The sequence below is a fragment of the Triturus cristatus genome, chromosome 9 (genome assembly GCF_964204655.1).
Source record: "Triturus cristatus chromosome 9, aTriCri1.1, whole genome shotgun sequence".
Taxonomy (NCBI): Eukaryota; Metazoa; Chordata; class Amphibia; order Caudata; family Salamandridae; genus Triturus; species Triturus cristatus.
Window position 1 is genome coordinate 149126902 of NC_140592.1, and position 1153433 is coordinate 150280334.

At 43.7% G+C, this 1153433-nt stretch overlaps 3 protein-coding genes and 1 long non-coding RNA gene across 5 annotated transcripts; 1 reads left to right on the forward strand and 3 right to left on the reverse strand.

Moving 5' to 3' along the window:
* Positions 1 to 10100: 10100 nt before the first annotated feature.
* Positions 10101 to 565338, reverse strand: FGD3 (FYVE, RhoGEF and PH domain containing 3). The gene is made up of 19 exons (XM_085624596.1): positions 565029 to 565338; positions 293098 to 293268; positions 258370 to 258559; positions 218134 to 218728; positions 174586 to 174675; positions 142841 to 142977; positions 121542 to 121698; positions 119825 to 119963; positions 117461 to 117519; positions 112685 to 112831; positions 111734 to 111826; positions 101614 to 101693; positions 95383 to 95413; positions 92019 to 92120; positions 78819 to 78881; positions 41387 to 41506; positions 40512 to 40664; positions 28782 to 28922; positions 10101 to 11426 (listed from the first exon to the last, which is right to left on the reverse strand). The coding sequence occupies exons 1-19, from the start codon at positions 565189 to 565191 to the stop codon at positions 11214 to 11216; spliced, it is 2844 nt and encodes a 947-aa protein (XP_085480722.1). The 5' UTR covers positions 565192 to 565338; the 3' UTR covers positions 10101 to 11213.
* LOC146797547 (uncharacterized) lies at positions 97034 to 97803 on the reverse strand. The gene is made up of 3 exons (XR_014969005.1): positions 97690 to 97803; positions 97509 to 97584; positions 97034 to 97082 (listed from the first exon to the last, which is right to left on the reverse strand). It is a non-coding gene; the product is annotated as an uncharacterized LOC146797547 (long non-coding RNA).
* Positions 565339 to 829774: 264436 nt separating the features above from the next.
* BICD2 (BICD cargo adaptor 2) lies at positions 829775 to 1129561 on the reverse strand. Of its 2 annotated transcripts, XM_085624598.1 has the most exons (8): positions 1129030 to 1129561; positions 972051 to 972263; positions 870700 to 870852; positions 863995 to 864444; positions 862102 to 863106; positions 859779 to 859930; positions 835281 to 835491; positions 829775 to 831918 (listed from the first exon to the last, which is right to left on the reverse strand). In XM_085624598.1, the coding sequence occupies exons 1-8, from the start codon at positions 1129276 to 1129278 to the stop codon at positions 831913 to 831915; spliced, it is 2439 nt and encodes an 812-aa protein (XP_085480724.1). In that variant the 5' UTR covers positions 1129279 to 1129561; the 3' UTR covers positions 829775 to 831912. The 2 variants fall into 2 exon arrangements, with proteins under 2 accessions (XP_085480724.1, XP_085480723.1); XM_085624597.1 differs by lacking the exon at positions 829775 to 831918 and having other exon boundaries at positions 832605 to 835491.
* LOC146797549 (uncharacterized) lies at positions 959716 to 961464 on the forward strand. The gene has a single exon (XM_085627503.1). The coding sequence runs from the start codon at positions 959716 to 959718 to the stop codon at positions 961462 to 961464; it is 1749 nt and encodes a 582-aa protein (XP_085483629.1).
* Positions 1129562 to 1153433: the final 23872 nt, after the last annotated feature.

Consider the following 1153433-nt stretch of genomic DNA (forward strand, 5'->3'; position numbering starts at 1 on the left):
TCAATTTCGTATTTCAAGAACATTTTGGAGGACCTTAGTCAGCTCCTTAAGACTTTGGGGATTCTGGAAGGAGAAGAAGAAGATATTCCTAAAATATATATGGTCAAACTAATCTTTCAAACGTTTCCTGAGCTTGCTGCATGAGATTTTGCCAGTAAAAGCCCACCACTAACAGGGTGTGACGGGACGGAAAGTGCAGATCAGGGAGTAGAAGGAAGTACGGACTGGTGGACACCGATATCGCGTTTACCTAATGTTGTCCCCTCTCAACAGGACGAATGGGCGGCAGAAACCGACGGAATACTCCGGGATACAATAGCTGGAGTGGTGCCCTTTACCTGGGAAGACCTGGGGAACCAAACTCCGCCCCTACAGGATGTCACGGCGTTCAGAGCGTCAAAAGAGGACGGAACCCGGAAGAGGGCGGACGGCGATCCCAGGAGAGGAGAAGGCGACGAGCGGCGAGGCGAAGCGGACGAGGAAGAGGAAGAAGGACGGGAGAGAGCACACGGAGAGAACGGAGGTCCGAGAGCGGAGAGGCCAGGAGGCTCCAGATCCGGCGAAGCGCCCTGCCACTTTCCCAGGGTAGGAGCGTGGCTTGGACAGGTACGGGACCGGGTAGCGGGTTGGGTAGGACGGCGGGAGCACCCGCGTTAGGAGAACCACCCCTCGTTGTGTTCAGTCCCCTTCATTTTTTAGTTGTGATCCCTCACCATTATTTAAAGCACACGACTATACTGATCTGCACACTTAAGGTGATTCCACACTCCCGGGCCCTGGTATTAGAACTTTAATGCCTATTGGGTGAGGCTAATAGAGTCCCTTGTCTTTTCTTTGCCTTTTGGGAGATACCGGCGAGCTGACAACGTGACCGGAGGGGCGGCTGACCTACCAGAGCCGGGTGAACGCGAAGCATACTGGTACAGGAGCACCACGGATCCCGCCGCCTTTGCTAGAGAAAGACTGACAAGCCGGACTAAAAGGAAATCTATCTCAATAAAACCTACTATACATCGATCTCGTCTAGAGTCCGTCCTTGAAGGCCCATTACAACTGGTGTCAGAAGTAGGATTTCCATCTCACTCCGTCTGTAATCCAAAGATGGAGGCCCTCATTCAACATCTGATCCAAGGCCAGGAGAAGCTCGGCTGGGCCGTAGAACGGCAGACGACATCCGCCCAAGCAGATAGAGAGCACTTCCAGGACACAATGAAAGCCCAGTTTGAGTCCCTGCAAAAGGCCGCCCCGGAGCCGGGAGTTCCGGTACCCCTAGAACGGCGGCTACCCTATTCCAGTACTGCGGGAGTGGCCCTACAAAAATACATCAGTGGGGAAGACCCAGACGCCTTTTTGACCAACTTCGAGCGGGCGGCTCGAGCATGTGGATGGCCAGAAGAGAAATGGCCTTTTTGTCTGGCTCCGCTCCTCTCAGGAGAAGCCCAGTCCGCGTATCAAGTGGCAAACCCCAGCGACACCACCGGTTATCCGCTAATTAAGGAGGTCATCCTGGAACACCTCGGGCTGGATGCCGAAGCATATCGAGTCAGATTCCGAAAGGAAAGGGGCTTGCCGGGGGAAAATCCCAAACCCTGTATTTTCGGTTGAAAATGGCTGCGGACAAATGGATCAAGCCAGAGAATAGCACAAAAGAGGCGATAATGACGAAAATCTATATGGAGCAATTCCTGGAAGCCTTACCGTATGGGACCCAAAGGTGGTTGAAGCAACACCCACACTTAACGCCCGAACAAGCGGTGGACATGGCCAAGAACTTCGCAAGGGCACAACCCCGCCCTTTCCCCTTGGACACGGAGAAAGCCAATAAAAACCCTACAGGGGTTAAGAGCGAGAGAAAAATGGTCCTCCCTCCAGCAGTACCATGACCCAAGAACCAACGCACCGAGGTCCCCCTTCCTAGGGGCCCACAGTGTTTTGAGTGTGGCGAGTGGGGGCACATCGCCAGACTTTGCCCCAGGAAACGGACCGAGGAACCCATGGATGTGGGGTACCTTCCGAGAAGCGTCCTGTACTCAGCTGAGATGGGTGCCTCTTTTTACGTATGTGTGGGGATGAATGGCATCGTAGTGAAAGCTCTCTTAGATTCAGGGTGCCGACAGTCGGTGGTCAGGAAAACGTTAGTGCTGCCACACCAGTATCTACCCCAACAACTAGTACACATAAGATGCATACACGGGGAGGTCAGGCCCTATCCGTTGGCCCTCATCCCCATGACTCCCTTAAATGGCACCGCCTGTACAGTGAGGGTGGGGGTGGTAGATACGTTACCGGAGGAAATTATCTTAGGGGTAGACAATCCAGAGTTTCTATCCCTGTTTAAACAAACATTGGAGGTAGAAAACAGGGGACTAGATACGCCCACCCCAGGTCTCGCCACTGCTGAACCTTGGATCATAGATCGGAGTTTCCGCTTTGCACAGATCAACGACAGAACTTTGTTTAATGCGTGGGAACACTAAAGAAGTATTCCCACGATTTGTGATAAGGAACGAGTTGTTGTACAGAGAAGGGAAGAAAGGAGAGGGCCCCCAACTGTTAGTACCCCAGCCCTTCAGGGAACAGGTCCTATTCTTCTCACACGCACATCTCACAGCTGGTCATTCAGGGAGAGAGAAAACCACGTGTAGTGTACTGCGTTTTTTCTATTGGCCAGGAGTATATAGAGATATAGACGCCTATTGCAAAACGTGTGAAACCTGCCAAAGGAAGACCTCCTACAGACCCATAGCTGCCCCCCTACAACCAATGCCCATAATAGGAGTTCCATTCGAGAGGGTGGGTATGGATTCGATAGGCCCCCTTCCCCGAACTAAGAAAGGCCACCTCCATGCCCTCGTTATCGTGGACTACGCCACCCGATTTATAGAGGCTTTTCCTCTAACATCCCCCACCACCAAGAATTTGGCAGAGAAATTAGTAGAGTTGTTTTCCCGAGTAGGATTCCAGAAAGAGGTGGTGATGGACCAAGGCACCCCTTTTACGTCACGCCTGATGAAAGAGGTCTGCGCAACCCTAGACATCCGTCAATTACATACATCCGTCTAACATCCCCAGACGGATGGACTAGTAGAGAGATATAACCGCACTTTAAAGACCACCCTGAAGAAAATGCTTACGGCGGAAGGACGAGAGTGGGACAGGCTCCTTCCCCTGGCCTTATATGTATTACGGGCCCAAGTGCAGAGCAGTACGGGGTGCTCAGCTTTTGAGTTACTGTATGGGAGACAGCCCAGATCCCTATTGGAAATGACTAGGGACGCTTGGGTAAGCGAAGACAGACAAGACCACTGTACCTTACTGGACTACACCTCCCAACTGAAGTCCAAAATCGGAAAACTAAGAGACCTGGCGTACACCAACATGGAAAGAAGCCAGGCCAAGCAAAAAAAGTATTATGACCACGGAAAAAAACTCCGGACACTACAAGTGGGTGAGTGGGCCCTTGTACTACTGCCGTCCACTACCAGTAAGTTCAAGAGTGAATGGCAAGGGCCGTACCAGGTGAGGGAAACCATAGGGCACACGACATATAAATTACAAGTGACCCCCTCCAGAACTCAAAGTTACCACAAACATCCTCAAGAAGTGGCTGGGACCTCCTCCGAGATCGGCTCATTTATTGATTCCCACGAATACCCCGACGGCCTCCACAATCGGCTCCTTGGTGGTAAACGCCGAACTACCCGAAGCACAGAAAGAACACCTACGAGAGGCGCTCAGTCCCTTCGAGGACATCTTTTCAGACTCCCCAGGGAAAACGCACCTGGCTGAGCACGCCATCGAAACTTTACCGGGAAAAATAGTGAGACAGAAGGCATACCGGATTCCCGCTGCAAAAAGAGAAGCGATTCAGAAGGAAGTGGAAGACATGCCCCGTTTGGGGGTCATTCGACCGTCCACAAGTCCATGGGCATCCCCTATCGTAATGATACCAAAACCCGACGGGTCGTCCCGTTTCTGTATGGATTTTAGGGCTTTGAACAACATCTCCACCTTCGATGCCTACCCGATACCTCGCGTGGACGAACTAATAGAGAAGATCGGAGAGGCTGCTTATATAACGACGTTCGACCTCACGAAGGGGTACTAGCAGGTGCCCCTCCAGGAAGAAGACAGGAAGAAAACCGCCTTTTCTACGGACCTCGGGCTGTTTGAGTTCACGGTCCTGCCGTTTGGGCTCCACGGAGCCCCTGCGACGTTTCAGCGGCTGATTAACACTGTGTTGTTGCCCTACAACACCTTTAGCTCGGCCTATTTGGATGACATCGTGGTGTTCAGCCGGTCCTGGGAAGAACAACTTCGACACCTCAAGACTATCCTCAACGCCCTCCGCCAAGCCGGTTTACATATTAACGCAAGAAAATCAAGAGCCGCCTTCCATCGGGTACAATATCTGGGGTATGTCCTAGGGGAAGGGGTTATCTCTCCACAAGAAAAGAAAGTCACAGCTATAGCCGATACCCCCTTTCCGTCCACAAAAAGGGAGCTTCGGGGCTTTTTAGGCTTAATAGGATATTACAGGCGCTTCATCCCTTCTTTCGCCGAAGTAGCCTCCCCCTTAACTGATCTCTTGAGAAAGGACTGTTCCACCTATACACTGAGACATCCCACTAATGAGATGTTGGAGGCCTTCAGAGAGCTGAAGAAGGCCATCACTTCAGCACCGGTACTTATTCCCCCCAATTTCCAGAAACAGTTTATACTAGCCACAGACGCTTCGGATACCGGGATAGGGGCTGTACTATCCCAAATTGGAGGAGATGGGCACGAACATCCTGTCCTCTACGTCAGTCGTAAGTTGACCTCCAGAGAAGGTAAATACCCCACGATTGAACGGGAATGTTTAGCGGTCAAGTGGGCGGTAGAAAAACTGCGCTATTACCTAGAGGGGAAGCCATTCATCCTGTACACGGACCATGCCCCATTGCAGTGGATGTATCGGAACAAGAGCAATAATCCCAGGGTCTTGAGATGGTTCTTGTTGTTGCAACCCTTCTCATTCTCCATTCTCCACCGCCGGGGACGGGCCAACAGTAATGCTGACTTTCTCTCTAGGTCCATGCCTCTCCCCGAGCGGGAGCAGCCAGGGGGGGTGGTATGTGACGGGACGGAACGTGCAGATCAGGGAGTAGAAGGAAGTACGGACTGGTGGACACCGATATCGCGTTTACCTAATGTTGTCCCCTCTCAACAGGACGAATGGGCGGCAGAAACCGACGGAATACTCCGGGATACAATAGCTGGAGTGGTGCCCTTTACCTGGGAAGACCTGGGGAACCAAACTCCGCCCCTACAGGACGTCACGGCGTTCAGAGCGTCAAAAGAGGACGGAACCCGGAAGAGGGCGGACGGCGATCCCAGGAGAGGAGAAGGTGACGAACGGCGAGGCGAAGCGGACGAGGAAGAGGAAGAAGGACGGGAGAGAGCACACGGAGAGAACGGAGGTCCGAGAGCGGAGAGGCCAGGAGGCTCCAGATCCGGCGAAGCGCCCTGCCACGTTCCCAGGGGAGGAGCGTGGCTTGGACAGGTACGGGACCGGGTAGCGGGTTGGGTAGGACAGCGGGAGCACCCGCGTTAGGAGAACCTCCCCTCGTTGTGTTCAGTCCCCTTCATTTTTTAGTTGCAATCCCTCACCATTATTTAAAGCACACGACTATACTGATCTGCACACTTAAGGTGATTCCACACTCCCGGGCCCTGGTATTAGGACTTTAATGCCTATTGGGTGAGGCTAATAGAGTCCCTTGTCTTTTCTTTGCCTTTTGGGAGATACTGGCGAGCTGACAACGTGACTGGAGGGGCGGCTGACCTACCAGAGCCGGGTGAACGCGAAGCATACTGGTACAGGAGCACCACGGATCCCGCCGCCTTTGCAAGAGAAAGACTGACAAGCCGGACTAAAAGGAAATCTATCTCAATAAAACCTACTATACATCGATCTCGTCTAGAGTCCGTCCTTGAAGGCCCATAACACAGGGTAAGGAGCCTAGATCCCTCAATACTTACCTGACGACCTTTTTCAATTTTTTAAGTTCTGCTTCTCAAACAAACCTAGGAAACAAAGCTCTTCCACTTTTTTTAAGAGACTCTCTGGTCACTTAAAAAAACGTTCTCTTTCCTCCTTTCAAACACTTGTTGCCCACGTTTTACTAGTAGAAACCAGTCAAGTTAAAATGTATTATGGCAGGGGCCCTTAGTTCTGCTTCTCTATCAAGAATCTCAGGATTGACAGACAATTTAGAACGCTCTTAAGAAAAAACGCTTGCAGAGATGCTTAAATAATAGAGGACCTTTTCACTTGACATATGATTTCCTACATTTTACACTACTGCATATTATAGGGAGTATAGAAACATTGCACACTAACTGTACATTTGCATAATTTGGGTATTTCCTCACTATCTCTAGCACTCCTTATTTCCCGTAAGCATTTGGAAAAACATTAAATGAAAATATTAATAAGGATTTGCATTATTAGGTTTAGTAAGGAGGCGGGTTAGGAGGGAGTGTTACTAAAACAACATGCAGCATGATGACTGGTGGATTTCAGTGGGTTATAGGAGCTGCACTGTTTGTTTTGGGACGGTTTCTGGTCGGGGGAGAGGGTAGGAAGGGTAGGAGTGATGCAATCTATAAAAAAAAGTGCCAGAAGCACTTTCGATGTTTTGCCTCTTTGGTTATGGCTCACTGTGTGAAGCACTACAAATATTCCAAATGATAACTCCTCACCAACGTAAAAATTGTATCTAGATGTGAATGGGTTGGGGAATATAAATAAAGACAAGTGGCCCTGTATATTAAGACTTGTAGACCAGATCTCCTATGAATACAGGAAAAACAACCTTCATCTGCATAAAGGGATTATTAGATTTTTTTTTTATACCAAACATATTGTTAGACCCGACATCTTTTGGTGTGTTTCCCCAGTCTTTTTGCTTTCTGACCTGTTTTTGATGGTAAGCTGGACTTCGTTTTTGATTGTTTAGTGTCTCTGTGCTCTTTTTTCACCTCTAGTCAGTGTTAAAGTGCAAGTGCTCCTATTGTAAATTGTGTTGCGATTGGTTCGGCATGATTGGCATATTTGATATACTGGTACGTCCGAGTAAAGTGCACTGCACTTTACTAAAATGGGCCTGCAGCAGATTGTGTCACCCACACAAGGAGCCTTTCAAATGTGTCTCAGACATGCCACTGCAGTGTCTACATGTGCAGGTTTTAACTGCCATATTAACCTGGCAAGTGCACCCACTTGCCATGCCTAACCCCTCCCTTTTATTACATATAAGTCACCCCTAAGATGGAACAAGGCAGCCCCATAGGAAGATGATAGAAAGTTTGAGTTTGGTATCTCTTAACTCACAATTTAAAAACACATCTTTTAGTGAAGATGGATTTTAAATTGTGTGTTTGAAAATTCCACTCTCAGAAAGTAGGCATTTTCCAGCTTAACCATTCAGTGCCTGCCTGCGGAATCCATGTCTGTGTAGCTAACAGCTGGGGTCTCATGCATACACTCTAGAGAGACACACTAAGGGAGCACAGGTGTGCCTTGTATATCCTGATGACCCATCACCAGGCTGATGGGCCTTCCTGGGCTCAGAGTAATGGGAGAGGTTGTCACTCACACGTGAATAGGGCTATGACTCATCCTCTTACATATAAGTTTCAACCCTCCTTGAGAGTTACTCGGGGCAGAGTAGGGAGGAGCAGGACCAATCTCGATTTTGTGCACAACAAGGACTTTATTTGAAGTTTTCCTACTTCAAAGGCCAGAACCGGTATAAGTATTGGGGCACAGACCCCACATGTTCAGAACTCATTTGGACTACGCGACCTGCCAAGAAGAAGAGCTGAAAGAGCTGCCACGGGAAGTACTGCACCTTTGCTGTGTGTTGCTTTGTTGGGTTGGCCTGAAGTTGCTGCTTCTGTCTTGGGCAGTGGAAGGACTCGACTGAACTTTCTGCAACTAATTGCCCGTGTTTCTCCAAGGGCATGAAGTAGAGCTTGCCTCCTTTTGGAAGTCTCAGGAACATCAAATACTTCATGCCAACAGCACTGGGAACCTTGTGTTTTGTGGAGCAACAGAAGAAAAACCGCTACGACGCCGTCAACAACGCCGCAGCTGGCTCCGCGACTTGAAGGCACCACAGAGAGCATCACCCCCCTTCGCACCACAGCCCTGGCATCCCCAACATCACCACATGATGCTGTCACCGAGCTGTTGCTTGCACTGTGGTCTGTGGGCACTGCACATCGCATCACCGCCCTGGTATCACGGACGATGATGCACCACGTTTCCATTGATGCCGCTGCTTGCACCATGGCCTGTGGACACTGCTCATGAGGTACACGAAGCATTGCCCCGTCCCACATAGTCAGTGCCATCGACTCCAGCCTCATCAACTGAGGCCGCTGCTTGCACCAGGACCTGTGGGCGATGCACCATGCATTGCCCCACATAGCATCCCAAACTTGGGTCTTCCAATGACATTGCTTCAGCAATAACGATGCCACTGCCTGCACTATGACCTGTGGACACCGCACATTGTATCGTCCCACTTTGCATCGCAGCCCAACGCTATTGACGCCAGCTCTCCTGACTTCAACCTCATGGAGTTTGATCTGCAACGCGGGTGACTTTAAGGGCCTGACGACTCCTGCACCAACCTCCGGAACTGATGCCTGCCCGCGACACCGCCTCTTCGGAGCTCATCGCAAGGTCCCTGATGCCCTGCAGTTCCAAGGTACTGTTTGTGGGTCTTCCCAACACCGTAGCTGGCCTGTGACCTAGCAGTTGGCCTGAACTGTTGGATTTGTTGTTCACAACACAGTGGTAGACCCTGACAGAGCTATCACCTTCAAGAAACTGTATTTTAAGTCTATTTATGCAATATTTGAATTTTGATAACTACATGTTGGATTTTTATAGTTTTTGTCTCGTTTTACACAGATAAATATTGGTTAAATTTCAAAAACTTGTGTGGTGTCCTTTTGTAGTGTTTTAACTGTATTTCTGTGTGTTATGTGCATTTACACATTGCCTCTGAGATAAGCCTGACTGCTCATGCCAAACTACCAAGGAGGTGAGCAGGGGTTATTTTAGAAGTGTAAATCCCTTATCCTGACTAGAAGGAAGGGTCCCTACTTGGACAGGGTACAAACCTGCCAACTAGAGACCCCCAATTCTAACACATATTTAAACACTTTGCATTTCTTTCTACCTCACAAATGAAACCACCTAAAATGTTAGTGGATAATACTGGACTATAGATTATTCTGCAATGTGACTAATAAGGTACAAGAATTTCTTTGTGCTCCCAATTATGCTTCCAACCTGGATTATAACAACATTTGGGTATGAATGACCTATGAACAGTATATTTAAAGGATTTTTGATATGGGGATTGATTTAATACTGTTTTATTTCCAGCTATTAATACAACTCCCTAAGGTTGGTTGTGCTTGCATGCAACAGAGCTCAAACCTGAAGTTTAATTTTACAAAACATGCATGTTTTTACTTGGTTGATGCTTGGCAATTAACCATGCTTTGTCTGCCAGATTTTGCTTCAAAATATTTTTTTTAAATGAGGTAGGAGATGAGAAACTTTTCAGCTAATCTCTTTAGCAAATCTTCTTGTGCAGGGGTCATCGGGGTAGGTAGTTTGACAGAAGAAAAATGGTGTCTCATTCACAGGGAAAAGATTACATTACAGCATTAACAATAATTAAAGGTTTAAGTATTTGCAATTGGAGGATGCTTTCAGTGTACACTATCAGGGTGAACTCTATTTGCATATCAATCCTACAGTTTGAGATTTTGTAATTCTCATTGTGTTACTGTTAATGACAGCTCTGCAAGACAATAATACATTGGATTTTGATACTGTCTTGGACTAAGGAGTTCAAATTAAATGTTAAAAGATAAATAATTAGCCTTAATGTGAAGCTACAATGGTAAATATACACGTAGTATAATTACAATGCCTGGATACATATATCTGCACAAACAATTTGACTTAATATTGATTGTTTATCTAAGAATAAAGCTTTTTAAGTGAAAAAGCATTGCAATGACCACAGTTCAAGTTCACAAAGTTTATTCTTTCCATGTAAGTAAGCACAAAAGTGCTCAATACAAATAGACATAAAACACATGGTAATAGGAAGCTTGCCATAGGTTGGTATAGCAGACCGCAGGTAAGACTTTAAGGTTAAGTTATAAAAGGTCAGTAAAAGAAAACTTAAATTACAGATCTGTACAAATACCGGCAGACACTGCGCTAAATCTTACTTTTAGCTCGAATTTGCAAAGGCTTTAAAATACTTATTTAACACTATTTACAAATTATAAATAAATCATAGATTCCTCAAGAGTTAACCAAAATTATAAAAATATCACCACTTTGTGTGTTCTAAAAAAATTCAGGTTTCTTTGACTGAGTTTAATAATGTCCTGGTTAGCAAAACTGTAAAAAAAAAAAAAAAAAAAAAAACGTACAATACATTGGGTTTATAAAGAAGGTGCTTAGATAAACAGAAAAGCTATTTTTTTTCAAAAAGTTTTACAAAACAAAAATGGATTCCACTTTTGTTAACCTCCTTAGCAATTACCGGTGCTAAAGAATTTTACCACATTAATAGACATATTTTCTTTAAAAAAGTTAATCTCAACAATGAAGAGACATAACATTTAGTTTTGCAAAGGAAAGATTACTGAATTACTTAAAACTTGTGCATTATGTTTTGGATAAGAAAATGGAAATGAGTAGATTGGAGGTGAGTGGCCGGCTACACCCTTTAACAAATTTAACTTAAAAAGGTAGCACTGAACTACTCACCAACTACACATCCTATACTGAACAGTAACTGAAAGGACAATTAAAAGTACACCTACAAAATAGGAGACATAGTTTGCTTTATCACCTCATTCATGAATGCCCTTGGAAATACCAATGTCCTTCAGTTTCAACAAACAGTCACTGCCTACATCTAATTGTGCCTTAAGAATACCATATGCAAGATAACCAGGATACATGGAATACGCGTACAATGAAAAGAGAAATTTCACTGACACTCCTCTGCAGACACATGAAAATACATAAAGCCACCCACATACCAAAGTGCCATTTTTTTAGAGATTCAAGTGAATTGCTACAGTATGAAATCATGGATTTGCAAGGGTTGTATGTCGATTTATGGGTTTTCAATTTCTGCAATCTCTCCTTTGGCCGCTTTGGTGAGGATATCCAGCCACTTTGCAAGCAGGTCTTCATCTTCGGCGCTGAAGAGTATGTTCTGCTGAGACTGCGACAGCTTGAAAACATACTTCATTTCATGTTTTTCAGTGGCACTTGGCAAACTCACTTCATACCCAGGCAGTGGTATTGCACGAGCCATGCGCCCATCCTAAAACAAAGTAAATACACATTAAAATAATGTAGAACAACCAAAAACACAAACTACTGACTATAATTACTGAATAGTTTATTTGAGTCCAGGTGCTATATGTGTGACGTGAACAGAACAACATAGTGTTCTACCAGATTTATTTTTTGTTATACATTTGAATTGTAAATTATCAATTGTTTACGTTCCTCAATAATAACTAGAAAATATATCACTGCAAAAAAATTATACAAATCATCCAAAAGCATTCTGCAGAATCAGGAAAAAAAAGTATTTCTTAAATAAAACTGTAAATAAAATAAGAATAAAGCTCTTATACCTAGGGTTACTATTTCTGTCCATGTCAGCAGAAATTTCTTATTTTGATTCGCCGCTGTCCTACTATAAATAATTGTTTTGAGGTGTCTACAGCCTATGGGTTCAACTCGAGTGAAGGTTTTAGCTCATAGATACAATTAGGGACTCTATTCACAGACGTTTTGTGCATTTAAATTTAACTTAGGTGCAAAAACAGTTATCTGTACTAGTACAATCCTTTGAATGTAATCCATGTAATCAATATCTACAATCATTCATACCTGCAAATTAAATTTCGTATAAAAAAAAAACACTAGCAGAGCAGATTTCCTAACAATCTTCTTATTGAATTTTTTCTGGTTGGTAGATCTTGTGAGAAGTTGTCCTGGTATATGCTGTCCACTAGTTAGAGTGGGCACCTTGCACCAGTCCAAATGACCCTTATTGATGATCAGGTTGAAGACAAATCTTTACTGAAAGCTATCCTAGTGGTAGCTATGGAGAGAAGCCTTCAGGCTAAGTCTTGAAGGAATGTAAAGCAGCTTGGTTTACCAGATTATAACCTCCTGAATGACCAAATGAAAGGAGAACCACACAAGGTATATATAAAATATATGTATTTATTACTAAACACTCTCTACTAACCTCTTTATGAGATTAGAGAATAAGATACACAACATTAAAGCACTAGAACGACAGTAAATAGCACAATACACAGTGGGCTGCAGGGGGAGACCAAACCAAGCTAAGAAAGCGGTATAACAACCACGACTTGACTAGACACAGTGCCTAGAGCATGTAGAATCGCTGAGACCCCAAGGAACCATCCAAGGTAGTGACCCACGGGGGACGTGTGCAGTGTGAGAACACAGGCGCGAGCTCCATTCAATCCTATGGGAAAATCGCGGTTGGAATTTTAAAGATTAAGGACACTTAGGAGAGGACTTCAAGCAAACCCTTTGGAACATAGAAGGTTCTAAGGCCAGCACCCTTGAAAGTAATGAGGTACCCGTGTTACCTATCCCAGGAGAGCCGGGTGCATAGGAGTCAAGTGGTGTCGGAAACGCTCGTTGATTTCAATGGCGTGATATGAAGAAGTGCTGCTGCCGGGAAGATGAGAAGTGTCCGGTGTGATCCAAGCCTGGATCGGAGCTGAGAAGAACCTGAAAGCAGAGGGGACAGAGTCTGGGTCACTTCAGAGTGACCAGGGGCACGAGAGACGAATGCTCACCAATGTTGGATGTTTCAGGGGAGATGAGGTGAAGCTTGACTCTGCAGCCACGGGGACCAGGAGATGTCGATGACGACTAAAGTCCACAGGCGAGCTGTCCCACAAAGGATGTCGAGTGCTGGGGGGTCAGTGTCCGGATTGAACACCAACAAGCCTTGGCAACTGCAACCCATGCGGTCAGAGACCCCCCAAGCGATGGAGAGTCAGGCCACATCTGGAGCAACCAGGAAAGCCCACTTGAAGTAAAAGTTCCCTTCTCAGGGACCCACAGGTCGACGGATCATGGATCGCGAAGGGATCTCGAGCTGAATCACAAAATACCAGCCCACGGAACACTCGTGGAGTGTAGGCAAGAAATCTTCTGTGGAACTACTGCTCGGGGTCTGGACTACAAGTAGACCAAAGCACAGTCTCAGGGTCGCCAAAAAGCATATTCTGTTGTAAATGTACGCGGTGCCCAGGGGTCAGGGTTGCACGGTCCCCACGAGGGATGCGGATCTCAGAGTTGCTGAGAACACGGATCAACCTCAGAGACCATGGGAACCCACCTCCTGTGTTGCAAAAATCTTCGGAGTCCTTCGGGAGCTGCGTAGATGCAAACCGGTCAGATGCGTTTCAGGTGCCTGCCTTGCAGGGGAGTAACTCCTTTACTCCAAAGGAGATTTTTCAGTCATCCAACGTAGTGTAGATAGTCGAAGTACTTGGTTTCTGTTGCAGAGTTTCGTCCAGTTAAATCCCAAGTCCTGTAGTCAGGGGTTCCTACTTTATACCCAAGGAAGGGGTTGGGACAAACTCTGGGGACCCACCTATGGGAGGGTCAGGACAGAGGGGTGGCTACACCCATGTCCTGTGTCCAGTTTCATGCCAGAGCAGGAGCAAATGGCTCCTGCAACCGGTTTGAGCTGGACTATGCACAGGGACACCAAATGTGCCCCCAGTGCAGACATCAAAGCACACTCAGAGTGCACCCACCCAGCCCCAATACACTAAAGCCTGTCTGGGAGGTGGTCACACCTCCGTGACAGGAAACCTATTGTCCAGCCTCCCCTGCCGGAGATTCATCCAGCAGCAGGAGGGCAGACTCGTGTCTGTGGCTGGCAGCATCCATTTTCTGATGCCAGGGTCTGTGAAGTTGGTACCGGGTGTACCGGTGCTGTCATATTTCTCCCTCTAGTAGGGATTTAATTGGGATGTAGCAGTACTTACAAACCCTAAAGTCTCTTTCAAATACTTCAATAAGTAATCTTTTACCCTTTCATAATATAGAAAATGTACCTGCATAATATAAGTTTGAAAGACATTAAGCAAAAAGACAGACTCATCACACTAGAAGCCCTCCAATCTGTGATTGACACCAATTATGCGGTTCTCTTATGGGGCCAGTTCCTACAGAGCTTTCCAAAATTGAATGAGAGAATATCTTTTCATTGGCCACAAACTTCTACCATGTATTGATCAAAAGATTGGCAAAGGCACAAATGCATTTCTCTGAGCATATCAATACAATTGCCCCTCACATGATTTCAATTGATACTCTTTAGCTATTGGCTTCCATTTGGTTGAGTCAGTGGCTTGCGGCAGTTGCAGTATTCATCTCCACATTCCCTTCTAGATATTCAGAACTTTTGTGAGTCCACTTAACATAAATGAAGGATGCAAACTCTAAATTTTATATTGCATAGGGGAGATTACAGAGCGGCTATCACCTAACCGAGGGGGTTTGTGCAAATGGCGCATTTGTTGCACCTACGGGTGGGACCTTCAAATTAAACCCAGGAAATTAAGAGAAGGGAGGCAGCAAATGCAATATACTGTGAAAAATCAAACATAATAGGACCCTTGGGATTGGCTGTAGAGTTCTGCAGGTCAAGAGAGAGTGGACCTCTTTATTATTCCCACAAACCTTCTTTAAGAATTAAGAAAATTTGCTATCTGTGACCCCATTGATACAATTATGAGAGCTGATACTGCCAAAAGACTTCTAAAATGCTTAGTCTTTTCTCTTGCGACAAACTGAGTTCGATTTTATTTTCTGGGAAATTTAAATGAAAATTGTAGCTGTTCAAGCTGAGGAAGTTGAATTTTTTTTCAAACAATGTACCACATCATAATATAGAAACATGATTAAACGTCAAAATAGAAATGCATAATAAAGTAGACATTAGACATTGTGCTTTTATTAAAAATGCTAAAATGAAAATGCTGCTTAAATTCTGCAGAAAGCTCTCATTTCTATAGTTTTTCAAACACTTTTCTGCACTATTCTTATACTCTTCTCTATCTTTTTAAGAAAATAAATGCCTTTCATAAATAGTGATTTAATGGTATAACTGAACTATAGAGCCTGATCTTTTTGTGAAATATGCTGTTTCCTGCAAAATGTATCTCTCTTTTCCTCCCACCATATGACTTCACTGTATTTAGATTGATTTCCTTGCCACCTATTTATAATGAACAAGTGTATTAAAGAAAAGAAAATTATTGCTGCAGCTTACAGTTCTTGATCTTACAAGGACATGTCAGAATTCAATTCTTTCATTCCTTAGAACAGCTCAGTGTTACACGACGAGATACTAAACAGCTAATAGAATAGGCTTTCAAAAGGTTCTCATGAGGACCTTCTTAGGTGTCATTTTTTTTATAATACTTTGTAGCCACCTCTGAGCGATTTCATGCCGACATGGACGTTTATCGCAGGAATCGTGGACAAAGATTGCAGATCATCAGAAGAAGATCTTTTCCTATTGGATGATGATGAGGACGTTTTTGCAACATGTTTGTGGCTTTTCTATATAGAACGTGTTCCGAGCTAGAGAATCAATGCATTCTATGCACTCCTACCCTGCTATGCCCCTTAGCACTCTATTGTGCTAGCTTGAATTGCCATAAGGTATTGCTTACGGTGATTTCCTTGATTTATCACTAGGCAAAGCGAAGAGACTTTCTGTCTTTAGGTGGACCATTGTTACTGCTGTGGTTCTTTCTCTTTTGCCGGATGTAGGAACCTAACTCTTTATGTGATGAATCAATCATCTGATATACTGTGCTATTTCTGATTTCCGCAATGTTATCCTATGGAAGGAAGAACAAGTTCTGCAAACAGGTACAGTACATTGACTTACAGAACCAATCTCCAGGAGTTAAGGTGAGTGGTGGGCAACGTTCAAGACAGCACCAACAGTACACCACCAGCGGCACGAGGGCGGCCAGGTGCAGGGTTAAAATCTACATCAGAAGCCCAATGAGTTTCAATGGGGATTGGTCTCTGTAAAAAGAGGCTGCAGGTTCTGTCTAGGAAGCCAGTCAGACTGAACCAGCAAGTAGGCTCTGACCTTGTAATGCTAGGGGATGGGGAGGGGACACCTTTGGTCCTCTGGGGTGACGGGTGCAGAGGTGTCTTTTTTAAGTGTCGGGTTTTTCTTACCAGAGAAGTTGCAGTAGAGTGCGGCTTGCATGCAGAGGCTGAAGGCAATATAGGAGAGTCCAGGAGGGGTGAAACCACAATGGACTAGAGCTCTGGAGGGCCAGGGGACCTTGTTGGCGCCGGTAGCACACTTTTACTTGGGCCAGAGGCGACGGGTGCAGTGGCAGCTTCAGGATCGGGTTTTGGCACTTCTAGAGACCTCAGAGTCTTTGATTTGAACAGGTCCACTGTTCATGGAAGGCGTTGAGTCTGTTTCAAAGGCAGGTAGTCCTCCCAAGTTTCTGAAGTCACAGATGCAAGACAAGTTGACTTTGGTGCAGTGTTCGACAAGGGCTGCAGAAAGGCCGGTGGGACTGGGGCCAAGTAAGGTGCTCTCCTCAGTCTTGTCTGCGTTTGGGCCTATTCTGTGTCCTCTCTTCTCTTAGGTTATCAGGAACTGCTACTCTGGTGCCAAGGACTCCCCTAACTACTGAATTAGTTAGTGGAGTGTAGGGTAGTAGCCAATGGGATACTGACACTCATGGTCACTATACCCCCTATATGATCACTTACTGTGGGCAATGGGCATAACCCTGTCCAATAATTGCTTGGTATGCCATCACAAGATGGCTACCTCTGAAAATTTGTGTCCACCTTGCAGTTAGCCCACCTTAGGGGTGGTATTATCCTGGGGTTGGCACGCCTACCTGACTAGCTAATTTTCCCACCTGTCCAGGTGCCAAGTTGGCTCTGGACAGGGGAGGGGCTTCCTCTCCTGTGAGGGGAGCCAGATTTGCATTTCAAAGGCAATGGCACCTTTGAAGGTCGCCAGACCAAGGAGGTTAATCAGCAGGTCTTCCTGTGGGAGGGGGTGTTACACCTTCTTTCCAGACAGGCTTTTGTTCCTGACCTCCTGAGAGCAAAGGCTCTTCCCCTAGGAGGTCTGAAACTAGTCTCAGGTGGCATGCTGGCAGAATCCAGTCACAAGCCCACCAGATTCTGGTAACTTTTCAGGGGGAACCTCTAAGGTGCCCTCTGAGTCCATGTTTTGATAAATCCAACACTAGCATCAGTGTGGGTTTATCAAGATAAGATGTTTGGTACCAAACATCCCTATTTTCAGTAAAGTCATCATGGTACCAGGGTACCATTTACTAGATCTTACAAGAGGTGCTAAAGGTTTTGCCACTAAGGGGAACAATTGCGCAGTTTTGGGAAAGAGCTCTGGCAGTGGGGACCAGGTTAGCTGGAAGCCAGTGCACTTTTAGTCGAAATCACATTATGTACCAGGCAAAAAGGGGGAAACCATGTCAAAAAGGCGCACTTTCCTACACCCATTTTGACGGTTGCTACTGCAACTGTCCAGAGTACTCGGCTGAGACTCCAGAACTACACTTTATGGGAAGTTTGATCCTTTACTTAGTTATCTGACTTTGCTCCACAATTTACTAGCTCTTTCCAGAAGGAACTATATATGGGTTCTAGATTGGATAGAATAGGTCCTTTTAGCTTGGAACAGGGAATAATGAAAAACAGTGTTATTTTCTATGCTTGTTCTAATCAATCCTCTTTAGATTATTTCTGTAACTGATTTATTTGACTAACCTGAATATAAAGAACAAAATTACTAACTAATGTCTTCAAAGAAAATAGACTTTTGAAACTTCACCATACTTCTCTTTAAAGACTGAACATCAAATGCAAATAACTACGGCTTTGTTGTGAAATGCTCAATTCTAACACAGTGGCAAAGAGTCATCGTCCTAGGAAGACGCGGATCTTCCAGGTTTGCTAAGTAAGTTTAAGGTGACATTTGTGGAAATTGTTATAAAATGTCCGCGCTCGCACATCTATGAAGAAGCAATCAAAACAGAACGGCTATGCAACAGCTCTGGAATGGCAGCAGTGACAGAGCCATCACCAAGACTGTTCACTCGGAAGGTGCACATCCAAGCAAGAGGCTCACTGCAATTATAAAGCAGGAAGCTTATTTCTGCATTCCAGTTACCACCGCATAACAAAAAAGTCTTTGTCACGACGCGCCAGGTCTCCAATGGAGCCTTGCGCTGCATGTGCCTTGATCTTTGCACTCATAAGAGGATTACAAATTATGGAAACACAACAGTAATTAAATACTAGAACGACACTACCCTTTTAAATAGTGACCCATTCTTTTTGCAATCAGACTGCATGTCATGGGAAACTATCTTCTTATTTACAAGGATTAGATTAAAGCGGCTGCGCTTGAACAGAGCACGAAATAAGTTTCTTGTCTCACCATTATCAGACTCCCAGTATTGCTTCGCTAAAGATCACAGGGCGGTGCACCTATTTAAATCGAATATAATACAAAGCATCCTTTGTTAATTACACAACAAAAACACCAATATATCTGCCAGTGTCCTGGTCACAAAGCAAAAAACTTTCCATGACGTGGGAGAGCTTAGAGGAGCAATGCAGACAGATGTATCAGTCATAGCTACTCTGCTTTTCCACTGAAAAGTGGAGTCCTCTTTTGCTTATAATGTTGGTGCCATTTGGTGAAACTGCACTAACCTTGACAAAAATAAAAGTGTGCCTGACTAGCGTCATGTCAACTTTTGTATGAGGGGAGAAAATGAGCGGAGTCAGAAAACAGGATCTCCTGTTTTAACTCCCATAGTTAACATTACTTTCTGCAACTGAAACATTACTGAATAGAATTGCATCAAACTTGGCCTGGAACTGGCACTTTACCCAGGGGAGCACCTTTGCTCCGTTTGATGTACATCTGTTCAGTGTTGCCTGTGATCATACATTTCGATTCTATGAATATAGAATTTGATTTGTGGGGTTATGTCATGTGATGCAATCGCTATCTTTAGTCCTGTTGTGGCGCTGGGCTCTTGGCCCCTGCTGTAATGGCTGTCATGTCTTTAAATATCTTCAGCTAATCTACATGTCATGAGCAATTCATCACTTCCGCACCCAAACAATTGTCTAAATGCAACAGAAAAATGTCAGTTGTGGCTGCGATCACAGGACGAGGGGCCTGGTCTCAGCATCCGGGGAAAAAAATCGGCAACAGAAGGGAACAGGGGGGGCAAAGGCTGATCAACAAGTCTACAAGGGAGGCTGAAACTTTCGCTCAACATGCTCTGTTCACTAACCAAGTTTAAGAACTTGAGGTAAATCTCGTGTCCTGATGCCCACAAACCCACCTCAAACTTCATGGACTCTAAAGTGAGTTGGCAAACTGCCAAACTCGTAGGCCCATGTTGTTTCCTGTGCCAACGTTGCATGCACTATGCGTACTGCACAGTTCGAGGACAAGAAAACATGGAATTACACCAGCCGCGGCATGTCCTTATGGGCTTAGGGGCTATGCCCCCTCCCCTTTTTCTAGAGAGAAAGAGCGTCTGTCAGTCTGAGAAAAGGTCAGCCTGACAGACACTCTTCTTTTTCAGAAGACACACAATTGATGGACAGAATGCAGAACCAATCAAAACATTCACCCCCAGTCAAGAGATCTGGGTTAAATCCATCATTCTTTTGCTCACCATGCCACCCCAGTTTAGACCTGGCTATATGCAAATCAGTCTTGACGCTCTGCCTCATGGGAACAGTCCAGCCTGAAATGCCAAGCCAGGTCCTCCCTGGACCGGAACCAAGCATCCTAGGAACGGTTTCTGGGTTTCACCCCTCTTCAGCCAGGATAGCTTGAGTCCAGTGGCACAGTGAGCCCAGGACTCACGTCTGAGCATGCCTGGCGCACTTAGGGCGAGAAAGCAAAAGACACACAATTGATGAACGGAATGCAGAACAAATCAAAACATTCACCCCAAGTCAGGAGATCTGGGTTAAATCTATCATTCTTTTGCTCACCATGCCACCTCAGTTTAGACCTGGCTATTTGCAAATCAGTCTTGACCCTGTGCCTCATGGGAACAGTCCAGCCCGAACTGCCAAGCCAGGTCCTCCCTGGACCAGAACCAAGCATCCTAGGACCGGTTTCGGGGTTTCACCCCTCTTCAGCCAGGATAGCTTGATTCCAGTGGCACAGTGAGCCCGGGACTCACGTCTGAGCATACCTGGCGCACTTAGGGCGAGAAAGCAAAAGACACACAATACTTCTTTTTCAGGTCAGGCAGCCACAAGCTCGGTGACAAGTGTAAGACTGCTGCCTTCCCTCGCTGGCTGACCTGAGGTCAGCCAATGAGGGAAGGCTGTCGTCCCAACCCTCCTGGAACCTCTGCGGATTTCCTCTCCAGGAGCTGTAGGGCAGCTACGTTTTATGTTTTTGAATGTTTGGTGCGTGCTTGTATGTATAAATTAATTTGTTGTGATTGAGTGTTGTGAATGGGTGTGAATGTGTGTGTCCGTATTTGGGAATCCTTGGGTGTGAAAACGTGTGTGTTGTGTGTGTGTGTGTCCTACCCCGTCACAATTACCGGCCACCACTAAATATGACCATTTGGGATTTTTTCACTCAGTCTCTAGGAGAAACAAAATGCAATGCGAGGAGGGTAACCTTCAAAGTCCGCTAACAAATGTTAAGCAGGGGACTGATGTCTGTACTCCTTTGGAACTTTGCTGGTGTACGGTTGAATTAGCAGCTCAAACTGAAGTATAAAAAGGAGCTTGTGTGGTTCCAATGAGAGTAGATTAAAATAAAAACTACAAGAAAGCCAAGGAGCACAATTAGTGCAAAATGTTGTTGCACAGCTGTTGCAGTAAGCATAATAGGATAACAACCCCTACTGAAAAGCTTTTAATTGCATCACAAAACATGTGCGTGGTGTGGAGAAGAGAAATGAGAGATTTGAAACAAGAAGATGGAACATCACTAAAGAAAATTCCACCAATAAAAAAAAAAGTTCAAAATATCGGATCTTGGCCAACAACCACTGCACATGGCCAGAAACCCTGCACAGCACGGTTGGCCACCAACGGCATGCGGCCTTCAGCCAGACTCTGCATTCCATACACAGCACAAGACCAACCACTACAGCTAGGCCCCAAGATCAAACCCCACTGTGCATGGGTAAGGGCCATACACAACAGGGAAGGGATTGTTTAGCAGAAGGATGGAATATATATCACCATGTCAGTACCCCTTTCAGAGGCCCACGAAGCAAGAAGGAGCTACTGGGCCCAAGCATGGTGGTTTAAGCCCATTACTGCGGATGTCCCAGGGCCCAGCCTACTATGGGCTCTAAGCATCTGCGACAAGTAGACTGCCAGCACCTAACTCTCAGTGGTAAAGCGGGACGACCAGTCCAGGGCTTTTCCTGGAGGAGGTCGGTGTAAAGTGAGCACAGACTCACAACTCAAAATACGACCAGCTACCCTTATAATTGATTGTGAAGTCATATACTTGTTTAATGTAAAAGGCTGATTTATCTACTAACACAAAGTACAAGGCAACACACTTAAAAAAAATATACACGGGGTTCTTAAGGAAGGCCCGATGGCATTACCTGGATCAGCTTCTGTCCCACTTCTTCATCTATAAATGATGGTTATTCCCCATTCACATGGGTGATATCTAAGCTAGGTCCTTCTAGTAAGTTCAAGTCTTAAAAGACTTCTAGGGCTTTTAGCAAATGTCAATGTCTCCATGCCTGGGTGCATAATTGAGACCAAATTCCCCCAGGGCTGACAGCCTGGTATCAGTCTTACCCACACTCACATGAACGGAGGTCCGGAGTCAGCAGCCACACCTTCCTGGCCTGGCGGCGAGCAGAACTATGGAATGTGTGACCGCAAATGTCCACAGTGCTCCTCCCATCCACTAGGTGATTACAACTGCATGATGTACATGGGTGAGGGTCCTCTTCTTGGACTTCAGCCCCCTCCTCATGTGTAGGGGGTCTCCACTGCAAACAGACAGTAATGACCCCTAGTCTTCCCTGCGATGCCCTCCTGACATACAGGATTGTTTAGCAGCATAACTGCGGCAATGGCCCTCTTCAGATCCCAGCACTACCAGGGGCAAATTACCTTCCCTTCGTGGCAGTACGGCACCAGGGCGGCGACTGTTTCTCTCAGCCAAGCGCCCTCCTGGCATCCAGGGGTCACACCACAAGCACACCCAATTGGTGCAGCTGTCCAGTTCTATCTGTGGTCTCCACCCGGCATACAGGGATCGCACAGTGCACAAAGGCAGACAACCCGATTGGCACGCTGTTCTCGGTGGACCAGAATTTTACACACTGCTCCAGGGATGCTCTGGACGTCACTCCCTTCAGGCAATCATCTTCTTTTCATAGGGGCCACTGGTCTAGAGTCAGGCAACGGCTGGTGCTCCAGGCTCCAGTAGAGTGTTCTCGATTCTCCTGGGTGGTACCCCTCACCAAGCTTGGGAGACTGGCAGACCTTTATTTCCCAGTCCTGGTCACAACAGGCCTAACTCATATTGATGAGCTTCACCGAGCTGATGTACAGCTTCTGTTTGACCGTTTGGGAGCCTCAACAGCCCTTTTTTCAGAAACCATTTCCAGACACACTTGTGATTTAGCATCTCTGTTTTAGAAGTTTGTGTTCTGGGGATTTTCCACTTTGAAGAGCCCACTTTTGTATTGTGCTCTTCCTCCAGAGAGCAGCCTATCACAGCAAGACAGGCTTCAATCTCGATGGCCCCAAACACAGGCCATGAGAGTGACTAAAGCAGGGGTCTCCAACCTTTTGTCTAGTAAGAAGAGTTAGTTATGTTCAATGAAAATCATTGTGAGCTACTATTATTGAGGTTGGAATAGTGACCACATCAGAAAAGATTACATTTGTGCCCACCTTATGCAAGATTACCAGCAGTGATCAGCCTGCAGTGGATTGGGCAAGGTAGCTAGAAGTAATGTAAAAACATTTTGTCAGTTTGGAATGCATCTATGTAGCTAATAAATGCAATCTGCAGCTGCAGTGCCCCTGGCAACCAGGTAATAATTTTAAGTCTCCACACATGATTTATCACTCAAAAATCAGCTTTAAATATACTTTGATGATGATGATGATGATATGGGACTTATTAAGCACTCGAATGTCGAGGCGTCTTGGCGCTGATGAGTGTAGGCAAAAGCAGGGGCTGAGCTAAATCTACTCAGGAGTAAACAATCGGTTTTTCAAGGCCTTCCTAAAAACTAAAAGGTTGGGTTGTAGTCTCAGTGCCGCTGGCAGCTTATTCCACAGTTTTTTCGCACAGCAGGACAGGGAACGGCCACCCCATCTGCCCTTCGGAACTTGGGGGTGCAGATCAGGCCAAGACTGGCCGATCGTAGGTTTCGAGAAGGAATATAGGGCTTGAACATTTCCTGTCGATCATCTGAGCCCCCACCATATTGTGCCTTGTGCACCAGGCAGAGTGCCTTGAATTCGATTCTCTGCCGCACGGGGAGCCAATGTAGTGCTCTTATTCCATGCGACGTACGGTGACCCTTAGGGAGCTTTAGAATTAATCGTGCCACCGCATTCTGCAACGATTGCAATTTGTTAATCTGGTGTTTATCGATGCCCAAAAACATCGCATTGCAATAGTCCAATTTGGACAAAAAAAGGGCCGCCATAACCGTCTTCTGTAGTTTGGGGGGATGAAAGGGAAGATTGTGCGAAGGGTCTTTAGCAGGAAAAAACAGGCAGAAGTTAAGCTCTTAATCTGTGCTGACATGTTAAGTTTATCATCGAAAATAATTCAGAGATTCCTAACCTTCCTGACAGGATGCAGGCATTCCCCAGCCTCTAGCAGCCACCAGGACTTGTTCCATAATGATGATGTCCCGTTTCCAAACTCGATCACTTCAGTCTTTCCTGTGTTTATCTTCAAAAAGCTCAGACTCATCCACTCCATGATGTCCTTTAGGCAGGAGTGGAAACTGGCAGCTGTAGCCTCAAGCCTATCTGACAGGGATATCACCAATTGAGAGTCGTCGGCATATGACACAAACGTGAAACCATGTTTCCTAACAAGTGTTGCTAGCAGTTTTACATAGACGTTAAACAACGTCGGGGACAGAGCTGACCCCTGCGGAACACCACAAGGCAGATTGAAACTATCCGATTCTAAGTCGTCCCACTTCAAACTCTGTTTCCTATCCTGCAAAAAGGAGGAGAAGAGGGCCAGAGCCGAGTCAACAATTCCCACCTCCCATAGTCGCCGCACCAACACTGTGTGATTCACGGTGTCGAATGTGGCCGACAAATCGAGGAGAACGAGAATTACCCTGCCCCCACCATCCCCTACTCTCCGGATCCCCTCAGAGACCACAGTCAAGGCGGACTCAGTGGAGTGTCTTGGCCGAAAACCAAAGTTGAGTTGAATCCAATAGCCTGTTGCTCTCTAATTATTCTGTCAGTGACTTATTGACAGATTTCGAGGACTTTAGCTACAAATGGTAGACCCGAGATCGGACGGTAGTTATTAGGTTCGGTAGGCTCTAATGTGATCTTCATCAAAATTGGCCTAATGCATGCGGTCTTCCAGGCCGTGAGGTAGATCCCTGATGCCAGGACTTGGTTAATCAGAGGGGTGAGGATCATTTTTCTTCAAACTTTAGCTTAGGAGTTTTGCAAATACACACATTTTTGCCTTGAGTACACAGTTTCACAAACATATATAAATTCAACTAAGCAAAAGTTTCCAACTCAGTGAGCTAGAATGCATAATGAAGAATTACTTGCAGGTAGCTGGAGAGCATCCAGTAGCTCACAAGCTACTCACTGGAAAAGCTTGGTCTAGAGGTTCACACCCAGATGGCAGTCCCAGTGATTTGTCCATCAAAAGGTTACCAAAGGGCAGCAGACCAACTAATTGTGATTCTCTTATTAGCCCTATTTCTCAGATGTACCCGGGCCCCTTTGACCTGCTGCCTCCTTTTAGAATCACAGAGCCTCTTTTGATGTGTACAGAAGAGGTCAGCTTTTCCTACTTCCAATGTGTGTCTGAGGCAGCTCTCAAGAATGCAGCAATCCACAAGTCCGTCTAGGGAAAACCTTTACCTATGTATGAATCTCCAGCAAGGTCTGGGCCACCCAAAACGGAACCCAGTGTCGTTCATGTATTTTACCTATTGCAAGTACATATACATACCCATGCAGAGCATCCGATGTACTGTGCCCATGCGTGGGCATCTGTACATTCTAGTGCACTCACATAACATTGCACGCTATCTCCTATACCAGCTCACAGGCCCACACATAGCCCATGTGCACATGCAACCATGCGTGCTATTTTCTGATGCATTGTACCATTCTGCAGGCACACATGTATCCCAGTGCACACAGCAACTGTGTGCGCTATTTCCTGATGCACTGTGCCGTTTCAGAGGCACCCCAGCACTGTACACAATCCAATGCAAACAAAGCATGAGTTAAGCCAATGGAGTGGAAATTTACCAGAGTGCGCCTGAAGGCTCTAACCCTGCGACACGGGTAAAACAAAGTCTGTTCACGCTACTGATCACTGAAAATGTAAAACACTGTATACTGCCACCACTCTGCTTGTGCTACCTAACTCCCTGTGATGACAGAACCCTTCCACCACTTCATGGTAGCAATTTGGGTGCCCTTTCTGGTATAAGAAGATTGCAGTCCATGAAAGAGGCCGAGGTCATTGCGGACACGCATGATCTGTGTTTGCCCATTAACAAAAATCATTACTAAGGATCCAGATATCACTGCAGCTGGGGCATTCAGTGCACATTTATCATAATGCGAGGGGCTTTTCTATCCCAATACACCAAATAAATTAAAAAGTGAATTAAATGGAAACACACAGCTAACATGACAATATGGCTAGCGATTGTAAGGCCTTAATATAAGTTTAAGATAAAGCTTTAAAATGCTTCTACAAACCTGATATTCACCCATTATGGTTAGCTTCATCAACCATAATGTTCACAACAGACATGCAAATAACTTGCACACTGAGTTCAAAGTAACAGAGGAAGTCTTATCTTGGCAGGTGCCATAGGGCCAAATAGTGGGCATTATATGTTATTGACCCTGAAATAGTGCATAATACAACATTTCTTGCCCTATTCTCAACCCAACAGTGGGACATTTCCGGTTTCGTTTACCACCTGCTCAGAGAAGGTGGCAAGTGGAATCAGGGTTGCTGGACGCCTGAGGGCCGGAGGTTGGACAAGTGCCCATGGCTACAGGAAGCATATATGAGCTGCCTGCTCCCTTCATGGTGCTGTAAGAACCACACATGACCAAGCTGTGCCACTGTCTGCAGCCCCTGCCCCTTTCCAGCTGCAGTTTTGCCATGTGTGGATTCCAGTAATTTTATGTTCATAAACACCGAACCACTTGCACTATGGTGAAGGGGTATCCCCCTCGGGAATTCTGCTCCACCATACCCATAATCAAAAGCTAAGTTTTTCATTGAGCAACTTCTGAAACTTTTCTGTCGGGCCTCTTCCTTATTAGGCGAGATAAGCTGATGGTTTTGACAAAGAAAAAGGTCTCACTGTCACAAACCACAGTTTCCTGACTATTGTATCCTCGGAGATCCGACGCAGCACACCAGGTCTTCACGAAGGTCCTGAACAACTATGTAAGCCAGAACCCCTGCTGGAATCTCATGGGGCACTCGCTGCAAATCGCTAGTGAATGCCCTGAGAGAGAATCCCCTTCTCACACATAGTGCACCTTAGCGCGTGCAACACATGTTGGGCCTAAACATGCAATTTAGAGTAGATTTCACATTTCACATAGATGTAAGGTCCTGAGGAAAGCCAATAAATAATTAAGGCCTGGCTGAAACATGTAGACCACCCACTGGATGCAGGAGTTCCTAACTACCACCGCCTTGTTTTCATTACTGCCAGAGGCCCACACATTACAGATAAACCCTTTGGGTAATGGGACCACTGGACAGTTTTTAAACTTCACCTCCACCTCACTATCACCGCACACTCAGCAATATACCTGCTCCGATGTAATACAGGCGTTGTAGCACACTCGGGACACATTCAGTGTCACCGGGTGGGCCCGATGATGAAGTATGCCACCAACTAGGTTGGTGGGTGAGGGCTTTATAAAAAGAAATTAGATTTTTCTTTTTATTACCGATCATACAGTTCTGAGTTCTATATCACGTCTAGATAGACTAGTTCTCATTGATGACATATATTGTATTTTCTGCACACTCTTGCCTAAAAGCCAACTTTGACAATTGGCAAAAATATGACATTTGTTACATCCAAAAATTCCTTGCCCCATCCTTCCTATCACACATGCAAGATGGAACAGGATTTAACTTTTTCAATAAATCCATTATTAGCTTTAAAGTTACATTTTCTGTCATGTTTGACTGTTTGCGCCATGAGAAGCAAGCGCTCCAGCAGAAAAGGAGCACCGTTAAAAATGTCCAGGCCAATGTGGTCATTTGCAGGGGATAGGCAATCATAAATGCAGCGGCTCTGGTGACTGGAGGTTCACAATGGGGAGTAACCAGTGCATGGTAGTTTGCCTGATGCAAAGAGGAGCATTTCCGCACGACCTGGTGCATGATCCCATCACTAAACATGCACCTCTGCCCGAACCATGTAGAAAATATAAACTGCCTAGAGAAAGGTCTTAGGTGCCCCTCTTGTGGAGGCTTTGGGAAGATGGCAAGGAAACTCCCAATGGCCCACGTGGCCTGCCCTCACCCCCTCCACCCCAGTCCTCCCCAATTTGGTGAACTAATAAATTGGCACTCTTCCAAGGTCAGCCTGCATTTGCCGGTGTAGATTTTATCAGCATGCCCATGGACACACTTGCTGGCTTTTTGCCCATTACCCATGCAGTTGCCCTTTCAAGGGAATCCTGGCAGGTGTGTACAGTCAGAGACTCCATCCTTCTCTTTAGATACCTTCAGTCACCTCTCAGAGGTAGGGCAGCCCCTGCACGCTTTTAAATAGGGGTGCATGAAATCGCTGCGCAGTCATTTACCACTTGGTGTATTTCTGTGTAGCTGGCAATGGGCGGCACAGCAGAAATCCGGGTGGCACAGCAGAAATCCTCCAAACCCACCACTGTCGAAAAACTGCAGGAGAAGCAAGCAATTCACTCGACGCTGTATACTTAACATGGCCGCATTGAGCAGGGCTCAAAATACGGCAATGTTGAGGGATAATTCATGTGATGTGAGGAAGAGAGAGAGCTCAAGGCTAGGCCATTTTGTTTACAAAAATACAAACATCATATAAAACTGATCGATGAAACCTTGAAAATATAAAAAACTTTCCCACTTCATACACTTGATATTTTTTGTGATAATTCATTTTTCATTTAGCAGCAGAAAAGGGATTTTTTGTTTTTATGAAAGTGACAAGTGACTGAAGAATTTGGTAATGAGCTGGCCGGAAGTGGAGTGGGATGAGGAAAGTACATCATTTTATCTGGCTGCTCTTTAACAAGTTTTATTTGCATCATTGCAGCAATCCACAGCCAACGCCCCCCTTACCTGAACACTCCCTTGGAGATATAACACCTGGGGCTCGCTCCTTGGAATGGTTACCCAGACTCTGTGCCAGGACTTTCCTTTGTCTAAGAACAGCAGGTTGCTGCAGAAAAGGCTGTTTTCCGCCGTCAACGAGGCTTGCTTCTGGAAAAAAAAAGGTCAAGAATATTTTATGAGCAGAAACCCTTTTAACTCTGCAGCAGAAATGAAATGTGCAAAATGGAAAAGGGAACTTTATTGTCAAGCATTTGCATAATGTGATTCCAGCATACGAGAAAGACGCTGAGCGAGTGCATTCAGTGCTGTGAGTTGTAAATTCAAGCTTTATGGGTAAAAATAATAAGAGTAATCAAGATGGCAGCGCTTGCTTCACGCCTGGCACTAAACCAGGCAGACTGAAATTGATGGAATGCAGCTTATCTTGTTAACACAGCAGTGGATGCGCCATATTCAGGACCGTGGTCCATTCTATTTGGGTGATGTGTCCGTCACCAGACACACAATGGTTATCATGACAACTAAAGGAACTGGTTTGCCCCGCCTATGAGTAAAGACACCTGTGCTGACGTGTGGAATCACAGCTCCTGTCTGGTGTACTTGACAAACCCGGTTCGATTGGCTTTATGATGGTGGAATAGTAATTTTTTTATTTATAAGAAAAAATGCTTCAGGATTGCCAGAGCAGAAATGTCTTCAACAATCACCTATCACACATTTCTGACTCTCAGCTAAGGATTTTGCCTTTCTTTCAGGGTCACCATTGTTAGCGACACCCTTGTTACTTTACACGTCGCTTATCCACCTCCATACCCCGGAATGCAGGCAACCAACCCTCACGCACCTACGCTCCAACGTCTCCATCACTTTACCAATGGAGTTCACCTCCCGCAGAAATCTACTTTATTTTTTTTATTTATTTAGAAGCTTATAAAGCGCACTTATGCCCAAGGACGTCCTGGCGCCGTCTACTGACCCCTGAAAAGAAAGCGGGGTCTACTCCATAAATAACCAAGTCTTGAGTCCCTTTCTATACGAGAGGAGCTCCGAGGCATTTCTAAGATGTCCCGGCAGGCTGTTTCTGTGCACCCCATATGACCCCCCCAGACACACACTGCTGAACCTTTACCTCTCTCCTTCAAACTTCCATTCAACCACTTCCTTCCATCTTATACCTGGCCATAAAGTTACGAAACTGGAGTTGCGTCGCCCTTACCCAAGAAAACAGTAAGAATACACGTTCCTCTTTTCCTAACTACTACTTTGTAGCACTTCTTCTTTTCTTCTCCACCAACGCGTCCATTTTAACTGCTTCACAGCAAATCTCTCTTGCACCAACCTTCTAAACCCTATCCAGCCAGGCCTCGATGGCCTTTATTTAATCAGTCACATATCATCTACCCTCTTCTACGTCACATGCTGATCTGTGGGAAGCATTTCACACTGCCAATTACCCCACATTAATGTTCTCCCTCCACAACTATGACATCATGGGTTCTGCTCTATGAAGGCACCCCTCATACCTTGCTGACCACTTCTCCCCAGCGACCTCTTTACAAGATGATCTCTCCAAAGGTTAAATCGAAGTCCCACCCTATTCTGCCTCTACACCACATCCATTGGTCACATGATCTCCTCTTTCAGCTTCTCCTACCGCCCACAGATGTATGCCACACAAACAAATCTCTCTTTTCTAACCCACTCTCCTGCCTCCATTCAGGCTTCTATAATTGCCTCTCTGCCCTTCATCACTTGATGGTTCGGAGGTGTCTTATGCCGAACCACACCTAAACCGAGGTCTTCTACTTTCTCTCATCTGCACTCATCACTCCACCTAGTTCTCTCCACCTCCTCCTCACATCTGGACCGTAGGTGGAATTGGCTTGCAATGGTCAAGTAGTAGAATCCTGTAGTACTCTTAAATGCTTTTGGAAATTGGCCGCAAAACAGCTACAACGCCAATATTCATCTCCAGTTAGTAAACATAGGAATGACTGTAACATGTGCAAACCTCATTAATTGGGAAGCAAAGCCAAAAGATATCATTCCTTTTGGCTAACAATGCAGATCAATAGGCTTTGTCAATGTTTTTTGCCAATTCTGTTCAGCATCAGTAACACAAATTGTTTTAAACAGCAAAAGGAAAAAATTGAAAAGTACAACGCTGTGTATTCACACCTGTAATCGTGCATGGGCATGTTTGCATCATGAAGTGACAGTGGCTCTGCATAATGATCTATTGGTGCACAAGAGTCACCATGCATGCACGCACCTAGGGAAAGATGCACCTGCCATTTTGTTCACTTTTTTATTCACCATTTCTAGATGGTGGATGCCAATCTTGAGAGGTAAAAACTGATATTAATTTGAACATGCACAAATGCATGTAAAAAAACCATAAAAAAGGAACCCAGTAGCAAATTGTAGCTGCCACACCCTCCAATACATTTTTTCAAACTTTAAAAAACACTGAGACAGGTGGCTGGATGTCATATGTCAATGTCAGGAAGCAATTGAGGAGCATTAGGTGAGTGGGAATTAAACAAAACTATAAATTAACACTAAAAATGCTGGCCGGGGTGCGGTTTGGGTAAGCAAGGGATGAGCTAGGGAGCAGGAGAGAGCAACACAAAGTGCACAGGGGGTGGATAATTGAAAAGGGAAGCCTCACACATGGAAGAGTTCAGGAAAACACATGCACTCTCTCAGTACTAAAAGAAAAAGAAAATGTAGTTCTGTGAATGTGAGAAGTGGAAGCATACAAGCCATCTAATCAAAGTGGTGGTACAGAAGCTATCCTCCAGGTGAGGACCAAACACAAGAAGAAGTAGTAAAGTTATACAATCAGAAGCAAGCAAATGAGAATGACAAGGAAAGCCAACCAATAGTAAGCACTGGCTGGCCCAAAGCCCACGGAGAGCATTGGTATTTTCCACAACTGTCTCTCACAACACATATGAAAGAGCTACAAATCATTCAGTGTATTTTAGATGAACATTGCATTTATTTCAAACTTATTTGTTTGATTTATTTCAAAAGTCTTCAAAATGTGTAGCTGTCTTACTAAACTCTTTTGCTGACATTTCACATAGACTAGAAGCTTCAGAGGCATATTCACCAGATATTGGCAGTGGCACAGTTGATTTATAAAATAAAGAGAGGTATACAAAAAATACAGGTTTAGTTTTAATTGGCAGGACAATAGTGGCTACAACACAGAACCTAAGAAGAAAGGAAATTCACCAGTCAAGGTAGTAACTTAAACTTAATCCTCACCTCACCATGGACTCATGTTGAAGTCACACATTATATCACACATATATTATCACAATACAACATCTATTGCACCTCAAAGCCTACCACTACAGCTGAATCATGGACACAATTGTGCTTTAAAATTGAAAAGCAGTAGAACACACAATACCAAAACTACAACCATACAGTGTCTTTAAAGGACTATTTAGTGACCTAAACTAGACGTGACCAACTTATTGGTCAATTTCTCACTATCAAAAACTTTCAGTGAATATAAATATTTATGGAGCCAAAGAAATCAGTGTGCAATTGCTGATTCACTTCATCAATCCATCAATGTGGTCACTCAAACCTTCAAATGCTTAGATATTGATGCATGCATCCCCCCTTTCACACTTTATGAAGGTGCAGGAGTGAAGGATAAGGTATTACTTAACTAGTGAATATCCCATTTTTTAGGTTTTGCACTTTAGCCACTATTGCCACAAATCAACTTTTACTAAACTATATCTAACTTATTTTTAATTAAATCCCAAGGATTTGTTTTATTGTAATCAGCACTCCCAAGCCTCAATTACCCAATGTAGCAGCAGCATTGAGCATCAATGGGCCCAGGCAGGAATGACAGTACAAGGCTTCATACAGTAAAAAAAGCTCAATGGCTGAAAGCATTATTAAGGATTAATGGCCTAAAGCAACAAAATGGATCAACAGCCCCAGGCAGTAGTGACATCAACGGCCCAAAGGTTATGAACTGCAGTGGTTCAAGGACCAGAAATGTGGTTCTTGAACCTCACTTGCAAGAGTTAAAAGAGTTCCGTACTCTTATGGAGTATACTTTTTTTCAAACTTTCAAGAAATATGAGGCAGTTGAAAAAGTGAAAAAGGTACTTACTCTGTTTGTTGGGTGCAGAGCTGGAAATTCACATGCTTTGATTACTCCTGCTATCTAGTGTTGGACTTGCACGTTTGCAAGTTGTCTTACTTCGCAGATGTCTTTGGAGTCAAAAGATGTGCTGCAAGACCTCCCTTAGTGGACAATTCGCATGGGGGCAGACTCCATATTAGTTTGTTTTTCGTGCAGTGGTTGAGAGCAAGTATGTAGTGTGGTGTGAGCATAGCAGGGTACAGCTTGGATATAGTGCAGTATCAACTGGGTAAATAGAGAAGAGATGTTCAATCAACACAGGCTGTAAGGGAGGAGGGCGGCACATCTGACTCCACAGCACTACTCACTACAAATGGATGTATACAGAGTAAGTAACATTTTCCATTTTTAGCATGTATGGCTGTTGAAATATTTGCTTTGCATAGACTGCAAAGTAGTACCGATCATTTGTGGATAATGCAGATGCTTGGAGCAAAGTACTTAGGACTGTCTTGCGAACCACTGACTGCTGTCAGGCTAAGATGTTCATGCAGTAGTATTTGGTAAAGGTGTGTGATATTGACCAGATGGCTGCGTTGCAGATGTCAGCTATCAGGATGTTAACTAAGGGAGAAATGGTTGCCCCTTCCTTACAGGTGGCGTGAGCCCTGGGCAGAAAAGATGGGAATGCCTTACGTCTGTGGTTGCAGATTTGGAAACGTTTGACTATCCATGTAACTGTACCTGCTTTAGAGATGGAGTTACCTTTGAGAGTCCTTTTAAATGCTACGTAGAACTGGTTAGACAGGCTAGAAGGCCCTGTTAATGTAATACATAAGAGCTCTTTTGACATCTAAAGTGTGTAACGCTCTCTCCACTACTGAATCTAGGAGCAGAAAGATGACCGGAATCTCCATAGTCTGATTAAGGTGAAAGAACTATGCTACCTTGGGGCGAAACTTAAGATTGTTTCTGAGAAAAACCCTATCCTTGCGAATCTGAGTGACAGGTTCCTGTAAGCTGACTGCTTGCAACTCGGTAATGCATCCAAGAGAAGTAATAGCTACCTTCCAGGAAAAGAACTGTAGGGGGCATAAGTGTAGAGGTTCAAAGAGTAACTCCATGAGGACAACACTGAGATTCTACAGAGGGGCACGAAGTACCTTAGAAGCTATAGCCATCTTAAGACCCTACATTAGAGCCTTACCTATTGTGATCCTATATATGGGAGTATGTTCCCTGTTTAACATATGGGCTGCAACAGCAGCTATGTGTAGGCATACTGATGTATAGATGAGACCTGGCTTCTTCAGATGTAAGATAGTTGAGGATGACTTTGAACATTGGCTTCTGTGGGTTCAGGTCTTTGGAAATGCAGCTGTGAACAAACCACTTCCACTTTGCAGCATAGCAGACCGGTTATAGAGGATAGGCCCGAACAGGTGACATTTTTGTGAATATCCTTGTAGTTTGTAAGCACTCTCCCTATTGCCTCCTTCTGAAGGGGCACTGGTAATTCTTCCTCTAGGAGAGGAAGATGGTCCTCTCCTATCCCCATGCTGAGGATGTGTCTGTGGGGTGGGATACTGGGAGAGGTTGCGAGAAGTCTTATGCAGTAGCCATGGAGAACCACAGCTAAAACCCACTGGTCCGATGTGATTACCTCCCTGTGACAGAGGAAACTCATACTCCCCAGATGGGTGACATGTGTTTGCAGATGGAAGTTCCTTTATTAGCAGTACCACTGCCCTTGCCTCTGTTACCCCTATATGCACCTTTGGTGTCTTTGCTAAGGCTGTAGCTGGTTGGGTAAAATTGGCTTGGATTCTACTCTGTGCAGTTCCCTTCAATAGGAACCTCTAGTTCTTAGAGTTTGCAGGGCACCCATTGACATTGCAAGCTGTGTGCCCTTTGCTATTTTTAAAGCATCTCATTAACTTGAGGGTCGAAGAGATGCTTCTCACTGAAAGGGATGTTGAGAAGATACTGCTCGGGTTTAAATCCAGAGATATGAATCCAGGTGTGTCGTCGGAGGAGGAAACTGCCTCTAGCAGTTGTGTCTGTGCCTTTGAGGGTGCAACAGATGTTGGCATTCAAGATGGTTTTGCTCTTAGACACTATTTCCTTCCATGTCGTCCTGTACTCCTCTGGGAGATGACGAACTTTCATGCTCTTGCTTTAAGCATGAAGTCAGGTTCTCCTAAAGATCCTATGAAACCTAAGAACATGAAGGATGTCATGTTATTTTAGACACCTTATCCAAATCTCGTTTGACACTGGAGTTGTCCCACGGGAATGGAAACAGGTTGTGGTTGTGCCTATCAAAAAGAAACCCGGAATGAAGTCCAGTCTGTTGGAAAATCTGCGGCCAATCTCGCTTTTACCATTTATTGCTAAACTCGCAGAAAAATTGGTTAATGAGCAACTGATGAGTCATATTAATCGAAACGGTCTGCTGCACCCCACGCAGTCAGGTTTCCGAGCTACCTATTCCACTGAGTCGTCTCTGCTCTTCTCCACAGAAACCATCCGCAGTCTGGTCGACGCAGGTCAGTCGGTTGCTCTGATCCTACTAGACCTCAGTGCGGCTTTCGACACTGTAGCCCATACCATCTTGCTGCAGCATCTTATGGAAGGCGGAGTGACTAACTTGGCTCTGGAATGGCTTAGCTCCTTCCTTCGAGATAGGAGTTTCCAAGTAGCCCAAGGACCGTTCTTTTCCAAGAATGTTAGGCTAGAACAGGGGGTCCCTCAGGGATCCATTCTGAGCCCTACGCTCTTTAATCTTTATCTTGCTCCCATGACAGAGAGTATTAAAAAGTTTGGTGTTAATATCGTGTCTTATGCAGATGACACACAGCTTGTTGTATCTCTGTCCCAATCCCATGATGAGGACGCCTCCAACTTCTCACTGTGCCTTCAAGAACTGGCCAGCTGGATGGCTAACAACTGTCTCAAATTGAACGGTGATAAAACCGAGGTAATGATTGTAGGTAGAAACACCAACCTATGGTCTTCCAAGTGGTGGCCCCAGACCCTTGGCCCTACGCCTACCCAGAGGGAGCAAGTGAAGAATCTGGGTATCTGGTTAGACCCTAAATTGTCATTTGACCATCAATCCAGGACAGTGGCTGGTAGGTGCTTCGGTATTATGAAGAGCCTCCGGAAAGTCCTGGATGTGCTCCCTGTAGCGGCCAGGAAAACCTTAGTCCACGCACTTGTCACCTCACGCCTGGACTATGGGAATGTCCTCTACTTGGGCGGCAACAAAAAGAGCACGCAAAGGCTGCAATATATCCAGAACGCTGCGGCTCGATTGGTCCTAATGCTGCCTTCGAGGACTTCAACAAAATATGCCCTGTCCACTTTACACTGGTTGCCAGTAAAGGAACGAGTCTCCTTTAAGGCCCTTTGCATATGCCACCGAATTCTCCATGGTAGAGCTCCATCCTATCTCAGCGACTTGCTGTCTCCCTATTCTCCCCCCAGGACCCTGCGGTCCTCGGGTACAGGGCGCGTTCTCATTCCTGTCATAAAAAAAGCAAGAATGGGGGGTCGCTCCTTCCGTTACCTTGCGGCCAAACAGTGGAACGAACTCCCTGTGGAAATGCGTTTGGAGCAGTCCGAAAGCATATTTCGGAGGAACTTGAAGACCTGGCTGTTCAGGATAGAGTAGATGGTCTCTCTCTCTCAGGTTTTAGAATTGTCGAAATGCCCTATATGAGCTGTCCATTGGCACCGCAGCGCGGGGACATACTAGATAGTATAACCAAGCGCTATATAAATTTCTTTATTATTATTATATTATTATTATTATTATTGATAAGCCCTGCATCTCTTCCCGCTGGGATCTTTAATATCTGGAGCGGAGTCTGACATAATGGTCTATGTGACAATCTGTGTCCGGCCTTACATCACGCCCTTAAATCTCACTTTTGTCCAATGGGGTTTTCGGTGTCAATTGTATCTTCAGCGCCTGCTTCAGAGGTGCCTTTGGTGCCAGCTTCGGGTGTGATGAGGATACTCAGTGCAGTTATATCGAAAATATCTCAATGGCCAGTGAGGGTTGACGTCCTTGGGCGGAGCCTTCATTGACTCTAAAGCCTTCTAACAGTGGAGCACACAATCTAAAAGCAGTGGAGGACCTGATGGTGACAATGTCTTATATCTGTGTGGGGGGCTCAAGGCCTGACTCCCATTGGAGCAATGCTGTCACTCTGTTCATGTCTTTTTTAGGTGATTATGGCTTGGTCACATGAATCTCAGAGACGGGCTTGCTATTTAAGACTTTCTGTTCTTCCTTCTCCAAGGCGCTTGAATAGTACCTCAGGTCTGCACATTGCCTGGGCTACGAGGTTCTGGTTGGGCCTGCTCTTCGCACTCTTTTATGCGGAAGGAATGTGCTTCCTTGAAAATATCTGGAGTTTTGGAGGTTGTCTGATGGAGCATTTTACAATGTGGCTAGCACATCTCAATTTGGTGCATGAGGTTTTGGATGGTCCGACCACAGGTATTTCGAGCTGTATTGGGGGAAATGTTGGAAGGATCCTATCACCCCCTTCTGGTCCACATTCTCTCATGCCGATGGTCAGTGGATGACACATAGTCCCTGAAGGGTGGGAGGAGGCCCTTGGCAGTCAGGTTCTTTAGTTATGTGCTTGTTCAGTAAAGTATGATGGAGAGTCATAGAGGCCCCAACTGATTTTCTGCAGCTTTGGTGTCGAAATTCAAATAGCGCAGAGCCCTTTCAGTGGACGTCCAATGTAAAGGTACACCCGTACCTAATGGCAGTAAATAACAATCTAACATGGAGTAAGAGCCCATGCGCATTGTTGACTAAGAGAGGAGTCACAGCACATCTTCTGACTCCAAAGACATCTTCGTGGAAAAAGGACTTGCAAGTGTCCGAGCCCAATACTAAATGGGAGTAGTATTCAGAGCATGGTTACCTACAGCCACAAATGCTATTTACTTTTGCTAAACTTTTGATGCTTTGTGGGGAGTGGATGCTCCACAGAGCAATTGTGTTTTGTACTGTCAATGAGGGATGGCATGCCCCTGTGGATGAATTGGCTTTAACCTTCTTAGCTTGGCATAAAAATAACCCACTCTTGCTTTTGACCACTCTCCATATAATATTTATTGCCTTGTCTTACCCATAAGCCAGTTTTGTAGGTCCTCACACCCACCTGCCTTACTTTATAAGCTTGTTTCCGGTCCATGGAAGACATGGCTTGGCAGTTCAGGCTGGACTGTTCCCATGAGGCACAGAGTCAGACTGATTTGCATATGGCCATGTCTGAACTGGGGTGGCAGAGTGGGCTAAAGAACGGTGGTGGATTAAACCCAGATCAGTTGACTGGGGGTGAGTGCTCGCAATGTTCAACACTCTGTCCATCATTTCCTTTGGTTTTGCCTCCTTACTTTATAAGCTGCCATAAGGCCAGAGTGTGTGCTTCCCTGTTTCTCCTTCATGCTGTAGACAAGCTGAAGTCATGAGTTCAATTACAATCATGACACTGGGACAGTTGATGGGTGTCTAAGTCTTCTGTGAGACACCAAAGGATGCAGAAATAGGGTTACATTGTCACACCAGCGTCATAAAAACCCAGGACCTTCGACAAGGCTGTTGTTGCTTCTGTGTGATTCATGGAGGCAGCAGAATCTCTTTGAACCATGTTCAGACCTTATGCCAGACAGGGGGACAAAAATAAATAGAGTATCCCTTTCTGGTCGTTGGCATGGCAGTAGGGAAATAACACAAGCTCTAATGTCAGCTGTTGGGCAAGGATAGGAGAACTTAAGATAATAATAACAACCCCTCATGGTCCTTTGGTACATCCTGGATGGGGGCATCAGAATGTTTCCCAGCTCCTGCCAATGCCAAGGATGATTATTCACTACATCTCGCCTCTTTGGGAAGGCCAGGTGTGTGTTCAATGACTGGTTGCTCTTACATATATACATCATTTTAACTGACATTTTGTAATGCGCAATCCTTCGGATGATCATTGATCCAATGATTCAGAAAATGAAATGTGGATGTGGGCTCATCCCACCAACCTAGCGATCTTGAACCCATCATTTAAAACAAACATAAATGCTGATATGCAGGATTACTGATTACAGGTGGGACAAGAGGATCCATGTAACCAATGTGCTTGGTGTTGACATTTTAAAGCCTGGGATCTGTAGTGAGATCCGCCGGTTGAAAAAATATATAAAGTGAGTTGCAATGAAGACATCATGCTCCATTGTACTATAGTTTCAAGGATAATCAGTAGAACAGTGTGTTAAAATACTACTTTTTAACCAATTTTCTTCTGTAATTATGTGATGTTAATGATTTGTGCCTTTTCATAAGAAAGAATACATGGAAGCAGAACTTTCCCTGATCCTACAACCCCCTACTCCGCAATCCCCAGTGATGCTGGAGAGGACGGCTCCATGCAATATAAGGTTGGTATTAACAAGAATGTTCAGGGCTCCGTACAGCTCCCATTCAAGCCCCTTCTCTAGAAGTGTTCTTGTAAAGAGAGAACCATACAATTTTCCACAAAGGTTAATGACTATGAAGTGTCAGAATAAGAATCGTCAAACTGAAGAATTGTAAAAAAGAATGTGTCTCTTTCATTGCTGAAGTTTCCTACTATAGGGAGATATTTTTAACATTATGCTCGCTCTGACCCTAGGATTTGTGACATCAAATCAAAACTGAATCAGATTGTCAGTATCACAATTCTGTATTTTTCTTATTACAGAAGAGTATGTGTTGCATGTCAAATATTTTACATTTACACTGTACATATGTATTATTTCATGCATACTTATATATTTTCACATTCATTACACTTTCTACATTTGCTATTTAGTCATTCGAAGTAGGTCATTTTAGGTCAGCAAATAAAAAAAAATGGGCCAGTATCACAAAGCCCTTTTGCAGTGGCAAATCAGTTACTGACATCCAAGTTGTGTGCTAACTGATTGCCAAAGGGCATGCTGTGCCCATGGGACAGATTCCACTTTGGTGGTCATATCGGTGGTATGAGGAGAGGTTGTTTGTATTGGGGAGCGCAATGGTCCTCTTTATTGCTGTCTTCAGACCTTTCCATTCCACCGATGGAGGAGGCTGAAAACAGAGGTCAAGAGGGAACCCCCGCCCCCTTCCGTCCCAAGTAGGAAACATTTTTCTAATAGCAGCACCCGCCCCTTTAATAGAAATGGGTTGCTCTAAAAAAAGGTTTCTAATTAGCTAAAGCACATACGAGGATGGTGATCTGCTGTCCCTTGAAGGACTTAAACTATGCATTCATGGTCAATGCCACGTGATTGCAAATGGCCTTATTAATATTCATTAGTAGCTTGTTCTGTGACCTCCTGCAAACTGTAACGAAACCTAATTCCACATAAGGTTGAATTGGAAATTGAATTCATATTTGGAAGCAGTTGGTCTACAAATTGTATATGCCATATTTGTGAATGGAAATTTAGCACCTTGACCAAAGTTAACATTTTGAGAAGAAAGTTGGAAAAAGAACAATTTAACAAGCTAGCAGTGACTGTAACAGTATGGAAGCCGTTTAATTGTGCTCTACCCCTACTTAAAAGATTACCTCCACAGCTGTTTTTTTCTTGTATTCGCCAATAATTTCAGCTCCTGGGCTGCCTGGTACGGCTGACGACAACTGGAAACATTCCTTACAAACGCGGTTATGACGACTGTTGTCTGCCAGGAGCTTAAATTCAGAGCATTTTGCACAAATAACCTGCATCAGAAAGATATACCTTGTTACAATCATAATTCAAACAATATTAAAACAGCATCAATGTATTGCTGCTGTGTAAAACTAGCTAGATATGCACATACTTTCAAAAGAATTAATGCACAGCAGCTAATAGCACAGTACAATTGTACTTGTTCAAAGGCTCTCTTAAAGTAGTCCAATTGTAATAAAGTCAATTATACAATTGTTTTTCCTAAAAAAAAATTAGTTCTCTTGAGCAAATTAATTGTTTTATTCCCAATTTGTGTCTGTGAAACTTAGCAAATGCAGCTAGTTTGCACTCCTCCAAGGCAGTTTATTGTCTTATCCTACATTTGTGTCAGTGAAATTTCACAGATGTGACAGGAGTAGAGATCAGGAAATTTGCAGAGTCCAAAAGACAATTTGGAAATTACCAGTCACCCAGAATTCGCAAACGCAGATTGGTAAAAAACATACAGTGTTATCACGAGTCTCTTAATCACAAAATTACCCTTGGCATGTGTATTAAAAGGCATGTACACACTAGTTCTCACTAGTGAGCAAAAGTAAAAAGGAGTGCACACGGATTTGGATTTTTACAAGATACAAATTCTAGGCAAATGTTCCAATCCATATAAAGTGTATAATGGAATTTTAAGATCTTAAAGTGGTTTATTTATTGCAATCACCAATGTTGTAATATTTCACACAGTATGCTCTGCCATGCAATACGTGGTACTCACGCAGCCACACTGCTTGCAGTGATGTCGCCTTTTTGTAATAGAATTGAAGGTTTCGTTGCAGTTCTTGCATGACTGTTTTTCTTTGTCTCGCCTTAATTTCGATTTTTTCAAAGCATCACCCTAAAATCAAAAAGGTAACCTTGGCTTAAATTCTGAGTATTTGGGTTTATGAGTTCCAGATCATAATTTAGACAAACATTGGATAAGCAAAACTTCACAATGTGAGCAAGAACAAACACAAAACAACAGCAGATTAAGAAATTGCTGGTTAGAGTTGGGTGTATAAGGGGGATAAGAAAATGCGGAGAGTGTATGAGTAGAAAAGGGATTAGCAATAAAGTGACAGAAATTGTGAACAAACCGCTACATACAAATATTTCATAACAGGCAGCAGAGGTTTAGATGTATTGCACAGGTGATCAAATGAAGTCAATTACTGCATTGGTATTCAGGAGCTGCTCCTCCACTAAGGTGGAGGAGCGTCACTCCACTGAGCGGATCAAAACGAAAAAAAAAAAAAAATGTTAATAACTCATTGTTATTATATTTTTCCGTCCTTCGTCAGCTGGGTTGGGGCGGGGCTGTTCTGCTCACAGAGTAGGGCAGTGGAGGAGTGGTCTGCCCACTCCAAGTGAGCAGGACGCTTTGACCAGTCGTCTTGAGCCGGTCACACTGTCATGCGCACTTTGCATGTTCTCCGCCCAAGCTGCAATAGAGCCTGGGTGGAGAACATGACCCAGTTGCCAATATCTGGCTGAGCACCGAACCACGGCACTAAGACCAATCACAACGCTCCATTGCAGCATTGTGATTGGCTATGGGGAGCCTGGGAGCCGTGTGCTTCCAGCCCTGGAGTCCTGGAAGCGGGCGAAGAGGACAGAGATGTGGCGGCAGCAGCACACAGGCAAGTGTTTCACTTTTATTTTTCATTCCCTCCCCCCTGCGACCCGCCCCACCCACTGCCACAGTTGCCACTGATTCATGATTTTCTAGTGCCCAAATAATGTATAGAACTGCTTCATATAGGAGGCAGACTGATGTGCCAAATTAGAGTTTTAATGCTTGGACTTCAGAAAGAGTAATAAAGAAGTATTTGAAAGGGCATTCACCCCCAAAATGAGGGACATCTTTATTGAAGTCCGATTCAGGTTCCAATGGAGCTTTTTCAGGTCTCTCCCACTAGCTTCAAGCTGTCCAGTATCCGAGAAGATGCTACAGATTCATTGCACATAACACGACTGAAACATACAGGTAACAGGGTAGTTCCTCTTTCTATGAGACAGTCTCTCTCCCTATCTCTCTCACTCCCTCACTCCCTCACTCCCTCACTCTCTCTCTCTCTTCACAAAGAGCAGAAGGAAACTAAAAATGCCAAGGTCACAGCAACCAGCCTGCGCATTACCTTGTGTTTGGATTCTGTCTTCTGGAAGACTAAAATGAATCTTTTCCCTAATGGGCTGAGGAGCCATTCAATAGACATGCCTCCTGTTCTGCATTACTCCCTAACTCATACAATGGCCATCTATGTGCATGGTGTTAGGGCACCTCCTGTCCATGGGTGTCTGGGAGATACAGTGTAGGTTTCCTGTGATATTCCTCCAAGGCTGAAGAGGCTATGTACATTCCACTATCTCAAAAAATGGAGTCTGACAAACCCTTTCACATGTACACCTCGACCTTTACATTTCTAAGCTATCTAGTAGTAATCACTATTCTGTATTACCTTTTGTTACGAGCTTCACTTCAGGTCATTTCAAATAGTGATCTATGAGTACCAGTGGAAACTTTGATACATCTCATAAACATTAAATAACCTAATAATTCCTAACCCAAACATTCCCAAGAAGGCTTTGCCAGTTCAACATATTACTATGTAGACACTATAGTACACCTCATTGTGCTCTCAGTCAGCTTCTTTCCTCCATAATGCTCCACCAATCCATAATTCCCCCTTCAAAAGTCCAACTGGGTCCCTAACCTACATCTAAGTTATTCTCCCAACTCCCATCATATATTATCACTTCCTTGACAATGGTTGATCTTTTTTAAGTCTCCTCCACGCTCACTGAGTGGCTGGAACTAGAGCATTATCCATTCATTTCCAAGATTTGTTTTCATGCCCACCCCTCATTCTCATGTTATGGGTCATGCATTTTTACCAGGAAGAGCAGGAGGCGATGTGGTCTATCAGCTAACCTGAAGTTTACTATGAAGTCTGGAACCATAATCCTGGCTCGGGCACTTACCCGAAATACAAATAAAACACCTAAAATATGAGATGCTCCTGCTCCGATAAAAATAAGTTAGATGTTCTCTGTAAAGCAGTCAGCTGTCCCATGGAGATGTCCGAGCTATGTTTAAAATATTCTCATACGGGCCATAGAACAGATTTTCAGGCGGTCCACCACAAAGAACACGCATTGGCAAAACCAATCTGTTTCACCTTTCAATATTGGCACCCGACCTTTAGGTTTTGACAATGCTTTTTGCTGATGCTGTTCCAGATTGACAAAAAAGAAAAAAAAAATATTTCCCAATGTGGAAACACAAAATAAAACAAATTGTTGCAGTATGATGACTTGTATCAGCAGAGACCTCACCACACATATGCACTTCTACTTCATGGTGCAGCTGCCTTCTTTTCTTGTTATACTGTTAGTCTACCATTTTAAGATTGTGGACAAAAAACAGTTAATTAAATACTTTTTTGAAATTAAAAAAAACTATGATAGGAAGGGCTGGGGTAGTAATGGAGTAGAGTGTAAGGGATAATCAATGCAAGAGTAAGGGGGTGGGAGGCAAAGAGGTGTGTGGGCAGAGGGAGCAACAGAGGAGCTGGAAATGTGACATAAATATAAGCCCGACGGGAGGGGCGGGAGAAGGAATATATAAGCTTTGGGGGGAACTGGAGAGCAAATACGGAGAGTTTGGGAGGGGTTTTGAGGGGGCAGGAGCACATGGGAGAGAGAGAAAGAGAGAGAGAGAGAGCAGAAGTGCTGAAACAAAAATAAAAACAAATTCCCCGAATACAAGCAGTGGGTGGATACAAGTTGTTTTATCACAGGGATGGAAATGGCGTTATGTTCAAGGGGAGAGAGAAACACACGAGGAGGAAGTAAAGTCATCAAATAAGAAGCAAACAAAGAAAATTGACAAGAAAGCAACCAATAATTATCAATGGGCTGACCCAAAGCCCACTGTAAGTATCAGTATACTACACGATAAGTCTTCAAAAACAGACATCTACACCTGTCTGCGGTTGAGACGTAAAGCTCAGTCATTTGCAAGTAGCACAGAGAGTGAATTTGCAACCGCATATCTATTTTTTACTCTGAGAGCTTCTTTGGGAACTCTCTACAGGGGATATCAACTTTGCCCCAGTAAGGAACGACGACCAGCCTTGTTCTGGGAATGCAGTTACAGGCTATACCTAAAGTGCTGGAATGGTGCTGCAGTGTGCTGAGCCCAGGGAACCACATTCTACTAGAAAGGCTTTCTCATCTTGTAGCTTATCTAGATGAAGGGGAAGATAGACTGAATTCCACTATTCTCCTTGATAGTAGGAGATGGAACAGTCGTAAATCTCAAGGGCTCAGGGCCGGCTTTAGCGCTTGTGGCTCCCAGTGCAACAATCACTTTTGGCGCCCCCACGTCCCATGACCGCCTCCTTAGATTCTCTCACTTCCACCTGCAAAAGTGCCCCTCATCTCTCCTATCATAAAATAGTGCTAAACACAGCGCCCCTCTGAGATCAAAGCGCCCCCTCCACAGGTCAGCGCCCAGTGCGGCCGCACCAGTCGCACTGCCCTAAAGCCGGCCCTGCAAGGGCTCATTTACAGTAGGCAGTAATGGGCTATCACAAACAATTGACAGATTACCTATTTGCCTGCCTCTTGTTTCTCCTGCCTCATTTAAAGGTTTGGGAAATGATATGCAGTGGAGTGACAGCCGACGGTCATAGGAAACACCCCGTTGGCTAAGAAACGCATGATGACAGCGTTAGAAGGGCCCTCTATTTATGGCAGATCTTGAAATTCCCTTTCTTTATGTTCTACTCAAAGCATGACCATACAGAGCAAGCAAAAGAAAAGAAAAAGGCCCTTTTTGGCACTGGATAAAATGTCTCGACTTTGAAAAGAAATAAACACAAAATTCTGACTGGCTCATCATGGCATACCCAACCGAGACAGAGGAAGTTTTGGCCAAAGGTGCTGCCGCCATGTTGTTGGAGCACCTGCAATATCGGCAGGAGCACTTTGGTGGATTTTCAGTTCGGTGGGTGGCCTGTTGCTGCCTCCACCACCCAGATGTTTGGTGGTCCCGGCCCTCATTCTTGCCTTGTGCCATGCAAGTAGTTAAGTGTAAATGTGGTAAACAACCACAATTACTCCATAATCTGGATTGCAGCTAGATCTTAAGATGGAATAATAGATCTGGAGCTGAATGGTTCAAAAGTAAAAAGTGCCCAAAACCCAGACATATCAGTAAATAAACACAAAGCAGAGCAAAGTTAAAAAGGTCCTCTACTGACAGGAACAAAGAAACAGAACAGCATCTAATACTAGTAGAATGAAGCAGAGACCACTATCTAGAAGGCACTGGTAAATTAGGTAGTATTGTTGCTTTTTAAACTTCTGAAAGTAGAAAGTGAGTGAAAGAGAAGCATGAATTGATTAATTTTCCATTTGAGTTAAAAAGACCGTCTCATAAGAATGTTAAAAAACTGGAGGTTCTCTTTTTACAAATTAATTATATTTCAAAATATAGTAGTAAAATACCACAGTTGTTTTTTATTAATTATATAATTTCTCATGGCATTCATTGTGGAGATGGTTTACTGCAGAGACAGAAATCGCAAAGAATACTGCACAGTCAGTTTGCTAGTTGTATCTATGAAAATGTGTGTTATTGCTTGAGGGGGCTGGAAACTCAGGCAACAACCACAATCCTGGTCAGGGTGAACTACAAACGTCACTGAATTTAATTGAGCTTAACTCACTGGTAGCATGGAACAAAAGCACTGAAGTTTGACACACAGGTAATGTGTAAAATAGTTATGCAACACACAAACAGCAATAAAGTGAAAACACAACACAAGAAATATCCCAAACCATTTTAGGAAAATAGAGTACGTTCTTAATTAATACAATTATACCAGAACAATAAAAATCCAAGTTGTACAACTTAAGAAATGGAATTTTAATGTTTTTTTGTATAAATTGTGCCTAGAAGCACCAAGCGTCACTCGCAGTCATCTGATCACGATAAACTGGGATGAAGTCAGAAGTTCAGACTGACCGTGTTTGAGCTTGGGTCAGATACAGGCACCAGGTTCGACCACTGAAAGTTACCTTTGAAAGTCTGGTACAAAGAGCTCTGTTTGAGGTGGAGAAGGCTGCGAGGAGCAGAGAGAGCATCAGGGATGGTCGTCGCTGTAGTGTGAAAAGCAAGCCTAGTATTGGGGATGGTCATCGCTGTAGCACAAAGAGTCCGCCAGGCATAACGGACAGTCGATGCAAGAGCTTCACAGTGGTGGTCACCGCGGGCTGTTGTACTGCTAGTGCAGTTGTCGCGTCGCTGGTCCCTGCTGGCAGTCACTGTAGCGCAAAGAGCAGGTCTCACCGGAGCTTTGCATTGGTGGTTGTCACAGATGGAGGCAGTGCCTTCTCCTATCTGGCTCCCCTCCATTGGAATAAACTTCCTCTTTTCATTCGAATATGCCCAGGCTTAGCTGAATTCAAGAAACGCCTGAAAAACTGGTTGTTCTAATCGCTGCTTTTCCCTCACCTACCTGCCCTGCAGTGCCGAGATGAGCCGTGAGCTATCCCAAAAATCAAATAACATAACACAATAACAGGTGGCAAAGATTCAGCACGAATGGGCACAATTGCAGTTGTGAAGAGTCCAATCTTCAGGATTTCACCTTTTCTTTTTTGGAGTAGATCAGCTAATGCCAGCAAGTGGTCCAGGACCAGGGGAACCCCTACAGGGGATCTGGAACTCAATCCAGCAGAGGCCAGCAGGGCTCAGGTAGGTCCAATTGAAGCAGGTCAGCTCAGCAGTTCCAGGGAGGACCTTGGAGCTTGTTGTGTCCCTGTCGCTCAAATTAGACAGCCAATTGACCCTTGGAGTCACTCGGAGTTAACCTATGAGGTCGGTAAGCAGGTTCAGCCTTCCATTTCAGGCAGCAAGGCAGTCATCAAGCAGCAGGGAAGTCCTCTGACAGCAGGGCAGTTTATCTTCTGTAGTGTCCAGAGGTTCAGGAGTGTTCTGAAGAGTGGCTCTGAAGGTCCAATATTTATACCTGGGGCCAACCTTTGTGTGGGGTGCACCCGCCTTGTTCTGGAAAGCTCTTCCCTGTCAAGGCTCCAAATTGGGGGTGAAAAAGGCAGGCAGGCCTGGAGTCAAATTCCTTTGTGTGTGTAGGAGGCAAAGCCATTTGAAGTGTTAGTGAGGCAGGTACAGCTCCACCCCAGTCATCCTGCCAGGATGGCTCATCCTCTCATATGAAAGCCCACTTTGTGTTACTGTCTAGAAGCAATACACAAACCCCAACAGCAGAGCCATTCACAGTCAGAGACCCAGGACACTGACAGAAGGAACAAATAGGTGGGACAAGAAAATTACAACTTTCTAGACGTTTAAGAGGATTTTAAGTTACAATTCATTTGAATGTAAACACTATCTCTATCTGCTCCCAATCTAATGTTATCACTTACTAGATGTACTAAGGTAACCCCAGGGCTTTAAGTGTGATGAAAAAACTGGGGGGTCTCTGAAAGGGGCATGGTCAATGTAATTAAGGGCATGGCCTAATACACGGAAGCTAAAAATGTGTGCTTAGCTTAGTGTGCCGCCCGACTTGTATTTTGTTGTTTCTGCCATTGTATCCAGTTATATGATACAACAAATAACATCATACCTACAACAAGCCAGGACTATTGGCTTTGTGAATGGTCGTTAGTTGCATAAGATAAATAAGCAGTAATTATGGCTTGTATAGATTATTGAAAAAAAGCTTCCATTTAAAGCTCTGGTGACACCACGACAATGTTGCTGCTCCTGAGTTTCAAAAAGAGAGGGGAAATCCATAGAGAAAATGACTCTTTGAAGGATGTCCCTTCCCCTACAACGCTCAACTGGCATGACGTCATGCAGTAACTTCTCCACTAGTGAGAAGTGAGCAGTGTGAGCACATGCACATCGATGCGCCTGCTGTCACTGCAGTCCGGAAAAAACGGACCGCCTGTGCCAGGGCACAAAACAGAGCCTGATAGAGACACGTTTCGAGGCCTCCTTTAAAAAACTGCTGGTGCTCATCACCGATGAGACACGGCCCACTTAAAGCCCTGGGTAACCCAGTTTGAGTCCATGGGAGAGTTGGGCCTTACAATAGTGCAAATGGTTTCAATAGTTTTTCACTGTTAGGGCATGTAAAACTTAAGCACACATGTCCCACTTTTCAAGTACAATGCACTCTGCCCAATGAACCTTTAGGACCTACCTTAGGGGTGACTTATATGTAACGAAAAGGAAGGTTTAGGTCAGGCAAAAGGTTTATTTTGTGAGGTTGAAATGGCAGTTTAAAACTGCACTATAGACTGCCGTGGCAGGCCCAAACCAGGTTTTAAAAGGCAACTTTAATTGGTAGCACAAGGAGTGCTGTGGGCCCACTAATAGCATTTCATTTACAGGCCCTGGGTACAAGTAGTATAATTCTTTAGGGACTTACAAGTAAATGAACTGTACCAAATAGGTGTAGTCTATTTTTACCTGGTATGAAGGAGAGATAACAAAAACGTTTGCACGGGTTAGCAGTGATAAAGTGTACAGAGTCCTAATGCCAACTACAATGAATTCAGTAAAACAGGGGGATTGAAGGCAAATTCCCACCAAGGATACACTTTCTGGATTTCTTAGAATTTTAAAATAAAAAAGATAAAGAAAATGAGATAGCAAAGACATAAGTGTGTGGTTTCATTTCGGAAAATAACAATTCCATTTTAAGTTACGCAATTTAAAAATTAATGTGAGCTATCTATTACTAAGAAACCAGAACAACTAGGGAAGCAAGAAAGACCAAATAATTACAGAATTAATGACGCCCAGCAGTGCTTAAAATTGATTATTTTACTGCTACAAAATCTAATTTCAGAATTAATTTGGCGTGATTATTATTAAAAAAGCCCAGGCAGCGAACAGAATATTAGATGATTTAACCCATGTGCAATCTAATCTGCAAATATCACTGCATTCAGCCACTCTTTAAGTAACTGCAAAGGTATCAGACATTATCAAAATCTGCAATATTATAATTTGTTTATGGAATAATACCGTCAAGTAGATCATTTTTTAGTTGAAAATATATTACCCTCATTCATTTTCTTTAATCCACTTAGATATGCATATTGCTTGTGATTCTGCCAACAGTGGACTTAAAATTAAACGGATGCTGTTGTATGTACTTAGCTATGTATGGTTCTAAAAGAGATCCACTCATGCTTTTTAAAAACTAATTTAAAAACCACGAAATAGCCATTTTGGCTAGACTGAAAACATTACTGCTTTTTGGCCATGTGTATCTTGTTTTGTGTCATCCCAGTAAGTTCAAAATTATATTTCGCTCCGATCAATTAAAGCACGGAAGTTTATTTCTCAACTTTCTCTCAATATTTAAGAATTTCAGCTTTCTATAGTTGTGTGTGATAAAAGAGGAATTGCTTACATGGAGAACCATGTTTTGTGAGCAGAATACCAATCTGACATCACTGTTCTGCAGCTCCTGAATCCAATTCAGAGCAAGCACTGCCTGACTGTGGGACTGTGGTGGGCATAGGTTAGAGGAGGGGTGCGGCTTGTGTGGCATCAGCATCACCAGTCTTCAACAGACACACAAACTATCAGTCAAAGGAGTGTTCATGACATAATTTAAGACCATAACAAGCTTGACTTGTTTTGTTTCAAATTAAAGAATTTACTCACACCTACCCATGCACTGCTGATTTTTAGGTCAGGCATCGGACTTTTGCTTTTTCCTAAAATTATACATACAATGTACTTCGTTTCAACAAGCCCTCTTCATCCATTGGTCTGTTGTTGTGTCATTCACATTTTTCACCCAGCCACTACAGAAGGAGTGACCGGCACGGATGGGGGTGGCAAGGCGGGGGGCGGCAAGGCGGAGTGGGGGCTAGGGGAGGTGTAAAAAAGGAAAAACACCTTACCCCATCGCCATGCTTCTCCTCTGTCATTCCACCGTCATCTCTCCCGGCCGTTGTTCCAGGAATAGGAAGCACCTAGGCTGAGGCTTCCCTGAGCATATCACAACGCTGCAATGCAGCATTGTGATTGGTCTGAACGCCATTGTTCGGCGCTCAGTCAGGGAATGGGAGCCTGAACATGTTCTCCACCCAGGCTGTAATGCAGACTGCATGGAGAACATGCAAAGTGTGCATGACTGTTTGTCCGGCCTGAAACCACTTTCAGCCCTGCCCTGCCCGCAAAGCTTCTGCAGCAGGAAAAAAATAAAATGATAATAATAAAGGATAATAATAAAATGATAATACCTGGAGGTTATTATCATTTCACTTTTCCCTTATTTCACTGCTGCAAAGCAGTGGGGCAACGCTCCTCCGCCTTAGCGGAGGAGTCGCCACTGCACTACAGTTTACAGCATAGGGCAGTGGATCAGCCCACTACAGCCAGTGGCCCAATTTCACTGTGAATGACGGCATTCTGTCCTTTCACAAGCAGAGCCCGCATCCACACACTCAGTAATTCCCTTTAGTGTCAATTACTATGGGAATGGGTGTGTTTTTCAGACCAAAAATATTTATGCTTTTAACCACTTTTTTCTTTTCTTTTTCTTTTTATTAACAAGTCCCAGCAGCTTTCCCAATAATAAGGTTTTGCACAACCCATGACAAAACAAGCATTTACAAACACTAAAGATGGACCGCTGACACCAGACCTACTGGCATTGCCAATGCTCGTTACAAAAATTATGCGTTTAGCACCACAAATGTGAGTTTTGGGACAGAATTATTTTCGAAATTTTATGAGGATTGAGAATGGTATAGGATATGTTATTGCTCTTCTTTTAAATGAAAGCACTAAGTCGAGATACATGATCGATTACTGAACCTGCACTGTAGATCTAAGTCGTTTCCTCATTTGAGCATTGACTTTTACTCAAGGGGAAGACTGCAAATGTAGTACGTCGCATGGTAATGGAGAAAGTCAATTACCTTCTGGAGAGAAGCCATCTGGTTTAAAACTAGTTTTCATTTTTTCACTTTGACAATTTGCATTGATTAACGCTATAATGCACTTACTAGTTATTGACAAACACAGGCCAGCGACAGTCCGCATTCATCACCCCCGAATGCCCAGAGTTTTGCAACTCTTTGCAGTTCAATCCAGCTTGTTAGTAAATATTTAAAACAAGAGACATCTGAAGGTTAGTGCTTTTTATTTTTTTGTTTGATCTTTTATTGAGATTTTGCATTAACATCACAGTGGCAGGACACAATAAATTACATTATAATCACAATCCCGTAAGGAGATGAAGTTACAAATTGTTATGATACAATGAAATCTGATGGTGAGTACACCTCTTGCAGAGATCTAACGGTGGCAAGCGAAGGCAGTTGAATTGCAATGATACAATGGGTGTGTCCGCGTGGTACATTACATTCCTAGCCACAGTCCTGTAGGGTAATGTTGTCAAACTGATTCGTAACCTGTCAACCTTCACTAACCATCAACCACAAGATAATGAACCAAAAGAAAGGGGGGAGAAGGGAAGAGGAAGACAGAAGAAGGGGAATGCCGCAATTCCAGATAGTCCCAGTTTGCTCCATTGTTAGAAGGAATGCCAAACAACCCAGAATACAATTCACAATACATAAAATGACAGTGCGGGCCATGGCTTTGGGTGTTACCCGGGTATACCTATTCAGACGTAAGCAGTGGGCCAGTTGGCACATGGGCCTCGTCATCAGCTCGCATTGAGACCTGAAGGTCAGTCACGATGACACACCAGTTAGAGGAGATGGGGCATTTGCGGAGGCCCAGGGTATCCTATCTAGGAATGGATACACCTTCCGCCCCAGCCCAGATAATGACAGAACGTGACCAAGCCTCCACCGATGGATGTTTGTGGGATTTCCAATGCCTGCTAAACAGACGCTTGGCCACAAGCAGGCCCAAGCCTAAAAATCAAGTGGGGGGTCTGTGCTTCTTAGTCCTGAGATAAAGGATCTCCAGACAAACCTGTCATGTGCTTATAAGTTGTCTACCTGTGCTAGTGAAGAGATGGCGCGTGACCTCGCACCAGTAATGCTGCAGTGAGGGACAGGACCACAGCATGTGTAGGAGGTCAGCATCTAATTGAGCACAACGGGGGAGGCCCTATCTTTTCTGTGGAAATAACGAATCCTTTTTTCAGGTGTGAGGTATGCTCTATGAAGGATATAAAGCTGTATTAATCTTAACCTGCCATTTCGGAAAATGTAGGTAGGACTTGCAAGGACCGTGTCCCACTCCTTGGTCACTCTCCCATAGCTGTCATAATGATGTCGGTGTTATAGCGGCCTGTACCCGAAGTGAGTCAACAAACCATCGGGTAAGATGCCGTCCTGTGCCCACGACATGTAAATATTGAATTGTAAGATGTAATTGCGGCTCATGTTTAATGTCACCCTAACGGTGTCGTATTGTATCGATCCAGGAAGTGTGACTAATAAAATGCCCCGGGGGTAGCCCCTTCTCCTGAATGAATGTCTCGTATGGAAAGAGTGCACCTTCACAATATAAATCACCAAGTGTGTGGAAGCCCACTGCATGCCAAGCCGTCAGCTCCGCCACTGCGGTAATCCTTTGTCCCCTGGGCATGCCCAGCAATGAAATTGCAGGGGCATAAGGCGAAACATGATTAGCGAGGTATAGGCTGCGGCAAAAACATCTGTATGCCACCTGCAACAACATGGGATGATGCAGAGGCGTCTTGGTGCAAGGGTGGAACAGATGGAGGAGTTTCCAACCTCAGGTGTATCTGCTGCCGTGCCATTAAGGTGCAAGCCTGCCAGCCAGCGAGCCACCAATGAAGTTGGGACGCAAGGAAATAGTGCTCATAATTAGGCACAGCCACTCCTCCCCCCTTGATTGGTAGGTAATTACAATTTCAAGAGTGCCACTCTCCATTGGGACTTATTCCAAATTAAGTCACGGATCAGTCTTTCAAGGGGGCAAAAGAAGAAGTTTAGTGCTTTTTATCACATAAATATAAGGTGCGAGCGTGAGGCCAATATCAATGTAGATATAGAAGGGTTTGGAAGCGGCTCCGAATTGAAGCATGGCTGGTGCTGGCAATAGCTATGTGCGCATTGAGTTAAATACTCTGTGATGCGCCTTTATATGTCGAGGAGTCAAAGAAAAGAGACCTCAACAAAATGGCTGCTGACTGAGGAAACATCATTCACTTGTTATCACTTACAACTCCGGGATAGCTGCTTAAAAGCCCAGGTGGGTAAAACTGACCAATAGCATTGGCTAAGTGCAGAGCACAACTACTACAGCTAAGTCCATACAACCGCATAAGGCATAACAGCAGGACATAAAGAGCCCAAAGAAAACAGCTGGAGCAATATCCAAGGGCAGAACTCAACAAGCGTTCCAGTTAAACTTGCTGACAGGTAGGCACTGTCCCAATTCGCACCACAACAGGAACACACTGTAACACATCAGTCCAGGTATATCACTTCTCATCACCTACAAACACACCATAATATTCTCTGGCCAACCAAGAGGTCAAGCAGCACTAGCAGAGCAACATTCCTCTTGCATGAGAGATGACTGAGTGAGATAAACACTGGCAATTGACACATGCCAGTCACTAGGATTCATCCTGTCCAGGTCAACTCTACCTCCCATTATTCCAAGATCAGTAAATTGAAAACCATTAAACAGGGTGCTAGTAACACCTGTACTTTAAAGAGCAGAGACATGTCACGAACTTCAATATGAAGAACTAGTTATTATTTTTATTAGGCCTGGCGTTAGCCAATACCTTTTAATTTTTCTAAAATCATATATATGATGGTCTTAGCTATAGGGGCATCCATCCAGCCCTCTTCATGAATTGGTCTCTTGTGTCATTCACATTTTTGCTCTGCCCACTGCAGCATAAACCTCTGGCCAGAGGGTCAGCCCATCCCAGCCAGTGGCTAACGTCACTGGGACTTTGGAATTCTGCCATTTCACAAGGGGCACTTCCGCATGCCATGCACTTCCATTCAATGCCCCTGCTTCAGAAAGTCCTCGGCTAGTTTCCCTCGACTGATGAGACAGAGTGGCAAACTGAAAATCAAAACACCCATGACATGTGCCATGCACCAAACAAGATGAATATTCACAGAGAAAGGTTTGTGTTTGTTGTGGGCCTAACCATGCTCCTAGGCCGCGGGGATGCATTGAAAAAGGAGGAGCTGTGCATATGGAGGGGCATGACCTGCTCCTACATAATTCTCTCCGTTATTTAGATGCTTCACTTATGCTGGCTGTTCGTCTCCTTCTTCCCATTTTTTATCCATTTAATCCTACACAGTTCAATGGCATGTAAGTCCCTTATAGCTTCCCATTCGTCAAAACATATATATATATATTATCTACTGGCGGTCGCCAGTAGATAGTTATAGTTACAACCTAGTTTCCATAGGAAATCTCAAAATTCTATTTTGAATAACTTTGGTGCCGGTTGACGAATCCTCGCGAAATTTTCAAAACTAATGGGGCGCTCCGCTCAGCTCCTACCCTGAAAGTCTCGGGGTGATTCGTCAAGCGGGGGTCGAGAAAAAGGGGGGGTCCCAAAACACGTTTTCCCCATGCATTTTTCCATAGGACCTTTAGTCGAAGGTACAGCCCGAACGGCTGAACAGAATTACTTGAAATTTGGCAGAGAGGTAGTCCTCAGGTCAGGGAAGTGCCTTTTGCAGGTCTGGTGTCAATCTGTTCAGTAGTTCCTGAGAAAATCAAAAGTAAAATCATATATATATGTGGGCGGAGCCTAACCACACATCTCATCCTGAGATCTGATTGGCTGTCAGCACTTCATCCAAGAAGTGTTGGCAGCCATCTTGGGACCAATATACATGATAGCACCTCATTAAAAAGCATTGCAGTTAATAGAAGGTTTTGAGACTTTAGTTACATTATAAATCATTTGTTGATGGTACCATACTCAATTTAGGAATTGTGGTATGTTCTAAGGTGATTTCACCATGTGAAAAAGCCTTCTGCTGGGATATCATGAGTGAGAGAAAAATATTTTCTCATGCTTTTCCCACAGAGGTTTGGAAGGTGATCTATAAGCTAAACTGAGTGCTTATTTACTGTAAATTCACATTATCTTTCTCAGTCATGTGAGAATGAAGTCTGACATTCTCAGTAAAACATGTACATCCAACAAGGGCAGAGACTGTCAGTTGATTCCTTTGTATTCTACTGCAGCTTTCCAGAGTGTTCCAAAGAACAACTAGACCGCTAACAGTCCTACTTATGATAAACGTATGGCACACCTGAAGCCATCTTGCTTGGAATAAAGTGGTAACTCTTAAAACATTTAATTTAAAAAGGAACAAAATGAGGGGGTTCATTTTTCCATAAAAAGTATGATTAGTGCTGCAGAAAGAAAAATTAGGGCACATTTTGAGTGACTTCTCAAATCCTCTTTATTTCATTAAAAAATTCTGACATGCAGACTGAAACATGCACTTTCAATACCAGCAGCAGGTGTCCCTGGTGATCAGTAGCTCTACTACAGTGATCTAATGAGCAAAAAGAGTGCTAACATTCTGAATTTATGGCAAATGTGTGACACATCTGAATGCCTTCTTGATGGAATCAAAGTAAAAAACTGAAAGTATTTCCTACTGAGGAGACTGCAGTAAATGAGGAAATTAGGAAACTTCATAACAAATAAGTCTCCCAAGATGGCCACCAGAGACAAAAGAGCCCAAATGTAGCCCAAATATCACCCAGATGTAGCCCAAGTATAGCCCAATGACAGAATGTCCCAGAGTGTTCTTAAAAACAACTAGAGCGCTTACTGTCTTCATTATGACAAAAGTATGGCACACCTGAAGCCATCTTGATTGGAATAAACTGGTAAGACTTAAAACATTTAATTTAAAAAGGAACACAATTAGGGGGTTCATTTTGCCATAGAAATTATGATTAATGCTGAAGAAAGAAAATGAGGGCACATTTTGAGTGACTTCTCAAATCCTCTTTATTTCATTAAAAAATTCTGACATGCAGACTGAAACATGCACTTTCAATACCAGCAGCAGTTTTCCCTGGTGATCAGTAGCTTTACTACAGTGATCTAATGAGCAAAAAGAGTGCTAACATTCTGAATTTATGGCAAATGTGTGACACATCTGAATGCCTTCTTGATGGAATCAAAGTAAAAAACTGAAAGCATTTCCTACTGAGGAGACTGCAGTATATGAGGAAATTAGGAAACTTCATAACAAATAAATCTCCCAAGATGGCCACCGGAGACAAAAGAGCCCAAATGTAGCCCAAAATCACCCAGATGTAGCCCAATGACAGAAGTGTGCAAAACACTTATTATTTTGTGTTTTTGCAGTGTTACATAGTGCAGACTTGTCAGGTATTGGAGTGCTTTACATGAGCATTGGTTACATCACACAAGAACAAATTCATTTTGGTTGTAGACATGGGGAGACTAAGTGATTTGACCAGAATCACAGAATGTCGAGCTGAAGCAGAAACTCCAACCTGGTTCCCCAGTTGCAAAGTCTGCAGTTCTGGAAGTAACACCACATCCTCTCCCATAAGTGCAACATTTAATCAAGTGGTCAACTGGATAAAAAAACATAAAGATAACAAATAATTTAAAAGTGCTTTGTCGCTATTTGAAAACTAAGAAAATATGTCCTTATTTTAGTCTTTTAGAGCACTAACCATAATTTTGATGCCAATAAGACCCTCTCATATATGTAATTTCTAAAGGAAATGCTCTAGGTATTACAGTTTTGATTACATCAAGATGACGTCAGGCGTTCCACACTTTTGTAATAAATATAGAATGTTAGCAATCTATTTGTTCATTAGGATACTGTTGAGAGGCAGAGGCCAGGGGCACGGACTCTGAAAATTGAAGGCAGGTAGGAAAGTGCAAAGGCAACAATTTAATCACACTGAGCAGGCAGGAAGGGCCGTGGCAGCACAACAGACTATGGAGGGCAGTGGAAAGGGGGGCAGGGGCAACAAACCAACAATACAGGACTTGCAAGAGAGGCTGTGGCAATGTAATAGACCATTGTGGGCAGAAGGAAGAAGCAATGGTAGTACAACCATACTTGTCAACAGACCCGATTCAGCCAGGAAACGTCCAATGTTTTTAAGCTCAAATGGGCTTTATTTGATCTGTCTCCTGTCTACAATCTCCTCTTTTTCAATGTAACTCAAAGGGGAAAATCAATACCCCAGTTTTTTTTCAAAATCTCCCTCTTACCAAGTTCAAAATGCTCGCAAGTACGGTACATTGGATCATGGAAGGAAATGGGGTAGGGACATGGACTGGATAACAGAGGACAGGAGGGACATGGAGAGGTGCACCAAACTGACCCTGCAGGGCAGGCATCAGGGTTTGCAGCAGCACAATACACCACACAGGGCATGCGGGACGGGAGTGCAGCACAACAATCCATAGAAAGCAAGAGGGAGGGGACAGGACCATGCACATGGACAACAGAGAACAGAGGGGCAAGAGGCAATGGTAGCTAGCTGACCATAATGGACAGACAGGAGAGAAAGCTGCAGCATAACAGACCATAAAGGGCAGGAGGGACGGATCAGGTGCATTACAATGGAACAGACAAGCCAGGAGGGAGGGAGGGTCTGCACATGTAAACAGAGGGCTGGGGGCAAGGGGGCAGGGCAGGAGCAGCAAGATAGCCATGGAGGTCAGGCAGGATGGGCACTAGAAGCAAGACACACCATGAAGAGCAACAGTGAGACTGTGATGGCATACACACAGACCATGGAGGGAAGGTGGGAGGGGGTCAGGGGCAGCTAACTGACCACACAGGGAAGGTGGGAGGGGCCATGGCAGCACAGAAGACCATGCATGGCAAGTGGGAGGGTTAGTGGCAGCACAATGGCTATGATGAGCAAGAAGGAGGGTGCAGGGGCATGCACAAAGGACGATGGAGGATAGAAGGGAGGGTCAGGACCTGTGCACAGACAAGAAAGTTAAGGGGAAGGGCCTCACAACAGACCACACGGGGCAGGCAGGAGGAGCAGTTGCAGCACAACAGACCAGGGAGGGCAGAAGGGTGTGGCAGTACAATGGACCATGTAGGACAGGAGGAAGAGGATAGGGGCATGGTATGTGGACAGGCAGGGTGGAGGTGGCAGGGACAGGTTACAGTCATCTGACAATTCTAGGCAGGTGGGAGGGGAGTGGCAGCTCAACAGAACACTCAGAGTAGATAGGAGTGGCAGGTCCATGGAACATGGTGGGCAAAAAGGATGGAGCAGGGGCATGCACAAAGACATCGGAGGGCAGGGGGAAGGAGAATAGGGGCAGCAAGCTAAGCACAGAGTTTAAGCAGGAGGTCAATGATGGGGCATAGAATTGGGCAATGGAGGGCAGGAGGAGTGGACTGGTACATCATACTAAATTGAGGGCAGTGGCAGCACATCAGACCATGCATGGCAGGAGGGAGGAGGCTAGTCCATGGATTCACACAACAAAGGATAGGGAGGAGGGGGATGGGGCAGCAAGCTAACTGTTCAGAGAAGGCGGGTATTAGGAACTTTATTGTTTTTAAAACGTGTGTCTGTGCGAACTACTTAAAATATGAACAAGTATGCAGCATAATCTCACTTTTTTTCAGGAAGAAGAGGTCGTTTGTGACTGTGACTCCGGGCTCACTTGGCAGAAACACCCCCTGACCCTCCACCCCCTATCGCAAAATGTAATGCCCGTGAAAAGGGTAGGTGAACACAGTGTTACATAGAACATAGTCCTGAGAGCACGATTGAAAATGAAAACTAGATATAGTGTATGGTATAAACTATGCACCAACAAGTGTGATATAAGATGAACCGGGCGTGAAATATAATATGCAATACATTGTGCGCAATGACAGATTCATTGGAGAGCGCGAGATAGCACAGGCACTAGCGCGTGCTATGCGATATGCGCCTTGGAGTGTAATATGCACAGGGCAGTGTTGTGTAACCTAACTAGTCTCTAAAGTTGTAATATAAAATATGTGCTGGGGAGTGTAACGTTGCATATGCACTGTGACAAAGATATGGATCCCAGATTGTAATATGTATGGCATAGCGCTGTGCATTATAACATACACATCGAGGAAGGCACGTTAGATGCGGCAATATAACCCGTGCGAAGACAAGTGTGGCATGACATATTCACGGGGTGGTGTTACAGTGCACATGGGCTAGAGAGTGTCATAGCATATGCTTTAGCTAGTAGAATACAACACAGAGGTGTGTGGCACTCAGTAGGCAATGGTGGGTGTAACACAGCATTGGGCTCTGCCAGGAGCGCGCTATGACTCTCAAGTGATGTTCGTCCCCTTTCCAGAGAGTAAAATAAAAAGTATTACACATCCGGCAGTGGATGTGTGTTTTATTAACCCTGAGGGGGGTTTCTTGCATAGTTTTGGTCGAATTTTTGTCGAATCCCCTTTGAATGGCTTGGTGTGCATGTGTATTAAATGTGCCCGTCAATAGCTACCCATGTTTGTATAAACAAACGACAAGGGTGTCTACCGGGATTAGGCACGGTAGGGCATCAGACATGTCAGAGCTTCACTAGTGGTGTAAATACATTCCAGGTGGATTCATTGTATGCATAGTCGCCTTTTAATGAATATCACGCAAATCGTCATGGTGATAGGTACGTACGGTTTGTCCAGCATGTCCTAGGTGTGTCTATAAATATATATTTTTTTAAAGTAATAAAAAACAGTAGCCGGCCCTGGGGATTGGGGTCAAAAAAATATAATTAGGAGACAGGCCCTGGGGGATGGGGTCATCAGGGCCAATAAATTAGAATAAGAAGGGGAACCACACAGCCCCCCTTCTTAAAAAATTAAAATAAATAAAAGACTGGCATCATGCCGGAGGCCACGACCCCTCCTTGCAGCACTCTGCAAACGCGCCCCCTGGCGAGTTGTAAGTTGGGGAATTAATTCCTCTTCAATACTGAGGGTCCCTGAGGGCCAACTAGCCCAACAGGCATCTCCAGTATGCGCCAGGGAGCTGCGCTGCAGACAGGTGTTCTGAGGCCAAGCCCCTTTTTACACCTCTCTGCAACGCAGATCTGTGGCGCTTACTGGAGGTACCTAGTGGTCTAGTTTCACCCTAGGGACCCTTAGGATTTAAGGGGACTTAATCTCTCAACTTAGAACAGCCACAGGGCGCGTTTACACAGTGATGAAGGGAGGGGACGGGGCCTGAGGTGACGTGTGCAAACACGCACTATGGCACGTTTTAAATTGGGGATATAATTTCCCTTCAATACTGAGGGCCCCTGGGGGCTAACTAGCCCACCAAGTGCTTCCAGTAAGCGCCACTGAGCTGCATTGCAGAGAGGTGGTCCAGGCCGTGCCACTTTTTACACCTCTCTGCAACGCAGCTCTGTGGCACTTACTGGAGGTACCTAGTGGGCTAGTTGGACCCTAGGGACCCTCAGGATTCAAATGAACTTAATCTCCCAACTAAAAACGGACACAGGGCGTGTTTACACAGTGGTGAAGGGAGGGGACGGGGCCCGAGTTAACGTGTGCAAAAACGCCCTGTGGCCTGTTTTAAGAGGTAGTTTTAATCCCCCTGCCCTATTATATACTAGGGGCTTACAGAGGAGGTCATGCTAATCACAGGGGGACCCCAACGCATAATGTTCCCTAGTGTATGTAGGTGTTTTCACTGTATTCTAATTGTCTTTTAACATAGCACTGGCTCTAGGACTGGTTAGTCAGACTCAGTTACCACCAGTATCCATCTGAAAAAGTTGAGGGTACAGGATGATTTTGCAACAAGGCTTCTTTCTGCTCTTCTTTTTGTTCTTTCTGCACGTTATCCTTCTTCCTGCACTTTTCTTCGTCTTTGAGGACTTCTGTTGCTTCTTTCTGCACTTCTTTTTTTTTCTTTCTGTGCATTTTTCTTCTTTCTTCACATGTCCTATCTCTGTAGGCATAGTTAGGAAATTAGCATTTAAAAAACCTTTGAAATTCACAGAAAAAAACATAGGTTTCAGGCACGTTATAGTTGGGAATTAGCATTTAAAAAACCTCAGAAATTCACTGAAAAAACCATAGGTTTCAGGGGTGTTATAGTTAGCTGGACTTTTCACTTGTACAAAACCATTGAAATTCCCCCGTTATAGTTAGTTCAGCTAACTATAACTTGCGCGCCCGCAATGCACTGCTGATGGCGTCACATATTACATCACTCATGACATGGTCAGTGACATCACTCATGACATCACATTATGTGATCAAGGCCCTTCCGGGCTGAAACGCGTCATGGCTGTAAAGGTCGAGGGAACTATCGAATAAATCTTTGCTGGTTTATCTTGTGGTCTGTGCTTCGTTGCTGTCAAACCCTGCTCAAAGCCTACGGAGTTCAAGAAAATATAGATATATATATATATATCCACACATATGCAGGTTAACCCATTCGAAAAAATGCCACAGGAAGAAGAATTTCTCTCACGTAGTTTAATGGCAGCATGCAAGCAAGTGACTTCTCAGAAACCCACATCAAACAAAATCCATACACCAGACGCGTTTCGGGAATCTCACAGTCCCTTCTTCCGTTGTGTGTTGTTCTTGGAGAATGAATGCACTGTTACATAGCGCGCAGATTCATTTAAACACCTGCCTCAGTGGGCGTGGCCGAATGCACGGCCTTCTGGATGTCTTAGTGCGCTGCCTGTCCTCCCCAGTGGGTGTGCTAATCATTTCCAATTTTAAAACAAAGTTCTTTCCCAAGTGGGTGGATGCGAGAACCTGCAGTCATCTGCCCCGCTTTTTTGCTGTCGTTGTGAGTGAGCAGGCACCACCCTGCAATGGTGCCAGCCTTTCTTCTTTCTTACTATTCAAACACCAAATCGGCACTTGCTCGGACCCGCACAACCGCGGTGGGCCTCGCTTCACGACCGGATTCAGCCGTTATAAATCCACACATATGCAGGTTAACCCATTCGAAAAAAGGCCACAGGAAGAAGAATTTCTCTCACGTAGTTTAATGGCAGCATGCAAGCAAGTGACTTCTCAGAAACCCACATCAAACAAAATCCATAAGCCAGACGCGTTTCGGGAATCTCACAGTCCCTTCTTCCGTGGCGTGTTGTTCTTGGAGAATGAATGCACTGTTCCATAGCGCGCAGATTCATTTAAACACCTGCCTCAGTGGGCGTGGCCGAATGCACGGCCTTCTGGATGTCGGAGTGCACTGCCTGTCCTCCCCAGTGGGTGTGCTAATCATTTCATTGGGAGTGGTCGCGAGCATACGCGACCACTCCCAATGAGAAACCTGACCTCCCGCGTTGAGAATCTCTCCGGGAGGTTTATTTTCCACGCTTGCGATCGGCAACTTGATGTTGCTGATCGCGAACGAGGAAAAAGTCTCGCCGGGATGTAATTTTGCTCGCTCGCGGTCGCCAACTTGGCGTTGAGGACCGCAAGCGAGCAAAAAATGCCAGCTACGTTACGCGTTTTTGCACTGTGCTACGTGCAATTCGCGTAGCGCAAAGTAGCACAAACTACGAAAACTACGCGAGCGTAGCGTAGTTGTCCGCCCAGGGTTAGTCAGAAATCTTTTGAAGAACTCTTGGCAAATGTAAAAAAAAATACTAAATTGCCATAAACTTAGGTTTATGACCAAATTTACCTTTATGAATAGCACCGATGTTTTTACTTGAATTGCTTCACACACGTAGTAAATACTATCTTTATCAAAGTAAAAGGGAAGGGGCTTTATTTCAATTATAGGGGAGGTTAAAACATAAAACATCACATGATGAAATAAACATCCCTAATATAAATCAGGGTCCCATTTAATCAGAAATTTATACGTAGAGCTAAGGCTGCATGAGGCTTACTTCAGCTGGAACGATCACAGCATATGAAAAAAAGCTATCTTTTTTATCATAATCCTGAGATCTATTTTTTTTCCTCAGTAACCTTGGTGACACAGCTTGTCTCGCAGACAGGTGGCCTGATATTCCAGATACAGTGAGTTTCAGTGCTTATTTTCACAGCTCGGCCTACATATGTTAGACCACTGACGCTTGCTCCAATTGCTTAGGGACATTTCGCAATACAGAAACCAGATGTTGTCCAAAACCAACAAAAATATTTGTGTAACCTAGTGATCAGCGGCAGATTACCTGGCATATAATCAACATGCAGAGGGGCCACAGGCGATGAAGAAAACCATGCCCTTTCTCCCGCATTTGCATCCGACTCACTCACCCTCTGCATGCTCCTAGCAGACAGACCCCTGCGGACCCTATATGTATCCGATCCATTATTAAGAGATCCGTTGGTATCTAGGTTGTGTTATGCAAATCCCTGAAGAATTAGAATTACCTAATTTGCTCAATTGCTACAACTGAGCAAATGAAACGTGACATATATTATTACCAATGATATATATTTTTGAATCCTAAATTCTAAAATGTTTCTTAGGTTCTCATGATGAGTGGTCCCCCACCACTGTTACTGATGAGGGGTGAGAACAATTCAGCTTATTAAGAGTTGTACCCTGTGGACCGGCTAAGAAATGAGGAATTACTGGGGGAATCAGTAATTCTGGGTTTAATTCCCTCAATAAATCTTACTTTTGGGTCAGCCTTTCATTCAGAGATTTAGGCTGATTAGAACAGCCGAAATCCCCGGGTGAAGGTGAAGAGATCTGCGGTGTAACCACTCTGCTATTACTGGTCCCATTTGACTTAAGATGCCTCAGTATTGAGGCTCTTAGAACGAGAAACCGAGGTAAAAATCTGATTGAGATGTGGTTAGATGCAGAATGGGAAATGGAAGGGGCTATAGAGCGCTGTATGGTGAAGTACATTCGAAGCAATGCATTTGTATTGCAACCAGAGGGGGCTCAACAGCATTAGTAATCTTCACTCAGTGGTTTACTTCAGTCCAGTGGCAGCTTGTAGGGGACGGTGGCGGGGAATGGGGGAGTGGGGATAGAAAAAATAAAAAAGAAGAATTACATGTGGGTCGCCAGCTGCCGCCTCTCCTCCATCCTGGCTGTATCCTGCCTGGAAACACCCAAGCTGCCAGACTTCCCTAGCCAATCACAATGCTGCTGTCATAATGACAGCAGCTTCATGATTGGTCTGAGTGCCGTGGTTCAGTGCTCAGACAGGGAGTGGTAGGCTGTGCATGTTCTCCACAGCTGGTGGAGAACGTGCTAATTGCGTTTGACGGTTTGGCCGGCCCAGGAAAGCCGACCAATCCATCATGCGCATTTATAGTGCAGCAACCACTCCTCCTCCCTCTTACATCACGCTATCCCAACCCCAACCTGTCCTATCATGGAGCTTGTCGCCAGACTAAAAATAAAATGCTAAAAACGTTCTGTTATCATCATTTTATTTTTCCTTTGCACTGCTCTTAGAGCAGTGGGGTGACGCTGCTTCAGTCATGATGAAATGAGATCAGGACCGATCTCTGATGGAGCATACAGGAGTCAATAAAGACATTGGCCGCTGCAATTAATCCTTCTCACAAGCCTTTCAATATGATATTGGCTTAATCACTTTCAAAGTGCTGTCTGCTGTGGTGTGCTTCACAATGGACAATAAATTAAAACAAATTGCTCGAGTAGATTAACTCATTACAATCGAACGACAGAAAGCACAAATTCTACTGAAAAAAATAGCATTGGCAGTGGTTTAAGAATAGCAAATTATATTAATAAACAGCAATAAAATGTCCTAGGCATTGCTGGAAGAATGGCGATCTCGAGGAAGACTTTGGAGCTTGCAGAAGTAGGTGTAAAGAGGAAGTGGTGGATATTGCAGTTACAGTATCAAGTACCACTCTATCTGGCACTGCACTCGTGTTAGTAGTCCCCATTTATATGTACTAATTCAGCAAAGAATGATGCATGACCAATGCATGAATTTATCTTTTTTTAAACAAAAAATAGCACAACAGAATCAATCCACTGAGTTTGCAAATGCCTACATGTGATTTCTCAAGTAAAGCATTCTTAAACTTCCTGTACAAGAGTCAGATTTGCCCTGCACTCACAGTCCATTGAGCCAAGACGCCTGTATGAAGGAATCTAGCCTGCTGCTCCTTGTAGGCCTTTCATATACTTCTATGAAGAAGAGGAGGTGTTACTTAACTTCACCACCTTATGCCCTTTCCCTAAAACATGTAAAATTGGCCTCCACCTGATTGGTGCATTTACTTTACTTTTAAGTCCCTAGTAAATGGTGCTACCCATACCCAAAGCCCATAAATTAAGTTCTACTAGTGGGCCTGCAGCCCTCTTTGTGCTACCAACTAAAATAGCCTTTTATAAAATGTCTCAGGCCTGCCATTGCAGCTTATGAAGCAGTTTTAAACTGCCATTTCAACCCAGCAAAATGAACCTTTTGCCTCCTTTTTATTAGTTGTAAGTCACCCCTAAGGTAGGCTCTAAAACTTATAGGGCAGGGTGCTTGGTATTTAAAATGTAGGGCATGTGTATTTAAGTTTTACAAGTTTTGAAAGTGAAAACCTCAAAGCCGTTGTTCATTGTTGTAAGGTTATCTCTTCCATATAATAACACTGGATGGCCTTAGTACACTTAATAAGTGATAACTTCAGTTTGGGACCAGAACGAGAAATGCTGTTTCCACTCAAATTAAAGATAATTGAAAATCTTCTTTAATGGTAAAGTCAAGTTTTAAGTTACTACTGTGAAAATGTCACTTTTATAAAGTTGTCTTTTTAATGCCTAAACTAAATTTGCTTGCTGCCTGTGTCCAGGGTCAGAAGGCCGTGAATGGCTTGATTGTGGTGTTGTGTGTATTGCTTCCAGACAGATCCAAAAGAGGGCCATGTGTGAAGGCAGCTGGCCTTCCTGACAGGAGTGTTGGGGAGGGGGGAGGGGGGGGGAGGGGGGGGGAGTTGTGCCCTGCCCAGATTACACTTCAATTGAGCCTGTCAGAAGCAAACACAAAGGAACCTGACACTAGGCCTACCCTTGCCTTTGTCAGTTTGAAGCCAGGACCAGGGCAAGGGGAAGTCCTGACCCACATCAGTTTTGGTGGTAGGCCAGGGAATTCTCCACGCAAAGGCTGGCACCAGTGGTAAAAGTGGCACCTTCTGAATGTCTCATGAGAACTCTCCTGGAACTGTGAAAGATTCTGAAGGAAGACTGCCCTGCTGTCTGAAGAAAGAAGACCAGCTTGCCATGAACCCAGCCCCTCAGAAGTGGTTCCAAGGGTCAGTTGGATAACCTCCTGATTGAGCTACAGGGACACAACAATCTTTCCAAAGTCTCCCTGCAACTGTCCAGCTGTGACCAGCACCAGCTGGACCTAACTGAGCCCTGCTGCTGGCCGTTCCTAGAGTGAGGGCTGATCTCCCAGAGTTGCCCCCCAGGTCCTTGTCCCTTGGCTAGCATCAGAGTGTGATCCTCACAAACAAAAGGTGAAGATATAGAAGTTATTGTCTCCTTGAGACCTCTTCGTACTGAGAATCGACCACCTTCTACGACCACCAACATGAAGCTGCAGTGAGACCTGCTCTTCACGCCGACAGTGACCGTCCATAACGACCAGCAACGCAAGGCTCAAGCGAGACCGGCACTTTTGTGCCGACAGTGCCTGTCTGTGTCGACCACCAATGTGCAGCTCCAGCAATGAGCAGCCCTTCGTGTTACAACAGCGACCGTCCACAACACTTGCCCTGTCCTTCCACTGACAACGACCTCTTTGTGGCCCACTGTCATCATGCAGATTTGAGACGTAAACTCTCTCCCTGGATGAACCTAGTCCCTGGATCTGACTCACGCTCCATTGCGGTCAGCCTGGACTTGTGACTTTCCCCACTTCAGTGCACCCAGAAAACTGCAAGTAGCTTTTTGTGCTTTGTGGCTCTATTTCACACAACATTTTAGAAAAGTCATATCCCTGCTTTTAATGATTGGACTTTTGTCATTTTGCTGTCATTTTATTTATTTAAATTGACTCCATTTATCTATTTTCTTGTGTTGTGTTTTCACCTTATTACTCTTTGAGTCCTGCATAAACACTTTACACATTGCCTCTAAGTCAAGCCTGACCGCCTTGTGCCAAGCTACCGGATCCTTTTGTGGTTCATCCGGACAAGGATTGTGTTTATTATTTGAGTGGTGCTTCCAACCCTCTCAACTAATAACCCAATTTCTTACAGTAAAGAAGTCTGTTTCTTAGTTATATAAATAGGGTTCCTTGTTCAAGGAGTATATTGGTGCGGACATGATGAGATGCTTCTGTAGAAATCACCCAGGTCTTTGGCCAAAATAGTACCCAGTCTTTAAAATATAAGTGTCATGAGAAGTGATGGAAACAAGTGGCTAATCTTTACAGGTTTGAAGATGCTCAATTTCAGGCTACTTATTCTAAATAGTATTCTGCGGCTTCCCATATGTAAGCATAGTTGTGAAATGGTCTTTGGAGACCTATCTCTAGGGAGCCATTGTTGCAGTGACATAGCCAGTGGGCCAGGGGCTCCAGTGTAAGGAAAGAAAGGGGGCTCTGGCCAATGTGAAACTGTGAAATCCAGCAATAATCATGGTTCAGTGGACCTCTATGCCCATGGGTCTCAGTGCCACTGCACCAGCTGCATCAAAGGAAGCTACACCCCAGCATGGGTTATACCTATATATCAGCAGACGTATGAGCTTCTGAATAAGTGCATGGATGGGACCATATAAATGTTAAATATGAAAGAGTAGATGAAGGAACTGTAAAGGAAGCAACACAGGACTGATTTCTAACGAAATATACTGAGTTTTATCTGTTGCTAAAATGTAAATGAAGTAATCAAGAGTGGGGCTGCAGTTCAATGCAGAGGCGTGTAGACAATTCAGAAGCATGATGCCAGTGCCCACATTAGATGTGGGTCTCACATCACTGAGGATGCGCGGGATGGGGAGGAGTGGGCTCATCATCCTTCATAAGCACACAGTCGCATACAGTAATGAGAACAGATGCAACGCTGATTTTGCGATAGACGTGAGACGGACTGTGCTAAAGGATGTGCCGAGCTCTCATGAATACCTAGACACAAGTTTCTATCCTTCTTTTCTAGGATTTCTGTTAATCCAGTGAAGGCTGGTGATTGAGCCGGATGTGCCGTAATGGCAAGGTGCAGGGATGTTCTTTTGAGATGGGGCATAAGCACAAACAGCTTCAAGTCTTTTGCGGGTCACTATTCCAGTGGCGTACAATGTCTTGAGGATTTCACGAGAGGCGGAGATATATGTGAAGTATATTTCCGAAAGGATGGAAATGGTTTTAGATGGAAAAGTTCGACTTGGGTAGTGAAATCAATAATCATCTTCCACACACAAACTACAAAAATGTATGAGATGTTTAAAGCAAATAAGGTATTTTTCATAAAACAAAACCTTGAGAAAGTACATATAAGCATGAAACACCTCAGCAGTGTTTCCCCATGATTCATTACTTAATGTAAACTGATAAAAGCAGAAACATTATTTTGAAAAGATTGACAATCTACAACTGTGATGCCCTCACTTTCTTTGAAAGTGTACCTGAAGTAGTGTTTTTAGATCTCGCCTGACCCAGCGCATGCGCTGGTCTGGCGAGACTTATTGAGAGGGCTCCAAAAAGAGCTACCAGGCCAGCCTAGAGCTACAGTGCATGTGCGCGGGTGCGCGCGCCGCGTTTTAACGCTTTGATGTTTGATCGTGATCGCGATCGCGATCACTTTCACTTTCACGGCCGCAAGGCCGCTTTGCATAGCCAATAGGTCTCGCTTTTGGGACCTTATAAGTATTTAGTTACGCAACTGTTGCATGGCTAAACACTTATAAGGTCCCAAAGGCAAGACCTATTGGCTATGCCAATGCTTGTTTTCAATGTGGGGTTAAGCACTTCTGGATAACCAGATAGGCTTTGCAATCCTTTTTAATCCCACGTTCCATTCCATTTGTGCAACGGCGGCTGCTCCACTATGATGGAGTACCCCCCCCCACCCCCCGCAGCATTAAATGCGAAAAGTAAACTATAATAAACCAGGTTTTAATGTTTTTTTCCCTTGGCCGCCAAGTTTTGGTGGTGGTGCCGAGTTGAGAGCAGGCACAAGTGCAAGTTGCCGGGTTGGAGACAGCAGGCACAGGCTCCCAGTCTAACTGGGAGTGCAAGTTCACGGCACTCAGCCCAATCCTGACGCTGCTTTGATGCTGCCTCTAGCAGCCTGAGAGCAGCGTCAGGATTGGCCGGTGGAGCCTGTGCCTGAGCAGAAGAGGAGCTTAGAAGAGCACGATGCGGCGATCCAGTGATGCGGCGGATAAGTCGTCTTTTTTTATTTGCGTCATCCGTCCCGTCCCCCTCATAATCCTGCCACCTACCCCGTCACTCTTCTGAGATACCAGTCACCCCTGCGTTTGGGACCTTTTGTGATAGCTGTAGTGTGGGTTTTGGGGAATGAGCTGTAGGACCCTGAGGGTTTGTTGACTTTGGATCTGCCCCGGGTGTATTCATGTGGACAGCAGGGTCAAGTCGAAACAATGTGTCAATTTTAACGCGCAGATGCGGCTCTGTCCAAAGAGCAATCAAACTGGTAAACCACGCGAGATATCCGAGTGGCTAATGAGCCCTAAGTTTCAAATAAAGAGTCTCAAAAGAACTCAGTGAAGAACATTCATTTGATAGAATATTAATTATCAATCGAAACTATGATCACATTTAGACTATCAGTTAGCAAGCTTGTTTACACTGAAATAGCCAAAAACATACATTTATTCATTAGTCAGGACTAACAAAAATTAATAAAATATAGTTGTGTTTACATAGAGCACGAGTTAATAATGGAATAAAATTAGTTTAGTCAGTCTATTAGGTGCCCTTCCCAAGAAATACACATTAGGGCTGCAAAGTCTCTTCGAGTGTTTGGGGAAAAAAATATTAACAGATTTGGAGAAAAAACACTTTGGTACACAGTATTATATATGCACATATAAACAAACCATTGACAAAGCCAATAGACCTAGCTTTTTATTAGTGAATGCCTTTGCTAATTGATGGGAGCGAAAGAGAGAAAGAGTGTGTGTGTTTGTGAATAGAAGTGTAACGTCTATGAGAATTGATGGACAGGTTTGTGTGTGGGTTTATAGTAAGCAAAGGAAGAGCTGTTTTTTTCCTTAGTTTAGAATGGAGGAGATTATTGTGCGTGGATAAAGTGGATTTATGTGGAAGAGGTGGCTAGGCATGACAGAGGTACAAATGCCTCCCACTTTCGACTAAAAACGTGGTTTACAATTCAAACCTTAACGATAAATGCATACTATTGTAGAACTAGACAATCACACATTTTCAATCACATATTACGAGTAACGCCATCTTTCAATATCATTGGAAGGTCCACCCAATTCTGACCTAACCCCACACATCTCTTTGTACCATCTCACCTTGCAAGAAGTACACTTCAATATTGTAGGCCAAGCAACATTAGTTTAGCAAATTAAAATTCTGCATAAATGGGCCAGCTCACTGCCGCTACCATAAAGGCTCCTTTAGCAACATGATACAGAAAGAAGGCTCTTAAAACTTTCAACAATTAAAGGTTTCATTGCACGCAAACAAAATGGCGATGGGACCAAAAACAATTAAAATTACACCCAATAAAAATTGCAATAGGCAAAAATAATTCTAGTACATATTTTTGAGGACTTGCTGGAGGAGTGTGGCTCAATGGTTAGAGCGGCAGACCCTGAAGCAGAGTTCTGGCCAGGGACCAGGGTTCGATTCCCGCCTCGGCGGGGCTCCGGCTCAATTTCCTCGGACCTGTCTATTCTCGCCTCGGTGCCTATTCTAATCATGGGCCCCACGCTGCAACTCTGGACAATAGCTTGCTTAGCCTCCACACCGGCCCCAACAGTGCTAAGGATGCCTGGCTTCACCCTGGGGGTGCCCAGGAGTGGACACTTCACAGGGAAATCCAGGAGGGGTTCCACAGCGGTATGAGTATCAGCGCCAGGAAACCGCAAAGGCGACACCACAAGGTGGCCGTCTGGTGACAGTGCGCTCTATAAGTACCTTGACATTTGACATTTACATTTACTTCTTTACACTCCTTTAATTTGCCATTTTTTTAAACGAATTATAAATGCAGATTAATTTGCTGTCTTCAGTCACTCAAATCTCAGTAGGAGACTGAAGAGTGATTTACAAACCCTTCTGTTAACATTGAAGTTGGAAACTTGTGAAGCATAAGACAGCCGCAGAGTGGCACAACTCACGTATATTTGTGGACACACTTAACATCATTCCCAACTATTGCTAGGGTGCTTGGCTCTGAGCCGCACTTTCTGTAGTGCACACAGTCAGTCCAAGTTTCCAAAAACTCAAGGCGGCAGTATACGTTCAATAAAACAGCCGCAGGGCACACTGAGGCTGAAGGCTTTGTGGAGGTGTGCAACCTCACCTTGCACATTCAACAAAGAAATTTGGAAACCCATTAAAAACTCCATGGAGATCACCACTGGAGACTTCCCACACAGATATGGAGGATGACCTCAGGCAGGAGTGGCATATTCTTTCACTTTAGAACCAGCAAGAGTAGCATAAGATCAAACTACCCACATCACTAGAGTCAGAAACCACACTGATGTGATTGGCCTTAGCATGGACATTCCTGCAACCCTCCCTCACACTATGAAACCACCTCCCCTGTACCTGCCTCATACACCATGCATCATCCACTGCACACAGCAACTCTCACCACCACCCTCTGCGGGGCCACCACTGCAGAGAGGGTGGACGGCTGTGGACAGGAGGGCCAGTTCTAGTCTGCAGAAGCACAGCTAAGCACTCGCACCATTGCTGCAGACCACTCCTTGAATCCCATCACCAGGGACATACCTGCAGTTCACAATCAGGTGACCAGTGTGTGAGTGGTGGCGATTGTCCATAAAGTGTACCCCAAATCTAGCTGTCATGTCATGCGTGCCACTGCCTTTATTTTTCTTTACAACTAGGACAATTTGTAGTTTGGCACTTGTAGTTAGAAATAAATGCCCTCACACATAGTAAAGTTAGCCAAAGGTCGAAGTGCGATGTCTTACTGCCCCTTGCATAAAGATGCAATAGCAGACGACAGAAAAGTAAGAAACGCCCAATAGCAGACACTGATAGATGAAGAGTGCTGGCTGAAAAGCCAGATTAAGAAGAATATTACATAAATAATTGTTTTCAAAGTCAAAAGGTCTAGGAAAACTCCACACCTACAAAGATAGCCCAATCCGTTTAAAGGTGTATCAGGTACCTCTCATCCTTGCCTCCCCATTTAGCGTGGACTGGAGACAGCGGTGTTTGGTGTGCAGGTGGAGGAAAAGGCAGTGATGTGGCGGACATGGCCGCAGGGTCAAGAATTACTGGCAACCAGTAATCTTTCCGTGTCTGTGAGTGATTTCAGCTCTCATGTTGGAGAGAATGTGGCATAACAGCCAGAGCTACTGAATTTGGAGATGGGGAACCAGGTTTGCTTCTCAGTATCGACTCTACATCCTGTGATTCTGGGCAAGTCACTTTTTTTCCCGTGTCTACCCAAAAAACAAAAAAATGGATGTGTCCTTGTGTAATGTAACTGTTGCTCATGTAAAGCGCTCCAATGCATTTCTCCAGTTCACTCTATATAAAACTGCAAAAAAAAGTTACAGCAGCCTGGCCCCCTCCACCTCCTACCAGACTGTAATAACTTCTTTGTAAACGTTCTGCTTAGCATTTCACGTATTTTGTGATTCTAAGCAGTTGTTCTTTAAAGAAAGCAGTCTTTCTCCAAGAACCAACTCTATCGTGTTTGGAAAATATTTCAAAAATACACTGTTTAAGGAGCACAGTTATTTTGGCTTTGACTGCCATCTTGTGGACATCGGTTGCCACATCGTCATTTATGACGATCAAGACAAGGATTTTTTTGTTTTTGTAGTTTTATATAGCATGAACTCGAACCAAAGGTATTGGAGTGTGTTACAATGAACACCTGTTACATTACACAAGGATACAATCATTATTGTAGGCACAGGATCATAGGCTGTTGAGCCGAAGCTGAGACTCGATAATTAATGGTTCCCAAGTTTCAAAGTCGGAAGCTCTGTCTGTTACGCCACATACGCTCCCAAGGTTGTAAAATATAACATAATATATATCATACATATAAAATATAATGACTAATAGTAGTGGTGTATAGTTGTCAAGTTTTATGATTCCTTAAGTGTGACATTTCTGTGTTTTCATTGTGTTTATGTGTGACACTTGATTGCCTTATGTGCGACACTTCGAGTGATATTTGATGGTGAGTGTATACAAGCGGTTTTGTCCATTTAATGAGTGCATGTCCCGAGAACCACCCTGCACACACTGAACATAAGTGCAGCTCAGCTAAGTTGTGTTGATATTCCAATGCTATTTGCTGTAGTGGGAGATATATCAACTCCTGCACATGAATGCAATTCATAAGGCTGTTTAAAAACGTGTATATTCATTGACATTAATAAGGCGCATCATCTCAAGCACTGATGAGGTGCTAAACTAGCATTTAATGTAGCCAACTGACACAGTTAATAGGTAATCAATCGAACTGCAAAGTCAGAACTGGCAGAAAGTGTCAATCACATAAAAGCAGGTCACGTGGCAACCACTGCCTTGCCAGCAAAACACAAACCCTGCAAAAATATAGTATTTCTCATTCAGTGGCATTTCCCGCCTGTTGGCGGACGAAAGTTCAGAAATGTAAAAAAAAATCATGTCCTTAAACTGGACGTGCAAACATCAATGTTTGCAGGTCCACCCACTATAGTCACACTACAGTTTGCACTCACCCACTACCAGGGCTCGAGTCGGGGTACCATGCGGGTGGACGGCGTCCCCCCACTTATTTTACCGGGTTTTTACCGGGTGGACGCCGTCCACCCTGCCCAAAAGATGGAGCCGGTACCCGAGCCTGCGCGCGCGCTCAGCACTCACCAAACCTAACCTTCTATTGTCGAGAGAGGGCGAACAGAGCTCTTTAAGTTGTTTCACGTTGATGGAGCCGTTCAGTATGACAGACGGGCGCTCGTGGCCGTATATTAGAAAAGGTCAGTATGTGTTTATGCATTTCAGATGGAGACCGGCAAATTTACTGTGGGCAATAAATACGCACCGAACAAGCGCATCTTTAATTTCCCCGCTCCTTTGAGTGTCAATATGGTGACTAATTCCAACGTAAACATTCTCCTTTGCCCTTTGAACCTGCCCCCATCGCCTTCTAACCTTTGTTAATTAGTGGGGACTCCATCTCGTGACGTCACTTCCGGTGACACCACCTAACTTGGAGCGTCCCCCCACTTCTTTTTTTAGGACTTGTGCCCTGCCCACTACAGTTGGCAAGTGTTAAACCGCCCCAGTCTGAGGCCTGGTGGGTCAGTGCGCCTCTTCTCAGTTGCTTATGTAAGCTTGCCCATGTGTCAGCAGAGCTCTTACCGCTGTTTTCACCCAATGGAGCTGGCTGCCACCAGGTGTCACTGTCTGACAGCTAATTAAAAAGAGCAAATGCATCCACAACAAGGCAGGGAATTAGAGCTATCCCGTTTGGCTGCCTCTTCTTCTTGTTTGCGGGACAACAAATTCCCCCTCATGCCGTAGCGCTGGAGCTTAGTTTAAATTACATTACCCTAAAGCGACATGCGTGGCACTTGACAGGGCGGGTGGCATTCTACAATTCAATATCAAAAGTAGCCGTATGATACAAAGGTCTGACATTTGGACAAAATAAAGAGGTTTGTGTGCTCCTTCATCATATGACGCTGATGCTTAATTTGAGTGGGTGGTTGCGGCACTCTTTTTTGGGGACTGGCACCTAGTTTAAAATCCACGCACGGGCCATTATATGAATCTGATTTCTGATGCATGTGATAGAGGGATTTAATCCACTAGTTGTGTTATAAAAGGCTCCATTTGTAAAGTGTGGAAGACAGCAGGCACTGCCACCTTGTGCCTCACTGAATCATTAGGCTAGGAGACACATTTTAAAATAGCCTGGAAATATACATTTTATTACCTCCCAAAGGACCTACCATTAGACTCCATCAAAGACGTTTTCTACAATCAGTGCTTAATTTGAGCCAGTGGTTTCCAGTGCTCGGCACCAGCACTTAATTGTCAGCACCGGCTCTAGTGACAGTCCACCACATGGTGACGCTATCTGTGAAATTTTGAGATATGCACAAGAACATTGTTTATTAAGTTAATATACATTAGAAATGAATAACGTCTGTTGCGCACACCATTATTATAGCTTTGGGTTGCTTTGATGGTTTGAATTCTGACACTTGTAGCAGTGCGACGGTTAGTGCTTATGTTGGTTCTGTCATAGTGCTGGCAGGGGCATGGAATGATGCAGGTTGCAGTGGCCTCCCTAAAACAACCCTGGCACTTATTTTTTTTTCCCCAAATGAAGCACTGTCTGCAACTAATACCAAAGCGCTAAGGGGTATATTAGAGTTTGTGTTATTCAGTAACCACACATACTGGGAGGATGAAACTTATATGATGGTTACATTATTAAATGCATGGAGAACTGAATACTAGTTAGGAGGCAACGCACTTTATTTTCAGTTCTTCACTAGCAAAACTCTAGCAAGATATGGTACTAGCATCTCCTGAAATTGTCAGTTAACCTACAGCTTGAATACACTCATGGGTTATTTCAGATGAAACTGCCATGAGGGTTTGTTGACTTTGGATCTGCCAGTTAACCTACAGCTTGGATACACTCTTGGGTTATTTCAGATGAAACTACAATAAAAAAAAGTTTTAGCCAACTGGATGGGCAGAAGGAAACCACCGCTCAGATTGACATTTCCCAGATCTTTATTATTAAGAAAGATTTCATCTTGCACCTAATAACTCTAGTCAAGGAATTCTTACAAAATAGCTAGGGAAATGCCTCCTTAAAAGCATATATCTGGGGTCTTACAGTTGAATGTAAATATAGAGTAGCCCTGATCAAAATGGAAGATAATAAAGTCACCATATGCTGACTGTGTGCACCAAATACAAAAGATGCAAGACTGCTCATTCAGTTGTCATCTCTTATCTTGCATCTTCTGTATTTGGTGCACACAGTCAGCATATGGTGACTTTATTATCTTCCATTTTGATCAGGGCTACAGCCAATGTACTACTGTTGAGCTGGATACTTCCATTTTTAAGGAGAACTGCAAACTCTAACCCCTGACAGAAGCACCAAAGAGAAGATATGATTGGAGACCAGTGAGCCAATGAGCTTTGCAATTTCACCCTTAGATGAGTCTTTTCTTTCAAACAAAAAATGTCTAAGAGACTCATCTTTTTGAAACATTTTCCATCCTGGACCAGCATGTTTTGCATAGTGGTCCCGGGAAGGAGAAAACAGTAGTGGTAGTTCCACCCTAAATAGATCTGAGCGCTACCACTGCCGTCACCCAGCAGCCCTACTGCAGGCAGACTGTTAGGTAAAAGCATTCTGTTGGCAGAGCTGGCCAAGACTCCAATAGCAGAAATTCAGCATTTACCCACCTACAAGTGGGGCAAGGGAACGAGTTCAATGGGGAAACACTCGAGAGCGCTACCAATTTATGGCTGTGCTACCATCTGCCAACATCTAAGGGTTTGATTCCCAAAATAAAACCATAAAAGTATTGGCGAAGATTTACATCATCTCCTGAATGTACTTGTACGCCTTTTTTCATTATCCAAGCATACCCAGAAGGGCTCCTAGAAAGCTTCACAAGGTGCAAGCGTATAGGTGTATTACTGCAAATGCCAGTTTAAATCTCCTGTGGACCTCAAGTACCTTTCTGAAAATCTATATATCACAGATTTAAGCACATGAGAATGGAGCAAACTGGGCAAATGCACTTTTTTATTTTTTCTTCTCTGTGCATACAAAATTTACCTCAACCACCAAGAAATCTAGTGGTGATCAGTTCCCTTTCCCGTCGTGGAAGGAGAGTTTCTTCAGCCCCTGGATGAAGTACATTTTCAACTATTTCTAGAGTGACTGGGATCAGATTGGAGTTTGTGAATGCTCCAAAAATATACGTTTGTGAGGGTTGTTGTGGTTACAATTTACACCTCAGCTTGTAATGCCCACTTTCCACTTATAACTGTAGATTTCTGCGCACTAATGGTGGGGAAACCTGCAACAAATACTTCTGTGGATTCCTGGCAGGTGCTACAGGAGGCATTTTTATTTGTAAACATGTTTCCAGCAGAAAATACCTTTGTGAATCAGACCCAAAGTCTTTCAGCATCTTGCACCAGAGAGTTCAGGTGAATTATATGGGTATGAATGCATGAATTAGGATTGTAGCGCGAGATTCTGCAAAACAAATCACCCTTAAAACTGGCGGGGGTTAACTTACAAAGATTTTCCATCACAAATCTCATTTTTCAAAACCTTACAAACTTCGTAACCTTTGCAAAGTTCACAATGAAAGAGGAAATAATCCTGGAAAATAAGGTCATGCAGATAAAGTTTTTTTAACGGTAGAATTATCTTAAAGAAAAATTACGTCATAGGTAAATTTATCAACAAAACCTTTTGCTCTCTCATAAAGTTTTGCAAAGTTTGCATAACTTTACCAGGTTTGTCACTCTGCAAAGATTTGTCAGCAAATTTCACATTTCACACACCCTTACCATAATTAATTTCATGGTGAAGCACAGTCCAATTTGAGAAGAGATCAGAACACGCACCTTTAGGTAGTAAATCTTACAGGGCTTACATTTTCTGTCTGTTCAACACAGGTTTATGCTACTAAATTTCTAAATTACCATTAAGAATAACCTAATATAGTTGTCAACCAATAACAGCATTTTTGATGGTTTGCCACACTTCTTTCAATACATCTTTGCAATACTGGCCAAGTCCACTGTGTTAGTATATTCTGTTCTTGATACAATCAAAGTCGGTACTAATGGTTTGTCATAATTTCACCACATGCAAGACATATGAACATCAGGCACACACAGAACAAATCTATGTACACAACAAAACACAGGACAGAACTAATCAGATCACTTATATGCTGCCCTGTGATTTGTTATTAGCAAACATATTTATCATGTGATTAAAAGATGTTGAAAACTTACTCCACCAGATGAACTGCATACATCTGCCCCTGGCATATATTCTAAGGAACCTGTGCTTAATGCCTGCAAAAGAAAACAGAATTGTATACTTCTTAAAGACTGCTGAATAAGGATTGATATATCACTCCAACCTGGAATATTTAATGCACCAGATAATGTGCCAGGTATTTATATTTCTTCATATTAATACTCCTAAAGATAACAGCAACAACAATAATAATGATACTCCTAATAATGATATTAATATTTATTATAATAATATCTCAACATCCCAACAGCGCTATCCTAAGGCTGTGCTCGCAAAGACTACCTCCCACGCACACATTTTATCATTGACCTCACAATGATAAAAGGCTGGTCCGCACCAACCAGGTTTGAATTAGTTGCACTGCAGCAGGTGCATTAACCAGAAGAGCAAACATGCAATCTGATCCAGATGCAAGTCACGTGTCAATTCACTAAAGGGAGTGATAAAGATGACCCAAGCAGATTTCAAAATGTTACAGAACCTCATACCAATAACTTTATAAATGACATTATCAAGTTATTTTTATCACATGATCTGTAGAATTGCCAGGGTATTCTTAATTAAAGAGTTTAAACAGTGAGCAATTTTCCGGAATTTTAAGTAATGCCACCTCCAGTTATTGTTTGTTTTCCTTTGATGACTTTTTACTTCTATTCAAAAGTGATGCTAAAACATAAAAACCTACCAAAGTAGCAATTGACTCATTTAGAGGGTGACATCTGAGGCATAAATGAACATACTTGGATTCTTGCGCACTTCTACTATTAACACAGATTTTGATAGGAGCGGTAATACCATATGACATCATGAAATGCTGTGACAGGTTACCATCAGCAAAAGGCTATTACTAACAAAAGGCTATTAGTAGCAAAAGGTAGGAAAATGCCATTATCAACGACAGCCCTACTTAATATTCACGTAAATACAGGGGTAATACCATGTGGCAAGAGTTTTACAGAATTAGCCTTGGATTCACCGCAGACTTGTAATTCAGCCAGCGAGCTGTAATGCTGCTGTTACTTCACAGGTTCACAGCAGCTTTATCATTTTCTCGTTCGAGACCCACACAATGATTCTGGTAATTATCGTACAGAGTAAGGTAGGATGTGTTGGTAATCTTCCTAAGATATTTTGATAAACTCAGAACACATTTTCCTATATATTGGCTTTCAGCTGAGCCCTTGCAATGGTAGGGAAAGCAGGATGGTGGCTGGACACCTCACATCCAGCTGGATTTTATGTGCTCTACTCCCTTCTTCCTAAACACTGCACTCTGCTGCTCACCCAGCACTCGGCAGCGGGCAAGGGAGGCAAGAAGAGTCATGTGACTGGCTCATACCTAAAGCTTCAGTCCGACCACGTGCACTCATGGGATGGACTAGATGTTAACTGAACATACTCATATTTATTGAAATTTTCACCAATTTTCTCCTACAAATAAATTATTTTTCTCTCAAATTTTAGTGTCTTAGGTAATACATGTTGATCACTTTTATAAACTTGGTTTAATCTCCACATTACTAATTATTTTACTTGCATTGTTGACTCTTAAACGCTCTGCACCATCCCAGGTAAATTATTTATATTTATAAATAAATTATTTATAAATAAATAATTTTTCACTCAAATTTTAGTGTGTTAGGTAATACATGTTGATCACTTTTATAAACTTGGTTTAATATCCACATTACTAATTCTTTTACTTGCATTGTTGACTCTTAAACGCTCTGCACCATTCCAGGAATAATTTCTGCAATCAACCCAACTCACTGTGGAGTTTACAGTAATTTAAGGAGGCTGTTTACCATTCAGGACTCAGAGTTGCGAAAATTCAGCTAAAGCACAAACGTGTTCTGTGGCCCACTGCCCCACCGCCTCCCCTGGCAACCAAGAGCTTTTTTGACAGATAAAATCACCCCGTGGGACTGTGAGTGATGCTCTTGACATAGCTGTGTTGCTGAAATGTAATGCTTTGCAGTAATTAAAACTTGTACTCTAGCTAACTTAAGGCAAACTAGGCCTCAGACTCCATCACACTTCATTTTACCATGTGAATAGATTTTTATTTTCATGTCTCACTAGAATAAAAACTAAACGTGTTCCACAGAGAAGGAGGAAGCCTTTCACCGACTCTTCTGAATAAAGTATACGCATTCAAGGGTAATCTGGCGGTCCCAGGGAGAATTGCTGATCATAGAACCTTTTCTGTTCCATGAGCAGATGTTGCTTAGGAGAAGTGCTATGTTGTAGAATTGCACGAATCCTGCTGAATGTATTCAGTTGTAAAGGTCCCCTCTGCTGGATTCTTACTAAGGGCCCGTGAACCATGTACTACTGCAGCGAATGCATGAAATTCTTTGTTTAGAACCCTAAATAAGAGTGACATTTCTTGATGCAAAGGAGAGCCATTTCCCCTTTCCTTAGAAGGAGAATCGATGCCAGATTTCTTCCCCATTCTTTACTCTGTATTTTGCTGATCTGAACTTTACTGAGTTCTTGATTGATTCTGAACTTTAATCGAACTTTGCACACTGATTTATTGACTAATTGATTTGATACATTGTAGTACTACATTTCTAAAAAATAAAACCTCTAAGGCTGACACTTCATTGTCTGTCATTCAAGTAGGACTAAATGTGTACTACATTTTGGTTATCTGAAATGGTCACCTTTAACTTCTTAATTTGAGACAGGCCCAGTGGGGAGCCCCAAAGTATGTCTAGAGACTAGACTACACCGCTCCGGATCCATCAAGGCGTGCTTTAGGAAAAGATATAATGGGTTCGTGGGCCATCACCACTCTCATGCCTCAAAAGGGAAAATGAAGCCTGTGGTATACGTAATTCACCAGAAAGTGATTCTGCATCATTTTACCGGGGTGCACAGTATGCACCCTTGAGTGTTGTCATGTTAAGTAGTTTTATGTAGTTGGTTTTAGACAATGGTGGTGAAAGTGTGCCTGGGACAGGAAGCACTTTCAGTATTTTAAAAGCTTGAGCAAGAGAGTCAGTGACGTTCTTGGAATGTTTCCTGATTAAAAACATGTATCTTGAATTATTTCTATACATAAATCTACTAGAAATTAAGAACAGCATTGAAATGATGCTATACCAGATGTCATAAAATCCTCGAATATGAGCTCCCTGTTATGCCGAGATGAAAATGCCAGGTAAGCTTTATTAGGTCTGGCTTGACAGTGTAGCCCGCTGTCTAACAATTATGTTGATACCAGTTCTTTAAAGTATACAAAGAATGGGCTTTGGCTCCATCAAAAAGAGTATTTCTACCTCACCTCAAACTCTTGCTTATTTAGTGTTTTCTTCCACCTTCCATGAAGTGCTTTTATTGAAATGAATGCAAAGCTAGTTTACATCTGAATAGTATGTTCACTCATCACACTGTTGGTCACATTTAATTATCTATCATATATGTGCCACACAGAGAGCATTTATTTTTTTCCACTTTTTTCCACAGCACTGACTAAGCCAAAAAGGCAGGATATAATGTGATAAACAGCACTTGTGTATGCAGTACCAATAAACAGCATTTGTTTACATGTGTTGTTCCATTACAGCCAGACCGATTGGCTGTGCCATTGCCTGTTTGTCAAGGCAATGATTTTCTGGAAGGAGATGATGTTGTTCGGGCCTAGTGGCTAAGTGGACTAATGCGTTCACTGTAGGGGCCTGTTTTCAACCTCAGGGTCACAGGTTCAAATCCTGGCGGGTCCACTCAGCCTTTCATCCTACTGAGGTCAATAAAATGAGTACCATTGAGTCGGGTAACAATAAACATCTGTAATTCAGCACCAAGATACCCGTCTGGGTGAACGTGTGCTTTACAAATACACATGTTATGTTATGTTGTTATGTGACCAACTTCTTTCCAGAATAGAGGTTTGGTCATCCTCACTAGCCAGTTGACAGATCAAATTTTAACCCTAGATGTGCCGCATATTACAATATTTTGAATTTCATTTAGGAGGACTTAGTGTTTTTTTCTTTTTATTACCTCAACGCTTTCGATGATGTTAATTCAACAGAGGTACCAATAGAGAGGGATCAGAAGGGCGTTTTCCGCTCACAAAGAGTGAGTGGGAGGTCCACACTGGTAAGGTGCCCCGGCAATGCAGTTATAAGAACGAAGACTACCAGTAGTTCCTCAAGGAGAAGAAAGAAGTGGAGATGAATCAGTGGATAAAGCCTGGAAGGACTACATGTATACTATGTGTAAAGTGGGTAATCCTTTCGTTGGATTGTAATGCCCTCACACACCCTTTCAGGTGTCATGCTTCATCATCTGGGCTGCTCCTCGTCGGGCCGGCGGTGCAATGCCTAACGGGCTCCCTAAAAAGGGGCACTTTATCGGAGTTCTTTTAATCCAACAGCCGTCAGGTGAAGTGCGGGTGTGTGGGCCTGAGTGGTGTAGATATAAAGGTGAATTAAAACAGGGTCGAAAGTACCAGTATGAACAAATTATTTATTTAGATGGTCTCCTTCCCTGGTTAAAAAGGTGTGTGTAGCACTAAATAGAGTATAATGTCTCTAATTGTAGTGCATGGAATTAGTGGTCAACATGTTTCTCGCAGTGAGCACGTGCGCTCGCGATTCGTTGGTCCCAGACTCGGTGGACCGGGTAGGTCATAGCGCAGAGCGTATGCGGGGCAGATTTTAGACCTACTTTTAGAGGTCCTTCGCCGCACGCTGAGTCCACCCAGAACTGTTGTGGCATGCAGTCCTACTGATTAGGGTAGCACCAGACCTCAACAGGTATTTCAGGATTAAGTTTGTTGTTCACTTGACCAACCTTGATTAGGAGGCCACTATATTTTAGATAGTCCCCTATTTCCATCGTAGATATATATATATAAGATTTTTTGATAGGTCCTGACGAATCGCGAGCGCACGTGCTCACTGCGAGAAACATGTTGACCACTAATTCCATGCACTACAATTAGAGACATTATACTCTATTTAGTGCTACACACACCTTTTTAACCAGGGAAGGAGACCATCTAAATAAATAATTTGTTCATACTGGTACTTTCGACCCTGTTTTAATTCACCTTTATATCTACACCACTCAGGCCCACACACCCGCACTTCACCTGACGGCTGTTGGATTAAAAGAACTCCGATAAAGTGCCCCTTTTTAGGGAGCCCGTTAGGCATTGCACCGCCGGCCCGACGAGGAGCAGCCCAGATGATGAAGCATGACACCTGAAAGGGTGTGTGAGGGCATTACAATCCAACGAAAGGATTACCCACTTTACACATAGTATACATGTAGTCCTTCCAGGCTTTATCCACTGATTCATCTCCACTTCTTTCTTCTCCTTGAGGAACTACTGTTAATTCAACAGAGTCATAGGCAGGTTAAACTCACAAGTTCATATAAACGCCTGCCGATCAACCTTTGGTGGTTTCCCGGCAAAAACATTGGGATTATTACTTACAATGTGCAAAATCAAATGTCTGATGGGTAAGTATCTCTTCAATCACCAGGAATCAATAGATGGATGCAAAGGGAAGATTTTGCTTTTCAGAGAAGGTACTTTACCGGGTTACAGCCACGTGGGGAAGATTCCAGTGCTCCAGACCATATTTCCATGTATGTCAATTACAATGAACACTCAACTGGATTTAATCTGTACATAATTGCCGGGCAAAGGTAGTACTTTTTGGTGAGCATGCTATAAAAAGGTAGGATGCAAAAAGAGTGCCTGAGGAAATGCGGATATATACATAGCGGTTCCTACAACTAGGTGAAACGGTCTTCATCACTAATCTGAATGCCTAAGAGAAGTCGCCCAACCTACGGACAAGTGAGGACTATCGAAGATACGCTGCAGGTGAAATATGAGGTATCTGTTGGTAAATCTAATCTTGTATTAATTGTAGGATTTCTAAAAACAGAAGTGCCTGTTCACCAAGGCATTCTGGAGTATGTGAAGTAGTATAAAGAGAGGATTTAGAGCTCTTTGCACCTTCAATACGGAGGTGGATGCTTGGGGCAGATTCACGAGGGCATTTAAAGGCACATAAAATATACTCGTGAGGTACTATCTTCCCGACCCGTCCTTATAAATACTTTTGCGACTCGGTTCCTTCGTTTTTGTTTCGTGAGTTTAACACTCATCACTGACAAATGTCGTGACGAGAATGTTTTGAGTTTGAATCTGGACAAGGGAAGTCAGTTTTCCAACCTTCCAAAGGATGGTAAATTAAGCATCACAAATAGGGTGATAATGTCTTTTGTTTAAAGTGCATAGAAATGTCAGAACCTCAGTGTGACGCTCTAAATAAATAAAAGTGGTTATTATTATTAGAAGTATTTTTATTTCTCATTGGCGGTTCAACGAATAAAAAGGCTTAGAAGAAAAGGTGCCACTGTGGTAAAGAGCTCTGGATCTTTAATGACATTTAACTGCAGGTAGGAAAGACAGAGCGCGAGCTCATATGGGAATTCTGCAGCGCGCGCTGGGTGGCACGTGGCTGACTCACAGGATGCTGGCTCAGTCACGGCCTTTAAATCGCTTCATTAGCGAGCGCGTGGTGTGGCTTCAGCAGTTTACAGCCGCCATGACAGCTTTGCCCCACTTTCAGTGCTTTGTGGCTAAGCCTCGGGCAAGAAAGAGCCGTGGATTGTTCGGTCCCCTTGATGCATTGCAAAAATACTTACAGAGCTGTCTAGGTGTTCAGCTTCTAACCAACTAAAGCATGAAAGGGGCATAAAGTAGAATTTAATGTTAGTATTCCTGACAGTTTAGAGCCGAATTTCAGCCGTTGGTTGTTCGTGTGTTAGTTGTAAAACTTGATTATGGAAACAATGCCTGCTGAAAAGTTTGCTTGCTAATTTATTACTTCTTTTTTAGGAAACAGAAATTGGAAGCAATAAGTATTAAATCAAAAAGTCACATGGTTATATCATAAGCAATATGAAAAGTAATACGTAGGTGTATTTAAGAGCACAAGATTGGTTTATCTAACCATTGAGATGAATCTACTTCGGAAACCTTCATCCAAGCCATTATTTCAGAATTCAATACCGAGTGGCACTGATGAGAGGTTGCCAACCTTGCCCCTGTTTATAGGCGAGCACCTTCTTACAATTACAAGATCATTCCAGGGTCTGGGTCCCTACCCTGCTTGGACCCGCCAAGGTCAATGTGTGGGAGGCCCATGATTCATCAGGCCTGAGAGGAAGCCAGCAAGAGCTGCCTTTGAGTGAACAGGTGCAGTCCGTATATGGACTGATCCACAAATTAGCCAGTTGTAGTTTTCGACCAGCATCACTCTTGTCCCTCCTTCCTGGAAGTGTTTGACATTTGGTGTGGAGGTGTTAGTGTGAGCTTCCTGCTGAGGTGTGTGCTGTTGGATGGCGCCCGAGCATCTACGATGCCTTGCCAAGATGCTGCTTCCCACAGTCCATGTACGCCTGCGTCGACCCGCAGGGGTAAGCAGACCCAGACCTCAGGAGTTGTGTGACTTTCTATGGGGGGTGGGGGGAGGTGGAAGACTGCCGTTTTAAGGGACACGTTCCATTGATTAAACAGTGCCTGCTGCTGCTACCATCGACTCATCTTGGTATGTGCCAAACATTTCAATTTACCTGATGACTTACTAGTGTATTGGTTGACATTAACGCTGAACTGAGGTCAGAGATATAGTTTTTAAATGAAAATAAACTATGAACGACACAGCAAACCCAGGTTACGCCACATAATCTAATAATAAAGCAGAAAGCAAGGTAATTAGGTAAAGGTAGGAGGAGGTGAGGTAGATAAATGGTTTGGAGAAGAAGTGAGGATACAGAAGGGGGTCTTTTCAAAAAATAGAAAAAGGGATAAGTCAAGGGAGACAATAATAAAAACCTGTGGAGGAGGGGCGTGAAGGGGGCCTCCCCCACCAAAAAACACAAGGATGGAAGCAGGAGGAGGATTATGCACAGAGATGTATAAGTGAGAGGGAAACATAGTGGGAAGAGGAGATTTTGAGAGGGACTCTCTCCGGAACAGCAATTTTTCTTTTTTTTTTTTTAAAGGAGATAAATCATCAAGTGCAGGATGTGGGAAGGGATGTGAGGGAAAAAAGATCTATTAAAAAAAGAGCAGCTTAGGGAAAATTATTTTTTTACATGTGCATTCTATAAATTCACGCTTTACAAAATCACTAACTGTTGCAGCTCCTTAATACAAAAAATAGCTAGTGCAGGACATAGATGCAACACTCACTACCTGGATATACATTCACTATAAGTAATTAGGAGATATTGGACGAGTTAAGCACTGAGAAATGGTAAAAGGTGCCTAGTCATTCCATGAATATGATTCATGACCAACCATTAGCCTTAACAGAAGAAAGCCAGGAATGGCGGACACTGCTGTAAATCAGGGTATGAAAGCAAAACAAAAAAACTATAGTGTATGAAAACAGTGATATTATGGCAGCAACCTCCATCAAGGTGGGTGGTGAGATTGGAGCTTTTCGTTTCTCTTGCTTAGCTTGTTCAAGCATTAGGATAATAGTCTCTGATAAGAAAGTTACTATGTTGTGCACCAACTAAGCTACAACACTAAAGAGCAGCTAGAAAGAAGAAAAAGAGACCTAAGAGTTTTTAGCTTATCAGAGGTTCAATGTGTATTATTAGATTGGTGGCTCTGTTATTTGTGCTGGGTGATTTCCATCTGTTGTTTGATTGCTTGTTCAAGCATTAGGATAATAGTCTCTGATAAGAAAGTTACTATGTTGTGCACCAACTAAGCTACAACACTAAAGAGCAGCTAGAAAGAAGAAAAAGAGACATAAGAGTTTTTAGCTTATCAGAGGTTCAATGTGTATTATTAGATTGGTGGCTCTGTTATTTGTGCTGGGTGATTTCCATCTGTTGTTTGATTGCTGTGTCCCACACTTTTTAAAGAATGATCACTGGTGCACAGCTACATTCTGAGTGAGAAGTATGATGAAGGGTGACGCCATGTCAGATGAACCACTCAACCTGTTCTAGATTGCCTACTAACTGTCCATTTTAAGTTTCCAAATGCTTATAAATTAAGTGAGTTATACTTCGATCTGAAAAATAGAAATAGTGGAGCATTGAATTCTCTGAGAAGTGTAATTGGTTGAAATTAACTGGCTGTCACTTCCTACTAGAGGAGATTGTGGCCTGATTTAACTTCAATTAGCCGTGTTTAAATGCAACATCATGCAGGTGATTGAACATTGAGCAACAAAGTAAAAACAAGAAAGCAGAGCACAGTTCTTTCAGGTGCAGCTAATTATGTGATACAATGTGGAATAGTTGTGTATACTGCTTTTAACTGATGTGTTATGAAAGCAGATACTTCACTCTTAGTTGCAGCTTCTAATGCCAAAGAATATTTAACTGAATCTAATTTGCAAGCATAACTTGGAATTATTTTGCAGTGTGATGATCTGGTTGCTTGCTAAGCATGTTTGTAGAGGCTGATGGTTAGAAATGGGTGTCTCTAGTTGGCAGAGGTAGGTACCTTTGTCCAAATAGGGACCCTTGCTTCTAGTCAGGGTAAGGGGATACACTTCAAAAATTACCCATGCTTGGCACGAGCAGACAGGCTTATCTCAGAGGCAGTGATCTTTATCTAAACCAAACAAGACCAAAACGACAAAAATCCACAATACAGTAATAAAAATGACTTTCAAATTGTAGAAATAGTTCAGTTCAAAGCAAATTGCAGATGCAACACTTTTCATACAAAATACCTAGCATGCGTCACGCACACAAACAAAAAGGGAGGCAGTGAAGGTGATGCGTTGGTTCCCTACACTCAGGGAAGGTGCTGCGTCGGTTCTTCGCTCCCGGGGAGGTGATGCGTCGGTTACTTACTGCTGCAGAGGGGAGTTGATGCGTTGGTTCCTTACCAGAGAGGAGGTGATGCGTTCTTTCTTACTGCATGGGGAGAGGATGCATCGGTTTCTTACTGCGTCCCCCAACAATGCGACAGACCGGGCACCTCGATGTGATGATCCGGGATGATGTGTGGATTTTTGCAGCCGCACAGCAGGGCTTGCATCACAATTGGTGCGGTGATCTCGGACTTCGGTGCACTGGATGCGGCGTGCGGCGATTTCTTGAGCCACGGGCAGGCGCTGCAATGAGTTCTATGGCGATGCATTGGAAACCGGTACGGATGCTTCACGCTTTTGAAGTTCCGTTACTTTTCCAGCTCCCTGTGGCAAACTGCCACCAGAGGTCCAAAACAACAGTAGGAACCTCTTAGCAGGTCAGAACTTCCAGCAAGGAAGGCCAGGGGAGCTGGTGGTGAAGTTTCTGTGTCCCTGAGACTTCAGAACAGGAGGCAAGCTCAGTTTCAAGCCCTTGGAGATCTTCCTCCAGCAGGGGACACAGCAAACAGCAAAGTCCTTTCCCTTTCCTTGGCAGAAAATAGCCACAGCAGGCCATCCCCAGACAGAAAACAGCACAGGGGCAGTTTTCCTCCTCAGTTTCTCCAGCTCTTCTCCTTGGCATAGGCTCCTCTTGATTTCCCAGAAGTGATCTAAAAGTCTGGGGTCTGGGCCCCTCTTTATATACAGCAAAATCCGTTGTTCTCTGGTGGCAGAGAAGCCCTGTGCTCAGTAAAAACCAGTTCTGTCCTTTCTGGTGCAGCTTCCTGGCAGGAGGTGGAGACAGCATTGAGGAATGCAGACCAGGCCCATTCAGGTGAAAGGAAATCTCCTCCTCTACTCTAAATGCAGCCCAGGTCTATTCAGCCAAGCCCTGACTCATCCAGAGTCTCTGGAGCTACTGCACCTCCCCAGCCCCTGTTACTCCAAAGCCAGACAGCAAATACTCATCCTAGCAGAGGCACACTGGATGGCTAAGCAAGAAAATACCTACTTTCTGAAAGAGGTATTTTCAAACACAGAATGTAAACATCACCCTCACTAAAAGATGCATTTTAACATTCTATGTTCAGGCATACAAACCTTTATTTTCCTACCTTGTTCCCAGGGGTAGTTATGCTTATACGATGTTATAAGCAAAGTCCCCATTCAATCCTATGGGAACAGATAGCCTTGCAATAGTGAAAAACAAAATTGGTTGTATTTTACTATCAGGACATGCCACACACACCAGGTCATGTCCTACCTTTCACATACACTGCACCCTGCCCACAGGGGTACCTTGGTCCTACCTTAGGGGTGGCTAACATGTAAGAAAAGGGAAAAGTATGGCCTGGCAAGTGGGTGAACTTGCCAAGTAGACATGGCAGTACTAGACTGCACACAGGCACTGCAATGGCAGGCTTGAGTTACATTTACAGGCTGCTTATGTGGGTGGCACAACCAGTGCTGCAAGACCACTAGCAGCCTTTGATTTATAGGCCCTGGGCACAGACAGTGCATTGTACTAGGGACTGACTAGTACATCAAATAAGCCAATTATGGGTACACCAGTGCATAACAGCAATTTACAAAAGGGAGAATTTGCACTGTGACACTGAACAGCAGTGGCAAAGTGCCTAAAGCATCTAGACCAGCAAAACTAAGTCCAACACACAGCAAAAACATAGGCGGCATAAAATACAGGGGAAGCCCATGCCAATGATGCCAGGTTTAACACTGATCATAAACATACTTCCTTATACAGTCTGTTATGAGTCAAGCCTTTATTGATTCGAGTCTGATCCAGCCCTGACTATCTTGAAACTGCCCTTAGCTTGGGACAGGCTTAGGTTTCACCTTTAAGTCAATCAGAATTTGGTGAAAAACCAGGATGAGTAGGTGTGGGCCAGGTTAGTCATAGTCTGGTCTTTTGACTTGATCTGTCGATGGTTATGTGGCTATGCCGCTGCTTATGAGGTGTGCAGGCAAGTGCTGAGTGCATAGGAGAAATCTGCACATAAACGAACGCAGCAACAGAATCTATGGTACATCTGATTGATATACATGGTATGACTCTGGGCATATCGGTTTCTGCAATCTGTTGTGTATGTCACCATCTGCATGTATTGTGGGCATTGTCCCCTATGTTCTCTCCTTTCTGGTGGCTGCCTTGGGCAACGGGCCCCTGCTTGCTAGGCCTACTAACTACAGCTAGTCTGGAGTTGGCCCCAGGACAGTTTTTGTCAATGCACTTTTTGGTCTTCTTGTGCTGTGTGACATGTTAGTGTGAAAGGTGCAGACTGCCATAGGAGGCCACCACTGCTAATGCTAGCTGTACTCACTTGAGTTGTCTCACTCTGTGTGCATCCAGGACCCAATGGATGGCTGCAGCACAGAAACGGTACTAGTGCAGCAGCCACTAAAGAGTAAATCATGCCCTAATGATCTAAGAGTAGGGTGGGGAGAGAACAGTGAGAAGAGGACCGGCACACAGCGTGAGTGAGCAATGCCATTTGTCCAGCGCTTTGCTACTGACTAACTAGCAACACGTGTTTCAGGCAAAAGGAAGTCTCACAAATAGATGACGAATCTGGAGAACTAGAGGTTTTTAAACCACATCTAAAAATGAGATGATTTTGTTCATGAACGATAATTTAGCCTCTGGGCATGGTCTCTTGGCGGATCGCTTAACTCCTCACATAGGTTTCTCTCTTCTAAGCCAGGTTTTCTGTATTTAACAGGGACACTGACAGTTGCTAATTGGCATCATAACAGACATACTTCAGGAGCTTAAGTCAAGTCTTTAGGGGCAGCCTATGATGTGAGTGCATAGTGTACAGACTATCACAGAAAGCCAGAATCAGAAATAAATGATGCAGGCTTCGAGAGGAGTCTGGGAATGAGACAAGGGGTTTGTGGCACTGAAAGAAACTCAAAAAAGCCAAGAGAAGTATACTCTGAGGGAGAACACCTGGTATTACTGAACAGAGAAGGGACCAGCTGTAGACAAAAGCCATGGCAAAAGTATGAATCCTACCCCATCAGCAGAAAAACAAGAAGGCCTAAGGGTAGAGGCATTATTATTTCTACGGATTGTGCAAATGGTGTGGGTTGCGTTATCTGGCCGAGTGCTCTATTCTTTCACCAGGTAATAGAGTTTAAAAAACAGAGGAATGAAGCAATTTTAACAGTAACAGTTTTTTAAAATTGTATTAGACAGCTCTTTTCCTACAGTCAATGAAACTCACAAATGTAAATTACTAACAGAATTCTATAAGGCTTGACACAGGTGAACTTTTTTTTACTTACAGGGGAGTCCGGAGGTAGTTCCTCTTCCCTCGAAAAAGAACTGTTAAAAGCTCTGAATGTTTCACTGTTTTGTTTGTGCTTTTCGATGGTTGCCTGAATTACCTAAAAGAGAGTTTAGAAAACACAAAACAGCTTTAATAACCTGCAGAAACAATATGTATAGTTTTTTTTTAACAAAGACGGTTTGTACTTCTGGCTATACAAAAAGAAAACTAGAAGAATAACTGTGTGAGCTTGTTACTGAGAAGCCACAAATTCAGTATTATCACATTGTCATCACCCAAACCTTGTTTAAAGACAGAATGTGGCGGGCCACTATTGCAATGACTATGAACTATTGCTCAACGGGAAGGTCTTTTTAAAACACCCTCATAGTTTGGTCCATCTGCGTCATTCATTGCCCTCCTTAGAATATGTCATAAGAAATCCATGGCTATTTGTATTTTTTGATTATGTTTTGTGATGTCCCCCACACGTATTATATTCCAAGGACCTACTTTGTGCTGTTGTGCTACGAACCTATTTTGGCTCATACCTGCTTCTACAGTGGTTCACCAGATGTTGCATGGCCAGTACGACACTGAAGGAAGCATTGTCATGCTCTTCTAACCAGGCACCAGAGGCAGAAAGGCAGAAACCTCTGGTCTGGAAAACAAGTTACCAGGCTAGGGTCTCATTAGTCAGCAAGAGATTGAAGTAAATGGTGAGTAGCTCTTCTACACGGTGGAGATAAAGCAGAGGACCTTGGTAAATAGTCATCCAGGTTGGGTCTGATTAATATCTAGCTTGTACAGTAGGCTATCCAGTGGAGTTGCTTCTATTCAAGGGTGCTCGCTTCTAGTTTCAGCCGTGGAGTTGCAGCAGACCATGCAACATCACCCGGCTGGTTTTGGTCTCTAACAGGAGTTGGGGTCACCCATGTGGAAGCTAGCCCCTACTTTTCTGTCTCTGGGGGTTGTGGGTGTGCATCTCATTGGGATGCTCTCCTGCACTGTTTTGAAGCGCGTGCAATGAGTCCTAAAGATGTACTGGATGCAGGAGAGCAGTGGACTGCATAACGTTTGTGACCCACAGCACCAAGAGATCTTGGTTAGCCTGAATTAAGCTAGAAGTATTAACGTGTGTGTCATTTTGGGGTTTTGCAAGCGAGGGGCTGCGTTTTTAGCTAGCTCTTGAAGTGTGGGGTGGTTTGAGAATTAGAGCGGTAATTTATCCTGCTGAGGTATAATAAGGAAAAAAGTGTTTTCACATGTCGCAAGGAGGTAGGGAGAACTCAAACCAAAATCCTTTTCCATGGCGTATCACTTTGTTAGGTGACACTATATTCTGTAATAACCGACAGCTGCAGTGTCTGTTTTTAAGCACCACATTGCAATACGCTTACTGTAGAAGGAGCTGCGGTGCTAGAAATATATAGACCTCTACACAAGTAGAGACAATTCTGACCATAACGTGGAAAACGTCCCCTTGTTGGTAATCACTCTTGTGCACCTTAATGTAGTATATGTTTCCCAAGTCCCTGGTGGGGGTCATGGAGTACCAATAGATGAAACGCCCAATTGGTGTTCTGCCACCCAAGCATCCTCCTCCCAAACCCCACCGAAAAAACAACCCATACATATGTCTACCTCAACCACATTCTCTCTGGTTTCAGCTCCCTGGAAGCAGTGTAAAACCAGTGCATAATCCGATAATTCATTGCGGTGGACCACTAAGTTGGCTGTCAACTGCAGTGACGTTACAGCCCCTGACAGCAGCGGCCAGAAACCTATGTTGTGTATAATGTCCTCACTGCAGAGACTTAAAAACATCAGACGTTCAGTGCAAGAAACAAGCTCATTAGCACAGTAAGGCTGCAGATTTGCTCAGGACTACTATATGTTTCATAGGTTCATGTGAGGAGTTAGACTGCAGCGTGGAAGCCTCAATCTCCCGGGCTACTCAGATTGTTCTAGATCGTTTACAATGTGGATACGACCCAATCATGTCCTCAGATTGGGACACTGGCTCCCACCTTTGCAGTACTGCTCTCTGTAGGCACACATAAGAATGATAGGACTTTACTACATTATCACAACTATCAGCTAAATGGCAAATGGCATCCCATAGGTCAAGAGAAATTCATCTTCTGAATCAATCTCTTGCGGATCCTTGCAAAATATGATGTTTTGTTTCTTGAGGGTTAATAACCATGCAGATGCTAAATCTAAATCCATACAAACCTTTTCTCACACCATTGAGTGAGTTGAGTATACTCTTCCTTAAATTCAGAACTCTTTGGTAACGTGTTCCAGAGATGTTCTTCTGTCCTTCACAGTTGAACATTCAATGTTAACATTGATGGCAACTCAATCTCCACATCTATAGGGGGGGCGGTCAGTTTTAGGAGCGGTGGGATGTTCTGACCAAATCGGACACAAAACAACTAAAAATCAACCCACTGAACATGGACGTAGGAAGGAAAACTTAAAGTGGAAGGAAATCTAGTCTAGTCGCGGCCTGGTATAAACACAATAATATATTATAGTTTGCCTACAAATATGGATTACATTTTTTTTTACAAGAGTTCTAACACCACTTTAACATTTGGTACTGTGAAAATAATGTGTGTAAAGAACACTCCCTCACCAAACATTTGTTAGCACATATGCTGAGTAACGTGCATAGTGAAACAAAGAATAAGAGCCTACGCTATTATGCAAAGTTTCTTTATGGCCCTATTCTTATTAGAATTTGGACACAGCAGGTCCGGCGATAATGGCCTTGGTGTTAAAGCCAATGATGCTCTAGTCTCTTTTTTTTCAGTTCAGAAAGGGGAGACATTTTGAGCAAATTTTCCTAAACCCCAAACCCTTCTCTGATATATGGGTTACAAATAAAAGTCACAATACAATTCTTTTCTCTTTGAAACTTTCACCATGAACTTGTGTATAATAAAAACACACGTGCTTAATTTGTAATAAAAAAAAAAAGTCCCAGGGCCCTCACTAAGAGGCCACTATATCTCGCACCACCCATTACCTCTGCCAGAGCTGCCAATGACAGTACCCACACAACTACAAACCATCACACTCCTACACGTGTGACAATTTAGACTATTATAGGCCACCCAAAGCTATTAAGAATGGTTGGGTGGCAGGTATTATTCATTTTTAATGTATATTGAATGACTAAACAACTATTGTTGAGCTCATCTCAAAAGTGGGCAAAGAGCACTACCATGTGGCAGACTGTAATAAGTGCAGGTGTTGATAATTAACAGCTAGTGCCAAGCACCGGAAACCACACACTTAAATTCAGCCCCGGATGTTGCTGGACTAAGAGTGCATCAGATGAGTTTCAACAAGGAGAGTATGTAACTGACCTGAACCCATTCTTTCTTTTCTTCTTCCGTTCTGTAAAAAGAGAAATTAAAATACTAATGAATAAAAAATGCTCTTTTCAGGTGCATGCGCAGTGCTACGGGTCACAAGCAAAGTTTCGAAGACCTATTAACTTAGTTACTAAAATGATCACATTGTTAACAATACATTCAAGACAGTAAACAGGAGAGTTCTATATGGATTTATGGAAAAGAGAGAGTTGCACATGCTAGAAATGTAGGAGAACATTTACAATTATAAAATGAGAAACCCAGGTACCACATACACACCATCCTTCCACATATGCAGCACAGCACACAGTGGTGTAAAGCTGCCTTAAACTGAATACATCAGGGACCCATCAAGCTCTTTTCGGTCTAAAGCAGAAACACCCAAGTCCAGAAGGATGGCTGCCCCACACAACAGATGGTTGAATTTGTCAAAGTGAGTGCCCATGGACAGTGTCCTTCTTATTCCCCCATAATCACTGAGGGTCCAGCCAGTAGTCTTGTCCGACCCACTTCGCCTCTATGAGATGCTCAAAGCACACAAAATGTAAACCCCCAAATTTATCTCCTTCACATTAACTCAAATCCTGCTTTCCTCTTCTCCACCACCCCATTTTGGACTTCTACTGCTCCGGTACCCAAACCTCCACAAAGACCTTCTCAAATCCAAACAAATGAAAGAGGGTAGTGGTGTTCCTGAAAAGGAAAAGTCCTGCACATCAAAAAACACACACACTTGTCAACAGTTAAGTTAAAGAGGCGTAAAATAAGTTGATGTATATGAAAATAGAATTTGGGTGCTTAGTTAGCTATGGACACTCACTACCCAAAAGTGTCAATAAGGTAGATAAAAATCTACCTAAATAACATGCAAAAATATATAGCTATTGCAGCACAACCACAATTAATATTGATCAAGTCAGGTCGAATAACCAATAGTACAATCATGCGTTATTCAGACATAGAGACAGATATGTATAAATCTCAAAAAGTTCATCTGTAGAAATCTCCTGTTCCAATACAGTATGATGAAAGGTCCAAGTTTTGTGGTGCCAAACTTTCTTTTATTTGATAATTATATCAAAGTCAGAGTCCAAAGGCAGAACAGCCAACACGTGTTTCGTCAGTACAATATTCGTACTACAGACTTTCTCAAGGCTGTAAATAAGCAAATACAATATGTCACAATACTAAAAACATGAAGCATGAACATAAGTATAAGTACATTTAAAAATATGATCTGGGAAGACCAACCGAAGAAATATAAGTGAAGAAAGAAACCAGTCAATTATAGGCATAGTACCAAAAGTCACGAAAAAGAGGCCAACGTCCCGATAAGTAAAAACACCAGGGTGTGAGATAGTAAGTCTCGAAATGCCAAGAACCCTTGTCACTTAGAAAGAGATCTCTGTGAGGAGGTAGAATGAGATCAAGAATTATGGAAAAAAGGAAATTGAAGAGCAGAAATGTGAAAAGAATGTCTGATAAATAATTAGATTGACAAAAAAAAGCGAAACATGAGAATAACAAAGGTATGATAAAAAGCCAGGAAATGCCTAGTCCTAAAGAAATAAATATGTAAGTAACATACCTATATACCAAAAAGAGGTTATCTATAATGAAATCCAAAGAATATCATAAGGGGTGCCTGTGATGTCGCTCTGTATGAGTAGAAACAAGAGCGCGAATAGTATCTAAAAACGAGAAAGAAGAGACAAAAAATGCAAACAAAAAAGCATCAACAAAGACAAAAATGAGTCTAAGTCTGTTACAAAGCAGCACAATACGTATATGAGTGCCATAGAACCGGATGTCAAGAAAGTCAAAACAGTTCACATAAGGACCAAAAGAAATATATAATGACTCTCAATGGCCGCGTGGTATAAAATAACCAAGGCTAAAATGAGTATCAGGCTGACTAAAATAAGTCACAATACATAAAAATCTATCGCAAAAACGGCTACCAAAGAGAATCGAATCTGTACACAGTCAGGATTAATAAATATGTAATGACCTGCTATGGCGGCGTCGAACAGAGACTGGTTCATACAACGTATACATATGAATAAAAACAGTAAGAAAAGGACCTAGTGGATGTCATATTCAAAGTGACCACTCACCTATATATTATCCCGCAAAAGTCTAATCAACGTAGTAGTGAATGGTCAGTGGAAAGTATCCAAGTTACAGTATAATCTAGAAACAGAGCAAGCCATAAGCAAGTAAAAAATACTTTTAAGGGGTCCCGATGTAACTAATATCGTTAAAATTGTTGTCAGAAAGTATTACTAAATAACTCACCATAGGTGAAAATGCAGAAATGTATTTCAAGGTATGCTCTAATGATATTCGAGGAGTCTCAATATGAGAAAATAGCGAGTCAGCAAATGATGTCCATGTAGTACGAAGACATCTACAAATAAGATGAGACGTACGTAAGAGAAGATTAAAAAGAATCCCAGTAAGGCTAATAATAATATTGGTCACAACAGAATGGACCAAATGTCGACTCACCATGGATGTGAAGCAAAAACCGTTCTCTTGGTTAATACGCTTGATAACGTTAAGTTGGAAGTGAAGTCCGACCAACCGAAACGCCATGTTCTGTGAATTCATGTGGTGGAAACGGTCACATGATCGGCGGTGAGACCAATAGAAACAAGGTTAGAGAATGAATGTAAAAGTCAGCGCCATTTTGAAATGGCTGATGTATGAGACTAAGGTGATAGTCAAACCATAATAGAGAACCCCAACAGTAGGAACAGCATAGCGTCTACTCACATGGCTGTAAAAATAATACCATGCTACTGAAACTTACACTTGATAATGTAATAATGAAAACGACGTCAAACTAAAAGAAGAAAGTAGAAAAGGGGGCGGTTAAATTATGTGACCTACTATAGTAAGAACAATCCCACGATAAGCGTGAAAAACCAATAGGCACAATAATTTGAGTACGAAAAAATGGAAAGGAAAGGACTTGGATCCTTACCTGGGGAACAAGCCTGGAGTTACATATGTAAGGGGCAACACTCTAAGGAACATTTTAAATTCCACTAATAAACAGACTGTAAAAAATGACCGAGCTCTGACTTGGCTACCAGATAAACCGAAAGGTTTTTATAAATGTTCTATGTGTAACATATGTCAGTTTGCCCACAACAAAATTACGAGCTTCAGCTACAACACTGGCCAAACACACAATATAACACAGTTTATGAACTGCAACACCAAATATGTTGTATACTGTATTGTGTGTAAATGTAACCTTATCTATGTAGGAAGTACCATTAGAGCTCTCAAAGAACGAGTACAAGAACATATTCGAGCCATACGTAATAATAATCCCAACTCTCCTCTAGCCGTGCATTATAATACGGAACATAAGTCTACAGAACTTCTTGGCTTAAAATTTCACGGTATAGCTGCACTACAAGATAACCCTAGGGGCGGTGATAAGACCTCAGCTCTTAGAAAACTGGAAGCTAGGTGGCTCATTAGACTTAGATCAGTGGATCGTGGGTTGAACGTAGATAGAGAATTACATGTTTTCCTACGAGATTAAATAATTGCTCTTATCTAATGTTTTCTTTGTTTGATCAATGCTGTCTACCATCTTGATAACATAGGAACTACTGATGTCGATCATTGTTATCATTTATAATTTTTGAAAAATTTTTGTTATGTATATATGATGTAACTTGGATTTCTGTATGTATTTGCTGTAATTATCCATTATCAACAACACTGTCTTCTCTACTTTGTGTCTTAATCTATTCTGAGCACCTGCAGAAACCCTGAAAATCTTTTGCTCTTTTTCTATCTTCGATATTGGGTCCCTAACAATTTTAACATTAAATTGTTGAATATCTTATTACTTACACTACATTACAGCCTTTGTTTATTCACATAATAGCCCTTACAAGATGGCGTTATAATTACACTATCTTATATAAATTCTTTTTTTGGGTCCATTTACCATGTAATTATTAGTATTTTGATTCACACACTAGCCACTACAAAATGGCGCCCTTTTTGAGATATACCTTCCATTTTTTCGTACTCAAATTATTGTGCCTATTGGTTTTTCACGCTTATCGTGGGATTGTTCTTACTATAGTAGGTCACATAATTTAACCGCCCCCTTTTCTACTTTCTTCTTTTAGTTTGACGTCGTTTTCATTATTACATTATCAAGTGTAAGTTTCAGTAGCATGGTATTATTTTTACAGCCATGTGAGTAGACGCTATGCTGTTCCTACTGTTGGGGTTCTCTATTATGGTTTGACTATCACCTTAGTCTCATACATCAGCCATTTCAAAATGGCGCTGACTTTTACATTCATTCTCTAACCTTGTTTCTATTGGTCTCACCGCCGATCATGTGACCGTTTCCACCACATGAATTCACAGAACATGGCGTTTCGGTTGGTCGGACTTCACTTCCAACTTAACGTTATCAAGCGTATTAACCAAGAGAACGGTTTTTGCTTCACATCCATGGTGAGTCGACATTTGGTCCATTCTGTTGTGACCAATATTATTATTAGCCTTACTGGGATTCTTTTTAATCTTCTCTTACGTACGTCTCATCTTATTTGTAGATGTCTTCGTACTACATGGACATCATTTGCTGACTCGCTATTTTCTCATATTGAGACTCCTCGAATATCATTAGAGCATACCTTGAAATACATTTCTGCATTTTCACCTATGGTGAGTTATTTAGTAATACTTTCTGACAACAATTTTAACGATATTAGTTACATCGGGACCCCTTAAAAGTATTTTTTACTTGCTTATGGCTTGCTCTGTTTCTAGATTATACTGTAACTTGGATACTTTCCACTGACCATTCACTACTACGTTGATTAGACTTTTGCGGGATAATATATAGGTGAGTGGTCACTTTGAATATGACATCCACTAGGTCCTTTTCTTACTGTTTTTATTCATATGTATACGTTGTATGAACCAGTCTCTGTTCGACGCCGCCATAGCAGGTCATTACATATTTATTAATCCTGACTGTGTACAGATTCGATTCTCTTTGGTAGCCGTTTTTGCGATAGATTTTTATGTATTGTGACTTATTTTAGTCAGCCTGATACTCATTTTAGCCTTGGTTATTTTATACCACGCGGCCATTGAGAGTCATTATATATTTCTTTTGGTCCTTATGTGAACTGTTTTGACTTTCTTGACATCCGGTTCTATGGCACTCATATACGTATTGTGCTGCTTTGTAACAGACTTAGACTCATTTTTGTCTTTGTTGATGCTTTTTTGTTTGCATTTTTTGTCTCTTCTTTCTCGTTTTTAGATACTATTCGCGCTCTTGTTTCTACTCATACAGAGCGACATCACAGGCACCCCTTATGATATTCTTTGGATTTCATTATAGATAACCTCTTTTTGGTATATAGGTATGTTACTTACATATTTATTTCTTTAGGACTAGGCATTTCCTGGCTTTTTATCATACCTTTGTTATTCTCATGTTTCGCTTTTTTTTGTCAATCTAATTATTTATCAGACATTCTTTTCACATTTCTGCTCTTCAATTTCCTTTTTTCCATAATTCTTGATCTCATTCTACCTCCTCACAGAGATCTCTTTCTAAGTGACAAGGGTTCTTGGCATTTCGAGACTTACTATCTCACACCCTGGTGTTTTTACTTATCGGGACGTTGGCCTCTTTTTCGTGACTTTTGGTACTATGCCTATAATTGACTGGTTTCTTTCTTCACTTATATTTCTTCGGTTGGTCTTCCCAGATCATATTTTTAAATGTACTTATACTTATGTTCATGCTTCATGTTTTTAGTATTGTGACATATTGTATTTGCTTATTTACAGCCTTGAGAAAGTCTGTAGTACGAATATTGTACTGACGAAACACGTGTTGGCTGTTCTGCCTTTGGACTCTGACTTTGATATAATTATCAAATAAAAGAAAGTTTGGCACCACAAAACTTGGACCTTTCATCATACTGTATTGGAACAGGAGATTTCTACAGATGAACTTTTTGAGATTTATACATATCTGTCTCTATGTCTGAATAACGCATGATTGTACTATTGGTTATTCGACCTGACTTGATCAATATTAATTGTGGTTGTGCTGCAATAGCTATATATTTTTGCACCTTCTCAAATCCTCAACTTTGAGAAAATCCTGCCTGGTTGCCAATAGATTATTTTCAAAACTTAAGCACATCCTACCTTGCTTGTAATTCCAGCGAACGCTTCTTTCCTACGATCAAAAAAGTACGAGCCACATTTTGCTTGACAATTTCTTGAACCTGGAAATATAACATACATATGTCAGAATTATTATGATTTTATTCTGCCCTAAAATCGTGAAGTCAGAAAAAAACCAACATCACTGCCCCCTCTAATCTTGCAATTACACATGCACATTTAATGAACTTTGACCCTTTAGAGAGATAAGCGTTCTGTTTTTTGGGGATTTTTTTTAAATTGTTTTTTCTGGAATCCATGACCCTTAAGTGTGCTGGATGAATACAGGCGACACGCCCGAGGGTGATGCCCCTCGTAGAAACACGAGCCTAATTTAAAATTTAAGGACGCCTTGGCTTTTAAATGTTATTCTGCAGACGAGTTTACTACAAAGTGCTAGCTTGTCTCCTCTGATGTGCTGCCACAGTTTCAAACACATGGGTCAAAACTAGAATTATGAACAGTATGATAGTAACATGTTTCGTAAGAAAAATATCCAGCTACTTTTATAAACATGATAATAAAATGCATTGTAAGAAAATATCCAAGCGGCTGCGCCTCACTGAAAGAGCTGCAAACTTTTATCCTGCCTATTTCAGCTGTCACCAGCCATACAGTCTGCAGAGGAACATGCATGATTGTCGTCTGGAGTAGATTTTTTTCTGAAATTATCTTTTGCTACGCTTTTCTTCTCAAATATTAGAAACCAGATCCTTTAAAAATTAATTTAGGTGAATTCACAAATGTGTTCCTTTCATCCACAGTCTACGTCATATGGTCACTTTTTAATCTATTTCATTTCAAGTATAAAACGTGTTTACTATATGTAGACGTGCATGTTGTTTAGAGCAGGGTGAGGATTTTAAATTATAAAGACACTGGAGGTGTAGTTAGGTGATATAGAATAAATGACTTCCCTTCGGTAACACTCTTTCTGGTGGATGGTCTATCTAACCGCAGAGTCCTTCCATTTTGAATCGCTGTGTGCCAGTCTGGAGCCAGAGAACGGTCTGCAATAGCTCCAACACTCCAATAGGGGACAACACAGACACAATGGGGACTCAATCAACGTTCGGATGCGACTACCAGGAGCTGCAAGTAGGTGCCACCTCTGCACACTGAAATCAGTTTATCAATAGGTATTTCAGCACCGTCGGACACAAAGCAAGCAAAAAATGAAGATGTTGACAGCGTGCAGAGTCTATCTTGGGCCCTCATAACCTAGATAAAGTCCTCTCTGCACGGTAGAGAGGTGGACTGGCAGTGAATAACACGTGGTAGGATAACGTGTCCCCCAGACTGTGTGTTACAGAAGGTAATGCATGTATTCTTCTGATGGCCACTCCTAACCGCAGATTCCTCCCTTTTTGAATCAATACCAAAGCAAGAGCAGCAAAAATGTGGAGAGTCTGCGTTAAGTGCACACCATGAACTCCTGCATGACCGAGCAGACAAATTGACTCCCTCTCTGTACATGAGAATCAATGGAGTAGTGACAGGTGAAGGTAAAGACAGGTGCCCATGTCACAGATATCCAGAACCAGAACCACTGTAGCCAGGGCTGTAGTTGCAGAGTCCAATCTTGTGGACTGAGTTTAGAGGCACTCACGTGGCTTTATTTTAGCCAGGGCACAACATAGCTTAACACAAAGTACCATCCACCTTGATAATGTCTTTTTCTGGACTGCCTTTCCTTTCTTTACACCGGTGAATCTGACAAAGAATTGATCATCCAGCTGGTACTCCTCAATCATGTCAATGTAAAAATGAATGGTCTGCCTAGGATCCAAAAGGTGTAGCCTCTCCTCTTTCTTAGAGGGATGCCAGGAAAAAGGTTGTATTTGGTGGATGAATAAAAAATGCATACAATTAACTGACATGATGTCCCCAAGTGAGAGCAATGAGGCAAAAAGTCTTGAGACTCAAAAGTTGCAGGGTACAACTGTGCATGACTTAAACACTCACACATCAAAACCGGTAAGGACCACCTTAAGGTCCAATGCAGCATAATAAAAGAAGCAAGGTTAAACATATGGATATGAAAACCCTTTTAATAAGTGCATCAAATAAAGAGGGACAGTCAGGGAAATGAAGAAAGGCTATTAAGTAACCTTTAACAACTTCAAACGCAAAGCCTTGTCAGTCCAGAAACAAAACAAATAAAAGAACATCAGACATCCTGGATCAACCTGTCCTCACTCCAGGCAACAAAACCAACCATTAGCCAGAGTATATGGATTTTGTGGATGGAAGGCAAGCAGCCAAAGATCTCACCCACCACCTCTGGTGGAAGGTCAAAGCCACTATAATAATTCCACCCAACCTTCGCACATGAAAGTGTAGATTGTGGGTTTTCAAATACAGCATTCTACCTCCATGATGGGAGGATAGGCCCTTACAAAGAAGCAGTCAAAGTGGTGGGCAAATGCACCAATAAAGCAAATTGGTGAACCAGACTCTCCAAGCCTAAAATGAGGCTATAAATATGAACTTGGCCTGTTTCCTTCTGACTATCTCTGAATAAAATAGGCCAGCGACCTGCCAAATATGGAACATGTCTCCCACATACCCATTAGGAGGAAACTTCAGATCGCAAAAGGTGTACATGAGTATTATAGGAAATAGGGGACAGATCTACGGAGAGCACACCCCACTGAGTGAGAACATCCAGAGCTGACTCCAGGACCAGACACCACTTGTTACTGGCAAGATGACAATTGCTGAATTCATCCACCCTGACGTTCATGTAACACGGCAGGTGACTGGCTCTCTGGGGGAGTGACACTGCTCGACTGAAGACAAGAGGCCTTTAACTTCCACCTCATTCTGGTGAGCTTCCCAGCAAAGAGATGATGCATCCTTTGCTACTGAGAGCTCTAGATGGGGCAGTCAGAATAGTGTGCCAGATGTCAAGTTGACATCCACAATCTATCAAAGAAGGTGTTGGGATGCCTCTTCCAATACACATATGTTGTCCGAGTGGCACCAATAGTTTTGTGCCCATCACAGAAGGTTCCACTGCAAGACTTGCATAGCCTAATGGATATGAGGCACCAGCATAATGAATAAGGCCAGGAAACCAAGATTCTTCAGATGCCTCCAAGCTGGGACCAAAACATGAAACTATAAGTAAAATTGTGATCATAGTCTGAACATCCCAGGTTTGCTGCGGAGGCAGAAAGGGTTTCAAAGCCATCATGTCCAGGATGGCCCCTATCAAGCAATCCTCTGCAGATGCTGAAAATGGGGTTTCAGCTCATTGATGGAGTAATGGGCTGGAAAGCAATAAAACTATACTTTTCAAGTGTTCAGAGACTGACTGATGCATGCCGCCTTTAGCAGTTAGTTTTCAAGTTATGAGACTGCATGAATTCCCAATCTGGGAAGATGAGCTGCGACCATTGACATCACTTTTAAGAGCAACTCCTGGGCCGAGGTAAGGTCCAAAGGTAGGACAACGAACTGGAAGGCCACAATCTTGTGGCATGACAAGATAAGTACATAAAAGTATGCATCCTGCCAGTCTAAGGATACAATCCACTTTCTGAGATCCAAGGCTGACAGGACTGTGGCAACGTCAGTGTTTTGAACTTGTCTTTCCAGAGGAATTTGTTCAGAAGGCTGAGATCTAAGATCGGTTGCAGACCCCCACCCTTCTTGAGGCCTAAGAATTACTGGCATTAACATCCTGTGTACTTCTTCACCTTGGGCACCACTTCCATTGCACCCTTAGCAAGCAGAGTATGAACTTATCTGGTTAGGATATCAGTAAGACGGGCCGATGTCTGGACAAAAAGTGGCAAGTGTGATGAAACTGAACATCCTAAAGGACCCACTGGTCTAAGTAGCTCAACTCCATCTGGGTAAGCAACATTTTATTCTGCCCCGACTGGTATTATATTGCCATGTGAGGAAAAAGTTATCAGCTTGGCCGCAGCTGCAATAGGTGAGGAGGATGGTTCCATTTACTAGTGGCCACTGCATCTGCCACACCTTTTCCGAGGAGCCTCATAAAGACTGGATAGACTTCTGGAAAGACTGTAAGGGCTGTCTCACAGTAGGGAGGTAAGGCTACTCGAATAACCCCATATCTTCCAAAAGAGCTTGGATATCCTCGAAGAAACTAGGAACACACATCCAAGTATGTCATTTGATGAGAACACTGGTGCTTATGACACAGCCTGCACAGTACACAGTATCCACCCTGGCCCACATGATGCACTTGGCTGTGGTTCTGGCCATCATGTGTGTTTTGGGCAAAGAAGACCAAAAACCTCTAGAAAGATCTTACCCGCTATGTCCCATAGCATGAGCGTGTTGCAGACCAAGAGGCATACAACATTTAATGACTGCCACAAGAAGCTCGATCAGGGATTCATTAGTTTGGCAGTGAGGGTTCAGTACTCAATGACCCAGGCTGCAAAATCTCTGTCAGAATGTCTCCACTGTAGGCAACAATACATGCCAAAACCTGGAATGGGTGCAACTCTCCCGTAGGTGGAAAGACAGACAAAGTTGAATCCAATTCTGATTCAGGTGAAACGTCTAAACCTTAGGCATTTGGAAGGTAAAATGTCAATGGCAAGACTTGTTCTCGGAGCCAGATCAGCAGAACAGAGTCAAATGTCTTTGGTTGTTTTGTGCTTGGATCTAGACAGATCCTTTAACTTTATCCCGGACATACCTGAAGGCAGTGACAGTGAATGTTCGGAGGCCTTGAATAAGACCTACCTTATTTACTTAGTGACATAAAGCTTGGGTCATGCTTGTTGATGGTATTTGGATGCGTCAGGGAGCATTTGTCACAGAACTTTTGAGTAGTGTTTGGAGGCAAGGCACAAAAACAGACATTGTGCGAGTCCTTAATTGGATAAATCTGAGTACCATATTTGTCTTATGGGTAAACATTTTATACCACAAACCGAGAGCAAGATTATGGCTTTACAGGTCCTTTTCAAGAAGCTTTGATATCCATAATGGTACCAACAGGAAATCCCCCTCTCACCACTGCTCTTCATGCTGGTGTATAGCGCCACTCTTGGGGAGCATCTGAGGGACAAGTAACATCTTAGTATTCAAGCGCGGCCCCAAGATGTAAGAGCTTTTATTCTTATACATTGATGAAGTTATGCTTTACCTAAGTGCTCCAATTAGTTCAGGCCCCAACAAGGTAAAGCTTTTAAATGCTTTTGGAGATCAGGTAGGTCTGAGGATGAATTTACTAAAACTAGTGTTTTCCCTCTACCTGGTCAAGCATAGAAGAGAAAAAGTATGGTGAAATCAGAGCTGCTAATGGATGAGGAGGGCCTTCCATTATCTCGGGATATTGGTGGCAAAGACTAAGCTCAAATATGGGTAGGAAACAATACCACAATGCTTGACAGAATGAAGAGAGATCTCCCCAATAGTTTTCTCTGCCCCTATCCCTGATGGGCCAAGAGGCACTGGTGAAAATAATGACACTCCTAAACTCCTGTATGTACTGCTATATTTCTCTTATAAGCAATGATTCCCATGCCACCGGATTCTTTCAATGGCTCAACTATGCTCAGAACATTTATGAGAAAAAACATGCTTACATTTATCTGGCATCCCCGCTTATTGTCATAAATGACTGGGCAGAGCTCCAACTCTATATACCATTATAAGCTATGGGCACTGGCTGATAATTCCCTACTTTACTATGTCTATGGAAGCAAGACCCTGCTTCTGCCCCCCACCACAGCCCCACCACTTACACAAATATCGAGGGTGGTGCTGTCAGCTTGGAAGACATCCTACATATAATCAGGTGGGCAGTAAAACTGACTGAGGAGACTCCTTTGTGGGTGGGCATCAGACTGCTACAAATAACAGCTGTGGCTTTGTTTGAGGGGTGTGGCATGCTGGGAATATCTACACTGAAGGCTATAGTCATAGCCGATTGAATTAGATCTTTTGCAGATATAAAGATGGAGTTTGGGCTCTTTCCTTCCCAGTTCTTTAGATACTTACAAATGTACCATGCCCTACTTCCACACTTCACCATGATCACATCCATGCATGACCACAGCCCTTGGAAAACAACCTCACCTTCTCACAGCTACCATGTTAAATGATATCCAGCGCATATAGATGCACATTCTATGCTTTGAGGGTGGCATGGGAGACAGGCAAGGAGCCACTAGAAAATACAGATTGACAGACCGCACTCATGGCCCCCTCCCTGAACACCTTGAGAAAGGCCCTCAAGACATGGCTCTTCAACTGAACGGAGCTGCTGCTGCTGACCCCACCCCCTCCCCCCCAATGTCTTGAGACCCTCACAGGTGAGTAGTGCGCTTAACGCCCCCTGATTAATTGATTGACAGCCCCAGGGAGATAGCCATCTCTGCGAGATATAGGCTCATTCAATTCCTCTATGTACATCATATTTATCTTAGTAAGACATCAGCTTTGACAAATGCAAAGAAACGTATCTCCCATTTGCTTGAGATGTAGGTCTGAGGAGGAAGACTTCATGAAGAGTGTGGGGGCATATTCAGAGATTCTGGGACAGTATATATCCCTCTCTGAGGTGGTGTGGTCCAGGACAATCCTTTCACACCAAATAGCCCTGTTTAATTCCTTGATGATGTTAACATTGGGAGCGGTATGTATAACCTATTGGGCTAGACGTGGTGATAGTGAAAGTGTCATTTTTCAGTTGTAGAGAGCATCCTATGTGCGAAAGCGAAAGAAATGGGAGGTTGGCTTAAACTACTGCCAGATCATAGAGAAACCACTTTATTAAACCCACAGCTGCCTGCGATATACCAGAAGCTCTGAGCGGGGGCATGGATGGACTACATGAGATAGTGGATTAAAATGGGCACAATTCTGAAGCCTTGATTCAGGGAAGAAAGGATAGAGTATTTCAAATAGCACGTTCACGCTTGAAACAGAAATGCATTTAATTGCAGATTGACCAAGCATGATATGATTGTCAAAGATGCTGTAAAATGTTAATAAAATGTATTGATATAAAATAGAAAAAGACAGACGTCATTTGGGTCCATGACTGACATCTGCTTCTAAAAGACACAACATAGCTTAAATACTGTGTTCCTGTGGGGAGTCGTCCCGAAATACTGTCGCATAAATGTATTTTTTGTAAATGTCATTAAAGCACCAGAAAGATTTGAGAGGAGAGCTTCAGTCTGTGTCGAAGGAGTGGAGAGATAGGAACTGATGTCAGCACACAAGGGTGGCGCTTATATGCGGCTCGGTGCCACTACATCCATAGGTGGGATGGAGTTCAAAGTAACCACATGTCGCTGCAATGATGCAACTGCAGAAAGTTCTTCAGATACAGATTGTCATCAGTTGGGGGTATCTGGGGGGATTCGATACAAAAGTTGAGGAAGTGGCAATTAAAAGTATTCAGAATTCTCCCCTGAAATCACTAAATGTTACACCCCAAAATATTGCAAAAAGAAAATGGAAAAAACAAATCAAGTTTTAGCAAAGGCCCATCGGTTCCTGAAAAAGCACAACATAGGGCTGATTCCCAAAACATTTTTGAATGGCGTCATTTTGTGTCCTTGGTAGAAAGGTGGAAAGAGAGGGATAAGATGTGGCATAACAGCCTGAGCTGCCGACTTTGGAGTCAAAGCGAACCAGGTACGAGTCTCGGCGTCCGTGTTAACATCCTGCGATTCTGGGCAAATCAATTAATCTCCCGGTGCCTTGAGATCCTCATGGATGATTTGCCATGCTTTACAAACCCTGGATTTTATTTGGATTTAAATTAAAGGAAGTGCTTGCTCCAAACACCTTTTACCACTCTATTGTGAAAGCAAGATTCTGAAGGTGGCAATATATGACAAGAACATAGTTGTGACACTTTCTTGTGTTTCTATTCTATGGCGCTTGACCTGTGAGTGACATTTTTTTCTCACCCTTAGATGCACGTGGAGACTCTCACTATTACCAGCTTCCGATAAAGCACACCTTTCAGAATGACTTTTCTCTTGAGAGTATCTTTCTTATCACGTTTAATATTTATTTTATTTAAAAAACTGTTGGATTTATTTTCACCCAAAAAATAAAGTGTTCTTATAATGATGGTATTACTACAAGACATTTGCTACTTTGTAACAAAATAACTGTGTTTTTCAAAGAAGATATCTACATGTTGAGAAGTTGCCCAATTATTAGATAAAGCAACGACAGGACAGTACAATTTGTGAAAAAAAGAAAAGAACTCCTCAATGAGTAAAATAAGAGTGAAAACAAACAATGAAAAACGGTTTCTATTATCAGACTTATTGATTTAGGAGTTGATGTAATTTTCTTTACTCTGAATTAGTTTATTAGCTACAAAATAGTTAAGGAGCATATCTACTCATGGGGGGGGCTGTATTACAGTAATTGCCCCAGGAGAGAGGGGGGCAATGGGCATTTGTGCCAGCTTCTTTCAAACCAAAGGGAAGGGGGGGCACTATGGTATTGTAGAAGGGTCACAGATGCTTGTAAGGCACTTCTATAATAAAGGATACGTCTGTTCACATTTTGCACCGGTGCGATCATGAGTGGGCATTCCCTCATTGTAAAGAAGGGGTGGCTCCATGCAAATGAGTAAACATTTTGCCTCTGTGCTTGCACCGTATGACAGATCATCAGCGCAGAGGCAAAGAACTGTCATGTGGTGCCAAATAGAGGGGGCAGATAGTGTGCCCATGAAGCCGTACTTGGACAAGGGGAAAAGGAGATTCACAGGCTCCCCCACAGGAATTTCCCTGAAGGTGCATGCAGTCGCTCATTGCACCCGCCCACAACGGGATCTCTGTCCCCATTGGATTGTAGGACACGTCACGACCTGCACAGTATCAGCCTTTCACTAATGCACTGTTTCCAGTGCAGGGACCTGTTCATGCCTGCCTGCTAAGCAGCACATTCAATGTAATAGAGCACACTGCCCCAGTCTGGGCGCAGTGCAAACCATTTAAAGATGTACTGCTGAGCAGACTGGGTCAGTATGTCCTATTTGTAATATGTACCCAGAAGTCCACTTGACTGTACTACAGTTTATGTTTGCCTCATTTCAAAAGAGGAGGATGGAAGATGGTATTGATTCTATGTCAATACCAGGCAGAGTGGGAAAGGGTATGCTAGGATAAGCACATAATGTGATCTATAAATATCTCTGTGTGTGTACAAGGTGATGTGAGAATTGCTGGGCCAACAGCCTTGAAATATTTGTATTGATTACAAAAAAATACACCTTGGACTTGGATGACTGTGGGAACTTATCAATTCAGAGATGCTGTGGCAGCTCGCTCAGAACAGGGGTGGTGGGAGGGGGGGTGAATTAAAAACAAATTGAAAAAAAAAACGTACTTTCTTCGCCACGCAGCTGCAGCCTCTCCTCTGTCCTCTTCAGGTCTGCTACAGTACCGGAAGCACTAGGCTTCTGGGCTCTCCCAGCCAATCACGACGCAGCAAGAGCAGCGTCATGATTGGTCTCAGCATCCTGTTTGGATGCTCAGGCAGTGCCTGAGGAGGCTGGGAATGTTCTCCATGGGGCTGTGCAACACAGCCCAATGGAGAACATGCCAAGTGCGCATGTCGGTCTGGCCGACACTAGAAGGCCGGCCAAACTGTCGTGGGCACTTAGAGGAGTGCAAACCACTCCTCCCCTGCTCTGGCGTCACAGAGCCACCCCTGCCCGACTCTCACATAAGAAAGAAAATGATGATCACGCCCTGTATTATCATTTTCTTTTTTACACTGCTGAAATAGCAGTGGGGAGACGCTCCACTGCCTTAGCGGAGGAGCCTCCACTGCCGATATACCTTGAACAAACAGGAGGTCTGGCTGATCTGAAATTAATATTAAGTTTTCTCTTTGAAAAATATCTGCTATCAGAAACATCTACATTTTCTTACTGTCTGGGATGTCTCCTATGAATTGTAACTAGGGTTGTTGAACATAAAGTACTATTAAAATTTGGACGAGAAATAAATTGTAAATATTATCAGCATATTATTATTAATTATGTGCATGCACCAGTACATAAAGAAGTATTTTTAGCGAAGCTATAAAAATAATTTGCAAAAAACAAACCTCTGTTAATACGAACCTGCAGACCTGCTATATCTATGTTTTCTCGTACACTAAACTTTTGGCCAATGAGTCTCAGTTTTGGAACACAGTAGAGCAGCATACTGTTAAACTGCAAGGAGAAAACAAATATTTACAAGACAGCAGGGACCGTCCAAATGAGTTAATATCAAACTAGATGGATCAGGAAATATTTTTCAATCTCTCCCCAGCACACTGACAAACGCCTACTCAATGGGTGCAGAAAAATGTACTGCATCAGCCCTTTATTTATTTATTTTTATTTATTTATAAAGTTTTATATAGCGCAAACGTGACCCACGAGGGTATCAGAGCGCTTTACAGTATAAGAACAAAATTGGTTGAGGTAGTATACATACATTCAAAAGTGTCAATTCGTACAAAAGGAATAGAAGATATATGATTAACAAACATATAGGACCATGATACTGTAGGGCGTAGTACAATATACAGTTACAGAACCTTAGATGAGTGTGCTAGCAAACATACATTATTAGTGAGCAACACTGTCTAGCCCTGCCAGTCAAACTCCAACACAGCAAACTAGCTATCATAAGATCCTGCATGTGATCGAACCAAGACCTCAATATTTGGCATTCCCTTCAACCAACAAACCTTGGAATAATTTTTATTAAACCTGAAACCACCCCGCCCTCCCTTTTGCTCAGGCATGATCAAATGAGATTGCTGTTTAGCAATTTCTGACACTTCCACCGCCGCATATGCTGAATGATCAAATTTTTTGTTCGACAACTACAGAATAAGTTTGGGACTAATACAAACTATTAACTATTATGTGTGTCCCATTTCTCAGTTTCCCACTTGCTCTTTACAGCACTCCGCTGATTCCTGGGACAAGCTTTGTGTTCATCAGAGGCAGAAATAAAATCAAAAATAAATAAATAACTATTTGAACAAGTATTTAATTACCTCTGTTTTAAAAACTTACCAGAAATAAATACCTATCTTGCGTTGTGCCATTCTTGGCTGAGAGTTTGTGAATGTGACCTTCTTTGATGAGCTCATTGGCTGGATTCACTATGTCTTCTTCACCGCCGAGTCGCTCATATACTTCGAGCAGCTTATGCATTTTTTCCTAGGAGGGAAACACTGCATAAGTCTAAAATATGTTCAGAGCTATTCTTAATAAAATGATTTCTGAGGTGTTGTAAAAAAATTCTATGAATAATAACTTTTCATAGACTGCTGGCTAATACATATTTGCAGTTTTTATATTGCTATAAATACCATGTCCTACACTCGCTCTTTGTAATGCTTTGATGAAGAGCTAATTCAGATCTATCAGGATTTGAATGTATGGCCACCATGTAATAGGTCAGACATAAGCTAAACAGTCGTCATATAACTATGAGGTACCAAGAGTGGCAATTGTCAAAAAAAGTGCTTGGTGTGGGAAAAAATGTAGGCTGTATTATGTTATGATGTATTTGTTTAGTGTGAAGTCTGCCATCTCCTCGCCCTCTGGGCACTGACTGTTGCACATATGTAGGGAAGTTGCCCTATATTATGGTTTATTCGTTGAGTGTGAAGACTGCCATAGGCTCGCCCTTTTTGGTGCTGAGAGGCGAGTGTTAATCTCACGGCTGCATCAGTGATTTGGAGCTGCTTTTGTGTTCTCCACTCTCCGAGTAGATTTACATGTAGTCCTGCATGTGCCCTTGAGGCTTGATTCTCTGTACCAGGTCTCTGTGACAGTCTAGCAATAAGAAATATTTCATGTCTCTAGAGACATAGTTATTACAATCCTGGGGTATCCCTTTATAAACCATTGTAATCTGGTCCTGGTTTTGTCTACTTGGCTCCAGGAAGTGAACAAAGACTACAATTTCCAACATGCATGACGATGTGAAATTAACAGAATGGGCTAGAACTGTGGTTCTCTCTGGTAAAATGGAGTCATCTGATGATGGCAGCTAGACCTCTGTTTTTATTTTGGTGGTATGTTTTTCTAACGCAAGATTCTCAATGTGGTATGTGTAAAATGGCGATCTGCTTAAAGGTTTGGGGCTGAAAGGACTCCACAACTGTGTCCCAGACTTGAAACAAAGGACTCCGCTGCCTGAGGTGCCAACTGCATTCCAAGCCTTTTCACAAACCTAATGCTAGGCAATTGCCATCACCCAACAGGATCAATCAGAGTTGCTTATTTCAAAGGTATCAATCCCAGACCAGCAAATAGAGGCAGAGGTGAACTGAACACAATTATACTGTAATTGTATTTATATAGCACTTACTACACCTGATGAGGCATCAAAGCGCTAAAATACAACAAGTGTGTTGCAAAACCCTCCATATACAGAAACCGCAACACTGACATGCTTTGAGAACAAGATGATTGAAAAGACAGACACTGCATGCATACTAAATGAAACAGAAGTGGAGACAGAAAAGGACAAATGAAGTCAGAACAAACACTCGAGGAACACAGAGAGGGGACATGCGAATATACACAACAATGACAATTGGCAGGGAGGGGTAAGAGGATGGTGGTCAACAACACGGAGACAGTGAAGCAGGAAGATAAAAGCAGCAATGAATAGTATGCACTGTACGAGTAACAGTGATGAATGTAGAAAAAACAAGAAAACAAGTATCACCAGGACATTTAGTAAACAGATGCCCTCAGACAACAGCATCTGACATTTGATCTCGGTCTTTGAATGGCCAGCAAATGTGATGAGATAAGAACAAGGTTTACAGGCCTGTTTACAAAAATGGAGCGGAGTTGGGAGCAGCTGAAAACAGGACCAAATGTGTGAATTACTTTTCACGGAATAGAAAAGTAGCTCTTAACAGATGCTAAAATGGTGATCAGTGAATTGATATAGTACTTAGTCCTTGCTCTCAGGGATGGCTAGACACAGGAAGACCTGGCCTGGCAGTTCGGTCTGGACTGTTCCCATGGGGCACAAGTTCAAGACTGATTTGCATATGGCTGGGTCCAAACTGGGTGGCGTAGTGAGCAAAAGAACAATGGAGGAGAATGTTTACATTGTCAGCATTCCGCCCATCATTTGTTTGCTGAAACACTTTTCGCCCTAAGTAGGATGGGTATGCCCAGACGTGGGTCCCCTGCTCACTGTGCCACTGGATTCAAGCTAGCCTGGCTTAAGACGGGTGACATACCCTGAAACCGGTCCCAGGATGCTTATTTCCGGTCCAGGGAGGACCTGGTCTGGCAGTTCGGTCTGGACTGTTCCCATGGGGCACAGGGTCAAGAGTGATTTGCATATGGCTGGGTCCAAACTGGGGTGGTGTAGTGGGCAAAAGAACGATTGATTTAACCCAGATCTTTTGACTGGGGGAGAATGTTTGCATTGTCAGCATTCCGTCCATCATTTGTTTGCTGAAACACTAGACACAGGAAGAGGCATGACAAATGCATGCCACGGGCAAATGGGGAGAAAGAATAGGAGAGCGATAATGGAGCAAGTAAATGGGAAGCCAATGGGGAGGCTGAAGCCCACAAAGTATATACAACATGCCTTTAAGAGACAAGTAAGCGCTGCCTAGCTGAGATCTAAAAAGGAGTCAAAGGCAGATCTCCAAACTGAGGATTCAAATTTGGAAGGGAAAGGTAGAATATTGTAAGAAAGTAGTAAGGCTTAAATTAATTGGCTGTTAGATATAGAGAGATTCAAAGATAGAAGATAAAATTGGTATATTTTGAAAAGTCAAGGAACACAAGAATAGTGTTAGAAGAATAAAGACACAAATACTGGTAAATCAACAACAGTCTTAGATTATTAGAGTGTAATCATGAGAATCAGGGAGTTAATTAAAGTTCTTCATTATCTAGTATAAGTTTTTTTGTGGTAAGATAAGCTATGTGTGACGCTCAGTTGCAATAGTCGAGTAATTGTTTTTAGTGACCTTTCTTCTTTCTGAGCAGATTTTGATGTGGCAAATAAAGACTCTAAATAGTCCATTTACATTCTATAGTACACAAACTAAGTGGTATATGGGTGCCAACACACACCAGGACCATTCTAGTAACTACAAAATCTGGCGACAACAAACTCCCCTCCCCCGCCTTCCCCTGTCTTGCTGACTCATGAAATAATTGAGAAGCTCAAAAAAGAGGATCTCTCTCCCTTTGCTACACAGACACAATCTGTTTCAGGGATACTTCACAACCATGGCTGGGTTCAGGGCCTATCCCAAGGTTTGGAGATCAATGCATTTGACATCCATTCTCCCAACGCCTCTCTTGCGGAGGGTAGAGACACACAATACCTGCTCTGATTCTCACCCACCCAATTGTTTATATGAGCTTCCACTTGCAGCAAAAAGGTGTGTACGGTACTTTAGTGTACATCAGCAATGATGTAACTGATGATGTCCTGTTTCTTTTCTGGCATGGTATTTGTGAGGTCACAAAGAGCATCAGTGTTGCTTTTATTGCATGGGACAGTGGAATTTGAGGGTTTTAAGTCATAGAACATAACAATCAAGATACTCACAGACATGTAATGCAGATGTAAGGCAGGAAAATTAATTTATTTTTTTCCATCTCTCAAAAATGTATTCTAAGGGGCATTGTGGTTGAGAAATAGAGAAAACGCTAAAAGTACATGAACTGGCCAGAGACTGAATTATGGTGGGTGTGATAAACATGATTAGTTAAATTGCTTTTTAGTGTTCCTTTTGTAACCTCTACTATAACATTCCTTAACGTACATGTTTTCAATTGTTTAGCTTTTTTTGGAAAGTCTAATTTTTAGAGTTCATTTTTAAAATGTTTGTTAACTAGTTCAGTGATTTGTTCAAATATTTAATTTTAGAGACAAACAATGTAAGGCTTCAAGCTGGATTGACAATGCTTGAATGGCAAATATTCCAGAAAGCACTGAATAGATTCACACAAATCTTGTGTTCACTCCAAAGTTGGTTTAAACATTTCCTATAGTTTGGGCTGTAGCAGCGAGCTCAAGTAACGTGCGGTTTTCATGCGCATACACTCAATATTGATTTCATTTAACGCATGAACCTCTTATACAATCTGCACCACTCCGCTTTGATTAATGTACCTTGCTGAACTACTGTAAAAGTCTAATCCTAGGTCTCCCATACTCATTATTTCAGCCCATTCATGAAATTCTTACCCTTCCCCCCTGTACTATGCATTTCGCTGTCTCCCTCTTCTCCAAGTCAAAAACACAAACTCTAAGTTTACCGCGGGCCTTCTTCAAATTGTTAAAACTATTACTAAAGTGCAACCAGTAATAACCACTCCAACCCTCCTCCTTGTACTTACCATCCAAGTACATTTATCAGTGACCACCCCTCTTTTGGGTCCAAATTATACTGTGTATCATCTAAGTTCAGATAATTCTCCCCATATGCTCCACATTACTGGATTGCGCTAACTCTGATCATCAAGCCTATCGCACTTTGGAAAACGTACACATTAGCATTGGCGATCTGCCTCATCCTTAAGGAAGCTACATTTAGTCCCACCAGCCCCTGTACCCAGGAGGATAATTAGAACACGCTCCCTGTTGACTCACTGGACCACTGATTGAACTGTAGAGTCTTATTGTAATATCATAGATCATGCATCTTGGTTAATGCTACCATCTGTAATATACTATACACTATTTTCTGTACAATATTTGTGCCACAGTTGCTCTAATAAACAGATTCAAACAGAATACATTTTTCCAAAAACGTACAAGTTTAATCATATATAAATTACACTGACCATCTTTCTTATGGCTGCATTTGAATGGTTTGCTGCAGTAGAAATTAACTCCAATGATTCTGAAAAACAAATCACAAACGAAACATTTATGACACTAAAACACACACACTTCAAATATTTATTGTAAATTAATTGAGACTGCCAATGGCACTCAAAGTATTTAATTTGTGGACCCCGGCTTACCTTTTCTAAACATTTTAAATCTTCCCACTACTCATGTAGATTGCACATCTATGTAGCCATATCATCACTGAAGTACAAGGTGTATGCAATATAATGCAATATAGTGCAACTGAAAATGCCCCTCTATGCATCTGTTCTCTATGTTGCTGAGTCTGTTTTATCATGTTGTTTCTGAGGAAATGGTAATAAGTGAAAACATACTGGAAATAAAACTTTTGCAAGACTCAGACTGCCAATACCTTGGCTGTACATAAATGCCTCCCTCGAAAAATATAAATATGTCTAATGCCACCACTAGGCACTTGCCCAAAAATATGCCGGGATGGTTTGTTAGAAAATGAGGAAACCCACCCATAACATATGTGAAAAAGAAATTTGGCTGGATATGGTAAATAAATTGGTATGTCTGGGAGTATTTATGTAATGTCAAGATGTTGACAGTCTATATTTATCATTATTTGGTCTGTGTTTTTGTAAAAGATACTTTTGTAGTTTATCTTTTCACATGGTACCGAGCACTACACCCAATATTTGGTCCACTGTTTTTCCCCTGGAAGCACTGAAAACGCAACTCCATAGAAATCTATCAGATGATGGCCAGACATTCAGCTAATGAGTCTGGTCTCCATTTCTGTCTGATGGAAAGCTAATCAGGTTAGGTCTCTCACGTTCATTTATCAACTGGCTATACTGGTAGGCCTTCAACGGTATCTGTTCAGATGGTTTCCTCCTAGCAAAGTGTCTGTAGAAATCATTAATGTTAAAGTTCTCTCCATGTATACAAAAAATTAATTTTCTCTCTCTCCTTTCCTCAACTAATGCAATTTGGGATAGCGGTGGCTCCTCACCCTTGCCTTCCTGCTAACAGCAAAAAAAGATGACACACCACCTTTACGAGGAGCAGCAGGTTTCCTTAGAATAACCTACATGGGGAATAACCTACATGGGGACACAAAGCTAAGACCAATATTCAGGGGCAGCCGGTATGGCTTGCAGGTCAGGGGGGCAGGTGCGGGGGCCACGGAGTGTGTCACGGGGGTGGGGGGTTCGCAGGGGATGTCGCGCTGGCGGGGTTTAGAATTTTTTTTTTTTAAATCCTCGAGGCCGGGTCCCGCGTCGTCTGTGCTCCTATTCTCCTGAGTCCGCTTCCAGGAACCAGCAATGCAGCATTGTGATTGGTCTGAGCGCTGTGACACGGTGCAATGCAGCCTGCATGGAGAACAGGTAAGTGTGCATGACTGCTTTGGGCGGCCCGCGAGGACCAACCAACCAGTCAATGCACACTTGATTGGGCAAACCACACCGCCCCTGCCCTGCTCTGTGAGCAGAACATCCCTGCCCGCAAAGGAAAAATAACATGATAATAACTGAAAGTTAATATCATGATATGTTTCCTCTTCTCACACTGCTTGAAAGCAGTAGGGCGACGCTCCTCCGCCATAGCGGAGGAGCCGCCACTGCCAATATTCATTCTCTGTTGGAGTCACGTGGACCGAAACCATGGTTTAGACAAGGGAGAGGGCAAGCGTAAAAGTCCAATTTACCGAATTTCTTTGTTCAATTAAACTGGAGGTGATTTATGCTAAGTAGGTGTAGTAAGGAAATCTATTTATTGAATGCAGCCGTTATGATGTAGCTTCCCATGTCATGGAATGTTGCCATCTGAATGTACAGTTGGTGTCTGTCTTTCTTCTGGGAGCTGTACAGATGTGCAGTCAATAAACATGGTGTGCCTCTACTTCCCCGCCTCTGCGTAGTCACTACAGAATGCATTACTAATTAAACAGGAAATTCAGATCTAAATCACATTAGCCATATTGAATACTTTTTTTAGTCAGACCAACAGTTCCACCAGACCTCTGTCTATACTGGGCTTTGTTGCATTAAGTTACCCTTAGAGTATTTCCTCCACATTTACTTTACTTCTACTTGAGCTGACCATGCATGTCAATGCAATCATCATTGTTCATTTTTTTATTTCACTGTTGTGGCTGTTTAAGGTCTGATTTAATAAGTAGACAAAAAACAAATTTTTGATCACCCCCTTATGAACTTTGCTATTTATTGAATTGGATGAAATTTGCACGTAAAAGACCATGATACACAAATGCATTGTTTGAAGAGAGTTTCCTATAAAGAAAAAGTTGAAATTCAAAAATATCACGTGGCAAGAAGACGTACTTAAAGAATCTTTCCTGTCTGGAGAAACCTCTGGAAGTTTCTTTACGTAGTCTTTCAGCAGCATTTCATAGCGGGGAATTCTTTGCACAGGCTCAAGCATATGATGCTGTAATGTCAGGTTCCCACACACGTCATCCTTCTGTATGGAAAAAAAACTACTTAAGTTATTTCTGTCGTTTTGGGAGCGTACTCATTCAACAGTTCAACCACATTTAGTACTTTATTAAAATTGGAAGGTGCTTTACACCTGCCAATCAATGGTGGTGACAGTGGCAAGATGTTAGGTCTGGAAGCTATTCTTCGAAAGATCTCACCTACATGTATGATTGCAGAAGTTATATACCAAAGAAACTTCACCTGTGATTGTCGTTTAAACCACTCTACGGTTGACGACATTGAGGCACGGTATACCCTTTTTAAAAAAAACTCTCAGACTACTTTGAGAATGGGAAATTTTTGTACAGTTTAAAATTTCACATCATGCCGTAGTAAACAACTTTACTTTGATTTGCAGTTTCTAACTGTTATGATTATTTAATCAATAGAAACATATGTTCCAGCAGTAAACACAGCACAGGAACGTGAAACATTATGATGAAATAAATCATTAATACAATAATGATTTCAATTAGTCAGGGTATTAAACTTGTTTAGTTTCTACATGCCTGGAGCATGAACAACATGTAGTCACTTATTTTGTGAATGCTGTGTGTCACTATATTAGAAAGTGGTGTGTAGACACACCACTGGCTTCGTCAAACATAAATGAGTCTGCATAGCTGAGCAGAGCATACTAGGTTTCATACCTATTAAGAAGAACAGCAAACACATACTGAAGTTCACAATTTTCTCAGTTAGAAGCCCAAAGAAGACTGGATATTACGAGAATATACAATGATATGCCGTTGAGTGTAAGGCAGATGCTTATACAAACTCAATGACTAAATTGCATATCGTAATTAATGCAAACATGAATGGAACAGAGCCAAAAGCTAATGTTTGACAAATGTTCCTTTCATGTACTGAAAAGACAGAGAAAAGTGCATTAAAGTTGAAATTAGCTAGCAGAGTAAACACTGTTAAATAGTGAAAGTATAGATTGAGTCGCAACCGGTGCTATGGTAATATGTGATGTTGCCGATTAAGTTGCTTTTCAATCCATTTATGGTGCATAAAAATGAAACATATGGTTATTAAAAGCTTTTCATTATGATTTCTCATTTTCATTTACATAGAAGACCTAATAGCAGCAGATGTTAGGAACAATCTCCTATCCCTTCTTTCCAGAAGTGCTGCAATATTCATCCTCATTTTATTGTCAAGCTGTTATCCATTGCTTCAAATAAATCCTTTTTGGATCTTTTTAATGCTTGAACAAGTCAAGAAAGAGCCAAGATACAAAGACATCTATGTGTAACAATTTAGGGAAGTCTCTGAATTTTGTTGTCCTTTCTGTCCCTTTTCAGCATGAAAATATCCAAGAAAAATGTAACTGAACTAGTATGTTAAAGAACATAAGGATTTTCATTCACTGTGTTTAAAGAATATGTAAGGATATACGCCAGCATAGATACACCATTTTGTGCATATTTTATCCATACCCAGACTCCCCAGTACAGCAGAAGTTATTCCTCTCAGTAGGACTAAGGCCAAGAACTCACATTCAAGGAAGGTTCTTTGCATGGAGCTGAACAACATCTATTAAAGAATAGCGTACCTGGATATTCTGAATGACATCCTTAAATGGCGAGGACCTCTGCATCCATGTGTTGACCATGTCCATGGCTCTGTCAAAGTTCTTCACATACTCGCCGTACATCTTCAAAAATGGGGCAAGTTTCTGAAGGATATCTCCTATGCGGGGATTTGTATTCCTTTGGGATGAAAAACAAACCGTTGAACAAAATTATGCAACACAAATTAATATAGCCACATGTTAGAACTGGGATCTTTGGTTGGCAGAGGCATGCACCCTGTCCAAGAAGGAACCACCAGTCTAGTCAGGGTAAGCTAGATACACTAAATGATAACTTGTGCTCACCCTATGGCAGCTTGGCACAGAGCAGTCAGGCTTATCTAAAGAGGCAATGAGTAAAGTACTTGTGCAACACATACACAGTAACACAATGAGAACACCACAAAATTACTCCACACAGGGTTAGAAGAATAGATCATATTTTTATGAGTAAAACAAGACCAAAATGACAAAGAATCCAATAAGTAGTACCGGAGTTATTAATTTTTAAAGATAAAATCAAAATCTAGTGCTTAGATTCAAATAGCGTTTAGGGGCTCCTTGTTGTCGAGCTGGGCCGGGCTAAACCCAAAGTTTAGGCCGACAACGATTGAGGGCAGGTGTCACCATCAAAGGCTTGATGCGTCAGTTCCGATCCGCTTCATCGACGAACCCTTTTATGATGCAGGCACTGCATCAGTGTCCAGCCACACAGCCCGTCGAAATGATGTCGCTGAACGGCTCATACATCGGTGTCGAAGGGCAATGATCGGCACAAAGGTGTCACTGTGTCAATTATTATGGTTCTGGACAGCAGAAATCACCTTTCAAGGTCCCAGGACTAGATTGGCAGCACTTGGCAGGGCAGGACTCACAGATGGCAGAGTCCAGATTGCTGCTGCAGAGTTGAAGGAAGTCTTTGATGGACCTGAGACTTTAAAACAGGGCGCAAACCAGCAGGCCACTGGAGTCGCTCTGGGTTCAAATGAGATGGGTCCAGTCCTTGTTCTCAGCAGGGCAGAGATCAGCAGGCAGAAACGTAGCTCAGCAAAGCAGAAAGGAGTTCTTCCAGAGCAGCAGTCAAGCAGGGTTGCACTCCTTGCATTACAGCAGTCTTTACTCCATGTAGAGTTTTTCACAGGCCCAGTAGTGTACTGTCTTGGAAGGGTCAGAGCCCCAGTACTTACACCCAGTTTTGCCGTTGAAGTGCAGGTGACTTCAAAGAAGCATTTTTGAAGTGCACACAGGCCCTGCCCTGGCTCAATACTATCAGTAAGGGGGAATCAACCCTTTGCGTGGGAAATAACACTGCCTATTCTGGTGAAAGAGTCAGACCCCTTCCCCCCTCTTCCTGCACAGGAAGAGCTATCAGAATGTCGAGGAGTTCTCTGTCACACCTACCCTTACTGTATTCATGGTTGCCTAGTGGGAATACACAAAGTGTAGCTGTCATCCACCCCAGACGTATATTGGAGACAGACTACAAGCACACAGAGCAGTAGAAACAGAGAAATGTCCACCTTCTAAAAGTGGCATTTCTAAAATAATAATTTTAAATCCAATTTTACCTTTAAAGATGATTTATCATATCCATTCCAAAGATATAAACATGATGCAGCTACTCCTTTCTGATCAGGAAATATGCATTAAAAGTGTTTTAAAGAATTTCCAGTGTTAACCTATGAGAGGAGCAGGCCTCACATTAGTGAAAAACTAATGTGGGTGTTTGCCAATACCAGGACATGCAAAACTTAAAAGTACATGCCTTACCTTTTACTTACACAGCACCCTGCCCTATGGGCTACCTGGGGCCTTCCCTAGGGGTGACTTATGTGTAATAAAAGGGGAGTTTGAGGCTGCTTAAGGAGCTTTCAATGCCAAGTCGAAGTGGCAGTAAATTCCACATACAGGCCCTGCGACGGCAGGCCTGAGGCAAGTTTGAAAGAATACTTTTGTGGGTGGCACAATCAGTGCTACAGGCCCATTAGTAGCATTTCATTTACAGCCCCTGGGTATATACTACACCACTTTACAGGGGACTTACAAGTAAATTAATTATGCCAAACAGATGTAAACCCATTATACCATGTTTAGAGGTCAGAGCACATGCACTTTAGCACTGGACAGCAGTGGTAAAGTGCTCAGAGATGTCAAACCAACAAAAAGAAAGTCAGAAAAAGAGGAGGAGAAAGGCAAAAAGTTTGGGATGACCCTTCACAGATGGCCATTTTCCAACACCACATTTTGAACAAAATATAATATTTCTGATTTAAGTATTTTAGAGGGTGCCCATTAGTTCTCAATAGTTTGCACCAGATACTCTTCTGTAGTTTTGATGGCAGATACCTGAAAGCCATTTTGTGGAAAACATGAGCATTAAATTATATATTTCATTATTCTGCAAATGGATGGTGGAAAGTTATTAATTCAGACTACTTACGTAGACATGAGACATTTTTCAATAGGCAAAAAAGGTTTTATAAAATATGTTGAGCAACAAAGCAAACAATAAACGCTTTTTAAAGGTAGGGCAGGCAAGATATTGGTCTTGTAATATATGTCCACAACTGTGAAGGAGTGTGTCAGTCATAAAAGTTTTATTGTTTAAAAAATATAATAATTGCAATCATTGTGAATAAAGACAAACACATCAATAAAAAAGTTCCAATACGATCAGATATGACCCTCAAACACAATAACAAAAAAGCATCTTTACACACCAAACTGATTATCACAAGAGTTAAAAAAGCAGTTTCAGATTTCATTAACTTGAATTAATATATTCTTCTCCTAAGTCAATGACAGTAAAGTAACTGATAACCACACAGAAACAAATACAAGTTAAAGATGTTACTTTTTTGGAGTGCTTGCTTTCAATTTTTTATTATAAAGAATTTAGCAAAACAATACCTGAGCTGAGTATTGTCCCCATTCAGACACATATCCAATGCACTGGTAGAACGTTTTAAAATAAGCCTTATCAATGGCGGCACAAAGTGACTACTTTGTGGCAAATGCAGATTAAATTAGACTGATCATCTCTGTCACTCTAACAGTCTACAAGCACCATCCTCAATGTTGACTCTGACTATATGTTAATAAAGCAGGCTCATGCCCCACATCCTGAAATGGGTGCCACAAGAGAAGTTCTTCTCTTGCAGCAGCCAATCAAATAACTAAAATACACTGTACCAACTATGAGATCGCAAATCAAAAAGCGATGACAGGAGAAAAAGCTACCTTGTCCAATCGACTTCCTTTTTTTACTTTTTAATTTTTGTATTCCCAAATGGTACAGATATACAACACTTTTTAAGCAAACTATTTTTTAACATTTACATTTAAAAAAATACTGAGCAAATTTACATCGAACCCACGAAAGCATGATTTCTGAGCGAAGTTCTACTTTCATGCCATGTTTGGTGTAAAGTGGTTTGGGTTGTAGGCATAAGCACAATTTCCTGTTTCCGCACATGTCTAGAAAAAAACTAAGGTAGGAGGCAGAACACTCAGCACCCAAACTTTGGAATACTTCACTGCCAGAACAGAAATACCAATTTACAATACTAAAAAAGAAATCTGAGGAAATAAAAGTTAAAGAATACCTATGACTGCTCAGATATCCCCAATTCCCTCAATTTTCCTCGACCCTCACGGCCATGTGCTAGAGGTTATGTGCATCACTGCTCTCTACTCTGGTCCCCTGTGATTACTCTTGGAAAGTCATGCCAAGTATTCTTAGCACTCAAATCGACCATGAGGGCCTGCAGCTCTTTACAAATGTATGAGTATTTAGAACATTGGAATGTTGAGAGCTCCACTGAAAACAAAGAGATTACGGGCTTATAATGGCTGGTAGAGGCCTTCTGCTCCCGCAGTCCAAAGTGTGTCTTTCTGTTTCTCCCTTTTAAATTTAGAATATTCTACCCTCAACCTTTAACAACTGGTTTAACACTGGGGAGCAGGCTACAATATAGATACCCAAAGCTTATGCTGGAGCCTCAACAGTCCTGAAGGTCAAGGACGCACTTCAGGTAGATGAGAAAAATAAAATAAATTAGCCTTTTCACTACTTGTCAGAACTTCTAAATTGTCTGAAATGAAGCACCCTCAGAAATTCACTAATCTCCCAGCATGCACACTATATCCCACTGACAAGCTCGAAACAAGGCAGAAAACGTAATTAATTGTTTAAATAATAAATCTGTCTCTGGGTGATCATCTCACATTAAAAAATTCTATAGTGAAAGATGATAATCTTTAAAGTTAGACATTCAGGTAGTGTCCATGTTTTTATTTAGTATGATAAAAAATCATTATGGCAATTTCGCTTGTACATAAAGAACCTAGGAAGTAGCAACATGACAGATCGATTTAGTAAACACCGTAGATGAGTACTGCAGAGCAACATAATTATGTGGTGCAATATTGTGATCTATTGTAAATGAAAACAGGTACGAACACAACAGACCAGAACGTAGTTCAGAGTTAATAAACCACTTTTAATTAACCTACATTTAGCAGCCACTTCTATCTTGAGCTAACACACGTTTGATAATAACAAACATGAGAAGGACATTGTTCTTGTAGACAGAATCAAAAACAGACTGTAAATTGGAACACGGGCACCCGTACAGTGACTGGCTTCTGTCCACTGAACACAAAGAAGGTCTCCGTTTAGATTAAATATTGACTCTAATCGGGTCAAGTTGCCTGGACTCTAATTGTGGTCCTGAGGACTTCGAAATAACTTCTCTTCACTCTGGACTACGTAAAGGTAGTCTTGTCACAGTAATAGCAGGGTGCACAATCCTTAAATTGTACTGACTGACACCCAGACATAGAAGTACCCATTATTCAGCGTACTGGTGAAAAGCCATATCTTTATGGCATTTCAATGAGAAACAAGCACTGGTAAATTCAATAGGCCAGGTCTTGGAAAACTGTGCGATAGCTCGATCTTTTTATCTTTTTATTGGAAGCATATGTCACAAAAAGAAAAAGACAAATCCTAACATGTATATGAGGTAGCATTTTACATTTAAAAAAACAGCATTCACTGATGTGGCAGATTAATTCAATATATATATTCTTTTAACAATCTTTCAGGTGTGCCATGCATTTTGCTATTATTTGTGGCGAAGACGAGAATAAATCACTACATAACAAAGTACTCATATCACAGGCCATTGCAATGTTACTTAAACACTTCATAACTTTAAAAATGAAATGAAAAATAAATGACCATGTAACTGGAAACTCAAATGCAGGTATAATAAATAGTTAGTATTTAAAGTTATTATACTGGGAAAAAAAACACAATTTTACTCACCTTTCTCATTGACGACAGAAAACATTTATTTTTAGTGGACGTGAGCAATGTGCACAAGCTTTCTGTAGTCACTCAAAATTAAGGGAGCCCATTTGTAGGCTAGGGTGGGTGAAAGCAAAATGAGGATTACAATTGAACAGACCAATGTATGAAGCCCTCTGGCCAAAAAGAACTTCTAAGTATGTATATTATGTTTTAATTTTTCGAAAAAACAATAATTTGAGGAAACAACAATACCTATCTCAACGTCCTGCCCTAGATATGGCTAAGCAGAGCAAACACGTTTATGGTTGATATTATTTTTCTCTTAACCACCTCCTGTGACTTTTTTTTTTCTTTCAAGTTGAGTGTGCAACATATGCTTATCAATCATAAATCAGCAGTTTGCTATTGTGCTCGCAGTGGTCGGGAAATAAACATACAGATTCTAATACATAAAATACCATTTACCCGAAGCATTGACCATGTATGCTGTTTTTTTACCGTTTCAGCATCTAGCCACTAGGTGGCAGACGTATGCAAAACAAATTCACAACGCCATTAACTGCAAAATCAGTATTACAAATAAATTAGTATTCGTATAGTTCATATGACCAGATGAATCTAGCATTTAATCCGGATTCTGTGCGCCTCCCCATTCTTTCTTCTGAAACCCTTTTATTTCTCTTTCATCTATTTTCGTTTCTTCCCACGGTAACGTTTTTCAGTTCTAGGCATACACTTCACTTTTCTCAGCTTGTTCTTGTGTGTTGTCTCACTTTGGGTCGTTTACCTTCACCTCGTCATTCCAATTTTTAGTCTGCTAGCAAATTAATTCCACCAGATTGCCCAGTGCAGGCTCTTGTCAGCAAATGTTATGTTATATTATGTTATTGCAATTTATAGCACGCACAGCTACTCAAGGAGTGTCCCAGCGCGAACTAAGTGGGGGAGAAGAAGAGTACCGTTTAGATGAAGAGAAAAGTTTTCATTCTTTTTCTGAAGAGCGTAGGGTCCTGGGTACTACGAAGGTCCAGAGGCAGCAAATTCCATGCAGAGGCTGCCTTAAAAGCAAGAGAACTTCCGCCTAATACCGCCAAGTGAGCAGTTCCCACACCTCCTTTCTCTATAAATTTCGACATTCTCCCTACTTCCTGCAGGTTGTTGAATTAGTCAGCCCATGAGGTTCCTTAAATCTCCTAGACCTATTTATTCAATCCTCACTTCAAAGTTATGCATTCACACACGCTTGCAATTTCCACAGTTCCTACTTATGTCTCTAGTATACTTTCAGCCACCAGCTCCCTCCACTTTGAGTGTCAATATCTGTGAACGTTGCTCACATCCGCTTAAACACTGGTCTTTTCTTTTCAGTGACAAAGCTGCTTTAAAAAGTGTTTTTTGTTTAAATGTAATTATTTAGTATATTAATTTTCAATACCAGCTATTATTTTGCCATTACTTTGGGTGCCCCGTTAGATTGCGTTTACTTAACATTATTGCTGCCTGGGACTTGAGGGCTTGGTTATGTTGCATTTATTCTCGTCTCCTTCACAATAATAACACTAAGAATACCAATAATAAAAATACTTTTCATGGCACAGCTGAAAAATTTATTATTTAAAAATATCACTCCTGAAACTGCCACATCGTTGCATGATTTTTAAAGATTTAAAGCTTGCAGTGCAGGCATATGACAGCGACGTTTAGGTTTCTGGTGTTTTTGGTAGCATATACCTGCAATAAACAATACATAAGAATTAACCATTACACAGCCAGTTCTACTGACTATAGCAATGATTGCTAAATTATAGTTCAGACAACCTTTGCTGGCCAAGCGATTACAAAAAAACCAAGCATCTGCAATGCAATCAGTCTCACCTTTGGGACCTTATATGTATTTTTAGCTATGCAGCACATTAGCCTGGGTGCTGAAATATCTATTGTTCTTTGACATGGAGGGAAAGTAAGCACCAAACTGTATGACACTCTAGATATGGGAACACACGGAGAGAAATATTGCCTTTCAGCGGGAAATGGTATAGTCCAAAGCTCTGATTTAAATATAAAATTAGGGCCTTTGGTTGTCATATCACTGAAAATATAAGATTTGAAAAAATTATTGTCTACGGGTGCTCATGAAAGACAATTTCTATTGACTGTAATCTAAAGAATGCTAAAGGGATTCTGGTATTTAACTGACCTATGCTGGTCGTTTTCTACCAAGAAAGTTAAATAGAGGCAGTTGCCAAAAAAATAAAAAAAAATAAAGTCCCTCAGCAGAAAGCAATTCTGGTATTTTACTGACCTCTACTGGTCGTTTTCCATCAAGACAGTTAAATAGAGGCAGTTGAACAGGAAAGAAAAGTCCCTAAGCGGAAGCAGACAAGTCCTAGGGCTAAACTTTAGAGCCCACAAAGTACATACAAACATAAGTATAAGTATATACTAAAGTATATATAAGAGGTCTCGAATGCTCGACCCAAAAAAGAAAGCGGCTTGTGGCAGCTATGCACATTTTCACACGGCCTATAAGGACAGCAGCTCAGTCCCTTCCTCAAGTCAGCCACAGAAATCTAAATCAGAGACAGCCGTTGGTTAACTTGTGGGATTTGGCCTCTGTGTTTCTCTGGTGAGTAAATGGTCATTCAATAGGAGGTTAAAAGTATGAGCAATTGCTTGAATAAACACAGGTATTTTGTTATGCATGAACTCAGATGGTGAAGGCGCGAGCCTGCTTGAATATGCAGTCTCATTCTGCACAAAGCAGAACCTTGGAAAGTTAAAATATGCTGATTACTTACTGTAATCTTTATTACCCCGATCACCCTTAGCCACCACGTGACTGAACAAAAACCAAAGCAAATTCTCCCTCCCTTCCTCCAAATCATACCCACACAGGAGGAGGAGCCGAGCTGATTGACTAGATCAACCGAACCACTGCTCAAAGGAAAGCTACAAGGAAGAATGACAAACTCAACACCCAAAGCCCTTCATGATAGAGACAGCAGGAATGCTCCAAGTACAGAGACAAGACACCCAGAAGAGTGACTGACTAAAGAGGGGGCAGCAATGTGAACACCACCAGGAGGCAGCACCCTACAACCCCATCAGAGCTGACGGCACACCTCACAGGCCCAGATAGCAGTAAAGCCAAACAAGGTGCGGCAACTGACAGAGCCAAGGAGAGACATCCCAAAGACAGCAATGCATTTAGCAACACGGAACTAAAGAGGCAGACACATGCACGAGTACACAGTGCTGTATGCCCCCCTCCCCCAGTGAAAACACCAAATGAGAGCTGCCAAGTGAGGCACGACAGTAGTCCAGCGGATAATAACCCTGACCATAGGTTAAGGCCATGCAGAGACCACCAGCCCAGCGCCAAGTAATAGAACACCTAGAGCAAAAAGTGAAATTACAGGGCACTCCAGTGAAGCTGACCCAGAAACACTACAGCCAGTCATAGCGAGCAAGGATTAAGGGGAGCAGGCCTTGATAGCTGAGTCAGCCAAAGGAAACAACTCGATAACCCTCCATGCCAACGGGAACCTCCCATCAGGACAGCCATTGGCCCCTGTACACCAAGCCATGACAGCAATCATGGATAGCCACCAAACACACCCAAACCCTAGGACCCCAGACAACGCTGACAGGCCAGAGATGAACCCTGGGCCCAAACGTCCAAGCATCAAGCTTTGCCCAGCAGCAAGTACAGACCAACACAAGCCTCCATAAAGCAAGGGGGGGGATAAAAGACAACATCCAGGCCAGGGAGCAAAGAAAACCCCCACAACCCAAGGAGAAGTGAAAGGCCATGCAAACAAAGCAAGCAGTACCAGAAAGAGAGCAGGGCCCACCACAAGCCTCAACTCCTGCAGGGACTGTGGGGATTTTTCTCACTCTTGAAGGTTATCCTTATACTTCGACACTTTTCTGGAGCCTGGACTCCATCAGCCAGACAAGGCTATAATTGGCAACTAGGCAATGCTCCACAATGCAGGTCTCATTGTTCACGAAACCCAAAGGCCATTTTTGCACCAAGAATGACTCAATGAGAATAAGCAAGAAAAACTTGCCTTCCACAGCTGTATCTTTGTTAGATAGTCGTAATGGTATTCAAGTCCTCCAGGCATGAAAGCAATGTTAGGTCCAAACTTCTAACACATAACAAAAGTCCTTATCTTCAGTTCTAGTGCTCAAAATGACAGAAAATGTTCAAGGACTGCTCCTTGAACACCAGCCCATGTGTTCATGTCGACAAGAGGGCTTTTCTCCCACTCCCAGACAGGACCAAATCCCCATGGCAGGTCAATCAAAAGAGATTCTAGGTCTCCCTTCTTCTCCTTAAGGGTCACCAAGAGGGCTGCTTCAATTACCATGAGAATAACCTTTGAAAGACATGGATCCAAGGGCAGGCAGAAGTCATTCTTGGTCAGTTCTTCTGCAGACAGGCTGGACCCTCTTTACATAGGCAGTCTCCCCAGTCCTAACAACAGTCTGATTTGAGAGTAGGAAAAGCAATATAACAAGGGTGAAGATTAATTGTAGGCTTCCACTGATCATTTTCGGATCTTTTTTTCCTTTAGTGGTTAGACATAATAGTCCATTTATTATGCATTCCTGTGGGGAAGGGTCAAAATGCATTTAGCAGATTGATTCAGGTGGTATCTTTTACAACCTCTTTCAATATTCATGCTCTTGTCAATGGAGTTATTTTATCAGTCAGTACTGTATGATGCTATTTCTGCCCTTTGTCCTAGAGTCTTTACAGTTTGGGGCTCATAAGGATCGCTCAGTGGGTCTGACTAAATACTGACCGCAAAATCCCTCCACCCAAAATGAGGCTCGGTATCGCAAAGAGACATCAGGGGTGCTGATTGGTGCAGTGAACATGGATCAAGACATATGTCAATGAGGAGGATTTTTATATCTGGAGGACATATTGGGAGAGGGTTACTGCATATTCCTCTGGGAAACAGTACCGCCACAATGTGATTCAGGGTGCCAAAATATGCTGCAAGTTGGAGTTGCTAATTGTGGTGGCCACCAAGAGTAGTTAGGACTTTTAGGGACTCATATCTCAGAAATGAAAAATCATAGCCATAACTGTTGGCATAAGTAGGCGCTGTCTGGACCCCAAATAACAGTGCAAACTCATCAAAAACACAGTCCTCAATGTAGCATTAGTCAGATACAAAAACCTGTATCCATGATAAAATCCACTGCATGGTCTCTTACAAGCAAACCAGGAAATGTCTTTAAGGTCCCATTCCCATCCAACACTTGATCACAGGCCAAGAAGACCACAAGACTCTCCCTATCACCGTAGAAGAAGGAAGTTGGAGGCTTAATGAAGGCCCATCAGGGGACACAGAACTTCAAAGTCTCTGGCATGGAAAAATAGCTCTTTTTGTTGGGTACATTGTAGGTGAAAATAAAATACAGGTATTGTATTGTATTGTACTGTAATTGCATTTATATAGCGCTTACTACCCCAGACGATGTGTTAAATTGTTTCTTTGAAGTGTAGCACACTACTCCGGTACCCATAAAGGATTAGTGGTGAATTAGTATAGTTAAATATTGAATTAATTTGAGTGATGGATATGTTAGTCAGTTATTTGAATTGAGAATGATAGTGGAAGGATAGAAGAGGAAAAAAGGTTTGCATTTATATAGCGCTTGCTACCCCTGAAGTGACAGAAGGGTGAGGTATAGAGACATGTAATTTGGGTCGGAGGGGGAGAAAACAGTGAATCATTAGGTGGTAAGTGCAGAGGGCATGGGGTAACTTTTCAGTCAGCTTTTCTTCAAACTTGGAAGCATCAAAATCATTTGACAAATGATGACTGCATGGAGAGCAAGATAACAAGATGCAGAGGCATTTATACCCTGCTCTTGATGAGGGTGGAGCCCTGTAATCAAGGGAATATCAACTGAAAAGACAGGTATGGAGTTTACTGTATTTCATTAAAAGAAATTAGAGAACGAAACCTACTGCAATAAAAAAAAAAATATATATATATATATATATATATATATATATATATATATGTATATAATATAAATGTATAGCCTAGACAATTACATAGGTACTGTAACTGCTAATTAAATTTTGTTGACTGTAACCTATATTTATACTTGGGTTGTGCTAATACTTTACTAAGGATGGGATTTTTTGCGCTTTCTGTAGCTGGGTGCTTTAGAAATTTCCTCATTCATTAATTCATATTTTTGTACCGTACTATAATAAATATGAGTTGCTTTTTTTTCTCATAAATTTATTTTGAGCATCCTCGGTGAATTCGCCGACAACGTGTCCCTGCATGTATTGCCAGTTCGGAAGGTGCCTGAAACATTTCATGTTTCCCCTGTTATACAAACTTTGTGATCCAGTTTTAAAGGGAGACTTTGTCTGACAGGCATAGGGTAGGTGGTTTTAAATTTTAAGATTAAATAATTTACTTGTACATTTGCAGGGGTCAGACTCTTTTGACATTTCACAAATTTTCATGAGCACAATATACGAGATAAAAAAAATAAAAGGAAAAAGCTTTAGAAAGCAAGCCTGTGTTGTAAGTGTTTGAAATCCAATGTGGTACAAAAAAAAAAAGCTGGGCCTAAGAATAAAATATAACATCAATTGTGTAGTTCGTGTGCACAGACAATACTTGGTTTTTCCCCAAGAAGAAGTTCAGAAAAAAAGTTGCACGTAAGATTGCTAACTACCTCTTAATGGTGATCTGGGTTAAACCCAGCTCTCAGCAACGAAAGCTTGGACATGTTCAATCCGGTATGTGTGTATGTATATATGCGCACCTTTGAACAGGAGATCCAGGCGCAAACTGGGACTGTGTGCCCTATTCTGCTGAATGCCCTGCCCTTATGGCAGCAACAAATTTGGGCTTCCCTGGGGGCAGAGCCTTCAGTTAAATACAGAGCACGCTGCAGGCTTGACCACACCTGACTGTAAGGGGATGTCGGGTTGGGAGTTCATGGAAACCCTTTCACCCCTCAAGAGGGCTGCCTCAGGGAGCTCACAGACAGTGTGCCACCTTTTTTAGGTCTCGCCTGGCGTTAGTAGCGCATGCGCTAGTCTCGCCATGCGAGGGCTTTTTGCAATCAATACGGATTTAGAAGGGACTTGAAGCCCCGCCCCTGCTTCCCATTGGTTCACGACATCGTTTATGGTAAATGATGGCGTGTGATTGGAAATCTGGCTTCTTGGTTACCTCCTTCTCCACTTTTAGGACGGCGTATGTGGACAGGCAGACGCCATCTTTGTTCCTGTGACGTGGGAGCTGCATTCATTACAGCGCGCACGCCGCACATTAAAGCACATTGTCGCCTTTTCCTTTTCAAACTAGATCAGTCTGTAGCACTGTGCCTATGTTAGTCATACTCCAGGACGACCACTATACCCGCTTCAGGTTCCAGTTTACCAGTATGTTAATGTACACTCAGTCATACTCCAGTGTGTAGGCTATGCTCGTTTCAGGATCCAGTGAAGCACTGTGCCTATGTCAGTCAGACTCCAGTATGTGCACTATTCCCGCATTAGGCTCCAGTGCAAGCACAGTGCCCGTGCCCGACTCCAGGTGCCCCTGGTGATACTTCCTGCTGCAGGCCTCTTGCTGCTGCTGTCCCTTTAAATCCCCAGCAGGTTGCTCGCTGCTGATGTCACTGGCTCTCTCGGGTTGCAGGAGGGTTCCTGCGCCCCACACACGCTGCTATCAGCGATGGTCGAGGAGGGAGGCAGCAGTGGTGGGCACTGAGGGAGCCGGGCACCGAGCAGGCGTGGCCCCTGCGGCAGGGACTGTTCTCCCAGAGGCAAGGAACTGCCTGCAGCCCACAGAGGGAGCACTTGCCGCCACCAGGTAACTGCATCCCTCCCAGACCCCAAGATCAAGGACGCTCTTCGCAGCTGGAGGGAAGTTTGTTAATGAGGGCACCCCTGCCAGAGGGGTGGCATCAATGCCACTGTGGCGAAGGTCAACCACCGTGGCCTCTCCTTCTGTCCCCTCTCCCACTAGCATGCACCCCCTGCGCCTCCTTGCCCATCTCGCTAGCCACAACTGCCCTTCCTGCCGGCTTCTTGCTCTCTCTGCCCTAGTTTCCCCCGCCTCTCTCGCTCCCCTTCTGAGCCCCCTGTATGTGTATCTCTCTACCCTCTGCCCTTGCTTCCTTCACCCCTCTCTATCTCGTTCCACTTCTCCCTCCTGCTGCTCTGGTTTCCATCTCACCCTCTATTCCGCTCCACTTCTGACCCTGTGTGTGTGTGTGTGTGTGTGTATGTCTCCCTCCCCTAGGTTCCATCTCCCCCTTGCTATATCGCTCCACGCCTGACCCCCATGCGTGTCACTCTCTCTGCTCTTGTTTCCGTCTACCCCTCGCTTTCTTCCCCCACTTCTGAACACCTGTGTATCTCTCTCTGCCCTGTCTCTCTCTTCCCTTATGACCTCCATGCATTTCGCTCCCTGTGCCCTTGTTCCCCTCCCCCTCACTATCTCGCTCCACTTCCCTGTGTCTCTCTCTGCCCTTGTTTCCACCTCTCCTGTCTCTCTCTCGCCTTCTGACCTCCATGCGTTTCTCTCTCTCTTCCCTTGTTTCCTTCTCTCTCTCGCTCCCCTTCTAATCCCTGTGTGTGTGTCTCTCTCTGCCCTTGTATCCATCTCCCCCTCTCTCTCTCACCCCCTCTTCTGACCTCCAGCGGTGTCTCTCTCCCTCTGCCCTTGTTTCCTTCTCCCCCTCATTATCTCGCTCCACTTCTGACCCCTCGTGTATATCTCCCTCCCGCTGCCCTGGTTTACATCTCACCCTCTTCCGCTCCACTTCTATGTGTGTGTACGTCTCTCTCCTCTAGGTTCCATCTTCCCTCCCTTGACGCCTGACCCCCGTGTGTCACTCTCTTCCTCTACCATGTTTCGGTCTCCCCTTGCTCTCTCGTTCGACGCCTGACACCCCTGTGTCACTCTCCCCCTCTGCCTTGTTTCCGTCTCCCCCCGCTCTCTTCCTTCACTTCTTCACTTTCCTTGAGAAAAATACAACCTTTCAGTTCACTCCTAAAATTCTGAAACAAGCATTGAAAATGCAATAGATCTCGCCTTTTATTAAGTTAAAGCCATTTGCTTTGCTATACAATACCATTAGCAAAGCAAATGGCTTTAACTTAATCAAAGGCGAGACCTATTGCATTTTCAATGCTTGTTTTGTAGTGCACTTTCAGGACCAGTTTGTCGTTGCACCCGCATCAGTAATAAGGAGCAGGCTCAGAAGGCAAAGTGATTCCCTCATCTGCATGTGCGCCAGCGCAAGCAGTATTACAGAATGGGCCTCTTCTGTAATAGCAAAGTGCCCCAGGGCACTTTCCGTAATACAGCCCCTAGATGTTATGTTCTCAATGCCTCTATTTATAATCGCCAGCCTTCACCTTTTGTAACTCTCCTCATCCGGAGGCCAGCGTCTGATTACCCTATCATATCCCTCGTTTTGTTCCCTTCCCCCTCCCAAGTTCTTAAAACTGGTGTTGTATGCATCAATCCCAGACATAGGGGGTGATGACTCAGAGGCAAGGCATCATCAGTGGAGTCTGTCTGTCCTCTTGGTTCACTTCTTTCCTGAGCCAAGCTTAATCATTTGAATGGTCCACTCAGCCAAACCACATAAATATTTACTGAGGAGGAGACATCATTCGAGAAACGGATGACTTGCAAATCTTCCCATGAGCACGCTTTGGGGTTCTGGGTCAATCGCTAACAAGTAGGACATCTGTTCCATTCGTAGGAGAAAAGCTATGATGAGCAGATTTCTTATATTAATCTTCCCAAATGAATTTCAATGAGCTCAGTTGAAATTTACAAATAAAATGAAGAAATCAGGCTAATGAAATGCATTTTTTAACTGACTAACATCTATGGCTTATGTTAGATAAGCACCAGGACAGTACTGTTCTGCTGAGAGCAGGGAGCTTGCCAAGAGCGCATGCTGTCTCCTTTTGAAATGAGAACTGGTGCAGATTGCTTATAATTAAAAAGTTTGTTTATCTAGACAATAAACATGACCTTATAAGCAATGCCACAGAACATATTAAAAAAGAAAAACAAAGCGAATTAATTATTCAACAATAAAACAGAGCAAAAATTAATTATAACCGTTTGCGTTAAAAATTGTATTACTGTTATTGTAATGGTAGGTACACCCAATTTATGTAGTGTATTAAATGCCTGACCAGCTGACGTAATACCACCACTTGCAGGCATTGTACAGAAGATCAGTTTCCTGGCACACAAATGATACAGGCAGATAAGCAGCATGCGAAATAGAGCGTTAGGGGTCCTTAGCCCAGCAAGCGCTGATTTCCTATTTACCAGAACAGTCTATGAGCTATCTAAGAAATCTTCTAAGGATTATCATTAGTAATGATCTTTGTATACCTGTATCTGGCACAGACCACAGTAAACCAGAGATCAAAACTAAGTCCTGGCAGGAAACTCCGCTCCGCTTGCGGAGTTTTCCGCATTCCGCGTTACCCAGAGCGGAGTTTTTTCCCTCACTCACGTTCATCAATGTCAAGTTGGCGAGCGCGAGCAAGGAAAATCCACCTCCCAGCGATATATTTTCTCATTCATGATCCTCAACATCAAGTTGGTGAGCAAGGAAAATCAGCGTCCCAGCGAGATTTCTCAACGTGGGCGGTCATGTATGCTCGCGACCGGTCACGTTGAGAAACAGTCCGTTCGCGTTGAGAAAACTGCAGCTCGAGTAAAAATCTACTCGAGCAGCAGAAAGGAAGCAGCGCCCGCTTGCACTGTGTATGATCTAGTTTGCGATGATTGCGCACAAGCACCTGGCACTGAAAATCACTTCGAACAGCATTTATCTAAAGAAACTGCGCCGGTTGCGGAGCTCCGTGTAGCACAGCAGATTTATTTTGCATTGGGAACTCTGCGAACTCCGCCCAGGCTTTATCAAAAATGTGTTTTTGTACAAAGCAGTATTAAACAGAAACCACTTCTCACTTACGTAGGGGTCATCCACTTCATATTACATCAGCTTAGATGTATACTTCAATCCTGCTCACCAATGGCGAGAAGTGAGATTAACATTATAACTCAAAATGTTGTGCTTATTAACTGACTTGGGAGCCTATCACCACCTTTGTTGAGAGAGAATCTGGACTCTGTGCAGCTGGACAGTTTGTGAAGGGATACAACCAGCTGGAGGAGCTGGCATGTCCCCAATATTTGGGAAATAGTCTCAATCAAAAATGTGTAGATTACTCAATTACAGAACCTCCCAGTCTCTCATTATAAGTTTGTAATATTATTCTATGCTTCGGTTTGATCCACAAGTGTGGCATTAATTAATCTGCTGCATAATAAGGTCTGTCTTGAATCTCCTCCGCCAACAACATTCATTTACTATTTTTTTGTCAAACCACTCTGTCTCACAAACATTTATAAATGAAGTTGTTGAAAAAATTGCAGCAGTCAATATGGTTTTGAAGAAGAAAAGATTTTGAGAGCACATATTAATGTAAGTTGCTCAAAATCGAGAAACAGAACCAACAATTCAACAAGTTTTAGCCATATTTCACCAAGGGACATCCTGCTCAGGTTATTAGCAACTGAAAGACAACACCATCAGGTGCCCCTTTTTATGAAAGGATGTGGAATCCATGTATTTCGCAGTTGGCAGGTGATTAAGCCACTGGTAAACACATTCCAAGCTGGTGGCAATTTATACAGTAATGAGCGGCATGTAGTGTAATTCCACCAACATAAAGAGGCAACCTGTACAGGGTATGTATGACTACTCAACCTAAAGATGACCTTTAGGGACATAATGATCACATGGGTCTACCTCTACCTGTCTTTTGGTTGATTAGTCATACATAGCCTTTGAGTGTAGCAGGGGTGATCTTAGTTAATTCCTAAGCCCCTCCTCTTTTTTGTTCTAAGAATTAATTTTTCATCCAATCTTCCTTTTGGATCAATGGTCCTCTTGAGCATTGATAAACCACAAAGACAATGTACAGTGGAGAAGACAGCTTTCAAAGGGCTCCATGAAGTACCAGTCTCAGGCAAGCTGCCTGTCTTTTCTGCCATGTGGAGGAGACAGCATTCAAAGGGCTCCATGAAGTACCAGTACAGCTGCATGGTTTTCTGCAGTGCCTTCCACCTGCTTTGTGTGCATTTTATTTACAAATTAAAATCAAATAAACAGGAAACATATGTTTCCTTAAACATACTGTGTCAAGTAATTTTGCTGTACAATATAATTTGCTAACTACTATCAAAATAAGGCAGTGTTTTAACAAATAAACTTCCCAGCTCTCTTCAAGTAAAGTATTACAGCGACTGCTAATGCACCAGGTGAGGTTCAAAAAGTGAATGCTGCTTTAAAATGCTCAGCACGAAAAGTGATAACGTGTTGTGTGAGCGGTCAAAATGAACCATCTCTCCATCCAATAAGCATAGCACTACCGTTTCCACCAAAGAAAGTGGATGGACCAGTGATATCTGTTACTCCATTGGTGTGTAGTTCACCTTCCTATTGGGCCTGGGATAGACCCTACAGCTCTCCCTCATGGCTCTCTGCTGCAAGGTCTGGTGATGGGATCACTGTGGTACACAGCAAACGATTGGTTTCCCTATAGGTCAACAGCTGACCATTAAAAACACCACCAAAGCCCTATCTTAGTCTGGTAGCCCGATTCAAAGACAACACCACAATGTTGTGTCAAAGTCAGCTCTAAGAGGAGGCACCATGGATGTCACCACATCCTCTGTGATGCGGACTGTGGTTATTCACGGAGATCGATGGGTCTCTACTCAGAGCAAATTGCAAAACGCCAATTACTGATGAAGCAGGGCTGCAAATATGGAGTAGCTGATACACCCAATAAGTAATTACAGGCTATGGTGGCTGTATCAGGAAAAGTACAAAAGGGGGAGAAAGTCAGTTCTGAGCTCAGAGCAGCTACTCTATGACAGGACACAGTGATCTCACACTCTCCTTGTTTATGTTGAAAGTAGTCTTTATGACACTGAGTTCATGAACATGGACTCAGACATGAAATGTGTTACAGATGTGATAAAAAAAGGCTATTGTCATAATGTTACTGTTTTCTTCGTTCACATCCAACTATAGGCCGCAGCTCCATGTGGTCCATGAACAGCATTTTAAATTGTAAACCCCTACAACCCACAGACTATAAAATAATGTAACTATTCACATAGGAAATATATGATTTTCATTCTTTTCATAACTTTAAATGCTTGTTTTTTGGTTTTTTTAAATCAACACCATCCAAAACATGTAATGTCTTTTAGTAAACACAATTAATTCATAGATGGCATCCAGTGAAAGAAGTCACAGAAGGTGTCAAAACCTGTTAGCAATGCCGGATAAGGTAGAGAGAAGATTTATGTTTCTAAACAGTATGACCTCATTAAAGTTGCTTGTGGTTTTGCCACATAAATAAGCGAACCAAATGGATGGATGCATTGTCTGCATACATTTTCTATTTATGCCTTTTTTAATTTTGAGCTTTTTTCTCCCCACAACTGAACACCAAGGCTTATGAAGTCACCGAGGGTATGGTCCATTGTAAGGGGTCTTAAGTGCTTGCCTTTTGAAGTGATGGCAATTTTCAATCTTTTTGTTTTACCACAAAATCTGTAAGCATATGTCTGTGTCATAGGACATTAGATAGCTATCTGATGTATGTTTTTTATGCTCAGATTTTTGAAGGACTGTAGTGCCTGCTTCAAAAAGAGATCATCCAAATGCTACATGTTTCAGCTGCAACACGTTATTTTAAAGCAGAATACTCAGAGTTTATTATAAAGACTTTTTTTTGCCAAGAAGAGTTTTAAACCATAGCTCACAGAATTATGAGAACATCGAAAAGAAGTGTTACTATATGACATTTTTATTATGGAGGTTTGTATCATTTGAACTAGGCTCGCATAATCACTTTAAGATGTGTTACATTACAACAGCTGATGTTTAGTAAGACAATCAAACATGAAAGGCAGATCATTATTAAAAAAATTACAGCCAAAGGTTTAATTCTTACAGGACCATTAGAGTTGTTCTCCACACTCAAAGAGATTTTGTACTTAGTAGATCAGATGTTCCTTCCAGTTCTTCTGAGAACTTTCTGCAACATTTCTTATCCATGTACAGGAAAGGTAGCTACTTTAAGGAGTAGCCGATAACTGCAGACCTAACATGTAAGTAACTTGTGGAGAAAAGAAATTGGAATTTCTGAACCTCATTCGATTGCCATTACTTGTGCGGTGGTAAGAAAATGCCAGTCTGGCTGAAGTTACTAACTAGCAAGATCAGACTGTGGATGTTTCATTATAGAGGGGACATACACTTAAATCCTCACCCCCACACATATTATCCTTGAGCAATCCACATAACTCTACACACTCTGCTTTCTTTATGAAGAAATGTATCGGTCTGATGTTCCGCTGCAGAGAATTACTTTGGTAAGAGGTGATGTCCGGGTTCCTACAGTTTGTTACTATTTTATGTTACGTTATATGTAATTCAGTAGTTGGTGGTTAGCTTTGTATGCAATCCTGGCAAGCAACACTTACTGTTTATGGGTGCACGTATGTTCCAGACCAAACTCTTCCATAACAAGTAATGTCTCAGCAAGTCACATAAGTAACACGATCAGAACATGTTCTCAAACAAACAAGCCAGAACAGTGTACAAGCAGAAACTTCATCTGCAATGCAGGTGCCAAATCTAACTGTTGAGTAACCGTGCAATCCAATATAAGTTTCTGATATCAGGAGTATTGGTTCCATACACTTTTAAACAAGTTGAGTGTCAGCGATACAGTCTAGCTACTCTCTGACAACTCGTACAAGACTGCAACTAGTATATGATGTCATAGCAGAAGGAGATCTTCTCAAGAGTAGTGGTTTAAATAGTGGATGGTCTGAATGAAGGTCCTGACATTTATATATAAAAAATATATATATTTACCCATATTTTGGGTAGTATAGGTCTGGTTTGTATTGAAAGATTAAAGTGTTACTAACTATAACAAAGGTTTAACCTTTGAGATATATATATATATATATATATATATATATATATATATATATATATATATATATATACACACACACACACACACACACACACACACACACACATGATCAAGACGGTTGTATAGCCGGAAAGCGTCATGGCGACTGATGAATAAAAGATAATCGGCACGACAATTGGGTCTGCTCTGGTCCTTTCGCACATACGAGAACTTTGGTTTCTTGAAAACAAAAAAAATATATATATATATACATACACCGAAAGTCGGATTTATCTATGAATGGCAGACTAGAATGTTGAATAAATTCACTCTGAACTTTTTGCATGCAATGAGGTAAGTGAATATTTGCACAAAATTCCTGCCCATCTTTTAATACATTCCCAATGTCATATAGTAGAACCTCTCCGGTGGTGAAAGTGTGCTCAACATACAATATCAACTGTACAGAGCACTGGATGATACGCTCATCACTGCCATACTCTTTGTATCTATAGCTTCCTTTTAGCAAATCTTGAGCCAACATTAACTACTAGCAGTAATTATTGATGATCAATCCACAGCCCAGCTATCTTCTGTAACATTTTAGATGATTTACCGGTTTGTGTTCAGAACCCTAGACTGTAAAAATATTAAGCAGCGTTTATATAAATGTACTTACTGTTGTCATAAGTTCAAAGGAAATCCTAGTTCAAGGTTGAATATCTATTAACAGAAGTCAAAAGCAATCAGCGAATTGTGTCTCTTTCTAGTGACTCTGCTGTACATAATGGTGATGAGGATGGAAATGATGAATGCACATCAAAGAGCGATAACTCATCCGCAGACACAAATTTATTTACAAATAGTAGCATTCAACAGTTAGATTGGAAATTACTGAAGTGTTCTTACCATTCTTGCGTAATTCGTGTTTTCAATTCAGGCAGGAGAAACTGTCCATGGAACCGATAGATTGATGAAATATTAGAGAAGATTCCAGTAGTCACTTCAGGGGGAATGCCAGCCTCCAATAGTTTTGTGCAAAAAACCTGTAAAAAGTAATTACATAATTTAGACCACTGATTATCTCTTTTTTATTTTTAGATGATCTCTTATGTAGAAGATGTTTAAAAACATTGTATCACAAGTCACAAAGTAATTTAAAGAAAACGACTAAAAATGTTCCTCTAATTAAGAGAGAGGAAGAAACTATCACAATATTTTTTTAAATAAAACTATCACACTGACTTGAGCATAATAATCAATTGCTCTTTATGTAACAAAAAACGAGAACCGATTTTCAAGTTGGAATTAAACGTTTTATCAACGGTAATTCCTGTTCTCTACTGTTTCAATAGTTGTATTGATTTAGGTTCCAGTACTTCAAATTCCTGTATAATACTTACTTATATAAGTGTATTATTAAAGTTTTGAATGAAAAAAGACACACATGAAAAGCATTATTTTTATCTTATTACATGTCTGTTCTTTTTCTTTCATTATAAAATAACAGCGAGGACGTTTTCCAAAACGTTCTTGAAAAACAATAAACAGAGTTTTCCTGTTGCAAGAGGCAATGATAATAGAACATGAAGTACTAACAAGCCAATCAGCTCAATGCAATTTGTAATACTTGGTCATAATTGTATTGTTCTTTATTTGCTTCACGACCAGCATTTTTTAAAATCTTATATCAATTTCCTTACCTTGGCATTGAATTATTCTTTCTATAGACAGGTTTGTTTGCATAGGGAGGAATTAGCTGGAAGCTAACTTAGTAGCTTTTGCTTCTGTAAAATAGTATTTTTTTCCTCCTATAATGCATTTGAGATTTTTTTGAAGGACACCGCATTGGCAAATACGCTTTGCTTGCCTTTATAAATCGATCTTGGAATCCTTGTGATAAATGGTTCTGCCCTACAGTGTAACCTTCATCTTTCTTTTTTAGATTCCATGAGGCACATAGGTGTACAACTTCTACCGAGAAGTTCCACGAATCTGCATAATTCCTACTAGCGACAACCATTTTCCATTCCCTCTACATCTTTTCATTTTCCTCAGTGTTTTTGCACAATGTCCATGCCTCTGGACGTCTCACATTTTTTTCTGCCACCAACGCAGGCATTTTGAGTCTCCTGGTAATCTGGGTCACAATATATTGTATGTAGCCAATCAAATGTGGTGTAAAAGATGCAGTGATAAATTGCTTACTTTGGGACCGGCTTTCAGAAAAATGAATAAACGTATAGGTTGACACTCATAAATTTCATAGATATACTCAATTGGAGAGCTCCACCTAAAAAAACACAAATATGAAATCTAGGAAAATCATAGATTTTTGGATGTATATATTTTGCCCTAAACTCCACGTGCGAATGGTAGGCAGGTGTAAAATCTAAGTTTAGATAAGGATGAAAGGGCATTTGAACATGTTCACATTTTTTCCTATATAAAAAAGAACTGGAAGATCTTAAATACGGGTAAAGTGGCCATAACCCCTCCAAGATTTGCCAACAAACGCACTAGTAACCTACGTGACATCATAGTACATACACGTCCCAAGACAGGAAGACAAACAAAACAGAGGACCCTGTGGGATATGAATCCCGTACGTGGACACTTCCCTTGCGGACAATGTGGAGTGTGTGATCTTACAAAGATAACTAAAGAACTCACTCTTGAAACAGGAAAAGTCTGGACTCAGAAAAATCATACAAACTGCAACTCCCATAACTGCGTCTATTTAATTACTTGCCCTTGTAAACTAAGATACGTCGGCATGACAACACGCCCAGTGAAGACAAGAATTATGGAACACCGCAGCAATATACGGTGTGGGAGATCCACGACTAAATTGAGCACACACTATCTCACTCATCCGCATGGACACAATGACCTATACTGGACCGTGATTGAAAGCAATCCCTCATGGTCACAAGAAAAACTCTTTGAAACTGAACAGAGGTGGATTTTTCGCTTATCAACACAGGAAAGGGGTCTTAACGACGAAATTCCATGGACAGAACTTATGTGCTAATAGTCCCACCTACAGGGGTCTCCACTACCAAGACTATGATGCATGGACTTCACTGGTACAACACCACCCATGTTTTTATATGTTTAATGAACTAACATATACATCATTATGTTCATGCACCTTGACTGGCATCACAACACCACATCTTGTGTTATTTACACAAAAATCTTATTTATCTACATTTCCCACTCCGGATTGTTTTTGTAACACATTCTGATTAGATACGTTCCATGCAGGGCGACTGTTGATGATACAGGTACCAGATAAACCCATTTCCCTATAAGGTTCTATATAACAATCTCTAGTACCATCTGGGCTTAATACTGTGGATGACTTAAGATCCACTTCCCTATTAGGTTTATTATACCAGTCACGAGCACCATCTGGGCTCACTGCTGACTAATTAGTTACTGAATACATCTAGGAACCTAATTTCTTTCGTGGTATTATATACCAGCGGAATATCTGGATCTACACTCTTATTAGTCTAGAAATGCATTTATCCTTCAACATATGTATTTTCCATGCCCCACATCGATCAGCTTAGTTTAGCGTTCGAGATCCAAGGTCAGGCAATCCTCGTGTGACAAAATGGCGCCTCCCGCAATCTCGCGAGACTACGCCATTGAATCGAGGATATATACAGGAAGTGAATCCAACACCGGTAATATCCAGGTGAGGAGTAGACACGTCCTGTTGTGGCCTGCCCCCGTCAACGTTCGGGTAAGTTACTGTCTATGTTTTCTGCCTGCAACTTGTTCGGCACTGATTCGTCACCGGAACTTTAACGGAGAGTGATACGAGCACTATGCACTCGCCGTTTATGTCAGTTTGAATGTTTACTAGAAACACTGACAGCGGGTGATATGAGCACGACGAACTCACCTTTGGGGTTGACTTGTCAGCCACACGCCACCCTTAAGGGACATCTATTCACTATGGTATATATTATCACGCACAAATAGACGGAGTCTGTTAACATCATGCATTATTAGAGGGGGATTTAACACACCGTTAAACACACCTCCCGTCAACATTGTGCATTGCGTCAGGATTGCACGAGTGGCTTGGACTAAGTCGCGATCTTGAGTATTTATTAATGTTCCTTATACAAACTCTACTCAAGTATGGACCGTTCCGCCACGACAGTCCTAGTCACTGGGTGTAATTTCACAGCCTTGGATCTCCATACCCATCACCGCCAATTCTGGTCATTGACTGCTATCACAGTGTACTAGTTGTATCAACCCATAGCACTTGTCAAGATAGCCATTTTTGAGGAGAGAGCCTACTGATACAAAGTAACGTACCAACTACCTGGAGCCTATACACCTCACGCTCTTGATAGAGATAGAGTATTTCACGTATATGTTATATAGCATGAATTTTTGCGATGCTTATTTCTTTACCTTAGTGGGACCGTTCCAGTGGTCCGGTTGCTACTCCCTTACCTATGAAGCTTTGAACCCCTCACTCTGAGGTAAGATATATATTGCGTATAGTGGTTGCTCCATTATATTGGTAATTGTAAGGAGAATAGAGTTTCGTATCACTGCTTGAGTACACTTGGTTGTGTTTTTTATGTACTAGTCACAACTTCTTTTATTGTCCTCTCTCTAACAAGTTCGTTAGTGTTGGGGGGAATTGATGGTCCCTTGAAGGAGTTAAGAGACACCTCATTTTGACTTATGGACCCGTCACTTTTGATGTAGCTACGAATGTGTGGCTTATGTTTGTCCTCTATATATATTTTTGTCTCCTTCTGTTTAGGCGGAGCCTTTTACTCTGAACCATACTTAGGTCCAGTTGGTATGTGGTTGACCTGTAATACCCCGTTATAAGAAAACTGAGGTATACGGACTCTTTACTGGTCCCACGGTCCTGAAGAAGTGTCGCTCGATCTTGAGCCCCGTGACACGAAACATGTTGACCCCTGTCAACTATAGGCTACCCTGATACCTTGCATCACATAAGTAGCCTCCCTGGTTTTATTTAGTCCCAGCCCTACCTAACCTTATTAAAACTAACGAGGGGCCAGGGCCTATTTTAATTTTTCTTGAATCCCCACATTCTTAGGAGTTATTACCCTCCATAATCATTCACATGGTCTTCATACAAAACGGCGTACTCAGATCAAAAGATCTCCGAAAAAGAAGCCACCAGGCCCGTCGGACATTGCACCGCCGGTCCGACGAGGAGCACGCCCAATGATGAAGCATGACACCCTAACAGGTGTGTGAGGGCAACAAGATCTGAATTTGAACTTTCCCTTTTCAGATCATAGTAATTACTACTATCCTTCCAAATTGGCCAATTAGAGGAACTGCTCTTATCTGTCTTTTCCTACGTAGACCACTGGGAGCATTAGAACAGGACCTCTCTAAATATCCAGCTCTCGTGTCCCCCCTCCTTGATTACACACATTTTTTCCTCAACATGTCAAATATTTTTAGAGAAATATGCTCTCCTAAAAACCCAGACAGAATGAGATGGTTGGGGTACTTTTCTACCCTAGCTTTGTACTGACTTTTCTTAATCAACTCTATGTGAAAAATTAATGTGGGAACAGTGTTGAAGAATTTATATGAACATGCACAAAGCCACACCTTTGATTCCAAAATTGCCACTGACTACCCAGGTACCTCCACGGAATCTCTAATAAACCTACCCATTTACTTAACATAAGACTGGAAAATGTAGCCACCAGGGGGCATATTACACAAAATGCCCCGGAGCCGCAATGGGCATTTGCGCACAGTTTGCGCAACCCCCTGGACACTTTGATATTACAGAAGGGACCGCAGACTCTTGTGCGGCCCCTTCTGTAATACCGATAGTGCTGGCGCACATAAAATGCCAGCGCTATCTTCAGGGGGCATTTCCTTATTTGCATGAGGGTGTGCCCCGTGCAAATAAGGGAATCCTTTTGCCTCGCCGCCCACACTGTATTACAGACGTGGGCGCAGAGACAAAGAAGCTCTCAGGAGGTGGTGCACTGTCAGTGTGCCCCCTGACTGCAGCCCTCTGACAGGGGAAAGGGGGTCCCATGGACCCCCCCAGACATCCCCTTGCAGGCGGGGGCAGCCCCTGACTGCACCCGACTGCAAGGAGATCTCTAATCCCCCTTCAAACTGCAGGTGTGTTGCCCCCTACACTGGGGGCAGCACATTCATCATAATACGGCGCATTTTCCTTCATTGCACTGGGGGCACCTTTTAAAAAGTGCGCTCAGTGCAATGCAGGAACATGCACTGCATGTATAATGTGGCCTCTGATAGATTTTTCTCAGTCGCAAGTTCAATGGCCAATAAACATTTGCAGCTTCAGATTCTGTGAATCAGGATCTCTCATTTGAGACCAAAGGTGACACTTTTTGTTCACCTAGTATTTAGTGTAGTATAAAAAAGGGATCTGTCAATCTGCTTCTTAATTCCTACCTTGAGTAAATGAGGCTGTTTACAAGCGGATACTGTCAGACTCTAGGCATTTTTATATTTATCAAAAAGCAAAAGCAGGGTGTCGCTCTGTATTTGCTAGTAAAAGATGGGGCATACTTAATGGGAGGATTTTGGAATAAGTACAATGACTGAGGGACATATTAATTAATTAATGCTTATTTATAAGAGCGGGCGATGGATTAAGTTAAAGAGTTATCCAAAAGATCCTTTAATGCTGCTTATGAGAATTCCAAATACCTCAGCCTATAAAACATATATTTTCAAACTGATAAGTCAAAATCTCCCCAAAAGTCTGACTTTCAATGTGTTGTACCCATTTCTATACAGTGGTTAGGGCAGTGGGTAAGGTAGTTCATAGATAGGAGAATCACAATTACAAATATGTCTAAAACACATTCTGGGGAACAGAAGTAGAACAGAGAAAGTTCACAACATTAACAATCTCAGTTCTCCAATTGGCCTCGTGAGAGTTCTCTTTCAGCTTTGGTAGGTGCAATGGGTAATGGAAAATGTGTGCGAGTTAATTAGGGTGTCCCTTCACTTTAAAAGAAGATGCAGGCATCCCTACTTCATTTTCTTAATGGTATGCCTGAAATGCTGTACTATAATGTTTGATTATAGCAGTAGCAGATGAGAACACTTGCCAGCTAATCCCAGTGGCACTGGCAATGGTGAAACTCTGCAGAGTGCTTAGGGGGCTGTCATTAGGATGATGAAATCCTATTTCACAGTTGTGTCTATATTCCACATCTTTGTGAGAAAAAAAATGATAGCACCATATTTTGTAAAATGCAAGAACCTAAACCATGCATGGCTTGTGCAAACACTGTTTGAACTCGTGAGGGGTAGACCACCAGTGTTTCCACAGACTGCCGCATTGCTGGGCTTAGGTGCAGTATGATTTTGAGTACCATTGCACTCTAGATCACTTTGCTTCAATCTGATCTTTCTCTCTGGATGGCCACATGCAGCAAGGACACAGTTAATGGTCTTCCAAAGACAAGTCGTGGTTGGCAAACTGCCCATTTTGCCCTCTCCGTCCACCAGCTCTCAAGCCTACCATGTATCTTGGGTTTGGGGTCCTCACTGCTGCACCAATAACCACTACCTAGTCCCTCACCGGACTTACCTGCCACTTCAGAGGCTTCATCCCTACTGTCGAGAACACTGTGACGAGGCCCATTTAGACCTCTTCTATTCTTATCCTGTGCTTGTTTGCAGATTCTTTAATCTCTTTTTCTTAGAAAACGTGATGTTTTAGACTTTTGCAGAGCGTTAGTATCATGTCTTCCTCCTATCTAAGCTGACATATTTTGGTTATTTTATGTTGGGCGCTGCCATAAAATCATGGCTGCTTACAGTCACAGCGGACATGTTTTTATAGGAAGAATATTAGGTAGATGTAAATCGAAATGACACATTTATTGCCAGATTTATTTAGTTTTGTTGGTGCTTCAGTGTCTGCAAGCACTGTTTTAATTTACACAAATGAGATAAAATCAGCAATCAGATACTATAAAAACCCAGGTATCTGACCATTATTTGGAAGGGCTGAATGCTAGAACCATCATGCCACCGTTCATGCTAGTGTGCAGCAACAACCAGCCTCAGCTGGGGGCTGCTACGGGAGCGGTGCAGAGGAGAATCCTTCAGCCGTGCACTGCGTATCATTCCCGGGCAAGATCTGTGACAGAGAAGAGCTGAACAACTATTCTTGCAGAGAGAAGTTAAGCTGCATGATTCATGTTACGAAAAGCCGAACGGCTTCCAATTTTCTTATAAAATTTAGCATATCGCTTAAAAGTAGCGACAGAGTGTTAGCATGCTGGGAACATGTTAACCATATTAGGAATGATCATACTGTTTTCGCCGGCCATGTCATGCACTACTATTTTATTTTCTCATTCTGTGGGGTTGCTGTTCATATTTTATGCACTGGAATTGGGATTAAAAAATAAACATTTTAAAGTTCATCCCCTGTATTTTACTGCTATCTTGAGTGAGCTATTCATTTACGAAAGAGTTTGGAGTTCACAATATAGTGGGACTGATCATGTATAGAGAACACATCCTAAACAGTACTGCTCAGTGAGTTCTGTATGGGTCTCAGTGCAACTGGATTTCTAAATCCTATTGGTGCACTGAACAAAGTCCTTGCATCAAGGGGTTAAATATCCAACCCCTGTGGCACTGGGGATACCAGCCCCCAGGTCGTGACACTACAATCTGGTTGTGAGACTCCCAGGACGATATCACGTTCTCCAATGATCCCAAGCATATTGCTACAAGTCTGTACACTTGGGTAGAAGTACAGTCCTGGCTAGGACTATGTTTTTTCAGAACAGCTGCGGCAGTACAAGTCGTTTATTTTATTTTCTTTCCCTAACTATGCCTTTCTTCTTCAGGATGCAAAAACAACAATTGATGGACAGAATGCAGAACAATGTCATACATTCACCCCAGTACAGAGATCTGGGCCTAAATCCATCGTTTTTTTGCTCACCTTGCCATTCCAGTTTGAACCCAGCCATATGCAAATCAGTCTTGACCCTGTGCCTCATGGGAACAGTCCAGCCCGAACTGCCAAGCCAGGTCCTCCCTGGACTGGAAACAAGCATCCTAGGACCGGTTTCGGGGTTTCACCCCTCTTCAGCCAGGATAGCTTGATTCCAGTGGCATGGAGAGCACGGGACTCACGTCTTAGCATACCCGGCCCACTCGGGGTGACAAATGCAAAAACAACAATTGATGGACAGAATGCAGAACAATGTCATACATTCACCCCAGTACAGAGATCTGGGCCTAAATCCATCGTTTTTTTGCTCACCATGCCATTCCAGTTTGAACCCAGCCATATGCAAATCAGTCTTGACCCTGTGCCTCATGGGAACAGTCCAGCCCGAACTGCCAAGCCAGGTCCTCCCTGGACTGGAAACAAGCATCCTAGGACCGGTTTCGGGGTTTCACCCCTCTTCAGCCAGGATAGCTTGATTCCAGTGGCATGGAGAGCACGGGACTCACGTCTGAGCATACCCGGCCCACTCGGGGTGACAAACGCAAAAACAACAATTGATGGACAGAATGCAGAACAATGTCATACATTCCCAGACATGGGACCCGTGCTCACTACGCCACTGGAGTCAAGCTATCCTGGCTGATGACGGCTGATAGCCAGAAACCGGTCCTAGGATGCTTGATTCCGGTCCAGGGAAGACATGGCTTGGCAGTTCGGGCTGGACTGTTCCCATGAGGCACAGGGTCAAGACTGATTTGCATATGGCCATGTCCAAACTGGGGTGGTGTAGTGGGCAAAAGAACGATGGATTTAACCCAGATCTCTTGACTGGGGGAGAATGTCTGCATTGTCAGCATTCCGTCCATCATTTGTTTGTTGTAACGCTTTTCGCCCTAAGTGGGATGGGTATTCCCAGACATGGGACCCGTGCTCACTACGCCACTGGAGTCAAGCTATCCTGGCTGATGACGGCTGATAGCCAGAAACCGGTCCTAGGATGCTTGATTCCGGTCCAGGGAAGACATGGCTTGGCAGTTCGGGCTGGACTGTTCCCATGAGGCACAGGGTCAAGACTGATTTGCATATGGCCATGTCCAAACTGGGGTGGTGTAGTGGGCAAAAGAACGATGGATTTAACCCAGATCTCTTAACTGGGGGAGAATGTCTGCATTGTCAGCATTCCGTCCATCATTTGTTTGTTGTAACGCTTTTCGCCCTAAGTGGGATGGGTATTCCCAGACATGGGACCCGTGCTCACTACGCCAATGGAGTCAAGCTATCCTGGCTGATGACGGCTGATCGCCAGAAACCGGTCCTAGGATGCTTGATTCCGGTGCAGGGAAGACATGGCTTGGCAGTTCGGGCTGGACTGTTCCCATGAGGCACAGGGTCAAGACTGATTTGCATATGGCCATGTCCAAACTGGGGTGGTGTAGTGGGCAAAAGAACGATGGATTTAACCCAGATCTCTTGACTGGGGGAGAATGTCTGCATTGTCAGCATTCCGTCCATCATTTGTTTGTTGTAACGCTTTTCGCCCTAAGTGGGATGGGTATTCCCAGACATGGGACCCGTGCTCACTACGCCACTGGAGTCAAGCTATCCTGGCTGATGACGGCTGATAGCCAGAAACCGGTCCTAGGATGCTTGATTCCGGTCCAGGGAAGACATGGCTTGGCAGTTCGGGCTGGACTGTTCCCATGAGGCACAGGGTCAAGACTGATTTGCATATGGCCATGTCCAAACTGGGGTGGTGTAGTGGGCAAAAGAACGATGGATTTAACCCAGATCTCTTGACTGGGGGAGAATGTCAGCATTCCGTCCATCATTTGTTTGTTGTAACGCTTTTCTTCTTCAGGATAGCACCTAAAGGCATATTGAATTACAGGGTGACCAGTCTAATGCTAATATGTGTGTACTGTTCGGCATATACATATTTCTGTTATTGCAGATACATCAAGCCATTAACCTATTTTCTTGCTATGCAAATGACCTGATTCACTCATCCAAAACCAAGGTGGATGACACACCAAAATTCCCCTTGAGGCATTCATCAGCCCCTTTGTTTTCCCTCTACTATAAACTCTGATAATAAGCCTTTTGCCCTACATTCTATTGAAAGGTCCATGTGTGTTCCCACCAAAAGCCAGCCCTCTACAACTTTGCAACCAGCTTTGGCAGTACCACTAAATCTGGCTAATGAATGGAAGTGCCTCTTATGTCATTGATGGATTTCATCACTCAGTCAATCATACATTGACTCTTTCACTCATCTTTACATTCATGCTCCATTTATCCAACCATTGCAACATTCTTGTATTCCCCCCTCTGATAACACCATAATAAAACACACACAAACTCAACATACCAAGTTTGTGAGATTCCATTAACAAAAATCCTTCTCTGCAGGCTTTCACACAGAGTAATAACAATCCAGCCTTAAATGGATTGATGCTAACATGTGCTTTTCACCATAAATATGTCAGGCCTACTGTCTTTATAAACCTTTCATAATGAACAGATCAGGTCTATTGCCATGATCACTGGCTTGCCACCAAAACTAACTCAGTTCTGTTATACTCAGTGTAGCATTTCCCTCAAGCAAGAAATGAAGTATATGAACTCTTTTCAGTGGATGCACACAACTTTGGCACCGCTCCAATCCTTTACTCAGGAAAACCAACATGTGGGTGGAGCCTAAGCCCCTCTCTCAAGAGTACTTTGACAGATCTTTTATGTAGATCACTGTCAAGCCAGAACTAAAATCTAAGCATCTGACGTGATATTGACTCAAATGGATCAGTCTGCTACACAATCTGACTGACTGAAAATGTAAACAATTACTATATGGGGACTTCCCGGCTCACCTGGCTGGCAGCCCTTCTGTTTTGACTGCACTTCACCAAAATCTTAAAGTGGTAAAATGACGCGCAATATTTACTCAATTGCATTCTAGGCGGGTAAATGGAAGACTTGGAGTCCTTAGCCTAGAAGTTACCGAGGAATTCTTGGGAATACAAAGCGCACAGCACAAGAGGACAAGGGCCAGATAAAAGAGAGGAAATACAAGCAGAACAATTAGATTGACTGTAGCATGTACGTTTGGATCCAACAACAACGCGGTATGGAAAATGCCATATTTAATTTAACAAATCCAACCTCTATTTCTATATTTTTCAAACGTAAGACCCTCTTTTAACCCCTTGCGTGCTCATGACGGAACCACGCCGTCATGAGCCACGGGCGGCGTGTGCTCATGACGGCGTGGTTCCGTCATAACTGCGGCCGTTGCGGCCGCTCCGCCCACGCGGCACTGATTCCCCGCCTGTGCGGGCGATCAATGCAAGTGGGCGGAGTCGTGACGGAACCACGCCGTCATGAGCACAGCTCGCCCGTGACTCATGACGGCGTGGTTCCGTCATGAGCATGGCCGCGCTCACCCCCCCAGCGCTGCGGCGGAATTCGCGCCACAGCGAAGGGGTTAAAACGAAGGCCGTTAACAGATTGAAAGATAAATATCTGGACCAACAGAAACCCTAGCGGTTTTACAAATCAGACTTTACATTGCCAAGAGGTAAGTTCATGAGGAGGCTAAAGAAATGTCCTCGCCCTTGTACCTTACATAATGATAGAACAGTTTCCAGTGAAACTTAAGCTGAATCCTGGCTTTGTTTACAGCTCATGAGATGGAACACAGCTGTGGGCAGTGACGAGCTGAGCCAAGACCACGCCCATCAATCCCAACCAGGTGTCTGCCTAAAGCAAGACTATGTGCGAAAACATCACAGCTTTTCAGGGACACATAGGAAGTGTTCTGCCGTTCACACTGCAATATAATATCTGATCCGACAGGAATGTGCTGCAATAAACTGAGCATCACCAAAGGCTGTAGTATTGCTCACCCAAAAACTCTGTAAAAATCAATGAATGCCTGAGAACAACTTATTCTGCTTTGGAGTTTAGATTTAAATTCAGAGAAGTGTTTTTTAATGCTTGTCAAATATTAGCTAATATCGATTTAAGCAGAATTCAGTAAGTGGGCATTCAATAGGTTTTAACCTAGGATATCATGAGTACAATTCAGCAGAAACAGGGAGAACTTGGAATGAAAGGGAGAGAGAAATGAGAAAGAAAGAGACTATGAAAATCAGCAAAGGAATATGGTATTTGAAAAACTGGAAAGCAACATGTTTTGCAGCACACATACTGGACTCCATCCAGATTATTCAAACTGAAGCTGATTGATTTAATGCAAATGGCGTTGCTCTTACTGGGTCGATATCTATAAGCAACTTAAGGCTATCTTCAATGTGGACTTCGCACTATCCCTACGCCTTAAGCTGTTAGGACCCTATGCTTCCACTCTTGCATTAGACTTACCTGACAAAGACTTAGCTCTACTAGATCTTCTACTAACAGTGGCAATTAAAGTCATTCTCTTGGACTGGAAGACATTAAATAACGTTTCATTTATTATTTACCCGCATCTACGGGAACCCTGTTGCAGCTCAATCCATTTGGCACACACTAGATAGCTTTGTGGCCATCAACTGATGCCCACTTGGTCTACTCTGCTCCGTCCTCAATCATAGTTGCCATTCTCAACCTTTTTTACTGTCTCTCACCCACATGGCGGTTCCCCTCCCCCTACCTCTCCCCCTTTTATATCTTCCTACTCCAAATTTATATTGGTTGTGAATGACTACTGTAACCCTCTTTCACATCTGCATTTGTTAGGGTTATGTATTACTGTTTTATATGCACTATTCAGCAAAACTCAATGTTGCTCTTGCCGTTGTGATGCATCACCTTCTGCCTGCCGACAAGTTTAAATTTTACTTTGTTTATTTGTATTCGCCTTCGTAAAAGATTGTAGGCAAAAACAATGTATATCTTTACTGACATCAGCATGTTCTAGTAGGCTTCATGTATGTATGTAAATATGTATTACATGCTTTCTGTTTCGTATTGTCTCAGAAAATAATAAAATATTTAGAATTTAAAAAAAAGAAAGTAAATGGGTAGATGCAGAGGGTAGTACATTAAAGGAAATATCATAACAAAAGTCCCACATTAAAGGAAATATCATAACAAAAGTCCCACACCCAATCAACAAAACTGAATGTAACAACTGCATTAACGTTTATATAAATTTAAAAGTGGGTGTACAAAAGCACAAGTAGTGTTTGTGTGCATTAGTGTCCATTTTGCCCTGATCTGTAAATTAACTTCAGAAAACCTAACAACACCCAGCATAAATTCAATATTGGCACCGGGTTATGCACATGCATTAACTTATATGTCTATATACCTTTATGAGTGTTACTGGCAAACACAGAAACATAAAAGAAGCTAGCCCTTACATGATCATTACAGTAAGAGAAGAGGTACATTTTTACCCTGCCAAAATAGAATGTAAAGACACCAGGACTTGATCTGAGAGGCTACTGAAGAATAATACAGAATTACATTTGCATTGACAGAAAAATAGGTTTTTGAAACTGGTAAATCTGCTGACTTCCTGGTATAAACCTGAACACTCACTGCTGCACTTCGGTCACTGATAGATAGGGTGAAAACCAGATTATAAAACTAAAATAAAGATGTGTAAGAACAGAATGATCCAGAGTATCAAGAATGTCATAGACATTAAGCTCCGCCCATGAAGGTGGGCACAGTAACAGTGCAATTCAGATCTCCAGCCACTTGCAGCTTCATTTATTTATTTATAAAGTTTTATGTAGCTCAAACATGATCCTTGCAGGTATCAGAGCACTTTACAGTGGTCAAGGCGACATGTATAAAAATAACAAGATCATCAAGGAGGGACAAGGTATGGGAGAATCCCATAAAGATAATGTCAGAAGTCAAGCAAATTAATTTCAAGCACTACCAGGAAGTTTGTCAAAACTACCTGTACATCTCTCACTGTGACAACTTTGTCATTTTACTGTCATGGTCTTAAACTGGACTCCTTGCTTTCCAGCCCCATGATTCAATGCAAATCCCTCAATATCAGTCCTTGTTCATCACCAGAGTTTCAAACCTGTACTTCAGTCCTGTGCGTCAAATCCATACTTCAGCCCTAAGCTCCTTTTACTGCTGTCCTGTGCTTCAGTCATGCCCAGCCACCATGTACATCTATCATGTTCTTCTGGCCATTGCTTCGATTCCTTGCTTTTGCAGTATTTTAACCATATCCTGTATATTTTCTCTATTTGTGACCTGTTCTCTAAATTGGACTCTTTTCAGAATTTAGGTCTTGCTTATTAGACAGCACATCTGACGTAAGAAATATTCTTAGCTTATTGGTGGCTTAGAGCCATTCATTACTTACTGTGAAACATCGCATTGTTATTTGAGGGGGGGGGGGTGAAACCCTACTGGAGCAACAGCCACAATCCTTGTCAGGGTGAACCAAAAAGGTCACTAAATTAATCTGTGGTTAAATCTCTAGTAGCTTGGCACAAAAAAACGGTCAGGCTTAACTTAAGGGCAAAATGTGAAGAATGTATGCAGCACTAAAACAGTAATAAATTGAAAATTCCACAAATTTTGAAATATAGAACAAATTTTAATAAACTATTTGACACCAAAACAGACAAATCCAATCGGTAGAACAAGAGTTATGCATCTTTTAAGTTTAAAGTGAAAAATAGCACCTAAAGAGCAAAACACCAACAGCAGAAATCGAGTTGTGCTAGGCCTGGGCAAAGTCGAAAGTTATGGCTGACTGCTATGGGGCCCAGTTCAGATAAACAAAGTGGATTGGGCCTGGTCTCCACATACCATCCGACTAAGAAGATTGTTTGAAGGAAAATATGTGAGAAGGTAAAGTTCCCTGGGGCAAGGCAGCCACCAGTGCCTGAGGTGGAGGCATTGTCATCAGGGAGCTGCTGGACAATGTTGTGATGAAGAATTCTATGTATGGGCTTAGTCTCTTTTATGGAAGCTGAAACTCTCCAGTGGGACGAAGCTGCAGGCTGTAGCTGATGAGGGCTCCACAAGGCCGTACATCCCTTCTGCAAGGAGTCACTGAAAAGGATCTGCTGCTGCTGAGAAGAACAAAGTGGGAGCTGCTATGAAGTAGACTGACTGATGGTGCACCATGGGCAGATTGGTGAGCATGGAGGTCCCGGTATCCTCTCGGCTCTCAGGGCACTTTACAGTAGAAAAAGTTCTAAGTCCCTAGTTTTGGATTTGGGCTAGCTGGGCATCTTTAGCATTACTTTCAAGGGTCAAGGACTGGAGGGGCACCACCTGGAGGGTCAGGACTCAATCTGGGCCAAGGTGTAGGTTTAAGATGGATGGAGCCTTTTCTGTCCCTGAGGATCTGATCAGGAGGCCAGTCAAAAAGCCCATGGAGTCACTCTGGAAGTTTTGGGTTCAAGCAGGGCAACAGGTTTCAAGTACCAGGGCAGTCCTGCGAGGCCACACCTCAGATTTCAGGCAGCAGGGCACAATTCTCTTGGTTCAGGAGGACAGTCCTACTGAAGTACACAGCCGGCCACAGGCAGTAGGGCAGTCCTCTGAGAGTCCTTGCACAGGTCCAGAGGTGAACTGAAGAGTGGGTTTGAGGGTCCTCAGTTTATAATCTGGTGCCAGCTTTGAGGTGGAAGAAACATCTGGAGGCCCCCCAACAGAATTGTCTAGAATTTTCTGCCTTCCTGCCCTGGTCACAATCTATCTGCAGTCACAATAGGCTAGTGTGAAGTTCTTTGTGTGTGAGCTGAGGCAGTGTCTTTGAAGTGCTAGTTAGGCCATGCACAGCTCCGCCCCCCCCCTCATCCTGCTGGATGGCCGATCATGCCAACATCCAGTCCCTCTATTGTGGCTGTCTGGGAGAAACACACAAAGGGTAACTGCCACATACACCTAGTTTGAAGACCCAGGAAACAGGCTGCAGGCACCAAATGGTTAGTTAAAGAAAATGACAAATTTTTAAAAATGCCATTTTCAAAATTGTGACCAAAATCTGACTTCGCCATTAAAGAGGATTTTAAATGACAATTACTTAGACATCAAATATGATAAGTCTACCTTGTCCCAAATAAAAGTTATCACTTATTAAATGCAATAAAGTAACCCAAATGTTATCATAAGGGAGAGGTAGGCCTCACAGTGGTGGGAAATAAAATTTGTAATTTTCACCACCAGGACATTTAAAACTTATAAGTGCATATCCAACTTTTTAAATACAATGCACCCTGCCCTATCGGCTGTTTAGGGCCTACCTTTGGGGTGACTTATGTGTATTAAAAGGGAGTTTTAGTCCTCGCAAGGGGTGTATTTCCCAAGTCTAACTGGCAGTTTAACACTGCCCACGGGATGCAACGGCAGGCCGGGGAAATGTTTAAGGGGCTACTTAGGTGGGTAGCACAATAAATGCAGCAGGTCCACTAGTAGCATCTAATTGTAACTCTGGACATATGGTATACCACTTTACTAGGGGCCTATACTTAAATTAAATATGTCAATCATGTGTATGCCAATTTTACCATGATTTAGGAAGTGAGCACACTTAGGACTGGTTAGCAGTGGCAAAGTGCACAGAGTCCGAAGGCCAAAAATAGAAAAATTCATCAAAACAGGAGGAGAGAAGGCAAAAGGTTTGGGGAACGACCACCCTTAGGCTTACCAGTCTAACCCTTACCATTGCTTGTCTTCACTGTCAGTCATTTGCTTCATATTCATCAGCTGTGTGCACTTTCCTTCTTCTTGCATTTGTCCCTCCACTGAAGCATGGACGCTTTAATGTCCTTCCACTGCTCGCTTTTTCAGGTACTACTTTTTTCTTTTTATTCAAACACTCTCCAAGAGTGAATGGTTTTCCAGCTGACTCCCTCATGTGCTTCTTTCTCCACTCTGTCATGCTCTGTGTTTCTCTCCCGTATTCTTCTCCCCCACTCCGCTTATGCACTGCCTTCTCATCTGTGTGCTTCCTCATTGCCAGCTCCATATATTTCTTTTGGCAGTGCCCCTATGTCGATGCTTTCATTTTGTTTTCACCATCACCACATCCCTGTGTTGCTTCGGCCCCTTGTTCCTGTGTTGCTACAGTCCCCCATCCCCATGTTGCTTCTCCCCTTTTGTTGTTTGCCTGCTATAGTTGCTTACTCCATCCACTTAAAAAAAACGTGCATATTATTTTTTCTTTTTAAAAAGAAAACAAAAAGTGTCTACATGGTTTTGTAGGTGGGTGCATGTGTTGTGCAGCTGGCCGCCTCAAAGTATTTGTTTGAAAAAATCTTTTAGCCATGTGCCAGCCTCAGAGATGCAGTATCGCATGGCTAAAACAAAAGGCAAAGCCAACAGGTCGCAAAGGCGAAACCTATTGGCTTTGTCAATGCCAGTTTTCAGCTAGCTGCTTCCAAACATATCCTTACTTCAACATTTGCTGTATACTCTGGACCTTTGGGGCTTTATTTTAGTGTACTCCTCCACTTTCCTTGCACATTAGATTTGCTGTTTGTTTTGCTGCCTTCTTGATTTTGTAAGACAGCCACATTTGGTATGCACATACACTCCTCTCTTTGCTCCCGATTCTATGTTTATTCCTGCTGCACTGCATAAAGCAAGTTTGACTTGGTGAAAGGAAATGCACATTCCAGCATAGAAATGAGGCACATTCTTAGACATTTGGCGTAAGAGAGAGGCCAGTTACATAAGCAATGAAGTCAGATTCTTTGAGCTACAGTAGCTGACTATTTTGCAATATAACCCACTGTTTGCAGTCATTCACAACCCTCAGAAGGGCGGCATCTGCCAGGAAAGCTGGTTGACAGCTTGCACAGATACTTCAGGTTGTGGTTTATGACAGCAAAGCTATACTTTAGCCACTCATAAGGGAAATAGCTAGGTAGGTGGGAGATCTATGCTCTCTCATGTTTTCAGCTAAATTTAGACTGAAATATGACATACTATTGTGGATGTAAAACGTTTAAGGTCTATGAAAGTGCATCCATACCATCCAAAAATAACTGAAATGGAAACAAAATCTGTCAATGCTATAATTCAACTAACTTTTATTTGAGGTCCATGCATCTGGCATTGCGACATTATTGCATTGCTGGAATGCCGAACATTACCTTTTTATGAATAAGATATATGGAAGCAGCAGTGCAAGCTTCTCTCACAAGCAGAATGGGCACACTGCAGACAATAATACACCAAACATCTCTTGCACAATTGAGGTAGCAGTAGTGCAATGTCACTCACAAAAAGAACAGGAATCACCATTACAAGCTTCTCCCAGATACAGAAAAGGCCAAACACAGACAGGATGTAGTTTTTACAAGGTCCCTTCAAGACACACAACAGACCATTGAGGGCAAGAGCACTGCAAGGGTCCCTGACACAACAAAAACACACCAAGAGCTCAAACATTCCTTACACAAAACAAGCAACATCAGGAACAAACTTCACTCAAACAGACAAAGTACAGCATGGACAGCAGCAGTGATACCTTCCTTCATAGACACATTAGTTCCTTACAGAGACAGACACCAAGCAAGCTCTCCTGACACACATTGATAGTGTCTTTGAAAGTTGAGCCGAGCACTAGGCTTGCAAGTAGGACGAGGACTTTGCATTGAATGAACTGAATGGGTCTGCCTTTCTGTGGTGGAATTTACTATTGAAAAATGTAAACTTGTAGAGAAAGATGCTCTCAGAAATGTTTCTTGTTTGGGAGGTGTCGTGTCGCCGTTGCCTGTCCTGACTTGTCCCAGGGTCAGGCATGGCCGGAAGGGGAGGACGCGCGGGATAGAAGCGGCAGTTCGCGCTTAGACAGGAACGAATAAAGAGGTGTTCCATAGCGCAGCCGGTGTCCGTGTATTTTTTGGGGCACGGGACAGGAAACTGGCAACGATGGTGGGATTGAGCAACCACCCTCCACTGTTGAATGTTAAAAACCGAGCACGCGCTGCCGCGAGTAAATGCAGAGTGCCCTTGCTGATGAAACATAGCACGAGTGACAGACAGCACATCTACGCGGCCCGTAATCGGAAGGTGCACCTGAGGACTGTATCCCAAGAACAGAACCTTGCCAAAGACAGCGCGTGAAGACAGGGGTAAGTCCAATAAGAATACCCCTGTGAAGAAGTGAGGCATGCATGAGTCCATTTCAGCGTCCATTTTGAAGTCAGGCACCTGTATTGGCCAAGCTTGGTCCCAACACGGTGGCCATCTTGAAGTCAGGCAACACGTTCAAAAAAATCCTCAAGGCCTGCCAAAGACATACTGAGCCTCACAAACGCCTCTAAAGTCCACTGGAGCCACACTATACCTCACCATGTCGGATCTGACTCTTCGCAGCAAGCCGTGCCTGGCCCCGCACACAATGCCCTGCCGCCCGGACAGATACTCATGGGAGTATCATACTTACGCCCTCCAGATCCACTACCGCTGACGTCAGGAAATAGCATGGGCCCTGTGTGGAAGAATTGGCTTGAGGACTTTGAAGATTTTATGAAAGGGTCACAGGTCCGTGACTCTAACCAACAACTCATCGTCCTACGCAATCTTGTAGGTAAAGACATCGGACAAATTATTAACCCCTTCGATGCTGCGCAGATTCCGCCGCTGTGCTGACGGAATCTTGCGCGGGTGTGGTCATGACGGAATGGTTCCGTCATGAGCACAGCTCAACCGTGGGTCATGACGGAACCATTCCGTCATGAGCACCGAAGGGGTTAAAGACCTACCGCCGGCAAACGCTGCATCCTATTAAAGCGTGAAAGAAGCTCTGAATAAGAAGTTCCTTCACAAGCGGAACCTAGACTATGAGCGCTACACGTTCAACCTCACATCTCAGGAGCGAGATGAACCCATGGGTGACTTCATCTCCCGCCTCAAGCGTCTAGCCCGCCATTGTGAATTTGAATAATTCAACACAGAAGACGCCCTTCGCCTGCGCATCATTGATGGATGCCAATCTGAGTCATTACGCCGCCGACTACTGAAGAAGCACTACACCCTCGAAGAGATAGAAGAACTCAGTCGCATCAACGATCAAGCAGAAGAGCACACAAAGAAAATGGAAGCTAGCAAAACCGAAAAGAAGGAGCAGGCCCTCCGTGTGCGCTCTCACATGGAACCGAGGCTTCGCCCAGACCGACACACATTGGGAAGATTTGCAAGACCGCCTGGTATGAGGTCAACCTGCCGAGGGACGCAGAACAGTCAGTCTCGCAGACAACCTCCACAATGCTACCGGTGTGGCCAAGACTACCCTCACAAGGGTCAGTGCCCAGCCATTGGACAACAATGCCACCGATGTAGAAAAAACAACCACTTTGAAGCTGCTTGTCAAGCCCGTCACACAGAAACGAGACAGACCAAACAGAGCGCAGGGCCACGTCACCATGTAAGGGCTGTACAAAGTCGAAGAGATCACTCGACGAGCTCATCCAGATCCAGTGCCCAGTCACACAGCTCATACCGCTCTCAGCGGTCAACATCCAGAGAGTTGTCTTCCCTTACTCCCATATCACAAGACGGTGATGAATATGTATGTATGGTGGCAGACCCCGATAGACTGAAGAAGTACCCGCGACTAGACATCCGAATGGGAAGCCACTCTGCCAAGTTCATTTTAGATACAGGCGCGTCACTCAACTACATCTGCGCCACCGAATATCAGAGCATGAATCCGAAGCCGAAATTAGAGCCAGCTGCAGTAAGGGTCTACACTTGGATGTCCAGAGAACCTTTGCCATGCTTGGGACAATTTCTCACCACGCTGACCTACAAAGACAGGAAAATCAAAGCACAAGTTCACGTAATTGAAGGCCCTGAAGCAGCAGACTGCCTTCTCAGCCTACCAACGGCAGAACGGCTGAAGCTAGTCAAGATCCTATACAAAGTGGACGACTCACCAGACATCGTCAACAAGTTCCCAAAGCTGTTCAACGGTCTAGGGAAGCTCGCCCACTTCAAAGTCAAGCTGCACATCAACGAGCAAGTGACGCCAGTGGCACAGCACCACAGAAAAGTACCCTTTCACCTACAACAGGCGGTAGATGATGAACTCCAAGACCTATTGAAAGCAGGCATCATTGAAAGATCAACTGGACCCACTCCATGGGTGTCCCTGGTAGTGGTCGTACCCAAGAGAGGCCAAGACAACAAAGTACGCCTGTGCGTAGACATGCAAGCTCGAATACAGCCATCGAACGGGAGCGACACCCTGGACCTCACATCAGTGATATGATCACACGCCTGAACGGAGCGACAGTCTTTTCAAAACTAGATCTCAACAAGGGCTATCATCAGCTTGAGCTGCACGAATGATCACGCTACATCACTACATTCTGCTGCCAAGATCTTCCAGGAGGCTGACAGATGAGTGATACAAGACATTCCGAATGCCTTTAACTACAGCGACGACATCTTGGTGTTCGGAGAGACCCAGAAAGATCATTACAAAACACTGGATTGGGTGTGTCACGCTTTACTCAACACCAACCTCACACTCAATCAGGACAAGTGTGAATTTCACAAGTAGACCCTAAAGTTCTACGGCCATAAGTTCTCAAAGGAGGGCATGAGAAAATATATCAGCACACTTGGACACTTCACAGCCGCATGACGTCAGTGATGTTCGCTCGTTCCTGGGGATGGCCAGCTACTGCGCCCGTTACATCAAAGATTACACCACAATCAGCTACCCTCTCAGAGAACTAAGTCGACAAGGGCAAAGTTTTCAGTGGTCAGCTGCGTGTGACCGAGCTTTCAACACAATCAAGGCAGCAATGAGTGCAGCCATCAACCTTGCGTATTTCAACCCCAAACAGAAATCCGAAATCACAGTAGACGCCAGTCCCGTTGGGCTAGGAGTGATTCTGGCGCAATATGGTGACGAAGCTGATCAACGCCACATCATCGCTTACGTCAGCCGCAGCCTTACTGACACAGAAAAAGCATATTCCCAACCGGAAAAAGAAAGCCTGGCAGTCGTATGGGCGTGTAAGCATTTTCACTTCTTCGTGTATGGCAAGCACTTCACACTCATCACCGACCACCAGGCATTGATTACCATCTTTGGGAACCCTAGAGCGAAGATGCCTCCACGGATTGAAAGATGGGGCATCCACCTACAGCATTATACGTACACCATTATCCACAAACCGGGGAAAGCGGAGACTCCGGCAGATTACATTTCACGGCATCCCCAAGCTCTGACGCGGGTGCGTCACTCTGTGGCTGAAGAATATTTCCACTTCGTCATCGACCGAGCTTGCCCACCAGCTGTTCCACTTGAGGCTATCATCGATGCATCAGCAAACGATGTTGCAATCCAAAACATCATGCACCGTGTTCGCACTGACTCATGGCGACATCTAGAATTCAAACACATCAAAGATGAGCTCTCGATCAGTGACAATGGCCTACTATTAAGAGACCGGAGAATTGTCATCCCCAACCAGCTGCGACAGGAAACTGTAAATCTGGCACACGAAGGACACACCGAGGGGTGGTAGCCACGAAGAAAGCGCTGCGAGAGCGCGTCTGGTGCCCTTCCCCTAAGCAGATGGTGGAGACCACACTCTGAGACTGCCCACACTGTCAACTAGTAGGGCGAGAAGAATCACATGCCCCCCTGCAGATGTCGAAACTACCTGACAGTGTCTGGCAACATGTAGCTGTAGACTTCTTTGGCCCGCTGAAGTCAGGGAAGTACATCATCGTCATCATGGACAAATATTCTCGCTTCCTCATCGCTCATCAGATTTCATCCACCAAAGCGACCACTGTCATACCTGCAATTGATGAAGCATTTGCTGCATGGGGCATCCCCACAGTGGTGAAGACGGACAATGGTCCACCATTCAATGGACAAGAATTCGCAGAATTCGCGAGACACTTCAATTTCAAGCATCGGAAAATCACTCCCTTGTGGCCCCAAGCAAACGGGATGGTAGAGCGATTCATGGCCACCATCAAAAAGACAATGCAGCAAGCTGAACTAACTCACCGTGATATTCAGCCAGCACTAAATGAAGTACTACGAGCAAACAGGACCACACCACACAGCACCACAAATCAATGTCCAGCTACCCTGATGCTCGGGCGGGTCCCTCGCACACGGATACCAACCGCAGACGCTGTCACACAGTCCAGAACCACGACTTCCGACCACGAGACCCTGGTAAACCTGGATCGGACCAAGAAGGCGAGAATGAAGGAATATGCAGACCACAGCAGACACGCCAAGACGTCAGACATCAGAGCAGGAGAAGACAAGTAGCTGGTAAGACAAGAAGGGAAATCCAAAGCAGACAGCCGTTACCACGATCGTCCACTACAAGTAACGAGAAGAAAAGGGACCATGATTACAGCCAAGACTGAAGGCAAAAGAATGACCAGGAATATGTCACACTTCAAGAGGTGCAACCTGACAGCCTACACGTGGGCTCGTAGACCTGACTGGGACACGGACGTGTCAAGTCAAGAAGAGAGCCGCCACGAAGAACCCATACGAATACCAGAGACCTGTGAAGGGAGAAGAGAACGTCCTCCCAGTCAATTACAATCCAACCGACCGAGAAGGGACATTCGAAAGCCCATTCGACTCATTGAAGAGCTCTGAGAAAGACATTGAACTTTCAAAATACAAAAGGGGGGCGATGTTGTGTCGCCATTGCCTGTTCTGACTTGTCCCAGGGTCAGACATGGCCGGAAGGGGAGGAGTCGCAGGATGGCAGCGGCAGTTCGCGCTTAGACAGGAACGAATAAAGAGGTGTTCCATAGCGCAGCCGGTGTTCGTGTATTTTCTGGGGCACGGGACAGGAAAGGAGGTTCTTGTAACAGGAGGGACTGTATGCCAATTTATTTAAATTAAAACGTGCTTAAACGAAGTGAGTGATATGCAAAAATAACATATACATATATTGCACACACTGTACCATGCTCTAAAGGTATTTACATCTAATATGTAGAATAGATGTGCCAGAAAGCAATTTGTGTTTTCAATATTGTGATAATCAGCCTTGTCACATACCTCTGTGACCCTCTACCACAACACATAAACACAGTACTGTTTTGTTCTAAAATAAACATTTTTATGGATGATGCAAAGGGTTAAAAAAGCACCACAACATGGCTCTGCAACATTTCTGTACAGATTCGCACATTTCACCTCAGTCTTTCCCTTACCAAAAAAACATCAACTAAAAATAAATGGTATTTAAAATGATCCATTTTTGAACAGCATTGGAAGTGATCACAGCAGGACTGTCACCAAAACACAGCCAGCTCAGGCACACAGTTGAGAAGGAGTCCCAGGCTTTCAAGAGGCACCACTTTACCCATGTCATACAATCTCTCTGATTGCTGTGAATAACATTCTGCACATGCCCAGGCAGCCAAATCTTAAACCTTTCTGTGTCAATAGGAAGTTAGAAAGCAAGGAAATTAAAAGACATTGTTTTGTGGACAGGTTGTTGTGTTTTTTGTTGTTTTTTTCAAACAAAAGGATCTGGTTCATATTTGAGGAGGTAGGTTAGAAGGTTGGAAGGTGGGGTCCTAGGAAATTGCCCACTTTGCCTATGCCTTAAAGCGTCTCTGTACACGTGTAGGATCTCATATCAAGTGAATTCAGAGATCCCTCTGGGTGAGCATATATAGATGACATCCTCTTTACAAAAGTGATTCCGACTCATCACAGTACCTTTCACATCAAACAACTGAACAAATTAACTATAATTTCTTGGTATGTACTTGTGAAGTACAAGTTAAACCATTAGAGTAACTATAACTGCTGCTGCCATGTTTTCTAGCTCATGTTAACCATGCCTAAAGAAGTGTCCGTCTATGACATTTAGAGCCTCTCTTTAAACCCTTGGTTCCTGTGATGAGAAATGAAGTTCAGCGTGCGCAATTGAAGAAGTGTACTTTCTTATAAATATGTAAAGGTCATCTTTTTCCGTTCTCTTAATCTCAGAATCAGACACCCATATACTCCCTTTGTTTTACCAAGTGATATGATCTTCACAGGAAGTCTGTTTACAGAACTCTATCAATTTTCACATTGCTTTAGTTTACAAACCCCTCCTCCTGTACTGTTAACTGGGCGATTGCCTGGCCATGTAAACATGAGATTCACAGATAATAATTTTTTTCTTTGGTTAATGACTTCGATGGGCATCCGTGCAGAAGTACTTTAGCATTTTCAATGAGAAACAGTAAGAAAGTCATCTCTGTAAAAGGTGTTAAAAAGTAGGAATCACATTGTGTACATGAATGTTGAAAAACTTTGATTAATTATTTTAATATTCTACACTGAGTCTACTTCTACGTCTCACCTAACTTTTTAGTGACTATTATTTAATCTCTAATATTCCTATTTAATGAAAAAAACACAGCTATTCGCACGGTTGTATGTGATTTCTTAGAAAAAAAACGATATAATGGAATACCATTACTGAGAAACCATTTAATCTGAACGGTTTAATCGAAACGTTCATGATGAATGGCATTTACCATTTCATAGAAACCAATTCATAGAATATTTTTTTTATTTTCAAAAGTGTCTTCTGCATACTTCTTTTAACGTTTAAATGAAATGGTTGCAGGCTTTTCTTTCAGAAACATTTCTGGCGAAGTTATTTATTTAAATCCTTTACAAAAGAGGGCATTATTTTACATTTATATCTTCTACATTCACATTTTATATTGTCAAACATTTACTTTGGAGGCTTTTAATTCACTGAACTCGCACCACCTCTAAATGTTAGCCACCTCTGTTCCCTAAAATTGCTACCACGCACAAACTACACACATCCCAGCCTCCTAAGTTCCACCTATCTTTGAACCCAAAATGTCCTTTCTAACCCTAAACTCCATGCATCCCAGACCCTTAAAATCATTCACTACACCTAAACTCCACCCTTCTCTGACCCCTAAACTCCACCCAACCCTGAACCCTTAAAGCCCTCTCTACTCCTAAACTCTACCCATCTCCTAACCTTAAACCCCATAACAATCCCTAGAATCCACCCATATCTAAATACTAAAAATCTCTTTTGTATGGCTAAATCCCACCAATCCCTGTTCCCTTAAAATCGTGCACCACCTCTCATCCCTGAACTCCAAACGAAAAAAACCCCAAAAAAACCTCACCGCCCCTAACCACCACTCATTCATGATCACTAAAACCCCCTTCATCAAACTTTCCCATACCGAACCCTAAAAACATACAAACCCTGACAATCACTCCCCACTCCTAAACTCTACTCATCCGTAAACCCTAAAGGACCCTCACCACCCTAAACTCCACTCATGCCTGATCCTTAAAAAACACTCACCATTCCTAAACTCCATCCATCCCTGAACCATAAAACCCCTCTCACTCCCCCTATTTGTCATCCAAATGTGTGATTTTGGAACTTTCCTTAAAATTATCTTTTCTTTAAATGTTTTATTTATTTGTATTTCCTTAAAATTGTCTTTCGTTAACATTGTTTTTCCATGATTTGGTTTCCTTCAATGTAGTTTTGTCTTTCCATTAATTCACATAAATCATGTTCAGACACAATGGTTAATTGAGTTGTATAGAACAAAGGTTGAAAAACCAAAGAAACAATAACATTGATCAGCTGGTTACAGAAATTATGGCAGTCATTTCAATTTTGTCAAGGGGGCGGGCATACTGTGTAGATTTCAGCAAGAAGGTATGCTTTCCCCAGCACCATTGTAGCCCCCTTTTCACTGTTTTCAGGACACAGGTTTTGGTGCCAGCCATCCTGTAACGGCCACCACAACGCAAATGTTCACATGCCTACAGCCAATCGGATGGTCCGAATCTGCAAATCCTGCATTGGACATAAGGAAAATAATTCTCTCTTTTACAGTGGAATTTTGTTTTTCAATATTTTTCTCAGAGACTTTGAGGATCAAGTACCCCAAAATATAGAAGAAATGTTTTTCCCATTAACCTTTCAAAGCCTCCATGACACATTTTTGTTGCATAAACGTTTTTAAAACTACTATTGAATTTACACTAAACCAAGCAAAGCCATAACTTTGAGTACAATTCTAGTTTCTTGCCAAGTTTGATGTAATTCCATTCTGTGATTTTTGCTCTAGCTGAGAGCAAAGTGCAGATTTTGCTATGGGAATTAATATTTACACCCTCCACCACAGATGAGTCAACAGGAAACACAGGTTGTAACATCAGATCACTGATGATGTAATTAAAGCATAACATACTACATTACATTGAGAATGATAGCTACACTACCACCGATGACCATTAAGGTGTCCCCACAAAGTACAGAAATTCCATAGCCAACAGAAGCTGCAGTATCGCACCCAACAACTATATTCCCCACAAGTACTACATAAATTAAAATGGTTTCAAAACCACTGGAGATATCCTCATAGAGATTGCATGAAATGTAAAGTTTTTTCTACTACTATCAATCATTGCTTTTCCAGAGTTCACACAAAGAGGAAAGGCTAGTGCCATTCAGTCACAAGTCATAGGCATCCTTACAGACATTAAAGACAGATGTAAGACTGAAGTACCAATATCCATCATTAGATGTACCACAGAGATTATTTAGAGATGGGAGTCTGCTACTGTTAAACTTTGAAATAAAGTGCCGTTAGATATTTACACAAAATAAATGTAAGTCTGCCGTACTGAAGGGAGAGACGGTTGACTGGTGTGTCCCTTTGCAGTTAACAATCTTTCCATTGGCTATGGCATACATAATGTCACCAGTGATGTCACTGGGGGAATTGCTGTTGCATAACCAATCATGCCCGGGGGATGTCAGTTGCTTTTAGAATCAGAATCCTAACTAGGAACTTCCTGCAGCACATGGTCTTTTCAGGGATCGTAAATAGTTTTTAGGGTGTGGATACGCAAATGCTCTTAGAATACACATACCTTCCCTTAATAAATGTTTTCCACACATATTTGGTCCTTTATAATGGTTTTAGGCCTTAGAATACCCACTGAGTTATAAAGTACCAGTTGGGCGTGGTCTACTGCTGTACCCATTACCAGAGCACCTAGTATTAATTGAGCACGGCAGGTTGTCAGTAGCTTGGTCTTCACAACCCAATGTACACAGATTTTGGCTGAGTATAGCAAGTACAGAACAGAAGAGTGATTAAAAATCACACCCTGAGCCCAGTTCCTAAATTCCATCAGGAAAGAGTCAGTTGCGAATAAGTCACACCTTGTTCCCAAGTACTGTTGCTCCAGTAAATACTGGGCTCAAAGAGAGGAAAAGGCAATGCTCTATACCCGGTTCCACAGCCTCAGGCATTCATTGAGTATGGCCATTGGTCACACGATGTTCCTCTCCTGTGCTAGCGGAGTGCAAACTGTGGACACTAGACATCAATTCTAGCCTCCAATCATGTCCTGTTTCACATCCCTCACAATACTTAGTGCGCAATGAACATAGAATGAGGCCTTCAAATATTTCTTGTGAACATGGCCACTACCCAAGAGCTTTTTGATCATGGTCTAGTTCTGTGTTAATCAGGCACAGGGCATGGTATCAGGCAATTAGCCAGATCCTGTTGCCACTCCCACTTGCCACAGTGGCCACGGGAAGCAAAGCAGGACCTCTTGCGCTATCACCAGTTTACCCCTTACTGGCAACATTTCAACTGGAGATAGGACATGGCCAGTCACGTAACACAGGCCCCCGCAGCCCCCACGGGGCGGGTGGGGTCCCCCGGGCTGCAGGGGGCCCCCTCTCAGCACAGTACTCATACCCGAGAGCTCCGGATTCAATCCAGAATGGCGGCCCCTCCATGTACCTTGCAGGGGGGCCCCTATACTTATGTTACGCCACTGGACATGGATTTCTCTAGACACCAACAGGTTTTGCATTCTGCTGCATTTTGGCATCCTGTGAGTCACAGAGCCACACACACAAGGAGTGTGCGTGCACATGTGCGCTGTGGTGCAGTACAAAATTATGTATTGTGATGCTGGAATAGAATGTAAGTTGGAGTGTCAGGAATTTATGTTTGGGTATTTGGTGTCACGAATTGCTCCCTGTACTCTTGTGTCCACCACCAGAGGGGTGCATAGTGTGACTTTCCCATGCTCTAATAAGCTTCCAGATACTGCCCTGCATGCATATCCTGACTTCCATCCATTTGGTCACTATTTGTGAATTTACATCCATTCCCAATCCATGCTGGGTTTTGTGATAGCCAGCCTGCTCATGCTTGAAGCCAACCTGCTAATGTTTGATACTCTTATCTAGAATTCCCTGCTCACCGCTTCGCCTCCACCCCTGCAGGCCAAGGATGTGTGGAGGAATTCAGCTCACCTGTGGCTGGCTGCTGCTAGCCTGCTCACACCTGATGCATGTGATCACTGTGAGCTCTTTTAAGCCCCAGCTCCCTTCAGGCTAAGGTTGGTCATTATAGCTGTGCATCAGGGAGACCAACCCTTGTCTCCAGTGTTTCCTGAGCTTTTGATATCCTAGTTTCTAGTGTTTCCTGAGCTTTAGTGATTCCTTGTTCCTAAGCTGCTGCAGTAGTTTCCCTTATTCCTGAACTAGCACTGCCTGCAGTGCTATATTTACTCTTGAACCTTAGCATTCCTTGTTACTGAGCTGTAGTAGTTTGCCTTGTTCCTGAACTAGCACTACCTGCAGTGCTGCCTTGGCTTTTGAGCTTTTACTAAATTCTTAATCTTGCTCCAGCTCTGCCTTCAGTACTACTTTGTTTATTTGACTCCTGATCCAGCACTATTCTAATATACCGTTGTAGTCTCCCTTTCTGTATATCCTTTTCCAGTCTCTGCCTTTCTTCCCATTACCTTGGTTCCAGTTCCTAGTTTGCTGTCTCTCTATTCTACTGTCTTGATTCTATTACCTTGTATGTTTGTTACTTGCTTTCTGCCAAGTGTGCCCTGTGATTTCCTTCCTTTCCTGCTAAGCCCTCCTCCTTGCCAGCTCCTTGTCTATTGTGCTTGTGTTTAGTTCTACACCCTTGCTGTTACTGCCTTGCCTGTTCCTGTTTGATCGCTGAGATCCGTGGGCACAGCTTACTACTTAGGTGGTGTTTCTTGTTCACAGTGAGTATTGTCTTTGAGTTACATTTATAACATCACCATAGGTATCAGCTCCACAGACCCTGTCAGCTCCACAGACCCTGTCTTTGCATGCATTGCCTATATGTGGGTATTTGCAGTCAGTATCTGTAACAGCAATTGTAGGTGAGGAACGTACTGAGCTTCAGTCTTACCGTGTGGAGCTCCTGAGTGCTTTACCCCACATTCTTTTTATTGTTAGCGTTCTTGTGTGTGTGTGTATATATATGTATACATGTCTGCACGTCCATCCTGGGTGTAGTTATTCTGAATGCTAAATTGCCTCGAGTGCCCATCCTTCAAGTCTTAGCCATCTTGTTCACTTGTACAGGCTTCCCCTTTGGATCCCTTTTTCTCCTCTGACTTCCTGTGTGATCCCGGGCAGCACTGTACTACTCTTTCTGTGTACGTTTTCTACCCAGTTCCCAGTCCTTTGCCCTAGTCCCTGACTGCGTTCCAGACATAGTCACGGACAGTCTGTGACATTTGGTCCCAGATTCTGAAAGGTTGGATGTTCACTGCGGGTCCATCTTACATTAATGAGCCCATACCTTATCTTCTGGTTCAATATGGTTAATACATCTATGACAAGAATGGGAACCACAGTTTCAAAGCCACTGCCCTTGCTCATTAATGTGCACACTGGGTCTGTTCCCATAAGGGAAGCGGGTGATCACAGCTTGTGACAAATGCAGTGGAACTCAGTCTATTCATCTCCTGGTACTAGGGAGCCATATATTCACAACTGATGTGAACACTACTGTTTAAGCTGCAGTTGTACAACATACTGAACATAGAATGCAGATATTTACCAGAAACAAGCAGGTTACTGGCCACCATGGACTCCATCTTGGAACCATAATGTGAACAAGGACATATATTATTTTTATGTGTATTCCTGTCAACTATATTTGCCCTGTAAAGTGCTCTGTTACCCGCAAGGGTCTTGTTCACGCTATACAAAACCTTCAAAATGAAATTAAATTAAATGAAACAGAGAAGACTGGCGTGGAATATGTCACATAATCCAATTACTGGTTTTTCCTTGGACTCACTCTCTGCGTGCTGTGCCCTCTACTACTAACTGTGAGTAATCTGTGTCTTATGCCAGAAATGTCTTGAAGGTCAGCCTTCATTTATCAAGGAAAATATAGCACTACTAAAAAATAAATGCTTTTTACACCATAACATTTGATTTTCAACGTATGTGAAAGGCTGCAATTACAGATATCATTTCAAGAGGAGTACTTAATTCACTTCAGTAAGGGAAGCAACAACGATTTAGATACACAAGGGTCAGTTAGCCAAGATCACACCAACAGGAAGTGACACAAGCGGCACAGGCAAAATGTGACACATACTGTGAAACCCCAATACAACAGGAGGGTACAAGTGACAATAAAGCAACATTAGGTTGAAGCAAAAAAAAAAAAAAATTAATGTGCATGAACAGAAACATAACTAGATCTAGTGTCAAGAATAAAGTGAACGCTCAGTGCCTGTTTAGACAATACCTGTGGGAAAGACACCTCCCAAGCAATGGACACAAGGAGCAATTGATGGCAAAGAAATTACCTGATCCAGCAGATGCAACCTTTTAACATATGCTTCTTCTGTGTGGAGAAGTTCGTTTGCGATGTTGAATAGCTTCTGAGGTTCCGTACACTAAAAAGAAAAAAAGTCATAGAAGTGAAAATCTTGCAATTATTATTATTCGGTTATTAGGGCTGACTTTCCTAAAACCACTATATTGCATGGAATCATTGACAGAAAAGGAAAAAAAATCCACAAAGGACTTCAACACTGATCACACAGCTTGAATGATTAACGGCAGCCCACATTGCGCCAAAGGCTCCTACATACCTTAAGTGCCTCACAGTAAGCTAGTTTATTATCTTTTTTCTGAAGCATTTATTTCACAACGCGTTATGACTGAAGGTTTCATCAAGAGGCGATCATTGTCTGGATTAGACGCACCTCCAGGGTGTTGCCATTAATTTTGAGTCCGTGATACGCGGCACTGGTGTGCTATTTAGCGCCTTATAACATATTAGTGAGGTGTAATTCTTTGCTCATTTTCCCTCTAGTCTGTGGCAGGTCCCTACGGCTGCACGGTAGTGCCTAGAAACCTCTCGTGCTCTTCTGCTGGAACCCAAGAACAAAATCACGTCTGCTTCCAAAAATTAGCACTGGCCTCCGCAAAGAAGAAGTAACATAAAATAGTGCACCCGTAGAAACATTTACCATGAGGATATGTAGCATCTTAGTGCAAATTAGCATAGGCTGGAAAAATAGCACAACTCCTGCAGATAATGCAATCCCACACCAGAAAGTAAAAGGGGCTTCACAATCTATGCAATGTATGCTTGAGGAAGAATTCAAGCGGTTAAATAAAATCATACAGGCAGAGAAAAAGAGTCATTATTTTGTTAACAAGGTGAAGTGTTCCTCATGCTCGATGGACACTGTGTAAATGAATCACTCACTCGACGTTGTACTTAACACAATCGACAACAACATAAAACGGACTTTAGGACTTGCGTCTACTATGAAAATGTATGAAGCGAGAGGTTTGAAATCTTTACACGGGCCTAATGTACGATGAACCAATTCGGTAAAAGTGGTTGCATATTGCACATCAACTTTTACCGAATCCATTCTGCTTTTGAGAACCGACCTATTTATTTACTAATAAATCAGTTCGCAAAATACCAAATCCTTGTGGGTCTCCATTTGAACGACCTCATGAATATTAATGAGGTAGGGCGCAAATGGTGCCCCAGTAGGAATCACAGGGATGGTGTACTAGGGAGAGGGGGAGAGGGGGAGAGAGAGAGAGAGAGAGAGTGTGTGTGTGTGTGTGTGTGTGTGTGAGAGTGTGTGTGAGTGTGTGTGTGTGTGTGTGTGTGTGTGTGTGTGTGTGTGTGTGTGTGAGTGTGGTGTGTGTGTGAGTTGTGTGTGGTGAGTTGTGTGTGGTGTGTGGTGTGTGTGTACACACACACAAACACATTTATTTTTTTCAGTTCAGTAAAACTTTATTTCGGCCGATGAGATCATAAAAGTTATTTGCAATACAATACGTTTTATTAAAAAGGATAAGATAATGATGCAGAGGGATGTGTATCAACTTAATATTCCATAAAACAGTCTACAGAGACACATATCCAGATCCGTTTACCTCAATAAAGTGCATGTGCAAAGTATGTACTATTACAGACAAGAGTAAACATGAAGTACAACTTCTCATCTGTGGCTATAAGAATACAGTTGGTGTTGGACAACATTAAAAAGCTTTGCTAAAATCATAACATGTTTTAGTCCAGGGAAACGTCTCAAGCCACCTTGAGTTTTAAAGGATACATGTACAAACATAATAGGGACTTGTTACATCAATAAGGTTGGAGTTTAAAACATAAAAATAAAAAGATAAAACCTTAAAATTGGGGTTAAGCTATTAGTAGATTTAGACGTTATTGTATTTTAAAGGGCTTTAAGATTTAAATTAACAATTACTATCAAGTGAAAAATGTAGGTACACTTACGGCTTTGGTAACAATTTTAAAAGGGTCCAACGCCTACGCCACACTGAATTTAAAAATCGGGATACAGCAAATACAATGGAAGTACGAGTGTCAGTTTTCAGGACTCTAAATGCCTCACCACAATGCACAAACCCTACATTCCTACACGACTGGATGAGCCAACGCTGCCTCAAACTTATAGCCAGGGCAGAAAAAACAACATGGAGCTCTGACTCTTCCTCACAGCTACAGGCAGGGCACCCGCGCAAGGCTGTCTTTGACAAGTTGCATGGAAAAGCGCGAAGCGGCAGGGTACCATCTTTGAACTGGAGATACGGGAAACTCAATAGCTCCTATAATTCTGATCGATAGGCTGCCAACTCCGGTGTGACCCACAGTCTACGCCAAAAGATTAGGGGTCTAAGGCCAATCTTGTCTCCTATTGGCCTGATTCCTAGGTCCAAACGTAAAGGAATTAAAGAGGTGCTTAAGGGGAGACTTAGGATTCGCCTCATAAAGCTATTCTCTACCTTACTCACGTTGGTACAAGAGCAGTGGCCCCATAATTCCGCCCCATACATTATTGCACCCCTAGCTTGCACCTTGTAAATCTCTACTATAGGCCCAGCGGGTTTAGAGGAGGAGTTTCTTAGTAATTTTGTAATACCCCCTGTAGTATGGGCTAGCTTAAGCTCAGCTTGGACTATTTGTGGCCCCCACTCCAAATTTATTTTACAACAAGCAATTTTCCTAAAAGGCCTTTTTGCAGTTTCACCCCGAGTTTGTGAATCGGGCTGTTCACAGCTGCTAACAGGCTTTGTACATCTGGTCCATACAGTATTCTATTCCACACTGACTTCAGAAGCCAAGAATCTTGTTTCTACAGCACCTTCAGAGGACAGACCAGTGTTTAATTGAGCCGGTGGTTTCCGGTGCTCGGCACCAGCAATTAATTGATAACATTGGCACTAATGACAGCTGCCACATGGTGGTGGTGGTGTTTGTGTAATTTAAAGAGGAGCGGAAAAATAGCTGTTTATTAATTCAATATACAATAAAAACTACTAATACTTGTATAGCTTTGGGGGCATCGAACAGTCTGAATTGTCACACTTGTAGGAGCACGATGGTCAGTAGTTGTGTTGGAACTGTTATTCGCAGCGCTGGTAGGGGCAATGGGAGGTGCAAGCTGCGGTGGTCTCCTGAAGAGGGCCCTAGAACTTATTATTAGGTTGAGCCTGGGCAGCACGTGCGCTGCTCTGTGAGCCGCGCTGTATTTGAGTATGGAATAGAAGCCCCGCCCACTCTCCACCCATATTTGTCATTGGCTTCTGCCATTGTTCTTCATAAATGCTGGCATTTGATTCATTAATAGGCTTATTAGTCCCTCCTTTGTACCGCCTTCTCTTCATTCATTACCTCCCATGAGGATTAGCCCTTTTACTTTGGTTGTTATACAGTGAGTCTTTTTCAGTCTGTAAGCACTATTTTCCTTAAATAGTTTCTCCTACTACAGGCACAACATGCTTTCCAGAAACATTCAGCGCACCATGCACGCTTTCACTTTCTAGGCAGCCCGGGACAATGGCGGCTGCTTCTTTGAAATGAAATAGGTCTTGCATTTACAAGAGTTTGCGCTAATAGCATTGTACATGACAATGCCTTTTATCTATGTGTTAATTATCAAAACAGATAAAGAAAAGGCATTTTCATTTACAATGCCAATAGCTTAAACTCTGTAAAAAGCGAAAGACCCAATGCATTATATCTTATCAAACATTGACAATCTGCAAATTAATACAGAATAGTCTTTGAGAACCTTTCACTAAAATACAAAATTTTGCAGCAAAAGCGCAGGTCATTGTGGCTGAATCTTTATCTGCACTAAAACCGCCTACGTTTCTCTCTTAAAGGGGAACACAGATAACAGCAAAGGAAGCAGAAGAACAAGCAGGACAAATAGGGGAACTGTGACCTGTGTACGAAACGAGCATTTCGGAACAGTATGTACACATGAGAAGTTACAGTCTGTAAGGAAAGGCAGAAATGGCGCCCCTATGTGCCCAGTAATTAAACACTCATTGCTGACATCTACCGTGCCCTGCAGGTCATCATGAGATCGAAAGTCAGCAAGGGCCCGTCAGCCATATATCCCTTCCGAAATCGATAAAGCGATCAAGATCCGATGATGTTGACACATTAGTATCAAGAACTGCGGGATTAAGCGTTTTATACAAGGCAGTTTATTATTAAAAGCGATACGGCATTGTTGGACACTTTAGCTGACCCCCCACCCTCATACAATCTCCCACACCTCTAACAGAAACAGGGAAGAGAGGGCCAAACCACCGAGCTGGTCCAAAAGGCGAGGAATAAAGTGAAACTCGGAATTTTTCTATTAAAAATCTAAGTTCACAAATCATTTCGAAACTATACGGATTTCGCTCCCTCACTTTTAAGCACCATGGCTACGCCTGCACTTTAGACTAATTCTTATAGATTAACAGCGGCTTAAATAGACAGAGGGGATTGTTCTAGTATTGTAACATGTAATGAAGCCCCAATTAAATCTCTATTACAATATTAAATACTTAGAACTTTCCGTGGACCTAAGATGTGGCACTTAGAACTTTCCGTGGACCTAAGATATGGCACTTAGAACTTTCCGTGGACCTAAGATATGGCAAAGAGCGTAACAAGGATGCCAGGCATTGGGCCCTGGTGCAAGCGAGGAAAATGGCTCCTTTTATCTGCTGTTGGGGGAAGTAAAATACCGATAATATCAGGGTCCTGGGCCTCTGTGCCACTGCACCTGCTGCACCAATGGCAGCTGTGCCCCAGCGTATGATGTCAGAAGGCATTTGTAAGGCACCTGGTTTCACCTTCCACTAATTACCGATTGTTCGACTGTTTATAAATATCTTTTCATATCTTCACACATTGCTCAATTGAAGGCGCTGGCTGAAGCTGCAAATGAGAAGTCTGTAGTTCACGAGATCTTTCGTGCGAATGGAACAAGAATAGCTGGGGGCAAAATTACTCATGAAAAATGACCTATAAAATCGGGAAGTGTTACAAAAACTGAAATTAAACGCTGAAGCTGATGCGTCTCAATTAACACGAACACTTGAAATAAACCGGTCTACTGTCCACAATGCAATTGAAGAGCAGACATGGAGGGGGGGGGGGGGACTATCAAAGCAAAGATACACCCCGGGGGCTGTATTGTACAAGTGACCCGGGGGCGCAACGGCATTTGCGCGTGCTTTGCGTGCCCTTGGGGCACTTTGGTATTACAGAATGGGCCACAGGCGCGTGTGCAGCCCCTTCTGTAATACCGATAGCACTGGCGCACATAAAGCACCAGCGCTATCTTCAGAGGGCGTTCCATCATTAGTATGGGGGCGTGCCCCATGCAAATGAGGGAATCCCTTTGCCTCTGTGCCATATTACAGACACGGGCAAAGAAGCTCTCAGGAGGCGCACTGTCAGCGTGCCCCTGACTGCTGCCCTCTGGAGGGGAAAGGGGGTCCAATGGACCCCCAGACATCCCCTGGCAGGCGGGTGCAGTCCCTGACTTCACCCGCCTGCAAGGGGATCTCTAATACCCCTTCAAAGTGCAGGTGGGTTGCCGCCTGCACCGTGAAAACACGGAGCGGCTACAAAGCAGTCACTCCGTTTTTCACAGGAATGCGCTGTTCCCAGGGCAACACTAGTTCGCGGCTGCCCTTGGGGCAGCTCACTCACCCTAATACGGTACATTTTCCTTGACTGCGCCAGGCGCGTGTTTTACAAGGTGCGCCCAGCGCAATCAAGGAAAATGTGCAGTATGTGTAATATGGCCCATGATAGAGGTATACAGCCTTATAATGCACTTGTTACCACACATGTAAGTGCCATGGAAATATTTACAATAAAAGTAAGTACCACAATTGCTTGTTTTGTAGTTTTACAATGCCGTACTTTACCACATAGATAACTGATTTTTTTATTGGTTTTAAGTTAACAAGCAACATAAATTATATTGGAGAAATGACCCACATTATATAGATATTTTGCCCTTTTTTTACTGCTATTGGAGTGCGTATGAAATGTAATGGTTCTGTAGATGTTAATTAGTTAAGCAACTTACAAAACCTTGAATACCTTACAAAAACAGTGTTTGGTTATAATTTTCCTTAATGATATCTGCCTGTTAAATAGCTCATCTGACACAGAAAAATATGATGTATATATGCTGTATTTACAGCGCTGTAAAAAACTTCGCTGTACCAACATGCGTTGGTTTAAATCATATTCCTGAAAGTTAACGGTCAGTTATATTAAAGCATGGCACACAAACATGTTCTGGATTCAAGCACTGGGAATAACTCAAGACCACGTTTCATCATTTCTAGCTCATTCCTGCTGCACCGGAAGGCAAGCACTGCAACTATCACATCAATGTACATTGTCTCCTTTGTTAACTACCACTCTTGTAAAGCGCTCGGATACCCACAAGGGTCATGTTCGCGCTATATAAAACCTTCAAATAAATAAATGGCTGGGATGCTGCTACAACCATGCAAAAACCAGAAATGGTAATAATACCACTACATTTTTTTGGCAAAGTATACTGTGTATTTACTCAGAAGGCAATGCCACTAATACTACTTAGAAGGAAAGTAATATTTTTACCATCACTACCAATGCCACTGATATTCCAATAAGAGTACAATGAGCTGTGAACGAATGTTAGGAGCAAGTCAGTATAACTAGAAAAAAACCTTTCTACCCTCACTATTGTTTCATCACAAATGCTGAATTTACTACTATTCCAACATAGGTCAGTTGTACATGATATTGGTACATGACTACTCCTTCTCTACCACCAGTGGTTCAGTCACTACTGTCTACCTCCTAAGTCACCATTATGGAGTATACACAAAAGAGAAAAGTTATACCCCCGCCAACTTTTTTACCCACGAAAACACAACTTAAGTTAATACTGAGAAACCCTTTGCATTACTATCATAGCTGATGCCAGATTGTTAGCCTATGTTAACCGTTGTCCTATTGGCCTTGCTGCTTCTGACTTATGAAGGAAATTTGCCCTTTCTGCAAGGTCATGGCAGAATTGTTGTTTTTTGCTTTACCATATATTTTTCCTGGCTATAGAACTATGTGCATCTTACCCCTCCTAACTAGAGAGAAAGAGCCTGTATTTCACCTTTCAATATGGTGAAATTGGCATACCCCTAACTGGCGCATTTAACTCGGATATAGATCACAGTGTACCCAGAGTCTGAACGTTAAATGTCACTAGTGGACTGTAGCATCTACTGTGTCACCCACTACAGTGACAGGACAAACATGTCTGCAGGCCCACTATTTCTAGCCTGCCTTTTGCAGTCTTATAACGAACTTCGGCCAGTCAAAATAAGAAATAACCCCTTTCACTAGGTCAAAACCGCCCTTTAAAATATTTATAAGTCACCTCGTAAGGCAAAGTAGATGGTATTTAATCAATCAATCAATATGAACTTTATTCGGATAAAAACAACGTATCCATAAAAGTACAGCATAAAATAATATACAAAAATGCTAAAAAAGCCAGAATATACACAGATTTTAAAAAGGTCCATTAATCAGGGTGCATAGAGTTACGTATACGCATCAGATGGTATTTAAAAGTCGAATATGTAGGAATGTAATGTTAAACATGTCCTTACAGTGAAAAGACCCAAAAGCTAGTTTCATTATAACAAGTCCGACTGCTCTATATGAAAACAGCAGATTACAATATTACATTTAATAAAGCTTATTTAATTTAGGAACCAGCAAGAAAAATAATTAAACAGCTGTTTTTAACAGCTATTAAAAATCTGTTCCAATATAGAAGTCAGATATTTGATAGATAGTAAGATGAGGTACTTTTAGAATGTCTCGTATTTCCTGCCTAAGGTTTATGGAGGCCCATTTGTATTTACACTTCAACTTCTGTCAGTCAGTAATTACCATTTGAGTAGGTGTGAATGAGTGTGAAATGCCTCTCAGGAACAAACAATAGGCTGACCTGAATGGGAAGAGATGAACTCCCTTATCCAGACAGAATATGCCAGGTGGGGCTGGTGGCATCCTTTTTAGGTCTCGGGACCATCCGGTCTGCCGAAGGCAGAACCGGAAGTCGAGAGATTTAATGACTTAGAGAAGAGGGGCTTGATCCAGCCCCTCTTCTCCCCTGTTCTCCATTGGCTGGCCTCTTCAATGCTGGCCAGCCAATGGAGAAGAGGTCCCGTCACTCCGATCAGGCCCCGTCCTTTTCGGATCGGGGGGCGTGGTTTTTGCGAAAAGTCTCAGAGAGGAGACAACAGCAAAACACGCCCCCGAATCCGAAAACGACGCTGCCTTTCTCCGAGGCATTTCTGCTCTGCCTCGGAGAAAGGCGGTGGTGTGTGCTTGCTCTTGTTTCTGCTCTCCTCGCTGCTCCCCCTTACATACCCCCACTTCTCATTGTCCCTTTCCTTCTCCCACGAGGGCTCCACTTCGTTTTCTGCCAGCTGTCCCTGTGCGACTGCCCCCCCCCCACCTACCTCGTGACTCCCCTTCTCTGAACCCGTAATTCATGGTATACCCGCTGTGCACTGATGCCGCCCCCCACCAAAAGAACCCACGTTCTGAGGCTGCCACATATGCCTCCCCTTTGTTCTGTTCGAATCCTCCTCGCTTCCTGGTGCGCCTCTGTGCCCTCCCCCTCACTCCTGGGCTCGGGCTTCTTTGTTTACGAGTCAGACGCTGGATGGTTTGTGGGGGATCAGACCTGCTCTAGAGCTTCTAAGAATTTTGACGGCAGTTTCTTATTTGAGTAAACACCTTCCTCCCTCCCGATCACCCCTACCCCTCTACAGCCTCATACTCATATCACTTCTCAGTTTCTCTTTCTCTTAATTGCTTTCTACTGCTCTTTGTGCCTCGCTCTTTTGTTTAGCCACCGAGTCTCACTGCGTTTCTCCCTCCTTTGTTCTTTTTCGCTGTCGCACTTTACTTTGTCTCTCTTATTTTTTCTATCACGTGCTCCTTCTTTATCCATCTTTCTCTTTTCATCCATGCTCCTTTGTCTCTATTTTGCTCTATCTATTTCACTTTTACTTGCTCTCGCTTGCTCTCTCTCACCTTGCTGTATCTTGTTTATCTCTTTCTCTGCATATTTCTCCCTTTTTCATTCTTTCTCATTCTATCGCAGTATCACACAGCTTTAGGAGCCATAGGTATGTGGCACCCACCCTCTGCACTGAAACGTGCCGCTGGTGAGCGCAGCCCAATTTTTTAATTGCCAGTGCCAGGAAGCAAACTATGATGGAAGTTTGTTCAGATACAGCGGATCGGGTGCCAAAAAGCATTATGAGCCACAGTGAACGAGTCCTGTGCAGAGTGCTGCTGCAGCGCACTACACACGCTGTTTCATCTTCCCTGTCCTGTCTGTCTCTGAGGCGCATGCCTGCACACTATGCTGGGGGCTGGCGAACTTGTGGAGGAGACTTAGGTCAGACGCAGGTTGGTCCAATACGGGACACGTGAGGAGGCTTCTGCATGATAGGAAGAGACCGGCTATGTACTCGCACTGTCACTGGTAGCGCTCAACTACCAATAACAGTAGTAGCTGCTTGTCGCCAGGACTAATCCCCCCACCCATGACCTGGACTATTTTTAGCACAGTACTAGTAGTGCAGCATAACACTACGCGGCACTTTCTAAATTCACCAGGCAGCCAGTGAGTGACCCTGCAGCGTGTGATGCTTTTTCCTGCACAATGGAAACAAGGGGTGAACCAACAGCGAGGCCTCATTAACATGCAAATGGTCTTTTTAATGACCTGTGGAGTGCTCAGGCGCGGCTTTGTGTCTGGCCAGGGAGTGGTCTCATCCCGGGCTGCCACACACGACGGGGGGGGGGCTGAAGCGCTTTGAGTTCAATGGGTGTTGCGCGCCTGATCACAGGTAAATGCGGGAGAGAACGGGGTTGTTGAGCAGGGCCGGGCTGGCTTGCCCGGGCATCGGGCGTTTCCTGTAGCAAAAGTGCTTCACAATTAACCTCCCCCATGACCCTCCAGCTGGTCCGACATAATTGCCAGGCCTACTTTGGGGTTCCAGTTTGGCCCTGTTGTTGAGTATCCTACCCAGGGCTTTAAGTGGGATTAAAAAAAATGGGTGGGGGTGGGGGGCGGTGTTGCGCGGGATCTATCGACTTGTATTTTGCTGTCTCTTTTGTCATTGCATCCAGGCATAATGATACAACAAGTAACATGATACCTACAACAAGTTAGGACTATTGGCTTTGTCAATCGTTGTTAGTTGCATAAGATAAATTAGCAGTAACTGTGGCTTGTATATAATATTGAAAAAGCATCCACTTGAAGCCCTAGTGACACCACGACAATGTTACTGCTCCTGAGTTTCATAAAGAGACAACAATATAATCATGCAGTGGCTGAACTCGACAGATTAAGAAATATATCCCAAATTATATATAACAGTCGGTAGACGCATGCCTCTAAAGTGTTCTCTTATATTTTGAAACCAGAATTGGTCAAGTTCGTATCCTTTCAAAGTTCCCTTTTCAAACAATCATTATCAACGCCAAGTCTGGCCCTGGCACGGTAGTGCGATTTTTGTTTAGTATTAATAAAATGTGACACTTCAGACAGCAGTTTCAGCAGAGAGGACAAAGAAGGAATGGGCATGGGATCCAAATACTCATCATGCATATTAGTCTGGGCCACTGGCATTTTGCGATGCTGCAGCGTTTTCCTCATAATTATGGATTTGCCAAACTTCCCAAATAATGCTCGCATAATAAATCTCGCTTTTGAGAGTGATTAAGCTATTGACATTGTAAATAACAATGCCGTTTCTTTAAATGTTTTAAAAACATAAACAAAAACAAGCATTTACAATGCAACGGTCTCGGCATTGTTAAAGTTAGAGCTATTGGCATTGCTCATGACAATGCCGTTTCTTTAAATGTTTTAAAAACAAAAATAATGTCATGAGCAATGCCAATAGCTCTAACTTTACCAATACCGAGACCATTGCATTGTAAATGCTTGTTTACATTAGCGTCAAATTCTTCTTGAATGTTAAATTCTGCTGAACTGGTCTGCTGGAGTTTTACATATAACCCTTAGGATGTACATCAAAGAGGTCTATTGTCACAGGCAAATGTTACCCGACACCTGGGTGGAAACCTTCCTTTGTCCCCCCCTATGCCAGGTAGGCCCCAATCACAGTGGATCCCATTTTGACATTACAGTGTTGAATTCTTCTTGGAAGGTCTGCTCTGGTTTTACATATAGCACTTGACGTGAACTTCAATGAGCAAGAATAGGATGAAAAATGATGAAGTGAACTCCAAGGATCATAAGGCTGAGCTCCTGTTAAATCTACAAGAAAACAACAAGATAGAAGAGGCCTTTCCCTGCAACTGCTCAGCTGACCAGTGGCAATTGGACCTGGACTGGATCCTGCTGTTCGGGCTCTGTCCCAAACCCTGCGAGTTTCTACGTGCCTCAACTGAGGTCCTGGGGCTTAAGAACTGTACTCCTGTAGCGGATTTGGAATAAATGGCTAAAGTAGAAGGAAAAATCTTTGACTAGGACAAACCTGGATGCTGTGTCTGCTCCATCGTAACGTGCCAGTCTATCTTGATTATAGACTATCATTGTTTTGTGCTTCTTGGCACTTTTCCTAATTAACTATGTTTGGTTCAATGCTTTTGAGTACTATTTTTTACTTAAGAATTTAAAAATTCATATCTCCAGTTACCCTAATTAAGTTTTCTTTTTTGGGTGTTATTTTGCTGAATACATTTTATTATAACTTTCTAATTCAGTTTGGGATTTTTATTACGTTGCATTTAGACTTTATCATGGTTTTGTCACAGCATAAATACTTTACACATTACCCCAAGCTAAGTTTGTCTCCTTCGTGCCATAGCTACCAGGAGAATGAGATGAAATTTATTTAGTGACTTTAAGAGTTCACCTTGACAAGAGCGGTGATTTATCCATGAGGTGGGTAGTCACCCAACCCAACTAATATTCTAATTTCTTAAAACATATTTAGCTTGACTTCATGCTTGGCAGCTGCGAGAATTTACAAGCAGTCAACTCCATATCTGGAAGTTTACATTTCTTGCATTTTTACTAAAGGTAATTTGTACACTTTCCATGAGCATGCTGCACACGTGCAATGATCTGTTTTAAGTGTGTCAAGTCCGTTACATTGGTGCTTGTGTGCAAACATCTATACATTCTCCATGTATTGGGCAGGAATGCAAGGAATGCAGCATCAGATACCCACTGCCGCCAAAGGGGGAACCTTTGTCACTTGATTTCATAATATCACACTTTTCAAATTTTTGTTAAATAATATTGGGGAACACCTTTACCAAGACGTTTTTACCATGAAATACAAGTACCACACATTTTTTATATCGCAATTACTTTTACCACACAAGTCTTTACAACGCAGATATGTTTGTATTGGTTAGAATGTTATAAGTAGTTTATACATTTTCTGTAACAGTGAGCGTAGTAAAAGTATGATTGGAAGTGGATTGTGAGGTAAAGGTGAATGTAAATGATTGGTAGTGGTCTAAATAATAAATGTGCATGGTACAATAACTCATGGTAATGTTATGCAACCAATTAACATGCTAAGACTTCAAGTAGGCATGTGAGAGAATTCTTCTTTGACAAAATACTATAACTAGTCCACTACCACCACCAGTACTACTACGTACTGCTGTAGAGATGCGTTCCAACAAACTAGGTGCAACTAAAATACTCATAGCCAAATTCTAATCACAGACAAGGAAAGGTCAACAGACAACACTGCAATGTCAAGTAAGGAATGAGGCACTGACCATATGTTGTGAGAGACATAGTAGGAATCTTGAGTGTAAGTGGATTACAGAGAAACATGTTAAAGAGTGTTACGTGACACATTTTTCACAGAAATTACCAAAATCAAAGAAATTGCATGACCAAATAATGTTCTGCATACCAACCAGGAGGTGTGAAGAATCTGCTATGCACAAGTCCCAGCAGATCTCCAGGCCATGAATTACAATCATTACATCCTTAGGTTATCATCAAATTATTACATCAATGATTCTTAAGTTAAGGTAAGCAAATGCGTAGTGGCATGCCAGGAATCACTCAAACTTTCATCACCTGGAAGAACATAAGTGCTTAAGTGCTAACAAGAGGACTGCTATCCCTCCATGCACCTTAGGCTACCATGTGAGGAATGACTTATCGATCATTACCCATAACCACTCCAGATTACACTCTTTCTATTAAAATATTATGTGTCTATGAATGGAGTAGAATGCAAAAACAGCAAGGGGATGGATGGAATGTATGAATTAATCTCAGCGACTGGCCATCACTCAGGGTTGCATTCCAATCTATCTATATTTTTTTGCCCACCATGTCACCTCAGTTTGGATCCAGCCATATGCAAATCAGTCCAGCCCTGACTGCCAAGCCAGATCCTCCCTGAACTAGAACACAAGCAACACAGGACTGGTTTCACCCTAGCTAGGACTCTTCAGCCAGGTATAGCTTGGTTCCAGTGACACTGAGACCGGAACCTAAGTCTGGGCATACACGGGATGTGTCCCAAGTGATTGCCAGAAGCTGAGATTAATTCAAGCATTTCATCCATCACCTTGTTGTTTTTGCATATGAATGGAGGAGAACAACAATAAAGGACAGCTAGCTAGCATTAGGTATTAACATTACTTTATTTCCAAGAATGTATCCTATAGAAATATAAAATAGTACACATATACTCATTAAACAGCAATGGACATTAGCTACTGTGGAAGTTTCACTTGATTCAATTCCCACCAGCTCACAATGAAGTCCTCCAAGTACAAGAAGCATCTGATGATGTCAGAACTTGCCTTCTGTGAGGAAGAGCACAGCTCGGAGAGGACAATCCGGCATACACCTTGTGAGTGAATCAGAGGAGGGTTTCTTACGTGTCACGGTGTCAAGACCTAAGGCAACCTTTTCAAATGGAAGAGAAGAGAGAGATAGCCTCTTCAATGATGGTGACATTGTATGTCATCAGGTAGACACTTGTTCAGTAACGGCCAGCACGGATCGGGGGTGGTGAGGCGAGGACCGGATTATTAAAAAAAAAAATGAACCTCACCATCGTGTCTCTCCGTCGTCTCTCCTCAGAACAGGAAGCAGACAGCCAGGCTCCCCTGACCAATCACAATGCTGCAATGCAGTGTTGTGATTGGTAAGAGCGCTGTGGTTCAGCGCTCATCTAGGGACTGGGGGCATGTTCTCCCCGCAGGATGTAATGCAGCCTATATGGAGAATATATGAAGTGTGCAATGACTGTTTGGTCGGCCCGGAGTGCCCGCCAAAGAGTCATTGCACACTTAGGAGGGTGCTACCACTCCTCCCCTGCCCTGCAAGCAGAGCAGTCCTTCCCCACACCATCACACAAAGCTGCCACAGAGAGACAAATAAAAATGATAACATTATGTTATTATCATTTTTTTTCATTTCTTGCACTGCTTCAAAGCAGTGAGGTGACGCTCCTCTGCCTTAGTGATGGAGCCCCTACTGCACTTGGGCCCCAGAAGCGATGAATGACGTATTACCGAACAGCACTTCCTGCTGCCAGCGATGGGCCGGACGAGGAGAGTAGAGGTGAGAAAAAGGACACTTGAAGTGTTGCAGGGATTCTGCACATATACAGAACTATGCGCAGGAAACCAGGACCGAAGTGTATCGTGGTGTACCAACAACCCACCTTAGTGCCTGAAAACCCAATCCGACTAGCTATAGTGTCTCATTCGTTCTCCGTACTACAGCGAAGCTACCAATGATTAGACATCCTAGAAAATGTAACTCAGATTCTCCCAGGAATCCCGGGAGCAAGAACACTCTTTCGTTCACTCACTCATACTTGTCCACACGTGAATAATCAGAGACACTCTATAGGAAGGATTATGTGGTTTTTTTTGTGTGGCTTTCAAAGCAACAAGCAGGCCACCTTTAGCGAATTAGTTGTTTGTTAGGAACGAAAGTTACAGCACGGAGTCTGAATATGTGCCTTAATGCTGTTAATTGCCTTCTATGAGCGGAGGGGGCACTTCATTTACTGGCAGCCTTAGTGGCGCGCTCGCCGCACCGGTCACCAGATGTGCCAGGAGGCGCTTAAAGCAACGCCAGGGCTCCCGCAGTGTGGGAGCTCATTCTGCATTTACCTTCTGCTTTCTTTACCGGGACGCCCTCCAGTTGTTAATCCCGCTTTCCTTGCCGCTTACTTCCAGGAGCTATGAGCGGAGGGGGGGCTTCATTTACCAGCAGCCTTAGCGGCGTGTTCGCCGCTCCGGTCACCAGACGTGCCAGGAGGCGCTTAAAGCAACGCCACGGCTCCCGCAGATCAGGAGCTCATTCTGCATTTACCTGCTGCTTTCTTTACCAGGAGGCGCTTAAAGCAATGACAGGGCTCCCGCAGCGCCCATCCAAGTCTGGATGAGGCAGGGCTGGGTCTACCCTCTTGGTCGTCCGATTGATCCTCCCTTAAAAGAGAGCCAAGCTGTTGTTCTTGTGATTCCTACAACGACTGAGGAGGTAGGATGGGCGGAGTTGTTTACTGTCTCTTGTGTAAGTCTGCTTTGAACTTAACAACGTGGGTGTTCTGTGTATCCTTGCAAGCTAACCTGATACACTCATCTCCGACTGTCATTTCGTTATACCCAGAACAATTTTGGAGCTATATCACACAGCTTGTAACGTCGTACTGAATTTTCTGTTCAACCTTTATTGGATTATTATCTGTTGAGAAATGGTCAGGCGTAGGAATACTCTAGCACCTGCAAGGTCCAAGACTGGTACTACAGTTCAAGCTTCAGTGACTACTATGGATTCCTTTTTACAGTGGGTGGCAGCGGTGTTACACAAGGAGATCGAGTTGGCTAAAAGACGCCTCACTTGGGGCCATATGTAGGTAATTTCTATTTACCGATTGCTAAATACCGAATTTTAACGATTCGGTATTTAAGAATCGGTAAATAGAATGTAGGTAAAAAAAAAAAAGAAATCGGTAAATTTTACCGATTCAGTAATATTCGTTATTACCGATTCGGTATTTACCGAATCGGTAATAAGGCATACCTTCCCATTCATTCCTAACGGGCCTGGAGGACCATAGGAATGAATGGGAAGCCATTCACTATTACCGATTCGGTAAATACCGATTCGGTAATAGGGGGAGCATATTCAAGGGTGGCAGGGTGGCACATTGACACCCTGTTGCACCCCTGAATCGTGCATGTGTGCACATGTGGTGCACATTGTCTGCCACATGGCACTTTAAAAAAAGAACAAAATTGCTTTTGAAAAGGTATTCGGTATTTACCATCAACTTGTAGTTGGTGGTAAATAACGAATCCTTAAACCAAAAATGCACTCACTTGAGTGCTCCCTACATAGGATTTAAGGATTCGCTAATTTACCGATTCGGTATTTTACCGATTTCTTAAAATACCGAATCGGTAAATTATCTAATCCTTCAATCCAGCCTCCTACATCTCAAAAGGCTAAATACCGGTCGGTAACAGAAAATTTACCGATTTTCGGCCATTACCGACCGGTATTAGCCCACCTACATATGGCCCCTAGGTCACCAACTATTGCATCTTATCCCCTGCATGCTGTTACACAAGAGCCCCTTTTGAGGGGTGGCGATGAACCTTCTAGACGGTCCAATAATACTGGGTATATTGAGGGCATGCAGGACAGCGCTGGAGAATCTAGCCACCCAATAGACCACCACCCGTCCCTGCCCTTGCCCCTCTCTCCAATTGTTTTGTTAAGTAACAAGGAGTGTACAGAAGCCAATTATAGTCAGTATGCAACCGGAAACTTCCACAGCTACTAGCAATGTTGGGTTTATCTCTGGTCGAGGAGGCGGGTTCACAGTCAGGTGTAGGTACAAAAAGGAAATCTCAGGTAACCGGGGGGAAGGCTAAGAAATCACATTTCGAAATGGCCCTTAACTCATCGGCAACCTTTTCTTTACCCCCTATTCCAGATTTGACAGGTGTGTTGGAATCCTTCCAGGCAGCGATGGTAAGCTTGCTGGACTCAAAATTGAGCCCCATAATTGATCGGCTGACACTGATGGAGAAAAGTTTATCATCTTTTAAACATAATATTTTACCCTCTGTACCGATAGGGATAAGTGTTCAACCGGGACAGAGTGTTGTAATGGATTTCCTCACCCTGGCAAACCCGTCTAATACCACCAGGGAACAACCACAGTTACAGCCGCAAGTACTGGGTGGGGGGCAAGTCACAACGAGCCGTGGCCTAACTAATAGTAGGGAGACGTCTATGCAGGCTTGGGCTCCGGAACAGAATCAATCTATAGGCAGTCGGATTCAGGGGGGAAGTGAGGTCCATTTGCAGGGCCTACCACCAGAATCAACCCCTTACGTAGTGGTTTTGGGCAATGTCTCACCTCTCCCACAGGGTACTAAAGAGGATTTTTTCCAGCTGAAGAACAAAGTGCTACACTGGCTATCGAATACCACCACAATGGGACCAAGGGTGGAAAAAAATATCAACATGGTCAGCAGAGTTAGCTGGATAGGTAGCACGCGTAAATCAGGCTCGGGTGATTGTGTCATTGTAAACTTTAACAGACCTCATCTAGCTGAAAGGATCCTGTTTACAGACTCATATTCCGCTCCTTCCGGCCTCAGGTCGTCTGTTGTGGCCCTTCCACTTGGGTATCTCTATAAACCTGACTTACCAGGGTACACTCAATGGAACATCAACACCTCGGCCCCTCCTGATGGTCTGTTACGTAGATTCTTACCTCCAGTTCACCCAAATCTGTTCCTCCCAGGTCGACAGTACTCCGTCCCTCCCACTCTGGAGTTATCCAATAGATTTCCCTCCCTAAACGATGGAGGCATGTGATTGACTTATCAGTTCACCATTGAGGGGCTCAGAGATAGTGTCAACCCAGCAGGCTCACCCAGTGCAGAACAAGGGGGGCCCTTGTGCATCTAATAACAATATATTATCCTGGAACATTGCAGGTCTGGCCAATAAGTTTACTGATCCTACCTGGATGCAATTTGTGAAACAATATTGGGTGATCTGCTTTCAGGAAACATGTTTGGTGGATTGTAGCCTATTTTTGGAAGGCTATAAGGATTTTTTTGTTCCACCTTCCCCTTCTATTGCTGGCAGACTCAAGGGCGGTCTTGTCAATTATATACCGCTCGGGGTAGATTGCCAGATACAGGTCTTGCCGTCATCAAGTCCTGGCCTACAATCTCTGGTCTTAAGACGGGGGTCCAGCAAACTGGGTCTTATAAACTTCTATAACTCTGTAGCAAGTCCCCCTGGTAGCTGTAACATCGTACTGTTGGGTTCTTTTATAAGACAGTATTGCACTGCAGAATTACAAAATCTAATGGTCTTGGGGGATTTTAATGTCCACCCTTGCGGAGACCAAAGGATTACTAGCACTGCAGATCTAGGCTGCCCTCGGTTGAGTGGGGTTCATTTTGAACATTCTGTACAGGGAGAAGTATTGAATAACCTATTACAGGAATTCTCTTGTGTCTTTATCTGACCCGCACAGGAAGGCATCTGTCCCCTTCTTTAAAGGGAGAGGTAGTGGCTCTTGTATAGATTTAATTTCATCCCCTTTACAATCTTTTTTTCGCAGATTTACCATATTGGAAAGCGTTTACAGCGATGATAATCCGCTCTGTGCCCAAATGTGTGGTCCGCTTATGACAAGTAAAACAAGCATTTGCAATGCAATAGGTCTCGCATTTTAGAAACTTTGACCTATTGGTATTGTAAATGACAATGCCTTTTAGTATTACAGGTTTTTTAAACACCTAAATAAAAGGCATTGTCATTACAACGCCAATAGCTCAAAATCTCGCAATTGTAAGACCTATTGCATTGCAAATGTTTGTTCATAAAGGTCTTCAGACAATTTGGCAGCACTTGGGTTTCTACAACACTTCAGATAATTCTAACTTTTAAAAACAAATTTCACTCTGGAAAAATTATTATTTCCATTTCCGACACAGATTCTCGGCTCTCCTTGCATACATCTAGCACACGGGTTACCAAGGCAGAGCACTGATGCTTCATGTGCAGTGTGCATGAGGTAGAAGGATGGAACTGTAAACATTGCCCCCTTAGATATTGCATTGAAAGAACTGTGCTGGTTCGGCCTGTACTGTCTGAAAGCTGCCACTATGTGGTGCAGCCATCTTCATTAATTGTGCGCTTGTAGGATGTGGTGAAGTGCCTTCGATCCCATCTCCGATACTCTTTCCGGGGACAGAAAACCATAAATAATTCTGAAAAACTAGATTTGTGATTGTCTACCTGATCAGTCGTTAGTGCTCAAGTAAAAGTGTTCTTGCTTCAGACTAGAGCTGAATAATTGCATCCATGTGTCCCCATTAACCCCGCCCCCTCTACAAACCACCCCAAAAGAATGCTGCTTGGTTCAGAGAACTAGAAGTCGACATTTGAAGAACATCCAATATGCGATGAGTATGCAAACACGACCGCACCGAGAACTTCCTGTTGGTGCCTTTAAATCTGTACCATGCTTATTCTGGAACCTGCCGATTCAGTAGCATGGACATGTAAAAGTGCATGCCACCTCTTCAGTTGCAGAAGGCCGTCGGTATACGCACACTGTAAGCAGATTATTCCCTGGTGTATTTAATTCTGAAACTAGAAATCAGGTAAACATGGGGAGGGGGGGGGGGGGCGTGCAGCTTTTAACGCCAGAAATGCAGCGGTGTCAGAGACATCACACTCCTTATACAGAGCTTCGAACAGCCTCTGGGACAGCAGTCAAAAGCATCATTTTTCAAAACCTCTCCCGCAACTTCTGTATCAGTGAATGTTCTTACCAGACCCATTATCGATAACATGGCACCTCTTCCAAAACAGACACTGGCTCAGCCAATAGATCTGGTTTATAACTGAAAGCTGGTCTCTCCCAGCATACAGTCTCTCATGCCTCATCCATTCGCCCATGCGCTCATGTGCATTCATCGCCCATCAAATAAGATTCACCTACGTAGCCATCGCCAGTAGCACACACAGACTTGCTAGTCTAGAAGCTGCACTTTCTTTTACTCGGTATATATTCCGTGATGAGCATTAATTGCTGACTTCCTAGCTTTTCCAACAGCATATTTCTACAGGCAATAACTGGTGAAATCTGCCGCAGAAAAAGACACGCGAAAGCAGAAAAATGTTAGGAAATATGATGTTGCAATACCAATTGGCCATATTTTGAAACAGACAGTTATTATCCCTCTCATTGTAATACTTTGGAATTTAAAATAAGGTAAACTAGTAAAATAATGCACCTAAAACAATCGACTCACTTGCTAAGTCCTCCTGCTGCTAGGTTTGCCGCTGTATCTACATGCCTGCAAACGTGATACTAAGACATGCCTGAAGCAAAAATACAAGCGCGGCCCCGCGGCCGTGAAAGTTAATTGCGAGAGGGGGAGCAGGCGGTAAGCCCGCGAGTGGTGCGTGCACGCTCGCCACAGCGAGCCATGCGGTTTCAATTGTGGTGCCCGTGTCTGGGCACGATAATTAAAACCACATGGCAGAGGTGCACGTAATAGACACCACTAGGCCATGGGCAGAGCAATGCGCCCGCCTTTGGCCAATTGCGTGCTGTCTTTTATAAAAAGCGGTACAAAAGGGGGTGGTGATGGACGGAGCCAGAAACCGGTCCTAGGAAGCTTATTTCCGGTCCAGGGAAGGCATGGCGTGGCAGTTCGGGCTGGACTGGTCCCATGAGGCACAGGGTCAGACTGATTTGCATATGGCCATGTCTGAACTGGGGTGGCAGAGTGGGCTAAAAAACGGTGATGGATCAAACCCAGGTCTGTTGACTGGGTGTGAGTGTTTGATTGGTTCTGATGCTCCGTCCATCACCACCCCCTTTTATACTGCTGTCTTTTATAAAAAGACGCATGCAAAGGCCAATAGCGTGGGCCAAAAGGAAAAGCACAGGCACGAGCGTGTGCGATTCCTAGTTCCATTTTGAAACCCCCTACAAGAGGTCTCTCGCTGCGCGAGCAGTGCCACGCACTGCAACGCTAGGCGCAAGACCTAAAAGAGTGGAGCATAATGGGACGATAAGACCGACAGTTGGTAGACGCGCGCTTAGATGGACGCAGATTTCCCCAGATGCCTTTTACCAAACAATTAAAGAATCTTGTGCCCCTGAACTAGCGCTGTGTACTGCTCCAGGCACATCCCCGTGGGAGGTTATCAGCACTTTTAACATAATTTCAACTAAAGTAGGTGAACTCTTAAGTGCCCCAGCACGTAGATTAGCCATTCCGACTCCTGGATGGTTTGACTCTACCTGCTCACAGGCAGCGAGAAAGTTGAGGGAAGCCCTCAATGGTAACCCGAGAAATCTAACTCTGGTTAGAGCTTGCCGAAAAGAGTATAAACTGACACTGGCAAAACATAAGTCTGTCCTGAAGGAGGAGGCTTGGTGGGAGTTGATTGAGACAAGGACCCTGAGGAATAGCTCTAGGTTCTGGGGTATTATCAATAGTCCGTTTTTAGAGCATGAAGTAGGTATTGAAGCGGGCACGCATATCACCGAGGACGAATGGGTGCTTTACTTTACATCCATGTTTAAAATCCCACCTGAGCATACCTCGCAGTTAGACCGAGAGGTAGATTCCCCCGTATTAGTCTTTGAACAGGGGGAGGTTGAGGTGGGTATTGCTTGGCTAACCAGCAACAAAGCACCGGGACCAGATGGTATCCCCCCCGGATCTTTTTAAATCTGATCCTCCGTTTTGGCCCCGGTACTTGTGGCGGTACTCAACTCTGCGGTCAGGAAAGGATGCCCTGAGTCCTGGGCCACCTCGACCATAGTTCCCGTTTTTAAAAAGGGGGATTGTAACAGCACACACTGCTATAGTTTACTATTATTTACTTTTAGTAAAAAAAATCTATACATCTTTCCCGGACATGGACTCGGATCTACTCCTCCAAGGACATGATCCAGTAGCTGAAATAGAGGAATTGCCTCATAACCTCTTAGCCCACTTCCCACAATTAGACTTAGTAACACTCGAGTCTTTGATGCGCCAAATAAAATCTGGCTCTCCATGCGACCCTGCACCACCGAATATGCTGGCCTCGGTCAGCCAGGTAATCCTTCCCACATTACTGGATTTATTGAACTCAATAGTGACCAGCACAGTCCCATCAACCTGGAAACATGCCAGAGTTCGAGCACTCTTGAAGAAATCCAACCTCGATCCTGGCAACCTCAACAACTACCGCCCTATCTCACTGCTCCCTTGGGCAAGTAAAGTCCTCAAAAAACACATCAACACTTCTCTAACCAGGTTTTTCAAGAGTAATCATCTGCTGGACTCCACCCAGACCGGCTTTCGCCCTAAACACAGTACGGAGACAGCTTTGGTGGCAGTCACAGAGGAAGCAAGGCGGATCCTAGATCAGGGGGGGATCAGTGGCAGTGATCCTCCTGGACCTGAGCGCCGCCTTTGATACGGTGAACCATAAAATCCTCCTTCGCCGCCTCCTGAGTCTAGGGATATCAGGAGAAGCACTAGCATGGCTTACCTCCTTTTTAAAAGATCGTACCTTCCGAGTCTTTGAAGGAGCTCTAGTCTCCTCAAGCAAGCCTCTGGATTATGGGGTACCGCAGGGCTCTTCATTAAGCCCCACATTATTCAAAGCATATATGAGACCACTGGCAGGGATTGTTCGCCCGCATGGTATTAAGATCGTCACTTATGCGGACGACACCCAACTAGTGGTCTCTCTTGCGCACAAGAATAGTCAGAAAGCACAGACCAGCTTGTTTTCCTGCCTGGAGCAGATAAAGAGTTGGATGACGAAGTCATGCTTAAAGCTCAATGGGGATAAAACCGAGCTCATTCTTTTCGGGCCATCGGCCCCCTCCACCTTAGAACTACTATGGCCCCCCAGCCTAGGTGCCCCTCCTATTCCCAGAGATATTTTAAAAAGTCTCGGAATATGGCTAGATAAATCCCTAACATTTAATACACAAGTCACCAAACTATCAGCAACATGTTTTGGGCTCATCAGGATGATGAAAAAAATCCTCCCACTTCTTCCTTTTGAGGCCAAACAGGTAGTTATTCAGGGCTTGATTCAGTCCCGTATAGACTTCAGCAACGCTTTGTATCTAGGGGCTCCTGAATACTGCCTGAATAAACTACAGCAGATCCAAAACTATGCAGCCCGCACACTTCTTTGAATTCCCCGCAAAACTCCGATAGGGCCGGGTCTAAAAACTCTGCACTGGCTCCCTGTCAGAGAAAGAATTAGGTTTAAGGCCATGTGCATTACTCACCAAGCTTTCTGGAAATCTGGACCTGTAATTAACCACTCACTGGTCACCTCTTACCATCCCAAGAAAGAGCTTCGCTCTTCTCAAGCCTTCCTAACCGTTGTCCCCCAGATACGAAGATCTAGAGTAGGAGGTCGATCTTTTTCCTACAATGCGTCCAAACTATGGAACTCTCTTCCTTTATATTTAAGGTCCAACTCCAATTTACAAACTTTCCGTAAACAGTTAAAAACCTTTCTTTTTAACTAATAACAACTCACTCCTCTGACCATCCTCAGCAGAAGGTTCATTCTATTCTTTAGCGCCTGGACGCCCCAGGGCAGCTGCTCGCGCTTTATAAATCTCTTTCATTTCATTTCATTTCATATAGGCCAATTTCACTTCTAGACTCGGTGGTTAAGGTGGTGGACCGAGAATTACTGGAAAGATTGTCCACCTGGGCAGAGGAACACGATATAATCTCGGATGTCCAGTTTAGGTTCCGACCAGGGCGGTCTACTGTGGCCCAATGCCTTAACCTAACGATGTTACCACGAAGGACATCGGGGTCAATAGTAAAATCTTAATTTCCTAGAGGACCTTCACAGGGCAACCAAGGCCAACGTTAGATTTTCTCAGGACCTTTGCGTGTCACGGAACTTCGATATGAAAAGGGGTGTACGCCAAGGATGTATCCTGGCTCCATTTCTGTTTAATCTCTACATAACCGACCTAGATAGAGTTTTAGTAGCTACAGGGGTAGATTATCCGTATGTAGGGCGACGTGGTCTTCCCGTCTTACTATATGTGGATGATGCAGTTTTTATATCGAGGACTGTCAGGGGCCTTCAAACCCTGCTTGACTTTTTTCCAACTTTATGGTGGAGCAAGATCTTTCTATCAACAACACCAAATCATACATAATGCAGGTGGGGATACGCCTAAAAAAATCTTTTCAATTTAGAGTAGACCCTGCTAAAGTGCCCCGCACAGATGTCTTTTCTTACCTGGGTGTTATATTGGACGATCAAATGAGATGGGGGCCACTAAAACAAAGAAAAAAGGGGGACCTGGCTCTGGTGAACGCGCCAATTTTCAACTTTGCCTTAAAACTAGGGAATAGACCTATCGCTGCCCTGCTGAAAGTCTACCAAGCAAACAGTGTAGCTTTAGCCTCTTAACGGGTGTGAAATATGGGGGCATGTCCCTACAGATGTTTTACAGGTGGCTGAAAATACATTCTTGAAGCGCCTGTTGTGTGTTCCTTGTAGTACGTCTAACATGGTGGTACACGAGGAACTGGGGGTGCCTTATTTAGGTGATACATTGGCACTGCACCCCCTCATGTTTTGGTTAAACAGCTGGCTGAATAAGGAATTAACATCAAGTCAGCTGATTTCGAAAGAGTGCATGTCCCTTGATAATGCGCTCAGCATACCCTGGCTAAAGAGTAACTTTGAAAGGCTCGGGTGGGCTGACCTAGTCACTAATCCCGAAATAATTATAAAAAAGGATGTGGGGATATTTAGGGAATCGTTCCTCAGTTTAAGGAAATTGGAAAGGGAAGAGCTGGAACTGCGGAAACCTAGCGTTCGGAAATTTTTATTGCTAAAGACAACTCCATTAACCGACCCTTACCTTTTGGGGGTTTTATCTATTTATGAGCGGTTTTTATTGACCAGGTTTTGCCTGGGTCTTTTTCACCTCCTGCTTGCCTTTCCTAGAGGAAGCAGTAGAGGCCCGTTGTTAGCATCCTGTGGCTGCGACGGAGAGTCTACACAGGATTTGCTACACTTTATGTTTTTTTGTATATTTTACGAGCTTCCCCGGAAATATTTCCTGGTACCCATTTTAAAGAAAATGAATTTTAAGCAGGCTCGTCCAGCTCTCATGTACCTCCAACTGTTGAAGGATGATTGTACTTTTTTGATTGTGGGTTATTTGAAATCTAATAAGAAACGGTTGGGCACCAGAGGGTCGGAGGGAGCAAGTTTAGAGACCGCACAGGATTGATTCCCCCATAGAAGTACATATAACACAACAGGAATCCTGGGGTCTAAAGGTAAAGGGAAATAGGTGGTATGTGGGGTGAGGAGAGAAAGCCTAATGTACGTAGTGAAAATGGAGGAAGCTCCAATACCAAGGTCATGTAATCACCGAGGGTAGAACCCCATCACATGGGATTTTCATCCCAAAGAAAATCTCAAGATCTCCCAGGGCAGGCAGCGCCCTTATGTGAGATGTGAGTCCTTTGTGCTATGATTGATATGCACCAAACAATGGAATAAATCAAAAATGAGCCTAAAGTGAGTGGGGATTGCAGTGCTAGTAGTAGTGAAAAAAGTAGGTGTATTAAAACTAGTGACGGGACGGCCAGAGGACTTCTGTTAGACAATGCCGTCCCGATGTTAGATTAAAAAGAAGTGGGGGCAACACTAATCTAGTCTGATCAATGAAGCAACGTGAAAGAATTCTTTCACGTTGCTTCATTGATCAGACTAGATTAGTGTTGCCCCCACTTCTTTTTAATCTAACATCGGCCATTGTTTGGTGCATATCAATCATAGCACAAAGGACTCACATCTCACATAAGGGCGCTGCCTGCCCTGGGAGATCTTGAGATTTTCTTTGGGATGAAAATCCCATGTGATGGGGTTCTACCCTCGGTGATTACATGACCTTGGTATTGGAGCTTCCTCCATTTTCACTACGTACATTAGGCTTTCTCTCCTCACCCCACATACCACCTATTTCCCTTTACCTTTAGACCCCAGGATTCCTGTTGTGTTATATGGTTATTTGAAATCCACAATGAAGTCTAGGGCTTGTCTTGACTAGTAGTCTTTTAGGATATTGATTTTAGTCCATTAATGATAAGTATGTCTGTGGGTCGGGATAATTTTTTAATGAAAATTGTTGACTGAAGGGTGTTACCATCTGAAATTGAACCTTGTAGTATTTGTATTAACAGTGATTGTCTAGGGAGGATGTGTTATGTATTCCAACCATGTGTTTATTTGATTTGTCAGTCTATGGAATTATGTATTTTTATGTAATTTGGATGTTTTTTTTAAACTCTCAACTTTTATGGTTTTATATTTGTAAAACTGAATAAAGTTCATTTGATTTGACACTGTATAGTTTAAAATGTTTATTTTAACTAACATGCTCTATAATGCAGTATACGAGCCCTTACTAGCAGCAAAATGCATAAACACAAGATAGTAAGCATTGTTACAAGTGCATAGAAAATGAACGGGGATATCATTCTATAAAGATAGTGGAAAAAGGACTAACGTGCCTTGCCACCCTCCCCATGCTGGGAAATAGTTTATTATAGAAGATCTCTGGGCTTTGTCAGGGGGGACCCCATACCTCCAGGTTTAGATGCAAAAGTTGACATCTCCGTTCAAGCACAGCTCTTCTCTCTGGAAAGGTTTTCTTGAGGTGCCTAACATGCATGCAATGCCATATTAAAAGCACTCAATTTTCAGTAGTGCAGCTGTGTGTGTATTATGTCTAACATGCGGGGGACTAACCAAGGCAGATTAACAAGGGAGATTGTTTTTCGACCTTGAACACTATGTGCAGCCGAACCACACAGAGTACAGCAAAAAACATGAAAGGTAGACGGTTCTCATGTGAACAAGCACAAGCAGAGGATTTGTGAAAACCAAGTCATGTAGAAATGTGTGCAAAAGTGGCAACATGGCAGTCAAGCTTGTACTAACATATGCTAACTTAGCAATGTCTGCAGTGAATGCTGTATCCTCACTACAGGAGCATATCAATGAAGGGAAATCCTGGTGAGAGACAAATTCTGCTTAAGATACAAGAAGTAGAATCCATTTTAAGTGCAAGAAAATATTCTTATCAGGTGTACCACTGCTGTCTCGCCGGTCCATACAAGATCACACAGTGTGATAAATTAGATATTCTAAAACTCACTCCTTAGCATATGACTCTGTCTTTAGCTATGGATTAGTGAAATAAAGCATATATGCATGGGCCTCAATAGTGCTTTCAGGTCGATGCATCAGTTAAATGGCTTATGGTAACCAAAAGAGGGGGAGCGTTGCTGGAATCCAGCAGCGGTGTTTAGTACTGCCATAAGAGGATGGTGTTCTTCTCATTTATGGAAAAACACCCTGATAAGAAGAGATGCAGGCATTTAATATTAAAAAAAAACAGACACAAAATGTTGGCATGCAGAGCACTAAATTCCATCAGCAGCTCTATTTATGACTTCCGCAAAGAGATCAGTGATCTGAACTGGACCACATCCTCATTCTGAGCATGACACGTCATACCCCAGTTTAAACAAGTTTAACATCGAAGGTTCACAGGCTTTTGCCTTCCCTTTTGATTTATAATCTTGTGCCTGGTAATCAAAGGAGATTGCCAAACACAATATATTAAAAAGCTTTAAGACTCAGATTTCCTAGATTTCTTATCCAGGCAACAGTGTGAAGATGAAACACTGCAGGATGCGTCTTTAAGTTTATGGCTGAAGTATGAGAGATATAAATACTATACTTTTTACGTCCAGGCGTAGTTGGTGCTTTAGCGACCATAAGCATCAATTGCAAAATAATCAGTTGTCGTGGAGCTGTCTGAGTCTCCCCCACTCTGTCTCGATCAAGACAATAGTAGTTCCCATACCAATGCCTCTCATCACATCTTGTCATAGAGCACAGTGGCGTAGCTAGACCTACTGCCACTCGGGACGGCCCCTACGTTTGCTGCCCGGTGCACGTAAGAGCGGGGATGGCGGCCAATGAACGACTTGTTCGGGGGGGATTGCCCTCCGACAGATGACTTACTCGCAGGTGGGATGGTAGTAGTCAACAGACATGACTTGCTCACCTCCACCGCCCCCCCAAAAAGAAAGCCGCCAAGGGCAGACTGCCCCCTAGCTACCTCACTGGTAGTGCACCTGGGTGAACACATGCATAATTGATTCCTTTTGATGCTTGTGGGTGGATAAGCATGCAGTAACTGCCATGGTCCACAATATTGACTGTTTCCAAGGAATGCCTTGTGAGGAAACACAGCTTTAACAAGTTTCTGTCGGCCTCCATAATGTGCACACAGGCCATCAGCAAACATGCTTCTCCCTCCCGTCCCTCCCAGTCATCATTCTTGAACCATAAACTGTTTTATGTCTCTTTCCAACAGCTTTACTTTGCTCCACATCACTCAGTCTAATCATGCTGATCAGATTCTGGTCTCTTTTCCAGCTCAGTCATTTCTTTGCGCGGCAACTGGCATCTCCTGAAAGATGGGTTTGGCCTCAGAGCCTCCCTCGTTGATCTCAGTTATTCACAAAAAGTGATACCTGCACTTTGCATTTTCTGTGTCCTGGGCTCCTCTGCCACGCTGGATGATGTTGCCATTTTCCCACCTAGCCAGACACTATCAACATGAATTCTCAATACACACACTCTATTCACTCATACAAATGTCTCCCTCAATCTATCGATTTGCCTTCTATGCATGATTCGCCACCCTTCATTCAGTCACTAGTCTCCATTCACCATTTTTCAAACACTCAGTAACTGCCTTTTTGCAGTCACACTAAATCCCTTCCATCAATCCACTTTTCACCATCTATCCACAATTTAACATCAATCCATCATTTACCATCTATTCCACCATCTATCCTCCACTAAACCATCCACCACCCCTTTAACGTTCACAGTCCAATCCCCATTCAACCATCACTCACCATCATGCCATCCATCGCGATCCATTACCATCAATTTGACCACCACCACGCATTATTATACACCATTCCCTAGTTTGCTCTAAGTAGAAACTGGCACTGATTACCCACTAATACCTTTACGTTAAGGTGATTGGCATGACAATATGTATTGTCTGCCCTATTCAAGGATGATATCAGAAATCACCCTCTTTGATTTGTTCTTTATATATTGGTATTCTGATGATTGGAACTAGAACGTTAAATAAAGGATACACGGTACGTCCATCCCACATTTTGGTCAAACTCAATATCAGTTTCCACATTCTACAGTATGCTCTGTGAACGATCAAGCCTTAACAAGTCCCTCACAACTTGGCACATCTACAGGACCGTATGCACCAGGACAGGCTTAGCCTAAATGTGGCCAAAAGCTACACTTACACTATCATATTTAATCAAGTGGCTCCCACTTCCCTATCTTTTAACAAGCCTGAATCCTTGGCACGGTCTTCCAAAAACATAAGATGTATACAACCATGTGTTTCTCTTCGACCCACAGCTGTCCTTCTCAGCACACACTAGGATTATTAAAATGAACTTGTACCACCTATGCATTATTAGAACATTGGAATGTTGGGGGCTCCATTGAATACAATGGAGGGCTCCCGGCTTCTACAGGCTGGTAAAGGCCAGCAGAGCAACATTCCAATTTTTTACAAAGGCCTCTCTGAGCTCGATGGGATTTAAATCCCCTCGAGCTTCAAGAAGCCTTTGTTTTATTTGTTAGAACATTCTGTCCTCTAGTGGCAGAATGTTTTAATAGCCTTAGAGCCCTTCGTAGCAGGGCTATACCGGCTATTAAAGTCCTGGTCCCTTGTTAAAGTCCTACGCCTTCGGCTCGGGCCTTTAACGCGGGAGCGGGCCTTTATTAGCGGGTATAACCCGCTATGGCGGGCTATAAGGCTAAAGTATTGCCTAGCTGTGGTGATGCCCTCCTTAAACTATTACAACACCAACTTGTTTGCCTAACAGCTGACGTGATGAGTACACCTGAATTACCCAATACTATGTGGCTCATTTGATTTTTGAGGCTTCAATGGACTCATCACATCCCCTCATCTAAAAGAATGCATTTCAGAAGGTTCTCCACTCTTGTTACAGCTGCAAAAGCAATATTTTCTTACTTTAACAGCCAAACAAACTACAAAAGTCATACTATCGCTTCATTCACCGCTCCCCATTTGACAGGCAAGTATGGAAATAGCTCCTTATACAATACAAGACTCAAACCTACTGAATAAACAATCAATCAACAGTGACAATCCCAAACAGGCTGATCTACCAATGGTCTTGTTACCAGCTAAGCACAATAGTTAGAGATGTCTCTCTTACATTCACTAACTCCTGTTCGTAGTCTTTTTCTCCTTTCCAGTTCGAAGGTATTTAAGGTGTGTTTGAAGAAATGAAAACAATGTAAAAGCAGAACAAATAGAATTTTAAAAACATCACCAGCAAAGCCAACTTGTTAGCCCTTGCCTAGGGCTCTCACAACTACTGGGCTCAGATGAGCTACATACAAAAGAGAAAGGCAGCATCTCTCACCTTAACAGGCAAAGCGTGGCTTTTGATGAGAAAGACTCAACAATGAAACAAAACTCAAATAGGTAAAGAAATAGAGTATTGAAAATCTAGAGGTACCAGCAAACATATTTATTACAGCCAAGTTATAGCAATTTGCATTAACATAAATGATATTAGGGATACTATGAGATGCACGCTAACGAATAAAAACATGGTGTGAAAGTATCTACTTGTGGGAGTACGAGAATGACCGCCTGTTTGTCTTACCTACCTCACACAGCCTACGTGGTGATAGCAGTTGTCATGTTACAGCTGGAAAACACCACTAGATAAGGAAACTCACCGGGTAAAAGCATTTAACAACTCTAGTTGCTGTGGAACAAAGCATCCATGCAGCTCTGGGAGTTAAAACAATGAGGTCATGTCTCTCAACCTTATTAACGCGTGTTCTGGTTATGAATCCCAGGAAGAATAGACTTTTGTCCAGTCCACAAAATAATGCATGAACATGGTTACCCCACCGAGATCCAAGATAAAGAGATACATGAGAGATCCTTGGAAACTGACAAAGTAACACAACCATGAAGTAATGTTCAGTTGAATATGGAGGAAAACAATCACTGTGTGTGAACACACATCAACCAGTAGTTTTGTGATATGAAAAAGGAGAAAAGGCATTAACATTGCGGTCAGAACCACATTCCTTTACCACACATGGTGGTAAAGGCATATGCGTAGTAAAGGCAGTCAGCGCTCTAGACTTGGAGCAAATGGGCGGGGGGTGAGAGGTGTTGGATGCTTCCTGCATGGACTTCCTGCTTCCTTCATTCCTTCCTGCAGCTAGGTGAATAGTTTTTAGGGTTTTTTCAGGACTGGAGCCGGGTTTAGGGGAGGGGGCTGTGGTGTAACCTTTAACCATGCATATCCCTTTCCCAATCATGCCTTTACAATGGAATATGTTGCAAAGGCCAGCGGCGGCTCCTCTGCAATGGCGGAGGAGCGTCACCCTACTGCCTGGTTCAGAACCAACAAATGAAAAATTAAAATGTGTCTTAGCATCGTTTTATTTTTTATTTGCTGGCTCTGAGTCAGCACTCTAGGGAGGGGTGGGGCCAAAGTATGGGAGAAGGAGTGCTATGTGCACTCCCTAAGCGCACATATGGGTTTGGCCGGCCGTCTCAGGCTGGCAAAAACACACATACGCACTTAGGTTTCTTCAGCCCGGCTGTTCAATGCAGCCGAGCTGGAGAAACCCCACAGACTCTCTGGTCTGAGAGGAGCATCTTTCCAGCCAGCTTAGGCCAATCGCAGTGCTGCTCTGCAGCACGGGGATTGGATTGGAGTCTGTCCCGGGGCAGCTGGAACCAGGAAGAGGAGAGGAGAGGCCAGGCGTAAGGCAGCATCAGGTAAGTTCTTTAAAAATATATATATATTATTACTAATCCCCCGCATAACCCCTCCCCCCCAGGTTCCTCCACCCGCCCCACCACCCACTGTTTGTGGCGGCCCCCACTGGTAAAGGCATGCGTCGTAAAGGCATGCTAGGTAAAGACGCAGTTCTGGTAAAGACCACGTTGTTAAGGCATGCAAAGTAATCGCATGCGTGGTTCTGTCATACAACCGTGCAGAAGGCATGGTAAGTTCAGAGAGCCCTCACTATTCTCTTCTCAAAGGCCAACATTTTGCGTTGTGATAGTTGTGATAGTGGTATGAGGTAGTGGTGGTACCAATGTTTCAGCTGCATCTAGGACTCTTAAGTGGCCATAGGCCACATTGGTTGCTCTAAAAATCCTGAAACATACACATACATACACATCTACTCCGTCATTCACTTAGGCAAACAAACACACTATAAACCCAACATAAACTTAGAAAGTTTCAGCAAGCGTATAGAGAGATAAGTGTGTTTCCCTGAAATGCTTTGATCACTGACAGAACCAGACATGGAAGCAGATTCACTGGTAGATGGTCATTTTAAAAACATCTCAGCAGTGTCCAGTTTACACAGCTTAAGATGAAACTTGTATCCATTCCATCCTCTCATACCCTCCTCCAATGTCAACATCACGCCTACGTAAAGACATAACATTAAGCGAATAATAAGACAACTTTAAACAATCGCTACATAATTACATAAACTAATGTCATGAAACATAAAATCAAAGTTTCCTTGTTGAAAATCAATCGTAAATGTAGATGATTCGAGAATACAGAGGACATCACGCCATGATTTGCTGCCTTCCATGAAGGAAGGGGGGCACTCACTGCCCGCTGGCCACTGAATGGAGAGGGATTTGGTCGACTCTTAGGTGAGGGAAGTATATAGTTGATTGTGATCTCCAGATCCCTCGTGCATTCCTAGTTGGATGTGGTTATCGTTGGGGTACATTTAGTAGCCTAGGTTGTTGCCTTTGAGTGTGTTTGCCACTGGTGTCATGCAGATACTGAAGAGGACTGTAAAACGGTACAGCTCAGGAAAAAAGTACAAAGGTACCCCAAGTTCGTTCCTTTTATCCTTTAGAAATGGCGCTGACCCAGGCCCCTGTGATGGCCTTAACTCCACTTTCAGGAATGGTGGCCCTTTAGAGGAGATGGTGTGGGAGGAAACTCCAGTCCAGCGGGGTGAGGCTGTGGAAGCCCAGCGCATTTCTGCTCCTCGTCTACTTCATGGCTTCGAGCTGCATTTCCAAACATGACCCATCAGAAGAAGGAAATCGTGCATAGTCCTGAAATCATGCCTCAGGTGTTACACAGTCAAATGCTGGAGACTTCCATGAGCCTTACAGCATGTGACCTATGATCAGGTGAATAGAACATGCTTGACGGTGCAAAATTGCAAGATCTAAGGCACTTTTGCACCTGATATTAGCACTTGGAAAATAATATTTTGCAATTGTAGTTTTTCCGTTATTTTTAAAGTTAGTACAATACATTGTAAAGAGGAGAGAAGGTTGAGCACCAACTATTTCAGGTGCTCGTATTACAGGAACTTCCTTTTTCTCTGTACCTTTTGTGAGCACTTTGACGTCTTCCACCTTTTGATGTTTTTAACTATTATAGAGTCCTCCACTATGCTGAAAGCTAATGAGGGCGAGCAGCTGCCTTTCCCTTTTGTGATATTAATCATTGAGGGACTGTGTTACCAGGCGACACAGAGATGCTACCTTTAGACTTTCTTGTTAGAAGCTTCAATTAATGAGGTGCCTAATGAAGCGACCCCATCAGCACCCCACATGTTCCATGCCAGCAGGCCACCACAGTGTCCTTGTGGCTCCTTCTCAGTATGCACCCAGAGCTAGGAAACTACAATCAGCTCAACTGGTGGGCTTCACTATCCACAGTGTTTGGCCGTATAAATAGGAAGTGTTAAACCTTGATATCCGTGATTTGTTGGGCACGTTCCAGGGGAGTCAAATTTTGATTGAGGGGTTGAAGTTTGACGATGCCATTTTGAGCATGTTATTTTTTGACAAGTGGCTGAAACATGTTGACCCCATATCATTCCCAGATGGGGGCTGTTAATTGCTGATGTTGTGAGGAAAGGATCCTGTGAGGGTGCACAATGGCCACGTGATAATTGCATACAGAATGTAAACACAGCTCGCATTGTCTCAGTCCTTTTGAGTGCAAGGTGTGAAGCAAAGTATATTGGGCTGCTATAAGAAAGTGTATAGGCACTTGTTTTTTAGTAACACCTATGAAGATATTTTGATGCTTTAAGTGTAGCAACATAGAATCATATTGACTAGTGAGGTCTGGGTATTCCATTAGTTTTTCTCTTTTAGATGGAGCTGGGGTGGCTAGCTGTTACACAGATTCTCAGCCTGTAGTGAGAATGCCTGCTTCCCAGCGGCAGCTCCTCAATAATGGCGGAGGAGTGTCGCCCCACTGCACATGAAAAATAAAACAATAATAAAATAATTGTATTATCGTTTTATTTTTCACTGACAGTGTGCATGTCGGTGTGGTCGGCCGTCTTGGGATGGCCAAACCAACATGCACACTTAGATTTCTCCAACCCAGCTGTATGTAAAGCTGGGTGGAGAAATGGCACAGGCTCTCAATCCTTTACTGAGTGCCTAACCAGGCGGTTCAGACCAATTCAGGCGCTGCTCTCATAGCATAAGAGCAGCATCTGCATTGGGTGGGGGAGTCTGTGCAGGACCTTGGACATTTTCCGGGAAGAGAGGAGCACAAAGGCATCCGTTAGCGGCAGCCAGGGCTGGACTAGGAACAGAAACCAGCCCTGGCAAACTGCTCAGCCGGCCCCCCATGGGGTGAGGGGGAGTGCAGCCGAGCAGTTTGCGAGGGCCTGTTTCGGACGATTTTGTTACAGGGGGCTGATATTGCTCACCCCTGGTAACAAAAACGGCCCCCCAGGGGCACAAAACCGGCCCCCACCCTAGCAACCCACCGGGGAAACGCCCAGTGCCCGCTATGGCTAGTCCGGCCCTGGCGGCAGCATCAGGTAAGTGCTTTTTAAATTTATTCTCTGTCTGCCCACCTATTTATTTTGCCAGTAGCCGCCCTTTCTACTTCCCATGCAAATATTATGCGTCTGTGATGTCTGAAAATCCCTGACACAGATATACACAGGCATTTTGGCCACTAACATGAAAAAAAACACCTCCTCCAAAATATCGGTTCACACACGATCACTAAAATATGATACAAAACTAATGTTGTTCTGAAAATATGCCCAGAAAACAATTTTGCTTCCGGTTTCCCCTGTAAATCAATCTCACATATTTTAAGACATTCAAGAGCAGTGCATGCCATGACAAGGTCTTGCAAACAGGCAACCGTCCCTGCTGGAAAATACCTACATTTGATTTAATATATATGTATTAAACTAACCTCTGTTGCAAAAACAAGAAAATGCAATTAACAGTCTCAACATTTAAATTTAAATGAGAGGTGTGAAGTAACCTTGTATTGGTAGATTCTAAAGGGGGTACTCAGAATTGTGATTAAGTTACAACCCAGAAGAGGCAATTACTTTTCAGAATCCCGAATACTAAACTTACAAAGTTTCCTGATTCCACCTGCTTCTAGATATATTTTCTACGATATTCCAATTTAAATGCAGAAAATTATAGATTACCAACAGTGGTGTTTGTATGTAAATGAATCCTCATACAACTAAATGCTACAACTTTACATTAAACTTATCCACAGCACTGCCGCCTGAAGAGATCAAATCATATTTACTCCAGTGAGACGCAGTGTTTTTAAAGACATATCATTTAAAAAATCCCTGCGGGGAGATTCAAATGTAGAAGAGCAGACCATGGTGGGATTTGGTGAGCTCACCTGCGATTGGGTTGAATACGACGGTGAAAGGAATGAAGTGAGGTTCTGATTATCCTCGGAAAATTGAATTTGTGGCACAAGAGGGAGCATAGAAATAGGTCTAGGGTGTTTCTTTATAGGATGTAGAATTACATTTGTTAGATGGGTCACTTAAAGGGACCGAAGTAGACATTGTTTGCGAGCATGAGTTTTTTGGCCCCAACATTCTTGAATTCCTTCTTCGGACTAACATGCATAAAACGGAGCCACAGTAAAGCACGTGCTATAAAAAGAAAAGAGTTTAAACCAAACAAAAGTTATGTAAAGTCACTTGATCTAAGAGCACATGAATATAGAACAACAATCGCCTATTGTTTTTAGGCAAGAGACAAAGGCTTCAATTCTGCTTTGCAGTTCTTTAGTTACTTTCAGAAGTAGAGAATTATAAACAGAATGCTAGAGAAACCCAACAGTAAGTACAGCATTAACCAACTGGTTTATCAGTCCTACAGTCAATGCTGTTTTTCTAAGAACGCTTATCATTTTTAAAAAAGATTTGTTTTTACTCATTTTTCAGGAATAAAATAGTTGCTTACCCCCCTTTATAGGGGTGAAATTCAATCGACAGCCTACTCATAAGGCAGATTATTTTCCAGGCTTTCGATTAATTAAGAAATATTTTATCTATTACTATTTATCTATTTATTTTTTCTCAGAGTTTGGGTGCACTAGGGGAAACTGGAGTCCACTTGTCTTTGTGGCATGGCTACCAGGATGGCTCCAGATGTTTGTAGGGAGACAGGCAGCTCAAACCACTTGCCTGGAAATTTTATTTGATGTCACAGTAAAGAAGACAGATGAACCACAACATACTGTCCAGCTTAATTGATGAGATAGTTCAGCAAACACCTACAGTGGCTTTCAAAATATGTTTAACGATAAATCTAGTACTATATTTAACTCTTCGATTTCTAAACCTCTTTAAGAAGGAACATTTAATCAGGATTCTGAATCTGATGGGTTGGGAATGGTTGAATATTTTAGAGTCTGCAGCCAATTCCCAGTTCAACAACCGCTTCGTGGCAAAATTAACTGCTGTCACCAATATGCTGGCACGGTGAACGAAGAACAAACCCATGGTGTATGGAGAGGCCACACCCAAAAGGGGAAGAATATCGTGCCACCAGCCTTGCAGTTGCAATGGTGAGCACTCTAGTTTATGAGCATTTTATCCTGGGGGCTCTGGAACACAAAGCTTCCAATGTGATGGCAGCAACAAGCAATGGTTCTTCTGGGCAGGTGGGAGGGAAAGATAGTAAAATATTAATGTTACCATGCACCTCCATTGCGGCACATGGACATTTGAATACCCATTTACTCAGGGCCGGACTGACCGTAGCGGGCACCAGGCATTTCCCCGGTGGGCCGGAACGGTGGGGGCTGATTTTGAATCGGTGGGGACGGTTTTTGTTGCTGGGGGCCGGTTTTGCAGCAGTGCTAAAAAATCGGCCCCTTGTAACAAAAGCGCAACAGCAGTGTTCCAGCCCTTGCAATTACGTCAGACCGCTCCAACCTGGCATAATTGCCAGGGCAGGTTAGAGAACCCAGTCCGGCCCTGCATTTACAGCAGTAGAAGAACTCCTTAGGTGGACCAACGCAACCAATGATCTGTCCCCTCACACTCTTACATTTTGTTCTGCTAACATGAGTTCTGGCAAAACTAATGCTGTCTGGAGCCAGACCTAAAACATCAGGCGGCTGCGCAACCGATGGAATCATTTAATAGTCAACTTGTTACATTCTACAGGGACAGATGTTTAGAAACTCAAAGTAGATAAAACATGCCAGATATGTAGTAAATCGCTGCATACCAAATATCTTATTTTTAAAACATGCAGCATATCTTAGTAATGAGCCGATTACACATAATTTGTCATCTGGTGGATCTCTCTCGCGCACAGTGAAAGCAGTTGTAGCTCTAGTGTCTAAATGTTTTGACATAAAGCAGATCAGGAAAAATAAAAGCTGAGAAAAAGAAAATCTGCCTCACTGGTGCCTTATTGGAATATGCTTAGGAAGCAAAAAAAAGATAAAATACCAGAACATTTATAAAGTGCCTGATAAATGCATCGCGAGCTCTGCATCATGAAATGCCGCAAAAGCACTGACTTACTTGGGGATGTTAACGACGGCTGCTCCTCCGCTACGGCAGAAGGGCGTCGCTCCCCACCCCCCCACCGGCCTTAAAACAGGAAAAATAAAATGATAATAAACCAAGTTTTTTTATCGTTTTATCTTTTTTGTAGCGGCCGAGTTTTGGGTGGGGCAATCACAGGGCAGGAGTGCGGAGCAGGCATGAGAGGAAGTGTTTCACATTGGTATACGTGCGCTTGTGGGTTTAGCCGGCCGTCTTAGGACGGCCAAGCTAACATGCGCACTGAAGGGGTCTCCAACTCGAGCTGCGTTGCCGGGTTGGAGACAGCAGGCACAGACTCCCAGTCTCACTGGGAGCGCAAATTCACGGCACTCAGGCCAATCCTGATGCGGCTTTCATGCTGCCCCAGCAGCATGAGAGCAGCGTCAGGGTTGGCCGCAGTGGAGTTTGGGAACCTGTGCCTGCAGTGGGGAGAAGCCTAGAAGAGCGCGATGCGGCGATCTGGCGATGCGGAAGGTAAGTATTTTTTTATTTGTTTATTTGTGTCGTCCGCCCACCTTTTCCTCCTCCCACCCTTCCACCTTGACATTCTTTCGAGACACCGGCTGCTACTGGATGGTAATCTCCGGCCCCAGCAAATATTATTTCATACTTAGAAGCCGTAACCAGGCTTGTGTGGAGCATAGAGGAGCAATACAATGTTCTTAAAACGGGTCTCAGCATGAAAAATGACTTTATTTTAAACCTATAGATACTTGTTTGGTGAAGCATAAATAATTTTCCGCTCTGGAATGTCTGTATTTTTTTTTTTTTTTTTTTTTTACAGAAAGTACCAGCCAATTGGAAAAGCAGATTTGTCTTTAAAGAAGTCGTTCTGTTAATCTCTGAAGAGTTCGACTTTAGTGAAATGTTGTTCTGCAACAAATATTCTAGTACCCTGCCCTGTGACCATGGCATTCCGCGAGTAACTGCGACTAGACTGCTGTTTACTCCACGAGTTAAATGCTTACGCGTGTTTTAGCCACAGACATTAAGAAGCATTTTTGTTTTTGCAATGCAGTGTGGTTTCCACATGCATGCCCTAACGAAATAAACATCATTTTGTCATATATGGATTATCAGCTGCTAATTTTAATGGCTAACCATCACCTTTCCCTGGGAGATTTCCCACTCGCGTCTAAACTATTGACCTTATGTCAAGTGAAATAAGGCAGTGTCCTGCTGGCTCATGGTCTGGGCTTCACGAGTGTTCTCATACTTCAAAGAAGAGATGATATGCATTTTTGCCGGGACAAATACAAAAATTGAAAAGACAATCCATGTTTTTCTCTTCACATACATCTCCTAGCAGGGATGATACCTATTGTGCCCTGGCGAAACGGACTTCAAGATTCAAGACCTAGACTCTTTGCCAAATGATGTTCACAAGAGGTACAGAGCCTTTGGACTGGCCCGGGTCAGGAGACATCCACAACAGGTTGAGGTCTCGACTAAATTTGGTTGAAGGTTTTAGCTAGGGCTCCGTAGTAGGGATTATTGTGAACAACTTTGTTTCACTTCACAGAACCAAAGATTCACAGGTGTAGCTGACTTTGCCAGAGGTTTAGTTTAACACCACCAGCCAGTCCAAGTCCAGGATTTTCTGGCACAGGATGGCCCATGCACAGGACATCCCCCACCAGGACATCCTGAGAAAGCAGTTCCACACCTTCTCTACGCAGGTGAGAGATTTGACCAATGGAAAGGGGGACATTTGAAGGTCAGTGCTCCAAACTATGAGAGATGATGGCGTCAGGGCATACGGGCAGTCAGTACAAGTGACGCGTGCAAGGGCACTTCTCGTTCCGATGCAAGGCATCCAGACTAGAGATTGGGGGCCTACCGCTCAGCAGCGGCAGTCCACCCTCTACTCTGCATGGTCCGGTAGAGGAGCAAGAAATGTTTACTGCTGCAAAGGGTGTTTGAAACTGTTTTCCTTTCAAAACAAAACAGAAAACCTTGCAAGTTTCACACATTAAATTTGTGAAACTGCGAGCCTGAGTACCTCATAAAAAGGAAACAGTGATCCCAGAGTTGGAAAATATTAAGATCATTTAGCTGAAAGTATAATGACCACCCTATCCAAGGAAGTGACTTATTTAAACTAAGTTTATTCAAAACACAAGGACCATATAAGCAGCAACATCACCAAACACTTCATAGATACAATTATTACAATGTAAAAACAAATCCAGTCAAAACAATGATTGAACTCTTCACCTTGAAACAAAAGCATTTTAATATCAAACTACCCCAGATTATTTTCATTAAAAAAACATTGGCAATTTATTTATCAAAAGTTCCATAAAAAAAAAAAAAAGAATTCTCGGAACTTAAAAAGAGCAAACAATAAATCATAGATGCAAATATAATTTACTTTCAAGTAACACATAACAAAAAAAGCAACAATTCATCAGGTGCCTTAAGACAACAACTGCACACAGAGAACAAGGATACCCGTTTGATATTCTACACCTTGAAGGATTGTCCAAAGCAAACTATAACAGCTACCTGGTGTCTTTGGGTTTGGCAATCACAACTGATAATTTGTAGTACCAACAATCTTTACATCTACAAAATGCATCCTTGACTGGTCGCCCGTCATGAAACCTGTATTGACTTTAATCAGCATTACAACAGATTGTTCTGATAAAGTCTTCTTGTGAACAAACAACAAGAAGCCTCTAGCAAGTCTGCTATGATCATGATATGAGCTTATGTAAAACATGTATGCTTTTTTCTACCATATTTACTGCTTATTTACGAATTGAGGCATCCTGCAGCCACAGATCTGCAGCCTTGTCTGGGTGAGAAGCTTATCGAACATAGCTCTGGGTCAGTTAGTAAACCCTCTACTCCAATAGACATTGAAATGCAATAAACATTCCTGGCAATTATTCCTTTATTTCATTTGAAATTGAGGGTTTTTGCCATAATTCGCCTAGGAGACCATATGTGATAACAACATATTCTCTGGTAAACTGACTCTTAGCACAGATGTCACAGAAAATCTCCCACACTTCCTGAAAAAACCCCACAAAATTTGCACAGGATTCAAATCTCTTCTAAAAAAACAATTTCTAATGCTTTTTAAAAGATAGTTTGCCATTAAAAAGCACCCAAAAACTGCAATATGACTCGACCATTTGTAATTCTTCCTCGTCTATTTTCAAAGTGGAATTTAATGTCTTTCTACCCAATTGCAGACCTTGTGATTTAGTGATATTAACAATCAGATTATTTTCTTGCAATGATAATGTAATATGTTCAGATGCCTCTGAAACCTTACTGGAATGCAGTTCAAATCTGTCAAATCGTCTGCTTGTAGTTAAATATCAATATGTTTGCCAACTCTTTTGGTGGGTTTCCATTTGCTCCTACTAATCTTTCTGGGAGGTCACACAGAATGAGAGAAGAAAAAATGGTGCACTTATGCAACTTCTACTCATTAGGATATAAATGATATCAGTTATCTCTCATTGCCTGTGCACTTTGACCCTAGCCCTGGCTCTAGTATGAAGAGGAGTAATGACAGAAAGCAATTGCTTGGGGATATACCCTTTATGAAGGTTACACTACAAAAGTTCCTGAACAAAAGTGTTTGCAAGTGGATGTGCACTTTACAAATGATGTAACCTAAAATAAGAATGGTAAACATGGACTGACCTGTAGAAAATCCTGCCTGCTCTGGGAGGATTAGCTGGTTAGCCAAGCTGACACAGTCAGCGCAAGAAAGAGGGATCAAAAAGGGAGATGGAAGAAAGAATAGGGAGGGACGAATAGGAAATCAGTGACAAAAGGAGAGAGGAGGGATGCAGGAAAACCTGCACAAGTGAGTTAAATAGATAGGAATCTTAGAGTAGTGGTACAAAGATGCATAAAGTGGAATAAAAACTAGGCAGCACTGGAAATCAGCAATTCCAGCTTTCGTCAGCAGGCCGTTGTGCCCCAAACCTATTTGTTTTTTAACAATGAATAAATGAGGAATTCTATCCTTACTGATGAAGACATTTATTAAAGGCATTGCTTCAAACTTCATAACCTATCTGGTATCATACTAAACCAGTGTTTCATTTGAGCCGGTGGTGTCTGGTGCTCGGCACCAGCACTTAATTGTCAACAACAGCCCTACTAACAGTCTGCCACTAGGTGGCACTGTCCGTCTAATTTAGAGAGGACCACAACCACAGTTAATTATTTATATACATAAAAAATGTCTATGACCTGCCACCCAAGCCATTCCTATAGCTTTGGGGGCCTGAAATAGTCAGATTTGTCACACTTGTAGGAGTGTGATGGTTATTAGCTGTGTTCTCATGATCATTCTCTTCTAAATATGTAACAACATTCGGCGCTTCTTGAATATGAGCAATCATAGGTGGTTTCATAACACAGACCAGGTGTTTTCATTATATTTGAATTAACTTAAATAGCAGGCTTGTGATACATTGTGTGAAGTTATATTTTATTTACGGACGATGTGATTTACTTCTATTTTATTGTATATTTAATCAATGTTATTGAAACATTTTGGTCTTGTACAAGCTTACTCTATTGTGGAACGGATATGTAAAGTTAGTCCTGTGGACTATGTGTTTTATTTTTAAGCTCATTGTATTTTTAATCACTTTTTGTTTTAATATGTGTTTTGCTTGTTGGTCTGTGACCGAAATAAAGCATTATACTACAAGTAGTTGTTTTGTTACTATCTTTGGCAGAATGGCAAAGCATGTGTTGTTATGGCCAGAACTGTCAACTTTGGAACTGGAGAACCAGGCTTGAGTCTCAGCACCAGTTCAACATCCTGTGTTCCTGAACCAATCACGCGATATCCCCATGCATTAAAATATTGAACGTGACCTTGTGCAACGTAACTGATGCTCATGTAAAGTGTTCCAATACCTATGAGTTCAGCTTGCGCTATATATAAAAATCTTTAAAAACAAAATACCTGCGTACCCTTGGGCACACATTATTTTCATTAATGTAGAACCAAGATTTAGTTGTGCTGAAAGAGGCAAGTGATAGCACCAAATTAATTGGGTTTCAGTGGGCCCACGAACACCTCTGCATCTGATGGGTAAGCTTCAGCAGGCATGGATGGCATTGCAACACAATACTAATGACACTTGGTCAAGCTCACTGCCCTTAATATGTAGTACATCTTTGTACATCTTAATGTGTAGCACATCAGCCAGTGACTATAAGATGGCCCTTCAATTCTAGGTAAAGACAAATAGACACTAAGCTCTAGATTTCTCAGAAACCTGAACATGTCTGGTCACGGTAGCCAGGCCTATGAGAGGTACAGGCCACCAGACGTGGAGACCTAACAACGATCAGTAGTTCGCATTTGTACACGCACCTGTGCAGTGCCTTCTCGCTTACCTTAGTTGGATCTAAGCACTCAGACTTTGGCACTTCCGCTGACTCATGTTCTTCACTGCTACCTTCATCCATATCACTGTCCTCATCTTGCGTGGAGTCTCTTTTTGGATCAGAAGGCAAAAAACTGGATTCCATTTTGTCAGCTTCAATGTCTGTCAAATTCTCAACAGCACTGTTTGTTTTCAGGTCCGCGTCTTCATTTGAAAAAACCTCTCCTGACACGCTACACGAAGGACTGTCAATTCCACTGTCTCTGTTGGGTATTTTTCCATTTCCATTTTGCTCTTCATTGAAGTCACCATTACCATCTTCCGTGTTGGATTCGTTCCTTAAATCCAGAGAATCACAATCCTCACAATTTTTGATAACACTTATATCCAGATCTTTGATCTTTAGGATCTCGGCACTGGAGAGTTCTACGCGGTTCACCAAATGCGGCTGATGATCATCAGCTTCACCCTGAGCCGGCGTTGGCTCTCCTTTGGCAGCTGCTGTGTTGACATCAATAGATATACACTCCTGTGAAGAGTCCAATCCAGGTTCCATCTTAAGATTCAAGTTCAGCTGGTTTCTTTTGACAATGTACACAGGTTGCCTACAGATAAATAACACAACAATGAACACGAACAATAAAAATCATGCAATTCATAGCTGAACAGTGCTCACACAGTTCGGATTATATTTACATTTTTTCAATTCACTGAACCAGTCCAGGCCAAAGTAATGTTAAAAACAATTCAATATATTCCTGACCCAGGAATTCCAAGGAATGCCCCAGCTAATGCCCACACACCCTTTAAGAGGGCCCACAAACAATATTAACCAAGAAAACACCTTTGACACCTGACTATACATTGCTGTTGAAGATTCATATAAGAGCACAGAAGCATAGGTCATGATTTTCTAATCTTACCAGGATCACCTTCTCACGGTTACCTTAGACCGGTTACCTTAGACCTCCCACTTGGCCACTTAGCTAACTCCAGGTGGTATTGCCTCTGTAGAGTCTGAGGTGCCTTTGAACTGCCTATCCCGTAATATCGTACTATAAAAAGCACGATTAGGTTTTAAGTAAGATTATATGTTTCCATACAACTTGGGTAATCAGTGCTTAATGTGAGCTGGTGGTTTCTGGTGCTTGGCATCAGCACTTAATTGTGAACACTGGCTCTTGTAACAGTCTGCCATGAGTTATGTATTAATTCAAAACATATTGAAAATTAATATTACCTGCTGCCGAAACCATTCTTATAGCTTTGGGGGCCAAGAATAGTTTGAATTGACGCACTTCTAGGTGTGATGGTTAGTAGTTGTCTAGGTACTATCATTGCCAGCGTGGGCAGGGGCAATGAGGGGTGCAAGCTGCAGTGGCCTCCTGATGATGGCCCTGGTGCTTATCTTTCTTTCCCCCCTAATTAAGCACTGCTTATCACTTTTTCTTTTGAGTCATATATTTCCATTTGAACTGTCAAATATTATACTGAACGTACCTTCTATTTATATGAATGCACGATCATCATCCACACCTTATACTGCTTTATAGGGCACCCAGACACATAGCTAGGCCTTGTTTTTGTATAAGAAAGAAATACATTAAATTATGAAAATAATTATATTATGCACAGGATGAAAGGATGGATCAGTACAGCACTTGTAGGAGTTACTGAGCTTACTGAGGAAGAGCTACGACAAACAGAAGGCAAATATGAGCTGTAAACCAGATGGTGAGTGCCGCACTCTTTGCCTGAGGAGTTTGAAGAGTGTGCTCGACAGCGATGCACCATGCCACTGTGATGGTGGTAAGCTCGATACGCCAGGGTTAGAAAGCCTATTTCAGCAAACGCAGGTAAGGACTGGTCATTACCTAGTGCTGCAGAAGTGGAGCTGTCTTGGATTGGAGGTGCTCCTGGCGACAAGGAGTTAGGGAAGCCTTCAGTGTGCTGAATGCAGCCAGAGAGATGCTAGGATTTGCAGTGGATGACCCCGTCTCACAAGCAGGGGCAGGTAGTTACAGAAGTGCAGCATCAGTGAGGGTCCCTGCAACACCCTTGGGCTTCTGGTTCAGGAAAGGTGGGAAAGGAGCACAGCGTATATCAGAGGGATACAATATGTGCACTAGCAGAGCGGAGAATAACGCAACCATAGGGGTTGCAACAGGTCTTGCAGGTTTTAAGTCGCATATTGGAGGGTGGGTGTAGGGTGGCCAAAAGGCATCGAGGGGCAGGGGGGTAGTCACCCTGGTGTAGGTGAAGCAATGGAGAAAGGGGAAAAAGAGAAAAGGCTGCACAAAGCAGGTCCTGGTAAAGACAAAAAAACAAGGTAAGATAGGATAGGAGAGACACCAAATCAATGAAGGCAATGAAAGAGAGCAAAGGAAAGAGCACATTGAAACTAGCAGAGATGGTATGGAAAGAGATAGCTGGAGTGCCACCCTTTGTAGATAGCATGGTTAAAGAGGACATTAGAGGACTTAAACTTCATAGAACTGAAGGAGGAGAAACAACAAAGTCTGGCACCCTGTTTTGAAGAGTATTATCAGGCAGTTGGAAAACACTGGTAATGAATGTTTAGAGGAAGAGATAATCAAAGTGCTGTTCCCACCCCACACAAGGAAAGCAAATGGTCAACAAATGTGTCCTGCTATTTCATGGACAAGAGGGCAGAGAAGATCCAAGAGCTGCCTGCCTCAAGAAACACAACATATCAAAGCATCAAAAGGAAAGGTAGGTTTGTGAATGGGCCACAAATAAATATGCAGAGATAGGGGACACAGGACAATATAACAAAGTGTTGAGGGTTTTGGCCCAGGTTCATGAGAAAGATATGGTGCTAGAGTCATGTGACAATGATCCGGTAAGGAAGAAGGGGGCCACTGGTCCTGAGTGTGGTTGGATGGTGAATTTGAGTGAGGTTGTTTAAGGGGTGGATGTGGGTTCCACAAGTGAAAACAGTTTGGCAGTAGGAACTGGTAAGATACAGGGACAGCAGCAGGGCACTTAGGAGGGAAGAGATAGCATAAAGGCTCAGAGCTAGGCAGCCTATGCATGCCTTAGAAGAAAAGCTTGTGTTGAGCACATGTCTCGGGGACGGGGAGAGGTGGCCCATGAGGCCCTGTGGTGCCAGGTATACAATGCACCCACAGGATGGTCTATAGTTGATACGTACAAAGAGCAACATATGTCGCAATGGCTTGGAATTGAAGCAAACTATAAGCCAGAATGGAAGATCTTAAAAGTTAGAGAGATTTCCTAACTCACAAGAGATTTAATTCAGCTTGAAGAGCAGTAGGAAGTGCGCTTCATTCTTTAGCAGCAGCTCTTAGAAAGGAGCCAAGTCAATTCAAGTCAAAAGGCAACATTTATTTAGATCATTGGTCTTTAAATAGCATAAAAATAATGTAAAAACATTGTTCATAAATAGTCTGAAAATCATCATAATACCATCATTATTTCAAATGAGTCGATGCCTTATATTTATATAAAAAGCGCCACAATTGCCCATCCAATTATATTTCATAATTGAGTTATTTCATAATGTAAATATTTACGTTCCGTTCCTAAAGATAAAACAAACTTTTTAATGATTTCAACAGGTATATAAATCCACAAAGGTAAAATTCATACTTTAACTTCGCTATAAAGCTAATTCAATTCATATCTTAATTCACAGGATCATTATCCATAAAACAGCTTTTCACCGCCTTCATATATCTACCAATAGCAATATCAAGTTTAGGCATACCGGTAGGAAGCGCTATAGCTTGGGCCCGTGATTTAATACCATACTTTAAAAACATACGCCGCAGGAATAGTTTTCACTGGGCTAGAACTGTCATACAATCAACTAATATATGCGGGATATCACATTTAGTTCCTGCAATTGCCATCGGACTGCATCGTTACTACCCTTATTTTATCATTTGTTCTTCATGGGTTGATTCCAATTCTTAATCTTAAGATTTCGCACCGGAGCCAGTAATTAGGTAACGTATCGAGTTACGGGTACCAGGCATCAATCTGCCAAGTCATACTCCTAAATTGTACCAATTTATTCTTGCTCAGGTACTCAACATCAACCCTCCAAGCTGCTACCTACCCTTGGCACCTCAGTATACTCTTATTAGTTTCCACCTGGAGTGAGTGTGGGCAAATTCTCACATTCGGATTATCACACACCTTGTGCAATTGCCTTCTTGTCTACCTGGCCCAATTTAAGCTACTAAACTGGATTTTGTTTCTAACCCATTGGGAAACCTTTTGTACAGCACCTAGGTCCTGACGTTTCCTGAATGTTATCTGCCATTTGAACTTGTATGCTCCATGATGTTATACCTAGCTCAGCTCTAATGACCTGAATCATTGCTGAGCCTGGTAGAGACAATGAAGTTTTTAGGCACTTCCCTTCTTCAAGCTCCCAACCATGTTCACAACTTAAATAAATCAATTCTGCACCGTACAATACTTGGGGGGGTATCATTGCACTATAGGTCTTTATCAGTGGTCTGTGGGACATCTCCCCATAGTCCAGGTTAAATTGTTTCAGACCACATACCGATGTGAGGGCCTTCGCTTTCTGGGCTTCTATGTGTATGTGCCACTTTAAGGAACTATCAAACCAGACCCCTAGGTACTTGTATTTCGTCACCGTTTCGAGTTTTTGTGTGCCACAAACCATCTGCTCCTAGGGTCTCTTTTCCCAAAGCATAATATTTTAGTTTTATCCAGATTTACAGTTAAATGCTTTGAGACACAGTATCCATTAAATGCATTAAGCTTTCTTTGAAGCCCTATCTCGGTCTGATCGAAAATCATGAGGTCGTTTGCATACCGTAAGCACGATAGAGGTCTGCCATTCATTTTCGGGCTGGCACTTCTCTCCACCTCTAGGGCTGTGGGTAAATCTGCTAGGTAAATGGCAAATAGTAAGGGCGCCAACACACAGCCTTATCTAAGGCCATTTTCAATAGCTATTTTCAACGTCAAGGACCCTACCGTATCCTGTTTATCTGCACCCAGTTCCCTCTATGTAACTCTTGAATGATGCACAACAGGCCTTTCGGGATGTTATATTTTTCAATTGTGGAGTGTCCCTGCTTAAAGCCACCCAGTTATACTGGCACAATCGACACTTACTCCACCCAGTCTTTCAATCTGCCAGGTAGTATTTTAGCAAATACTTTCTCCCCTATGTCCAGCAGGTTAATCAATCTATAGTTTTTGGGGGGGTTTCATGTCTCCCTTCTTATGCACTGGTCTAATTATGGCTCCCTTCCAGTTCTTTGGGATTTTTCCAGAGTCCAAAGTGGCCATGAACATATATGATAGGAATTCAGCGCACCAATGCGTCTGGGTCTTTATTATAATAGCGGGAAGATTATCAGGTCCTGCTGCCCTGGTTAGCTGTAGCTCCTTTATCATGTTCTTCACCATCTCTACTGTGAAATCTAGTTTCAGATCTTCCACTAGCCCCCCAATGCTGTGGTTCTCCTATTTCTGGTGTACTACATGTCCCATACAGTTCCTTCAGGTATTCTTCCCATGCGGCTTCTTCAACCACACAATGCGTTTCAGTGCACGCAATGAAATTCATTTTATTTATTTATTTGTTTACATTACTCTGGTCGGCCTTGAGACAGAGTTTACTACCCCCCACCCTGCTCCTCCCCCGCCCCACCGCCCTGCAGCACTCCCTCCACGAGCCGCTACTGAGTACAGTGCTTTCATCTCCCAAAGTGTGTAAACACAGTTAAATAGTCCAAGAAAAATATATATTTATTTTTTTTGGCTAACAGCATGGTTTTTGTTTCGTGCACTTCTCCTGGGCGTTGTAACACCCAACTACAAAACAATCACTACACCAGTCAAACCGTTTTGGCTTACATTTCTAATAATGATTGCAGTCTTAGCAAATGGTGTGTGCATAGGACAAGTTCTGCACTAGCATGATTCACTGTCTGGCTCCAGTTGCTGGATGTGAGCCTAGAGTATGGTGCACATGCTGTATAGCAATGTAATCTCCATTCTGCAATAAACCTGGCCACAAGAAAACTTGCTATTAATCATTCATGGAAACTAACTAGGGTTGCCACTGGACTACAGAACTGCCAACTTAAAAAAATATTTTACCGTGTGATGAGGGGGGTGGAGCTTCGTTAGGAGAACTACCTCAGAGGCCCTTCTGCCCGATGCCCCCACTAAGTTCCCCTCCTTCAAAAAATAATCTTGCATATGTTGCTTCTGATGTCCTGGGGTATTTTCAGTACGTTAATGGACATTGGCAGTTCAGAGCCTTTAAAAAGAAGCTAGAATACAAGCTTTGCAGTTGTTTCCCGCTTGTTTTCACTGCTACCGTGTGATATTAGCTCCTCATTGGTTGACCATGTGAAGGGAGCAGATATTGGGTAACACACAGTGGCACCATGTGAGTTGGCAGGTCTGCGACTGTATTTTCCCAACACGGCTGATATATTTATATGAAGCCCAGAAAAACAAAACATTTGCAAAAACAGCAAAAGCCAGCTATCTTGCCCTTCAAAATATAAACTTAAAACAACAAAGGTGAGAATAATTTACTTGAAAATGGTTTAGAACAGTCTTCACATCTAAAGGAGTATTAAAGCAAATAGAGGTAAAACTGACATTTTAATAAGATTAAAGAGGAATTTATACAAGTTACTATTCAGTTATTAACAGCTTGAAGTCCTAGAATCTCTAAATATGAACAACCGTGCAGTATTTAGCTCTGAAAACGCCTCAGGGCATCGGCCCCAGCCTCAGCAGCTCTGAGAAATTGGGCGACACTATCACTAGTGTGTCGCTCGTTTGGTGCCCTCACGTTGCAAGGCGTTTCATTTTTTCTCGGATGCCATTTCATTTTCATTTGCTAAATTTGAGCATTTATCTCAAGGGAACAGTTCATCCATCTTAATTTTATCTAACATTATACTTAATTAGGGAGAATGACCCCTGCGGAACACAGCCCAGGGTTCAGAGCACACAGTTGCATCTTGTTGTGTTTACATTGTTACAATATTTGCAAGATTCTATTGCATTGCATTGAAGGGTGTGTAGGGATCTGGAGACCTAGATCTGCTACCCGCAGCACAGAAGGCCGTGCTAGACTAGTCTCAGAAGTCACTCCTCTAACCAAACCAACCCTTGCAAACTGCACTCATTTGCACACCAGAGGCAGGAAGGATTAATAGAGTTGAGATGTAGCATATCAGCAGTCCTGTTTATTCTGCCCCGGACCAGGGATGGACTGGCCGTATCGGTCACTGGGAATGTTTCCTGGTGGGCCAGAAGTGTAGGGGCTGGTTTTGGGCCAGTGGGGGACGTTTTTAGGTCTCGCCTGGCGAAGCAGCGCTGAAAGCGCTGTCGCCAGCGAGATCTATTGTTACTGACTTGCCTCGGATGTGGGACAGGAGATGGACACACGCAGGGCGATTGGCGATTTGAGCGCAAGTACAGCCACGCGGTGTGCACAACTCCTGTCCCCGTCCTCGCAAGCCTCATGCAATTTCAGTTTTTTTTTAATGCGGGGTGAGACAGTGGCACACAGGGAATAGAAACAGTGTTTAAACACATGGTAATGACACTGCACTGCCTCGCCCCGTCTCTGTTTATCGCACGGCAGTGACGTCACACTCTGCGCATGAAAGTTATGCTCGCACTGGGCTAGAAAGTTGGGTACTGCACACGGTTCTGTGTTTAGCAGTGTTGCGTCTCTCAAACTCACAGCCTGGTGAGGCGCTTTGCTTCAGTGCACTGAGTTGGAGTAGCGCGGCGTTCGCAGGCACGGCAGTGCCGTCACTCACCCACCTTGGTCGCCTCCCAGTAGCTCTTCTCGGGCAGGAAGGCTCCTCGGCCGTGAAGCATGGCGTGCAGGGGCTTGTTTTTTTGTTTCTTTGGCCGCTTTGGCGGCCCCCTCCCTGGTTTGCATGAGCCGCGCAGCACTTATTCAAGTACGGCGAAGTCTGCAGGCGCCGCCCACCACTAGGCACAAGCCGCAGGCCACGCCGATGTGCACACTCACAGCGTGCCTACAACGCGTGCATGGCGCTCTTTCACTTTCACTTGTTTAGTAAGTTTCTGTACCTCATAATATCTGGTATTATTCATGTAATGAATTAGTTAAACATCTCTCTCTCAAATAAACTAAAGACGGGGTATTATTTAAACCCTTTGGGTTTCCTGAGCTGTGTTGATCTATTCTCTGCTGCATCAGTATTTTATCGCAGCGCTTCTGACCTCCCATGATGGCGCAGAATCCGCAGATACATTAACAATGTCATCCCTGGGGAGGAGCCTAGCGCTTGAACAAGATGGCCGCGTGAGCTTAGAGCTCCCGAGACCCTCGCGCCCTCCGTCGACTATTCTGACTCTAATCCTGATGGTATGCATGGCACCGTGTTGCTGAGTTGTCAGGGAGGCGATTGATGCTACCCGCGGTCGGATCGCCCGTCGTGAACCGGACTTATGACTGGCGAAAGATTGCGGCCTAACTCCCGGAGATGCCAGGGGCTAGAGTTGGCAGGATGCCCGACTCCTAGTTGATCAACAACGGCCTGGTGAGGTGTGAACTACCGGACGGAGGCCCTCGCTCTTTCACTTTCGGTTTCGTTCCCTTTGTCTGCCCGGACACTGTAGTGCTCTGGGTGGCTCTAACACCCCAGGGACGCTCGGTGGGCTACTTTGGCAGAACAAGGCGGACCTGCTCACTCTTTATACCTCTCTCTGAGAGGGGACGGTCCTCACTGCATTGGACTGCCTGGAGTCCATTATGTCGGGCAAGGCAGAAGGAGATCGGCTGAAGACTAAGTCCACCAGGCGGGGAACGTACTCCCAAGTCAACAGTATGGACCGCTACGCCCTCCTGAAGACATCGCCGAGTGGATCGAGCCAGGCGCCGGATGCCCAGAAGGAGGACTCGCCTGGGACCCCGGAGCTCTCCCTGCAGGATGTCATGGGCGCGCTTGATGGGATGCAGACCTCGATGGGGAGGCAATTCGAGGCCCTGGCGCATAAGGTGGACGCCATCCTGGTGGATGTCAACTTGATCCGCTCGGACCTGGGCAAGACAAACGAGCGCGTTAAGGACCTGGACCACAAGACCACGGGCCTCACTGATGAGGTTGCGGACCTGCAGAACGAGGTCCGGAAGCTGAGGGCCGAGAGTGACCTCGCCGCCCGCCGGCTGGAGGACTTCGAGAGCCGGTCCAGACGCAACAACGTGCGCGTAATCGGGGTCCCGGAGTCCTCGGATGAGGCTTCGGCGGACCTGCTTGTGGAAGATTTGGTCCTCAATCATCTGAAGCCTAAGGGCCTTGGGAAGTTTTTTGCGGTGGAAAGGGCCCATAGGGTGCCGGGCGGACGGCCCAAGGCGGGTGCCCCGCCGCGGCCGATTGTCGCCCGGCTCTTTCATTTTCGAGATCGGGACGCTATCCTGCAAGCTTCGAGGGTGACGGGCCCAGTCCCCTTCCAGAATGCGTCGGTGAATTTTTACCCGGACTTTACCCAGCAGGTGCAGAGACAGCGACAGAGCTTCCTGGGGGTGAAGCGAAGGCTTCGGGAGCGGGACCTAAAGTATGCCATGCTTTTCCCCGCCAGACTACGGGTGGTGCATGAAGATCGGACATTCTTTTTTGACTCTCCTGTTATGGCCGATGAATGGCTGGACGCTTTGCCCCGGCGACGGACCGGGGACGACACAGCTGAGCATGGAGACAGTGGCCGGGATGGACAGGGCTGATAACTCAAAGCCGGCCTGACTTGATATGACCATATTTGAAGATTTGAATAGAGTGCAGTAACTGTGGAGGGTTGCGGGAGGACGAGGGGTGCTCTTTTCCTCCCTTGGGGTACTTTTTGTAGATTTTTGTTTTTGTTGGGCGACAGGCACACTGCAAGTTGGGGGGGCTTTTTAAGCTGCAGCAGGGGTGCAGGGTGGGGGGAGTTACGGGGAGTTTGAGTTTGTTGTTGGGGGGTTTATTTCTGCAAGGCATGATGATTATCCTCAGTGCTATTCCACGGCGGCGCCTCGGGTGTGGGGTGGGCCTCTTTCCGTTTGAGGATGGGGGGTAGAGGCCTAAGTGTTATAAGCTGGAATGTTAATGGTTTGGGGGATCGCATTAAGAGGGGGATTGTTTTGCAATTTCTGAAACGCTCAATGCCAGACGTTGTACTGCTGCAGGAGACGCACCTCATAGGCAATACGTGCTATGCCCTGAATAGGAAGGGGTATAAATTCATTGCACACTCGGGATTCTCTTCTGGGTCCAGGGGGGTGGGCATCCTCGTTAGAGCATCGCTGCCTTTTGAGGTGGACTCCACCATTGTTGACGATAGGGGGAGGTTTGTGGCGGTGGCGGGGCGGTGGGAAGGAAGGACTTTGGTTTTGGTTTCGGTTTATGTCCCGCCGGCCCTGCAGGCCTCCACATTTGCTGAATTGGGCAGGGCTTTGCTGACTCTCCCGGGTGGCATGCTGGTAGTGGGAGGGGATTTCAACGCTGTGGGTTCCGGACTGCTGGATAGATACCCGCCCAGGGACACAGGGGGGGGTCAGAAATGGCTTCCAGACCTCCTAGACACGTTTGGCCTGATAGACTGCTGGAGGCTCCGGCACCCCACACAGAGTCAATACACGTTTCACTCCGGGGCGCATGGTAGCCTCTCCAGGATTGACTACCTGCTCACTCTGGCCGCACATGCCTCGTTGATATCCGAGGCGAGGCACATGGCACGTGGTATCTCTGATCACTCGCCAGTGTGGATCCGGCTGGATCTCGGTCGGGAGGGAGGAGGGAGGGTGGCCCCCATTAACCCTTGGTATTTCCGAGACCTCAAGATGCGCAGCGCCCTGGTAAAGAAGGTAGATAATTACTTTAAGGACAATCTGGGATCCGTGGACTCGGCGATCTCGCTGTGGGAAGCTTTTAAGACCGTGCTTCGGGGGGAGGCCCTCTCCCTGGTGGTGACTGCCAAGAATCGGAGGGATTGCGAAGTGCGGCAAGTAGAGGAGGAGATTGCGGCCCTTGAAGGGGATATGGAGGAGGAGGTCACAGAGTCCTCATTGCATGAGCTTTGCTTGAAGCAGGCGGAGTATAGGGACCTGGTGACGGACGCCGCCAAGACTCTCAGCAGGGAACAACAGGGCCGTCTGTATGATGTTGGAGATAAGGCAGGGAAACTCCTGGCGTGGCTGGACAGGAAGGAACGGGTCAATAGAGTGGTGCCAGAGTTGATTGGAGAGGGGGGAGAGGCGATTGTGGAACCTGAAGGGATTGTGGAGTGTTTCGCGGAGTATTTTCATAGGGTTTATTCCTCTGTGTCGGACAGGCCGCCCGAAGACTCGTCTGATCTCCTCCGAGATATCGAGTTGCCCTGCCTCTCTGACATGGATAGGGACGATTTGGATGGCGACATCACGGTTGACGAGGTGGCGGGGGCGATTCGCGCGTTGAATTCGGGTAAGGCCTCTGGACCGAACGGACTGCCGATCGATCTGTACAAACTGTTCCCGGATAGGGTCGCCCCTCACCTGCGCGCCATGTTTTTGGAGGCGCGGGGAGATGGGATCCTTCCGTTGGATCAGCGGCTGGCGTCGATCGTGGTCATACACAAAGAGGGTAAACCCCGGGATAGATGCGCCTCCTATCGGCCCATTTCACTCCTCAACGCTGAGCTGAAAATTCTGGCCAAACTCCTGGCTACCCGTCTGATTAGGGTACTTGGCGATCTGGTCCACCCGGATCAATCTGGCTTTATCCCGCACCGAAACACAGCATTGAACCTTAGGCGTCTTCATGGCGTCATCGCCAGGGCGGGCACGCTGCGTGAACCGGCTGTTGTGGCATCTCTCGATGCCACGATGGCCTTTGACACGGTGGAGTGGGCATATTTATGGGCCGTGCTGGCCAAGTTTGGTTTCGGTCGCGGGTTTGTGAGTTGGGTCCGGTTGCTGTACGAGGGGCCACTGGCGAATGTTGTGGTGAATGGTCGGGCATCTGCTCCGTTTCAGCTTGGAAGGGGTACTCGGCAGGGCTGCCCCCTGTCGCCTCTGTTGTTCGCCCTCGCCCTTGAACCGCTGGCTGCGTGGATACGTTGGCACCCGGATATACGGGGCCTTCGGTGGTCGCCTGATCACGAGGACCGTATTTCGCTTTATGCCGACGATATCCTGCTGTATCTTGCCTCACCAAAGAAGTCACTTATAGTGGTCTGTGACGTACTCGCATCGTTCGGTAGGAACTCGGGGCTTGTGATTAATTGGGGCAAATCGTACTTGTACGTTCTTAGTGGCGAGGTCCCACCGATCCCTAGAACATGTTCGATACAGGTTGCCCAGCAAGGTTTTGTGTATTTGGGGATTTTTATATCCATGGATCCTGTTGTGCGCTATGAGAGGAACCTGCTCCCCACCTTGGCACGCTTGAGGCGAGATGTTGAAGGTTGGCGGAGGCTGCCGCTCTCCCTTGTTGGGCGTGCGGCCCTGTTCAAAATGATGTCTCTTCCCCGCTTCCTCTACGCCCTCCAGAACACCTTGGACTGGGTACCGGCTAAATACTTTCGGGAGGTCGAAGGCCTCCAAAGGACGTTGCTGTGGGATGGGCGGCCGCGAATAGCTATTTCAAAGTTGACGCTCCCATGGTACGATGGGGGCATTGCGCTCCCAGACATCCGACGGTACTACTGGGCCACGCAGTTGAGCGCGATCAACCATGGGTTTTACGGCCCTGCCCTCAGCCCTGGGTATGCCATGGATAGGTGGCTGCTGCGCGGCGGCAACTACTACAGGGCGTTGTATTCGCGGTCCCTAGACTCGTCCCTCACGGGGCCCACAGGTGTGGCGGTGCGCGTATGGAAGATGGCGACCGACTCGCTGGGCTGGAAGGACAGGCTAACCCTCGCTACCCCATTGTTTGAATCGGAAAGGTTGGGAAGACTCTGGCATACGAAGGGCTTTGATAAGTGGGATCTGATAGGGATATCCAAGGTGGGGGATGTGCTGCATAAGGGGAGGGTGAAGTCTTTCGAGGAGTTGCAGACTGAGTTTGAGCTAGGGCCTTCAGAGTATTTTAGGTATATCCAGCTGCGTCACGCCCTTCGATCAGTCCTAGTGGAGGGTGAAAAGGTGCCGGAGTCCTCTCCCCTTGAGGACCGAGTCCTTGATGGTCATATGCCCGAGAGCACGATTTCGCTCATATATAAGAAGTTGATAAACGTCCGGGCAGACTTGCTATTGGGGCTGAGAGAACAGTGGACCAGGGATGGCCTTGAGTTGGATAATGAGGACTGGCAGTCAGCGGTTTCTTCGCCTAAGGAGGTTGCGATCCCGTCGCGTCTGAGGCTGGTGCAGCTTAAAATACTGCACCGGGTGTATGTTACGGGGCCAAGGCTGGTCCACATGGGATTCTCGGAGGATGGCCTGTGCAGAAGGGGATGTGGTATGGTGGGTACTTTCCTGCACATCATTTGGGAATGTGGGGTCATTGTGGAGTTCTGGAGGAGAGTCCACGCAGTTATGGGGGAGGTGACGGGCATTGTGGTACAGCCGGAGGCGCGGTGTTGCCTCCTGAACGTTTGGGGGCCCACTGATCTCGATGAGGCACAGACCCAATGGGTGACTCTGGATAACATGGTGGCTAAGAGGGATATCGCGCGATTATGGGGCTCCTCGGGTCCCCCTACACTGACCGCGTGGAAGGAGAACATGGATTGGAGCATGTTTAGGGAGAAGACGGTCTACTGCTCTAGAGGTCGCCCCCGGAAGTGGCATGCCATCTGGGTGCGGTGGAACCAATACAGGGGGGGAATATGTCTTGCCCCGGATCTGGAACCTCCCGAGGAACAGCTTTCCCCCTGACCTACCTTCCAGCACAGCTTGGTTTTGGTACCCGTTCTGGGCCTCTGCTGTTCCCCTTCTTCCTCCGCACACAGTCTTATACTTAGTAGATGAGTGGGGTCCTGCCTCCCCTGGGGGCTTTCGCCATGGGATTTCAATGTTCTGCCTTGCTGGGGTTTGGTGTGTTTTTTCTGTGTTTATTTAAAATTGGACCTTTGCATTACTCTTCGTACTGTATCCGGGACGCATTACTGTATCTAAATTGCAATGCTGCCGAACCTTCGGGCTGTCGGCTGAATAGCTGTGTCCTGAATTTCGAAATAAAGGTTTTCAAAAAAAAAAAAAAAAAAAAAAAAAAACAATGTCATCCCTGACATAACGGGTAATCATGCGCATGTCGTCACTAATGGTGTCCTCTGACATCAATGACGTAGCAATGCTTTGTAGCTTATATGAGCATTATAGACTACTACAGCTTCCATTACAAGTAATGTATAGCCTACCAGACGTTAAGGGTGCCTGCCGATGAATGATGTCACAGTAGGTCTAAAAACGCAGCTGACGTCATCAAAGGGCCATTCAAAAAGGTCTATTTACGATTGTTACATATGGACAGGGGAGAGAACTGTTATTTTTACTGAACTACCACTTTTTGTCTCTTCTGATAATTTATAGAGCGCAGAAATATGACTGCAGTGGTGCTCTCCATTCATCAACCTCTTCAGACTAAAATTACGTATTTCAGTAGCACCACCGTCAACGTCTCGATTCTCCCGCAGAAATATAGAAAGAATGCTTCAAGTTCCACTCTAAACACAGCTGTGTTAAACAAGAACAACTTGAAATGTAGTTGCAAGGCTGCATTACAGCTTTCTTTTGCATTTCACTTTGGACAGGTAAACGCACCTTTTCAATTTAGAATTTTATCAGTATCTGAAAGTCCCAGCAGAAGTGGTGTTGACAATACATGCTACATCAGTTTAAGAAAGTCAGTATATTTAAATACATTAAATGCAGGTGTGAGACTGCTGTATCGTTGTCAGCCCGTAAAGGTCCAGCTGAAAAGCTATTGATAGTAAAGGCGGCTGTAGTATGTTCAACATGGTCCAGGTAGAGGGATCCGGACAGATTTGTTTGGGCTAGCCACATAAAATAATTTTACATAAATTAATCTAAATTGACCTCCTTCACGTGTGTGGCAGGTGGAAGCAGGTACCTGGGGTCTACAATCCGCCCCTTTTATGCACAAAGCATACATTTGATGCAGTGGTATAGCAAACTGGAATGGTAATGTCCACATGAAACACTGAAACAAGCATTTGCAATGCAATAGGTCTCGCATTTATGCCAGTTTCAGCTATTGACATTGCAAATAACAATGCCTTTTATTTTTGTTTTCGTTTTAAATATATAAATAAAAGGCATTGTCATTTACAATGCCAATAGCTTAAACTCATGTAAATGCGAGACCTATTGCATTGCAAATGCTTGTTGTTACTGGGGGCCGGGTTTGCAGTAGTGCTGCAATATCGGCTCCCTACAACAAAAGCAGCAGCAGTGTTTCCCACCAGCATTTCCCCTCAAACTGCCTCCCTCCAACCCACGGCCAGTCCGAGTCAACTGCCTGGGGTGGTTTGTGTCGTCAGTCTGGCCCTGCACCGGACCCGGAAGGTGCACACACGACATCCTCTGACCAGGCGAGGCCAGAGGGGATATAATGAAAGGGCATGGACTACACGTGGTCACACTGCCATACCCACAGACTCAGTCTCTGTGTGTTTGTGGGATTCAGGGAGTGGGGCACCGTTAGGACGTATTCAACACATGGAGGAGGTACCCCCGCAACACGAGGGACCCTTGCAAGACGCTGCTGTATATTACCGTCTGCCTTTTTGAACTGCAGCAATTTATACATTCATAAAACCTGAAGAGAACCCGGTCAATGACCAGGTTTCAAAAGTTTCATGTGCCTCTTTCTCTTCATGTGCACACAAAAAGCTTATTGGTAGTACCCGGTGGAAATGCAAGAAAACTATTTGGAAAGGCAATTTACGCATTTTGTACTTACTTATATCACTTTATATGCAATAGTGAACCATTGTTCATGTCAGTGCCAGATTAGACCCTGAGGAGGCCCCTAGGCAGTCGAAATTTCAGGGACTCAAAACTGGTTCATGTTGATCATTTAGGCAACAGAGGGTATCCTTTTCAGGATCCACTCGTCCACACCCACCAAGGTGGGATGAATCTTTCTCGGGACATGCTCCACTTTGGGTGAGCGGTAAAATACCCAACGGGCCCTGGAGCAGGTACTTTGATGGCGATCTCTTTCTTCGCACTTGCGTCCAACGTGGGCCACAGTTGCGTGCCCTTGTTGCACTAGAGCAGGTGAAATAATGGTACATTGGGGAGGTATAATATTGCCTATGGATAAACAAGGGAAAATATATTTTATTGATCATAGGTTCAATCCATGACAATTAAAAAATAACAGGTGGGCTCATATGACCCAAGGACGGGTCAATGGCAATCCTCCAGGGCCTATTGGACCCTAATCTAGTTAGCGTGGGTACTTTGTGGGGATATTTTGTTATAGATAAGCCCCAACAAATAGGTAGCATGTATTCACATCAATTTTATAAGAAGGAGATTAGTTCCAATACGGAACTTACACTTCCATTGATTTAAGGTGATATTAATCCTTGTTGTTCAAGGCTCCCATAGGCTATGGGGACAGTGGACACCTCTTTAACTTTTTGCTAAGTAAGAGTATCCCGACATTTCGCCTACCTATGTATGCTTGGATGGACTAGTTCATATGAACGAACATACATAAGTACATAGATACATACATACATCTCAAAATCCACTATGTTTCACCAGATAACTGAAATCAGACTGTGCTCGCTCGTATCATACAGAACATAATTGACTTTGATAATATTTCAACTTTACAGCAGTTACGTATGTACATTTCCCATTGCCACACCTGACTAGAGATGTAAATAATCTTACATTGAAACTTTCTGTTCTCTTTGTTTTCTTAAGTAACTTTAGGAGTGATGTATAAATGATATTTTAAATGGTTTTTATTCTGCTTTGTTCTTTATTTACACAGGTGCAGTGGGATGATCATCACAGTATCTATTATGAAGCAGGCTTCGTTCAGTTAAGCTGTGGTTTATGATTTGATGCTCTTGGCAATGTTCATGAATGAGGACCATAACTTACCTTTCTTGGATTTTAATAAGGTTATGGTTATGTCAGGTTTGTGGTTTCCATGCCTGGGCCCACCTGGGCTCATGATACATGCAGCTTGTTAATACCCAACTTTGGAATCTAATACCCAAGACCTTTCGCATTATATACTTTTTTCATTGTATATATATATATCATTTGTTGCATATAACAAACAGCCTACTGGAGCATGATGATATGCACAGCTTAATAGTGATTTTGATCACATTAGATAACAATCAGTGAGATGACTTATGTTGTAAAACAGCGAATGACATGGGTTGTATGTATATATATCACACATCTTTTCTCAAAGCAAATTTTATCATCATGCACAATGAAGGAAGAGGAAAAATACCCTTCATTTCATCAATGATATGGTACATACCAATCAATCAATCAATCAATCAATCAATCAATCAGGGGTTTATGTAGCGTGCTACTCACCTGTGAGGGTCTCAAGGTGCTGGGGGGGGTGGGGGGGCAGCTCCGGATCAGTCGAAGAGCCAGGTCTTGAGGCTCTTCCTGCAGGTGTGCAGAGTGGGGGAGCGTCTGATGTTGACTAGGAGCTTGTTCTAGGTTTTTGCTGCGACGTAGGAGAAGGCTCTTCCACCAATTCTGGTTCTGCGGAAGCTTGGGGCTCTGCCAAGGCGAGGTCGGCGGAGCGGAGGTTCCTTTTGGGTACGTGGAAGGAGACTCTTTCGTTGAGGTATTTGGATCCGACGTTGAGGAGGGATTTGTAGGCGTGGGTGAGTAGCTTGAAGGCTACTCTCTTCTCGATGGGGAGCCAGTGGAGGTCTCGTAGGTGCTGGGTCATGTACTCGTGTCATGGGGTTTCGAGGACGAGTCTGGCCGCGGTGTTCTGGATGGTTTTGAGCTTGTGTAGCAGGGTTTTCTTGATTCCGGCATAGAGGGCATTACCGTAGTCCAGTCTGCTGGTTATGAGTGCGTGAGTGACAATCTTTCTGAATTTGGGGGACCCACTTGAAGGTCTTGCGAAGGGAGTTGAAGCAGCTGGAGGCGGCGACGTTGATCTGGCGGGTAATGGTGAGGAAGGAGTCTAGAATGATGCCGAGGATTCGGGCGTGGTCTGATGGAGTGGGTGGGTTTCCGAGGGCGGAAGCCCACCAGGTGATGTCCCAGGCGGTGGAGGAGGGTCTAAGGACGAGGACCTCTTTCTTCTCCGAGTTGAACTTAAGGCAGCTGTAGTTCATCCAGGCTGCGACGTCTTTCATTCCTTCCTGGAAGCTGAGTCTGGTGTCTTCGGGGTTCTTCGTGAGGGAGAGTATGAGCTGGGTGTCGTTGGGATGGGATACTATGCTGAGCCCATGCTGTCGAACAATGGCGGGGAGGGGGGCCATGTAGATGTCGAAGAGCGTGGGGCTGAGCGAGGATCCTTGGTACTCCGCAGTTGATCTCTGTGGGTTCGGAGAGGAATGGTGGGAGTCTGATCCTTTCGGTACTGCCGGTGAGGAAGAAGCAGATCCAGTCGAGGGCGGTACCCCGTATGACGGCATCGTGGTATCTGGCGTCAAGAGTGCGGTGGGAGACGGTGTTGAAGGCTTCGGGGAGGTCTAGTAGGCTGAAGGCCGCAGTGTGGCCCTGGTGGAGTAGCATGCAGAAGTCATCGGTGGAGGCGAGGAGGGCTGTCTCAGTGCTGTGGTTGCTGCGGAATCCGGATTGGGAGGAGTCGAGGATGGCGTTCTTTTCGATGAAGGTGGTCAGCTGGGCATTGACTAATCTCTCAGTGACTTTGGCTGTGAAGGGAAGGAGAGAGATGGGCCGGTAGTTTTTCATGTCCGTCGGGTCAGCCGAGGGTTTCTTGAGGAGAGTCTTGAACTCTGCCCGCTTCCAGTCGTCGGGAAAGATGCCCGATTCGAAGGAGGCTGCTGCATAACTGCTGTACAGTTGAAATAGTATTGAAGTCCATTATGTTTCAAGATGTTGGAATAGGAATAGAGATGCTGCTCCCCTTTATTTATTTGTTTTAAAGGTTTTATATAGCGCTGGCTAGACCCGGAGGTATCAGAGCGCTTTACATGAGTATCAGATCATAGTTGCAGGTTACATTGTTACAAAGGTTACACAGTTATATGAGCATGGCAACATAATTACATGTAAGGTCGAGATAAACAATAAGCACATATACGTAAGGGAAAAAGCAGGCAAGGGGAGAGAATCAGGGGAGGTGTGGTAGGAGCAGGGGAAGTAGACAGAGAATGAAGGAGGTAAAGAGGAGTGGAGGGTGACAGACACAGCATGGAAAGAGGAGGGAGAGGGCGACGGAGACACAAACCGGTAGACGAGTCAAAGCTGCGTCCAAAGTCCAGTAAGCTGTGATCATAGGGGAAGTGGTATCATTTCCCCCATCTCTGTTGCGAGAGGCTCCCTTTACACAGTGGACTCTCTCAGAGGGGTCTCTGAGACTCCAAGGCCTACATACTGGATCCTTCACCAAAAAGGGGAGAGGGAGTGCTTTGGCAAGGGGTGCCATTCCATACCTCAGCAGTGAGTGGCTCCCTTGGCGCTGTGGACTCTCTCAGCTGGTTCGCTGAGACTCCAGGGTATAAATATTGGATATTTCCCCAACAAGGTGAGAAGAAGTGCTTAGTCAAAGGGCACAAAGGACAGGGGGCTAGGCGGTGTAGCAGGCAAGGAGAGAGATTCAGGGGAGAGGGGATAGGAGCAAGGGAAGTAGACAAAGACAGAAAGAGTACTAAATGGGAACACACAGCATCAGTTTAGGGAACAGACTGTATTCTCTCTGTGGCCATGAGTTTGCCCCATCTGAAGGTAAAAATCTAGCACAGGCCATTCCAGAAGCTTTGCCATCCAGGACAAGAAGCACACAGTTTGTAATTCTTCTATTTCTAGTGGTGGTAGAAGAAGCCCAAAATGGGTGTTAGCCACCGGGAAATTCAAAATGGGTGCCAGTCCAAAGTCAATATTTAAAAGTTCGGAAAAATGGAGGCCCCAGAAAGGCAATTATGAGGGTACCACAGTGTCAAGATCAGCCATAAGAGACTTCTGACTATCGTCTGCCACACCCGAAATCCTTTGTTGTCCTTCCCCTCGCTGCTATCTTGGTCGTGTGAGGGCGGGCTGTGGTCGGGTACGCACTTACTCGCACAGACTGTGCGCGGATGTGACTCTGAATACGGCACCGGCAAGGCCACTGGAAAGGGACTCCGAATGAGCGCAGGACCACTTCCCCACAAGCGGCCCAATCCCCGACTATGGCACACATTCTATCTGCTGAACCCGGGGATGGAGCCCTCCATGTTGGTCTGAGGTGAGTTGACTGCTGAGCGGCGTCCATTATCCCCTAGGTCCTGGGTGTGCAGAGACGGCGTGCACTGCAAACTAGCACTAATGAGCTATAGGCTTTACATGACACATTGCTCCAGCTTCTATTTGATAATCAGCTTCCCTAGACCAGAAGAAAGTATAATTGGTGAAAACCGATCTAGAGCACAAGCCCTAATCTGATGCTTAACAAAGCTCACGCGGCATTCTCAGTGATCAAGTTGCTTCGCGGTAACGGCTGCCATTACAGAGTCAGGCATCAGTCATCCATAAAACGCCAGGAAGTTGGTATTGGCCCGCTTCATTGCACTTTATTCCTCAGTCCGCATAGAAATGAAGGCAGGTTGTATGTTTTCCCGCTAGTTTCATGACCCGCCAATTTACATCCACGGTGCGCTGATCACAGCCAAACCATCGACGATGTTTTTCTTTATAAAGCGCATCCCTTAAGTAGTGAACATAGCCACTACCAGTGCAGCACTTGATCCGAAGTAGAAATCACCCTTCTCAGAACTCCGACGATTCCAAAAACCTCTAGAATATCTTTATTACATATACGGTAACAGCGCGGCTTCCTGCCTGCTCAGGATGGGCCGCCATCTTAACTCCAGGCACTGTAGAGCATCGAGCTGCCAGCCGGTTTCACTACCACTGCACGAATCCCAACAGTGCCCACCATGCACAACCAGGACCCGGAAGGAGCCACCGTCCGCCAACAGGTAATTTCCCCTGGGATCTTCTACCCGGTCCCGCAGCCAGTAATCGCCGAAGAGGGGGGAGGGGCACCGGGGCTTTGGCGAGCTTCAGTGGACAGTCAATGTTGGGCTGAACGGGCACGTCCACACCTCCTCACCTCAACATTGGGGGCAGCGTTGGGTATCACGAAGGTCGATGCCGGAGCCGCGACCACAGAGCTGGCTCAGGGGGCAAGTGTCAGTCCCGGAGCGTGGCGATCACCATTTTGTATTCCGGAGCCTTTGGCATTTGGCACTGATTATCTCTGTGCCCCCCAGTCGTCAGCAGTCATGGGACACGGTGTCAGGCCGCTGCTATGTTCCGATATCTGTGGAGCCGATTTTTAGAGCCCCAGGTGTGCCGTAACAGGCAGGATGCTTGCACTGGTGGCGGAGCTGAAGCCCAGCCAGAGACTTAAGGGACAATGTGAGGCGCTCCCTCGGGAAAACGGGTAGTAGCAGGCCACGAATATCGTGCGGGGGGAGGAAAACGTCTGAGTATAGCCAGTAGATACCCGCAGTAGTAGATGGTAGAAGGGGAGAGAAAAACCCGGTGTAAGTCCCAAAGGCAGTGCCCAGTCGGAGGAGCTTCCAGCCGGAGCTCCTCACCTGGGAGACATCTTGCTTCTACACCCCTTTGACCTGTTAAATGGCTTCCTTTCTTTGTGTTTATGTATTTTAGTGCACTATTTGTACTGAGTATGTCTTAGAGGCTCCTGGACCCGTGAGATAGGCTGAGTGCCGAAGTGCTTCAGGCCGTTAGCCAACTTTGATCAACAAACACTGGTGTTGCAAAATGATACAAGTGCTCTGGAGCTCTGCGACTGACTAGCCACCCGACCGCATGAGGGGTGTTTTGCAGTGTCTACTACTGTCCGTGAAGTTGCCATTGAATCCTCTATCAACCCTAGTGAGGCCAGGAAGGGGCGATCTAACATATTTAAAGCAGCATCATGGAACGTGTCAGGCATCACAAATAAACTGTGTGACGATTATTGGCTGAAACTATGGCGGGACCAAGATATTTCCTGCCTACAGGAGACATTGGCAACGGAAGACATCTTCCTAAATGGCTACCGTTCTTACTAGAAAAGGGCAACTCTGTCATCTTCAGGAAGGGTCAAGGGGCCTACTATCTCGGATCCCCAATACACTGGCACTGAAAGCCAAGATGTTCGCAGGGAAGAGCCCCTATTTTCACCTCCTCATTTTAGAGATGGCCAACCAAGGCTTCAGGCTTTTAATAAACTACTATAATAATAACTTTGGGCCAAATATGCACCTAGTTTTGGAGGATGTGAATAGGGCCATCGATGAGGCTACAAACACTATTAAGAAAAAGAATGCCTTAAATATTATGTGGATGGGAGATTTTAACAATCAAGAGCGGGTCTGTGGTTTGGAGGATTTGATGGGTAATCCGGTATACCACTTCTCCCATACCAACTATGGAAATAACCTTAAAAGGACTCTCTCGTCCGGGAATATGGTAATGGTTAATAAACTGTTTACTTTCTCAGACTCACTTTTAAGAACATTCAGTCGAGATACCCAGGAATCGACCATAGATTTCATATTGATGTCAAACTCCCTAAATGTTAGATACAATCATGTAGATGTTCAATTTACAGGTTTTAGTGACCACGGAATCTTACTCTGAGATACTTTTGACTTCCAGGGATGTGACTACTCAGCAGAAAATAGGACAGCCACTATTAGCCAGGAGAAATGAATATCAACTTAAGTGGGGACAAATTGAAATTTATTTCCGAAATAATTAGGAATGCCTACGATAATATCAGCAACTGTTTGGACCCGGATAATGCCCCCCCTACCCCTGGTGTCATCCTTCACAGAACTCTTAGAACACATAAGGAGGGCACTCAATCGGAACAACAGAGAGAAAGCCTCAAAGGGCAAGGGCTGGTTCGATTCGCCCTGCTCAAAAAAGAGGACGGCTCTCATCAAAGCCTCAGGCAAAAAAACAAGAACTGCAGCCCAAATTGTCTTACTCTGTAGCAAATACAAACTGGCAAGAAGGAACAGGGAGAAGGTGTTGAGGGATGAGACCTGGTCGAAACTAGAGCATGCATCCGCAATGGGTAACAGCAAGGAGTTCTGGGCCATAATTAACGCATCTTATTTTAAGACACAAAGGGACCCTACATTAGACACTAATGTAGGAGAAGAGGACAGGGTGGCACATTTCACAAATATGTTCTCCCTTACTATGCCCCATGCATCACATACAGTCATTGCATGTACCACCATCCAGAACCACCTCTCCTTCTCGCCCATAGTAGTAAGGGCTGGGATAGAGGCTTGCAGCACCGGGAAAGCTCCGGGCTCTGATGGGGTCCCGACAGACTTTTCACAGGAGAACGAGGATTTGGGGGTCCCTATATTGACCAAAGTTTTTAACAAGATCGATATAGTAGCCACCCCTTTCCTGGAAAACCAGTGTAATAGTCCAGATCCACAAAAAGGGCGACAAGGGAAACCCCAAGAACTACAGGCCAATTTTGCTCATCTATACAACTGCTAAACTTATGGGCTGTCTCCTTTTATTAAGGTTGGAGACATGGGCGAAGGACAGGAATATTTTAATGCAGCCCCAGTATGGCTTTCAACAGGAAAAGGGTACAACAGATCAGTGCCTGGATCTTTCATTAATTATGGATAAATATACCAGAGCCAAGGAGGGGGAAGTCTATCTCGCATTTATGGATTTATCCGCAGCTTTCGACTGCGTGTCCCACTCTAGGCTCTGGCGCATAATGGAAAAGATGGGGATTGATCAGGTTATAATTGACTTTTATCTGCCATTTGTATTCTGATGCTTCCTCGTGAATCCGGTATGGGAAAAAGGGGGAGTGCACCTGCCCCGTCAAGATCTTAAGGGGATAAGGCAAGGCTGCGTCCTCGACCGTTCCTCTTTTCCATCTATATGAACGTGTAGAAAAAGTGCTTGAGGGCGCAGCCATGGACGTTCCGGTGTCCAACAATCATCATCGTCTACCAATTTTGGCTTATGCCGATGACGCTGTCCTGATGGCCAGAACGGGATGGGGCTTCAACGTCTCACATCAGCCTACAAGGTTTTTATGCATTCACTGGAACTAAAGGTCAACCAGTCGAAATCCTTCATAATCATTGCAGGGGCAGGGAAACGAGATAAAATACCGTATTGCCACATGGATTCAGGGAAAATCGAGGTGGTTGAGTCCTTCCCTTACTTAGAGGTACTTTTTGATAAAAACCAAACGTGTTCAAAGCTGGTCGAAGGAAGAGCCATGGGTATGGAGAGGAGTCTAACGGCGTTAAAATCATTCTCCAATAGTCTGGGAGCAAAACCTCTAGTCCTCATCAAAAAGATCTATCACACCAAAACTAAGTCTGCAGCATTCTATGGGGCAGGCATATGGGGCATGGCACCTATTGATTCCCTCCAGACTATAGACAAGACATTTTTTAGGTCTTTAACCTCTCTTCCGCAATCCTATGCTAACTATGTCCTTCATATAGAACTGGGCCTACCCTACATCACAGATTCCATTAAATTAGCCCCGCTCCTACTGTGGCTTTCCATTTGGCGTAGGGATACGGTGCCCCTCACACAAAATATTATAAGAGACATCCTAAAATCGGAAAACTACAGTGGGATTAGATCGCTAAAGTATGTTGAGCTGGAATTGACCGCCATTGGACTGAAAGATCTTTTTAAGGACCCAACTACCTGCAGAAAGACGTCTAGACAGAAGATGGTCGATACATTTATGCTGCAGGTCCAATACATCAGAAGGGAAAGAAACTATCATAGTCAGTCGGTCCTCATGTATGAATTAACTCCAATTCTGCAAGAGAGAGTGTACTTTTATCTAGCTGATATCCCCACACCTCATCATAAATTCATCTTATTGAGATTTTGCCTGAACCGGATACCGCTGATGTTAGGATATCCAGGGAAAAGATTTAAGCACTCCAAACTGTCCTTTTGTCCCTGCGATACCCAATCCCCTCAAAATTATCTTCATGTATTATTCTTTTGTGGACTCTACCAGTAGGAAAGACAGGAATTTATCATCCCGATTTTAAAGCAGTATAATTTTAAACTCTGTCGAGTGGCACTGCATCTTTTAAAATCCCCTCCGAACCCTGGTGTGTGTGTGTTTCTCAGTAGCATCATTTCTATGGGCCTGTATGAAAAAAAGGAAACAAGCGGGCCCATAAATATGCCTGGGACTCTCTCAAATTTGTATTTATATTGATCTATTTTGTCTTAACCTTATTTTAAATGGATAAAAAGTGTATACGCAGATGGAATGAAATGTATGACGAAATGGATTGGGCATTAGTTTTTAACCATCATGATTTATATAACTGGTTGTTTTTATGTAATCCTATTTTTATGTACTTACCTGGAAAGATCAAATAAAGAATAGAATTGAATTGATACAAGTGAGTGCAATTCTAGTTTTACTTTATCTAGTGAAAAAATGTGGATTTTCAAATCCGGGCATCCCAGTTCTACTGCATTCTGCTGCCATTTGCGAATGGGGGGATTGTTGGGTATTTATGTAGAGCAGCTATTCATATCGTTTTTTCCTCCCATTCCACCTGAGCTCACCTGGCTTCTTGCAGATACAGACTCTGAGAAGAACGTACCCACATTTACAGCACCAGAATATTACAGTCATTATTGGGGGATGGGGTCAGTATCTGTGCACTGCCAGTATTCAGAGGGCAGATGCACTTGAGTTGAATCTTGTAAAGGAGAGCTGTCGGTACAGAGGTAAGCACTCAGATGATTCAGAGGTGTGATGGCTTTTATGTAATTGTCAGTAAATGACAGTCGAAACCCACAGATCCCCTGTTGTTTTAAAAGCAGGGGGGCAGGGCATCACAGTGCAGCACACCATATGACCTACATAGGTAGAGGTCATTGAACTGTTTATCTACGCACAGGTATGGCTTCAAGCAGTGAAGCAAAGCGGAAGGAAGCCACAGAACTCTTATTTACACCCAATACATTTTCAAATGTGAATGGCACATGCAGTTCAAATACACATTTACAGAATTCTGTACTGCAAAAATACAATAGATTGGAGAGACTCTATAAAAAAGAAATTTCAAATGGTGGGAGGCTGTCTCTCTACAAAAATATATTGTCTGCAGGTGGGTTCCAAGAGGATTAAGAATCATGATAGTACCAACCAAATCAACCAGTCCCCAGAAATGCGTGAGGATTGGGCCACTAATTCCAGCAACTGTTCTGGAGTCATGTTACCCATCCCGGTCAAGTATATAAGGAAAGAGAGGGATACAATTCTGGAAGAAATGAAGAAACTGAGTAATGACATCAAGACTAGAGAGAAATTAGAGGACTGAGTATCTATTACAAAACTGCATCTGAGTATAGATAAGGAAGAGATAACATTAAAAAAGCACAAAGGAAGTTCCATAGAGATTTTGAGGATTACCAATCAGGCAGAACCTTAAATTTCAATAAGAAATAAGATCACCTATGCATGGAGAAAAAAACAGGATCCAACAATCACATACCAGTAAAAAACACCAACAGAACAAGAATAAGATCAAGACATGACAGGTGAAAGTTACAGTTCGGTGGATAGAGCATCTGGCCACTCAAATGATTCCACTAGTAAGGTTACTTTTTCAAAGGAGTGTCGACTACTGAGCAAAGGAAGAGCCAGCCAACTCCCAAACACAGGAAGACAAAGAGGAAAAGGCAGAGGAGGAAAAGGAACAATCAAGTGAAGGAAACACACCAAAAAAAGAGCAAGCCAACCTGATGGGAATGCAGGCAAGCAGCAAGAATCAAGGAAAATGAAACTGAACAGATTGAATGAGGTAAATGTATCTTATTCTCATTTGAGTCAAACTGAGATAGATGCACTTTCAATGGGACTATTTTTGTGTCCAACTGAGAATTTGGATTATACTCGAAGCAGAATTGATTTATTTTACTTTACTAGGAAACTCAAGCTGAGAAAATGGTACCTTAAAAAAACCACAGGCGGGTTTAATACACCTAGAGCAGTGATGAGCACTTAATTGGTTTGTGACAGACACACAACACATTCTTTCAGACTTAGGAGGGGAACAGAATAACAGTACAAACCCTATTCTAAACCTTGCTAGCATGGGTATACCACTGGATATGAGTTGTTCCAGTGGTTTCAAACTGAAGTCTACTTCTGTAGCAAATATATCCCACTTGGCCATTAATGTTTTTGAGAAAAGGGTGATCAAGGGACTTAAGAAACAGAGCCAATATAGGGAAATACATAGAATTTGACTTCTACTCGACACAAAGCATTGTTAAACCTCCAGAGTGACAATAACATAGTAATTCGCCACTCAGAAAGGGGCGGTGACAATGTGGTGTTGTCTAAAGCCAAATATCTATAAGAGGGATACAGATTGTTGTGTGACATATCTTCCTATGAAAAGGTGGGATCAGAGACAGCAATAGAGTTCAATAGAGAATATTAGGAGAAACTAACGGAATGGAGGAATCAGGGTATGATAGAATGGGAAGAGTACCAAAATGCATTTACCAAGGAGCTCATATCCTTTACCTAATTCCCAAAATATACAAGAATTACACTTATCCTCCTTGTAGACCAATGATGTCATGAAGTCATCAATAGGATGCTTACTGGAGAACACATCAAGGTATATTGATTATTTTTTAAGATCATTTGTAAGCTCTTTGCCCTCATATGCACAGAACAGTAAGGACTTCCTAAATGTTCCAGAGGACATCTATTGGGAAGAAGACTACACACTCTTAACCTCGGATATATGCAATTTCTATACTTCTATCAACCATGATGTGTGAATTCATACTTGTCAATATTTCTTGAGAGGTAGATCAATGTCATTGTTATATACAGAAATTATTCTAGACATGATTGCTTTTTGACTTATGCACAATTTTTTCCAGTTTGACAATTAGCACTATCCATAAAGCCAGGGCACTGTGATGGGAACCTGGTTCGCCCCCAGCTATGCAAACATGTTCATGTGCTGGTGGGAGGAGCAGGTTGCCAGTAACATCATGGCCACATAGTGCTTTGAGTCAGAAACATACACAATTTGTTTGTAGTCTGGAAGGGATCAGAAAGGTCCCTCAAAGATTTTGAGGATGTTCTAAATGAAAATGAATTTAATCTAAAATTCACATGCGTCACTAACAAAAAGGAACTAGAATACTTGGATTTACTACTAGAGGTGAAAGGCAAGATCTTGGAGACTAGGCTATTTCGTAAAAAAACCAGCAGGGAATAGCATACTACATGCCCAAACTGAACACCCTAGAACTGTACTTCACAAGAAACATTTGAGGATGAAATAAGGATCATAACACAGATATTTTTAGACAAGGCCTACAGGTTAAAGTCTCTAACCACAACCAGTGAAAAATCATGAACAGTGACTAGAACATCTCTCTTATAATCCAAGGAACATAGATCGAACATGCAGGCAGGAGAGGTAGAGATGAGATTTATTAAAACATACCGCAGTAAGGCAAGAAATGTAAGACAGATATTACATAAACACTGGCATATTTTAAACGTGTATGATGTTCTCTCCAAATAGGTTTCAGAACATCCCAAAATCACATTCAGAATGAACAAGTCACAAAGATTTGTTAAGCCACACCTGGGTCACTAAAACAAACATACTTATGGATCCTTTTAATAGATCAGATTTTTCCCAGTGCACAAAATGTAAAGAATTCAGAACTAGTATTAACATTTCTCAATTCAATATTCCCAATTGCCAAAAAGGAACTTGTCATCATCAAATATTTGACTTGCAATTCTGACTACTGTGTATATGGTCTACTATGTCCATGTGATAAAATATACATAAGGAGTACCATTCACCCAGTTATAAAATGCATCCTAGAATATCTGCGGGCTATAAGAAATCATGATTAACAATACTCAGTAGTTAGATACTTTTTTGACAAGCACAATCAAGATCCTAGCCTTTTAAGATTTTTTGCACTTGACAGGGTGGGTGTTAACATTCACGGTGGCAATAGGACTATGGAACTGAGAATATTGGAATCAAAATAAATCATAAGATTTAATACTATCATTCCTGGGCAAAAAGTCAGATGAGGAATTATATGTCCACTTGGGCTAACACAAATATATTGTGACTAGAGATGTAAATAATATTACATAGTAACTTTCTTTTTGCTTTGTTTTCTTTAGTAATTGCAGTAGTAATGCACAAATAATGTTTTAATGGTTTTAATTCTGCTTTTTTACATTATTAACACAGGTGCAGTGGGGTGATCATCACCGCTTTAACTTTTGAACAGGACTCGCTCAGTTAAGCTGTGGTTTAAGATTTGATTTCCTTGGCAATGTTCATGATTGAGAATCAACACTCAGTTTTCTTGGGTTATAATAATGTTATGGTTATTTCAGGTTTGCGGTTTCCATTCCTGGGCCCACCAGGGCTCACGATACATGTGATTTGTTAATATCCAACTTTGACATCTGATACCCAAGACCTTTTTAATTACAAAATAAGAGGTTTTTTTCATGTTGGAGTTTGTTCATATGACAAAAAGCTCACTGGGGCATGATGGAATGCACTGCTCGATGGGGACTTTGATCACAACTAATACCAATCAGTGAGATGATACGTTATAAAATGGCGAATTACATTCATTGTATGTATATATTTTATTGTCATGCACAATGCAGGAAGAGGAAACAACCCCTTGAAGTAATTTCACCAATGATATCATACTATTTACTGGGGATGGAAAATGTACATACGTAACTGCTGTAAAGTTGATATAGTAAAAAGTTATTAATGTTTCAAGATGCCTGACATAGGAATTGGCATCCTGCTACTTTTCTAGCGGTTCAATGGTGTTCTTTCTTTGCGTTTATGTACTTTAGTGCACAATTTGTGTTGAGCATGTCTTAGAGGCTCCTTGAACTGTGGGAAAGTGTAAGTGCTGAAACATGTCAGGCCATTCGATCAATGAACACTGGTGTTGCAGCACGATACGATTAAGCACAGTTTGTTTTTGGGTTATCTGGAGACGCATTGTGGATTTTGAAATACAGGCATCCCAGCCCTACTGCGTTCCAAAGTAATTTGCGGATGGGAGGACTGTTGGGGACTTAGCCCACCTGTGTATGTATAGATCTATATGTATATTCACTGAAAAACCCAAAGGTTTAAGTAACATTATAGTTAGGTAAATTTGTCAAAGACAACATTAATGTTTTGAAGTAAAAAAAACACAGAAACTCACCACTTATAGTTGGCAGCACTAACTATAGCTTGTGCCCCCGCCATGCACTGCTTTTGACCTCACATATGATATCGCTCATGACATGTTATATGATGTCATTGATGACATAATCCAAGGTTTGTTTCCCCACATATTGCTTTATAAATTGCTATGGCATTAGAGGCCTGACAGTAAGTGAAAAGTAGCTCAGAAGAATATCAGCCAGCATTACTGCAAGGTGTAGTTAATGCAGCTACCTATAACTGGTGAATTTCTGTTGGTTTTTAGTTCAAAGCATTAATGTTGTCATTGACAAATTCAACTAACAATAACATTACTTTAAGCTTTGTTTTTGTCAGTGAATTTCTACATTGTTTTTTTAAATAACCACAAATCTTTTAATCACACCAAACTAGAACGTTACCTTAACATTTGTTTTTCCCCGAGTTTTCAGTATATATATATATATATATATATATATATATATATATATATATATATATATATATATATATATATATATATAAAAAATCCATTGAGTCCACGTTGGTTTGTGGGTCTTGTAGTGTGTGATTCGGAGCTCCGTGGCCCCAAATTTCTGACAAGCATGCTGTAAACTGGATCCGCCCGCCGATCCGACTTTTACCTCATGAAGGTTGCTGAAGTGGATGTCAGAGTGCGCCTCCACAGATGGGAACCTTGGATCTTTGATTTTTATGCGGCCTTCCAGCCGCTGGAGATGCACCACCCGGAAATTTGGGGCTACGGAGTTCCGAATCACGGAGTCTCAATGTGGAGACATCCATGGAGGATTGACAAGCCAAATGTGCGAGTGGAGGCCCATTGGTGGGATTGAAACGTGCAGACAGCGGCACACAACTGAGGCACACACTACAAGACCCACAAACCAACGCGGACTCATAGGAGTTGCCCATTGGAGGGCTAATATTTTTAAGTGGGAGGTGTGGCCTCTATGCCAAAAAAATGACTGTCGCGCCTCTGAAGAGTGCAATGAGCACAAAACGCATCAGGCGTGACTCGACAGGCATGCTGTAAACTGGATCCACCCGCCGACCCGGCTTTTACCTCATGAAGGTTGCTGCAGTATATATATATATATATATATATATATATATATATATATATATATAAAACAACTGAAATTCACCTGTTAAAGTTAGCAGCTAACTATAGCTTGTGCCCCTGCCATGCACTATGACCACTGGGTAGTTATAGTTAGGATTGTGTTTCCATAGGAAATGCACTTTGTGTTGCTTATAACTTAGGCGCCGTTTGACGAATCACCACTACACTTTCCATAAAAGTGCTACACTTTGACTAGTTTATGCATGCGAAGTTTCGTGGTAATCTGTCAAGTGGGAGCAGTGAAAAAGGGGGTTCCTAAAACGCGTTTTCCCCATTGATTTTTCTATAGGAACTTTCGACTCAGCTACAACCTAAACACCTGAGCGGATTTACACCAAATGAGGCAAAAAGCTAGATCTTGGTCCAAAAAAAGTGCTTGTTGTGATTTGGTGTAAATCCATTCAGTAGTTTTTGAGCAATTAAAGTCCAAAAACGCAGTATATCTAGGGATGTGGAGCCTCCGTGGATCCAACAGATCTCCTGCTGAGTTCGGATTGGCTGCGAACACATCCACCAGGAAGTGTAGGCAGCCATCTGAGGACTTGAGACTTAGACCAGACTCCTAAAAAAAGTAACAAAAAAAAAAAAAAGCCATAAGGGGGCTGTGTAGGAATACCTTGATGTGTTAAGATGCGACTACGTGAAAAATCGTTAAAAAAAAAAACAGACTCGCACACTTCTTTATTGAACCCCCCCCGCCCCCACGGTGGGCCAGGGCATGGGAGGATGAGATGTTAATTGTTTTGAGCGAGGCCCCTTTTGCAGGCCGATTTGGCCCAGGGGTCTGGTATTATTTTTAGGGCAAGGGGGGCACCCTGACCCCTCCCCATGCCATTTTCAGCTCTGTGGACCCAATCTCCTGGGGCCCAAAGTCTGAGGAGGAGGGACTGCAGGTCCCATCCCCTTAAAAAAATATTTTTAAAAAGCCCTGAGGGCTAGGAGTCCTAATAAGGCTCTGAGAGGGAGAGCCACAAGTTTCCCCTCCCCTTAAGAAAACAAAAGGCCCTGGGGACTGGGGTCTGCAGAGCCAGGCCCTGTGGTCAACCCCAGCCACGTACAGCTGAAAGTTGTGCACAACAAGGAATTGACTGCATGCGGGGTGGTTGGCTGAAGGCCCTGTGCAGTATGGAGTTTGCAGCCTTTTGGGGCATTGGCCACAGGGTCTGACTGCAGTGCGGGGAGTTGGATTGTATTGTAATTAAGGTAACTTTACGTAAAAAGAAACCTAGAAATTCACTGGAAAGCCAAAGGTTAAATTAACGTAATAGTTGGGTGAAATGCTCAGTAACAACGTAACGTGTTAAACTCTAAAAAGCGCTGAAATTCACCAGTTATATTTATCTCAACTATCTATAACTCATGCCCTAGGGTAACTAAAACTTCACAGCACGCACTGATAATTATCTCAGATATCACATCACTCATGACATCTTCTATGACATCAGTGATAATAAGACTGCAACATTTGCAGTGAAATTATTGATGAGAACACTGTGCATGGCTGGGATGCGAGTGATCCTTATCGAATGAGTTACAGTTACTTTAGATAACTATAACTGGTGAATTTCAGTGGATTTTAGAGTTTAAACGTTTTACATATACATATATATTTATTTGTACAGAGGACATGTGTCTGACTGATCAAATATTCTCATTCTCTTAATGTTTTCATGTTATTACTTCATAGGCACCAACTACTTAATGACGTATTGCTCGTATGAGGTGTCAAACTAAAACTTTGGATGGTACCGTTACTAGGGATGTGCAACAGTTTTATTACACTGGTGCGATTTAGTCAAGTACAGGATTTACACCATTCAGAACAATTCCTGGTTTAAGTTCATGATTGCCAGTGCAAAATGTGCAATGCAAGATACTTTTCATTGCACTGCTGGCTAATTTGCAGCTATTCACCCCTATGAAACAGAAATAAATATGGCTGACATTTTTATCTGCAAGTTTACTTTTGCAACATAATCACAGTAGTCAACATTTTCACACAAAGTGTAGAATTTTTCCGTGTATTGTCATGAAGGTTGCAGAAAAGAACTTCTCCAATTTGCACACCTCTAACTGGATCACACTCATGAACCAAAACCATTTGTAAAATAAATACATTACCTTCAGCAAAACGTGTTCCTTTTAACAGCATACATAACGCTATAGCAATAACTTCACAATCATACAAGGAATTTTGGAGATGACATACAAAGCCTTTTGGAGGCTGCAAAGCCTTCTGAGTTGCAGATTGAAGGCTTTGTGACTGCAAAAAGGCAAGCCATAATGTACTAAAGGTACACTGAAATGGCTTTCCATCTCGCTATGCACACTTTGCGACTCATTGTGATTCAGGAGGGGGAGGAGGCATGAAGGGTCTCCCCTACTGCGAACTGCAATGCAATTTTTCAGTAGTTTACAATGTAACTGCAAAAGATTTGACTGGATATTGACATCCAACCAGGGTGGGATCCATTCACAGAATAGAAGGTGTACCTGAGGGACAGGTTCCACTTTGTGAATGTAGTCTGTCTGCACTGTGGTGAGCAAACCGTGATTGGGGACACCCCGCAAGCATCCTCCAATGCCCTTCAACGAACGCCTATTTTCAAAATTTTGTATTGCAGCTCCTGTCCTTTGAAGTCACAGAGTCTGGTAAAAAAAAAGTCACCATTGTGGCCCTTTGAAACCTATGGAGGTTTGCTGTGCCTTAGGTACCCCCAGCCTGTTCAGTGGCACTGCTGGGGCAGTCCCCCAAAGTCCCAGGCATCGCAGACGGTCAGAGGTGAGACAGCCTTGAGGCTTAACTTGCTTAGCTGAGCAACCAAATGAAAGTCAAATATCTGCTGGTATTGTAATTGCATTGTGTATCCTTGGTTCCCCTATTCATAACACATTCAAGAATGTGCTTCCATCAATAAAAGTGTTTAAGAGCGACGGGAAGAGAGTGATATCGGAAACTACACTTTTTCTACACGCAAAAATGTAAAGTAGGTATTGATGCTGAAATGGCAAGGGTGTCATGTCACTCTGACATATGGGGTAATTAAAAGACAGTCATGGCAGCAAAAATGACGTACAGTTTGAATATGGACAGTCCTCTCAGCGAGGGGGAAGCAAAGGTACTTGTGAAACAACTTGAAATGGATTTGTGGTAACCCCAGAGAACACAGGTTTTGGAGGTGAGAATTCATCCTGCAATTCACCCTAAATCATTAAGATACAACATAGACCTAAATACATGACTGACTAGGTAAACATTTATATTATCAAACAGAATAAAAAGGCAGCGTGCTCGCTTAAATAAGAATTTAGACAAGCCAAGCAAGCTGGAAAATGCTTGTCTTTTAAGGATATAAATCATTTAGGATGATTTTGAGTGGGGCTGGAATTATTATTGTGACTGTTGGTGTTGCTCAGAAGGAAGAGTGAGAGGATGCTAGTGTAAAAACTCAGGATGCTGGGCAATAGCATCTTTTCATTTAATTTTGCATCCCATATTTATAAAATAGCAAGTAAAAATATCCAACACACTTTTGATGCAGATGACGTGTCTCATAAAACCAAAAAAACAGAAACCCGTTTAAAAACAATATAAAATTATAATTAAACAAATTCATAATTTCACCACACACAACAAACAGTAATAAAACATTTTCAGGTTGATTAGTAACCCACGGCAGCCGTTTAAAAGAATCTCGATATTGAAATATTTCAATAATAACACTGCTAATATTCTTCTGTTCTCCAGCCCAAGCTTCTCCTAGGAATTTAGTGACTGCATTTAACATGGTTAAAATGGTAAGTCATTTCCAGAGATGGAGTGCTTACTTCATATCAGTGAATTTCTAGTTGCAAAGTATGAGATTTTGTTAGCAGTTAAGGTGCCTTATAAAGAGACAGATGAAAAGGAAGTGCTGTGTTATTAGTCAGACAAATGGAACAGGTCTCTGATCTGATTTTTCCAGGCAAGATACTCTAGCAAAACCAGGCATTGATGGTCTTAACTCTTTTTCGTTTAATGAGATCCTCAACATCATATTTTAATTATATATACATATATTGGACCATCAAGCTTAAATTTGCTGTGATCCTCAATTTATCTTCCTTGACCTGGTAAAAGAATAACCTGGTTTGGTTTAGCTTTTGAATCTCTTGGAAGTATTTCTGAATATTTCTAGTTTGAGAGCAGTCCAATCGCATGAAGCTTGTTTTTAGGTCTCGCCTAGCAGCACGCATGCGCTGTCTGCGAGATTTATTGTAAGGGGCTTTCAAAAGCTCACCACACGCGGGTAACCGCAAGCAATAGGCCAGACATGCACGAGCATTGCCTACTGCTTGCGGTTAACCATATGTTTTTAATTATCGTGCCCAGACACGGGCGCGATAATTCAAAACATATGGCCTGGTGCTCGCTGTTGCGTGCGCCCCACTCGCGGGAGCCCCCTTCCACCTCTCATATGTCCATGCGTCTTTATGTTGTTTTTTTTTTTATTTATTAGCTGTCCCGTGTGCTCGGAAGCCATTAAACCGATTTCCATCAAGCATTCTCCTGACCCAGCGAGCCCACAGACTGTCTATTTAGAAGCAAGATTCCTGAGGGGGCCGGAGAGTCACACCTCCGGTCCGGAGAAGGGGTGTAAAATGCAGAGGCAGTACTTCACTCCTCGCAGAACATTAAACCAGACGCCGCCACTCGAGCCTGCGTGGAGGAAAATGAATTTTCACGAGACAAATAGGCTGCCTTATTTATTTATTTTCTTAGGCTTTTGTTCAGCGCTTTATCAATAGGCAAACTGAAAGCAAATACAGGCTGGACGGAAAATGAATTACTGTCGAATGGTGCTGTGTCTGTTACTCTCCTCAGCCTGCACGTGTGCAGACGGCGGGTTCTTAAGTGGATAACGCTCTCTCTGTATTGAGGGCTCGAGTCCGCTGGTCAAGGACATGCGCTCAGTAGGCTTGCATATGCAGATTAGTGTGTGTTCGTGAGCTGGGCATGAGTCCAAAACAAGCATTTGCATGCAATGCAATACCTCTTATATTTTTAGAGGCTGTATTATTTCCAGTATGTGCTGCGACTGACTAATACTTCCAAAAGGATTTGTCTTCAGAGGGCGGAAGTGCCCGCCTCGTGTAATTAAGTGAATCTTTGCACTGACACACTCTGTCCAGCTTGCCCTGCATTGCGTTGTGTCGTAACCCCAACTCTTTTATTGGAACTGGAAACCCTACATTGAAATGCTTCCACTGACTTCTGGGTTCAGCAGCTACTAGCAGCGATGGAAATTTCACCCAGTTACCCGTGGGTAAAAGATAACCTGAGACTGAGCTTCTATCAGCGAATTCTGGGTTCCAGCAGCTTCAGCAGCTGTAGAAGTATCACCCAGTTACCTACGGGCAACCAGAGTATGAGTGACTCAACCGACTGCAGGATTACGGCAGCTATCAGCAGCTGTGGAGGTATCACCCAGTTACCTGTAGGTAAAAGGAAACCCGAGACTAAACTCCCTTCAGCGACTGCAGGTTTGTAGGAGCTACCAGCAGCTGTGGACGTTTCACCTCAGTTACCCGTGGGTAAAAGGAAACCCGAGACTAAGCTCCATTCGGCGATTGCAGGATTACAGCAGCTGTTAAAGGTTCACTTATGTACCCATGGTTAAAAGTTAATTTAAGGCTGAGCTCCCTTCCGTGATTGCAGGGTTCCAGCAGCTGCCAGCAGCGATGGAAATTTCACCCATTTACCCTGGGGGGCGCTGGGCATTATTTGGGTGTGAGGGTAATTTTTCCTCCTGTCAGGGCTCCCTGAGGACGGCTGCGTACCCTCCTGCCCTGTCTCTTCCCCATGGTTAGAAGTGCAGCTCCTCACAGATTACACCGCACGAAGCAGCTCTAGGCACTACTAGGGTGGGTGGCAGATCTCTGCAGAGAGCTGTTCGATGACAGGTTTAGGCCTTGAATTGGCTTGGACTAAGATCTTGGTCTTTTCCACAGTTCCAACAGTAGCTGTTTGTTTGTTGGTAATAGTTATGTTTGCTGGAGCAGGTGTAGGTGAAGTGCTTGTGACTTACTGACCGGCTTCCTTAAATACCTAGTCTCATGCAGTGAGGCGATTTTAACATGTCACCCGTGGGGGTGTTTAATGGCACCCAGGAGTCAGTCCAGTCCTGTTTTGCACCAGGGTGCAAGAAGTGTCTTTGCAGCTCTTTGGGGAGTTGTGCTGTATGGAAAGTTATTTTCTCTCGCTTTTATCCACTGCAGGACTGGCTCCTCCTTTCATCTGGAGTTTCTCCTCACCCTTCCTAACTGTCACAAGTTCTTAACTTCTGCTTTCACCCACTCCGAGGCCGGTGCAGCCTGTATCTGGAGTCAGGTCCTCTCGCTTGTATCCACTGTAGCTGCGCACGGTGTGCCCTGTCCCTTCTAAAGGTGCCCCCCAAATCCAGAGTTCAGGTGGTTCTGGCCGGAGCGCTCCCCTGCTCTTTGCCTGTAGTTAATAGGAGTTCTCTCCTAGAGTGAGACTGAAGCTGTTGGGATCAAGGCTTGCTGATCCGCTTTCTTAAATTTCCGTGATTTGTTTATTTTTTCATCGCACCGGCCTCCTGAGACTGAACTGCCTTCAGTGACTGCTGGGTTTCTCTTTAAAACTTTTGATGATACAACCCAAGTACACTAAAGTGCCATTAAGGCGCTATTAGTGAGGAGGGGGGAGGGGAGTTGGGACAGTGTTTAGAGCAGGGGTGGCTACATGCCACTATTGTGACCTCATTATTTTTTACCCACTGCGTTATTACCGAACGGTAATGCACAGACTGTCTCATAATTTATTCCTGGTAAAATCCAAAACGCACATGGAGCTCTGTTAATGATAACACCTATATTTATCTATTCATAGTGCTATATGCACAGATTCGCAGACACCTGTGACCTTGACGATGTCCACATAGTGACTATACCTGGACAGAATTTCATTTACTCTGGAGTTATCGGAGTAATTCCATGTTACTCTTAGGCGCATTAGGGAGCATTTGCAATGCAATAAGTCTTTCATTTGCGAGAGTTTAAGCTATTAGTATTCTAAATGACAATGTATTTTAGCTATTAGTATTCTAAATGACAATGTATTTTATTTAGGTTTTAAAATCGAAAACATAAATAAAAGGCATTGTCATTTACAATGTCAATAGCTCAAACTTGCGTAAATGCGAGACCTATTGCATTGCAAATGCTTGGTTATTTAGTGGGATCATGGGATATTAGCACGGCCTAAGGTTCCAATGATATTTTTACAGCATCCCGGTAAGGCTTCAGCCTTGGATCCATACGAATACATACTTAAAAAGGGAAAGGTTTGAAGCCGAAATGCAAGGTAGTGTCTGGTTGTCCCAACTCTAAGAAAAGGGTACAGAACAGTAACTGTTTTACCATTCACCTGAAAAACCTATAATCTATCAGGGCCAGTACTGTATATATGTTACATACTCAAGAGGTCTGACTCATTCAGAATGGATGAGCGGGTCTGCTTTCTTGGAGTCTCATATGTTCCAGTAGCTACATCCGACTAAGCATATGTGATTCTTTTTTAGTGATTAAATACTTTAGGGTGATAACTAGAAGTGAGTGACTTTTTTTCAATTAAACATGCTAGTTCTTGATTATAGACCAACCTGTTGTTCAGATAATTTGGCACTTTTTATATGCCTATGCAATCGCATAGTTGATGTCTGTATGTTTTAAGCATAAAGGTCAATATTTGTAGACCGAGAAGTAGGAGATTTGGGGTAAATTAGGAAGAGATGAATTTCACATTGACTTGCATAGAAGTGGAGAATTTTCACAGTGAAAGAAAGCTGAAATAAAGCTGAAATAAATCCCTTGCTAGATTTTAAATCACATGTTGCCGACGTAAATCAGGAGTGAATGCAGGTTTCACAAGAGCATAACTAGCTTACCTTTGTTTGGTGCATTTTCCGCTATATCATTCCGGTAACTTACTTGCAGCTTGTATACTATGGTATAACTTGCTAAGCATTTTGTTGTGTTTTCTGTATGTGAGGATATATCTTACTTAGCAATACCATCTTGATGGAATTTCAAGATGACAAACTGGGATCCTTCTAAAAAGCCGACAATGCCTCAATTAGTCTTCAACTCAAATGAAGTAAAAATGATGCCACACACGTGATCCTAGCGAGATCCACAGGTTCTCTGCACAACTCTGAGTTCAATTACTATTGGTGTGCCTCATGGGTAAATATTTGTAATGGTGCACTCTCTCTTTTCCACCTACACCCTTAACAGGCACCTCCACTCACTCACCCTGTTGGAATTTCCCACTTCCACTCAAAATATTGAAACAGCGCAGATAGACATTCCTCTATCCAACATCCCAGACAAATCACATAAGGACCCCTACCCAACCCTTTTCTCCTTTATAAACATTCCCATGTCTTTCAGTGTGCCCGGCTACAAGATTGGTTGCTCTTGAGCCTGAATGTGTCCTCCATCACTATCAGCATCACTGGTTGGATCAAATTTTCTAAAGCTGAATACTTCGGAAAAAACAATAGGTTAAAAAAAAGAAAATGAATAAAGGTCAGACAATACGGATTTACAAAAAAAAGATCATTATGTTTCTATATTATTTTCTCTGGTCACAAAGCTAATATATATATTTACCGAATATTTTCAAATTTTTCAATAAGGCTGTTGATGTCTGGCAAAGGTTCGGAGCATTCCTGGCCCTTGATCAGCGACGGGCTCTTGTTACTTTTGGGGTCTGCTGGTAGTGGCCGAGAAGGTGCCGGGGGAATGGGCTGTAATGTTTTCTCCTGGTTCACCGGTTTCAGATGATCAGGTTTAGGAGGTACTGTTAAAAAACATAAATAAATTATTACAAGCTTGAAAACTTTATAGCAAGGCAGGCATGGATATGCTTTTTTGTTCTCCTACATCTGAGAAGCTAAAACACACAACTTGTTCCAGGTGAAAGGTTGGGCTGCGTGTAGACACCTAAAACAAAGTGCTTCTGAAACCTTCTCCGCAGACATGATGTTTACAGAGCCTTCCTTTCGAAACAGGAAGCAGGGGTTACTGAAGTTGTAATTTCAATTGTTTCCCGCCAACTTCCTCTGTAAACGGTAGGTATGATTTCCGCCCATTTGGACACCTAAAAGCACATGCATTGCAGAAGATTAAAAACACTAAGAAAACTTGAAGTGTTCATAGTAAGTGCAGCCTTTTCTTATGAGCAAATATTAGACTCAGTGGCAAGACTCATTTCCTGAGTGCGCCCCGCCCTCCCCCAATTGTGGTCTGCTATTCCTTCCTCTTTCACAGGCTAGTTCACTACAGCGAACTGCTACGCTTTCTCTTATATGTGGGTCATATCATTTAAAGTGTTCGCAATTTTTTCACAAAGTCATTATCAGTAATCCATTTAGTACTCGTGTAACTTTATGAAAATGTGAGCACCTGGGTCCCTTTAATGTTCAAAAGGAAGCTGATGCAATAACAAACTCACAGCAAACAGGCCTGCATGCTACCCTGTTTCATGTGGTCAAACCAACTTATTCTGAGGAGGAGGGGACAGACAAGTCGGTTCCGGATTGAACACTAAAGCTTGTAAATGAACATTACCTTAAATTACAGTGGACTGCAACGTTTACCACATTAATATGTAACGAAAATTAAGAGGTGTAATGCAATGATTCACACATAACCACACAGAATGCCGACAACGTTGCATCTTCACTTTCAAAGTTTTCGCTACAAAAAATAATATCATGAGATCCGCATAATTGCAAGAGGTTGTGCCATGATTCTTGGCACAGCCTCTTTCAATTTTGCTGATCTTATCAGGATTGAGATTAACTTTTATCCTTTAGTACATAATTGCAGAGTTTCTCAGAAAAGTTAAGGAACATTTTCAAAACCTGGGACGTGTACCAATATTCATGGCGGCTTAATTGGAAATCACAAATTTGCTTAACATGCCACCTCCCATTAGACCGAACTACATGGAAATCCTCCTTGGTCAAGCGTCAACAGTCCCGCCCGAAATGTTGAGCCAGACCCTTCCTAAACATGAAAACAAGCAATCCAAGAGCGGTTTCGGTTCAGAGGGGATTTGGCTTCACAGTTTACGCTGGATTGTTCCTACTGAAGAAGGATCAACGCTCATTTGCATATGGGTGGGTCAACACCAAGGTGGCATTGTGGGCAATAGTATGATATATTGTGATTTGTCCCCCAGTGTTTAATTGAAGCATCTTACCTTCCACTTTTTTGCATACTTCAGTATGACGCCCTAAGTGCTACTGGTATGACCAGATGTGGGTCTCTCTGGAACCAACCAATCCGCACCCAACTGACGAGCCTCAACTAGGGTGAAACCAGTCTTGGGTTGCTTGTGTTCAGATTCAGAGAGCTACTCGTTTTGTGGTTCTGGCTGGAACGCTCCCATTGGAGCAAGATCAAGGCTGATTTACATAAGGCTGGGTCTAATCTGAGGAGGCATTGTGAGCAAAAAAATAATGGAATGGGATGCAGCCGGAGTAATTACCAGTAGCCGAGATTTATCCAAGAACCTCGCCAATTACTTTTATTTGTATATTTCAAAAATATTCACAGCAAAAACTTCCTTTCAATGGGAGAATTAATTTAGAAACAATGTTTTCTGCAGCAAAATACTTCTGCAAAAACATTTTGGCAAGAATTTTCACATGCCTGCCAAGTTTTGCAAAGGTTATTAAACTTTCACAAGCTTTGTAAACTGTTAAGTTTGAGAGTCAAAATTTAATTTCGAACACCCCACTACATAACAGCTATGGAATGAACAGCATTACACAAGGATGTCAAGAAAAAGGCAATTAAGGGTGAAAATGCAAAATTCTTGTTTACGGACTTTCCTGAATATTGACCTTCAATACCACTGCAAAAAACTCTTCTTCTTTTACCAAGAGGTCATTTCCAAATCTGGGAGGACTACCCCACATTTTGCTGAAATAGTACAGAGAGGAAGACAAAATCCCGCTCTCTAAAAGAAAGCCCAACAATGTGATACAGTGTCTTGTCCGGTGCATCGCAGTTTTTGCTTCACTCTGGTGATGTCAATGCTGAAGTTGTGCGCCAAGTGACGTATGTCACAGGGGCAAGGGTAGATGCAGTGGCACTGGGCTGATACCCTAATTATACACCACAATTAATGTAGTCTTTTAATATCAGCCCAGGGGGGATAACGGGTTCATTTACACTGCTTGCTTTGGGACCCATGACCCCTTTTTACAACACCATTAAGTTACTTTTAATATGTCCACTTGGGCAGGCACAGTAGGGACATTTTGCTATACATAAGGAAACTACTTTCTTTTGATATAACATCTTCATTTCCCTAAACTTTCTGGAGTCCAAGACTCCGTCTATGGCAATTTCATAGGGTTTGTAGGTATGATAGGAATGTATTAGTACACACATAAGGCAAACTTGCCTAGACAGCAGCAAAGATGGACAGAGTAGGAATGTAGGATTTGTGAACCAAAGCCATTGGGCCGAAAGCTCTTGTAACAAATGCGTTAGTAAGAAGTTTTTTTTTAGCACACCTTTTTTAATGAACTACATTTTTACGACTGCACGTAATGTGCAACCTAAAGTTAAAAAACAACCAATGCCCCGATCTCACCAGTGTGTTTTGTTTTTTGTGGGTCGGTCTTGTTGTGGGTCCGACTCCAGGACAGTTAGTCATCCATGCCTCATCTGTTGCCCGAGTCAGGGAAGGTGCGTGTTTTCTGCTTATGCCTCATGGGCGCCACTGCGTTTCAGGCATGGTGCTGCTTTTTTATTTTATTTTATCAAACCCCCTCATATCCTCACCCATAAACCCCTCCACACTCTTAGTCCTAAATAAACGCCCACACCCTCAGCCCTAAAAACCGCCCCTCACACCCTTATCCTTAAAACCGCCCTTTCCTTACCCCTAAAACCACCCCTCCTCTTAACCTTAAACCGCCCCTTCTCTTTACCTAAAAATGCCCTTTCCCTTAGCCCTACACACACCTTCCCTTAACCTAAACCCGCCCCTACCCGGAGGTGGGGGGGCACTAGAGAGCCCGAAGCAAATGGCTGCACTTTAGTGCTGCTCTGCTGGTCGAGCTGCACCTTAACCGCCATCCAGCGCTAACAAGATCATATCCTGGCCTCTCAACATGTGAGGAACGTATTGCTCACTTTAATATCTCCGTTCCAGATTCCTGTGAGCTATTCTCGGCAGAAGTCGGAATTGAACAAAATGGCGGCTCCAGTGGATTCCCTTCGCTGGGGCCCGCTCGCGGTGCTGTGGCTGCTGTTGTGGTCTTGACCTTGCTGTCTTGGGGGCTGTGACGCTGGAGGGCTGTGTCTGATCCGACTCCTGCATCGCCGGAGAACTCGCGGTAAGGGATTGCTACTGCATTACGCGCCCGCAGGTGACCTGCCCTGCCACGGATGGTGGATTGTGATGTGCGGCTGCCACGGCCTTGACATATGAGTGGCATAGCGGAGGAGGCGGTGTGTGGCCGGACTGCTTTAGCACTTTGCAGACGCCGGCACGAGCCCTGTGGGTGCCGCCTAGTGAGAGACTGCTGCGGTGTGCGCCAGTGCAATATCAAAGCCTATGTCGGAACGGCAATGGCCTAGACTGCCATCAACTAGAGCGACTGCCTGCAGGCACAGCCGTAACACCTAGTAGTGCCACTAATCCCTACTTACTGTGCTGTGCTGCCCTGCTGTGTGGACCCTGGCCCGGAGGCTGTGTGGCTGTTCGTGACTGGTGGAGTGGACATCGTGACGCTGTGCTGCGGCCTTACGTCCTCGTTGCCCGGGGTGGCGCGGTCTAAGGCACGGTGGCCTAATTGCGGGACGGCCTGCTGAACTCTCCAGTCACAGGGACTAAAAAAAACTAACACCGGCCTGCGATCGACGAGCCTGCATGCTGGCCACTGGTTCGTTGAGAAACGATTAAGTACAATATGCTATATTACACAGACAAGTGAGGCTAAAAGTGCTGAACGAGAGTTGCTGAGACATCACCAGACTGCCAGGACCGCTATGTGTGAGCTCCGGGCTCACAGGCAGCTAACCTAGATATTACAGAATCATGCGGGCTGGGTGCGACATTGCAGTGCATTGCTGTTCCGTCATATCGCATGACTACAACACCCGCTGAGCAAACACAAAATGGACTGAGGTAGTCAACGCTGACACACATGCGCTGTGACGGGATGTGAAGGTGAGGCTTGGTGCCCGTGTTTTGTGCTGAGTGGGGTCCTGTTCAACGGTTCAGGGACGGTCCGTCGCGGCTGTGTCAATGCTTGCCACCAGTATTTAGGCTGCGGAGGGTGGCGCACTGAGCTTTGAACGCAATGAATGCTCTGCACGGCGACTCGGAAATGATTGGGGGGCTACAGAACATAAACCTACCAACAGCCACCTGCATGGGTGCTCGTTCCGTGTGGGAGAGCGCAGTGCCTACTTGTATGACGGTGTGCCCCTCCAACTGACACGCCTTACATGCACAGAGTGCTGGCTGGCCGTTCTACCTCAAACGACGATACCTCAGCTATCACACGGGCGGATCCCTCCGCGTAGCGGCACCGAACCATGGGCAAGACAAACAAACAGCAGGCCAAACTAAACTTTGAGACCCGGAGGCTCACAAAATCTCAAACCCCGGCTGCCTCAGATACTGAACCCCAACTAGAGGCGGGCACCAGCAGCAAACTGGAGCGCATGATGCTCAGTATGCAACAAAGTCTGCAGTCCATTGACAACAAGATAGATAACCTTACTCTGCGGATGGATAATATGACAGCAAAACTCGATAAACACGGCTCGAGGATAACTGAAGCAGAACAACGCATCTCGGCGACTGAAGACCAGATGGAGGTTGTTGGTGCGTTGTGCTCTAGTATGGAAAAACTCTTAGTGGTGATTCAGGCAAAGAATGAAGATCTTGAAGCTCGCTCACGTCGTAATAATCTGCGGATTATAGGGGTGCCTGAGTCCACCAATACGGGTACAATGGAGCTATAAGTTGAGAATGGGGGCCGAACACTTTTCAAATGTGCTGGTTGTGGAACGTGCTCACAGATACCTAGCACCCAAACCCATGCCTGGTGCTCCGCCACGCCCCATTATTGCCAGGCTACTCAACTATCATGACCGTGATACAGAGCTTCGACTGGCCAGAGAAAAAGGGGCTACCACTTATGTGAGGCATGCAAGTTGCGTTGTTCTTTGACTTCACGGTAGACGTGCAGCAGGCACCATGAGAATTCCATCCTGTGAAAAAGAAACTGCAGGTATCTAAAATTCAATATGCAATGCTGTATCCCGCACGGTTACGAACACAACATGCAGGCAAGGCTCGAATTTTCATGACATCAAAAGAAGCCATGCAGTATGTGCGGCAGATTGAGCGGCAGGGATCATCACTGACGGCGGGAGACGACGCTTATGCAGAGGACTGAGCATGTGAGCTACATAGCGCTATGCGACTGGGGGCAGCACACAGAACACGAACTGATGCAACTAAAAGACTGGTTGCTGGCATTGCATTGTCTACTCGACATAGCTTATGATTACTGTGCTGCGGTAGCCGCACTCAACTGTTTCACTGACATGTTCATTACACATGTGGTATAAGGGATATATTGTTATTGGTCACACAGTGGTGATCAACCTGCAGTTTTCACAGTTGCATTACTCTCATGTTGGGTTGTATGCTATCAGTCAGAGTACCTGTGGATGGGGTGTTACAATCCCTACATGGACCCCCTTGTTACTATATGGGGGACTGACGGCTACTGTGGTGACCCCCCCCCCCCCCCGAGAGGGTATACACCACATTAGTTCAAGGTTACACTAGGGCATCACCTGAGGTGTTATTCTAAGACAAAGACATATTGTTGCATGTATGTGGTTTAGTTTTTCGGGAGGGGATTCTTAGCATAATTGGGATGCTGAAGTGGGTGGAGGTGATTGTTGGGGAACTATATACCTGTGGAACTGAGTTGGGCACACAGCATTGGTTGATATTGGTATATACAGGTTCAGGCAACACAATTCGACACTCTAGCATATTGGGCGGTGTATGGCATGGCAGGCGTTAAGACTAATGTAATCTCATGGTCAAAATCGTGAGTTACGCTGACGACACACAATTGGTCGTCTCCCTCTCCCAACTTGACGACCACCCAGACAAATTACCAAACTGTCTCACCGAAATTCACGGGTGGATGTGTGAATCGTCATTAAAACTCAATGGTTCCAAAACCGAGGTGATGCTCATGGGCAAACAATGGGCGACCATCCCCCCGGCAATCTGGCCAGACGTGTTCGGGGAAATCCCCTCCCCGAAACACGAAATCAAGACCCTCGGAGTCTGGCTAGAACCCGCTCTTTCAATGAAGACCCAAGCGGCTAAAACCGCCGGAATCTGTCTTGGGCTTCTGAGAACTGTTCGCAAAATTCTCCCCCTCCTACCACCCGTGTCCAGGAAACTAATAGTACAGGGCCTCGTATTGTCACGGCTAGATTACAGCAACTTGGTCTACCTAGGTGCGCCGGAAGCCACCTTAGCGAGACTGCAAAGAACCCAGAACGCTGCAGCCCGCCTAATTATGAGCGTACCTCCTAGAGTATCCGCTAAACCCGCCATCAAGGCGCTACACTGGCTGCCAGTCCGCCAAAGGGTGGAGTTTAAGGCCATGTGCACGGCCCACAAACTAATCAACGGATCGGGACCTGCGATCCTTAGGGGTCTGGTCACCCCCTACATTGCACCAAGGGCCCTACGGTCGGAGAACGAGCACCTGGCCAACATCCCTAAATTCAAAAGAGCACGCACTGGAGGCCGACGCTTCTCTGTTAAAGCGTCCACTGGTTGGAATTCTCTCCCACGCTCCCTCAGACTGGAACCCAACCACCTGACATTCAGGAAAAAACTTAAAACCCTTCTGTTCCCTAAATAAACCCCCCTCCTCTCTCCGCCTCAGCAGGACTCAATATTAACAGCGCGGGGATGCCTCCGGGTCACCAGGCGCTATACAAATTGCTAAATAAATAAATAAATAAATGTTAGAGGCCTCAATAACCCTAAGAAAGTGCGGCAAGTATTAGCCTATTTAGATCAACATAATGTCCAGGTGGCTCTGCTACAAGATACTCACCTTACTAAACACGCAGTGTCAGCAGTAGCCACTAGATGGGCGGGTGTGCAATTGGCCTCATCTTACTCCTCTTATGCGAGGGGTGTTATGATATTCATTTAAAGAGGTGTCCCCTTCGAACCCATGCATGTGGAGGAGGATGAATTGGGGCGATACATACTGGTGCAGGGTATGCTGTGCGGTACACGTGTGATCATTGCAAACATCTATGGACATAACACGGATGACCTGGTCTTTTATGAGACACTATGGGGTAAAATACACAAATTACCTCCATCTGCAATTATATGTGGGAGGGATTTTAATGTTGTATAGGTGCCGGAAGAAGATCGCTTGACCTCAGCAGAGCCCACGTTTAAAAAAGCAGTGCTCTCTGTAACTAATGGTATGATGGACTTGGGATTGCTGGACATTTGGAGACTGCGACACCCTGGTTTGAAAGAGGGCATGTGCCATTCGTACGTGCATCAATCCTGGTCACGCATTGACTTTTGGCTGGTCACGAGCGATGTAAATACATGGTCAACGAATGTCCAGCATTTACCTACAACCTTGTCAGGTCACTCCCCAGTTTTGCTCAGCATGTCCATACCCACGCACACTCCCTCGCAGTTTCAATGGCGGTTGCAGTCTTTCTCCTTACTCGATCCGGTTTTCTGCGAAGGCATTAGGAAAGCTATCTCAGACTACTTTTTACATAATAGAGGGTCAGCGCAGAGTGTGGGAACGATCTGGGAAGCATTCAAAGTGACCATACGAGGAGCATGTATAGGGCTACAAGCTGGGGTTCTTAAGTCACTGCGTGGCACCATAAGTAAGCTGGAACAAGAATTGGGATGCCTGGAATGCGAATATGAAACTACAGCAGATCCCACTACATTAGCAAATATTAGAACTAAGATTACAGAATATAATAAAGTGGCAGATCAGGAAATGCGTCACATATCGTGCAGGTGGAAAGCCCGATACTATGGTGAAGGGGGTAGGCCTGGGAAGGTGTTGGCTAGCTGAATTGCAGACCCATGGGGTAAGAATTATATAGTTAAAGCCATCACAGGGGACGACAATGTACACTATGATACACCCGGTATACTTAACACGTTCGTGCAGTATTACCAGACAATGTATGCACACAGACTGTCGGGAGGGGAGGCAGAAATAATGTAATATCTGGATGATATCGCGCTTGTGTAGCTCTCGCGCGGGCAGCAGGATTTTCTAATGCATCCAAAAACGCTTGATGAAACTCAGGACGCCATCGCCGCATTGCCGAATGGGAAGGCTACGGGTACAGATGGCTTGCCAGCTGAGTTTTATAAGGAATACATTGACATCTTGACCCCCTGTCTTCTTGAAATGTATATGGAAGCGTACAATGAGCAGCGTCTCCAGCCACTCTACGGGAAGCACTGATAATAGCATTGTTAAAGCCTGGCAAGGCGCCGGACAGTTGTGAATCGTTAGGCTCCCATACTGATGTTAAAATTTTGCCGAAAGTGCTGGCTAACCGCCTGTGTCTGCTCCTCCCTGTTATGGTTCTTCCTGATCAATCGGGGTTTGTGGCCGCTAGATCTACATCACGAAACTTACATACGTTATTTGCGGTGCTACATGTGCTGGAACCGAATTTGCCTGCAGTGGCGGTCCTATTGGACACTGCTAAGGCCTTTGATTCCATTTCCTGGACGTATATGTTCGCAATTTTACACTGCATGGGAGTGCCATTCATTTTTACAAACTGGGTTAAACTATTATACACGCACCCTGCAGCACGTGTAAGGGTCAATGGGCAGACGTCGGACACTTTCAAGATACAGTGCCCACTGTCGCCCTTATTATTTGCGGTGGTGTTAGAACCACTAGTGTGCATCTTACGACAATGATACGCCCAGGCAGCTCTGCGCTTTTATCAGCGACCTCTAGCAGTTTCCATGTACGCAGATGACATGGTGCTTTATGTACGAGATCCTGCAACCCATTTAGAACAACTTATCAGAGAATATATATGGTTTGAATGGTTCTCCGGACTTGGGATAAATTGGGCTAAATCAATTATCCTGCCCCTGACCACCAGCACTCAACAGATAGAGCTGGGCTACCCATTGGAATGGAGCGCAGACCCGGTGAAATACCTGGGGATATGGATTCATAGGGATTCGCAGGTGGTTGTTCAAACTAATTATGGAAAAGCCATCACACGGCTCGAATACCAAGTGACTAGATGGATAAAACTGCCGTTGTCACTTGCCAACAGGATAGCACTGATAAAAATGATTGTGCTTCCATGGTTTTTATATTTATTTATGAATATTCCTGTACGTCTAACGCACCCTTTCTTTGCTATGCTTCGCTCTTTGATAATCACACTTGCATGGGGAGGAAAAAACTGAGAGTTAAATGGGAAGTCTTAACACTCCCTTATGACATGGGTGGGTTCACTGCTCAGGACTGGCAGCTGTACTATCTCTGCACACAGGCGCATTATGCCTACTACTGGCAACAGGTGCCGGCCTACATCCCCCATGTTGCGGTAGAAGCAGGTGCAGTACATCCAATACCACTTAAAGCTATGATTGTAAACAAGCACACAGTATTTGAAAAGGGAGAGAGAGACTCAGTGCAATGCACGGCCAGCGCATGGCAGGAACTTGGGAGGGGAGCGCATAAATTGCCGCTTTACGCACCAAATATGCGACTCTTGCACCATGCTGCGATCTCAGTATCAGGGGACACTGGTGCACTTATAATTCTTAATGAGGTAGGAATGCAAACGATGGGTGATGTGTTTCCTGGGGGTCAGTTTGTGGAGGTCTCAGCGTTCCTCGAAGATAAAAAGAATGCTGCAATGCAAATATTTGTATACACCAGATTGCGCAACGCTTTGCGTATACTGTACCCACCATTTCCTGCAGAACCACCAACCCTGGAGGCACTGCAGCTCATCTACACCACTCCGTCGCGTTCCAAACTTATCACACAATTATATTGCACCTCACAGAAGGAGGGGACTGTCACGAGGGGGGGTGCTCACTGGACAAGTGGAATGCAACTCTCTCTGAACCACTGTCAGAAGAGGTCTGGAGGGACTGCTGTAGGTTGACAGGGCAACTAACAGCAAACGGCAATCTTAGATTGATACATTTTAAATATCTACATCAAAATGTATTATACACCTGCTCAGCTATATAAATACGGTCTACGTAAATCTGCCAGTTGTATAAGATGCAGTGCTCCGGTTGCAGATTTTCACCATTTAGCATGGTCATGTCCGAAGGTCGGCTCATTTTGGAGACAGGTCACGCATAGTCTGACACTGATGGTGGGAACACCAATAGCATGCACTCCACAACTATGCCTGTTGGGAAATGTTGCAGATAGTAAAGTCTCTATTAGAAAGCTGGTGGCTGTGGCACTTCTATTGGCTAAACGAAGAGTCTCTATACACTGGGGCGGTAGGCCCGCGCCGACACATAGACAATGGTTACAAGACATGGTATACTGTTGGGATCAACTCACCTGCTATGCTGAAGAACTACCTATTGCCTAAAAGCCTCGTGACATATGGGGCCCACTAACCTTTTACTTGCTTACTGTAAATGGTATTTGATGGCCTTTTTTGCACTGTGATTCTCTGCTCAACTCGATTTTATGCTTCATTGCTGTCGTACTGTTGCCTGTTCTTATAACAATCTTATGGAAAATTACTGTAATGTGCTGAATTTGATACCTGTGATCTATATGCCTACACAACTGCTAATGCCTTTTATGGTTGTCCTTGTTTTGAAAATTTATAAATAAAATTGAGGAAAAAAAAAACGCCCCTTCCCTTAACCTTAAACCACCCCTTTCCTTAGCCCTAAACCCGCCCTTTTGCTCAACCTAAACCCACCCCTTTCCTTAGCCTAAAACCGCCAGGGTTGTGCTATTGCATGTTTCGGCATTTAAGACGTGTTTTAATAACGCCGGTCTAAAGGCTTTCGTAATAAAGCCTTCATTAAAAAGCTTGCTTACCCAGATTAGAGGGGCATGGCTGGGCAATGAAATAGAGTGTAGAAATCTGAAGAATGGGAGGAGAAAGACCTCTTCACCTCCAGCTGAGACGGTAGGAGGGGCATGGAAGTCAACTATTAATGACAAATAGAGTGCATTGTCAAGAGAAAAGTAGAAGAAACTTGCCTGCTCCTTGGCAGAATATAGTACAGGGTCCGGGGAGCATACCATTCAAGAACATTTCTTTTATTTTTTGCAGCTGTCCTGTTCATGTTTGGCAATGGCATGGGTATGTTATGCTCTTGGCCTCCTGAGATGGTGAGTTTTTCTAACCGGTAACTTGGTGTGCTAATTGTTTATTTAATTGTATTTATAGAGTTTTATGTAGCACTGGCAGGACATGTGGGTATCAGAGCACTTTACATACATTGTCAAGGCAGTGTTAGAAAAATATTGATTACAGAATAAAAACGTATTGATCATTGAATCAGAATATTTTCTGGAGAGAAACAACACACACAATATAAAATTCGGGGAAGAGACTCCAGTTGTGTTCTAGGTGTCAGACCCCAAAGAGTTAAAGAGCTGATTGAGGAGAAGATCTTTTAATTGTCTTTTGAAACTTGTGAAGGAGGGGTTCATCCTGATAGATACTGGGAGGGAGTTCCAGATTTTGGGGGCATTACCCAAGAAAGAGCATGTTCGGGCTTTTTTAATGTCTTTCAGTTGTGAAAACCTAATCATATATTCTTATGTATTACAGTATAACTGCTTTACATATGTATGATCATGAGTTGTCGGCATCATATAAGCTATTACATTTGTATGGGTTCAGAGCTCACACTACCTTTAAATATGTTTGATAAACTCCATGGTTTTCGTACGCCCATAAGCTATGTTAGTTATTCAATGTTGTATATTTGCGCATTTCTGCAAAATGTGATCTCGCACTCAAATTAGTCCTCTGGAAGCTGGATTCTAGGAGAATAATTAGCTTTTTTATAGTATATATGAATGATATCTTTTCCTCATGGACATCCTATCCTTCCTTGGGAGAGACGTTCCTGACGAGTACTTTTTAGATAAGAATTTGCTGAAAGTGTCAAGTTTCTGTCACAAGATTAAGTTCCATAGACTCGTACGCGGACGGATTTGGTATCTTAGACTTAGTTTGAAAGAAAGCCTATAAAAACTGTTCTAACTTTTATGTATTTTATAAATATGGTCCAACAGACCAATATCTAGTGAGACCCATGGACAGTTGAAATGACAACTGTCTTTTAATTATTGTGCAGTACTGCTGCTAAGTAGCATTTTTTTCAAGTTAAGTTGGTGGCTTCCAGATGTGTTTTACTTTTAACACAGTTTATAAAGCAAGTCTTGAATGTGACAGGAGACAGCAAGGTCTACCAGTCGTTTGAGGTGGTCATTATGCTGACACAAATCTTTAGTCATTTTAATGAGTCTTCTGCATATTCAAAGTAGCAAATCTCAGATTCTGAACTCTTTAATTAAACAGAGGTTATATTCAGGTCACAGATTTCACAGGCTAACTTAAATATTCAAATATTAGCCACATATATGGTATTTATCTATAAGGTATTGAAAACACCTCACTCACAAGCCATTTCCCATTGAGAGCCTCACTCAACATTACAATATCAGCATCACCAAAATGAATGACCACCTGGTCGATGAATACCTCAGCAATAGGAAATACCAAATACTCCCTGCCTTACTAATACCATCCACGTTCTGGCTTTCAGAAAGCTACTTAAAACTTGGCTATTCTCTTTTCTTTTGTAGACTCTATATCCCGATCCTATTTCCTTGCATTACAGGTAGAGCCAAGAAGCCTTAAGGCATACGTCGTGCTTTACAAATCAAATCAAATTAATTCAAAGGACTATCATGCCATACACCAAGCACACAGATTCCATAATACAAAAAGGTCCTTCAGTTGCATCATTACAAAATAACAATATAACTTCCAAGCAAAGAAAAGTCACCTCCCCCACCCTAACATATATATGCAACACATATGTACATCCTTTAAGTTCAATAATAACAAGATACTGAAATGTAGTCAATGGCACCATGTCCACAAACCACCAATATATCACTTAATAATGCCAGCATCATACTTCTCAGACCTCTGCCCAAAACAACCCAGCAAGGACTGTGTCAAGGATCAAAAGATGATGCAGACTTACACTAGAAACAAATTTAGGCAACCCGCCAATCAGACACCAAGAGAGGTAAAATCCCAACTGTCTATTAGCTCCCAATAGCTCTCTGGAAAAAATAAACTATCAGAGATGTTAAACATGTCAAACAAATTGCACAAAATCTAACACTAGCCTAACTCAGAGAGAGCAGATTAGCCTGCCCTTGCAATATTCTTAAATTACCTACAGAAGCCTCATGTTACATCCTCTAATGTGTAGTCTAATCACACCTCCTATTTACCCTGCACATGGAATGACTTGGAAAAACAGGCAAGATATAGCCTTGCATCGCACTCCAATAGCACCAAACCTTAAGCCCCTCTAATCTTATTCCACTTCACTGAATCTCAAAGCATACCTCTTCAAACTCAACTCAATCAAAACCAAAAGCCTGACCATAAACTGCAACCTGTAGAAGTTTAAATACAACAAAAAAGGAGAATATGCTTTTAGGAAAATGCCAGCAAACATAATGAGATTAAATAAATATCACTCAAATTTTATACAATTATCCCCTGGGTAAAGAAATATACTGCAAAATCTGTCTACATTATCTACTATTGCCATTTGTCAGTGAAGTCATACACCTAGTGTTCTACTCCATTCATCTTTTCCAGACTGAGTCCTCAAAATCTGTCTCTAAACATCAGTTGTAGCTTTCCTGAAAGGTAGTTCAACCCAGCAACCATGTTAGTGGCAGAGTCTGAAAAAAATCCAATATCACACCCATCCGAATATTAATCACACACACAAGAATCTTTTAAAATATTTCTACTTTGCTCTTGAATAAACAGTGCTGAAAGCCTAATGTGTCCATTGAAAACTGGGATTAACTATATTCACTCATGAAGGATATTTGCACTTTTGGCAGGTTGGTTAGTTATAAATTTGGTTTAAGCTCTTGTCTCTGCTTGTTATTTTGTTTCCATTCTGAGAGAGCCTTTGCATTGCTTAAGCACACTCCAATTAAACAGTGACAAAGCCAATCTGTCTGGCCTTTCACATCTCTTTGATCACATTTATCTCAAGTAAATACAAGATGCCTTTCTTGAGTCAGAAGCAACAACTTGAAGTTTTTAACAAGGCTGCAGCCCCTCAAAACTGTATAGGATGTTCCTCTCTAGTCAGAAGCAACTACTAAATAAGTCTATTACAAAACTGCAATAAATCAAGTTGTTACTAAATATCCCTCTTGTGTTAGATGCAACTTTTCAAATGTCCTTCACACAGCTAAGGGTGTGTGGCTTCAACATAAAAATGTACATGTACACTTTTGCTACTCTAACGAATTGTGCATATTTTTTACAGGATAAGTAAATATGCCAATGCTGGTATATACAAATAAATCAAAACTGAAACATTCGATGAATGGCTTGTGAAGGCAATATATAGGTACTAGCAGTCATGTGCCTTCAGCCATATTCTTAGCAAAATGTTTTTGTCACTTTACGTTTGTGCCAGTAAAATGCCCACTATCTTATGCGGTGAGAGTAAGAAAAAATGCAAAAACAGTGTTCCTAAGGTTCCTCTCTAGTCAGATGCAAAATCTTCAATTCTTTTTTCACAGAGCAGACGTTCATCAAGGCTTTACTAGAGGTCCCTCTTGAGTTAAATGAAAATGCATTGAAATTCCTTCATGAAGCTGCAGTTCCACAAATTGTTACTAGCGGTCCCTCAGTAGTCAGATACAAGTGCTTAAAATCTCAGTCACAAACCTGATGGGTGTGGCTTCAAGCTAGAAAATTGATGCAAATGCACTTTAGTTGATCTAATGACTAGTGCCTATTTTTGTAGGGTAAACAGGAGAACATATAGGTAGAAGATGAGAACACAGATGAAGATATAAAGATAAGCAGTTGGTGAGGTCATTGTAATAGGAAGAAGGGCAGAAGAGGAGAGAAGGTAAAGGATGGGTAAAATAAAAAGAGTTAAGGAGAAATACAGAATAGAAAGTACAGATCAATACTGTTTTCCAAACACCAAACTCCGAAATGACATAAATGAGATAAATAGTCTGACAATTTAATAGAACACAAAATAAAACAATATCAAATCATGGAGTCATTATAGAATCAGGCAATCCAATATTCTTTGAATTTGAGAATATGGTTTTACAGCGTTGACTGACCCATTATTTACCATATATAATGAAGGCCACATTTCAATCCAAAGGCATGAACGGATCCCAAAAGATCATGGTGCATCAAACCCATGTTTATTCTCAAAGTATGGTATAATATATGCTACTACTTGAAGTAGTCACAAAGGATCAACTAACAGTGCCCCACAAGAAGCATACACTGGTAGACCAAGAGGAAAATCTCTGTAGCAGAAATTATCTCTCTGCTTATAATTTTGCAGCAAAATAGCAAGTTGTGTCACGGTCCCTGTGCAACGCAGACATGGTCTAACTATCAAGGAAGTCCGTCATAAATGGATCTTCAGATCAAGTGGCAAATTCACTTTATTTGCATCACAAACTGCTTTGCCTGAAAAAAGCTAAAAGTCTGTAATACTACTTGGATGCCCATTTGGCCTTTGACCTTCACTTCATTTAGCTAGACAACCATTGGTCCTAAGGTAGTTCAGAAAATTCCGAAACTTGGTGTTACTTTTGACATCAATCTTTCTTTTATTGCTCATGTGAATTCAGTCACCAGAGGTGCATTCAATCATCATTGCTTGCTTCATGGCATCTCTTTTTAGTCCAACTCTGCAAAAGATTGTACCAGTCCAGGTAGTGGTCTTATGTACTCTGTAGAGACTAGTGATTGCACTGAGAGTTTTCAAACTCAGCAAGTCTTGACTACAAACAGTGGCCAAACTGCTCCCCAGGAGCTGTTGTCGGACGTGGCTCCTTCCCTGAATATAAGGCTGAACCACCTAGGTCCAGGCTTCTGTTGCTCACAACTACCTATAGCTCAAGAAGTCTCTACACTATGTCTAGGAGATATACCACTGAAACACGGGGCTTACCTGGACTCTCCATCTCCACTTCACCTGGAAGAGGAAATCAATTAGAAATCTATAGTGGAAACCACAGCTTTGTTTGGAGATGGAAGACTGCCTTTAATAAAGAGATTGAGGGAACTGAGCTTTCTTCACATCCACCCACAGTTAAAATCTGCGGGTTCAATGACTATAAAGGTGGTCGCACTATATAAAAATCTCCTTATAACAGTACAAGTGGAAGATTTTGTTGTGTTTTCTCCATGCTATAGAACATCGTGGTTTCTTCTGTTGTAGAGGACTTAATATAAACAGTCACTCAACAACACCTACAAGTACAGGATCTTCTCGTTGGGCAAGGGGCTTCCATAGTCTGTAGAGTGGTCAATTGCTCTCCAAGAATGCAATTTCAGGAGCTCGGTCAAGAGTAATTCATTCCAAACCAAGGGGAAGGGTGGTGATTGTATCTTGTGTGTCAAACCAAAGTCATAGGACTTGAATGAGGGATGGACAGGTCTTTTATTCCACCAGGCATTTCCCTGGTGGGATTGATCCCTAGAAGGCTAGTTTTGAAAGCCTGGGGCTGCTCCTGCTGCCTCCATCACTTTCCCCAGTTCCCTGAAATTAATTGCAGTAGGGACAGGGAGGTATCAAGAGAGAGAGGAAGGGAGGAGGAGCCTAGCGCGCAACCAAGATGGCCGCGTAGGTGCGAGGCTCCCGAGGACCTCCGCGACCTCCTACGTTTATCCTGTCTTCATCCTGCATCGGTTGAGGGGACTGTGTCGGTGAGCCTGAGCCGAGGTGGTACCCGTTTCCCGTTTTCGAATCGGACCTCGGGTGCCGGAGTGAGCACCGATTGAAGTTTGCGGCCTCCTTCGCTCCTGACCCCGGACTCGCGTTTGGGGGCGACCCGGTGGCAAAGTGAACAACAACGGCGGGCTGGGCCTGGCGAGTCGCGTACCCCGCACTTTCACTTTCACTTTCGCGCCCCCTTGCCGTCTTTGCAAGTGGGATCGCGGCGCTCTTTGTGTTGGGGTGGCCTCGCTTGGTGACCCAGCCTGCCTGCCTGTTGTGGCCCACTCCGCCGTCCTGGGGTGACCCTCCGGAGCCCGTGGCCTTGATTGCTTGCCTTTTACTGCGTGGCTGGTGAGGGTGTGAGACCCGCGACGATGGCCACGAAACAAGATGGCGATCGGTTGAAGGCCAAGTCGACCCGGCGTGGCGCCGCACATCAGGCCAACATCATGGACCGCTACACCCTCCCGAAAGGATCTCCCGGTGGACCGCACAAGTCCTCTGAGTGCCCCCGGATGCCCCGGATTTGTCCACAGAGTTGACTCTGCAAGACGTCATGGGCGCCATTGCTGAGATGAAGGCCTCGGTGGGCCAGCGGTTTGACACCTTAGCCCATAAAATCGACGCGGTCCTAGTTGATGTCAACCTGGTGAGGGCTGATCTCTCCAAGACCAACGACCGGGTCGATTCTTTGGCCCACACCGCGTCGGGCCTCACGACTGAGGTGGCGGCCCTCCAAACGGAGGTGCACCGACTTCGTCAGGCGAGTGCGCTTATGGATCGGCGCCTGGAAGATTCCGAGAGTCGGGCCCGGAGGAATAACATCCGCATCATCGGAGTACCCGAGGGACGGGAGGAAGCGGCGGCGGATCTTTTTGTGGAGGACCTGATCGCTACCCATCTCCAGCCTCGGGGACTGAGTAAATTCTTTGCCGTGGAGAGGGCCCACAGAGTTCCCGGGGGAAGGCCGAAGGTCGGAGCCCCTCCGCGGCCTCTCATTGCCCGGATTTTTAACTTTCGGGACAGGGACGCGATCCTGCAAGCCTCCAGACTGCAAGGGCCGATTAAGCTGGAAAATATGGAGGTGAACTTTTATCTCGATTTCACTCAAGCGGTCCAGAAACAGAGACTGAGTTTCCTGGGTGTTAAGCGCCGGCTCCGGGACATGAACTTAAAATACGCGATGCTCTTCCCGGCCAAGCTGCGGGTAGAGGTGGATGGTTGCACGCACTTTTTTGATCGTCCCGAAGCGGCCGGGGACTGGCTGGACACTCTGTCTGGGGGTAGCGCTCGAGATGGTGGGGGGGGCGGCGGGAGGAGACGGCCCACTGGATCGGGACTGAGGGGTTGATATTGGGCCTCACTCTGGACGACTATGATGCCACTTTCGACCAAGCTTCTGTCTTTGTTCTTTCCCCTCCCTTGGAGGTTGTGTGGGGTCTAGAAGGGGTACTCTTTCCTCCTCTAGGGGGTCTAGCTAGTTTCACTATATAGGGGCGACAGGCACACTGCAAGTTGGGGGGGCTGTCTGGGCTCATGCAGGGGTGCAGGGAGGGGGGAGTTTTGTTGGGGTGGGTGGGTTGGGGTGGGGTGTTGTTCGTTTCTACCACAAGGCAAAAGCATCGTTGTATCATTTCTGAAGTGCTCTCTGGGGGACGAGTGATGGCTTCTGTTTATGATGGGGGGTAGGGGACTGAGTCTGTTGTCCTGGAATGTTAATGGATTGGGGGACAGGATAAAACGAGGTGTGGTCCTGCAGTTCTTGAAGCGAATTTCGCCCGATATAGTTTTTCTGCAGGAGACACACCTCATTGGCAACTCCTTTTGTGCCATGAATCGACGGGGCTACCGCCTTGTGGCCCATTCGGGCTTCACGTCTGGTTCAAGGGGTGTGGGCATTATGGTTAAGAACTCGCTCCCGTTGGAGATTGATGAGGTGCACCATGACGACAGGGGACGTTACACGGTTTTGGTGGGTAGAATGGAGGGCAGAGTGGTCGTTTTCGTGTCTGTTTATGTCCCGCCGGGGCTGCAGACGACCACCTTTGCGGATCTGGGGCGCCTCCTCCTTGGCCTTCCGGAGGGGATTCTAGTGGTGGGGGGGGATTTTAATGCTGTGGTTTCCGGAACTGTGGATCGTCACCCCCCTAGGGATCTCCCCCGTGCCCAGGCATGGTTGTCTGGCCTCTTGGACACCTTGGGGCTGGTGGATTGTTGGCGTTTGAAACATCCCATGCATCTACAGTACACCTTCCATTCAGGGGCTCATGGTAGTCTCTCACGGATAGATTATGTCCTGGTTCCGGCGGCGCACGTTGGGAGGATAGGGGAGGTGCGCCATTTGGCACGGGGTATTTCGGACCACTCCCCACTCTTGTTGCACTTTGATATTCTTTCGAGGGGAGAGGGTAGGGTGGTCCCGATTAATCCCTGGTACCTGCGTGACCCCACCATTCGCGCAGAGCTGGTTAAATCCCTTAAGCGCTACTTTGACGAGAATGTGGGGTCTGTGTCATCGGCGATCTCATTGTGGGAGGCGTTCAAGACGGTACTCAGGGGAGAGGCCTTGTCCCTTATTTCCCATTCCCGGAGGCGCGAGCGGGAGGAGGTGACTCGTGTTGAAGCTGAGATAACAGAGTTGGAGGGTGATCTAGAATGTGGGGTGACGGATGACAAATTACATGTTCTCCGACTCAAGCAAGCGGCTTATAAGGCCCTCGTCACGGAGGCGGCCAGGGGCCTCAGTAGAGAGCAACAGGGGAGACTGTATGATGTGGGTGATAAGGCTGGTAAATTGATTGCATGGCTGGACAAAAAGGAGAGAGCGAGTCGAGTTGTCCCGTTGATTGAGAAACAGAATGGTGTGTGTGTCACTGAACCAGCAGAAATTGTCTCCTGCTTTGCAGACTATTTCCGTGAGGTGTATTCCCCGGTGTCCTCCCGCTCTGAAGAGGATTCCCACGCCCTGCTCAGGGATATCGCGCTGCCTTCCATTTCGGAGGAGGACAGAGTGTCGTTGGACGCTGCTCCAACCTCCGAGGAAATTGCCCTCGCCATACGTTCGGTCGCTTCCGGCAAGGCCATGGGTCCTAATGGTCTTCCCATCGAGTTGTATAAACTGCGACCGGATACGCTGGCACCGCATCTCCGTGCTATGTTCCTCGCGGCCCACTCGGCGGGTTCCCTCCCGCTAGACCAGCGTCTAGCTACTATCGTGGTTATCCATAAGGAGGGGAGGCCACGGGACCGGGTCACATCCTATCGGCCTATTTCGTTATTGAATGGAGAGCCCAAAATCCTCGCCAAGGTGTTGGCCAATCGGCTGGTCGGCGTAGTGTGTGACTTGATTCACCAGGATCAGTCCGGCTTCATCCCTCATCGCAATACAGCGCTTAACCTGCGGCGTTTGCATGGGGTGCTCGCACGTGTCCCGTTCATACGAGAGCCGGCCATTTTGGTGTCCTTGGACGCCACTATGGCGTTTGACACGCTTGAATGGCCTTATATTTGGGCGACGCTCGCGAAGTTTGGGTTTGGCCCAGGATTCATCAGTTGGGTAAAATTGTTGTACTCTGGCCCGCTGGCGCAGGTCGTGGTGAACAGTAGAGTGTCTGCTTCGTTCGAGCTGGGCAGGGGCACGCGGCAGGGCTGCCCGTTATCGCCGCTCCTTTTCGCGCTCGCCTTGGAGCCCCTGGCGGAATGGCTGCGGTGGGAACCTTCTATTCGTGGTCTCCGCTGGACCCCCGAGTATGAGGACCGCGTATCTCTATACGCTGACGATATTCTCCTGTACCTGGCTTCCCCACGTAAATCACTGATAGTACTGGTTGATGTATTGCATTCATTTGGTCTTAACTCCGGCCTTGTCATCAACTGGGCTAAATCGTGCGTCTATGTTCTCTCTGGGGAGGACCCTATCCTTCCGTGGGGCTGTCCTATCCAGATCGCCCTGCGGGGATTCCGGTACCTGGGTGTCTTCATTACCCTGGACGCGGAGGCCCGATATAGTCAGAACTTGCTTCCCCCCCTCCAGCGCCTGAAGGAGGATGTTGCGCGTTGGAGGCGCTTGCCGCTCTCGCCGCTCGGCCGGGCGGCATTGTTTAAGATGATGTCGCTGCCGCGTTTCCTGTACGCTCTGCAGAACACAATGGACGTCGTCCCGGCGCGCTACTTTCGCGAGGTGGAGAGTTTGCAGCGCCGACTGTTCTGGGAAGGTAGACCGCGTATCGCCCTGGCGAAGCTGACGCTCCCGTGGTATGACGGGGGGATCGCCCTCCCGGATATCAAACGGTATTATTGGGCCTCCCAGCTGGCTGCGATTAATCACGGCCTGTACGGGCCCGCTCTAAACCCGGCCTTTGAAATGGATAAGATGTTACTGCCGGGTGGTAATTATAACCGAGCGCTTTACTCCAGCTCGCTTGACGCACGTCTGACGGGCCCCACGCGTGTCATGGTACGAGTGTGGCATGCGGCTAATGTGGCGATGGGGTGGAAAGGTCGTTTGACCCGGGCGTCGCCACTATACGCATCTGAGCAGTTGGGCTCCCTGTGGACCTCGAAGGGCTTTGAAAAGTGGGACATGATAGGCATCAGCAGGGTGGGTGATCTCTGGACGAGGGGGGGATTCAAAACGTTCGAGATGCTACGGACAGAATTCCAGTTGCAGGACAGGGAGTACTTTCGGTATATGCAGATCCGTCATGCGCTATGCTCCGTATTCCCGGACGTTGCCTCCATCCCGGAGTATTCCCCTCTGGAGGATAGAGTGCTAGATGGACATGTACCGGACAGCACGATTTCATTAATCTATAAAAAACTTATCAATGACCGCTCGGGATTGCTGACTAACCTTCGTGAGGCATGGGTGGCCGATGGATTGGAGCTGGATGACGAGGACTGGGTATCGGCGGTGGCCTCCCCGAAAGAGGTGGCCATACCGGCCCGCCTGCGCTTCGTCCAGCTCAAGATACTCCATAGGGTCTATGTTACGGGGCCAAGGCTACTGCGTATGGGATATGCTGTAGACGGGTTGTGTAAGCGTGGGTGTGGTTCTTTGGGGACCTTTCTCCATATTTTGTGGGAATGCCCGGAGGTGGAGCGATTCTGGCGTGGTGTGCATGAGGTCCTACGGGTGGTTACGCGTGTGTCGCTGCTGCCCGAAGCGAGGAGATGCCTGTTGAATGTGTGGGAGCCAACAGACTACTCGGTGCCGCAGACGCGGTGGGTGACTCTGGGATATATGGTGGCCAAACGCGATATTGCTCAACTGTGGGGTTCCCAGAGGTCACCGACTGTCTCGGCATGGAAGGATAACATGGATTGGTGCATGTTTTGGGAAAAGGTGGTGTATGTTGCGAGAGGTAAGCCTGGGACATGGGTGAACGTATGGGGCCCCTGGAACGCCTACCGCGGGGGAATCTGTACCCCGCCGTTATTGCCCGATCCGTCACCGGCCCCGTCCCCTTAGCCAGTTTATCTCCCCGATCCCGGGCACTGAGTCCACCTAATCCCAGTCTTGACCTTTTTCCCCCCCTTGCTACTCCTATGGATTGGTAGGGTCCCCCCCGCTAGGGGAGCACATGCTGCTGTTTCCGATTGTGGGTTGCCTTGTGGATTTGTTCTTTTGTTGTTATTTATATTAAAATGAAACCGTTATGTGGGCCCGGATGGTGTGGCTACCACCGCTTCTAACTCCTGTGCATTTCCCTTTGCCGCGGCATGCGCACTATTGTTTGTATCACATGCTCCTCTTGCTTGCTAGCGGCCGGCCTGAAGGTTGTAGGCCCATCTTTGTATATTTTTTTGAATTTTGTAATAAACGGTTTCAAAAAAAAAAAAAAAAAAAGAGAGAGGAAGAAAGGGAGAGAGAGAGAGGGGAGGTAGAGAAAATGTGATCAGAAAGCTAGAAGAGAGAGAGGATGGATGGATTGATAGAAAGAGAGAGATTGTGCACAGAGTCAAAGTGAGCGGGCTGATATAAAGATGTTTTCCAGTCCTTTTGGTACCGCAGTCTGACCTTGAATGAGAGCGGAAATGACCTATCAGCCTGGATATGGTTCCCAGGACTAGTTAATGGAAGTACATCTCTGGTAAAGGCTCCATCCTCATTTTAGACATCATTTAATGATTCTTTCTTAGAATTTGACATGGTATTTAAAAACGAACAGAATGTTGCCTCATTGTTAAAGTGAGAGGAAGCCATAATTTACCTATAAGAGATATGCTAAAGTGTCAATTTTCAGAAGGAAATCCATTTTATTAGTAGTCAGGCCTTCCAAAAGTTCCATTCCAAAAGAGGCCATTTAAGTGGGCAATTGCATTCATTACATTTAGTACATTATTCATGGAAACACTTGGGGCTTAATTACAATGTCGGGCAGACTTAAGTCCGCCTGACACCATCTCAGGCCTGGGAATGACCCACCTCTGGTCAGAGGTCCCAACCGCCTAATTAGGATGCACCCGAACATTGTTCGGTGGCATTGCTACATTCCCCCATGGAGCATGTAGTACAACCGGTTTACGACCGTAATACATGCTCCCATAGGGAAATGGGTGGTGCTGTTCATCCTTGCACTGCATAGCAGGCACCTCAAGGTGCCTGCCGCGGGGTGCAGGGATCAACAGGGGGGCACGATAGGTACCCCCTCGGTCCCCAACTGGAGGCCGCACACAGAAGGGGACCATGCTGAGGGCCTGCAAACACACTTTCCAACATGGTTTCATGTCAGACAGGCCGGCATGGAAACCAGAAACCATGCTGGAAACCGTGCATCGTAATCCAAAGGGCAGAAAGGCCTCCCTTTGGAATTACGAGCTGGTTCTGACCGTCTGACAGGTTCCTTGAGCCCATCGGAAGCCAGCCCGAATGACAGGCCAGTTTAGTTTCCGACCGCCCAGCATGTGGCGACGGGAAAGTTAACCGAATGGCCGATTAGGATGTGGACCGGTAACCTCCAACTGTTGGAGCCTTTCCAGGCCGCATTGTAATCAGCCCCTAAATGTTTAATCATTCCAGTAATTCAGTACAATGTCTCAGGTTTGTTCGCATAAGATCCTCCCTGGTACATGAAGAAACCTGGCATGGTATACAATGGTACAGAAATGTTGAAATGGAGCAAGCAATATTTCCCCAGCTTTCCCTCCATGGAATAGCAAGGCCGACAAGCGTGGGATTATGATCATCGAAAAACTGAGGGAGTTGGGTTATTTGATCATCAGTGATCAAATAAAAGTGGATTCACCAGCAAGGTCTACATGCAATTATCCTTACAGTTCTTATATAATTTATTGGGGTATTTCTTAATTTGATATGTTGCAGCTTCTTCCAGAGATTTCAGTCCACAAAAGCACTCAAACGGAGCATTCCATCCTATGGCTTAAATTACCTTTCTACACCCAAAAGATTGGGTGGTATTTGGGTGCTGGGGGCTTAGCCCACCACAAAGAAGATGTAATCCACTTGCACCAATAAATTTCAGAGTGAAGAAGGGCATATAATCACAACATTTAAAATCAGTATGTACAATTTTATAACTAGAATTGGACAACAAATTCTATTACCTATTGGGTCCATAATGCGGGCATCCGCGACAAAGCCCTGCAATGGATCCGCTCATTCCTCACAGGCCGAACACAGAGAGTCATACTACCACTGTTCCACTCTGAACCCACAGAGATCAGCTGCGGAGTGCCTCAGAGCTCCTCCCTGAGCACCACTCTTCAACATCTACATGGCCCAGCTTGCAGCCATCCTCAGAAACCACGGACTCAACATCGTCTACTACGCCGATGATACCCAGCTGATCCTCTTCCTCACCAACGATTGCACAGTAGCCAAGAACAACTTCCATGACGGGATGAAGGCTGTCGCCACCTGGATGAAGGACAGCTGCCTCAAGCTCAACTCAGAGAAGTCTGAAGTCCTCATCCTGGGTTCCTCCCCCTCCCCCTGGGATTACTGCTAGTGGCCCGCATATCTTGGATCCCCCCCACACCCACAGACCACACACAAAACCTCAGCATCATCCTGGACTCCTCGCTCACCATGAACCACCAGATCAACACTGTTTCATCATCCTGCTTCCACACACTACGCCTGCTCTGAAACATCTTCAGTGGATCCCCCCAGAGTCCAGAAAGATGGTCACCCATGCACACATCAGCAGCACACTCAACTATGGCAACACACTCTACACCGGCATCACCCAGAAACTCCTAAAGAAACTGCAGAAGATACAGAATTCATTCGCCAGACTCATCCTCAATATCCTCACCGCAACCACATCACCGGCCACCTGACAGACTTCCACTGGCTCCCAGTCAACAAAAAATCACCTCTGTTCCTCAACCACCGCCTCGCATTCCACACACAGGCCAGAGACCTCTGCCCCACCCAACTGGCCCTGGCCACCATCCCATGTATCAAGACCATGGCCAGAGAAAGATCCTTCTCCTACCTCGCAGCAAAGACCTGGAACACCTTGCCTCTCTGTTACAACCCGAGCCTCCTGTGCCCTTCGGTATTAACTACTCAGACTATTCATTTACTTCGACGGCAACACAGCTGGGGTGAATTATGGAAATAAAAGAGGACTGGTTGAACGGAACGTTGTTTGGCTTACTTCTTGTATTGGTTTTGAACCATGCCCCCTCCTCTCGTCTCAGTCGCTGTCAGTTTCCTTGTCTGCCAGCGTTTCCTGTTAACCCTGTTCGGATTCCCAGCGAGGGAGAATCTGACTCAGCTCTGGATCCCTTGTATTCTCGCCACTTCGAGAAGTCTACTGGCAAGTCGTGAGCGGGCAGAAAAGGTGAATTTACTCGTTTGTGCTCGGACAACCAAGAACTAACTTGTGCCCTCCTGCTGATGATCCACACCGTCGGCCGGTATCGTTCCCTTTGATTCCTTTCCCTTAATTTTTTGTTTAAAGCCTGCTCCTGGGAAATATATCGGATTAAGAGGCTTAGGATTTGGAAAATATATTTTTGCACGGTACGCGACCTAAAATTTAAAGGTCAGTGACCTGACGAAGAAGTCATTACAGTGTTTTCGTTGCATTACTGAAGAGACAATTCTTATTTTGCTACATTGTAGTTTCCTTTTCTAGTATTTATGGAAGGGCTTTTCAACTTCTCAGCGGAGAGGACTGACAGAAGGTGAGTTTATGAATGTACACAAAGAACGCTTGTTTAGTAAAAAGCAAAGCTTGAACTTGATACTTTGTGCTCTAGTCTGCTTTGTTTAACAGTTGTTTATTTTATATTCTTGCGAATGCAGGCTTGGGGATTTTTGTTCCTGATGAGTCTTAGGCTGTGCATACCGTGTTGTTGCTGCCTCCTGGCTAGAGTGGTCCTGTTTTCTTGCCTCTTCTCTCCCAATAGAGAGTTGGCTGTTCTTGAGGTTGTCGTTACACTTGGATTAGCACGGTCTTTTGGGGGTGTAGAGTTCCTTCCTCGCTCCCATGGAATCAAGATCTCCTGCAGGTAGAAGTTGGGTTCTGACACTCTCTACCTCAGGCAATCACTGCCACTGCCTCAATTCAGGAAGGACCTCAAGACCTGGCTCTCTGAACCACAGTGTCTTAGAGGGATAAGAGGTCCCCACCACCCCCCAGCACCTTGAAACCCTTAAGGGTGAGTAGTCACGCATTACAAGTCACTTGATTGATTGATTGACTGGGCAGGGAAGCTACCTCTATCACATTGGAGATGATTTAGAGTTATTCTGTAAATCACATTAAACTGCTCAGTACTTTGAAGAAGAGGCATTCCAGACACACTGCAGCGGTAAGGGGGAAGAAAGCAGACCTACTGTGGTATGTTCTGCATGAACCAGCTCTGTCAAAAACTCAAGAGACTTTTGGTGACCGACAGCTTTTAAATGTGGATCAAAGCTTTTACATGTGGATCAAAAGAAAGATATAGTGCTAGTGATCGCACACCAGGATTGAACTAATTGCCTATCTGATTTATATGAAATAAAGAGGGGGTAAGCAATAAGTATGGATAAGATAGTAGTCCAGTAAGCTCAGGAATGGGACACATTTATTGGCATTCTTAATTATAGATAAGGTTCCAATTTCCCAATGATTACAGATTTTTATAGGGAAATACAGATAGAAACCCATCTATTTTATGGTCTGTGTTTATTTTTAAATACAAAAAAGTACAGAAAATAGTTTTTATTTTGGACGATTTTCACTGAGTGATGGGTCAATAGCTGTGCAGAATGACAGGTAGGGGAGTTAAAAAAAAGAATGCTTAACTAAACCTAAATAACTGCAACACTACAGCTATTTAAGCTGTTCTACACTTTGAAAGTTTTCAGATGATTGTATTTTACTGTAAATTACTAAAACCCATTGGTCATTCAAACCCGAGAAAATATTTGTTAGTATAATAAATGGGGAAATGCACCCACTGCATATTTATATTGTACACTAAGGACAAAATAAATATGGATAAATACAGATAAAATGATCAAAAAAGAAATATGGATAAATACAGACAGAAATGTCAACAACAAAAAACGAGCAAATTTAAGTGTAATATTTGTTGACCTCCTTTTTCACACTGCTTCCAGACTGGGAGTATCCCAAAATCATGAGCTGGTTGCCAATTATTGCCATGTGCTAAAGGGGCACCAGAAGTGCACCTAGTAGCTATCCTCAAATAGTCCTCCTACTTTAAGTGGGCAATAATGTTGCCAAAATTATCCTTGAACACAAACCTCGGATACAGAAAAAGCAGTTACAGCTTACGATCCTTCAGGCTCAAGGAGGAGAACACAGCTATTGTGCAATCTATTTTGGAAAGAAATTTTGTTAGGAAACAACCTGTATATTGTGAAGCTTTCTCAGCTTCTCAACAGTATTAACAGAGTCAATAGACATAGAAAGCTAATTTCCTTTTAAGTGCTGGCAAGTCTCCTGGAATTGATTATTGCACTTCTCTACACCACCTGGTCTAAGGAGCTCATGCAAGGCAACAGAGGACATTCTCCTAAAACTGACACTCAAAATGGGTTAAAGCAGGGCAGGGTATTAATTCAGCTCCTCTTCCCACTATATTTGCATGATTTTCCTAGAACAGTTTCTAATTTAGTAAGGTTTTCACTACCATTGTGGCTATATCTGATTAACTCTTTAATGTATGCCAACAATTTGATCCTTTTTGATCTTACACCAAGATATCTTCAACGATGTTTGGGTGAATTGCAGGTCTCTGCATTCAGTTGCTCTAGGATAATCAGTGTGCGAAAAAGTAAGGTAGTAGTGTTCAAAGTAAAAAGAAGAGTAGTGGTGGACCCTGGGAGCCAGGTCAGGAGGCCACAGAAAATGAAAGATCATATCCTTAATTAGGAAGGATCCTCTTCTGTGTACATCATACGACCCAGAAGGGGAGAAAAGCACTATCCCGTGTGACAGGACTGAGCTCTATCTATGAATCATAAGATCGTAGACATTTATACAATTGATCAGATCCCTGCCAAGTTACTTTATGCACGTGAATATTTACCTCATATGTCGTGGAAATAAAATGGAAGGGAGAATCCTACGTAAACTGTGTGGCATAAATTCCTGTCTCAGTTGTAGCCTTGAGACTGGACTATCAAGCTCTTTGGCTGTGGCTTTGGCCGGGGTTATTTGATGGAGCCACTGACTGTGACACCCTACAGAAGTCTTTCTTCAGATGCTTCTGAGGCAAGATCATTATTTGAAAAAGGCAGGCACAGTTGCTTCTCTGTGGCTTTTGCTTGACCTGTTCGATGGAATGTTTTTTTTTTTTTTTTGCAGATTTATATAGTACGAACTTGACCAGAAGGTATTGGAGCGCTTTACATGAGCACCAGTTATATTACACAAGGACACATTAATTTTGTTTGGTGGGCACGGGGAGATTAAGTGATTTGCCCAGAATCACAGGATGTGCAATCGACCCAGATGCTCAAACCTTGGTTTCCCAGCTCCAAAGTCAGCAGTCTAGCCATAAGAACACATCCTCTCCCTTTTAGCCAGGTGAAAAATGTTTTAGAAGGAATAGTAAGTAAGTTTTGATCTGGATCAGGAAAACTGCATGAAAGTAATAAAGAAAAATAGCAGAATTGGCCCCAATAAATAGAATACAATCCCATCTAGATCCGTTACGTGAAGAGTTGGTGTAAAAAAGTAATTTTTCTGTTGAGATTCAATGGACTTTATGTGCACATATTGGGCCATGTGTAAGCACTTCTTTAGCAGTGACACCTACCTTGTGGGCAAAAAGAAGTGTTTAGGGGTGACTTATATTGAGAATTAGTTTTTTCTACATGTCGAAAGAAGGGTTTTGGCAGGACTGTACAGCAGGGTTCAAGATGCTGCTATTAGGCTACACAGGGTAGCCATGGAGCCATGTTTTCGCTACCACTGTAGTGGATGGCTAAATAGGTGTTGCAGTCCACAAGTGGAATTTTTCCTTTCCAAGCATTTTTGGTGTTAGGGAAAGATCTGGGGGTGGTACAGGGTAGACAATGAAATGCACCTGGTGGATATGTGGAGCCCAAAGTGAGCCAAAAGTGGTAGGGGAGGACACTGATGGGATATGGGATGCTTCCTGCCCATGGCTCTCTGTCAATATGGTTATTTCATTTTCAGGTGCCTATGGATGGGTCCAGTAGGATTGTCTTGGGACACATAACTGTGCCACTGGTATTTGACTTGCGGTGGATGGCTTTCTCCCATCCTTTGGGCACCCTCCCTAGGGAATCAATCATGGCCCAGTATTCCTGCACACTAAGAGGAAGAATCAAAGGAGTTTTGAACACTTAAGGCATGACTAAATCTGGCGTACAAACCTCTGACCCATAGGCCAATCCCTCTGAGCAAAGGGGTTAAGAATTAGGAGTTGTTTGGCGTTGCCAGCACCTGGCATTAACTGGATCAGGTGCTGGCAACTAGGGTGGTGCGATCGGTGCCATCTCACCGGGCGGTGACTTGGGGTGGGAGCGCCATGTTTATTGTTTTAAATGCACCTGATGCCGCGTTCCTTGTACCAGCAATAAAAATGCCAAGATTACTCATTTGATTAATGTTCTTTCTGCAGAGAGACCTGAGCTTTGTCTAAGAAACTTTGACTTATTGTAGGGCAGAGGGTTAATGTGCCTGCTGCAAAGAACGTGTCCCATTCAGATCACAAAGTGCATATAATATAAATTGGTCAATGGGTTATTGCTTTTGTCTGCGAGATCCTTTGGTTAATCCTAATATCGGTGTGAACTATTAACTGTCATCAAAGAGCTGCAAGCTAACTGCAAGGAATATATAGAGCTATGTGTTTTTTCCCCAGTCTTTCGTTCTCCTAATATTGCAAAAAGGGTTCATTTAGGTAGAAATCAATTCTTATTATTAAAGAAAACCCCTAACAATGGTGTTACATTTTAAATTCAGAATTTGTGCTTTTCCAGACCAAGGACTCAAACTATACTGCCTACCAGAATGGATGACAAGTTACTCCTACACCTTGTAAGCCTCTGTCTTATGTAACATTTCCTATACACTGATTTACACACATATGATTGTCTGTGTGCAATGAGTGTGTGATGTAAAGTGTTCTGACACCTTAAACTGGTATGAGTAGCGCTACAAAACTAAAATAATTTAAGAGACAGTGATTATGGAGACTTGAGGGGCCCTGTCGAATGGTGGTAGTGAGGGAATCTGTGGCGGAGATGGTCATGGGGGGTGGGGTGCCAACAAACATTGTCGCGCAGGGTGCCACCAGTGCTAAAGCCTTTCCTTTACAAGGGAAAATGAACACAGTCATTACCAGGGCATGCATATTTCACTGATGCAGTTAGCACCAAAATACACATTTCCCAGAAAGTTATAATTGGAGCCTTTTATTGACCCCCATGGGGCACCTCTAATCAGACCCTTTGTGTGCTCTGCAGTGGTAGTGCTGAGCTGTTGGTCTGTTTTTCTTCGCTTTACTCCACGGGCCTTAGAAAGCTGGAGACGTGTCTCCCCTCTGTTCTAGCACCCTGGCATTGTATCCAGTCTCTCAGTCTCTCCAGTCTCTTAATCCTCAAACTCACAGATTATGTCCTGAGTCTCCCTAGCCATGCCCTGGGGTTTTTCAAGGTGACTACATTTTTTTTATTAACTGAGTCTGTATCTAGAACTCCCATGGTCTTCTTTTTCTACCTGCATCAATCAATCTGTATTTTACTGGATCCTCTTTAAGGTGTATGTGCAACTGAAGCGGAGTAAACCAGCATCGAGGTTCAGTTTCAGCCATGGAGGGTACACATCAGTCCCGTGGCATTTTAAATTTAGTAATTTGGCTGGAACAGACACACCACTAAGTTTACAGTGCTGTGATGTGTTATGGCAAGTGTACTTCTCGCGCCCTTTGCGCAATTCAGTATGAGGATTTTTAGGCCTGGCTGGCAGACTGCAAGTTCCCCTAACCTCTGCGTTTCCAGCTCCCTCCTGCACTCCTTTGACCTTGTGACAGGCAGACATTCTGCTCTCAAGAAGTGCCAGCCTTCCTGCCTGAACATCTACTGCTTGTGGGGGTCTTTATACACTTCTCTGGTCGTTTTTTCTCTGTTCTCGCTATCCTTGCTTGTGTTGTCCTGTAACTCTCTGCCTATACCCATTTGTCTTCATGTGTTGCTCTTTTCCTTCCCCATTGCCTGTATCCCTCAACAGCCCTACACCAATCTCACCCCTCACTTCCCTTGCAATACTCAAGTTTGCTACCCGGCCAACTTAATTTCTTGCATTTGCTACTCATTTCTTCCTGCACCTCTATGCCCCATCGTCTTGGATCTGTGCCTCTATGCTACTCTTCTTGCCTGATCATACAACTTTCTTAATGGAACATATTCATTATGTCTGTGGTACACACTCCCCATATCAATAGTTTATGAATAGTAGAGTTTTTTCCCAGGTATATCTTTATGACATGGTTGCTCATCTAGTGAATAACTGCTATTGCCAAGGATCTCAATGCAACTCTCTCCTCGTCTGGTGGTGGACTTTCATTGATTCATACCTGGCCTAAGTTCCCTTCATTCAACGTTCTTTCATCCCATCGTGTTTCCACTTTCCAATTGTCTTCATGCATTCCCTTGTTGCTTGTGTTTACAGTGATCAGTCTTTCAATAGGGTTGGAAGGCATGTATTTCTTCCTCATTTTTCCTCCCTATAATAAGCTGGGTCTGGAGTGCTGACCATCTTTTCACATCACAATTCTTGAGTTTTGTGCTGCTGCAGTTTAGTGTAGACTCTGCACTGATCTTTGCATTTCAAGGATTCCAAAACCCCATCTTCCACAGAGGCAGCAGATGCCGTCATCTTTTCCACCAAAGGCTCAAACCACAGAAACATCACATTTGCATGAAAATGGGATCTTCGCTGATTCTCTATACAGAAACAAACAAGCCTGTTAGGACATTTTATTGACCCCTTAATTTGACATTTTCCCATGTGAAAGGATGGATAATGTACCATCTTACTTATTCCATTTATATATTCAACCATAGAACGTTACAGTAATTTAACATTCTTAACAAATTTACTATTGGAATGAAATTAGGTATGTATAATTATTAGACTTAACTAGATTTCTCTGTGTGCTTTTCGCTTACAGTACCAATGTACCTAAATATCACACTACCCCAACAACGCAATCCCAAGCTCCATCGCATGGATAACACAGTACAAAAGCATTTGGTTGGCTATGTGTTTGCCACCTCAACAGCATATTAATAGAAAGTCATATTCATACTTCACCCAAATTTGATATGACAAATTAAACACAAAAGATGACACTTTCATGCACATGATATCGCTCAAAGCCAGTATACAAGGCTGGGCGCTGCCACTTCAACAGCTCATCCACAAGAAGGTATAGTCATACTTTGCTGATGCCAAGAGTACCCACTAGACATAACCACTGGCATCATCATAGCCAGTATGCTGCTTCAAGTCATATAGGTAACTGGGGTACCTCTTCAACAACACATATATATTAAGCTGTAGTCCTGCTTCACTCTACCATGCAATATTTACCCAGCTCCTTATTCCCCTGCTCTCTTGATGGTTCACCCACCTCCTCGCACAGAATACTGCCCTCCCCTTCCAGGCTGCCAAGGCCCTTCTTAGGCTGTATCTCAGGCATGCAATGGTTTTTCCTCCTGAATGATCACCCTATGAGATATGGTTTGTAGTTGCTAAACCTGGGTGTTTATACTGTTTCCTTTGCCATATTATGAGGTTATTCAGAGATTCTCTACTGCTTGCTTTTAACAGTTTCTCTCCCATAAGATAACCAAACTCACATTAGGTTATATTTGATATATCACCCCAAAACCACACAATCCAGCTCATCTTCCACAAATCGCTATGATAAAAACCAGCCAAATAGCACCCAACCCCAAGATACACCACACAACCACCCAATGAGCGCACAGTAGCACAAGCACTCAACTCACCTCTGATAAACCATTATCAGCTAACATTGGAAAAGTAACTGGAATTTCCACTCAGCAATATCACTATACAGCACCAGTTTTACTGTTCTCACACACAACATGCTAGATAGAAGCCATATAGTTGGCAAAGCACTGTTAACTCAACAGCACTTTCCCCCTCCAGACTAGCAAACACCCAAGAACCAGTCACATGATGGGGGTGTTCCCTCATGCAAATGATGGAACACTTTGCTTCTGCTTCTCTGCCATACTACAGAGGCAGACGAAGAAGAGCTGCTGGTAGGCACACTGAATGTGTGCCATATATGAGTCAGTGTTCCCCCTCAATGGTCCCCCTTGGGTGGGGCCTGAGGGATCTCAGGGACCCCCCAGACCTCCCCTGGCAGGCGTATGCAATCACTTACTGCACTCTGGGCTTGGGAATCCCTGTGTCTACTGAAAGGGAGGTCGGGGTCCACAACCTCCTGCGAAAAATGGAGCAGCGCTTCAAACAGCCGATCTGCCCATCACTAATGTGCTGTTCCCACTGAAGGCACCGATCTACAAATGCACAGGGAACAATGCATTCAACATAACAGATTCACTAACCCTGTCTTCACCCGGTGAACCCTATTAGAGGTGCTTTGTGGAGCAGACTATGTGTGCATGAACTATGAGTATTACACGGGTGCAGTTGAATAGGGCATGTTTACCTGCAAACAATAATTTATTTCAGCCAAGGTTGAAAATGGGAAACAAGATAAAGAAGCGCGCCACTTGCCTTGGGGCTTCGGAGCATGCAGTGGTTTGACTCGTAGAGGTTTGACGTGGGGCTTCCTTCCACTTTGCTGAATACATGGTCCTGGGCCGAGGCTCTGAAGACGGCCATGAACGTCCAGAGGGGAGTTTGACTCAATGTGACATCTGATTTGCGAAGGAGCAGGCGAGCGACCTGTAACAAATGGAGCAACATTAATTTTCTTGGCATTGAAGGCAGAATACAGAGATCCAGGGAGTTAATTTACAGATTACATGCATGTCACAGTGATGAAGCTTGAGCAGGAAGACTGACAACTCTTTTGCGCTCGGTGCACGAGATCTGGTGGCATCAAATGACAAACTCAGAGTAGTTTGGCGCAATATTGACAACAACACTTTATTTGAAAAAATGATTAAACACCACTCAAATCTGGTGGACATTTGTTTAACGCCCTGCCTTTATAATATAAAGGTAGTTAACGCCTTTTCAGGGCTATGCTCTGGCATTAAAAATATACTGTCTAAACCAATAAGGGAGCCGAATTATGAGCTTGGTTGGTTTAATGCTGAATGCTCTGCGGCTAATAGAGCATTAAGAAAGGCCCTTGTAAGCAAACCCAGAGTGGCGTCCGCTATATCATCACTCAGGGCAAACTATAAAAAAGTTATAAAACGCAGAAAGGAAGAGCTTACTAATAACAACTGGGCAAATCTTGTGCAGGCTAATGTGTTAAAAAACAGCAAGAATTTTTGGAAGGCAGTTAAGGATATGAAATCTATGGGTAATATCCCCACACCAATTGCATGTAACATTATGAGTGAATCTTGGGAAGATCATTTTAGTAAGATTTATGCTGCCCCAATTTCCAATAATCCCAAAAAAGAATACATATACACTGGTGGGATATTGATTGAACTATATGAGGTCGAAGAAGCAATAACTCAAAGCCTGGGGGGCAAAGCCCCCGGACCAGACGGTCTCCCTATCGACCTTATTAAAAGTAAACCTGATTTTTGGGCGCCACTTCTTACGAATGTTTTTAACAATCTCACCAACTCATCTATCCCAGACACTTGGTCAGTTAGCACTATTGTCCCAATTTTTAAGAAAGGAGACCGATCCAACCCGAGCTGTTATAGGCCAATCTCATTGATTGATAACACCCTAAAAATCCTGGGACGGGTGTTATTTAACAGAATTAATTCATGGGCTGAGGATAACAAGATCCTGCATCGGTCTCAATTGGGTTTTAGGAGTAGGGTCGGCACTGTTGAACAATGCCTGAATCTTCACCTGATTGTCAGTAAATACACCGTAGCTAAGAAAACACCAATGTATCTGGCATTCATGGACCTTACCTCAGCCTTTGATTTTGTAAACAGATCCCAGCTGTGGAAAACCCTTTTAATTCTCGGCCTTGACGACTCATTAGTCTCCTTTTTAGCATATATACACAGAGACCTGAAAGCCAGGGTTCGCATTGGAAGGAACGGTGAGGTCTCTAAGCCAATTGAAATTGGTAGGGGGGTCAGACAGGGCTGTGTCTTGGCCCCCCTCCTATTCATTTTATACATCAATGACCTATCTAAATCTCTACTGCCCCTAACTGAGGACGTCCCTAGCATCGACGGGAATAAAATCCCCGCGCTGCCTTATGCAGATGATGCTGTGCTAATGGGGCGTACCCCTAATGCCCTGAGAGCTTTGGTCAACGGTTTTGTGGAATTTATGGCAACATTAGATCTGTGTACTAATTTTAAGAAATCATTTTTAATGTCATGTGGGACTAAGAAGTATTTTAACCTTTCTATTGTATCTAACTCTACCAGATTGTCTAGCACCAGCACTTTTCCGTATCTGGGCCAGGTCTTTGCATCTAACGGTTTGTGGAATGATCACATTGCCCATTGCAATAGGAAATTTATTAATTCTATTAATACAATTCTCAGGCTACCCAAACCCAAAAACATAGAGGTAGTGCCTGCTATTGTCAAAATTTACAGACAACAATGCATTCCAACCGTTACGTACGGCGCAGAGGTATGGGGGAACACTGCCAGCTCACCTATCCAACGAGAAGAGAACAGGTTTTGTCGCAAAATATTGGGTGCCCCATTTTCCTCATCTACATATGCTTGTCACGGCGAGCTTCACTTATCCTATATAGAGGATTTTATTAAGGCACGCCCGACATTATTCTGGTTTAGGATTTGGAAAAACCCGGCCGCACAACTGACTAGGGAAATTATCCTGGATTGTTTAAAATGTGACAGAGGGCTGGTCATATCATGGTTGGCCGGAGTCCACAAAAGCTTAATTAGCCTGAATTTGGAACATCTTTTTATAAACCCTTTAGCCCACAACCCCCCAAGCATGAAAACTGTGGAAAAACTACTCTATGCATCGTATAAAGAAACTAGGCTAGCAGCTGAACGTAATAAAACCTCAGTTGCTAGATATATGCGAATAGAGCATGTATCCACAGTAATGCCTACATATCTCTTAAAACCTGTTGGCTGTTGGGAACGGGGTCTATTCTTCAGGCTAAGGACCGACACCATGAAATACTTACTGTCTTTTCCAACTGGCTATTCTCTGAACCTTGATCACACCCCCTGTCCATGTACCCACAATCTGAAACAATCAATGTTACATTTCTCATTCTTTTGTTCCTTCTATTTACCGCTCACGAAAAAATTTCTGATTCCGTACTTTAAATCCCGATGCGTAACTGATTATAAAATAGCCTATGAGTTGATGCTTGCAATTGATAATGATGAATTATGTTTCCGAGTTGGATCCTTTTTAAAAATGGCTGTACGTTTTCGTAATTCTATGATTTCGGACTAATTTCTTCTATGTCCAACTGTAAATAATGTTTTTTAACTGCACTTTTATGGATATGTTGTTTTTATCCGAATAAAGTTCATATTGATTGATTGAACTCTTTTAATGGAAAGGCTGCGGCGGAGCCTTTCAGCACAATAGATCTGACAGCCATGGAATACCTCCGGCTGACCTTGAAGGGTCTAGTGGTTGCTACATGAATGAATATAAATGAATATGGAGATATAGCATTAAATCAAACGATCAAAACTGATTTATTCAAAGGCAGGGGTATTATATACAATAAAATATAAAGTATGAAATAGACAAAGCAATCGAAATGCATTCAGTACATGTAATCCCAAAACAGCAACAAAAAAATAGAAATATTCCCAATAAAACCTGGAGCTCCCCTGTGGATTTGTCGCAATCCTCCATTAACGTACCATGGTTATACATCACCATGCCCCATTATATGTGATGATGGGGCCACACCATGGTTACTTTGCACTGATGCAAAAAACAGGGCCAATGTGCTTGCTGCTGTCCTGCTGCATTTTAATACCAAGCATTTGCAATGCAAAAGGTCTCACATTACTGATAGTTTGAGGTATTGGTGTTGCAAATAATAATGCAACGCCAATAGCTCATACTTTCAGTAATGCGAGACCTAGTGCATTGCAAATGATTGCATAGTGTGCCAGGAACCAGCATTGTATGTCTCAGTGCAGTGCCGCAAGCTGCTCCTAGAGCTCCCTAGTGAACAAGGCACTAGCACTGCATGTCTCGGTGCAGTACCACAAGCTGTTCCTAGAGGTCCCTAGTGAGCAAGGCACCAGCACTGCTTGTCTAGGTGCAGTACCGCAAGCTGCTCCTAGAGGTCCCTAGTGAGCATCATAAACTTTGAAGATGTGGTAAATCCACCCTACCCATAATGCATTAGATGCAAGACAGTACAACAAGTACATTCAAATAGCTATGTCCATATATACAATTAGTGGCTTTAAAATGTGACAAAATAAATATATTAATTCCGGATTAGGTTGTACTCTATGTGGAGCTGATGAAAGGAAATTTATGGAAGGTCTAACAAAAATGGGAGATGTGGTAGGTGCAGTACTGCAAGCTGCTCCTAGAGGTCCCTACTGAGCAAGGCGCCAGCACTGCCAGTACCGCAAGCTGTGCCTAGATGTCCCTAGTGAGCATCAAACTTTTGGTCACATATGGTACTCCCCTAGTGCATTGCATACAAGACAGTACCACAAGAACATTCAAATAGCTATGTCCATATATACAATTAATAGCTATGAAATGTGACAAAACAATTATTATATTAATTCTGATTAAGTTGTGTGAGATGTGTAGGTGCAGTACCGCAAGCTGCTCATAGATGTCCCTAATGAGCATTGGAAACTTTGAAGATATGGTAAATCCACCCTATCCATTGATGTAGCGCTTAAAAGTTTGAAAATTGTAGGGGTGCGTTATATTCACTGTTAGTCGGCACCCGCATATAATCAAATGTGTGCTCAGGTATTTTGTGTGCAATGTATTATGAATTGTATAACCTATATCGATTTCCATAGAAGTGTTAGCTATGTACAAGCATCTTATGTATATATTGAAGCAATGCATAGAGCTTAGTCCTTTTTTTTTTTGAACAATGTGGTGTTAGAAATGTGTAACTTAGACTTCGTGTCTGTGGACTGTTTAGTTTGACCACACATGAAAGAAAGACGTAAATGTCAATACTGTGATTTAAACCTGCTTGTGTAACCGAAGTAGTGGCCAGAATTCGCATATATCGTTGAGGCGAAAGGCCTGGTATTTTCTTATGTTAGCCAAGGGCAATAGGCCAAAAAGGATTTATCCCAGTAGAGGTTTTAGGCTGTAGTAAATTGCAACTTAAAAGATGTGAAGAATGTCTGCTTTGCATGATCTCACCCCAGGTGCAAGGACAGTTGCTCGTTAGTAGAGAAGCTCTTTGTTCACAAATTGACTTATGTAGTGAAAGCCAGACATGGGAGTGTATTGGAATGTGCCAATCGTAACTCCTAGTGCGGATGGCGACTGGGACTCAAGGCCAAGCGATGGACGATGGAACTGGACAGCGCTCTGTGGAAATTTACTGAAAGACGACCCCGCAGAAGAGGAGGCGCAAAGGGCGTGTTCTGGGATTTGGGGTTCTGTATTAGGGACAGCGCCCCGAGGGTGGAGGCAGATCAGAGCAGCCCAGAGCAGAGGAAGGCTAGGCGAAGGGATAGAGGGGGCAACTTAGAACAAGCTCTCTAAGTGAATTCTTCTTAGGAAGTTTCACTCTGACACCTTTTATCCGATGAGGGTCTCAAGGGATTGCTAAGTAGGGATGTCATCTAGTGCAGAGTAGGGACAGAGATGGTATGGTTCAGTGTCCCTAGTATCGACATTTGCTTGGTGGTGTTCTACCTCATGCTTTTAGAGATTGTACTTTTAGTTATTTTTAGCCGTATGCGGATTCTCCGTAGAGTAGCTTTTGTATTAGTGCCTATGTACTTGTTGTGCCTCGTATTGAGGACTTTGTATCTGCAAATCTTTATGCTGATAATAAAAACCAGAGAGCCAAGAGATTAAGTCTCGAGTCCTTGATTATGGCAAATTGCGGACAGTAATTTTGATAATTGTGTTTTTCCCTCCACGCTATTGGGCAAGTAAAAAGTTCCATCTGACCAGAGTGGGTTCCAGTAGATAATTGCGAGATACTAAAATGGGCCGGAGCAGTTGGTAGCAAACGAGGATGGTTTCTTTCTGATAGCGAGGGAAGATTAGATAAGGATAAGTGACCCTTGAGGCCCAAGAGACGATAAGTGATGCTGAATCATCAGATGGCGAGCAGCAGACGGCAGCAGATGAGCATCAACGGCGAGTAGCAGCGAGGCAGAAATCAGCAGTTACAGGAGTGAGTATGAACATAATGAGATGTTGTAGATTGCGGTGTTGATTTGTTGTGTGATGTCTTGCGGAGTTGTTGTGTATGTCGTGTGATTGTGAGATCAGGCTGTGAGCGCGCGCAGCCTGGGAATTGTGGTGTAGAAGACACCTGAGATAGATTTTGTTGACCACCCAAAGGAGATCGTGAGGTACCATCGATCACCTGGACCGAGATAGGGGGAGTGAACGTGTGTGTGTATGGCAACTTAACGCTGGTCGTGGGTTGTAGTGTGCGGATCAGAGTGTTAGTAACCTATCAGAGGCGATCTGTCTGGCCGGACGGGGGCAGACGGGCGCCAATCGAGGTCAACAAGGTCGAGAGACTGTGGACGAACAGTCAGAGGCTGTGGACGGACAGCCAGAGAAGTAACTTAATTGGTTATTTCAGTGTGTGAATGGGACGTGAGTAAGCGTGAAACGAGTTTTGGAGAAGGGAACTGCTGCGAGCGAAGGAAGGTGACGTCAGAGAGTGTCGCGCTGTGATAGGCCGATTGGTGTGAGTCGCGCTGTTATTGGAGGATTCGAGAACAAGAAGTAAATAGAGCGCGAGATCGAATTTGCTCATTATGAAGTGCCTTAGGGCTTTGCGAGAGTTGTGTAGAGGCGATAAGCATGTGGTTGTTCGTGGGGGAGAAGAAGCCCCTCCCGAGGATACCCCGGCACATTACATGGCACAGAATGTGGGGTTACATACTATAGTTTGGATCGAGAATTGGCACAAGGTTACACAAGGCGAAGGGGAACTAGCTTTCCCGAGGTATGGCTCATTTAGACTAGCAGTGCTGTACCAACTGAAGACGGTGATGGGGTCCTTAAAACCCTTGCCAAGACCAGCACAGTTTGAAGCATTACATGCGTGGATTAGAGCAGCGCATGATAAGGAAAAGGGAAGAAGTCAGGAGAGAATGAGGAAGTCGATTAGGGCATTTCAGGATGCCAAGTGGGACGCAGCGGAGAAAAGATGGAGAGTGCAGACAATTGAGGAAGCGAAATTGTATCCCGCGCTAATGGAGGAGACGGGGATAAGGCATGGGAAAGCACAGAAAGAGGAAGATAGTGATTCCGATGATGGGGTATTGCAAAGATTGCTAGACGAGAGACCACCCCCTTATAATCCAGATGAAGCGGATGATAGGTGGGGTGAGAGGGGAGACTCTAGGAGGGTAACAATCCAGCCTGAGACCCGAGTGGAAGGGTTGGTTTCGTTTGAAACTGCGAGTTCACAGGGTCAGTCTGAGGCTAGTGGGAGGATTGAAAGAGAGATGAGGTTACCGGATGCCTTAAGGGTACCGGTCACCATTGGACCGATTGTGTCAATATACAGTCCGGAATCAGAGGCGAGAGAGAGGTCTGAACGAGTGACAGAAAGAATGAGGAGAGAAAGCGGGGAAAGTGAGTTGGAAGGGGCAACGGCCCGACCTCCAAGCCCTGTACAATGGAGTACACCATTAGCAGCGGTGTCAGACACATCTAGGGGCGAAGAGGACGAGAGACCGGTGAGGCCGAGGACTCTGATGGAGTCGAGATCAGATTCAGGGTCATGGGTACCGCCAAAGAAGCAAATGAGCTGGAATATGGGCCGAGCGGGGACAACCCCAGTTGCCTTTACGAGCCATTCTGCTCCCATAGAACCACCAGAAGAAAGGAGAGAGCAGGAACCGGAATGCGAGTATGATGAGGGACGTGGAACAAGTTGTCAGGTGTTGAAAGGGGCCTTGAAGGCAGGAATGATAGATGTAGTAAGACTTAAAGCAGAGGCGGATGAAATAATATATGGGAACCTACCTCTTGAGAGAGTAGTGACATATACTCCAGATGAATTGCTTTTTGTAGCAAAAGATGTGACTCGTAAAGCACGAGCGGCACATGAGAAACTGGCGGGTTTGGCTAGAGAATATGGGGTGGATCTGTCCAAGACTAGAGCATTACAAGGGAACCATAGGATGCATTGTACTGAGCGGGAATTGGAAGAGAAAAGAGTTGTTGGTCTAAGGTCACATACTAAGGAACTGATTGTAGCTATGAGAATATGGCTGATGCTTGACAAATGGCAAGAGAAATGGGCTAGGAAAAAGAATTCTAGGGGAGCGAAAGGAGGGAGCTCTGAAGGAGATTTGCAGGAGGTAAAGATCCTTCCCTTGAGAGAGGTGGCGAATGGAGGATATGTGCATGTACCATGGAGCAGGGGGGATTTGGCATCATTTACGAATGATTTTCCCAGGCTCAGGGAGAAGCCTGCAGAGTGGTACAAGCAAGTTGAGCGTTTTGTTAAAATTTCAAAGGTGTTGTGGATAGATCTGAACACCTTATTCGACATCGTGGTTCCGGGAGATCTGTGGAACGCATGTAAAATTGCTGTTGATTGGCCGGACTATGAGCCTGATAGGAACATAGTTACAAACGGTCCGTCGCCCGTGGTAATGAGGCTGTACGATAAGGTAATTACCTGGTTGAAATCGAAGGTTTCACCCCAGGACATCGATTGGGTGAAGATAGATAGGACAGTGCAGGAGCCAAAGGAGACAGTACATGAATTTTACGGGAGACTTTTGAAGGCTTTTAAGCAGTACAGTGGTTTAGATGAGCTGGAAACGAAGGACATGGGACAGTTTGTGTCCAAGTTCGTGCTGGGTTTGAAGCCCGAGGTTAGTCTCATGATACAGCAGCATTTGATCTGTTGGCAGAATAAGCCTGTAGATGAGATCTTGCGGTACGCCAGGTACTGCACGGATGAGATTGAGTCCAAGCACAAGAAGATGAAGGATAACTTATTGCTCATTCAGATGCAAGCTGCTCAGGGACCGCCGAATGGGGGCCCAGTGGTGCGGAGACAGGGAAACTACCAGACAGGGAATCAGAACGCGCAGGGTCAGGGAAGGCCGAGTCCCGTTGACCCTAGGACAGGCATAGATGTAGCGATCTTGAAGAAGACGACTGCCTGTCACCAGTGTCACCAGGTGGGACACTGGAGGCGCGAGTGTCCCTTGAACCCCTATAATCAGCCGCAGATGGAGGGAGGAATGGGTCAGGTCCCTGGGGCGGAACAGGTACAGACGGTGACTGTACCGAGAATGATGCAAGGGGGGACCGGCGTCTCGCAGGTGCAGGTTCCCCAGCCACCCAGGATGCAGAACATACAGCAGGGAGCTCGGACTTATTTGCAGATGCCCATGTTCGAAATGGGAGAGGAGAGGGATGCAGATTTGCTGGCGCAGTTGAGTTTAGGTCAGGATGATGATTGCATACTTAGGGCCATTCTAGAGGTAGATCAGAGAGGACCCTTTGTGGAAGCAGAACTCGATGGACGCCCTACTACCTTTTTGGTAGATACGGGGGCTACCAGGTCAACTATAAGATCCGCAGTAGTTCCGGGGGTAGCCCTTTCTGGGGAATGCATACAAGTGGTTGGAGTGGCGAACAAGAGGCTAGTGAGCCCCTTAACGGAACCGATTCCAGTCAGGATAGGAAACTTTAGGGATCGACATCAGTTCGTGGTGTGCGATTCTAGTCCTGTTTGTCTGTTGGGAAGAGATTTATTGTGTAAGCTCAATTGCACAATCTACTGTACCCCGAAAGGAGTAGAGGTACAGACAAGGGATGATGACGCGACCTTTAAGGTTGCAAATCAGCGGGTGTGCGTGGAAATGTACCCAGCTTTGACAATGGAGGAGCTTCCACAGGATTTGAGGGAGTCTGTATCGACCGATGTGTGGGATCTAAGCGGAGAGGAGATCGGCTTAGTCAGGGGAGTGGAACCAGTGAAAATACAGGTTAAGCCGAACGCGGAATTCCCGAGAACACCCCAGTATAAACTGTCGCCTGAAACAATTGCAGGGATCAAACCTGTGATTGAGTCTATGATTAGGCAGGGAATACTGGTGGAGATCATGGGTAGTCCATGTAACTCACCCATTATGGGATTGCAGAAGCCAAGTGGGAAGTTTAGGATAGTGCAAGACCTGCGGAAAATAAACGACATAGTTGTTCCATGTTGTCCAGTGGTACCGAATCCATCTGTGATACTGTTCCAGATCCCATGCGAAGCTGGATGGTTCACAGTGATTGACTTGTGTCAGGCATTCTTTTCGATTCCCCTACATGAAGAAAGTAGATTTCTTTTTGCATTTAGGCTAGAGAATCGGATATTAACATGGTGTCGTATCCCACAGGGGTATACGGAGAGCCCGTCAATTTTTAATCAGCTCTTAAAGAAGAATCTTGAAGGTCTTGTGTTGCCGAAAACTCTGTTTTGGTGCAATACATTGACGACCTGCTTGTCGCGTCAGAGACAGAAGATGCTTGCAGGGTCGATACCATTGCGTTGTTGAATTTCCTGGGAGAGAACGGTCACAAGGTGTCTCCAAACAAGCTGCAATACTGTTTACCTGAGGTACAGTATTTGGGGCACAGAATTGAGAAGGGTAAAAGGAAAGTGTCTCCAGATCGCATTGATGCGATTCTGAGAATGCCAGTTCCCTCGACGCAGAGGGAAGTTAGAATGTTTTTGGGAATGGTGGGCTATTGCCGCCAGTGGATCCCAAACTTTTCCTTTGAAGCGAAGCCTTTACAGCAGCTGACGCGAAAGGATGTAAGTGATCCGGTACCATGGGACGACGACTGTTTGAAATCATTTCTGAGGCTGAGAGAAGCCTTATGTAGCGCTCCTGCGTTGGGAATGCCGGATTATAACAAGGCATTTGCATTGTTCTGCTGCGAAAGAGAAGGTTGCGCATTAGCAGTGTTAACTCAGAATCATGGAGGTGTCCGTAGACCAGTTGCCTATTTCTCAGCTACTCTAGATCCAGTAGCTTCTGCGTTGCCCGGATGTCTCAGATCCGTTGCGGCAACAGGTGTCAGCATCGAGAGATGTGAGAGCATTGTGATGGGTCATCCTCTTACTGTACATGTGCCACATTCTGTTGAACTGTTGATGACTAGGACTAAAACACAGCACCTCACGAATAATAGGCTGACTCGCTATGAGCAAGTTATCCTTGCAGCCGATAATGTGACATTGAAGAGGTGTGCTGTTTTAAATCCTGCTACATTGTTACCTATTCCAATTATAGATGATAACGAAGATTGTGAGGACCATGATTGTCTCGATGTTACGGAACTATGCACCAAACCGAGACCTGACATTGTCGATGAACCACTCCCAGTGTCAGATGAGATTTTCTTTGTGGACGGTTCATGTTTAAGAGACAGTGTCGGCCGATTGAGAGCAGCGTTTGCTGTATGCACCATCACGGGTGTGGTTGAAGCCGCTTGTCTAGAAGGAGTACACTCCGCGCAGGTGGCTGAGCTCATTGCCTTGACTCGTGCCTGTTTGGCAGCCGACAAGATCCGTGTAACTATTTACACGGACAGCCAGTATGGGTTTGGTGTGGTTCATGACTTCGGACAGCTATGGTCCCAGAGAGGGTTTATGACCTCTTCAGGTTCTCCTATAAGAAATGGTGAACATGTACGGAAACTGTTAAAGGCATTGCAAGGTCCTGATGAAATTGCTGTTGTTAAATGTGCTGCCCACACAAAGGGAAATGATTTCGTCTCGTTGGGAAATAACTACGCTGATGAAGTAGCCCGATTTTGTGCAGAACAGGGATGCAACTTCACTGAGACCTACGTCGAGGAAACTGGGGAGGAGGTGGTGTATGGTCAGATGTTAGCAATGGCAGACTCATGGGAGGAACTGAAACAGCTTCAGGAAGGGGTCTCGGAGCAGGAACGTGACAGCTGGATACGAGCGGGATGTGAGAAGGGAGATGTGGATATATGGGTTTCGAATGATGGACGAGCGGTGTTGCCGGAAAGTTTGTTGAATCCCATGGCGAGGTTGATACATGGTGCTGTACATCTGGGTAGGGATGCCATGATGAGAGTGTTTCGTCAGACTTGGTACAACCCGAAGTTTCGTGCAGTGGCTGAAACTGTGTGCCAGAGGTGTGTCACTTGTCAACAGATGAATGTAGGGAAAAGAACTGCTGTGACGTTGAGCCACATAGGGAGGTCAGGGGGACCTTTCAATAGGATGCAGCTGGATTTTGTCGAAATGCCGAAGTGTAATGGGTTGAGGTACATATTAGTGATAGTATGTGTCTTTTCCAGGTGGGTGGAGGCATACCCTACACGCAGATGTGACACACTCACAGTAGCAAAACTATTATTGAGAGAACTCATTCCAAGGTACGGGTTCCCGACGTCCTTTGAATCGGACAGAGGAACTCATTTCCACAGCGAAGTTATGAAGTTGCTTTGTGCTGCTCTGAATATAGACCAGAAGTTACACTGTAGCTATAGACCAGAAGCTTCAGGGATAGTGGAGCAGGTGAATGGAACTCTGAAGGCTCGGATGGCGAAAGTGTGTTCGTCTACGTCTCTGAAATGGCCTGATGCATTACCTTTGGTCCTTATGAGCCTCCGAAGTGTGCCTGATAGAAGGACTGGGTTGTCACCCCATGAAATCCTCATGGGAAGAGCGATGCGTTTGCCTGCAATACCTGCTACTGCTCTGATAAATATCACTGATGATATGATCCTGGACTATTGTAAAGGCCTTGCTGACGTGGTCCGTTCTGTGTCTCAGCAGGTGCAGACAGCAACGGTTCCAGCTGCGAGTGACCGGTGCCACGACTTGGACCCAGGCGATTGGGTCCTAGTCCGAAAGCACGTGAGGAAGAGTTGTTTGGATGCTAGGTGGCGCGGCCCTTTCCAAGTGATTCTTGTCACGAACACAGCCGTTAAGTGTGGAGGTTTACCGAACTGGGTGCATGCTTCTCATACCCGTAGAGTCCCAGCACCCTTGGAAGATACAGCCCCTCTCGAGAACAAAGATCCCAGTGAGCAGACAGAGCCTCCTGAGAGGGCCAGTCAAGCTGTAAGGGTTGCTGAAGCGGCTGATGGTGCACTGAATCGAGTTGGGGAAGAACGTGAAAGAAGTACTGACCCAGAAACCGGCGAAGGAGCAAGAGGTGCATTGGGTGGTACAGAATCAAGTTCTGCCGAAGAAGAGGAGGTCAGTGCACCGGGTATCGAAGAGAAGACCGAAGGTGCTACAGAAGCAGAAAGGGTTTGGCCCGCAAGACAGAACCGGGTAAACCTGAGGTTGGCTCCGGATACAGACCTTGCACCAGTTTCGGAGGAACCAGAAGAAGAATCAGGTGACGAGGAGAATCCTCAAGGTGGTGTGAGAAGATCCAAGAGAACTCGAGTGCCAAGTCGGAAGTACGCTTCACCCGAGTGGGCATATCAAGTGACGGATGCCAGGGTTACCGAGCACGGGAAGGTTGAGGTCGATGACATTGGTCAACAGTGTCCCGCTCCAGAGGGTGGAAGTGTTGCTGAAGGTTCCGGGATTGGAGATCGAAGGAATTTTGACGATTCATATTCCGAGTCCGCCATTCCTGAGTGTTATTCGAGGTATGATCTTGGACAATTTGGAGTTCCCGACGTTCACGACTGTGCCAGACCCACAGGAACTGATCATTCTTAAGCTCGAAATATTGCAGGGAGTCTTGGAACTGTTGGGACCAGCGCTTATGTTAGATTGATTTGAGAAGGTTGCAAGCAGAGAAGAAGATAACCTAGATCCGAGCGGAAGAAGAACAAAATTAGGGATTTTTCCCGTTATAGAACGAAGAAAGGTTAGGGAGGTTTGCCTAAAGTTCACGAAAGAGACGCTGATGAGAAAGAGACTTACCCTTTCAGAGACTGTATTGGACACTGAGTACATTCCGAAGATGGCAGATCCTGCAAACCCACATCGTAGGGCTAAATTGATAATAGGCACATTGGTAGGAGTTGTGATAGTCACCATATTTGCGGTAGTGATAAGTTCATACATGGTGGCTCACAGGCAAGAGGGGAAGGTTCAGGGAGCACCCACACCTATTACCCCAGGGCAGAGTGGTGTCAGTATTAGAGAACGGGAAATATCGAAGTTGAGGGATGATCGCAGACTCCACATGGATTTGTCAAAGGGTGATTTTAAGCTTAACGCGTATGCAAGGTTGCTGTATGAGTATGTTGATGCGATGGATGTGAAGGATTGCTATGTGTGTATGCAGTTGCCTGCTTCAGTGGATGAGGGTATCAAGTATCATCATCTCCCATTGACATATGGGATTTCTTGTAGTTTATTGCTCAGTTTATTTTATGACAGGAGACAGTTCGAGTATTTCTTTTCAAATTTTGACACGGTACTTCCTGAAGTTCCAGCAATCAAGCATTTGAACAAATATGATTCTAATAAGAAAGAGGACAGACTCCTGAAGTATTTTAGACCGACTATGAAGCTGGATACGGCGCATGCTCACAGGAATAACCTGACATGTGCGTTATCTGAGATAGAGAAGAAATTCATAGACCAGGTAGAGGACAGATACAGACAGTTGACCCAGACACGACACACCGGAGATAGTCCAGTAGATTGGACAGACGAGGAGAGGGCTCACAGATCCAAGGGAAGTTATGGACCAATAGCGTTAGATGAGGTACAGAGAGGGAATTTGTGTATTGGAAGGCCTCAATCCGATACGGATAAGGTCGCAGTCGGACATAGCACTTGTTCTCAGACCTTCACAGTGGAAGCTTCTGCTAAGAATTTTATGGTAGGTCCAATAGAGGTAATTCCGACAGTATATTATGTATGTGGGAAGAATGCTTATGTCAGACTACCTGCGAATTGGTATGGCATATGCTATTTGGCTATCATATTCCCGAAGATTTATCACACAGAGGACTTGGAGTTGTTAGAGACGAAGCGACAGTCTAGGAAACATAGGGCTACGAACGCCGGTGCAGTGATTGGGGACATATACGGAGCAATGATACCTAGTATGGGTGTGGTGTTGAATGATGTGAAGATCAGGAGGTTGGCGACTGTGGTTGATGAGTTGTCTATGAACACGGCAAGATCTTTGTTGTTGGTGGCTGGAGAGATGTTGTCGATACGGAATATGGTTATGCAGAATCGCCTTGCTTTAGACGTATTATTAGCAAAAGAAGGCGGAGTCTGCAAATTATTGAAGGTTCAGGAATGCTGCACATATATTCCAGACAACACGAAGGAGATAGGGAAGTACATAGACAACATCACGACTATTCACAAGGAGATTATGGATTTGACGGAGGAGAATGTGTGGGAGAAGATTGGATTAGGATTTGGAAGAGTGGGAACTTGGTTTGCGAATTTGGGAAGAGGATTTCTGGGATCAGTGTTGAAGCCGATTATCATTGCTGTGGTTTGCGTGATTTGTTTGTGGGGATGCGTGAAGGCATGGAAGTGGTATCAAGGAGGCAAGGTTGAAAGGGCTCTTAAGGCAAACGAGAAAAGGATGGCGAAGCTCCAGGAGCAGCAATATGAGAGTCTTAAGAGACTGGAGGGAGTTCGACATGGCAAAGTTATGACTAGCGCGGTCTAAATTAGTTCTAAAGAAGAGAAATGTAATGGTGTGATGACGGATGTCATCAAAGGGGGGAACTGATGTAGCGCTTAAAAGTTTGAAAATTGTAGGGGTGCGTTATATTCACTGTTAGTCGGCACCCGCATATAATCAAATGTGTGCTCAGGTATTTTGTGTGCAATGTATTATGAATTGTATAACCTATATCGATTTCCATAGAAGTGTTAGCTATGTACAAGCATCTTATGTATATATTGAAGCAATGCATAGAGCTTAGTCCTTTTTTTTTTTGAACAATGTGGTGTTAGAAATGTGTAACTTAGACTTCGTGTCTGTGGACTGTTTAGTTTGACCACACATGAAAGAAAGACGTAAATGTCAATACTGTGATTTAAACCTGCTTGTGTAACCGAAGTAGTGGCCAGAATTCGCATATATCGTTGAGGCGAAAGGCCTGGTATTTTCTTATGTTAGCCAAGGGCAATAGGCCAAAAAGGATTTATCCCAGTAGAGGTTTTAGGCTGTAGTAAATTGCAACTTAAAAGATGTGAAGAATGTCTGCTTTGCATGATCTCACCCCAGGTGCAAGGACAGTTGCTCGTTAGTAGAGAAGCTCTTTGTTCACAAATTGACTTATGTAGTGAAAGCCAGACATGGGAGTGTATTGGAATGTGCCAATCGTAACTCCTAGTGCGGATGGCGACTGGGACTCAAGGCCAAGCGATGGACGATGGAACTGGACAGCGCTCTGTGGAAATTTACTGAAAGACGACCCCGCAGAAGAGGAGGCGCAAAGGGCGTGTTCTGGGATTTGGGGTTCTGTATTAGGGACAGCGCCCCGAGGGTGGAGGCAGATCAGAGCAGCCCAGAGCAGAGGAAGGCTAGGCGAAGGGATAGAGGGGGCAACTTAGAACAAGCTCTCTAAGTGAATTCTTCTTAGGAAGTTTCACTCTGACACCTTTTATCCGATGAGGGTCTCAAGGGATTGCTAAGTAGGGATGTCATCTAGTGCAGAGTAGGGACAGAGATGGTATGGTTCAGTGTCCCTAGTATCGACATTTGCTTGGTGGTGTTCTACCTCATGCTTTTAGAGATTGTACTTTTAGTTATTTTTAGCCGTATGCGGATTCTCCGTAGAGTAGCTTTTGTATTAGTGCCTATGTACTTGTTGTGCCTCGTATTGAGGACTTTGTATCTGCAAATCTTTATGCTGATAATAAAAACCAGAGAGCCAAGAGATTAAGTCTCGAGTCCTTGATTATGGCAAATTGCGGACAGTAATTTTGATAATTGTGTTTTTCCCTCCACGCTATTGGGCAAGTAAAAAGTTCCATCTGACCAGAGTGGGTTCCAGTAGATAATTGTGAGATACTAAAATGGGCCGGAGCACCATAATGCATTGCATGGAAGACAGTACCACAGTACATCAATATATACAATTAGTAGATTTGAAATGTGACAAAAGAATTATTATATTAATTCCGGATTAAGTTGTACTCTATGTGGAGCTGATGAAGAGAAATTGATAGAAGGTCTAATATAAATGTTGGATGTGCTAGCGGGTAAAGTATTCACTGCTAACCTTGTTTAGGACCAAGTGTGTGTCTTGTCTGAACGCCTTTAAGAAAATAGTGCCTTGAGGTTGTAATGAAAACCTAGGGCGCAACAACACATGTAATAGGGGGTGTCCACATGGGAGGTTACAAAAAGAGACCGGGAGTTTCTAAGGAGAAACTACAAAGCCTAGTAACCAATAAAAAGCTACCATTTATAAAGGACAGAGACAGGAGCCAATTAAAAAGATGGGCGGGAAGTAGACGAAGCTTTATTCACATATCCTGAATACAGCATGTCTCCAAGAGACAGCGTAAGCGCTGCCTAGGCGAGACCTAAAAAACTGGAGCCAACAGGATTTGCTGCAGTCCATATTAAGTTAAAGGTGTTTATAGCAGGGCAGCACTACATTGTGGATCGACAGCTAAACACATATACATGAATTATATATACATTTTGTGTATGTAATTTACTCTTTAACAAGGAAATACTGATCCACAAATAACCTATAAAACAGAGTAAACTAATTTTGCATTCCTACGGCTACTTAGGTTCTAAAAATGTAACAACTCATTTTGTTTCACTTTTGCATCAGAAGGGCAAATGTGATGCATTTTCTCCCTTGTTTGTTATGGAAGCACTGCAAATATAAAAGCATGTTGTGCCATGCTTTCCCTTGATGATAAACATTGCTTTGGAGATAATACTTTTTGCTCTAATCCCCAATACATGAGTAGTGAAAATACTGCAAATAAATTTTTTGAACTAGATCTTTGAAACACAGGCGAGCACCTTAAATGCTCTCTGTTAATAGACACGCCAGAACACAACCACTCCAGCTGCTATCTCTGGTGTCCTTGGAACTACAGACGTTTTCCAAAGTATTGTTCTGTTTTCGTACCCGCCCATCATCCTCTTTCAACAGGAGGATCAGACTCCAGTTAATATCCAGCTTCAGCAACTTCAGCTCTGTAGAATTGATGAGGCTTGTTAGACACACTGTGGTCTTGGAGAACTACAGGAGAGTTAGGAGCAGACCGCTTTGTGATAAATACCGGGTTTAGTTGAACAGTCAAAATGGCCATATAAAGGAATTTCTGAGTTTGACCCATCCTGTGATTTGCTTGTGAAAACTGCAACAACAGAACCAGTGGATGCAGCCTACTCGGACCAGGGGAGAGGTAAATTTACTGCCCAAAAATGTCAGATTACCGGTCTGAAATACAGTAGTGATTTGGAAAGACATAACTACAATTATATATGCTCATTCAGGGAACAAATGTGAGTGGTCCTTAGCAAATAACCTTTAACTCCTAAGAGCAGTGTCCAGCTGCACAGGGGGAACAGGAGAGGTTCCAGGAATGAATACTTCTGGGCACCAGTTACATATTTGTAAGAGAAAGGAAAAGGTATCGGGGAGAATGTAGGGTCAGACCAACTGTCCTGTTAGATGTAAATGACAGAACTCACAAGGGAAAGTGCAGTTTAAGGTAGGACATGGGCTGTGTTGTGAGACTAAGCAACCCAGTGGATGGATCAAGTGGCAGCTACCCTACATATCTTGGTCATGGTAGCGGCTGCATCTCATACGTACTGCAATGATAATGTTTGACCTTAACTTGAGATTTAACGCTTTAAACACTGTTCCTCAGTAAGCAAATTTGCTGCTATCAGAGCCTAGCTAATCGAATCAAATCTAGCAAATGTATGTTCGATGGCAGCATGCATAGATGGATGAAATTATGTATGCAGTGTAACTGGGGCTTATCATCCATATCTTGTCTTTAATTCTCCCAGCATGTTTTAACACAATGGATATTCAGTTCACGGCACAACCTTTTCTCCAATACTAGCATCACGCACCCATATCTTTCTGAGGCTTTTTCAACAAAATATCTGCTTTTGCTCCCAGTCACTTCAGCACAAAGGTCATTCCACTCACCATCTTTCTTGTTGAGAGAATCAATATTTTATGTTAATCTTAGATAAGGAAGTTTTGGTTCTAGAGCAGCAAATTTACTAACAACAACTCACACTCATCTATTATGAACAGCCATGAGAGATGTTAATGAGTAACACATTTTCATTTTCTCTCTTCTCCTAACAGTACAGATCGACAGGCATTATAACTCACTGTATGCAATTGCTAGTTCAGCCCGTGCTCCACTTGGGCAATTTCCATTTGTACTATTGCTAATCTTTTTAAGTCTTCTAAACAGAGGCGGCACCTGCAGATGGAGCTAACCCTCCTGAGGAGACCCAATAAAGAGCTGTACTGTCATACTGAACCTTGCTTCTTTTGCTTAAATCTCTCATTGTGCATTTGATCATTCCCAAAGCTCCATTACTGCCTTCTCTCATGCTTTACAAACATTGAGCTTGACTGCAATGTTGGGCAACTGTTTCCATGATATCTTTTTTCAAGTGCCCAGTATGTGTTTGACACACAATGGAATATCAACGTCATTGAAGATTATAGAGTAATGTGCACACAGCTTCCCTTACAGCCCTTCTGCAATCTTCCTGATTAAAAAAATGAAAAAGTCATCTTAATGTACTTATCTTTTTATCTCATTAATAGTCTCTCAGGCTTTGCTTCCGGTGACCTAGCTACTCCCTAATGATCTTTGCTGCCCTGTGTTGCATTCTTGGCAAGTATAATGACAGATTTAGTTGGAACCAAACTTTATAACATTTCATTTTAGGAAGTAATTGTTTGAAAAGCACAATGCATTGGTCTATTGCAGTTACTCTTTCTTTACATGATCCACTTGCTATATAGTCAATTCAATTTGTCTGTTTTCGATAATTTTTCAATCATAAAAGACACATATAACAACATTACATAAAACCATGTGTATATAAAACCGTGTGTACCACAAGAAATAAATTACTTATGTTATATTAAATACAAAAATAAATATCGAAAGGGAGCCATATAAAAAGAACAGACAATATTCCCACATGACCATCAGAGGGAAGAAATCCACATAATATTATCCTCTTCATTAATGCAAAATGGAGCCTGCATAAGCAGCCAAACTACTTCTTATAAGGGCCCATGACCAGCTCAAAAATGTTGCCATAACTATGACGACAGATTCCCTTGTATCTGTCTTTAGGATACGCAATGCTATTTGGGATGATCTTGAGCCAATATTACGGCAGATCGGCTTAATCCATTTATTACGAGCACCCTTATACACAGGGCATACAAACAATACATGGAATATGGACTCATCCTGAGATGTACACACAGTGCATTTTGTGTCTCCATCTCCCCATTTTGCCGTAAAGGTTTTAAGGGGGAGGGTACCTACTCTAAATTGGTGATACAGTTTCCTGTCACTAGGTCTCGTAATGACATCCCAATAGGCCTCCAACCTATATTCGTACTTATGATCTAAAAAGAGGCCCGTCAGGGATGCACTATCCACCAGTGACAGGGACTTAAGACAAACCATGTCCCAATAAAGAGATGTAAAATCATTTTTAGATGGAAACTGATTCCCTTCTGGGTCCTCCCACAAATGCCTAAGCCCCATGTCGACCAGCATGCTCTTGATTTTTTTCAGCCAAGTAATTTTTAAAGACATATCAGCTTCTCTGATATGCTTAACTGCTTTGGCATATGGTACTAACTCAGGGGTTGTCCAAAGCCGTCTCCAATATGCGAGAGGTCTAAAGCTGCCTCCTCAATAGAAATACATCTCAGATCTAAAAATAGGGGTTTGAGGGGGGATGATTGGGGAAGGCCAGTCAAAGATCTCAAAAACCTATTTTGGGCCAGGACTAAGGGGCCTAGGTTATCAAAGCCCCAAAGTTCTGCACCATAAATTATGGAAGCCCTGATTTTCCCATTGTATATGGCAAGTGCTGGACCTACCTGTTCAGTATAAGACAGCCGGTTCTCTTTTAGAATGGCCCCTGCTAATTGATTATGCCTAAGGGCTAATAAATCTACCTGTGGCTTCCAATTCATCCTCTTGCCCATCGTTATGCCCAGGTACATAAAAGTGTCAGTTTGCTCCAACGGTGCACCATTCATTTCAACTCTGCCTTTCACTTTTTTATGTTTATGCAACACCATGAACGTAGTCTTATCAACATTAACTATAAGTTCATGGTCATTACAAAATAAAGTGAATCTATCGAGGGCTTGTTGCAGACCTGATTGTGTTTTGGATAAGATTAGGGTGTCATCTGCAAACATTAAAAGTGGAATCCTCACACCAGCAAGAGTAGGAGCATCAGTTGGATATTCAGAGTAGTATGAGATAACATTATTTATAAACAGAGAAAAGAGGGTGGGGGCCAAAACACAGCCCTGCCGTACCCCCTTGGTCACAGGAAACCGATCTGTTATCTCTGCCTGTTGACCCCACCGAACCCGGGCATGGCATAACCTCCTGAGGTTGAAATGGGGTTGCGGAGGATCATGCAGATCTTTCACTTTGCACTTTCTTCATTTATTTGCCTGCTAATTTAACAACAATCAAAGTCAGATGCAATGAACAGTAGTTACTAAAGGCCCAGCTGCTAAGCACTGCCTATGAGAAAATACATTTTTCAGCTCCAAAAAGACAAAAATGACAATCAAATTGATGGAACAGGTTTGATGACATGTTCAAATAGTTAGAGATGATCTACTTGAAAAATACGTAGATTCTCAGAAGGTCAATTACTCAGCATTGATTGAAATTGGTAATAAATATTTGTCACAGAGTTAACAAGGAGTCCTTCTACTCAACAGAATGCAGATAGAACACATGGCTTCAAGGCTACAAGAGAATAAAATACACAATTTGAGAATGATTTTTTGACACGAAGAACACTCACCATATGGAATATGCTACATAGAAATAGGTGAAGACGATGAATCATGTCTACAGATTGCAAGACAAATTTAGTCCATAGTTCTGCAAGTGGTTGTCACCAGATAAAACTATATAGGCTTGCAGTTTCAAAATATCCCCCGAGACATGTGCAGAATGCAAGACTTCTGTACATGAACAATCGACCAACTGAAGTTGATGATTTTTAATCTGGTTTTGCAAGAATATTTTTTCCGTAAATATATGCAGTGGTGTTGACTAATTCCTGTGTAACCGATTGGAGGTTTTTCTCTAACGGTAAGCCTAGACCTCATTTCCATTAACTTGAAATCATATAATGCCTTTTAGCGTTTTGCGCAGTAAAGTACAGGAAAGTGCAGTTTTAGTTTGTGGTCACATACTTCAACAAATATATATGTATGATCATTCACAGATTTATTGAATAGCTAAAAGCATATCACATTTTATTGCCCAAATGGGTGTTTGTTAGATTTATAATAAATGAGCTAAATGGATTAATGAATGCGAGAGCCATAGGCATAAAACATATTGCGCTCTACAGTACTGGCTAAATGTATTTTAACTTCCTGTATGTACTAGTGCTGTTACAATTAATAAGTTAATAGCTACAGGAAAATCAATGCACTCTTTACATAACTATATCTAACATTAAATGAAAGTATACATTCTAGAAAAAAATGTAAAGCTTTCTAGGTTCCAAAGTGATCAACTTAAAAAAATACAAATCACAGAGGAATTTTGACTGCTCTGTACTGAAGACTCTGAAAAGCTAGGAGACGAACTGAGAGGAGTATTGCAAAAGTGGCAAGGTGAGATGTGTGATAGTTTATATTGGTCACTCTGGGAAATGAGACCAGCATGGTATTCTGTAGTACACCCTACAATGTCATTCCTTGAAAACATGCAATAGGTTTGGTAGTTTAACTTGAAGACATTTATATAGTGGTACGTTAATCTGTCTGAGATACGCAAGTTTCATGTTGTTCTACATTGAGTTAAGCAGGAGGAACGGTTAGCTTGCTGTTATGTAAACAAGAAAGCACATTTATATTATACATGCAGTCCCAATTCACCTATAATTATATCAGAACATTACATAAAATGGGCACATAAAATAAATCATAGCGTAGTCACAGGAAGATAACCCAACATTAAGGTTCTCTTCATAAGACAAATTCAAGCATTCTTTTGTCTTAAATCCAATACACCCCTATTTCGCCACTATCAAGAGATGACAACCTGTTCTTTATAGTTAGTAATTGTCATAGTTTGCAAAAGGACCTCAACCCTTCTCGCACCCTCCTCTGGCCCTGGGCAGTATTGCTCATCTCTTCTATCCCTTGCTCTGGGCATTGCCTCGCAGGATGTTGCCAGTGCCGGTGTGACAGGAGTCACGCTGTCCAGGATTCTGACTACCACATGAGCTATCTAGCTGTGATATGTCCCATCCCAAGCAGAGCGAATCCTCAGGGGGGGCTTCTTCGCTTGCCCCACTGAGCAGGAAAAATAAAATGATAATAACATAGTTACTATCAGTTTATGTTTTGCAGGTTCAGAGCTGGGTTAGGGTGAAGCAGGGCTGGAAGCACAGAGGGAGGAGTGGTTGGCACACTCCAAGTGGGCATGACTGCTTGGCCAGCCTTCCTGGCCCGGCCAAACAGTCATGCACGCTTTGCATGTCTTCCACCAGGCTGCATTACACAGCCTGGTGGAGAACATGCCCAGGCCCCCAGTCCCGATCTGAGCGCCGATTCACGGTGCTCAGACCAAGCACAATGCTGCATTGCAGCGTTGTGATTAGCTATGGAGAGCACGGGTGCTTCCTGGTTCCGGAGAAGCAGAGGAGAGGCGCGGCCGGTAGACAAGGTAAGCGTTTTTTTTATTTTAATATTTTGTCCCCCCACAACCTTCTGTTCCCCACCCCTCCACCGTCATTCCCTGCCAGCTGCTACTGACAAACCTGTCCCCATACAGATCCCACAAAACTGACGATACACCCTCTCTCAGAGGCAGTCTAAACAGGAAAAAAGTATCTACACACAGGATTTGAGGATCCAGAGATTTGAAGATCTATTGCAGGATTTGAGGGTCAGCAGTCTATAAAAGCCACACCTACAGCATGGCCTCATGATGAGTCATCCCTACTGATGAGAAGAAGTCTCTGCTTGGGCTCTGCTCTCACCTGTGTTCCTTCATCTACATACTGAAACTCTGCCTCAGTTTCTAAGTTGTCCTGCAACTACTGTCTCTTGGCTCTTCACAGAGTTATTTACGAATCGTGAGTGAGCTGCTGATTCTGTTCATAACTCAAATTGTGGAGCTTTGATAACTGTGTATAGAGCATCAGAATAGGACCAGTCTCGCAAAACGAATACCTTGCCGCTAGCAAGCTAAAGGTACTGTGCCGTTGATATGTTAAATGTTTACTATAATTAACTTGTTGCTAACATGATTCTTGATTTTTTTTTCGTTTCCGTAAAATGTTACCACTCATATGAAATCCATATAAAAGAAGAAACTATTTGAAATTGAAACTGATGCAAGAACAGAGCGTAATAGTCTTGTGTAGTGTTTAATATAAAAGAGTAGTTACTCATGAGAGACTGAAGAACAATCGAGAGAGTCTCCATTTGTTGAGATGGACTGTCTTACTAAACCCAGATGGTGTATTGTGTGTGCCTTCTCTCATATCCCTATCCCTTTCCCCCCTTCTCAGTCAGTATTGAGCACAGACTTGGGTGAGTTAACAATATCGACTAGGTAGGAGGCTGGTGGGTTCCACATGATTGCGGCATCAACAATATGATCTACAGGTTAGTGTTAACTAGAGTCTGACAATTGTCCAGTTTAAAAACATTACCTCATCTAGGCTCAAATATGATCAGTCCTCCCAAATCAAATGCACTGCAATTTCAAACGCCATGCCTTGCATCACTCACGAAAAACATTTTAGACAACTAGGTAAGTGGTATAGATTATCTGCTTTAAAATCTATGCACTAAATTAACATGCATCTGTCAAGGATCAACAATGTCTGCAGCCCTCTTACATTATTTTGTAAAAGACACAAGATGAACAAGCAAAATATTAGTGACAGAACAAATTCTGTTTTGATTAACTGACTCCTATGTCCTGATGCATTTTATTAAACTACTTTTATTAAACTAATACTAAGTTCGGGCAACAACTAAAGGACATGCAAGTATATACGCATTTCTTAGAAACAATATTTTCCTTTCATGCATTGATTTGGGAAAATTGTGTGACTGCAAGAAAATATGCAAGGTTTACCTGCAAAGAATGGTATCAGAAGAAAGTATGAGACACAGGGGTAGTTCAGTGGTGACATTTCAAAGAGAGGAAAACTCAAAGTAGAGATTACATCTATGTTCACCATAAGCCTACAGCTTATTAAAATGTTCTAAAACAGCCAGAAAGTCTAGTCCTCTCCTCATTGAGTGGTATTCTCATATAGGGATGTTGCCATCTAATTAACCTAACAGGGAGCATTACACCATTTTAGTGTCAAGGACAGGCAGAATCTAATACAGGGAGTAATATTGTTAAGAATATTGTGGTTTCTAATATACTCCTTGGGGCTTCCAAAGTTTGTTAAATAAAAAGTCAAAGGAGTGATTTCTTACAATGTGCACTTTTGTTATGAAATAGTGTACAGGTATTCACACAGTCAAGTACATACAATACATATGCACCAATAATATTATGTACTTAAGATACTAAAAAAATCAGGCAGCCACAACGATTTTAATGATGAAGCTAAGACACGATCTAAAGCCAGCACTTAATTCTCTTCATTGGCTGGTCATCCAAACCTTCATTATTTTTTTGAAGATCTTGCGAGTCGACAAAGCTTGATACAGTGGAGACATATTCATCCATCTGTTAAGAATATGGTTGCACCCAAGAGGTATAATAAACAAATATCTGAAAACGGTGTTTGCAGATTAAAGAAGAGGTCTGTGAACCCACCTCCACCAAATTTGTTTTTTTATACACTGCTAATAATAATAATAATAATAATAATAATCCACATTTGTAAAGCGCGAACAATCACCCGTAAGGGTCTCTAGGCGCTGGGGGCCATCGGGAAGATTAAGCAAGCTGCTGCCCAGAGTCACATGGTGCTGGGCTAATGTTATGTTATGTTAATAAAATTTGTAGAGCGCAGTGGATACCCTAAGGTGTCCTGACGCTGTATTGTTGCCTGACCGGAGGGGGTGGAAAATCATTGAGTAAAAAGCCAGGTCTTCAAACCGTTCCTGAACAGAAGACTGGGGGCGTTCCTCAAGGAGAAAGGCAAGTTATTCCATGCCACTGATGCACCGGCCCAGAAGCTCCTGCCGCCTCAGCTGGCCTTCTTAACAAAAGGCGTCAGAACTTTTTTCGCGCTAGAGGACCGAAGGGTCCTAGTAGGAACATACCATGTAAACTTGTCCTGCAAGTACTGAGGGCCAGTCCCATTTAAGGCCTTAAAAACTGTACAGAGGGCCTTAAAACAAACTCTTTGCTACACCGGAAGCCAGTGCAGCCTGGCTAACTCATTTTTTACCGATGCAAATTTAGGAATACCCAGTAACAGCCTTGCTGCCGCGTTTTGAGCCATCTGCAGCCTGCTGACCAGGTGCTGACGGGCATTCATAAGAATGCCGCTGCAGTAATCCAGTCTTGACATAAGCACCGTGACCACCGTCCTGCAGTTCCCCTCTGAAAGGTAAGGTTTAATTTTCCTTAGAATTCGTAGCCACATAAAACAGGCGGAGACCACGGTGCTTATATGATCGCTGAAGGTCAGTTTACAATCTACAGTTACGCCCAACTTTTTTGCTTTCAGCGAGGGAAGGGGGCAGCTGCCCAGTTCTACCGACCGTGGAATAGAAATGGTCCCAGAACATACATAAAATTGAGAAAGATCAACAAAATAACTATTACAACGAGTAAGGCAGAACCATAGTGTTATTTAATCACACTTGGAACAGGCACATAAATGCATATGATAAATCACACTATTTACAAAAGTGCGGGGTGCCACGGGGAAGGGGAGGGAGTGACGAGTTAGGTAGGGTAGTAGGGTAAGTGACATATAAAAGTTCATAACAATGGTACACATCAATTGCTGGGCACCTTACTGTCGTGCCAAATAATCAAGATAAGAGTCATTCATTGACAGAATTGAATGTTTTGCCAAATAGCCATATACAAGTGAAAGTACACAGTGCTCAACGCACTATTGAGGGTACTGGCATGGTGAGATGTCGACGTTTCGACCCCTCTTCCAAGGTAGGTTGATTAATTCCTTACGGGTGGGGTCTTCCTCAGGACAAAAGAGGAACGGGGAAGGTAGGCACCTATAAAAAGATTGGGTGGGAATTAAAAATTGATACTGCCAAGCGAAAATTCAACTGCGGGGCTGGATATGGATATAACTGCCATAATTACCAGTTTAAAGAACGAGCATCTAGTCAGTGACAGCTTGGCATCAGGGCAAAAAAGGCTCCACAGTCGGGTGGGAGTGAAAATCACCTAAAATGAATTTAAAAGTGACAATGAAGTCAACAATAAAGTTGACTCACAAAGAGGGGGGTGGGTTATGACTCCAAATAAATGTAAACTCACGTGTATTACTTAGCACAAAAGGGAGGATTAGATTACTCCGTCAAATCACACCGCAGCGTAGATCGGTATGTTGGGTGAAGTGAATCACCGGGAAAAGAGCCTCTATAAACCAAATGGAGAGAGCGCTCTTTAAATGAGAAACCTGGTAGGTAGTCCAGAACTAGAGAAATACAAAGCAAAACAGGACCTGGTCCCCCAGCCTATCATCCGTATACTAAGATGGAGAAAAGACGGGACTGGCAATTCAAAAAATGAAAAAACTAAACAAACATCGAAAAAAAAAAAAGGGGAAATTGGAAAGGTCAATAAAGCGAAAATCGCTTTGACCCTATGCATGGAAAGGGCGCAATCATCTGTATACATGCGGACGGACTAATCGCGTGAGACAAGAGATACTATTGACGGGGCTGACAATTAAAAAAGGAAGTCAATAAAAGAAAAACCTTGGACGAATTGAGTTTTAGACAATACGAGGCCATCCATCCAGCAATCTCCTTCTTGCAATCATGAAAGCGCAGTCCCGTTTCTTGTTCCATGCTGTCCTTGAAGGATAACACTATTTGAGTGTCGTCCGCGTAGGACGTTAGCTGAAAGCCATGGGATTTTATAAGAGCGGCCAACTGAATCATATAAATATCAAAAAGGGTGGGACTTAGTGAGGATCCCTGAGGAACCCCACATGGAAGACTAAAGGAATCAGAATTATGATCCCCAAGGTTGACAGTCTGGGACCTGTCAGAGAGAAACAAGCTAATCTACCTCCTGTGCCGGGGATCGAACCGTGATCCCCAGATTCCGGAGTCAGTCGCCCTGGCCGCGGCGCCACACCTCTTCCCTGCATTCACGCACTAATTAAAACGAGAATGAAAGCCTACCTCTTCGCTCAAGCGCATCAAATGGGACTCTTGGAAGTCTTACCTGAATAGGGTATTTCCAATCCCTACATAAAATATCCTCCTTCACTTATTTTCAAGCACCACATTTTATTTTTCAGTCTTTTCATATTGGTGCTCACATAGAGCAGAAAAGCATAGCACCCTAATGCAATGTAGCCCTATGCGTAGTACTGAAAAGTAATTAACACAACATGCTGTAATACACCAGGACACAATAATTCTTCTCCTGGACTTTAATTAAAGAAGTACGAAGGGCTGAGAAAAGGTAATGAAAGGATGTACGCTTTGGAACTGGATTTTCAGTCTTATGTGTAGTTACGCTTTAGGTTTTACTTCTTTTCACTATGAGATTTCTTGTTTTTTAGATTTAACTCAAAGTTTTTGGTAATATTTTTCTAACAACTGGTAGTATTGACTTCTTTATAGCAATAATAGTTCGGAAGTAATGTATAGTACATGCTAGGGATTTGTTATTGAACAGGTTAACTCATTAACATAGCTAGTACTGGGAGAAAGAAATCCTAGATAAGTTGACTAGGCAAGTGCAAGTGCCTGCATTACCATATCATAGGCGTATTCAAATTCACATGGCATGGCATGCATTTGAACACTGGATGTATACACCTCTGAAGGAATATTGTCTTGTTACATGTCTGCATCTTTCTCGGTTTAGGCAAGAGATTTCTATGGATTCGGCAATACCTTTCCTTTGTATACCTCAGGATTTTCTCACTCAATCGGCTAACATCATGATTGAACATATACATATGAGTCAAGAGACGTTTGCAAAAGGACGACACGTTTGTCAGCTAATGAACTCACAAGCCCTTGCAATTGACATTCCACAATTAAAGCCTCAACTATTGGGAGCTAAATGTGATTGCATTCCATTGTGCACTAAATTAATTTTGTTGTGTGAATAAAACTAGAGGTAAGGTAAATGAAGGGAAGGATGGCTCAAATGTAACTTTGCATACTATTGGAAATGGTGGTACAAATTACGATGCAGGATATAAGATAAAATAATAGGGCCAATGAGCATGACCCATACATGGTAGGTGTGCCACCAAAAGTTATGCTGCTTTAAGAAAAAGTCATAGTCACAATGGGCTTTGGCAGCATTAATGATTTGGCCAGTGTTGATACATCCATACAGAATACTAAAGTTAAGCATTGTTCTGATTACCAATATTAATTGGAACTTAGTGGGAGAACCACAAACTGACTATAAATGTACACTCAATTTGAAATGGAGATTTTGTTCTTTAACATATGGACATGCATCCGTGAGCAAATGATAGGCTTTCTTTGCCCTCCACAAAAGCATTTTTAGAAGTGTTGGTGGATTGGGGGAAATAATTATTACTGGACGTCATAGCCAAAATGTAATACTATTCTTGCACTTGCTTAAAATAATGAGTAGACTGTATGCTGGTAAAACATTTCTTAAAATAAACATTTGACTTCACATAAGATTAAGAAAAAGGGTGCACTGGCATCACACATAATGAGGAAGAGGAGGAGGGTGTTGGTATCAGACATGAAAAAATTGAAATCCTGAAGTAAAGTCTGTTGTACTGTCAAGGCCATTTGTTATTCTGCCAAATGATAAGATGAGGCTAAAGCTAACCCAGAAACACAATCTCATGACCTGCTGCAGAAGGTAATGTGGCCCTCTTTCCATGTATTGTGAGGTATCTTTAAAATATGAAGAACAACCAGTCAATAGAACCAGCTGTTGAATGATAATAAAACTCACAGCTCAACAAGAGGAGAGGATTTGGCCTAATGGCTAGAGCGGTCGACCTCAAAGTTGGGGAACCAGGTTTTGAGCCTTGGCATCGGCTCAACATCCTGTCATTCTGGGCAAATCACTTAAACTGCCTAACAAAATGAATGTGTCCCTCTGTAATGCAACTGTTGCTCATGTAAAGCGATCTGATACCTTCATGCTCACGTTATATTTAAAAAAAAACTCCCAAAACACAGCAGCTATGTCGGCTGATTGAGATAATAAATAAAGCAAGTTATCATCATACAACTTCTCCACAGATGCTGTCTTAGGACAAAGATAGATGTTAGAAAACTACTCAACACCATAATCCAAATGATATCAACAATGAAAAAAACATGGAAGATAGATAGAACCATGATGATGTATTGCTGGTTTCAATAGTTGAGTGTTACCGGAGCAACTATCAAGCCATATAGAATATGCACACACTACTGAGCAAAATATATAGTATAGGGAGTTTTTTTTTACAATCACATCTTTCCACATCTGCCTAAAATCTATATCCAGTGGGCTCTGCAGGCAGGGCTGCTGGCCAATGGTCTAAGTTGTACTATGTCAGCAGTAAGAAGAATGGTATTTGACAAAGGTAATGGAGTCAAGTCACACTTGTGTAGGATATAGGGGCTAGGGTACTTTGTGACTATGACAATGCCATTCGGAAAGGCTCCAAATCAGAACCAGTCTTTCTGACCGATAGAAAGGTTTTCGAATGACTCATTCCGATGTTCGTAAAGCATTTGGACTTTCCGACTCCGTTCCAGACGGTAATTGGAGGAAACAAGTCATTCGGAGGTCACTTGTACAAATCTACAGAATGCGTTTCCAACCGAGCAATTCTGATGTCAGATTCGGACAGCCTTTCAAATTGATTATTCAGACTCAGATCAACTGTCAGAATCTGAATTTGGGGGCTAGTAGCAGGCCCCCCCCCCCCTTCACGCAGAGCATTCCAAATGGGGCAAGTGGGGTTACCCAAAAGGACCTCTCTTTCCAACCATGCAAAGTGAGGCATGCACCATGGGGTGCCCACTGCAGGGTGCATGATTTTCCCCAGCCACCCCTTTCTTCAATGGGAGCCTGCGTATTCGGTCGGAACACAGGCTCATATTAAAAAGCATCGTAATCGGTCGGACTCCACAGATCCGGTTCGATCAGGAACCATTCCGAGACCAATTTGGTCAGAATGCTTTCCGACCGGCATCATAATTGACCCCTTTGTGTGGCCAAACACCACACCCTTTATCCTGTGGCCATCAGCATACTACAGGCTGTACTCAGTGGAGATTGGAGAACTGTGCACAGGGCATAATCAAAAGGCAGGTCTCGAGCCTATAACCATAGGTTATGCCCAGGTCAGGTCTATTGTAAGACAAAGTTGGTGCTTATTGGAAGGACAACAAACAGTGCTAAACAGGTGCTTGAGGTTGGACAACCAGGCAAAGCCCTGTGACCAGTTACACATACCATTTTCTATCTTGATCATTCAGGTTCATCTCAAATGGGACCATAATTGTTGGCAATCAGAAAAAATGTCTGTATGGCGTTTGAGAGACATAACTCTTTAAAAGAGAAAATGGTAACGGCACATAGGACACTTCATACAATTTGATATTTAGTGTGTAGGATGGGTGCATGGCATAACAAAATAATCAAGATTGTAAGCAGCACATCCCTCGCAGGAGATTTTCTCAACAAAATTGTTCAGGAAGTCATGCAATACCTCCTTAAAAGCAGCTCCTGTAATATCCTTAACACGTTATTTCCTGTAATATCCTGAATAGGTCATTGCTCACTGCAATGAACCAGCTGAAAGTTAGACCGCAGACCATCAGGCTTCATCTTGACTACGCCTTTGTTTTGAACACTTCCTGCTGCAGCAAAACTGATATAATCTACTTGCCTAACTGGAACCACTTTTGTCTGTTCTACAACCAGTCCATTCACTATCTTCTTGAAAAATATTTCTAGGAGTTTGACAGTGACAGCACTTTTCGTGATTAAGGTTAACTAAAGCTTTCGATACCCGAGGAGATAAATTCTCATAAATACTATACACCTTCTGTACAATTTTGTATGGTGAAAATCTCTCTTTCTATTTATATATATTACCTACTGGCGGTCGCCAGTGGGTAGGTATAGTTAGGACCAAAGCTTCCATAGGAAAAGTGTTATTTATTTTGCCAACAACTTTGGTGCCGCTTGACAAATCTTCACCAAATGTTAAAAAAACATTCCCTTTATGGTTCAGCCGCTGTGTATAAAGATTCGGATTGATCCATCAAGTGAAGGACGAAAAAAAGGGTTGATCCCAAAACTCATTTTCCCCATGTTATGTCTATAGAGATTTTTCATTATTTGAACACAACTACAGCCTGAACCGCTGAACGGAATTACACCAAATTTGGCAGAAAGTAAGATGTTGGTCCAGAAAGTGTGCTTTTTGCATTTTGGTGTAAATCTGTTCAGTAGTTTCAGAGAGATTTAAGTTTACAAAATATAGATATCTGGGAGCCCAAAAGCCTACTGAAACCCAGCCTGAAATTTGATTGGCTGCCAACACTTCAACCAGGAAGTGTTGGCAGCCATCTTAGGGCTCGGTTGAACAGAGTTCCACAAAAAATGTTTATTTTAAAAAAAGAAAAGGGGGCAGGGTATAAACACCCTGGCCCCCTAGATCTCTTAGGGGTCCTACTGTGACCCTGAAGGCCCAAAAAAAGCATTACAAAAATAGTAAATAGTTCTGTGGGATTTGTGGATCCTTTTGTCATTATTCTCATATCTTTATTTTCCTCCTTCTCACTTTTCTGCCTCTTTCTCTGGGTCAAACTTTGATGATGAAAAACAAGTCCCAGACTACCAAAAATTAGTGCTGGTACCAGCCCCCCCCCTCCCCCCCCCCTGCAACCACCAGCATAAATTAAGCACTGGATGGTACACACAAAAACCTAAGTATGACTGATACAGCTGTTTGCTTGGAGCCTACGTCAAAAATATTACAAAGTATACAATACATGTGCATGTGTTGTTGATTTTCTAGTACGTGGATTCGGAACAATAAATATCCTGGTTTGCAGGTACAGTTTTTTCACTGCATTTAAAAAAAAAGAAACTGACAGCTTTAATTGATAGTCTCTAGGCAAAGAAAATACAAAATTGCTGTGAAACTATTATTGTATTTTACAAAATAACAATGTTGCAAAGGAGATCTAAAAAGACTAAGAAAGAGTTGACAACACAAATAACATGAAATTAAAAAGCCACAAATGCAGCAGACTGTCTCCATTTTAACCAGCTAGCAAAACGTTTATAAAGTGGCAAAACCTGTTGCAAAGCTAGGCAATGACAATACAATGGAACCCGAGTCAATATACTACACAAATGCAGCCACAGACTGGTAATTATAATAAATCCCTGGTTAGGTGCTGATGGAATTCTTTAGCCTATAAGAGACGTCATCGCAGCACAGCCAGCCTGGTAATGCTGGTTGCTGCGTCATCACTAGATGCAAGGAACGGATTTTTCATCCTATTCAATCTCGTCAATTTTTTCGTAGTTTGTTGCATCCATATCAGATTAAAATATAGAATTAGAATATTTACTTCTGTGCTTTCCGTCCCCTGTCTCTATCCATGAAGACTGCTTCCGCGAATAGAAGGATAGTGTTGGGAACAAGGTAAGCTGACATGAGCAGTCACGAGCGGGGTTCTTTGCTTCAGCTCGTGACTGACTCGTGTTGTGTTAAGAATGTTTAGTTTCGAAATAGTGGAAGGTTGGGCATGAGTTCTGGGGGTTTGGATTGTCATTGATAACTTGAACTTGTGCTGTGCAGACGTGTTATTAAAATCACGTCGTATCTCATTTCCTGGTCCGTGTTTTCTTTTTAATGGATATTCCTACTTCCAACAGATAGCACACTGATTTCTGGAACACATTTGTGATCATGTGTTTTTAGATGGTGGTTCATCTCAGCATAAACCGAGATTTCCCAGGATTCCTGAGTAGCGCTTAATAAATCCAGGATGAGGTAAACTTAGTTATATTTCCGCCCTCAGAACTGTGTGGGAGACCCAAGGCTGATGCTTTTGGACAATTTTTTATTCTCCCATATCAAGTGCTGAATTTGTGGAAGAATAAGTGGTGATGCCCAAGGCTCTGCTCAGAACCCGCAGCCTGTCATTAAATGTCGGCATGCCCAATACCAAGGGTGCATAGTCTTTAATGCACTCATGCCTCTATAATCCACTATCAGACACTCCCTGCCTATCTCACGCCTTTTTTCTCCCTCCGCGATGTTTTTTCTGTCTCCCTCTTCTTCCTTCTTTCTTTCTTATGTGTTTGTTTTTCTCTCTCTTGCTCTCTGTTAATGCCTGGTGAGTTAAAATAAGTGCTGGTTCCCAAAAATGAGAAATGATGTATGTACCCCATCGGCAACCACCGGCTCAAATTAAGCAGTGCTCACGTCGCTTCCAACAGTGCATTTTCATCTTTGTTTAAAACATCATTATTGCCAATAACTGGGTCCATTTTACAAATCTGAATATAATTTGGCAGTCATAAGATGCAACAAGATATATCCAGTTATAACTCTTCATTTCAAATTTCATACAGATCAGTTGAAACGGGAGAAAAGCTATTTGATGTTTTTCATTTTACGTTTCATCAGAAGTTCTGTTCTTTACTGTAGCAAAACCTGGTAAATGGAATGAAACGAAAGCTTGCATGAATGTAGAACTTTCCTCCTAATATCGAGTTTGTGGATTGGTGTAAACTCATTCAGAAGTGACCTATGTGTTTTTAAAAGAAGTATCTGATAGGCTTTGAAGGGTCCATGTTATGTATATCTTGACCATTAATTTGTCAGCTTATTGTGAAGACAATTCGAAATCCCTAAACTCACTCTAATAATAGCAATGTGGCATCCTCATCCTTTAGATACAAATAGGAGTGTTCAGGGGAATTGATATGCTGCTCTACTAAGAGTGCTGACCCACAACAGGTTGTGGATTGTGTTGCCCCTTGTACAAGTAATTGTTTAATCCCTGATAGAGCTGCCGTTACTCTGTCCTCTGAGGTTTTGCAGAGTGGTGAGTTACGAGGCAAATCAGAGACAAGTGTCACTTGCTGTCGCTTCTCATGCAGAGGGGATGTGGTCTAGCAGTTGCGACCAGGCTGGTTGCTTTTGGGTCAGTGCTAAATTGATTTGCATATGGTTGATCCCCTTTTGTAAAAGTACACACAAGCAATGAAGAACAAGTAATAGCAACGCCAATATGTGTCGCCTGTGATACTGGGTGCAGACCGATTGGCTTTGCCAGAATGTTTTTGGTTTTTCCATCGATCATGGCAAAACCCATTGTAAGATGACAGCCCGTGCATGCCTACAATAGACAGCCATCTTGGAATGCTTTTTCATAAGACAATAGAAAAAGCATCACAAGATGGCTGCCATACGGAACCGCATATGCACATCATGACTATCTTGTAACATATTAAAAACAATTTAAAGATGGCCACCCTAGTCTGCAGCAGGTGGAGAGGAGGAGGGATTAAGAGATCGCAGAAGGTGAGTCAGTTTTAAAACATTGAGCAGGGTGAGAAAGGGGAGTGGGGTAAGGAGACCAAATACAGAGAGAATGGGAGAGAAAATACCCCTTCATGCACTGCAAAGCAAAGTGAGGATGGCAGCAGTGGAAGGATACAATTCATCCTATCAAAACACGGTAAAAGCTGAAATGTTCCTTCTGCTGGACAAACACAAGAATAGGTAGGAAAGCCATCAACACCTAAAAAACAAGAATGGTGGAAATGCATCCCCGAGGTATTGGCAGCTTTTCACACGCATCAGCTAAAACATTCTACTGCATTTAATTTTCATTCTCACTAAGCATATTTATTTTTATTTTTGACAAAAAATCTGACTTTTCTTTGCAAGGCATTTAGTCATGATTTTTAAACTCACCCCACTGCAGTATTACTACGACCTTTGAATAACCTTTTTTATTATTTAAAATAAATTCCTGTTTTCTTTCCAGTATGCAAGAGCTTTGCAAAATAAACCCTAGGGGGATCTGTTGGCATCTGGATGTTCCAGACAGAAGCATTCAGTGTTTAACAATGGGGTTAGAGGCAGCATGTAATTAGGAAGCTGTCAAGATTTTATGGGAGGGCCCATGACTTTTGGTACCCACAAGAAATCCAGGTCTCTACACATTTCCTGAATTTCAGGCAACTACCTCCAGATGTGGAGTTAGAGAATGTTAAGTTCAAGCCATATGTTGTCTATTTGAACACTCAGAGTGGTTTGAAGATGGAGGCAATGTCGGATCAGAAGAAACCTTCTCATAGTGACGTCAATGTGTGAGATCAACATTCATTCACCAGAGACAATGTGCTGAACGCAGTACTTTATGTATGTCCCTGGTTTCAAGTGTTGGCATCAACACTGATAAGAACAAAAGGAATTCAGGAAAGAGAGAGAAAGTGTTGAAAGATAATCCCCAAGAGTGACATCCAGAAGGAGGACGTGTATGGTGGTGGAGGAAAGAGGCATGAGATGTAATCAAGACCAGGCCCCCTTGGCATTAGGTAACCCTGACTTTTGACAGCTGATGAGCTACTAAAAAAACTTTGGATCCTACACTTCTTTATTTATACAATTTGTTCACTGGCTTAAACCTAACCCTAAAAAACCCATATCTGACAATTGGTGTATTAATGACAACATAATGTAACCCCAGCATGATTCAGTTTCACAATTTACCACTAACAGGAAGCCAATGACAACTAAGGCTATTTGGGCATCCTCTCAAATATTCAAAGAAAGTAAACTGAAGCATGACATCTTATGATGCTATGATCTTTAGAGAGACAACCACAAAAAAAAGTAAAACTACTTTAAAATACATCCTCGGCATGTGCATGCTCTGAAATCTTTACCGTTAATCAAATATAGTGGATAATATACTCCACTTGACCTGTAGCCAATGCCAACTTCCAGACCTCAGTAGAAATGGCCTAATCCACATATAATTCAGATTTACTGCTGGTGCGGACAGTTCACCTGGGAAAATCAGTGACTTTATTTAACCTTTATTCAGAAAAACTAAATATTTCACTTCTAACTGTGAAAGTCCAGGCATTTGTACGTGGGAGCCATCTGTTTCAACCACACGTATGTTATGAATATTCTTCCCCAAAACAATTTCAAGGAATCTAATTGCATGCTGTATAAAAATGTAAATATATATAATTTAAGTAAATAAGAGTTTGTGATTGTGGCTTATTAAAACTGGACACTTATTTTGAGAAAGCACAGCATAGAGACTGTGCTTCTGTATTGCACACAGAATAAAGTCACATTTATGGTGTAATATGGGCTTGCATTAGAACACAGACTGATAAAGACAAGTGAATACAAATTCCACTTATCCAAAGCTAGACTGGCCCTATTAAGGACTACTCTGAACTCTGCTGCCAGAATCATCACGGGTTCCCAAAAATATGATCACATTCACCTGACCTGGCACAGCTCAATTGGCTATCGCTGGAAGCTAGGATTCGGTTCAAGATTGCCTACTTGACGCACAAGCCTCTCTATAACACACCAGTTTATCTGGCAAAAACAATCTAACTTTCTGGTCTGGATCGGGCCCTAAGAAGCCCTCACACTCTCTTGCTAAAACCTCACATATTTCGAAAGAAAAAAACCTACAACCTCTCCAACCTCCAGTATATCCCCGAGAATTTGGAACGCTCTTCTTCCCAATCAGATCGAACCCTTCGTCCTACTCATTCAAGAAACAAGTCAAAGGGTTATTACCGAATAACCCGTTGCAACAATCGACCTGAAGACACCATAACTACTTTTGTTTCTTGTCAACAACATGGGTATCTCATGCAATGGTGCATTTTTTCTTACTTTACATGTACCACTGGTTTGGTTTACTCTTTTTGAATATGTGCCTGTTAACTTACCTTCTGTTTATTATGTCCTCTTTTACTTGCCATTCTTATCTGCTTCTTTGTACAGTGCTCTGATACCCTTACGGATTATGTTTGCGCTATAAAAAACTTTTCAAATAAAATTAATAAATAGCTACCACCCAGTGTCCAATGTCCCTTGGCTAGAAAAAGCAATTAAGCAGGGGCAGAGCAACTACACACTCATCGCCAAAGAGGGTCTACTGGCCAACTATCAATCTGGATTCAGGCCCAATTAAAGCATCGAAACACCACCCGTGAAAGTATTTGACGATCAGTAATCATTCTCTGGGGGAGCCGCGTCTGTTTTGAATACTCTGCGCATTGACATAAAGACATTTTCCCCATTCGATGTTTCCAGGTAACACCTCGAGGAAGACGTTCAAACTATTCTTCAGCTAGAGTCAATCTCAAGGACGCTTGTTTATTGCTTATGTTCGAATGTTTTTACGTAACTCTGTTACTCGTTACATGGATTACATTTAAAGCTCCATAACGCCTCAAATTAATTAAGTGAATAACAAAATACACAAAATTGGTCAGTGATTTTTGCACAAAAGGATCTGATTCAAAAAGCTCACCTTCAGTGGGTGGAAATCTAATCCTGTAAGATTACACATACATTGGAGTAGATGTCTGACATTTGTGTGGTTCACACAAAATCTCAGTAGATTTCCAGGACTCCAATGTATTTTATAGCTTTATATTGTGCTACTGCACTAGTTCAAGTAAGAGGGTGTTTTACAGTTAACACCAATTCCCAAAACAGCATTAACTGGCAATGTAAGGGGTCATAGTCAAGAACAGATCCTCTTTGGGTTGGCTTAATTCAAGAAAGCCACAGCACTAATCACAACCAAAAATATCACCAGAACATAATACCACCACCATCAAAGGCCAAAATGTGTACAAAATATACAAATATTTATTAAAAATTATCCGACAATGATCAAGAGCAAAAGATCATTTACCATGTTAAAAAAATGAGATAAAAACATAATTCAATCTACACAATTCATCAAAAAAGGGAGATTCTGCAAGAAAGATACTTTCTAATCATTAAAAAGGCAATACATTAGATCCAGATCATTGTTCAATACATATAATTATTGTGTAATGGGTTCGGCAAGAACAGATCACAAATGTCACCACAATCTACAGTAGGCCTTTATACAGTGTGCATCGACGCGTTTCGGTGGGTATCTTTGTTCAGATCACCACCTTCCTCAGGACAAGAAATAATACCTCCCACATGGATTATTTGGATCTGTCACGATTTCAGGCTCTACATCCAAAATTAACTGCAGTAGATATTATCCGCAGGCCCATTCATGAGGATTAACTATTCTCTCCGTAGGGCATCTCTCACGGAATTCAGGATTGATCTTCCAATTGTATATTCAAGATACTTCCAATATTTGAAGATAACAAATAGAGCAAGGCCACACCTTGTCACTTAAATTTGTGTACGGCTTGTATCTTCTGAAATATTCATCATCCAGATAATCAGTAGTCTAAAATATACTATTTCCCAAGGCTCTTTCGGCTTCGGAGGTTCTGTTCCTCGGGTTATCGTGGCTTGAAAGAATTTACACAATCGGCCAGAATTGGTGAAATCTCGCTAAGTTGCACAGAGATTTTTTTTTAAATAAAACTACGAGAAGTTTCTTTTACTACGGGAAATACTATATTTTAGACTACTGATTATCTGGATGACTAATCTGGATCGAATGTATTGCCTTTTTAATGATTAGAAAATATCTTTCTTGCAGAATCTCCCTTTTTTGATAAATTGTGTAGATTGAATTATGTATACGTTTTTATCTCTTTTTTTTTTTACATGGTAAAATGATCTTTTGCTCTTGATCATTGTCGGATAATTTTTTATAAAATATTTGTATATTTTGTACACATTTTGGCCTTTGATGGTGGTGATATTATGTTCCGGTGATATTTTTGGTTGTGATGAGTGCTGTGGCTTTCTTGAATTAAGCTAACCCAAAGGGGATCTGTTCTTGACTACGGTCTATGTTGGTGCCCTACTCCTTTGGCGGTTAAGGGGCCCCTCTCATTTTTTGGTGTATAAAATGTAAGGGGTCAGACAGGATAACACAACGAGATACAGTTCAGTATGTAAGGTGAGTGCATGCAGAATTTTCACCACCTGCAAAGTGCTGTTAATGATGTGCATTTGGTGAAATATTTTCCTTGTGGAAAGATCTCTTCTCAAACTGAATATGACAATATTCTGATCCATTTGTCACCCTTGTTAGACATTTATTCCGGCCTTCAACAGGGTTAGTTTTTTGTTTGCCTTTGAGATGTGAAAGTATTTGCAAACTATACCTGCCAATTTATGAATGTGTGGGCTTCCGAAGAAATATGCGGGATCACACTCCTTAAGACCTCCACTTGCCTGTTCACTTGCAAATGCATAAAGCCCTGAATATTTCAGATTTGATATTTGAAGATTTACGAAAGTAAAATTCTACCAAGCACTACAACACAAATTAGCATTTACTTCTTGAAAATGGCTGATTTCACATTATTAACCAGAAACAACTTTTAAAAAAACGTGTGTGAACTGGCCCAAGAGTAGCAAAATTCAGTAAAAGAAAATGCAAATAGAAGTTTTTTCTGTTGAACTACACACACGAACAAATGAAATCCAGAGCCATCTGAAAAGAATGAGATTAAAAAAACACTTATATACGAATGGTAGAAGCGGCTATGCAATTGCTGATGAAGTAACAAAGCATGGGTACAGCGGGTGAGGAGTAGAGCAGAAAATATGGGAAAGGTGCAGTGCGAATCCGCATAAAGGAGTCATAGGAGCTTAGCACCACCAGATAACAGGTGAAGAACAGCAAAAGAAGGGACTGAAGATGGGCCCAGGGGTGGCTCGTCCTCAGGAGCGGAGGAGCGCCGCCCTTTTATTTATTTGCCACTGAACTGTTGCACTGTGTACATCACATGAGTGGGGGCAGGGCTGAATCGTGCAAATGCAGGATTACAGCACTAGTGTACAATGCGCATGATGGATTGTGATGGCCAGCCCGACATGCGCAGAGTAGAGCCAGCAATCCAAAGGCTGTGACACAGCCTGGAGACTGCTGGCACAGGCCCCCAGCCTCAAAATGAGTTCTGGGTGAGTCTGCTCCCACTAATCCTGGAGTTGCTTTCACAGCGTGAGAGTATCTCCAGGATTGGTTGGTGTTCCGTTCCACAAGCAGGAAGGAAGTCCTTCCCTTTCCTGCTCATGGACAGCAACCAGAAGTGCTGCACCAGTGGAGCTTCCGAAATAATGGTCAGTTGTGCACCTTTGCGCCTCGCCATTTTCTTTTAAAGCTAGCCGCCATGGGAAGGGTCTAATTCCACAATACAGGTGTGGACTATCCTTTTAGGAACAGCATATTAGAGGAAAAACACCACAAAGCAATAAACACTCGCATTTCAGGGATGATGATGACTTAACAATTAGATTGACACCTGCCCAATAGTTTTTGGGAAGACACAAGGCTCAATTCACAAAGACAATCCTAAATTTATGTGCATCCACACATGGAGTGGATTTGCATTTTTGTTTTAAATCCTCATAATCTCCAGAAGTACGCCTGGGAAGCTGCAACAGTTGCAGCTTTCAGAACTATTCACAATCAAAAGCATTTACACATGCATAAATGTACATGTTAAACATTGATTTTTCTCCACTGATAAAATATTTTCACTGTGGCCAAACCACTACCCATGGGTTCCCCCAATTTGGGGCATGTTGTCTCCCAATTGTGAAACCAAAGGGGATGATGGACGGAGTGTTGAACATTGCAAGCACTCACCCCCAGTCAACTGATCTCGGTTTAATCCATCATCATTCTTTAGCTCACTCTGCCACCCCAGTTCAGACATGGCCATATGCAAATCAGTCTGACCCTGTGCCTCATGGGAACAGTCCAGCCCGAACTGGCAAGCCACGTCTTCCCTGGACCGGAAACAAGCATCCTGGGACCGGTTTCTGGCTAATCAGCCATCATCAGCCAGGCTAGCTTGAATCCAGTGGCAAAGTGAGCAAGGGACCCACGTCTGGGCATACCCTGCCAACTTAGGGCGAGCAAAGCAAAATAAAAGGGATGATGGACGGAGTGTTGAACATTGCAAGCACTCACCCCCAGTCAACTGATCTGGGTTTAATCATCATCATTCTTTAGCTCACTCCGCCACCCCAGTTCAGACATGGCCATATGCAAATCAGTCTGACCCTGTGCCTCATGGGAACAGTCCAGCCTGAACTGCATAGCCATGTCTTCCCTGGACTGGAAACAAACATCCTGGGACCGGTGTCTGGCTAACCAGCCGTCATCAGCCAGGCTAGCTTTAATCCAGTGGCAAAGTGAGCAAGGGACCCACATCTGGGCATACCCTGCCAACTTAGGGCGAACAAAGCAAAACCCCAATTGCCACCATTGCTGCTGACAGGATTAAGTCCAAAACTATATGTAGTGGAGAGGGCTGGGAAAAAGTTGGTGTTGTGTAGATGGTGACCAAATCCCATGCATCCCTGCTCACTACCCACACATGGCACAGATTTACTACTGCATAATATCACACCTTACTGGTGCAATGTAATGTTTGAGTAAATATAGGAGTGTAAATGCACATTTTATGAACTGCAGACATACACTTGTAAGTAGTACCATGAGCGCACCTAAACTGGATCTAGGTACAATAAGAGGCTTCGTGCCTCAAGCCCGCCATGTTTCGGTCTATTTCCCAGTCCCTGTTATAGTCTTATCTTGTGTGCTGCAAATAAATTAGCTTGGTGGTCGGTCTCGAGATACATCTCCCCAAGGACTCCCCATCTAAACAGATTGGTAATATCCAATTAACAGGGCACGCCAAGGGAAGGACGCTATGGCATGAATATACACGTTCCAGCAACAAACGTTTCTGAAGCGGCATCTCGCGAGTCCACGTGAAGGCGGTTGTCCTGACAGACATACAGGAGTGATGACAGAAAACATATGGCATGCAGATTAGGTTTAATGTAAGCCTTACAAAGGCCTCTGTAGAATGATCAGCCATGACTAATTGAGCATTCAATCATCATGAGCGCAGGGCGGAGGGGGAGGAGGGGGAGGCGTCAACAATCACTCAGAGATCATCTGTGACTGTAGGGCCTGGAGATGGCCTATTTCAGGGACAATAATGATGGACGCTGACGTAAGCAGTGAAATACTGAAGGCACACCTGGCTTGGCTTCAGGGTGATTTTGCTTAGGTAAGTCAGAATCACATGCAACAGATCAGCGGGAAAGGAGGGCGGGTTAGTCACTGCATGCACCACACGAGAGAACACACTCATTAACGTCCTTGTAAATTAAACACCATCAACAGGCAGTGAGCTGTTTCATTCAAATGATGTTTGCTGTCGCACAGGGGCGTCTATTTCACACCCAGTATACTTGTGATTCACAATGGATTGCAAAAGCCATTTTATGAGTCAGAAAGAATTTTGCAACTCGAAAAAGAACTTATTTTAAAAGGTGTTTTGCAGTAGGAAACCCTGTGTTTTTGTGAATCGCAGGCTTTGTGACTGAGGAGCACTTCTGTATAGGAGGCCTGTAATTCCCCGATGCAGACACAGCTGCTGGGAAATGGATTGTTTTCCAGTGATCCCAAATTTACAGAGCACATTTGTTCATCTCAACAATTGGATTGAAAGCACCTGTGTCAGGGTAAGCGAAAATCAAAGCCAGCCCTTGTCTGTCCCCATCCATGCAACAGCAGAATGCCTAGCTGCTTATTCGGTGTCTGCAGAGTGAACTTCATAGCAGAATGGGTTATTCAATTGATGGCTGAAGCAGTAGCTCACATCTTGGAAGTGATGGCTCCTTTTGAGCACCACAAGACAAGGAGGGAAAAACCTGGCCATGAATTAGGTGCCTTTGGAAGAGCAGCAAATGTGGTCTCTTAAGATACGCCCACGCATTGCACTGCATGATACAGCCAACCAATCACAAAAGGTCAGAGGTGGAGGGAGGAGTGGGAAGTGTCACAGGACAAGGAAGAGATGTAAAAGCAAGAATGGCAAAGGAAGATGTGTTGGCTAATTTCTTCCGGCCGCAGACTGCAGTGTTGTACTGTCCATTTCTCGATAAGTCACCCGTCCTTCCTAAGAGTCACTGAGAACCACTGTTTTCCTAATTTGACTACTGATTACATACTAACTTAAGAAGCCACTGTTAATGTCCCCATGTGTTGTTTTGTCAGTCTCTTGATTCCTACTTTGGAAGCTGTATTTAGGGATTCAGGGCTTAAAGGACAGCTACTCCATCCTGAGATACACTCGGAAAACTGAATCAGGAAGGATGTTTATATGTATGCATATAGTATTTCTGTTTTATTTATTTATTTGAGTTATATATATATATAGCGCTGGGTAGACCCGGAGGTATCGGAGCGCTTTACATAAGGATCCACAAGATTACAATATTACATCAGTTGCAAGTTGCATCAGTTACAAGAAAACATTTCAAGAGCGTCGGAAGACGAAATAAATGGAGCTTAGAAGGTTGAGGGGTAAAGGTATAGGAGAGAGAAAGGATGGAGATAGGATGGGTGGAGAGACGAAGGAGAGTCTGCCCAAAGTCCGGCTGGGTAGGTGACTGCCGAGGGGGGGAAGTCCACAGCCCATCTCCTCTATAACTAACAGGTAGCTCCACCGGGCATCAGTCAAGCGGCTAGGTCTCAAAGAGAAAACACTAAGAGAGCAAAGAGGAGGGATAAATGGAGCATAAAGGAGAAAGTGGGTGGAGCAAAGGGGGAGGAGAGAGAGTACAGCGGAGAGACAAAGTAAGGTCTGCTCAATGTCCGGCTGGGTAGGTGACGGCCGAAGAGGTAGTCCATCTCCTCTATAGCTATCAAGTAGCTCCACCGGGCATCAGCCAAAAAAGCTAGGTCTCCACGGTCAGAGGTAGGTTCATAGATTCGTTATCCTGAAGGGTAGTCCGGATGGGGGATGTGTTCCAGGTCTGGTTGAAGTCTGGTTTTATCTCAGAGGAGTAGCACGACGTGGTAGGGAACACAGTGGCAGCCATCTTGGGGTCAGGCAAGGGATTTACAGGTAGTAACAGGGAGGGCTTAAAAAACGTGCTTGCCAAAATATTATGGTGCCCCTCATACAGACCAGGCCTTGGGGAGCATTCATAGAACACCAAAAGTTTGTAGCAACAGTTCAGCACGTGAAACATGGACACGCTCGAAATATGTAAATTAGAATGAAGCCATCGCAATTTCAAGATCGGCAATTATGGAGAGGCAGCCTCCACACTGGCGTACACAGCCACAAGCAACCTCAGTTATTGACAAAAATCAGCATTGGGCTGGAGATCTAGCAACAATGGGCATTTTAAGGCATACTCATTATTGCTGCGCATAAAATCCCAGGCTCGGGGTGCCCCGTAGATATAGCTAAAGGCGCCATTTTAGGGTCAGGCAGCTTGTGGTGTAACTCCAATGAGGTGTATTATAAAGTTATAAGCAAAGACACAATTATAGATCTTACTGACTGATGGACGGTAATGCTTTCCGCTTGCTCAGAGTACCGACATATAGGTATATCCGAGAAAGTGCAGCGTCTCCGCGTCATGGTCAGGGATCCTGCCTCGCCATATTGTTGGGACGCCTTCCACAGATCGTGTCAGGATCGGGACCGATTATCAGATGAAAAAGGTGCCTCCCGCTGCTGGTGGACGAACAGCTGATGCAGCACCGCTTTAGTTTCAATATTCAGCGGTTTATTTTTCTCCTCACTCGCCGTAACCTCAGAGTTAGTCTGAGCAGGAGCCCTGGATATCACAGCTTCCGTCCTACGGACTCTGGTAGAAGTCTCGGCTTGCTTCCGGCGCCATCTTGGGTCAAGGGCGCCCAAAATACATTTCTATAGTGATAACCTATCCAAAAGGCAGCAGAACGCTGTACATGATCACAGACATGCATAAAGTCAATGAATGAGCATGAGGAGGGGAAGCTGGGCTGTAGGCGGTTAATGTGTTGTGATGTAGTATTCTTTAAAGAGGTGAGTCTTTAACTCCTTCCTAAATTAGAGAAACCTGGAGCCAGTCCTTCTGAATATAGTGATGTTGTTTTAAATCAAGGTTGCACAGATGGAAAAGGCCTGTTGTCTTCTTTTTTCAGTTTTACACTTCTTAAAGTCTGATGGTGCCCTGGCTGTATGTGTGCTACGATCAGCAGAAATGCTGAGCTTGTCTGCAAGACAAACTGGGGTGTCGGTTTTGAAAAATAGTAAATAGTTACGCTGATTTTGAAGATGGTGCAGGCTGACAAGGGGACACAATGGAGTTCCATCAAGATTTCAAGATGGGGGTGATATGATCCTATTTCTTCAGGCTCTGTATGAGATGTGTTACCGCATGTAGGACATCCTTGAGGGGTACCAAAGAGCAGTCTGGAAGGCCATGAGTAGGCTATTATTGAAAGAAATTGTTTAACTGTCTAAAGAAGAGAAAGCTGGTACCAGGCCATATTTATCTTTTTGGCAATGTGTCCCTTAACAGTGAGGATGGTGTCCAGAGTGAATTTAAGTGACTTGCCATTCCTTTGGGTTCTAAGATGTCAACATTCACATCATTCAGTCTGGTTTGTAACGTATCTTGTTTGAAGTTCTTAGCAAATAACAGGAATTCTGTCTTGGTTGGGTTGAGCTTCAGCTAGGTGCTGGACATCCAGCTCTGGATGATGCGCAAGCAGTGTTTGAGGTAGTGGAGGTCTGAAGCAGAGAAGACTTTCAAGTATAGTTGTGCATCTCCTGCATATCAGTGAATCTTGATGCTGTTATCTGCGAGTAGAGCACCAAGCGGCTCCCTGTAGAGGTTGAAGATGACAGTATGGAGTCCTGGGGACTCCACAGGTGATAGGGATCTTTTGTGACTTGAATGTGCCCATGTGAACAAACTGGCGTTGGGTGTTAAGGTAGGTGTGTAACCAGCGAAGAACATTGGTGGTGAATCTCATTCAAGACTCCAGGGTGCATATGAGGGTTCGATGGTCAACTAAGTCATAGGCAGCTAAGAAGTCCAGCAATTATCAGGAGCTCTTCATCTGTGGTCAGGAGGGTATCATCTACGATGTGTAAGGAAGCATGATTTCCATGCTGATGAATGATCTGATGCCAGACTGGTAGTCATTCAGGAGATGGTTAGCATTGATGTGGTCGTAGAGTTACATTTCAAATGCTTTTTTAATGATCTTGCCGATGAATGGACGGTGAGCGATGGGCCAGTAGCTGGCAAGGTCATTAGGGTCTAGTGTGGGTTTCTTTAAGAGTAGGAGAAGCTGGGATATCTTAAGAGCTTCTGGAAAGATGCCTTAAGTGAGGGAGGTATTGACAATGTTAAATAGAGATAAGACAGCATCTTCAGAGAGAGCTTTGATGAAGGACTATGGGAAGACATCATATTCATAAGAAGTGGTTTTGAGGCAGATCAGTATGTCAGCATGATCTGGAGGAGATAGGGCTTTAAAGGCTGGCCACTAGAGGATTTTACAAGATGAGAAGTGTGTAAGAAATGAAGCAGGCTTGGGATTGTTGATGTGCTGTAAGATCTTATGTATATTTAAAGGAAGAGGAGGATGATGTCATTGCCACTTTTCTGATGGGTGAGGAATAGGTGGGTCCAGGAGGGGATTGATGCAGTCCTTTATTGCATTGAACAGCTTCTGTTGGTGGCTTCATTGATGATGTTGATATAGTACTTTGATTTGGCTGATGTGATTAGTTGTACGGAGGGATGTCAGTATTAAGAGGTCCTCATGAGTTCTGTTTGGGGTTTCTGGTTCTCATTTCCTTCCAAAAGGGGTTCCTGGTTCTCGTTTCCTCCAAAAAGCTTTTCTAGTTTGTAAACTTGCACTGTTTCAGAGTCTTGACAATCACTGCTTTAAGAGTCATTACCTCTGATTGGGGAAGTTCTACTCTCCCTTGTTGTAGGAGCATGAATCTCCAACATGGTAGAGAATCACAGTCTTCAGTCCACACTGTGGAGTTGCACGGCCTTCAAGCAACAACGCTAATGAAACCTGGTATCCCATTCTCAAATGTGCACAATACATCTACATTACATTTTGAATCAATTCACTTCTCCATCTTGAAAGCCCTTTTTCTTTAATCCGCTGCATGAGAATAATATTAGCTTTCAGTAAATAAATGCCTTTCACTGAAGGTCATCTTTGGCTAAGAAAGGATGGATGAGTGTAGACATCTAAGATAACAGATGATGGTTTTGCCAAGTAAACAGCTTGGTTACTGGAAATCATATATATATAACAGAACTGACATTTGAGGGGTCCTTAATCATGGAATATGTGATGTAATTGTCTACAAATTGAACCTACATGGGATTGTGTAGTGTGCATAGTTTACGTGTTATTAGAAGGCAGTGATCTGAACATGGCACACAATAAAATATAATTTTTTTATCTGTTAATAAAAAAATATTTATTAGAAGCTTGAAGTGATTGGCAGGCTCCCAAAACTGTAAAAGAGGAGACGATGTTGAAATGGGGCACATTAAGATGGCAAGCTGAAACAGATATTTTTATTTTACCATTCAGGGTTATTGCGACTCCTGGAGGGCATGGTTCAATTGAGAAGGAAAGTTTTACAATGCTAATTGTCAGGAAAGGAAAGCGTCAAGCAACCTATCGTAAATAGGTACTTTTGAGAGGAATGGAGAGCACCAACACTCACTGGAAAACTACATCATGAGCCCCTCTTCATTCAAACTCGAAGATGTTTTTCCAGATCGAGGATTAGTTATCACCCCACCATCAAGAAGTGGATACTTCCTTTGATCAATAGGAGAAAATGGTGTTACACTGTCCAAAGAGATCATTGTTGGTAAGAAATGGTACAAATAGGCCCATATAGACAGATCATTTAATTTATTAAGCCCACAAAGGATATTCACTCTATGTTGTAGCTTACTTGGCAGGCTGGCCATCTTTGTTGAAAATGCTCTACAGGCGGTGGGTACACCTGGTACAAATCTGTATAAACTTCCTTGAATCCATGTGTGCTGATTAGGGTTATTAAAATGAAACGAGTGTCGTTTGGCCTAAAAGTTCCAAAGTAATGAAAGAAAGAATGAATGTATATTAAGCTTATAAAACACACTGCTGCTCTGGAGTGTCCTGGTACTGGATGCAGTCAGTTTAAGAGATGATTTAATATAGCCTTAGAGCCCTCTGTAGCAGACTCCACCGGCCATTAATGCCTGCTCCAGCGTTTAAGGCCCGAGCCAAAGGCAAAGGCCTTTAACGGGCCTTTAATGGCCGGTAGAGGCCACTACAGAGGATTCTAAGGCTATTAGAACTTTCCACCCCTAGAGGGCAGAATGTTCTAATTTGTAAAACAAAGGCCTCCCGGAGACCAAGGGGGTGGAAATCCCCTCAGTCTCCGGGATGTTGATGCTCCAGGCTTATACGAGCCATTTGAAGCCCAAAGCACTCCCTCCTCTTATAATATAGAACATAAGATGATGAGAGTCAGATCTGATAAGTAGGTGAAGAAAATTCCATATGGTGGAAGCCATCACAGAGAAGGAATGCCCTAAAAAAAAAAAAAAAGAGGGATATCTGCAAGGCCTGAGGAAAAGACCAGAGCGTGTGAGTTGGTATGAATGGCACAAATCCATAGCACAGATAGACTAGGTTGTGGGAATGCAGCACACGCAATGCCCCAGGAAGAGCGCTTTAAGGGAAATTCTTTTCACAACTCCCAACCAAAGCAAATAGGAGGTGGCCAGCAGAGGTGTTCATTCTGCTGTATTCCGGATCATTTGTAGCCTAGACAGTAGAGTCTTTCAGAGCTTTAAACAGACTGTGTGCCCACAATCAAGGCAGGATGAGATGGTGGCCTGGATTACTCTGCATTGTATTTGAAGCAGTGACAAGATTCCCAAACCGACGCACCTTCTCTATCCCAGTGCGGGAAATTCGTTAAAATACTTAGAGACACTCTACAACGTCGTCCTGGATGTTCTCAACCCGTATACAAGTTAAAAAACGTAGAACTGATTACTACCCTAAGAACCTCCAAGCTATTCGGCCCGTATTCTGGGCCCTTTCCCCTAGCAAACTTCTTATGCACACCACTTTACGATTACACCGTCTGCTTTGCCTAAGTGCACGTCCACTGGCTGGCCTCCATGAGAAGCAAGTTTGGCCACTCAATTTATATTTTTACAGCCGAATGGATGCATCTGATTCTGAACATGTATAACTCGAATACCTACTGTACTGTATTAACTTTATTACATGTTTTTATTTCTTTTAACTGAACACAAAGAAGCTAATTAGTACGTTGTTTTTATAACATGTAATGGTTTTAATTAACTGAATCGTGACCAAATAAAACTTGAAATTTGTAACAGTGACAATAGTTTCCATCATTTTGAAAAGGAGCTAGCTGGAACATGCTATGGAATTTAACTGTGGTGTTAAGGACAAGATGGAGCAAAAAAAGACAGTGGAGGTAAGCCCTGGGGGTAGGCAAAGGAACAATGATCAGCAAGCTGAGAGCCAGAACGAAGAATGACTTCCCAAATCTAGAAATTAATTTCAAGAAAATGCTGAATATACAGCAGGCAAATGCTAAAATACTGACCTGAATGTTGGAAGCCTGGCCCACTGTTGGCCCTCCTAAACAGAGTCTACCTTCCATAAAGGTATAAAATGCAAGGTCAAAGGAACTAATAAAGTAAACACAAGGCATCAGAGAGACACTGAAGAAGGTGAAGCTCACGGAGAAACACCACATCCTAAACAGTGATACTGAAAGAAAGGAAGGGCGAGCTGCAGCTTGAGCTCTGAATGCAGATACTGGCTTGAGTCTCTAGAGAAGTAAATATCCGACACCAGGCAGGGGAGTCTATTGACCAACCTTGGAAGACCAACTATGAAAAATGCTGCTACATCTTGGAGAAGGAGTGCTGGGTCTCCACTTCCATCTAAGATCATCCCTCTGTTTAGTGCTTTACCAGCACAGCTTTGATGCAGTAAGCCAGTGGAAGCCAAGATTGTGCTTGTTCGATAAAACGCATAGGTTTTGAAGAAGGAAAGTTGGGCATTAATAGCCTTCTCTGTGATATTGGCTTGTAAGGGAAGAAATGGTGTATCCTGTTATCTCTAAGTTCCCTGCTGCTCAGCCAGTGTGTATGTGATGTGTTATTCAGTCTCAGTTACATCAAGAAGGAAAATGGAACAGAAATTGTTGAGGTTCTTGAGGCCGACAGAATGTTTTTTAAATAGGGAACCACAATTGACAGCACGAGACTAGGAGAAAGACGGCCTTTGGTTAGACAATGATTCAGAAACTGACTGGCAATGGGGACAACAATAACCAGAGCTCTACTAATCTGAGCTGGGGGACAAATGTCCAACTGGGTACTACATTTAAAGGACGCAATACTTTTGACAACTTTGTCCACTGAGAGAGGCATGAAGTTGTCAAAGACAGCAAAGGGCTTCATGAGCACGTGCCAGGATGTTTAAGGGTAAAGAGCACATGAGGAAACAGCGGGAAGTATCACTTTCCAGTTTATACACATTTAGTGTCTGAAGAAGGCTCATCTAGGTAACTGACTAAGCCTGCTTTCTACATTTTAAAGCACGATCCTTTGGTGAAGTGCAACACATTTTCTCAGGATTAATGGTTAATTTAGTTCTAGTTCCGTGTAGCTTGCATTGAATTCAAATGTATTTATTTACATATGATAGATTTTGCAGCGCAATTTTGCATTGTGACATTATTGATATATGTGCATTTGTGTAATAAAAGTGAAATGTATTATTCTGGGCCAGCTTAAAAAGAAAAATATTCAGGTTGCTTTCCATTTACAGTCAAGGTTTGACATCTCTGGTCTTTCAGCCGAAATACACTGTCATTCACACTGATATGATATTCATTTTTTATACTAACTGTGAATTTCTGTTAGCGAGTAAAATGCATAGTGTGTCATTAAATCAAATCACGCTTTGTTACACTCTTTGTAGATCAGAAATGTAGGTAACCATAGAGAATAGTTTATGTATTAAAATCAGCAAGCCAACATCCACACTGTATCTGAAAATGATTCTCGAATGAGCACATTAAAATGTAAGAGCCTCGTTTGGAGCGAGACAATATTGAGCACTTATCAAAAAGCGGAAGATGATCAGCCAACCCTGCTTTCTTTTTTAAGAGCTCCTGGTAAAAAATAAATAATAACAATTGCAACAACCTGGTGGGAACCTTCTAATACTGCATAACTCCGCTAAATGTGGGTCTAACTCATTTGTGGTTAGTGTTGGCTTGTGTATTGGTTTGCATCAGATTTTGTTTAGACACAACAAAAGGCGACTCTGTTGTGGATTGATCAGGTTTAGCTAATCTTCTCTGATCTTATCCATGTAAGGTTTCAGACCATAATTATCCAACATCCAAAGTAACAGGATGGTATGTATCCATAAATCTATGGCTCTCATTTTTCTTTCACTCTATAAAAATGGGCCAGATTCTGAAAGCATTTTGTGCACCAAATTTCAACTTAGGTGAACAAAGTTAACACTTTCAAACATTTTACAGATTCCCATTCCTTAGTCAGACTTAGGATGGATATTGGGAGCCTTGGGACTGTTCTCCACCCGACTGTGAAAAACAGCCAGGTGGCGAAATGCTAAGTGCGCATGACTGTTTGGCCGGCCCAAGACGGTCAGCCAAACTGTAATGCGCCCTTATGGTGCACAAACCACTCCTCCTCCCTGTGACCCCAGACCCGCCCAACCTAACATAGCCCCGTAGCCAGTACGAAAAATAAAATGATAATAAAGTTATTATCATTTTATTTTTCCATTTTCCACAGCTCTGAGAGCAGTGGGGCGATGCTCCTCCGCCTTAGGGGAGGGGCCGCCGCTGGTGCTGAAGTGTTTATTCAAAATTAGGGTAAAAAATGATGTGGGCTTTGTGGTTAGGTCAACCTCTAACAGAAGATGAACCATCACAAACTTACTATGTATTCTCATACCCTTGCAGATAGTTTCCGATGCAGGGAACAAAGGTATTTTTTTCTTGACAAAGGCAGAAGCAGGTGCATTTAAAGAGTGGGAATGTTGCACAAAATCCCTCATATTAAAGATATGTGCAGGAAAAAGCACACTGGAGTGGAATTTTCTAGGTGTGGGAAATTTTCCAAGAGCAGATTTTTCACACTCAAGGAAATCTACAACCGGCATACATTTACCTCTGCCAGTACTCCTGTGATTCGTAGTGAACCTGTGAAGTAAAAAACGTGCTCAATACAGAAGTAACCCTGCAGGAGCAAATGTCAGACCCTCAGAGTAGCCCTTTGGGAATATGGTCCAATGTTCATCTCTTCCTGAAAAGCCTCAATACAACAGGTGTCCAGCAGATAGGGATCTTCTAATCATATAATAGTCATCGCTATAGATCTGTTATGATTGACACAGGTCTCCCTGCTCGGGAGCTAAACATAAGTTGAGCGTCTCAAATATTTTCAGAAAGAGAAACTCTGAAGACTGTCTTTGACCCAATGTCTATGGTGTTTAACCAATATGCAGTAGCTAATAACAATAACTACTTTCGTAGATGGTACAGAACAATAACAATGGAATACAAGTAAACTCAGGTAGATGTGAATTTCAGACTGAAAGGTCATTAACATTACCTGTGCCGATATGATTTTATGCTTGTATTTAAACTACATATGTCCGAGATCTGCCACTGGTACATCAGTGGACCTTCATCTCTCCCCAATGGAGACCACAGAAGGAGCCTCCTCACATTCTCCACTGAATCCCTACCTACTCCTCTGGTGTAAAATAGACTTCAATGCTAGATCTTTGTGAGATGGACAGACTCTAAAGTATTAATATTGACCTAGTATATGCTGCTCAACCTGAAGTTGGAACAGAGATGATATTTATCCAAACAAAATCTTCAATTGCAGTGATGATCCAGCTTTAGAAAGCAGCAACAATTCAAAATTGGAGGAAGGTATCTGTGCCACCTGAGACTCCACAGCCTTGAGTGGTCCACCAAGGGCAGAACTGGGGATAAACATTGCTCTTTCTTTAAAACAGATTTTAGTATGAGTACAGCCACCTGTCTTGGAAGAACATTATTCAGAGGAGGAAGAGAAGACTAAGGAGAGATGAAAAATGAAAAGAAAGTGTTAGAGGTGAACACTTAATTGTATCTAAGAGTGGCATGCCACTAATTGTTTCCTAGAGAGTATGTTTGAGTAAGCAGTGACCTTTCACTGTAGCAATATAATAGTATTATTCCAAGGTATCCTATCTCCTTAGGTTTCCCGGCTCTATAACTTTCTTGAATATGATTCTGACACAAGGTGTAACAACAGTATTTGCGCCAGTAACTCAAGGGCAGCCAAACTTAGTATTTTTCTCTGAATCCTCTTTCTAGACAGGTGCCCATTACTGCACTCCAATAAAAGGTGTAAAATGGTTGCGTAAGTCTAGCCACTTCACAAATATCTTAGATCTTCAGACTTACTCATTCAGTCTTGTTAGTGACACCCATCTCCTCTCCTGTTATCGATATAGTTGGTTTCAGTCATCTACTCAAGGTAGCTAGGCCCCCACTTCAAATTTTAATTCTAATTTTTTTGTTCTCATTCATTTAAAAAACTGTTTTGCCTCAGTCCTAGGTAGTTGTCTTTGTAGTAGAAGCCAGCCCACTGTACAGGCCTAGGTTCACTGCCTGCTCTTTGAATGAAACTTGGAAAGGGCGAGCTAGGACATCTCATTAATATTTTGCTACAACTTTATTCTTCCTTGATGGACACACTTTTCTTCAGAGCATTCTGCAGTGATACTTTCTACAGTCAGCTCAAATTCAGACTCAGCTTCTAATAGGCCTGAGAGAGTGCTGTGAGATTGGAAAAAGTGTTATTCCACAATGGCTTGCTTCGGGAGTATCCCCGTCTATGTTGTAGCGAAGACCCAACTTCCTATGCCAGATGCAAGGATTGCTTAAGGCTCAAATTGGCTTGAGACTGGACTATTGAAATACACTATACATTGGACTGCATCATTACTTGATACAGAGGCTCCAGTTGGTTCAAAATGCAACCTCCGGACTTATCTTAGGAATGTCTAAATTTACGTCAGTTTCGGTACATAGGGTGAAACCACGCTGGCTCCCGATTGAGAAAAGGATCTTGTTTAAGGTTCTGTGCCTTGCACACAAAGCATATTACGGTGCTGGGCCTTTTTATCTCAGCTGTAAGATGCAAAATTATGTGCCTGGAAGATGCCTACTAACTAAGGTCTAGCACCGATACCAAAAACTAGCCTTGCTAGACAAGGAGGCAGTGTTCTAGAGGGCAGCCACTCTTCGGAATCAATTACTGCGGTAACTAGTCTCAAACTCATCAGTGAATACTTGTCTTTTAGGAAGATACTGAAAACGTGGTTCTTTTCTAAATTCAACCATTCTGTTTTTAGCTTTTTCAACATAAGGTTTGGGTTCTTTTAGAGTAGGGACACCCTTGGCTGGCTGTCTGCTCTACAAATCCCCAATCAATCAATAAACATCCAAAAACATCAGAATGCTTCAAAGGTAGCAAAGGATTTGTAAATCCGGATACTATTAGCAGAGACAACATTATCCAGAGTCTGAAAGTGCATGATGCAGAGTTCAATAAAACGACTTAACTTGGTGACCATCTGACTGAGTGAAGGAGTAAAGTATTTGTTCTTAATTGCATTGGCTTTTAAACAAGGTACAAACCATAATACATTTAATTTCACTTCTGAAATGCAGAAGGCTACACACCTGGGTCACAAGTACAATTATTCAAATATTTGTTTTCAGATCTTTTGCACATACTGTATTTTTAGTTAATGCCACAAAGGTTTAAGCACTCCATTCAAAAACTATTTTGTAACACTGAAACTTGGATAAGGCGTACAGGAAAAACAAATGTAATCTGATGTGGCGCGCTGAAAGGAATGGGGAAGCAGTCCCTAGGTTTAAGGATGTGGTGATATGTCGGACATAAAGGAATGGGAAGTTACCTGATCTATAGCGGCAAAGGTCAAGAAGTTCATTAGGTTTTATACTATGCAAATACCTCGCCACCAAAATATATTACAAAATACGAATCTCAGGAAATGAACGTATTTCTACATGGTTGGTGTTTCTTGAATAATGTTTTTGTATCGTTGATCAGCGTCGCTGGGACTTCACCTACTCATTTAGAGCGCCCCCAGCAAACGTCCATGCCAGTAAAACCGGACGCTCTTATTTTTTAATGTAAACAATGGTATGAAATGTGTGTTGTTCTTTTATGCAAACGCCATTATTCCACAGGCAAAACTATTTTTTAAACATAAAATTACACTAGAACTCGAACACTATTTTATTGATCCATGGCCAAGAAAAGGAATGCTATTCTCATCATATAAGTTGAATTCCTTATGTAAAACTAGTATATTTATTATGGAGTTTTATATAGCGCTAGCCTGATCCGAGGGTATGGAGCGCTTCACAACAGTTTTTGAGCAAGATTCATACAATAAGCAGTATTCAGCATACAAGTTCGGCAGTCCCAGTGTGCTGAGCAGCATTGAGGTAGTCCGTGAGTCGAGATAACCTCATAGAGTGCACGTTGTCTTGGGGTTGAACCAATAAAGGAGGAGGGAGGAGCAGCTGGGGGTCGAATAGCAGAGAGGAGGTAAGGTATATGTCTTCTTTCCTTAGCCATTTCATAACCCATACAATAAAAACTCGACTACTTTCACCTCGAGGTCACTAAACTATCAGACCCTCGGATCATGGGGTACTGCTCAGTGCTTTTTCAAAGCAAAGTGTTCCTAACCTCATGTTCAAGATTATAAAGGGGAAGGTACATTACTCAAATACAGAGGGAATAACGAAGTAGGAGCAATGTTCAGAGGCAAAACACATGCGGACACTTTCCGTAGCTGGCACTTACATGGCTTGTTTTATCGCAGAGTAAACAAGCATTGGTAATGGCACTAGGTCTCGCCTTTTGGAGCTTCTAAGTATTTAGCCATGCAGTAGATTATCCTGGGTGCTAAAACATTTACTGTTATTTTAGGTGCCACTGAAAATATATTGGCATCAGTGTTTGGATAGCGCATAGGTGTTCATGCGTATCGTGTTATTATACGTTGTGCTAGGAGCACAGTTAAGGTATAAAGCTATCATCAAGATGTGTTCAATTGTTAGAAACATTGAATTAATTACCACAGGAGACATGATATTTCTTGACAGAGTTACTGTTTTTTGCTCGAGAAGATAGGTACAAAGTGAATGAAGAGTGACTACAACACTATAGAGGGGGTAAAGGCACATCAGCGGCAACCCAATAATATGGTGTTTTGCATTAAAACATGTTTGGAAAGAAATTTGTTTAAACCCATGATTAATACACTTGTGAACGGGGTGTTACAAAAACGAAATTAAAAGGGCATTTTGGGGGGTATAAGGGTATCGAATGTGGTGTGAAAGACAGAGCTGGCCGCTTTGTAACAGGGGAACTAGGTTTGAGTCTTGTGGTCAGCTCAGCATCCTGTGGGGAAAATAATCTCCCGGTGCCCATTAAATGAATGTATGCTTGTGCAACGTAACTTGTGCTCATGTAAAACGCACAAATATCTTTTGATGGTTTTTGCACTATATTAAACAGTTCCAAAAAGAATTTAATACAAAACTTGCAGCTTAGTAACAATGTAAAAATGTTTGTTGTTAAGCAGAGAGTCTATGAGCGTAATCCATGACCTGTATATCACGTCGGCAATCTGTTTAAATAGAATCTGTATGTAATTTATTGCTTTGTCTGTGCTGATAAGGAAGGGGTCAATGCGGCCAACCAAAAGGAATACATCACCATAGAATAATATAACCCCTTTGTAATGGAAGACCCTTTGTTGACACCATCAAGACCTTCTGTAAATTGTCCACAAATGTTGGTTATAGAGATAGGCAATAATGTATTCGCCTACAGTACAGCTTTTGAAACGTGAGCCTTTGAAACCCGGTCAGGGCCGGACTGGGAACCAAAACCGGCCCTGGCAAAGTGCTCAGCTGGCCCCCTGGTGTTTGGGGGTGCTGCCGAGCTCTTTGCCAGGGCCGGTTTTCAGCCCATTTTGTTACAGGGCCGATTTTGCAGCTATGCTGCAAAAACGGCCCTGTAACAAAAACGGCCCCCAGGGTCCCAAAACCAGCCCCCACCCATGCGGTGCACCGGGGGATTGCCCGGTGCCCGCTACGGCCAGTCCGGCCCTGAACCCGGTGCCTCCGAATGCAGGACCACTGCAGTGCTACATTTGGTATGCAGCTCTAGGGACCCTTGATTATAAATGTGACACAGTAGACACCCGTATGCGGGCACTTTAAGCCCAATGCCTGCACCGCATCTACAACTGCATGCACTTACAAAATGTTTTAGAAATATCTTACTGTGAAGCCTAAAAAATCAAGTTCGATATGTAAATTAGCAGTGCCATGTAAATGTGTCACCCCCTTCAACTTGTTTTTAATATGTATGTTGTGGGGAGGGGTGAGGGATGGCGATGTACAGCCAAAAGCATACAACGAAGAAAGCGCAGATGTTTAACGGCCGGTGGCTCTGCATACAGGGCATCTACAGTGCCGCAGCTACAGCTGGACGTGATTAACAATTTTTAATTAAAAGACAGTCCATAATGACAAACATAGGAACGCAGCCCTTTAAAGCCCGGCCCCTTCCCAAACATGGCCCCTGCTTCAACGCAGCTACAGGAGGACGAAATTACTAAATGTCCTTTAAAAAGGACACCAGTCTAAAAGCACGAGCCCCGAAATGAAGCACGGCGCGTTGTGTTTAATTAGTAATCTGATCCACGGCAAGGAATGCAACTGCCACCCTGCTGCTCGCTTCCGAGAGCAAAACGCCATGGGAGTGAACATTAAAAAAAGAGGTGGGACATGCGCCCGCCTTTAGCCATTTGCGTGCTTTTTATTATTAAAAGACACACACAAACGCTAATCCTATGTGTGGGAGGAGTCAGACCCACACGGAGTAAACACAAGAAGCCTCACAGAGCAGCGCACGCATCGACCTAAAAATGGTACAAAAATGTGCTTATGAAGTTTATTGTGCAATTGTATTGCTGTGATAACAAACAAATGCAAGTAGTACCAATCACCACCTATTTAACGTATTCGAGCAAGTTTCTACATATAGCAACTGCTTTAAATGGGCAGGGACTGTCCGGTATGGAGTACCTGCACTTCTATAATTTGACAGTGAGAGTACCAGCATTTCTCAGGAGCAGACAGGTACTCTAGATAGTGAGTACCTGCCCTTCTTTATTTCCAGTTTAACTCCTTAACCGTAGCGCAAATTCCGCCGCGGTGTGGGAGTTTTATTGAGTGGGCGGGGCCGCGTCGGCCAACGGACGTGCGCAGCACTACCGAGGTAGTGCTCGCAACGGTCGTTGGCCGACGTGCGCACGCAACGGGTTAAAGCACTGCTTACAACTAATAATAATTACTGTTTTGTGCTAAGTACCACACTTCAGGTTTCTAAGCGCTATAAACATGTCAACATACCCATTGTTTTTATTACCAGAAATAAAATAATTAAGATACAGCCTTTTTGGTTGGTGTTACTGCTGAAAAGGATATTGGGGTGGCATTCAGTAAAGTCTCCAAACTTCCATAGGATGAGGTAGGTCACGGTGGAGGAACGGGATTGGGGACTGCAGAGAAGGATTTTCATTTTACTGTTGGTGCCTCATTCTCAACAGACAGCACTGAATCGACCCCAGCAGCAATTCTTCTGCAATTAAACATAGATTGTCTGGAGGGCAGTGACTAACCTCCCATCTGCCTGTTTCTTACCCACCATTAGAGACTGGGCCGATAGAAATACATCAGTCACCCTCACTTTCTGGAAGCCCCTTCACCTCCTTCCCCCCACCCCCCTTAATAGAATGCTGATGTACATCAGTCTTATAATCCGGGAGGTAAATCACACAAATATTGTTAGAGCGTTTATAATGCCAAGCTACCATATAGGCAGGTGGAAGATTGCATGGAGTATCACAGTTTTTGGTGAATAGGGTCTGTTGTTTTTCTCCAGCTGAAGAACATTGTGTTTTTGCCCCCAAAATAGACATTTATACACAAAGGGGAATACAAAAAAAACTTGATCACAGATTTTAGTCACAATTAAATCATTCGCTGGGGATGCCACATTGATATTAAGAAGTGTGGTGAATTTAAACATGATGTGTCCATGTGAACAGGGTTCACCTACTGCGACAGTCTATGAAAAAAACATCTTTCTCTAACGATTCGTCCTTGGAAATTTCAGGTAATGGTCTGGAAAGCTGAACATATTTTCTGCAAATTAACAAATACAATTCCTCTTCCATTGCAGAAACAAATCCGGCACGATGAAAGAAAAACTCATTTCCATCAACATCAGCTGATGTCACAGTGTTTTATTGTAACTTTCATGACCAGAATGAGGCGCACTTCAAGGCGTTGCTGCTGGAAGAGTGACTGTTGGACATAAAGTGCTTGGTGTAGACGAGGAGGGGCTGCATTCAGTGAGCGGCGTAGGGAGTTCAATTGCACTGTGCAATGTCTCAAAGCAGTAGTAGGATGACTCTGAGCCACCTGTGAGTTGCAATGCAGCAAGGAGGTGTTACCCTACCCAGTGCCATCTTAACGCATGGGCATGCTGGGCAGTTGCCCAGGAGCATAGGGACCCCGTGCAGACCAGAATTTAACACAAATTTTCCGTTAAACATTATTATTCGTGTGAGTGGTTGAGTGGGCAGAGCCCAGGGCACTGCTTTGCCCGTGGGCCTATAATGCTGTTAACACGGCCCTGATCCTACCTCCTCATCAGTAGGGATGGTTATAATGGCGATTTGAGAGTCGTTTCCATGCCAACGCACCCCTGCCTATTTGCCTGGCCTTCAAAATAACCCCGGCTACACAAAGAGGATTAAATTGTACTACTACAACGGAGTGGAAGAGAACGGGTCTGCCTAGGACCCATATCCAGGTAAGGGGGTAAAGGCAGGGGGGGTGTACAGATGTATATATAAAAAAAAAAAAAAGTTAACCTATAAAGCTATATATTTAACTATTTGAAAGTGCTACGTGCCATGGGGAGGGTTAACTATTTGAAAGTGCTACGTGCCATGGGGAGGGTTAATCAATGCTTAATTTCTATTAAAAAAAAAAGTGCCAGGGTACTCGACAGGAGGCAACTGCAGTTTGCAACACCTATTGCCCTTGACAGCACTGTCAATGACAGTATAAACATAACTGCTAACCATCACACTGCTACAAGCTTGACAATTAAGACTATTCCATGCCCCCCCCCAATGCTTTAAGAATGGCTTGAGCAGCAGATATTAGTCATTTTTATGTTATATTGAGTGAACAAACAACTGTTCTTGTCCTGATCTCTAAATGAGATATACAGCGCCACCATGTGGCAGACTGTCAAAAGTCCTAGTGCGGACAATTGAGTGCAGGAACCACCGGCTCAAATTAAGCCCTGGTTATGCTTGAGATCTAACTGCTTATTAGCATTGTTATTATTTGTCCATAACATTGCCGGGTAGTTTCTGTTAAAAGATATATCAAGGGTATTTGGCATGGATTGCCTATCCATGTATTCCATGTGCGTATTTCCAACCACAAATGTAGTTCTGCACAGAACAAGATCTTAGGTTTTACCATTTAGCATGTTACTGTAATTTGTTCAGGTCTTTAAAAAATAATAAGATTTTTCTAAAATCATTCCTAAAAAATATATTAAAAAGTCAAAACTATGCAGAGGTCAACCAGGAACAAAAAATTGACAATCATAATAAAGAAAATTACTTTTCAGTGGACATGCGATGTGTGATCTTTTTGTCAGTGGACCAAGATATCTGCCTATCATGAAAAGACACTAAATTAAGACAAAATGAAAAAAAAAAGGATATGGCGTTATCACACGCATTAGTAGAACATAACCAAAATTAGCTTTGGATTCTGAGCTGTGTGGTTTTTCCGACACTTCCTGAAGCGACCAAGAATATAAAAACATCACCAGACGACATCCAAAGATAAAACACTTTTGACTTATCAGCTGTCTGAAAACACACACACATTTCAATATACTCTGTCTGATATACAATTTATAATTCAAGAAAGAGTGAGCAACTGTTGCACACTGTACATCATCGAAAACCACTCCCACCAAATAAAGCTGAAGAAAAATAAAAGTTACTGCTAGAACTACTATCAAAAAAAAAAAACTCTAATGGCTGTCTCTTCCCTCACCTTCAGCATGTAAACTAACCCTTATGTAAAAACTTTCTTTTTTTAAGTCTGCTTGCAAACATTAGTCCGTTTTATCACTTACATATTAAAAAAAGTAAAGCACAAATAATACAGCTGTTTTTAAATACCTGCAAACATTTGCAGCATACGTTTTAAGCATATTGCTTCAGTGTCTTATGACTACTATCAGAACTACTGGCGCAACTTTAATCCTATACAAAAGTCACACTGCTATACCGAAATTGATTAAAACAAGTTAGACTAGATCCATTTTCTAAAACGACTGTTAGGAAGATGCAGAAATTGGATGTATTCAACATAGCTTGAAGGAACTACAAATCTGATGCTTCTGGGGATGGGAGGGGTGGTCTCATTCCCATGAAGTCTCCAGAGGGCACACTCCTCGATCCCCTTTCATCAGACCCTGACCGCAGCAGTACTATTGTATTTTGGGTTGAGTAGCTGCACCGAAGGGAGATGCCTGTTGGAAGCATTAGCGACCATTATATATGCATTTAGATATATGGTATTTCTATGGTGCAAACCTAACAAAAAGGGAGAGTAGGACAGCACAGGGTCAAACCTAGTTATAAAGTTATTGAGTGATAGGATAGATAGCTGGTTTGTGGACTTTTAACAGAATGGGATGCAGTGTTTTTTAAAGGAGGTGCAGTGGCAGCTGGGGAACTTTGAAAGTGGCGAGGCATAACCCCATATCCCAGTTTGCACCATACAAGCAAGCCTATATCATGTGTTTTGGTAAGTGGTTGGAGGAGGAGTGATTACTCCCCGAGACCGTTCATAACAAAGAACATTGTGCGTTTATTTGCACAATTTCCCCCTGGTTCTTGCCTTTTTAGAGGCAATATGACAACAAATTAATGAGGAGAGTAGAGCCAATGGTCTGCATTGCCTCTAAGAGCCCATGCAAGAGCAAGACCATGTATAATTTTGTAATGTAAGTCATGCAACAAGGACCATGTAAAAATTAAATTTCCTTCAAAATTCAGAAATGTGTATTTCTTTAACATGCGGAAGCGCTAGACTTTAGTACACCCGATTATAGATATGCATTGAGAGGGAGGAGTTTTTAAGTAAGAACTTAAAAACATTCATGCCTTACCCCACCCTTACAACAGCCATTAGTGAACTAGGAGGTACGTTCTCGGTCATATGGGCCCTGTAGGTGGCTTAGATTCTTGTTATAGATTGAGCAACATCTTAGTCTATTAAATCAAACAGGAGAGGTTTGTGTGCATCCTTGACTCATGTATTTGAAGGTTGTCTCGTGCAGAGATGCATGCTGGCTTCGACTGCCACCTTGGGTCGTTCGTGTCGTTGCAGTAGCAGCCCTAATGCACACATAACTCCAGAAACAGCAATGATGTAATTATTTGTCTGGGCTCTCTTTCATGTAGGTGAAGAGGCACCAGACTTTTTTGTTCTTTGACTATGAACACGGAAAAGCTGCACATGTAAGATTAATTTTGTCGATGCAGTGTACACCGGTCCAAAAAGAGAACAATTTTACTTATAATATTAATGCAAACATGTGGAAAGGGAAGCGGTGGAATGGAGGGCACAGAAGGATACAACATAATAGGGAGCAATCCACTGCACCTTGCTTGGGCCTTGCCTTGGGGTTAACGTAGCTGAATCCGATAAAGTGGCAAAACTTTAGCGGTGAGCGCAACATTTTATTTTCTATACCTGACATACTCTGGTCTTGCCACTGCAGGCTGCCAGCTGCAGAAGCCCCAGGTCAGTCCACATACAACTCCCACTCATGGCTGTCCCCCTCCCAGCTAATAAGTTGTTCAAACAATGCGGTCTCTAAATGTGTCCTGTAAAATATCACAGTCCATGCTCGGATGCATGTGTTTTTTTGGTTCCCACAAAAACGTCACACGCACTGCCTGCTGTAGTCCTCTCATTGACCTCACGAAGGCGGAGCCTGGCAGAAGCACACCAATCAGCAAGAAAGACTCCTGGGATAAGTGACGTGAGGCCTACCGCAGGGCTTCTTCCTACAATGTCCGAGGCTGCATCAATCAGTTGCGCCTCAACCCTGCTCAACTACAGCACCCACTAGATTGAAGACGAAGGTCTGCAGCAGTGGGAAGCCAAATGTCATTACGTCACTTCTGTCAGATGCGGGGCACTCCAGACATGCCTGACTGCCTGACCTTCACTACATACGAGTGCACTCTTCATTCGATTGCTCATTGTACTAAGTGCCCGAGTTACTCTTTAAAATTATAACACAGCTTGCAAAGCAGGTGGCTGTGGGCAGAGCTCCATAGCCCTAATTAAGAAACCGCATCGGAGGAGGTGTGTCTTCAACTCCTCCATTAATTGGAGCAGAATTGCATAGATACAATGATTTTGTTATAGATACTGGGTGCATGGAAGGAGAAAGCCTGCTGCCTTGTATTTTTATGTTTTACACTTTTTAGTCTGATGGTGTTTTGGCTGCAAGAAAATCGCTTGAGATGGTGCACGGGCATAATGTAACTGATGCATCTGATTTTGAAGATGATGCGTGCCAGCAAGCGGAGCCAATGGAGTTCCATCGGGATGGTGGTGATATATCTTGAGGTCTTGGATATGATGTGCTGTGGAATGTAGGACACCCCTATGTCCCTAAGGAGTGCCAGTGTGGAGTCTGAGCGGCTGTGGAGCAGAGCCTCACTGCCATCCAGATGCAAGAGCATGAGGGCTTCACTTTTTAAGAAGGAAGAGCTGGTACCAGGCTCTCTTTCTATTTTTGGCAATGTGTTCCCTAAATGCGAGACTGATGTCCAGGTTTAATATAAGTGCATTGCATTCTGTGAAAGTAGGAGTTAGCAGCCTTGAAAATCCATGTCACTGAGTAAGGCTTGTACTGTTTCCTTTCTGTTGTTTTTGGTAAATAACAGGAGTTCGAACTTGGTTGGGTTGAGCTTCACGTAGGCGTTGGCCACCCGTATCTGAAGGATGTGCAGGCAGTGTTGACATGCTAGAAGTCTGAAGAAGAGCAGGCCTTCAAGTAGAGTTGTGTATCATCTGCATATTGCTGAATCTTAATGCTGTTATCTTGGAGGAGAGCACCGAGGAGCTGCATGTAGAGGTGAAGATGACAGAGCATGGTATGGATTCCTGGGAGACTTCGCAGGTGATATGGAACTTTTGGAACCTGGAGGTGCCCATGTGAACAAATTGGTGGTGGTGAAAGTTAGGAGGGGAACCAGTAAAGGACATTGCCAATGAGGGGTGAGTGAGATGACCAACTGTGTCGAAGGAAGCTGAGAGGTCCAGCACTATCAGGAGGTAGAGATCATCGTCATCTTCATTAAATGTATACATTTTGGTATAATACCACTGGGATACAACATCACTGGATTTGAAAAAAAGGGAATTTGTTGTGTGATGCACAGGATGACATTTAAGAAAATAAACACTGGTATTTTTAGAATTAAAATAACACTATTTAAAAACAGCCGCTGCGGTTGGTGTTAATGCTGAAAAGGATACTGTCATGGGTATTGGGTGGTATTCAATAAAGTCTCCGAGCCTCCATAGGATGAGCTAGGTGGAGTAACGGGATTGGGGACAGCATAGAAGGCTTTTCATTTTACTGTTGGAGCCTCATTCTCCACAAACCGTACTACATCCACAGCAGCAGTTTTTCTGCATGGATAGCAGCGATTAGCCTCCCTTCTGCCTGTTGCTTACCCACTACTATAGACTGGGCAGATGGAAATGAATCAGTCGCCCTCACTTTCTGAAGTTCCCTTTACTCAATATCCATTCTGCCCTTATTCAGCAGAGCATGGATTCCTTGTGCATTTTGTTTGGAATTTAAGTAAAAATCTGAGACTTCACAAAGAGTGAAGCCTTCCTTCTATCCTCCACCCCCCCACCCCCCCCACAATCCTCCTGTGCATTCTACTTTCCTACAGGAACCACGGGTCCCTGTTCCTTTTTCATGATCGATTGGCATGGTTATTTCGCCTTGGTTGCTGGATATTTCCCCATGAGTTACCCTAATAGACATCACTCAATGCAGTTCACTGTATGTATCTTTCTCAACAAACCCCACTGAAGCTTATGGTAGAAACTGGAATGAATGTGTTGTTAAAGAAGTTCATTACTCAAGAACTGAATTCCTTGTGCATTCTGTTAGCAGAACACATCTATACTATTTACAACTGCCAACTCTATAGGAAACATGACTAGCCATGCTGAAGCCTGTGTAATATCCCTCATTCCAGACTGTGAGCACACATTGCTAACTGTGCCCACCACCCAAATGCATCACGCGCTACCGACCACCATACCCTACCAGCACCTCACACTAGGCAGCCGTGAACTGACACCATGTCAGTCTGCTGCACTGTAGTCAGAGGAGCGGACTGCACCAAGCATGAGTGCTACAAGTGCATGCGTTTAAAGGACACTACATTCAACTGCTAACTATGGCAATTGCATCGCCATGCTGCGAGTGAGCAGCACGTAATCAAACTAGCAATTACTTGTGATTCCATTTAAGAGTACACAACAATCTCAGAATAAAATCAGGCATTACTTGTGAGAATTTAATCCTATATATTTCAGATAATGATCTTAGAGCCACTAGAAATACAAGTAAACATTTAGGAACTGATCCGTGTCAAAACCTCTCCACTCATATTACAACCCAAATCTTCTATTGAGTGAGTAAATTCTAACTTTACTGATATCCAAATAACCTTCTTCCCCATCAAGAATTTAAACAGAAATCACACTCTCAAACATAATCCTATAAAACCTTGTTTGGGTTCAATCGTTTCTGTTGTGGAGACCACTGTTGACACTGATTCCTGTAGTAGATTCACTCACATGCCTACAATATGCATGCAGAAGACTATTTGCCACTTAAAATCCACAAAACTAGTTCAGTTTGTTAAATCTACTGCGGAAATCAGTGTATACTTTGAACTTCAAAGGACATACAGTCGATCCATCTAGAACAGGGGTCTTCAGCCAGTAGCTTGTGAGCTACTGTAGCTCTCCAGCTACCTCTGAGTAGCTCACCTGTGTGCAGCCCGGCTTATTAAATTATAAAGCTTTTGCTTGGTTAAATTATTATACATATAAAAAATTAACTAGAAATTAATTTAAAAAGAAGAACTACATAAGAACAGATAACATCAATCACTGGAATAGTTTTCCCAACATTCAATTCCTAACCAAGTAGGATATATATTTCTGGAGTCTCTTACTGTCAAACAAAAACCATAAAAAATAAAGCTAACAGCAAAGTAAGCAATCATTATCCACCGAGGCTCCTTCCTTGTGAATCATGGTCCCTACCCACATCAACAAGGCTAATAAATAGCATATTACACTCTGCGTATCTGCACATATACTATATACAAAAACTAATTCAAGACAGAGGTAACCAACCTTGTAAAACATCAGCACCAATGAGCATCCATGCTCCTAGTGAAGATGGGCCACTTTCACAACGTATCAGTCAACTGGATGGAACACACTAAAGAACTCTGAGTCTGTAACAACAGAGCACGTGAACCGGCTAATCATTGCCAGTGATCCAACTTCAACCTAAAATTGTTACAAATGTGTGCACAATCACTAGCCTGGAACGTCTATGTTTTGCGAGTTTAACAACCATGTTTACAAGCAATCAAAGTACTTCCATTGACTTAATTCAAGTAATACTTTAGATATCAAAAGAACATACAACCGAATGCAGTAAATGTTTTCGTCTGTCAAAATAGACTTTTTTAAATAAATGTGAAAAAAAAAACGACTGTCTTCATCTACTGAGGGTTATTCAGGCATTAGCCACACAACAGTCACAAAAATATAAAATGTGTTATTTTGGAGAAGATAACACTTCCTGTTCGAAATAAAATGAAAACAACACTGCAATTGTACGGGACTTTTTGTCAGTTACTTGCTACGTCGTCTGCTTGACTAAAAGAAATGCAATATATGTCTTAGTGAGAGCCAGAGGCGCAACTAGAGCCAAATTTCGGGGGAGGGGGGGGGGGGGGGGGGGGGGTCGGGGGGCTAAGAAAAAATTTCGGGGGGGGGCTGAAACTTTAAGCAATAGGCAGAGTGGAGCTGCAGGAGCTCTTAGAAGGGGTGAAACAGCGAGGCCTCATTAACATGCAAATGGCCTTTTAAAGACCTGTGAAGTGCTCGGGTGCGGCTGTGTGGGTGCCCGAGAAGCGGTCTCATCCCGGGCTGCCACACACGAGGGGTGGGGGGGGGGGCGGGGGGTTGGGGCTGAAGCGCTTTGAGTCCAATGGGTGTTGGGCGCCTGGTGAGAGCACATCTTTGCTAGGCGTTAATCGACAATAACAAAGAGAATCTACAGGTCTGAAAGAAACGCTCACAGCTGCCCAGCTGACGTGGATTGCAACAGATTGTCTGTACTGTTCAAAAGCTCGGTTTCGACTATTCAGAATAGAATGGTTCCCTATCCTACCAACTAACACATTAAAACAATCTACCAATCTAGCTTGATTTGCATGAAAATACAGAGTGAAATGATGGAACATACCTGAAGTTTGGCAAAGAGACGCACATAGTTCGTCTGTGTCTCGACTGCAAGGTTTCCTGTTCTGTCGCCAGTTCCCTTTTCTAGCTCGCACCAAAGTGACACTGCATTTACATTTCTGGTCGATTACGTGTCGAGATGTGCAGGCAGGAACTGCAGACGCGCTGCCTGCTTCCAGATCTCTGGTCACAGCAGAACAAGTTAAACTTATGAAACATGCCCTGTGAGTTGTGAATGCTTCTTGCTTCACACCCACACAGGAATGTGTTAACAAGATAAACACGACGTAAAAGGATGAGAACGCGTAACTTGTTGGAATGGTCATTAGTGGCAAGTTATAAGAAGACACTGAGCTCTTCTCTAACTTCTTAGGTTTCCAGTTGCGTGACAGCACTAAAGTAACTAAGCAAATGCCCAACTATAATTAGGGTAAAAATAGTAAATGGAGGACAAGCAGAAAATATCCAACAGTTCATGGCTGTCAAGCTTTTCTGTCTACATCTCATCACCAACACAGAAATTATCTCTACTGTAATTCTGCAACTACCATGCATTTAATTATTCTGCGCACTTGATTGTTCCTTGTGATACAAAGGCAGGGAGCGGTGCCCAAAAGACATTTGCAGTACACCCCCCCCCCCCTGTATTATCAAAAATGAGCAAACCTGCACACAAGGTAGACTTACTGCTTTTGATGGGGGAATTCACAAACTCTCACGCAGTAGTCTTAGAAATCAACTAAAATCATTATTCTCCGGGTGCATACCTGAATTTATGAGTCAAGGCTGACACTGTGAATATTTGAGATTAGGAAACATCTGCATTGGATCGCCCCATCTCATTTTTAGGTCGAGCATTCGAGACCTCTTGCATATACTTTGGTATGTACTAATATATGTACAAGCAATCCGTCGCAGTACTCCACTTCCCAGGCGCTGCGTAAAAGACGGTACGGACCCAGATTTAAGTGCTGATTATTTTATTTTCTTTAAACCGGCACTGCCGCCATGACGCGTTTCAACTTCAAAGAAGCTTTGATCACATGACGCCAAGAGGAGTGACTATAGAATTTAAAGTGCCAGTGCAACAACCATGTGATTATGGGTACATAGACATCGACAAAATACTTCAAAGTTTTTCAAATGTGCAAAATTGCATACATTAACAAAGGATGTCTCAAGAACCAAGTTATAAGTCTATGGACATCAACAATATAAATTGACTAGTGCAAATATTGTTTCATAAATGAGCAAAATGCTGCTCTTTTTTTGTGCAAATTCGCATTGGTTAAAATGCATGTCTATTGACTTCATAAACACGTTTAAACCGGAACTTCAGAAGCCTAGACATATACATATTGCTGTTACTTATCCTGAATATGCTTTATATATGTGCAAATAACTGCGAGTTATGTGCAAAGTTGCAAGAATTTAAAACAATGTCTATTAAAATTCATAAACACGTTAAAATCAATCCTTTGTCATCGCTGAAAATTAAGATTAAGCCCACATTGGTCAATCAACCAACCATAGAATGCACGTAAAGACTTAAATGCAAAATAACATTCAATAATAACAATCATATCAATTTATATTGTATTGTGTCACCATTACTGACAAGAACGTTATCTTTTTTGGACAATCCGGTGAAATGGACACCTAAAAATATGAAAATGCCTAAATTCAATATTACTACAATCCAGCCCATGTGGGCTATCATATTGTTTCTCACATGACCAATGACCATGTGTTAAAAATACCATTCACCTAGACGTCCCTATTCTCATGCATCATATATGTGGTACCCATATACTCTATACAGTAATACTGAATAGAATATGTGTCTTTATATTTTTCAGAGATTGCAATATATAATTCAGTCCCTCACTTGATAGATCGTTGTCAAAAGAACCCATAACTTCAAAAATCAAAATAAGTGCAAATGTGCAAAAATCTATTTATACAAGTTTTGAAAATATATAATAACTAATTTTTTACATAAAAAACATGATGTTAAAATTTGAATTGCAGAGGAGGTGGTTGAAACTCAGCTAAAAATTATTGTTCAATCCAAAAATCAAATTCTACAGGAAGCATGTGTAATTACTTTATAAACAAGCGTAGAGATCATCACTGGAATTGAGCCCGTTGGGCACTTTGGAATCCAACTCCAGGATGTATTTGGCCTCTAATTTTCTAAGTAATGCTTCACGGTTACCCCCTCGTCTGAGTGGTGGCACCGTATCAATCACGTAATAACTGAGGTGATCAAGACAGTTATTGTGGCATTCTTTGAAATGGCGAGCGACAGGATACGCCGCATCACTGTTGTTAATTGCCCTTATGTGCTGGAGTATCCGTTTGTGGACCTGCAACTTGGTACCGCCCACATATTGCAGGCCACATGAACACTCCAGCACATATACGGCATATTCTGTTTTACAGGTTAATCTCTTCAAAATGGTGGTGGGTGTCTCACTGAATGGACTGGTAAAAGTAGTCTTGTTTTTGCCATATTTGCAAGCTTTACATGCAGCACATTTACAAAAGCCTTTTATATCCTGCGGCCATGTTTTAGACGCTATTATTTCAGGACTACTCAACCAACATGTCGCTCATAGAGCGTGCCTTGCTAAATGTAATGGCAGTTTTTTTAGGACAGGATTCCCCTATAACTGGGTCATTACGTACAACAACCCAGTTCTTACATCAGATTGGTCGCACACTGTTATGTTTTTAGCAGCTTACACAGCAACCCCACTCTCATTTTCCTACTCCCTGCTGACGAGAGGCAACTACCTCGAAACACGTGTCCAGGGATGGCACACGCCACGCATACTTGCACGCACTCTTGAGCATAGGTGTATCCGCCGACGCTGACCTTCAGGGACCATTTTCATTGGGGGAACACGACTGGTAGGTGTAGCAGTGTGCGACCAATCTGATGTAACAACCCAGTTCTTGTTGACTAACTTACGCAAGGCCAAATGTTGCCTGTTATAGGTTAAAATCAACCTGGGTGAATCATTGTTGGTATTACAACTGTCATTGGGTTGATTGGATATTTTAGGCGCAAGGGCTTCTGTTCTAGAAATCGCCTTTGTTTTATTCATTGCCCTATCAAGAATCTTCCTAGAATATCCCCGGATCAGAAATCGTTTCATACTCTCAGTCTGGGCTAGTATACATTCTGACTCAACACTGCAAATCCTTCCGATTCGCAGCATTTCCCCATATTAATATATGTATGTACTTTGTGCGCTCTGGAGATCAGCCCTAGAACTTGTCTGCTTCTGCTTAGGGAGTTTAACTGTATTGATGGAAAACGACCAACAGAGGTCAGTAAAATACCAGAATCACATTAGCATTCTGTAGATTCCAGTCCAAATATATTGTCTTCCACAAGCACCCGTAGAATATAATATTTTCTTCAAATCTTGTATTTTCAGTGATATGACCACTGAAGGCCCTGATTTTATATTAAAAACAGAGCTTTGGACTATACTATTTCCCACTGAATGGCAATATTTCTCTCCATGTGTTCCCATACCTGGTGTGTCACGCAGTTTGGTGCTTACTTTCCCTCCATGTTAAAGAACAGTAGATGTTTCAGCACGCAGGCTAATGTGTTGCATAGCTAAATACATATAAGGTCCCACAGGCGAGACCGATTGCATTGCAAATGCTTGTTTGTTTTAGCTTTTTCAGAAAGTAAATTTGTAAGAACATCTAGGGTGGGAAATACGATGAGGAAATTATGTGGATATTTCCAAAGTTGCCACCCCACGGCTATTCCCAACATTAAAAACCCCTGTTCTTCTCCTAGGACCACCAGTCTTATCCTGTTTACCATGCACGTGACTGTGGCAAAGCATGGCACCTTGAACAGTCCATAATACTATAAATTTAATCTACACCTATCTGCCAACCCTGATTCTGCTAATCAAAAAGAAAGCTTCCAGTTTTTATCCCTTAAAGTATAATTCAGGTACACAGAAAAAATTGTGGATAAAACCCAGCCTCTGTAAAGGACTGTTAGACCATGCATTGCACATTTTGCTTTAAAATCCCAGAGTTGAGTACAAATCCCATGTTTAGGGTGAAGTTTGCCCACCAATGTTTGGAAACTGTATCTCAGAGGCTCATCCGCTGAGTGGTTTCCATCATTTTAACACGTGCATGACCTAAACAGCTGCTGGAATGCTTGCAAAAAGGGCCTACATTTGGCTTAATATCCATAGGAAGGGTCCATATGTGACCTTTGATCCTGCAGTTACCATCCTTGTACTTTCAAAAGCTGAAGACCTGCAGTTCTTTTCTCCTTGAGATGTGTTAAAATTTAAGAACCACTTCAAACTGTCCAGATGTGGACTACTCGCACATTCATCTGCACGGTCCATTCTTTTGTCATTATGCGTGAAACTCTGCACCGTATAATCATATCCTGTCTACATTTCTCCTATGGGTGACAATCCCCATGCACTCTGCATTCATCTGAACTTGCAGATGTTTATGCACCTACACTGACCCCTAGAAATGTCCAACAAATTTGAGGTTCATTATTTATGTTGATACCTTCATTCAAAGTGTGGACTACACAATGCACTCCTTCAGCAAATTATCTGTTATGTTCTTTTAGAATAAATCACAATGTCAAGAAAGAGCGCATGTAATTTCTTGATAATGGTCTTGAAAAGTACCAGCTCCTCAAATATTCAATAATCTTACCATATCCAAAGTTTTGGAGAAAGAGGGGAGGTTAACACATTAGTGAATCCGTTTCATTTTAATAACTCTTAGAGATATTCCACATTAAATTATATGTACTCTAGGCCTGGGCGGTGAACTCTGCTCCATTGCCAAGTTTGTGGAGTTTTCCACACTCTGCAGACCGCGTAGAGTTCTGAAAATCTCTGCTCCCTAAAGCAGAGCGGAGTTTCTTCTTCACTCGTGCTCACCAACTTTAAGTTGGCTAGCAAGAGCGAGGAAAATCCAGCGCTATATCACCCCCCAGCAAGATTTCTCAACGCAGGTGGTCGCTGATGGTAGCGACCGCTCACACTGAAAAACCTTCCGTTCGCGTTGAGGAAACTGCCGATTGAGTAGAACATCTACTCGAGCGGTAGAAAGAAGCAGCACGCTCTTGTGCTGCACATAGTGCAGTTCGCGCTGATTTTTCAGCGTAAACCAAACACCCAGCGCTACAAATAAGTGCGAACGGCACAACCTAATGCACTCTGCCGCTTGTGGACACCACGTAGCGCAGCGGAGTCTTATGGTCACTTTGTGGAGTTCTGCTAAGCAGAATTCGTGAACTGTCCGGGCCGAAGGTACTCCTCCAATTAGGTATACACAATGCTCCGTTAGCAAGCACAACACCCTAAAGCATAGCTACATGGTCAAGACATCATTTCGGCAAGGTAGCTTTACGTTACTTCCTAGCGGTAGCTACAAATTTTAATAAAAAAGGCCTGAGTAGTATCTTTTTTTATCACTGTTTGGAAAGCACTCCAGCAGTCAAAATGCAATCTTTCCTGGTGTGCTTAAATCAGCGGCATCATTTCTGCATAAATAAACAACTTTCCACACAAGGACAGCAACACTGAGCCTTCTCTAGATTATTCAGGAAAATACAGCAGTTGTGATCCATCAAGCTTACATAAGAGCAGGCTCTCTTCAGAGGGGCAAAGAGCTGCACACCCCTCAATGGGCATTCATGGATGCTCAGTGCCTGTTCTTACTAATGGCATCTTTAAATCTCATTCTTTAGGCTCGTAAGTAGAATTTCAAGTATTCAGTTTGTAACAATCCAAGTTTCCTAACCACTAAATTAGTGTTTTAACAATTATTTTTTTAGTTACTATTACGTTGAAATTGCTATTGGTACAAGCTTATTAACATGCAGGAAAGTCTTCATTTTCTTAAAAACCTAAGGGAAATATTTTGCATATAAACCCTTTTTAACTGCTGACAGTAGCAAAGCTAGAGCATAGAAATATATTTCGCACATCCCCTTGGTAATCGAAATCCCAAAACAACTGACCCTCATATAGAATCAGTGTGCAAAATTGGTCTTCGAGCCCTTCCAACATTGTAAACCCCATCCCCATCCCCTCAATACCCCACTCCTCCAGTGAGGTCAAAAGCCAATCTTTTACTTTGTAATCATTAATACCCATCAAAAACTCATTGCATTTACTTTTTTCAGCCACTAAACATAGAAATAGACAAAGTAACCATTGAAGCTGGAGGGAATAAACTCACCCCAACGAATGATGAAGACACAAATTAATGGCTTAATTACATTTATTCTATTAAAGTATAACATCATTATAATCTTTAGAAAAAAATGTAATAATCATTGCAAACATCTATATTGTCTATATCGAAATCTAGGAAGTGTAATACTCACATAGAGGTCTTTAATAAAAATTAATTATTTCCTACGCTAGCATGAGAAATTTGCATTTTTATTGCAAGAGCAGAGGGTCGTATTAGCCTGGTTTGTGATTTACTTGTCGTTAGTGCTGTGGTCTGACCAATGATCTCAATGTAAAATGCCTTTAAAGTCAAAACCTTCAAGTCAATTTCCTCTTTTGTTTGGTTGTTCGTCCCCTTGATAGACTTCTCATGAGCAGCATGAGCCTTTTGGGACAGATCATTTTGACTTTTCCCCACTCAATAATCTGAACAGAATATCCATAGCACCTATGGTGATTATTATCCCTTTATGACGTTTTGACTGTCACCGTCGTCTTCTTTTCACTGAGGATAGCTGGTGAAATCTCCTGTGTTTATATTATGACTTTTTCTTTAAATCTGGTGAAGTCAAACAAAATTAGAAGGAAGGGGCCATCAATGCGAGATCTTTATGAAGAACCAACTTCACCTGGAACAATTTCTTTCTAGTGAAATAGTCCTCACTTAGCTCTCAAGCCCAAAGAACCGGCTTCCATCACCCTTGCTACATGTTTGAAGTCTCCAAGAGCCTCCTAGCCATTCCAGGCTTCTAGGGGAGACAGAAAGCATCCAAGCTCAGTTCTGGAGGCCTTTGAAAGAAGGGACCTCTATGATGCAGTCACAGAGAGGCATGGAAAAAATAATTGCATCAAGAGGGTGAGAAGACTGGCTAGTCTCCAAAGAGAGACCATGGGGTTTCTTTAGGTTCATCTAGCTCTCTTTCTAATTTCATGATTCTCCCACTAACTGCCTGCCGTAGAAGATGTTTTTACTGGACATCGATCTATAGTGACCATCTGACATAGCCATGCAAAGACTAACTTAGATTAAAAAGGGATATGATAACAAATATTTTCATCTAGTTTCCATTCTGTTATGGTTCTCCAGCTGTTGTGCATTTGTCATTACACCCACTGTTAACTTCTATGTTTTCAGATGTTATACACTATCGCCACTGTTGGTTTTGCATTACTTTTTTAAAGAGTATCAGCTTTCACTGTTACTTTTGAATGGCATATTTCACTTCCGTTACAGCTATCATGTCATTCTGAAGCCTCGTAATTGTTGCTTAGTCCAACCACAATCTAGGTACATGGATTATGCAAGAGCGGCGGCCATACTGTAAAATCCTACACTTATTATTAAACATGAACAAATTATCTTTAAAGATGTATTGCAGGTTTACATAAAAATCTGGAACAATATAAACAAATCATCTTAGTCGAGGTGGATTGGACACCTTCCTTCAAGAGTCGAGGTATCCGATGGAACCATAAACTGTCTCTACAGCTCCTTCCACTGGTCAGACAAATGCATCCAATGAAAAAATATAAACAATTTGTGTCTCATTGGAATCAGATTGGCTACCTCCCTGCATGTTTGCAGGCATCGAATCAAAAGATATAAACAAACCTGCTCCAATTTTGTTGGATACATCTTAAAATTTATTTGTGTCCAAGCCGAAAGTTCTTACTTGCCTCCAACAGTTCAAAGTAATAGATCCAGTGGTGGCCGGTGAACTTTAAAAGTGGAGAGGCGTTTTGTTTATTATGTGGCAAGAAAAAGCAAATGATGCAGCATAATATCGCACATTCTCTAGCTGTGCTGCTCCAGCAAATCACGAAAACAGAAGAAGGGAGATGGGAGTCAGTGGGGAGGCTGGTGGGAATCAATGTGCAGAAAGTACGATAGTGAGGCTGGCAAGGAGAATGTATGTAGCAAGGTGAAGTAAGCAGGAGACTATATCCAAGCCTGTTCAAACGGAAGGGTCATCCCTGTGGTGTTTTGTAGAGTGCAGACTGTAAATCTGGCAGCCATGAAAGGCAGATGAGGCGCGCCAGGCCTTTAAGGTAGCTTGACAAACGAGGCAAGGTGCACTTGTACTCACTGTTTTCAGCTTGATCACGGTGTTTCTCCCAGGGGTTTCTCTCTGGCCGAGCTGAAGCTGGTTGAAGGAAGGGGGGAAATACAAACACAGCACAGGAAGCAGTACTTGAAATCCCGCCTCCGACAGTATCAAGCCTCAGCCAGTCAGAGGAGGAGGCGGGATCTTAGAAGAATGTTCTAAGCTACGTCAGAGATCCGGGCGAGCCAAGAATTTGACCGAAGACCAGGAAAATCAGCTGCTTTAGGTAGTGCCTGCTTGCCCTCACCACTGCCTCACAGATACACTGCGCATGCGTGATTTGGGCAATATTGAAGTCGTCCACCTCGCATGCGCAGCGTGTGTTTGTACACGGCTGTGCTGCACTGCTATCAGACAGTAAGTGCTGCAGCCTCAGACCAGTCTTTCAATCTCCTTCCTATTCTCTTTACTAGATATCTAGTGTTTTAACAGTAGAAAAAGTTGTGTCCTTACATTTCACTTGCACAGATGTTACCTGTCTAGAGCACCGGGTCATCTGAGAGAGGACAACCAGAGATTAGTGGGAAGTTGGTCTCATCCAACATTGGATGGCCGTTCCCTTCTTTAGAAGAAGTCCCAAAACACATTCCGCTAATCTCACTGTGAAAGATGGGAAATTCGCCTTTCAACTTCAGTAGCTAGCCATCTTTTCTAAATCAATGAATATAAAGACAGCATTTTTATAACACACTACACAAAATTAACTCAGTAAAAGGCACACATTTTGGTGGAAGTTGGTGGCCCACTTAATCCAGTCCTTAAGATCTGAAGGTATTAGTCCAAAAATAGTTTTGCCCCCCTTGTCCTAAGGGCTGGCAATGCTGGTTTAGCAATGGTTAAACACCAGTGAGCCAATGACAGCTGACATGCGATTCCCCACATTAAATCTTGAACATGGAAACTGTACTACTTGTTCTTGCCATTAGAAGCTGACAACATCAAGAAGGAACATCTGACATCTACTTTCAACAGCCAGTTAGTCTAACAGGGCATTTCTCCTAAAAGACAAAAATAAAAATCCCTTCCATCTTTCACAGCCTGTACAAACAGCCTTTGAAGGAATTAAAGGTTGTCACGAGTCAAAGGTCTTCACCCTTTTTCATTGTCCAGGAGAAAGAGACCGGAGGCAAACCTTCTTGTGTGTTGCATACTTTTATTATGACCCCCTCAACTGCTAAGGTGTGGAGAACAGGTGAACAGAACTACCTCTTTAGATCACTACCTCATGGCAACAGGGGCCAGAGAAATCTTTGATGCTCATACTTGCTTCTCCAATTAAAGACCCACCCATGGTAGCGGAAGCGCTTCCACTATGACCTTACTGTATTATTTGCTTAGTTTTCGATAGCCCAGAAAGGTCGTACACCATCCAGTTTCAGTTGCCCTAAAATTTGGCTAGGGTCCTTTTGCATCGGTCACCTTAGGGGAAATCAACTCAAAGAGTGAGGTGTCCTGGACAGAAGCACTGGGATTCAAAGGATCAATGTTTGATGAGTACCAACCTCTTCTTCTAATCATACCTTCTTAATTTGTGAGCAATAGTAATTTTAAGATTCTGAAGTAGTACTTGTTATGGTTCATCCAAATTTTATTGACTGGACACATTCTATTCATGGCTGGGTACAGGGGTGTATCTTCCACTGGTGCAGCTGGTGCAGTGGCACCAGGCCCGGAAACCTGGTGGTTCCACCGAACCCTGATTATTGCTGTAGTTCACAGTTCAAACAGCTGGCAGGGGGGGGGGGGGCATTTCCCTCCATGCACTAAGGCCCATGACACACTGGTTACACCACTGGCTGGGTGTGTATTTTAGGCCTATCACATCTGTTGACATTTCCTGAAATGTCTGTATTGTCCTCAAACAATATTTAATGTGTAGAGGAAGAGTGGACTTGGTGCAATGTGGATAACAGGTAAGCACTCTAAACATTCATGCCATACTTTGCAGATGCTGCTCCAGATTCTGAATTTGAGCTTGAATGTTGATGAGAGCAATTCTTAGGATATATCACTCACAACAAAAATTGAAAAACTGGACTTTTAGCAAATTCTAATATGTATTTTCCTTCTTAAAGAGACCAACATACAAAAAGGGTCTTTTGAAACCAGCAAACATCAGCCAAACAATTACCACCCGGTCACCGCTCACCACCCTGACAACCTCAGCCATCATCTATTCCATCCACTCCAGGGTGCCAACCAACCCCTGCCCCACTTCCTCTACAACCTCGAAACGAACCCAATCAGCACACAACTCACCAGCATCCTCAACACCTCCAACTCCACAGCAACCTTCCCCCACGGATGGAAACACACAGACATCAGACCCAGTGGCTGCTGTTGAATTTTAAAAGTGGCGAGTCGGAAGATTTTATATATGACTTTAATGTGCATATTCATTACTGTTTTCCATTTCCACAAGAAAAAGTATATAGTAAAAGCAGTCACTGGTCTCAAATGACATACTGCATCACTTCATTTGCAAGGAGATCAACTCCCAATTCCACTCCACATCTGTTAGTGAGATGAGCAGGACAGATGGAGCTTAGGCATGTGCACAGAGAATAGAATCTTATGGTTTCTCTCCCTGTCTCAACATTTTATAGCTCTTGGAAGCAAGTAAACAATGCCAAACAGTTCCAAATGTAGGGCTGCATATGTTCCCTACTGTTCTGGAGACAGGATACCAATATAACAAAGCCTCAACAAGCAATGCTTAGAGAGAGTGTGAACCATCGGGTTCAAACAGCTACTCTTAAGCTAGATCTGGGTGTAGCCGGACACCCGCAAATTATGCCAACAGTGCCCTGGTGAAGTGTGGATGATTCATGCAGTCGTACCTGCTGCACTTGTAGTCTGAACAGCACAGCAGGCAGATTACACTGTATTGCACGATCTGGCTGGTTGCAAAATCTTTTCTTCTCGTCCTGTGTAACTTCTGTGATTGTACTTTTTAGTTTTAGAAATATTGGGGCTATCAGGCTAGAGTTTGTCAAAAACAAATGCCACTTTGCCTTCCCCCCACTAGCTGCTGGCTTTCCAAGGGGCGAGATGAAAGGTGCCAGATACTCATTCCCCCCCCCCCCCCTAGTTTTATATGGCCCAAACTCGACTCCCAAGGTACTGGAGCGCTTTGTGTGAGCACCAGTAACATTACACAGTAACACATCCATTTTATTTTAGTATTTTAGGCACAGGAAGATGACGTGATTTGTTTAGAATCACAGGATGTTACACCGACTGCCGAGACTCGAACCTGTCGGCAAAGTCGGCAGCTCTGGCCCATACCCCACATCCTCTTTGGTTTTGTTGTGAGAAGTACAAGTATTCACCCAGACTTGTGATGCATGGGTCCTGGTGGGTGGTTTCTAAATTAAGAATACAGCTACAAGCTCATTGCTTACACCTTGTCATGCTACAGGAAGGATTTTTTGACAGGAGTATTTATTCGGCATTTTCAAAGCAGGTGGCACAAAAGACTGCAATCCTGTCGGTCCGTTCCATTCAAGGTTTCATTGGCCTTGTTTTATCCCAGCCCTAACACGGCCCAAGGGCACTGGAGCTGCACCAGATTACAGTACATTACACAAAATCAGCTTTGTTAGGCACCGGGGAGATTGGGTGATGTGCCAGAATCCCAAGGTATTGAGCCAGCGCAGTGATTTGAGCCTGGTTCCCCTGTTCCATAGGCGGCAGCTCTGGCTGTTACACCATATCCTCTACCCTCTTGCAGAAACGTCACTCTAGGCCTTGATTGAGGGCACATATAACTGACCTACAACCAGCCATGTGACAACAAGCAGGCTCCTTTCTTGAGCTGCAGTCCTTTATTTTGCTATCTGATGGTGCCAGTGTGCATATGCAAAATAGAATCGCAGTCGTTGTGTTGCCAATGTCGACACACGCGGTGAATTTCCCTACAGCTAATGGCAGCACCCAATGCAAGAAAGAAAGGCATTACCACAATACAATAAAAGACAAAATTAAATAACACGAGGAATATCTGTGCAGCCGAGAAAGGCAGTATTTAATCCCGAGGAAAGCCAGTTGGGGTGGGTTGCTAATTATGTTAACTACTTACTGTAGGTATGCGATTCGGCACACTTTCACCCGTTAGACTCCGAATCCCATAGGTAAGATCCTCCTGCCTCAGGCTGCTTGTCGCATGTTAATGTGTTTGCTGGCCTGGGAAAAATAAACCAGAGCTCCCCAGCCAATCTAAGAACTGCTCTTATGCTGCTCTTAATGCTAAACAACATATCAGTAGTGCTTGGATTGGCTGGGACATGGAGACAACGCTCCATAGAAGACCGGTGGGGCTGTGTCTTTGCTTATGCAGCACCATGCTAGCCTTTGATGGAGCAGAGAGGTTATCATCTATTTATGACAATTGTACACAGAAAATGGATGTGACACTATTTTACATGATAAAGACAATGTGTGTATATGGTTTCCATGTTTCAAGAAACACACAAATGAAGTCCCGATTTAGATACTGCATTGTAAAAGCAAAAAGAAAGTTAGAAGTAGATTTCAGATAACACCAAACAGTTAATAAGCTGATGGGAAATTTGACAATTTAGTGACGTGTTCTTATGCATAGTTAAATGTGACAAATAAACGATAACACAGAAAATGTCTATGTAAGAATAAAACTGCTTCATGTGTTAAGAAAACAGACAACACTAGAATGTGTAATGTAAGCAAGGACATACACAAGAAAAGTGGGTGTTATATGAAGTTATGTTATGATTTGCACTTCGTAAAAGTTGATTTCTGGTGTACTTTTAAATCCTGTATGATGTATTAACATAGAATGTGCAAAAGAGACTTACCAAACGTTTATGTGAAATGATAATAAGTATTAGAAATGTTATAAGTACCCTCTACTTATATGAATTAATTGAAAAATATATTGAAATGACATTAATATGCTTAATTAAAGAATAAATCTATTGTTCTATGTAATGTAAGATTCATATTTTAGCACAATTTCATTGTGCATGAGCAGCGTTTTATGAAGGCCTCAAACTTTGCTTCCTTTCCTAGTATGAACTTATGAACCGAATAGTCTGCAACCTAGGGGAACTTTTCTTCAAGTTTCCACTGGCATTCTAACACTCAATCGTCTTCTTTCCCGTTTGTAGCTTACTTGACTAGACTTTAGGGGTGGGCGGAATTTGCGGAATTAACCTTCGCAAATTATCGCGAGAATGTTTAAAATTATCGCAAACAAGCAGAAATATCGCAAAGATGCGGAAGTTTTTTTCCGGCATGTTCGCGAGATTTTCTGCATGGTTGCGGGTCGCCAACTTACCCATGTGGTTGCTTGCGGGCGCGGCCATCTTGTTTTGAGTTGTTCTCGCGGTGCATGATCGCGAGAAGAAAGACGTGATCGCGCGACGCATGACGTCACTGCGGGCGCGAACTGTCGCGAGACAGCGCAAATGGCTAAAAACAATACAACATCTCATGGAGAACGCGACCGGATCAAGAAAACTTGTCGGCGAACGCAGGGATTCAGGTAAGGCGATCGCGCGCGCGCGAGAATGTATCATTTTACAGCGCGAGCAAGAAACAAATTATCGCCAAGCTGCGGAAACCGGAATTTTTGACATTTTCGCGCTCTCCGCGGAACACAAAAATGTCAAATTATCGCAATTTCCGCGAACGGAACGAAATTTTTGCCCAGGCCTACTAGACTTGCAACAAAAGATTAACTTCCTAGAGCAATGCTTGAGAATGGACTGACATGCGATGAGAGCATGAACTCACCTACTTTTTAAAAGCAAAAATCAATCATATGACAAAACTACAGTGTTCTTAAGGAAATTGTGAGTAATGGATTACTAAATTCTTATGGATTTGCAAACTTTTACTTACTACATCATATCATCCTATTGAGAGCAACCAACGGGACAGAGTGATCCGACAAATTTGATGTCAAGGGGTGTAAACTTGGAATCGATGGAGTATAATTGCCTAAATTTTGAACTGAGGGGCATTTCCCCTGTACCCATCTTGCGGTACAGAGAATGGCGATTGGGACTTCCAGAAACAATGCGAACTGTGATGAAATACTGTGTTTGCTGCTGGCTGGTATGCTATCACAGTGGAATCTTTTCGGCTGAAAGGGTTCACAACAGAGCAGCTGGGGCATGGACACTGCAGTGCACAGACAGAGGCAGAGACGATTCTGTCTATGAACTGGAATTGGTCATTCGATATTTGCTGAACTTTCCTAGAGGGTTAGTATGAGATTTAACAGATTTCCTGCCAATTCATTATTCTAGAGTCAATAGCAATCTCTCTCGGCTGAGGAAGATAGCTCTCTCAATTCTGAATCTTGCAGAATTTGCAGCTACTTATTAAACCTGATCTAATTTGAAATTAAGGCTGTATGCTAATCCTTTGAAACTTAAACAGAAATATATTATGATAAAACATTCTGCTGATTCTGCTTCATTTGTTTGGTTGTGGCTAAAATTCAAAATTGATTTAATGACCAGCTAATTAAGAGTGGGTATACATAAGAGATTGTTTATATTTTTTAATGTTAGCGATTATCTATTCTAGGTCCTCATATGATAATCGCTCATACCCTAAATATTCCAGTTCCTTTCAAAACAGAACAAGATCGATCGGAGGATCTAGTAGATTTGTTATGGTAGTTGAGATTAATCTTAGAAAAGAGAAACTACATTTTAAAACATTTTTATAAGGCCCAAAACTTTAGTGCTACAACACCTTCATTATGGAAGCCTGGACTTCCCATGCCAGGTTGGCCACAGCAAAAATGTCGGCCAATCTGACATGCGGAGCTCCGCTGACTGCCTCAGTTGCTCATCCCACCCATTTACGGCTTTCATGAGAGCACAAGCCCTGTCCCTTAAGGAAGAAAAAAGAATGGAGGTACAGGGCTAGCGAAATTCATTGTTAACCCCTTCCCACTCATGACGGAACCACTCCGTCATGAGCCACGGTCGCCGTGTGCTCATGACGGAGTGGTTCCGTCATGCTGCGGCCGTTGGCGGCCGCGCCGCCCACGCGGCGCTAATTCCCCGCCTGTGCGGGCGATTAGCGCAGTGGGCGGAGTCATGACGGAACCACTCTGTCATGAGCACAGCTCAACCGTGGCTCATGACGGAGTGGCTCCGTCATGAGCACCGCGCCACCGCGCTGCCCCCAAACCCCCCCCAGCGCTGCGGCGGAATTCCCGCCGCAGCGAAAGGGGTAAACACAGTGATGATCATGGGATGTTAGTGACTCACAGCAGTAGGGGGTCAACGCTCCTACGCCTCTGTGAAAGAACCAATCCTAGTCAGACCCCTTCTAAAGAAAGCCTCCGCCAACTCCAGTGATCTTAAACATTATCGTCCGATCTTCCTGCTCTCCTACTCAGCCAAAGTACTCGAGAAAGAATTACCTCAGCCCACTGAATTCCTGGAACAAAAGTACCTATCATAATCAGGAGTTCGTGCAACCATAGCATTGAGACCACGCTGATTGCTGCCACAGACAACATCGATACACTACTCTACCATGGAGAAACTGTGGCCCTGATCCTCCTTTACCTCTCCGCAGTATTCAACACAGTCTCCCACAATGGCCTGATCAACATGCTCTACAACATAGGCATACAGCAAGATGCCCTCAAGTGGAGCCCTTTCTTCCTTACCGGACGCACACAGAGCATCCAACTGCCTCCCTTCACCTCCCGCACCCAAAGACATCATATGCGGTGTATCACGAGGATCATCCCTCAGCCCCATCCTGCTCAACATCTACAGGACTCCCCTCACAGACGTCAGATCCCACGGACTCAACATAATCTTCTACGCAGACAAGACCCAACTGATCCTCTCGCTAACCGAGGACCCCTCCAACGCCAAAAACAACTTCTGCAACGCCATGACCAACATGGACAAATGGATGAGAAACAACTACCTCAAACTCAACTCTGACAAAACTTAAGTCCCGATCTTTGGGAAGAACACCTCTGCATGGGACCACAGTTGGAGGCCTACAGATTTCGGAGCTACACCCACACTAACCGACCATGCATGCAACCTCAGAATCACCCTCAACAGACAACTGACCATGAAACAACAAGTCAACGCAGTCGACTCCTCCAGCTTCCACACACTTCACATGCTCCACAGAATCTTCAGATGGATCCCAACCAACACCAGAAAGACCGTCACTGAGGCCCTCTCAGCAGCCGCCTCGACTACAGCAACTCCCTCTACGCCAGCATCTCCACCCAGCTCCTGAGCTGCACAGAAAGCAGCAGCCAGAGTCTTCCTAGACTTCCTCATACAAACCCACATCGCCTCCCACCTGAGAGACCTCCACTGGCTCCGCACCCAGAAGAGATGCCAGTTCAAGTTCCTCGCACACGCCTACAAAGCTCTCCATGACCCAAGACCTGCATACCTCAACTATCGACTGAACTTCCACTAACCCGTTAGTCACCTGCACTCCTCTTCACTCACAATCGCACACACCCATCCATCGCAGCAGCGCCCGCTCCTTCTCCTACATCACTGCCAAGACCTGGAATGACCTTCCCCTCCATCTCAGTACAGCCTCCTCGCTGGCAAACTTCAGAAAAAGACTGAAGACCTGGCACTTTGATGGAGACACACCGCCCAGATACCCCTAGGGGTGACAGCGTTGCGCTTTACAAATGCTGTTTGATTGATTGATTGATTGCCTTGAGGCACTAAAATAACATGTTTTAGACTAACCAACTGAACAGCACTTGTGTTTGTTTAATGTAACTCATGAGGAATACATGCCGGGTTCGTGTACTGAAATTTTAAACTGTGATTTGTAGTTATGCACAGATTGCTGATGGAAACGATAACACTGAGATATCTTAGCAGCTGAACAAACTTGTCTAAATATTTTAGTGTTAGACTCCATGCAGCTTGAACAGCCTATCAAATGACAGTCGACAAAGTGAAAAGTGGTATTTTTAGCTTCAAGGATTAGAAGTGATTGCTGCCCGTGATTAAATCCAATCTCCGGTGTTCTCATAAATCCAAATGTCGCTCCGATGAGGGAAAATGCCAAGGAGAGCACGCAACCATCATGACAAATTAGGTGCAGCACATTTTACAGTTCCTAAATGGTGACTGGCACCAGTTCATGCTCGGCAAATCCTCGAGCAAAGTGTCCTTAATAGGTGAATTCCACTTCATTTACTCCCTGTCATGTCATCACTCCTGGCTGCATCGCTGGTGTTAACCTCACACTCTTATCACGCCCTTTGCTTTATTCCCTTTATTCAGAAATACATTTCAGCAAATGGTAAAATCATATATTATATAAGAGTATTTTTTAAGAAATTAGAAAGTGAGAATTTGAAATTCAGCTCAAGCAGCAGTCAGAAAAGGACGGCTCTTTCCCTGGCGGTCTTCCAATGGGGGCTGCACAGAGGACCCTCGGAAGTAAATAGATTTCCTGCAGGAGTCGCACAGTTTGGTGGAGACATTAACCACGATTACTGTTTAAACTATCAGCGGCTGAAGCTAGTAGTGATTCACACTGAATTCAAGAATACAGAGAGAAATACGATTTAAAAGAATCTAAATCAGTGCTTAATTTGTAAAATACTAAGTGCCAGGGCTCTGACCAGGAGGCCACTGCAGCTTGCACCACCCGTCGCCCTTGTGATCGCTGGCAAAACAACTACTAACCATCTCTCTTGCATGGAAATGCGACAGTTCGGATTATTCCAGGTCCCCAAACCTAAAGGAATGGATGGGGAGGCAGGTATGAGCAATTTTAATGTATATTGTATTCCTAAACAACCGTTGTTCAGCTCATCTCTAAATTAGATGAGCAGCACCACCATGTGGTAGACTGTTCCAAGTATGGTGTTGACAATTAGGTACCAAGCACCTGAAACCAATTAAGTGCCATTGTTGAGCACCGGAAAGCACCGGCTCAAATTAAGCACTGATCTGAAGAGACCATCTGCTGGTGGATGGGTTGACTTTTAGTAAAACAAGATGGCATTTTGCCCGAGGATCCAACTTTCAACAAATCTAAGTGGAACCCCGTATGTGCAGGTCTGACGTACAGGCAGGGGGGCCCTAGCTAAAATCAGTGAAGACTGTGCTATGGCACTGTGGCACTCAGGTGTGGGGAGCCCTTTGTCCCCAAAGTATGACTATACTTTAATGTCCAGACAAAAAGCCGGGTGAACCATACTCTATGCTTGCATTGGAGCACCAGTTACATTACACAAGGTCACATTCATTTACTCATTTATTAGGCAGGGGGAGATTAAGTGATTTGCCCAGAATCACAGCATGTTGAGCCGATGCAGAGACTCGAAGCTGGTTCCCTGGTTGGCGGCAACTCTGCCAAAATGCTACCTTCTCTTCCCGGACCTCCCTCCCTTGTGTTGCTTGCCCTTCCCACCGTCCACAATGTTGCAAACCCTCACCCCACTTCTCATGATGGGCACAAAAGCAGACAGTGTTGCTGCTTTGTAAATGCAATTTGCTTTGTTAGTGTTTTATAGACATACTATACTAGATGTACTTGTAGAGCGCATGGCGACCCCTAGGCTTCCCAACGCTGGTTGAGAGGTACTGCAACACTGATCACCCTGCTAGCTCAGCATGGGGCTAGTTCTTAAATAGACAGGTCTTGAGAAGTTTCCGGAAGGACAGCTCGCTGTTGGCGGTCCTCACGACTGGGGGAGAGGGAGTTACAAAGTTCGGAAACATTGAAACGAACGGACCATCATCCCATTTTGCTTTTCTAATAGGAGGAATAACAGCCAGATGAGCAGTGGCGTAGTGAAAGTTGAAGTGGCCCCCCTGCAAAGTACACAGGGACGCCCCCACTTCAGGTTTAATCCGGAGCTATCAGTACTGTGCTGAGGGGGCCCACTGTGGCACGGGGGCCCCCTGCACCGTGAGGGCTGCGGGGGCCTGTGTTGCGCCCCTGCAGATGAGCCTTGGTCGATCATAGTGCCCTGTTGGAGGTTTAGGAGGCGACAAACTGGTACAAGATGGGAGGTCCTTGAGAACTAAGGGCTCTATGTGCGGTACATAGTGCTTTGAATTCGATTCCTTGGGCAACTGGGGGCCAATGGAGAGCTGCCAGACCTTGTCTGGCAGAAGTCTGTCTGGGGATGCCTAGCAACGTGCGTGCAGCTGCATTTTGCAAGACCTGTAACTTCCAAAGGATTGCCTTGGGTGCGCCCAGGAAGAGCAAGTTACTGTAGTCCGAACAGGATAGAGTCAGTGCCTGGACTACCAGCCTCCTTGATGTCTAGGGGAGCAGGTATTTTGTGTAACATATGCAGGATTTCCAAACAGCTGGCTGAGAGCTTGGTGGCCTGAGGATTCATCAAAAGGGATTTACCCAATCATACCCCCAAACTTATTAGAACAGTTTTGGGGGCATGGGGTGAACCAAGGCATTCTGACAACCCCAGAGCCCGCTGTGGATTGCTCCCAAGAATCATAAGTTCAGTCTTGGATCCGTTCAGCTTCAGACATGATTTATTCATCCAGCTGGCTACTAACTCCAGACATGGTCCATGGGTGGGGTGGCGGGATCCAGGTCTGGAGTGAACGAAAATACCAGCTGGGTGGAATCTGCGTGGGAAACGATAGAGATCCCGAAGTGAGTCACGAAGTCTGCTAGTATTTGCATGTAGAGATCAAAAAGTGTAGGACTCTGGGATGACCCAAGCGGGACACCACAGCTGAAAGGAATAATGTCTGACAAGCAAGAGTTGTCAAATACCTGCAAGGATCTGTCCTTCAGGAAGGAGTGGACCCAGCCCAGAGCTTTCCCTGACACTCCGGCTGCGTGGATCCTTTTGAGGAGGATATCATGGTTCATGATTTCTTAGGCAACACTTCGGTCAAGAAGTTTTCTTGGTCTAGTCTCCTTTTTGCATCCTTCACTACCACTAGGAGGGCTGTTTCGGTACTATGTTTGGGCAGATCACCAGTTTAGGTGGGGTGAATGTGGTTGTTGGCCTCGATAAATATAAAATAAAGGATGACTATTGCTTATGCCTAGAAGTACTGACATTGGACGAATCTCTGTGCTGTGCAACATGTCTAAAAAACCTTAACAAAGCAAAATGTTATTTGGCTTTGTCAATTTTTTTTAGACATGCTGCACAGCAGTGTGGGTGAAGCCATTGGATGTCATTGAGGTGAGTTTGGAGTGGACACTTTCTTTGAGAGACTGAGGCAGAGCTGCATTTTTTAGGCAGATCAGTAGGAATTCCTTGTTACCAGCTTTTAGTAGCAGTCATTGATTTGATGTGATGGATTGTTTTAGGTCTAGCATACAAACAGTTTTAGATGTCTGGTGAGAACAACAGTCATAACTCGAAACAACACATAAAATACACACACATAAAAATATACAGAAAGGGGCTTTTAGACAACCCATTACAGCCAATGATTACTGTGGTTCAGCTGGCTTCAGGCCTTGACTCACAGGCTATCCAAATGTGGTGATATCAGTGCACCGCACTATATGGATGTGACACCCTATAAATAGGGCTTCCATTTATTTTCACACACACTTAAAGTAGGTTTACCATTCCATCCATCCCCATAGCTCGTTTGTTGATTCCTAGCACTCAAAGCCAAATCCCTTCCCACCCAGTGCTCCCCTGCCTGTCACCATACTGCTCCGTATTTATTTAAAATAATTTATTTTAAAAAAATAATAATAATAATAATAAACAGTTACAACAAGGCAGCTGCAAAGTGGCACTGGGCTGTTAACTTCCCATTTATGTCCTCCAACTCTACTTTATGTTTCCGACACGGCCACTTTAGAGCAGTAAAGCGAAGAATGCCGTAATGGCTACCGTGCATCACAACGCATGCATGTACATGTCTTACATGTCTTACAATGTATGCATGCATGCATGCTAGCACATGGCACGCATCTTAGATTTTTTTTTACCATTCCAAAATAGCCGGTGTGAGAATAGCGCTGCTTTATGTTGCATTGGAGCAGCCACTGCAAGCTTGCATCATGACGCAGGAGCATCAATTCAGCAAGCATTGGCAAAGACAACAGAATGGCATTTGCCTTTTAAAGGGGTTGTCTATTCGCTTTACTTACTAAATATAACAATCACGAGACATAAAAAGGAATTCATTTAGGCTAATACTAAACCTGAGTGACAAACAATAACCTGTGCAGTGTACTTTTTCATGAATGAATATATGATTCAAGTCCGGCATCAACATATATGCATTCCCATTTGCTTTAAACAACTATTCACACCTAATACTCACAGTGGGGGACATTGATCACAAACTTCTCCAGGGGTTCACATGTCTTATGAAATTTCACCAGGAGGCCACTAATGTGACAATTTAGTCATCTCAAAGAGTAGCAAACAATAATTTCTTGCAGCCATTGATGAACGGTTAGGACAACCAGATCCAGCCATGCCCTGTGTGAGATCGAGTTTTGCCACTAAGACGCGAATGAACATAAATGAATAATTTCAAGAACAAAAGTAATCAGAGTGTCTTATGGAATAGTGGCCTCAATGGACGTGTTCTAAATTTGTAGAGACGGCAGTCATTTCTGTCTTGTAAAGTGGTTGCTTTTAAGTGTTACTGACTGACACTGGCGTGATCTTGTCCAATTTTTATAGTATTTCCCAAAGAAATCTACGTGCAGTGACTGAAAACAATGGGGGCGTGAATGATCCTTGTGGTACTTATATTGGATTGTGAAGGGAGGCGAATTTCGGTATATCTGAACCGTGAGAGTACCTTCCACCAGGTTCATTCATGAGTAACTTATGTGATGTAGGGTCTCATGATTGATATTTTCATCCACCACCTTGTGAAGTATCAGTTTCTGGGCTGCAATAGGAATGAATTCCAGACTACTTTGACTGAAGTTAAGGTGACAAGTTTCAAAGAATGTAATATGGACAATTGTGACAGGCATCTTAGTGCTGAGGTTGGCACGGTTGGGTATTTTTGTTGGGGTCAATAGGGATTTTTAAGTATCTTTATTGATTTTCAACATGTATGAAACACTATACAACTGGATTCACACTGTAGCACAAGTTAACATGTGATGAGAACCTTAACATTTCACATTCTGTTTTCATTTTACTCGTTTTTCTTTCATCCTTTACAGATACGCTTTGTATATCTTTTCCACTTTCTTTTCATTCCATGGTGGTCTGGTTTCAGGAGATTATATTAGCTTTCTGGCCAATCCCTTCCAAATCTCTAGATCTTCAGGTAGTTTCTCATCTGTTCTGGTCATTTTCATTCCAATTTCTTCCGCAGGAGTCAAGTTATTTATATGTTTGACCCAGCCATCAAGTTTGGGCACATTAATACTTAAGCATTTTAATAGTGTGAATTATACACATTTCTTTTTTTTATTTTGGATTTCGTACAGATGGCACCAATGGTTAAAAGGCATGCCTGTGGACTGTTGTAGGACTAATAATTAGCTAGATTTGAGTACATCAGGACATATTTGTAGCAGGAGGCAACTACTGCTTTAAGCTAGGTAGCGGAAATCACACACACATGGTTTATTGTGAAAGACAGTTCAGAGGATGTTAGTTAAGGAAATCATGAACAATCTGTAAATCTATGGCTTCGGAGAGCAACACTGATCAATCAGTATTGGGAATGGTTATGCCTTCGCTAATAATTTTACTTTTTCATACTCATTAGGATACATTTCTTATTGAAGCGGAGGAGTGATAGTGGTCAATTGGTTGATGATTTGTTTCACTACAGTTATTTTGCCTTTTTTTAGTCTGGTGAATTCAAGATAGGAGTTTGTTTTCTAGTTAGGTGTTTCTTAGCTTTTGCAGTCTAAATGCAGACAGCTTTAGGTGTCTGTCACAGAGAACACAGTAACCAATACTTTTTACAGTGGGTTTATTTCCTAATGATTGAATGACTCTCTTGTCTATTTAAATTCCCTGTTCCTGATTCAGTGCTTTCCTCTCTGTTCTTGTTTGTATCTCCAAAGGAGCATTTAGATGTCATTCTCACTTTTAACTGATTCAGCACACCCTTCCGCTGCTGTTGTCAGGGACTATTTATTTTCATAAAATGCATTTGTGACTTAGCAGTCCATGGGAGTGCATGTCTTGCTCCTTTCTCTCTCAAGCATACACACTCATCCTGTATTTCTGCTCTTTGCCTCAGCACCACAGTCTCTCATCACCCTCCTATTGTTATTTGCTCCCCGCAATCCTCACAATTCTTGACTAATTCACCAACCCAGTCATGACGTACTGCTGTGGCTCAGTGTTGTTCTCTCCTCCCCCGCCTAGCCTAATCCATCCACTGTTCTTCAGTGCTACTGACTTTACTAATACACGTATAAAATTGTGCCATCAAAGCCAATAACAGCTTCCAGTCATCTTAGAATTTTATTATTTAGACTTCCAAGATGGCAGTCACATTGCAAACAAGTGCAATGTGGCAACCTTCTTGAACTAAAGAAAATAACTCCCAGCTATCCTGGAATGTTAATTTTATACTTCTAAGATGGCTGTATGCTCTGGGTGCTCACATGGCAGCTATCTTGGAACTATATTTTCAATTCCTCCTAGGAGACTGAATGTCATTTTGCATACTTCCCAGATGGCCACCACATTGTCTACACCCAAAATGATGGCCATCTTGGAAGAACAGAAGATATGATTTCAAGATGGCCTTCGGCTACTATTAGCTTTGCCAATGATTGCATAATTTAAAATTAATTGGCAAAGCCAACAGCAGCAAACAACAAGCATTGGTAAGCAAGAGTGGCTGGCTTTGCCCATGTTTTTTATCACTTCATTTGATTTTGAAATGCTTACAGGTCAGAGGTCACTTTGGAGTGGCAAAATATCTTTTCAATGCAAGTTCAAACCCAGCTACTACCTTTGTAGATTATGTTGGCTGCATTTTCAAATAGCATATATGTATCAGTTCCACAAATATGAGTATGTTTAATTTACTGAACATACAGTTCCACCTTAATAAATGCACAATGGATGAGAAGCGACATACAGACAATTTTCTAGAACTAAACAATATACCCCTTGAAAAGATTCTGTCTTCTGAATTAAAACTCATCTATGAGTAAAAAACATTTAACATCAAGCTTGATGAATAGGAGGAAATTCGCTTTGTGACTCAAGGTATCCAAACTGATTAAAACAATTAGGGTAAGGAATATGAAGAAAAAAACAAAACGCTTCATTCCTGCAACACTGCTGAATCTTTGGATACTGCTGCATGGTGAGAGGCATGCCTGAAGACGGTTAACAAAACAACCAAACAGGGCCAGTTTCCAATGGTTACGATGATGGAACATCCATGGGCCAGCAACCCATCTTCCTAGTGCTGTAAATAAAAGCAGGCAGAACCTTATATAGGGTAATAGCTGTCCATTCAATAGCCAAACTAAAGTTTGAGAGCCAGGGGCAGAACTCAGAGAGGCTCAGTTAAAGCACCATCACAAATCACATAAAGGTGGCCCCTGTAGCACTTAAAAGGCTTCCTCTCTACCAAGAGGCCAACACAGCTTCAGAAAGTACAGGCCACACCACCATCTAGTTGTCAGAACAAGCACGTCAGTGAGAACCTGCAACCCCTAGATGGGGAAAGGACCTCTACATACATACATGAAAAGGAATGCATTAGCTCTCAGTGTCTTGGCCCAAAGGAGACTTTTGTGACCCACAGCAACTGTGGTCAACTGCAAATCCATAGGAGCACCAGTTGTCTTCACTCCCTAAACCACTTGGAGCGTCTCAGCCAGCAAAGCGAGGTGAACAAGGCTGTCCTACCGAAAATGACTGATAACAGGGCCACTCATTATTCTATAAATAAAAAAAAATCTATTTGATGCTAAATAATGTCACTGTAATGTGGTGCTAGAGTTCCAGATCATGTTGCTATGATCCTAAAAATGTTGTGGAAGTAGTACATCCTTAACATGGCTAAAATTTACATTGGGAGGCAAAGGGAGCCCAACAATGTCTGGGTGCATCACCGAGTGGTCATTTATACGACTGCTCCCTCCTTCAGTGCATTACAGACTGGACTCCCCAGATTCTTCTTTGGAAGATCACTCGAAAAAGTGTCACTTACATATCAATTTCTGTGCAGCTAGGCGAGCTAGGCAATTGTTAGAAGTTTCTTAATTCGTAAAAGAAATGTGTGGCGGTGCCCAAAACTCTGCTCAGAAGCCCCTGGCTGCTGCAAATAATCATCTGCCTGCTGAATATCGTCCTGATTGTCTGAAATCCACCTCAAACCTCTTTAATCTACCAGAAACTCCCTTCCCTTGTATCCAGCGTTCGGACTGGGCATAGCGGGCACCGGGTGTTTTCCCGGTGGGCCGGAAGGGGGCTGGTTTTGGACTGGTGGGGGCTGTTTTTGTTACTGGGGGGCCAGTTTTGAAGCAGTATTGCAAAATCGGCCCCCTGTAACAAAAGCCCAGCAGCAGTGTTTTCCACCAGCACCCCCACCCACGGGGCCGGTCCCACGTAATTGTCAGGGATGGTTTGCTGTCGCAGTCCGGCCCTGCTTGTATCTCCCTATTGCAGGTTCTTGCTTTCTCCCTCTGTGAATGTCTTTCTGTTTTACACTTCCTCCATTTTACCAATCTGTGCGACTGTCCCTCTCTTCCTCAAGTCAATCTAGTGTGAACAAAATTGTGCCGGTGGCCCCCACTGTCATCCACTGGTTCGATTTAAGCAATGCTTGTTGGGAGAAGGAAAGGTGCCAGGCTCTCGCCTGTGCCACAGAACTAGGCTATAGAGTTATTAAAGCCGAGCTGCATTGATTTTCGTTGGTATAAATGTTTACCTAAAGAAGCCACATTTGCTTCCTGCTTCTTTGCTTTCTCACATTATTTTTTAAAAAGTGAATTTTCTGCATAGTGTAAGATGTTGAGCAACAGATGCAACCAGGAATGAAAATGGTGGAGTAGGCGAAAGAAATGCGGACTAGGTGTAAACAAGGGCACCCGGCTAATGCATTGCAGGACTGTGAGGTCCTACAGGACACATTCAACAACCTGAAAAAGCTCTTTCCAACAGGTCATTGCATCTGCAAGGCTAATAGGGCTGGACAGAGTCAACTCAGCAACTGGGAAACGGGTTGGAGCACCATAGCAGTAAGGAGCAAGAAGAACCCACTTCAGGCAGGAGACTCCCGATGTTTGAGGCCACAAATGACTTTATTTGGGGTTTCTCTTGTCTAAAACTGCCTCTGGTTCAACAGAAGTCAATGGGAAAATACATTCCCCTGATTTCTTTTCAAAATCTTCCACTTTCTTGTTCTAAAACGTTGGCATGTTTGGTGCCATTCCAGCTTTGTGGTGTAAAAGGGCATATAACAAATCCCTCCGACATGCTTTAATAATAAGCACTGCAATTGCAGGTACATTTTGTTTTATGAACGGTAAAGCACTTAGATAATGTTCGTACCTGGTAGTCCCCAATGCAGACCTGAAATTTGTCTCTGGCATAAAGTAGTATGTTCACTAGACACACACAACACTCACAATGTTATAATCAGGCCTGCCACTCATCACAGATCAAACTGAGGGGGCATGTGCACACATAACTAGGTTATGAACCGACCAGTGATGGGAAGTACAACACTAAAAAAAGAACCAAAGTCATAATCCTAACTCTGCTTCGAATCTTTGGCTTTTTATTTGGTGCATAAATGTTTTTGCATTTTTGTGTATTTTTTTTTAGGTCAGTGGCGTAGATAGGTATTTGGCCGCCTGTGGCGTTCCCTGCCGTTGCCGCCCCACGGCCGCGCTGAAGATCGGAAGGGAGGGGGGGGGGGGGTGGATGGCGACATTTCGCCACCCCCAAATCTCTTGCCGCCTGGGCCGGAACGCTAACCCTGCTCCCCCCCTTGCTATGACACTGTTTGAGGTTCAAATCATACAAATTGCTCAAGCTAAAATCCAATAATGCACGGCAGCAGAAGCATTTTTGCGAAGCACAAATCATCAAAGGTCATGTCAGGGGTCACAAGGCGCGTGCTGACAAGGCAGTTAAATGACACAGATAATAATTAGCAGACATTTCAGCAGCCACAAATTGCATTTAGGCAGTCCGAAATAATTCAATCAAAAAAAGGATTTGCTCAGCTGTGAGCCTGTGACACGTTTAGCTTTTTATGCAGCTTTCAAAAGGTGCAAAGCATATGCAATACTTTCCAGCAGCTCCTGAGTTTTGGCCAATAGCGCGTTGCATGCTGGGATCATAATTTTTTTAAGTAATATTATAATTTCCAGATTGCAACATGCTTTTGGCTGTAAAGATAGACCTGGCTAAAGGTGTAACATGTGATAAGGACCCCTTTGCAAGTACGCTAGCTATGTGGAAGTACCACAAGACCAACAGGTACATTTCCAAGTTTTATTTTACACAAAGTCGTACAGGTGTAGGAAACATGGCCTACCGGGCAGAGGAAAAAGCTCCAACTGCTGGTATGATTCCAAACATAACATTCTAAAGACTACACTCGGATTCTGATGCCAGAATCCAAACCAAACACAAGCTTCTCTTTTTGAAGATCTTTAGTGGCAACTTTTCGACCAGACTCGCAATAAGATTTGAGAACATTTAGAGTAGAATTCACAGGGGTGGAATCTCGTTAACCCAAACATGTTATTATAGCTTATAGACTGATGGAGCAGGCTATACCAGCGAGGGCCCACGTTGGGCATGGGCAGTGTGGGCCGCTGCCCAGGACCCCACAGTCAGCCCTCCAACTTGGGACCTTGCACCAATGCGACACAGTTAGGCCACGGCATGAAAGGTGCCACCTTGCAAGTGCTCCACCTTAGTGGGCCCCCTCCCCTGATCTCACTGCTATGGTGTAGGGAGGCAAACCTGGGATGGGCGGGGCAGTCCCAGTTGCAAGAGGGCACATTCCTCAGTTTTGTCCTGCAATTAGGCCTCCACCCCCCACCCACGCAGAGGCACAGTGGGAGGACTATTGCCCGGCTGTTTAGCTCCCTGGCAGTCTTAACCCTCTCTGGAGATATGCAACCCTCACACCTTCATCCCTTTATGAGCTGTTAAGAGGTGCCTGTAGGTGGCTGGGAGGGAGGGGATGCAGCTTCAGGTGCAGGGGCAACGGATGCCGGCGTCATAGTCTTGTGGCTAAGGTGCGGTGGGAGACTGTGTCAAATGCAGCCGAGAGGTCCAGAGGAGGAGGGCTGCTGTTTCGCACTGGTTGAGGAGGGAGTGAATGTCGTCAGTGGCAGCAAGTAGGCAGTCTCGGTGCAGTGGTTGCTTCAGAATCCGGATTGGGATATGTCCAGGACGTTGTTAGCTTCGATGAAGTTTGCTAGCTGGGAGTTGACTGCCTTTTCGATGACCTTGACTGCGAATAGAATCAGGGAGATAGGACTGAAGTTCTTGAGGTCTGTCGGGTCCATGGAGGGTTTCTTCAGGAGGGGGTTGACTTCGGCGTGTTTCCAGTCGTCGGGGAAGGTGGTGGTCTTGAAGGAACAGTTGATTGTTCGACGTAGTCCAGGAGCAATATAAGAGGTGTTTCTGTGAAATATGTGGTGTGGGCAAGGGTCTAAGGGTGCTCCAGAGTGGATGCTTTTCATGGTCTTCAGGGTGTTTTCCGTCGTGAGCAGGATCCATTTGAGCAGGGTCAGTTGGGTGACGTTGCATGATGGGGGAGCTGGAGCGGTGAGGTGGTCTTGGTTGTTGAAGTTGTCGTAGATCATCTTAATCTTAAACTGGAGAAAGGTGCTGAGTCTGTTTCAGAGGTCTTGGGAGGGTGGGACGTCTGTTTAGCTGCAGGGTTTGGCAAATTCCTTGATGATGGAAAAGAGCTCTTCGGTGTTATGTGCACTGGTGAGGATTCTGTCTTGGAAGGATTTCTCTCTTGTGGTTTTGATGAGTTGGTAGTGTGCGGTGGTGGCTGCTTTGTAAGGGGTGCGTGTTTCTGGGGCATAAGTGTCTGGATTCTTGGAGTGCAGGGGTGAACCAGCTTGCTTTCTTGATGTGTCTTCCAGTGGCTTTCTTGAGGGGGGCGAGTGTGACGGCGCAGTTCATGATCTAGCTGTGGAGGTTGCGTGCTGCGGTATTTGCATTTGACATAGTCGGTGGTGGGGTGCTGACGAGGGCAGAGGTGAGCTGGTCTTCGGTGACTATGTTCCAGCTTCTGCAGGGAGGTGGTGGGCGTGCTTGTGTATGGTGTGTTTTTTTAAGGAGAAGTGGATGCAGTGGTGATCTGTCCAGAGGAGTTCCGTGGTGTGGCTGTAGGAGAAACTGTTTCCTCCGGTGAAGACGGAGTTGAGTGTGTGTCCCGATGTGTGCATGGGGGCTTTGACTGGTTGTTTCACTCCTGTGTTAGCGAGATTCTCTAGGAGGGAGGCAGGGTTGGAGTTGTCGTGGTTGTCCAGGTGGAAGTTTAGGTCTCCGAGTAGGATGTAGTCTGTGGATGCCAGGCCATGGGTTGCGATGAGGTTGGTGATGGCGTCGGTAAAGGGAGCACGGGGCCTGTAGATGAGTGTTCTGTGGAGAATCATTTTGGGATTGGTCTGATCTGCAAGTGGGGGTGCTCCATGAGGGTCATTGTGTTGTCCGGGATGGTGGACATGCAGAGGGTGCTTTTTTGAATGACGGTGATGCCTCCTCATTGGCGGATGGGGCGGTCCTTGCGCTAGATATTTTATCCATCAGGAATGGCGGAGGTGATGTTGGTTGCAGAGTTGGGTTGGTCCATGTTTCCTTGAGGAAGGTGATGTCGGGTGAGTAGGTGTTGAAGAGGTCCCAGATTTTTATGGCGTGCTTGTGTAGGGAACGTACGTTGAGGAGGGTGCAGTTGACTGGTTTGTGAGCGGTGATGTCCGGTAGGCTGGGAGATGCTGCTGGGGTATGGAGGTGGGTGAAGGTGTGGTGGCAGTGTAGATAGGAGAGAGGGCTGTGGGTGTTCGTCGGCGTCGAGAGCTGGCAGTTGTTTTTGCCTTTGGGGTTGAGATTGTGGAGGGTGCTGGAGTGGTAGTGGAGGCCGGTCAGAGGACCAGGGTCCCTGGCGTTGGTCGGGGTCAGGTCGCGGACGGGCACAGACAGGCTTGCCTGCTGCGCGCAGCCAACATAAAGTAGGGATCGGGGAGGGCGGGTCAGCTGGGAGGCAGGAGCCGGAAGGACACACTGGAGGGTCCACAGGGGCAGCAGCAGCAGGGAGAAAACGCGGGAGACACGATGGAAGAGTGAGAAGAGTGAAAAAATTTAGAAATAGAGAAAAGTGACAGAAGGGCAATGAAGAAAAGAGTAAGAAAGAGAAGGAAAGGAAAGGGAAAAAGAGGGCACAGGGAAAGAAGCAAGAGAGGCAGAAGAGCAGAGTACTTTCCCACTGGACCACCAGGGATGAGGCGCAGGCCGGAGCCTGCGGGTGGAGGAGGGCCTCGAACACCCCGCAACTGAGAGATCCGGGGCTCAGGGGGCAACACTTGGCGGTGGAGCTGCACCTGGGACAGCAGTCACACTGACGAGGTCAGTGGCGTTGTTCCTGGTTTTGAACCTCAGAACGAGAGGGTTCCAAGGTCTTGTTTGCCCCTGAATCAAGATTGGCACGAAAACGGGAGTGAGGGCGATAGTAGTCACTTGAAATAACGTTTTGGTATTTGACCTAGGTGGGCTAAATGACAGGGAGGGTCATGATCTGAATGTACAGGAAATCACAGCAGCAGACGGAAGAGGAAACAGGCTTGGAAAATAATAACGTGGAAAAAGCAACCAGAATTTCAAAGGTACACACAGAAAATCTGTCAAAATGCATGACAGAATAGAGGCTTTAGGAGAACTAGTGATAGTAGGTAATATGCTGGGTTGCAAAGTCTAATGGCAGAGGAACAAATCAGCGGAATCCAGACTCAATATGGTTGTTCAAAACAGTAAGAAACAACCAAGGTCTGCACATAAAGCTACAGAAGAAAGAATGGAGAAAGCAGGATTCCACCATACAATTGGATTGTAAGTGTAGCGGGAACCACAAGGTTGTAATACCCGACTACATTACACACATTATGTATTTTTATATTACATTTATTTTGGGGGCAATAGCTTGAAAAGACGGTTTTTTCCACAGGGCTGCTAACAATGTACATGAATTGGGATTAGAATGTTCAGGTTTTGTTCCGCTTTCAAGAATAAATTGTTGATAAAGCAATGGACAACGGAGAGCGCCAGAGGTTTATATGATCCTGAGGCCTAAGTGTATACTGAAAAATTATGGCTTTACTACAGGTAATTAGGGCCCCGCAGTTCTAGTAGCCCTGAAATGATAAAGCTCTGGTGAGTGTGTTGGGGACTATTCCTATGTTGATTCAAATGTGTATTTTACAGTAAAAGGTGAAATATTTTCCATATTTCATGGTTATCTGTGAATCTAAGTTTCTATTTCCCTGAATGTTGGGCTATAAAACCATCCAAACACGTAAGGGGAGGGGATGAGGGAGAGGTAGGGAGGGGAGAGGATGAGAGAGAGAGAGAGAGAGAGAGAGAGAGAGAGAGAGAGAGAGAGAGAGAGAGAGAGAGAGAGTCTGTACACACACAAATACAAACACACACACACACACACACACACAGCTTTAAATCATGACTCCAGGCATTTTAAAAGCCATCACACTTGCAGGAGTGCCGACAGAGGCAGGAATGTATTCACTCTGAACTGCAGGGCGCTGGCCAGTGAATATACAGGCGTTAGGTGCATGCCTCGCTCCTCCATATTCATGAAGGATTTTGCGCTACTAACGGATTCCATGGTCAACCGGTTGCCACAAAATGCTGAAAGGCCTTTGGGGCTCGGGGACTTGAGCATTACTGTTATGCCCGTGTCAGTTCATGCACAGCACTTATGCCTTCTTCGTATTTCGAAAACTTTAAATAATAGATCCCACCGTCTCTCACATCATGCCAATTAAATTAAATGGTAGCTACCTAAAATCATATGGCTAAATAAAGCAAATCCCTGACAGGTGAAAGAAATGCCGCTAATCAGCACAGACTAAATAAAGATAAATATGTAAATACAAAATGGTATTTATACAGCTCAAACGTAGTTGACGAGCAACGGAACACTGTACATTAATGTAAACTTGGACGATTTAAGATCGAATACATCAAGTTGGGAGTTCCAAATTTTGCACTGAACAAGCAAATCACATTTCACATATTTACAAATCTAACACATCTCATATACTTTCATGTTTTTTCAGCACAGGGAGATTGATTTGCCTAGAAGCTCACTATTATCGGTCAGATGCCAAAGGTTTGAGGATCAACAGCACACTGACCTCAAAACAAGATCACGCGTGCACACTGCACTGTGCGGCATTCCCTCGATGGAGCCCTAGTTGTCCTTGCTCACCGCGTGACACCAGATTCCTTCACCCACAGGTTGGCCCATGTACATGCCTAGGCCACCTCTGCACAGTCTCCCGCTGTCTGTCAGGGGGGCAGCTTCCACTGCTCCCTCACACTGCATTTGATGGAGTTCACTAAAGCTTCTATCTGTCATCCCTTCCCCTTTGAAGATGTTATAATTCCGCACTTCCCTTTACTCCTGTGTAAGGTGCACTCGAGAAATTTGAATCCACTGACGAATTTCAGGACTTTTTCATGGTCTCGCTGACCTGAAAGTAATTACTTATCCCGAACCTGCAATGAGAATGAGTGGAAGAGTGAGTATGAGAGCGTGAAGAGTGTGCAAGTTTGTCAGAGAAAGTGTGCGAGTCTATGTGAATGTGTGCTGTCTATGATCTATCATTGCTCAAGTTATTTTGTTTGCCTGCGACAATGGATGAGTGGAGTAAGCGGGTGACAATGGATGAGTGGAGTAAGCGGGTGACAATAGATGAGAGGAGTAAGCGGCCGACAATGGATGAGTGGAGTAAGCGAGTGACAATGGATGAGTGGAGTAAGCGGGTGACAATGGATAAGTGGAGTAAGCGAGTGACAATGGATGAGTGGAGTAAGCGAGTGACAATGGATGAGTGGAGTAAGCGAGTGACAATGGATGAGTGGAGTAAGCGAGTGACAATGGATGAGTGGAGTAAGCGGGCGACAATGGATGAGTGGAGTAAGCGGGCGACAATGGATGAGTGGAGTAAGCGGGTGACAATGGATGAGTGGGGTAAGCGGGCGACAATTGATGAGTGGGGTAAGCGGGCGACAATGGATAAGTGGAGTAAGCGGGTGACAATGGGTGAGTGGAGTAGCGGGTGACAATGAGTGGAGTAAGCGGGTGACAATGGATAAGTGGAGTAAGCGGGCGACAATGGATGAGTGGGGTAAGCGGGTGACAATGGATAGGTGGAGTAAGCGGGCGACAATGGGTGAGTGGAGTAGCGGGCGACAATGGATGAGTGGAGTAAGCGGGTGACAATGGATGAGTGGAGTAAGCGGGCGACAATGGATGAGTGGAGTAAGCGGGCGACAATGGATGAGTGGAGTAAGCGGGTGACAATGGAGGAATGGAGTAAGCGGGCAACAATGGATGAGTGGAGTAAGCGGGTGACAATGGATGAGTGGAGTAAGCGGGTGACAATGGATGAGTGGAGTAAGCGGGTGACAATGGATGAGAGGAGTAAGCGGGTGACATGGATGAGTGGAGTAAGCAGGTGACAATGAATAAGTGGACTAAGCGGGTGACAATCGATGAGAGGAGTAAGCGAGTGAAAATGGATAAGTGGAGTAAGCGGGTGTACCAGTTGATTCACCTCTGTGCAGGTCAAAAGGTGCATTGACTTCATTATTTCTGCATGTATACATTTCCCTTTATATTTGGACACCTTAAATACTCATACATTGACATATTTTGTGACCTTGAGTACACATTTGATTACCTGCTAATCCCAGATGATCTGTTTATCACTTAGTGTATGATATTAGGACTCAAGTGTTACATTTTAGCATTCAAAACCACCGACCACTGACCCCCAGACCCATTCCTACTAGCACTGGTTATGCAGCCTCAATGTAAAACACATTGATTAACTACTCCAGAGCAAGCCCATACCAGCCAACTCTCTGCTCCATTTAAAGCATCCAATCTAAACTTCGGTCTTTTTCAAAATAAGTAATTGGAAAGCCAATAGGTCTGGTGCTGGCCGCCATCATTTTGGCTTTATCAGTGCTGATTTTGTTTTGTTATGTGATGGTTTTTGCAAAAGGTTATTGTTGGAGAAGCTCCTGGGCCCTTAACAATCTAAAAAATAAATTATCTTATTGTCTCAAAAGCACACTTTGCCATAGAAGTCCTTGGCAGTTAAGGGAACTACTTTGAATGTGATGTGTTCCGTGTGAAAGAACAGGATGCCACCACTTGCGGTAAAGTTAGCCAATGGCAGAAGTGGGTTGACCGACTGTCTCATTGTGTAATGCTGTAGTGGGTGGCAAGAAAATGTGAATGACACAATAACAGGTCAATGGATGACAAGGGCTGGGTGCAAACCTGACAGCGCCAGACCAGAAAGGAAAATTCACAAAAATGATTGCGTAGGTGTTAATTTCACATTAGGTACACAGGAACAGTGTTACGCATGCCAAACTTACATTCCTGAGATGGAGAATCAGGAATGGCGTGTTTTCTGTTCACATTTCGGATTTTCTGAAACTGGAATTCTGTTGGTATGGTGGCATTCCCAGATTCGAAAATCTGCGGAATGAAAGGGTGAGAAGGTATGCACCCTGAAAACATCTCCAAATTTACTCCAGGCATGGAAGGACAAATGTGCAGTTGGGCTTAGAATGGGTGAGGGTACAGGTCAAGTTTCAATGGCTGAGGCGGAGAAGGAAGTCCTCTACTGGCAGTATGTCTTGCGCCAACAGGTAATACTAATAAGTATAGGCAACGCAAGATATGTTTAGTATTTTCTCATTGGAAGCCTTGGATAATAGTTGGGCATCTGTAAATGTGTTACTTCAACTTGTCCTAGAAAAATAATGCCATAATGAAGCAAGATCTTTATCTACAACAATACAAAAGCTGGGAGTAGAACCCTTTTATTGAACAGACTGCATTATCAGAGTTGAGCTGTACCCTTAAAGAAGAAAGTAACTAAAAGACATCAGAAGTGGACATTTGTGTTGCAAGTGAACTTAAAAGAAAGTGAACTTTGTCAGGCTTTGCATAGAGTATATTTTTGAGAATGGGCCAGTAGTTTTGGTAAATTTTACAGAAAGCCTAAGTGCATGCAAGTCTTTACTTTGTGAACGAAAAACTTTAAATTCAACAACGTTATCATGACAACAAAGTAAAACAAACAAATGCTCAAAGGAGATTAGCAAATAGCCCTGTGTCTTTGTGATAAGCTATTGCATCCAAACAGCAGGCAAGTTTTAAACAAAAAGCCACAAGTGAGCAAATAAAATGCAATTGTGTTGATGAAATAATACATCAGAGAACACACACTGGCAATACGTATCTGCAGCCTAAGAAAAGAAATAGTTCATCCCACACCACCAAAAGTTAATAGGAGCATAAATGGGTTAATGCCACAATCCCTGAAGTGACATGACTTTGATGGACAGCCTGACGAAGTAATGGCAAATCATGAACAACGCATGAAAGCCAATGACTTTAGGAGGATGGACCAACACCCACCCCCAACCCCACACTCTGTCTGTGGTCATCCAGAGAACTTCAGTTTTCTAAAAAGTGGGATTTTCCCAATTATTTACATATAGTGTTTTTTTAACAACTCATAGGGTCTTGTCAACAGATGAAGTGGATCTATTAACTTCACGAAACAACCCTGCAAAGAAAAACGTCCACTACAACAGCTGCTAGGACAGCAATCACCAGAAGATGCATATATTTCAGGGTCATTGTAAACTAATGCTGGTCTTGAGAGAGGCAATTAATCTTTGAGGAGGCCTGGATAATCAATTGGGGCTTGTCAACAGAGAAGCTTCCTCCAGAGCTCTAACAGAGCTTGTGACCTTTAAGATGATTGCTTAGTAACTTGTGCAGAGCTCCAATTGCCCCCTCTCTTTACAGGGAAATGTGATCACAGGGCGATACATTCCTTAAGCCTCTCCAAACACCAATCAGGCAGGGACGGCTCCTTCGCTAAGGCGAAGGAGCATCGCCCTACTGCTTTATGAGCAGTGCAGAGGAAAAAATGAAATGATAATAACAAAGTGTTATTATCATTTTATTTTTCCTTCCTATGTATGGGGAGGCGCCGGGCTGGCCAGATCAGGGGCCAGGGCAGGAGTGTTTTGTCCACTCAAAGTGCGCATGAATGTTTGACCGGCCGTCTTGGGCTAGCCAGACATTCATGCACACTTTGCATGTTCCCCACCAGGCTGCAGTACACAGCCTGGTGGGGAACGTGTACAGGATCTCTGTCCCCGTCTCAGTGTCGAACCACGGCGCTCAGACCAATCACAACACTGCAATGCAGCGTTGTCATTAACATAAACATAACATAACACGTGTATGTGTAAAGCCCGCTTATCACCCATGGGTCTCAAGGCACTGAATAACAGATGTTTATTTTTACCCAACTCAATTGTACTCATTTTATCGACCTCCGATGGATGAATGGATGAGTGAACCAGCTGGGATTTGAACCTGTGACCATGAGGTCGAGCACAGGCCCCTGCAGTGAATGCATTAGTCCACTAAGCCACCAGACCCGGATTAGGGAGCCCGGGTGTTTCCTGCAAGGAGAGGTGGCGGAGAGGCAGCACCTGGGATGTGACCAGCAGGTAAGTTTGCTTTATTCTTATTTTTATTTTCTCGGCCCCCCACCTCCACCTGCCTCCCACCCAACCCGCTGTCCCCACTCCACCGTTCCCTACCAGCCGCCACTGCAATCAGAAATTTACTGTATGGCTAGACCAGGAACATATACAAAACAAAGTGACTGAAATCTCTTAGTGAGACCAGATTGTTTTTTCCTTTATCCCTCCTTGGCTGATGTGGAACAAAGAGACAAAGAAGAAGAAGGGTGAGGCAATTGGAAAGGAGAAGGGGGTTTCAGACCATAGTGCCCCAGTGAGGGATGACACACTTAATCTCTCCAAGTTTCCCACCTGATCTCAGGCCACCTCTAGTCTTTTCTATCTGTATGTACAATTGAAGAAGAATGCCTTCACTGAACATGAAGTGATGTGGGACTAATTGATACATATACATGAACATTTTAACTGATTATAACTCCTCTCTGTGAACTATTACATAAGGTCAATAGGTAAAAGCACATGTTCATGCCATCAGAGGACAGAAATGGTTAGGAAAAACAGATTTAAAACAAGGGAGGTAGAAATTTTTCAGAGAGGCTGACTAAAATTGGTTTTGTTTTGAATAAAAAATTTAGCTGCATAACAGACTGGATGCGGATGAGGTATTTTGGAGAGCATTAATACACATTTTTATAGTGTAGAAATTGAGAATAGACTAACAGATACACAATGAAAAAAACACAATGACCATCCCAACAAAATACTATGCATTTCACCACTGCAATGCTATCTTAAAGCGTCTTCTCTGACAACAAGTCTGACACTGGAATGGCTCCACGGCCAGTTGGTTAAATCTGTTACATGTACAGAGTAAAACTAAGAAAGCTGCAGGAACAGTCCAAGTTTCACTGCAGCGTAAAGTTTCAACTAAGTTTTGAGAATGTCAGTGCAAATGTGGTAAAACAAAAATGGAGAGGTGCTTCAAGAGTTATGAAGACCACAGAGTTTGCAAGAATCTGGAAAGAGCAACATGTCTGACAAGCCTCTTTTCAGCCAGTAGCAACATGCCCAATCTGTTTAACTGTGATCCTTCTCAGGTCAGGAACACACCTTTGAGATAGTGTTCAGCTATCCAACCAGATTTACCGCCAGGAAAGTACTCACCCAACCCAGTGGCCTCTACCTGCGATACAAACCGCCCCTTTGTCAAATCCCGAGAAAGATTTAGAACTAGCTTATATCATGTAGAGCATCACTATCATGAAAATTATGGTAGGTTTTGCAAAACACTTCTAAAGACTATTGTGATAAGCCACTAGGAGTCCTGGAGATTAAAGGACAGAACCTGCACCCTTGTCTTAGAGGATGGGTTAGTGTACGCAACCATACCATGCCCTAGAATTGTATGCACCATCCCTACAATGCTGCTAGGGTGACAGACAAAAAGATGAAGCAATTATGTGTATAAAATTTATAAGAGTACAGATTAACTTTATGAGCTGGATGAGAGTCACGGTAGAGTATGAAATTGAACACCCTCTTATTTTTGTTTCAGGAACTTGATTTTTTCCTTCTGCTTCTATTGGAGTTAGTTCAGTAACTCATATTGCTATCCACCAAAAGAGAAATTAAAATAAAACACCCATGGGCTTGATAAAATCTTAGCCACAACTGATCTATCAAGTTTTTGTTGTACTATTTCCCACCTCTTTATCAGAGCGTTAACAAAAAAACACCAGAGCACATCATGTGTGAGTTACTCTCATCCTTCGTGCAATCTGCACTCTTCTTCAATGAATGTTCTTGTATTATAGAGTTCCCAATCAATAAGGATCATGTAGTGTAGATCAATCAGATTTTATTCCTTTATATGACAGTGTTCCACAGCCGACGCGCGTTTCGACCTATCAGGGCTCAAGGCTCACTAGCGATATATTTCACACCCTATTTGTCTCAGATAGTGTGAGTTTCGAAAGAGTATTGTCCAATATCCAAAGTACTTAATGTAAGATTCACGTTTAAATCTCCGCACCCAGTCGTGCATGTCTTGTATCCATTCCTAGTCCTCTGTATTCACCCTTGTTGTGGAGCCATAATACGTTCCATCGCGCGGTAGACTTGTTTTCAGCGTCCATGCATATCCGAAATCCGTATCTTTATCAGAACGTGTTGTCCTTTTAAGGCAGCACTAGGACATGGGGAACTTTTCAGGGTACAGACTAGTTATTACCCAAATTATCTTCAGAGTCAATTCAGACATAAGATGACCACTCACGATGAGGCAGGTCCATCGCTCAAAAGCACTTCACAGGGAGTACAACATTTCATGAACCTGCATCTTGATACTCGCCTGTCACAATCAGAATTTTTAGTTGTGAAGGGCAAACCAGAGTGTGAAAAATGTCTTCATCACCGGCTTATCATTGTAACTAAGAAACTGGCAAATAGGCTCAGTGTCCAACTATGATTTTATACTCCCATCGCTCCATACAGTAGTGACAAAACAGATGGCCCGAATGGATCCACAATCAGGTGAGAAACCTTATTCGAAGAGACACCGCTTTGGGGCCTGAGTTGAAGAGGAGAATACTCTGTACCCCTCTTGGAAGGGACATGAGGGGATGTGGACTTCTACAAAGAAAAGGACTATGTGGGACAGTTTGTAGCAATGTAGACTCGCTGCCCTCTCAGACTTGTAATGCCTCCTCCAGGCTCTTGACCTGGTGCAATGCTGATGACCTTGGGTTGGTTTTAGTCAACTGGATTGTAAGGTACTCATGGCTCTTGGGCTGCTCAATTTCTTGATACAATCTCCAAAAAGAGTACTGTAGTCCTCCTCATCAGGGGCCTGCTCGTCTCTACTGGGCAGTGCAGGTCCCTTGCGTTCTACAGCAATTCGCAGTATCCGGTTTCTTCACTTCAAAGGCTTGATTCTTGCCGGTGGTACTGGTAATAAGCATTTCTATTCCTGGCAAAAGCCCCTCTGTGCTGGGAGCAAGAAAGCGTGTTCTCGTAGTCTATATTAATCAAGGGCTAAATATGGCACATGGTCATCCTACTTGGAAGTACTTCCCGGATACCAAGTCCATCCATCTGTGATTCTTCATTTAGAACATTAAATTTTGGTCAACCCCACTTCTGGAGAAGTCCAGGCTACCTCTAGTGGCTATCGAGTCTCTGCTAGTCATAACACAGGAGGGCAGAAGAGCTTTGAGACTGATGCTGGGTGGACGTTATATGTTGCTGTATGATCCCCATGTCCACCTATGGATTAAAGACTAAAGCATGTGCACTGTCATTTCCCTCAAGATACCCAAAGACAGCCTGGGTGAGAACCACCATTTTGGCAGCATTCACTACTCCCTCCATTTATTGCTACACATTATCTCAATACATTTGTAATAGGCCTCAAAACTGCATGCATGTGTATCACACACACACACACACACACAGACAGTAATACCCTGAGGGAATTAAGGATCCTGGTGACTGAGTAGATTTTACTGGGGACGGCAAAATGCAGTGTCATCACTATGGGGACAGGTGAGAGGGCCTCGATCCCTGAACTTAGAATGAACTTCCGCCAACTCCTGTCAATCTTTCCAACAACAGATTTAATGTGGCAGTAGTCACCTGGGTGCCTATTTTGGCCAGAAGAGAATGATGCTGTGCTAGGGAATGTCAGGTAAACAAGGAGACAGCCAACGGGCTCACCGACTGAACAAAAACACGGCACACCCGCAGATTTGAACAGTGGCAAGGCAGCTCTGCCTTCTTGCCATGGGACGACTACAGTCCCCACATGGTGTTCATATGGTTTCTTGAAAGAGGATGAGGCGGTATGTAGCAAATCCCACAATGGTGCTCACTATGGTAGGAGATGTGGTCTGCTAGAGCTGACGATTTTGAAACCTCGGGATCCAGGTTTGAATCTCGGCCTTTGCACTTAATTGAACATTGTGTGATTCTGGGTAAATCACTTAATCTCCCTGTGCCTAAAAATGTGAAATGCAGTGTGTGAATTGTATTTGTGCAGTCCCCACTTGGTGAACACGATGTTGTAGATCATCTCCCACGTAATGTACAGCACTGTGTTGCTTCTGAGCTAGGTTTGCACTATTAAATACCAATACATACATACACACACCATCTAGGAGACAAGATAACTCCTAGAAGCTCAGCATGGGTGACCAGCAGTCTTCACGCGGCGATCGTGGCATGCGGTGGACCCTCTATCCAGAAATGAAATGCCAATAAACAAATAAATGTATGAACTAGCGGATAAATATATCGAAATCAAAATAAAAAGGACAATACATATCGAGTGGAACGCCAGGTGCACCATAATCCTGGTCTGGACGTGAAAAACATTGTTTTACATTGGAGACTAATGATTCAAGTTCATCTTCATCTTTGACTAAGAAGTCGCCAATGCTTCACAGCTCTCAGCAGTAACAGTTACAACTTGATCATCCCATTGCGACATATAAGATACCAAATTTGAGAAATTGTGGCCGCTTTCCTGATGAAGGCACTATTCTGTGCCGAAACGTGCGAACACAACAGTCTACTAAGTTTGTGCCACATTGTTTCTCCACGATCATCAGAAACTGTTTTTAATGAGACGATGATGACAATCAAAGAAAATTGTAATTTTTATATTGATTGCCAGTCACGTGTTGTATGAATGAAGATGAATGAATGAGTATAAATGGGGTATTATTTTAGCATGAAATTTTTTTTTTGCTATTTAGTTGATTATCAATAAACATTATTTTTGTAAAGAAAAACAGATACTGTTGGTTCTCCTCTTGTTTTTCAAACAGTTAGTTTCATTTTTGTAATGTTTGTATCAATGTTGCCTTAAGTCTGTACACTACATCTCTTATGCTGCAACAGGCAGTGTGTACATATGCCATAAGAAAGTAAAGGCACATATCCTCTAAATTCCGTGGCAAATTAATAAGGACCAAACAAAACAAAATTGACAGCTTCACGGATGAAGCCTCACTGCATTATGCATTTGGCTCAGATGACCAACTTATTCCATATTAAAGGCCATGAGAAACTGTGCACCATTACACTGGGCATTGTCTATGCAGCTAAAGAAAAGCAAGATTTCTCTTAGACTGAAGCCTGCGAAACAGAAACAAATAAGCGAGTACCCCAAAAGGCAAGTCCAAATAGCTCAGGGACAGGCAACAAATATAACAATTAAACATTGGGCTCAACAAATAATTTTTGAAGTACTAAAATTCATAATGGTAAAGAGAAATAAAACCAATCAGAAAGTGACCTCGAGCTGACCTCTACACCTTGGGCCTGGGGTCATTACTCAGCCCTGACACAGGTTGAAGCCCTAGGTGCGATGTGTGTCTGCTCAGCGCCAAGGCTGCACACCTACGCACACATGAATCACCGCCGACAGCACCGAGCCTTCTGCACTGGTCGCTGCCTCCCCTTCAGCTCACAGACCACACCAAATGCCAGCCACAGTTGTATTTACGAGCCATGTTGGTAAACACTGATTACAAGCAGCCAGGTCAAAAATACACTGCTTGTTTAGACAAACCCAGACGAGTTCGTGGTTGTCACGGCAACTTTGCAGACAGCGACCACGTCAACTCATATTTGAAACTGCAAAGGGAATGACACCGTACCTAAGCAGCAGAGCGGACATAATCCAAGCAAACCACCGCCGACTGAAAGAACAGTGGATGAAGGGGGGGCTGTAACCCCATCAACAGATGTGACCGCTGCTCTGTAATCCCCAACATTAATTAAATGACGCTGTCCCAATGAAAGGCTCAAAAACATTTCAAAGCCGTGGTACCCCCAATAAGCAAACCCCATAAACATCTGTCTCCAGAGACTTGGTTCTGCAAATCTATGCTGGATTTTTATAACCAGTTCTGGGAATATTCGTGAAGTGTAGTCCGGTTTTTGTCTCACAATTTGGGCCAGTGTCAGAGACAGACTCAGTTCCGATTCATGCACCGGGCAATAAAAGCAAATGCCCCATTGGTTTTAAATGCCAGACAGCGTGGAGCAGAAACATACAAGGGAGTGTGTGCACACCGAAAAGGATGCTTGAGAAATAATTGCATATCAGGTTACTGTGAGCGGAAGCAGAAATGGGAAATCAATGAGTCAGGCTACACAAATGCTCCCTCTTAATGAATGATTTGTGTACGCAGAGAGCAAAGAGCGTGCGAGGCTACAGCAGTAAATCAGAAATACATATCTTCACACATACTGATGATGTAGGAATGTATGCAAAACTTAAACCTGCAAAAAAATTACTTTTTAACATTAAAGAAATCAGTGTTTACATCTGATGCACAAAGCAAGCTTTACTTACCAGCGGTGCGACAGGGGCAGCCGACCGTCCATCAGCCCAGATTTCCCGCGAAGCTTGTGACAGAAACGCACTGTTTGCTCTCCACAAAACCCGGGGTTCTGAAATCCGTCACTCAATCAATGCAGAAGCGAAGATTGTTTTCCCATCAAGCATCGTCGGCCTCCATCTAGGTCATGTGAAGGTTGGTGCCTGGCTCTGTGGCCTTGCGGATAACAACTGCACGGGCCACATCGTGAACCTAGTTAAAAAAAAATAAAAAAACACCCAAAGCCGCTGCAAAGCCGGAGTACGCTGAGCCCTCCTCAATGCCAGCTTGGAGGCTGAAGGGGCAAAAGTACTTTTCAGCCTGCAGAATGCCTTAGAACTGTTGCCATGGTAATACACGGTGAGCGGGGAAGGGGCTGGTCTGATGACAAACGCAGCCACTACACGGAGAGAAGCCTTTAAAGGGGAGGGAGGGCGGACTGACTCCCACTCTCCCCAGACGATGAGTTGACAAAAATATTTCCCTGCGTTTACTAGGAGCGCCTTCCCCCCACTCGCCTTACATCACGTCCTACACATCTCGCATACGGACGCGGCATTTCACAGCGTGCAGAGAGGCGAGGGACGGAATGCAGCTCAGACATCTGCCTCGTAACGCGTTTTTTCCTAGAAACACCATCCTCTCTGCGCGCGAGGGGGTTGTTGCAGGTCTTAAAGTGACATGAGCAGAAAATGCCACAAAAAACAGAAGAATAAAAATCTCTACAGACAACGAACGTATTTGTAAAAAGTTTATAAGGAGCCAGGTCTCCCCTTCCAGTTAGTTCAGAGTGTGTGACTGGAGGAAAGTACAATGTATTGCAGATTGTGTGATAAAAGATGGACAGCGGCGGATATGCAGGGAGTACATACAGGAAGCAGGGCTGTGATAACCTCTCTTGGTCATTAATAGTGCACGAGGCTGACGCTCAAACCATTGATTTTTGTTCTCGAGTCTTTCACTTAAAGTGCATGATATCACTGCCGAGCCGCCTCATTGGCTGCGAGGCGTGAGTTACTGGTTGACACTAACGCTCGTGAATTTATAATTTATACCAACATCTAACGTAGGCCTGGTCTCACTTAGTGAATATAAGCAGAATCTGCACATTATAAGGTCAAACTCGAGCCACCCACGCGCATTGGACAATGGAAGACAATTAAGACTCGAAGACTACTTTTTAATGGCTCATTAGGCAAGCCTTATTGGGCCACCAACGAGACATCCACGGTGGTAATGGGTAATGCAGTCACTTCAGGGACAACACCCCCCTTTATGGGCAGCATTCACATGCTGGGGAGAAGAGTACAGACCCTCTCACTTTGGAGCGTCCCGATTTGAGCCCAAGACATTGGATCAGAGATGCGTCGGCTATCAAATGGGACAAATGTTGATTGTATTGTGTTGCAATTGCATTTATATAGCGCTTACTACCCCAGACAAGGCGTCAAAGCCCTTGTTCGGTGAGTAGCACGCTATTCCGGAACCCATAAAGGATTAGTGTTGAATTAGTATGGTGAAATATGAAAGTAATTTGAGTGATGGATATGTTAGTGAGTCATTTGGATTGAGAAGGCTAGCTGAGGGATAGAAGAGCGAAAAAGGTTTGCATTTATATAGCGCTTGAACCTCTAATACCACCCGAGGTATCAAAGCCAGTCAGAAAGAGCCACATTAGAAGCACTAAAAAAAAACACACACACAAATCATTAAGTGTGTGAATATAGTCTGAATAAATGGCATACAGAATTCAGGGGAAGAGTGTTTCAAGATATCAGATGTAAAAGAGTGTAAATTACATGGATATCATCAGATAACTCATGGCTGGAACAAATATATACTGCTAAAACAAACAAAAAATATGTTTTTGCATGATTTGACAGCAGCAGCCTCGAAGGATCAGTCTCTCACTATGAATCCCACAAGTGGTCCCACACCATGAATCTGGTATTTTGCAACCATTGCTGAACAGTAGTCGCCCTCAACTGCACTTAACTTTAGCTGCAAGGCTACAGAACCTGTTAATGAGCTTGCTGCGGCAACCAGTAATGACCAGCGTGCAATGTAATCACACAACTGATGCTTTTCATTAAAACGTCATTCTGTTGCCTGGCAACAATGCAAAACTCGAAGAGTGAAAGGTTAAAAAAAATGCCAGTGTGATTCTCTCTGCCCCTGAAACATGAGCATTTTAAGACACCCGTATGTGAAATAGAAAACCTGTGATTAAAACTATTATTTTTTGTTGCAAAGTTCGCGTGCCTTTTATTATTTTCTCAATTCACTATAACGACTCACGAACAATAGGTACGTTTCGCTGCAACAGTAGCAAATGAATGGGTTTCAAAGAATAAAAAGGAATCTTTGATACACAATAGGGGACCTTGGCAGGGCGAGCGGCACATTGTCTGCCAGAGAAAAAGAAAACCCAGGCTGCCTCCTGTGGAATTCCTACATTTTAAAATGTTAGGCTGAGGTCTCCGAGCGAGGGGGCTGGGAGGGAAGGGGGAGGTGGGGGGTGAGGCTGATGTGGGTATCAATTATAAAGAGCTACCATTAGCATCAACTTCCCATCTGCACGTGCAAGCTTGGCAGATGCTGTCCAGTGAGAGGAGGCTCCCAGAGATTACTGTTGCAATTCCAGCTGTTGGGGTACAATGGAGGTTTCTCTTTGATTCAGATCAGAGCTTGATTTGTAAAATACTAAGTGCCAGGGCACTGACTAAGGGGCCACTGCAGCTCGCGCCACCCATTGCCCCCGTCATCGCTGCCAAAACAACTACTAACCATCTCTCTCGCCTGCAAATGCGACAGTTCAGATTATTCTAGGTCCCCAAAACTAAAGGAATGGCTGGGGAGGCAGGTATTAGTATTTTTTTTAAATGTATATTGTATTCTTAAATAACCGTCGTTCTGCCAATCTTAAAATTAGATGGGCAGCGCCACCATGTGGCAGAATGTCATAAGTGTGGTGACGACAATTAGGTGCTGGTGCCGAGCATCGGAAATCAATGGAGTGCTGGTGTCCAGCACCGGAAACCACCGGCTCAAATTAAGCACCGATTCACATGTAGGTTACAGGTGGGTACCCCACGAAGAGGCGCCACAGTGTGTCTCCCTCAGCCTTCTAGCCTTAACTGCCCGTGTCAACCGTAGCTGGTGGAACCATACGACCATACGAGCAAAATCATTCCACACGCGAAGCACCAGCTCCCTCATACAGGTCGATGGGGGCACACAGGATGTCACACTTGTCCACTGAGCAAGGTGTTTACATTGCTGTGCCCATCCTGACCAGGCGTCATTTGCATTTTGTGTCTCATTACCAGTAATGACTAGCAGAGGCGCGAACTAACAAATGGTTTGATTCCTTAAAACTATGACTGCAAAAGTAGAAAGTTGATTGAAAACCCCAAATATGGGTAATAGTTTGATTACTCGAACCACTGGGGAAAATATTTTAAGGTTTGTTGATCCCAAAGGAAAAGACGCTGGATATGTGGTAAATATCCATTTGTCTTTTTAACTGTTCACAAATATTTTCTATGGCTTTCAACGAAGTTTAACTTGACAGTTTAAGGACAAAAAACTGGGAAAGGGAAGCAAAAATTGAGTTTAAGAAAGTCCCTGACGCTCTCATATTGTCAGGAGGGGCATGGAAAGTTTACCCCCCTCAAGGGAAGCAGAATTTCCTTGTGCAGATAAAAAGTAATAACTGGAAATGAATGTGACAACATTTATGCGGCATCCACCCCCCTGAAGGTTCTCTTGGCGCTATCTAAATATTTCCTCTCCAAATAGACACAACTTCAGCAATTTTCCCAAACCCTAAAAGGGTGGGTAAGTGCTTACCGTCTTATGGGAAGATGGTTCGAAAGCATAGGTGCCTGACCAAAAAAAGACGACATATCTACCATATTCACTCCTGTGATTGGTCTGTTGCCCTAACATTAATGAATGAATGAATGTCCTCATGTAACTGGTGCTATGTAAAGCGCTCTGACGCCTGATTGGATTCGGGTCAAGTTCGCGCTATATAAAACTCTGCAAAAAAAAACATTTCACAAAAACAAGCGGATGGGAGTGAAAGTAAATGTAAATATATGATTTTCATCAAGGTGCGTGCATTTGCAACAGAATATTTTAACTCTTCAAAAACAGTAATTATTCATAAATCATATGTATAAGGCTACGACTCTTAAAAAGGTTACCCATTTTTGGACGTGAGCCCCAAGTGTTTATATGCTTCGAGTTCTAGATGCCTTGAACACAAAACGAACATGACTCTGGACAACAGAGCAGATTGCAAATACAAGCTATTAGATGTGTATTTTACATAACATTACATGCGTATGATGTAAAGCACACTCTCACTCGTGGGCACCTTCACACTAAACAACAAATGTTTATTGTGACGCAACTCTTTTTTATCAGCCATGGGAGGATGAAAGGCTGACGGGACCCATTGACATTGAAGCTTCTAAGCCTTAGTCCAAATACAGATCCTTGCATTGGATGCATTAGTCATTAGACCGGCTCGCATTTCATTTTTAGGAAATCACTTTTTATAGTTTGGTGGAGATGTTCGGATTCAGGAGGAGATGCCACAGCAATGCAAGTCTGGGGATAACACACAGAGCATCCTCGCAGCCCCTGCTGAAAGTGCAGGACATCTGCCACAGAACTGTGGAGGGTCAGCATAAGACAAGGGTACGCTGGGATCGCAGGTCCCAACAATGGCCAATTATGTAAGGAGACGATGTAGGTCATGCAGGTGATTTGCATGCTAGGACAGTTATGTTCGTTATGAAAATATGGTTTATATTCATTGTTCCTGATTACGGTATTTTACCAAAAACGGAAACCAGTCAGGTTTAAAAACGCTGTCTAGCCATTCTCAAGAGCAACATTTATTATAGTTTGTCAGTGTTGGACCTGGCCCTTTCACTAAGCTCATCCCCAAACGTTTTTAGCAGCCTCCTCCTATTTTTGCCGAATTCACTTTTGTTGGCTTTAAGACTCTGTGCACTTAAAGCCAATTGGCATATTTAATTTACATGCAAGTCCCTTGCAAAGTGCACTACATGTGCCCAGGGCCTGTAAATTAAACGTTATTAGTGGGCCTGCAGAACTAATCGTGCCACCCACTTAAATAGCCCTTTAAAAATGTCTCAGGACTGCCATTGCAGAGTCAGTGTGTGCAATTTAAAGTGCCATTCTGACTTTGCATACGAAACCTTTTGACATGACCAAACCTTCCTTTTTAATACATATAAGTCACCGCTAGGGTAGGCCCTGGACAGCCCAGAGGGCAGGGTGCAATGTATTTAAAAACTTGAACATGTACTTTTAGGTTTTACATGTCCTGTGAGTGAAAAACTCTGAAATTCATTTTTCTTTATGCAAGGCCTTTTAGAAGCGTAATTTCCAAATTGGAAGAGATAACTATTCATGTTTGGCTTCTCTTGAATCTTAATTTAAAATCCTCTTATAGTGAAGTCCGATTTTAAATTACAGTTCTGAAAATGCCACTTCTAGAAAGTTGCCATTTTCTTGCCTTAGCCATTTGGTGCTTGTAGCCTGTCTCTGGTCACATGACTAGGTGTAGTTGGCAGTGGGGCCTTGTGTATTCCTCCTAGAAAGCCACACGTAATGGGAGCTTAGGTGGGACTGGATGGGTTATTACAAGCAGGATGGGTAGGGGGAGCTGGGCCTGGCCCCACTTGCACATGAATAGGCTGTGTTCGGTCTCCACAAAAAGGGCTGCATACCCCCTGTGGTTAGTCTGGATACAGAGCAAGGAAGGGCATCTGGGCACTTCAAAGGCATGCCTCTAGAAGCTTCTCCCTACTTCAAAGCCACAACTATGTATAAATACTGGACCTAAGACACCATCTCTTCAGTACACTGTTGGACCTGTGCATACTATGCCAGGAAAAAGCACTACTGTGCTGCCAGAAGGACTGCCACTCTGCTGGACTGCTGCTCTAAAGTAACTGCTGCCTTGCTGTGCAGACCTTCTGCCTGATGCCCTTTTGTCTGGAGAAGAAGAACTGGACCTGCAACTTCATTTTGAACCCAGAACCCCAGAGTGACTCAAAAAGCTAGTCTGCTGGCCCAGTGATCTGAGTTCCAGGACATGAAAGGGTCGCCAACAAGTCCTGGACCAGTCTTTAGCGCGTTCCTGAACCCCAAATGGTGCCTATCAGGTCCTGGACCCTCGGTGTAGCTCTTGGAATCATGTTTATGAGCTCTTTGTGCCCATGAAGGGGGCCCATTTGCACTGGAACAGTGCAGCTTTTAGAAAATTACGATGAGCTCCCGCCTTCCCATCTCGTCCCACAGCTGCATTGACAGCCCGCGGGGGACTGCCAAAGCGAAGCTCCAGTCAGCCCATCCACGATGCCTCTCCTTCTCTGCACACCATGCTAACTGCCGCCTGCGAAGCTCTCCTCGCGACCCTCTCCAATGCCAATGGGACTCTTGGCACAAAACTTGAGATGGTAAAACTTCAGTGGGACTAATCTGGGACACTATCCTACCCTCACTCCATTGCAGTTGGCCTGAACGTTTGACCCAGTCTAGGGTAACCAGATAGCTGCGGTTGCTGCTTCCTGCTTTTAGGTGCTATTTTTCAGTTTATTCTTTAAAATGTCATAACTCAGTTCTACTGAGTGGACTTGTCCGTTTTGGACTTGTTTTATTGATTACATTTAGCTCTATTTTTCTAACCTGGTGTGGGATCTGTTTGTGTGGTGTTTTCAATGTTTTACTGTTTGAAGTGTTGTGCAAATACTTTGCACATTGCCTCTCAGTTAAGCCTGACTGCTCTGTGCCAAGTTACCAGGGGGATAAGCACAGGTTAATTTGGGGTTTGCTTGTGCCTTACCCTGACTAGGATTGTGGTTTTTACTTGCCCAGGACTCACATCCCAGTCAACCAGTAACCCAATTTCTAATAGTCAGAAACTCATAACAATAAAACATACGTGACAGGTTGTAAGAAAAAGCACTGTGAAACTGAACAGATACAGAAAACAGGAGACAGACGGCAGTCAAGACATCAAATAAACAAGAGCATGCTTTGGGGAGATTGAAGTCCCCCAGTGGACTCCTCCACACTAACATTCTAATTCTTTGTCAATTCAGATCTCAGAGTGTAGACATCCTCAGTGGTCCAAACTGTTTGCATGTATGGTGACTAAAATCATAACTTCCCCATTAGATCGCTAGTACCCAATATAATGAGGCAGTCTTGGATTTCACACCTACTGAGCAAACTGTACCTGGATCCCAAGAACCCTGTTAGCTTCTCACCAGCTAGCAGACCACATTTCTGATCAATGTACTGGAAAAATGAAGTGTTTAGTTAAAAAGGAGCTCTTATTTAGGAGACTGACAAACAAAGTTCCATCCAGAAAGAAGTTCAGTGAAAGTCAACAATCAACTTCTGTAAGGAACAGAGGTTGAGCTTTCCGGAGGGTGATGAATGCCGCTCTTCGCCACCTTTGAAACCACTCGCCTCTCTTTTTTTCTTTGTGGGTTTGATCTTCTTGGCTAGTGCCTCAATGGAAAAGAATTCTCAGTTGTGCCTAGATACTTTGGAGGGTCTTCCAGCCACGTCTACCTATTGAGCGCTGCTGGGCTCCCCACCTGTTTCACATTTACATACACCTTTAGATAGGATGTTGGTCGAAGCGGAGACCTCTTCTACAAAGACGTGGATGAAACAACTCTTCTTATGCCTAACCTGGATCCAGAAGAATAACGCAGAAACCCTGTAAGGCCATAATAATACACTACAAGCAGGAGCTGATCTATGCAAATTTACTAGAATTCAAATATATAAAAGCAGAGCTCAGGACCTCAATGTCAAATGGTCAAATAGTGTCCTTTATCCTTAACCAACAGAATAAGCCCTTCAGAGTTGATGACTCTTACTGAAAAACTACCTAAAGTTAAAAGCTGGTAAACACCATCGGATCCTATCTTAACTTAAAAGCAGCAAATAATTGTGGTACCTAAAAACACAGAAGCTAGAACCAAAAGCTAATGCAAAGAAGTCAAACTTTTATGGAGCAGTGCAATAGAGAAACTCTCGCCAGGCTCAGTGTTGAGATTACTGCTAACTGCAATGTGATCTGCTCATCACAAATGTGAACCACCACAACAGGCTCACACAGGACTCCACAACAAATGAATATCCAAACTGTAATAAGCCCAGGATCATGTGGCTCTTCATTCCTTGGCATGAAACCACTTTACCACATTACACTGACTCTGAAGTTTCTCCTTTGGCTCTCAATAAAGGGAAGAGCAAATTTCACATCCATCTGCCGCCTCCATAATGTTTTACATGGCTGGGTACTGAACTAGCTAAGCTGTTCATCCCTGCTGTTGCTACTAAATGTTTAAGTTCTATCTTTGCGAATCATTTCAAGAAACAAACAGTAAAATCCCTCATTGTGGAAAATACATTTCTGCGGGCGTCCACCACCAAGTAAGAGTTCGATTACAAGTGAGATACAGTTATACAACTCCCGCTAAATGAACAGGAGTGGGAAAGGATGTGGGCCTCAGCCACCCGAAATAAAATCACCCCAGTTCTAGCCCAAACCAAACTATGGCTGCTACTCAAAACATTCTGGACCCCAGCCCGCCTACACACACTAGGCCTCAGGGATAGCCCACTCTGCTGGAACTGCGACATGGGGAGGGGGGAGCTGGAACACCTGGTCTTCCAATGCCCAACACTCAAGATCTTCTGGGACAAGGTGATTGACAGCATAGACAATGTCTTTAAGTGCAAGATTACAAGGAACTTTGCCTCACTCACCACAGCGTTCATTCGAACAGACCTCCCCACAGAGGGAGAGAGAACTATTGGACCTACTTCTGACAGCAGCGATCAAACTGGTGCTAACGAACTGGAAAGATACCTCAAAAACATCCTAAAAGAGCTGGCTCAACTGGGTCATCCACCTCAGGGGAGCAGATAACCTGGCGATGCAATACTCCCCATGAAAGGCGACATCCAGAGGCCTATGGGAAGTTCTGGACAAAGCGCTGTCCCATACGAGCCACCATAGGAAACAGCTCTGATCAAGAGACATGTCAAGAACTAGAAAAAAACGACGACCTATCCAAGAGAGAATATACAGTTGTGCCTCTGTCCTATCCTCCTCCTCGACTTATTCCAATCTGTCCTGTACATTCCCACTTTAAGACCTATTTCTTCATAAGAATATAGCCAGCAATGGGGGACCCGACCAAAAAGGTATTTTATACTAATTTCTATACCATGTAGCCCAAAGGCGGCAAACCCCATAGACAAATGTTTGTATGTATATAAAAAAACAAACTTATAATAATAAAAGGAAAAAAAAAGAAAAACAAGCGAGCCAGGCAAACGGGTCGGCATTGCTACACAAAAGCATTACCTTACACACGAGCATCAGTAACTCTATAGTGTTCGAACTCCTCCTGATAATAAATTACAATGCCGGTAACGAGAATTTGTTTTTCTGCACCAATTTTCTTATGTTTTTCTTCCATGCTGGCCCGTTTTCCCAAACGGATTTCTGCAGGTTTACATGCCGGAATCTGCATGGAGAAAATATTCAGAGTGTGATCATGTCACACAACTTCACAGTTCTGTCTGCAAAACTAGGCATTACGGGGTACTTGTTATGAGGGCTTAACAATGGAATCTGACCCTCTCAAATTTAGGAGGTCACTGAAGAATGATTGTTCCAAGCAGATGATTGGTTCGCTCTCCGTCAGTAACTTGTTTCAGTTACATGGTTGTGTTAATTGACAATCATTCGTACTGTTGTGTCTGATTAGCCAGATCCTGATAATTTCTTCCTCTAGTACTTTCTTCCTCTTGTACACAGTGGATCTAAAGATATCTGTTGCTGCTCCAGGGTGGTTTGCAGTACTTTCCAAAAACCCCAAAAGAGGTGAATGAAACAAATTCAAGCTTTACCCTTCCGAGGTTGATCAACTGAGTACCAATAAATTGGTTAATAGTAACAAATTATTCACAGCAGTTAGATATGGCAATACTGGTGTGGTAAGCATTACCTGAAAAAGTATTATAAGTGAGGTTACCAGTTCAAGACTGTACCATTGCAATGTAATTTTTTTTCGGCACGGCAAATACATTGACATTTTGTAGTCAGAGGATTCATAGCCAGACTGCTTGGTCTGTTGCTAAAAATTCAGGAAACCTCAACATTTTACTTATGTTAAACAAACTTCACTGCTATCCAATTGTTGATATACTAAAGTGGCATGAAAGTGATTTTGAGCACCTTCTGCCTTAGAGTCTGCCTTAACGGTTACACTTGTTGGGCTTAAAATCAATATTACCACCAAATGGAAAGACCTACAGTGGTCCTCTAAAAAAGTATGGAACAGCCTGCCCCTGGGGCAATATTTCTCATTATTCTGAAAAAAACACACACTGATATTGTTTTATAGCTAGACCTGTCACTTGGTGCTTGCTTTCAGGATCTCATGCTCTTGTCATGGGTCATAGCACACAAATTCCACAAAGGTTTAAGTGATATCCTATACAAATAAATGCATAAAAAGCTGAAACACCCAACAATTCTCTTCTGTTCGGTTTCACACTACTTGCATCTTAAAAACCACTAAAAACTACTGAGATATGAACAGCCATATAACACTTTGTGCAAGTGATAGAACTCATATCCCTGTGTGACATAAGGTGTGGATCCTTCCCTCCCTCCCTCCTGGCTGCGTGCTGCTCCTGAAAGCTGTCGCTGGGGCTGTTCACCCAGTCTCTCCCTAAAATACTGTTCTGGAGCACAAATTCACTTCTTCCATCACCCAAAAAATCGGTAAGGACTGTGTTGAACACTAGATGGAATGGGTGCAGAGGCCGATTAATGATTTGTGCATGGACGTACTATTTTTTTAACTAAATTTATATTAGAAAAGTTTGGTTCGTGTGTACTGTCTCTTAGTGTGTTTTCCCTATTGATGATTAGACCCCTTCTCTTTTTCACATTAGCAATAAATTGGCAAATAAATAACAATCGCGATACACGTTTCTTCTCTCTTGGCCTACAAGTGGATACACTATTTAAAAGGGATGTCACACATTAATGTATATTAAGTAGGCCTGGGCAAAAATTTTGTTCCGTTCGCGGAAATTGCGATAATTTGACATTTTCACGTTCTGCGGAGAGCGCGAAAATGTCAAAATTTCCGCTTTCCGCAGCTTGGCGATAATTTGTTTCTTGCTCGCGCTGTAAAATAATACATTCTCGCGATCGCCTTACCTGAATCCCTGCGTTCGCCGACAAGTTTTCTTGATCCGGTCGCGTTCTCCATGAGATGTTGGATTGTTTTTAGCCATTTGCGCTGTCTCGCGACAGTTCGCGCCCGCAGTGACGTCATGCGTCGCGCGATCACGTCTTTCTTCTCGCGATCATGCACCGCGGGACAACTCAAAACAAGATGGCCGCGCCCGCGAGCAATCACATGGGTAAGTTGGCGACCCGCAACCATGCAGAAAATCTCGCGAACATGCGGGAAAAAAAATTCCGCATCTTCGCGATATTTCCGCTTGTTTGCGATAATTTTAAACATTTTCGCGATAATTTGCGAAAGTGGATTTCGCAAATTCCGCCCACCCCTAATATTATGCCTGTAGGCTGGTAACCAAAATCAGCTCTTGCAAACATGTTACGAACAGAAACACACTGCAGGAGACCATGATTAGAATGGGGTGATGGGTTGGACATGGCAGTCCACCCTACCCTGAAAGCAGTGCCCTAGCCTGCAGCCTACCAAGGAAATGCCAGAGTGCAGAATTGCCAGTGCAACCCTGCCAGCGCCTTACCAGAAACCTTCTATCTTGGAAGAGGGCTTCAACTCTTTCCAGTACCACATAGGAATTCAAGATAAGATGCACTGCTGAACAACCTGCATTTGAACCCATTCATCTGCTATACTACATAACTGCACTATACACTTCAAAAAATCAATACAAGCCATGAAAAACGTACTATATATGTAAACAACAGTCTGGAACAGATGTTTACATTTATACAAACAAGAGCCTTATCTCCATCCATTTTCCACAGATTAGACCACATGCTGAAAAACATTGTGTAGATCTTGCCTGTCATGTTATGCTGGAAAGTTCACAGTTTTGGTGTACACTGTGACTGGGCTTCCACACTGTCCAGACAGAGAGACCCACAGAGGTAAACAGGATTTAGTAAACTGAAGCTGGTCTCACCTTTCATAGCTTAGCTTAGTTTGAACAGCAAAACAATACCAATTGTATGGGGCAAGTGAATAACAACCACCTGAACAAAAAACAATGCAGTTAAAAATATAAACTTCGATGTCCACACGAAATTCGACCTATGAATGAAGGTTTAGTAAGAAAATTATCACAAAACTGAGTACAAATTGATGGATTGGAAAAAATGGGAAAACGAAAAAATGTCACCGATGAAAATTGAGGAAAAAGTTACATTTAAAAACAATGTAAAATAGAAAATAGTGAGCCACCCCCAGAGAGCTTCCCAGCACCTTGACACTCTTAGTTGTGGACTCACCAGTGCGAAAGGTCAGACATAAACAAGGCGGAGGAGCATCGCCCCACTGCCAGGAGCAGCAAAGAAAGTAAAAAAGAAGGTAATAAAAAAGGAATGTTATTATAATTTAATTTTTTCCTCCTGCTGCGGCAGTTTGTGAGGGTGCGGGGCGGAGCTGTAGGGGAGGAGTGGTAGACACTCCTGTGGACAATGGTTGTTTGGTCGGCCCACTCGGGCTGCCCAAAACAGCCATGCACACTCCCCCATTCTCCATGCAGGCTGCATTACAGCCTGCAGGGAGACTATGCCCACCCCTACAGCTCCTGGCTGAGTGCCGTGTCACGGTGCTCAGACCAATCACAGCGCTCCATTGGAGCATTGTAATTGGCTTAGGGGTGGGAGCCTGGCTGCCTGCTTCCTGTTCCGACCTGGAGTCGGGCACAGGCTAGCAGGAGAGAAGACGTGGGTCCTGGAGTCGGCGGCGGCAAGGTAAGTTTGTTAAAATGTTTTGTTTTTTTTTAAAGCAGTCAACAAGCCTTCCCCCCGGCACGTGCCCGTCCTCACCCGCGAGCCGTGTCAGCCCCCAGTGAATGATTCCAATTTCATACAAGAAAACAAAGCATGGAACAAAAAAAGTCCACAAAATCAACCTAAAGTCTGTATAAGAAGTGAACTTCAGTAGGTTGAGGACAACTTGCAGGAATCTTCACTGACGTCCAAGCATGCAGATGAAAGAGCTCGGAGTGAGATAGAGTCACAGTGCGAGGCAGGCTCTTGGGATGCTGAAGTTGATGTTTTTTCTTTGTCAGAAGCTTGATTTTCATACTTAGCTCAACTTAGGTTCAACTTTTCAGCAGGGCTTATGTGAGGTTGTATCCTGGCAGAGCTCTGAGAAGGGCGGAAGAGGAGAGTTTGGATGCTTGTTAAGGAAGCTCTGAGTCATACTTAAATATATAAACTCCAAAGACCTGTGTGCATGAGAGGAACACTTCTCAATAGGGTTCATGGACGAGGAAACGTCCATCCTACTGTTACTGCACATCATGGCCATTAGGAAAGCATGCCTCAAGTATAGTTTCTACTAAATTCTTCACTACTGGGATTGGTCCTGTTCCAAACTTCTATCTGATGCGCTAAGCCCCCAGTTCTCTCAGTAGTGGCGTAACCAACAAACATGTAACACTGTATATATACACACTTTGGTCTTCTTCCAAACCGTCCCCCGATCGTAAAGTTAGCCATGCATGCTGCAATCTTGTGGATATATCAGCATCCGAGAATGGCAGCTATTGCCCAATGTCTCTTACACCTTTCAGGATTAACCACTGAACCACTGGAGGAGCAGGTTCTGTAGATCACCAGAAAAACCTGTATCACGAGGAACTGCAAACCAGCTATTGCTCCAGTATGCTATGACTGGTGCAAGAATTAATTACTGTGGCTTAACATGCGAGGCAGATGTAGAAAATGCAATAACAATTCCCTATTTTTAGGTTTAAATCTTTTTATTGAAACAGTACCGGAAGTCAGAGATTGTGAAATAGCACGGAGCAGGCCCTGACTCTCAGGTATACCGGTTTAAACTATTCTGCCATGTGATCCGGCCTCTCCCTAGAAAAACTATTTTTGACATAAGCAGTCTCTGTTTAACTTTGTACATTATATCTCTGGTTCTCAAGATTATCCTCTGCAAAGCCAAACAAGAAAAAAAGGGGGGGGATAGACAGATACAAACACACAGCGTAATATCCTCACGTGTATGTAACCTCTAAAGTCATATCTCAAAAGGCTAAATGGCAAAAGGCACCTTTTGAAAGGGAAAATAATAGTCTCTGTGGCTTAATAAGATGTGCAGCATTGTGTCCTCTCTTTAACTCAAACTGAACTTCGCCCGGGGGGCTGTTCACCCTGCTCCTCCCTCACCCAGGTCTTCAGCGTTTCTGCTCTTAAAAGCTAAATAATCTCTGACCCCACTGGGATTGAAGAACAAGAAAATCTTACCCCATCACAGACCTTCAACTTTCCTCACAACCTTGTTAGTAATTCTTTCTTTCCTCACAACCTTGTTAGTAATTCTTTCTTTCCTCACAACCTTATTAGTAATTCTTTCTTTCCTCACAACCTTGTTAGTAATTCTTTATTGATCTATTGGAGTTTTTGCCTCCCACTCACGGTTGCATGACTCACATAAGGAAAAATATGTACTTTATGTATCCAGCTTCCTCTTTTTTGCCGCTGATTTTATCTGTGCCATCATCACCAGGGGCGTAACGAAAGTTTAAGGGGCCCCCCCGGCAATGTACACAGAGGGGCCCCGTTCCGGATTTAATCCGGAGCGCGCAGCTTTGAGTATTGTGCTGAGGGGGCCCCCTGCAGCACCGCGGGGGATGCCGGGGCCTGTGTTACACCCCTGATCATCACAGGACCCCACAGCTTTTCCCTGAATGGCTACTTGTTGATAAGCAAGAGGCTTTCAAAATGGTAACTCATCTCCTCTTCATCCCACGTTGCGCAAGAAACCCTGACTTTTGTCTCAGGTTTTTTGCAGCAGTTTGAGGGGGCAGTCGCAGAAACCTGGGCCTTGCCACTGTCACTTAATTCTTGAGTCTCTCATTCTTATTTCAGGGAGGCATAGCATCAGCTGACTGCTCTCCCGTTCCAAGTCCCACTCACTCCGCCTGCCAGGGCCGCCTCATCCTGCTGAGTACCCCAGGCACCAGTCGCCCTCGAAGGTCAAAGAATCAGACAACGAGTCCTCCAATCCATACTCTGAATAATGGTTCCAAACAAGGGTTCATCAGCATTTACCACCTGTCCCAAAAGAGAACCAGGTTCTCTTTTGGGCCCCAGGTTTCTTTTGGGCCCCCGAAGCCACCCATCCTCTACTATGGATGCAACTGCAATCAGAGACTCGGGGCCTTTGTTTACAGACCCTTCCTCACTCCTGCCATCAGGCAACAGCCCAAAGGGCTAGGCAACAGTGGAGCTTCAAAGACAATCGGGTATCTTCAGCCCAGCAGACACCAAATCCCTATTTTAGTTATTATTGTTCTTCTCAGCAAAAATGACCTGATCCAAAGTGATCCGGACAGTGGGATGCGGGGCAACCTCTGCTGAGCTGCACAAGGCTAACACCCTGTGTCTTGTTTCTTATTAATTCATCATCTTTGCTCGCATCTCCGGTCTCCGGTCTTATGCTGATTCACAGTCCTACCATACTGACTACTGTAAATGTACAATGACCATCCTTGTATGCTTTTCGACAGCTTATTGTGATCCAGTGGCATTCATCGTCAGGGCTTAATTGAAATTTCCATAGTAATTTGGCAGAGTTCTCCAGAAGAGTACGTATTCGCCCAGTTACCCTTGTATTATCTACCTTTTACTACCCTACTTCACGACCACCTCCCCTTACTTCCCACCTCCAAGCGACATTCCCATCAATTTGCCACTTGACCCGAATACCGGCTTCTTTACTTTTCTGATGATTTGGGGACCACTTTTCTTCAGGATATTGATTCGCTGGGACCCCTGTATTAAATTGGTCTGTGTTTTATAATGTGTCAGTGTTGTAAATGCACAGAGAGTAAAATGGGAGTGAACAGGTACTTTCCCATTACACATTTCAGTTAATTTAAAACACCGATTGCGTCACTTACGACCTGTCTTTTCTATATTACATGAGCTTAGTATATATGTTTGTAACTTTAGATGTCAATCACTGTTAGTAGACTTAATTTTTACCTTTGCATACCAGTGCACTCATCAGATTTTGAAGTATTGTCTACTTTGTTTAAATTGGATAGATATAACTGTGATGTCATGAGCTGCACATTTATTTATACATAAAAAATGTCATATGGGCACTATCCTCTTCTTCTACAACACTACTTGTAGGTATAGATGTATTGGCCGAACATCCTCTCGAGTTTTTTATGTTATCTTATGCAACATTAATGGAGGTACACACTGAAGTATTTGAAAAAACAGAATTGTTAAAAAATATAAAATAAAAAGGTCCAGGAACAAACTGGTGCAAGACAAAGTTGATCCCCAAGCTCACGGCGGCCGGAATAAAGCTGAAAGTGCCCAATGAATGGAACATGCACTGGAGTTTAGGATTTCTATTAATCTCGAAGTGCTCCTGCAGGATAAAATTTACAGGCAGAAAGTCGACAATCCACGCGGTTAAAATAACTTTGGGAAGTTTGTGGTCAGCGCTTCTAAGATATTTAAAAATAAGCTAATAAAAGGCCAACGGACTGTCGAGGACAAGTTTGTGCTCAACAGCTTCGATGTCAAGCCACCCCCAGCTTGAATATCATATTTCCTGGTTAGAAAATTAAAAAAAGTAAAGACCACGCTATATAAATCCAGATCACTGGAACACCATGTGCGCGGGCCGCTAACAATCCAGTCCTTGTATTTTTATTTTTTTGGAAGTTTTAAAACTCGGCCCAGAGGCACTCGAGTGCTTTACATGGGCACCAGATTGCCTTAAACCAGGTTCATTTTTTTTAGGCATGGGAATAATTAGTGATTTGCCCAGAGTCCAAGGATGTCGAGCTGACGCTGGAAGTCTAACCTGGTTGTCCAGTTCCAAAGTCGTAAGCTCTGGACGTTAGGCCACATCTTCTCTCCGCGGTAAAGGTCGTTGTTTTAGTTCATCTACTGGGCTGCAGTATATAATGTGTTCCAAGAACACTAGTTAGTTGAGATTCTTTCCCAGTGTTCCACTGCTAACAGTTAGTAAATAAGTTGAACAGGAGGACCTAGGGTTTCACGGCTTACCAGTTCCCCCAGCATAAATGCTATTATTCCAATCAGTATTTCATGCACTTCCCATTAACTCTGGATTTACCACAGAGCAGCAGGTCCCTTTGTATGCACAGAAACCTCTCCAACCTCATACTTTCCAAAATAAGTTCCCCCAGCAGATACAGCAGACCATGCACATCATATTCACCCTCGGCTATATCTAGAGTTGAGATTAAGAAACTGGCTTCCCCAGCACTAGACCAAGTCAGAAGTCAAGCAAGAAAAAACATCAGGTCTTCCTATGCTCCCCTTGAGGTTGATAGCAGTTTCCTTAAGCCAGACATGATATTGTTTCTTGTCCATTTACAAATCTAGAACATTAAAAAAAAGTGGGTCTCGTATATAATCCTTCCCAAGTTCCTGTGTCTTGGTTTCAACAGGCAGTCATTAACTGGGAGATGTGGTCTCAGCTATCCATGCCAAAGTTGTCAAATGAATTAAGTCCCTTTGGCTGGCTTACTTAGGCAGTTCTACATCTTACAAATATTTTATTTTAAATACATACATTAACATGCAAAGGTGAAATAAAGTAGCTAGGCAAAATCAAGTGGTAAATTTGGCCTTTTCATACAAAATTACCTGTAGGATTTCATTTTTTCCTGGTAACTTTCATCTACGCCTCTTTATAAATGTAGAATTATTTTAAACTTTCATTTTTAGGAGAGGCAATATTGCGGCGGCTATGGGCATGCAAAGTGACACAATCGGACAAATAGACACTGTGCTTCAGTGACTCATAAGTGGACAACATATTAACTGCGAGGCAGGGAATATGGATGAAATCAGCTTTTGGCTCGCACTGTTACTTTAAATAATGGTGTCCTAGCACTATAGCTAAACATGCATAAGGTCACTTAATAGGAAAAGAACACAGGTCGTGATTTATTTCTGTAACTCCAGATGGGTGGTTACAACAGGAGTGTCTCCACTAGGAGATATGCAGCATTTAGCATCCCCCAAAACCAAAAAAATTGCCTCAAAGTCAGATATTCCTAATCTTCTGCACATCTATTGTTCTCTTTCTATTTTCTTATGACTAAAAAGTTATATCTGCCAGTGTCAGCCCAGTGCCCTGTCAAGTCAGACCCATAATGGCATTTGCGCAGTACAAGCGAAGGGGATGCTTTATTATGCAGAGTGCACAGTGGCAGAGGTCTGTTTATCAAACCTCTTGTAACTGCAGAGGTCCCAAAGCTAATGGTGCAAGTGCAAAAGAAATGGAGGAATATAATGGGTGGAAGGAATATCCTACAGGAGCTGATATCTGACTTGAGGCTTCTATATTCGTCAATGCCACTCCATTGGGCTTCTTGGCCAGGCATGGTGTCTGCTCAGGTGATTTTGATATACTAGCTTAACTGGTCCATACACAAGAAAGATTACAGTACTTGTTATGCAACTTCTCTAACCAGCAATCAACACAACTGACCAAACGGCAACGCTTGCAGGAACCTTTTACATTTGCTATAGTTAGCCTCATGTATGTGGAAGTTAAGTCAACTGGTGACCACAGGAGCCTATTTGCAACATGTGGAATTCAATTCAGGTGTATTACTTTAACAAGGTCTTCCAATACAATCTCGGGTCACTGTCTTCCTATACAATCTCAGACAGTCTCACCTTTTATCCCCAGGCTTCTGTCACTTAGTGTTGAGCTGTCATCTCAAGTCAGAATACTTTTAGTTTATCTTTCATTGTTTTAGTAATAGTGTTCAGTATTATATAAGCACATTTAATCTTTTACTAATGTACTACACTGTTATAGCACTGGTGCAAATACAATTCAACTAGAATCATAACATTGTCATGATAAGCCATCACCTCCTTTACATTGATACAGGCCTCCAAAATAATTTTATGTTAAGCATTGCATTGGCAATTACCATTTACATTTTCGCACGTGACCCGTAAAGCATTGCTTGTGAGCTCCGGGTATCTGGTGTAGCCACAACCCCGGAATCCATGATGCCATTGCCTAACAGCACATGGCAGCATGCCCGGAATGCGCTGTTTGAGTTGCTATGATAAGCATCTTCTAATCGGCTGTTTCATCACATAGTGATCGCGACTTCCATCCTCATTACCTGAAGAATTCCTAGTGACACTGTTCCCCTGGTTACTACCTCTTGCAGAGGAGTCACAGCCTAACCATCTATTCAAACCTCTGGCATTACTCCGCACCAATGATCTTCCCAACAACGTAGATGTCCTAATAAAAAATTAAGCAACTAAGTCTCCAGTGCAACTTCAAGGCTCTCCCAATCACATACATCGCCTTAGCACTAACTCTTCCTACGAAATCCAGGGGAAAAACTGTATGAATTGAGTTAAGTTGGTAAATCCAAAAAAGCTTTTGCTATGTGACCGGGCTCTCTTATGGCTAAGGGGCACGACTTAAGGTGCTTTCAATGCTTGGTAACATCCTTTAGGAGCTAGCAGAGGTTGTACAAACACATTACCAATCTGTAATATTAAAGAACAGTTTGAGAAAGTGGGTGAAACAATTTACCTTTTTTCCAGACGAACTGAAGAGCTAGAAATTGAGTTTCCAATTTGGATGACTATGAAAAACAATCAAACCTCCATCCAAGAATTTGAGAAAGACATTGCAGCACTCAGAACCAAGCTCCTTGAGATTAAAACGAGATGGTCAAACCTGTGATTTGGTGGCATCCTTGAGCAGTGTAAAGTAACTCAGTATCAACTGCAGTCATTGATAAACTAGTTAGGAAATATTTTCTGACTATGAAGGAGACTATGTTATAATGATGTTATCCCCATCATTCAAATCACTAATTCATATTTCAATGCACTAGAATTCTTATCTTTGCAGGCTAATGAAAGAAAAGACTTTGGTCAAAGTGTTGCCCAGTAAAACGTTTTAAAACTAAGGAAGCATTTGATTCCCGAATTTTCCTATGAGTCAGCCGAAAAATGTAAAGGGTTTAACTAACATACAGACCAATTTCAGGCTTTGAATATTTCATCTTCCTTATTTCAGCAATCCAAACTGAAGTCTATTCATCATAGCTACCTTAAGATATTCACTCAGCTTAAGTTGAAACAATAGTTTGTTTGGCAGCTCAATTTAAAAAAATGATCACATTTAACTTACTTTTTTTCTCTAATGTTTCTCTTTGGTCTTCAGGGGAAGGTTGTTGCAATCTCATTAAGTGTAATAACATGGCACATTTCATGGTGAAGGTGGCTGGCTTTCAGGATCCCAACTGGGTGGGGTCTCTGAATTTCAGGAAGGGCTTGGGAATAGGATTCTCCAAGGAGTAGGTGCGGGAAGGAGGAGGGACCACAAGGTGTATTGAAATGGGGACAAAATTGTCAAAAAAGGATGCAAAGGTTACGCTTGCATTCAAGATAATAGGGGAAAAGCAGCATGGGTTTTTAAGTGTTCTTCTAAAATAAATACCTTCAATTGACCGAACTGCAGAGAAAAAAAAGAGATAAACATGATATGGCTGAAAGAACATCACCCCAATATAATTTTCCTGCAATGCACCCATTCTAAATCAATTAAGGTATGCATACTGGGTCTCAAGCTGGTTCGATCACATTTTTCTGTCTTCAACTACTTTACCATCCACAGGTGTTATCATTTTTGCAGAACTCCAAATTTTCAAATTTATAAAAATAATTCAGATTCAATCCAGCGATGGATTACAGTGAAGTTTCACAATCCATTGTTTACATTCTTAAATTATTGTGGTTCCACTGAAGACAATCTACAGCCCCTTCAAGAACTACAAATATCATTGTTATGCATCAGTGGTCAATTAATTATTGGGGGTAATTTTAATTGGGGGTAATTTTAATTGCTTACAATCAGTGAAAATAGATTGTTCTAAAAATAAATAAAAGGCCCAGAAAACCACGCATTTTGCATACTATTAATTTATTTTAAAAAATTGGTCTGGTAGACCGATAGATAGAAATTAGCGTCACATATGGCTATGTTGGAGATTACATTCTGTAGCTCATATGGACTTCTTTTCTCATATTGGTAGTAGAATTGGTTTTAGGGAAGTTCATATCTTGCCTAATGGGGTTTTTAATCGTGTGGCTGTTTCTCTGGTCATAACTTGTAGGAGTGATTCAGTGCCCAGATTCCATTGATCACTGCATAAAACAATACTCAAATATAAAATATGGATTAAAAAATTCTCTGAAACTAAAATTGGTATGGCAAATTTAGTGTCCATTTGGGACGCCATTAAAGTCACCTTACATGGTCATTTCATCACCTCTAGTGTCAGTAAAAAGAAGTTGAAGCAATCAATTGTCAACTGCATACAAAAAAATGATGGCAGCCATATCCCAATAAATTGAAAATGATTTACTATCCAATAAAAAGGCATTAGGGAAAGTCAAATCAACATAACATTTTTTCCTAAGAGACCATCTATTAAATGGTCAAGTCAGTTCACAATAACCTATTAGTTTGCTCAATTTGGACTATAACACTTTCACTAATATATTAACAAAAGGATGATGTCATTAGCAAGGGATTTGATACATCCATACCAAAATGGTTTTAGTTTGGGCAGACAAATGGTCTCCAATAGAAGCTATTTAATCATGGCAACCGATCAGGAAGAGTGAAGAGCGGACTGCTATAACCCCCTAATGTACTGGCCTCCTTTTTGTCGCGCTGTTATGTTGTCGATTTGTTTTACCTTCTATGCATATCCTTTTTGTTACTGGTTGTATTCTGAACGTTTCGCTGTGCTTAACTGCGTATATTTGATCCCATTTATGGTGAAATGTGATACACTGCTCCTACTCCCATCTCCCGTAGGCCACACTACCCCATGCATGTTAGTTTTACTCCAGTGGTGCCTTTATTGACTATGTGATCTGCTTTTCGTTTATTATTAATTTTTTGTATCTTATTGTATGACTAAAAACTTTAATAAAAACAATTTAAAAAAAATCATGGCAATCGATTTTTCTTCTAATGCTGCAACTCATCAGGCTGCAATTATAGTGATTGATGCTGAAAAAGCATTTCACCTGCATCACTAAAGCACTTTAAATCAAATCCATTTGTATCTAATATTGGAGTAGAGTTTCAGAGGAACGTTCAACATCTTTATACCTCAGCCTCTATTTTAATTTTTTCCCAATTGGCTGGTAAAATGTCTATTATGAGAGGCATCCACCAAGGATGCCCAATATCCTCATTCTTTTGTTATTTTTATCGAGTCATACAATTACACAACAATGTTGTGCAACCTATACCTCAGATTGCAAAATGAAAGCGTTATGCAGATTACATGGTTGTGTATTTAAAAGAAAATAAGGACAATACTGTGCATTATTTAGCCAGAATCCATGAGTTTATCAAATGTAGTGGTTACAAGGCCAATAAAGCTAAAACAGAGACATTGCTACTTAATGCACCATCAAGGTCTAGGTGGGTGATATAAAGAACAATTCTAATTCCAAACAGACCATGAAGTATTTTGGCATTTATATATCCCATGATGATAACCAACAGTTTCAACTGAATTATGCTCCCTTACTTTCAAACACCAAAGTGTTACTATTTTCAATGGCAGTCTCTTCCACCCTCTGTATTGGTAAGGTGGCCATAGTCAAACTTGTTATTTCACACTTATATGTCTTTATGTTCCTTAATGTCTCAACAAGTTATACATTTTTAAACAGGGTGAATTGTTTTTCATCTTTTATTTGTCAAAATAAAAATCCTAAATGGGATACACCATTGGTTTTGTGATACAGACATGTAACTATATTACCTACTGGTGGTCGCCAGTAGGTAGTTATAGTTAGGACCATGTTTCCATAGGAAAAGCATTTTTTGACTTGCCTACATCTTTGGCGCCGTTTGACGAATCTTTGCAAAAGATTCTCCAAAGCAGTGTGCCCGTGATTTTTGTTGTGCATGGAAAGGTTTGGGGCGATCCATCAAGCAGTGGCCGAGAAAAGGGGGGTGGGGGAATGTGCCCTTCCCATGTTAATGCTCAGACTATTTAAAGATGCCTGCATCCCAAACCGTCATATGGATTTACACCAAATTAGGCAAAAAGCTAGCTTTTGCTCCTCAGATTTTGCTTTTTGTTATTTGGTGTACAGTATTTTGTGAGAAATTAAGGGAAATCCTAATTTGTATCTGTCGTCACGACACCTTTGCAAATAATGAAAAGCTTGTGCAGAGAAATTCAGCGCTCTGATTAGCTGCCAACACTTCAAAGCAGCTGTAGTGTAGAATACATACTGAAAATTTACCCAAAGAGCACTTAGTAATTAACCAGTAGTAACAACTCCACTTGGGTAGATATTTTGTGAAAAACTGGGGACTCTTGTTGAATAAAAGGGCAGGTGCAGTTTCTTTGTGGCAGAGTCACTCACACAGGTACTGACATACCCACACAGACACTAATACACCCAGCCACAGACCCACACAGCCACTCACAGACCCACACAGGCACCCACTCAGACACCCACACATCTACTCAGGCTCACTCAGACAGTCAAACATCCACTCACACACTAAGTGAGACACTTATGCAGTCACTCCCAGACCCATACAGACACTCACACACCCATTGAAGCACTCAAGCACTCCCTGAAACACTTACTCTCAAAGGTTACAGGTTACAATTAGGAAATAAGGGACGCTATAGTTGGGAAGCAACATTAAAAATACTTAGAATGTCACTAAAAAAACAAAAGGCTACAGGGATGTTATAGTTAGGATCACATTTCACTAATACAAAACAAGTGAAATTCAGCAGTTATAGTTAGCTGAACCAACTATAACTTATGCACTGCAATGCGCTGCTTATGACTTCGCATATTACATCACTAATGACATGGTCAGTAATATCACTGGTGACATCATCCACAGAACCACTCACACACCTACTCATACCCCTATACAACCTCTCATACACCCACTCACACACCCTCTCACATACCCCTTCACAGACCCATACAAGAACTCACACAACCACTCAGTCATCTATAGAGCCACTCACACACCCACTCACTCACTCACAGGCCCCCTCACACAACCACTCACTCACACAACTACTCATACAACCAGTAACTCACCAAAATAGCGACTCACAAAGCCACGCACTCTCCCATACAGCTGCTCACACACCCACTTATTGAACCATACCGCTACTCTCACAGCCAGTCACTCACCCATAGAACTACTCACACATCCACACAACCACATACATACCCATATCACTACTTACACACTTGCTCACTCACCCATACAGCCACTCACACTCAATTTCTCCAAAACAGTCACTCACACACCAACTCACTTAACCAAACAACCACTCAAATAGCCACTCACTCACCCATACGGCCACCAGCGGCAGCCGGCACAGGTAAGCGCGGTGGGGTGCTTCAGGGGGGGAGTCGACAGACAACAGAATATGTATTATTTATTTAATTATACCTATTCTGTCGTCTGTCGACTTCCCCCCTCCAACCCCGCCCAACAGCGCTTACCTGTGCCAACCGCTGCTGCAGCCACTCATACACCCACCAATACAGCCACTCACACACCCAGTCACCAATCCAAAGAGCCACTCACACAGCCACTGAGCCACTGATACAGCCACTTACACACGCTCACCCACCCATGCAGCCACTCACACTTTTTTGTTGAGATTGCCCTCAGAGCAACAGCACATATTCTACTGGTATAACATTTTTTACAGTTTCTAATCATATATTTCACCCAAAGGGCCCATGATTTTAAGGTTACTAAGTCATGTGAATAAAATACATCTAGGACAACTTGAGTAAGTACGGCTCATACTGTAACTCTGTGACACCTAACATATGACATCCACAGAATGCTTGACCCACTGTAGTCTAATCAAACCAACATTTGGATCCACTCCTTGGTCTGCCAGTCTGGGTCTTGCCTAATGATGCACCAGTAAATCCTCCCCAAACAGTCACTGCACAATTGGTCCATAGTAGCTAGTGTGCCTGTCATGAATACTGAGAGCTGGTTTGTCAATGTAATTCATAATCAATCCATGGTACCCAAAGGGATTAATCCTGTCCATTCCCAAATCAATTACAGCATCATGACATAGATCACTAAAATATTGCCAAAGATGCCTAAAATATACAAGATATAGCAATGTATGCCAGGGTCACAATTATGTTGGGGTTGTCACATTTCAAAGGTGGCCATCATATGACCCGGCCACTGTTACATCAGGGGAGCTATAATTATGTCACAGATGCTCACAATATGACAATAGGGATGCACACAAAAGCACCTAGTGGTCAACAACATGCAAGGTGACCTGGCCAACATAATGCAAAGGATGATCTCCATAGATAATTCAGGGCAGGAGCGTAAGACGCACCACCACACATACACACGTCTCTCCTCTGGACAAGATATACTTGCTCAGTTCTGATGAAACCTATCTTCTCTAGTCCTGTGTTTGAGCAGTAACACCTATAAGGATTCTCGGCAGCTGCCTGATATAGTGGATGCCCAGTGTTCACACAGTACATCTGACTGACTGACAGAACAGGGCAGAGAATGCTTGCCTAGTCACTATGAAACTTTAGAGTAAGCCACATGGCCAACTTGGTCAGTCACATGCACAATGTGAGCATGTTATGGCTAGCCTGTCAGCCACTAACAAGCAGTAGGATTGGCCAGCTGGACTTTTGGGGCAGAGAAGTTCTCAACTTTGTTAGAGAAATTTTGTGCCAACCTTACCTCTTTGACAGAGTTTAAGGGCTCCCCCTTGCAAAAGGCATGATTTGCAGGTGAGAGGGGACATTTCGCCCATCACAGCTAAAAAGATCATTTTGATTGTGGAATGGTCAGTGATAGGTTACACCTGTGCAATGCCTCCTCTATCAGTTTGCAGATGGTGCTTCTTCACAGTTAGATGCCCTATGACAGACAGACTTTGGATTACGCCTGAGCTTGTAGCTGGCCTTCATGCTTCATTTTATATTGCCCATCTAGCCAGCTGAGCAATGCATTTGTGGTGCAGTCTGCTTTGACCCGTTCAACTTCCCCTCTCCGGATTGAGACAGTAACATCAGCTGTGGGCAATCTCTCCGTTATTTATTTACTCAATCATTTTTATGGTTTTGGTTATTTTTTTTTTCTTTTTTAAAGTAAACTTGTTTTTATTTTATTTTTTAAGAAATTATACAAAGGAAAAAAGAAAATACAGCATTATTGTAGTGTGGATCACCCGAAACACTAGTTGACGGATAATGACTAAAGAACATTTGGCCACACATAGCATTGACAGTTCAGTGATCATTAACAATAACACAACAATACAGGCTAATGTGGCAGGAATATTCTGACATTCCCGATCCGTAGGACCGGATGGATTCTTCAGCAATCACAGCATTGTTTGATTACTTTCAGCCAGTGAGTTCAGGGTGTGATAACAGATAGTAGCTGCCATACATTTTTAGGGCAGGAGGAAGTAGGGACGCATATACATCACTAGTCGTATCACAATACATCATATCCCTGAGCCATGCCCCGACTTGAGGCGTCACAGTGCCACCCAGGTTCAGGGACACCGGTCTTTTAGCCAGTACTAGCGCAATTGCAGTAAAGCGTCTTATTCCCTTGCTCAACGGGAGCACATACCCCAGCAGGGCCAACAAAGGTGTGTGCAGGAGCTCAACCTCAACCATTTGTTCAAGATGTCCAAACATCGCCTCCCAGTAGGCCAGCACCGCAGGCCGATTCCATGCCAGATGAATGAAATCGGCATGTGCCTTCGCACATCGCTGGAAGCAATCCAACTTCGTACAGTCCATCTTTGCAAGCAGCACAGGGGTGACATAGATTCTGTGCAAGTATTTAAAGTGTAGGAGTTGGTGTTTATTATTAGACACTAAGCGGGTCTGTTCATAACAGTAGGCCCACATCTTCTCAGTCATAAGCTGCACTAGGTCTCTCTCCCATGCCGCATGTGCTCCACTTCCCATCATTGGTCGGAGTGACTGCACCTGTCGATATAGCCTGGAAACTGAATGCGTACCATCGGGCGCTGTAATAATTGTTGTTAGTGTGGAGAGGTCTGCGGGCTCCTCTATCGCAGAGTGCAGCGCAGTGACCAGTGCTATTCGCATTCTATACACAAGAAAACGGTCCAGCATGTTTACATCCCGATCTGCTGTCAACTTTGCCAACGTACGTAATTGATCGTCCCTGAACATGCCACCCATATTTTGTATTTGACAGCGGGTATGTGCCCCCTGCATCAGTGTTTCAGTCGTGGGTGCTATCCAGGGATTGTTGAGAATAGGCAGATGCAGTGAATACAAGTGCTCAGCCCCCAGGTATCTGCGCAAGCGCTCCCACGCCCAACCCCTGGTTTGTAAGGTATGTATCTCAGCCGGCGTTCTCCTAAGCCCGTGCGGAAGGATAGTGGAGAGAGGGTAAGGCCTGGCCCGGTGTGCTCAGGCCTCAGAAACTGTAGGCGCGCGTCCGGATGGTACCAAAAGTAGGCATAATGCGCCTGTGCCACTAGATAGTACAGGTAGAAGTCAGGTACACCAAACCCCCCCCCTCTCGATGGGTTGAATGAGAGTTTACTAGCCCACCAGTGCCTGACCCCAGCCCATATCAGCTGGGTCAGCGTTCCTCTAAGGGTTTTAAAGAAGTTAGCTGTGAGTGAGATAGGTATATCCAAAAAAAGGTAAAAGAACCTGGGCAGCACAACCATCTTAATGATCGCGAAACGTCCCGCTATCGATACAGGCAGTGTAATCCAGCGATCTATCTGTCCCGAAAGGTGATCAATGGCCGGACCATAGTTTAGCCGCACTACCTCCGAGGCCGTGCGATGCATAATTACCCGAGGTATTTGGGGGGGGGGGGGTCATCACACCAGCGCACCGGGAACCCAAGCGTGCATGGCGCAGAGGCATCTGTCAGAGGGAATATTTTAGATTTTTTCCAATTAGTGACCAGGCCAGAAAAGACGCCAAAATGCACCACCTCTCTCATAATAGGGGGGAGATTTACAGCCGGCTCATGGACGAACAAAAGGATGTCATCCGCGTTTGACAACGCAACTAAAGGACCTTGATGAAATCCTGTGCCCCGCTGCAGGTGCCCCTCCTGCAAATGCCACACCAGAGGGTCCATTGCAATGATAAAGAGCAGGGGCGAGAGCGGACATCCTTGCCGAGTGTTCCTTGACAAAGGGAATCTAGTAGATAATACCCCATTTATACGTAGCTGTGCGACCGGGCGAGTATATAGAAGGCGGACCAATGACCGAAAAGTTTGAGGGAAGCCTAATTTAGTTAACGTAGCATTCAAAAAGTCACACTCTAGGGAATCGAATGCTTTTTCAGCATCTAATAATATCGCAGCGGCAGGAAGCGCAAGGTTGATCTGATTGATGACTGCAAAAAGCGTACGTACATTTACTGAGGTGGACCTGTTCTGCATAAAACCAGATTGATAGGGGGATATATTCCGCCCGATTATAAGCGAAATACATGTTGCCAATACTTTAGTTAATATTTTATAATCCTGGTTTAGGAGAGACAGTGGCCTGTAAGAGGCACAATGATCCACCGGCTTGCCCGGTTTCAGAAGCGAAGTTACTATCGCCTCGCGCATGGTCAGGGGAGTTCACCAGCTTCTAGCGCTGCTGCATAAACCTCCAATAATTGCAGGACAAGTTGCTCCTTGTAAGTTTTATAAAACATGCCTGTGAGACATCTGTGCCAAGGGCCCGCGAGCCATCCAGGCTATCTATGGACTCGATAATCTCGTCTGCACCAATAGGGGCAGCAAGAAACTCTTGTTGCCCCCTTTCTATCCATACCATTGCTATTTCATTTAGCTAGTCTGCCAGTGCTTCGCCAGCAGGTGGCGAGCACGTTGTATAGAGGCTAGTGTAATAGGACAAGAAGCTCGACTAAATGCAGCATCCCGTTTGCAGCCTGGAGCTGCGTAATATATGTAGCCTGGTGCCTTGGAGTAAGTAACAGCGCCAGGGTGCATCCCGGCTGCTCTCCCTCACCGTATACTCGGGCACGTGCGTACTTCCCCAAGTAAGCAGTTTCCCACTGCGCCAGCTCCTGGAATTCTCCCAGTAATTTAGCGCACTGATGTAGTGGAGAAGGGCCCACACCGGTCAGCATCCGGGCATCCAACTCATGCAGCTCCCGCTCAGCAGCATCAAGCTCTCGCCGATTCATGTGGAGTACCCCTGCCTGTTTAGCAATACAGATGCCCCTGATGTACACTTTAAAAGCCTCCCACAGAGTGGCATAGTGCGGCACAGAGCCAGTATTTATCTGAAAATACTCTACAATCGCGTCCTGCACTTCTCTCCTGAAAACAGTATGTAGAAGCGCCTCAGCAGGAAAGCGCCAAGCAACTGAGAGGCACACAACAGCGGGCAGGGTCAGTGATAACAGCACTGGCGAGTGATCCGAGAGGGTACATAGCAGGTGGTCCACCTCCTGTATGTTGAGGAGTAAGTCAGGGGTAACATATGATCACAGTCTGTGTTGTTAAAGGAAGCGTTTTGCGAATCAATATACAGACTCCCCGGTAGTAAGTAATAAACCCAGCGAAGAAACGTTGTCACCCCAATTGGCCGCAAATCTGTTGTCTGATTTTGGGACGTAGTGTGTCCTTCTACAGCAATGCTACATGTATCTTGTTTCTAGTTAGATATGCATGCACCTGACGTCCCTTACGTGGATCTGACAGCCCTCTAACGTTCCATGAAATACAACGCAGTTTAAGTCCTCTAGGTCGACCCCTTGTCCCCACTACAGCAGGTGAAATATTATGCAGTTCACTGTGACATTATGGTCCTGCCTGGAAAGCCAGTTGACCTAATTTTCCATGACCTGTAAACAAAAAGATAAAACAAACATATTCAACCGGAACTCCCTCCCTCCCTCCACCCACCCACATCAGATATCCACCCAACCTATATCCGGTGAATCCCAACCCATTTTAACTTAGCAGAAGGTAGAAAAACCAAGAGAATAGCCCCACACTAAGTGCGCGTAGTAGGATTTCTCCTAGGGGGGCAGCAATGCCCCAAGCATACCACGAACTATGATAACAATATTACATCATTAGTATATAGCTGCATACATAAAAAAAAGATGATATAATGTGCGTGTCATTGGCAAAAAAGAGGTAAGGGGGCAAGCATTCTAGTATCCAATATTTTGAATGGTCCTATGCTTGTACCAAGGCTGGTGTTTCTCAGATGAGATTGAAAGCGCCCCATTGTCAATTCCACTATCCCAGCCCATGCAAATCCTACTTTCCAGGAGAATCAACTCTGCCCAATTTGTGGCGCTCCCAGTACTCCGTTGCCTCCGTGGGAGTGTAAAAAATGATAGGTTTGCAGTGGAGGTGAACTCCTAAGCGCGCCGGTACAGCATGGCATAGTGGACGTTTTCTTTTCTCAAGGTTCGCTTAATATCTTGAAACTTGCGCCGGTCCTCTTGCACCATGGGTGTGAAGTCTGGGTAGAGCAACAACGACATTCCCTGGTATTGCAGATTTTCCATCTCACTGGCATTTCTCAAAGCGACATCCCTGTCATGATAATTCAACAAACGGGCAATGACGATCCAGGGTCGCACCAGGAGCAGATCTGGGGACCAGGTACCGGTGAGCCAGCTCCACCGCAAATGTAGTTGAAAAACTGTCTCTGCTAAAGAGATCTGTTAACACCTGCTCCACATAGGCCTCCATGGGCCCGGGATTGGTGGACTCCGCGATCCCCGCAATGTGTAAATTATTGCAGTGCGATCGCGCTTCAAGGTCTTCCACCTTTGCAGCTGTTGTTTTCAGAAGGCATTCAACACGGTCTAAGTGCTAAGCCATTGCAACCTGTGCCTCGTCGGTATCTGAAATGCGCTTCTCAGCAGCCTCTATGCGGGCCTCATGCTGTTCCAGGCGGCCGTGCATGCCCTCCCTCTACGCGCCGAGCTCATCAAAGCACGCAGCGCAGCCATAATGGCGGCGGCCCCCTCCACCACCGCTCCACCAGCGTCTGGGGGATCAGCGCCGCCAGGGGATCATCATGTGGTGCCTCGTCTCCACCCTCCCTTTATGGTGTTGGCTTGTGACAAGGTCACAGGACTGGTGTGTTGAGATAAATTCAGTTAGCTTAGTAGGTCTATTTATTGTGAGCTGGAAAATGTAAGATGACCTGGTCATTCTGTGAGGCACTGCATCTCCAAGAGGGCAAGTATGCCTCAGCAATGTTGAGAATAAAACTCATATAAAGAGATTCTATTTTCATATTTCCTTAAAAGGGTGCCAGGAAAGGTTGGTAGACCCCTGCGGTCTAAGTGTTGAGAGTTCCAGAAAATTAATTTTGCTTTATTTAATCTCAGATTTCAGTAGAGTACACAGAGCAGCACACATTTTATTAGTTAATTTAGGGAACGATTTTAGTTCATGCTGAAGAATGAACAAAGTAGTTTGAGCTTTATTCTTTGGAGCATTAGGAGCAAGTGAATAACTTTAAGTGCTGGGGTAGTGTGTTAATATTTCTTCCGGTTCATTCATGGCTGCTTGGTTATGCTTTCTCTGGAGTTTCTGGATGCCTTTCCTAAGTATGCTGGTGTAAATTATCTTACAACAATGCAGTCTTGACAGCATCAGATCTACAGTACTTTAGAATAATCACTGAAAAATAGAAAGCATCTTTCTTATTATATATTGGTAAAAGGTATTTATTTTACAACTGTCTCAATTTGATGCGCAAACTAAGGTGTTTAATCACACACACACATCCATACTGTTTTCTCCTTGGGGGAGATTTGGAATAGTGCAAATTTCTTTAGGCAACTAAATGGAATGCACTATCTGTTGAGTCACCCATAAGAATTTTGTTTTTCAGACTATTTAGTCTGAAGCAAGTCTCCTTCACCATAAGTAAATTAAGTACCTTGAGATAGTTTGCTGATTTATGTCTTAAACCTTCTTAGAAGTGTAGTTTATCATCAGCCACATATCTTTGGAATTTGATTTAGAAATGGGAGATATTGTGACCTAGAGACATATGCTGGCATTAAAAAGTTACAGAGATAACCGTGAACCCAATGGGATTTCTTACAGGAGGTTTTATGCTGATGAAGTGGATGAAACCATAATTATCAAATGGCTTTGAATGGAAAGGAATGACTGGCATCATGGCATGAAGAATTGTGCTGGAAAACTCCTGCCCATCTTTCCAGGTATCCCAAAAAAGATGTTGTAGTCCACTGTGTTGCAAGATAAGTCTAGTAAGATTGCAATTTCTAGTGTATCTGTGTAGAGAGATGTTAACATATCTTCTCTCATAGCAATAATTGTAGTTTCTCTCCCCCTCCTAGTTTAAAACCGGATTGTCATGTAGGATATTATTGGATTTAAAAAACTGCGGAGGAGGCATTTGGCACGCTCCTCCCACTTCTGGGATTTTGCGTATAATGATAAGCTTGAAATGTCTGTAATGTGCCAACTGCAATACATTGGATGTACATTTTTAAGCAGGGGATTCTAGCTTTCTTAATAGCCTTGGGCCCTTGGCCTTGTTAGAGGGAGGATATTTCTGTTGTCTTGGTAAAAAGTAGAAGTGGTCATTTAAAGTAGATGTTGGGCCTGGTTCAAGTGACATCAAAGGTTTTAATTTTTGAGCGTCCTTGAATGCTTGATTAGGACCCATTGTGGACCCCCTTGTGGGAAAGGTCAAGATAAGATAAAAAGATCTGCTCTCAGGGGGAATCAATAAGTACAGCCTTGAGCAAAAGACTGACAGACTTGTGTTAGGATACCATTAATATGAAGGACTATAAGAAAGGTTAAAGGATGTATGTTTAACCAATAAACATATCAACACCGCCTAAATACTGTGCTTTGTGACAACTCAATATGTCATGGGTACATGTTGTCCCAAGTGTTGATACCAGAGTGTCAGGAATGCCTCTTTAAATGGTCAGGCATCTGGCAATGTTTGGAAGACCAATACAGGGATCTATGTGATTCAAGTAGTAGAAAAGGCCCACCTCCAGGCAATGGCTGCTGAAATCAGAAAACATGTAGCTATCATTAGCGCACTATACAAACTTGAATCCACCTCCCCCACAGTATTACGAAGTTCCTATACAGTATTACGAAGTTCCTATACATTCTATCAAAACAGAATTATATTGAGCCACACAATAAATATACAAATCACACTTTTATTAGTTTTTTACAAAAATACTTTTTTTTAAATATATCTTTTAATTTATCATATTCCTCAATGCATGTGTACTTCCTAAAAATGTCCCCTCCCTCCCTCCACATGCTCAAGTTACTTGCACAAAAATGATATAGACATCGATCTACTCATCTATCTCACTCATTCATACCACATTCATGCTACAATTTCTCAATATCTCTCTCCCCAACTACAACCTTCAAAAAGGATGAAACTCCTAGCAAATCACACGATACCACTCCAGTCAACATTAAATTATATGTGAATACATTTCCTTTGGCAGTTGCATGCTGATTTCAATAACTCAGATTATCCCCCTTCTCAATACTGTAGCGGGAAGATCCTTTTAGTCATCTCCTTTAGTAGACAACCTGGATAGCTTCGCTAGGTCTCAGTATTGTGGCTGAGCGCCAATTGACTTCGTTTGATTGCAACGCCAAATGGTTGTTTTATTGCACTGCTACCTGCCAAAAGAGCTACAGGGCCAGGCCTTGGTGTAGTGCATCTGAAATCTCAGATATGGAATTTTAGAAACATAAGTACATAATACAAAAAAACTGGATTACTTAAAATGCCCTAATATGGTATGGTAAAATGTTAATATGGTATGATGGGTGTGCAATGTATTATTTTAGTGGAGTTAGGTTAGCAGTTCCTATTAGCAGCAAGTGTGCGATTCCCGGTGTGTAGTCAGGGTAAATGTTACTCCTCCAAGTAAATGTTGCTGTAAAATTTACCATGTCCCAGAAACTTGTGTCATTATTTCATCCACCCAGAGAAATATGGATCTTAACCAACAGAAAGCCTACATGTTTTATAAGTAATGTATGATACATGTAAGGATATGTGTCATTAATAGAAAGTGTGTTACCCTTTGCTGTATGTATTGCTCTATCACATTGTACAAAATCCCTCAACCCATAATAGAAGCCAAGGGGTATAATTCAATAGCAGATGTGGGTACATCTTACAGTGGGCATCCGGTTGAGGCAAGGAGTTCATGAACAGATGTGATGGAATGGTCTGATAGCTGGCTACATGTCCAATTATCATAGGTTGTGGACTGCGCTTCAGTGATTCCATCAGACTGTTCCTAAAAAGTGCCTAAACACACCAGACAGGGCACTACAGAGTAGCAAATTACATTACAACTTTTGTTTTAGGCACAGGGAGATTATGCGATTTGCCCAGTATCGCAGGATGTTGAGCCAAAGCAGACAGTCTAACCAGGTTCCCCAGTTCCAAAATTGGCAGCTGTGGTTGTTGGACCACATCCCCTGATTCCCGACTATCCTCTCTGCACCTATTCCCTTCAATGGCATTTCGATCAGCATTTGCTACCGCTGGTCAACATTGCCACAACGATGATTTTGGGGTCCTATTCCAACAGGAATGGACAGAACCTGAGGCATTGATCAGACACTTCCCTTACTCTGAGACAAACCACCCGAACATGAGTATAATGACTCCTCTGAGATGGACAAAGGCCCTGGAGGTGCAGCTGAAGCATGGCTACCTGTGAACTCTTAAGTACCAACCCTTGCAATCCTGGAAAGTGCCTCCCTCCCATACAGGGAGAATACAAGACACCCCGGTCAGCATTAAAACATTCTTTCTTAGGAGATGTATTGGTCACTGAAGGTGCCTTTTCCTTGAGAAGTTCACAGTCTACAGTTTGAGCTTACTGCCCTCATTGCTCTGTAAAATCCGGAGTGCTTTCACTCTGATATCTCGGTTGTGCCTTCATCTAGGGCCAGATCTAAGTGATAGTGAAAGATGGGCTCTACTGTAGGATGAGGCAGACACTTCCATGCCCTGTTAGAGTATGGTGCACCTTGAAAGTAGTGGCTTGTGGAATGAGAATCTGATACTGTATCAATGATGGTGCTGGAGCTTCCTGGTTTGGAAGAAAAAAAACACAAAGCTTTCACGCAGAGGACAACCGGACTCTAATATTTGGCACCACACCAGGTAGAGTGGGTGGGGCCCTGTTTCCACAGGAGACTATAGCCATACTCAGATTTCTGTGTTACTAGAACTTAACATGTAACTTGTTTGTTACAAACCAATATTTACATCTATGGATTCTTGCTAACTTTACAAATCTGAAAACAAATACAGAGCGTGAGATGTTTTGAGGGGGTGTGGACTGTTTTCATACAAAGTGGAATTAGAGTAGACACTAATATACAACTCAAAGAATTAATTAAAATGTATACACAGTATTTATATAGACTGCCAACCAAATGGCGTTAATTTCACTGCAGGAACAATCAAAAATGTTATTACCTTTGAACACTGCAATTATAGCAACTGTTTTAGAGCAATGGTTAAAGTGTTCCAACAACAAACCAAAATGAACCTTCTGTATCTGTACAGTGATATAGAAAAAAAGAAAACCCTCTGACAAATTATACAGTTTAACATCTTAAACCATATCTAGCCTTCAGCTAGTGTTCACTAGGGGCCAGATGTACTACGCGCAAAATAGCTCTTCGCAAATTGCGAGTCTTTTGCGACTCGCAATTTGCGAGACGCTATATTGCATGTACAACAGTGTTTTGACCACTGTTTGCGATTCCCAATGGGGTCGCAAATAGCGAGGCTCATTAATATTAATGAGCCTCTCGCAATTTGCGAGCCCATTGGGAATGCCAGCCCTCCCAGGGTTGGTGGCCTGCTGGGCTCAGCAGATCACCATGTCTGGGACTGCTTTTTAGGTCGAGGGACCGTCCGGTCTGCCGAAGGCAGAACCAGAAGTCCGGAGATCTTATGATGCTTAGAGTGGCTATTTAGCCCGCCTCTCTTTTTGGCTGTCCTCCATTGGCTGGCTTCCTAAACGGAGGCCAACCATTGGAGGAGAGAACCGTCCCTCCAAATAGGCTCCGTCTTTTTCAGATTCGGGGGCGTGTTCCGTGCTCTTCTTTCCACTTTTTAGCCACGCCCTTTTTAGGTCTCGGCTCGAAGGCTGCGCTTGCGCAGTCTCGCTCCGAGACCGAGATTTAATGTTTTGGAGAAGAGGGGCTTGAACCCACCCCTCTTCTCTCCTCTTCTCCATTGGCTGACCTCTTAAATGCTGGGCAGCCATTGGAGAAGAGTCTTTGTCTCGCAAAACAAGCCCCGTCCTTTTCGGATTCGGGGGCGTGTTTTTTCGCTACTTTTCGCTGGGCGTGTTTCTCTCCTCCAGCCAATGGCAAGAGGAGAGAAAAGAAAAACACGCCCCCGAATCCGAGACCGCCGCTGCGTTTCTCCGAGGCATTTCTGCTTTGCCTCGGAGAAAGGCGGCAGTGTTCATGGCTCTCGCTGCCCTATCCTCGCAACCTGGAGCTTATGGTGAGGTGTGCTCTGATGTTTACGTTTCCAACCCAGGTCACAAACCATAACACGTTAAATCCTGGTTTCTCCACTTGACACCAACCGTGTGATCTTGCACAAACCACTTTAACTCCCGGTGCAAAGTTCCGGATTCCCCGGGAACGGTCTAAGCTCCAATATTAAGCCAATATTAAGCCTTATCTTGGAAGACTGCATCCTCCTGCACTGGAGCCGCACTGTTGGGGTCCCCCGTACCCAGAGACGTTTTAAGGCAGGGGCAAAGTGGGCTCTGGCCCAGGGCCCCAGACCTTCAGGGGGCCCCCTGACAGACCCAGCTCTGTTCTGCAGTCTTGCCCTGATGACCTCGAATAACTCTTACACAGATTATTTCAAATACCGTTTTCCTTTGCTTTATTTTCCATGTGATTGATATGTGAGTGTCTATTATAGACAGTTTGTAGAGAAAAGTTGTGTTTATGTGACATGCAACAGCCATAAACAAGTTATAAAATCAAATCAGAACCACACATATGAGAAATGGGAGAGTGTCACAGAGATTATTTGCAGTAATATTAGTGAGCAGCTGCTACGTTACAATATTGAAAACACACATCACCAGGGGCGTAGGAGACACTAAAATTCTGGGGGGGACAGGGACAACCTTGTGCACTTTCCAGTGACCCTATACAAATCACCGCCCGTTAAATAAATACAATCGCATACTTTCGGAGTGAAATATTGAGAAAAGCGGGCATGTAGTCACAGTTTGCATGTATGCTTTATTGTTATTTACATTCATATAGTAATGAGACCAAATGTTTTAAAAAAACATATATATGAATCTTGCATCTTAATGCACAAAGCAAACAAAGGCCACTGACTTAGGGTGGGGGCGTCGTGTTTGCAAGTGCATTAGGGTTTGAAAAGTACCTGCTGCTGCATTCCTGGTCTCCAGCAATTTTCAGGCAACAATAAAAATGTGAAGATAATTTTGGTGATTAATGTTCTTTTTTTTGAGAGAGATCGAAGGCTTGTCTAGTGAAAGTTTTAATTCTATAGGTCAGTGAGTTACTGCTTTTGTCTGAGATATTCTTTTGGTATTTGAAGTTTATAAGTTAAAATCCTAACATTGAACAGTGAGCTATTAACCGTCATCAAAGAGCGGCATAAAAACTTCACTGTATAGATTAGAACGTTGTGATTTTTCCCCAGTCTTTCCCTATCCTAATGTTGGAAAATGGGTTCATTAGGATAGAAATCAATTCTGATTATTGAAGAGAACCCCCCAACCATGGTGTTATGTTTTACATTCTGAGTTTGTGTTTCTCTAGTGTTGCAAAGCCGCCTTGGGCACTCCCCAACTTTTTGCTGACTGGTACTGGTGGTACCTGACTGACTGACCCTGGCCTCTGCCTAAACAGCCAGTGCTATTCTGAAAGAGGCACTTAAAAATACAGTGAAAACACCTACATACACTAGGGTGCACTATGGGTTAGGGTACCCCTATGATTGGCATGACCTCTCCTATAAGGCCCTAGTACATAATAGGGCAGGGGGATTAGAACTACTTTTAAGTCACTAGAATATAATAGGGCATGGCAGTTTAGAGGCCAGCAGCCCTTTCTGCGTTTGCATGTGTGCACTGCTGAAGCCTGAGGTCAGTTTAAAAGTAGCCCTGTGTTATAGGGCTGCTTTTAAAATGCAAATTGTGCCCAAACTCAACTTTTGGGTTTGGGGAACTTACAAATTGATCAACTACAATGTTGGGGCAAAATTAAGTGGAAAAATGTTTTCCACTTAACTATGGCTGTATCATATTTGCCACATAATACATCATCTGCTGCATAATCTAACGATTTCCTCCAAAACAATTTTGTAGCTCAAACAGATCCCAAATTACTAAAATAAACGTGACTTGTGTTGCTGTGAAGTTTAGGGCCCTTTGCAAAGGTTAGTAAAGAAAACAATTCCTAAGAAAACAATTGGTCCCAGACACTCCTAATGACACTCAAATTAATACCTGTAGGAGAGTGTAGTATGCAATCAATTCATACAACCAAAAATGTATAATGTAAAGGCACATTCAACAGGGAAATCTCATAGATAAGAGGCCAACCAAAGTCAATTAAATTGCAAACATCAATTTATTTCCCGCTGAATCATATTCATAAAATGCAAACTTAGGGGCTGACTACGATGGCAGGCGGACTTCAGTACCACCGCCATCGAATCGGGGAATGGGACCGCTGGCCTTCCAGGTGGGGGCCCCACGATAGGCATTACAATGTGACTGCCACTGCGGTGTTCGCAGTGCCTATCTTTTACATTGCAGCAGGTGCTGCTGGCTGCATCATCCGCCGCAAAGTAAAAAAAAAAGGAACATGTTAAATATATCGGTGCCTGCCACATGGTGCAGTGATATGTTGTGGGGCATCATAGATGCCCCCCAGGACCCATGTCTGAGGGCCAGGGGTAAAGGGGCCTGCTACGGGCCCCCAATGTCCCTTTCGCCAGCATTTCCATGGCAGGTGAACCGCCATTGATAAGCTGGCGGGTAAGGGACATCGTAATCCCTGCTGCGGTGCATGGTAGGCACCACCAGCATTGTAGGAACCACAAGCCCCTCCACCACACCGGCGGGCTCAAGAAGCCCGTCGGGTGCGTGGTGGTTGGTCTTTCCGACCGCCAGGTAACCACCCGCCATTGTAATATTGCGGGCTGTGATGCAGTCACCAATGGCGGTGGGACCGCCACCGACGGGGTGACGTGGCGGTCCCACTGCCATTATAATCACCCCCTAAGTTTGGTGTGCATGCAAATCCTACATTGCCAACCCCTGGCAAGTTGCACTGCTAGTGCTGGAAAAAGGCCAATGGAGGTACCAATGGGTGAGGTGGACTGGCCTCAAGGGTCTTGTGACCTCAGTGACAGATTCACTGTCGATCTAGGATGTGCTTCTTCATATGCCTGCCCGTAAGACTGGAAGTGAACTGCAGTATGGATTGTGGTGGACAGGTCCACCTGCGGGTGCTAAGACACCTGGGCTTCTAAGGTCTATCGGGCCTTCTAAGAATAAGCTCTGTCAGGAGTGTGGTATGGTGAACTGGTCATGAAGGTCTGAACATGGTTCTCCAGTTCCAAATTCAGCAGCTCTGGCCAGAGTGCCACATTCTCTCCCACACTGAACAACATACTGCCCCACTGAGAGAAACTCGCACTGCCTTCAGCACAACTCAATTGTGCTGCGACTAAATTCAAATTATGCACTAGACAACAGTAAAATGCTGCCTGAAAAAAAATGAATAACACCCTGGAAAAAGCAAACACTCATAGGGAATGCAAGAATAAGCAAAGCATGTGAACTGTAATCAGAAAAAAACATAGTTACCTTAACGGTTTTAAACTCATTATTCAGAAATCAGTAAGTGATTTTGCCTGAAAAGTTCAAGACATGGCTACAGGACCAGGAAGGGACCCCTTTCAATGTCCATTGCTTATATCCTTTCAAAATGTATGCAGTTTGGTTTAAAAAAGACCACATCCCCAAACACAGAGCCGCATTTTATAAGCTAAAATAATTTAAAAGTTGAAAACGATCATATTAAACGTTTCCACTCTACCCATCAACCAGGTATTGCAGTCCCTTTAGGAATGGCGCACTTACCCACCCTGGGAAAACAATGTTGTTCAAGGAAAGAAGATAAAAAGAAAGTAGCGCTTTCACTGGCAAACTCTGTAAAGTGGCGCTAATGTGTGTGGGTGTAAATAACAGTCTGGCCTGTCTGCTGTCCACTCTGTATTGCTTTATTTAGGTATTTAACTATTTTTTCTCTCCATTCCGAGGTGTTTCTTTTCAATAGAAAACGGTCAGAAAATGAGGACATTTACAGCCAAAGTGTTCAGCCTTTTTTGGATCCATTTCACAGGGGAACAAATAAAGAAAAGGAGAGGCAAGAGAGAGTACCTTAAGAGCTGCCTCTTGAAATCAGCACGTAAGCAGGACAGAGACAGACAGAGATGGAGGAATAAAGAGAGGCGGGCAGCCGCCAGAGGCAGATCAGGAGTAGTGGACACGGTCCTTGCCATGAAGGAAAAGAGACAGCGTTTACTTTTTCTCCGTTCTCTGCCCTTCCCAGAACTGCTGAGCCTTCCTGCAGCATAACAAAAGGCAGAGGGCGGGTGGCCTCTGACTCCAGGCAGGTCAAGTGCAGGGCCATTAGGTAGCGCTTTCGCGTGCTAATGGCCCTGTGATAACAGAAGGGAGAGGGGAAATTCCTTTGTCCCCTCGTCCCCCCCACCCTTGTCCCCCGTGTCCCCCCCACTCCAAAATCTGGGGGGGATATATCCCCGCGTCCCCCACACTTCCTACGCCCATGCCCATAACTATCCCTGAATATTACATGTAAATATCATTAGAATTTGGACGAGTGCGCATGTGCATTTTCAATGACCCAGCCAAAGAGGGCATGAAAAAGCTGAAATTGGATCATGAATTCAAAACTGTTCCTAACAGGGGCCCCCAAAATATGCTTGGCCCAGGGCCCCCAAAATCCTTAAAATGTCCCTGCCCGTACCCCAGGATGTCCTCGGTGCTGGCAGAGCTGCAGAAAGGAGGTCCAAGGGTCCATCCCTGCCGCGCCGCTCCTTATGCGCCCTTGGCTCCTCTGTGCACTGCACCCTCAGCTGCAGCGGGTGGAGAACGAAGGATCCACTGAAGAGTGGGCGCAGTGCCCTGGCACCCCCGGGTCCCCATGGGTCCAGCTGGGAGTGCGAGGCGAGTGTGTGGGGTGCCACAGGTGCACTCTTCTTCCCCTGCAGTTAGCCTTGCGGAGCTCTCAGCTATGGCACAGTACCGGTGCTTGACACGGATCCTCCCCCTACCTTTAAGTACAGTGCATCTGCCCTATCCAATTACAGTGGCATTTCCACCCCCCGCGGCCCCTCCCGGCACTTGTGCGCTCTATTGTTTGCTAACAAGCTTCTGATGCAATTTAAGAGCCACCAGACTCTGCCAAGCCGGGAGGATGTGCCTTATTCATGAGGCGCTGTGGTGGTGAACCATCAAGTCTTGGCACCTCCCACAGCGCCCTCGTGTGATGGGCAAGGCGCTATAGGTCACCCCTCTAAAGGCAGCTCAGTGTGTTGGGATCCTACTGCAAAGAGTACCGTTAAACCCAGGCTGTCATGATTGGGCAGATATAGGCCGCAATCCTTACGAGGTCGGTATATTTACAGCCATATGTGAAACTCAACCTGTTATCCTTCGGAGATCTATATAATCAGGGCCACTTGAATTATGCGATTCTGCAGCCGCAGGGTTTTCCACATAATTATAGATTTGCCCCATTTGCCACTTGATCCATCCACTGCTGTATCTGCAGATTTTAACCAAACAATGCGTCCAGCTGAATCGCATCAAACGTTACTAAATATGTGGCGACCCCTGTTTCCGCACAATAGAATGCCACCCGCAAAGTTTGACTGGTTATCCATCCTTCAGTTGTTTATGACCGTATTTGGTTGTTAAACTGGTACCAATGAGGTCAAATCTTTTGCCAGAAAGTGTTAGCAAGTATAAAAAACCACAAAATAATGAAGCAATACTATAAAAAAGTGCCTCATTATACTGCATAGTTGCCTTTTTTGCCTCCTAGTTTGGTCCTCCCTTTCTGCGTCATTCGAGTGGCCTAGGAGATAATAAATATAATTCAATTTAGGCATGTCATCTTTCCGAGGTCGATAAAAATAGTCCTGCAGGTGACACAGCCTTTAATCCTTCTGAGGCTGCTAATGTGAAGGACATTCTACTCACTCCCTCCACTGTTCAACAGCAATCTAGATGATACCATGAAATAAATGCTCTATAATTGTATTATCTTAGCTTTTATTTGTCTCGAGGATTGTATTCACAATGTTAGCATACACTATACATTGGTTCTTTTCTCTCCGGCAGATCTAGCATCTTTGAGCTTACCCCTTTACTGCACCTCCTTTCAGCACTGAAGTTGGCAGACATAGGGATTGTGGAGCGGCTGTGGTGGGAAGGGAATGTTTGGGAGTACTGGTGAGGGGGGAGATTAAAGTTAACAACCTCTGACTGTTCGGGGCAACGCGTTCTGCTTACATGATGAGTGTGAGCTCAGATGCATGATGGGTCGTGTAGTTTCCTTGGTCCTTGCGAGGGTAGTTAATCCTACCCAGATTGTATTTTTGTTACAGGTTCGGATTTATAATTCTCCTGTAAGAATGAGTTAAAAGTAGGGCTACAAGTCTTAGAAGGCACAGCAAAAAACCTGAACTCGGCGAGCTGCTCACGCATGGATCAGGGCACACGAGAACTTAAACAAATTCGCCTTCAAAGTCTCCTAAGTGGTCGAGGTCAAGAGGCAGGTCAGTGGGTCCTAGAATTCAAACAGAGGACGTAGACTTAGGGCTAGAGCAGCCGACATTGGAGCGGACGCACAGGGTTCGAGTGTCGGCCTTGGTTCAGCATCCTGTGAGATCTTAATCTTCCCGTGTTTATAAAAAATGAATGAGTCTTGTGTAAGGTAACTGGTGGTCATTTAAAGCGCTCCAATACCTTCGGGTAGAGGTTGCGCTATATCAACCTGCAAAAAAATAAACAATGGATTTAGGAAGAGAAGGGGGCCGCAGAGGTGGGTATTCATAGCTCTTTGACTTCACAGCCTGCAAGCGCTTTGTGAATATGCACATCGTTAGTTTAAACAAGCGCGCGCCTCGCGCTACAAATGGGAGGGGTGGGGGGGAGTGCAAGAGCACACAAAGCATTTGAGAGTGATTAAGCTATTGACATTGTAAATAACAATGCCGTTTCTTTAAATCTTTTAAAAACAACAACATAAACAAAAATAATGTCAAAAATATTGTCATGAGCAATGCCAATAGCTCTAACTTTAACAATGCCGAGACCATTGCATTGTAAATGCTTGTTAATAAAGCAGCTTCTTAAAGGAAAACAGGATGCATTTAAAAAAAAGAAAAGAAAATGTTTTTGTTTCATTTTTTAAGGGCAAGCAGTAGTCCCTGGGACCACTGCCTGTCCTTAAAAAATACTTTTAGAGACAGTCACAAAGTGAAAGGGGTTCCCTGGGGACCCCTTCCAAATTGCGACTGCATTACCACCCTCTTGAAGAGGGTGGTAATTTGTGAGTGTTTTGCGACCACAATTGCGGTCACAAAACATTCACACATAGCATTGCGGAAGCAATCAGGAAGGGAACGCCCCTTCCTAATTGCGACTCGCAATTTCTAAATAGCGAGTTGCAAATAAATTTCGACTCACTATTTTGGAATTGTACATGGCCAACAGTGATTTTGCATGTGCAAACGGGTTCGCAAACCTGTTTGCACATGGAAAATCACGTTGTACATCTGGCCCCAAGTTTTTACAGTAGATACATCTACCCTAACGTGATAAATTTACATACAAATGTAATTTTATTCATAATTTATCAAATAGCAGATCAGCACCCATTCTGAAGCCTTGTGTGAAAAAGTAAGTGCATCTTTACTGTTTCCAGACCAGTCAAAAAGTTATTTAGAAACAATTCCCACTAAACATGCCTAGATGATAATGACTGACTAGGTCAGTTTGAACTGGAGAATTCAGATTGCGGTACCACATCATGCCTAGGTCAAAAGAGATCTGTGGTATGTCGCAGAAAGCTTCACTGTTGGTCATCAGTCTAGAAAGGGTTATAAGCCATTTCTAAGCAATGTGAAAGATTATTTACAAACAGAGTATGTCAATGGTTTTTGCAAAGCTACCCGGAAATGCGTGTTGCAGCAAAAACACACCGAAATCAGATAGTACAAGGAACATAAAGATTGCAAAAGATCCCAACACAACCTCTAGAGATTTAAAGGACTCTGTCAGACATGACACCACAAATCTACTATTAGGAGAAGTCTGAGAAAGTATAGCTTTTGTGGAAAGAACAATGCTGCAAAGCTTAGGGTTGCAAAACGACAGCACCTGAAGGACGTTTGGGGTAATGTCCACTGGACAGAAAAGGATAACGTGGATGTATTTGGCTGTTGTGCTCAATCACATATTTGGCAAAAAAACAAACACTGCATACCACTACAAGAACCTGATATAAACAGGCAGGAATGGTGGGATGGAGAGGTAATGATCTGGGTATGCCTTGCGGCTGCAGGACCTAGATAACGTCTAATACTTAAGTCCACCATGGATTGCGATCTATAACAGTAACATTTTAGAATAAAATAAGAAATCACCTATGCAACAGCTAAAGTTTAGCCAAAGTGAATCGTTCTATAGGACAACCTAAAACACACTGGTAAATCTATGACTGAATGGCTATAAAAATTAGGAAAAACCAAAGAATCTGGATTTTGGAATGGCCAAGTCTATTTCCAGATTTTATCCCCATGGAGATGCTGTGTCAGGACCTAACAAAAGCTAGGCATAAAAAATCCCCTCAAACATTACAAAGCATAATCAACTTTTTAAGGAGAAGCGGCTTAGGATTCCTCCAGTGGGAAGTGAGAGACAGATGAGCTATCATAGGAAAAATATTCTTATAATTATAATGCGGCGGTCGGACCGGTCTACTCAGGGCCGGACTGGGATCGCAAGCCAGACCTAGCAATCATGCCCGACCAGCCCCCCGGGAGGGGGGATAGTCGTACATTATTACGCCCGGTGTGGCCAGTCTGGCCCTACTGGATGTCGGTCCAACCTACATCCTAATGAGGATATATATATATATATTCATCATCACGACTCCTGCAGCCAAAGCACAAATTGTAGGCTGTGCACATCACACAATCAGTAGTCTAGAGGCATATTTTAAAGACCTGCTTACCATTCTTCCTCCTGCATCATAGGGCACATATTGCAGAATGTGTTCAGTCCTTCTCCCTCGAAGTAGGGATTTTATTGCAGACGTCGACTATGGTTACGTCCATTGCAATGTGGAGAACACATTATAGCCATTGTGGAGCAGCCTCCCTCCAGTAAACTAATGCATATAGTGCAGTTTGTGCATACAGCCTTGCCAGTTGCAGACTACAGTGCATAATGCAGACATTGACTAACACCACCCTACTTACCAGTGGCAGATGGAAAATTGAGAAGAGAGGGGAGGCGGGCAGACCCACACTCACCATTGCATTCACACGTATGCACACATTTGCCCACCATTCAAAAGCAGAAACACGCATGCACACACCCATTCACAGAACACACTCGCAAATATATTTTTACATACACATGCATGCATGCATCAAACATTACAAATGGTAACAGTTATCAGGCCGCAGCGGTGCTCTCGGGTGGCAAGCCATGGGGTTTCAGAGGATTGGGATTACCACCTCCTCTCACTGGCTGACCTTCAGCCAATGAGAGGAGACGGCAGTCCCTACCTCATCACAGAGTGGGATGGAGTAAGTGAAATTGCTGAACCAACCCCACTCTGTGACGAGCCTCAATGATGGGCACTAGGATCTGTTCAGAGCTTAAAACTGAAGCACCCAGGTCTGAGGCTTTTAGTGACGCCCCCCTTATCATGAGAGGAGGACCACCAAGCAATTTGCTGGGCTGAGGAGTTCACACCCACATAACTGTTTCGGTGATGAACTTGTATAGGTGCACACGTGGGACAGTGAGTGTCAACATTCTAGACACAGGGTCAAAATTCAGGACAAGAATTCAAGACAGAAGGTCAAAAATCAGGACAAACTTTTGAGACAAAAGATACATTTTACAGACACATCATAAAAGTCCCGCAATAGTATATAAGGACATAAATAGACAACCAACATAAGTACGAGTCAAAATAAGCTTATATTAGGTTGAGACTATTGTGCACTTCACGGTTTTTCAGTATGCACACAGCTTTGGGCAACTGTGCAGGTCTTATTGTGGAATTTCATATGATCATAATCTATTTATATCGTTACTGCACTGGGTTGTCCAGTCTGATATTTTGTTTATAGTTCATGGTTCTGAGCAGGCATTTTTGGTGAGAGAAGTGGCCGGGAAGATCTGATTAGATGAACTTTGATACTAGCATCTCATGTGTGAGTGAAATTGTGAGACGTAAAGCAGCAAAGTAAAGAATGTAGCAAATTGGTACTTGCCGTGCTGGACTAGAGTGCAGTCCTTCGAGTTGCCAGCTTTATTTGTCAGATCGCTTCAGGTATTCCATGTATGTTCAGGTGTTGATGACTGGTTTAGAGGCTGGTACAATACCTTGTGATGGATAAGACCTATAGCAGACGCGCCTTGTGTGAGGATGAGAGCATTAAGCAGGAAAAGGGGAGTTATTAACCAGCCTGCATGACCTATAATTGGCTGCAAACTGTAGAGTGTTATGGTATTATTGTGGGCCCAGAATGGCTAAATAGGGGTTGACATGACTATATAATGCCCTGGTTAGCCATATATCAGCCCTCCTTATTTTACCTGTATATGGGAAATAGTATACTGGTTGGCCTGTTTCATTTCTGTGAGCTGTAAACTGCAGATTCTCATTGATGCTCAGAAATGTGCTACAGACTAGAAACAGTGTATGTTGTTGAGGCATTATTGTAGGTCAGAAGAAGGCACTGTCTTTTACAGACAGAACATTTCCCATTGAAATCGCAGCAAAATGCCAACATGCAGTTTTACTGATAAAACTATATAGCGCACAAATGATAATGGGTGGAAATGTGGTATCAGCAAATATGTATCATTTGAGCATTACCAAGTAAAGTGTTGTGACTGTTTTGAGCCTATCAAAACTCTGTTTCCAGCACACTTCTGAATTACAAACAAGCAGTGCATTTGTGGTTTCCTAACTGCTGATAGGTTTTAAAACATTTGCAGGGTTCATTTACAGGTATTTAAAAGTTGTTGTGTGTTACAAAAAAACTGACAGCTTACAGCCTTTGTTTCCACATGCCATTTACCACCACAACAAGACTGTCAACTACTCCACTTTACTATTCTATCTTTGAAAGCAAAGTAGGGTAATTTTGTAAACAGTAATCCACATGTTAAAAGAATAAGCAGACATTTGTCAGCTGTTACAGCCTGACATTTGCCAACTATTCCTGAATACATAGCACTTGTGACAAGCTGAAAACAGAATTTAAAGGCATCTTTATTGCCCATTCACCTTCTCAACTCAAATTACTGATAAACTGGGATGTATGTGTGATAGTTTGCTAGACTTTGTGCACTTGGCCCTAGGCTGCTTGTGCAAGGGTGTGAAGTTAGTATATTTAGAGCGTTCTTGTGGGTCTTGCTGTAGAGGAGATGCATGGTGTTCTGTTGCTCATTATCTCATTGATTCTGTTAAAAGGAACATTTTGCCATCATCAGTACCCAATTGTTTGACGTAGGAAGGGTGAAGGCTAAAGGCGGCATTACTGGGATTGATACACATGTCCTACATTGTAACTCAGTGAGTTAAGTACATGGTGGCAGAAGTGGAGGGGGACTTACTGGATGAAAGCATCTGACCAAGTTTATATGCCTCTCTAAATAAATTAAATTATCTTGGCTTGTCTCGAGTAGGCCAACAGGTGAATCAGAACTTTGGCATCGTGCCTTGAGGGCATTACCCACCATCGGCTAGAAAGTGAGGGGTGAATTTCTGATGTGCCTCATATGTCCAATTTAACCCCTTCGCCGCGGGGGTAATTCTCCTGCGGTGCAGGGGGGAGGGGCGGCGAGCCCAGCTCGTCATGAGGCACAGTGGAGCTGTGCTCATGACGAGCTGAGCTAGTCACGACTCCACCCACTAATTGATTCTCTCGCACAGGCGGGGAATCAATCGCGCGTGGGCGGAGCGCGACCGTTAAGACGAGCCCAGCTCGTCATGAGCACAGCTCCACTGTGCCTCATGACGAGCTGGGCTCGTCATAAGCACACAAGGGTTTAAACATTCAGACACGTTATTTCCAAATTGTACAAAGTTCCTCCAATTATACAATCCTGGACACAACAAGTTATTTTGATATGAAAGATGGTTATGACTTTTGTGTACTAGGAAATGTCTTCAGATCACAATGAGTTTAAGAGTGCTTTCATCAATGACACTTGATGCATATTCATACGCAACTGAAGGTTGGACATCCTCAGATGTGGAGACAGTACTCCTCACACATCAGTCACGACTTGAAAAGTAATTACACATCCAGGAGTATTCTCCCATTTCATTATGTCCCACTTCAAGCAGTCCACTATGTATTGCAGTACCCAGATTGTTTTTTATTCTTGTTATGTCAACCAGAGTCTACGTATCCTATACACTGTTAATTCACATGCTCCTTCATGAGACTCTCCCAAATACGAATGTGCTTAAATCCTCGCTTCAGTATCTTTTTTTTTTGTATTATCCCTATTATTGTACTCCAAGCTACCCAGAGGCTGCCCTAGTACAATTCATTTTGGCCTCAACTGCCCATCTCCAACCCAATCTATGCCAATTTAAATACTGCTTCTGCAAGTGCATTCCATGTAAGTGCAAATATGAACCAAACCTCCACCTAATAGCCCCCAAGCACTCTCCAAGCTATACTAAAGTAGAGTTTAAAAGACACTATGTGCTGGGCTAGTTCAAAACATATTATGGCATAACTCGACCCAGACATGGCATATATGGAACATCAAGCAACAGCCTACCCATAAAAGTGGTTGGAGTGACAGCAGCGTTGTTATGCAATAGCAGCCACATCACACGGTCAACCATCATACAGTAGTCTGGTCACATTTCACCATCAGACAGCTCACTAAGACTAAGTAAGCCTCTGGACAGAAGCCAAGTCACGCCAGGAAAAATCGTAAAGTAGCATGGACAGACAGAGAATCCTCATATACTCGCCTTATCAAACCATGTATCATGTAGCTTGGACACACAGTGTACTATTTCATAGCAGCCTTGACACACAGCGAACCATGAGACAGCATGCTAGACACAGTAAACCTCAGGACATCACCTTGGTCACTCACCCAACCATATGAGAGTAGACTGGCAACGCTGTGGACCAAATAATCATCAGAAATCACCAGGCAAAATAAAGCAAGTTACATGGGGAGCCATCAAAAAGCAACATGAACACACAGTGGACATAATGAGGGAGAGCTCATTATCGTACATTTCAGGAAAGGTAGTTTCATAGCCTGCTCCATGTTTAACCTTCCATTGCAGAATACACCAACATCGCCTATACTGTACTCTGCATATACTGTTGAGGCAGTGGTTGGGCATTTCTTAGAGCAAAATGGTTTGCGAAGTTTTCGTCACCTTGCAAACAAAAGTACTCTGATCCCTGGTTCCTCACCAAGCTAGTAGTCCTATTTTTTTTTTGTTTTTTTTTTTTAAAAAAACCTTTATTTTCAAAAGTCTGGACACAGCTATTCAGCCGACAACCCGGAGGTTCGGCAGCTTCGATAAAGAGGAACAGAGATGCGTCCACAGTACAGTGAAGGAGGAGTGCAAAGATTCCATTTTTTAAATGAACACAAAACACACAACAACCCCCAGCAAGGCAAGAACACTGAATGCCCATGGTGATAGCCCCCCAGGGGAGGCAGGACCCCAATCATCTACCATTTACAGTACTGTGAAAAGAGGAAGAAGGGGGACAGCAGAGGCCAAAGAAGTCCATTAACCATACTGAGCTGGAAACAAGGTTAGGAGGAAAGCTGTTCCTCGGGGGGATCCAGATCAGGGGCAAGACAAATTCCCCCCCTGTATTGGTTCCACCGCCCCCAGATGGCGTGCCACTTCCGAGGGCGGCCTCTAGCGCAGTATACCGTCTTCTCCCTTAGCATACTCCAGTCCATATTTTCTTTCCACGCGGTCAATGTGGGGGGGCCCACGGATCCCCACAATCGCGCTATATCTCTCTTAGCGACCATGTTGCCCAGAGTCACCCATTGGGTCTGCGCCGCATTGTGATCCGTGGGCCCCCAGACATTCAGGAGGCAACACCGCGCTTCCGGCTGCATAGCAATGCCCGTCACCTCCCCCATCACTGCATGGACTCTCCGCCAGAATTCCGTGATGACACCACATTCCCAAATGATATGCAGGAAAGTACCCACCATACCACATCCCCTCCTGCATAGGCCGTCCTCCGAGAATCCCATGTGAACCAGCCTTGGCCCCGTCACGTACACTCGATGCAGTATTTTAAGCTGCACCAGCCTCAGACGCGACAGGATCGCAACCTCCTTAGGAGAGGAAACAGCAGACTGCCAATCCTCGTCATCCAACTCGAGGCCATCCCTAGACCACTGGTCCCTCAACCCCAGAAGCATATCCGCCCGCACGTTTATCAGTTTCTTATAGATGAGCGAGATCGTGCTCTCGGGCATATGACCATCAAGGACCCGGTCCTCCAAAGGAGAGGACTCAGGCACCTTCTCACCCTCTATGAGGACTGATCGGAGGGCGTGACGCACCTGAATATAGCGGAAAAACTTAGATGGTCCCAGCTCATACTCCTTCTGCAACTCTTCAAAGGACTTCACCCTCCCCTTAATCAGGACATCTCCGACCCTGGAGATGCCGATCAAGTCCCATTTGTCAAAGCCTTTTGTGTGCCAAAGCCTACCCAATCTCTCAGATTCAAACAGCGGGGTAGCGAGGGTGAGCCTATCCTTCCAGCCCAGCGAGTCAGTTGCCATCTTCCACACACGCACCGCCACACCAGTGGGCCCCGTGAGGGACGAGTCCAGGGACCGCGAATACCACGCCCTGTAATAGTTACCACCACGCAGCAACCACCTGTCCATGGCATACCCAGGGCTGAGGGCCGGGCCATAAAACCCATGATTAATCGCACTCAGCTGGGTGGCCCAATAGTACCGTCGGATGTCTGGAAGCGCAATACCCCCGTCGTACCATGGGAGCGTCAACTTTGCAATAGCTATTCGCGGCCGCCCGTCCCACAGCAACGCTCGTTGGAGGCCTTCGACCTCCCGAAAGTAGTTGGCCGGTACCCAATCCAAAGTATTCTGCAGCGCGTAGAGGAACCGACGAAGAGACATCATTTTGAACAGGGCCGCACGCCCAACGAGGGAGAGCGGCAGCCTCCGCCAGCCCTCCACATCCCGCCTCAGGCGCGCCAGGGGGGGGAGCAGGTTCCTCTCATATCGCACGGCAGAATCCATGGAGATAAAGATCCCCAGATACACGAAGCCCTGCTGAGCAACCTGGATCGAACAAGTTCGAGGGATCGGTGGAACCTCGCCACTAAGAACATATAAATACGATTTACTCCAGTTGATAACGAGACCCGAGTTCCTACCGAAAGATGTGAGTACGTCACAGACCACTATAAGTGATTTCTTGGGTGAGGCAAGATACAACAGGATGTCATCAGCATAGAGCGATATACGGTCCTCGTGCTCAGGTGACCATCTAAGTCCCCGTATATCCGGGTGCCAGCGTATCCACGCAGCCAGCGGCTCAAGGGCGAGGGCGAACAGCAATGGCGACAGGGGACAACCTTGCCGAGTACCCCTCCCAAGCTGAAACGGAGTCGATGCCCGGCCATTTACCACCACACTCGCAAGAGGGCCCTCATACAGCAACCTCACCCAGCTCACAAAACCGTGGCCAAAGCCGAACTTGGTCAACACGGCCCACAAATATGCCCATTCCACCGTGTTAAAGGCCATCGTGGCATCGAGAGACGCCACAATAGCTGATTCACGCAGCGTGCCCGCCCTGGCGATTACACCATGAAGGCGCCGAAGATTTAACGCTGTGTTACGGTGCGGGATGAATCCGGATTGATCCGGATGGACCAAGTCACCGATTACCCTGATCAACCGGGCCGCCAGGATTTTAGCCAGAATTTTCGGCTCTGCGTTAAGGAGTGAGATAGGCCTATATGAAGCGCACTTATCTCGGGGTTTGCCCTCTTTGTGTATAACCACAATCGTCGCCAGTCGCTGATCCAACGGGAGGGCCCCCCTCCCCCGTGCCTCCACGAACATGGCGCGCAGGTGAGGGGCAACCCTATCCGGAAATAGCTTGTACAGGTCGACCGGCAAGCTGTTCGGACCAGAGGCCTTGCCAGAGTTCAACGCGCGGATAGCCCCCGCCACCTCATCGACCGTTATGTCACCATCTAGATCGTCCCTATCTATATCAGAGAGACAGGGCAATGCAATATCACGCAGGAGGTCATGCGAGTCCTCGGGCGGCCTGTCCGACACTGAGGCATAAACCATACGGAAATAGTCCGAGAAACACTGCACAATCCTCTCAGGTTCCACAATCACCTCTCCCCCCTCTCCCGTCAACTCCGGCACTACTCTATTGACCCGTTCTTTTTTGTCCAGCCAAGCCAGGAGTTTCCCGGCCTTGTCACCAACATCATACAGACGGCCCTGCTGTTCCCTACCGAGGGTCTTAGCGGCATTCGTCACCAGGTCCTTATACTCGGATTGCTTCAAGCACAGCTCATGCAGTGAGGCCTCTGTAACCTCCTCCTCCAGCGCTCCCTCCAAAGCCGCGATCTCCTCCTCAACCTGCAAAACCTCGCCATCTCTCCGCCGCTTGGCAGCCACTACAAGGGAGAGGGCTTCCCCTCGCAGCACGGTCTTAAATGCTTCCCACAGCGACACTGCCGAGTCCACGGATCCCTGATTGTCCTTGAAAAAATTATCTACTGTCTTTACCAGCGCGCTGCGCGTCTTGGGGTCTCGGAAATACCAAGGGTTGATAGGGGCCACCCTTCCCCCTCCCTCTCGACCCAGATCCAGCCTGACCCACACCGGCGAATGGTCAGATATGCCACGCGCCATGTGCCTGGCCTCAGACACCAATGAGGCATGCGCAGCCAGAGTGAGTAAGTAGTCAATCCTAGAAAGGCTACCATGCGCCCCGGAGTGGAAAGTGTATTGGCTCTGTGTGGGGTGCCGGAGCCTCCAGCAGTCTATCAGGCCAAGCGTATCTAGAAAGTCTGGAAGCCACTTCTGAGCCCCCCCCGTGTCTCTGGGCGGGTATCTATCCAGCAGGCCGGAGCCAACAGCGTTGAAATCCCCTCCCACTACAAGCATACCCCCCGGGAGATCCAGCAGGGCCCTACCCAGATCTGTGAAAGTGGAGGCCTGCAGGGCCGGCGGGACATAAACCGAAACTAAAACCAAAGTTCTTCCTTCCCACCGCCCCGCCACCGCCACAAACCTCCCCCTATCATCAACAATGGTGGAGTCCACCTCAAATGGTAGCGAGGCTCTGACTAGGATGCCCACACCCCTGGACCCAGAGGAGAATCCCGAATGAGCTATGAATTTATAACCCTTCCTATTCAGGGCATAGCACGTATTACCTATAAGATGCGTCTCCTGCAGCAGGGCGACATCCGGCAATGACCGTTTCAAGAATTGCAAAACAATCCCACGCTTAATGCGATCCCCCAAACCATTCACATTCCAGATTATAACACTTAAACCCCTACCCCCCATCCCCAAACGTAAAGAGGCCCACCCCACACCCGAAGAGCGCCATGGAACAGTCCTGGAAATAATCACTATGCCTTGCTGAAACAAACCCCCCAACAACAACCCCAAAAACCCGAAAACCCCACCCACCCTGCACCCCTGCTGTAGCTTACAAAGCCCCCCCAACTTGCAGTGTGCCTGTCGCCCTACCAAACCCAAAATCTACAAAAAGTACCCTAAGGGAGGAAAGAGCTCCCCTCGTCCTCCCACAACCTCCGTGTTTACTGCAAGTAATTATCTAAAGTCAGTCCGAGTCAGTCCGGTTCCGAATACATCAACCTTGTTCATCCCGGCCACTGTCCCCGTCTACGGCAGTGTCCTCTTCCGTGCGTCGTCGAGGCAGAGCGTCCAGCCATTCATCCGCCATGGCAGGTGACTCAAAGAAGAATGACGGAGGGCACGAGGGTCTCGGGAGCTCGAAGCTCACGCGGCCATCTTGGTCAAGCGCTAGGCTCCTCCCCCCGCTAGTAGTCCTATTTAAAAAAAACTGAGACTGGAGAAACAGAATAAAGATCAAGTCACACATCTTTTAAGACTGACAGTACTAACTTAACTCAACCAAAGCACTGGCTTTCCGTTTAATATCCTCAGCCGTTTGTTTGCTCAGGGGACATGAACATACTATTGGAGTGCATGTGGATTAAACAAACTTGCGAGTAGATCGAGGCATAGTTTGAAGGGGAGGAGGACCTTGGGAGTGGGAACCAAGAGAGAAAGAGAGAGATGATGGTCCGGAGTTGTGTGGAGAGGCTGCACATACAACGGGAGAAAAAGCATGGAGGAGGGACACAAAAAATGTGGCAAAGAGCAAGGAGAAAGTAGCAAAAATGAGAGAAACACAAGGAGGAGGCACACAAAAAAGGAAGAAATAGCAAGAGAACATAGTGAAAATGAGAGAAAAGCACTTTGATTCAACTTACCCTTTGAGAAGTTGATTGCTAGGAATGATTCTCATCAACCTAAAGTAACCCAAGAGTGGGTAGCCTAAAGTTGTTCTCTTTGGCCCTCAAGCATCCCTGCAATGCATTGTTAGTTTTAAAAAAGAATGATAGAATGTGACCTGCACGGCATGTAGACACCTAGCAGCTATGAAAGCGAGTGAAACCGGGAATGCCCTCTTGTCATCTCTCTTGCTATACCTCCACCATCCTCACCAATCGGTGTTTATTGGCAGCACTTTATGGGAAGATAGTTTTTAGTATCAAGATGAGTCGTCTCAAAAATGAGACCGATAAGCCTGGTCTTCCTAGCTTAAAGAAGCTTTTCTGGGACACACTGGTGCCAATCCTGGTTGGCGTGGCTTTGTAAATAAAAAAATAAAACAATACAGGACATAGCACTGCCTTGCATTACATTGCCTTCTGTCAGGTAGGCGTTACATGGGCGGCACATGGCCGTTTCCATGCATCCACCCATATAATTCAATGTAAACCTATATTTACAAACACTTGAAAAGATGGGTTTACGGCAAAATGGTGAGCCTATCCGAAGCTGGTGTAACTAAGAAAAATAGAATTATTTTTCCTCGTTACTTCCGCTTTGCATGTGTGCAGCACACATGCAAAGAGGAACTGGACTCAAAGGATAGTTTTCACTTCTTGGTCAAACAACTTACCCGATCACAATGTTTTGGCAGTAGGCGGTTACAATACGGTGCTGTTCTGCTCTTGCCGCTTCACGCAGCACAGCAACGTCATTCACTGCGCTGTGTTAACTGAGATGTGAGTAAATCTGCTCCTCAATGTTTTTGTGCAGGGGTCCAGACATCAATTTTGTCTTGGACCTTGTACAGCATTCTGCTGCCTTTAGACTAGGGTCACGCTTTAGAAATAAAAAATACATACAGACAGAAATTCACAAATTGTTAAGAAAAGGCTATTTTTCAAATAATGAGGGAGAAATCCACCCAAGGCTGCAGCATGAGACACTCGCCTGGCATGTTACAGTGCGGCACTCGAAGATTTTGGAATTAATTCCCACCGGTCATGTTATGGTAGACATTTGTAATTGTGCTCTTTGTCCTCCATTAACTAGAAATGTTGAAATAAAAACTGTACAGAAACAGGGACTGCAATAGAATTAAATCCCTCAGCTCATGGACTATGCCTTCCTACCAGTCCGTCACACAATCGGCTCCTGAAGTGCTCTTGTCTTAGGGCCTGGGGCACTGAATAGGCTAAAGGAATGATAGCTGCGCTCCTGGCTTTACTGCTGCTTGCACCCGGTGTGACAATCTTTGTTGGTGTCATCCCCCATAAGACTTCCTTCCCCAAGGAGTCCCTCAGTACAACTCAACAGTGCCGCTCATCTCTCCATATACCCTCTCCCATGTGTATTCGGTTTCTTTTATCGTGCTACTCATCCCTATGTAGGGTGTCAAAAGCGCTTCACATCACACACACACATTATTCAGACACAATAACTCATAAGTGTGTAAGTCTATGTAGAGGAAATGTTACTTAAGACAATGAGGGCTGCACGGTGAAGGAGTTACATGCTATTCATACTGGTAGGCATTATATGCAGGGCCACTGGAATTATGCGGCAGGGGTGACTAAATTATACAACCAGTAAAGGCAAATTATGCTGTATAATGTGGCACATATTTTGTAATATTACTTCTTTATTTTGTAATACATGTTAATACTGTCTGGGCAAAGATCTCACCTCATTTATACCAGTTTAACAACAAACTACATAAATAAGCAAAGGAAAGACGACCAATCTACCTTTGTGATGGGCCTTCCACAGCGCATGAACACATCGCAACACTTTTTCCATAACCTTTGATCCATTTGAGCTAGAAACTTTGTTTTTGCTAACATCTGTAGATTATGCAACAGATAATGGGTTATAGGGCAAATGCGGCAAATCAATAATTATGAGAAAACAGCTGTGGCCACAGAAGCGCATAATTCCATTTGCCCTGAATATATGTTAAGAGTGCTTGAACTGGAGAAATACAAACTCAGGGTTACGACATAAAATAACAGAGTGGTTGGGGTTGTCCTTACTAATACATATTTAATATTATCCAAAGGAAGCCACAGAACAATGTACATAAAAACAATTCTTTGAGCTGCATGCTACACTTTGTGCTTTGCAAGAGGCACATTATCCCTCTACTTCACCATGAGCCACAACTGGGATTAGTCAAAGCTCAGATATCTCTCCAAGAGATACATTAATCACCAGGGCTAAAATGACATGTTTATGATGGCCTGATAATTGCAGGCAGGCAAAGTCTTTGCATTAGCCCCTGGATATTTCAAAATGCTTCAAAATGCAGCACATTTGGAACCCCAAAGCATGGCTCCTATTTTCAGTGGCACTGTCCTCTGGACAAAAGCAGAATGTCGTGCCCTAGGCCGTTGCTGGAGCAGACGCGCCACATGCTGTAACTGTAGCATGGCCCATTGTCATTCTATATGAGAGAATCGGCCACAGACACAATGACAATGGGGCTAATTGACAGTCTCTGAGAGGTCTAGGAGGAGCTGTCGAAGCCTCTTCAGTTCAAAGAAATGCAAGCTGGCCCCCAACAGTGAGTGCTCTAAAACTCTAGAGGCTTCTCGCAGGGGGCATCACAGACTCCTGCAATCCCCAGAATTATGGACAAAAGGCGTCTGTAAAAAAAATCATAATGGACACCGGACTTGACGCCGAAATAACGGACAGTCTGTGAAATTTACAGACGGTTGGTCACCCTAACAGCTGTGACATCTTCAGCCCAGCAAATCTCAACTCATTTAGAGCAAGCACAGCACCTGACTGCCCTCACCTGTCAAAGAGTGTCTGTCAAGCTCACCTTTGCTCAGCCTGACAGCAACTCTTCACATTTGGAAAAAAGTAAGGTGCGGTCCCTGCGCCCCTAAGGTAAGGCCGCCACTGCAAATTTGGGCAATTATTGCAGACATGGACAACCATCATATTATTTTTAGCCTAAACCACATTTTTAAGACTTGGCAAGATGCAATGATTCAATGCATTGAAAGGGTTCAGTCAAATATAAATAAATGCATTTTTATTTTCATCTCTGGATAATACTGAATGAAGGGATTTATAATGTACATGAAGTAAACTACTTGAACAAAGCATTAAATTACTTGATATAGACAGCTCTAGGGCAGCATATTGCACATTCTGCAGAATTTGACTACCACCCAGCCTCCTGCAGTCTAAGTCCCGCATTCCAGACTCTATCTTCCTGCATCCTGTAGCTTAAGGTGCAAGCTGTAGACTTTGGCCACACTCCACCCGGCTTATTGAAACCGAAGGCCAATATTGCAGATTTTTGTACCACTGTGCCCTCTGTGAACTAGGGCACATATTGCAGACTATGACTAAGACACGTCTTCGTACACCTAGGGTGCAGATTGTTGATTTTGTGTATCATCACACCTCCTGCGGCATAGAGCCCATATTGCAAGCTGTGTACCAGAATGCCTACAGCAACTAAGGTACACATGGCAGGCTTTGTATACCATCCTGCCTGCTGTACCCTTGGGCACATATCCTCCAATATCACCCATAAACAAAGCATTTTTCTCAACCCAACATATTTATATGATACATGTCTTCCTTAGGAGTCTTCCCCTCCAACACTTGCATCTTTCAAATTCAGTCGGCAAACTGTATCACTTTTCCATCCCAGCTACACAACATGTGATCATCCAGGCAAATGTTTGTAGGAAAATATACCTACTGCCTTTAGACAGCTAGCTACTAGCTAAAGCGATTTTACCCGAGCACAAAAACACAAAGTGCCATTTTCAAAGAGGGAAAACCACTCTAAGTACATATGATGTTTTTGTATTTTCACATTCTCATATCAGTAATATTCTTTACAATTTAAAATCATATCTGGAAAAAATAAATAGCATTTTAACGTTAATCGCTCACTTTCACTATTTTGAGCGATGATTTCGATACAAATGTGCTGTTTTCTACTTTGCACTTTTCATCTCAATTACAAATTTAAAACAGGTAACTATCTAATTTTACAAACTTCTAGTGAGCCAAAACCAGACATGCTTTCACGTAAAAATGTGCATAACTTTTCAGAGATGAATACAGAGCCCTAACATGTGTGAACCATAAAGTACCCGCCATTCCACTATAGAGCTCGGACCAGGGGAGCTAGCACACCATGAGTCCCTCACAGGAGCGGAGGTTGTGAAACCAAACTTACATTGGGGCCCTCTTTCCAAAAGTGCCAGTAGTGCGCTAATGTGCCCAGCCATGAGTTGTGCCCAAATTAGGGTGACAAAAAATGCAAAGGCCATTGTTTTTCCCCTGAAGAAATGTTGCCAGGTAAGACTTTCTATGGTGCAAACCTAGCTAAAAGGGAGTGGAGCACTGTATATGGTCCAAGACAAGCATAAAGTCAAAGAGCAAGAGAGGTATCTGGGTTGTGTATGGTTAAGGCACTGTGACGTAGTGTTCTTTAAAGAGGTATGTCTTCAACCCTTTTCTAAATTGGAGCAGCGTTGGGGCGGTCCTGATGGATGGATACAAGGGTGGTGTTGTTCCAGATCCTGGGTGCATAGATGGAAATACTTTGCCGAATTTGTGGGGGGAAATGAAATATTCAAAATGTACAGCTCAGAACAGGGGAACCTTGCAATATTACCACATTATTTCACATTCCAAGGTACGAAGCTTTAAAATGGGGAGCTAATACCCCACCTGTAAAATAACCCACCCTGTGGTAATGGTATTTACCTGGTGCGGTATTACATTTCCAAATAACATACAACTTGTAGAGAGGCCCCTTTTTACATCCATAATTTTTGCAGCTCCTTATAGTTTCCACAGCTTGGCTGCCCATTTTAGGCACAGGGCCGGTTTTGTTCTAACAGAAAACAAAATTTAAACTGTACCGGACTTCGTGTCAGAACGAATTAGAGCTGCTTCCCCCTTCAGGTGACAGCTGAGTGAGTAACTGCCCCTGAGCCTGAGAGAACGTCTTCTCGAGTGAATGTCCTTGTTATGGTCTCCCTTCCAGAAATAAACAAGTACAGTTCGCGTGCACACTGGAGCTTTAGCAAAATAAGTGGATTAGTTTATACTGTGTTAATGTTATTCTGTCATAAACTTTTTTTTTTTGGGATGCAAACGTCACAGACGTGTATTTAGATTATTAGACGTGGTGTTAGCACACCACGGCAGACTCTTGAAAAATTCTTATAGAATGTGTTATTGTAATTCGGCAACCATTTCTTGACTGGAGCATCACATAAGCTCCCGCAGTGGAGGGCAGCCTCTGCCCAGTAGGGGTCACTGTTCAGCTAAAGGTCTCTTGGGAGCTGCGTTATGTTCAGTCTAAGCAGACCTGCCAACTCACACGGTGCCACTGCGCGACACACGATTTTCTGCTCCCTTCACCCGGTCACCAGTTGAGGAGCCGAAATGCCATGGTGGCAGGGAAGACGAGCTGGAAACCACTGCACAAAGTGGCTTTCAAGCTCGTCTTTTGTGGCTGTAAGCAGCCGATGACCGTTAGGGGTGCGAACAACACACCAGGACATAGGCAACAGACTCATCGACCCTTCGTTTTTTTAGGGGAAAGGAGGGGTTGTGGGGGATTTGTGTAGTTCCCGCGTCCTCCAAGGCCCCACCCCCTCCTCACAGATGAAATGTATTTGTAGGTTGGCAGGTCTGTCTAAGTGAACATTTAATTTCCCCTCACCCCAGTTTGGACGAAGGTACCTTCAGTGGGTTACTATACTATTTCAAAATTAAATAAAAACAAGTTTCCTAGGCAGAGACAACAGCTCTGTCTACCCACACTCCATTATGCATTCCGACACCCGCTAGAGCTTTCTACGTCATGCCTCTTATACTGACAAAAAGCATGCATTTTGTTTCAAACAGAAATATAGATCAGTGCACCCAGGCTCCCTTGAGGCAAATTGTGATTGGTAAGCACGCAGGCTCCTCTGAGCCAATCACATCGCTACAATGTAGCACTGTGATTGGTTTGAGCGCCGTAGTTCGGCGCTCAGCCAGGGAGTGGCGGCCTGGGAATGTTCTCCATCCAGGCAGTAATGCAGCCTGGGGGGAGAACATGCAAACTGTGCATGAATGTTTGGCTGGCCAAACATTCATGAGCACTTTAGGGAGTGCACACCACTCCTCCCCTTCCCTCCCCTGCTCTGCTCTGTCAGCAGAGTAGCCCCACCCTGTCCCACCCGCAAAGCTGCTGCAACAAGGAAAAAATAAAATGATAATAACTTGGAGTTATCATTTTATTTTTCCTTTAGTGACACTTCTTAAAAGCAGTGGGGCGACACTCCTCCGCCTTAGCGGAGGAGAGGTCACTGGAGCCAACACTCCAGTGGTTGTTTCCACTTCTGGTACACGGCAACCTACAAGTACCATTTTCACTTTTTCCATCATGTCAGCCTACATGTTTCACCCCTGACCTTTCTGCTTACATCCAGCATGGTCACTGTAACAGTCTCACCTGTACAGCTACAACTGCTCCCAGGGCTTGATGCCAGTCGGTGGTCCAGGTGGGGACCATCAGCTCTCATTTTGGGGATCAGGACTTATTTTTCATCATCAGGCTTCGACCCAGAACAAGAGAGTGAGGGGCAGAAAAGGGGAAAAGAAAGGAGAAGATGCAAAAACAGTGTAATGAGAAGACACAGGAAAACAAGTATCTATGATAGAGTGGACGTTTTGGCAAAGAAACACTTGTTTTTATGCCACAAGAGGAAAATTATTAATATAATAAGTGAAGATTGTACAGAAATATGAAGAGAAAAGCACCTTTGGAGAATACAGGACAAAAATAAGGAGAGAAATCACAGCTCCAATGGAATAATGAGGATGATTATGGAAAAAGAAGAATAAAAGGGGCCTGATATTGAAGGAGGTTTGAATATGTGGTATATTAGGCTATGGTGATTCGTGTGGAAGGGAATGGAACAAGAGAAGTGAAGCATGGGCTAGCAATTCTGCCAAAAGGTTGGAAAGATGATAGAATAATCCAGCTTCCATACAAGAGAAGTGGGAACAATATGGATTTTCTTGTGTAGATGATTGATAACGCTTATCTCCATATGGATCTACAAGGGGATAGTGGTTTGGTAAATGGGATAAGGAGAAGGGTTTAAGTATCAGGTGTGTCAGTGGTACTATAAAGCAGCTATAAATGCTTCTGTAAGGTTGAGGAATGGTATTCATTGTGTTGTGAATTGACAACGAGGAGTCAAGAAAGTAATTTGTGGCATGGAGAAGCTCATTGTGATGTTTAGGAGTGATATCAGTTGAGTCAACTATCATAAAAGGAACTAGATATGTTATGCAACAAGAAGGGAGAAGAGTCTGTCACACATCTATCAACAAAGGGGAAAAAAAATACTATCCTGAAGTTCTGAGAGGTGAGAAAAAGTGCAGTGCCAGTGGGGTTTGCAACATACCCAATAGCTTAAAACAGAACAGGACCTTAATATGACTTGTGGTGTTGCACAAGTAACCAGTGATAAACGGCTACATTATTATGTACACATTGAACAGGTATCCCTGGCAAGCAGTAAGTATTAAGTTATTATCACAAGTTGAATCATGCTCTTTCATGTGGACATGTGGCAAAATGTAGCTCCTTTCTCCTGCCCAAATTAGACAGACATTAAACAGTAGTTGAGATGCAAGGCTAAGTGAGGGGTAAGGAAATGTGTGATCCCTTCATGTAAACTTGCGCAGGACCCGCCCCTGCCCAAGGCTAGTGGTAACAATTTGCGGGCAAATGTAACATAGAAAGAGCATAATGCACCAAATGCATTCTAGCATAAAATGGCTGTTCTCTCACAGACTTTAGCAGATACTGATCATAACAGAGGATCACCATAAAGACAATAGCAAGGTGTTGTTGGTTAGAAGATCCTATTTAAACATTTAGCCTTCTTTCCCAGACAACACTGCCCTCTGTTAGTTCAAGCCTGCCATTCTTAGCAGATTGGACTAGTGTAACCCGCTGTTTGCGGGGGGGTCTGAAATATCTATTAAAGCACTTCTTTTGTATTCAATCGGCAGCAGCTAATATGGCATTGCCACTTTCTTGCTATTCTTTATCTGCAGCTTCTCTTGACTTCTTGCATTGGTTGCTTATAACTAAGAGAATCATTTTGTAAGTCCCTATGTATAAGTCACAAGAGTATACATCAGGTCGACCCTCTCTTTCTTCAGAAATATAGTAAACCCTAGCCTCCTTGCAGAACTGGATCCCAGCTTGTGAGCAGAGCTAAATCCTCTCTCTAGTGATGCCCACATAATTGTCTGGCGACAGCAGCACAGTCAAGGCAGACCTTAATAATGTGGTATAAAATGCATTTGTGCTCAGATAGCTTTCAAAACGATACCATTGGGAAGGGTACGACTTGTATTTAGTTCAACAAATGCATTGTGTGAATATTTGCTTGGGTTGATTTTGGGTCCCAGTCAGACCGCAGAAATGTAATAGAAGCCTTATTACGTGATATTGTCATGAACAACTAAACTAAAGTTGCAGCTGTCTAATCCAATTTTGTTGGGAAATGCAAATAATAAATGACTCACCACTGCATAAGTTGAATGCATCGGTTAGTGTCAACTTCACCAGTCTGGCACCGAAAAGCCTAGTCATGTAAACACTTGGGCAATATACACCAACTCAATCTGCTCTTGGAATGGTTATATGTACAATATTTAAATTACATTTTAGGGAAAGTATCCTTTGATGATTTAACCTTCTAGCTAACTGGCGTGGAAAAAAACCTTGTGCACTTCCTGAGTCCACGTGATATTGTCAGTTTAAAGTCAGCGACTGATCCAATAATTAACCCAACCACAGATTCAACTGGCCTGATCCAACATACAGTGGAAACAGTCTTTTAAAAAACAAAAAAAAGCCCAAACATAGGAGGCTAAAGATGTCTGGGCCATGCAGACTCCAGTTCTTAATTCGTCCATAGCCTGACCCATTATAAAAGATGAAATCCCAACATCTCACCAATGTCACATCCCCGCTAGTTTGTAGGAAATCAAGAAACAACACAGACAGTGGAACCCTTAACAGCAGTCTAGAAAATGTTTTCTCACTCACACAAGAGAACTACCCCTTAGAAGCTGCCGAGTTCTCACTGAAGTGTTGCTGCTCCCACATTCTTAGGTTTAATAGCTATAAGAGCCATGGTGTAGCTTTTCTACATATCCAGAGTCAAGACGCACAACATCTTTGTACAAATTGTACAAGATCTACAGGAAACTTCATAAGTGTACAGACCAGAGAAGCCACCTGATGAATCACAGCACCAAGAACACATAAGGAGCCAACGGCATACTGCTCATCAGGGGCGGTTCCTCTATAGAAGTCTGGAGTGTTGACCCCCTACTGGAAACTCCCCCACTCTGCGAGACTCATGACTAAACTAGTTTGCCCTCTGGAAAAAAATACCCATTCTGTCCCTTGTTTTTTTCTACTGGGGCGCGGGCTACAGCGTTCTCACTGTTGGATGACCAGGACCAGCTGAACTTATGGAAACTAGTTTGCGCATGTCAGATTGGCTGATGTTTTCACCATGTCCAGCCTGACATGCGCAGTTCAGGCTTCCAGAATCAATGCTACGAGGGAGCTGTAATAGCAGAGACACAGCCCCATCGGTCTCCGGTGGAACGTTGTGCTTGCGTGACCCAACCAATCCTGGCACTGCTCTTATGCTGTTTAGTATTAAAGACAGCATGAGAGCAGGGCTTAGATTAGCTGGGAAGCTTCGGGTTTATTCTCCTTGCCATTTTGAAACGTGGGTCTCTGCCTAGGAGGCTGGCTGAGGATATCGCTTGTCTGAGGTAAGTCTTAAATACATATGCTTTTAAGGCTCATTCATTTGGCCAGCAGCCACCAACTGTCATTGCTTTGTTTTACCCTTGCTAAACAGTCTTGGGGAGAGAACATAGGAAGGGCACATTCTGTTTATAAAGCAATTACTCTTGTCACTTTGACGCATCCCACTACTTTCAAAACGCCATCAGGCGCCACTGCTGCCCATGCCCATTTTTCAGGACATTGTGTAATATCATGTAAATAGTTTTGTATAAGAGGAGTTTTGTCTGTAGTAGCAGTGGCTGCATTCTGTGACAAAGCCTAATGGCTGATTACGATGCCGGTCTGAGTGCCACCTTCGTGAACCCTTTCCGACCACCGAGGCCGTGAAGCTTCCCCCTGCCGTATTATGATGCAACTGCTGTCACCACGGCAGTCGCACCTACGACAGAGCACAAATCCCTGAATATGTTGGTGCAAATATGTCCAAACCTAACAGAAAACATGTGATATGTACGCACATGCGTAACATATATGGGGATATGACTTGTGCATCCCGTACCCCATTGCTGGAGTGTGGCAGAAAGTGCACAGTCAAGTCAATGGGGATACATACTACATAAGGACTTACCTGGATTCCACTGCCCACAGAATCATCGGGGTTCAGCTTCAAAGGTGTAGAGGAAACCTGGAGGAAAGGATCCACGGGGCAGAGACTGCTGGAGAGAAGCGGATTGAGGTGAGCGTGCACCCTGAATCCTTAGTTTCCAACAACTCGAGGTGGCCGGTAAGACCGCCACGGTCGGGTTGTCAGAAACCCACATCGTAATCCAGACGGCAGACGGAGATCTCTGTATAGATCTATGGATGCAGTTGTTCTCCAACAGCCATCTTGGCATCCGGAGAAAAGCTGTCAGAGTCTGCGGTCAGTCGGAGTATACGATGCATGCATCGTAATCTGGCAGTCAGACCGACCGATTCCAAAGAGACCTTCGATGGTCTGACCGCCTTCGACAGGACCACATAATCGGGTCCACCTGGCTCTGTATTCAGCCCCTAAGTGTTGACAATAGAATGTTGGGATATCCAATCAGAACCCTGAATGCTGAGGACAAGGAGGAACAGTGAAAACAGGAAAGGTTCATTTGGAGGTTGGAATGCAGCTGCATGTGGAGTTCTGTCTTATGGGATATCAGATATTTTGTACTTAATGTGCATGGAACTCAGTATAAATATAACTGTTCCTATCTCGTTGCATAAAATGTCACTGTCCATTACCTGGCTTGGGGTAAACTCTCTGTCAGAGTTAAAATAGCAATTTTCACTCTAGGCAGTGTACAACATTTGCCATGAGGTCTCTTGCAGGGTGTCTTATAAATATTCTTTTAAAGCCCATAATTTTTTTTGAGGGACTGTTGTGTTGAGATATTATTTTGACTTGTTACAATTGGTAAAATTGTCTTAAAATTAGTAGTATTGCAAAAATGTACACTGTGATAAGTAATGGTATTGGAGTTCCCCACAGTAGCTTTTATTAAACTCTGTAAAATATTTTTACAAATCTGTCGCTTTTGGCATTATCCGATTGTCATTGGGGTACACTTTGTCAAATGTTATACCTAATGTGGTAGCTAGATGGCACTCTTTCAAACTGGCCGTCACTATCAGTATTCCACTCCTAATGCTGTGTGTAGTCACAAAGGAAAAGTCAGTGTTCCACTGATCACAAAATGGTGGGCGGCTGCTTATACACGTTTATTGTTTGTTGTTCTTTAATTGAAACCAAAATATGTGTTGGGCAGCATTTTAAAGCGTGCGTTTGATTGTGACAGAATGTACAATTAGTTTGTTCATTTAAAAATGATGATTTAGCATGTTCCACTCACAAAATGTCAGCCATTTTACAGTGGGAGTACTTGTATTGTGTTGTGGTAATAAGGGAACACCTACTCTCAAATTGACATATCTGGTAACCCGTTTATCTAAATGTAATGTGTATTTGTCCACGCTTTACTCATAAAGTTGGGAATTGAAGTCTTACATTTTTGTTGCTGTGGAAGTGAAAACAAACTTTTTGGGGTGGGTGTACATTTTTACTGTATTTTAAAATGTTTGTGTTGTATCGGTATGCGTGGTAAAGGCATGTGTGGGAATAGTATGCGTGGTAAAGGGACGGACAATGCATCCATATGTATATACGTGGTAGAGACACGCATGGTAAAAACTTGCATTGTACTGGTAGGGACGTTGTAGAGCTTGTGTTGTAAAGGCATGTGTGGTTAAGGCATTTGTTGTTCCATCATACAACCGTAGCAGACGACCCTTTTTCAGTCATGTCACCTGTGCTAGAACACTGGAAAGAGGGCCACATGTGATAAACTGATAATGTCAGAACTACCCTAAACTGTATGGTCAACAGTAGCTACTGACTTTGATGCTCCATTGGACCTAAGAAGTATCTTCTCTTTCTAAGAGATCCATATTCATGATTTACAATTATAAGATAGGTTTTATTCACTTCAGCAGCTGCAGTGCTACCAATTCCTGAAGGGGTCTTTTCAACCTGGGGTATACCATTCATTTTAAAGTCATACAATGGGCCACAATTCAATAGGAGCAAATTCAGTAGATTGATGCAATGCTAGGTATTGGTCATCGTAAAATCACTTCACCGTGTCCCCAAGTTAATGGCATGGTTGAGCGCTTTATGGTGGCCATCAAGACGACAGCTCAATCAGATGGAAATCTCTGTAAACCACGCTTTGGGCCATATGCTTAGAGAATATTGTGGCACCTCAGAATATTCTCCGGGCAAAATTAAGTAGGATCTGAGGTGTGGCCAGTCACTCTAAAATCTACTGCATTGAAGTGAAGAATTTTCCACCAGCAAATCATCACCAAGTGACAATTGCTAACAACGCAAATGACGGCATGAAACAATACGCACACAGGAGATGCTGTGATCCCGACTCAAACATCACTTCAAGTGATTTAGAGTTAGTGCACCAAAGACAGATTTACTTTTGCACAACACACGTCTCAAAGTATACAAAAGGTAGGGGCCATGATAACTACCCAATTAGAGAAGGCACCCCTACCAGATATGCTTCTCATTTTATGAATTTTAAAAGCCAGAATTAAAATATGTGCCAACATGTCAATCCTTGAATCCTTCTGGAAAGATAATGACATCAGTTTAGGAGATGTGATGAAATGCGCAGAGCGGTTGACTGTGTCTGGTGAACCAGGTTTGAATCCGGAGTTGGCTGTGATTCTGGGAAGATCACTTCCCAGGCCCCAAAAAGCAGGATCTGACCTTGTGTAATGTAATCTGCTTCTAATGCCCTTGAGCCATGTTCGCTCTATATAAAACTGCAAAAGTAAAATAAATGAAGTTTACCATCACAAACGTGTCCTATGTACTGGCGTTCAGCAAGAGTTGTTCTGCATCCCCAGAGACTCAGGGCCTGATTAGGATGGTGAGGAGACCGCCTTCGACAGCCCATTGGTGGAGGTCTCCCCGCCATCCTAAGCAAGTTTCCCACCCGCCACATTAGGATGGCAGGCGGTTTGTTGGCGGTCGGAAAGACCAACCACCACGCATCCGACAGGCTCCTTGAGCCTGCGGGTGCGTCAGAGGGGAATCTAATCCCTACAACGGTGGCGGTGCCTTCCAGGCACCGCTATGGGGATTATGATGTCCCTTTCTTCCCGCTTTTTCATAGTGAATAACCTGCCATGAAAAGGCAGGCAAAAGGGAACTTGAGTGTCCGAAGTGGGCCCTCCTTCCTCCCTGGCCCTTAGAAATGGGCCCTGGGGGGCACCTATGGTGCTCCCCTACTCATCCCTGCACCATGTGGTAGGCAGCAAATGGTGCTTGCCAAATAGTGCAGGGATATGTGCAGTGACCCCTATCTGTCTTGCGGTGTGTGCTGCAGCCAGCAGCACCCACTGCAATACAAAATATAGGCATTTCGACCGCCATGGTGGTGGTCGCATTGTAATGCCTATGTCGGGACTGTCGAAACCCTGTCGGGCGGTCCCATTTCCGATAGGGTGGCGGGCGGACGAAAGTCCACCCGCCATCCTAATCAGCGCTTAAGAGAGGAAACATAAAATGTTTAATGAAACTTGGGTTATGATCACGCCAGCCAAGAGAAGCACAGTTGTATTTCAATCTTGAATTGTTTGGACAACAGAATGATTGGCATCCAACCTCAGCTCTCAACCCAGGTGGGAACAGCAGGAACCAGAAAGGATCAATCGGAAGCTGGAGAGCAACTGTGTGCGCATGTCTGCCCCAGGGGCCATCATTTGTTTTTATTATTATTAATGCGCAAGGAAATTAAAGTTGTCTCAATTTCAAATAAAACTCCTAATGAGAGCAGTGAAGTGCAGAGTGCCTCGCCTCAGCACCATTTGCACAAATTAATATATTTTTCATTTTTTGGATTTTGGTAACAATTTTCACAACTAAATCAAATACCACCGACAGCTATTACTGTTGAAAATATAAATATCATTGGCATATATCTGTTTAGGTGGTCTCACTAATATGCCGACAGATTGTGTTACCGCCGACATAAAAACGCTTTATGCAATGCGGTCCATTGGCACACAGCTGATATGACACCACAACTTAACAGCTCGTTTTGTTCCGAGCCTTATCCCATATTGCGCGAAATACCAAAATGTATGAAAAGGTACGTGTGACGTAGTGCTTTAAATGGGCCGGTACTCAACGGTACTGAGTATACCGGCACTTCTTAGTTTCATCACTCTGAGTACCGGCACTGCCAAGGAAAGTACCGGTACTCATGAAAGGGTAGGCTCATTGGCTGCGAGCGCTGGGGAGCACGAGCGGAACCTGTTTCTGACATCCAAGGCCCCACATCTGTAGCCCTGATCTGAGCCCCAGCTGAGCTATCAGCAGGGCTCATTTGCATAATGTCGGGGTGCTCACCATCACGCTGTGTTTGACAGAGCAGGGTTAATTCAGGCCCTGTGCTGTCAATCACATTGACACTATCGTGTGCATTTGTGCGAACACAGGAATCAAGGCAGTTCGACGACCGCGCCAATTTAGAAAGCCATGGGAGGTAAAGAGTTTAAAATGGATTTAATTATACCGGAGTCTACTGTGTGTCTGCTTATGTCTGTGTGTGTGCATGCATGTGTATGCCTGTTTTTGTGAGAGAAAAGCGAGAGAATCGAGACACTCTCAGGAGGTATTTAAAAGAAAATGCGTGGTGCTTTGTGTGTGTGTGTGTCTGCTTGGCGACAAAGGTTCATAAACAATGTAAGATGGAGGGTTAGTGAGTGAGTGAAAGGATCGACAGTGGGGTAGCTATCGCTTTTGCCGCCTGGGGCGGTCCGGCAGTTTGCCGGCCGGTGCGTGCGGGTAAGAGTGAGGGGTTGCAAGGGAAGGAGTAAAGTGAAGGGATGAAGTGAAAGGGTGAAGTGTTGCCCGCCCTCAAAAACAGTGCGGCCTGGGGTTGATCGCTCCCCCTAGCTATGACACTGAGGATAGATGGGTGTGCGAGTTAAAGGCTGGATGGATGGGTGAGTGAAAGGGTGGATGTATAGATGATGGTTGAATGAATGAAAGAAAGAAAGGATGAGTGAAAGGATGGATGAATGAGAGAGGGTGGATGGATGGATAAAAGGGCGGATGAGTCAAAGAATGGATGAATGACTGGGAGGTAGAATGAAAGGATGAATAGACATATCAAAGGAAGAGACAAGAAGAGATCTCTTCTGGGGAGGGTCGTGATGAGTTGCTTCATTTGCTTGGTGCCATAAGAGCTTTGGTTCGAAGTGGGGGTGTTTTCATTTTCTGACTACTCCTGTGCCCAAAAATATATAGTATTGAGTCAAACAAAAGCAACTAACAGTATGAAATTAAGAAGGTGCAATTATTACAAAACAAGGAAATGTTAACATATCATCGCGTTTGGCTTTCATTTTGTGTAATGAGTTAACCTGTTTTATTTATATTAACAATTCTCATCTGTTTTAGTAGTGTTGCAACTATTATATAAGTCATTGAGTATCATCATGTCTTGCCCCAAGCCCCGCATCTAGCTCCGCCCACTCGCCACACCTGTTGCTCATTTTAGTGAGTACATGCACTTATTTTGTTCCATTTAAAGCACGGGTGTGAAGTATTTTCTGACTAATATCTGTTCGGCAAAAGGGAAAACCGCAGCATCTGTTCCGCCAATCTATGGACATTTACTTACAAAAATTGCAGAGCTTTTATCACTCGGTTACCAATTTTGTCATCTTTTATTATATACTGGGCACAAAGTGAAACACAATTTTGGGAATATCGTTTCAACAACGCTCGTGATGTGTGTCCATTCTTTATCATGTAGCGCCTCCTTGTGGTCAGAAGTAAACATTGTTTCAATAACGAGGCATGTTTTACTACAATCAGAAAACAATGTGACTTCTTGTCGTGTGCGCTGCTCTTTCATTAGACATAAGGCTGCAAAGGGCACACCGAGCCTGGTGAACGCACCACCGGTAAAGTTTGGGGGGAATCATAGAAAATAGTCTGCCTGCAAGGTCATACAATATGAAGGATTATCAAACAAAGAGCAAGAACGAAAAACGAACAAATATAATTGTGCCGTCTCAGATAATTGAATAAAAATAACGTGTCGGTTAAAAAGCGCACAATATAAACTTAATTAAGGAAGGTCTCGGGCCAACCCGGCTGCATTCATGAAATGCCTGGCTGTGCGACCCTGGCGTCTCCAGAGGGGCGTCAGATGCGGCTCGACAGCTATGTAACATCTCCGACAGGAATGTCGGTTCCTTCGCATTCGTTTTCACAGGCAGGTGAACAGCAGCGCTCTAATTAAAAGGCAGGCGAGGGGTATTGTGCGCCCAGTCATATTCAGGGCACGGAGTGCGTGCTCTAAAAAAGTATAAACCTCTCACTTTACCAGAAAACACGAGCCTCCTTTTTGCAACATTTTCTGCAGATTTTAAGAGCTGCAATAATTAAGCAGATCATGAAATTCGACGACTGTTTTTTACCAGACCTAGAGTCGCCACCTGTCCGGTTTTTGACTGGGTTGAACCTTACTTACAATCCTGAACCGAGGCTCCAATATTTCAGCTTTTTTGTCCGGCATTTAATATAACTGTGTTACAATAAAAAGCGACCTGAAGTCTCAAAGGACAGAGGAGCAATATGTTAAAGAATGAAAACAAAGCAAAGGTAGGAGGTGCCAGCAGAAAACACCGTGATGGTGTCACTTAGCCGGCAGTCAGTCGTGTATTTGCCTTTTGTCAAAGGTAATGTCCCAGAAGCGGTGTTGGAAGTCAAGTAAGCCTGATAGAAGGAGCAGTGTCGTCTCTAGAAGTGAATGGGGGGGGAGGGAGGGGTAAACTTTGGGCCACATATAAACTGGTGAGACCACGTACAAAAGAGAGAGAGAGACTAAAAACACTGCATTGTAATGAATGATGGTTGGACAAATTGAGTGGCAGGGTGAGGTGTCGGTTTTTCCTGTGTCGCTTCCTATCAAATTCAGGAGCTGTGATGGTGTGGCAGACGGGATGGTGTGGCACAAGGGTGGTGGCTGGAAAATACAGCAGGGGCAGAGGCCTCATCTAACCCCCACAAACCACCGCACCACCCTAACCCCGCCTACAGACTCCGCTGAATAAAAGATAACACAGCCTCCAGACATAGGGAAACAGACACACACTGACCACAAATTGCCCTACAGTGCCCAGTTTGGCTCAAGCTTGAGTGCCCAGTCTGACGCAAGCTTGCTCCCCACACTCACAACCTGCCTCCTCTTCCAGGTGTCCAATGGTGCTGACACCAGTGGTGTGGGAGGTGCAGGAGAACCCCTGGATAACTTTGAAGGATATCAGCATTAAGATTAACAATAAAGAGGCTTTTGCATGTGTGTCTTGCAGCATTTCATGTTACATTTTCCTAGACTGACTGTCAAATGCCAGGCAGCTTCATCTGAGCAGCTGCTGACAATCCTTTTCACATACTGTTTGCTAATCCTTTCTTTGACTTCAGAGTGAGGCACTTATAATGATCCTAATGACAATCTTTCTGACATGATTGTGTGAAAAGAGAAGGCTGCAGTAGATCAATGTGCTACGGCAAACATGTAAATAAAATATTCGCTTGGCTGCAAACTAACATAGAGTACTTGAAAATATAGCAGTAGGATTTGGGGATCGACATAAGAGCCACAGTAATAGGGGAGGAAACACTGCACCCAGTAAAACACCTGCAGCGCGGTGTGTAATATTACCTACCCAGACCTAACAATTCTGCGCCTTGTAATGTGGGACAATGTGGTTATCTCGGAGATGAGAGGAGCGAAACGCAGAACACTACGGTTATCCCACATACACCTTCGAACAGGTTTTACATAAGAAAATTATGTGTGCAGTGGCGGCTGGTGTCAGGGCAGAGTGGCGGGGTGGGGGGGGGGGCGATGGACACAGCATCGCAGACTCAGTGCTCTTCTGCTGCATTGCACAGGCTTCCAGAGAGCAGTATCAGGAGTGACCTGAGCGCCGTCGTTTTGTGCTCACAGAGACTGGGGGCCTGTGGCTGCTGTCTCCAACCCAGACATTGCAGTGTGCATGTTGGTTTGGTCATCCTAAGATGGCCGGCCAAACTGACATGCGCACTGACAGCACTTCTCAACACTTTCCCTCCAGCCTATCATTGGGCCTCATCCCCAAGACTTGTTCTTGTTAAAAATAAAATGATAATAAACCCATTTTATTATCTTTTTATTTTTTGTGTTTTATGGCTGTTAGTGGGGGTGCGGGGCGACGCTCCTACGCCATAGCGGAGGAACCTCGGCTGTATTTGTGGGGGTAAAAAGTGCAGTATTTCCTCACAAGTTGGACTCTATCTAGGCACAAACCAGGTTTGCTCGTGTATCAGGATTTCAACAGGGCTTCACATCTGCATTCTCTCTTAGGCCTTCAAGTGTGATGGGAATTAACATTTTAACAGAATTAAAACAAACCAAGACACATCCATTTCAATTTGTTTGATAAATACAAGATTTAAACTGCTCTGATTCTGTACTTCTCCCCTATAAACATTCAAGATTTTTATTTAAATACACACTATTGTAGACTCCAAATTGCTGCATTGTGTGATGTAACATGCAAGTCCAACGCATCATACGAATTCACATTTGTCTTCCTATATTACCTATTGCGTTTTGGAAACCTGGCACCCAGGCATGATAGCATTTGTATGAATTATGCATTTTGGGTAAAAAAAAAAAAAAAAAAAATATATATATATATATATATATATATATACACACACACATATAAACCGGAAATAATGGAGTTCTTTTGGCCACAAAATAACCTTTAAACATCCGGCCTTCATTGCAAGCTGCTAAAATCTGCATGAATCAGTTAAGGTCGACAGAAAACATTCCATCATTTCCCATTGTGCACCTAAATAACAATACCATTTACATCAGCCTCACTACCCTTGGCAAAAAAACAATCAACACAGAACAAAACATCAAACGTGACAGCGGAAGAGCCTCCAACAGTCTCCTTGTTTCTGAAGGTCAGAGGCAACATAATACAAGGTATGGCTGCCAGGCGGGGGAGCGCGATCCCACCTAAAGATGCGTTTTTTATCATAGTGATGAAACTCCTGACGTCGTCGTGATGGTTTCCCAGCCAGTATTGTGGAATTGGGGTAAGGCCCTCTAATGATTTAAAAACAAATCCAGATAAATGCAATCTAGCGAGGAGATGCTGAAGGCAGACTGTGCAGAATTCACTGAATTTACACCATGTTTGTAATGCAAAGTAAGCTAGAGATGGGTGTATTGCCAGGGTCATCTTTAGAATTTTGGAGGCAAACTTTAGGGGCCTCTGTCCCGAACAGCTTAGTATTTCATTTTTTTAAAAAAATCATTTTTATTTTGCGTTTCTTATAGTGTACAGTACAGAATTTGGAATTGCTTTGGAGACAAACATCATACCTTTTGTACATCATATCATTGTTCAGGACCGGGCATTAGAACATGACCTTTACAACATTTCCTTAAGCATTACCGCCGACTTGAGGCGGCGTATGGGTATGAAGCGCGTGTCTATGGGTGGGTGTCTATTGCATGCACTGTGGGCGGAGCGTGAGCGCCATACGCTGGCCTTATGATTCTTTGTTTTCCCAAGTTGTAGATAACGAGATGAACTCTTCAAACTGGGGAAATAGAAGTTGGGTACACTGTGTCGGAGTGGGTGCTGCGTGGTAGGAACTGGGGTGCTAATACAGCTGAACTGGGCTGTGGACTGTGTGTGCGCTGGGGGCGGGGGGATGGAACACAGGGATACTCCGAACAGCTTAGTATTTCATTACCTATTTTCTGCAAATATAAGCGCCATGATGTCAAAAAATATTAAATAATTCATTAAAGGCCGAGTTAGAAAAATAGAAAGATGTAAGATAGAGGGAAACTTCACTATCCCAGGAGCCCCTCTGGAAGGCAGGGGCCCTGGGTAATTGCCCACTGTGCCCATGCCTTAAAACATCTCGGTGTATTGTTGGACAAGGTTTGAGAATTGACCGTGTTTTTTTTATACTTGCATGTTGTCATCTTTGGTTCTCTCGGGGATTATGATTAGGCTGTGACAAGAGGTGCAGGCATGAGGAGATCTAGATTGTCAACCTCCACTTAAGGTTGATTTTGAACAAAACCACGATTATTCAGTCTTACCATTCAAGGGCTCCTGCGAACTCACAGAAGAGTGGCTGAACCAAAGGCTACATAGCAAGGGTCATTGACAAGAAATACCCTTTTTAGAGGGTGGTGACTGTGACAATTTCTGTCTTTATCTAGAAAGTGGGTTCAAATGATGTCTTCACTGAGGAGTTAACAATGACCTGAGAACCTGGACATGTTTTTTTGTTTTGCAGAGTTTTATATAGCACGAACGTGACCCAAATCCAATCAGGTATCAGAGCGCTTTGCATAGCACCAGTTACGTTACATGAGGGGACACATTCATATTTTTTTTATTTTTTTTGTTAGTCCCGGGAAGACTAAGTGATTTGCCCAGAATCACAGGATGTTCAGCGTCATTACCCAGACTCGAACCCAGTTCCCCAGGTCCGAGGTCGAGCGCCCTAGCTGTTAGGCCAACTCCTCTCCCCTTCTGTTCTTTGATGGAGTTCTCCGATTCCTGAATGGAGGCCTGTAATTGTTTGTTTTTTTGCGGTGTTGTTGGTTAGATTGCACTTCATGTATAGGATGTGGTCAGCAGGTTGCTCTGTTCTGTTCTGCCACCGCTCAAGTCATTTAACTTTGCGCTTCCTCTGGAGAAGATCATCACTGTCTCATGTATTTTCTTTCTTGTTATTGGTTGTGATTTTACATATTTTAAAAGGGACCAGCCTATTGAGAAAATTCTTGACTCTCCATTCTAAGTAGGTGGGTCGGTCAGTCGTGGAGTGTCTACATCCATGACTGGTGGTGGAAGAACGACCATCTTGGCACGGTTTGAGAGTTTTGTTTAGCTCGCTTTCATTAGAAAGTTAACATGATGGCGGTCTGTCAAGCGAGGAAGTACAATGGGAATTTTGGGGAAATACAAGGATATTCTCTTCTGTGATAAGATAAATGCTGAGAGAGATGAAGGTGGGCTCCACGTGATACCAGCCACGGCAAAGGGCTTGGTACTGCCCAGTGCCTGCAGTTGTCTCTGTGCCAGTATGACCTCTCTTCCTGTGTGTTCCTGTTTTAAGGTCAGAGTATTCACTGAACCGGTACCTATTGCTTTTTAGCCATATGATACTCCTTGGACCTGTGCCCGTCTCTTGTCCTTAAAATAATATAATGACATCCCGGTGTTCAAGTATCTATTTTCAAATGTCTATGTTTCTTTGTTTGGTGCCCCCTACCTGTGTTTATGTTATCTTCACCCAAGCTATATGACCCTCAGTCAATCTCTGAATCCCCAAGTTTTAGCTTGCTGAAATGACTTTTTTAATGAGTATACAGATGAGCTGGTGATGCCTTAGGTTTGTGTCTCCCTAAATCCAAGTCATGGTGTGTGTGTGTGTGTCCCTTTGTCCCAGTGCACAGATCTACTCATGGCAGCATCTATGTTTGTTTCCTTGGTTCAAAAGAAGTATCACACTTTCTAGTGTGCATATCAACCTGTCCCATTACACATGCACCACTTCATGTGTCTTCCTGTTACAACAGAAGGAACCCCACCCCTTAGCAGTTTATTCACAATGCCATACTCCAGTGCCAGCATTACCCATGACCTTGTGTGAGGGTATTTAAAGGCCCAGTCTGTCACTCACACTCCCCCGGTGTGTGACCCTCCCTGTACTGGTGTCAGTGTTCCCACTCTTAGCCAGAGTGTCTTCCTGTCAGTGTGGATGCATTTCCTGCCCCAAGATCTCCGAGTTCCAATATTAATGTGGGTGTTTTTCAATTGTGTGTGTGTTCCCCGTCTCAATTGTCAATCCATTCCCCGACTCATTGCTATTGATTTCTCTGTCCCACTGTTACTGCGTCCCTGCCTCAGCAATGGTGTAGAATCAGTTGCAGTATTGCTGCACCCTACATATTAGTGAGTTGTCCTTCCTAGTGTCTGTGTATTCATTATATCATTGTGTGAATCCCCCAGTCCACATGTCAGAGTACCCGGATCCCACGAAGGGTAGGTTGCCTCTCCCACTGTACACTTCTCTCTGCCCCAGTGCACTCCCTATTCTAACCTCAGTGAGTTCACAGTTCCAGTGTTACCTAGTTCCTTCTAGTAGCACCAAGATACTTCAGCTCCTTGTTCAGCTGTACTAGATGGCCTGGTGTTACTCTAAACCCTGCCCCAGAACAACTATATTCTCTGTCGTACTCTAATGCTTTTTTTAGGTCTCTCCTAGCGACGCAGCACTTGCGCTGCACGCCTTGGCGAGACCTACTGTTGTCGGTTTGGTGGGCGAAGGTGGACAGGACATGTGCATGTGTACGGGCGGACAGAAGATGTGCACGCGTATGGGTCATGTGTACGCGTGCACATCTCCTGTCTCGTACTGGTCATGTCTCCGCGTGCACATATCCTGTCCCTCACGGTCCCCTGCTCGCTAAGCCTGTGCGGACAGGAGATGTTCACGCGGAGACAGCTTGTTAAAGCTTTCAGCGCACGTTTGGAATAGACACAAATATGTCTGTGCCCCGCACCCTTGAAGACACGTGAATGCCAGGCAGCTGGGGTTTCATGCCGCAAATCCGTTTACTTATTTTTATTTGAGTCCGTTTGATTCCTATCTTTTTGCTGCATTGTGATGTCCCTTTGTACACCTAGTTGAATACATCATGAGCGTTTATTAACATTGCTCACCGCGGCAGGGACAGATGACCGACATGCGTCTCAGGGGTCCTCAATCGGAAGTCTGGCCGTGGCTTCTTTCGCCATCCTACTAGATGGAGGACCAGTGAATATACTAATGTAAAACCTGTAAATATAGGCAATCAAGTAACACCAATGAAGAATTAAAAGGGGAAGAAACATCTTACCCAGCTCTGCTTCAACCCAATGTAGCACCCAAATTGCTTTCCCGTTCTCTACCGTGCAACACACCTGCACAGCACGCCACAAGATTTAGTTTCATAGTTTATTAAAAGGAGGACACCCTTTTAATAACCCCAGAGCGGGATGTGCCGTTACGTCACAGGGACACATAGTGGTAACAACTAGACCACATACATGTCTGAGACTGCCTAAATAGCTGCGTAGAGGTAACAACTAGACCCCCTACATGTGTGAGAGACTGCCTAAATTGCAGCATTCCAGCAGATAGCGGAGGTGCTATAAATGCATGACAATGCAGTGCGGTGATGCGCACCACCACACTGAAATGAGTTAGTCTAACACCTGATACTTGTGAGGGCTGGATATCCACTTGATCACCCTGTCCTTCATAGCTGTACGTGGTGGCTGTTTGTTGTGCAGATAATCCCAGAGCTTGCTGTTCGAGCTCACCTCTACCGTATCAAAGCTGCCAACAGAAAGTCGACACCGACGTCGAGCTGCTCTGTGGAAAACCAGCAAGCACCTTAAAGGATTTTTTATAATTCCAGGGATACAGGAGAGGATAGAGATCACAAAGGCACACAAGTGTTCTTTCTTTCTTTCTTTCTCTCTCCTCACTTTCTTTCTCCCTTTCTTTCTTTCTCCCTCCCTTTCTTTCACACTCTTGTTCGTTCTTTTTCTTCTTTCTTTCTACCTCCCTCCCTCCCTCCCTCCCTCTCCCTTTCTTTTTTCTTTCCTTCTCCCTCCCTTCTCCCTCTTTCTTTCTGTCTTTCTCTCTCTCTTTCCGTCTTTCTCTTTCATTCTTTCTTTTTTCTCTTTCTTTTTTCTCTCTTTCTTTTTCTCCCTCTTTTTTTCTCTCTTTCTTTCTATCTAATTGCAGATTCCTCACCGATCCCCCTCCTCTGCAAAGAGCCCTCTTCATCCAAAAGATCCTCTTAAACTCTGCACACTGGTCAAAACAAACATTGTTTTTTTACGCGACTTTGTGTTCTTGGCACGAAAATAGTCACAAAAAACCTGATGTCAGCAGACTGGGGTGGCACCTATAGGAGCACTGTGAAGTCATTTTCAATGCAGAGTCGAATAACGCCACCTACCCATGCACAGATGTACTGCTCAAGACAGCCCGGGTCCAGTCAGTCGCCTTGGGAATGTTCTAAAATGAGAAATCTGAGGTAAGAGTCCCTACCTGAAAACTTGTTCTATCTATCATCCTTTCAGTTTGGCTACAGACAGCTTCACTGGTCTGGCAAGGCCCTGATGACACCACTAAACGTACCACTGCTCCAACCGGTATTAAAAGAGAAGTTTATTCCAACACAAATATGCCTTGTTAACACAATAGGTTTGACTAGCCTTTCCACTTATAAACCAGACCTATTGGCTTTGCCTGCGTTTGTTCTCATTCTTTTATTAGGTTCTGTGTTAGCAAAGAAAGTGGGATTTTACAAAAATTATACTTGTGCGTATAATACTTACAGAAGCTTTCAACCAACTCTCCTTTCCCATTGGTCTGTTGTCTTTCATATTTTTTTGCCCATTACATCATGCAGTATGGGGCAATGTGTCATTTGCCATTAGTTAACATCATTCTGTATACCTCCAAACACTATTTTCTCTAAGTTTTAAAAAAAGTTTATAGCATGGGCGCCGAACGCATTTGCAATGCAATAGGTCTCGCATTTGCGAGAGTTTAAGCTATTGCCATTGTAAATGACAATGCCTTTTAATTATCTGCTTTAAAAACAACGCATAAATAGAAGGCATTGTCATTTACAATGCCAGTAGCTCAAACTCTCATAAATGTGAGACCTATTGCATTGCAAATGCTTGTTTGTTCCAGTAAGGGTGCTTTCCTGTCCCAGTGTCAGTGTATTTCCAGGTCCAAGGTGCTCAGTCATTGCGTCATTAGCATGACTGACCCATTGTACAGTTCTCACCTTCCCTACATCCATGTATTTCACACCTTAGGTTAGCTGTGTCCACCACTCGAGTGTCCGTACCCCTGTTCAGGGGTCGGTGTGTGCCCTGGACAGGAGTCTGGTGTGATGAAAGGTCTCTTCCATTGTGCAAACGCCCCCGACCATGTTTCGCCCAGACACAAAGTACCGTTGCCATGTCGGTGAGCTCCTTACGGTGCCATTTCTATGCAAGCATTTCATGTTTAAAAATAAAAAATAATATAAACAAAATTGTTGATCGTAGCTCTTATTGCACACATTGTGGAGGATAGATACAGACGCAAACGCAGAATAGTTAAAAGTCAAATATATGTAATAATGGGGCAGATGGCTCTAAATTGCATGCGTTTTTTCTTAAATGCTATTGCATGTCCTGGAACATGCATGCACTCAAGGTACACAAAAATTAGTTGAACAAATAGGGATTAAAGACCCAATCAAAAGGTATATTTAGTGGGGCTCAATTGCCATAGACCGCGTTTGTGGTACACGATCTTTAATGCCTTTGCTTGGGACCTAGGAACAAGACAGGCAAAGGAATACAAGATTTTGAGATAATGGGTTATTTTACATTCTCAAGAGAGATTCAAAGTGCATATACTAAGGAATTTCAAGGCAGTGGATTGCCAAAGGTGTATAAATGGAAGAAAAGAATACTTAATTCATGGGTTAATTAATTCATTAACAAGTTTTCTAAAGGACTATGTGCTGTCTTGCAGCTTCTTCAGAGGACTGGCAGAAAAGGGAATACAGCTTCATGTGTTGAAGAGGAGGTCAGAGTCTAACGGGTGGATTCCCAGACATCCGTCAATCAGGACCCCTGTTCTGTGACGAGGTCATGTAAAGGCAAGTCTGAGTAGTTCTGTTGTCATAAGTTTCCTGGACTTCTTTAGGTTGGGTTATGGTCAGGTTTGGGTTAACAATGCTCCAAAGTCTCAGTCATTGCACACCAAGTGATGTGCCTCAAAGTTTTATTAGCTTGAATGACTCATAGACATTATGCAAAGGTCTTTGTTTGAGACACGGTGAGACGTCAGTTTCTGTAGATGTGAGGGGTCTTCAGGAGAAAGATGGATGCATGACTCCGTCTCACCGACACCATGTATCCAGCAATTACCTTTCATCTAACCGGCCACTGCATTCTATAGTGAAATGTTGTTCGCAGCAAAGTACTTAAGTAATATGTTCACAAAAAGAACGACCAGGATTGACAATGTGTGCCCTAGAGAAATATGGTCACTTTGGTTAAGGAACAGCTCACAGGATTAACCAAGATTTTAAGTGTTCAGAAAAGTTCTGGAATTTGCAGTAAACTTTCTTGAAACAGTAAGAGGATCCTTGGCAGACGCCGTTCCTTCGTCGAAGCACTGTTGGCCACATTTAGATCTTGGATCATGCACGGTCAAGAAGTAACCATGTTACAAAGCTTCTTCTGGTGGACAGCTGAGGGGGTTTATGCAAAACTAGAAGTTGGGCTGAGTACGGGGCTAGGATTGAAAGCAAAGATCTTAAATGTAATGCAATGGCTGGAGTTTAGATATCAAGGGGAGTCCCGACCAAAATGAATATCAATATTTTGATTCGTTCCTTATATTGCAAAGAACAAAACTCAAGATGACGCCGCCTCATGGTTGTGAACTCATTTTCAGCCCACCCAAGCCATTATTTGCATATATTCAGTTCTTCTACTTTACATCCATCAATGTTAGTGTCAAAGTGAGGCCGAGGTGATGAGGTAGAAAGGACAAAATCATAGCCACCTTATAAACAAGCATTTGCAATGCAATAGGTGTCACATTCACGCAAGTTTGAGCTATTGGCATTGTAAACGACAATGCCTTTTATTTATGTTTTTGGTTTTAAAACATAAATAAAAGGCACTGTCATTTACAATACTAATACCTTAAACTCTCGCAAATGCGAGACCTATTGCATTGCAATAAAGGGCCTTCTCGACCGCTTGTTAGATTGTAAATATCAGAGGAAGAGACTGGCCTGCGATGTCTTCAAAGTAGTGCTAAATAGTACAATGAAGAAGATGTGTAAGTGTTGTAAATTACACACACATAAAGTGTGAAGTGAGAGTTACATATGATACAAGCTATAAACACTAACAAAGTGCTCCAACACCTTTCGCTCTGTGATTACACCGTCGCGGCTCAGCGGGAGGGAGGGCTATTTCCTGTCCTCGCCATGATTTGAGTGTGCAGTGTGGCAATGCGTAATGTCATTGCTATCTTTGGCCTAATAAAAAAACACTCCAGTTGTAGTAGGGCCCTGGCTTCACCTCCTGGTGCAGGGCAGGCTGTGCATTATGGCAGGCATGGAGGGGGGGGGGGCGGGGAGGGTTGGTCTTGGCTGCAGCTCCAGCCTGGTACAGTGCCCCTGCTATTACTAGTGAGCGCGAGGCGCTGAGGTGGTGGTATTGGTATTGGTGGTGGTGGTAATGGTGGTGGTGGTATTGTTGGAGGTGGTATTGGTGGAGGTGGCATTGGTGGTATTGGTGGTGGTGGTATTGGTGGTGGCGGTATTGGTGGTGGCGGTATTGGTGGTGGTGGTATTGGTGGTGGTGGTGGAATTGGTACTAGTGGTGGTGGAATTGGTACTGGTGGTGGTGGAATTGGTACTGGTGGTGGTGGAATTGGTACTGGTGGTGGTGGAATTGGTACTGGTGGTGGTGGTATTGGTGGTGGTGGTTGTATTGGTACTGGTGGTATTGGTAGTGGTGGTATTGGTGGTGGTAGTATTGGTGGTGGTAGTATTGAATGGTGGTGGTATTGGTGGTGGTATTACTGGTGGTGGTGTTGATGGTGGTATTGATTGTGGTATTGGTGTGTTATTGGTGGTACTGGTGGTGGCATTGGTGGCATTATTGGTGGTGGTTTTGGTGGTGGTGGTACTGGGGGTGGTGGTATTGACTGTGGTATTGGTGGTGGTATTGGTGGTGGTAGTGATGGTGGTATTGCTGGCAGTATTGGTGGTGGTGATATTGGATTGGTGATGGTATTGGTGGTGGTGGTATTGGTGGTGGTGGTATTGGTGAAATTGGTGGTGTTGGTATTGGTGGTGGTACTGGTTTTTATTTACTTTTAACTGCTTTTTAAAAAGTTTTAACCAATTGTTCATAGGGCGGGTGGGAGGCGGGTGGCGTAGCTGAGCTACCCGGAGTTTGTTCTTAACTCTGTGGCGCCCCACTCTGCCCACTACGCCCAGGTTTAATAATTTCATTTTACTTGGGGGTTGAAACAGACACAAGATAATGCCGAGTTCAAGTGACTGAAATCAGCGCCCGTGTTCCAGGGGCGGCCGTGCTGCTTAAAAAAACACAAGCAGTTTCAGCTGAAGAAGCGCATGTCCGGCCTGCAGTAGGAGAAACATAATAAAGTAAATAGTACTTACAGACTAAATAAGAGGTCCTGTGTAACAACTGAAGTAAAAGGGCCAGTCACCATGGGAGGGTACAAATGAAGACAAGGCCGTACTAAGGAGGGACTAACAAGCCTATTAACGAATCCGAAGGCAGCATTTACGAAAGACAATGACACAAGCCAATTAAAAATATGGGAGGAAAGTGAGCGCGGCTTCTCTCCCATAATTTACTACAGCAGTCTTGCAGAGTGAGCAGCATATGCACGCTGCCGCTAGGCTCTACCTAAAAAGGTGCCATGCCTGAAATATGTCAATCTGATTTAAATTTTGTTTGATTATTACTATATGTTTGGCAATTAGACATTCATAACCAATGTTGGTTAACTATTGGCCAGTAGGGACTCTTCAGTGGCTTCAATATATAAGGCATGCAATGTGAGTTTATTAACTAGAGAACTGGTCCATAATTCTAGTTATAGGTCCTCAGCTGGTGTGAGGCAAGGGCTGCAGGAAGAGCACACAAGGTGGTAATAGACAATAACTAGCGTTATTAACAAGCGCCAAGGTCAGCCATGCTGATAGCACATCAAAGTTCCAGTGCTGTCATTCCTTCCCTTTCTCTGATTCCAGCCCCAGCTACTGGCCGTTCGAGAGAGCGGTTCAGCTGAAGGTCTATACCACCCATCATGGACTGTATTCTAAGAAAACTGATTCACCATCTATCAGTAACATTTCATCAAAAGTGCTAAGTAAGCGTTTTTGCTCTAGGCTGTGGGTGTTAACAGCTGCTAACTGCAAATCCACAGATGTGGCTCTAAGACGAAGCCAAAGGTCAACACAATGAAAAGATAGAGCAATTTTGAACCTACATATTTCGACAACAATCTGCCAAAAGTGATGATGCTGTTCTTTGTTTCAATTATCACTTTCTCAACAACTTCTTAGGTCCAATGTAATTGTTGGTATATTTTCAGTACTTTCCCCCCCCATTCTCCTGCAACAATAGTGCATACTGGTTTAAAGATAATGAAGTTAGTAACCAAAATTCTAGAACCATCCAGAATCCTGAAAGTTATAAAGGTACTGAAAAAGTGTAGTTGGCATAACATGCCTTTTCCCCACTGTGCATCATCACTGGTAGCAACGTTGTCCACGTAGGTTATCTGATGAACAATTTTCACCTTGACAATAGCACAGGAAGAGACATAACAAAAATGGACCCAAAAGTCCTATGAAGTTAAAGTTAATAAATAACTATTGTTAGACCTAGCATCTTTTGGCGTGTTTCCACTGTCTTTTTGCTTTCTGACCTCCTGGTTTTGACTCGGTTTTTGCTGGTTTAGTGTCTCTGCCCACTTTCTCACTGCTGCTCTGTGTTAAAGTGCAAGTGCTCCTATTGTAAATTGTATTATGCATTGGTGTTTCCATGACTGGCATATTTGATTTTCTGGTAAGCACCTAGTAAAGTGCACTGAGAGTGCCAGGGCCTGTAAATCAAATTCAGCTAGTGGGCCTGCAGCACTGATTGTACTCCCCACACGAGCAGCCTTTCAAAGGGTCCTCGGACCTGCCACTGCATTCTCTGCACGGAGTTTCTACTGCCATGTCGACTTGGCAAGTGCACCCACTTGCAAAGCCCTCACCTTCCCTTTTATTACATGTAAGTCACCCCTAAGGTAGGTCTAAATTACCCCTATGGGCAGGGTGCAGTGTATGTGAAAGGTAGTACATGTCCTGGTATGTGTGACATGTTCTGATAATGAACTATCATGTAACTCCTTTTTAACTGTTGAAAGGCTATCTGTTCTATAGGAAAGAATTGGGAATACTCTAACATTTTACGAGTATATCTTCCCATTGGGACAAGATAGAGAGAGGGAGTTTAGTATCTCTGAACTCAGAATGTAGAAATGCATCATTTAGTAAAAATGATTTTCATGTTCTGTGTTTGAAAATTCCACTTTTAGAAAGTAGGTATGTTCTTGCTTAGCCCTCTGCTGGGTTGTGGATTGACTGTCTGGCTTTGGAGTGACAGGGGCTGGGGATGTGCATTCTCTTCAGATAGCCACGGGGGGGTGTTCGAGGTGTGTCCTGGATGAGTCATGGTTGGGCTGAATTGACCTGGGCTGCATTTAGAGGAGTGGGAGGGGATTTCCTTGTACCTGAATGGGCCTGGTCAGCATTGGACAATGCTGTCTCCACCTCCTGCCAGGAAGCTGGGCCAAAGAGGACCAAACTGGTTTGGACTGGGCACAAACACTCTTTGCCCAAGAGAACAAAGAGAAACTGAGAAATAAAAATGTCGGGCCCAGAAGGCGAGCTGGAAGAACTGCCATGAGGAGTTCTGCCCCTTTGCTGTGTTGTTGCTTTGTTTGGTTGGCCTGCAGTCACTGCTTCTGCCTTGGGCAGTGAAAAGAGTGGACTGAACTTTCTTCACTTATTGCGGAGTATCTACAAGGGCTTGAAATAGAGCTTGCCGCCTGTTCACGAAGTCTCAGAGAGAGCAAAGATTTCACTTACCTCAAGGTACAGCCTCTGGAACCGTGGGTTTCAGTTGCCACAGAGGGGGAAAGTAGCCAACACTGTCACCGACAACGCTGTGGACTCTGTGTCCTGAAGGCACCTCAGAGGGCACTGCAGCATTTCGCACCGCAACCCTGGTCTCACCGACTACGACTGCCACTGCCAATGAGCAGCTGCTTGCTCCGCAAAAGAATGATGGATTTGACCCAGATCTCTTGACTGGGGTGAAGGTTTTGATTTGTTCTGCATTCCGTCCATCAATTGTGTGTCTTTTGCTTTCTCGCCCTTAGTGCACCAGGTATGCCCAGATGTGGGTCCTGGGCTCACTGTGCCACTGGAATCAAGCTATCCTGGCTGAAGAGGGGTGAAACCCCGAAACCGGTCCTAGGATGCTTGTTTCCGGTCCAGGGAGGACCTGGCTTGGCAGTTCGGGCTGGACTGTTCCCATGAGGCACAGGGTCAAGACTGATTTGCATATGGCTAGGTCTGAACTGTGGTGGCATGGTGAGCAAAAGAATGATGGATTTAACCCAGATCTCTTGACTGGGGGTGAATGTTTTGATTTGTTCTGCATTCCGTCCATCAATTGTGAGTATTTTGCTCTGCGATCTGTGGGCACCGCACTCTGCACCACCTTGCTTCACTCTGCCACCCTGGTCTCAATAACAACATCTCTGCCTGCTGACCTCGACACCCGAGACCACACTGTGGTTTGGGGGCACAGCTTGTAAGTCACACAATGCACCACCCCGGCCAACACCGCAGTCTGGGCTGGCCGACACCAGCTCCCATCAACCATCATTGTTGCTTTCACCGTGACCCGTCAGCACAGCCTTACTCTGCACCGCACACCTGGTCTCACATCCCATTATTATCATTTTATTTTTCCTTTTTTGAACTGCTCACAGAGCAGTGGGGCAACGCTCCTCCACCATAGCAGAGGCGCCGACGCTGCCAATCACCCACAACCAGATAGCCAAAGGCTGAGCTTCTACGCAAGCTCCTAGAAGCGTTTTATCTATTTTTGGCTTCAATGCCAGATTTATATGTTAACAGTCATTCATGCCAATGATTGGTTTGGTTTAACCAGGAGAGTAAATATATCTAAAATAATAATGGAGGTCTTTGGTGATGTGGCTGTGTGAGAAATAGATGTACAATGAAGATCTGTGGCTCATTGGTTAGAAACAATGCAGTCCAATTTAAGGCAGAATTTCAATTTGCTGTATCCAGTGGATATGTCACAAGAGGTCAATTGATTGAGAGGTGAATGAGGATCAAAGCTATGACATCACGGTCATCAACATGCATTCCTGTCACCAGGAAATATAACAATCACCATTCTGTTCCACTTGATGGACAATATCCAGGATGACCTGGGCCACTGTATTAAATGAATGTCTGAAGTTGGTTAACCATTGCCTGGATGGGGCTGCAATGTTTGTTTTAAACAGTGTTGCAACAATCTAGGCTGTTAGCAAGTTAGTGATCATCTTACAAAAATATAGTGGCCATTTGTGCATCTAACTGATAAGAATGCAAATACTTTTGCAGTGCAAATTTACTCGACACCCTAAGCATTTTCTCGGTTTCAATAAAATGGAATTCTGGGCTCGTGTGTGAGGGTCAAAGAAATTTAGGAACCCAGAGCATTGTTGACAGGTTGGACCTATGGTTCAAATATGCAAAGAAATACGATGACAGGCGTACATGTGATACTTTGGGTTAGATGCAATCATATGGTTAAAGCAACATTTTGGATTGTTTCACTTTGTTATTTATTTAATGGTTTTATTTAGCATTCAGCCACTGTGAAGTATAACGCTGCTCTACAATATGAAAGGAAAAACGACAATATTGTATTGTACTGAATTAGGAACTGTAATATTAGAGTGGTTTAAGCAAAATACGAAAGAGTGACAACCTAGTGAAAAGGAATCGCTCAACGGGGGAGGGAGGGACAAAAGGAAGGAGAATGAACAGGTGAATACAGGAAGAAGGAAAAAGAAGCCTAACGAGCTGAAAACAAGCTGAAGGTAAAATGTAGAGGAACCTGAAGGAGAGAAACGGGGTCATCAAGGACCAGAGAATGCAGCAAGGGGCAGGAATACAAGGAACAGTAGGAGTAACCAAAGGCAGAGAGGGGAGTAAGATCACAGAATGGGCAAAGAGAATATAACATAACATGTGTATTTGTAAAGCGCACATTCACCCCAGCAACGGGGCATCTTGGCGCTGAAGAACAGATGTATATTGTTACCCAACTCAATGGTATTCACTTTATCGACCTCAAATGGATGAAAGGCTGAGTGGACCCATCGGGATTTGAACCTGTGACCATGAGGTCGAACACAAGCCACTGCAGTGGATGCATTAGTCCACTGAGCCACCATATAGGACTGAATGGGCTCAAGGATGAGGCACCTGGGATATGTAAGACTTGCATCCCATGTAGGGAAAGGCAATATAAACATCTGAGGGTAAAGAGATGTTCGAGCAGGAGGAGGGAAGCATATAGAAGGCAAGACAATAGGGAACAGCACAACCAGCGTGTAACAAGGAGGCAGTCAGAGGGAAGAACAAATTCAGAGGGAAGGATAGGAGATAAGGGGAGTAGACTGGGGAACCAGGGAGGAAGAATGCAAGGAAAACAGACAGCCAAAGGAGCAACTTGGGCTTTTCCGATAGATGCAGCCTGAGGAGGTGCTGTCAGAATGATAAAAGGATGTGTTTAGTCCCGAGGACAGCAATAAAAGAATTCAATAGGAGAATATCAGCTCCTGGACTGATGCCCGCGTGAGTGGTTCTGATGATTGCTTTTGTTTATGGGACCTCTTGTTCCACCTGATAATTTGCGGAGGTTCTAGAGGTAGGGAGGAGCAGACTGTTTTGTAGGCCTGGCATTTCAGATTACACTTTATTCTAGCCTTAATGGGGTGCCAGTGTAATTCGAGGAGGATTGAAATGTTGCACTTGAATATCCTCGAAGACAAGATAAATCTATCTGCGGAGTGCAGAACAGTGCTCAGTGGTAGGAGGGAGGACTGCGGTAAACTAGCAATCCCTGGTTTCCAAAGTCCAGTAGTGACAGGATTAAGGCATAGACATGATATATAATGTATATTTTCTTAGTATAAATAAGAGAAAACTGAGCCACAATACCAAAGGGAACAATTCCACATTGCCAGGTTCAGTCCCCTCAGGTACTATGGGAAGATATACAGGCATCCCAAAAGGTGATATAGAAGTTGATGATTATTACTGTACCTTGCCAAATTTTCTAGCCATGGAGAGTGCCACACAATGCTACATTAAAAGTGTCCTGTAATGGGATTGTTGACCACTATTTTCAGTAACCTCCTTTTGTATCTTCCTTCCTGAAAATGTCTGCCCTTTTTAGGTCGAGGACCGCCGGTCTGCCGAAGGCAGAACCGGAAGTCGGAGATTTAATGACTTGTAGAAGAGGGGCTTGAACCCGCCCCTCTTCTCCCCTGTTCTCCATTGGCTGGCCTCTTGAATGCTGGCCAGCCATTGGAGAAGAGGTCCCGTCACTCCGATCAGGCCCCGTCCTTTTCGGATCGGGGGGTGTGTTTTTTTCAGAAAGTCTAATTATCTCCTCCAGCCAATGGCAAGAGGAGATAACAGAAAAACATGCCCCCGAATCCGAAAACGCCACTGCGTTTCTCCGAGGCATTTCTGCTTCGCCTCGGAGAAAGGCAGTGGTGTCTTCCGGTGCCCTCGGCTTGTTTTTTTTTAGGACTCTGAAGCTATTCCTGCATTTGTTTTTAAACTGCCCGAATCCATCTCCACTGTGCTCGAGGCGTCATTCCCATCCGGTAGCTTCCTGAGAGCCTCACTTCGTCTGGCTACAGTTTTAGATTTGGAAGCAGGTTCTCCGTCTTAGGCCCCATGATCTGTGGTCAGCGTGTAAAGATCCAGAGACTGCTCCGCCTCTGCCTGCCTTGCTGGAGCACGCTGCGTGCTGCTCGCACACACAGCGCAAGTAGTCTCTGTCTTGCTTCCCCCGATGCGATCTCCACTCACGGACACCTGAGCCGTAAAGTAGAAATGCAGCCACAGAGACAGCATTGGGGCGTCTGAAGAGCTGCGTACCGCCGCACCATCAAGGGCCACTTGATCTACACCCACGTCGGGTGAGGTAAGGGACGACTGCCAGTCCGGCCACTCACGCTGCCACCATCTTGCCAGCAATACAATGCCTAAAGGGATTAGTGCCCCACCATTTTCCATTCTGAAGAATCCGGTTAGCAAACCTGTCACACAGAGCAACAAGCATTTACAATGCAACGGTCTCGGCATTGTTAAAGTTAGAGCTATTGGCATTGCTCATGACATTATTTTTGTTTATGTTTTTGTTTTTAAAACATTTAAAGAAACGGCATTGTCATGAGCAATGCCAATAGCTCTAACTTTAACAATGCCGAGACCGTTGCATTGTAAATGCTTGTTGTAATGGGACTAACGTCACTGCTGAAACTCTTCTACAAGGTTTCTGCCCTGCTGTCTGTCAACAAACACTAAAGAATAAGGACAAAAATGTGTTTGTGGGAAGGATGATGTTTGTTGCTTCTTCGCCACTCTTAGGACCTTGAGCCCTGATGTTCTTTCTCACGAAGGCTCTGATCCAGAGAGGTCTGTATCATCATCTCTTTCTTCTGGGGTGGAGAAAATCCCTGAAATAGCAAGGGGGTCTGAGTGGCATCCAGGACAGAGATCTTCCTGCTGGGAACTATTGCGACTTTTATTGTGCGCTCTAAATTTTGCCATCTCTTAGCTTAAACATTGTTTTGGGCCGTGTTTGTGGTGTGGGGCCAGCATGCCACCAATTTTCAAATACTCTATAGTAATTCAGTGGGATACAGGTCATGTCAGTGCTGCTCGCGAGTCTTCTGGTGTAGGTGATGCAAACCTCTTTCCTGTGTCTCCTCCAGGATATTCTTTGATGTTTTCAATTGTACAGCAATAAGAGAAAATGTGCTTGCAGTGAATGGTCTACAGTAAGGGATTGCTCAGACTATAAGCATTTAAACAAAGCCCAACATGTTGAAAAACTCTGGTGTTTATGTAAAAATGGTCTCTCGTTTTATCAACTCCCCTTTGGGAGTGGTGGGCCTGAGGAGTGTTAACCGACTCTCCTGAGCCCCGTGAACCATCATGGGATTGCTATCGGGCATATGAACTGCTCCAAAACCAGTTTCTTGGTGTGAGATGTCTGAAATAAAGATACAAAAATGAAGTCAACAAGCAGGACAACTGGAGGGCTCCCCAACTAATGAGCTTGTGTAGGTAAGCCAGCAGGGGGCCTCATGCTGCTTATTGTCTGAGCTGATGGTGGAAACAAGCAGGCGTCACAAAAGGCCCTGCTGCTTCCTACAGCTCAGTGCAGAAGGGACAGCTGAAAAAGCAAGTAAAATTAGCTTAAAAATGTATTTAGCCTGTGAAAATAATAACAACATGAGAATGATCGAAGAAATGGAATAAAATGGAAAATGTGCCTTTCATTAAACGTGCACATTAACGTGTAGCATGATTACCATGATTTTGTTTGTAGTAAGCATCCATGTCTATCATATTTATATTGTCAAGCTTATCTAAGCCTCAATTATTTCTCTATTTTCTGCATTGCCTTTATTTAAACTTTTCTTAAATAAACAGGCCTTTTAGCAAGATGTTGCAGGGTGTAGTATATAATTTCCGTTAAGTTCATTAGACATGTCATCTTTGTAGAATGTGCTGACTTTAATAAATGTTTTCTTTCCTTCCTAAGCTACATGTTCTCATGATATTTGGTTACAGTTTAGCTGTCATTTATTCACAATAACAAATATCAACAGTATATTAAAACAATAGTGTAAGCAGGAAAATGCAGAGCACGATCTAATTAAATAGAAGTTACAACGAGAATGTTTCTGTCTTAAACTAGTTCATTGTCACGCAGTGGGGTTATGAACAGCTAATAGAGTAAGCTGCAGGCTTTTCGCGGGAACTCGATGTGAAACTAACGTACATGAACCTTTGCAGCTTAGCAGCCTGCTTGCAGATGCTTCGCCGCCTTCCTATGTTACCGTGGGAATGAAGAAGGATGTAGCAGACCATCGACCTATCAGGTTATCATCGGACTAAGATGACTAACATCACAGAAGATGGATACATATGTTTTTGTGTTTAATATACGTGTTCCTAGTTAGGAGATTTCAGAGCTCTTACCCTACCCTTTCTTAGAGCACGCGCTGAGAGCTTTATGCTGTCCAGACTAATTGTTCTGTGACTATCCCTTTCCTGACTTTTGCCTTTTACACTGTGAGCTACCGCTGCTGAGGTTTCCTAAATTCCTATGGACTGTTGTGTCTAACTTCTAATTGATAGAGGAGACTCAGACAAGGTTCCAGAACTGGGCTTTATGAGGAGTCCAACTAAAATCTAAATTCTATTCTAAACGCTAATTAAAATTCTCGCTCTTTTCTGAAAAGGACTCTCTATGGGCTTTGGTAGGTTAGGATCTATTAGAGTAGAATAAGGACTTGGGTAACTTTCCTTTATGGACCACACTGTAATATTTCCTGATTGTTGCTAACCATTATTTTTTCTTGATATTTCTATAAATGTATTTATCCAATTTTGTAATCTGAATACAGAGGTAGCAAACTAAATTACTAAACTTAAAACAATAAATAAAGGCTTTAAATTCATCTAAAGTCTCATTATTGACTGAACATAATAAGCGGTGTTAAAATTTGATATTGACTTATGCTGCATTCTAAAACAGTGGCAAAGATCCAGTTGACCTGTAGAAGAACAAGGCACGGAGTTGGAGACCACCTTTTGTAAGTCCAAGGTTGAACTGATTTAAAGAAAAGATACTTTTGTGCCATCACAGTCAACCAAGGGTAAACATCGTTTACCACAAATCTTTTTCCCCGCAGGGAATCACAATGCGGTCGTTACAACGACCGCGCTGTGATTCCGCATACCATTACTCCGCAAGTCGGAACAACGACTTGTGTGGGGGGGGGGGGGGGGGGTTGTTGGATTTAAAATCCAACACCTTCCCTATTGTCCGCACAGACTGGAGTTGGGATAGTAAATTATACTATTCCAACATCCAGCGCCACCCCTTCGCAGTTCGTTGTTCCGACTTGCGGAGTAATGGTATGCGGAATCACAACACGGTCGTTGTAACGACCGCGTTGCGATTCCCTGCGGGGAAAAAGAATGTGGGATAACAACACACATTTTCAACCAAGAGATGGCCAAATGATTAATAGGGTGAACCACTTTTACTTAACCACTGACAACTACATAGGACATATGTCCTATGGCATCTTCCGAAACTCACCCGGAAAAGCCAAACCCAGTTAGCATAACTGGATAGTTCAATAAGTCACACCATGCCATGCTTGTACCCACTTGTGTGCAGCACATATGAGCCCACGCAGTCCCAGTTTGTCACATTCACACATGTAAAGGCTGACTGAGGTTAGGAAATCCCTTTCATAATAACAGCAGAAGATGGGCATATAATGAGTAGCAGTAGAGGGCAAATATGGCTCTCTAAAACGCCGACGACACTCAGCTGATTCTCTCCCTCACCAACGACCCAGCCACCGCCAGAACCAACCTACACGAAGGAATGAAAGACGTAGCCGAGTGGATGATGAACAGCCGCCTGAAACTGAACACAGACAAGACGGAAGTCCTCATCCTGGGATCATCACCCTCCGCCTGGGACGACTCCTGGTGGCCCCCCGCCCTGGGCAGCGCACCCAAACCTACGGACCACGCACGCAACCTGGGCTTCATCCTGGACTCCTCCCTCTCGATGACCAGACAAGTCAACGCAGTCTCATCATCGTGTTTCAACATCCTACGCATGCTCCGAAAGATCTTCCGATGGATCCCCACCGAAACCAGAAAGACGGTCACCCAGGCCCTCGTCACCAGCCGACTGGACTACGGAAACACCCTCTACACCGGAACCACAGCCAAACTACAGAAAAGACTCCAACGCATCCAGAACGCCTCCGCACGACTCATCCTTGACATCCCCCGACACAGCCACATCTCCGGTCACCTGAGAGACCTGCACTGGCTCCCCGTCAGCAAGAGAATCACGTTCCCACTCCTCACCCACGCACACAAGGCCCTCCACGACCTGGGCCCCAGATACCTCAACAACCGCCTGACCTTCTACACTCCCACACGCCAGCTACGATCGACCAGCCACGCCCTCGCCACCGTTCCACGCATCCGAAGAGCCACCATGGGAGGAAGATCCTTCTCCTACCTGGCAGCCAAGACTTGGAACTCCCTCCCCATCCACCTCCGCCTGACCCAAGACCACCTCTCCTTCAGGAAGCAACTCAAGACCTGGCTGTTCGAGCAGTAGCGGACCCCCCTCCCCCTAGCGCCTTGAGACCCTCCGGGTGAGTAGCGCGCTTTACAAATGTCTTGATTGATGGACTATCCACGAATGACGTCAAGAACAGTGAGTTACAAAAGTCTCCCTCCCACCAAATGATGTTTCGGTTTTGGAGGCAGCAAAAATAAGACAATTATGTCGCATAAGTATGCGACAAACACAATTTCCTGGCAGCCATGTCAGTCACCCATAGGCACTGCCAGGAACCATGTGTGTCAGGCGTAGCTGACACATCCTCTGTCTTTTCCCCCACTCAACCCCACCTGTCTAAGTGGCACCGAGAGACTTCCTCCATAAATGTGCCTTTGTTCAAACTAATGTTTTGACGTTAAATAGTGCAACTCTTTCTTGGTGCCGACAATTGCAACATATCACTATTGCTACCCGTAAGTGATACTGAGCCAGTTCAACCAGTTAATAAGATGTTATGCCTATATTTCAAATGTCACTGTGCAGACATTCAAGTTTCACTTGCAAGCACAAACAAGCATTGGTAATGAATTGGTTTTGCAAATGTAATGAATAAAGAGCTGTTTTCATCAATGTTCGTCTGAGAGAAGTAAAGAGCTCCCTGACAGATAACACAAGAGCGGAGAGGATCTGGCACAGCGGCCGGAGCTGCTGACTCGAGAGCTGAGGATTCCGGTTCAAGTCTTGGCGGCGCCGTGCATTATCCTGTAATTCTATGCAAACCAATGAATCTCTCTGCGTGATAAATTGTTATATATATGTGCTGCAATAGTAAAAGGCAAAACTTTATGAAAATATAGTTCCACCAAAGCTGATGTTAACAGTATTTCGGCAGCAGGAAACTGATAAGAGGAGCAGATGAGGAACAAGCATTGGTAAATGCAGGAAAATATGCTACAGCCAATAGAAATGGAGGAAAGGTAAGTGGCACGCACAGGAACCAATGGGAAGCCAGGAAAGAGAGGAGGCAGGATGGCAGTCCCTTTTAAGTTTATATATTAAAAACAATAGATTTCTCAAGCACAGCACAAGCGTCGTACAGGTGAAACCTAAAAACCAAACAGTGTAAGTAGGAAAAGGCAATACTGCCTGCCATTCAAACTCTGCACGTGTAATGCACCATTCTTCTAGCCTTACTTACAGGTAGTTCGGACCAGTACAATAAAGTACTTAAGCCGAAGTAAAGATGCTTATAGCTCGAGTCAACTAATCTCTAGGCCTTTTCTCTCAGTACGTTTCCTTCCTCTGCCTAAGGAAATCCCTTCTGGGCCATTTAGTTTGTTGGTAAGAAAACTGTAAATTCAAAATGTACGTCTTAAAACGACAAAAGTGAGATTACACTGTAAAAATTGTATACACTTAAATACACAACGGCAGGAAAGTCTTTTCTAATGACCAAAGTATTCATTTGAAATATACACATATATATTCTGGATTTATTTCAGGTTGCAGCAAATTTTTGTCATTAATTCATCACAATAGAGCGCCTTGCCAACTAAAATATTGTCAGAGACGCCCTTCCACACGCCTGACATTTCCAGGGTGGGCTGACCATGGAAAGTGCAGCCTAACCCACATGCTGCTACAGGGTTTATCTCACTCACTCCTCCAGTAATCTCTTTAACTCCGACCTGCCCTGGATATCTGGCACCGTCGCCGCCCCGCTGAACAGACAGACTGGCAGGAAAGCTCATTAGCGCTCGGGCCCATGTTTCCTTACCTCTTGCAATGGGAACAAAGAATGACCGACAGGTACCGATAATCCTGCTGCAACAGAGGGATGATAAAGCTGGGGACATTGTTTTTTCTCCACCCTCATGCACAGGGCATCTGATGCCATGCGCACACACCCACAGAGTGGGGCCTGTGATAGCAACATGCAGAGAGATAGCACTCCTATCGAGTAAGGTCATTTTATAATGATATATGTATATTAGGAACTGCGACTATGTTATATTTAAGGATGATTTTATGTAATAATTATTTTTAATCTTGTAATGTTGATGAGTATTTTTAACATACTTTTATGGTTTTTAATAATAACCGAATAAAGTAATTTTGACTGACTGACTAAGGTCAATGAGACTGTGAAAAAGTTAATATTTTTGGCAAAAGGTTTGTGGTTATTTCTGGTGATTCCCACATACTTAGTAAGACATTTCTAAGCACATAAATTGAAGCCATCTGGTGTGAGACAGCCAAGTATGTTCATGGATTATTTAGAACCTGTGCCCATTAGAATGTACTGGTGAGAGAAAAAACTTCAATGTACAACAGAAAATATGGCTTGGAGCCTTCAGTGTCCACTAAAGCATCTTTTCTATGCTTAGTGTACACATTTATTTTTATTTACCACTGTTTTTATTGTGCTTATTTGGGCGTCAGTGATATGGGGGGGGGGGGGGGGGGAGAGAGCAGGTGCTAGTTGCAGAGGGTGTTGTTGGGCTTAGAGCAGGGTTCTCCAAAGTCGGTCCTGGAGGGCCGGATCCGTGCCAGATTTTTAGCATAACCTCATTTAGATAAATGTAGTTAAAAATCTGGACTGGATCCAGCCCTCCCGGACCGACTTTGGAGAACCCTGGCTTAGAGTATCATTTGGCTTGGCTTAACAGTGTAGCTGTTGCCAGAACTTAAGTGAACAACAGAAACAGTTTCAGAAGTATTACTGAGAGAGAGGGTTAGGGCACACCAATAAATTGATTCCCTCCAGTACCGCATTTGATCAGGCAGATTTTGTGTGCTTACATTTAAATGAAGTGCATATATTTCGCTATTTTGCCTTGTGGGAAAGTCTATGCTCAGCACAGCAGGACTGTTTTGGGTATAATGACAAGCCAATAATCAAGGTCAAAGGTCTGACCGGTTTATTATAAAATGTTACAACAAAGGCAGTATGCCGGATGTATTTTCTGTGAAAAGCATATGTTAAATCAATAGACATTTAAGTGTGAAATATTACTGTTTTGTAATAAAGCCTGCAGAAAGGTATTATATGGAGAGATGCCCTCAGTAGGCAAGGGTGTTGGTCACACACTGTGATAACCTGTGGGGATAGAAGTGATAATCTTTGTTAGGGCCTTTTGAGGGAGGTTGCAGACTGTTTTGCCAACTGTATGCCCGATGGCTACCAACTTAATGGTGGACCTGTGATGGTTATGGCAACACGCTAATGGTAAAGACAAAAAGCCATATTGGTTCACTGGGAAAAAAATATGTCAGATTCATGGGTTTGATCCGGTTACTATAAAAAGTTAAGACAAATCTAAAAGCCCTCACAGATTTCCATAGTAGACAAATATTTTTGTGTTTGTTACCCCCTTTGACAACCATAGGCACAGAAGATTTACACTGGAATAGCTGTTGCTAGAATCCCTTTGAAAACCACGCATACACCATATGTGCAGATGCACAGAGCATAATATTCTTCTTATCATTGTTGAGCAAAGGGAGGGTCCCTCATGGGAATCATAATTAGGGCTCCCCGTTTTCCGTGTGTACTGATTTCTACAGATAAATACAGACAGAAAAACATTTATTTTCTTGTCTGTATTTATTTTTAAATGTGGATAAAAACGGAAATTGGGTGCCTTTTGAGTGATTCTAAATCCACTTTGCCATGACTGCCAGGCCAATAACTGTATGGATTTATAGGTAAGGGGGGTAAAAAAAAGAATTCTAGTAAGGAGGCTTAAACAGCAGTAGATATGCACAAGGCTGATACTGGAATGTGCATATTTTCATATAAGTGCGTTGATTTATCTTCTGCAGGTGTTCATATCACTGAAATCTGACATCCATTCAAGCATGACTGCATATTTATTGGTTAAATAAATGCGGCAATACACCAGTTTCAGCTTTACTTTTTTCACAAAACCCATAATAAATATGAATGAATACATATAAAGTTGACAAAAAATAAATATGAATAAATAGAGATGGAAATGTCAAAAAAATAAATACCATAAAACCGGGAGCCCTAAATCATAATCCCTCCACCCCGTCACACTCGGGGGTGGGAGGGGATAAGCAGATAATGGGGTGTGGGCAAATATGGCTCTCCAAAACTCTATCCATGAATGAAATGGAGAGTAGTGGCTTACAAAAGGCTCCCCCTTACCAAGAGATCCCTTGTTAAGGTTTTGGAGGCAGCAGAAATTAGACACATGCCACAGAAGTATGCAGCAAGAAGGGCTTCCTGGCAGCCATTTCAGCCACCCCGAGGCACTGCCAGGAACCAGGAGTGTCAGGCGTAGCTGAGCACATCCCCTGTCCTTTCCCCCACACAACCCTTCTTGTCTGAAACAGCACTGAGTGACTTCCTTCATAAAAGAAGGCCGAGTTCGAGTTAAATAGCGCAAATCATTCATGATGCAGACAATTGCAGGATACCACTGTTGCTACCCGTAAGTGATGCTGAGCCAGTTCAACCAGTTGATAAGATGCCACACCTATAGTTCAAGTGTCACTGTGCAGACATTCGGGTTTCACTTCTGAATAGCAGCACACTCCAAAAAGCAAATGTTGTAAGAAGGAAAAGGCAATACTGCCTGCAATACACACCCAGAGGGGCTGTGGGCAAGTATGGGGCAGTGGGCAAGCCCACTGCAGAGACTGACTGTAAGTGACAGCATTTGTCTGATTATATGTGCACAACCACCTGAAATGAGTGTCAGTGCAAGGAATGGTGGTCCAGTCCTTTAGTTTTCGATTTTCTCCTCTGAGGGTCCCTTTTCCTTTCTTTTCTTCTCCTCTTTTTATTTTCACTTTTAAAGCATAGTACAGCTCTCTAGATAGTACCAACGTGCGTGCCACTTGTTTACAGCTCATTTCATCTGCAGTGCGCCATATCCCACGCGACCACTGCCAGTAAACCATGTGACCATCATTCCACGATGCTGGAACTTGAAAGAATTGATAGGCAAATTGTTAGTACAAGCACACGCCTACCATGTTTATGTGGCAGCATGTTTTATTTTTTTCCTATTTTTCTTCTTTTAATGTATCATGCATGTACTTGGTGAGTTTTGTGGGTGTGTTTTATTGTGGTTAGGTAAGTTAGTGAAATCAAGAATAAGTCCGCGGGTGGATGAATGGCTGCATGAATGCATAAATGAGTGACAGAGTGCATGCACGATGATCTACTGATTGACCGATCCATCAGTAACCTGCAGAGGCACTTTCATTTATAAGCCAGACCTATCAGCATTGCCAATGCTGGTTTACAGTTGTGAGTGGGTCAGAAGTGACAAACCATGTCCATTCCTTCTGCTCAAGTAACGTTTGGATGCACAAGACGTGCTGCCAGAATGGAACCGGGGGTTTCAGATCTCATCTGAAGGGATAGCCTTGAGCATGCAGAGTAACTCCATGAAAACATGTGCACTTCCCAGTTGAAGACTTGTGCTGTCTGAGTGGTTGGTAGTCTACCTTGATACCTAGGTGCATGGCACCCAATGCATACTGCACTAGGCAGGAGCTCTGATTGCTCTGTAATCAGAAGGCATTGTGGTGCAATCACATGCAGGTTAATGTGCCTAGATCTGCTCAGGGAGCAATAGTGCAGCCCTCTTTTAGCGCTTACAGATCAAATAGGGTATTAGTGCTCTATATAAGTGCCCTTAGTCAGTTATGTTAATTATTTGTATAGCGCATAATGATAGCCATGACTTCGAGTGCTGGGAGGAGACTGGACTGATAGAAAAGAGGGACAAGTAGATTTGAAAGGAAAGGACACAATAGGGGGGAATGAGAAAGAAACAAATGGATGGAACGATTGTTTTTAAAAAACTTTCACCAGTGCAATAGTATTGTGTGGGTAGCCATCTTTAAACATCTAACTGTGAGGTAGGGAGTGAGTGGAGAAAGGGCCAGGGAAGTTAAAGTGAAGCATCCGAAGCAGAAGAGGGAGCATTTGTCACAAGAGATGCAGCTTTTAGAAAACATTCTTCCTGAGGTATCATAATGCTTTCTTTCTTAGATGGTGGTGGTACACAGAAACTGCAATCTTTCTGCTTGAGTAAGGCAGGGGCCCCCACAGATGAGGCAGTCAAAAGGGTCATAGACTGCTTTCCTGGGCTGAGAGCTAGGACTTTGGTTCCAGCAGCATTTAGTATACTAGTCTATCTCACTTTTAAGTACGGTTTGCATAATTAATCTTACCTGGCCAAATTGGCTACAAGCCCTGGAAAACAGTACTAGCGGATTTTAGAAAGGCTTCCTGAATGGTTTTCATCTTTTGACCTACTCTTTTAAAAAATATTAAATACATTAATGAGAAAGAGAGTGTTCCAGAAAAGAATGAATTTAAAAAAAGGCTACTACAAGCTCACACCGAAACAATGGCACATTTCAATTTCTAAAACCAAATTACAGCCCTGTCAACATGATTTAAACCACACACACCAGCCCCAAGAAATTCAGAAAACCAATAATTCTCAGTACCACCAATATACCTGTGTTGCCAAAAAACCAAAACAACCTTTCGAAAGACAGCCTTGTTAAAACTCAGCCGTGTTCCTTTCTTTAATGTGAACAACCACCTACATGAAAGCTTCCATTGCTTGCTAAGCTACTCTTAAAGGGAGCGATAAAGCATTTACTGATAAACTCTGTTAAGTTCTCTCACCTTACCCACTGTGAATACGATGGTTCCCCTGATACTGGCATGGGACTGCCTTGCATGCGCAACCAAACTCATATTCATCAATTCAACCTTGTTGGACCTGGCCCTTTCTGGAGGGTCACCCCCAAACTTTTTTCCTTCCTTCTTTTCTTTTTGATGAACTCGTTTTTGTTGGCTTTAGAACTCTAGGCACTTTATCACTGCTACTCAGTGCTAAAGTGCATGTACTCTCTCTACCTATAATGTGGCAACAATGGCATACCCACAATTGGCATATATAATTTACTTATATGTCACTAGAAAAGTGCGCTATATGTGCCCAGGGCATATAAATTAAATGCTACAAGTGGGTCGGCAGCAATGATTGTGCCACCCACTTCAGTAGACCTTTAAACGGGTCTCAAACCTGCCACTGTAAAAGCCTGTGGGTGCCGTTTTAAACTGCCATTTCGACCTGGCAAGTTAACCTACTTGCCACGCTCAAACCTTCCCTTTTATTACATATACTTCACTCCGAAGGTAGACCCTAGGCAGTCCTATGGGCAGGGTGCAGAGTATTTAAAAAGTAGGTTATGTACTTGTGAGTTGTACATGTCCTGGTAGTGAAAAACAGCTACATTTGTGTTTTTTAACTACAGCAAGGCCTATCTCTCCCATAGGTTGACATTGAGATTGCCTTAAAACATCTTTTAAGTACTTTCCAATTGGGAAAAGATAGCGATTTGGAGTTTGGTGTCTAAGGCCTCACAATTTAGAATCACAACTTATGGTGAAGTCGGATTTTAACTTGCAAGTCTGAAAATGCCTCTTTTAGAAAGTTGACATTTTCTTACTTTAACCATTCTGTGCCTCTGCCTGTCTCTGAATTCACAACAGGCTGGGTGACAGCTGGTCCTTGTACATTCCCTCTAGACAGTCACACAAAGGAAGCTGGGGTGTGACATTTGCATCCTGATGGTCCATCACCAGGCTGATGGGCCTTCCTGAGGTAGATTGGGAGGGAGGAGCTGACACTTGCACCTGAATAGGGATGTGCCTGTCCCCACACAAAGAGCTTCATACCCCCCTGTAGTGAGTCTGGAGCCAGGGCAGGAAAGGCAGGGACCTTGTGATCTCCAGGCCTCGTTGAAGTCTCCCCCACTTCAAAGACAAATTTGGGTATAAGTACTGGACACCTAACACCACCAAATCAAAACTTTTGTGGGACCAAGGACATTCTGCCTGGAAGAAGAGCTGCCGTGCTGTAGGAGGGACTGTCACTTTGCTACCTGCTCTGCTGTGTTGGCCTGCTGCTTCTTGCCTTGGAGTGAGAAGGACTGAACCTGTTCTCTACATCTTGGAACCCAAGTTCCTCCAAGGGCTTGTAGGCTTGCCTCTGTGCTCTGAAGTCTCAGGGCCACAAAAGACTTTGTGCAACTCCGTTGGTGCTGTGGGACTCTGCCATTTGGGAGTCCTACCCTTGCCTGAGGTGACCCCTCCAGTCCTGAGCTTTAGAAGTGGGTTTTTGCAGCTACACTGACATCAACACACCCAAGACTTTGCGCCAATCGGCAGCAACACATCTTCCTTGGAAACCGCCACAGTGGCTGCTCGACAATGGTGTTTCCAGAACCAACGAGGTAGACCTCGATGACAGCAATTCTTTTACCGAAACCACTCTTCGGCAATGACAATGTGGGACACCTTTGCGCAACATGGTGATGATGCATCAGGCTCTCGACATCGACACTTTCTTCATCTAAGGAATTTCTTCAGTGGGACCCGTGAGTATTGTAGCCGGCCTGCCCTCCATCGCAGTCAGCCTGAGCTTTTGATTTACTCCAGTCTATTGGGCACTCAAGTAACCTTTCAGCACTATTGACTTCTGAGCACTGTTTTTGGATAACATTTTTAAAAATACATATCTCGGCTTTTACTGATTGGATTTTTGTCATTGTGATCTTGTTTTACTCAGATAAATTTAGCTATTTTTCACAACTGGTGTGGACTCTTTTTGTGGTGTTTTCACTGTGCTACTGTAATTAAAGTGTGCACAAATACTTAACCAGTTAAGCCTTACTACTCTGTGCCAGCTACCAGAGGGTGAGCACATGTTAATTTACATTGTGTATCTGACTTACCCTGACTAGGATTGTAGCTCCTGCTTGGACAGGGTGTTTGCTCTGCCAACCAGAAACCTCACTTACTAACAAAACTCTACATGCTCCACTGAGGTTCACTCTTGAATGCCGTCTCATCACCAGACTGCAAACAAAGCTATCATAGTTATAGACTTTCCAATCTCATACTTGCTTTCGCCTGGCACACATTTCTAGTCCATGGACCTATCCCCAACAATTTCATCAAGAATCTCAGAATCACTTTTGACACCCAAGTATCTAAAGTAAACAGTTCAATGCTTTGATCAAACAAGGTAATTTCCAAATTGATCTGACCAATAAAATCATCCACCTTGTTCAGCAAAAAGAACTTCTCATGCAAACCCTTTTAACCCCCCCCCACCCCCCCCCCCCCCATCTGAACTACTGCAATTCCCAACACCTTGGTCTCACCAGGCAACTTATTGACAAACTACAAAATGAAGCAGCCTACTTCATCCTCAAATTGAGCCATCAGATCACCCTCAGCCAACCTACCCTCTTGCTAAATGTAAGCAAACCCTCTCTCCATCATACAAGTCAGTAGCCTTCACCTTAGTATGACACTCAACATTTACTGACAATTCAACCATAAATGTACATATATTGGCTATGCCTGCATCCTTCAGGAACTCAATATATATTATCATGGGCTATGCCTGGAAGCAGGATATTAGCTATCATCAATAAAGTGGCTGTTTCATACATACAACGGAAACTCCATCTGTCGCTTATGTCATCTTGCATAGACATGAGATCTCATACTAGGGTAAGTATGAGGATGTGACTTCTCTCTTGGTCAGTGCTCATGTTGGGCATGGCGTACATCAGATACAGGTCCTTCTCATTCCACTTGATTGTGTTAGAGATGGTTATCTTACAAAGGACTCTATATGTTAACTACTCTTCATTTATACATGTAGATCTATATATGCATATGTCTATATTTTGATACCTACCAATGACCCCACTCTTTAGCAACATCCTCAGATGCTGAAGGGTTTGTTAATAATTTGTGCCACACAAAGCTCCTCAGTAGGAATGGACTAAACGTGTTCTCCCGTCTGTTACAATCATTTGCTCAGCTACACTCATGTCGTACACTCGGACAAACTCTAGCCCCTTCTACTTCCACATTAGGTCTACAAAGCAACAAACACTGGTACTTAAACCTGAGGTATTGCAAGACTCTTTGTGTTACCTCGAGGACCAACAACTGCTATTTTCTATGATTAGTAGATAAAGCAATTTGCTTTAATAATTCTCCACTTTCTCACATCCTTTTCTTTTCCATCTGCAATGCATAAAGCATGGAAGTTAATACTGCTTAAGTTTAACAACTTCAATCATTCCTGTACATAACTTGAATTTTGACATTTAACTACATCCCGGTTTCAGATGTTCTTCGAGAAAGTTTGCCATTATTTCAACTCTCTGAACTCGTGTCTCATTCTGCTAAATACTTCTAAATAATGTCCTCTTTTCCTCAATTTAGAAAGATTCACATCAAAAGTTGTATGGAGGTTTAAGGGTACCAGTACACCATGACCGGCAATGTTTGAGAAGCACAGCATGGTGGAGGGTCCACCACAACAGTATAGTGGAAGCAATATTGGTCAATGCAAAAGCTACTATGCAGAGAAGCTCTAATAGTCTTATCTCATTGCGAGGATTGGGGTCAATATCCACATAAAGAGCTAAAACATGGCATAGTGCCTTTTAATCCTAACAAGAAATCCAGATTCAGGAAACAAAGGCTCAATTTGAGGCAGATGAGGTTTCAACCAAATCATACACTAGAGGCTCTACCTTAGCCCATTCCTTCTGCCAAGAGAAGAACTTTTGGGTAGGAAGGGAACTGAGTGGGGGTGGGGAGCCTCACAGTGAAAGAGGAAAATAGGAAAGGAAAATAATTGGTAATTCATGAGCCAAGCCCAATAGTTGCTGTTGACTGTCCCAGTGTGGTAGGCTGATGTTGTTTGGTGCTGGGTTGAATTATTTAATGGTATATTTTGGATCCTGTTGCCTGGGCTTAAAGAAGAGAGTACAATGAAGTGCAGAGGATAAACTATATTACTTTCACCTCTAAAGTGTATAAAACATGATCTCAATATGTGCAAACATAGGAGGAATAGGAGGATTATTGCCTCACCGGGTATCAACCAACTGTTATCCATAACAGTGCATTAAGATACTGTCCAATTATTTGTAAACACCATATAATGTTCTTACACTTCTTACAGCTCTCACAGTAGGTCATTTTTAGGAAATATATGTTCTAGAAAAAAATATTAATGGTTTTAGTGCTAAATTCAACGTCAATAAAATTAGAGACCAGGTGTTTTCCATTTTATTTCTAATGCACTTTGTCACTTTTAAAATCTAATTTAGTGACATGAAATAACTCCATCCTAATGTAAAGGCATTTTTAGTTGCTAGCATTATGCATGGACTTGTTTTTTGGCAATATTGACAATGTAGACACTTATAATTACTATTATAACCAATGCTATAAAAAACAATTAAAGACTTTACAAATTATATACTTTAGGATAGACCACACCCATGAATAGTGAATTGGTATAATAAATGGTAACTGGAACACTGTGTGTGCCATAAGAAGTCTGGTTAAGAGTGAAGTCAGGGCAAACAGAGACGCAGGACTTTGTTGCCTGACAAAACAAGTACAGAATCTGAGAAAAACTAAGGGCGGGGCCTGAGGCAGGACCACTGGAAATTTTAGAAAAAATAGCAGAAGTCCAGCAAAATCAGGAGGCAAAGAGATCATGGAGGTGAATTAGACCTTGGTTCTAAAGTGAGGCAAATTTCATTGGGCACAAGTTCCTGCAACCAATTTACGATTTACAGCAAAAAAATAGGCATGAGAGATATATTGTTGATCCTTTTTTGCACAAAGTTTTATGGGGTTTTTTGCACTTAGTTTTGTTGTTTATTTCGATCACAAAGTCATTTCAAAATGGTAAATGAGGCACGATTGCTTTAGTGGCAGGAAAGGAAAGTGTTGAAGGACCAGGTCAAGATATGGGAGAGATTGGAAAGTAGGCCACAAGACAAGTCAAGAATACTGGACAAGAGTGTTAGTCCTTTAAGGAAGAATGGAAGGACAAGGTGCACAATGCTGGGTCGAGGTGGTTCTGGGTCCCATTATGGTGTGGGTAAAGTTAAAGATTATGGAGCCATGTGAGAGATATTGAAGAACCTTGAGAAATGTGTAAACATTAGGGAGACCTACAAAATATGGGGCAAATGTTATGTTATGTTAGAAGATTTGTAGAGCACAACGTATACCCAAGGGTGTCTTGCCGTTAAAATGAAGAGATCAAAGCAAGCCTGTTAGCAAATAAGGTGGTCTAAGGAAAACGGACACTATAGAGACATATGAGAAAATATGAGAATGCAGATTGATGACTCCAGGAGCAGTAACATATAAAACAGATGTAGAGAACTCAAAGGAGAAGGTTACTCAGATTAGTTCATTGTATTTTGTTGTGTGGAATTACAAATACACTCACCAAGTAGACAGTCAGCGAGAGATACAGCAAAAAACTTTTGCCTGGAATTCAGAAAGAGGACTTGAAACACAAACTCAACGCAAACACACAGAACTCACCATAATCAAAGGATAAACAGTCTTAATTCTCAGATTGGTCACTTCAGGAATATTAATGAATGAAAGATAAAAAGCAAGCACTGGTGTGTCCAATAAGGTAGTCTCCAACTTCCCCAACTCATCTGGCCACTTTTTGCACAAGGAATGGCATGACAAATAATACAAGTGCTGCTAAAAATGCTTGTAAAAAGCTTGTTTTTAGTTTAAAATTAGAATTCCCTAAACAAAGTTACCTCTCTAGTACTTTTCAGTGGTGAGGCAGTAGTTAAACATGTTACTACCTTCCGTGTTATCAATTCACAACATCATTTCCATCTAAGTGCTACCTGCATACAGCTTTGCTTTTGAGACTGTGTGTTGTTAGTACACATTTCTATACACATTCCCTCAACTTCCTCATTCCTCTCCTCCCCAGGAAGACACTCTGTTGCCCACTGTCTTTCTATTAAAAGAAAACACTTCTCCTCACCCTTTCATGGGTTGAATAAATGGACTACCTAGCCAGACGACATCCTGATTTCTCTGTAGGCTGGGCATTCGACCATAGTGCTGCTGGTCATAACTTTACATAGAGATTTTGTGGTTACTTTTTCTTTCCTTTTCTTTCTTTTCTGTGTGTTTTTTAGGGGCTCATTTAAGTGCAATGCACAGATGGACACATTTGTTTATATGAATTTCAGTAATCCCTGCAGAGCTTGATTCACGACAAATGGCATATTTGTTGCATATCAAGACTACTGAGCAGTGGTCAATGGAGCAGCAATCAGGAACCCGCTACAGAAGTGCCACTGCTCTTCTCTAAGCTTACTGCAAGGCAGATGCCCTCTTGTTTGTGGGAGCAGCACCAGAATGGTCACCACTGAGCACTGTATGGTCTATGGGGCAGAGGCATTGTTATAGTGTAAAAAACCTGTAGAATGAGTTGCCGGCTAGCACTATGTGTATTGTGGAGCATCTGAGCAGCTGGTTGAACAGGAAGTCAGTGGGAGGGGAATAATCATCTAGGAAAGATACGCTCAGAATGATTACCAGGTAAACAAATAGCAGGTAGCCAGCAGAGCGATGTAGAGCAAAGGTTATGGTAAGATGTTTATACACTTGCCCGATTCTGGCCTTCTGCTGTGGTTCAATATATAGATTTATACAAGCTTTATGATGCCCTCTTCTTTTAAACAAATGAGCCAATGAAAATTGGAGATTAGGGAAGGTTTTCTCTTTGGTCATCAAATGTATTTAATGATTTCATGTAGTTGGGAATGTGTAAGATGATCACATTGTCATGTTTTTGTATTATAAGATTAAAATAAGGACCATTTTATTGTAGCGGTCTTGTATTATGCTGCAGGATGGAGGAAAAGAGGTATACCAAGGCAAGAAAAGATTGCTGGAGTTTGTTGGTGTTACTAAAGGCTTGGAAATTAAGGGTATTATTGATATTGCACTGACATTTCCCTCACATCCTCCAATTTCAAATGATCTGACAAAAATCAGTGATTGTGGTTGTCCCAGCTTGGTTGGTTAATTTAATTTCTCAGTGATTGGGGTTGTTCCAGCTTGGTTGGTTAATTATATTTCCCCTCCTTCCTTTAATGGCAATAGGACCAGAATAGATGTTTAAGACTTTGCCTTCTCCTGTGTGGTCCTATTCCTTCCTAAGTCAATAATAAACGGTCTTCACTGATGGGCTTGGAGGTTGAGAGGGTATATCTTAGGAAAGGACTTTAAGCAGGAGGACAATCATAGTCCAAGCTTCTAGAAGGCTTTCAAATGATCATGTTTATTCTCATCATTCATTTTCATTACAGTGTTTTTTCAAGAAAAAGGAAGTTGATCCAATGTTCGGGTGAAGACATGAATAGTTCCTTATTTTAGAGGACAGTTTTGACCTAGATTTACCTGTGGCAGACCTTTGACTACAATGGCCTATCAAGATTTAAGAGATCATTAGGACTGAGGCTACGGAAGGGGCTGACTATCTCACATCTTTCTAATAAGGCTTGAGTTCATTGTTGAAATATACTGTTGGTTTAAAAGATCTTGCAGCACACTCCTTTTGAATCCATGGATAAAGTTTATTTTCAGGTTTTTACATGGACATTTTACATTCTGGTAGCGATCAACCCGATTTTTTGTATGGTGTTTAGGTCTATCCTTTGTACCTAGGGAGTCTTCTACCTTTCATTTGGATCTGGAAATCAGTTTGCCTGTATTTATGTTGCATTCTTCTTTTCCTTAGCAAACTCAGTTACTTTTTTTATGAATGTCACAAAGGCTGTTCTAATATATCTGAGTAAGGGGGCAATTTTCAGAAAATCAGATTTTCTTTTCTTGAATATTGGTCCCATTGCTATCCACTTTAATTGTCTACACCCTCTTTAATTAAGAATGTATGTTGCATTATTTCAGCAGCATGCATTGAAGAACATTTGTCTTGCTGCAGAGTTGTCCAGGCAGCATTGCAACGGATGTTCAGTGTGCCTCTTTTCTAGAGATTTGTATGGCCGTTCCTGTATTTTTTGTAAATTATTATCACTTTTGTTAGGAGTATAAAGGTTATGGTGACTTTGGTAACACAGTTCATTATACCATAGTATAGTCGAGGTTTACTTTTGAGTACTTTGGTGTCCTAATTAAAGTTTCATGTGTGAAATGTATGTACTGTGTAGCCTTCTCTTAATGAATATTCCTTATACAGTAATGGCTGTAATGAGGAAGGTGGCGAGGAGATAATGTTTAAATTATGTATCAGTAACTGATTACTCCAAATCTATTACGCCTTCTTCTATTACGCCTTCTTCAAGTCATTAAGTCCCACCCTCCCTCCTGGTAGGTTCAAAGATACGTGCCATTTGGGAGCTTAGAGACTTCCCAGGATGTCTTCTTGATAGTCAGTCCTTTTACCCTACCTAAGAATGGGTGAAGATGAGTTATTTTTAATACAAAAGCTAGAGGGAGCAATGGAGTGTCTGTCTGGTGAGGTGGGCTCACCTCAAAGTACTGACTGGAATGAGGGAGAATGAACTAACGGAATTGCCGCTAAGATATCTATCTATCTATCTATGTATACCTACCCATACACATATACATATACATTTTAAACTGCTTCGACTACCACACCCCTGAACAGCGTTCTTAATGTTATCCTGATGGTTTTGTTTTACAGACATTGCCGGCTGAAGTCACTTGCCTAGCATGCAGTGAGAGAGCCTGCTGGGACTTGCAGTTTGCTACTGGGGTTGCAGGTCTGTGTGTGACTTTTAACTGGCCTATCAGGAGAGCCACCAATGGTGGAACGACTGGAGGAATTTAAACGGAACTGTGGCTGATCGGTGGAGGAGCGGGCATTTGAGAAAGGCAATGTCCGAAACGCGTCATGCCCATGCTCTTTGAAATAAATACCCAGTTTGAAGTACCCCATGGTGTCCCTCCGGATCTTTCAAGCAAAAGGATCTCTTTGTGGCATATGTTGTGTGCAAGTCTTGGGCGCACATGGAGGAGACCCGTCTCAACAAGAGGACCGAGTCATCCGGGCCGCTGCTTCGGCACTTTCTTTGTATTCATGGTAATGGATAGGCTCTGACCCACCACACCCGCCCGTGGTATCTGTGCCGCTGTTAACTGCAGTTTGTGACTCCACGAAGGAATCCGGATCGCTGTATCCGTGTTTTCCAGGCCACCCAAGGAGCGGATCAGTGTGGTTTGAGGCGTTTTGGGGACTCGGGAGGAGTATTTGTTTTAAACTGCTTCGACTACCACAGCCCTGAACAGCGTTCTTAATGTTATCCTGATGGTTTTGTTTTACCGACATTGCCGGCTGAAGTCACTTGCCTAGCATGCAGTGAGAGCCTGTTGGGACTTGCAGTTTGCTACTGGGGTTGCAGGTCTGTGTGTGACTTTTAACTGGCCTATCAGGAGAGCCACCAATGGTGGAACGACTGGAGGAATTTAAACGGAACTGTGGTTGATCGGTGGAGGAGCGGGCATTTGAGAAAGGCAATGTCCGAAACGCGTCATGCCCATGCTCTTTGAAATAAATCCCCTGTTTGAAGTACCCCATGGTGTCCCTCCGGATCTTTCAAGCAAAAGGATCTCTTTGTGGCATATATATACATATACACACAGGCTTTTATTGCATCTCGGTACTATCGGCATGCAATTCTGTATGGTGTTGCTTTGCTTCTGGGTATAACCTGTACACTGCCTTGCTTCACATCTAAGTGCAACCTGTACATAGCTGCGCTTCTTTGACTTTGGGTGCTAGATATATATAATACTAGCTTTAAGAAAGTAGGTTAATAATAGGGGTGGATGTGAGTCCACCACAAGAAGGTATATGAACACAAACCTGCCAGGATAAAACAAAGCTTTAATAATTTAAACCTGGGCTCAGCTCCCGTTTGTATGACAGAAGCACGCATGGCTAAACCATGCATGCTTCAACAATGCTGTCACAACCACGAATGCATCTTAACCATGCATTCATTTACTACGCATGCCTGTACCACACATGCCTTTACAACGCATTTTATTGTAAAAACATGCTTGGTAAATTTAGATGCAGAGTAAAGTTCACACCCCAGCCCCCCTGCCCTGAGCCCTTAAAACCAGCCCCCAGCACTGTAATCCACCTGCCCTAAACACTAACCTGATCACCCGCCCTGAGCCCTAAAAACTGTCCCCATGCCCTGCTATGCACCCCGCGCCAGCCATAAAAACTACCACGACTACCCACCCTAAAACCTGTCCCCTAGCCCAAAAAACTACCCCGAACCAAGCCCCCACCATGAATCCTAAAACGACCCCAACCTCAGCCCCCCTGCCCTGCTCTTAGAAATGGTCCCCGGTCCTGAAAACTGCCCCTTCCCCCTGCCCTGAGCCCTAAAACTACCCCCGCTATAAACAAACCCTCCCCCTGAAAACTACCCCTCACTCCCAAGCTGCGATCTCCACCCAAGTCCAACTCTTCCTCGCTCTGGTATTCCTTCCAGTTGCTGAAACTAGATCGCTGACTGCCATAACCATGCATATGGGTGCTTAAGGCATATACGTGGCTAAGGCAAGCGGTGTTCTGTGGTGTTCTGCTTGTGTGGAAATGGCGTGCACGGATTAGCCCATGTGGTTAATGGTTAAAGGTAAATATGGTACAGAGAGACAAGCTTAGCTTAGGAAGTTAAGTAAAACATTTAGCATTAATAAAACGGTCAAAAAGTCAAAATACATCACAAAAATCCTACAACCAACTTAGACAAATGGAGAACATTTCAATGAGTAAAATGACCCCAAAACGTCAAAAATAACAAGCATTTGCAATGCAATAGGTCTCGCATTGAAGCAAGTTTGAACTATTGGCATTGTAAATGACAATGCCTTTTATTTATGTTTTGGGTTTTAAAACATAAATAAAAGGCATTGTCATTCACAATACTAATAGCTTAAACTCTAGCAAATGCGACGCCTTAAGCATTGCAATCAAGGGCCTTCTCGACCGCTTGCTAGATTGTAAATTTCAGAGGAAGAGACCGGCCTGCCATGTCTTCAAAGTAGTGATACATAGTGCAGTGAAAAGATGTGCAAATGTTGTAAATTACACAGACACAAAGTGTGAAGGGAGAGTTACATATTATCCAACCTATAAACACTAATAGAGTGCTCCAGCACATTTCGCTCTGTGAGTACACTGTCACAGCTCAGGAGGAAGAGCAGATAGTTCCTGCCCACTCCATCATTTGAGTGTGCAGATTGGCATTGCGAAATGTCATTGCTATCTTTGGACTAACAAAAAACACTCCAGCTGTAGTAGGGCCCTGGCTTCACCTCCTGGTGCAGGGCGGGCTGTGCTTTATGGCAGGCATGGAGGGAGGGAGGGATGGTCTTGGCTGCAGCTCCGGCCACATACGGTGCCCCTGCTATAACTAGTGGGTGAGAGGCGCTGAGGTTGTGGTATTGGTGGTGGTGGTAGTGGTATTTGTGGTGGTGGTGGCGGTATTGGTGGAGGTGGTGGTATTGGTGATGGCGGTATTGGTGATATTGGTAGTGGCATTGGCAGTGGTACTGGTATTGGTTGAGGTACTGGTATTGGTGGTACTGGTATTGGTGGTGGTACTGATGGTATTGGTGGTGGTATTGGTGGTGGTATTGGTGGTGGTGGCGGTATTGGTGGTAGTGGCAGAATTGGTGGTAATATTGGCATTGGTACTGGTGGTGGTGGTATTGGTATTGGTGGTATCTATGGTGGTGGTATTGGTGGTAGTATTGGTAATGGTGGTATTGGTGGTGGTGGTGGTGGTGATATTGGTAGTGGTGGTATTGGCTAAAGCAAGCCTAAAGTTAGCACAGATTGTGGGGGGAATCGCAAAAATGTACAGAAACTCCTGCCACAAACCAGCTGGCCCTATAGCGGAGATTTATAAAGTGCAAGCTAGGGGAGCTACATTGTATGGGACTGAATTATGGGGTCATCATCCCTCTGACAGACTGACCAAAACAGAGAACAACTTTATGAGGCAAATGTTAGGCCTTTCATCCGGCACCCCCCTTACCCCCCTATGCCTGGATTTAGGAATCAGACTGGTAGCGGACGAGATTGGATTTAGGCCACTAACATTTTGGCATAGACTGTGGGCGACCCTGGACAGACAGAACTAAAGGAGCTAACGAGTCTCCCGGGTCTGGGCAAATTACCTTGGCTTATGTATATTAAGGACTTATGCTGTAGATTGGGTAAACCTAGCATATGGAGTAATCCTGAAGAAACGTGTTCAGTAACATGACATTCAGAATTGGTAAAAGCCTACAGGTTGCTCAAATTAGCAGATGTCCAGGATGACTCGGCCTTAGGACACCTGACAGCTGATTTCCTAAGAATTAAAGACGAGTATCAAACCAAGTCCTTTCTGGATGACATTCAACCCACCTCAGCAAGGAAATTACATATCCAGTTTAGAATAGGGACCCTGCCGCTTCATGCTTTTACCAACACATGGTCAAAAGCCACTCCCCTCGGGTTCCCACATGCAATTGTGGGGATGAGTCAGAGCTCCATGTTTTCTTTTTCTGTTCTGGCTATAAACCACAGCTTCGACACCGGAGGGGTTTCCAATACTTTCCAACTCCCTCATAGGTGTATTCCCTGTCACTGGTCAGAGTGTCGTGGTGTATCAATTTTATAAAACCACTGTCATAAAACCATCATAGAGCTTATCCCACCCAAAAATAACAAAGAAAAAGTGTGGGAAAGGAGAGAAAGCACCTCATGATCGTAACATCAAGGGGGTTGCTGGCTGGTACTCACCGGCATACCCACTTATCATAGGTTACTTTCTCTCCATACAGCAAAAGAAAAGTGTGTGTACTATCGTGAAAATCTCAAACCCAATGAAGTAGAAAGAGACAGTGAAACCCAAGTGTAAATGAACGGTCAGTGCGTAATGTCTTTTCAAGTGCCCATTGGACCCCTGTGAGAATACAAATATATAATTCACCTATGAGAGAGTTGGAAAGTATTGGAAACCCCTCCGGTGTCAAAGCTGTAGTATTAGGTGTATTTTTGGTCAGGCCAGTTGTTGTTTATGATGTGTTGTGGGGGGCGGCCTCACCTTTCTCCCCCTGTAACTCCTATTGTGTTGATATCCGGCTATAAACCAGCCAGACCGCGCTGGCTCATCACACTCTGTAAGAACTTCGGGTTTATGCACAGTGTGACGGCGTTTAGAGTTCTGAAATATGACATCCACCCACCCATTGTTTTTGCTGTATCTCGTTTTTTAAATTCAATGTGGCACACCAGTAGCGGGCTAGTAAACTTGGCACCACACTGATAAAAAGCCCATAGTGCATGTACTGTCCATCTATTTCTAAACCTTTTCTATGTTTTAACAATTATGACTAGTGAAGAATTGTAAATTTATATTGATAAGACTATGTGTAGTTGCTTATGGCCCAAGTGGCTTCATACAGGGTAATCGACAGGACAGCCGTCTGAGGACGGGGCGTAGGCCTGGACTCCCAGATCCTCCCACCCTGTGTTTATTACGATGTATTTTAATTCTGCCAAATTTACAATTTTATATATGTGTGTTTTGTCTACGTTATGTGTTTTTATCTGTGCAAACTGTTTTTTATCGTGTACTTTCTATGGTCTATACTGACCGAAATAAATTTTGTTGGAATGGAATGGTATTGGTGATGGTGGTATTGGTGGTGGTGGTGGTATGTTATGTTATGTTATGTTATGTTATATAATTTTATATAGCGCACGGATGCCGCAGCAAAGTGGCGTCCCGGCGCTTTGGAGAATAGTAAACACAACATGACAGAAAAAAAGAAAAAGATGGGCCTAAATTGTGGTGAATAGGAAAGTTTTAAGAGCCTTTCTAAAAGGAAGCAACTCAGGGATGGAACGCAGAGGGGCAGGTAGAGAATTCCAAAGAGTAGCCGCCAACACTGAGAAAGAGCGTCCGCCCATCCTAGATTTTTGGAAACGTGGCACGATGGCCAGATTAGATCCAGCAGAGCGAAGAGCTCTGGCAGGAACATAGTGCTGGATAGTCTGTGCAAGGATGGGAGGGGAGGCTGCTTTGAGAATCTTAAAAGTTAAGCAAAGAGCTTTAAACTTAATTCTCTGCCCCACCGGCAACCAATGAAGATCCTGAATAGTCCGACGGGCCGAGACAAACTTCGGAAGGCCAACAAGCATCCTAGCTGCCGCATTCTGAACTCTCTGAAGACGAGATAACTCGGCCTGATTAAGACCCAGAAACAGGGAGCTAGCATAATCCAGCCTGGTGAGAACCAGGGCTTGGACAATAATCTGTCTGGTCTCCGCATCGAAGAACTTAAAAATAGGTCGGAGACACTGCAGGGTACCGAAGCAGGTACCAGCCACACGTTTTGTGTGGGAAGTAAAAGAAAGCTTATGGTCGAACCACACCCCAAGGTTTCTAACCTCAGTTACAGGGGAGGGAACGGGGCCAAGATCGGAAGGCCACCACTGATCTCCCCATAATTCACTATCCCTACCAAAAATAATAACCTCGGTCTTAGAGGCATTCAGTTGGAGTCGATTGTTCGCCATCCAGCCAGCCACAGCTTTTAGAGCTGACTGAAAGGTAGGGGCATCCATGTTGTGGTCACCATTAAGAGCCACCGCCAGCTGCGTGTCATCGGCGTATGACACTAAGGAGAGACCAAAACTATGGGCTACCTTCGCTAATGGCTGAACATATAGGTTAAACAAGGTAGGGCTCAGGGCCGACCCTTGGGGAACACCCTGGAGTATGGGGCGTGAAGCAGAAACAAAAGGGGGTGTGGAAACCTTAAAGGCTCGATCTTTAAGAAAAGAGCGAAACCACTCCAGTGCCACCTCTCCCACTCCTGCTTCCATCAGGCGGTGTAAGAGAATCTGGTGAGACACCGTATCGAAGGCGGCACTGAGATCCAACAGGATCAGTGCCGCCGTCTGACCCCGATCTAGCAGCTGCCTGATGTGTTCCACCACAGCCAGGAGGGCAGTTTCTGTGCTGTGGCCAGCACGAAACCCATTTTGGGAATTGTCCAATATATTAGCTTCCTGCAAGTGAGAAGATAAAATAGCGTTAGCATGAGCTTCAGCTAATTTAGCAGGCCAGGGCAGAAGGGAGATAGGTCGGTAGTGTTCGGGCTTGGTGGGATCAAGGGCGGGTTTTTTAAGAATTGGAATGACCGTCGCCTGTTTCCAAGCTTTAGGGACACTACCCGTGCTGAAGGACAAATTAATGAGACCATGAAGAGCAGGAAAGCAGCCTTCAGCGAATTCCCGGAATTGAGATGGTCTCATGGGATCATCCGGGGAGCCGGATTTAACTTTAATCGTCAAGGCAGAGAATTCATCCAAGGTCGGACTAGGAATAATCAGTAATGGTTTATGAACCAGTGACGTATGGCTAGTCTCTACAATAGGAAGCTGGGCAAATGACTTATAGATGGCCTCCACCTTTTCGACAAAAAATGAGGCTAAATCCTCACAATGCGTCATAGAGGGTAGAAGGGCAGCAGTATCAGTCCTTTTACTGGTGAGGTCCTTACATATCCTGAAAATGATCTTGGTGGGATTAATGCTATTCTTGATCTCCTTGGAGTAAAAAGCCGCCCTGGCCGCACATATGGCCCGATGATACACTCTAGTGCAAGCCCTATAGGCTGCCTTGAGGTCAGTATCATACGTTTTACGCCACGCGCGTTCTGCCTTTTTACAGGAGATTTTAAGAGTTGTAAGTGAATCATTATACCAGGGGTTAGAAGGGCTTGATCTGGTCTTACTCCACTTAACCGGGATAAGTGAATCCAATGCGTTATTTAGCCACTCGCAAAAGCAGTCATAGCCGCGGGAGACTTCAGAGGGGGGTAGGGGATGACATTTCATCAAGAGCTGATGGAAATGCTCTAGATTTAAGTTTCTCCAAGGGCGTCTAAGACTGGCTGAGGGATTGTTTTTAGATGGAGAGCAGGAGGTTGTAATACGAAATTCAATGAGATGGTGGTCAGTCCATGCCATGGGTCTGGGATGGAGCACTGAAATATTCGTAGAAAGGTTTGTCAAAACAGGATCCAATAGATGGCCACCTATATGAGTAGAGGATTGTACCATTTGAATCAGTTGGAACGCCTCAAGATCAGCAAGCAGGCTAAGGATCGAGTTGGAAAATGGCGCGTCCATATGCAGATTGAGGTCGCCGACAATCGTAAAATTAGCAGATTTTAAAGCTAAGGAAGAAATTACCTCCGGAAGGCTTTGACGGAAGGCGGCCTCAGGCCCAGGAGGTCTGTAAATTAGAAGTCCCGTGAAAGTAAAATGGGGGTTCACTGAGATGCTAAATAGAGCACTCTCGCAACCGGCTATGGCGATAGATTTCCATATGCAGGGGTAGCAAGATTTTACTGCAACTGCAATGCCGCCACCTCTGGTCTTACGAGGGAGAGAGTGCATAATGTAGCCTGCAGGAAGGGCTAGATTAATGACCGCCATAGACTGGTCGTGCAGCCAAGTTTCCGTAAAGAAAAAAATATCCGGATTATCATCAGAAATCAGCGAAAGGACTTCTTGGGAGTGACAAGACAAAGATCTAACATTCAGATGCATAACTTTGAGGATGGATTGATTAACTGTGCCTATGATAAAAGTTGGTTGAGTGGCCACCGAGGGCCTCCACTGGAGACTATTAATACACATTGGTGTAGGGAGTTTAAAAAGACAAGTGGGGCATTGAAAGGGACCACTGAGAGGATCCAGGGAGCCGGGGCAGCAGTCACATACCTGGTGGCGTAAAAGACGCAAATTCGCAGCAGATATCATCCTGGAAAGTCCGGAGTCCCCTGCCAGGCCCTGCCTAGCGCTGACGAGCGCAGACGGGCAGGACTCTGGCTGGACTCAGGCGCGATGAAGGCGCACCGCTGCGCGGCACCCCTGCGCGACCGAAAGAGGCTCAAGTAGGCTCCAAAGGGCAAGATCTCGCGAGATTACGCGAGAGTGCCCCAGCCCAAAGCAAAATGGCGCTCAAAATCGTGGCCCCCGATTCCCCGTGATCCCGGACCCGCCAAAGGCGGTGTAGATGGTCCCCAGGGGGGTTCTATAGTGCAAGAATGAGGCCAGGGAGGTCAGTACTATTAAAAACAAGGTACAAATAACACAAATAAAATGAGATAAAAAACGGGAATTTTAAAATTCGAGAAAGCATCCAAAAAGCGCTGCTAGCGCTAGCGAGGTCTGTGTAGCCGGTCACCTTCTCCAGGCTGACCTCTCACCACTCGCTGCCTCAAGTAGGCTCCAAAGGGCAAGATCTCGCGAGATTACGCGAGAGTGCCCCAGCCCAAAGCAAAATGGCGCTCAAAATCGTGGCCCCCGATTCCCCGTGATCCCGGACCCGCCAAAGGCGTTGTAGATGGTCCCCAGGGGGGTTCTATAGTGCAAGAATGAGGCCAGGGAGGTCAGTACTATTAAAAACAAGGTACAAATAACACAAATAAAATGAGATAAAAAACGGGAATTTTAAAATTCGAGAAAGCATCCAAAAAGCGCTGCTAGCGCTAGCGAGGTCTGTGTAGCCGGTCACCTTCTCCAGCCTGGCATTGGCGGGGGTATTGGTGGTGGTGGTGGTGGTGGTGGTGGTTGTATTGGTTGTGGTGATATTGATGGTGGGGGTGGTATTAGTGGTGGTATTGATGGTGGTGGTGTTGGTGGTATTGGTGGTGATGGTATTGGTGGTGGTGGTATGGATGGTGGTGGTATGGGTGGTGGTAGTGGTATTGGTGGTGGAGTTGGTGTTGATGGTGATGTTAATAAAACAGGCTTCTGAAAACAACCCGTCAGGTGCCTTTAATACAGATGACATGTAACACAGATGTGCTGTTGTCAGCTTCAGCCCATTGTCACAGGATTGAGTGCTACCTGGAATTCACATGACTTTCGCTAATCATTTCTAAATCCATTTTACTTGGGGGATATGGAGGATAATGCCGGGTTAAAGTGATTGAAAGCTGGCGCCCGTGTTACGGGGTGGACGTGCTGCTTAAAAAAACACAAACTGTTTCAGCTGAAGCTGCGCATGTCTGGCCTGCAGTAAGAGAAACTCAATAAAGTAAATAGTGCTTACAGACAAAATAACAGGTCCTGTGTAACAACCAAAGTAAAAGGGCGAGTCGCCATGGGAGAGTACAAATGAAGACAAAGCTGTACTAAGGAGGGACTAACAAGCCTATTAATGAATCCGAAGGCAGCATTTACGAAAGACAATGACAAAAGCCAATGAAAAATATGGGAGGAGAGTGGGTGCTGCTTCTCTCCCATACTCTATTACAGCAGTCTCACTGAGTGAGCTGCCGCTAGGTTCGACCTGAAAAACAAGCATTTGCATTGCAATAACTCTAGCTTTTAGGGCCTTATAAGTATTTAGCCATGCAATACGGAGACTGCCTGCCTTTCTTTTCTATTTATTTAATTGTGTAGGATTTGTGGCATGCCACGCTTTAACTTGACATGTTGAATGCTAACGTGCATGCTACAAAATTAAATTAATAAAAAAGAAAGGCAGGTGGTCACCAGGTTTAAAAAGCTAGGCGGAAGCGACTGTTTGAGAGCTGCTGGAAACATCATTTACATTGCCATATTTTATATTTGAACATTAAATAAACGTACGGAAACTCAGATCGATAATGGCAAAATGATAAATAATTTAATTTACTTAATAATATAATAACATGGAATAAATCTGTATGTACCAGCCACACTCATTCCATGGAGCAGAAGTGCAAACAAAGATACATATTTAATGGCAGCATTTCTCAAAAAAGAGAAATAAATTACTCTGATTGCTTGTACAATAAATAGCCGGAAGATTCCATTACCCCAGTGGATTGGGAAGATTTGCTTCCTGGTGTGTTTTTCTGTTATCTCGCACATTGTAAAAGCGGATAGCAATCATACAGTAAAATTTAAATGTTAATTTTCTGCATTTATTTCCATTTATTGGAACATTTGTTACTGTATTTTCATGTAAATTAAGAATGCACTGCATATATATCAAATATGCAAATCAGGACGTTCTTCTAACCAAGTTACACAATATTCTGTAGACCTCACTGCATCTGGATTGTGCAGCAGAGAAGACTCTATGCTTATGGCCTATTTTTAAACCGGTCCTAGGATGCTTGTTTCCAGTCCAGGGAGGAACTGGCTTGGCAGTTCGGGCTGGACTGTTCCCATGAGGCCCAGGGTCAAGACTGATTTGCATATGGCTGGGTTCAAACTGGAATGGCATGGTGAGCAAAACAACGAGGGATTTAGGCCCAGATCTCTGTACTGGGGTGAATGTATGACATTGTTCTGCATTCTGTCCATCAACTGTTGTTTTTTCATTTGTCACCCCGAGTGGGACGGGTATGCTCAGACATGAGTCCCGTGCTCTCCATGCCACTGGAATCAAACTATCCTGACTGAAGAGGGGTGAAACCCCGAAACCGGTCCTAGGATGCTTGTTTCCAGTCCAGGGAGGACCTGGCTTGGCAGTTCGGGCTGGACTGTTACCATGAGGCACAGGGTCAAGACTGATTTGCATATGGCTGGGTTCAAACTGGAATGGCATGGGGAGCAAAAAAACGATGGATTTAGGCCCAGATCTCTGTACTGGGGTGAATGTATGAAATTGTTCTGCATTCTGTACATCAAATGTTGTTTTTGCTATTTTTAAATTGAGCACCATGAGCAAAATGCCCAGAAGATCCTTCCTGCAAACAAACAGCATTCTAGGCTTCGAACAAGTTACAAAGTAGACAGCAAAACACACACACAAGGAGCACACTATAAAATAGGTGGGAGATGCTCCACACAGGGAGGCAGCGGGTGGCTGCTCCTTTTATATGATCTCTTTAGGGAGAATAGAGCAGGAGCTGAGTGATATCACTGGAGAAGAGGTGCGTACTTGAGTTGTTACCCGGGCTGTGTTTGGAGTGGATAACAGGACCTCTTGCTTGACGAAAGCAAGTGCGCTCTTTCTGATTTCCATGCAGATGGCCAGAAACTCGAGTTGCTACTTCTATGGAGCCCTAAGTGGGGGAAACTGAGACCTAAAGCAATAAAAAGGCCCAGTGTTTCGAAGAGACAATGTGACATAACAACTAGAGTTGCCAAGTTTGACCCTGGGGAACTGAGTTCGAGTCTTTGGATCGCCTCTCATCATCGCTTACAAATCGCAAGGTATTTTTTTGCACAGCGTATTTTACCCCAAAACAACCTAATAATAATGTATGGATGAAGTGGGTGCTGCGCTAATAATGAGAAATGTGCGTGAAGACCTTTGAACAGCTGTTCAAAATAGCAAGCAAACTTGGACGGCGTGAATGATTATAATACTACTCCTGTTGTGTGACCAAGGGAAGAAGTAGGGATGAAAAAGAACCTGAAATTGCGAGCCTAAAGGGCAGAGAGTGCCTGTCGGTGAAAGAAAGAGGAACCATGTGAAACAATACCAACGCAGCCTTGGAAATTCGGACCCCCTCCCATGTTCATAGCACCAGCCAAAGACATTTTAGCCAATCTTTGGGTCCCGACACTTAGTGCTTTACAAATTAAGCACTGCTTGTATCCATCAGGGAGCAGTCAAGAAGTTAAAAAATAAAGGTTTATATTCGTAAATAAAAAAATCATTCACTCGGTGTTGCTGTTTAGAAAGTGAGGGAGGATTCTACCCACCATAATTGAAGTGTAATGGGGATCATGCACTCTGAATATGTTTTACCATTGTTAAATTTCATATGCTTTCTTTTGTCCAGATTGGATCTTTAATTAGTCCTCTTTCTTAGACATTCGATGCTTTTCTGTGCAGAGACAGTGGAGACAAAAAGCAAAAAAAAGCACAATGTATTGAAGAGAGAATGTGGCATAACAAATAGAGCCGCAGACTTTGTCCCCGGAGAACAGAGTTCGAATCTTTGCAACGCCTTTCCTCGTGACTACAAAACTCAAGTTTTTATTTTTTGCACAGCGTATTTTAGATTAACGTAAAAATACCGTAAGGATGAAGTGGTCACCGTAATAATTAAGAGGAACGTGCTTGAAGACCTCTGAACAGCTGTTCAAAATGCAGCGTGAATGACTAAAATACTACTCCCGTTGTGTGCAATAGCCGACCAGCAGGAACACGGAGGAGGGGCCATCACACGCTGCACTGTGCCAGGAGCATGAACGCGTTGGGATCGACAACCAAATGAAACAATGAGTGAAATCGCCTGAAAGGGAACCAAGTGCCCAAAGGAGGGACAATGCACCAATAAAAAAGCAGCATTTCCGATTGCCACAACAAAGAACCAGTGGCAATCGATGGGCCTTGTTAAAGCCAATGTTGTACATACATCAGGTCTTGCAGACACCACACGCGCGCTACCTAGGCTCGACCAAAAATTAAAATCAGTAGGGGGTACTGGAGATAATAATTTTTTGAAGATTTAAAGTAAAAGTAAAGCACCAGCCAGAAGTTACTGTTCATAGATGACCAGGACATAGGCATGATTTCAGGCCTATTGTGGGTCTGATGCACCAAGCGGATTTGTCACGGTCAAATCTTTTACTTTATGATTAAGTCTCTGAAATGGAAGTAAGAATCCTCTAGTGGGCAGAGTTGCAAACTGTATCAGCCAAAGTACTCTTGAAGCTGGATAGCCACTGAACAAGCTTTCACTGAAGCCACTGATTCTTGGTGGGGAAAAACTCAGAATGTGAGAAATTAAAATGTTGCAGCGGACTAAGTCTTTGCATCAAGTAGATACTTTTCACGTCTTCTCATGGTAAAAATTCTACCTTTGGACTCATTCTTTTTTATAGAGTGCAAAATCCTCCACCGTCAAAGCTCGAAGCTGTATCCAAGGAAGATGAATTGAAATTAGGCACCTTTGTTGCAAGGTCCCACTGATGCTCTGGGGGTCTTGGAAATCCAAACATTTTCTTAACCCTAATTTTTCAGAGTTTCTGAAACAGCTTTTCTTGGCTACTTCTAAGGCTCCCAGGACTTCAGGTACAGCACTAAAGGGGCCAGAACTCACTCTATCACAGGATGCCTGTATGGTGTAGTCCATTTCAAGTCCCCATTGGTTAACTGGATACTTCAAGAAAAATTCCTTGAGCAGTTTGTTGTGTACCTGTAACCACACAGGACATCAGCCAACTGGCCCTTGGAGTCCACTTTATATTCCGGATTGCATATGGGAGAGGTTCCAGCCCTTCAGAGCTCCCCACATATCTCAAACAGCAAGTGCAGTCTACTTCTGCTCCTCCACAGATCCAGAGAGCGTTCTGAAGAGCTGTTGCTAAGCTGCCAGCTTTGTAGGTTTAACTAGCTAGTGGGTGCAGGTGACTCCTAGATGCTTCTTAACCTATGTCAAAAATGTTCCCGGGGCAATGCTCCCACTTATACACCACATCCTGTTTGACTTACTGCAAATTATACCACAGACCACTATTCTGAGTTAAATCCAATATGGCAGAACATTTCTGCCCCTGAAGGGAGCTTGTGCAACAGTCAGGGCTGTGGTTAGGGAAATGAGCTGCCTCCTCCTCTTCTACTCTGCCAAACTGGTTTTGGGCCAGCTCCAACTAGGCTGGTTCCAAGCTGGTTACAGAGGGCCTACAGAACAAAATGTCTTAACTTCCCCAGGTCTCTGTTTACACTTAACTATGAATGGGCAAGTCTCATTCTGGTATTTTCTAACTTAATGAAGTTCCTGGGCCCTCCCCAGCAGTCCTCCCTGAGCTGAAATCTGTTTGATACCTTGCCCCCATGGCTTCCTAAGCAAAGGCATAAGCCATTTTTCCTGCCCAGGAAGAGTTTGTTAAACCTCATTACAGGGAAGCACTGGCAGGGCCATCTGCTAACAGGCTAATGCTAATTAGCCTACTGGAGGCTCAGGCAAGTGAAATGTAACCTTTTAAACATCACTTTTCCTAAATATTGATTAGAAATCTTTTTTCACCATTGAATTGGAATGTTACTAAGCATTAGAAACAGTGTTTGAATTGCTCTGCTAACTTGTCAAATACAGGAGATAGCGGGGGTTATAATCTTGTTCTGAACTACAGTTTTTTCTCATATGAGAGCTACAGCCCATTGCAGTTTTTGGAGGCTAGTTACTCTAGGTACATACCAACATTAAAAACACAAAAAGTATGCATGACTGTTAAGTACTAGGTACCCCTACCTTGAGAGCTACTAGACCTACTTTGTGGTGACTAATTCAATATTTACACGTATGGAAGTTTACTGTCAAAAGGGGTTATCTTGGCCGGTTCACTTGCAGATTTAAAAGCTGCTGGAGTCAGGCTAAAAATAGTAGGCCTGAAGGCTTATTTCTTTGTCTGCCTAATGAATGACACAACATGTCCTACATTCCACAGGTGACACTTAACTTTCTCATGCTGTTGGTGCATTTCCTGCACCATATACTATGGCCTTACTGGGAAGTTAAAGATGCCAATTAGGAATAAGCCATTTTCCATATTTTAGGGGTAAGAACGCATACACTGGGAGGAATGGACAACAGTGCTCCAGTGTGCTGAGCTGCATAACCAGAAGCATCAGACCACACAAAAAAGGTGCTTTCTCAAACTAGCATCTGGAATTTGTGTGTTTAGAGCCTTATTTCTGTAATGTGTGTTAACCATACAGTTCAATATAGTGCTACTTAGCATATGGTACTATATTTATTCCATTTATGTAAGTCCTCTTTTGCATCTGGTTAATACATTTTCAGAACATTACTGGCATCTGTATTTTACCTGCTTACAACCCATCTCTAAACCATGAAGCGAACTTTGCATAGTGACACACTTGCATCTGGGTGCTATCTGCTTGGACTCCCACTTTAGATCTGTGTACTACTTACATAAGTTGTGACGTGGCTCAAAGCTACTTTTTCATAAGTAACTACATGTAGTCCTTCTTTGCACCTAAATGGTACTGGCAAAGAAATTCAGTCAACTCCAGGTATATCAGTCCAGTGTCCCGCTGTTATACTCTCAAGGTAATCTCCCATTTTCACTTGATGAAATTTAAGTAGTTGCTAACTAGTGTGCAATAGTTAAGCTTGGTGTGCGGTGATGGGCGATAGAAGAAGAGAAAACCTGATGGTGCGCAGAATAAATCTAGACAAACATTACCGTGTAGTGCAGATTATTCCTCTTGACTAGACTGATGACAGTGGAATGCAATTTACAGTGAAGTCTGGGGATTTGATGAAGACACTTAGGGCCTTTTCAAGGAAGGCTGCAAAAATACATAGAAATCTACTACTGAGGCTCACAATTTATTGCACGGTTCATCAAAGCCTAGATGGAAGGTATGTTGGTCTCACTTCTGCGATATGCAATAGATGTCACCGAACCTTGTAAATGGAGTACAATAAAAAGCTTTTTTTTTTTTAAATGCCTAGTTCTGTTAAGAAAATAAAGCTTTTAAATCGAAACACAGAAAAGTGAGGAAAAACATATTGCCTAGCAGTTTCATTTGGAGATCACCTTTTGGGTTAGTACCAAGCCTTATTTGCATATGGTTGACACCTGTATATAATGGAACACACAAAAGGTGATGGAAGGAATGCTTGCAATTTGTCTATCTACTGTCAAATCGCTGCAATAGCATCCCAACCTATCTTTTTTTCGCTCATCATGGCACCTCAGTTTAGACCCCGCCATGTGCAAACCAGTCTTGGCCAATGGACTGAGATGCGGCCAAAGCAATTACCAGTGGCTGAGATTAATTCAAGCATTCCAGCCATCCCTTTGTTGTTGTTACCTGTCTGCAATGGATCAGGGAGCAAACAAACCATGCCGTACAATACATTTAGGGCAGCTACCCCTGATCTGGCTTGATACAAGTAGCCAATCATAATTTCTTCTTTTAATCAATTAATAGTTCACATGTAACATCACTATTTCCTAGAAGTAATTGTGCATTACGAACCACACCCTATTGTACTGCAATTGTATTTATATAGCGCTGCATACCCATGATGAGACGCTGAAGCGTATTAGCAGAATGGGAGCATGCTCTACCCTGGAGAACGCTTGGTTGGAAGGGATGATTTGTAGTGTGGCCGATGTGGTAGTGATTGGATGTCATGCACGATTGCATAGAACGGTGTGCTTAGCCTCTTTTCACTTCTGCACTTAAGAGTGTAATGGTGGGAAGATCAGTGAGCGATAGAACTCCCAAAATGCATTAAATGTGTTGTTGTGTTGAATTGAGCGGCCTCTAAACATGCTAAAAACACAGAGATGAAAGGAAAAGGCCTCAATTCCAGACCCTGGAATTGTACGGCAGTCGGTCTACGTCCAGCAAAGCAAGAAAACTAGCCAGAGGGAGCGTTGTGTGTTGCAGCTAATCAAGGAAGTGTTCCAGCAGCACAGCAACTGGCTCGGAATCTCAAGCTTCCCTCATTGTGAGGCAGCTGTGAGCATCTCGGGGGATTATCTCACTGACTGCTGTGAAATGTCCTTCATTCCTTACTCCCTACCCCATCCCTCACCAAGATGAAATACCAGTGGTCTGTGCACTGCCCCTGCAGACCGACCCTTCCTGCTCACGCTGGGGATGTGTGGAGCACTTCTGTTCAATAGTTCTGTTACATATCTCTTATTTGAAGTTATTTTAATATTGAGGTTCCGAGTTCTACGTCTTCTTTCTCTTCCTGGCTGTTTTTTTCTCCTCGTGCCACTTACGTCACCTCCGCCTGGCTACCAACACGTGACTCACTAATGATACTATCCCGTGAGAGACGTTTTTCCATGTAAAGAACTTTGCAACAAGAGGCAGATCATTTTGGCAAAATCAACCCCATCTTTTTCACATGCTTAGAAGCTACACGTGTAAGAGCTTCGCTCATTGAAGCCCCTACGAACGGCTCTCACTTTCGATGGCGTGAGGTACATGAAGTGTCATAGGCAGCGCCCTGAAGCATCTCCTAGCATGAGTCACTCTGTTTCTGCAAAAGTGTCTCTTTCTCTTTTAACATGAGCACCACAGGTCACAGGCGTCCATGTTTTGCTTATACAGTCCCAAAAGAAAACACGGAACGCAGCTGCTTCCCAGACAGCTGTTCCGGACACAGAGCAACTTAAAACGTAATTAACATCCTCACTTTTATTTTACATATAAAGAAGAGGACCGCGATAGGCTCGTCAGAGATGCGAGTTGATCACGGTGCATTAGCAGCCGTACCTAGTTCGCAGACATTTCAAAGAATACGTATATTTAGACAGAGGCATTGCTTTCAGGCCCTCATTGTTAATAGTGTGAGGGAATCACAATGTAGTCCTGGAATTACCAAGACCACGTGGTATGGTAACTCCAAGATGCGGGATCACTGGCTCATTGTGAGTTTTGGGATCAGGAAGGCGAGTGCACCGACTTCCACAGATCTTCCCACCATTCCTGGCTCTTCTTCAGCACAGAGATTTCACCAGGTTTAAGGTATACATTGGAGCTTCCCACAAAGTGATTTGTAAACTTCACAGAATCCAGAACAGAGCTGCGAGACATCTCCTCTGACGTAACATCAGCTGCAGCATTTCACTAGAACTTGAGTGTTTGGGCTGGGTTCAGGAGACATGTCCCATTCAAGGCGGTGTGCATTTCACAGCACAAGTTCCAATGTCTTCCAGCAAACATCAGTGCCTGTCACCAATCGAGACCTTGGTGAACTAGGCTGAATTCACTCTTTGCTGCCCCTTCCCGCAAGAAATCTCATACCAAAGGAAACGTCTTCTCTGTCCAGACGGCCAAGGTATGGTACCCACTCCTTGCAAGAACAAGAGTCATTTACAAACATCTTCAATTCCAAAGTGCACTAAAATCATGGGTCCTCCCCAAGTTTATAACAGCCATTTTGTGATTAGCTCTAGATTGCGTCTGCATACGTGACTGCATCTACTCTCACACTAAGCCTCAACACTTAATGTTTCAGCACGAGGACACCTCTACAACATGTTTAAAGAATGTCTCCAAATGTCACACACCTCAGCCGACACTTCCCATATGTGTCATTCCAGAACCAACTCCCTCCACAACCTTGCACTTCGAAAAAGAGGGGGGCCCATAGTCCTCATGGAAGTCGTACATGAATTGATGTTTAAATTCTAGAGCACAATACAAGGCAAGGTAAAATCTGCATGGGATCAGAAATCAGGAGCGTTATGCAATGCGCGGATCAGAATTCCATGTAACAGCCAAATCATCAGTACAATATTACACCTGATGATGGCGTTTGTGCGGTAAAGAAGCAGGTCAGGCTCTGTAATAAGTTATGTAAGTGTTCCCAATGTTCAGCCAGCATTATAGACTTAGAGCCGTGTGTGCACTATTCGGGATTTATAGAGCACAACGAAAGAGAACTGTTCTTTACTGTGTAGCTATTTATGGTTCGTTTGTCTGTGAGGATCTAACGTAGTAGACAGACAAAAAATTTTATATGGCCGGTCTTATCTGCCCCATTGAATCTCCTCAATCCCCATTCACAATGATCTCATACGGATAACAGTTACTGAATTGCCAGGACATATTAAGGGGCAATATTTGGGTTTGGCCCTATCTAATAGAAAATGTTAGAACATGAACCCTCATGATTCAAAGGTATGAGACTAATACTTAATTGGCCTGGTGAGCGGACCATGTGAAACAACCCTTTCAACTGAAGAGCTAAATCCTTTTACCTGGAGATGGATTAAGGAATCAAACAGAAGCACACAGTGGCTAGGATCATTTCTCGACTTTGAGCAAAAAACCTTCTGAAGACCAGTGCTCGACTAGCGTATAATACTATACACCACATTTAGAAGGGAAATCTTTCAGTGCCCATATTTATAATACGCTGGTCATTGGACAGGTGCCGGTCTAACAACTGTCATTATTGCTAAACTATGGAAAATACTACACTGTACTTATTGCACTGTATTCCTTCATGTCAAACACCAATATGTTGACTTCCACCTATACTGAATTACTTCAGCACTCAAAACAGGTGTGAAGAATGCAAACATACTAGCCATGAATATGTGACTGACTCTCTAGATACATTTGGCTTGAATGGGGATTTTTACAATTTTACCCATACAGGAACAAGAATGTGTGAATGCTTAAAATATGTGCAGTTTCAAATGTTCTCAATGATTAAGGTAGACAATTTATGGTCAACTATTAGGTTGCTTTATGTGGAGCCTTCTTTTGCAAGTCAGTGGGATATGGCTAGGATAACCCTAGAGTGGTTCTTTGTCTCTACCCCTGCACAGTGTTCTAATGCTCATTTAGCTATCAATAGTCAAAAACTATACACTAGCGTGAGAGAATTCAGAAAGCTTTTAATAAACAAGCGAGCCATCAGTTACTTGCAAATGGACCATGAATATCAAAGCACATCTCACTTTAAGAGTATGCAAATTAACTGCTTTGCATTTGCAAGCAACATACAGAGAATGACATAACATTTCTTCACACATTTGTCATAAATCTTTGATATGTGGATGAAGTAATTTAAAGAACTTTATTATGACATTTGTCTTGTAAATTTAACAAATGTCTCCATCTTTTTTCTATTGGTTCTTTTTAACATTTTATATTATAACATGCATTTGTTTTAAAATAATTTTATTATATGATGTTTACAAGATACTGCGAGTGAAATTTCCAAAATAATCCCATAATTTGGATGACTTAAGAGGCAAAATATTTGGTCCCAGAATCGACGGATCCAAAGTCTCCCAGAAGGTTATTAATTGTTCTGTAATACTGTCAATAAATGTATTTAAGTGGAAGATGGGATATTTATAAGACTAAGAAATAGACAGAAGATGCAAACAAATGGATTGTAGGTCAAGTGATTTAAAGGCTGGGGAAACTCAATGCAGACACAGTATCCTCAAAGGTACCTCAGACTTTAGAGGAAGGAGGCAACATTGCACTACATAAAGTTGTTCTAGTGTACCATAAGCTACAGCTGTCCCCTAGTGAATGTGTGTTATCAAGGTGACATCTTTCAATGTATCTCCAAATCATACTCCGTGGAACAGGAGTATAAACACTAAGGAGACAAAGGACAGATGTATAGAAGTGGAATATTCTGGTTTCATTTCAGGTGAGCTTCAAATGGCAATGACATGACAAGGGCTAGAGAAGCTCATGGCCACCAGAACAATACCTAATTGTGCGTCTTCTAAATACCTCATTGGTGAGGTACCTTCAGATATTAAGACGACAATGAAAAGTAAAAGAAGCAGAGTACTAAGTTGAGGAATATTCACAAAAATATATGACAAATGGCAAATATGCATTTGAAGGACAAACCTATAAAACATATGTATTAATACACTAATAACCAGGATAAAATGTAAGAACATTTTACCAGCTGTATAGTACCTCATTACATTTTGGCTAAATGCCAAACTGTGACACTATATAAATAAATACAATTCTCTGTAAATAAATCACTTTATGATTTGCTTAGAATTGATCAGTGTCCATTTCAAATATAATTTCTCTACCTTTGGTCCACAGAAATTATTTAAAATGTCTTGGTTACGTCAGGTTAGTGGGACAGGACTTTGGTACAAACAGATATACCTTGGCACTGTTCCCTGAAATGGAACCTGGAAGTTCTATAGTGTTCTTAGTAGATGATCGTCACTAATGCGCATCTGTGCAAGTTATAGAAGACACAAAAGAAATAGCTAGCTGTGCTCTGTCCAGTTGTTTTTGTGCAGAAAGAGCCTGGGCTAAGTATATGTTTAGATCAGTTTTACAACACCAAATTACAGTCACAGATATAACAAACACTGCTCAGGGTATCCTTCACTTATTGTTTGGTTACTGGAAATTATTTGTATTTTTAGAACACTTCCGATGTATTTTTAGACCGTGAAGCAGTCGCACTGCTGGCTCGTGTTTTGGTTCTCCAGTGCTTAGCTTGAACCATGAATAATGACCCAGTGCCTCTCGGATATCGTGAGTTAAGCAATGCCTGCCATGCTTAAAGGTCTAAACTATAATACATAGCTACAGACCAGAAGATCTCACCCATTTAATGGATGGGGAACCACACCTTCCGCAACTCATATTGGCAGAGCCTTACACTGAAGTGTGTTACTTTGAATACTTGACGCCCGAGGAAACAGGAAAAATAATATGTTGTCTCCAAGAGACCTCTTTAGTGCCGATGCATGAAAATCTGTGCGGTGCCACTGTGAGAGAGAGGAGTCATATCTAAACAAGCACAGGCAAGACAATATGTGGTTTCTGCTTATGGATACATCATGGAATATGATGGGTGAGTGGACAGTTGCTGATGGAGGGCTGAGAGGAGGACGAGAATATTGATGGGTGAGGAGATGGATCACCTATCTTAAAAAAAGACTCCATGCTTTAAGAGATGGACATCTCACTAATTGTTGTCAGTCAGGTGGGACACGTAAGGATGTCAATGAAGTGAGTTGCAGTCAGGAGGATAAAGAGGATATATCTTTGTGCAAGTGTGTGGCAGTGGTCGGGATGGTCTGTTTGGGGAAGTGTTGATAGAGAATGCCCCTAGTAAAATGCCATTTGATTCAGGGGCAAAGGTCACTTTGATTCCAAGAGTGGTTTATGAAACTCATCTGAAAGGCAAGCCTTCTCTTTATAAACCGGACACATGCCCTAATGTGTTTGGGTGAGAAACCATAAAGATAGTGGGTCACTTCAATGGATGCCTTTGCTTTAAAGATAGATTTATCAATGGGAAGGCCTCAATAAAAGGGGACTTGTTGATTAGCTGGCTACACCAAAGAGATTTGCAGGACTACCATGACCCCAATGAGTACCCATCTGTTAGATTGACAGGAAAGTGTGTTGTGTCTGGCTTAGGTGAACAACAAATGTGTGGACTCTCAAACTGAAAAGAACCTTCTTCAGAAGAGGTGGCGAGAATGGAAGGTGAAGCTAGGAAGACTGAGAAAGGAAAAGTGTGGTATGATCTGAGAAACGCTACCAAAAAGATTGAGGTGAAATGTGGTGATATTGTGAAAATGAAACTTCCTGGTTTGGGTCATGCAGTGTCAAAATATTCCTCTCCTATGAAAGTCATAAAAGTGTTTCACAATGCAATAGGAACTGAAGAAGAAACTTGAAAAGAGTCATCAGGGTATGTGACAGTGTATCTGACACCTGCGGACAGTCTAGTGAAAAAGGAGAGGAGGGGAAATGCGAGACTTCATTCTCGTTGAGAAGTTCCAGGTGTATCAGAAAACCAAGATTTGTAACAGATTTCGTGTGATATCTTCACCTGTAAGAAGTTCCAGATTTATCAGAGAACCCAGACACCAATTAGATTGTATGTGATGTTTGTATAGCCCATATATTTTTCGGGGTATTGTTTGTATAGATTAATACATCATACTTTGCTGTTGTAAAAGATTCATGTTTGTATTCTATTTTTTACATTCTCTTTTAACTTTGTATTGTTAGTTGGGTTCAATCAGTCTTTGTTAAATTGTTAATTTGCTTTGTTAAGGAAAGGGAGACGTGTGGTATCTGCTTATAGGTACAGCATGGAATCTGATGAATGAGTGCAAAGTTGGTTGGAGAATGGGGGAAGACTCCATTAACCCCTTGCACGCTCATGACGGAGCCGCTCCGTCATGAGCCACGGTTGCCGTGTGCTCATGACGGAACGGTTCCGTCATGTCACGGCCGTTGGCGGCCGCTCCGCCTACGCGGCGCTGTTTCCCCGCCTGTGCGGGGGGACAACGCAAATGGGCGGAGTCATGACGGAACCGTTCCGTCATGAGCACAGCTCAACCGTGGCTCATGACGGAGCGGCTCCGTCATGAGCACAGCGCCACCGCGCTGCCCCCCCGCAGCCCCCAGCGCTGCGGCGGAATTCCCGCCGCAGCGAAAGGGTTAAAGACTCCATTCTTCAAGAGATGGTCCCACTTCGAATTAGTAAACAATACATCTGTTTTTAGAAGGCAGATTAATGCGTTGCTCCCAGCTGCATTAGAAATAAAAACACATAACAAAGCAACACAAAGGACAAGTACATGAAACAGTGCTTAATTTAATTTGAGACGGTGGTTAACGGTGCTCAGCACCGGCAGTCAATTATCAACACCGGTGCTTTTCATGAGCACCAGTTAAGGACACATTCATTTATTGGGAGATTAAATTATTTGCCCAGAATCACAGGATGTTAAGCAGACGCCAAGATTCGAACCTGGTTCCCCAGCTTCGAAGTCTGCAGCAATGGCCATTAGGTCACATCCTCTCCCCACTTTAATGGTTAGTAGTTGGTTTTGTTTTAGGTGGCGCTCACAGGAGAAATGGGGTTATACAAGCTGCCTCTTGACTAGAACCCTGACACTTATGTTTTTTACAAATTAACCACAAATATGAAAGCTGGGAAATAGCCGCTTTGTTGAATAACTACATTTAATTCAAAATTAAGAATGTGTTGTAAGTGGTGAAATAAAAATGCATAAACAGCAAAATATGGAATAAACGAAATCATTTACAAATGCTCAATATTTTCACTGCAACTTTAGAAGAGCTTATGTATATACATCTTTACTTTGTGAACAAAACAGTAAATCAATCATGTCATCATGACATAAAAGTAAAGCAAATTGGACGCATAAGGATGATTAGAGTATAGCACCACCTCTATATGACAGGCTAAGGGATCCAAGCAGCATGCACTTTCTATACATGAAAGCTGTAAAATAGCAATTACGGTGTCGCTGAGTCAGCTAAGTAAATGCATCAGTGAACACACACTGGCTGTCAATTACAAGCTACACTTCAAGTCACATCTTCGATCTAACAAAAGAACGACTTGCTGTCCCATTATCAAAACTTAATGAGAACTCAAAAAGGTCAATATAACCATCAATGAAATGCCAATGCCTTGAGGGGCAGCCCTTTCAAGCAATGGCAAACCACAAAAGCCAATGGCTGGATGGAGCAGTCCAAAAGTCCAATCTTTCTCTTTACTTCATCATATTGCATTTTTTTTATCAATTGATGGCATAAGGTCGTCATAAGCAAAGAGCTGCCTGTGGCCAGAACTAAAGGGGTTTCACAAGGTCGAAATCTACTTCAGACTCACAACCAAACAAGTATACTTTGTATCCCTTGACACAATAACGTAAGCATATGCATCTGTTTTCCTAGAAGAAGTATAGCCTTGAGGCAAAATAAAACGTCATGTACAGAAATATAATTGACCTAATAATGTTTAAACACACATATTCACTGTATCTTTGTCCAATTTCCAATGCTTCTTCTAGCTAGCAAATATTTGATAGAACTATAATTTAGTTCTGCACTGGATATGTTTTCAATCAGTGTGCCTCCTTTCTACAATACTATATTTTCTGTTTATGCGTTTTATCTTCAACTCTTTACTTATTTTGTTGGCAGTAGGTAATAATGTAGATCAATAACACCCACACCGACTGTTAGAAGGATTTTGCTCAATAACTAGCCCAGTGACGCAACTAAACCAGTCTAATTTTAGATCCCATCTTCTGTGTCCTCCCACATGGGTGGGCTAAAAGGGCTGCAACTGCGGTCATCGGGCTGTGGTTATCGGCTATTTGAGACAGTTGCCATGTTTGCAATGTCTTATGGAAACGTGCCGTTTGGAAATGAGCAGGGACATCGTATTTCCACCACTGCTTGCGCTGAACTATTGATCAAGAACAGCAGGGGCTTATGTGGCAGAAAAAGCAGACTGCAAGACATAAGAGAAGAGAGTAAAGAGATGCTAGGGAAGAAGAAAGTAAAGCAGAGTGGCAGAAAGGGCTTATGACCAGAAATTGGCAGAAATTGTCAGAGAGAGGATATGCTGCATAATACCTCTTAATTTGCCAAGACATACTCCTTCAATCACTCTAAATATAACATCTGACAGTCACGGTAGCAATGTGTCTGGCTGATGGATATGTGTCACCCTGCATGCAGAGTCGGACTGGGAACCCAAAGCAGCCCTGGCAATTTTGTCGGACCAGCCCCCACACGGTGTGGAGTGAGTGAGCCTGACAAATACAAGGGGAGTTTGGGGGTGCAAGTGTGCAGTACTGGCTGGCCCCAGGAGGCTGGAAACAAAAGTGAGTGGATTATGCTTGCTTGCTGCTTTTGTTACTGGGGGGGCAATATTGCAGAACCGCAGCAAAAACAGCCCCAGTGACAAAACCAGCCCCACCCTTCCAGCCTACCGGGTAAACGCCCGATGCCCGTTGCTGCCAGTCAGGCCCTGCCTGCATGCCCTTCATAGATGCTTGCAAGAGATCACATTGATACGCACAACGGATAAAAGAAACCAAATCTTAGGAACCACATATAGTTAATGCCCTGAGCACCTTGATTTTTTGACATCATATATCACTTGAACAGCAAGTAAGACCCAACTTAGCTCTATGAAACGGTCCCATAACTGCCCACACGGAACAAGAAGGAAGGTTGGAAAAATCACCAGCAGAGCGCTACAGGTGAGCATAAGACATGCTGCAAAGACACTCAGAAGACCTACATGCTGGTCATGCGCTGCACTATTGTGACCCGATTTCAGTAAAGTAGAGTGGGGTTCATTCCTTTGTTTCAGGGACTTCACAACAATGACAATGCAGTTTGACACTACTTGTAAACTAAAAGCAGAGCAGCACGGTGCTCATCCTCTACTCTAGCTTATCAATATTCATAAATATTTATCAAAGCATCCTAGAACCTACTTATCAAGAACACTGATGTCTCACTCATCTCCACCACAGGCAGGATTATGCTAGCACTGTCCTGTTTAGTAGCAGTCCACACATTATGGTGCTAGGATACAATTTGTAGGTTAGTCATAACAACCATTTCAACTTTGATGATTGACACCTCATACCTTTCCAAACAAAATACATGAATTTAATTGTACGTGCTTAAGCATGTGAAAACAGATTATCTGCATAATTATTATACAAGGAGGGCCTAAGCACACTTACATATAGGCTTAGGAGGGCGAAATAAACACAGGTGCAACAAGAAGTTAAACATTTTGATTCATAGACCACAGAAATTCAGAGACTTTTGCCAATATGGCGGAATTCTGTAATAATAAACTTAGAGTTTCACTGGGTCCATGGCCACTTCTGAGGGGTTCTGCCTGAAGAGGCAGGCCAACATCCACAGACTTGTAGGTCTGTATGTGCTGCAGTAGCCACTACAGGTTATTTCCATCGTGGTAACAGGCTCAAAGGTAATTCTGTCAAGTGTAGGAGTAAGAGTATTTGTAGAGTAGGCCTGAGGGCAAAACATATGTATTGGGAGCAAAGACATTGGAGATTCCTCCACAAGAAAAGATATATTCCCAGTTGGGAAACAAAAATGGACACCCGAGTTTAATTACCACAGAAATTTCCACCTCATAGAAATTGTGCATGCGGAAATAGTGGATATTGGAGTACTCCTGGGAATCTATGACTGGAAATCAGTACTAAAGGGACCCTTTACAAATCCCTAAAAGGCCAGAAATTTGCTTCAAACTTAGGACTAAACCTAGGGGAGAAAATGTCCCATGTCAAGGCTGGCCTTTTTGTTAACTAGGCTCAGTGTTCCCAGCCCTCAAGAATATTTAGACCAGGATAGCCAAAAGCTAGTTTCTCCCACTGATGGTATTTGACCAACATCGAAATGATACAGATAAAAGTCTTGAGGTGCCATAGTAGTCCAGGCCCATCGCTTACATTGGACATTACGAGACACTTCTCAGCGGCGGGCTCTTCTTTCCTTTGTCCTTGACCCTTAAGAAATCATCCTGAGTTTATCAAATAACCCAACTTGCCTTCTGCATCTGTATAACAAAATGTATCTCTCCTGTTTCAGTCATGAAGTTTCCTTTTCTTCACCATGATGAAGGCTTCACTTGAGGAAGACGCAAAGAATGGGCAAGGCTGTGTGATAGCTGTAAAACCGGCTAAACCTTGATCCATCTCCATATCTAAACTATAAATGCACTAATTGTTCCCATTTTATGTTCCACACAAATGAGTGAAAGGGCAGCTACACACCCAGTCCTAAGAAATTTCCTATGTGGCACATTTGAAAATGATTGTTCAACTACATTTAGACCAACACTGTCCATTGATGTTCGCATTTCACATTTTGGTTACCAAAGCATACCACTGAATGCAAATAAACATGCCTTATTTACAATTGTTGACGCACACATCCCATGGATTAGTTAGTACATAAAATTGTCTGACGATTTCAATTTGAAATCATCAGTGGCAGGGACTACTGAAAAGCAACTACAGACAATTATATTTCAATTTATGTAAACATCTGCCCCAAAAATACATAGATGGAAAAAGTATGAGAAGCAGTGTTTGCTTCTGCGAACAGGCAATACATGAAAACAAAAATGTCTGCCTTGACTTATAGATGACAGCTCCGCCACTGCTGGTCCTGTACAATGGGCCGCCGCCAGCTCAGTCAGCCGGTTGAGAGACCACGTGCCAGTCTACGCAGGACCAGCTGGCAAACTTGGCTCGTGCTCCAGAAGGATGGACTCAGTCATTAAGACTACCCTGTGATGTTCTGAACTTCCAAGATCTCTTCTTGCATGAATGGACAGTGTTGTTCCACTGCACCTGCTCCTCGTGCTCACAACAGGCACTTTAAAAAGCAAACAAGCTTCCTTGATGCAAGCCTCCCTCTGCAGATTTAACCCTGCCGTCAACATGTGTACTTAGTATTAGCACAAGACGGTCAGAACTTTAGCATGATGTGAATAATTGGAACAAATCTCTCTGTGAATCAGAAATGTAAAGCGCTCTGCTCAGAAGCGAGGAGAAGGGCTGCTGAATAAACAAAGCTATAAAGGGGCAGTTCCAACCAACACCTGTTTTTATTTTGTGTGGTGAATAGCCGCCAATACAAAATATCAGACTCGCCTAGTCATTTTAATTGTTTCTAATGTTATTTCTGTCAAATATTTCCAACTTTAAAAATACTTAGGAACCACCTCACACCCCCCCCCCCCTCCCTCCCGGCTATTTTCTGAGACATGGGAATGAGGCGCCTGAAACATTGTTACTTAAGGTGGATGGAGGCTGCCACAAACTTTCAGCTACTAAAGTAGGAAAACACAACAGAAGTTACATTGTGGAAAAACAAAGTAACCTGATGACTCTGGGATTTTGTGGTATGAAAACCATCTAATGCGCAAAAAGTAATTTGGCCTAAGTACCCCTTTAAACCAACAGCACTGTTCCCTGTTCAATTTCATTCCTACTTCCTCCCTTGTCCACCCCTCACCATAAGGCACACACACGCAGCACTCTCCTAAATGTAAACAGTGCCTTCCATGAGACTCAGTATAAAGTCAGAACCCGTTTTCGATTTCTGTTTATTTTCTTTTTATGATTTGGGATTTCTTGTTTTGTGTCCTTATGAACATGTTACATTTAAGCTTGCCATATAAAAAGCCAAGAAACAATATGATCAATACAAGGAACAGCAATGAGTCCGACCCCCCGCCCCCCCCCCCCCCCTCCTTCCAGTCACCGATTGCTGAAAATGTCTGTACATTTTGAACAGTCCATATTAAAATAATAGGGTGATGTCACCAGTGCTTAATTTGAGCCGGTAGGGGCCATCAGCACTCATTTTTGAGGACCAGCTGCCATTTTTCCTCTCGACCGCAAGCAAGAGAGAGAAAAAGACACAAATGTGAAAGAAGGAAGCGAATTTCAGAAAAACAAGCACAAAGGTAGAAAGCATGGGCCAGTAAGAGTGAAATAAAAAGGCAGCAAGTCGGGTAGTTGAAATAAGGAGGCCTGTGGTGAATACAACACTCTAGACTGCTTTGGTATTTGGTGGGTCCAGTCCATCAGAACAGGGCTTTGGACACCGGCACTTTTACAAATTAAGCACTAGGTGTAACCGGCATTTATAACATATGTGGTATTTTGCCAGTACCACTATCATTTCCTAATACAAACGTATTTAATTCATCCATGTTTACCACTCCAAATTGGAAGACCATGTCAGCTGGAGAAAGTGTATGAACCCTTTTGAAATTGAAATGTTGGATCACCCCCTCCCCCCCCCCCCCCCCAACCTCACCATCTTTCGAGGGTTTGGCTCATTGCTCATTCTGCCCTGCCGCTGTAGGTCTTGCCCATCAGTGCTGAGGACTTATGGCGTAGAATTCTTTTCTCCTGGCAGAACATTCCTACTGCAGGATCTGTGGTACACTAATCTTCAGAGACCAGAGATGTATTGGGCTGTGTTTCTGCAACTGTGTATTCCCTCCGCCATACAGCCCCGCCCCTCTCCCTTATAGCTAAACTACTAAACGTCTGTCCTATGGTAGGGAGTATTCACTTGCATAAGTTGGGTTGATCACTTTACAATGCCGAATTCCCAAATCAAAGTATTGGAGAATTCACCCCCCTCCCGCCCCCCAAAAAAGCAGGACGCACACAAAAGGGAATGGAAGGAGGGGTGATCAGCAGGTCAAACAAGTATGCCAACTAACAGCTATAAATAAATGAAGATATTCCATAATACAGGTAAAGAAGAAACAGGATTAACAGAAAGACCTCCAAGAACCAAAACAATATGGACATGCATTCACATCTTTTAATGTTAAAAGGTGTATTATGGACAACACCAGAGCAATAAACATACTACTTTATTAATGATGCCAATCTGTCGAAAACAAGCAAACAGAAATAATCCTTGTCAAACAATACCTGAAGGCCAATGCTTTCAATGGGTACTAATAATTCTATCCAAACAAACAAAAGGTAACAAGCGTATAATAGGTTGCATAATTTGTGGAGGGGCTGTAAATAAAACGTAACCAAAATCACGTAAGTGCCTTACGTGATTGTGGTTACATTTTATGTGATATTTTGTTCAGTCACAGAACAGAGGAAAGTGTGGCCATTAAATCTGGATTTAAGGGGGTATATTCATTGTCACAGAAGATTTTTTTTATATAGTGACGTCTATTGCATTCACAAATTGTTTCATCCATATGTGGTGTTTGATACCACAGACATAGTTTCAAATGAGGTTGGATGTTTTATATAATAGACCACGGTATCGGGGGGGGGGGGGGGGGGGGGGGGGGGGGGGGAGGGGTCTTGTTGTTCCGAAAATTGTGTAAGGACGGAAAGAATGTTTGGGAGATTCTTCTTTAAAAATGACTGGGCTTGGCTTTTTCCACCTAAATATCTTTTGTTTCTACAATTAAAGGAGAAGTACCTTGAGAAGCCTTGTGCCTTCTTTCAATTTTCTAAATATATAAACAGGAAAAGTCCATGTCAACAGAAACATGCACCACTATAAATTAGGAATCAAAAACCCTATCAAAGAGTTGGTGGCTACCATGTTCCTCTGTTTGGAAACAAAATTTCCTACAGAGGACCACAGAATCCAGCAACAAAATTTTCAACTCTCCTTAAATTTGTGAAGGAGCTGATGGGGTCAAGTGCAGTAAGTTGAGAGCTGTGAAAACTCACGGCTTAGTTATGATAAGGACTGTAGGAATAATTAATCAGCGGGGATTTAATAATCTAACTGCTGATACTGCATGCATCTTCCAATCCTATAGCCATGAAGCACTTTTCAAGTATCAATGTGGCTCCAAAACATGATAAATGCCATTTGCTTGGCAAGCTTTGCTGGGGCCTTTGACAAAACAAAAGATTAACTTTGGTGGTATTGCGGCTGCGGAAATTCACCAATTTAGGTTATCAGAACATTTTCTGGGATTTAAGACAGTCAGTTGGCCACTTTACAATTTCAAATTCACTATGAGTCAGGGGATCTAAGCTTTAAAGGGCCAACTGCAAAATACCTCTATACCACACACGCACGCTTATTATAAACGAAACATTGGAAGAACTACTGAAAACAAGGTTACCATTCCATGCAAAGCACACAAATAAACTCCGAGGGAAGACCAAAGAAGGAATTAAAAGTGATTTAATAGAAAGTCCTTCCAGGTATCAAATGGTCTAGAGGGTGGGAATTCTGCTAAACACAGGGGCCCCGTTCCGGCACAGATCCCAGTCTACAGAAGGACATGAACAGTCTGGGTGCAAGTGCAAAGCGTGTACTGGTGCCAAGAACACAAAGGAATTGTCACCAGGTATCACAAAGTCAGAGGGCATCTTGGAGGGTGTCTAAAGGAGAATCTGAATGTCTCTGGGGAACCTCTACCAAGTGGAGACAAATCCTCAGGAGTTGAAGTAGTTAACCATAGGATCCCCTCCGAGTTCATAAAGCTGGCAAACGGAAAAGCAGCAACCATCTTATTTGACCAGTATGTGAAAGCAGAGGGCCATTGCTGGTATTGTACAGCTCCATGTTAGGCCCTGAAGCTCTGAGGACATCCATGAAGCCACAGCTTCCCTAGAGCTGTAGCCCATCTATTAATATCTTGCATGTTGGACTTGGCCCTTTTTGGCTGAAGTTCCCTAAACTTTTTGCCTTCCCCCTAGACATTTTTTCTGACATGGTGTTGCCAACTTAGATGCTTTGGGCACTTTGCCACTTCTGATCAGTGTCAAAGTGCAAGCGCTCTCTGCATAAAGTGTAAGGGTAATTGGTTGTCCATAATTGGCATGTTTTTCTTACTAGTAAAGTCCATAGTAAAGTGCACTATGTGTGTCAGGACTGGTAATACAAATGCTACTAGTGGGCCTGCAGCACTAATTGTGCCACCCACGTAAGTAGCCCTGAAAAAAGATCTCAGGCCTGCCACTGCAGTGCCTGCGCTCAGTTTGTTAGACTGCCTTGTTGTCCTGACAAGTGCACCCACTTGCCAGGGATTACCCTTCCCTTTTTATGCACATCAGACACCCCTATGGTAGGCCCAAGGTACCCCCCTGGGCAGGGTGCAGTGTATGTGAAAGGTAAGACATGTACTAAGGTGTGTACCATGTCCTGACTGATATACTCTCCATTTCGTTTTCACTGTTGCAAGGCCATCTTGCCCGTAGGACAAAATGGGGGAGGCTGTGTAATATGTTCCCAGCCTATCTTCCCATAGTTTTAAGATGGAGAGGTGAAGTTTAGTGTGCCTGAACTCACAATTTAATAACACATTTTTTGTGAAGGTGGTTTTTGAATTGTGTGTTTAGAAACCATGCTTTTAGAAGTGGCTGTTTTTTCTGTTCTGACAATTCTGTGTGTCTCTGCCTGGGTGTGGATTGATTGTCTGGAGTTGGATGTGCCAAGGTCTGGGGAATGTCTTGACCCAGGGGAGGAGTAGGTGAGACAGTCACGGCTGACCTGCATCTGGAGTGTAGCCCCTGAAGGTGAAGAGGCCTGGGCTGCTGCCATAAAACAATGGCTCCATCTCCTGCTGAGTGATTGAGAACCCAGACCCCCACTATCCACAAGGTGTCATTGTCAGGAAGCCACCCAGAACTGGTTTGGACAGGGGTCAGTGCCCCCGGACACAAAGACTTCAAGGACATTTAGGGGGATAACTATGAGAACTGAAACCCCTGAACTGTTTAGACTGAGGATGACAGAAAAGGATTGAAACTACTTCGCGGTCCAGAGGAACCTCTGCCAAGGAAGAACAGCTGAAGAGACTGAAGAAAAGGCCTGACCCTTGCTGTGTATTCTGGGGCTGGCCTGCAGTTTGCTGATTTAACTAAGGAGAGGCTAAGGGACTTTGCTGTGTGCTGTGTCCCTCTGCTTGAAATGACTTTGCTGTGTGCTGTGTCCCGAAGTAACGTGTCTCCAAGGGCCCGAGAAGAGCTGGCTCCCTGGTGTGGAAACTCAAGAACATAAGCTTGCAAGTGTGTCTCAGCGACGCTGTGTGCGTGTGCTTCGTGCAGCCTGAGACCTTCGTGAGGATTGCCCTGTGATCGTGTGCACCCAGAGTCCAAGTGAGTCTCAGCGATGCTGTGTGCGTGTGCTTTGTGCAGCCTGAGACCTTCGTGAGGATTGCCTTGTGATCGTGTGCACCCGGAGACCAAGTGAGTCTCAGCGACGCTGTGTGCGTGTGCTTCGTGCAGCCGGAGACCTTTGTGAGGATTGCCCTGTGATCGTGTGCACCTAGAGCTCAAGTGAGTCTCAGCGATGCTGCGTGTATGTGCCCTGCTGCAGCCTGAGACCTTCATGAGAATTGCCCCATGACTGTGTGTCCCGGAGCAGTCTTGTTCTCGACAGCGTGACCAGAAGTGCTGCAATCGTCATTGCCATCGGCCCGGACCGGCATCCCCAGAGGAGCTATGAGAAGTCACTGCCGCCGGCCCGAGCCTGCCTTTGCCAAGGAGAGACCTCGAACCATCACCGTCGAGGGTCCGAGTTCCACTGCCCAAGATTAACGAAGTTGCACTAGAGGCCCAAGCCGCGAAGAGAGGAGAGTGAGACCGCACCCCCCAGGTAACGCTCAGAGAGCATGCATGTGTCGCCGCCTGGGGTTGGGTGCGGACTACGAGAGAAACGCTCTCTGCCGTTCCCATCTTTGCAACATGAGCCTCCGCTCAAGTCCGTATTGTGGCTCGTACATGCCGAGTGGCGGCAGTACCGGGGCCGGAGTGTGGAGCTGCACTTTGTTTTCCATCATAACAGTGTTGGGGGCATATTTTTGCAGTAGCTGACCGCGACTCAGTAACAGTGGCATAGAGACCGTGCACAGCACCGCGATCGGTGCCGAAGTACATTATTTCGCATTACGAACTGCCTGAATGTTGCATTACGAAGTGCCTTATTTTTGCATTACATACTGCATTACGGACTGCCTGATTGTTGCATTACGAAGTGCATTATTTTTGCATTATGTACTGCCTGATTGGTGCATTTCGAATTGCCCGATTCTTGCATTGCGAACTGCATAGCATTGCATCAGGACTGCATTAGATCATCGAGAATTGCTCTTTAATACTGCAAGAACCTACAAGTGCTTGCTGGCCTAAGAATCGGCAAGGTGAAATATTAGAAATACGCATAAGTTGGATTTTTATCGTTTGGTCTCATCGTATCTTTTCTTTATAAACATATTATTGGTTTTATGAGACTTGTGTGGTGTCCGTTTGTGGTGTTATCACTGTGTAAATACAGATCTGAACACATGCTTTAGTTTTAAATAATCCACCCACACTTGCGCGTTTTACCACAAAAACTCAAACACTTATGAATAACCTTTAGCTCCTCGGAGGCAGCGAAATCCAACCACTAACTTGTGGGGGGATTCGGAGTCCAGTGCCAAATTTGTATATTTGAAAACCCTGCAGGGCAATGAGGCTTTTAGTTTATAAGTCCATGTTTTACATAGGACCTACACATGCTTAATAGAGTTCACCAGACCAGAACATGTATTTAATCACAATGCTTCATGCTCCCCATACCACCGGACCTCATCCAATCTAATACACATAAAGCAAAACAGGCAGCAAAGAAAAATTTATTAAAATATTCAAGCTCAATCAAAAACATTAAGTTCAATTTAGATGTCGGCTCATCAATTTTCAATAGTACAATTACATGTACATAATTTTACCAATGTATGAATTGAAGTAATTCTCATTCACAAATCTCACTGTCTGACAAAAATGTACCATAGCAAACTTCATACAACCGTAATGACAACAACTTGTCGTGAAAGACAAAGGAAACTAGGTGTAGAAGTCCAAACTTGATTGTGGTAAACACCAACCTTTTAATGTCATAAAATCCACATGGGAACTTTTATTGCACAAAAAGGTAGAAATTGACACAGAAACACAGCAAATCCCTGCAAAACTGATAAAATAAAAATAAACCCTGTGTGAAAATATTTTCAATGTACTCTCCGTAATGAAGTAAATGTACGAAAACGCACACATGTAAATTACTAGCAATATTGAAAATACACGCTGATCTAAATCAATAGGTTAGACTTGGTAAGCACACCGTATAATTCAGAAAAGTGGAGTTGGCCATAAACCTAGATAAATCTTATTTTGTGGCCAAATGTGTAGGTACCGGAACGTTAATTCAAGTACTGCCTTTTGAAGCCAAGAACAGCAATTAAAATGTATAACATTGAGAGAATAACCCCATAAACACACTTTTGCTGCTGGGTAGTTAAAGCAGCATAGTAGCATTGGGATGCAACGTCTGTTGTTTATAGGTTACAGCAATTTAATTATTACGACATATATGGTTTAAAGCATTTAATATTGGGGTGCCAAATAATCATGGGACTAGCTATACAATTACTTATGATGCACTTACATTTCACGTATCCTTGGTGCACACTTGTCTCTTCTCAAAGGACTTCTCTACTAGATGATGGTTGATGGGATAGTACCCTCTACCGTACCATGTTCCCTTGTTGAGTCTTCACTGGGTGGGAAGGTGACGATTAGGAAGACGTTTATCTACAGTGACTTTTGCTCTCTTTTTATCCCTTACAGGTTCGAGCAAAAGTATGGAAATAGTACTATCTGCTAATCACTGGCAAGAGGATTTTTACCCCTTGACCCTCACATGTGTCAACTCAGAATAGCTTATATTCATTCCACTTTCTTATGATGGATGATGCCACTCAGTGACATAACTTTCCTCCCAGATGCCCCACTCTCTAAGAGGAGCAGTACCCTTTATTTGTAAAGATTATGTCCTGGTTTCCAGTGTTGTGAGATATCAACTTCAAACTTCAGATCAATAATTCCTTTATTAATTAGCAGGTACAATGTGATATGGTCTGCATTTGGATAATTACTTACTTATTAGTGAAGATCTAGGCACACTATCAACTTCCACATTGTTCTAATATTCTGATATACCCATATGTTTTTGCATACAACCTTCCCTTAGTTGCATGCATACTGAGTGTACACTCTGTAATCCCTTCTCATAAAGGTTAGTTAATGTCGAACTGTGCTAACCAAGCTACCGGGAATTTCAATTTTGAGAACCGATCTCTCGTACACGTTATCTTTAATAGAATCAGTCAAATACTGCTGGAATGACGGAGGTCTCATTGAGACGCAGTTGCATTCTACTTGCAATGTTCATGCTCAGCAGAACTAAGATCCCTCACAGTGACATTATACATTCATCGGCCCTTTCATAGCCAGGGGTAGCATGTGACATTCAATGAAACTTAAAATTACTCTGAATTTGAACAAATGTGATTGGGAAAGATAATCCATTTCTAATGTAATTCAGATTTTGCATGATATACTTTACAAATGGGTGAGAGAGACATTTGTCAAAATGATGTTATTCACTTAGAGCACAGCTCCTCCCTCTTCATTTTTCCGATTTTGCAGCTACAGCAATACACAGCTCACAGGCCACTTGCTACCAGCTGTCAAATTTCAAGGATGTTTACGCCCTCAATGCCTCCTCCCACACATACTTCACTCTATATCCTTTTGCTCCTCTGTGGTAAGCAAATAGATTCTATGATAAGAAAAGGTTAACATTATATGTTTTTGTTTCCAACTTGCTTTCACAGAAATGTTCACAAATCAATAACTTGTATTAAACTCTACTATAGCTAGGTTTGATCTGGAATGGAGGCACATTCTGGGTAGCAATTGTCGAATTGTCCCTGGATAAATTAGTATAATCTAGCTAAAAGGCCAGCATATATTTTTGAGCGAAAACAGACAGATAGAGAGAGATAGATACTTTATTGCATGATTGATTAAAATCCTTACCATTTTAAAACCTTAAAACAATGTAAATAAAAATCTGTAATTCATCACTTTCGGTCATGCTCCTTTGCCAAGGTGCTTAGAGACCCATGTGATTCCATTGAGGTGCCACTTGCTACATTGGACCCTTTTTCTACCCCTAGTGAGTCCATAGTGAGTGAAGACATCTGATCTCTACCCCCAATGCCCACGCAGCAACTTACTCTTATCTTCTTATTTCTGGAGCGAGACAGACAAGGGCTGCTGTACAGTCTTCTTGGCTCAACCCGATGTTTAAAGATCTCAAAATATTTTAAAGTCGTTCAGTTAGTTCTGCGTCTTCCCCCTTTAAACAGGATTCCACTGCTTTATTACAAGTGCATATACTTAGAGCCCCAAATATTGGGGCAGACAATATTCCCTCACATCTTGTAGTACTATAGAGTTGCACACAAAGTGCATTATTGCTTCTGGCGCTGTGCTACAAAATCTGCATGTTTGATCAATGTCACCATTCAGCCAACCCTACCAGTGTACTCTTAATGGGATTAAACCAAACCTTAACCACATTAGTTGTCTTTTTAGTTCCACTGCAAGCGGTTGCTTTAGATATCGTGGTATTTCAGCGGGTCATATAGTTTTAGGCCTAGATTTGCACACGATTTCTTTCTAAACTCTTTTAGATCCAACTCTAAGGCTATTATTCTTACTTGTTTTGTTAAAAAGTTTGCAATTTGCTTACTTGTCAGGTTAATCAACCACATTGCTTTTAATTCTAATTCCAAAAGAGTGAAATATGGGAGATGAACCTGATAAGTAAGCAAGTAACAAAACAAGAAAGATTAGGATCCTTAGAGTTGGATCTAAAAAAGCTTGGGAGCAATAAAGGCTCCCATCTGCTCTGGTGTAGAGCACATTTTACTATGGCCACATTCTTGTAGACATAGTAAAAGTGGTCTTCCACCTGTTACATGCCATATAGCAGATACTACTTTTAAATACAGTAGAAAAAAGACTAACAAATGCTCTATACCATGTAGAAGATAGGCATTTCTTTTAGACTAGTGGGCCAGTTGTATCAAAATACCAATCAGAAAAAGTGGCTGCAATTTGTGGCTATTATCTCATTTTGTGAACCGACTCGTACTAATATGTTGGTTTGCAAATTCCTTTTCGGAGTGGGCCTCAGTACGACCTACTATGAATAGTCATTAGACAGTTCATAAATTGCAACTTACTCTGAATAGCCACAACCACTGAGATGGTGGTTCACAAGGGTCAGCAGACCTCCACCCCTATGTTTGCTTCGGAAAAAGTTTTAATTTCTCAAATGTGTATGTGAGACTTTGGTTATGGTCCTCTGGACCACTGCTTGCTCCCCCTGAAGAATGCTCCCCAATTCATAAAGGGGAAATGGTCCAAAGATGGCTTATTGCTTTTTTCACACAAGTGACCACCCCAACTTGGAAGTCAGTAACTTTTCAATGATTTGTAAACAGAATTCCAGTTTCAAACCATTAATACATGTGGTACCAATTCATAATTTGGAACGTTGGGATTCAGTATCCAGTCTCAATCCCATTTAATAAGCCGGTAAAACTTTAAACGACTCCTAAAGTGAGTTTTGTACATGAGGAAATAACATTTTTGCAGATGCAAACTCTGATTCGGAGTGTTTGGGACCACAAAACGTTTAGCGCATCTGGCCCAATGGCCGTTATAAGATTTCTTGCTAGACTGGAGCGGTTGGTCTGGGGACAATATAAGCAAACGTATTTTGCAGTCTGCGCACCATTGAACGGCATTAAAAATAAAAATGAAAACTCACAACACTGCCTTGCATGGCACTTCACTGAAACTCAGACACAAAGTTTTTCTAAAGTTTATTCCATTTGGCAAATTTGAAATCTGCTGAAAATTTGAGTGGTTAGGAGTGAGGAGACTGGCCAAGATAATATACCCAGGCGCAGAGGTTTGTTCAGAGTGTTTCAAACAATGTTGGGGCAGGTTGGTCAAGAAGGACCAAACATTTACCATCTCTCAAAGCACCTTCACATAATGGATATTTAGTTGAAAGTTTAACTAAGAAGTGCTACTGAAAACTCCTTAATATAACATGTCCACAGGATATATTTAATAGGTTCTCTTGCACCCATCAACAATGAGACCAAAAAGAGGCAAAGGAATGGGAGCCTGCTTCATGCAAAGAGAGGAAATAGGCCCTGGTTCTAATTAAGGACTTCAAAAACAGCCTAATTGACATTGCCCTGGTACCTTCAGCTGTAATACAGATGCACAATGTATGCAATTAGCACAGGACTATAAATAAGGCCACACTCTTTTTTTCATTATCTAAACCAATAAGGTTATATATTTTATCAAATGTACATGCACTGAAAATAAAAATGTAATAATGTCGTTTTATCTTATTTTGAAGGTGGGATAATAGTTCACCTTTCTCTATATGGCAGAAAGGTGTCAGTCAAGCATTGTAAACTGACTCACATCTCCCCTTCCCGAACAAATGTACACATACATCAGTTGCCGCTATCCATAAAGCACTCTTTCGAAGCACAAAAAGTTCAAACTTCCGATGGGAGAGGAAGAGCTGGCAAATAATTTACTTAATACAATGAACAGTAAAGATAAATATTTCTTAGCTCCCGCCTCCGTGCTCAGTGCAGTCCTCCTGCGGTGCTATGTTGTTGACATTTAGCTGACAGACAGGGACTGCATGCCATCTAAGGTGAGAACCCACAGCGGGGAGGTGAGAAAACAGAAGCTTGGAGTGTTTCTCTCGATCATTTTAATTGACTTTGTAGCCTGAACCTGACTGCAGTGTTTCTTTAATCCTTAGCAAATTATCTCGGTTTTCAAAATGTGTAAAGCTTTCAAATCAGCATCATATTGCACACAGAGTTATATAGAATAAAAGAAAATCCTTTAACTTAGTTTTCAGCCATATAAAAAGCCAGATATCTTGTGTGACCCTCCAAAACACAGATTAGTGCTTTCAACTGGAACACACATTTTGCACTATATAATATATATATATACACACACATACATACATACATATGCATACATACATACACATACTCAAAAATACTCTTGCTGCCCAACTGGCAAGTTATAATGCATGGCTGATATTACAATCTTTGCTGGGGCCCCCAGTGACCACCTTCTCCACGGATTCCCTCACGAGTACCCTCTAACAGTGCCCATCATCAGTCCATAGATATTTCATGTGTTTTATAGAGCTACACATACCAGTGTAGGGCATCCGAGCACTTTACATCAAACACTCATTATGACAAGACAATGAATCAACCTGTGTAAATCAGTGTAGAAGAAATGTTACACAAGACAATGAGGAATACAAGGCGTAGGAGTCTTATATCGTCCATCCGGGTGGGCAGTATATTTTAAGAGTGTTTGGTCTGAAGAAGCACAAACGCAGGATTTAAAACATAATACAGTGGTTGGGGTTGGCTTTACTAACGAACAAATCTTTGTAACAAAAGCAGTAACCCACTGAGCTATATACATAAAATACTATTCAGCGATGTTAATGTTATATTTCTTTGAAGCACGCTCATTAATGCAGCTGAAAAGCTGTAAGAATCCCTATGTGACACACACACTGATTGAGACATTTCAAGTAATAACAAATTAATGTGCAACGTGTATATATTAAAGAGACATGAGAAAAAACGATGCGAAATAAACATGGGAAACTTAGCTACTGCATCATAAAAGCATGCATATGATTGTAGAATGGATGTCATCATATTCATTTGAATAATATATGTTTACATTTCATTAATCAGCCTTGGCAAAATTATTTCAACATTTAATACAACGGTAAAGGGATGTACTCTTGTGTTATAATGTTCTTAACCATCCTATGGAAATAGAATTGTGTGAAAAATTAATTAAATCAAAAATGATTTAGATAACTTTGTGTGTGTTACTGAGAATTTCTGTTCTGAAATCCTTCTTCTGCATATGTGAAACTGTGCACCAAATGAGAAAAATAAAAAGTGGTGCTACACAGTCACATTGAGTGTAAGTCTCATAAAAACTTTAGACATTCATCTTCATGTATGTGCTAATATGGAAAACTTGTAAAGAGATAAATATTTTATAATTTGATATAATTTTACATGTTGGTACTTTGAAATTGTAGTAAAATAGCAGTTACATGAAATTTTGCTACAGAATTTTTAACATCCCTGAATGCTTATAGGTTGAAATGGTCCATTAGAATATTGCTTTACATCTCTGACATGTATATTTCACTACTTACATCCTGTATATTCTTAAACTGACTATAGTCTAGGCCTGCATTTTACTATTCTGTATTCTTATACCCTTGAGAAGCTTTATCAAATTTATATTGTGAAAATAAACTGTTGCTTCCTAGAAGGAGTTCTCACTCGCTCAGAACTTTTTGCAACAAAATTTGATACTTTGGAAATATCTGCTATCTGAAACTGTCCTCCTGAACTCATTCTCATGCCTGCTGCTAAAGGATCATAGTTTGGAGGTTTATGTGCACCAGATAGCCTACAAATTACGTGATCAGTACCACCTCTTTCTACAATATGTTTCTTCCTTTATACCGCATGACAATCATCTTAAATGAACTGACCAATGGATGGAGTGGTTTGACACGATGAGGTGACCAAGGAGCTGTCATCAAGGAACTAGAAGACTATATTATAGATTGATCTGATGAATTAAAAGAGGGATTTGGTTGGATGGGATACGGCACGGTTGTTTCGGTCAGATGGATTCAAGAGAGAGTGCTTTTGGCTTTCCTGCAACTCTTTCCGTTTATGCTCATCCCTTACAGACTCTGCTCACTCCCGCCATTTGGACTGATGCATGCGCTTCATGTGCCATTCTTGGCAGTGGCGTAGCTAGTTATAAACATGAACTTAATATTCATGAAACTCTGTATCGGATATCTGGATATTGGATCGCCTATATCCAACAGCTCAGTGGCACAAAACAAGATCCATCATAAGATCAAGCGAGTCAAAATAAAAAGATCAGATATGAGAAAGAAGGGCCCTGTTTCTACTGGAACAAGCCTCTGCACTATTTTATTGCATGGCAAAACTGCCACTAGATCTTAATCAAGTTTTTCACCCGCAGATACATCAATCACCTAAGTTATCCAGACGTTTTTGTTGTTGCCTGAAAATTTGTGGGACTCACAAGGAACTCTGGCAGGTGCTTCTGATCCTATAAGATATTCCAAACCGTCCATAGTGCCCCCCATGCTCGGCGTCCCGTGCTATGGCACTGGTCGCACCACTCTAAAGATGACCCTGTTACAAAGGATGGCAGTGTACAGGTATATATACACACCTCTAAACGGACTACTATACCTCCTACTATACTTTTGCCATATAGTAGATATCCTATTCATGAATGTTGATATACCATTCCTCTTATGCATACCGCTAAACCACCTTCTTCAAAATTTGTAATTCTGAACTCCTGAAGTTCTGGTAGTAGCACCTCTTGGTAGACATGTTGCCCCCACTCCAACTAGTAATGCTGTAACTGTTGAACCTGCAACCTATCCATACACTGAAGTGCTCATTCTGAGTTGCATGGAGTGATATCCCCGCAAGAGATACTACTCGCCACGATTGTGAATTCTGCCTGCTAAAAGCAGGAGGAAACTGTACACAGATAAATGACCTAGAATGATTGAACAGCATGCATGAGCGTGCACTATCATCCAAGAACATGCATGTTTCCCCAATTCCAGACCCGAAACCTGGAATCGCTGCAGCTGTGGTGGGGTTACGGCCAGTCTTCATAACTCTGGCCCTAGTATCTTCCCCTCTGCTTACTGACCATCTCGTAATGAGGACCCGAGCGGTTTAACAAACCTTGGACTAGCAAAGTGTTACCTTCGTATTGAAGTGTAATAATGCCATAAAACTGGTCCAATCATTTCCATTTGCAAAACAGCTCTGTATTCGTCCATTACTGCTTGGCCATGCCCTGCTAGCTGTACTGCAGTAACGCATTTGGTTTTTATGTTTTCTGTTCAAGTAAAGCGCTCTGAAGGTCACTGTGCCTATGGTGGCACTACTGAAAACCCTACATAAATTGCATTTATGTTAAAAAGCGTAGTGCTCCCTGTTACGCGCATCTCAACGGAATGTGCAGTCTCAACTACTGCAATGGCATTACATTACAAAGGTCTCCCCTATGGCCCAGTTTCATCAGTTCTAAATTCGCCAGTGTTCACACCAGTAATAACATTAATATTGCTCAGATATATTCAGATTTAAGTGCAATAGAATTTCAACAAAAATCACATTGCGTGTTTAACAAAACTGTGACATCGATGCTTTTGTTGTTTTTATTTTACAGGGCTACCAAATATTGCCCTAACATTCACCAGGTAACCTCGTCAAGTGTACATTTTCATATCCATGGATGTGGAAAATAGTAGACACCAACCATTTCACAAAACAACATATAAATGGGATATTCCATTCGACTTTGTTTTTGTAGAAAGAATGGCTATCTTATCTAGGATTACCAGCGCCAACACACCAACACAGACCAAGACACAAACAACCTATCTAAAACAAATATGCTTCCAATAGTTTCCTGGACTTTACTTCAGACTGTTCCAGTTTCAGGGACATAGGTGTGATAAACTCCATTAAAAAAGTGAGAGTCTAGCAGTGGCGGATCGCAGAGGGAGTGCTGCGGGCGGTGGAGGGGGTAGTGGACTCGGACATACGACGTAACGGAGTAAAGTAAGTAAATAAATAGAATGGAAATTTGTATAGCGCAGACTGTCACCCTACGGGTATCCTGGCGCTTCAATTTAAATAAAACAATTTACAATTGACCTTGCACGCGCTGCATCGCCGAGTTGGCGAAGCAGCACGCGCCCGGTAAATGGTTTTATTTATTTAGTGACTTTACTCCGTTAGGTCGTATGTCCGAGTCCACTACCCCCCCACCCCACAGCACTCCCTCTGCGAGCCGCCACAGGAGTCTAGTACAATAAAGCGCTGCGTGGTTCTGGCCCAAAAAATGCTTTCCAGGCTCTTATTACCAACTACTTACACAGGAACCTGAGGTCATCCACTCAAAGCAAACTAGCTGTACATGCAAAAAATTAATTTACCTTTGGAGGAATACTGCTCTGCCTGTAAAGTGTAAGATTTTGGAATCCAAACCCATAATACATGTTCCTTACAAGAGGTTTCAGAATCATTGAAAATGGTTGACGGTCCCTTATGGAAAACCGCCCCCTAACTAAATAAGCCTCAAGAAACGTTCTTGTAATGTAGCCTTTGCTCACCTTTTGGGAATGAGCACCTATTTTAATTGTTCTGAATCTGGCCCGCAGCAAGAGTAAGAAGGAAGAAGACACAACTACCGAAAGGGAAAAGAAGGGATGAGAAGAACCTACAACCCGGAGCTCAAGAGACTGTGTGCATACCATGGTGGAAGAAAGCAGCATGTGTTGGAATCAAAACTAGGTCGCCTTAGTGCACCGCAACCCTGGCATCCTGCAGCACCGGTGGCAGGCTCATAAGAAGCACTTTGGGGCCCTTCGCTTATTATTTATTAATACACCTTAAGGACTGTGTGAGGCTACGGTGTCAGCAGGCTTTGGAGGATCCGTAGGTCAAGACCTGCTTTTGTGTCCACTGCTCACAAGCTAGCTTGGGATTTGAAGCAGTTAAATGGGTAGACTCTGGAGGATCCACAGGTCCAGGATTCAAACAGACTCAGAGGTTTAAGAGAGTAAAGGAGCACTGATAGGTCCAGGAGGTAGAGGAAGACCACATATCCAATAGGCTGAAAAGTGACAGGTAGGTAGGCATGGACGAAGTAAAAACACCATGACCATCAGTGCTTAATTTGTAAAATATTAAGTGCCAGGGATCTGACCAGGAGGCCACTGCAGCTTGCACCATCCATCACCCCTATCATCGCTGCCAAAACACGTACTAACCATCTCTCTCGCATGTAAATGCGACAGTTCAGATTATTTCAGGTCTCCAAAGCTAAAGGAATGTCTGGGGAGGCAGTTATTAGTAATTTTTTAATGTATTTTGTTTCCCTAAACAGCGCTTATACTTCTCCCCTCTAAATTACATGAGCAGCGCCACCTTGTGGCAGACTGCCCTAAGTGTGGTGTTGACAATTAGGTGCCGGTGCCGAGCACCGGAAACCAATTAAGTGCCGGTGCTCAGCACCGGAAAGCTCCCTGCTCAAATTAAGCACTGATGACCGTGAAGTTGAGCAGAGTTGTGGAACTTCATACTCTGCAAAGATGTGTAAAGACACTTAGATTCACCCTGAACACCACCCTCATGGATCACACCTGGAAAAAACAAAAATAGATGTCCTGGTACCAGCTCTCTCTCTTTTGAAGAAAGTCAACCAATTTTATCCAGAAAGGGACTTCAGAACTGCTATTCAAGCCGCCTTACTCTAACATCTGGATGGTGGTTCTGTCCTAATCCATCCATGGTCACCCACACTCCACACTGGCACCCCTTAGGTCTATCCCACATGGTGCTACATCTCTTATTCAAGACCTGAAGAAATGTCATCACATCACCCTCGCCCGGATGGAACTCTATTGGCTCCTTTACAGGCCCTCACCATCTTCAAAACAAGCTGCATCTGAAATGTAGCAGGGAAACACGATAGCTTTAACTTGGTAACGTCATTGTCTCCCTATTCCCCACTGTGGCAGTTTCCACACTGGGACTTCTGGCAAACGATAAACGAGATGTATCCATCAATGCTGCAACAAAGGTAAATGGTTACTGAATGGCATGCGCGCAGCAATACATAAAGTGCTTAATTTGAGCCTGTGGTTTCCTCTGCTTGGTACTGGCACCTAGGCTCTTAACACCGGTGCTATGTGACAGTCTGCCACATGGTGGCGCTGTCTGCCAAATTTGGATATGAGCACAACTACAACTGTTTATTATTTAATATACATTATCAGTAATATGTGCCACCCAAGCCTTTCTTATAGCTGTGGGTGCCTTGAATAGAATGAATTGTCACACTTTTAGGAGTATGATAGTTAGTAGTTGTGTTGGTACTGCAATTGGCATCGCTGGCAGGGGCAAATGGTGGTGCAAACTGCCACGTGCTCCTGACGAGGGCCCTGGCACTTATTGTTTTACAAATGTAATGCTGAATACATAGCGTCTGACACATTCCCCTTCAGTGCAGGTTCCCTACCTAGCTCCTGAATTGTGACCTTTTTCCAAAGCTAGGGATTTTTTATTTTTTTTCAACAGTGCGAAGTTACAATGCATAGAACATCACAACGTTGCCCATGCCTAGCTGGCAGGTCTGATGAAGGAAAGGTGGACCAGTAACTAGGGTAGCTTGAATGTGAAGATCAAAATAGGGGTTATAAGAGGGCGCGGCTAGGTGGTTACCTTTAAATTCTCAAACTTATAAGAGGAGATAGGTGTGAAGATTGTCGAGGTATTAGTTTGCTGGTTACAGGCGGTTTGTAAGATGACACTCCAAGCCTAGTAATGTTTGTGAGCTCAGATGTGCCACATTAAAAGTGACTTTTGTACACTACCTCGGGGTCCATGTTCTGTAGCGTCTTCCCTCCCGTGATTTGCTACAAAAGAGGAAACGGGACAGGGCAGAGATCTGCATGCATATTCAACATCCAGCAGGGGTCAAAGTTCAGCCAATCTTAGACACAGAAGGTTGGAATTATAGCATGCTCCGTTTACCAACCGGATACACGACACGAGTTTTCACAGCTGAATGTGGGAGCAAGGCAGGCTGCGGCTGGAAAAAAAGGCAGAAACAAAAGGGACCTTGTTGGGGGAACTGGAGAGGGCCATTAAACAAGGACAGGGCGCCTCTTCCCTGCTCTGTCCTAGACAGACAGAAATATACAGGCTTCCACAGCACACTGTCCTGGGAGTGAGCGTCCTGTGACTGGACAGGGCAACTCTTGGGAGCAGGGGCGTCCTACTCTTTACTAAACAACCCCTGGCAGCAGGGGCGGCTGGTGGGGCCCAGAAATGGGTGGGTCTCTCTCCGGGAATCCCCTCTCAGCACCTGCTGTTCATCGCCTCCAACTCCCAGCTGAACGGTGCCTGCAAGAATAGGGAGTGGTCACGAGCCTGCACATCTGTCAGAGGGGAGGGGGCGGTCTGGAAACACGCCCAAAGTACTGGGAATGGCAGGCCGAAACCAAGAATGTGTCTGTGGGCTAGCTGTATCAGCAGGCGTAGCTTCCCGTACTATAGCTCAGCCGTTTAACGGGTTCCTTGGGTGATTCCAATGTTTTATATTCTGGCTCAAAATGGATCTGTTGGCTCCGTTGCTGGAGGAACAAGTATTCTAATCTCAGCTCCAATATTTGGCCAAAACATTGTGTGATTCTGGGCAAAACACTCTATATCACGGCCCCTCAAGTTGTAAATAGTTGTAATGCAAATACAACATAAACTGCAGTGTGTCCAGTACTGCCCCACCCAACTCTATGCTCCCACCAACCCATCCTGGTTTCTGCAGCCTGCTCAACCAAACACAGTTCTTCTTGTAAATACAGCACGCTACCGCTACACTAAAACACTCAAAAATAATGTTCTCTCCATTGGATATAGATTTACACTAAGTCACAAACCTAATATATTCTAAAAATCGTAGCTGCACACGTTCAAGTTCACATCATTTTGAGGGGGGTCCTTATTCTGGTAATTCAGTTACTACAGTAGTAGTGACATTTTACGTTTTTCATTGTTTTTAGATCTTTATTTCCACTTCTGTCTGCAGGATGTGGAAGCATTCACGACTACAGTCAGACTGCTCAGGAACAAGGACGCAACTTGAAACAATACATCCTTCTTATGATGTTAAAACCAGCTGACGGGTCCTTCTCAAGGGAAATTGATTTGTAATGAACTAGGACATACCATTGTCCAACAAAAAGGCGATCCTGGCGGAGGAATACTACACAAATAATCCCTCCGCTGGATCACCATTCCACCACATAAATCTCCAAACAAGGGATACCACCAAATCTCCAAACCTGTGCTGGCGCTTCGCCATACAACCTGTACACATATCTGACTAAAACGGACAGACAAGTCAGGAACCTTACAGTACACAATCCGTTGACCGGAAGTAAAGTTCAGTAACGACATTTATGTCAATGCAGCTGATAAATAACCGCATCGCATGAGTGACACAAGTAACCAGTCTGGCCTTTTTGGTAAGCAGCAAATTGCATTCTGGGATTTGTAGTTTTGGTCTTCACATTGTAAACACTGGCTGAATATCTCAGCATGCAGAAATGATACCCTGTTCAAAGGGAAGGGTTGGCTGATGGCTTCACTCGCGCAGGGGGTCCAATGCCAGCCGGGTCAGCGCACCCCAGAACACGTTACAACACTGCCTTGGATTACACTAATCTCTGATAATAAAGAACCCCCTGCAAAAGGGGTTGTGTGAGGGCATCAAATGTGTCTAGGTATAACAGTGCATTGGGTTGTCACTAGCGAAACGACTTTCGACGCAGGTGATTGTCAACACACCGGAGAGAACTTCAATCGTGTAAGTGTGTGGGGAACAAGAGAGAGGTTTTGCAATGTCATCATATACATAATAGGAGAATATACATATACCAGAGGACTCTTGAGAAAATAACAATCTGAAGTAAAGAAGAACTACATTTAAGTGGCTTCACAAATACACAAAAACACTGTCATGTGTGGAGGCGGTTTGCACAACTGCAGCAAGAGATACACAGCTTCAAGCACTGTGAGTCGGCGTGTGTACCAACAAGGTGCTATCAGACCCTGCCCCGTCCGAAACGAGCCCCTTAAGTGCATGCACGACCCACGCCCACTACTCACCCTCGCCCCCCAGCTGCATGCTGCTGTGAGTTCCAGTCATGCCGCTCCTTCCTGTCTGAATCTGCTGCTGCTGCGGCTCTGGCTCCCGTCCTGATCCCAAAAAAGGAAGAGGAAACCGCTCGCCTGGCTGCCTTTTCCTCTCTTTCCAGGCGCACTTCCCCATTAGATGAGGCTGCAATGGGGAGAGCGCATGCCACGGAGGGCTAGGCTGTGCTGGCGGGTTGCGTTTCGGTGCACGACAGTACAGCAGCAGCTTGTGCCTCCGGCTCCCAGTCCACGCTCTCGCGCCCGGCTCCCACCGCTGCTTACAGACCCATCAGCAGCACAGGGCAGACAGCGAGCTTCTGAGGCGCGCGCGGCCGGCGGCGCGTGCCGGGCGGACTGGGAGCCCGGGAGCGGGCGCGTGCAGGGGGTGGGGAGCGCGAGCGGAGGCATTTGTAGAGCTGCTGCTGCCGCTGGTTAACTGACGGTCCGGTCAGTTGGAAGCGGGCCGTTAAGCTGTAAAAAGTAGCTTTCACCACACACCAACACAATATTATTGCAACATTTTTTTTAAAGGATTACAGGAACCCTATCACCACTTCTAAGTGAGATTGGGCAGATTCTTTAACATCGTAGCGAATTGCAAAATGGAAATAGCACCTTCTGTAGATATCATTAGGAGCACTAATTTGGCATCTCTATACATTTAATAACTTGAGTCATAGAAATCTCTCGAGAAATAAATTGAGGACGAGAGATGTATTGTCGGTGCATATATGCATACATTTTGTTCAGCGGGCTATCAGTGCGTGTTTTAATTAGAGCTCGACTTAGAAAACCGTTCTTTCTAATGCGTTTTTGGGGGATTTGAAAGGGGGCAAGGGAGGGGGCGTAACGGGGTGGTGTTACTCAGCCAAAAGGCCCTGCTGTTTTAAAGGCCCTTCGTCATCCTTCTAACATCTTGACAATTATCATAAAGACATTATCGCTTTTAATGTACATTTTGATTCATTTGTAAGTTTTCATTGAGATTTGAGCACTTATTCGGTTCAAAGCTATCGCTACTTATAAAACACAGCTCATTTCATTTTAAGGTGTTATTGTAAATTTTCCATGTCACGGCGGGCGCCGTGTTTCTTCGCAACCTGAGTTAATGTGGCACTTTATTTCAACTGTATACTTAATGGAACAATTCTATTTATTAAAGCCCTTAGAGCTTGACAACTGTATACTTTAAAGTTAACCTCCTAGAGTTTCATTCACCTTCTCCTCAGTTGTGTAATGCTACAGAGAGCCCATCTACTCATATCTTTGTGTGCAAATACAATAACAGAGGCATTAAAATACATATTTTAAATGTGAGTGCACTTATTGATTGTGGAACTATGTGCAATCATTCATCCAAGCTTAAGAAATACTCGCTTTAAGACCAGGCCATTTCATTTATCAGGCTATTCTGCTGCTAGTCACATGAGATGGGCAATATCTAATTTGATAATATTTTAACTCTCCATTTTGTGTTTATTGTGTGATGCATTTGTTAATACGCAACAACAATGAATTGTTTGGGAAACTAAAAGAGTATAATACCATCCTCATTAATGTCAATGCTCTTTTTACTCGCATGATCCAAAGTTACCACCAGTTGCCTAACTCTTTCCAGTGCTGAGAAGTGAAAGCAGGATGGTCCTGGTGACTTCAATTCAGATATATCATGAATACCATTTCTTTGCTGACTGCCAGATAGATTTGATACTGTATACCAAGATTTATTCTATTTAATATATGCATTTTAAAGTACATTTTGAAAGGTGCTTTGATAATAATTTGTGAAAAGGGTTCATTTGGCCTTCAATTCTCCCAGTGGGGGCATCTATTTCCTTAGCTGTCAAGATATTAATGAACTAAGACACTACATTGTTTATAGAAAATTAAATGTTATTTCCACAAATGCCATACCCCTAGCTGTTGATTCACTAAGTGCTTGATAAAATGAAATAAGTATTTTATATACCAAACTAAATTTTGGAGGGTCATTTTATTTTAAATAATTTGAGCAAGAGATGGGAATAAAACAAGGTTTAAAACCTAGTTTGGTAATTATGAGGCCTGGAGTAATTTCAAATATGTCAACATTACTCTTTGATGCAGAATTACCAACAATTACGCAATTATGCCTGCTTGTGTTATTAACAGTAATTTGGGAGGAGGATTAATAGAAACAATGGATTTAGAGCGCACGAGCAGCTGCTCGGACTACTGTTCATGTTGTTTTGCATTTTTGCTATTTTCTTAGAGAAAAATGCACCCCCGCGGTCTAAGATTTCCCAGAAGCAGTGGATTGCTGTATCCAGCATCTACTCATTGCTAAGCGCTGGCTGGTTTCTGATGCCAATAACGCCATCCATGAATCAGTATTGTAATTTGCAATTTATTATGCTTTTATTGCTTGGAGGCTCTATTTGCAGAATGGTCAACATTCTCTTACTATGTCTGACCATAACAATCTTGTTTTTTTCAAAGGAGAAAGATGCAGCAATCAGAAACCAAATTAAACACATCATTTCTCTTCAAGATTCAATTTCACCATTCATTGTACATTTGAACTGCAAAAGGTTCCTGTTTGCTTTTTCTCAATAGCATAAGTGGAAGCATCTCAAGCAGTATAAGCACTGGATCATTGACTTGTTTCCACAGCGGAATATGGAATTATGAGACACTTCAAACGAGTACGATTTTACGCTAATTGGCCACGGTTAAATTACTTCGTGGTGTAATGAAAAATTACTTTTTGAGGTCAGGCATATCTAATTTTAACACAAGACTGTCATTATGTGCCACATGCAGAAATCTGGTGAAATTAGTCAAAACTCGTACGACTGCTTGTGAGATCGTGTCAAAGATCTCAGAGCTCATCTTGGGATCAGCCCTATTTAAAATGTACCCACATTTCTCAAACACATTTTGCCGTAAGACATCCCATGGGAGATGCACTGAACTTGTCTCTGTTCCAAAGGTTTATGAATTCCTGATCTGGGGGCTTCTTGAGTTTTCAGAAGGGCCTTGGCTGCGCCTCAAAACAGCTGGTTCTCCTAGACCTTCATCTCAAGAACTGCTAAAACCAAAGCACAGAAGGTCAGTTTGTGCACAGCTTGGCTAAACGAGGCGCCCTCTAAGACCTGCTACAAGTCAAGTAAAGGAGTCCGCACACATAACTGGAACTATACACACAGGGTCTAAGAAATGTATGCAAAAAACAAGCAAGTTTCTTTTTTGCTTCATCACCTGTTTGATAACAATTCTCTTGATGATTTTCAGTTAATTATTGGCAAAAGAGCAGATAGACATACACTCTATGCAGATGGACATTATCACTGTGCTAATGTGAAACCTCTCCAATGTTCATTCTGCTTCAAGACAAGCAACACTTCTCTGAGGGAATGCTAATCTCTGAATTGATCAAACCTTAATGCCATTACCCTGTAACTCACCATTTAGGTCTCCCTACTATGTACTCCAAACTATATTGCATCTGTATTCTTTGCATGATGGACCATCCATGGGTTAGGAAGTCCTGCCCTCTTCTGCTTGAATGTTTACTCTGAGTGACAGTTTTTGCTTGGAAGTAAACTCTAGAACTATCAGCCTCCCACACGTCAGTGCTTGACAGAATGAATCTGCGAAGTCAGGGTTGGAAAAATACTCATATATAGAAAGTTGAATTGTTCTATTCGTATTTTAAGTGAAGTTCAGTACAATGGCCTCATCCAGCTGGTCTCTCCAACAACCCTCACTCTTTCATCTTCCTTCTAGAACCTCTGCTAGTTCTACATTCCCTCTGACATAACTATAATGACAGCGACTGGATGCCACCCAATCCTATCCTAAAAACTGTTGTATATTTCTTTATCATATCAGACAGAACTAGTTTGATGAGCTCCTTTGATTATATAGATAGCACAAACTATAGCCTTGATGAAGTCCAAATGTTATAGGACAAAACATATGTCGGCTGCTCACTGAAACCATTCTGTCTTTGGAAAAAAAAAAATTGATTAAAGTTCTTAGACTTTTCTGGCTGAACAACTTGTAGCATTTGATGAAATATTTTTCTGCCTTATTTGCACTCTATTGTGTGCTCCATCAACTATATTTCTTTGAATTGCTCCTATCTCTAATGGGATTGGCCTACAAAATGATGAGCTAGATCGGCCAGCCATACCATTTGAACGATATGGTATTAATCATCTAGTAACACCAACCCACAGACCTGTGCTCATGTTTCTAGGTTAGAAATTGTATTTGCTTTGTTTTTTCTTCTTTGGAAAAAACACTGCTTCTCAAATGTCGCACGTCACAAGAGATGCTATCAGATGTGACAGCCAGATCTGTGCCCTTGTAAATGTAAATTGATATGTAAATTGATACTTGTATAGCGCACTACTCACCCGCAAGGGTCTCAAGGCGCTTATATGAATACCGCTGTGGAACCCATCCTGGCTTTCCCTGTGAGGCGTCCACTCCTGGGCACCCCCAAGGTGGAGGCCAGGCATCCTTAGCGTTGTGGGGGCCATTGTGGAGATTAAGCAAGCTATTGCCCAGAGTTGCAGAGTGGGACTCCATGATTGGAATAGGCACAGAGGCGAGAATTATCAGGTCCGTGGAATTTTTTGAGCCCAAGACCCGCTGAGGCGGGGAATTGAACCCTGGTCCCAGGCTAGACCTCCGTATCAGGGTCTGCCGCTCTAATCATTGAGCCACACTTCTCCACCCTTGTGAATATATATTATTATGATTCCTGCTGAGTTGGCTATTCAGGGGCTCAGTATCACTTCCAAAAATAGGTTTAGTCTAGATTGATGGTCACAAGCTCACAAGGTCTGATAATGTTTGGATCATACAGTGCCGGATGCCCTATGTAGTCGAAAGTTTGGACCCCCCATGCAAATTATCTCCTAATACCCAAATCACCGGATTTGTTTTCAAACTGACAGCTGCCAGAATATGAGCTTTTAAGAGACACACTGTTAAGTGAATCTGATGTCTCTAGTTTATGTACTTTAAGTTATTAATGGGTACATTACATTAATACAGTATTTTCTCTATAGAGTCGTTAATTGAAAGTTCCTTTGAGTTGATTCGTTTTTTTCTATCTTTTGGAAACAATATTTAGGAAAGCTTGATTGTAATTTTCTTTCAAGATTTATTTTGATCCATTGTTGCGGGGCTCCTAAAATGAGTGGGACCCATATACCGGTTCCTACTTTGCCTATTTAGTAATCCAGAACTGGGATCATATCTCATGAGAATTTAGCGGTAGTCACCATACTACTGCAGAAGAGAATGTTGGTCAAACAGAAATTAAGCAGCATATGATTTACAGAAAGTTCCCCACCCCCCCCCCAAAAAAAATCAGCCTTTGCATGTGAAATATGATAGGTTATAGTTTGAGAAACATGAGGTTTGTATTCCTGATGTTTCATACCAGTAATTATTATTACAATGAAACATGTCACAGTTCTTTCCAGTACCTCTAGACAACCGTAGTGAAAAGCAGTCAGATTATTCTTGGTTTATGCCTACAAATCAAAGCGCATTCTTTGATGTATATCTTTTGACACACACGTTTTGGTCTTCCAGTGCCGCACAGAAGCAAGCAGCCTCTGTAAGGCAAGCCTGGCTCAACTGTGTCCGGTCTCCAGAGCTCATTCTGGGCCCGCAGGTTCTCTGCCCAGCATGACAGGTACACGCTTCGGGAGCAGGAAGTAACCACTATGCCGCTTGGCGCAGCCACACAGATCGCATATCGCACATCCTCACTCTCCAGCTAGGACTGCCTCCAGCCCTCCATTGGCCCGACATACACTAAACCGGCTCATAAGTGGCTGGACCACATGGTCTGGTGTGGCCATATTTATTTCCGGTGCATTAGGTAGTTTCTTCCATAGCACCAAGCTTAATTTAAAGTTTTCAACATGCTTTTAATGAACTTTTATTCATATATTTTTAATGCTTATGGAGGGCGGTGGGGGCAAACTCCACTACACGGCGGAAACAGAGTTTTTTGCTGAACTTCGCGTTCACAAGCGGAGTCGCAAAATTTCGTAAACTCTGTCGTCCGTCCTCAAAGCAGAGTTAACTGCCCACTCTTAATTCTGAGTCACTCATAAAGAGGCACAGACATTTCTCCCTTCTGGTATATACAACAGCTGCTGTACTTGAACTGAGTAAACACCTTGGAGTCTAACCTCCAATAAGGCCCAGATTGGATTTTTAAATGCATTATTAATTTTAATTGCTCATTAAAAAATTGTAAGAATGTGAATTATTAATTGGGGTCAATGGTGGTCCACAACAATTAATAAAGTCACTAACCTGTTAGGTCCAGGCAAAGGTTTGGCGTTCCACACCAAGAGAAGTCTTATTGTTGGCCGAACACTTTTCATACCTTTGCCTGGTTAGGATTTCTTCATTCCCCTCTCAAAGCCAGATAGCCATTGGACGAGGGCATGCTGAAGCCATTTGTTTTGGAACAAAAGTTCATAGTGGGAAAAGTTTAAATTTCACACAAGAGAAGTCTTCTTGTTGGCCGAACACTTTTCATACCTTTGCCCGATCAGGATTTCTTTGTCCTGACTTAGACTCTTTTTTTTTGGAGCTTCGAATCCTCCAGTTGGGCAAGGCTGCAAGCTCCATCCAAGAAGGTCAAACCAAAGTTGGATAGGCTTAAACAAGAGTCTACTCAACTGGCTTTCTGAGCGGCGAAAAGATCCAAGATGGATCAACTTGATTTTCTATCCCAACGAGGTCGCACCTTGAGCGGATTGACTTGAGTGTTTTGCCCCGGTCATTCGAAGGTCTGGAAGTCCCACTTTTTCATATATTGTTGAAGTCTAGATAGACACAGCCAAGGGTCAGAATGACACTTAGGGGTCTGTTGTCTGGTGGTACTCTGGGACTATCTTATTCCCTCCCTTTCTTCAACGATTTAGTACATATATATGGTACACCGATTTATTTTCTTTGAATCGACATAGAAAAGTTCTGGGACATTTCTTGTTTGGCGCAGGGTGAGGATGGTCTTCTAATCTCTTTGCTGGCCTTGGGTATAGTTCCTCCTTCTTCTTTATCACTTCTCTCTTTTGTGTTGTGGCACTCGAGAAGGATAGGTGAGAGAGAACAAAAAACAAGGTTTTAGGCTACTGCCTTTTTATAATAAAAAAAAAGGGGGGGTTATGTGCACCTTCACCAGTGTCCCTATGTGCAAGGTGGCTACGTGAGGGAGACTATTTTTGTGCAAGCGGTGATGTGCTTCTTATGCCTGCCCACCAGCCCCTTAAAGAAAAAAGACGTGCAGCGGGCACTTGCCTGAGTCTGGTGAGATCCTGCCTCCTCAGTTCCCATTGGAGTGCCGGTCTCGCTCGCGGTATTTAAAGGGCTCTCTTCGGTATTTGTTCTCTCCTCTGGGTCCAGGACTTCAGGAACGTTCTCCCCACTGGGACGCCTTCCGTCGGCCTCCTCTTGGTCTGGGACTTTGGAAACACGCTCCGTTTTTCCTTTCTCGCCTTCTTCCGTGTTTTTGCTTTCTGGCTTTCTAGTCTAGTTGATAGGAGGGGTTTCCTTGCGTTGATTGCGGACGACTAGACTGCTGCCTCTACTTCCTGCTTGGGGCGAGAGCCGCGGCCCTGTTGGAATTCTCGCCGCTCTCTCTTCCGAGTAGAGATTGATCGGGTGCCTCGTCACATTGCCTTCCCCCTAGGAATGGACGTATGGGCCATTCCATGTTGGGACAGCGCAACAGGAAGTCCACGTTGGTCTGTAGCTTCCCAGGGATATGCATAGTACTGAAGGAAAATGGCTGTAAGGCAAGAAACCAACGGAGTATTTTAGGATTGGAATCTTTGTGGAGAGAGAGCCAGGTAAGGGGGGCATGGCCAGTCAGCAGGAGAAAGTGGCGACCTAAGAGATAATATTGTAGGGCCTCCCTTGCCCATTTAATAGCTAAACATTCCTTCTCTACAGTAGCGTAACCCATCTCTCGAGGGAAAAGTTTTCTGCTTAGGTAAAGAACTGGATGGAGATCCCCCTTTTGGTCTGGTTGGGAAAGGATGGCGCCCAGACCCCTTCCTGATGCATCGGTTTGGAGAACAAAGGTTCTGTTAAAATCAGGACAGGCAAGTACGGGGTTACGACAAAGAGAGGTTTTGAGTTTGCAGAGACTATTCTCCTGGGCTTCGGACCACTGGAATTTCTTAGTTGAACTCGATTTGGTGAGTAGGTCGGTCAGGGGGCTCGCTATTTCAAAAAAATATGGTATGATATATATATATAATAATCAACCAGTCCTAGGAAGGAACGGATTTCCGTACGTGTAGTGGGTTGGGGTATATGGGAGATGGCTCTGACTTTGCTTATTTGGGGTCTAATTTTCCCAGCCTGAATGTCGTAACCCAAGTATTCAATATGGTTAGCCCCAAACGTTGTTTTCTTGGGATTGATAGTAAGACCTGCCTGTTGTAAGGCGTTCAGGATATTTTCCAAGTGTACCAAGTGGGTTTTCCAGTCCGGGCTGTGGACCACAATGTCGTCCAAGTACACGGCGTAGGATTGGTGGGGAGATAGAACTATGTCCATGAGTCTTTGAAAAGTGGCTGGGGCTCCATGAAGACCAAAGGGGAGTACTTTAAACTGGAATAGGCCAAAGGAAGTTGAAAAGGCGGTTTTATCACGGGCGTCAGGTGCTAGTGGAATCTGCCAGTACCCCTTTGTAAGATCTATGGTGGACATGATCTTGGCGTCCCCCCAACCTTTCAATAAGCTCATTGACTAGTGGCATAGGATATGAATCGAATTTGGATGCTGCATTTAGCTGACGAAAATCGATGCAGAATCTTATACTCCCGTCTGGTTTGGGTACTAACACGATTGGGGACGACCAAGTGCTATTTGACGGTTCAGTAATATCCGCTTTTCTCATGGTTTTTATTTCCTGTTCTACGGCTTTTCTTCTAGCGGCTGGGATGCGATATGGTTTTAATTTAATCGGCTGGGGTGTGTTAGTGATGATGTTGTGTTCGACTAGGGTTGTTCTTCCAGGCGTCCCAGATATGACGGAAGGGAAAGAATCACATAAGGCTTGTAATTGTTTTTGTTGTTCTTTGGTGGTTTGGGGACCCCAGTTGCGTTGTGGCCTTTCTACAGGTGGAAGTAGGGACACCACCAGTGGTTTGGTTAGGGCAACGTGCTGTATGTGTATATCTTTCGATGGGGATTCTGGAACAGGGCCTTCCCATGCTTTTAATAAATTGACGTGATAGATTTGACTTGCCTTATTTTTATGTGGTACAGCTATACGGTATGTAACCGGAGTGACTCTGTTTAATACGGGATGTTGCCAGTAGTTTCTTCTCTGAGGTGGGCAACAGAATCAAAACTTGGTCTCCTACAGCAAATTCTCTTAGTGTGGTGCCTTTATCATACCAGCGTTTTTGTTGGGCCTGGGCTTTTTTCCATGTTTCTATGGACTTCTTCCCATAGATTCGTTAGGGTGTCTCTAAGAGAAGTGCTATACTGGAGTAAGGGTTTTCCGTCGTTCTTTTCCTCCATCCATTGTTCTGCTGCCATCTCTAGGAGAGTGCGGGGTTTTCTTCCAAATACTAATTTAAAGGGGGAAAAGCCGGTTGACTTTTGTTCGTGGGATCTGATAGCGAACAAAACCAGGGGTAATTGCCTGTCCCAATCTCTCCCGGCCTTGTCCACACTCTTTCTTAGCATCGTTTTGATGGTTCGGTTGTACCTTTCTACTAGGCCGTTCGTCTGAGGGTGATAGACAGCTGTTCTAATCTGTTTTATCTTCAATATGTCACATACTTGTTTCATTAGACGTGACATGAAGGGAATGCCCTGGTCGGTTAGGAGTTCATGGGGGAAGCCCACGTGGGAAAAGAAAGTGATCATTGCTTGGGCTACAGTCGTGGTGGTGGCAGTGGTTAAGGGAAACGCTTCCGGGTATCGGGTAGCATAGTCCACCATGACCAATATATGTGTGTGTCCTCTAGCAGAAGGGGGAAGGGGTCCAATTAGATCCATCCCTACTCTAAGGGAACGTCAATGATTGGGAGGGGACGTAGTGGGGTGCGCGGTATGGAGGGTGGATTGACTAATTGGCATCTGACACAAGAGGCACAGAATCAAGCCACCTCTTGGTATATCCCTGGCCAGTAGAATTTTTCAAGCAAGTATTTAAGGGTATGCTCCTTCCCATAATGTCCACCCCCAGTTTGACTATGTGCCAGAGAGAGAGCCTGTTCGTGGAAGACTTTGGGGACCAACAATTGTTTCCTGACTTGGTTGTTCTCCCTAGTTATCCTATATAGAAGACCCCGTTTTATACAAAAATAAGGGTCTACCTTTTCTGGTTCTTCTTCTTGTACCTGGTTCCAGGCATGTTGTAGGGTTGTATCGTCCCTCTGGTCTGCACAGAAGTCACGGGTGGGCATTTGGGACGTATCTGTAGAGGTAAGGACAGGTTTTGGTAAAACATGGTAGACCTGGTTATATAGCGTTTTTGCGGCTCTTTTTCTCGGCGCGTTTTTATTTTCCTTTCATCAGGTTTCTGTATGTTGTCATCTGAGAAAGGAGCGGTTTCTAGCCATTCTGTCAAGGAAGAGGAAGGGATAAGAGACTGAAGGTATTCATGGAACCTAGGAAGATCGGTTCTCAGGAGAACCTTTTCAGGTAGAGAAGGAATAATCCCAACTTTCCTCAGCTGGGAGTCCCTATCTACGTCTAACAAAACTTCCGCTAAGGGATAGAGCTTTTTTTCCACATGGACACATGTGACCTGTAGATACTCGCCTTCAATAATCTGGGAAGCAGGTATGAGTTCTCTAGAAACGACAGTATGATGACAGCCTGTGTCGAGTAACGCTAACACTGGTTTTCCATTTAGGTGTATTTGTTTCATATATGTCACAGAGGGACTTCCTGTGGTATATACCCTTCCCTTTGAGTAACCTACTTCCATGGGCTCTGGAGATGAGGTGCGCGTTGGGCAATTTCTGGCTATATGCTCCCACTCTGCACAGTGGAAGTATTGCGGTCCTTGTGATGGATTTAGAGGAAGGGGTGATTTTGTTGTGGGTTTTGGAGAAAAAGAACCCTTAGACTCGGTCTGAAGAAGGAAATGTTCTACTCGGGTTTTTGCAGTGGGCCAGAGGAAAACGATGGGTAGGGGCCTTGAAGTCTGGCGAACGGTGGTATGCACAGGCTAGATCTACAGCTAGTGTTACAGAAAAGTTGGGGTGCTGTTTAATCCATGAACGGGTATTGGAGGATAGGGCGTCCAAGTATTGCTCAAGATAGATCTTTTCAGTGAACTCTTCTACGGAAGGTACTGAGGGTTGTAGCCAACGGTTTCCTAAATCCCTGATGTGGTAGTAGAGTGCACGTGGATTATCTCCTACCAACCACTTTTCCTTTCTGAACTTGCTGGGGTAATATTCCTGGTCGCAGCCTAGCCGTTCTAAAATGGCCTTCTTTATGTCCGCATAACTGGTTGTTCTGTAGGGGTTGGCTGCTTGGTAGGCAGCCTGTAGCTCTCCAGATAATAGGGGTGCTATATATTGGCCCCATCTCTCCGGGGCCATGAGGCTGTACTCACGACCCGCTCGAAGTTGACAAAGAAATAGTCCGTATCCTCTCCAGCCTGGTACTTTTGGAGGACAGACCCAGGAATGTTGGGGCGGACGCGTGCACTTGCTATAGCATCCGTGAGATGCAAGATGGCTGTATCCTGAACCTGCTGATTCGTGGTAAACAGGGCGGCCTGTTCCTTAATTGCTGTGTGTAGGGCTTCTCGTTCCTTTTGAGCTTGTTCAGTTTGTTGTTCGAGTACAAGCTGAAGGTGACGCTGTCCCTCGGCCAACTGCGGGACTATGGCTTCCATTGGGATGGGTTAGGTCATTGTAGCTAGACCTAGTATCCCACTTTTGACACCACTGTTGTCTGGTGGTACCCTGGGACTATCTTATTCCCTTCCTTTCTTCAATGGTTTAGTACATATATACGGTACACTGATTGGGGTTTTCTTTCTTTCGTTTATTTTCTTTGAATCAACACAGAAAAGTTCAGGGACATTTCTTGTTTGGCGCAGGGTGAGGATGGTCTTCTAATCTCTTCGCTGGCCTTGGGTATAGTTCCTCCTTCTTCTTTATCGCTTCTCTCTTTTGTGTTGTGGCACTCGAGAAAGTTAGGTGAGAGAGAACAGAAAACAAGGTTTTAGGCTACTGCCTTTTTATAATAAAAAAAGGGGGGGTTATGTGCACCTTCACTAGTGCCCCCATGTGCAAGGTGCCTACGTGAGGGAGACTATTTTTGTGCAAGCAGTGATGTGCTTCTTACGCCTGCCCACCAGCCCCTTAAAGAAAAAAGGCGTGCAGCGGGCACTTGCCTGAGTCCACGGCCCTCCGGGGCCGTGGTCTCGTGAGATCCTGCCTCCTCAGTTCCCCTCGCAGTGCCGGTCTTGCTCGCGGTATTTAAAGGGCTCTCTTTGGTAGTTGTTCTCTCGTCTGCTTCCTCTGGGTCCAGGACTTCAGGAACGTTCTCTCCACTGGGACGCCTTCCGTCGTCCTCCTCTTGGTCTGGGACTTCGGAAACACGCTCCGTTTTTCCTTTCTCGCCTTCTTCCGTGTTTTTGCGCACCGCGCCAACCTCGTCTTCTTGCTTTCTAGTCTCGTTGATAGGAGGGGTTTCCTTGCGTTGATTGCGGACGACAAGACTGCTGCCTCTACTTCCTGATTGGGGCGAGTCCACGGCCCTGTTGGAATTCTCGCCGCTCTCTCTTCCAAGTAGAGATTGATCGGGTGCCTGGCCACAGGGTCAGACCCTACTCCAATAGAGGCTAACAGCAGGGTCCAGTACATGTTCAGTTGCAAATGGCCAGGTGAACACTGGAGGGAAAAGGCTTCTGCAGTTTGTTGCATCCCTGTAGCAACACATGAGGTCAGCCAACTGACCCTTGAAGTCCATGTATTTGTCCTGGGTACAAGTGGAAGCAGGTCCAGCCTTGGAGATCTCTTCACAAGTCTCCCACATACTTCCTAACCAATGGGGTAAAAGTTCCCATGGTCAACTCTACCCAATTTTGCAGCACATCCTGTTTGTTTTATTGCAAACTAACTGAGATGCACAATTGTAATGGGAATCCAAGATGCCACAGGCCTCCTGGCCAGGGATGGAGCTTATATGCCAGGGAAGGGTGTGTTTAGGCAAATGAGCAGTCCTCTCCTCCTACGCTACACCATTCTGGTTCGGGGGGCCAGCTCCTCCTCCCCCCACTGGGCTAGTGCCCTATCAGCAACAAAGGGCTTAATGATGATAGGTGTCCCTTTCCAAGGCTTTGTCATGCACTAAACTATGAATGGGCAGATTTCACCTCTGTCCCTTTTAAGTTAATGAAGTCCCTGGAATCTCCTCTGCTTCCCTTCTTGAGCTGATATGGATCACATGCCCCACATCTAATCCATCCTGTCACCAAGCCTAAGCCATTATCCTCCTCTTGAAGCAGTATTCACATCTTGTGAAGAGTCTAAAAACCAGCAATAAACTTTAGCAGAAAAAATGGGGATGACATAGAGAAAGGCTAATTTTTCACAACATTATGAGTTATGCAACAGACATTACCCTTCCTGATTTGTCACTCTCTAGCATGCCCTCACCACTCCAGTCTTGGTTTGGATTGGGTGGATTCTTGTGCTAATTACTTAATTAATAATATGAATGGAGCCAAAACCTTGCCTTCACTTTGTTCTTCCACTTGACTGGTGTCCCCTCTACCTGATGCACCTTTTTGTCATGCAAACTCGTGCTTTGTCTGGGCCTTGTATAAAGATGTGTTAGTTCTGTCTGAGTACCTCAACTTAGAGTTAACTAAGGTTCTGCACAACCTCAATCACAACATCTGCCAGAGTGGACTCTTAGGAATCTTACTTCTGATTTAAAACAATCACAAATTAATCTTCGGGTCTTCTGTTGACCCACCATTGTTGTTGAGGAAAGGAGTGCCCTAAATAATATTGACACCTATCCCCGCTTAGTTCAAAGAAAAAAAGATTGTGTAGAAAAAAGTGAGGTATAGATCAGTCCTTCTCCTGTGTCACCTGGAATGTTTCTCGCTTCGCAAGTAAATGGGAAGACCCAGAGTCCCTTCTTGGTTTTGATATAATAGCAGTCAAAGAGGCTCTCTCAAAGCTGCCTTATTTTAAAGGTTCAACAGAAAGGGCAGACCCTCTGGTGTGTTCAAGTTTTGTGCTAAATAATTCTGTTTTCGAAATAGCTCACATCCATTTATTTGGAATGAAATACAGGTTAGCAATTCTTTTGATCAACGTTGAAAGAGATATCATTTTTAGGTCTCGCCTGACCCAGCGCTTGCGCTGGCCTGGCGAGACTTTAAGTAAGGGCTTGAAAAAATGCTACCGCCGGCCACAGCTTGCAGTGCATGTGCGCGGGCGCACGCTTGAGCAGAGGCGCCATATGGCGTGATTACTGCTGCGTGCGCACCACTCGCGCACATGCACTGCAAGTTGTGGCTGGCGGTAGCATTTTTCCCCCGTGATCACTTTCACTTTGGCCCGCGGTTAACTTCCTTGTTCTTCTTTTGCCAGTGTGGGCTTTACCTCTTGACCTTTCTTGTGCGTGTCCATCCCCTGGAGCATTGCTGCATTATCTTTTTCCCCTGCTCCTCAATTTTCAAGCACTACGTTTTGTTTTTTGGTTAAGCACTCCACAAGAACACAGGTTTTCAGCTGTCATTGTTGTGTACTTCTCTTGCCTCCTCATCACTGAAACCATTGGCAAAGCCGATCAGTCCATATGAGAGACCTGCTGGCTATGCAAATACTTGTTTTTTAAAGTCATTGTTTTGATCAAACAAATGTATGACTTTGGTTTGCTTTTGCTCCCATATAAACGATGACACATATTTACTAATACTTTAAGCAAATATCTACACAGAGTGGTCTGCGGCTGGTGACATCTCCTACACTGACGCATAATGAGACGGCCTTACATGGTGCGTGTGTGAGATAATTCGTTTTCTAACCAATGCTTAACAGGGAATTCTGGGTAAGAAAAAATGGAGGCAGCCTCGCAAGCTACACAAGCTAGGACTCCTCCAGGTGCCTAGTGTTAACAAGCATTGGCATAGCCAATGGGTCTCACTTTTAGGACCTTATAAGTATTTAGTTATGCAGCACAATATCCTTGGTGCAACAACATCAACTGTTGCATGGGTAAACACTTACAAGGTCCCAAAAGCGAGACCTATTGGCTATGCCAATGCTTGTTTAATGTATATAACCAACGAAATAATTCCTGCATCCTGTCCCTGGTATTAGATCACCTTTATTCTCTTTTATGGAAACTGTCAGTAATAGGAATGCACCAAGTCTTCTTGCGTAGTCAGAAAGCCAGGAAGTTATGATAAGCAGTATGATTGTGCTCAAGGCCTAGGTTAGAGGTCTTATGTGCACTATGGAGATAGGAGTCCCTGGGTCTCTGACTTATTGTTCCTGGGCAGTGCTGGTTTTCCTGCACAGGAAGGTTCATAATACAAGCATTCATTGCCTGGTAACTAAACAATGGGATTTGCTGAGGTGTTTTGCTAACGCTCTAAGTCTTCACTCAGGATACCCATCATTCACGTTTATTTTTTCTCCCCTTTGTCTGTGCCTAGGGCCTGGTTCTCCTGCTTAGTAAGACAGGTTGTTTGCTGTGTGCCATATGCTTTATCTTTCTACAGGTACTGGCTCCAGAATTGAACATTTTTGCCTGTTTATTGGGAATGTCTGCTGATCACCTGCAAAAATCATAACATCACTGGTGGTGCAAGTATTGGTAAGAGATGTTCCAATTTATCAATTCTAATTTCAGACAATTATAGAGTAAAACACTAATGTTTATATTAGCCTGGGTCTTCAGATACAGGGTCATTTTAGTACAAAGCCATTCTGAAGAAGGGAGGTCGTTGAACAAGCCTGCACACATGTTGCTTGAGTATGCCAATATAGAGAGAGTGTTCTCTACATACCATCGTCAAAGGACACCTAAACAAGTGTGTTTCTCTTCATCCCCATTTTCCTCTAACCATATATGGTGTTTATCCATATCTTAAGCGACATTCACAATGGCCATTTGGACCCTTGCAGAGATCACAGAGGAAGAAAGACCACAAATGGAAAGAAGGGTGCTGGTTCTGGGAGACTTTTCTGCACCCAGAGCTTCTGAATAGCGATGTATGGTTACGGTATTATTTTTGCAGAAATAAAGAATATAGTTTTTCCAACAAGGTAGCAAAGGAAACTCTTAGCTCTTATGTATGTGTTATGTCATGTTTTGTCATGTTATGTTGTAAACCAGAAGGTATCCTGATACTGAAGCAGGTGTTTGTGCCTAGCCCTTCCTATGGTAGATGGATTAATTGAAAGCCAGGTCTTCAGCTTCTTGCTGAGTTCAAGAAGAGAGTGGAGGCTCTGATGTGGAGTGGGACGCTGTTCCACTCTTTAGGAGGGATGTGAGAGAACACCCAACTTCCTGATCTGTGGGATATGTGCGAGTTGGAGTTTTGCAGAGCGGAGATGTTTGGATGGTTGTTGCAGGGAGATGTGACTGTTCAGGTAGGTGGGGCCTGAGTTGAGTAGTGCCCTGAATGTATGTGTGAGGAGTTTTAATTTAGTGAGTTTGTGTATCAGTAGCTAGTGTAGTTCCCTGAGGTGTGGTGCAAACTGAGTTCGGTGTGGGAGATTGAGATTGAGGATGAGTCCGGCTGCTGAGTTCTGGATGGTTTGTGTTATTCTAGTAAGGTGCATGGTGATACTGGCATTGAGAGTGTTCCCACAGTCTAATTTGCTGGTGACTAATGAGTAAGTGACAGTTCTTCTAGTGTTGTTTGGGAGCAATTTGGGGATCTTCCTCTGCATTTTTAGGGTGTGGAAGCAGGATGCAGTGACAGTGTTGACTAGTGTGGTCATGTCAAGTATGCTATTGATTATTTCGAGGCTCGTGGTGTGGGATCTGGGTGTGAGTGCAGTTCCGAATTCAGCTAGCCAATAGTTGAAGTCTTATGGTGAGATGTTCTTACTGAAGATCACTACTTCTTTCTTGTCAGATTTGAGCTTGAGACAGGTGGCTTTCATCGAGTTAGCACTTCAGTCTTGCAGACAGTTAACTTATTTCTTGTGATGGGGGTCTTGTCCGAAAGGGAGATCATAAGTTGCGTATCATTTAAGTAGGAGAGTATGTTGATGTTGTGGGCATGGATGACATTGGTCACAGGATCATGTATATGTTGAAGAGGGTGGGGCTGAGCAAGCGAACCTTGAGGCACTCCGCAGATGAGTTTGCTGGTTTCCGAGAAATAAGGTACAAGGCTTACAGCTTGTGTTGTGTTCATTAAGAAGGAAGATTTTAAAATTGAACAAGGCCTAAGGTCAACTACTGGCAGATGCTAGATACTCGAGCAAGTTTTACATTTTGTCGAGGCAATTATTCCATAGGCTGGATGACCTTTTCACTGCTATAAATTGGCATGAATATATGATCTAGGTATAGTTAGTTGTTTTGATAGTATTAGATATGGCATCCTTGATGTTCTTCTGCCCTAACTTTTCACCTTTATCCCTCCTGTTTTTGCTGACTATATTTTTGCTGGCTGTAGAACTCTGCAAACCTTACCACTGCTAACCAGGGCTATATGCTTATGCTCTTTCCTTAAAACATGGTAGAACTGGCTTATGCCCAACTGCACATTTAATTTACCTGTAAGCTCCTGGTAAAGTGGTACTGCCTGTACCATGGTCTGAAAATTGACTGATACTAGTGGGACTGCAGCACAAATTGTGCCACCCACTTCAGTTGCCCTTTGAACAAGTCTTAGGCCTGGCATTGCAGCCTGTGTTAGGAGTTTTAAACTGCTACTTCACCTGGCAATGTAAACCTTTTGCAAGGCCTAAACCTTCCTTTTAATACAAATAGGTCATCCTTGTGATAGGCCTTGAACAGCCAAGAGGGCAGGGGACAGCGTATTTAACAATTAGGACATGTACTTTTAAGTTTTACTTGTCCTGGTAGTGAAAAACCCTTCAATTCTTTTTTCACTACTGCAAGGACTACCTCTCCCGTAGGATAACATTGGAGTCACCTTGTTACATCTGATAACCTGACACCTACAATTGTGAGCAGGTAAACGGATTGCTTTTGGTGTCTAAACAATTGCAATTAAAATCCTTCTTAAATGGTAAAGTCAGATTTTCAATCATCTTTCTGAAAATCCCACTTTTCGAAGGTTGGCACTTTCTTGTCCTAACCATTTGGCAACTGCAGCCTGATCCTGGATCACATGACTATGTGTAGCTGCCAGGTTGTCTTTGTATATTGTTCCCAGACAGTGAGATAAAGGGAAGATCTGTGTTGTCAGGATGGGCACTCTGAGTTAACGAGGGGGAGGAGCAGTCCCCTACCACACTTTCAGATCACAAAGGCTCTGCATGAGCACTCTCACAAAGGGGTTGACACTGGTCTATTGTGATCCCAGACAAGCAGGGGCCAGGATAGGGAGGAAAGGGATGGCTGCCACCTCAGGGAATAGAAACCTCCGCAAGCTGCTTTCACTACAAAGTAAGAACCAGGTATAAATGTTGGACCTTGACCCTATCTCTTCAGTACACGTCTGGAACTGTGGACTGTGCCAGCAAGGAGGACTACTGTGCTGCTGAAATGACTGCCACTGTGCTGGACTGCTGCTCTGAAGGACTACTGCCTGCTACCCTCTTGTCTGCTTGAGAAAGATTGGACATGCATCTGTTGAATTCAGGGCCTCAGTGACTCCAAGGGCTAGTCGCCTGGCCTCCTGACTACAGCCTTAGAGACCGGAAGCTCCAAAAACCTTAAACACAGCACCTGGACACTGTTATCTGTGAGTCCTATCCTGTCAAGTGGCGCTACCCTAGTCCTTGACCCTTGGAAGTGGGCATGAAGGTGCCCTACCAGCCCATCTGTGGTTTCACCAGAACCAACGCACATCGTCTGCTGCATGGCACCATCCTGAGCAGAACCTACACATAGCCTCTGCTGCGTGGATTTTCCTGATGCAAAGACTTCACATTGCCACTCTCAGCCTCCCAGGAACCGCTGCTGCATGACACATCCTTGTCGCAGGCCTTCACATTGCAAGCCCTTAGTTGACGGTATCCTCTATGACAACATAGGGCTACGCATTGCAAGCCCCACAGCTTCCTCGGAATCAGCCGGTGTACGAAACATCTCGACACAATACTTCGCATCACAAACCTCTCATCAATGTCATCCTCGAAGACGATGCAGGACCTAGCTACGCAACTCCTAGGAATTGCAGTGTGAGACACATCCTTGACACTGGACTCCGCAAAGACGATTTAAGGTAAACTGTTGTCCATTGGGCCTAACTGGTTCCCTCTAGCCAGCCCATGCTCCATAGTAGTCGGCCTGAACTTGTGACTTTGTCCCAGTCTAGCATGACCAGAAATCCACAGTTGCCGTTTTGTGCTTTTTGGTGCTCTTTTTCACTTTAATCTTTAAAATTTCATATCTCCAGTTCTACAGATCACATCCTTGTCTTTGTGGCCTTGATTTGTTTATTAAAATGTACTCTATGTTCCCAAATTATTGTGGGATTTTTAGTATGTTGACTTTTTACTGTATTACAGTTTGAAGTGCTGCATACATTCTTTACTCATTGCCTGTAATTTAAGCCTGAATGCTCTGTGCCAGGCTACCAGAGGGTTAAGCACAGGTTAATTTCGGGTTTGTGTGTGACTTCACCCTGACCAGGATTGTGGTAGCTGCTTTAGTAGGGTTTAACCGTCCTCAACCAGAAACCCAATTTCGTACAGACAGTGATCTCAATCGTTTTGCGATGAGCATATGTGGATGATTCTGACAACAATCTGCAATACACTTTTCTTTGATCTAGTTTGTTAACTGCACAGAGCAAGGATGAATAATTAAAGGGGATCATGAGATCATGTGTGGCAAAAACACTATATTTATTGAGCAGTTACTGCAATTCGTCGAGCGTTTACAAGGCAAAGTATTTGAGCATAGGTCCTTTAAACATTTTGTTTTGCAATATGATTAAATTAGTGAGTCTCCTGAGTCCCAAGGGGAGAATCTGGTGGCTCTTTTAATGCATACTATCGAGAGCTGACAAAAAGATTGATCCATTCACCCAAAGTGAAATGCAACAGTAATAGTTGTGCAGTTGGCAGGAGGCAGACTTACCCACAACCACTTGATCAAGAATAAGAAATTCCAATTTTCATCAAGCCAGTGGGAAATGTTCTAAAATGTAACAGTGGATAATGACTTGGGTGGCTCGTGGGCTTTTGTGTTGAAAAACTTCAGGGTGGAGGAATGTTTTGAACATTTTTCCAACATGTATGGAGCTGTTTAGAATAATCCTGGAGATTGTGAGTAAGATGCTGTTAGCAATTTTAGCAGGGTCTGAAGTTGTAAGGTACGACAATGATGTTGGCAACAGCTTTAGTTAGCTTGAAGAGGACTACCCCATACCCTGGTACTGAATTTGATTCCATTGATTGATTTATGGTTGATTTACATTTGGAGATTACTCCGCTTGTCGATTTCTTTAAACAATTTTGTTTGTAAGGTCTGTTTTTTAGGTCGAGCACCAGCGTGCAAGCGCTGTCTGCAGGACCTGATGTAATCACTTGTACTGAGTGTAATCCCACCTGCTGTTTGCCATTGGTTCACTACAATGTCGCTCTTCTTCCCCGCCACCTAACTTGCTTGAGCAGCTGATAGCTCACTTCCGTTTAAGGCTGAGGAGCACCGGTGAAGTACAGTTTCCCCACACTTTAATTCTTTATCATTGTTTGGGAGAGCTCTTGTTTTTTTACCACTGGTCGCTGCTTGTTTTGTTTCCCTCTACGTGCCTATCAGCACGGCACCCACTTCCGGGAGCCGCACTTCACTTTTGGACGCATTTGCATTTTTAAACCAGTATGTGAACAAACTTTGCCTTGTGTTTTATTAGCAAGGCGTCCGTGGATGCTGCGCTTTATGCTTTATTTTGATGGCGCCTTTTGGGGTTTTCTTATGGGCATTGCAGGAACCTGCGGCTACATAAGTGTTGCAACTTTACTTTTAACTAAACAAATGTTTACGAGTTTGTAGATTTACTGCAGTTGGACTGACCACATCTGTTGTACACTCCCATAAACACGCCCTCACCTAAATGTTTACCATTAACCCCCTCTGAAGACAGTAATGAGGACAGTAACAACTGCATCTGGTACCCTCTGACTTTACAATTACAGGTCTCAACGAGCATGCTGTCCGACACGTAACACAGGTGATGCCTGCTTGGCGTCTGGTTATTCAAGGTCACCTTAGAAGTGAGAACACCAAGCAAAGAAGTGCAGTCAGGTGTAACTGGTACTTTAGTCACCTGCCCTGGTGTCCATCCCCTGTAGCAATGGCATTTAGTATGGACCGAGATGGTCGATGTAATTTATTTAGTCCATGAAATATCCCTAATCCCTTTGTGCTAAATAACACATATTCACCCTCCCGTCTCCTGAATTGTTTTTTTTGTGCCACCAGGAAGTTCACAACTAGGGAGAAAAGAACGAGCCTTCCTCCAGACCTCTTTTTATGGCGATGTTATCTCTGATTAGTAGATAAATAAATGAATTGATCCATTCAGTGTGACAATAGGACACACCTGACATGCTATAAACACAATCCCCGAGTCACAGGGTCAAAAGGATCCTGGTAGCCATTTGGCTAATGGTCCCGGCAATAGTCTCAAACAGTGAAATAGTGTGCAAGTGGCGATTTATGCACACGTGTCCTTCTACGCTTTGTGCATGGTTTTAAAACACTTTTTACTGAGCACTAAAGAAACTCCTATGCAGTCTTTCATGGTCAAACAGGGCTGCGATTGTTGACACATAAGCCATACACCAATGAAATACAGTTACTCTTTTTAATGTTACGAAGTAACCCCCTGTCAGGGAGAGGGCGTGGCTTAACGGGTAGGGGTGCTGATTTTGTAAGCTGGGGAACCATGTTCGAGTCTGCCAGAAGGCTCAAACATCTGGTGATTCTGGCCAAATCACTTAATCTCCAGGTGCCCAAAAAATTTAATAGGTCCACTTTTAATGCAACCGGCGCTCATTTAAAGCGCTCTGATAACTTCGAGGCGGGTTCCCACTATATAAAACAACAAAAAACACACAGGCCTGAGCATAGTGTTTAGGTAGCTGCCAAATGCATTCTGGTACTTGTGCATAAGCACGAGGGAATTTTAGTTGCATTCTTTCGGTTGTTGTCTTGCCAGAGATGGACTTGTTTGTCACGAACCTACATTTGGAATTTTAATTTATACTGCTAAAGAAGCTGTGACGATGGCATACATTAGGCTGAGGATAAAACAGAATGGTCTGAAAGGAATGCCACAAGGGATCAGGTAAGTGGACGGTTTAGCTCCTAAGAGCCTAATATTTTGACTGTAGTTAGAGAGAAATCACTATATTGGGATAGGTTTTAGACGTCCTTTCTCTCAGAAAAACTTAACCTACAAAAGCTTGTCTATTGCAACTAATCATTATCACCTGTTCCTTAATTTATTATTTAAATAATCGTTGAGCAACAACAAAACCTATTCAAACAATACTTCTTATATTTCCTAATATTCACAGATTAATCTCACATAATTGTCACTAAATTAACTTTCTCAAATTCAACTATTGTTCTGTAGACAAACTGAAATAGTCAAGGTACAAAATTGAAAAATAACTTGAAATAACACACTAGTTCAACTGGGTCGGCTTCGAACCCTAGTCTACAAAAACATGCTAATCCACTTCCACAACACAATATCAATCACATAGATGCTGCTAACATCACATTGTAAAATCGAGGAAGCTCTGGGTAAAGGATTATGTCACATTAATTCTTTATTTTTTATTTCAATTATAAAAGAACACCAGTGAATTTTTAGACGGAATCTTATGTCTTTGGAGACTGGGGATCGAATCCGATAGAGTTCAAGTAACAATGTTATTTTAAGTTATTTTTAAATTTGTAGGTCAAATACTAAAGTTTTTCAAAAATATATTAGCTATTTTGTTGGTATTTACAAATACACTTATCTACTTTATAGTATATTGGAGCTAAAAAGAAAGATTTTTTTAAACTTCTTTAAGGAGTATTTATATGCAGAAGAGCTGTGATTGAGATAATGTAGTGGCAGAGAAGCAGATTATCATGTTTTTGTAGACTGGAGTTCAAATCTGACCCAGCCTAGCTAGTGGAGCCTGTCGCTCCCCCCCTGGAGCTGGCGTCTCTCAGTGAGGCAAGCAGAAGTGTTACTCCAAATTGCTGTCATATTCTAATGTTATGTTTTCAATACAGCATTTAACTTGCCAGGTTCAAAGCACAAGAAGTGTGCACTGGATGAGAGTGTGGAATTGCATTGCAAAGCTCCGTTCTATGAAGCACTTTTTATTTTCCCTTCAAGCAGTTCGGTCTGCGTGATTGCACACTTTTAGAGTTCATGCGGTGCTGTATGTGAAACAAATGACGCGGGTGGCTGTTCACTCTTAACGTCTAGCTATCCATCTGTGCACAAACAACATAATGCAACTCACTAACACAACACGCCACATACATCCAATTCACACCACAAAATTCCACATGGCACAGAATTCAACAGTGCACCACATAATTAAACTCCAATATTTACCACTCCACAACACAAAATACCATTTCATATAATTAGACTCCATGACATGCAATCGCACTCAAAGTAATTCCAGTACACTCAATACCGCCTAAGTACTATCCACGTAATCCCACTGCACGCCATATAATTCCAATACACAAATTCTCACCACACAATTCCACCAAAACATTTCCAATCCAACCCACATTATTCCACTCCACACCACATACATCAACTCCAAACCAAAACACATGGGTAAAAGACATTGTCATTTACAATGGCAATAGCTATAACTCTCTCAAATGCGAGACCTAGTGCATTGCAAATGCTTGTTTCTTCATGGAACAGGGACATTAATGTGCCTAGCTACAATAAAGGGTTAGCAGTCTCACCCATTGAAATTATCACCTAATTTCTCTTTCAGAGAGCCTTTGTAAATTATACTGTTTAGATCGTGTGAATGTAGACCTAGCAGAAAAGAATGTTTTGACATGTTGTCAAGCCGGCTTTCAGTTGAGGTTGGGCACTATCAAAAAAGCCCTCAGCTTGTCAGTGCTGATTGTGAAACTTGTGTCTTTTGAAGCGATTGAGTCTATTTTTAACCTTCCTCGACCCTAAAGCAGCATTTGACAGTGTAGATTTCCATTTGCTGCGGGATGCCCTAATGATGGCTGTATTTCATAAAGACCTAATTCAGGCAATTTCCCATCTTTACTCATAGAATGCTATTTCTGCCCATTATGGTCCTTCTGGGAATATGGCTGACTCTTTTTGGTATAACATGGCTCTAAACAGCTGTGTCATCTGGATTCCAAATTATTTAACATATATATTAATGATGTGGATGTGGCACTGCAATGTACAAATGGTGATTGCCCTATTACCTACAGTACACCAGTTCCTTGTCTGCTAGATACAGATGATGCAATGACGTTGATCCAGTGCTGGGCCAACCTCTTACAATTGGTTATCTGATGGGTCTTTTAGTGCAACTGAGAGGTGAAGGGAGTTAGCACTTAGTCAAACACATTTAATTAACATCAGCGGTGGCTGCTGCCAATCTGACCTGGGGGCAGCGCAGGGAAAACATAATAACAAAAATACACTTACCTTTCGCTGGCAGCCGCAACGATCTTCTGCTCCCGCCCCACTCCTTGCTTCTCCTCTGCTCCCGGCACTCCAATACCCAGGAGCACAGGCTCCCAGACTTCCCACGCAATCCCAGAGCTGCCCTAATGCTATTTCTCCCAGCATGAGAGCAGCGCTGGGATTAGGCGGAGCAGGCCGGTCTCATGATCCATCAGGAAGTCGGGGCTTGTGCCCTAAGCACTGGGGATATCTCCAAGGAACAGCCTGGAGATATCCAAGGGCGCATGTCAGTGTAGCCAAACCGGCATGCGTACTTTCAGTGCCAACCACCATTCCCCCCCCCCTGTTGCTGACTCAACATGGCCCGCCCTAGACTCGCGGACTGGCAATCAAAAATAAAATGGCAATATAATAGTTTTATTGTCATTTTAGTTTCCTTCTGCCTGCTACGTTTCAGCAGTGGGGTGACGCTCCTCCGCCATAGCAGTTAAGCCACCCCTGATTAACAGTGTAACCCATTTGGCTACACAGTACGGACCCATAATTGGTAAATAAAGTCAAGAGGTTTTATTACAAGTTAGCGGTCAGGTTATTGTGAATCAATCTCAATACCATGCTGTAAAGGTATAGAATAACAACTGGATAAACAAACCTCCTAAAAAAGTTCAGACGCATCAGTATGATCCTCTCTTCTATACATGAGTTCAGTCTAAATTATCTAATTCAGAATCCAAACTAATGAGGATGTCAAAAAGGATCTCAAAAGGTTGGGAAAAGTCAGGGAAAAGTTTGGGAATTATGCGGGAAGGTGTCAGCACTTCAGAAACTCGGTCAAGAGTCTACTAGCGATAGGGAAATGAGTGTCAGCCTAATTCACAATCAGCAGGAGAATCAAAGGATTGAGCATAGAGGCCTGTACCTCTCAAAGTCCAAAGAAATAGTAGCTAACCTCAAACTGGGGGAACACTGGTTAATACCTCAAAAACTATCTGGGTAGTACCCATTGATCACACCAGCAGAGGCTCCATTGTCCTTTCCATGCTCACGTTGTAAGATGCAACAAGATGCAGCTTCTCCCAGGCCAGTCCTGAGAACAACACCCTCCTTGGTCACCTGCGACACTTTGTTACATTATTGCAGTTAATGCTCTGGCTCTGTGTTCTTTGTCTACGTCTTCTTCTCAGGCTCTCTATCACTAGTACAGAGTTACATTGAGTTTCAATCTAACAAACCATGTGAATGTACCTGCATAGAAAAAGCAGAAATGGAAAAGCATTATTTTATGAAGAAAGAATTATAGGCCTAGTTAAGTCAGATTAAGCATCTTTTTTATTAGTGCACATTCATACATTTTATTTATGCCATACAACTACAAATGCATAACACATGTAAGTACATAATTTCAGCATTAGATTCACGTTGCATTTGAATAAATGTAAAGTTATTTTCAACGCACAAATCCAAGTTTATCTAAGAACTACATTATGAATACCAATGCGAAAACATTAGTGTGCACATTTACATAAATCTCTCTTATTTCTAAATTTCTACATTTTAATAGTGCGAGGATGGTTCATCAAATCTCTAAAGCCTATATTTAGTTAAGGCACACTGTGCATATGATTCCTAGTTCTACAGCGAATGCACCTCATTACTGAATTTAAGTGCAACATTTTACATTAATAACGTTAGGACACATAAAGTATGTAGTGCCAAGTGCAGATATAGGTTGCATATTTATGACGTGTGAGATGAAGTCAAAATTATGCTGCTTCAACACAAATCATTTTCCATAAATTGTTTTTAGATAAATTTGTCTATCTTGGCCTGCGATTTACCCTTAACGACATGGAATGCCCGGGTTCAAAAAGCATACAGATATTAAGACATACATCACATGTTGCTGCTTCTCTGCAATCGAAATCAGGAAATGGGTCTCTTAAAGTGCCTCTGGAAAATGTTATTGCAAAGTCTGAGGCTGGGGCTATGTATGGTGCACAGCTGTAGGTCATTTCTAACTTGAAGTCTTTGCTGTTACCCCAAATTGCCTATATGGCCTAGGTCTGTAACCTTACGCTAAGCTTGTACTGCACTCAGATATGCCCATAAGCAACATCATGCGTGTTTAATCTATTAAGCCTCTTTGAACTTGGCAAAGCTGTGATCAAACCTGAACTTCTCACTTTATTGCCAGGTTTTAGAAGATTTCTTAAGTTGTGAGGGTGCCCTAAAGCTTCCTCCAGTTGCCTATAGCATGGAATGTTATTGGATATATAGAACTGAATGATATCTGTGCTGACACAACAACAACAAGTGGTGAGAGTGTTTTCATTAAAACCACAATTTGGGATAAGATGATACTAAATGATATAAACAATCCGTGTATTTCCGCCATAGGTTCACTTTATCTGTGCCATACAACATTGCAGGAAAAGGGAAATGGCTTGCTCAGATGACATCATCTGAAATGCAGAATCTTTAAATTAAATTCTGTTTAGGCATGTTAACATTGGCTACCTTTGCATCAAAGTTATCTGCAAATTCGAGGCATTTATTTGTGATCGAGGCCAGTGTAAAGATGAAATGCAATCACTTTTGACATGCCCCAGTTAATAGGTTTTTGGCTTAAATCTATATTTCAGACGATCAATGTAAGATTCTAAAAAGAAACCCTATCTCTATGTAAAAAACCTGTTATTTTCTGTATTCACTGCAAATGTTATGTACAGGTTGTGGCAGCATAGGAGAAAGTTGTTGTAGGTAAAGTAAGGCCATTTTCTAGGAAGTGAGTGAATTGTTTGAAAATGCGGAAATTCTTTTTTTTCTTAATCCTTAAATCCGACATCTTTAAGTAGTTCCACTTGCACTTTTTGGTGTATGGAATTTGTAGAAACTTTGGCTGTATTTTATCCTATGTTTTATATATGTTGTTTTATGGCAAATCTTAAGTTCAGAAATAAACACTATGGGCCATATGTAGATCATTTCTATTTACCGATTCATAAATACCGAATTTTACCGATTCGGTATTTATGAATCGGTAAATAGAATGTAGGTAAACATTCGGTAATTATTACCGAATCGGTAATATTCGGTATCACTGATTCGGTATTTACCGAATCGGTAATAATGCATCCCTTCCAATTCATTCCTATGGGCCTGGAGGTCCATAGGAATGAATAGGAAGCCATTCACTATTACCGATTCGGTAAATACCGAATCGGTAATAGGGGGAGCATATTCATGGGTGGCAGGGTGGCACATTGACACCCTGTTGCACCCCTGAATCGTGCATGTGTGCACACGTGGCGCACATACATGCCCTAAGGCCATGTATGTCTGCCACATGGCACTTTTCAAAAAGCACAAAATTGCTTTTTAAAAGGTATTCGGTATTTACCATCAACTTGTAGTTGGTGGTAAATAACGAATCCTTAAACCACAAATGCACTCACTTGAGTGCCCCCTACATAGGATTTCAGGATTCGGTAATTTACCGAATCGGTATTTTACCGATTTCTTAAAATTCCGATTCGGTAAATTACCGAATCCTGAAATCCAGCCACCTACATCTCAATTGCCTAAATACCGGTCGGTAACGGGATATTTACCGATTTTCGGCCGTTACCGACCGGTATTTAGGTACCTACATATGGCCCTTTATGATAATTAACTATGTCATATAAATCTCAGATTATGAGCATGTCTCCCACTGTATTTCATGATTATTCACAGTGGCATACTGCAATTCTTTTTTTTATTTTTTTATCCTGTCTTTTGTTGTTTTTCAATACATATCAATAAATAGAAAATTGATCAACTCTGTCATGATTGGTAGACAGAATAAAGTCCCAAGAAATAGCTGATAATTCCAATCGTCCACCTGTTCCGAACAAGATATTGAGCAATAACACCTGAATTAGAGGCCAAGCAAAAATGGGAGAAAGGGATTGACACCAGAGATGCTAGTTCAGAATGGTGCAGCAGCCGCCTAGGACCATCACAGAACCACCACTCTGAAATCTTTGCAAAACAACAATGAAATATTTAGAACTTTAGAAAACTGGTAATGACCCATTAATTTGTTGAGTTGGTGGCAACCCATCACTTGACCCCGGAAAATGTTAACAAGCTCAGGTACTACTAGGACACCGGACCGAAGCCCAGGACACCAAGTAGTAGGAGTGCATAGCTGCAGAGATGTCAAGGAAGACTTGAAGGCAGCGTAGAGATGCCAGGTAAGTGCAGGTAATGCGGAGGCGGTCGACCCATGATCGGCCTGCATATGCAGGTTCAAGGGAGGCACAAGGATTCTGTAAGGGATTAGGGGAACATGAAAGGAGGAAAACAATAAAATGTAGGGAATGCAAGGCTGGGTGACAAACAGATAATGCAGCGGAATGCCAAAACAACATAGGTCATTGCCAGGCACCCATCGCATCCATCTAGGATATTTACAAACTAGCTCCGCCCTGCTTGCTCCAAAAGTCCCACCCCTAACTCGGAAGTGTATCAACAATAACTCCAATGCTAGTTCCCATTTTCCCATTTCCACACTCTCCATGCATGACCTCTTTGGCACATATGTGAGGCCCTAAGCCCCTTATAGGAATCAGCTGACACAGCACCACATGCCCTTGCATTCTGTCTCCTTCTGATATACCTGACAAACTCTTTTATTTTTTAATCACAAACAAGCAAACATCAGAACTTTGAATTAGAATGAACACATTATTACAATTTACAAGGAAGATGTTGTGTTCCCAGATGCAAAGTAATGAATGCATTGTTAGCATGCACCAACCTCTGCTGTACAGCACAGTTGTACCATTGAGATGTTCTCAACACTTGAGCCAAGGCCCTTCAAATGTTTCTGTATCTCTTTCTGCCCTTAGCCCAAATACCTTTTATCTTGTCTCAACTTCCACTCCATTCTCCTTCAGAATCTCCATTTTCTTTGATCAAACTTTACATCGTCAACTTTGTTCATGGAGCTAGAAACCCCTGCCTTTAAGTAAACTTGTTAGCTGTAGATCTTCGGTGCTACGACTGGAGGAAGTGCTGTGTATATTATTTTTTTGACTCTATGTTCTGAATACTATTCCATTTCTGGTCAGCTGAAACCAAGTAATCTCATCTCACATGAAGACCGTTAAAAGCTAAAGCTGCTTTAGGTGAAACCTTCAGTCTCTAAATAGAAAATATACTTTAAATGCTAACAATATTTGTAACTATGCTTTATACCAATCCTAGACCTAAAGAATGCTTTATTTCATGAATATAGTTACATTTTTGTCAGTGCTTAATTTACAAAATAATAAGTGCAGGAGCCCAAGCTTTTTACTCAGAAGCTGCAGCAGGTGCTGTAGAAGGTTGTGTTGCCAAATACTAAGGCTGTTTAGTCTTAATTCCTCCTCATGCATCTTATCCACTCGTCTTCACCAGATTGTCCTCTTTGGAATTCTTTATTTTACATGCATTTCACATTAAAGATATTTTGTGCACATTCATCATGATTGTCTATGAAATTATGGATCAGAAAACATGATTGAGCTCTTTTTCCCAATCTGATCTACATTTACCCAATAGATGTAGTAGACATCCTGTTATAGTTTGGGTCTAGTTGACCAGTTTAATCTTGGTATAGGTTTCTTCACATGGTAATTTAAGGGGTCGTGTTGGCAAGAAATGATTTCAGTTCACAATTGTCATCTACTTTTACAATTAGAACCCAGGAAGGTAGAATTTACTTGGATTAGGTAAAGGAACTCAATTGAATCAATCACGATAGATAAATACCTAAAGTCCAGTCACTTAGCCTACTTGGTATCAATGCTTGCATAATGTTTGTCTTATAGTTATAAGTAGCACATCCACCATCTCAATAACGCATTGATATCCACGGACATTACCGACAGAAAGAATGGGATCTTTTGCCTCAATTTTTTTATTTGTGTTTAGTGTGGGTTGTATTTTTGCTTTCATGGGTGCCTTTCTGGATTCTTATACTACTGACACTATGCAGGAGTCAAACAATTGACTGAAAGGGAACTCGTAAGTTGTGAGAAAAGGCAGATCTAAGTGTGCTTGCAGCCAGCCGAGTCCTATCTGTATAGGTGGAGGGGCCACGCCCTCACTTTTTTCCTTGACAAGAAGAGTGTCTGGTCAGCCTGACAATGATCAGCCTGACAGAAACTCTTCTTGTTCTGGTAAGGCAAGCAGGAGCTAGACATGCGCTAAATGAAGAGGCGCCTGACTGCCTGAACTGAACTTTGCCAGGCTGAGTATTTTGCAGTCCTCATTCTGGCAACAGTGCCTCAAGGCCCTCCTTCTCGTGGCAAGGGAGAGCATCACCGATTGCCTCGGACCTGGGCACTTCAGGTTTAAGCCCTGAAGTGCCCAGGGCCGAGTGTTAATCAGTGACACCTCGTCACAGAGTGAGGTGGGGTCAGCAGTCCCACTGTGATGAGTGAGGGACCACTGTCCTCCTGGGACCTCCAAGGCTTCCCTCCCAGAGAGATGCAGTCAAGGTAAGTTTTATGATTTTTTTTTATGTTTGGTCAGTCTATATATGAATGTATGTATTTGTATTTGTGAGTGAGTATTGTGAATGGCTGTGTGTGTGCCCCCTCTCTGTTAATATTACTAGCCGCCACAGCTTGCTGCTAAGACAATGTTTAGCAGACATTTCTCTTTTCATGCTGGTATGCATTTTCTTAAGATCAATGAGCTGTTATATTGCCCTGTACAGGCAAAAGGCTAATGAGGATTGGAAGTGGCTTCTTGACGTTCATGGTATTACAGGAGTGTGACATATTCTCAGTTATGGAGTAAGACTCTAGACTGTGTCACGATTCTACTGAAACATCAGGGTTTCTGCAAGGTTTTAATCAGGAATGTATCCATCTTCACTGTTGATTAAATGCCTTTATGAGGAGTGTACCTCAAAGTTATATTGTGTTTTGAATAGGTACAAATATGCATTGGTTTATGTGATACACTTTAGTGATAATTTTATGAACTGTAGAGCTGAAGTGTAATGATATGAAATTGTATGGTTAATATTGTCTATGTAGCTTTAATTAAGCAAACATGTTTAATAATAAATACATTTTTTATTCTTGTTTTGTGGTGAAGTGAAGTTATGTGACATTGCTGTATTGACTTTTAAGTAATACATTGCTGTATTTGAGCAATTCGAAACTTGAAGAAATCTATTTATGTATGTTGCATGCCTAAGAGAACATATGAATACAATGTTTTGTCTTTTAAAAGTGAGTCATTTTAAGGCCAATTTTAAACTAAGAGTACAATTATTTTGCAAAAATGGGCAGTGTGGAATTACATAGAGCAAATAATAAAAATATTCTTGAAGAAAACCACAGTATGGCAATTTATTTTTTGTTTTTGTAACCAATGAGACACTATGGGTCGTGGGATTTGTGTTTTGTCAGGACATCTCAAACCAGCATTGGCAAAGTGAATAGGTCTTGCCTACGCGAATGCTATTGCCATTGCCAATGTCTTTTAGCCATGTTGTACAGTAGTGTGGCTGTGTAGCACAGCTGAATGAGAAGTTTGAAAAAAAGCACTATGATGCCACAAGTGCTGGCCACGTCATAGCACTTTTTTTTTTCTTATGGTGGGTGGGTGTGGACAACACGGACAACAGGAGTTAAGGTAGGAATGGAAATGGGATGGTACAAAAATCAATATGACTCAGCCAGCACTGGTCGCAACAAATCATTTTATTTGTTTCTTTTAGCGTTTGGCAGGGCCCAACAGAGAGAACGGAATTGTGGGATGGGGAGGAAAGAAGGAGCACAGACAAGGGTGGGTGGGGATGGTAGGGTGGGACGATAAGAAGTGACACATACAAGGGTTGGGGTGGGCGTGGGAGTGGAAGAAGCAATACAGACAATGTGTGGAGGCAGGAGGGGAAGAAAAAAGTGGGTGGAAGGGGGAGAAGCAAATGGGGTGGAAATGGAAGATGCAACATGGACACAAAGAATAAAGAAAATATTGCTTAAATCGCACCAAGAAGTGGCTGGACAGCGGAAGGACTCTAATCAACCTAAATCAATCAGTTTTGGTCAATGGTCCGAACGAAAGAACAGTAAGTGATATCAGCAAGTGCTAGTCAATTAGGAGGAAGAAAATAGTGTGACAATGAAGCAAACGAATGGTAAGCAATGGGCAGACTTCAAACCCCTTCTAGTAATCAATACGTCTCGCAGTGACGGGGCATGCACTGTCGGCAGGCAAGACCTAAACAGGGGAAATTGCCAGTCTTGGCAGGCATGATGCAGGAACTTGCAAAGTCTTTCCACTTTTGTCTCCGTACCATATTTCACATGCTTGTTGCACTATGTATTTTGTGGGTAGTGAAAGAGTGGGATAGGGCAATCACCCCACGAGTCTGTCACCTACATATCCAGCAGTCACAAGTATTTCATCACGTGAACAGGCACTTACAGCTGTTCTCAGTCCCCTTTCTCAACCTGGTTTGCCAGTCATGCAGCTCTCCATTAACTAATATCAGGAAAAGGCATGAACACAAATACTGGGCTGTCTTTACTCAGGAATTGTTGTCCATCTAAGCCCATTCTCCACTCCCTTTCAGACCTCTAAGGCTAATACCGTTGCCTAGCTTTTAAGTGTTGCCCCTCAGCACTGCCGGTTTCATCTGTGGATGTCTTTCTGGTATGATGGCGTCTGCAATAAGAGGGTTCAAGGAATGCCCTCCACCCATTAGTTTAAGTGTGCACAGTCCCCCAGACAAAAACTCACATTTGGCATTCAAAGAGCCAGCCATATTTAACAACATCTGTTTCTTCCGTCAGATAAGTGGTGGCATCAGGGTCTAACATTTTTATTTTCTTGATAAAACTTTTTATAAAGTGGTTCTTGCCCCTGCAGAGTCACAGAGTTCTAGTCACTGGGGTCCTTCATGTTTTGAGTCTAATGGCTTCCCACTCTTCATAGCTATCAATAAGGATTTCTCTCAACTTCAGAAAATATGTATAAATAGCACCGGTTATCTTCAGCCTAGGAACCTGCAGCCATCAAATGAAGGCCAAGGTTAGCTTGAGTTGGTTTACTGTCCCACATCAGGTAGAGCTGAAATGGTGCTCCAATGACAAACACAGTCGTTATCAACAATGTTGCCATGTATTGCAGCATTTTCTCATTGAAGAACTCAATTTCTTTGCCTATATCTTAGGTGCTGAGAATAACAAATTTATGCTTAGAAAGTCTCGACTCAAAGATCAGGATTCTAATAGAAAGCATGATTGATTATCATGAAAGATGGGATCCACACATGCCAATTAATACTTCAGAAAGTACTACAGCTTGTACCTTAAAAAGTGGAATTTAAGCTTTGGTTTTCCTAAGCACATAGTTGTAATTAATACGGAAATAAAGAGAGGAGGCACATGTCCCCTGGCACGCTTTCACTGAGTTTCCAATAATTTTATAGTCTACTCTAGTTGTGCAAGATTCACAGATTTAAGTATCCAAGCCTGCTAAGGTATTGCAATGCCCCTAATGTTGGCCTTGAAAGTGTCCTATAATATTGCACAGTGAGGGGCTGTGCCCTTATTCTACTCAAAGCACTCAACGATGGCATGCACATTTCGCGACTGAACACAGAGTCTGTTGGAGTTTTGGGGGAAACTTCTGACTCGTAGATTCAAAACTCTCCTCTGGAACGAATAGTGTTAACACACTACAGAATAATCTCAGAAAGTGTGGAGTAAGTATGCTATGTTTTCTACCCATAGCGATTAGTGCATAACATGCAAACCAGGAGTGAATCTATGGATCATTGTGTCATGGTCTCAAGAGTAAAATGAGTAGGCTCTTTCAGAACTACATTGAATTTTCCATACATTTTGAAGACTCAGCATATCTAACTTATATGACATCCTATGCACTGCCTGACTGATCCGTCCCCTACCTGGCTTAGATATATCTAGCTGGGACTCAAGAGCTACATTTAAAACACCACCCCAAATTATCCGGTCAGCCCACGCTTTCCTACACAAGCCCATCATGTTATCAAGAAAAGATGATGTGTTAGAGTTGGTAAATTACGTTTACAACAAAACATTTTTTCCGCAGGGAATCACAACGCGGTCGTTACAACGACTGTGTTGTGATTCCGCATACCATTACTCCGCAAATCGGTACAACAACTTCCGGAGGGAGGGGGAAGGTGTTGGATTTAAAATCCAACACCTTCCCTACTGTCAGCACAGACTGGAGTTGGAATAGTAAATTATACCATTCCAACATCCAGCGCCCCCCCCTCCGCAAGTCGTTGTTCCGACTTGCAGAGTAATGGTATGCGGAATCACAACGCAGTCGTTGTAACGACCGCGCTGTGATTCCCTGTGGAAAAAAAGAATGCAAGATAAGGAGGCATATTCGATAGAGTTTGGGCCATATGCGTTTATAATTGTGACATTGTGGTCTTATAGGCTATTTGTAAATTGTGGATGTCTACCTTCTGGAACTGTACAAAGGGGAAGCAGTTGCACACCTTCTTTGTCACTTTTGTTTTTGTTGAAAATAGAATCCTCTTTGCGTGCAGACAGGGACCGTGCCTCGCTTCAAGCACGGAGATATATAGAATCAATGATTGCAGAAATGCTGTGCTACATAACCAATCGCACAGCTACGACAAAATACGATGCAAACTTTTCTTGTTCAAGTTCGTTTTATTCTGTGCTTGTCACATTTCCTCCAGCTTGACTTTATACACGATGAAAACCATCCAAACATCCATTTGTTTCACATAAAGTAGTTGTGCCAATCCAGGCCTCTTACTACGTCACGTCAGGACATTTACTTCATGAATTACAGCTAAAATCTTTATCCCAATGCATTTCGGGCCTTTTAATTGCCCTTCGTCAGGGGAAGCTGTTTAAATTTAAAGATAAGATAAAAACCCTGTTAATCTTCCAAATGCAACACTATAGTTTTTTCACAGATACACATTTTACAGTCATTATGTTAAAGTCCTGTCCTTACAAATAAACCGTAAACAGAACCTCACTTGTGTGCTGTCATTATCAAGAGTTTACAGAACGCAGTAACCTCCCCCACTCCATCCTCCATGTTTAACCTGCCACTCTGCCCACGTTGCTAAGTAAACACTGAAATTCCTCATAGTTGTGTACTTGAATTTAACACTAAATCCCGCTATATTCCCTGCTATCAAACGTTAATTGAATATGAATTGTATATCCATGCCCTATTACCCTGCAGCTTAACACTATGCCGTCCCGCAGTTCAATAATCTCCAATTTACCTGCTTCTAACGCTGTTCTTGACCATTCTGTTCTGCCATATCATATTTTAGTAAATAGTGTTCAAGATCACATTTTAGATATCAGTTTGTTCCGTTGCAATGGTTTATGGGACATTTAGTTAATGAGGATGGGGAGGAGGGACAGTGGTTTGATAGCAGGGAAACAGAATATGTTCTCTCTTTCTTACGGTTGATACGGTTTAAGTGGTGATGGTGAATGACTGGTATTTGGGTGTATCAGTGGTGGGAAGAGTTATTGTTGGATTCAGATGCTATGATTACAGTGAAATACAGAAAGCTGTGTGGTTGCAACCTAATAAATGTCATGGACCAATAAGGTCAAGTTACTTAAAGATCCTGTCAGTATAGTATGATCAGATCACCGTGAGTGGCGTTTTGTGCTTTTCAGCGCTATTTTCACCTAAACATTTTAAAACTCATATCTCCGGTTATACTCATTGCGGTACATTCACAAGAACGTTTGAGAACAATAGCAAGAGTAGCTTAACGAAACTCTCAACATCCCAGCCTATCGCGGGAAAATTACGCCGTGCCAACCAAGTATTCACAACGCGGCGGTAGCATGCGGTAGTCACCAGATAACGCGTCAAATGTCGGCGTGAAAATCAACACCACGCCGCAAAAATGTGAAATGCAAATGCAAAAAATCATGCGATGAGGTCAATCGTGGTACAAATATCAGCGGAAAACAGCCACAGGCCTGCAAATCCTACGCGTCTGGCGGGAAAATGCACTATAAAAGAAAGAAAAAAAAACACCAAAACCAGTTCAAACTGCGTAGCACCATGGATTCACCCGGACAGAGTGCAGAGGACAAGCCAAACTCCACAAGCCCCACGGAGAGCCAGCCAGGTACCCTGTGTTCAGGGAAGGGCAAGGAGAAGAGAAGAGGAAGACGGGGTTCAGTCCGCAGGAAGACCGGATCATCGTCACGGAGGTGATAGAACACCATCAACAACTGTTCGGCACCCCCACTGCGGCACTGGCAACCCAAACGGAAATATGGCAGGCCATCATCACCAACATCAATGCAGTCGGAGTGTCGAGGAGGTCACTGGTGGAGATCAAGAGGCGCTGGCATGAAGTGCACAGCCAAACAAAACAGAAACTCGCCGCCAACAGGAAGGCAGTAACGGTGACTGGAGGTGGGAGTCCTGCGACACAGGAGGAGCTGGATGAGCTGGAGGAAATGGTGGCCACAGTCAGCAGTGTGGAGACGGTGGCAGGATTTGGGGGCCTGGACACAGCTCGATATGAGCTGACCCAACAGCAACAGGGTGAGTAACGACCAGGGACTGGGGGCACGGGGGGAGATGGGCACAATGGCACACTTGCACAATTATGTGTAGCACACTGCACACCCACAATGATCGTCGACTATGTCCCTGATAGCCTTGGCCCACTGCAGCACACATAGAAACACCAAGTAGGCCCCCGTCCACAAAGCACACAAAGGGGTCCCCCTTCCTAACACCAATATCACAACTGACCCATGCACGTGCTGAATCCAGCAAAGCAGCGGCTCTGTGACCCACACTGACTATGCAAGTAACACTGCATGCCCGATAGCATGGCAGCAGCCAAAAAACATGACATGGCCCATGAATCGACATGGAGGTGGCCCAGTGTGGATCACATCCGTAAAGGAGCAGGTCACACTCTGAAATATCCACGTGCACCCACAACCCATGACGTACAATACACGCAGCAGACAAACAATGCACCAGGGCACAAAATCTGTCCGAGAGCACATATGACCCAAGTCAAAAACAATTCATCCCCCGAAAAGCACACAATTCAAAGGCACCCCGCCTCAAATGGAGAAGGCTACATGAAATCAGAGCTGCAGGGGCAACTCCCCCACAATGCAGCACACACACATAGCAATCACAGAACATCCGCCATGACGGCAATGTGGTACAAAGTGCAACATCAACACCACAGGACAGGGCTCACAACAGGTTCTGCACGCGCGTAACTGTCCACTCAAATCTGGCATTGCCTGACACTATGTGATGGTAATGTACGGGTACTACCACACATCCATCATGTAGTCGAAAAACACACTGACTGCCATCAATTAGCCAGCTCCACCAAAACAGACACAATGTATATTGGCATGCAGTCTGAATGTAAACATCTGCAAATCGTCAACATACATGTGTAACTCTGTTAACCTGCATCTCCCCTTTACATTGCAGAGGGACAAATAACACCTCCTGCAGAGCACACCACACTTCCCATCATTGATGAAGAAGAGGAAAACCTGCACATATGTCAAGACACCCTCCAACGGATAATGGACAGCCTCCGCACCCCATCCCCAGGAGCAGGGCAGGCCAGCTGCCCCGAGGTGACCCCACCACCTGCACAGACCACACAGCAGGAAACACACACCACCACGGCTGTCTACCAGGACCCCCCCGACCAATACATGAAGTTCCAACAGCGTGTGTGGGGTTGCCAGGTGGAGTTGGCTGAACAGCTGCGGGTGGGTTTTGAGCTTACGGCAGCTAAACCCGATGTCATACGTGGGTGTCTGAGTCCCATCAGGGACCACGTACAGTCCCTATCGGACACCCCCTGTATGCACCATGCTCCACCACAGACCTTGGCTGACCTCGCTGGGGATAGTAATCGAATACAAGAACTGTCTGGTCAGACAGGCACCAGCGATGACAGCACAGAGTTGGCACAGATGCAGAGGTCAATGGAGACCATGGAGCAGATGCAGGCTGGAAGTATGGCTGCCACAGCTGGACACCAGCGAGTAGTAGCTGGGAAATTCAATGCCCTGCAGTTCATCATCTTGCCATTGCTGCCACTGAGCCTGTCCCAGATGACTGAAGCGGGAACATTGACACACACAGCTCCGACCCCTAATGTGTCAGTAGCACACAGTGATGCTGCCCCATCACCTTGGCAGTCTGATGTGTCAGTGGCACATATTGATACAGCCATTACCCCGCCACACACACCGGACACACTGGACACAGAACCCATATTAGGGGAGTAAGATGGGGATGGTAATTACTGTGTGAACATGGAGGCAGTAGCATTCATCACTGCCAAATGGCCTGTCCCTGCCTGGTTCTGCCCTATGCATCATGGACTGGGACAATACCTCCCACTGACCCCCGGAACACTCTGCGACATTCACCCGGACCCCGACTAGGACTGCCATATCTTCACTGCTGGACAATTACACAGCAATCCTGCTGCAAACTGCACTCCCCCCTCTTCCTAATCACTTTTCAATCCCCAAAGGACTCTGGTTGGCCCACCACTGGGCTTCCATATAATGTGGGCTTGGATGGCCATGTACAGCTCCAGCTCCATCAATCACCTGAATGTGAATAAAACATTCTAAATCACACAGATGTGTCATGACTATGTTCACTCACGTATGGAAGTCTGGCTGGATGTAGGGACAATGATTGCACGTGAAGGTACACCCTGGTAACTGACATCTATGCGCATGTATATCCCTGAGACACATGGCCAATTGGATGACTGTGAAGGTTAGTACTAACTGTGTCCCCATTGCACATCTACAACAATCTCACAACCCCCCAACGTAGGCACACGTCCATTTATTGAATAGAGCTGTGTGTAGGATTGACCAAATCGGTAGCAGGCCAGGAGTGGTGTCCTACATCACATGTGACAACAGAACTTCACGTCGCATACCTACTCACACACATCTGTGTGGACACTTTCTGTTATGATATGTGACATTGCTCCACATGGTCAGAGGTTGGACACCATACTCACATTGCTGAAGTCACGTATGTGCACAGGTCAGCCAGCACCTATCCCAAAACAATGTCTGGCTCACAGAGGTGGAGCTTGCAAAAGTGAGCCACCCCCATTGAACATGCGTCAGTCAGTTCCTCCCTGTGTAGGGACGAAGCTCATTGTGGCACACGAGTGGATAATCTAATCAACACACATCACAGTGAGACATCAGTGGAGTGGCATAGACTTTATTGGCATGTGCGTGTCAGTACGGAGGAGGCAACGGCCACAACAGGCAGGGACATGCTTAAGACACTTACACGCAGCATGGGAACATGTCCAGGTTCAGAAAATGGTGAGGCAAAAATGGACAACAATCATCATGGATGGCAACGGTCTCAGCCCACCATGCCTTGAGTCATGTGTTGTTTGGCGTCTGCCCATTGCCCCGTGTGAGGGGGCACGACTCACTGCCTGTGAGGGGGCTGATTGTCTGCTCTGCTGGCAGTGATCAGGTGAAAGGGTCCGACAGGTTCACATGTCATGCTACATTGATGTGTGTACTCTACCTCCAGCAGTGTGTCTGAATTGGCAACGTTGCCAGACGATGCTGTGTTGCTCCGACCATGGACCTGCATCACCTTGCACAGGTGTGTGTACACACGTGTAGTTCCACGCACATGCATCCAGAGTCCTGACGAAGGCAGACATGTCCTCTGTTGTGGTGGGGTATGTGATCATTCCCCATGATGCAACATGTTGTAGGGACCTGTGCTGTGGGTGACAATCCGATGTGGCTGCAGGAACGTAGTTACTCGTCCATGAATGCCCGTGCAGCTTCTTGTGCAATGTGTTCCAATAGTACGTCGTTGTCGTGTTCAAGGAACACCAGGGTGAGTCAATCCATTAACTGGTCCGGGCAGGTGTGCTCAGCCCATGCCGTTTCACCAATCTGAAACACAGCCCAATAGGGGAGCGCCTCAATGTGGTCACTGCACACGAGGAATTGTGCAATCTCCCATGCACAACTGCCAATACATTAGCAGTATGTCAAAGCATCCCATGCACAGTTGTCTCGGTTACACTCCTGTTCATGATCCAACAGGGGGCGCACATACAAGTAATAGTCTAATTCATCTACGATTGTGTTGGAAAGGCAGACATCCATGGGACACTCGAATGGGCAGGGGAACCAGGGCTGGACGCAGGTGATGTAGGCAAGGCGGAAGCTCAGCCGGTAACTGATCCGTAGCACTGCCAGTGGCAGTGCGCCAAGTAAATGAAGCATACGCGCACGATACTGTTCCACGTGACAGGGGTTGTGCTTGTGCCCGGTATGGCCTGCCATTGCCTTGGTGCGTCTCGTGGAACCGGCACTTTTCTGAACTGTGGCAGTTGTTTGGAGGATATGCCACAGCTCTGAGCAATGATTCGAATGTGTGTGCAACATTGGGGAGAATGGGTTGCTGTTTCCGTGCGTGTCTAGGGCATCCCATGCGGGGGTACCTCAGGCAGGGGCTTCTGTGTGTGGGGTGTGGATATGTCGGATAGTTCATTTGCGCAATGCGTGGTGTGGGAGTCGTCCCCATCTGCCATGGCATCTCTCTCAGGGTGTTCCAGATGCGTTCTGGACCAAGGTCAGAGGTGCAGGTGTCCTCCTGCCTTCTGCATTGGAACAATGGAGCTTTCATCCCTGATGTTTGTCTGACTACTACTTGCGTTTTCGGAATGTGATGTGGCTTTGGCGCTGAGATTGGGACAAGGCCTTGGGCTCATGGTGTACGGATGGTGATACACACACACATGTTGGCATGAGGAGCCAGGTGCCCGAGAGGCCTTGCGCTGCTTGTGCAATCTCACTCCGTCTCTCTTTCTCGCTCTCTCCCTCCCTCTCTCTTTCCTTTGTTGGGCGCATGGCACACCTTCTTCTCTTGGATTTTGTCTTCCAGGCTGTGTCCTACAGATTGTCCAGTGAGAACCCGCTAGGACTCTTCCGAATGGTTGTTTTGGCTTTTGTTTGAATGGTGTTTTGTGTTAGTGATTGCATTGCTGTATGACTGATTCTCCATTTTCTGGCCACGCATGTATGTTGATTTTCCTGCTTGTGCGACATCAGGCAAAATATTTGTTTTGGGATTCGTGGTGTTGGTGTGCAGTTTCTTTGTCCGGGGTTGGGCCCGGTGGGGGGGTGTTGCGGGTCTGGGTGTGGTGTCAGTGGGTGTTGTGGCCCTCTTGGGTGTCCGTGCTGCATGTTCAGTTGCTCGGGGACATCTGTTATTCTTCATGTGCGGCTATGGGCTGTGCTCTCTTGTCTGGTGCAGGTTGTGGCAAGACTTTGCAACAAGTCTGAGCAGGTGTTAATTTCCTGCAGCTAACGCGCCTTATCGCCTGTTTTGTGTTCTTATCGCAGATCTGGCTGCTCGTTGAGAATGTTGTGGAGTGGTGTTGTCGTGGCTTTTTGCTCGGGAACACCTACTCTGCATCTAATTAGCTATAGTTGCCGGGGTCATGTGTGGCGATGTTTGTTGCAGATGCTATCGCCAGAAAAGTGGTGCTGTAGGCTGTTTGCCCGGCTTGTGAATGGGGAGGTAAATTTATCACGACTTGGCTGCGCTAAAGTGCCGTTAAATCAGAGATAGCTCCTTGAGAATATGGCCCACTGATGTTTTTGTCCTTTTGGTGTCAATTTATTTACAGTATATTCTATTTTTCTAAATTGGTTTGGGTCGTTCTTGTGTTATGCACATTGCCTCTAAGATAAGTCTGACTGCTTTGTGGCAAGGTACCAGAGAGTTAAGCACAGGTTTATTTTGTGGATCACCCTGATAAGGACTGTGCTTATTATTTGAGTGGGGCTTCCACCTCTCTCAAATAACAACCCCAGTTTGTTACACAGGAATAATCTTAAAAACCTATAATGAAAAATCTACACACCTGCAGCCATGAAATGGTGATAAGCCTGCGTGAGCAGATGTACCTTTTTAGGATTATACTTTACACCCTTCATGCCCTTGATGGACGTTTTTGACTACCCTATAGACATCTATTTTGTTAGCAGCGCAATAGCAGAGGCCTTAGTAACACCTTTAATTAAAGAAGCACAGACTGCGAAATAACAGTACACTCAGTTGAGAGCAATGGAAGAGGAGCCTTTAATGGCATAAATACCTGTGTGTTAAAATGATGCTCCCAATAAAGATGGTAATGATACTGTTCACATTTAAGTAGCTAAGGGCCAGATGCAGGTAAATTCAAGTTTGCGAGTCCTTAATAGCGACTTTTACCGAATCGCTATTAAGGACTCGCAAAATTGAATGTAGGTAGGAATCGCAAAAATATTTGCGATCCCTTATTATTCCTTAATTGCGAATCGCAAATTGAGATTCGAAATCAAGGAATCCCATCCCATTCATTCCTATTGGTCAAGAAGCCCGTAGGAATTAATAGGATTTGCGCCCGCAATTTCAAGGGTGCAGGGGTTCCAAAAGGACACCCTGTTGCACCCCTGAAATGTGCATGTGTGAACATGTGGCGCACATGCATGCCCTAAGGGCATGTATGTGTGCCACATGGCACTTTGTCAAAAGCCAAAAAGTGCTTTTTGAAATTAAATCGCAAAATACCACCAACTTGAAGTTGGTGGTATTTTGCGATTCCTTAAGGCAATATCGCAATTTGCGATGCCTATCAGCATAGCATTTAGGGAATCGCTAAATGCTTGCGCAAAATAAGGAATCGCAATTTTGCGATTCCTTATATTGCGAGTAGGTTTAAACTTACCTACATTGCTCCAGCCAAATAGTGATTGCAAACGCTGAAATTCTGCGAATTTCAGCGTTTGCGCTAGCTATTTGGCTTCCTACATCTGGCCCTAAGTGTACATAAACGTCAGTGCGACCATTGCAAATCTGTTGCGCAAATATTATAGTGGGCAGCTGATATTGTTTAAAAGAGGTCAGGTGAGTTCATTTGTTAAAAAAAAAAATCAGACATGTTTGAAAAATCACGAAGGACACCTGAAAGATAGATGCATTTTTGTATATATACCTGTGTGGACATACTACCATAGGTTTCAAATCAAACAGTGAAAGAGTGAAATAAATTTACAAATTTACCGACCCAAACTTACGGATCACTTCAAACCAACTAAAAGCACAGTCTTCGGTGGCAGTTCATGCCGCATCAGGTCGAGTTTAAGTTCCCAGCAGCCACCAACTACGCCTTCTGTGTAAAAAGGCCAAGCTACATAGAGGAAATACCACACATCAAGAAATATCTTATGTGCCCAAAAACTGATTGCTCCACACTTTTTGAAATTATATTCGACACTGTTGTGGTGCAAAGAACCACATTTGTACAATTCATTACCAGTACCATTGTCACTGCAAAGGCGTTAAGCACCCATCTTTTAAACAGGCACTCATAAATACAAACGTGTGCATGCAAACTCACATTCTTCTGATATCTCTCTCCTCGTTCTTCTTGTCAGTTACGACCACTGAGGATTAGCAGTCCACCCAACTCTCTGTGAGTCCCTTTAATGCATCAGGAATGCTTTCCTGCAAGGGCGGGCCAGGCATTGAAGGTGGAGAGGTCCCAACCTCCATCATCCTGTTGCAAAGCAGCGAGTGTCTGTCAGGCTGGGCAAAGGTCAGTTTGACAGACACTCTTCATGGTCGGGTCAGGCAATCAGGCGCTGTACATGTGCTTAATGCACTGGAGGTACTCCCACTCATGATGAGTGGGCGCCTCAATATAGACTTGGACCTTGCTGCTTCAGTTTTAAGCTCTGAAGAGCCCTGGGCTGAGTGTCAATCAGTGACAGCTCATCGCAGAGTGGGGTGGGGTGGGGTTAGGGAAGGTCCTTTCATTGGCTGGCCCATGTCAAGGCCAGCCAATGTGAGGTCGCAGCAGGATCTTCCAGCAGTCCCTTCCTTCTCCTATTAACTTCCAGGAACCAGATGTCACCACCGTGGCAGGAAATCCTTACTGAATGTGGGATACATGTGTGCGTGCATGCTTTGTGAATGGATGTGTATAAGCTTTTGAATGTTGGAAGTACGTGTACGCAATTGTGAATGGATGAGAGTGAGTGAATGTGCATGTGGATGGGTAGTGTGTGACTTTGTGTAAGGCAGTGTGCATGTGTGTGACAGCCAAGCCCCAACTGCACACTATGGCCCACCACTGCTTTACTGCTGCCGCAAAAGGCAGCAGACTGTTCTCTTTTATTTTAAACTGCAAGCTTAGTATAATGTGGACCTTACAAAGCTTGATTAAAACATGCTGCAAAAGTTGTAAGTGGAATTATTTAGCAACTTCTACACTCCTGCATACATTCGCATTGACCAACTATCTTGTGCGTAACTAAAGAAATAGACCAATGCATATATTTGTTTATAATTGCACCATTGCCAGGTTTATGTAATGTGGACGCTGTGTTAAAGTAGGGTGCCACTCCAGTATAAAAACACAACTTCAGTTCAGAATAATTAGGGAGAGAACAAGTGCATAATCCAGGCATGAGTCTAGGGGTGGGCGGAATTTGCAAAGTCATGCTACGCAAAGCTCCGCAAAACGGTAAAAAATCTCCGCGAGCACGCAGAAATTCCGTGAACATGCAGAATTGCTTGTTCGCGATGCTTTTTTCCTGTTCGCGAACGCTGTTTGCATGCTCGGGGGGAAATATCTCGCGAACGCGCATTTCGAGAACGCGAACAAGCAAAAAATTCCGCGAAGCCGCAGAACGCAGAATTTTGGGCAATTCCGCGTTCTCCGCGGAACATGAAATTACCCAAATTCCGCTAATTCCATGAGCGGAATTTACCACCCAGGCCTACTTTCAAGCTCAGGGAGATGTGCTGTGCGAGAGCATAACTTTTGCTCAACGGTTTTTTAAAACAGGTGTTTTGAAAATGCAGCAATGCATATTTAAACAACACATAATTTTGGTTGTCTTTAAGGATTTGTAAAGAGACGTTTTTAGCCCTGACCAGCCTGGAGAGACGGATATATCGCCTAAAAACAAGGATTAAAGAGGAGGAAAGTTAGTTATTCTATCTGATTTGTGAGACAGCTTTTAAATAATCCAGTGACCGAACCCAGCACTTCTTGCATAAGCACTTAAGGCAACATCCTTTGGTCATTTGTATTAAAACTCAATTATGTTTTCCTTGCCTTTTTCATGCATACTGTTCAAAACATTGAATGTAAAGTGTGATGCTAACAGTTTGAACATAAAGTAAAAGTTCCTTGTAAAACCTCACAAGCTGGTTGCAATAAAATCTGGCTTGGACACAGCTGGCAATTGAAGAGAGCTGAGGATGGTGTGTGTGATGGATGGCAGTGTGCCCCTGCAGTCACTTTAGTACCCATTTGTGCCAGAAGGAGAGTCTCTGCACCACACGTCATACTGGAAAGTAAAAATGCATGCATGTCTTCACAGGATCGTGAACTGTGAAGCAATACTTTCCAAATGGGCTCTTCACGACTTGGCAATTTTATATCATGAGCGCTTAAGCCTAGACCGGGAGGAAACGAAGCAGCATTGTAAATATTATAATACCAGCCCCTATTGCACTGTGTGCTTGACAAGCAAGCCTGACCCTCGCCACATAGAGTATGTATGACTTGATCTCCCAAAAAATAAATGTAATATATACATACATTTATATATATATATATTTTTTTTCTTTTCCACTGAAAAAAACAAAGGTTAAAGGGACGTTATAGTTAGGTGAAAATGTCAGTTAAAACATACCATTTTAGATGAACAAAACCAATAAAATTCACCAGCTATTGTTATCTGAAATAACTATAACTCGTGCCCTAAAGTAACTATAACTCACTAAAAAAAACACAAAGGTTAAAGTGACGTTACAGGTAGGTATGGTTATACAATCATAGCTTATGTTAAAAACAACCCTATACATTAACAGAAAAAAAATGAAGGTTAAATTGATGTTATAGTAACATTTAAAAAAAAATATATCTCTGTGATTCACCAGTTATAGATTACTGAGCTAATTCTAACTTACTCCCCTATCATGCACTGCTTATGACCTCACATATTATGTCACTCATGACATATTAAATGGCATCAATGATGACATCATAATAACACTGTAGCCATATACAGCTTAGAGTTATTGAGTGTACACATGTGGGTTGAGAGCATGGAAATTGCGCAAGCCAGGGAGACAAGTGCAGTTGTGTATTTTAAAAGATATATGGTCACCGTTTATAAATCACTAGATGTAGGGGTGGAAGAATTACTCCATGTTAAACAAGGTAAAAGCTGAGAAAACACCTGGTTTGGCTTGCAGAGGTATGCTTTAAAGTTGGTAGTGGCAAAGTCTGTTCTAAGAATCTGTGAGAAAGACCACAGCTGCTGTTAACAATAAGTCAATGGAGGGTCGCTCTAGGTCCGACAAGAGTACTATGATATCATCAGCCCAAATAAAGCTCTTTAATTTTAATCACATGGGGTTCCTCTGGGTCACCCCTACAACTGCATGGGGGTCATGGTGATGCCACCCTCCCCATTATGCTTTTTTTTCCAGGACACAGGAACTGGGGTACTGAATCCTGTAATGGCCGCTACAATATTTTCTTGAGCGGGATATTGTATTGGCCAACAGGAGAAATGGCTTTCTCAGCCAATGGGATTCAAGCATTTTTACAGTACCACAGGAGTCCCATGGTAAGTAACAGTACAGATATCACTAACTGAGAGATTAAGCCCTTCATGATTGAGCCCTTCTTTGCAAATTTAAAAATAAAAAATAAAAAGATTTACACCAAAAAATAAAAAGCATGCTTTCTAAGTACAGATCCAATTTACTGCCAAATTTGGTGTAATTCCTTGTTTTTTAAATCTGTATCAGAGGGCAAAATTTCCTTTGGGAATAAACATGGGAAATAAAAGTTTCAAGCCCCGTCTTGGCCCCCGGTTGACTGATCAGCGCAAAACTTTCCTTGAAGGAGCCAAAGTGAGTAAACTTTTTGGGGGATAGTTTTGTGCAGAGTCTTCAAACTGTTTCAAAATTTTAAAGAATCAAAAAATGCCGTTCCTATGGAAAGTCAGACCTGACTATAACTACGCTGGCACTAGGGCTGCTAGTGTAATATATGTATGTTGTAAAGTAGTTTGACTTTATTTATATATTGGAAAAATTGTAATAGCTTACATGAGCAATCTAAATAGAAATTTGTGAAATATTCCAATACTTCAGGGTCTGGTGCACTGCCCAGTATCGATCTTTCATGCATTAATAAATCATTTATGTGTGTATGAAAAGAAAACATTTAGTGGTTTTCTCCCAGGACTGCTTTATTCGTGGTAATCATTAGAGATTCCTTTTTCACTTTCTGCTCAGAATCTCAGACTACAAACCAAATCCACACTGGACATTGTGCCACACATTTCTTTAATTTAATGGCATTCTCATTTTTACAACATCTATAAAATCAAACCATTGCTCCCCTTAATCACTCTGAAAGTACCCTTACAAACTTTGGTTTTGTAACATCTTCATTACTGTTTTACGTGGGTCTTCTCAGATATCGAATTGATTCTCTCCAGTCTATTCAAAATGCCCCAGGCGTATTCTGTTTTCTCTTCCTCACATTCTTATTTCTCCGCATTTCACTTGTCTTGGTCACCTATTGATTTCCAATGCAAATTATGCTTTTTATTTTCAGCCTTTCAGACAGCTTGGGTTGTTTTGCCAGAATATTGTTTTCTGAAGCAATGCACAAATATTATACATACATCAAGAGGCTTTTTGGTCAGCAGGCTTCATCCATTGTTCTGTTTAATGGACATTCACATTTTGCTGCCCTCCCACCACAGCGTGTAGCATGGCCAATGGGTCAGCCCCTTTACCCATTGGCTCCATTCACTTTGAGTGGCTGCACACTGCGTGAGCACATTGTTCACGTCTGCTTAATAAGTAGTTCCTTTCTCTTCACTGCCAAAGATTGTTCAAAGTGTGAATTTTATTTCATTTAGTTATATCAACTTTAAAAAATGACTATTTGTGCTGTCTGCACTTCAGGTGCTCAGTTAGATGGTGATTTATTGTTGTTCTAAAATTAAATTGTAACATAGCAGCTGCATGCATTTTGAGTGCTTAGTTATGTGGCAATTTATTCTTGTCTCTTTCACAAATAAAAATAAAATGGAGGACATAACTGAAAGGATTATTACTTTAAAAAAACAGCCACATGATAAAAGATTTTCAATTTACAATTGTTACTGCAAACATAAAGCAACCAATTTGGATCACTGGATTTTTTTCCTTTATCATTTTGTGCCATATGATTGTAATTAAAAAAATTAAGATATTTTAATCGTTGCACCAGCCTGCCACGGTCAGACCAATTGCCACACGATGTAGGGTGTAGTGGGTGGAAGAAAAATGTGAATGACACAATAACAAATAAATGGATGAAAAGAGATAGATAAAGTCCCTATATAAAAGTATTTTATACACATAATATAACCTTATGTGAGTTACCCTCACACAGACTACCCCAGCAATTTCCAAATCCCCTCTGAAATGCATGCTATTTAATTGCAGATCGGCGGCAAGACACGCGGTGGATATTTCAGACCGTATCCTCACACAGGATCTTGACCGCCTAATCCTGACTGAAACTTGGCTAAATGATTCCTCTGCTCATATCCTTGAAATAATAGTCCCTCCTAACCATGGCATCGCTAGACTGGATAGACCCAGCAGACCAGGCAGAGGCATGCTCTGCATACACTGTAACAGTATATCAACTAAACATTCTCAATCCCCAGTTTTAGCCTCATGCGAATACTTTTGCCTCTATATCGCATGCAATAGGCTCCTATGCAAACTACACACGATCTACCACACTCCAAGAAATAACCTTGCTTCCATAGAACAAATTATGGAAATCATGGCAACAAACACTGTACAACATTGCACTCAAATCTTCCTCGTAAACTTCAACTTTCACTGGAATGATTTGATTGACCCTGCATTTAACAGCTTAAAAACCTTTCTTGCTGACCTCAACCTGACTCAAATCTGTGACAGCCCCTCACACAGCAAGGGAGCTAACTTAAATTTTATCATTATGAAAGCAAACTCCATTCAACTTGCATCTATCCTCCCCTGAGATTGAACTGACCACCACTGCATCACATTACTCATCACTGAAGCTGTGAGAACAAACACAGCTCAACGAACGAAACCCAAACTCTGGAAAAGGAGCATGCAAACATCAAACGCAAAGAATTGTCATCTCTCAGTAATAATATCCTGCCTACTCCTGGAAACATGTCAGATGTTCATGATCTTACAAACCACTACTGGCGTTCCATGGAGTCTTTTCTACACTTGATCGCACCATTACAGCTCAAAAAAATGTTCAGCAAGGACTCCAAACCATGGTATAACAGAAGCCTCAATACAGAAAGACGCAACCTGAGACTAGCTGATCTTAGGTGGAGGTCATCACCATCCCTCGAACACCTTAAGCTTTTGAGATCACTAAAGAACAGATACTACAAAGCATTAGACGTTTGAAAGCAAATGTATTCAGAAACCAACTGGATCTAACTAGAAACCGGCCTAAATAACTGTTTGAACTCATTAAACTACAATAAAATGGTATACCCAACCGTTCCCTGGCTGGATCCAGTCCACCACCAAACTGCAAGCAATTTGGTTCCTTATTTCTTGAGAAGACAAAACACATGAGAATTGATTCGCAGATGGCTTTGGGGCATCGTCCACTCTTACCTCATGCCATACATGCCTTTCCCCGGACTGCTGTCCCCTCATGTCCACCTGGGCACATCCCCAAAAACAACACCTCAGGAAATTCTTTCAAACACTTTCTAGCAGCACTGAAACCCTCAGACCACTTAAATGGCCCTCTACCCCCAAATGTATTCAATGAGTTCAAACCAGGGTTACTCCCTCTTTGCACCAAGGTACTATCCTTGACTGCTTAAAATCTGGGCAGGTTTCCACCATCTTAAAAAAACAATGGCTGATCACACTGACTTAAACAACTACCGACCTATCTCCAACGTTTCCACTCTGGTGAAGCTCCTTGAAAAATGTATACACGTCCAACTTTGTAACCACATGGAACAATTCCGCCTTTTGGACCAATTCCAATCCGGCTTAAATCCAGGGCATAGCACCCAATTGGTTATTACTCAAATATCGGACGATGCACTAAATATGTTGGATCAGAATAAATGATGCTTTCTAATCCTTCTTGACTTATCTTCTGCATTCGACACGGTTAAGCATGACAATCTTCTAGACCTTTTGGAGCATAAAATGGGGTTAACAGGATCAGTCTTAAACTGGTTTACCTAATTTCTCAGACCCAGAATTCAAAGATTCAAGGTTAATCATTCCCTATCTCAGACCACTCCGGTCACACTAGGGATCCCTCAGGGTTCCTACCTCTCGCCCACTCTCTTTAACTTGCTTCTGGAACCTCTAATGGAAATTCTGAGTTCATCCAACATCCACTATCATATGTATGGTGATGACACCCAATTATACCTGAAAGTCTCCTCCTCTGAAGACTTCAGATCCCTCAACTTAACTTTACAGAAAACCCAAAATTGGCTGGCATGCACCCACCTCAAACTAAATGCTAAAAAAAATGAATTGCTCTTAATCACCCTACCCAACCAGTCACCTCATTGAAGATTGGTAGAATCAGCTAACAGCCCTCAACTTCTTGCCACAAGTTATAGATTCAGCGAGATCACTGGGATTAATTTTTGACAAGAACCTTAACATGCAGAAGCACATCAGTGCTGCCACCAAAGGAGCGAACCTCCAAATGAATATTTTAAGAAAATGGCTTCAAGTCTGCAGTGTAAGCCCTAGTGTTTCCCATGCTGGACTATCTCTGTAACCCTTAGCGGCTTGCCCAGATCCAAAACGATGCCTCTAAGGGCCTCTCTCGACTCTGCTGCAAGGCTCACCACAGGATCGAAAAGAAACAGCCACATCGCCTCTGATATAAAATCCCTCAACTGACTCCCTTACGGAGTAAGAATTCAGCTAAAAATCGCCAGCATGACACATAAAACACTTCACTTCAATACCCTGAGATACCTCGCTCAGACGCTCGAAGTTCTGGCAGAAGCTGATCCTCCAGAAGCTCTAACACCTTACTGCTGAAATCTCAGAGAATCCTCAAAAAGAAAGCCTACAACCGTGCTTTCTCTGGGATTGCCCCAAGAATTTGGAACGCTTTGTTCTCTCAATTCAGACTAAATCCCTCAACTGCATCTTTCAAGAAAGAAGATAAAGTTCTACTTGTGAACACATTTCTGTGCTAGATCCTAGGATCTCCTCACCTCGTACCTTTCGTGACTCGTCAATTACCCTGATGCCTACTGCTCTGCTGCTATGTTGTTGTTTTTGATTTGACACTCCTGACTCTGTGTTGTACCCTCTCTTATCTGGGTGCTGCCTTATCCTGTATTTTTGTCTACTTTAATATCATCGATGCTATTTGTCTCTGCTCTCTGAACAATTGTAAAGCACTCTAATACCCGCAAGGGTCATGTTTGTGCTATATAAAACTTTCAAAATGAATAAAATAAATAGTGGCTAACACCAGACTTCAAAAAGGATGGAAATACAAAAGCCAACCTAGATGGGCAGCATGTCTAATTCATATCCACGTTCATGTTCGCTTGTAATAAGTAGATTTCTGTACACAAAGTAATAGAGCTGAACAAAAACACCCTGCTACTCAGGTGTGCGTCACTGATCCTTCCTTAAGAAAGAAAAAATACCTTATAATTAGCAACAAATAACACACAAGTAAATCATTTATTTAGGAACTGCAGCTACTTTCTTTACTAAACTGATAGAACTGTAGCAGTGGGAATTTCAAGAACCATATTTAGTTATTCAGAAAGCTGCACAGCACAGTTAAGTGTAACTTAGAACTGTAGCAGGTGCTTCTGGCCCAAATCAATCCATAGTTGCCTTAGCCCTTTGGCAAAATATTATAAGATATTTAGATGGCCTAATTTGCATATGATGCAGAATAGAATAGCAATTATATAAAGGCACATATATGTATTTGTCTTAACCAAATATCAAACCATAACTTGAATTTTCTGAAGCATTATCCTTTCCCAATATGCCAGCTTGTGATCTTATTTCCACCACTCTCCTCTGCAATGGCCTATTTCCATCAGCAGGCATGGTGCTGGGAACTGTGTCATTTGAATGAAGCATGAAGCCTCACTCCTAGGCTCACTCGCATAAAGGAGCATCTGCAGTCCATACAATGGATGTGCTAAATCGGAATCTTGATTGTGTGACAGATGTATTTATATTAAGGATGCACTGAGCACATTAATTGTATCTTTGATTAGGCGGGCTTATTTTATGCAATCAACAACTGCTAAAAAAGCATCCAAAGAATTTCAAATTAGTACTGATTGTGCATCAGCGCCTGAGAGAGTTCTTCCAGTCTGCACGCGGGCACATCACGTGATCCGCCAAGCTGCAGGTGGCCAGGCGCGAGGCGAACGTATTTGTATGAAGTACAAACATTGGGAGGAATTGAATGAATGTTATGGTCGCCTTTCAGACTCATGCAAAGACATGAGAACCGCGTACACATATAAAAGGGAGTCGCTACTGTTTACTCTTTGGTGAAGGCGAATCCCTTCCTCGTTTCGGATGCGGGTTGAAACACAAGAAACGAACCGGTGTCCTATTAGACCTGTCGAGAGTGAGGGCTGCCCGGTGACCATCCTGAGAGGACGAGTCCAAGCCTCCTGGTAGAGGGGGGTTCATTATAACTGCTCTGACACCGACAGATTGAATTGTTTTGATCATTGTTTTCGCACCGAAGGATGCCCACACATCTTTGAGAGCAGACCAGAAGCTGAAGGGTTAAATCTGGAACTAGACAATCATGCATGCAAATCAGTAGCATACACAATTTTTCAAATCCTTAATCCAGATTCTAAACAGAGAGAATGGAATTCAGCCTAGTTAGTCACCGCGGGACAGGCGATACAAAAATCATGTACATGTGTCTCATATGACCTTCGAACCTCCTGGACCAGTCAGCTTGGGTGCACGCTGCCATGTTCAGGGCCGACAGCACGCATGACATGTACGGCGCCAGGGGCTCTGGTTCATGACACTGCCTGTGTTACCCGAACAGGCAGTCATCATTATTCACTGATTTACCTCACCCGGCATAAACCAAAACTCCCACCTCAGACAGGTGCTTCATACAGCAGGAATAAACCATGTAGGAACGCATGCTCAAACACTGCAATCCTGATTCCTACCTGTCTCTATATCTGATTCTTGTGTGTTCCTCTTCATTGCTGCTTTTGCCTTTGTCACTATTTTCTTGTAATATCCTTTGTTACTTTTTTTTCTATTGTTCTGGGTAAAAGTGTGATGTTGAAAAATAATTCCTAGACCCCAAAAATGAGTGCTGGTGCCTTCAACTCCAACCACCTGCACAAATTAAGCACTCTTTGCAGGAATTTCTTAGTATACATTTCACGCATATACATCAATATGAACGCGGACATACACGTACATGGGAATGATGCATTTTATCTTTTAAACGATAAACCATACAAAGGAATGCAAAACAAAACTTTCAACACCTCAAAAAATCGAATTTCCCAATAACGTCATGCAAACATGAGAAAAGATGAATTTCCTATTCTGGAAACAGATATTCCAAAGGCACCACACACAGTGTCCCTGCAACTGCATGATTCCGAATGGTTAACTTTTCATTTCCAAGCTGGCAGTGCCAACTGCATGAAAGGAACAGTGTTATGTCAGCAGCCTGCATTCCCATCTGGTCACACAACGCACGCCCCTGATGCGTGTGTATCAACGACCCTGCAGAGAGGCCAAGAAATGCTTGCACACATATTTACATGGGGTAGATATTTAAATAACATTAAATAGTGCATTAATCCAATGTGGGCATTTCAGTTTACAATAGCAGTCTGAAATGGTAGGAAATGAGGTTATCTTTCACTAATAATCAGTTCTCGTGGAGGCTAATATATTGAAATCTTTTCGGAGACATTTCTGGGTCAGTAACTCAGTCTACAGCGCCCCGGGCTCTGAAATGCAAGAAGCTAACGGACGTGCCCACTAGACGATGCAAAAACATGTCATTTTAGAGGAAAACTCCAGAACTGTTCAGATATTACTGATGACACAAGCGACCTCTTTTCCCCAGCGCATCAAGACAATATTGCAAGTGAGTTAGCAACACAAGGTACATGGTTTTTAGCCGAAAAATAAATTCACAATGCATTTTAATTCTCTTTTGCATCTTAAACAATACAATAAGCCTTGCGAATTCCCAGTGCAATGTAAACTGAGCAGCATTTTAAAGAGCAGTTTAGCGTTGCCTTGAGTTAAGATCTTTCATATTCTTGGGTATTCAATGCACGCTGCAGTTTAAAGTGACTGTGAACTGAGCAGCATTTTAAAGAGCAGTTTAGCGTTGCCTTGAGTTAAGATCTTTCATATTCTTGGTTAGTCAATGCATGCTGCAGTTTAAAGTGACTGTGAACTGAGCAGCATTTTAAAGAGCAGTTTAGCGTTGCCTTGAGTTAAGATCTTTCATATTCTTGGTTAGTCAATGCATGCTGCAGTTTAAAGTGACTGTGAACTGAGCAGCATTTTAAAGAGCAGTTTAGCGTTGCCTTGAGTTAAGATCTTTCATATTCTTGGTTAGTCAATGCACGCTGCAGTTTAAAGTGACTGTGAACTGAGCAGCATTTTAAAGAGCAGTTTAGCGTTGCCTTGAGTTAAGATCTTTCATATTCTTGGTTAGTCAATGCATGCTGCAGTTTAAAGTGACTGTGAACTGAGCAGCATTTTAAAGAGCAGTTTAGCGTTGCCTTGAGTTAAGATCTTTCATATTCTTGGTTAGTCAATGCACGCTGCAGTTTAAAGTGACTGTGAACTGAGCAGCATTTTAAAGAGCAGTTTAGCGTTGCCTTGAGTTAAGATCTTTCATATTCTTGGGTATTCAATGCACGCTGCAGTTTAAAGTGACTGTGAACTGAGCAGCATTTTAAAGAGCAGTTTAGCGTTGCCTTGAGTTAAGATCTTTCATATTCTTGGTTAGTCAATGCATGCTGCAGTTTAAAGTGACTGTGAACTGAGCAGCATTTTAAAGAGCAGTTTAGCGTTGCCTTGAGTTAAGATCTTTCATATTCTTGGTTAGTCAATGCACGCTGCAGTTTAAAGTGACTGTGAACTGAGCAGCATTTTAAAGAGCAGTATAGCGTTGCCTTGAGTTAAGATCTTTCATATTCTTGGGTATTCAATGCACGCTGCAGTTTAAAGTGACTGTGAACTGAGCAGCATTTTAACCCCTTCAGCGCGGCGCGGATTTCCGCGCCGCGCTGAAGATTCCGTGCGCGGGCGGGGCCATGACGGAGCGGTTCCGTCATGCGCACAGCGCAACCGACGCACGTGACGGAACCGCTCCGTCACAAGCGTCGAACGGGTTAAAGAGCAGTTTAGCGTTGCCTTGAGTTAAGATCTTTCATATTCTTGGTTAGTCAATGCATGCTGCAGTTTAAAGTGACTGTGAACTGAGCAGCATTTTAAAGAGCAGTTTAGCGTTGCCTTGAGTTAAGATCTTTCATATTCTTGGGTATTCAATGCACGCTGCAGTTTAAAGTGACTGTGAACTGAGCAGCATTTTAAAGAGCAGTTTAGCGTTGCCTTGAGTTAAGATCTTTCATATTCTTGGTTAGTCAATGCACGCTGCAGTTTAAAGTGACTGTGAACTGAGCAGCATTTTAAAGAGCAGTTTAGCGTTGCCTTGAGTTAAGATCTTTCATATTCTTGGGTATTCAATGCACGCTGCAGTTTGAAGAGACATTGTGATTGGTAGTAAGGCACGAATTATATAAATAAACACCCCACAATATCCCATGAACGTAAATTAGGGTTAATCAGGGACAGCACCTGACACACCTGGCGTGTCCTTAAGTACACTTGACACTGACATGACCTCTCCTGATCTGAAGAAGCTTAAGGGCTGCAGCTGAAAAACCATACTAATATTGAGTAGGTTCCACCCCTTTCCCCTTTTCCTAGCCCCTTTTAAACAATTAAGAGGGTGTTGAGAAGGTAAGCAACAGACAAGAGCCAACCCTGTGACGTCATCAGACTTTAAAGTGCTTGTGATGTCACTTACACTACACAACATAAATTCGTGAATCCATGTCTATGCAGTGATCCTGACCTCAGAGAGATGACTTGGGGCTTAAGGACTACATTCAGACCTCAACACTAAACTGAGAGACCTACAGGGTCAGACTGGGACAAAAAACAGGCCCGGGCACCAAAGTAAAAGTGTCCCAAAACAGAGATTTAGATAGCTAAAAAAGTGGCCCATGATTGCACATTGGGGCAGTTTTGAACTAGTAAAGACACACCGTATACATTTTTTGCAGGGCATGGGAGAGAGAGTGCATAGATGTGTGCTTGCTACAGGCAATGTTGAACAGTACAAACCGGCCCCACAGACCACAAATCGGGCCCACTAACAGCCAACAATCTGGACCACCCAGTGATCTTTAAGACCAGCCCATCGGGATCTGCCTGATTGCTCTATAGGCCAGTCCGAGCCTGGAGAGCTGTGGAACCCTTCAGAAGCCAGTAAGGCTCCAGGCACTAAACACGCCTATCTGAGGCTTCTAGCGGCTAATCTGACAATGTTTGGACCCTGTGGTCATAGGTCAGAATTCTGGACCAGGATCTTAACTGTACATTTTTTGATTCCAGGTCAAATATTTAAGGTCACTAAGCCTAACATTGTAAACATCTGTGATATGTAATGCACTGAAAAGATACGAAATGTAATGTCATTATGAAATTAAAATGTGTAAATCCGCAATTATAGCACTCCAATGCCCCACAGCCATGCGTGCCCTTTAAAAATGACCATATATGCAAACAGAGGTGAGAATGAAAAGGTGGTCCTTTGTCAACAGAGATTAACCAATCAAGCTTCAGGCATAGATCTCAAGGCCAACTGCACCAAAGAACTCCGAACCAGTAGAAAGGTACGTATTAGGTTGGAAAGACACACAACAAATGGAAAGACAGATAGACAGGCGGCTATGCATTCTTTAGGACTGATAGGAAAATGGACAGGCATGCATAGCAGCAGATAAACAGATTAGAGACATCGAAGGACAGATAATGTAGATTAATGTGTTAACCTATGGATGCTGCAAAAAACGCAGAGGAAATGCAGAAAGCAATGAGGCCACGTACACATACTTAAAATAGGCATAATTAGCACCCAGGGCAGACTAGCACAGACCACAAGCGATAGTACCACTTGAAGCATTGCATCTAAACCATCCCCTCAGCTGAATCTGCATCAGAGCACTGCACATTTTGACAATGGCCCACCCTGCTTCTTGCCACAGAAATATGTTCACCAAAAACGTGAAAGAAAAAGTATATTTTTAAAATGGAATATTAGGAAGTTACTGCACGGCTAGTTCACATTTAGCCTATTGAAATAACAAATGTGGCTACAATGATTTTTTCACAGTTGATGCTAAGTATGTTTTGCTGTCTGTACATTTGTAACACAGCTTAACTCGGTCTGACAGTTGTGCTGCTCTTTGGCATCGCCTTCAGCGTGTTGGAGGCACAGGAACCTTCCCCAGCTCAACGCTCATCTAAAAATAGTCTTTATGCCCGGATACAGAATTTCCTACCCAAGCATCTTTATTCGCTTGAAGATCTTGTCATTATTATTTTTGCAAATCTAATCTCAAGGCAGTGTCCAAATAATATAACACAAAACTACAGAAACTAAAGTGTGCTTTTACAGAGCCATTGCTGATGTTAAAATAACTTTTCGGGATTATGTAATTTGAGGTACATTTTAATGGAGAATTATTTATATGGCAATGCCCGACCACCCATGTGTTACTGGGCATAGGTTTTCAAGGTTAATGTATTTTCAATACTGAACCCTCACTGGATAGCTGATGGTCTGCAAGGCAGCTCCTGGAATTAAACATACACAGTTACCTTGTTGCACCCGGGACAAGCTCAGAGCCTTATGCATTTTGATTGCATTCAGCCTCATATTAAATTTCAAGAACAAGGCTATAACATCCCTTGCACAGCAGTCAAATAGGCAAAGGATAACAAACGCTAGTGTAGTAAAAATGGGATGAGATGGGGGAGGGGTGAGTACACAACGTTAAGCACAGGTGCTATGGGATTTCAATTCTTGTTTCTGCTGTCTTTTTGCCAACAGTCAATATAACACATGCAACCAAGGTGGTTGACTTTTCAAAGCTCGACATTATGGGAAGGGGACTTGTCTATAAAAACATATGCAGTGAAATTCACAAATAGGATGGACTGGAAACCCAAACCACCTAGCTCAAACAAAATTCACATCAGACGCACACTACAGAAGACCTTGGCTAAATTGGGACCATACAGGCCTACTTGGGTCACAGTAGCACACCCTGGTCTGAAAGCAGACCCAAAGCATGCAGGCCATCGGGTAAATGCCAGCATGGCAGAAAGCCCGGCCCTGCCATGCTCACAAAGCCCTAGGCAGTGAAAGCATGGGAGAGTCCATTTACACAAGAATAAACTTCATGAATCCAGGGCTAAAGTAGAGATCTTTAAAACCAAGAGGGTGTTGAAGTATGTAACACGGCTTCGGATTTAAAGCTGCAAAGGGTAATAGTCATGTGAGGAGGAGGGGTCAAGAACATATTGCAAAATGGGCCATCTCTTACAAGCTCAAAAGGGGATGGCTGGAAACGCTCAGAATTCAAACCCAGATGCTAGACAGTTGGATGGGAGAAGGGAACAAGCATATATTGTTAGGGACTAAATGACTCAGAAACTGATGTGAACTGGACCCTCCCCTTTTAACATCATGAATGGCATTGAGACATGGCTAATCACCGTGGACAGCTGAGAAAGAATGGGGATGTATGAGAGAGAGAGAGATAGATAGAGAGAGAGAGAGAGAAATAATGAGAGAGAGAGATATAAAGAGAGAGAGAGAGATAAAGAGAGAGCGAGAGAGAGAGAGAGAGAGAGAGAGAGAGAGAGAGAGAGGGCGAGCTCCCTTGGCATCACTTCTGATGATGGTTTTCGGAGACCTCTTTCCCAGTGGTTGGCTCGGTGCGTGTGTACATGCTTGTTCAGCGATCTCAACTGTGCAGACTGGCATTTGTAGAGTGAGTACATAATAGAATAAGCCTACGTCTTAAAGTCCGAATTAATTTAACATTAATGCTTAACAGCTTGCTTGACAACATTTAGCACAATAGGGAGCATCTGTCTTACAATATGTCTGCCAGCAGAGCTCTGAGAATCAGTGCAGAAGACCAGGAGAGACTCCAAATAACCAGATGGAAGTTATAAACGGGAGAGACACTAGATGTAGAGGAAGGAAGCATAGATATCGCAGAGCAAAGATCTGCCTAACTAAGCAGGGGAACCAAAACCGAGGGACCAAGTAATGAGAGAATAAAACAAATGTTTAGAAAGGATAAGCCAAGTGTGAATTGCAGTAGTAGTGAAACACTTTAACCAAGCACACGGTTGTCAGTCAATGAATGAATGCCGTATGCACCTTCATATGTAGGTGAACCAATACTAGCCCAGAAGTAAAGGTCAAAGACCCAGGAAGTGCTCTCTGCGTAGTACATAATACAGCTGCCAACACTTTAAGCACCATCTTCCTGGTTTCGATAATTTAGTGGCTTTCTGATTACGTAACAAGACTTGACCCTGAATATTCCTGGCACATACTGCAGAGGGGACCGATGCTTTATAGGCTGAGAGGACTGTAAGGAACACGTAGATAGGGAAAGGGATGCGTACAAGCTGCATAGCTTACAAGCAATCAACTGTTGCCAAATTGAGAACGTGTGTCAAGCAATGGGTCTTATCTGGATCTCCTTGAAAAGTTAATGTTTTGGGCAAGACTCAGGATATGTCTCACATAACTGATGCAAATGTGTCCATTTCTAAAGGTTTGTTGCTTCTCAGCAATTTACGTTCCGATATAGATATTTGTTACATGCAGACATTTCTGTCCTCATATACCACATGTTGTATACTGATTCCCATTAGTGATTTTGTTTATTATAGACAATTGATGTTTTTGTATAAAAATTGTTAGTATTCACTTTTTGGTGTTCTTAGGTGTAGAGTACATGTCTTGTGAAATATTCACATGAAGTAGCTTTGGTTCTTGGTATTTGTTGACCCTGACATCCTTCACATGGTTTTCACAACGTTTTGCCTTCAATCCTCCTGTTCTTGCTGGCCTTAGGACTCTGCAGCTTTACCTCTGCTAACCAGTGCAAAGGTGGTTGAGCTCTCGCCTTTAAACATGGTAACATTGGCTCACACCCAATTGCATTAGTTAATATACGTGTAAGTCCCTAGTAAAATGGTACCATCTTTGTCCAGGGCCTGCAAACTAAATGCTACTAGTGGGCCTACAGCACTCATTGTGACATCTACTTACGTAGCCTTTTAAACAAGTTACAGGCCTACCATTGCAGCCTGTGTGTGTATAGCTTTAAACTGCCATTTCGAACTGGAAAGATAAACCTCTTGCCAGGACCAAGCTTCCCTTTTTAACACACATGTCACCCTAGGGTAGGCCTTACACAGGCCAGAGGACAGTGTGCAGTGTATTTAAAAAGTTGGACATGTGCTTTTAAGTTGTTACTTGTCCTGGTAGTGGAAAAATCCCTACATTTATTTTGCACTACTGTTAGGCCAACCTCTTCCTTACAAAAACATTGAGTTAGCTTGTTACATTTCATTGGAATAACAGCTCTTTTTAATACAATCCTTAAAGATGAATTGGTCCCACAAACATTCCACCTGGGGACCACGGAAACATGTATCATGTTTAAACCAGGTAAAATGCTTGGATTTCATATCATACAGGACAATTATGCTACTCAATATTGATTATAAAATCTTGATGAAATAGATGGCAATTGAATTAGTTAAATTAATCTTTGAGTGCATCCACTCCAAACCTGTGTGATACTGGGGATACATCCATGCATCTAATATGCATTATCTGGCCATGGCTTTGGATTACTGAAATCAGATGACAACACTCATTTCATTTATTTTCTTAAGTACAGAAAATACATTTAACCTGCGCAGACTGGGCCTAAGTACTAGATGTATTGTATTTCCTTATCCATTTCACTAAGGTAATTCACATTCTCACAGATCCACTACATATATGCTAGTAAATGACAGGCTTGAAGGACTAGTTCAGATGGGGCATGGAACTTGATGGGGTTACCTCTTTGACACCTGCAATTAATCCTCTTTTTGTAGCCTCTTGCAGCACAAAGCCATAAACAAGATAGTACTATCTTGATAGTCTGGGATAAACAAATCAGTGTCCATCTCAATCAGTTAATTAATCATTCATGTATTATGTTTCAATTGGGAGCAGGTAGGAAGGTCAAGTTTGGTATCTAAAGAAATCTAAATTAAAACCCTCTTTAAGGTAAAGGTGGATTTTAAGTAAGAATTTTTAAAATACAACTTTTAGAAAGTTGACATTTTCTTTTTCTAACCATTCAGTGCCAGCAGTTTGTACACTGGGACACATAACTAGGTGTAGCTGGCTGTTAGTCTTTCTGTATTGCTCACAGACAGTGAGACAAAGTGGGAACAGGTGTTGGCAGGATTGGCCATTTTCTACTTGATGGAGGGAGGAGCTGTCACCTACCACACACGCACATTACAAAGCCTCTGCCTGAGTACACTCACAAAGGGTTTGGCATCAGTCCTTTTGTGACCCCAGACAAGCTGGGGCCAGGGCAAGGAGGCAGGAAATTCAAAGCACCTGAAGGAGTGGCAGCCTCTAAAATCGTCTACTGCTTCAAAGTGGGCAACCAGATGTAAATATTGGACCCTGAGACCCAACTCTTCAATACACCTCTGAGCCTGCTAAAGACTCAGAAGGACTAAGAAGTTCTGCAAGAAGGACTGCAACTTTGCTGCTTTGCTATAAGTGAGAAGGACTGGACCTACGCAGACAACACCCAACTCATCCTCTCCCTATCCAACGAACCCAACACCGCCAGACACTACTTTCAAGAAGACATAGAAGCCGTCGCCAAATGGATGAAAAACAGCTGCCTACAACTAAACACCAAAAAAACGGAAGTACTCATCATGGGCCCAAATCCTGACACCTGGAACGACACCTGGTGGCCCCCCGCCCTCGGAAGCCCGCCCACCTCCACAGACCACGCACGCAACCTGGGAATCATCCTGGACTCAGAGCTCAAAATGGACCGCCAGATCAAGTCTGTCTCGTCCTCCTGCTTCCACACCCTCCACCTCCTACGTAAGACCTTCAAATGGATCCCCCTCCAACACAGAAAGACCGTCACTCACGCCCTGGTCATCAGCAGGCTCAACAACGGCAACGCACTCTATGCCGGAATAAACAAAAACCTCACCCGCAAGCTACAGAACATTTAAAACGCCGCTGCAAGACTGGTCCTCAACCTGTCAAGGCACTGCCACATTTCCCAGCACCTGCGCACACTCCACTGGCTCCCCTTTGAAGCTAGAGTCACCTTCAAGATGCTAACCCACGCTCACAAGGCCCCCCACAACACCGGACCAGCATACTTGAATAGCCAACTCAAATTCCACACACCCCAAAGGACCCTACGATCAGCCCAGCTCTCCTACGCCATGGCCCCCCGCACCAGAAAGACCAGATCGGGAGACAGCTCCTTCTCCTTCCACGTGGCCAGAGCCTGGAATGACCTTCCGCTCCACCTCAGACAGATAACATCGCTCCCCATCTTCGCAAGAAACCTCAAAACCTGGCTCTTCCACAGAACCCCTCCTTGATGGACTGGAATCTGTGAACCCCCCACACCTCCAAGCGCCTTGAGACCCTTACGGGTGAGTAGTCACGCTAAACAAACACCTGATTTGATTTTGATTTGACCTACATCTTGAACCCTGGACCTCCAGAGTAATTTCAAGGGCTAGTTGGCTGGCCTCCTGGTCCGTTCCTCAGGGGCAGAAAAGGATCCAACCACCTTGAACCCAGCACATGGACTTTCCCTGCTGTGAGTCTTGACCCCAGGTGGTGCGACTTCCATCCTGGACACTAAGAAGAGGGTGGCAAGGTGTTCTACCAACCCAGGTTTGATCCTAGCAGAACCAATGCAGCATGACTCATCACCCCCACTGCTCCTTGGAACTGCTGCTGCTCGACTCATCTTCACAGGACCGCGCATCGCAGCCCCTCAGAACCACTGCTGCGCAATGCATCTGGATGCAAGATCTCGCATTGCAGCCCCTCTGAACCACCGCTGCGTGATGCATCTCGATGCAGGACCTCTCATCGCAGCCCACTGGAACTGCCAATGTGCAAGGCCTCTTCAGCTCGGATCCCACAGAGCTCTGCAAACCCATATTTAAGGTACTCTGTTTAGTGGGCCTAACTTGGTCCCTGTACCTGGCTCGTGCTCCATTGCCATCGGCCTGAACTTGTGACTTTGTCCAGTTCTGGTGCGACCAGATAACCACAGTTGTCGCCTTGTGCTTGTTTTCTTTGAAATCTTTAAAATTGTGTATCTCCGGTTCTATTGATTGGAATTTTGTCATTGTGGTCTCAAATAGTTTATCAAATGTATTCTATTATTCTAAATTGGTGTAGGATTTTCCTTCTTTAGTGTTTTTACTTTACTGCTGTTTGTAGTACCGTATAAATATTGCACACATAGCCTGAAAAATTAAGCCTGTTGACTTTAGTGCCAAGCTACCAGAGGGTTAGGCACAGGTTAATTTGGGATTTGCTTGTTTCACCCTGACAAGAATTGTGATTGCTGCTTGAGTAGTGTTTCAGCCCCCCAACTAGTAATCCAATTTCCTAGTGTCCATGATTTAAAACGTTTCACACAATTACCTACTATTTTTAAGTATTTATTTTTGTATAACCTCTCTTGTGTGTGCTTCTTGTGGGTGCTGCTATTTTGAAGGACAGCTTAAGCACATTGAGGTAATTGTATAGATATTTCCCACCTTTGCGGACAGACAGTGATGATCATACTGCATCATTGTTCAGATTGGCTAGTGGTCTTCGATTGTGGGCACACTTACACTGGGCGTTTATTCTCTTACTTCCAAGTAATTGACTGGCATTTATTCCAATCTGTCTTTTCCAGACCACTGAAATTTCCATCCTAAAAGAGACTTAGTCCCTCATTATGTGTGGGCTAGATGATATTGATGCAAGTACAAATTCCTGTTTGAGCAGAAATTGGAATAACAAGTTATGCAAATGTTACCACGTCTGATAACTACTATATTTGATACAGTTTGTATACCCTGTTGAATTCTGGTTGGTTACTCTTGTTGAATTTAACATGGGAAAAATACCTGGTAATTACTTGAACATACAGAGTTTGGTGTGGCAAGCTCTGTAATCTATATAATAACCATAAAGCTTGTAATAAGTGATTTTTACCATAACCAATAAATTTCAACCAATGCTGACTTGGAACTCATTCAGGCACGAGAGATGAATTTTATAGGAGAAAGAGAGGAGGGGGCTCATCATGCTTTTGCTGAGAGATGCTGCAGAGTCTTTAGTCTGGACTGTGTTGTGCTAGTTCTGTGGGTAATGCAGAAAGGACACAAGCTGTCTCACAAAAATAAGTGTCATTGTCTATGTGTGGCCGCTCTGAATGTGCTTGTTCCCACACTGTACCATGTCTGTTACATTGTCGCCACATTCTGACATATTGTTGTACCTGAATATTTTACTGCAGTTTACTAGCTAGATTCTGTGTGTAAAGAGTATGTCAGAGAACTAAAGGTATGTGATATGCTGATGAAATGTTTACAAAATAACACCTAGACAAAATTGGAATCCCTGAAGAAATATTTGCGTATAAGTGGCGGTACTGCTGAAAGGGGTGCTCCATCCTGTGAATGTAGGTTAGAATTGGAGGCATCGACTCCAATGTTGAGACAAAGTTAGGAAACCTTCCATATTGACAGAGATCAAACTGTATCTCTTTCTTCGTGATCGATGAGACATCAAAACCTGGAAACAGTTGTGGCATCTATAATTATTCAGAAAATGGAAGACAAACAAAAATTTGAAATATCTTTTAATAGAGGATTTAGAGCAGTGAGTCTCCAATTTCAAAGAGCTGAGCAAGGAAACTCAGAAATAGGTCTCAGCCTTATGCAAACAACTAGCCAAAGTGCAACGCCAACAGGAGGACAAGGAGAATAGACTAAAAAGGAATAATCAGCGTTTCATCAGTGTATCCGTAAAGAGGGAAAAGGCTCCTCAGTAATTTCTGTAATTGAAAAGGTAAGTAAAGACCCTGGTTTGCTTATTCTGAGTGGTATCTCTCTATTGATCGGGCACAAAGAGTTCCTTTAATCCACCATAGTAAAACATGAAACCATGCATGGCGCTAGCTCATTTTTAAAACTTACAGGGTAAAGAGACAACACTGGAGAAGGCACTACACAACAAAATACAATAGGCTGATGCTCAAGCAATGCTAGTGCAACAATGAAAATTAAAAGTTTTCGTTTTGGTTAACTCCAAGTCCCAGATTTACTTTGATTTACTGTCGGGGTTGCATCACTTTTGTGGCGCAGCCCCGACACAAAATGCTTTTCAGCATTTACTAAGCCACGCAAAGTCGATTTGAGTGGCCATGTGTAGTTTGGCAAATACAAAGTAACGCAGCACTGCGCATAGAACTGCCATGCATTACTTTGCGTCAGGTACGCGTTTCAAAGGTGGAGCATGGGCGTTTCCATGCACTCACCAATGTATTTTGATGGAAACCCAGATTTACAAAGACTTGTAAAACTGGGTCTCTGCTAAAATGGTGCGCATAACCAACAGAGGCGTAACAAGGAGAAGAAGTATCTTTATTTCTTCTCGTTACTTCCCCTGGCCATGTGTGCTGCATTCTGCAGCACATATAGAAAGAGAAATATACCTCTATGGATTGTTTTAGGCACAGGAAGGTATCCGTTCATGTACCAAAGGTGCCTGCTTTGGTACTAGACAAGCCAAAAGTGCTCCAGCACAGGGAGAGAGCTTAAGGACACTTATGTGAGAAGATATGGCACCTTTCAGCCCTCTCCCGCTCACGTAACGCATCAACTTTGCTAGCTGCCCTGCATGAACTTTTGGTAAATATCCCCCCAAATATTTGCAAGTGTCTCAGAAGCCAGAAACCTACTTAATTAATAATGTAGTAGGACCTCCTCCATCAAAACAAGAGCAACTGTGAATAAGATACTCAATGTGTATATGGTGTTATTTAATTGCTAGCACGCAGCACTTTAACTTTCCAATTTTTTAATGTTAAAAGTTGTTTTAAATTTGATATGTATATGGATGATATTGAACCCCCTCAGGCACGTGCACTTTATATACAGATTAGGTTAGGAACTCTTCCTTTGAATGCATGGAAAAACTGTTGGACAAATGTTACTATATCTTCTTTGTGCCCGTTATGTCACTTTACCACAGAGACTACAGAGTACTTTGTTATTTCTGTCCAGCGTATGCAAGCCTAAGGAAATCATGGATTATTCCAGCCTGCCGACTGCTCTCCTTTTCACGCCCCTCTGAAGCCCTACGCGTGTTCAGGTCTAATACAACAAAGTGGCTTGTTTTTACAATAACTAGATACCTGCTATATGCTTGGGGGCTGAGATCAGAAGCTTCTATTATAACAAATGCCGGGGTTAAACCATCCTTGATTTACGTGTTTTTAAACTAATATATGTGTCCTTTTAGATCTGCAAAACTGTAATCTGCTTCAAGCACTCTTGATAGTCGAATCCATTATATTTTAAATCATTGATTTAAATCATGTCTTAAACATTGGCTCATCAGTTCATATGCAAAACTATGTACTTGAGATTTTTATGTTTTTATGTTGTGTATGATCATGCTATTGGTCGATAAAATAAAGTATAAATAAATAAATACTCAATGTGTATATGGTGTTATTTAATTGCTTTCATACTCGCATTGTGAAGGGTAGGGTGATCAGATTAAATTAATAATGTTAATAGAAAGTGCCTCTTTCTGGAAAGTAGGGGGGATGGGTGCTTGCAGAGAAGAGAGAGCTTGGAAGTCGATTGGGAGAGGTTTTGAGATATTCAGTGGGTAAACGCCCCAGAAAACATCCAGTGAGTAAAAATAACTCCTAGGAGTTGATTTCAGAGGGAACCAATCTGGGGATCAGAACAGGTGCAGGTGGGGGTAGATCGGTGGGCGGGGCAAAATTGAGAAACACATTTTCAGGAAGCTTCTATTATAGCTTAAGTTTGTGCTTCTGGAAAAATATGGTTTACAGATTGCAGATTGGAACTCACAGGAAAAAGACATTGCAGATGGTTGCTTATTAAAGTCGCCACATTAGTGACTGTCTGACTAAATAATGTTGAATGGGTTAAATAATAATCGAAAGCAGAAGGCAATGTAATCTTGGCTGAAAGATGAAAACCCATCAGTTATTCTAAGGCAGGAAATTAATTTCACACAGAGGACTGGAAAACTGTTTTTTATCTCAGCATCAGCCACACAGAGAAGTTGCTATACTTTTTGAAGGAGTTTTAATGTAGCAGCAATTTACTCACACAATTCGACAAGGCCAGTGAGATGAGGTCTCTTTGAGTGGGAAGAAAGATGTGTGGTGGTAAATATATCCAGCTGTTCACAACCCCAGCCAACTGAATGAGCTTCTTTTAGATTTAGCTTCCGTGAGTGCCAAATCATAATTGGAAGTAACTTTAACCTTGTCTTGGCACCAATTTTAGACTCCCTAATAAAACTAGAGATTAATCTGAATTGAGAAACTGCTGTTTTCTGCTTTGTTACTTTTTAATTTCACAAAGTCCTGAGACTTGTCGTGGGTCTCGGCCAAAGTCTTACCCTCTAAAGTAACTTTTCAGACTCTCGATAGGACTCATTGCTAGATATGCAACATAATGGGCTTGAAGTACAAAAGTGGCATTGCTTAGAACATGCATACATTATGCCCATGCATGGCCGTAGTTTACACAAGTTTTGGTAATTTGCAAGTTATTCATACCACATTTCTTCAAAGCGTATTTAAAAGGCGTAGGTAAGTAAAATACACGAAAAAAGATATCTCACATCTGTTTCCTAACTGTGTACATGCACTATATTTATTGTTTAGAGTATGCATGCAAAGGGCTCGGAAATGGTGACATTTCTGAGTTTTTTTTGTGTTTCTTGATGATTCAATTGTCATCTTTTTCCCTTACAATTCTCTCCTTCCTGCACCCCCTGTAAAAACTGGTATAATGTGTTAGGGTAAACAAAGATTCACTCTTAACTCTAAAATGTGGGTGATGTTGATAAATAGTTTTAAAAGTTCCCAGAGTTTCCTAATGTTGCCCAACTTTGCCTGCAGAGATGCTTAACAAAGGAAAAAAGGTTTTTGTGAGAATATTTTCTGTCAAAGCTTTTTTTCAAGAGAGATCAGCTAAACTGCTTTTGTGCAGATTTTGCCTTCTGTAATTCTTTATTGAATGTATTTTTTCTCACGCGGTTTACTTTTTAAAATTTTATACATATTTTGTAGATTGGGAATTTTTGAAAGAAATTTCATGAAGTTTCAGACACATTTTTTCTTGCAGTTTCAAAGATTCCTAGAAATTGTTGTCTCTCCCCATATTTTGGATGTGTGTATAATTTGTTGGAATACTGTGCGGGGTCAAAGGCAACCATGCAGTCAATGAGTTTTAGGAGTGGTAGCATGATTCTGGGAGTAGAAGTTTACAGTTACCACATTGTGATTCAGAGTCCTTTAAAGAGTTGCATCTTCAAATCTCTCCTAGGTTGGAGCAGCATTGAGGTGGTGTAAATGGAAATACCTGCAGCCTTGTTTTTAGGTCTCGCCTGACCCAGCGCATGCGCTGGTCTGGCGAGACATTTTGTTAGGGCTCCAAAAAGTGCAACCAGGCCAGCCTAGAGCTACAGTGCATGTGCGCAGGCGCGCGCGTCGCGCTTTACCGTAATTACTTTCACTTTCGCGGCCGCTTTGATGTTTGATCGCGATCTTTTTCGTGGCCGCACGGCCTCTTTGATGTTCTCCGTGAGGCTTCAATAGATTGCAACAGTTAAAACAAGCATTGGCATAGCCAATAGGTCTCGCTTTTGGGACCTTATAAGTGTTTAGTTATGCAACTGTTGCATGGCTAAACACTTATAAGGTCCCAAAGGCGAGAATTATTGGCTATTCCAATGCTTGTTTCACATATTGTCGTGTTAGCAGATTTGAACAACATTCAGATGCCATAGGCCAGGATAGCACATTATAGACAAGCTAATAAAATAAAATGTTTTTTTATAGATATGAAGGTTAAGGTTGTGAAGGAAAACGTATGAAATAGCGCAGTTTCCCAGCGTGGGCGACTGTGCCCAAAATAATTAAACCATTGCATCTGCAAGCATCCAGGAAGCAAATAAAAAAATATTACCAAATAATAAAAGGAAATAAATTGTTTCTCTGGCAGTGCTTATTTGATTGATATGTTATGCCAGAGTAGAAAATACCCACCGTTGTGCCAGGATACATAACCCCAGTTTTCGGATCTGGCTTTAGAAATTACCTCTTGATTTTACTAAGATTAAATGTATATTGTACTTCCTGTTTTGCGTCAGCAGGTGTGCCCAGGAATCAGCCAGGCTAACCTAGAACACTATGACCAGCCTAAAGGGAGTATGATGTACTTTGATTTTCCTGGCCGGCAGGGCTCAGCATTCTTTCATCTTCTAATGTCGACAGGACAGATTGGGGGTTTTATCTTAGCAATGGGAAAAGTTGGGAAGTTGGGGCCAAGTACCCAGGATTCACCAAAGCTAACCTGCGACATTAGGACCAGCCTTAATGTGCTGGGGGTAGTTAGTTTTTTCCTGGCTTGCAAGGCTCAGTGTACTTTCATCTCCCAACCACACACCGTACACGGTGCAGCATGCTGTGTGTGTGGTTAAGAGCTTCAGCGCCCTCACCTATGGATAGTCAGCGCTATACAAATACTTAGAGGGTTTTCAGACAGCCTACTTTATCAATCGGTCTGTTATTGTGTCATTCCGATTTTTCTTGCAAGTACTAAGGTATAGAGCAAGGAGAAAATTGGGTCAGCCCACTTCAGCCACTGGCTAAGTGAGTGATGGCATTTTGCCCTATTACAAGGAGCACAGCCACACACAACGTAGTTCTCTTAAGCGCCAGAAATGACTATAGAAATACGTGTTTTTAGAGACCAAACATTTTTTTAAGGTCAATGAGGGTCTGACGGTTTTTCCAATAATGTTTTGTAAATGCTATGACAAAACAAAACTATTGACAAAGCCAAAAGGCTGGTGGCCAACTTTAGATATACCAGCTTTGCCAATCTTTGTTAAATCTGTAGCAGGACTTAAAATGGCAGCTACAGTTCATATGCCAGAGCCACAACCGCATTCCAGAATCAAAAAATAAAATGCCATCAGAACTGGTGCCATCACATGCTAGATTGACCTTTTTGTGCAACCCTGACTCTAAATTAAAGGTGCTAGGACACTAGTACGCAATCCATATTCCACTAGGAACATTAGGATCTGTCTGCGTTACAGTGAAGACGTTGAGTTGTATTCTGGACAACTGTTGCTCAGACTTGAAATCACTGACATGATTGACATGTAGAAACTTGACATATTAGTGCTTACCAAGTCCTGGCTTAAAAACACTTCTCACAACATCATGGATCCCTTCTTTCCTTCTGACTTCTACATTATGTGCTGTGATAGTGGGCCAGCGCCCAGATACCCCTAGGGGTGACAGTGTTGCGCTTTACAAATGCTATTTGATTGAGGAGTGCTTAGAACATGTCACCAATCAACATGCTGTTTCCGAAAAAATATCTGCTTAAGAGATTTAAGTCCGCGTTCCTCTGAGGCCACAGTCTAATCCAACGTTGTGCAAAGCCAACCCGCATTAAAGAATCTACTCTAGAATTGATAAATTCTAAAGAAACTATAGTTGTTTCAAACAATCCCATAGTTGTTGACTGGCCACTCACTACCTGATTCCGTTCTCACTTGTCCTCTCATTAATGGCAAATTCACAAGTAGCAATGAACTTGCTACTAATAACCTGGTTGGTTGAGATTAGCATAAACTCTTATCTATTAGCCAAAAAACAATCTGAATGGACAGATTTAGGGCACCTCTGACATACAATGGCTGTTTCCAGAATTTCTCAAAATAAACTAAGTTACTTCTATGCTGAAGAAGGCCTCAGCCGATTTTTGGGATCTAATCAAATTTCACTCTGTAACTGGTCTTCCTTTTCTGGCCAAAATTATAAAAATCTGGGTTGTGACTGAAGTAATACAACATATCATCAAGACAACGTTGAGTTGTACATGATGCACTTGCATCCTGTATGATCGCGTCCTGAATTCAGACAACTCTTTGACTTCTGCCCCGTGCCAACATTACTGAAGCATTCAACACTGTGAACCACTCATGACCTTATAGTGAACCACTCAGTGACCTAATACAGAACTGGGAAATCTTGTCTTACTCCTTGCCTAAGTTTGTAAAGAGCCAAAATTGGATGGGTTTACATCATGTGAAAATCAATCCTCTAAAGATAGAATTTCTCCTATCACACTCAACACTCCAAGTCAAAACATGGATTAACGCTTGTGGAATATTAGATTGAAACCGGCCATCATTGTCAGTGCTACTCCTCTTGGCTGCATCGTAGACGATCAGCATAACTTACAAAAACAGATCAATGCAATGGACACAAACACTCTCTATACTACTGGGACCGGCCAGTTCATCCCAGAACAAGTCATTAAGACAATAGTCCAATATTTGGTCCTCTCCAGACTCGACTATGGTAACTTCCGTCTGATCTGGCTTCCTAGAATACAGCTTGCTTCTGCCGTCCAACTTGCTACTGGAACTAAAAAACTCCAACCACATAACGTCTGTGCTACTAAGGTAATGCTGGGTACCCTTTGCTGCTGGAGCAATGTATAAGACTGCAAGAATTACCCAAACACTTCACACCTTTCCTCCCCTAAGTTAACTGGATACTGACTTTTATTGTGTGTGATTACTGTGTTATACTATCCCCGGACACCGGCCGGTCAACCTCACCCCTGTGTGACTCCCGACTGACTGAGCTACCACTGGAAAGGCAGGCACAGAGCCGGATCCTTGGCTGATGATCTGAAGAGCAGTGGTACCCAAGGGCTTCAGACCCCAGGACAAGCAGTCAGTAAGTAATTCATAACAAGCATTGGCATAGGCCGCATAGCCAATAGGTCTCGCCTTTGGGACCTTATAAGTGTTTAGCTATGCAACAGTTGATGTTGTTGCACCAAGGATATTGTGCTGGATAACTAAACACTTATAAGGTCCCAAAGGCGAGACCTATTGGCTATGCCAATGCTTGTTACTTGTTGAGGCTTCTTAGACTCCAGTCTGATTATGCCCTTGCTGCAGGTGAGGCAAAAGCAACCAGAGATGGTGAGTTTGTGTTCAAGGTATGTGGGGTGCTGGTTTCAGCCGAATTTCTAGCGGATCTTATCTTTGTAATTTTCAAAAGCTGCCAACTTTCCAAATGCATTTACAAATGTTTGTGCATGCTCACTAGTTTAAGGTGCACAATCTTTTTACATCTTGCAAGATAATCATTTCTTGGGTTCAAACGGATGTTTGGAACTAAATCAGGAGGATTACAACTTGTACACAAATTTAGCTTAGATCTTTCACCAGATTAATCCTGGAGAACTGTGCTTGGGGGTAACCACCATATTACGGGTTTACCAGCTCAGAATGGGGGAAAATCTTCAGTAATATGTATATATCGCCTATTCAGACTTTTAGAACTCAGAATGGGGTGGTAATAGCATACTGTAGAAAATCTGAATGCATAATTAGGTATTATATGGAATAAAGTACTCCCGGGATATTTCCCCTAGCAGCAAGAGCACATACTTATTACACAAAAGTTCGGAGGCCCTAAGTGGATGCTCACCACAACTGCATACAATTTCCCTGGCTGTGATACAACCAGTAGAATAATTACGTAGAAATATATTGCTCCGCAGTCTTCATATGTGTGAGTAGGTTGAGCAGTTGTACACCAATAAGCATTTTACATGTTGATAGTGTTGTGTCCCTTGCTTAAATCAATTGGGCACAGGTTATGGGGTCTTCCAGACGTTAATCAGGCATAGACTGTTCCTAAATAGGCACTATAGGATAACTGCACATAGGCTGAGTACAGGTTTCATAGAGGGACAGCCAGAGAGATGCGTAGTCTATAAATCCATGAAAGCTAATCTTAGACAAAGGCACAGAATTTGCGTATATGCTCACACACATGATGTGCTGTTGTTGGGGGGAAAGATACTCTTTAGATCTGCCCTACATAAGAGTATTGAGCGATTTCATTAAATTCTCAGTATAGGTTATGTTTTTTATTTTTCATGTTTGTGATGGACACCAAATAGCAAGACAGCAAGGATTTAAGCAGTTTGGGGAAATGGGATGCTATGACCAGGTATAGTACGGAATAAAGTACTCCCTGGGGTACATTATTGAAATATTGCAAGTCACCTGTGAGTGTCAGGACCTTATAAAGGCCCTTCACCTCATTCCTTCATATAGTCATTGAACTTTTTATAACGTATCGCAGGGGGGTACTTTATCTCATATATAACATTCAAATGGCTTCACTGCCGTCATTTTGATGTGTCACCATACAAGATCTCTGTTGCTCACTGTTTCACCATAGTTAAAAAACAGGAAAAGCTTGTTTTTCATCAAATATATAGGTCACTGCGCAGAGCAGGTTTTTCCTGTTTTGTTCATTATCAGATGAATAACATTTGAATATTCTGAGCAGTTAAATTGTAGGCAAAATAATGAGCTGACCCAGGACCAAAAAGCAGCTATTACCCTGAATACCATTTACTTTCATTCTCTAATTCTATGAAATGACACTGCTGGCTGCCATTTTATCTAGGAGTCGTCATAGCAGGTTTCCGTGATCTCTAGAAAATGGAGGGCTTTTGGCAGCACCAGGTTCCTGACTAGCTGGATCCTCGGCAGGTCAGACCTGGTTTTCCCATCCTCGAAAGGAAGCTAAGCCTCCGCTTTGCTGCAGCAGAAGGAAGTTGAGAGAAAGCTATCGCCTAGTCGCCCACGCACAAATCCCCTGACAGCTCAAAGTTTATTAAAAAGATGTGCGTGAGAGAAAATGTTATTCGTATGGTCATATCGGACGGATGCAGCGATGCCTCCAAAAATTATTTAAAAAATCTTAAAGTAACGTAGGCATTTCTCATGAATGTCCCAGACACTCTTTCAGTCATAGAAACTTTATTACAACATTAATACATATTTTACTTTTAATATTCAAGATATTTGCCGGCTCCTTTTAGTCAAATTGACTTCTGCCTTAAATAAATGAACCCTGTTCAGACTTAAAATGCTGCAAGCAGATCTTTTCAAGCCCTCTCAATGCTCGCCTGCTTCCGGTGCATTGCACGCTTCTTATTGGCTGAAAGTTTACCACTAAATAGGATCCAATGACGTTTGCAATGTACCCTGAGCTGTACATGCATGAGCACGGTGCTATGAAACATGAACACTCACAAGCACTGCCCTCCCATAAGACCCCTAGAGCCCTGGTTAGTGCACGGCCTTGTTCCTGGCCCACTTCTGTTTTATTGGCTTCTACAAATGGCAAATGACGTACCAGGAGTGACGCCATCGCTAATGGGCCTTCTAGGTTGTCATTGGTGAGGTTTTATGACCCAGCAGGCCAAGGGGTTTGCTCATTTATATGCGCCCAGCTTTAGGTTATCTTGCGGTGTATGTATCCGTGGTGCTCTGAGTTACCCTTTACACCCGCACATGACTTAAAAAAGGCAGGGTGGCACTGGATCCTAAGGGGCATGGCAGATGCTTTGATTACGCCATCAGTGGCGTAGCAAGGGAGGGGTGGGGGGGGTTTACTGAGTTTGGGGTGGCAGCCCCCTAGCTCCCCCGCTCTTACCTGCGGCTGTCGCGGGGCAGCCCAATGTAAGGATCGCCAGCTCAGCCCCCACTCTTACCTGTGGCTGTCGCGGGGTGGTACACGTGGAAACTGCCACGGGCGGCAAAAGGTCTAGCTACACCACTGTATGTCATATGTGATATCATCAGCAATGTCATTGGTGCTGTTTTATGTGATATAATCAATAATAGTATCTATGATGTCATGTGAGTTGACTTGTGTTGTCACATGCAAGGTTACGAGTAGCACACACTAGGGGGTTAAGATGTGTGACTAGCTTACCAGGAAAATGGTTTCTTAGATTTATGTTTTATTATTCAAAGTTTTTCCAGATCCTCCAATGGGCTTGCTTGTACTGCTCTGCCAATGACCCCAGTGGTCTATCGACAGATCCCATTGTTAGTCCAAACTTTCTCAGCACTTGTCTGCTTTCTTCAGTGCTGCTTTCGCAGTAGTATATCTGCTGATGAACCAACAGGGCTGCCAGCGCTGATGTCTTCACCATTCCATCGCCGTTCTATCACTTAAATACAGGCAGATCTCCATAGGATGCTGAACAGCATTCCTTTTCGTAACATACACTGATAGGGTCAGATGTACGTACATTTGATGCAATGCAGGGCAGCAACCAAAGCTTTTGCGCTGTACTTCTCCAAACAAAGAGAGCAGAACAGTGCCATAGCTAAAATATGGTGCTCTTTCTTTCTCCACCTGCACAGCTGCACTTTAAACAGCCATACGCTACAGGTAAGGGGTATGTGTGCAATGTTTAGCATAGTTTTTGTGCTGGAAGGGTAACCTTCCAGGACAAATTACTATGCTTAGACTTAATTTAAGACTTTTACAATTGTGTATGTGTGCTCTACAATACAGCACACAAGCAAACTTGGAAAAAGGTGGGGGGAAAACGTTTCTCCAACAGTACTCCTATCTTAAGGAGTATTACATTTTTGCCCAAAGCCGTCTACCTTTTTAGGTCTCACCTGACCCAGCGCATGCGCTGGTCTGGCGAGACTTATTGAGAGGGCTCCAAAAAGTGATTTGATGTTTGATCGTGATCGCAATCGCGATCACTTTTACTTTCGCGGCCGCACGGCCGCTTGGCATAGCCAATAGGTCTCGCTTTTGGGACCTTATAAGTATTTAGTTATGCAACTGTTGCACTAATAAAAACTTATAAGGTCCCAAAGGCGAGACCTATTGGCTATGCCAATGCTTGTTTAGTTTATGGGGCTTTGCATAAAAAACCATGGGTGATTGCATGTGAACGTCCATGTACTACCCATTGTACTGCCCATGACACAAATTAGTGCATTGCTTTGGGACTACTTTCCAGCGTGTAAGGAAACAGGCCTTTGTGCATGTTCCCCTCCCCACCCCACCCCTTTTTGCCCCATTTGGACTAATAGCTGCTGGTTTTTTGACACTGCGGGAGAGCACTGAGGCCTGCTGACCAGACCTCTCTGTCAGTGTTCTGATCCATTACAGAAGGCATATTAAATTGAATGTCCCCTATTGGCAAGTACAGATTTACTTATAAATCCCTAGTACATGGTACCCAGGGCATGTAAGGCAGAGTGCCCACCCAGGACTCCAGCACTGTTTTTGCCACCCTGAGTGTGACACATGACAAAATAATCACTAGCCTGCCTCTGCAGATTGGAAGAGTGTACACTGCTAGTTGGACTTTGCCATTACCATTAATGGCAAGTCCTCCATTCCCCTTAATATTATATGTAAGTCTCCTCTAAGGAAGGCCTATGGGATCCTATGACAGGGAACTATATATCGATAAGTAGGACATATTTTTCATATGTCTTTACAGCAACACTTCCAAATTGTCGTTTTACTGTGGAAAGGTTAGTAGCCCCATTGGCTAACACAGGGTACCGGCTAGGTCAAGTATGGTCAAATTAATCATGGCATTACATTTGACATGATGCCCAGGTCGAGATTTATGTCACTTTTAAAGTTAAGCAACTTTTAAAAAGTTGCCACCCTATGACCCAGCTGGTCCATTGGCTTTTCACAAGCCCTGGCCAAACATACAGCTTCCTGCCCACGTGGGGAGATGTGTCAACGACTCCCAGGCTCAGGAACAAAGGCAGTTGCCCCACGGTGAGGTGTAACCTATTCCCAGGAAAGCTGCAAGGGGTGTTAGCCGAAAAGGGGAGCTTCAAAGGGGATGTCGCCTTTGAAGGGCCGCCTGTTACAACACTACCGAACAGGTTGCCTTTTATTACTGTAGATAAGTTGGAGACATGCCCAACATATGCATGCAGCCCTTCGGTAGCCATGCCTCTGAGGTGAGGTACCAAGCTCCTGACAGTCGAGAGAAGGTTCAGACATCTTGAGAGTGGCAAGCATATTGAACTCTGTGATTGCCAAATGCCACACAACACCTGCACTTTGTTACCAAAGAGGAGGGGACCTACTAACCCATTGGCTAGTGACCACATTGCCCCTTCATCTCGCATCTTGTACCTCAGTACACCGTGGATTTGGAGAGAGGACCAAGGAGGAGTGCCCTGATGCCTTTGAAGCAGCACAAAGAGCGGCTACATCATCGGAAGGACTTCACCTGCTGCCCTATGGACTAGTGCGTTTGGACTGTGCCTGTGGCTCCTGTCTCAGGGAAAAGTTGATTTCCAGCCCCAGATCAAAGCAGTGACTCCAAGGGTCAGTCAGCAGGCTCCTGGAACAGCACCAGGGATATCAAACCTGTGGAAGCCCAAGCCAACAAAGCAGTAGCCAATTTTGAGGGATCGCCGCTGACCACCGGGCATGCCAAGAGACAAATCTGAAAAAGCCAAAAAGTTGCACCGGTGTCTGACAGACCCTGTAGTGCTATCAGAGACCATATTTGTTGCCCAAGATGGACACTAGCCCCACCAAGGATATTCAATATCACAGCTGTGTTGCATGATTGAGTGCCCTGGCGCAACTGGCCTTCGGCAGTCTCAAAGAGGACGCAGCCGGACCCCAAGTGCAATGTTCAGAATCGTCTCAACCTACCTATGGACCAAGGGATCAACCGCACTTTACCACTGTCACCCGTACAGCACCAGGAGTATCCTTTGAGCATCTTTTGCCTGTATCCGCAGCCCCAGGACCACTTCATTGACATCTATGGAGGTCGTCCTGTAAAGTTTGGAACTTGCCTTAAAAACTCTCTGTTGGCCAAGTAATGATATGATAATGATAAAGACATTTAACAAACCACACAAATCACTCCCGGAGGAGTATCTCAGCCCTGCACTGCTTAGAGAGGGGAGAGATTTCTAAAAAAAATTTAGACAGTAACTATCCAAAGTATCCTTACTGGACTTCTAGACCTCCACCCTGTTTGATTTAGTCGCCCAAACTGGGCCTGAGGTGCTGAACTAACTGTTTCTACCTTTTCTAAAGGTTGCAACGTTTTTTTGACCAATGCTTGGTTGCAGTTAAATTTAAAAGTATTTATTGCTTCAATAATCTGTCTCTCTGGAACCCTTTGGTGGATTTTGATGATCAAGGAATTTAACAATTCTTAAAAAATTGCTCTATTTTTATAAATTGTTGGTGTGTCTCTTACTTGTTGTGTGACTTTCCTATTTTGTTATTTGGTGCTGTTAAATGCTTTACACTAAGTTCCTTTGACAAGCCTTACTGCTCCTAGCCACAGCTACCCAATGTTGAGCCACGGTTAAGTAAACAATACTGACTGGACACAGATCGGCTACTCGTTATTTGGAATTCTGGCTCGGAGGAAGCAGATCATACTAGAAGGTCCAACACCTCGCATATACATTGGAACGGAACTTGTTTGGGATTCTATTTCACCAAAAATTGTTTGTCAACTTTTTGAAATCACATTGGCTGTTGGTGGAGCATATTCAACCCTGATGAAGTTCAGTTGGACGAAATGCATTAGAGATGACGAGAATTTGGAGAAAATTCAGCATGGATGATGATTTTACTGAAGGCCTAGATGACCTTAAGAATAGACTTCGAGATCGCACATTTCCTGAGTATGTTTTGGGAAAAACAGAAAGAAGGATTAAGAATGTGAAGAGATCAGATATTTTGATACAGAAACCAAAAAAGGTATCAAAAGACCGATTGGCCTTGATCACAACTTATAACCAAGATCATAATCAAGTTTCTAAGATCGTACACAAGAATTAGAACTTATTGAAAGGTGTGCCAGGACTAACTAATGGTATTTCTGATAGAACTTTGGTAACATACAGGAGAGGTCCTACCATTAGAAATAAAATAATGAAAAACTATCTGAAACCTTTGAAAATTCTTAGTACAGGATCGGCCTGGCTGCACCAACAACCTAAAGGCTTTTACGCATGCAGCGCTTGTACCACTTGTAGCAATGGACAGAATAAGCTTATTTCAGTATAACACACAGAAGAAATATCACATAAATCAATTTATAAATTGCAACAGTTGTTATGTAATCTATGCTATAGTTTGCAATTGTACAAAGGTATATGTAGATAGCACTAATAGGGCACTGAAATTAAGGATACAAGAACATCAGAGAGCCATAGTCAATAGAGATGATAGATCTCCTCTAGCACAACATATGTACATCCATCATCCCAATATAATAGATTTTAAATTCCATGGTATTAAAAAAATAGAAAAAGTTACTAGGGGAGGAGACTTGGAACTTAAATTAAGACAGGAAGAAGCAAAGTGGATTAGGAAATTAAGGGGGATATTCTCAAGAACGTGTGATAACCACCGCAAAAGTAGCTTAACGCAACTCTTCACATCGCAGTCTATTGCGGGAAAATAACACCGTGGCAACGTGGTATTCCCAAGCCGGTGGTACCATGCGATAGGCTCACGATAACGCGTCAAATGTCTGCGATAAAGTCAACGCGATGCCACAAAAATTCAAAACACGAACGCAAAAAAAAGTTGCGATGAGGCGAATCGCGATACAAAAACCAGCGAAAACCAGCCACAGGCCTGCAAATGCCACGCGTCATGCGGGAAAATGCACCGTAAAAGCAACGGGAAAAAAAGGGAGAAAAAAAGAAACTGCGTAGCACCATGGATGCACCCGGACCGAGTGCAGAGGCCAAAGCGAACCCCACAAGCCCCACAGACCACCAGCAAGGAACAACGGGGTCAGGGAAGGCCAATGAGAAGAGTGAGAGGAAGACGGGTTGCAGTCCGCAGGAAAACCAGACCAGCGTCACAGAGGTGACAGGACACTACGATTAACTGACACACAATTAGACCAACATGAATGCAGTCGGAGTGTCGAGGAGGCCACGAGGAGCAGGCATGATGTGAAAAGCCAAACCAAGCACAAACCCGCTGCCAACAGGAAGGCAGCAACGGCGACAGGAGGTGGGAGTCCTGCACCACAGGAGAAGCAGGGGGAAACGGGGGCCACAGTTATCAGTGTGGAGACAGTGCGAGGAGGTGGGAGTCCGGACACAGCTCGAGAGGACCTGACACAACATCAAGAGGGTGAGTAACGACCATGGACTGGGGGGACGGGGGAGATGGGCACAATGGCACACATGCACAACGATGTGTAGCACACTGCCCACCCACAATGACCCTGGATCATGTCCCTGATCCCCGTGGCACACTGCAGCACACACACATAGCATAGCAGCACATCCACATTGACGACAATGTGGTACAATGTGCAGATCCGACACTGCAGAACAGAGGACACAACTAGCTGCGCTCATGCACTGAAACAGGCCAACCACATCTAACAGAGCAGGAAACTGTGATAAGGAAATGTAAACGTACATGTAGTCCAAATGTCCACTGTCCCGCATCAAAATCCAGCACCTCCCAGTCACAATGTACATAGTCATACAGTCTGCATGTAAACAAGAACAATGCGCCAACATACATGTCAACACAATGTCAACATGCATCTCCCCTTTACGAAGGCGCGCTAAAGGCAAGCCCGTCTGCGCCCGTCCGCGACCGTTCGGGACCAGGGGCCATACCCCCTGCCCCCCGGTCTTACCAACTTAAGCCCTATAGCACTGATGATCTAATAAAGTTACGCGCCGCTATGAAACCAGAGTGCCAGCACTCTTTTCATGCTCTAGATCTCACGGAGGTCTGTCCTCTATGTAAACATGTGTTTCATAGTATTCTGTCTCCCTCCACCAAACAAGACTTCAATCTGTTGCTCCTAAACTGTAGATCTCTACCAAAGCATAAGACTGAAATTAGGCTGTTGTTGGAGGAATATAGACCGGACATAATATTTCTAACTGAAACCTGGCTGACACCAGACTCCGACCCAGATATCGTATCTGCCTTACCTTTGGGCTTTCAGATTCTACGTAGGGATCGATCGGGTGGGAGAGGAGGGGGTCTGGCAATTGTATATAAGGAACAATATACCTGTAGAAGCTTGGCCAGCATCATCCCCGACTGTGAAAGCCTTGTGTTCAGTATCAACCTTTCTCCCAATACCTCTTTCTCAGGCACCCTGGTCTATAGACCCCCAGGCCCCTCGAGACAGTTCCACAAAGCCTTGCCCTCGATTCTAGCCGAAGATGTCACTATATTCGCAAACTACACAATGCTAGGTGATCTTAATTTTCATTTCGATACCCCCCATGATCACATCGCCAGCGAGTTAGTGAATGACTTAGCGGCTCTTCAATTGGAGCAACTGGTTGACTCCGCCACCCATGTTAAGGGCCATTTGCTGGACCCTGTGTTCAGCAACTGCTCTGACCTGAAGGCTGGATCCCCCATCGCTCTGCCATGGACAGATCACCTGCTCGTCCCTCTTCTTTGGTCCACCTATACATCTCCCCGGGTAACCCACCGTGGAAATAATTTTAGAAACTGGTCGAAACTTTCCGCTGTATCCTGGTCCAAAAGCCTTGCCAGCTCACGCCCCTCCCTAAATATGGATCTTAACGCTGCTAACCTAGAGTATGAAGAATGGATCTCTCATTCCCTTGAGACCGTCCTCCCCTCCCAAAAAATCACAACCAAACGACTGCAAAAATCTGCCCCTTGGTTCTCGGAGGAACTTAGGATAAAAAAGAGGGACTGTAGGAAAAGTGAGAGACGTTAGCGACTCGACTTTCTTGCTAGTGATAAAACACTGTATAGAAAGGCTATCAGAGCCTATAAAAATGAGGTTAAACTCGCTCAAGCTACCTATTTCTCCACTCAAATCCTACAAGCCAAATCTAAATCCAAGGAAATTTTTCAAGTAGTAAAGAGCCTCATCAAACCCCCTCAGCCACCCACACTACCGGATAATACATTAACGCATTGTAACAACTTGGCAGTGTTTTTTCCATCAAAAAATCCTTAATATATATTCTTCCTTTTCTGCCACCGACTCCCATCGGGCTCCTCAAACATTGCCCTGCTGGGCGGAACTTCCTACCCAACCCGTGGTTACCCTGGAATGTTTCCCCATGTTGGAGCAGGACACCGTCGAGTCACTATCACGGCAGGTGAAATCTGGATCTCCTTGCGACCCTGCCCCTCCCAAGGCCATGGTGTCAGTCATCCAGACGGTCCTTCCCACCATCAAGGACCTCCTCAATGCGTCTCTCACTGCCGGCATAGTCCCAGTACCTTGGAAGCAGGCCATGGTCCGGGCATTGTTAAAAAAAAACAATTTGGACCCGGGCGACTTTGGTAATTATCGTCCCATCTCCCTGCTCCCCTGGACAGGCAAGATCCTGGAGAAGCACATCAATCTCCACCTTATGGCTTTCCTGGAGTCAAACCAGCTGCTAGATATCACCCAAACTGGCTTCCGACCAAAACATGGGACGGAGACTGCCTTATTGGCAGTAACCGAAGAAGCCAGGAGAATGATGGACCAGGGAGGATCAGTGGCAGTGATCCTCCTTGATCTGAGCGCAGCTTTTGACACAGTTAGTCATGATGTGCTTCTCGGCCGTCTCTCTCAAATAGGAATCTCGGGCAAGGCTCTATGCTGGTTTAGATCCTTTCTAAGCAACAGATCTTTCCGGGTTTTTGAGGGAGACACTGTCTCTTCCAGGAAATCTCTCAGCTGCGGGGTCCCGCCGGGCTCATCGCTGAGTCCTGCACTGTTTAATGTCTACATGCGACCACTGGCTGAGATCGTCCGCCCATTTGGCATCAAAATTGTCTCCTATGCGGACGATACTCAGCTAGTGGTATCCCTGGCACAGGAGAACAGTAGCCCCAGGCAAAGAGGACTAAGGGACTGCCTGGAGGCTGTGAAAGTGTGGATGACAAGATCCTTCCTCAAACTCAATGGGGATAAAACGGAGTTGATGTTCCTGGGGCCTGCCTCCCCCACATCCTTGGACCCTCTCTGGCCCTCTTGCCTTGGTACTCCGCCAGTACCCAAGGACAATATAAAGAGTCTGGGCATTTGGCGGGACAAAGCCCTGACATTCAACACCCAGGCCACAAAACTGTCTGCAACCTGTTTTGGCCTACTTAGGATGCTTAGGAAAGTGCTCCCATTACTATCTATGGAGGCCAGGCAGGTCGCCGTGCAGGGTTTGATACAATCCCGACTTGACTTCAGTAACTCCCTATACCTGGGTGCCCCTGACTATACCCTCCGCAAATTACAGACGGTACAAAATTGTGCTGCCCGTACACTACTGCAACTTCCACGGAAATCATCAGTGAAACCCGGACTGAGGAAACTACATTGGCTCCCGGTCCGCCAGAGAATCTCTTTTAAGGCTCTGTGCATTGCCCATCAGGCCTTTTGGGACACAGGTCCGGCAATCTGCCGTAACCTCATGACTCACTACCATCCTCCAAAGCATCTCCGCTCCAGCCATGCCTTCTTAGCGACAGTACCTAGGGTTAGGAGAGCGCGGGCTGGCGGTAGAATGTTTTCATATAGTGTCGCCAAGCAGTGGAACCGTTTACCCCCCCAACTCAGGTCCAACGCCAACCTCTCTTCATTCCGTAAACACCTAAAGACTTTTCTCTTCACTCTTCAAAATTAACTCCCCAAAAATGTCCCGGTTGCCCCTCATTCCACTCTTCAAGTAGCGCTTGGACGCCTTCGGGCAGCAATCGCGCTTTACAAATCCACTTTACATTACATTACATTACATTACATTGCAGAGGGACAAACAACACCTCCAGCAGAGCAGACCAGACAACTCATCAGTGATGCTGGAGAGGACCCCCACACCTTCGACACCGCAGCCCCACAACAGCTCATGGACATCCCAGGCCACCCACCACCAGGACCAGGGCAGCCAAGCTACATAAATGAGAACCCAGCCCCTGCACAGACCACACAGTAGGAAGCACCCGCTAGCACGACTGGCTCCCAACACCTCAGCGAGCTACACATGGCATTCTAATGCCAGGTGTCACAATGCCAAGCGGAGGTGGCCAAACATGTGCGGGTGGGGTCCGAACTCATGGAATACGAACTAGATCACATGCGTGGGTGTCTAATTCCCCTCAGGAACCACCTACACCACAGAAAGGAGACCCACGTTGTGACAGAGACGCATGCATTTGCACATTTCCAGTACTGAACCAGGCCCAGAGGCACGCAATTATCATTCACACACCCACGCTGGACCTGCGTACGATGGCTCAGTACACTCCTCTTATGTATTGAGTGGGTGACGATAAAGCTTCATGTCCAAGGGCTAACACTCTGCCTGCGGTGACATGTTGGCGTCCGCTGTACACAACACAATGTAATGTTGTCGGGCCCGGGGCCCTCATGCATACATTATGACCACAAGGACATATGCAGATAGTTTGTGGAACTGGCCACGGGCATGTGCACCCGGCCTCTTTATTGGCAGGGCCACATGTACAGTGACGCCTGTGCTGGATGTGTGTGGGGTGAGTGTGAGCCAGCCCTCACGGAGTGTTTGGTGCTGGCAAAAACTTGAACAGTGAACACCAGGAAAACAGAAACAGAAAACACCAGCATAACAGAGACAACTGCGGAGCATCATGGAGGTAGCCAGAACAAGTATAGAGGTTACCCAATATGCAAACAGAAGTGTCCGTGTGTTGCAGTGCACTGAGGTTGGGGCACCTGGAGTGCTGAGCAGGGTATCAGGCAGATGTTGGCATCCACCACAGGTGTGAGCAACTCCATTAGTCTGCCAGTACGACTGTTTTGCAGTTGGCGATTGGAGGTGGCCCTGGCGGTGGTGGTGTGTGCCTGCTGCGGTGATGCGACATCCAGGCCGGTCAGGACTCGATTTGATGTGTGAGCCCTGGTGTAACACAGTTGAGTCTGGAGGCAGCGGACATCGCAGGGCCACATACACATGGCGTCGATGACCCCAAGGCCATCGTCTCAGATGCCATCCAATATCTCAGGAGCCAGGGTCCCCGATTTGAGCTGCACAGGGTTAGTGGCCCCGGATGCACTGCGGCAGGTACAGGCACACTGCCACGGGACGGTGACTTGCGGTGCAGTGAGATGGGCCACACGAGCTGAGCAGGTCCTCATCGATGTCCAAGGTGAATGTGGAGGAGGGTTGCGGGGAAGGTGTCCTCCAGGGCATGATGCAGAGGGTAGATGCCGTCTGGAAGCAGCAAATTGAGGAGTGGAATGCTACTGCCTCTTTTTTGCCACAAAGTCAGTATCACCGACATGATGGTGATGACAACCCCCCGTCCATGGACTAAGTCGTCACCAAAGTTCAACCAGAAAGTGTCCATGGATCTCGGGGAACAGACTTAGTGGCACCGGAGCTGAAAGGGTATGCAGTCTGCGATGAGGCCTGTACAATGATATCAAGTCAGCCATAAATAAATCAAGACTGAGTTCGTATTGTGTGACCAATTCGATCGCAGTGTAGGCCCAAGGCAGCGGTCAGCGCGAGCCAGACGCGTTTCTGCGAGCTCCTCCTGGGACTCCAACACACGACGTTGACATGGCATTTGGGGGTGACTTGAGGTTGACGGAGGTAAAAGCACCAGAGCTGAGTCGGTGTCAGCGACGATGACGTGTCCTGCCTGGTACGGACTGGATTGGATTGGTGCGAGGCCTGCTGGACCGCAGTGTAGCCCGGAGGCAGCGGTCAGCAGGGGCCCACAGCCACGTGTCTTTGGCTTGCGATGCACAGAGTTAGTGACACCAGGGCAGTTGTCGGTAGTGTTTGATCACCTCCGTAACGATGATTATTTCTTCCTCCGGACTGAAACGCGTCATTCTCTTACACCTCTCCTTGCGTGCAATGATATGTACTCTGCCACTGAAAAATCAAGACTAAGTTCAAATGTTGAACTACTCCAGCGCAGTGTGGCCCGAGGGCAGTAGTCCACGTGGGCACACAGACACGTGTGGTTGCAATGCTATACACAGACTTGGTGTCACCACATCGAAGGGAGTATAGTGACATAAAAGCAGCCATAATTAATGTTCTCTGCCATAGTGTAATCAAGACTCCGTTCCAAATGTGTGACCTACTAGTCCGCTGTGTATGCCGGTGGAGTACGTTAACGAGAAGGGAGTACTGCGGGCCTGTCACGGAGGCTCTGATGGTCTGAGGAGGCTGCCAGGGTTGCGGCACTCGGGCTTGGAGCTTGCACCGGCACGTGGTGGGCCCTCTTCGACACACGCCGGTGTTGGCAGGTGTGCATTGAGGCCTGGCTGGGCAGGGCCTGGCAGGACTGGTACGGGGACCAGCGGCCCAAGGTGCAGCAGGTGCACAGGATAGCAGGCAACACCGCTCACAGCGACGGCGTCGGCCTCATGGGTGGGTGAGGGGCGCCGCCCTGGCAGAGACGTTGGGCATTCCGGAAGAGAACCACGCCCAGAGCTACATGCTTTTTATTCACACCCCTATGCTGCCCTGGTGTACGCCGGGCCAGCCTACTTCACTCATTCTTACAGGGGGGGACGTAACAAGCTACATTTTCGGGATCTTCCCCACTGGCTGGGGTGACATGGTTGGGTCCACTGTCCACTACACTCCATACACCAGCGGTGTATGTCGACATGGATATGTGTGTGGTCTGCATACTGCAGTCTGGCCATCGCATCCACGCCACACTTGGCATTGTGTACATTCTCATTCATTGGTCACTTGCCTCCTTCGCACATGCCTGGTCCCCACCTCTTCCCACAATCTGCTATCGTGTGGCTGAGGTGCCATGCTGTTGATGGCTTATGTGCATGGCTGGCCCAGGTTGCCACTGTAAGTTGTGCTGTCGTGTCTGGTGGGTGGGCATGTTGTTTGGCATGTTGTATGTGAGTTTGTGACGTGTGCATTGCCAGTGTTGTGAGTTGCATGATTGTGGAGTTGAGGTGTGCGTTGTGTTCATTTGGTACTTACCAACGAGAAGCGCATTTCCATAGGTGCTAGCCTGGAAGCGCCAGTTGATGATGGACTGTCGGAAGATGTAGGACTCAGGCACTCTGCATGGGTGGTTGGTGTCGACATTGGTGGAGATTCCCCGGATGTCCACTATTGCCAGCACAGTGATGCTATGCATGTGCTTTCGGTAGCTGATATTGTGTGCAGTGTTGCCAGGGGGCACAAGTAGGACATGTGTGCAGTCAATTGCCCCCTGACGTGTGCGGGAAGCCAGCTATGGCATAGATGCCTTGCTTGGTCCCCAGCTGTTCCTGCGCAGTGTGGGTAAGGATAGGTAGTGTGGTACCAAGCTGATGATGGCATACAAGACAGTTTTGGGGAACTTGGATTGGGCTGGCTGTGAGACTCCTCCGACTCTGGCAGATGTTGTTTGAAAGGTACCAGAGGCCAACAGATGCAGCACAGCCAGCAGCTTTGTCTGAGGTGGGGTGTTGGTTGTCCACTGTGTTGGTACCGTCAGCCTGTGGGCAATGGTGGTCTGGATGCGTGGGATGGTTGTTCTTTTGAGCCTGTGGTGGGCAATGACATTCCCTGGTGTTGGGTCTGTGAGGTTGATGTGTTTTCAGGAGGTCTCTGTCTTTGTCTGCGCTGCCTCAGTGTTGGTCCGGGAGGGGGGCGAGGGGGGTCTGGGAGGGGCCAGGGTGTGGTGGCGGTGGGTGCTGTGGCCCTGTTGGGGCTCCGAGCTGCATGATCAGTGGTTCCATGGCATCTGTTCGTCTTCAGGTGTGGCTGTGGTCTGGGCTCCCTTTTCTGGTGCTGGTTGTGGTCCGACTTTACACCAGGTTGGAGCAGGTGTTAATTTCCTGCTGCTAACGTGCCTTATCGCCTGTTTTGTGATCTTATCGCAGATCAGGCTGGTAGTTGAGAGTGTTGAGGTGTGGTGTTGTCACTGATTTTTCCTCGGGATCATCTGTGGCAATGTTTTTTAACGATGCTCTGGTGATGTTGGCAGTTTGCACCAGCTTGTGAATGGGGCGATAAATTTATCGTGACTTTGGCTGCGATAAAGTGCCCATAACTCGGCGATAGCTCCTTGAGAATATGCCCCTAAGATCTTTACAAAAGGGTCTTAATTGGGAGAATGAGTTACAGCATTTCTTATGATGGATAAAAGCAGTTTAATATTGAGGGGCGAGGATTTTTCAGTAAAACATCGGTATTGGACTATGGTCTAATATGAAACAGTACACCCTGCTGGATATTGATTTGGTGTACTGGATAATTACTGTTTATCAGTAAAATATCTCAGGTTGTACATATCTGTATGTGGTTATATTTGTTAAATTTCTTATTAGAACAGGTTTCTTGTTGCAAGTTTATCCTAACTATCCAGTATTTTTTGTTATATCATTTTTTTCTTTTTTCTTAACACTTTTGCCATTTTTTCATGGATAACAATATGATTATTTAGGAATGTATTATTTTCCGACTACTGATATTGAAATGTATTTGAGTCGACTACGACCCTTATGGTGCGATGACTTTGAATAGTATATCAATTGAATTTAGAGGAATTTATTTCCTCTTGCCAAAGATAGGTTCAGAACATTATGATCCATACAATGCGCGAGTGTCTTATTTGACACCATACAAGAGAATGTTTTTCCATTGGTTTACACCTTGAGCGGACCAGAGAGGGAACTCATTGGGAAAAATAGTTCTTGATATATTAGACTTTGGTCTTGCTTCACTAACTGTGATTGGTGGTTGGTGAAGCGGACCAGAGAGAAACCTCTGTACGAGGATATCTCGGCACGAGGACACAGGACATAAGCTGGAAGATAATGGAAATCGTGATTGGTCAGATTAATATACTGACCATTAATAAAAATGTTTTAATGATTTGTCTGTATTGGATCATATACACTTAAATTGATGAAAAGTAAGGGCTGTAAGGAGAAACTGGGATTTACCTATTTAATCGCAAAGAGATTGTGTGAGTGGAATCCGGTGATTGGTCTGAATGAGTAACGTACAGAAAATAACAATCGTTTTTACAGATTGGTCAGTCTACCAGCCAGAAATAAATACTTTAATTTGTGCTCACCAATCGCTAAGTTATTCAGTGAATAATAGCCAGTGATTGATCAGAATAAGTGCAGCTTCTAATGAATTATCGCTTTGACAGATTGGTTTCTTTTTGATGCCGCACGTCTGATACACCGATTAAGACAGGATAATTTTCCAGCCGGAAATAGATATGTAGATTCGGTTTGTTAACCTCTAAGTGATTGGTCAAAGACTAGTTCAAAATGCATCAACCACGCGGGACATACTAATACAGATCAGCTACTCGTTATTTGGAATTCTGGCTCGGAGGAGGCTGGTGAGTACATGACAGAGCTCCTGTCCCTGTAGCAAATTTGAGACTAAAAACCCTATTTTTATGTAATCTGAACGAAATTAATATGGTTCAGCTTTTTCATAAACTTTGAGTGTTGCTTTGGTATCAAGGGACTAATCAGTGGATTGGCTGGGTAATTATGTAAGACACTAGATATAATAGCAAGGGAAATAGAATAAGGTTTGCCTTTTGAGAATGTGGACCAGGAAGGATTTATAACAATAAAATAATCTTTTTGTGGTTGGTCCACTTTGTCTTTAGTGCCCAATACCAACAAGTGGATTTCAAATCCTGGATAAAAAGATAGCTAATTTCGATATTTTTTGATAATTCATTGTTGGGATAGATTTTACCGCTGGAAATTAGTTTACACGTTGTGTTCTTTAGATGGGTCCCCTTAAAAATTCAAGTAGGTGTTTGGTGATTGTTTTATTATTTTTTTTAAACAAATGTTATTGTGGTTTACAAGCTTGTACAAAAAGACTTCATGTTAATTCCTACAATAGGATAAGGCACTTTCGAGCAGGAGAATGCGGAGGCAACCTGTAAATTGCAATAATTCGGAACATTCTATTTACAGTAGCATTTCACCCTCCCATCCTTCGTGTCAAGAGCATGGAAAGATTATAGCCTTAGTTCCACATTGTAAATCAGTCTCACAGCATTCGTTCCAGCCCTTAACACAGTTTAACTCTATGCTAACTTCTCAAACCTATCCCCCGCCCCTCCCTCTCCCTCAGGCATGTCACCTCTGGTTCTTTGTACAACTTACAGTGTGTGGCAGCAACGGTGTACATCCGTAATATGTCAACCTAATCAGAGTGGAGGGTACTGCCTAACAGCCATGGATTCATAGTGGCAAAAATATTGGGTCCCCCTCTATTGGTCAAACTGAGAGACACTCTACTTGGTCGTTCGCCTCAGAGGCAGGTGTCCCAGGTTCTGCGTCACTGTCACTATCAGGGTTCCAGGTGTTTGGTGATTGATGTAGGACATCTCCTTACCCCACTAGCGGGTTTATATATATTTTATATGTCATAAGGAGGATAGACACTGGATGTATATATTAGTGATTTTTTGCCTACTCCGTACTTCAGATCATACTAGAAGGTACTACACCTTGCATATATATTGGAACTGAACTTGTTTGAGATTCTATTTAACTAAAACATCTATGTCAACTTGTTGAAATCACATTGGCTATTGGAGGAGCATATCCAAGTGAGTGACTTTCTATTCGTATGAGTAGAGTGTATAACGATCTGTGTGAACATCAGATATTTGGGTTTTTCATTTATTTTATAAACAATGAGAAACCTGTTACAATTTGATTACTACATGCAATTAGATGAATATTGTTAATAGAAGAATAAACCTGTTGTTTTTTTTGCTCTTTTTTTTCTTTTTAGAATGTATATAGGCAGGGATTCTTGAGTGTTGGGTTTATAAACGTGATTTAATGGTGATTTTTGTATCTTGTAAATAATTTTTATATAAGCTTATTTGTATATTTTTTACATGTACCAGCCCTGATGGACAAAACACGTTGGCTGGGCTGCTGTACGCTTGTAAAAATGACTTCAATAAAGTGGATTTGAACACAGTTGAACAAGACTCCTTGATGAATGGAATTGAATGTGATGGACTAATATATCTTATTGTGCTGACAACTGAGTAATATATATTGAAGTAATTTGCTCCTTTTCACGTTTATCAATGGACCCAGGATGGTATTTGCGAGTGTTTTCCACAATAAGACCCCACAGCCTTATACTATATGATAAGGTTGTGGCCTCACACAGCACTATCAAAGCTTTGTGCTAAAAAGATAATCCCAATTTTACTCTTCATGCTTGTTTTTATCACTTTTTTGGCAGAAACCCAGTACAAAGTGTTGGTAACTACAGTCCTTCCTTCCTTTTACATGAAGGCCTGTAATGACATGAAGCAGCCAAGAAAGAGCAGAGACATCGACTGAGGACGGGGAAGAAACACAGAGAGGGTGGGCAAATGACAGGTACTCTGACCTATAAGAACTTTGTATGAACACCCCTAAACAACGAGATTACCACCGCACAGTAAAAAACGAACACAACAGTTCAGAGAACATGACAAAGCCCTGATTCATTTAATACAGTGAATTCCCACGGATTTAAACTGCTCCTAATGGTGTCTCAAGTCTAGTGTGATGGACCTGCTCATGATTCTGGTCCTCCTACTGCAATCTCTGTGGCAGGGAATCTTACCAAAGTGATTCACAGATGTATCCACCTGTGGGTCAACATGCAAGCTGACCCCATGGAACAATTCACAGGATCACCTAATACATGACCTAATATTCATTATTCGTGAATTACAATGTAATTGTTTGTAGGTTGAGGTCTTTTAAGATTGCACTAAGGATGAATTAGTTTAGGTTTACCTCTCTTTGCCCCGCACTGTACTGAATGCATTTTCCAAACCTGAAGAACTTTGATGTGATCCGCAGTGGCATGATATGTAATATCTATAACTGGGACCATGTACCAAAAGAGAACCCATTACATTTGTATAACCTTCCCTCTTCTATATCCTGTTTTCCCTATAACCAGGGTCCTCTGATGCTGAATTTCTCTTTTACTTGTGTGGTGGTACTCCATGTTAGTACTATCTGTAATTCATTTAATATATGCAAGGCATAGGCTTTTAACTTCAGAAGCACAGAGACAGTGATGCACCATGAGCCAAATGCAGACAAATAAAAGCAAGATCAGAAGAATGGTCAGTAGATTCAGTTGTGCCACTGTCCATCAACAATGCTGAAGGTTGGGGGATGCTGATGCTGTTCAAAAGGATGTCTCTGAAGGCATGCTACTTCTATTATGTCCCCATGAAACTGGTGATATTTTCGTTCTTCTCCGGTGATGACGACCATGAGTAAAGATATGTTACAAATCAGTACACAAGTAAGTAGAGGGCAATCACTTTTCCTTAACTATAAATTAACACTAACTAGGCTAGGCTAAGCTAGGCTTAAAAAACTGAAGTTCAAGCTACAACTAGTATATGTTGGAACCACCTTGGAAAGATATTAAAACAGCCTTCACTCACAATTTGTGGCATGCTTCATCATTGGGCCAGTCTCCAACTCGATAAATGTCATGTAGGGAGAGGCTCAACCAACAAATATGGGATCTCTTAATATTCTGAAAGGAGGATCAAAGGTTGTGGTTCTATGCAAAGCTAAAATTGTCTATAAGTAACCATCAATAATGTATTCCCAATAGATTACTCAGACAAGGTTTAAAAGTTATGTATGGATGGACTCCCTGGTCTCAAATGAACCCTTAAACAAAAAAAGAGACTGAGAGAACCAATACTGTTTTCCTGATGTGTTTAACAACTGCATAAATGTTTTTGCTTACCTCTTGCAATCATATGGCAGAAATCCTGGTGTTAGCCATCATGCACTCCAGGATTAAGTCAATTCGAACCCTCTCTCTTTCTCTACTCAGTCTACCCTGTCAAGTCACAAAGCCCCATGGCTGCTGGGCAATGAACCACAGGGCAGAAATCAGTATGTGGTATGTATGTGGTAAATCTGTTGCACAAACCTAGCCTCTGTACAAGGTCAAAAACAAGCATATAGCCAACGAGAGATAGGATAGGTGATTGGTAAATGCATTGTGATGCAGTGTTCCTTATTGAGTTATATTATTAACAATGTTCATTAATCCCCAAAACCCATGCTAGCATTTGATTGGATGCACCGGAAGTGCCACATCAGTTCCTTGATGATTGGGTGAGCTTCAGTCTCTCATTGAGTGCCCTATGATTTCCTGCTCTATTTTGAGCCTTCCATGTGGCCTCCCCCACAGGAATTGGTCAATCCTCTTGTGACACAGACTTCCTTAGCTGATTCTAATTCAGGGTTCCTGGTCTTAATAGACATCATTAGATCCTAACTAGGCATTCACCTGTCTTTTATAAAGAGAGAAGCCTGAAACACGGATTATGTTTTCCCATCTCGAATAGAGAGCAAAATCTGGAACGGGCCATTGCTGCAAAACAGATGAAAATGTTGTGAGGCAGGCATAAGGACAGCCGGATAGCTATCCTTCTCTCCAGTGGATGTCTAACACTGAATTACAACCTGAGATAGAACCAGAAGTAAAATGTTGTGAAAACATAAGAATCTGCGGAAGTGAGAAATGTTTATCCCATGCCTAGATTCAACCAATTGCAAACAATATCACAAGGGCTCATATAATAACAAACCATCATATAACTGGTAATTGGTCTGCATTAGTCATTTAATTGAGATGAAACGACAAGCAAAAAGCAAATTGTGTCATATTTATCACCCTTACTTAATGAATTAACCTATTAACAATATGATTCAGCAAAGACAAAGTGGGAGATAAGGCCAATGACCAAAATGGACGATTTAGAAATGATGAAATGGACCACATTTTTCATTAATATTTTGCTCAATCGATGAATCAACAAATAGTGCAATGCTAACAAATAATGAAACCCATGCTTTTATCTGTAATCAATGGTACGTTATCCAGATCCACCAGAAAGAAAAAGATCTGTATGGCAGGAGTCAGTATTTTTAAAAGACTCACTATTTAACAGCTATATAACCTGCTATGCTATGCTGAAACCCAATAATCTCCAATATTGCAAGAACCCCGAACTTTACCTCAGCTCAACAATTCCTTCTTATCGGTCTAGCGGTAAATACTACCCTCCCATCAATACCCCAAACTTAGTAGAGTAAGTTCATAATCAGAAATTGGGACCACTCAGGGACCAAGTTCTAGATTGAAGCTGAGTTTTAAAAGATGTAATACAGAGTTGTTAATAAAACATTACAGGGGAATGTGTAATTTTGTCATAAAGACTCAAACTACAGAAATAAAAAATCATAATTCATAGCAGACCCCTAGTCAATTAATGAAAGTCACTCTAAATTCTAAGTGTCAAACTCATGAAGAGTACTGACAATATTTTAATGAGAAAGAAAAATCTCAGAATATTCAGACAGAATCTTGGGAGGAAAACAAGAAGTCGCCAACAGTCTTTTAAAACCAGAGGTTTTAATATGCATTTAATGTATATTAATTAATAAGACTGCAAATTCTGCATAGTATGATCATGGTTAAATCACATTGGCAAATCAAAGAAAAAATTGTAAATTCAAAAGGTCCTTAACCCTAACCCAGTTCTTAAGGTAAGAGAAAGCTTCCACTTGCTTCCTCAGCATCTGCACTCGGGAGATGTACAATCCACTTTGAAACATTTATTAACAATAACTCATAGAATCATGTTCTTCTGCAAGCTTACATAAGAACTTCTAGTGGAAATCCTTCAAAATGATACACTAAGTGCACAATGGAAAATTTAATTCACAATACCTGCCTTCTGTTACACGATCTATTTACGTCGTTGGTGTGTTCCGCAGAAACTGTGGGGAGGGAGCACTTGCAGCGGGCTGCTGATTGAGATGGGGAATGAGCAGGAGCAAGATGAACAGAACTCCACAAACCGCATCCAATTTAATCAAACGATGTTTCGCATTGACAATGTGGCATAATTATACTACATTATTTTTCACACTCCTAAATAAAATTATCATCTTGTTTCAAGTAAAAAATCATTGATTCATCAGTTACGGTCATATGCATAATTAAAGTTGCTAATTCAGACAAATAACTTGTCACCCAAAATTCGCAAATCTGAAAAATCTTTAATAATGCTACATGGCAAAGGGAAGTGCATGTAAATGCTTCAACAATACAGCACAAACTTGTTGTGGGTTCCTTGATTTATCTTTTTATGGTTTTTAATCACTAGGGGGCATATGTATCAAATACCGTTATTGCGATTCTCAAATATCGATTTTTAGAGAATCACTATTTGAGAATCGCAAAACGGGATATAATAAGAAATTTGCAAATATTTTGCGTTTCTTTGGCATTCCTTAATTGCGAATCGCAATTAAGGAATACCTTCCCATTCACTCCTAAGGGCTAGGAGGCCCATAGGAATGAATAGGAAGACATTCTCAATTTGCGATTCGCAATTAGAGAATCGCAAATTGAGAATGCATTTTCAAGGGTGCCAGGGTATCAAAAGGACACCCTGTTGCACCCCTGAAATATGTATGTGTACACATGTGGCGCACATACATGCCCTAAGGGCATGTATTTGCGCAACATGGCACTTTGAAAAATGCAAAAAAGTGAATTTTTCAAAGAAATCGCAAATTACCACCAACTTGAAGTTGGTGGTAATTTGCAATTTCTTACGGCCAAATCGCACTTTTTCTGTGCTTCATACATTGCATTTAAGGAATCGCAATTTACGATTCATTAAATGCAATCGCAAAATAGAGAATCGCAAATTTTGCGATTCTCTAATTTGCAATGCCCTTTTGGGATGATACATCCCCAAAAGCCTTTTCCCATTTGCAAATGGGCCAATTCTGAGAATCGGCCCGTTTGTGAACGGGAAAAGAGCTTGATACATATGCCCCTAGATTAATATTGGTCGGTTAATTTCGTTGAGCTTAATCTCGGGTGCCTTTTTTCTAGTAGCACTTCGCGAAGCTACGCAAAGTGAAGTTCGCACTACGCGAGCTACGCGTAGCACTTCGCGAACTGCGTAGTAACATGTTCGCACTGTGCAAGATGTTGTTTTCAATGATTGCACAGTGCGGACAAGCAACCGGCACTGTGCAATCATTGAAAATGGCATCTTGCACAGTGCGAGCTGTAGTTTTCTGCTGCTCGAGTAGATTTTTACTCGAGCGGTAGCTTTCTCAACGCAAACTGGTAGTTTCTCATCGCGAGCGGTCGCGAGCATACGCGACCCCTCGCAATGAGAAACCTGACCTCCTCGCGTTGGGAATCTCACCGGGAGGTTTATTTTCCATGCTCGCGATCGCCAACTTGATGTTGCTGATCGTGAACAAGGAAAAAGTCTCGCCGGGATGTAATTTTGCTTGCTCGCGGTCGCCAACTTGACGTTGAGGACCGCGAGCAAGCAAAAAATGACCGCAGCACTACGCTACGCGTGTTCGCACTGTGCTACGTGCAGTTCGCGTAGTGCGCAGTAGCGCGAACTTCGCAAACTACGCGAGCGTAGCGTAGTGCTTCGCCCAGGCTTAGTCCAGAGGCCTTTTTCTAACTCTTTTTTTCTGTTCGGACTTTAGCTTGCCCAATGCATTCTACACATGACTATATTTTTAGGCTTACTTTCTGTGATGTAGACAACATTCATAAAGTCTGAAATCTCTTCAGACCTAAAAATGGAAAACAAATATCCACTATTCCAAAGCAAACAAACAGAAAATAGGCTAGCAATGTGCTCCATAACATCACTAGATTCTCAAACTGTTTTACATTGATAACAAGTTACGTACAAAATGCCTAGTAGATGGCTCTACATTAACTCAAAAATACTATTAAATCAAACTCAGAATAGCTCTTGAGTTTCTCCATCTCAAGAGTACCAATATCAAAGGCTTCCGCTATATTTGTGGCCCCAAATTTTGAGCACAGAGCATTTACTGAGAAGACATAGGATCGGGTCACCTACCACAAAATATGATGGTCAGTAAAGTGCAATTTAACTTGTAAGTGACACCAATAATCTTTCCAGACTAAGGGGTAGATAAGAATAGATGGCGGATCGCCACTGCCGGGCCGCCATCACAAACCGATTTACCCCCGCCATATTATAATTATAATTGCGGGGGGAATCTCGGCAGACGCTATTCCGCCATTCGGCCATTGTTGCGATTTCCGGCCGGGTGGAATTAGGCCACAATATGGTGCCCGTGCCTAGCAGGCACAGCCATCCATATTAGGTTTTGTGGAAATCAAGGCCTTTCCATGGCGACAATTCCACCATGGAAAGGCTGGCGGGGATTCAATTTGGAGCCCCGTTGCGGGTCCCCAGGGGGGTGGTGTTGGGGGGCTGCACTTGGGTGATACCTATGGTACTCCCCTACATTGCCATGCACAAGCTGGCAGGCACCGCGCAGTGCCTGCCACGTTGTGCATGGCCATGCACAACATGGCATTTCACCATTACGGCAGGTGCGCCACAATGTTAATAATGCGGAATGCGACCGCCAGGGTGGCAGTCGCATCCTAATTAGCAGTGCGGGACCACCGCACATCTGGCGGCCGGTCCCAGCACTGCGAGGGTCCGCCCGCCATCCTTCTCACCCCCTAAGTGCGAGAAACCACTGGCAAATTGAAAATACACACTGTGCTTGATGTCCTTTTAAATAATTGTACAATTATATTTTCTCCTCTGGTAGCAGTGATTATATTTTGGGGTTTTGTAGAGTCTCAAGAAAAAAGAGATAGAAAGGAAAAGGTTCTTTAAGTAAAAGAACTACTGAGGGGGTCTTGGGTGCAAATAAATATTTTTAGAGGTGAATCATTGAAGCCTCAAAAGCACCAAATTCATGTGGATTTGAAGTCAAATGGTATGATTCTCACTTAGAGGATTTGTTTAATACCTGTGTTTGAAGGCACAAGGCAGAACATGCATCTTGCAATTGCATGGCCAGTGTAGCAAACTCTCTAATGCTTAGAAACGTACAGGCCAAACAGAAACAGTTTCAGACCAACCGACATGTCATTGTGAGGATTGTGCCCTTAAAAGGGCTTGCATCCAATGCACTGGAGTCAAGCTATTCTTGCTGATAAGGGGTAAAACCCCGAAACCGGTCCTAGGATGCTTGTTTTCAGTCCAGGGAGAACCTGGCCTGGCAGTTCGGGCTGGACTGTTCCCATTGGGCACAGGGTCAGGACTGATTTGCATATGGCTGGGTTCAAACTGGAATAGCATGGGGAGCAAAAAATCCGATGGATTTGGCCAGATCTCTGTACTTGGGTGAATGTATGACATTTGTGTGCATTCTGTCCATCAATTGTTGTTTTTGCATTTGTCACCCTGAGTGGGACGGGTATGCCCAGACGTGGGTTCCGTGCTCTCCATGCTACTGGAGTCAAGCTATTTTGGCTGATTAGGTGTGAAACCCCAAAACCGGTCATAGGTTGATTGTTTCGAGCCCAGGGAGAACCTGGCCTGGCACTTCGGGCTGGACTGTTTCCACTGGGCGCAGGTTCAAGATTGATTTGCATATGGCTGGGTTCGAACCGGAATGGCATGGGGAGCAAAACAATGATGGATTTAGGCCCCGATTTCTGTACTGGGGTGAATGTATGACATTGTTCTGCATTCTGTCCATCAATTGTTGTATTTGCATTTGCATCCATTTTGGCCCGTATTCAGTCTCAGGCTCTAAAACTCCAAAGGTGCAACACATCTTCTGCCCTGCGTAGAGACATATTGTGTCTATTTATGCATGGGCTGAGTGATCCTGCTCTGGAATGCTGAGTGTAGATACTGTGAGAATGTAATGGTGCACGTAATGTTAGGGGTCTGTGTACCGGAAGAAGTCTGGCAGCTACTCACAGTTGGAGCAAGGCCTAACACGAGCAATCAGGCTATGGCTGTAACCTAATGGTCTAACATGAAATAAAGAACTTACTGTCTACCTTAGTGTCCCCAGACTCTTCTATGAAGACCCCGCCCTCCAGCTACAACACTCGTCTCTAGAGATTTAACCATCCTCTCTATCTGCCTGGTTCTTCACCTTTTTCATATGTTTCCTTTTAAAATATTTTTATAAGTAATTATAAGTTCAAAAGCAAGTAAATACTTATTGTTTCTCTTGGGAAATTATGCCATCATTATCTTCATTATATTCCTGGAGAGATCCTCTGACAATCATAAAATAGCTGACCATTTCAAAATAACGCATAATACAGGAACTCCGCATCTTGACAACAAGTATTTGTCTCTTGGAATCTTGATAAATCAATAAATATTGTCAGAAGTAAATAATAGGTATGTACATGATAGGGAACTGACAATGGGGCCCATTCCATAACCTTCCTGCTCAGAAAAAAAGAAAAGGGGTGGAAAGTGGCACAGAGAGGAGATAAACCAGCATCTATGAAGTAGTAGTGAGGGATAAAGTGCCCCCTGCCATACATTATAAGGATATTACAAGTCACTGAGGCGTTCCATAATCATATAGAGGAACAACGCCGAAGGCTGAGTTCCTTTATAGGGGTATGGAACTCCAAGGTGACCTGCAATATCCTTATCATGTATGCCAGGGGGTACTTCTCCCATAGAATACACGGTGACACTATCACCGAGCATGTTTGTAAACATGAAAAATAAAATAAAACCTTTAGTGCAAAACTAAACACATCAAAAACCTGTTTGTTATTTGCTGCAAACAGTTATTAGAAACAGTTCAGTAGAAGTCAGTTTTAAACAAAAAAAGCTGTACTAGCAGTGAATGTGTACAAACATAAGAGTCTAACTATTCCCTAACTATCTAAGGAGTGCAAAAAATTAACATGTTCTCTCTGCTTGTCATAGTAAGCTAAAAAGTAGAGCAGAAGAAAGAAAAGCAACTTTCTGTTTTGTTGCATTAAGAAGCTGTTTCAAATATGCCTCTGGCAGCAACACTCTGACATTAGAACTCAACTGTAATAACTTATAATAGTCGAGTTCGGACGTCTTTTTTATAATTAGCAACTGGGTGTAACACCTGTCGTCGATTTCAAAGAAATTAGATACTGGCATTTGTACAGGGATTACAGAATTCCATGTATTATTAAGAAATTAGAGACTTGCGTTTAAATAGGGATTGCAGAGTACAATGAATTGTAAAAGAAATCGCAAAAGCAGTTAACTTCCACTTACAGTCCCTAGAGAAAATAAAACCTATTCTGCCTACTGTCCAACTCAAATCTGATGCATCAACACTAGCAGTATATAGTTGGTATTTTAGCAGTAAAGTCCTGGTGGGTATGCCACGAGCCTCGCTCAATCCATTGAAAGCCATCTGTCAATTCATTGTAAAACTCCTATCCTCATCGAAAAATGACAGCCACATCTCCCCATCCTCTTCATCCCATTGGCTTCCTATTGAAACAAGGACTAAGGGCCTGATTACGACTCTGGTGGTGTGGCAGCGGGCCACCAGACCAGCGCCCCGCTGCCACACCACCAACGAAGTACTGACACCGCCCACCAGATTAAGAGTTTTCTCCTGGTCTGGCGAGCGGTACTTTGACGGTCACAGGTGGTGAGCCTTAGAAAGGCACCACAATGGGAACACCAAGGGAAGTTCCTTTGCAGCATGGACTGCTAAGTCCATGCCGTGCAGGAACTGGGCATGCGTGCAGACAGGGGTCACACCATGTGCTCCCCTCCATGCATCCCCATGGCCCTGATGCACCAGGGTGCCTCCCAGGGTCCCCTTATTTTCCTCATCGACACAGGTTTCATGGTGGACTCACCGCCATGAAAATTGTGGCAGTGAGGAAACTCTTAATATGCACCAGAATATTATGGCCTCTGACCACTGCGCCATCGCCACAGGAAAAGGATCCCAGTAGTAGCAGCGGTCCTGTGGTGGTCCCACCGCTGTACTCGTAATACGGCTAGTGAACTGCCAATCTGGCAGTCCAGGGACTGCTACCACGGGTTCCTTGTAATCAGGCCCTGTGTTTCACTGGAATGTCTCATCTAAAAGGCCCTACATCTTAACTCATCCTCGTACCTCATAGATCGACTCACTATTTCAGGTTGGGGCTTTTATATTGCCCTTTTTTGGTCATTCTGTATGACACCTGTGTTACAGATCACAAGATCTACACCTTTACAAGATATTCATTTCAATCCTCCTCAATTTCCCCTTACACTAACAATGAAAGCACTGATCTAGTAAGATACGGATTTGTGCCAGAACCCCTCCACAAATTACAAAAATGAGCTTCACCAAATAGAATTTCTTGTCCAAAAACTGGTTTCTGACAATTCTTTTACCTCACCTTAACTCCTCTATGTGGTGGAGAAGTGTTATTTAAGAGGAATGCTATTGAGAGATGCAATGAATGCTCGACAAGAAGCTGCCAGTAAACAATGGATCTGATACAGCCTACGCTACACAATACATACAGACAACATCCCTCGCCTGCACTCCTTCAAACATGAACAAACAGGAAATTTGAATTGAACCCAATTTTCTCCACTGCAGTGGAGAAAACCTTTCTCTGTATCAAAGGCATTGCCTACGAACATAGAGAGAAAGCGGCTCTGCAATTGAAACAAGGGGAGGCAAGGTAGACTGTTCTTGTAATTCATGACTGGTGGACACGCATTGATGCATCCAATGGATATAACAAAAGGGATAGCCTCTTTCTACACAAAACTGTACACTTCTGGTGCACCCAGAGACACCACCCAGGAAGATGCATTGATGGCTCGATTTGGCCATCCAAACACTGCCCCAACATCTGACTGAGGAACTGACCATGAGATATCAACAGAAGAGATTGCAGAAGCCATTACGCTGATGGTGACAGACAAGACCCCGGGGAAGGACGTCTTCCACCATAAACTTTATAAGGCTACTAGTTCCTTAATGGTTGCCCTCCTGGGGGAATGTTTTTTGAAGCTGCAGAAACATGTAATTTAATAGAGGTCACAAATCTCTGAAACACAAGCCCGGAAGAGATGAACAGTAGTGTACTTGTTATAGGCTAGCTCCCTCCTTACCGGCCATGCAAATATTTAGCCGTAAGTATTGGCCTTGAGCCTGAGCAAGGTGATTCCAATATCAACTCATAGGAAGCAAAGGAGTTTTGTGCCTAATCTCTACTGACAGAATCATATGCAAACATTACTGCATTTACTCTGGCAAAATAAATACAACGCTGAAGAGAATATGGTTTTCTCCGTCAACGATGAGAAAGCATTTGACCGAGGAGAGTGGGACTACATTTTTCACACCATTGAGCGACTTGGCCTTGAATATAAGTTTGTCAGCCTGGTCCGATGGCTTTATTAGGGGTCACTTCGCATATAAACTGCAATGGATCTCTTTCCAACACCATCATAATTAACAGAGGCACCAGGCAAGGGTGCCCTCTTTCCCCACTATGCTTCATACAGCGCTGGAACCCTTAGCAATAGCCATGAAATAATCGATCTATATCAATGGGGTGCATACAGCAGAAAAAGCACTAAAATGAATTCTCTACGCAGGTGATTTTATTGAAGTTGCACTATCGAGATACATCCATACTGGCCCGCATTGAGATCATTATCAAATTTTCAGGTTTAACAGGATATAAAATATTTTGGAATAAAAGAGAGGCTATACCAATGACACCAACCACCACTACGCAGGCCCTGGTCTGCCTACTCCTTTATTAGGGTGCTGACTTTCTGATGGATCATATCATCCTATAATGATAGAAACACTATAGGCATGGTCTGAGATGCACAGAAGCTTGAGTGAGAGTGAATTCCTCATTCATAAGCCCCTTTCTGGAACAATACAGCCATCACGATTGACAGCAAGTCATTTCTGTCGAACGATTGCTCGATAAAGTTCAGACTATTGCCCAAGTATTCTCAGATAGTAAAGAACAAATATTAGTAGCTAGGGGCTTCTTACTGCACCACCTGTAGTATCCACTATGCTCATTGCCCACCTATATAGACCATCTACCAGAAGGCCCAACATTGAGGACATTAATTCACATTAGATAGCCAACATAAACAGAGAGTATCGAAAAGGAAGTGCAGAAACAAACAGTAAATGTACAGCAATAATCAGGCAATTTTATTTTTATCCTTTATATTCTTTTATTTTTCCTCGTCTTCAGTGTGAACAGCATCGCCGCCAATGCATTTCGCTCAATCCCGGGCTTCATCAGGGCTGTAAAATGCATTAAATGCAAATACAATATTTATATTGTGTTAAACAATGTTGTATAATACTTATCCAAATTGCAGCGTTTTAAAGATAAAGATGTGCTTCATTCTCTAATTAAACAGCTGATGTCCAAAACTTGAAACATAAGGTTTCAAGATTTATATGAATGTGTAAGAAGCTCACAACCCACAAAAACAGGCTGATCATAAATCCCAGTTTTGTTGGCAAAGAGATCAAAGAAATGTTTGAACACATCATAACCACAAACGCAACATCATTAAGTAAACCATAAGATATAGAACAACACTTCTTTTGAAGCTGTGTGGGCAAAAGTACAAATCATAACAAAACACAGAGACACACACCTTCATGAATATGTAAACGGAGCAGTGCAATCAAATGACAAACTGAAAAGGAATAAGAAACAAAGGGAAAGAATGACACAAAAGAGAAGAGATGTAAGTTACCCCACATCTAGTTCCACAGACCAATTCAATTCCAAAAGTGGTTTGACAAAAATAAAAAAGGCATCACAAGATACTCCATACTCTTCTCATAAGTCAGTTCAAGTAATGTCCCAAAACCGGACAATAATCATGACAATCCGTAAGTGCAGCAACTTTCCAATGCACACAAAAAATCAAATTGATAACCAAAAATGTATTGCCACTTAAGATCAAAGCCAAAACTAGATCAATAAGAAGCAAAAAGCAATATGTGGATAAAACAAGAAAATCCATGAGAACTGCAGAAAAACCATACCAAATGGACGTGGAAGTACCCAAAACCAAACGAACCAAAAAGAAGTGCAATAGCAGGAAATAAGTGAAACCACTGGTTGGCCAGTGATATGAAAAGTCAACCATATTCAAACGTGATCATATTGTGTACCACATTGAAAACGATTATGAAAAGGAAGAAAAATTAAACGATGCATAATTATTTATGCTCATTCTAGTGCATAAAATACCTTAGTACCTTGTTAAGGGAAAATATTTTGGATTGTCATAATAGCAGAAGCGAAATTTGCAATATTGCTACTAGGTACGTCAGAGTGAGTACTTCAGTCGTCCAGGCTAAAAACAAATGCAATAACACAAGTAAAAAAACAAACAAACATGAGACTCCCGCATCTTAAACCAAATTAATCACATGTTCCTCAACAAAACAAAATTGTAACGATAACACTAATACTTGTCCTCATAACAAAATGGTTTCCAACATGCATCTTCTACCCGTGGCGTATAAGCTTTCATGCTCAATTTAGAACAGTGATCACACCTTGACAGAATTGCATTGCCACGCTCAAAACTGGAGCAGTGATCACACCTTAACAGAATTATCTCGAAACCTCAAGTGCTACTAACGTTGAAATAAGGTAGGTCAATTTATACATCCCTGTACCGCGTAACACCCCTTATCCACAAAATGTGCATCACCCCCAATCTGTTGAAGGCTGAACAAGTCAAATCTGGCTATGAAGAGATAAAGAGTGTTTCTGGATACTACCCCACCACTTGAATGGCACATTTTAAAATCAGAATGAAACCAGCCATTACTGTAAAGCGCAACTTGAATTATAATAAAATATCAGCTCTAAACTCGCATATAACTGACAAAAAGGTCCCCCCGCCTCTCCAGAGCACTTGTTGAAGTTATGGCACTCGCAAACAAGCAAATAACAATAAAGTGCTCCTATAAATCTAAGGAACTCGCAATTAAACATTCCTGTGTTCAGCCATTGTGAGTGCGTCCAGTGTCAGTATGGGAGATTGTGGTCAAGCCAAGTATTAGTCCATCAGGATGCAAGGGACGATAGGGAGGAGGACTTACCAGCTTCTCCACTTTGGGCAGCGTTGCGAGTAACTCCCACAAGACACAACTACAATCAACCCGTTTTGTCTCTGCAGGGCGTTCCATGAAGTCAGCAACATGGAAGAAGGACAAGGCCAGTCAGCAGGTACATGCAAAATGGCGAGCAAAAACACATGGTGTGTTGCGACAACAGGAGGCAGAGTCACGAGACAATGTGCATCACCCAGCAGATACCCAAAGATGGAGAACTAAGGGGGCTGTCTCGGAGGAGAACGCAGAGCCAGAGGGAAGCTACACCAGCGTCCAGGACCTGGAGCACCTCCTACCACAAGGAGACCCCGAGCTGGAGAGCAGCAATCAACACCAGGATGACCACTGACTGGATGTATCGCCCAGCCACGCTCCCGGAGGAGAATGGCTAACGCAGATGTGTAAGCACTTGTAGTTTTGGGCTGGAAGGCAGGGAGGGCTAAGGGGAAGATGTGATGGGGGTTGCGATAATGGATGGCACTACAGGGGTTCCCCGCTAATACTACAACTGAAAGACAAGAGAACACAGAGACTTAAGAGTGTTCTCATGGATTTTCTTTATTGATGTCTGTTTGTTTGACTCAGGGATTACCTCAGGTCGAGGTTATATTTCCTTTTAAGCACAAAGTCCTTCTGAGGGACATATACTTGCAGTGACCTATCGCTGCACAAACTGCGTGACCTTAAGACAAGGTTTGGTGACGGGCTCCCACTAACCCTACAGAATCGTTTTTGATTCAGCGATAAGGGGAAAATAAGCACGTATCTGTGTCTCTCCTTCTCTCCAAGGTTGTCGGCAGTCCCCTATCTGTGAAGACCATATAAGAAGGACAGAGGAAGAAACTGGTGGAAGTCTTTTCAAGAAAATTTCTCATACAATACTCACCCTAAAATAAAAACAGTCAAGACCAAATAGGAGGTCTTTTAATCTTCATTCATACGCCAAGTGACATCCTACTTTCTCAGTTTAAATTTCCACAAGACCACTCCACTCTAAAAAAAAGACTAGACCGCTGTGTATGGTTTCTGCGCATACACGTATTAACATGGGAACCAATGACAGCTACAAATCAACATGACTCATAAACAGCATAACAAAAGGAGGAACCAATTTGAAAAGAAAAATTGCACCGTGTCCACCATTTTAAAGGAAATCATTCCGGATCCACATGCATGGAAAAAATATATACAAATTATGTTACAATACATAAACAATGTAGTACCGCACATACAATCCCAAAATGGAAAATACAAAATTTGAAATTCCCAAAAACTTAGGACCACGTGGATCAACCTACTTTCTATTTGCAAACGGTGTGAATAACTAAATTTGACAGTTTGTGAATGCTATTTTTTTCAATTACCTAAAATTGCGACTACAAATAGGGAATCGCAATTTGTGATTCTCTAAGCACATGTACCAAGCATTTTCTGAATGCAAACCGGACTTTTAGGAAATGCTATTATCATTGACTCCAAGTCGATGGTAACCTTGTGCAATTTTTGAAAGTGCAGAAAAAATGCGTTTTTCAAAGTTCCTTGTGCACATTTTTGTTTTGGGGTGCTTCAGGTGGACCATAGGCCCTCAGGCACCCTTGGTTTTGCATTACCTAATTTGCAATTACCAATTAGGTTTTGCAAATTAGGTAATGCAATGCCATTCGCACCTTTGGGCCTTTAGGTCCATAGGAACAAATGGAGTAGTATTACCTAATAGCGATTACCTGATTGCGATTGTAACTCTGTAAGAATTGCTATTTTCTTACATACCAGTTTGCATTCTTTAAAGAGTGATTACCTAAAATTTGCTATTTAGGGAATGCAAAATGGATTTTGGATGCACATGGCCGATAGTTATCAGGTATTTAAAAACCTCATATGTATGCCATATTAATGGGCTCTTCAGTTTGCAAACTTGTATAAGAATTAGATGTTAGCTCACCGATTTTCAAATGCTCACATATGTTAACCATATGCCACATTAGTGAGCTGTTCCGTTTAGAAGCTTATGTAAGAGACAGACACAGTCCTTCCTCATCCAAAATAATTATGAATAAAACAAAATCACATATTAGAAGCAAGAAGGAGTTCCCACCTCTGAAGGAAGGTCTAAAACGCGGCCGCCGCCCAGCCCGGAAAATTTCTAAGAACACCAAATTTAAGCATAGAAAGGAACCAGATTTTTTTGAATCCATTTACCCACCAAAGATTCACGAAAACAAAAAGAAATTATAACCCATAATCGCTAGATAAATAAGTAACAAACAGCCACATTTCGTACTGCATGGCTTTCAAACTTATGTGCTCCCAAAAGTGCAAAAATAAACTCACCTCGACCAAACAGCTCAGATGTACATATATCAATTTGTCTGAATATTCTAAACGAGGTGTCTCAACATACCCATTCATTTTAGAGAGTAACTCACCTCTAAAGTACTACCTGCAACTATATAGATATCAACAATACTAACCCCCAAAAGGGGGCAAGTTGAAAGTCACAAAAAACATGGGTTATCTAACCCAAGCTCAAGTTCAAACAATTTACACAAAATTGCAGTGTGCCTTTCACAGTCCACTAACAGAATTGTAAAGAGAAGAAAGGACTTTAAAAACAAGAAGGAAAGGAAGAAAACGAAAAGGTATAATGTATATGGCAAGAAATAAAGACAATCTCGACCACAGACATGGTTACAACCAGAAACATCCAACAAAAATGATGTAGTTGATTCTCAGAATCGAGTCCATTGCCTATAGATCTCAGCCCACATATTAATTTGGCTTCCAGATGCTGGAAATAAAGCTTCCAATCTCCTCCCCTTTGGTCAGGTAAGGCCAAGTCCACTTGTTGACATCTCCAAGACAGTTATCTGATACCAAGAGGTAGGTAGCATCAAGAGTAAGACAAGCTCTGTGGTGCTCTTGGATTGGAGACCAAAGTTGGGGTGTGGTGCTCCCTAAATAGATTTTTTACAGACACAAATGATTACATATACCACAAAACAGGTTTGACAAATCATAAAATGTCTGATGGTATACTTGACTGGAGTGTTAAAGCTAAATTCCTTTATTTTTTTCAAACCCAAATGGCAATAATTTCAGTCATCACATATGTGAAACCTGAAGAGCGTCTTAACAGGCAGCAATATTTCCCATTCTGGGTAGAGTGTACACGGGCACAACATGTCCCTGATGGTCTTGCTTCGTCTATACACAGTGTGCCATCTGTCTTATCTATAAGTCCTCCTAAGAGCTGGTAAATATTACCCATCTCAATGGTTCTCATGTGATCACCCTCAGAGCATAAAAGACTAAGTGGACCTTCCAAGATTTCAATGTATAGCCTGCAGACCACTCACAGACCTCTACAAAGCATGCATTAGCACAGTGAGTTATCTCACCAGCAATAATTGTACTCATTACAACTGGACAGGTTGCCTCATGGATTGCATTACCATATGTTCTAATTTCATCCTACCTGTCAAATACTGTACTGAGCCCTGAATTGGCTGGAAAAACTATAACCCCGCACATCCAGGGTCGTAACACAGGCCCCCGCAGCCCCCGTGGTGCGGGGGGCCCTCAAGCTCCAGGGGGCCCCCTCGGCACTGCACTGGAGGGGGCCCCTCTTCGTACCGTGCAGGGAGGCCCCCTCAATTTTTGTTACGCCAGTGCGCACATCTACCACAACGTACCCAATACAATTACAAGGAAGAAGCTCGAGGATGAAAAAAGGAACCATCAACCACAGTCATCAAGTCAACAGCATCGAAGCACTTCCATCCCTCTGCAGGAAAGCACACTTACCTATGAGGTGCACAGGCCTCGAACTACTGTGCACCCAGGAGGCAAGATCTTAGCAATGCATATTTCATCACCTTTCCGTCTCATGGTGCAGGATTTCCACACATCTGCAGGTGCAAGTCATGACATACCTAGAAGACTGTGGAACCAACATATGAAAAGGGCATGCCACTATTCCACAATCAGCCAAGGGCATCCGAAAACCTGACCAACTGACCATCTCTAACTGGCTCCACATAGTTGCTAAATCTCATAAGAGCTCGCAATGTAAAGGTATGCAGCCTTCCATGCTATGGCTTGGACGTCATTTAGGGATCATCAGGGGTCGCAGCTGCGACTCCTAGCTTGCCCCTTGAGATCCCTGGCCCTGCATTTGCTGCCCCTGGCCCAGAGGTCGCAAAAGCAGTGCTAGGAATACAGGGCAGCTCGTCCTTGCGGACATAGGTTGGGATTCCAATCTCCTTGCTTTTGTCATTTTATTTAATTACACTAATAGTGAATACTCATGTATTATTCACTATTAGTGTGATAAAAAATGGAGTATAATGAGCTGGAATCGAATCCTCCCCAGCAGCAAATGTAAGTAAATAATGCCTTTAAATGTATGTTGCGTGCATGAGTGCTGGTGAGAGTGTGTTTATGTGAGAGAACGTTTGTCCGTGTGACTGTGTGCGTTTGTGTAAGCGTGTGTGTGAGTGAACATAAAGGTCAAATGGCATGACGTCACTACCGCTACCCCTGGCCTTTTGTTGAATTGACTTTCATGTCTATAGGGCACTGTATAAAGTACAAGTATGAAAGAAATGTGTACAGTGAGATGTTAAGACATTGGATAAACATGGAATGTGCTTTGTATGTCTGATGAACTCCATGGTAGGCAGGAAACATGAGAAATAATGCAGTCCAGTGCCAATGAGATGTCTGACAGACTAGCCTGCATGCTTACAAGGGCAGATAAGGTGCTATACAGCAGACACCAGCACACCCTGCACAAGACCCTTGCCGCTGCAGCACATCCAAGGGTTACATGAAACAGAAATTACCAGAATTGCTGAATTACCAACATAGGGACAAGAAACAAATCCTGCAGGGACACACACACAATGCATGCACAAATATGCATTCTTTTGGCCACCAGACAACACACACAACAGTCCACAGCCCTTAAAAGCACCTTGTTAGTGGTTTGATTATCAGGAAGACACCATAGCAGTGAGGGCCATAAACCAGACCTTTTCCCCTGAAGGCATCAATAGGACGCTGCAGTGACCTATGCAGAACCTCAGTGGTATTTGTGCACACCACCTGCAACCACCAGGGCCGGCTTTAGGGCAGTGCGACTGATGCGGCCACACTGGGGGTGCCGGCCTCATGGGGTGGGCGCTGTGTTTAGCAATAACTTATGATTGGAGAAATGAGGGGCACTTATGCCTGGTGGTAGTGAGAGAATCCGAGGAGGCGGTCATAGGGTGTGGGGGCACCAAAACTGATTCTCGCACCGGGCGCCAACAGCGCTAAAGCCCACCCTGGCAACCTCAACCTGAATCTTACCATTCAAACATCTGAAAAGTGCCCACGGGTGTGGCAGGGTGGGTGCTCTGTGCTCAAATTGATGCACTTAGTTGGCAAGCGTACCACAAACCACTATTTGTGGCACAATACATAGCATGTACCTGAATACCCTCTAAGGGTTATCACATTCACGCGAGTGAAGGCTTGCAAGCACTGCACACCACCCAGCTTCTGATTCTGCATTGGCTGCTTCACATCCTTTGTCGCTGGAAAAGAGAAAATCAGAGCAGCTGATATCAGATCCGACAGCACCTACTGCCATACCCCCCCATTTACCATTCCACCCTCACACACTGCACGGATCTATGAAGGCCACTCGAATGTTGTAAAAAACAGATTTCTGATGATATCCCACCAATGGTAACCATTAGCAGGATGGGACCAGGCGCTCAGGAGTCAGGAAGTCTAAGCCCGAAACATTGTAATCAGCCTTGAAGTGGTTAAGGGATAGTTTGGTTTTTCCTAGTAGCCTAGTTTTGTGTCCATAAAAGAACGTGTGGGTGATATCTTGGTAATGGCGACCAGGAAGGGGACCAAGTGCCTAGGAATCGGGCAGGCTAGCCACAGACATTGCAACCAGCACTGAAGTAAAAGGGACCAGTGTCATTTCCCCTACATGTTCCTATAGGGTCAAGATCAGAGGTCTTGGATGGATGAGGTGGGCAAAGCTTTCCCAGGGCAGTGGGGGAGCTGTAGTATCTATCAGACTCAGCAAACACATTCTACAGCTGGATCTAGCTTTTAAAATGGCTGAATTTGGTGTTATCTACAACACAGAATGACACCCATTGGCTACTATTGTTTTGGAGCGAAGGCCTATTGAGAGGGGAGTTAAGGGAGGGTGTGTGGGAAAGGACCAGGCAGAGGAGATTTAAATGAAAATTAACTTGTAGACACATATATAGAGACTGTTTTCACAAGGCTTCAGGTCAGAAAACAGCATGGCTAAGACTAAAGAAATGAGAGCTACCAAATACATGCCATGCTGCTGTACTAGATGAAACAATGGATGCAAGGCAAAGCTTATTTAACCATATTGACACTTTTTTTTACCCTGAAAGGTCATTCACTATTAATAATGAAAGTAAAAGTAGTCAGGGAGAAAAATCTGTAAGGAGCAGGGAATGCTTCCTTATCTATACTAGAAAGAGCAAGGCTCTCGGGGGCGTAAGTATTGAGCTTGCATGGAAAGGTAAGGGCAGAATGGTAACAACTTACCAAGCAATTCATCTCCCACCCAGTGCTTAATTTGTGCCGGTGCTTTCCGGTGCTTAGCAGCGGCACGTATTTATCAGGGCCGGGTCTACACCGTGCATCACACTGCAACATATGGCATTGTGGCATAGCATATAGAATATGGACATATATATATTTGAAGAATGTTTAAAGATGTTACAGATTCAGGTAGGATCGGAGAAATAACTAATTATGTGATGTGTTTGAAAAGGTGACGGTCTCCCCAGTAGACAAACTACAAACCCGTCAAACATGGTGGTGTTTTTGTCACTGCTGGGACAATTATTTAAACGGTAATATTGTTTTGGACACGTTGCAAAAATATATTCTTATGTGAATATCCATTCGTTTGTTCAATCAGTTGAATGCTTGCTGCCACCACACATGCGTAAGGCATGCTGGAAACAAGTGTGAATTCTAATAGAGCTGAGCTAACGCCTTCATTCTCTAAAGGTGACAAAATAAGACTTTTACATTTGTGGAAAATATTAGTTACGTTGCTACAAAATGGCAAAAATACTAAGCAAACAGAATAGAAAAATCATTTTATTATTCAGTCTGTGTGCACGCTTTCTGTTCATTAAGTCCACAAATGTTTCTTCTTTGAACTCCCGTTTGCTTTCACGTCCAGCTGCCTAGTCGTGGCCCGGGCATTGTACTTGCAAACGGTGCCCGGTGCCCGAGGCTTGGTTGCTCAGGGCAGACCTTAGACTTGTCACTCGGTGGTTTACTTCACAGTTCACTTCATATCTATGAAGTGAACTGTGAAGTGAACCACCGAGTGACGAGTCCGAGGCCAGGCCTGCCCTGAGCAACCAAGCCTCCGATGCCGGGCACTGTGTGCAATTACAATGCCCTTAATGACATTGATTTGCTTTTTGTTTATGTTGAGGATTCATTTATTATGTGGCACTGCACTGCATGGTCAAATTCTCAATATAAAAATGCAGGATGCAGTTAGCCTGAGACCTGGGTCATTTGCATGTCTTCAGCTGTTCAGCAGAATGTGTGGATGAGAAAATAAAAAGCTGTTTGAAGGAAAGAGATTGTAGGATTGTCAGACATTTCAGGTTCACGCAGAATCGTGTGCTTTGGACTTGGAGCCACCACTGCAGTTTGGTTGCCTTTATTGAACAGGTGGTCCTATCTAGCCCTTCAGTAGAGATGCCCGTTAGACGGAGAAACATCAAGAACTATAGCGAAGAAACTTTAGGGAGTGGTATTGGGTCCAAGAGAGGTGAGTTAGACAGAAAGGTAAAGTAGAAAGCGGTTAGTAAGAGAGCACTCTAGGCAGGGAGAAGTAGTGAAAGCAGTGGCAGTTAGAATGTGGGCGGTTACAGTACTATAACTATATAGGGGTGCAAGTTAAAGAAACCAGGGTGAGGAACAGAAAGAGTTAAAATGTGACATGAGGCGTAGTATGATAACTGAGACAGGTGGAGAGAGGTAGAAAGAAAGGTAGAATTACAGTGTTGAGGGGCAGAAAGAGGAGATGTTGAGAGAAAAGAGGTAAAGCAAAAAGACAAAGGTGAGGTAGTGAAAGAGAGCTAAAGGTGAAAGAAAGCTAGAGAGTGGTTGAGGTAAAGAGGTAGAGAGTACCAGGTGAGATAAAAAAGTTCATTAAGATAGGGAGAAGTAGAGGGATGGTTGTCGGTGAGGAAGGGAGAATGGGTTGATACTGGGAAAGAGGCACAGAAAGATGAGAGAGGGACAGAAAAAAAGGGGTAGAGAAGGAAAAGTGTAGTAAGAAAGAAGTAAGACCGTGACAGAGGTGAAGGGAAGAGTGGTAATTTTTAGGACAACACTTTGAAAATTGTTCCAGCGTCACTGGCCTGGGCGCTTTTGTTTGACATTTCCATGCTTTCTGGCCTGGGTGCCTTTGTGTGACGTTTCCATGCTTTCTGGCCTGGGTGCCGTTGTGTGACGTTCCCATGCTTGCTGGTCTGAGACTGAACACTTATGTCTGACATTTCCATGCTTTCTGGCCTGAGGGTTTGTGTCTGACATTTCCACGGTTAATGGCCTGGGTGCTTATATATGACATTTCCACGGTTCATGGCCTGGGTGCTTATGTGTGACATTTCCACAGTTTATGGCATGGGTGCTTATGTGTGACATTTCCATGCTTTCTGGCCTGAGGGCTTATGTGTGACATTTCCATGCTTTCTGGCCTGAGGGCTTATGTGTGACATTTCCACGGTTAATGGCCTGGGTGCTTATATCTGATATTTCCACGGTTTATGGCATGGGTGCTTATGTGTGACATTCCATTGCTTTCTGGCCTTGGTGCTTATGTCAGGTCATCATTTACGATTAACTATGCTTTGAAAGTTAATACAGCTAAATATGTAATGGCAAATGTGTTGTGCACCATTTTGGGTCTTTCTTTTTACAAAATGTTCTTGAGGGGAGAAACCCCCACCCCCCCAAAACACCTCTAGCAGTCGTTAAGCACAGGGCAGGGGAACCTCCTATCAAAACCTTACTATGAGGAAGGCTCCCTTGCTGAAATTCAGATCGGGTATTACATCTGACTTTTAGCAGTGCCAGTTGAGGATGTGGGTGGGGCCAATAGATTAAGTGGGTGGAGTCAGTGGAAGAAGTAGGTGGATCCGGGAAAGTGGGTGTGGTCTCCACCAAACATTTGAGCACCTGGACTTCATATTTTACAAATTAAGCACTGCTCCCACCCTCGCTTGTACAGGGTCCAGTCTGACCATCAATCGACTAGTGCTTGCCCGACGGCTGCTTGTCCGCCACTGGAACCTTGAGAGGGGCTTGGAATATGACCCTCACCCAAACCTTTGGCTTCTTTGTGCCTTGCAGGAGTTGGCAGATTCTGGACTTTTCAAAGATTGTGAAGTTTCTGCTCAGATGGTAAAAATCCTGGACTGCTTCTCTACTTCTTTCTTCACTTGTGTGGTGCACATATATGCTAGTAGGCAGTACTCATTCCTTTATGAAGGAACATAGGTACTGCCGATCACACCAACTTCCATGTGTGCACATTGGAAATCATTTTACAAATTTGACAGCATCTCTGACTTGTGCAATATTGCCCTATGGACTACTTGGCATTCTCATGTTCCCCCCTCCATGTTTGTGTACACACAGCACACTGGTTGGTACTGTGTAGCTGCATATATGTTTTAATCCTTCTGCTACTCTTACTGGACAACCTATAACACAGACCCTCCAGGTAAATCTTTGCCTATAGCATAACTGAAATCATGAAATTTAACAGGAGACCTATAAAGGTTGATCAAAGAATTGGTTTTATGCTTCAGGAACGTTAACCCTTTGAAAGTCAGTGAAAATCGATGAAAATAGATTTACAAAATGTAATACATTTTACACTTGAACTTGTCAACTATTGCAACTTCCTGATGTGTATCAAAGCAAGAGTAGTAACCAGGTATGACATCTGATCTTAAGCATATGTACCCAGGACATTTGGAAGTTTCTGTTGTATTTTTCTTGTCATAACTTAAATGTAAAGATATTCATCACTGGTTTTTCCAGATCATATTTATAAGAGCGAAATGTTTTATTACAACATTGATTTTATAACATGAAATATTTATTGCAAGAACAACCCACCACCGTTTATTTTATGTGGTCAAATAACCGCTTCTTTCAAGAGAATGACGTTTTTCATCTGTTTTAGTAAATAAACCTTTGAACTGTAAAACTGGGCACACACTACATTTTCGCACAAAAACAGCTGTTCCAAAGATCCTTGGCTGACAGCCTTGTTGGGGATCACACGACAAACTGTAACTTTCCTTGTTTCTCGTCTGAGTGAAATGATGCCTTGGGTGCAGGGCGTTCCCTATGTTTACTTGCGATTACACTCAAAGGAGTTAAATAAAAAAACACATTTGTTATGCCTTCGATTTTAGGATATTTGGTGCACGCATTTAAATCTGTGAAATAGGGCAGGCTTTAGTACTGGTGGCGCCTAGAGAATCAATCATTTTTGGAGCCCCTCTACCCTCAAAACAAGCATTGCTAATGCATCAGTTTCGTCTATGTGATTAATAAAGAGCTGTTTTCGTCAATCATCGTTTGGGAGAAGGAAAGAGCTCCCTGACAGATAACACAAGGATGGAGAGGATGTGGCGCAGTAGCCAGAGCTGCTGACTCAAGAGCTGGGGATCCCGGCTCGAGTCTCAGCGGCTCTGGACAACATCCTGTGATTCTATGCAAATCACTTAATTTAGCCGGGTGATAAATTGTTAAATTAATATGCAGCAAGATTAAAAGGCAAAACTTTATGAAAAATATAGTTCCACCAAAGCGGATGTTAACAGTATTTCGGCTGTGGCAAACTGATAAGAGAAGATGATGAGAAACAACCATTGGTAAATGCAGGAAAATATGCTACAGACAACAGAAATGGAGGAAAGGTAAGTGCACCAATGAGAAGCCAGGAAAGAGCGAAGTCCCTTCTAAGTTTATATTAAAAACAATAGATTTTTCAAGAACAGCGCAATCAATGTGCAGGTGAAACCTAAAAACTCCTTCTCCACGAATTCCCTCACTGCCACGCTCCACTTGTGCCCCTCATCTGTCTATAGCCCCTCGCTCATATGCGCAATACTAGAGACAGTATTTTTGAAGAGTGTTTGATCTGGAGAAGCACAAACTCAGGATCTGAAACGTACCACAGTGGTTGGCTTTACCAATAAGAATGTATTTCTACCCAAATGAAAACTTTTTAGAAACATTAGGATAATGAAAAATTGGAGAAAAACATAACGACCTAACCTATACCATGCAGTTTGCATGCAGCTCTTTGACAAACGTTCATAGCTCAATTTGCTGTATTAGAGTTACAACTTATGAGCTGCAAGTAACAAAAGGATCTCTGTGACAAAAGCAGTAACCTACAAAGCTAAAATATAGTTAGGTGATTTGAGTGGTACACATTCTTTGCAGCAGGCATATTAACCCTCTGCTCTACTTTATCATGAGCAGACAGTGCCTCTAGACATAACTCTGATCACTCTCCAAGCAGAAGTGTTAATCGCCAGAGTTATCTTGACATTTTTATTATTGCCTGAAAACTGCTAGACACACAAGGAACTCTGCTGCAGGTGCTTCCCCCGCTCCAGTTGATAGTAAATTGGCTGTTTTGGGGAGATTCACAAAGGTATGTAAGAGTACATATAAAAGTGTTCCTGTAGCACGACTCCCAATTCTCAAAAACACTTTTGTGAATTTGCCCCTCAGTGTGGGAAATGCAATCACAAATAATGTCAATGGGAAATTACAATGCAAGAGTATGAGAACATCCACAAAGCGCCAACATTGTTACAAGAAGTCCCAGTGGGCACGCCCTAGACCTTTCATTGAAGCATCCTTATGACTTTAGCATATCTATTTGGTATTACGCACTGCGAAAATTCAAGGGCAGTCTCGGGTACAGAGGTCAAAGCCTTCAATATGCGATGTATTAAACTAGCTTTAACCAATGAAAACACATCATTATTGTTTCCGAACGCAGGCATGGTGTTTTAGTCGCCTGATGGAATATTTTTGTATCAATTTCCCCTTGCAGAAAAAGCCAGGAGAGTATTCCTAAGTCTGGCCTCTGCCATCCAATCAGATGTATCCTCCAGCCAAGATTATCTGAATCTTGGGGGTAGAGATAGTTTTCAAGTTTGATTCCAAGTTTCTTGTTGAGTGTTGTTTTTGAAAACATTTCTTGTGCTTAATTTGGTCTTTTTCTAAGAGAGCAATTTTAATCCCAATATTGACTTTAACTGTCACTCAGCTCCTTACCCGTAGCCAATAAAGGGAGACATTTCATGCGAGATTCAATTTCTGGATTTTAAATTGCAGATGTGCACCAGTTGCAGTCATACTGTATAAAATGAGTTCCTGAATCAGGGATGACAAAAACTTGAGAATGGGGCATCCCGTGCTATTTCAGGAGGCAATCTTAGAAGAGAGCGAAAAAGTCACCATTAGGGGTGGTCCGGATTAGCATTATATTTGCCATGACTCAATTCAAGAATGTGTGACTTTGCAATATCCATCGGTAAATGGCAAGAAGGCAGTCTGAGACCCTGTTTTCCTGCCTGTTTTCCAGTGTAACCAAAAACTGTGTGCAGTTAATTTAATACTGATAATTCATCTTGTATTCGCAAAGAATGACAGCCATTGCTAGCCTTTGGCTATTAAAGAGCACAGGAAATAAAGCAGGGGCCTGAGCAATGTCCCTGCAAGGACATCTTAAGGACCTAAGAAATATGCACCCAATCAGGCCAACTGCAGCAAGAAGGACAGACCTACTGAAACATTCTACACTCTGCATACAACAAGGAACAGAAAAAGACACACAATTGATGGACGGAATGCAGAACAAATCAAAACATTCACCCCCAGTCAAGAGATCTGGGTTAAATCCATCATTCTTTTGCTCGCCATGCCACCCCAGTTTAGACCTGGCCATATGCAAATCAGTCTTGACCCTGTGCCTCATGGGAACAGTCCAGCCCGAACTGCCAAGCCAGGTCCTCCCTGGGACGGGTATGCTCAGACGTGAGTCCCGTGCTCTCCATGTCACTGGAATCAAGCTATCCTGGCTGAAGAAGGGTGAAACCCCAAAACCGGTCCTAGGATGCTTGTTTCAAAGTGCAGGGAGGACCTGGCCTGGCAGTTCGGGCTGGACTGTTCCCATTGGGCACCGGGTCAAGACTGATTCGCATATGGCTGGGTCCAAACTGGAATGGCATGGTGAGCAAAAAAATTATGGATTTAGGCCCAGATCTCTGTACTGGGGTGAATGTATGTGATTGTTCTGCATTCTGTCCATCAATTGTTCTTTTTACATATACAACAAGGAACAGGCCATGATAAACTGTATCAAAGGCGGCAAGCAAGTTCAACATTATGAGGGTGGAAAGCCACCCTTCATCCTCAGCCCATATTTATTGTTCTCTCTGGACAATGCGATGCTAGTGCCAGGCTAAAACAAACGCTACTGCCCCGCTCATCTTAGCAACAAGGAGTAGATTGAAAATAGCCTTGCAGCCAGAAAGCTCAAAGAGTGAAACGTTCATCAGCAGTCGCGTACGCACAATTCATGATCTCACTATCAGCAGGTATCAGCTGAGGATTGCACCCTTCATGATAGCTGCAGGGCAGAGATCTTGAGGGTGAGGGAATGCCCCCGTTTCACCATCAGTTTAGTAACAACCCCTTCAGCCTACTTACAAAAGCTATCTTCACAGTTTCAAATGCCTCGTTTTCTCATGGATGTAATAGATCCTGATTCTGTGGAATAAAATGTGTAATTTTTGGGCACATATGTGTCACTGGTGTGGATCAGGCCATAGAACAAAGCATTTGCTTTTGGAACATTTAAAATATTGCCACGGTATGTATCCTTAAAGGATGCACTCTCATGCTTTGAACATTAAAACCAATCTAATATATCAAGTACTCATTATTGAAATAATGGGATTATCCAGTGCATAAATGAGAGGAAGGGAGCTAATGTGCAAGACAATATCAGGCCCAGCTCATAAGATCTATTTACCAGTGCCCACAGTGTATTTATTTTGAGGCAAGGGCTGCTTCTAGCTACAATCTTTGAAGAATATAAGATCCCCATCATACACCAGAACAACATTTTCTCACCTAAAAAGATAAATAGGATTGAGCTTTCTTCAACTCTGGCACCTCCGAATCAACAATAAGTTAAAATGTACAATAGAATGTATACATTCCATGTGATAATGTATCCACAACACAAGGCCGCTGGAAGACCTGTGTTGTGAGTTTCCACTGCAGAAGTCAGACAGAAACAAGTATGAACAGTTTCAATAAGAAACACTGGCCTGTAAGATGTGTTGACTCCAAGCAAAAACTCTGGCACAGATTTACAAAGGCGTTTACGAGTATATGAAGTGGTACTGCAGAAATACTTCTGGCCTTTGTGAATTTTACAGAAGTATTTGTGAATTGACCCGAAAGGTCCAGCTCCCTGTTAGTATCAACACAAAAAGGGCATATTCCTCTCTATTTGTACTAACTGCATATGAATATTTCCAGAGTATTCCCATTTTAGATATTTTGGGCCAATTAACAAAGGCATTTAAGAGTGCTAGTTCACCCACTCATGAAGGGCTTTGTGAATTGGCCTTTCAAGCATTGTTATTATTTTGGGATTTTGTTAAAGGTAAAATAAGGGCTCTTTACTGAAATGTTTAGACTCAGAGATTGGGCTTATGTTTTGATTCTTGGGTGAAAAAACTCAAGAAATGCCATTGGGGTGGGCCCTTTCTGCTGAACAGTACAGTGGATGCTGCCCCATTGATTAATCTATATCAGTGAGCAGGGTCAGACTGGGACAGAAAATAGGCTGGGACACCAAAATAAAAGAGGAGCCCATTAGCAAATCAGAGAGCTGAAGGAGTGGCATACATTTGCACACTGGGACCTTTTTGAACTTGTAAAGATACGTTATATAGCGGTTTTGCATTGTATGGAGAACTGCATGCACTTGTGCTTGCTGCAGGCAATTCCTGTTGCAATATCAGGGAAATCAACAGTAGAAACCAGCCCATAAGGCCATAAAACAGGCCCACAAACAGCCAATGACACAGACCCACACACTGACCATTCAGCCCGGCCCTCAGGCACTGCAGGTTTTCCCTATAGACCTGTCGGTGAGAAATTCCACCTGCTCTGGCTAGATTCCCAGTTTTTCTGCTGTCAGATTCTTGGGTTTTGAGATCTACTGGAGTCTAACGCTTGCTGAACATGCTTCAGTCCATGTACTCTCTGTGTAAAATGACAAGCCATTGACCTTCAATGCTGCTTTGCTGTCGCAGGCCTGCTGCTCTTGATTAAGCTACGAGATCCGACTCCAAAGAGAAGTCTATAATATTTAACACCGATCATCCTTTAAGGTAACTGCAAATGTATATGCTTTATGTGAAGCTGCATATCTGGACTTGGAATGATTGACGGATATTTAAATATTCACAAACCCGAACTGCCTCTGAGATTTAGTGGGTCACAAACAATGTGGGACCACGAATCGTAGGACATCAATATGTGAAAATCCCAAACGTATCACGTTTTAAAGGTGGAAACTTCTAAACTAATTTTCTCCTCAACTGTATGTAGTTTTTAAAAATATCGGCTGATTTATGGGAGATTACCTATTTGATCACAAAGGTTTTAGCAAGGAATTGGCTCAAAAGCTAATTACATTTCCTTAGGTGGAAGTTCATATAACGAATTTAAGATAACTGACTCTATTAAGTTCAGCCAGCATTTGGCAGATCAAAGGCTTATTTGGATAAAGGGCATAATTCAGGTGTGGCTGTTACGGGATTACCTTATCTACCTGGAATATGTAAATCACAATGCTGGGCATGTTGGTAAATTGATGCTCAGTGCAGTTATCTGCAGGAGCTGGCCAGGTCCTTTCACTGAAGCTTACAGTTTTAAAATAACTCCTGCTCACCCCCTTGGTAGCTTCGCACGAGGAGACAGGCTTATCTCAGAGGCAATGTGCAAAGCATTTGTACATAACAACCATAATAACACAGTGAAAGCACCACAAATGGACACCACACCAGTTTATAAAATATCTTTATTTAAACCAAACATGGCCAAAACGACAATACTCCAGCATACATATATCAAGATATCACTTTCAAAATGATTATTGCAAAAATAATACTTGTAGAAACATATAGCTCTAACTGGGGCTATTACAACATCATGATAGGCACAAATCCCAAATACGGTGCCGACCGCGAGGTGCGCAGGCAGGCCACAGAGTCACATGGACCCTCAAGTGACAGTAACTTGGAAACAAAGTCAACGGATGGTACACAACATCATGGCTACTGCCACAGGGGAGGTGAGGCATTGAGTCTGCGATGGCAGGGGATGGCAGAGGAGGTGAGGCGGTGTTGGCGGCGAGGGGTCGGTTCCATTAAGCAGTACGGTATCAAAGAGGTTGGAAACTCACCCATGTCGGTTATCGGCTCTGCGATGACGAGATGCAGGTGTTGGCGGCAAGAAGCATCGATGCGAGCACTAGCGTCGGATAGGTTGATAATGTGCAGGCATCGGCAGGCATCAGAGCCGCGGTGCAGGCAGGACGGTGCATCTTGCACTTTACAAGCAGTGCCTACAGCCTCGGTGCAGGTTGCAATATCACAGGCGGCATCGTTGATCGGGTCGGTGTTGTTTTTCTTGGGTTGCAGCACCAATCACATGATTCCGTGGGTCCAGGGGTCCAGGGTTCCAGGAACTGGAATTGTCAACCTTTGGCAATGAGGAATCCAGCAGAGGAGTCCAGGTGCTGTTTCACAAGTTGCAGGTGAAGTCCTTGTGTCCCTGAGACATCAGAACCGGAGGCAAGCTCTACTCCAAGCGCTTAGAGAATCTTCTTAAGCAGGATACCACAGCAAGGCAAAAGTCCAGACCTTTCTAATGCCCACAGACAGAAGCAGCAAATACAGGCCAACCCAGCAAATCAACACACAGCAAAGGTGCAGTACTCCTCCTGACAGCAGTTCAGCTCTTTTTTTTGACAGGGTCCTCTTAGTCCAGAAGTAATCTAAAGTTCTGTGGTTTAAGGTCTACTGCTTATACCTCTTTTTCTCTTTGTAGTCTTTGTTTCAAGAGTCTCTGAGCTCAGTAAAAAACAGTTTTGTCCGCCCTGTTCCAGCTTCACTACAGGAGGTGGAGACAGCATTTTGCAGAGCAGACACAGTCTATTCAGGTGCCAGTGAAAACTGCTCCCACCACTCTAAATGTAAAAAGGTCTATTCAGCCAGGCTTTGAGTCACCCAGGAAGGAGAGGACACCCCCTTACAACTGTCTAGAGTGAAAGCACATCCCCAGCTCCTGTCATTCCAAAACCATGAATACACAAACAGGCAGAGGTACACAGAATGGTAAAGCAAGAAAATGCCCACTTTCTAAAAGTTGCATTTTTACACATACGATTTAAAAACCATCTCTACTAACCATCTCTACTAACAAGTGTGTTATTAAATTCTGAGTTCAGAGAGCCTAAACTCCAAATCTCTCGCTTTTCCTAATTGAAAGTTACACTTGTAAAATGTTACAAGGCAGCACCAATGATCACCTATTGGAAAGACAGCCTTTCAATAGTGAAGAAAATTGTGAAAAACGAAATGCACAGTATTTCACTATCAGGACATGTAAAACACACCAGCACTGCTCCCTGTCCAAAGTGGTACCTTGGGCCTACCATAGATACTGCAGTGGCAGGTCTGAGACACATTTGAAAGGCTACTGGTGTGAGTGGCACAATCAGTGCTGCAGGCCCACTAGTAACATTCGATTTACAGGCCCTGGGCATACACAATGCACTTTACTAAGGACTTACCAGTAAATCAAATATGCCATTCATGGATAACAAATCATAATCACAATTTACACAGGGAGCACTTGCACTTTGACACTGATCAGCAGTGGCAAAGTGCCCAAAGCATCTAAGCCAACAAAAACAAAGTCCATCACACGGTCAGAAATGCCGGAGGTAGAGGCAAAAAGTCAGGGGAAATGACACCAGGATACCAAGTCTAACAGTAGGCATTTGTGCATTGTGTAGCGAGCCTTCTGGAATATAACAATATTTTCACTTTGGCAACTGCTTTTTTATGGAGAAAAAGCTGGAGTGATTTTCATTTTGTCCTACTAGATTCCTGAAACCAAATCCCACTGAAGATGACATATCATTTTACTATAATAGAAGTAGTGTTAAGGATTTGAATAATTTCAATGTTCGCAATAAAGTCCATATCCAACAGCATAGTCGGGCTTTTCTTTGCGATGCCTAGCACAATGACTTGTCAGGTGCTCAGGATTTTAAGATGGGATGAGCAGTTAAAGAACTTTCTGTTGCACCTATGGAGGCCATAGACCAGCTCACTTGAATTCTCCTGCTGGAAAAGACTTGGATCAGGAATGCAACAACCCATGAACTGGGCCTCCTGGGATATTGAGCATGTGTATACTGTGATATGATTATTTTCCTGCTCTGGAACTTTAGACCCAGAAAATGTAACTTGGAGAGGAGCTGGTGAATCCCAAGGAAACTACTGATCTATGGGGAATTTTCAGTAAACTGTTAAAAGTGTTGGAATACTGAAATGGACTGGCACCAGTAGTGTTTAATAAACAGGCACTGCATAGACAAATCTACTATGGTGGGATAACCCTACCACCTTTTTTCCAAGTGCACAAAGACATATCCTAAAACCTTGAGATATTTGTTGAAGGGAAACCTGCCTTTATTTCATATTTACAATGCAAAACAAAGAACAATACTTTGAACTGGGATGGGGTGATAGTTAGGCCGAAATGCCTGTTTCTAACTATAGACTCAGACAATGACTCTTAACAGTTAGAGCTTCATATACCATGTGTAGCTCAGTGACCAGGAGCCCCTGTAAACTGCATCTGTTCTCATGCCGCCCAATCAAGATTCAGCTTCCAGGTTAGACTTGATCAGAGTCATTTCATAAGGAGTTTATGGTTTGACAAGAACTTTGCCTTTGGCATATGTTGCCTAATGGAACCTAGATTTCCAGGTCTACTGCACATTATCTATGTCGCTGTGCACTTCACTGAAAACAGTTTTGTTTTTTCCATTTTGCAAGGTAAGACTTTTCACTACTTTTTTCTCTGGGGGTAAACTTTTTATTAAGAAGTGGTTATATTGCTTTTGACTGAGATTTAGACACCTTTCATTTTCACGGTTTTTGTTTTTATCGTTGGATTTTCATGCAATAGGTTTTAAAATTGATTCTTGATGGTAAAATGTTTCATTGTTTTTTTGGCTTTGCAGTACTTTTAAGTGCAACATCTTTCTCCTTTGAATGCTGTGAAAGTGTTATTTTTCTGTTCTCTATAACCAGTGAGCACTTACATATTTGCTTCATTTTTACGTTATGTTTGTTGGCAGAAACTGGATTAGGTAACTTTGTGGGGAAGAGGCAGACACCCAAAAGTGAAAACAGGTTTAAGAGAGAAAGACCAAGCTTGCATGTTAATAGCTTGGCAGAAACAGTAGGGCCTTCCTAACAGATAAGTGTGTACGTGACACGAACAGCAAAACGAAACACTATTACAGGTAACAAATAGACAAGAGAAAACAATTTATACAAAAAGAAAACAATTTATGAGGAAAATAACAGAAAACAGCAAAGCAAATGTTTTAGAGAGATCGTGTGCTTTTAAAAGTATGAATCTGGATGATTTTTCCACTTAAAGCAGTCTATTGAAGGAAAAACTGAAACATAACACACAAACGTGCTGCTCCTCAGAAACCGCAACTATAGGGCAGCACGGCATTCATATTGGGTACTGAAGGGAAAAAGATGTCGTCATTGAAAAAACAATTTCATTCATGTGCAGCAACTGTCCATGCTTAGAAAGTACTGGTAAAAAGAAACATCAAAACGTTCAGATCTTATAGCAAACATTCTGTACCTTCTATGTTCCCAAATCTTCAGCGACTGCTCCAATGGCACCAAACCATTGTTCAAGCAGAAAGAATGGTTTCTCACTTTCAGTCAGGACAGCAGCCAAAAGTCTAGTTACAACTGCTGATGATTTTCTTCCAGATCAATTTTACTTTCTATCTTTCTTGTGTCTCTCACGCAATTGTTCCCAGAAACGGTGTTGGGACTCTTTAGAATGAGCCCTTCTGCTCTGGAACATCTTTTCTGGGAATAATAGTGTGGAAGACACATGAGGCCATCTACATCAGTCCTGAGAGAAGCTTTAGAAAGGGGGTAGCAATAACACGCCGGTCCCCAGGCAAACAGGCATCCCTCAACAGTCTTTGTGATGTATTCTCTGTTCGAAGCAGCAATCTGATTTAAGAGTGATAAGAGCAGTGTTTTATGAGATTGACCTAATAGACTGAATTCCCTAAATGAATCATAGCAAAATTCAGGCACAATCTCCTTTTTTTATTTTCTATGCTCAATTCCTTTGACTTACTGACTGTACAATCTATCCCAACAACATCTTGTTCTTGAGCATGACAAGATGGCAGGAGAGGGAACTGGCTAGGACTCTCTCTCCCTGCTTCTTAGTTCATCTTAACGTCCACCTTTTCCAGCCTTTATAGGATCAAAGATAAATGAACTCCACTCCACTGGCTCCCCGTATAGAACAGATGCCAATTCATGCTGCTGACCCGCACACACAAGGCTCTACACAACCAAGGACCCACCTACATTAACCACCACCTGAACTTTCACCAGCCATCAAGAAGACTGCGCTCTGCCTCCCTTTCACTTGCCCATTCTCCCCACATCTACCGAAGCAGAAGTTGAGGACGCTCCTTCTCCCACATCGCAGCAAAGACCTGGAAGAGCTTCCACATGGACCTCAAGACCATCACCTCACTTCCAGGTCAGGACCTGGCTGTTAGAATAAGCCTCCAGGGCCTGCAAGCGCCTGAATACCCTATTGGGTGATTACCATGATTTATAAATCCTGATTGATTGGCTGTCCACAGTCGGATTGAAACCAATATGACATCTTAACTGAAGTTGGCCTTGAGCAAACAGCAGTTGGCACAGGGTTTTTCCTTTGTTGAATCTGGCAGGTGTTTAATGTCACTGGCTTAAGGTTTTGAAGGACTTATCCTCCACGGCTTACTCTTTGCTCTAAGAGGCTCATCCTTTTCTTCATCACTGCAGTGGAGTTGTTGTGAACTAGTGCCATTATTGCAGTTGCTTCTCTATGGAGGGTTCTCATGACAATATAAGTTGACAATGAGAACAGAGGACTGTAGTGAAGCTGCCTGTGGATGGCCAAGTCTATTCAATTTGATCTGGTAATTAACCAGTATTGTCTTGGATTATTGAGAGTGCTAGCAAGAACTCCTGTATTCTCTTGTGATCAGAGTGGAGTTACGAGTAAGGGTCTCCTCTTAACACTTGTTGTACTAATGCTATTTATCTTGTGACCTTGATGCTACACAATGAGGTATTACTCTAGGCGCCTTTTCTGTGTATATAATTTTCTGCTGCTGGGTTATTGAGTTCTCTTACGATGTACAGTGCTCCGCTGCAACACTATGGCTAAGTCTACCCTTTTTAACTTTCCTACATAAAACATATATATAAGCAAGGCAAATATATTCACACTTGTTGGCACTTTATCAAGAGAATGGGAACCCATGTTTGTTGGAAATATACGTTGCAATTAAATTGAAATAATCGTTATGAAAATAACTGAACTATATTATGAGCATAAATGGCACCATCAACTTTCACAGAAAAGGGGTTGACTTATTACAAATTGAAATATGGTTTCCTTCAGTCTTTCAGAACTGGTGAGATGCACTTTGGCAGTGGTAGGCTCTCACTCCTAATCTCTGATTTGTATCCCACTGAAACACAAAAAAAATCAAATAAGATTTGATGCGTGAGAGGGCTTGTCTTATTTTGACTACTAAAGTAATGGGCTCAACTTTTGACGGACCAGACTCGCCGTTGTAAAGAAACTGTTGTGAGGTCTTTTAGATGGTTAAAGTCAATGTTATACCCTGAAGGGAAAATAGTTCCTTTGTGCACAGCTATAAGTTTGCGAACCATTTCAGGTGGTAGATCTGCCGCAACTGTTGGTGGAGCAGTCGCCTGAGATTAGGTATCCGATCTGCCATCCTTTGAGGTGATTTCAGCAACAAAACAAAGGACTCAATGGCATAGCCGTTCAAGCCTTCCTCATCTAGTTTCCACCGTTCTTATGATGGGATGATGAAAAGCATGATGAGGGTGGACAGGACTTTGGCTGAATGTTGGGTAAGTCCTATTATTGCCCTATTAACCAGAGTCTTAGTGTTGGTTTGCAGGTTGGCTATGAACCCTCAAGTGGGAAAGCTTTGTGATAACCATATTACAGCTGTTTACTACTTTCTCAAAGGTCAACTTCCCTAAACGTTGACTCATGACTTTGGGGAAAAGTATGATACTTATGGATTTTCTGCATTTGTAAATTTCATCTGAGGGGAGAAGTGTCCATGGAGCCAGATTCTGTGAGTGAGGATCTAGGAAGCTGTGCTCACAGATAACGTACTTGAGCAAATAAATTCGCCATAGGTAAACAAAAATGTGAAACCGATGCCCTGTACTGTTCGGGACATTGGATGAGTTTTTTAGCGATAGTTCAGAAAATAAAATATTGCAGGATGGCCACAGTGGAAGATTCAAAGTGAATTGGTAAAATAGTGGAGGAAATTCCAAAAGATGACTCCCTTGTCTATAAATATTTCTATATAAGCAAATTGACTATAAAATAAATTTATGGTGCATTTCAAGAAGCCCTTTTGAGGTGGAGCCTAGTGTTGAAGCACATGCGCTGCTCGCTTTGCGAGGCATGCAGTATTCAGTATAGCGTGGAAGCTTTGTGGAAGCTCCGCCCACTTTCCGCCCATCTTTTTCATTTGATTAGGTCCTAAATCATACCTTCCGATTGGTTTTAGGCTTATTAGTCCATCCTCATGACGGCCATGTCATCATTTGTATCCTTCAATGGCTACTGGCACCTTTACTTCGAAAACTATTTTCTTCCTGTGCCTCCCCCCCCCGCAGTGAGTGACTTCTTGACCCCCGTTCCCCCCCACTCCCATCCGTGCCTTCTTGCCTGCCCGAACTCCTGTTTCCAATGCAATAGGTCTCGGGTAAATGCGAGTCCTATTGCATTGCAAATGCTTGTCTTCATTAAGCGCAGCAGCTTTCCCCCTTCCTGTAGGTTTTACGACTGCCCTTCTCAGGTCACACTGCTCTTCCACTCCTGCAGTTTAAACTTCTCCTTTCACTGAACTCGTGGGGTTGCCTGGTTACTTTTCTTGTTTTATTTCCATGTCAGTGATCGGACAGATGTCGAGTAAACCGCACCGCACCGCTGGGATTAAATGTAACAAGGAAGTGGGGTAGCAAACGGGCCCCAGACTCATTCTATCAGCCTATTGCTGGACTTCCACCTTACCAGACGACCGCAGCAGCACAGTAGCCCACTGAGCTACCTTGGCAGATGTTGAACTATGTCCTGCCACTGTCAGTCGTGAGCTCGAGTTCGACACTGTGCTTTTTGCAAAGGCCCCATGCATAAGGCTCAGGGCAGAGGGAGTCTGTTCTGGGACACGGAGAAGGTGGCTCATGTCACACTAAACATGGGGGAGGTGGGTCCCATGGGCTGGCGTCCATCCAGTGCACAGCTGATTGCTCACCTGCCTCCTGTCGTGCTCTAACTGTGATATGTCCCACGTGTTATTGATATAAATGTGCGTGACATGCGCAGAAAAAGTGCACTCGAAGATTTTTGGGACATAGCTCAGTGAGCTGAGTGCCAGGTGAAGACATCTCATCCTAACCAGCATGTCAGATTTCAAATCCCTGTGGTACAGACACAGCCTTTCACCCTTCAGATTTCAGGCTGACTAATAATGCTCTTTATTTACGCAAGGCAGAATCCTGTGGTGGGCACCATCAGAGGCAGGTATGGCGGCACCAGGCGCTGGCCCAGCAGTTGTGACACAGAGTGAGTTTAATGGACCCATATGGCCGCCTTTCTTCCAGTCCCACCTCAGTACAGATTGTATTCCAGGTGGGAAGGATGCCGCCCTGTTGGATGGGAGCGACCCAGCTGCAACAGTGGGGGGCAGCCTTTCCTGCCAGGCTGGGGGAAGGGGCTGACAGAGGGGGCGGGGTTGGGTAAGTGGACTGATGTGAGTGATGAGTTTGATCATCTTGGGGGGGGGGGGGGGTGAAAGCGGATTGTAGGGAAAGAGATGGTTGTGCAGATGAAGTGAGTTTGGCCTACCTTCAAATGTTTGTGACTGTGGAGGTGATGGCGAGTTAGGGTCGGGAAAGTGACTGGCGGTCTGTCAGTAATTGGACTGATGTTATCATAGTTACGAGGGAAGAGGTAGAACGGGTGATTGCTTGTTTTGGTGATATTTTATAATATCGGATTGAAGTAAGTAATTGTGAAGACGTTAAATGAGAAATGAACGGACTCGATTGTGCACTGAAATACGGGAGATTGTTAGGATAAGTGGTTGCGACTGATACCGCGTATACTTGGTGAGAGTTTGTAAATTTGCACTTGTTTATGATGAAGAGAAAAGAGAAAATATACTAAAAAACATTCATGTCGGTATAAAAAATCCTTTGCATATCGGTATAAAGTTAGATTAAATTGGATATGTGACTTTACATTTCTTGGAATGTTAAGATCTGCAACGATTGAATGAGTTGTCTGAAAAGGGAAAGAAGGGACAGATTTTGAATGGGTAATGCAATATTGTTTAGAAAACTTGGTTTCGGTCAGATGACCGTTTGTTGAAACAGGGATTTTCAAAGAACATGGCCGGTGGGCGCGGTACATCAACAGGCTTTAAAGACAAGCATTTGCATTGCATTAGGTCTCGCATTTATACGACTTTAAGCTTTTGGCATTGTAAATGGCAATGCCTTTCATTTATGTTTTTAAAACCAAAACATAAATAAAAGGCATTATCTTTTACAATGCTAACAGCTCAAACTCGCGTAAATGCGAAACCTATTGCATTGCAAATGCTTGTTAAAAATTGCAAAAACTTTAATTCAAACAAATTCAGGTACAACAAGTGATAGATATCATAGTGCGATTTTCTTTAGTAAAGATTGCAGTGATTTCATTTGACTGGGGAGACAGGATGGGCTGGAAAAAACCTAGTTCACAGCTCATGCCCTCAGGAGCTGTAATTCAAGTTCATAAAGAGAATGTTCTATCTCCGCTCCTGAATGATGTCATCTCAACAGCGAGTGACCCTCATGTGCTTTTCATGTGATATTGTCAGTAGATACAGAGTCCCTTTGTGCGCCGCCTCAGGAACGACGATGACGTGATAAGAGCCGAGTTTCATATTTGTCTTTGAGATACCGAACTTTACCAAACACATTCTACAAGCACAACACTTAAAGAGAGATAAAATGTGGATAGGAACAAACGTATTTATAAACTTTTAATCAACATAACAAAAAGCGACATTTGGGAGTATTACAAAATAGATTTCTCGCACATAAAGTCAATGTTACTAGTCTTTCATGGAGTTCGAGGCGTGGTCCAGAGTTCAGATCCTGTTCTTTTTCTAATACACCGTGTCACGTCAACAAAAATGTTAGGTCCTAGAACCTCCCTTTCTGGAGGTCAGAAGGGTGCTCCGGAAGTGTTCCCTGATACAATATGTAGCGTCACGTTCTAAAACAATGTGCATATCACTGGGAGAGTCATTTCATTCTGCGCTGCCAGGGACATATCGATGATGCCTTTGATCTGTATTCTTTGCCTTCTGTGGGAAAATATATGAATGCATCCGACAAACTGCTACCTGTGGGGCTGATTTGGAATTAGGTGGTAAAGGGAAATCCTCCAATTTCTGGATAAAAGTGTTTAATCTGCTAGTGGAATTTCCTCTCAGAGGTATTACATAATGGATGAGATGACACCCGTCACAGATTTGGCATTTACAACAGAAATCAGAGTATTTTCCATCTCCTCCTAACTTTAATTCAGGCCCTCTGGGCAGTACTGTAGGAAGCTGGCTCTTTATGAAGAATATGAAAAAGAGATATACTGTGCAAAGAGTCTGGGTATTCCGTTACGATTGGGCAGGGCAGGGTCGGATTGGTAACACCGGCACTCGGGAAATGGCCGAAGGGCCGGTAGCCAAGTTCCAGCTGTGGGCTGCTTTTTTGTCTGTGCTGTTCAGGGACATTTTAAGGATTTTGGGGGCCCTGGGCCAAGCATATTTTGGGGGCCCCTGTTAGGAACAGTTTTGAATTCATGATCCAATTTCAGCTTTTTCATGCCCTCTTTGGCTGGGTTATTGAAAATGCACATGCACACTCGTCCAAATTCTAATGATATTTACATGTAATATTCAGGGATAGTTATGTGCATGGGCGTAGGAAGTGTGGGGGACGCGGGGATATATCCCCCCCAGATTTTGGAGTGGGGGGACACGGGGACAAGGGTGGGGGGGACGAGGGGACAAAGGAATTTCCCCTCTCCCTTCTGTTATCGCAGGGCCATTAGCACGCGAAAGCGCTACCTAATGGCCCTGCACTTGACCTGCCTGGAGTCAGAGGCCACCCGCCCTCTGCCTTTTGTTATGCTGCAGGAAGGCTCAGCCGTTCTGGGAAGGGCAGAGAACGGAGAAAAAACTAAACGCTGTCTCTTTCCCTTCATGGCAAGGACCGTGTCCGCTACTCCTGATCTGCCTCTGGCGGCTGCCCTCCTCTCTTTATTCCTCCATCTCTTTCTGTCTCTGTCTCGCTCCTGCTTACGCGCTGATTTCAAGAGGCAGCTCTTAAGGTACTCTCTCTTGCCTCTCCTTTTCTTTATTTGTTTCCCTGTGAAATTGATCCAAAAAAGGCTGAACACTTTGGCTGTAAATGTCCTCATTTTCTGACCGTTTTCTATTGAAAAGAAACACCTCGGAATGGAGAGAAAAAATAGTTAAATACCTAAATAAAGCAATACAGAGTGGACAGCAGACAGGCCAGACTGTTATTTACACCCACACACATTAGCGCCACTTTACAGAGTTTGCCAGTGAAAGCGCTACTTTCTTTTTTATCTTCTTTCCTTGCACAACATTGTTTTCCCAGGGTGGGTAAGTGCGCCATTCCTAAAGGGACTGCAATACCTGGTTGATGGGTAGAGTGGAAACGTTTAATATGATCGTTTTCAACTTTTTAATTATTTTAGCTTATAAAATGCGGCTCTGTGTTTGGGGATGTGGTCTTTTTTAAACCAAACTGCATACATTTTGAAAGGATATAAGCAATGGACATTGAAAGGGGTCCCTTCCTGGTCCTGTAGCCATGTCTTGAACTTTTCAGGCAAAATCACTTACTGATTTCTGAATAATGAGTTTAAAACCGTTAAGGTAACCATGTTTTTTTCTGATTACAGTTCACATGCTTTGCTAATTCTTGCATTCCCTATGAGTGTTTGCTTTTTCCAGGGTGTTATTCATTTTTTTTCAGGCAGCATTTTACTGTTGTCTAGTGCATAATTTGAATTTAGTCGCAGCACAATTGAGTTGTGCTGAAGGCAGTGCGAGTTTCTCTCAGTGGGGCAGTATGTTGTTCAGTGTGGGAGAGAATGTGGCACTCTGGCCAGAGCTGCTGAATTTGGAACTGGAGAACCATCTTCAGACCTTCATGACCAGTTCACCATACCACACTCCTGACAGAGCCTATTCTGATGCTACACCTTAGAAGGCCCGATAGACCTTAGAAGCCCAGGTGTCTTAGCACCCGCAGGTGGACCTGTCCACCACAATCCATACTGCAGTTCACTTCTAGTCTTACGGGCAGGCATATGAAGAAGCACACTCTAGATCGACAGTGAATCTGTCACTGAGGTCACAAGACCCTTGAGGCCAGTCCACCTCACCCATTGGTACCTCCATTGGCCTTTTTCCAGCACTAGCAGTGCAACTTGCCAGGGGTTGGCAATGTAGGATTTGCATGCACACCAAACTTAGGGGGTGATTATAATGGCAGTGGGACCGCCACGTCACCCCGTCGGTGGCGGTCCCACCGCCATTGGTGACTGCATCACAGCCCGCAATATTACAATGGCGGGTGGTTACCTGGCGGTCGGAAAGACCAACCACCACGCACCCAACGGGCTTCTTGAGCCCACCGGTGTGGTGGAGGGGCTTGTGGTTCCTACAATGCTGGTGGTGCCTACCATGCACCGCAGCAGGGATTACGATGTCCCTTACCCGCCAGCGTATCATGGCGGTTCACCTGCCATGGAAATGCTGGCGAAAGGGACATTGGGGGCCCGTAGCAGGCCCCTTTACCCCTGGCCCTCAGACATGGGTCCTGGGGGGCATCTATGATGCCCCACAACATATCACTGCACCATGTGGCAGGCACCGATATATTTAACATGTTCCTTTTTTTTTTACTTTGCGGCGGATGATGCAGCCAGCAGCACCTGCTGCAATGTAAAAGATAGGCACTGCGAACACCGTAGTGGCAGTCACATTGTAATGCCTATCGTGGGGCCTCCACCTGGAAGGCCAGCGGTCCCATTCCCCGATTCGATGGCGGTGGTACTGAAGTCCGCCTGCCATCGTAGTCAGCCCCTAAGTTTGCATTTTATGAATATGATTCAGCGGGAAATAAATTGATGTTTGCAATTTAATTGACTTTGGTTGGCCTCTTATCTATGAGATTTCCCTGTTGAATGTGCCTTTACATTATACATTGTTGGTTGTATGAATTGATTGCATACTACACTCTCCTACAGGTATTAATTTGAGTGTCATTAGGAGTGTCTGGGACCAATTGTTTTCTTAGGAATTGTTTTCTTTACTAACCTTTGCAAAAGGGCCCTAAACTTCACAGCAACACAAGTCACATTTATTTTAGTAATTTGGGATCTGTTTGAGCTATAAAATTGTTTTGGAGGAAATCGTTAGATTATGCAGCAGATGATGTATTATGTGGCAAATATGATACAGCCATAGTTAAGTGGAAAACATTTTTCCACTTAATTTTGCCCCAACATTGTAGTTGATCAATTCGTAAGTTCCCCAAACCCAAAAGTCGAGTTTGGGCACAATTTGCATTTTAAAAGCAGCCCTATAACACAGGGCTACTTTTAAACTGACCTCAGGCTTCAGCAGTGCACACATGCAAGCGCAGAAAGGGCTGCTGGCCTCTAAACTGCCATGCCCTATTATATTCTAGGGACTTAAAAGTGGTTCTAATCCCCCTGCCCTATTATGTACTAGGGCCTTATAGGAGAGGTCATGCCAATCATAGGGGTACCCTAACCCATAGTGCACCCTAGTGTATGTAGGTGTTTTCACTGTATTTTTAAGTGCCTCTTTCAGAATAGCACTGGCTGTTTAGGCAGAGGCCAGGGTCAGTCAGTCAGGTACCACCAGTACCAGTCAGCAAAAAGTTGGGGAGTACCCAGGGCGGCTTTGCAACACTAGAGAAACACAAACTCAGAATGTAAAACATAACACCATGGTTGGGGGGTTCTCTTCAATAATTAGAATTGATTTCTATCCTAATGAACCCATTTTCCAACATTAGGATAGGGAAAGACTGGGGAAAAATCACAACGTTCTAATCTATACAGTGAAGTTTTTATGCAGCTCTTTGATGACGGTTATTAGCTCACTGTTCAATGTTAGGATTTTAACTTATAAACTTCAAATACCAAAAGAATATCTCAGACAAAAGCAGTAACTCACTGACCTATTGAATTAAAACTTTCACTAGACAAGCCTTCGATCTCTCTCAAAAAAAGAACATTAATCTCCAAAGTTATCTTCACATTTTTATTGTTGCCTGAAAATTGCTGGAGACCAGGAATGCAGCAGCAGGTACTTTTCAAACCCTAATGCACTTGCAAACACGACACCCCCACCCTAAGTCAGCGGCCTTTGTTTGCTTTGTGCATTAAGATGCAAGATTCATATATATGTTTTTTTTAAACATTTGGTCTCATTACTATATGAATGTAAATAACAATAAAGCATACATGCAAACTGTGACTACATGCCCGCTTTTCTCAATATTTCACTCCGAAAGTATGCGATTGTATTTGTTTAACGGGCGGTGATTTGTATAGGGTCACTGGAAAGTGCACAAGGTTGTCCCGGTCCCCCCCAGAATTTTAGTGTCTCCTACGCCCCTGGTGATGTGTGTTTTCAATATTGTAACATAGCAGCTGCTCACTAATATTACTGCAAATAATCTCTGTGACACTCTCCCATTTCTCATATGTGTGGTTCTGATTTGATTTTATAACTTGTTTATGGCTGTTGCATGTCACATAAACACAACTTTTCTCTACAAAATGTCTATAATAGACACTCACATATAATTCACATGGAAAATAAAGCAAAGGAAAACGGTATTTGAAATAATCTGTGTAAGAGTTATTCAAGGTCATCAGGGCAAGACTGCAGAACAGAGCTGGGTCTGTCAGGGGGCCCCCTGAAGGTCTGGGGCCCTGGGCCAGAGCCCACTTTGCCCCTGCCTTAAAACGTCTCTGGTGCTGTTAGGATACCGCCAGAGGCCCAGAGGGTGCCTGAGTGGCCTCTTTAGAGGCAGATGGGCGGAGGTATCATTCCCTTTCTCTCGCCTCGCTGGGCTGGCCCATTAATGTATGCGGATTGAGCGGGGGGGCTGAGCGGAAGTGGTCTCACTTGCATTCATGTGTGGCTCAGCAGTGTGAACTAATCTGTGCATTTTTTTTCAATCTAAGTGAAGTTAATAAAACATGCCACCCACCCCTTTTCTTTTCACAAAATGTCTCTGAAGCAGTGTTTTGCGGCAAGGTAATACGCAAATGCAGGCCACTTTTTTTGGGTGTGCCCAGGCCAATTTTTGATCCCAATCCAACCCTGGACAGGGCTGGCTCTAGCAATCCCAAAGTGCTCTTTTAGGGAGTAGTGTAGTTGAGCAGCTTTAGGTTTATCAGAGAAGAGGAGTGTCAGACATCTGCGAATACACACAATAGTCAATAAATGATGCACACAACTCAATACGGAGATCTACACCAATTTATCAAAATAACACGTATCTTTATATATGTTTAGACACGAGAATCAATACGATTAGGTAAGTATGTTTTTCAAGAGAAATAATTTTACATTTATAAAAATGTCACTTAGTGCATTTTTCAGAGGGAGCAATGTTATTCTAAGAAAGGAAAAACAGCTCCTGCATACAAGTTCTTTGCAGCAACTTATGAGACCATCCTCCGGGACTTGAGGTGAGTATGGGGCAAGGTCCAAGGCAGCACCAGCAGATCACCTCCAGCGGCACGTGTGTGGCCGGCTGCAGTGGTAAAACCAGCATTGGGTGCCCAACGCAAGTCAGTGGGGGTCGGTCTTCGTCAACAGATGCTGCAGTATTGGAGTGGAAGGTCAGTCGGGCTGATCCAACAAGGGGGCTCAGTCTTCACAATTCTTGTGGATGGGGGGGGGACACCTTTGGTCCTCTCTCTCCATGGGTCTGGGGCGACAGATGCAGAGGTGTCCTTTGGGGTCGGGTTCTCATCACTGGGAGCAGTCGTGGTAGATGGGGACTGCAAACAGATGTTGCATGCGGCGTTGCAAAGTCCACAGCGGAGAAATCCCAGGTGGCCTTTGAGTCTGGAGGGTCCGGGTACCACGTTGGCACCATTGGCCCACTTCAGCTCGGACTAGGCAGCTCAGGTTCAGTGGTGCTTTCCAGTGTCAGGTTTTCATGGCCTTGGAGACGCACAGCTCAGTCTTTGGTACCTGCAAGATGCAGGGGAACAGCTCTGCTGTTCCACAGGAGTTCCTGTTTCTTTGGAAAAGTGCTGGCAGTCCTCCCAAGCTTTGGAGGATCAGCAGCTTGCAGGGCTAGGTGATTTTGGTGCAATTGTCAAGAAAAGGCAGGGCCAATTCTGCTGCTTCTTCTGCAGTTCTTGCTTTCGCTATTGTGGTGTTACCTTGTTCGCCCCCACAGCGCAACATTAATAATGGTGAGGACTTGCTCAGTAGATAGTGGGTAAAGCAGGTGGAAGTGAGGTAGGGCAGGACAAGTTGGACAGGGCTGAAAGGCCCCAGCGAGTGGAGCAGGAGGCAATGGGGAAGGGGCTTGCTGCAGAAACGAAGTGGTTTGGGCACAGCACCTCTGACCTGATGGTGCCAGAGAACACATCTCTATCATGGAGATCGTGGCACAGGATGAGTCCGTCACACCTGAGACAACACAGGCACAAAGCTAGAAAGAGCAGCAGAGTACAGAGTAGAGAAGAGTGTGGGATGCCAGGTGGTGCTGGTGCATCAGCAGATCAAGTCCAAGGAGGCCAACACTGATGCGCATACAAGGAAGCCACTGCATGAGAGGGGGCTGGGGATTCAGTAGGTAGCATTTTAACAGTGGGGGGTTATGGAGAGATGGAGCTGGAAGTGGGGTGCATGAAAAGGGAAAGGCAGTAGGAAAAGAGGAAGGAGGTACAGTAGTTTGGTGGTAGGAGATAGACACATAGAAAGGTAAAATGTTAGGCAGGTACGAGGTGGGTATGGGTACATGAGGATGAAGAGGGAGCTGCTATAAGGGTTTCACAGTTTAAGTTGGGTTTTCATGACCAGATGAGGCTTTTGGATAGTGGTGATGGACAAGGATGTGCACAGGGAATTATGGCAAATACGCCTGGAGCATTAGGTGCAAAGGGCAAATAGGATTCAGTGGAGTCAGCCCTAGAGCAGCACAGGACACTGGTAGTGGTGGTGAAGGGGAGTGATGGGCCGCTTCTAGATTATGACAAAAGGTGAAAATGATCAAGTGGAGGAAAGGGAGAGTAATGACTGTAATGACCATAGAGCAAAAGACGGAAGAGTGGCATTGGTGGGTAGAGAGTTTGGTGTGTTTCAGGATGCAAAAGGAAAATGCACATTGATGAATGTCAGCGAAGCCAACATAATGGCTGGCAGGATAAGTGTTATGGAAAGGAAAGCTGTGGAGCAAGCCTCAACATTGAAGCTAAGTATGGGAAGTTGGGTGGGGTTAATATGAAGTATTTAAGGGAGATGAAAGGGTGCCATCCTTTAAAGTCAGTGGAAATGTATTAAAAAACATAGAAGTGAGGCTAAGGAAAGGTAAATATGTGCTGGATAAAGGCGTGGAGTAGAGCAACCAGCTACAAAAACAATAGCCACAATTGGGGTGGAATAAAGGTGAGGAACAGAATGGAGACTGGATAAGAGGATAATGCGAGAAAGAGATGGCGAAAGGAAAACACAAAATGCTGCCATATATGTGGATTATGAAACTTTTGGGAGCTCATTTAATAACAGTGATCAACAAAAACATTTGTAATGGGAAATATGTGATGGTACTTAAACTACTGCACAGAGAGGTGCAGATAATGGAAGAACTTGCGCTGCTGAAGACCAGTCGCGGCTGGCGCGGGGAGGGGGTTAATTTAATAACATTAAATAAAAAAATGTACCTTTGCCTCCAGTCCCGGACTCCCGCATCGCGTCTCCTGCTCTCTCTCTGCTCACAGGAAGCAGAAGCAGGCAGCCTCCCTCTCCTCTCCTAAGCCAATCACAATGCTGCAATGGCAGTGTTGTGATTGGGTAAGACACCGTCCTTACAGGCGTCTATATGGAGGCCGTTTTCTCCATGCGCAGCAGCCCACATGGAGAAAACGGGGAGTGCTATGACTGGTTTGGTTCGGCCATGAGGCCGACCAAACCGTCACCGGCCATAACATTGGGCTAGCGACTCCTCCCCGAAACGCCCACCCACCCCAACCAGGTATACCCTTCTTCTGTTTTCTCACAGTGCGAGAAGCAGAAACGCAAAATGGTATTTATACCTATTTACGGGAGCTGCTCTGACGCCCATGTGGAGGAGCCGCCCCTGCTTAAGAGGCCTAACGGACCGATGACTACTGCAAATTGGACAGCAACATTCCTGATTTACGTTAGCTTATACAGTGAAAAATACCCAGAGAGGAGTGTATAGTTATTTAAGTACATTTTATTGGTGTACTCAGTGCTGTGGACAGAAATTTCAAGAACACAAAAGTCATGTTCAGGTGGCTAGGGAAGGGAAGATGGCTGCTTAGCTGCCCAGCTAAGTCCTCATATAGAACTGTAATTACAAGAACTGGAGGATGAGAACATTCAAAACCTCTATAAAATGACTGAAGGATATCAGAATGTCAGCACCACTTGATAACTGCCATATGAATCCAAGGGGTATTTTTGCCCAAATCATCAAGCTCTTTAACTGAGCCTCTCTTTCACCCAAGATGGCCACTCCGCACATAGGACTGTACATAATATGTAAAAGGGCACACATTGGGTTATAATATTAGCTCAACATCAACACAAGTATTATGATCCAATGTGCACCTTTTCACATTAAATAAACAGGGGCTTTTAAGGACATACAAAGAGATAAGGCCCACTTCATTCTTATGACTCTAGAATGAAATATAATGTTAGAGAAACAAGTGAAGCAAGTACCACCGACCCTTGTTCATCTTAACCGACTAACCTTTACCCAAGTCGATCATTACAGCATTTAGTGCTTGTAGGAAAGTTTGTTGAAGGCCATATTAAGGCCATGGTGGCAGGGTCTCCTGGCCTTTTTTATGGGAGACGCTGTCAACAATGGGAATAGGCAAGATCATGCTGAAGCATACACAGAGGCGCTATACAAATTTGTTTGTCAGGATTTCTATATGTGATACATCTTGGACAAGATAACTATAAGGAGAGGGACCTGCCAGGGTTGTTACGGTTTGCAGATTTAATGGAATTATATGATATGCCACCTACGGGTCTTGACTAATAAAAGTACAGTTAAACTGTGATTGTCTAGGATACCGTGTATCAAATTATTTTACTGTAATCAATGCAAGTGTAAGATTGAGAGGGTATACAGATTGTTAATTCAAGACCAACCGGATCATTTGCCTGTCTTGGTGCAAAAATGGTTAATCAAAGTGTCTGAAGCAATAGAGATGACCCACATTGAACAGTTAGGGATAATACTGAACACGTGAATAGTTCTTGACTAAAAAATAATCATAAAATTGTTCAGGATCTCTAATACACTCCAATGAAATGGTATAAATGGGACTTTCAGGATAATCTTGCATGCTTTTAATGTGGGGAACACTTGGCTGATATAATGCATATTTTATTGTATACAACAGTTTTGTGCATTTTTGGGTACAGGTATTTGAAGAACTCTCTAAAGTAATACAAATGAGGACATACCCAACCTCTAATATAAATCATAATATTGTATTTTTTGTGATCATCTCTTCCAGCTTATGCATTGCATTGCAATGGTTGGACCCTAATTCTTATCTGTTACCTCCTGGTGGAATCAATTTGCTGAAATAAATGGGCTGAAAGCTTCCATCATAAAAGGTAATCCAGAAAGACAAACACTTAAACAGACCTGCCTCAGGTTATGGACAGGGTGGAAGACCTACCTAATAGCCCTCTCAAAGGTGACTAGTTAGCTAATGTAGTTATTGTAGAGAATTGTGGGTGGAACTTTTACTCTTAGCACTTTAAAGAAATGGCTATAAGGATGTTATGAATTCCAATTTAATGAATGTTGTACTGTATCATATGGTGTGCCAACGGAATGAAATGTTTCTATTTAATAAAACAAATTATTTAAAAAAAGGCTCACAACAGAAGCACTTATTGTTCACTTTGCAACAGATCAATCTGTGACTCTAAAACATCCTCACCATATGTTATCCGGATTTGTAGAGCGCACAGCTGCCCCAGCAAAGGGGCGTCCCGGCGCTATAAAGGACAAAATACCGGACACAGGTAATACCAAAGACAAGAGTGTAGCAGCACTAAAGATCCAGAGGAAAAACAGCTTTCCTGAAGGCAAAAAGTTTGTTGATTGCGCGGACATGAACAGGAAGAGAGTTCCAGAGCCTGGCCGCAAGTACTCTAAAAGAGCGGCCGCCGGTCCTAGCTCTCTTAAAGCGCGGGACTGTGACCAAGTGAAGACCTGAGGATCTTAGAGAGCGCAAGGGAACATAAGGCAGAATAAAGTGCTCCAGGATCTGAGGAGAAGAATGCTTCAGGATTTTAAACACAAGGCACAGAGATTTAAACTTAGTCCTCTGAGCGACAGGGAGCCAATGAAGTTTGGTAATGGTCTTTTTGGCCGAGCAAAATCTCGGTTAGCCGACCAGAGCCCTGGCGGCAGCGTTTTGGACGCGTTGAAATCTAGAAAGTTCGGCCAAATTAGCCCCCAACAGAAGAGAGCTCGCATAGTCCAACCTAGACAAAATCGTGGCTTGAACAATAAGCTGTCTGGTTGGGGCATCAAAAAATTTAAAGATCGGTCTAAGCCTACGTAAAATCCCAAAACACGTGGCAGCGGTTTTTTTAGTGTGACAGGCAAAACTGAGTTTGGAATCCAACCAAATCCCAAGGTTCTTAACCTCGGTGACAGGAAGAGGAGTTGAACCAAGCTCGGGTGGCCACCAATGATCACCCCAGAGATGACTCTGCTTGCCGACAATGAGCACTTCGGTTTTTTTAGTGTTCAATTGCAGGCAATTATCTGTCATCCAGTGGGCCACTGAGCTCAGGCCCTCGCGGAACCTAGCAGCCTCGAGGTCGGAGGCCCCACTTAATGCAACCGCCAGCTGCGTGTCGTCTGCATAGGACACCATAGTCAGGTTCCAGCGCTTGGCGACAGCAGCCAGCGGCTGCACATAGAGATTGAAGAGTGTGGGGCTCAGAGCTGACCCTTGCGGCACTCCCTGAGTGATAGGATAGGGTTTAGATTGAAAAGGAGGGGTAACAACCCTAAACGTGCGACCGGATAAAAACGATCGAAACCACTCAAGTGCCACGTTATCGACACCAGCCTCACCCAAACGCTGTAATAAAATCGCGTGGGAGACGGTGTCGAAGGCGGCACTGAGATCAAGAAGCACCAGTGCCGCCGTTTGACCAGCATCGACCAAGGTACGCAGGTGCTCAACCATAAAGAGCAACGCAGTCTCAGTACTATGGCCGGATCGAAAGCCATTCTGCGGGGGATCCAGAATGTTAGCACAATGAAGATGGTTAGATAAGATGGCGTTAACATGGACCTCAGTCAGTTTTGCGACCCATGGGAGAAGAGATATAGGGCGATAGTTCTCCAGCTTTAATGGATCCAAGGCAGGTTTTTTCAAAATAGGCATCACCTGAGCCTGTTTCCAGCTAGCAGGGACAGAGCCAGACGTCACAGATAGATTGACAAGATCACACTGGGGAGGAAGACAAAGTGACGCTGAATCTCTAAATTGGGCAGGTCGAAGAGGATCCCTAGGAGAGCCAGATTTGACTTTGGCCACGATTTTATTGAACTCCTCCATCGAAAGCTCTGGGAAAGAGCACAAAGACATAGTAGTCATTGGACAAGGTTCCAACTTCTCCACAGAGACGGATGGAACAGGAAAAGAACGATAAATGGCCTCCACCTTTTCCACGAAAAAGGCGGCCAGGTCCTCACAATGCGAGGCAGAACAGATCTCAGCGACTGGAGCTCTACTGGCTGTAAGATCCTTAAGCACCTTGAATACTAATTTAGTAGGATTGGTGCTGATGTTAAATTCGCGAGAATAATAGGCAGCCCGGGCTTTAGTAACCGCTCTCTGATATTTCTTAGTCCTGGCATGATAGATCGCTTTCCTGCCTGGCAAATAAGACTTACGCCAGGCTCTTTCAGCTTGTTTGCAAGATTTTCTAAGGAGCCGAAGCGAATCATCATACCAAGGACTGGGTTCAGCACGACGACGTTTACTCTCAGCAATTGGGATCAAACAGTCCAGTCAGCCAATTGCAAAAAAGATCATATCCCGACTCAACATCCAAAAAAGGGCCCAAAGGATGTTGGCCAAGGAGCCGATGAAAATCAGCTAATTTCAGCTTTCTCCATGGACGCCTAAAAAGCACAGGCGAAGTTACTCTGTGAGGAAAGTCCTCAATCACAAGGTGTAACTCTATGAGATTGTGATTGGTCCAGGCCATAGGCCTGGGAAGTAGGACTTTAGCCGCCGGTAAGTTGGTAAAAATAGGGTCCAGAATGTGTCCACCAGCATGGGTACAATGATTAACCAACTGAAATAACTGGAGAGCTTCCAAATCAGCAAGAGTACTACTAACTGCAGGGGAAAGAAGAGTATCAAAGTGAAGATTTAAATCGCCAATGATACTAAAGTTAGCAGCCCTTAAGGCTAAAGTACTGACAACTTCAGGAAGGGCTAACCTGAAAGCGGCGTCCGGGCCAGGAGGCCGATAGATAAGTAGGCCAGAGAAAGTGAAGTGAGGATTAACCGAGATGCGAAAGTAAGCACTTTCGCAGCCAGAAATATCCATGGCTTTCCATATGCATGAGTAGCAGGATTTAATAGCGGCCGCAATGCCCCCTCCTCTCGAAATACGATTATGAGTAAATATCACATACTCAGAGGGGAGAGCCAAGTTCACCGCAGCCGAGGCATCATCATGCAGCCATGTCTCTGACATAAACAGAACATCGGGGGCTTCATCCGTAAGTAGGCTATGCACATCCTGATGGTGTCTAACCAAAGACCTCACATTGAGATGGCAGACCTTAAAGATAAACGGGTCCTGAGATTTCACCAACGGAGGCGTAATAACTGCGGGGCAGCCTAAGGGGGCTTTCCTATATGCAGAAATAGGGACAGGAGATGGAAGTCTAAGTACGCACTTAGGGCAATTAATAGGGCCAGAAAGAGGATGAAGCGGAATATGCGAGCAAGGCACTAAATTACGAAAACTAAGCAGATCAGTTCTAGTAAGCATGCTGAGGAAAAGTAAGGAAATACAGCAACCGATGGAAAACTACAGAGCCCTGCCTTAGCCCTGACTCGGCGCGGACGAGCGCAGACGGGCAGGACTCTGGCACGACTCCGGGGCAGGGAGGGCGCACCCGCTGCGCGTCACCGCTGCACAGCGCGAGTCCAATGGCGCACTATTAATCATAGGTACCTTTGTCCAGCTGACCCCCTTGATGCACCGCCTTATATAGGGTGTCCGCGAGTGATCAGCACCACTGGGACACTCAATATGGCGCCCAAACTGTGTCACCCAGTCCACTCACAATATGGCGGCCAATTCCCTCCAAACTTCCTGAAACCCCGGGACCGGACATGCTAAGCAGCGGTGTTACAACAAATTACAGTGCAGGTAAGGGGGCATTCTCCAGGTTAAAAGCAGGGAAAAATAAATTAAAATTAAACGCAAATGGAAAAACGGGTAGCAGTAATAATAGCAGTATATGCACAGCGCGCCTACACCGCAGCGCTAAGTACAATAACGCCTACACCACAGCGCAAGTCCAATGGCGCACTAGTAATCCTAGGTACCTTTGTCCAGCTGACCCCCTTGATGCACCGCCTTATATAGGGTGTCCGCGAGTGATCAGCACCACTGGGACACTCAATATGGCGCCCAAACTGTGTCACCCAGTCCACTCACAATATGGCAGCCAATTCCCTCCAAACTTCCTGAAACCCCGGGACCGGACCCGCTAAGCAGCGGTGTTACAACAAATTACAGTGCAGGTAAGGGGGCATTCCCCAGGTTAAAAGCAGGGAAAAATAAATTAAAATTAAACGCAAATGGAAAAACGGGTAGCAGTAAAAATAGCAGTATATGCACAGCGCTCCTACACCGCAGCGCTAAGTACAATAACGCCTACACCACAGGGCGAGTCCAATGGCGCACTAGTAATCATAGGTACCTTTGCCCACATCCAGAAAAAAATAATGAAAAGGTATACATAGAGTTTCCAGATATCAATGAGTGGCAGTTAGAACCTCTAGTGTTCATATAGAACTTCATAGCCCTCTTCCAGTACTCTGGATATCACTTAGTGCTTCATGGACCCAACCGACAGTCATTCCTCATTGCATTTGTTTCACAATGCTAACACAAGAATGGACAAAGAGCAAAAGTCAAGTCTGATATGATTTAAAACGGTGCCACCCAACCCGGACTTCCCAATTGAAAGAAAGGTGGATATTAACAGCCCCATGGAAGTAGTAATAAAAAAAGGTGGCTGAAGTTCATGAACTTGTAAAATCAACAAAATCAAACACTGACTTGATGCAAACAGAAAAATCTGCCATTTGAGTTGTTATGAAACAGATAAACAACAAAATCTCAGAGGCAGAAAATAGAATTAGTAATCTGGAGGGCTTAGAAACAAAATTAATAAAAGAGTTGACAAATCTCAAATTTAAGACTCACAATTTACAGAAAGGGCTGCCTGATCTTGAGGATCACAACCGAAAAGGAAATCTGAGAATCTTCAGCATCCCAGAAGGAGCAGTGGATGCCGCAGGCTCTTGTATTTCCTTTCTAGAAAACATGATCCTGAAAACATGGGGCATGCCTGTCGAAAAAGACTTTGAGCTTGAAAGAGCACACCGAACGCCTTCCATAAAATTCCGAAAAGGAAGAATACAAAACTACTTAATCTGCAAACCTTTTAAATTTCAATATACACAGGCAATGCTAAATTTGTAGGAGAGCAACCACATCAACTAGTTTACATTTCTCAAGATTACTCGAAAACTACTGTGGAGATAAGAAACATATTTTTAGATGTACATCTGAGACTGCAATCTAAGAATATCCAGTTTTCTCTTACAGGTGCCCCAAAACGTTATGTGTTTTTGTTGGTGTTCCATCATCACATAGAACACCACTTATCCCAAACTCTACAAAGGTGGTCATATAGTCTCTGAAACCTACTTACTCTTATGCTCAAAAGCCACAAAACGACTACACTATTGTCAATACAAAAATGAAAAAGACTGTATTTAGTAAACTCTCATGTCAAATGGACAAAGGTCTGGTGCTCCCCTTTTTTCACATAAAAAAACACCATCCCTAGCACAAACCACATTTATGTTACCATATAGGATCCTCTGGACCCCACAACGTCTACACAAATTGAAATCAAGTGTTCAATTAAACTGTTGGAAATGCAAAACTAGCATATGGAGCCTCCCACACATCTGATTTGATTGCCAATGTCTAAAAGATTTCTGGGTGAGCATATTCAATTTTATTAAAGAAAATATCCTAGTCAAACCCCCAGATATATTTTCATATCTTATTATGGGCTCTTTAGTTCCAACCATGGCATGCGAAGCAGCTGGTCAAATATTAGATATGATGCTTATTCTTGGGTGCAAAACCATTCTAAACAATAGGAAAAACTCAAATAATATCTCCTAATGTACCTGGAGAGAATGGCTCACATTTATGATAGGTGCTGATATTGCCACTCTTCTCCAATCTCCATGGAGATGCTCCAAAAGATACATTTGGGGCAAATTAGATGCTTCTCTCTTTACCTTGAAGCTTCCATGACCTACCTGGGCAACCTTCACATTTCAACAAGTAAGCTCTTAAATACCAGCCACCATGTGTTAATTGAAATCTTATGCACGTTCAACACCAGACCACCGTAGATTTACATAGCCTACACTCCTTGGCCTGAACGGAATCATGTGGCATCATCTAAATTTCACTTTACACTATCCTTTCTCACTCCATCATAAACCTTACTCCTACAACTTCGATACTGTTTACCGTAATCGTAGCCTTGACGATGGTGATAAATTACATGCCTTCCTGTCAATTAACAAGCCTCCTCAGCAAACAGTAAGTGCTAGAACCATTCTACCTAGCTGCAGCTTCTCACTGACCTCTTTCCCTCTTTCTGAATGATGTGCACTCTTATTTCTCCAAAACAATATATTGGGTTTCATAAAAACTGCTTTTATAATGTCTAAAATTACATCCTCTTCTCACTCCAGAAAAAAAACGTAATGTTCAATGTTGGTAACAGGTCGATGGTAGAGACTGTCAGTAGGCAGAAACATGAATTGTCTGAGGTTGTTGTGGGCCTGTTGGGTTTTCTTAAACACAACATTGTTTCTAGCTCTTCTCAGAACCCCTTTTATAGGGCTACGGAATATGCAGGTGCTAGAGGGCCCAACTGTGGTGGCCTTTTACTCCTAATGTCCTGGGGCCTGGCCTATTATGGATCCTGAGCAACTGAGCAAAGTACCCCTTCTGCAATTGACTCTCAGTGGTAACTGTGAACAAGCATACAAAGGCTCCCTCAAGGGAAAGTGTAGATACAAGTTATTGAAGTGTTTCTCAAACTGTGGATCGCGACCCACTGGTCAGAGCAATACATAAACATGCCTTTAAATGCTGTGTTTAACTTATCACATTTGCTAAATGACTCAGAGGTCAAATGTCAGGCTAATTTATTCTTTTAACTTGAGGATTTGTGTTTACTTTTCTTTCTGATTGCAAAGTGAGAGGAGTTTTTAAGTGAATTTTGTGACAATGTAGGATTTTGTTTTGTAATAGCAATTTTGTTTATTGTATTAATCGGAAGATTACAATAAAAACATGGTGGTAAGATGCACAAAGGTGAAGTTTAAAATCAGACTATTATTAACAGAAAGGAAATTTGCCTTACACAGTTTGATTCAAGTGCTGACAAGCATAATCTAAGAATTTCATAAGTTTACCAATAGAAGAATTAAATTAGGAGCTAAAACAAGATTTTCTGCCTCATAAAATATCAGTATTTTAGCTCTCTGAGTGCTGAATATAAATATTTCTTCTGGAGATCTGATTACTCATAGGGTTTCGTTCAGATGACAATAGGCATGATCTAAAAGGTTTTGAAAATGTACTAATAAAACCATTTGATTATGAGCTGAACAAATTATTACTGCCTCGTGAATTGTCTGTATTTTAGCTTTTCTGAATGCCAGCCATAGGTATTGTTTCCGAAATTCTAATAATTTAGGGCAGAAGCAGATAATGTGATCAAGTGTTTCAGATTTACATCCGGATAGTCTACATTCCTTCATGCCGTAAAGGGCATATCCATGCCCCTTCAAATTGTTGCAGAGGAATATACAGCAGTCTAAAATGTAAATATGTCCTCATTGTTGCAACTTCAAAGTTGCAATTGATGTAAGGTTGGACTGATGTAGGGTTGCCGTGGAATAGAATACGAGTCAAAGAGCAATACAGTATGCTTGTACGACAAAATCGAGTACAGGTCTTCTTCACAGATGTTCCTCTGTAAAATTCTTCTAATCAGAGTCTTGCAATGATTTTTTGGCATTGCCGCTAGTTCATCCATTAGTGGTAATTTCTGTAGTGCAATCATCTTGTTTAGTGTTGACAAGTCCAGACCATTCTCCTGAAAGGTCTGGACCTCAGTTCTTCAAGTATTAGACTCTTAAGAGTGTTCAGGTTTGCGTTGTAACACATGGTAATTTAATTGATGTTAGATGGTAGATAAATAATTACATCAAATTTAGTTCCAAGTGCAATTTGCATTCAGGAGTTGGGTCTCATAGGTAAGCAGTGACCGAATATTTTGCATATAAATTATATTCAGTTCTGATATTATCGTGTCACAAAAAATTGATAAAGCATACAAAAGTGAGGAGATGGCTTTGATGTTTAATGTATTTAATGAGTGGCCCATCACGCTTCCTCCGTAAGTACTGACAAACCTTTTAGCAGCTTTAGTGACCATAACTGCTTTTGCCTTCTTTAAGGTGATATGATGAGACAAAGTTAGATATTTTTCAATATTTACTCCCAAATACTCATAGTTGTTTACCTTCCCAATTACTTGGTTCCCAATCGTTCATGTCTTTTGTCTACAGTGCTTTTAAAAAAAAAAGTATGTAATCTTATTAATTGATGTTGTGAACCTTAGGAGGTAATGAAAAATATTATCAGATCTCCTGCACTAGCTATATGAGTGATGGTTAAGCGGTAGCCGCTCTGTTAGGCTGAGTTGTTTGGAGAGATCCTAGTTATAAAGGGGAAAAAAAGGTGCCAAAATACAACCCTGATTTTAGCCATTCAAAGTGGGCATTATAAGTGAGACAACATTTTGGCTAGAAAGGTTGATTCTAAAAGTTTCTTGATGTAGCAGTATAATAAAGTGAATTAGTCATTGGTCAATGCCTCATGACCACAACTTATTCCAAAAGCGAGTTCAGCCCACCTTGTCCAATGCTGTGCTGTAGTCTATATAGCAGACATATAATGCTAAATGCATGTCAATTGCCTTCTGGGCTAATATTGTCAGTGCTACTATGTTATCTATTGTTTGCTGAGTAAATATTTAGCAAATATTTTACCATCGCAATCCAGCAGGACAATGTGTTGATAGTTTTTTGGAACATTTCGTGCCCCCTTTTTATAAATTGGATGTATGATTGCACCATCCCAACATGGTGGAATATTCCCAGGTTTGTCAAGATTTTACAAAATACCTTACATATTAATGCACTCCAGAGTCTTAGTAACAGCACCTCATTTACGGAAATCATTAACAACCCCTTTTTTTCAGGAGTAGCAAACAGTGTAGTGGCTTGCACAATCCCTGCGGATGGTTAGGAAAAATACTTCTGAGATCTATGAAAGATCAGTGGAGGCTCCCCCCACCTTTCCACTAGGTCCACAGAGGGAGGATTCCAATCCTTGTTCTACAGTGGAGGAGGTAGGGATCACCATACAAGCCATGCTTCAGAACAAAGCTGACATTTTTAAACATGATCCACTAGTCTGGGCAAAAATATTAACACACATCTTTAATGTGGCATGGAGAAATGGTCCTCTCTCCTCTTGGTGACCATCTGTCATTATCCCAATGTTTGAAATAGGGGATAGGTCGGATCCCTGGTGTTATTGGCCGATTTCCCCTCATTGATTCATCAGTTAAGGTCTTGGGTAGGGGGATCTTGTCTAAATTTTCAAACTGGCTGGAGCAAAAAATATATGATCTCTTGTTTGCAATACGGGTTTAGAAAGGATAAAGGCACTCTTGATCAGTGCCTTAATTTACACCTGTTAATCAGTAAATATATAGCGGCATAAATAGTGGCTAAAAGAAGGCAGATGTATCTGGCGTTTATGGACCTGGCGTCGGCTTTCGAACGGGTCAACGGAACGCAGCTGTGGCTGTTACTAATTGACCTACGAATGGACCATAAACTTATAAACTTTTTACATGATCTGCATCAGGACCTTACAGCTGCTTATAATCATAACAGGGGTTCTTAACAGACCAAATAAAAACATATAAAGGGGTGAGGCAAGGATGTATTTTGGCCCTGTTATTATTCACACTGTATAATAACAACCTAGGCCCTTTTTTATGCTCGGCCATAAAGGATATTCCCCGCATGGGGTCCCAGTTTATTCCAGTGCTTATATACGCTGATGATACTGTTTTGTTGCTAGAACAGCAGTGGGCCTTCAGCGTTTACTTAATTCCTTCATTGAGTTTATGGCTTCCCTTGACATGGACGTAAACCTCTCTAAATCTCATATGATGGTTCAATCATAGCATTTGTCAATCATAGCATTTGTAAAGCGCACTACTTACCCGTGAGGGGCTCAAGACACTGAGGTGGGGGCGAAATGCTGCTACTGCTCAAAAAGCCAGGTCTTGAGGAGTCTTCTGAAGGTCAGCAGGTCTTGGGTCTGCCGTAGGTGGATGGGGAGGGTGTTCCAGGTCTTGGCGGCGAGGTGGTAGAACGATCTGCCTCCGGAGGTCGCTCTTCGGATGCGGGGGACTGTGGCGAGGGGGAGGACGGTGGAGCAAAGCTGCCGGTGGGGGTGTAGAAGCTGAGTCGTCTGTTGAGGTACGCTGGTCCGGTGTTGTGGAGTGCCTTGTGTGCGTGGGTGAGGAGCTTGAAGGTTATCCTCTTGTTGACGGGGAGCCAGTGCAGGTCTCTCAGGTGGGGTGTGATGTGGCTGCGGCAAAGGAATGTCGAGGATCAGGCGTGCCGAGGCGTTCTGAATGCGTTGAAGTCGTTTCAGGAGTTTGGCCGAGGCTCCTGCGTAGAGGGCGTTTCAGTAGTCCAACCTGCTGCTGACGAGGGCCTGGGTGACCGTTCTTCTCGTTTCGGTGGGGATCCACTTGTAGATCTTGCGGAGCATGCGGAGGGTGTTGAAGTAGGAGGAAGAGACCGTGTTGACCTGCCTTGTCATGGAGATGGTGGAGTCAAGGATGACCTCTAGGTTGCTTGCGTGGTCGGTGGGTGTTGGAGCTGTTCCCAGTGCAGTTGGCCACCAGGAGTCTTCCCAGGCCAAGGGGGTGGATCCGAGGATAAGGACCTCCGTCTTGTCCGAATTGGACATAAGTAGAAAACCCAGAGGAAAATTATGGGAGGCAATCATAAAGTGAACAGAGTTTCTTGGTTCCCTTATTTGGGGGTCATTTTTTATGTGAGGGGGTCATGGGCCCCACAAAGAAAGGTTAAGAGAAACCTGCTGACGAGATAAGAAGCCTTAGTATTTAAATTTGCGACAAGGTTAGGGACTAGACCCATACAAGCCATGGTTAAAGTTTACCAAGCTAAATGTCTATCCATTGCTAGTTATGGAAGTGATGTATGGGGATATAAGGACTGTGGTGATATACAGAAAGCTGAAAATTATTTTATTAAATTACTGTTCATCCCAAAATCAGTCACCACTTTTATATCGGATGAAGAGCTGGGGTTGGAGTATATTGCGGACAGACTGTCTCTCTCACCCCTAGCTTGTTGCTTTACAATTTGGTCAAAAACCGAGCTAGGGTTGAACCAGGCTATCATAACAGATTGTATTTCACTGGATAAAGATCATTCCATCTCATGGCTGTACTATATCAAAGCTTGGCTGGAAAAACTGGGTGTCCAAAGTATTATGGGGCAATGTAGAGAGTCACCAAAAAAGATCGCTCCTGGATTAGAAAGCAATTTATGTCAAGAGTAAAGAGGATAGAGAGGAAAGAGAAGTTTTAAAATCTACGGTTAGGGCCCATATACTCCTAAAAACAGCTGTTGTTATGGAACACTACCTAATCACGGTTATATCACCCCCATCACCGCTTTCTTTTAACCTGTTTTAGATTGAATCATTTTCACTGGCTTTTAGCAGAACCCCAGGGGCAGCATAAGGTGGAAGAACAGGGGCCCTGCTCATGTGATAACTTCTCAGTTCAAGATACAGTGCATTTTTTTGTGTGATCATCACCTGACCCTTAGACAATGTTATATTTTACCGTTGCTCAGAGGGAAGGGCTTTTGGCAGGTAAAACCAGCCCTGATCCACCTGCAAATAATACAGCCCCAAAAATCTGCTTTAATGTGGCAAGCTTTTTGGCGGGTAATCTCAGAAGTAGGAAAATAACTTTTGACCTGTTGAAATTATGCGAAGGCCTTTTCAAATAGAATCCTTTTTATAGTACTTAAATATTGAAGATATGTAGTTTTGATTAAATGTACTTTTTATCCTAGTTTTTATGCTTGTGATGTACTTTTGTGTTTTTTATTTAACTAAATAATGTATGAATTGATTGATACATGCAAAATGTTGGCAGGGTAAGCCCAGACGTGGGTTCCTTGCTCACTTTGCCACTGGATTCAAACTAGCCTGGCTGATGACGGCTGATTAGCCAGAAACCGGTCCCAGGATGCTAGTTTCCGGTCCAGGGAAGACATGGCTTGGCAGTTCGGGCTGAACTGTTCCCATGAGGCACAGGGTCAGACTGATTTGCATATGACCATGTCTGAACTGGGGTGGCGGAGTGAGCTAAAGAATGATGATGGATTAAACACAGATCAGTTGACTGGGGGTGAGTGCTTGCAATGTTCAACACTCCGTCCATCACCCCCTTTGGTTTTCCTTTGTTCGCCCTAAGTTGGCAGGGTATGCCCAGATGTGGGTCCCTTGCTCACTTTGCCACTGGATTCAAACTAGCCTGGCTGATGATGGCTGATTGGCCAGAAACCGGTCCCAGGATGCTTGTTTCCAGTCCAGGGAAGACATGGCTTGGCAGTTCGGGCTGGACTGTTCCCATGAGGCACAGGGTCAGACTGATTTGCATATGGCCATGTCTGAACTGGGGTGGCGGAGTGAGCTAAAGAATTATGATGGATTAAACCCAGATCAGTTGACTGGGGGTGAGTGCTTGCAATGTTCAACACTCCGTCCATCATCCCCTTTGGTTTTCCTGAATTGATTGATACTCCAGAGTCTCAGATAACATCTCAGGATGTCTATGGGCATTCCATTCGGGTTGGGCGCTCTGGACGGTCGGCTTTTTATGATCAAACAGACAACATCTTCTTCAGTTACAAAAAATTACGTAATCAAGAAGGAAACTGATTCTTTTCATGTTTTGCTGCCAGTTGTTTATAAGGCTTTGACATGTTAGCTCCATTTCTCACCTTGGATGCAGTAATCATTTGCCTTTATGATGATGCCTAGACCATTTCCTACTAAGGACCAGAATCTTCTCTGTGAATTTGAGTTTGCTGCATTCACAAGTGTAGTCCAAGCTTCTTTTTTTTTTACCTCTTTTCATGTCAACCATAATTCGTTTTGCTGCTGCTTAGCATTTTTAATTAGTCTATCATGCTTACGTGAGCTTGGGTGTTTTAGGAGATGCTTCAGAGCTCTTTTTCAGTAGCCCAAGTCTATTTGCAAAGCTACTAGTTTCCTTTAGTTTGCATTTATTGGTTATATGTACTGAAGTAAATGTTAGGAATTTATCCATTAAGTGATCCCAGTCATTGAGCCAGTTATTTGAGTCACTTGTGAGGCATTTCCCTGATTCTAAGATGGTTATAATAAATTCCTCGTTGCTCAGTTTCAGTAGTTTGCCTGACAAGTCCTGATTCCATCGTATGACTCAATTGGTTTCTGATACTATATTTGCACTAAGACTTCCCAGACTTAAGAAATGTTGACTGTGTATCAAGCATAATGTAATCTTCTGTGGATTATGATGACTTTCTTTCTGATGAGTAATCTCAAAGCTTCTTTGAAAATGAACACTAGTATAATGAATTTTTGCAATACATAACAAAATGTAAATACCTGTAAATGAGTTGTGTGCATGCAGCAGTTAGGAGACCAAAAATTAAGCACTTTTTTGGAATTCTGAAGTGTGCTGGAAACAGAGATTTTAATAGGTTCAAAACAAATCAAGTCACGTACTTGGTGATGCACGAATGATAAATATTCACAGAAACCTAATTTCCACACATAATCTGTAAAACTGTATGTCTGTGCAAATTTATTGGTCATTTAAATATTTTACTCCCAACTGGAGCCCAACGATGGCATAATGTCCGCCTCGGTGACCTCCCAAATTCCTAGGGCCAGTAAGGAGCAGATGTCGATGCGCCAGCATGACTCACCAGTCTCAGCTTCTATTCTTCCTGGGCCACAGCCTGAACTTTGGCAAACACAGTATCGGCAGCCCCTCCTGGCATACGGGGTTTCCGCAGTACTTGTGGGCAATTCGTAAACTCCTCCAGTGCAATCACCAGCACCACGGTGGTCCCTCCTGGCACACGGGGTCACCGCTAAGAAACACACGTCTTGGCATGCTTGTCGGCACAATAATTAAGCTGTGGCCCCCTCCGGCATATGAGGTCACAGCAACAAGGTGGGACAGGTTTGGTGCTCCCCTCACATAGCACGATATACGGCTCAGTACGTGGTGGCCTTCTTCTGGCATATGGGGGTTGTAGAATCACTTCTGCAGATTGGCAACAACCTAATCAGTGCACAGCCATATTCTCACACCCTGCACACAGAGTCGTCTCGGTCGAGCTCCTCATGGACCTCACTCCTTCCAACACTCTCCTCTTCCTCACAGGGCACACTGGTCTTAGCAATCAGGCAGGCACTAGTGCTCCTGGCTCTAGCGCAAGTGGTCTTGGTTTCCCTAGGTGATGTCCACTCACCCAGCATGGAGACTAGCAGGACTTAGTAACCAGTCCTGCTCACAGGCAGAAGTCTTGCAGAATGCCCCTTTCTCACACAACCCATCTGGTTGCTTGGCAGGTGAAAAATCTTAGGGTCTCAGCCTCCCCTTATAGTTCATTTCCAGACACCAAATGTGATTAGGGTCTGGGTCTTTGAAGTGTTATGTTTTGGTTCCGCTTCCTTGAAGTGCACACTTTTCTCTCTCTTCTGTCCTCTTGAAAGGCTGTCTGTCACAGCAGGATAGTCACACAACACAGGCCATGGGAGTGACTAGAGTTCACATCTGGATATCAGACACAGTGCATCGAAAGGTTAATCCTGGGCTCCCAGCCCTACTCTTTATGATTTTCTTATCACCCCTTGTTCTACATTAGATGCGTCCAGGTCTCATCCTTGTGATCTTTCACTGAGTCAAAGAGAATCCTTTTCAAGTGTAAAGGAGAGTCTCTATCTCCCTTCCTCCGTTGTGACCCGGCCAGCTCACAGGAATGCAGCAATAAACAAATTTGTCTGCAGAGAGTTCTATGCTCCTCACCAGGCAGGCCTAGGCTTCCTAAAATGGAATCCAGAGTCCTCCATATAGAGTACAATTGCAAGCACACTTGCGTTCAGTGTACATACGCAGCACACATGCTGTCAAGTACTGTCACCACGATGTATTGTGCTAACTCATGTGCCCCCAGATCCAGTACATGCAATCACTCTGTGCGCACAGTACTGTACTCGTTCTGTACTGTGCCACAGTGTGCTATCATCAAACACACACACTGTCATCACACACACCTGCCATTCGCTCTACACAACAATTCACCATTCATGTATTGTAATTCTCGCAAGCACACACCCAGATCCTGCCAATCGTTGCACACGCACTACACAGCACTACATCTCTCATGTAATGTATGCATGCATACACCCAGTAAATGCACTAGTCATGCTTGTACTGTACAGTACAACTGTACCCTTCCTAGGCCCACATATATCCAGCACAGTCACTACTCCTGTGCTGCACAACACTCTGGCACAACAAGACCGCAATCAGTGAGACAACCCTATGTCATGGAGCACATGCATGATCTGAGTTTGCCTATGACAATACAAATCAGCATTAGGGGTCCAGACAACAGTACATTTGTGCACTCAGGGAATTGGTACACTTCTTTAGTCATGCAGAGCACCTTTCCGTCCCAACAGCTCTCAGCATGCATCAGGATAGGACAGTGAAATTATGCATGAGTTGTACCATTCTCATTGGATAAAATTCTGTGATTTGTTTGGCACTAGAAGCAGAGGCCCGCAAGACGGATATCCTACAAAAGCTATGGTAAAAAGGTCATTGAGAGTGGTGCATGTGATGGAGAATTAATTGCATCAAGTGACCGTACAGATAAGCGCAACTGGAATGTGGGACCCAGAAGATATTGGTAGAGAACAGGGTATGGCATGAAACGTCACATGGAGGTAGTATCATTTCCAAAGTCTATATTTAACAGGTGGTTGTTGAACTTGTCCCTTTTTGCAGGGTCATCCCAGAACTTTTTGCCTTCCTCCTGTATGGTTTATGACCTGTTGTTGGTGGTTTTAGGACTCTGGGCACTTTATCACTGCTGATCAGTGCTAAAGTGCATGTGCTCTCTATTGTAACCTTGGTGAGATTGGTCTACACCTATTTGGCATATTTAATTTTGCCTGTCAGTCCCTTGTACAGTGGTATCCCATATACCCAGGACCAGTAAATTAAATGCTACTGGTGGGCTTGAAGCGCTGCTTGCGCCACCCACCAAAGTAGCCTTTGAACCTGTCTCAGGCCTCTGCTACTGCACGGCCTGTGCGCAGTTTATTGCCGCTGTGACGTGGCACATAAAGTGGTTGCCACATCTGTAACTCCCCTTTTACTACATATCAGTCACCCCTAAAGTAGACCTTAGCTAGCCCTATGGGCAGGGTGTGGTGTAGGTAAAAGGTAAGACATGTGTCTTAACTGTGTGGCATGTCCTGGCAGTGACAAACAGCCTATTTGGTTTCTTACTGCTGTAAAGCTGCTCTCTCATAGGTTTGCATTGGGGATTCCCTGATATGTGCTTCCGTGGTAATTCCTGACATGAGAGGGGTAGCGTGACCATATTTGGTATGTTTGGAATAGTAGTGATAAATCCTGCTTATTGGTGAAAGCAGATTTATTATTCAAGGTTCAGGTTCAATAAAACTTTATTTCGGCAATAAGCCATAAAAGCACTAGCAGAAAATATACATAAACATCAAGATTCCTTGGGACACAAATAAGAAGGAGATTTTGTATCACATTTTGACAAAGTTTCAGAAATACAGAAAGTGTGAAAGATGTAAAATATTTTCGGGGACAAAGTACATTAACATCTCTGTAAAAAAGGTCAAGGATACTACTTGCAACAGGGCTTCTATAGACATAGGTTAAGATTTTTTTTTCTTTTTTTTTTTTTTTAAAACCCATTACAATAAATAGTATTAAAAACTAAAAACACAATTTAAAAGAGTGGATTTAGAAAGCAAACCTATACAATTTCATTCATGGGAAAAAAATACGGTTGCAATGACGGCAAACACATATTGGTAGGCACGCTTAACTATTTCCTGAGCTCTGGGACTCGATGGAAGCTCTACGCATGTACCACATCGCGAGCAGGAATCTAGAAATTGCAAAAACAAATAATGGGTGAGGATCATATTGTAATAGCCTATAGGCCTCAGTATGCTCTCTGATTCCCAAATTGTTACACAGCTGAAGCACCCATTTGGCCCTCTGCCTTTTATAGGCCAGGCAGAAGAGAAGAACATGAAGATCTGTCTCGTCCGACAACCTACACCCTGGACATTCCAACCTGGGGTTACCCTTCCATTTATTAGTAAATGCTCTGAGAGGGACCACCCCATGTCTAAATTGCAAAAATTGTTTTTTAGCAAGAAAAGGTTGAATGTTATCAAGCTCTGATTCGAGCTTATATTGCTGTTTGATATCTAGAAACCTATGCGTCAAAGAACAAGTGTTAGTGCTCTGGAAAAGTTGAGCTAAATTGTATTCTTTGATGGTAAACTGAAGGTTTTTTTTTTTTAAATAGCATGGCAGGTCTCCTCGGGCGATGACCATTGAGTTGCCAACCCCAGGATTTGGCAACTCTTACGGATATGAGATAACCAAGGTATATTCCCTGCTCCTAAAATCGATAGAACATCCTTCAGTTACTCTCTATAGTTTAATAACTCAGGCGTGCTCTAAAGGTGGTGCCTAAATATAAGCGGGCGGGAAGCAATAATATCACTTATGGGTCCAATCCCCAGATCCATCCTCAAGGGTGTTAGGGGAGTACTCTTTGGCAGGTTCAAAAGTTGTCTAAGAAAGGAGTTCTCTGTTATGGCTAAGGCATTAGAAGGGCAAAAGCCCCATAATTCAACGGCATAAAGAGAAGCTCCCCTGGCCTGTATTTTATAGATTTCAGCTGGGGGACCTATAACATTTTGGGAGCAGCTTTTATAAACTTTGAGAATGCCCCCTATGGATTGTGTGAGTTTAAGGTTTGCCTTCTTGATTTGGGTTACCCAATTCATCTTATCATTCAGTGTAAGACCCAAATAGTCAAAGGTGGAGACCCTTTCTAAGGGCTTGCCATCTATTTGCGGCTGCGGGCAATTTATGGTATTTGCATTAAATACCATATATTTTGTTTTTGGCAATTTATTTCCAAATCCCTATTCTTACAAAATTTGCAGAACTCCTTTAATACCCGCTGCATTCCCATTGGTGACTTAGAGAGAAGCAGTGTATCGTCCGCGAACATAAGCGCGGGTATTTTATAGTTCGCTAGCCTAGGTGAATCTATATCTTTTATTGCGAGCAGGGTTTCTATTAAGCCATTGAAAAAGAGGGAGAACAGGGTCGGTGCAAGCACACAGCCCTGTCTCACCACTTTCTCCACTGGAAAGGGAGCTGTCAATTCCCCTTTTTTACCACATCTAATTCTTGCAAACGTATTATGGTGCAAACGTTGCAACAAATGGCAGAGGTACACGGGTGCACCCATATCCCGAAGGATGCCCCAGAGCTGGTCACGCTGCACCATATCGAATGCAGATTTGAGATCCACAAAGGTCAGATATAAACTGCCACCATATAAAATCACAGTCTTCCAATGGATCAGTTGCAGTCTGAACAACTGGTCGGTGGTCGAGATTTTGCTTCTAATACCCGCTTGAAATGAAGTTAAGATGTTTTTTTCATCGATCCAGGACTGCAGCCGACCCAAAAGAATGTGAGCAAATAGCTTTTGAGTCACGTCAATCAAACTTATCGGGCGATAATTAGCAGGGTTAAGCGGGGAGCCCTTTTTATAAATGGGGATAATTTCCGCGCCTGCCCATGTTGGAGGTAACTCCATACCTTGAAGAATAGCATTAAAAAATACCCTTAGGTACGGTACCCACACTAATCCTTCACTCTTAAATAAGTAGCCGGGAATTCTGTCCAGACCTGGCGCTTTAGCTGGGAGCATTTTGCCCAAAGCTTCAGAGACCTCCTTAGCCGTACACAGAGGAACATTAGTGTCCATGAGAGTATTATGTGCAATAAGAACACTAGGTGGTGCATCGTCCTCAGATCTTGTGTATAATGATTGGAAATGCGACCTCCAAACTTCCTCCCCCAAGTTCGGTTCAATTGCCGAGTTGCCTTCGGACTTCCCAGTTCGCACTAGATTCCAAAAGCCTCTTGTGTCTCTATTCTCTAAAGCCGTTCTAATAGCTTCCCATTTATCTAATTCCCAAGATGACTTCGCTTCAGCCACCATTTTTTTGTATGCAGCCCTGGTTACTTTAATGCGGGAGGTATCCTTGTCTTTAACTGCTGACACCAAGGCACTTTTGGCATTCCTGCATGTTTTATTATACCAGGAATGGTTATTTTTAATACCTGGGTTATTTTTAAAATCTACATTATAGAAAAACACTGCTATTTTAGAGAGCATTGCCTGATGGTTTTTGGCTATTTCCTGCTGGAGGTCTGAGTCTTGGCCATTTGTTGAAGTTTGAAAGGCATATTCCAAATGGGGAATAACTTGTTCATAAAGGGAAGCCTTTTTATCAATTGACTGTGCAAAAGTTCCCCAGCGGACTCTTCTGCCTCCTTCAAATGTTACCAAATTTGGGGTGGCTTGAGCAGGTAGATTTTGGACTTGCTCAAATTTGGGTAGATTTATTTCTAATGCCAACTGATTGTGGTCACTTTCAGTGCGTGGGGTTACTACAAAATCTATAGCACTGTGCCACAGTTCCACATCAACCAAAATATAATCTATAATAGAAGTTTGGCCCAACTTATTATAGGTGGGAGTGCCCGGACTATCTGATGGAAAGCAGCCATTACATGCCCTTAACAAGCTTGTAAGAATGAGGGAGTTCAACTGCATTAATAATGGGGTCCAGCTCCTGACCGGATAGATATTACAATCAGGGATTAACCTCCTCCTCATTAGTAATAGAGGTATTTAAGCCGTTTAATGGCTCAAAATGACAGCTAAAATCTCCCCCAATTATTTTATACGAAGACTCAGGCAGTGTATGTATAAAAGATGCCAAACAGTCTAGGGCCTGCGATGTCAGCCACGGTTTCACTGGCCGTGAATAAATATTTATGACAGCAATTTTCAAATTATTAAAAAATGTCAAAAGGATACACAAGATATCAGGGGATGAAGTGTCTAGCACTTTAATTCTGCAGCCCATATGTGTACCAACTCAGATGCAGAGGCCTCCAGAGGGTCTCCTCCTGGGCCCCTGTACAGCTGGGATAGAATATGCTACATAGCCCACTCTATATAAGAGCTTCCTAGACCAAGTCTCCTGAAAAAGGCATATCTCGTGAGTATCAATAAAGGCTCCCCAATCTGGGAGATCCATTTTTGAGCTTAGTCCTGCTATGTTCCAGGATAAAAGCTTAGAATTCTGTGTGGAGGTCCCACTCTGCTCTAGTTCCAACTGACTGTCCAAAATAATCTGTAAGGAAGGCTCGCCCAGTTTAACGTTTGTGTGGGTAGTTATAGCCTGTTCTTTTTGCCCTATATTTACCTGTGTAGAGTGAACTAAGTTACCGGGTATAATGATCAGTGGTCTCGGGGCTCCATCCGAGGAAATGATCTCGGAATGTTTTGCTGGTAATTGGGTACTAATGTTGGACCCTTCGAGATAATGGTCATTAGTAGGGAAATATAATACCAGATTCGAGTTTTCGTGCCTTGGGGCTAGTCAATCAACCAGGTCCAAAGTACTGAAACGGTTATGCACAGGAATGTTAAATTGCTCCCTATTTCCCCAAGCTTGGACTGTGTGTGACAGGACATTATTCTGAGCACGCATTTCCCATTTTTCATACACATTATCTCCTCTTTCTAAAAGAGGGCTTGGGGGATAAAAGTATCCCAAAGGGAGAGCTTGTATACCTCCTGTCGCTACTACTGGTCCCCATTTTAGTATATGATGGACCGCCCTTCTGTCTCTGAAATTTATCAAGACACAATCCCCTGGGATGTCTTTTTGACTTTGATAAGTAAGATCTGAGTCTGGGCTTGGGGGGGGGAGTGGTCTATGTTTGTTCAACCAGTGGATAGTTATATTTTTTTAACTCTAAATGAGATTCCCCCCGGCCTGCCTCCAGAAATGGTACTGCGGCTAAAATGACCATGTAAGGTGTAGATTCTGGAGGGAGGTCGATACTTGGGCAAAGAGAGTTAATCCAACTTGGTTTTGATATTACTGAATTCCTATCAGAGTTCAACAGTGAATTTCTGGTCTGATGATCATTACTTACAACTGAGTTACTCGCCTCAGCCCTATGTGTATGTTCATCTACAGAGGAAGGTGGGGCATTGCTGTGGAGGCTGCTAGGTGGTTGATTTAAATGGGGGGCACCATTAGTCCGAGTGGGCATGGTATGTTGTTGGACAGGATTTAAGCCTACGGGTGAGGCATACTGTTCGCTAGAAGGCGAAAAAACCTGCATACCTTGAGGGGTGGTATCCCTATTCGAAGACTTTGGGGTAACGTTATTTTTTAAGGCAGCATCTATTTTGGGTCCCCATGAATCTAGGGATGTTTTTAGGTTGGCAATACTAATCATTACATCTCTCAATTCAGATTTTATAAGCTGGTCTAAAAAGGATTTGAGCTCCAATTTCAACGCTAAGGCCCACCCTGGAGTCTCGAGGTTTTCCTTTACTCTAGCATCCTGAGGACCTCCCCCTGGAGTGTTAATGGGGACTGGCCCTATCGGATGCTCCCTATAGGTCCCCCCCCTCGCAGCACCCTTCTTCCGAAGAGCTCCTTTCCTTTCCCCCTTCCCTCCCGCATCCGCTCTACTAGTTCTCTTTGTAACTGAGTTTACTTGGGCAGCGGGTAATTCTGGGGAAGTGGTAGGAGCTAGTGATTGAAATACAACGGAAGAATCCAACTCCGCAAACTGGGTCATACTTGTCAATCATGGGGTGAGGGAAAGACGCCTCTCTGTGCGTTCGATATCACTAGAAACCTGCTGCAGCATTCTATCAATCGCAGTCGGCTGTGCGATGGTAGTATGATTTAGGGATTTCTGCCTATTGTTGGACCTTAGACGAGGGGGAGTAGTCTTCCCCATAGTTTTCAATCTTGCTTAAACAAAACAAGGGCTATGGCTATAAGAACAAAAGTAGTTAGATAATTACAATGCGACCACGATGTTGAAGCCCCAGTGGGATAAATTAGCACATATTCGATAGAAAGTTTGTTCTCCAAAATCCCCAGATCAAATATAGTCCAACAAGGGCAGAAGGCAATAGAGTGGTACTCACTACTTTAAAATGAAAAGGGGATGGCCCAGCCCAGTCTCATACAGTCTCGGACGGGCACAGACGGGCCCGCCCTTGGTCCGGGCTTCGTCCTGGCTACGTCCCGCGCCGCGGGTGGAGAGGCTGCACTATAAGCGCATTGGCCCCACCTCCCCCTCACTCACGGCAGCTGCAGGCTGGTGCGATGCACTCTGGGGGCAGTAGTCCTCCCCAGAGTGTGCGTGGCGGAAAAAGAGACGCTGCTCGAGATTCTGTGGCCCCCGTGTTGCTCCTGGGATCCTCGTCCCACCAGGAGTAGGCAAGATGACAGATGCGGCATTACAGGTGCAGGCAGAAAGAACTCAGGGCACGGCCGGTAATGACAACAGGCAAGTGGCAGAGTCCCCCCAAATGAAAATAAAGACCAACTCCAGAACTAGGTTAGTATCTTCGCACCAGCGTGTCAAAAATAAAACACTGCCAAGTCAGGAAACACTTTTTGCTGAATAATCCAGGAGGCCACAAAACCCAGGGAACTCCACAGGAAAAACAAAAGTCCGATCCTCGGATCAGGAGCCATGAGGAGAGACAACAGCTGCTGAGGAAATCCAAGTGATTGCAAAAACTCCCCCGAAGCACCAACCTAGAAGGTGGGGCCGACTCCTACTGCCGCCGCGGGAAGGATCCAAGGATTTATTATTACTATTTTAGAAATGCCAGTGGACATTTCTGTGTGCTATGTATCTTTGTGCCTGCCTGTTGTGTATTGACCGTCTGGTTCTGACTGACAGGAGAGAGGGGATGTGCATTCACTCCAGCCTGTCCCTGGGGGGGGTTGAGGTGTGTCCTGCCCTGCTTGGGTGACTCAGCGCTAGGCTGAATAGGCCTAGTCTGCATTTGAAGTGGTGGGAGGAGTAGCACCTGTACCTGAATAGGGCCTGTGCCTGCCTACCACAATGATAGCTCCGCCCCCCTGTGGTGTGTCTGGGGCTAAGGCTTACACTAGCAGTGGAAGTTGTTGTGCACTTGTCAATATAATTGTAACGTGCCCCCAGAACTGGTTTGTACTGGGCTCAGAGCCCTGTGCCAGAGGTGAACAAAGATAATTTGGACAATAAGTTTGGGGGCTGTGACCCCATGTTTGGTTGAACTGGGGGAACTGGAACAGGAGAAGATACTGCGTGGACTGCGGTGTGCAGGGGGGAACCACCGTTGGGGACTAAGCAGCTGCCTGCTGGGTGGCTGAAGGGACTGCCCTCTGCTAAGGGGCCCTGCGTGCTGGCCTGCCTATGCCCTGTTCACTGCTCCTGGGGACTGCTCTGTGCTTGAGAGCGCTGCACGTTCCCTTTATTTGTCTCCAGGGTGGAGACAGACTGAGCGCTTTTAATTCATCACACAGCGTGGTTAGAACTGATTGCCAGTCGCAGCTCTGGTGAGCCCCACTGAGGAGGCACTCCCACCTTCAATTTCCTGAGCCCAAGGAGGGGGCACGATCCTCCACATACGGTGGGCGCAGAGTGTGTTCGTGCCATGAGGAGGACCGAAGACTGCAGGCACGCCGGAGACTTCGCTCCATGGTTTTCAGCTGAGACGCGAGGAGCTGCCGGAAGTCAGGCGGAAGTGAAGCATGGTTGTAGCGGGACCGACAACTACAGAGCCGACTGAGGCTTCGCTCCCTGCCGTCTCCTTTCTACATTTCAAGGCTGGAGCGGCTGCACTGCATGGGTGTGGGTAGCCGCGGTTCGAAAGTCAGGGCAGAAGGCCCCAGCCAGTGGTCACCAGGTCAGTGAGACCGAGGAAGATCTCCTGTAAGGCAGGGGTTGCCCGACATTGGGCCTGAATGTCCGAGCCGTTTTTGTTTGCTCACGCTGTGAGAGCCCAAGATCAGTGTCCGCAGCTGCGCCGCCGGATCATGGGCAGCTGCCTGAGGGACACACACACACTTCGAAAGCCCTTACTCTTGGAAGGAGCATTGCGAGGAGAGCCCAGGACGGGGCCTCCGATTACAACATTAACCGTATTTTCTGTGGTAGGCAGGCAGGTAACCCAGGAGCCTATGAGGGGAGAGGCCCGTTTACTGCCCGATGACTCAGGTGCCATCTCTTACAGTTATGCCCTGATGTGTACATGTGGGTGATGTTGTGTTACCAAGGTGTTGCACCAAGGGTACAGTGATTAATGTGATGGTGGTATGCACAATGCACAGTAATGATAAGGTTATGAGGTGTGCACCCTACAAGCGCTTTATAGTGCACTATTGAGGATGGTTATATCTAATGCTTTTCCTAATATGTGCATGCTGCAAGTGTATACTATGGTGCACTGCTAATTATGTTTTGCATAATGTTTTACGCTCAGTGTAATCCTACCAGTAGTTACGGTCAGACTGATGGTGTGTTTATGACAGTGGCCAGATTGGCCTAGTGATTTATATAAATCCATGTGAAGTCATGACAAGTGCTCAGTAATATATATGATTGCATTCTAATGTGTTGTTATGGATAATACAAAGGATATTTTTATATAACCTTGTGTGGAGTTTCTTTTGTGGTGTGCCTAGTGTGTCACTGCTATGTGAGTGTATGGCGCAAATGCTTTACACATTCCCCCTGGGATAAGTCTGACTGCTCTGCTAAGCTACCAAGGGAGTGAGCAGGGGTTAGCTCCAGTGTGCAACTCCCTTGCCCTGAATAGAGTGGTGGGTTCTGCCTGGTTTAGGTGCATACCCTAGCCAACCAAAAACCCCATTTCTAACAGGGGTTGTAATCAGTGATGACAACCCTCTGTTAAATATAGACTTTGCAAACTGGTGAATGTGTCCTTTCATGGAAAACTGTTTTGGTGCTATGAACCTTCAGCAGGAAGAAATGTGGAGGAGAATGTAGGAGGGCATCTCAAGGTATTGAGAGGTGATGACAGCCAATTGCACTGCCATTACTGGTGGACGTGATCGGCAGTTTAAGAAGGTATGCCTTGATAGGGTAGGGGAAAGTTTGTTTTCGTTTGCAATGTAATGTTTTTGGGGGGCATTTCAGGTGTCAGCACTCTGAGATAGGCAAGTGTGGAATTTGATTTTTGAAAGAAGATGTGATGGATACAAGAGAGGTGAGCGATGGTTGGCTGCAGAAATCAAAGATGGATCAGAAAGGTAGGGGTAAAGTGATGCAGTGTTTTCCCACCCTCAGCGAGGTCGAGGAGAAGAGGAGAAGTTGCATGTTGGATAAAGTAGGAGAATGTTTCTGGAGTATCTGGAAGATGGAACTAGGTTTCTGAAGGAGATAAAGCGGGCATGACTCTAATGAAACAGGTGCATAATGATGTTTATGATGTAGAATTGTCACTGATGAGCATGTGTGCAGGTGAAATTGTGGCAGGTTTATTCGTTTTATCTAGGCTGTAATATTAGTTGATCTCACAATGAACTGTCAGACTACCTCTAGGGAGGGAGTGGGTGGACTTTGATGGTTAAAGCAGGAGTTATACACAATTAGAGGAATGGATACAGGCCAGAGATATGGCATAGATAGGTGAGTGAAGTAGTTATGGGAGTTGCAAGAAGGGAAAGTAACACTTCAGGATATTTAGGGATTGGCGGCATTTGAATAATTATATTTGTGTGTTTAGTGAGATCAGCTATAACCAGGTTACTACAGCTAGAAAATAAATCTGTTATTTATGCTGTATCTAGCTTTTTAAAACTGGTCATCAGGTTTCGGAACTCAATGTAATCACTATGAGTATCAACCCTATATTTTAGATTCTACTGTTCTTTAGGAACACTAGCTTCCTTTTAAATGAACTTTTATGATTTACACATGACAGATATTTTAGTAATATTTCTAACCTACCCGAATGTTTTAGCTGTACTTAATGTTTATTGCACTTTTTAATGTATGCTTTTATGATTTTGTTCTGAAAATCGAATATAGCTTAGTTGAATTGAATTGAATTGACATGATTTAATCTGTAAGACATTGGGCCAGAGCTATTGTTATTGTTATGCTCACCAGTTTCGTTGAAGCAGCCTTTATCTCTCTTGCACCAGTTGTGGTTTTTGGGTTAGTGCCATCTCGTTTGATGGTTGCTCATCACAGGAACTCCAAAGGCATGTGCTAATTTTAGCTGGAACTGTAGCAACATGTGTTGCCATAAGTAAAAAACTAAAACATAATAAGCCACAACACAACAAAAATGAAAAAAAACGAACAGAACACAGCAACCACAGAACACACAACAACAAAGTGCAGTATTGCAGCACAAAAGCACGACAGCACAGGAAACACAACAGAACACATCACCACCATAACAGAGTGCCACAAAGCAAATGTCCACATACATTCTTGCCACATATTATCACCTCCAGAACCTGTTGCACTGAGAATCTGTAGAACCAATACTTCATCTTACATAATATTCTCTATTGCAAAATTCCTTGAAAGTGTCTGGCCTATCAGAGCCAAAATGCTCCACCTTGGGGCACCTAGGTAGAGCTATTTCTATATGTGCTCTGTTTTTGTTGGTTGAAACTTTACTGTCTTTCATGGATTATTTTTAAGGTTTTTAGTCTGCATTGTGCATGTTTTATCTATCTGGTCAGTTCATTATTTTTACTGTGTAAATTTTATCTGAGGCGATCTGTTTCTTTTAATGTTGCTAAACAAATGCACTTTATGTACTCTAGGACGATTTTCATCTATGAAATTTATTTTTTTGTTTTGTATCGATAAACTTCTGAACTTCTTTTTAAATGAAGTACTGCAAAAATGTAAGATGATTGTCTGCTTTTAAGATCTGTGACCGAGTTAAAGTGATTTACAACAACTACACCCTCCAGAACCTGCTTTCATTGGACAGGGGGGAAATATGTTTGCACCAAGCAAAGACATATCTTCCCACCAAGAATATGAAATGGCATCAGTCAAAAATGCTTTAAAATCAGGCCCCAAATCTCTTTAGCTAGTGAGCATCTTTAAATAAAAAAATCAGACACACTAACATCCAAGCGAAATACTTTTGCTGCATGGTTATTTTTGGCAAATATGCCCTTCTGTGTTTTATTTTTGTGGTTATAATCGGTTTTAACTGAAAACCGGAAGCACTAGTTTTTATGCTGTGTACAGATAGGTGGAAAATTGTTTGGTTGGCCGGAATGCACAAACGTAACATCAAAGAAGTACCACAGGGCAAACCCTGCAGCAGACCTCTACTTCGCATGGACAAAGGCCGTGCACAGTGAGTATTGGCTGCTCGCGGAGGGGAGGGGACATGGCAGCCATGTGCATTGGGATTCAGCTGCCCACTGCAGGTTGGTTCAGGCCCTGGGCAGAGGCAGGAAGTTGAATATGTATCATAAGTTGGTCAGAAAACTAAGATTAGAGTGAAGATATGCTTGGGGTTGTTATAACACCTTGCTTTAAAAGAACCTCGGAAATATACCTAAATCCAAAGTTAAAGTACAGTTATGAATTAAAACTGAAAAACTACTGAAATGTGCAAATTATACTTAGGACAACGTTCCATATCTCACACAACATGCAAACCATAACTCACACCAAATGCAATGCTTACGACCTCACAATATTTATATCAATAAATGCCAATACTGAAGAGCAAAATTGAATCAAACAACAAGACCTATTTAACAAATTAATGATAGTACATTTACAGTGTTATCTGTGAAATAGTAATGTTATGTGAAATCCCTCCTTTAAAATGATTTACAACATTTGCCTTTATATGTGCTTCACCTAGGGTGAGGTAATGGGCATTGAATTTGAGGCCTTTTCTATCATGGATGAAAGGAACAAGCATACAAGTGGAGGACTGTTTTTATCAGGAGAAAAGTGGGAATACTGTATAGTCGAATATTTGTCATCAATTGAATTTTTCTGCATTTTTGGCATATAAATGTAAGTTATTGGGCAAGAAAGAACACATTTTGCAAAATGCCTTCTGAATGGGGAACCCCAGAGTTGCACAAATAACTAATATTCCTAGAGTCGCTATATTGGGCACATTTAAAAAAATGCATAGGTTTCTTTTTACCCATTTCTCATTCATCCGATTGTACCATATTAATGCTACATGGTTGGTGCTTAATTTATTATCATTATATTGCAGCTCAGTCATTGGCTTTAGGTATGCTTTATGCAACCAACAAACACTATATATCCCTGTGATAGGAAAAGTCTGTTGGGTGGATCAGTTTATCAATATGTAGATCGGTATCAGAGCAAAACATTATAGAAGAAAATGTTATCACCTACTTCTATTTCTTGCTACTTCTTTTCATTATTGTCTTAGTTTCTTTGTGAAAATCATTACCGATCTACACTCAATTCGGAATTTTGTCTGTGTTTCATAAATATATAGCTTTCTGAGATCACCAAATGGGTGTCACACCTGTTTCCACCACAAACTGCAAATAGGTAGAAACTACACAAAAATAGGAAAAATTGACTAACACTATGAAAAATGGAAAAACTGTGGTAAGCAAAATAATTCTGAATGTTGGGAAGATAGTGATCTTAGAACAGCAAACTTTTGTTGATGCCAAGCTTAGCAAAAACATAAAATATGCTTTCCTGCAATGCAATTGCTATTATTATATGTTGGCTGTTTTATTTCTTCCCTTCAGGGGAGCCCAAAAACGCTGGGTATCTTTAGAATCCCCAGTGTGTGGGGAAAAAAGGACACAACTTTTGCCTGGATACCTTTAGAGCAAAAAACGTTTCCAAGGCCTAAGTGTGAAAAAGGACTCAGAAATAGGGTATGGGGGTGCCGTGGCACCTAAGGGTTTAACGTATAAATTAATTATTGTTCCTTGATTAATATTTTAAGATGGTAATGTTTTACTTTTTTATATTTTTATATTTTCAGAATGTGGGTTATATTGATGAATGAGTAGGTAGTATTTATATTTACAAATAGTGAAATTATATTTCAATAAAAACTAACGATTTGCTGTCATAACAGATTTTATTACTTTTCTTTTAGGTTCGTATGTTATGCTGGGGATGATTGAGTTACTGCTTATTTTAATTATAATTCAGTTCTTTAAATAAAAACAATTTGTGTGGCTGATATATGTGTTAATATTTATTTGAATGCCTTTCATTTACAATATATTTACAGTTGTTAAATTATTTGTATGTATGAAATGTTGATTTTATTTGTGTGTATTGTATGTCAACCCCTGGTCGGTGCATTTCCCCATTATTTTAAGACCATCAAATCTGATCCCTTCAATGTATGCACTTTTCACAGTGTTTCTTAAACTGGAGTAAAAAATATTAAAAATCATCCCCGCCTATGTGTTCATGTTCCTCAATGTTCAATAGACTGGTGTTAGCATAGGAACTCTGACCCCACCCCCCAATATATGTACTTTACCCACTGTTTGTTAGAGTGGAGAAAAATAGCACATCTGACCCCCATTCATGCACTTTATCCAATGTTTGCACTTTTCCGGTTCTTACTTTGTAAAAGAATTAATGCTGGGCCCAAACATTTGTCAGAAGCTCGCGGCTGCTTCTACTGAATGATGGGGTTGTCGAATATCAATTCCACCTCATACTTCTTTTATTCACCACCAGGCAATCTCTGCCGCTTTATGTTACTCTTGCTTTTTTATCCGTGCTTTCTTCCTTTTCATCTGTTTTCTGTCTTTCTCTTTCTCATCTTGCCCCCCTATGCCCTTTGTTCTCACTTCCCCTCATCAAAGTCTGATAAGGAAAAATAAGTGTCAGTCTGTAGCTCTGAGTGCTGGTGGGCCACACTTGAAATCAACAGTTCAGATAGAAAGTCTAATGTTTTTTAAACTGGAGTTAGAACAGTCAATCTGACCCTCCCAATGTGTGTACTTTTTCCTTGTTTGTTATTTTGGAGTTGTAATCGCTTTTTAAAATTATTTAGTTTAAAAATCCAAATTTTTGTTATATATACTTAAATATGATTTATAATGGTTAAATAAATGTAAAATGTAATTTTTTTTATAAAAAAGGATTAATAGTTAAATATTTGACATATTTTATTCTTCAGTAGAAATTCCAATTATATATTTTTATTTAAGAAATATTTTGTAATTTGCAAATAATTGTATTTTTTATTTATACGTCTCTTTAAAGTTATATATATGTTTAGAAAAACATTGTTCAAGTTAATAGATTAATGTTTATGTGTTATTTCTTATGAGTAATATATATTTTAAAATATATTGATACTCAAACCACGTTGAGGAGGCCATGCAAGGGAGGAGCTAATGGGTCACAGCCATGGAGTATGGGTCATTTGGGTATACTGGCCAATGGTTCATCCTGCTATTGCTCCTGAAAACAGCCAAATAGAAACCCTTCAGCATTTGACTTTCTCTGACAGTGATGGCGTACAGTCACCTGCTTCTAAGGGAGGCTAATTTAGAGGTAGGGCACGTCTGGAATGCAACAAACATCCAACAGGGCAAAAACATGTTTGTCCAGCCCTATGCTACACTTTCAGTAAAGAAAAGTACTTCATCACACTCTAAGGCTCAATATGACTTACAAAACAAAAAGTACTGAATACCTTATATAGGGGGTAAGTCTAATTTTCCAGAATGCTGGTCACCCAGTCTAGTGACTTGTGGCATATCAACAAATTCAATGGCAATGCTTCCTTTTCCATTAGCATCTACTCTCTGGGCTGAATCAACCAATCAGTCTCTCACCTATTTTATATGCAACAGTAGGCCATGTGGTCCTCCCACTATCAGTGTGAGCGCAGTGATGGAAAGCTGGGTCACGATCAAGCCACATGGAAACCCCACTCAGGCCAGACAAGCACAAGCCTTGTAGACAGTGATGGTGGGCTGCTGACTTGAGATGTTGGCCTTCTTTTAGTTTTCGATGGAGTTGGCAGCACATAGGCCTCGCGGTTGTAGCCGGCCTTCATCCTCTAATCTGGTGAGTTTTGGTTGCAGAAATGCTGCGCCTGCCAGGGATTTAGTAGTGAATCAGTCCTCCTTCCAGGTACCAGTCTCAGGTGGTCACTTGACAGGTGCAAGGTACTTTCATGCACAGATGGCTAAATCCAATTGGAGACACAGACAGCAAGAACCACAGCAGTCATTCAATACTTAAACACAGAATACCTTGAGGCGGAAGCTTTGTTGTTGGGGCGGCATAGTCCGGTCACATACTCTAGGTTAATGTCAGGTTAGCCACTCATTCAGGTCGACAGGGAACCCTAAGATGGACGCTACAGCGTCACAAGATACTTCTTCATTGGCTTCATGGATCAGTTAGTGCCATAGTAATGCAGAACACAACTTCTGTACAGGCAACAGGTGCTGCAAGACAAAGTCAATCCCTTCTTCAGTCAAATAAGTAGATTAAGCACTCTTGAGCCAGTGTCATGGCTGCGATGACTGGGATGATGTTGGGAGATGTTCGGGCACTCGTCAGAGGGAAACCTCCTTTATTACGAAGCCGGAATCATGCTGTGCCTTTACAACGCCGACAATAGAGCAAACACATTTTTTACCACACATTTGTTCAACGTGCAAGCTGATACAACAACTTCCTTTATGGGGCGCATTGGTGGAGTGGTGTTAGATTTTAAATCCAACACCTTCCCTATGTTGCGCAGACTGGAGTGGGAATAGTAAATAATACTATTCCAAAGTCCAGCGGCCCCCTAAGGCAAGTCATCGTAATGACTTGCATGCTAAAAGAATAATTCATAACAACGCGATTGTTCTGATGCCGGCATTGTAAAGGCTTGCGTGCTAAACACATGCAGGATTACATCATACAACTCTCGTCAGAAGTGCTGCATTTCCTGTGCTGTGTTCGGTGACTGGCTCCTTGTTGATAACATGACAGTCACGCTTGTTGCATGTTTCTCTGGTGGACAGACCATGGTACCATATTCAACCGCTCTTGTCCACACCAGCAATCTTCTCCTCCTGCTGGGTCTGATCACTCCTTTCTTCTCCCTCTGTCAGGAATCCTCAGGCATTTCCAGAACAACACTGGCATTTCCTCCTCCAGAATAGATTTGCGGTGATGTCCCTTCACCTCTGGGAAGTGGCTGTTATAGAGGCAACAGCTCTGGTTGTGCAGTAGTCCTATCATACAGCAATGCCAGACAGAGGATGTGGATTCTCGGTTTGTAATTTCAAAGCTAGTTTTTCTCAGTTCTCCTTTTATGTGTTTTTCTGGGAATGTCCTCTAGACTCAGCCTTTGTCTGGTGATGTTTTTGACAGCAGAGTCATCTCCAGACCGGAGCACCCCCAACAGAGGCACAAAGGGTGGTCAGCAGTTGATACCTGAGAGTGCTATACGCAAACCTAGAAGGGACTAGAGAGTGAGCCTTCCATCGCTTTCCTAACCAGACTATAGAACTCACTACACAAGAAGGACAAAATAAAATAAGGGAAAAAAACAGCTACTCTGGTAGAGGCCTGGGGATATGGGAAATAAAGATAGTACTGGAGGAAAAGCTTACTGGAAATCCATAGGGTTGTTAAAATTGCCCTCACCCACTTGATAGTGGCATGCTTCATCATAGGGTCGCTAATACACCCTCGCGCAGACCAACACTCAGGGTGGAGTGCGTATTTTTTATAGGAAATCATTTTTTTCATGAGAGGAATCCCTATTGGAGAGAGAAAAAAGATATTTAAAACAGTCTAGGTGGGCGCCCCATCTTTATTTAGTGTTTGTTTTTGTGCATTGTCCTGTTCTAGGAAAGGCCACAGACCAGGCTCTTGTCAAAGGCAGGCCTTGGCCGTTGAGCATGCACAAGATTAGCATGAGGCCGGGGCAATAAATCCAGAAACCAGATACAGGTAGTTGCAGTTGAGAATGCAGGGCAGGGAACACAACTGTATATAAAGCAAGGGGCATTCCCTTATTATATTTTGAAAATATTCAACTTTTATTCCAAATTATAATTAGAACTACATATATATACTTACCTTAGTGAAGTTGATATTTTGGGAGACAAACTATTTAACTATAAAATTTTGGGAAATTACATACTAAGTATGTAAAGTCAATATTTTTGTGATCGATGTTTTCACCACAATATTTTTGTACCACAAGAAGTTTGTGGACGGAATTTTTTCATACAACCAAACACATAGAGGAAAATACACACGTACAATTTGTGGGTAAATGGTGTTTACATCCATCTTGTAATATGTGAAAGGGAAAAAAATACAGATGCAAAACACTGTGTGCGATTTTATACTTTGCCTACAACTGATGCTCCAAGCGCTTTTGTTAAAGGCAGACAAGAATGCAACTTCCTAACAGCAGCTGTGATTTCCACCTGATTACATTTAAGAGGAGGTTAGATTGTCTTAAGACAGTTGGTATAATTGTTCCCAGACAGTATCATTTTCATTCTAAAACAGTTTCTCTCTGCTGTCTGACAAGCCTGGTCTAAATTTAGGCTCTCACTGTGATAGGCTGAGCAGATTATTTCTTACTGTGCTTCCTCCTATAATTACTGTAATTATTATTATCTTGTGGCAGGGAGGACAGAATAATGCCCTTCAGTTAAAGACATATTAGTGGCTATTCAAATGAGCACAAGCTTTGGAAATAATTGCTTCATGTTAGAAGAGCTCAAAAGACTAAAGGCCTGCTGTGCCGCTTGAATCCAAGCTGATGGTGCAATACAAATGCATAGACACATTCAGCTGCACAGGGCTGAAACAGGATACAGTTGGAAAAGCTCTCCTGATATACTTTGGTAAAAGCAGGTACCCGATGCCACCTTAACGACTATGTGTTTATGAGTGTGGGTTACTTATTTAGCGGGGGCCTAGATGCAAAGTGACAAAGACTGGGCAAGAGGGGTGCAGAATATGGCTCTGCCATACAGCAAAGAGAGGGGAGGAGAAAGGATTGACAGAAGACAGGCATTTTTGATGAGGGGGCGATGGGTCCAGTTCCATTTTCCTGCCCTCCCATCCCCCGGGTACCACCAGGACAATGCTGTGCGGTGATGCACACATCAATGCACACATTATCATGTTTATGTACCTTTCACTGCAAAACAGCAATTGTTTTGCGGCATTATATGAGCCTATATCTATCTATCTATCTATCTATCTATCTATCTATCTATCTATCTATCTATCTATCTATCTATCTATCTATCTATCTATCTTTACACATGCTAAAAAAGTCAAATGGTTAAAGTGACATGATGCTATAATTAGGTGTTGAAATAAGGTAATAATGTTACAGTTTACTGAGCTAACTATAACTTCATCCCTGCCATGCACTACTTATGACCTATCATGTTACAGCACTCATGATGTGTTAAATAACATACTTAATGACATCACTGATGACACCTCAAATGACATCACTGGTGACATCATACAATCGTTGTGAGACGGTCCTATAGGGTTTGCGCACTTGAAGTACTTCAACACGCTACACCTGTGGACAATTTTATATTCATCTTAATGGAATTACACTATTAAAGAGTTCACATGACCCACATTATTTGCCACAGTAAAGACACTTGCCTCTGTAAAGACTCCTTCTGTCAGGCATGATGGAAAACGCTCCGTAGTTTATTAAAATACACATTCATGAGATGGGCATAATGGCATGCCATATTAGAGCTAAGCTTACACCGGTATGAGATAAACCACCTCTATACCGACAATACCGCAAAATCTTTAGTGAAGTTCTGGAAAAAAACCCATAGCTTATAGAATTTGTATTTACCACTGTATCACAACTATTTAACATGGGCACGTGCCTAGATATCCAGTGGTAGTTAATGCACTGTTAACAGCAGCTTTGGCCTTCCTCACAGACGTTTTAGAACAGGCTTTGGATTTAAGCCACAACCTACTTTCAAACATACCTCTGCAACCAGACGCACAGAGCCTTTACCTTGTTTAACATGCAGCACTTCTTTCAACCCAAACTTGAGTAATTTGTTAGTGGTGCATCTTATAGCTTTTAAAGTACACAATTATGCCTGTCTCCAGGGCTTACGCTTTTTCCATGCTGTCGACCCACACATGTGCACTTTGTAACTCTATGCTGTATATCACTATGGTGTTGTCAGTGATGTCATAAATTATGTAATTTGAGATGTCATCACAGTGGTAAAACTTAAAAGCATTTCCATTAGAAATTAACACAAGTGGTTCATTTTGTCATAGATATTATGGTTATTGCTCTAGAAAGGTAAAATGAGGACATATTTTCCATTTCTCAAATATCTTTCTCATCCCTGTCAGTAAAACATTGTCGAAAGTTCGTTTTTTGATTGAGGGGAGTGAAAACCAATCTCTGGCAACAACCACAATCCTTGTCAGGGTGAACCACAAAAGTCACTAAATTAGCCTGTGCATAAACCTCTGGTAGCTTGGCACAGTAGCAGTCAGGCTCAAATTAGGGGCTATGTTTAATGTTTTTATGCCATACTCAAACAGAAATAAAGTGAAAACACAAGATACATCCCATACCAATTTAGAAAGCTAGAGTAAGAATTCATAAATAAAATGAGACTAACATGTAATCAATCAGTAAAACTGGACATATGCAATTTTCCAAGTTAAGTGAAAAATATCTCCAAGAAGCAGAAAATGCTACATGTGGGTATCTGGCCATGCTAGACCAGGACAAAGTCACAAATTTAGGCCAACTGCGATGGAGTGTGGGCCGAATACAGGAACCAATGTAGTCCTGCTGAAAAAGTTACTTTCTCGAAGTCAGGCGTGCAGAGTTCAAAACGTTAGGATTTCACAGGAGGAGCTCAAATGATGCCAGCCAAGGGTGCAGCATTGTGAGAGGTCAGAGCGCCGTGACGTGGCACCCAGTCAGGGGCTGTAGGGGTGGGCATGTTCTCCATGCAGGCTGTAATACAGCCTGCATGGACAACAGGGAAGTGCGCATGACTGCTTTGGGCGTCCCGAGAGGGCCGATAAACAGTCATTGCGCACTTGATGGGGCAAACCACTCTGCCCCGGCCCTGCTCTGTGAGCTGATCAGCCCTGCCCACCCTCCCGCCCGCAAAGTAAACATAACATAATATTAACTGAAAGTTATTATCAAGTTATGTTTCCTCTTCTCACACTGCTTGGAAGCAGTGATGCGACGCTCCTCCGCCATAGCAGAGGAGCTGTCACTGCACTCCAGGAGAGGTCAGCAGGGCTCAGGGAGGTCTAGGCCGGTCCAGTTGCAGGTCCAGACTGGCCAGTTGCAACAGGTCAGGTGGGCAGTTTCAGGGCGGTCTCTCAAGTTTATTGTCTCCCTGTAGCTCAGAACAGGAGGTCAGCAAACTGACCCTTTAAATCACTCTTGTTAGCCTGGGGTGAAAGAATCAAGTCCAGTCTTCCTTCTCAGAGAGCAAGCAGGCCTCAAGTAGTAAGGTGGTCCTCTGTAGAATAAAACAGGCCTCAATCAGCAGGGCAGACCTCTGGGGAACAAGGCAAGCCTCAGGCAGGAGGGCAGTCCTCTAGGGAACAAGGCAGTTCTTCTTCCATAATGTCCACAGGTCCTGGAATGTATGAACAGTGGCTCAGGAGATCTGATATTTATACCTGGTGCCAGACTTTGTAGTGGGTGAAACCTGTAGTTCACCCCCACAGCTGGTTCTGTCAAGTTCCTTCCTTCCTCTTTCTTCCCCTGCCCAGGATCCAAGAGGTCTAGTATGACACAAGGCTGGTGACAAGTTCCTTTTTAAGTGTGCTGGAGGCAGACCTTTGAAAGGTAAGTGGGGCAGGAAACAACTAAGCCTCTCCCATTCTGACAGAATGGCCCTCTCTCAGCTGTCCCAGGTCCTATTGTTCACTGAATCAGACTTTGCATTTAATCCCTTGCGTGCGGGTTTATTTCTCCCGCTGTGCGGGAGAAATAAACGGCGTTCGGGAACACGACGTCTCCCGGCCGTCGTGTGCACACGCCCACCGTAATGCACGATGGCCGGGAGACGTCGTGCGCACTCAAGGGGTTAAAGAGGATTTTAAATTACAATACATTTGAGTCCAAACATGAAATTTCTACTTGCTCCCAATCAAACGTTAGCACTTATTAAATGTAATAAGGTAACCCAATGTTATCATATGGGAAAGGTAGGCATTATATTAGTCAGTGTTTCACTATTAGGACATCTAAAACTTAAAAACACATGCCCTACTTTTTAAAATACAATGCACCCTGCCCATTGGGCTGTTTAGAGCCAACATAAGGGGTGTCTTATATGTATTAAAAAGAAAGGTTTAGCCTTGGCAAAAGTTTATTTTGCCAGGTCGAATAGGCAGTTTAAAACTACACTACAGGCTGCAATAGCAGATGTAAGACATGTTTTAAAATGCTACTTTTCGTAGGGGGCACATTGACAGTTGCTGCCCACTAGAAGCATTTAATTTACAGCTCCTGGGTACACATTGTACCTTACAAGTACATTAAATATGTCAAGCAGGTGTTAGCTAATTGTTCCATGTTTAGGGGGAGGGCACACGCATTTTAGCACTGGTTAGCAGTAGTAAAGTGCACAGAGTCACAAAACCCAATATAAAACAGGTTCAGAAAACAGGAGGGTGAAGGCAAAAGGTTTGGGGGTGAACTTAGGTAGAGTGTCAAGTCCAACAATCATTCTCTAACACACAGACTGAGACATGTACTTTCAACACCACCAGCAACAGCCTGACAGTTAATTCCCTAGTAATCAACTTCAGTTTCCCGCAATGTTTTAATGAATAACTAGAGTGCTAACATTTTATGTTTATGACAAAAGTGTGGCCCCCCCGAAACCATATTGATGGAAGTAAGCTGTAAACATAAACCATTGTATTTAGAGATGAACTAAATCAGGGTGTTCTTTTTGTCATCGAAATTATGGTTAGTACTCTATAAAGCTAAAATGATGCCACATTTTTATGAGTTCTCAAATATGTTCCTCATACAATACAATATAACATTCTGACATGCAGAGTCTGTCAGCTAAATTCCTTGTAATTAACTGCAGTGTCACAACAGAGTTCTAATGAACAACTAGATTGCTAACAATTTGTACCTAAGATAAATGTGAGGCGGTACTGAATGACATTTTGTGAAAATAGATGCTATTGAGTTGAAAGCCTTTCGTGAAAAGATGGCTGAGATGTTAATGCAGGTATGAAACCAGAGGGTGAAAATAGTGAGGGGAGGTGTGGGTTTTTAGTAATTTGAAGCCCAATGTCTTCTTAAGAGGGCTAAAAAAGTTAAAGAGAGAGCTGCCTGCATAAGTACAGCATCCCTTTTCCACATCTGTTTACTCAGCTTGTGCAACTTCTCAGTTGCTTAACAGCCCCCTAATTTTAAAAAAAGTAACATTTTATATTCATTCTCTGAAAAGGTTACATTGATACTATAATTAGGTATTCTAATAAGATCATATCTCATTTAAAAAATAAAAAAAACTTTGAAGTTCATCAAAAAAGCCAAAGGTTAAAGAGACATTATAGTGATTGATTAGGTGTTAAAATAAGTAAAAAACGAACGGATAAAAACAAAAAACCTCTTAAATTCACCAGGTATAGTTTACTGAACAAACTTGTACACCCTTCATGCACTGCTTATGACCTCCTTAATACCTTCCTGGGGCTCCTTGATTCCACCCACTGCAGACTTTGATCGCAAATTAATCCTCTCTTGCGACATTCCCTCCTTTCTCTTGGAAGGTCTTGGTTAACACCTGGTTAATTCCCCATTTGTTAACTCCTATGTGGGAATCCTTTTTCACCTGCACTTTGTAAGGACATTAGTTCATCTAACTACATTTACAGTGCTGCAGAGGGACTCATGTAAGTCATTCCTTGTTCATTGTTTACCAATTCTTTATCCATGCTAGTACTGTGATTTCGTTGATAACTCAATTATCAGGCTTAGTATTTGCATGCCTCTTCAATCAATTGGATTAGCTGTGAGATTTTTTACTTGTGTGACACTGTGGGCACACCTTCACGTGTTGTCTCATCATAATTATTATATGACCAGATAGATGTTTTTCTTGCTCGCGAGAAATGCGCATGCCCAGGCGTCCGCGCATGCGCATTTGTGAGGAAGAAGTCGGCAATAGAGCAGGAAGAGGGAGCCCCGGGACGCCGCAGCTCAGGTAAGTCATTTTAATTACTTTTAACATGCTTTTAAACATTGTAAGGGATTTTAAAAGAGGGCGGGAGAGAGGCGGGCGGTGCGTAGTGGGGCTACGCGTAGTGTGCGTAGATTTTCCCCCACTCCGTGATGCTCCGCGTAGCCCCACTACGCCCAGGGTTTCTCATGGGAACAGTCCAGCTAGAACTGCCAAGCCATGCCTTCGCTGGACCGGAAACAAGCATCCTGGGACTGGTTTCTGGCTAATCAGCCATCATCAGCCAGGCTAGCTTGAATCCAGTGGCTTGTTTCCGGTTCAGGGAAGACATGGCTTGGCAGTTCGGGCTGGACTGTTCCCATGAGGCACAGGGTCAGACAGATTTGCATATGACCATGTCTGAACTGAGTGAGCTAAAGAATGATGATGGATTACACCCAGATCAGTTGACTGGGGGTGATTGAGTGCAATGTTCAACACTCCGTCCATCATCCCCTTTGGTTTTACAATGAGTAACTAGTTCCATCCACAATAGCGTACTATGCTGGTCACTGTGACCTGGCCCCCAGGTCAAAAGATTTCACATATGGAACCAGGGGAGGCTCAGCTGGTACAAACAATACACTTTCACCAACTCTAAGCAGAGCTGGGGGACTGCAAGTTTGGAAGGGTCAGAGCACCATTGATTTGCCCATGGTGCTCTAGCTCCACCAAACTCTAAATGTGGCTATAAGTCTTTAATATACTCGAAATATGCTCAGCACTCTACAAGTAAAATTTTAATTCATGGTAAGCCCTTCAAATGCATAATGTCTGACTGTTGAAAGCCCATGCATCATCTACGACAGCGCATGCTGTATGAATTTAAAAATGAAATCTGAGAAGGTTGAAATCAGAGACCAATTAGCAAACTTTGAATTGCATCTTGGATGAGTGTGTGGGCAATTAACTTTGGACACTGTGGCTCCCTAGGGCATATGGTCTCCAAAAGGTAATATATCCACACTGTCTTCCTCTCTAACCTATTAAGGAGCCTGGTCAAAACACTGAAGACAGGGGACAACCATGAAATCACTCCTCAGACTACCACAACAACTGACAAATCAGTGATCACTTATAATTGCATAATGGGCTGCACCATTAGGGGTCTCCTGGTTCCTACTATCGAATGTATGATCTGCCTCCTCAGCAAGTAACACAGCAACCTTATTTTGCTGGCCTGCTGCATCAGTGCAGAAAAGGGAAGGATTTAAATGTCAAGTACGGTGACCAAAGAACTGCTCTGACCTATAGAAAAGGGTACAGCTGTCGATGCTCCTGTTAGGGAGGGATATTTGAAATTGAAGTTGCAAACAAGTGACAGGCAAACAAAACAGACTGCACACAAGAAACATGCAATGTACTCACATGTATGGATATGCACAGGAACATGACACTATCTACAGACTGACTTCTATTGATGCCCTAACTGGCTTACTTCCAGTATACTGTGGCTTTAATGTTGACCTACGAAAATAGTGTTGCAAATATATTTAATAGCATGAATGTAAACATATGTAGGTAAGTAGAGGTATACCATGCTTATATCCACTTTTATATATCTTGACTATATCTTCAAGGTACAATGAGTTCAATAATGTTGCCAAAATATTTTGAAGGCTGGTATTTGTGTCCTTGATATTTTGACATACATCCTTCATCATTATCAGTACCCGGGGGACACTCCGACCAATACTTTGACCATCTATACTGTCATCTTCCCCATAAGGTTGGGCACAGGAATGACATTATATGTTTCAGCCTACAAAGCAATATTCTTGCACTTGCATTATGTAGCTCATGACCCTTATGTGTGTGCAATCTCTGCTTTGAATATTTTCCTGTTTGCTCTCTTTGTAGTATATTGTGACTCATGCAATGCTAACCACTCCTGCTCCCCATTTTCCCCTGCCACCTCCTTTGGTCTAGAAGCTACTCTGCAGTTCAATATGTGAGATCAGGCTCAGATGCTCACTCTTTACCCTCAATACTCAGACTGTATCATCATCATCCATGCTTTCATTTTCATGCTCTTGAATCTCTTGAGTCCTGGGTACTCTGCCCTCTTTGGAAGTATGGGTGGTGTCTGTCTTTGCCATGTCCCTTGGCTGACCATGCCACTTTGTTTCCAGCATAAATGCAACATCACCTTTCACCTGAGTTTCAAACTTCACAGTTGAAATTTAAACCAAATGAAGCCATTTTATTGCACACAAATTTTCCAAATCCTTCTTTAACTTTAAAAGTTAAATACGTTTGCATCCTCAGGGGCTCCCTGTCTGTCCCCTGGGACCAGCCATGTTTATCCCTTGGACTCTAGAAAAGGGAATGATACTTTCTCTTATTTTTCTTTTCAACCAACTCCCTGAAATAAGTACATTTCAGTACTGTTGTTAAAGAATTAAAGCATGGTGACATCATCCGAAATATTGAATGTGACCTAAACATCAAGGAAGAAGAGATGAGCTGCAGCCTGACTCAGGGTTACTGAAACGTCATTCAGGATTTGCAGAGATCATCGCAGGACTATGGAAAGGACTCAAAGCAGGTTGATTTGTTGAATGGGGCTACCTGCATCACTTTTCACAAGAGATGTGTGTCTACTGGGAAGCTGACAGGCTGCGATAACAAGAGGGGTCTTGCGGCAACATGGAATCCGGGCTCACACTTTCTAAGCATCGCTCCCATGAACCTAAATCAGCTGTGATATAAGAGATTAGGAGATGTGGGTTTTTACGCTTTTTGCCAAATGACGACTCTATCCTTGAAGTCTAGTTAAATGTGTCTAATGCTGGCCACCATGGCACAAATAATGAGTTAGAACTAGAGTAAGACTGTGAATCCCAGAAAGGTGCCCCTGATCCACCAGGGATCCCCCTGTGCGTAGAAGGGGGATCCCTGGTCACAGTACACCCTCCCTTCTTTAAATAGCCTATGAACATGGGCCACTTTCAGAGTGCCATTTTTAGTATGAGGAATGCAGCAATGTATGACGCCATGACACGCACCATCAAACATGAGTTTTAATGGTTTTCTAAGGATTTTCAGAGGTAAAAAGGAGTCTATGTGTGCTCTTTTGCAGTGGTCTGCGGTTCCTAGCATTTTATGGGTAGGGATATTCTGGGTCCAACCTAATATGGTATATGGTATAGTTTTATGCCCATGTGTATGCAAACGTGTAGAGTTTAGGTGGCGGTATTTTACAGTGCTTGGCAGTGACAACAGTTTTTTTGTGCTGAAACTTCAATTAATCAATCAATCAGTAGATTTGTAGAGCTCTACTTGTCTCCCATGAGGGTATCCAGGCACTGTAAATAACAAAACATAACAACACAATAGTATCATACAACAACACCACTGCAACGCAAGACAAAGGAAAAAAGCAGAACAAAGCAACAAAACAGCACAATGAAATACAAAACACTGTTGCACTGTATATTTGCGGTAGTGGTATGGCTGTGCTGCTGTATTGTGATGCGCTGTTATATTGTTGTGTTGTTATTTTGGTGTACTGATGTGCTATGTTGTACTGTTTTATTAGGTTGCATTTTGTTCCTTTGTTGTATGTGTTTCTTGGGAGTTACTGTGTTTGTGTGTATTGGTGCTGTGGTATTTTGCTATTGTGGTGACGCATGGTGCTATTTGTAATGCGGTGCTGTGTTAATATTAGGAAGAGGTGGTGTTATACCACCACTTCAGTGCACCTGCTTGCAAATTCACAAACACTGTAGACACACAATACCGTTGCCTCAAATCTCTTTTTTGACACAGCCCTAAAGGGTGGTTGCACCAGTCAGTGCACTGCATACAACCGAGCACAAGAAACAGAGTAAACCAAAATGTTTGTGTGCCTCTAATATCACCCCTCACAACCCAGCCGGATGCACGGTGGCCATTGGGTGCTGCCGCCGGCCGCTTACTGCACTGGTGGAAGGAACTGCAACGCGCCTTGAAGCCGCAACCGACAAAGCAGAAATGGACAAGAAACTGACGACCTTGACACGGTTGCTTGATCTTCTATTTCATCCGGGGGACACGTTTTATTTTGTCGATTGTGCAGCACACCCAGAAAGACAAGACTATTAATATCTTTGTTGACAAAAAGTCATCAGTGTTCTATTTTGAGGAACTCTCGCCCCATATTTGAATGCTTGAATCCCTCCTCAGCGAGGAGTCCTGTGTCCTGTGATGGGCAGTGAGTTGTTCAGACTACAGAGCCCCGAGCACACTCCTGGTTGTGTCGAGAATGAAAGGAGCCGTTGTCCTGCCCGTCTCTTCCGTCAGCTGCTTCAGGCTGTATTCTGACTGCGCACTTCTCCAGGAAACATGTTCTCAGGCCGCAAAACTCGTGATGCACACATAAAAAATGACATTATATTGTGTCCGCTAAAATCGAGGATATGTATTCTTGCAGTTTTATATAGCGCGAACTCGTCCCGAAGGTATTGGGGCGCTATAAACGAACACCAGTTACATTACACAAGGGCACATTCATTTTTGGTTGGCGCAGGAGATTAAGAGATTTGCCCAGAATCACGGGATGTTCAGCTGATGCCAAGACTCGAACCTAGTTACCCAGCTCCAAAGTCTGCAGCCCTGGCCCTTAGGTAATTAGGTGGAGCCTACCAGACCGCACAGCTGTGTGACTGAAAAACACCTCTCGTGCTTGCCCTGTCCATCATATGTTTGCCCCTCCACTACAGCATATCCTCTTCACTTGTGTCCTTCATCTGCTCACTTTTAGGAAACTATTTATTTTTTATTTTTGCTTAAACACTCCATGTGAGTGCATATGTTTTGCAGTTGTCATCCCATGTGCTTCTCACTGCGCTCTGTGTTGTAAATCTTCCAATTGTGTGCTTCTCTTCTCTATCCTCTGTGTTGCTGTCAAGGTCCCTCGGAGGCCTCTCAGGATCGGTTCGTTGCTCAATTGGGATCCACCTATTGACAACCTCAATCTCCGAGTTGCTATAAAAGCACGGACATTAGAGGGGGTCAATCGGGGGAAGGAAAGGAAGGGAACAGCGGGGAGGGAGACCTGTGAAGAAAAAATGATGATTAAAACACTATAAGAGTGGCACCACTACAGTTTATCTCACGCCTTCCTTGTGGCAACACAGCTGTATCTACCTGTAAAGTAAAAGAACTCTTTGGTGGCAGCTACAACTAGAAGGACAATTGTATCATCATCAGACCCTCTAAGGCTACCTGGTTTTGTCTGTTTGTTCGTACCACATGTAAGTAATACTCAGCAGAGAACTGTGAACAAATAAACATTTACATATAACAACTGTTCACCGTGCCATTGTTAAACAGACTCCGTTACAAGGCATACCTTACCCACCATAAAACGTGTGACTGTGGGCCTCACAAGGGAAGAAGGGATTACGCTATATTCTCAGCACCTCTCATAGCTCCCCTGCTAAGAAGAAACAATACACACATAAAACACTTATGAGTGGATGACTGAATTCATTGGTCATGCATCATAGTCACAATAACGTGGAATACAGATATACCACCTGATAGGGATATACAACATTCACTGTCCCAAAACAAGAGAAATCGCTTAGTTTGTAGAAAAAGATATGCAGTAGATTCTATGGCCGCAATGATGCGAGAGCACAGCTCTCGCTAGATCCTTAATTAGAATTTGACTCTAGGCGGTGTCACCGACACCCGTATTCAAAGTATCTGAGGTTTCTGCTCAGCGGTGATATCAAAATAGCACTGTATGTAAGATAACCAAGGAATGACTCGAGGCGGTGTCACCGACACCCGTATTCAAAGTAACTGTGGATTCAACACAGCGGTGTGAGCCAATATCGCCGTGTTGCAAGGTAGCATGAAATGACTCTAGGAGGTGTCACCGACACCCTTACCCCACCAGGGCGTTCTGCGGCAGAGATGTGAAGTTTCCTCGGCGTTCCCCATCGAGTCAGGAATAATCTGCCCCGTTCCTTCGGCGTCTCCGGCTTACGTAGCCGGCCGCACCTTCGCTACGTCACTTCCTGTGCCTGCGTGTCGCGAGGGAGGCCGGGAAGGGTAGTGCGGATTGGTGGTCCTCCAAAACTCACGCATCTTGCGGAGATGGAGCACGGTTCTCATCCAAAAGGCTCCGTGGTTCGTGTGCTTTATGGATCGTGCAGCGGGCGAGACTTGGCACATGACAGTTGCTCTTTCAGGAGTGCTCTTCTTTTTTCTTCCCACGCTCTCTTTTACTCTCACTTATTTGTGTGCTTCTCTCCCTTCCACCTCGGAGTGGTAAATATTACAAAAAAGTGGCACTTGCATCATTTTGAAAGCATGCATGCGTGTTCACCCACACATGCTCACACATCATCATACATATGCACACAGACGAAATGGCGTTGCTGCATCAATACATCTTTATTTTTCATTTGGTCATGCTGTACACTATGCACAAAAGACATTAGCACAACAAATAAGTCTTAAATGTGAGACTTGTATTCTTTGCCAATGCCTGTTATCTATAGGGGTAATAGAATTCCAAGATACTGGGTGGGGTGGATCACCTGGCAAAAAAGAAATAACTCCATCACATCTAAACCTTAAAATCAAAACTCAGATTCGGTACAGGAGAGCACCTAATGCACTCACAAGAACAGTAGGAAAGTGTAAGCATCGGGCAGAGGTAAAGACGTGTAGAGGTACTGTACAACAGAATTGTAGGTTAGAGGAGGAGAAGCACAAATGCACTATTGTGCCTTGCCAAAATGGACCCCTGCTACCCACAACATTACATTTCACTTATGCCAAAATGTGAGCTCTATACATATATGAAATGGCTTGCCGTAAAGATAGAGTTCAATCTTTAGATCATTTTTGGTGTTCAACAATTGCTTTTCCACTAAGTAAGAAGCATCAAAGTTATTCAGCTAGAATAGAAAACTGAAGCAACACCCAGTCCAAACAAGCATTGACATAGCCAATAGGTCTCGCCTTTGGGACCTTATAAGTGTTTTGCCATGCAACAGTTGATGTTGTTGCACAAAGGATATTGTGCTGCATAACTAAATACTTATAAGGTCCCAAAGGTGAGACCTATTGGCTATGCCAATGCTTGTTTGATTCTTATCTTTATGCATGATGTTCACGTACATTGGCATAACATAAAAAACATGAAAACAACAGAACCACTGCCTAATGCTAATAGTTTAAATCTATCTGATGGAATACTCAATGAAGAGAAGATCATAAGATGTCTGAAATATCCTTAGAAGAACAAGTTCACCCTAAGATATTGTATTGTGGTTTATTTGAGGGCAGCCACCCCCTTCAAATTTCACATCCAGTGCCCCACATCTGACTTTCCCATTGCCCCACCTGTAAAACATGGCTGTCAGGCCAAGTGTAGGAGGTCATCTCAGTCAAGGATGGTCACACGTGTCCTTCAGAGTTTAGTGTGGATTAGAACAAGGCCTCATCGCTAGAGGCAAAACCAGAACGTGCTAAAAACACATAAGCTCTGGAAGAGAAAAGAAACAGAGAATAGCGGCTGGCACTTTCTAAATAACACAGTGTAGCTGTGTACGCGAATAAATTATCTATTTCACAATGCTGCATATAAATGTTAATGTCTTCGAGCACACCTTTAAGCAGCAGTAACACCTTGCTGGCCAAAAAAAACACTTGCTAAGGCAGACAAGCACAAATGCGCTTTGCATGAGTTAGTTCGACAAACTGGTACCACTGAGTTGCCGGATAACAAAAATAGACTCTTGTTCGATACCTAAGAGCCTTTTTGATTTCTGGTGTGCAATATAGAAACTTTCCGCGTCATAAATGCTGGCACTGTTTATGGAGAAGTGGCGGAGTGAGTCAAAGTGCTGTATGTCACCTGCAGCTCACGTCTGATTGGCAACAGGGCTTTCAGAGGCTTTCTTCATTCTCAGATTGATGCAGAGACAACATCTTGGTGTTGTCATCTCACAGCACAGGGATGCTCCATGTAATCCACACATTGTTTACAGGATGGGAAGAGGAAGTGGTGGCAGGCCTCGCTCTCAGGACAGATTATTTGCGGGTGATTTCTGAAGGTGCAGGAGACGGAACGAGTGACGTGAAGACGCCAGAAAGGAAGGGCGGAATGACCAGGCTCGGAAGGCGAAGCAGGAGGACAGCAACCCTGCAAGCCCCGCCGAAGGCGTGAATACTCCAGCGGTGCAGAGCATGAATGCGAGCCAGCTGTGGGAGGAGCTCATACACCTATGCTGGTGTACACAAAGCAGGATGCTGGCCTTGTGTTCAAGGGGGCGCAATGCAAAATTGGTGTTTGGCGCTATATTTTAGCACATAATGTGACCGGGGGAAAAATGCTACTGCCGGCCACAGCTTGCAGTGCATGTGCGCGAGAGGTGCGTGCGCAGCAGTAATCACGCCATGTGGCGCCTCTGCTCAAGCGCGTGCCCGCACACATGCACTGCAGACTGTGGCCGGCGGTAGCATTTTTTGAAGCCCTTACTTAACCCCTTCCATGTGCGGGGAATTCCCGCGCCGTGCGGGCGTTTATATTAGTGGGCAGGGATTCGGACGGCCGGGAGCCATCGTGCGCACATGCCCACCGTGACACGTGACGGCTCCCGACCGTCATGCGCACGGAAGAGGTTAAAGTCTCGCCAGACCAGCGCAAGCGCTGGGTCAGGCGAGACCGAAAAAGGGACAGGGGTGGAGTTCAGCTGGGGCATTGCAATCTATGAAAAAGCAAGATGTTCACTAAACTGTAATTACAGCATAGAGTCAGTGGTTCAGTGCTGACTAAAGCTATGGAGTACTGAACTGTTGGGACTGCTCAAGTGCACTCTGCTCTGATACAGGATGTTTAAAGTTCTAACACAAATTTACAGTGTGCCCAACAATCCCTTTCAAGTCAGGTAGATTGCTGACCATATGAAGACATTGGGGTCCAGATTTACTCATTTTTAGATCGAACTGGCATGAAAATGCGCTAGTGCGTGCACTCTCACTTGCAAGGTTTTTATTTTCAATAATGGGCTTAGAGCCCACCCATTGCTTTGGCTTTAGTGTCATACTTGTTTGATGCCTCTTCATTGGCCAGTGTGGACAAAGCATCACTTCTATTCCTTTCTGTGGAGCATGGACCAAGCACAGATTGATTTCATTTAATTAGTTCCTGTCCACTACTTGTGATGGGTATGAGGTACAATTTCTTCTTCCACCTTCCTACTCCCCCGCCTCATTTGGTGCTCCCTCCTTCCTCCCCCTTCCAGCTCTCATTAACATGTTGCACAGCGTCGTGAGCTGATGTGTTCATGTACCACTGTCTAATAAGTGCATGCCGGACAGCGCGACTAGACATGCTACCCCCTCCATATTGCACAGCATTATTTTCAAATACATGTGCTAAAAGTTTTTTAATGGGCACTTATGAAATATTCCAATACTATCATTGTGTACCAAGCAAGCCTAACCTTCCACAGAAATATTTGAGGCCCACAGTGAAACTGTATTCCAAGAGTTACTGCTTCTCTCTTCCCACTTGGACCATGGCATGCCCCCGTTGACATCAATTAGCCAAGGGTAGGCCTGTGGAACCACTAGCTTACAGCCCCTCCTCTCATATGTGTTCTAGGTACAAGCAGGAGTAGATAATAAGCAGTGCTGTAGGAGCCCTGTTATTTTCTGTAGTTTTCATACTTAGCTGTTCGCCAACCCCCACAGTAGATAGGTGTCTTGTGAGGGGTTAAGAGTTCATACAAGCCTTTCTCACACACAAACAGAGTGAGTTACAACCCAGAGTGTGTATAAATGCAAATCACCATGGGGCTCGAGCCACGTGGAGGGTGACTGTGCTACACGCCATTTACTGTCAATCACATTGTAAGGCTATTCAGTGTCTGTGGTTAGTTTTGGAGTGCTAGCATTCAGTGCTTCTCTGGGTCTGCGATTTCAGTCATTTCCTCTCAAATAAAGCACTTGTGCATCTGCACTGAATACCATATGCAACCTGTGCGTGTGACCAGGGGAGAGCGGGGGGGTGTATGTAACAGGACCAGGGTGGATTGTATGATCATCAAACATGAACAGTGTTTTCCACCCACACTCCAAAGATTTGGAGCTTTGCAGTGCGGCTTCTGTAAGACACTGCAGCACAACTTCAGAACCTTGGAGCAATGAGGAAAGGTGTGCCCTTGGTCAAATGGCCCTATGGGTGAATTACTCGTGCTTCTGACTAAAAGGACAAGCGCAAGGCACAGCACACAGATGATGCCTGAGTTGGTGTTGCTTCAAAGAACTGATCTACAAGCAGCCTTGAGGACCTTGCAGCTGAGCTTACCAGAACTAAACTGAGGGTATCCGCCTTGCAAGAGAGTTATCATCCCGCAGGAGTCATTCTCCGACTATGAGTAGTGCATTGACCTGATCCCCCAAGTATTAACCAAACAATTATGAAAGTTGTCTCACCTGCTATTCAGAGTGATGGACAAACGGGGTTGTGTTCCTCTCACTTTAGATGTTTGTGTAGTGTACCATTTGCTGAAACCAGGAATTGTGGTTTACAATATTTGTGGTACAACCTTCACCCATAAGTCCAGTTCGTCAGTGGCTAATCGGAAAAGGTGGGCACAGGTCCCATGGGTATTGTATATACCAAACTAGTAGAAACTAGTTAGAGCTGTGGTTGGTCTCATCCAATCTACAGTGTCGCTGTCAGCAGTCACATTGTGCCGTGGTGGACCTGTTACCTGGACACTGCAAAATAGTCATTTAGCACCCTGGAACCATCATCTGTCTATGAATTATTTCCAGATCACTTTTGGGAAATCGGTATTTCAATTTTGTTTAGTCTATGTGACATTTCTGGAGACTCTTGGTATCCTGGACTTACACTTGAGCTATGTCCCTTGCACGAAGGTGACTGATAAACTAAAGGAAGGGGCTGACATACCCATAGCATACTTTAAACATTGTAACTTTCTGTCAGATGGCCTTTGTTGCCACCACTGAGGACTGCAAATATGACCACATTAAGAGAACTGAGAACCAAATGACTCACACCCGCACCAATAGGAAAACATTGTCCAGAGATCCCTGTATTATGTGATTTATAGCACCTCGTAAACATTAAAAACGTTTTAGAGTCCTATTTCATCCATGAAAGTGCCAGAGTTTCCTGGTTTGTTTTCATAGTCATCAGTTTAACTGATTTAGATTTCCTATCTAAAAAAAAATGAAAGAGCTGTACTTTTTATATATTGGGCTAGACATTGAGGCTATTTTCTGCAATTACTGTGCGACAGGATCTGACTTTTGCGGTAGGGAGACGTTGGCAGCTTCTCCTGACCCCGCTTGGCACCCATTATTGCAACTAACGCGGCTACGCTGTGTTCATTTTAATATTGAAGGCAGCTTCGAGATAGATTTTTAAAATTGAAACTGTCACCATTTTGCTTTCTATTTTAATTGCAGCTCATGATATGTTGTTCTAAATTTAGTGGCACGCAGTGAATTTTACCACATACTCGCAAACACTGAGGTTGCTAGGTGTTGTATTAGACTCACTGTCTCCTGAGCCCTGAACCGTGCCTGTACGCTCGGCAGCCAATCCCGGTGTGCGGAGGGCGGGGCAGAGACAGGCCACACAGGAAGACGAGCGGTTAGCGCTCTAGCCCTTCTTCATTTCAGGGCTATTTAGCCCCTCGTCGGCTCCAGCGCGCAGCGTTGGCGCGCAGTGTGGCGCCTACTCCTGCGCCTAAGACGAGCCGAAGACCAGCCCGTCTGCGCCCGTCCGCGACAGGACGGGGCTAGGGGCAGGGGGCTATGGCGATTCTCACAAATACCCCAGAGACCCCTTCCAGCAACCGGAGAACATACACCTCACAGGTATTGTTAGAGTTACGCAACCATCTCCCGATTGTATGCGATAAAAATATAGGAACTACCTTAGAAGGCCCGTTTACTTGTCAGGCATGCCATACACAGTTCCACCTCTCTGCGGAGGAAAGAAACCAATTGAGAGATCCAGTTGCCCTGCAACTTAAAGTGCAAGATACTGTCCCGACAAATAATACAATGGATAGTCTCCCCCTGGGGAGCAAAAACCTGCTGTGTAATACTCGCTCACTAGCGAAGCATGCCACCCAGGTTTGGGATCTTATATCAACTGAGGAACCCGACCTTTGTTTCTTAACAGAAACATGGCTTAAGCCTCGCTCAGTCCCAGCCATTACATTGGGTATTCCGTTGGGATACAAAATAGTCAGGCTGGACCGTCCCAATAAAACAGGAGGGGGGGTGGCAATCGTCTATAAGGAGGAATTGAATATCATCATTCTCGAGGAAATATGTACACCCCAGATGGAATTATTAATTTTTAAAATCAACTCAACATCTAGGGAACAAAGGAAGGGAGCATTGGTGTATCGTCCACCGGGCCCGAGTGGGAATTTCTCTGTTGTACTCATAGAGGCCTTAGCACCGTATGTGCAAGAAAATCGGGACTTCCTCTTGGTGGGGGATTTTAATGTCCGTAGTGAGTCAGAGAAGTGCATGGAGGCAAGAACTCTCCTAATGGATCTGGACTCTCTGGGACTTAAAAAGATCAATTATGGACCCACTCATGAGGCAGGCCATACCTTGGATCTAGTTCTGTCCAACTCATCCTCAATCAAATGCATGGCACCTACTCAGGTAGAATGGCCAGATCATTTTATCCTAAAATTCCATACTGCTGCCATTGATAAGCCACAAATACAGATCGCCTTGGCTAGTAAAAGGAGACCTTGGCATAAACTTACCACGGAAGCCTTCAGAGAGAGGTATAAAGCTCCCCTGTCTAAGAACTCTACAGATGATGTAATAACTGCTCTTAATAGGTTTGAAGAGAAGGTTAGAGAAGCAATAAACACCATTATCCCGCAGAAAATATATAAACCTCGCCCGGCAAATAGGCAAGAAGTCTGGTTCTCTGAGGATCTAAGATCTCTGAAACAAATAACCAGAAAACTGGAAAAGTTATGGAGACAGTCTCAGAGGCCTGAAGATAAAGAACATCATAGAACCTCCCTTAAGATGTATTATAAGGCCATTAGGGCGGCACGAAAAAATCATATTGCAGCACAATTAACAGCGGCTGGGAAAGATTCAAAAGTACTGTATAAAATCTTACAAACTTTTACCAAGCCAGTAGCTTGTGAGACTGCAGAGGTTGCATCCCAGGATCTTTGTGATGAGATCTCCCTATTCTTCATGAAGAAGATAGATGGGATCTATGACAAGATTATGGTCTCAAACTCAACTGCTGCAGGAGAAAATAACACTTCTCAGAATACTGCACAGCAAGTGCAATATACTCAGTGCCTTACAAGCTTTCCCCCCATTTCCTTAGAGGAGGTAACCTCATTATTCACTCAAATCAAGAGTGGTAGCCCTTTGGACACCATCCCTGCACGTATCATGCCTATGTTGGCAGATGTTCTGGGGCCAGGAATTCAGAATTTAGTCATCCTCTCCCTTAGCACAGGGGAGGTTCCTCTAGACTGGAAAAGGGCGCTGGTAAGACCACTTAGGAAAAATACTGCTATCCCCTGGACGGAATTGTCTAACCTAAGACCCATCTCGCTTCTCCCCTTTTTGGGTAAAATAACTGAGAAATTTGTAAATCGGCACCTGTCGAATCACATCGAAAAGGCAGGTGGGCTGGATTCTTCCCAGTCAGGTTTTAGGCCAAGACACAGTACCGAGACCACCTTGTTGTCAGTCGCAGACGATCTACACATGTTCCAGGATAAAGGTCACTCTGTTATTCTGGTTCTGTTGGATCTGTCTGAGGCGTTTGACACCGTGTCACACAACATCATGACCACCAGGCTAGTTAACATCGGCCTGGAAGACAAGGCTTTGACTTGGTTGAGGAGCTTCCTAACAGACCGCACCCAAAGGGTCACCTTGGGTGCATATCGGTCAGAGGAGTTGGGGATCTCTAAGGGGGTGCCACAGGGCTCCTGTTTGAGCACTACTCTTTTCAACATCTATGTGGCCCCCCTAGCTAACATCATGAGGTCCCATGGTTTCATCCCAGTGTCATATGCGGATGACACCAAACTCCTCTTTCCTTTTAAAATCCTCACTGCTGAGGTTAGGAACTCCTTTGCCCAGGGAATGAAAGCAGTGGCTCGCTGGATGGCATCTAACTTCCTGCAATGTAATGTTGCCAAGACGGAAGTGATGCTGTTCGGTGAGGCCAAACTCCTGTGGACTCCTGACTGGTGGCCTCAAGATCTTGGCCCAGTCCCTGAGCCCAGGCAGGTAGTGAAAAATCTAGGGGTCCGACTGGACCAGGAGCTTTCCCTAAAACATCATGGAAACCAAGTGGTGGGCTCTTGTTTCCACATCATCGGTTTGTTGCGGAAAGTGTTTCCTTTGCTGCCAGACTCTACTAGAAAAACCTTGGTGCAGGCTCTAGTATTGAGTCGATTGGATTACTGTAATGGACTATTACTGTCGGCAAATGAAGGAGTAATTTCCAGACTCCAGGTGGTCCAGAATACCGCTGCTCGTCTTGTCTTAAACCGGCCCCCTCGCACTCCTTCCAAACCTCTGCTGACCAAGCTTCATTGGCTATCCATCAAACAGAGGGTGAAGTTTAAAACCTGTTGTATTATACACAAATGTTTACATAGGAGAGGCCCTGCTTACCTGTCCAACAAATTCTCCCCCTATGTACCCACGCGCTCTCTGAGATCCAGTGAACAGGCCTTGCTGTGTGTACCCAGAGCAAAAAAAGCAAGACAGGGAGCTAGAGCCCTTTCAGTTGCTGGCCCTATTCTATGGAATAGCCTCCCAATATCTCTGGAACTCTGTGATGATCACCTCCCTTTCAGGAAACAATAAAAACGTATCTATTTCAAAATTAACATGATATACTGCTTGGACTCTTTTCTTGTATTATGGTTGGCCAAAGGCGCGGAGATACTCCTTCGGGAGTCGATTCCAGCGCCGTATAAACTCGCAAATAAATAATTAAATAAGTTCAAAACTACTATTATACCCAAGTCTATACTGCTAGAACTAATACCTTCAGAAAGTAAAGTGTATAAAGAGGATAGCTTGGTTACCCAAATGGAGTCTAATAGAAATTCAGTCTGGGACCAGTGAAAAATGCCATAAATCCCTAAATGCCCTGCCCCTGATCCCAGAGAAGAGGCCTCACAAAATGTCTTCCTGTTGGATGTATAATTTATATATTGGGTGAAATATACAGCATGCACAGTATATCTGTGCCTTAAGGCACAAGGTAAATGGTTGCAAGTGAGCAAGCTTTGTAGGAAATAGTTAAGTAAATGCTTTATTGAAGAGCTTGTTTAGTTGTATGTTTTGATGCAAAGTTTCTCAAACTGAGAACCATCTAATAAGGGTGCATGGGTATTTCAAAGGAAGGGGTTCAGGAATTTAAAGTTTGAAGCCAAAGTAGTAGTGTAGTTGTTTTTTTAGGTGGAGATATTTGTTGTGCAGAACCAGCTCTCTGAACTATCATATCTTCCTAACCAGGAACCAATGTAACTCTAACCATAAATAGATGGTCTTCAGGGCGGGTTGAAGAGAATTTGGCCACATCGACCAGTTCAACAAAGTCAATAGAAAACTCGTTATATTAACTTCCTTTGTATTAGCCCACAATCTTGCAATCAATGAGAGAATAAACAAAAGTATGAGAATGGGAGCAAGAGGTCTCAATTCACTCCACTCCTGGTTTTATAATGGGGTAAAATAGAGGTTGTGAAAGAGTATATCTATCTGGGAGTGACTTTTTAATTAATCTCTAGTGGGATCATCAAGATAAACTTCCGTTTTCAAAAACAAAGTCCAGAGACATTGGTCTACTGTAATTTTTTAATGCGCAGGGCAAGGGAAATGTGGAATCACTGACAAACTACACAACCTACTGGACAACACTCAATCAGGATTAAGAAAAAAACTCAGCATCGAAGCAACACTCATCACAGCCTTTGACAACATCTGGACTACCCTGGACCGAGGGGAAATAGCGGCACTCATCCTGCTCGACCTCTCTGTAGCATTCGACACAGTCTCCCACAATACACTCATCAGAAGAATCCACAAGATCGGCATCCCAGGACCTGCACTCACCTGAATTTTCTCCTTCTGCATGGGAAGAACCCAAAGAGTCAGACTGCCACCCTTCGAATCAAAGGGACCAAGAACCTGATCTGCGGAGTCCCCCCAGGAATCGTCCCTCAGCCCTAACTTGTTCAACGTCTACATGACACCGCTCACAAACACCATCCAATCCCAAGGCATTAATATCATGTCTTACGCTGATGACAACCAACTCGTCCTCGCCCTGACAGACAAGAAAACTGTGACCAGAACCAACTTCACCAGCTGCGTGATCATGGTAGCAAAATGGATGAGAACCAACTGCTTGAAGCTCAACTCTGACAAGATGGAAGTACTGGTCTTCAGAAACAAGAACTCCCCGTGGGATGCCACATGGTGGCTGATAGAGCTAGGACCAACACCCACCGGCCACACCAGAAACAAGTGGATCAACCTGAATGACAAGATCAACATGAGAGCACAAGTCAACACAGAGAGCGCTGCCTGCTTCCACATCCTACGCATGCTACGGTAGATCTTCAAATGGCTGCCATAGAACACCAGACGAACAGTCACGCAGGCACTCTTCACTAATAGACTAGACTACTTCAATGCGCTCTATGCCGGAATCTCCAACCAGCTCACACACAGACTCCAGACCATCCAAAACATGCCACAAGACTTAAGCTCAACCTCCAACGGGGAACCCACATCTCACCTCATCTCAGAGAGCTCCTCTGCAGTGGCGGCTGGTGACATTTCAAAGTGGTGTGGCGTAAAAGTTGGTGATTAATTTTACGTAGTGAACGAGTCCAGCTGACATAAGTGTGCTCAGCTCATTCATCCTTCCCCTAATCATCCCCATTTATCCATGTTTCCATCATTCTCAGCATCTGTCCATGCATACATACATCCATCCATCCTTCTGAATACTCTCACATGTACTCATTCACTCACCCGTCCATGTAGCCATTTACTAGAAAATCATCCATTTATTTGTCCATCATATGGAGCATTCGTCCATTTACACATCCACTCATCCTTCTGGACACACTCTCCTGCAGCTCTTAAGCCCACCCATCCATCAATGGCGTAGACTATGGCAACTTACAGCTACGTGTTGTTTCGGTTTAGCAGATGTTTCAGTCCCCTCTTCAGAAAAGCATTTTTAGCATGCCGCTTACTAACAATACCTTCAGGAATCTATTGTAGGCAGCAGCTGGTAGGATATATGCTCATAACCTTACGTACATGTATTTCCACTAATCGAAAGGAGTGACTAGGCATATAAGGCTTCATCTAGTGCAAATGTTCACAACAGCTAGAAATACACAACCATACTTCATACTCTAGAGAGGCGCATAGGCTACTCTGCAGGTGTTGGAAACCATGAGTGAGAGAACAACAGGATAAATAGGAACTTTAAAATAAAAAATGCCACTGGCGATATATGACCCTGGGCGCTTAACGTGTGTGTGTGTGAGGCCCCTGAATTTACTCTGCAATGGGTTGAATTATTATCCTTAATGCCAGGAACAATATCTTAAGGAGAAATAAAGGCGGCTTTCAAAGCAACAAGCCGTTTCTTTAATGCATCTACCCATGCAATCAAATTAGTGTTTTCAATGGAACAAGCGAATTATGAAATCAGATTTTGCAATATCTCTTATACTGTCTGATGAATAATGACAGCTAACCAACAACCATGTACGTCTGCACAGTGTGTGTTGCTGGTGACTCTCTCGCTACTCGCTTAAGCGTCACTCTTTGACAAGGTCCAAATACAAACGGGCTCGTGTCGCCTTCTAAGCTCGTGCTACCAAAAGTCGTTTTGCTGTTATGTGATCAGCAAATCTCTGGTCTGCCTCACACAGCCAGCCCCACAAAAGGCAGTTGGCATTTATTGCGCAGTAAGTTAAATAAGGGCTGACCTTTAGAAACATTAATGTATAATGTCAGTCAAGGCTCCAGTCCCTCAGATGACAAGAATTAAACCTACTGCGTGCCAAATGAAACACTTAAACGTTTCAGTGGGTGTGCTCAAGGGCCTTGTCTACTACGGATTACTGGTGAAACCCAACACAGGGAATCGCACACCCTAATAGTACTCCGGGGATTCCTTACCAACACAAGTATACACTCCAAGAAATGTGATACCAGACATACACCCTGCAGATAAGTCCCTTCTTCTGGATCTATGATTTGTTATTTGTTCCCAAATACCTACAAAATTACTCCATGTTGTGTATGACATCGCTTGTCAGTTCGGGCTTTTAGGCAACAACGTTTTGCATTCTGGGACTTGTAGTTACATTCTCTCCAATGCGCATGCGGGATTCTAATTCACAGCACCAACAGCACTTACTATTGGAGGAACACACAGGGCAGGCTGAAGGTGTGATGCGTGAGCCTGCAATACTTCACATCTATGCCACTACTGGTAGTGGCATGGAGCTTACCCTTAAAACCATAACGTGAATTGAAATTCATAGCGGGCAGCATAGCCCAATCGAGATGGGAAGGATTCTGTCATTTGCGTCACTGCTCATTTCATTCCGTCTTTGATTTCTTTTGTTAAAACCTTGAATAGAATGAAAGTGTCTGGCTGATCACACCTCTTTCTATATTTACAGCCCCCCATGTCTCAGATATTTTTTTACAGTGTCCCGTGGTGGTTTGTAAGCTTCCGCCTCCCTCTCTGGCCCCACACGTTCCTTTTAAACACTTTACAGAGAGCTCAGGTTGCCCGATGGCAGGTGAGGGTCATCCATAGGTCAGAATTAAACTGACGCCATGCGTGGAACATCCAACTGGAGCACAAGTCAGCAGCACTTTGCCTTCTGGAACTTTTAGTTTTCCATTTTCCATTATATGTGTGGTTCTACTGGTGCCGTGGCGCCAGGCAGAATCTTGCAGGGTACCCCCCCCCCCACCCCAAGTTTCCCATACCTACAACCCAGAGTTCAAAGAAGCCTAAGGCGCAGCACTGCCAGCCGACTGCCTATTACAAACACATCCCGGTGTCCCTCGCTCCCGGGCCAGTCTCCCAGGCCTAAGTCTGCCGGGGACTGGCTGGGGTTCAAAAAGGCCTTAGGCACGTATAGAGGGAGGGATATTGTGACTGTACAGTGAAGTCAGTCACTGGCTACACACTGCCGCTGCGGGAGAAATCGCTTCATGTTTATTAACTCTCTTAGGGCAATGAATTTATTCCAGTTTACGGTATTCTTTAATGAGGAGAAAGCACAAAAAGTTTAATCTCTGACAAATCTAAAAGCCTTTGTATATGTTTCATCAGCCTGCCCTGTCCGCTTTTGTTTTAATATTCACTATTACTTTAATAAATACAACCCAGGCACACCCAGTCGTGGCCAGCGTCATGGGTCGCGCGAGGGGTTCGCGGGGGTTGTTATAATTAAAACATTTAAAAACGTACCTTACCGGGTCCTGCGCGGCGCCGCTTCAGCTCCTGGCCGTGTCCCGCATTTTCCCTACAGGAAGCAGCCACAAGCAGCCTCCCTCCCCTAAGCCAATTGTGATTGGTGGGGACGGCGCCCAGCTGGGCACCTCTGGGGAGGCCATACATAGAGAAAAGGCAGAGTGCGCATGACTAGTTTGATCGGCCCCACAGTGCCGACCGAACAGTCAGGGCCCACAGCATTGGGCAAAGCACTCCTCCCCGAATTACCCACATGCCCACCCCCAACCAGGCATACTCTTCTGCATAATCCACCGCAACCCGCCCACCCGGCAGCCCGCCTCCAACCAGGCATATCCTTCTGCTTTCTTGCAGTGCGAGAAGCAGAAACAAAAAATGGTATTTAAAATACCATTTTATGTTTCTGCTTCTCACACTGCGAGAAAGCAGTGGGGTGACGCCCCTCCGCCCTAATGGAGGAGCTGCCCCTGCTCTCCATTCACAAACACAGCCAATTCAAACTCCTCATGCACACATACAAAGCCTTGAATAATACTGGACCAGCTTACCTGAACAGTCGCATACATTTTCACCAGCCTGCCAGACACCTACGCTCAGCCTCACTCTCACTCGCACACAACCCCCACATTCAATAAAACAGGGGGTTGCATGTTCTCCTACATCGCACCCATTACATAGAATGACCTCCCACAACATATCAGAGCCTCCTCCTCACTTCTTGAGTTCGCAAGTAGCTAAAGACCTGGCTCTTTGAATAACCAGGCGTGGACCACACACATACACTCATGCTCAAGCAGCTGGATACCCTCACGGGTGATTAGCATGCTCTACAAATCAATATAACATAACGTAACCAATGTGCCCTGCCCCCATTTGGCACTATACGGTATAGAGGATAGATTGATGTCCTCTCTTAATAATGTATATCATATTGAATCTGATTTGTGGAAATGATTCCTTGTCATTGGTAATTCTAGCTCAACTGAAATTATTTGCCTTGAGCTAGGCTTGACTGGGACAATTTCTTGAGCCTATTATCAGGTTATCCATTATTTGTTTAAATTGTTTTGTAGTGGGAAAAAAATCACAGAAAAAGATCAAACTCTCACAGGACAGAAATGGGATTTATACAATTATTCACTTCGCCTGAAATGGATGGATTTGAACTGTGGAGAAATGTTATCATCAAAGAATAGGAATAATTTGAAGTTTTGGTTGCGAAGATTAAAAGTTTCCAGGACGACTTGCAACCCTGCTAAAAGATAAAAAAGAATGCAATTGAATTGTATGGTTGTAAGTTGCAGTGTGAGGCAATTCTATCTGAAGACTAATATATGTACAAAGAATATTTATGAAGTTTGTTAAGTCAAATACAGATAGGAGAAAAAGTTTGGATCAAAAGGAGGGAGGAGACTTATTTTCATCTGGGTTTTCAATTTTGGGTGCCAAGAAACAGGCCTGCAGAATCTGTTCCAAGAGGTGGGGAAACTCCCCCAGGATCTTCAGAAAACTACCAACATTGTAGTTCCCAAAGAAGGGAAACTCATGGACCAGTCCGACTCTTATCACCCAATCTCATTGCTTAAGTTGAGACAAAACTACTGGTCACTATTTTGGCAGCACGACTCTTACAGGTCATTACACCCTTAATACATTGCAACTAGTTGGGATTTATGCCCAGCAGGCCAACATGCCTCAACCTGAGATGCACACATAATTGGCTGACAACAAGGCAGGCCCATTGGGCACCACATGTTTCCTCTCCCAAGATGCTGAAAAGGCATTTGATGCTGTCCACTGGCCTTTTCTCAAGCAAACACTACTGCATTTTTGTTTTGACCCTCAATTCAGCAAGCGGTGGTGTTTCTGTACCGGAATCCCATTGCGGCGGTTAGAGTGAACAGAAAGATGTCCGCTGAATTCCCAATAGGAAGAGGGACTAGGCAGGGATGCCCCCTGTACCCGCATTTGCTTGCCCTCACTGTAGATTCTCTTGCATGCAGGGTGAGGTTACACCCCAGGGCTGATGAGATAGAGGAAAAAATATAATTATAAGCCAACGATATATTCCTATACATAACAGAGGTGGCCACTATTCTGGTATTCTTTCAGATACTGGAGGAATATGTGGTCCACTTGAGATATAGGATTAATTGGGACAAATCAGTGCTCTACACTCCACAAGGCTCACGAAACCTATTGCCGCTACCTCGAGGACTTTGGGTGGCTGAGGGCAGCTTTAAATACCTGGGGATTTTCATAACCTTGTAAAAGCAGCTTTGCTCCAGTCATAACCTTGGAATGGTGCTGTCAAACTTTCAGGCTGACATCGAAAGATGGAGGGGACTTCCTCTCTCCTTGATGGGGCTGGCACCCCTCTTCAAAATAATTACACGCCCCAAATTACTCTATGTGCTCTAGAACACATATTATCCAGTCTCCCAGAAAGTGTTCACCAAGATTAATGGGAAATTGAGGACTCTGCTATAGGATGGACAACATTCTAGAATATCGCTCATAACACTACAGTGTACACAACAGAACAATGGGCTTGTGCTCCCAGATATTGAAGGATACTATTGGGCGGCCCACCTGATAAACATTAATAACTGGATCTTTGCTCCTCAGAGTCACCGACATTTAGGCTTGAGTGCGCTTTGTTAGAACAAAGATCACACTTACACTATCTATATGGAGGGAGGGGATTCCAGAGACTGCCTCCGGCTGCACAGGTTGTTCTGACAGTTTGGGGCTCAGCCACAAAGGCACTTGGGTGGGTGAACAAGATCCCAAGGGGAAACACCCCTTTGAAAAGGGGATATGGCTGAGAGAGGTAGTGAAGCTGCGGGGATTTGGGCATGGGATACTCTAGGTATCTCTACAGTGGTAGATATCCTGGAGAATGGAGATATTTTGCCCTTCTCGGCTCAACAGGAATAGCTTTTCTACCTGACTCAATTTTTAAAGCATGCACAATTACGTCATGCCTGGTGGAACTGAGGGATTGGACGGGACGGAGATTCCAGAATACGCCCCCCCTCAAAGGGTGCATATTAATGGAAGAATTGGGGTGGGGTGCAGTCTCCCATACCTACAGAATGGTCAATAATAATATGCCAGATACACTGGGCCAGCTCAAAGAGAGATGGAAGTGAGATGTGGGTAATTTTGAGGACGTAGACTGGGAGGCTGCATTGATGCATCCATGTGAGGTTGCTATTAAGTCGCATCTACACCTGATACAATTCCAAATACTCCTTAGTGTCTACTATGACCACCGCAGACTGCACAACATTGGGAATGCATTTACACTGAGTTGTTTGCAATGTGTTGAGGCAGTAGTTCCTTTATGCGTACACTCTGGGAATGCCCCCATATACAAACCTACTGGAGAGTGATCGTCCAGTAACTCTCAGACATACTGGAGGTTTCACTCCCGCTTGACCTACGGTATGTTTTGTTGGGGATCCTGAATGACATCGATGTTCCATGCTTCAAGCTCCTCTTTAGTGCCTTGGGTCTAGTGGTGGCTAAAAGGGACATGGTTAAGTATTGGGGAGCGCCAGAGATTCCTTCCATACATGAATGGAGATGGGGGATGGACCTATATAAGGCAGTAGAGAAGGCGACTAACCACAGCAGAGGCGGTCCTCATACATTTTACAAGATATAGGGGTGGGCGAGGGCTTACTATGTGCTGGGGTCCGCAAAAGGCAGCCCTTGTACAACACATAGCCCGACTGCCAGACAGACTCAAACTGTTTGAGGGATAGATTGCCATGCTTTATATGTACTATTCTATACTTATACATGTGTTTGTGTCTTAAAACTTGCACTGTACAATATTAATGTGATAGTGTGTACTTTCAACATGTATCCATGTACATTGGCGCAAGCTGCACGTGATTGTATTGCCTTCTTTGGTTTATGAATAGCAATAAAAATTAAAAACATATTTAAAAAACAGGATATCAATTATGTTTTTTTTATTTGTTTATACTTTCAAAGAAAATTTATTCATTGTCTTATTTTTAAGTATTTAGTAGCAATGCTTGAGGAAGCACTTTACCTATTTTTTAATCCATTTACTGTGAATATATGCGAACGTCTGATTAAATGTTTTGGATCTTTCCTTGCACTGTAATAATCTATTAGCATTTTAAAACAATTTTAATGTATTTATATATATTTTATGCATCGCATGTGTTTTTAAGCGTCTTCTGAAGAAGAATTGAAAATAAATAAATACATCAACAAATAAATATTCACTCTTACAAAGCCGATATTTTGATATAGATATACTTATATTATCTACTGTTTGTATGCAACTGTTCAATATAAAGAGCTTTGCCTGCAATTCGGTATTGTTCAAGCTATATAAAAACGCTAATAAATAAATTATCAAAGTTCGCATTTCTTATATGTATCTAAATGAAGATACCTCAGATAACTGAATTAATTTGGAGGCTGAAGAAAAGGGACAATCCTTGTTGACGTGAAAGTTTATAGGTGGAATTTAGTAATATTCAGGGCATCATAAAGTCAGAAACCTGGTTTCAGATACATGTAGGCATAGCATATTATAGTTCACCCAGCTTTGAAGGTTAGTTAGTGAGTGAAGCAAATATTAGAGAGAGGTGATTTAAGTCATCAACAAGGAGGCCTAGGCATAACTGAATGTTGCTTACCTTGATACATAAGATCAATCATTAAGCACTCTGGACTATGGCAAAAGGTGTATGTACATGTTGATGAGGATCAGAGAGAGAATTGTGGCTCTAGGGGGTTTGTAAAGCACCATGGTATGAGGACTTTGAATGGCCGACTGTTCATGTCTGAGGTATCCTCTAAGAAATGTAACAAAGGTACTGAAGGAGAAAGAAACAGGGATTGGGAACATTGAATAAACCTAGCTTATGGCGACATAAGTTGGGAAAAGAAAAGGAAAGAGGAGTGACTGCTATGCACCTTGCATCTGCATTCAAAAAGCATGGCCATATTACCGTAATCCTCAAAGAGTTACATTAGCTACATGTGAAAAGCTAGAATAAAAATCAATATTTGCTCCTGACATATAAAGCTGTATACATAAGCACGACTCTCTACTTATCCTCAAACATCTACATAGTCTGTAGGATTAAACTTCCCTAGGACTAGAATTACCCAAGTGTCTGAAAAAGCAGGCACTCCAGCAATTATTCTTGTGGTTTGATGCATCACCTTGGAACACCGCAGCGTAATACCATTACACCCAAATTACTCCTAGCATTTTATAGAGAGACCTCAAATCCTTCCTGTCCAATTGCTTTTCCAGCGACCCCGCTCTCTGATGGGACATCATCGATATTGTTGCCACATTACTCATATCTTATGTTAACTTAATTTGTCTCTTCCTGCTTCAAGATATCTACCCTTCTTCGTTTTTCAACCTTCTACCATCTCCTTGTGTGTCATGCTTTGGCCGAAGATGAGAATTTACTGAGAAGCCAGGTTAATACTTTACAATAGAAGGAAGGAAGCATGGGGAAGGGGAGAGCAAACACAGGAGAACTTGTTGTTGATTCTTGGTGATGGAAAAACCAGGACTGAAATGGCGGCAACTGGCTGAGGGACTCATAGCCTATTTTTTGATGTGAGAAGGAGTGAGCTGCATATATCTGAGAAAGGTATGAGCATAGCAAGCCAGCAATCTCACCCGAATCCTCGTTCGGGTGAAGCCGTCATGAGAACAGGTGTTGACCTGGATATCAGCGATGCTCGGCAGGATGCCCAGGATTTGGAGACCACAGTGTAGCAGCAGATGGTCAAAGTCCTGACACAGAGTTTGACATAAACATAAAGAGCCACAAGGGTAGCAGGGAAAGGAAACGGGTGAGAACTGGGAAAGGACAAAAATAACAAAACAACAGAAAGTCAAGTCAGGTGGACGAACTTACGAAGTGAAGCGCCAGTGCAACTAGGAATTATTAACAGTTGATCAGGCTAGGAAGTAAAGCTGTTCAATATCCTTCTACCTCTATCGAGCCAGAAATGAATTATGCCCTGGAAGTCCCATCTAACGGTGGTTAGTGGCTATCCAACCTACTACAGACCTGTCTTCTGCAAACCCCATCCCCTTCCCTTTCCAGAATTGTTATAAAGGGCCAGGATTACAGATTCCAGGCCATTATCATGGTGTTGTACTCCTACATTACTGATGTGTTTTACTGTTATTCCTTGTCATAGTTTAATGTTTTCTCTAAACACAGCTGTTATATATGTTGACCTCAACTGTACTGAGTTTATTTCATGCTTTTGCCTCTATGTACAACGCTCGATACCCGCAAGGTTCATGTTCGCGCTTTATAAAACTTTTCAAATAAATAAATATATAAGAGGCTTATTGTAGATCCCCAACCTAGCCTTTCTCTGTGTAGTGCTTAGATATCATGTTAGATACACTCTATAGATCAAAAACACACGCTAAATAAATAAACAAACAAATACATATGATGGACCTACAGCAAAGGTATCACAACACTGTGTAAACTTCTGGAAACCCAGTACTATAAGTTTACATTAGGTCACGGCATCCAAGACAGAGATAAAACAGAAAAACACAAATAATAAAGCAGTCACTGGAAACCTATCCACAGCTACATTTGCTGATAGGTTTGGACACATGAGTGATTAAGCCTTTACTAAACACTTGAGGTTCTTCTGCTTAGTCACTCAGTGATGAAGTTTATTCAATTATATGACGGATAAGAGACTTCTTTGTGAAACTTTCTTCCGCTTTGGTTGATTAAGAGGAATTTCAGCCTGAAAGTGGGCGATTCTCAAGCCCCGGAAATGACGACTTAGTGAAAAACCACGGGGTAAACCCAGATAAAGCTTTTTAATTCAATTCGAGCTTCAAAATTCTTTCAATATTCATTTTCATTACACTTTTTCGATACAGGAACAAAAAACAAATTATCATGCACTTAAAATGACAGGAAAAATACAAAGTTAATTGGCTGCATCACAAAACTTAAAAAGATACCACATTCAAATTTTAAAGTACTATCTTAATGCCCAAAAAACCCTCCCACCTCAGTGCCATCTGGTGTGATAGGTGGAAATGAGATGTGAATAGGAGACTGAGGGCCTCATGTAGGTAGCCAAATACCGGTCGGTAACGGCCGATTTTCGGTAATTATACCGTTACCGACCGGTATTTTGGCTATTGGTATGTAGGGGGTCAATTTCTGGAATCGGAATTTACCGATTCGGTAAAACTACCGAATCGGTAAAATTACCGAATCGGTAACGTTACCGATGTGGTAATTTTACCGATTCGGTAATTTTACCGAATCGGTAAATTCCGATTCCAGAAATGATATGTAGGGGGAGTGTGTGGGTGTGTTTAGGAGTCGGTATTTACCACCAACTTATAGTTGGTGGTAAATAATTAATGTATGTGTTTATGCATTTTTACGCGCGTAGCAGTGTGCAATGTGGCATACATACATGCCCTTAGGGCATGTATGTGTGCCACATGTGTACACATGGCCGAATCAGGGGTGCAACAGGGTGTCAATGTGACACCCTGCCACCCTTGCATGTGTTCACCACATTACCGAATCGGTATTTACCGATTCGGTAATGAGGCATACCTTCCCATCAATGGGAAGGTATGCCTCATTACCGAATCGGTAAATACCGATTCGGTAATTACCGAATTGTAACGAATCGGTAAAAAATACCGACTCATTACCTACATACGAGTTACCACTTCTAAAATACCGATTCGGTATCGTTCGGTATTTTAGAAGTGGTAACTGGTATGCTACCTACATGAGGCCCTGAGTGAGTATGTTGGTGAGTGTGTAAATGATTGTATGCTTCCTTAACTAAGCTGATTGAGTGAGACCTGAATTTAAGTTGGAACTGTGCTATTCTTTGTTTTTTGCAGATGCAGATTGGTATTTGGGAAAGTGTGTGATATTCAGGATGATTTGTAGGTTTGCTGTTATGCTCATGAAGTGTTAGCCTGTGTTTTAAACATTAATTTTATGGTAGCAGATAAGAAATATATACATCACCTCATGGTGATTCAAAATTGATGTAATCATGAAATTGAAGGTGTAAAGGGATAATAGAAGTTGAAACAAGGCATTGGATCATAAGAGATATTTTTAAAATAAATAATTGATTTTACTGATAGATTAATAAGTGTAATGTTAAGGGGATGATGCAATCATGTCTATCGCATGTTAATCATATGATCAGAAAAGAAAAATTATATTGGGTAACTGTGTTTTAGGTTATATATGATGAAGCTGAATGATACTAGTACTTATATTGAGAAAAAATTGATTTATATTGGTAGCCAATGGAAGATCAAGATAGATTGATGGTTTCTGCTTTAAAGATTCAAGATGCTTCTTTAGGTAAGCAGGATTTTGTCTCATAACCAAAAACATCTCTTTAGATATTATTATTATTGAAACGAATCCAAAATGAATTTGGTATTTGAAAACAATACTAAAAATCATTTTCGAGACCATTGTTTTATTTAATTGATTAACTAATCAATACCAGTTGTTTTAGAGAGTTGTGCAAGTGGAAATGGTGGAGCAGCGAAAATAGGTACACTGCCTATTTTGGAGTAACTATTCTATTATATTTTCTGTATAAGCATTGTACTGTAGTAAATTATTTGATTGTAGGTAAAGGTTGTATGGTGGCAGATTCAGGAGGCACTAGAGTTTTTACAAATTAACAAAATAGGGCCAAGGAATAGTCTGTTGGCTTCACTGAGGCGAGAGAGGACCAATAGGATGATGGTCTGTAACCTGTGAAGAAAAGCAAGGTATAAGAAAATGCAGGGTAGGGATGTAAAAGTGAAGAAGGAGCAAGTACTTGATTTTAAATGGAGAAGATTGGAAACGCCAGAGTCCATGGTTACCCTCAGCTTTCTTACTTTGTTAGTAGGGGCCTACTGAGGTCCTAGTTTGCAGGTTCAGAAGGCGGTGTGGTTATGAAGGAACGCATTTTCTTTAGTGAGGGCTACTGTTTTGAAAGTGACACTTTTAAGGTGGCGGCTTGACATTCAATGATCCAATGTAAGAAGGCAAGGCATAAAAACAGGATTCCAAGTCCCGGGATTTCCCAATTTTAGGATGATCTGTATCCCATCAGTGTAGTTTCAGATGGTGAGGTTGAAGGACTGAAGACTTGCAGAAAGTGGTGATCTGCAGGGGAGACAGCGGAGTCACTTGCTTGAGGAGCTTTTTGAGACTGTTGACAGTGAGTGATTTAAAGGAGAATTATGTGGCGTATGGCCTGAGGCAGTGAGTCTTGAGTGGTTGAGATTGTAATAGCAGTTTTTCCTGTGACTTAGTCTGGAAGTAGCTGTCAGGCCATTGGCTCTACAAATGAACTGGGTTGCAAACACATTGGAGAAGGACTGTAAGTAGACGGTATCAGAATTGTTTCATTCTGAAGCCCGGAATCCAGCAGATATTTAATGGAGGGGTCGAAAAAGGCAGGGTACTTAAGAAATTTGGGTCTTGTAATTGAGTCTCTTTAAATTCTGTTTAAAGACTGCAGTCTCACTGGAAGCTCATCATTCCTGCTGTACTTCTTGAAATTCTTTCCATTGCAATTTTTTCAGCTTTTAGTGCCTCTAAGACTTTAATGAACCAGCTGGTCTTCAATGGCAGCTCGACCATTGTTGGAACCTAGCCTCCCGCTACAAGTCACCAAACACCACATCCACATACATTTGTTTATTATATTTTAAGTTCTCATAGCTTTCACTTTCCATTTATGACTTGTCATGGGGCATGTTCAGTCTTAGAATTGGGTGTGGCTGAGTGCGTGGACCATTATGTTAATTGGCACTATGAGCTGGGTGAGACACTGAACTGCAGTACACATCGGTCTATTGCCACAGCCAGCCGGGAATGCATATTTCATTCCTGCAGAACCTGTGCTGTGTCAGGGAGCAGAGGGGACCAGTGACACAGTTCCCCACTCAACGGGATTCACCTGCTGAGCCATTCATGGTACTCTCATGCTCTTTGTTGGAATTAACAGCATGAGAGTAGAGTCGGGGTTGGTTTAGGTGGAAGGGCATTGTTCACCACGGTTCCACAGCACATTGCACAGCCATGACAGGTAGAGAATGGGCAGAGTAGTTAAAGAACATGGCCAATCTCTGTGTGGTTGTATTTTGAAGCAACATAATAACTGGCCAAGTGTCTGTTCCACAGTTTGGCGGTGTGCTCTCTCCTCGTTGCACTAAACGCCAGTAACGGGACTGTGCGAAGGTGTGTGAGGAGAGATAACTCCACTGAGCTGTCCGCGTGTCTTTTATCACTGGCCTGTTGAATGCATATTTGCACTGCAGGTCCTGCCTGAGGCAGTCCTACTTTGTCTGTAGCATAGCGTGTTGTCCTGCCCAAGGTTAGCCTACCAAGTCTCCTTCACAATGGAGATATTTTTGAGAAATACATTGCATAGATTGCCTTCATGTTTTCAGTGGGGTTTTTTTAAGCAAAAAGTTGTTATGCTAGTTTTGGCTTCCTGAATGTGTCATTTAAGTTTAAGGAACACGTCTACCTTGGGAATTATGAGGTTTCTTTCATACGCCTTAGATGTTATTTTTATGTCAGTTGAGTGATCATCATTTTGCTTTAGTTATTGTTCCTGCTGACTGCTAAAATTCTATTCTTCTGTGTTTTATGGCTGACCAGTTCTAAGGTGTGTTTGGCTCTGTTGTGTGCCTCTAAAGAGGCAGTGGTAGGAGCTACTTTATTTATTTATAAACGTCTCCCAGTATTGCGTAAATGGAGTGTGGCCAATATGTGTATGTAGATGTGAATGAAAATGTGCCTCTGTCAGCCAAAACGTATGCCACTGATTGTCAATATAAGTGGCAGAGAATATTCCTTAACGAAATCGCTTGCCCCACCACTTTCAAAATTCACTAGCGGCCACTGTTGGCTTTTGATCAACTTCCTTAGAGGTTGGTGCTCTTGAGAAAGACAAGCGAGTCGAAAGTTGCAGCCATGAAATTTTCAACAGCTGTTGGTTGTCTGTGGGGTGTTTGGCAGTGAATAAAAAAGAAGTCATTGGAGGGCACGGAGGTCGAGTTTCATTCATGAAAAGACAATAGTCAGTCAGTCAGTAGTCTTGGTCTTTGCAGTGGTTGGCATAGTCGGTGCACAGGGAAGGGTGAGGTGGCATCTGATAGTGTTGTGGTCACTGTAGGTGATGGTTTGCTTCACATTATGGTTAGTAAAGATGGTTTTGAGGGTGAGTCTGGTGGATATTTGGGTCTTTGAGGAGCTGGTACAAGTTCAACCTTTAAGGTCTGAGAAGAGTGATCTGGTTTGAGATTGGTTGATTTGTCAAACCAGGAATTGAGCTCGCCAAAGGTACATATGTTGGTGTGGATGAGGTGATGTCGATGGAGTCAATGAATTCTTTCAAGAACTCTGGATTCTGTGTGGGGTGAAGGGCCTGTTAGTCAGCAATAGTGGTGAGGGGATTGAAGGGGATGGTAAACATGAGAATGGATTTATATTATGCCATTAAGAAAACAGCAAGCTTGTGGTGTACTGGAAATCCTTAAATACTGGGAATTAGAAGTGTAGAGTAACAATACGAGTAAGAATTAAGACCTATATTTATGAATATTGCAAGCAACACAGCATGCCACCTTGCGTGAAAGGGAGAGGCCAGGAATGTGCTGTATTTAACAACATGAGGCACATTTCTGCTCTCTGCCTGCATTGGCGCACAAACTGCTGCCTATCACCAATGCAGTTACCCTAGCACCATGGTGCAATGGTGTAGGCAGGATTGGTTTTGTGCATTAAGGGCCACCTTCCAGCAAACAAACAATCCTTAGAGGTATTTTCCTCTTTTTACGCGTGCTGCACAATGCAGCAAACTTAGAAAGAGGAAATGACGCTATTTCTCCGCGTTGCGCCTTTGATGGGGAGGCGCTCAAGTCTGATGCATTCCCACATCTACCAGTGTTGGTAAATCTGGAAATTTGTCAGAACGCATGGGAGGCTGCCTGAGAAAAACACTCCCCCATGGCATGCTTCCCTGCTGCAGAGTAAAGCGAGGCAGAGATTTACACTGTTTTGCGTTACTCTAGATTTATCAAGCCACACAGGGGCATGCAAGTGTGTAAATGTGTAATATTTTACAAAGCATAAGCTACAGCCATTTTGGCTGTGGTGTCCATTTAGTTACCTTCGTAATTCTCCCGTCCTCTGCTGCTCATCTTTTCACTGTGCTTGGGTTATCTATTTTAGTTGACTTCCTGACTCAGCTAAAGCAATGTACGTGCTGAGGGCTTGTAGCTGTCAGTGCACCTGTTCATAGATGTTAACTGTCGACCATTTACTGCTGCCATAAGCATTTCTGCTCCCCCCTCCCACTTTGCTGACCACATGGTTATTCATCTGCCCTTGTTTGCTGATAGCTATTCCTAAAACTTGTTCTTCCCATTTCTGTTCACATGCTTACAGTGCAGAAAACCTGTATAAAAGACCTGTGTTCTGTGACTTCAGTGTACTAACTCATGCAGCACTTGAGAGTGCTGTGTGGATGTGGTCCAACTCATGAGTGATTAATAAACTTGTTATTTATTCCAACTCCAGTGCTGATCTCTATTTTGTTGGTCTTTGAACCTGTGGACAAAAGGGTGACCCTGCACCAGTGTACCCCTAAAAAGGTACATTTCAACACAAGGTGGCCTTGTGTGGCTTGGTAAACCTCATTTAGGGATGCAAGGGTGACTCAAAACCTTGATAAATACTGGCCTACGAAAAAATAAAATACTTTGAAAAGTATCTGTTACACTAGCAATTAAATGTGAAGATTTGGGTGTATTATATGGTATGGCTGTGCGGCATTACCATAGAATACACTCAAAAAAACGGTCTTGGGTCCAGTCAGGCTCATTTGCACAACCTTAAGCCCAGCCATAGCTAGCTATGGCTTAGAGCAGCAAGGCTTGAACAAAGAAATTAGTGTAAAGCATTTAACCAAACAACAAAAAAAAGAAAGCCACGCAGCACGAAAGAAACGCGACACCAATTTATAAAAGTAGATTATATTTTTATGAATTTCTAGAGTCCTTTATAAGCATAATCCACCCAAGGGTTCTGGAGATACAGATTTTTAAAGATTTCATCACTTTTTCATTCAACTGCAACAAGCACTAGTCAATTTAAAGTTTCTAAACTTTTGAAAAGTTTGAAAAAGTTAGTTTGGCTACTCTGGCCCAGCTTGGGCAACCAAACCCAACAGGGAGAAGTTCTGGGGGGACAATTGGGTAGATTTGGACAGTTACCTGGCCACAAGAGCATTTTCTAGTCCAGTTCCACACTTTACAGTATGACTGCTATAGACATCAGTGGAGTGGTCCTAATGCGGAGGATACAGGAGATGAAGATGCTCAAGGATGCTACAAGTGCAGTGCAGTTGACGGAGTGCCTTTGCAGTTATTCCTCGGTCCAAGGGTTTGGTGGGGCAAATTTGATCACAGGGTCAGGGTCCCTTCAAGTGTTCTATGAGACCATGGCATACCGGTCGCTGTGTACAGTGGTCTTTTCAAAATCATTTTCTGGGGGCTGGTATCTCTCTTGAGTGACCAATCTGGAGTCCGACGACACTCTTGGGTCTGGCGTACATGGGTGTAACACTTGGCCATTAAGGATCGGTCTCTTGAGGCACCCAGCGGCAGTCAACAGCGATTCCTCTAAAGTGGCTACCAACTTTCCGGTGCTGATCCAGGGGGCCACACAACTGACCCTTGGAGTAACTGCTTTGGTCTGGGAGATGACTTTCCCCAAGCTAGCTAGCCCAAGGTACAACAGGTGCAGTCCAGTAGACGGTGCAGCCTCTCTTTGAGTGGTCCAGGGGTCAACAGGGTAGTTCTTCTTCTGTGCCTGTTCCAGTTCCGATGGTGATTGGAGGTTCAGGGTGCCATATTTACACCAGGAAAGAGCGCTGAGGGTACAACGCGGTCACTAGCCAATAGGCTACCAGGTCCTCTCCATCTTTGTGCCTACTTTTCTGCAATGTGTGGCATTTACCAATCCCAGAGTGCATTATTCTGCTCACTCCCAAGATGTCTGCACTCTTCCTCGGCTGTTAGGCACTGGGTAGCCCACCCTAAAGGTGTGGCTACGTGGGGCTACACTCCCACAGTTAAAACGGTTTGGGTGCATGTCTTCCATCTCTGTCCCTGTCTCCAACCTGTGAACTTGAACAAAGAGCAGCCCCTCGGGAGTGTTATCACCATTTGCACATCAAAGGGGGCTTCTCCTTTGATGCTCGCCTTTTGGGCTAAAACCCACAGTGGCTTCCTGCAAAGGGGAGGTCACACCTCTCCCTACAGCAGGCTGCTATTCTTTCTAAGCCTGGGAGTCGTTCACAGGATTCACCAGGTGGGCAGAAAGCTGTCTATTGGCTATTGTCTATTGGCTACTGACTTAGCTGGGTCACAGAGTGACAACTTTAAAAAGTTGCATTACTTTAATAGTGACATTTAATTTGGCCTGGACATTAGGTCGGGTTTAATCCCAAGATTAATTTGATACTTTACCGTACCCAGTTAGGTATTCCCATTAAGCAGTTAGCCAAGCTGAGGTGAAAGCCGTTAACCCTGTAATAGCCAACAGGACTACCAACTTTTCCACGGGAAAACGACAACTTGAGGGGTTTGGCTGCTAGGACACAGATAAACATACATGTTCTACTTAAGAATTTACAGCTCCCTGCCTTAGAGCTCTTAGGGAGACTTACATATATTGTTAGGGGGAGTGGTGGCTTTGCCATTAGTGGTAAAGGCAAAGTCGAACTGGTACTGTGATAACTGCCTTTCCACTCTGCAGTGGCAGACTGGGAGCCATTTTGTACTTTGTGACACACAGGGTGGTTCAATCAGTGCTGCAGCCCTGGATGGACACTTAGCCTTACACGCCATTGGTACCCTGGATACCATATACTAGGGACTTATAAGTCAGAACTTGCCAATTGATGATAGCCAATTGACACATACTTTATAATGGGTTAGAACACTGGCACGGGGGTGTGAGTAGCAGGTCTAAGTGCACTCTCAGTTGATAAACCAGCAGCCAGTAGTCCAAATGGGGTCAAAAATTAGGGGGGAACAAGCAAAACAAGCCTGTCTCCTTACATTAATAAAAAGAGGTGTGGGTGAATGTGGGAGTTTCAAGGCCCTTGTATGTGCTTCCAGTCACTAACTTGGTAGCCACATTCTGTTTAGATTCTAATTTAGCCCCCAATTACCTTTGTATCCAAATAATAACATTACCAAAGAACTGTGCATAACTAGTAGCACCTGGAGCTAGAAAGATTTAAATGTCCTCAGGTGTATGATAGATAAAGTCGTCTGCTCATTATATCATCTTTAGTATCACTTGGACTCTTCCTAATGTAGACACATTTGTTCTTTAGCTTTATCAGGGGTCTGAGTTGCTAATTCTGTAATACTCATCTCCTTGCAACCAGTAAATATATGTGATGTGATGGAATATGCGTATGGTATATTATATGGAACATACTCTCATTAGTTTGTCCCATTCATCACCAATCACCTCGATACTTGAAATCTGTAACTATTCAGATGCCTATAATTTAGTGTATCGCCCTGTTTGCAGCTGGGTGCAGATTTCTCACAAAAATGTGTTGCTTACAAAGAAATACATTTTTATGCAAACTAAAATTTCTTACCCTATGATTGTTCTGCAATTAAGCGTGTAATCTAAGCCACTTAGCACCAGAATCTTCACAATCTGTGCACATAAACACCATTCATTCATCGTCTCATACTCGGTGTTTTAGCAGGTTATAGTTTCACGCGCCATCTTGTCACGAGGTGTTCATTATCAGCGCTGCCCCTTATGAAATGGGTTTTAATAATAATGATGTCACCATCCCAGTGCATTGTCAAGATTTATAGCTGCAGGCACTTACAGAGAGAACATTGTCTGTCAATCACGTTTTTAGGTCAGAGACTCTTGAAATGTAATACACGTGGGAGAGTGTTACAAATCTGCAGTGGGGAACAATATAGACGTAAGCCCATTTCATAATTCTGGTGACAAAGAGAGCGAAATTTTCCATTTGAGATTCTGATGTTTCTAGAATGCATCAGTGGCGTCAGCAGTCACTTATTATCTGTAGTTCTCTGAAGTTTCTATCATATGTCTTCTCACGTTTAGTAATGTATACCTCGCACGTTGTAATAGGGCTAGTATGCTATTATCAATACAAAGCCTGTCAGATTCCTATTTGATAATATATTACTAGTCCAAAGCCGTCCTTTGCCTACTCCTGACATTTGATGGTGTTTATACGTCATTTGAAATAAGTTAAATACATAACAATATTGCCATGTCTTTATATAACACATACTGTCAAACCCCCCAAAAGGAACCCCCTCTACTTATTCAATTCTCTGCTGAGGCTTAGGATGGGGGAAAGTCACAGCAAAAGAAAATGCAACAAGGGTCCTAGCAGCCTGAATTCATTTTCACGTGTCCATGATAGCGTTGAAACTCTAAACACTTTATTGACATGGCTAAATGTTGCACATCTTGTTTATGCCATTATGGCAAACGTCTCCTTCACTCTCCGTCTCCTTTCCTCTTCACTTCCCTTCTAGACTTCACCTGAGCCGACTACCACCATGTATATCTCACCCATCCGGAGCTTATATGGTGATTTATTAGTAGCAGTAGTGTAGTGTCTATGGGTGCTGCTCCTGTGTGGAATTCATTTTGTTTCCTGGTGGACTAAAAGTGCCACCCGGTATTGGATTTTGTCACTTTTGTGGTACTTGATGTCGTTTTTCTGGTGGTGGAACACTGTCTCCATGGTTGCACTTAGGTAGACTCCATATACCAATGGCAGATGATTTACAAATGACACTAGTGGTCATTGTTGGATGCCACATATTACCTAGTGGCGTAAGAGTGCTCTCAGTGGTTAAGCATGTATCATTTTCTGGCGGAACCAATATAATACTGGTTGGCAAAGCAGTGACTTTTCAGATTAAGTGCTTATATGACTCCTGCGTGGTCCCCTATAACAATTCCCGGTGGATCAATAGTGCCACAGATGGTAGAGTGTGGACGATATTCTTTACTTACAGTGCTTCTGGAGTTGGCTGTTAGTTGCTTTTGGATTAACTCTACATGGTATCACTGGTGGCTTAAAAGTGCTTCTGGTGTTGAGCTACGGTCGCTTTTTAATAGACATTGTATAATACAACTGCTGTCTTAACAGTGCCATCAAGGTTTGGGCTCCTGGCCCTCTTGAGTTACTCCTTGTAATATCTAACTGATTGCTAAAAATGGAGAGGGTTGTTCCTGGGTGGACTCCATCCAGTAGCTTCTGAAGACTTCATCATGCCTATCGGTTTGGGGGTCTTTGTCACATTTAGGCATACTCATGTCATCTAACACTTGTGGACCCTCTGATTCTCATCAAGTGCAGTTTCTACCTTGACCTAGCCCACCATGACGATAGTAAGCATTTGCATGTGTAATGCATCTATTCTCACTCTCTCCGCATCAATTCATGCTAAGTGCAGTGACGCTATGTTTGGGACCATGGGTCTGAAAGTTACTGAACATTTCGCTTATGGGAAATACCACATCGCAACATCACTTTTCAAATATACACTCCAAAGAAGCACGCAGAAAAGAGAGGAAAATTGGAGAACTGTGTCCTCGGCAAATATTGCAATACAACACAATAAAAAATATTTTTTAAAAGGCTCGATGTTCCAAATATGGATTAATGTACTGCCTAAATCCTTTGCTTTTACAGACATATATGTGTTTTGTAGGTATGAATACCTACATCATTTATGTGCATGTAACCAAGGTTGCATCTCAACTTTGACTCTAAAATAGATCTCAAATTAAAGTGAAAGCTTGTACAGATCTGTGATTCCGGTTCCTGTGATGTCACCTCCTGTGACATCACTCTATGTAGCATCTTTGCGCTTGCAAATCACTCTCAACACTTGTTTTATTTGATGAGTTAAAGGAAGATCTGGTCCCCCTGTGCAGATGGTCATTAGACGGCTGCTGACTGCTGCCTTAATGTAGCATTGGCCCTGGAGGTGGATGTCTAATGGGATCCTGCATTTCTGGCCTGAGTCTGCCCTTTCAATTATGAACAAATATATACTCAATTCAGCAGCAACTTTCATAGCAACAGATTGAAGGTGGAGAGCAGAGGGTTCTTGCATAAATTAATGCCCGCAGTCAGTCGCTCGCCAGCCATAATCTCGAGTTCATAAATGTCCGCAGTCAGGCACATGCCTACAATAAGCATTTGCCTTTGCATGACAAATCTCCGAAACCTAAACAGGCGAGAAGGTATATCCGGACCATTTTGACGCTGTGAGTAAACATCCATCAAACACTGTTTGAGACTCACCAATAGGGCATATATCTTTAAAATCATACACGATTATCTGTAAGTGATACCCGTTGTGTTGTGTCACGATATTGGTCGCTGACACCACTATACCTTGCCACGTGGGGAGACCCACATAATAATGGAAGAGACACACTCTAGTTTAGTGTTCATGTGTCCCCGGCTGGAGTCTGCTCTAACTCCACCCTCGGCTCGAGGAGCATTTATTCACTTAGCCCACGTGACCACTGGATGATACCAGTGCACTCCAGCACCAGGGACCGCACTCGCAAACCCCCTGCCGGATGCAGACCTTGCTACATTCCGGGTCGCTCCAGTTACGTCAGTGGGGCGACACAACATTCCTTCCCAAAATAAATGCAAGAAACCCCACATACCAATTTAACATTCACTGTAACCAATAGGGTCCCATTCAACAGTCCAGTGTCCAGATGCATGTCAATAATGAACGCACAATCACATAACACATGTATGACATACCTGAGACTGACACCAGTTCCATTGACATCAGACGCCTACCCAGTTAATTACACCAAGTGATGCCTCAGTCGGGTAGACGGACTGGGATTGCTTTGGAGACCATACCTGGTGTAACTGGCTCGGTCGCCCAGGGGTGACGAAGGTCCTTCGGGACAACTCACCGCAGTCATTTCAGCCCTGTGCAAGGCTGCAGGACTAGAGGAGTCCCCTGCAGCCATTTCTTCGGGCCCTGATTGCTTCATGCACCAGAGCGATCCCAGAACGAGGTCACATCAAAGCTCCCTCTCCGACTGTCACAAGATTGATGAAATCTTTTAAATGCTGACACGTTACAGGTGATGACTTTGTGGCCTCTCCAGACAGTGATCCTGGTACCCTGAATAGCAACAATGGCCACGAATGCCGCTCGAATGGTAGCCTGAATTTACTCCCAGGACACCTGTCTTGGACCAACGCCTGGTCACCCAGCTGAAAGTCGGATTTCTTTGAACATCGCCGATGGCTCACCTGATATTTGGACTTTTTCCTCTGATCATCCACAGCAGAATCATTAATGGGCTCAGGCACACAGGTGGGATAGTGCAGGATTGTATCTTCCACCACTCGACCCATTGATAGGTGAATGGGAGCGCGGAGTCTGACATTAGTCTCCCAAGAATGAGTATATTGCAAATTCGATTGGTTGGTGACTGGCAGAGGCAATTCTGATCACTTTATATAGAGTCTGCATAAATTGTCAGACACCCCATTTGCCTGGGGCCACCTGGAGTAATCCGCTTGTGATTGATTTGCAGAGATTTCAGATAAGATGCCACTTATCCTTGGGGAGGTGGACCATTATCAGTTTGCAATTCTTTGACTAGTCCATGGGTGGTCATGATTTTCTTCAATTTGGGCAGTACCTCACTGGCACTCAGGGGCGAAATGACTTCCACCTCCGGATATTTGAAGTAGTCATCGATCATTACAAGGGTGTGTTGTGCATCCTGTAGGCTCCCAAACTCTAAGCTGGCGCAGACCCAGGACTGTTGAGGGCCCGGTTCAGTAACAACAGGGGAGGGAGTGTTGGCACTCCCGGCCGCCTGACACTAGGAGCACGACCAGACTAGCTCTTCTTCGACCCTTTCATCCATCAAAGGGAACCGCACCTTGTTCCGTAGTCAACTCTTCATCTTCACCATGCCCTGGTGTCCAGCATGAGCTAGGTGAATTAAGCAGTCTGTGAGACTGGCAGGTATGACCAGGCAAAGTACCCTTAATAGACATCCATTGATGTCAACACTCATCTCCTGGTGGACATGGAACAGACTCTCCAGGATTCTGTGGGCCCCAGGAGTTAGGGCCGTCCACTGCTTTTTTAGCTAATGCCATTGGTTGCTCTTCACGGCGTTCAGCACCTTCTGAAGGCATTCATCTCGACCAGTAGCCTGGCAGAGGTCTTCCAGAGAAAGGGGGATCGGGCAAGAACGCTTTGTTACGTATTGCACGTACTCCTCTGTTTCTTTTGCCTTCTCTTCTTCCTCCGGTGTGGCAGCTCGGGGATGGCATGACAGGTAGTCTGCAGGATTAAGTGATCCAGGTCGGTACTCTACCTGACAATGGTACTCCTGGAGTTGTAACATCCACTTCTCAATCCGGGGAGAAGGCTTGGCTGCTGTGCCGTTCAACAGAGGGATGAGTGGCTTGTGATCGATCGTCACCGTGAACGGCTTGCCATACACATACAGTTGAAAATGACGACAGCCCCAGCGAATCGCAATGGCTTCCTTTTCTATTTGAGAGTATCTCTGTTTGGTGTGGTCAATGTTCAGCTCGCAAACACCACGGGGACCCATTCCTCCTCCTTGGTGGACCGCTGCATCAGGACTGCTCCGAGCCCTTTTGGCCCTGCATCTACGGCAATGGCTATCTCCTTGTGGGAGTCAAGGTAGGCCAACATAGTGTTCATGGATAGGGCCTATTTGGTGGCTTGTAAAGCAGCTTCCTGGTCGGGGTCCCTAGACCACCGAACTGATGCCTTGGTCAATTCCCTCAGGGGCTGAGTCCGAGTGGTGAGGTCTTTTATGAATCGTCCACAATAATGGACCATCCCCAGAAAACTCCTCATCTCAGTTACCGTCGTCAGGGCCGGTGCTTCCTTGATGTCATGGACTTTCTCAGGGTCCAGGGTGACTCCGTCCGAAGAGAAAATTTATCTGAAGAAGTGTAGCTTCTGTGGCAGGAATGCACACTTGTTGCGATGGAGAGTTAACTCTGACTCCTTGATTCTTAATACCATTTGCAGCAGGACGTTGTGTTCTTGAACTGTCTTGGCATATATCAATATGTCGTCGCTGACATTGATAAGTCCAGTGAGATCGACCAAGAGTTCCTGAATGACGTTCTGAAACACTTCAGCGGCACTAGATATGCCGGAGCTCAGCCGCTTATACCTCCTCAACCCCACATGCGTGGAGAACGTTGTCACGTATCGGGATTCCTCATCCAACACAAACTGGTGGTACCCTGGTCTTAGGTCCAGTTTTGAGAACCAGCTCGCACCACTGAGCTCGCCTATCAAATCGTCAATGGTTGGTGTCAGATGTCCCTCTCGTTTTATGGCAATATTTGGCAAACGCATGTCCACACAGATCCTCACTTCCTCCGGCTGTTTGGGTGTCCGAGTGACCACGATGGGTGAAGCCCATTGGGTTGGCCCAGTCACTTTTTCAATTATTCCTGCTGCCTCCAGTTTCTCCAATTCGTTCTTAGGTGAAAAGTTATTTGCCGATGACGAACAGCGACAGGCTTCACCGAAGTGTCAATGTATAGGTGAATCTCCTTCCCTATCAGACATCCAATTCCTTCAAATACAGTTGGGAATTCACTGAGGATATTTGTGATCTCCTCATGATGTATCCCGAATGCAAACACCACTATCTGCAGTTCTTCTGCTGCTCTGCACCCCAGAAGCATTCCATGACCCTCCTTTGCCACATACACATAGGACTCTATTCGTTGTGAACCATAGGCAATGGTGGTTATGAACTGACCTTGCATGATCAGAGGTTGGTCTTGACCATAGGCATATACTTTTATCGCTGACGGGTGTAGTCTAGGGGCTGGTTTCAGGGTGTCGAATACTTCTGCAGACAATGTTGATTGTCGTCCCTGTGTCAACCAAGGCCCTGGTGACCTGACCTCTAACCTGTATTTTGCACTTGGGGAGACCCCACGGTGTCATGGCAGCAGACCCGATGGTGAACACAGAGTGCATGGTGTGTTCCTCTGCTGTGTCATCATCCATGTCACTGATGTTCTCTTGGATCTCCGGTATTGCGTTGACAGAGTTATGATGCCCTTTTCCTTTTCCTGATGAACATACCTTTACAAAGTGGTTGCGCTTGCCACACCCTGCACACTTCTTTTCTCGTGCCGGGCATTCTGATGGACAATGGGTGTTGCCCCACAGTATCCACAGGTGCATTGTCTTGCACCTTCTCACCGACTGGGCTTGTCAAGGGTGTTCATAGCCACTGCATTTACTGGTTCTGTCTTCACTGGATTCTGTAGGGCAGCTTCCATATGAGCAGCTCTGGCTCTGGAGAGCTCTTTGGTTCTGCCCAACGCGAGTATGTCCGCTAGGGATTTGCCCGATTCGTCCAGTATGCACTTCCTGAGTTTCGCTGACGCACACCCTTGAATGATCTGCCCTCTGATTTCTTCATTTTCATTGTTAAACCCACATGTACTGGGCAACTCTTTGAGGTGGGCATAGAAGACATCAGTTGATTAATCCGTGTGTTGCCTTGCCTATCAAAATATGAATAGCTCATAGTCCTAATTAGCCATTGCTTCAAAATGTGCTGTGAGGGCTGCTATGAGGGCGAGGTGTTTTTTCGGGTCTGGTGCATTGAGAGATTTGGATATTTTGTAAATCTCTCTTCCCCTTGGTGTAAGATCAGCGCTCATTTCTGTGCATTGTCAACTTTCGTTGCTTCAAAGAAAATAAATACTCTGTCCACCCATCCTTTCCATTTTGGGGCCTGCACTGACGGGGCACCTTCAATGATGAACGGCTCAATTGCTGGAATGTTTGCCATGACTTTGCAAAGTCTCTGTATGCAGCGCTGTACGCGGCTCTAGGGGACAGCTTCAGCCACTCTCCTGGCTTTGCTACCTGCCCCCACTCCTGGCAGTACAGGTAAAACAGCACACACCCTCCTTGCGCCTGGTGGCAAGTTTGCAGTACTTACGCCCGTCTGGGGGCACTGGAATTGTAATTCGCCTTCACCATGGGCATACCAAAGACCCCCGCACCCCCGCGTTGTGGGGGGGGACCTGGAGTGCAGGGGCCCCCTCAGCTCACACAGCATTACACTCGATGACAACTGGGTTGTGACATCCGTCTGGGACGTAGTTTCAAAGTTACGATTGTTGGCGTTGTGGCTTCGTCTCAAATTAAATGTTGCATGCGTACTGGCTACATGGTGCATGGCTGAGTGGTCTTCAGCCTCAGGGTGGGGCAGGATTCAGTGGTATTGTCATGCACAATCGAAACTGCACGTGAGGCGGCTGGTGGGTCTGAGGCACTGAGACAGACCGTGAGCTCATAATTGAATAATGAATTGCTAGCTGCGATCTTCTGTTGCCTTCTTGTACCTGCCACCAGGTTAGTCACAGTCTCGGAGACATGGCCCCGGAGCCCCCACGCTCCAGCCTCCAGGTGCCCCCTCAGCGCAGTAGTGGACACAGTAAGTACTACACTCATTAAAGTCCCGCTTGCCACCTTGCCTGAGAGGATACCAAATGTCAGCCCTGCATACTGCTCCTACCTACCCGTATTTGACACCAAGGCATGGAAGCTCTGTATAGATTGGTAGTGGATTTGGAGTGGAACTCCTAGGGATCTTAAGACAAGGCTCTGAAATTAATAGTGTTTACGGGTACAGGTAATGAGTGCTTGAAATGAGCTGGAAACATGGAAGGAGTTACAGGAGTGGTTTTGATATGAGCAATTGCAAATCGGGTTCTAAGAATCCAACAAATGCTCCTGTAATTTGAGCAGAAAGGGTGTTGTAACTGGTTTAAGTTCAAGACAAGAAGAGCTATTTATTATGGTATGGGTTCTTTAAAGGTCAATGTTCCTCTGCTATTTCATGCTCTTTGAACAATGTTTTTTGTATTTAGTTGGTCCCCAGTTCCATAAGGCCCTTTCTGCTAACTGCGTCAGGAACTGCATATTACTCGTTCAGATTTTTTTTTGCCAAAAGGAATAAATGTACCGAAAATGCCTTTGAAGTATTCATGAATGAAAAGGAGTGTGCTTCCTTAATCGAATGATCCTCGAGCTTCCACTGTGCAAAGAACTGAGGCAATGTTTATGGAAAAATTATCACGTAAGGGTATTTTATAAACATGTCAAATTGTCACATTGACCATTATTTCCCTTTGCAGAGACCAATGCCTACATGCATGGGCAATGGATCATGTAAACGTCAGATTTTCTCATTACCCACTATTTCCTCTTGGCAGAGAACAATGCATATATACATGCATGGAGAACTGATCATGTAAACATGTCAGATTGTCACATTCCTACTATGTGCTCTTTGATTAGACTAATGCCTACATGCATGAGGATTCAATCATATATTTGTATTCCACTAACACATCAGACTATCAAATTGCCTGCTACTTTCCTCTTTGCATATAGCAATACCTACGTGGTTGTATGACAGAACAACTAAAGTAAAGACATTGAATGACTTTAAAACGCATTTTTTATCCCCCTCTTTTGTTTGCACTCCAGTGGCGTAACAATAGCAACAACAACTGCAGTGCATTGGGTCCCGAGGTCCAGGGGGCCCCCTCCGGCACTGTGAACGATCAGGCCTGAGAACTCCTGAATGGGTCAGGAGCATGGGGGGGGGGGGAGGCTCCATACACTTATACACTTTGCGGGGGGGGGGGCTCAAGTTTCGTTACGCCACTGGCCTTCACCGGGGTCAGGGGAGGACCTCTGTGCCAGTTCAGTTCCTGTAGCCCTTCCCCACCAACTGCCTCTGTATTGCAGGTGCTTTATTTTTTACTGTTGCCAACCAGCCTGCTCATTTCCTGGGCTGCACTTCCGCTTTGCCGTGAGGGGTGGCCACTGAGGGAATCTGTGGTAGATCTGGACCCCTCCTTCCAGCACTCTGATCGGTGGGCGAGGCACAGACGCCGGGCACGAGGGGCGCGGCTGCTACGTAATGACGGGCACAGCGGGGAACACGAGACACCTGCTCAGCGCCAATGTTGATGGCTGACACGTGTTCAAGTGTCCCGGGCTGGAGTCTCCTTTAACTCCACTCTCGCCTCGGGGACCATTTATTCACTTACCCCAAGTTATGACTGAATGATACCAGTGCTCTCCAGCACCATGGACCGCACACGCAAACCCCCTGCCGGATGCGGCCCTTGCTACATTCTGGGTCGCTCCAGTTACGTCATTTAATTTTGATATTGTGTATTCCAACGTCTCCCTCTGTGGGTTATGGGGAGCCCTGTGATGCTGGTTTTATAATTTTAGCTTTTGGTCTGTACATCACTCACATTTCTCACTAGTGAAGGTTAACCCTCTGAGATGTATTGGAGCTTTTGTTTAGGGCTTCAATAGAAATATATGATAAAAATAAGAAATTAAATGTACGAACATGTATCAAGCTTGGTGACTAGAGAGTATGTTCCCCACTTGAATACCCTTATATTAAACTTTTGTAAACGTTCTTTTTTTTGCTAATGCATTTCTCTCACTTCTGTATAGCTCAGCGAGTTGAGCACCCATGTGCCTCCTGTAGTCAGTTTTGAAATCCAGCATGGCCGAGCCTCTCTTTCATCCTTTCGATATAGATTTATAGAACTGGCTAATAGTACAGCCTCTAGTTACAGTAATTACAGGAGGAATCTGACATCGGTCATCATGGGATCACTGTGCATGCTGGTATGAAGGATTGGGTTAAACATCGAGGCTGGAAACTGGACGAAGGGGATTATTTCCGTGTCAAAGGTGAAAATGCGTGCCGTGGAAATACGGTAATAAATGAGGTGCGCTAGACCTCTGTAAAAAGAACGCTTTACAAAACACCAAACACATAAATAATACAATAATAAGTGGTGCACCCAGCCAAATTAGGGGCTGGAGGTAGCTTGGGGGATGGGGAAGTTCAGTGTCTCGAAGATCATCGTGGATATTTGAAAAGCAAAACGGCCACATTTCGATTAATATTACTGTTTGTCCAATGTGTAACACATCTCTAGTTTCAGAAACTATTTTAATACACGAATATGTAAAAAGGAATTGATGGCAAAAATTAAACGATTCGTGGCAAAACGAATCCATACGGTAATCATTTACACGTGCGGACCTTAGCTTTGCAGTGTTACTTCGTACATGAATGGCAATAAATACAAATATAACTAAAAAACGGACTCCTTTCGATTTGATTGCTGTGACTTAGAATGCCGCCTACATTTGGAAAACAGCACCGGACTTGCATTTTGTTTACTCTGCATACTCCACTATTACAAGCTTTGCTTCCATCTAGTGGCTGACTGAGGCGTTGCAACTATTTACTTATAGTATTTCACTCAAAAATAAGTACGGACATCGCATCAAGCTACGTGTACCAATCCCAAGTACACTGAAAAGATAATTAAGTGAACACATATGAAGCAAATGTTGGGAAATGGTAGTAATTACGAAACCGCTAATCACTTCACAGACAAAAGAATTCGCCTCCATGCAAATTTAGTGGAGTCAAACTCCACATATGGAAAAGGACCCAATTCTACACCTTGAGACGGATCCAATTCACAAAATGCCTTGAATGCTCGTGACAAATGGCACATAATAAAGCACACTGAGAAGTTTCCCATCCACGGAATTCAGAGAAAAATGATTGGCCAATGCCAATTTAAACCTCGTTGCGCCGGTGAAATTTAAACTGAATTGAATCATAATTTTAAAGAGTGGTGATGGATCTCACTCCAAGGGTGTGAGGAATTTTATTGGCAAATGGTGGTTTTCAACGCCTAATGGGAAAGGAACATTGGTCAAAACTGGAGAGTATTTAAATACAGCTTTAAAAAGCAGCTGTCCTAGGTCCCTGTGGGATTTTAGAGTTAATATGTGGAAATGGTACATATAAAGACTTTGAGCAAATGCATCAATCGAAAGTGGATAAGATGGCATCAGAGTGCTCAGATCAGGAGGCAAATATAGAGACCATGCAAAGGATTTACAGTCCTTCATGGAAGCCCTCAGTTATTTTGGTAAAAATGTGTTAAAGCCTTGCAGAGTCAAATGTGTGCCAAGAGTGTAGAGCAAGGCATTGGTTTCAGGTAAAGTGGATTTCAGGAAACCCTAATATCACATTACTTCAAATAAGTATCACTGGGGATAGTACCCTTTTCTGGGACAGTATCAAGATTTATCGAAAGGAATGCAACACAGAGCGGATTGTATGCATATCGTGGACAGTGCCACCATTTCTCAGCAGGGCTTCCAACATTTCCAGAATCCCTCTTCGTGCAAATTTAGTTTAGTCAAATTCCACATACTGATAAGGATCCTCATTTGAACACACCAGCCCAACCAACTAAAATTACCAGAATTTAGATAACACACTTTAGCACCATATTTCTTACCTTGCTCTGAGTAAACCACTGCTTTTCAATCAAAGCATCATGTGTTCGCTGTGATCCTTCTTAGTAAGGCTGCAATGTTTTCATTGGACAGTGCTACAATTTCTAAGCAAAACCGGTTTTCTGTTCATGAATATTTGCAACAACTCTTAGAGGAGCTGGTTTACATTTAATAGGACCGGACCAACATTTCTTAGCCGAGCTGCTACACTTTTAATAGACTTTACCAGCCCTTCTCAGCAAGGCTGCCATACCTTTAATCGGGCATGACCAAAAGTCTCAGCAGGGTTGCTAACAATTTAATGAACTGATCTAGCATACAAACAACAGGACTATTTTGACACTTCTTACAGAGGTTACGTACCTTTAATGTTACAGAAGAAACAGGTCTCAGCTGGGCCGGTATAGCAATAATGAGACAGCCCAAACCAACACTTCAAAGCAGAGTGGCATCATTTTTTATGGACATACCCACCACGTGACCACGGTTGTTACATTTTCTGTGGGCACTATCAGCACCTCGCGGTATGTCTGTAGTAAATTATTGAATACTTTCAATACTTCTCAGCAAGCGTGTTTTATTTTTAATGGTCATTCCCAACACTTATCCTTAGTCTTTAATGAGCCAATACCTAGAGCAGGTAAGCTGTGTTACGTTATTATTGGCATTTGCGCCACTGGTATGGCATTGCAGCACCTTTCGGTACCTGTGGGTGACTTTTCAAGTGGATTCTTCATAGATAATTCTCTTTATTGGATATGGGCTCTCAGAAGAGTAGAAATGTATCTCTGTTAAGGGGTTGTGTCAACTTTAATGAGCTGTGAGTACAATTTCAAGGGATTTGGTTATCAGAGGGCTCTAACAAATGTCTCATGCATCCTATCCATGGTTACATGGCCCATTATCCCCAGATGCATATGTAAGCAAGGCAACAGGGTGCTAGCAAGTGAGTGCAATAAAAGGCAGTTAATTGCAAAGGAGGGCTGTAATGGAAGTACGGACAAGGCTCGGTCTGAACATTTTCTGTTGAATGGTAGTATGAGGTGTATCTTGATGGGCAAGACTCTTATGAGCATGGCGATACCCTATGGAATATCTATGTTGAGTTGGATGTGTGTACAATGTCCTGTTTAACAAGTGTTGTTGGTTATTATGTATATGACGCATGATCAGACAAACTTGTTGCTGTCACCAAGGTGATACCCATCATTAGGGCATAGCTTCACTCTGGTAGATTTGACTGCAGTGTTCGGTCTAAGATGCAGTGTAGAATGCAGTGCATACAACAAAAAGGTGTCTAATGCATTGTGGTTAGAATCCAAACTGAACTGAATAATATGTTACTGGCCCTTTTACTTGAGGCCACGGCAGATAGAAGTCATCAAAGGTGCTACTGTCCGCTCGCGAACGACTGCTGCTGCTGTCCTGAAGTAGGGTTTATCACATCAACCACTCGCGTTTTGTGGCGACCAGATGACACCCAGAGCCTCAAGTGCCTTCGTAGGCTCCAAAATAGCTGGTACGATAAAAGTGTTTTATGGAGGCACATAGGAGACAATAAGCATGCGAAGGTGTCGAAGGGGAATATTGAGACAAAAAAAAGGAGTAGGAATTATACGTCCTTTACTGAAAAGAATTAAGAATATGCACATAAGCCGCACCCAAGAAGACTAAAGTATTTTAGATGCGGCCCCATTAAAAGCGCATGGCATGACTGGTGGTTCCCAGGAGCAGTCCAGCACTGTTCACGCAGAAGAATCCCAGTTTCTTCCTAATCGTGTCCCCAAAGCTAAGCTGTTATTTCACTCTATATTCAAGTCTACAAACAGACAATATGCCACAATAGGTCAGTTTCCGGAAGGCCCTAGTATGTAAGATTCCGTAACCAGACCAGATGTTCAAGATGACCCAGTATTTTAAGAAAACAGACCAAGGCTGTATTCAACGAGGCTTCTAGGTTACTATGGGATTGGCAGAGGAAGAAGAGATGATTAAAGGCGAATCCAGGTAGCAGCCGCGGTGCGTCCATTGGGGCGTAGGGGCGTAGCCCCACCAGCCAGCCCTGCTTGGACCCGCGGCTGAGAACAGCAGACTTTCAGCAAAACACACCTACTGAATGCGCAGCAAGAGCTTGGACCCGCGGCTGAGAACAACTGACAATTATGTCAGTCAGCATGACGTCAGACCACCCGTGGGCGGTCCGGCGTCATGTTGACTGACATGCAGTCAGACCGTCACCAGGGGCATGGAGCAGCACAATGCACAAGTGCGCATGAGTGGGGACGGAGGACGAATTTTCGCACCGTGCCCAGTCATGCGCACTTGTGTTTGCAGTTCTGGCGCATGCCCATTAGGAGAGCGAGGGTTGAGCAAAGGCTCAAACCTCGGTCTCCTAATGGGCAGGCGGGCGGAGTGTAAAACGTGCCCCCAGCCAATCCTGGCGCTGCCAGCAGCGCCAGGATTGGCTGAGAGGGTTTTGCACGCCCACTTGCAAGCAGTCTGTTCCCGAGTGTAGGCGCCATTGCGCCAACGGACCCGTCACCCGAGGCAGCGGACCGACCTGCTCAGGACAGGTAGGATTTCTTAATTTTATTTCAAAACTCCCCCCCCCCCACCTCCGCGATACACTCCCCCCCTCCCCCCCGCGACACCCCACAAGCCGCAACTGCCTAATGCATTCTTGGAGTTACAGTCCGGATTTACTTTAATTGACGAAATGAGATGTGCACAACTGATGGCTGTGATTTGGGGGTGAAAAGTTCATGACTAGGGACAGTGTCCGTGATGACGTAGAGTGAGGTTGTCTCCCTGACTGTCATATTCCAGGGGTCGTCACATCTCTGTCATTCAGAGACGTCACCGCTTGGGCTGCCACCAGTCTCTGCTCTCTCTCACTAGAGCTTGTATTTTTGCTCTATGCTGAATCTTGGTGCCTTACGTGCACACCCGAAGACTGTCGCTGCTCCTGTCTGTCCACCCGCAAGTGCCGTCACTAGTTGGTGCGCTCTCAGTTCTTTCAGGGGTGTCTGCTCTGACTCGACTCAAACCACAGTCACTCTTCTGCCCACAAAATGGAAATTGCCCTCTTTCTACTTGCACTCATGGGCTCTTTGTACCGCCTTCCCACCCCAGGGCAGTCACCGGCTGCCTCTACGGTCTCCTCACACTCAGGGTTGTCAGTGCTGTTCGTTTACATCCAAAGCTGCGTGTGTCTTCCGCTGACACTCACTGTTAAGTTTAGTCACTGCATTCTGCTCACTGCGGGGTTCTGCCGGTATTGTACGTGTCGTTGACTCTATGCTTTTCTTACCTCGGATTGGTCACTACTGTCAGTTCGCACGTGGGCAGTGGCTGCTGTCTTTCACACTCAGGTGGTAGAGTCGTGTTGTATAGCAGCATTTATATAGCGCTTACTACCCTTATATAGGTCACTGAAACGCTTCCCTACATGGGTTGCATGCTACGCAGTGCAGGTTGTGTGGTTGAAAGGCTTTTGTCTATGTCGTAACTTTTCCCCCTTTACCCCTGCTTCTTTTCTGATTTTCCTTCCTTAATTGCCCCCCTCCCCTTTTTACCCGTCCCATGGTTCGGCCCTTCTGACTAGAGTAGAATGTTCCAGAATGTCCTCAGTCGGGACATGAAATAAAGAGGATTGCTTTTCTTTCTTTAACATTCCAGTGGCTGCTTTACAACAGTTTTGATCCTATGTGGTTAGTGTTTCCATGTTGTGATGCAGTTAATGTGGGAGCGGATGTGGACTAACCGGCCAGAGCTGCTGACTTTGGAGCCAGGGAGCCAGGTTCAAGTCTCAATGTTGGCTCAACATCCTGTGATTCTGGGCAAATCACTCAATCTCCCTGTGCCTACTTAAAATGAATGTGTCCTTGTGTAACATAACTGGTGCTCATGCACAAACCCCAATATTTGTTGACACATTTTATCGTCACTGCTTGACTTTCATCAAATCTTCATTGAAAGCATACAAATGTGTAGAGCCTTCGGTTATTTGGTGTACGTGTGGCAGACATCACAGTCAGAAGGCACATGCATCAAGTACACCACAAGGCATTGATTGGTCTCACTAATGGGGAAGTGGTCCATATAGTCATATAGCATCTTCTCCCTAGTTTTCATTCATTGCGGACACTGTGGCATTGCTGTTATCTGCCTTCGAACGCATCTATTCATTTTTGTGCTTTTTGTTGACTGCAGAGGGATGGGATTTCTTTCACCAGAAGTCACAGGTTCAATGCAGAGGCGGTTGTTACATGTTAAGATTTGGGGAATTCACTGCTAGGGGCTTTCATAGGTTTCCATTTCAAGCACTCACCTTAATGCTGCTTACATTCCCTCCGCTCTACGCTGTAATCTCCGGATTTTTTTAAAAGAAGTAAATTGTCTTTCAAAACTAGCGTGCGTGCTCCATAGATAGCAATATTATTCCATGTATGTTAAAGAAGAGTCGGTAAAAACACTGTACGGGAAATGCTGTAGATGAAAACGTTCCCCGCGCTTCCCATACGCATGCAACTTTCTGCATTCCTGGAATGGTAAAGAGGTTGGCAGATGTTGGCCTGCAGCAGCTCCAAGAGTTAACACTACGGCCCACTTTTGCATAGTTTTGCACGAGCGCCCACAGGGCTTTAAAGCATATAGTCGACGACAGCGCCCGTTTGCACTGCTTTTCTTCAAAGAACGCCTACGCAAAACCTTAGTACATTTGGGCCCAGGAGAGAGAGAGTGTAGTCTTACGGGTGTGTACTGTTTATTTTTTTATATTCATTCTTTATAGGAAGCCGCTACCGAGTAGTAGGATGAGATTAGAGTTCTAGGCAAGGGTGTCCAAAGTGGTTTCAGGAGGGACGTTTCAGCGTGATTTTTCAGAATAACCCATGAACATGTTGATCAAGTCCACTGAGGTTCGTTGTATGCAGATGCGTGTTAAGTTGGGCAGCCCTGATGCAGAGCAGCAGTTACAAGCATCATTTTCATGGAGAGCAGCGAGTGAGCTGGATGGGCCTCCGAGTGGTGGGGCAGCCGTGCCTGGGACGCACTGAGTGCTGAGAAATACCCTTGTCCATGACAGTTCAAAGTTCGCGTGCATGTGATCTACTGTGCGTGTAGTTGGAGACGGCTCATATAGGTGTAAAGGTGATGCGCTGAGATAGCGAGAGCAGTGGAGGCCACCTCGGTCACTCAACATATCTCAAATGTTCAGGTACCTGGGGTGTCTTATCTAGGGACTGCCCACACTGCTCTTAAGCAACGGTTTACAATGGGAATGGTTGCTTGGTTCATGGACATCTTAAGGGATTTGGCGGCCTTGTGTCAAACGTATTTTACTCTTAGAGCTGAGATTTCCATGAGTCTTATAGTCTGAATTCAGCACCTGAGCATAATAGGACAGAAATAATGAAGCTCTGTGGTTATACTGAATAAGCAGCTACCTATGTTATGCCATCTATTAATGTAATAACTGCACTTTCACAATTGCTTTACTAACCTTCCTGCTTTCTCAAATTTGCTTGAAAATGCACGATTTTTCTTCTTTTTTTTCAAAATTTTCTGGGGGGGGGGGGGGGGTAGCCCCCCCAAACCCCCCTTTTGGGGTTCGGGCTCGCTCGCTGTGCTCGCTACGGTGCTGTATGCTAATTCGTTTGCGCCCCTCCACTTTAAAATCTCACACACCGCCCCTGCCAGGTAGAGCAGGAAGGGATCTTAGGTAATGGATAACAAAAAACAGTTTGTCTCGAGTAATGCCGGTGCCCATAAAACACCGAGCAGCTCAGGAGTCCAGTTGGACATTCTGAGACCTTCCCAGTCTGATTGTAATAATTAGGGCTGACCACCTGCGATGATTGGATGCATGCTAGTTCCATTAAAATCTGATTGCGCTCTATTGATTTGGCTTTCATGTCCTTTCTTTATGTAATTTATGTGCGACAAGAATAATATTTTCCTTATGATTGGTACTGTTTTTGCTGGTTACATTACCACTGTAATGTTAATTATATTTACTTATTAATTCCGCTAAATCTCCGGATTTTTTTAAAAGAAGTAAATTGTCTTTCAAAACTAGCGTGCGTGCTCCATAGATAGCAATATTATTCCATGTATGTTAAAGAAGAGTCGGTAAAAACACTGTACGGGGAATGCTGTAGATGAAAACGTTCCCCGCGCTTCCCATACGCATGCAACTTTCTGCATTCCTGGAATGGTAAAGAGGTTGGCAGATGTTGGCCTGCAGCAGCTCCAAGAGTTAACACTACGGCCCACTTTTGCATAGTTTTGCACGAGCGCCCACAGGGCTTTAAAGCATATAGTCGACGACAGCGCCCGTTTGCACTGCTTTTCTTCAAAGAACGCCTACGCAAAACCTTAGTACATTTGGGCCCAGGAGAGAGAGAGTGTAGTCTTACGGGTGTGTACTGTTTATTTTTTTATATTCATTCTTTATAGGAAGCCGCTACCGAGTAGTAGGATGAGATTAGAGTTCTAGGCAAGGGTGTCCAAAGTGGTTTCAGGAGGGACGTTTCAGCGTGATTTTTCAGAATAACCCATGAACATGTTGATCAAGTCCACTGAGGTTCGTTGTATGCAGATGCGTGTTAAGTTGGGCAGCCCTGATGCAGAGCAGCAGTTACAAGCATCATTTTCATGGAGAGCAGCGAGTGAGCTGGATGGGCCTCCGAGTGGTGGGGCAGCCGTGCCTGGGACGCACTGAGTGCTGAGAAATACCCTTGTCCATGACAGTTCAAAGTTCGCGTGCATGTGATCTACTGTGCGTGTAGTTGGAGACGGCTCATTTGGGTGTAAAGGTGATGCGCTGAGATAGCGAGAGCAGTGGAGGCCAACTCGGTCACTCAACATATCTCAAATGTTCAGGTACCTGGGGTGTCTTATCTAGGGACTGCCCACACTGCTCTTAAGCAACGGTTTACAATGGGAATGGTTGCTTGGTTCATGGACATCTTAAGGGATTTGGCGGCCTTGTGTCAAACGTATTTTACTCTTAGAGCTGAGATTTCCATGAGTCTTATAGTCTGAATTCAGCACCTGAGCATAATAGGACAGAAATAATGAAGCTCTGTGGTTATACTGAATAAGCAGCTACCTATGTTATGCCATCTATTAATGTAATAACTGCACTTTCACAATTGCTTTACTAACCTTCCTGCTTTCTCAAATTTGCTTGAAAATGCACGATTTTTCTTCTTTTTTTTCAAAATTTTCTGGGGGGGGGGGGGGGGGGTAGCCCCCCCAAACCCCCCTTTTGGGGTTCGGGCTTGCTCGCTGTGCTCGCTACGGTGCTGTATGCTAATTCGTTTGCGCCCCTCCACTTTAAAATCTCACACACCGCCCCTGCCAGGTAGAGCAGGAAGGGATCTTAGGTAATGGATAACAAAAAACAGTTTGTCTCGAGTAATGCCGGTGCCCATAAAACACCGAGCAGCTCAGGAGTCCAGTTGGACATTCTGAGACCTTCCCAGTCTGATTGTAATAATTAGGGCTGACCACCTGCGATGAGATTGGATGCATGCTAGTTCCATTAAAATCTGATTGCGCTCTATCGATTTGGCTTTCATGTCCTTTCTTTATGTAATTTATGTGCGACAAGAATAATATTTTCCTTATGATTGGTACTGTTTTTGCTGGTTACATTACCACTGTAATGTTAATTATATTTACTTATTAATTCTAATTCTTTGAAAAGACCAAGTGAGTGCATTTGGTGGAACAGTTAGCAGCAGGAGTTTCTGAATGTATTTTGCCCTCTACTGATCCTGAATACAGACAATTCTTGGAAGAAAGGAAGAGTCATCATTTTGCGGTGGAAAATGTGTCCAGCACTAGAATAATTTGTCCCTCAAATGTGAGAATTCTACAGGCAGGTGGAATGTCTCATTGAGGAATGTTTGAAGGTTAGATTCAGTTTGGTTTGGGACTGGTGAGTATGAGGGGCTTTTCATGTGAGCGGTAGAAGTGTGTTTCGAGTACAGTGTTGATGTTGTCTTAATATTGATGATACTGGTATTATTTATGACTATTGTTGACCAAGGTTGACACTTTCTGTAATCTATCTGTGGATTTTGGTTTTGATGGACTCGTGAGTCAGGAATACTGTCTGTGACGGAATAAGTTGTGGTTTGCCAGGTTTCTTTAATAGTCAAGGTGTGAGAATGTACTAATCTGGAACAGACTGGTGATAGTAGTTTATTTGCGTAAAAGGTAAAACTATTTCAGGTCCTTAGTGGGGTGTCAGTGGCTGACCCCTAGCTCTTGGTGTGTTTGTATAGCACTTTTAAGATTTAGCATACTTGTGGCGAGTTTGAATTTGCACCCATTTCCTGGTGATCAAAGACACAGTTGTTAATTTCTTTTTTAGTCTATATCATATTTAAAATGCATTGTTTTCTATTTCCATTCGTTGACATTTGTTTTGCATTTGTATGAATTTTGTTTGAATTTGTGATTTTACCAGTGTGTATGAAGTCTGGTAAGTCTGGAAAGTCACTCAATGAGACGCCATCTCCGACAATCGGTGATTAGTGATTCATTTCCACAATTTGCAGCTACCCTAGGAGTACAAGTACGTAGTCTGAGATTATGGCGGTGCATGAGGGGGAGAAGGACTGCATGCTTTGTGTAGACCTGAGTGAACCATTTGTGGAAGATTTAATAAATGGTCATCCAGAGTCCTTCCTAGTTGATTCTAGTGCTACATACATGGTCCACAGCTGGATAGGTAGAAGCTCCTGACCTACACCTCTAGTGAAAGGTCCAAGCTGTAGGCATTGGAAATAAACAAGAGGTTCATCAAATTTCAACTTCTGTTCCAGTGAAGATAGGTTCAGTTACAAACAAGCATGAATTTATGATTACCAAAACCAGTCTTGTGAACCAGTCTCGGTTGAGATTTACTTTACAGACTGAATTGTGTAAGTTATTGTACACAAAATGGTGCTCATATTCAGACAAATGAACCTGATCATGTATTTAATTTGAAAGCGGAATCAGCAAAAGTCAAGTCTTTTCTAGTTCTCGTAGAAGAGTTCATACTTCCAGATTTTAGACAAACTGTGAAAAGGCAGGTTTGAGATTTAACAGGTAAAGACATCAGACTTATTAAAAGTGACGGGCCAATGCATATTACATTAACTGGAAGCAGCCAATCCATGTATACAAGAGTACAGACTTTTTTTGTAAAGTTCAGAAAGGGATTACCTTATTGATTGAGAAAATGGTGAAACACAGTATTCTAAAGAAAATGATGGGGAGGCCATATAGCACCCCTGTAATAGGGATTTGCAAGGGTAATGGAAATCGGAGAATAGTACAAGATTTATGGGCGAGTAATGATATATTGATCCTATATTATTAAGTGGTTCTAAATCCAGCAGTGATAATGGTGCAACATAGTATTCTAAAAAACAAAATTATGGGAGGCCATATAGCACCCCTGTAATAGGGATTTGAAAGGGTAATGGAAATCGGAGAATAGTACAAGATTTATGGGTGATTAATGATATATTGATCCTATATTATCAAGTGGTCCCAAATCCAGTAGTGATATTGTTTCAAATTCCAGCAAATGCAGGATGGGTCTCGGAGATGGATTTATATTCAGCATAGTCCTCTTCATGAGGACAGCCAACATCTTTTTGCCTTCCTATTCAAAATAACATACTCGTATAGTAAAGATTACCTCAAGGTCACAAAGAGTCACCCTCCATCTTTTGACAAGATCGCAAGAAAGATCTAGAAGCACTGAGACCACCCTGTGAGTCAGTCTTGCTCCAACATATAGATGATCATATGACTGACACAAAACAAGAGAAGATTGTAAATTGCAAACCGTTAAATTCCCAATTCATTTTATTAAAAAGGGACTTAAGGTTTCGGCACAAAAAGCACAGTACTTTCAGACAGAGGTTTCCCAATTGGGACAGTAGGGTAAAAAAAGAGTGAGAAAGCGGTCAAAATAGAGCATCTCTGAAATTATGAGGATGAGTCCACCCCATACACAGAAACATGAGTGCTCTTGGAATGTCGGGCTACCGTTGTCAGTGATTTCCACATTTTTCTCAAATTTTTAAGCCATTGTAGAGACTGAGATGTAGGGACCTAATACAGTGCTCTAGGATGGGGAATGCTTGAAAGCCTTCCTGGAGCTGCGACACTCAAGGCCTGATTCACAAAGTTAAAATTACACTTCTATGTAAATGTACTACTTTTCAATATTCAGAAAATATGTACATATCTTTACAACTCTGCCCTTCCTAAACTTATGTGTATGGATTTCTATGTCAGTCAGAAGATGTACTTTCAATCCGGCTACTCTTTTGCCACTTCCAAACGTAGACAAATATATCGACAATGATGATAAAAACATGATTGTCTGGTAGTCACGGAATTGTGCACAAAATGGAGCCCTTATATACAAGAGATACTACTGAATCAAGCTGATTTGGTTCTATCTCATGATGGCTCTTATTTATGAGACACTGAAGGAAATCTGTGTGCATTTCCTGATTGCACATTAATGTACATTATTGAAGCTTTTCTACTTCTGCAATGTATTTTTTGCCCTGGTTGTCGAACTGATTGCTCTTACTATAGCCTGCTCTATTGCTTATGTACAGTGTAACAATTTACAATGATAGTCAGTATACTTTTGGAATTGTGAACGGTTTTGGACAATGGTGGTCATAGCATGTTTTCATGACTTCTACTGGGACACCATTTCGAAATGGACCACATAGTCTTGGTTTATTGAATTCTTTGTGATTGACACCTAAAATTACAGTTGTGAAATGTGCAGCACATGAATGTGGTAGTGCTGTCACTAAAGGAAGTAATTATTACTACGCAACACTGGGCACTGCATTGCTAATTCAAGTTATCAATAACCTGCACCTGTTCTTGTGTGTAAATACATACATTGGATAGTTTGAGGGGAAGCAATGTCAGATGCGGGAAACAAAGAGTGGAAAAATTTTGGATGTAAACAAGGACAGGATGGCTTCTGTAAAAACAATGATGAAAGTTTTGTCTTGTCAAATTCACAGATCACAAATGGAGGGATATCATTCATGGACATACACATGAGGGAAGAGACGGAATGAATAATACATTTAATATCTACTGGTTCAACCCTCAATTTAGGAATAGTACAGAAAGTCTTTGTCAGAGGTGTAGAGTGTCAGCAAAATTCTGATGGAAAGAAAACTCATGTAATCATGATCCATCGGGGAAAGAAGCATGGTCCTTTGGATCGCAGGCCAAATGTTTGGAAATGCCACCAGGTGATAATCTAACATACATCTTATTAGTGGTGTACATATTTTCAGAGTGGGTTGAAGCATAACCAACATGGATAGGCATTGATTAAAAGATTCACTGCAGATACCACTCACAATCATCGGTTGTTGTTGAGAGACTGAATGGTGTGATCAAGAACAAGCTGGTAACAGTGTGTGCATCTACTTCTCTGAAATGGCCAGATGCACTCCTTCCGGTGTTGTTAAATATGAGATGTACTCCGAACAAAAAGACTGTTCTAATCTCCAATGAAGTACTGAAGTGTAGACCAATGTGCATCACTGGTATCCCATCTGCAGCCACGTTCAGTATTACTGATGACTTGATCCTGGATTATTGCAAGTGTTTGGCTGAGACAGTGGGCTTTAGCTCTCACCAGGTACAGTGTGCCACCCCCTCTGTGAACGCAGCTGTATGTCATGAAATACAACCAGGAGAGTGGATTCTACTAAAAAAGCATGTGAGAAGAGAATGTCTACAACTGGGATGAAAGGGGCTAATCAGTTTATCCTTGTCACGAACATTGTTGTAAAGTGCAAGGGACTGCCTTTTTGGATTTGTGTCTCACACATCCACAGTGTGAGGGACCAGAAAAATTGCTATCTTGAGTTGTTGAGTCAGGGAGCCAGACATGGATATAGAGGGAGGGGTGACAGACAAGACACATGCAAGTAGTACAAACCAAAGTGAAAACAAAAGTTCAAGAGCAAACAAAGAAAAAACAACAGAAAACAGTGAAAAACAAAGTTCAAAAGCTCAATTGCAGAAATTCAAACTCAAAGAAAACAAGTTAAAGCTGAAGATGAGGTTTGCATAGAATTGTTGCACAAAGTAGTTATGTACTTAGTGATTCAAAAGTAACTGAAGAAACCCGATAAAATGCTACTGGAGAGCCTGAAGTGAGCCAAACTAGAGGTACACAGCTCCCGAGTCAGCAGACTTGGGAATAATTAACTAGAAGAAGACATTAACTTTAAAGATCTACAATTTTTGTTTGGAGATCCATTGTAAAGTAAAAAGAGACTAAGAATACATTTTCCTAAAATACAGTGAGCTGTTGAAACATTTTTCGGACTGATTTTTGAACAACTTTGATTTTGAAACTTTTGAAAGACTTTATTTTTGAGGTTCGGTTCCGAAGAGAAGAGGGAAAATTTTCACAAGATTAGTATGGTTTCAAAAGAAGTTTTAGTAGTTTTAATGGTGGCTGTTATTGAAATGCTACTGTACGCATTTCATCCTGTAGGGTATCTTTCAAGCACTGCTAATGACAATAGTACTAAAGATGATGAATTCGGCGTTAGAAATAAAAATGAAATTATTGACCTACATGGTATTGATAAAAGAATTATAGAGAGATCATGAATGATACTGATTGTTATATTTGTACACATCTGTCTACTTATGTTTCTGAAGATGTGACTTACATGCAATTACTTTTTTCTTATGCTCTGTCCTGTTCAGTATATTGCTCAATATTAATTCACCTGAGTCTATTAGAGGAAGTCACTATAGTTTGTAATGTTTCAATAGATGATTTGCCTGCTATTGCAAATCTTGGGCAACATTGCATTTGTGTCAGTTCCTATAAAGATTCATGGTGCCAATATAAAAAGAACTAACATGAAGAATGTTTATTTCGAAGATATAGGTGTGTGCAAACTAACTAAAGTAGAACATTGTTTTATTAGAAAATATAATATTCATAAACAAAATGTAAACTTGAAGTTTCTGGAGAGTTGAGATGTAATTCTAAAGAAGAAGCTTTAATTAAGAAGTCACAAATACATCCTAGTCTTAGGATTTGGAAATATGGAGAAGGGCACATGTGTATGTCGCATGGTAAGGAAAATGGTAAAGTCAAAGTACAAAATGTAGATATACAGATATTTGTGATGTAAATAGGCATTACTTTTTATGTGGTAATCCTATGTTTAGAAGTATTTATCACATATGTAACAAGAATGCTAATATCAAATTTTCAATGGCTGCTTTTTATTTAGCATTAGTGTTTCCTAAAATCTATCATGAAAATAGTATAACAAATGTTCGCTATAGTAGAGTTCAACGTGATAGTGTAGGGCAAACATTTCTAGATGCTTTCTCTGACTTGATTTCTTCTATTTGGTTTGCTTTAAATGATATGAAAATTAGAAGGCGGTCTACTTTAATAGAACATTTATCAAATAACACGGAAGGTGCTTTGCTCTAGTATTAATGAAGAGATGCTCCCAATTAGGAGCATGGCAAATCAGAAAAAATTGGCTTAGGTGTTGAACAAGTTACTTACCTTTGGTAACGCCTTATATGGTCGAGACTATATCTAGCCGCAGATTCCTTACCTTTGAATTTCCCCAGGCATAAGCCTGGATCCAGAAGATTTTTCATGAGCAGTAACCCTGTGTGCTAGTAGGTGGGATAAGTCGGCTTTGTGTGGAGATAGGTGCCACCTCGGAGTACTCACATCAGTTACTTTTCACAACTTTCCACGCAAGATCCACAGAACCATGAGTAGAACTGACACTGATGTGTCCAAACTAGGGACCTAAAAGGGATCAGCTCTGATCCTGTAGATCTGTCCGCAAAGCGGGGAAGATGGGGGGGAAGGGGTGGTAAGGATTCTGCAGCTAGATATTGTCTATACCAGATAAGGCATTTCTGAAGGTAAGTAACTTGCTCATCTGATGGAGACTTCGAGCCACAGATTCCTTACCTTTGAATAGATACTCAAGCTATACCATCCTCAGAGGATGGTTTGTGGACAAATTTAAACTAGGAAGACCTTCAGGACCAAACAGGTGAAATGCCCATCCCAGCAGACCTGACTGTCCAGGCAGTAATGTTTGGAAAACGTGTGCAGGGAAGCCCAGGTTGCTGCCTGGAAGATGTCCAGGACTGGGACTCCATGTGCCGAGACAATGGCCACAGCTTTATCTCTGGTGGAATGTGCCCATAAGCCTTCAGGAGGCTGCTTCTTGCATAGCAGATCTTGAAGCAGAGAAGGACCCATCGAGAGATGGTCTGTTTGTGCACCGCCCAACCTTTCTTCGCACCAACGTATCCCACAAAGAGTTGGTTGTCCACCCGAACTTACGTGTGCAGTCAAGGTTGAACGGCAATGCTCTTTTTGGGTCCAGGCAGTGGAGTTGCTCCTCTTCCTTAGAGGGATGTGGAGGAGTTTAAAAAGTGTGAAGGTGACAGATTGGCCCACATGAAATGGTGTTACCATTTTCAGCAGGAAAGTGGCCCTAGTGCAAAGCACAAGTTTGTCTGAATAAGCTGAGAAGAATGGAGGCTTGGAAGATAAAGCCTGCAGCTCACTCACCCTCCGGGCTGATGTAATCGACACAAGAAAGGCGGTTTTGATGGTGAGTAGACTGAAGGGACAATCGCGCAAAGGCTCAAAAGGAGCGCACATCAAGAATGTGAAAACCAAGTTAAGGTCCAACGGAGGCATAATGAAAGGGAAAGGTGCAAGACCCTTCAAAAACCTATTTACAACAGGGAACTTGAAAATGGAGGGTTGGTCTGGCAGCTGCAAGAAGGCTGAAAGAGCAGAAAGATAGCCATTGAGAGTGCCCAGAGCAGCTCCCAGCTGGCCAAGGGAAAGAATGAATAGCAGTACCTCAGAAAGAGGGGCAGAAAGGGGATCAATCCATTTGGATGAACACCATACCACAAATTTATACCAACTGCAGGCGTATACCATCTTGGTGGAGGGACGCCTGGCTGCAAGAATAATGTTACAGACTTCCGCAGGAAGGTTGAAAGCTGTCAACTGCCGCTGCTCAATTTCCATGCAAGAAGGCGGAGAGTGGATGGACAGGTCTTCCCCTGCTGCTGCAACAAAAGATCCTCCTGAAGGTGCAGCCTGATAGGAGAATCAGCACTCGTGTTTAGAAGCTTGAGATACCAGACTCTCCATGCCCTGTCTGGAGTCTCAAGGATGCCGTGCCACTTGACAATGGTTCCTCGACCCCACCCTGCCATGTTTGTTGCAATTCCTCATGGTGGTGGTGGTGTTGTCCGTAAACACCTGCACTAGCCTTCCCTTGATGGAGGGCAGAAAGACTTGCAAAGCCAGCCTGACAGCACGGAGCTCCAGTATGTTGATGTGGAGTCCAGATTCCGCCAGAGACTATAGTCCTCTGATCTTCACCTCTCCCACGTGGTGGTCCCATCCCAGGACGCAATGGTCGGAAAAGGGAGAAGGGCCTGCCTCTGACCAAATCGCGGTTCCTTAACCACCACTGCAGGTCCTTTGCAGCTCCCTCCGAGATCTGGACCATGTTGGAGCTAATCCCCTGGTGCTGCGCCCACTGGAACTTCAAGTCCCAATGCAGAGCCCGCATATGCCAGCAGCCTCAGAGTCCATCTCACCGAAGCCCAGGACAGAGGCTGAAACATCAGTATCATAGTCTGAATATCCTGGACTCGCTGCTCGGGAGAATAAGCCCTAAACACCACTGTGTCCAGAACAGCTCAGATGAAAGGGATAAGAGGGAGTCAGGTGTGACTTTGGCATTTTGATAGTGAACCCCAGCGAGTGCAGGGGGTTTGCCATAGCCTGGAGGTAGGAGATTACAGCTTGGGGCCCTTCAAAGGGCATGTCCATGAATGAAGCCTGGACATCCTCTGGAAAGCCAGATGTTCTCAGCCAGGCATGGCGCCCGAGAGCCACTGTCGATGAAACCACTCTGCCCAGTGAGTCGGTCGTGTCCAAACCATAGCACATAGTGAACTTTGCTGTGTCACTCCTGTCTGCTTGGGAGAGAATGGCCTTGGCCTCCTCCAGGACCGGTGGCAGCAATTTTGCAACCGTTTCCCACAGCGTGTGGGAGTAAGGGCCCAATAAGCATGCAGTGTTCATTGACCTCAATGCAAGGCTGGAGGAAGAAAACATTTTCTTCCCAAAGCTGTCCAGCCTCTTGGATTCCCTGTCTGTGGAAGCGGCAGGGAATGCACCTTCGGACGTGGAAGCTTGGACCAACAAGCTCTCCAGGGTAGGATGTTTTTCTGAGGAAATTTGGGTCCCCTGGTGCAGAGCGGTGGCGGGCAATCGTCCTATTCACAAGAGTCCCTGTGCTGGGTTTGGACCAGGTCCACAGAAGGACGTCAGTGAGGGCTTCGTTGAATGGGAGAAGTGGTCAATAGGAGGAGACTCCTGGTTGCAGCACCTCTGTCAAGATGTTGGTCTTGACTGACAATGAGGGCAAATGAAGGTTGAGGACCTCAGTCGCCCTGTGCACCACCATTGCATATGTAGCTCCCTCCTCCGTAGCCACGGTAGGGAGAGAAAGCATGCAATTTTCTGGAGACTCATCCAGTCCGATGGCATCACCCAGTTCCTCACACCAGTCCTTATCCTGATCATAAGGCTGGTATTCTAAAGGGTCCAGCGACCCCTCCTATTACCCTCCAAGGCACAGCCCTTCGGAATAGGGCTCACTCTCTGATCCAGGACACAGGCTCTGTCAGCACCCGAATCAGCATCGGTCGATGCAGCTCCGGCTTCGCATTATATTTGGGGATCACAATGGGGCAGGCACCACTGGTGGGTGGCGTGGTCAGCGTCGGAGAAGATCGAAGTGGCACGACCAGCGCTGCTCCGGATCCATGGGGGCCCATCGGAGCGAGGGCCTGAGCTGTTGGCGTTGAGCCAGATGGAGACCCCTCGACCCTGAGGGGCCTGAAGGTGCACCAGAGGGCCGCCCAAATATGAGATGCAAGGGCTCATAAAACTTTTCAATTTGAGCTGGGGTCACTCTGGCGCCTGGAAAACTAGGGAGGCTTGGAGTCAGCCCAGGGACAGTTTCCGAGGAACTATGCCTCGAATGCCGATGTTCCTTTGTTGCATCGGCCGCCGGAGGAGAAGTCGAAGCGTGCTTCGACTTGTGTTTTTTACACCTCTTACCTGAATGGCCCGACGATTTTGAATGGGACGAAAAGGACTTCAGATTCCTGGAACGGTCCCGGAACCTTCCTTTTGACCGAGCTCGTGACTGCTACGGCGTTATGTCCCAGGCTACTAGCAGCTTCAGGAACGGCTATCTCAAAGCCTTCGGCACCATGGTCTGGCAATCGGAGCATGACTTGTAGTTGTGATCGCACTCCAGACACTACAAACGAGGTGTGGATCCGTCACCGAATAGTGCGGTGACAGTCATTACAGGATTTGAAACTTTTTTTCCTTGATGACATTCTCGACACACCACGAGGAAAAAACCTCAGAAAATTGACAAAATGTCACAAAAATCCTATAAAAAAACTGAGAGAGGGGAGCTCTTAGATCAGTGCTTGCTGGCATGGAAAGAAAAGAACAAACATCAGCGCGCTGAGGTAGTCTTAATAGGTGACATGCAGGCGTGCAACGCCCATAGGGATCAAAGGGCTTCAGCCCCCTTGAGGTGTTTGTCAGCCCGGGCTGAGACAGCTTCCCCACACACACACAAAGACAGTTCTTGAGCTGCTGTGGGCTTGCTGGTCTGTCGTCTTATCGCAGCCGCACCCGAGTATTTCACAGGTCTTTAATAGAGCATTTACTTGATAACGAGGCTTTGTTGTTTTTTCCCCTGTTCCTAGAGCCCCTGCTGCCATAGTGTGAGAATGCATTTCCTGAAAAGTAACCTTAGGCTCTGTTCTTTTGTAGTTTTATACAGTTCGAAGTCCACCCGAAGGTATTGAGGCACTTTGCATGAGCACTAGTTACATTATACAAGGACACATTGCTAGAAGTGTTAGCCTCCCCCCCAAAACCATGGCTCTAGTTGCACCCTTGATGACACAGCCGTCACTTCCAGCACAGACGTCTCCAACGCACGGAGCCGACTGATGGCATCTACCGGTGTACAGGGGTTCTGCTCACGAAATATGTTCCTGATCCAGTCCGACGCCTGCGGAAATTGAAAGGTATGGAATTTGCAGCTAGAAGTCTTTATCAGATTGTAAGGTGATTTAAACTCAATGCTGTACATCTGCCATATAATTCTCAAAATATGAATAAGTATATATCAAGAATGTAACTAATTTTGCACAAGCAGTTCACCCATTAGTAGTACCTGGAACCAAGAACAAATTGGTTCATGGTTAGGATGTGAGGGTAAAAGGGTGTTTAAAGTAGTTGTTTCCTCATTTAGTGTAGTATTGTTAGTTGCTTTGGGTGTTTATCTAACCTTTACATTTAGTAGAGTTACTTTTAGCATGTATTTGAAAATAAAGTGCTCAGTCAATAAACGAAAATATGTAACTAAGTATCAACCTGTCTCTTGTACTTGGCAAATTAATCTCTTGGCACAGAAATGGAAGGCAGTGTATACCCCTATGCAGGAACAATGAATAGGGAATTATAAAAATGGGTGGCAGCAGAGGGCTATACGATATCAAACCAACAGAGGCTATGACATGACCATACTCAAATAACTAGATGGGAGACAATAATACTGAACTTACCTGAAAAACAGAGAATGAGAAACCCCTTTTATCCTAAAACTCAGCCACTTGGTGGAGCCCCGTTACAGTGAGCCCTTAGCACAGGGAGAAATTAATAAATAGTTGATCCGATAAGGCCATGAAATTCAGTGGTCTCACTCCTCATTCCCAGCTATGAAATCAATACCTCACCTCATTTGTGGGTCAGAGTATATCTATGGGCCTCATGTTTTACCCCAGGCGGTAGCCACTCTCTATAGGACTCACGCCTAAGTACGGCAGTGTATTAACATTTACACGTTAAAAGTTGGCAGTCGTCCTATTTGTTTAACTTTACCCTAGGGCAAGAATTATTGCTAAGTTGCTCTGAAAGCGGTCAGCCATCTTTCCTTTTTCTCTTTTTTCCACTGCATTTGTTCTGTTCGAAGCTTTACGATAAGTTGTTGTTGTGGTGGTGCTATGTCATAACTAATGTTCCGGACATCAGCAGCCGATTCTTGCATGTACATTCTGTACTACATTACAATTTCACTGTACTTCAGTTGCACATATTATAGGAAAGAGATTAAATAAAAAATATAATATAATTAACAGCCAAAGCACTGAATAGGAATTTAATCGTCTGCTTGCAATTCAGGGCTTATATTCTTTCTCTATGTCCGCTGAAAGTTCAGTGAGCATACGATATTAAAATATAAAACATTTTTAAATATAAAAAAAGAATAAGAGGAGAAAATTAGAGAAATATGTGCTCAGAAAATAGTAAAAGGGTATGGTTATATCTTGGAAAATGGTCCCTGAGTAATGGCTTTGTTATAATCAGCATTGGGTAATTATAGAACAGAAACATTGAGAAGATTACATTTATAGATATAAGACTAGACAGCTTACTTCTGAGAGATCTGTAAAGTGATCCTCAGTAGAGGCTAAAGATTTACCTCATGTCTCACTTAAGAGTAAAATAGACAGGAAATACTTTTCCAATGCTGACACAGGTTTAAGAGAATACTTTGATCACTTGAGGACGATTATCATGGAGAGTTATGAAGAAAACAGAAATTGGTAGAATTGTCAACAGTCTATGTTGTCGGACAATCCTTGTCTGACATATAGACTAAAACACTGCAGCTGAAAAGTGAATATCGGTCCAGAGTTAAGGGGGAAGTCAAGGGACATTATGCAATAAATACAGTTTGTGTTTGTACATAGACTGTATCGCAAAAAGGACATATTGAGGGAAAAGAACCCGCTAAGTCAGCGCAAGCATACTATCAGAGACCTTAGAACATCCTGGATAATATGCTTTTCAACATAAGGAGGCAAACATAAAGGAAGCTAGAAGACAATCAACACTATAAAAGAGGGAAATGTTTAAAGAGAATTTCTAAATGCAGGTTGATGAGATATAGTTGGTGCTATGCTTATGGTTAACAATTTAAGTTTTAAGCTTGAAGACTGGTACAACAACATTGTCAACCTAGCAAAGTGCCTCAAATAATCAAGCTCTCATTGTGCAGGAACATCTAAAGGATGACTTAACTGGTCCTATTCTCCTCTACTTAAATGGAGCAGACAAAAATCAATGAGGTTTTGATTTCAAGAACAGGGAGGGGATTGAGGGTGGTTGAAATGGGAGACGGTCAAAGCTACACCACAGAAAAAGGTTACTTATTTTTGTTAACAAATATTTTCAGGCAGCAGACAGGATCCAGAAACTTTTTTCCTCTGGCTATAGCTCTCAAGCGTCGCCAGTTGTAGGCAAGCCACTGTGCCTCTGACAACCCTGGAAGTGATGATACCGGTTTATATACAGCACAATCTGGATCGGATTCAGCAATCTGTTGGAGCTCAACTCACTATATGGTTTTCCCCTTTTCATCTTAGACAAAGCAGATTTCTTTCACAGTAAAATGCTCCAGTCTTCAATTCTTATCTTCAAACCCTTCATCTTCATGCATGGAGATTAGGAGGTGCCACTTAGAAACTGGAAACCAAGTCTGTCTATGTGGGTCACTGAGACAAGTTAGTCTGTTGGTGCCTGGCTATTAGCGAAGACCATTTCAAGGCTTGGCCATGTGACATCCTTCCCCTTGTGCTTCTGTAGAAGCTGACTATCCAAAGTGAAAACCTGGCATCCAATGGAGTCAAGGTGTTCAGACACATGGTACAGTAGTGCTGTATGAAAACTGTTGGGATTCAGTTTTGCTGGAAGTGCTTCAACTGCCAAGTTATCCACCGAAGAATGGATTGATAAACATTTTGGAACAGAGAGTACAGACCCTATGGTGCAAAGCGATATGCCTGAACGACTGTAAAGTGCTTCCCCTAGGCAGTCTATGGACTCCAGTAGAGATTCATTGAAACGTAGAAGCTGCACCAGAACCACTGGAGACAACTGCAGAATTTCCAATAGAATGCTGGATTTGGGTTCTAAAGATGGCAGGTGCAACTCAAGTGCCTCAGCTGCTTTACGCTAAAAGGGTGTGAATGAAACAAACTTCTTAAGAAGTATTCAGAACATCTTCTTCATGGGATGTATAAAGGTTAATAGCTTATGACGTTCTGAGCAAAACCCAACATCTGTATAAGGATGGAGGAGGTTATTAGCCTCTGAATCATCTTTCTCTGTAATCTTAAAATCCAAAGAGTGAACTTCGGGGTTAACGATGAGATGAGCAAGTGGCTGATTCTCAAATGACGCTTTTACCTTCTTTCTAGCAACCTGAATGAACAGGAACAAACTGAGCAAAGAAGAGCTCCAGATCTGGGTAGATGTGGTGGGGAAAACCAGGACCTGACACCAGCATGTATATAGGCTAGTTAGTGTTGCCACTACCTGGATAGGCACATCTGTGACTTGAGCCAGGATCAACCTCAGCAAAGAAGAAGAGCTCCAGATCTGTCTAAGTATGGTGGGGGAAATCCAAGAAATGATGCCAGTATGTGGGGTGGTGATGTATATAGGCTCGTGTTGTCACTTCCTGGCACATCTGCTAGTGGAGTCACGTGGAGTCATGTCGAGTCATGTGGTGAGTTATGGTAGCTATTTCTAGAGGAAATGTTCCTGGATCGAAACTGGTGCCTGGGACTATTCATAAGGTGAGGATAATGTAGGAAGAAGTATCCAACAGAACAAGGTGTTGCATGGCAGTGAATGATATAGACTGGAGAACTATAAGAACCAAAGAACACCTTCTGGTTAGCATTAAACAAGGGTTTATCTAAAAGGAGATGGATCATATCAACTGGAGCTACCAGGCAACAAAGGGGATAGGAATGAGGTTTAAAAAGATGAAGCATTTTGCCTAGGAAAAAATACATACGCTTTGTGGAGGTGAACAATGTGCCACCTGGAACATGGGGAAAAATGCCATTCCTCTCGAGTCATAATGTTTATAAGGCATGTAGGCGTGGGAGAATAGGGAAAGTGAGTGGGTAAAGGAAAAATGTTTTACTAGTTGAGGTTGTTTTATTCAGTGGGCAGATAATGTTAAAGGGGGATTATTAGGCGAGGGGAGTGAGAGAGTGGTCTCCTTGATATCTTAATCGACACTATGAAAGTTGATATTTCAAAACACTGACGTTGACTGTGAAGAGGTGAAACTCAACAAATAAGAGGATGAGGATACACACAATCCAACGTGGATCGCAGTGGCGGCTCGCCTATGGCGTGCTGCGGTAGGCCGGGGGATGGGCAGTGTGGAGGGTAATTTACGTAAATGGGTCGCGACACTGCTCGTCATGCTGCAAATAACCCCAAAGGATTCTGGATAGTGTAGTGGCTACGGTGAGTACGCCTACGCCACGAGTATATAGAAATATAATGCCATCCCTGGACACGTGTTTCGAGGTAATTGCCTCTCGTCAGCAGGGAGCAGGTAGGTATGCGGGGTGCCGATGACTGCCATATATATAGGTAAAATACCTTCCAAGGCGCGCAGGTGCAGACACCGGGCTCGTCAGCCAAAGTCGCTCGAATGAGCTATTAGTGATTTACGTAAATGGGTCGCGACACTGCTCGTCATGCTGCAAATAACCCCAAAGGATTCTGGATAGTGTAGTGGCTACGGTGAGTACGCCTACGCCACGAGTATATAGAAATATAATGCCATCCCTGGACACGTGTTTCGAGGTAATTGCCTCTCGTCAGCAGGGAGCAGGTAGGTATGCGGGGTGCCGATGACTGCCATATATATAGGTAAAATACCTTCCAAGGCGCGCAGGTGCAGACACCGGGCTCGTCAGCCAAAGTCGCTCGAATGAGCTATTAGTGATTTACGTAAATGGGTCGCGACACTGCTCGTCATGCTGCAAATAACCCCAAAGGATTCTGGATAGTGTAGTGGCTACGGTGAGTACGCCTACGCCACGAGTATATAGAAATATAATGCCATCCCTGGACACGTGTTTCGAGGTAATTGCCTCTCGTCAGCAGGGAGCAGGTAGGTATGCGGGGTGCCGATGACTGCCATATATATAGGTAAAATACCTTCCAAGGCGCGCAGGTGCAGACACCGGGCTCGTCAGCCAAAGTCGCTCGAATGAGCTATTAGTGATTTACGTAAATGGGTCGCGACACTGCTCGTCATGCTGCAAATAACCCCAAAGGATTCTGGATAGTGTAGTGGCTACGGTGAGTACGCCTACGCCACGAGTATATAGAAATATAATGCCATCCCTGGACACGTGTTTCGAGGTAATTGCCTCTCGTCAGCAGGGAGCAGGTAGGTATGCGGGGTGCCGATGACTGCCATATATATAGGTAAAATACCTTCCAAGGCGCGCAGGTGCAGACACCGGGCTCGTCAGCCAAAGTCGCTCGAATGAGCTATTAGTGATTTACGTAAATGGGTCGCGACACTGCTCGTCATGCTGCAAATAACCCCAAAGGATTCTGGATAGTGTAGTGGCTACGGTGAGTACGCCTACGCCACGAGTATATAGAAATATAATGCCATCCCTGGACACGTGTTTCGAGGTAATTGCCTCTCGTCAGCAGGGAGCAGGTAGGTATGCGGGGTGCCGATGACTGCCATATATATAGGTAAAATACCTTCCAAGGCGCGCAGGTGCAGACACCGGGCTCGTCAGCCAAAGTCGCTCGAATGAGCTATTAGTGATTTACGTAAATGGGTCGCGACACTGCTCGTCATGCTGCAAATAACCCCAAAGGATTCTGGATAGTGTAGTGGCTACGGTGAGTACGCCTACGCCACGAGTATATAGAAATATAATGCCATCCCTGGACACGTGTTTCGAGGTAATTGCCTCTCGTCAGCAGGGAGCAGGTAGGTATGCGGGGTGCCGATGACTGCCATATATATAGGTAAAATACCTTCCAAGGCGCGCAGGTGCAGACACCGGGCTCGTCAGCCAAAGTCGCTCGAATGAGCTATTAGTGATTTACGTAAATGGGTCGCGACACTGCTCGTCATGCTGCAAATAACCCCAAAGGATTCTGGATAGTGTAGTGGCTACGGTGAGTACGCCTACGCCACGAGTATATAGAAATATAATGCCATCCCTGGACACGTGTTTCGAGGTAATTGCCTCTCGTCAGCAGGGAGCAGGTAGGTATGCGGGGTGCCGATGACTGCCATATATATAGGTAAAATACCTTCCAAGGCGCGCAGGTGCAGGGGTTATTTGCAGCATGACGAGCAGTGTCGCGACCCATTTACGTAAATCACTAATAGCTCATTCGAGCGACTTTGGCTGACGAGCCCGGTGTCTGCACCTGCGCGCCTTGGAAGGTATTTTACCTATATATATGGCAGTCATCGGCACCCCGCATACCTACCTGCTCCCTGCTGACGAGAGGCAATTACCTCGAAACACGTGTCCAGGGATGGCATTATATTTCTATATACTCGTGGCGTAGGCGTACTCACCGTAGCCACTACACTATCCAGAATCCTTTGGGGTTATTTGCAGCATGACGAGCAGTGTCGCGACCCATTTACGTAAATCACTAATAGCTCATTCGAGCGACTTTGGCTGACGAGCCCGGTGTCTGCACCTGCGCGCCTTGGAAGGTATTTTACCTATATATATGGCAGTCATCGGCACCCCGCATACCTACCTGCTCCCTGCTGACGAGAGGCAATTACCTCGAAACACGTGTCCAGGGATGGCATTATATTTCTATATACTCGTGGCGTAGGCGTACTCACCGTAGCCACTACACTATCCAGAATCCTTTGGGGTTATTTGCAGCATGACGAGCAGTGTCGCGACCCATTTACGTAAATCACTAATAGCTCATTCGAGCGACTTTGGCTGACGAGCCCGGTGTCTGCACCTGCGCGCCTTGGAAGGTATTTTACCTATATATATGGCAGTCATCGGCACCCCGCATACCTACCTGCTCCCTGCTGACGAGAGGCAATTACCTCGAAACACGTGTCCAGGGATGGCATTATATTTCTATATACTCGTGGCGTAGGCGTACTCACCGTAGCCACTACACTATCCAGAATCCTTTGGGGTTATTTGCAGCATGACGAGCAGTGTCGCGACCCATTTACGTAAATCACTAATAGCTCATTCGAGCGACTTTGGCTGACGAGCCCGGTGTCTGCACCTGCGCGCCTTGGAAGGTATTTTACCTATATATATGGCAGTCATCGGCACCCCGCATACCTACCTGCTCCCTGCTGACGAGAGGCAATTACCTCGAAACACGTGTCCAGGGATGGCATTATATTTCTATATACTCGTGGCGTAGGCGTACTCACCGTAGCCACTACACTATCCAGAATCCTTTGGGGTTATTTGCAGCATGACGAGCAGTGTCGCGACCCATTTACGTAAATCACTAATAGCTCATTCGAGCGACTTTGGCTGACGAGCCCGGTGTCTGCACCTGCGCGCCTTGGAAGGTATTTTACCTATATATATGGCAGTCATCGGCACCCCGCATACCTACCTGCTCCCTGCTGACGAGAGGCAATTACCTCGAAACACGTGTCCAGGGATGGCATTATATTTCTATATACTCGTGGCGTAGGCGTACTCACCGTAGCCACTACACTATCCAGAATCCTTTGGGGTTATTTGCAGCATGACGAGCAGTGTCGCGACCCATTTACGTAAATCACTAATAGCTCATTCGAGCGACTTTGGCTGACGAGCCCGGTGTCTGCACCTGCGCGCCTTGGAAGGTATTTTACCTATATATATGGCAGTCATCGGCACCCCGCATACCTACCTGCTCCCTGCTGACGAGAGGCAATTACCTCGAAACACGTGTCCAGGGATGGCATTATATTTCTATATACTCGTGGCGTAGGCGTACTCACCGTAGCCACTACACTATCCAGAATCCTTTGGGGTTATTTGCAGCATGACGAGCAGTGTCGCGACCCATTTACGTAAATCACTAATAGCTCATTCGAGCGACTTTGGCTGACGAGCCCGGTGTCTGCACCTGCGCGCCTTGGAAGGTATTTTACCTATATATATGGCAGTCATCGGCACCCCGCATACCTACCTGCTCCCTGCTGACGAGAGGCAATTACCTCGAAACACGTGTCCAGGGATGGCATTATATTTCTATATACTCGTGGCGTAGGCGTACTCACCGTAGCCACTACACTATCCAGAATCCTTTGGGGTTATTTGCAGCATGACGAGCAGTGTCGCGACCCATTTACGTAAATCACTAATAGCTCATTCGAGCGACTTTGGCTGACGAGCCCGGTGTCTGCACCTGCGCGCCTTGGAAGGTATTTTACCTATATATATGGCAGTCATCGGCACCCCGCATACCTACCTGCTCCCTGCTGACGAGAGGCAATTACCTCGAAACACGTGTCCAGGGATGGCATTATATTTCTATATACTCGTGGCGTAGGCGTACTCACCGTAGCCACTACACTATCCAGAATCCTTTGGGGTTATTTGCAGCATGACGAGCAGTGTCGCGACCCATTTACGTAAATCACTAATAGCTCATTCGAGCGACTTTGGCTGACGAGCCCGGTGTCTGCACCTGCGCGCCTTGGAAGGTATTTTACCTATATATATGGCAGTCATCGGCACCCCGCATACCTACCTGCTCCCTGCTGACGAGAGGCAATTACCTCGAAACACGTGTCCAGGGATGGCATTATATTTCTATATACTCGTGGCGTAGGCGTACTCACCGTAGCCACTACACTATCCAGAATCCTTTGGGGTTATTTGCAGCATGACGAGCAGTGTCGCGACCCATTTACGTAAATCACTAATAGCTCATTCGAGCGACTTTGGCTGACGAGCCCGGTGTCTGCACCTGCGCGCCTTGGAAGGTATTTTACCTATATATATGGCAGTCATCGGCACCCCGCATACCTACCTGCTCCCTGCTGACGAGAGGCAATTACCTCGAAACACGTGTCCAGGGATGGCATTATATTTCTATATACTCGTGGCGTAGGCGTACTCACCGTAGCCACTACACTATCCAGAATCCTTTGGGGTTATTTGCAGCATGACGAGCAGTGTCGCGACCCATTTACGTAAATCACTAATAGCTCATTCGAGCGACTTTGGCTGACGAGCCCGGTGTCTGCACCTGCGCGCCTTGGAAGGTATTTTACCTATATATATGGCAGTCATCGGCACCCCGCATACCTACCTGCTCCCTGCTGACGAGAGGCAATTACCTCGAAACACGTGTCCAGGGATGGCATTATATTTCTATATACTCGTGGCGTAGGCGTACTCACCGTAGCCACTACACTATCCAGAATCCTTTGGGGTTATTTGCAGCATGACGAGCAGTGTCGCGACCCATTTACGTAAATCACTAATAGCTCATTCGAGCGACTTTGGCTGACGAGCCCGGTGTCTGCACCTGCGCGCCTTGGAAGGTATTTTACCTATATATATGGCAGTCATCGGCACCCCGCATACCTACCTGCTCCCTGCTGACGAGAGGCAATTACCTCGAAACACGTGTCCAGGGATGGCATTATATTTCTATATACTCGTGGCGTAGGCGTACTCACCGTAGCCACTACACTATCCAGAATCCTTTGGGGTTATTTGCAGCATGACGAGCAGTGTCGCGACCCATTTACGTAAATCACTAATAGCTCATTCGAGCGACTTTGGCTGACGAGCCCGGTGTCTGCACCTGCGCGCCTTGGAAGGTATTTTACCTATATATATGGCAGTCATCGGCACCCCGCATACCTACCTGCTCCCTGCTGACGAGAGGCAATTACCTCGAAACACGTGTCCAGGGATGGCATTATATTTCTATATACTCGTGGCGTAGGCGTACTCACCGTAGCCACTACACTATCCAGAATCCTTTGGGGTTATTTGCAGCATGACGAGCAGTGTCGCGACCCATTTACGTAAATCACTAATAGCTCATTCGAGCGACTTTGGCTGACGAGCCCGGTGTCTGCACCTGCGCGCCTTGGAAGGTATTTTACCTATATATATGGCAGTCATCGGCACCCCGCATACCTACCTGCTCCCTGCTGACGAGAGGCAATTACCTCGAAACACGTGTCCAGGGATGGCATTATATTTCTATATACTCGTGGCGTAGGCGTACTCACCGTAGCCACTACACTATCCAGAATCCTTTGGGGTTATTTGCAGCATGACGAGCAGTGTCGCGACCCATTTACGTAAATCACTAATAGCTCATTCGAGCGACTTTGGCTGACGAGCCCGGTGTCTGCACCTGCGCGCCTTGGAAGGTATTTTACCTATATATATGGCAGTCATCGGCACCCCGCATACCTACCTGCTCCCTGCTGACGAGAGGCAATTACCTCGAAACACGTGTCCAGGGATGGCATTATATTTCTATATACTCGTGGCGTAGGCGTACTCACCGTAGCCACTACACTATCCAGAATCCTTTGGGGTTATTTGCAGCATGACGAGCAGTGTCGCGACCCATTTACGTAAATCACTAATAGCTCATTCGAGCGACTTTGGCTGACGAGCCCGGTGTCTGCACCTGCGCGCCTTGGAAGGTATTTTACCTATATATATGGCAGTCATCGGCACCCCGCATACCTACCTGCTCCCTGCTGACGAGAGGCAATTACCTCGAAACACGTGTCCAGGGATGGCATTATATTTCTATATACTCGTGGCGTAGGCGTACTCACCGTAGCCACTACACTATCCAGAATCCTTTGGGGTTATTTGCAGCATGACGAGCAGTGTCGCGACCCATTTACGTAAATCACTAATAGCTCATTCGAGCGACTTTGGCTGACGAGCCCGGTGTCTGCACCTGCGCGCCTTGGAAGGTATTTTACCTATATATATGGCAGTCATCGGCACCCCGCATACCTACCTGCTCCCTGCTGACGAGAGGCAATTACCTCGAAACACGTGTCCAGGGATGGCATTATATTTCTATATACTCGTGGCGTAGGCGTACTCACCGTAGCCACTACACTATCCAGAATCCTTTGGGGTTATTTGCAGCATGACGAGCAGTGTCGCGACCCATTTACGTAAATCACTAATAGCTCATTCGAGCGACTTTGGCTGACGAGCCCGGTGTCTGCACCTGCGCGCCTTGGAAGGTATTTTACCTATATATATGGCAGTCATCGGCACCCCGCATACCTACCTGCTCCCTGCTGACGAGAGGCAATTACCTCGAAACACGTGTCCAGGGATGGCATTATATTTCTATATACTCGTGGCGTAGGCGTACTCACCGTAGCCACTACACTATCCAGAATCCTTTGGGGTTATTTGCAGCATGACGAGCAGTGTCGCGACCCATTTACGTAAATCACTAATAGCTCATTCGAGCGACTTTGGCTGACGAGCCCGGTGTCTGCACCTGCGCGCCTTGGAAGGTATTTTACCTATATATATGGCAGTCATCGGCACCCCGCATACCTACCTGCTCCCTGCTGACGAGAGGCAATTACCTCGAAACACGTGTCCAGGGATGGCATTATATTTCTATATACTCGTGGCGTAGGCGTACTCACCGTAGCCACTACACTATCCAGAATCCTTTGGGGTTATTTGCAGCATGACGAGCAGTGTCGCGACCCATTTACGTAAATCACTAATAGCTCATTCGAGCGACTTTGGCTGACGAGCCCGGTGTCTGCACCTGCGCGCCTTGGAAGGTATTTTACCTATATATATGGCAGTCATCGGCACCCCGCATACCTACCTGCTCCCTGCTGACGAGAGGCAATTACCTCGAAACACGTGTCCAGGGATGGCATTATATTTCTATATACTCGTGGCGTAGGCGTACTCACCGTAGCCACTACACTATCCAGAATCCTTTGGGGTTATTTGCAGCATGACGAGCAGTGTCGCGACCCATTTACGTAAATCACTAATAGCTCATTCGAGCGACTTTGGCTGACGAGCCCGGTGTCTGCACCTGCGCGCCTTGGAAGGTATTTTACCTATATATATGGCAGTCATCGGCACCCCGCATACCTACCTGCTCCCTGCTGACGAGAGGCAATTACCTCGAAACACGTGTCCAGGGATGGCATTATATTTCTATATACTCGTGGCGTAGGCGTACTCACCGTAGCCACTACACTATCCAGAATCCTTTGGGGTTATTTGCAGCATGACGAGCAGTGTCGCGACCCATTTACGTAAATCACTAATAGCTCATTCGAGCGACTTTGGCTGACGAGCCCGGTGTCTGCACCTGCGCGCCTTGGAAGGTATTTTACCTATATATATGGCAGTCATCGGCACCCCGCATACCTACCTGCTCCCTGCTGACGAGAGGCAATTACCTCGAAACACGTGTCCAGGGATGGCATTATATTTCTATATACTCGTGGCGTAGGCGTACTCACCGTAGCCACTACACTATCCAGAATCCTTTGGGGTTATTTGCAGCATGACGAGCAGTGTCGCGACCCATTTACGTAAATCACTAATAGCTCATTCGAGCGACTTTGGCTGACGAGCCCGGTGTCTGCACCTGCGCGCCTTGGAAGGTATTTTACCTATATATATGGCAGTCATCGGCACCCCGCATACCTACCTGCTCCCTGCTGACGAGAGGCAATTACCTCGAAACACGTGTCCAGGGATGGCATTATATTTCTATATACTCGTGGCGTAGGCGTACTCACCGTAGCCACTACACTATCCAGAATCCTTTGGGGTTATTTGCAGCATGACGAGCAGTGTCGCGACCCATTTACGTAAATCACTAATAGCTCATTCGAGCGACTTTGGCTGACGAGCCCGGTGTCTGCACCTGCGCGCCTTGGAAGGTATTTTACCTATATATATGGCAGTCATCGGCACCCCGCATACCTACCTGCTCCCTGCTGACGAGAGGCAATTACCTCGAAACACGTGTCCAGGGATGGCATTATATTTCTATATACTCGTGGCGTAGGCGTACTCACCGTAGCCACTACACTATCCAGAATCCTTTGGGGTTATTTGCAGCATGACGAGCAGTGTCGCGACCCATTTACGTAAATCACTAATAGCTCATTCGAGCGACTTTGGCTGACGAGCCCGGTGTCTGCACCTGCGCGCCTTGGAAGGTATTTTACCTATATATATGGCAGTCATCGGCACCCCGCATACCTACCTGCTCCCTGCTGACGAGAGGCAATTACCTCGAAACACGTGTCCAGGGATGGCATTATATTTCTATATACTCGTGGCGTAGGCGTACTCACCGTAGCCACTACACTATCCAGAATCCTTTGGGGTTATTTGCAGCATGACGAGCAGTGTCGCGACCCATTTACGTAAATCACTAATAGCTCATTCGAGCGACTTTGGCTGACGAGCCCGGTGTCTGCACCTGCGCGCCTTGGAAGGTATTTTACCTATATATATGGCAGTCATCGGCACCCCGCATACCTACCTGCTCCCTGCTGACGAGAGGCAATTACCTCGAAACACGTGTCCAGGGATGGCATTATATTTCTATATACTCGTGGCGTAGGCGTACTCACCGTAGCCACTACACTATCCAGAATCCTTTGGGGTTATTTGCAGCATGACGAGCAGTGTCGCGACCCATTTACGTAAATCACTAATAGCTCATTCGAGCGACTTTGGCTGACGAGCCCGGTGTCTGCACCTGCGCGCCTTGGAAGGTATTTTACCTATATATATGGCAGTCATCGGCACCCCGCATACCTACCTGCTCCCTGCTGACGAGAGGCAATTACCTCGAAACACGTGTCCAGGGATGGCATTATATTTCTATATACTCGTGGCGTAGGCGTACTCACCGTAGCCACTACACTATCCAGAATCCTTTGGGGTTATTTGCAGCATGACGAGCAGTGTCGCGACCCATTTACGTAAATCACTAATAGCTCATTCGAGCGACTTTGGCTGACGAGCCCGGTGTCTGCACCTGCGCGCCTTGGAAGGTATTTTACCTATATATATGGCAGTCATCGGCACCCCGCATACCTACCTGCTCCCTGCTGACGAGAGGCAATTACCTCGAAACACGTGTCCAGGGATGGCATTATATTTCTATATACTCGTGGCGTAGGCGTACTCACCGTAGCCACTACACTATCCAGAATCCTTTGGGGTTATTTGCAGCATGACGAGCAGTGTCGCGACCCATTTACGTAAATCACTAATAGCTCATTCGAGCGACTTTGGCTGACGAGCCCGGTGTCTGCACCTGCGCGCCTTGGAAGGTATTTTACCTATATATATGGCAGTCATCGGCACCCCGCATACCTACCTGCTCCCTGCTGACGAGAGGCAATTACCTCGAAACACGTGTCCAGGGATGGCATTATATTTCTATATACTCGTGGCGTAGGCGTACTCACCGTAGCCACTACACTATCCAGAATCCTTTGGGGTTATTTGCAGCATGACGAGCAGTGTCGCGACCCATTTACGTAAATCACTAATAGCTCATTCGAGCGACTTTGGCTGACGAGCCCGGTGTCTGCACCTGCGCGCCTTGGAAGGTATTTTACCTATATATATGGCAGTCATCGGCACCCCGCATACCTACCTGCTCCCTGCTGACGAGAGGCAATTACCTCGAAACACGTGTCCAGGGATGGCATTATATTTCTATATACTCGTGGCGTAGGCGTACTCACCGTAGCCACTACACTATCCAGAATCCTTTGGGGTTATTTGCAGCATGACGAGCAGTGTCGCGACCCATTTACGTAAATCAGTGTGGAGGGTAGTAAACTCGGACATACGACGGAACTGAGGAAAGTAAGTATTACGTTCCTCCATTCCGTCGTATGTCTGAGTTTACTACCCCCCCCCTCCCCCGCCCCGCAGCACGCCCTTTGCGAGCCACCACTGGTGGATCGAGTGCTGCTACAAGAGACTCACCTTTTACAAAGGGATACTCAAAGGATGAGCTCATGGCGGCTCTCCTGACCACAAATATAAGCTGCAGCTAAAATTAAAACAAATAGATTAAAAAAACGGAAACATAAAAATGCACTTGTCCATCTGAGAAATGATCACTAATAAAGATGGCAGGTATATGTGATAGTAAAAAGTACTCATAACACCGACATGCTCACCATGATCTAAATGTAGGCCCCCCCCAATCATTGTTCAGAGGAATTCTTCTCCAAACGTCTGTGCAGCCATTCAGGATCTGGGGAGTGCACACTACCTCTGAGAGGGAACTTCAATCAAACTGCAAACACTGTAGACACAAGGTCATGGGTATGGCCGCATCCAAACGAATTACCTGAGACAAATCCCAGGACACATTACGTAGGCAGGGCTTATGGAGCATCTGGAGATTACAATGCAAAGGTAAGTGGGACTACACTTTTTACCATCAGACTTGCCTATAAATGGTGCTAACTAGCTAACACATGGATCCTCATTCTGAATCTGGAATACAAGTCATGCAGGAATACCACACTCCTGGTTTCTTTCCTCTGTGAACATTGTGGCAGGAACAAATGGTGAAATGTGGGATGGCTATAATGACCTGGAATAAGGGAAAATATGTGGGAGTCTGTGTGCAAACACAGATTCCCATGGTTATTCCCCACTCCAAGACCTCAAGGATGTAATGGTGTAAGTAATAAGGCATCTGAGATTTACCATGGCATGAGGGATTCAAGAACTATGGAACGAAGTCCCAGAAGGGGACCCCATTCCTGACAGATGATTTTTGATAAAGGTCTTGCGACATGACACTTTAAAGGGACATCCAGAATGGACAAGCCTACGCAACTAATCCTAACACCTAACATGGTGTTAGCTAGACTCTGGAAACTATCTGAGCTACCAGCTCAAATAATGCTCTTCCTTAAAAAATAGGATGCAATGCTGATCCCGAGAATCACAGCTCATCTAAATAATGAAGCAACACATCTTTTCTCCATACAACCACTATTCCTTAATATACTCTAATAATTAGGGCTCTCCACATGTTTGACTAGACTAATTTTACAATGAACTAATAAAGGGGAATCTGAAAAAGTAAAGAAACGCTGTATCTAGTAGGATGTGACAGGGTGTTTACTCCTGGGAGGCCTAGGAGTCTAAAGACTAAGAGTCACTTAGGAGAGAGTTTGAACTTAACAGTAAATATTTTTGTATAACTGACCAATATGGGATAGAATAATAGGTATCCATAGTTTTGTATGTGGATGGAAATTTGCCTGATAATAAAACTGACTACCTAGTCAAAGTTTCCAAAACTAAATTACTTTGAAAGGGCACGAGGCCTAGATTGTTTATGGGGGTCGTTATGAGCCTGAGAATCGGAGGTCCCACTTTTATGCCAATTTAGAGTTTGTGGGAGGGGTGGACTCACCATTACATGGGGAATAACTGTTACAATCCAGTCTATTTGTATTTGAGGAATTAACAAATAAACAACGTTTACATTTAGAAATTGATTGTATAAAACAATTTGTCTCAATATTTTAAAGGTAGATTTTTCTTAATTATGCTAAGGGTATTTTATAGCCTTTCCTGAATTCAGAATTGTATCCAGTTGTTTAAAATGTACAACTTTTTATGTTTATCGAACAGGCTTCAAACCCATTTCACTAAAATAAAGCATACACAATTCCTTAAACAATGAGAATTAAGCATCTGTTATCCAAGTGATGATTTATCATGAAGTCATTTTATTCTAACTCTATTGTTTGGAAGCATAGTAAGAGTGGTTAGTAAATTCATGAGAAAGAAAACTAGTTCACACTTTTCTATTTTGATTTAAGGTGGAAAGACAGTAAAAAACGATTGCTTTTTAATTTAGAACCTACTCTAAGTGGCCTTGGCAGACCCTTTTGTTTTGAGGACCCGAGAAGAAATCAATACATTTAAAAACCCTTTAAAAACCACAAGATCTTTCCTCTTGGCTCTGTAAAATGGCTAACCCGGGGCACTTAAAAGACACCACTTCTCAAGATGAGCCTACAACCTCACATATTCTGTTGCTGTATTGACTGCTATTATTAAGAAAATTGGCTGTATGAAAGTGTAAATTCTAGTGATGCCACTTGCATACTAATTCATGATTTTAAATTGTCCCATATCTTATATGTTTTTCACAGAATCTTGGTAAATCAGATAAATCATAAAACGACCACCAAATATGAGTGATTGAAATGCTGGTACTACAATGTCAATATTAAGCAAGGTTAACATCAAATATCTTGCCCTTTATTCTTTGAGTGCTGCAAATAGATGTATCCAGTCTAATTTATAAATCTGAAACTGAGCTGTACAACACAATACATACTTTTTAACAAGGTCTGCACAATGTGTCTCAATCTGCTGCAGAAATTGAGATGCCCTATCATTCCAGGGATCTTGGTCATATATTGTAGAATTACTGGCTATGGTACACAAATTTGAATATACATTCAACATTCATGTCTTCAAACCACACGCTACATGGCACATACCTTAAGTCCTACTAGCAGCATGTAACACCGTACTGGAGAAGTCCATGCTCTCCCACCTACATTTATTATTCACACCATTAAGGTATCTGAATGTGAATGAACAGTCCCCTACAAATATGTTATATGTGTCATCTGACCTGTTGAAAGATTTCTGATGCCATCTGAAAAGTCAACAGAAGGTAAAGGTACTAAATTATGCTTATGTGGATTGTTACATTTCACATTGTCCAACACCTTACCTGTTGATTTTAAATAATACCAATGAAGAGTTTATCAAACATATCAGATGTCTTCCAATTTTCAAACTCATCTCTGGACTATGGGTAGATGTTACATATTTAGATCTGTCAATCTCACAAGTACAGGAATGCACTACTAGCATCAAAGCTTATCTTGAGAAGCTCTTTGACAACTCTTTTTCTTGTGCAGGCACAGTCGGATTTAAAAGCTCCAAGGCAAATAATAGAGAATACGCATTGTCTTTTATGTTTTTATTGAATTTGCCAAAGTCAGTACCTTTACACAGCCAAACGTTTCCCCAAGTCAATTTTGTATTAATCTGAAGTTAATACATTTCTCTCTTTGTGCCTCAGAACGCGGTCAAATTTGAATTGATAATTGTCAGTTTATATAATTTTTAAAGGCATTCACTGCTCACTTTCTGTGTAAAGGTTACTTTGCAAGAGTACATGCATATGACATTAAATGGAGACCAATTCGCCACTAAAAGTAATGCACATAAAACTTAATACAGTACTTTTTTTAAACATCATTTCAAATAAATACCCACGTACAGATGAAATACATGTTTATGTAACAATATTTCTTATGAATCAATACTGCAACAGAAAATAAAAATATAAAAGTTCCCACACTAGGAATTGTAATGTGCTTCTTCCAGCAAACAGAAATCTTTAATTCCCATAAACATGAACAATAATACAATTTGCAACTTTTCTTTTTACAAAAAAAAGTATATTTTTGCGAAGTACCAATTGAATCACTCCTAGCCTCAACAAACAACACCAGAACAATTAGGCACAGCTTGTTGATGCTCACTTCTGTTTCTGTTTCCTGAAATAACAAACATTAGGTATAACATGCAAGAGAAGATATTGTCTTATTTTTCACATTTGCCAACAATACTATGGTTAATCTGTGACCGCCACCGTACAAAGCTAATATCAATATTAATATTGCCAATACAACTTCTGTACTGCAACCACAAATGTGTTAATACGTCTTGCGTTTGTTCGTTACAAGTCCAAAGCTATTCGATTTGGTTCCCAACATGTTTTCATTGTTTCTTTGAACCTTGAATCTGCAATGATCTGCAGTTAAAGTATCATTGACCAACAGAATTGTTTACAATTTCTTGAATATATATCTATATATTAAGACTATCCCATTAAAAATGTGCTAAAGGGGAGTTCTCTTTGCACTTATTGCTCCTCACTGATTTTTTTCATCAAGTTCCAAAACAGCTTTTTCATTTATCATAAACTAAGCTATTCTGGATTACTCCCGTCAAATTATTAAAGGCACTACTGGCAATAATTAAGAACAAAAAAGGTGCAGAAATAGACCACCCTATGATTGACAACTTTAGAATTTTCCTTTTCTAAATGCACCACAATTTGGCACAGCAAACAAAGAAATAATGAAACAATTCCAATTTGGAATTTAACTTTTTCAGTTGTACAAAATTCTGTTCATCAATAATGCTTTGCAATTTCCTAAAACCCAGGAATTCTGGCATTTGTAGGTAATACTACGTAGTGAATATTTTTTCAAGTGCCCGTTATTGTTTTAACCAGAGCAAAGTCAAGTTTTCTTCTTGTTACATTGAACTATTCCTAAGAATAATAATACATTATGAAAAACCCCAGAATTTGAATACCCTGGATTTCTTAATGAACATGGCAGTTAAAATCAGTAATATTAAACATAAAACTTAACATTGTGTGATGAAAACAAAAAAAGAAATATAGCTGCTGAAGCACAGCATATGTATGTTCTTAGCAGAGCCCTGGGTTGTGTTTATCCATGTCATAAACACAGACCAAAGCAAAACAAAAAAAAAGGTATTTGGCCTGCTGATACTGAAACCAACAAGCACAAACACTGCTCCCAAAATGGAGACCATTAGCACAAAATCACTGCATTTTATAAAACATTTCTACATAAAGATTTATAGAAGCCAACATAAAATATCAAAATATCAAAAGTGCACAGGTTTAATGATCAGATAAAAAACAATGAATATCTGAAATAAAATAAGAAAATCCCTTCCCACTTTCCCATTTGAGTGTTCCTAGTGGATCAGAAACAAACACTGATAACTACAATTGAAGTAGGTTTCTTCAGCACTTGCAAGGTTTCTTCCTGAAGCAGCACTTATTGGCAAAGCCTTGTTTTCGAAATATGAAAAAATAAGTTTTTTGAAGTAGTGGTAGGTGTTACATGGCAAAGGCTTTAAAATTAATGTATTTTAGTGGTTTCCACACTTATGTGGGACATACTACCACTATATATCTTAAACTGGATGGGATAATAAACAAAGCTGCAAAGCAACTCAACGCACGTGATGGATAGTCCACGTCCAGGAACTAATTTACAGCTGAAAAATGGAAAATAAAATGTAATTAGAAAACAAATGATTATTATTCTCCGTCTTACAAAGTCATAATTTCAAGACCGATTTCGCAGGAAAAGCTCCATCGCAGCTTAGAAATCAGGCAACTGTTAGTTTCCAAAAGTAGATCAGAGATCTGTTCAAGCCTGTTTGCACGATGCAAGCATAAACCAAAAGTTTGCAATAGCATTACCAGTAAGTGGCAGGTGCAGGAAGGAAAGACTCTTTACAAGTACTGAACAAAGCTTTGCTAGTCAAGCTTGAGAGGTGATGACAAGTATTTAAAAGAGGAAATCAGTGAAGCTTTAGGTTCTCCAGAGACATGCAGGTCAGTATATCATGCAGACAGACACAGACAGCAGATATCATTTCTAGAGGAGGATCCGCTTGCAGAGGTAGCTGATGGCGTAAAAAAGAAGTCCATGCTGTAATCCAAACTTTGCCAGTAAAAGTATCGGCAGACCACCGTACAGTGGAAGCACATGCATGGCAGTTCAAGAAAGCCCCAAATCACTTTCACGTATGACAATTAAGAGAATGTGAAGATTAAAACAAAACAAAAAAAAACAACATTTTGTAACGTTATACTCGTCCTAATGTACATTGTTATATAGTAACTCAATACATATTTTCTAATAACATGTTCATCTAATTAGGTTAATTTTCTTTAGAGATAGAAAAGTATTATGTGGGAGATGGTAGTATACAAAGGGTTTGCTATATCGTGTGGTTAGGCTTACACCAATCTTATAGTAACCACCGCTAGACACCACTGAGATTTGCCAAAACTCTGGGAGAATTTATGAGTGGCCAATAAATGCACCTCTTTTCCTGATGTTTTCAGAGTCAGTATTTGAAAACATCACTTTAGGGAAAGAATCGTGTGAATTTAATAATTAACCTCTTAACTTGGAGCAACAACTTAGCAATTCATTGTGTAAAAAAATGTGTTACGACTGCAATATGACAAATTGTCCCTCTCTTACAAGGCATTCATCAATTGCCTGCAATGTGTCTAGGGGAATTATGAAGGCTTTCTTTGAAGGATTGTGCATCATCAATAGAAAAAAGGTTGAAACAACTGTTAAAAGGAGTTACACTTCTAACACTGTTAACCCTTCTTTATAGAAACATTAAAGCTCAAGCTTCAGGAGAATAGAGTATTAACCACAAGTGAAGCAGTAATCGATACACTCGGATCTGCTTTTCCAACTGCATTGTTTAGGCTTCTTTTCAACTTTGAGAAACTTATAATAGGAATGCATGACAGTTGCTGGTATTCACGTAAAGCGTTAGAATGGACCTAGAAAATCCATTCCTGTTTGTTTTGGGGTTTTTTTAGAGCAAACACGTCAAGAAACACATTTTAACTATTTACTCTACATTTACGCAATTTACGCGTTTACCTTGACAAACACATTTAAAATAATTTTCGATGTCTTACTGTCCCAATTAAATTTGATTTACTCTTGCTGGAATTAGCATTGTAGAGGATCCAAGTGACTAAATCACAGAAAAAGCAAGAGCCGTGTGTTCTCTATTACTGCCTGATGTCGTCGTGACTTCTCCTATCCACTTTCAGGCAGAGCGGTGAGATTCAAAGATCAAGCTGCTGACAAACTACCAGAAACAGCGAAGACGGGAGGCACCCAGAGTGGGATTATTAGAATGGCTTTTGAAAAACATTGTCACTATTCGCAGATGAAACAGCGCTAACTTGCATCTATTTGATTCATACTATAAGCATACAAAATTACTTTGAGTATAAAACAAGCAGGGCTTTACATTAAAATATAGTTTAGTTTTAGGCACTTTAAAGTCACAGTTTTGAAAAAATGTGCCTTATTGTGCTCAACATTCCTTTTCCACAATTTGTAAAGCAACATTTTTTTTTACCCAAATCGCCTTTCCACATATACAGGCACCAATCAGAATATATATTTTTCAGTGTTGACAACACTGAAATTAAATAGTTGAAAGACCTTTCAAGAGTCCAGAAGCAGTCACATTTAGAATAATACTCTAACCTACTTCCACAATTCTTAGAAGTAAGCTGGACTGGCTGGATGATTTTATGTGCCTATAATGTAGAGCCCTGCAAAACATGTGCTTGCATAAGTTAATGTAATATTCTCAATTGTCTGTTAAGCACTGGAACACTATCATCGCTAATACTGAGAAGAACTGCATTGAGATTTTGACAACACTGCACTATTCGGATACACAAATCTCAGTCCCTCGGATAAGCCTCTTCATTATATTCAATTTCCCGCAGAGGTTACTCAATTTGTCCGAACACTTAGAACAGATGTGTATTTAATAAGTCTCCAGTTACCTTTCCTTTTTATTAAGCACAAGAAATGGCAAATTAGCGGGCCATCTTATTTTGTTTTCAATGTTCATATAGTGTCCCGCTGCTCAAAATATCAAAGCCATTCTTGTGCGAAGTCTTTAATTTCAAGGAAAGTTTGTACACTGTTAGGCTTACAAGATTTTGTTTCCCTGCAATTGTTTATTGAACAAAGTATTCCTTTAGTTAAGGACACAGAGGTGTTACCCAATTATTATTTTTTTATCTGGAAGCTCATATCGCTTTCTGCATTGAATATGTATTTTTTCAGCTTATCCTTATGTTCAACATGAGATTTGTTTTCCAAATTGTATTGTTAGCAATAGCTTTTGGACTTTGTTAAGTAGTGACATTGCAGAGAAATCTAACAGTGGCTCCATTGGACATATGTACAGTACATTTGGTTTTGTGTTTGAACATGTTCTGCATTTATATGTTATACATCTACTTTTATGAGTTGCATTTCACCACTTCTCAATCCACAGTGCCCACCGTTTGTTGAAAAGGCAATCACAAATCTGAATTTAGTTACAAGCCTAAATCGATGGATTACACTTGTGCTATACAGATTAGACTTTCCAATAATGATAGAGTAGATCTGGTCAAGACACCACCTCTAGAATTTTAAATGTTTGACATGTAACAATTCAAGAGCAACAAAGCTTAGATGTTAATGGTGGGAGTAATTAATTGAGTTCCCTTCCACTATTAACCTCTCAAAAACATGTTGATATATACAGGCAGGTGTTAGTTACAGCTCAAGCCGGAATAATAGAGGTTGCATTATTTGGTATAACAAGAAACCTGACAAGTCAACACACTGCAACTTCATAGACAGTGGGGCTTCACACTGACTAAGCATAAAAGTTAGATGTGTAACATGAATTCCTTCTGGCATTCCCTAGTCACAATAGATCTTATACTTCTCGCTGCAGAACACCGGGTTTTGGAGAACAGACCCCTCGGTCCTGTCCGCACAGGAACGGATATGACTTACACTGGGGTTACTGGTCTTGGCTTTGGACGCAGACTTTGTGCGCGCCCTTTTGGCCTGCTCGTGGTCAAGCTCCAGATGCTCCAGTCGTTGGGTGAGGGCAAGCTTCTGTTGGATGGCCATGCGCAGTAAAGAGTTCAGGGTCTTCTTCTCATCTTCTGCGGCCGCCAACTGTCGCTGCATTTCATCCAGCTGTGTGACGTATTCATCACACCTGCAATTAAAAGTGACATGATTAAAAGGCTTATTCTGAATGGAAGAATGGGGGCTTTGCATCAGACAATACTTGACATAAGGGCTTAAACGCCAATAGGTCTCTGTTCTGAATACCAGCAGTCTGGCAATTTGAATTACTAATTTAGAGGAAAGTGCTGTAACAAACATTTGCATTCTAACGGTAATATATCAAATGTGCCAATTTTGGCAAAGCATTTTGTATGAATGTGACTATGTTACGCTAATCTCACATGCAAAGCAAAACATATATCCACAAGGCAACTTGGCATTGTAAACTACTCAGAGCGAGCGCAGCACTTACATGACACACTTTGCCACGCAGGCGCTATATATTATGCAAGCCACTGCAAGGATTTCCAACATGGCTCTGAAAAGAGATCGATACAAGTATTCCCCACCAGAGTGAGTTGCGGAAAACAGTGCAGAACCTTTCCCGGTTAGAAGATCACGTCATACTGCAGCACACTAACTGCACAAACCCTGATTCAGGGGATGCAGAAGGAATGCAGCTTTTATTTACTTGGGGAAACTAAAAGGGGAAAGATTCAAGAGGTATGCCCAGGGGCGGATCCTCCACTAGGACGGAGGAGTGTTGCCCCACTGATTCTTGCAGTGTGAGAAGCAGAAACATAAAATGGTAATAACTTTCCGTTATTACCATTTTATGTTTGGTTGTGGGCGGGCGGGTGGGTGGGTGGTTGGGTCTGCTCTGAGAGCAGGGGAGGAGTAGTGTGCCTGCCCACTCCCGAGTGAGCAAAGACTGTTTGGTCTGGTCCCCTGGGGCTGCCAAACCAGTCATGCGCACCCTGCCTTTTCTCCATGTAGGATGCATGGCCTCACCATTAGCCCCTAGCTGGTCGGCGACCCGACCAATCACAACGCTGCTTGAGCAGCGTTGTGATTGGCACAGGGGAGGGAGGGAGCCTGGCTGCCGCTTCTGCTTCCTTTTCCTGGACAGCAGAGAATACACAGGACCCGGGAGTCGGAAAGGTACGTTTAATGATCTTTATTTATTTTAATTAAATTAACCCCCCTGCCTGCGCAATCCCTGTGCGACCCCACGCCCCTCCACCCGCGAGTCGTGTCGGCCGCGACTGGGTATGCCTTCAAAATTGTGCATATAAATGGACACAAGCGCACTGGCGATGTGATCCTTTGTGTTTACGTTCGTCCGTTTGGTATCGGTGACATTGTGTTTCTTTACAACTCCTTTTATTAGACTCATTTTGACAGATTTACCAGTCTGATAAATGTATAATGAGAAACCAAAAGACAGGTGTGAAGAAACGGACACAGGGCAAATTACCAAATGCAGGTTGAATGCTCAGGGCTTAACCAACATGTTTACGGTAATGTTTGTGAAACATAGAATGTCCTCCAATGTATGAATTTGAAGAGACTACTGACCTGCATTGGGATATCTAGGACGCCGTGCCTTGTGCTGCTATGTCACTTCATTTTACAAACAGTAAGCTTGTCTTGTTATGTTCATGTAGCGCTGTGGACCTTCCTGCTTGGAGAGGACTTCCGGTGTGGGGTTGCTGACAGATTTGGAGTCAGTGTCTTCCTGAGTCGCATACTCATGCGTGTATGTTCTAGAGCAGGGGTCTTCAAACTGAGTGGCCTGCCCCACTACGGGGCCCTCAAGTGACCGCACGGGGGCTCCGGCCATAAGAAGCATCATGCTGATAATAGTCCTTTGTTTTCAGCAGAAAAAAAATTAGCGCACTAAGCCACTCTGCAATGGGCCATCACTAACAACTTTTGTCATTTATATTCTGGCTGCGAGAAGGTGTCGAAAGGGACTCCAAAGATTCTTCAAAACCCCCACTTCTATCAATCACACTGTGGATACTTTAACACGTTGATTGCATTTGTAAAACGGTAACAGAACCTAACTGCGATGTTTAAATAAGTCTATACATATTTAAACACTACCAGTTTAACAGAATAATTGTGAAAAATTGAGAGGGACTGCGGTGATTTATTTTCCCCACGGAGGGGGGTGGGGGCATTAAAAAGTTTGAAAACCACTGTTCTAGAGTCTCCTGTGCCGTGCTATACCCTTCTTGTGCTCTACTGTGAATAACGCGGTGTAGGTATCATCTTGCAGTGCAATGGGCTCCCTAACTAGCGGCAGGCTGTGAAATACTTGGAAGAGATGACGCATTCCTGGTTCATGTCGGTGTTCTATTTCTCACTCCTTGTCCGCTATCAGTTTCTGCTGTCTAACTATTCCTGTACTCCAGTATCCCTCTGGTACGATGCTAATGTCTCACCATTGTGAGATCAATGACTCTGTGCAATAATGTCTGCATATGTTCCTTCCCTGTGAGTGTGAAAGTCTCCCAGTTGCTATGTTGGAGAGTTTATTTCCCCTTTCAAGTGTTGATGAGCATGTTTCCCTGTTACAGTACTGAGTATTTCTCCAAGTCACCATGCACATCTCCCTGTGCACCTAGCCTTATTTTCAGCAATACTAAGGGGAGGGGGGGGGGGAGGGTGTCTGTCAGTCTGTCTGTCTGTCTGTGAAGGACTCTAGGATGTCTAAAATTAAATGAAATACTCTACGGCCTTACAATTCTGCCCTAGGGAAGTTTTAGGTTTTAGAAGGAATCTCCAAACACAGAATCAGTTTTAGTATCAAAATCTACATATTATTTATTTATATTGATAGGCACCTACTAGTTGCAGGTACTTAAAAGCATGAAACCGCTGTCTCATGAAGTGCCAGAATTGAAAGGAAAATGCTTACCTTTTACTTTCCACACTACTAGTAACTGCAACAAATGTGCTAGCCATTTGGTGCTCTGCAGCAGCCTAGGGAGCAGATTAGGGAGCAGATTTATGGGGAGAGGAGGCAATTTTTTACTGTCACTCGTCTGCCTCAAACACAGGATGAGCAAGTGCAGATTCTATCCCTCGAGCCCCCTCAGCATCGTACATGCTGTCTTAGGAGCAGTGGGTATATTGCATATCCCAAATTAACAATTTTTTTCAAGTAATGTCAATACACGCTGCAAAACATGAGTTTGAGGCATTACAGAGGACACTTTTCAAAAGAAAGCTTGTTTAACCCCTTCCATGCTGGACGGATTCCCCTGCTGTGCTGATCTTTTCCTGCGCGGGCGTGGTCATGACGGAACGGTTCCGTCATGAGCACAGCTCAACCGTGGCTCATGACGGAACCGTTCCGTCATGAGCACCGAAGGGGTTAAAACTCATGAGATCAGATTTAATGTCCATGCAGAAGTAGGAATACCAACACAGTGTAAAAGATATTGCAAAACATTTTCATATGCAGTTACTATAGAAAGATGCTAAACTGAATACTCTATTATACATGTAGCACTTTATACTGTGAGGCAAGCAGTGTTAATAAACCTGATGTTCCAAAGATCATCTTGCCTGGTGAGCTCTATGACTGATTAGTTTCCGCTAATATTTCCAATAGCTTTTGTTTATTATTTTTGTATAAATTATATTTAAGAACTTGTAAGGGGATCATATATTTGTGATTATTTTTATGGATCATTGGACCAGAAGACAGCCTTTTTGTGATTATAAACTGGTTTATCTGCCCAATTAACAACCATGTATGTTCTTATACACTTGCTAGTCTGTCCGACAGCGTCAATCAGCTGGAAATCGCTCAAGTAGCGGTTTTTCAGAAGCAGCCTGAAAAGCAATGTAGATCTTTGCCTATTGATTGGAGCAGAAAATCCTGAGAAAGTCGATTCCTCATTAGGGACATCAGATATATTGTGGTCAGTCATAAAAACTGGACCTATCAGGATCACATAGGATTAACCCTTCTTTTGTTCTGTGCTGTTACTTTGGTCAACGGGTAAGTCACGAAAGGTATGTCAGAGATTGGATGACTGTCGACAGTGGGACAGGCTGTCCATGGAGAGCAAAGGCTGCCCCACTCCACCAGCTGCACGTGTTGCTTTCAGTATTACACAAGAAACAAATGGGCCTATTGCACAAGCACTCTATTGAAACTGCATACCATAAACTGGACTTGCAAATGTGACCAAACAGCAGGAAAAAAACAACATTCCTACTACTAAAAGGTAGTTTTAGATGTTCCTCCACAAAGTGAAAAAATGCCCTAACTCTGGTCGGTGGTGGATGAACACAAAAAATGTTCACAATAAAGTAAGCCCTTGTATTAGGTAGTTTCTGCAATGTGCTTGCCACCGTTTCAAGACTTTGTTCACCGCAAGAGCTATCTATGAAACTGAAAATTATCAAAACCTTATGATCTGTGCATTAAAGCATCTCTCTGCTCAATATATCGGAAGGCCAAGTGCAAATTCAATCGAGGTGGTGTTGTAACAGTCACACCGAGCAGAGGCCTTGCACACAGGGCCCTGGCAGCAGAATCTGGTTGCTTGCTCCTTTTAGGATGTCTACATATCATCACGCCTCCTATTTATATAGTCGTACAGTGTCCGGTGTATTAACAGAGAATAGGCTATGCCATCCATAGTGAATTTAAGTGGGCTAGTAAGAGTTATTTTCCCAGAGATATACTGAACAGCAACTATTTGTCCAGTGATCAATTCACTACTGTAGCATACTTTTTATATATGATTGTCTGGTCTTTTGAGAAGACTCTTAGAAAGGTTAAGATGATCAACAAAGGGGAGCAAAGAAAATAACTGAAAATCCGAGGAGGTGCCATGAACTTAAGGTGAGAACAGAGAAGGAAAACATTGGTTTCAATTGAAAAACACCAAAGGCTTACTCCCTACCAGAACACACATTCTGCATATTTCTCCCTACAAAAGTTAATTATTTTTAAAGTAGCACTTCATATCGTATTTCTACTTGTTGTATGTGCTGAAAATAACAGGTGCTACTATTTACTGCTGAGTTAAATGGTACTTCACCAACCTCTGAAGGATGGGTAGCCCAGTAGGCCTTGTGGGGATTTGTACTTGTGTCCAGCTGGTCCCAGGTCAGCATTAGCTCAATGAGCCATGTTGATTGAAGGAGCGTCCACATGCCTCTTGCTGTGCTAAATAAACTATGTTTAACAACTAACTATTTTCTATATTCCGCCCTGAAACCAGATTGACCTAAAATGGCCCATATTAGGACATCAGCTCATTTAACAACTAGGGCATATAAACACTCAACATGCCCGCCACGAGGTATGAATTTCAAAGGAAGAGTCAATGAGAAGTGAGAAAACACTACATACCCACCATTAAAGAAAGCAACGCCCTTTTACCGAAATGCCCAGTATGAATCAAGACTAAAGCCTTCCTTGGCCAGACCTAAAAATAAACAACTGAAGCACTACAGGGAACTTTAGCTCCAACAAATTTGGGAGATTTGGCAGTGGCAGGATTAAGATTCTGATTTTTTTTTTTTACTACAAGGACTGTGCGCCATTTTCCAGTGGTCACTTAAGAGTATCAGTGCAGAAATACCTGCAATCACTCTACACGGAATGTGCTGCATTTGCTTTAAAATTCTAATGGAATAAAAAAAGGAAACCAATCATGCTCTTCGTTTCCGCATCCATTCGGGTTCCAGGGCGCGGCAGCGCCTGGACAACTCTGATACAGGGATTTGTATGAGATCATGACTGTACTTAAAAACTTCCCCACTTTAACCATGAAGAAAGTGTTATCAAGAAAAGCAACTTCTTCCTAGGCAAGGGAGCAGTTTATGTTGTGCCGGCCAGTTCCACATCTGCCTGCCATCTGCACGATTAAATGTCATTGGCTTTCCACATGCACGATGTATTTCCGGTATAGGAAACTCAGCAGCAACAGCTGAGGCGATGGTTTTAAATATGAGATCTCAGTGGAAACTGTACATAATGTTCAGTGGTGTATTCTCGTGGCACTGGGTGCGTGGCTCGTATTATACAGACTTGGTGCATACAACAAAGCTGACCAGCCATCATTGGGCGACATAGTACCCAAAGGCTTCCAGCACCACCATCAATCCCTGGGATCAGTGATCCCGTCGGGGCGGCACTTGGAATCGCAATCATGAATGGAGGCAGTGCCGAGGCAGGCACCGCTGTCGGGATTACGGAATAGGTTGCAGGGAATCGTATTCAACCACCCGAAGTAAAGTGATACAGCAGTTGCTCCCCACACATTCAGGAGTCCATGCTCTGGAATATCCCTCTGCCTTACTGGAGTCTGGAAAAATACTTCATAGTTTCAAACTAGGATTGGAAAGACATCTCTGCCCCCCCCCCCCCCCACACATGTAGTCTAGCTGGTAGAGAGTCAGAGCAGGTTCTAAATCCACCCTATATACACGATGCACCTTTAATCGATCGCTACAGACTACTGGCTTAAACTGACACATATCACGCTGACGGTCTATCTTTAGCGACATTATAATATGGCCTCTTCACTGAAACATCTGTTCATCATTCACATTCCCTGGCACCTGTCAAGATTGCTGAAAAGACTGACTGACAGCTCTTCCTGCTCTCTCTCCACTCCACAGGTACTTTGCATTGTATTGTAGCATTTCTATAGAGCTTTCCTACCGCTTGTCAAGGGCTCAAAGTGCTTTTCAGGCAGACTAGTGGGTGACTGCTTAAGCGGAAGATGAGTGGGTGTTGGTAGAGGGTTTCGATTTCAGGTCAATGTCCAGTTTGATGAAAAACTATAAATGAATACATCAATAGAAATGTTCATCTGAAGGTACCAAACATAATTAGTGCAACTATTTTCTGTCAAGCCAAATGCTCTAATTGAAGATTTTTTTTTTAGCTATACTCGTTTTTAAGACCGGGTAAGTGATCAGGTGGGGGGGGGGGGGGGGGGGGTACCTTACTTTTCAAGTTATGTAAGGCAAAAAAAGTAAAAGAATTCAAAATCATTATTAATGGGACGCTGTGATATCTAAACAGAACCAGATACAAACTAAGAGCCTGATTACGATGTCTGTCGGACAGCTACCAACAAGCCATCCGTGGCAGTCCAATCGACCAACAGCCCTTCGGTCCGACTGCTGGATTACAATCCAGGCAGACGGACCCTAAAGGTTCACGGGGAAGACCGCCGCCTCCAACAGGAGCAGTGATCTGGTCATGGTGGCGGTCGGAAACGCAATACCGAATGGGGCAGTGCAGAGGCAGAAACCACAGTCAGGATTACGAAATCCCTTTCTGACAACCTTTTCACGTCGGAAAGGCTGCCATGAAAAGGCTGTCAGAAACGGATTTTGGAGACCCCAAACAGGGCACCCCTCCATTGTGGCCCACTGTAAAGTGGCCCAGGGGGCACATGTACTGCCCCCACGTATCTCAATGCACTCTGTGCCATGCACCACACAGTGCGTGGTGGTGCAGGAAGTGGTCCTTAACACAGCAGCGTGTGCTGCAACACTTTTCCTGGGCTGCAGCACAAGCTGCCGTGTAAAGTAGCACTTTGCAACTGCCAGCTTGGTGGTCGCATCGTAATGCCTAAGTCAGACTGCCAACTGCTTGTCGGGCGATGTCCTGACCGTCGTTATCGCCATCGGCAGTCCGACCGAACGCCATCTTAATAAGACCCTTAGTGAGCCCTTCTCTCACCAACAGTAAGGCTATCCGCTGTGGCCCTCGTAGGGAAGGAGCGCAGCCCTGTTTCCATGAGCTCTGTGGTTGATGCACCTGTAACAGGAGTCCTCCTCCATCTCTGTGGCATAGGTGTCAGAAGCGCCTTTTGTGCCTGCTCCAACAAAAATTAACCACCCACTTTTCCTGGTGATAGTACTTGGTTTCTGTTCATTAAATCATTTACAGTTTCCATGATGGCAGGTTTTGTCTGGTGAAACCAAGCCAGCCCCTTAATTCAGAAACAAAATGCCCATTCACTGGCAGTGTGGACCAGTCAGTTCACTGAAATAATTTAAATAAATTAAGCATTTGGCCCCACAGCAACAGAAAACTCTGGTGGCAGGTGCACTCAATAAAAAATAACATCATATAACAAGAGAGGGCATTGGAGTGGCATGTGGCATGCTTATCACATCAAATTAGGATTCTTTTGTTTGCAAGCACTGGTGAATACTGGCCAGGACTGCAAACCTGGAGAACACTTCATGAGCAGGGACCACTAACCCCCCTGCAAGCTTCATGGGTCTATGCTGGTCCATGCACTGGTTCGGGAACCTGAAAACCAGGTCTGCAGATCCCATAGGCTTATGGAGCGTGCCCTGGGCTGTTGGTTATAGCCACTTGGTTAGTGAACCCTACTATGGGGTATGTGAACCCTAAAAATATTAAAAGAAAAAAAAAAGAGGAGGGCCTAAGCCAAAGAGGATTGGCTGCCCGCAGTGGGTTGGACACTCATGTCCAGGCCCTGCGGTTAACCACCCTGCGCACAGTCAAATACCATGCTCCGCAGGGGTTGGCTGCCTGTAGCGGACTGGATGCAGGACCGGGATATAGTCCGGGCCCTACAGCCACCCCCTGCTGTACACGGCCTCCAGCCATGCACACTGTGGGATGGTCGTCTGCTGCGGTTTGGGCACAGGGCCTGACCTAAGACCATGTCCTGCATTCAACATCTGCTGAGGATGCCCTTCAGACATGCGCATTTGGGGTTCTCCATCCACGTCAAGATGGAATACTGTTGGATGTGGTAAATGATCAAAAACCTAAAAACATTATTTGAAGGGAAAAAAAACAATAGTGAAAGTGAAATTATGGTAAGCCTTACTTGTAATGCCTAAGGTAGGTTTAGAAACTCAGAAATTCACCAATAAATAATAGTACATTCATAGTGTTATGGGTAATGTATGCCAAGCTCTTGCAAAATATTTGTTCAGTTAACTTTTACATGTGGCATACAGAGTTTTTGATATTTGTTCTGCTGGTGTTCTCAAAGCACCTTTACCTTTCTCTTGTATAACCAATGAACATCGTTATGTATGCTTTCCGGGTATTTATCCTGTTCTTGCCTATAACTATGGATTGCATCCCAGCAGGCTCAGCAAACCCGAAGAATGTGGTTAAAGGAGGTAAAGGGTTGGCATACACTGAGCTTCTCACAAGCAGCATCCAGTGCCAGAGCAGGAAGAGCATCACTGGCCGTGACCTGGTATTTTTGTTGCTTTAAACCCAACTACATCATTTTACGGTCTGGGTTTCTGTTGGTCATCATTACAGAATGGACTCATTTCTTTTACAAAGTTGAGAGTTAAAAAAAAAAAAAGATTACAGCTTTCATGCCAGGATATTTGCTATTACAGCAACAGAAATAAGAAATATACCTCATGTAAATTCTGAGGTCAATATGGGAGCCACAAAGGATTACATCATTTGAGTTGAGTAGACACACTGCAGCGTTCAAATCAATTATCAGTCCTCCACTCAAAGTCACAGCCTAAGTTATCACCTACTGTGAACTGCATGAGCATGCTCAATTCGAGAGAATTTTTTTAAAATGTTGTTATTGTTACCCAACCAATGCAATGCATAGCGATAGACATTTAGAAACTTTTTTTTCTGCACTCCGAACAGCATTTGAAAACAGCAATTCACATTTTAGTTTCAACAAAAGTTTGTAATCTGAGCCCTTAGAGCTAATTTTGTTTTTATGAGAGGTGGGCGACAAATTCTGCTCCACCGGCAGAGTTCGCAGAGTTTTGCCCACTCTGCGTTTTCCGCTTACAGTGCGGAGTTCTGGCAAAACTCCACCAACCGCCGCGTGGTGGAGTTTTGTCACGCATGCGGCCTGCCAACGCTAAGTTGGCAAGCAAGAAGTTGCACCCCTTAGCGCGGTCTTTGGGTGCTAGAACGCCTCTCAGCGAGATTTCTCAATGTGGGCAATCGTGGCAGGTCGTGTCTGTTTGCGTTGAGAGCTGCCGCTCATATAGAAAATCTACTCGAGCAGCAGAAAGAAGCAGAATCCTCTGGCACGCCGCATGGTGCCACTCGCTCTGATTTTACAGCGTTGAACAAGCGCATGGCGCTAAAAATCAGTGCAAACAGCACAACGTGCCGAATTCCGCTTGCTCGTTGAACTTCGCGGAATCTCACTGAGTTTTTATATAACTCTACAGATTTCCATGGAGTAAAACTCCCCTTTTTTGTGTTAAAAGTATGAATACTGAGGTAACAAACACATTTTTCATGTTTTTATTTCTTGGTATTAATGCAGAAACTTCATAGGAAACAGAATGCGCATGGATGAACTTGACAGGCTTTTGAATACATTTCAGGTTTTATTTTAATTGTAAATATTTGCCAGGAAATGTCCAACAGTGAATCCCATGGCCCGAGACATACCCTGCTCCTCTTCAAAAGAGGTATTTTAAGATAGGTCTGGGTGTTTTCATCCTATGGTCATGGCCTTTCCTGTTTTCAACTCTTGCTGGAATTTAAACGAAATATTGTGCAGCTATGCTTTATTCTGTATGAACTGTTTTTACAGAAAAGCAGGATGTTCCACGAAAACAATATCATGCTGACCGAAAGTGATTGAAAAAACCTTAAATGTTGCCTTTAGGTTGCAACTATATTTGCTACTGAATCGCCTGTTCAGAGCATGGAGTAAAGCTTATTTACAACTACAAAGTTACATTTACTATAAGTATGAAGTATTTGAGAGTTATCTTTGAAGAGATATTAAGCGAATGTCAATGTCATATTTCATTTGTAATACATTAAAAGGGAAACATCCATTACAACGCGGTTATTACAACGCATGCCATTACAACGCATACCAATACAACGCATGTCATTACAATGCATTATAAGGTAAGTAATGGAGATTTTTAGGTTTAGGGTGGGTATGGGTTTTGGGGTACATGGGAATAGTAATGTTTACCCCTACACTACACAACACTTTCCCTACTGTTGCACTCACTAGAGTGGGAATAGTAATTTGTACCCCTACACTATCCAACACTTACCCTACTGTTGCACTCACTGGAGTGGGAATAGTAATTTTTAACCCTAAACTATCCAACACATTTCCCTACTGTTGCCCTAAAAGTATTATGCGTTGTAATGGTATGCGTTGTAATGGTAGTTTAAAAACATGCATTTTAATGGCATGCGTTGTAAAATCATGCGATATAAAAACTGTGCTGTAAATGCTTGCGTTGTAATTGTTTGCGTTGTAACGTCATATATTCCATTAAACACTGCAGCACAACAAAGGTGATAATCGGGAAGAGCAGCATTGGGAGCCCTGGTACGGAAGAGGCAGATGTGGCTGTTTACTCTGGCACCGGCCCCACTTGTGCCCTGGAAACACGATTCAAGGGAACCCGCTGACATAGCTAATGGCAGAACCTCCACTAGAGGACGCCACAGCCTCAACAAGCCAGCTGAAGAGAAGCAGTGCTGGCTACTGCTGTTTATTTAAAACGGCCCCAACTGAGGTGTGGCATCACAGCACCTTTAATAGTATCGACCCAAGCCTCGACTTCATTCTCGGCCCTGCCTGTCTCCAGCCTGTGCCCCTGGTACCCATGCTCATATACATTCTTACAGGAGCTTTCAGCCATCTCTCTTCACCCATTGCTCTCTTACTGGGTCAATCTAATTTTTATTCCACTCACTACAGCTTAGAAAATGGGGCAATGGGTGTGCTTTTACAGACGAAAACATATATTTGTGGTTTACGTTTTTTTTAGGTTCATGGGGGTGCAGCAGCTTCCCCGACATAGTTTTACAAAAACAAAACGAGCATTTACCAAGCCAAAATGCTAGCAGATAATGCCAGACCTACTGACTTTGCCAATGCTTGTCCTATTAGTGTCACTGGGAAGAACACTTCTTTCGCACACACAACTTACAGAGACAGACTTGCTCTCAGTTCTCACTCGCATAATGTAACAGGGGCTGGTTTAACCAGTCTGGAAATTGAAGGGGTGGTAGTGAGAACAGCATCTTGAGACAGTAGCAGTGTCAGAAACACTGTACATCATTTGCAGTTATTTAATGAGTAACAAGGAAAAGAAACAACTGGATGGTATGACTAACGTATATCCATTTGTGTACACCTGGGTGGTATTTATGATGATTACAGTCAATTGCCACTTATTATATTTAGTGCGTCTGAAGGTGTGCAGACTAGACTGTAAGATGCTCTGGGAGTGGCCGTGATTCACGAGAGATGCCTCGAGTGAGCCATCAAGCCCTTCCCTCCCTCAACAATGCCAATAAATAAATTATACGCAGCAGCTCTGCCTATATGGATTATGCCACGCCTTTCCTCCATGTGCAGTAGTTATAATAAACTAAGGTATCTATTCAAGTCCAGCACAGAAGGGATAAATCCGTGAGGTGAGATGGAGCCACATTAACACAGTTCTGGCGTATGGCCCCAGTTGTGTTCTTTTGTCGGCTGAGACTAGAATGGAATCTGTGAGACAATCCGCACTGTTTTCTCAAGTTCTATACAGGGTGATGTGGAAATAAAGAGGGGTTAGACTTTCGTACTCTAGTAATAAATGTTAACAAGTGTGTTTATTAGTACACTTCTTCCAAATAACACTTGTTATTTGGTTATATTTAAGTCTCTGGTTTGTCATGAATCCTAACCTTATGGTGATGTACACTTGTTGTAAAGTCATCCGTACAATGTCGTGCAGGTCTGGCAAACAATTATTATCCTATGAAATAGAGCTAATGTGTCACTCCAGGGTTCCCTTAATACCTACAAGTACTGTCTTTAGCGATCATCATTATAAGGAAATGAGGCAGCATGTCATTAAAATAATATAACCACTCCCTCCTAATCCCCTTCATAATGTTGCTTCGACAGGAGGGTTTAATACTAAGATACTGCATTAAGAGCAAACGTTGCAATTACGGCGCCTGAATCAAGCAATTGGGCAATTCTAGCTGAATGATATCCCCTGCACTGAGAGACACGGATAGAGCTGCCTCTTGCAAAGGATAACTATTTATATTCCATACACACCACTAGGTGTATCATCAGTCAACGCAATGGTTCTCTCTTTAAAGAACACGGAGGGATGAAAGGATTAGTCCTCCCTGCCTGGTCTTGAACCTGTGACCTGCAGATCTTTGGGCAGGTGGTAAGGAAACTGAGCTCCCTTATTGGCCAAGAAGAAGATTAACAGGAAGAAATGCAGTTACTGATGACCATTGGAACTCGATGACACACAGGCAAGGAATACGTAAGAAAGTTAATAAAGCCCAAATCAGAGATCTATTTACTTCTTTTATTTTGGGAGCGGGGTGATATAATGCGGTGCATCCTCAATATGGTAACTACAGAAGGCTGTCAGTCGCTAGAAAAGTCTACTTCAAGAGTGTGGAAGGTGGAGCCTTATCAATAAATGAGAACCTTCTCCGATAAACCTCAGTCAAAACCCTTTTTCTGCATCTAACAGGGCTGAAGCGCTAGCACTGGGAACCATCTGTAGAATGGGTCTAAAATAGGTATCATACGAAGGAAAACAAACAGGGTGAGGCATACTGGTAATGCACATAGGAAACTGTAACAATGGCCCCACGGGGCACTGTTATGGGAAGAAGGGAAATTAAGTGTTTGGATATTACACTGAATAAACCCTCTCCTAGTGATGTAGAAACATCATCTGACTTGTCAACAATTGATATATTACTTAGTAAAGTAACAATTACACAACTGTTACTTATTAGCGTTAGCATAACAAAACTAAAGGGTTCACACAACTCACCAGGGCTTTAAGTAAAGTCTCTTGTCTTGACCCCGGTTTCCATGACACTACTTAAAATAGCCTGTCCAATATATAGAATTGTTTGTCAAAATATTACTCTCTTTACTGTTGCTGGGGAACCAGTGATGTATAAAAAATGTATCTGTACAATGTGTCTTGTCTACCTTCTTCCCTGTCAAGGTAAGAGGAGGCGCAATGGCCCTTCAAGAGGCATTGCAGCTAAATCAAAGAATTCCCTCCCCCACATACCTGATGGAGCAGCAACCAGCCAGTACACTACCAGAGGTCCCAAGCAGAAAAAATAGAACTTTAAAATCTTGGTAGAGATCGCCTTGAGGCAGCCTTGTGACCAGAAATGCAGGTGATGTCAGGGCCAGACGGGCTAGGTAAAAACTGCGAACCCCACCTCCTTCTGCTGGCTCATTCCATGCCAGGCTAGGATAAGTTCCTCTTGCTTAGAGGTTCATTCAGATGGGTACAATTAGGACTAAGCCAAAGAGTAACATGGGTGGAAAGAACAATAGTGCTCGTTTAGGACTATATTCCATTAGTGGTTGGTGTACAAATGATGGTTGTTCAAGATATTGTAGTAGCAATGGCCCACGTAAGATGACTTCCAAGGGACGATAACATGGAGAAACTGGTGCACATCTGCTTTGCTCGCTTTATTCCGCATATTTACGCAAAGGTGATAATCTGGTGCAAAAACAAACAGTTCACAGGGAGAGTAATACCTACACCAGGGTGTTTTCTCACCTGATTCTACTTCATGACTGTAAATAGCCCCAAAGGGACCTGGTCTAGTTACAGGCAGGTTGCACCTACTGGGTGCAAATCGTGCACCGACTTTTTGTGACCAGCCTGTTATTTTACAATACACTCTATATAGTGACAGTCCTCGCTGCCAAATGCCCATTTGCCGGGTGTCACGAAAGGACTTGCCTAAGGATTAAGTAGGAAGGTTTCAATTTGTGACCCCTCTATGACCACCATCACAAGGCGCAGCCGGTACAGTTAAGAGTGGTGAGTCGGGGTGGGTGAAGGGGCGGGGTGTCGACAGACGATGGGAAAGGGAAAATAAAACAATACTGCAGCGAGCGCAACATAAGTGGTGTTATTTATTTATTTATTTTACCTATCCCATTGTATGTCAACTTCTCTCCGCCCACCCCACCGCTCTTACCTGTACCGGCCGTGCCTGACCATCACCGCATATGCTTTCCCAAACTGAAACATCTTTTTTTAAAGCAACTTATATCCATTAAAGAGACACGTGCTGCCATTGCCCAGTACGGAGGGACATATAACCGTATTAATGGTGCACTTCTGTAAATGTTCCACGTCCATTAGATAACACCTGATGGACTTAAATTTATATATAAATTGCCAGTATCTGATGCGTCTAAATGTCTCAGGAAAGGGTGGATCAAACAGATTAAGTCAGACAAAGACTTTATTTCCGAAAATAACACGAATGCAGAATAGCATGCATAACATTAACATGAACTTAAAGTAATATTGTGTTTCCAGTCTTTGAGGCAGATCTATCTTTAGCAACACCCACGCTCCTCATCAGTGGAAAGCATCAGGAATAGTTATTCAAGCAAGGTGCATCCCTTCTGCCAAGACTGTGCAACTGAGAAAAAATGAATCTGCTTCAGGAGGTACCGGAGTGGGTGGTTTGGAAGCCACAACGTGTTCCACCTATTGTGGATGGGCAGCACTGGCCTCCTAATCTTCTGGACAGCTTTCAGATTGCATATTTAAATACCACTTAGACAAGGTGGGAAAATGGGGTCCTTATTATCATTAAAATATTTTGCTTTAGTATTCATGCAAATTCGTATTTACATCACAAAACAGCAATTATTTCAAGAGGCTTTGCGCCTTCAGAAGACCCACAAACGTTTTGCATCTCTTATTAACATACGATTGCTTCCATCTTAAAGCGTCTCCCAGTGGTAAATGTACATAGTAAACACGAAATGTAAAGAGCTGTTTTCGGGACTGTGTTGTAATGGAAAGAGGGGCTTCCAGACAAAGGCCAAAGAGAACAAAGATTAAAACCAAAACTGAAGCACGCGTTACAACCCTCAAATCCACAAGATAGACACCACTCTAACAACCATTAAACTTGTCTCAGTATGTACCCTGCTCCCACCAGAAACCTCTATAAGAACTAACACTTCCAGGCAACTGAAGCATACTCAATGCTCAGGCGTGGAAATCACCAAAAAGGTACGCCAAAGGTAGGTGGCCCCTAGGGAGGAACTACCAAGACACTGAGAAACCCACCGAAGATTAATACTAGGGTGAGTTATCTAAATCACTCAGGGAACCGCCTTCATCTTTGCATAAAATGTGTGCCTTAACCACAATAAATATGGGCAAAAATGTGTGGCTATTGAATCTGTGTTTGTTATTGTAAAATGTGCACTTCTGTTGTTCTCTCCTGATGTTTTCTGCTATGTCGCGCATTGTAGACGTTCACCCATAGTACAATGTCCCTGGTTGCTCCCTTGCTTGTCTTCCACAACATGTGCTCTGCTGGTCTTCTTTATATTCCTAACCAAACTGCAGATAGGAAGGACCTGGAATGGAGGACTATCCATGTATGTAAGACTCAAACATCTTTATGACATTACAAGAATTCAAGTAGAAAGGGGGTGGTAATGCATTAGCGGTATGTGCTGGAGCATCGGCCAAGGCGGCAGCCATGTTCAAAACCTTTGGGATCTCCTACCCTCCTAAGGACTGGAGATACTGACCAAGATGATTCAGAGAGGGGAGCGAGGTAAGACAATTTCTTTTAACCATGAAGAGAGCCTTTTATTTAAGATATCTCGTGGTTAAGCAGGTTTGAGGGCATGGGAGATACAGCTGGGCAAGCCCCTACCCGAGAAAAGCTGGAAATATTCTTCCAGACAAGATAAGGACGCGTTATTTAATTAGACACAAACTGGTCTATTTTTAAATGCTGGACGGCTTGTATTATAGTCCAGAGAGCATAGCTACATTCAAACCAGATAGTCTAGTTTAGTTTTAAAAATGCAAAGGCATTCATTTATCATGTTTGCATATCACATGAACTTGCGGAGAGGTGAGCTGGTATTAGCCTGAGGTGATTGAAATATTGGAGGTAATGGTTGACGTGGAACTATGGTAACCCCAGAAGTTGTACTGTTGGCACTAACCGTGGTCACCAAAAGGAAGGCACAGGCTGGTGTCCATGGCGCTTTAGCTGGTCAAGAGGCGAGTGGCCACCCATTGGCTGACCTCTAGGGCCACAATGACTGAAGCATGGCTAAGACATATTGCAGTACAAAGAAATTCGAATATGATGAAATACTGCATCTGAAGGCACGCCCATGAGATTTTTGGGAACCCTACAGAATAAATATGTGAAGTAGGGAAGTCGAGCCATCAGCAGACAGAGAGTAAGAGCATATAGCATAAGATGACATGCTTTTTTTTGGTAGACTGACATGTAAAAGTGTGATATGTGACTATATCAAGACTACCGTATGGGGTGCCTTATTCATAATGTTGTGATATATGTTAAAAAGCATAAATGAAAAAATGTTAAAGCCTGAAAGATTTGTCTTTGGATTGAACAAAGAGAGAGTGATTTAAAAAAAAGCTGGAACCATCATGCAAGAGGTAGTGGTCTAACTAAATTCAGGAGAAGAGGAAAGTTATACGCCTATGGCATAGACATCGAAAGAGCACAGGATTGGCAGTAATGAATTTTAAGGTCACTACACAGCAGGGGCACTTTCAATTTATTACATCAGATGATGGAAAAGTGTCTCAATTATGTGTGAGGTCTGTGGGGGGGCACAAGGCTCTTTAGGACACATAGGGGAAAGAACTTAACTGAAAGCTCCTCTTCATCCTTTGGCGAGTTTGTGTGTAAGTGCTACTGTGGATGGTGAGTAAATGCAAGAATGAGTCAATGGGTCGATGAATAGATACTTCCAAACAGGCAACTACTCATCCATCCTTCCATGCTCTCTATTACTCATGATACCTGCACTCAGGCATTCAATCATCTACCCACAAACTCATGCTTGCATTTAGCCACTCACTCATCCAAAATAGATGAAGGTTAAAGGTGGGATTTAGAAAATGGTGCATGGTTACCTGTTGACAATAGTTGTGTTCGATTTTCAGGCTAGTCACAATATAAATGATCCTCGTTTCGATTATTTGTATGTAAATGTAGCTCATGTGGAAGTCATGAAACTCTGTCATGGATCCATGCAACCGTGGAGCAATGTTGGACCCACCTTGAACCCTTGATTTGTCAAATACCCTCCCAGATAAATTTGCAGAACAAAGACACTGTATTAATTCAAGGGCCCTATACCCCTTCAAAGTGTACGGTTAGAGATGAATAAATACAGGTAAATGTCAGCCAATTAGGAATTGTAAATCACTACATCACAGTAGAGATTTTAGTGATGGCTGGCAAAAGCTGTAGAATGTATTAGGTTGTAAAAAATACTTTTCCGAGCTAAAAGAAGAAGAAATTGCTATCAGGAAAGAATTATCTGTTTTGTGTTTCTGTGCACCATGTGAATGTCAAAAAGGTTCATTATGGTGTGAAAAATTGTATGCAACTGCAGCAAACATGTTACTTCACCAGTGTATTTACAGCGCCCATCACAAATTAACTCTGCGATTCTCGTGTGGACTATGCATTGAGGCTAATATTATTTGTCTTTTTTTATAGGGACACTAATAGTACATTAGTTGTCATGTGGCACTATCCACCCTTCTAAACTTCTGTCCCATTGAAGAGTAATCCAAGTTTATTTACACTGGCACCAAATAGTTCAGATTGCTTATTTTCAGGTCTCTCAACAGTCCAATTCCTTCTACCGGCTCTAGAAAGACCTCCACCACCGCTTCATTCAGGTGCCTGCCTGCCTATATGAAAAGGAGGTAAGAGGGGCAGAGGCGAGTTTATTGATGCACCTCTGATATAACTCACATGGGCCACCTGCCACCACGTATAGGGGTGGGTGTAAGATGGAGTCGCAGTGTTATTGAGGATATTCCTGTGCAGCCAATGGAAAGACGTGGGCTGCAGGGGAACCATGGGGGCACCAATGCGAAACAGATCTTGGTCATATCATAAGTTTAATTTCTCATGCCAGGAACACTCTTTTTTGACATTTTTGCAAAGTTCCTGTGAAAGTCGGGTGGAGTTGAAGAAGCTGTAATGGTACAAAAAATGACCTTTTGGGCAGCTCTATAAAGACTACATCTCTACTAGCGATAGCTGAAGAAAAGACCGAGGTACTGACAGCATGGTTCTGTTACAATCTTCTGTTAAAATAAAGTTCTCTCTATGATGTGGCCCGTGGTTTGGTCTTATGGTATAGGGTACTTTTGTTAGGAACCAGAATTATTCTGTTCCCTATTTGTTCTTCTGAAGTCAAAATACAAATGTATTATTAGATCAAATCTACAACTTCACTGGAAGTAGGAAACCGTTTTCTACTTAATTTGGAGCAACGCTCATTACAATTCAACTCACAGGTACCAAGAAAAAGACCTGTAACTTTGTTTTTTGTTGTTAAATATCAAGGGTAGCATCTGTAACCCTTAATTTTGATATTTATAAATCTAGTCTCTCGGGAAATCAACTTCAAATTGCAATCCACCAACCTGTTGCCCTCTTCAAAATTACCTGATCGACCCCTAAATCCAGGGTGGTGAATCTGTAATGGGGGTCACCACCCAATCAGCAGCTTTGCCCATCACTGCTGCACTCTTCAATCTATTGTAAATTAAACTCATAAAACATGATGAAGAGGAGAATGAGATGTTTCTATGAAGTGCACTATTAATAGCCCTTGTTTTCTATCTTCTGTATTTGTATTGAGTGAATCAAGTATGGATCAAGACTGCGCATTGACAACATTTTCAACCAGTTACTCTTACTGTGACTAAGCCATTAAACTTAAATATTAATGGTTAACATAAGTCCAAAAATGCAAGAAAAAGCAGGTAATTAATTCCTTTTTGGAGTCGCATTCATTTATTTTTTACCACGATCCTGGCAATTTCAGTGATGCAAAGCTTTATGTAATTATAACTTTTAAACTGGAATTTAGCGGAGATTGTTTCTTGTAAATGTGAAATGACTTTGGTAAGCTCACCTCAACTCCCAAATTCCTCATCACAAAATCCACCTCACCAACTTGACACATCTGAACTAGCGGAGTGCGAAATTCGCACAACTTGGTTTTGCGTAGTTATGTGACCCTTTCGGCAAAATTACACATAATTACAAGAAATGCAAAGCTGGCATTTGGCACTAAATTTCTGTGAGAAATTGATATGTGTCCTTTTTAGACTTTAAAATGCATTTCGTACTAAGAAAAAAAAATACCAAAAGTGCTGCGAACAGCAGCCGTTGGCGTTCTGGTCATTCGCGGTGTTCCTGTGAGCTTGCATTAAATATTTGGCGCAAGCGGTGCATAATTATGCAACTTGGCGTATACAATGGTATTCCCGGAATATCATCAAGCAATCGTATTGTGAGATTACCAAAATGATGCTGCCGTAACAGAAATTTCTTCCAGGCCTCATCAGAACTGAAATTGGCTTGTGCCATAAGGTAGCTGTGCAGAAATCATGGGTATGGTCAAAATGAAGAAGGGTATGGGGAATGTGCGTAGCCACTTGACCATGCCACAAGAGATGTGGAAGAAAGAGATGATGCGGCTGGAGAGGTTTGATAGTCCTATGTACTCAGTAGCTGGGCTCCTTGTCAGGCCCCCACACACCCGAACATAGCACCTGCTCAGCAATATAATTAAGAAACCAATACATTGCTTTTTTTCTGACCTTTATTTTCCCCCCCCGACTATGATTGCAACTCTGAAAGTTGCTGCTTGAAGGAGTGACAGCCAACGAATTACAACGAATATGCCTTATTGGATGCCAGCTGGTCGCGGCTCGTCACCGAAATGTTCACATATTACTTTGAATGAGAATTTCCTCGTAGTAAACACATTACTGACTCCAGTGGTACTTTCATACAGAGCGCACTTTGAACCCACAACACCTCCGAGGTCACATTGGAGCTGTGACATTTGCAGGTGATGCTGCCTAATGAGCCATCAGAGATGATGGTGGAATGTTAGCTGTCTGCCCCATTAGGATTTATACCCAGAATCCTCAGCGCTGGTTCTTTTTGCTTATTTTGTATTACTTGTTCTCCTAGGATGATTATCTTTTTAAGGCAGTCAAACACCCCATAAAGGCACATTTTTCTATTTTCACGTTCAGTTTGGTGAACGCTCGATTATCTAATTAATTTAAGATTGAGGCGTAAACATTTGATATCTGGAAGGCACGTGCCAGGAGGCGCGAGCGCGCTGCGTCAGCACTGGCCTTTGCCACAGTCGACTCATAAGGGCTGAGGCGGGAATCTTCCCGTCACGCCCCAGTGACCGACGCCCGTCAGCGCATCTGTCCACATCACCCCGGGCTCGAGGAGGGAAGGGTGCTCGGTCTGCGGCGCTTTAAAAGGCGCATCTTCTTCCAGGAGGCTTAAACTGCGCTGTCAGCACCCTGCAACAGCTGCTGGCATTTCAAGGAATATATCCACTGGGCGGAGGCGGGCGGGGCCCCTCATCCTTAGCGCAGTTTCAATGAGTTGGCGCTTTTGGAAGTCGTAGGGCGCGAGTCACCTAAATAGGAGGCGTCTGACGTGTGGTGAAACGTGACAGGTGATGAGAAGGTTGCGAGCAGAACCTCCGGTTCATGCCAAAAGAGTATATTAAGAATTAAACAGCATATATGGGAAATAAATAGTAAACATTTCGTTTGAGACAGTCTCACCGACGCCCGGGGTAAAAAAAAAAAAAAAAAAAAAAGGCCTATTTAAGCATGCCCAAAACAAGCACGTTTGTGCTAAGAATTTTTAACATCCGTGCACTCGGATCTGCTTTCACTGCATGGATGTAGCCACGAACACGCAAGCATTCTAATTAGGACCCAAATAGCAGTACAAATTAGTAGATAAGCGTATGGGATAGCATATATATGATTTATGTAGCATCGAACTAGCTACAAAGCAACGGAGCACTATACACGAAATGTTGGGTGGGACACGGTTTGGGGAGGAAAGGAACAAGAGTGAGAATCTGGTGATCACACCACGACGGCACGACCCTCGAAGCGATGGGATTTCAGTGGCTTGCAGAAATGGAGATGGGAATGTACCTTGACTGGGATGAGCTGCTATTCCAGAACCTGGGAGCGTTGCAAGAGAGCACCCGGCCTCCCATCTTCTCTTTATTGGAAACAGACTGTCATTTATATTAGAACATTGGAATGATAAGCGCTCCATTGAAGACAATGGAGTGCTCCGGGCTTTTAATGGTTGGTAGAAGCCAGACGCATCAACATTTCAATGTTTGTTCACAGCAGCAGCTGTGAACAAAGGCCTCACGGATCCCAAGGTGATTTGAACCCACTCTTTTTGACAAATTAGAACATTCTGCTGTCTGTGGGCGGAATATTCCAATAGCCTTAGCCCAAAATAGTGGGCTCTACCGGCAATTGAAGGCCCGCTCTCTTGTTAAATGCCGCAGGAGCGGGCGGGCTCCAAGGCTGTAATGGGATCAATTTGTCAAAGATGTATCAGGGGAGAGGAGTTCGCGTAACGGCTACGGCCGTCGACCTCGAATATGGGGAACTGAGTTCGAGCCTCGGCAATGACGCTGAACATCCTGTGATTCTGGGCAAATCACTTAAGTCTCCCCGTGCCTAACAAAACAAAAAAAATGAATGTGTCCTCATGTAATGCAACTGGTGCTATGTAAAGCGCTCTGATACCCGAGTTGGGTCAAGTTTGCGCTATATAAAACTCTGTAAAAAAACAACAACAAAAAACAGGGGGCTGAACAGGGGAAAATATCTGCAACACTCTCCCAGCGGTGTGTATTTCTTTAAATTAAAAGAACATATAGCACATTCTACAACTAGACTGACAATGCATCAACAATATTTACAACAGTAATTCCAAGCAGAGCCCTTCAAGGTGGAGCTTCCACCGGCCACCAAGCTTTATAAAAGCAACTCCAGATTGGTGGCTAAGCGCGGCTGCAAGTTTGCATTTTTGACTGGCACTGAGAGTTGTAAGATAGTTCTGCAGTCTTACGCTTCCTCTGCACAGATCTGTACATATCCAGAAAGTCACATGTTCAAGTCTGAATAGCTCGACTGTCTTGCATGCTTCCACTGACAATATAATGAGCGCTGTGAGCAGGGTAATAATACCATCTTCTATATGCACCTCGAAACGATTTAGCTCTCATCACGTGCGTAATACGTGGGAGTCTACAAGCCCGGCATAAATGGTCGTCTCTAGTTTCCTTATTTAAGGTGACCTCCTCAGTGACTTGCAATATCCTTATACTATATGGCAGGGGGAATGTATTCCATGTCTCATAATGAACTATTATTAATCTGTTTTCAGAAACACAAAGCTAAGAAATCATTCACAAAAAGGTATCTACCAAGACTTCTCAGCAAATTACCATTTAATGCCAACATCTCATGTGACCTGCAGGTATCCACTTCACATAGTGGTGGGGCATCTCAGTTTTCAACCTTAAAAGGTGGATATAGTACCCCTGATTTGGCAAACAGAAACTACTATCATTTACATAGCTTAGAACCAGCAAAAATGGTGCCATCAATCGTTATTTGAAAAACAAGATATTTTCAGAAATGAAGCTGCAGAGGTTAGTGATTACAATTTGTATACATTTATCTGAATCTAGACACTGAATATAGATAGATAGATAGATAGATAGATAGATAGATAGATAGATAGATAGATAGATAGATATATGTCTACTGCACAGTTTTAGGCCTGGTAACCCTCAATTAGAATACAGTACTACACATTTTCAATTTCGAGCTATCAAATACAGTCTCACTCTTTTAGAGGTCGGGCTATTGGGAAACGATTTAGATTCTTTACATCATTGTGACAATTTGAATCCGCGAGGTCGCCATCATCAGGCAGTATGGTCTTTGACTTTTGCTACAAGCAGATAAGATCTCATACCTGTCAAAGGGGGCATGTTTAAATAAGTGCTCTGTGATGAGTGACCCTCTTGTTGGCAGATTCGTTGGACACACGAAAGCTCAAAAGGGACGCGTACGCTTTGCTTTAACATTCCGAAGCAGACTCAAGGCTCACTGACAACTGCTGAAGTTGGAGGAGTTGGTGCTGCCTTTGCTTTATGGGCTCCATGTAGCTTTTTATTGGCCTGCATGGGGCAAGCTTTCTCACTAGCCACTTAAGAGTAGCACGCTACGCACCTCTAGAGGTCGCTTACGCTGATATCAGAGGTGTTAAACTTCTCAATAACCCTTTTTATCATCCTTCTTGTATACAGATCACCGGATATGAACGCACTTGTATTATTGCGACGGTACCTTTACTCTAGCTTGTCAATAATAAATTAAAAGCACATGGTCAAGGATTTGGTCCTCCTCTCAGCAATTTCAACAATTCTGCAGCATTTACATAATATCCGACACACCAGTTGCATGCATGAAGGAGAGATTACTCGCCTGGTGGCAAACATGGCTCTCAGAGAGGAGAATGTAGCAGCATCTTCTTTGAGGGCCTTGAGCTCATTGCGCAGCTTCATCATAGTCTCTCGAACCATCGCCTTTTCGTTCTCGTACTTGCCCTTCAGGTTGGCCAAGGCTACCTCTGCCGTCTGTCATATAAAGGAAAAGAAGAGGAACTCAATCATAACATGCACTCCTGCTGACAACTAGAGCACAAACAAGGAACAACAACCATCAACAAAACCAATCTCATTTCATATACAGATCCACATGATCACTTTAGAAAAAGCATTGTACAGTGAAATACATCTATTACTGTAATATCATGAGATCCCAGGCCATATATACTTATCAAGCCCCTCTAGGATCAAGGATTCAATGCCGAATAACACAGAGAATTACTGAGCTATAAAGGGAACAGAATCCTAATCCCAATGGCAGGACCATTTAAAGATACCATAGTTACTTCTCTGAATAAAAAGGGTCCTAGCCAAATTCTGGGCTGGTAACTAAAAAAACACCACTAGCATTACAGCAGGATGGTGGGAACAGTGTCATTTTACAAATACTGTCTCACTGGATCTATCTTCACTAATGTTTTCGGATACCGCACCTTTCTCGAATTTCCAAAGAAGAAAAACAGTGTGATAATCAATCCACATTATCAGTGTTACTGGTGGGATTCAAATTATTACTGACTCATAAACGCAATCTATACTGGTGTTGTATGCATTGATTTAACCTGGCAAATTTTACATTGTTTTTCTATGTGAGGGTTGAATCACATTTGGCAGTCAAGTTTATTCGAAAGAGGAACAAACAAGGAAAGGGAAGGGGTTGAGAAAAATATATGAATGGAGATGCCCAGGAAAAAATGCACCTCGAAGCACGAAACAGAAAAATTTGATTTTAAGACAATAAATGAAGTCAACATATAGGATGATCGCATTGAGTGGAAGTTTTGGGATGGACGATTAGAGAGATAAACAAAAAAAGAGATAATGTGAGATATTTTAAAATTTTAGTTAGAGACTATCATCAAAGCCCTACGGCACATGTTATGGTGGACTGGGCCAGCAACTTTTGCCGATTATGCCTTCCATTAACTAATGGTATGAATTTAAGTGCAATTGTAACAAAAAAGCCAGTGGCTTCAAAAGATTTAACATCTTTTGGCATCAGGTTTCAAGATCGTGCTGATTTCCATTGTTCTGTCTTAGCCACACTTCTCAGCATATAAGCTTTTGGTCTCCTTAAGTACTTGAGCTCACAGATGTAGGCAGTTCAGGCCTCAGCTGGCATGCTGATACATGGATTGAAATAGTTAATTATGTGACATCAACCCACTGAGCATTTTTCTGAGTTCATTGGTCTCAAACAATCTTATTTAAATGCTCTGATCCATACAGCAGAGTGTGAAACTTGCACAAGCTAGCTTCAAGAATATGCCAGCCTTTATACGCTTCTTTGCCCACGTTTATTAGGAGATAAGCAAGCAAACAACTAAAACAAAGACACATGGAGGGAAATGAACCAACACCGCTATGTCTACTGTGTCTTAGCCCCTAAACCATTAAATTCATTTTCAATGGGCATCAGATTCTAGCAGATCATTCACAGGGCACCAGAAATATGGCTGTTAGACACACTTCCTGAGTAATAATTACACCTTATATGCTAATTCACATAGGCTGCTGCTCATAAAGTGCACAGGAGTAGCTACACTGCATTGTAAACTGAAGAAATACTAATACTGACAAAAAGTGGGTGGAAAGTAGGAACATTTAAAGAAGTATTCGACCGTAAGGGAAAACATAATTAAAGGGCCCAGCAACCAAACTGAATCAAACATAACAAGGACAAATGTATGTGAATATATGATACACTGACAGGAAAGAACAGTTCCCAAACAATGAACAGTTATGGTTACTGCGGTTTCCACAACAACACTGAGTGTAATTGCGACAAGCCAGTGAATGAGTGTAACATGCGGTTGGGTGCGTTTCCTCTGGCCGAATCGCATTCAAATCCTGGGAAACGTCTACTTGGTTCCTAAAAGCTAAATCAAAACATCATACATTTGTTTCTATGTCAAACCAATTGCAATTATCAAAATGCATGGAAGCTGTCTAGATGAAATGAAAATTAGAAATGTAAAATTTGTTAGCATATGACGCCCAAAGGCCAGTGTATATCGCTGTGCATTCTTGATATCTAGGACCAAAATTGTCTCCTGAGGTATCTTGGCTTTAACAAAGAACAATTTTTCCTAAGTGCCCATGACTATGATAATAATGTATGGTAATAAGGCCTTTCTCACCTGTTTGTTGGCTTTGAGGACAGTCCTTAAAGTGGCGATCTGCTCCCTCTTGGTGCTTAGCAAAGACTTCAACTTCAGAATTTCCTCCATGAGAACTTCCTTGTCCTTGTCTCCTGCAGCCCCAAACTCCTGGCTGGCAACCTGTTGCCGTGACAGCTCAGTTGTTCTATCGACAGCAGCCTGCAGATGTTTGATCTGATCGCGGATGATAGCAATGAGGTTATAAATGTTCATAGGCTCTCTTCGAGGATCGGACACTGGAGACGGAAGGGGTGAAGCAGGAGAAACATTGCCGTCTCCATTCCCATTCTCGGTTATCAGAAGCCCTTTAGAAAGAAGGATCGGGGACCTCCGACTGCGACTCTCGGGGCTGCTGCGTCCTCCTTTACCTTCTTTGTAGTAATCCAGCATCACCCGGTTAGGCGTTTCATTGTTGCACATGCACACATGGTTATACAGGTTGGCCAATTCTTCACTGAAGGTAACCAGCTCATCTTGAGCCACAGTGAGGCTGCCCTGGGTTTCTCCAGCCACATCACTTACTTTTCTCAGTTCTTTCTCGAGTCTCACCAACGTGTCTCTGTCTTGCCTAGTAGTTCTTTCAAGGAAGGAGATTTTTTCGGTCAATGCAATCGACTCGCTATCAAATTTGCCCTTCTCCTCCTCATACTTGGACCCGCATTCCTCGTATTTGGCCTTAAGTATTTTAAGCTCATCCTTGAGGTCGCTGATCTCCGAGACAGCCACCTTGTATTTGCACTCCAAGATTTCAGGGCCATTGATGTCCACTTCATAATAGTCTCCATCTTCGTGACTATCCCGCTCTTTCTCATTGTCAAGGGCAGACTGGCGCTCTTTGCTGGCCTGCAGCTTCTTCATGGCGTTCAGGTTTTCAGTGAGCCTGCTGACTTTGTCATGCTGTTCTGAGAGAGCACCCCTGGTGTTCTCCAGCTGTTTCTGAGATTCTTGGAGTGTACACAATAGATTGACCTTTTCTCTTTCCATCTGCAAAGAAAACAATTTACAGTGAAATCCTCAAAAGTGGAGAGTAACAGTAAGTGCCAATGATTCACAAAACACACATGAAATACACTCCGGGAGGCAATATACAGAATTAAATAATACATTAATAATGTCAAGATCAATAAGCCAACAGAAAAGACAAACATACTCTGAGACTACGAGGATATCAATTCCCCATTGCTCTCTGCAGCTCCGTTTCATACAAGAAACTTTTACTAGCCTACATTTTGCCATGAGTTTTTATCTACGTGGATTTATAACTTTGTTTGTGTGACTCATCGGATTGACATTGAAATGTTACTTGTTTTTTTTATCAAAATGTGCTAAGTGTGCATTTTGGTTAAAAACAAAATTTATGGTAGAATACCCATCCAGATTGTTTTGCTAATAGCTCTACCTTTGCTGATGGTGCCAGCCACACCAACAGTCAGGCTTTTTTTCACACACAGAATTTGAGTTGACCTAATGCTGAGTGGGGTGGATTAGAGAGTGTGAATCTGTTCCTATTACTCCATGTCACAGCAGCTAAACAGTAAACACATACAGGACGCAAACCTACCATTAAGAAGGAAGGTCTAGAGATGTCTAGATGGAGGCATTTTTGTGTCTGGGGAAATGCTTTGTTTCCTCATTGTATGAGAGCTCATGAGATAGTCATCTACAATCATAAAATCCAATTTATCTTCACGTACCAGTAACATGTTGATCCCCCAAAAACTATACCATTATTACATCACAATCCGTAATACATTTAGAAAACACTCCGATCTACAGCTACACATATACAGCATCCTATGTTTCGCCAATGTCTGACATAAAAACCACCAATTTTAAATAATGCTGAACTTCTTGAGATACACCTGGTGTTACCTGCATGAGTTGTTGTTTCAACTTTTGGATCTCAGATATATTTAGCTCGCTCAGAAGGTCGGAGACCAGACTCGGTGCTGGCGGGAAGTTGTCATCTTTCTTTGAAGTGGACACTTTATTGTCATTGTTCATTTTGCTGAGACAGTTTTGCTCAAAGCCATTCATGATGTCATCATTGTTGGGCTCTGCAGTTTCATCGCTGAATTTTAGGCCATCCAAGGAGATGTTCAGGTGGTTGGTGTACATGGTGTCATTGATGTTCATATAGTGCGAGAGCTCTTTCCGCAGGTTGTTCTTTTGTTCCCGCTCGGTCTTCAGTGTTTCCAGGGCTTCCTCGAGTTGCCTTTCTGAGATCTCTTTTAACCGGATGGCATCTTCCAACTGACTGTTGGAGAACTCTGCTTCTTCTTCGAGTCTTTTAATTTCATGCTTGAGTCCTTCAAACTCCACCTAAGGGAATAAATTAACAATTTAAAAATCTTAAATTGTGTAAAGGCTAAAGTGAAATTAGCTCATGCACACCATTGTTCACCTCCTGCAAAATGGCGTTTCAAGTGCCCAGATGCACTTTGGTTACAATTCATACATGAAAAAGCATTGGCAGCATCCAAAACACAAAAACCATGAAGAAGAAACAACTGTCTGGAAAAGCTTAGCTCTGGGTTTACTCACAGAAATCGGAGGATTAAGCTCAATAACTATGGGTACAAGGAATGAACTTACAGATCTAGAAGGAGGCACAGAGATGCACAGGCGGCTACAAGCAGTACCAAAATAATGGCAGAGTTGGGAATCCTAAAGTTCAGAGATAGTTCCCGCAGACCTGCAAAGCAAACTTTTGCACAATGGATCGGACAGTTAGCTGTATTCAGGTCAATGCAGTAATGTTCTACTTATTAGAATTGTTATTTTGTTAGACATCATATCCACACTAACATCTAATTTGGAACAGCAATGACTAGAACACCACCAGCGGACAATGAGTGACCTCAATCATAACACTGCTGTACGCGGAGGCCGTTGCACAGTTGAAGGTGTATTTTTATTGCAGCTATTTGTACATGTAGTGGGTTTTAGAGTAGTCAATTTTCTAGTAGGCCAAGGTCACAGTGATGTACCTAGTGTAAGACAATGATAATTATAGCGGAGAGAGTGATTGGGTTGATGTAGGAAGGTGGATATCCGACTATGGTTACCCCCAAATTTTTGCCTAGTGTCTAGCTGGTTTTTCGACTTAGTTGGCCTAAGATCCTGCTATTCAGGATCTCAGCCTGGCTGTTCTCTCTTTAAAATGGACTCCATGTACCCTAGGTACATACCCAATTGGTTGGATCACCCTGTCAGCCCCTGTACCAGTGTACACTAGGTACCCAGGGCATTGGTGTACCCAAGGCCTGCCAGGGGCTGAAGCATGTATTATGCCACCCCAGGCTTGGCCTAACAATCTGACACAACTGGCTGATCACTCAGCTGGGGTAAGTTGGTGTAATCACCTCTTACTTAGGTGTAGTATACCTATACCTAACCTTAAATGGGACACCTGGTAACCTATAAGTCACTCCTATGGCAGGCCTTAACAATCCTGAAGGCAGAGTGCTTGGTTCCATGTGAGATGGTGCTCTGGCATGAGCTGAGCCTGTCTGCAGTGGTCGGAACAACTTCCTTCTACTGTTTCCAGATATCGTCATACCATATACTCTTAAGTGCATTATGAACCTCGCGGTTAAATGCTATCTTTGGTTTGGCTTTATCAAAACATGTCGAGTAAGGTGTCATACGAATTGGAATACTAACCCCTCGCCAATTCTGGCGACGGGGTTAGCATTCCACCGTTCTAGAGGGACACGACATGTACAGTACCTGAAACCCGGGTAAAATCAGACATAGCCTCAGCTCCACAAAATGGATGCTGCCACCACAGACACAAGTCTGCCCTCCTGCTGCTGGGAGTCCTTCCAGCTTGGGAGGTGTGGACAAAGGGTTTCCTGCCAGGGGAGGTGCATGCACCACCCCAGACAGGATTTTGTGTATTGGTCAGGTAGGGCTTGAAAGAAACCAGACATGCCTTTGGCTCACAAGGAGCCTCGGTGCATATGCCAGTTCAAACCGGTCCTGGGGCACACCAGTCACGGGCCTGGGGCGAGCTGGACAAAGGATTGGGGGTGTAACCACCCCCCTTCCTGGTCCCACCCATAGGGAGGGACCTAGCAGGTAGTCCGGCCCCTAGAATCCGCTTAAAGGTAGGAGCTGTGTCCTAAGACTTCAGACATCCTGGAATCAACTTGAAACTAAGAAGAAGACGGGAACTTCGACATTCTGCTGCACAGAAGACTGAAGGAAATCTCCCCTGTGGTCAGGGAGTGACCACCTTGCTAACGCAAGCACCATCCAGCGAATCAACGTCTGCTCTGCCGCCGCCTCCCGCCGGAGCCCGAGCCCAGAGACTGACAAGACCTGGACCACGGCCCGATCCACAGTCCCTGAAAAGAGGAGACCCGTGGAGGCACCGAGACACGTGGAGCCAGCCATCTTGAAACGACCACGACAAGCTGACAAGTGCAACAACCGAGGCTCCCTCCAAGTTGTGCTTTGGGATCTGAGAAGCCCAACCCTCGAGCAGCATCTGCACCAAAGGTGAGCCCTCCAGCATCTCCACGATCTGCGTGGGGCCCTTCTGCATTTTGCCACTCGACGCGCCTAACCGGTTGCTGGCCCGCTGGCTAGTAGCCATCTTGGCGACGAACTTTACGAAATACACCGCTGGTCTGGTTGCTCCAGACTGGCCCTTGCTCCCCTCCAAAGGAGCAGTCCTTCTGACCTTGCTGGTCAGAACCATCAGCTTATTTCATCTCCTACAACAATTGCTTTTGCCAAGGCTTGTTTGCTTCGATCAAGTCGCCGACACTGCTGACAGCGAGAGCCTGCGTGGGACAGCTCGTGAACCGACTCCTGGACGTCGTCGACCTCCAGGGACCACGTGGCTGCAGAGACAAGCTACACCTTTCTTCCTGTTTGCACCCGACATTGCCTGGTACCCACCTGGTGCCACGCTGGTCACTGGCTAGTGACTGAACACTGTCCCCTCTGCTTACAGGTCTTCAACATCTCCGATCCACTCTTGGATCCACCGCATCTCTCCCGGACCAACCGCCTGCAGCATCTTTGTCCACAGGCTCCACGGAACAGATAGAAGAAACCCGACGCACTTCGAGGCCTATGCACCCGCTTCCTGTGGGTGAGGTAAAGCTGGCACTTCTGTGCCCAACTGTAGTATTACATCTCTAGTGCCTGTGTTCCAAATCTTGAGTTCCTAGTCCATCCGGAAGATCCTCTTTGCAGTAACTTTGTACTTTTTACGCACCCATTGAAACCTATGGGAGCACGCGTGTGACTATTTGCTCTGCACACGCCACCCGTGGACCTCCTGGTCACTAACTGAAGTTAGCTCCTTGTAGGCCCAGCGATTCTAGAGGCCCTAGGCCTTTCCCCTTTTCTGTTCGTGGTACTTATACGACTATTTTAGTATATGGTTTGAGCGGCCACCAGGGCCTATCCATATAAAGTGCAACTTCTGTGTATTCTACTGTAATCCTGTTTGACGATTTGTGCTCCTGTGCTCATAAAGAGACTAGGGGTTACTTTGAGAAATAAATACATATATATTTTGAATATATATCCGTGTGGTGTCCTTTCATTGGTATAAAAGGGGGTTGCATTTGGTAAAACAGCTGGCTTAACACGCTTCACGAGTTTAGCCTCACAGACTGCTTAGCCTACGCTACCACTAGGGCAGCTAGTCCGAAAAGGTTGACTTACAACCACACCATAAGGGTTGCTTGGCATGGTACAAGGTGATCACTTTAACTAGTGAGCATCATATACCAGGCCAACTTCTCACAGTTGATGTATCTTCTATAACATTCAAAACACACAAGATGATGTATGGAATGTTGCACATTGGCAAAACATTCACCCCCAGTCACAGATCTGGGTTTAATCCATCGTTATTTTGCTCACCACGCCAACCCAGTTCAGACATGGCCATATGCAAATCAGTCTGGACCCTGTGCCTCATGGGAACAGTCCAGCCCGAACTGCTAAGCCATGGCTTCCCTGGACCGGAATCAAGCATCCTAGGACCGGTTTCGGGGTTTTACCCCTCTTCAGCCAGGATAGCTTGACTCCAGTGGCGTAGTGAGCACGGGACCCACGTCTGGACATTCCCTTCCCACATAGGGCAAACAGCAAAACACACAAGATGATGGGCGGAATGTTGCACATTGGCAAAACATTCACCCCCAGTCACAGATCTGGGTGTAATCCATCGTTATTTTGCTCACCACACCAACCCAGTTCAGACATGGCCATATGCAAATCAGTCTTGACCCTGTGCCTCATGGGAACAGTCCAGCCCGAACTGCCAAGCCATGTCTTCCCTGGACCGGAATCAAGCATCCTAGAACCGGTTTTGGGGTTTCACCCCTCTTCAGCCAGGATAGCTTGACTCCAGTGGCGTAGTGAGCATACCTCTCCCACATAGGGCGAACAGCAAAACACACATGATGATGGACGGAATTTTGCACATTGGCAAAACATTCACCCCCAGTCACAGATCTGGGTTTAATCCATCGTTATTGTGAAACATTCCGTCCATCATCTTGTGTGTTTTGCTGTTCGCCCTATGTGGGAAGGGTATGCCCAGACGTGGGTCCCGTGCTCGCTACGCCACTGGAGTCAAGCTAGCCTGGCTGAAGCGGGGTGAAACCCCGAAACCGGTCCTAGGATGCTTGATTCCGGTCCAGGGAAGACATGGCTTGGCAGTTCGGGCTGGACTGTTCCCATGAGGCACAGGGTCAAGACTGATTTGCATATGGCCATGTCTGAACTGGGGTGGCGTGGTGAGCAAAATAACGATGGATTAAACCCAGATCTGTGACTGAGGGGGAATGTTTTGCCAATGTGCAACATTCCGTCCATCATCTTGTGTGTTTTGCTGTTCGCCCTATGTGGGAAGGGTATGCCCAGACGTGGATCCCGTGCTCGCTACGCCACTGGAGTCAAGCTATCCTGGCTGAAGAGGGGTGAAACCCCGAAACCGGTCCTAGGATGCTTGATTCCGGTCCAGGGAAGACATGGCTTGGCTGTTTGGGCTGGACTGTTCCCATGAGGCACAGGGTCCAGACTGATTTGCATATGGACTGCGGTGGCGGTGAACAAAATAACGATGGATTAAACCCAGATCTGTGACTGGGGGTGAATGATTTGCCAATGTGCAACATTCCGTCCGTCATCTTGTGTGTTTTGCTCTTCTATAACATATGCCACCAAATTGCTTCTATAAACCACAAGGCACACAACAAATTCAGATTTTTCCCACTAATAATTTTTTGAATGATACTTGCACATGACGCACGAGGGACATTTTAAAAATGCAATTTGAATGTGTTAAGCGTCACTCTGTTATGAAAAACGACGACAGAGATTTAAAAAAAAGTTCTTTTTAGACTACATTATTCCAAGTTTTGGCAAGACTAAGGGCCTGCTTATGAGATTGGCAGTCCACTGGAATGTTAAACTCGCGGTGGAGGTGCGGTCGTGGATGCCTTATTACGAGTACGGTGGTTGGAACGCTTTGAGACCGATGCATCTACTAGAGATCCACCATCTCTAGCGGTGGGGCAGTCTGCCATCTTTTTCATGAAGCTGAGCCCACCATGAATCGGCTGGCAGTGGGGAAACAAAGGGGCCCTTCAGGGGGCCCTGGGCATAGGCATGCATGGGGGGGGGGCGCACATGTTGTGCCCCCCCCAGTGTAAGTGCACCCCTGTTCTTGCATGGCATGGACTGCTCAGTCCATGCTGTGCAGGAACGTCCATTGGCAGTCCTGCGGCAGTGTAGTTCTAAGGCTCACTTATGCTTTCAAACTGCACAGCCGCTGGACCACCACGCTGCCCACCTGCAAAACTAGAAATAAACTCATAATTTGGTGGGCGGAGCTCGGGTTTGGCGGTGTGGGAGCGAGGTGGTGGCGTGGCAGCCCGCTCCCACACCGCCAAACTCGTAATCAGGCCCCAAGTTTTGTGTGAGGAAGACCCTTTGAGAACTTGGGGGAACCTGATTTTAGTATAATCCAGACTCCCCCGCTGATTCTGGTTCCATTCATAACATGGGCGTGGCACTTCAGAATCCCCATTATATACAGAGTGCATATCAATTTAATGTGGATGTGCTAGCAAAGGATTTCACTCACAGCAAGCAAAAAAAACGCATCTGACAATTATTTCAGAAGTAAGTTTCTCTTAACAAATAGGCACTTCTAAAAATATGCTACTAGGTACCAAATGTATGCAATATACCTTAGACCAAGTGTTCCAAGACAAACTTTACCAAAGCAATGTGGGGAGGGGCAATGCTGCATTTCAGTGACTGGCGCTTGAAAAAATATTATCATGGCATCTCCTTACCGCCACAAGTACAAATGAATGCAACGTTTAAGATTAATCATAGTTCTGGTATTCTGAATTGGATCACAATCGTCTATCTCTTATCCTGTCAGTAGTGTTGTGCCAAATCACCAAAGTGGCTTTATAAAAGGATCCATTTTTGGATGCAAGTCAATAAACCCTTCATTACACATGAGCATTAAAAATTCTTCTATGTTTTACATCATTCATCAGTTAAAGTGTTTGAAATCACAACGCTTACCTGGCTCTGCTTGAGGATGGACACTTGCTTCTGGAGGGTGATGTTTTCCTCCTCGAGCTCGGTGTAATCCTGCAGCAACCGGGCTTCTCGGAACTTGTACTCCTTGATGTCATCCCGCAAGCGGGCTCGTTGGGCCTCCACGTTCTGGTTGAGCTGGAATGAAAAAGTTTAAGCATTACACAGAGAATGGGATGCCTGCAAGGTCCACATGCAAGGAGACAGAGCGATAGCATGAGCATTACTTCAAATTCTAGCTGAACCTTCGCTGCTTAATCGCACTAGTAAGAAGAGAGAACATTTGAGGTCCGGCATTTCACTTAAGAAAATAACTTCAACAATGATGGTCATAGGGTGTTCAATGAAGGCTTATAGAATGCAACGCGTGTTTCACAAAAAGTCCACAGAGTATGTTTAAGGATTCATCTGGTAGGCAGGTGTTTACACTTTGACACCAGGAAGCATTTTCCCAAATACTTCAGGGCTTGTCAGCATCATAAAATATTCAAGCTTGTTACAGAAATATCTGCACCACCAACAAACCACAGGCCCAACTCTGTTGGGTGCTTTCAGTTTTTCACAGTTTCCAGGTTGATAAAATAAGTACCATTTACTTGCACAACTGTACACTAATGTATTGAAAAAAACTGATTTTCTAACATCTCTGACTTACAAGTCATCTTCATTTACAAAGAAAAAATGTAACTTTGAAGAATACACAGATCATGGACATTGGTACTCTGAAAGGCTAGATAAAAAGACCTCAAACAACTAATAACATCACAGATCTAACGTTCTGTCCTCCTCTTAAGACTTTCAACAACTTGATATTTGCTGCAAGGAAATGGGCAACGAGTGGAAATGACGGAAAATAAACAGGGCTCTTTGAGCGCAGTTTGCGCTCTGTTCCTCACGCTACTTTCCTGACCCTGGAGACCAGAAGCAGCCAGGGCAGTGGCAAGTGTACCAAAGGACAGATAAACCTGGGTTAACAACTGCTACTTTCCAACTGATAGCCATGCGCTAAATTCCGCAAGATCCATCTATGTAGAGGGGGGAGATGTCAGGCCAGACGTTCTCAGCATCAGTACCATGTGCACCCTTTACAATGGGTTACTTAAAAGCTGGTGCAGCACGTGTGTGACAATCTAGTTAGTTTCAGCCAATCAATTTCAACACTGAACTCAGGGCCACCAACTCCAGCGAGCAGACCAGCACATTTGTGTCCTTTCAAATTTACTGAAATAACAGGGAAAAGGCAGGGCACTCTTTGTGTTAGGTCCTCTACCTAGGAATTCTCTTTTTCATTTATAACACTGCTTAAGTATCCAAAAATACTTAAGGCACACGAAGACCTGGCTACTTATTTGAGAAACGTAAGGACACCCTCGTCTGAGACCTGGGGTGGAATGAGGGCGGTGATACTATGCCAAATGGCCAGCCGAGGGCTCCAGTGTGGCACTGCCCCAGGAAGAATCGAACCTTTTAAAAATTTTCTGCACCGGCCCTGAGAAAGTAGGCGCTGGCCTTAAAAACTGGAAAAATCCATGTCCTTCTGAAACATGAGAACAATGTAAATTCTAAATTTGTTAAACTTCATATTTTTCGCAACTCCTATTCAGTTTGAAAGTATGCGGCTGCATCACATTAATAGTTATGTTTTGGGACTTTGTGGCTGTGATTAGTTAGCCCCATCAGAAAAAGATCAATGAAGCGGCATTTGAAACGGTCAGCAAAAAAAGCTGTCAGTGGCATTTGAATGTGTCAGTGGTAAATCGTGCAGTGCTTGACGTTACCAGCAGATTGCATTATTAAAAAAACTGTATTTCATGGCTGCCAGAGGCATGTCACTGAATAGAACTGTTCTACAAAAAATGCACATACCGTAAATAGTTTTTATTGCTGACTAATTTTCAGAAAATGCGTTACTAAAAAAATGTGCAACTGTACACATTGCAGAACTATGCCAAAAAATTGCATAATTTTATGTAATTTCAGGGTTTCACAGGAAGCCCAAAAAGTACACATGGAAATGCATTTTCTAGAGTGCATGTGTTCCACTGCGCATTGGGGAGCACACGGTTGGAATGTGCAAACTGCAATACCCCGCGTGACACATGGGGAAGTAACTTTACTTGAGCTGAACTGTCCATGGTAGCAATACATCTACATAAGGTCTGTGACTATGCACCAAAATATATTTGTGCATATTGTCCAACCTTTCTAACTGGCAAACTAAGTGCAAGGTTTCCTGCCCATCAAACTGGTGGCTGCTTCACAAGGGCAAATCAGATTTGGAGGTTAGGTTAACATGTGTCCTGATGGAGCTGCAGCTATCAATGGTGCAGCAGATGCTGTGGCACAAGAGCACGTGGCTGTGAGGAGCAGAATGTGGACTATGTTTTTACAAATGAAACTGGTGCAAAAGTGGCACTTGCATTGCTTGCTTTAGGGTCCACGGCAAGACTTTAAGTGGGATGAAAAAAGGTGTGTGTCTTGAAAAGGGCGTGGCCTATGGACTTCAGGGTGTGGCTTAAACACAAACTAAACTTCTGTGATTCCCATACAGTGCCACCTAGTCAGTATTTTGGTTTCTCTCTGCAGTTTCTTTTATTGCATCCAGATATATATCACAGTAACTGCCATACACCTAAAACTAACCAGAACTACTGGCTTAATTAATTGCCGCTGTTTAAAATAAATAAGTAACAATGATTTTGTTGTAAATAATGAATATTATGAATGTTTCATTTCTGAAATTGTAAGACTGTCAATTAAACACGATTGAGGCCTGTGAAAGCGGTACTGATCTTCAGAGTGTCAATGACTCCGTCACGTGCACTCTGTTAGATATGTATGCCCGTTTTCTCTCCACATCTCCTCCATCTGCATATCTTACACCCCATCTTTTTCCTCTTCAGCACCTCTTTTTAGTCTCTCCTGAATTCACTTTCTCGCACCTCTTTCACTTCACCACCCTCCACACAACGCACTCATTCACCTGTAATCACTGCATTTACTTTTGCCTTGACATCTGTGTACCTCCGTCACACATTTACAAAAAAATCATGTTTGCAACTGTAATACGTGACCATTGGTCTGTTCACTCTACAGAGAGACCAAAGATTGCATGACCATGAATTTTGAACATATTTTGACCCAGTGACAGACACGGTGAGACTCTCACACTGCCTCAGCCTCCACACCTCTACACCAGAGCCTCAATCATGGTCTGTCATAAACCCCAGCAGGAACCATGGAAGTCATTTAGGCGTAGTTAGGGGGGTCGCATGTGCGACCCCTTACTTGCCCCTTGCTACCCCTGGCACTGCCTTAGCAATCCCTGGCCTTAGAGGTGGCAAAATCAGTGCCAACAGCATAGGGTTGTATCGCATTATCAGAGTCAGGGTCTAGCCTCATTTTCTACTCATTTTTATTACATTAATAGTGAACAATAGTTTATTATTCACTATTAGTGTAATAAAAAGTGGAGCATCAAGATCTGGACCTTCACTGGCATCTTAGATAAGAAAAGTAAAATGGTTTTAATGTATGTTGTGTGCGTGCATGTGGATGAGAGTGAGTTTGGGTGCGAGAGCATGTGTATTTGTGAGCATGAATGTTTATATATGGGATTGTGGATGTGTGTGTGTGTCAAAATGAGTGAGTAAGTATAAGTGAGTCAGAGTAAGAGTGAGTGAGTGAGAGAGTACACATGAGTGATTCAGGGTGAGAGGGAGTGCATGAGAGTAGGTGAAAATGAATGAGTGCAAGTCAGTGCTAATGATAGAATGAATGTGAATACGTGAATGTAAGTGAGCATGTGTTGTTAGGCCTGCAGATCCGCTGTTGTACCTGGCATGCTTCTTGGCTTATAGAAGCGGCCTTGACAAAATGTTGGCACTGGAAGCAATACTAGCATATGGGATACCCCAGGCAAAATGCTACTGCTGGCACTCTGTAGGTTCATTTTAGTATGGAGCACCCTTGAAAAAATGCCAACGCTGGCCTCCTGGAGGAAATGATTGGCATAGTTGGTAACTGTGGCAAATTGCATGTGATGGCACATTGGAGGAAATTCTTGGATTATGGGAAGACAACTGTAGCATGGTCATGGGGCCATCCATGACAAAGTGTGGCTCTTGACATACTAGACATAACCTTTGATGTGAGGGACCTCCATAGTGCAAGAGAAGCTGGATTAGGAAAATTCTAGCACTGGAATATTGTATGTAATGTTTTAGAAACAGGGGCAATAAAGGCAAAATGCTGGTCCTAGCAATAGAGGTCATTTTTGACATAAGGGGGCACCCATAGGACATTTCAAAAACATAATTGGGTGAACTCATAGAGACTGTCAGATTTCAGTAGCTTGCTTGGCACACTACGAAAGATCTGAATATTTAGTCTTTTATTTTAGATCCTATGGCTTTTTCGAAAATGTAGGTGAAAATTGTGCTTTAAAATGCGCTTGTAAAGTCCATTTTTTTTCAATATTTTCAAAGGGAATTGTAACCCTCACCCTTTGTTCTCCCCTAGAAGAATATATAATATTAATTATGCAATTATGTAACTTCAGCAATGTTAATTGTGATGGCATCAAGATTAAGGTTATGTGAAATTACTTCTTGGGATGATGCAGAGTCAAAATTCATATGATGTCACTTCCTGTGACATCATTAAGGTCAAAGGTTATATGATGTCACTTCCGCTAACCCTGGCATTTTGGTGAATCAACGTCCATGGGAGGAACCCAGTCCAAAGTATATACGATACAAGAGTACTATGTTACATTAAACAAATACAGAAAAACAGCATCCTGGAAATAGATAACACTCTTAGGAATGTAAGATTAGGTGAAACGTGAAATATAAACAGGAAGTAAATCGCTGACATGGATTACCTTAACGTTTATACCATTCACAGTTCAGAAAGCGATTAGTGCTTTTGCCATTGCAGCTAAGGACATGAGTATCAGAAATCAATTAGTGTCTTTGTGATTACAGCTAAGGACAGGAGTGTAGGACCTGATAGGTACCAGTTTCAATGTCCATTTTTAATTCCTACCGGGTCTGAGGCCCAGAGTGACTCAGCCCCTTACAGCCCCTGTTCACAGAACCCTTGCGACGCCACTAGCCCTGTTTCTGTGAGTCTGGATCACGGAATTTCCATCTGCACATAAAGTTCCAGTAATGCACACTAAACCACAATCCATACGTTTATCAACAGTTTGCAGGTGTGATCCATAAACATCAAACTTCAAACGCTAGCTGCAGCCCATGGAGTCCCAGAAGTTTGAATGTTGCGGTATTTCTGGTGGCCGGTATGCCACTGGCAGACTATACGTCGTGCTCAACAGCCTCTAACACGAAGACCTCTGTCCGTAAGCCATGTGGTGAAATATAACATGCCATGCCCCTCACACCCATTGTTTCTTAGTAAAAACCCCAACATCTGGAAGGATTTCAATCCACCACCCAGTGATATTCAGATAAAACACGTATGTAAGACAGCTGCATTAACCTGTCGTACTGAGCAGAACAGAAAAACCATAGATATTAGATACCAAATCTAACTTGTAGGACAATGACAGCAAGAACACTGCCGTGTTTTAAAATAAGTATTGGCAAAACCAAACGGTCCAGCATTGGCCACCTTGCAATGGTTTTATGTTTATTTAATTTGCAAACATTGGCAAAAGATATTAAAAGTTAACAGTAATAAATAGTTTTCAAACAATGTTTCACAGTATGGCATGCATATGTATGCAAAAAACAAACAATTAAAAAACGACCCATCGCAAAATAAATAAAAGCAAGATTGGCTACCAAGCCCTGGCACTAAAAGAGGGCTACATTTTAGGTGAATGAGCACAAGAAAAAGGCAGTCACTCACAGCAAAGGAAGACAATGGCTGAAATGGCCTGAACCTTTGTTCCATGATCTATAAACACTGTGGTGTACAGAAGCAAAATGTAAATGATAGTTGGAAAGACAAACAAAGACAGAAGGCTGACTGAAAGCCCTGAAAATAAAGGTACTAAAATAGATGACCTCAAATTCCTATCCCAGTTAAAAGAAAGGGAAAACCAAAATAACTATACCACGGTAAAGATTTAGGTAAAAGATAAACCATGGGTGCTATCAGAGTTCTCACATGATGTGCAGATACATAGACCGAAATAATGTCTGGATAAAGGAAACAGCTGAAGGAATAGTTGACCTTAAGCATTGTTAACTATCCACTGCATGTACCTTAAGTATGCAACCAAGAGACACTGTTTGACTATTACGAAATGTGTAACAGAAGCATGCCAGGGCTACTAACACCTTCTTACCATGTGCTCTAAAGGGCTCCTTATGTAGAGACACAAATCCATCATTTTGCCCCAGTGTGAACTGAAAATGTGAATGCACACTACAGTGCGAATGGGCAATTATTTCTGATAAGGCTCCAACTGTAAAGGGCATGGCGGATTCAATGCAACACATTAGCAACTTCAAGGACCCATCGGCCATCTTTGAGTGAGTCTGTAACTAAAGCTTAGGAATCATGCGTTCACGTACACACCCAATGTACACTGGCAACTTTTGGATAGTATTTACTGATGTCCTTAGGGTCAACCCCACAAGACCAGAGGCTGGAACACTGCCTTCTCTAGCACAGATCCTAAGAAATGAAAAGCTCTAGAGAGTAAGCAATCGCCTATCTGTTTTCCTATTCCTTAATCCTTAAATTTGTGATACCCGATGTAACGATTTAACCGTGTGCTATTGTAATGTACACAGATGCCCCATCAGGGACTCGACGCACCACACTGATGAGGAAGACAATTACTAGTTAAGAAGACAATTCAAGAGTAAATAAGCATCAAATTAAACATACTAAGTAAAACCATAAACATTAAAAAGTAATCAATATTAATGAAAAAATGTCACATCCTAGTGGAGAAGGTATAAGGGGAATACTTCTCACATTCATTGCAGAAAGGAGATCTTTGTTCTTAATGCATGTTTTCAGATTGGTATTTTTTCTAACCTTTCATTGGGGTGGATTTTAAATTTGATTTCGGATATTTAGCTATCAATCTTGCATGAGAAAAAAAAAACACAGGGACATACGAGTAAAGTTTCATTCACTGGTTGCCACTATTTACAATGTAATTCCCAGCTCCCTCACCGTGGAAGGCTTCAATCAACAACCTGCCTGAAGAAGGTTTCAGCTGAGCCGGTTTCTACTAAACAGAGACACAGGTCGGTATCCATCGGTATTTCAAAGCCCTGCAGGGAACAGGACCTAAAGACCTACGAGAACTTATCCAATGGTACGTCCCTGGGAGATCACTGCGCTCAATGGAAGCTAAACGGGCAGCAGTTCCCAGGGTAAATAAGGCCAGCTGGGGCAGAAAGAGCATTGTCCTCCGAGCCACCACTGCCTGGAACGAGCTTCCGTTTTATTTAAGGTCTGCCACAGAACTTTTAACTTTCAGAAAAAACTTGAAGACCTGGCTGTTCTCAGCCTAGTAGCCGACAAAGTCTTGGGGGGGGGGGGGGAACTCTCTTTCAGGTAAACAGTGTGCAGCGCCAGGACACCCTCAGGTAACAGTGTGCTTTATAAGGCTATATAACATAAGGCTATATAACATAACAGGTGTGCCGAAACATGGAACATATGCTGCTGGCATTGTTCGTAAAGTATGCCTTGTTGCTTAATCAAATGAAGTACGCGAAGATAAGCTACACAAAAATACACAAAATACACTTATACGACCAATAAACACTTGCCAGTGGAAATTCTACATCCTGACCCACCTAACGACAACACTGGAATTTCCCGTGCGGATCAAGTATCTATGATATCGAACTTCTGTTATCACTCTCAAGTATTAAGCTTTTGGGTATCCACAAACATTTTACCCGCCCGAGAAACACATGCTAAACAACGTATGAACAGCATTGGCAAAAGAAGCACTGGCAAAATCAATAGGTGTGCATCAACTAATCCAAAAGGTGAGACCTATTTGGCTTTGCCATTGCTTGTTTTACGCATGTCATGATTACAGAAAGAAACTCCTTCAGCCATACAACGGCCACATAATTAAGGCTCCTGCTTTCATAGTATTGTTTTCTACATTTCAACATGTATTGATCCATATTTAATGTTTTCAGATTGTATTTATTCATGTTTTCTGGGTTTTTTTTAATAAGAAGTTTTAACTAGTCTTTCAAGTGTTCTACCGTCCCATGCTGTAGAGGACTGTCCCATGCTGTAGGGGGCGTACGAAATGTGCGATGAAATAATAGACTGATGGATGAAGAAACCGAATGAAAAACCTTATAAATAGGTATATTATCCATACCATTTTAGTAAAATCAAAAGGTCTTCAGTAACACCAGACCAAAGGCGCATGCACAACAGAATACAGAAAACAAATAAGTGGACTGAAAATGTTCCATCAGAGCACTAGAAGCTGTGCCAATCACACAAATTTAAAGAACCATAACTTATTGTTTAGGTCACATCTCAGACAGGCTTTCTGTTGCGAGATATATTGTTAGCCTCATTGGGCTTAGAGCCCGCCCATTGCTTAATATTGGTTGACTTTATTGTCACTCTCACTAACTTGATTCTTACTCATCAGCTTCAGTGGGCATTCCTTCCTTTTCTTGTCCTGGACATGCACCCATTACTTGTGTCCTTGTGCTTTTCAGGTGCTACTTTTTTCCTTTCAATTACACACACTATAAAAGCGTGAGTGCTCGTCTTCCACGCGTATTTCGTGATTTCTGTCTCACCCGCGTGTTTCTCCCCTCACCCTCCCTCGATCAGTTGCTTCTTTTGAATACTCCCAGCCTGCCCACCTTTCATTGCTTCCCTAGTCCACTCTCTTGTCCGTGTGTGTTCCATCTGTACCTGTCCACACTACATTTGTCCGTCTGCTTCTCCATTCATGCCTGCCCACCCTCCGTTGTCTGTGTGCTTCCACAACCCATGCCCTCTGTTGTCCATGTGCTTCCTCACCCTCCCCATCTACCATTTTCCATTCCATTAGTTCCCCGTCCACCCTCCGTTGACCGTCTGCTTCCCCGCCCGCCAACCATGTGTTCTCCATTATACGAATGCTTCCCCATGGTGGTCTCTAGCTAATCCTTCTCTCCCCACCTACATCTATCTCTCCTGTGTTCCCTCCCTCCTTGTTTCCTTGTCCCCACCCACTCCCCTAACCCACTACCTAGTTTAAAAAATATATATATATTTTAGTATCTGATTCACAAACAGCCTCTGCAGTCATGGCGGAGGCTCCACAGTCATGGTGGGATGTGGGCAATGAGAAGCTGCAGGGCGGCGATCGTGCTATGACTGAGGAGGCTCATTGTGAATCGGGGCCTTAGTATTACATCGAAAGGGCGCATTAGTGCTATATGAAAAAAGAGGATTTCACACAACTTTTAATTACTAATCTGTCTCAGATTGGTAACTAAAACGAAAAAAAATGCTTGCCTTGTTTTGTATGTGTGCGCATCCGTGTCGGCACACACTTACAAAATGATTTGACGGCCATGTCACAGCGCTTTTTTTAATTTATCTTTTTACACATTATTTTCGGTCATGTTGCACAGCAGAAAAATAATTTCCAAAGCTAATATGTGCAATAGGCGAGGCCTATTGGCTTTGTCACCGTTTTCTACTGCAGCACAAGCTTTACCAGGCACAGGAGGTTTTATGTCTGTGCCACGATAGGGCTTCTTGAGAAGAATTCATGGTTTCTTTTGAATTTAACCCAGCAGGTAGGTCCTCTCTGAACTGCTGAATGTCAGATTTCATGATTATTCAAGGGCCCGTTAATCGGGGACGCGCTGAGCCCCCGCGGCATTAGGAGCCCATTTCTAAGCTCTTTCTAGCAGGCGGACCACGCTTCATGCAGCGGTGTGCACGCCGCGGTGCACGCGCCCGTCTAGATTAAAATATAATCTGCTCTGGACTTAATTTGTATCCTCACTTTATATCCCACGCTGACCTTTTCAACCTTACGTGGCAACGTTCTCCGCTGTCATTCTAGCCTATTTCAGGAAATTGTAAACAAATCAGAAAATTGCTTAAACGGGGGCAAGATGGGAGTGAATGGCTAAACAGGATTTCAAAAGCATATGCTGTAGCAGAGATCCGCCCCCGTGACGTCAGTGGTTTGACTCAGTGTGTGATACACCGTCAAAGGGAGAGAGAGGACTCCTCTCACTGCCTGCTCTGTGCCGGGGATTTCTTCTTAGACATGAATATCAACTGTCCACGATAAGACCTCTATTAATAGCATTAGTGTGGTATTATATTCCAGACTTAAATATTATTTTAAGCCCAGGCTTCAAAAATAGCTCACACAAAATTATTTTAGAGACTGCTCGGGGAGAGGCAAGGGAAAAAGGAGAAGGAGAAAAAGGAAGGGGAAGGGGGGAAGGGAATATCATAAGAACATGACAGAGATCTACACTATGTGAGAAATTCTAGAGAGTTTGGAATGGTGAAAGAAAGCAAGATGTAGAATAGAAAAAAAACGGAGGGAAAAGAATGAAAAATAAAACGAACATCAGACAGAAATACAAGCAACAAAATAAAATAAACATGAAAATTAGATAAGATGACTGGGAAGAAACAAACGAAAGAATGAAAGACAGGAAAGAAAAATGAAGGGAGGAAGCGAAGAGGCAATTAAGAATGGAATCTACTATAAGGGAATTTGCAAGGGAAAAGAAGGAAGAAGGGAAGAAATAAAGGGAAAGGAAGCAAAAAAATTAAGAAATACAATACAAAGGAATAAAAGCACAACCCCAGAAAGAACATTATAAGGAGGCTGAGAAAGGAGGCACTGTATTATGGAACCGGATTATGGTTAGAAAAAAGATAAGAACACAAACTTTGGGTCCGATTTAAGAAGGTTCATATCTTACGACTACATCGAATTCTATGTTACATCCATTTGGGAGATTCGCCAGACTTTCCTACTGACAAAGGAGTGAGTTCCGACTGTCAAGACAAGCATGCGTTCGTGAATGCACGGTATTTGAAACAAACACACCTTCTCCTTTATTTCTAGCCGTACATTTGCCTATTGCTTTCTGCTACGGGTCAGGAGGGTATATCAATTTTGGATTCATGAATATTACTAAGTAAGTTACACTGAAACAGGTGTTCAGCACACCTGTGTAGGATATCCCGGTTTACTGACACACTCCTGTGAATAGCCACTGGGGTGAATAGCTTAAAACTAACAAGTGTTCAAATGAAGCGTGCATGAGTAAGTTATGCACAGTTATTTCACTGACTTATGCCACTTCTAACAATTATGTTCATACAGTGTAATTTATGCAGGTATAAATGACACCTTAGTTTCACCCGTACCCCTTTTATAACATAGCAAAAAAAGCTTAGTATGTTAGTAGCATATGGCGCTGCTACAGTGTAATGGATTTAAGAGGTGTGGAATGCAGATTAGCTTCCAAAAATGAAGGCCATGTAATAATTCTTTGTTTACCCTACTGCATGCATGCTATAACGGATACTGCATGGCGCGCATGCGCATTTGTTCATGGTACTGCAATCTCTGTAGGTGGTCAAGAGGCATTCTCATGGTGGAATAAAGATAACAATATGTGCTCCTCTGGGAAACGATTGCTGTTCCTATGAGCACGACAAATCATGGCGAATTACTAGCGTGCGACTGTACTAAGGCATACAGTGCGCACACACCCCTTTCACATGTATGTGAAAGATAGGTGTTCACATAGGAGATCAGGGGCGTGGGCAAGAACAAGCAAAGCATTATGTGCACACCCAATAGGTAAGTAATTCCCTGGATAGTGAATGGTTTCGAAATATAATCCCAACGCGTCTCTGAACTCACAACGTAAAGCAACACAAATCCCACGTAACTGGTGCCACGAGTGTGAGAACTTTCACCAATCTGTCTAGTTTTCATAGAATGGGTGTTGGCAGGGAGCCATATGCAAAAATGATTTCAGTACACGGAAAAATATAAATTAAAAAAAATAATTTCACAATTTTCCTAACTCTATATGTTTGCGTACACTGATGAAATGTAGGCGGAGGAAAATTAGACACCAGACAGCAATGCAGCCAAATGCAACCTACAGAGAGACATACATACATTAGTACAATACACTGCAATCTATACTCTAGGCTACATTCACAAAGAAATGTACAGAAATGTCGAAACAGCTGAAACCTAAGCATAGGCATACATTTTATTTACATACCCTAGATTACTTACATGTGTTAATCTAATGCCTTGCCCTTAAGATTTCATAGAAACAAAAGCAACTTTCGCCTAACTGTATAATAACGATGAACAGTATCGAATTTATAACAATGTATTAATTTTTTTAATTCAAAAATAGCCCATCTAAGAGAGTGTCTTTCTTTTGTTGCAGGTGGTTCTTACAGGATTCTGATAAATGTCCCATCGCTTGGATCCTGAGACATGGAAATGCCTTCCAAATCTTCGTTTCTTGTGTTTCCAGCCCCCGGTAAATCAGTACCACGTGAAATCTAAGATATGGCTTTAAATATTAATATTTGTGCAAGGATGTCGAGCACAAAAGCTGTCTTTCATCCTAAAATGCATCTGCAAGAGTTAATTAAAGAGTCTCCTTCAAAGAGACAGATGTTCCACTTGTTCACCGTAAATAAGGAAGTCTCGGTAGATTTTACCAAATCTGCCCAGATCTCCAAATTACCACTGTCAGGCGAGAGAATGCCTCCTGTCTCTTGATGCGGGGCCTGCTTTCAGGGCAGATGCTGCCCTGAAATTATGCAATTTTAAGGTTCATTTAGACTGAATGCAAATGCTGCTCCGCTCCCATATTTTATCTAATAGGGGTCAAAAGAGGTTGTCACAGCTGCCTGGGACATGAATGCCGGACACAGTAAATTTTCAGGATTGTCGGGCTCTGTGCTTTGGCACACATGGATGTGCCACTAAACTGGAGGCGAGCAAAGGCCCTCCTTGAAATTTATTGCCTGGCAAACACTGCTGACCCCAAACAACCCCATGAAAGAGGAAGCCCTAACAGTATGGGGTGGCCCTCCTGACTGTGCTGCTCAGAAGCGGCCACATCACATGGACTGGTGTTCCTTTAAACAGGCATTTGTGAAGGTAAACCTAGACAACAAAAACCTCATTTTAAAATGTGTCCCAGAAAAGGGTCTTAGTAATGCTAAAAAAAAAAATCAATGCTCATGCAGTACAGCATGTGTCTATTGTTTAATAAACAGTGTAAGATATTTTTAGAACGGAAATCCCAAGCCAAAAAAAGAACAAGCATTTGCAATGCAATAGGTGTCGCATTTACGAGACTTTGAGTTACTGGCATTTACAATGCCAATAGCGCAAACTCTCGCAAATGGGAGACCTATTGCTTTGCAAATATTTTTTTGTGTCAAAGCGCCCCATGCTGCGATTTCAGGTTAATATAGGCAGTGCCCCTTTCTTTAGACAGGTCGCGTCTAAAGAAAGGAGGGTGGCCGACATTAAAGTGAATCCGCTGCATGGGGGGCTTTGATAAAAAAAAAAAGGATCTGTTTGTCAAGTTGACAAACAAATGCTTTTTTTGTTTTTGTAAAAGCGCCCCATGCCACCCTTTCACTTTAATAGTGGCTGCACACTTTTCTTTAGACGCGGCTTGTCTAAAGAATGGGGTGCGGCCACCATTAATGTGAAAGCGCCACCTGGGCAGTAGTAAACAACCCCCCTCCCCCCCCCAAAAAAATTAAGCGTGGCTGTTATACTTAAAGCGGACCAAACTGCTGAAATAAAGAAAGAAACACAGCCATTATAGTTAAAGCGGACTGCCATTAGTAATTAAAATTAAAGCAGTCAGCGTGCTGCGATGTAGTTAGTGGAATAGGGGCAAATCATTGAACAAAATAGTGCTCACAGCCAGGGCAGGACTGGGAACCAAAGCCGGCTCTGGTAATGTGCTCGGACCCCCGGGGGTTGGAGGTGCTGCCGAGCTCTTTGCCAGGGCCGGTTTTCGGCCGATTTTGTTACAGGTCCGATTTTGCCCAAAATGGGCCACCACCAATGCGGTCCACCGGGGAATTGCCCGGTGCCTGCTAAGGCCAGTCTGGCCCTGCTCACAGCCAAGATAAAGCAGACCGTGTAACAAGTAAATGGTCCACTCGTTATGGGAGGTGAAAAATGCAGACAAGGCAGTACCAAGGAGGGACTAACAAGCCTATGGAGGAATGAAAAGCAACCATTTCGCAAGGACGGTAACAGAAGCCAGTTGAAAAGATGGGCGGGACATGAGCGGAGCTTCAAGTTCCTACCTCAATACAGCATGCCTTGCAGAGCAGCGCATGCGCTGCCCGGGCTCGACCTTAAAAGTAAATGCACTACAATTAAAGTGCCTACAATACCATCATTCACTCATGAGACCTAATCACCGAAAATAAAAAATGAATTAATATACTGTTTCCCCATATCAAAAGCCTCTGTGTTGTTAAGTTTGATTGATGGCTATCTTGGGTGCCAATAAAAGACAGTCTACAGTCTATAATTTAATGCTCAGTAGAAACCCACCTGCAACGTTTGTCGAATAGGCATCATAGAGCATTTTGGTAGGTTTACACCGGCAGATTTTTGGGGGGCGCATGAAGTCCTTCCCAGAGACCTGTGGGGTAATGGTGCAGGTACAGCATGAAGGGGACCAAACACCTCCTCCACTGTAATGGATGGAGGGGTCACCCCACCTCCTCTCATAGTCTCCAGTGAGCAGACGGTTACGTCCACGAGACAGGAGGTGTGGAATTTTGTAAACCCTCACTACCCATAGTTTACCGCTGGTCAGTGGTGAACTTTAAAACCTGCCCCGGTTTATCTAATGATGGTCCATTCTCTTCTTGGACCAAGGCGATATCTCAGCCAGACTGATATGCGCTAGAGGTGAGCATAAGACAAAGTTGTGGCTACAACTATATTCTCCAATTGCTAAGTGAAGAATAAGCCCAACGACTTTACAATCGCTCTCCGTCCTACTCGCTCGACTTCAAACCGCAGATACAGAGCCTTCAAGACTCGAATAGTAAAGTCGGCAGTGTGCTCAGTCCAGGTGCAATAGGAAGCAGCCCTCTCTTTAGAAATGAAGAGGGGAGAAGCAACATATTTCATGGAAGAGAATCTATGACCTTTACAAAGGAATGTTTCCAGATATAGTTGAAGGTTCGTTGACTTGGAGTCCTGGATTTGAAGAAGGGTGTGTCTTAATTGCACCCTCAATTTCCCCCACTCACTTCAACTTACCTTGTGGCGTAAGAGCATGAAATGGCTCCAAATCTGGACCCTTTGCATCTTGAGAATGCCGCACTCTCACATGTGAGTGGGGATCACATTCTCTGCATCAGAAAAGAGACGGACGCTCCACACTAGGGACTTGGCCTCATGTGACAGTTCAAATAGAGAAACAGATGCACGAACTTTCATAGTTAAGCATGTATAAATTGTGACGTGCCTACATTATATATTTGAGATTTCACCTTTCTACCTTCTTCAAATATCCTGTCTCACCTAATTCACAATGTTGTATAGTTCCCAGAGCAACCCATAAGACGACCGATTCTCATCCTGTGTGCAACTCTCCGTTATGTTTTTACTCTACAAGTAAGAACTCTCCAGAAATAGGGCACATTTCATATATCAAGATATGTTCTTATGTCTCGATACAGTGAGTGGTCTTTCAGCTGCCATACAGAAAAGTTTTCAAGCGCAGGCCTATATTTTGGGTTTTGAAATGGATCTTTCTTTCCATACAGGACAGAAGGTCCCTGGACGTTTGAGCTGCCTGTCAGCAGGGTACCTTCACATAAAAGACGAATAGCTTCTATCGACTCAGGAAGGATACAGTGAGACTGCAGAACTTCTTTCACCACTCCATCATTCAAGAGTGAAGAATGCGGATAGTGATCAGTTCAATGAGCAGAGGGCATCACTTTCATCTGGATGCCAAAGTCTCAGCAATTGGAGACTTTAATCCAAGACCGAGGTTTTCCATTTCTTGGCCTATTCCAAGCTGGGTGCATGCATATTACATTGTAATTTATTTATTTTATTTATTTATAAAGTTTTATATAGCGCGAACAAGATCCCAAGGGATATCAGAGCGCTTTACAATCAAACTAGACCTGGAGGCTAATAAAGTAAAAACCACAAGATGAAAACACAAATGAATCGTAAAGTGCATAAAGTTCACATATCAGTTATATTAAACAGAGTACAGTGTACACAGTATGTCAATAAAAAAAATAAAAAATAAAAAAAAGTATAGTAGTAAATGTTGAAACAACGGAAGTAAGAACAATGTCAACGGGCCAAGGGGTTAGCCCAATTACTGAAGGAGTTTATTCATCAGGAATCTTTTGACTTCCAGTTTGAACACCGTTGTTCTGGTCATTCTGCGTATTTCTGGAGGAAGAGAGATCCATATCTTTGGAGCCGCTCCGGAGTAGGCTCTGTTAGAGGTTCTCTTTTTGTTCAGGATAGGCGGTTATTGCATTTATATAGCGCTTACTACCCCTGACGAGGCGTCAAAGCGCTTTTTCAGCAAGTAGCACACTACTCCAGAACCCATAAAGGATTGGTGTTGAATTAGTATAGTGAAATATGAAAGACATTTCAGTGGTGGATAGGTTAGTCAGTTATCTGGATTCAGAAGAATAGCGGAGGGATGGAAGAGGGAAAAAAGTCTTGCATTTATATAGCACTTGTTACCCCTGAAGGGGTTTTGAAGCGCTTTTTGGGCGAGTAGCACGCTACTCTGGAACCCATAAAGGATTAGTGTTGAATTAGTATAGTGAAATAAGAAAGTAATTTGAGTGTTATGTTAGTCAGATATGTGCCTCAATGAGAGAAACTTCCGGGTTCACCTTGGGATTTCATTCAACTCTTATCTTTTCATGAGCGTGTTAGCCCACCCAGCCATAATGCCTTATATTCAAATGGTTTGGAACGTCTGCACCAATTTTCAAAGTAGTTGAGTGGAATCCTGGACATACTCCATTTGGCAATGAAGCAAAATCCTCTTCCTTCTCAGCAGATGGTATTCCATCCAGCTAACACCGAAACGTGCCAACTCTTCCGCAAATATAATGGATGTTGCAGAAGGTGTGAGACAGACATCCACCCAGCAATAAACGTATGCATAGGGGAATCTCAGACAGTATACATTCAATTTACTATAAAAATAGAGTGCTAAATTAGAAGAGCTAAAAAATAAATCTATGTACGAGACCACAGACATCTGTCTGACAGCCTGAACACCACCCGGTAATTTAATGATGCTAGGACCTGGTAAAAACATAAAATAAACAAAAATAGAAGTTGAAAACGGAAGAGGCATGTTATCTCTTTTGGCCTTCGGAAGGAAGTGTACAAAGAAAGCCAGGAAATGGAAGGCGGGAGGCACGCTCTGTAGACATTGTGTCTCTTCACCCCGCTAATAATCAAAGTATTCTTTAGAAAAGCAGATACGCTCATGAAGCGTCAGAGGAGAAACATCTTCAGCAGAAGCAAAAATAGCCACACGGGTCACTGTGACAGAAAAGCACTGCAAAGGCGTACATTTCCGATACGAGCTATGAATGATGTAAAGAATGCTTTGTATTGGACATCTCTGGACAAGGGGGAGATTAATGGCCCCAAAAAAAGAATTGAACTTGAAAAAATACAATTGTACTCACAAAAACTGCAGCTAAAGCTATTTTTGGATTTTATTGTATTGTTATTGCATTTCTATAGCGATTTCCTACCCCTTACAAGGATTAAAGTGCTTTCAAGGTAAACAAGAACGTTAAGTTCGGAGATGTGCTGTTGTGTCAGCCATGTTGCAGTGCCTTATTACATAAAGTAAGGGCAGCAACAGAGGCCAGAGCAAAGTTTTTAATAAATAGAGAGACTGTATTTACACCAACAACAGTTTGACGGTACAACCTAAGACGCAACATCTTACACTAATAATTACACTTTCCACCTTTCTTTTCTACTCTGTATACTTCTCCAGATTGCATCCTATTTCAATATTTCGAAAACCCTGCATGCAAATGTCCCTGATTTTTAGCTGTGGATTACTCTCTCTCCTACCTTTCTCTTTGAATGATACTCCCCTTACCTTCTATCCTCTGCCCTCCTTCCTCTCACTGAGTTTACCCTACTCTATCACGCCCACTGCTTTATACCGTACCATACTTTAGTGAATTAACCACGTCCACTGCTTCCAGCTCATGAACTGTCCTCTGGCTAGCCATTCATGCATGGCCTAACATTTTCTAACCTTTCTACTCATTTCAATCCCATTAACCACAATTCCTCCTTCTGTGATCTTCTCCTTCAAATCTCACACTATATACCCTCTTCTGCCCTAATTTCTTATCCCATTTCTGCCACTCTAATAATTACACATATTAAAGCTAATCAACCACTAGATACTGTAGTTGCCTCAGAGCACAAAATTAACCCAATAACCAACAAATTGCCAACAATAATGAATAATCACTGGATTAACTACAAACGTTTGGTTACTGAGCAGCGTGCTACCCGCCAAGAAGCCCTTCAATGTGTCGTCATGGGTAGTAAGCACTATATAAATGCAATTACAATACAATACAGATATATGATTGCAGTTTGCACACGAACCAGTCATTGTTTTAGGTTACCGGCAGATGAAATTTGGACTTGTCAAGTAGCCAAGTCTTTATTGTTTTTCCGCATTGTACAGGATTACGGATTATCCATCATTTTTCCAGAGGATGTTTCAGAGCTTGCATGTTGTACAGAAACACGATCTCTCTAACAATCAGATTCTTAATTCTAAAATTGTTCCTCCTCTGACAGCATAAAGTCTGAGTTTTGATTATTGGGAATGTGTTCCTGTTCCATTGATCACGTGGCGGGCCATGTAGAAGTCTTTGAAAAGCGATTCTTCTTGTGGCTCTTAACTAGTCAGGGCTTTGAGGCTGAGAGTGGTGGTGTCTCATCAGTTCATAATTAGAACTTGTTTAGCTGCACCATTCTGGATTGGTTGTTGTTTGCCAAACGGGTGTCCCGGCATACCCGAGACGTGATAGAACTAGAGCTCTTGGAGTCAAACCCTGTGAGAGAATCACAGGTAAAGGAAGATCCCGTGTGAAGGCTCATGGAGCAGACGGCCCTCCGGCACACCTGGTTAACTGAGGCTGGAGTGAGAAGCTGGAGTCCATTGCTACACCCCAAATCTTTACCTCCATGACAGTATTTAGGGTAGTCCAATTTTAATAAGCCAATTAGTGGTGGTGGTCATATTTTTTGCAGGGCAACACAAATAGCACCCTCTGCTTTTGAGGAGTTGACTTTTACATTTTTTTTAAATCAGTTACCGCTGGTTGAGTCCTGGCTTACCCAGGTGTGAGGGTCCTTCCAATTTAAGGATAACAAGACATGATCAGAGTAACTGGGGCAGGCACTGCAGTGGCACCCCACCAAAAACTGTGGGAACAGTTATAAAACCAGATAACATCCATACTCGTGCTGAATATCGACAGGTATTTTACCAGTTACTTTTTGATTCAGGCGCCTGGTGGGATACAGAAACTGGAAACCGTGGCAGGATGAAGAAAGGCGGACCTCAAATGGAAGAATCCTTTCCTCCTCCCCATTCCCAGATTTTGTGGCACACAATCTTGTTATTTGAAAGTTGTAATTATATAAAGTTACTTAGTCACTTTTTGGGTAAATCACAAATTGTGAAACAGGACCTCCACTAACTACTTACAAAGAGGTGGCATTTAAAAATAACATGAATACTACCCGAGGAAACCCACATCTTACTAAAACTGCAAACCTATCCCTTGCTACTTTTGCAAATCACAACATTAAGCTTTCTAGTTTCAATTGTATTAGATACGGGTGAGCTCCATTGTGATTATGCGGTTTGTCTGTGGAAACGTTTTTCTAAAATGCCTTGTTCTTCCGAAACGTGAACGCAGAACACTTAAGAACAAAATGACCCTATTATGTCTTTGAAAGAGAGCTTTTTGTGCTGTTTCTCATGCAGCCTAAAGACTCCTATTTGCAGGGCTAACAGGGAGCCCGACATCTGTGCACATACAGATGGGCCCAGGGAAACAAGGCTGCTTTCTGTGCACATTTGCTTATTTACTTGTAAATTGTGCTCTCTTTGAATCTGCTGCTCTGCTGAGAGGTGACGCGGGCACCTCTCGAGGCATCTCGTTTGCATTCCCAGACTGGCTGTTTACGGTCCAGGGGTGCTCGCTTTACATCCATAGGGTGCACAGACCGTCTTCCTTCGTGGGTGGGCCTGGGGAAAACGAAAGCGAGCTCCAGGCCTGGGAAGCAAGCAACTTAATGCCCTGCCTTGGGGTATCCGGCCAAGAAACACCTCCGGGTCACCAGGCCAGCCACACCGGAAGTGCGGGGTAGACTAGCGGAGCTAATTCTGCTAGAAGAAGTAAGCCAGTTGTAAAATGCTACTGCCTTTGTTTGCGCAAAAACATATACGAAAATACTTTTTTTCCAGGGCATTCTGGTATCTGCATTTCACATACAGCGGTCTTTTATTAGCCCCTTTGGAATTTGAACGGCTGCTGTTGAAAATACTTGAAAACATGCCATAACCTCACCCCATCCCTGGAATACACAGAACAATAGAAACACACTGGGGGAAATAGGCAAGCAAGCTTCAAACTGTCTTAGGGCTGCCAATTACTGGCATTGTATATATTTGCATGTCAGTGCCAGCAAAAAGAAAACTGGGAAAGTCAGATTCGCCAGTATTTTTTCCACTACGTAATTCAACTGAAAACAGCAAACAAAAGAAACAAGCATTGGTAATGCTTAGGTTTCGTCTATATAATGAATAAGAGCTGTTTTCATCAATGATCGTACAGGAGAAGGAAAGAGCTCCATGACAGATAACAAGGGAGTGGAGACAGGCGGGCAACTAGAGCAAAATTTCGGGGGGGCTGAAAAAGATTTCGGGGGGGGGGCTGAAAAAGATTTCGGGGGGCTAAGTCTTCCAGTCATAGGCAGAGTGGCTGTAAGAAGCGGTGAACACACAACAAAAGCCTCATTAACGAGTAAAAGGTCTTTTAAAGACCTGTTAAGTACTCGGGTGCGGCTGCAATCAGACGGACGCCAGCCCGCGAGGCTATCTCAGCCGGGCTGACGCACATGACGGGGGGGGGGGGGGCTGAAGCCCGGTGAGCCCAATGGGTGTTGCGCGCCTGAGTGGAGAGGATGTGGCGCTGCGACCAGAGCTGCTGACTCCAGAGCTGGGATCCCGGTTCGAGTCTCGGCGGCACTGCGCAACATCCTGTGATTCTATGCAAATCACTTAAAACTCTCACTGTGATAAATTGCTATAAAATGTGCTGCAATAGTAAAAGGCAAAACTTTACGAAAATATAGTTCCACTAAAGCTGATGTTAACAGTATTTCGGCGGCGGGAAACTGATAAGAAATGCAGATGAGAAACAAGCATTGGTAAATGCAGGAAAATATGCCACAGTTAATATAAATAGAGGAAATGTAAGTGGCACGCACAGGAACCAATGAGAAGCCAGGAAAGAGAGGAAGCAGGATGTAAGTCCATTTTAAGTTTATATTAAAAACAATAGATTTCTCAAGCACAGTGCAAGCGAAACTTACACATTTCTTCAATAGTGATTTAGGTCTAGCTAAGCTAATCCTAAATGAATATGAAAGGAAGATGAGACCGAATAGCAAGAATAAAAAAAACAGTACAGCAACATTGACAATGTTTTTTATTCAAGAACACAAATGGCTAGTACATATCTGTGAGAAATATAACCATAATTGTAGTTCAATGATATCAGTGCAGCTGAAGTCAGTACTTGAATTTGGTTGAGGTTTTGTACAACTCTGGCAACAACCCTTTGACCCCCCCCCCCCCCCCCCCCAGCCCTACCCCCCCAACTACTTTAACTCTAGGAAACGGGCACGTGGATGCAAATGGGAGGAGAATTGCTGAATAAACTAGATCTTCAAAATAGGAACAAAGTAGAGATCAGCAGGTCACGAGTTCAAATGCCAGCAGGGCCAACTCAGCCTTCCATCCTCTTAAAGGTCTGTAAACTGAGAACCATAAGAGTAATAATAACATTTGTTATTTGCAACTAATAAAACGTGGCAGAAGTGTGGTAAGATGTACTGTATAAAACTGTATTATTAACTGATCGCTGTATATCCAGTTGGAAAATCAGGTTCATGATTTCATGGTGGACTTGTACAATGAAATTAGGAGCAATGGGCCTGAATACTGTGACCGACTGTGATGAAGAAAATGCATCGTTCAGCCTCATTTTCAAAACTAGGCTTATAGACAAGGGTCCACTCATTAATGCCCTAAACTCAGCTGCAGAGGGCCGGATCTGCTTACTTTGCATACTAGCTACAACATTGTAATTTCAATCGTTGTTGTATTTGTCCTTCTACGAGGCGCTATGGTGCTGGTGCCCGAGGTCTGCTGTTACAACATTTTTCAGGGCTGCTCTTCGTTTGCTGTCCCTATAAACTTTTTTGGGCTACCTGTTTTGCATACAGTAAGGGCAGAGTAAGCTGCATGGCACTAGAGAGTCACTGCTTGGTAAAGAGACCTTGAATCTCAGCAGCATAGGAATATATCTAAAGACACAAGTCGAGATGCATTTGTGCCATCACATTTGTTAAAAGACTTCGACACAGTTTTCCTTTAAAAGAGTGCAAAGTTTTGCGGATATAGTTTCAGCATATTCAGAATTATTAGATTTCTCACTAACCACTGGAAGTTGGTGCTATGGATGATAAGACAAAGACATCCACTTAAAACAGGGTTCTCCAATGTCGGTCCTGGAGGGCCGGATCCATGATGATTTTTAAGATAACTAAATGTGGATATGCTAAAAGTCTGGCATGGACCCGGCCCTGCAGGACCGACCTTGGAGAACCCTGACCTAGAACATCTGGGAGTGCTGGCATACTGAAGAGATGAACTCAAGAATTACTGACACACTGTAAAAAAAAAATATATATATATATATTTTTGTGCCTGGTAGCGAGTACCAGTACAAAGCACAGCAATACAACTAAAGGGGTTTTCAGTGCTGGACAACGCACAAATAATTTATTAATGTAAATAAATAATGTCTCCAACTGAAAGCCATTATACAGCCCTCACCCAAGCATAAAGTAAGACAGCTGTGCCCCTTTCAAATGCATGAGTTTGTCAGATGTGTGAAAGCTGCCATCAATTAATTGACACGCACGAATATAATTTATTGGGAGGGACTAACTCTTCCCTTTTGGGAAGACTTAAAACCCGCTTGCACAGTGATATTAAGGTAAGCTTCATAAATTTAATTGCAACATAAAACAAAACAAAATTACTTTGTATCAGATGTGTGGCTCTTTAAGGGGTGTGCCTTTGGTTTTTATTTGTCAGACACACCTTTTCCAGACTGTCTTCTTGGGAAGATATTCAGTGGCTTAAAACAAGTTCCTACATGCGTGTTGTTCCAGGCGCACTTACACGTCCAATACAAAATGTACCAACTAGGCTTCAAAGTCAAGCAGCAACACAGAACCAAGCACAAGTAAACACAAGATAAACCCTGGTAAATGTGAAGTCAAGTATCTGGCACTGAGTGATACCTCGACAGACTTGCCCTTTGGCAGTGCCATCCCCATAGTGGGTCCAAAGAAGCCGCAATGAAACTGTGGCATCAGTTCTTGGCTTGATTTGCGATTTCTTCTCAGCACCCCTGTCAAAGAGCAATATCTTCATTTGTGATGATCTCACAATTTCAATGGTCACAGGCTGAGAGCTGCTCATCCTTACTAAACTATCACAGGCAGCAAATGTATGAAAATACATATAAAAAAATGCCCATGTGCGTGGCAGCCCCTTGACCAAAGCAGCATCGGTTCTTTGCAAATGTTATGTTCCAGCCTGAAGAGTACCTCGGTCTTAGCTGTGTGCCTTAGGCAGACCCCTCTTATCCATGGGCCTTGCTTTGTGTATTTTTTGTCATGCTTGTTCTTTCTTCTCCTGACAGCTTGATGCCCTCCGGTGCACGGTGCATTTACTGACCTGCTATCGGAGGCACATTAATGAGCTGACTGCTGATCTCATCACTTGAGTTTAAGTCGATCTGACAGCGTCAACCTTTAAGTGCTGGCAGGGAGTGACCGCCCCCTGCCCTCGGTCTGCCACATGCCCATTACTTTTGGGAAACAATGACAGGGTCTGTGTTAATAGGGACGAAAGCTCACAGTGATTTTCAGGGGTGATCCTACTCAGCAAGGGTGAGGATGTCCAATTACCGTGCTCCCCTATTGCCTTGCCGCCACCTCCTTACTAACCAATAGCCGGCACACTGACTCTGATAAAGGGTCCAGATATCGTGATAGCGCCGTTCTCAGCTTTGGTCGCGGACGATGCTTCAGGGGGTGCAGTGAACACTCTAGCATCAGCCAGACCACTGGAAAGCAGAACTTCAGGATCCAGCATGCCCACACCTTAAAAGTGCTGCAACCTTTTATAACATAAATAGGTATGCCTTGGTGGAGAAAATAAATGTGGCTAAGAAGACAAGTTGTTTAGAGTGCTTGGATTAATAAATGCACATCCCGCAAATCCCAGAACGTCCCAAGTCATCTGATTTGCTGAACATTACAGAAAATGGGCACAAAAAAGTGCAGATTCCACGATGTAGAAATAAAAAAAGAAGGAGGAATCCCCTGACCCAGGAGAGGAAAATGGTGGATGCTTCATGGCCTCACGAATCCCAGAAACTATGGCCAGTACCATATTGGATTCAGTGAGGCCATGTGCTTATTTAAGAAGCAAAAAATATATATGTAAAGCACTTAGTGCCTATCTGGGGCCTGAGAGCAGGGAAAGTCTAGCCAGAGGCCAAGCTGCTCGGGTTCTGCTATGCGTGGAAGGTTAGAGGCGCCTACGGGGTGCGCACAGGGCTTGGTCAGAGGTGCCTAATGACTGCTGGTTATGACCATAGCCCATCTAGAGTGGGTTGTGGCTGCCCAGGTACAGCCTGCCTGGAAATGCCTTGCGCCTCCCACATCCAGGTACATGGTAGAGGCATTCTGGCTCGACTCAGGGTATGGACCGCAGAGGATGAACAGCATGCAGGTCCCACTCCAGATGACGACAGCGGTCTACAGCGAGTTCCTACTCTGGCCAGGAGTCTCTATCATTAAAAAATAGAAAAAGCTCATTGAAGAAACTAAGTTAAAAGGAAGTTATGGGTCTTCTCTCAGACATGAAAATGATGAAGTCCTCTGGAAAACTTCTGTTAAAATGTCACAATAAGTTTGATGAAAAGCATAAAAACGACTGTAATTCGCCATTTATGTGAGCATCGCATCCCTAACTCTGCCAACACAGTCCTCAGCTCCTCGCATGCTACAGATATCAACTCAGAAAGCAAAGATGCTACACTGTGAACCAGTGTTGCTGGAAGTGTGGATTTTGATCTCTGTAAATCCTAAAATAGCCCTCTGTTCTAAAAGCACACAGGCAATTTTTAGTTCAGGGCTGGAGCAGGGAACTGGAGCAGCAAGCATGGGAGAGAAGGCGAGGCTCGTTTTCAAAAGCACTTCGCTCCCGAGAGATGGCGTCGCAGTAAACAAAGAGAGCATATTCCAGCGTGGAAACAAAATGCCAAGAATACTAAATGAGCACCAGATGTACAGAGAGGCGAACAATGCGCACAAAAGCAGCAAATCTAGCCGGGAAACTAGCTGGGTATGATAATCGCAATCTATTTAGACCTCGAGGACTTTAGAACAAAGAAAAGTTTGTGGGCCCCCACGGTCCAATTATTTCAAAAAACGTGCTGAGAAACGTGTTCGCCAAGGTCTTCGTTATCAGCGCCTGGGAAAGACGCGAACAAGGCAACGCAGGGGAAACACGCAACTGCAGGAAGAAAGTAGACCCAGAACGAGGTATTGAACACTAGCCATGAAGGGCCCAACCTGTGCATACAATGCAACCCTCCCCAACACTTCACACCCTAGAAGACAACCCTTCCTAGGCACAGCAGTCCAGATGTGGCACGCGACATTGCGATTTCGCTGGCCATTGGGATTTCGCACCCTCTTTATACCCCACCGCTGTTAAGTTGGTAATATCTCGCTATTGGAAAATGGATTTACTATTGTGACTCTGAGGACCACCAATCCATTTGTACAACTGTTGCATCCACTTCAGAATAACGGGTATATTTGTGCATCGTTGTACACCACTTGACTTGAAATATCAAAACTGTTCCACCCAGTGCTTAATTTGTAGATAAATGAGTGCCAGGGCTCTCGTCAGGTCACGGCAGCTTGCACCACACATTGCTCCTGCCAGCTAAGCCAATGACAGTACAAACACATTTACTAACCCTCACACTCCTACAAGTGTGACAATCGGGTCTATTTCAGGCCCCCACAGCTATAAGAACGGCTTGAGTGGCAGGTAAGTCATTTTTAAATTATATTAAATTACCAATTACCTGTTGTTGTGGTCTTCTCTAAATTGTCAAGACAGCGCCACCTTGTAGCAAACTGTCACAAGCACCTGTGTTGGCAATTAAGAGCGGATGCCGAGCACCAGAAACCACCGGGTCAAATTAAGCACTTGTTCCACTTCTCTATGTTTGTTTATTTGGTTCCCTTGGGCTGAAATGGTGCCGCACTGTCACTGCCCGCTGCATGCTTGAGCAAGAATGCCACATGTATTGTGTACAGGAACACAACCTTTGTGTAACAACATCACAACCGGATCCGGATAGTACATCCCTTAATTTAACCCAGCTTTACATTCGCATCGCTTGAACACCACCACCAACATCCAGTCTTCCCGCTCTCTCACCCTCTCACTAACCCACAATCTCCACCGCTGAGCCCTCTTCTCATTCACACTCCCCAGTGCAGGCCCCGCTCATTCAGCTCCCTCAGCCAACCACACTCACCAATGACTGGGCCTCTCACTCATCCACACTCTTCGTCACCCATCTATACTCATCAATGGCCGGCCCTCTCACTCCTCCATCTTTACCCTCACTTGAACCATCTCATCCACACTCAGCAATTCTCAACCTGCTCACCCATCCACATTCTCAACCACTTAGTTCACTCAACCACCCACATGCCCCAACTAACTGTCCCTCGCCCATCCACCTTCATCAGTGCTCTGCCGCTTTACCCGTCCCCTCATCCGTCCTCACTGGTCAGACTCAACCCCATCCACACAGTGCTCATCCTCCTATCCAACCCACACTGCTATCGCTCGTTCCCTTATCTAGCCACTCTCCAAAAGCTCAGTTTCTTCACCCAGCCATAGATTTCCATGGTTTAGCTCCTGATCCATGTATAATCTCCATTCTTGGACACATTCAATCATCAGCATTCTCCACTGCTGAGCTCCCTCATACATGCACATTCCCCATCATTCAGCCCCTCACCTACCCACATTTTCACTACTCAATAACTCACACATTCAGACTCCACACCATTCAGCCCCTCACCCACCCATTTGCATCCCTCAGTAGCTCACACACCCCCACTTCTCAACCCCTGATATCCACATTTGACCACTTGGTATGTCACACATCCAAATTCAGCATCACTCAGACACTCACATACCCACATTTTGATCACTCTGTACCTCACGCATGCAAATTCACCATCACTCGGGCACTCACATATCCACATTTTCATCACACGGCACCTCACACATCCATATTGCCTATTATTTATTCTTATACCTTATATTACAGCCACCACCATTCAGCCCCTTATTCCTTCACACTGTCACAATTCCCACATTCACCATTAATCAGTGCAGTCACTCACCTACACTATGACACCACTTGGCCCTAAGTGCTGCCCTCCTCATCTCAGGGTCTTGTTCCCTCTCTACAAATGCACACAGCTACCACATCTTCAAGCTTGCCACCTCTCAGCCCTAAACTCATTCACTCTAAAGATTACTCACTCCCCCAACCCAACCGCACTAACGATGTAGGCAAATCATGCAAAATTTGTGGGTAGCCACGTTATGTGACAACTATTAGCAATGCGCACACCGGCAAATGCCTATGTATTAGGGTTGAAACTCAAGTCTGAGACTGGCTATTTTAGTTTATGAATTTTCAGAGGTTGTTGGCAGTCTAGAGCTAACCCTCCAGTAGTGAATGACTGCCATGTGTATGGACCTGGCGCAAATGACTATCAGATATATAGTTAGCTGCAACTCTATGATATATCATGCAAAGATGCCACAATATATTTTCATTAAGGGTGAAACTGTACATTCTGACACCCCAGGTACGTATAAATGTATATTTATAAACATTTGTGTCAGGAGTGCGAGCCCCACCCCTGCTTCGATCCTCTTGTGTGTTACCTGGATACTCTGCAGCTTTGCCGTTGTTAACTACCTAATGGCTCATGTGGGCCCACACTATGAGGTCCTTGGACTACCACTGTGGGCAGAAGCAGGAGCTTCCTCTCAAATTGGCATTAGGAGAAACGTGTTGATACCTCCCTCACCTTAGGTTTTTCTACAGACACATTTCTTCAGTGATTATCTTGCTAGAATACAACCAAAGAAAAGGGCCTGAAATATGGAAGAACCTTCACAAATGGTTAACACAGTGCCAATTTCCAAGGTAAACCTGTATGGTTTACGGTAATATTGTACCTCAAAACTACTGCACCCCGTAATATGAATAATTCTGGATATGTATTACCGCAATACAGGGCTTAATTTGAGCAGGGGCTTGCAGGCGGGGCCACACCAGCACTCATTTTTGGGGACCAGGAAGTATTTTTCCTCATCAGACTTTGACGCCGACCAAGAGAGAAAAAACACATAACGGTGAAAAATGGAGAAGAGAAGAGAAATGGGGGGAAAGTGACAAAGGGAGAAAGCAGAAACCTGCAAGAGAGAGATAAAGGGGCAGGGAGTGTCTGGTGGTAGATAAAAGAGGCATGAGGTGGAATGAAGCTGTGGCATAGCCAGTGTGTCATGGGCCTCAGCACAAAGAAGGAAATGTGTCTCCCTGGTAGTCGTATGAATTGAAAAATACAGCAATAACCATAGCTTAGTGGGGCCCTTCAGGCCTCTGGGCCTGGTGTCACTGCACCTGCTGCACCAAGGCAAGCTACGCCCCTGGAGTCAAGGCTAGACAGCCTTGGTATTCGGCACGCCCACATTCCTAGGGCCGCCCGCCGGATTCTGAGCATCATCCACGGATGTAGCCAGGAACCTATCCGGTTCGTTAACTGCATCACATGACGTTTTGGAAATATGCACAGGGCTCCAGCAGAACTGTCAATGGAATTTGTTTCATTACAAAATATTCGAAAGCGTTTTTATTCCAATTCCCAGAAAAAAATGATACAATGCTTGTTGTTTTTTTCTAGCGCCCTCCTGTTGCTGTGAAGACGGCAGCGGCGCTATGACTCACTGAAATGATTCGCATCCATTAAGATGCGGCGGCAGCGGATGAAGCCATCACTCCAGTTGCTTCAGACGCTGCTGCCTCCCTGCCTCCCAGGCAATGTGTTATTCAGCGGCGCAGACGCGGGAGCCCCGCTTTCCCGGCACACAGCCGGACGTGACCTCATTGTGTTTCTCTGAGCGGTGCATTAGCGTCCCTTCCTCAGGTCCCTAATGTAGCTCCCGGGCCCCACACACAAACATGAAGCAAGCACTCTGGCTTGGCTCGGCTCAACCGCTCGGAATAAATAAGTCTTGCTGTTTCCTCCGGGGCAGGAAATCGCGTCTGGCCAGAAACCGTGCTCCATATCAGCAGATATTACAGATAAAGCAGGGACTTGCACATAATGTAGAATAAAGCTCACAGGGTCCGATTCGGGCGCTATTAGAGCATTGAAGTTGAAACTACGCAGGCAAATAGGCCGGGGCGTACGAGAGGACGCTGAGGCGTATGGGGCACAGAGGCGCAACTAGAGCCAAATTTTGGGGGGGGGCTAAGAAAAAATTTCGGGGGGGGGGGGGCTGGATCTTTAAGAAATAGGCAGAGTGGAGCTGCAGGGGCTCTTAGAAGGGGTGAAACAACAGCAAGGCCTCATTAAAATGCAAATGGTCTTTTAACCCCTTGCGTGCCCACGACGGAACCACTCCGTCATCAGCCACGGGCGGCGTGTGCTCATGACGGAGTTGTTCCGTCATGCTGCGGCCGCTCCGCCCACGCGTCGCTGATTCCCCGCCTGTGTGGGCGGAGTCGTGACGGAACCACTCCGTCATGAGCGCAGCTCGCCCGTGACTCATGACAGAGTGGTTCCGTCGCGAGCATGGCGGCGCCGCGCTCACCCCGCACCCCCCCAGCGCCGCGGCAGAATTTGCACCGCTGCCAAGGGGTTAAAGACCTGTGAAGTCCTCGGGTGCGGCTGTGTGTGTGCCGGGAAGCTGTCTCAGCCGGGCTGCCACACAGGACGGGGAGGGCTGAAGCCCTTTGAGTCCAATGGGTGTTGCGCGCCTGATGGGGCACCCAGCCTTTTAGGGGCCCCCCATTCAGGTTGCCACCTTTCCAAGAGAAGAAAACCTGCCATTTGATGTTACTTTAAGAGTCTGAAAAAGTTCGGACATGATACTAAAAAAAAAGGACTTTAAACAAAATCGTATCCATTGATTTGCAATTTGACTTTCCTGACTTTGTTTACTATAATTATTAGTCAGGGATACTTAATGCAGCTCTAGAACGCATTTAACTCTGCTTTCTATTTATATTTTCTGTTTGGAGTATGTAAAGGTAAGGGCTAAAAAAAAATACTGTGGTGATTCAGCTAATTTTTGCACCACCCGGGATATTAAAATACCGTTGGTGGGACCCATCATTTTGTGTAACACCACTACAAAAGGGCATGTTTACAAGTGTAATGTTCAAAATGAGGTTCATAAAAGTGATGTTACACTCACAAAAATGTTTACTCGTACAGGAACATTCTTTCCCACGTGTGCACAGTTTGAGTTTTAGAACAGGCATGCCCTCAAAAGTTAGTTAACAACCACAAACACTCAGTGGGACATTGCTGCGCGTTGGTTGGACACTGCTCCTCCCACTCTAGGGCGCCGGCGTCGGGGGGGGGGGGGTGGATTGGTGCGCTGCGCAGGAGCGGCCTCTATATGTAGCCAGGGGGTGTCCTGAGAAATTTCGCCGTATGTGGGGCAAACGGGTCGGGGTACTCGATGATTGAGATGGTGTGGTCCTCTCTTCCGGCACACGTGGATATGCTTTTAGTGATTTCCTTCTGTAGTCTTGATGTCACTGAGATGTGTTTTTCTCCCTATTTTGATAATGCATATGTAGCTCTGAATGGTGCCGTTTCTTGTTACATACAAAACTCAATAAAATTGGTTGTCAAAAAACAACCACAAACACTCTTGTCTGAGGGTGTCCACAAACGTTCCCACAGCCCAGTCCTACCCGCCAAGGGTTTGGAAGTTTACTCATGTCAAAGGCAGGAGTAGATGTGGTTCCAGAGAGGGACTGGGACGGCAAACAGCACAAGCTGGTGGGAATGCAAGTGAAAGGATTTCTTCACAGGAAGCACACAACTTCTGCCACTCAAAGCTCCTGGCTCCCAACATGTGGGCGGAGCCAGACCCCCTCTCTGGTGTTGCTCACATAATTGTCTGGCGACAGCTGAACTGTCAAGCCACACCATAACAAGCACTGGCAAAGCCAATCAATAGGTTTTGCCTATGCAACATTAACTGGCTTTGTCAATGTGTTTTTAGGTCTCGCCTGACCCAGCGCATGTGCTGGGCTGGCGAGACTTTTTGAGAGGGCTCCAAAATGTGCTACCAGGCCAGCCTAGAGCTACAGTGCATGTGCGCGGGCACACGCGCCGCGTTTGACCGAGATTACTTTCACTTTCGCGGCCGCACGGCCACTTTGATGTTTGATCGCGATCACTTTCGCAGCCGCTTGGCATAGCCAATAGGTCTCGCTTTTGGGACCTAATAAGTATTTAGTTATGCAACTGTTGCATTGCTAAACAATTATAAGGTCCCAAAGGCGAGACCTATTGGCTATGCCAATGCTTGTTTTACTAGTTGCACAGCAAGTAAAATAAAAAAAAAACGCTATGACGCGGTTAGCCTTGACCACATCATAGCATTTTTTTTCTCTTTAAGCCATGTTGCACAGCAGTCCGTGGAGTATAAATAAGGCAATCCAAATGCGCAATCTTGCGCGGCGGGAGTGTGGGAGGGGTGCTCAAGTCATGTTTCTGTGCTTTGCCAAAAAGAATACCTACTCACGTTACTAGTGTAGTCATCAAATATGACCATACCCATGTAATTTGACATGTTCTTTGGGTGTAGCACAGAATATATTCTTACATTGTTTTGTCCCATGTGCGTAAAACCTGTCTTAGTGCTAGGTTTGAGGATTACTGAATTTTTTTAAGCATGAAAAAGGATATTCAGCTGTTATGGTAATGGCAACTAAACACAAGACGATCAAAAGAACAATTAAACTGTGGATGGGAAAACCTCCCATGACTACTCTCATGCACAAAATTAAATAAACCCAATTGTATGGGGGAAATTAGAACGCATTTTCTTATTTTTTCCTCACAAGTCATTCAAAAAGGTGAAATGTCCACTTTCACTGAAATGTGAAGATTTGCGGATTTTTTTTATCATTTGGCATTCTATAGCATGGCTACTTATTAAAAATATGGAGATGGGGCTACTCGTTATCCAAGGCTCTGTGTGTCTTTTCTTCATTACTGAGGTACAAACAATAGCGCTAGCTTAGGCACTGCACTTGAAAAACAAAACTTAGCATTTGCTATGCTTGAAGTGCGGCTGTCTTTCGCCTTGTACACCATGTTATGAATAATAAAAAAATATATATATATTTCCCTGTATTTACTTAACAGTACTCCTTGTTTCGCAATGTATTTGTGTGTTCAAAGCTGATTCTCATGGCTGAATTTTTGTAATCAGATTGTGTTCATAACCAGCTAGCTTGCTAATAACCATCAAATACAGCACCTAAAACAACTGAAACAGTTTTACGTGTCTATTTGAAAACAATTTGACATGCAAAGAAAAAAAAAAAAATAGAAGATTGCAACATTTTCTTTATTTTTAAAGAAAATGCCTAATGTAGCATGCACCAGAAGGTGAACGTCCTTTATGCATGTTTTAAGAGGGATACAAAAGGCATAAAGTGGAGACAGGGTTTTTTGTTTCAATTAGGAGTGTGTTTATCATCAGTTTGAAGAGGAATTTCCCAACCCCAACCACGAGGTATGGTGGGTGGTTCCCCCCCCCCCCCCCCCATCTGTAGTTGCCATGTGTGTTCTTTCGAAAATATGGCTATGTTATGCAGGAATAAAAGTAAAAGATAAACCTGCAAAAAAGAGAAGGTGTGGGCCGAAAAGTAAAACAATCCTCTCCTTTGGGGAGGGGATGTAGCGTAAAGGCTACAGCTGCTGACTGTTTACCAGGTTACAGTCGCGGCACCGGCTCAACATCCTGTGATTCTGGGAAAATGATTTTCCCGTAACTAACAAACAAACAAACGTGACCTTGCATAATGTAACTGGTGCTCATGTAAAGCACTCCAATACTTTCGGGTCGAGTTTGCTCTAAATAAACCGTGTGAAGTTTGCTCTATATAAACCCGCAACAAAAATTAGTGGGTTTAAGAGAAGGGGGGACGGTGAGCGTCAAAAAGTAAAATATAAGCCTGAATGAAAAAATGAATTAAAGAGAAGTGGAATTTGGGGGAGGGGGGGCGTGTCCCACTGAAAAGTTGAGCGTATTAAAGAGAAGGAAAGAGGGAGACTGACAAAAAGTAAAATATAAGCCTGAATGAAAAAATGGGTTAAACGGTTCGTGCCCAAAAGTGAAAAAGTTAAGAAAATGGGGAGAACCTGCAGGAGCCTTCGGCTAGTGGAACCACACTGGCCACAGGAAAGAGTACTTGGTACAAGCTCCACGGACAAAGACCCAACTCGAAGCCCAGGAGGAAGCCGGGGCCCAGGAGGAGTCACTGATCAATAGTAAGACTGGAACGGAGAGTGACATGGCAGCCAGACAATGGTAAGTAAAGGTAAGTAATGGACGGGCCCTTTTAAGGTTTTTGCTTTTTACTTATAAAGAGATTTTGCCTGCACAGTTCAAGCATTGTGCAGGCAAAACCTAGGAAGTGAATGCGCCTGCTGCTCTGTAGTCCTAAGGGAGTGCAGTGCACAGAAAAACACCAGTGGGAAGTTAGTGGCATGTAGAGGCCATAAAGGGCCAAATCATGAAAATGCAAGGAAGTATGTTGTCACCTACATTACAGATGGGCATGTAAATCTGAACTCCGCTGCTTATGAGCTTCAAGAAGAATGCTGAAGGGTGTTTGGAAAGCAGACAGGATATTTCTGGCCCATGCCTGTATTTTGATTCCACCACAGACCTGTGCTAGGGCAGGTGTAGGTGAAAGGGAGGCAAGACAGGTACAAATTACATAAAATCCTTCTGGGATTTGCTTGAACCTTTTCTTGGTACACCTCTTGGCATCGCCCTTTGAGTAAAATAGAACGTGGGTGGGGGAAAGGTGGATACATATATCCAAGTCAATTTGCACACATGCAGCACATTTTAGAAATAAGTGAATTTTGTTTGACTATCTGTACATGTGCAAAGATAGTTTTTCCCCCCCTAAGTGGCACAAGTGCAGATTGGAAAGATCCTTAAGCGAATCGTGTCCTTTGAGTTTGGAGGGAAATAGTGGCACACGATTTTCACAGGTGATTTGGACTGCAATGCTGGAAAGTGGGTTATTGGTAGGGTTACTTATGCACCCACCACTAGCAATAAGGCCACTAATGCAGTGTAAGGTCCAGTAAAGGTCTCAATAAATTAGTCCCGTGCTCAACCCTTGGTAGCTGGCAGCGAGCAGTCAGGCCTAACTTAGGAGACAGGAGTGTAAAGCATTTAAAAACACCAGTACATTAAATAATGTATAAAAATAGGTTATATATTATGAATAAATAGACACCAAAATGATAATGAAAATACAATGTAGGGAAAAGGAGATATGAACTTTTTAAGAATTAAAACTTTCTAGTGCTTAAAAGCATATAGATCCACTTTGGGACCTCTGGTCACGCTTGACCTGGACAAAGTCAAAGTTTGCGGACAACCGCGATGGAGCCCTGGTCGGATACATGAAGCATGAGGCCTCGGTCAAAATGTGACCTTTGCACTTAGAAACGTTTCTAAAGGATTATCTCTTGACTTTGATAAGACCTCCACAGCAGGCTTGATTCAGTGACGGTTCGCCGGTTTGACTTTTTATGAGGCCCCGGTAAAATCCTGGAAGTCGGAGGGTCTGGAGCTTTCAGCGGGAACAACCTGGCCAGCTTGTGGTTCAAGGTAGTCGGCTTGGCCCTCGACGTCCGGTCGGTCACCTTATGGAGCTTTTTCACAAAGGTTCTCCATACTTCATGAGGTTCTTCCGGAAGGTCTCCTTGTAGGTTCAAAGTGTCCAAAAAACCAACCCAAAGACCTGGAATCTCCTAGATTTTCTATGGGATGTCTGGACTGCAATTCTCACAATGCACCAGGCCAAATCCTTAAAGGCCCACTCGACGCACTCCAGGATGGGGACCCTTGATGGAAATGATGAAGATGGGCTCTGCTAACCTGTAGCTTGCAGGGAGTCCACTCCTTGATTCTTCTTGAAGCAGGGCTATAGTAGCAGATTGCGCAGCAGGTGCCGTCAGCCAGAGTGAAGGCCTTTGGGTGCAGATACAGATTCCAGCAGGGCACTCCTTCTGGTCTTTTTAGTTTCAGGCAGCAGATCTGAGAGGCTATGCAGCTATCCCATATTTATTAAGTGTTCTGGAGCGACAAGCATGAGGGCACCTCTGTCCAATGAGATGCTGGGTGCCATCCAAAAGCATGACAACTTCCTCCAAAGTGTGGCATATTCTTGTCCCACAATTTACTGCACTTTCAAAATCCAACATGGATGAACTCTCTCCAGAGGAATAAGAGCTGGGTAAACGAACCCACATTGTGGAACATTTCTATTAGCTCTTCTCCCCCTGGCCTCTGCAAATTCCTGTCCAAGGTCTGCCACCTGGCTGGGTGTATAGGATATGGGGGTAGGTAGAACTGGCATGCCTTTATCGTCCTCCTCTCTTTGAAGACCATGGTTTATTACCCATCCCCCTGCCTGGCCTTTGCAGCTGAAGAACATCCCAGCATCAGATAGCCTATGCTCCGGCCAGGCCACCTATCACCTAAACAAAGTAGCCTGGCTAAGCCTGCTAGAGCTGACCAATGAGGAGAGACTGCTAGAAGGCTGGATTGTGGCGCACAGAAAAGAAAGTCTTAGAACTTATTTTCTGTAATAGTTATGATAAATTCAACAATGAAAAGTTGTTGAATTCATCAATGACATTTTCACTCCTTTCCTAGCAATAGTGACACTTAAACAAAATATTGCAATGCTAGCCTACAGAGCCAAGTACCTACAATGGGGAAAATGAAATGGGCAGCTTTTTCCCTCACCAGAGCATATAAAACATCTTTTATTTGGTCCCTGCTTATAGTTACATGGCACCCACCCCATTGACACCTAGGGGAGACCATAGGGTGAGTAATATGTAAAAATAAGTTAGATTATCACTTTTAGAGTGCCCATACTACCAAAGACGAATTTGCATTTAATTTGCTTTTAAAGACAGTCTGCAAAGCAATGCTGCCTTTAGAATGGAAGCAGGAGCTCAGCGGTGCACACTTGCAAGTGCAGGAAATCTGCTGGGCCTCTAAACCTCCACGCCCTATTATCAACTAGGTACTTATAGGTAGATTGAATCCCCCTTGGCCCTATTATATACTAAGGACTTACAAGGGTCTGTCATTGCCAATGGTAAGTGTACCTAATTACATGTGCCTTTTAATCAGAGCACTGTCCCTGGGTCTGGATAGCAGAGCCCAAGACACAGTCAGAGCCAGGTATCACCAGTACCAGTCAGCAAAAAATGGGGGTGAACAGGGCAAAGGATGACTTTCTAACAGGCTTCAATTTGAATCTGATTATATGCATAAACATAAAAGTTAATTAAACTTTGCACAACAAACATTCAGATAAAACATAGTGTTTATTATTCACTGGCACACACTCACGGTAATCCTCATTTACTCCATTCTGATGACTACTGTTTGACTTGTTAACACTCTCAAGGTTCGAAGGCTGCTCTGGTAACAGCAGATGCTTCTCTTCCACTGCATAAAAGCATGCCAGCTCTAAAGGGCTGTCTACTGCATTGCGTGACAGCCTGGTCCAATTTGACGGCCATCGGGGCAAGGGGATTAAACACAGCTGCTGAAATCGGTTGAGCTTTAACAACAGAAACCGTCAATTTATTAATTGAGTAAATCCAATGATTAGATTTCGTTTTATCAAATCTGCAGAACAAGTATCCCAAAACTGGCTACATTTTCAAGGCCACTTCATGTCTTTCATTGACACCAAATTGCCCTAAGCATCATGTACAAGGCCACTGGAATTATGCAATTTAGCTCTGTGGCGTTTGACATAATTATTGCTTTGCTGTATCTGCCACATAATCCATCAAATGCAGCACATGCTGTAGATTTAAAAAAATATATTTCGATCTCAAACTGATCAAAGGTTAGTAAAAATGTAGCAAACATGTTTTCCGTGCAGGGAAAGGCCCTTGACAAAGGTTCACTGGTCTCCTCCCGTTGCTTACTTCTATATTTGGGTGTTAAACTGGTGCCCAGATATAACGAAATAATACTAACACAAAATGTGCTGCAATACTCATATTGAATTTGCCTTTTTTGCCATATAATTTAGATAACCTTTTCATATAATTTGGGTCTCCCCTGCCACATAATTCCAGTGGCATTGGTCATAGGCCTACACTTAAGCAGGAACACCTTGAAAAAAAGATAGTTAGATAAATAGATATGCATTTAGAGGTTAGGTAAATGAATTAGGAAGATAAACAAGCATTGGCAAAGTCAATGGGCCTTTGTGCTAATGCATGCAGCGGTAGCTTATAAGAGAAATACAGGCAAGAGCTAACAGAAGAGGATTGAAAGGGTATTTTATTTATTTATTTATTTTATTTGAAAAGTTTTATAGAGCGCAGACAAGACCCAAAGGGGTATCAGAGCGCTGTACAGAGTTGTCTTCAGCCATTATACAAAACATAAAGGAGGTAAGTGAAAGTACAACCTGTGGGAAAACATTCAAGAGTAACAAGTAGGGTGTATTAGAGGCGCCATAGAGCGCTCTGAGGACAACATCATACAATAGAAAGAACCAAGATGTGCGATGAGCATCAAGGAATATTAACAAAAGGGGATCAAGCAAAAATCAACAAATGATGCAGTTAAAGGAGCTATCGAGGATTGGGACAAAAAGAATGCAAAAAGAAGGTAAAAACATATAGAACATCAGTGAGAATACGTCAAGAATTTGGTTATTAACAAAACACACGAACATGATCAGTGCGATTAACGTTCGTTCATTAGTAGTCTTTTGACCAGTTTTTTAAAGGAAGTAGTGGAAGGATTTGATCGAATCTCGGATGGCAAGGAGTTCCAGATTCTCGGAGCAAGACCGGTGAACGAACGGTTGTACGATCTTTTCTTTTTGAATCTTGGCGGTTTCAAGAGAAGGGTGGACGTACTCCTGAGATTCCTGCTAGAGCCCGATAGCTCACGTTTATTTGCTAGGTAGTATGGGGTATTGTGGTGTATGGCTTTATGAGTCGGACAAGCAATCTTGATTCGGATTCTAGCTTCAATAGATAACCTGTTTAGCTGCAACAGGTCGGGTGAAATGTGATCAGATTTCCTAGATCCCGTTAAAAGCCTGGCTGAAGCATTCAAGGTAGCTTTGGGTGGGGCTAAGCTGGCTTTGGGAAGTCCTGCGAGGGTCACCTATCCATATTCCAATCTAGGGATAATCAGGGATTGAACCGCCGGCCTGAGGTCTTCAGGGGGGAGGAATCGTTTGATTTTCTTCAGTGTGTTGAGTTGGAAATTGGCTCCCCTAGTAGTAGCGCTGATATGTGCTTGCATATTTAGATGTTTATCCAAGGTGACACCTAAAGATTTAGCAGAGTCTACAACGTGAGGTGTGCAGTTCAAAGCAGTTAGTTGTTTAATCCAGTCATCTGTAAAGTAGTTCCCGCAGTTTAATGCAAGCACAGGGATGGCGGTGGAAGGATACATCCTAACAAACAATAGCATTATGTGAGAGATGAATACTACAATGGGCTAAGCCAACAAGTGATTGGAAAAATCTCAAGCCAATGACTGAAAGACCCTGGTCAACGAGAGTCAAGGGGATAAAGGGGTAGCCACACAGATCAACTTAGGTATAGAATGTACAATTAACCCCTTCGCTGCTTCTGTCAGCCAATGGCCGTCGCAAGCACTACTACGGAGGTGCGTTGGCCGACGCAGCCCCGCCCACCTAATTAAACTTCCGCACCGCTGCAGAATTCGAACCGCAGTTAAGCGGTTAAAATACATTTAAAATATTTAAATTTAATAATCAGAAAAGCAGATGAAATTAAGGGAAAGTGTGGGGTTGTTGGAGTGGTTGACAGTCAAGCCGTAAAAATAATGTACCTTTGGAGATGCAGAGTGACACAATTTAGTGCCACTGGTATAGCAGGGGGGTATTGCGGTGCCATATAACTGTAAGGAAGTCCCTCCATTGTAACTCTGCAGTTTTGTTACTAAAGCTTTAGGCTTTTACCAATCTACAGGGCAGCTGAAATTGTCTTCTACAAAGCTATTGTCCACCTAACAGCACAAGCGAAAAGAATTTGGTGAAATATTTCTCCACATAAAGGCTTCAGTAACTGAAACACTCTTCATTTCCCATGAGAATTGAAACGGGTATTCTGAAGTTCAGAAGAGCCCTGAAAATGCAACTGTACCGGTCTGTATAGATTCAATAGGCTCAAGATATGTCTAACAGGGCTTTCTGCATGGTTCTCTTCCACCACCAGTCTCCTTATCGCAGACAGTCATATGCTAAAAACTGGCACCAGACTTATGGCCTTTATTTACTCAAGGCTTTCTTAGTTTCCTCAAATGCAACCCCAAAGAACACCGCTGTTCAGAGTCAGCATCTTTACTGGTAAGACTGCCTTGAAATCCTACTTTTGTTCCTGTCTTCACTCATGAGGCATACTATCGGAAGACTTTTTGAAATACCAAACATCAAAAATGGACTTTGAAGTCAAGATGAAACCTACAGAAGTGCATTTTGGATTTGTTTTGTGAATTTGGTGCTTGTTGTTCTGTCTGCAATGAGCCAAATTCTTTAAATGATTGGGGGTCATTTGTGATGGGTAAAATGTCCTTCACAACTGTTTTTTTCTACAGTGAACAGGGCCTGGTCATGAGCACAGAAGCTGTACTTTTAATTTAAGTCCGGCCCTTCATCTATCGATATGATATAAAAGGTCCAATTCACTTGCATGTTATAAGCACAACCTACAGATCTTTAGAAGCATGCCACAACCCATGCTAGGTGAATTATTTTTTAAGGATATGAAAGCCTTTGCAAAAACAGAGCCTTTGGCACAGGTGGTGGTTGAGCACTTTTTGTTTAATCAGCCCGACTTAGTCCTTGACAGAATGTCCTTGGGTGTGACTCTCTCCCCACCTCTGCTTTTGTCCCTATGCAGTTTCTTGAATATCTTCCTCCTGTCCGTGCCAAATGTGCCTTTCTTGAGAATCTTCCATAGTGTAGCCTCTTCTGGGTCCCATTACACTACAGCGTCCTTCTATATATTTTGACTGAGGAACCCTCTGATCTCTTAACATTCAGGACATATTGAATTCAGGTACCTTGAGATCCAGCAGTTAATAGAGTGATTTGCCGATATTTGTGGTCAAAGTCTAAATGCAGACTCCACCCACTCATTTTATTTAACACATCACTAAATCAGTGCTTCCGAGACTGCACCCCCTAGGACTCTTGAGTTAAATAAGTCAAAACGTGTCTTCAATTATCCATTGCCGACGCACCTGAAATTGTTAAAGACTACACTACACTAGATGATCTTGCTTTTCCCTAAATCAAGAATTTTAAACGCCTCCCTAGAAGAAAATGTAAGGCTCCGATTTACTATTCCTGCTAATCACTAACAGTCCAGTTTTAGAAATAGATTAGGGAAGACTGATCTTTAGAGGACACAATAAACGTCACATCCACTAACTACTAAGCGGACAAACTGGACATGCTACCCTGATGGTTAATTTTTTTAAAAACTAGTTTTTAGCTTTTTTCTGCACTACTAAAGTAATCTACCTTTTAACAATGGAACTCATTTCCAGGGCTGGTGCCAGGCAGCCTTGGATTTCTATATTCTAAGTGTTCAAACAACCAACTCCTCTATTACCATTCCCATACAAGTCAAGCGCCTGCAAAGGGGTTTCTAGGATCTTTGCTCTTTCCCCCCACTGATCTCAAATAATGTAAATACTCCAAGACAATACCCTGCCCATCATAAATTATACAAATGGCAATTAACAATAATGATAACAAAGGATGACAAAGATGAAATAACCAGTTCCTTTGGGGAAGGCTTTGCACCTACACTCAAACGTCAACTCACGCACCATTAAAGTTTTAAGTTATCGCTGTGGTATTCGCAAAAGACTTTTCTAGCCATAGGAAATTGAAAACACCCATGTTTCAGCGAAGCCCATTCGAAACAAATGAGCCTATGAACTCCTGATGCACCTGGAGCTCTCGCTCTCCCCCTTTGCTTTCCATTGCATTCTCCCTGGGCAGACCTCCAGTAGTGTCTTGTTGCTTATATAATGACCTCTTACAGATTCTGGATAGGAATCACACTGACACTGGCTTCTAAACCTATCACAGCATCTTAACGCAGTCAGCACCAGCTTTGGCCATCTTTACTAATGAGGCTGGAAGATGGCATTGATGAAAGACAGGAATCAAGAGGGTTTAATTAGTTTTTTCCAATAGTCTGTACTCTTATCCTTCCTTACCAGTGAGATGCCACAGGGCTCCCCCATCTATGGTTATTGAACATACTGGGGCCCACCGATGCCCTTGACCTCGCAGATATAACAGAACAAGCAGCACATCCTGCACGGAAGGCAGGGCCGGACTGGCCGTAGCGGGCACCGGGCAATCCCCCGGTGCGCTGCAAGGGTGGGGGCCGGTTTTGAGCCCCTGGGGGCCGCTTTTGTTACAGGGCCAAAATCGGCCCTGTAGCAAAATCGGCCGAAAACCGGGGGGGGGGGGGGGGTTGGGGGTGACGAGGCCGAGCACTTTGCCAGGGCCGGTTTTGGTTCCCAGTCCGGCCCTGATGGAAGGCCTTGGATACTGGAGTCTGGACTCTCGTTACAACGACTGTTCAGTGCAGGGCTCAAGTCAAAGACAGGAGGAGATGTGTTTCTAGGGTGGAACTTGGACGGGAAAATAGCACAAATTGGTGGGGATGTAAGTGAAAGGATTTCTTCACAGGAAAACATCTTTTTCGAGTGGGAAAAAAAAATCCCCAAAAAAAATCACAGCACAATTGCAACCATGCAAGACATTTCCCTTTAAGTTAAAGCGTGAAGGGGTTAAGGCTGCCTTTTCCAAATCATTTTTCTCTACACATTTTTCAAGTTCCTCGTTAAACAGTTCTTGAGGAAGCACAAGGGTGCTCGTGTGCCCATTTGAACAGACTCGAGTTTCATCCTATGGTCTACAGAATGTAGATACTACAGAACTGATTTAAAGTTAGGCAGCAAGAGAAAGTCCTCCAATGCATGGACAGCTCATGGGTGGAATTTTCTCCATCATACTATCTCAGGGGTAGCGGAAATGCCTCCAGCGGATTATCTACTTATTTGGCGCTTCCCCAAGAAATATGAGGATTTTCCATTACAGCATTGTCCGGAACAATGGCTGCTCCATTGGCCACGCTTCAATGACTGGCTTTCCAATTAAACAATTTAAAAGCAGCAGGAATGTTTAAGAGAGAAAATAATTTTGCTTTCTAATGAAGCATATCATAGAAACCTCCGTCTCTACAAAGTCAAGTGCTTCCTGTTCCTTTTTAATTAGAGCTGTATTCAGAAACCTGAGACTGCTGATGCTAGACTGGCATGAGGCACAAGTAGCCCAATTTATTTTTGTATTTTTATTTTATTTGAGTTTTATATATTGCTAGCTAGCCCTGAAGATATCAAAGCGCTTTACAGGTTATGTGAATATGTTTACTCGAACTACATGCAAGGATTAGCGTGGGTCAAAACAGTCAACAAAAGAGTATAGAATAATTCAGCATTAAGATAGTCAAAACAGTCGCAAAAGTATAAAACAATTCAGCATTAAGGTAACGGCTTTAGTGACAAATTAGAGACTGAGTCAGACGGCCACATCAAAGGATCCTGTCGATAGGGGTCGGATCTTTGGGAGACATAGCTCAGTTTGGGATCTACGGTCTCGTCTGAAGCAGGAGAAGGAGGGGCTGCAGTGGAGATCCTTAGGTAGTGGGTTCCAAATCCTAGTAGCAATTCCGGAGAAGGAACGCGCCTGCGATTTCTTCTTCAGCTTTGGCGGTATGAGTAGAAGTGAGTTGGAGCTTCTCAGTAGACGGCTAACTTCTGCTCTCGATAGTTTGGCTTCTAGGTATTTGGGGTTCTTTGTATGAAGGGCTTTGTTATGTTATGTTAGAAATTTGTAAAGCACCTGGTTACTCCAATATGGAGTGTCGCCACGCTAGGTTGTGAGTGATACAGGCTGTCTTGAAGGTGCATCTTCCTTCAATGGGGAGCCAGTTGAAACGCTTGAGGGCAAACCACATGATTCCTGTGAGGAGTCTGGCAGCTCTGAAGTGTTGTTGCCTGCCTAAGTACACATTAGATGCACAAAAATGTTATTTGAGGGCACAAGATCCCATACCTCGTTCACAGAAAAAGAAATTGAAGAAGTGTACCTTCACAAACATGATTTGTGCTGGTGGAAACTCTACCAGTGTGACGAATGTTCCATGTGAGCAAATCCTAAACAAATTCTCATGTGAGCAAATCAAGTTGCAGGGGTGTTTATGTGGGCACTCCTGGGTGGGTTTACTTGTAAATGGAGTTAACAACCACAGTCTTACAATGTTTTGAGCAATCAACAGTAGTTTCCAGGGATGTCAATGGCAATAAGAGGGACAGGGACTTAGAAGCTTAAGACAACCCAAGCAGAATATTCCTCGAGGGCCTGGGTTGGATGTGTCTGTCCCAGCTCTGTGCACTGTGACCTTGAGCTGTGCAAAGATGCCTGTAGTGGAAGGCCACTATTCCTTTACAAGGTCAGGCGCTCAACACCCTTGAGGCTAACTGAGCAAACGGGGCATCAGCCCCCATCCCTCAAGCTCCCCATCAATGGTGTTTCATCCCAGGCTGTTGCAGCTTCCAAGACAAACACAATTCTTTAACTGTTTAGCGCCGGGTAGCGCTGGAGATGGGGGCTCAATGACAGCCATTTACAAAGTCTTTCGCAGTTTATCCAGAGGTTGAAGTGCATAAAGAATATATGGGAACTGTGGTCGTAAATGCAATGGGGCAGGACTTTGTGGGGTGGACGGAGAAGTAGCTTGAAAGAAAAAAGTCTGCAAATTATTTAGTTGGCGTTTCACCTTCTGATAAACACATATATAATATAGCACACACAACTTGAATTAAAATTAATGCAAGGTAAAGTAATCAGTGGAAAATGCATTCTTTTTATCCTATGAAAGCTCAGTTTGTTGAAGTGATTGCAGCAGATGTCTGTGTAACCAGTCACCGAACTGAATTCTGGTTAGTGCACTGGGGAATAACAGCATATGTATTTGAGCCTGCAACTGTGAATATGCAAGTCATTATTTCAAAATTGTATTACACACTGTGAGATAGACTGCCACAAAATGCACTGAGATTTACAGTATGCATTGAAAATATATATTTAAGTAATGCACACATTGTACTCAGCGCAAACCTTTTTTTTGTAATTTTCCATTAGAAGGGCGCAATCCAAAACTCAGCTGGTAGAACCCTTGCATACCCTCTCAAAAAGAATAGATCTTTGTTTCCATGAAGACTCAAATGGCTGCATCAATTAGAGCCATGCAGGGGATCCCAAGCAGGCTTAAGATTTACAAATGTAACCAATTGAACACATGTACATTTCTTTCAGGTGGCGCATATCCTGGCGAGAAGGCTGGTTCATTGTTTTGTTGTCCGACTCTTACCTTGGCATCAAAAACTGGGAAGAGGTGAGTGAGCCAACAAATGAACAGCGACAGCCGAGCCAAGGGTCTGGATTTACTGTAAGAGCCTCTTAACAATGTTTGCCATGTAAGTCAAGCGTTCAAACAGTGTATCTTTTAGCATTCATGCCCCCAAGACCCTGCCACTAGTGAACTAAGAAGCAAGTCTGTTCTCATGTACACCCCTATGTGTCGCCAAATGTATTATTATGCATGGCACAACATTATAGCCTATTAAATCAAACATAAGAGGTTCTGTTCAAAGCACATCATAAACTCACAAATTTAAAAAAGGTACTCTTACATGAAATAATGAAGATGGAGGCTCCGTGAAATACAATGTTTGCCTGGGATCACAGAGTTTGATCAAGCAGGAAAGCCAGGATTCATCCCAGGTTTCCTAGTTTCAAATTGTGCAATTCAACCACTCGATGGATATCTTTTTATTTCTCCTTTTTACTTCAAGGGTCACTGCTTTGGTTTTTTTCAGTTCAAATGGTTTTTATTGAGAAGAAAATGAAATGATCATACATAGTAAACATTATTAATCATATAACATCGCATTCTAACCATGTTACCTACAGAGTATAGGAATTGGACTAAAATACAAGAGTAAAACACTGAAGGTATGCGGAAAAGGAGGCATATATATATTTAAAGGTAAGAAAAGAAACTTACGGAACTATTAGGGAAATCAGGGTGGTTTGGGAACCTCTTGTTGCGACGGCTTTGGCACATAGTATCTCTTGGCACTGTCGTCAATAAACATTGTTACAGGTGACCATAGGTCAATGCGTTTTATAGCCATTTGAGGAGGGTATACAAAGGCAGTATCCAATCTGTGATTATGGCATATGGTGTACCACCAAGCTCTGTATGAGATTTTTGAGAAATCTTTCCAATTGACAGTAATTTGTTGCTGGCGTGAATAAAAGTCTATTATATACAAAAAAATAGTGTCTGTGTGGTGTTTGCTGCTCTAGAACCTTTGCGTAATTTGGACCAAATGCCATTCCAAAGAGAGAGCGGCCAACTAATCTCAAAGTCTCTCTCCCACGCCTCTTCAGTTTTTGTTTTTCGTCCGTCAGTGTCAGAGCCGTGTATATGGTTGTAAATAGTAGAAGCTTTAGTCGATTACATTAACAGGGCATGGAGTTTTAAAGAGGGGTCTGAGTTATTGGAAATAGGCGATGCGTCAGGAAAATGCGAATAAGTGTCTAATATGGCTTTTTTAAGTAAATTGTATTTATGTATAAAGGAGGTTGGTAAATTGAATACCCACTGCTTTGTTTTTAATAATTCTTTGTGCATGAGGTTAGAGTGTGGATGGTAGGCAGAAGCTACATGAAAGCTTGTCTCACTTTGGGCTTGGTGGTCCAGGATAACAGACCAGGCTGAAGCGTGGCTCAAGATCTCAGTGAATCACTCACCTCTAAAAACATAGACCTCTCACTCTTCCTTTCAGCCAGAGGACCCTCAAAATCGGGATTATCTGTTCTGGAACAGTTGTTTTTTAACACCACATAGGGGAACTGCTCTTGTGAAATTTAAAAAAAGATTGTGAACATCTTTCCCAATACAGCCACCCACTTCAACTAATGAGGTCACTTAAAAGCCAACCAATATAGAGAATATGGTTATTCTTCTTAAAGGAATTGAGAAATTTTGAGAAATTAGAAACAAATGTTCCATTTATTATGCGAATTGCCGATACTGTGGAAGTTGAAAAATTCAGAAATGTACTACTAAGGTATGAATTACCCTATTGGAGGAGGGGGCGCTTTGTGAAAGTGGTGGACTAACTTGGGGCGGTCATTTTGGGTTCGCATGTACATGATTACGTCATAGCTCCTAGCCATACGTACACAGGGGAAATGGTAAGGCAACCAAGGTAAGGGAAGAGACGTACAACACTCTTTGCAGGAATAGATGCAATAGGGGAAGGAGAGGCGCAGGTGAGTAATGAAAAGGCTCAATAAGGATGGAAAGGAAGAACAGGTCATTGCAGCGGAGGTGGTTAAGTATGACTTGAAGTATGACGGGAGGTTTCTGATTAAAGGGGACAAGTGGGTGACAAAGAGCTGTCTCAAAGCAGAGACCATTGAGGCAACAGAAAACTCCCCTCCGCCCCTGAAATGGCTGCGATTGGGCTGACATGCCTATCTCATCACCACCAACGGAACTATCCCTAGTTATTTCTAAGCTTAATAGAAAGGTCTGGTTTCTTGTTTTAATCAAACACCAGGCATTGATGTGCTGCCTCATTTTGTGTGTGCCCAAGTTTTGCAGTCAACCTGACTGATGCACAAATAGATAGTCCATTATCACAAAATTTGGGTTCAGTGAAATAACAACAAAAAGACCTAAGCTATGCTTGTTCCAAAATTAGTATCTTTGCCACGAGGCATCATTTCCTTTCAGAGGTGGCGGACACCTTCAGAATAATTTTGACAACAAATGTTGTAGAAAGAAGTGTATATACACTGATATGTTTGTGTGTGCCTCTTTTTTTGTTGCATCTTCTATGCCATTGCCCCTCCTCTATGGATATTTCCCTCGCCTGCTGTAGTGATTATCTCAGTAATTGTGTGTTTTTCATCAAAGTCTGTTCCCTTCCAATGGTGATTAACGCTTCTCCCTCTCATATAGCCAGTGCAGTCTTTCTTAACCTGTAGTCTGTGGACCCCTGAGGGTCCACAAAGCCTACTCAGGGTCTGGCGGCTGCTTCAAAAAATGAAATACTATTAACAGACTAGTAAAGTGTTCATAGATAAAGAATAAGATTGATTTGTTGAGCGGTGCAAGAGCATCAAACAGAATATAGTATGGCTGATGAGTGGCCTTAATTGAATTTAGAAAAGGCCCAACCTTCCCGTTAAAAATAAAATGTTGATTTTTTTTTTACATATTGGTTTGTGATTCATATAAAATATTTCATAATTTGCATATTTGGTGTTGAATGCTTGTTTCTGTATTTTTTTGCAGTTGAAATAATCAAAAATGCTTAAGCCGCAGTCCCCGGCTTCCAGTAATGACTCAGTGCGGGCCCACGGATTCCAGCAATGATTTAGTGCGGATCTTTGAGTTCCAGTATTGATTAAGTGGGGCTCCACAGAAGAAAAAGAACCACTGGTTTCGTGAGTATGTGCCTCTTCAGTCTTGTCCTGCTATTTATGTAGGTTACACTGCTGTCTCCACGTTTCTTTCACCCTATATGCTCATCCCTTTGCTGTATGTGCCGCTCCACAGTGTGCGCGTCCTGTGTGCAGGCATGCCCTTAAGGGCCCGCTTCTGTATATGTTCATTCTCTCTGTGTCTCCTACATAGGCGCCATGTTTAATGGCCCAGGTCACAGCAATAATGCATATTGTGGGCTCCACAGCAATAATGCATATTGTGGGCTCCATGCCTAACATGCCGGAAGCTGATGAAGGAGATGACGACACCCCTGTATGCAGATCCAAAGATGAGGTTACCACGGGCGGAAGGGAGGATATACTCACTACTGCGAACCCCTACTTTACCTGTGTTCTCCATGCACTTCTACCATCCGCTCCCTGTGTTCTGAAAATACCAATGAATGCATTAAACAGGTCAACGAGCATGGCTAAAGGCTGCCGGGGGCACCAGCATATATTTGCAACTGAAGAGCATCAAAGTATTATCATTGTAAACAAATACACTCCTATAATTGGTTGCAAACTCATATTAAACCGCCCCTTTAACATGGAACAACAAACCTTGGCACAACCAAACAGACTGGACTCTCTACAAGATACTGGTTGCATGAGACACCAGCCTCTAGCATCTGAAGCCCTCCTACAGGCACGTAGTGCCCCACAGGTGCAATAAAATCAACCCTGTACCAAAAGCCTGGGGGTTTCTGCCACTTGCCGCAAGTCCACAGGGTGTCCACCACCAACTAGATCCACGAATGAAATAACACAGCCATCATATTCGGAGCACTCACTCACAGTATCACAATGCATTGTACACTCAGCCATCACTGAAGTCTACTGTAGAGTGGCTTCACCATCTCAATAGTTAACGGGGAAGAGAGTGCACCCTCTCCAGTACCAGCTTCAAACTACTGATGAACAGAGATATACAGTCGTGTCACTGCCTCTGTTCTGATGAGCTCAGTCATGAGGAGGTTGCAGTGCCTTGGCACTGAGAGCTATTTTCCAGATTAAAATGTTCCATTGTGGCTATTAATTCACATGGGTCTGGACCCCCCACGCCCCTCCAAAACCTCCAACGCGTCAGAATGTGCTGTCCATGACCAAGCATCACCTCGTGAGCAAGGACTGGTTAATTACATTAACGCAGGATGCGGTAATTCGAATGTGTGTCATTTTTTTCCACGCCTGGAGCTTTGGGTCGATTCTGTTGGCCGCCTAATGTCGACTCTCGGAGACCTTTCCTGGCTACTTTATATGTGTTAAATACAGGGACAGATTACCTAGGTATTTAGACTATCTAATAATAACCATAATTATATTTTTTATGTAGCGCTTCACGCGGTACCTCTGCCGTTTCGAAGCGTTGTGAACAGGTGGCCTTAGTATTACCCAATGCAATGGTACACACACCACCAGCCTCAGGATGCAAGGAGGGGTCTGCCTCCCCAGGGATCCAAAATTATGGTTTGAAGATCACTCCACTGGCGAATGTTCATCTCACTGGCCCTCACTACAACTTAGACAGAATAGGTGAAGTATTTACCACATGTGGTGAAGACCAATAAATACTTCAGTGAGGTATTTACCAGGTGAAAACTGCGAGGGCGTGATAATGGTCACACTAATCCTTTTTGGATCCGGAATAGCGTGCCACTCACCGAGAAGTGCTTCCACGCCTCGTCTGGGGTAGAAAGCGCTATGTAAATGCAATTACATTTGGTAATTCCAATCCCTGTGGAAACACGTGTTTTCAGAGTGACTAAATGTCCCCCCTGCATTTGTAATCAGTGCGAGTTACTGACTCCTCCTTCTGGCAAATGATGGTCATTTATACACAGAATAGTTATCAGGGTGAAGCTTGTGGTTTGTTTTGCCAATGGTTGTTGGTGCGGGGCAGCTGCGTTATTTTGGGCTTGCACTCTCACAGGAAAAAATATTGTAACTTCTCCCAAGTAAAACAAAACAATGGCATTAAAGACTGACATTGTCGAGAAGTGGAAAGTGCACAGCTAAATGCACTCCTACAGCCTGACAAAGGGCTGTGTTAACTTTCTGGCAGAGTTCGCACCTCTTCAGCCTGAAACATGGATGTTCGTGCGCACAGGGGCGGTCATATCCCTCCAGGCCAAGGTGCGCAATGCCTGCTGGGTGACAATTAAAGGGGACGTGACTGAATTTAATCATGGATTATGGTTCATGGGCGTGGCAGGACAAGACGCTCTGTTCTCAAAGAAAGAGGCCTGTGAGTGCCAGGGCCCGCCCAGTCAGTGAGAAGAGGAGGCCTCGCAAACAGGACAGGTTGGGATTTTTTCTATCATTAGTTTTAATTGTAGCACCGCAAGTGAACACCTGCTCTTTCAAATGACCTGGTTTATTAGAAAATGGAAAAAAAAAAATCATGGAAAAAAAGTTATGTTTCTGTAATTTGGGATTTTGTTGGTTCCTGGTCTAGCTGGTATTGCCCTTTGATTAGTACACAATCTGTTACACATCTACCCTGCTGTCACTTTTGTTTGGAAAGACCCTCTGCTTTTGTGTGACCTTCCAGGTAATCTTATGCCAGTCTAGTAAGAATCCCAGACTGCCAGTTGGTGGGAATAAACCCGGCCATGGACTGGGGACATGGATACACTCCAGTAGGTGACTGTGGGTGCGCTAAAATTCATTTGACGTAGACATTAAACTAGACTTAAATTAAGATACAATATTTACACCACAGAAATTGATAAATGAATCCATTAAATGCATTCATTTGAATATTAAATAAATTAAATACATTCATTTGAATATTAAAGAAATTAAATACATTCAACAAATTTAATAAAAAATATATAATTAAATCAAATAAATAATAAATATATCAAAAATACTTTCATTCAATTAAATTAAACTAGTTGAATTAAAATAAATGGAACTAAACATTAAACCTAAGGGCTATTTTCTTCACTTTTGTCACTGGTATGTGACAAGTGAATCAGCAGTGAGAGGGAGGGGCAATCCTCTCGCGCCTCGGGATGTTCCAGGGACCTCATGGCGGAAGCTGGAGGGCAATGCGGCCCTTTCTGCACTCACTTTAAAGCAAACTGAGTGACTGCTCGAGCGAGCAGCAAGAACGAGTGTTCCTTACAGCCCTGCCAGAGATCCCAGCTCATTCTACAAGTGCCTCAAGGCAGACATGACTCGGGGCCTCCTGAGGTGAGGCAGGGATGCTGCGGAGCGCCATCTGTTCAAAGTTTACACCGGAGGTCACGGAAGCTACTGAGGTCAGCTGAGCAGTCAGATCACAACAGTGCAATTACCAGAGGCATTAGAAGAGGCCGTGTGTGATACAACCGCCAGCGAGATGCAGGATGGCCAACGCCCCTCCTGCTAAAGGAAAATAAAATAGCACCGCTAATGCTACTTAAATCAATTAGATAGTAACGTGTTAATTGAAGCTTTTGCAAGACAGCAGTACAGAGTGTGAACCTCGGAAAAGCAAAGTTTAAGTCAGAGTATTTAAAATAAATATAAATTAATGTGTGTGTCTGTGTGTATAGTACATATTTATTACTTAATTATAAAATATGTAATAACCTATTTTGAATTTTAAAAATAATGTACCAATAAATCGCGTCAATTTGTAATAACATTGCTGCATTGTTGCCCTATTTATTGTGCCTTGCTAGTAGGTGGATGTTGCCAGAAACCTTCACTGGTGCTACTGCTGACTTTGTACACTTGGCTTCTATGGCCCTCTACGGTTCAGGTGGTTTAGGTGCCTGTATTACTGATTGAGGCTCAAGTGGAGACAGTTTGGAATGCATATCCCTCTATGTGTCTGAATTAGTTGTTGAGTTCTATTTTAAGTTTAATTTTGGTTGTATGAATTAACTCCTACTTAGCTCAGCTAATGTATAGTATTTCTGAAATGGCACTCCAAGATTGCTGTCTGCAGTACTCTCTTGGCTTCATTTGCGCCACACCCTTTGTGCTTGCCAGGTGCTTCCTCCAACTTGGGGTGGGATCCCCTTTTGCAAAACAGCCACCTTATGACTTTGTAGCTCTCATTGTAACACTGTGCTTCCCCAGAAGTCCAGTTGGCTCCTTCAACTTTGCCATAGTGTATCTTTGATGGCCCCGAGCAGCTACCATAGCAGCGGGCGGTAGCCTTGAGACGTTCAACTAAAAATACTGTGGTAACCCAGGGTGAGGTCACCACGCATGATGTGTCCGTTACTACAACTGCAGAACTGTCCCTACCGTTGATACAGAGATGTTGGACAGAAAAGGGACGCAAATCTCGCTCTAAGCGTGAATGTACAAGGCACCAGCATGCAGGAAGTGTACGGAGATGCCAACGATTCAAAAGATGGCACAATGATATAAAAGAGACACTGCTAATGTCACTGCTACTAATTTTAAGAAAGGTTATAACGTAAAGTGGGAGAGAGAAGACAGGAAAAGAGCTTATCCACATCTTAATAATAGCAGTTGAGAAAGTGATCTTTGACAGCTGAGTAGAGGTGAATGCATCTGACTTTACCCCCACCCCTCAGAGCAAGACATTCCAGTTAAACACCTGTGGTGAGTCTGCTCTCCATTGTTAGCAGGCAGGACTCATGGGAACCCACGAAGGATAGAGTTTCTGATTGCGTAATTGGGTTAGAGCAAATGCAAGTGTCTGTATATTATATATATTTTTTTCCTCAGCCCCCAATTGACAGATAACCCCAAAACTTTCAACAAAGCAGCTGGACCAAAAAGTTTGTAGAGATTCGTCAAGAGGTGCCAAAGTTGATGGCAAAAAAAAAATATATATGTATATATAAAACTCGCAAAAAAATAAAAAATAAATATATTTTTATATATATATATATATATATATATATATATGTGTGTGTGTGTGTGTGGAGAGAGAGAGAGAGAGAAAGACGGCTCGCATATAAGCGCGTGTCTGCGATTTGCAGGAATCTGTCTCAACGCAGAGTCACAAATGCGATGTAAATCGAATCACAAAGGTTTTCGAACATTAATTACAAAACATATTTATTCTTTGCAGCACAAACTGTTCCAGGTACCAGTGCACAACTTGTCAATTAGAAAGAGAAGAGTCGAGCATATTCGGCAATCTTATTTTCTGTGTAAAAACTCAATTTAAAGCACACCTGAATCAATAAGTTAGTTATTGGCCCTCAGCCTAATTATGGGCCTGATGTGTAGGAAGACAATGCATGCTAAGGGGCAATAACGAGCATTACAGACTGGCTGCCAGGTCAATATTGTTGTTACAATAGGAATGCGCCACCTCTAGCCCTTCCACGTGACCTATTCTTCCAACAAGATGTCTCTTGTGAGAGATGCAGGGCAGGGCCTGTCCTGCTAGTCAACAACGGCTTTCTAGGCTATATTATTACATGTCCTGCTCTCAACATTCCAAGTCATGCGATAATGAATGTTATGCTGTGCAGATAATGCGGAGGGAGTGCACATAATGGCTCCTTGTCTGACCTTCTAAGAGAGGATTGTGAAGAGGGGGGGGGGGGGGGGGGGGGCTCAGCACACCAAACAGCGTTCTGTCAGCAGGATGTGAGCTTCTCATTGTTCGGATACTTCTCCAGCGCCATGTTAGTGGCCAACAAATGCCATTATCGGATAGCCAAGAAGCCTTTGACAAATCTCCTTGGCTGTGTTGGCGGAATGTGGGCAGGTGCTTGCGTCTGTCACAAGTGGTACTAATTGTTACCTTTGTTGCCAGCGACGGCGCATGCACCAAGGACTCAAAGGGCATGGAAACCGAGCTGGCCTCCGATTCCCAGCGGAGGCCTCGCGCTGCGGGGCCACGAGCGGCCTCCGCCCGCGCCTGCGCAGAACCTTTCCTATTCACGCTTCACGGTGCCAGAGAGGCAGACGGTGTCCCCTGCTGGAGGTCGGCCCGCTCCAGCAGCACAAAAACAAACACAATGACGAAAGAGACGTTCAGGCACAAAGGCAGTGTGTTGACTGAGGAGGCTGCTTGTATTTCTACAACAAAAAGGATGTACTTTGATAAAGATGCATTGGGCGTCATTCCTGTTAAATGCGATGAACCTAAAAATAAATACGAAAAGAAAGGAAAATTCAAAAGCCGGCAGAAAGAGTGATATAATTCCAATCTGTGGAAAAAATACAAGCTTAAACTTTGCCGCCCCGCCCTCTATTTTTTCCTAATGTTGGCCGATGCTTTAGTTTGTTTCTCTCTGGCGTCATTCTTTTGGGCTGCCATGAATAATCGGAGAGCCCTGCTGATTCTTGACGCGTGATTAGTCTGGCAGTTATCTCAGGAGTTATTGTGGTCAAGGATACAATTAAATGGTTATAAGTATGGCATAGTGTTTTTTCTTTTAATATGATGCAAATATTTTAAATCTACCTATTAATTGCACTGCTGCTATTTATAATGAAATTGTATTCATATTATATGCACTGTAAAACGTATCTTGTGATTTTTTTTGTACTTTATAGGCTATGAAATATAGAGAAATTAAGAGTTTTGATTGATTCTGATAATGCTTTCTTGTAATTCAGAGGACGCAGATGCATTTAAGTTGTCTAATTAAAACATACCGCATATGTTAAAGAAAAACAAATAAACAAACATTTCCTGCACATTCTGGAAGATATTTTGACTTCAACAAATGTACTCTCTGGCGTGCTGCGATGCTTTCAACAGTGCACCCCTTCTAAGCACCTCCTTAAACCGGCATAAGATGACCCCAAACTTTCTATTCCTATTCAGTTTCCACCAAAAGTCCAAAGGCCTCTTCTTATAAAGTGTCCCCTCCCCCCTTCAAGTTTTTAGGTCTCGCCTGACCCAGCGCATGCGCTGGTCTGGCGAGACATTTAGTAGGTGGGTTTCGAAAGTGCTACCCACATTTTTGTGCTGGCTACAAGCGTCAGTGCACGATGGCTTGCACGCGCACCTCTGCTCCACGCATTCCCCCCTCCCTTCTCGCCCAGCCATCTGCCTTTCCTGCGCCAGCCTTCAGCCCCATACCCCTCCCCCGCTGCTGCGCGCGCATCCCTAGCATGCGTCATCGCGATCACTTTCGCTTTTAGAGTGACCGCGATCGCGATAAGGGATTGATAGCTCCTTCACACTGAAGCCCACTGTGTCAACCGAAGGCTAACGCTCCACTCTCCTCTGGAAAAGCACTCTTCCCCCTAACCCTCGAGTTTGCATCAGCGACATTCAATGTCCGCACTTTCCAGAAGTCTCAACTCGGGTTATACTACCTGTTTTTGACCATTCACTATGTATCGAGCCCTGACCCCTCCCTCTTGGAAGATCTCTTCTGACGTGAGGGACCACCTAATGGATTATAGCCAGCCTCACCCTGTTCTCCGTATCTGAAACATTCCTTCATTTGGCCAGCCACATCCTCCTCTCCCCTCTCCCCCCTACCCCCCCATTAACCATGTAAACCAGACCCATCGCTACCTCTACCTTAGCTGCATAAATTAGTGACCACCGCTCCCCCAGCGCGCTTTTGTCTACGTCTAACCTTAATCAGGATCCTACATCGGTCCGCTCCCTTATTCTTCCTATTCTTATATTTAACTCAATATATACATGCATTCGAAATTTTTAAATGTGTTCCTTTACAAGTAACATATTCAACACTATCAGCTGTGTTCGTATTATAAAAACCAACAAGCATTCTCTATACTTTGCTTCTTCTCAAAGATTTCCTTTTACGTTCAGGTGTTCTCTCCAGATAACTGGTATAAGCCACACCCAGTGGCTTTGCAGTGCCAGATATCTATATGCCTCTGAGAGTGTCTGGCAATTCTCAGCAAGTCACATGCCACCCAAACTGCAAAGTCTCACACAAGTCTCAGAAACCATATCCCGCTCACACTCAGAATGCACTACTTCTCCCAGAGGTCTCTGTAAGTTGTCATAAACGAGAGACAAGGCAAGCACTGGAACAAATTGCCGCCCGTACACCAACCCAACCCCCCTCACTCGCCTTCAGCTCTCCCCAGACAGCGCCCAACCCCCGCCATGTCTCCCAAGCGCCCGTAGGAATTGCCACCAATCCAGCCGGCCTCATAAGGATGAAAGGCTGAGATAAATGGAAGTCAAATCACTGGTGTGTGTGTTTCACTCTTAACACATCAGTCCAAACTCTGCATCCCCTGGCTCCAATCCAGGATGGCGCTTTGCAGCAACTGCAGTAAAACGAAGCACCACGAACTGCACAAGGAGCACATCTGCCGGCCAGGCCCCGGACACAGATCACACAGGCCCGCCGTCAGCCACCCCCTTTTCAGCTCAGCTGACTGCCTCCCTCCCTGTCGCTCTCCTCCTCTGCTGGTCTCTTTCCTCGGCCCTCACCACTGGCGGCCCTGTCTGCCCCCACTCCCCCCCTGTGGGTGCCTGCTGCGCCTTCCTTTTTTGTGTGCATCTTTTATATAGCGCGAACTCCACCCGAAGGTATTGGAGCGCTTTACATGAGCACCGTATTTACATTACATTGGTCACTGCCCTGTGTTCCAGCCAACCCGTGGAGAGCCCAATGATTCCAACCTGGCCTGAGGAGGACCCCCAGGCAATGCACCTCTACAGATGTTCACTTGCCCCATTACCGAGGTGCTGCATTTCATCATATTCTTCGCGCCCTAGTAAATAATAGCCAATACTCTAATGCGAGATTAGCCCCCGCCTCCAAAGAAACAACAACATTCTCACCCAGTGTTGCTGACTGCAAAGTACATGAATGTCCTTAACTAACATGATGTACTTCGAAGTCGCTCGTAGAATTTTGTCTCACTTCATGTTACGTCATTACTTCAAAGCGTTTTTTGCTACGTTGATGCAGCAAAGTGATTCATATTACGACACTGCCTCAACGTATTTCATTAAGTTCCACTCTTGCAACGCACTTCACATCATTCACTCACTACCAAGTGCTTAATGGTACTCTGCAGCAAAGTGCTTTTTCTTAACCCTCTGTAGCACAGCACTTTGTTACTCAATTTAAAAGGGGTCAAGTCTGTGGGTATTGTAGAGTGTTGGCTGTTGAGGCTCAAGTAAACACAGGTAATAATGATAATCTTCCCACAGTCAAATCGCACTTTGAACTCAGCACTCCATGTACAAGTTGTATCTCGTTTGTGTAGCATGCAGGATAAGTTGGTCACGGTGAGAAGGTGATAGCATCTTCTCACCCTTAATCTGTAAGTGTGCACAGTGGCCCAGCTGCACTGACATGCATCAGGCGAGTTTCTTGATAGTGAGTGTAGTTTCAATGTACCCCTCACAGATGTCAACAAACTCATTACTACTTTTATTTTATGTGGTCAAATCCAGTGGCGACCGGCATCTACGGGGGCAAGCAAATGGGAAGTCTGCAAGCTCTTACAAGCACAACAGACCTCTCCGCTCCAGCCTCAATCCCAGGAATCCCGATGCCTTTACGCCCAATTCTTCTGCCTGACAGGAACTGCAATGTAACACATCTCGCATTTACGCGAGTTTGAGCAATTGACAATGTAAATGACGATGCCTTTTATTTATGTTTTGGTTTTTGAAAGCTAAATAAAAGGCAATGTCATTTACAATGCCAATAGTTTAAACTTCCGTAAATGCGAGACCTATTGCATTGCAAATGCTTGTTCTTTTTGCAAATAATGTGAATGGTGAACTATTACAAAAACAAGGTCTTCAGACAAGATCTCTTAATTACACACCGACACAAAAGCAAATGAGGCGGGTAACAAATACACCATGAAAAGAACAATTCCCCAGGCTCTAGGACGAGCTCCTGTTAAATTTAGGATTGTTATAACGTAGCTCTCCTGAGGCAGGACAGCCTCAGTCCTACCTTCATTGGTTGCAGTTAACCCTCAAAATGGTTGTACAATTGGCCTGCAGATTGCACAGGTGGTACATCTCTGCTATGTGAAGAGAATGCCAACTGCGTCTTGCTCAAGACTAATTGATGAGATTAAAGTTTATTGATGTTCAACTAATTGAAATCGATACATCTAGCTCAAAGCAAAGGGTAGGAAATAAAATCAAGGTAAAAGCGTGCAATCAGGGGAAAACCATGCAGTTATGCAGAGCGGGCGGCCCATAGCGTGGCTCTTTGCATGCAAGAGTCTAGAACTCAGAAAAGCGCTTTGTGCTTTCATTGGTAAAATGTAGGACTATAACTCATCTTTCTTTATAAAAAGTCCACATCGGGGGCTAGACCGGCTTATGAAGTGTTTTTTGCCGCTTGTTATTTATCTTCTTCCAAGTATAGTCAGGAAAATGGACTTGGGCTTCAGGGTTCCTCAAAGGTTTTCTGTTATTGATTGCATGCATTGTATAGAATGCCCTGATGGCTGGCATGAATCCGGGTCAAGGCTCAGGTCCTCTTTCAGACTGCTTTTCACGTAGGTTTTTAGGGCCTTCACTCGAAAGTTTCACGCTAGTTAAATGACAGATTCAACCCTTATGCTGCTGCAAGAGCCCTCCATTCTGCGGAACAATTACCGTGATCTGTTGTGAACCAGAAGGTTAATTAAGAAACCACCCAGGCGCTTTTTACATCGAACGCCAACATTTGCACTAACCTTTGTCCAGCAGCTTTATTTTTAGCCTTTGGGCAAAACTTACAATGACCTCTCTTACTAGTTCTGATGAGGTCAGTTCTGACGGGATTCAGAGTGCTGTCTATACAAGATATCCCCTGCTCGGTTACCAGCCCATCTCGACCTACAGGTTCTCCAAATCATTTTCCTACAAAGTCACAGTAAGCAGCACACAGCGGCCACATTCAACAGAATGAAGCGCTCATAGGTATTCGGAAAGTTTGTGTGTGCAAAGGAAGTTGGGACACCAATAGGGTGGACGCTACAGATATTGTATCCCACCTTCCAAACATCTCTGAGTAGGGGAATGACATCCCTTTAATCAAATGTTTTTATTTATCTAGAAATTCTTGTAGGAGGTGGTGACCCATCTTTATTGAATTTGGGGTATGCAACTAACCAGTGGAAACCACCAATAACACCTGCTCATTTATAGCTTTTACGCAATAGGGCAAATAATGCTGGAGTGAGCTCCTAGCCCCAGAACTGGAGGTTATGTGACTTCATGGGGTCCAGAGCAGTGGGGGCGCCTCCACGTCGCCCCAATGCCTGGCTCAGAGCCAGCAAATGGGAAATAAAACGATGCTCTTGCATCGTTTTATTTTACATTTGGCTCTTAGCCAGCTGTGTTGGGAGGGGCGGGGCTTAGGTATGGGAAGGGGGAGGGGGAGGAGGAGTGTTACATGCAGCCCACTCCCCAAGTTACCATGTGTGTTTTGGCTGGCCGTTTCAGACCGACCAAAACAAACATGCGCACTTAGGTTTTCTCCAGCCCAGCTGCATTCAGCAGCCGGGCTGGAGAAACCCCACAGACTCCGTGGTCTGAGCAGGGCGTCTTTATTGCCTGCTCAGACCAATCCCCGCACTGCTCTGCAGCACGGGGATTGGATGGGAGTCTGGGTTCCAGGGGCTGCTGGGACCCAGGAAGTGGAGAAGCAGCAAATGCGACACTGGAGATTGCCAGCTGCAGCAGCAAAAGTTAAGTTTTATTTTTGATTTTTAATATTGTAACTCCCCCACCCGCGCGACACCACCCTATGCTTATGGCAGCCGCAGCTGGTCCAGAAGATACATGAGCTACGCTGGATGGGGTAAGTATGTGGTTGTGGTTTGGGAACAGCCCCGTCATTTCATAATTGAAGTAATACCTGGTATTGAAAGGGTCTGGTTTCTGAGTGTTACCTTGCAGCAAGCGTCCTGTAGAACTTCAGAAATAAAACTTGCAAAGGGAGTGGTCCTTCTCTGCATTTTTACTTGTGTGGTGAACCTGACTGGGTAATAACCACCCTTCTCCTCCCACCCTGGCTAATCAGTAAGTCAGCAAGTATGCTAGATCAATCAGTGCTCGGACAGCCGGTGCTGAGGCAAAGAAATGGCGAGTGATGGGCAGGCAACTATCGACTGATCGCTGCAGAAAGGGGGCGGCTTTATCGGGCTTTATACAGGCACAAGCAGCGACATCCATACAGCATAGGATATGTTTCTATATTATCAGCTCCGAGTAACAAGTAAAGCACTTACTCCCACCTTTCCACAGCAGCCCCCCAGCTTCAAACTTCTACAAGTCCTAATATCAGTTACAACTTCCAAATGTTTAGTAATGGGCAATGTATATTAGCTCTTGTCCACATGCCTACCTCCAAATTCAAATGGAACACTGAGTTACAGCCCTCAATATCTGAAGACGGATGTAAACATAGTAGTTCACAAACTGGTGCCCTATCGTGAAATGGTAGTCTGCATATCATTCACTTTCACTTCCTTCACAGAGTGTACCACATTCCTCTGAGCCTATGGCAGAGTGCCCCTAAGGACCGCTCTAGATGCGGCAAGTCAGAGGAGGTGTTTTACAGGTGGCCTGGGCATGTCTCTGGGTAGGTGGCCTGGGCATGTTGCTATTGGCAGGATTTCAAAAATGTTCGGCATGCCCATGGACTTAGAACCCTGCGAGGCACTCCTGGTGTGTATAAACTTCGTGCCAAAGGAAAAGAGGAAGCTCATTGCTTTGATGTTATTAGCAAAAGGGGCTAGTGGCTAGACACTGGGAGCGTGGCCAGGCACCTACACATAAGACATGATTGCAAGCTCTCCTACAGTGTAATGAACAATTTGAAATGTACGTAGAGATGCCACTGATGTCATCTCGCCCAGATGACACCTAGGGACCATTATCTGACTACTTGCTCTCAAGGACATCGGCAGCAGAGGACGAGTCCTGAGATCTGCAGTGATATACATGTTGTTGTTCTCTTGGGATGCTCATTCCTGCATCTGGTTGGATCTATTGATCAGTCAGCCATGGGTTATGTCGGGCACTGGAACTGTATAACCGTATCACTTGCAGCGAGCTGCAGAATGTAGAGCGGTATCACAAGTCCAACTTCATGCCTAAATATGCTGCTTGTAAGAGTCTATCACTTCATGTGAACAACGTAATGTAAACGCAGTAGAATACGATCCAGATTGCTATAATAAAAAGCATTTACAATACAATAGGTCTCGCAATGACATTGTTTTGAGCTATTGGCATTGAAAATGTTATTGGTTTTTTCCCCCTTCGTAAAGCATTAATCAAGTAATGGCACTGTTAATGACAATGCCTTTTATTTATGTTTTAGAAACGAAAGCAAACATAAAAGGCATTGTTATTTGCAATGTCAATAGCCCAAACACGCGTAAATGCGAGACCTATTGCATTGCAAATGCTTGTTTCTCTGAGTAATTTACTCTTGCTCCAGAGACAAACGTCACTTACTCTGGGATTTTCAGACCAAGAAATACTTTTCAAAATAACATTTTAAAGTCAGAGCCAGTGCTAACTGAGTATTCTGGTGTAAACTGCCTTGTAAAGTTAGAGCTCAAGTGACAACGTCACTGAAACTGTTGTGTGGTAACAGAATTTAGTGGAAACGCTCACTGCCCCTTAATTATGCAAATCTGTACAACACCTACACTAACTAACATCACCGCATTAAACACGGACAAAAATTGTCCTCACTCCATCTGACAGGTGATGCTAGTTCTGCACTGGAACACATAAAAAAGAAACCTTCCTCCCTTAGTCAACCGTCTCAGAATAAAAGGGACATGTACTAAAGGTACCCCAATTTGCCGGCCCAGAGGGTGAAAACCCAGGACTGTCCCTGCAAATACTGTATGCTTGTTCACTACCTAAGCTACCCACCCCATACAGTGTTGCAAAGTATGCCTCCCTAAATATCGAGGTGTTGGTCTGGAAATTCACCAGCAAGAGATGCTCTGTGGGTAGAGCCGTGTACTTACAAAATTCACCTTATATCGTCCCCACACAAACATGCGCTGTCCGTCTGTCACGGCGACGTAACCACTGCGCTCCGTGGGGCCTGAGCACGGGACCTCCTGGGCCGGGGGCAGGTATCCTTTCACCTCCTCCTATTCATCTTCCTCCAGTAGCTCATCATTATCGTCCAGCATCACGGCGCGTGAAGTATGCCTAGAGGAGGCGGGGGCCCATCACCATTGCAAGATGGGCATGGAATACCTAGCCTAGCTTCACAGAATTACACTGTCACCGACGACTCGTTAATCTGCAACCATAACACCGAACAAAAGGGGTAATCGACATGGAAAAGGGACACGTTTTTAAACACTCGGTGAATGCAGCTCCGTGTTGACTAGATGGCCATCTTTGAATAGCACAACGTGTACTGAACGAGAACCGAAAGGGTCTGTTAAACTATGAAACAAAACAAAACGATTGTCTTGCTCTATATTAAGGAAACTGAACGTTATTCACGAATCAATGATATTTACAACACAAAACATATTTAAAATGGTGCTTTGTTTCTTTCTCACATACAAAGTACATACTCAATGTGTATATACATGTTTTAATTAGATCTGTTTTTGTAGAGCGCTTCTTAATTAGATTCCTGCTACATACAGCAATTGCATCCACATAAAGGCTGCACCGTGGTATCGCACTCTCACATTGTTACCTCACTGCGTCATAAATTGAGCTATTAATGTTGTAATGTCGTGGGTCGCCACGACCCAGGCAAAAGAGGGGGCTACAAGAAACAGAGCAGACGGGGAGGGGATGGAAAGGGGGAGGGAAGATAGAGTGGAGGGCCGAGGGGACATACGGAAAGACAGAGGGAGAGGACGGAAGAACACAGGCAGAACAGAAATCTGGAGGGAGACAGAAAGAAACAAGCGCTCGCAGCCGCTCGTTTATCTTTGCATCGCGCTTTCACTTTTAGTGAAAGCGTGATGCAAAAATAAACACACGGCTGAAGTAACCCGATACTGCCGTTTCTCAACAGATGGCCCCCCTAAAGATAATAAATTGCTTTGTGACAGCCGCAAAGCAGACGAGCCAGTGCGGATGGGCAGGACTAAAGGGAGAAAGGGTAGTGGCTAAAAAACTTCATTTTCAATGGGAAGCCAGTTCTTAGCATAAACGCTGATGTGACCCAATGAAAATGATGGGCGGGTCTTCAAGTCCCCTTCTGACATCTCCTCTCTCACTTTAGGTCTCGTCAAGCGTGCAGCGCATGCGCTGCAACGCTAGGTGAGACCTAAAACTCCATAACGTTTTAAAAAAAACATGGGCTGACCTAGAACATTACATCAAGCGTGTGTTTTTCTTGTAGTAAATACAACTACAGATGCATGAGTATTTACCCAACACTAACCAACAATGACATCAAAGAGCACACCGCCTGTACCATGTGCTCTGTATGTTCAAGCTACCACCTCTGCTGAGCATGTATATAAACTGTAGTAAATTACCATGTCCTCAAATCTTTGGGTGCATTTCTGTGCCTCCCGTCAGATTTCTAGGTGAAGCAAAGGAAAGACAAGACGAATCTGCCGGGCAGGGAAATATAGAGAGCTTGGAAAGTGAGAACACAGAACTGGCAAGAACATAAAACGTCATCCTGTTAACCTAGCAACCTGTCGGCAGGAAACCAGGCCGAAGGTTTGTGGCTGCTCAGAGGCACCCAGCAGAGTAAACTCCAGAGAGCATCTTCAATGGGGATTCCAGCTGACAGGCTTGACTCAGAAAAATCAAGGTGGGCGAGCCCTTCATATGCACCTCTCAAGTGCTTCCCTTAAATCTAGAACGAAACTACCACGGCGGTCCCACCCGAGATCAGGTGGTTTGTTCCATGAAAGAAAACACAGCCTGAATTCTGCCCTTGCAAAGGGGAAAAGAAAGGAGAGAATACTCTGCACTCCTGTAATTAGGCTGCACACGAAGAATGTTAAGCGTGACACCTCCACAGAGAAGTAAAGCACGGTCTACAGAAAAAACAGAAAAAATGGTGGAAGCTGCCAGTCCCGAACAAAGGAAGACACGTGAACTGTGAAAATGGGGCACGGAGGGCAGGGGTGAAAGCTCTGGAGTGAGGTAAAGAAACCACACGTATCTATGCAATTACAAACACTAAGAGGCTACTGGGAGGAAGTGGTGGAAGGGCCAATTAACAGCTTACACAGAATTGTGCTAATAACGTCAGAAAGAGTGGTCAACCAAACAATATTACACTAAAAAAAGCTTTTGATTGTTTTTGAAACACAAAAGGTATACGCACAAGACACTGTACAAGGTACCATAGCATAAGCAAAAAAAAGTGTTACAGACCTCTAATCAGACATGACAACAAGAAACCAAAGTACATCGAGGTACAGAATGATCAAAAAGCAAAGAATCCTTCGATATTAAACTCTTGGGAGCAGATCACACCCGTTGGGTTGCGTACAGAGCTCCGACGTACATTAAAGGAAAAGTTGTTGTTACACAAGGTGAAAAGACATTAACAAGGGTGATTTGTGGTTGAATTAGCGTTGAGATGTTGTGCATGGGAGGTGTAAGGTTAAGGTATTTGGTTCTGCAGCTTCCTGGAAAAGATGAACTGAAGCACATTGGCCAGTCATGGTTTAACTCTATCCTCGCTATGTCGTGAACACATTCTTTAAAAAAAGATAAAAAAAATTATTTTTGGTTTGTAAATTGAACATATCAAACAAATCATGAATACACTATACAACTTAAATGTCAGTCCATAGCATTTTTGATGGGCAAATAATACAGCAACATTTCCTCTGGAGTTGAGCATGTATATGGGCGCTAACGTCGACCGCCTATGAGCAGAGAGGGTCCCCATTGTATCATTCACAAACATCAATGGTAGGGTCAAACATCACAGTATTCAAGGCTCCCCCCCCCCCCCCCCCCAATCTTCCCGGTGTGAAGTGAACACAGATTCTTGGCTGCTATATTCTGATGTGCACTTTTGATCTGGGTTGTGTTTGTGTGACTGATGTGAGTACGTTCCCTCAGGGGAATATTCTATGGCCAGCAACCGCTGCAGAGTGTCTGTGATGTCACCACAGTATGTTACCGCTTCCAGTCAACACAAGCCGCATCCAGTCAACACAAGCCGCATGTGACTACGTAGTCAGAGGCAGGTGGATATGAGAGAGGAGGAAGAACAGCTGCAGAAGCAGAGGATGGTTTCCTTGAGGTCCTGAAGAGGTTTCATAGAAGTAAGAGCCAGGGTAGATTTTGATTAATAAACCTACTTGGAGACGTTCTCATAATTATCATAGGACAGCAGGTGAACCATCAGGATCGCAACTCAGGGCGGCTGATGGTAAGTTTCACATCCTGGGCGCTGATAGGTCAGTAGCAGATGTGACTGCCTGATTTGAGTGTGTGTGAGGGTATATTTGTTCGCAATTAATGTCTGGCGTACCCAGTACCTCAATTATGAGCGAGCTAGAGTCTTCAAGATTCCCACTAAATACTGGTCTTAGGAAAGGGTCGAGTTTTGGCAAAATGGGAATATTGTGAAGCCAGAAATGTAGCCTTGGCTACAAGAGAGCATCTCCCATATGTCCTTTTGGGATTATGTTCAAGTGAGTTCGAGGAGCAAACGTCAGAGGTATGGATCTTCCTAATGGAGAATGCAAAATGCTACAAAAAAAGGGTATGCAACAAGACCCTGGCTGAGTATGTCGATACGCTCCCTAAGGAAAAAGGTAATTTTGCACATATATTTCACCTTTTTACCTTCCACATAGGTGTGGAAAGGTGGATGCTCCCACGGAAGCATCATAAAAGTGGCCACAAAAGACTATGCAAGTCATGTGCATACCTGCAGAAGATGGACTACCATCAAAGCTTTGGAAATGCATTTGCAGACTTATCTGCACACTTACTCTACAACCACACGTATCAGATGCAAGTAGTGCAGAACGTTTACCCAGTTTGTATAGGACGAATATAGGAAGTGGTGTCATGTGGTGTGAAAATTAATTTCAATACCAAAAAATATAAAAACCAAAATTCCACATTAAACAGCACATTAAAAACATAAGTGACAACTTATGCAAATATGATTAGTAGCTGAGGCACTTTCACATCCATGTTGGAGGCAAGCCCTTTGAACTCTGAGACTTCAGACAAGTTCCTGTCCACTTCTGAACAGCACACCTTCTAACATCCTTTACTCAGAGAGCATCTTTCCAAAATATATATTTCCATATCTGCAGGCAACGCGATTCAGGCCAACTCTGTTCTGTATCGCTAATCTCTGCCATCCGCCAGTTTTTGGACCGCATCAGCGACCCAAACCCATGACCACCCGCTCCTGACACTACATCGTTGGATTCCAAAATACAGTTCCATTCAGGCAGTTTCTGTAGTTGGCCTGCCCTCTGCAATAGTTTCCAAAATATTGACTCACATGCGCTGTTAACCTTAAAGTAAGGAAGGTATTCATGGCAATGAGGATTTCACAGTTTCCCCTCAAGAGTGCTGACGGCAAATTTCTGACCCAGTTTCATTAGCAGCAGAGCCCTGTCGTCTGCTTGGTTGCACGAACTGACGGCAAATTTCTGACCCTGTTTCGTTAGCAGAGCCCTGCCGTCTGCTTGGTTGCACAAACTAAGTGCTGGGATGATATTTGTTCCGCTTAGTCCTGAAGAGGCCACAAATGAATGAATGTCTTTTATATAGCAGTTACTCAGGGGGTGTCCCAGCGCTCAGCATAGAAGAACAGCATAGAAGAACAGGTAAGAGGGGGCGGAGCCCCCAAAAGTGAACCAAGTCCTAAAGCTTAAAAAGATATGTCTTCAGGGCATTCTTGAAGGGTGTTTCCTCGGTTATTAATCTCACATCATCAGGCAGCTGGTTCCACATACTTGCTGCTCTGACCATAAGGAGGACCCCCCCCCCCCCCCGCTTTTCGATGTTTTTGGAAACGGGGGATTGTTAACAGGCCAGTGCTACTAGATCGTAGCAGTCTTCCTAGTCTTCACACCTTGAACCTCTCGTTTAAGTAAGCAGGATTTTTTTATAGAGGGTTTGGTGGGTCGTAGTCATGGTTTTGAACATTATACGCTTGCGCACTGGAAGCCAATGAAGTTTCTGACAGAAATGAGATACCGAGGCACATTTGGGTAGTGCGAAAATAAGGTGTATTGCCATGTTCTGTATTACTTTGTAGATGCATGACTAAGTAGTCAGGAAGACCCAGATGCAGAACGTTGACATAATCCAATTGGGACAAGATCAATGGCCTGACCATGGTTACTTGAGATTTGTGAGGCTGAAACGCGTCGACCTACACCTTCTAGGATCGACGCCAAGCAAGAAGAAACAACAGAGAATTCAAAATTTGGTTGTAGACCAGCGTGTGAGTTATAGTTGCATGCAATTGATTTGTGCACTTTTTGACCTGGTCTATTATTATTTGGTATTTTTACCTAGAGACGGCACTTCTTTGTTGCCTTTCAATAATGGTGTACTGTCCGTCATTACAGTCATAATGCTCACCTGCATTTAAATGTTTTCCTTCGACATTTTTTGCCTTTGATGTATAATAGTAATACATTTTGAAAGTTTTTTTAAAGTATGCAAGCAATATTGAACAACTAAACATCGTTATGTGAACGCGAGTTTGTTGTCATTGCCTTTCCTGATTGTAAAACTTTATTTTGCAATTGAATATATAGGATCCAGTCTTAAAGCGTCATTTTAATCCCAACGAGGCTACAAATAATACATTTGCGCCTCTACGAAATTTAATACATTTATCCTGCCAGACCTTTCTCTTTTTTTTCTCTTATTTAGTGGTGTAGCCTAGGCTCTAGAGGGTTGTAAGGACTCCCCACCCCATCATTTCTGTTCCACCCAGTACTGCTTAGTCATCATCAGAAAGCCTTCAGGTGGAAAGGTGAAGCACAGAGCTAGCAAGACACTGGTGGGCCTGGAAAAATGTAATTAAAAAGCGGCAGCGTTTCTGCAACTGCTACAAAAAGGAATCGACATTACATAAAGAGCTTACCTCTTGCTAACAACAGCAATTTAAGAAGTCATTAATGTAGCATGGGAATAGCAAAGAGGGAAGAGGTGGAAAGTTTTTATCACGCGCATGACATTTTGTACAAATCTGATTTATTGGCCTACTGGTAGTTTGCGGAGCTTCGTACTTTTTCTAGGTTTGTGCACTCATATACGTTAAAGTACCAATTTTACAGTCAAGGTGCAGAAAAGGGAGAATTACAGGAAGTTAACGAGAGACATTTTTTAATAACTACGCAAACGCCTATGCTGAAAAATAGTGAACATGCATTACCATGATGGGGGTGTATGCAACATTTATTGAATGGGGATATGATGCTCATGGAGGGAGTGGAGAGAGGTTCTCTGCTTTATGTCAACAGTCCATTCAAGTAACGAGGTCCAAAAAAATATAGTAAAATTGTTGACAGATTACATAGTGCACACAGCAGCGCACGTGCCTTCTTGGGCCTACAGTAATTGGTGCAACCACCCAAATCAATGACATACTTTCATCGGCATCAAATGAATGAAGGGTCAATCCAGTCTCACCAGGATTTGGAGGTTGCATATAGATCTCTGTGCAAAGCTTTCGATCGAACACTCTCCACCAAGATGACAACTACGCTTACCAGATCTAAGCTGGTCTTAAACTGCTCAACGGTGTGCAAATTTTCAGGACAAACTTTCAGAATCCGAAGGCACTGACGGCATCTCAGTGAAGTTCCTCACACGAGTAACTTGGGAGATATTCCATTGGAGATCACGATAAGTAATCATAAGTAGGTGTCCATGCGGAGTCCTTCTAGACATAGATTAAATCCAGTAGGTACAGAGGGGAGGGAGGGGGAGGGACAAATTAAAATGTCTGTCTCTAGTGTCGGTACAGCTGTGCTGGCATTGTATTGCCCTGAATAGAATAGTGATAGCGGAACGTGTTCTTCGCTAAATACTGTTTAACTTTATGCAAACCATTGTAATGGCATTTATGTAAAGTGGGTGCCACGCTGAATGAAATTTATTGTAATTCAAACGAGATACTCTGGTAAGAGGCACATGATTATTAGTTAAAACATGAGTAATCATTTGAAAACGCAGAGGCTGCCAATGAAAAATCAACTGTGATTAGGGGAAGATGTAGGGGGTACGACAGAACATCTGCCACGCGTAGACGTCTTTAATACGCTGCGCCCAGTGGTTGGTAGTGCCATGCTGCTGCTGTTAGTTTCGTACCTCCTGCGACGAGCCACACATAGGCAATTACTGCATCCATTTACCAAGGCCTCCTTTCAAATATCCCAAGTGACAGAACAGGTCCTGCTGTTACGGCTTCATTGCCTTTCCTTCTGCATGTTGTAAGACCCGAAATTTTCTTAAGCAGATCAACACCATGAGGGAACTTCCTCTACATAAATCTATTTCCATTTTAACTCCTAAAAGAATTGGTTTTAGAAGTATGTACAACTTCCATTAATTATAAAGGCCAGTCCTTTCTCAACAAATCTTACAAACACAAAGACCACCTAAACAAAATTCCATGCTAGAGCGTCTATCATTTAAATTACAATTGTTAGAATTAGCCTCTTTCTGAAACTAGAACACATTTATATATATTTCGCACAGCGAATTGACAACCAAACACTTGTATACAGGTTTTAAAATAATACAAATATAAATTTTAATAAATTAATAAAAAGATGTTTAAAAAAATAAATGATATAGACATAAAACTCTTGAAAACGTATAGCTTCTCAAAACATCATCCCATGGCTAATCTAAACAGAAAAGAATATAATCAGAAATGAATTACTGGCAATGATAGACCCTCGGCCAGTGATCCACAAACTTGAACTTCTGTCACACCAGTTCTTAAATTAAGTGAAGCAAGATATACTGCTTGAGTTGCTTAAAGTAATAAAGTAAAGACTGCAGCTAGAGACAGGAAAACATAAAATTGACCTATGAATATTGCTAGATGATTAGCTCAAATGCATGGTGACCCAAGAGCATCTGTGCGCCAGCTTTGGCTGTTGGATCGCCAAAATCGAATGCAAATGGAGGCGGTGCATTTTAAGGGAGGATAGGCCTCATGATGGGCAAACCTTATACTGGCCTCCCTCCCCAATGCTCTCGACTCACTTCTGCCAGTGCCATTTGTTGGACGTGGCCCATCTGGCAGGTCCGCCCCTGAAGTTTTTATGGTATATGTAACCTGGGGATGGTGATTCCCCCCCTGAGTGAGTGTGAGGAGAGAGCGACCTACCCTGCCATAGGAATACATGGGGGATGGATGAGTCCTCGGTAGTTCCCGGTGCGTAGGGTGTGCAGGGTCAAGTCTGGTATGTATGAACTCGTGAGGTTGAATGCTGCGCAACGGTATATGAGGTATGAGTGTGTCTAGTGTAGAAGTCCCCCTTTTGGAAGTTGGCATATTTGTGGAATATGTGCCTGGCGTATGATTGGCCGGGGCTGGCTGGGGAGCCTGGCTCCCAGGATCTGGGAGGGTCTGCCCGGTGGTGAATGGAGTGTTTAGCATACTGATGTGAGGGGAGGAGTGAGCCTGGGTCTGCGTGTGGATTGACCGTCTGGTTTGAGTGTCATGAATGAGGCTGGGTTTTCCCCAGACACTGCTGGCTCCACCCCCTGGGGTGCGGCTGATGTTCCTAGCCTGGCCAGTGTAAAGAATCCCCCATAACCAGTTCCAGCTGGTTCTCCCCCTGCCTGCCCCTTCAGACCAAGAATGTGTGTATAAAAAGGGTGCTGTGACACTCTGGACTTGTTCTTGTTCTCCAACTTGAATCTACCCGGAGCTGCTGCTGCTGGGGCTCAGGGGTGGCGTGCCTCCCTGGGCCCTGCCCTACTCCTGGACTAAGGATGGCCCCTTCCTCTCTTGGGCGCTGTTGGGCCCCCCTGAGGTCCTGGACTACCGACGGACTTTCATAGCCTGCATCTAGCGCTGGGGGAGCGCTGTCCCTTCTGCCCAGCGCCTGGAAGCGCTGCTCCCTGCCCCTGCCGCTTTGGGGTCCTTCACTCCTGCACCAGCGCTGGTAGCGCTACATTCAACGAGCCGGTGCTCACCCGGCGTCTACCCCGTGCTACCGGGGTGCGATACCCCCAGCGAGTGCCTACCTCGCTCTATCCCCTGCCCGTGTACCTTACGAGGGAACCCACTCCTCGTCGATTCCCCCCCCCCCCCGAGTTCACCGCCGCCGCCCGGGACCCTAGTGACGTCATCCCCGGGCCGCGCTGGTATTGGCTGCCAGCCCGGGATTCCCTGCTAGCGTCATTCCCCAGGCCGCGCCGTGATTGGCTGCCGGCCCGGGAAATAGAGGAGAGGCCGGCCGAAGAAGAACGACGAAGCAGGAGCGGCGGGAGCTCACCCCGCGCTCCTACGATACCCCCGTGAAGTTGCTGACCTTCCCCGGGGCTCCCGAGAGAGAGAGAGCCCCGGAGCACAAGGAGAAGGCTGGCGCAGCGAAGGAGACCGGCGCACCCAAAACCGGTGAGTGCTGCTGCGAGCCACAGGGAGGAGGGGCGTCGGGACACGTTGTCGGTGTCCGCCCCCCCCTCGAGTGAATCTCCGGTTGTGCCCGAGGCCTGGGAGGCCTCCCACGAAGCCCAGTCCCCCGAGAGGGACTCCGCGTGCCCCCCCCCCCCAATGGTCTGAGCCCTGCGAGGCTCCACCTGTGGCATTGCCCCCAGAGCCCCCAAGAGGCTCCACCGTATCATTGCCCCCAGAGCCCGAGTGGCTCCACCCGTTGGCACCCTTTTCCCCAGGGCCGGTAAGGCTCCCACGGGGTCCCTCAGTGGCCCAGCACTTAGTGGGCCACTGCTACGTTTAGCTTTGCCCCGGGCTCCCTGCCATGAACATCGAGACACTTGGGCACCTTGCCCCGGAAAGGCCCGCTGGCCTGTGGATTGCCATGGACCAAGTCTAATGTGATCCCTACCCGTATTCTGTGTTGCACCTCTACGGGTGCTCCTGTTGTTGTGTACCTTGTCCTATTTCCCCCCCCTGAATACCAGATGTCCCCTGTGCGATTCCTGGCCGTGGTCCCTTGGCCCTGTGCTGTACCTTCTTCCCCGAAGCCCCTACCCGTGCCCCTGGCACCTTGTACGATGTGTGTTCCTATGTGTCCTGCTTAATACAGAGTCTATTTTTCATATATATACTTGGTGTGGAGTTCCTTTTGTGGGAGGCCCGGGAGGTTGTTGTTGGTGGGTGCGTGCGCAAATGCTTCACATGTCCTCCGAGATAGGCCTGGCTGCCCGCGCCGCGTTACCTAGAGGGCGAGCAGGGGTCGACCTTTCATAGGAGTGGTGGTCTCTGACTGGCTGTGGCGCAAGCCCTGGCCGGCCGGGGGTCCCATTTCCTACATTGGTGGCAGCGGTGGGATCCGGACTTGTGTTTGCGCAGTACCCCAACGATAACTGGCCTCCCTGCGAAACGCTGTATTGTGCCTGGTCGCAAAGAAAGGAGATTATTGTTTTAAGAGTTACGTAAATGTCCGTTCTGTGAAAGATGTGTTCGAGTTAGGTGTCCCTAGCTTGGGAGGGTAAATCATCTCCCTAGTGTAATATGGTTCTCTGGATTCACCAGAAGGGTGGGATCCAGTGGTGGTTGCAAAATTGTGGTCAAATATGTATGGTCCGTGTCCCTGCCCTAGAGTAATGGTACCCGTGCCCCGAGGGCCAGGTTGAGGAATCGGGGGCGGTGGAAAAACTGTCCTACCAGTCTAGGGGACGGTATGTGCATGAATGTTGAGGTATGCTGAGTAATGGAGTGTAAGTTCTCCGGGATGGGGAGCTTGCTGAGTCAACGTTAATCCTGTCCTTCCTTACCCAGCTGAATGTGTTGGAGGCATCATGTGTTCCGTGCACCGCTGAATGTGTCTGATGCGTCAGGTGTCCCTGAATGTGGTTTAGGCGTCAGGTGTCGCCCTGGCTGAATTTCTGTTAAGTTGTATCCCGGACAAGGAAGACCTGCTGGCGCTGCCGCGGCTTGCCTTGGGGAGAGCTGAACCTTGAGACCTGCTGGCGCTGCCGCGGCTCGTTTTGTTAAAGTTATGGTAGTTGTATCCCGGACAAGGAAGACCTGCTGGCGCTGCCGCGGCTTGCCTTGGGGAGAGCTGAACCTTGAGACCTGCTGGCGCTGCCGCGGCTCGTTTTGTTAAAGTTATGGTAGTTGTATCCCGGACAAGGAAGACCAACTGGCGCTGCCGCGGCTTGCCTTGGGGAGAGCTGAACGCTTAGTTCCCAGGTGGAAGACCAGTGGAGGGAGGAAGTCCCGAAACTGATAGGAAGGTGTGTTCTGAGGGTGTTCCTCCTGGGAGAACGCGGAACCTCAGAAGTAGAGGTAGGGTGGGGCATTCTTGCCCGTGACCTCTGGCAAGCTTGAGGGTGCGGACCCTAGGTGGAAGGAACAGTGGTAGGCGTGGCTACCATGAGAAAGGGAGTGGAGAAGGGCTATTGTGGGCCCGGGGTTACCACCCCCCACTCCGGATTAGCAGGGACCAGTGGTATCTGGGTAGCCCAGGGCCTGGTCCTAGTCACGGACAACTAAGGCGTGCCAGTGGGGTAGCCTGGTTGGGCCTATGCCTTTATTAATTTTTCATTTTTGTTATTTTTCTTAATCTTTAGCCTGTGTGTGTCTATCGGTCCAGGTGGGCGTTGAACTGGAGGGTGGCTCGGTAGCGCGGGCCACGTCCATGTTTTATCGCCCGGCAAGCAGGGAAGTCCATCACGGTAGTGATTGGTCTACCCTGCCTTTGGGCTGGGAGGGGCATGTGTTGGACGTGGCCCATCTGGCAGGTCCGCCCCTGAAGTTTTTATGGTATATGTAACCTGGGGATGGTGATTCCCCCCCTGAGTGAGTGTGAGGAGAGAGCGACCTACCCTGCCATAGGAATACATGGGGGATGGATGAGTCCTCGGTAGTTCCCGGTGCGTAGGGTGTGCAGGGTCAAGTCTGGTATGTATGAACTCGTGAGGTTGAATGCTGCGCAACGGTATATGAGGTATGAGTGTGTCTAGTGTAGAAGTCCCCCTTTTGGAAGTTGGCATATTTGTGGAATATGTGCCTGGCGTATGATTGGCCGGGGCTGGCTGGGGAGCCTGGCTCCCAGGATCTGGGAGGGTCTGCCCGGTGGTGAATGGAGTGTTTAGCATACTGATGTGAGGGGAGGAGTGAGCCTGGGTCTGCGTGTGGATTGACCGTCTGGTTTGAGTGTCATGAATGAGGCTGGGTTTTCCCCAGACACTGCTGGCTCCACCCCCTGGGGTGCGGCTGATGTTCCTAGCCTGGCCAGTGTAAAGAATCCCCCATAACCAGTTCCAGCTGGTTCTCCCCCTGCCTGCCCCTTCAGACCAAGAATGTGTGTATAAAAAGGGTGCTGTGACACTCTGGACTTGTTCTTGTTCTCCAACTTGAATCTACCCGGAGCTGCTGCTGCTGGGGCTCAGGGGTGGCGTGCCTCCCTGGGCCCTGCCCTACTCCTGGACTAAGGATGGCCCCTTCCCCTCTTGGGCGCTGTTGGGCCCCCCTGAGGTCCTGGACTACCGACGGACTTTCATAGCCTGCATCTAGCGCTGGGGGAGCGCTGTCCCTTCTGCCCAGCGCCTGGAAGCGCTGCTCCCTGCCCCTGCCGCTTTGGGGTCCTTCACTCCTGCACCAGCGCTGGTAGCGCTACATTCAACGAGCCGGTGCTCACCCGGCGTCTACCCCGTGCTACCGGGGTGCGATACCCCCAGCGAGTGCCTACCTCGCTCTATCCCCTGCCCGTGTACCTTACGAGGGAACCCACTCCTCGTCGATTCCCCCCCCCCCCGAGTTCACCGCCGCCGCCCGGGACCCTAGTGACGTCATCCCCGGGCCGCGCTGGTATTGGCTGCCAGCCCGGGATTCCCTGCTAGCGTCATTCCCCAGGCCGCGCCGTGATTGGCTGCCGGCCCGGGAAATAGAGGAGAGGCCGGCCGAAGAAGAACGACGAAGCAGGAGCGGCGGGAGCTCACCCCGCGCTCCTACGATACCCCCGTGAAGTTGCTGACCTTCCCCGGGGCTCCCGAGAGAGAGAGAGAGCCCCGGAGCACAAGGAGAAGGCTGGCGCAGCGAAGGAGACCGGCGCACCCAAAACCGGTGAGTGCTGCTGCGAGCCACAGGGAGGAGGGGCATCGGGACACGTTGTCGGTGTCCGCCCCCCCCTCGAGTGAATCTCCGGTTGTGCCCGAGGCCTGGGAGGCCTCCCACGAAGCCCAGTCCCCCGAGAGGGACTCCGCGTGCCCCCCCCCAATGGTCTGAGCCCTGCGAGGCTCCACCTGTGGCATTGCCCCCAGAGCCCCCAAGAGGCTCCACCGTATCATTGCCCCCAGAGCCCGAGTGGCTCCACCCGTTGGCACCCTTTTCCCCAGGGCCGGTAAGGCTCCCACGGGGTCCCTCAGTGGCCCAGCACTTAGTGGGCCACTGCTACGTTTAGCTTTGCCCCGGGCTCCCTGCCATGAACATCGAGACACTTGGGCACCTTGCCCCGGAAAGGCCCGCTGGCCTGTGGATTGCCATGGACCAAGTCTAATGTGATCCCTACCCGTATTCTGTGTTGCACCTCTACGGGTGCTCCTGTGGTTGTGTACCTTGTCCTATTTCCCCCCCCTGAATACCAGATGTCCCCTGTGCGATTCCTGGCCGTGGTCCCTTGGCCCTGTGCTGTACCTTCTTCCCCGAAGCCCCTACCCGTGCCCCTGGCACCTTGTACGATGTGTGTTCCTATGTGTCCTGCTTAATACAGAGTCTATTTTTCATATATATACTTGGTGTGGAGTTCCTTTTGTGGGAGGCCCGGGAGGTTGTTGTTGGTGGGTGCGTGCGCAAATGCTTCACATGTCCTCCGAGATAGGCCTGGCTGCCCGCGCCGCGTTACCTAGAGGGCGAGCAGGGGTCGACCTTTCATAGGAGTGGTGGTCTCTGACTGGCTGTGGCGCAAGCCCTGGCCGGCCGGGGGTCCCATTTCCTACACCATTACACTGCCGCGATCCCCCAGCACTCACGCACTACAAAAGAGCCATAGTTTGTATTGCAGAAAATAGTCCTTCTATTATGTCCATTGTGCTACAAGCATAATAGAATAACTACGTTTTACATTACAGAAGATACCCACTCTATTTTCTCCATAACCCTATAGACATGAGAGTACCACTATATTTTGCAATTTGTTTTATGTGTGTTCGGATATAGACAATGTAAGACATTTCAGAGGTTACAAGTCACACCTCGGTAATCTTTTCTTCAGGAAAACAGAGGACCATCTCCTCTTCAATAATCGACTGGAGATGTGGTTGTTTCCTCTGTAATGGTCACTTACCATTCTACCCAGAAATACATTACTCTTTATAGTACTAACACACCAGAAAAAATTAGCCTTGGATGACTAAACCTGGATAGATGTCTGATAGGTGTGCCAGGTCAACATCACAGGAAGCATATACATTTTGGCAGGAAGAGGAAATTAGTCAGAAGCATCCTAAAATAAGAGCATTTATAATGTTAAATTTGTGCACAGAATCACAGCTTCAAAGACGAACGGAGATAACACGTTTTAATTGGATTATTTTTTAATTTTTTTGTAATCCTCATTGGATTGCTATAATTATGGTGTCTGTCTGCATTTCTTTAATATGTTGCTGCAGTTATAGCCTTCTCATGATGTGCTACGCAGCCCTCAAATTACTGAAGATATTTGCTGAACAAGGGAACCTCTTCAGTGTGGTTATTTCGTTCCCCAGGAAGTGAAAACCTCTGCTTAAAAGACGATCCATTTTTGCTGAAACGAAGAAGCGAATGAAAAATGGCTCTGCCCTAAGGTCCTTGCAACTATCACAGCATCTGATCTCCAAAGACGGTTACAGTGCTTGTTCTCGAAAACAACTCCACCAAAATTAAATTACATTTCTATACAATGTTTTTGATAGAGGCATTTTTCAAAAATTGAAAGGTCTGACTTTCTACTCCTCCTTCAGATCCAATTCACCAGATTCAATGCTGCAAATTAATCAACGTTATGAGGTCCACTAAGAGAGACTTCGAAAAAAAAATCTATTGGTAGAAGTAAAAAATCTACATATGATGTTTAAAAAAAAAAAAACTTTTAGTTGTGCCATTCATTTGCCATTAAGTTTTATGAAGACAAGAAGAAACTATCTTCCAATGAAGCACTCAAGTTGCAAGAAGCTACAAATCCACTAAGTCACTTAAACTGTTTATAAGAGTAATTTTATAGAGGAGATTGGAAATAAATTATCAGATAACTGGGTACCAGAATTGGAAGGAAAATAAATTGCTATTTAAAAAAAAATATAATATATAAAAATTAAAAAACACACACTGAATGACCTTTGTCTCTGAAGGGACTGGAAATATTTTTAAAAGATTAACATCTTCAGATAAAATCAAAAATATAACAAGTATCACAATTTGAACCAATCTGCAATATTTGATTCAATCATATTTAGTCATAGTAGTCATGAGCGACCATGTTTCTGAGACGTTCTACCCCATGCTCAACCATAAGATTAGCTCTACCATTTCCCACAAATACCCCTGCTGCATCCTTTAGGTAGGTCTATTAGGGGTCATTATTTTAGTGATCATCTGCCCACAAGTTACTAAATCCTCTACGACATTGTCATTCCTACGGGTGAGTTTAATGTGTTGTTCTTCAGCAAGTGCCTACTCCAGTACATCTATCCGCCAGACCTGGATCTTCGATGCTCGGGTGTAGTCAAGTGGATGGCGATTTGGAGGCTCATTATTAGTAGCCTGAGTGCTACCGACCGAATGGCCATTTTTTTTCCCTGAGCCCAACAAACACAATTTCACAGTCTGCGTAAGAGCCATACCCACGATGTGCAATAATGTACTTATCACTTCTGCCTAGAATTCCACCAGTGGTTGGCAGGACCATGTCATATATATATTTTTTTTGCGATCTCAGGTGACCCTTTGGAACCGACCTTGCACCTTCTGCACAGAAAGCTTCCCAGCCACACCAACCTGGGCTTAAATAATCTGCAGAAAGGTGGTCCTTGGTAGGCGGCATTCAGCTCTGCCAGGACACAGGAGGGGTGTACTGTGCTGTCTAGTGGACTACAGCCCACCATATTAAGAGCTCTCCCTGCTTGGCAGAGGAGAAGTCACCATTGCAGCTCCTCTAAAGGTTTCCTATGTGGAAGTCATGTTGGGTCTGCCCAGACAGGAAACATTTTTGTTTTTGAAAAACAAAAATAAATATTTGAAGTGCCGCGGGTTTTCTCCAAGCATACAGGGGACATTTTTTTGTTTTTATGCAGGGGACAACTAGGCTTTCTCAGGCTCTCACCAACAGATTAAAGCACAGTCTGCCTTAAACAGGACAGGCATTCTGAGGTACTGTGACTGAATGTCCAATGTCAGTTGGACCATCAGTCAAAGGTTTCCACTGGTGGACCCAAAGGAGTCTGTGCCAGTGGAACCATGACAGTGTGCGCAACTCTAAACAGTGTGGACGAACCAGGAGTCCATGGCAGAGTAGCCTGTCCACCAACTCTAAAAAAGCTCCTTAGTATCTTTGCTGACCGCACTAATCTGACCTAGGGGATTCATCCACCGCCGAGCAGCGGGTGGTATGGTAGATGTGGATCTGGCCTTGGTCCCATGACAGGAGGCTTCAGCTTTAATTATGTCTTCATTTTTGGGCATTTGGTAAACTTAAAGGCAGCCTGGTTAGGGGCCTCATGAGCTAGCCGGGGCTACTCATGACATTCAAGTCTGCGTAGCCGTGATTCCATGTCATGTCTTTTCTTCGACCACTACATTTTGGCCATTTCATTAATCAAATCGAACTTTTAAAACGAAAAACTAAACATTACTTATTTATATTAATTATTAAATATGGGAAAGCAAGTAAATAAAAGGAAATGATGAATATTACTTTTGTCAAACGTTATTGGATGATATACATTCTCTGCCCCTATTGTAAGGAAAAAAACTGCACATAGGATCGTTTTGGGACTGATCTTTCAAGATCTCTCCTCTGCTATCCCTTGAAATATTTGCATTATATTTTTAATTGTTTTATATGCAGGAGCTCATCTTTCGAAACTCCCGAAAGTGTCTTTAGTGGAACATGCATGCCTCGTAAAGGGTGATAGCATTCCCCTCCCTGAAACTTAAGAGATGTCCTTAAAGTGCAAAAGGTGGAGAAAAGGAAATGCCTAATTTGTGGCGGTGAATGAAGTTACTTGGCACCATTGTCGAGAAGCATGGGTTTTAATTTTCACCAACAAACTCTGATCAGATTGAAAGAGAGAAAAGCAGAAAATGGAGGGGCGATTAAAAAATTGCGACATAGGGAGAAAGCAATGATAAATAATACCCTGCAAGGGTCCGAAAGAGATAAAGTGCAGGGTGGGGGTAGAGAGGGTCATGACTTGGATTCAAAAGTAAGCAGCCTTGGCAATCTGTGACCCTGACATTTAACAGCGTTAAGAGCGAGCTTCTAAGAAAATAAAACTTTGCTGCCATGCACTTTTTTATTTAAAACAAAAAACATTGGCAAGAGGTTAAAAAAAAGACAAACTACAGATAGGACATAAGGACAAATAAAGAGGGATTTATATTAACTGTAGTATTGTTCTCCTTTTGAGGCAAAGTATTTTATGTTCACCACCTTATTTACAAAGCCATTACTCTTTCTCTTTCAGTATCAACATAAAATTACTTTAATTACAACTTTTGGCCTATTTTTGGCTTCACCAACTCAGAAAAGTAACAAAAAAATGTACTGCTTGGACCGGGCAATCGAGTTGACAAAAGGATGCTTTAGAATTCATCAGAGCATGTGAAACAATGTCAGGCCTCGGCCATCTAAAAAAAAATGCGTCTTTGGAAAATAGTTAGCCCTGGAAGCTTGTTTTAGACCCCATTTGGAGCAGGCAGTGGGTGTTTTAGGTCAGAGTACAGTATGAACTACAGGCATCTAAATAGTGCGTTAGCAAAGCGCTGCCTGCCGAGCTCGGCGCTCACTCTGAGGCAAGAGGTTCCAAGTATGACAAAGCTCACTAAATGGTTCATCCTTATGAGCAGTGGTTAATTTGCAAAAAATAAATAAGCGCTGGGGCTCTCGTCGGAGGCAGCTTGCACCAGCCCATTTCTTCTGTTAGCGTCGCCTAAAACAGAACCAACTACAGACCATCAAAGTTGGGAGAGGATGTGGCGCAATGGCCACAGCTGCCGACTTTGGAGTGGGGGAACCAGGTTCAAGTCTTGGCGTCAGCTCAACATCCTGTGATTCTGGGCAGTTCACTTTATCTCTCCATAAATTAATATGTCCTAAATTGATGCTCATGAAAAGCGCCGGTGTCGATGATTAAGTGCTGGTGCACCGGAAACCTCAGGTTCAAATTAAGCACTGCTTTTGAACCAGGTAAAAAGGCTGCATTGAGTTAGGAAACAATAGTCATTGTTATTTACAGAGACTCTATGGAGATATTGCTGTAGTTCCATTACAAAATGTTATTAGTATATTTTTATTACTATTATTACTGAAGTTCTATACTTTCCTTTTCTTTGAGCAGTATGTCTGCTTCAGAGCACTAGAATTTCTTATTCCTTCTTACAGAACTCAGTTTGTTCTGAAGCTTAGGTAGTTTTATTGTGATGGATGCAGTTCCAATGGCGGCTAAATCTCTGCAGATAGGGAGAGAGTTGTAAAAGACTGCTCCCTCGGGGCCATCCCTGGGTTATCATGGGTAAAGGAGGCCAGTATCTATGAAGAATGAGAGGGGGTTGTAAAAGAGGGTTCCCTCCGGCTATCTCTGGGTTATCAGAGTTATAAAAGACCAGTAACTACAAAGGATAAGATGAAGAGGGTTATACAAGAGTGCTGCCCAAGGCCATCCCTGGGTTGCCAGAGGTATAGGAGGCCAGTAACCACAAAGATGTTCTTCATAAGAGAATGCCCTTCAGCAAAATAGTCAATCTCCGTGGAGAAGCCCTACAAACATCCCTAACCGGCAGAAAGGGATAAAGGACAGCACCCAGGCTAGCTTCCGCATCAAAGGCAAGCAGGCCTGTAAACAGAGAGGTCCAGAACTCGATTCGAATTCCTCAACTTGGAGTTAAACAAAATAACTGAGCGGGCGTCAGAGAAAAATATTTAAGAATCCGGATTTATTGAAGATTAAAAGAACGGAGTTGAATTCGTTAAGTTTGTAAGTAACTAAAATACTCTGCACAAAATAAAGAAAGTTAAATTTGTCCACGTGCCAGTCTCCATCTTTTCCTCACCTTCAATTTATAGATAGATACACTGACTTTACATGACTGACTGGTGCCACTGGGTCCAATAAATAGTTCAGAAAAATCCTAAATTAAAAGAGTGCAGATACCTTTCACCATTGTATACATGTATCCCACAAATGGATGATGCACAGATGGTCTTTCCGTCTGTCAGATTTGTCTAAAATAAATCACCTATACAACGATACTCCACAAAATTGGAAATTTATGAACCACTGCCCCGCACGAAGGTTCTTATTGGAAGGGTGTAATGCCCCAAATTACCAAAAAGCATACCAAAGAAACACGTAACTGAATGCACTTTTCCACATGAGAATAGCTTTTATTAATATCAATATGTAATGAAATGAAGGCAGCTGAAAAGGGTTTCAAAACAACTCCAGCTTCATCAGGCAGTTCATGTCACTATTACCATTAATGTAGTATATTTTAGTTTGTAACTACCATCTGTGTTGTTTGGCCAGCTTCACCCACTATATACATGTCCTGATGATGACCCATAGACGCCAAGTGAGTAGGGTTGAAACATCAACTTTTTACAAATTGACAAATGAGCAGTTATGCAACAACAGTGTCTGAATCTGAAATACCAAAGAGTGTTTCCCCTTTTTTGTTCAAAACTTCCTTCTCCACACTTGTTTATACATACTGCTATCATTTATTTTATTTGTACACAACATGCCATGAATACTTCAGCACTGGGATGCAATATAATTGAATTGCAACTCATTCTGTATGCAGATCCAGTACTAATGATCAAACCACTGTCTTTTGCAAATGTTTCCCTTCTTTACTAATTAACTTGCGGTGGATATTATATTTGTTCAAAATTCTATCTTTCTGATAGAGTCAGCAAATACATATTTTAAAGATGCGCTAAAAACTAAATAGAACTCCCTGTAACTATTAAATATTACATACCCGGGTTAGGCTCTGGCAGAGAGGAGAGCCCTGTTTTGCACCCTCCTGGTATGAAGGTTAAACAGCCTTTTCGCTGACATGTAATGCTGCAGGAATTAGGACCAGCACCCAGTGGATGCCAGGCAGGGAACTGGGACGAAAGGCGGAGGGTGCTGGTTCAAACAGCTGTAATTTTAAGAGTGGAGGTGTCAGTGCCGTGGCGTGTGGGCAGCATGGGCGGGGGGCTGGTTAGGGATTTCAGGACTGAAAATTCAATGCTCCGAATCCTTCATTAATAAGCTGTTTTGCTTGGAACACAGAAGCCATATTCACTAAATATCACACAATATATAAACGTTGCGCGGGACTACTGAAAGATATGGGTCAGGAATCTGCACTTCTTTAGCGCACCAATGATGGATACCATAAAGCCAGACACTACACTTCCCAAGATGCATTGCTCACAGCTACCCTACACGGTAGGAAAACACACTTCCAAAGACTCCCAGAGCCAGGCCGACAGAGGCGCCCAATCAGACCCACGCCTGCCGATGATCATTCCCGACTGACAGGATGTGTGTTCTGAGTTGGTACGTTCGAGGTGCGTGGAGCCAGTGTTTAAAAGCCAGGAGTCACAGCGCTTGGAGCCCTCTTTTCAGGCACTAAAACAACGTGTGCAATGTTCTTCTTTCAGGCAAAACTACAACAGAGAATGTTACTTTCAGCGGCCTCGGTTGGCTTTCCGCCGCTTCCCCCGAGGCTACAGAAGGCTGCACCTGGGCCAGGCCTCGTTTTGGCTTGGAGCAGACTCACAGCTTAGGGCTGCACCTGACTCCAACCATCAGCCCGTCTCACTCCCTGTGGAGTAAAGCTGTTGTCTCGCGCCTGCGCCAGACGCTGCACAGTGTAATGTCCTGGTTAATTCCACCTGACAGCTACAGCCGGAGCTCCCCAGGTCTGTTGTGTGGAATCTGAAGGTGAAATACTTCGTGTCTGTACTTTAATCAAGCCTGGCTCACACCTCCATCATCTGCCATCTTCTATTCCAAGACCGTCACTTACACTCTTATTGTTATAACGGAAGATGAAACGTCAAGGTTGTAGGTACATGCCATTTGTAGGTTTTACGGGCCCTTTCTTCAGAGAAAGTTTAAGATCAGCTGTCCAAGGAGTAAGGGAGGTGAACAGAAGTGCCTTTCCCCCCACACAGGAAAACATTAGAAACAGGACCATTCCCACTGGGAAGACACGAAATAAACTTATCAGTTTTAAACATTCTCCCCATAGAGAGCTTCGCTGGTCTAAAAACACATAGATCCTGTCACCAGTATTATAAGTAAATTTGTGTTTAGAAAAATTGACACCATTAACAAGGATTGATAAAGCCAATAGGCCTGACCTTGGCAAGCATGTTTCTAATTCCTTTATTCTGTACGCAAGTGTACTCAATATAAATTACACATCATATATCCCACCAACCATGAAACTGGAATGCACTACATTTTAGGCAGATATGCAAATAAGGCATATTGGCATCAGTTATTGTAAATGTGTATGTACTTGTATAGCGCACTGCCACCCCCAACGGGGGTATCCTGGCACTTTTACTCATACCGCTGTGGAACCCTTCCTGGCCTTTCCCTGTGAAATGTTCACTCCTGGGCACCCCCATGGTGAAGCCAGGCATCCCAGCGCTGCTGGGACCGTTGTGGAGATTAAGCAAGCTATTGCCCAGAGTTGCAGCGTGGGACCCATGATTAGCATAGGCACCGAGGCGAGAATTATCAGGTCCGAGGAAATTGAATCCAAGACCCGCCGAGGCGGGGGATTGAACTCTGGTCCCGGGCCAGAACTCTGCATCAGGGTCTGCCGCTCTAACCATTGAGCCACACTTCTCCTTGTGAAGGCAGGACACGACTGAAGTAGGCTGACCCACTGCCCTATTCTGTAAGAAAGGTGGGCGAAACTCAAATAAGTCTGAGAATTCAGCAGACCAATGATTGAAGGGGGCTGTACCCGAGCCCATCAGTGTATGTTAACTAAGGGTGGGCGTAGTTCGCGAAGTAGCACTTCGCGAAGCTACGCAAAGTGAAGTTCGCACTACGCGAGCTACGCGTAGCACTTCGCGAACTGCGAAGTAACATGTTCGCACTGTGCAAGATGTTGTTTTCAATGATTGCACAGTGCGGACAAGCAACCGGCACTGTGCAATCATTGAAAATGGCATCTTGCACAGTGCGAGCTGTAGTTTTCTGCTGCTCGAGTAGATTTTTACTCGAGCTGCAGCTTTCTCAACGCGAACTGGTAGTTTCTCATCGCGAGCGGTCGCGAGCATACGCGACCCCTCGCAATGAGAAACCTGACCTTCTCGCGTTGGGAATCTCGCCGGGAGGTTTATTTTCCATGCTCGCGATCGCGAACAAGGAAAAAGTCTCGCCAGGATGTCATTTTGCTTGCTCGCGGTCGCCAACTTGACGTTGAGGACCGCGAGCAAGCAAAAAATGACCGCAGCACTACGCAACACTACGCTACGCGTGTTCGCACTGTGCTACGTGCAGTTCGCGTAGCGCGAAGTAGCACGAACTTCGCAAACTACGCGAGCGTAGCGTAGTGCTTCGCCCAGGCCTAATGTTATCATGAGACACAAAAAGCACCTAAAGCCGTCTGTGGGCCAGACTTAAAAAAAAAAGAGGCCAGTGGAAACCCATTGTAAATGAATCCCACCATGTTTTCCATTTACAAGTAGACTGAAGCGGAGTCTAATTAAAAGATGCCAGGAGAGAGGGCACTCTGATGTCTATCATAAGATGGGGGTGGACAGGCACGCGACAGCATTGATCGGTAGACATGCAGATCGCCTTAAACCTCTCGGGAGGCTACCCAATACATCACTGCACTGCAGCCATTTGCGTCCCCTGGGTAAAGTCTAATTGAATACATATTCTCCTCACATCCCTCTCAGAAATCAATCCCGGGTGGAAATTGCAGCTCACCAGGCACAAATGACTTTAAATAATTCAGTCGCTGGTATAAGGGATGTGGACATCTACAGAACAGCTATACACAAAATTCCATGATTCCGACTGAATCTTTGGATGACTTTGCAATGTCAAATAGTGCCCATTGTCATCAGCTGGCATGTTAATATAAAGGCAGGATTTCCCATATGGTTCTTCAATACACATATATGCGGCAAAGTCAAAATATCCATAAGCAACAACTGTAGTCTTTGGTAAGAAGTAAAACCAGTGCACACAGAGACAATTTTAGTTAAAGGAGCTAAATTCTATCGGTGACATAAGAAAATTAAGAAACAATCGTACAGGGCTCATGTTCCAATAGGATCCCTTACATATCATTTTTAACTGCGCAAATCCAGTTCCCACTAGGTTGCTGGTCCGTGTGCTGGTTTCAAACATCCAGGCAACTGCAGACAAAAACAATGACCAACCAGATGACACCAAACATCCTAAAATACATCCGAAAGGCAACATGCCATTTTGCTCAGGCCTCCTAAAATCCATGCACCAGATGAAGGACTCAGAACATAAAATAGACACCTAAAACATACAATCTGTTTTTCAGTGAAATAACGTGATGCTGAGTCACACTGTTGAGAAGGCAAAGACTGAGCTGAATATTCAAGAACATATCTCTGGTCCACTTCCTGTTTCCAAGCAGAAGCTGCCGCGGTGCACGCGCGGTCATGCTCAAACATTTTCCCTCCACACATTCCCTGAATCACATGACTCCCCTCTCTCCTCGCCCACACTTTAGCACAAGAGTTGCAAGTGTAATAATGTCTGAAGAGGAATGGGTGGCCTGGGGGCAGCAGCCTCTGAGAACTGACCTTTTCCGAGGGGAGCGTAACCTGAATCAAAGCGGATATGACGTGCAGAGCCGGGGGAAACAAAGCAGCAGAGAACCGTGCCTCTGAGGCTGCCGTGAGAGAGAGAAGGAGGGGGAAGCATGCAACTCGTTGGGAGTTCTACTGCCGTCGGCGCTGCATGCAGCAATCAATGGATAACAGACTTCTCAACCTGAGCGGTGCATGATGGACAGTTACAAACCTACAGCACCATTTGAAAACTGTTCTCTTTACTTTGCTGAAGATTTGGTCATAGTTGCTATACCATAATTTCTAAAAACTTTAAACCGCTTAAAATACACGGTTTTAAAGTACACTGTGGCGTAGCGGCCAGAGCGGTCAACTTTGGAACAGCGGAGTAATGGTATTTGCATTGTCATGGTATGCGAGGTGATGGTATGCGGGATAAAGGATTCGTGGTAATGGTTGTTTGCCGAAACGAATACATGCCAACATTTTAGAAGAGTAAAGTGGGAGAGGTACAAATAATAATTGGGAGAATGTATTTCTCCCATTAAGGTCTTTTGAGGCCTGAATCGGGTATATTGGCATGTATGGGACTTGCTAGTCTGCAGCTGCAGGATCGCATATGAGAAATGCAAATATATGTTTTTCCTCAGCTGTCGGGAAGGAGCACAGAGCATGCGCTATGGCAGGCAGAGAGAGCGCGACAAAAGAGCCCGGGCCGGGTAGGCAAAGCCGGACCCGATAGGGGCCCGGGCAAAACGCCATCCGGGGGCGGCGCCCCTCCCCCGGCCAACCCCCACAGGGATTTAAATTAAGGGCTAGGCCGACGGGTGCCAGGATTGGCCCCGAAGGCGGGAGCGAGCCCCCCCCCAATCAGGGGTCGCGCTCGTGGGCCAGGGGGGGGGAATAAAAGGGGGGTCACCAGGGTAGGTCTCCACAATTCCCCCCCCGGGCCAAGGGCTTCAGACGAGTGAAAGTTCACATGCTTCTAAAGACAACAGCGGCTGTAAAGCCCGCGCGCTGATTGCACACACGTGTGCAGATTCTTCCAGCTACTTTAGCTAAGGCATTACACGGATTTTTCGAACTATGCCCTTCCTGCCTCATAGTTAAAATAGAAATCCGACAGCTTCTAAGGACAAGAGAGGCTGTAAAGTCCACGCGCTGATTGTTCCAGCCACTGTAGCTCAGGCATTACACGGGTTTATCGAAACTATGTACTTCCTGCCTCGCAGGTACAGTAGAAATCAGAAAGCTTTTAAGGACAGAGGCTGTAAAGTCCGCGCGCTGATTGCACACACGTGTGCAGATTCTCCCAGCCACATTAGCTAAGGCATTACACTGCTTTACAAAACTATCTACCCTCCCGCCTTGCGCTTCAAATAGAAAACCAGAATGCTGCCAAGGACAACAGAGGCTGTAAAGTCCGCGCGCTGGTTGCACATACGTGTGCAGATTCTTCCAGCCACATTAGCTAAGGCAGTGCACAGATTTACGAAACTACGTACTTCCTGCCTCGCAGTTAAAATAGAAATCAGAAAGCTGTAAAGTCCGCGCGCTGATTGCACACACGTGTGCAGATTCATCCAGCCACGCGCGCCGATTGCACACACGTGTGCAGATTCTTCCAGCCACTTTAGCTAAGGCATTACACGGATTTAGCGAAACTATGCACTTCCTGCCTCGCTGTTACAATAGAAATCAGAAAGCTTCTAAGGAAGCTCCGGCATTACACGGAGTTACGAAACTATGTACCCCCTGCCTCGCGCTTAAAATTAGGGACCAGAACCAACCCATGCACGCGGGAAACGGCAGGCACCGTGGCTTTAGGAGCAGGGCGATGGGTCTAACCATTCAGGGATTGGGCTTCCTTTGAATGTCCATTGCTCAGGCAAAATTCACTCACGGTGAAGGAGAGAATCTGGAGGAAGGAATTTATAGACATATTTTCCCTGCTAGAGGTGAGGCAGGCAGGCCTGGATCTAACCACACAGGACAGGAAAGATGAGGACAGGAGGGGCCCCAGGAAACCCAGGGTGGAAAGAAGCATAGAGAACTGGTTGAAAGCCTTTAGGACATTAGCGTGCGTATTTATTGAGAAATTTCCAGATTGCGCAGCTGCGCTGATCCTATACGAGCAGAAGGTGCACGAGGCGCAGCAGCAGTTCCAGGGGAATGCATGGCTACAATATGACGAGGGCTTCAGGGAAAAAATGCAGGTATGGCCAACGATAGGCTGGGACTGCCAGGACATGGAGGGCTATTCCAAACACATGGTGGCGGCCAGAGAAGGCGTGGGGGTGAAGGAGTCTACTTTTCGTCCCTACGGGAGTAAGGGCAAATTTGAAGGGTATGGGAAGGACCACAAGGGAAGGGGACAAACAGCCACAAAATCCAACAAAACATGTTGGAAGTTTGACAAGGACGAGTGCAAGTGGGGGGCCGCATGCAAATTCAAGCATGAGTGCGGGTCTTGCGGGGGGAACCACCCTGCAGTACGATGCCGGCGTCCCACAGGGCAGGCAGCAGAGAAACCAAAAGCCGACCCAAAGAAATAGAAACGAGGCGCAGGCCCCAACGGGGGGGGCCGGGGGAGTAGGGGGCGGGGGACAGGCGCTCCCCACACCCATAAGAGCAGGTAGGCTATTGCAACTACTAAACAGGTACCACAAACACACAGACAGGAAACTATTGGCGGAAGGGTTTACGCAAGGTTTCCCCATCCCATATTGCGGCCCGAAGGGGGCGCGGGAGAGCAATAATTTGAAATCGGTCAAAGACGCCCCTGAGGCAGCAAAACAGAAGGTGGAAAAGGAGATTGGGCTGGGTCGGGTGGCGGGCCCTTTCCCCACTCCGCCGCTGGAGGACATGATAATATCCCCGCTGGGTTTAGTCCCCAAGAAGGAGCCAGGCAAATTCCGCTTGATTCACCACCTATCATACCCAGAGGGGGAGTCAGTCAACGACTGGTTGGATCAGGGAGCATGCTCGGTGGCCTATGCCTCGGTCGACGATGCTGTGGACCTGGTTAGACAGGAAGGGGCGGGGGCCCTCATGGCCAAGTCTGATATAGAATCAGCATTTAGGCTACTACCGGTGCACCCAGACAGCTATCACTTGTTGGGCTTTAGACTGGATGGGGGTTACTACTACGATAAGTGCCTCCCCATGGGCTGCGCAATCTCATGTTCACATTTTGAGGCCTTTAGCAGTTTCTTAGAGTGGGAACTGGGGCAGCGGACACCTAGTGGAGGGCGGGTCCACTACCTGGACGATTTTCTGTTCGTGGGTAGGGCAGGCACAGAGGACTGCACCAACCTCCTCGCTAGTTTCAGGGAACTGACGCAGGAGCTCGGGATCCCGCTAGCCCACGAGAAAACCGAGGGTCCCACAACAAAACTGACATTCCTGGGGATAGAGCTGGACTCAGTGGCAGGGACATGCAAGCTGCCACCTGACAAGATAGCGGACATGCTCAACGACATACGTAGGTTGAGGCAGCAGAAGAAGGCGACCCTGGGAGAGCTACAGCAGCTACTGGGGAAACTGAACTTTGCCACAAGAGTTATCCCCGCAGGACGCGCCTTTGCCCGGCGGATAGCCTGGCTCACGAGGGGTCTGGCACAGAAACACCACAGGGTTCGCATTACGCAGGGAGTAAGGGACGACTTGGTCCAATGGGAGGGTTTTCTAACAGAGTTCAATGGCACCCTGATCTGGCGGGCCCCCTGGGCTCTGGCCTGTGAAGTGGAACTCTACACTGACGCAGCAGGGGGTTACGGCTTCGGGGCCCTGCTGGGGACGGCGTGGTCGGCAGGGGCATGGCCGGAGGCATGGCGCACAGCAGGGTTAACCTCAAACATATCTCTACTAGAACTGTTTCCCATTGTAGTAGCCTTCCACATCTGGGCCCCCCAACTAGAGAATAGACAGATCACTTTGTGGTCAGACAACCACGCAGTGGTGCAGGCGATCAATACAGGAGCAGCGCGTTGCCCAGCAGTGGCGGCCTTGCTGAGGAAGTTAGTGGGCTGCCAGTTGAGAGGGAACATTGCATTAAGGGCCAGGCACATTCCGGGCGTGGAAAACTTAGTGGCGGATGCTATTTCTCGTTTCCAGTGGGACAGATTCAGGAAGCTAGCCCCGGGCGCGGACATGCAGATGACCCCGATGCCGGAGGAAGCATGGGCATGGGTGGAAGCGGTTTGAGATGGTTGCTGGAGAATGCACTGGCCCCAAAGACCAACAGCCGGTACCGGAAATGCTGGGAAACGTTCAGGGCTAAAGCTGGCCTGCGGAGGGGGCAATTGGCCTCAAAAAGGGACATCCTGGATTTCATCGAGTGGGCTTTCCAGGAAGGGAAATCAAAATCTTGGGCACAAGCACATTTAAGTGCAGTAGCTTACTACACGAAATTGGCAGGGCAGGCCGATCAAACAGGGGGATTTGAATGCCGCATGGCCATGAAAGGGTGGGGTAGGTTGCAGCAGGCACCGGAGGATGCAAGGCGCCCCATCCATTTCAGATTACTGCAGGCAATGCTGGGGGCCCTGGACGGGATATGCTCCTCGAGGCATGAAGTCAAGCTGTTCCGGGCAGCGTTTGCAGTAGCTTTCTTCGGGGCATATAGGGTCAGCGAGGTGGTAGCCCCCTCAGTGGTGGAGGCAGGAGCAGCATGCATACAGAGAGAAGGGGTGGTCATGCAGGAGGAGCACATGGACATACTGCTAAGGAGGTCCAAGACGGACCAGACAGGCAAGGGAGTATGGACCAGACTGCGCTGCACGGACAATGAAGACCATTGCCCGGTATGTTTGCTAAAGAGGCACCTAGAGAGCGTGCAGGGGAGGACGGGGCCGCTATTTCAGCACAGAGATGGATCTTTCCTCAGCCGCTTTCAGTTTATAGCGGTAATGAGGAAGGCATTGGAAGCGTTGGGCCTCCCCGCTCGGGAATATGGGTCACACTCCTTCAGGATCGGGGCGGCAACGACGGCGGCAGGGCTGGGCATGGGGGGGGCGCTATCAAGGGGATAGGGCGGTGGGCATCCGGCGCGTACAAGCGGTACATTCGCCCAGCAGTATGCTAAGCCTCCCCCCCCCCCCCCCTTTCCCCTCTCTTCTAGGCTCGGATGCTGCACGCAAGAAGGTGTGGATCGTGGGGCACTCGTACGTTACGCGGGCACAGCGGTGGGCAGCGGCTAGACGGGACTTTGGCGGTATCTGGCTGCGGGACACCGACATAGAATGGTGGGGGCGCCCCGGGATGAGATGGGGAGAGCTGTTGTCCATGGCGCAGGATGCGCAACAGCGGGGCAGCAAGCCAGATGCAGTGGTGGTCCACTTGGGCGGGAATGACTTGGCAGCAATGGGGCGAAAGGCACTCCTGGAAGACATGCGGAAGGGCCTCACAGCATTAGCAAGAATGACACGCCCCGCGGACATAATTTTTTCAGAAATCATCGTGCGGAGCACCTGGCGGGGGGCGATTGACCTGGGGGCGGTGGAAAAGTCTAGAAAAAAACTTAATATCACCATGGCAAAAGTATGTAAGGCGAATGGTTGGGGCTTCGTGCGGCATGGGTTCATAAACTTAAGATCCCCGGGGTATCACAGCGGAGACGGAGTTCACCTCACAGGGGTGGGGATGGATATGTTCCTGCTGAACATCGTGGGGGTTCTGGAACAGAGGGGTTTCCTATGACAGTCGGGGGTAGGAGTCGGCGAGGGGGGAGCTCCCTCTGATCGAAAAACCATAGGGAGCGTGGCGGAGCTAGGCAGACTAAGTTAACAAAAGAAAGGGGAGAACCCAGTAGAAGATAGATGAGAGGCTCTCGCAATGCCTTGGGGATGCCGCACGGCAGGGGCACTGAGGGAGCCAAAAGGGCGGCACGCCGCCAACAAGGATTAGAGACAATACTCTCCCCATGACCCTTGGGATGCCTCACGGCAGGGGCTCAGAGGGAGACAAAAACAAAGGACCCAGTCACAAGAAGTTAAAGTAGATACACAAGAAAGGCCCTTGGGATGCCAGCCGGCAGGGGCCTCGGGGAGAAGGGAGGGCCCCTGTAAGGTCACAGGGCGAGCGGGACGGCACTTGCGGCCCGGACAGGTCCAAACGGAGACCCGCCCAATCGGTAGCAAGCTGAAGCCTAAACCCGGAAGCAGGAAAAGCAGAAAGGGTTCCCTCCCCTCCCAGTTGATTGATAGAGCTGGGGCAAGATTAACCATGCATTATGTACATGACCATGAACAATGCGGTACGATTGTATAAAGTTTTTGTGATATGAATAAACTGCGACCTTTTCAGGCACCCAACAGAAGTTGTCAGTGGTGATTTGAGGTAGCAGAGCATAACAGGAGGGGGGAAAGCAGGGAGGGGAGATCCGACGCCTGGATGGGGTTAGAGCCCGGGCCGGGTAGGCAAAGCCGGACCCGATAGGGGCCCGGGCAAAACGCCATCCGGGGGCGGCGCCCCTCCCCCGGCCAACCCCCACAGGGATTTAAATTAAGGGCTAGGCCGACGGGTGCCAGGATTGGCCCCGAAGGCGGGAGCGAGCCCCCCCCCAATCAGGGGTCGCGCTCGTGGGCCAGGGGGGGGGAATAAAAGGGGGGTCACCAGGGTAGGTCTCCACAATTCCCCCCCCGGGCCAAGGGCGAGCGAAGAAGAAACCCACCCACCCACACCTAAGAGTCGGGCGTCGCAGCTGCAAGGTGGAGGGTAGCGGCGGAGCTAGGCAGACTAAGTTAACAAAAGAAAGGGGAGAACCCAGTAGAAGATAGATGAGAGGCTCTCGCAATGCCTTGGGGATGCCGCACGGCAGGGGCACTGAGGGAGCCAAAAGGGCGGCACGCCGCCAACAAGGATTAGAGACAATACTCTCCCCATGACCCTTGGGATGCCTCACGGCAGGGGCTCAGAGGGAGACAAAAACAAAGGACCCAGTCACAAGAAGTTAAAGTAGATACACAAGAAAGGCCCTTGGGATGCCAGCCGGCAGGGGCCTCGGGGAGAAGGGAGGGCCCCTGTAAGGTCACAGGGCGAGCGGGACGGCACTTGCGGCCCGGACAGGTCCAAACGGAGACCCGCCCAATCGGTAGCAAGCTGAAGCCTAAACCCGGAAGCAGGAAAAGCAGAAAGGGTTCCCTCCCCTCCCAGTTGATTGATAGAGCTGGGGCAAGATTAACCATGCATTATGTACATGACCATGAACAATGCGGTACGATTGTATAAAGTTTTTGTGATATGAATAAACTGCGACCTTTTCAGGCACCCAACAGAAGTTGTCAGTGGTGATTTGAGGTAGCAGAGCATAACAGGAGGGGGGAAAGCAGGGAGGGGAGATCCGCCGCCTGGATGGGGTTTGCGCACTCGCCTGCAGGAGCAGGTTACTGGCAGTGCATACTCCGGGTCGCTCAAAACCAGTCCCTTTCCGCTGTAGCCCACCAAGGAATCGGGTTCTTCTATACAGGAATCGCGAGGCAGGAGACTAACCTTGAAATCGGTAGTCTCCCGCCTGAATCGGGAGGGTTGGTATGTACGTCCCGAATCCCGGCTTGGACTAAAAGCGAAAAACGACATTGCGACCCAGTAAACAGCCCGCCTCCCCTCTCAGAACTTTGCACCCCACCAGAATTCACTTCCATCCTGCACAGCGCTCTGTCGCCATTCCACTAGGTTCAACCGAGACAAATATCACATATAAAAATATTTGCATTATGGCCTTGTGAGTGCAGCAGTCACTAAACTGAAAGGGTCTTTGCATTGTTTATGTTCACGAGAGGAAGAAATACAGTCAAGTGAATCATTTAAATTACTTTTTGAATCCTGCCATGCAAAATTACAATAGCTCAGAGGGTTAACGCGTATTTTATAGCTGCGTCACGGTTTGAATCCAAATAGCGCCTACACCCTTCCTACTACACAGTTTGTGTCTGAAGTCCATTAAGGGTGTAAACCGCATTAAATGAAAATGCATACTGAAAGTGTGGGTCCTGACACTAAAAATGGATATAATGTGGTAATGTAGCTCAGTGAGATAATGCGCCTGCAGCAGGTATCTGGGTAACACACACTTCAGTGGTGAACAGTAAAGGCAACACTCCAAGCTTTCTGACTGCCTGGGCTCCTTTCAGCAGCCTGCATAGGATCACTGCTGGAAGGGTGCTACTCTGGAGTTTCTAGTCTGTAAATGCAAATCAACTTCTGATGTCATCCACTTCTTGGCCTAAAATGTGAGTTTTCGTGTAAACACGAACCTTCCACATATTTTTGATGCTATATCCCTTTAAATCGTTCCGGCAATGACAAGTGAAGACTGCAGTACAATAAAAACAGGAGTGGCGAGTCAGAAAACACCTGTAGGCTTCTGTGACAATATCTCTAGGGCTGCAAAACCTGTGAACTAGCTTCCAAAAACATTTAAATGTTTCATAATCGGTAACCTCCCTCCCCAACCAGTCCCAACACGAGCATGCAGCAAAAAATAAAAAGCATTGTCTGAGCTAACACTGCACAGAGCAGGTTTACTCGAGTTCATGTTCAGTAGTGTTTAAAGAGGCTAGTGGCTGACATGGTCACAGACCAGGTTCAAAAAGGTGCTGCAGTGAAAGGTTAGTCCCCTACATTAGTGCATTTTCTGTTTCTCGTCCCACCCAGGGGAACTGTGTACGATTACTACTATAATCGAGATCATTCTCAGGGCCGGCAGAAGATAAGGTGGGGGGGCCATTTCAAATCCATGCATGCGGCCCTCACAACTCCGCATTCCAATGGCAGGAAGTACCAGTAAAACAGCGTAACACTGTATTAAAACAAGCAAACATACAAAAAATAATGGTCAAAAATAATTCTAAGCTCAGTGTTCGCACCTGGGGGCAGAACACAGCGTTCACTGCATCCTGTAAACCTGTCTGTATAGGAGACTACAGGCCCATAGCTTTCTGAGTATTTGGGCGGGGCCTCCCAGTCACCTGAAAGGGATGAAATGTCCTGAAGCAGGCCCTATAATCCGGAGTCAGGCAGAAACGTGATTCCCCACACCTTGAGACATGACACCCATGTTCAAATGTGGAAATCCGTGAGCAAATCTCCTATTCTGGATGTTACACCCACGCCGACTGATATAGAGACCGTGGTTTCACGACCTTTAGGACTCTCACAACTGATTTTTGGATTTGATGGATCACCGATCAATGATTTTCTGAGTACAGCATCTTGAAGCAATATATTACCCACTCTGTGAACTTGAACCGATAAGACGCCTTGAAGAAGCCCCAGGCTTGCAAGCCAATAGGGGGCGAAACACGTGTTGGCTGTGCCACACAATCGTTTTGTTCACTTCTTTTTCTTCATTGATTTTGATACATTAAGAATTACCCATCACATCTTTGATTTTGAGGAATACATACCAGATGTATTACACAGATCTTTTCTGATTTACTATGAATATAATCACTTGTCCTGGTACACTTTCTCAGATACTGAACTAATGGGTAAGGGGTTTCCCTTCACCAAGGACAAGCAACAACTCAAATACTCTCATCAGCACGCAGGTTGGGCTAAAAATCAGGATCCATCACCCCTTCGAGTTTTTCAGTACCCCAAATCACGCAGGAGACTCAACATGCCGTAGCAACACTACCCTAAAAAACTCGAGCCCTGTGGTGCTCACATAATCCTGGGTGTGCCATTCTCATATTTTTCACCAGGACATTCAGAATGACGCTTTTAAGTGGTGAAACCAGAACTGACTGCTACCCCTCTTTATAAATAAAACAATAACAACAAAACACCAGCACACAGCCATCAACGCCTCTGAGTCCCTCTGTACAGCTCATCTCACACTATTATTTGCTCTTTTGCACCTTAAAAAACACACGATTCTTCTTAAATTCCAGAATCAGGGACTAAAACACTACCATCTCCAAATGTGATCTGACGCCTTGGGAGAGCCATACCCTAATGATGATTTTTATCAATTTCATGTTCCAGAACTCTTAAAGGAGCATGTTTCTAGAATGGTACAGGGCCAGGCTATACAGGAACGCCTATGTACAGTATCCTCAGTAATGTTATTGTCTGGGTGGCTTAGTGGACTAATGCATCACTGAAAGGGCCTATATTCGACCTCATGGTCACAGGTTCTAATCCCGGCGGGTCCACTCAGCCTTTCATCCTTCTGAGGTCGATAAAATAAGAGCTATTGCGTTGGGTCACAAAAAAATCATCCTCTATTCAGCGCCAGGATACCCTTGGGTGAACCTGCACTTTACAAATACACATGTTGTGTTATTGTCTTCTGACTATCAGAACTGGCATTGGTCATGCACAACAAATACCATAAAGAAACACTGGGACAACAATTACAGCCCATGCTGTACTTCTCTTTTTAAAGCATGTGACACATTGCTTCATTCAATCCCAGCAACGAATTTCAGCCTTCAAAGATCAGCAAACTGAGTACCATTTAAGTGGGCAATAACAACATATTTTACTTGAAGCGATATAATAAAATAGCTTCTTTCTTTTTTTATATAGCGCTTTATACCAACGTTCAACAGTTTGGTATGAAGCGCTATATAAAAATGACGCTGTTCTATAATCACTATTAAAATAACACTCAAAGTCCTTAAGTGCATAATGAAGTGCAACTTTTATGCTAGGCAGCTGCTAAAATACTGAGCCATCATTTTATACCGAGACCTTTTTCGAACACTTTCCATTCCCGAGGAACTGTCTAGCGCTCCAGGAGGCACGAACTAACATCACCACAGAGGATGCAGTTAAATCATTAATGTGCCCCAACTCCTGCAATAATACACGCCATATTGTCGTTTGGAGCCATCTCGAATCCTGCCTCACGGACCGGATAATCTGATTAGCTCGGAAAGAAATTTCACAGACTAAAAAAACAGAAAAATACTCGGATTAATTTCTGCTCTTGTGGGGCTTCCCTGGACATGTTTATTGATCAGTCTGAAGTCGAGCACTTCCCGTGTACCAGATGGCCGTGTTTTTGTGGAGGCTGCTGTCGCACCTCCAGGCCTCCTTGGCACGAGACTCCTGCCTCTTGCCTTCCAGTTTCCAGAATGTTTCTTCAGACACATTCTTTGTTCTCAGTTTATTGCACCTCTCCCTATTCCATTTACTTCACGTATTTATTTTCAACACCAAAATGCAAATTTAAAAATAACTGCCGTGCTTCAGGGCGGCGTGTTTTGTTCTCACTTTGGTAAGGGCTGAAAATGTGGCACTGAATTCCAGCACTACAAATGTCATTGTCATTAAAAGACAAATAGGTGGCATTCACTGGGCAACACTGTCACTGAAAATAGATATTTGTCATTGTTTTACTAAATCTATTAAGAGGGAGGCTCGGGCAAAGATTGCATATTTATAAGAAAATGTGATACTGACTGGGTAATTTTGTCAATAAGGTAAAGGTAAGGCAGTGACTGGGTAAATTCATCAACACATAGATATCTTTGTCAATTACACCAAATGTTTTTGCACACCCTACAAACAGAAAGGCAGGTGGTTGATGAGACACATGACGAAACGGTTCACAAATATTAAACATAATTCATATTTAAAACAAAATACAAAAAGTAAAAGTAAAAAGGCAATAAAGACTAATGTATAACAATTTAAAGCAAGACTACAAGCATATATCAAACAACACTAAATTGAAATCAAATACAAAAGTGTCTATTTGTTGGTTCAAAAAAGTACTTTGTGCTTGCTTTGGAAAAACATTGGAGAATCATAATATATAACAAGTGCTAAGAGAAGAAAACTCATTCACCACTGATGTCAATTTGCAAGTCACATAAAGAAAAGTTGTGTTACTCATCAGAACCTGAAATATCACATGGAGCGGGCAATTTCTTTAGCAGAAAAGACAGTGTAATCCAATATGAGCGGCAATCCCACCTTCAAGGATTAAGACATGGCTTTGCCCGGGTGGATCTATCAGAAAAAATGAAGTTATGTTCCTGGTCAATTTTGCCAAAAAAAGAAGCCAGCGTGATCCGGCATGGGAAAATATATCCATGAGGGCCAAGATGCGGCCCTGGATTGGCAACTCAACCAATACATGTGTAGATATTTCCATGAAAGTTTACTTCTACTAACAAAAATAAGGCTATATGGTTAGTAGGTCAATTCTGTCAGCAATAATTAAGGTGTAGCCTTTGACAGGGACTTCAATAAGAAATTAGAAGAGAAACCACAATCTACAATAATATAAGCAACGGCAAATGGTAACCTTGTATGGCTAATTGTATCTCTAATAAAGAAAATGTAACCTTGGATAGCCAGTTCTAGCAACAATAACTTCATTTTTTCTGATATTCATTCAGATCGGCAATTCTACCACCAATGACAAACATCGACTTCGGATGGGCAATTCTGTGAGCAATGCGGATTAAACCTGGATAGGCAATTCTATCAGCGAGGTTAAAGGCATGACTATGGATAGGAAAATATATGCGTACGGATGAAGAGCTGCTTGGATGGGCAATTCTTCCATGGAGGATGAGGAGTTACCTTGGATGGGCAAGTCCATGAGCAATGATGAAAATGATCTGTAACTGTGTTTTTCTGTCATCAGAGATGAATATGTGATCTTAAGTAGGTCATTTCTCCAGGACGGTACACGATGTGGCCAAGCTTCCACATGGTCTGGTTGTGCCCTGGTCTTGCCCCGTTCTGGTGTGGTGTGGAATCTGAACTTACGCATACCCTGGGCTGGAATGTCCCCCACCACCCCTTACACCTTATTTTGAGGGTATTTGATGGTCTAGACGGCTCTAGAGGCGACAAACACTTTCTGGGCACGGCGGTGGCAGTGGCGGTAGCCAAGCGAGACATCGCCGCGGCCTGGGCTCAGGCCAAACCTCCTACCCTGCGAAAATGGCGACGGGGGGTGGACTGGTGCGTGACCCAAGAGGAACCTCTCTTCGAGGCCAGGGGATGTCCTGGGAAGTTTCTTAAGATATGGGGCAAATGGCTGAATTTACTGCTTTGAATCATTTACTCTGATTTTCTTATACAGTGTTATATTGCCTCTCCAATGGTATGGCTTGCTCGAATACCTAAATCATGACTGTGGATGTCGTTGGCTGTTAGCAATGATCTCTGATTTACTATGCAATTGCATGCTGTCCCTGTGTGAATTTGTTTTTTCAGATGCCAATAAACTTGATTATCAAAAAAAAATAGTAGGTCATTTCTATTAGGTGAGCCGGTGCATTGAATGTGTCTGCTATTCCAGTACATTAGGAGTTATTGGCATTTCTTAGAACACAAAAGTGTGTAAAACCAACCAAAGCTCAGCATTTACTGGTCTGCAGCTGGGCCTCACCACACAATCAGACGAACTGACCTAAGATGTTTGTAAAATAATGAAGGGTCAAATGAGGAGCACTGAAAATGCAACCTTTGGGACCTGCGACTAGGACTGTGTTCATGTGTAAGATTATGCCAGACAAGCTAACTGCTCGGAGAGCTCCTTGTTTGAAATTCTTTATTATTAATCAATTAAACCCCCTGATTCAATCACGGTTACCAATTTCAATCATTTCAAGGCTACTGTTTCTAAACCCTAATCTCGTTGCCTTTTGACAATTAATAAAGTGTGCTGAGAAAATCAATTTTTCTAACTTTACACAGACAGGAGGAAATAGTATACATTTGACAAAAGTCAAAAAGGTGTTACACCCCAAAATTTGGAATTCACCTAGAAATCTATGCTTTGTTGTACCTAATATATTTACTTTACCTTGGTATCTGCTCTGCTAAGTATTCTTGTGGTATTAGAAGATGCAGAAGTGGTAAAACAGATACTACATCTTTGTAAAATTCAGCATAACAGCACAATACAGTTTAAGGGATATTAAAACTCAGTGCAACATTCCACATATTGTACCTAAGATTGTACATTTAGACTCTGGCACATATTTCTCTATTCACAAGAGGGGTTAAACAAATGGAAATTTGCAATACAGCATTAAGGCATGCTGAATTTTCCCAAGAATTAAAACTGAAACAGGCTAAATTCAGGACCTTCTAAGTGAGCGTCCATAACTTTCACTATCGGAAATAGGAGTGTAGTTAACATGATGCAACAACAGAAGGATGCTCTGAGCACACTCTCATCTTAAACCAATGAGAGGTATCAGCCAGGATCAAGCCAGCCCTGGTTCCTAGAGAAGAAATACAAAAGCAGGGGCTTTCACTCTTTTCTATTGTGAGGCAGAGCCCAGAATCTACCACCTATACCGGCATTGCCACCTTCCCAATTAAAAAGTAGAAGATATTGTATTCCCCTTTGCATATTTATATAAATCATGGACCTGAAGCAGTCCAGCCTTCCCCAAATGTCATAAGAAAAGAAGGCACATTTTAATAATTAGAAAGATTATCCTCGATTTACACCAATGTATGGAGGTTTGACTCTGGCAAGACGTTCCAAGTGATTCTCCATATGTGGATGCGCATGACATGACCCTTCCAACCCTTCAAAATGGTACTGGGGCAGAGCAATTAACAAATGTGTCGGCCATTTGCACTTAAAAGAACACCTTATCCTATATGGCTCTGTAAATTTAGTTCTGATTTATACATATTAGACTAATCTATGATTCTTCCTTGTTTTTATCTTCACTGCATTAAGCAATAAACCCAAATAATTTATTATTAAAAAAAACACATATTCGGACAGTATACTTGACAAAAATGATTGTGTTGACATTACGGCCCCTATTCTCTGCTGTTCCCTGTGATATTTTTACCTCTTTCAGTTCCTGTGCCACAGAGTTTAAGCGATCGTTTTCGGACAGAGTGTTGGTGAGGACGTTTCGCGACTGTTTCAGCTCCGTCTGCAGCTCCAGAACCTTCTTCATGTAGTACTCCTCTTTGGTGGCCGACTCCTGGATCAAGGTCTCCTCCCGGCTTTCCCCGTCTGCAGCAACTTTCTTGTGGTTGCTATGAGCTTGTCCGAAAGCCTAGAAGAGAGTATACATGCTCAGTCGGGGAAGCAAAGCATTTTAATACCAATGATAATAAGAACAACTACAATAGTAATAACTTTTTTGTAGCATTTTACATATATTATTTCTGCTATTTGTAAGTGCTGTAAACAACATGTGTTACTAAAAATATGGAATGGAATATAGTTCAACAAATTTAAAAGGAAGCAAAGCTGAGCTGGCCTGTTTGCTTGATCTTGAATATAGATCATATAGGTGTCTTACATACCAATGACAGGCTCATGCTCGCTAACAATTATTTCCACTGCTCCCCTGCCGCTGCCTGCCAGACAGTGAACAGCATAAGTCAACATATTGATCCAGAGTTCCCATATTCAGATATGATGCATTTTTGTGACATAAATCCAGTTATTGCCCTACACAAATAACAATGGGTGGGCCGAGGACCTTTCTTCACGCTGACAGCTTTAATGATGCAAACAGCTTGTTATTTTAGAGAACCAGCGACGCTAATGCAAATTGCTTGTGTGTTTTTCTATGCAGCACAGAGAGAAGTCAATAGCAATATCAATGAATTTAAAATGGAACAGCTTGGACACTAGCACTATTTGGCTACAAAATGTGTTTGAATGTCCACTGAAAAATTTGGCCAATAATCACGTATTAGACATTATCAATATTGCAGTATATTGACAAAAGCTTCTAATGTTGAAATTAGAGCCAGTGGGGGAAAAGCAATCATTCAATGTTCAGATTACTAGTTTGTTTTTGCATAGCATTTCATATTGCAGTATTTCCCTTCTTGCAGGTGTAACAATTAACATATGACAATCAATTCTTCAACCTCTGAAAAATGAAAGGATGCGGTGGTCATGGCAAGATCCAAATTAGTGCTCTGCAAATCACACAACAGCGCAGTACGGTGCCGATAAATGACTCCGCCATCTTGCTATTTTACATTTTATAAGCTGAAGGATAACAAATGCGGATCACATCAGTATTTACGTTCAATATAAAACCGAAAACATCAAAAATGGAATTTAGTAAGTTTTCTAAAGTTGTTTCTTTGTTTAAAATTTGACTTCCAGATTTGACATTTCAGAAGTATTTTTGGACTAGCAAGCCTAAAATCTAGCTTAACATCAAAACTGTCTTCAAGATCTATTAACTGTACTACTAAAATATACAGAGAGAGGGCTTGATTCTGGCTAGAGTCTCTCTCTCTCTCTCTCTCTCTCTCTCTCTCTCTCTCTCTCTCTCTCTCTCTCTCTCATCTCCCACTACTATCTAGAGTATCATTCCACCTCCTCTAGAATGCTTCCATTTCAATGCATGGGGGATCATTTTAGATTTCAAAAGTATGCTGAATCACTGTACAACATTACATTTTTTAAATTATAGATCTGTTGTATATAGAAAACAATATTTCTTTCACTGCTGCAGACTGCTTTATATTTTAATAAGGACTCAAAATGGCACCAGAGCCGTCAGCAACGCCAATGTTTCTTCGTCATTGTCTCCTTGAGTTGCTCTCTTTCCTACCACGCGGACGGTGATTCAACTGCAACTCCCACAAATTCCCTTAGATGCTCTACAGTATATTTTTCTTTCTGAGACAAACTAGAAAGCAGTACATTTAAGTCAGGAACCTCACCTAACTATTGAGTTTCACTGTTTTGTCACGAGTGCTATTTACTTTCAAAATGTTAAGGCTGGAAGAATTTAGCCTTTACCAAAAGAAAGGAATGTTTATATAGTTGTAGACATCCCAAAAAGTTAATTGAATCTCTGATGAGGCTGATGAAGCCATTTTTTTTTACTAAGTTCATGCTTCCTCAATGGACCAGCAAACGTTGCAGCAACACGCGCAATTAAATCGCCAACCTTCGCTTTAGGTGGGAGGAGCCTACTAAATAATGGCTCTCATACGTTAACGGATTCCAAATTTTAACATTACAACAAAGGCAATGTCTGGGTGCAAAGCCGACAAAAGAGAAGAGGTTATAATTTACAGTTGCGTGCACACCTCCTCTTCTAGGCACTCTGCAAGTCTGCAGACCAGCAATTATGCTGCAGAGGCTCAGAAAATAAGGGCACTTTTATATTTTTCTGAAGCAGACGCAGTTCACTAGTTGACCCAAGACTACATTATAGGGAGGTACAGAACATGTTATCTTAGATACTCCATATTGTAAATATGACTGCTTTCTAGAGGCTAGAGTGCAGAATCATGGCATCTGAGCTGTGTTACGAGACCGTTGCAAGAGGGTGAGAGTAAAAAGTAGGGGCTGGAGTGCAAGTTCTTCTTGTGGGCCCAACTATAGGTTTTACGTATCTGTAGTGGTTAATTTGTGCCGGAGGTCGCAAGCGTAGGGCACCAGCACTTATTTTTGGGAACTAGGACTCATTTTTCGTTATCAGTTTGTGCCAGAGAAACCGAAAGGTTGAAAAGAGTGGAAGCTGGAAGAAGATAAACAGAGGAAAACTTTGACAAAGGCAGGAAGTAGGGCGCAAAAATAGGTGTAAGATAAAGGAAGGAGGAAGCATGAGGTGGAATCAAGACTGGAAAGATGTTATTCAGCAACGCTGGCAGCAGGCTCGCCCCAAAAAATTGGGGGATGCTCCCCTTTTATAAAACAAACTAATCACGGTGCATACAACACACTCTGCCTTGTTCTGATTGTGCTGGTATCTGGGAAGTCCGGCGTACACTGTCTATGCGTTCCATCCAGAAGAATGGGGAACCATTGACAGTTCCCCCATTCCACTATTGACCTTTATAACAGGGTAACCACAAGACAATCTTATTCACAAAAACACAACTCTACAAAAAGACCTCGGAAAAGGCTTCTGACAACAACAGAAGCTCATTCCAACTACCGCACATGGAGTTTGAAAGAGAAAAAGTCAGACGATGAAGCATGCTACTAGGTTGGTAGGTCTGGGTTTTGCATCCTTTTTAAGGGACACGCTGTGACCCCTATGGCATGTCACACACCACACCCATTACAAACACAAGTTACAGTCATCCATATTTGGCAGGGCTTCTTAATTTTTTTATGCAGACTGTGTGAGCACTTGATTTCACATCACGGGTACCACACAAATGTAGGAACAGATCTGTGATCGTCCAGTGAAAAGTAGAAAAGTTGTAGGGCTACATGTACAAACAAATTTTCTGGTCGAAACCCCTTAGATTCCGTAAATGACAGTGCTTGTGACAAGAAAATGTGCTTCTTGAATGTAGTAACCCCATTTAGCGATTTGCTAACATGTTACTGAATCCTTCAGTAGGTTTGGGAAACCGTTAGGAATCACTATTTAGAAGGTGGTGTGTTTAGAGCACATTTCCAAACATGGATTCCTTATGCTATGTAATAATGTTTTGGAACCAAAATTCAGTTCTAAAACATTAATAATGTACTTGCTTCTGAATGGTAATGGGAAACCATTGTGAATGGTAAAAAAATTTTTGGAGTAGGCAAAAAAATATAGATTTATAATTTTTTAACGCATCCAGTTTTCCTTTAAGAAAAAAGCGAATTGATTTAAAAAAAAAAAAAAGATTTCTTTCTTTAAAAACAATCACAGACATGGTCGTCTGCTGACCCCAGCATTCCTGTGATGGCAGCAAATCACGGTGAGTTGCAAATATTGATCTACATAATTAATAATCACGAGGTAGGTCAAATTGTGACCCCCTGCGATGCAGTATTTTGTGAATGGACCTATTAGTTCATAAGTCAGTTCGAAAAAACTCCCTGAACAAATTTCAACCTTTTTTTATGAATCCTATCTGGCATTTAGTGACTGGTATATGCTAAAAATTATTCTGATCTAAGTTGTCAATAGTGACATCAACAATGGACATTTACTGGGAACATATACCTGATGAAACTACAATGGATTATCCACTATTGTCTGTCAAATATTTATGCTCTGTTTTCTATGTTATTTTTCGATTAGAACAAAATAGAATAAAAATAATAATAATAAAAAAAAATAGACATGTACCATACTACAGGAGCCTATTGAATAACTGGGGTGGAAATGCTGGTGAGGTTTGTTATCAGGCTTCATCCCAAAATACTCTCCCCTGCGCAGATCTTGTAAAGGCATGCAGTTGTTGAGCTAGTACTCAGTATAAGTCTCTCCCTTTATCATTCCAAAACATAAAAAGCATACACATACATGTAATACTGTAGGTCTTGCCATGAAATAAACTTCTTATTTTAGGTCAAGATTGTGTTATTGAGGAGGATTTCCTGGACATCAAAGAGTTGGCTGAACTTAAGTCCAAATAAGCGATGGTGAAAGTGAGAAAAAAGCAGGTAATTCGCTGTTTTCTGTACATGTTCTTCTATTCTTTGCATCTAATCAGTTGCACGCTTTTTTTAACACTGTTTTTCCAACCCAAGGCTTTGATAGTCCCTGAACTGACTGCGTATCCTGTGAGGCCACAGGAGTGCATCCAATTAGCCAGTACATGAGAAGTCATGGATCCATGTCTGCTATCAAATTCTGTCCTAAAAGCCAATCCAAGGGCAGATCAGTATCACTTCAAGAACTCCAGAAGAGTTATCCCACACCTTCACTCAAGGTCAACTTTACAACAAGCCATCTCTTTGTGTGTCACACCGACGCCGCTTCAATCTGGTGGACACTCATTCCTCAAATTGCCACACAGATGTGTCCAGCTTATATTAATTATATGCTGTTCTATTAAACCCCACAATGTGGTAATTAAAGGATCAAGCTTGAAGGGCACCAATGATTGATGCCGCCTGCCCTGGTAGACATTTTTAAAGGCTGCCACTTACGGTCTTGATCAGATTGTATTCAATTTCAAATAGGAATGTCAGGGAAAATAGATATGCGTAACCCCCCCGAAGAAAACCGGCCACGCTCACTCGCCAACCCAAGGGAAATTAGAAAGCGTCACGTTTCAGACAGAAAGGAAAGCACCATCTGTGCGGCTCTCTGTCAAATGAGTTTTAACTGTACAAAGCAGCTTAAACGCCTAATAATACCGACGGGTTCCATGTTAAAGGGATAGCATAGGAAGCGGAAGACAGGCGCCCGCTTCTTTCCAACATCCAGGAGCAATTCTTGGCTTGTATATTACCTGAAATTTTGTGATACTGAGAAACTCAATCAACTAAAATCAATCTAGTCAATTCCTAAGAATTAATTGTAGACAGCACTGTGCTATATCTGCCCCATGTAATGAGTTAGCCAGGCTCCAATGAGCTTTTCTTCGGCACGCTGTGCTGCAAGAGCATCCTGACCAATAGAGGTCCCTGGGATCAGATTAACAAATTTAACTTGGAATCTTTCTTATAGTACACAAATTGTGAAGTAGATTTAATATTAATATGTAGGCAATCTTCCTAACGCTCACATTGCTTAATATATTCAATGCATACATTAAGCATAGGTTTAAGAGAAGGCACCAAATGCACATTAACTAGGATTTGCATTTCTTACCAAATGCTAATAAATTTTCTTATGCATGCCACTCAAACGCACATTATGAGAAAAGTGCATAGATTTGCACACTATACTGCATTTTGAATGAATGAATAAGGAATATGCAAAGTACATAGCTGTCTAATAGACGTCCTGGCGCGTACGCAACTTATGCCAGGTTAATGTGGGTGTAATTCTGGAGCTTGGAAAAGTGCAGTTTACTATTCTAGCATGGTGAATACCCATAAACGTACTACTTTACCATCCATGCCTCTGAAACAACACTCCCAAATTGGACATGAGAAATGCCCGTAGATATTGTCTACATGAACACATATACAAAAGACAGGCGTAGATTGTAACCATGCATGTTTAAGCAAATCAGCCACACAGGATGCCTGACTCACTCCAAAGCTCTCCCAGGAACTCAATACAAATCAGATCGCTTCACAACCTCACCAGGGCTATAAAGTGCTATAGAAATAACACAATCGCGTCCAGAAAGTGCTTCAGGCCTTACAAGGGGTTTGAAAAGCACTATATAAATACCAATACAATGAATGAAAGCCTTTTCTAGTTTTATGTCTTCCTAGGAAAAGGATAGTGAATCGAACCCAAGTTGCTTTTTCTTTCTTAGTAATCAGAGCATAGCGATCCACCTACCGTACAGCAGATCTTTTGGTCTTGTTCATAGCACAGTTTTGAACTACACCATGAATAGCAGCCCCTGGAAGGCGCATAATCCCATACCATTGAAACCGCTTTGACTCGACACTGCTGAAGCCTGAGGCGGCTTTTTCCACTACACAATTAATCACGTCTGAATTGGCAATGTTTGTCCTGGCGAGGCGGGGGTCTTGAAAGTCAGAGATGGCGAAATCCAGACAGCACGTGACGCCCCGTAAGTATAGGTTGCAAAGTGCTCATTTTAGATTCAAAGTGACACTGCACGCACACCCTCCCTGTTTTAGAGATGCGCATCTACTTAAAATGCAATTATTGTAGCACAGCAAGAACTGGTCTAGGGCGGGAGTGTAAATAACCTGAGGAGACAGTCTGGAACAACTTTATGGTTACATCTCAGCACAGTAACACGTGCAGCATGTAAAGGGCGTGTGCCAGATAAGGGGAGGGACCAAATGAGCACACTGAGAAACAACAAGCACTGAAAAAAACAAAATAATACTTAGTTCACAATTGTAGGACTTTCCTCGGAAGGGTAGAAATGTCTTTAGAAGGATAAGACTTCATTCAGAGGGCAGATCTTTGTTTGGATTTGAAGGACTTTTTCTGGAATATATACATATATACATATACATATACATATATATATATATATATATATATATATATATATATATATATCATGCTCCCAGGTTGCCCATCGTTAAGAAGCACTCTAACCACAGTGTAAAGTTGTAAGCTTTTATTGGGTATGGTCACGGTCCGTCACACAGATCTCCTTCAAAACAGCTGCTCCGTATACCCAACGCGTTTCAAAGACCAAGCTTCTTCCTCAGAGGCTTAACAGAGAAGATACGCGCTGTTCTGGTCACTCCCCTTATTTGAATGTTCATAGCACGCCCTTGACGGGCTGTTCAAATGACTGCTGTGCTGAGGCATTATGGGGATTGAAGTGTCCCGAAAAACCTATCTTTCCACAGATGGATGCACTTTCATAACTGTTTAAAGTTCTAAATATATGCAAAAGATAACAAATATCTGGTTAATTTCCAGACATTTTAAGAGGAAATCCTTTGGAGACATCACTTTGTTCACCCAACATGCTAATCATGGACTCAAAGTAAAAGCTAAGGATTCCCCAAAGCAACAAAGGAGGGTCAGATCATTTTCACAGTCGCCAGCTCAGATATAATCATTCCTCTTACCATATAAGGAATTAGTTTTTCCATCTTGACTAATCTATGTGGCAGACCGCTTCTATGGGTAACACATGATTTATCAAGTCTCTGCAAGGGCCTGGGGTCGGCCCACGTCTAACACATACTTACTAAAGGTCAACAATGAGGCCTCTAGATATAAATCTATTGGTGTTGTATACATTATCATCACTCATGTATTTCTATGGTGCTAACATGTTTGGTAAACAAGCACTGTATAGACAAAGGGGAGGTACTGGCCCTAGTCAACCAGGTATGTTTTAATCCCCTTTCTTAATGGAACAAATGATTGTTGTACCTTACCGGTGCAGTAGCTCATTACTTGAGGAGCAGACTTTTCTGCATGTAAGGCACAAACTCTTTACTTATATGTTTTGTAGTGATGATGGATTGCCTTTCCTTTTTCATCCATCCCCTTCGACGACAACATTTGCAGACACTTATAAATATGGCTAACGGTTCTATAGTATTGATATGTTTCAAATTTTTGCCTGTAGTTGTCCATGTTTTCTTTTTGGCCTTTTCCGTATTCATCCATAGTTATTTTGGCGTTAAGCATTCACTATATTTCCACATTTGTTTCAATGATAAATATACACTCACACTTGGATGTCTGTCCACCTTTAGCGATGTAAGTGGCAATGTATTTAATTAAAACATAAAGTGATCTTTAAATATTACGCTTGTAGTAGACCCATGCGCATGTGCAGCTATTTAAGCTTAAGTATGACAACATACCCCTCTTTTTAAAATGCCAATGGTTGCCAGTCTGCACAGTTATTGGCCTGACAATCATAATTAAAACCACTGAGTCTCTCAAACCAAAACCCAATTTCTATGTTTTCCTGTATTTAAAAATACATACAAAGAATCCGTTTTTTTTCCGCCTATATTTATCAGGAAAATCAGTAAATAAGGAAAACCGGGATATCTTACTGACCAAAAGCGTACCAGAGCATTATCAATCCAGTCAGGGAATCCAGAGTTCAAAGGCCAATTTAACTGTGCTTTTCCCTCTCTATACACAAGGGAGATTTAAAGCAGGCAGCATTATTATGATAATAAAAAGGGATGTGAACACACAAGTTGTTCTCTAATTTGCCTCATCCTCCTAGTTGTTGACTCCTTACAGCTAGATTGTGCATCTTGAACATGGCTTCCTGCATGGCTACCCTCTTTGGGCGCGACAGAAAACAAATAAAGACGAAGCTGAGAACTTGTCTGAAAAATATTGGTGGAAAAATAACTTTGAACCTACTCCCTGGCGCCACCATATTTCCCCGCTGTGACTTTCTGTGTTATAAACTGGCGTCTTAGTTTGTTTCTCAACAATCGTTTCATAGACACTTTCTTAGCTATTGATACTAAAGTCTTTACTGGATAAAAATATGGTATACCCACTACAATTGCACTTCTAGTGAGGAGTAAAACAGAGGAAAAAGCTTAAGTACTCGAGTTTCTTTTTAGTTTAATCATTTAACTGCATACAAAGTCTTGCAAAACACTGCATATATATTATTATTACAGAAGTTAATTGTAAACCCATGGCCGCCAGCAAATTAGAAATATTCATAATTTCTTTCTGGAAATGTTCAAAACCTTCCAAGTGTACTATGCTGTAACTAACAGTTATTAACTATTGTGAAAACATGTATTTTACCTCTTTTTGCCATCCAAGTTGTGGGCGTTTTGTTTGTGCCAATAGCAGATAATTAAAAGTACATTTCTTCAAGTGATTGCCCAACATGTCAAAACGCATCATATTTTTATTTTTTTTTAAAAGGACACTGGTTTTGTTGGCTAAGAAAAGTATAAGTGCGCGCTATTGGATACTCTGAGACCCGATGAAATATGAATTTTATAAAAGGCAATAAATGGTTGAATTCCGAAGTAACTAATGTAACCGCCTCTTGCTTGACCTACCTCCCCATTTACTCGACATTAAATGAACTCGTCAACTGCCCCAGACATAGTAAATCTGACATCAGGGTGAGTCGCTTTCTACAATCACAATGCAGAGTTCAGTACACACTGCTACCACTGGTGTTGTTTTCACAATCCTACTCATTGCAGCATCACAAACTTGTACCCATATGTTCTCTCGCTACTCACCCACCATTACCCACTAATAGCAAAGAAAGGAGGTTTTGATGGGGGAAGCAGCACACAGTGGCATGGGGAGAGAGCAAGGAAACACTTTTGGACTATCATGGAGTGCTAAAAGCAACAGAAAGGTTCTCTGAATGTAAGTCGGGGAAGGATACAAGTTATCCAATTGAAAGAAGGGTAAAGAAGCTAAGGTCCAGGGGAAGGACAAACACAAGAAGAGGAAAAAGCCATAACAAAGAAGTAAACAATGACATTGACAAGAAAGTCAACTAATGGCGAGCAAATGGCTGAGCAGAAGCCCACTGTAAGTATTAGTATTGTTCACAATAGGTCTTTTGACCATCTGTAAGGAAGACTTAAAAGCAGAACAAAAAACAAGAACATATTTGATTTTATATCAATACGTAGAACATAGAGCATGGACAGTGTTTAGTCCCTAAATAATAACAGCTTTACACCGGTGTTTGCCTTAATCAAAGAGGGCTACTCATTCTGCACACCAAAGCAGTTACCCTGACCCAAAGCAACTGACAGACATTTAAGAGAAAGGAGAAAGAGCCCAATCAGCATGAAGGGCGGGCGATGCGAAGGCTGAAATTAAGGGTTGATGTGGGTAGAATGTGTACGTTGCCTTTAGAACAAGGGTTTGCTGCAGAGCTAGTTATCTGCTTTTATCATCCTGATGAAGAGGTCTTATCACACAGTGTCCTATTTGGTTCATGTACTGTGGGCAGTGGCCTTCTTCACTATGCGTTAAACACTTTTGTGGAAACTGGTGCCATGTGGAGACTTGTGGAAAAATCTACCTGTTTGAGACATGTATGCACACTGCAATGTTAGTAATGTGACCTTTATTACAGTGTAGTCCTAGCACCATGATGCACTATCTTCTTTCTGCAAAGGGCTGATTTGCCAACTACTGTTCATCACTTGCATGTAAATGCTTTAAGATTTTCTAGTACCTGGCTGCATGCAAGTAAGGTAACCTAAAGAATACAACAACGTAGATTCCTTATCCTTTGGCACTTCTAAGTTCATCAAATTATGCACTTTACTTAGCACGTCATGTCGGTATTCAGTCTCTTTCCCTTCACAATACTGCGAAGAAATGAAACTGGGCAAAGGAAATATTGTGATGTGGCCATATCCTTCCATGGTTTATCATGTGGGAAAGCGGGGAGCAGAACTCGGATCACTCAGTTCCGCATGAAGAAATGTAATAACTAGACACACCCCCTCCACAACTGTTAAATACACACACATGCAGGGAATTACATACTTTGACTTCAGACTGAAGTATCTGTGACACATGCTGCAGGGCTACATAAGCCGAAAAAAGAAGCAACATTCCTGATAATGTGATAGAAACAAATCAAAGCCATTGGCATTTCGAACTGTAAATACAGTGCACAAATATTGACTTGAACTAAAAATATCAATCCTTATTTTCATATTATTTGCCCCACTGCTTACACGGATCCATGAGCGATCGTGAAAGAACGAGCCGTGAACAATCACGAAAGACCTAGCGGCACTAACAGAGTGTGACAGACGCGCTTCGAGGTGGACACCTCCCATTGCTCTCACCCAACCCACATTAGTCACAATTTGTTAGTTCCAGTTTTTAATTCTTGAATGTTTTTGTATCAGTCTCAACAACTGCAGAGATTCAATTTCAAACGTTGCCATACAAATTATACAGTAGCTGAAAGATTTGGAAGGAGTCTAGGCCAAAATTGGAAAACTTGCAAATTAAAGTCCAAAAACCCATTAAAATTCCGAAGAGTCAATGTAGCCCTTAAGCACACAACCTTCTGAACTGACAGCGCACTACATCTCTTATGAGAGACAGACCTGGTACGTCCAATCCATGTAAACGCATTAATTCAAAATAAATAAGTGTTATTCAGTAAAAAATAAAATGTTTATCGTTAGGCATAAAAACAGAACAGTAAAGCCCCAATCATTTAGTGTACGCATCCCCAGTCATCATAAACAACATACAGTTTGTTATCCATGAATGTAACTCTTACTGACAAGATTCATATAGATTTCTTAGACATCAAGGCCAGAGTATGGCATCCAGTGATCTCAGTTCCTTGTGCTTGTGGGGACCGCCCCTAGCTGTATATACTGGGATTTCACTTACAGCTCATCTATCCATGCCTTGCCTCCATTCCCGCACTGCAGGTGAATACTACGTAAGTTTAACTAGACCCAGGTATTACCAGTGGCCTATATTTATCAGTTTGTCTTTCCGACCTACATCATGAAACTCCCTGCAAAAAACCCTACATTTAAAACAGCAAATGGGGAATGTGTGAGCAAAATGATATAGTGCTCAACTGCGGTCAAAGCTCTTCTACCTCTAAGACATAGAAAAAAACAGTGTTGGCGAACAAATGTCAAGTTGGTGTCCTTATTTTTCTCCCACACACACCTTCATTTTTTTGCATTGCAGGAGTAATTATAGTGAACGGATTATTCCCGAACAGTTTTTGCACCCCAAATTCGCAAATCGAGATCTGTGGACATTTATGCCTTCAGATAAAGAGCAACTGGCTGGTAACTCAATCAGGTCAATGCCAGATTGGCTGGTTGCATTAATGGCTTTCGGACATGTCCGATGAGGGTTTTGGGCCTACACTGTAGGTGTTCACATTCCTCATTATTATGGCCTCTAAAGGTAAACATATTTTTAAAGCTTCTGTGCAGTAGCTCCTCCCTCCCAGTCACCTTGTAACTTGTCACCTTGTAAACTAACGCATGTCCATTCACTGGCATCTCTGCACCGCTCATGATCACAGTGTACAGGGCTGCTTGAGGAACAGCCCACACAAGCTGTTTAGGGCTGCTGCCTCCACCCTTGACATTATGCACTAGTGTTGCAAACTGCCCATGGTACTAGTTATCATCTGGTTTGACAGTGCAGCTGTTACCAGACAATGAGGTGACCAGGAGAGGGGCTATGGCTCCGCTCACATGCTGGGAACCAGTAGCACATGTTTTGATTGGGCAGAAGTTATGAGATTCCACAAAAAAGTGATTGCCCTCCACACAGCTATGATCATTTTGTTTACTTGTCCAGCTGTCTGGGCTTGAACTTTCAGGGGACAGACACATGACATTGTAAAGTTATTAAAGTATCATGGATAATTAGATAATTTATGGTGTATTTCTCTTGCAGCAGCACAGATTGTAAGTGGGCAGTTATTGACCTACATGAATTTTTAGGACTGGCTTGATAGTGCGACTGTCAACTTTCATTTTAACCTACACAAACCTTATTATACAGTTTGTTGCTTCCACACAACTACATATCCATTCCTGTGTTATCTACTTCACATTACCATACAATATTCATTTAAAGGCCAGACCTATCAGCATTGCCAATGCTTGTGTCAGTGTTAGGAGCCGAAACAATGCATGGTTCACGAGAAGAGCCATGTTTACTTCAGAGAATACAAGTAGGGTTGCAGGTATTCCAAAGCACTTTTTATATCATCACCCACCTGTTTCAAGGATTGGAGAGCAACTAGAGCACAGCCATATCCCATGGTGGTGTGAGGAGAGGAATAAGGCTTAACCTTTAGGACTATATCTCACTAATAAGAAGACACCTTCTTGTTTGTTTACTGCATCAAATGTTGACAAATAATCTATTGTAACTTGTAACAGTTTGTTTACTTGTGGAGCATTAACATGCATAAAATTAAGAAAATAATAATAATTAGAAGCCGCTTCAAATTATCTGAGTGTAGGGAATAGGACCTCCTAAAATGGAATCCTATTTTTCAAGAAAAAAAAAAGAAAAACATGATAGTGCAAATGTATATTTACACTTTATTTACTGGTGAGAGCTCACGGCAGGGATTGGTGGGAAGTGGTGGTGTTATATAGGCTTATGCTCGGAAATCTATAATTTGCATGAATTTCTTTATTTAAAAAAAATATTTTTATTAATTTTATAAGCATATACATTAGCATTTCTGTTACAAGGTTAGCCAAACGTAGTTTGTAGAGCAGTGTTTACAGGCACTTTGAAATATATGTTTAGCTAATCCCCTCTGACTTGACGTGCTGGAAAATTAGGCAAAGGATGATAGAAAGAAAGCAGCAGGAAAGAAAGGGGTGAAAGGAGGATACAAGAGAGGTTCTGTAGTAATGAGACTAATTGGAAATAGGGATTTTTGTAAATCGGCGAAAATGCAGAAATCTACAGACGGAAACATATATTTGTGCATTCGTTTCTGTAATTGAGACCCATTTACACTATAAAACTGAAGAGTATCACTTATTCTGAATCTCCAAAACTCTACCACAAAGAGTTGTCTCTGCTACCAAAGATGCCAGATTTTAATATATTTGTGAACTTTTGCCTTATTTAATGCCGATGGGTGAACCTCAGACCTTCATTATTGTCAGAATGATAGAAACAGTTGAATCATAATAAACAGCTGGAATTGTATTGCTGCTTAAGAAAATATACTTTGATTCCTAGTGTCTTTTTTAAAGAGCCTGGGCAGGCTGACAAGTGACAAGCACGTGCACATCCCAGGACCACCATGTTTAATGTTACATTAAAATCACTAGAATCACAAAGCCTGTGAGAGCCCGCTTGTCAATAAGCTAGGCTACCAATCCCAAAGGGTGTCCATCAGAGCCAAGATCACGTGTGCGTTCTACCGTGGACCCCTGAGCTCTCCTCCTCGTCTTATAACAAGCGACAATGAGGAGCAGGTCAATAGCTGCCCTGCTCCTCACTCGCTGACCTGTAGTAATGAATAATGCCGCCCTCCCCATCTCGCGAAAAGCTATTTATTCTTAGCTGTCTCTCTGAACACGGATCCACCAAATGTGTTGGTGTTAAATTGATGGGCTTCATGGGCTCAGTAATCAAGTTCCTGGTTTTACCTCTAAAACTGAAATTAAATTATTGTACTGTACTTAAACGATCAAGGCTCCCCTTGCAAGTGGCTTGGGGCCCAAATTGTGCACAGACAGGTTTTTGCACCGGATTCAGTATTACAAGTCGTGTAAAAATGTCGACCCGCCTCCGCGGTTGATGCTCTTCCATCTCTGAACTAACCGATATTCCAAAGCAAACTTTTACTTATTGTATTGAGTGGTCCTTTTCTGAGAATTATGTATTTCCAGAAGCAGCACCAAACTATGCACAATATGGATCCTTGAGCAATCACCCTCACTGGTACTTGACGCAAAGTTTAGAATCTTGTCAGGTGTTACATAAAGCAGTTTCTTACTGCTCTTGGACAGTCAGCTGCCAAATCCTCCATCATTCTCTGTTGGCAAAGGCTGGATGTTACAAGTTGTTGGCATTTAACTATTGTCAAGTTAAGCTATGCAGAGCCAGTCAAAACCACAGACTGTTTGCATTGGAATCCGGCAGGTAAACGTAACTAAGAAAGGTAAACAAGAAGCAGCTAAGATGCTGGCACGCACTTTGGCCAGTGAAGAAAGCACGGCGTTTCATGTGCGAGGATATAGTGTGATAGTCATCGTGGAACGATAACTTGCAGTCATCAGATGACCAGACTAAACAAACAAAGACAAACTTGGTACCACTACAAAAAGATCTACCTATATAGTGAAGACAGACAAGGCCTACCAGGCCAGTCCAGTGAGTTTACCTTCTGTCTCTTCAACAAAAGTAGATTGTACTAAGGGTCTGATTTAGAAGAGGATGGTAAGGGATGATCGGCAAAAACAGTAACACAAAAAAACAGCACAGCCTCCCTCTACCCATTCACTGGTTGAACAACCCTATTATGTGTTATTTTCATTGCGCAGGCCCCGCTGGTGGAGACACCTCTGTCTTTGCCTTTGTTTCCAACACAGTGTGGTGGCTATTTCATTAGAAATGGTGGTGGCGCAACCATCCTATCTAGGTTAACTGATCCACACCATGTCAGGCGGTCTTAGTGCTGTGAGAGATTGTCACTGGAAGTCTCACACAGGAAGATACCTATTTCTTTTAATGAGTTGCTCAACACCGGCCTAAATGTAAACCTGCTCAGCTACTGCAATATCTTCTGCAAAAGTTGTCCATGCTTGTTAAACATCACAAGGGACAGCCAGGAACTCTGGGGCAATTTCTACCTTTGCTGGACATACTTCAATTTGCTCCAAGGAATGCCCTGGATGTAAAGTGAGTCTCGAAGACAGTGGACAAAAGATGGTTCCGTAATCCTCACCACTTCGCATCTAGGTCGAAGACGGGAAGGAGGTTCCATGGAATCAACAGCACAGCCTCTCTGTGAACCATCAAGGTCCAAGTGCCCTTCCTAGGTTGAAACTGTTACTGAAACTCCCTCATGATTCCAGTTTTCCTCTATGGTGTGTTAGAATGGGTTAGAATTTCACACATTGTGGTGACAGATACAAGGAGAGAATGGGGACTTGAGACTGACTCAAGCAGCACCACATTCATCACCCTTTTCTCCTCAAAGTATACATCAGTAGCAAGTGTTCCTGGTCTCCTGTCACTTCGTCATTTTAAAAGTCAGTTTACCACCAATGGCCCCACACATAGGCGGCCCAAAAATGAATCCTATATATTGATGTCAAAGGGTTCTCTGAAATTTAACGATCCCGGATTATAGACACAAACACAACGTTCCGATGCGTCTTGCATGGTCAACGGCAGGAGAACCTAGGCTTCCTTTGTTGAAACTTATTGCGCTTTTTCCCAAGCATCATGGTCCATTCAGATGAAGGTCATTCTCTATAAATCAGCTGATGAAACTTTACAAGTTTTCAAGACCTACACCTTTAATTAACATCCATCAATAGTTTTAACATGATCTACGGATAGTAAGTGTATGTTTGGTACGAGTATCTTAAATCTTTCATTCTACAGCATTCCTGTTTGCTAAAACTGATGGCCAGTATTAGCATTTCTAGGGCTGCACTCGTCTTCGAATTTGCCCCCTGTGGCACCCTACATATGTCCAGCTTGAATAGTTACCACACTCTATGGGAGAAGATTAGTGATGGGCAAGTATTTCTCATATCGCGGATCATAAATCTGAGACCAGGATATTTGTATGTTTGCTTCTTTTTAATATGCATGGACATAATATTTTTTTGTATAATTTATTGCTCATTTTCTAAGTTTGTACTGCTTTGATGCGGACACTCATGTGAATTGTTAGGTCTTTTACCTACCGACAATGAGCAATAAGGAACAGAACCACAAAAAAGTGTCTCGTTCTTTGCGGTGTTCGTAAGAAGAAGCAGTAGCATTTAGCCGCACGAGACTTCAGGTTGGAAGAAGCTTATTAAAAAATAGGCAAGACTCATTTAAAGTGACCCCATGTCATTTACTGTATTTAAAAAAAAATTATGGTGGAAACGTATTATTATTCTAATCAGCACGTGTTAATTCATGCTGCAGTATTCATTAACGTGAAACCCCCCAGAGTGATTTAACACACCTTCAAGGCTCAATCAAATTTCCTACCCTAATTATTAAAAACACTTTTCTCAGTGCTTCCATGTTCTAAATCTTAATAATACTGATTTACTCGCTTGGCTGTTTTCCAGCACTATTAACCAACCCTTCCTTCTTAGTCAGTTTCATAAGGGGGATAATATTTCTAGAGAATTAATATTCTTTCTTGTCCTTCTGTCAAAGAGCATGGGGCGCGAGGTCCAGGTCCATTGTGGCCATCACACATAAAGGCAGCAATGAAACAGGAAGTCCCTGACACAACACCAAAGTAAGGGCACATGAAAACAGCACGCTCATAAAAGACCACCACGCAAGAATGGATTTAATGCAACCGCAGAGCTACACATGCTCATGCGCTTCCTATAAAGAGAATCATGCCATGCCTCAACTACAGAATTCTCCATCTCAAAGTCAAGGGACTAGTGAAGGACTAAGTTTACAAGGGGCAGTGGTGGTACATGTCAGTGCATAGTGAGCACAAAAGGGAGAAATATTGTTACCAGCAAAAAATAGTTACTTGATGAGTGACCACAATATTCACTAGCCCGAGGACTCTCTAAAAATGCACACTCATGAATAAACCAGCACCCAATTGCAGAGCTCACCATGCCCAGGGGCCCACCTTATGGTATAAGGTACTGCCTCGCTTTCTTTTCATGTTTCCTTGCCAATAACGACTAGGACTAGTCCAGGTTACAGCCCTGGGAGAGGGCTGTATTTTGAGGGATGGTCAAAGCATAAAAATGTTTTGAGTGGCAGGAACCTTTTCGAGTTTGTATCTAGTTTTACTGCTTCCTTGTTGCTCTCTATAAAGCGTAACACAAAGAAAGTGAAGCAGAGAAAGAACCAAAATACATACCATGTTCACGAAAATAGTGAATCCCTTTGTAATAAAACTATTCATTGGTTAAGATATGTGAGGGGGTGTAGGTCAATTATACAGGATGATATGTTGGCAGCAAGGAGGATCTCAATGGCAAATTCCCAGACTGACTGTATAGAGTTGAAAGTGACCACTGTTGAACTAGCGGAGAATTTATTGGCTTTGGAATACCGCACCTCCGCCCCAGGGCACTCTGCAATTCAGATCAGATCCTCCCCTCTGTGGTCATTGGCAAGTCCGGAGGGGTTGACTAAACAGAGCCAGGTTGGAACTGAGTCCAGGCTAAATGCCATAGACTGACTAAACAAGCATTTACAATGCAATGGTCTCGGCATTGGTAAAGTTAGAGCTATTGGCATTGCTCATGACATTATTTTTGCTTATGTTTTTTTTTTGTTCAAACATTTAAAGAAACGGCATAGTCATGAGCAATGCCAATAGCTCTAACTTTAACAATGCCGAGACCGTTGCATTGTAAATGCTTTTTTTTTAACATGCGCAGAAGCTTACGGATCCCTAGTTGCCTGACTTACCGGCCCACTTGCGGATGCCGCTGCCCTCGGTGCGCGCTCCGACGAATCACTCTCTCTGTACAGAACATAAAACAGCTTTCGGAAAGGGGACTCCACCGCCTTACTACGAGTTTCTGCATTGTAGGCGCGCCTGGCCTTAATGCGCTATAAATTACATATTCCAGGGAGCGCATTTTAAGTCAAGTGGTCTGCGGGAGACTCTTATAAACAGTATAATGGGCCAATTTTCAGAGCGGGGGTGATATGTGTGACATTCTGTGTGTCAGGCCACGCAGGTGTTTTGTGCGCTCTGGGAAAGACACTAGATTGAGAGCCTAACGTGGTCCAGTGTTACGGTTGATTATTTGGAAATAGGAGCGCTGTGTTCTAATCCCGGTTATAACTTGAACACAGTGTGACCCTGGGTAACAGCTTTATCTGCCATCGTCACTAATCTCAGATAACACGGACATGGTAACAACACTCCTGTCTGATGTCGTGTGACAGGTTCTGCAGGAGCCTCACGCACAGACCTTGCGCTGCACGCACACACTCGGGTCAGTGCGCACCTATCTGCCCCTGCAGCACTCCAGGCTCAGACAAAGCCCATCCCAGCCGCACTGACACCAGTGACAGGACGCAGGCTTTCGGCGCAGCCCGGCTGCCTACCTTGATGCCCTGCTGCTGGCTGGTGAGGGTCAGCTTGGACTCGTCCAGGAGCAGAACTTCACAGTAGAAATCCTCCGGGACGGCACAGAAACACCACATCCCTGCGCAGGGGGCTCTGGCAGAGAGGGCGGCGGGGTGCGCATCCATGCTGGGAGGGAGGGAGTCAGGTGCGGACGGGCTGCGTGTGCATGGCAGGGCGTGCGGGGGAGGCTGGCGGCACCTGGAACAGCAGGCACCGGCATGCACTGAGCCCGGGCTGAAGCCTTCCCTCGGCACAAGGAGGATCAGCTACTGGAACTCCCCCGGGAGCATGAACAGGCACAGGGAGGCGGGGCTCACCATAGAGGAAGAGTCCTCCAGCGGCTAGAGGGTGTAGCCTCTTAAAGAGACACGCAGCACGCAGACCCAAGGCCATTGTGCCTTCTGCCTCCAGCCTCATTAATTAATAAGTGCGCTTAGGAACATCTATTCAAGACGCAGCCGCTTTAAGGGGGTGTGGTGAAATTGTCCTCCATAACTGCGTATTTCAAAAAACCTTCATTCAACAATCTGGCACATATAGTAGCAGTGTGTTTGTTCTTTCGCGTGCGTGACGGTGAGACCGGTTAGACCTCAATTAATCTCACTAACAGGAGCAAACAGTGCGAGCCTCGCTTACCATGACTTGTATCCAATTCGTATGCAAGCCTTTAAACATCTACGAGAAATACCGAATTAAACAAGCCGAGGGCACCGGAAGACACCACCGCCTTTCTCCGAGGCAAAACAGAAATGCCTCGGAGAAAGGCAGCGTCGTTTTCCGATTCGGGGGCGTGTTTTGCTGTTAACTCCTCCTTGAGACTTCTAGCAAAAAACACGCCCCCCGATCCGAAAAGGACGGGGCCAAATCTGAATGACTGACCTCTTCTCCAATGGCTGGCCAGCATTCAAGAGGCCAGCCAATGGAGAACAGGGGAGAAGAGGGGCGGGTTCAAGCCCCTCTTCTCCAAGTCATTAAATCTCGGAGCTAGACTGCGCAAGCGCAGCCTTCGCAGCCAAGACCTAAAAAGGGTACCAAGCAAACAAAGTTCAGTATGAGATCAGATGTCAGATGTGGTGTTTTGGGTTCCCATCCAAAAAGCCTAGATGTGAACAGAACGGAGATGACTATCCGAACTGTTGAACCAATGGATGGGGTAGTCAAGGCTAATGTGAAGGGGACTAATAAGCATACCCCAAGGATCACCCATGTTCTTTCGTGGAATATAGCAGGCCTTCAGACCAAATTAGCTGTCCCTGAATGGAATGAATTTATCGAGAAGTATGATGTCTGCAGGTTCCAGGAGACCTGGAGCATGGTTCCCCTATATAAATCTGGGTATACTACTTTTTTTGTTCCAGCTTCTTGGTCAGGGAAAGGTCGTCCCTCAGGGGGCGTTCTCATATGGATTAATATTTCTCTGAATTGGTCAATCATGAAGGGAAATCTCGATTCAGCAGACCTACTACATCTATCGATTAAAAGTCCAACCACAAACATAAAAATGGAGCTCTTTAATATCTATGCTCGAGGGTCTCCTGGCGCCCAAGTATCCTCAACCCTTGCTGCTCTGGATCGAGAGTTATTACATCTTTATCCTCTTGCTAACATTATTGTAGCAGGAGATTTTAATTGTACTTTCGAACCATTGAGTAGTGAGGACTTGCTGGGCACGAATGACACAGATAACAAATGGGGTATTCCAACTCTCAATCTAGCTCCTATCAAGAAGTGGTCCCAAAGGGCTATTCAAATGAATGCCTTAATGTTTGAATATAATCTAAGGGCAGTAAACGGCCGGAAGCGTTCAGACCAACATGGGGGTAACACTTTTAACAGAATTAGTTCACCATCACGCATAGATTATATCTTGATTAGCGTACATCTATGGGGTGATCTCGTAGATATGGTAGTAAAAGACACCCTCGATAGTGACCACAATATCGTCTGTATGCAAATTAAAAATAAATGGGGACCCAATGACCTTAAAGCGGAGGAGCCCCTTAGATTATTGACAAAAGAGTATGAGCCCTCTAATTGTAACCGTCGGCTTGAATGGCATAAGGTTGCAAATCAGGATGACAAACTTTTTTGTATAATTGAATTATTACGTCATAAGATCAAGGAGCTTGACTCATTAGGTGACAATTTAAAACTAACTCACGATTCCTGTTTCCCTGACTTTTATCAAAATGTAATTATAAAGTTGGGACAATTTTTTTCCATCAAGGTCAGCAAAACAGGGAAGGGAAACCGAACAATGCCCAAGAATTCTTGGTATTCGGTTACATGCAGGGATAAGAGGCAGGCGTTATCTGTAGCCCTGAGAGAGAAAGATGTGGGTTTAATTAGAATGGCCAGAATGGACTATGCTAGATCCCAAGTGGCAGCAAGTGGGAAGAGACCCACTGGCAGGACCTCAAGTTAGCCTCACGACAAAAAGATTCCACGCTATTCTGGGAGATAATCAATAAGGGGACCCGTAAAGGTTCTGAACCGATACCCAATCATATTACGGGGCAACAATGGTATGATCATTTCTATGACCTTTACTCTGGTAAGGCGGATGTTTCATATGTAGAAGATGATTATCTCCCCTATACACTGGGAGATTCCTCATTGGATGAACCTTTTGACTTACAGGAGGTAACCCGGGCAATAGGAAACATAGCCCCCGGCAAAGCAGCGGGTCAGGATAGCATACCCGGTGATCTCCTTCTGTATGACCGGAAACCTTGGGCACAGTTCATTTTGCGGCTGATTAATTTTATAGCTAGAGGTCACCCAGTCCCCGAATCCTGGAAAGGGGCGGAAGTTGTTGTGATCTATAAAAAGGGGGATAGGGAGGACCCCGCCAACTACAGGCCGATTAGCCTAATAGATGTGATACAAAAGGTGGTTGGCAGGGTGCTCCTTATGAGGTTAAGTTTATGGATGGAGGAAGGTGATATTTTGTCGCATCTCCAGGCTGGTTTTAGGGGGCGAGTGGGTACGGTGGACCAGGTCTTTAGATTCTTTATGATCTATTGGAAGACCGTGGTCATAGGGAAAGGCAGTTTGTATTTGGCCTTCATTGATCTGAAGACTGCTTTTGACCTGGGGTCCCGCCCCAAGCTCTGGCAGGTGTTGCGTGAGTTAGATACTCCCCCCTTGTTTTTGGACTTCATTAGACGTCTCCATGAGGGCAATTATGCCAGAATTAGGTGGGGTACCCAGAGACTGCCAACAGAGAGGATCAAGGTAAACAGGGGGGTACGCCAGGGCTGTGTATTGGCACCAACCTTGTTCTCCCTCTTTGTGAATGGGGTGGCAGACCATTTGAGGGAGATTCCGGCCGACGCACCAGCCCTGGTGGGTGAAAAGATCCCGACCCTCCTGTATGCTGACGACACCCTCTTGCTGTCAAAAAGCCCAGGTGGTCTCCAAAGGCTGTTAGACAGATTTAGCCTATTTTGCTCTGGTCGAGGCTTAATCATCAATACTGTTAAAACAAAATTGTTGGTTTTATCCCCCTCAAAGCGGTTTAGAAATAACATTACCCTTGAAGGCAAACCATTAGACGTAGTTGAGTCTTTCGATTATTTGGGTATATGGGTCACTAGTGACATGAAGTGGAACTCCCATTTGACAAAAATGCTTCTGAACCACAAGCGAGTATCCGGGGCAATTTTAAGAGAACAACAACTCTCTGTAAGTAAACCAATATCCCCGGCCCTTGTGGTTTATGAAGGCAAAGCACTCCCCTCAGCCCTGTATGGGGCTGAGCTTTGGGGCTTTGAGAACACCACTGACCTAGTAAGATCGGATAATACGTTTTTTAGAGGTCTGGTTTCCCTTCCAATTTCTACACCACTGAAGTCCCTGCATTTAGATCTGGGCAGACGCTCAATTAAAGATATTGCACGTCCCCGCCCTCTACTTTTTTGGGCCTGCATTAGATCGACCCCAGAGCTGTCTTATTATGCAGCAGCCTTTGGTGACATTATTCAAGCAGATACAGGCCAGAGGGTTAAATGGATTTCAGATCTCAGGCGTTTATTAACCGACATAGGTTTAGGGGAGGCATGGGTTAGCCAGACCCCGCCTCCCAAACAGGTTATAAAAAAAGCTTATTGGAACTGGGTGGAGGTGGTTCAAGAGACCAATGCGGACAGGGGAACCCTCACCGAGCGGTTCATGGAACACAAGCCGGTCCGAAAGCTGGAGGCATATCTTGATTTTATTCAAATTCCTAGAGACAGGTCCCTATATATGAAAATGAGAATTGGAACCCTCCCTATTAATGACTTAATAGTAAGTTGGTGGAGGACCGAACGATTGGCATAAGTACCAGCAGTAGTGCCATGTCCAGTAGGTGGAGCTCATACTGAGTCCATTGCCCATTTTATGTTGGCTTGCTCAGCATACAGACATATAAGAAGTAAGTTTTTAAAACCTGTTTGTTTACAGTTGGGCTCAAGAAACTACTTCTCTGTCTTACGCATCCTCAGGACAGATACCACCTCCCTTACTGTGATCTTCGGGGTGGCCAAATACCTGGGATGCGCATTGGTTCAAAGTTTTTAACACAAAAAAATATGGACTAGCTCCACACTAATTGTTTTGTACTATACTGCTGTATATTATTTTATGATATTTGAATTTTAGGGGTTTTCCCCACTTCTTTTATTCTTTGTTTTTTATAAAAATGAATTCAAATATTTATCACTCTGTAAATGAACTGTTGTTGCTAGTTTTATACTAAATCCTCCTCATGAATTGTATAAGAATTGATTCTGCTTTTATGATATATTTGTATCGAATAAAGCTTTATACAGCATACCATACAAAAGGTCCCTTCCGACCATTAAGGTTCCTTCAAGCCACAAAGGGTCCTTCAGACCATGACGATTATTTCAAGCCACAAATGTTCCTTCATGCCACAGAGGTTCCTTCAGATCACAAAGGTACCTTCATACCATAAAAGTTCCTTCATGCCACAAAGTTTCCTTCAGACCATGAAGGTTCCTTCATACCATGAAAGTTCCTTCATTCCACAAAGTTTCCTTCAGACCATGAAGGTTCCTTCATACCATGAAAGTTCCTTCATGCCACAAAGTTTCCTTCAGACCATGAAAGTTCCTTCAGACCATGAAGGTTCCTTCAGGCAATGAAGGTTCCTACAGGCAATGAAGGTTCCTACAGGCAATGAAGGTTCCTTCAGGCAATGAAGGTTCCTTCAGGCAATGAAGGTTCCTTCATAGGGAGAGGTAGCATTAGACTTTATGCCGTGTGCTAAACTATCCAGCAACCAACCTTGTCATAATACAGGGGGCGGGCCAAGCATTCTTGCAATTCAGAAATCTTTGATAAAACAGTCTTTTTTGTTTCTCGTACTTGTTTCAATGCTCTTTTATTTGCTATTGAAAAAGGTATGTTTCGCAGTTTCAGCTGTATTCCTTTTCCCTGATACTTATTTTCAGCTCTATGTTGTATTACTTATGCTTTTATGACAACATGGTTTATAGACTGGTACCTATATATTGCTTAACTTATTTTAGGCTGAAACACATGACATATTTCCTGTCCAAAGAGGGGTGCAACAATTGGATTTAGTGAGGTCATCAATGTTACCATAATGAACTGTAGGTTTGCACAGCTCTACACAGTAGCGAGGTCTCATGAATGCCATAGCTTGACGCAGATGCTTTCAGTGATGGGCAAGACGTCTTCATCAACCGTCAACAGCCAGTGGGCTATAGACCGATCATGCCCCTAAAGGATAGATTTACCTACCATAATTGACACACAATTGAATAGTAATCCTCGATGCCTACGAGACTATAAATTAAAGTCCAGTGGCTAATGAACTTGTTTGATTTGGAAATATATATATATCCTGAAATGTGTCTTAATTCAAATGATGTTCCGACCCAAGATTGCAGACAAAAGAACTTATGTTGATTCACCTTGTGATAGCCTCACTACTTTAGTGGAGTCTCAACCACATTTTCTGCCTTCTCCGCAGTCGTAGGACAATAATATTACGCATGGGAGCTTGCTGCTTTATTTCCAGGGCAACTTCTTCAAAAAACAGCCTGATAGACACCCAGGGAGGACTCAGAGAGGGTGCTCATCCTAGGGACACATAAGGACGAAGGCCCTTAAAGGCTTACTTTAAGAGGAGATCCAGAGATAGTCGGCATTGCAGTTCCAAAAATCACCCAAACCCGATTGAAAAAACACAGCTGCACTGTGCAGATTGCCTTGCTAAAGCATGGAGATGCAGACTCACTACCTTCTTGGAATCAATGTACAGAAAAATGGACACGGACTGGTCTTGGTGCCGGCTACGTCCCTCTGTTGACAGTAGGCTCTCTGACTGTATCACCACTGTAAGTACACAGATTGTTTGGTAAAGTCATATAGGTTACTGACAATCAAGTGCTGTGTCTCGAAGCAGGCCGCATGTATCTATACAGATTCTGGTAGAAACCATTAGAGGTAGAGGGGGAGATTCTTTACCTTTCATTGCTCTCTGGTTTAGATAAAATTGCTAGGGATCCAATAAGGAGAATAAAGCTATGAGACAAAATCATAAGCGCGCTATACAGCGGCCAGTGTTCTACAATCCTTCAGGCCCCACGCTCTTTTATATTAATTACGTTGCACTGAATGACTTAATTCAGAGGATAAAGGCAATGTTGCTACCTGAAACAGAATTCTCTTATAGAACATTTACTAACAGAACCACTTCCTCTCGCCAGTTATTATGTTTTTGTCAATTTATCACGTCTATGTGAAAGTCCAGCTTTTATGTAAAAAAAAACAAAACAAACATGCAAAGCATTCAACGCCAATTTAAAAAACACAAGGCTTTTCCGTTTTATACTTTGGAAGACATGAAGTGACAACATGCAGTGGCTGCGCAGTCTAAAAACTGATGTTTTTTCATGATGTAAATTGCCCATCCTGTCTTGTGCAAGATATCCCACACACACACACACTTCAAAACACAAGGAGATGCCATCCAGCAAAGAAAAAATGCAGGGTCAGTAACGAAAACTGCTTTTTCATCATCACTAGATGGTCCCTTTAAATAAGATTGGATAAAAAAAAAATCAAGGAAGTGGGATTTGTTTTGAATTAAATTCTTTGAAATGAGAACTGTTTAGATTCCATTAAATATATGCCACGTTACGGCACTAAAGAGAAAAATATCCCTTTATCTCTCCTATGCAAACAACTATTAGATACTTTAACACAAAATTATGTACATACTTAAAGCTCAAGCGATAAGAAAAATAGCGGTTTATGTCATTTAGTTTACAACAAAGACTACCCAATGTCTAGAAGCAAAATATATAAACCTTAGGATTAGTAATGCTGCTTCAGGCACAAAGATCTCTCTCCAGGAGGAGCCTTTCCCAGAGGAGCCAAAAAGGTGTAAATTAGCCAGTTTCTCCATCATTTATGATTAAGGTTTACGCTGGCGACCTAGACCCGTGGCGACCCTAGCAACTGTTAAGAATGATGTGTGTATATGACTGCAATTGCCAGGCAATACATCATTACAGGAAAAATGATAACTCTTCGGAATCATCAATCATTGTACAAAGTCCTATTACACAGAAAGCCAATAACATACTTCTGAAAAATTCTAGTCCCTGCTAACCTCCCCCACTGTGGTCTGGGCGTGATATACTGCTGCAAAATTTGCTTAATCTGATAGTGGAGACATAAGACAGGAACATTTTAATTAAAGTTAAAAAATATCTCATTTATCAGAAATATAGAACTGACTATGTAGTTCTGTGATCAAGTGAAAGAGTGTATTCTGAATTGGTTTGTAATCAGCGGCAGATAAGCTCTTTGGTGGCTATATCCTGATGGAAATTCCACCTGACCATTTATAAATGGTTTCTAATTTACCCAGTCATGGCACATTGATTTAGGGCATCCAACTTCATGTAATATACAGGGGGAGGAAAAGGGAAAGGAAATATTATTTTTTAAGTAAACACAGAAACCAAAGCCAGTAGTCTCTATTAAACACTTTGTTCATCCCAAGTTGGTTGAGTATGCCCAGACGTGGGTCCCTTGCTCACTTTGCCACTGGATTCAAGCTAGCCTGGCTGATGAAGGGTGTTACCCTGAAACCTGTCCCAGGATGCTTGTTTCCAGTTCAGGGAAGCCCTGGCTTGTCAGTTCGGGCTGCACTGTTCCCATGAGGCACAGGGTCAAGACTGATTTGCATATAGCTGGGTCTGAACTGAGGTGGCGAAGTGAGCTAAAGAATGATGGATTCAACCCAGATATGTGTAAAACAGCAAAATATAATAGCTACATAAATTAATTATGTATTCATATGTTCGATGAGTGTAAATAATAATGATCTTTCAAATTCTATGAGTCTACATCCCTTGGCATTCTCTAAAATGGTGATGAACCAAACTGATAAGTTATATTTAGAAAAAATGCAGTGCCAATGCCTCAAAATTGGTTTATTTCTCCACATAACTGAGATTAAGTCCACTTTGACATTATTTTTAAGCTAAAAGAGAGCCTCTAATGTGGTCTCAACACTACAACAAACTGAATGCACCAGGCCAGTGCTGGGCATTAAAATGCCCACTACATTCATGACTGGCTGCCCCAAATGGACAAATCCTTCAGATGAGCACATCACATAAGCACACAAGAACAGATGTCCATGAGGCATGAGACCTCTGAGGTATTACTGGAAAACCAGCAGCAACCAACGGCTCTCCACCACTAGGGCTCCCTCAATATCGCCAGAGATGAATGTGGGCTCTTGAAAGATACTAAAAGTGAAGAGCGAATAAAAAACCTCCTGTAGCTATGCTATGTTATAAAGTTTGTACAGCGCATGGCTGTCCCGGCAATGGGACGTCCCAACGCTGGCAGCAGAGAGTGAAAGAGGAAACGCATAGTTGGCAAAAGAGACAGATTTTCACCGCCCTTCTAAAGCACAAGTGGTTGGGGATGCTTCTGATGGAAAGAGGCAAGAATTTCCAGAGGACCGGTGCGAGTACTTTAAATGAACAACCTCCGGCTCTGGATCTGCGAAACCGCGGAACTCGCACCAGATGCAGACCGGCCGAGCGTAGAGCACGCGTCGGGATATAAGGAAGGTATAGATCGCTCAAAATCACTGGGCCTGAGCCAGAGAGAATCTTGTGAATGGAGCAAAGCGGTTTAAGTTGGATTTTCTGCTCTATAGGCAACTAATATGGTGACAGGATGCTGCAAAAAAATGTTTATTATCTTACTCTATCATGTCTCTAGAAGTAAGGACCATATTGCGTTTCTCAATGTGCTGATTACTGCCTGTCCTTCTTATGCCTCTGTCACTTCAGTCCTACCAATTGGAAATGCTCTCACTAGAGAGCTCAGGAGAGCAGGCTCCCAGGTACATGAGCGCGGAAACAGCAAGGCGACCATTCGAAGAAGCTTCTTTCAAATTGAGAATGGATCCGTCAGCTCTAAAGGACATAGGTTAGTAGTTGTGGGAAAAGCCAGAAATGTTCTAATCTTTCATAATTACTTAATTCAAGAACAACTCATCACATTCACATGGGGTTAGTAACAGGGTGCAAGACGGGTCGCTGAACTCTAATATGAAACCATAGCCAATGGGAAAAGCCATCCAGCCTCACCGATTGATGATTTCAAATTGACACTGTCACATACACATGCTACCTAATGATAAAATATCTTCATAAGTTGATTCACACACTCTGGTCCATGATGGAAACCTCAGAACTGTTTGTAAAGTCACAGCCGAACTACCACAAGTGATGCTTTGCTATACCCATGGAGGCCAATGACATAATATGATACCAAGAAGACCAAAGGATGGAAGACTCCGACACACCCTACAGAATTGCTTCTGTTCGGAAAAGCCGATGCATGGGCACTTCCGAATGCTTCTATAAATGTAGACATTTAGGGCTTGACCAGTAACCATGCCCTCAGTAGAAATTAAGGCCCTAGTTACGAGCCACACAGAGCAGAAACATTTCACGGATTTCTCTCCACCTGATTCCAGGTGTGTCAGTTTTTCCACACCTGTGTTTTCCGAGTGTGGAGAACCAGACCTGATTTTACTGTGTGGTAAATCCGCGTGGAAGAATGACATGATCCTTTGGCTGAAATGCCACTTAGACCTCCTTCCCCATGGATGGAAAGCAGTGAAAGAAGGGAGTGGGCATGAATGGACCTTCACAGGTACCCATGTTTTACTGCAAGACCCCAGCACAGGAATGCCCCTATGGCTTTAAAGCCCCACTGAGCAGAGGTTCACCGAATACATCTGCGGAAGAGCAATCAACACCATGATGCTATAAGAACCTACAAGTATAGCAAGATGTCAGGATTATTTGAAAAACATGACAAGAATGAATTCTAGCTACACATTTGTGGGAATAAAAAAAATATACAAAATGCTTCACTACAGAATATTGGACAATAAAATCCAACCACAAAAGGAATGATGAGTAGAATAGGGACAGACTCTTACTTGTTGGTCATTTGGGTTGGTACGCCTCCAAAATTAAAGACACACATAGCATGGTATCATAAGAATTTTGCTTTTGGCTGCTTTTTCCTACTAGCATAGAGTAGGCATATAGATATAAATAAAAATATGTTTTATTTATATTATAAATATATTTCCATATATTTGCTCAAAAGCTTTTTCTTCTCAATAGCATGGATAAAGTTTAGTCAAAATTTTGTGCGTGGTCGTTTTTCTTAATATAAAAATAACTAGGATAACACTAGAAAGTGTGAGATTGAGCATAATCTTATCATCTGATTGCATTATGAAACAAACATAAGGCCTTATAGGAGGGTGGCTAGGATAGGGGGTTGATGTGCCCGTGCTGTGAACCAATATGTTCTCACATAGATTAATCCTAACAAATCATCGTGTGGCCTAATTTACTGCACGTGCTGTAATCACTCTTTGGTTATTTCAATCCCGTTCACGCGTATGGCCCGGTCGCGGGGCGTCGTGGAGCGGTGACAGATGCTGGTGAGGCGCGAGAGCTTAACTAGTCAAGGCTGGTGGGTTCCAGCCGAATGATTGACACTGTGCAACAGGCTTAGTGGCTCGTTATGCACGGACTAGAAAAATATCCCGGTAATTTCTCCTTTACCTAGAATTACCAGTACTGCTGATATTGTTAACTCCACAGGAGTGTGGGGGCAGAATTTCCCCCACTGTAGGTTTTTGAGGATTAACATGCGGGAATCGGAGTTTCTGTGCCAATTTGATCATATTTTCCCAGCGTATTTGTCTGGACACCTTGCTTGCAGAGCTGATGAGTTACCACACATCTTGTTAAATGGAAGGGGCCAGTAGCTACCATTATTGCCACCCTCAGAATTACTGGGGGGCAAGTGTGATGAAGCCCTAAGGGGTCTGACTTAGAAGTAAGTGGTGTCAGAAAACCCTCCAAATTCTAGAGGAAGAGCAACATCTGAAGGAGACTCCACCGTCTGAACTTCCTCCACTATGTCAACCTTATGCTGGAAGGAGAGAAACTAAAATCCTAGAGCTGGCCACCATCTGCTTTAACACATTCCCAGAATATTTTTTCGAGCATTACCTTTTCTGCATTTTTAACAGAAGCAGACAGTCTGCTTACAGAGCTTCACGTCTACCTACGGAAATCAAATGTCATTTCTTTGACAGCAGAGAATTTAACCTTGTTCAAATCCACTGCACTTACAGTAAGGTGGGCCACATAAAAACAAAAACTCTGCTGCCACATTCAGTATAATCTGAATTTATAAGCCATGATGAGGACAAAGTAAAAGAGAAAGAAGGACTTTAGCGCATCACTGAGCTGGATTGCGCTCAGGAGGATTCATTTCTTCAATACACCAAGGTTCAATCACAGAGGCGTGCTGATCTAAACAAGACACCTTGCCATATGCAATTCATTTCCTTCCCCCCTCCGCTCCCCTTGGCAAAACCTGCCCACTTAATTACATCAAAACATCAATTCTTGCCAGCAGCTGTTCCAGAGGCACGGTTCATGGGAATACGCCTTGACGCATTCAATGTGCTGACAGGCCCACATCTGCTGACGCGTGCCCCTCTCCTGGCATTTGCAAGCTTCATGCCAAGATCAGGAACAAGCTCAGCGGGCTTACGGCTGCCACCACGGCACATTTCAGCTACGCAGACTGCTTTGTTGAAAACCAAAGACGGTGTAATGGAAGGTATGGGGTGTTAGTAGGATAACCGTTAATAAAAACCTGGTGATAAACTATGGTTAAAGGCTGGAAAGGAACCAACATTCATTGGTCATTGACCTTGTAGCATCAAGGCTTTTAGTTAACAAGACCAACATTGTAGTTGTAGAGGTAAATTGCTCATCTGGGTCTTCCTAGCAAGACTTTGAAGCACTACTGAACTACAACTGTAGATCAGCCTTCCCTGGACACACTTAGTACTCACCTCATTTCAATTGTCCATTAACGAAGAAGGTCTTAAATCGTTAAAGCTGTCAACCAGCAAGGACTATCTAGCCTGTGATGTCACCCCACATTAATATTGACAGCCCGGCTTCAGTTACTGGCCTCTAGCTTTTTGTCACTTTCTCACCAAAAAGACATCGAAGACTGATCACAGAACACAGATACACTTCAATAGCAATATTTTCAACAGGAGGACTCTCCTTCTTTTTGCCCTTCTCCACATAACAAAAAATTAATAAAGTTTGTTCCACTTTTAGCCTGTGATTCAGATCACTTGTTCTGGAACGCATTAAACATCCTTCATTTCATTTACAAAAATTACTCTTGAGCTAACTCAATTTCACTGTAAAAGTCCCATCGCCGGTAGTACTGTACTGAGGCTTTTTATTTTTGTTTATAGATATAAAATGTTGGTCAATTTCCTCCAAAGTTATTCTGCACTGCCCAATGTCTTTCCAAGCTGTATCTTAGAAAGAGGATATTGTGCAGAGTTCATCAATAAATTCTCAAATAAACGTTTTCGCCCCTCTGCCTAAACAGGCTTAGAAAAATGTCCCAAATACTCATTTATGCTGAGGTTCGTACCTCTTCCAAAGCACTGTAGCAAACAAGTGACTTCCATACTAACGTTTGACACTGCTTGGCCAGCTATTGATCATCAGACATGATCAGACTAGTAGCCATACAGTGCCTTCCAAATTCTTAATAAATCTTAATTTGATTCTGGTGCCTGATGTCATGAATGTGAAATTATACTGAGCGTATTTAAACTGTACATCCTAGTAGGAGCGAACTTCTTTAATGTCTGCTTACTCTTACGGAGCAACTCTGAGGCAGACCTTGAATCATATCCAATAGAATATATTTTTCAGATACACAAGACTGGGATAAGCAAGTCCCATTACTTAGACTTTTCAGAATGAAAGTTGGGAAGGCAACGGATGTCAATGGCCTTCCTCCCAAAATCTGGGCATGATGTAAAGTTGAGGAGCCTAATGTAGGACATGATCGCCAGTATAGGACCCCTTCCCTGTGGTCTGCATCACCATTATTATAGGTTATCTATCAGAAAGGGGGGAATTAACCACATAAGTATCAATACCAGAGTCTCTGAACTTTTTTATATCAGAGACCCTCAACCACAAGTTCACAGACTGCGGTGTATGTAATCTCCACTAAGTGTGGTTTGGTGGTTAGCATCATCATCGAGTCTTGTCACATGTGTGTTCCATTCTACAAGTGACATCAAAACCTCCACCAGGAAGGAGACTGTCTGGATGTTGACAGTGGTGAGTGGATTCAAATTACCTCCTATCCTTTAGGTGAATCTTTATTGAGGGAAAAATAAGTCTAAAAACAAAGTGGTGTTTAGTGGATGAGTCACTGGTCCATGACAACTAGTGGTCGGGTTGAGATGTTTCGGCCCGAACAGTCCCTATGGGTCTATGTCCTTCGTCGGGGCCAAAGAAATATATATATAAATGGAGGCCTTATACTTCAGGGCTTCCCAGATAATGTGTTAATAGTAAGTGGAAGCACTCACCTGTCATCGTCAGAGAGCGCACTTTGCTCCAGATGGAATATGGTTATAGGTACGGTATTTAGGCCTATAACTTAAATATGCATTTCATTTGCATCACGGTGTGGAGAAATGTTCTACATTTGGTTGGGGAGATGCATGCAGGAGCACTGTGCAGGACGATTTAAAGCTATGGTTAAACCCCTGTTCTACATTTCTCCACACCATGATGCAAATGATGCAAATGAAATGCATATTTAAGTAAACACCACTTTGCTTTTAGACTTATCCCTATCATATTATTTTCCCTCAATAAAGATTCACCTAAAGGATAGGAGATCATTTTAATCCACTCACCACTGTCAATATCTAGACAGTCTCCCTCCTGGTGGAGGTTTTGATGTCACTTGTAGAACGAGACACTCAAGTGACAAGACCCGATGATGATGCTAACCAACGAGCCACACTAAGCAAAGAGTACATACACCGCAGTGTGTGAATGTGTGGTTGAGGGTCTCCGAGACAAAAAGTTCTGTGACTCTGGTATTGAGACTTATGTGGTTCATTTCCCCCCTTTCTGATAGATAACCAGTACATCTTGGAATCTGAATGAACCTCTGCTTCTTCCTCCCTCCACTTTTTTGATCTGTACTATCACCCTTATTATATCCTGAAGGCCACTTTTAGATATCATGAAAGTTTGAGCAGTGGCCTTCACCCTGTTGCATCCAGAGTGCACTGTGTCTGAGCCTGGGTATAGATTCTAGTCTCCAAAGGATGGTATTCTGAAAGCTCGCCGGTATGGAGATGGTTTTCTGGTATCAGTGGCTTCTCTGTGGGGGCAGCTGTAAGGAATGATTGAGTTGTGTGTATACACAGCTGGAAGCGAATATGCCTGGTGCACATGGAGCAGATTATAGTATAGTTGGTTCATACTGTTGCAGTGTCAGTGCATCTATGTCTGCTGGTAGTTTGGACTCCTGCAATTTTGTAGGTAGTGAGTTGCTACATGTAGCGGGGCTTGATTGGGAGGCTTCAAAACTGTCCTTTGATATGGAAAGATTGTTTCCAAAGACAATTGTCCTAAGAATCGAGAAAGTGATTTAGTTCGGAGCTACAATCATTTGCTCCAATGGGAGCATACATATGTGACTGCTGACAGGGAGCAGGTCCTTGGAGGGTGGTCAGTTGTTGTCCTTACGCAGATGTTCCACACAACATTGAAAGGCTGACCTTTCCTACCAAAAACAACTTTCCTTTTGCTTTCGTGAAGTCTTGGTTCGGCTTCTGTTTGATATTTATATTTTTATACTATATTTATATCCTATTTATACAATAATTATAAGTGTCCAGGGACCAATCTAATCTGTCCTGTTCCTACCTGTTGTAACAGTGAAGAAAGAATATGTACTCTACTTTTCCGACCCTGTATGTGCTTACTGGTAAGAGCCATCTATCTCAATGTGCTGTCACAAATTCTGTGCCCTTCCGAACCCCCGCGTCTATACTGGTGGTGAGGTCTGTGCCTGCCCCTTCCTGTCTGTGAAGAAACACTTCCCTTAGGAAGCCATCTATGAGCTTTGAAAACCAGACACCTACTAGTGCCTTCCAAAAGTCACTGCCTGCTCAACAGTGTGTAGTGGATGTGTGTATCTTCCAACCTCCTCTCTATGGTGCTCCACAACCTCTGTAAGGTAGATCCTGTGCCATTTTGGGAGGCTTGATCCGAATCCGGTACATTCTGTCACTGTGCTGCGAATATTTCTCAAATACACTCTTTGGAAATAACTGTATTTTAGGCACAATACACTGCACACAAAGCAAAGTCGCTTGCCCAGCGGTAAGTAACCAACCACATTTAAGCGCTCACTATAAAAATGTGGTGATCTCAGCTCTGAAATAAGCAGCTTCTGTTTCCAAATAAAAATATATTAACCTTATGTGAAATTAAAATTAGTAAGAAAAATTGGCTTCCCTGAGTACCAGTAAAGAACGCAATTAAAATGCTGATAGTTTGCTGAGCCATGGGCATAGACGCCACCAACACAGCGTGTGCTAATTAAACACCGGTGATTAGACGTGCGAGACTGGAGCCGGAACGAGAGGCAAGCTTCCCTCTGCTAAATTTACATCCCTAAATCCCATAAGCATTAGGATAATTTTTGCACCTCTAATATTTGCTTCTTTAATATTAGAACTTGAGTCACTCTCCGACACTCCTATCCTCTGCATGCCTTAGGCTCTCTGAGTTTACCCTCTCCCTGCACGTGCCTGCTGCCTTCCTCTCTACTAAATCTCAGTAAAAGAACCATGACCTTCCTTACAAATGATACATAACATTTCTGCAACACCAAAACCTAACCTAGCTACTCATCCTGCTACCATAAATCATGACGTCTCATTCTGTTCAACCTCTCCTTTCTACCCCACAATGCTAGCCTTCTTCGCCCTATTTCGTCATCACCCTCTTTCCACTTAGATTAACTCACTCTAATAATTGCACGGTACTCCTATTAATGTCTTACGTCACCACATGAAATGGAGGAAGTTATTCAATTCTCTCAGATCACAAGACTAACCCAATAACCAACAAATCTGCCACAATAATTTATAATCACTGGATTAACCACTGACTTTGGGCAACAGAGTAGCGTGCTACTGTCCATAAAGAGCTTCAATGCCTCATCAAGGGTGGTAAGCGCTATATAAATGCAAGTACAATACAAGAGGTATCTCCTCTGCAGGCTCCCAATGAGGCAGCTGAGGTGGTCAAGAAGTTTATTGTCAACTGCATTGGTGCTGACGAGTGGATCGAATGACGTGTGGCTCTGAAAATGTCACAGAACAATGGGCAGCATTGAGGAGAGGCCATACTGCCCTTTCCTTTGCAGTGAAAACAGTGCACTGCATCATGCGATGTGTAACAAACTGGTGAACCCAGGGCCGGCTTTAGGGCGGTGCGACCGGTGCCACCGCACCGGGTGCTGGCTTCCTGGGGGCGCCGTGTTTGAAAGATGATTATGCTTTTGAAGCACCTGCTGCAGTGTTTCTTTCGCCGCCAATTACCAGGCCTCACATAAATGTCAAGATAACTCGTGTGATTAATTATCTTCCTGGAGAGAGATCAGCATTTTGTATAGTTTAGGTTTTGACTTACGTTAAGTTAGTGCAGAGGGTTAATATGCCTGCTGCATAGAACGTGTACCAAGTAGATTACAGAGTGCATATGATGTACACAGATCAGCAGGTTACTGCTTTCAAAAGAGACATCCTTTTGTTACTTGCAATTTATAACTTAAAGTCCTAATATAGAATAGTGAGCGATTAACTTTCATCCTAGAACTGCATACACACTGCAAAGTATACATTATTAGAACATTGATTAATGTTGCAAAAAGGGTTAATTTGGCTAGAAATCGATTCTTATTTTTAAAGAAAACTCCCAACTATGCGGTTTCTTTTTCGACTCTGAGTTTGTGCTTCTCCACACCAAGCACTCTTAAACTATACTGCCTACCAGCATGGATGACATGTGACTCCTACACTTTTAGTCCTTTGGCTTATGGAACATTTCCTATACACTGATTTACACACGTATGATTGTCTCTGTGTAATGTGTGTGTGATGCAAAGTGCTCGGGCACCCTACACTGGTATGAGTGGTGCTGTATAACTAATTCAATGCATCTGAGATGGTGTGGTTATGGAGACATGGTCACTGTTAAAGGGTGCTAGTGAGAGAATCCGTGGTGGTGGTCATTGGGCGGGCGCCAACAAACATTGTCGCATAGGGCGTCACCAGCACTAAAGCCGGCCCTGGGTGAACCAACATTAGCAACCACACGCGTTTCCCATGCGTGCTTGGGAGTGTACAGGAACAATGTTTTGTTAGCTTGTATAGCACTTTATGACCCGTTAATGCCACCTCAAAGTGCCGGGACAGCAGAAAAGCTCAAAGCCTGGAGTTAGGAGTATAACAAGGCTCCTGAGGGACAGGGATGTGATGAAGGGGCATTGGAAGCAGGGGTGAGGCAGGTCCAGCAGTATTCCTGATGACCTGGAGAGTTCTCAGCAGGGAAACGACCAACAATGAGCCCTAACAGCAAGTGTTCACTTGCAGCCTTAGGTTGGTGTTCAGAGAGTCAAACGGTCAAGTGTAGATTAGTTTACGAACTAATGCTTATTCATTCTGTGTATGTGTCTGGCTGCAAGAGGGGGCAGTTTATAGCCCAAACTTTAATACATGTGCAGGACTGGGTGAAAAAACAAACAAAACATATGGCAAAATATCCCCCATCTGCAACAACCCTTTGCTTGCACACTTCAAAAGGTTTCAAATATTTCAAAATATATCACCAGCAGTGCGGTAAATAAAAGCCACTTTGTGTTTTAAAGCTTATGTGAAGAGAACATTTCTTTTGCATGAAGCTAAAAAACAAATATGGCACATTAACATTACTTTATCCAATGCACACAAGACTTACCCGCTCAAACACTGCTTAAATAGCTACGTTTCTTAAGCTCGAAGTGAGACAGTTTCTGACACACACATCCGCTTATTCTGACATCTTAGGTGGGTTTATTGTTAGAATAGACGTTAATCTAGTCTCCGGATGGTTTGCTCTGTTGAAGGATTTTTTTGGCCTGCAGAGTTGGCATATGGATGAAGTAAGCTACCATAGCATTAGTTGGCACTTGACAGCTAATTAGCATTCTGCTCCTGGTGCACCCTTATGGGCAGATTAAGTACATTCGTGTAGCTGGAGATGGCAGTCATGAGTGTGAACGGTGCGCCATGTGTACAGCAATTCTACAGTCGGGGCGGCACCTTGTGGGTGTTGCTAGGAGAGTAGTCCTTTATCGTTTGGTGAACACCCACAAAATAACACTTCGTGGGTGCTCACAAACATTTTTAGTAGCTTTTCCAATGTTTTTTTGTTTTATATTTCAAAGTATTTTATTAATTTTTTAAAACAAGTACATTCGCATTTCCGTTAGGAGGTTCCAGCCAAACGTGGTTGGTGTTGCAGTAATTACAGGTACTGTGGTATACGTGTTAAGCTGAGCCCCTCTACCTTGACTTGCTGGGAAATTAGGAACAGGATGGTAGAAAGAGAGAAGATAGGAAAGAAAGAGTGGAGATAGGATACAAGAAGTGTTCTATAGCTATGAGCCTAGTCTGGGTTTGTAGCCCTGTGTAAAATCCGACCGCCCCTGGGGACCCCAAGTGGACTCACGGGGGTTCATAGGAGTCCAGATACATGGCTAGCGACTTCCACGTCCCCCTAGTAGCTGGTCTCCAGGGTGAGCATTTCTAAAACTAGGCAACGTGCACCAAAATAACAGATTTTCGCAAGGTTCTGGAGTGAAGGAAAGACCTTTCGTGGAAAGCAATTTCAGCAACAACAAGGGAGCAAAACGATATTTCGTAACCTAATTTTATCACTTTATATTTTTGGGTTACAGTGTTGTGACATTGTTATCTTAAACAGATTTGTTTAGACTTCTGATGGAAAGCCTTCATATAGGGTTCCTTTGAAAATAGGTGACTGTGATGCACTTTCTGACACTTACAACAGGGAGACCTGGGTGGATGTCACAGACGCAGAATTCGAGTAAATTATGAAAAAGAGACATTTGCATCCAGTGTGTGTGGAGATGCTCTACAGTACTCTTACCCCGGTGGCTACAAAGTACTGTCTGTGGCTTCCAGAGGGCCGCCCCGATGCCAGCAGGGGATGGTTGGGGTGTTGCAAGGTGGACATAGGGGAACGCAAAGCAGATGCATGCTAAAGAGAAGTTGTCTAGAAAACTTCATTACCTTTAGTTTAGTTAACCTGCAAATAAAGTACATCCATCTCACAGCTTTCTGAATGTTCCTGCTCTGTCAAGTGAACAACAGCCCAGTGCTGCTGTTCACCAGGGGGCCACAATTAAAGGTCAGGGGGGCCACATGCGGCCCCTGGGCCATACGGAGTATCCCTGCTCTACAGCAACCACATGACCTCTGAATAATCTGGGGGCTTCTCTGCCCTGGTAGTGATATTTTTCTAGTGCACACAGAATAGCAAACTAGTCGACAGGTTAACCCCAAAAAGAACTTGGAAACCATAACTCTCTCTTGTTATTCTAATTTGCATAACAATAATGAAAATGCCCCCGAACACAAATTGCACTAAAAACCAATGTTTTTCTGAAATAAGGTATGTAAATTAAGCAGCAAACATGTTTTTTAGCTGCACTATGAACAACGTATAACTAATACAACCCCATGAATAAAAGGGAACAAACAAGAACTGTCTGTATGCAAGAGTACATCATACCGTGCAACTACTGCTGAGTAGAAAAGGATTACTGAGCAGCGGGTGACCAGCCAAAGGTAGATTTTTAGGAACATAAAGAGAGGGAAGCCACTTAATTAAAGGATAAAGTGAAGAGTTATTTCTTCAGTTCCATCTGCATGGCAGGAGAGTGCACAGACAGCAGATAAAGTCATAATGCTTTGTGAATAAAAAAGACTCTTCATCACAATGAGTGGGTGTGTGGTGTGGTGTGGTACACAGGTGCAGGTGTGGTGGAAGCAAATTAGTCTTAGGCCTCCTTTCGTTCCGGCGCCTTGATGCCAACTAGCTATATGCAGTCTCTTCTAGTACTCACAGTGCTTAATTTGAGCTGGTGGTTTCCAGGGCACTTAATTGTCAACACCAGCACTTATGGCAGTCTGCCACTTGGTGGCACCGCCTGGCTAATTCAGAAATGAGCAATACTACAGTCATTTATTAATTCAAAATACATTCAAAAGTACTAATACTTGCTGCCCAAGCCATCATTATAGTTTTGTGGGCCTGGAATATTCTGAATTGTCACACTTGAAGGGGTGTGTTGGTTAGCAGTTGTGTTGGTAGTGTCATTGGAAGCGCTGGCAGGGGCAATGCGTGGTACAGCTTCAGTGGCCTCTTGAAAAGGGCCCTGGCACTTATTATTTTACAAATTAAACACCGAGTACTCATCTCATCCTATGCAAGTATAATGGAAAATAATAAAGAACATTAAAGAAAGGCGAGGAGAAGCAGTTGTACAACTTGGGAAATTAACAGATTGAATTATCATTTACAAGGGATAAAGCAACCGAAGAGACAAAGCAAAAAGGGAAAGCACCAAATGAAAGAGAGGGCTGAAACACAATGTGACAGCAAGGCTCCACTTTATTATTCACACTGAGCTTTACTTTTGTGATTCACCTTTTTACATTTCTTTTCTTTACACTCTTGTTGTTCTCACAAGCCAAACTACAAAGACTGCACCCTGAACTGTGTTGTCGTCTCTTCCAAAAAACCTACTTTGTGAAATCCAATAAATTAATTTTCCCAATAAAGAAAATGTTATAAAAGCACATTTGTTCTATTCGCTACACAAGGTAGATCCAAGAGATTTTTATGAATAATGCTAGTTAATAGAAGGAACCTTTTGTTTGAAGTGGAATTAAAAGGTGTTTCATTATCGCCATAATGACTATTTAACATTAATAAGACCCCAGAAGACACCCTGCTTCTGCACCACGCTCCGACACATGAAATATAGGGTTGATTATAATCAGATAATGAATGCATGCTTCTTCACCGTCAGACACCAATGGATTTTTGTGAAAAAAAATAGGTCCTCTGGTTTATAATCAAATAGGCAGATTGTCAATGACAGCGCCGCGTTACAGCGCTGTATTGAAAGCCTGGTTTCTTCCTTCTAGATATGATTATAGATCATTTTTCAGCTTTCTTTACTTGCTTGGGAGGGATGCTTTATTTGAAGCTTTCCATCTGGCAGCCTGCCAGCCACTTCCTTCAATCATAAATGCAATAAGCAGCCTTTTCAGACAAAATGCCATCAAGGTGAAAATAGAACTACTTAAAAATAATATCAAAAACTTGCTCGGTGTCATTCTCCCTGCGCCCGTCAATTGTACCCCGTATCTTTGACGCAAGATAACGAGGATGCTTCAATTCCAAAGGGGCATTGCACAGTATCTTTTAGAACTGGGTCGAGCCCCAGTTCTCTTAGAAAACTGGAGCAAATTATGCCATCTGTGGCCTCCAGCTGCATGGATTCATTCCTCCATCATTAGGACTTTTTATAGAGACGCGACTGGGAGCAGCAGAGTAGAATTTGCCTTTATTGCTTTATTTATTTTTTTGCTCGACTTTGGCATTCATGTTTCTCTTCTGCATCTGAAAGAGCTTTTAATGTGATGCTATTTCTAGTGAAGGAAGACAAGTGAGGCATTCTCCCTCTGTCTGGATACTTTCAAAAGCTTTACAATGTCAATCTTCATGGGGCCGAAGCGCTACTTACAAGAATAAATGCTCTGTTTGGTTAAAGGGGAACTGTAAGATGCATTTTATTGCATTGGATCTGTGGGCCACTTGGTGGCAGGAGAATGGTCAACAAGAGACAAAAAAGGCTGTAGCCATAAGACATAACCTTATTAAATATAGGCATGTAAAGGTTCCAGATTTCTAACAACGAATATTCAATTGGATTCAAAGGAATGTTGTAGACATATGACATCAGAAGTTTTGAAGGGACCCATGAAAATATTATTGATCTAGAGAATGTTCAATTCGATTTATGAGACTGTTGTGGATGCCACAAAAAGGTGCTTGATCTTTGTCCACGGGAATGGTTCAATTAGATTTATAAGAACGTTCTAGGTATAATATATAGGAATTGTTTATCAGAACTTGTTGTAGATTTAAGAAAAGTTGATCAATCCGATGAATGAGAAAGTTGCAGTCATATGATACAACACAACAACTGCTTAATAGGACCCATTACAAAGTTGTAGATCTACATCACAAGAGTTGTTCAATTACGAGTATGAGATGATAGTAGATAAAAGACACAAGTTACTCCATCAAACTGTCGTAAGGCATTCAGTTTACCAAAGCAAACGAGCTGCACTTTAAGCCTTAATAATTACTTTACATTGAAATATTAAAATCATGAGGTTTCTAATATTATTGTGTTCGCTGATGATGGCTACCATCAAGAACAATGTGCCACGGTGATGCAAGACAGTACTTAATTAGCATTTCGAGCAGGAATCACTTAAGCAATAAACTAAACACTTCATGATTATCACAAACTTGAATGGTGGCTTGCCCCTCCCCCTACCCGACCCCTGACCCTCGTCACGTACAATTAGAAATCCAAAATGTTTGGGAAGTCCGAGAAAGAATCCTTCTCCAACTAACATGACTGTGCTCATCATATGGATAGCTACGAACAGTAACGCACAAGCTACTAACCCTAGTGGGCCTGTAGTCTCACCGCTATAGAGCACTTTTTTCTAGACTAAAATTACACCCTCCCATAAACAGGAGAGGGCGGGTTAATTTTCACTTAGCACAAAGTAGAATATCAACGTGGACTCAAGAGCAAATGCGCAACCCGGCCAGTGGCACAGATCTGCCCTGACACAGGTCTGCTGGTTTCCTTGGAGTTCAGTTACTTTCCTCACATCCATGCTAGAAGCCCAGACCTGTACACAGAATGCTGAAATGGAAGAAGGGCCATTTGGAGCAACAGAAAGGATAAGGGTATGTTAATAGAGTCAGTGGGGGGAGTAACTCTTACTGAACCACATATACCAACGACCTTTACTGACAGGACTTGACAAACCTCAGTGCAGCTGAAGAGACTATGTCTACATCACTGTCTTACACACAAAGCATGAGGTGTGGCCCATGTGGCTGTTTTGTTCATCATATCCAAAGGCATCTGACTCTGATGAGCCACTAATCGTGCCCAGGATGCGCATGAATAACTGAGTGGAGGGACCCAGAGAACAGCACAGCACACCAAGACACCAAAAATCACCTAATGAGAAACATAGACCTTCGAGTCACAGGACATGAAGAACAGCTTGCAAGATTTCTTACTGCACTGTTGAGGTGTGGGGACATCTGTTACCGACACTTTTGATGACTAAAGATCGACCATCCGCACCTGGTAATTGGTACATTTATTAATTCCATGGCAGTACGTCACTCGCTCAGCCTAAGAATAGTCTTAGGCAGTCCGCAAAGGCTTATGAAGAGGTTTTGCAGCAGAGAGAACAGAAAACGACCCTTCCAGCCAAATTCAACACTCTTTAAGGACTATTTCCATGGTAAGAGGGAATATGTTACCACAAAATGGACAATTCCTCATTATCTCCTGCACCTAGGAAGTTGGGCGGTTGGGTAGCATCAAGGTTTGACATCATCAGCATAACCACATGCATCTACAGAGCCATCTGCATAACACCACATACCACCTGCACTCCACCCTCCACAGAGAATAAAAAGAAAAGACATAGATAACGCTGGTCTGCTTGTATTCAATGTTGTCTGCATTAAAATGTCTTCTTGAAAAGGCAGCTGTTGCCTACGTGCTCATGGTGATGGATGGAATGCTTGAAACATTCTAAGACACTGTTAATCACTAAGGGCTGCATTCCAATCCATCTTTTTGTTGTCCACTGTGCTACTCTACACAGAGACCAGCCATGTGCAAATCAGTCTTGATGCTGGTCCTGTAGGAGCCGACAATCCTTCACTGGCTCTCAAGGTCCCCTCCAGGTAGAAACACAGCCAACCCCAGACCAGGTTCAGCCTTTAAAGTGGTGCTGCGAATTTTATTAGCTGACAAAAAAGCTTTTATTAATAAAATGCACAAGCAGAGGAAACAGAAGGTCCATCCATTTTCCAAGAAGAAAGTACCAAGCAAGGCTCAGACAAGATATTGATATTTGTGCCCCATTACTTTCCTCAAAGGGAAATGGCTGTCATTACAGGAAGTTGTCAGATGTGTCGTGATCTGGAAATGTTTACGTTTATATGTTTTTATAAAGCACATTTATCACCCTACTGGGGTATCGTGGCAATAAAAACAGGTCATAAACTTAACCCCAACGCGCCAGTTTCTACCAGTTGGTATAAGGGACAAGCCATGCCTTTAGCTTTCTTCTGAACTTTAAATTCTCCAACTCTTTGATCAGTTCTTGCAGCAGGCAGGACATTCCATTGTTGTGCAGCTACTACCACAAAAAACTACAACATTTCGTTTAGAAGGAGCTCTTAAAGAACGAGAAGGCAGTATAGCTAGATAGATTGCTAACGAGGAGTGCGGTATGACTGACACACAACCTTGTGCAGTAAAGAGAAAGTTTTAAAGAAAATTCTGGACGTGGGAGTGGTTATCCAAGGTGGGGGGGGGGGGGGGAAGTTCCACTAGTATGTGAAAGAGGGCTTCAGTTTTTCCAGTTCCAAATCACAGAAAACATTTTATAAGTGCCATAAACCCATTTAAGAACTCAGCCTGAAATATAACAATGAATATGAGAAAATAACAAAAAATTCTTAATCACAGCTCAATCAGAAGAAATGACACAGATGAAGACAGGTACTAAAATGATTGATATTAATTGTTAATCTTAAAAGCACACTTTAATACTACTCTTTATGATAATTTCTACTCCTCTGAAAATCATAATCAGACCTAGCAATTAATTTATAATTCCACCTTTTCTCCCCTTGTCTGACAATAACAGAGGCGGATCCTTTGTTCTGTATGTCTACAACTAGTCTGTATGAGAGAAAAAAAAATTAAAGCTTCCTTTTTGAAGTGATCCCTACTTAACCCGAACTGAATAAGAATGAATATCATATAATGATCTGAAGAATCAACTCATCTTCCTTCTTAGAGCGGTATAATTAGCAGAGCTCAGTGCCTTTGTCATCACCTGTGGGGCTCATTAAGGCCAAGTGTGCTTGTGAGGTAGGCGATAATTTGAATGTCACATAAAACATCCTCCGCTGAATTAAATGTCTTCAGCAAAGGTAAACAGCTTACCAAAAAGCAAATATAGCAACATGAGTGAGAAATATTAATTTAGAACCCTTCAAACTGGAGTGCTTTCCCGAGCTGTTGATAATATACGGACACGGGATCTGAATTCTAGGATACGGAATGGCATGTGTTGGACCGGACCTGGACGGAGAAGCAGGTCTGTCCACCGTATGAGTCATAGAAGTGGCCTTAACATGCTCATGTGCTGTAAATACTGGACCAAACTAGTTTTCATCTCTAAGGAAATGTATGAGGAAAGCAACACTCTTAGGGTCTACCTCACAACCATTTCCACACATCTAAGTGAGACATAAGTGCTTAGAGAAAAGGTAAACATGGTTCTAAACTCCACAAGCTGTTTCACATGCTCTGGATTGGGAAATATCAGAATATCAATTTATTGTGTTGGAAAATCGACCTGGGTAGCAGATTTTCCACCATCTGAATTTAAGTTTAAGAGCATGATTGGTACTGAGGTCAACATTCACAATGAAGGGAACATCAACAAACTCATTTGTTTCTGGATATTCACAAGTATCTTGCCCACCCTGTAAATATGTGATATGTTGGTTGTTTCCATGATGGTAATGAGGAGGAAACCTCCCCAAATGTAAAGGGGGTGAAGGTAAGGGGTTTTTACCACTGAGGGTATAGTTCCTCCTAACCCCACTCCCATCAAGGACAGAGCAGTAGTAGCAGACTCACCAACTTCCCCCAACAAGAGGTGGACGGGGGCATAGGCGAAGCTATCTTACTCTCTCTTTACACCTTCAGACCACTCATACCTGTACTTGAGCAAGACAAGACTATGGACGCGCTCTCCGAGGGAGGGCTTCAGTCAGCAGGCCCTCTGCGTGTAAGAGATTTATACAAATGACTGTCAACCTATGGAGAACATGTAAGTGAAGACTCAAGGAGTAAAAAAGAAGCAGATCGTCGAAAAGAATTGCTTGTGGTTCCACAGAGAATGTAAACAATGACTTCATGCCTTATACCTGCCCTACGTCCCATTGATTTTCCGCAGCCGTACATACCACACAGGAAGTCAAGGCTCTTTCCATGACAATGAGGATGGCATAGCAAAAATAACAGACATTTTAGCTCATGAGCGAATCACCTGTGTATGCACATACCAAGGTAAAAACTGGAAATACACAACAAACATATAAAAAGAAAAAATCATAAATGGCAGTGAAAACTCACTTCAGTTTTCCAAACTTTCTACAATAACACAAATAATATGTGTAAGTAATTGGATTACTATTTGGGGCGGGTGACTCCCCACCTAAAGGAATAATCGCAACCAATGTCAAGATGAACCCACAAAGTCACTAAATTACACCGAGCTCAACCCCAGGCACCTTTATGACAGAGCAGAGAGGCTTCACTTAGGGCAATGTGTAAAGTGTTTATGCAGTACCTAACAATAGTAAAAGTTGAAAAGCACCGCAATTAAAATCCCAAACAGAATTAGACAAAATAAAGTAAAATTTAATAAACATTGAAACAGAATGACAAAATTCCAATAAGGGGAACTGGAGATTTGCATTTTTAAAGGTTTAAGTAGAAATAGTGCCAAGAAGCATAAAGTGCTAATGATAATCAACAGTTGCAGTAGAAAGGGACCTCGGTGCAACTGGATGTGGACTACGATGATAGATAGGGTGTCAGACAGGTTCAATTCAGTCCCAGTTGCCACTGATCAGCTGGGCAGCTGAACAAATGTACACTTGTAGCTTGCTGCAACCTTGTAGCTAGAACATGGGGCAAGCCTTATGACCCTTGGAGTTCACTTCTCTGTCCTGGGTACGTGAGGGAACAGTTGCAGGCCTTAAGGGCTCCCTTCAAGTAATATCAGCAGGTCCAGTCCTCTTCTTTTCTTCCTGCGGTCCACCAGTGTTCTGAGGAGGGTGCCTGGCACCAGCTAGTGGGTGGGAATGAATCCTGGACACATCTTAATCAATGGGGTAGACGTTCCTGGCACCAGCACTACCCACTTTGGGGATTTTAAATATTGCAAAAGTCATCAGCCACAATAAACTTGAGATCTGAGGGCTGGGGGTGGCCTGTTTGCTGTTTTAAATCTACTGTCCCCTCACATCTAACACTAAAATCCAGTTTGGGGCAGTCACTGTACCGACAAGAAGCTCAGGAATATAATTCTGGTCGAAATAAATAAAGCAGGTCTGTCCAGCAACCAGACAATGGATATCCAATAATCGTTTTGGAATCCTGTTTTCTTTCATTTCAAACGTGTCCCCAGCGTTATATGTAGAACCCAGAGACAAAAATGTGGTTTTCAACATCCAGATAGCGAATACACATGAAATGTGTTTCCATTCGGTTTCCTTTCCTTTCAAGTGTGCCCAAAGTGTTAAATGTAAGTAAGCCAAGCAGATCTGTCAAGCAGAATTTGTCATTCAAGCAGGAATGGACATTCTGTAATGTCAAATAGGATGCTCTCAGCTCCGCCCTAAAAAATCTGTCAGGTTAAGAGGGCTCATCTTTGCCCATTCAAGTCAGCCTACTGTTTACTTCTAGAAGGCACTTTTTACTTTTTTCCACATATATTCAAATGCTAATGTCTGGATGGCATAAGTGGGCGAGTAAATGCAAATTAGCCTCCAGGAACTTCGGAAAGGGAAAAGGTAACTTTCTAAAAGTTGATTTTCCTTAATATTTACTAAACATCCAACTTCCCTCCTGAATTGGATTTTAATAACTATTAAAAATAGTTAAGTATTTTTCTAGCTAGTCCCATTTCGGAGATACAGTGTTAAGATTTTTAATCTGTACTCTGATTTTCTACATAGGACACCTAGGCCTACCATAGTGAGGAATAGCTTTTGAGTGCCAGACACTGTAAGAGCATGTTAACATTACATTTCTACATATCCTACTTTTAAATACCATGCACCCTGCCTTGTGGGTGGCAAAGCCTACAAAAGGGTGACTTAATATTTAAATGTGAGATTTTGACCAGTCAAAAGGGCTTATTTTGGCACGTGAAACTGCAGTTTTTACACTGTTACAGTGAAGTTACACCGGTACGCCTGAAGCCATGTATTACACGGTCACTGTAGTGGATGGCACAATAGGTACTGAAGTCCACGAGTGACATTTAAGTTGCAGGCCCTAGGTACATTTTGCACCATATACTAGAGACTTTTATGCAAATTAAATATAAGAACTAAGAGTATACCAATTTCATCATGTTGAAAAGAGGAGTATAGGCACTTTACTAAATATTAGCAGGGCTAAAGTGCACAGAGTTCTACAATCAGCAAAACAGTCAAATCAAAAATCGGGGGTCGACTGGGGTGAGGTGGGGCTGGGGTACACCATGCAAAAGATGTGCATTCCTATACTATGTATAACTATAAAAGTCAGGATAGAAGCATGGGGGTGGAGGGGAGAGGAATTGAGTGATATTTGAACGAATGGAAAGAACATAAGTAGCATTGTTTTCACCTTTGCTAATTAGTTGCATACTCTGCACAGGTTTCCAAATCCCCATTACCTCCCTATTTGGATTTTGTGCATCACCCACACTGTCATTCTATGGTGTTCAATTGCTACAGCCTCATCAGGGGAAGTAGGTGCTATATACATGCACTTACAATCCCATATGCTCTCTCAATAGCCCCCCCACAATATAAACATGATCACTTGGTGCAGCGATTTATAAAGTCCATAAATTCCCCATACTGTAGGAGGCATAAGTAACCACCTTGTGGCTCCTGCACTTGTGCAGTCCCTTTGTGTAACAAAGGATTCCGAGATATCAAAGCAACACATAAGGGTCTGGCTTTTTCCAAATTAATACTGAATTTAGAGAGTAATGCCTCGTCACACCCACAGGCCAAGAGGTCCTTCCCAGGGGACTGTGACATTTTCCACATATTCTAATGTAACAATGGCTCCCGCTTGGCACAGTGCCTCTGGGAATGTTTGCCTTAGGCCGCTCACTCCTTCCTTCACTCCTGTGATGCTTGTTCATTCTCTCCTACACATGTTTAATGCTTTCCTCCCCACAGCCAGTGACTTTGTTGTCTCAAGACTTCATGAATTACAAAGGACATTCAGCAGAGAGCATCACGCTTCAGTAGTTGAATAGAGAAGAGCAGCATATGGACCAGACGCTCTGTTATCACACAAATATTCAAATTTCACTTAGGTAATATAGGATGTAGCGTTATTTCTTCTTAGAGAAAAACAGCTTTTTTGGGTAAATCCATACTTTTTTTTTATTGGAGTTCATTTTAGTAGTTGCACAGCGGGAAAAAAAGCTGACCACACAGTACAACTTTTCTTCTAAAACCTTGATATTTGCCAATGACAGGAAAGGTGCCACAATAGGATCTAATCACCATGAACTTCCTGTTTTCATAGAATGTATTCTGTTTATTTGTCAATTGTAGAAAGGAAAGACAGCAAGCAGAATGATTCAGCTACAGAGATATGCTAAATTCCAAGTCAATTTAACCAACATTAAAGAGATGGGTAGTGAAATCCTGGACAGAGATCCTTGTATTTATTAATCTCGGTGTTAGCGAGAGGTCACACCATGAGCCTGGAAGGGCTGCAGTAAGCAGCAGTCGTCAGATTGTCAAATTACTGCAGAGGGTAAGAGCCAGAATTCACCAGAGAACATTCATTAATTCACAGGTTTGCAGTGGAAGCCAGAAATCAATGTGAACCTCTCAGTCATGGGCCCAATGAGGTTTAAACTCGTGGTCCCAATTAGCTCGCTGGCATGCTTCAGGCCTCTGCCGATGGATATCTTTGACAAGGAGCCTGAGGAAATTGATCAGGGAAAAGTGATGAATGTAGTCTACAAAGATTTGCAACACCGTCTGAAACATACGATAAGGGTAGCAATATAATTTGCTTTGATAGAAACGGGAGACGCAATGTGGTGGTAAATGTATTTGTTTACAGATGATGGACCAATCGAAGGGCAGAGTCTGCAGCCTTTACAAATTCAGAATTTTAGGTGTAAAGAGGAGTTTGCCTTTTACTGAAAAGGTGCAACATCTTCAGGAATTTAAAAGGAAATTTGACAAGCATTTCTCTAAATGTCATTGTTTTTCCTCCAGTATTGTGAAATCTGTTTTCTTTTACTTTTTTTAAAACAATACTTTACAGAAAAGCATTAATATATCTAACAGCTCAGCTCTTGTATTATAAGGGTGAGACCTATTGGCTTTACCCAGTGTTTGTTTATTTATTTATTTTTTATTGTAGCAGAATTGCATTCATGATTTCCTCTTAAAAGTAAACCAGACTGTTGGCTTTGCCCATGGCTGTTTTTGTTGTGGAGGGGCACCAACTCCAATGTACTAATGCACAGAGGGGCACTAAAAATATCTGTAAACTTGAATATACCCATCATCCTACTACCACAGCGAGCACCATTCGGGTCCAAAGGCCCCTCCTCTTAATACTAAATAAGTAGTATTTACAATCCTTCCATCTACACAAGCTACACTAAGCAATTTTAAGAAGCACAAAGAACATTCCTCATCAAATTTAGGGTGATGACCATCATATTGAATTGACTCTCTGGTTAACCGCTCGACTCCCCGTGACCCAGATTACTGCACCTTTCTCCACTGCATTGTCAGAGACGATAACAAAGCCGACTCATCAGAAGTGACCGGAGCATAAGGCAACTCAGCGGTGCAAATCTACTGGTGTGCACCACTTCACTCCAAGTACAGAGCTAGCTCCATCAACGACAATGACGCCGCCCTGCGGTAATGGGGCATGCAGCTGGGTTACAGCTGTGCTGCTCCTGGCAACGCACTCATCGCCCACTCAAGGACAACAAGGCTTTAAGGAAGCAGACAGGGAACACCGAAGAACAATTGTTCAGAAACATGCATTTTGATCGAGGAAAAATTTAAAGTGCATACTTGGTCTCAGTCGTTTATAATATTTAATGGTGAGGGCGACTTTCTACTTAACGGCCAATCATGCATTCACAAATTGAAAATAAGCCACCAGCGGGTGACTGGATTACCCAGAGCTATTTTTACTTTATATGGCAACGATTGGTTTCCACCTTGTGGAGACAGCAGTCATTTGCTATTTTATAGCTGACTGACTGTCGAAGTGGAAATTAAGCTGTCAAGGTAACTCTCATCCAATAGCTTTGTTATAGGGTGCGCAAAATTTGAATTGCTGAAGCTGGAATTTAATAATGTTTCTCACGACATGGAGATCAAATTTCGGAGATCAGTCATTAAAGCAGCGGGATCACTTCTGTATCTAGAAAATCATCACCAAGCACATACACACCACCAACCCTAAACACATCAAACAAGAAAAAACAGCACGATCCACTGAAACAACTTAGGAACTACAGAGAACTTGCTACGACGTCATCTACATCATCTCTTTTGATTTTAATTTAGCTGCTTTGACAACAGACCAGCTATTCTGTTGGATGAACTTATAAAGAAGAAGAAAGACACCTGCCCTGTATGCCCTTCATCTATGATTATGCAATGTACAGAATACAATTCTCAAGAGTAAGTACCTACAAATCAGATGTAAAGCTACTATCAAAAATAACTACATTTTTAATAGATAAAATTATATAAATTAGTGCACGTATAACACACAGGAGCCTACAATCCCTGCATAAAAGCTGGTCTTTACTTTCCCTCTTGCACTTGAGCTATGACGGCTTTTGAAGCCTATAACAAGGAAATGGCGTAGCTGCTGGACTATTAAGTAGCCTTATAGCCTGCTGCTGAGGGCTATACTGCTTGTTAAAGGCCCTGCACAGAGTTATAGGTTCAAGCCGCAGGTGAGGGCCTATAGCAAGGGAGATGGCCTTTAACAACCAGTATAACCTGAAGAAGGATGGATATAACGCTATTAAAGCATTCCACCTACTAAGGGTAGAATGTTATAAATTAAAAAGGGAAAACATTGATAAACATTAGAATTTGGAGCTTTGGGCTTATACCAGCCGTTATAAGCCCGGAGACATGGCAATCTCTTCAATGGAGCTCTTAACATTCCAATGGTCTAATAAGATATTACAGTTGAGTTGTGACATAATCATGCCTGCTGCTACAGCCAGCTGCCAAATTGAATGAAAGGTCAAAGAGGATAATTACAGTTACAGATTAAACAAGGAATATCTGGCTTTTTGATTTTCCGATCTTTTTTCAAAAAATGAAAATGATCAGGGGAACGGAGATATTTACGTCAACATCTTGGTGTTCTGCAGGCTAGAGGTCAATACTGGTAAGAACGAATCTCTGCATTTTACTACACATTCCGAGGTACACCATTTTTGTACTCTGACTTACATTAAATAATATCTTGTTTGCAATACATTACAAATGCTTTTTGGTGGGTTTCTTTTTGCAATACAGATTCTGCTTTTATCCGTAATGTCTGAAACCATAACATCACTTTCACATAAATAAACCAATGTGGGAAAGGAGAACTATGTTGTTATTACTGGGACAAGAGGGGGAAAAGGGAGTAATTAAATTTACTAGTATATAATTGGCAAATTGTTCCAGTTTTGAACCACACCGGATGTTTGCAGATCTTAGAATAACAGGATTTGAGACTGAAGTCCTTTACCAATCTAAGGCCATGACTGACTGACTGACCATCAAGGGCTGATCCCTTTCTAACTTATCTAAATGAATCCCTCCATAAGGAGATATATGGCAACATATAAACAAGCACGCCTGAAATGTGCAGAAAAGGGCACTAGCGCGTGGAAGTTGCTAATTTCCTCTGCAACAATCTTCATCACAGATGCCAACGCACTGCTTCCAAGGATTGCGATAAGTTATGCGCTGTAAACATCGTCAGTAAACCTCGTCTTTCCTTCAAGCATAGCAGCTACTATTCACGGGCTAGCACGCAGATGGCGGGTCACATTTGCATAAGGGAATTCTGTGATTTGCCAAATCAACAGAAAACATAAGCCAAATCAACACCTACAAAGTGGGTTTAGAAATGTGATGTAAGTGAGAAGGCGCACAACATAAAAACCTATGAGCAGTCCACAAAAACAACAAGACTGCTTGGGATATTTGTGTGTGGTAATATAAAGTATTTAAGACTGTGAAATCGATGCCAGCTCAAAGTGTGGTTTTCTCTGTCTCATGTACATGGTTTTAGGCGAGAGGAGGGGGCTTTAACCGGGATTCAGAGCGTTCCTCGAATTATCTTTTTCAAACACTGTAATGCTCCAGCTGAAGTGCTGTGTACGAATGCAACAGACCTGAGAAACGATCTCACCTCTACTCCAATAATCCAAATAAATTAAATGCAATCAATCAATCAGGGAATTGTAAGCGCGCTACTCACCCGTGAGGGTCTCAATTCAGATAAGATCAATTCCTTCCTTTTAAACACTACAACTATAAGTTTACGTCTGTTCAGAGAGTTTTAACTCATCTTCAAGAAGCTTAAGAATGCGTTGCTGCTCAAATACGATATCAACATTTTCAGTGCTCCATTGCATCCCCACATACTGGAAGAAATGATGCTGCACTTTGTATACATCGCCAAACAACAAATGTCTGGCAAAGATTGACAATAATGTGACAGCCAAAATATGACAGCCCCAAACAAGTCTGCCACACAGGACAGGGGTTTGTGCATCAATATGGTCCCCCTGTGGTCTTTCCCATCAAGCACCACTTTTGCTTTCACAGCTTTGACTTAATTCTTCCTCACTTGACTGGTGCTCTGCTCTCAAGCTGCTGTATCCCTCTGATGCTTGATTCGACATGCCACGCCACAGTTGGTGATTCCACGTGCAGTCCCCTTAGTATAGTCTATCTATCAGACTGCCTGACAGCCCACTGGAATGTAACTTATACATTAACTCTCTAAAATCCGAGTTTGTTCTATTTTTTGCCGAGCAACTCTAAGGTACTCCCCCACATTGGATCCCTAATCTCCAGCACCTGAACATATTCCTTAAGGTTGTGAATCTACCAGATCTGTAGACTTCTGGCTGGATGGATTTCTCAATCTTGAGATAAGAGAAATAACTAGGTGCGACAGGTTTCGGCTGAAATAGCTTCCTAACACCAGACTCTTCTTCAATAAATATGACTTCAGAGCCACTGAACAGGCACTTGTGCTATCACGCAGATAACATGGGAAAGAAATATTAACCAGACTACCATAGGCAGCATAAATTCTCTTCACGCTAACCGTCATTCTGTAGCCAGACTGGTCACCAGCATTGAGAAAGAGTGACATCCCCTTATGCACCAGAGGCTTTATATTACAAGAATGGTGCACTGGTATCAGAATGGAGGTGGTTTTAGACTTTTTAGTAGCCATCTTCCAAAAATGGCTATTGAACTCACATCGGATTGGAGGCAATATCAGTTTACATACAAGTGAATTAGTGAGCATGCTTTTACATACTGTGGTACCATGCACTCTTTTAATACAGATGCACTAACAGCTTGCCTCGCACCCCACAATGCAATTCTTTCTGCTAGTAGAACTTAAGGGCCAAAACTAATTATTGTGCAAAAGGTTTGAAGTAAGAAGCCACGTTCGCGTCAAATCCGGCTCATCAGAGTCCTTTGTTGCAAGCTACCTCAGCGCCACACTACACCAGAAGTAAATGAGTATGCTGATCAAATGCTCCATTAAATTAATTCTTTGTAACGATTTACAAAGAGCAAAGCCAGGACACACTGTGGGCCCTAAAGCTGGAGCCCTGCAGGTGGGCGGCTTAAATTCATGCGCCACATGTTCCCGGCCCATAGACATTTAAGAAGCGGAACAAAGGGGCTGTTGTTTACTGATCTCCTGCACACATTTTCTACCTCATATGGGGGTCCTAGGAAATGTAAGAGTTATGGAACCACATGTGCGCCACTTAAAAAAGGAGGAGGAAATTAACAGGAAGTTCACCTTGCCGCTGTAGCCTTTTTAAAGCACATGTGCTTTAATGGGCCAGCCAGCACCTCAGCAGGCAAAAGTAGTCGTCCAAGGCTGTCCAGTGGCTGAAGATTTCCTAAAGAGACATCATGCTTTTTAATAACAATAATGATAATAATACCACTATTTCAATTAACAATAAAAATAATCATTACCATCATCATCCTCTCCAAATTACCACGGTCATACACAGCGGTGGCTCCTTCGCTAAAGGCGGAGGAGCGTTGCCCAACTTACAAAACGGAAGAATAAAATTATAATAATGCAATGTTATTACCATTTTATTTGTTCAGTACTGCGCCAGTTTGGTGTTTAGTACTGGGTGGGGCAGGGCTTGGCTGTGTCACAGGGAGGAGTTGTTGATGCACCATAGGTGTGCAGGACGGTTTGGCCGGCCGTCATGCGCTCGTTTGGCATGTCTCCACCTTGCTGTGTTTTACAGCTGAGTGTAGAACGGTCCCAGGCTCCCAGTCCCTGCCTGAGCGGCGAACCAGGCAGCTCAGACCAATCATGACGCTGCTGTCATGCTGGCGATAGCAGCGCCGTGATTGGCTAGGGGAATCTGGAAGCTTGCGTGCTTCCGTGCATCTTGGACAGGACCTAGGAGTGGTAAAGTGGCATTCAGAAGGAAAATTACTTTCTTTTCTACCCCCCCCCCCCCGCCTCACCCTTACTATTCAGCAGCAGATGCTACTGATCATACGCCGTATCGGAATGCAGACTGCTCATTGGTGGAGATTCTTCTGCTGCTCAAGAGGTTGGACAGCTAAATCAGGATAGCTGGGAGGCACCGATGAAAGTTGAATGGTTTCAGGGAATGGGGCACAGGGAGATTTAGCACAGTACCCAATCAGAAGGAAATTGGAAACGGACTTCACGATGTTAAAAACTATGTTAGATTCCTCTATACCTGGATTTAAAAAACCACAGAGGGAACCCCCAAGCAGACCTGATAACTGCACTCTCTGCAGCCTCAAACCCACGACCCCACGACACTTGATCTGCAAATGAATGTAGGTGGACACGTGCAAACATATCTAGGATGATCAAAGCCAAGTCTGTGGTGCAATCACTCTCATCGGTCATAGAACTTTATGTTCACTAGATCAGTGAATTTACTCCTATTCTGTCAAAGGGCCTGATTGCACATGTACTGGAATGTTCCAACACACTCACAATCTTTTGTTCAAGAGTCGGCATTCCAACGTTTGTGGCTCTTGTCATTATCCTGCAATACATTTCGACAAGTGTTCTGCTTGGGTTTTCGGATCAGATAGAACCCGCTCATCAGAGCCTCACTAACCCAGCCAGAACGTTACCCCCTCCCTAGAACCTATTTACAATCCTACAACCACATATATCTATCACCTAAGGACAGGGGATTCCTACTATGCATACCAAGATCTCATAAGTGGCGGCCTCGCGGTCCCATACGAACCCAGACCTCTCTGCCCATACGAAAGTATCACAAGTGGCGGCCTTGCGGTCCCATACGAACCCAGACCTCTCTGCCCATACGACAGTATCAGCACAATCGGCGGCCTCGCGATCCCCTACGAATCCAGACCTCTCTGCCCATACGACAGTATCACAAGTGGCGGCCTCGCGGTCCCATACGAACCCAGACCTCTCTGCCCATACGACAGTATCACAAGTGGCGGCCTCGCGGTCCCATACGAACCCAGACCTCTCTGCCCATACGACAGTATCAGCACAATCGGCGGCCTCGCGATCCCATGCGGATCCAGACCTCTCTGCCCATACGACAGTATCACAAGTGGCGGCCTCGCGGTCCCATACGAACCCAGACCTCTCTGCCCATACAACAGTATCGCAAATGGCGGCCTCGCGGTCCCATACGAACCCAGACCTCTCTACCTAGACGGCAGTCTCAGCACAATCGGCGGCCTCGCGATCCCATGCGGATCCAGACCTCTCTGCCCATACGACAGTATCACAAGTGGCGGCCTCGCGGTCCCATACGAACCTAGACCTCTCTGCCCATACGACAGTATCACAAATGGCGGCCTCGCGATCCCCTACGAATGCAGACCTCTCTACCTAGACGGCAGTCTCATACGACAGTTCATCCTATGATCACCATAACATACAAAAAGGGAATCAGTCTCACTATTCATCAGATCACACAAGGATTACCAGTTCGGGCATAGCCTGTTCTCAGGTTTGAGGGGCTCCTCTTTCCCTTATTCAGTTACCACTTACCTGATCAGGGTTAACATCTGTTCATGTAGCCGCAGCTGACTAGAAGAATAGGCTACCCTCTTATACAAGAACACACAGCACATGTTGGTTCACTACAAACTGGATACTTTATTACTCATTGCACATACAATCACATAACATTACGATATACCACATAACCTGCAAAGAAAAGTGAAAGATTAAGTTGTACACTCTAATAAGAAAGGGTCGACATCACCTTAGTAGTATGTAGCCTGCACTCAGTGGTCATCTAGGCTCCCTTCTCGTCTGTGCCTCAGCTCGCCTGGAATCACCCTTCTCCGAGTCACTGGGACCTCTTCCTTATCGGCTACTCTCTCCTCTCTGGTTATTCTGTTAGGAAAGCATCTGTCTCTCAGTTCTTCTCCGCCTTCAAGATGGCGTCTGTCTTCCCTGGAATAAGTAGTAGCTTTACTGCTAACGGCTAGATGCCGCCTACGGACTGAACATGTAACTGCCTCAGACTTTCACTAATATAGAGGTGCATTTCCTCATGGAAAATTCCGGCCCGTAACCTGCCGCCCACCAAATTCTTGTACCTCCCCGTACCAAGGACACGTTCCCAGCCGGCCGGCCTGATGTAGTGTCTTCGGCATGAAGAAAAATACAATCCTTCGATAAGGGCCGGCCTGAACCGGTTCTCTCCAAGCGAATAACACCTCATAACTAAAACACCACATTTGACCTAGAAGAATCCCAAGCTGCCGAAGCAGAAAGAAAGATGGAGTCTCTCCCGTTTGAGGCCTACCAGGCCTGCATTCAGCACGGCTCTATGAAATACCCTCACTACAGGACAGGTTATCCCTAATACTAACGAATCTATCCCCTAGGCTATATGTGCAAGCCCTGATCTGTGGGGAAGAGCACAGAATCATGTCGAAGTGCCTAGTAAATAGGCTCCATCCACTACTCTAACCCTTAGGCTTGAATGGTAAGAGACTGAAGTCACATTCAATCACCTGTTAATACAAGAAGACCGGGAAAATCGAGCAGAACAACAAGTCAAACCCACCAGATTTTAATGCAGGGGAAGCCCAGTATTAATCAAGACATGCAGATTTTGGTGGGGTAAACAACAACATTCTCATGTTATTTCCCATTAACTCGTAACAAGTCGAATTTAAAGTGCCCAGGGTGTACTGGTTTTTATCAGGAGCAATAGCACAGACCCCTCTGTGAGTCTCCGAATCATACTCAACTGTTTCTATGTTCATAATGGAACATTCCCTCACCTGCATTTGCTAGTCTATTGCAGCTGTCTTTGACAGTAGTCTCTAGACTACTATCAAGTTTTGCCTTCTCTTAGTTAGCTTCTCGGTTAGTCATCATCACAGAGCACTGACTTGGAATTGTCCTAAATGTATCTCTTACAGGCTCATTCCAAGTGGTGCAAAAAGAGGCGGTGGATAATGCTCCCAGTAAATACTGATTCACTAGCGTGATATTTACAGGGTGTGGTACTAAGCACTGATTCAAGTTTCGGAGTTCACATTGAGTCATAACATGCAGAGTGTTGGTTTGAGCACTGATTAATTCTTGTTTCCCACTTTTCAAACATTTTCCCATACACATTTTGCCAGAGTATTTCTTGGGTGTGCGGTGTTTCACAGACATCTCAGATCTCCTTGCACATGGATCAGAATTTTTCTTAGTACTCTGGAAAGAGCCCTTACATGCTTTACCCAGGACTTGCATGAGAAACACAAAAGAACCACTAGCAGTAGATCACACAGTAGTCAGACAACTGAAAACCACATATGAAGGGTACAACGTCCTGAAAATCGATAAGAAAAAGTTGTGTGAAATTCTGAGACCCTTGAGGCCTACCTGTTCCAGAGCCTGCTCTGTGGTTAGCTGGTGGGACACAGCACTGTCAGCAGTCTCAGGGATACTGAACTCTATTCCTGTATTAGCACAACTGTGTCACATTTACAAAATAGCCAGGCCTATGCCAATGAATCCCTCTTATATTCGGGGACTGTAAATTTCTTCTATGTGGATACTTAAAAACCTAGCCTGGTTCTACCCGCTGATGGCAGAATCCGATATATATATATATATATCCAAAACAACACGAGATATGTCTAGCTATCCTTCATGGGCAAACTTATGGTGTTGTTTTGGATGTTTAACGGTTGGTCCCGGTCGTAGGAGAGCCCCAAAGCTGCAAAGCGCTGGGGGCAGGAGGCCGTTTAATGAGAGACTATTGTTCAGCACAGTAAATGAGGTATTCTTTGCCATCCACTGGGATTAAAAGGCAAAATCTTCACAGCGTGGCAGCAACTCACTGTAGTTTTTATTTTTCTGTACTACAATGACCAGCAGGCTCAGCGCGAGTCTCCGCCCACATGGGCAGCTGATCCGCATTACAAGTACTGCCGCCGCATCAGGCTGTGTGCCATTAACTGCCTCTGAAGAAATGCAAGGTAGCATGAAACGCGTCAGACAGCTGTTATTTTCAGAAGATATCCTTTCTGCTGTGCTGTACCGTCATGATTAAAAACGTCAAACTTACCTTCCTGTGTGTGGCTCTCCTTCATGGGCAAACTCGTGTTGTTTTGGATATGTGTGTATATATATATATATATATATACACTGACAAAAAGCAAAGGTCACCAGGACGTTACAGTTAGGCTCACATTTCATTCGTACAAAGCCATAGGAATTCAGCAGTTAGAGTTGCCTGAGCTAACTATAACTTACACCCCACAAAGCACCGCTTATGACCTCTCATATTACATCACTCATGACATCTCAAATGACCTCACCGATGACATCATCCACAGAACCACTCACACACCCATACAGTCCCTCCTACACTCACTCACACACAAAGCCATTCGCATACCTACTCAAAAACCCATACAATTTGTCACACACCCAGTCACTTATCCATTCAATCATTTACATACCCACTCACTCACTCATACAGCTTATCATACACCCACTTCCTCACCCACACAACTTACACAGCCATGCAATCACCCATACAGCTATTCACACACCCACTTAATCATACAATCACTCAGACAGCCAGTCACTCACCCATGTAGCTCTCTAACAGACCCATTGACAAGCTCATATAACTACTCAAACACACACTCTAACAACCACATACATACCCATTCACTCATCCCTACAAGCACCCATATGACCATTCACTCATCCATTTAGCCACTCACACACCCACTCAGTTAACCAAACACCCAGTCAAATAGCCACTCACTCACCTATACACCCAGTCAAAAAGTCACTCACTTACCTATACAGCCACTCACACAGCCACTCACTTGCCCATATAGCCACTCACCCACATGCCCACTCACAAATACAACCACTCACACAGACACTCATCCATAAAGCTACTCACACATCCATTTTTTCACTCATACAGCTACTTACACTCCCACGTATTCGCACATACAGCCACTCACACAACCATACAGCCACTCAACATCGGATACAGACAGTCATACAACCACTCAGATCACATATGTTAGAAATAGTATCACTCATTAGTAGTACAGAAAGAATAGAAATGTAACTTATGCAGTATCTTAGCATTTATCTTTATGTCTCAGAAATGCTTACGAAATACTAACTCTCACTGATGTCATTTGAGATGCCATCAGTGACGTCACTGACCATGTCATCAGTAATGTAATATGTGAGGTCATTATCAGTGAATTGTGGGGGCGTAAGTTATAGTTAGCTCAGGCAACTATGGCTGCTGAATTTCTATGGTTTTGTACAAGTGAAATGTGAGCCTAACTATACATCTCTGTAACCTTTCTTTTTTTAACTGAATTTCTAAGGTTTATTAAATTATATTTCCTCACTATAAAGACCCTGTGACCTTTGTTTTTTTCAGGGAATTCCTAAGGTTTTTTTCATGTTATGTGCTAACTGTAACATCCCTATAGCATCAGTTTTTTGTGTGAATTTCTACTTTGTAATGTTATTTCCTATCTATAACATCCCTGCAACCTTTGTTTCTTTAAGTGAATTTCTAATGTTTTTTTTTAATTTTATTTCCTAACTGTATCCTGTAACCTTTGAGAAAGAGGGTGTGAGTGAGTCTCTAAGTGGGTGCGAGAGTGACTGAGTGAGTGAGTCTGTGAGTGGGTGCATGAGTCTCTGAGTGGGTGAGTGACTCGGTGCGTGAGTGGGTGTGAGTGGGTGCATGAGAATGTCAGTGGGTCTGAGACAGGGTGCATGACTTTCTGAGTGGCTCGGTGAGTGGGTGCGTGGGTCTGTGGCATTTTTAAACTCAGAAGGGTCCATCAGACACCCCTTCAATACACCCATGGAGTCAGGGTACCTCTACCCTGACCCCCTTCTATACTATTTAGCCTCAAATTGTATCCCCTGGGACACGGTCCTGGTTTAAAAAATGGCAGGTGCAACCTTCTACACAGGTTGCCAGCCAATCACTGCACTGCTCTTGGCGCGTGGGTTCACGAAGCTCCACGTAGGCGTCGCAAAGGATCCGATTCCCTAGATATACAAATTTGGATATCTTTCAATAACTCTAAAACTACTGAATAGATTTACACCAAATAAGAAAAGGCATGATCTGCGAACCAAAAGCTAACTTTGTGCCAAATTTGGTGTAATTACACCCAGCATTTCGGGCTGCAGGCATGTCCAAAGATTTTATGAGAATTAGCATAGGAACAATATTTTTGATCCAAACCACCTGCCACACAACTCACGAAAGGCCAGCATGATAGAAGGCAAAGATACTACTGCATTTGAACACACCATCACCTTGAAGAGGTCACCACAGCACACATGAGAAACACAAACAGCTCTAACAGCTCTGGACTAAACACACCAAGGATGGATCATGAGACGCTGAAGCACTGTCTCGACTTCAATGGTGGTCAAGATAACGTGGGCTGACACCAACATAGCACCGATGAGGAGAAGCAGTACTGGAAGAGGCGGGGAGTGTAGGGCAGTGAGGGAGTTGTAGTTAATGGAAAGGCTCATCGGTCAAGTACACAAGACACAAGCGCCAACAGACATGGGAAGAGTATGCCAGGAGGGAGGCAGAGAAGAGGCAAAGATGAGGAAGGTATGGCAGCACTGAAAGATGACACGGTGAACTTCGTAAGGACAAAAACTGAGAACAGTTGTGGCCAGTAACTATACATTTCCAGGAGTAGCATTCTATGAGAAATACATCTGGGGCTAAGAGCCAGATGGCGGTGCTTTTGTGAGGCACACTGTGCAAGAATCAGCTAGATAGAAGGGCAGTAAAGAAGGAAGGCGCAAGGTAGGCCGGAACAGTGTTGCCGGCAAGAACCGCCAGCACCTCCAACTACCTAGGCAGCTAGAATATCCCAAGCTATTCTTTCCATCCTGAAGGTGTCTGAAAAGTGGGTTGAGGAAGTGCACGTGCTTGGGGGAAAACAATGCGGTGATGAAAAGGAAGGGTGGGAGTAATAAGGTGTGACGAAGCAAAGTGCAGCAGAAAGGTAAGGGATGCAACGATACTTGCAGATGTATGAGATAGCAAAATGTGCCTGGTGCGGGCACATAGGGAGTGTGAAGAACTGAAAGGAAGGGAACATGGTAAGGTTTGCTGGCACGAAGATGGGAGAGAGGTGACAGAGAGCTAAGAGTTAAGGGTATTGAAGATATGTTTAGTTGCAGGTGGTTTTTAGGGGTGAGGGTAATGTTTAGGGGTATATAAACCTAGGGGGTAGCTGTTCCTCAGAATGAATGAAAGGGAGACCAGGTAGGTAACTGCAGCTCACACGCAAATCAAGTCAATGTGAGTGGTAGAGGAATTTCTCCTACAGTTTTTAGTGCCCTCACACACCCTAGCGGGTGTCATGCTTTATCATAGGGCGATTCTCCTCGTAGGGGTGGCGCTGCAGTCCCTCACGGGCCAAGCAAGAGGGCTCTTTAACGGAGATCTTTTTGAAGGAGTCGCCGCAGTTGTGCATGGGTGTGTGTGGGCCTCTAAAGGGGAAGTGAGAGAGTGTGTTAAAATTACTAGATGGGACCCTGAACCAAGGTTTTTATTCACGGGTCCAATCAGTAAGTTAAAATGAAGTGGATCCTGGAGTGCCTCATTGGAAAAGAATCTAGATAGGTGTGATAGTGTTGAGAAATCAAAATAGGGTCAAAATGTTTCGCGCTCAATACTGGTCCATAAGGGATCCGTTGGCGCTTCGTCAAAACCAGTGAAAAATAATAAAAGTAGTGTGGTTGGAAAAACAATGGGATTCCAGGAGGAGCCTGTGAATCTCTGGTACCTTGTAATTAAAGGAAGATGCGTCCAAGCGCTGCTAGGTACTCTTATTAGAGGAACCTATGCCCAACCTGGAAAAATAAAGAAGAGAAACACAAACGTATATAATAATTATATCAGCTTGTAGGACACTGATGGTTGGCATGTCTAGTTAAATGACCAATATGGTGCAAAAAGCTCACAAAACATGCACATATCAGTGGTGACCTATAAAAAGGTCCTCATGCAAAGGTGTAGTAACCTGTAAGATACTGAAAGGAGTACATAAATGTGTTGTCAAACGGCATATTGAGTGCACAAAACCCAGTGACTGGATCATACAAGTTATCCACACGGTAGCGAAAGCCAAACTGATTGAGGTGCCTTGTATGGGTAGGAAGATAGTCTGATGTAATGTTTAGGAGTGGCAGATTGGGTAAGAGTTCACTCGTTAGTACAACGCTTAGGGACCTCTAATGTGTACGGCTTTGTCAAAGGATGTTGTTGTGAGCTCTGCTTACATCCAAATAAAGTGCCCTTATCAACAAAAATATTAAGTGTCAGGAGTGTTCTTTCCCAATATGTGTGTGTGCATGTGTGTACAGCTGGGGCTTCCTGAACAATGGTGCATGTGTTTACATTGGGAGAAATAATACTTTCTTAAATTGTGTGCTCATTGGTTTCCAGGGTTTCTTCTTTATGTTTTTTCTCGCATTTGCTCTGCTAATAATAAACAATATTGTTTTCACACATGCTTCAGGGGGCTCTGGTCTTCACTGTGAATCACTCTGAGAATGTTTCTGGTTGAGTGGGTTTGGGAATTGTGCTTTCCTGGAAAAATGTTTGAATATGGTAATGTAACAAGGGTGTTTCTTGTTCTGTCTTTTTTGGCAGTTTGGCTGCAGCCCGTCCATTTTTGGGTGGGAGCTGGCATGCAGGACGTAGGGAAGAATGTAAACTTCTGCACTCCTTGTATTGAAGCATTTATATAGCGCTTACTCACCCCTATGGGGGCACTGAAGAGCTTACCTACTTGGGTAGCATGCAACACCATGTTGGTCGTGTGGTTTGAAGGATGTTGTTTTTGTTTTGATCCTATGTGGCAAGTGTTTCCATGGCGTGGGTGATGATCACCGAGGTGCGGTTATCATCGTAAGGGACGCAACACTTAGCAGTGCGATGGATGATATAGTGAAAGAGACAGATGGGCGGTTTTATGGTTTTCAGTATCCCATAGCTTTGAACAGCTTTGCAGGTTCCTTTCTGGTACTTGATATGATATATTCTGCTTAGCTGGTTACTGCACTGAGTTGTCCAATATGAGATTGTTTGTCCAGAGCTGGCATCAATGGAGGGAGAGGAAAGCTGCGAGATCTGTTGGGATTGGCATTTTTACCATCATCCCATACCAGAGTGTCTTTGTGAAATCAAGCTGATGCCTCCATTTTGTAGTCGATTACGTAGCATTTTGCCACTAGGTTACGGTATGTAATAGTTTCACCGCATTTCCATAATTATCGGTTTACTCAATCAAGCCTCATGCTGTTCAATTTAAATAAGCATTGGCAAAGCCAATTGGTTTGGCATTGCCCGTCATCCTTTTGGCTTAGTCGACACTCGTTTTGTCATTTTTTTGTAAAATTTTATTGATGGATGAGCTTCCAAGGCCTCACCAAAACAAAAACAACTTCGTTACAAACAAAACAGTTTCTAGGGTCTCAAAAACCACACACAGTAGCAACTAGCACTGAAAAAAGCACTTAGCAGAATGCCGTCACTCACAGTGACATTAACCAAAGGCCGAAGTGAATTCACCCATTGCCCCTTCCTGTATGCCTGGGCGAACAGAAGAAATGTCACAACCACACATCAATGGATGGAAAGAGCTGGCTGAGAGCCCCTATAAGTATATGTTTATTAAAATCAAAAGGTTTTGACTAATGACAGACCCAAACAAGCATTGGTAAGCCAAACGTTCTTGCCTTTGGGACCTATTGGCTTTGGAATGCCTTTTAGTGATGCTATATAGCACTGACAAAAAAGCATTTCTGGTCAAAAGGGTAAAATCAAAAAGAAAGAGAAAAATGGTGCAATGATGCAGCTGCCAGTGGCCGTGTTATTTTGTAAGTGTGCACATGCATCACCATGCACTTTTCAATGACTTGTTTTTTTTCCTATCAATTAGAAATAAATCTGTACACTACACACACACAACTTTGATACAAGGTGCATGTCAGGCGTGCAACTCCCATTAGGCTAAAAGGCATTCAGATTCCTCCCCCTTGTGTGTATTAAACCGGGTTATTGCAGTTTCCAGGACACACACAGTTCATCAGAGTTTGTAGCATCAGTTTCAGCCTTTTACAAAGTATTTCACAATTCATTCAGAGGTTCAAGTGTGTAACAAATATATGGGAACTGAGTTCAGAGTGCAAGCACGGTCAGGGGCAGTGGAGTCTGGAGGCAGGTCAGAGAAGTGGCTAAAAAGTACAAGTTATTCTGCAAATATTTTATGAGCCTTTCACCTTCAGGGAAATACATATAAAATGTAGCACACAAACCTTAAATGAAAAATAAATGTAATCTGAATATATCACTGGGAAAAGCAATCTTTTATGTTATGAAAGCTCAACGGGTTAATGTGATGGCTGCAGAAGTCTGTATGGGTAACCAGTGAGTCACAGAAATGAACTGTGGTTGGTGCACTAGAAAACAGCAATGTGTATTTATGGTGCCTGCCTTGATTGAAAGCTGTGTTAATATGCAAGTCATTATTTAAAATTGCATTACACACGGTATAAAATAGGCTACTACAAAATGTGCAGAGAGACTTATTGCCTGATCACAAATTAGAATTTTCATACCCCTGCGCAAATCCGTGTTTGCGCAAGGTCTGGAATTCTCAGTTGGGTGGTATTCACTGCATCCGATAATTACCAGGTGTGCTAAACATCTCGCCCTTAGTTAAATTTTCGCAAATCATACCTCCTAGAGTTTTTACATACCATGCAGACTTTGGTGGAACAAGCAACAGAATCTACAGGTTATTCTCCAAAATCTCATAATAGGGCTATTTATCGTGCCGGATAACTTTTTTTTTTTTTTAACGAGTTTTATATAGCGCGAACTAGACCCGAAGATATCAGGTATCAGAGCGCTTTACATGAGCACCAGTTTCCTTACAGATGGACACATTCATTTTTGTTAGGCATGGGGAGATTAAGTGATTTGCCCAGAATCACAGGATGTTGGGCGTCGATGCCGAGACTCGGTTCCCCAGCTTCAAGGTCGACCGCTCTAGCCGTAATGCTACATCCTCTCCCCAACTTACATCCGAGTATTGTTATTTATCTGATGCAATAAAAAGCACTTGGATTCCGACCTGCCAGTCACAGATCCCTGCATTTGGTGCATTTACACATGAAGCTCATTATTCGGAGACATGTATCTGTGTGAGCATATGCTGCAAAGTACAGATGAGCAGACAAAGGCTACAGTCAGGCAGGAGCTTCCTTCTGAAGCAGGAATTAAAGTATTTATTGAGTTCACACTCATTTCACAGAAAGAATTGTCAAAGGGGGCTGCTGGAACAGCTTTAAGAAGACTGGTTCTAAAGTGCTTTGCATTGAAATCTGTAAAGCGACTTTTTAGTTGTAAAATTACTAATTTCCCTTTTTAAAGAGCGGTCAGTAGACTATAAATGGTGTCAAATGTATTAAAACATGTTGGTTTTATTTGTAACAAGTGTAGCCAATCACTCTAGATTATTGTGTTGGCTCTAAGGATTGCTCTGCCGCACTGTTCGAAGTGTTAGCCCAGCCTCCATTGGTTGGTATTTTAGACCTCCAAGCATGCTTCATTTTTTGCAGTTTTATACAGCGCAAACTCAACCCAAAGGTTTTGGAGCGCTTTACATGAGCGTCTACATTACACAAGGACACATTCATTTTAGGTAGGCACGAGGAGATTAAGTGATTTGCCCAGGATTACAGGATGTTGAGCGGACGCCGAGATTCAAACCAGGTTCCCAAACTCCAAAATCGGCAGCTGTGGGCGTTGCGCCACATCCTCCATCCATTAAATCACACTTAGAAATGCAGATCTGATAATCGTGTGCCCTGGCCCCTCGACCCCACACACAAACTGTGGCATTCACGAATATATGCAGACAGCACATAGCATACGGCCACACGCTCCCAATAAATGTAATCCTAAAAAGCAGAGGGTTTGCTCCTGTGCGCAGCATGGGGGCGCCAAGGCCAGGCGGCTGCTGAGGAGAGACAGTTGACAAGGATAATGTCCAGACGGCGCCCTCCGCATTCGGCGGGCCGGTAACTCAAACCAAGGCCTGCCTGGGGTGAGCTCATCTTCCAGATTTAGCCCAGGGGGGGCACGTGGCCTCGCAGGCTTCCTTCTAGCAGCAGAATGGAAGGGCAGGCTGCCAGGGAAACTGCGGGCACGCATCTGCAACGTTTGTCTTGCCCTTTACAGTTAGTATTTCTTGCAGCTGGGCTATGCATTGGAAGCAGAACAAGTCAGCCATTGGACACAGCCTACGATTTTACAAAGACCCCTCGCGCCTGGAAAAAGATGCAACCTAAAGCGCCTGCGGACACACTCTGAAGAGCTCAGATTACTTTTTTGTATCCACTTCCTCTATTCAGAGAAAACTCGTCCCGGAAAAGGAGTATTTTCTGGACACTTAAAAGGTAAAACACAAATTACCATGTATTACAGGAGGCCTTTCATAGGGCAACGTCTAATTGAAAGCTTGTCATCATTAAAACTATCCCGACCTAGAGAATTCTATCAAAGGAGTGTTTGTTTTCAGAAGGGAGCGCTTTAATAGGAACTGAAGGCAGCTCTGCCGGCGCTAATTAGGACTTTGGTACCCCTGCACGACTCATCACCATCGGTCAAAGGATCAGCGGCCGGCGGCCATTTTATAACAACCAAACTATGCCAAGTGGATGTTTTCTGTGCCAGGGTGGACACATCGCTCAGAGGGGGGTGGGCAGCCTTGTCCTGGCAGCTTTGTCTACAGCTACACAGCCATAGCAAGAAGTTAGGGCGATGCACTCTGGATTCCGGCACAAATTCTCTACAGACTCAGCCTGGGCTTAGTATGGAAAAGAGGGAGGAATGCGTAATTCCCACCGCTCGGCGTCTCCTAAATTGCTCTGTGGTGCTCGTGACAGAAACGTCTCGAACAATACTACTAATTGGAAGACTGCTTCATGGGAGGGCGGGGGAGACGCAGGGGGTGTCAATGCCGTCGAGAGAATGTCGTCGAAAACAAAGGAACTACCAAAATATTTTTAAATGTTTCCAAGTTCGACATGATACGAATAAGTAAACGAAGGGCTCTATATCGCTCTCTGATGTGCGCTGTTGTGCAGTCCGCGTGAGCTACGGCCAGTTCAACGCCTTGTCAGGGGTATTAAGCGCTATATGAATACAATTACAATCTTTTAAATGTCACATTTATTTAGCAGCACCCCTGGAGGAAGGTATTCCTGTGTGAAGGCAGGTTTGCAGACTGAATTGTACAACAAAGCAATGACAGTTAGCCGCGAACACGAAGAGGTGAATCTTCTACACGTGACAACTTGAACCTCAATAGGGGAGAGTTTTGTGGCATCTTCTCCGCATGCCAGTGGCGTCACTAGGGGGGTGCGGGGGGTGCGGACCGCACCGGGTGACACCATCGTATGGGGTGACACCAGGGCCGCCGTGTTGGAAAGTTTATTAAGCTTTTGAAGCACCTGCTGCAGCGTTTCTTTCCCCCATCAATTACCAGGCCTCACATAAATGTCAAGATAACTCCTGTGATTAATTATCTTCCTGGAGAGAGATCAGCATTTTGTATAGATGAGGTTTTGACTTTTATGTGAAGTTAGTGCAGCGGGTTAATGTGCCTGCTGCAAAGAACGTGTACCAAGTAGATTACAGAGTGCGTATGATGTAAACAGATCTGCAGGTTACTGCTTTCCAAAGAGACATCCTTTTGTTACTTGCAATTTATAACTTAAAGTCCTAATATAGGATAGTGAGCTATTAACTTTCATCCTAGAACTGCATACACACCGCAAAATATACATTATTAGAGCATTGATTAATGTTGCAAAAAGGGTTAATTTGGCTAGAAATCGATTCTTATTTTTAAAGAAAACTCCCAACTAGGCTGTTTCTTTTTCGACTCTGAGTTTGTGCTTCTCCACACCAAGCACTCTTAAACTATACTGCCTACCAGTATGGATGACATGTGACTCCTACACTTTTAGTCCTTTGGCTTATGTAACATTGCCTATACACTGATTTACACACGTATGATTGATTGTCTCTGTGTAATGTGTGTGTGATGCAAAGTGCTTGGACACCCTACACTGGTATGAGTGGTGCTGTATAACTAATTCAATGCATCTGAGAGGGTGTGGTTATGGAGACTTTGTCACTGTTAAAGGGTGCTAGTGAGAGAATCCGAGGTGGAGGTGGTCATTGGGGGGGCGCCAACAAACATTGTCGCACAGGGCGCCACCAGCCCTAAAGCCGGCCCTGGGTGACACCAATCTGGTTACGCTGTGTAAGTGTAACACAGCTCTGCAGCCTTGCCTCTGACTGCTTTATAATCAGGACTCAGAGGAACAAATACTGCAGTGCACGCCAGTGCCACGCACTCACCACCTACTAGCATAGTGGTGATGGTGCGATGCGCGGCGGTGGCGTACCCAGTTTGTGGGTCCCAGGGCCGTCAATCTTATAGCGCTACCAATGACGGCCCTGGTCCAGCCCCTGCGCTGTGCTCCTCTGACGCGCACCATCACCACACGCTTAGACTGCGTGAAGACAGAGACAGTCTCGGCAGGGGAGGGCTGCTGGGCGATTTGCAGAAGCAGAACCCATAGGTAGGGGCCCAGCCACCACCACAGTGAAGTCTTAAAAGGTAAGATGTTTCGTGTAATCCAATCAGGCTGCTCGTAGTACCCGGAAGACCACACACACTGCAGTTACAGTTCATGTAACATTACAGTGATTCACCTGGAGTCAGCTTGGATGCCCCTGGGAAGAGATGCATGCATGAGGGCTGCTGTCTGACAAAGGCAATGTCACCCACTCACGAGTACCCCTGCATCCACCCACTCACAAGTACACCTGCATCACGTGCTGATAGGTACTGAGAAAGGTCAGGGCGGTTGCGCCACTGTGCCATGCACCTCTTGTTATTAAACTACCCACTGTAAAAACGTCATGAAACGTATGCCTTTTAAACGTAAACACCGCATACCTAAGGGGTTTATGGCGTGAGTAACCACATGCATATAAGGATTTTCCAGCAAATTTCAAGTCCGTTTATTTACTTTTGCTGGACCTATTAAAACGAGCGTTGACAAAGTCAGCAAGTCTGACTAGAACTTGCTAATGTATGTAAACAGAGGCATGCATAAACGAACACAGACAATGTATGTGGTCTCTCAGTGGAGCATGATTCTTTCTAGGTCACCCCAGACTGGACATTTTTTTATGCAGTTTTTTTATAGCGTGAAACTGTCCCAAGGGCATTAGTGCACTTAACAACAAAACCATTCTACGTACACATTTTTTCATTTTTTAAGCAGCGAAAGATTAAGTGATTTGCCCACAAAAACTGCTAAGCCTATACAAGGATTCAACCCCTGCTCCCTAGGTCAGCAGCTCAGTTCCACTAGGTATTCACCCCAACCCCATCATGTGGCAAGGCACTTGCACTGTAAACTGAGGAACAAAAAGAAAAGCAGCACCAGATGTTTAGGACAAAAAATCCAGGGCACAGACAAAAATACAAACAGAAAGTGACAGGTTACACAGAGGCACCGCACAAATAGTCTGTCTGCATTTGTGTTTCCCTACCTGTGGTTGCATGCCTTAGCAGCAAAGCGTTTCCCAAACTGTGGCTCAGGACCCACTGGAGGGTCGAGCTTACTTTTGGTGGGTCTTGAAAGTTAGTCCGAGCAATATACAAAGATGCTTGTAAATTCTGTATTTATCTTGTCACATTTCCTATGCTTCAAAGATAGAGGACATAACCTGACATTTGACTTCTGACAAATTGCTTCTTATGTTTTTTTCAACGTGAAGGATTGGTATTTACAAACTTCTCTCACGTTGTGGTCAGAGAAAGTAAAGTGAATTATATGACAATATTGCCAGGCACAGGGAGTGCGAAAGGGAAGGCTATCATTTTTTGTAACCCACAACAAAATGTAGATACCTGTAAATTAAATGTACAAATTCACCTGTGAGAAAACCAAGCACAAAGCCCATTTAGTTCTGAAGAGTTATGGAAACACAGATTTAAATAGGGTTAAAACAAATCAGAACACGCAACTCATTGATGCACAAATGATGAATGGTCACAGAAACCCAAGCTCCACACATCATCATTTGTCACCAATATATAGTTTTATCAGTAAAACTGAATGTCTGTGCAAATTTAGTGGCCATTTCAATGGGCAAACTAAAATGACACCCAAAGAAAACAAACAATAAGAATGGGGTTTTGTGACATCTCACTGAGTGCAGTCGGCACAGTGTGGTTTGGTGACATAAGGCCACAACAAGGAAGCATTTTATTTTCGGAGATGAGTCTGTGTGCATTGGGACGTTCAGCTTTAGAACATGACGGATGCCAAGCATATAATGCTGCATGTCTGCACGTGCCTCCACAATAAAGCAACATGTTATTGAGCAGACATTGCCTCTGGGAGTTTTTTGGTGCCCCAAGGTAAGACCTTCCTCCTGATGACCTAAACAACATGAAGAAAAAACCTTCAGCAGAAGGCACAAAGTTTTTTATATGGCTCAATACATACATGTGGGCCCTCTTCCCACCCCTCGGTACTCACTGTGGTTCATGGGGTTATTCTCAGGTGATGCCACCAGGTGCAGGTAGGCGGTCCAAAACCCTTCTATGGCCTTTGTAAATAGAGGACCTAAATTTACAAACGTTACTAAGGATTCTGTATGGTTCCGTTATTTGCCAACTGTGTCCACTAGTGGACTCGGAGCGGAGGAGGTCCATGCGGTAAGTCGTGATGGGGTGACACCATGAGTTACCCGCACCGGGTGACACCAACCCTAGTGACGCCACTGCCGCATGCATATTTAGTGCTAAGAAACCGTAAGTCAGTAGGAGTTCAATAAGAAAACAGTAAACTGAAATAGATTCACTGCTTGTTGAAAGTGCCAGTCTCACGACCACAGCAACACAAATGTCACATTAATTAACTGAGAAAGGACAACACACATTGTGATTTTTCAGGCGTTTCCAACACCAAATAGATCATCCTTCTCAAACACTGTCAGATCTACAGACAGGGTCAGTGCACACCTGAAACAAAGCTGATCTGTTAAAACACTCAAGAGAGTGATTTTGAAGCCAGTCCCTGCCACTGAACTTCCAAGCCACCATGTAAAGTGGCTGGGCAGATGTGCCACCAACCAGTGAAATTTCACTCCAGATGTTTATTGTGCAGGTCAACCAAATCACTCACTTGCCGGTCACCCAAAGATTGGCTGTGCAGACTTGTGCAACGATGACCTTTCAAACCACCTTATATTTGTGCTGTGCGTGCCTCCCGCAACACTGACCCCTCACTGCAACGCGCGCGGGCAGTATTCATGCAGCCCTTTGCCACTAGTCACCTATCAATCTACCTCGGACTGGTGTTGTGCAGGCTTTTCACAACAATGATTAGTCAATTCGGCTCAGACATTGATTGTGCAGGCCTTCCAGAGCACTGACCCCTGAATCCACTTCTGACCATGGCTCTGCAGCCTTCTCACCACTGACACAGTCCAGCTCAGGGACTGCCAGTGCAGGCTTCCAAGCAACTGACCTGTCATTAGGTAAAAAGTCACAGAACATTGTGCACGGTATACACTCTAAGCTATGGGTTTATACTGTTGTGAAATGGTCACTTCACACAAAGCTGTAAATAAGCCATCTGTAATTAACTAAATGTGATCGCCGCTGGCATGGGCATATACTCAAAGTACTCAGTCTAGAAGTAAAAATATATATATATAACAATACAGAGTCATTTGTCAAGTGCCAATCAGTATAAGAAACTACTGTACTCTGTTATAAGTGGGTCAAATGCAGCCCTTTAAAGCATCTAATGAGATGGTACAGCCCCCGTTTACAGTATGCCAGAAATAATGATGTACAGTGTCTGCTGCTGTCAGAGACTAGAGACCCATTAGAAGAACAAATCCCAGATGTGCAGATGAAAGAAAGGAGCTGATGAGATGGCTAGGGAGGCAACAGACAAGAAAGAAGATGAGAGGCTAAACATCAGAAAAAATGCAGAAAGTGAGAAGAGGGCACAGGGGGGTTTGTGATGAAGTAAGACGCATATGTTCAGTAGAAAAGGGAACATTATGATGGCTTGGATTTAAGTAAATAAAGCGTGACTAATTCTGTAGGGACAATTTGTTTGTGGTGTCAAAATGCAATGTACTGAAACCAGGATGGGCAGATGCGCCCAGCGTGATGCCAGACAAGGGGCACCCCTGCCAAAGATAACAGGAGCAAATGTAATTAGCTTATCAAGCTCCAGGCTTTAAGGAGGCAGCCCCCGAGGCCTCGTCACTCTGGGTCAGCAAGAGGAAGAACGGGGATGTGCCCGGGTACCGGTGGGTGCGCATCTGAAGGCCCCCTAACAGTTAAGAGTGGTGCATACATTGATCACAGTATCAGATGGACAAAGGACACCAGACTGACAGGACAGTGACAAGCGGAGTAATGGACAGGGGATTCACAATGGACAGGACGGCGATGCAATTAGATTCTTTTCAATTCGCATCAAGGTTAAGCATCAGCTCACGCCAATATTCCCAAAAACACCAGCAGCACAAAGGCCAATGACAGCTTTTAGATAGAGTCCATCAATCAAACTGAAAGATGAAAGTACTTACTCCAAGATAAACAAAAACATGTCTGTAGTAATATTAAAACACTCCAGGCTATTTAGCAAGATCAGTAGAAATCAGCTAGTAGGTGGACTCCGCGACTCTGCCGGCATCGGCAGAGAGATGAAGGCCACAAGTTTGAATGCGACAATTCTATTGTCCTTCCAAGGATGGTAAATTGAGTACCAAGACATCCGGGAAGAGAAAGATGTGTTATTGGTGGCATTTGGAAGTGCAATATGACGAGCGATATAAAAAGAGTTAATCTATCTACTCAGACATCACAAGTGTGGTGTGCTGTAGTGGAAACATCATCTCTAGCACAATTCAGTATATCAGACAAGTTATAGGTTAGCCATACATGTAAGTCCACTAAGGCATTTTGAGTGTGCACTGTACGAATGCTTTCCTAATGTTCACAACATTACAACGTTTGATGGGAATTGCTCAAGAGTGATGTAGAAGTGGATAAGATTTGAGGGAATTCAGGAGATTTTTCCAGAAGCTGGTGCCGCTGAAAGGACAATAGGATTACAAGAGAGCTGGTCATAGTTGAGGTAAGCCATAGGTTTGAGTGTTAACCAGTAGGCCGCTCCACCTGAGGGCTGTTGCGCTTATCCTTGTTAACGGAATGTGATAAAGTAGAACCACAAAGGACCTTGTTCAGAAAGACAACGATAACTTTAGAATGAGCTTGTACGACTAGCCGTAAGCAGGGCATGAATGCAGGGTGCGGGTTTTAATTTGGCCGTAGTTGACAGTGACATAGGAAAGTTAAGTTCAAGCTGTAACCAAGCAAAAGTGTAAAAAAGGTCACACTTTTGCTCCATGGGACAGACAGCAGTTCAGACTGCACACGCAATCCATACTGCGCCTGCCTACAAGGAATGTAAACAGGGTCAAGGGTCATCTCAGGGTCCAGGAATCTTAGGAACCTAATTAGTGGAATTCCTCAATCTAAGCAGGACCACTCAACGTGTCAGTAAGAAGAGAAGTAATTTAGGGCAGTGTGGTTCAGATTTCATACACCGGTCTAAGGCTAACTTTACCTAAAATAAATGTTTTTTTCCTAACGTATAAAAAGTGGGCGCAGACCTCCCTTGAAGACAAGCAACCCCAATGGATCTTTAACCAGCTCTTTAAATATCCTGCGGATTCTGTTACTTCTTTTTGAGACGTCCTGATCATAATAAGAAAATATTCAGCCAGCCAATGAGGCGTCCGCTAATGAGGCATTTTGACTGACAGCCCTATTATAAAGCTCGAATGAAGCTTCGAGGCGGAAGGGTGAAGGGACTAAGATTTGGCTTGTCTGACTGAGTTTCTAGATGCCCAGTGGGTTGGAAGCAATTATCAAACCAGCTCTGCAGCGTTGTCCTAAACTACCAGTATCATATGTTAGAATAGTAGATGGTAATCGTATGTAAAGTGCGATGAAATAGTGGAGTCTTGTGCAGATGCAGGCCGATATAGCACAGTCTTGCTCCAAAAGAGATCTATTCTCCATCCTTGGAATATAAGAAAAGTGACATAAGGCAGTTTGACTGGTTTGCAAGTAATCACTAAGTCTTTCTAAGACTGTCAAATTTTTGGGTGAAGGATTCTACTAGTAAAATAGCAAAGTCTCTAACATTGGGCCAAACTGAGCGATCTGTACTAGGGAAACAAGCTGAAGGTTTCTGTCCAAATTCAGAAAGTGTCTACGGAGTGCTTGGAAATTTGCTCCAGTAGGAATCAATCTACTGTTTTAGGAATTCACAAAGTAAATCTGGGACCATCACAGATTCACAAATTTACTCCAATGTGCAAGTGTTTCCTCAAACATAATTTGACGGTTGTACATAGCTACATGCTAAAATATATGCTAAATGTGCTTTTGCACTGGTTATCTTTTAGGGTCCTCTACGGGGAGATTACTTTTCCCTTGTAGAAACCCAGGATTACATTATACTACTGATAGTGTTTCCTACTTATTCGCACTGTAATAATGTATGCTACCCAAACATTCCCAGGGTGACAAACTAAGCTCAAGCAATGACCCATCAGGAAACATCTGCTGATCCACCTTTTGTAGCAAATTTGTTTGCCAAATTTCCGCGTGAACGAATGTCATTTGCGTGGATTGAAATCCCATTATTTTGGATTCTGTCACTGTGAAACTGGATTCCGCCCTCACATATGCGTTTATTTGCACGCCTGTGTTGCATTCAGGAGCCATATCAGCTTTGTGAATGGTCTGCCTTCAAAACTTGAATTTGATGTGTAAATGTAAAACAGTACTATAACAATACGATTGCTATGCGTACTATGGTGTTCGTACTGTGTTGTGCAGATTAAACATTATCAATAAGGAGAGATAGCGCCGTTGGTTGTGCCAAAACTAAAGCTCTTAATGTAACGTCCAAGATGCAGGCTGACATCCAGGGTGAGCAAAATCATCAGACAAGTACAAATGAGTTGAGTAAGTGTAACAACACATATTAAAAAACACAGTGGCCTAAATCACAAAGATCTAAAAAATAATTGTTGCAAGAGTAGGTGTAAAATACTCAACCGAATTCGCCAGTAAATCACAACTAAGTTTGGAGAAAGTTAACATTTCATTACATAGAAATATTTAACAATTCTGTTTGTGGTGTATGCTATTTAAAAGTACCAATCAAGTCACTGTGATAGGGATGTTTGGAGACCTCAGTCTTTCAACGCGCACACGTCCAAATACCTATGGGGTTCATGTTCATGACAAATGGCACAACTAGCACGAACGCTGCCGGTGCCCCTTGAGAAGGAGGAAGCGGCAGGGTGCTACAGCCGCACTTAGGTGGAAGCACTGACCAGAATGGTCTAATGCAGAAAGTATCCTCCGGCAGTGACTAACCAACCACTGGTGGAATATCTCAGTAGCTTGTCACACCAAGCAAGGGTATGCCAGAAATCCGAATGCTGGGACTCGTCAGGAAACCTTGAGCACTTATATGAGTTTCTTTGGCCATCACTTTGTGAAAATCCACACATGCACCAGGCCTTTTTAGGGAGACCACTCCCAAGAACCCCCTTTAGGACACCAGGCAATGTAAGAAAGTGGACGTGTAATATTCTCGACTACAGTTAGCAGAGCATCTTTCTAAGAGAAAAATACCCGCCATAGGTTTATATTTTGTGATTCTGGAAAGGGGGTACCGACTACCTAAATACAAATGTGTGCATGTTAAGTCCTCTGTATTCGCTCATAACATGGCCAATCTGCCCCGGTTTATTAATAGCCATGGATGAATCCTTCAAACTCTAAATGTATCTCTGGACTAATTTCTGGTAGTAACCACGGTTACAAGTTAATGTTTCGTAGAAAGGCAGGAGTGGAATACTATATTTTGCTGATTTTCACAATTTTTTAACAGCATTCAGATAAAAATTCCAGCCATGTTCGCAGAATTCTGTCTCAAACGAAATCCTAACTAGAGAGGATCCAGTGACTGATTTACTCAAAATAAGTGCAAGGGATCTATTATTTTTGGTATTTTAGCATCCTGCTGCCGAAACCACTTAACGTCAGGGTTGACGAATACTTAAACTGTCTGGTCTTGACACCACCTCATGCCCCTTTGTGCCACCACCCTACACAACCTGTCACTTTATACCATTCTTGCATGTATTTTCTTTGTCAATCTTTCTTTCCCCCTGTCGTCCTGTCTTTTCTTCCTCCTTTCGCTCTTTTCTGCCAACCTCTGATGAAAAAAATATAAATCCTGGCCCCAAATTGACAACCAATTCCCTGCATGTGCAACCACCGGCACAAATTAAGCAGCGTTTCGAACATCCCTCATACAAAACGCTGTGCACAATGCTATTGAGCCTCTGCTGACAGCCTCTGCATTCAAGCCATTGTTCTGCAGACCCGGTGGCTTCGGATACTGTTGCTGAACAATAATCTGCTTTTAGAAAACTGGGATTCGTCTTCTTGTGCGGCATAAAGGGAGGATTTAAATTTCCTATGGCACCGTTTAGAAAAGATTACCCATTAATTTCAAGTGGTGTTGGCGGAGATATAAAACGTTTTATCTACCAAAACTCACAGGCCAGACCACTGCTTGACGGCCAGCACCGAGGCCGGCCACAAGCCCGTGATGCGTCACAAAATGGAAGCCGGGCCCGCCTGCGCGTGACACGCCGGTTCTCAGTCAGTGCGAAGCCGACGTGAGGTTCGAGGAGGGGGCAGGGAGACCATTCTTCAAGCACAGCTGTCGGGTCCTTTGCATAACCAGCACAACATCGACCACGGCACAGAACCCGCATTCATAGGAATGCAAATCAGCGTGAAGGCCGGCCTGCGACAGCCCGACAGACTATTGTGTACATTGGCGAGTTGTGTCTGCCTCCACTGAAGCTTCCCTGCGATGACGCAAGGGAGCAGGCTGACCTAAAGTACATGTCAAGTCAACAAAAGGAAAGATGTTAGTTATGCATGTTACAATTCTAGCAGAGGTCCGTATCTCTCATATGTGGCTATGGAGTGAAGAAAATTGAACTTACGGGTGCAATTTTAGTCTAATTGAATACGATTTGAAATTACTATTTCAAATTCAAATGTATTAAAAGATAACCCCCCTGCATTCGAAACACACTTTGTTGAAAAACAAGGTTTACAACGTGCAGATAAGGAAATGGAATTGGCCTGCCGCAGAGAGGGGCTTCCAGATAAGGATGTAGGGCCAGGGACAATGGCAGAGCTACGGAGACGCAAGTGGGAGCCTGCGGGCTGCACGCTTTACGCGTTGTGAACACAATAGATGTGCAGGGGATAGGAAGATGGCCCTGGGCTCTACTGTGTAATGACTGACTATCTTCCTCTACCAGCACCATGCACCACATGCTGAAAGAAAGCAGGCCTGGTTAGTACAGCAAGAGATTGTTTGGAGCTTGGGCGGCTTAACACAAAAGATCTGATGACGAATGACAGGACATGCTCAGGGCCTCTGGAATTATGTGGCAGGTGAGACCAAATTACGCTGCAAGAAAAAGCAAATGGTGCGGTGTAATGCGCCACATTTTAAGATCGTATTACTTCTTTTCCCATTTTTACACAGGTGTCCACCATCCGGACACAGGGTACACTCTACTAGTACCACTTTAACTCCCAAATACAGACCTAAGCAACTGAAAGGGGGTCTTTCAACCATTGCAACGGGCCTCCCAACACGTATGGAGCCTGACTGCAGGTTTGACAACAATCTCAGGATGGAGGCCAAATTCAGCATTTTAATGAAAGCCTTGCCAATCATACCCAGGACTTTGTTCTTTTACTGGTTTGGATAGCAAACGCAGATGAAAAATCATCAGTTTCCCTGTCTGCATTTTCTTTTATAAACTGAAAAATACAAAAATGATATTTTCTTTTGAGCCTCTGCTTGTTGTCAACCATCAATGGCAGTGAAGGCCTTGAGAGTTATATCAAAGGAACAGGATATCCCAATGACACTTGAATAGCTGCAGATGTGCCAGTCACGCATTGCTCATTTTTCATGGGGTTGGACTGGTTTACTGTGTACAACTACTTGGTGCGTAAAGCCCCACAAACATCAAAGTGTGAGTGTACTCCCATAGTACTACCAGGGCCGGATTGGCCGTAGCGGGCACCGGGCAATCCCCCGGTGCGCTGCAAGGGTGGGGGCCGGTTTTGAGCCCCTGGGGGCCGCTTTTGTTACAGGGCCGTTTTTGCAGCATAGCTGCAAAATCGGCCCTGTAGCAAAATCGGCCGAAAACCGGCCCTGGCAAAGACGGCCGCACCCCCAACCCCCTAGGGGGGGGGGGGGGGGGAAGGGAAGGCCCGAGCACTTTGCCAGGGCCGGTTTTGGTTCCCAGTCCGGCCCTGAGTACTACCAATAGCCACTTCATAAAAGTAAATATGGATAAATGCCACAAAAAAGATAAACACAAATCTTAACTATAAAGGAAGTGGACTGGCTCCATTAAGGCATTAGTTCTCATCAATGTCTGTATAATTATCAATATCAGTACGCAGGTGATCAATAGTAAACAAATCGCATCTTTTCTTCAGACTACGCCGTCATTGGGCAGGCAGTAGTGTGAACATAAGATCTACATTGATGTTTGTTCAGCACAAAATTGGAGAGAGGCAAAATGCAATGCTTTGAACACCCGACCCTATGAAATGTATTTATTTCTACTGATTATCTCATTACAGCTCAACGACGATCCTGAAATCCTGATTATAAATGTTTATAACAGGGGCCTTCCTGGTGGTCGTGGCACAAACACTTTCTCACAATTGGAAGGGTTTTTGGACACAGTGAATCAGTGTTCCAATGTTTTAATAGTGGGAGACCTAAACTGTTGTTTCGAGCCTCTGCCCATTGCCCCCGAGTCACTCACAGGGGATGTGGATGTAATTTTCAATATTCCACCTCTTGATCTTCCTCCCATTAAGAGGTGGACTGAATCCGCTACCCAGTGGATGAGTCTATGTATGGAGCGGGGCTACAGAGCTGCCAATGGACGGACCCCCTCGGATAAAGGAGGAAGGGCAACATTCTCTGATGGTCGACGCTGTAAAAGTCGAATCGACTACGCCCTAATCAAAGTGGAGTATTGGTCCATACTATGTGATATGGTGGTCTTAGACCGCCCTGAGAGCGATCATAATCCACTGGTTCTGAACCTACTACTCTGTCCAGCACACAGAAATAAACCCACAGAAATAGTGACCGCCGAAACATTATTAACTAACAATCAACGGCGAGTTTGTTGGGATAAGGTAGCTATCGATAGCGCATTATTATCTGAGATTAGTCAGAAGGTTTCCTGTGCTCTGGTGGATTTACAGCTCCTACAGAGCACAGAAGATATAATTACAGGGGCCACTCAAATACACGATCATTTATTTTCTGATCTTAAGTCCATATTCTCCAAGCCAAGCAAGGCTAAGAAATCTTCTATGTTAAACCCTAAATCTTGGTATAACAAAGCTTGCCGAGCTTCCTATAGCAAATTGAAACTTGCTATTACTACTAAAAACCCGGCTGTTATTAGACAATCTAGAAAAGACTATAGCAAGCCTAAATAACGGCCAAACGAGATTGGGATAATAACCACTGGAATGACCTCCTGGCTGCTAGCAAAAATAGGAATTTAACCCTGTTTTGGCATACTGTTAAGTGGGGTAATTCACCCAGTACCCAGGTCCCAACCAACCATGTTCCCCCGGACATCTGGGTCTCGCATTTCGAGTCCCAGTTCTCGGACGGAAACCGGGTTGAGGGGTTTGTCCCCATAGAAAGCAGGGACCTGTCCATTTCCCCTATATTCAATTTCGACTGTGCTGAGGTCGCGGCGGCGCTGAGAAAGGTGCCCAGCGGCAAAGCACCCGGAATAGATTGTGTCCCTGCGGATCTTTTTAAATCTGACCCTGGTATTTGGGTACCTTATATTGCACATCTTGCCAATGCTTTAGCTAGAGGGGCAGCCATCCCTGACTCCTGGAGGGGCGCAGAGATTCTCCCGATTTTTAAGAAAGGTGATCGTTCCTGTCCGGGGAACTATCGCCCTATTAGTCTTATTGATTCTGTTCAAAAAATCATTGCTAGAATGACCCTGGCAAGAATCCAGACTTGGATTGATCAGGAGGATATCATCTCTCCCCTACAGGCCGGTTTTAGATCTTGCACCAGTACCATCGACCAGGCATTCAAATTCCAACTGATTGTCTGGAAAACAGTTTATCTGTGTGGTGGTTCCATATATGCTGCCTTTGTAGACCTTCGGTCAGCATTTGACTTGGTCAATAGGACCAAGCTATGGGATGCTTTGGCGGAGCTCGGTATTCCGGGAGATCTTTTGAACATTATCATTAAGTTGTACGTCAACAACTTTGCCCAAGTTCGTTGGGGGAAACAGGGTCAGGTCACAAAAAGATTTAGGGTAAACAGGGGTGTCAGGCAGGGGTGCGTACTTGCGCCCACACTATTTCTACTGTTTATCAACAGAGTATTTCAGTACTTTTCTTCAACCCCCACGGATGCCCCCACGTTGGGTGGTACTAAAATTCCACTTCTTATGTTTGCTGACGATACCCTTCTTCTTTCCCAGACCCTTTCAGGGCTACAGTCAGCTTTGAATGTTTTTTCTAATTTCTGTAATGATTTCGATTTGTCAGTGAATGTTTCTAAGACCAAATATATGGTGTTTAACAAAGGGAAATGTGTGAAGGGTCATATATTCATGAATAATGATTTGCTTGAAAGAACTAATGTTATGACCTATTTGGGGGTAGTATTCGAAAATAAGCTGGATTGGAGGCCGCAAATTGATGTGCTTACCCTTAAATTTTCCCAGCTTTCTGGATGCCTTGTTAAAGAACAGAAATTATCCCAGTCGAAAATAATTGGCCCCCCATTAAAATATTTAATGTAAGGATAAATTCGGCGATTCTTTATGGAGCCGAACTCTGGGGTTTTGCCAACCTTTCTTCTCTGGTCAAGGCACAACACAAATTCTTCAGAATGCTTACGGGCCTGCCCAGTTCTACCCCATTGAAACCGTTGTTACTGGATCTTGGCTGCCACTCTTTCGATGACATTGCTAGGTTTAAGCCTTTGGCCTATTGGAGGAGACTATGGACAGTGCCTGAATTAGGTCCCTATGCTAAAGCCTTTCTTGATGTCCGTTCCATCATGGGAGCAGGTAACATTCCCTGGTTCCGACAGGTTAGACAACTTCTGGATTCCATGGGTTTGGGAATTTTGTGGTCAGACCCAGGTAACAACTCTTTTCCCTCTAAAAAAGATTTTAAAAGCCTGTACTGGTCAACGGTACTACAAAAACAACTATCCTCAGTTGCAGCCGATTCTCTGACAGGCAGATTCCTTGTTCAAAAGAAAACCCCACTTCTTGAACCCTACTGGGATACCATCACCAGACCCAAAGACAGGAAACTTTATCACCAGTTTAGAGTTGGTACACTACCAACTAATCTTTTCACAAAAAAATGGAAGGGTGCATCACGCGATTCCTGTAACTGGTGTATGGATTGTGTTGATTCAGTGGGTCATGTTTTCTTTGTCTGCCCAGCTTACGCTGCCCCACGGGCTAAATGGCTTAAACCCCTATGTCGAACACTGGGAACAAGACAAAGCCTAGAAGCACTTGATATTTTGCGTTTTGATACAAGTGAACTTATCGTAATCGCAGTCGCTAAATTCTTAGCTTGGGCCTGGCTCATTAGAATTAGGAGGCACTAAAATTAATGAACCTTGGTTTCTTGTGATTTTATTGTGAATTGCTGTAATAGTTTTAATATTCGTTTGGTTGCATTTTTATTTTGTAAAATGTCTTTTTTGATGAAATCATCGACAATAAAGACTTATGAATGAATGTATTTATTTCTTTGAAGAACAGCTTTAATGTATTAAATAAAGCGCAGAACACATTATTCCAACCCGCATACATTGGGTAAATGTTTAAATAGTTTTATAACATTCATATCACATTGATTTCTATTTTTAAAAAAAACACTGAATTTGAATAAATAAATTTAATCATATGATCTTATGCACATCCAAATGAATAGGCTTCAATAATAAGACCATTCATTTATGTCTGTATATTCTGTAGTTCCAACATGTTTCCTTCAGCAGACTGCATTAACTGCAGGCTTTACTTTGACTACAAGGAAATATGCTTGTCACAAGTAAATTTAGATAGCTTAAAGCTGAGGACATGCACTCCGTCGGGAACAAGGGACTGGCTGTATGATTCCCAAGTAATTTTTACTATCCATAATGGGTACTTATGGGTTCCTTAAAAGAATATTTGGAAATCTCTAGGTGTTTTTAAAAAATTTTTTTTTAGAGTTTTATAAAGCGCAAACTAGACCCGAGACATCGGGTATCAGAACGCTTTACAAGAGTTCCAGTTTCCTTACAGAAGGATACATTCATTTTTGTTAGGCACGGGGAAGATTAAGTGATTTGCCCAGAATCACAGAATGTTGAGCGTCATTGGCGGGACTCGAACCAGGTTCCCCAGCTTTGAGGTCGACCGCTCTAGCCGTAAGGCTACATCCTCTCCCCAGGAATTGAAGGAAAGGGCACATTTTATAGCACAATCTCAAAGAATTCTTGCAACAGCAAAGTGGTGTAATCTACTAGGAATGCAATAATCCAACCTTGGTTTTTATACAGCACTAAATACTGCTGATTAGCCATTTCTACGAGTTGAAAATAAAAAGTGAAGCTCTTGCCCTATTTAGTGGCACTGAATTTAACAACCTCAGAAGGATAAGGGGCCAATTTGGCTCTTTCAGGTTTTAAACTCAGAAAATGCAGGTCATACCACACAGCATCTAGTATTTAGCTCACTGAGCCATCTTGTAATCTGTAGTTTGAGTGATGACGAGTACTAAGAAATCTTTACAAGCCCTATTATTAAAACTTTCTGGATTCCCATAGGAAATCCAAAGGAAGTCTCCTTATGGCAAATGTTATCTTCGAAAAATGATCAAAAAATGTGTTTAGGAGTTAGAAGCATAGGAAGGACTGTCGGCTTCAATTTCATTGGCTGTTTGAAATGGCGGATGACGACAAAGGCAGCAGCTCAGAAGCAATCACACTGATGAAATAACAGACTTACAGTCCTTCTTAACTAGCGTTTGCTATGCAATAGGTCTCGCATTTGCGAGAGTTTAAGCTATTGGCATTGCAAAGGCCAATGCCTTTTATTTATCTGTTTTGATAATTAACACATAAAAGGCATTGTCATTTACAATGCCAATAACTAAATGCGAGACCTATTGCATTTCAAAGAAGCGGCCGCCACTGTCCCGGGCTGCTTGGAAAGTGCGCGCTGAATGTTGCAGGAAAGCATGTCGTGCCTGCAGTAGGTGAAATTCATTAAAGAAAATAGTGCTCACAAACTAAATAAGACATACCGTGTAACAACAGAAGTAAAAGGGCCAGTTCACATGGGAGGTTGCAAATGAAGACAAGGCGGTACTAAGGCGGCACTAACAATCCTATTAACTAATCAGAAGCCAGCATTTAGGAAGGACAATGACATAAGCCAAACACAAATATGGGCGGAGAGTGGGCGGGGCTTCAAGTTCATACTCTAATACAGCATACCTCGCAGAGCAACGAATGCGCTGCCTAGGCTCCACCTAAAAAGGGTCCCGGCTCAGCAGAAAAATAAATAAACAAATCATTCTGGCAGAATAAACACACGTTTGGTCCCCAGCCTCCCAATACAATGATCATGTAGTTTGTGTCTACCATTTAGAATCATTTAATTTTAACTTGAGGGGAAATTGTAGCTTAAGCAGCATTCTATTGCAATGGGGTAGGCCAACTCTGGTCATGAAAGTAGGCTGGTGTTTGGGATGCAAATCGTCCGTTCAGGTACCCATCACCCAGGTGAGTGGATATGGGTCTATCAGTCAGCAGTAACCTCAGTTCCTGCATCTTTACATCTGACAGGACAACTCGAGCCTCAGACAGCCCCTGCATCATTCAGCCAGTGAACTGGGAGATCTACCTTCGTACTTGGATTTTAACTTACTGAAGGCTTAGAAAGAATAAATATCCCCAGTGAGCTTAATGAAGCGCATTTAAAATACGCCCCTCGCCAGCGTAACTTTTTTAGCCCCAAAAGGTAAGGATGCTCTGACATCAGCATACACTTGTGATGATTTAAGTAAATATCAAACCCTGCGGTTGATCAGCTTTTTCCTCCAAGAAGTAGACTTCCTGTTCTAAACCTCAGCAAGCACGCATGTGATGGCCACGCCCCTGGCAGGACTCGCCTCTACCCAGCTTCTTATATCGTTGTAGCTGCTGCAGGCTGTCCTGCAACCTTGGATAAACTGTATTGTATTAAATGTATGAGTCGAAATTGTATACAAATAGGTTTCCAAAAATGTGCTTATAAAGTCCATAGCAATGTGCATTCCACAGGCTGAAGAGACCAGTTCTGCTAATGACATTAGAAAAGGGGTGGGATGTGGGCATGGCCAGGGTTGCAGGCTGAATATCTAGACAAGACGGGCATGTGTATGTATAATCATGGCTCAGAACTTGGACATCCATTCGAAGTCTTTATCATCTATGTCTGCCACCGGCAGGGTCCCGGGGCTGCTCTGTAGCCTTGAGAAAGAGGAGGGTCCACGAAACACGTGTTGGTTGTGCAAGTTCCAATTCTGTGACAAATACAATGAACCAACGAATTGGAAGAATAAGTTTGAATTGTATATATTTATCAAATAAAGAAAACAAATAAACTGGAACATGAATGATGGACTCTCAATCATGTTACTAGCCTCCTGAGGATAAAATGAACTTTACTGCGCGCAACTGGGTTATTGTATTGGGGCAGGAGGAAAGAAGGGCGCCAGGCTAATGGTCTTTTTTCTACCACACAATTCATATTAAAAAAAAATATTAGCATGTGGTGTCCTTAATCAGCAATAACATAAAACATTCAAAGTTACTTGAGCTTGAGTCAGATTTCACCGGAACAATTACTCAGGCAAACTCATCTTTTCTGTTTAAGTTTTGGACCAAACAGTAACAACGCGACATTATGCTTTTTTCTAATCTATTGTGCTGCAGTAAATTATGTGATCTGTCTGGAAAGAGCCTTGATTTCCTGGAACGCAAATCAGTAAAGGGAACTAAATCAATGTCACATTTAGTCTAAACTGGTAATCCAAAATCTACTCATATCCTACCGAAAAACAAACAGTAAGGATGTGTTCATCAATTATACCTGGTAGTTAGTTGTTGACTTACAGCTAGAAATAAACCCTCCAGAAACATGGAGAGGGTATGTTTTTGTCTAAAAGGTGCAATATTGCATATTCTCACAATGTCAATAGTATCTCACAGCAGTGCGAAGTAATGTCACACTGTTAATGTCACATATATATAGCTCCTCTCTAGCTCTGGGGAGCTGGATGGTCGCTCAGGTGGTAGAAGGAGAAACTACCCCGGAACTGATTTACACAAGTGTCACTCACTCTGGGTAAAATAGGGGTGGAATCACAAAAAACACTACAAGCAAAGTTCAGCTGGCCCCCCGGCAAGATGATTACGCACTTGGCGGAAACAGCATGAGTACAAGTACACAAGAATGCTAAATTTGAGGAGATTGTCCTTACATATCATTTTTCACCTAATGCTGCAGTTTGCATGTTACAAAGTGAAAGCTGTATCTCTGTGTTCTGTGCAGGTCTTTGCTTGGCGTAGTATAGAAATTGCAGACAATATTTAGAAAAGCCTTGCGCAATACCAATCATTATGGTCTGCCTCGGAGTTCCGCTTGTAAATGCAAGCCTGTCTTATCCTTCCGTTTGGTGAGGACCACAGACTTCTTTCAGTGCAGAAATATAAAGCAGTATGAGCGAAACAAAGAACTGCTACATGCAGCCGAACACCCAACCTGTATTCATTCTGGGGGAAGCGACCAACCTTCAGGGCTCCGATCCATCCCAGATAGTATGCAGGGCCCATTTTAAAATGCCTGGTGGCGCGTTTATTCACTGAGACGATAAAGGATTATTCAGGAACACCATGTGTTTTTCTATATTAGTTTTTGCAAACAGTTGGGCTTCTGGGAGGTAAACCACCTTGGGGGTCTCTTGCTACTGATGGTCCATTCTATGTTGGAATGAGGAAGCCCGGGGCTACCTGTTCCACGAGCTCTATCTACACTGGCAAGGAACAGTAGGAGGCGGTGCCCCCTATAACCCTGATGAGGGGCTAACTCTGCGCTTTGAGATACTCTGCCCTCTGGGAGTGACCTTTGACCCAGAAGGACTACTTTCCAGATCGGATAGCTTCCACCTAGTAGTAATTGAGCCAGATACACAAACCTTTTTCTGCGAGTATGAAGTCATGGAAGCCTCTCTTAGGTACAGGGTGGTTTAATGGCCGGGCCGGCCTTCTGCCATGCTGACGTTTACCAGGGGAGCTGCAGGACTGGGGGTGGTTTTCAGAGAAGAATAAGTTGCCATGCTCTAACCATGCTTCCATGGCCCCAGTCTGGTAAAGTCCTCATGGTTTGTGGGTTTGGTTTACACTTTTTTTTTAACCAGGTACTCTTGAATTCTGATTTGCTGAGTTTTTATGTGATAGTCGTGCTTATCGACCCACATGTGACCTACTCGCTAACAAGACATGCTTACTAGTGAGAGAAAAAAAACCACTTTGATTATTGGGCCCTGATTCACAAAGTTAATAAATGAATTTTACAGGTTGGTATTTATGCAATCGCATGTACTTTGGCGTCGTGACATACTTTAAAAGGGGGTTGGGGTTAAGCAAGCATGCAATATCACTGCCAGGCCAGATAAGATGAGATGAGCGAGGCATGACCCCTGCGTGTCTGAGGCAAACAAGCCGTGCGAGGCATGACCCCTGCGTGTCTGAGGCGGGCAAGCTGTGCAAGGCATGACCCCTGCGTGTCTGAGGCGAACAAGCCGTGCAAGGCATGACCCCTGCGTGTCTGAGGCGGGCAAGCTGTGCAAGGCATGACCCCTGCGTGTCTGAGGCGAACAAGCCGTGCAAGGCATGACCCCTGCGTGTCTGAGGCTTGCAAGCCGTGCAAGGCATGACCCCTGCGTGTCTGAGGCGAACAAGCTGTGCAAGGCATGACCCCTGCGTGTCTGAGGCGGGCAAGCCGTGCACAGACAGCGCCGAGTTGAGGACACACACCCCGCGCCAGGGATTCACACAGTCTGCCCGCGCGCCACGGCCCCACAATGCACCGGGACTGACTGGACGCCGCTTCCGCGGCAGACAGGGCCGCATCAGCGCCGTCCCACAGCACGCTCTCCAGCTGCAGCCCGACACGCCGTGGAATGAAAGCCATGAATGGCCGCACTGTGCTGCCCGCGAGCGGCCACAATGGAAGGTCACCGAGGGCAACTGGCCCATTCTGCTGGCAACAGGCTTTGTGTCAGAGCGACACACGGCCCCTGGTCCGCACCTCCGCGCACTCCTTTACGCCTTCTTAGCAAGAAGCAAGTGGTTCTGAGAAGAGAGAAAATGACATTTTAAAAACTCAAACAGACCACATGCCACCATAGCGATGGTTTGTGCTGCGCACATCCGAATCCATTACAAACGGAAGAAAGCCACGTGTCAGATAAAAACATTGCAAACAAATAACAAAAATTGTATTTTGGGGCCTTATAGCCTAGTTCCGTTTTTATGTTTCTCCTTAAAAGTTGCATCTGGGAAACTCCATGTGCTGTGAGGCCTTAAGAAAGTACCGGCAGACACGCGAATTGTGTTTTTAACATGAAACAGCTGCATTCACCGGTCTCATGTCGAGCATTTCCTCTCGGTACGACATTTGGGCGCAGAAAGCGTTTAAGTATACGAGGAAATCAGACACTGCTTCAATTACGATACTCTACTGAAGTGGTCTCTTTAATAGCCAGTTACTTTTCTCTAACTCAATTTCGATGGTTTCAACCTCAGAGAGAGGAAAGGTCGAGCTAATGTGGAAATGTATTTTCAATTTAAGCAAGGGGTAAAGAATACAGCTAGAGTCTCTCCCCCAGTTTTTATTTCAAAAGTGGAAACGTAAATGTCAAAGAGGAGTCGCAGCAGCGTGGACCACGGTGAACTGATGCAAGGCAGGGATACAGTTTGAGAAGTTACTTGGTGCTGGCACCAAAGGATATGGTCCTCTCAGGTGGGTGCAATGACGGCCATCAACACTGGCAGACACAGAGGGCCCAGACAAGCACAGGAGGATGAACAGCAAAAAGGAATAGTCTGCAGAACCCAGGTTGTCTCGTCAGGCAACAGCCAAGGCCTTCTCGGCGCTCTGAATTGGCCAGAAACCCAAGCAGCATGGTTCAAGAGAATGGTGAAGCAGGGACATACCAACAGGAAGCAGTCCAGGACAAGTCAAGAGTAGGAGTTGTTACTCGTGGACAGATTCTTGCGTGCTACTGGCTTTTTCTTGGTGTAGGAGCAGCCGTCTTGGTAGCCCTAGGTACAGGCACCACAAGATTGCCCATTTAATTCTACAACCTGAGGCACATTTACAGTGGTGCAGGGCTCGGATGCCAGTGTGGAATCAGCCAGCAAGAGCAAAGTGAAATGGAAATAGTCAAATGGATAAATCACAGACACAGTTTCATACTGCAAAGTTACCCCTTTCTGGAATATACATGGATGATTTAACTCCAAACAATATTTTCTAATTTTGAAATCAAGTATTAAAACCAGTTTCAGAACGTTTTTCCATTAAGGCCTTCCTCATTAGGTCTCAACTACTAAATAACCGCCTGCGCTTTCTGTTGCAAAACGTATTCTTAGCTTAAATTGGGCATTAATCCCACCCACTGCTTACCATTGATTGGTTTCATAGTTTCTCTCGCTTGCTTCTCATTCATTAGTGAATGTGGTCTTTCCTGCTTCTTGAATTTGCCCCTTCCCTGTAGCATGAATGCATTACTATGTTCTTTCACTGCTCGCTTTTTCAGGGGCTATGTATTTTCTTTTTAACTCCTTCTTGAGAGTGCATGTGTTTTCCAGGTGTCTTCCTAGTGTGCTTCTCTTCCCCTCTCTGCACTTTATCATTCCTGTGGCTCTTCTCACTCCCTCTGTGATGCAATTGCCCTCTGGTGCTCTTCCCGTCTGCGTTGCTTTCTGGCTCAGGTGCTTCTCCCCTCCAAGTTGCTCTCTCTCTCTCTCACCAGTTTGCTTTTCTCCACCACCCTCCATGTTCTACATTGCTCTCCCTCTTGTCCAGTTGCTCCCTCATGCCCTTGATGTAGCTTCCCTCCCACCAACACGCTCTGTGTTGTCTCGGCTCTGCGCGTTTCCTCAACACTGATAGAATCCCTGTTGCTTTCATGCCCTCCCAGCCCATGTTGCTACCCTCTCACCCGCTTTGTCCCCATGTTGGTTACGTGCCCCATAATGTGTCACTTCTCCCGTCCACTTAAAAAAACACAAAAAGCTTTCACACATTTTGTTTTCTTTTTATTTGCCAATCTGGCTATTTGAAAAAAATAACTGAAGTCAAGTCATTTTGTAGGTGCACGCCCACCTCAAAAATAAATATAGTTATTTTTTCTTATTTAGCCATGATGTACAGCTTCAGAGAGGCTGTACATCATGGCTTAAGGATATTGGCATAGCCAATAGCCCCAAAGGTGAGGCTACTAGGTATGACGAGGTTTGTTTTTAGATTTTGCCTACAGATATCAATGAACTTTCGGTCGTTGAAGACATGTTGACAACAATCCCAATAGTGTGGGCGCTGGGTCAGTCCATTGCTCACCATCTCATTTGCTTACTACTTATCCAATGTTTTTTCTTCTTCTTGCTTGTGTTTGCTTTCTTCTGGAGCACACCCACTTTACATTTCTTTTGATTAGACTACTTGTATACTTCCACAGCTCCTCATCAGGGAACTACTTTTTTCTTATTGTAGCAGTAAGCCATGCAAATATATGTATTCTTTCTCCCTCACTCCTGTGCAGCTTCCCTACTGAAATCCCCAACCTCCATGCTTCTCCCAGCTGTACACCCTTTGCACATGTTGGAGTCCATTTTAAATATATCTGCAGCCTTCTCCCCTCCTAGCTTGTCAGTTGCTTCCCTGCCTTGCATGGTTTTGTCTGCTTTTTATTTTTACAGTCTCCTCTGTTGCTAACCCCCCCCCCCTCAACCTCCCTAGGCCCCCACACCCGCCTGCTCAACTGCCACCTGTCACTAATTTCAACATTCCTTTGCCTCATCTGCCCACTATACCGTTACTGTCACCCTTCATTGTCTTCTTTTTTTTTAATTTACGGTCTTCTTTGAAATGCTTGCTACCTGTAATTTTCTGCCAGGCAGCGATTTTCTAAAAAAAAAAAAAAAAAAAAAAAAAGCTTTGCGTACTTTAAAAAAAAAAAAAGAAATTCCAATCTAGGATGGGGATCTTCCACCTTGGAATGGCAAAGAAAAACAAAATAAATTGTCACTGCCTCATTTCACACCAATGAAAGCATGCACATGTATGCATGGTGCCACTTGGACTGCCATAGCGACATGCGTGGATTTAAGCCAGCACTGTTCAGCATCAGCACAGCAGCTACCATTTTATGTTGAACATGATTGACAAAGAGCATTGGAAACCAAAAGGCAAGACCTATTTGCTTTGCCCTTGCGTGTTAGTATGACGTGTCTTCCTAAAAAAGACGCAAAGTGAGAATGTGAACAAGTAAAATGTAATTTACTGGGTCTACAACACCTATTCCCTAAAAAAGAAAATCTTAAAAAACAGGCAAACCTGAACCGTTTTGAACACAGCTCTTTCCTTTCTAACTCAAGGACTCTTAAATACCTTCCAGCTCATTAAAAAAGTTTAAACATTTGCAGCACGCTTCTCATCAAAGGCCGTTCTTATCATGCTGCTAATCCTGATTAGGCCGCAATCGGCAGTTTGTGCCCAAATAGGGATTACAACTGCTCAGTAAACAGCACCCTCCTTTCTTGCACAAACAATGCCAGGTGAAGCCTGGCAAGATTTGTACAATTTGTACAGGGAAATTACAGCAAATTGGGAGTTTTTTAGCTCAGAATGGGAGAGGGTGTGGCATTACCGCCGTATTGTCCTGTCCGAGGTGCAAACCTCGGGAGATAAACGTGTATCTGGTTAAATACCACTCTCTGCGGTGATGGTACTTTTATTGGGTGGCATACCGCATAAATTTAATGCGGCCCATGGAGGTAACTTGGAAATTATTTTGCCAATGTCTTCTACGTGGCAGGGTCGATCAACAATTCACATTACGGGTTCATAACTGAGACTTCCTCTCTACTTTGATTCAAAAAAATGGGTGGTCAGGTGTTTTGGTTATCACGAAAACGTAAGGTAAGCGAGGGACCTCAAAGCGTTAGCAGATGGAAGGCCAGGCTTCCGCACTAGTGACGAGTGAAAAAGCGGGGGAGGGGACCCGTAACTTCTCGTTCCAGACATTCTGCTCATACCATAATGTTGTACGTGTGATGATAGGTCAAAATACCCCCTTCATCAATTCGTTGTAACATCTAAATCCCAGTATGTTAACATTTATGACCACACACATACATACATTTTTTTACATTTTTTTGTTGAGTTTTATATAGCGCAAACTAAACCCGAAGGTATCAAAGCGCTTTACATGAGCACCAGTTGCATTACAGACGGACACATTCATTTTTTTGGTAGGCACGGGAGATTAAGTGATTTGCCCAGAATCACAGGAATGTTGAGTGTCCCTGCAGAGACTCGAATCCGTTTCCCCCACTTCAAAGTCGACCGCCCTAGCCGTGAGGCCACATCCTGTCACATATAAGCATAGAAGAAAATGTTTTATCTGTTGATTACTAAAAATAATTACAAACAAGATTAAAAACACTTTAGGTTGTGCAGGAACTTAGGTTACCATTGATTAGAGCTGACTGAAATCGCATCATTGTTCAACAAAACACTTGCACTACTTGGTGTTGATAAATAATATTAAGATACATTTATAAAGTGCACTTGTGCGATGGTTTACATCTAAGATCAATAATGAAGAAGTGCAGATTCAATTGATTTGCTATCGCATCTTTAAAAACAAAAACTCATAAAATGGATTTTACCAATCACAGCAAGGAAGATTATAAAATGGTATTGTGTTTTGCACAACTCGTAAAAAAAATAATTACTCCAAAGAAATGGTTAAATCTTTCTCATAGAAACTATCTACCCGACCCCCTAATTTAAAGTAAACATATATCAAAGAACCAGGATTAAAGTGCAATAGATACAATGTACCTGTGCACAATCTTGCAACTAGCAGCAGTAATTGAGAAGCACTTGGACTAGACTTACATTTAACAGCAATAGTTAAAGTGCGGTCGTGCGGCGTCCATCATTGAGCTGCAATCTAAGCAATAGATTAAAAAGGATATTTTGTCCTTTTCAGAACAGGACCTCACCAACGAAAAAAATTGATTTGATATTAGGCTTATGTCCAGAATTCTTTTTTTTTTTTTTAATTATTTTTTATAACCTAAAAGCATTATCCTGTAAAACTGGTCGTCAATATTTTAGGCATGCAACAAAAATTAGGTGACGTGCAAGGAGAGTAGTTTTTTTTTTCTGCAATGAGGACAAACTTTACGAATCGTAGGGTCAAGCTAGGCGTATTCCCAGAGAGACAAGATATTATAGCCTGTCGACATGTTCTCTCCCCTAGATCGTTAAAGGTGGATTTTAATAGAGATTTTCTTTCTTTTAACAACAGAGGGCAAGTGGTTACAATATGCATAAAAGATTCTTTGTGAAAACCACATAACCTACAGTTGTTTGTGGGCCAAGTTCGTTCCCATAGAGGGATTCCATCCTTTGTGGGGTATCTCCCAAGACATAACATGATAAATCTACCCCTTGAAAATGGTTTTAAGTGGGTTGTGCGATATGCTTGTGGTTCTAATTTAGTAAATGAATTGATAACTGTGCAGGAGTGGCTCTTTTTGGCGAGCTCCTCCTTGTCCGGGAGAATCGATAGGGAGTTGGCTGATCTATTTATTATCTGTTTAAACACTGCTTTGCTCCTTGCTGCATCCTCAAGCGGCGGAGACTTGAAGTTGTTTAGGCTCTCCATTAAACTCTCCGGCCCTTGGCATGTTCATACCTCGTTATCTCCTGCAAACATTGGTTCGCAAGGGTCCCTGGTCTGAACAAGAGAAAGAATGTAATGATTTTAAATAGTCAGATTGTCTTATCAAGGATTGTCTTTTCAGATCAAATTCTAATCTGATGTTAGCATGCCCAATGTACCTAAAGGCAGATAAAAAAAACTTTTATTTGTAGATTATCAAGGATTTTCGTATCTTTACCTAGAAAAATCATTTAACCATAGGCCTTAGCAGGAATTCATTTTGCTTTCATTACCTTAAGTAAATGCTCATGAAGTGGACATGCCAATGTATCTCTCAACTTTCTAAAAGCAAAGGACAAAGTTGTAGCTTTAGCTTTTAGATTAATAAAATGCTGTTTAAAAGACATTCGATCGTCAAATGTGATACCCAAATATTTGTAAAATTTCACAGTTTCAATATGCAGCCCATTGATGTTCCACTCTCTCATCAGATTTAGTACTGCTGATCATCATTATTTTTGTCTTCTTAGTATTCATTAGTAATCCTTTAATAGAAATATAATTATTAAATGAGTCGACTAATCTTAAACCTATATAAGCATAGATAATTAACTGTGATGCTACGTGCTAAAATGTAGGGGATCTTATATTTATAAAGGAAGAACTTTTTCGGGAGAAGATTCCAGTTGTCAGTTTACTGAGGCCACAGCTATTGCTCTGCTGACCACCGTCCTATTAATCAGAACACAAATCCTGCGCTGTTAAGTCACTATTAAAATTGGTGAAAACGTAAGAGAGTGAAAGTTCTCCTCACTCCACCAGACTTCACATTCCGCTTTTCCTCATGGCTAAAAGAAGCAGTGATTATTTAAAATCCAACATCAGAAGTTCATACATCTTGCTTATTTGGAACTGCAACGCTCCTGTAACCGTACCAAGACAGTACAAGAGGTACAAGAGTCTCTTGGGTCAACTTACAATTAGCAATTTCCACTTTAATCGTCCAATTCTCCAGTAAAAGGATGCAAATAATTTAACTTGACCCTGTTTGTTCAGTTTACTGAGAGTTTTCGCTGGCCTAAAAGTAGCCCCTTGCCTCCGCTCCTTTAGGCCACGCCCCCATCTCTCTGAGGTGTATTGTAATTGTATTTCTATAGCGTTTATAACCACTGACGAGACGTTGAAGCGCCATGTCCTACTCGGTTTCTCATCAGCCAAAGCAAAGAATGTCCCCTTAATTTCCCCTTGGCGCAGGGGATGCTGTTCACAATTACTTTTTCTTCTGCTAAGATTGTGGGACTTGTTCCAATTATTATTCTAACTCCAATACTAAAACTATTGTGAAAACCACCTAGCCGGGCATGGGACAGATCACAAAATGCAACAGGGCATGCAGGCAGTGGCGTAGGAAGGGGGGAGCGGTGGCTCTTTTTGGCCGCCCCGGGTGTCATCACTGAGGGGGGGACAAAATGGCACTGAGGGGGGTGACAAAATGGCAAAAATATGTGTAACTATCTTTTTTCCCCTTATTTTAATCATTTCAATGAGGGCGGGGTGACAAGAAATTTTCCACACCGGGTACCACCTGACCTTGCTACGCCAGTGCATGCAGGGCGCGTGCCTGCCAACTCACAGGACGCCAGGCCATCCCTTGTGATATTGTTCTTCACTGGGCCATCTAACGAGGAGAGCTTTTCATACGGAGAAGACTAAAACTAGCTAGAAACCTTTATAAAGTAAAGGTTCAAGCTCACGCACAGGGCCTTTAAATTCACAACATTCGAGCCTTTTTCGGAAAAGTTTTAAATGTCCCGGGCAAGAGGTGTGGGGCAGCCCCTGACACCTTTCTTTCCGGTTCTATTCAAGGTGGTGGATTATGGAAACCAGCTTGCTCAGGCAGTGCTAATGCTCTAAAACCCACCGCCAAGCCACGCCCCTCCCCACTCCTTTAGGAACATATGTGTAAATATTTATACACCTTTTCAAAGTTGGACATTTCAGGGGTTATCCTCCGAAGTGTGCATACTTCCTGTAAAAAGCTATTTCCAGAAAGTAGAAAGAAAGAGGATGGACCAAAGCAGGTGTCTTTTCTGTAATAGGAGCTACGTATGTTCAATGAAGCTCATTGAGAACTAATAATATTGTTAGTTTTGTAATCGTGACCACATGAGACATGATTACATTAGTGGCCACCATATTAAAAATTACTACCAGCGATCAGCTGAGTGCATCACACATGGTTACCAACAATAATGTAAAAAAGGCCATGCCAATATGGAATGCCTCTGCGTGGGTAATAGCCACATAAGAAATAAAAATCAAAAGATCTCCGGCAAAGAGCCTCCTCGAGGGGCCCGTCGGGCATTGCAGCGCCAGCCCGATGAAGAGCTGCCCTATGATGAAGCATGGCACCCATATGGGTGAGTGAGGGCTATTGAGCTATCAGATCCTCTAATCTGGTATCTCAGAGCTTCACCGACCAATACCTTGCTTTCTATACAACTTTCTCTTATAGAACCTGCTACTCTGTTTGCATTCATGCAGTAATACATACATCTGAGCCAGTCTAAGATTCTACATGTTCAGCCAGTCATCCACACAGGTGCAACATCCTAACATGTTATCATTCTTCTTACTGCCAGCCGAAACTTACTTTATCTAGACAGATCTATTTTAACCGCAGACAAGTTTATTACGCAAGCATAATATTGCGTAGATTCCAATTAATATGTTTCAAATATTTTGCATAAATGTTTATCGCTGGGCCATTTTCCAAGGACATATAGTGCCAGGTTTTACTTGGAAAAATGCCTCCTCGGAAAACCTGTATTAGTTAATACAGCATATCTCCGACTTCTCATATGGGCAAATACTACTGTTTCCACTCGCAATAATCAATTGTAAGTGGAGGGCGTGTCTTCGACATGACATCACTCAGATGCCCAGACCACCCAGGAAGGTCTTCTATTTATATCTGAGTAATGTGAAGGAATGGCATATTTTAATGTGGGTACTCCAGAGTCCTCAATAATAATAAGGCAGGGTATTGAAATTCCACTTGATTCCTTAAAATGGCACATTAAACAGGAAAGCAAATAGACTTTAAACCAGTTCATTACAGGGATACTCTCAACATAATCCTTTAGAAGCCCTCTCTTGGAAAATGTAGTGGCATGTCTGTCCTGTCCAGTTTCTGCTGAACTCAGCCCTACCCTCTGCCATGTACTGCAAGTGTTTCACTCTATTTTGCGACGTTCATCTCATACATTTTTGGCACGGCTGGGGGCAATGCCACTGACTCATGGATGCCAATTAGGAGTAGCAGCTGCTACCCTTTGCTTGCCATGCGCCCTTCCCACACTGCCCCTTAGTCTCAGTGGTCATGGTCAAGAGAAGAAGAAGAGGAAAGTAATAAAGTCTTTTCAATTACTACACCCCGCAATCCCTACACCTAAACAAGGATTGAAGATGTACAGCAGATAGTGAAAGCAGACAATGAATTAAAGGAATGACTTCAAGATTCAAAAAAGATTAGAATGTGGCTATCTCTTCTTGGGAGCTGGGACAAAAGTACACACTGGTGGGCCAAAATCACACAATGGTAGGCCAGGATCAAACACTGGTGGGCTAAGATCGCACACGTCTGGATCAAGAGGATATAATGTTTGCAGGAACACAAAGAGAAAAAGAAAAAAATTGATGGGTGGAGTGTTTTAATTAATCTCAGCTACTAATAAATACTCTGGTCACGCTCAAATTAATCTAAACCCTGGGCATGCCTGAATTAATATCTAAACCCTGGTAATTACACCAGGTCATGCCTGAATTAATATCAATCACTGGTGATTGGTCATGGCCATTATCATACAGTGCTGGGCAAGGACCTTGCTGCACTGGTGCAGAATCATATAATGCAGGCTCAAAAGTACATGTGCTAGGCAACGATTAAACAACTTTGGCACAAGGTCAGACAACACTGGTCCCGGTGACTAGAGAAGCAGCAGGGGGGGGGGAACAGCCATTACAACGCGGTTTTTACCACGCGCAGCTTTTACATCGCATGCGTTACAACGCATGCGATGTTACAACGCAATGCCATTACAACGCAAGTCTTTACATCGACTTGCGCTAGATGGCGTGCTACCATTACAAATAGTGTAGTTTACTATCCCAACACCTTCCCTACTGTTAAGTGGACTGGAGTTGGAATAGTAAATTACACTTTTCTAATGTTAGCACGCCATCTAGCGCAAGTCGATGTAAAGACTTGCATTGTAATGGCATAGCGTTGTAACATCGCATGCGTTGTAACGCATGCGATGTAACTGCACGCGTTGTAATGACATGCGTTGTAATGTCATACATCCAGTAGGGGGATCAAGAACTTTTTTTTTGTGCAGCCTATGGTAACAGGAAGTGATTTTTGAGGCAAATCCACCTTTATTTGAAGATCTGCTTCCACCTTCTCCAGACTAAAGAAATGTGCATAGTGCAGGCGTTATCCCGAAGTGGTCAGTGTAAGGTTGTGCTGTATCTAGGTTGGATGAGAGTGAATCTGCCAGGATTACATTCTGATTGGCTGATTGCCGTCAATCAGTACAGGCTTCCCAACACAGGCCTGAAAGAGTGGTCAATTACACAGCTTCACTGACCTTTAAACCAATCAGAATAAATCTCTGTAGTTAGGCTATACTTTAGTTCGATCAAAATATATTCCTGCATTTTAGATCATTCTGATTAGCCCCAGGCAGTCAAACAGGATAGATGTGAGTAGCCGGCACATCCCAGGGAAAATAGGAGGCTAGCTGTGCTCTGGCACACAATCTACCCCATTTTCTAATTCCACTCTGGAGTAGATTTTAGTGGTTTTGTCATACTAAATATCGCTCAGCAGGCTGGCTAAAAAGCAAATGAGGGTGGATGGGGGAGGGGATTTAATCAATTTTACATTTTAGTTACATATTTTGCGTACCCCTGAAGATGTTTGCAGGCCTTAACTTTCAACTGACAACCTAATGTATTCTGGGTCGCTTCCATGAGAATAATTTACTGACAATTGGAAGTCGATGATCTGCAATGGAAAAAGCTAAGAGGCAGAAATGTGGAGCGCCGATAACACGGAGGAGGTAGGTGGCAACCCGAAAACCCAGAGTTATTGTACTTTGCAAACCAGTCATCAGGACTAAAACAACTTCAGCAAACTCCAACGACTAAAGCCCAACTGCCATATTCAAAAACTATTTGAACAGCAAATATCCTGAGTGCAGAATGCTCAACTGTACATTAAGTCTATAGAAAAAAAATACATTTACTTGGAATTTGCCCAAATCAGAGCTTCTTAAATTCAAATTAGAAAACCACCCATATCTTTATGCCTGCAGTGTAATATTTATAACAGTTTCCAAGTCACCTACCAGTTTGACGTCACGGCCACAAACCTGATTTATATGGCTGTTTTATCACATACTACTTAACTGGCCACTTCTCCTTTCACAATCTCTCACTGTCACAAACCACTCATCGAGGGTAGTCACAAGATACTAACTTTGATACACTCTAAAATCCCCTCTGACGTAAACTGGCTCACTATGTATATTCAACTTTCCAGACTTGCACAATGCCACTGAGCCTGGGCATTCTGTGTGGGTGCCATTTTGAATCACGTGTACTTTATGGCAAAGGTGTCCCAACACAGATCCAGGAGGGGCAGAGCTTCCCAATAACAAATGACTAGGCAAATTAATTCCATTTATAGTCACTGAATATTGTACTTTGGGTATCCTGAAAATCTGGCACGGAACTAGGTAGGAAATTCATGCTTTATGGTGCTCACAAAGTCGCTTACACTCGTGTGAACAAAAAACATCACACACCAGTTGGCAAGCAACAAGTTACAATGGCCAGAGCCAGGAAGCATGCAACTCCATACTAACCCCCCACCAAACACCCTGTGGCAGTTCCACTGGTAAAAAGCTGGATCAAGGAGCGCATTCTCTAAATGCAAGAAAACAATGCTCCAAGGTGCGTCAAGTTTTCCTTCTTTGTGGTCTTCTCCCACCCTCATCCAATGCACCAAGAGCCACTAATGGATTTTGTCTGGATTAAATGTAAATCATGTCTGATGCAGAAATATATCACACATAATAAAAGCACTTCATTGTTCATGCATGGACACCTTTTATCTGGGCTCTAAGAAACACTGAGTTAGTAGTGTTAAAGGAAGGGTGAACGACCCAGAGATCCTGATGTTGGATATGAATCCTTAAATATCAGTGGAGGAACTTTGCTCAAGGCTCTGGACCTTGACAGCCTTGAAAGGACAAATTTAGAAGGGGTTGTGAGCGGGTGTTCCTCCTTTCCACAGTTATCTTTTTGTCAAAGAGGATAATTCCTTACTTCAAATCAATACAAGAATTCAGGTAGGTTTTGAGTGAAAAGTGATTCTTTTTATTCACCACATTTCGTTGTTTCTGTTTCACTCGTTTTTGAATCTTTCATTAGGAAAAATGTGAGAGAAGATGAACAGCCGACACGTGTTTCGCCCAATGTGGCAGGTAAAGCCAGGGCTTTCTCAAGGCTAATCTTTGCAATCCAACAACAGAGTGTCTGGATTTAGTCTGTACATTTTCAGATTTATAAAGAAATCATGTCTTAACATCCAAATTTTGTTGGTCGCGTAGGCGAAAATCTATCGTGGAGTCTTCGGATAAATCCTTGTTGTGCCACAAAACTATGTTGTTGGATTGCAAAGATTAGCCTTGAGAAAGCCCTGGCTTTACCTGCCGCATAGGGCGAAACGTGTGTCGGCTGTTCATCTTCTCTCACATTTTTCCTAATGAAAGATTCAAAAACGAGTGAAACAGAAACAACGAAATGTGGTGAATAAAAAGAATCACTTTTCACTCAAAACCTACCTGAATTCTTGTTTTGATTTGAAGTAAGGAATTATCCTCTTTGACAAAAAGATAACCGTGGAAAGGAAGAACACCCCTTCTACTGAGTTAGTAGTGTGCACAAAATTAAATGTGCTATACATCTTATTAAACATGTTAATCCGTTGGTAATTGTGGACGTAATGAAGATGATATGCATTGCAAGGTTGGCTCTTATTTCCTGAATCGTTTATTCTGGAGTCCACCAGCCACCATCTTGTATAGCGCTAAAGACTTAAACAATTAAATAAGCGCTCCTGGCGATGACCGGTGTAAAAAACTTGCTTTATGAAAGATACGCCTTTGACCTTGTCCTAATGGGCAAGAGTTGACCAACAGATCACCAGGAAGACCCCTTAACAGTAGAAGTAGCCACGCATGGAAAATACCTGGCACCTGCTTTCTTGTACATGATTTTCCAAGAGATCAGCAATTTCCTATCCATAGCTCTGGGAGATCTAACTCCTCATAAAATAGAAAATGATCAAGTACTATGGAGGTGTGGCGCGGCGGCCAGGGCGACTGACTCAGGAATCTGGGGATCTCGGTTCGATCCCCGGCGCCAGATTAGCCCAGCACCATGTGACTCTGGGCAATAGCTTGCTTAATCTTCCCGACGGCCCCCAGCGCCTAGAGGCCCTTACGGGTGATTGTTCACGCTTTACAAATGTGGATTATTATTATTATTATGGAAAAAGAAGAGTCAATGTGATCAACTGGATTTTGGCTGAAATTGGATTACAATGGCACTGTAGAGCAATGGAACTTAATGTATTTACTTTTGTTTCCTTTAACCGAAGGACTGAAAGAAGAGCGAGAGGAATCTCTCTATCCATGAACATTGAATGGTTTGGGGTCAGATTCTGGGATTCCCATGATCCTCTGAAATAGATACCTTTTCTAGGAGCCGACTGTTCACAATAATAACTTGTTTTTATACAGCGCTTCGCACTGTCCCTGCACTGTATATAAGAGCTATACATAAAAACTGTTTCTATTTTTCAATGAAACTGTACTTGGTTTACCCACCGTGGAAGGATGGAAACCCGACTCTGCCTCACTGGGACTTGAACTGGTGACCTGGGGCGTTCCATTCAGCCAGACAGAGCAAGTGAAACGTTTTTGCAATGTCTGTGCGATGAAAGTTCTCTTTACTGATGTTAAAATGTATTGTCAGCAATTAAAGGGAACCAGAAAGACAAATATTGAATAGTTCTTTTTCCTGATAACATTATTTTTAAACTTCGATCAGAATCCCACATGAACTGGTCACACGAAACATAACCCGATTTTTCTTTTTGAAATGAATTATTTTTTAGATGCTCAAGGCTTTTCTGACTTATGAACTAAATTATATATTTCAGTGTCTTTGGCGAGAAAATGTCACATATTGTAGCCTGTGAACGGAATGACCGCTGTTCTAAAGGGGGGAGGCGGCTGAGAGAAATCACGACATTTCTGCTCATATATTTATAGTAGTCCTTTCGAGAACCTGACTGGAGCAACTCGCTGGAGACTGGATGAGAAAACCAAAAGTGCATTGCTCGGGGACCTAAAGATGTGGCCATGCACATTAAACATAGAGCACCACTCACACATCTTCAATGTACTCTGGGACATCAGGCAGATAAAATGAAGTAACCACTGTCCTAATGGAAGAAGCATATGGGCCATAATGCTCTACAAAGTAAGTTGGTTACCACCTTCTGAGATCAGAAGTACCAGTGGCAAAATTATAGTCCTCTGTAAGAAATGAAATATTGGCACACTGTGCAAATGCCCTCGCAAGAGACTTGCATGAGGAGATACATCCCATTGGTACAGAGAGCAAAAACCTGCAATTGGATATTAATGCGATGGGGGAGAGATGGGGGAAAGTCGGGAAAAGGAAAAAGGACCCCACTGCCCCACTTAATATGTCTTACTGCGAGTGGCATCCACATACATGGATTTACCAAGTAGAGCAAAATTCTATGGAGAAGAAAAGATGTGATAGAATTACTGGGTTTAGTACTTCTGAAATCAGTGGGGTTACCTTGGATACCACCCATTATTTTTAGGGTCATCTGCATCGTTACTAAAAGTGACGAACCATATGCAAAACTGCCCGATCACGACACACAAGGAGACGTCTGGCCCAAGCTCTTAGACCACATCCCTTCCGCATGAGACAACAGGAAACCACCAAAAATGCTTCAGCCCCACTCAGCCTCATCATTGATGTATAGCTCGATGATCTATCAAAGAAACACAAAACTTCCTTCACATATGTACTTCAATTAGTGGCAATATGTCCATAAGTTAAGGTATGCCCACAGACCAAGAGTATGATAAGAAATTAATCCATTTATTGTATCAATGTATCAAAGTATATATTTTTCATATTGTTTATATATCCATTTTTTAAAAATTATATACAATACAGAGAAAATTACAGTGATAAAAAAAAGACACATCCTGACCCAACACAAAACGTGATAAAGAATGAGAAAGCATGGAAAACCAAAATCTACAAATACAAAGACAACAAGAACAACTTTACAGGACAATGGATAACAAAACACAATACAACATGTAAATACAATTAAATAATGAACAAAGAAAAAAAAAAAGAAAAAAGATCTAGGCATTAAGAACACAGAACAGGTAATGTGATGGCAGCACCCGAGTTACACTACTGATCCACTTTGAGTAACTCTACAGCATTTCCATCATGTATGTGCCATTGCAGAGGAAAACCAATATAACGGGATCAGCCGATCCACATCAAAAAGGAGCAGTCTGACCCAAACCGAAACGCAAAATAAAAAGCGTCTCCTGCTACATGAACAATGATTTAAACAACTGTAAACAAGTGAGAAATAAAAGGATTAAGAGCAAAAGTAGATTGCTATTGCGCCAGCACACCACATGAATAAAGTCAGTTCCAGTCACTGCCTACACAAACTATGGGATCATTCTGCCATGACAGATGCCTACCTACAGACCACCAGATTCTACTCAAGCAAACTTACTTAGAAGAGCTAAACATCTTGAGAGTGGTCCATATATCAAATGCCAGAGGCCGTGGTGTGTTAGGTGACTATAGATGTTTTGGTGGGTTGGCTGGGTTGGAATAGAAGACACAACAAGAACATGTTCTAAGTGTCAGATACAGACTTTGGTTCCACACAAGATCAAGGAGTTCAACAAAAAATCATCAAGGATTGTTAAAAACAATATGTACATATGTACACACTCTTGCACCAATTATTTGAAGTTCCATATTCCTGTAAAGCCATTGCTCACATACCTCAGGCATGATCTTTAATTCCCAAATCAAAACTCTTTACGTACACCATGCTAGTAGGCAAAGACTTTATAGACAAGTGATGTAGTAAAATAAAGATATAAACATTACGTATAACTGCAGAGATGGTATCCAATGAGAACAGCGGGCGAATGCTTTTGAAGTTTGAATTTAACAATACAGAATTGAACGGTGTGAAAAGGTGGGAGAATAATGTTAACGCAGTGAGGGCACAGACTTTAGAGCACATTGTTTGTCTCTGCGTTTGGCCAACCCTCCATTCCATTTACTCTGCCCACATCAATCCAAATCTGAAGACACTTTCAGAGAATAGCTTGAACTGGTGCCATTTAACAGGCTGTGGCCTGCAACTAGTACATTTGTCAGACGTGATGCCATCACCCAGCTACCACTTCAGCAGAATACTTTGAGGATACGTAAAATCCTAACCTACCAGTTCTAAGGCAACCACACAAGTCTTCGCAGGGCTTCACCTATTTGTAGCAAGAAGGTGTGGATCACGATAAAACAACAAAAAGTAACAAAATCAGCCTAACTCCCGCCTACTTTTACTTACATCAGAAAACAACTAGTCTTGTTCCCCTCTTTGCCTTCAAAACTGACCAAGCAACAAGACGATCAACAACAAGTGTCAACAAGAAAAGAGAAATCCTAGCAATAAAATGTCATTGAAAGAACGAAGGATGACTGCCAATATTAAAGGAGCCAAAACCTAACCACATAATAACTAATAAATAAATGCTGGGGTGCCGATTGTTGTTAATGCAGCACTGCGTCAAGCGAGCAGTTTTTTTTCTGTATCTTGACTTTTAAACTTAGCTTATGGAAGTTGTATTCACTGTTCATTGCCACCAATACCAAGAAAAATGAGATGTTCTTCATTGCAGTTCCCATAAAGAGGCTCTTTGTTAACAAGCAGCTAAAGCACAGCTGCATACCAAGCTTAGATAACCTTTAAAAATATGTCCACTACTACTGCAACCTGCTTTGGCAACAAGTATCGTACATACACCAAGCTACTCACTATATCCTGTTTTCACCCTAGGTTCCGTATTTGACTCTTTCAGTGCTCGTCACATTACTGGACTTTCTAGCTGCTTTTGGTCTGAACTTGACAAAATTATGTGCTTTTTTTATCAACCACTTCGACACTGAACTGGCTTGAATCATTTCTCACCATGAGACCACTAAAGATAAAAGCAGATAATTGGACAGTCCATGTGACATGACAATTGTGATGTACCATGGGTTAAAATTACTCTACTCCATTTAGTTTAATGTATGCATGAGACCACTCATAGTTGCAACCCATTTCCAATGGACGAATCATCAACTCAACCCTTGGTACACGGTGCGCATCGAACTTAAAGGAAGTGACGAAACCCTGAGAAGACACAAACTACTTTATTGCTCATCAACCGTTGCTGCAGGGAAACCCACATGCGGATGCAGTTCCTATGGATGCACACAGAGAATGTTCTATATGGGAGTCCAACCAGAGGTCTTCAAGTCTAAAGGTCATTTTAGAAGTCTACCTGTCGTGGAATCCCTCTTACTCTGATGGAGACAATCAGGAGCCAATGCGTCTGCTTCTCAACACACAACAATCACATCAGGGCCATCATAAAACAGGGTGATTTTTAGCTGTGACTACTGAAGATCTTTCTGTCATAACTTACAACTCTCTGCCATCTACTGCTCCAGGTGTTGATGCTTTCCAAAATAGAATATTAAACGTTCAACATTTAAAGTTTCCACAAGAATAAGCTAAACTAAGTGGAGCAACAACTACACGCCCCTTACACTGGCATTCAGCACATAAAGGCAAAGAATCATTACTGCTAAGTTGTATCTAGAAAATTTACTTTGGTCCTTGCACTTTAGGTCAGACTTGTTTATCGCCATAGTGCTTTCTCACCGAAAAACCGAAGTTCAAACGCTATCCTGGTTCAACGTCAGCACTTTTTCTGTAAAATTTGCACATTGATTAGGCCATCCTAGTTTTAAACAGTCCAGATATGTTTGCACTTTAGGCTAGACATGCATAATTGTTAGCCTAGCAAATCCTGTACCAACGGCACCCGTTTGTGTGAGAAAGAGCGTTTTATTATGATCGACAACCTCACTTTAAGATTTTCTTTATGTATATGAGATGTGTTGTGTGTTTTTTTAACAATGATTGTGGGTTTAATTAACTAATAAACGAATTTACCTACCTACGTATCTAGAAAATTGGTGGCTGGTGGACAGGATCGACACACTTGTAAAACAGAGAGAGGGTGCATGCATCAACCAGGAAGGACATCGCCTTTATATAAAGGTTATACACTACTGATGTCCAACTTCACCAAACTAAGCATGGAGTTTGTTCATCAAAAGCTCGCCGTCTATGGAATGTTATAGAGAACACTACAGACAGGTAGGCAACAAAGGAGGTTTCTGGAAAACATTAAAAACATCTTACTTGTAGATTCCACTTCGAACTATAACATTTAATCTACAAGATCACCCTCTGTCTCCCTGTGCCAGTCCCCCCCCCCTTTAATTCGATCCACTGAGCGCCCAGAGGCCCCGCCTTGTATACAATTCTATACAAATTCACATATAAAAAAAAACCGTGAACCCCCTCTTCTCCTGCACTACAACTCAAGCTACGCAAGCGCCTGGAGCTGAGACTGCTGTTCAGCTGGAGCGGAGAGCGGAGTTTAATGTTGATTAGGTAATAGGGCCCAGACCACCATGAACGTAGGAATATATAAACATGTCAACATGATCCTAGCGTGCCTGCGCCCTATTTTCTACGTAAAACACTGGGGCCGCCCTCCGAGGATCATCTTTCAGGTAAATATTTTTAGATAAAAACATCAAATATGCATTTCATTCCACTTCACCAGTACGAGAAGTAACACAAGAAGGAAAATAGCTTTTAATTTAATGCCAGAGTACAAGCTCAAGACTTTTTACGCACAGGCATGTGGTAGCCAGGGAGTTACTACAACAACGGGGCTTTTATGGGGACGTGCCTAGGAAACTGCTACATGTTACCAAGCTTTCCAAAACTGCAGTGAGTGGAAACAGATGCGAGATTTAATTGCCTGCCCTTGTTGAACTCTTTGTGTTTTTCGCGCCCTTGGGGGTTAGCAGCATTAAGCAATACATAGGGGCAGATCTATATTGGAGATGCGCCACTTTTACGCCGCCGTTGCGTCACTTTTGTGACGCAGCGGCAGTGTAAACCCTGCGCCACGTTGCGCCATATTTACATCGTGACGCATCTATGGAGATGTGTCACGATGTAAAGCCCTGCGCCACGTAAAACCTGCGTCAGGTTTCATGTGGGCGTGTCGACAGAGGGGGGGGCGTTCCGTCGCAGGAACACCCCTGAAAAGTGACTCAGTCAAATCTATAAGATTTGACTGAGTCACTTTCCCAACGCTGATGCACCAAAACCCTGCGCCTGCTTGAAGCAGGCGTAAGGCTTGACGCACCATGTTAGTGATAGGGTAGGTTAGAACAGTGCTGGAGTTGCGTCGCGCTTGCGACGCAACTGAAGCACTGCGCCAACCTTACGCCATCGGATGCGTCACGCATCTGTTTATTCCTGCGCCATGATGCGCCGCATTGTAAATGCGGCGCATCATGTGTGGCGCAAGGGTAAACTTGCGTGGCGCATCCTTGCTGATTTGCAGGGATGCGCCAGGAAACATAAATCTGCCCCATAGTATTTACAAAGTGGAGAAAACAAAAGCCCGAACTCCAACTTGTCCAGGATAATGTGCATACCCAGGGTAAGAAAGCCCTACTACGCCAAAAAGGTTTGCTTTCCCGCCCAGCATCGTCTTAGTTTCTCGGCGTAAGAAGCATGGCAGCTCAAAGTGGGCAACGCGGATGTATGTATTGCCTTTATTATACAGATTCCGGGGCACTGCAGGCGGGGGTTAAAACGGAAAGAGCGGAAGTGGAATACGTAAGGACTCGGAAAAAAAAAAATCACCATTTTAGTAAACATGAGTCATATAGTTTATTCACAGCAGGGTTCGCATTTCCTGTAATTATGTGCACATCGCAAGCCTTGGTTTCTGCCCCACCAAATAACGTCACATGGGCATTCTGGCAGGAACGTCAGCGTAGCAGCCCAATCAGCAGTGCACATTTCACACGGTCACGCGGGGATCACAAGGAGGGCTGGAAACCACCACAGACAGAAAGCAGGTTTCCTGCAAGCGAATGAAGGCTGCGTAAAATCCATCTGGGATTTTTAAATTCCCTTGGTCTGTGGGGGGAGGGGAGGCTTCAGAAGCATTTTCTCTTTCATTTGATTAGGAGTGGCGTGACCGGGCATGTATAAAACCCCAGTACCTCACCAGGTCCCCTCCCCTTCACTTCTATGGCTGTGAGGGTCTCACCGGCCCCACCCACTATAGGCCCCACCCCCTTAATTACATACAAAGGGCGAATGGCTTTGAAGCCAGCACATCTGACCCAGGGTCTGGCCAGCAACGTTCCTAGCACATGAATTTGCCAGCTCTTTCACCAACACCTTTTCTGCTATCTCTCTAAAAACCTGTGGTCTGAGATTCAGCTGAGGGCCCATCTTTACATTTATGGACTTGCATCTGAGAAATCTGACTGGCTGTCCAGCCTCCAACACCAATGAAATGTGCCAGAATCACAAAGCATCACCTGGTAAAGCCAGCATTGAAAACAGTTTATATTCTTCTAGCATTCTTGTACAGCCTATATGAAAATATATAGAGAAAGAGGGAGGCAGGGTACCACAGGTAAAGGTCAAAACAAACTCTTGGACCGGAAAGGTTTTGTCTCCAATTACACTCCACAATATTTACACTACCTGTGGTGGTAGTGTAAATATTGTGGAGTGTGATTGGAGACAAAAACTTTCCGGTCCAAGAGAGTTTGTTTTGACCATTACCGCTTATAAGAAAAGCCTAGAGTCCTCACAAAATTAAATCTTCTCCTCTTTGGACCACAACCTGGGATCCCAGATCAGTTACAAAACATTAGATCATTCACTAAAACCTTCAAGAGACTAAAACAAGGCGGTTCAAGGGACAAAGCTGTGGAATAGGTTTATCTTGATTGAAAACGGAGGTATTCTGAAGAACCTTTGCCAGGCGCACAGAAATGCTGATCGCCAATGATGTGTGTGTGTGTGTGTGTGTGTGTGTCTTACTTTATTCCATCTAACAATATGGCATCTTCAATTGCATATCCACTGAATCTGACCTTTGGTGAGGAGCCAACTATCACCATGTTTCCCATTACCTGAGCATCTGTCCACTAGCAGCTAAACAGAGCCTTCATCTAGTTTCACCATTCCGCTTCCAAGCAAGTACAAGTCAGAAACGCACTTTATCTACATATAAATAGTATCAAGCAACTATTTACATTCATTTGGCATATCAATAAGTAGTCAAAGCACATACACCATAGGTATCGAACACATGAAATACTGCAATGGCTCTACTGTGCCACAGCAAGCAATCATGCCAGTATATTCCCACCCAAACTGAATGTAACCTGTGGCTATTGCCACGAAGCAGAATTAAGTTCCAAATGTGTGGTAGTGGGACATTAGTAGCAGTTTTGTTCGAGAGCATAGAACACCGCTGCAATAAGTTCAGCTTTAGGGCGAACATAAACATCTGAACATACATTAAAAATATTAAAAAATACACACACAAAAAAAATTAAAAAAATCGATATTCATAATTTGATAAAAATTTTAAAAACTTAAACAATCATAGGAAAAAATATACATACCAATCAAGTGCCAAAATTCAATAACTAAAATTTCAGTTTCTTTTTAAACCATTAAAAGTATGTTGTGTTCCCCGGGTCAACACGCAGAGCATTCCAAAGGTTGACACCAGTCACTCTCCGCATCCTTCCACCCAACGAAGAACATGCCCACTCGGAACAGATGAATTCAGGGCCTGTGGACGAACCCAAAGTTCTAACAGACTTGTGTAATTTCTGCCTTTCAATCTACTAAATGTCTTCCACATGATACATATACTCTGGAAAATAACTTGATCCTTCATTAGGAGCCAGGCAAGGATGCACAATAGTATGTCAGATAATCACATTTCTTTAGTCCAAACTTAATTTGAATTTTGCAACTGTACACTGCCTAAAGGGTTTCTAAATGTTATTAACCGCATATTTAAATATGCCATTGACAGATGGCTTGGATCAATGAAAGACAGTTTGAAATACTCAACAATGAGGCCACTTTTGAAAATTAATTCAAATAAAAGATCCTGGCCGCCTGCATTGGTGATGGCACATAATCCAATTCTAGAGACCAAATGAATCCAAATAAAGGATCTTGGACACAACAGGCCTCAGGTTTTTCTTTTGATTGCATTAGGATAAAGTGGATTAATAGTCATCCGTAACTTGATGTTCTGTAAACACATTATAACAGCTCCCAGTTCCGGGGATCATCTCTGCGATTCACAAGGATATCGTCCACATACACTTGATGCTACCGGCGACTATAGGCTGTGATCAAGAGCGACACTGGAACCATGCACACACTAAACAAGAAGGGGAAGGCTCGCAGCATTAGAAAACTCCACAAACATTTTTTGGTCTCGCCTGACCCAGCGCATGCGCTGGTCTGGCGAGACTTATTGAGAAGGCTCCAAAAAGTGCTACCAGGCCAGCCTAGAGCTACAGTGCTTGTGTGCGGGCACGCGCGCCGCGCTTTACCGCGATTACTTTCACTTTATCGGCGGCACGGCCACTTTGATGTTTGATCGTGATCACGATCACTTTCGCGGCCGCTTTGCATAGACAATAGGTCTCGCTTTTGGGACTTTATAAGTATTTAGTTATGCAACTGTTGCATGGCTAAACACTTATAAGGTCCCAAAGGCGAGACCTATTGGCTATGCCAATGCTTGTTTAGGATCCGACTGGACTTGTCTCATTTGCACACATTGTGTCCTGTCAGTTAGAAAAGAGCAGATCCACTCCAGTGATCTGCCCAACAAGCGCAATTTATGCACCTTTTATCTATTTAACCACAGAGCGTACAAAAAAATAACAAACAGCTAACATCATAACATTACACGGACAAAGGAAGGAAGGCAGCCAATAAATACAGGAAGGAAAACAACTAAAAATAAACTGCTCCCTCCTCCTACTGAACAGTCAGCTTCCCTTTCACTGTGGAAGCCAGCGGAGGGTTGGAAGGGCCGCAATACCGATGACCACACGCCAGCAGAACTGGTGTGGGACTTGGGGTCCTGCTGTCTGTGCACACAAAACATAGGACTCAGCCTCGAGGGTGATGCTCATATGTTTCCCAAAACCAGATCACCAAGGGATGGTGTAAATGGACGTTTCGGATTCCGCAAGCAAGCAGTCCCCGGTTATTATAGGTGTGATAAGGAATGAAAAACACGAGGAATACAGAACCCCAAAATCCATGTTCCAGATAAGGCAAATCACAGAGTTCCGTGACCCTGTAACTCACTTTTATGTGAACAGCGTATCCAATTAATATGCATTTGCCGTAGAAAGGCCTCTATGACTCCCCTACCACACAGGCTTAATATGGGTATAAATCAACTCTGTGGCTGGAAGCAGTCTCTTCAAAATGGCCACATTTCATCGATGTGAATGAATCAGCTAATACAGTTAAGTAAGCAAGGTCTGCATAATTACGTAAACCCAGCTATTCCATACCGAACTGCCTTGGGTGCTATGCAAGTGTGATTTAGGGTTTAAATGATGACGCGGAGCATTGGCCATCCACTTGGACTACTTCTAGTGATGTGCAGTGGTGCATGTAGCCGCCATTCTATGCTCACAGTATCTAAAATGGCTTACCAAGCACAAATCCATCGTTTTATAGTTTCCATTCCTGAGCTCATCAACAGGAAATAATTGTAATATAAAGGGCGAGAATTGAGCAATGGATCACACCTTATCAACCTGTCTAGTAAACGCTTTTTCATTAATTCACATGTCCCCACACCAAGAACGTACCATTAAAGAGAAATCTTATAAAATGAAAGCAATACTCAATTTAAATGTGGCAAAAATTTATAGCCATACCACCACCTTCATTTATTAAGGGATCCGCTGTGTAGCTAGTTGCATGTAGGTTTTTTTCCCCAACATTGTCATCGCACATAAAATTACAATAGTATCAAATGAAACAAAAGAGAAAAAAATAAATGGAATCAAACATAATTTGCGAGTGCTCACAAGAACGGTAAATTTACTTATTCTTTGAAAAGTCAATTGCAGTTTGCTGCAAAACACTACAGCTTTGGAATTTGTGAGAAACTGTACGATTTACAGCCCAGTTCCTCTGTCACACGCAGATCTAAATCTGCTCTTGCATATGTGGACAAACATGAACCAGATTTTTTTCCTAGTTCCTGTGAGTTAAAAAAAATATATATCCCTTGCGAGATCTGCGCGGAATGGGAAACAGCTGTAAATAAAAGTTAAAACTAGAATCTGCAAAAAAAGGGCAAGAAAATTCTGTGTCAAATAGTGACCCGTCCAGAGTTACCAAGTGGACCCGGCTGTTCAGTCTTACGAATAATAAAATCTGTCAGGGCAGGGTGTACTTTAGGTAAACTCATCCAGAAAACTCGTACATTGTCTATATGGGGTTCCAACAGGACGAGGAAGAGATGAAAACATGTCTTCGGTGAAATTCTTAAACAAGACGAGCAGTGCTTCTAAAAATAAAACAAGGGCTAGAGTCCAAACCTCCTGGGAGAGCACCACTGAGGCGCGCGAGCTGATGACTCCACTGAAATGTAGAAGGAAGTCTGGCAAAATGTGCTCGTGAGCTATTGTGTTAGGGGACAGGGAGCAGGAAGTGTGCCTCTCTCTATCTGAGATGTCTATATTTATATCTCTTTGCTCCACTGCTATAGGACTGAAGTGTGTCCCTACGGTTCCACAAACTTTTCTTCTCGCATAACTAGTTTGGTATCCATTGGGGTTTTGTACCTGTTTATCTGCTTAGCGAGTGCTTCAGAAATTATTCTACTCTCCAAAAGTAGTTGCCCAAAACTAGAAGAACTTAAGGCTATATGAGCAGTTGCATCAAAACTTCGCTGTCACTCAACTTCATTTCTCAGGGTCAAGGATGTGATCTAGGCCCCTGCAGCCGTGCAAGGGTACCATCGTCCTTCATGGGTATCCCCACTCAGTCTAATAGGTCCCCGCTCAGTCCAAAGCTTTTGTGTATCTGTGAGGCAGGCCAACCCAAGTGACATTTTTCAGGCAGCTAGACAGATTTTGCAGGCGGGAGCCAAGGTTTTTGGGCATTTTACTAAAGAGGCTGGCACAGAGAATGAAAGATGTGCATAGAGGCATAGCGAGCACCAGGGATTGCTTCGAGGTTTTACAATCAAATATGAGGTTGGGACGGTTAGTGTTTCTCATCACTATAGAACGGGAGGCAAACCATGTATGGTGGGGCTGGGTCTGAACTTCGGCAGAGGTTGAGGCAGAGATGGAGGAGTTCATTGGTGGCATGTCCACTGCTTTAGGTAGTCTTAAATGTACCCAAGATCAGAGAGAATCCAACATTTTTTAACCAATGTCCTCTTCTCAATCATTACATATGTTTTTTGACCCAGCCTACCACACAGCGCAAGCTAAGCTATCTGGTTGCAAATAACCTATTGTGGGATACCACGAATTTGCAGGAGCTTACAGCCCAATCATTGCTTACCATTGCTTGGTGTTATTTTCTCTCTCATTTGCTTGCTTCTTATTCCAAGGTTTTCCTTTTCACCACTTCTCCACCTTGTGTTTGTCACTCCTTTGGAGCATAGCCCTGTTTGACATCTCTTTGATTGGCAGTCTTCCATTCTTCCACTGCTTACTTGCTAAACTGCTCCGCCACGCTTCATGTTGATTTCTCACTGGTGTACTTCTCTCCCGCACCCGTGTTGCTCTACCTTGTGTGTTGCTTTTCTCCTCACTCCCTCATTCCCTGTGGCTTCCACCACCCTCTCCTCCATTGCCCTCCATGTCCACTTTCTTTTTTCCGTTTTTGGGGGGGGTGGACCCCTTCACCGTAAAAAATTGCTTTCATGCTACGTTTTCATTTTTTTCTTTACTGATCCATCTCAGATTGGTAAATAAGTTTGTTTTATGCCATGAATTTAAATACTGAAAAACACCCCCCTTCGTGCACAAATTCCATTAATGATATAACGAGATGGCAGCTAATGTTTATATTTGTTTGTTCAAATAATAAAATGCCTTCCATTTTGAACCTTAAAGCTTGGAGAGAAAAAAAACACCTTGTAGCATGCACCCTCCTCCAATCAATCATACTACTGAAATAATCACATTAACCGTGCTTTAGACACCGTGCTTGAGGAAACATATTAGTCTCCGTGAGGGGATTCCTTATGGAGTGATCTAGTTGCAAATGTCACTTTTGTGTCTTAATTCTAATTGACTATAACTAGAAAGGATGGCTCATTGACTTGTAACTAATGTAATTGGCCATACCACTAAATGGATGGCCATCCCAAGTAATCAGAGATAATTTGCTCGCACAGCTGTGTTTGATGCACGTGGCAGAACCCCGCCGTGGCAATGTCAGGCGCTCTGCTGCCAATGCTGATGAAAACTCATCCTTAGGGCTAGCAACAATTACCACACAATAGCGAAGGAAACTCGCAGTTCAGATGTTTGCACTACATTGAGACGATTCACTCATTCATGCACAGAGTTGGGTACCTAAAGAGAACCCAAATAAATGGCCACTCTGACATAAATGAGAAATGGCTGCGGCCGCAGTAGGGTCCAACTGTTCAAGCAAACTATAGTAAAAAAAAAAAATGCTATCCATGGCAAAATATAAATAAGGCACTTCAAATGTGGAAATCTTCCATCTTGGGGTTGGAACTTCAATCTAATCAATATCCTTCTTCCCAGATCCTAATGCTCTAACTTTAAGATCAGAAGAACCAGACTCGAGACCCTAGCTTGCCCCCAGCTGAACACATAAGACTATAACTGAGTCTTTTGTCTCGGATTTGCAACACTGTCTGATTTCCATAGAATAAAATGAAGGATTTTCATTGTGTTACATGTTTCAAGATGGAGCAGATTAAGGCATTGGGGTGTCATTGCTACGCAAATGTGGACTAGTTCTTTCGCACCCTCATTTTCGAGGATTCCATCACATACCAGAATCTGGTGAGATGTAATTTGTAGGTAACTGTGTGCATATATTTGATGTTTTTGTTGATAATAATTGGATGTGTTGCAGGTTTGCCGGGTGTGGTTGAGGTCTTGCCAAGATGCTTCAGGGCTATCTGGGTTATTCGTCTTGCACATTAAGAGCCACATTGGTAAGTGCATGTATGGAATGGATGCAATGGGTAGGTGTTGGTGAGTCCCGATATCCCTCTGCTGGCCTATCTGGGTTGTGTTGGGTGGATACAATGAGTTCTGGTTCGGCATTTCAGTACTTAAAATTAGTCACATAGGTATTGCAGCCGCTCCTGTAGTTGCAAGAGGTGCAGCGGAAAAATGTCAAGTACGGTCAAGAAAATGGCAAAATTCTTGCAAGGCCCCCTGGTCACAAAACTTGAAATTAAGAAGCCTGAACACAAATTACGTTTAAATAATCGAAAATACTACCCTCACAGGTTTATACTTATGGGGATTCATAAAAAAAAGCTCTAAGAGTTGTCATAGAAATTTAGGCTACCACAAAGTAACTATGTAAAAGGAGCTCTCCCCCTCCATACTTAACTCCTGTGCATTGTACGCAGAGCAGATAAACTGACTGTCATTTTGAATATTTTTGGAGTACACATACATGTGTTTCTAATGTGGAATAGCAGTGCAAAATAGTTGTGAGTACCCACAATGTTATGGCGGTGCGTCTTATGGGCATTGTGCCTTGCCGTCCTCCCTCGCCAGAATGCAATACTCACCTTTCCGGCCCTATTGCTAATCTTGGTATTCTCGGATATGAGATACATCTACATAGGTTCCACAGTGCTAAATTCGACTCGCCGTAGCAAATGTGTAAAGAAAGATCATGGCCATTAATTACAGCTAGCAGGGGGGCAGCATCTGCCTTCTCTGCCTAATCCTTTGCTACCGCGATCTCAAGGGTCATGAAGTTAGTAGGAAGAGAAGGTAAGTCATGCTTACTTTCTGTAGTTTCCTTTCCTTGCCTTAGCTTCTAAGTAGCAAACATCAGGTTGTTGATTGGTAACGATTACAAGATATCAAATCTCTGATGTTAGCGGGGGAGGGGTGCTGGGGGGGCACAGAAAATGGTACAAGATGACACTTCCTCTACCCATGGCACTTTGATGAACCAACAAACAATAAGCAGATCCTGATAATACCATTTAAGGTTTGGGAACGTATGACTGCTGATGGCATTTTATCCAGTTGCCAAAAGTTTGTGAGTTGACCAATGAGGGCTCAGAAATGTTCACCCAATGCTCCAGTTCGTGCCAAAGGGATCCAGACTCAGAAATGTGATTCCCTGGACATGTATTTGTGGAAATTCGAAAAGGTCTTTGGATCCAAGTGCCCTTCTGTGTTTATCTCCCGTGGAAAGAGTTTCCTCAGACCCGGTCCTGATGCTGTCACTCTCCGTTGCTGGGATACGGGGCCTCAGCAAACACGTCCCGAGACTCTGCCAAACTAGAGAGAGCAGCAAATAAATGCCTGGGAAATGAATCATGCCCAGAAGGGTCCCATGGCCCCGCAGTGCCACAAATGACTCATAATCTAATATACAAAGGAAAGGGGAACTCTCAGCCAGCATTCCCCAGCGAGCAGACTTTTTTTTTGCATATTTTAAAGCATCAACTGCTGCCCACATGACTGGGAGGAACAAAGATAACAGAAGAACAACTGTAAATGTGTGTTAAAAGACTGAAGTTTTGAAAAAATATACAATCTCTTACCCTTTCAAATTTTGCCTTCGAGAAAAACACAAACTGTTTTCGTGACACAGTCACATGCCAGCTTATTTTCCATTTACTTGAAAGGAATCTCAGATATCTGCACAAAGTTAGTGCCTGTATGAAACGGAAAGAAAAAGACAAAGGGGCAATTCACCCAGGCGTTTATGAAGACGTGAAGGTGGTCACAAGTGGCTTTGTGAACTGGCCTCACCTCTGCTGTTCCCGCCTTCCCTTCCACAAAGTTGTATTCTGAAAGGATAGTTACCCGACTCCTAGCCGACACCTTGCCCTGTCCAAAGCCGATTCTTCAGTAGTGGTTGTGAAATTACAAATGGACATCGAAAATAAAAGATTCCGAATAAAACCGAGGTTAAAAAAAAAACAACAAACCACATCGTCGATTTGAGCAGCGATGTTTTGAGTTGTGTTTGCGCCATACAATGTTGAAGACCAGAGTCTCTAAGCTGTGCCGCAGAGCATCTTGGGAAATAAGCTTCACTTTGACTTTGCCACATCTCTTCCACCTCCTTCACCCACACTTGCTTCTAAAATTTGGAGATGCCCAGTGGTCCATGGGGATAGTAATGAACCTTTAGCAAATACCACTGACCGCGGCATAGCCAGTGGGGCAAAGGACCCTAGAGAAAGGTAGGAAATGGGACCCCTGGCAGCTGTCTGAACTGTGAAATACAGCAATAATTATCATTCGGTGGGGCCTCTGGTTTTGGTGCCACTGCACCTGCTGCACTAATGTAAGCCACACCCCTGACCACTGAAGAGCAGGCATGTCAAGGCTGATTCCAACATCTCCCGATTGCGAAGCACCAGAGACATAGAATATGAAATAAAGGGATATCTCACAGGAACTTAATGACATTGCTGCCGGTCAGTGCGCTGCTCGACAGTTATGGGGTTTGTGAAACCTAATAACATTACAGGCGCTGTCCTACTGCACATGTTCACCCTAAGGGACGACTAGGCGCTGCTAACATAGAATGGATCTTTAATGTTGCACAATCCAATGGTACTCGTTTTACTAACACAAGAAGGAGGAAAGACTGACTGGATTAGTCTGGATTTGAACCATGAGGTCCAACGCAGAGCCTTGAATGGATACATTAGTCAATTCAGCCTTTAGACCCTGCCTCAAGCATGCCAGCACACCCATCATTTTTTAAAATAAGTTTCTCTTTTGTTAGGCATCAAACCTGTCTTCAATAAAGGTATTACAGAAATTACAGCTCTAAAGATCACAAATACAAAATATTTTGGGTAGGTTTGGTGCCTTTTTAATGGCCATGAATGAGTAAAGTCACACTAATATAGCGCAGGCTATAGATCTAACCATTTCCAGGCACTGATAACCTTAAACAAAGATATATGGAGAGGAAACCGTTCTGCGTGAACTCCACACCATGCAGCATGTCACCAGCGTGGCGTAGTTGCAGACGTTTTCATCTTAATATCAAATAACCTTTTCATGATTAGGTAATAAATTAGGGCAGTTTTATATTAAATTATATTGTAGCCTTTGCAGGGCGCTTCGTAACTCTAGTGTGGCTGCGAAGCACGGTCCTCAGCTATTGAGTAAGAGGCTACCCAGCATGTTATGTAGGGTTGGGAGAGGGTGTTTTTTCTGTGACCTATGAGGAAAGCATTGGGTTCAGGGTGCATCGCTAGTGTCGCTGCACACTTGCAGTGGTGCCGGAACAATGTTTAGAGTGGGGGTGCTGCCACTAATGTTATATCACTGAAGACCTAGGAATTGTGAAAAATCCAACAATCACACAAAAAACAAGTGTAGCAAATGTGCCACGCCCATGCAGAGGCAGAGTGGTACAGGTGTGGTATTTACCCGGTGTTGCATTTTGAATCATTAGTGTGGTAGCACACTGTCATTTACAAACAGCACATTTCCTGTTGAAATTGCTACCAAATTTGCATTAACATGCAGTTTTACTGGTAAAACTTTATAGTACACAATCGACAATGTGTGAAAACCCGGTCTCAGCAAATATTTATCATTTATGCATTTTAGTGTCTTAATTTGTTTTTATCCTATTAGAATCTTTTGTTTCAATCACATTTCAGAATTACAAACAATGGCTTTCATTTGTTCTTTCCAAATTGTGGATATATTTTGAAATATGCGTACAGTTTATTTACAGGCATTTAGATGTAGTTGCGAGTTAGAAAAAAAAAAACTGACATCCCGATACCTTTACCTTCACTTCCTGTTCCCAAAAAATTGTCACCTACATAATTAATACAAAATACTCTCACTTTGCAGTCAGAGATATAAAAGTAAACACCAGTTTCCAAATAGGCCGCAATCTGTCAGAAGATATAGCCTGACATTTGAACTCTGTCTTTGAACGCACAGCAAATGAAACAAAATAAACACAACATTTAAAGGCATCTTTATTGCTCTATCACCTTCTGAACCCCAGCGTGATTATTTTTAGGGGTGCTGCAGCACTTCCTTCGCCCCTCCTTCCAATAATATATATATATATATATATATATATATATATATATATATACACATATACATATATATATACATACACTTGTCGCTGTTCTTAGGCATAGGAGTGATGCAGAAAGGTGGAACATAGATTCAATTCTGTACTAAAATCGCACCATTCGCCCCCATCCCTTCCAATCCATACTCTATTTGCTTAAATCAAATGCATAATGGCAAATACAGGTTAAAATCTGGGATTTGCTGATGACCAAGACTTCCCCTTGGACCTCAGATGGAAAAAATATATCTAGCTTTCATATTCATTTTGCTGATTGTTCCCTTTAGTGACAGAGCCTTGGGAATGTGCTCTGCTGTTAACGCCTTAGTAGAGTTTGTCAATGCACTGCATCAGGGATTCCCAGAAAAATCCATATACTTGCAACAGGAAAGTCCCATATGCTTCAGTCAAGCAATTAATATGGGCCAAACGAGGAAACCCCCTCTTAGCAAGCATCAGTGGCCTCTTTCTTTTTCAAATACAAGCTAGTATTGGTTTTAAAATAGTTTTATTTTATTTGTTTTATTTTTTTTATTTCAAAGCATTTTATTAAATTTTACAGACAGGTAAGATCGCTTTACCGTTACAGGCTATCAGCCCAACTTGGCTGTTTGGCCATGGTTGCAGGTAGGTGGTATACATGTTTGGCTGCACCCTTTTCCAATGTCTTGCTAGGAGATTAAGGGCAGCTGAAAGGGAAAGAAAGTGAATAGAAAAGAGAAGAGAGGAGCTAGTATACAAGAAGAGTACTTTAGCCGTGGGCTTGGTCTGGGTTTGTGGCGTTTTGTTATGTGGGCAGTTTGTGATGTTAAGGAATAGCTATAGCCCTTTGCTTTCCAGGGCCAGTAGAATTATGTGGTAAAGGAGTACCAAATTATATGGCAGAGTTAACTTAATCATGCAACAAGAAAGGCAAATTATGTCATGTAGTGCAGCAGATTCTGTGTCAGAATTTATTCACAATTTTTTTTAATTTCACCACAAATTAACACTGGGAGGACCAAGGCTTCACCTCATCAGTATCAGTTTAACACTTGATTACAGGGATCAAAAACTAAAAGGTGACAAGTTGACCATCGTAAAAATTCTCCCACTATGCAGCACCATTTGTGGTGCTTTTTTTGTTTTTGTTTTTAGTAACTTTTGATCCGTCTTAGGCAGAATTGTTTTTTTTTTTTAATTCTGCAAATCATGTAGCAGATTGAAGATTGTGTGTCAAGAGCCATAAATCTGTAATTATGCACAAAAAAAGCCACTGCAGCAGTATTGCACAATTCCAGTAGGACTGAATTCATACCTTCATGACTATCAATTTCCTGGATCACCACATCTTGTGTAGCTCAATTGTTACTCCACTTGTAAGGTGAACCTCTGTATGTACTTTGGTTGGTCTCAACAACTGAAAGATCCACATGTGTCCACTCCTTCACTCACATCCCATGGTACCTTCATGGACTGACCTAGTGGTTTGCTCAGAGCAACACTGAAATCCAAATCCCCCCTGGCTGCCTCGACTGCTCAGCTGCACATCAGGAGAGGCGAGGGGTGAAGCTGCTGAGAGTAAGTCAGCTTCTGCTGTTTTGTACATTAGGTTCCATCGAGCTACTGTCTGAGGTGGAAGTACAAGTTGTTTCACATAGGTGGGCCCAGAACAAATGGACATGTGAGGGAGACGGACAGCCTAGGCACACACCTATAGCGCCTTGGGAGTTGCATGTGGACGGAAGCGCTCTACAATACAACAAACCTCCGCAGTACCACAGATCATCACCAGCACCTGAAGTTGCTCTTGTTCATTCATCTGAAAATATATATTTGCTCAGTTACACGTTTTGGGGCAAATATAACAGGATCTAGCACAGCTGTGCCTCTTTGATCAAAGAAGTGATCTATTTTTAGGTCTGGCCTAGAGACAGCTTTAATATCTCGACAATGTCACTTGACCAACAAAAAAGAAATAAATAACAAAATACATATGCATGTGCATATAAACAAAGAGAAGCTTTTGGTCATCCCTCTTAATGCACTGGTTTGTTTAACTATCATTCACATCATCGGCTGTCCTGCACCGTGAGCGATGCAACTTTCTCCCCCGATGACAGGCCTATCCTCCTAAAAAGAAGTGCACTTAACTTCAGTGCTAGGGCTAGAGGGCCAATACTTTACTTTGCCAATGCTTTTTTTCTTTACACTCTTTATAGTTTTTGTCATCCTTGTATACGTATCCTTTGTCTTAATGTTGCAATAATTCAAAATCAATAGTGCAGCTTCTTTGTACAAGAAATAAGAATCATTTTTTCTGTGACGAGTTAAAACTTAAAAAGGTTTCTATATCTGTTCTAAGCTACCTGCTTCAGAGGAAGCCCCCATATTGTTCTGTTAAAATTATATGCAATGGTTAAAAATTTTTTAATTTTCAATTTTGATTGAAAGCATGTGGCTGCCTTTCTAAGGCAGCAGCATCATTTTATATTTTGGCAAATGCTTGCAATAAAAACATGTATAAATAGTTGTGTGAACATGCCAAAGCCGCATTTGACTTTGCCAAAGCTTAGGAATGCCACTGACACACAAACAATTTGGATTTTTGAACATACTGTACGTTATCTCCTTTGCGGAGCCTATGGGATCCCCATGCTTTCTGTTACTCTAAGATCCTATTTCTGAATAGTTAGGCCTGCAGGAAGCGAGGCTGTCGGCTTGATGTCTCGACCTATCAACAGCTGGGTTTTTTGTGCTCCTCGTGAGGCCATACGTATCCTCTGGACAGTCCTACCCTATATATGGAAACAGGAAGCATTGGGATGCGGCATTCACCGGTACCCACAGGCTCATCTAAAACTACCATGATGTCTCTCAAAATACCCTCCCAAAAGAATGTTTAAAAAGAGAAGGCTGGTAAGCGCTGCTGACCCCAGCTTGTGAACTTTGACCCTGCAGTCCACTGCTTACACTCCAAACAATGTCAGCCTGAGAATCATCTCAATTAGCTTTTCCCTTGGCCTGAAGGAGAACTAACAAAGGGGCATTGAGCGGCTTCCTAAAACATGGTGCTGGCCTCAGTATCTCGGAGTACCCACTGTCACATCGGATTACTGCCCGCGCGGTCCTCTATCCCGCTCTATGGAAAATCCTATCGGATTACTACCCACGCTGTCCTCTATCCCGCTCTATGGAAAATCCTATACTCCGAGTGTGATGGAGACATCTGGCGGTGTTCTTGCCTTCTTCAAGGACTTGGCAACTTAAATACTCCGTCACAGAACCCAAAGGGCTGGTGAACACGTAAAGTTTAAAACATGGGCAAATATTTACACACTTCAAGGATTGAGCGTCACATTTTAGATAAACACATTCCGCGTGGAATAGTTCACCACAAGCATAGAGAAGTGTTTTCTCCCTGTTCAAGATGTCCTCCGATGAAGTGTTTTCTACAGCACCGCTGGCTGCGCTCCACGCTTTTAACGGTCTGGGACGTATGAACTGTTTTCCATTTTCAAAGCCTGTTTGTCGGTGGCATGCACCTTTGAAGTGGGTCTAGGGCCCTTATAAACATAGCTTTTAGATAAAGTCTTCAAAAGTCATGGCCGAACTATGTTACCACTCCCTAATCCGGACACCCCCCTCCGGACTTGTGGTGGCCAACGGAAATGGGCCCTGCCCCATCTCCCGGAACCCATGCAAAAAATCTAGGAGTAAGATGGGATGAGAATTTGTCCTTCTTGCCGCATATACAACAGCTTACCGCTGGCTGCCTGCACAAACTCAGAAATTTGCGAAAATTTCTGCCCCTGCTACCAGTCGAGTGTCGAAAAACGGTTGTTCACGCAACAATCACATCTCGACTTGACTATTCTAATGGCCTCTTTGTTGGTATGCCCAAATATGCGGTGCAACGCTTACAGATCGTGCAGAATGCGGCTGCGAGATTGATAAAACGTGTCCCTTTCAGGCAGCATATCTCTCCGCATCTGCACGAGCTGCACTGGTTGCCAGTGGCAAGCAGAATTAAGTTCAAGGTGCTTACCTTGGCTTTCAGAGCACTAAAAGGCACGTGTCCCAACTATCTAAAACTTCGACTTCCCGGCTACCACCAAAAACGAGAGCTGCGCTCAAACTCCTTGCTCAAGCTAACTACTCCGCGTGTGAGGAAAGCTAGACTTGGAGGCAGGTCCTTCTCTGCCGGCACGGCTAAACTATGGAATACCTTGCCCCCTGCCATCCAATCTGCCACTACAGAAGCTAGCTTTAGGAAGCTCCTAAAAACTTGGCTCTTTATGCAATAATCTTGATCTTCCCCCTGACTCCTCGCTCTTGGCTGTAGGACTCGCTAGCGCCGGGACACCTCACCGGAGGTAGCTGTTCGCGCTCTACAAGCATCTGTATTATTATTATTATTAATGATTACGTCATCATCTGGATATGTTGTGTGAAAAGGTCCTGGCTCTGAAAACTGGCCACTCTCTGTGCTGTATCCTCCCACAATTATACCAAGTTTTGTTCCTTCTAGGAGATGCTTATGTTTTGTGGTGTAACATATGCAGAGTTTCGGTGTGCCAAGGCGACGCCTTCCGGGAATGTAAGTGCAGTAGGAAAACACGTAAAGATGACCATCCACAGCAGAGGTGGGAGACCGCCCTGGGTCGGGAAGAGCCACATAATCCCAAAAAACACACCATGAAAACTGGACAAAAATTATAATTAATACGAACATACAAGACTCCTCAGTGGAAAAAAGATCCAAAAACAGAAATGTATAAAACATTCCGTATCCTCTACAACGCAGGTCAGAAACCCATAAAGGGCTCTGCAAGTTTTGAATGAACATACATCGCACAACAGACTAACAAAGTGGTAACATTAATATTAATGCCAAAGAAAATGGGCAGAAGTAGAATCAATGTACAGTAAAGAAAAACACTAACATTATTGATACCAACAAGCAGTGTCAATGCACTAAACAGGATACATAGCCACACTGATACCAACAAATAGACTCAATACACTAAACAGCAAAACTAATACCAACAAGTAGATTTAATACACTACAAGAAAAAACAGTAACACTGGTAACACTAACAGCATCAATGCACTAAACAGCAACATTGATACCAACAAGCAGACTCAATACACTAAACAGGATAAACAGCAATATTTATACCAACAAGTAGACTGAATACACTAAACAGGATAAACGGCAACATTGATACCAACAAGTAGACTGTATACACTAAACAGGATAAACAGCAACATTGATACCAACAAGCAGACTCAATACACTAAACAGGATAAACAGCAATATTTATACCAACAAGTAGACTGAATACACTAAACAGGATAAACAGCAACATTGATACCAACAAGTAGACTGAATACACTAAACAGGATAAACAGCAACATTGATACCAACAGGTAGACTTAATACACTCCAAGAGAAAACAGTAACAGCGATAACACGAACAGTATCAATGCACTAAACAGGACAAACACCAAGCTGGACATCAAGAAGCAATAGTATCAATGCATTAGAGGACAAAACAACAACGCGGATATCAACAAATGAAATCAATGCAGTAAACAATTAAAACAGCAAAACTGATGCCAACTAGTATATTCAATGTACTAGCCGGAGAAATAGCAACATTGACACAAACATGTAGAATCAATGCACTAAACAGGAGAAACAGCAACAGTGATGCACTAAACAGGAGAAACAGCAACAGTGATGCACTAAACAGTGATGCACTAAACAGAAGAAACTGCAACAGTGATACCAGGAAGTAGAATCAATGCACTATAAGAGAAAACAGTAACGTTGATAACACTAACCAGTATCAATGCATAAAACAGAACAAGCAGCAACAGTGATACCAAGAAGCAGTACCAATGCAGCAGAGGAGAAAAGGGCAACCTGTTGATATCAACAATTCGAATCAATGCACCACATTCATAACAATTCCTTAAATTCCCAATCATACTTGTCCACTCATCCCAACATTCTAGCACTTTTGATTCTCGTTCGTGGAACCTTATAAACATATGTGGAGTCGTACTATATTACAGGACAGCTGATTCTGCATTGTGGTTGCTGCCTTTGTGTTTTTCAATGCTTGCAGCCTTTGCATGGCATTCTGCTCTGCAACATTCCTTGATATTGTTTTATTTACATTGCATTTTGTTTTATGAAGCATTATTGGCCAAAAATGTCAATACATAAAAACGAAAAAATGCCCACATGAATGGGTCACAATTTGTGATTTGATCCATCCAGTGCAGTACAAAGCCTCACTTATCATCAATTAAAAGTCCAGCATCTGGGAAGTTATAAGGTAATTTAGTTGATTATAGTGACGGTGGTTTTGGGCTTTATTAAATTCTATTGTTACTGCTTTTATGTGGCAGTGGATCCGTACCCTAAAGTACATGGAAATAAATGGCTTTGAAAGCCAAAATTAGATTGATGAAGTGGGCATGCGTGCTAGACCAGGCCCTTGCGTTACAGTAAGCCTTCCACACACAATCTAGCTTTTATTTATTTATAAATAAATACCTTTCATAACAATTCATAAACTAGAGCTAAACTTAAGCCTAATGAGCACCCCAAATCCTGAACCACGGTTTAATGCTAGTCTTAAGCCTAAAGTTAAGGCCAGCACTGACCCAAAGTCTAACATTAACCCTAAAATGAACCCTGTCCCTGGCTCCAAGTGTAACATTAACCCTAAAACTAATCCTATGCGTGACCCAAAAATCGAACGTTAACCCTAAATCTAGCCCAAACTCTAAGCACAACACTAATGCTAAAACTAATCCTTCCCAAAGTCTAAGATTAACTCTAAATCTCACCAAATCCCTAATTCTAACACTAACGCTAAAACTAACCCTTCCACCGACCCTAAGTCTATGGTTAACCTTAAATCTAACCCAATCCCTCAGTCCAAAACTAACTGAAAATTAACCGTACCCCCAACCCTAAGTCTAACATTAACCATAAAACTAACCGAAACCCTCAGTCTAACGCTAAGTAGAAAACGAAACTTTGTACTCACCTTAAGTTTAGTGCTAACCCTAAAACTAACCCGAGCACTGTCCCCAAGTCTAACAAAAACAAGCATTGGCATAGCCAGTAGGTCTCGCCTTTGGGACCTTATAAGTGTTTAGCCATGCAACAGTTGCATAACTAAATACTTATAAGGTCCCAAAAGCGAGACCTATTGGCTATGGCAAGCGGCCGTGCGGCCGCGAAAGCGATCAAACATCAAAGCGGCCGTGCGGCCGCGATAGTGAAAGTAATCGCGGTAAAGCGCGGCGCGCCTCGCGCCCGTGCACATGCACTGTAGCTCTAGGCTGGCCTGGTAGCACTTTTTGGAGCCCTCTCAATAAGTCTCGCCAGACCAGTGCATGCGCTGGGTCAGGCGAGACCTAAAAAATAACTCCAGCCCTGGCCCTAAGTGAAATAACCCTAAAACAAACCCCCAGCCCTGACTCCAGGTGCGAAAACTAACTAGCACTAAGCCAAGAAAGATGGTAAAAAAAACACCTGTAACTTATAATGAACATGAATTTTTTTAATTGGAAGAACTCCAAGCTTGGTGCTGCAGGAGCTCTGCTGCCTCTCTCATGACTGCATATCATTGCTCTGTTGTTTTTCTGAGATGTGAGGGGAAAAATAGCCTAAAGGAGGTCTCAGGGCGTGAGGTGGGGGTTCCGAAGTGCTGAGGGGAGTTTCAGAACTTGAGGAATAAACTCCCAGCGGGTCCCCATCTCACTGCCTCAGGTTAGACCGCATCTGGCAGCCACCACCTTCCTTCAATCTCATTTAGGCCCGGCTGCCAGTTCCTGTTCCTGCTCCGTGTGTCTGCACATGACATGACATGGTGCTGAACATGCGGTGGGAAGATAATGAACCCGGCAGCCGCGTGCCGGGGGTGCTCGGTTCCTTTTTACTAGCGCTGAGGAAAGGATACACGCTCTGTGGCTTTTATTTATTAAGACTGCTGTCGATTGCACCGACCAGGAGAGGGAGGTCGCGTCTGTCCCTCCAGCTGACCGGTATCACTACAGTCATATATGCTGGCGAACACTGGTATATCGCTTGTTGTTTTTTTTAAAGATTTTAATAGCGCGGGCCCCACCATTGCTATTGGTTGGGTCTGTGCCTCTGGTTGACAGGTGTGACAATGATCACAGGGGGGCGGGACCTAAATATGTCTTCCGCAAAGGATGCACACCTACAGCACCAATATACTAGCAGACAACCAAATGCTGCTAGGTTCCCTGAGAGACCCGTTTGTGCAAATAGAAGGAACCTTGTGCATTCTGGAACCGTGGTGCTGTACCCAATAGCCCCACATATGGGAAACCCCTTAGCTAACACCCCATTAATTCCCAGTGAGATCTACAACCATTCACCTGGCCCACAGAGACAATTGAGCTAGCAGTGTCACTTCTACAGGATGAATCAATAGCAAATATCTGGAAACCGTGTGCCAATGTTTAAAAAAAGATATACTTTTAACCCACAGCTCGAGGCTGTTCTTGCTTACATCACCTGAAAATGAGAGGGGCCTGTCCCCACGCAACACAACGGGCAGGGGGCGCGGTGGTGCAGGGGCAGCGTTTCCTGGTCGTAAACATCTTTTATTAAAAACATGCATCTCTTCCTTTGCTTTTTCTGAAAAGTCCCACCAGGGAAATGGGCTCCAGCAAATGCACACAATACCTTCTGCGTCGGTGCACTTATGTGAAAATATACCCTTGCGCGACCTCCGCTGTCATTGAAGAAGGGGCCTGCCGGTGTACTGAGAGCTAGCTCGCGGTTAGAATAATACCACACACTGCATACTGTGCAGCAAGGCGTATACTTGCAGCTACTGCCAGACCAGCCTCCTCCCACCGCTGGATACATTCATTTTACAATGTGTGAGAGGGACCCAAAGAACCTGAAAAAAATGCATGACCTTCTGTGTATCATGCATCGAACGAATGTAAGGAGTTGGTTGGTGTGTACCCAACAACTGTTCCTGTAAGAAGGCTTTCTATTACAAAAAAGCAGTCACCATGGTGTGTACCAAACAACTGCTCTTGTAAGACAGCTTTCTATTACAACATAAATAGTCGACATGGTGTGTACCAAACAACTGTTCTTGCAAGAAAGCTTTCTATTACAAAATAAGCAGTCGACATGGTGTGCATCAAACAACTGTTCCTGTAAGAAGGCTTTCTATTACAAAAAAGCAGTCACCATGGTGTACCAAACAACTGCTCTTGTACGACAGCTTTCTATTACAAAATAAGCAGTCGACATGGTGTGCATCGAACAACTGTTCTTTTAAGAAGGCTTCCCATTACAAAATAAGCAGTCGACATGGTGTGTTCCAAACAACTGTTCTTTTAAGACATTCTATTACCACATAAACAGTCGATATGGTGTGTACCAAACAACTGTTCTTGTAAGAAGGCTTTCTATTACAAAATAAGCAGTCGACATGGTGTGTACCAAAGAACTGTTCTTGTAAGAAGGCTTCCTATTACAAAATAAGCAGTCGACATGGTGTGTTACAAACAACTGTTCTTTTAAGACATTCTATTACCACAAACAGTCGACATGGTGTGTACCAAACAACTGTTCTTGCAAGAAGGCTTTCTATTACAAAAAAGCAGTCACCATGGTGTGTACCAAACAACTGCTCTTGTAAGAAAGCTTTCTATTACAACATAAACAGTCGACATGGTGTGTTCCAAACAACTGTTCTTTTAAGACATTCTATTACCACATAAACAGTCGACATGGTGTGTACCAAACAACTGTTCTTGCAAGAAGGCTTTCTATTACAAAATAAGCAGTCGATATGGTGTGTACCAAACAACTGTCCCGGTAAGAAGGCTTTCTATTTGAAAATAAGGAGCCGACATGGTGTGTACCAAACAACTGTTCTTGTAAAAAGGTTTCCTATTACAAAATAAGCAGCCGACAAGGTGTGTACCAAACAACTGTTCTTGTAAGAAGGCTTTCTATTACAAAATAAGCAGTTGACATGGTGTGTACCAAACAACTGTTCTTGTAAAAAGGTTTCCTATTACAAAATAAGCAGCCGACAAGGTGTGTACCAAACAACTGTTCTTGTAAGAAGGCTTTCTATTACAAAATAAGCAGTCGACATGGTGTGTATCAAACAACTGTTCTTGTAAGAAGACTTCCTATTACAAAATAAGCAGTCGACATGGTGTGTACCAAAGAACTGTTCTTGTAAGAAGGCTTCCTATTACAAAATAAGCAGTCGACATGGTGTGCATCAAACAACTGTTCTTGTAAGAAGGCTTCCTATTACAAAATAAGCAGCCGACATGGTGTGTACCAAACAACTGTTCTTTTAAGACATTCTATTACCACATAAAACAGTCGACATGGTGTGTACCAAACAACTGTCCCGGTAAGAAGGCTTTCTATTACAAAATAAGCAGTCGACATGGTGTGTACCAAACAACTATCCCAGTAAGAAGGCTTGCTATTACAAAATAAGGAGTCGACATGGTGTGCACCAAACAACTGTTCTTGTAAAAAGGCTTCCTATTACAAAATAAGCAGTCGACAAGGTGTGTACCAAACAACTGTTCTTGTAAGAAGGCTTTCTATTACAAAATAAGCAGTCGACATGGTGTGTATCAAACAACTGTTCTTGTAATAAGGCTTCCTATTACAAAATAAGCAGTCGATATGGTGTGTACCAAACAACTGTTCTTGTAAGAAGGCTTCCTATTACAAAATAAGCAGTCGACATGGTGTGTACCAAACAACTGTTCTTTTAAGACATTCTATTACCACATAAACAGTCGACATGGTGTGTACCAAACAACTGTCCCGGTAAGAAGGCTTTCTATTACAAAATAAGCAGTCGACATGGTGTGTACCAAACAACTATCCCGGTAAGAAGGCTTTCTATTACAAAATAAGGAGTCAATATGGTGTGCACCAAACAACTGTTCTTGTAGGAAGGCTTCCTATTACAAAAGAAGCAGTCGACATGGTGTGTATCAAACAACTGTTCTTATAAGGCTTTCTATTTAAAAAGAAACGTCGACATGGTGTGTACCAAACAGTTCTTGTGAGAAAGATTTCTATTACAAAATAAGCAGTCGACATGGTGTGTACCAACGAACTGCTATTGTAAGAAGGCGTTCTATTACAAAATAAGCAGTCAACATGGGTGTGTGTTTCCAACTCTTGTAAGACAGGTGGGGGGAAGGGTGTGTGTGGGGGGGGGGGTGTTGTGTGGGTGTTACACAAAAAGAGAAGGAAACACCAATGTGAGCTTTGGACTTTCGCAAAGCATATCTTTACATTTTCTACGTCAGTGATTGGCAGAGTCTGGGCAAAGTGTGGCATACCCGCCCCATAGAGCAGTGGAACAAGACTGTGACCACTTGTTTTGGCTATCCACCATTGCTGGGCAGAACATCAAGCCCCAACAAAGACCACCCTACCTGCCACCAATGGTTCCTTTGTTTTGTGCATCAAGAGTGGTTGCTGATTGGCCCAATCCTGGAGTCTGAAGTCTATTGCGCTTGGCAGAGCAGCAAAGAAAAGCACAATATAAAAATAATGAATGTGCCACCTTAAGCTGAAGAAGGGGTGTGCGTAATCGCTGGGGTTCCAGGTATTTCACCTTCGGAGGGATGTGTCGCCCACACCTATCACAATAGTCACCTTAACATGTCATATTCTACATTACAGACCAGCAGAATGCTTTTCTATGTGCGAGGATGACACATAGATAGCTTGCATTCTTACATCTTGCTGGAGTGGCTGCATTCCAAAGGCTTTTTCTCACAACGTGTGGTCCTGGAAAAGCATGCTCCATTAAACAAATGCAAGGCAAGGAGATAAATGAAAAAAACATCTAGAAATCTAAAGAACTTTCACCATTTTCTTTTTTTTTTTTTTTTTAATAAGGATCGCGGTCCTTAACCATAAAAAGTGATTTGTATCATGAATAATGCTCGCAAGGCAGAGAGATTACTCAGACACCTTTTCTGAAATAAAAGCAACCCGGAAACACTCGGGCACTCTAGCACTTGCCTTTTCGATTTACCAGAGGCCCCTGAAGCTAATCTGTTGAGCATGCTTGGAATTCCAGTTCTCTAAAGCCTGCCCACATCCAACAACTGCTGCCAGGATCAAGTGACTTTTAAGACCATAGCAAGAGGAAGGAAATGTCTCTCCTTAGAGATTTATTTAAACAAGATTTCTACCAACTGAAAAGCTTTGACACAGTCAAAAACTTTCTTCAGTGATAATGAATAAGGTTCCTTTATTAGAAAATTAATTCAGTTCTACCAAAAACACACACACACACACACACTCGCAACGATTCACACCTCCCCAGGCGAGCTTTCCCAGCAGTGCTAAATCCTGTCGCCACCCTAATCTTTTTAATGTATGTGAAATTCCTTAGATTCAACCAAGCTGCTTTGCCCACGGGATGTGCAGCGGAACTACCCTGAGGCATTGTGGGAGACAATGTCAAACACTACCAGGAAACTTGTAAGGAGGGTGGGAGCAAGAAGAGTTAAATTATGCGGTGTCATGAGGCACATTCCATGCTAGTATTACTTCTTTGTTTTGTCATTTTTACACTTATCAACTACACTGTCTGGACACTGGTTGCACCTCATTTGCATCAGTTCAACACCCAAATATAGTAATAAGCAGCGGAAAGGTGACCAGTCAGCCTAGGCAAAGGGCCTTCCACTGCGCAGCACAACGCGTCGCTATGCTTTTTGTAACCTTTGAACCGTTTGAGCTAGAAACATTTTTTGGGTTAAAATCTGCAAATTATGCAGCAGATGATGTGTCAGATGACGATGTGTCAGATGCGGCAAATCAAAAAACGCAGCGCCCACACATTTGCATAATTCCAGTGGCCCTGCCTATAGGCACAGCATAAGCAAACACATCAGAAGTATTCTTCAGGCTGAAGACTATTCACAGTTGCTGTTGGTTTGGCGCGCGTTAAACCTGCAGGGCTGGTTCTGTAGAAAACATGAGGGAGATCATGTCTGCGTTTTCAGAAGTCTACAGCCGCATAAACCAGTCCCAGAGAGAATTTTACATCACATGTGGATGCCAAGGCCCTCCATCAGCCACTTCCACAACCTAGTCTTAAATTGAAAGGCTGATCTGATTTTCACATTTAAAATCCTGTACACAGCGTTAACACAGAAGTGTTGTGTGTTTTCTGCATGGCCCATTGTAGTTTTCCCTCTGATAGCCTAACTGTGCGCACTGGAGGCCTAATTTGCCTTTGCACACATTACTATATATACATGTTTGCTTTTGTGCCACATTGTACTTTCACGCAAGACCTGCATACGTTTACGTGCTCCGTTCTTTCCCTGGGATTTAGTCTGGGCACCACCGACAAAGTCAAACAACAATGTCCCTTGCTATTCCTTCTGGCCAGGCACATTCACCTAGACATAACCCAAGAATGCAGCTGTTGTTTATGTGTATACATGTCCTAGGATATAGATGAGTACATGAGACACAAACGGGCACAGAGAATTCTGAGACAAGAACAATGCAGCTGCGGAGATGTCGAGCATTCATCTGTATACTAACGGTATGGGGTCTGACGATAATCCCAGAGATCCCTCCTATAACCATTTAGCTTTAGTCGCAGGGGAGGGGGTTTAGATTAGTATGTCTTATACAATGACAGCACTTTTCATGGTATATAGATTATTGATCATGCTAACAGTATTTTTATTATGCATTTCATTTCTAATTCTGGCACGTATACTGCATTTCAGAGCATCATAGTTTAATAAATATTCTAAACTTACTTTGTATCTCTTGTTTATCTTATGTGGACAAGTACGAGTGAGAGAGAGAAAGGGTGTGTCCTGTTACCACGATCCCTAAGAGGGTCGAGAGTGATGTGTTCTGGGGGAGCCAATTTGCTTGTTTCTATGGTAAGGTTAGGAGGGCAAGTGAGGCACTATAGCTAGTCGGACCCGGACTCACGGATACGGAGGTAGTAGAAGGCCTCAATCCCTCCAAGCTGATGTTCCATGGTCCCAAGCATAGTTTTGCTCCAAAGCAGAATCCCTGCAAAAGTAGTAGGACTGCACTTGGACATCATTGGGTGCTGAGGAAAGGACTTAATGGACAGCAATTATCAACATAAATAACAAGCACTGGCACAGCCAACAGGTCTGAGGTCTGCTTGTCGGCTTTGCCAAATCTTCTTTTGTTCTGTCATGACAATATTGACTCTTAAAAAACACACATTGTTTTGTCATCGTAGTCCCGGACGCTTGAGAGAAGGAGCACTGCTTTATGCACGTTGATGCCCCCTGTGATAGGGTGGAATGCTGTACCTCACAGTGATCTTAGCCAGTGACTGAAGCTTACTAACCGACCTATGCTATATGCTGTGAGGGCCGGAAGCAAAAATATGAATGGCACAATAACGAACCATGGCTGAAGAAGAAAGACAGCCTGAAAGCCTTTCTATGAAAGTATATTATACATACCATTTTATAAAAATGAAAAGGTCTTGACTAACGCCAGGCCTAATAAATGGACTACAATGAAACTTTGTTAACTTAAGACTTTTGTGGCAATAAGGTGAAAAGTAAATAAGAATTTGTCCCACAACACAGTATTATCTTTACAACTTAGACTGCTTGCTAATGAGTACCACTAATCAATCCTGCACTTTTGTTTCAGTGGACATAGCTCGGATACCACTTCTTGCGACAAGGTACATCAGAATGAAGGTGAAGCAATGCAGTCAGGCTGAGATTCTTGTCTTCAAGGGAATGCTGGTTACGAGAGTGACAGTGAGAGTGCGGACTATCAAACATCATCTTTGGAACCGTAGTTCACAATAAGAAAGCAGAAATAAACACTCCATGCCTTGATATTAATGCTTTATTATGAAAGAGCCAATGTACACACATGCCTTAAAATGCACTAATACGATTTATGACTAAATATCAATATCATTTTTCATATTAATCTGAAGGGCATATTAACTTTAATATGTTTCATAGTATATGTATTTCTGAGTCCTGGAAGCCATTTTATTTAGTGTTGCACATTGCCTTTGTTTGTACTTTAATATCCTGTTTTCAATGACTTCTCAATTTATTTTAGGAGGAACATCTTGCCTTCTGCTCATTACCTCCCGTCCCTCCCTCGCCTTCCTTCCAATGAAACCCCTTGCCTCCAAAAGACCCCTCCCTCTTCTAATGAAAACTCCCCCCACTGCCTCCTCGTCCTGTTCTTTTTTGTCTCCAAGGAGACTTACCTTCCGGTTCTATGGATGACTTTCCCTCCATTGCGGAACCTGGGGGGCTTCAGTGACACAATCCCTGGTCGGAGCAGAGCTCTGGGTGGTGGTCTCCCGGCTTGAAGGCGTGTTCCTGGTTCCCTTGGTATGGCGGGGAAGGTGCGCTGTCAGCAGGTGCTGTGACGGGGCCCGGCCTCCCTGTGGTGGCTGGGGCTGCGCTTTCGGTGCGGTGCCTTGGTTAGGCAGGACGAGTCACAGGAGAATTTTGGATCTGTTGTGGCAGAAGAATCAGGTTTGTTCCAAGTTTTCTTTCATTTGATTTTTGGGCTGCATTTGATATATGTGCCCCAATGGGGTTTATATGTTGTTGGTACTCTCATGCCACACTGGATGGTCTGAGGTATTTGAAAGTAGAACGCCAGCAGGTATATGCTGGTTCGCTTTCTGTGCTGCCTTTCCCTTGTGGCTGGCAATCGTCACAGGTGATCTTGGGATGTTGCAGCCACAGCATGCAGTAAGGTTTTCCCATATTATTGCCTGGTGCCGGCAGGAGCATATTCCTCCTATCGTCTACCACAGTTTTTAAGCACCAGCTCGGGGCTGTTGCCCAGTGAAGCAGACACTTGCCCATAGCTTTGCATACCCCTTTGGGACGAAGGTACGAGTCTCGCTGTGGGAGTAATTATGTTATGTTATGTTATTTTGATTTATAGCGCGCACGGATACTCACAAATGTCCCGGCGCAAAACCAACCAAGGGGGAAAGTGTCTGTTTAAGCGAAGAGATATATTTTCAAGTTTTTCTTGAATACGGCTGAATCCTGAATATTGTGTAGGGCAAAGGGCAGTGCGTTCCAAGCAGCAGTGGTCCTTCCTTGTCAATGAGCTGCCTCTAAACCTCTGGTATTTAAATCGAGGAACCTGCGCAAAACGGAGGGACGTGGAGCGCAGCTGTCTAGATGGTACCTAGAGAAGCGTTTTTGTACATAAAGTGGGCCAAGCCCATGTAAAGCTCGGTGAGCCAAGACCAATGATTTAAACTTCCCCCGTTCCACAACCGGGAACCAATGCAGTGAGTGAAAATGGTGTCGCACGCTGTTCCTGGCAGAGATACCCAGAAGAAGTCTGGCTGTCGCATTTTGGACCACCTGCAGCTTTTTCAGCAGGTAGCCCGGAATACCAATGTATAGTGCATTGGCATAATCTAGCCGGGACAAAATGAGAGCACAGGTGACCGTTTCTCTCGCTGCCTGGGGAAGGAGAGGGAAAAACGTCTTCAAGGTTTTGAGGAGGCCGAAACAAGTAACGGCCAGCTTCGTAATATGATGTGAGAAAGAGAGACTCATCAAACCATACCCCCAGATTCGTGGCGGGCTTCCCTACAGAGGTTGGCACTGGGAGTTCAGGAGGCCAAAGGGATTCTCGGAAGTTGGGAGGGAATTTCCCAAAGAGGAGAATTTCGGACTTCTCCTCGTTACACTTTAGCTGCGCAGCTGCTAACCATTTAAAAATGGATGAGAGGCAGTGATGAACCGAGAAGACAGACTCATCATTATTGTCCCAAATGAATAGCAGCTGGGTATCATCGGCGTAAGCCATCACCTTGGCCCCTAAACTCTCGGCCAGGTAGACTAAGCGTGTCACGTAGATATTAAAGAGAAGGGGGATAAGACATGACCCCTGGGGCACTCCCGTGGTCACGGAGTGTAAAGAGGAGGAGGACGGAGGCATCCAAATCTGCTGGGCCCGATCTTCTAAGAAGGATCTGAGCCAATTCCAGGCAGTACCTGACACACCTATCTCAGCGAGTCGTGAGAGGAGAAGAGAGTGCGGTACCGTGTCAAACGCCGCCGACAGGTCCAGCAGGATCAGTACTGCCCTCCCGCTGGTGTCCAGACACTCCCAAATGACCTACACGACCTCCACCAGGACCGATTCGGTGCTGTGGGCAGCCCGGAACCCTGACTGTGCAGGATGCAAAATACCCTCTCTCTCTCTATGAACTCGGTGAGCTGATTATTGACAACCTTCTTTTTTTTTCCTTCCGGGAAGGCAGACGCCAGCTACACCCGACACTGGAACACAAACGGTGTGTCAGGAACTGTGAGGAAGGTGGTTTCCTTACCTGTCACCTGTGTAGACTGAAGAGGGAGCTTCGGACTGCGAGTACGCTGGAGCTGCTCTTCCTTCGATCAACTCCTCGCGGAACCCGCTTCGCGGGTCCCGCTTCGCCTCTGGGTCTTTGTTTAGCGCTGCTGGAAGTGCGCTGTGACTGTGAGTTCTAACTTCAGACAGAGCCTCTGTGGCGGTGGTGTGGGCAGGGCTGCGAGCGTGGTCAGGCGAGGACTTCAAGTCCCAGGAGCGCCTGACCCTCGGCATCACCAGCAGCTGACCCGCTCTCCCTGCTGGCTCCTCCCCCGCCTCAGCGCGGCTAAAATCAGCGCGTCAGTTTCATTGCTGGTTTCCTTACCTGTCACCTGTGTAGACTGAAGAGGGAGCTTCGGACTGCGAGTACGCTGGAGCTGCTCTTCCTTCGATCAACTCCTTGTGGAACCCGCATCGCGGGTTTCGCTTCGCCTCTGGGTCTTTGTTTAGCGCTGCTGGAAGTGCGCTGTGACTGTGAGTTCTAACTTCAGACAGAGCCTCTGTGGCGGTGGTGTGGGCAGGGCTGCGAGCGTGGTCAGGTGAGGACTTCAAGTCCCAGGAGCGCCTGACCCTCGGCATCACCAGCAGCTGACCCGCTCTCCCTGCTGGCTCCTCCCCCGCCTCAGCGCGGCTATAACCCTCCCTTGTGATACCGCAACGCGGGAGCGCGCGGGAGCGCGCCGGGAGAAGCCCGGGACAAGGGCGGGACCGTCTGAGGCCGTCAGAGGCTGCAGAAGGCTGGGCTGGGCCCCCTCCCTTGGTTCTCCGGTATTAAACCTGTGTGACACTGCTTTTATAAATTGTATTGTCTTTTAGGATTTTGAGTTGTTTTATTCTACAATTGTTTTAATTGATTCTTACTCCCCGTTTAATATAGCCTCATGACGGCTAAAAAACTACGCTCTGGGCGAGTGATTGTGGGGAGATCAGGGTCTAAAACCAAATCTAACCCCCTTCGGAACAAAATTGCAACTTCCATGCAATTGAAAGGTCAATGTCAGCTTTTCAATTTTTGGGACAAAGGGAAAGATAAACCCACTGATCTGCAGCCCCCGAATGAAATCCCAGGGTCTAACGATTCGGTGCCTGTTAATGGGGTCATTGATGTTTCCTCTAGCTTAAGCATGGTTGCCAGTCAATCTTTGCCTATTTTAGTTAGTCCCGAAGTACTAAGGGGCTCGCCTTCGGCGTCAAATAATGATAAAATTGTCCCCTCCCAAGTTGCCCTAATGGATGTTCCTAAAGTTTCAGTGAATACTGATCCTTTGTCAGTCGCGTTAGTTAAATCCCCTGTAGTAGGGAACGATTTTACACTGCCCGACATTGATTTAACAGCTCATAGGGCGCGGGTGGGATCATTACAGGGGAACCGTAAAGGCGTGCCTTTAGAGGAAGCAATAACTATTTCAAGTACCGGTCCTCTAAGAAGCACTCCTTCGAATAAACTAGATTTTTCCCTTTCTCAATTAAACTTTACATCTTGTTCTGGTCCAGTGTTGAACAATTTAGCTGAGGGCTCTCCAAACATTAATGGGAGGCTAATTTCTAATTCTTTGTCCTCTTTGGAATCAATTCTTTCTTCGATTTTGAGTTTGCTCGAAAAATTTGTGGGAGGTTCGGAATGTATTTTTGACACTGTAACGCAAATTTTGCAAGTTCTCTTGCTAAGTAAAAATGAGTTAGTGTCAGATCTTCCCATACCATCGGCTTCTCCATTGGTGCCCCCAAAAATAGGCACTCCTCCCGCTTCGGCAGTTTTGGATTCAGCTCAATCTGCTCCTTTGATAGAGGGTGATAAGGAAAAGAAGCTTGTAGCTCTTCCTGCTGTCCCCAATCCTGCCAAAGTGGTTTCGGCTGGCGCTAATTGTATAGCTCCAATGAGTGACAAGATAGAGGTAATAGCAACATCTCCTCTCATTCCCAAATCCGTAATTCCATCTCTTTTTCCGATATTCTCCTTGCCATCTAGCAAAGAAGAGGAGATTCCCAAAGTAAATACGGGATTGTTGGGAAAAGTGAGTCCCCTGAAACACAAAAAGATTAGAATGAAGAAGAGGAAACCCATTCGAAGATTCGCTAAAAAAAGACAGAGGAAACTTCTTTTTGATAAGAATGCTGAATTAAGTTCAGAAGATTCCCCGCAGGTGGAGCAGTCCCCTACCTCTCATGTAGAAGCTAGGGTTGTCTCGCCTAAAGAAGACGCCCCTGTCTCTGGTTTAGGTCCTATAAGCTTTACCAATTCTTTCTTCCCCAAGGTTTCCCACCCTTCCGCCAATCCTTTTTCAGCTTATTGTAATGTTAAAGCAGGATCTTGCCAAGTTATTTCTAAGGTTAACACCTCTTCCGTCATCCCGTCCCCTAATTCCCTAAATCCTTCAGCAAGACCCTTTCAGGTTCCACCTTCAATGTCAGTTATTCTCCCAAAAGAAAAAATAAGTGTGGATACTTTATATCTTGATTTTTCTCCCTTGTTTGAACCAGATTTAATTTTAAATAGATCTGCCCTATTGATCTGTTTTAATGAGATTGAAAGTTTGAAATTAATTCAAACGTCTGACTTAGATGTTGTATTTCTCCTTAACTCCTTCGTGGGGAAACCAATAAGATCAACAAGGGTGAAATTCCATTCGAAAGTTGTGTTAAATCTTGTTCTACAGTGGGCAGAGGAATTTCAAGTTAGAGGGATAGATGTCATGCCACACTTTGGGGAAAAATGTACTCAAAGGATTCTTGCCAATTCTTCACTATCACTTCCCTCTAATACGGGTGTGCTGTTGCCGGATTGGTCTAATCTTAGATCAGAGGACCTAAAAATTTGTGTGGCTAGGAATGAAAGGCTAGTTTCATACAAAAACGCTCCCCTTAAGCAGACAGGGAAGGATGACCAATTTAAATGGAGTTGGTTACCTGGAGTTCTAGCGAGTAAATCCGCTCCCTGTTCTAAACAACCTTCCAATTTTTAACAGAGAGCTGAAATTTATCTCATGGAACACTGCCGGATTCAAGGATTATAAGGAGAAATTGGGTTTCTTGCATTCTCAAAAGGCAGATATAATTTGTTTGCAAGAAACCTGGGTTGAAGGAAGATTAGCTTTGGAAAAAGACTATTTTGTTTTGGAATACAATGCAACCAGCACTAGAAGAGGTCATGCTAAGGGAGGGTTAGCATGCTTGTTATCTAACAGATTGCAATGGAACTATTCACACTATTTAGATCCAGGGAAACTGTTTCAAGCAATAACCCTAAAAGATGTATTTGAGGATTGCCCTAATAGATTGTTGATTGTGGTTAATATTTATATTCCCCCCAATTGTAGTTTTAATACTGGTTTAAAAAATGTGTTCACTTTTTTAACTAAAGCGTTAGATGTCTCCCCAACTCCGCATGTGTTAATGTTTGGGGACCTAAATTGTAATATATCTACCTGTGGGTTGGAGTTGTTTAGAAATATTCAATTGGAAGAGTCTCTGAATATTCCTCCTGCCCAGTTTCCGTCTAAAATTAAAACTAACAAAAGAGGTAAACTTATCTTAGATGGTTTACTTAAAGTTGAATGCTTAATAGTAAACGGGAGGCTTCCGTCTGACACCCCGGCAGCTTATACTCGTAAATCTAATAAGGGAAAATCTATTATTGATTTTATCATGGTAGATTATTCCGGTTTTCACCTACTAAAGGATATGAAGGTCATTGAGTCTATTCTTAGTGACCATAATGCATTGATGCTTTCTGTCTCTGTTAATCTTCAGAAAGTGGATCCGTGGAGTCTGGATACAGATCTTGTGAATTTTGATTCCAGCTCTGGGAAATGTTTTTGGAACCCTTGTACTATTGAAAATGTAGTGCCTCTTTTGTATTTTACTGTTGAGAATTTACCCCTCTGGGAAGGGAGAGTGCTTTTAAGTTTTTTCAATTTTTTAGATTCTGTAACCGCTAGCGCAAAAAAGAAACCAGGTGTGAAACAATCCCTCGTAGTCCCTCATCCTCTACGGGCTTTAAATAGAGAAATAAACAAAGTGGTAAGGGGACAATTTTTATTCTTTACTCAAGAAGCTAAGTCTAAGTTGTTTATCTTAAAAAGAAGGAGAGTTAGACTTAAGGCCCGTTTAAAACGTTCTAAGGAAGATGCCCTCTGGATTCAACTGAGGGAAGCTTCTTATAATGGCCAAGCCAAGACATTCTGGTCCTTAATTGGCAAAGGCTGTGGTACTAGAGCCAGTCCTACGCCTATTGCCATTGAGGAACAGGTGTGGGTTCTTTATATCGAGAAGTTGTACAGTAATAATAATTCTCAAGTTTTTAATGTCGAATCTGATAATGTCTCACGTATACTTAACTGTCCAACGGAAAAGGAAATTGAATATGCCATTAAGAATATGCGTTCCTCTGGTGCGATGGGCCCTGATAAAATCCCAATTTCAGTATTAAAACACCAGAGTGAACTTTGGAGTAAAATACTCTTTCCAGTGTTTAAATTTTGTTTTTCTAATGGAACAGTCCCCCCCTCCTGGAAAGGAAGTATTATTGTCCCTTTATATAAAAAAGGGGCAAGAGATCTACCGCAAAATTACCGTCAAATCGCTCTGCTTGATGCCATTGGTAAGGTTTTCGCAAAATGTGTGCTTACTTTAATGAATCAATGGGTATCTGAACATAAAATTCTTCCCATGGAGCAAACAGGTTTTAGACAAAATCATGGAACTTTAGACAACCTGACTGCATTGCAAGTTATTAATGAAAAATATGTGAAAATCCGTGGTGGTCAGGTATATGGCGCCTTTATTGACTTCTCCACCGCCTTTGATAAAGTAGATAGAATTTTGCTGTGGAGAAAGTTATTTAACTTAGGTATGCCCCCATTCCTGATCAAGTTAATTCGCGCCCTTTACTCTGACACCTGGTGCAGAGTTCTACTTGGAGGTGAACGTGGTGTATCTAAATTAATTCCCACTTCCAATGGGTTGAAGCAAGGTTGCCTTTTGGCTCCATTGCTATTTTCCTTGTATACGGTTGATTTACCCGTCACACTTTCCGCTTGCGCCGGTATTGCCCCGTCCTTGGGTGGTGTTCCAATTGCATGCCTTATGTATGCAGACGATATCCTAATTTTGGATCTCACCCCAAAGGGCCTGAACAATCGGTTGCAAGCACTCTCTGAATTTGCGGAAAGTCATTTCCTATCAATAAATACGGCAAAAAGCAAAGTGATTTGCTTTTCTGGTAGAAAGAAGTCTAAATGCCTTAATTATCCATGGGTTGTGGGGGGGAAAAAAACTGGAATGTGTGAAATCATACACCTTCCTAGGTAAAATTGTCACTTATAATTTAAGTGACAAACTACACATTGACAATAACTCTCGGAAGGCTATTTGTCAGGGAAAGAGTTTAGTTTCCCTGTATAAAGCCACAGGTAGAAGGCATTTTTCTATTCTTTTAGATGTTTTCAGAGCGAAAGTTCCGGCCTCCCTGTTATACGGAATTGAGTTAATTGATGTAAAAAAGTGGAGTTTTTTAAACCCTGTGGAAGGGAAAATTTTACGCAGTTTAATGTCTGTAGGTACAGCAAATTCGACTGCTTCTCTGAGACAGGAATTGGGTTTACGTAGCAGTTGGGTTCAAGGTCTGGCAAGTATAATACGTTGGGTAGTAGCTCTATCTAAAGGTGAACCTAATACCTTAAGAGATCTTATAAAAAATGAATTACTAGGATCTTTTAATGATTTCTCCCTGATTGTAAAAAACTTCAGATTTGCCGTGTTGCAATTGAAATTGGATGAGGAGACTTTATTTTTATTATCCTCTCATCCATTAAAAACTGTTCTGAAGTCAGCCTCTTGGGAATTGGGGTTTTGTCAGGATAGAGACTTCTGTTTAGCGAAAAGAGGTGGTACGCCTGTTATTGATTCTTATACCCTGCGGAAAGCTCAATCGTATATGTTTTGGAACATTTCCCATGGCGTCAGGCGCCTTGTGTTCTTATTAAGACATAATTTGCTTCCCCTGAAAGCTCTACATGCCAGCTGGTATGGTCATTCGGCATGCTGTGATCTTTGTCAATTGTATGATCAGGACTTAGATCATGTCATGTTTGTTTGTTCTGCACTGATGTCTTGCAGGCGTAGATGGTTAAGACCAATTTGCTTACAACTCAACATATTATCTGCTTCTTCATTTAAGGCAGCCTTGATTAATCCTCCTAATGAAATGTTTGCTTTTAAACTGTACAACTTTTTTAAATGTTTTTTGGACCTGTATTAAGATGTCTCGAGTAATTGTGATGGAATAATGTATTATGTATTTTTTGTTTTGCATGTATATGTTGTTTTATGTGGACCTCATAAAGAGTTCCTTATCATAATAAAATAAACTTGAACTTGAACTTGACAACCTTCTCGCACACTTTAGCCAGACCAAGCAAGAGGGAAATGGGTCGGTAATTTCCTGGGTTGAGGGGATCTAGTGTTGTTTCCTGGCCTGTTTCCAGGCTGCTGGGACACTGGCTGTCTGGAGAGATAGGTTAATGATACTGTTCACCTCAACATGGATTGTTTCTGCTGCTGCAGCAAGCAGTCTAGCAAGGCAAGGATCAGAGGGTGAGCTAGATTTTAGGCTTCTAATGATTTTAAGAGAGTCCTGCAGGTCCACCATTTTAAACACATCCAGGCAATGTTCAGCACTGGGAAGTGGAGGCAGGCCAAATACCACGGTCCCATTATCATTGTGGGAGAAATCCGCCTGAATAGTGCGGATTTCATCCAAGAAAAATTCGATAGAGTATTGCACCAGGTTTCCGAGGGTGTTGACACACTTGTTTGGGCCGAGGGAGACATAAAGCTCTGGACAATACCAAAAAATGATTTCACGTTGTTTTTGACAGAGTCAATTCGGCTAGAATAGAATTGCCTTTTGGCAGCTGCTAAGGCCTCATAATAGACCTTCTGTTTGATTCTAAGCTGCAACTTAGCAAACCGAACAGTAGTCACTGCGGCGCCACGCTCGCTCAAGGATCTTACATTCGTGTTTAAGAGCTTTAAGCTCGGGACTGAACCAGGGTTTGGAAGGGGATTCCCTGGACAGTTTAGGACAGCACTGTAGAGCAAGTACGTTAACTGTCTTGGAGATCCAGCTGGAAAAACCATCGAGTCGATCTACAAGGTCACCCAAGAGAGTAGGTCTTGAGGTTTCCAAAGCTTGCTTGAATGCACCGGGGACAATTCTGCTAAAGGCAGGTTTGCAGAACGAACGTACTATAGGCTCAGCATTCATCACGTCCCATGAGAAATATGTGATAAAATAATCTGACCAGGAAACCGGACATGGGTCTCTGATCGAAATACGGAAGTTGCTGCAAATTAGGTCCAGTATATGGCCAGCCTGATGGGTGGGGAGCCCAACCCGCTGGACCAGTTGGGCCAAATAGAGAGTATCCAGGAATTCACACGAATCCCCAGCATCAACTTGATCAAGATGAATATTTAGATTGCCTAATAGAATATGGTTCGAAAATCTCAGTGCCCTAGACACCATGGCACCCCCACAGGCCTGGATAAAGGGACTCACCGGACCGGGAGGCCTGTAGATCAGCGAATCCCCCACAGTAAAGTGGTCTGAGAAACTAATACTAAAATCAAGAACTTCCCCGCCTCCCCATATGGCGACATCCCCCCGGCGTAAATCCCACTTGTCTTTATAAAAGATTGCCACACCGACCCCCCTTCTGGGCGGTCTGCTCTAACAATCTTGTATCCCTCATGCGTGGCAGGGGTGACGACGGGGTCTGACGAAGAGTCTAGCCAAGACTCTGTGATAAACAGTAGATCTAGCAATCCGTCATCGAGGAGATTAAATACCTCCAAGTGGCGTTTCCTAAGGGAGCGGACATCGATCAAGGCTACAGCAATGGGGGAGCCCTTAAAGGTCTACTAGAAGGAATGCATACTTGCTCCTCAGTAACAGGTTCCAAGCCCAGGCTAAAGTCACAAATCGGGCACACCTTGTTATTGTGGACATGAACATCCCAACTACCTTGTGCGGGGCAGGTGTAAGGGCCTGTAAAGCGTCCCCAGTATAGCAAAGTCTAACGTCCTGTTCTGGGCCTCGGCGGGCAGCATGGCTGGCGCTGACCGCTTCCGGGATGCAGACGGGCTAGCCTTAGGCACGCCAGCGGCGCGTCCGCGCAGCGTGCATTGAAATAGCCCCGGCCGCCAAAAGACTAAAGAGCGTACTACCAAAAAAAATGTGTCTCTCTGTGGCAGCACGGGGAAACAGGAACAGAATTAATATCAGCAGTCCGATTCAGTTAAAAGCAGCACACACAATATTCTAGCAGCAAGTTCAAAAGGTTTGGCGATTTAAAATTAATTAAAAAGGATTCAGAAGGCAACAAGTTTTGTGCAAAAGGCAAACAGTGCAGAAATTTGCGTGTGTACTTTGGGACCTTTGTTTTTTTTTTTACTCAGTTGTCAGTTTATATTTCGGGAGGGACAGGAGGTAATGTATCCATTACTTACCGATAACTGCATTACTCCCTCTCCTTCCTTCAAGGTCCCTCTTGCCCTCCCAGTACGGTACAACTGAGTGTCTGGTTTGGCTTCTTTACGTACAGGACGAGGAGGGGGTAGAAGAAGTTTTTATTAGAAGAGGGAGGGGTCTAAAGGAGGCAAGGGGCCTCATTGGTTAAGGAGGAAGGCGAGGGAATAGGTCTAGGAGTAATGGTATTATCACTAAGCAATGGACGCATTAATAAGTTTTGTCCGACGTAACAGTTTCTAGCATGTATCCAAGACTTGTCAATGTCAAATGTTCTTGTTGAGCGCACATATCACCGGGGAAGGTCTCATGGCGCTTAGCGCATTAACTTTCATTGAGAGAAGAATGAATAAAGAGAGTATAAATCATATAGAGTTTAGCGTTATATGCTCCCACTAGATTCTGGGTGGGAGCTACGGTCCACTGAAATGACAATAGTCGCCTATTATTTTGCTTGCAAATTGCCTACTTATGCATTAAATGCACGTCAAACTTTTAGGCTTCTGGATGTGTTGTGTTTTATTATAAAACATGTTCATTTGAACTTAGCTTAACACTTTGTAATTTATTTCATTTGCAGAAACTTATCTGAGCGCAGATGTCCACATACCAGGAACTTTTTTTCACCATAAAATTGAAGCTCTTCTGTTTGTGGACAGTGGCATTCAGACACTACAGCGGAATAACATCGATGAGGAGGCAGCCTTTTATCCCACTGATTACGACTTACCTACATAAATTGGGGGAGCGACCCCGTCTGGCTGCAAGTTTATTTGGTAGTGAGAAATCAATTATTTCTAGGGAGGCTTAAAACTATCAAGATTTTCACAGGTATATTAACATTGAATTTTTTATTTCTTAAAGTCACTCTTCCCTGGCACATTGTTTTTTTTACCATGAAACTGTCCACCTCACTTGACGAGCTGCAAATTTTGATAATAAAAATGCTGGCCCCGTGGAGGGAAAATGTGTGTTTAACTTTGAGGGTAACCTGCTCCTGATCAGTCAGGGTTCCCCTGAAATCCATATGCTTCTGAGAACTGCTGGAGAATCCCTCTAGAATATCAGAGCAGCATTTCACCACACATTGTATGTGTGGAGAGGGCAGTAGGGTCATCAATGTGTCATAGTGTCAATGTCCCTTGCCCTAAATCTGCCTCTTTCTCTCTCATGTGTTTAATGCGAGGGCTCAGCCTGCTGAAAGATGCTGTGTCAGAGGTCCTCTTACAAGCATTAAATATGTTTAATTGGGCGCATGGAGTGCCAGGATCTGAAGAGATATAACATCAAATGAAGTTAGATTACTCCACCCCCAAACCAACATTTTTAGATTAATGAGGATAGGGGAGGTCACACTGAGTGGTGCTGCCTATTTGTATAAAATAAAGTACCAGGAGACTTTCCCTTTAAGTATTTTGAAGAGTAACAAAATACTAAATAAGAAAGTATTTCTTTAAAAATATATTTTGCAATCAAGAGCCAATGGCATGACAGGTACAAAACTATGGGTGCTACTAAGTGTACAATTTATAACCCAAAAATACTAAGAAGAGGACACAGCTTGACGCGACGGGTCCATGTTGAATCAACAAACATTATTTTGAAATATGAATCTTCGTTTGCAAAGTTGTTACTGATGTTTTGGAGGACACCTGTTCTTTCCTGCCCGAGGGGCTGGACAAAATCAATATATCACTAGACAGGGTCTCTGGGCTGTTATTTGAGACTTTGTACACAAAAATGAAAGGGGAATATTGGTTTCTCCCACGCTGTCCAGACCGCCATCTTTAGTTGGGTTACGTTTCAAAGGCTGCAATGATAATATTGTTGTTGATATACTTTATTCGATAAAAAAATTCCATCATAAAAGTATGCAATTTATACAGTACAAAAAGGACAAAAACAAGAACCCGCCAATCCTTAAATACATACAACATCACATACTACACAAGTTCTAATTTAATAAAATATACAATAAAAACAGATACCAGGAACCATGGGAAGATCCTACCAGGAAACCCTCTAGCAATTAGGTGGAGTGGGGGAGGGACTTAGCCCTCCTCATGTGTGTCTGCCATGCACTACCCAAGTATTTAGCTACTCCACACACCATAGCAGTAGAGGTCGTGTCGGTGCAAAGAACCCGCAGGGCCATTTTGTGACATCTGAGACCCAGCCCCTTGCATACTGGCTTTAACCATATCTTCCTGGCAACCCTATATGCTGGACAGGCAAAGAGGAAATGCGCCGCAGACTCGTTAGGGGCTGCACAACCAGGGCAAGCTTTCATTGGACCACCCAAGTTGTTCCACCCGGAGGTGAAGTCGTTCACCGGAAGAGTCCCGAGCCTGACTTTTAGGTAGAGTGATCTATCCAGGGGTTTCCCTATGAAGTCAAGGAAAGGTTCAAGTTTCCTTGTCCATTTGAACTCCAGGAACCGCTCAGTGAGAGGACCCCCTACACCTCTACATGTGGCCTCCTCCTGGACCCAGTCCCAATACAACTTCTTGATCACTAACTTGGGGGGCGGTGTTTGGCTCGTTCATGATTCACTCAATCCCAATTGCACAACCATCTGCCTCAGATTGCACAACCACTTGATCTTATTACCTGTATTAAGCAGAATAAGTTCTTCTAGAGCTGCTGCATAGTTATGAAGCTCCCGGGTCCTTCTCAATCGAACCCAAAAAAGTAGTGGGTGCAGGCGCACTAAGTCTTTAAGAGATAATATCAGAAACACGCTGAGCGAAACAAACAAGAACAAAAAGATGGCACTGCGAAAGTCACTTAATAAGGCACAGGGAGGCTGTTCCTAGCTATGATTTGACTGCATTACCCTCACTGACTCCAACAGCTTAAACAACAGTGCACCACTTGGCTAGCATCAGTCATTGAAGATCTGCCCAGTATAATCTCAGGCTAGAGCGATTCATACAGCACACATACCGATATCTTCAATTTAGGAAACCAACTGCTAATCTGCATTTAGAAGCAGACTGCTGTGATACACAGACAATTAAAATCCAATAGCACAGAATACCTAAACATAGAATACATTTTCAGGTTTCATATATATATTGAAAAATTGGCGTCTGCTGTGAAGAGCGCTGAACATAACATGGTACACAAACAGATGTATTTTAAGAAACACACAGATGCCACTTTCGCAACCACGTAGTGCTCTGATTCCAAAGTCGAAGATTAAAAAAAAATGTAACTACTAAAACGCTGTGTGAATCAACAAACTTGAGTGTCATTTTCCGCTTCGTTATTACTCAAAGAGTTTTTAAAGTGTACTGAATTAAGGAAGGCAGGGCACAAGGATATGGGTTCCTATCTCATCAACATAGCAAATTGGTCTGTGCCACAAACCCATACAATACGGGGGCAGGGGGTGTGGGAGGGGTATCCGAAGTTCACACTTAGTAACATTTTCACAGAATGTTTCAAACACTGAGAGAGCAGTAGGCAAGTTTCATGTTCTATGACAGCCAACCCCACACTGCATGATGAATCGGCATGGGTTTGTTTACAAAAATGTAAATAAACTGATGCCCTGCAACACAAAGTGGGTTGCCTCACCTGAAAACAAACAGTGAAGCAATATCAGGACAGTATGCTACAAACCTTTTTAACCAACAATACATACATGCCTACACGGCTAGAATCATCAAAGACGGACAATTGGATGCATGGCCAAGTGTAGTACTAGTTGACCTTACAAATGACTTTGCTGGACTGAAACAATGATTTAGGCTGTGGCTACTCAATGGCCACAAGTCTTCTAACGGATGTCTGCGGTCATCATGATGTGGCAAGCAAAGCTCTGATCAATGAGCATTATTAAATGTACAGGGAAGTCACTGGCTTGCTGAGAGTTTCTTGGAATCTTATTGGCCCCTTCGCTCAAAGCCCACGAGCCAGCAACCACCCCTTATCAAAAGTAACACAATCCAAATACAAATATGGCAAGTGCGACTGGTGGATGCTGGCTACGTGGCTGAATTCAAATGCAGCCCATCTGGGCCAATCTCTTCCATTCAACTAGCTTAACTCGGAGATCTGTTATATTTCACTCAGGTGCAAGCAAATGTCATAAGACATGGGTCCCCAAAGAAATGCCATGAAAGATGTTTTCTATGTTTAACTATGATTCTAATCCTGCGAACTGTACATTCTCCACACTGACATTTTAATGAGTAAAACAGTAAAATACATAATAACAGATAGTTTATTCTTTCAAGAAATGTAACTGAAAATGGCAATTTTCGATTAGATTAAAAACATAACTTTGCTTTGTGACCCCACTAGGTACAACCTTTCCCCTGCTGAGCAGTGCCTTTTCTGGGCTCAAACGTGCAAGAAAGAATAAACTAGTAAATATATATAGCACAAACAAAGGAGAGAACTATCCAACTCTGAGGGAGCAGATTTAGTCTAGTGGCCAAGTAACCTGCTGACCTTAGACCCCAGAGACCTGGGTTCTAATCCGCCTTCGGCACTTGGCCAAATGTCATATGAATATGGTTAAATAGATTTATATCCTTAAAACTCAAATTGTACCGTAGCATAGGAGGAACATAGTGTGGAACCTGTGCAAATGTGATCCTATATTGTAATACTGTCCAGTGCGCTGACCAAGTACACATATCGCACCTCCCCCATTTTGAGTTATGTAATACAGAGTCAATCCAAAAATGTCTAGACTGCACAAACGTATGCAGAGCACCTCGTGTGAGAAATCTACTTGCTGCAGCAATAAAAAAAAATGTTTTCTGTAAAACGCCCACCACTGTTCTTACAATCTAGGCCACTGCTACAACACATGCCTAAAAAAAATATTTACTGCCAATTTAAAGGGTGACCATTCACATCTTGTAATTGGGTATGTCAGTGGTGCATATAAAGTTACGAAACCACGGACTAAAAATGCTTAAATGTGAAATACATTTGTATTAAAGTATTACTATGATAGTAGATAGTTCCCAAACATTTCCGATCGTCTATATTATCATGAGTAATCCCTTAATTTGCACCAACAATACTATTTTGTGGCCCGCAAAGATCAGTAAGTTCAAGGCAAACAAGTTTATTTTCAGATTTAAAAAAATTCACTGAGCAAACAATGGACGCTTCAGAAGGACAGTCACAAAAAGATTCCGTTGTAAAAGACATTAGACCCCGCCCCTCAAAATATTTAGTGGGTGCAATAGAGGTCAAGTTTTCAGTTAATCATCAAACATTTCACAGACGTCCCGTTTGGTAGAACACTGCGGGCGTCACCTGGAATGCATGAATTTATTTGTAACATCACGGGGCTTTGACACTGCATCTGTCTCTACTTTGGTGATTCAATGAGGTGAAACAGTGGACCGTCGCGGGCTTACGTCAACGGAGGAGAAAACGATCCTCCCACGGGCCTCACGGTCATTGCAGCAAGCTCAGCATCTCTGAAGGAGGAGGGCTTCCTCCCCTCCCCCTGTCCATCTGACAGCATCGTGAACCGAGCCAGATGTCCTCTTCAGAAGGGCAGAGCGTGCCGCGCTGTCTGCGTGCTCTTTCTGAGAATAGCGAGGCTACGCAAGCTGTCAAAGGTTTAGCTGCGTACCAAGCACGTTTGCGTGAAGGGATTGCGCAAACCGCGCGCTACTTGTCACGTCTGTGAATTCCAACGCTACGCCGACTAGGACGTCAGGACCGCAGTGCTGCCACTCTGGCAAATCACAGTAATCGCAGCTCGACTGCGCAGGCTCGGTACAGAGCTGTCAGTTCAGCTTGCTGGTACTGTTGTGCCCTTCCAGCAAAACTGAGTACCCACATCCTAGTGGCTGGGTACACAGCACCCCTTGGGTCAGATTGCAGGGGGCCTTTGTACAGACTCTTCTATTAGCCAGCAAATGTATGCCACCGTGTAGAATAGCCGTTCCCTCCAGAAATATTTATAAACAAGTAGAAAACTCACAAACGGCATTAATTAACAATAACAGACCAGCCAGCGTTCACTTCAGTTGCCATGTCACTGAAACACCAAGTAACCTGAAAGCTACACTGCATTGTAATGAATGTCTGCAGTCCTGTCAGTTGAATGTAGACAAAATTATCAACTTATCCTAAGGGGCACTGCGCCCGCCTCTCAGTCCCAGGAAACGAGTCATGTTGAGCACCGTCAACCAGGCCTACTGTCTGTCGTGAACCTGGAAAACCGGGGCGTATAAGCACTTGCAACCACAAGTCCCAGAATGCAAAGTAACCACTAGATTAAAATACAATACTTATGGAATGTGTCAGACAAGACAAAGGGCTTCTTGACAGATATGCTGCTCTGCAGCTCCTGCTACCATTTACTCACTATACAGCAGTAGTCCTCCCACACAGCATACACTGAAAAGTCAGTAGCCTTATTCACATCTGACACAATAAGAGACCTGGTCCGAATATTGTCACCTATATAACGTTCAGCACTGGTCACCCACGTTAGCCCTATGTCATCGAACTGGAGTGGACACAAGAGGCTGTAATCGCCACCTTCACCTACTTCATCCCCCTCGATTACGGCTTCCTTGACCTGCAGCGGTTCCATGCAGCTGCAGCATCGCCTGACTTCCTCCCACCTCCTAAGACTTCAGCTGTTCAATGTAGCTGCAGGCCCACCTGACTTCCTCCTACCACCTAGGGCTGCAGCAGTTCCATGAAGCTACAGGCCCGCCTGACTTCCTCCCACCTCCTAGAGCTGCAGCGTTTCCATGCAGCTGCAGGCCCGCCTTAGTTCCTACCACCCACCTCCTAGGGCTGCAGCGTTTCTATGAAGCTGCAGCACCGCCTGACTTCCTCCCACCTCCTAGGACTTCAGCTGTTTCATGTAGCTGCAGGCCCGCCTGATTTCCTTCCACCTCCAAGGGTTGCAGAGGTTCCATGTAGCTGCAGCACCGCAATATTTCCTCCCACCTCCCAGGGCTGCAGCGTTTCCATGAAGCAACATCACCGCCCAACTTCCTCCCGCATCCTAGGGTGGCAGTAGTTCCATGAAGCTGCAGCACCGCCTGACTTCTTCCCACCTCCATGAGCTGGAATGGTTCCATGAAGCTGCAGGCCCACCTGTCTTCCTCCCACCTCCTGGGTCTGCAGCAAATCCATGCAGCTACAGGGCCGCCTGATTTCCTCCCAACTCCTAGGGCTGCAGCGGTTCCATGCTGCTGCAGGACCTTCTAACTTTTTTCTACTTCCTTGAGCTGCAGCAGCTCCATGCAGCTGCAGGCCCGCCTGTCTTCCTCCCACCTCCTAGGGCTGCAGAGGTTCCATGCAGCTGCAGGGCCGCCTAACTTCCTACCACCTCCTAGGGCTGCAGCGGTTCCATGCTGCTGCAGGACCTCCTGACTTCCTCCTAGGGCTGCAGCGGTTCCATGCTGCTGCAGGACCTTCTGACTTTTTTCCACCTCCTTGAGCTACAGCAGCTCTCTGCAGCTGCAGGCCCGCCTGACTTCCTCCCACCTCCTGGGTCTGCAGAGGTTCCATGCAGCTGCAGGACCTCCTGACTTCCTCCCACCTCCTGGGTCTGCAGAGGTTCCATGCAGCTGCAGGACCTCCTGACTTCCTCCCACCTCCTAGGGCTGCAGCGGTTCCATGCTGTTGCAGGACCTCCTGACTTCCTCCCACCTCCTAGGGCTGCAGCGGTTCCATGCTGCTGCAGGACCTTCTAACTTTTTTCCACCTCCTTGAGCTGCAGCAGCTCCATGCAGCTGCAGGCCCGCCTGTCTTCCTCCCACCTCCTAGGGCTGCAGAGGTTCCATGCAGCTGCAGGGACGCCTGACTTCCTCCCACCTCCTAGGGCTGCAGCGGTTCCATGCTGCTGCAGGACCTCCTGACTTCCTCCTAGGGCTGCAGCGGTTCCATGCTGCTGCAGGACCTTCTGACTTTTTTCCACCTCCTTGAGCTGCAGCAGCTCCATGCAGCTGCAGGCCCGCCTGACGTACTCCCACCTCCTGGGTCTGCAGAGGTTCCATGCAGCTGCAGGACCTCCTGACTTCCTCCCACCTCCTGGGTCTGCAGAGGTTCCATGCAGCTGCAGGACCTCCTGACTTCCTCCCACCTCCTAGGGCTGCAGCGGTTCCATGCTGTTGCAGGACCTTCTGACTTCCTCCCACCTCCTGGGGCTGCAGCGGTTCCATGCAGCGGTGACTCCTCCCTACTTCCTCCAATCCTCCCACCTCTTTTTTCACCTCCTGAAACTGCGGCAAACCTCTCCGGCTGCAGCCGCTCACCTACGTGACCCGCAGCAGCCGGATGCTTCCCTGCGCTTCGGCTTTTAAAGCTGTACCCACAACCCCACTGCTTGGTCCGCATCCCACCCCATGCGGGCCTCCCTCGAGTCATGTGCGCCTTGCATTCTTTAAACTGCGCTGCTTTCTTCTGCTAACATATGCAACGCGGTCAGTTGCCCTGTAATTCACGGGCCTGTGTGTGGCATCGGATCTGTCGGAGTTACACTGCTTGCACGCATCAGACCTCCTCGAGTTGCACTATTGATGCGCTGTCAGAACTTTCGGAGGTGCAGTGGTCACGTGCAATGACAGATGTGTTGGAATCACACCGCTGGAACGTTTGATCACATTTAACCAAAGCACAGCCCTAGTAAGTGTTTAAGATTCCATGGAGGTTTACTGCTACAATAACGCAGTGTTTCCATGCAGTGATACATGCAGAGGAGGCGAATGGCTCCGATATTTGCAGCTGCATGCCCCAGAACTGCAGCGGTAACTCCAACCTCTCAGCACATGTGGTGACAGCACCCCGTCTCAGTTCTGCTGCAGGGAGATTACAGAAGTCCCTGAGATGCAGTGCATGCACTTACACATCAATGAGGTGCAGTACATCACTGCAGTCGGCAGCACCATTAGTAGTAGTGTGCATGCAGTGCGAGAACTATCTGAGCTGCAATACTCAGTTCAGAAGCCCATGAACTGCAGTGTATATAATGACAGGTTGCTTAAGATGACACTGCCTGTAGGTAGTACTCTCATCAAGCTGCAGTGGAATAACTCACTGTGCTGCAGCACATGCAGAGAAAGGTTTACCTGAGTCGTGGTATATACAGTGACATCTTACAGAGCTCCAGTGGCTGCAGTGACACATCTCAAGAAGCAGAACATGTCCCGAGCTCCAGTGCATGCAGTTACCCTTTTTCAAAGTTGCTATACATGCAGTGACAACGATTCCTGTACTGTAATCCAGGAAGAAACACTGCAGTACATAAAGTGCCAATTCTCATTGAATTGCAAGGCCAAGTGACAGAACAGCCAGAGCTTCTGTGAACTCACGTGAACTGCAGTACATGCGGCGACATAGCTCGCATACAGTGACATATATCACAAGGATGCTTAGCCAGTTTCCCTGGCCGCTCTGACTTGCACTGCAGCACAAAAAGCGACAGATCGTCCCGAACTTCAGTGAATGCAGGGATGAATCTCCATGAGTTGCAGTGTACGCCGTGACACATCTTCGCAGCAGCGCATAGTGCCAGATCTCATGAACCTATAGCATGCGCTAGGTACCCCTCCGCTGCAGTACGTGCAGTGACATATCTCACAGAACTGTAGACCGCAAAGTATAAACGACCCGAGCTGCAGTGCATGCATTGAAACATCTCACAGAACCACAGACCATAATAAAGTGATAGATTTCCCGGAGCTCCAGGGTATGCAGTGCCATTACTTGCGCTGCAACGCATGGCGACAGATCGTCTCTGATATGTATTGCGCAGAGTGAGAAAAGTCCCAGAATTTCAGTGCATGCACGGACGAATCAGATCTCCCTGGCCGTCAGCGCAAAGGATTACAGGTGGCCTTATGGTACAGTCTCAGATCTCCCAGGGCCAAAGCGGCAGATCTCCCTGGCTACAGTGTCACTTCTCCCCGGGCTACAGTGGCAAATCTCCCTGGGGTGCTTAGACAGGGATACAGTGGGAGATCTCCCCGGGGTGCTTAGACAGACCTCAAGGGGGTATAGAGCCCGATCTCTCCGGACCGCAGTGACAGATCGCCGCAGAGAGAGATCTGGACTGCAGAAACAGAACCCCGCGCGCTGCAGTGCATGCAGTGACAGCGCGCCGGGCTGCACCCACCTCCTTGAGCTGCTCCATCTCCTGCCGGACGGTCTCGTACTCCAGCTCCAGCTCGTCATACTGCTGCTTGAGCTGCTGCTTCTCGTCCAGCACCGCCAGCCCGTACTCCGCCGCCTGGATCTTCTCCCGGCTGGTCTCGCCCAGCTCCTGGAAGAGCCTCTTCACCTCGGCGCGCAGCCAGTCCGCGCTCGCCTGCAGGACCAGGCGCTGGTACTCCTCCTCCTCCACCGCAGCCAGGACAGCCGACATGCCGGGGTAGAGAGGCTCCGCTGCCCGGGAAGGGCAGCCCACGACAGGGGGGAGGAGGAGGCGCTGCTACCGCCTGAAGCCGGAGGAGGGGATGCCGGGGTCACGCAGCCTTCGGATGCTCAGCAGCGCGGCGTCCCCTCCCGGCTGCAGCCTGCCATGAACACGCAGGACCCTCAGCGCAGCAGCTTCCGAGCCCCTCACTGCCGTCCCGCTGCCATCTCACACCCCCGCACTGCTGAGACAGGGACTGTCTGCCAGTGCCAGGGCAGACCGCAGTGAAGTCATTCCAAGGCTATGAAACAGCCCGCGGTGCGCCCTGGGAGATGCGGTCCCCAAAGCGCGACTCAGCGCTGAGCGCGCAGTTCAAGAGACTACATGTCCCATGGAGCACACGTCTCGGGTACGGAGGCAAGACAGCCCGGCCCTCTTGGAGGAATGCTCAGCGGGCAAGTCATAGCTACAGCGGCTTCCTCTGTTAATTCTGACCCCTGGAGGCAGGGCCTAGTCATTGCCACAGCCCTTTGCACTGATTCAAACTGATTCCCCAAACTGCGAGCGCGCTTTCTGAAAGTCACAGTTGGAATATTACTGCTTTCAAAATTCAGATAAACCGCTCTCGCCTCATGTAACATGAAACGTACAGACGATAAGACACGTTTTTTATGCACTCCAAAATAAGGAGTGACCTCAGACTTTGAAAGTAAGCCAAAACGTTTAAAAGCTAACTAGCAAAACTTACTAATCATACTAGGTGACCACTGAGAGACGCCATACAAAATGAATACTGTGCAAACGATTAGTGCAGAAGCTGCGGCAAGCAACTAGCCACATTCTACGGATCAACTAAATTACATAGCAAATAACCAGTGCCCCTTTTTTATTCCCTTTTTCTCTCCACCAATTGATAATGTATGAATGATGTCTCAGATTCAAATACATATTAATAACGAACTAAACAATGGCAATACTTCTACCTTAGTCATGCCAATAAAGCACTGTTTTATTGTAGTACAAGTGCTTCCACAAATACAAACCCACTCCTGCACTGCTAAAACTTTAGTAGTATGTAAGTAGGTATGTATTGCATTGCAGCATTTATTTAGCGCTTATTACCCCATTGTGGGGCGCTGGAGCGCTTGCCTATATCAGTAGCACACTACACTGTATAGGGTGTGTGGCTGGAAGGATCTTGTTTTTGTTTTGATCCTCTGTGGACAGGGTTTCCATGTTGTGCGTGATGACCACTGAGGTGCGGTTATTGTGTTATGTGAATGCAACACGTATCAGTGTATTGAATGATGAAGTGAGAAAAACAGATGCACAGTTTTATGGTTTTCAGTATGCTGTTATCTTTGAACAGCTTTGCAGGTTCTTTTGTGGCATTTCATTTGCTGGTTTCTACACTGGGTTGTCCAATCCAAGATTTTGGTTATAGTTGTCGTCCTAAGCTGGCATCATTAGAGGGAGAGAGAAGTGGCGAGATCTGTAGGGGGGGTCATTTTTACTATCATTTATATATAATATTCAGTATTGGAGGCTGCTAGCTCCTAGAACCCCATGCCTCTTGTTCCCCTCTCCACATATAAAGTGGAGCCCCCCTTTTGTGATTAGATTATTTTTACTATCATCCCATATCTGACTGTCTATGTGAGATGTAAAGAAGAGGTCAGATTGTACAGATATTTAGGACCTGCACTGAATTGACTATATTAAAGTCCCCCAAAACTCTCCAGCAATGTCCGACAGGTCTCTTCAGTTATTCCAAGCCTGTTCATTTGGTGATTTTTGTTTTTTTGGCTGTGCTGTGCTGGTGATGGACGACCCTCATAGCAGATATGTATTATTATAAATGTAATAGGTATAAGTTACAATTTGTTGCTGACCACTGCATATCATGGTTTTAGTTTGATTGTGGGGCATGACAGTTATATATGGAAGTACATAACTTTATAATGTCACGACGACCCATAGGTCAACCCTTTTTTACTTACTGGCATAGTGAAAGCAGTTCGCTGGTTGAGTTTCTGGAAATTCATGGGTTGTAAGCTGAGGGTTGTGCTTGAGGGTGTGACTGTTTTCTGGGCTGTTTTGCCTGTTTGCATGTGGTGCACTTATCTAGGAAATAGCCACGTTTTCAACTGTCTTCAGAAGTGTATGTGCTCCTGGGTGCTCCTAATGCTGCCTTGAAGTGAGTTCCAGTGCTTGGCAGCTTGTACTGAGAAATCAGTGCCTCCTACAGGGTTTTTTATGGTAAGGTGGCACAATGATAAGTGGTGCAGTTCTGGAGCACAATGTTCTGCTTGGTTTGTATTGCTTGAAATTAACGTGTAGGGATTGCAGTCCTTTTCCTTGAGCGGCTCAGTGAACAAAATATACCAAAATAGGACCCCCTGATTTCCAAATTTGTTCCCTAGGGCAGGGAAAACTATTTCTAGAGATTAATACCTTGAGAACAATATTCACCTATAAATAGTTCACAAATCTCTTAAACATCCTTTCAAAAATATACATGGCCCACAAAAATATTGAATAAAATATTTTAGTAATTTTTTTAATTTTTTATGTTTTATCATGTAATTATCCAAAATTACAAAAAATCACTCAACAATTGCTTGTCAATTTCTTCATTTTAAACAATACTAAAGAACATGTACATATAACTTAAATTGTCCTCCCATAAATACTTGGTTTAGGTCTAATTTGTGAAGTAACATATATTAATTTTGTGTAAAACATAACCCCCCCTGTTCATTCACCCATATCCTCGTCATTCATACTTCATTTGCTCCACATACAACCAAATCCACACTCCCACGTTCATATAAAATATTAGTCCATGACAAATCAGAAATAGGTCTTAAAAACTCACATTAATTTCTACCATTGGTATGCACTCCTTGTCTGCTTTCTTTTCATGTACTCACTAATAGGGAACATAATTATTTCTCCTATTTCCAAACATTCAGTCTTCTTTGTTTTCCCTTTTCCATCAATAAATCCCTGACTTTATACATTTTCTTCTTTTTTATGACTTTAACATCAAATCTGTGACTATTGATAAATGACAAAACACACAATGAGTTAAATGGTCACACCACCTTTTACAATTTTTATATACATTTCTTTTTTGTTTTCCTTTTGTGTATTCGCTATTAGAGGATATAAATATTTCTCCAATTTTGGACCCGTTTTTTCTTCATGTGTTACAAAACCAGACCCCAATAAAAACTTCTCACAACTATTCAAATGGGGCAACCAGAACCTAATTACCAAAACGGGTAAATAATTATGCCTATGGCGTCATTATAGGGGTAGTTTGCCTGCAGATTACATGGACCTGGTGTAAAGTGCTTGGATCAATAGATGTTAGTAGTCTGTGGAGGACATAGATTCAGAATGTAGAGTGCCAAATTGAGGCATAATCCTGTGCCTGTCCTTGGATTACTTTATTTTTTAGGAGTTTTTTTTTTTTATTTAGTGCAAACTCGACCCAAAGATATCAGTGTGCTGTACATGAGCCCACATTGCATTACAGACAGACATTAATGTTGTTAAGCATAGAGAGATTAAGTAATTTGCCCAGAATCACAGGATGTTGAGCGTCCCTGCCAGGACTTGAACCCGGTTCCCCAGCTCCGAGGTTGCCCACTCTAGCCGCTAGGCTACATCCTCTCGTTATAAAAAGAAGTCCGGCGTGGACTCTTCTCTATCCTCAGACCAGTTGAAACATTTGTTTCCTTGACGCACAAACCTGGTTTTGGTCATTTGATTCTGGTTGCTCCATTTGTATGGTCGTGAGAAGTTTTTATTGGGGTCTCGTTTTGTGGCAGGATCCCAATGAGCCAATTTAGATGTTCCTGATAGGCTGTTTGTGTCCTGGCAGCAGAGTACTGATGGAGTGAGGTTCTGCTAGTGTAAAGACAGGTAAGTATTACGTATCATTATTGTAAAAAACATGTGGAGGTTGTGTGTGTGTCACAATGTATTTGTAGGTAATGTGTGCTGTCCATTTTGTTGCATGTTAAATAACACAAGGCAAAAGTAAATGTTACCATACACTGGATAGGACAAGTGTCACAGAAGTCTACCTTCGATTCCTGCGTCAATGGGGTTTGTTGAGCGTCGTGGTCAGGGAGCAACATCACAGGAAGGGCCTAGACAATGGTGTATGAGACGGATTCCAAAGTGGGTCCCCCAAAAAAGGTGAGTTTTCACCTCTTTCTCCGATTCCACTGACTTGAGCTTGGCGGTGACCCTGCCACACTTGCCTCGAAGGAAAGGCCCATCGTAATCAGGACTATGGGAACCTTGGTGGGACTCCCTTCGAGAGCTGCTTCTGGCTCTCCTACCATCGACGCAGGCGCATGAGTCTTGCCTTCACTCCCAGAACCTGCCAACATCTAAAGGTAGGGCGGCCCACCAAGGCAGCGGGCGGGAAGACCGCCGAAAAAACTGACGGTGCGACCCATTCCGCCAAGATCTAAATCAGGCCCCGTATTTTTAAGTTATTTTAGATATATCAACACACACTGCTACATTTCCAGCAAAATCAGCACATGATTTTAAGGTTTCTGTGACAACCAACCACTTATGAAAGTCTGAGGTGGTAAAATAGCTCTGCTTCAACTCTTGAAACTAAACTTCTCACCCCAAAACTGTGTCTTCAATTGGCACTTACAGAGCTCACTTTAAGTGATGTGGCCCAAGGAGTTCAATGATATCAGGTGTTAGAAGAAGGTACATGTTTTGGGATTATCGGTGGCATTACTTACTGTGTTTTCTTCTACGCCTACCCAGCAAATTAAAATAATAGTTTTCAGATTCTAGCAATTATTTTCTTGTTTATCTGTATTCAAGAATACGCCCTATCCGGTTTTCATCAAAATAACCTGTGCCAGCACAAAATGTCTTAAATTGAATTAATAGGTACTGTTGAAATAAAGACAACACCCATTTTCTGTCTTCTTCAACTCAATTATTCCTGGCTGAAAAAAGAAGGTGGTTGTGCATTTGAAAATAAAATATAATTACTTTTCTGCAATTTTAAAATGACTCAAGAACATTTATATGAACAAAATTGATGCGCATTATATTGCTTACTCATAGCTAGGCACGTGCCCATTTAAAATGAGGGTGCCAGTGGTAATAAAAAAAGTGTTTATTTATAATAGTTAAAATAGAAAAGAGATGTGGCCGATTTTAATGGGCAAGATGGCGGCTGCTTGAGACCGCAGTGCAGTAAGCTCTGGCCGGTGCTCGTAGTAGGGAGCTTTCTCAGGCTGTAAAGGGAAAAAATCCAGGCTGAATACGCTAGGGATGTGAAGAATGATGCACGAGGAATTAACTGACAGGAACGGAGTATCGAGTACGACCCGGGTCTCGATATTGGCTTCAGCAATTGGACTATCTATAGTCCGATACCTTTGCAGTATTTCTCAGAATTATAAGACTATCTATCAATCTTACCGGAGCGACGCGGGAGTTCAGCAACGGCAGTGCAGCGCGATGGCACCGAAGAATGCCACAAAGAATACCGCAGCTGCTCCAGCCACGAAGCAAAAAGAGGCGAGAGCGACTAGGCTGGCCACTCGGGACACATTAGAGGCATCGGTGACGGGAATACCTGAGAGGATCCCATCCAAGGGGGTGAATGCGAGCGGTACCACCCGGAAGAGTGGACAGACTGCCTCCTCTGTAATTGACCTTCTGCGGGGAGCCTTGGCTCGTCCTCTTCCGGGTCGGGGAGAGCAGCGCAAGCAGCACATTCAGGACGCGCTTGAGGCTGCCACAGTAAGCGCTGCAGAAACTGAAACTGACAACGCGGCTAAAGGGATTTCTCCGGCTGAGGGCCTCAGACGATGTCGCACACACACGGTGAGAGGAGGGGAAGATTCCGGGGGTCTGGCGGGGGGGGATAATGACGTAACGCAAGCTCTTGCTGAGACTAAAGTGACTCTAGTGAATAAGACAATTGACAGCAGTCCTCAGTCAGCACTAACCCCTGAGCCCAGGAGCAATGTCGCTCTAACGCCCCTCCCCACTCAAACAAATAGCCTAGGAGGCCGGCAACTGTGCCAACTGAGCCAGGCTCCGCAACTCCTATCGAGAGATTCACAATCTGTGCAGCTTGGGTCTGAAAACACGGGTGAAACTTTGAGTGAAGCCGATACAGACACAGATAGAGACAGAGACAAGGATAAGGATAAGGAGCCTAGCGATTTTTACTCCTTCTCCGACGAGTTGGGATGGTCAACCGATACTGCCTCTAATGTTACTGACTCTACTGATGAAGAGATTAATATTAATAAGGTTAGAACTGCTCAGAAATTGGAACTGAAACACAGGAAAAGTCACCATGAATCGATAGACTTAGCATGGGACTATACCCCTGTCAGCGACCTCCCCCCCCCCCGGGACAACTTCGATACAATCGCGGGGACCTATCCCCAGTCTCATTCAACATCAGAAGCAAGGTACCATTCTGGACACAACTACACCAACGCTAGAAACAATTTTGTCTGCTATAGCTGCGCATAGGGAAGAGACCTCTCACGATGGTCGCCGGGCCCAGGCAGAGCTACGTAAGGTACAAGGAGTGGTCCGTAAGTTATCAAAGAAAATTGACTCCTTCAATGATCGTATGACTGAGATGGAATCAAGATTACTCGCTAACGAAACGGAGACTGCATTAAATCATGAGAAGTCTGAGGCACACGATAAAGAACTCTCAGATATGAAGTGGAAACTCGAGGACATGGAAAACCGCCAACGGCGAAGTAACCTACGAGTCCTGGGAATTCCGGAGGGGATTGAAGGGGGGGACATCCGCTCTTTCATGGTTAAATTGTTTCAAGACTCTCTCCCAGAATTGTCAGCCTGGAAGTGGGATATTGAGGTACAACGTGCCCATCGGGTACCCCTCACCACGAGAAGTATGCCTAAACCTGGAGCATATCCAAGGGCAGTCTTGGTATATTTTGGCAACTTTCTGCTTAGACAGGCGATCTGGGAGAAAGCAAGACCCGAGGCAAAAAAAACTAATGGCAATATAACTTATTTTGTACGCCCAGATTTTTGTCATGTAACGGTTGAGCGGAGGTGGCGTCTCCGCCAACTTATTAGACCTTTTCAAGACAAAAAGCTCCAGGCGTTTTTGAACAACCCGGCCTGTCTGAAAGTAATTAATGGTAACCAGACCAAATTCTTTACCTCTGAGATAAAGGCCAGGGAATATCTTGACACTCTCTAAGGTCGAAATTAGTTTTCTAGCCCTTGGCTAATTATTAATTTTTTTCTTTTTCCCCCGTCTCCCTATAATCCTGACATTAGTTTACATTAAACCCCCCGGGGTTTCAAGGTCCCAAGGTCTGGGATATATATCCAGATGGGGAGGGGGAAAGGTGTGTTTAGGGGGGGAAAAAAAAAAAAAAAAGTAAATCTTTGTTAAAGATATACTACTAAGGAGGTCTTTAGATTTATTAATGAGCACTGGCCTTTTACTGCACGTCCATCATCACAGACTCTTATGGAGTCTAATTGCCCTAATGCTGGGGGAGTGGGGGGGTGGGTGGGGGTAGGGAGGGTAACGGGGGGGAATTCTGGGGCAGGGACTGGGGGGTGAAAACATATAAAATATGCAACCGCAGCTACAGAAATGAATATGGTAGCAGAGATGGAAATGGATTCTATGAGATTATTATTGGTAAATCTGGTCACATGGTAAGACTTCGCTGGTTAATAGATACAATGGAGTATGGCTAGCTTAAAATTATGCTCGTGGAATATCGCGGGCCTCAATGACAGAGGGAAAAGGGATCGAATGTGGGGAATGATCTCCCAGAATACGTTCGACATAATATGTCTTCAAGAGACACATATCCCATGGGTAGAAAGAAATATATTGAAGGTCCCGGGGTTTGACTTAATGGCATGCACAACCTATACCACTAGAACAAGAGGAGTTGCTATTCTGGCAAAATCCTTTTTAGGACCACCTATACGCAAGACAGTTGACCCTTTGGGTAGGTGGGCGATCGTTGAGCTCAAAATAGGCATTACGATATGCTCTATCTATGTACCTAACCAGGATGATCCATCTTTTTTTTTTAATCTAGAGTTGGAATTAGCATCCTGGACCTCCACATTAATTTTTTGTGGAGATTTTAACATCTCTCTGACCCACGGAGCCCCGATATGTAACTATGACCAATTTAAATATGTTGGATATAAACCGAAGGTGTATAGAGCCATATTACAATTAAAGGAAAGTCTAGGCCTAGCCGATGTGTGGGACACGAAACGACATCAGGATCCGGGGTATACATATTTTTCATATCCACATAATAAATATGTCCGCATCGACTATATCTGGATGACAAGTACTCAACTCAATGACACACAAATAAATAAACTTCCAAAAACTATTTCGGATCATAATCCCTTAGTGCTCACAATAAGGACTAATAATATTTTAAGACCCCGGTCAAGCTGGTCCTTCGATAGAAAATTATTGGTTAATCAGGATTATATAGAATATATCAAGATATGGGCACAGGGATTTATAGACGCTAATCGATATAGCGCCCCACGAGATGTGGTCTGGGATTGCTTCAAAGCTTCAATCCGAGGGGAAACAATGAGCTATGTTGCCAGAAAAAGGAAGGAGCTTCTTAGAGCAAATGAGTCATCTCTCCTAGAACTAGCTAGAAAAGAGGAGAAGCACACTGCTATAATGATGCAAGGTGGTGATGGTGGGCCGATTTTAAATGAAATGACGATCCTCAAAATGGAAATTAATAGCAGGCTGACCAAGAGAGCTGCAGAGATCTACCAATCCCATCGCAACGAGATATATGAGGCAGGTGAGATGGTCGGCAAGCAATTAGCTCTCCGTACTCGACAAAAACAATCCCTTAACCTAATTGCTAGTATTAATGCAGATGGTCAAGAACACACAACACCTCAGGCTATTCTAGAAGCTTTTAAGAAATACTATCAGAATCTTTACCAAAGCGAGGATACGCAGGACCCCCTAACAATCAAGGATGAACTCGCTAGGTGGGCAACTGAGCAGGGGGGTAACCTAGGATTAGATGATGATACTAGACAAGATCTAGAAAGGGATATAACCCTTGTAGAGGTGCAAACGGCCCTTACAGATCTGGCTCCAGGTAAGGCCGCAGGCCCAGATAAAATACCATTGGAGCTATATAAAATTCTTGGTATTATTATAACACCCCTCCTTTTAGATTTATTTATAAGTATTCAGGTCCGTGCTACCCCACCTAGCTCCTGGAGGGAAACGAATATAGTTGTCTTCCTAAAAAAAGATAAACCACCCAATCTAACTACATCATACCGCCCAATCTCTCTCATAAATGCCGATTCGAAGCTCTATTCTAAGATCCTAGCCAACCGTCTCGGGGGGATCGTCGAGCGTCTGGTCTCCCCATGGCAACACGGCTTCATTCCGGGCAGGGGCACTACGGACCACATCCGCCGTGCTATTGCTCTGTTTGAGGCCGTGGGTGTCTCGGGCGCCCGGATGTCGATGATCCTCCTAGATGCGGAAAAAGCTTTTGATAGGGTTTCATGGGCATTTTTATGGGCGGTACTCGAACAAAACAAAATCGGTCCATGTCTCATGAAATCCATCAAGGCTATGTATTTTACACCAAAGGCGAGGGTTCTGGCAATGGGTCTCGAGTCAGGGTATTTAGACATATCTCGAGGGACTCGTCAAGGGTGCCCATGTTCTCCGATTCTCTTCGCCCTTTATATAAATCCCCTAATTTTGAAACTGTTAAAAACAGAGTCTATCAAACCCGTTACAATAGGCCCATTTGACACTAAAATCCTCGCTTACGCCGATGACGTGGCTATAATAACATCTCACCCTGTTAAGGCCTTATCGACAATTGAACAAATTATTCAAGTCTTCGGCCGCTTCTCTGGATACTCTCTAAATAGAGATAAAACAATGGTCATATGCACTCATAATACCCAATTTGCTGACCCAAGAAGAGTTGACAGTGCAATCTACTTAGGAGTTCGGATATCCTCAAAAATAGAGGAAATAATTAATATAAACTACGACCCTCTTCTCCAAAAAATTAAGAACGACTTAAAAAGAATTGATAGTCTACATCTTTCAATTATTGGAAGAGGGAATTTCCTCAAAATGAATATACTACCCAGGGTTTTATATTTATTTCGTGCAATTCCGTTACTAGTAGACGATAAAATCATTAAGGCCATGGAATCCCAGATGGTTAGATTTATCTGGGGGTATGGGAAAATAAGGAGATCAATCCGCTATCTTTCTCTACCAACTAGGAGAGGGGGCCTTTCTGTTCCGAATTTGGAATTTTATTTGTGGGCCACCATGATCCATCAGATGACGACGCTATTCTTCGTTAAAATACCCGAAGAAGAAATAGGGGATAAATATATACCGTCAATCTATGAGCTCCTCATAGGAGATAAGGCTCACGGTCTCCTAGTAAAACAGTTGGAACCCTCCTACTACAAGAAAACTAAGTTTAAGATCATAATTAGTGCTTGGGGTATCTGGAGGAAAATAATGCGTCATCTTAATATACCCAAATATAATAAGTATATTTCTCTGTGGCACTCTACAGCTTTACCAACTCACATATACGATAGTATGGCTAGAAGATGGGAACACCTGGGAGTCCTAACGATAGGGGATTTTTTGCTACCATGCAATATTAATAGATTTCAAGCCCTGCAAGGTAAATTCAATATCCCGGATAACAATATATTTAAATTTATCCAGATTAATACAATCTTAACATTAAAGAGTGCTGATCTCTCTTTGACTAATATTCCTATATTTGCATGTTTGGCCAAATCTACAACTAGGATTGGCACGTTGTATGGAATTCTAATTGAAAACCGCCAGGATGATCTGGAAAACACGGAAAAAAGATGGTCAAGCAATTTAAATAACCCCAATGTCGACATCGATATGTCCCTATACCTCTCAATGAAAGTATTTGTTTCGTCCAACTTGAAAGCTCAGTTATATAAGACCATATATGATCTCTATTTTACACCAGCTAAGCTCTACTCCTGGGGAAAACGGGCAAATTCAGAATGCCCGAGGTGTGGAAAAAGTGGGGCACATCTACTCCACATGCTCTATGAATGTAGTAAACTTACTCCTCTAAGAAATTTGATAACTGGTTTTTGGCGGGAAGTGTTTGGGCATTTAATATCTGAATCCCCCACCCTATACATGCTGGGCTATGACAACACACTCGGTCACACAAAGAGAGAAGGAATTTGTTTGTTCCTGGGGACAGCGATCTATAGAATAATTCTAACAGCCCGTTGGAAGGACACAGATCCCCCCAACTTCCAGGTCTGGTTAACTAGGCTGTTGGCTATGTATAACCAGGAGAAGGCTATTTTTGCCTGCAAAGGTAAAAAGGCGAGAGCCTTAGGCAAGATGGTTTGGAAGCCGATTGAAAATTGGAGGAATAATAACAGAAATGTATGATTATATTATGTCTAGTTATAGTTTCAATGGTCCCCGTGATTGCTTGTTTGTTTTCAAATGTAGTTATTGTATATCTGATTTTTTTTATATATGAATAAGGTCTAATTTAAATTTCCATCTCTGCAAGTATCTTCAATCCTTTGTGTATGGAATGTAATTTTTGTAACGGTGGCAATAAAAAATTAAAAAAAAAAAAAAAAAAAGAAAAGAGATGTGGCCTGCTACCTGAATTAAAGTTCCGACCAGGAACAGGCACTTAACTATAATGTGTGATTTCGGAAGACCACCAGCGGTCAGAGGTACTACGCATTTTAATGGTTGCAAACGCTCCAAATCAGCATTTGCAACTGTTAAAATTCTGTTTCTTTTTTTACTATTCTCATTTTAAGAGATCCGACTCCTAAAATAGGATTCTGAATGGATACTGATTTGGTATCTGGAAGGGGTGTGTTGACGGCGTCCCTTCCAAATGCCCAATTAGTATCTAATGTATCAATGTTTTCCGACCGAAATCCGATTGCAAAACATTGATATTTTACCAACTTCTCAAAGAAGGTGGTAACTCATTTGAAAAAGGGAAGGGGTTCCCTTCTGACCATTTCCTCTTTGTAAATGTTATAGTTTGTTTAAGAGGTTGCATGGACTACTGTCTCATCTTAAACAAACTGTCAGCTCCGATAACTTCGAGTAGAATCCGTTGACCACCTCAGAGTTGGTTCGTTGTACAAAGGGTTCCACCTCTTGATCGTTTCCTCTCTGATTGCTATTATAGCACAAGAGATAGATCGGATCAAGCGAGGGAAGGAAAGGATGGGGACAGCGGGGAGGGAGACCTGTAAAAATAGAAGCACACCATTAAACAACTTTATCTATGCGTAGTCTAATACATATACTTCAGCATGGGAAACTACCCTGTGGAGGTTTGCAGTACCTGTAAAAGAAAACAACCATGAACTTAATTTACACACCATGAACAGTTCTATTCTTTGTTGTTGTTCTCGGGTTTGTTTGTACCCATAGTCGACACACACCACAAAGAACAAGTAGCGTTATCATGAAAAGAACCAATATGTAGTTGCATGCCTTTCTTTATAACCTTTTGATATGAACAAACAAACTCTCATTCCATGAACTCCACCGTTTCTCAACACGGCTTCGACAAAGGTTTATACTGCACTCTAATTGCCGGTTCGAAACCCGGCTTCGGCCCTCAGTGCTCCACCCTGTATTTGTGAGCTCCAAATTCCCTCAGCTCTCTTTCTCCGAACAGTGAGGGGATCTTTTTGTAGTTTAAATGTCAGAGCCGTTCACTTCACGGCGTCGCTCTCTCTCTCTCACACAATCATACTATACCAATATACTCCACAGACCTGACTTGTACCCCACATGATTTTTCTGGCCACTTGGGTTTTCCTCCGTAAATGTACTAGAATGAGTGCACAGTGAATCAGCACTCTCAATATACGGTTGTATGCTCCAGCGATCCAGTGGTACCACATACCCTCACTCGAATCCCTCTAGCAACTTCGACGGTGCATGTGAACCCTTACCCGACCACCACGGCATACCGACAGGCTCTTTCTGACCTACTGCTCACTGCAACCAATTTGGAATATCTGGCACTGGCTTGGCGTGTTCGTTCCTCTTTTCACGGCGCGCGAAGCCGGAAATCACGTGGCACACCAGACAGAACGTCAGCACGCGATAGATGCGCCGCACTGCCCTCTGGGTAATGTAGTTCCGCGATGCGGCGAGATCGCCGATCTCGCCTGACAACGTTCCAACCCGTGCTCCCGTAACAGTACATCCCTCCCCCGAGGGACGTTGTCAGGGTTTTGGTTTCAAGGGATTCAGTGTGTGGAATTTCCTTATCAGTCGAGGAGCGTGGACTGCTTCTGCGGGCTCCCAGGAGTCCTCCTCAGGTCTGTATCCTTTCCATGATATCAGGTACCATACCTTCCTTCCTCTTTTCTTGGAGTCCACCACTGCTCGTACTTCATATTCCGGTTCGTTGTCAATCAAGATTGGCGTAGGGTGTCTGGGTACCGGAGTGTGGGCTGGCTTTAATAAAGAGACGTGGAAGACGGGATGAATATGCATGTGATTTGGTAACGCTAGTTTGACCGCTACCGGGTTGATTATTTTGAGAATCTTGTAAGGACCGATGTATCGAGGGTTGAAGATGCTATAGCGCCGAAAGCGTATATTCCTGGTTGATAACCATACCGCATCACCTTCCTTGTACAAAGGTTCGGGCCTCCTATGTTTATCTGCTTGTGTTTTATACGTGGTCTTTGCTTTCAGAACATTTCTTTGGGTGTCTTTCAGGATTCTTTGGATTCTTTTGATTCTTGTTTGTACTTCTGGTACGTTCATTGTTTCTCTGGGCAGTATAAATGGTAGGAACCGGGGGTGAAAGCCATAGGTAACAACGGGGCTAGTTTTGTGGTGCCATGTTGAGCAATATTGTAGGCTATTTCGGCTAGCCATAACCACTCTACCCAGGTTTCTGTAGTGCTTTGAACGTAGACTTTCAAATATTGTTTCAGAGTTTGGTTTAACCTCTCCGTCTGTCCATCTGTTTGTGGGTGAAAGCTAGTAGACATGTTTGAATTGATTTGCAAGGCGGAACACCACACTCTCCAGAATTGTGACGTGAATTGCGTGCCTCTGTCTGTTACGATAGTCTTGGGAAGGCCATGGAGGTGTACCACGTGAGTCAGCAATAGCTTGGCCACTTGTCCGGAAGTAGGTAGATTAGAACACGCAATGAAGTGGCCCATCTTAGTTAAACTATCGATTACTACCAAGATCGTGGTATAGCCGTTATCCTTAGGCAATCCTACGATGAAATCTAACGTTATGTGTTCCCACGGCGTGTTAGAGGTTGGCAGGGGTTGAAGCAACCCATAAGGCTTACCTCGATCAGGTTTGGTTTGCATACAGACTTGGCAGGTTTGTATGAGCGATTTCACATCGCTGGTCATAGTAGGCCACCAGAATTGTCTTAGAAGCCTTTCTTGGGTTTTTTCTCTTTCGTTGTGTCCCGCTGTGGGAGAAGTACGACACCAGTGTAGCGCTTCCTGGCGTAAGCTCGGAGTAGGTACGAATAACTGATTCCCTTTCATGGGGAGGCCTTCTCGATCCTTCCAATCCTTGTGGTCTAACAACCACTTCTGCCTTCTTGGTTTTTTCATTTCTGTCATCACCTTAGTGAGGAATTGCTCGGATGTTACCACACAGATCGCCTGATCCGGATGTATGATGGATCGTGCTATCGGTTCTGAGGGCTCTGGTGTGATTTCCTGCCTCGAGAGGGCATCTGCCTTTTTGTTTGCACTCCCAGGTCTGTAGGTGAGCACAAACCGAAATTCTTCGAAGAATAGCATCCACCTCAGTTGGCGGGGGGAGAGGAGGCGAGCCGATGTCATGTATTGTAAATTCCGGTGATCGGAATATACAGTGGTCGTATGTTCTGTCAGCTCCGATAGCTTCGAGTAGAATCCATTGACCACCTCAGAGTTGGTTCGTTGTACAAAGGGTTCCACCTCTTGATCGTTTCCTCTCTGATTGCTATTATAGCACAAGAGATAGATCAGATCAAGCGAGGGAAGGAAAGGATGGGGACAGCGGGGAGGGAGACCTGTAAAAATAGAAGCACACCATTAAACAACTTTATCTATGCGTAGTCTAATACATATACTTCAGCATGGGAAACTACCCTGTGGAGGTTTGCAGTACCTGTAAAAGAAAACAACCATGAACTTCATTTAAAAACCATGAACAGTTCTATTCTTTGTTGTTGTTCTCGGGTTTGTTTGTACCCATAGTCGACACACACCACAAAGAACAGGTAGCGTTATCGTGAAAAGAACCAATATGTAGTTGCATGCCTTTCTTTATAACCTTTTGATATGAACAAACAAACTCTCATCCCATGAACTCCACCGTTTCTCAACACGGCTTCGACAAAGGTTTATACAGCACTCTAATTGCCGGTTCGAAACCCGGCTTCGGCCCTCAGTGCTCCACCCTGTATTTGTGAGCTCCAAATTCCCTCAGCTCTCTTTCTCCGAACAGTGAGGGGATCTTTTTGTAGTTTAAATGTCAGAGCCGTTCACTTCACGGCGTCGCTCTCTCTCTCTCACACAATCATACTATACCAATATACTCCACAGACCTGACTTGTACCCCACATGATTTTTCTGGCCACTTGGGTTTTCCTCCGTAAATGTACTAGAATGAGTGCACAGTGAATCAGCACTCTCAAGATACGGTTGTATGCTCCAGCGATCCAGTGGTACCACATACCCTCACTCGAATCACTCTAGCAACTTCGACGGTGCATGTGCACTCTTACCCGACCACCACGGCATACCGACAGGCTCTTTCCGACCTACTGCTCACTGGAACCAATTTGGAATATCCGGCACTGGCTTGGCGTGTTCGTTCCTCTTTTCACGGCGCGCGAAGCCAGAAATCACGTGGCGCACCAGACAGAACGTCAGCGCGCGATAGATGCGCCACACTGCCCTCTGGGTAATGTAGTTCCGCGATGCGGCGAGATCGCCGATCTCGCCTGACAACGTTCCAACCCTTGCTCCCGTAACACAAACTAAAAAACATTTCTTTTAAATGCTGTCTGGTTTCCTTTAAGGAAAACGGACTGCACGTAAAAACAAAGTTTGCTTCATTAAAAAAAGATCACAAACATGGTGGTCTGTGATGACCTCCAGTTGTAGAGGGATGGAAGTTGAGACCTGCCTCACTAATATGCATGAGGAGGGTCGGATTCCGAACCACATGCATTCAGACTTTTCAGAACTGACCTATAAGATACATAGGTCCTTCTAAAATGTTTTTACTGGTCATAAATTGCGACCAGTATTTTGCAACCAGTATTTTGCGACCAGATATTAGTACATATGGCCCTTAATGTATTTGTTGACCAGTTCTCTTATCTTCTAAATCAATAAGCATTTAGAAGCACTCTATATGGCACTCGGAAGGGCTCTATAAACAGAGCCCGAAGGAGAACAAGAATAGTGCAGGAGTTGTGCAAAGTGAGGGATGGTACAAGCTTAGCTCATGACCAGAAGACTCTGCCCTAACATTGCTTCCTTTATTGGTGCTAATAAACTTACCATGTTGATGACATAGACCTCTGACTGTTGTACTGCAGGCCTTTGCACCACTACCAGACATGGAGGGGCCGATTCACAGAACTAATTTAAGACAAAATCCTAAACTTACTACTTTTGGTATTCAGAGAAGTTAGGATTTTGTCTTAAGTTCGTCTTAAGACAAACTTAAGAGAGACTTACGACAGACTTAAGACAGACTTAAGACAAACTTAGGACAAAATCCTAACTTAAGTCTGTCTTAAGTTTGTCTTGAGTCTGTCTTAAGTCTGTCTTAAGTCTGTCTTAAGTCTGTCTTAAGTCTGTCTTAAGTTTGTCTTAACCCTTTCCGTGCTCATGACGGAACCACTCCGTCATGAGCCACGGGTGCGCTGTGCTCATGACGGAGTGGTTCCGTCATGCTGCGGCCGTTGGCGGCCGCTCCGCCCACGCGGCGCTAATTCCCCGCCTGTGCGGGCGATTAGCGCAGTGGGCGGAGACGTGACGGAACCACTCCGTCATGAGCACAGCTCACCCGTGACTCGTGACGGAGTGGTTCCGTCACGAGCACAGCGGCACCGCAACTGCCCTCAAACCCCCCCAGCGCCGCAGCGGAATTCCTGCCGCGGCGAAGGGGTTAAGACAAACTTAAGACAAAATCCTAACTTCTGTGAATACCAAAAGTAGTAAGTTTAGGATTTTGTCTTAAGTTAGTTCTGTGAATCGGGCCCATTGTATCAAAATATTTTCACTACTAAGAGGATCAAGTGAGCACCATGTTTTCTTCATGTACTAACCACACCGTCATCCAGTCCTCTTTCCGACAAATGCTACTTTTTACAAATGCACATACCTTAGGTATCTTACCATTCATAGTACCTCCTCCAAATGTCTTTTACGACTGGACCAACAGTTTGTGTTCGCCACTGTCATGACCAGAACCTGTTCATGTGACATTCGCAGGAACAGTGCATTTGTGCAGCACATATGTGGCTTCAGTCTGCATCTATGTTGTTTGGCTGCTTGCACCAACAATTGCTTCTAAAAGTGCAAATGAAGTTTCACTGCACAGAGGCAAGTTACACACTTGCAATTACACAGCAGGAGTCACAGCATCACCAGAGGGTTAAAGCAGGAATATATGTCTACTATTTGGGGCACTGCCCGTCCTCCTACTGGAATGGTAAATTGTCAATATTAAATGGAATGCACTGTACAATGTTATAGGGGTTCCTGTGTAGGTGATATGGGCACGTGGCCATTGCATATGTTCCCAACAGCAATTAATGAGTTGGCCATGAGGGCTTGGGATGTGATGAGGAACATGACGTATCACTACATAGAAGGTTATTTGGGAAGAGACTGCTGTATAGGAGATTCTTTGGGAAGACACTGAGGTTTTACATGGGCCGATACAGGGTCCTCATCCATGCCTTGGAGATAAACCGCACACACATTAATTCCTGACACACTGCTACCCACCAGTGCTGTATGCAGATGTTGATTGTCCTGCAAGAATACTCTATGTAGGACGTGTTTTCATGTAAGCAATTGCTGGTGAGGTATAGACAATAACAGACTGTCATGCAACCTCTGAGACTCACCTGGTATGATAGCCATTATGCCCTACCGTGACAGAATTTACACTTTATAAGCATTTAATTAATTCCTTCATTCACGCAAAAGGAGTTGGGCTAATATTCATCCTTGGCCCAAATAGGATTCTCATTTATTATCACAAGAGTGGGGGCAGATTACCATTTCACAACATCCATTGTGGAACAATAACCTAGCAATTTACTTTTGCCCGTTTGTTGGTGGCTCATTGCCATCCTGTCTCAAATATGGGTGACTCGACCAGGAACAGTAATTGAACAGTTTCGGCATCTCCTCCTGTCAAATGGACAGCATCAGGAGACACTGTTAATTTCGAAGGGAGAGCCTGCTTTCTCATTATTTTAATGCCAATGCATGGCGACGATAACGGAGATTAAACTCTTCTCTTTGGTCTGGTATTTCTCCAGGTATGCTGTCTGTCTGATATGTACCAATAACCTGCTAGTTACCCCTGAGGCGGAAGCCGGGGGTGTTGTTATTCAACTTTTTAAAATTGTACTTGCACTGTCTTCTGTTGTTTTTATAACGTCTACTGTGTTAAGCTTGCTGCACTTTCTCGAGCGCTGTTTGTGGGAAGATCAATTTCTCTGTGAACGTCACCACCCACGTGACTCGGGGCCACGCCCCTCCCAAGTAGCCACGCCCCCTCCCGGAGGCTTAAAAACGCTTTGGATTGGATCCGGTCCTTCCTGGCAAATCGAACCTTCCAAATTGCCTCTTCACGAGCCTCTTCGGATACCCTGTTGGCACCCCATGGAGTGCCTCAGGGGTCTATTCTTAGTCCTCTGTTCTTCAATTTATACCTTAGACCCCTGGCCGACCTTGTTGAACAATCTGGTCTCACTCTTATGTGCTATGCCGATGACTCCCAAATCATCTTCTCCCTATCCGAATCCTGTCCTAACTCCCCCTCTCTACTCAAAGCAGGACTTCTAAACATCCTGAATAGGATGACGAGAAACCAATTAAAACTTAACGGGGACAAGACAGAAATTCTGGTTCTGGGAAAACATCAAGATCTATGGAATCCCTCACATTGGCCTGATCAGATGGGAGCTCTTCCTACCCCGGTGACCCATGCTCGTAATCTGGGATTTATTTTGGACAACTCCCTGTCCATGAATCTACAGGCCAGTAAAGTTACTGGTCTATGCCTCACCATAGTCAAATGGTTGAGGAAAATCGTCTGGATACTGCCTCTTCCTACGCAGAAGACCGTAGTCAATGCTCTCATAACATCGAGGCTTGACTACGGCAACATTTTGTACATGGGCGTAAACAAATCAGTAGTCGGCCGACTACAATTGGTGCAAAATGCAGCAGTTCGTCTATTGTGCAATATTCCTAAAAACTCTGGAGTTTCGAATCACCGCCGGGAGCTCCACTGGCTTAGGGTTGAAAACAGAATCCGCTTTAAAGCTCTGAACTTTATGTTTAGAATTAAAGCGGGTACGGCACATAAATATCTTTTAGCCCTAGCCCACCCCTATACTCCCAAGCGTAACCTTCGGTCGCAGTCGGCAGCCTTTTTCTGTGTGCCAAGATTCAAACGGGCGAGAGTAGGTGGCAGATCTTTCGCACATCTGGGACCATCCCTCTGGAACACCCTCCCTCCCTTCATCCGAAGGGAGGAAAATTATGCCAAGTTTAGAAAGTATGTCAAGACCTGGCTATTTGAACAATAATTCTCAATAGCCTAATACCCTTTCTCCTGTCCTCTAACTTGCTGTGTCTAGGCGCCGGGAAACCCTTTTTGGGTAGCTGTTGCGCCCTATAAAATGAAAAAATAAATAAATAAATAAAATAACAGCGTAGCAAAGAATGGCTTCTCACGATTTTTCTAGCGCACTTTAACCACGTTTCCTACGAAGTGCATAGTTCTAGAGTGGGTTTGAGAGAACTGATAGCCCCAGAGGTTGTGTTGTGATTGATAGATTTTCCTTTTCAGACATAGCTATGTGATTTTCAAAGATTGGGTTTATTGGCAAATAGACGTTATACAATTAAAGCTGTGCATTAGTCAGGGTTACACATCCCATTCTTTGACCTATGCCATCCATTTACTTTGACGGCAAGAGATAGAAGGGCAGTGAAACTGTGCACAGCAATCACCTACCGACTGAAAGCATACAAAAGCAATGATTTGTTCATCCCCTGGGGAGGTCACTCCTCCCTTCACTTTATGGATATTGTAACTGCTCACACCGAGAGGGATCGGGCACTGCAGGCACATGGTGCAATTACGTTCTCTGATTCCTGAAATAGGATGCATTGAACCAAATGGCCATATAAATATTTAAAAACCCCACTGTAAAATAAGATTGAGCAGGCTAGGGGAATATGCCTGGCACAGTTCACTTATATATGATTTAAACCTGCTTGCCACTTTCAATGCATGGGTGTCAGGCGACCCATTTATTAGCGCGGCACTCGATAATGACTTGGCACAGATCCAAAGCTAGGAAATCTGACATATGCAGGGGGCTTGTAGGATCTCTGACAGACTAGTTGTCACAAATAGAATGTGGCGGAAGGGAGGTGTTCATTTCAATGTAGCGCCTGCGCTGCACAGGCAAACTGCAAGTCACTGTGACTTTAACATTATGGATCATACGCATTTTATGGCAAAAGCAGCATAAATGACCCAGTCTTACCACGTTTTAGTTTATCACTAATCTTCTGTTACTATATAACCTGGACTAGAAGCCAGTAATACCGCCTTAATCATCATCTTGTGCATAGTTGATCTTGAGTGCCGCTTACATGCAGTGCAGCAGCTTTAGATGCTGAACCGCAATTTGTGTATAATCTGGCTTGGAACACAGGTGTCTCACAGGTTAACCTGGCAGATTTTTGAGCCCAAAGAAACTTGAACAAGATGCTTGTAGGTGAATTCGTGTTGCAGAGTGTATGGTAGTCTCGTGGAATAAAAGTGCTCAAAGCCTTGTCTTGGGTTCCTCACTGTGGGAGTTAGATGATGGTGGAATTTGTCATGGGGATGGACAGCTGGTAGACAGGCTTTAAAGAGGGATCAGATATACTCTACTCTTAAACAGTAAGCTATTGACACCACATGCAAGAACTTCGATCGTTTCTCGACGTTTTAAACATTCAGGGCCAGTTTATTAACCCGTTAACCGCGGCGTAAATTCTGCCGCGGTGCGGGTGATTTATTGCGCGGGCGGGGCCGCGTCGGCCAACTGACGTGCGCAGCACTACCGAGGTAGTGCTCACGACGGCCGTTGGTCGACACACGCACGCGAGGGTTTAATGCATTTGGGTTCCAATTCCCCAAATCAGACCTTTTTTGTAACCTCAAAATGGCCATACAAAATTGTGATTTTGTAACATGTTACTGAATATCAATTTGGGTTAGCTACAACATACCAAATCAATATGCGGAAGGGGCATGTTTAGGGTGTCCCTTCAACATAATGATTCGCACTGGGATGTACTAATGCTTTGTGACTGAAATATGATCCCAACATATTTTTATTTGACCAACTACATAAGAATAGTGGTAAGCTATATGCACACGGGAAGGGGTCAGCAAGAAAACCATCTTTTAAGAGGAGGCAGTGGTCCATTGGATTGAAATGTTTGTAAATCTTTCATTTATTTTTTTAACACATCCTGTTTTCATTTTAGGAACATGGTCTGCATTAAGAAAGAAAAAAAATACCTTTATTGAAAAGCAATCGCAGACATGGAGGTCTGCTGACCCCAGAAGGCCACCATTCCTGTGATTTTAGCCCATCGTAGTGAGTCGCAATTTGCGACCTACCTCGTGCATATTAAAAAGGTGGGTTGAATGACCCACCACGGATGGTGATTTTGCAAATTGACCTATTAGTACATAGGTTGGTCCGCAAAAATCGCTTTGGTAAAAGTCGGTACACAACTTGCAACCACTTTACTGACTGATTTCTTAGTACATCCTGCCCAGAATGTGGAGAACAAGGTAACATTGCTGAAATTATCAATGCTGCTAATCTAAATGTGTAGCTCACGAAAAGCTTTCTCGTTCGCAGGTTGTGCTTCATGCACGTTTTAATTTGAAGGTGTACCTTGGTTGCTCTTGTTTGGACCGTTGGTAACTGTGGTGGCAGTAAGGAGAAGAAGGCGGCTTGCATCTTTGGCACTACAACGGCAAAGGTCTCTTCTGGCATAGCAACATGCCCACAGAAACTCAAGCATGCACAACTGAGTACATTTACCATCCAGGAGTACAACTATATCAGATGTCTGATGAACAAGCCCTAAGGCCCACAGGATTACACTGCTACTCATCGAAAAGCACTGGTCACAATTAAAGGTGACCAGGTATCACTGAATCGTGTTCTTGCACTTCTCATCTTTAGTGTTCCTTTGATTGTGCATGCAACTATTGGGGGGAAATACCCTTTGTGTCCCTGCCACTTGCTCTTACTGCTGTCACTACCTGTCCACAGTTTGGAGGCATGCCACCTTATACTTCACAACTCACTATGTTGTCCCAGTGCTATTCTAAGGATTTTTGAGGCAGGCAAGACATATTTTGGGGCCTGCTGTTTGGAACAAATTTGACTTTTTTATGCATTTCAGTTCATTCAATCTTTCTTGATCCCAAGTAATATTAAATTATAAGCTAAACTTTCAGAACCAGAGACTCGCAAAACAGCCGAAGGCTCAAGTTGCCAAGTGCCTGCAATGCCAAACAGCTTCAAAATAAAACTTAAGCAATCCATAATGAAGCAATTTATTTTTGCTTTTTGATCTATATTTCTGGCTGACTATAGTGTCATGCATCTCAAAAAATGTGAATACATTCATCTTTATTATATGTGTCTTCGCACAAGATTAAGGGCCGGATTTAGATCTTGGCAGATGGGTTACTCCATCAAAACAGTGACGGATATCACGTCCGACAAAATTTAAATCCCATAGGATACAATGGGAATTATATTTCAGCAGACAGGCTAGCCGTCACCGCTGTGACAGAGTCACCTGTCCACCAGATCTAAATCAGGTCCTAAAACTCCATATGAGTAATAGGTTTATTTTCTACCTCATTTAGGGAGATCGACACTGCTTGAGTTAACTCTGCAGTTTCTAGAGGACTAAAAATATTTGGCGTAGTCTCCTTTGCACTTATAGAGCTATAAAAGTCTGGCTTGACTTCAGGAATCTTACAGTCACCATTCTCCATAATTTTGATGCCTAGAGAAAAGACAACAATACATATCCTTAAACTGTTTAAAAAAATAGTATTCTGTACCTAAAGCGATTCCTGACTCTATGCTCCATTATTCAGTCCCAGTTTACCTCTTGTTTAGTGAGGGGCCTATGTGCAACTGGAATAATGCCTTTTTGAAGCTGCGCCATTTTCCTTATATTTCTGAATTTGCCGCATTTGCCACACATATCTGCCATCTGCTGCATAATCTGCAGTTTTTAAGAAAAAAATGATGTTTCTAGCTCAAACAGATCAAAAGTTTCTAAAACTCTGTAACGTATGTTGCCGTCAGTGGAAGCCCCTTTGGGAAGGTGAAAACTTTGCCAGATAGCGTCAACGTGTAAAAAATGATACAACAATAAAGTAATACTATCATATAATGTGCCGCATTACATTGCAGACTTTACCTTTTCTTGCCACACAATTTAGTCAACTCTACTGCATAATTTGGTCATCCCCTTCCCTATAATTCCAGTGGTCCTATCTATATTTGTTCTGTAGTTCAGTGTTCACACTTCTTACGTTCCATGTGCCGCGGTCGTCTTTAATTTTTATTTCCTATGTTGTTTGTTCTCAAACATGTTTCTTACACTTGGGCTGGAATAATATTCCTACATATGTCCAGAGTAACAAGTAAAACAGTGCAGTAATAAAGGACTTTCCCCTATATCTTTTATTA

Bases quoted from the DNA above. Each gene is read 5' to 3' on its own strand.
- FGD3 (XM_085624596.1), bottom strand. From the start codon at position 565,191: ATGGGGAAGTGCGCCTGGAAAGAGAGGAAAAGGCAGCCAGGCGAGCGG. The intron at 92,121-95,382 runs GTCAGTTACATA...ACTCTCTTTTAG, and splicing joins AAAAGAAAGAATGGGTTCAG to GTAATTCAGGCAACCATCGA. The intron at 11,427-28,781 runs GTAAGGGGGGCG...ACTTTGTTTTAG, and splicing joins ATCTCCAAGGGAGTGTTCAG to GATGGGCGCATGGCTCGTGC.
- LOC146797549 (XM_085627503.1), top strand. From the start codon at position 959,716: ATGAGTGCGGGTCTTGCGGGGGGAACCACCCTGCAGTACGATGCCGGC.
- BICD2 (XM_085624597.1), bottom strand. From the start codon at position 1,129,278: ATGTCGGCTGTCCTGGCTGCGGTGGAGGAGGAGGAGTACCAGCGCCTG. The intron at 972,264-1,129,029 runs GTGGGTGCAGCC...ACTCTCTTCTAG, and splicing joins AGATGGAGCAGCTCAAGGAG to GCTTTCGGACAAGCTCATAG. The intron at 859,931-862,101 runs GTGAGAAAGGCC...TTTATATGACAG, and splicing joins TCCTCAAAGCCAACAAACAG to ACGGCAGAGGTAGCCTTGGC.